Source organism: Triturus cristatus, chromosome 7 (genome assembly GCF_964204655.1).
Source record: "Triturus cristatus chromosome 7, aTriCri1.1, whole genome shotgun sequence".
NCBI lineage: Eukaryota > Metazoa > Chordata > Amphibia > Caudata > Salamandridae > Triturus > Triturus cristatus.
The window spans coordinates 1008500626-1009654058 of NC_140590.1; the positions used below are offsets into that span (position 1 = coordinate 1008500626).

The 1153433-nt window shown below is 46.2% G+C and overlaps 1 protein-coding gene and 2 long non-coding RNA genes across 6 annotated transcripts; 1 reads left to right on the forward strand and 2 right to left on the reverse strand.

Moving 5' to 3' along the window:
- Positions 1-139707: 139707 nt before the first annotated feature.
- On the forward strand, positions 139708-738110 carry PDLIM4 (PDZ and LIM domain 4). Of its 2 annotated transcripts, none has more exons than XM_085618051.1 (7): positions 139708-139939; positions 269604-269755; positions 405824-405902; positions 565231-565418; positions 592359-592516; positions 722051-722171; positions 737350-738110. In XM_085618051.1, the coding sequence occupies exons 1-7, from the start codon at positions 139847-139849 to the stop codon at positions 737552-737554; spliced, it is 996 nt and encodes a 331-aa protein (XP_085474177.1). In that variant the 5' UTR covers positions 139708-139846; the 3' UTR covers positions 737555-738110. The 2 variants fall into 2 exon arrangements, with proteins under 2 accessions (XP_085474177.1, XP_085474176.1); XM_085618050.1 differs by lacking the exon at positions 139708-139939 and adding an exon at positions 258976-259404.
- On the reverse strand, positions 665100-714959 carry LOC146811004 (uncharacterized). 3 transcript variants are annotated; one of them, XR_014966667.1, is made up of 3 exons: positions 714123-714959; positions 712174-712245; positions 665100-665204 (listed from the first exon to the last, which is right to left on the reverse strand). It is a non-coding gene; the product is annotated as an uncharacterized LOC146811004 (long non-coding RNA). The 3 variants fall into 3 exon arrangements; XR_014966666.1 differs by lacking the exon at positions 665100-665204 and adding an exon at positions 684108-691677; XR_014966665.1 differs by lacking the exon at positions 665100-665204 and adding an exon at positions 703987-705403.
- A 109229-nt stretch (positions 738111-847339) lies between the features above and the next one.
- LOC146811005 (uncharacterized) lies at positions 847340-848558 on the reverse strand. Its single transcript, XR_014965767.1, has 4 exons — positions 848521-848558; positions 847948-848051; positions 847774-847866; positions 847340-847680 (listed from the first exon to the last, which is right to left on the reverse strand). It is a non-coding gene; the product is annotated as an uncharacterized LOC146811005 (long non-coding RNA).
- Between the last annotated feature and the right edge of the window lie 304875 nt (positions 848559-1153433).

Consider the following 1153433-nt stretch of genomic DNA (forward strand, 5'->3'; position numbering starts at 1 on the left):
GTACTGACCTGATTCACACAATGTCCCGAAACGCCAACTTGGCGCCGGATTAGCAATCAACCATCACAGCAAATGCGCTGCTGTTTAAACCTGGCGCTGAGGAGATAAACAAGCATTTGCAATGCAATAGGTCTCGCATTTGCGAGATTTTGAGCTATTGGCATTATAAATGACAATGCCTTTTATTATTGCAGCTTTTTTAAACACATAAATAAAAAGCATTGCAATTTACAATGCCAATAGCTCAATAGCTCAAAATCACGCAAACGCAACACCAATTGCATTGCAAATGCTTGTTTCTGTTTCCAGCTCTGACCCATCTATATGCAAGGTAAACACACTCCCAAATTAATGTACAAGCTGGCTGCTTACACAAAAACTACTGAAAAGAATCCCTAGTTGACATCTTTGTAATACCTAAAATGTCGAGTGAAAATAAAAGATGTCACAGACGAACATTAGACCAAGACGATGCACCGTTGATAAAAACATTTGGATACTATTCCGCATTATGAATGGCCAGTAAATAGGGCCTACAGTTAAGTTAAGATAAGGTATTGGTTCCGGTTATAAAGTAATGTCCATTTGCCAACAAATAGTGCAAATACGTAATTTCCGCATATAGTGCTCCCAGGTGCTGCGTGAGGCACGCACTGATCTAGCAGCATGAAGTCACAGATTACTTTCAGAGGCTTCTCCTGGCCAATGTGGTGCAGTGCTCGGCGGCCTCCTATTGGAGTGGCCTCCGGGCCTCCAGGAGAGACGCGCGATGGTGCAGTGCCACTACAGGGTCTGTTTCGGTGTGTGATCACAGTAGCCAATCAATCAACAGCAGGGCATTAGAAGTAAATAGCATCTCTAGCCCTTGTTCTTTAACAAGTTGTATTGTTGCAAAGACATGTGTCGCCGAACCATCCCAGGGCCTGTTTCAGGATGCGCCAACAGCAGGGCTCTGGGTTATATGATCCCGCCATGGTGGCCTGGCAGAGTTTACTTCACTCAAACAGCGTTTAGTGTAAACATCGCCCCTAACCCATCTTTAGCTCAATAGCAGGGAGTGCCTAATCTGCAAGCGCGACTATCGTTGGAATTCGCCAGGGCAATGTTGAAGAATGTATTTTTTTATTTTACAATGGGACCCGGGGGGACCGCGGCGCGAGCCGGGTGTCCCCCTGGGAAGGTTCGCGCGATGGTACAGACCACGCAGCGAATCACGAGTTAGGTAGGGGGCGGGGCTTAGGTTTTTCACCCGGGAGAGACGGTTAGGCGGGAAACGAGCGCTGAGGCAGAGAGACGGTCGTTTTTTGTGCCGTTTTTTGCCTCATTATTTATTTAATTTGTATTTAACTAAAGAAGCTGGTGATGGCTGACGACCCAGCTGTTCAGAATGCGCTCCGTGTTCTGTATGAGGCAGGCCGGGTGGACTTACTGGCCCCTGGTGTTCCTGACTTAATGTCTTCAGCTGTGAGGCGCCCGAAGAGAATGGCGGCGAAAGGTGTGAGCGACGCAGTGGCAGCTTGTCTTCCTGTCAAAGGACGCGTGCAGGAGATGGCCACCAGAGGTGAACTCGCTCCTTTTTCAGCTAAGGATCCACGCGGCAGGCCTGCTCGTTTGAGCTCCCATTCCCGGCTCCTGACAGCGCGCTGCGCCTCTGCACCAGCAGTCACGGTGAGGGAGTCCGGGGAGGTCTCTGTGACTCGGGTGGGACGAGCTCGTCGACGAGTCAGCGCCAGGGGAGGCGCTTTCTAGAAGCCTGCCTGCATCATCACGCAGAGGTATAGGTGGGAAGGGGAGGGGAATGTCTAGTGAGGGTGCTGACATTATGTTTATTGAGTCCCCTTCGCCTGCAAAACGAGCGTCTTTGAGGGGCGCAGAGTATTTTTTTAACAGACCCGGTTACATTTCTGGGCATAATATTGACATTGCTCCTCCTGTTTTGTCATTGGGACGCTCTGCAGCTTTGGTGGACTATCCTAGCGATAGTGGTGGGGAGGAGGAGGTTTGTCAAGACAGGTCATCTTTTTCTATCCCTTCTGAGGCTTGTGGGGGGCGCCTAGCGAAGGGAACTTATTTCGGTAAGCGTTTTTCAGTTTCTGGGGTGTCCCCTTTACCTAGGGGCCCCCCTGGGTCCAAAGGTGTGTATGCTCTTACATCAGCAGTGGGCTTGGGGCAAGTTACTCCTTCTTGTCTCCCTTTGGGTGAAGATGTGTCAGAGAATGTGGCTACGTTGGTACAGAGGTCATCGGAAGATGCTGGGCCTTTGCAAGAAGATACTGTTATTAACTCTTCAGACATTGTCTCCATTTTCCCGGCTTCTCGCTCCCCTCCTTGTCACCCGCAGGTGGATTTTGATTCTCCTTTTGGTCCTCAACGTGGTCAATGGATTTGGGTTGAGCATGCTGTTCCTGACTCATCGGAGGCGGATGCTTGTAATCATGTCTCTGGTCATGGTAAGTTATCGCATTCTGGCACGAGCGGCGAGGAGGCGGTAGGTTATTCAGGCCAGCAGGCAGCTCAAGTTTTTCCTCGAAAAGCAATTCAGAAACAGGTTTCGCCTTTTGGTAACGTGTCATTTTCATCAAGCGGATCAGGTGCGGATCTTAATATAGCGGCCGGGCTCTCTAATCGGAGGCCTGTGACCAATTGGGAGTTTTACGATGGTGGGGTGGGTGATGGCGAAATGCCAAGTACAAGCAAGGATGTTTTGGAATCTTCAGAGATGCAGGGTATTCAAGGTCTGGGTTATTTTGATGGTACTGAAGATGTTTTTCCAGAAAAGGATCGTGGGGGTAATGGTTGTTGTTCCGAACATGTTCCTTTCGTGCCTTCAACGGGTGCGGGGGCAACCAATTCTGCTAGTGTCTTACAGAAGTCAAGTGCGGATTTCACGTCGGACCAAGAGCGGCATCGCGATTATCAGCGTTGTGATGATCCTCGGGAATTTCAGAAGCGTGCTGCACAACTAACGTCAGGTAAGCCTCATTGGTGGGCTGCTTGGTCACAACCTTTGGTAGGCAAAATTTTGCCGGGCTCGGTGGGGGTGGACGAGTCAAATACATCTAAGGTGTTGGGGGTTGGTTTTGGTGGGGACACAAGGGACAAGGCTTTTCGAACATCTATTTCAGGTAATGCGGATAGTTCCAGCAAATGGTCTTCTTTGGGTAGTGGGGTTGCTGAGGTTGGTCCTGCTGGTTCAAGTCAGGTGAAGGCTACTGCTGGGACTCGGCAGAAGCTTCCTTATATCGGTTTTGCCATGCCATTAGGCATACATCTGTCAGTTAACACCAAGAATAAGATTTGGCTGCATGAATTTGTCGATATTTTTAAACTCCTTCATAGGGATATTCAAGCCAGAGAGGGGTCCAAGGAGGAGGAGTGGGAACTTTCTAGGCGGCCCAGGGTCCCAAAGTCTATAGAAAATTGGACTGCAGCTTTTTTGATATATGCTAGCGTGTATTGTGAGAGGTATCCGGACAGGGCCATTCCATTGTTTAAATATATGGACACCATTCGTAAGGCACATTTGCAGTTTGGGGGCTATGCATGGCTTAATTACGATGAAGAATTTAGGGCGCGGATCAGTATGTTTAAAGATAAACCGTGGGGTGAAGTAGATCAAGAGCTTTGGCTGCAGTGGATGTCCTCTGCTCAGCCGGTTGCGTCAACGCACACTGCAAGTGGTCTGCCGATTATATATCGGCCCTTTCTGCCTCGCCCCGCTCCAGTTGGGGCGGGGGTTACAGGAAGGGGTCACTTGCCGACGCCAGGGGCCTGCTGGAATTTTAACCGGGGCTCATGCACTAGGCAATTCTGTAGGTTCAAACACGAGTGCTCTCAATGTGGCGGTAGACATGCGATCACCCAATGCTTCGCTAAACAGCCTCAAGGGGGTTCAGGGAGTTTTCCAAGGGGTGGAGGGGGATTCCCTCAACTTATGTCAAAGGGCTCATACCCCAATTAATCTGATGCGTTTGCTGCCTTGGTTGGAAGTTTATCCTGATTATGAAGCTGCGTCCAAACTGTTTTGGGGTTTTAAAGAAGGTTTTCGCATTGGCTACCAAGGGCCTCGTGATCACCGTTGGGCTGACAATCTAAAATCTGCTAAGGAACTGCCTCACGTGGTGCAACGTAAATTGGAGGCTGAAATTCAAGCTGGTCGTGTAGCTGGGCCTTTTATTCAATGGCCCTTGGAGAATTTGATAATATCTCCGTTGGGGGTAGTCCCTAAAAAGCGGGTTGGTGAGTTCAGAATGATTTTACACCTGTCATGGCCGGAAGGCCAATCTATTAACGATTTCATTTCCCCTGAGGATTCCAATGTCTCTTATGCGTCCGTGGATGACGCTTTGAGATTGGTACGGGAGGTAGGGGTTGGTGCAGAATTAGCAAAATGTGATATTCAATCAGCCTTCCGTTTACTTCCTATCCATCCATCGGATTTTGAATTGCTAGGTAAGTTTTTTAATGGAGCTTTTTACGTTGACAAAGTACTTCCTATGGGGTGCTCAGTGTCTTGTGCCTTGTTTGAAACGTTTAGCACGTTCCTACAATGGTGTTTTTCGGTGAGGAGTGGCCACGCACATGTCTGTCATTACTTGGACGATTTTATGTTCATTGGCGATGCACAACTAAAACAATGTCTTAAAGGTCTCGAATTCTTTCAGGACTTGGCTGAGGAGTTTGGTGTTCCGCTGGCTCCTGAAAAACACGGAAGGTCCTTGCACTAAGCTCGTATTTTTGGGCATAGAGATAGACACGGTAACTATGATGGCTAGTTTGCCAACTGCAAAGGTAGAAGAGATCAGGTCTTTTCTTTTGGAGGTTCTTGGTAAGGATAAGACTGAGCTTCGGCAAGTCCAACGGCTTTTGGGCTATCTGAATTTTGCTTGTCGGGTTGTTAGGGCAGGCAGGACTTTTTGCAGAAGGTTGGGTTTTGCGATGTCCGGAGCCTATCTTCCTCACCACAGAATTCGTCTTACCAAAGCCATCAAGGAAGATCTTCGGGTGTGGTTAACCTTTTTGTCAGAGTTCAATGGAGTTTCTTTATATTTTCTTGGTGACAATACTATTTGGCAGATACAGATTTTTTCGGATGCCTCTGGGGCACATGGTTTTGGTCTTTTTTGGGAGGGTCGTTGGTGTGCGGAGGCATGGCCACGCCATTGGTTATCACAAGGGCGCAGTATTGCTTTCCTTGAGTTGTTTCCACTAATTGTGGCCCTGATGGTTTGGGGTGTGGAATTCAGTAACAGATGTGTAATGTTCCACATTGATAACATGGCTGTGGTTCAGCTCATAAATAATCAGAAGGCCAAAGATCTAAGGGTGTTGAGGCTTTTGCGTTTTTTCATGTTACTCAGTTTAAAATGCAATATTGTTTTTCGTGCAAGGCACATTCCAGGTGTCAATAATTCAATTGCAGACGCCTTTTCTCGTTCTAATTGGCAGAAATTCCGCAACTTGGCGCATGGTGCAGACACCTACAAAACTCCAATCCCGCAAGACATCTGGGTGCTGGGGGAATGAGAATCATCGATTTGGTCGAGAAATCGATAGCCCCTGCTACTAGACGCACTTATCTACAGGCTTGGTCTGAATTTTTAACTTTTATGAGATCACACTGTTTTGAAGGTCCTTTATTGGATTCCAAGTTCTGTATGTTACAGTTTGTTTTATCTTTAGTCAATAAAGGTTTATCACACACAACCATTTCTGGCAAATTGGCTGGGATTTCTTTTTATGGTCAGCTATGGTGGGGTCAAGATTTAGTTGGGGATGTTTTGTTGCGGCGGATGCTCAAAGGTTTGAGCAGGGAGCGGATACAGTCCGGGCCTTTACGAGAACCTATTACTTTTGGATTGTTACAGCAGTTACTAGTTCAATTGCCTTTTTGTTGTTATGACCTTTGGGAAGTGTCGCGCTTTCGTCTATGTATGATTTGGTTGTTTTTTGGTGCCTTTCGGGTTTCAGAATTATTGGGGTTGCGAGGACAAATGGGGATTCGGTCCAGTGAAATTGATTTTCAACGTGGGGTGTCAATCAAGTTATTTTTGAAAAAGTCTAAAACTGACCAGTTGGGTAAAGGTGTTTGGGTTAAGTTGAGTGGGAGTGGGGTTCAAGGATGTTGTCCTATTAGGGAATGGGATTCATTTGTAGGTTCCCCTGATTTCATACATGGGCCCATATTTTTGCATCAAGATGGGTCAAAAATTACTGATGCTCATTTATTGGCTGTTTTACGCAAATCCTTGAAGAGGATTGGGAGGGACCCCTTACTTTTTGGGACTCACTCATTTAGGATCGGGGCAGCTACGGAAGCGGCTAAATTGGGCTGGGACTGGGAGGACATTAAGAGGATTGGTAGGTGGAAGTCTGCATGTTGTTCTCGTTATGTCAGACTATGATGGCTTATCCGTTTGCTATGATACAGGCTAATTTTTACTTTTCTACCTAGGTCGTGCCATCAATTCTTTTTCCTCAAAAATGCGTACTAGGATCATAGGTCATTCCTTCGTCAAGTGTTCTGCTGTTTTTGCAGAACGTCAGATCTACGGCAGGTCGCTCGGACTTCCTAGCAAAGGCCACAAAGTTCTATGGAAGGGTAACGGTGGGATGAGGTGGAGCAAGTTGTTTTCTACGCTATCTGAATTATCAGCTGACAGAGGTTTTCCAGACTTGTTAACCCCTTCGGTGCCCGCCCCTTTCCCCGCCCTGTGCCGGCCGTTGCATTAGCGGGCGGGGTTTGTGACGAGCTGGACTCGTCATGGGCACAGCGCCACCGCGGCCCATGACGAGTCCAGCTCGTCATGGGCACCGAAGAGGTTAATAATACATTTAGGTGAGAATGATCTTGTACCTTTATCTGGGTTATCGCTCTTGAAACAAATGCAATTGGATCTAGCAGTCATCAAGAACAATTGGGTGGGTACGTCTCTGGTGTGGACCGAATTTATTTATAGACAACAGTGGAGGGGGGCCCGCAATCATTCAGCCATGGAAAAAGCTCGCAAAAAATTAAACCGTGCAATGAAGATTTTTTGCAATGCAATGGGTATTCAGGTTTTGTCTCATGATAACATTACCAGTGTCGAGTATCATCTTTTTCAGGAGGATGGGGTTCATTTATCCCAGTTAGGTCAAGCCTACTATATGATGGAATTACGGGACTTGCTGGCGGGTTTTTGGAATTAGAATCTTTGGTGTGATCATCTTTTAAAGTAGTCAAGTCAAGTCAAATTCCGCTTTATTCGATTAATTAAAATCATAAAAGCATTCTACAGCAAATATCAAAAGTTCATCTATAAAACAGTTGATAAGATTAATACAGTATTAAACAGTTGATAAATTTAAAAAGCAGGTTAAAAGGGCGATAATTGCATAAAATACATTAAAAAAAAGCACTCGAATGAGCAATATAGATGGATCCAAATTCCTATTGTTCTTCCAATCTTAGCCTTATTCTCTTGCATCTCACAGATGCGGCTAGAAAACTAGCAGTGCAGTACATAATTAGAGGAGAGAGCAACATCTGTAAATAAAACAGTGCAGGCTTATACTGGATAAAGCCCAGGTCCTTCAAAATAGATTTTAAGTATCTTGTGCGCGGTTCATGATAGAAGGAACAAAAGAACAAAAAATGGGCATTATCCTGAATAGAGAAACCATCACATTTGCATGGGGCCGATTCCTCCAGCTTGCACCAGTCTTTCACATCCCACAGCACCGTATAAATTTGGTTAAACCGAAATTTGGATAAAAGCCATCTATGAAAAGGGTTGGTTACCGTTATTAAATAAGGGGCCAGCACACAGGATGGAGATATCAGAACATGAGCCCTCACAGAGGGTTTACATAAATCGTGGGCTTCGCGCTCGGCCATGCGAATTCTCAGAAAATTTATTTTCACCCACGGCAGGTCAGCTCTACACAAGGCTTCAGGTCTACTAAAGATTTCAGGGCGTCCCAAAAGTGCTGTCATAGTTTCAATGTAAGACAGCCACTGAATGTCCCTTCTGTGATCAAGTTGGAGACAATCTTTGATGATCCGATGATTAAGGCTAAGATTTGGGTTAAGCCAAAGCTTTATCCACATCAAAAGTGGAGCTAGATTTATTATGTCTAGGATGTAACCCATTCCCAGCTCTAGGTGTACTGAGAAGGTAGCAGTTGACTGGGGTAAGCCCAGCAGTGAGCGAAAAAATTTGTTTTCCTCAGTCTGGATATCTTTAGAATTAACGTAACCCCAGACTGCTGCACCATATCTAGCAATTGCAATTGTCTTGGCTTTATAGATGGCCATAATAGCCTCCATAGGTTTCCCCCCCAATCTCTTAGCAAAACCCAGAATTGCAGCATATGAGCTTCTTACCGCATTCATTTTAGATGTTACCTGCGGTGTCCAGGTTCCCCTCTGATCAAAAATCACACCCAAGTAGGTAAAGACCTTGACACTAGTAATCACCTCTCCGTCACAGAAAAAGGATTTTTCTTTACGCATACCACATCCTACAGACATGGTATGTGATTTACTTTTGTTGATCACCAGGTCGAGACTAGTCATAAAATTACAAAAGGCATCAAGTAACTTTTGTAGGGCAACTGGGGTCCTAGCTATGAGTACCGCGTCATCGGCATAGAGGAGCACCGGAATTGGTGCACCCCCCATGCTCGGGAAATCTTTTGTGGCAGACGTTAGGTAACCCTCCAAAGAGTTCACATAGAGCGTGAACAACATTGGCGCCAGGATGCATCCCTGGCGGACCCCTCTAGTGGATCTAAAGCTCTCGGTACACTTTCCGTCGGTGGTCATTCTAATACGGGCCCTCAGATCTTTGTGGAGCTCCGCCAGAAAGTGTACCAAGGAACTGTCGAGGCCCATCTCCAGCAACATTGCCCACAGCTTAGATCTATTAACAAGATCAAAAGCTGTGGACATGTCCATGAAACCAAGGAATAAGCTGCCCCCTTTTGCTTTGGTGTATTTGGACAGTATGAGGTGGAGGTTGAGGCATTGGTCCTCAGTACTCCTCCCTGACCTAAAGCCGAATTGTGCCTCGGATAGGATGTTATTTCCCTTGGCCCACGCGGAGATCCTCGCCAGGACAACCTTGCCTAAAATTTTTACCGAGGAGTCCAGAAGCGATATGGGTCGATAGCATTTTGGATCTCCTCTCTGCCCTTTTTTAAATATTGGGACGATTGTAGCTAGAGACCAGGACTCAGGGAAACCCACTATTGCGGCAGCGTTAAAAACTCTAGTTAAAATGTTTGCCCAGAACAGTGGATTTGCCCTGTACATGTCCGCTGGCACTCCATCGGGGCCAGGGGCCTTGCGCCCTGCTGTCTCCTCTATGGCTCTAAGTACCTCACAGGTTTCAAAACTCACAGGCTCCATGGGGCTACCATTTACGGGGGTTATAAAAGGGTCCGGCTCCCTGTGACTGTCATAAATTTTTTCAAAATGGGATAGCCAATCGACCTCTGAGATGTTTAATTCCTGTGCTGAGTTTTGAGCGCCTGTAAGAAATGGAGAATTTATTATTGTCCAAAACTCAGCACTATTTTTTAGAGTAGCTTTATCCCTTAAATCCTCCCAAGCTTTACTTTTTAATTCATTTTTACGCAGAGTGATGGCCGTGTTATAATCCTTTCTCAATCGTGCCACAAGCTCCTTATCCCTTGGGCGGATGTTGAGGGCTTTTTTAAGGCGGTTATGAGCTTTACTGCAATTTTTATCAAACCAGCCTTTCGCCGGGTATTGTTTAGCCCCCTGCCCTTTGGCTAAAAAACTGCTAGACACAAACCGGCAAATATCTTCAAAGGAAGATATAATATCATTGTGCCCAGCTGATGGGGTGGCACACACCATTAACTCTTCCGCGACTGAATTGGATAAAGTTATAAAAAAAAATTCCGGTACAACCGACTCCCATTTAAGTCTTCTCCCCTGATCCTTTTCTTTTACAGGCAATATAGTCCGCTGGAGAACAACAGATTTTGACAAGAAGGCACTATTTGTTAACACCAAACCAACCGGATTATGATCACTCATGGGCATAGCAATTGCATTATATGTAATCACATAATTAAGAAAATATCTCGAGATAAAAATAAAGTCAATTATCGAATCGCTAGCCCTTCCCGTGTAGGTGGCAACCCGTGTAGTATTGTCATAAAATTCAGGTTCAAATAACTCATTTTCCTGCAGTACATGTTCAAGTGCTCGACCCTTCTGTGTGTGTTCTAGATGAGGGGGTGACACACTGCCTGGCCCCTCCGATTCCACCATAACACATTTTGAACACAAATGAACATTAAAATCACCCATTAAAATAAATCGAAACAAAGTGGTTTGCTTGTCTCCGTAGAGAATTAAAAAATCTGATAACCAATTAAAATGCGAGGATTCTGGATTACTATTGGGGGCATTGTAACAGTTAACCAACAATAATTTACCACCATCCTCTAAGGTTAACTCCAGAATGATAAAATTTTTGGAAGCGCAGTCTAACATAATCAATTTGCCTTTTAAATTCACCGAAACCAGCATCATGAGGCCGCCTTTGTTCCGTCCAGCTGGGGAAGGCAAGGCAGGGACAAAGAAGGATGTAAAGCCATCTATCCAGTAGTCACACTCCAAGTCACAAGTCTCTTGCAAGGCAATAACGTCATAACTCTTTACAAAGTTTTCCCAATTGGGGTCTCCCTTCTTAGCCCGCAACCCAGCAATGTTCCAAGATAACAGCCTAACCGTGTCCCCATTGTCACTAGTAATAATCTCTGGAGAGTTGTTCTTGACCGCCTCAGAAGAAGGTACGTGGACCATTGATGTTTGGGCCGCTGCAGCGGCGTCCTCTGTACCCTCTCCCTCTTCCCGTCAATCACAGAGGTCGAGGCCTGAGAGCACATTAAACCTGTTATACGTTGTAATGGGGGGACCCAATGAACTAGAATTATCACGGCCCTGCAAAGAACATTGCTGAACCCGACTGGGCCCTACCGGGGTAAATGGATAAGGTCTTGGTCTCGACAAGGAGGGAAAATTGGCTTTGTTGTAAAAGTCAATAACGTCATAACTCTTTACAAAGTTTTCCCAATTGGGGTCTCCCTTCTTAGCCCGCAACCCAGCAATGTTCCAAGATAACAGCCTAACCTTGTCCCCATTGTCACTAGTAATAATCTCTGGAGAGTTGTTCTTGACCGCCTCAGAAGAAGGTACGTGGACCATTGATGTTTGGGCCGCTGCAGCGGCGTCCTCTGTACCCTCTCCCTCTTCCCGTCAATCACAGAGGTCGAGGCCTGAGAGCACATTAAACCTGTTATACGTTGTAATGGGGGGACCCAATGAACTAGAATTATCACGGCCCTGCAAAGAACATTGCTGAACCCGACTGGGCCCTACCGGGGTAAATGGATAAGGTCTTGGTCTCGACAAGGAGGGAAAATTGGCCTTGTTGTAAAAATACCCCAGTGGACGAACACGGATACTATTACTGTCCTCCAACAGGGATGCTGCCCGCAGGAGGACAGTGGCCACATGTTCTGGGTATTTAAAATTCACAACCACGCAATCCCCTCTACAAGATTTCCTTGATGGGCCAATCCAATTCACTCTCCTCGTCGTAATAATATCTCCAGCATGTTTGGAAGGGAAACCGCATTTAGCGCCTAACCAGGCCACCACTTTGTTTTTAAGAGAATCATGCGCTTCCACTTGCGGCTCAGTATTACCTGAGCAAAACAGCGGAACATTTGCAAGTACGATGACATAAGGAGCGCATTCCGGGGGCAAATTAATAGTATTGACGCATCTACTTTGTACAACGTTATTGTTATATAAGGGGCCAGGTCTCTGCAATCCCCTCGCCTGATCAGCATCCAAATCTGCTGGTGGAGGATGGATTGCTAGGGGAACAGTAGGATTGCGGACCGGGCTAATAACAGGAGGGGTCAAGGATAGAGAGTTGGGGGCTTTTGTAGCACTACCTCCCGTCACTTTAGGGATTGCTAAACTATTATGAGGGGGTAAGGGATTCACCTGAGAGAATTTAACCAGCTGTTGATCCAGTAGACCTCCAAGTCTTTTAATCTCCGCATTTGCGGTGTCCAATTTGACTGTAAGACAGTCAATGGAAGCCTTAAGTTTTAGGTCTACCGCTGCCTCAATACGTTCAATTAGCAAATCAAACTACTCTGGGCTCAATGTAATATTGGGTTCCTTCGTGATCTCTGCGTTTGGTTTGGATTTGGGGGAAATGTAACTATCCGGCCGGTGATTTTCCACTCTTCTCCTGTGGATGGTCTTACCCCCCCTCTTGCTTTGTTGCCTTCTGCATGATCTAAAAGGTCTCTTTCCCCTAATTTCTTCCAATATTTCTGTCTCTTCCTCAGAGTCAGGGCGTGACGTATCATTCATTGTAGAGACCATTAATGCATTATCATGCTCCTGGTGAATAGGAACTACTGTATTACAGGTTGGTTCAGTAGCGTTATGGTCTTCTGGCGTACAGTCCAAGATTCTATCGCCATCTAGGAAATCCTCCAGTGTAGCAGCTGTAGCTGGGGAGGGGGCATAATCCAGAGCGTCTACTTTGCCCAAGGAAGCTCTTCTATCCTCGTTGATTTTGGTCACCCTCTTAACTAGAAAATTATTCATGGAGCCAGCCCCCGTGACCACCTTATTTTTCTTAGGGCCAGACATCATAGAATATGGCCGAAATTGACTGTCCCCTACGCCTAGACCCAGATTACAGCCAAAGTACACTAAAGCTGAACACCTCCACAGCAACGCTCATGGGACAAGAAAGTAAATGTAACGAACGGTAGCAGTACCTGAAGTGGGGCAGATGTCCTGGAGTCCGATGTCAGGGGGATGGCCCCGCCCTGCCTCCTTCTGCCCCGGACGGCCACAGATGGCCCGCCCTTTGCCCGGGCTTAGCCCGGCGCGTCCCGCACGCGTCCCGCGAAGCGGGTCTCTCTGCAATTTATTGCGCCTCCTGGCGCTTTGCGCCGCGTCAGCTCGTCGCGCCGCCGCTGAGGCTGCCGGGAGTTGCAGTCCCGGGGCGGCGACGCGGAAGATGGTGTTTGCTGTATTGGCCCCTGGACTCTTGGCGGTGGCGGCAATGGCGTGTCGGCAATGGCGTGGCTCAGCAGGTGAGTATTAGGTCTGGCAGCTTCCCCCCGCTCCGCCGGTCTCTCTGCAATTTATTGCGCCTCCTGGCGCTTTGCGCCGCGTCAGCTCGTCGCGCCGCCGCTGAGGCTGCCGGGAGTTGCAGTCCCGGGGCGGCGACGCGGAAGATGGTGTTTGCTGTATTGGCCCCTGGACTCTTGGCGGTGGCGGCAATGGCGTGTCGGCAATGGCGTGGCTCAGCAGGTGAGTATTAGGTCTGGCAGCTTCCCCCCGCTCCGTCGGTCTCTCTGCAATTTATTGCGCCTCCTGGCGCTTTGCGCCGCGTCAGCTCGTCGCGCCGCCGCTGAGGCTGCCGGGAGTTGCAGTCCCGGGGCGGTGACGCGGAAGATGGTGTTTGCTGTATTGGCCCCTGGACTCTTGGCGGTGGCGGCAATGGCGTGTCGGCAATGGCGTGGCTCAGCAGGTGAGTATTAGGTCTGGCAGCTTCCCCACAGTAGAGTATGTTGTTTTTGAGCAATTTTCTTTTGGGGGTGGGCCAGGAAAACTCTTTGGGTTTTCCTGGGTGGCGGTTTTTTGAGGGTTTGGATAGTCTGGAGCGGGCTTATCCTTCCCTCTGGGGCGGGGGGAGGGTGGAAGAAAAGCTGGACAGGTAAACCAAAATGGTCAAAAAGGAAATGATGCCATTGGGGCAGTACATGGGGTAATTTGTGGTAAATTTTGGTTGGGGTATTTTCGGAATTGTTTGTGGCAAAAATGTTTGGGAAGCAATTTGATAATATTTATATTGTCTCAATAAGTGGTTCTTAGTTACCTGTCCTAATAAAGTGACCTTTTTTGCTATGTCAAAATTTGGTGTGGTCTGTCTTATTGCGCGATGGGACCCGGGGGGACCGCGGCGCGAGCCGGGTGTCCCCCTGGGAAGGTTCGCGCGATGGTACAGACCACGCAGCGAATCACAAGTTAGGTAGGGGGCGGGGCTTAGGTTTTTCACCCGGGAGAGGCGGTTAGGCGGGAAACGAGCGCTGAGGCAGAGAGACGGTCGTTTTTTGTGACCCTCCCTCCCACCCTCTTTTTTCTGTAAAAAAAATAATAATAATAAATAAATAAATAAATAAATAAATAAATAAATAATAATAATAAAACATAAAAAAAAAAAAATATATATATATATATATATATTAATGAATTTTTTGATCTTAAGTCACGTTTAGGACAGGTGACATTTTGTTTCATTTCATGTGTGTTTCTTTCATGCGTTTTTTTGAGGGTTTGGATAGTCTGGAGCGGGCTTATCCTTCCCTCTGGGGCGGGGGGAGGGTGGAAGAAAAGCTGGACAGGTAAACCAAAATGGTCAAAAAGGAAATGATGCCATTGGGGCAGTACATGGGGCAATTTGTGGTAAATTTTGGTTGGGGTATTTTTGGAATTGTTTGTGGCAAAAATGTTTGGGAAGCAATTTGATAATATTTATATTGTCTCAATAAGTGGTTCTTAGTTACCTGTCCTAATAAAGTGACCTTTTTTGCTAAGTCAAAATTTGGTGTGGTCTGTCTTATTGCGCGATGACAATTCTTCACCGAGCCCCCAGATGGCAGAAAAGGCGCTCATATGAATTTAAGGTCGAGCCATGCTGCTGAAAAAACACACGCAGCTGAAATCGTCTGAGATGAGCAGCTAAGATCGCCAGGGAAGAGACACCGTGCACGTGCACTACTTCTGTCCCTATGCGTGCACATCTCCTGTCCCCCTTCGGACGCAAAACCCACAACAATAGATCTGGCGAGGAGCGCATGTGCTGCGTCGCTAGGCGAGACCTAAAAATGGACTGGCGAACATCCCCCAGGGCAGTCACCATTATGGAACAGTTCCCGTGGCATGCCTCATATATGTAGATAGACGAGGCAGCAAGGTATAAGCACAAATGTTTAATGAGGTAAAAATCCGCATGTTGAGCGCCATCTTGGAGAAGTGCTCTGACAAGTCTGAGAGACTACAAAAGTATAATGGACCACATTTAACAAAACGCTAACGAAGACGCCCTCTTGAAAACAATATTAGGACGGAATGTAAATAAACACTCGTACTGGTATGATATGGAAAAATGTCTGTAAAGGACAAAAAAAAAAAAACAAGGATAGGGTGTGGAAACAAATAAATGCATAAAAATTATTTGTAGCTGTTGTCACTTCTGCATCGGATTTAAGTGGGTATAATACCAATAGCTTATGTGGAAGAAAGGAAAAACAAAAATGTGTGAAAATGAAACCCATTCCCAAGGAAGTGCGGTGTTGCCTAATGCAAATAGCCAGTGCTTACATAATGTGCATAAGTATCTTGTGCTGCCAATTTATATATAAAGGCATGCAGTCATCTAGCAAACAATACTGTTGATAAGACATTAAAAACATCGCAATTGTTTTGAATTCACAATTGGTCAACCTATACATAATTCATATCACACGATAAGAGTAGTTAAGCCAGACTAAGTGAGGAGGAAGTGAAAGGGACACATAAACATCCTGTTATCTATGGAATGGCCACAGTTGCTATTCCAATTCACACAAGAGACAGCAGTGGGAGAAATACCTGAAGCCTCGCAGCCCCCACCCAAAACTCCGCTCCTATCTCCCGTAGTGCAGATACCGCCCACCCCTGCGTAACGTCAAGACACGCATGACAGACGGCACGCCTGGAACGTACCCGAAGGGTTCTCACCCACTCCTAAAACCGAGTTCTCCCCCACATACTCAACAGCCCAGACCAACCAAATTTTAGCCAGTCATATCACAAGTTGACACAACTGTACACCTCGTCCGCTTTGCGCGTCCCCCCCACCCAATTTCCCCCCCACAGTTCACAGTTCTGTTCTCCCCCTCGGCAGTTCCGATCTAATCCGACAGAGAAGATGTTCAGGTATCCTAATGGGGACAACATACAAGGATGGAGGAGAGGGCGACATACCAACTTCCGCCCCCGAATTACTCACCTAATCAGACAGAGCAGACCATACCAACATAAGGCAAGACTAGCCAGGAGATGACACCTGACCTACTGTAAGATAATCTACCTCATGGGCTAAATATATGATGACAACACAAACCTTGTAACTGTACATGATATTCAAATACTCGCAAATGTTTGTTAAAATGCATTATTGCTGAAGTCACAAACGGTAACCTGTACTGTAAAACCCCATTAACAAATGTTAAACGGAAAAAAAAGAGTAGTTAAGCCAGGGAAACATGTGGTCACTTCACAAACTAACCTGTTACTGACATGCAAGTTGCTTCACTTAAAATCTTACGATTTCACTGTTGGTATGAAACCTGTGGAACTGGAATATTGAATGGTGACCTTCACAACAGTGGTTAACCAAGGAAGCATATAATAACACTTGGCATACTCACATGGGTTATAAGGATTTCACAAGTGGGTAACTGGTACATGAGTAATGTGACATGAAAACAGTTGCGGTCAACTTCACGCAGGCTGTGTTACTGTGGTTTACAAGAAACAGATCATATTTATTTTATCATTCATTCATTATTTCTTTATTCGATCAGTTTAAAAAAGATCATAAAAGCACAGAATAAATACATATTAACAATTTCATGCCCATCAAATACTTCATATCCCTTGTATAAGAATAAAAGGTAAGAGAATAATCAAAATAAAAAAACCCGTTTTGCCACAACCTCATGTGAGCCACACTTTGATATACAGTACAGGATAACTTTTCCAAAGACCCTTAGGTGCAGGCAACCCCCTCTTCCTTTTTCTCATGCAGGCCAAGAGAAAAGAGGCTAGTGAAAAACATGTTAAAGGGTCGCATAGTGATTTTAAAAAGAAGAGTGCAACTCAACACTGCCTGATGTTGTTCTGCTTTAAAAGGGGCTGTAGGTGACAGCTGCAGCTTTTCCTTTATGGTGCTCCTTCCTCTTGTAATCTGCCAGTGCAATAAAGATACTAGAGACCTTTTTCTTTGAGACCCTTCTGCACGTTGAGGGTTCCTTAAATAGACCATGAAGGCCAAGCTCCTTCAGAACTGATTCCACTTAGTCAAGCCACAACGATTTTCTACTTTTTTCCGTGCTCAAACAATCCCTTAATATAAGTTGTGTGAGTGGCATGTTTCACTGCGCCAAATTGAGTGCCACAAAAGGATTGGCGCCAAGTGGAATGCGTCTTGTATATATGGGAGGCCCAATTCCTGATGTAAAATATAGTTTGATGAAGAGGAGGGGAGGCCAACCAGGGACTTGAAAGAATTATTTTCAGTAGTTTGAAGGGTATTTGTTATTACCTGACCCCATACTCCCACCCCATAGGTTGCCGCCGCCTTAACCTTGGCTTGATAGATGTTTTTTAGAGGTATCACTCATTTTTGAGCAAGGATTTTCATTGCTGAGAGGCTTCTCTCCATTCCCATCTTCCTGCCTTCCACCAGTTAGTGTCAACCACCTCCATTCTCTTTCTATCTACATGTAAGTAGGGGGTTTTGTCACTTTTCCTGGCCCAGGCTATAATGGCAAAGGACTTGGCGTGATTGATCCTTAGATCTAGGGAATCCATAAATGATACGTACATGTTTATCAAACTTTGGAGACCGCGCCCTGTCCTGGCTATCAATACCGCGTCGTCCGCGTATGTCAAGATAGGTAGGGGTTGGGAATCAAATATAGGGACGTCACGAGAAGCCTTAATAAGTGCATTTTCAACGCCATTTGAGTAAATAGAAAAGAGAAAGGGGGCAAGGACGCAGCCTTGCCTTACTCCTCTAGCAACTTGAAAGGGGCGTGTACAGTCGCCATTTTTGGTGTATATGACTATTGCCGTTGCATTTGTACACATTTGTCTAATAAAATTTATTATGGCATGGTCAGCCACTATCTCCTCCAATATCTTCCATAGCTTTTCATGGACAACACAGTCGAACGCCGCCGATAAATCCATAGCCATGTAGATTTTTCCTCCCTTTATTCTGACATATTTTTCTATAGTCATTTCTAGGTTTAGGCACTGGTCCACAGTGCCCCTTCCCTGCTGGAACCTATACTGGGCCTGCATTGGAATATTCTTCTCCTTCTCCCAGCCCTTTAATTTAGAGAGGAAAAGCCGTCCCATCAATTTTGAGGTAGTATCCAGCAGGGAAATTGGTCTATGGTTATTAGGGTCTGCCCTATCCCCTTTTTTATATATCGGGATAATGACACCTGTGAACCACGAGAGAGGGCGCCTATTCTTGCTATAATATTTAGAACGTTTGGAAGCAAAGAGGCCCATAAATCCGGTGTTTCTTGGAAGAAGTCAATTGGGACTCCATCTGGATCTGGAGCTTTGCCTGGGATACATGGACTCAATCCTTCCTTCACTTCATTAAGTGAGAAGGAAAGTGAACTAAGGGTGCACTCTTCTATGGTTGAGGGAGGTGTACATGTAGGGATGCTAGGGGTAAAGATGTTTCCAAAATGAGTTACCCATGCTTGCTCACCTACATTGCTGTCAAGGGAGGGGTCCTTAGTATTTTTTAAGATGTGGAGCATTCACTATTCTCCAGAACTCCGTACTGTTGCCTGTTCTGGCTGCCTGGTCAAGGTCTGCCCAGATTTCGTCATTCATGTCCTTTTCTCTATTCCGTCGGCCTAGCTTGTACATAGCCCTAAATACCTTTATTTGGTCATGATTTCTAGGGCTTTTTTAAGGCGTGTGTCAGTGCCTTCCTAGATTTGGTACAGGGCGAGTTAAACCAGCCTTTACCTGCTTCTGGCTTTGACTCTCTCTGGCGCGTCTGTGGCATTTTTAGTTGATCTAGGATACTGCAAAAGGCCGATAACATTCCCCTGGCTCTGTTTCTGGTTCTAGGCATAATGATACCTTACTCCTTGTGCTTTGAACAATATCCGAGGTCAATTTGGGTTTGGTAGTGTGGGCCCACTTTAGCTGTATACTGTTTCTTCCGGCCACTAGGGGAGTGCCAATGTTTCATTTGCAGGGAAGATTTCATGGGAATACATTTAGCTGCAATGAGAGGATGGCGTGATCGCTAAAACTTGACAATACATTTTGGGATCTGGTGGCTCTTTGACTAATTTGAGTGGTGATTAGTATGTAATCAATAGTTGACACTGTCCCGTTTCTCTGAAATGTGCCCAGTGGATTGCCGGTTACAGGTTCGGGGTCATTGGTCATTTCCATGTTTCTGGAGGATAATATCCTGTTTAAGGCTTCGCCATATTCATTATGGGTGAAGTGATGCGAAGGGTTCCCCCCAGATCCTCTATCCCACACACGGTGGCTGTATTATATTTGCAGGGGTGTGTGTTGAAATCCACCAGCCAGATGATATTTGGTTCCTCCTTTCTGAAATGCGTACAAGCATCCGGCACTGTGCAATCACTGCGAACTGCATTTTTCTATCGTACTCCGCCGCTTGCGGAGCTCCGCGTAGTGTGGCACAGTTTTTTCTACACTTCACGGTGTTCCGCGTATTGCAACTCTGCGAACTCTGTCCAGGGTTACAGAGAACACTGCACAGATTCCGACGCCAGCCCTGCTGTGCGGCTGCAAGAACACACACATCATCCCAGATCATCGCATCGAGGCGCCAAGTCTGTCGCAACATTGGGGGCTGCAGTAAGAAACTGACGCATCACCTCTCCACGCAATAAGAAACCGACACATCACCTCCTCTCCGGTAAGGAACCGACGCATCACCTTCCCTACGGCCATTTTTGTGTGTGTGTGTGACGCATTCAACGTACTTTGTGTAAAAGTGTTGCATCTGCAATTTGCTTTGAACTGAACTACTTCTACCACTTGAACTTCATATTTTTATTACTCTATTGTGGATTTTTGTCGTTTTGGTCTTGTTTTGGTTGAGATTAAGATTACCCATTTTCTTCTAAATTGGTGTGGTGTTCATTTGTAGTGTTTCCACTGTGTTACTGTATATTTTCACAAATGATTTACACACTGCCTCTGAGATAAGCCTGTCAGCTTGTGCCAAACTACCAGGGGGTAAGCATGTGTTATTTTAGAAGTGTATCCCCTTACCCTGCCTAGGAAAAAGAATCCCTACTTGGACAAAGGTACCTAACTCTGCCAACAAGTGACCCCCATTTCTAACAAAAAGCTATTTGTCTTCGAGCAGAAGGACGGGCGTCCTAATTAATATGCAGCTTTACTTTCATAGTCCTGAGCTTTCTAAAACCATGAAATAACAAAAGGAACTGTCTTACAATTTTGTGAGAGCATTCATGTTGTAATTCACACATATCAGTCAAATATCATCGATTGTGCTGAAACTGAGTAGACCGCACTGGACGCCTTGACTTGAAGCACATGTATGGTTGCTTGCACCTTCATTTCCTTGTGTTTTATTGTCGCTACAGTGGGCTGCAATTGGAGATAATGCATTATATTTCTCCTAAGGCATAATGTTGATCAATGCACACTGTCAATAATTAAAAGTTATTGCACAACCATCTATTTTCTGTGTAATCTTTTTGCCATGTCAATGTTTACCTCAGAAAAGTGTGTGCATGTTGGTTTAGCCACTTGTGAAGAAAAATGTCAGTTAACGAAAAAAATGATTGAACAATGTTTGAATGACTAGTGCTTTGGCATATTGAGCTTTCTTTTTCACTTGCTACTGATATAGAAGACGTACTTACCAGGGCCGGACTGGGATCGCAGACTAGCCCTGGCAATTACGTCTGACTAGTTGAGGGTGGTGGGGGATTTGCGGGAACACTGCTGCTGCGCTGTTACAAGGGGCAGATTTTGCAGCACTGCTGCAAAACCGGCCCCCAGTAAAAACCAAAAAAAACAGCCCCCACTAGTCTAAACCCGACCCCCACCCTTCCGGCTCACAGGGGAAATGCCAGGTGCCCGTTACGGCCAGTCCAGCCCTCGTACTTACATTTTCCTTCGCTTTGCAAACCATCCTAAAATGGTTCTCCTTCCCACAGCCTAGACATACCTGTCCAAGAGCGGGACATTTACCTTTGTGTGGAAATGAAAATCCATATCTAAAACACAACCTCTTTTTACGTGTAGCGATCACTTTGTGTCCTTCAGTCTTTTGTTTTGGCTTACTTTTCATGCACTCACAATAGATTAATTCTGGGCACCTCCGGCCTCAGTGTCAGCATCTGGTCTATCAGCATGCTCTTCAGCTCTGACAGCCATTAACACTCGCTAATGAATTTGTCTTCTGAATGAATCTTACAAGCATCCATCATAACTCTCAGATGCTTAGCTTCGTCGTCATCATTAAATTCATTGAACTTACAATGTCTGAATGTGTTGAGTCCACAAATTCCTCAATGGTTTCATCAACTTTCTGATGTTTTTGGTTGAAGATGTATCATTCATAATCAACATAGGACATTGATGAAGTCGTCACATATCGTCAGATATAACAAGTGTTGAAATCCAGTTTATTCCAGTTTGCAGCATTTTCTTTGACTTCTTTTACATCATTAGCAGCAAGATGTTTGATAACAAAGTGTTTCAGTCTCTTCAAGTACATCAACAAAATCATCAAATGTCTCTATCCGAGCAGTCCTTCTATCACCAATATTTAGCTTTTTGGCGATATCAAATGGTGGTGTTGGTTTCAGGAATGCAGTAGCATGGATGTACGTCGTTACAACGCACACTTTTACAACGCATGCACTTACAACGCATTTTTTACAACGCAAAATCCACTACAACGCATTCCATTACAACGCATGACACTACAACGCATTTTTAAAAACTACCTTTACAACGCATTCCATTACATCGCATACTACCTTTACAACGCATACCATTACAACGCATAATATTAAATTGCATTTAAGGTAAGTATTAGATAGTATAGGGTTAAAAATTACTATTCTAACTCCAGGGGGTGCAACAGTAGGGTAATTGTTGGATAGCATAGGGGTAACAATTACTATTCTAACTCCAGGGGGTGCAACAGTAGGGAAAGTGTTGGATAGTATAGGGGTAAAAATTACTATTCTAACTCCAGGGGGTGCAACAGTAGGGAAAGTGTTGGATAGTATAGGGTTAAAAAATACTATTCTAACTCCAGGGGGTGCAACAGTAGGGTAAGTGTTGGATAGTATAGGGGTAAAAATTACTATTCTAACTCCAGGGGGTGCAACAGTAGGGTAAGTGTTGGATAGTATTGGGGTAAAAATTACTATTCTAACTCCAGGGGGTGCAACAGTAGGGTAAGTGTTGGATAGTATAGGGGTAAAAATTACTATTCTAACTCCAGGGGGTGCAACAGTAGGGTAAGTGTTGGATAGTATAGGGGTAAAAATTACTATTCTAACTCCAGGGGGTGCAACAGTAGGGAAAGTGTTGGATAGTATAGGGTTAAAAAATACTATTCTAACTCCAGGGGGTGCAACAGTAGGGTAAGTGTTGGATAGTATAGGGGTAAAAATTACTATTCTAACTCCAGGGGGTGCAACAGTAGGGTAAGTGTTGGATAGTATAGGGGTAAAAATTACTATTCTAACTCCAGGGGGTGCAACAGTAGGGTAAGTGTTGGATAGTATAGGGGTAAAAATTACTATTCTAACTCCAGGGGGTGCAACAGTAGGGTAAGTGTTGGATAGTATAGGGGTAAAAATTACTATTCTAACTCCAGGGGGTGCAACAGTAGGGTAAGTGTTGGATAGTATTGGGGTAAAAATTACTATTCTAACTCCAGGGGGTGCAACAGTAGGGTAAGTGTTGGATAGTATAGGGGTAAAAATTACTATTCTAACTCCAGGGGGTGCAACAGTAGGGTAAGTGTTGGATAGTATAGGGGTAAAAATTACTATTCTAACTCCAGGGGGTGCAACAGTAGGGTAAGTGTTGGATAGTATAGGGGTAAAAATTACTATTCTAACTCCAGGGGGTGCAACAGTAGGGTAAGTGTTGGATAGTATAGGGGTAAAAATTACTATTCTAACTCCAGGGGGTGCAACAGTAGGGTAAGTGTTGGATAGTATAGGGTTAAAAATTACTATTCTAACTCCAGGGGGTGCAACAGTAGGGTAAGTGTTGGATAGTATAGGGGTAAAAATTACTATTCTAACTCCAGGGGGTGCAACAGTAGAGTAAGTGTTGGATATTATAGTGTAATATTATGCGTTGTAATGGTATGCGTTGTAAAGGTAGTATGCGATGTAATGGAATGCGTTGTAAAGGTAGTTTTTAAAAATGCGTTGTAGTGTCATGCGTTGTAATGGAATGCGTTGTAGTGGATTTTGCGTTGTAAAAAATGTGATGTAAGTGTAGTGCGTTGTAAAAGTTGCGTTGTAAAGGTTGTTCCCCAGTAGCATTGTACTTACTGAGGTGGGAAGAGTCGTTCTTTCTGATGCTGTTTCAGGATTGCTGTGGGCTTGCTTGTGTAAACTCTGTCTGGGGCCGTGTTATGTGCTGGCCTTTTTATCATCTTTGACATTGACTGGAAATGTGGATTCTCTCTTAGCTGCAAAATTTTACTATTACAAGAGTCCCTCTCTGCTCTTTATTTTTCTAAGAAATGTGTAGTTGTTCTGAACCCACCCCACTCAGAAGTTTTGGTGGCTGGTCACTAAAGGAATGGACGGCTCAGTAAGCAAAACTGTGGGCACATCTCTTTGAGCCGCTTCACAGAGTGCAGTGGTACGATGATTCTCTTTAATGGGTTCAGTACTTCACTTATTTCTACGTTTCCACGGAGGAGATGCGGTTTCACGCTACCGGCTTCAACGTTTCACTGCCTGCCTGCCTACTTGCAGTGAGTCTGTGCCCCTTTTACAGCGGTATTGTCACGCGCACGCGTGCTCCATCATGCCACCTCCAGTGCCTGCCATGGCCCTCTGATCGTCCCGTTTCTCCTTCGTATGTGGGGACTACACCACCTGTGGGTAGGAAGAGGATAGTGCTCGCCCATCCACACGCTGCACTTGCTGCTCCCTCTCGTTGGGCCCCACATGGACCCAGTGACTCTCCCAACACGTGCCCAATGACTCTGGCCGTAGTGCCCATGCGCATGGGAGGAAACACCTGCTTGGAGGGGAGTGAGTGTCATCACACTGACATCCTAGGAGAGTGCAATAAGGAAAGTAAATCCAAGCAGCTCCTTTTCCCCAGCTTTGCTGACCCTGCGGCAAGAACCACGTTGCTGACCCCTTCAAAAAGGCCACCATGTCCAACCCTGGTGCCGCAGCCGCGCCCGTGGCCCAACAGAATGCGCTACCTGCTCCACATGTGGCGCAGTCCACGTCGCAGCACTCCCAGATTACAGCGTTGCCTCCGTTCAGTGAGCTGATCGACCCGGCCACGGTGTCACCCCGATGGACAGTGTGGCTTGGCAGGCTCAACTATTTCACCGCGACTCGTGAGATGGATGGCGAAGTCAAAAGGTCGTTACTACTGCATTTTGGTGGGAAAGAGATATACAAACTGTTCGCTCATCTACCTAACAGAGGTCCTCCCACTGACTATGACGCAGCCGTCAGGGCACTGAATGTCCATTTCGTCCCACAACTTAACCCCGACTGCGAGCGTTTCAAGCTCCGTCAGGTGCGTCAGAGGGAAGGCCTGAGAGAACAGGCCAGTACCTGCAAGGTCGATGACCAGAATAAGGAGGTGAGAGCCCAGGCAATTCAAGGATGCCACAACAAACATCTTCGGACCCTCATACTGTGACAGCCAGGAATCACCCTGGAAGACAACCTTATCCTAGCGAGGTCGTACGAACTGTCCGATGCCAGAGCAACAGTTATGGACGCCGCACTTGCCCAACAAGCGGAAGAGCCAGTAACGATCAAAACGGAAAGGGTAGATGCCATACACACCCCCTCCAGAAGCAACCGAGGGCGATGGTCAACCAAGAACTCGTGAGGAGCACGATGTGGCTACTGTGGGAATGAAGAACACCCACCAGAAGAATGCCCTGCACAGGGTCGGACATGTTCCAAGTGTGGTATCCCCAATCACTATGCGACTGTCTGCCGGGGAGAAGCCCGAAGCAGAGGAGCGCATGGGCGACGACCACCATCTAAAGCAGTGCGACAGTTATCACTCGACGAGGCAGAGAACCTCAAAGTGATGAAAACGGCAACCAGTCGGAAGCAGTATTTAGAAGACTCATCCACAGATGACGAGGCGGAAGCCTATCTGATATCATTCGCAAGAGAAGACGGAGACCACAACCGACATGTGCCATCGATATTGCAGGGACACCAGTGATGGCCCTAATTGACACAGGGGCATCCGTAAAGGTCATGGGCTGCCAACAATACAAACAACTGAAGCCACAGCCAGCGTTAACCCCGTCAAATGTGCAAATCCTAACATATGGAAGTCAGAAGCCATTACCTCTAAAAGGAAAGATGAAGGTGCAGGTCAAATCCGACACTCACGAAGTCACTACGACGTTCCACGTCATAGACCGAGAGGCACACATCTTAGTAAGCAGCCACACGGCTGAGAACCTAGGGCTGGTGGCGTTCGCTTACGCAGTCAAAACATTGTAGAATGATGATATCCTTGAGCTGTTCCCACAACTCTTCAAAGGCCTTGGCTGCATGAAGAGGCCTCTGATAAAATTGCACATTGACAAGGCCGTGAAACCAATTGCCTTACGACACCGCCGCATACCTTTCCACCATTAGCCGCTCGTGGAGCAAGAGTTGCAGAGTTTAGAACAGCAAGGAGTAATAGAAAAGGTCACTGGACCGACGCCATGGGTGTCGCCCAAGGTCATTGCTGAGAAGCCGAAACAACTAGGGAAGATACGCCTCTGCATCGACATGCGCATGCCGAATCAAGCAATCAAGCGGGAGCGACATCTCACCCCAACAGTCGATGACATCCTGTCTGATCTCAATGGCTCCAGATGTTTTTCAGAGCTCCATCTCAATGCCGGCTACCACCAGCTGAAGTTGGCGGAAGAAAGTAGGTATATCCCAACTTTCTCAACCCATCTAGGACTATGCCGCTATAAGCGGTTGAACTTTGGTATTTCTTCGGCAGCGGAGATATTCCAAAATGCAGTCAGAGAGATGTGTCAGGACTTCAGGGGGTCCTCAATGTCAGTGACGACATACTTATACACTCAGCAACGCTAGAGGAACATCATCGTCGTCTCCAAGCCACCCTACGACGCCTAGTTGACCATGGAGTGACACTCCACCAGGAAAAATGCCAATTCTTTCAAAAATCAATTGAGTTCTTTGGCTATGTATTCAGTCAAGATGGCGTACAAGTAGACCCCCAGAAATCACAAGCCATTCAGCAAGCACCGGCTTCTAACACGGCATCGGAAGTCCGGAGTTTAATGGGCATGGCTACTTACTGTAGTCGGTTCATACCCAACCTTGCTACAATTGCCGAACCTCTAAGGGCTCTTACCAAGAAAGATGCCGCCTGGAAATGGGGAAAAGAAGAGGAGGAAGCGTTCCAAAAGGTAAAGTCGACCCTGTTAAGCAAAACCACCATGTCCTATTTCGACACTGCACGACGTACGGAAGTAATAGTGGACGCCAGCCCTGTAGGGCTAGGAGCACTCCTCGCCCAAGAGACAGAACCAGGTAAGTGGGCCCCACCAGCGTTCGCAAGCAAAGCACTCACACCAACCGAAGCTTGTTACTGCCAAATTGAACGAGAAGCACTCGTTATCAAATGGGCGTGTAACCATTTTCATCTTTATATCAGTGGACACCCATTCAAAATCGTAACCGATCACCAGCCACTACTCCCTCTGTTCAGAGGCACAGCTCCGCATCCGCCCCCCAGGATCGAGAGGTGGGCAATCCAACTACAGCATTACCAAAAGGAGATAGAATAGCGACCCGGAGCCAAGAATCCGTTCGACTTCCTGTCACGACACCCGCCAGAGGATCTCCCAGAAGACAACGAACAGGAACAATGTACCGAAGAGTATGTGCGCATGCTGTCACAATGGGCATGCCCACGAGCCCTCACGATAGAGGGGAACAAAACAGAAACGGATAATGACGCAGTACTTCAGAAAGTACTAGAAGCCTTACACCGTGGATCATGGGAAGGCTTCCTCCAAGACATCACAGGATGGAACGAAGCAGACCGAACCCGGCTGGGGAAAATGTGGAGAGTCCACGACGAGTTAAGCACTACCGACAGTGGTTTGGTGCTACGAGGGTCACAGATCATCATCCCAATAAGCCTCCAGGAACGAGCGACAGTTCTGGCGCATGAGGGCCATCAAGGGACCGTGAGAATGAAGTTGCGGATGAGGGGAAAAGTGTGGTTCCCTGGCTTAGAAACGTCTGTAGACACTGTAGTTAGGAACTGCCGAGCCTGCCAACTGACCAGCAGCGCCAGCGCCGGTGATAACTGAGGACACAGCGCCCTCTCCATGGTCATGGGTGAGTTTAGACTTCGGGAGTTTCCCTGACGGAAGAGTGACTGCTGTCCTAGTTGACAGTTACACGAAGTACCCTCTCATAGAAGTTATACCCTCTACATCATTCAATTACCTGCAACCCGTTGTGGAGAAGGCATTCGCCCTTTTTGGCTTACTTCAAGTAGTGAAAACTGACAACGGGCCACCGTTCCAAGGAGGAGAGTTCAAGGAACTATTAACGCATCTAGGAGTCAAACACCATCGCATCACCCCACAATGGCCGCAAGCAAACGGCGAAGCGGAACGCTTCATGCGAACACTAAACAAAGTACTCCAAATAGCAGTGGCAGAACAATCTGATCCTGAAGTAGCCCTTCATCGATTTCTAAGAGAATACTGGAGTACCCCACACTGCACAACACAGCGGTCGCCGTGGGCATTGATGCTGGCTGGGCCACGGCGAGACACCATTCCAGTGGCAGACAGCTGGGTGCCACAACCGTACAATCCCGATGGCACCCAACGCCGACGATCTGTGACTAACAATAAAGCTAGCTGCCAAAGAAGGGCCCGACCCAGAGTCATAACTCCAGGATGTACCGTCCTAGTGCGCCACCGCCGCAGCGGAGGGAAATTCCGCACAATGTACGAGCCAGGACTGTGGACAGTGCTGAACATCAACGGGACTGCCGTCACTGCTACGAAAGGAGGGGAGACCATCACCCGGAACATATCCTGGTTTAAGCGGGTACAACCGGATGATGCGGAACCGTCGCCTCCCAGTGGCCTAGGTGACAAAGATCTTTCAAATGGTAGTCCGTCACTGCATACAGAGGACACTCAAAGCAGGAATCACAAACCTGTCATCATTTCACCAACAGAGTGTGGACAAGAAAACATCAGAGACACCGTGTCAGAAGACAGCCCAGTGAGAAGCCAACGTGACTCACAGCACCGGTACAGCCTGAGACCAAATCCCAGGCCGAATCAAAGACTAGCAGATTTCGTATGTTGACCCGTCGTTGACATTCTGTTTGGACATTGATTTGGGATGGGATGTAACGGTCTAGTCTCTTCGAACTGTGAGGGTCCCATGGCCCGGAAGGGCATCCACACTATGTATCACTCTCTGGCCAGGCGTGGCCAGAGAGTTTAAATAAACGGGTGGAAGTCGCACGGGACTTCCTGCCCACACAGTAACCATGAGTGCGTGTCCACTGTATTAGCAGGTCCCTTCCTACCACATGCTGTAGGGACTTTACACTTACCTGCACGGGGTGAAACTGCTAGTCATCTCATTATCTCCTAGCAAATAACACCTCTTTAAGAGCTGGTTATGATTATGGACATCCAATACATGAAGAAGAACAACGTTCTTACAGCTCTTACCACATAATGACTTTGATCCACTGTGATCAGCCAGTGTGACAATGATCTCTCATCTTTGACAAACGTGTCCTTCCACTATGAAACATACTCGCGGAGTGTCATTTTGTCTAAGTGTAACTCCCACCACAGTGTTTATAGGGCATCAATTCGTGCCATTGAGCAAGAGTGTTGAAAAGCCCACGGCTGCACTCCTGCTGAAATAATGATGTAAGAGGAAGCACAAAAAATCTAGACTCGACGAGGCACAACCTCCATTCCTTAGAAGTGAAACTGGAGCCAACAGAAAATGCCTTCTTTAAAATATTGTTTGAAATAATGCATGGATAATCTTTTGAACCACCTCTTATGTGCTGAAAAAATACAGCTGCAATGCGAAAACCATTACAGTTCTTAGCCCTCCTTTTTGCTCATCTATTACAAAAAGTCACATTACCTCTTTGGCTCGGAATTGTGAATGCCTTCTTACTTCCTAAACGTAGGAAAGGTCAGTCCAGGCCTAAAAAGTAGATACTAATCTTGGACAAATGAAGCTTCAGGAGTGCAATTTTAACAATTCCATATTCCACAGCTCTGAACGAGGAATAACGGACACATAGTTTTTCCCTTATTGTGAGGTGCTGAAAAGGGCAATGTCCCACTTGATCTGAAGCGGGTTTCATCAGCTGCATTGGGTCATGGCAAACATCTAAACTTGAGCATTTGGAGCACAATTTGTAATCCCTTGTACTGTCCAGTACTGAGTACCGACACTTTATTTTGAACTTCTCAAGAGAAATGTAATACCTTTAATTGGAGAGTACCAGCACTTCTCAGAAACAAGCAGGTACTCTGGTACAGAGTACCTGCACTTCTATTTTTACACTTCAAGCACTGAGTAAGGCTACTCAAACATGATATTTATGAAGCCACGCAAGGCCACATTGTGTGGCCCTGAGTCGTTTCATAAATCTTGTGTAAAGCAACGCAGCGCAAATCGCTGCGTTGCCTTACTCTGTGCCAGGGTGGCATTCCATGGGTGTTGCGTGGGTGTTCCCATACAATATCCATGGATTTTAACATATTCTCAGATTTACCAGAAGTGGTAGATGGGGTAATGCACAAAAACCCTACGCCTCTCCAGTTGAGGCATAGCGAGGACAAATATGTTTATTTCTCCTTGTGTTTTCCTATTTCTATGTGTGCTGCATTCTGCAAATGCAGCACACATAGCGGAAAATGCCCCTTTCTGCACAAAAACAAATCACCTTACACCGCAGGCACCCTTATACCAAAAATGCAGGAATGCATGGTAGTCTTTTAAATATGATACATTCCTGCCCTTTCCCTGTCACACAATGCACAGCAGTAAGGTAACTTGCTATGCTGCGTGACAATCTCATAAATATGCCCCATAGCTCTTATCACCAATTATTGTTCGGGCCTTTTTCAAAATCAAATTAATTTCATCCTGCCACGGATGAGATTTACTGTTTTAAGGTAGCACAGTAAAAGCTACCCTTCAACTTTTAGCCCCATGATCAGGCAGTGCTTACGACCAGTGGCAGGAGGCAACCATATCATTTCACATCACATTTTCCGGACCCACGGTTGGGAGGAAAACGATCCCAAGGCGCGCCTAATTACCCTTCTCTTCCAAGTCCCTGTGATTCTTGAAATCCAAATGTCCGGTGATGCCCCCCCCCCGACCTCCACACGTGGAACCCACAACAACCAGCATAATCCTGGCGTGCTGTGACTCAAGAGCTGTGAATGTCCTCATCTCCTTGCCACACGCAGAGATATTTCCGTGCCCAGATGTGGTCAAGTCCGGGAAGGAGGATGCGGTAGGGATGTCCATTTCATCTGAAAGAGACACGTTAGTGATATATTCCTTTCCTTAGAATTACCCCCAGGCGTCAGACTGGATCTGGAAAGTTTTCGTCAGCAGTACCCCTGCGCGTCGAAAGGTGGCGTCGTGCGGCTACGCGTCATGATTGCTGGGATGACATCGCGGCAGCTACTTAGACGCCGCTCTCGTGCACTGACGTCAGTTTTTTCTTTTTCCGCGCCAGCAAGTGAAGATCCGGAGAGAGCGGTACCCCGAGTCAATTTTTGACTGAGTTTTTGGGATTTTCGTCTCTGTCTTTCTTGAGTCTATCGACTCCCGGTGCTGTAGGGATGCACGGTTTCAAATCTTGCGAAGTTTGTCCCCACATGATGTCGGTGACGGACCCGCACCGCAAGTGTCTCTACTCCCTGGGGCGCAACCATGACCCCACATCGTGCCCCGACTGCCGGGCCATGGCTCCAGAAACTTTGTGGGAGCGGTCCCGAAAGTTGCTTAAGGCCCGGGAGTAGGCTCCATGCCGTTCAAGGTCCCGGTCCCGTGGGAGGTCGAAGGACGCTCGCCGAGCAGCCACCATCATTTGACTAAGTCTTCGCACTCGGGAACGAAGCACAAGAAGTCGAAGAAGCGCTGTCGCTCTTCGCCTACCCCTAGCCTGTCGCACGACATGGCTGAGGGTGCGGGTAGTTCCGCTCCTGCTGCGCCGGTGGAACCTACGCAGTTGCCGATGCCTACCTGCCTTTCCCGGGTCCGTCTGCAACTCCAGCCCAGCTGCAGGACTTTCTTTCAGCCATGGCTCGCCTCTTTGGCCCATCGGGCCACACCGGCGCGCCTTCGGGCACCGCGGGTTTGACTGGGGGTCCTCTCCCTTCTTCGTCATTGGCTCCGGCCCGACATCGTCGACGGCTCCAGCCTCGGCGCAGCGAGACCCCCATGGATCCATGAATGGATCACAGTCTACGTCTGTTGACCTCGTACGACCTCCACCGACGTTTATGACACTGCCACCGGTGTCGGCCGGCCACCCGGCCGATGTCATCCCCGGCTTCCACCCCAACACGGAGACGGTGCCGAACTGATGTCGATATACGCCGATGGGGAATTTCTATCCCTTTCTCCATCCTCTTCCTTCTTTCCCACCTCACCAGCAGGTTACGGAGGACTGTGAGGAGTCTGAAGACCCTCTTGCAGCCCAATGTGGGATAGACCCGGACTGGCCAGAGGATTTGGAGGATGCAGGTGGACTGGATTTTTCTCCAGAACCTGGCACACTGTCTCCTTCTACCATGGCTACGGAGGAGGGTGGTATTTATTCAGTGGTATTGCGTAGGGCAGCCGAGGCTCTCCACCTCAAGCTCCCTACAGTGGCCGTCAGGAATAACCTGACAGAAGTGCTTCAGCCGGCGGCTTCCTCTGCAGAGGAGCTGCTGCCCTTCAAAACGCACTTTCAGACGTTCTTTTGGGCACCTGGTCCAGGCCCAACACAGGGGCTCCTGTGGATAGGAACGTGATCCGACGCCATCGCCCGGCCCCGGGCGACCTCATTTTCCTCTCCCAACACCCTACCCCTGAAAGCTTGGTTGTCCAAGCCGCTGCATCCCCGAGCGCATTCCCTTCCGCATCTCTGGACAGGGAATCCAAGAAACTGGAGCAGTTTGGGTAAAAGATTTTCTCTTCTGCTAGTTCAGGGTTGCGGTCCGTGAACACCGTATGCCTCTTGGGCTGTTATTCCCACTCTGTGTGGGATACGGTGGCGCAGGTGCTGCCTCAGTGTCAGGAGGAGACCTGGACGGTGCTCTCCCAAACTATTGCTGAAGGGAGAGATGCAGCCAAGTTCACGATTCGTTGTGGCCTTGACACCGCCGACTCGCTGGGCAGAGAGATTTCCATGACAGTGGCGCTATGCCGTCACGCCTGGCTGAGGACAGCTGGCTTTTCAGGGGATGTCCAGAACACTCTGATGGACATGCCTTTTGATGTCACTCGCCTTTTCGGGGACAAGGCAGATAGTGCGTTGGAGAGCTTTAAGGACAAGCGGGCTACGGCCAAGTCCCTGAAACTTTCGGATACGCGCACTCCTTCGGCTTCTGCTTTTCGCTTCTTTCGTGGCCAAGGAAGGGGCGCCTAAACACATTTGTTTCAGAGCCACAGGCCTGCGCAGCAACAGTTTCAGCGCAGCCGCGAACTTGGGACCAGCCGAGGAGGGTCACGGAGTCAGCGGGCGGCTCAGTCCACTACCACCCCTGCCACCACTACCTCCAAACCTTTTTAGTCCAGTGTTTCAGGCCCATCGAACGCCAGTGGATGGCAGGATTCGCCATCACCTCCCCCACTGGCGCACCATCACTTCGGACAGGTGGGTTTTACATATAGTCCGCAGGGGCTACTCCCTCCCCTTCGAGACTACCCCTCCAGCCATGCCACCTCAGTTCCACCGCATGTCGATAGATCACTTGACACTTCTCCAGCAGGAAGTTGCGGCCCTCTTGGCCAAGGGAGCCATCGGGCACGTTCCAACACCAGAAATGGTTCGTAGTTGTTATTCTCACTACTTCTTGGTTGCAAAGAAGGACAAGGGCCTACGTCCTATCTTAGACCTTCGGAACGTCAATCGCTTCTTCTGGAAGGAGAAGTTCAAGATGCTCACACTTGCTCTGGTCTTGTCTGCCCTAGACCCGCAAGACTGGATGGTAGCTTTGGACTTGCAGGACACTTACTTTCATATTCCCATACTGCTGGCCCACCGGCATTACCTGCGGTTCACGGTAGGCCACGAGCACTTTCAGTTCTCCGTGCTCCCTTTTGGCCTTACCAGCGCCCCTAGGGTATTCATGAAAGTGATGGCGGTGGTCAAAGCTCATCTACACAGATAGGGGGTTTCAGTCTTCCCCTATCTCGACGACTGGTTGATGAAGGCGTGCTCATCCCAGGCAGTTGTCTCCCACCTCCAGACTACGGCTGATCTCCTGCATTTGCTGGGGTTCTCCATCAACGTGCCGAAGTCGCACCTGATTCCCTCTCGGAAGCTCCTCTTCATCGGAGCGGTTCTGGACACGGTGCGGTTTCAAGTTTATCCTCCTGAACAGCGAGTCCGGGACATTCGGGCTATGATTCTGATCTTTCGGCCCTTGTTCTGGGTTTTGGTCAGGATGACTTTGAGGCTGCTGGACCTCATGGCCTCCTGCATCCTGCTGACCAATCATGCCAGATGGCATATGTGGGCTCTGCAGTGGGACCTGAAGTTCCAGTGGGCGCAGCATCAGGGGAACCTGTCTGAGTACGTCCAGATCTCGGAGGGCACTGCACGACAATTGCAGAGGTGGCTCCCAAACCAGCATTGGGTCAGCGGCAGATCACTCTCCCTTCCCCAACCGGAGCACACAGTGATGACGGATGCATCCCTCCTGGGATGGGGCTGCCACATGGGAGAGGCGGAGATCAGAGGCCTCTGATCTCCGGCGGAGTCCAGGCTCCATATCAACCTTCTGGAGCTCTGGGCGAACCTACTTGCACTAAACGCATTCCTTCCCTCTGTCAAGGGGAGCGTAGTGCAGGTAATCACAGACAACACCGCTGCCATGTGGTACTGCAACAAGCAAGGCGGGGTGGGGTCGTGGACCCTATGTCAGGAGGCTCTGCGTCTCTGGACATGGCTGGAACATCAAGGCATTTCCTTGGTGGTTCAACACTTGGCAGGTTGTTTGATCGCCAGGGCGGACGAACTCAGCCGCAGGTGCATGATAGATCACGAATGGAGTCTTCACTCGGAGGTGGCGCAAGGTCTCTTTCAACAGTGGGGAGAGCCTTGGTAAGATCTATTTGCCACCGAAGAGAACGCGCAATGTCAGCAGTTCTGCGCATTGGAATTTCCAAGGCGGCACTCGCTCGGCGGTGCTTTTCTTCACGAGCGGAGTTGCGGTTTATTGCACGCCTTTCTGCCTATACCACTTCTACTCAGAGTGCTGTAGAAGAATAGGTGCGACCGGGCCCAAGTCCTTCTTGTGGCCCCGGACTGGGCTCGAAGAGTTTGGTATCCCGAGCTACTCAGTATGAGCATGGATCCCCCGATCCGACTCCCTCTTCGGGAGGATCTTCTGTCGCAGCAGCAGGGGACGGTCCTCCACCGAACCTGTCCAGCCTCCACCTCCTTGCGTGGAGATTGAGCAGCAACAGTTGATTCCATTTGACTTGCCTCTTGAAGTCTGTGATATCATTCTGGCAGCCAGGCATACCTCCACTAAATCGGTATACGCCTGCGGGTGGAACAGATTTGTGGCATGGTGCACAGCAAAGGCTGTGGATCCCCTTTCTGTCCCACTTTCAGAAGTCCTTTTGTTCCTTCTTTCTTTTGCCCGGCAGGGCTCTTCTCTGGGCACTATTAAGGGCTAACTTTCTTCAATTTCAGCCTTTCTCAGGCTCCCTGATCAGCCCTCTCTTTTCAATTCCCCTGTTGTAAATAGATTCCTCAAAGGCATTACTCACCTTTTCCCTCCTATTCCTTTTGTGATGCCGCAGTGGGACTTGAATCTGGTTCTTACCTTTTTGATGTCCGCTCCCTTTAAGCCGCTTCACAGCTGTCCTCTTCGTTTATTGACTTTGAAGACTGCTTTCCTGGTTGCCATCACCTCCGCTAGGTGGGTGAGTGAGCTCCAGGCTCTGTCCTGTAAACCTCCTTTTCTGTGTGTTCATCCGGACAAAGTTGTGCTCCGCACTCATTCCTTCCTTTTTGCCAAGGGTTGTTACTGCCTTCCATATTGGGCAATCTATCACCTTGCCCACTTTCTTTCTGCCTCCGCACCCTTCCAGAGAGGAAGAGAGACTCCACCGTCTGGATCCAAAACGTGCTCTCTAATTTTACCTGAATCGCACACAACAGTTCCGGGTGGATGCCCAGCTCTTTGTTTTCTACGTAGGCACCAAGAAAGGCCGAGCGGTACTCAAGAGAACTATCTCTCCCGCTGGGTCATCTTGTGTCTAAAAGCCTGTTATTCTCTGGCTAAAAAGGAGTCTCCGGTGGGGCTGCGTGCCCATTGCACCAGGACGACAGCAGCTACCGCATTGGTACGTGGTGTCCCCCTGCAAGACATCTGTGAAGCAGCCATGTGGGCCTCGCTGCACACTTTTACTAAGCATTATTGCCTTGACAGCCAAGTCTGGAGAGACGGCTTCTTTGGCCGTTCTGTTCTCTGTGACTTCCTGGTGTGATCTTGGTTCGCAGACCCACCACCGGGGTTGGTATTGCTGGGGTATCTATTCTAAGGTAAGGAATCTATCATTAACGTGGCTCTTTAAGATGCACAAGTAACTTTACCTTCGGTAACGATATATCTGTAAGAGACATTAGTTAGTGATAGATTCCTTACCGCCCCACCCATCCTCCATGTTCTGCGAACTGATTTCTAGGGTTAAGGTCATTCCTTTCAGGGCCCTAGTTTCAATGCACCAGTGTTCAGTATCTTGCATGGCGTTCCTGGCGCGGAAAGTCATGTACACAACTGACGTTAGCCCACGAGGCCGGTGTCTAAGTAGCTGCCGTGACGTCATCCCAGCGATCACGACGCCTACAACAGATGCGGAGCCGCACAACGCCACCTTCTGACGCGCAGGGGTACTGCTGACGAAAACTTTCTGGATCCAGTCTGACGCCTGGGGGTAATTCTAAGGTAAGGAATCTATTACTAACTAATGTCTCTTACAGATATATTGTTACCGAAGGTAAGTAACTTGTGCATCCAGAGCCGACCGGCACCAGCTCGGCTTTCCCTGTTAATTTGATGGCTCAACCACCTCTACTCTACCCATAGTACTACCAACAGAGCTTCACATTGTTAACCTGCATTTATGGAAATGCCTCATATGTCTCCTTCTCACATTACTCTACTGGCCAGCTTTCCAAGTGTATATTGCTGCTTCTTTAGGGTGAAGTTTTACCCCACTTTTTCCATTGTTTGTACAATCCCTACCTTAGTGAACGGTTGCATTAGTTTCTCACCTGGGATAAACAGCTTACAGCTTTATCACTGCTAATGTCACCTCATAATTGAGTCATGCTACCTTAAAGAGTATACTGTCAATACTCAAGAAATCAAATACTTCCCATATCGAGCAAACGTTTCACGTTCTCAAGACTACCTGTAGGAACCTTTAGGCTTAGTCGGTTAGGGTAGGCTTGTCAGAAGCTTTTGTGGGACTCATGTAAAAAACATGAAGCAGAGTCCTACTCTGGTTTTATGTCGGCTCCAAATGGCAGCAAAGGTTACCTGCCTTACACAGAATACATCACAACTGTTTTTGTAATAAAATTAATCAATTTAGTTGTAAGGGTGTGGGGGCTTCAAAAAAGCTGGGTGTGGGAACAAGAGCCTAAGCTGCTGCCCAATTTGCTTAACTTGGGTTAGGGTTTTGCCTTCACTGTTCTTGTTTTTCTGACTTCATTTTTGTTGGCCTTAGAACTCTGCACACTTAACCATTGCTAACCAATGCTAATGTGCTCAGACCAGGTAAAATTGACTTAAACCTAATTGGTACATTTAATTTACTTGTAAATCCCTAGTACAGTGGGACTACATGCGCCCAAGGCCTGTAAATGAAATGCTACTAGTAGGTCCGCGGCACTCATTGTGCCACCCACTAAAGTAGTATTTTAAAACATTTCTTAGGCCTTCTACTTCAGCCTGTAGTGCAGTTTTAAACTGCCATTTCAACCTGGCAAAATAAACTTTTTGCCAGTCCTAAATCTTCATTTTTAATACATTTGTCACCCCTAAGGTAGGCCCTAGATGCCCATAGGGCAGGGTGCTTTGTACTCAGAAAGTGGGACATGTGTGTATAGGAGTTTTTCACTGCTAGGATATGTAAATCATAAAGAAGTTTTTCACAGTTTTAAGGCATATCCCTCCCATTGACTAACACTGTGTTACTTTATTACATATGATAAGTGATAACTTTCCTTTGGGAGCAAGTAGACATGTCATTTTAACACGCAAATGAATTATAATCTAAAATCCTCTTTAATGGTAAAGTTGGATTTTAAGTCACAATTCAAAAAATTGAAAAACTTTCCAGAACCAGATGTGTGGTTCGTATTGGGAATGCCCCTACTTCAAAGGCTGGTTCCAGGTATAAGTATTAGACCTCTTGAGACACTCAACAGTACACTCCTGTACCTTTGGACATCACAGAGAAAGGACTGCCTTGCTCCTCTGAGGCCTGCCCTGCTGCTTGAGGCTCGCCTTGTTCCCCAGAGGACTGATATGGTTGCTTCAGATCTGTCCCATTCTCTGAAAAGGAAGACAGGTTAGCCTGGGATGAAGGGAGCAGGTCCAGTCCGACTCCAAGGGCCAGTTGACTGACCTCCTGTTCTGAGAGACAAGGACACGAAAAGCTCCAGAGGCCTTCATGTAATTGCCCATCTGACCTGCTGCAATTTGATCTACCTGAACCTGCCTGGGCACTGCTGGCCTCTGCTAGAATGCATCTCTGATTCTCAAAAGGTGCCTCCCCTATGCTGGACCCTTGGCTGGCATCAGAGTGCACTCCTCTACAAGGAAAAGTGCAATCCTAATGTTTTGGATATTTCACAAATGCGAACAGGCCATTCCTGCCCAGACTCTGCTGTCCACGATGACCGGCAACACGAAACTCCGGTGAATCCGCCTTTTCATGCTATAGCGATCACCTCTGAGATCTGCACTTCATGCCAGACCAACGACAGCCCGCAGTAACCACCAATGCGAAGCTCCAGCAGTGACTGACTGTGACGCCACCTGCCCGCTCTTCGCGCTACAGTGATGACCATTGTCAACACACTGCCTGCTTCTCGTAGCTTCCTCCACTGTGAACTGAATTCTTCATGCAGGACTTCGAGAGGTAACTTTTTTAGCAGGACTCACATAGTCCCTGTATCCAGCCCACATTTCAGTGTGGTCAGCCTAAACTTGTAACTTTACCACGGACTAGCATGACCAGATGTGCTTTAAGGCTCTAGATTACGCCAAAAAAAACAACTAAATGATAACTCTGGTGCTACTAATTGGATTTAATTTTGTGTCCGTTTACTCATTACAATTTGCTTTATTTTTCTATATTGTTTCATTTGTTGTGTTTTGAACTGAAGCCAGATTGCCTTTGTGCCAAGCTACCGCGGGTAAAGCACAGCTTAATTTAGTGACTTTTGTGGTTCAACCTGACAAGAATTGTGCTTTTTTTCCTTGGTTGAGGGAGGGGGAAGCCAAACTAATAACCCAGATTCTTACAGCTAGTTTCACAGCAGACCTTCAAGTACACACAGAAGAGGTAGACTTTTATTTATGCAGCGTCCCACAAACGTAATCTATACCATACTAAAGACTGTTAATTTAAACGAGACAAGTATTATATTTAAACGTGTGGTTAGTACTTACAATCTACTTCTGTGCTTTGGTTAATTGACACATGTAAGTGTAATGTTGTGAATGCAATCGCCTTGATGAAAGGCACATTTTTCTCACTGTGTTCCAGCCGTACTTTGTTCATAAAATGTATTACAACAATCATGAAAAGTATTTCCCAGCGATACATTTTGCTTGCAATATTAACATCCGAACATAGTCCGATAAGAGGAAACACCCTGCTAATGCTTACGATTACAAACATCTGTCTGGAGAGGTAACATCAGATCTCTGGTAATATTGGGGATCTCTGTCATAAAGTTATCATTTCCAGACAGTTCGGTTTATGCAGAAGATCATATGGAAGCAATCTGCTGATTTGCAAATTGCAAACATGAAGTTCATAAGCTGCCATTACAATCCTCCCTGTCATCGTAGCATCAGATGTGCTGATTAGGGTTTCAAACTGGGTCAGATTTCGGTTGTCTTTTGTAATATTCAACGGAGTAAGTTAGATTTGCGTCTAGCATTTACAGAATGCCTATCCGAAAACAAAAAAAACATATTATTAAATGTAAGTTGGATGCTGTAAATGCTAACAAAAGATTTCTAAAAAAATTAAATGATAAAATGGCGTTCCTCATTGATCAATGTCATCACTGACCACCCTATTCACAAAGTGAAAGGGGAAGAAGCTGACAATAGAACTCCAAATTTAGAGTTTGTTTTTGACCTTATTTTTTACTCCAAGAATTCTAGGAGCACTACTCCAAATCTACACAAGTTGTAAATGTTGAGAAGTATTTAGAGGCGTAAAATATCACTTGGTGAATTTTAAAGTACAAATGCACTCGTGTAAATAGGAAGCAAATGTACATTTGCACTTTTAACAGTTTTTTGTTTATTATTGCACACCATTGTTGAACATAGATGCGTGTTCCCTATGATTCCCCCCTTGAAAGTGCACTTTTTATTACACTGGACAGGTCATTTCCTGCTTTTCCAAGGAGGAAAACTAACTGCAAACGTTGTTGAATAGTATTAAACCTGCCTGTCTGTGGTTGATCACCACCTGTTTTTGTGTGTGTGTGTGTGTGTGTGTGTGTGTGTGTGTGTGTGCGCGTGCGTGCGTGTGTGTGTGTTAGTTAGTTACCTACCTACCTACCTACCTACCTACCGGCATACACCAGTAGGTAGTGATAGTTAGGACCAGAGTTTCCATAGGAAAATCATTTTTGTTTTGACAATAACTTTTGCGCTGGTTGACAAATCTTCCCGAAATTCTCCAAATGTTCCCATTTATGGTTCAGCTGCTGTGTTGAAAGTTTCATGCTGATCTGTCAAGCAGAAGCCGAGAAAAAAGAGTGGTCACAAAACACGTTTTCCCCATGTTATGCTTATGGGGATTTTTTATTTTTTTAACACAACTAAAGCCCAAACTACTTAACATAATTAGACCAAATTTGGCAGAAAGCTAAATGTTGGTCCATAAAGTGTGCTTTATGTAATTTGGTGTAAATCCATTGAATAGTTTCAGAGATATTTAAGTTTAAAAAACTATAGATATCTGGGAGCCCAACAGCCTACAGAAACCCTACTGAAATTTGATTGGCTGCCAATACTTCACCCAGGAAGTGTTGGCAGTAATCTTGGGACTCGGTTGAACCGATTGCTACAAAAAAAGTAAAAATAGAAAAGAAAAGGGGGCAGGGTGAAACACCCTGACCCCCTGGGCCTTTTTATTTGGGGGTGGGGGGTCTCATTGGGACCAACCAGGGCCCAAAAAAGCATTTGTTCTTTAAAATGTCGGATGGATCCAGTCGGAAAAGGACTAGGCGACTGGGTGTGCCAGGTCCCAGGGGCATTGTTTTAACAAGGGAGGGGATGCACACCAACCCCCTCCTGGGGCATATTATACCCCAGAGATTACCACCTCCTTAAAGCTTCTTAAAGTATTATTGCGGAGGAGGCCCGTACAGCCTCCCCTGTTGCCCCAGGGACCACAACCACACTGGGGCCTATTTAATTTTAAATGGGGCGTGTCTTGGACCCCCCCAGTCCCAGGGACCACCAACTCCCCAGGGCTTAATTGCAATTTCATGTGGAGGCCGCATGGACCCCCCTGCAGCCCCAGCAATGCACTACTTATGACCTCACATATTACAACAGCCATGACATGGTCAGTGACAACACGGATTACATCACTGATTACATCATTCACAAAATCAGTAATGTACCCACTCACACCCCCACAGAACCTTTCATACACCCACTCCCACACAATCATTCACAGATCCATACCAGTACTTACACACCCATTCACTGACTCATATATCTACACACAAATCCACTCACTCACCCATACAGCCACTCAAACACACACTCGCTCACTAATACAGCCACTGACACATCCACTCATACACCCATATAGCCGCTCACACAATGAGTAAGTCACCCATAGAGCTACTCATACAACCAATCACTCACTCATACAGTCAATCACATAGCCAATAACTCACCCATACAGTTACACACACACCTACTTACTTACTCATACATATATTAACAGGTACCAACTCAGCTATATGGTCACTGACACAGTAACACATTCACCCACACACCCATGCAGTCACTCATATACCCCATCACTCACCTATACTGCCTTTCACATACCCAGTTAGTCACCCATATACCACTGACACATCCTCTCAATATCCCACACAGCCATATATACAATCACTCAACCATACAGCCCCTCACACATACACTCACTAACCTTCTACAGCCTCTGACTCACCCACTGACTGACTCATCCATACAGGCAGTCACACACCCTCTCACTCACCCACACAGACCCTCAGACACTGCTGAAATTCACTGATTTTGAATGAGTGGAACCTGAGCCGAAGTATATCTTCCCTGTTACCTTTGTTTTTTTCTGTGAATATATATATATATATATATGTTTTGCAAAGGACCAGCGCTTTGAAGTGCACTCTCAATCCAGTCACATTAGCTGCTCAGCGGCTTCCCTTCCCTCGGGCAATTGGTATTCTGCCTTACGCGTTTCAGAGCCGTAGCGCTCCTTGATCACAGGCGTTCCTGAGGAGCACAAGAAAACAAAGAAGGCATATGAAAGTCCGTCTTTTATTTCGCCATCACCCAGTTTCAACATCGTGTTGCATTCTGGTACTTTTCGTCTCTAGTAAATTTTCCTATAGTAGGATTTATGCCCTCTCTGTCATTTCTGTGGGTCCAGCGCATCCTCGTAAAATAATTCTAATTAATATGGCCCTCCAGCGGGCCCCCCAGGGTGATGGCGACATAAAAGACGGACTTTCATATGCCTTCTTTGTTTTCTTGTGCTCCTCAGGAACGCCTGTGATCAAGGAGCGCTACGGCTCTGAAACGCGTAAGGCAGAATACCAATTGCCCGAGGGAAGGGAAGCCGCTGAGCAGCTAATGTGACTGGATTGAGAGTGCACTTCAAAGCGCTGGTCCTTTGCAAAACATATATATATATATATATATATATATATATATATATATATATATATATATATATATATATATATATATATATATATATATCATCACTCTCTGTGGTTTGTACATGAGCCAGAATGGGAGGTGCATGTAGTCTGAACAGCTTTAGGAATCCCTGATAGGCTCTGTGAGAAAGAGGCACTGCATTCTGCGTTAACTACAAAGCTCTCAATCATGTTCCATCATAATCACGCACCCACTGTTTCTAAGCAATTCAGCACGCATGGCTGCAACTCTGTTCACAGCATGCACTGTCATATAGTGCATAATAAATTGCAATAGACAATGTTTGTAAAACCTCATCTCTCAGGTAATGCCCAATGAAATAATGCATGAAGCATCCATGCATCTCAGAATAATTTGTGTAAAATGGGCTGATAATGCAGTGACTGTTGATGTAAGAATGTGTGTGATTTGCATTTCCAAAACATGGATTTATTGTTGTATGCACTGTGCAGTGATTATTATTACTTCTACTTTTATAAAGGCAAACTGTGTTTGTAAATGAAACAAATGGAAAGCTTTATTTCAAGTTGAAGGGAAGTCTGCATGATTCAAGAAGAGGCAGAAAAAGGTTTCACACCTGCTCAGACAGCGGTGCTGCAGTTACATGTTATAATGTTATTGTTATTTGTGTGGGGTCCTGAGCAAATCCACTTTCCTGTCAAAATATACAGTCCTCCATCTTTGCTAGCAGTGGCATGCAGCTAAGGTTTATGCATATTTTGGAAAGACCAGGGTGCCAGAAGCATAGAAATGACGCCATGGGCTCTGGAGCAAGCAAGGGATATGGCCCTTTCGACTCATGTTGGGATAGGAAAAAACAGAACTTCACATGGTTTAATGTTCCCCGGTGCCACTTCATCTGCTGCACCAATGGTAGCTACTTCCGTGGTACTGACATCAGTGCATGTCCACTACACGGAAACAGTGTGCTGGTGCCTCTAAAAGAAAATGCTGCAATTAGTGTTGTGCAGATGTGTAGCTTCCATTGGTGCAGCAGGTGCAATGACACTGGGGCATAGGCATAGGGCCAGAGGGGCCACTGAATGCTGATTATTGTCGAATTTCACAGTTCAAACACCCATGAGCGGCTGATTTGTACAAAGTGAAACTAGAAAACCTGGGATTGATCCAGGCTTTCTCACATAACCAAATTGTGTGGCCTTAGACAAATAGTTTATGTCAGCAAAATGCCATGGATCAAATAGGTGAGTTCAGCATAAGAGTTATACAAATATATTGTTAGATTTTTTAGGGCAGAATTTTATATAGTGCAAACTCGACCCAAAGGTATCAGAGCGCTTTACATGAGCACCTGTTGCGTTACAGACTGACACATTAATTTTTGTTAGGCACTGGGAGATTAAGTGATTTGCCCAGAATCACAGGATGTTGAGCGTCACTGCCGAGACTCGAACCCGGTTCCCCAGATTCGAGGTCGACCACCCAAGCTGTTTGGCCATATCCACTAGACTATAATGTTGTTGCTCTCTATACAAGAATGTGGGCCACATACAGGGTGCACATGACAAAGTCTTTCCTCTGTTCACAAATGGCATTTCTACAGGGGAAGGGAAAGACTGGTTCTATTTTTAAAAACGTACTTTTAATCAGTGTTGTGCACTTATATACTAATGTGACATATTAATGCTAAAGCTTCAGCGTGTTAAAGAAAGGTGCATATTTTTATTTTGAAGAGGCTTTATCTTATTTTAGGTTATGTTTGCTGCATGATGAATGGCAAGCATTTCAGGGCTCAGCTCGTAAAAGAGGCCTATGCACTGATATACTAATAACTATCAGGCTGATTTTATCCACAAACATCAGCTGTCCCGTCATAAAAACGAACAATGCACAGAGCACATTATTACCAGGCCTTCCAAAAATGCCAATTGATGCTTGGCAGTGAAAAAATACATTAATCAGAGACGCCACTGCTGCCTCTATATCCCTGTAGCCACTGTCAAGTTCAGCAAAACTTATGAAACAAGTGGCATGTGCGCAGCTTGAGACCAGCCCTTAATGTACTTCAGAGTCATTCTTAACACCCCATCAACCCCCTGCCCTCCTCCCATCTTCCTCACACCTCTCACGGCACACTGAAACAATCCCTGCCCCCACAACAAACATCAAAGTTTCTTTCAGCCCAGGGCGCAGTCCCAGTCAATCGATTACGGCCCGCCCTGCTTGTGAGTTGTGACCCTCTGCAGCCCTCCCCCCAACCCCACTGCTTCTTTCATAGTGAACTCCTTCTCCACACTATATTGCCTCTGCTTCTTCCTGTGCTATACCAACACGCAAGTAACCATTTTACAACGCACCTTATGTTATGTAAAGCAGCTACAAAATGCTCTCTTGCGTGAATTGTGAAGTGTGCGCACTTTACAATTCAGATTGCACACTCTGAGAAATTAGAGTGCGAGCGTGCACATGCGCGCACCTTAGAGGGAACACTGCTTATGGCAGTCAGACAAACAGTACCACCATGTGACAAATTTCGGGATGAGCACAATCATATATGTTTATTGGTTCTGCATACTTTGAAAATGACTATACTTGCCCCACAATCCATTCTTACAGCTTTGTGGGTTTGGTATAGTATTAATTGCATTCTTGTAGGAATGTGATGGTTATATCGTTACAAAAGGTCTCTTAGGGCCTATGAAACATTTGAGTTGTGACTGTAACATGAAAGATTAGACAAGAAATTGTTTTGAGAAAAAAGAGTTTTTAAGGTATGTGAAAGATCATGTGCAAAGAAGTGGTTGTAACGTGCAAGAGTAGAGCATTCCTCTACTTCAGGGCTATGATAACAAGCATTTGCAATGCAATAGGCTTCGCATTTTTGAGAGTTTAAGCTAGTGGTATTGTAAATGAAAATTCCTTTTATTTATTTGTTTAAAAAACCAACACACAAATAAAAGGCATTGTAATTTAAAATCCTAATAGCTAAAAATTTCGCAAATGCGAGACCTATTGCAATGCAAATGCTTGTTTTTCTCTATTTCTGTCTGTCTCTCATTTCTTCTATCAAATGAAAGAGAGAAGCGTGCATTGCCCACAGCATGCAAGATATCAGCCCAGCCAGATGCACCCAGCTGCCCTTTCTTGTTGAATGAGGCTCATCAACCATTACAACTTGTCTTGTCTCTTCGAGTTGAGTGAAACGGAAGCTTTAAGGATGAAAAGGGCAGCAGCAGCCATGGATTAGCACCCGAGGCTATGGATGACTTTAGAGCTGAGACAGAGCGGCACAGAAAAAAGAGAAATTAATTCCATTCTGATATCGCTGCAGGGCCCAACATCTTTATCTGTGAGAGATAGAGAGAGGGCGGGAGAGGGAGAGCGGGGCAGACCGCTTGGAAGGACACAATGTACACAGGAGAGAGCACAGCGCACACCGTTTATGGGAAGGTGAGCTGTGTGACCGACTCACATTCAGCTTACGTTGTATTGTCTTTCAGTGATAGAAAGACCCGACAAATGTGAAACTGGAAAAAGGTGGCCCCAAACAGAAACCTGTGGTGATAGCAGATTAACCACACAAACGTGTTTCCAATTTTCTTGATGTAGAGAACTTGTTCAAAAAGATGTCAAACTCAAAAAGAGACCTCAGTTCAGAAATAACTACTTCCCTCTGTGTAGGCCCTTTTATCTTCTTCCAGCACAATCTTGCCTGGTGACGTCTTGCTGCTTTTGTGAACAGTGTTATCGTGTGCAGTGCGCAGTGCTTTTAACTATGTCGTTGAGTGTGGTCGTACTTAGGAAACTTCACCTCAGCGAAGAAGGTGAATTCTCATGTACCACCCTGCCTTACCGAAGACATCGTTGAAGCTACAAGTTACTGGAACACCTGGTCATGGGAACTCGCAGACAGTGGCTTCTCAGATTGTGAGGGTCGCACATTAAGTAAAGACACTGGGAAGAGTGCAGGAAGTGTGGAAGGGCCCTACTTACAGATGGGACCTGGAACAGGGGCTAGGGACTCCCTGCTAGAGACAACAGCATCCACTGCTTCTCCTGGCACTGCGGCATGTCAGTTTCGCCATACTGAGCAGTTTAAGACCAATTTCTCTACTTTTCATCCACGCTTTAGCTTATGTTTACAGCTAAAGCGCGAGTGCGGCGATTGTAACAAAAGTAAGCAAATTTTTTTTTAAATGTCACCCAAGCCTTTTTTTTCCTATTTGTTGACTTTTGTTACACTCGCCGCACTCGCGCTTTAGCTGTAAACATCATAAGCTAAAGCGTGGGTGCCGCGATTGCCTAAAAGTAAAGGAGTACAAAAAAAGGGTATTTTTCCATTTCTTTGCTTTTGAAGTAATCTCGGCACCCGCGTTTTAGCTTAAGCTGTTTAAAGCTAAAGCGCGGTGAATGCATAAGTAAATCCATTTAAAAAACAAGGAGCTCAAAACAAACACTTAACAGCACTGCACTCATGACAAGCGCCGTGCTGAATATGTATGATAAACAGCGCGGCGCTCGTGACGAGCTCCGTGCTCATTATCTATGTATGTATGTAGTATGTAAAAGAAAGTTCCCCTCAAACACAAATAATAAAGGAAAAGCGGACAAAAACAGTAGTTAAGTGCTGCTGCTTCTGGACTAAACGGAAGTCAGTATTGGATCAACAGCCACTAAAAAGCAAGATAACAGGAGCTATGCCAACGTCCAACAAATGGCAAACGGCAGGAGAAATTACCGGGCAATAGGTGGAGTTTCACATAACATACAGATTACTTGATGTCTCGGAGAGACTGCGCATGCGCGCTGCCTAGGCGAGACCTAGAAATAGCTTGACTATTGAACTCTTCTAATTGGGGGAGATGCCATGCGGCATGCCATGATTAGAGTACCTTAAAAAGAGGATGCCCTCTTGGATGGACAACTATTGGAAGGATCTCAGAAGAGGAGCAGCACTGCCATGGTAGGTTGCCAGGGAGATGTATGGGCTGCTTGTTTTTTTATTGTTTCAAGTCTCTGTAGTACTGTTGTTTTGATACTTGATAATACAGCATTATAATCGTCCGATATGGAGCCAAAGAATGTAGATATTGGCAGGAACCCACAGTTCTCAGGTAGAAGGTGGACAAGGCAGAGAATTGCCTCATCATGAAGGTGCAGGTGGAAACACCAGATACTTTGGTTGTCCATCTTTAAGGTGCATTAATATGCACATGCAGCCTCTTTACAGAGCTTCTTGGCATGGAACAAGGACCAAACTTGCAGGGCATGGAGAAGAATGCCAAAGCGAGGAGTATTTGTCAGTGATAACCTTCTGCTTTGTTGGTATTTAATTTTAGCCAGTGTCTGCTCATTCGTTTCTTTTTCTGACTTCTGGCAAACTGCATTGAAGTGTTTTTTCTTCGCCACGCTGACCACTGAGTCCGACCAGTATGTGTGTGTCATTGGTATAGGTGTGTAGTACAAGTCAGTGAGATTGAATAACAGTAGCTATGGATAACATACATAGACACTTTAAATAGGTAAAGAGGTAACACCGAGTCCTAAGGCCGACAGCGTTCAAGAAGTTTAGAAACTAACAAAAAATAACCAAGAGCTACTTTGTGGTTCTGCAAGAAAGAAAGGTAAGCCACTTGGTCACCATCCCACCCATTTCAGCTTTGAGAAGTTTTTGAATAAATAAGCTATGGTCAACAGTGTCAAATTCCATTGATGGATCAAGGAAAATCAGGACTTTTATGGTGAGGACACCCGCTGCCATGCAAATATTGCTGGCACTCGGCATGAACTGGGGTTCCAGCACTTACGTTTGGTCTAAATTTATCTTGTGCATTGCGTAGGTTATTAGACTAAAAATTGACTTAGATTGCCACATGAGATTGAAGGAATTTGGCAACTGCCGTCAGAAGAGTGATGGGATAATAGCGGTGTCTGAAGGATTAAACACAGGATTTTTTCAATGGTACAAGGATGATTTCTATTTTTAAAAATGCCCATTTCCACAGTAAGTATCAATTAAAAATGTTGAGTAATGGATGTGCGATAGTAGATTTTAGTTGAGAAAGAAAACAAACTGGGATTGTTAATTGCTTGAAAAAGTGACAGCAAATCTTATGGTTCAAAGAATGAACCAAGTGGGCAAAAGTCTGCTAGATAAGGTTACGGCAGAGAGGTGATTAGAGAAATCTTTGGCAATATTGTCTGTAATGGCTCTAATTTTCAAGTAGAAGAATTCTGCTATGTCTGCTAAGAGAAATGTTTAGAGCCAAATGATGTAGATGGAGAACACAGTTTGAATGTGATATTAAATGGTCCTTTTTGTGTTTTTGATTTTCAAAATTCTCAAAGAGGCGCAGATTTAAAAGCATTTTTATCAGTCATTAAACCAGTTTTATTTTCAGTTTTAGTTTGGATCATAGATGAGGCTATCATAAGTGCTTTAGACGCAAAGACATTTTAAGGCATGGGCAATGTGGTTTCTGGCCCAGGGCCCAACCTTTCAGGGGCCACTTGATAGAGCCAGCTCTGTTCTGCAGAGAATATGTCCCTGATGACCTTGAATAATTCTTAATCAGATTGTTTTAAAAGCCGTTTTCCTTTACTTTATTGTTGATGTGGGTTATGTGTGAGAGTCTATTATAGACATTTTGCAGAGAAATGTTTGTCATGCAACATTGTTAGAAACGGGGTAGTGTGTTGCGGAGCGGTTAGGCTAAACCCCAGGGCATTGTGTAAAGCATCCGCGCAGCACACACAGGCGACACACCAGGCACACTACAAAAAGAGACTCCACACCAGGTTGCGTGAAAAATAACTTGTGTATTATACCAAACACAGTAGGATGCAGTCACAGTTGTGAACACGGCGCCAACTGTCACCAGGTAGCCATAAACAGGGGGTTATATGCAGGGCAGGGCCAAGTGGGCCGCTGCCAGAATTATCACCAAAGTATAAAGATAAATGTAGAACCGTCAGTATTAAATGTGAACCAGCCAGTACCTACTGGCCGGACCATGCCCTTGGCATCCCCACATCAGCAATAGGCATGACATTAAGCTAAATGGCAGGAGGCATCACCATGGGCATAGAAAGACATTATGCATAACCAACATAAGTCCCATTGGCCATAATCATATCCGTATGGAGGCAATACTTCCAATAGGCATGAATGTAGCAGTAGGCCTAACAAAACATATTCTGCACCAATCCTGGGGAATAAACATATTAGGCATGAGCCACATCCTGCATAGCGTGGGGCATAATTAGCACGCAACCATCTTAGCAATACCTCTTGGGAGGCAACAGGCCTCGCATGTATAACTACGGTGCACCCCAGGCGGGGCCCAACACACTGAAGCTGGCCCCAGGCCAACTGGCCTCTCTCAGGGGCTCAAATGCCCTAAGTCCCGCAGAGTCAGGGCTGGCTGCAAAGGCAGCTAAAACAAAGGTGCGCAAAGCGCTAGGGTGGATCAGGAGTGACTCTTACCCTCGCTCTCCTTATTAAGACCAAATGCCCCCTAAGCGTGGCAGCTGCCTGTGATCTCGCAGGGCAGCTGGGAAGCAGGACCAAATCAAGCACTGGCACTACACGTGCCACCTGAGCATGACGTATAGACCATGTTATGCATAAACATCCGTAGGCAGGAAACCCACTAGGTAGCCCATATGGGGCATAACACACATTTGGCAAGTGCCTGCCTAAATACAGCAACTTAGAGGCATGTCCTGCACCAAATCATCAGTCCCAGAACACCCCCGTTGCAACTGCCCATAGTCCGGTGGGGCAGTTGTGCAAGGCACAGTCAGTACAGTACCTCTTCTGGGACTCCCAAATCAACAATGCCCCCAAAACGGTAGAACCAGCACTCTGCGGGATGGAGCCCCACTCTGGGACTCTAGAATACAAAAATTATGTGGCCCCCAAAGTACCGGCCAGTTGGGGTCTCCTCCTGGGACCCGAGGCTAAACGAAAAATGACTCCCGTTTCAGCGACCCGCAATTGCAGCGTCGCTGTGTAGCACCCGGGGGCACGGGGGCCCAGTCTGTGGTGGAGCCCCACGGGGGCTTCCAACAATGATGGTTGCACGTTGCAGCTGCCCATTACCAGGCGGGGCAGCTGGAAGAAACAAGACCAGCACGGCTCTGACCCTGGGGGAGCCTCCCCTCCTCGAGGGCTTGGGGCCACTGGGGGAAGGCACTGACTCTGTGCCTCAACTAACCCCCCCCCTAGGCCCCACACGCAGCCCCACTCACCGGGACTCTCTCGGGGTCCTCTGCCTCCTCTGGTTTCCTCCCTGCAGGCACGGCAGCATGCAGTCGGGGTGGGCTCCCGTCGGGCCCCGGCTCTTCTCAGCGGCACACGCGGTGCTCTCCCTGACCTTCGGGAGCCCCGCTCGCCATCCGTCGTGCCTCACTCCACTGGGCTTCACCCGGGCCCCCTCCTGGGACCCGGGACTTCTGCTGGGGAGCCCGCGAGGCTCCGGACGTCTTTCGGTGCGGTCCAGCGCTGGGTAAGCTCCCGCCTGGCTTCTCTCCATACACAGGGCTCCCTCGTCACCACGGGAGCCCCGCCACACCACCGCTGGCTTCCGGCCTCCTCCTTCTTGTTGCCGGGCCATGCCCCCAACCAGGCGCGCTCCTGCCTGTCTTCTGGGTCGCTGTGAGCAGCACAGCGGCCCGGGGTTTTCTCGGCGCCCGGGTTGCGGCGGTGATTTTGGCGATTCTGAAGTGCGGGGTGGGCTCCCGCCTTCAGTTGATGAGGTGTCCACATGCGGGGTAGGCACCCGCTGGTTAACGTCACAAGCGGGGTGGGCACCCGCGACGAACCCCACACGCGGGGTGGGCACCTGCTTATTTACATAGGCAGGCCAGGCGCGGTAGCGGCAATAACGCGGGGTAGGCTCCCGCTCACTCAAGCAGCAGGGGGAGTCCCTCCCATGCCAGGGATCTCCTTCAGCAGGTCGCCACCTCAGCACTGCGGGAACCACGCTCCTCTCTCTTCACTGGCCACTTGCAAGTGGCGTGTTTGGGCAGTACAGCACTACAGGGGACAGGCGCTTCTCTCTCTTCCCCCTAGGCACAGTTGCAGCACTCACAAGGCACTAGGTCCCACCAGGGGCTTCAGGGCCACAAAGCTGCGCTCCTCTTCTGTTTGGACAGGGGCCATATAGCGCTTCTCTTCTCCTTAAGGTACCGGCCAGCAAATGATAGCGCTCCTCTTCTCTAGGCACTCCACATGTAGCGCTCACGAGGCGCTAGGGGGCCAGGGGCACACAGTTCCCCACACGAAAGTAGCGCCCACGCTCCTCACCTCCTGGGAAACAGCTGTAGAGCTCACGGGGTGCTAGGGCAGGAGAGCAGGCAGGCAATGCTGGGCCAGATCAGCAGTCAGTGGGCACTCATCAGTACAGGACAGCAGCTCTTAGAAGCAGTCATCTCCCATAAAGTGGCACTCCTCCTGGCACCGCAGTCTCCACTCCAGCAAAAGGGTCTCACTAGCCCAGTGGACAGCAGAGGGGTACAGTTGGGCACAGGGGCCAGCACACAGGCCCATGCAGCGGTACCTCCTGGCAGAGTGTCCCCTCACCATCAAGTCCATGCTCAGTCTGAGCACATGGCATCCCAGCTCCGTTATTTATACACCCCACCTACCAGAAAGGGCTAGAACCTTCTAGAAGGCTCCTGGCAGTTCCAGTCCCAACTGTCACTGTGGGGGAGGTGCAGGGCACTCTGTCACTTCAAACACTAGACCGCCAACTCACCTCAGGCAGGCGGCACAAGCAGACAGAAATGGTGTCCATTTTAAAAGTGACATTATACAAAGGTGCATTTCTACAATGGTGGAAATAAAGGTGCATACACCATTGCACAGCATTTATTATTTTCAGTTCAGACACACCTTGTCAGTAAAAAAGGCTAGGCGGAAAAGCGAAAAAATTCTAGGACAATAAGGGCCAAGTCCAACAAACATCTATTAAAAAAAGTTTCTTTTAGAACAAAACGGGACCTCATATGAGAAATGGGACGGGGTCACGGAGATTTGTAGTAGCTTTAGTGAGCTTCTGCAGTGCTACAATATTGAAAACACACATCACTATTCCTGCTTATTAGATGGAAACATCTTTAGAATTTGGACCAGTGTGCTTGTGCACTGTCAGTGACCTGACCACAGAGGGCTTGAAAGAGCTGAAATTGAACAATACATTCAAAGCTGTTCCAAACCGGGGCCCCCAAAATATGTTTGTCCTAGGGCCCCCAAAATCCTTAAGATGTCCCTGTTTAGATGTTTGCTGTTTGCACTGTGGTTGCTTAACTCATAACTGAACCAAGGAGAGGGTATAGCTTTTGAAATATATATTTTATTAGAAACGGGGGCTTTTATATGATCGTCAGACTGGGTCCCTCTTTAAGGAACACTTGAGAGTAAGTTCCGGGTCTGATAGAGACGGATTCTATCAGCTCTAGTCAATTTATTTCCGCCGTACTGCTGAGGTTCAGTGAGTGCTTGAGAAGGAGAAATTAATCTGATACTTTTAAATGACTGACGTAACGAAATACCGAAGTAATCAGTACGATGAGCAGCCCTAGAGAGGCAGTATGTAGGAGCGGGGTGGGGGGGGGGGGGGAGGGAGGGGCACATAGGAGTGAAGGAAGCCTGTCGAATTAAGGCTCGCAGGATAAAATAACAGAATTATAGTAAGAAGTGCTAAAAGACGTCCTGACAAAAAGAAGAAATTTCAAATAACTCATTTCTGTCCTTTCATCTAAATGTAACTGGTCCTTCAGTGCGGACTACCTGTCCCGTCTTGACTGAGGGACATGTGATGGCGTCTTGCTGACTGGCTCCTGGATCCTTTATGGTGGGAGGCCGGAAGTACACGGCTGCTGACTCTCTCTTAGTGCGCTACTTCAGGGCGAGGCTTGGCTGTCATATGGGATGGTCATGTTGCCCTTCATCACACCTTATGAGCGTCCGTCTGAGGCTGCAGCACAGTATAATTATTTCTTCTTTTTATTAGTGAAGCCATCCTTTCTAATTATATTTTACAGGCTTGGGTATTTAGTTCTGCAATCTAAACACAGGGACATGCGGTGCACTGGTGAGGTAAGCCCTTGCCTGCCCCAGAAACATTGCAGAGTAACTCCTTTTGACTTTGAAGTACTGGGTGTGGCAGGCTGATGCCTATTTTAAAGTGCCCTGAATATACCACAGGAATGGTCTCTCCAGACCTTGCCAACCCTGTGCTCTGTGGATGGAAAACCTGCCATCGCACGTTCAGGGATACCAGTGACTGGAACCACAGGAAGGGATGGAAGGGGTTGAGAATAACTAGCTAAATGCAGGAGATGATTGTTTCTGTGGCATCCCCTCCAGAAGCAACAACCAATCAGGAAACCTCACAATATTTTAGGCCTGAAATTATGGAGTGAAGGGAAGGATTTAGTATTGGAAATGCTTTACGAAGAGTGCCCCTGAATCGAAATATCAAGGCCCTCCTGAAAGGGGATGCTTGTACCACTATCCAGTAAGGTTCCCAAATGTTGGGCTGGAGGACAATATCTGACGGTGATGCCTGGAGGCTTCACCTGATAGCATTTTCCCATTGATTGGTGTCTGTTATTACCCCCAAACCCCTCGTCCCATTCCTTAAAAATGCAGATGACCCAAAAAGAACACAAGGAATGCTGATGCCCCATGCCACCCTCTTCCACTGGGGGTACTTACCCAGTACTTACCTAGCATTCATTCTGTTCTATTTTCTGTCTGCTGACAGAATGAGTTGAGGGATGCGGTGTGCTACGCCTGCTGAGCGGGAATGGTAGTGTTCCTGTCGCAGCCATCCTGCCTGCTGGGTGGTATGGCGGTGGTTGTTCTGATGCCTCTCGGCCTGCTGGGCTTGCGGGGAGTCATGGGTGGGGGTGACTGGCTCTGATTGGCTGCTGCGCTTCCAGGTCGCAGGACACGTCTTCCTGAGAGCTGATTGGACGATGCACAGCTCCTGAAGTGCAAGTATTGGCCTAGAGGAGCAGAGACCTGGGAATGCTTCTGTGGTTCCTGGCTTCTGGTTGCGACGGATGGCTGAGGCCCCGGCTTGCTGGGAGCTGAGTGGATACCTGGGCTTGGGGGCATTTCCTCGGAGGGAATGCGGTATGGGGCACTATTTCTGCCGGCCCTGGGGGTAAGTACCACATAGCGGTTTATTGTGCAAACCTTGGCGAGTGCTGTTGATGTCACGCATTTCCTACAGGTCTGCTGGTGTCTCTGGGGTGCAGTGCACGATGGGGAATCACTCTTGGAAGAGGAAGCATTAGGCTGAGTCTTCCTCACCCAATTCTTCCTCCTCTTCTCCTTCAGTGGCATGACATAAGCCTTCACAGCCCCTGCAGTGTGAGGGGGCCCCCGAGCTGCAGGGGCCCCCCTCAGCAAACGTGGTAGATCGTGGACCGGGGAGGAGGGGCCCCAATCCATGCACTTTGCAGGGCCCTCCAATTTTCATTACACCACTGATCTCCTTCTCCCCTGGCTCCAAACGTCGCAGCGAAGGTGAGGATGCTCGACTAAAACACTTAATAAGGGAAACCTTCCTGGAGATGGTGGACCTTGGTAAACCAAAAGGAGCAGTGCCAGTCCCTTGTTCAACATCTTCAAGGTCTGAGGAGGGGGGCCAAGGTCCGGAGGAGCAGAAGGGCAAATACGTTACCCAAGAGATGTGTCCTAAGTTAATTAGGCACGTGAAGTCTAACATGGGTTTTCTGGATGAGGAAATGCCTGAGACATCTTCTGGTGGGCTCCTGCGACAGTTTCAGAGTGCTGCACCTCTGGATGTGCCGGGGCACCCATATATTGCTGAGGTCCTGAAGCGCAAGAGAAAGTATCCAGACAAGATTATGTTGCCGCGCTTTATGGCAAAATTGTACCCCTTGCAGGATATGCAGGAGTTTCCAGATGCCATTGCCATTAACTTTTGTGGCTACTTTGGTTGGGCAGACATCCTTGGAGGAGGATGTAGTCATCAAGAATGGAGTGGATAAAAAGGTAGATGCCTACCTTCGGCAAGTGTATTCAGGTTCCCATTTGGCTCTTCATGCTGGTATTTATGGTACCTGCATGGCACAGTTTCTGATTACAGATATTAAGGCACTATAGATCTTTGGATGATGCCTCTGATTGCTCTGGCCTGCTGGAACATATTTAGTGCCCGGTGCAATATTTTTCGGATGTGTCTTTTGATGTGGTATATGCTTTGGCCCTCTCTGGGGGAGAAGCTGTGGCTGCTTTCCGGAATTTTATTGTGAAGGCATGGCAGACGGATTCTGCCCAGAAGGCTTCAGCACTTCGATTACCCTTTCAGGGTTCTCTGTTGTTTGAGGTGGAGTTGGAGGGCAAGCTGCACATATTATTCAAGGAAAAGAAGCATTCGTCCTCCCTGAACGTTGCAGCTGGGGAGAAACTGCAATTTAAGCCTCAGTCCCCTTTTCGTCCATCCTCCAGGAGGCAGTTTCCCCAGCCTCTAGGGAGGTTATCTGCAGGAAGTGGTCAGGAAATGAGTGCAAAGTCCCCCTCCCCCTAAGAAGCCCTGTTCCTCATTATATGGTGGAGCAGGAGTTTGTGGTCGGCAGTTGCCTCCAACACTTCATCTCGGGCTGGGAAGAATCTACTTCAGACGCCTGGTTGTTGGACATTGTGAGACACAGGTACCGGATCAAATTTGGGGAGGTCCCTTCAGTGTTCGGAGCTTGCCCAACTCCCTAGCCCTCCTGGAAGGAAAGTAGGTAGCCTTGCCCAGGGGATTTGTTCTCTGCTGCCAAAGAAGGCTATTCAGGAGGTTACCACATTAGAGAGAAGTATGGAGTTCTATTCCATTATGTTTCTGGTGGCGAAGGCTACAGGTGGCTTCCTGCTGATTTTTAACCAGTATGTGCTACATCTTCCCTTCAAGATGGACTCTGCAGAAGGTGATTCCATTAGTGCTGCAGGGGCATCTGATGTGTACCTTGGATCTGCAGGATACATATTACCATGTGCCCATCCATCTGCAGTTCCAGAAGTTTCTGCGGTGTTGAATCCAGGGGGTTCATTATCATTTCATGGTACTTTGGTTTGGCCTGCATTCAGCCCCCAGGGTGTTTACCAAGGTAGTTGAGCCACTTATGGCATTGCTTCATCTTCGGGGGATTCACCAATACCCCTATCTGGACGATTGGCTGCTCCATGGGAGGTGCGCCAGCTTCTTGCCCATCTGGAGGTGGCGTGTGCATCCCTCCAGGCTCATAGGTTTCTCCTGAACCAGAAGAAGTGTCAGTTGGTGCCTTCTCGGGATATGACGTTCATTAGGGCTTGGTTCTGAACCAACCTCAACTGGGTGTTTCTTCTTGCTCACAGGATTCAGGTGTTACAGTCTCTGGCCTGGAGGTAAGTACCACATGAGGTGATGGGCAAAGCCTGCTTGCCTGCCTGTGGCTGCGCCTGTTGGGGTACATGGCAGCGGCTGTGTTTACAGTTCCATGTCCCAGGTTTCTTCTCTCTGGATATATCTGCTGTCTGTGTGGGAACCTCGCTCCAGCAACTTCATCTCTGATGGTGCCAGTTTCTCTAGAGGTTCTCCCGCAGATGGAGTGGTGGACTGTGCTGGAAATTCTGGCCCGGAGGTGATGGGCAAAGCCTGCTTGCCTGTCTGTGGTTGCGCCTGTTGGGGTACATGGCAGCGGCTGTGTTTACAGTTCCATGTCCCAGGTTTCTTCTCCCTGGATATATCTGCTGTCTGTGTGGGAGCCTCGCTCCGGCAACTTCAGTCTGATGGTGCCAGTTTCTCTGGAGGTTCTCCCGCAGCTGGAGTGGTGGACTGTGCTGGAAAATCTGTCGCAGGGGATGCTTTTGCAGCTGGAACGTCCGCTGGTGTTGACGATGGATGCCAGGGGGCTTGGGAGCATTTATGGGGGACAGGTCCCTGCAGGTCCGTTGGTCTCTTCTGGAGAGGAGAACTTCTTCCAATTGGAGGGAACTGATGGTAGTCTCCAGAGCTGTTATGGGTTTTCAGCATCCTCTGCAGGGGCACTACCTGGTGGTACGGTCTGACGGCCAGGTGTCTGTGACCTATTTGAACAGTCGGGTGTGGGGGATTCGGTCCAGGTCCCTCAATGATGAGGTGCTGCCCTTGCTCTGGTGGGGGGGGAGAGGCATCTTCAGTCTCTGGTGGCTGTGCATTTACAAGGGGTGAACAATGGGGTAGCAGATGTTCTCCGTCATTTTTTTCCTCCCTCTCACAAGCTAATTCTTACCTGGTGGGTCTTTGGCCAGGTGTTCAAGAGTTTTCCTTGACCTATTTGCTTCCCAGCAGAATGCTCAGGTTCCCAGTTTTTTTTCTTGTTTCACTCACGAGGCGACCCGAGGGGTGGATGCTCTTATGGTTCCCTGGCCGGCCCACCTTTTGTATGCTTTCTCGCCAATTGCTCTTGTTACCTAGTTTCTGGCTCGGCTGTGGCGGTAGTCCAGAGTGGTGGTGTTGCGGGTGCCGTTTTGGCCCTGTCTGTCATGATCGCCTAGTCTCAAGATGTTAGTTCAGGGTTCCTGGATGGTTCCTTGCTTCCCCTTTGCTCTACAGTCTGTCCTGTTTCTGGGTCTCCCAAGGCTTTGCCAGTCAGTTTGGAAGTTGAAAGGAGGGGGGTTGCAAAACAGAGGGCTTCCACAACATCAAGCTGTTGCTATCCAGCAGTCCCGTACGCCTCCCACTTTGAAATCCTATGAGAGGCATTGCGGGAATGTTCAGCGTTGGTGTGGGTCCCTACAGCTATCTTCCCTGGAGTGTTTGTTGCCAGATGGGTTTGAGATGCACCTGGCAGTCTCTACCTTGCGGGCCCAGTGGGTGGTTATTAAGGTTTTTCAGGCCCCTTGGGGTAATCTGGCTGATGTAATCTTGCTTCTCCCTTTCCCGCTCTTTACTAAAGTCCATGTTTACTTTATGGTATTTGCCTTTGGTGTTAAAAGCTCTGGTGTCTGCTCCCTTCAAACCTTTGGAGTTGGTGGATATTAAGTTAGCCAACAAAAAAAAACACCTTGAAGGTTACAATCACTTCCGCACGGCATATTGGTGAATTGTGAGCTCTGAAGGTCAGGGAATCCTACTTCTCATTTTCAGAGGATAGGGTGATGCTGAGGTTGGATGCTTCCTTTGTGCCCAACGTGTCTTCTCAGTTGCATAAATCTCAGGAGCTTGTTTTACATACTTTGGTGGCTGACTCTGGCTCAGAGGCTGATTTGTATTGGTCCTTGTTGGACGTGCAGAGGGCGTTATAGGTCTATTTGGAGCGTACTGGGTCTTTTTAGAAGTCTGAGGCATTGTTTGTTTCTTTTGCGTCTTCCTCTAAGGAGGAAAGGCTTACTCACTGTTCATCAATAGGTGGCTCAAGCAAAAGATTGAGTTAGCTTCTTCACAGGCTGGGGCTCTTCCTCTGAAGGGGGCAGGGACGCTTGACTAGGGGGATGGCAGCTTCCTGGGTTGAGTTGCGGGGGGTGTCCATTGCGGAGGTCTGTCGGGCAGCCACTTGGGCGCCCTTGAATACCTTTGTTCACCATTATCATCTCCAGAATGTTTTGGGGGATGATGTTAATTTTGGGTTGGGACGTTTGCTGGCTGTGGGCTCCTAACTTGAACTTACAATTGAATAAATCAAAACAAAATTACATATAAAATAAATACATTAATAACAAATATAATCAACAAATGAATTAGTTAATATTAATTATAGTATACTCATTAAAAAATACCCATTCAATGCCACAGGAAACTCAGCAACCCAAAATAAATATTTAATACAGAATTATTAAAAAACATCTTAAACCTTTTTTTGTTTTTAAGTAAAAATGAAAAGATAAAGCATAGTTACCAAAGAGCATTAATTAATATCTCCGTTAAAGAAACACTACCCATCCAATTTACCAATTAACCCAACACCTAAAAATGATCAATAAGATTTTTTTTTTAAAATAAGCACTTCGGAAGATGTAAATGGGAGAGGAAACGTATAATACAAACCGCTTCAGCAGGTGTGCTCTTCTATGCACCAACATGTCATTGTGCACAGCTCAATGACTCAAAATTAGGGAGAGAATCTTTGCAAAATGTATTCATTTTTATTGCACATCTAAATGTATACGATATTACCAAACAAATCTCGCTCCAAAAATATTTAGAGGCCACAGCAGCTTTCCTGGATAGAATATTGCTCTGTAACATTTCTTTGTATATTAGTCACTTTTAAAACATGAATAAATCAAATGTTTTTCAAAAACATGCAGAATGTTTCTCAGGCGGCAGTGTTACTTTGTGTGTAGAAAGACATATCCCTCTTTAAAAAAATACGCTTGTCTCCAGCAAGAATGTCAACGCTTGGGGGGGCGTGGCTTGGCGCCCGCGAGTGATGGTGGCGCTCATGTGAGGCTCCGGAGCGTTGTCGAGGGATAAGCCGGTTCCTGTTGTTTATTCCTGAAGACGGGCGGTCAGAGGTGCATCGGAACATGCCATGACCCCATTTGACACCGATGGAAGTTTTTCTTTGCCTCTGCAACACTCCAACTGGCACCTGTGAGTTTTTGACAGGCTCTCCTCAGCTGCGGCCGCCATCTTGGGCTTGCTGAGTGACGCGCGCTATGAGGCAGTTACTGCATTGTTGGCTCAGCGCTGTGAGGGCATATACCATGTGCTCCTAGTGGATTCTTGGTTTTTCCTACTGATTGTTTCTTCTTTTATGTGCTGAATTTTTTACACTGTTTTGCCTTATATTTAAAGCAATGGTCGTTTATACTTTATCATAACAGTCTCCCTTAATGAAGCGCCTTTATTCCTACGACTGCTTCTGTGCTATTCGTCGATTCATGACTCTGTCAATACCCTGAGTGGACCGGTCTCGGACTTCCTTGCAGGTGAAGAGTCCTTTCGATGCAGCATGCCTGGTTGTTTCTCTGCTGTTACTGATATTGTTTGTTGCGGGCTCCTGAGAGATGCGTGAGGGGACATTACACTTTATATCTTGTCAGCTTGCTGGAAGCCATTTTGCACCAAGCGCTGCTCTGGCGCCTACTTTCTACAGTGCAGCGCCATATAGTAATGTCCTTGCCCGATCATAATGGCTTCTTTTGTCTCTCCATAAACGCCTTGACGACTGTTCATACTTAAGTACAATGGAGAAGGCTGCATTCTCTTCATGACATATTCAATACCCTTGTACTCCTGTTGTGTTCTATCCTGGGTTGCCTTCGCTTCAACCTTCTGTGGCATCTATTGTGATAACCACTCCACGGCTTTACTACATGGGTAGACTCAAATCATTGTCGCATTTGCCTCGTTCGACCTCTTCTCAGATTGTTAAGAACTCTAAGGTTTTTTCAGCTTTTTCACAATTAGAAGACTCTCTGAACTCGTCTGGCTCAGATACAACAATGCATCCTTCCAGGCACCCGCAGGATAATTCTAATTCTAATTCTAAATCTAACACGAAGAGGCTCAAGTCGGACTCCCTCTCGCCACCAAAGCATTCTGAACCGGTATCCATGGAATTACTGTTAGACGAAATAAGATCCTTGCGCCCTTTCATGGAAGAGACTAATATTAAGCTCCAGGTCCTTACGGATAATTGGTCACAAATGGAAACAAGGGTGTCATCGATTGAAAAATCTGTCTTGTCGTTCCAAGAGACTTCCTCTGTTGTCTCAAACCTGAAGTCTCAAGTCTCGGATCTTCAACAACAAGTGGAGCAGTTGAAAAATAGAAATAGACGCAACAACCTTCGCGTTTATGGCCTAGTTGAAGGAATCGAGGGGTCTGACCCAATCACTTTTTTCAAGTCATTCCTTCCCAAGCTCCTTCACCTGCCTCAGGACAAGGTACTCAACATTCAACGCGCTCATAGGCTGGGTCGGCCACCTTCTTCTGCTTCTTCTTCACAGAGACCCAGAGGGGTCATCATTTATTTCTTGGAATATACAGACCTCTTGCTGGTTTTGACGGCGGCCAAATCCTCTCCGAATTTGGCTTGGTCCGGTTCGTCCCTGTTCTTCGCACAAGACTATGCTAAGGCCACTGCCAATCGTCGTAAGGTTTTTCTGAGCCTAAGAGAAGATCTACGTGCAATGGGAGCACGCTACGGCCTATATCACCCGTGTTTATTCAAAGTTACTTATAATAATAAGACTACAACCTATGAAGATCCAGTGCGCTTACAAAGCTTCATCAATGCGCACAAATCATCTAACATGGATGTCTCTCGACCATCATCCTCTGCTCCTGGTTGACTATTGCTCTTATGACTTCCATGTGGCCGTTGTTTCTTTTATTTTTTCTCTATTCTGTTCTTTTTCAGAGACCTTTTCTTGGCTGCAGTTAACCTGAGTTCTTCTGAGTCTTCGGCTATCCACTCTGCCGATCCTTTACTGTTTATACATGATGGTTGTCCCTTGTTCTACTTACTGGTCATGGTTTCAACTTACGATCCTGGTTTGTCTTAATCCTCTGTTTCCTTTTTGTCTTATAGGAATATTTTCGTGTTTAATGCTGTCCCCCGGTCCTTGCTTCGTTGCTTCTGGATGTGCTGCCTCACCAATGTGGTTCCTTCCCTCCTCCACCCTATCTCGCACCCTTCCTTTGTAGGTATGTTTCGTCTTTATTCCCTCATATGTTTTCCCTGTACTTCCGATGGTTTTTCCTTCTCCTCCTCCCTTTTTCTTCCTCCCTTGCTCCTATCATTGTTCACATGTTTCTATCTTATCTTTCTCCCTCTGATCCGAACCTTTTGCTTGTGTAAGAGTTGCATTTCCTGTTCCTTTAGGCACATTTATCTCTCAACTTCTTCCTTATTTCTGGCTTCCTGTTTAACTTTTTATATTGTTTCCTTACATTTTTCTTATCTTGACAGTATTTATGCTCTTGTTTACCCTCTCCTTTCCTTTTATCTCAGCACCTCTTTACTGGCTTTTCTTCTTTCTCTATGTCTTCTCTTCTCTTCATGGGTTCTTCATCCATTAGTCATATTTTCCACTTCTTCTCAATACATTTGTCTCTCAACTTCTTCCTTATTTCTGTTTCAGTTTTGACACTGTCGCCTTTTATTCTTCCCTTCTTACTAGTGCTCACATTTCCGTTTACCTGATTCTTTTCTTTTATTTCAGCGGGTCTCCACTGATCCTTCTTCTTTCTTTCTGTCTTCTCTCCTTTTCATGGGTTTTTCTTTCATTCGTCATGTTTTCGACATTTTTTGTGGATAAGTTACTGTTATGTCTTTGAATTTATTGTCATGGAATGTGAAGGGTATTAATTCCCCGATTAAGCGTCAGCGGATCCTATCACATCTCGCCAAATTGAACGTTGATATTGCATTCCTTCAAGAAACGCATTTAACTGATGTAGAATCTGTTAAGCTTAAACGTGGATGGGTGGGTGAACTGTTTTATTCACAGGGCGATGGTAAACGAAATGGTGTGGCAATCTTGTGTCGCAAGTCTCTCCCCTTTCAGGTTCTGGCTCATGAGTCGGATGCTTCTGGTTGATGGGTTTATGCCAAGCTATCACTTAGAGGTGTTCCAATCTCTTTACTCAGTGTCTATGGCCCAACTACAGGTGAACCTTCTTTTTGGGCTGATTTTTCTCCACTCTTGACTAAATTTATGGACCACAATTTTTTTCTGGCGGGGTATTGTAATCAACCTCTCGATCCCTTTATTGATAGGATATCTTTGGCCCCCTGTATTCCCAACAAACCTCATAAGCTGTTTAGCCATGCTATTTCGCAACATAAGCTAGTAGACTCTTGTAATCCAAAACTACGGGAGTACACTTTTTATTCTCCCTGTCACCATTCCCAGTCACGACTTGACTATATCTTTGCCTCCCGCAACCTCGCTCAATCACTTTTACACTCCGAGATAGGCCCGATACTGCTTTCTGATCATGCTCCTGTTCTTACAAGTGTTGATGTACTTCCTAATATTGCTGGCCCTAGAAGATGGCGATTTAACAACTCCCTCCTTGCCGATCCCAAGTTTACAGCCACCTTCACTTCCTTTTTTGATGAATTTTTTCTGATTAATGATGATGCCACTCTCCCTGACCACACCATCTGGGATGCTTTTAAAGCAGCAGCACGTGATTTTATTATTAGTTACGTTGCGGACAAACGCAAGACTGCACGAAGGTTCACCAAAAGTCTCCTTTCTGACATTAAGAAATTGGAACATGCGTATTTCACCTCTCACTCTGCTGATAGCTTGACAGCCCTTGTTGCTGCAAAAATGAAATTTAATGAGAAGTCTACGGAGGATGCCTCCTTGTATCTGTTGAAGTCTACTGCCAAATTTTATGGGGGTAGGAACAAAGCGGGAAAGCTCTTAGCTAATTATTTGAAGATTAAGCATAATAAGTTAAACATTGAATCTGTATATGACTCTGATGATACCTTGAAACACACAGATGTTGATATTCTTGCTGAATGTTCACGTTTTTATGAGACTTTGTATACATCTGAATCTCAACCCTCTCCCAGCTCCCTTGCTCGTTTTTTCTCCACCATTCACACACCATCTAACTTCCCCCTTGACCTTTCCTCTTTAGAATCTGACGTCACACAAAAGGAATTACTCATTGCATTACAACATCTCAAACCCAATAAGGCTCCTGGTCCTGACGGTTTTACCGTCAAATTTTATCTTCACTTTTCTAAGTTATTGATTCCACGACTGCATTCCCTTCTTCATACTTTTATTGCTCATGGTGCCTCTTCAGGGACGTTTTCGGATGCCCATATTTGCCTGATACCTAAACCAGGGAAGGACATTAAATATTGCAAAAATTATAGGCCCATATCCTTAGTCAATATTGACTACAAACTTCTCGCCAAAGCTTTGGCGATCCGATTGGACCACCTTCTCCCCGATCTTTTGGGTGACGAGCAATCTGGGTTTGTCAAGGGCCGACATATTACAGATAACACCAGACTTTTATTCAACATTTTGTCAAAATCCTCCCATTTCCAGCACTCACTTGCAGCGATTGCCCTTGATGCCGAAAAGGCGTTTGATCGGGTTGAGTGGCGCTATCTCTTTCATACCCTTACTTGGTTTGGTTTTGGCCCTAGGTTTATCTCCTTAGTTTCCCTTTTATACTCGCATCCCAGAGCTGCAGTATTTGCGAATGGTCAAATTTCCTCTTATTTTAATTTAGGTAGAGGTGTTCGCCAGGGTTGCCCTTTGTCCCCCTTTCTTTTTAATCTTGCTCTAGAGCCTTTTCTGTCCAGATTGCGTCAGAATCCTGCCATCCATGGTTTCCAGATTGCAGACTTTCACATTAAACTTGCTGCTTATGCAGATGATATTTTACTTTTTCTTTCTAACCCTGCAGAATCTATCCCTGCTTTTTTAGATGAAGTCCGAAATTATTCCTCTATCTCTGGGTATAAGCTTAATCACGACAAATGTGAGATTCTTCCCCTGACCAAATTTACTTTTAAACAAGAATTCAGTGACTCTCAGTTTACCTGGTGTCCTTCCCATATTAAATATTTGGGTTTATACATCACCCCCTCCATTTCAGACACTGTTTCTTTATGCATGTCCAAATGCACACAAAAGATTGCAGATCTCACTGCAAGGTGGCATCCTTTATACTTATCCTGGTGGGGTCGTCTCGACACTATTAAAATGATGATCGCTCCTATTATTCTCTATACGCTTTCTAATATTCCAGTATCCATCCCAACGAAATTCTTTACAAAGATCAATTCAACGTTATCCTCATTTTTATGGAATTCCCAAAAATCCAGAATGTCTCTTGCCAGACTTATCCGTCCTGCTTCCGAGGGTGGTGTCAACTTTCCTGATTTCCATGCATATCAAAAGGCCTTTTTACTACGTCAAGCTTCCCTCTGGCTACAAGATCCCGATTCCCCTTGCCCTCTGTGGCTTAAGGTTGAACGTACTCTCCTTTCTCCGTTTTCTTTTGCAGAATATCTTGCTTTTTCCCGCAAACCCTCTTTGATTCCTACTTCTATTCACAAGTATACCCTTAAGCTTTTATTGTCTGCAGCCCCAGGTCCCCCTACGTCCGTCGCTGATTTCCTCTCTTCCACCATTTGGCACAATAAATATCTCTTGATTGATCGAAAGCCCTTTTATTGGAAATCTTGGAGAATTCGAGGTTTAATTTGGATCTCGCAGCTCTTCTCTGATTCCACTTTTCTCTCTTTTACTACTCTCCGCTCTTCTTTTGGCTTACCCCTATCCTTTACCCCCAAATATCTTCTACTTAAAGCTGCAGTCCTGGAGGCTCACGAGCGGATCTTGATGTCTCCTCCTTTCCCTATTTTGCAAGTCCCCATTTTTCAACTTCATTCTCTCCTGCGTATTACCCCCAAAGCGTCTCTCATCTATAAATACCTTCAATCACATGAGTTACTTAGACCTAAATCCAAGGTTGAACTTCAGTGGGAAACTGATCTTGATACAGATTGGCCGATATCTCTATGGGACAAAATCTGGGCAAAGCTACGTAAAACCTCCAGAGCGGCTTCCTTGACACAATCCTTATTTTTTATTTATAACAGATTACTTCATACTCCTTCTACGTTACACAAGCGTTTTCCTAATACCCCAGACAAATGCTGGTCGTGTGGCTCTCCCAATGCTACCTTACTTCACATGATATTTCTTTGTAAGCATGTACATGATTTTTGGTTACAGGTGTGGGCTCAAGTCAATGTTATTTTTCATACCTGTATTCCCTTTTCTCTCACTCACCTTTTCTTGGGTAGTCTCTCCCCTAGCTGGGATAATGTAGATATGTCTGTTCACATTGTTGATTTGTTATTGGCTGTTGCCTTTCAGCAGATTACTGTTAATTGGAAAAATACATCTAATATTTCTTTCAAAGCGTGGTGGTACAATGTCTGCCACAATCATAGACTCGATAATGCCTTTGTTTTGCCTGTTCAATTAGCAACTAGACGGGCAGAGCTTTAGCTCCCCATTACGCTCTATTTAGATAATTGTGTTGCTCGTTCCTCTCGTCCATCACCTATTCAACAAGAAGTTCCTAAACCCCCATGATACCCTTCCCACCTCCAAAATTTTCCAATATACTGTTTTGTCTTCACTTTTCTTGCAGTTAGCTATTTAGCCTATGATTGATGTAATTTTCTTTTTTTTTGCTTCTTTTCACATGCCCATGATCATTGTTTTGTTGTTTATTCTCTCTTACATATTGTATTTTGCAACCCCCTCCCTCCCCCTTTCCACCCCTCTTCCCTCTCCCCTCCCTTTCCTAGCTGATATTCTGTATTGCATTTTCTTTTTTATTGCCTAATAAAATTCTTTTAAACTTAAAGAATGTCAACGCTTATTTGTGTAGCCAATGGTTCTGAAATGTGCCCTTTGCATCCTTACTTTTGACTGCACAGAATCTACTCTGTTGATCTTTGAACCATTTAGAGATAAGTCTGTCTAATGAAGCTCAAACATGCCACATGTCTTCCAGCACTTAATTGGATCACATGTTGAAGTGCACCTGGCACTCAAGCAGATACTCTGCAGTCTTTCTCAACCTATAATACATTTAAACATCTTTTCTTGTGTGTTTGTCTTACTTCATGAAAGTTGAGTATGGAATTATATTGGCATACGTTAAATGTAATTATAAAATACAGACTGACACTTTAGACGCCTTGTGCCGAAGGGGCCCTGGCTATCCAAACAAGCATCTGCAATGCAATAGGTCTCGCAATTACGCGAGTTTGAGCTATTGGCATTGTAAATGACAATGCCTTTTATTTATGTTTTGGTTTGTTTTTAAAACCTAAATAAAAGGCATTGTCATTTACAATGCCAATAGCTTAAACTCTCACAAATGCGAGACCTATTGCATTGCAGATGCTTGTTTCCCATTCTTGCTGTTTTAGCTACACAAAATAAGAGTATGGGATACCACATACTAAATGTGAAATGCATATATTTATTATGCATGGAATTCTATGGAACAGCATTACAATCTGTAATAAATTTCACTCTTACCCGTGCCAATATTACTGTAAGCGATATTGTAATGACAAAAATACATGTGAAATAGCTTTTCAGTAAACATTTTTGAAAGAAGACGCAGTTACTTTTCTTCTAATACTTTGAACGACTTTATCTGTGGTTGTTGTAAACAAACTAAGATATTATAAAGTGTCTGTAAACAAAGTAAAGAGAAATTTACTCCAAAGATAAATACACACCATGTATTCTTTACGGTAAACATCATTTACCACGAATCCTTTTCCCCGCAGGCGATTACAACGCGGTCGTTACAACGACCGCGTTATAAAAATACATAACATTACCCCGGAAGTCATAACAACGACTTGCGGAGGGATCAGAAGGTGTTAGATTTATAATCCAACCCCTTCCCTACTGTTGCACAGACTGTAGTTGGAATAGTATATTATACTATTCCAACATCCAGCCCCCCCCCCCCCCCTCAGTGCAAGTCGTTGTTATTACTTGCGGGGTAATGGAATGCGTTGTTACAATGCCGTTCTTGTAACAACCGCGTTGTAATAGCCTGCGAGGAAAAGGAATGCGTTGTGAGGAGGCATATTCTTTCTTTACACTGTATGACTAATAACTTTACTGCACTGCAGGTACTTTTGCTTGTCGGCACCTGCTTAGCTCATACATCATTCATGGGGTCATAAGGTATCCTTTGAGATTACGCGTGGGCTACAGTTTGGGGTGAGGTGCCGGCTGAATTTGAAGCTTCAAGGGAAAGAAACAGCCCTAAACAAGGGTTGGGCAGTAATGGAACCAGCTAATGCTCTATACCAGACACTGTAAAAAGCTGTGACATAGAAGCGTGGACTTGTGATGCACACTGAGGCATTACACACCTGCAGTGTAACTGGGAAACATCCTCCATGACACACAAACTAACGTTCAGCTCTCCTCCCCACCCACAGGCAACATAAGTACCCTGAGAGGCAGTGTCACTATTACAGGGCTAACTATTCGGCATTGGCCATCTTTGACCCTGCTATACAAACGTTAGACCTACATCTGTTTATTAGCTTTGTTTTTTAATAGTTGATTGTGTTGTTGAGGAATATGCGTAAACCATGCTGTACTCCTGAACTGGGAACCCATGGAGGGATGTTTGTTTTATTATCACGAACAAGAAGAGATAACTTCTCTCTAACCATGTTCATGATTTACGACCCGCAAAATCAATACAATGGTTGAAAAGAAGTGTGTAATTGGGCTTGAAGAATGGTGGCTCCAGACTTGTATCAGGCATCATAATTTGCATTGCTGGGTTTTATGTACGGCATACTGGGCCACTGGAATTATGCGGTAGAGGAGGATATCATTGTATATTACACAGGAAAAAAGAAATTATGCGGCAAAATGTTTCACATTTTGTGATGGTATTCATTATTTTTATAATTTTACACCACTTAAATGTTTACACTTTCTGGGCAAATGTTTCACCTCATTAGTAACAGTTTGCACCCAAATACAACAATAAGCAATAGAAAGGTGATACTCCACCTTTTAAAGGCCTTTCAATGCGTGACAACACACGTTGCTGTGATTTTAGTACATTTTGATCCGTTCGAGCTAGAAACATTTTTTTAAATCTGCGAATTAGGCTGCAGCTGATGAACTTTTTGGTAAAAGCAGCAAATCCATAATTATGTACAAAACGCTGCGCTGCTGCAAGAAAACACATTAATCAAGTGGCCCTGGGTATGACAATAGTAAGGCACAGAGGCATCCTGCTATAGGACACTGTATCCAGTCCACCACAACCGTAGGAATGAGTACCCAAGGCTAGCATAGATGAGTCAGAGGGGATCTACAGAGGGACCGTAGAAGAGGAATTGAGTGTTTTTAGTCCAGATCATTGAATGTGTTAGGAAAAGAAACGTTTGATGCGTATATGACAGGATGATGCGGGATTAGTACAGATGCTCAACTACTCTGTACTCGACAAACGTCAAAGACATCTACAATGTCCGGAATACAGATGTTAAACAGCAGAAAAATAAATGGCTAAAAATGATCTTCACATAAATGGAATTACTATGCTATGCTATGTCCTTCACACATCCCTAAACTAGGGCATGTGCTACACCAAGCATATATGATGCTGCAAACCCCTGCCCCGTTGCCTCGCTCTCGACTCCTCCGCGGTCTCTGCCTCTCCCCAAGCCGGTTTTACTGGCTGGACTTGGACTTTCTCTGTTCAGCTTTCTGTTTTTCGAAGGTAGGAAGGTGACCACGGGCAGAAAAGGGTGACAGGAAAGGTGACTGCTGCTGCTCTGGGTGAGCAGAGCTGCCCTCCCGTTCAGAACCGGCCACACCTCACCGTGGACAGATGTGCAGTCAAAGCCGTTTGTCTGATGGTGTCCTTGGGCGTGGCCTAGGCGGAGTGAAGGGGCAGATGCCTGGCCTATCATCGGGTAAGTGACTTCTCACCCCGCCATGGATGTGTGAGCGGTGTGTGCTGGCCAGGTAGAACGGCAACTTAATGTACCTAGGGCGGACACCCGAGTGGACAAGCACAGTATTTTTCTGTCGATAGTACGAGTATTATGAGCGTGGAGAACAGTAGCACCCGTTGTTGTGTAGCGCTGCAAGGCCAGTATGGGCACGATAAAATGCATAGCGCTGCAAAACAGTACGCGCACGTTAAAAGACTGCATGGCTATCAATGTAGCAGACAGAGACAAGAAGTTAAAGGCACGCGAGGAGCGTGTGCGCCCCTGCTCACTCCCGCAGCAATACTTCATGGGAGTGAGCATTCGAGAAATGGTGAAACATGCACCCACCATTAGCCAATTGCAGACTACGATTTTTAAAGGAAACATAAAGAAGCCAATCCAGAGCGTGGGAGGAGTCAAACTCCACAAAACAGATACAACAGGTCACCTAACAGCGCGAGCGCTGTAGGCTCGACCTAAAAACAAAGTATGTTTGGAGGGTCTGAACCCTATCCCGGGATCCATTTTAAATATTCATGTGTCTGAATTACATGTATACATTTTAATTATGAGCTGGGACAATTGCATGTTATTATTATATAGAATTATACTGGAAGCTTTAAAAATAATACACCTTTAGCCACCTTTTACTTGAATGAAACGGGGACTTTATGCACCAGATGGGGTACCCTCGCTTCACAGATCCATCCGCACGATAGGTCTGTATTCACTGAAACTATTCTGCTTGCAGTGTTTAGGAATGTGCCGTCTAGCAGCCTCTGTATTCCTAGTCCCGTGAGACGAGCAGTCAGTCTGGAAATCCCCCATATGAGCGCCTCTAAAATTCAGCTGGGTGCACTAGTTGGGACTTTACCGTGTTCAAGACCTACCTCCATAGATTTATTTTCTAAAGACAATGGAGACTTGTGCTTTCACATTGTGCAGCTGTGGAAAGGAATGTCATTCTAATTTTTTTGTTGCATTCAACATTATCAAATGTACAAGGCTGAACCAGCTCAGCTAAACGCAGGCTGCGCGAAGGAATATTCACGATTTTGCACATATAGAATCCATGCTGCTGCTCACTTTATATAATAGAAATGCGTCTCACAATGTGCGCGTTTAAATAACAACACATTTCCACTGAGTGGTGGTGTTATAATGTGCATGCTCGGCCTTTCTCTGCACAAAGCATACCATATAGTTTGGCTATAAAGCACCTTTCTACACAAACACACATTGTTTGCTACATGTTTTTATCTGGAATATAGAATTGGTTTACCTAGTTAAAACCTAGTGGAAACATTTTAGTCACAATTCTCCGGGGCCTACGTTGGACAACCACTACTACTGATGGTGAAACTACTCTTTATGTCTACCTAGCATCCTTAAAACGTCTTCACAGAGATGAGAGGCTTAAAGGAAGGGAGAAAACCATGTCCATTACCACATCTACTAATCGACTTCATTTCACCCTCTGAGGCGGAAGCCGGAGGTTCTACTGCACTTTTCTTTACTCTCCTTGCCACAGACTGAATTGCTGAGGGTAATCACGTATTTTAGATCGCGTTTTGAGTGACGCTCGTTTTTAAGAGGCGCTTGATTTTAAAGCTTATTTGCACTTGATTTATCGTCTCCTACCTTCCTCTACCTCCTGGGCCGCTCCCAGCTGAGCATTGACGCTGGGAGCCGGTCCCGGGGAGGCGAGGGCTGCTTAGCGGCCATCTTGGGTGTGGAGTCGCGCTCTCGCGCTCTAGCTGCTACAAAAGGGGGTACTAGACGCTCCGCGTAGCGGACGCGTTAGCGGATGCGCCGGATGCCCGCCGGAGTCACGCCAGAGTCCAGCCCGTCTGCGTCCGTCCGCGATGAGGACGCGCTGGACGGCTGGCCCCTGGACTCTGGTAAAATGTTCTCTCTCCCATGCAGCTACTCTTTTAGCCAAATGCTGGCCCTTAAACCTCGTAAAAAACGCTGCTCACATTCCTATGAACCAGATGACTTTCTGTTCCCATTACGATGTGGCTGTCATTCCACGTCTAGGCCTCTTAACTCCGCCCCCATCCACCCTCTCTTTGAACACCCCGTCATATCTAGTCCCAACTCAGTAGGAATAGAGGGCATCTTGGTTAATGCCCGCTCCCTTGTCAAGAACAAGGTTATGTTCAAGGAGATGGTTCTGGATAGAACGCCCACTCTAGTGTTTGTGACCGAAACATGGGCCAAGGATTCATCCGACCCTGATCTAATCGAGGCGGTCCCTGAAGGGTACTGCCTGGCCAGACTCGATAGACAGGGACGAGTGGGAGGGGGGATAGCGATCCTTTACAAAGATCACCTACAATGCCATATCGTCCTCATACCCGATTTTCCTGACAGTTTTCAAGCGCTTTATTTTTCAATAAAGGAAGCGCAACGCCCCTTCTTCAACGGTATCTTAGTTTATCGACCTCCCGGCTCGAGAACCCACTTTACGCACAACCTCCTCCAGTCCCTTGAACCCTATTTTGGCCGAGAACTTTTCCATCATGGGTGATTTTAATTACCACCTAGAACGGCTTGACCTTTCTGATACCTCCTGTCTCATTGAGGCCCTGGAATCATGTGGGCTCACGCAACGTGTTACCGGAGCCACACATCGTGCAGGACACACTTTGGATGGTATCTTTTCCAATGACCCCCGTCTGACTACTAAGGACCCGATTCATCTATCCTGGTCTGATCATCTGGCGGTCCCTTTTCTTTTGAAATATCATAGGATGGACTCCGGTAAAAAAGGTAACCACCTAATGGAGACTGCCAGAAACTTCAGGAATATCAACAGCGACTCTTTCAAGCCCTGGGCTGCAAGCCTTACTATCACTGGCCTAGATAACGTACAGACTGCAGTCGCTCACTTTGAACAGGTCACCACCGAGGCCTTGTATAAACTGGCCCCAGTACAATCTCGGCGCCGAGCCAGAAAGAGACCATCTGCCCCCTGGTTCTCCGACTCCCTTAGGCTCCTTAGGCAAGAAGTGAGGAGAAAGGAGAGGCTTTGGCATACCAGTTGGGACCTCAAGAACAAGGAAGCTCATAAACTCCTTATTAAAAAATACAAAGCTGAAATTGTGCAAGCTAAACAAGAATACTTTGTTACCGTGACCACCTCGCTCTCCTCCCCGAAGGAGCTCTTTAAAACTGTTGATTCCTTGGTCAAACTGCAAGCCCCTGACCCTGTTATTCCTTCGCAGGATCTATGTGATAAGATTGCCTCCTTCTTCCACACTAAAATCCAGGATATCCACTTGGCCCTCGAGGAACAAAGAGCTGGTCTCAGTGCATCCACATCCGGGGTAGAGATGAGTTTAACCACCACAGAAATCCCCCCCTCAAGCACCCTGGACTCTTTTCCCCCGTTGGTCTTGCAAGATCTTGAGCTATTGCTAACTAAGACCAAGTCTGGTTCTCCCTTGGATACCTGCCCACTGAAAGTCATCAAGCAGTGTAGGGATACCCTCTTACCTCCGCTGCTAGAGGTAATGAATCTAGCCATTAGAGACGGTATCTTCCCTATAGAATGGAAGAAGGCGGTAGTAAAACCCCTGTTGAAAAAGGCCTCCCTGGACCCGGGGGTCTTAAAGAACTTCCGGCCTATCTCTCTGCTCCCTGCCCCAGCGAAGATGCTTGAGACTCATCTTAACAGGCATCTCGCTGTTTTTGTGGAAAGCTCGGGATACCTAGACTCCTCCCAGCATGGATTTAGGAGAGAATTCAGCACCGAGTCAGCCCTCACCATCGTGCTCGATAAGATCCGCACGACAGTAGATGAGGGCCAGACCTCTCTCCTGGTCCTGCTCGATCTAACTGCGGCTTTCGATACCCTCTCCCCCTCAGTCCTTACATCTCGGCTGAGGGAGGTGGGGGTGAAGAACGCAGCTCTGGATCTTTTGACCTCTTTCCTCACGGGGAGGGAACAAAGAGTCAAGCTGGGGGAGTTCCTATCTCCATCCCGATCTGTGCTATGTGGGGTCCCTCAAGGGTCAGCACTTAGCCCGACCCTCTTTAATATCTATGTTACCCCACTAGCCAAACTTATAAGATCTTTCGGGATGGAGGTAGTCTCTTATGCAGACGACACTCAAATCCTCGTCTCTCTTCCCCATTTAGATGAACTAATCGCCTCCAGGTTTAGATCTTGTATGGAGGCGGTTGGTCATTGGATGATTCAGAACTCTCTTAAACTGAATGGGGAGAAGACTGAGGTGATGGTGTTCGGGGGGAAAGAAAACATCTGGTCAGCCAACTGGTGGCCTGACTCACTAGGAACATGCCCTTCCCCTACAACATCTGCCAAGAACCTCGGGGTGCTGATAGACCCTGCCCTCGACTTAGGCAGCCAGGTGAGCAGAACTGTCTCCACCTGTTGGGGTTTGATTCACACCCTACGAAGGATCAGGAAATATCTCTCCTTGCAGGCAAGAAAACAAATAGCTGTTGCTCTCATCGGATCGCGCTTGGACTACTGTAATGCACTGTATGCTGGGCTTAACAAAGGCCTGCTGCAGCGCTTACAGGTAGTCCAAAATGCTATAGCTAGATTTGTCCTGGATATCCCCAGACGCTCTTCGGCCACTGCAGCCAGGAAAACGCTGCATTGGCTGCCGGTAGAACACCGAATCCGGTTCAAAGTTCTATGCATGACCTACAGAGCCATTGCCAAAAATAGCGATACAGGAATTGGGTCCATCATTTCCCACTATATCCCCGGAAGGAACTTGCGTTCCTCTGGGAAATTGCGTCTGACAGCCCCCCGTGTACGAAGAGCCAAATGGGGTGGTAGAGCCTTTTCCACTCTTGCTCCTAAGTGGTGGAATGACCTTCCCCTGGACCTGAGATCTCTCCCGTCTTTACAGCACTTCCGCTCTGCTCTAAAAACCCTTCTCTTTCGGCAAGCATACATGTAAGGTTTCCTGTCTCCTCTTTGATCATTCTCTGATCATTTTTGTTAGGCGCCTTGATACCTGCGGGTTACTGTTCTGCGCAATATAAATCGCCATTCATTCATTCACATCTCTATGCAGATGTGCTGTAGGATGGAGTTTTTTTTTTTTTTTTTATTGAAGTCCATAAATATTGCAATACATTAAATACATTAAGATCAAAATATCCATTTAAAAAGAGAGTTACTATCGGGCCTAACATTCAATTTCCAAACATTTATAAATATCACATAGATTGCATAGAGCACTTAAATATCAGGGAAAAATACATTCAAAACAAAACAATAACCCTTCCCAAACTTAAACAAAATATGTGACCCAGATTTCTTCAAACTTCCTAAGGCCCCCCGCAATAAAACCATTCTGATCCGAAAGGATCAATTGCGCCGCATATCGATTAAACCGAAGTGATAACAATTCGGTGACAATTTTATAATCTGAATTTAATAACGTTTTCGGACGATATGAGTTCGGATCCTCGCTGTTCTTATCTTTTTTCAGAAAACTAACTATATTACCCTTTCTAAAAGTCTCTGGTATTACCCCCCCTCCAATAGAGAATTTACTAATCGAAGAAAAAATTCTGCAAATGAGCTAAAAAAGGTTTTAAAAAATTCAGAAGGATACCCATCCGGACCACAGGCCTTGCTGCTTGGGAGACATTTAATAACCCCCTCCAACTCTTCTATAGTAAAGGGACTTGCCATAGATAATTTTTCTGTGCCTGAAAGTGTCAGTAATTCGTTTTTCTGCAAGAAACTTTCCAATAAAGACATATCCACCGTCTGTTGATGGCCGTAAATGGACACATAATGCTGTAGTATTATTTCCCCAATTTTGACTGGGTCATCTGTACGCAGGGTAGTTAAGGGACATTTCAGTGCATTAATTTGATTTATAGCAGCTTGCTCCCTAGCCTGCCAAGCTAAAAACCTGCCAGTAAAAAGGATGGAGTTGACTGTATCAAATGTCCCGAACAGTTATTTTGCCCCATCTAGAATTAAACAAAGTTCATTTAATACAGTAACAAGTAGTAATGTGGTTCCATTGTCTGGTCTAAATCCTCCTTTCTCATGGTCAAGAATCAAACTTCATCCTTTGAAGGATGAGTTGCCATTATTGCCACTCTTCGTCACCTTAGCTTAACAAGCATTGGAAATGCAATAGGTCTCGCATTTGTTGGAGTTGGAACTATTGGCATTGTAAATGTCAATGTTTTGTATTTATGCAGTTGGTGCTGTATTTCTTGGAGCTATTGGCATTGTAAATGGCAATATTTTGTACGTATGTGTTATGGGGAGTATGTATATGGTGTGTTGTGGAATTATGTGTGTTGGATTGGATTAGTTAGTTGTGTAATTGTGTGGAGTGGAATTTTGTGGTGTGGCGTGGATTTGTGTTTTGGAATTATGTGAAATGGTGTGCTATGGAATTATATGGATAGTAATTATGTGGTATTGAGTGTATTGAAATTATGTGGAGTGAGATTTTGTGTTTTGGGGTGGTATGTAGTGAAGTGTAATGATGTGGAGTGTTGTTGAGGGCTGTTTTCCATGGTACAGAAAGGCCTATAAATACTATTTGTAGGTTTACATAATACAAGATGTAAACTGCTAAACATTAATGCAGTTTGTAAGGATATGCCTTCCCCATCTCAATAAAAGAAAGAACTGTGTTGTGTGTCTTTTTTTGTAGGCGTTTGCATAGTATTCTTTATTATTAGAAAGTCACGTAGTGCCGCTGGAGAGGAAGTTCACTGTATCAGCTCAGCATTTTAAAAACAATGTTTTGTAACATAATGCCATACTCAGCACTAATGCACTGCACTTTAAGATATCACATGTACCACCAGTGCACTGCAGTTAGAGGTGTTATAGGTGCCATCGGGCACATCACTCTGATTTGTTACCTGTACAACCAGTGCACTGCAGTCAGATGTTATAGGCACCACTGTGGTGAGGATGGAATATTGCATGCTTATGTCTATTTATGTAACCTTTTTTTTTTTTTGCTTTCGGCACCATGCATAATGTCAACATTTGAACATTATATGTTTAATATCAGTTGCGCTACAACTTTGGTACTTAACAATGTACAGGTCTGAATTACACCAAAGAAACTATGCACTAGGGCTGTCTGCTTCTGAACATTGGGTCTTTGAAGTTTAGACTTAATATGGGTGAGGCGTTACTTGCAGCAATTAGTGGTGTGAAAAGACCCTACGTTGATAAACTAAAGCATGTGTGTAACGTTTTCATGCATACCCCCACAAAAGGCCGACATTTAAAAGCCACTTCGTTATGAAAATTAATTTGATATGTACTTTATATGCGACCTAACCACGCATATTAACACTTTAAAATAAAGTCAGACCCAAATATCTGCACAAAGTGCACTGGTAGGCCATACATCCAACATGCCCAGATATTCCTAGCATTTGGCGCCACTGGTTGTCCTGAACACATATGCAACAGCCAGACAACCGGTATGCCACCTGTTCTAGAAGATTTGCTAGTGATTCCATGCTGCCTCCCAGATGAACACGAGCTTTCACAGTGCTGTGCACCCACAGCTGATTGAAGAGCATCTGACATAGGGACATATCCACTCTCACTACTAATGGTGCAAAGTGAAGTGGACGCCACTCGGTGGCGGAAAGCTGGTAACCGCATAGGAGATATCCCTTGACCAAAACTGCACTGATGACAGTAGAGCCAGATTGATGCCAAACACATGCCTTTGTGTTACTTTATTGCTGCAATTGCAGAGCTGCAACGCCATATGTGACACTTCCCGATAGTCTTAGCTTCTTCGCAACAGAGCGATGCATTAAGGAGTTATTTAACCATCCTAAACATGGCAACAGTGAACTTCATGTTACAGAGTAAAAGGTGTTTTTGGTTACTTACAGATATAGGTGTCCTTCCTTCTCTCTGGCGCCACGGCCTCTCCTGATGTCTGCGTCGGCCCACTCTCACTCATGGAAGAAAACAGCCCTCCCTCTGCCTGGAGAGCCCTGCACGCTCGTTGTTCTCAGAAACCCTCGTCGGGGAGCCGCGGTGAGCTCACAACCAGGCATGGCAGAACCATTGTCTAGGAGCAGGCAGACCACTCCTTTCTGAACAGTGAACCGTGCCTTCGAGGATTTCATTGCTCACTAAATGCTTCAGAACACTTGAATTCAGATCCACGTTAGCAGAAAAAAAAAATTGTTGCGAAGAATACATTTATGTTTATTAAAACATTTTTACTCCAGCGATCTAAGAGTTATTAAAGGCTTCCGCAGACAGAAAACTACAGGTTGCACGCAGATCTCGGCAGTAGGCACATGAACCTCCAAAGCTACCCCGCACTGTTAGGATCTTAACCAAGGCATGCTCCTGCATCTTCGCCCTCCCTCCTGGCACCAGCAGCAATGACACGGCGCCTCGGTGGCTGGGTGAACGCCCGGTAATGCGGTTTAAAACGCATCAACGGGGGTGGAAGGGACTGCGGGCCGATGCAGTTTAAAACGCATCAACGGGGGTGGAAGGGACTGTGAGCCGGTGCAGTGGGCCATCGGAAGGAGGGGCTGGGCATCGAGGAAGCGGGGGCTGAGAGCCGAGGAAGCGGGGGCTGAGCGCAAGACGCAGAACCTTTCTGTTAAATTTCTCAACAAGCAAAACCCATAAAATGGTTGCGCGCCGGCTTCCTTCAACTCGTGTGCACTGTTTAAAGTGAAAGCACGCCGGAGCCAGAGTTGAAAGAAACCGGCGTGAACAAGATGGCGGCGGACTGTCCACTGTCCCACGGACCCGCGCATGCTGTCTGCTATGGACAGATGGCGAGAGCAGCCATCTTTGTCCATGCAGGCGCGTGCATGCAAGCGTTGGGGAGAATCGATTCCAAAAGGTCTCTCTGACAAGACAGCGCATGCGCTGCTTTCACCAGCCGAGACCTAAAAAGGGAGAAGAGTCTGTATCTACAGAGGGTCAAAGGTTCAGCTTTCGGTTTCCTCTAGGAAGATAGAATGGCTGCTTGTTTTGCAGCAGCTAGAATTTCAGCAGGTGGATTTGGGCTGGGCGTGTTGACCCTTCCCTGACCCCACACCAGAATGTTAGTGGCTTCCCTTCCTGTACCACCTGCAGATTGCCTTTGGAATATGTCTTCGAGCAGGCCTGGATTGTCATACACTACCTGAGCCAGTCCAAACTGGTCTGCAGGACCTACGGCTTGGCATGCTATTGCCTGTTTTAATGCCACTGAACATGATGCATTCCTCCGTGTAAATGGAATAAATATGGTCGGCTGAGTTGGACTTGGTGGTTATAGGAGACGCCAATGGACTGAGCCACTTGATTTTCAGAAGCCTTCAGCCAGCTCATTGTGCAGGAATGCCTATAGGACTCTGGACCCTCTAGTTCCTGTGGGGCTGCTGGTGCCCATCTTCTACACCCAGGGGTAGAGTTGCGTAATGATGAGCATGGCAGGGTCACCCTGGAAGCTCATGAGCTATAGAGTCAGAGAAGGGTAACTATCCCGACCCTGAGAGGGAGCCCTGCAGAAGCACCTTCACTTCACGCCCTAAATGAAGTATTATGTCTCTAGTAATAAAGAGATCACCAACAGCGTGCTAGCAAATGCAGTCATTGTGGTGTAAAGTATGGAGTACTTGTAAAATTCCTTTTGACTGTCTTTGAGTAAAAAGACCAATTCTAAAGTTACATTATTAGCATTTGGTTCAGTCCTTTTAGCCTTATATTGAATTCTTGCTCAGTTGTGGCGAACTCACCCAGAGCATTGTTTTTGGGATGACATCACATGAAAGCAGGAACATAATTCAGGTGAACTCGGAGCTGTATGAAATATGCAGCAAAGATCAGTGTTTGAGGTATAATTAAGAAGAAACATATGCATGTGTGTATGTGGTATTTGTATAGCGTAAACCTATCCAGAATGGGGTGGAGCCCTGTACAGTGTCTAAAGGCAAGCATACAGTCAACAAGTGATCGGAGCGGTAACTGGTCATTGTATTATTGCTTCATTGGGATGTGCTGTTCTTTAAAAAGGTGCGTCTTCAACGCTTCCCTAAATTGGAGCAGCGTTGGGTGGTCCTTATGGATACAGGCATGCTGTTCCGGATCCTGGGTGCATGGATGGAAAAGTCACAATTGGATAATATTTGACAAGTACAACACCACAACACATGATTGCACGCCCTGGTTTATGATGTCGCACATTTTGACAGTATTTTACTTTTGGGACTTTAATTAAATAGTGAAGACATCGACTGATGAACACTTAATGTTAGAATTCAACCTGATCCAATGTGTGACCACTTATTGTCTTCAAAACAGTCCATGAGATTCTCAACCAGACCGCGTTAAGATGCTTTCCTGATACGCCCCTACTAGACACCTGTGGTCTCCCAATTATTACACCTTACTTGCCACCCTCAAACATCTTGCAGTACATGTATATTACAGGTTTTTAACCTTCTCAGCCTCCCATAGGAATATACTTCCCCAAGTCCTGGGATAAACACGCACCCCCCCCTCCAGCATTCAAGACTCCTAAAAAAAAAAACACTTCATCATCTGCTGACGCACAACGGTGGTCTTTTTTACCTTTCCTACGTCTCTGCTACGTCGGGCCACCATGAACTCTGAAATGGCCGAAAATACAATGTAATATAAAATATATACTTTTGTTGCGGCCTTTATCTTTCTTTCACTATCTTTCACCAGTCAATATTTGCATCACCCAGTGGCGGCTGACTCTGAAGAGGGGTGGCGGGGTGAAAAAAAAAAAAAGTACCTTCTCCGCCGCCGCACGCCCCTTCCGGACTCTCCCTGCCAATCACGATGCTGCCTGAGCACCAATCTCCACAATATCCTCCTTCTCACCACTGTGGCATGCAGGTCCTGTTTTAGGGCACAGCCCCACGTTCAAGATTAAGCTAGCACATAAGGAAAATGTTTATAAATGGACAAGGAAAACAAATTCTGCAGGGTTCACAGTAGCTGCAGGACTGGTTCTGTTTTTCCCCTGGATGGTTGCAGTGGTTTTCCAGCTACTGACTGCCACCCACTTTGCTCCTGAAATGGTCAGGCCTTTAAGGGCCATATGTATCATTCAAAATTGCGATCGCAAACGCGTTTGCGATCGCAATTAGGCTTAATGGTATGTATAAAAGAAAAACTGCTTCGCAAAATAAGGAATCACTAAATTTGCGATTCCTTATTTTGCTAATGCATTTAAGAAATCACATTTTGTGAATCCTTAAATGGAATGTATGAGGCACCCAAGTTGTGCGAATATGGCATAAGAAATGACAAACTACCACCAACTACAGGTTGGTGGTAATTTGCGATTTCTTCCAAAAATGCACATTTTTGCATTTTTCAAAGTGGCATGTGGCGCACGCACATGCCCTTAGGGCATGTATGTACGCCACATGTGCACCCATGCTCTTTTCAGGGGTGCAACAGGGTGTCCTTTTGACACCCTGGCACACTTGAAATTGCATTCTCAATTTGCGATTCTCTAATTGAGAATGTCTTCCCATTCATTCCTATGGGCCTAGAGGCCCATAGGAATGAATGGGGAGGTATTCCTTAATTGCGAATTGCAATTTGCGATTCACAATTAAGGAATATGTAGGATTCGCAAAATTTATTGCAAATCCTACATACAAAGGGGCAGATTTACAACTTCTGGCGCATCTCTGCAAATCAGCAGGGATGCGCCAGAACAGATTCGTCATGTAATCCCCCCCTTGCACCACCACAGATGCGTTGCATTTACAATGCAGCGCACCATGGTGCAAGGAGGGGAAGATGCGTGACGCATCTTGTGGCGTATGGGTGGCGCATTGCTGGAGTCGCGTCGCAAGTGCGACGCAACTCCTGCAATGCACAGGGGCCGCCCATACTTAACGTGGTGCGTCAGTCCTTACGCCTGCTTCAAGCAGGCGTAAGGATTTGACGCAGCAGCGTCGTAAAACGGACTCAGTGAAATCTTGTAGATTTCACTGCGTCAGTTTTACGGGGCTTTCCTGCGAGGGAACGCCAACCCTGCAACAGAACGCCCACATAAAACCTGACGCAGGTTTCATGTGGCGCAGGGCTTTACAACCTGACGCATCTGCCTAGATGCGTCACGTTGTAAATAAGTTGCAACGTGGCGCATGGTTTACGTCTCCACTGCGTCACAAAAGTGACGTAACGGCGGCGTAAAAGTGTCGCAAGGGGCTTGTAAATCTGCCCCATAGCGTTTTGCGATTCTCAAATAGCGATTCTCAAAAATTCGCTATTTGAGAATCGCAAAACCTAACCTTGATACATATGGCCCTAAGACTCGTCAAGACCTGGCCCACTTAGACTTGGCAATAATTCAAACCTGACGTTGAAACGGGTCCATATGGGGCTCTCTGTGCAAGTTCTTAACTGGCAAGAAAAGTGATTGAATTGTCAACAATGACTGTGTTAAAATCCCTTATGTTATTGCGCGTCAGTGCTGCAACCCCTGTTTGCTTTTCATAGGCTTTACTTCAGCTTTCAATCCCAACAGTATTTGCTTGTTTCAAGGTGATGTGTTTCTGCAGTTTTTATGCACTTATTGACTCTTGCATGGTGCATACTTTCAGTTGGGTCACCTCCAGTTGTGGGTGAGTATTTACGATGGGACATGATTGAGATCTCTGAAGTTGAGGCAAAAAGCAGTGCGAGGTTTTCACAGTGCCTGTCAGTGGGTCATACAGGTGTTTAGACTACATGCACACCCAATTCTTGGCCTCTCTGCAGAGCGCTTAATCTCATATGTGCTAGTGGTAATCGTGGCAAAATGTGGGATATGCAAAAGGAGGTTTTTAGAAATATGAAGTGAAAAACAAAGTCTAAAAAAATAGCTAATTTTCTGATAAATTGACAATATTTTGTGGCTCAACAATGGACAACACCCTCCTTGACAGATTTACAGTTAATTAAATTCTATGCTGCCTTCAGGTATTTCTTTCTCAGCTCTAATAAGCAAGGACACAAACAGATTAAATGCTCAATCATCTCCTCATAGTTACACAAATGCCAGGCCTTTGAGATTAAACAATAAGTGTTCAGGGCACCTCAAACTGAGCTATAGGTATCAACATAAAATAGAGGCTCATAAATAATCATTTGCATCTTGGGTCCAAGTTACAGACTGAGGGCCTTATTATGATTTTGCCGGTCTTCCTGTAGGACCCCAGCCGCCGCGGCCCCAGGAAGACTGCCAAGCTGTCGGCATTGTCGCCCACCGGAATGAAACAGTAATCCAGGGTTGGCAGTGCAGTGGCAGCGGTGGCATGGCAGTGGGAATGTTTGGCTCATAGGTGAGCCTAAAAAGCATACCACCAGTGTGCCACACAGTGCACGCACCACTGTGCACTTTTGTGGGTACACATCATATGCCCCCTACATGCACCCCCATGTGCAGATTTGCCCAAGGGCCCTGTTGGGGGCGCTCTTTATATGCCTTGCCGCCAAGAATTTCATGGGGAGTCCCAGCCATGAAATGATTGATGGAAAGGCAGGTCGTAATCCAGGATTCCCACCTGCTTTTCCCTCTGCCGCAAGCACAGGATCCTGGCGGTGGCCTTGTGGAAATCCATCGTAATCAAGCGGGAGGTGCAACGTGATGGCCGGACTGCCATCCACGGGTACAACTGTCCCAGGACCGTCGCCCTAGCATTCCTCTAAAGAATTTGTCAGATAAGCCTCTTTCGTACCTGACAGGGCAATTTTATAAAATCCATGAATGGCGGTAAATTGTTTTCCACAATTACTTAACATGTGCCGAGTTCAACCCAAGAGACAAATTTTGATGATTTGCTACCTCATTGTAAATCAAAGACCTCAATGAGTCTTTGTTTGTGATCGCACAATCATAATACTAGATCAACATTGCTGAAAAACTTCTTAGGATTAATTAAATAAGAGATAGTTCCAGTCTAGGAACTAGTAATTAAATAAGAGATAGTTCCAGTCTAGGAACTAGTATTGTTTCAAACACCTTTGAAAATTGACAAATTGCATATCCTCCATAAGCATTCATACATTTTGTAGCTGATAGTGATACCGAATGGGCCTTGGTTTTTAGACTGGAAAAGTGACTTGTCCATTTTGAATTATCGGCCATAAAGTTCAGATAGTTGTACATTGAAACTTCTTACAGGAAGTCATCATCAATTTTCAGTTTAACATGGTTCTGAGCTTTGCCAAAGACCATAACTTTGTTTTTCTGGGATTGACTTTTAACTCATTTTCGATGTTAAATTGTTGTAAGTTCCATAATTGTGGTTGGAGTCCTGACTGTGTCAATGAGAATAAAATTATATTATTGGCGTAGGCAGAATAACTTATTGGTTTACTTCTTAACTTATGTGCCATTACCTCAGGGAGATTTAAAATGTTTGATAAGTCAACAATATAGAATGAGAAAAGAAGCAGCGCCAAAATACAGACCTATTAAAGTCCATTAGCTGTTGATATTTTTGGTGACAGGATATACGTTGTCAACTTAAACTGGAGACAGGTGTTGTTGTGCAGGGCTATTAAAAAATGTATAATGATGGAATTAATACAGTAATTGCACAATATCTCCCAGAGTTTTTTTCGATTGAATTTGTTGGAGACCAACGAATAGTCAATATAGTGTGCGTATAAATTGAGATTACTTTTCGAAGTTTTATTTACCAATAAGTTTAGTTCAATGATATGATCAAAAGTCGAGCATTCCGGCCTGAATCCAAATTACTCAATGGGGATTAAATTGGAATCAGACACCCACTGTAATAAGCTATCACATAAACATTTTGCAAATAGTTTTCCTTCCTCATCCAACAGGGCAATGAGATGATAATTACTTGTGTTCAGCTTTGAACCTTTTATGTGCCGGGGGTGTAGAACAGACCCTTTCCATGATGGTGGTAAATTTCCTGAGTCCAAGACCTTTGTAAACAAATTAGCTCACTCCAAAGCAGAGGATCGGCTTTGATCAAGTCAATGGGTATCACATTGGAGCCGAAGCTTTTGAAGAACTATATTTTTTTTAATTAAACCTCATCTTCTGGAAATCTAAAGGTTTGCTGTGTTGGCCTGCGGTGGCTGCTCCTCTCTTGGGCAGTGAAAGGACTGGACTTTCTACAACTTCTTTATTGAGTTTTTTCTTGAGGTAGAGCTTGCCCCTTGTTTAAGAAGTCTTGGTAACAGCAAAGATTTCAAGTTCTTCAGCCATCAGCACTGGGGACTGTGTGTTTTGTGCTGCAACAGAAGAAAAAGCAACCCGATGCAGTCTACAACGCTGTTGCCAACTCAGTGTCCTGAAGGCACCGCAGAGGGCACCACTGCACTTTGCACTTCAACCCTGGTCTCCCCGATGATGCCACCTGACACTGCCACCGAGCATCTGCTTGCACCACGACCTGTGGGCACCGCACTCCTCCTTGCATTATGCCATCGCCCTGGTATCCACGCTGACGCGGCTGCTTGCACCGTGGTTCGAGGGCACCACACAACACACAGTCCTCATCCGGCACCGCAGCCTTGTCTCATCGACACCTGCGCCATCGACTCCAGTTCGTCAGCCGACGACAGTGCTTCAGCAATGACCACGCCGCTGCTTACACCGTGACCTGCTAGCACCACGACGAGCACTGCCTGCACTACGAGCTGAGGGCATGACACGCCGCACCGCTGCACTTCGCACCACAGGCCCCAATGCCCGCCGACGCCGACCTTCCCGACTTCAACCGCGAGGACTTCGATCTGCAACGAATGTGACTCCAAGGGCCCAACGACTCCTGAACTGACTTCCGGAAACAACGCCTGCCGACACCAGCTCATCGGAGCTCAAGAGGTTGCTGACGCCGTACATTTTTAAAAGGTACTGTCTTGAGGATCTTCCCAACACCGTAGCTGGCCCGCGACACCGCGATCAGCCAGAACTGTTTGGATTTGTTGTTCACGACGGTGTGGTAGCCCCGGATGGAGCTTCCGCCTTCAAGGAACTGTGTTTTTCAAGTATTCTTGTATAGTATACCTTTTTAAGTACTGTATTGTGGATTTTTATTGTTTTTGGTCTTGTTTTGGATATATAAAATTTGGATATTTTTCTAATCTGGTATGGTGTCGTTTTGTAATGTTTTCACTGTTGGCTATGTTCAATTGCTTTACACACTGCCTCTAGAATAATCCTGACTGCTCGTGCCAAGCTACCAAGGGTGTGAGCAGGGTTTATTTTAGGAGTGTATTCCCCTTACCCTGACTAGGAAGAAGGGTCCCTACTTGGACAAATGTACTTACCTCCGCCAACTACAGACCCCCATTTCTAACACCAAGGTTATCTGTTGTGGATTGTGAACGCTTTCGTTTCTTGGAGCTATTGATAATCCTGACACAGGGGAAAAGAACTGCAGTCTAGAAGAGGAACAATATAAATCCTTCTTTATTATTTAAATTGCACAGCGACTCTGAAAGTGTCCTGGTGCTAAGCACATTAAGTGACCATCATTGCAAAAAACATCCTAATGAAATACTGAGAGGAATAGCCACGTTTTCATTGCGGGTGTCCAGGGTAAAAAGAAGCTGAGTGTTTAGCAGCATAGGACACAATCTGAAGTCAATGATACCTTTTGACTTAGTTCAACCAGCAAACCCTATGTTTTAAAACACAGAATCCTAAATCCAAGAAGAATCCACTTGTACAGTAACTTTTTTTGTATTGTTTTTTTCCCACCAGTTACCCATGATGGAGTCTGGAATGTTTTAGACTAAACCGGGAGAATATTTATCCAAGGGGAGAAGACCAACGGTTGAATAATAAATTATTTTTAAAGTCCCTTGTTATGATTACCATCAATGAGGCTTTCTGGTCAAGAATTGATTCCAGTTCATCTACCGCTACACGAAATTCATTTTGTTCTTCATTATTGATGGTGAAAAATACACATTTACTATTAAAATTTGTTGATGTCTAGTATCCTCTAAGAGTTATTAGTAGGCAAACCATTTTTGTCTTAATAACAGTGCTTTTCAAATTAATACTAGTATGCACTCATATTGCGAACCCAACCAATGGGTGGCCCCAAGGGATTTGCAATTGCTCAAATTTCGTGTGTATTGAAATTTGGTAAATTGGAAGGTTTTGTAAGCCAGGTTTCCCTTGAAACAGATTAATTGATATTGATTTAGAAATGTTATCAACTCCTCCCCCGCCAAAGTTTAAATGTCTTTCAATCCATGCGATATTCCAAGAACAAATGAGCATCTTTTCAAATAAGGGTATATTTCTAGATCTCACTTGACTGGGAATAAGTTGGTAGAGTCGTGTTCTGAGAAAGATGATGTATTGACGGATTAACAATCCTAGCTGCACGTTCAGCCTTCGGACGTTTGACAACATAAATCCCTAGATTAAGCCCAGAAGGACCTCAAAAATGGCTTATTTTATTGATCGGCCTGTGATGTGCAAATCTCTCTTGTAATACAGATGGATATTTTAATTTTATTGGTTTCGATAATACAATGCCCCTTAACGTGAGCTTGACTCCTTTTGCTAGAACGTTTGTGTAATTAGTTCATTTGCCCAAATTGTTCTTGAAACCTCGATTTGATTATAACTTTTTGAATAAATCGAACACTTAACAAGTCCACAGAGGAGATAACCGCTAAATCTGGAAAATGATGTAAGATTTTCAAAATATTTGATGATTCAGGAAGTCATACAACCCTTGTGAAACATATTCTTGAATTAAATCCAGAGTCGGTATATCTTTAGCCCAGTTTGGGGTAGAGTTTAGTAAAATGGTAGGGATACATTGAGGTGATAAAGGGTTGCTTACCAAGGCTCAGGGTGATTTGTCCTGTCCTAGTTGAGCGTTGTTTTTAGTTCCGTGCTTTCAGACCATATCTGTGGCAGCTAAGGATACTATGAATTTGATGATAACTGATTAGTATTAATGCCTGTAGTTGAAGCTACACTAGAGAGTACTTTTGCTAGACATATAAAAGCATCCGCTATTGACTTAGCAATAATTGTGGTTTCTTCTGCCCTGTGATATTTATTATTGGAAGAATCCAAAGTAGAGGTCTCCTGAGACATTGTGCTCACTGCTAGAAGCAGGTGTTGTTGATATTACTGAGTTTGCATATTCGGTAGGCCCACTGGCATCGTCATCCACTTATTATCAAGCTCTACATCAAGGGTAGATACCGGGCCCTTATTTATTAAAGGCTCTCCTTTTTGATTCAGTATCGGAAAGAAGGTTACTTTAGCTTTTTATATCAGTATGGTCCTGGGCCGCTTAAGCGCTGGTGGCACCCGGTGCGACAATCATTCCTGGCACCCCCACGCCCCATGACCGCCTTCTTGGATTCTCTCACCACCGGGCAAAAGTGCCCCTCAAATCTCCAATTATACATTATTGCTAAACACAGCTCCCCCTCCACAGGTCAGCGCCCAATGCGGCCTCAATGGTCTTACTGCCCTAATGTGGGCCCTGGTATGGTCTGCCTGAGTATTGGTAGAATTCAAGAGGTTCAATATTTTTATTTAATTTTCTTAATTTTTTAAGCAACGTTTGCTAATGTACGTCCAAAAGTCATTCTTGTTCACACACTAGGAGTGGATGGTTGTGACTTCTTTGCAATCTGCATCAGCAGTTATTAGCTCTGAATCACATGTATCATCCCTCTCAGTTTGATATTGGATCTGAAAGAAACACGTAGTGATAGATTCCTTACCTTAGAATTACCCCAGGCGTCAGACTGGATCCGGAAAGTTTTTGTCAGCAGTACCCCTGCGCATCGGAAGGTGGTTTCGTGCAGCTCCGCATCCGTCTTTGGTGTTGTGGTCGCCGGGATGACGTTGCGGCAGCTACTTAGACGCCGCCCTCGCGCGCTGACACTTGTTCTTTTTTTTCCGCACGAGCAAGCGCAGATCCGGAAAGAGCAAGTACCCCCAGTCAGTTTTTTCGAGGGCTTTTACCTCATTTCCTGGTGTCATAGGGATACCCATTTTTAAGAACTGCGGGGACTGTCACCGCATGATGTCAGTGACGGACCCACACTGCATGTGTCTCTACTGCCTGGTTCGGGACCACGACTCCAAGTCATGCCTTGACTGCCAGGCCATGGCGCTGAAGACTTTGCGGAAGCAGTCCTGAAAGTTGGTGGAAGTCCGGCAGTTGGCTCTGCGCCGCTCAAGGTTCCGGTCCCTTGGGAGGTCGATGGACCGGTCACGGAGCCGTCACCATCGTTCGTTTGGATCTAAGTCTTCGCACTCGGGGTCAGGTAAGTCGAAGCATTCCAAAAAGAAGTCGAAGAAACGTTGTCGCTCTTCGACTTCCACTCGCCCGTCGAGGGTGAGGACGTTGCCAATCTCGCGGCTCCTGCGGAGCCTGCGACGTCGCCGCCGGCCTACCCATCTCTTCCAGGTCTGTCATCGATGCCTGCTCAGGTGCAAGAGTTTCTTGCTGCCATGGCCTGACTCTTTGGGCCGTCTGGCCCCGCCGGTGCGCATTCGGGCCCGCGTGCCCGACTGGGGGTCCAGCCTTTCTGTTGCCGGTGGCTTCGGCTCCGGCGCCACCGCCGGCTTCAACCCCAGCGCCGAAGGACCACCCTGGATTCAGGCTCGGATCCCGGGCGACACCGGTTGACCTCATAACACCTCCACCAGTGTCGACCCCCTCCGGCACCACCTCCGACATTGTCCGGTGCTACCGCCGGCGTCGACCCCGGTTTCAGCCCCGAACCGGATGCGGCTCCGATTCCGAAACCGATGGGGCCTTTCTACCCCTACGTCCGTCCGTCCTTATTTTCAGCCTTTTTCACAGACTTCAGAGGAAAGGGAGGACTGGGAGGGGATTGAGGACCCTCTCACACAAGAGTGTGACTATGATCCGGACTGGGCAGAGGACTTGGGGAATACCAGCGGTCTCGACACCTCACCTGACCTTGGCATGCTGTCTCCTCCTTCCATGGCTATGGAGGAGGGACTAAATTAAGCATTGGTTTTGCTTAGGGCGGCCGAGGCCCTCCACCTCAAACTCCCTACAATGGCCGTCAGGACTAACCTCCTGACAGAAGTGCTTCAGCCGGCAGCAACCTCTTCCGAGCCCTTGCTGCCTTTTCATGACACGCTTTCGGACATTCTTCTGGGCACTTGGTCCAGGTCCAACACAGGGGCTCCTGTGGATAGGAACGTGGCCAGACGCCATTGCCCTGCTCCAGGCGACCCCTTTTTCCTCTCCCAAGTCCCCACTCCTGAGAGTGACCCCCTTTTCCTCTCCCAACACCCCACTCCTGAGAGCTTGGTTGTCCAAGCCTCTGCTTCCCAGAGCGCGTTCCCTTCCGCACCGCCGGATAGGGGTCCAAGAAGCAGGAGCACCTTGGCAAGAAGCTGTTTTCATCTGCCAGCTTAGGGCTGCGGTCGGTGAAGACCGCATGCCTCTTGGGCTGTTATTCCCACTCTGTGTGGGATACGGTTGCGCAGGTGCTGCCCCACTTTCCGGAGGAGGCCCGGACAGTCCTTTCCAAATCTATAGCGGTTGAGAGAGACGTAGTTAAGTAAACCATTTGTTGTGGGCTTGACACGCCAACTCGCAGGGTAGGGCGATTTCCACGACAGTGGCGCTTTGGTGCCATGCCTGGCTGAGGACAACTGGCTTCTCGGGGGATGTCCAGAACACTCTGATGGACATGCCCTTTGATGGCATTCGCCTTTTTGGTCATAAGGCAGATAGTGCATTGGAGTGCTTTAAAGATTCACGGGCTACAGCCAAGTCCTTGGGCCTGTCGGCCACTCAGCCTCCTCTGCCTTCTGCCTTTCGTGGCGGCGGAAGGGGTGCCCCAACACGTTCCTTTTAGAGCCACAGGCCCGCGCAACAACAACCTTAGCACGGCCGAGGTTGTGGGACCTGCCGAGGCGGTTCTGGGGCCAGCGGGTGGGTCAGTCCACCTCCACCCCCGCAGCATCGACTTCCAAGCCTTCCTAGTCTGTCCTTTTAGGACCATCAGATGCCAGTGGGTAGCAGGATTCGCCATCATCTCTCCCACTGGTGCAACATCACTTCGGACAAGTGGGTGCTGCAAATGGTCTGAAAGGGCTACTCCCTCCCCATTGAGACTATCCCTCAAGCCATACAACCTCAATACCACCGCATGTCGGGGGTCCATCTTGCGCTTCTTCAGCAGGAAGTCATGGCCCTCTTGGCCAAGGGGGCAGTCGAGCTTGTTCCTGGGCCAGAAGTAGGTTGTGGTTGTTATTCCCATTACTCTCTGATCCCCAGGAAGGACAAGGGCCTGCATCCTATCTTGGACCTCAGGAACGTCAACCGCTTCCTCCAGAAGGAGACGTTCAAGATGTTGACGCTAGCTCAGGTCTTGTATGCCCTCGACCCTGGAGACTGGATGGTAGCATTGGACTTGCAGGATGCATCTTTCTATATCCCCGTCCTGCCGGCCCACCGGCGTTACCTGCGGTTCACGGTAGGCCATGAGCACTTTCAGTTTACCGTGCTCCCCTTCAGCCTTACCAGTGCAGCGCGGGTGTTCACGAAGGTGATGGCGGTTGTTGGAAGGCGGACCCCGAGGAGTCGGCGAGACCACCAAGGGGGGCCCTCACACTGTACGAAGTAGCCGAGCGCTGCCGAGAAGTCCCCTGAGAGATCCTTCTCCTATCACGTACTAGCACAGTAACACCACCACACAGGACTCAAGGAGGTTGTCTCACGACAAGCAATTCTTTATCAGCAATAAAAAGGTTACGAGGTCAATATTTACACGAAGGGATCGAGGGATCCACCAAAAGTCTCAGTGTCTCTTTGGAAGGGTAGGGGTAGCGGGACAGTCTTTGGCAGGAGTGCGGTACGAGGGTACCTGGGGCCCAGTTCCTATCCTCAAGCTGGAGGACCTCCGGATCTCGGAGGGGTCGAGCCGCGACGGCGTCAGCAGGGCTCCGGCGTACAGTTCGTGGAGAGCCGCGATCCAATCAGCAGGGCTCTCAAGGTGGTTTCTGCTCAGCTCGAGCCGCGACGTCGTCAGCAGGGCTCCGAGGGAGGTTTCAGCGAGGTTGGGCCGCGACAGCGTCAGCAGGGCTCCGATGTTCCAGGTGGCTTCAAAGTGTTCACAAGAAGGAGCCGCGACGCAGTCAGCAGGGCTCGTGATGGTTCCGACAAGAGTTCTTCTCCGTAGGGTCAGCCGCGATTCAATCAGCAGGACTCTCGACTCTGGGATACAACTGCCGATCTGTGGCGGGGTCGCCCCAGATATAGGTCTGGAGCCCTTTGATGTCCGGACCCAGGCGCCCGGGGGGGGCGGAGAGGCCGGGTGGAGGTGGCCAGACGCCCAGCAGGAGAGGCGCCAGGCCCAAGGGAGTTGCAGGGCGATCACACCTCGAGAGGGGAGGACAGTTGGGGGTCCCATCGATACTGTCCTCCGCCGGGGGCAATGAATGGTTCCTGCGGCAGCCCCTGGCCAGTTCGTGGTGCCTCGATGTCGGGGCTTCGCTGGGGTCGAGGCCGGGTTGCGCGGGGTCGCGCTGGCTGGTGCACAGAGTCACGTGGATGCCAACAAGATGGCGGAGCCACGAGGGGTATGCGACCTCGTGCAGCTCTGGATGAAGGGCCTCGGTGCAGTTCAGAAGGGTGGCCCGTGAAGGCCGGGGCGGGGAACGGGCACAATCCACGGGGTTAAGGACCACGCCACGAGGCCGGGTCCAACAGGCGTCCCCCCAGCCGAAGGCATGGAGAGTCACCCATCTCCTTGGGGATTCTCCTCGTCAAGGCGGAAGAAGCGGGACAGGCCGTCGGCGTTGGCGTGGTCATTGCCGGGCCGGTGTTCAACGTCAAAGTCCATCCCTTGTAGCGAGATGGACCACCGCAGCAGCTTGGGGTTCTCGCCCCGCATTTGCATTAACCACCGCAGGGGCCGGTGGTCGGTCTGGACCTGGAAGTGGGTACCGAAGAGGTAGGGCCGGAGCTTCTTGAGGGCCCACACTACAGCGAAGGCCTCACGCTCAATGGTGCTCCATCGTTGCTCTCGGGGCAGTAGCCGTCGGCTGATGAAGGCCACTGGTCGGTCGAGCCCCCTTTCATCGGCTTGGGACAGGACGGCCCCGATCCCATACTCGGAGGCGTCCGTCTGCACCACGAACTCCTTATTGTAGTCAGGGGCCTGCAGCACCGGGGCAGTACACATTGCTGTCTTTAGGGTGTCGAAGGCTGCTTGGCAGCGGGGTGTCCAGTGCACCTTCTTGGGCTGCTTTTTGGACGTTAGCTCTGTGAGGGGGCCAACAATGCTCCCATAGTCCCGGATAAACCGCCGGTAGTATCCGGTGAGACCCAGGAAGGCCCGGACAGCGGTCTGGGTAGTGGGGGGTTCCCAGGCCTGGATGGCATCTATTTTCGGTTGGAGAGGGGCCACCTGCCCGCTCCCCACTTGATGGCCCAGGTAGGTCACGGATCCGTGGCCGATCTGGCATTTGCTGGCCTTGATTGTGAGCCCGGCCCGCTGGAGGGCGGCCAGGACGGCTTTAATGTGAAGGAGGTGCTCTGCCCAGTGGTTGCTGTACACGGCAATGTCATCTAGGTAGGCCGCGCTGAAGGCCTCAAGCCCGGCCAAAACCTTGTTCACCAGTCTTTGGAAAGTGGCCGGGGCGTTCTTCATTCCGAAGGGCATCACCCGAAAGTGGTAATGCCCATCCGGGGTCGAAAAGGCGGATCTTTCTTGGGCGCCGGGGGTGAGCTGGATTTGCCAGTACCCGGCGGTGAGGTCCAGCGTGCTCAAGTAGCGAGCGGCCCCTAGGCGGTCGATGAGTTCGTCGGCCCGGGGTATAGGGTGGGCGTCCGTCTTGGTCACTGCATTCAGGGCTCGGTAGTCCACACAGAATCGTAACTCTGGGGGGTGGCCGGGAGCTGCGGCCTTTGGCACCAGGACGACAGGGCTGGCCCACGGGCTGTCGGAGGGTTCGATGACCCCCAGGGCCAGCATCTTCGTTACTTCGGCCTGGATGCAGGCCCGCACTCGGTCGGGTACCCGGTAGGCTCTGTGTCGCACGGGGGGGCTCTCCCCGGTGTCGACGTCGTGGACGCACCAGTGGGTCACCCCCGGGGTGAGGGAGAAGAGGGCTGCGTAGTCCCGCAGCAGTTGCTGGCAGTCGTTGCGCTGTTCTGGAGTCAGGGAAGAGGCGAGTTGGACACCTTTGATCGATCCATCATGGACGTTGGACTGCAAGAGGTCGGGCAGGGGCTCGGAGTCGTCCTCGCCCCCCTCATCGGTCGCCAGTAGCAGGCTCAGTTCGGTCCGGGCAAAGTGGGGTTTTAGCCTGTTAGCATGTAGGACCCGGAGGGGGTTCCGGGGGGACTCCAGGTCGACCAGGTAGGTAACGGGACTTTTCTTCTCCACTACCTTGAAGGGCCCGGTCCACTTGTCCTGGAGGGCGCCGGGTTCAACCGGGGCCATGACCCATACTTTCTGACCTGGCTCGAATTCTATGGTAGATGAGTTCCGATCGTACCACCGCTTCATGTCCTCCTGGCTGGCCTCGAGGTTGGCTTCGGCCATGGCTCGGAACTTGCGGGTCTGGTTTCGGAGGGTCAGGAGGTATCGGTAGACGTCAGGAGGGGCGCCTTGGGGCTTCATCTCCCAGCCCTCCTTGACCAGGCTGAGCGGTCCGCGGACCGGGTGTCCATACAATAGTTCAAACGGGCTGAACCCCAGGGACTTCTGCGGGCCCTCCCGATAGGCAAACAGGAGGCACGGCAGCAGGACATCCCATCTCCGCCTGAGGGGCTCTTCCAGGCCCTGGATCATTCCCTTTAATGTTCTGTTGAACCGCTCAACCAGTCCGTTCCCCTGAGGGTGATAGGGGGTCGTGAACTTGTATGTGACCCCGCACTGCTGCCACAGGGACCGCATGTACCTGGAAATAAAGTTCGTGCCTCTGTCGCTCACCACTTCGCGGGGAAATCCCACTCGGGAGAAGATCCCCATTAAGGCCCGGCCTACCACGGGGGCCGTTATAGTTCTTAGCGGGACCGCCTCCGGGTACCTGGTGGCGTGGTCCACGAGGACCAGGATGAAGCGGTGGGCCAGGGCGGTCTGGGCGTCCAGGGGCCCCACGATATCGATTCCGACCCGTTCGAACGGGGTGCTGACGGCTGGAAAGGGCTGGAGGGGGGCCTTGACCCGACCCCCCGTCTTCCCGCTGGCTTGGCAGATCTGGCAGGACCGGCAGTGGTTGTCCACGTCTCTCCGCATCCGGGGCCAGTAGAAGTGGGTCACCAGACGGCTGTACGTTTTGTCTTGCCCCAAGTGTCCGGCGAGGGGCACATCATGTGCCAGGTTGAGCAGGAACTCCCGGAAGCGGAGGGGGACCACCAACACTCGGCTGGCCCCGAGTTCTGCCACTTTTTGCTCACTGTATAGCAGGCCCTCGGCCCAGTAGACCCAGTGGGTGCCGGTCTGGTCCCCGTTGGTTTGGGCGGACGCTTGTTGGCGGACCCCTTCGAGAGTGGGGCAGGACTGCTGCTCTTGTTGGAACTGCTCCCGGGTGGGGCCCCCTTCGTGTCGCCATTGTGTCAGCTCTGGTAGGGCGCACGGGGAAGCCATCTCTTCGGGGGAGGATTCACTAGGTCCAGGGTCGGTGTCCGCCTCCTCCTCGCTGCTGGCGGGAGGGGGTGCGAGCCCCTCGGGCTGGACGGCCCCAGAGGCCGAGGATGAGCGGGGGACCCGGGCGGTCATGGACCGGGTGATGGCGCAGGCCCAGTCAGATAGTCCCAGCATTCGGAGGTGCTCTCGTCGCTCTACTTGAGCCCAGGGGGAACTCTCCAAGTCGTTCCCCAGGAGGCAGTCGACAGGGGCGTCGTCGCGTACCGTCACCTTCAGCAGGCCCGTCACCCCTCCCCACTCGAAGGGGACCAGGGCCATCTGGCACAGGCTTTCACTGTTGTCGGCCGTCCGGACGGGGCACAGCACATTCGGTAGAATCTGTTCAGGGGTCACCAGGTGGCAGCGGACAGCGGTGACACTGGCGCCGGTGTCACGAAGGGCTTCGGCCCGTTGTCCATTGACCGTGACCTGTTGCCGGTACTTCTGGGTGTTGCTTGGGATGGGGGTGCAGGGTACCATTTCTCGGCTACCCAGGCAGACCAGGGACATGGCTGCCGGCTCCCATTCAGTGGTCCCTCGGTCGAGGGTCTCCTCTTCTCCTTCTCCCAGGGCGGCGGCCGCCAGCTGTCGGGGCGGGGGCCCGCCGGCCCCGTTTCTTCGGTTCAGGGGGCAGACCGAATCGCTGGCATAGTGTCCAGTTTGTTGGCAGCCGTAGCACGTTACTGGTGGCCGTGGTCCGGGTCTGGCCGGGGGCGCCCCCCTTCGGGCTAGGCTCGGGGAGAGTTGTTGCTGCGGTGGCCCTCGAGGGGGGCTCCTGGGGGCCCCGGCGGGAGGGTCTCGGTTCCTGTTCGGCCCTCCCCCTCCACCGCGCTGGCGGGGGGGTCCGGTGGGGTTCCTCTGGTACTCCCCCATTGAGTTCCGGGGGACCCGGGAGTTGACCCATCGATCGGCCTCGACGGCGAGTTTTCGCGGGTCGGTCATTTTGCTGTCGAGGAGGTGCTGTCTCAGTTCCACGAAGAAATTGTTGGAGAGATGTTCCCACACGATGAGGTCGACCAGCTGCCCGTAGGTGGTTACTTTGCTCCCTTTGATCCACCCTTCTAGGGCCCGACTGAAAAAGTCCACATATTCCACCCATGTGGTACCCGGGATTTTCTTGCAGTCTCTGAACCGCTGGCGGTACATTTCCGCGGTTAGCCCGTAGCGGGTGAGCAGGGCCTCCTTCATGTGATCGTAGGAGGTCATCACCTCCTCCGGCAGCTGGAGCAGCGTTTCTCGACCCTCACTCAGGAACCGCCCCCACAGGCCCGCGCCACAGTCTTTTCGGGCCACCCGATGAGAGGCCATGGCCACCTCGTAGGCCTTGAACCATTGCTGGATGTCGTAATTCTTGTAGTACTCCTTGACGACCTCTTTCGGGATATGTACCTTGGTCTCGGAAGGCGGTAGAGTGTCTCTAGTACTGGGGGCGTCGGTCCCTCCGTTCTTGGCCTTGATTTCGAGCTCCTTGAGACTGCGCTCGTGCTCAAGGGTCAGTTTCTTTTCCTCCAACTCCCGGTGTCGTCTCTTCTCCTCTATCTCCTCTTGAAGCCGTAGCTGCTCTAGGGCCAGTTTCTTTTCCGCCAGCTGGAGTTCGCCGTCCAGCCGCAGTCGTGCGAGCTCTAGCTCGTGGTTCCGGACCTTCTCCCGCTCTCGTATTTCTTCTTCAGAGAGGCCGATTTCTAGGCTCTTTCTTCCTCCGGTTGCCGGAGTCAGTGCGGTTGATGTGGTCTCAGTCAGGGGCAAGGGACCTTCTTTCTGGGAGGGGCCTGCCCCGGCCTCCAGCCATGACCTAAGAGCTTTCTGCATCTCCTCTTTGGTCCCTAGGCCGGTGGTTGCAATGCCTTTGTCTTTGCAGAACTGTTTTAACTCTTTGTGCGTATATTCTTCCAGCCGTTCGGGCTGGAACTCCATTGTCGCGTTGTTTTCCTGGCTGACCATGATTACTGTTCGTTTGGATGGGTAGCTAGTGGGTACTGGCTGGTACGTACTGCGTTCGGCTCGGATCCCGTCGCTGGCCACCAAATGTTGGAAGGCGGACCCCGAGGAGTCGGCGAGACCACCAAGGGGGGCCCTCACACTGTACGAAGTAGCCGAGCGCTGCCGAGAAGTCCCCTGAGAGATCCTTCTCCTATCACGTACTAGCACAGTAACACCACCACACAGGACTCAAGGAGGTTGTCTCACGACAAGCAATTCTTTATCAGCAATAAAAAGGTTACGAGGTCAATATTTACACGAAGGGATCGAGGGATCCACCAAAAGTCTCAGTGTCTCTTTGGAAGGGTAGGGGTAGCGGGACAGTCTTTGGCAGGAGTGCGGTACGAGGGTACCTGGGGCCCAGTTCTTATCCTCAAGCTGGAGGACCTCCGGATCTCGGAGGGGTCGAGCCGCGACGGCGTCAGCAGGGCTCCGGCGTACAGTTCGTGGAGAGCCGCGATCCAATCAGCAGGGCTCTCAAGGTGGTTTCTGCTCAGCTCGAGCCGCGACGTCGTCAGCAGGGCTCCGAGGGAGGTTTCAGCGAGGTTGGGCCGCGACAGCGTCAGCAGGGCTCCGATGTTCCAGGTGGCTTCAAAGTGTTCACAAGAAGGAGCCGCGACGCAGTCAGCAGGGCTCGTGATGGTTCCGACAAGAGTTCTTCTCCGTAGGGTCAGCCGCGATTCAATCAGCAGGGCTCTTGACTCCGGGATACAACTGCCGATCTGTGGCGGGGTTGCCCCAGATATAGGTCTGGAGCCCTTTGATGTCCGGACCCAGGCACCCGGGGGGGGGCGGAGAGGCCGGGTGGAGGTGGCCAGACGCCCAGCAGGAGAGGCGCCAGGCCCAAGGGAGTTGCAGGGCGATCACACCTCGAGAGGGGAGGACAGTTGGGGGTCCCATCGATACTGTCCTCCGCCGGGGGCAATGAATGGTTCCTGCGGCACCCCCTGGCCAGTTCGTGGTGCCTCGATGTCGGGGCTTCGCTGGGGTCGAGGCCGGGTTGCGCGGGGTCGCGCTGGCTGGTGCACAGAGTCACGTGGATGCCAACAAGATGGCGGAGCCACGAGGGGTATGCGACCTCGTGCAGCTCTGGATGAAGGGCCTCGGTGCAGTTCAGAAGGGTGGCCCGTGAAGGCCGGGGCGGGGAACGGGCACAATCCACGGGGTTAAGGACCACGCCACGAGGCCGGGTCCAACAGCGGTGGTCGCAGCTCATCTGCGCAGATCAGGGGTTTCAGTCTTCCCCTATCTCGACGACTGGCTGTTGAAGGCAGGCTTGCCCCAAGCAGTCGTCTCTAACCTTATGCAGCCGATCTCCTGCATGTGCTGGGCTTTTCCATCAATGTGCCGAAGTCGCACCTGATTCCCTCTCAGAAGCTCTTCTTCGTCGGAGCAGTTCTGAACTCGGCGCAGTTTCAGGTTTCAGGTTTATCCTCCCGAGCAGCGAGTCCGGGATATTCAGGCTATGATTCCGATCTTTCAGTCTCTATCCCGGGTTTCGGTTAGGATGACCCTCCGGTTCTTGGGCCTGATGGCCTCCTGCATCCTGCTAGTGGATCAAGCCAGATGGCATATGCGGGCTCTGAAATGGGACCTGTAGTTTAAGTGGGCACAGCATCAGGGAAATCTGTCCGATCACCTCCAGATCTCAGAGGGCACTGCGCAACAATTGCAGTGGTGGCTTACGAATCAAGATTGGGTCAATGGCAGATCCCTCTCCCTTCCCCATCCGGAGCACACCGTTGTGACAGACGCGTCCCTCCTGGGATGGGGCAGCCACATGGGAGAGGCGGAGATCAGAGGCCCTCTGGTCTCCGGCAGAGTCCGGGCTCCACATCAACCTTCTGGATCTTCGGGCGAGCCGACTAGCACTGAAGGCATTCCTTCCCTCTGTCCCGGGAAGAGTGGTGCAGGTGTCCACGGACAACACCACCGCCATGTGGTACTGCAACAAACAGGGCGGGTGGGGTCGTGGACCCTATGTCAGAAGGCTCTGCGCCTCTGGACATGGCTGGAACATCAGGGCATTTACCTGGTGGTTCAACACCTGGCATGTTCTCTGAACACCAGCGTGGACGAACTCAGCCGCCGGTGCATGGCGTCGGACGTGGTGCAAGGTCTCTTTCAGCAGTGGGGAGAGCCTTGGTTAGATCTATTCGCCATCGAAGAGAACGCGCAATGTCATCAGTTCTGTGCGTTGGAATTTCCAAGGCGGCACTGCTCGGCGACGCTTTCTGTTGTGAGTGGTGTTGCGGTCTGTTGTATGCCTTTTCGCCTATACCACTTCTGCCCAGAGTGCTGAAGAAGATCAAGTGCGGCCGGGCTCACTTCATTCTTGTGGCTCCGGACTGGGTATGGTATCCCGAGCTACTCAGCATGGCCATCAATCCCCCAATCCGGCTGCCTCTTCGGGAGGATCTTCTGTCGCAGCACCAGGGGAGGGTCCTCCACCCAAACCTGTCCAGCCTCTACCTCCACCTCCTTGCGTGGAGATTGAGTAGCGGCAGTTGACATCTTTTGACCTGCTTCCTGAAGTTTGTAAAGTAATCTTGGCGGCCAGGCGGCCCTCCACTAAGACGGTATACGCCTGCAGGTGGAATAAGAGTGTGGGATTGTGCCCAACAAAGGCTGTGGGTCCCCTTTCTGCCCCTCTTTCAGAGGTCCTTTCATTTCTACTTTCTTTGGCCCAGCAGGGCTCTGCTCTGGGCACTATCAAGGGCTATATCTCTGCCATTTCATCCTTTTTACGGCTTCCAGATCAGCCTTCCCTTTTCAAGTCCCCTGTTGTAAATAGATTCTTAAAAGGCATTACTCACCTTTTCCCTCCTGTTCCTTTCATAATGCCTCAGTGGGACTTGAACCTGGTTCTGACATTTCTAATCTGTGCTCCCCTTGAGCCACTTCACAACTGTCCTCTTTGTCTTCTCACTTTAAAAATTGCTTTCGTGGTTGCCATCACCTCTGCTAGAGGAGTGAGTGAGCTCCAGGCTCTTTCTTCTAAACCTCCTTTTCTCTCTATCCATCCGGACAAAGTTGTTCTAAGTACTCGTCCATCTTTTCTGCCAGAGGTTGTCACTGCCTTTCACATCGGGCAGACCAACACTTTGCCCACCTTCTTTTCACCTCCGCATCCCTCGAAAGAGGAAGAGAGGCTCCACCGTCTGGACCCAAACGTGCGCTCTCATTCTACCTGAACCGCACTCAACAGTTCCGGGTGGATGACCAGCTCTTTGTTGGCTCCGTGGGCGCCAAGAAAGGTCGGGCCGTGCACAAGCGGACCATCTCTCGGTGGGTCGTTCTGTGCATAAAGGCTTGTTATTCTTTGGCTAAAAAGGAGCCTCCGGTGGCGCTATGTGCCCATTCTACCAGGGCGACGGCAGTCACTACTGCTTTGGGACGGGGAGTTCCCTTGCAGGACATCTGTCAGGCAGCTATGTGGGCCTCGCTGCACACGTTTACCAAGAATTACTGCCTGGACAGCCAAGTCCAGAGAGACGGCTTCTTTGGCCGTTCTGTTCTCTGTGACTTTCTGGTGTGATCTTGGTTTGCAGACCCACCACCGGCGTTGGTATTGCTGGGGTATCTACTCTAAGGTAAGGAATCTATCACTACGTGTTTCTTTCAAATGCACAAGTTACTTACCTTCGGTAACGATATATCTGTAAGAAACATTAGTAGTGATAGATTCCTTACCGCCCCACCCATCCTCCCCGTTCTGTGAACTGATTTGTAGGGTTAAGGTCATCCTTTTCAGGGCCCTAGTTTGTGGCACCAGTGGTCAGTATCTTGCATGGCTCTGCATTCCTGGTGCGGAAAGTCGTGTACAGAACTGAGGTCAGCACGCGAGGGCGGTGTCTAAGTAGTTGCCGCGACGTCATCTCGGTGACCATGACACCAACGACGGACTCGGAGCCGCACAACACCACCTTCCGACACGCAGGGGTACTGCTGACGAAAACTTTCCAGATCCAGTCTGACGCCTGGGGGTAATTCTAAGGTAAGGAATCTATCACTACTAACGTTTCTTAAAGATATATCGTTACCGAAGGTAAGTAGCTTGTGGGAGTCACATTATAAATTTGATTGACACTGATTCCTGTTATTCTTCGCTTTACCAGTGTGTTGCTTGACATTTGCAATTGACTCAGATAATCATTAAAATGGTTCAGATCGCAGAGCATCACATTTAGCTAGATGGAGTATTTCCGGTAACAATTGTAATAGATTGACAATATCATCCAACATTGTCAGATTAGGAAGGTGAGATTCCAGTTTTCCCATGGATTTTTGATTGTTTAGCAGGTTTTCTTGAAGGTTCCGCACAATGTGGAGCTCATTTTTATATCCTTCAATAAAGATGTTTGTTCAGTAACTGATTGACATTCGATTGCGTCCGCTGTTTTGGTCAAAATAATTGTAATTGCCCCAATTACCCGTACGACTCGATAGACCATAGGAGTATATGTCTCATGGATATCCTCAAGCAAACCTGAACTGTTTGTTTGATTATTTGTTTTATTCCAGAATGTAGAAGATGAATTGGATACTCTTTCAATGAGTGGGTTCTCCTGCACATTTAACATGAATATGAAAGAGACACGTTGGTGATAGATTCCTTACCTTAGAATATCCCCAGGCGTCAGACTGGATCCGGATAGTTTTTCGTCAGCCGTACCCCTGCATGTCGGTAGGCCTCGTTGTATGGCTCTGCATACGTTGCTGGCGTCTTAGTCACCGAGATGACATCGCTGGAGCTACTTAGACGCGCCAGCGCGCGCTGACGTCAGTTCTTTCTTTTTCCGCGCCAGCAAGTGCAGATCTGGAGAGAGTGGTACCCCCAGTCATTTTTAGACTTAGTTTTTTGGGACTTTTTGTCTCTGTTTTCAAGTATTTTACAATCTACAGGTGCATAGGGATGCCCAGTTTTAAGTCCTGCGCGGCCTGTCCCCGCACGATATCGGTGACGGACCCGCACCGTGAGTGTCTCTACTGCCTGGGGAGCGACCATGACTCCGAGTCGTACCCCCACTGCTGGGCCATGGCTCCGAAAACTTTGCGGGAGTGGTCCCAAAAGTGGCTGGAGTCCCGGGAGTCAGTTCCGTGCCGTTCAAGGTCCCGGTCTCGTGGGAGGTCGAGGGACCGTCCGCGAAGCCATCACCATCATTCAAAGTCTTCGCACCCGGAGTCAGGTAAGGCGAAGCACACAAAGGCGAAGAAGCATCGTCGCTCTTTGCCTTCCCCTAGCCGGTCGTGCGATGCGGCTAAGGGTGCATGTGGGGCCGCCCCTGCAGCTCCGGCAGAGCCTACGCAGTTGCCAATGGCCTATCCGCCCTTTTCGGGTCCATGAGCGACTCCGGCCAAGCTGCAGGAGTTCCTGTCAGCCATGGCACGTGTCATCAGACCGCACGGCCCCGCCTGTGACCTTCAGGCCCGGCGGCCCGGCTGGGGGTCCTCGTCCTTCGACGTCACTGGCTCCGGCCCCGACATCGTCGACTACTCCAACTTCGATGCTGAGGGACCCCGTGGATCCAGGCCTGGATCCCTGTCCATGCCGGTTGGCCCTGTACGACCTCCACCGACGTCGACGGCCGCAGACCTGGCAGACGCTGTCCTTGGTTTACTCCCCGGCATGGTGCCAGTGCCGGAAGGGTGTCTCCCGACGCCAATTCCGATGCCGTTTGGGAACGTCTACCCCTATATCCACAGATGTCCATATGTTCCACCTGTTCAACAGGCTGTGGAGGACACGGAGGACTGGGAGGGGTCTGAGGACCCTCTCACAGCTCAATGCGAGTTAGAACCAGACTGGGATGAGGATCCGGGAGATGCAGGTGACCAGGATTATGCTCCGGAACCTGGCGCACTGTCTCCTTCTACCGTGGCTACGGAGGAGGGTGGTTCATATTCTATGGTGTTGTGTAGGGCAGCCAAGGCTCTCTACCTCGAGGTCCCTACTGTGGCCGTCAGGAATAACCTCCTGACAGAGGTGCTTCGACCAGCTTCTGCTTCTATGGAGCCGCTGCTGCCCTATAACGATGCACTCGCAGACGTTCTTTTGGGCACCTGGTCCAGGCCCAACACAGGGGCTCCTATGGACAAAAACGTGGCCCGACGCCATCGCCCGGCCCCAGGTGACCCCGTTTTCTGCTCCCAACATCCCATCCCCGAGAGCTTGGTTGTCCAAGCCTCTGCTCGGCAGTGCGAGTCTGAACATGAGTGGGTGGAGAACTCGAAGGATGCAGGTGGCCTTGATCTCTCCTCTGAGCCTGGATTTATATCTCCTCCTGCTGTCAACGAGGAGGGCGCCACATATACTGTGGTGCTCCGTAGAGCAGCTGAGGCCCTTGACCTTGATCTGCCTACTGTCACTCCAAAGACGAACCTCCATACTGAAATGCTTCAACCGGCGGCAAGTTCTATGGAACCTCTGCTTCCGTTTAATGAGGCCTTGACGGATGTTTTGATGAGCACCTGATCTAGGCCAGCCACAGGGGTTCCTGTGGATAAGAACATGGCCAGGCATCATCGCCCGGCACCGGGTGACCCGGCCTTTTTGACAAATCATCTGACTCCGGAGAGCCTGGTCATTCAGGCCTCCACTTCCCAAAGTGCGTTCCCTACCGCCCGCCGGATAAGGAATCGAAAAAGCTGGAGCAGTTTGGCAAGAAGTTATTTTCCTCTGCCAGCTTGGGGCTGCGGTCAGTCATCACCGCATGCCTCTTGGGCCGCTACTCTCACGCTGTGTGGGACACAGTGGCGCAGACACTGCCCCAGTGCCCGGAAGAGGTTCGGGCTATACTTTCCCAAGCTGTTGCGGAGGGGAAGGATGCCGCGAAGTTCGCCATTCGGTGTGGGCTGGACACCGCATACTCTTTAGGGAGAGCGATCTCCACAAGAGTGGCCCTGCGTCGCCATGCCTAGCTGCGGTCCACTGGGTTTTCTGGGGACGTCCAGAGTTCCCTCATGGACATGCCTTTTGATGGTACTCGCCTGTTTGGTGATAAGGCAGACAGTGCACTGGAGCGTTTCAAGGACTCTCAGGCTACGGCCAAGTCCTTGGGTCTCTCCACCACACGCCCGGCCACGTCTACCTTCTGTTCCTTTTGTGGCCACTGAAAGGGTGCCCTTGCACGCTCGTTCAGCCAGAAGCCTGCGCAGAACCAAACTCAGCGCGGCCGTGGGTGTGGAGGCTGCTGTGGCGGCACAGGGAGCCAGCGTGTGGGTCAGTCCACCTCCGCACCCGCAGCATCCACCTCAAAGCCTTCCTAGTCCGAGCTTTGGGGTGCACCCCACACCAGTGGGCGGCAGGATCCAACATCACCTCCCCCACTGGCATTATGTCATTTCAGACAGGTGGGTGCTGCAAATCGTCCGGAGGGGTTACTCCCTCCTCTTCGAGTCTACCCCCCCAACCATGCCACCTCAGTTCCACCGAATGTGGGGGATCACTTTGCGCTTCTCCAACAGGAAGTCGAGGCCCTCCTGGCCAATGGGGCCATTGAGTGCATTCCTGGGCCAGAAGTAGGACGTGGTTTTTATTCCCACTACTTTCTGGTCCCCAAGGACGACAAAGGGGGCCAGCGCCACATCTTGGACCTCAGGAACATCAATCGCTTCCTCCGGAAGGAGAAGTTCAAGATGTTGACTCTGGCTCGGGGTTTCTTCTTGCTCTTGAGACCTTGCGGACCTACCTGGGATCCAAACGTTCCACGCTGCCAAATTGCCTTCTTCTGCAGTGTTTCCGTCCCCCGCCGCCGCTAACACCATCTGCGGCCGCGGAGCGGGGACGGGACTACACTCCCCATCATTCAAAGCGCCAGGGGAGCCGCGTTGCTGGTTTTGCGCCAGGAGGCGCACAAAAGATCGCCGTGACTGCGGCTGAGCGGGTTTCTTCTTGCTCTTGAGACCTTGCGGACCTACCTGGGATCCAAACGTTCCACGCTGCCAAATTGCCTTCTTCTGCAGTGTTTCCGTCCCCCGCCGCCGCTAACACCATCTGCGGCCGCGGAGCGGGGACGGGACTACACTCCCCATCATTCAAAGCGCCAGGGGAGCCGCGTTGCTGGTTTCGCGCCAGGAGGCGCACAAAAGATCGCCGTGACTGCGGCTGAGCGGGTTTCTTCTTGCTCTTGAGACCTTGCGGACCTACCTGGGATCCAAACGTTCCACGCTGCCAAATTGCCTTCTTCTGCAGTGTTTCCGTCCCCCGCCGCCGCTAACACCATCTGCGGCCGCGGAGCGGGGACGGGACTACACTCCCCATCATTCAAAGCGCCAGGGGAGCCGCGTTGCTGGTTTCGCGCCAGGAGGCGCACAAAAGATCGCCGTGTCTCCCGCGTCGCGGGACCGCGCGCGGGCTAAGCCCGGGCAAAGGGCGGGCCGTCTGTGGCCGTCCGGGGCCGACCAGGCCGGGCTGGGCTCTCCCCTTGATATTACGTTCCAAAAGTAAGTTGTTGCTGTTACAGTTCCCAGTCTATTGTCATTCGTGCAATCTTTGACTGTCGTTGCATAGAGGTCTGTGTATTTGTTCTGGACTTTGCCCACAACTCGCTACAGGAGTAGCCTACCAACAAATCTGTTTACCTGCCCAAGGAGGAAGGAGTTCAACCAGCGCGGCCGCAGAGGAGGTGCGGGGCGCGGCCCCGGGACTGCGAGCCACAGCGTAAATACCATCAGCTGTTTTCTCTTCCCGCGCGGGCCGCGCCCCCTCCCAGTGCCCTGCCCCCTTTCACCACTTACAGTCTTAAGCAAGGCTGCCAACGCGCATCGCGGATCGACGCCCGGGCCAAGGGCGGGCCTGTTCAAGCCTGGGCAAGTCTGGTCTGGTCTAATCCACTGTCATCCCCACTAAATCCATCTTTATTCGTCCTGCAGCGTGGCCCCGGTAAGATTATAATAACCATAATTATAGCTGCCACTATGACAACTAGGGCAATGAGGAATAAAACAGCACAAGGAGCGGGTCCCATAATCGGGCCGATCGATCAATTCATCAGTAAAGCTAATGACGCGATCAATCAGGGGATAGTCCTCTTAGAGAGACGCGTCTCCCAGGACCTCGCAGCAGCACGTAGATCCTCAATGGGCCTTTTGGCCCTAGCTAAAACACCCACCCAGCAGGAAATAAATGTCCCATTACTGCGCGAAACCCGTGCTGAACTTCATACCATACCAACAAGCGTTGATCTATCTGTCACCCACTTATCACTTGAAGAAGATACCTTGGATGATCTCGAAAAAACACCAACTTTGATGATTAGCCCCACCCAAACCACCCAAAGTCAACTACCAACTGCGATCGGGCCACAATTCTTAACCCAGCCCTCACTTTTAATAGTAGCTCCTCCAACAACAACTGATAAGGAGATAAGGGAGGGTCCTTTTCCTAATGAAGATAGTACAAGACTAGTAGTCAAGAACAAGATCAAGCAAAAAAATACACCAAGGCGCCTGAGGTCCAAAAAGACGACCCGCAATAATAACCGGAATAATACAAGCTATTCACCATCGGGAAACGCGGACGACCCCTCTGTTACAACCGTACCGCCTGACGATCACAGGGGGTATGGCGCTACCAACTCGAACTATCTTGAGCTTAACTCACAAGTACTAGATGTAATTAAGGACCTTATAAAAACTCAACTAACACCAATAGAGCGAACCTTAAATAATATCGAAAAACAGATGGCAAGATTAATTAGCAACACTAGTCACCTTATGCCACCCATTACCACCTTAGCTCCTCTGGCTCCCACGACTTCCACCCATTCTAAGACAGTCACAGTCAAGAAACCCATATCGACGTTAATAACCCTCCCGAAACAAAGTTCTCACAGTAACAGTATAATTGCCGAAAGCAAACCTCCCACGCCCAATATAACATCACTTATCACTAATTTAAACACTCAAACAGCCAACTTGCAAACGGTAAGCACCTCTATACCATCCCAGAAAGGTTCACAGAAACCAGCGCAGAAACCTACACAACTAAATCAGCTTAATGCAAAATCCCAGCAACTAAAGATATCATACGAACAACCTTATAAATCTAGACAGATACCGGCACGCATTACCCTTCCACCTGAATGCGGAGCCTACGTCCTTGTATTGGTAAACGCTCCAACACTTAAGCAAGAACAGAGTGAAACAACAACATCCCTGAAAAATAAGATACTTCATTGGTTAAGCCTGAATTGTAACTTCCCAATAGAATGTGCAGGGGAAATTTCCCACACGCAAAGAGTAGGTTGGATAGGCCCCTTACGGAAAAAATTCGAGGGGGATTGTGTAGTTATTACTTTCAGAAACCCCCAGTGGGCCGAAAAGACACTAGCCAAAGCACCACCACCCTCTACTTGGGAATTCAACACAACCCTTCTCCCATTAGGTTATTTCTACAGGCATTTACTAAATACAACCACCAACATCCCGTCTGCCCCTACTAATCCTTTTTTAGAAAGACCTTATCCTATTACCTCTTACCCTTCCATCCCTCACCAGAACTCTAAGTTTCTATACCCAACAGGCTCGGTCCAGTGGCATCAGAGCCAAACGTCCATACCCCCATCTATCCATCCTTATCTCTCTGATACTCCCCATCAAGAGAATGGAGATAATCGATGGAGACAACCAGTTCCCCCGCTAGCTACTTCCTTTAACATCCCAATATATAACAGATTTAATGCCTTTTCTGGTTTAGATTTTAACGATTGACTTTTCAACCCTTACAATATTGGGGAATTCTCACAATCACTCAAAACGAACCCAACTTCATCATCTAACTCATATCCCACCTTTGCAATAACTCCTACGCATTTGCCTCTTCCTCTCATTAAACCTGAGTGCTCAAAAATCAATTATGAAGTTATTACTATTGCAACACCGACCCAAACTAATCAGGAAATCATCGAACGGAGGGCTAAAGCAGGCAATCCAGTTGACTCTATCTTAGATACTTTGCAGTTTCATTTTACCTACTGGAATATCGCAGGTCTCTCCGCAAAGAAAATCGACCCCGCCTTCCTAAGCCAGATCAATTTGAGCGGTTGTATCTGTCTTCAGGAGACGTGGGCCATAAGGCCTATTCATATACTAGGCTTTAAAACTTTTTGGTCACCTGCGACGAAATCAACTTCTGGCAGAAATAGCGGAGGCTTAGTTATTTATATCAAAAACACCCTTTCCGTGGATGAGATAATTCCCATAAGTTTAGATACAAATTTTCAGATCATAGCAGTTAAGGTCACCAAACAAAGACTTTACCTTATTATAAACTTTTATAATAACCTCTCCAACTCTGCTATGAACACGCTACTCCCAGAGATCTCCGCAATAATACAAAAGCAACGAACCATTCACATCAAAAAGGCATGCATAACAATTTGGGGCGGAGATTTCAACTTACATCTATGCAGTAATAGTGACAATAATAAATGTGGTATTAGCGATGAGTCCGATACAAACCTCACGCATTTTACACACTCTAATGGGGGGGAAAAAATGAATGAACTCATGGCTGAACTAGAACTAAACTTTGCTAACGAAACAAAGAATCCACCTGTTCAATTTCAGCCCACATTCAACGGAAGAGGTTTAACAAGTATAATTGATTTTATACTGATCTCATCACCTATAGGATCCATCGTAGAAGATTTTAAGGTTTTTAACAACCCCTTAAGTGACCATTTCCCCATTATCATGGTCCTCGCTGAAAGAACAAAGAATAAGCCATATGACATTCTGACCGCTCTAAATCAAAGCGATCTAGAGCTAGGCTCTTTGAATGGCTTTACATTGAAGTGGGGTAATATTGACAAAGAAGCCACAACAAAAAAAATTGTCACAAATAACCAAACGGATATTATTAACTGCTTGGATTCCACCACCCACCCTAGTGAAACTATAGTAAGCTTTCTATCAATTACAACAACCATACAAAAAGAATTGACTAAAAAGCACAAACAAAGGCCCCAACTGAAGAAAGGGTGGTTTGATACAGCATGTACTAAAGCATCTACACGCCTAAAGGAAGCTCTGAACAGTAAACATAAGGACAGAGTCGAAATCATCAGACTTAGAAAAGAGTATACAGCCGCCCTAAAAAACAGGAAAAAGGAAGTAAAAGCTGAACTATGGTCAAAACTGATCCAAAGCTCGGAACTTAACGATAGTGCTTTGTTCTGGCAGATAGTTCGTTCCCCACTCCTAACAGAGAAATCCAACCTTCCATCAATTGATGTATCTATAAGCCAACACGAATGGGTGAACCATTTTACTAAAGTCTTTGCCATAGACCCGACCGAAGACACAGATCAGCCTGAACCTCTACCACAAATTGTCTATCCGTTAAATCTTCACTTCTCCCATGAAGAGGTCCAAAAAGCTTTAAAATCTTCAAAAACAGCCAAAGCACCAGGCCCGGACGGCGTTCCGGTTGACGTTTTTAAACACCTTCCAGATCTCTGGACCCCGCTACTAACTAACGTCTTGAACGCCACCACTGAAGTAGGTATCCTGGAATCCTGGAAAACATCAATCTTGGTACCTATCTTCAAGAAAGGAGATCGAAATAGTCCAACATGCTATAGGCCGATCTCCCTCCTGGACTCCCTAGGCAAAATGGCAGGACGAATATTACTTGACCGCCTCCAGGAGTGGGCCTTAGAACACAAAATTATTTCCGATCTACAATATGGCTTCCGGGAGGGACTAGGAACAACTGACCAGGCTCTAAACCTGTCCCTACTGGCGAGCAAATACCTGGACGCCAAAGGGTCCTCATTCCACATGGCCTATGTCGATCTTTCCGCAGCATTTGACTGCGTGTCACACTCAATGCTGTGGAATACAATCTTGAAAATGGGCGTTCCTACGCCAATTGTGGATTTCTTACGCGAACTATATACAGGCACCATTGGCAGGGTAAGATTTGGGACAAAGGGCGAGCTCACTAACTTCTTCAGAGTGGAAAAGGGGGTCAGGCAGGGGTGCGTATTGGCCCCCTTCTTATTCACCCTATACACGAATGGCCTAGAGGTTGCCATGCTACAAGGCAGTAAGGACCTCCCGGCAATAGTTCGTCGGCAGATACCAGCACTTCTATATGCCGACGATGCTGTCATTCTAGCAAGAACATCAAACGAATTACAAATGGCCCTGAACAGATATTGTGATTTTATGGCAAGTTTAAACCTGAAACTAAACGCAAAAAAAACGTACACAATGCACTCAGGGGAGCAAAGAAACGTAAAACACAGGAAGTTAATGGCGCAGGGCGAACACCTGGATAGGACTAAAACCTATCCCTATTTAGGGATTGTCATTGACGAAAAATTCAAATGGACCCAAGCCATTAATACAAGAAAATTGATTTTCCTCCGAGAGACATCATCACTAAAAACCTTCTCGCAGAGATTGGGGCAGAGACAAATTAAAGAACTAGCGCAAATATATAACGCAAAATGTGTAAGCACTGCAACATATGGGGCGGGGATCTGGGGTTTTAAAAACGTGGACTCAATACAAACAATAGAGAACTCTTTCCTTAGATATTTGCTGGCGGTGCCCAAAACCTGCTCCACCTATGCCTGCCACTCTGAGCTGGGCATTGACTACATCACTGACATCATAAAACTACAACCAATAATGCTGTGGCGCAGAATATGGGTCACCGAGCAATGCCACTTGACTAGGACGATTATACAAGATATTTTAACGCTAGACCACGCTAAGAAAATCAAATGGCTGTCGTACGTCAAAGCGTTATTGACAGATCTTGGATATAGGAAATACTTTGACCATCCATCGCTGATAGAGGAAATCCCTAAAAAGACCTTAAAAAGGGAGTGTTTAACTCATTTACGTCAGCTACGTCTATTATCCGAGGTCCACAAGCCATCAGTCCAACATTCCCTGCTAGTCCAGACTGCGTTTTCTGCTGAACCTTACCTAAATTTTAAAATAACACAGTTTGAAAGAATGCTGCTTACCCGCTTCAGACTTGATTTGTTCCATCTACTAGTTCTATTTCCTGAGCAAAATGTCAGGACTTCTACCACCTCTATGTGCCCTTGTGATTTGGTATCGCCACAATCAACGATGCACACAATGTTATTCTGCAAATTCTATAGCGAGCCCCGGAAGCGCTGGATACTCCCTATCTTGAAGTTCTGGGGTTTCCGTCAATGTCGCCCAGCGTATTTGGCACTACAATTTCTGGAAAATGAAAACTATGCGAAAGCGATTGTATCTTACCTTAAATTTTGTATACGCCACCGCACAAATCTATAACCTCGAACAACATCGCTTATACATATTAACGAAGGGACTGAGATAACAAAAAAAACTGTACGTCTTTGCACATGTTGGAAAAATTTGCCCTAATGAAATTGTGATGCACTTTTTACTTCCATGTATTGCTGGCGGTGCCCAAAAATGTACATTTTAATAATCTTTTTAACCTTTTTTTTTATACAATTGTAACTGTGTTTTTATTCTATTTGAACTTTTATGGTGTTTTTTCAAAAACTACCGAATAAAGTTGATATTGAATTGAATTGAATTGACTCTGGCTCAGGTTTTGGCTGCCCTCGACCCTCGACCCTGGAGACTGGAACTTTCAGGATGCATATTTTCACATTCCCGTCCTGCTGGTCCACCGGCGTTACCTGCGGTTAACGGTAGGCCAGGAGCATTTTCAGTTTGCTGTGCTCCCCTCCGGCCTTACCAGCGCCTCTCGGGTGTTCACGAAAGTGATGGCGGTGGTCGCAGCTCATCTGCGCAGGTCAGGGGTGTCAGTCTTCCCCCTACCTCGACGACTGGCTGTTGAAGGCGGGCTCACCCCAGATAGTCGTCACCCACCTTCAGACTACGGCCGACCTCCTGCATTTGCTGGGGTTCTCCATCAACGTGCCGAAGTCGCACCTGAGTCCCTCTCAGAAGCTCCCCGTAATCGGAGGGGTTCTGGATTCGATGCGGCTTCGGGTTTATCCTCCCGAGCAGCGAGTCCGGGATATTCAGGCTATGATTCTGATCTTTCAGCCCTTGTCCCGGGTTTGGTAGCATTAGACCTGCAGGACGCTTATTTTCATATCCCCGTCCTGCCGGTCCACCGGCGTTACCTGCGATTCATGGTAGGGCAGGAGCATTTTCAGTTTGCCGTGCTCCCCTTTGGCCTTACCAGTGCTGACGAAAAACTTTCTGGATCCAGTCTGACGCCTGGGGATATTCTAAGGTAAGGAATCTATCACTAACTTGTAACAGTAACTTGTGCAACAGGCTTGAGCCATTTAGTGAATTTGAAAACAATTGATTTCCTCCAGAATTAGTCCATGTCACCGAATGTGCCTGATTCTGAGTCTGAGATTCTGTCTTATTGTCCAGGCCCTCAAATTCTCCAGATTTCTCAAACTGTGGCTCAACCCAATAAATAGAATCAGAGTCTGAGTACGAGTCAGAGTCGTCGACAAGTGAATGCATATTTTCCCAGTGTGGTCCTGATTATAGCTTTTGTAACAAGTTTGTATTGTGAGGAAGGGATACAGGCCGATCCTGCATTAGGGGTGCCAGACGGAGATGAAAGAGGCTCTATGATTATTGCTGAATCGATTAGGTTGAATCTGTTAAAAGTGTTGACCCAACATTTATTGATTAAGTAGTCACCTTCCGAAAAGAGTGCTTAATCAGAACTCGATTCTTTGAATTTGCACCATGGTTATGTGAACTTGGCTGTAAAAGGGTGGGGAAACCTTAGGTTGCTGGAATTCTAGTTACCCTTTCCATTGTATTCCCTGCTGACTTTGCTGATATTGGTGGTATGGGTGGTGGTTTTCCCTGCTTTCCTCCCGTTGTCTTTTGTGAGCTAGTTTTCATGTTGTGTCTAATTCAATGTGGAAAGGCTCTGAGGGCTCAGAAAAAGAGCATAGACAAGTGTAATCAAGCCACCACCAAACACATGAAAGGGGAGAGCATTTTTGACAAGGCCAACCAGTACAGCCACCAATCAGCACTCTAGACCCAGCAGCTCTTTTAGGTCAAGAACTATCGGAAACCACTCCCAACTCCTTTTCACACTGCAGCCACAACCTTGACTACCCCTCCCCCTTTCATGCTCCACTCTCACCTCTCAGAAGCTAACAACTCCACCCCTGCACTCCTTACAAGTACCTCACACATGTAGTACTTCACGTGTACCTTTACATGTACCTTTGCTTAGAGAATCCGCCTCGCTATACTGTACTGTGACCTCATCAGTAGCCCTCACCGCTGAGGGAAGCAGGTCAGATTGGTAAGACGGGCTCTCTGAGTTGCAATTGTGGGCAAATTTTTTGTCCAGCGTGCGGTCCGGTTTCGGCTGTTTCTGTGCTGTTCAGGTGTCGCCAGAGGCCCGGTGGGCAGCCTGATCAGCCTTTCCGGAGGCAGAGGGCATCTATTACCTCCCTTTTACCAAGGGGGTTGAGATGTCATTCCCAATCTCTCGCTGGGCCAGCCCATTAATGTATGCAGATTGAGCAGGGGGCCTTAGCAGAAGTGGCCTCACTTATATCCAGGTATGGTTCACAACTTGTAATTAATCCTTGCACAAAGAGTCCCGACAACATTTGCGTTTTTTTATCTCATGAAGTTAAGAAAACATGCCTCTTGGAGAACTCTGCTTCCGTGTTCTAAGTATTATTAAGTGTTTTGCAAAAAAGCGCAATCTGCAAATGTGGGCCACTTTATAGTATGCCCAGGCCTATTTTCGATCCCAATCCAACACTGAAGCAGGACGCATGCAGTTGTTCTCTGAATAGCCAACTCCTCTGCACTCTAGGGCACTCCTGGGGCTCTCCTAACACCCTGTCTCTCATCGTCGGGAGGTCTCCATGAGGTCAGGTGAGCTCCCAAGGCGTAAGAGGGGTGGAGAAGCACAAAGGCATGACCAGTCACTAGGCACAACCAAGACGTGGGCCACTGACCACGATCAGGTTGGTCCAGCTAGGAGGGCTGAAGGCTAAGAATTGTAGAGTGTGGAGGGCAGAGGGCAAACGGAAATTGGGAAGGCTGGCAGTCGTCTTGAATGCTGAGCACAAAGGAGCAAAGATGAACTTAGGGCAGCACAGAGACGAAACTGAGGCTCAGGAGACCAAGAACTCACTGGTAGACTGGGCTGGGACTCCAGAATCACTGAGACTCACATGCACGCAGTCTCTCCCTCCTGTCAGACACACTGGCACAAGCACAGTAATTCAGTGTAGGTGTAGAGTGTTGTTTCTATCTAATAGACACATCTAGCCACAGATTCCTTAACTTAGAATATCTCCCCAGTCGTCAGACTGGATCCGCAAAATCTTTTTTTCCCCAGCAATACCTCTGCACGCCGGGAGGCGGTGACGTCCGGCTCCGTCCTGACGTCATCAACGGAAGTGACATCAATGGAGCCATATAAGCCCCTCTCGGTGTGCTGACGTCAATTTTCTTCTTTTCCGCGTCCTAACGCGGATCCGGGAAAGTGATACCTCTGGCCTGTTTTTGTTATCTTCAGGCCTTTTCAACGCCATTTTGCGTCAAGAAACAGTGAGTTTGATGCCCTTTCGGGCTTCAAGCCAGTCCGTTCCTGTTCGGGGCAGGTCCCGGGACCGTTGCTGTCATTAGCCTACCTCAGGTAAGCTCAAACGAAAGTCGCAGAAGTCGTCGGCTTCGCGCCGATATTCACATCGGGGCCCGCAGCTCCTGGTCTTTGCTGGACTCGGACCCTCAGGAGTCGGACCCGGCATACCTCCCATTTCCGGGTGTTGGGGTGACTCAAACTTAGATGCAGGATTACTGCAGGGCCCTGTAGTCCTTTATTGCTTTGACCCCCTTCCGGGTGCGCCTTCTGGCCCCACAGGGGGGTAGGGACTCTTGTTAGGACTCCGTTGGCGGGTTTACCCTTTGCTCCGACCGAGTGCCCTGACTCCGACTCCGGAGTCGCCACAACGTCGGGACACAGCCCGAAGGGGCATCCCACGACGTCTAGCCCTTCCACAGCACCGTCGCACAGCCTTCAGAGGTTCCCTGTGGTGTCCCTGGAGGTGTCTGCATTGCGGGGCACGACACCGCTTCGGCGCACTCCCTCCCCACAGGTTTCCACCTCGGGGGATGTTGAGTCGACGCCGGCCGTTCGAGGCCTTTTCGGAGGTCGTCGATGCTGGCTCGACTCGGATGGTCGAGACCTTTTCAGAGGTCACTGGCGCTTGATCCACTCAGCCAGTCTAGTCTTTTTCGGAGGTCGCGGACGCCGGTATCATCTCCGGCTTTATTGGTGGAGGATGTGGTCCCAGTGGATTCCCCACCCCCTGAGTCATTTCAACGCTCTCCGGAGTGGTCGCCAGTGTGGGCATTGGCCTACTCATCCTTTTGCTGAGCCTCTGTTAGGTGGCCGGATTAGCTTGCGTCCATCACCTACTGATCACTTGCTGTTACCGCCTCGCGGGGCCACGGAAGCTAGCGGGACATTTGTCCGGGCTGTTTTCAGGGCTGCAGACATTTTGAGGATGCAGCCACCCTCAGTCTCTAGACCTTTGGAGCCTTTGCTGGATCTTCTCCACCGGGGTGCGGGGGACATGGAGCCATTGTTGCCATTTGCGGAGTCATTATTTGACATCCTTCTCGGGGCGTGGTTGAGGCCCTCTTCGGGGGACCCAGTGGATCGTGCTGTGGCACATCGCCTGGCTCCCGATGAGCCGCCTGTTTGACCCTCCATTCTGGGGCTGGAGGACTTGTGCTTCTGGCAGCTCTTTCTACCACTCCTGTTCCGTTGCATCCTTCTACTCGGGAGTCTCGGTGGGTGTAGTCATGTAGCCGCGATGTGTTTGCATCCGCCAGCTCGGGACTCCGGTCCCTGAACACGTTGTGTGTGTTTGATCGGGCTACATCTGTCCTCTGGGACTCTGTCGAGCAGCTCCTCCCCTCCTTGCCGGAGAGCTCTTGATCTGGCCCGCCTAATCCGTGATGGCCATGATATGGCACAATTTTCGATTCGCTCTGCCATGGACAGCGCTAACTCTATGGGTCGTGCTATGGCCATGTCAGTGGTCATGCGCCGCTGTTAGACCTGGCACCTTGGCGTGAGTCTCCCTTCCACTTTTTGCTGATGTGCCTCATGTGTTTTGTTGGTGTTAGCTGCTCAGGGCACTGTGCCACTGCTAATCAGTGCCACAGTGCAAGTGCTCCCTATGAAAAGTGTATACATTGATTGGTGTCCATGTTTGGCTTATTTGGTTTACTATTAGCCCCTAGTAAAGTGCACCAGGAGTGCCGGGGCTTGTAAATACAAATGCTGCTGGTGGGCTTGCAGCACTGGTTGTGCCACCCACAGAAGCGGCCTAGTAAAATGTGTCTAAGGTCTGCCATTGCAGAATCTGCGTGCAGTCTGGTACTGTCATGCTGACTGCGCAAGTGCACCTACTTGCCAGTCCCTAAACCTTCCCTTAACTACATATTAGTCACCCCTATGGTAGGCCCAAGGGCAGGGTGCATTGTAAGCATAAGGTAGGACATGCCCTGATGTGTGTGGCATGTCCTAATAGTGAATTACAGCCATTTTCGTTTTTCACTATTGAAAGGCTACCTGCGCTCCATAGGCCAGAATGGGCTGCTGGAATTATTACACTCTATAATCCCAGCGGACTCAGAGAGCAGGGTAGAAAGTCAAGTTTAGTATGCCTGAACTCAGAATAATAAAATACTTCTTTTAGTAAAATTTATTTTAATATCCTGTGTTTGTAAATACTACTTTTAGAAAGTTATTATTTACTTGCCTAACCATTTCAGTCCGCCTCTGCTGTGTGTGTGTGTGCTGCCTAGTTTCAGTGAGGGGCAGGGCTGGGGAATTCCAGGAGACAGGCTGGCTGCCAGGTGGTGGGTAGAGAGATTACACCAGGATGGGTGGGAGGAGTACACCTTGACTCTGAATAGATCTGCGCTCTGCCACCACAATGCTGGCTCCGCCCCCTGTGGAGCGGCTGATGTCTCTGCCCTGTGCACTGAAAGGAAAGAGCAGAGTCACCACAATAAAGTGCTCCAAAACCGGACTGAGCCAGGCACAGGCCCCCTGGCCACAAGAACAAAAGAAACTGTGTATAAAAGAAGGAGCCCTGCTCCTAAGAAATCAGATCCTGTTTATGCCAAGAAGAACCTCTGCCCGAAGAGAAGGACCTGGGAAAGCTGCATGGAGGAGTACTGTCTCTAAGCCTGAGAGACTGGCCTGTGGTGGGTGCCTTGCTGCAAGAAGGAGAGGAAAAGACTGAGAAAGACTTTATTTTCAACGTGTGCTTTGTGAACAATCTCCAAGGGCTTGCTTGTGAACTTGCCCCCTGAACTGCGCCCCAGGAAGAGTGGGCGCTACCCCTCCCTGGAAGAAGGAAAGCTGCTGCGGGTGAATTGCCCTTCCACGCTGACTCCAGAGACCTGAGTGCAACGGGGAACCTGTCCCGCACTCTGAGAACCTGTGTGCCCCCATCCCGCTGAGCAACGCGACTCCTGCACGACTGTGCCGCTGTGAGCACCGTGACGGCCTGCCCCGCCTGGCTTGAACATCGTAAGCTGCTGCCCCCTCGAGCCGAAGCTCGCATCGTAAGGAAGGATTTTCCGGTCTGAGCACCGAGCCTCTGTGGCCCCCGAGCCGTAGAGCCCATCGCAAGGACCGACGGCATCCAAGTTCGCCGCTCCTGGACGACGCCTACAGCGCCTCGCCGCTGACTTTAACCCCGAGCCGCCCCTCCTTCCGCCAACATCGTGACGAGCATCGGAGTCCCGAGGCGCCCCACAACACATCGCTGTCCTCCGCCAAAAGGAACTGCACCGCGACGTGGGACGCCACCCTACGACTGCCGAGGCCGCCCCGAACTCGCCATCAAGCAACAAGGTACTGTGTGCCCCGAACACCTCAACGTACTTGCAGCGTACCGCTGCATCCCCCGGAGCGGTACGCGTCCTCGTGGGCCAACTGTACGGCCCGTACTGTCGTAGAGACTATCGTCCCCGTACGCTGAACCCCGCGGGAAGCGTGAGCCATCAAAGGGGATCGTCCCGAAGAGCGTACGCCCCGGTACGACGCGTACCATCACCTGTACAGCCCGTACTGCCCTGTACGCCATCGTCCCCGTACGCCTGCTCACGCGTGGGAAGCGTGAGACGTAGTGGGGAGGCGTCACGAGGAGTGTACGGCCTGTACTAACAGCGGTACGGCATGTACCAACAGTGGTACGACCTGTACTGAAGGAGTTTCGACGCGCACTGACCCCCAAGAGGTGCAGATTGCACCCGACCGTGCATTTTGAAGAACTGTGGCATCCTTAAACCTTAACAAACAAGTAACTGGAACCGTATTGAAAAGTTAAAGACTGTAACTAAAGCCTGCTTGAAAAGTCCCTATAAAGAGCTTTATTTTTCTAAAATACAGTCTGGTGTCTCTGTGTGGTGGGTTGGTGGTTATTGTGGGACCTCATAAATGCTTAACCTTATGTACTCTGGAGACTAGCCTGACTGCTCACGCCACACTACCTAGAGGGTGAGCAGGGGTTATTCGCTGAGGGTAATCCTTTGCCCTGACTTAGAGGAGAGGGTCCCTGCTTGTCGCAAGTGCATACCTGCGCCAACCAGAGACCCCTGATTCTAACAGCCACCATGCGTGGTTGCGCGATGGCATTTTCCCAGAGCATGTTCAGGAGCGACTAAGAGATCTACCATTTGATGGGGTCACTCTTTTTTGATGCCCATGCTGATTCGGCGGTCAGGCGCCTCCTGTCTGTTTGATTGTCTTCCCAGGTTTTAATCCTCGTGGAGGATTTTTGGTTTTGTGACAGTGCCGTCACTTTCTTTTCTGTTACCCGTTGTGGGTTACAGATGTTCTGGGTTGTGTGGCTGTTCAGCCGTGTTATTTCCTTCTTCTGGTACAGCTGGTTAAGCTGTGTTTAGCTTTCTTTTGAGCCTCTGCCTACGAGCTTTTCTCAAGAGGGACCCTTCTTTTGTAGGGTTGTGCCTTACCCTACGTTGGGTATTTGTTGGCTGTTATATTGCTACTCTTTCTTACCCAGGAACTTTTGCCGCAAGTTGACTGAGAGTGGGATGGGGTTAGTGAGACTGCTGACCCCACCCCACTCTGTGATGAAGTGTCACTGATTGACACTCGACCCTGGGTGCTTCAGGGTTTAAAACTGAAGCGCCCAGGTGCGAGGCAATCAGTGACGCTACCCCTCGTCACTGAGGGGAGGCCCACAGGGACCTTTGCTAATCTGAGGATGTCCTGCCCACAGGAGCTGTGAATTCCTCGGCCCAGCAAAGTTCAGCTCAGGCAGCCAGGAGCCTACTCATTTTGCGCATGTCTGGCTCCTGGCTGCTTGAACTGAAAGTGAACAATGTCTGTCAGGCTGACCTTTGTGCAGCCTGACAGACACTATTCATGAGGGGCAAAAGGTGGAGGGGCGTGGCCCCTCAGCCCCAATGGACCGGCCGCACCTGCCTGCTTCTGTCTGTGCCTTCTCTCAATCCTTTACTGGCAGTATCATGGTCTATGTTTCCGCCTGCCTCACGGGAAACCAGGTTTCTTCCCCCTCAAAGTACTGTTGCTTTTTCTGTGTTTCGTGACTGTTATGCCGCACACCGGTATAGTGGTACCTTTTGAGCGACTCACCTGTGTAGGGTTTAGTCACCTCCTGTAGGTGTGGCAACATTCTTGTCTCTTTGTGTTAATGTCGTGAGTTCTACACGCCATGGGGGTGCTTGCATACTAGGTTATTTTTATTCCCTAGTTTCATGCCTTCTTGCTCACTCTCTCCTTCGGGATAGAGTTCTCTATCGGTCCCTGGCTTTGCAGGTTGTCCCTTCACAGTGGTACCTTTGGTATGTTTGGCGGCATGCCTACCTACTGAGCTTTGCTCGATGGTGCTTTTTCTGTCTCTTTTGGCACTAGACCCTGGGTTCGGACCTGCCACTGTTGTCACATGTCCTAGGGGGTACACAATTGATGTGTGTTTTTTCTACACACACGGGCCTCCTGTTGCGGCTCCTGTTCTTAACTGGACAGTCTTCAGACTGTCCCCTGTTTTCATTTTTTTTTTTTTTTTAAACCGTTTATTACAGAATCCAAAAGATATACATAGATGGGCCTACAACCTTCGGGCCGGCCGCTAGCAAACAGGAAGAGCATATAATACAAACAGTAGAACACACGCTGCGGCAGAAGAGAGATCACAGGAGTTGAAAGAAGCGTTGGCAGCCACACCATCCGAACCCCACACAACGGTTTCATTTTTATATAAATAACGACAAAAAAAAAAAAACAAGTCCACAAGGCAACCCACAATCAGAAACAACAGCATGTGCTCCCCTAGGGGGGGACCCTACCGATCCACAGGAATATCAAGGGGGGGATAGGTCGGGACGGGGACAAAGTGGACTCAATGCCCAGAACCAGGAAGACAAGCAGGCTAAGGAGACGGGGCCGGTGACGGATCAGGCATCAGCGGCGGGGTACAGATTCCCCCACGGTAGGCGTTCCAGGGGCCCCACACTTTCACCCATTTCCCAGGCTTACCTCTCGCAACATACACCACCTTTTCCCGAAACATACACCAATCCATGTTGTCCTTCCACGCCGAGACAGTCGGTGACCTCTGGGAACCCCACAGTTGCGCAATGTCACGTTTGGCAACCATATATCCCAGAGTCACCCACCACGTCTGCGGCACTGAGTAGTCGGTTGGCTCCCACACATTCAGAAGACATCTCCTCGCCTCGGGCAGCAGCGGCACATACGTGACTGCCTGCAAAACCTCATGCACACCACGCCAGAATCGCGCCACCTCCGGGCATTCCCACAAAATATGGAGAAAGGTCCCCAAAGAACCACACCCACGCTTACACAACCCGTCCACAGCATAGCCCATACGCATCAGACTCGGCCCCGTAACATAGACCCTATGGAGTATCTTGAGCTGGACGAAGCGAAGGCGAGCCGGTATGGCCACCTCTTTCGGGGAGGCCACCGCAGACACCCAGTCTTCGTCATCCAGCTCCAATCCATCAGCCCCCCACGCCTCACGAAGGCTAGTCAGCAGTCCCGAGCGACCATTGATGAGTTTTTTGTAAATTAATGAAATCGTGCCGTCCGGTACATGCCCATCTAGCACTCTATCCTCCAGAGGGGAGTACTCCGGGATGGAGGCAACGTCCGGAAATACGGAGCACAACGCATGACGGATCTGCATATATCGAAAGTACTCCCTGTCCTGCAACTGGAATTCCGTCTGCAGCACATCGAACGTTTTGAATCCCCCTCTCGTCCAGAGATCGCCCACCCTGCTGATGCCTATCATGTCCCACTTCTCAAAGCCCTTCGAGGTCCACAGGGAGCCCAGCCGCTCAGATGCGTATAGTGGCGTCGCCCGGGTCAAACGATCCTTCCACCCCATCGCCACATTATCCGCGTGCCACACTCGTACCATGACCCGCGTGGGGCCTGTCAGACGAGCGTCATGCGAGCTAGAATAAAGCGCCCGATTATAGTCGCCACCCGGCAGTAACATTTTATCCATCTCAAAGGCCGGGTTTAGAGCGGGCCCGTAAAGGCCGTGATTTATCGCAGCCAGCTGGGAGGCCCAGTAATATCGCTTGATATCTGGGAGGGCAACCCCCCCGTCGTACCACGGGAGCGTCAGCTTCGCCAGGGCGATACGCGGTCTACCCTCCCAGAACAGGCGGCGCTGCAAACTCTCCACCTCGCGAAAGTAGCGGGCCGGAACAACGTCCATTGTATTCTGTAAAGCGTACAGGAAACGTGGCAGCGACATCATCTTAAACAATGCCGCCCGGCCGAGCGGCGAGAGCGGCAAGCGCCTCCAACGCGCGACGTCCTCCTTCAGGCGCTGGAGGGGGGGAAGCAAGTTCTGTTTATATCGGGCCTCCGCGTCCAGGGTAATGAAGACACCCAGGTACCTAAATCCCCGCGGGGCGATCTGGATAGGACAACCCCGCGGAAGGATAGGAACCTCCCCAGAGAGGACATACAAACACGATTTAGCCCAATTGATGACAAGGCCGGAGTTGAGGCCAAATGAGTGCAATACATCAACCAGTACTATCAGCGATTTATGCGGGGAAGCCAGGTACAAAAGAATATCATCAGTGTAAAGAGATACGCGGTCCTCATACTCGGGGGTCCATCGGAGACCACGGATAGAAGGATGCCACCGCAGCCACTCCGCCAGGGGCTCCAAGGCAAGCGTGAAGAGGAGCGGTGATAACGGGCAGCCCTGCCGCGTGCCCCTGCCCAGCTCAAACGGAGCCGACACTCTACCGTTCACAGCCACCTGCGCCAGCGGTCCAGAATACAACAATTTCACCCAACCGATGAATCCCGGGCCAAACCCAAACTTCGCCAGTGTCGCCCAAATATATGGCCACTCAAGTGTGTCAAACGCCATAGTGGCGTCCAGGGACGCCAAAATGGCCGGCTCCCGTATGAACGGGACACGCGCGAGCACCCCATGCAAGCGCCGCAGGTTGAGCGCAGTGTTGCGATGAGGGATAAAGCCGGACTGATCCTGGTGAATCAAATCGCACACCACGCCAACCAGCCGATTGGCCAACACCTTGGCGAGAATTTTGGGTTCCGCATTCAGCAGCGAAATAGGCCGGTAGGACGTGACCCGGTCCCGCGGCCTCCCCTCCTTATGAATAACCACGATAGTAGCCAGACGCTGGTCTAGCGGGAGGGAACCCGCCGAACGGGCCGCGAGGAACATAGCACGGAGATGCGGCGCCAACGTATCCGGTCGCAGCTTGTACAATTCGATGGGAAGACCATTAGGACCCATGGCCTTGCCGGAAGCGACCGAACGTATGGCGAGGGCAATTTCCTCAGATGTTGGGGCGGCGTCCAACGACACTCTGTCCTCCTCCGAAAGGGAAGGCAGCGCGATATCCCTAAGCAGGGCATGGGAATCCTCTTCCGAGCGGGAGGACACCGGGGAATACACCCCACGGAAATATTCTGCGAAGCAATCAACAATTTCTTCCGGTTCAGTGACACACACACCATCCAGTTTCTCAATCGACGGGACAACTCGACTCACTCTCTCCTTTTTATCCAGCCACGCAATCAATTTCCCAGCCTTATCACCCACATCATACAGTCTCCCCTGTTGCTCTCTACTGAGGCCCCTGGCCGCCTCCGTGACGAGGGCCTTATAGGCCGCCTGTTTGAGTCGGAGAACATGTAATTTGTCATCCGTCACCCCACATTCTAGGTCACCCTCCAACTCGGTTATCTCAGTTTCAACACGGGTCACCTCCTCCCGCTCGCGCTTCCGGGAATGGGAAATAAGGGACAGGGCCTCCCCCCGAAGTACCGTCTTGAACGCCTTCCACAGAGAGACCGCCGATGACACAGACCCCACATTATCGTCAAAATATCGCTTAAGGGACTTAACCAACTCTGCGCGAATGGTGGGGTCACGCAGGTACCAGGGATTAATCGGGACCACCCTACCCTCTCCCCTCGGGAGAATGTCGAAGTGCAACAAGAGCGGGGAGTGGTCTGAAATACCCCGCGCCAAATGGCGCACCTCCCCGATCCTCCCCGCATGCGCCGCCGGCACCAGGACATAATCTAGCCTTGAGAGACTGCCATGGGCCCCGGAATGAAAGGTGTACTGTATCTGCGTAGGATGTTTCAAACGCCAACAATCCACCAGCCCCAAGGTATCCAAGAGGCCGGACAACCACGCTTGGGCACGGGGGAGATCCCTAGGGGGGTGACGGTCCTCAGTTCCGGAAACCACAGCGTTAAAATCCCCCCCAACCACTAGGATCCCCTCCGGAAGGCCAAGGAGGAGGCGCCCCAGATCCGCAAAAGTAGTCGTTTGCAACCCTGGCGGGACATAGACAGAAACAAAAACAATCACTCTGCCCTCCATTCTACCCACCAGAACCGTGTAACGTCCCCTGTCATCATGGAGCACCTCATCAACTTCCAACGGGAGCGAGGTCTTAGCCATGATGCCCACACCCCTTGAACCAGACGTGAAGCCCGAATGGGCCAGAAGGCGGTAGCCCCGTCGATTCATAGCACGAAAGGAGTTGCCAATGAGGTGTGTCTCCTGCAGAAAAACTATGTCAGGTGAAATTCGTTTCAGGAACTGCAGGACCACACCCCGTTTTATCCTGTCCCCCAGTCCATTAACATTCCAGGACAAAAGACTCAGTCCCCTACCCCCCATCATAGCCGAAAGCGATCAATCGTCCCCCCGAGAGCACTTTAGGAATAGCACAACAATACTTTTGCCTTGTGGTACAAATGAACAATACCCCACCCCAACCCAACCGCCCCAACAAAACTCCCCCCTCCCTGCACCCCTGCATGAGCCCAGACAGCCCCCCCAACTTGCAGTGTGCCTGTCGCCCCTATATAATTGGAACTAGTTAGACCCCCTAGAGGAGGAAAGAGTACCCCCTCAAGACCCCGCACCGCCTCCAAAGGAGGGAAGACGAGTACAACAAACGAAAGACCCTAAGCTTGGCCGAAAGTGGCAACATCGTCGTCCGGAGTGAGCCCCAGCATCAGTACCTCAGACCCGGTCCGGTGGGCCGTCTCCTCCCGCAGCCCCCCCCCCCGCCATCCCGATCATGACCCCCAGACAAAGTGTCCAGCCAGTCCCCGGCCGTTTCAGGACGGTCAAAAAAGTGAGTGCGACCATCCACCTCCACCCGCAGCCTGGCCGGGAAGAGCATGGCGTATTTTAAGTTCATGCCCCGAAGCCGCCGCTTGACGCCCAGGAAACTCAGTCTCTGCTTCTGGACCGCTTGGGTGAAGTCAGGATAAAAGTTCACCTCCATGTTCTCCAGCTTAATCGGCCCTTGCAGTCTGGATGCTTGCAAAATCGCATCCCTGTCCCGAAAGTTAAAAATACGGGCAATAAGAGGCCGCGGAGGGGCTCCGACCTTCGGTCTGCCCCCGGGAACTCTATGGGCCCTCTCCACGGCAAAGAATTTACTCAGTCCCCGAGGCTGGAGATGGGTAGTGATCAGGTCCTCCACAAAGAGATCCGCCGCCGACTCCTCCCGTCCCTCGGGTACTCCGATGATGCGGATATTATTCCTCCGGGCCCGGCTCTCGGAGTCCTCCAGGCGCCGATCCATGAGCGCACTCGCCTGACGGAGCCGGTGCACCTCCGTTTGAAGGGCCGCCACCTCAGTCGTGAGGCCCGACGCGGTGTGGGCCAAAGAATCGACCCGGTCGTTAGTCTTAGAGAGATCAGCTCTCACAAGGTTGACATCAACGAGGACCGCGTCGATTTTGTGCGCTAAAGTGTCAAACTGCTGGCCCACCGAGGCCTTCATCTCAGCAATGGCGCTCATGACGTCTTGCAGAGTCAGATCCGTGGGCAAATCCGGGGCATCCGGGGGGCACTCAGAGGACTTGTGCGGTCCGCCGGGAGACCCCTTCGGGAGGGTGTAGCGGTCCATGATGTTGGCCTGATGTGCGGCGCCACGCCGGATCGACTTGGCCTTCTACCGATCCCCATCCTGCTTCGTGCCCATCGTCGCGGGTCTCACACCCGCACCAGCCACGCAGTGGAGAGCCAGCAATCAAGGCCACGAGCTCCGGGGGGACACCCCAGGACGGCAGAGCGGGCCACAGCAGGCAGGCAGGCAGGGTCTCCCAGCGAGGCCACCCCAACACAAAGAGCGCCGCGATCCCACTTGCGAAAACGGCAAGGGGGCGCGAAAGTGAAAGTGAAAGTGTGGGGTACGCAACTCGCCAGGCCCAGCCCGCCGTTGTTGTTCACTTTGCCACTGGGTCGCCCCCAAACGCGAATCCAGGGTCAGGAGAGAAGTAGGCCGCAAACTTCAATCGGTGCTCACTCCGGCACCCGAGGTCCGATTCGAAAACGGGAAACGGGTACCACCTCGGCTCAGGCTCACCGACACAGTCCCCTCAACCGATGCAGGATGAAGACAGGATAAACGTAGGAGGTTGCGGAGGTCCTCGGGAGCCTCGCACCTACGCGGCCATCTTGGTTGCGCGCTAGGCTCCTCCCCTGTTTTCATTTTTGACATCCACTCTGGTGTATGTTCAGTAGGTATGCTCTACCATTGTCATGTTATTTTGCCCCTTTGGAGCTTCGTTCCTCATGGATCATAGGGACCGGTGCTGGGCTCCTTCTTTGACAGAGTCACTGCATTGTTTCTTACGTTGGCTCTGACCTTTCAAGTTCTGTATTTCCTTTCGCCCGTGTCTGGACGAGAGAGGTCTCACACCGTCCCTCGACGGATTTTGGTGTCTTTGCTGTCCCTTGTTCATATTCCTTACGGAGTTTTCCTGGGTCTCATGTCAGTTGCTCTGGCATTGCGGTTCACACCGTGTTTTGTCAGCCTCTTGACGTATATGTTCTCCTGGAACTTGGTGGTTGTTTCGCAGACCCTCCTCCTATGAGTTATGGCTTTGGTATCTATTCTAAGTTAAGGAATCTGCGGCTAGATGTCTCTATCAGATGGAAGAGTTACTTACCTTCGGTAACGATATATCTGGTAGAGACACAGTCTAGCCACAGATTCCTTAATGCCCGCCACGCCTCCCCTCTCTGCGAAGGCCTTTTCATATGGTGTTTTTCCACCTAGCCCCACTTTCTGGTGGCCTTGGTATTCTGGAGGTGTGCTCTCGCACCTCACTCTGGGGTAGGGTGTGTTGTTCTGCATGGGGCCCTTCGGACTCCCCTCCGTCCTAGTGTTTGGTTGGTGGCGTGTTCTCGCACCTTCCTTAGGCGCAGGGGGTGTGGTTTGGCTTTCTAGCCCTTGGCTCTCCATTCCGTCCACGTTTTAAGGATGTTCAGGTCTATACATTTTACTAACTTCTCATGTTGTTCCACCTGTGCTCCTCACGCATGGACTTCCTGTTTTTAATTCCCTCTCACTGCCCACACTTATGACTCCTTCTTTCTCTGTCAGTCAGTTGGGTTGGGTTCTTTTTGGTGCTACAGTCCTTCAATCTCTGCAGGGTGTGTGTAGTGAACTTTCTAGTGCTCGTTCGCTTCTAGTCACTTGTCTTGCCACATGTTGCTTCAATATTGTGGTTCTTTTAATTTCCCTCCTGTGGTGATAAGCTGTGCCTGGCTTGTCATATCTTTTGTGCCGCAGTCGTTGCCCCCTCGAGTTGGGCCACGGCCTGGCAATTTGTTGGGCCCTTACTCGCAGCAAGTACTCTGTGAGCTCCCTTCAGTCCTTCCGGGTACTGGGTGCTTTTTAAATGATTTTGTTTTTTAACACACACTGTTCCTATGCTATCGCTGTTTTTTGCACGGCTCCGCGTTGTTGCGTGGAAAAGTTTCCTGTAGAAAAGTGATGTCAGCACGCCGGGAGGGGCTTATATGGATCCATTGACGTCACTTCCGTGGACGACGACAGGACGGAGCCGGACAACGACGCCTTCCGGCATGCAGAGGTATTGCTGGGGAAAAAAAGATTTTCCGGATCCAGTCTGACGCCTGAGGAGATATTCTAAGTTAAGGAATCTGCGGCTAGACTGTGTCTCTACCAGATATATCGTTACCGAAGGTAAGTAACTCTTCCTTCGGGCATGATCCTGAAGGCAGTTAGGTTGGTTGGAGACTGCAGAAGAAAGTGGTGTGAAGAGGAGAATGGGAGTATCTCAAAAATACTGAAGGCCACTACCTTTTCCACAGACCTGAATGAAACATTTTCATTTCCAGTTATTAACAACAAAATTATTGATGTTCATTTATCTGATATAGCTTGCAAGCACCAACAAAGCCAATAGGGGTGGTTTGTTTTAGGTATATATGTTGGATGTTGTGTGACATAGTATGCCGCCTTACCAGTATTTGGGTGTCTCTCATTGTGAAGTGTAGGATTTCTATTTATATATTTTAAGCCACACCCTTAAATACATAGGCCAAGTCTCTTGGAAATTATTTCTAATCATGCATATTTAACCACGCCCCTTATATAAGTCACCTACCTTTTTCAGTCAACTTAAAGCCCTTGCAGCGGGGTCTACCAACACACCCCCCAGGGCTATGAGCAACTGGTGAGCAGGTAGGTGACTAGCTAGGGCAATGCAGTGGTGGCCGTCATGGCTCGTGGGTGGTGAGGCGGGTGGTGAGTCACGCAGGGGTGAGGGGGGGCTCACACAATAAAAAATAAATAAAAAACTTGCCTTGCCGCTGAGTCCCGCGTCTCTGTTCCTGGTCTCCTCGTGGAACTCGAGGAACAGGAAGCAGGCCCCACTGGCCAATCACAATGCTGCAGGGCAACGTTGTGATCCGTTTTGAGCATCCTGGTTCTACGCTCAACCAGGAAATGGGGGCCTGGGCTTGTTTGCTCTCCACGCAGGCTGTAATGCAGCCTGAACGGAGAACGGGGAAAGTTTGGTTTGGGCGGCCCAAGAGGGTCGACCAGTCATGCAAACAGTCATTGCCCACTTAGGAGTGGGCAAACCAATCCTCCCCTCAGTGGCGACCGGTACGCTTTAGAGGGAGGGGGCAGACGGGACACACACAAGCGCACACACACATAACAATCTCAGCCAGGCATTCACACATGCGCACACACACAAAAACACATCCATTCACAACACTCTTTGCCAAACATTCATACATACATGCACTAAACATTAATTTAAGAGAAAACAAAACACACTTACCTGCAGCCAGCTCTGCCTCAGAAGTTCCAGGAGGCTTGGGACTGCTGCCTTCCCTCATTGGCTGTTCACGGTCAGCCAATGAGGGAAAGCAGCAGTCCCAACGTCATCACAGAGTGGGATAGGGTCAGTGAGACTGCTGACCCCACCCCACTCTGTGATGAAGTGTTACTGATTGACACTCGACCCTAGGTGCTTCAGGGCTTAAAACTGATGCGCCCAGGTGCGAGGCAATCTGTGACGCTACCCCTCGTCACTGATGGGAGGCCCACAAGGACCTTTGCTAAGCTGAGGATGTCCCGCCCACAGGAGCTGTGACTTCCTCAGCCCAGCAAAGTTCAGCTCAGGCAGCCAGGAGCCTGCTCATTTAGCGCATGTCTGGATCCTGGCTGCTTGAACTGAAAGTGAACAACGTCTGTCAGGCTAACCTTTGTGCAGCCTGACAGACACTGTTCATGAGGGGCAAAAGGTAGAGGGGCGTGGCCCCTCAGCCCCAATGAACCGGCCGCGCCTGCCTTCCCTGCTCCGAGAGCGGCCGTGCCCACCCCGCCTGCCTGCAAAGCAACACAAAGCATTAAATGATAATGGAAAAGGCGAGGGCTGACTAGGCCGCGCCGCCATTATGGCTGTCGCACCAGTCCCCGGCCACCAAAAGAGGGAGGGAGGCCGCGTCAGCGAGTGACGCGGCACTCCCCCCCCCACAGCAACCAATGAGTGAAGTGGTTGTTGTGCGCCAGAAGCACTCCAGTGCTTCTGGCGCAGAAACGTCCAGCTGGGCGCCCTCTTTAAAAAGAGGTGGTGGGGAGCAGAACAGTCTCTTGTTCTTGCTCCCCACAGATAGGGTCACCGGGTCGGCTGCTGGCCCGTAACGTCTTCTTTCTTTTTGTTTCTGCAGGATATACGTTAAGCAGAAGGAGGAAGGTCGTAGCGGCATCGACAGTGTGAAGATTTTGGTACGGTCGCAAGCTGCCTCTCATCAATGTACCTCGCGCGGCAGAGCACCGGGGTTTTGCAGACAGGTCTGCTTTGGGAGCGGTCGTCGATGCTCTTCCAAAGGATAGGGCGCAGCATAATTACCGCGGACGACAGCGCGAGCACACGGAGCTTGTATCGGCATCAGCGGAGAGCATTGTGAGGCGGTAAGCGCGGCGGTTCGCGGGGGGGGCTGTTGGTCATCGCTGCGAGGCACCTTTGAGTTTGTCCTGTTAAAGGCGTCTGTCCCAAATTACAACTCGGTATTTAGTGCTTGTAATAGAACGTGGAGCATACGTCTGGTCTGGTCTGTGCCCCTCCCGAATGGACCAGAGTTAGGCGGATAAAATACAGTATTGAGGTTCACTGTGGCCTAATGGTTAAGGTCTGAGACCCTTACTCTCAAGCTTACAGGTTAAATTCCCAGTGATTCTGTTCAGTTAGATCTCTTTAAGTTTGAATCTGGGGGAAAGATGAGTCTGGCCTGATGCTTAAGGTCTAGACTCGTACTCTGGTTAGGTGTGCAATCCCTGATCTTGCACTGTTACTGTGTGCTCAGTCTAAAGTGTAGGCCATGGTATTTCCTCTGTAAGGTTGGGGGATATTAAAAGGAGTCTGTTTTCCAAGTGGCTATTTTCTTGAATATTTCTTTATAAACACGTTAAGCACCCTATGTGCAGCGGGTCTCTTCCTTAACTCGCACGGTTGATTTGAGGCACTGTCGTTCTCAGTCCCCTGGTTTCCCAGTTTAGAAAAGGGGGGGGGCAGAGGTAACGCATTCAGTAGGCATTTAGTCCCTTAAGTTTCAAGGCACTGTTACTCAGTGTGTAAGGTGGGCTGTAGGATTTGTCTGCTGGTAAGCAAAGTTTTAATACTTTGAGATTACCTTTTGCCAGTTTACTAGTTGGACGTGCGCACTCTTAGGGTTGCTTGGGGTCTGGGGCGCAGTACATAGGAGCGCGAACACTAGGGGGAGGTTAACAAGCTAGCAGGACTTCGTGCAGCGCAACTGGCTTTATTTGTGTTTCCACAGCTCCAGCATTACGGGGAGGACAAGACGGTACCAAGTTCCAACGAATTCGCTGGTGTTAATTGAAGGGACACGTTTGGGCGGCACGGGCTAGCCAGCATCTCATTGCTTCTGGGAGCCACAGAGGGTTTGAGCGGGCGGCTCACCTGAGCTTACCGGGTTAGCCAGTAGGTCGTGGCTCTGGTTGCGTGGGTGCAAAGGTTGGCTGGTGGCTGCTGCTTCCACAGGTAAGGGGTGACACAGTCACCTATCTGGGGCTACGGTTACGCGAGCAGGCAGGTCCCATATAAGTTTTACATCTGTTAGCCATGGCCCCTCCGGTCCAGCGGCACGAGAAGCGATCGCGCACGGACGTCCTGCTGGAGGCTTCAATGCAGCAAGTCCAGGTCATGGGGCAGACTCTCAATAGGTTGCAGGATAAGGTGGAAGGGCCTGAGGTGCCAGAAGGGAGGGGTAGGCGGCCTATTGTACCACCAAGACAGTACTCCCCGCCACCTCTGAAGAGGTACAGGCGCAAGCCAGGTGGGAAAGGGGCAGCAGTCCCACCAAGAAGTGAGCCTGCACCCGCGACAAGCCCCCAGGGTGAAGGGGGTGCAGGTGACCCAGTCCCACCAGCGGACACGCCGGGCCCCGTGGGCGAAGGGGGCCCAAGGGATGCTGTGCCAGTGGGACCCATTGTTGAACCCACTCTTCCCCTGGTGGATGGGACGGGCGGAGCAAACCCGGCAGAACTAGACATAGCCGCCAACTTAGCAGTAGTCCTGCCCTGGCTGGAGATGGTAGGGAACTGGTCTCACGCCGCAGGGGCGACAACGGGCGGGGGGATGCCATTGAAAGGGCAAAGAAATTGATGGCTGAACTAGGAAAGGGGAGGCCTGGCGAGGTGCCGGCAGTACCGGCAGGGGGACCCGTTGCCACAGCACCAGTCCCCGGTGGCGAGGTGCCGGCAGTACCGGCAGGGGGGGCAGCACCCGTTGCCACAGCACCAGTCCCTGGCGGCGAAGGTGTCCGGGAGATAAGCAGCGACGCGAAGAATACAGACGCGGGCAAGACGGCAGATGCAGCAGCACCAGGAGGTACGAGGGCAACACTACCTCCACTAGGTTTGGGGGAGCTGCGCTCCGGGAGGGAGCAGTTGGGGCGGCATCTGTCAAAGGAGACTAAGGAAAGGATCTGGAGGGGGGAATACGTTAGCATGTTTTCCCTCTTGATTGATGGGGCAGACAGGGAAGAGGCGAAAAGGAACTAGGAATGGACACTACAAGGAATGGTCCAATATTGTCCTGAAATACAGAGTTGAAGAGAACTTGGCCAATTGGATACAGGGTTTCACTATATTCATGGCTGTCATGTTAGAGCGTTTCCCAGAGGTTGGATCTGAAATGGCGTGTTATCAAAATAGGATCACAGTAGCCCATGCCACACAAGGTGGGGATGGGTGGAAAGAGTATGACAAGGAGTTTAGAAGGGCAAAAGCGCAGGATCCAACCCTAAGATGGAGCCAGACGGACATGTTTATTCATCTGAGACATTTGGGGCAGGGCGCAGTTGAGAATGGGTGGGGGCAGGTACCTGACGCAGTGCAGTCTCAGCCCTTTAAGACAGGCCCCACCGGTAACACAGGGGGGGTTCACGGGAAAGGCAGGGAGCAATGGAAAAAAAGACGTCTGTTTTGACTTTAACAAACGGACCTGCAGTAGAGCACCAGGCACATATAGGTTCAAACATTACTGTGGTAATGCGTCCCACCCAGAGTCCAGGTGTCACAAAAAGTCCAGGGGCAGAGGGGGAAATAAGCAAGAATAGCAGCCTACTACTAGGGAAGGCTATTTCTCCTATTAACATTAGCACTATGATACCTTGGTTGGAGTCTTACGATTGCCCTGAGGCAGCCAGGACGATCAGGGAGGGGTTTGTGGAAGGTTTCAGGATACCAGCCCTGGGTTACAACGGGGTGGCGCACTGCCGGAACCAGCTGTCAGTGAGGTCCAATGTAGGCATAGCGACAGCAAAAATCCTTAAGGAAGTGAGCCTGGGTTGAGTGGCCGGGCCTTTTGATGACGTCCCAATGAAGGATTTTGTGTGTTCTCCTCTAGGGGTAGTACCTAAGAAAACGCCAGGCGAATTCAGACTGATTCACAATCTTTCTGCACCAAGGGGCAGTTCAGTGAACGATGCCATCTCTGACACACTTTGTAGCATGAAATATGCATCTTTCGACCAAGCGGTAGACATGCTTAGGTCTTTGGGTCAGGGGGCTTTGCTGGCAAAAGCTGACATTGAGTCTGCATTTAGATTGCTGCCAATGCACCCTACAGATTTTCACTTACTGGGTTTCCAGTTCCAGGGAAAGTATTATGTCGACAAATGCATGCCAATGGGTTGCTCAGTGTCCTGCGCCTATTTTGAGAAATTTAGCTCGTTTTTGGAATGGGCATTCAGGCGGGTGTCAGGGCATCGCTGGGTGCTGCACTACCTGGACGATTTTCTGTTTCTGGGGGCGCCACAATCTGGGGAGTGCAGGTCAGCATTGTCAAAATTCTGTGCATTAATGCAGGAGTTGGGTGTGCCTTTGGCGCCTGGCAAAACAGTGGGCCCAAGCACAACAATCGAATTCTTGGGGATTGAATTAGATTCTGTCCAAGGGGTCTCGAGGTTACCCGCTGACAAAGTCAAGGATTTCAGGGCGGCTTTGCAGCACTGCCTCAAGAAAGAGAAGGTTACATTGCACCAGCTACATCAGGTGGTGGGGCAATTGAATTTTGCACTACGCATAATCCCAATGGCGCGCCCTTTCTCTCGCTCTATCGCGCATTCAATGTCAGGCCACAGGGAGAAGCATCACCACACCAGGCTGTCCGGCGAGGTCAGGTAGGACATGTTGATTTGGAAGACATTTTTGCGTGATTTCAATGGGAAAGTGGTGTGGCCCAGCCCACCTAAGTCCAGCCCGGAGTTGGGCCTCGTGACTTACGCTGCAGGTAGCGAGGGTTTCGGGGCCACCCTGGGGCGCGAATGGGTAGCTCAGCGTTGGCCAGACTGGTGGAGGGAATCTGGAATCACCACGAACATAAGTTTCTTAGAGCTTTTTCCAATTCTAGTGGCCTGATTGTGTGGGCGGAAGTTTTAAAAAATCAGTCTGTGATATTCTGGTCCGACAACATGGCAGTAGTAGACTGCGTGAATAGCCAAACAGCTAAATGTAGCATGATGCTGCGGTTGTTGAAGGAGATTGTGTTGCAGTGCATGAAATTGAATGTCCTTTTTAAAGTTAAACACGTGCCAGGTATTCTGAACCACGCGGCTGACGCATTGTCTCGTTTTAAAATGCAGGCTTTCAGGTCACATATTCCAGAGGCAGCAGTGCACCCATCACCTTTCCCAGAACATCTCTGGCAGCTTGGTGCCCCCGAGTATCGAACCTCGTGGCAGCGAGCCTAGCACCCAGAACCAGGAGTGCCTACGAAGGGGCGTTTGGGTCTTTTTGCTTGTTCTTAGGGGAACAGTGGGAGCACAAATGGCATGACCATGAATCAGTAGTTGAATACCTGGTGTTCATGAGGGAGCAGGGGCGCACGGTTGCAGGGGCAAGAAGGCATATCTCAGCCATATCATTTTTTGCAAAGATGAAAGGAAAGGGGGATCCCACAAAGAACTTCATAGTATGCCAGGCGCTGAAAGGGTGGCAACGCTTGCAGGGAGGGCAGCCGGATGTCAGAAGGCCCATAGGTTTAGAAACACTAGGGAAGCTATTGGGGGCTCTGCAGCGGGTTTGTACTTGCTCAGACGAAGTGATCTTGTTTCAAGCTGCATTCTGCATTGCATTTTACGGCGCTTTTAGGGTAGGCGAGCTAGTCACAAAGAATAAGGAAGATTGGCTGGGGGGGTCTGCAAATGGGACACGTTAGCATAAAGAAGGATTCAGTGCTGATTTCCATCCGGAAATCAAAAACCGATCAAGAGGGTAAGGGAGAGAGCATAGTATTACACAGGGCAGGGAACACACCATGCTGCCCGGTCTACAGGCTTGAGGTTTTTACGGCCCAACGGGCACGCACTCAGGGAGGGCCTATCCTGATACATGGGGACGGGACACCACTCACGGTATTTCAGTTCAGGAAAGTCATGCTCCTAGCGTTGAAGAGTGCCGGGCTAGACCCTGCCGACTTCGGGACTCATTCGTTTAGGATAGGAGCAGCCACCGAGGCAGCAGCAAGAGGGCTGGGGGACGAGCGTCTCAAAAGGATCGGTAGGTGGCCCTCTTAACTGTTTCAAGAGATATGTGCAGCTGCACATGCTCTAATACGGTGTGACTGTCCAACTTTTAGATGAACAATGGAGTTTTGCCCTTTCTCCCTGTTACTCAGGGAAAGGGGTGTTTCAGTGTCGCTATGTGATAGGCGCTAGACGCCGTTTCGTGGAATTTTGTGTGTTTTATGCCAGCATGGCAAGGCACTTACCTCTGCCCCCCCTTTTGTTTCATCGTCATTTGCAGTTTCTTCATCCTGTGACTCAGAAGAGGAGCCTGGACTCTTTCGCACTCACAGAACGCAAGAGCAAGCGGGCGCCGAGTTGCGGACAAACAACAAACATGGTGGCGCAAGTTCACTCTTCGCACCAGGAGCATCAACATGTGTAGATGATAGGGCACTCATACGTTCGCCGTTTGAAGAATTTCTTTTCGGGAGCTACCAAGACTAGGGCCACTCAGCTAGGGATAAACTTATCCTTTTTCGGTCAGGGTGGCTTGTGCGTAGGTCAATTCAGGGAGTTGGTGAACCGAGCTTTGAAAACAAGTACGGGACCACCGGCACTCTGGATCCTGCACTTGGGGGGTAACGACTTGGCACGATTAGGCAGGAGAGTGCTAGTGGAGGATCTCCTCACAGAAGTTGGGTGGCTATCAAGGCAGTGTCCCCAGTCGATAATAGCGTGGTCACACATGATTCCCAGGTCGCAATGGAAGGGGGGCAAGTCAGTTAGAGCGTTGAATTACGCGGTAAAGCGGATCAACAACAAATTTGACAAACTATTTAGGCCCCTTAGACTAGAGTCCATAGGACACAGATACATCAAGGGGGAACAATTTTTTCTGCAGGACGGGGTGCACCTCTCACATAAAGGGAATCAGGCTTTCATGGAGGGCATCCTAGCTTGGGTGGAGAGCGTAAGGCGCAGTACATGACCTTCCTAGGGGGTGAGGGGGAGACCAGGTAGTCGGGCAACTACGCTGGCCTGTGGCGGTAAGGTCATTATTTGTAAGCATAGTCTTCGGTCCTCAATGGTCAGCACCATATAACTCCAGGGGGTAGTGACAGCCGGTAGGTAGGCTGTCGGGGTGCGGGCCGGGGGAGTCATCCTTCCCAGTGGGCCTGGGGCCACCCCCGCACGCGCATGCGCATTAAGGCACCATTATGCAGAAGTCTGCAGTCCCCCCCCCCCCCCCGTAATGGAGTGTAAGGTACAGGGCGTAGGGGGGGCCCGGGGGAAAGTATCCATCCGATAAGCTGTAACTCCCTGCGCAACCTTATTAGTACCCGGGGACCAGGGGAGCTGCCAGTCATTGACTTTGCCGTAGGCTCTAGATGGGACACGCAGAAAGTAAATACATGCATTGATAGATTTACGGTAGGAGTGTCTTGCGTATTAGACTGTGTTAAGGTTAGCCGTGGAATATCTGACTATCAAAATGTATCTGTACTTTCTGCGTAAAGTTTCTATATATAATGTTTTAATTTGTTTGTTAATGTTAATAAATACGGCCGGGGGGGGGGTTACTCCCCCCTAATCCAAAAAAGTAAAACTATCTGTGTGGTCTCCAAAGTGTTATGCTGAAGGGGAGGGAAATGCCATCCATAATCCCAGGGTCTGTAGTTAGAGTAGGAGACATGGGTAAGTACCAGACCATATGGAAAAGGCGAGGGCTGACTAGGCCGCGCCGCCAATATGGCAGTCGCACCAGTCCCCGGCCACCAGAAGGGGGAGGGAGGCCGCGTCAGCGAGTGACGCGGTACCCCCCCCCCCCCCCGCAGCAACCAATGAGTGAAGTGGTTGTTGTGCGCCGGAAGCACTCCAGTGCTTCCGGCGCAGAAACGTCCAGCTTGCGTCCAGGCTGACCGGTCTCAGCCAGTCAGCCTGGGCGCCCTCTTTAAAAAGAGGTGGTGCGGAGCAGAACAGTCTCTTGTTCTTGTTCCCCACAGATAGGGTCACCGGGTCGGCTGCGGGCCCGTAACGTCTTCTTTCTTTTGCCCACCCACCATCCCCTAAGGCAGGTATTGTTGGAAGGTTTGGTTTTCCGGTTTGTGTATTGTGACTAATTATTTTTGTCCCCTTTTTTCCAAATTATTGGCAGAGAACAAAGCGATTGTATGCACAGCAATTTTGTAGTAATGTATAAATAAAAGCACAACTTCGAATTTCTCTTTCAGTTAGATATTGTCGTATTTAGAGTGTCTCTGGTCAGGCGGTAAGGTCATGATTGGTAAGCATAGTCTTCGGTCTTCAACGGTCAGCACCATATAACTCCAGTGGGTAGTGACAGCCGGTAGGTAGGCTGTCGGGGTGCGGGGGCCGGGGGAGTCATCCTTCCCAGTGGGCCTGGGGCCACCCCCGCACGCGCATGCGCATTAAGGCGCCATTATGCAGAAGTCTGCAGCCCCCCCCCCGTAATGGAGTGTAAGGCACAGGGCGTAGGGGGGGCCCGGGGGAAAATATCCATCCGATAAGCTGTAACCCCCTGCACAACCTTATTAGTACCCGGGGACCGGGGGAGCTGCCAGTCATTGACTTTGCCGTAGGCTGTAGAGGGGACACGCAGAAAGTAAATGCATGCATTGATAGATTTACGGTAGGAGTGTCTTGCGTATTAGACTGTGTTAAGGTTAGCCGTGGAATATCTGACTATCAAAATGTATCTGTACTTTCTGCGTAAAGTTTCTATATATAATGTTTTAATTTGTTTGTTAATGTTAATAAATACGGTCGGGGGGGGGGGGGGGGGGTTACTCCCTCCTAATCCAAAAAAGTAAAACTATCTGTGTGGTCTCCAAAGTGTTATGCTGAAGGGGAGGGAAATGCCATCCATAACCCCAGGGTCTGTAGTTAGAGTAGGGGACATGGGTAAGTGCCAGACCATATAACTATAGGGTGTCATTTTATGTTTCTTCTGCCTAGCACTGCTTAAAAGCAGTGGGGCGACGCTCCTCCGCCATAGCAGAGGAGCCGCCACTGGCCGGTTATGTGAGTATCTGGAAGTGCTGTAGCACAGACTGGAGGCCAGGCACTCCCTCCAGCCTGGGGCCTGCTGTGGGGCTTCCAGATCCGTCATACAGGTATCCTGGTGGAAATTGGAATTGAAGTGTCCTGCTGACAAGTCCACCCATGCCTGCTTCAAAATTCAAGGTGGACATTTGTGGACTGCTGAGTTGCAAAACTTCATTGCGTTTACAAGCGCACTGTTTTCGGGGGTGGACTCGGGCACATACAGTGTTTGCTGCTTCAGAGCACCGTTTGTACTGTAGCAATCCGTGAAGATTGATTTGACAATATGTACCTGGGAATGCAGTGTTTGACTCCAGTTTTTCCAAAATGCCTGTGAAGAGAACCCCAGCCAAGCCACGCCTTCCACGCTTCTGTAAATGGTTGGACTCGCTGGCTCGGTTCAGTATGGGGCTGGTAGACACATTGTCAGCGCTGCGTTGGCTTGCACTGCGGTCCTTTCTGCGAGTATATTTTTCCCCGTGGCTCTGAGATGACAGAACAACTCGTCCAGTGCACCTAATTCAAATGACAGGCTCAGAATAGTGTGGAACGGGTTCAAAAGCATCGGAGGAACAAACGCAATTTAAACTGACAAATGTATTAAGTACAATCAACCCCTTCCTCCTCGGAAGCATGCGTAGCAGCAGGCCCTGCGTCACAGGGAGCCAAGGATATCCATTGCCTGATGATTAGCAATCAAGAAATATGTCTTTTTTTCAATGTAGAACCCCGCCATGGGACGAATGATGTGCCAAATTCAAGGGTACGGTATGATCGTTACAGTGGAAAAAATGCCAGGGAAACTTAAATCATTTTGGCAGGAAATGTGAAGGAGTTATTCGTTGCATTTGATGACAGGGTTGCGTTTTGGGACTTTTCAGAGTCCTGAACAAACTCGTGTTTCAAGAGTGGTTTGTCACTTAATACAAAGCTCTCGAGTTGCCTGGTTTACGTTATGAAGATGGCTGTGGTGTTGCGGGCATTGCACGCTAGGGGGCGCTCGCTCCTCTCGTCACCCGTGCCGCCTGTGGTTTCCTGTAACAAGACGAGGGAGGCTGCGTCCAGTCCAGTGATAAACCTCACCTCGGCAGGAGCAGGGCAGCCGCGCGGAGCTCCAGCCCCGGCCAGGAGTCGCTTGTCACACGCTGTTCGCAATAGCAGCTCCGCGGGATAAGCAGCAAACTTTACAAACAGCCATGGCGCAGACGGTCACTATAAACGGCCCCTCGCCTTGGGGCTTTAGACTGGTGGGTGGCAAGGATTTCAGCACTCCTCTGACCATCTCCAGGGTAAGTTGTGATGGGATGAAACGACTAGTTCCTTTCTTCTGGAAGTGTACACATGCTCTATTTAGTTATAGGTGCATACACCTTTTAGGTATCTATCTAGCTATCTATCCACCCTGTCATCGACCCATTAATACAGCCACATACCTGATCCATCCATCCACAGCGCCAAGTCACCCACCCACACATCCATTAACCATAGCCACCAATGCCATCTATCACCCACCACACTGAGCCTTCCATCCCTCCCACCACCTCACCCTACAGAGTCGCCCATCCATCCATTCATCCATCTCTGTGCCTTACTTTATCCCCAGTCCACCCTGCACACTGTCCTGTCAACGTTTCTCCTTCTTACTTCTAAAATGTAATACAATCCCTGCGTGCCCTTTGTGATAGAACCGAGACGGCTTGCTCTTTTAATACGTGAAGTTCGTTATGTTAAAATGTGGATTGAGCAGGAATGTTAGACCGCGGCGTGGTTTTGGGTTCAGGATTCTGCAAAACCACGTCTTCTGCATGGCTTTTGATGTATGCAATGGGATACATGAATCACATGGCACACGCTGGCGCGTGCGTTTGAGAGCTGGTGCAGCAGTGTCGGGCGGGCACTGGCACATGTGTCCAGGTGTTGATAATGTACTGAGGCAGGAAGCGCGTGGTCTGGTGCGTTCTTGAAGACGGAGACAGGGAGTGTTCTCAAAGACGGGGCTACAACCTTTTGGAATTGCTCGGGAGGCGTCACTATGTCACTCAGCCTCGCACGGACCCAGGGTGAGCCGGTCCCCGTAGTGCAAGTGACGGTGCGCGTGGCTACTCTATTTGGATGAGACTGTGTGTGGTAGTCTGGCCGGTCGCGCACTGACTGCTGAGGCGCTGGTGGTGGCAGGTGGCTTCAGACAGCAATGGCGAAGTAATGAATATTAATGACTTATGAGGAGCAAACACAATAGCAGCAGCTGCTCTGGGCAGTCACTTGAAGGCAGCGAGGCAGCATAGTGGGTTGATGTATCCGCTGCATACATAGGTTTGTAACATAGGGCTTGAGCGCGAGCTAGGGCGTTCTCTATCACCACTGATGAATACGGACACCACGGGATATGGGTGCAATAAATAACACCTGTTAGGAGTTCATGGGGATTAACATGGGTTTCGGTGTTTACGCACCAAACGCCACCTGTATGGTAAATACCACGCTTTTCCCTGTTAAATTCTGGCCGGTTTGACCTGCTGAAATTTAACACTGATTATCAGATGCGTAAATGCCTCCAAGCTTGTAATTCCGACCCGTGCGTAAACACAGTCTCTACTGACATCGAATCATCTGGCAACCTTGGCACCGCTAACGGGTTTCGTGATTAAGTCCCGGTGGGAATGGCTCTGCATTTCATCCTTCTGAGAATGATGGATTGAGTACAGCTGAGCTGAATAGTAACATCATCTATGAACAGTGGTAGTCACACAACAGTAACATCTGGTAATACACACAAGACTGTATTCGTGTTGTTCAAGTCTTAAAGCTGTTTTATGCAACTTCTCTTTAGAGTACGGAAATGATACCACAGCTCTCAGATACAGCATGCCTGCCCTTCCACCCCCAGCTGCTCCTCCCTCCAGTCAGTAAATACCTGTTGTGTTGTTGTTCTGCATGACGCAGGCCTTCCTACTGACGCCGCACTCACCCCTGCGTTATGTTATATATGACTTGGCGCCACCACTTCACTCAGCTGCCAGCTGGGTCACAGCGGTGTTTGCTGTTATTCCCCGTTCAGGTCATTGGTATGTTGTGCAAACAGCCGTGCACGAAGTCACTGAAGTATGACGTCATCGCTAGCGGCAGGCTTCCTCTGGGGAATTACCGCAATCATACTCTTTCATTCCACCGTGTGCTGTACTTTCCATTTCTGTCAGCCACGCGCACACAAGGCTGCGCTTCACGGATAGTGGAATCTTTCACAACACTCAGTGAGTAGAAGGCGCTGCTCACAGGCAGGCGGGTCTCCAAGCACTGAGAAGGGGAGCAGCTTGCCGGTCTTGTCTCCTTCTGCTGTACCATGTGGTCTGGGACTGACGTGTGGAGTCATTGCAGAACAACGAGTCACACTCAAACTTCACTCCTAGTTCAGATGATCAGACAGTCTCAATTTTTTCAAGAACTCGGAATAATGTGTCTTTATTGCAAGCATAAAATACACCTGTAAGAAGCGCCCTGAAAGGAACTTAAAACAAATCTACAACAAGCATTGGAAAAAGGTCAGGCCTTGGCAAGCCAAAAATATATTTTTTGCAAAGATACGTAATATACGAAATCGACAAACACAAAAATAAAGGAGTGGTGCAGGAGCCGAGGCACACCTGCCCTGTTACTGAAGAGCACTCTTTTTCACGCGGCGGGACACATGAGATAAGGTTACAATCCTGTCACTCACATAGCAAGATGGCCAATGGGTGAAGTGGGCTGACCAATTGCCCCATGCTGTGGTGGGTGGAAACCACACACGAATGGCACTTGAACAGATCAATGGCTGATCAGGACTGACCAGACCATTTTTTTTATCCTGAATTGTTCGGGAAAATGGTGGTGAGACAGCCAAAGTTGTCTCTAGCCCAAAAACACAACTAGTGTCTGGTTGCTAAGTACTCTCATCTGTTGGATGCTCAAACCACCACCACCACCACCTCGTCATTCTTCGTTTTGTGAGTACTGAATATTCCTGACAATACTGGTGCCGCAACATATTTTAGTTCGGGAGTGTAAATGTAAATACAGTGGTTGCACTGATGATGGCTTGTGGGACCAATAATACGGTTGAAATTGTTTGGATTGACTGCAAATCATGGGGAGCCTGCCATTTAAAGTCAGTTTGTGTTCTGTCTACTGACATAACGACTTTTTAATGACTTTTAAATGCCTTTTTTATGGCTTTTTAATTTATTAAGTGCCAATGTTTGTCTTCAAGACAGGCTAAGGCTATTCACGTCTCATCCTTACACGTTCAGTTGTGTTACTTTACTGCCAAGATATAACGTCTTGCTGGAATTACAGCTTTTTTCTTCCCAAAGTAAAGAAATGCACACAGCCAGGTTTTAATATAGATGCACAAAAAATATTGGCCACATTTCAAAAGTATCTACGATGCAATATATTGCTCTTTAGACCTTTTAAATTGACCACTTTAAACATAAAACAAGAGTCAAAAGATAAAGCTCCTGGCATTGTTCTTCGAGGATCTATATTAGTTCTCCTGATGCAGTCTGTTCGACAAGGGCAGCCTACGCCCAGCTTCTTCTCTGTTGGAGCCCAAGGTTGCTTCATTATATTTTCTTTCTAGGGCAACCAGGAGCCCCTCACACAATCACCCATAAATTAGCCAAACACTTTTTCTAACAAATAGCCGGAGCGATTAGCTTTGCCATTGTATGTTTAAAAAAGCAATAACTATTGGCTTTGAGAATGAATACATTTCTATGTGTGTATTGCTCTCTACCGTAGGGGTATCACTTCCTCATCTCTGTTGTTGGTTCCTTCTCCACCTTTAGTCCCCCCAGTCCCATTGTTGCCACCTCTCCAGTCTCCTTACAGTCCTTCTCTCCCATACTCTCTTCCAGTGCAGGCCTTCTTCAGATGCTGGCAAGGAACTGAGAGAACATGCGTTTGTACTTCTGCTGACCTCAAGGCCATTTGAAAAACTTGGATTAGACTTTTCCTCAGCTCTGGCTAATTTAGTTCTGTTGTAAAATCTGCTAAAAGCCCCTTTTTAGGGTCTGCATCTTGACTAGTCTGCTCTTTTAATCCATGTGTGTATTGTTTATTTCCTCAGGCGTGGCCTTCCCCTTTCTCTGTTGCTGGTTCACCCACCACCTTCCCCTCTAACCAGGCTCCACTATAAGTAACCTCTGATCTCCCAAACTCAACTTCAGTGCAGGTCTTCGGTAGGTCCTGATAACCCACTGAGAGAACAGGCATGTGTACCGCTGTGGACCATGTGGCCGTATGTACATTTGGAGTGTGTTGCTTCTAATCTTGCGGTCACAGATTTACCCTGCTTCCATTGTTTCTGCTCTTTTCTCAATATTGCCTCTTTTTGCCCTGAAATCTTATTCCCTTCTAACAGTTCATTGTCTCAGAAGAAATTCTAGAAGGGCAGGAGGATGCCTAGTCATATAGACCTAGAAGGAGCAAGGACATGTGTGCGCTAAGAAAGAAAATGAGTCTCACTTGGAGTTGTGAAGTCAGAAGGGTAACCTGGAGTGAGTGTCAGGGCAGCAACCTTCCAAGCCCTTCGTCTCTCGCCCTCGCATGTGCACAGTGCTAGTCTGGCTATGGTCTGAGCCATGATCCAACCGAGGCTGACCCCCATGCCTGTCTGCCTCTAAGGGCCTTTGAAAGCATGAGAAGGTCTTTGGGTGTGAACCCCTCCTCACATTGTGCCCCCATCTGCCCATCATGAGTCTGTGAAATCTGGACCTCTTACAGATTGCGTTGTTTCTGCCCATGTTGCAACCTTGGTTGTTCTCCCATTTTGCTCCTCTCTTACGAGGGGTATTTGTACAGTAGTTGGCAGTATCCCTGCCATTGGAAAGGTCCATGGCTAATGCTCACCAACTCCCATTCTTGCCCATTTGGCATCATTTTACTTATTTGACAGCATCTCTGCCTTGCACATGTCATGTAGATTAATAGGCCTTCTTAGATTACCCGCCCTATTTTCTGTATGTCCACACAGCACAACACCGGTTTCTGATTAGGATGGTCCTGTATAGCTGCTTATGTTTTAGTTCCCTTAAAGCCCCTCCTAGAGGGGTGCTCTCTCAAACAAACTACCCAGGTAGCACTCTGCATGTTGCCCCAACCTCTAGCATAATAGAAACTCTGAAATATTAAATGAGACTTTCCGAGCAAATTATAAATACCAGCTAATTCCTACCATATTTTGCACCAGAAGCAAGTGGCATGCTGTGAATTGTCAGGCCACCTGTAGCTTCTTGAGCAGGTATCACAGATCCACAGAAAGCAGCCATTTGGGTGGTTGAGCACTGATCAGACCATTCACTTGTCTACCCTGCGTTGAAGGAGGCGGTGCTTAACTATTTTTCATATTGTCCTTAGGTCATAAAACACAGGCTTGTATTAGAGTTGAGTGAAAGAGTGAGAAGTGCATAGTCTTTACTGTTGAATGTTGCTGGGAAATATATAGGGTGCCGGTAGAAGTTGACCACAGCTCCTCTCCATACCTCAGTGATGTCACCACTTAATTTCAGTCAATCAAACTCCTCCAAGTGCTTGTGTGGGGGATTGCTGCCTGCGCTCTTTGATATCCATCCAGTGCCACGAGTTCTTTTGTCATTGGCACAGGAACAGAAGCTGCATCCTAATGACCTTTTCTTTGTGAGCAGGAGGGGGTGGGGGTGGCATGCATGTTCCTTTCCTTTGTATATGGTGTTACTGCAGTGTCCATTGTTCAAGCGTATGCAACAGCAGCTAGATGGCTGAAGCCCTGTTTTATTTTGTGGGCGCTGCTATGTTTGTGCAGGCCTCTACCGAGTAGCCTGGGCTATCATTTCACTTCGATCCCTTTTACAGATTGTAATCCTAAATAGATGAGCGCAATATTCACACTTAGCATCAAAATCCAGCCATTTAGGACCGGATCACATATTAAAGTTCAATTTAGCGCCTTTAAAAACGTGATCTTGGACAAACCATTGAAATAAGAAGCAGCAATTGGGCAAAGAATACTCTCAGGTGTGACCGTGGCTGACTGACAGAAACAGCTGATCTAAGATGGGAAATGCTGCAGGCCCCTGATGGGCAGGAACACACATATGTGCGTAGAGGTCACTCAATACACACTTGCTATTTTGACGTTCATATTTTACATGCAAACTCGGCATGACATTTGAAGTCACTCTGAATTTCAAGCGCTCACTCAACAAGAAATTGATCACGTGTGTCTAATTTCTAGGCTCCGACATTGCGGACCTCCTGCGAGCTAAATGTCTCACCGAATATGGGCTGCTCACCCCGAACCTCGCCAGGTTCCGAAATGTCTGTTTTTGAAAATGAAGTTGAGCTGTAATAGTGAGCTAAAGAGAAAACTGTGCTTGCACGTTAGAGTTATGGTTGTTACACATTATTTTGCACCAGTGGTTCCGTTGCTCTTGTTGCCAAGACCGCTGTGCATGTTCGGGCTCCAGAAGAGTCGGTGACATGACTTCCTGGAGTCTCTTGCACATCAAGGGCTGGACAGCATAAACTGTTCAAGTGGTGCACATTTGCACGGAGGTGGCATTTACCACTTTACATTTATAGTAAGTCACCACCAGGGGCCATATTGTCAGCCTGTGCTCAATTGCTGCATTTTTGTGCCATTTAGTGATGGTTTTTGGCAGCAAAATTCTAAGATCACATTTTGACTACTCGTTTTGGGTACGCCCAATTTTGCACGACTCTTTAGAAATTACATGTACAATTTGCACATCATGCACGTGTAGAACACATGCACATTGCACTTCTGCGTTCCCTTAGGACTCACGTGCACTCTCATATATATGTAAACTACGATTTTTTAAAGCTGATTGTCTTGATTCTAGTGGAAAAGATGCCCCTTCTGCAGTTGAAGCTTAGGTTCTATGCTGTGATATATATTTTTTACATTACTACACAGAAAATTGCAATCAGTGTAAGCGATTTAATTTTAGTTATGTAGTACTTTCTTGCTGCTTTCAAAAGGATGTGCATTTTTCTTCACTAAGTCTATTTTTATTGCTTTTATTCCAATTCCGACACAGTATTCTGTGTCAGTTTATTTCAGACCAGCACCATTATCAGTATACTTTAAGGATATATTCTTATTGACCAGGCCAGTGGCAGTGTTCCAGCCCTTCATAGCACCATAACATTATATTTCCATACCACTTACAAATTATATATACATATATATATACATATATATATATATATATATATATATATATATATATATTCAGCCAAACTTCTCCAAGAAAAGCAGTCGACGCCGTGTCTGTGCAAAAAATGAGTTTAATGTCAGCTGAAAATGCTAGACGCGTTTCGCCTGACCTGCAGGCTTGTTCACTAGCAAGTTAATAAAGTTTTTCGTGACTATTTAACAGTGTGCATGTGATCAAGTCACATGGTGAAACTACTACAATAGAACTGGACAACAGACTCGTAGTTGATAAAGTGCGACCATACAAAAAGGAAAATTCCGAGTTGTAAATGACCATGGTACATTAAAGCTGTTACATAGTGAAAACAACATCAATGTCCTTTACATATTTTAAAATTCAACATATGCGCTAACACTCCCAATGAGTTATTCACAGAAAGTGGTTAAACTAAACACTTAAGTGGTGCCGTTAACCATCGAATGATCAAGTGATCCGATAATGAAATATCTATAAACTTAAGATATGGTAGTGTACATTTATAAACATTTATAAACACACAAACACGGAGTGCCGCCCAAGTGGGCAAAGCACAGAAGAATTGGTGCACATCGGTCTGTATATAATACTCATCGTCCAAAGTCAGTGACTAAATCAAAACAAAATTAAAATTATAAGATTAAAAACCATAAAGAGCGGGAGGGGCCTACAGATGTGTGTGTAAGTCTTCCTCCATGTTGAGGCCATTCGGGGTTTTGGTATTTAATCTTATAATGTAGCATGACTCTAGTTTGCGTAATTTCTTTTCACGATTCCCACCCCGACTACTCATTGGGATGGCATCTATGACAAAATAGGACAAGCCTTCAGTGTGTCTATTGTGATACTTGTCAAAGTGACGAGCCACGGGGTAGGTTTTATCCCCATTTTTAATGGCCCGTAAATGCTGAAGCACTCTTTTATGGACAGGCAAGATGGTAGAGCCTATGTACTTTAAGCCACATGGGCACTGGAGCACATAAATGGCATACTCCGTCTTGCATGAATACTGGCCCTTGATTTGCTGTATCGTTTTATGGGAAAAACCTGCTGGATAGCAGGTGGTATTTTTCCCAAATGCACACGCCTTACATTTGAGGCATTGGATGAACCCATCCCTTCTGCTCAACCATAGGCCAGACGGTTTCTTTTGAGTGTTGCTTGGGAGCATGTTTTTGACAAGCGCTTGTTGTAGAGATCTTGCTTTTCTAAAAGTGAATTGGGGCCTCCTTTGAACAATTTTTCCCAGTGATCCGGTGCTGGGAAAAATTGTTCAAAGGAGGCCCCAATTCACTTTTAGAAAAGCAAGATCTCTACAACAAGCGCTTGTCAAAAACATGCTCCCAAGCAACACTCAAAAGAAACCGTCTGGCCTATGGTTGAGCAGAAGGGATGGGTTCATCAAATGCCTCAAATGTAAGGCGTGTGCATTTGGGAAAAATACCACCTGCTATCCAGCAGGTTTTTCCCATAAAACGATACAGCAAATCAAGGGCCAGTATTCATGCAAGACGGAGTATGCAATTTATGTGCTCCAATGCCCATGTGGCTTAAAGTACATAGGCTCTACCATCTTGCCTGTCCATAAAAGAGTGCTTCAGCATTTACGGGCCATTAAAAATGGGGATAAAACCTACCCCGTGGCTCGTCACTTTGTCAAGTATCACAATAGACACACTGAAGGCTTGTCCTATTTTGTCATAGATGCCATCCCAATGAGTAGTCGGGGTGGGAATCGTGAAAAGAAATTACGCAAACTAGAGTCATGCTACATTATAAGATTAAATACCAAAACCCCGAATGGCCTCAACATGGAGGAAGACTTACACACACATCTGTAGGCCCCTCCCGCTCTTTATGGTTTTTAATCTTATAATTTTAATTTTGTTTTGATTTAGTCACTGACTTTGGACGATGAGTATTATATACAGACCGATGTGCACCAATTCTTCTGTGCTTTGCCCACTTGGGCGGCACTCCGTATTTGTGTGTTTATAAATGTTTATAAATGTACACTACCATATCTTAAGTTTATAGATATTTCATTATCGGATCACTTGATCATTCGATGGTTAACGGCACCACTTAAGTGTTTAGTTTAACCACTTTCTGTGAATAACTCATTGGGAGTGTTAGCGCATATGTTGAATTTTAAAATATGTAAAGGACATTGATGTTGTTTTCACTATGTAACAGCTTTAATGTACCATGGTCATTTACAACTCGGAATTTTCCTTTTTGTATGGTCGCACTTTATCAACTACGAGTCTGTTGTCCAGTTCTATTGTAGTAGTTTCACCATGTGACTTGATCACATGCACACTGTTAAATAGTCACGAAAAACTTTATTAACTTGCTAGTGAACAAGCCTGCAGGTCAGGCGAAACGCGTCTAGCATTTTCAGCTGACATTAAACTCATTTTTTGCACAGACACGGCGTCGACTGCTTTTCTTGGAGAAGTTTGGCTGAATATTGTGACCGTGTTTGGGAGGTCTTTCGTCGACGCGCCCTTCGTTCTGGAGGCAACGGGTGCTCCCATTCACCTGTGGAACATATATATATATATATATATATATATATATATATATATATATATATATATATATATATATATTGCTCCAGCTCTCTCCAACGAAAGAAAATAGGTCGCACTCCGGCAAGTCAATTTCAAAGCTTGAATCAATGTTTATTTCGTCATTTCAGCCATAGTAGGAAACAAAAACCAACGCGTTTCGATCTTCCCTCAGATCTTGATCACGGTCCCGCCCCTCATGAACGTGTCACATATTTAAACACCAGTGTTTACCTCATTTCCTGTTTCAAATCAAGAGGTGCATTGTGGAACATGTAGTTTATATTTTTACAATGTTTCATTTTAAATAATAATTAACGAGTTGAAATCAAAGGTTAAATGTTACTTTTACTCATTTTTGATACTAAATGAGTATGTATTGGAGATATTCAGGGTGATCTTATTTTGTCTCACCTCATTCAAAAATTAATGCCTCTGGTGGCTTTTGATCTCCCATACAAATTTACCCCATCAAAAAGTTATAATCTCAAATAATTGCCCTATGGCAAATTATAAATTTGTTATTGATTCAGTTTACTTTATATACAAGAAAGGCTCAAAAGAAAAAGTCATCATTTCAAATCAAAAGTTTTTAGTCTTGTCTTTGTATTGCTGTTTCACTACTCCATTTTCTTTTTGTACACTACAGATGTGTATAAAGTTCTTCACTTTGGTTCAATCCATGCGGTGTTAAAGAGCGTAAATTCAATATATATCTTGATTCCTTTTGTCTCAGTTTTTTCTCTCTATCACCGCCTCGTTCGTGTTTTTTAACCATGTCAATGCCATAGAATGTTAGATTTTTCCAGTTGCTGTTATGATTCAATTCCATGTGTTTTGCAACTGCATTCATCCTATCTTTGTGGATAGTTGCCCTTACGTGTTCTAAAATGCGTTTTTTAAGTTCACATTTCGTGCTTCCTACGTATTTTAGTTGACATGGGCACTCTATTACGTACACGACGTATTGGCTTTTGCATGTAATTAGATCTTGTATCATGCACATTTTCCCATCTGCCAATTTGATTTCCTGAGTGTTTCTCGCAATTTGACATACTTTGCAGTTATGGCATTTTTTGAAGCCTTTACTTTGTAACCATGATTTCCTTTTTTCTTTATGGAAATGACTTTGTGTGATCCGATCTTTTAGATTTGCTGCCCGTCGATATGTAATGTTGGGTGCATTGCCCATAATAGATCCCACTGTCGTGTCCAGTTTCAGGATTTTCCAATTTCTTTTTAAAATTTGTCTGATCTGATATGATTCTTTCGAATAGGTGGTTATGAATCTTATTGGTTCAATTGCATTTTCTTGGATTTCTTTTCCTGGATTTCTTTTTAGCAATTCCTTTCTGTCTTTTTCCTTTGCTCTTTTCCAACCATTCTTTATTTGTGATTTTGGGTAACCCCTTTTTTCAAATCTCCTGAAAGTTGTTGCACTCTGTTTGGACCATTCCATTTGTGTTGAGCATATCCTCCGGATCCGCAAAAATTCCCCATAAGGGATATTCTGAAATAAGCATTGCTGATGGAAACTACTCGCATGCAAGGTTGCATTTGTAGCTGTTAATTTTCTGTGCAATGTTGTGTGAATTTCGTTAGCTTCAATGTAAATTTCTGTGTCAAGAAACGTCACTCTTGTTTCACTCAGTTCATAGGTGAATTTAAAATTGGCAGGAGTTTTATTTAGGATTTCAAAATATTGTTTAAACTCACTCTCAGACCCATCCCAAATAATCAAAAGGTCATCAATAAAACGCAACCATAAAATTGTTTTGTTAAAAAAAATATCATTGTCTGATCGCCATGCCCATTTTTGTTCCCACCATCCCATCGTGAGGCAGGCAAAACTTGGGCTGAAGGAAAACCCCATTGCTGTACCTTTGGTCTGTTTAAAGATGTTTTCTCCAAAGAGGAACACATTTTGTGTTAAACACATTCTCATCATCTCTTCCAGCATGTTGTTATGCTGTGTGTAGTGAATGTTTCTCTCATTTAAGAAAAATTTGCATGCAGTGATTCCAATTTCATGGTCAATATTGGTGTATAACGATACGACGTCCATCGTTATCAATTTGTAGGTGGGATGCCAAGGGGTACCATTGAGATGTCTAAGCATATCTGTAGTGTCTTTAATGTAAGAACTTAAATTTGAAACAAAAGGTAACAAAAAATGATCAATATAATTCGCCATTGGTTCAAATAAGGATCCTTTTGCGGAGACAATTGGACGCCCTGGTGGTCTAGTTCGATTCTTGTGTACTTTGGGCAGAAAGTACATAGTTGCAGTTACAGGATGTTCCACTGTCAGGTATTTCCATTCGTCATGATCTATTAATCCTTTGTCTAACCAGTTTTTTAATTCATTATCCAATACTGATTTCATCTTTGCCGTGGGGTTGGATTTCAATTTTTCATAATAGACTATGTCATTTAATTGTTCATATGCCATTTTTTCATAGTCTTGTTTGTCCCAAATGATGATATTGGCGCCTTTATCGGCCATTTTGATTTCGATCTTGTCATCCTGGCTGAGGGCTATCAAAGCCGCTCGTTCATCTGTTTTCAAATTATCCATGTACTTTTGTTTTTTTAAATTGTAAATGTCTTCTATGATCGCTTCGTGGAAGGTATCAATTTTATTACCAGGTGGCATATGTGGGTAAAAATATGATTGCGGTTTCTTTTGGCTTAAGCCAGCTCCCAGTTGCTTGCATGCTGTCTCAAGTTCTACATGTTCAGATTCTGTTCTTGCATCAAGATTTATTAAGGTTAATAGACTTTCTGAGTCTTGTGCTGATAGCATAGAAATTGGTGTCTCTTTCCCAATGTTTTGTTGTTTGCGAGTCGTCTCTATCTCTTTTTCCTTAAAGAGTTTTGCCAATTTTATTTTTCTTATATATTTATATAAGTCTATGCATGTTTGTGCCATATCCATGTGTGTGCTAGGGCAGAAATTCAAGCCACGTTTTAGCAAAGAGCTTTCCGAGTCGGTTATAGGTCTGCTAGACAAATTTATGATCGTTAATTCCTGACTGTCTTCTAAAATGTTTTCTTCACTCTCATGCTTCGGGTCATTGCTCCTACTTTTTCTCCGCCTGATGCCCCTCCTTCCTCTTCTTGCCTGTTTGTACGTGGTTTTCCTTTTCCTCTCCCATGGCCTCTTTGATTTTGCGGCTGGAAGCCTCTTGTTTGTTCCCACTGACGCTGTTGTAAAACTCGTCTCATATCTCCTAAAAAAGACTGCTTACTTTTGTCTATGCTTTGTTGATTTTCTCCTTCGCTTAGATCCGTAGACGTGATGGAGGAAAGGCTATCAGAGGTGCTCCCTGCTTGACTCATATAATCATATTGTTTTAATGCATCAAATTTTCGTGCATACGTGAAAATGCGTCCTTCATTATAATCGTCTTTATCTCGTTGAAATTTAATCCGTTTGCGTGTTTGTACTGACTCTTCATGGATTTCGATTTGTTTTTCTATTTCCATTTTTAGTTTTTTCATTTCTGGAGATAAATCTATTGTGGACAATTCCTTTTCAATTTCCACTAGTTGGTTTTTAATTTTCAGTAATGCAATTTCGATGTGTTTTATGAGTATTTTCATTAAGCCTAATGAAGAATTTAAAATGTACTCTCCCCACTCCTGTAAAAGATCATTATTTGAATCTTGATGGCTGGGCATTAGGTGGATCCTAAGTCCTCGTGGTACTCTTTGTACTTCTATGTACTTTTTTAGGGTGGTAATCTCCCACCATTTATTTATTTCTTTTTTTGATATTTTTTCCCATGTTTTTAATTTAGTTTTCACATCTGATTTCTTTTGTGACTTCGGGTCACTTTCCTCTGTTACCTGCGTTTCAAAAAATTCAGTTGTTTGCAATAACTCTAATCTTTTGGCCTCTCGCGATTCCATGTTGTTTTCCCAATGGCTGAAAACGTTGCTATACTTGAAATGTGCAGTGTCTTTGATGATTTAACTTTATTTGCCGGTGTGACTTCACCATTAACTGTGTATCAATTTCACTCCCCTGATCTGCCGTCAAATCCTTTTCCAGTGGGATGCTTTCATCTGATACTTAATGTTTTGTCACGCGCTGACCTATGTGCTTTTGAAAATAATTTCTATTCTCAGCAAAACGAAAGACATTCAACACACACAGCTAAAGGTCATCGGCGCTTACCTGCTCCGCAGAGAGGAATCCGTCTCAGCTACCCTCCGGTTTCAAAGCGGTTCACTCTGTCGAGCAGTCGGCACCGCTTTACTTTTTCCGCTGTGTTATGTGTTATTTTGAAACGTTTTACATCGGCGTCGCCCAGAGCAGCTTGCGTAATCCTTTAACCTCCTTGGCTCTCTTCGCTGCTTGTGGCGCTCTTTGCAGCTGTGCGGTACCTTGCGGTTGAACCAAAACCGCCCAAATATTGCTCCAGCTCTCTCCAACGAAAGAAAATAGGTCGCACTCCGGCAAGTCAATTTCAAAGCTTGAATCAATGTTTATTTCGTCATTTCAGCCATAGTAGGAAACAAAAACCAACGTGTTTCGATCTTCCCTCAGATCTTGATCACGGTCCCGCCCCTCATGAACGTGTCACATATTTAAACACCAGTGTTTACCTCATTTCCTGTTTCAAATCAAGAGGTGCATTGTGGAACATGTAGTTTATATTTTTACAATGTTTCATTTTAAATAATAATTAACGAGTTGAAATCAAAGGTTAAATGTTACTTTTACTCATTTTTGATACTAAATGAGTATGTATTGGAGATATTCAGGGTGATCTTATTTTGTCTCACCTCATTCAAAAATTAATGCCGACACAGTATTCTGTGTCAGTTTATTTCAGACCAGCACCATTATCAGTATACTTTAAGGATATATTCTTATTGACCAGGCCAGTGGCAGTGTTCCAGCCCTTCATAGCACTATAACATTATATTTCCATACCACTTACAAATTATATATATATATACATATATATATATACATACATATATATATAAGTTATTTATTAAATAAAATGAAATGTGGCAAGCAAACGCCCGACGCGTTTCAGTGCTGCTGCACCTTGGACACGGCAAAACCAAAGGGGATGATGGATGGAGAGTTGAACATTACAAGCACTCGCCCCCAGTCAACTGATCTGGGTTTAATCCATCATCATTCTTTAGCTCACTCCGCCACCCCAGTTCAGACATGGCCATATGCAAATCAGTTTGACCCTGTGCCTCAGGGAACAGTCCAGCCCGAACTGCCATGCCATGTCTTCCCTGGACCGGAAACAAGCATACTGGGACCGGTTTCGGGTTCATAACCCTCATCAGCCAGGCTATCTTGAATCCAGTGGCAAAGTGAGCAAGGGACCCATGTTTGGGCATACCCTGCCAACTTAGGGTGAACAAAGCAAAACCAAAGGGGATGATGGACGGAGTGTTGAACACGTGGGTCCCTTGCTCACTTTGCCACTGGATTCAAGATAGCCTGGCTGATGAGGGTTATGAACCCGAAACCGGTCCCAGGATGCTTGTTTCCGGTCCAGGGAAGACATGCCTTGGTCACGGCAAAACCAAAGGGGATGATGGATGGAGTGTTGAACATTGCAAGCACTCACCCCCAGTCAACTGATCTGTGTTTAATCCACCATCATTCTTTAGCTCACTCCGCTACCCCAGTTCAGACATGGCCATATGCAAATCAGTTTGACCCTGTGCCTCAGGGAACAGTACAGCCCGAACTGCCATGCCATGTCTTCTCTGGACCGGAAACAAGCATCCTGGGACCGGTTTCGGGTTCATAACCCTCATCAGCCAGGCTATCTTGAATCCAGTGGCAAAGTGAGCAAGGGACCCACGTCTGGGCATACCCTGCCAACTTAGGGCGAACAAAGCAAAACCAAAGGGGATGATGGACGGAGTGTTGAACCGGTCCCAGGATGCTTGTTTCCAGTCCAGGGAAGACATGGCTTGGCAGTTCGGGCTGGACTGTTCCCATGAGGCATAGGGTCAGACTGATTTGCATATGGCCATGTCTGAACTGGGGTGGTGGAGTGAGCTAAAGAATGATGATGCATTAAACCCAGATCAGTTGACTGGGGGTGAGTGTTTGATTTGCTCAAATGCTTCGTCCATCATCCCCTTTGGTAGCACCTTGGTCACGGGTCAAGGACTGTTTGTAAAATCACAATACATATAGTGCACTTTCACCAAAATAAATGTAGGACTACATATCGCAATGTCTCATTGGTAGTTGAAAAAACGGCATCCATTTTGAAGTGGTAATTTTCAATGTAAAGTTAACCACATCAACCGCATATCATCATATAACTGAAAGTTGTTACATCAGATATTCTGGTGCGTAAACATAAATGTTTCCTATTCGTTTTTTAGATAAAACCCTTTTCGGATTGGCTGCCTCTTTATGATGTGCACTGAATTGTATTAATTAATTTCAGTGTCTTCCACAGTGCCAACTGCCACTGTGGACCTTTTCAGAATACTTAAATAGAGAATGCAAACAACTCAAGTACGACAAATGGCCTGGCTATGAGTAATATTCTGACCAATTATTAAATCCTTCTTTAAGCACAGGTTGGAGTTAGCTATTATAAGATATTTAACACATCAGGTAATTATCGGATGCACTGAATACCACAAGCTTTGTTAGATTTCGGCAGGTCAAGCCTGAAGAAATTTTGCGTGGGGAAATGTGTACGTTATTACCCATACATGTGGAATTTGGTGCATTAAACACCAAAATCTGCATGTTATTCCCCAAAAACTTGTAATAGGTTTTATTTATCGCACCCGAAAAATAAGGTACCCCGTGGTATCATTATTTATCAGGCGCACAAAAGAGCACCTATACTTGTAATCAGGCCCTAAGTGTTAGTGCAACATTCACAGAAAAAATCCTAAAATCTGTGCAGGTTACTGTGATTAGGAAAGGTCCACATGGATCACCTCTAGAAGATGGATTACAGATTATATATTTTTGCTGGTGTCCTTGAGGGAGGAGCAAATAGTATTGAGGACAGTTGCTAGGTTAATAGTGGGTTAATGGTGGTGAGGACCTCCATTCGGTGTTGAGGAGTGGACCCTGATTCGTTTGTTTTTTTCTGCCACTGTGTTTTTGAGTAAAATAATAATAGACTAGCAAGACTGAGTGCTGATCACCTGTTCAACTTCATTTAGTCATTTTAAAATTAAAAACGTGAATGACTGATTTAGGCGCTTTCCGTGGAGATGGCTGGGTTGCCCTCTCGCAGATACCTTGGAAATGTTCTGTGTTTTAGGCACTTGATCTTCTGTTGGTGGATGATCTGACTGCTGCCTGAGCATTGGTCCTTGGCTGGCCCACTGTGTAGATCTGTTTCTCCGCATACCATTGGCTTTCGATGCAGAATGTCCTGAATGTGGTTCCTAGGCCTGAATTCCTGCAGAAGTCAGTGGAACTGCTTCGAAGAGGGATTGAAATGGTGGTGTTTTTCAGGAAGGTTCCCAGCCTCCTCACTTGGTTTTTTACTTGTATTAATGTGTAAATGACCTTTTTAAGGAGTATGATGTGGATAAGATGAGTTTGAAAGTTGTCAAGGGGCACCGTGATCAGGTATCCTTTGAGCCTGTGCCAACGATTCATATAATGTACTTGTAGAATTTTGTTGGGCAAGGAAACTTTAAAAAATGCCCACATTGATTATTGCGTTAACCTGTGGGAGATGGTTAGTTTCTCTGCTGAATATTATGCTCGGATTCCTGATTTTGTTCTGGGAATGTGTCTTGGAGTAGGTCAAGGAGTTGTTTTCGGTGCCGCTTAGCAGCTGGATCTCTATTTTGTTGCTGTTAAAGCAGTGAAGGTCTTTCTTGTTGAGTGAAAAATTAGATCCAGGCAGCACGTGCAATTTATCTGTTTCCCCAAATCCTTTCCTACTCCAGATATATCTGAGTGCTTTCGCGTCCTGCTGTAAGTGCCGGTGTGATTGCGGAATTACCGAATTACCCGAGGCAATCGGCATATCCTAGTGAATGTCACTGCAGATCTGTCAACGGAATGATTCACAGGTCATCATCCTGATTTATTGTTATTGTGAGTATAGTATGATGCATCCAGTCCAAGTTAGTACCTAAGATTCCCACCTACTCTCTCATGCTTCCAATAAAATGTCATGTTTGACCATTTAACTGGAAAGACAGCAGTGTTGACCAACTTTGGTAATGCTCATTCTGATATTTTTTGGTGTGCAAAACTGAGGGTATAGAATCAGCCTAATGTAGGCTGCATGGTAACAAAACCTATGCAAAACCCGTTTAAAGGAGTAGAATTATTCTACAAATTTATTTTGTGTGCACATTTTTTGATGCAGAAAAATGAGTCCACAAAACCCTCTTTTCATTGCAGGAAATGTCTCCTTCCAGCAGAGTTGCGAGAAGGTAGGTTATCGGTAGAGCTTGACTGCTCATCGCTCCGGTCTGACTCTACTGCAGCCGCAGCCTTTGCCTGTCTATGGGGGGCAGTCCGCCGCCCTATCCAGCTCACTGTGCTGGCCTAGCTCTGAGTGCTTGGAGGCTGCCTCTAGCTGCATTGGTTCAACAGGATTTTGAATCTCTGCATTAGGCGTCTACACTCTTTCACTCTACCTCAATATGTGCGCATTCTGGCTCTCCCAGTTCATTCTTACTGTAAACCCACCTTTAAACTCTACATTGGTTTTTTACAAAATAAACACTTCTTTTTAAGAGTGATACGATGGCATTTTATGGAAAGGAGCACATTAAAGGCCAAAGGCGTCAAATGTGCAGCTGCTTCCCATGTTCCCACAGTTTTAAATCCACCGTATTGCTTTGCGCTTTAGATCATATTGATACTGGGCCTTAAGAAAAAAAAGCTTCTGCAAGATCGAGTCACTGGGACAAACTAGTCCGATTTTTCAAAAAAGTTCGGGCGGAGGGAAGTTCTACTGAGACGGAAGCTGTAATGAGGCAAAGGGTCTTCTTCTAAGGAGAAGTAGAAACATGGAGCGGCCATTTCATATATCGCCTGTTAAATACCCGAGGAGGTCCTCGGAACAAGAAAATGAGTGAGGATGTGAGTGAGTGAGGGAGTAAATGAGGGTGTGAGGGAGTAACATTTCTAGAACAGTACACTATACCCAGTAGCGTACCAAGGGGTGCATGCACGGAAAATGGCCCCTTTGACTGCTGTTGTGGTAGTAACCACAGGAATTTTCAAGGTTCAATGGACCCCTGGGGGCTCTGGGCTCCGGTGCCACTACACCTGCTCTACCAGTGGTAGCTACACCCAGGACTATAACTTGCTTGAGGTCTGTAGACGTTGGAAAAGGTCATACATGGACCAGATTCTCAGTATGACTGGTTACCACCTGCATGGACCTGGCATTAACCGAAGGATGAGTGGGAAGAATGGTAGTTGTTGTAACCCTCAAGTGCACCTCATGGTCATCCAGTAACTTCGATCCAATAACCAGATCGCCCATTGGTCATTCGATCAATCAATAGATCAAATGGGGTTAGTGCTGGTAGAGAGTTGATCACATTACGCTGGCACAGTCCCAGGATTAAAGCTTCTAAAGGTTTCTCATGGGAAGTAATACTTTCTCTTGATCGACACACATACTGTACATAGTCCAGCAGGAATGCCCATGGGAATCTTGAGAGCAAACACCTCTGGTGTGTGTTTTATTGCTCTTGCAGCCGGGTGCTCTGCCAAGCGCGCTGCTCTGTTTCTTCTCAAGGCAGTGTTACATATTAGACGTCCATGTTTCCATCTCTCTTCATCAAGAGCACTTTTATTTTCTCAGTAGACTGGAAAGGCTCCCGAGCTCCATCACACTGTCACATGCTTCAGAATGGAAGAAATAATTTAGTCCGCCATTCATCACTGGCCCTAAGAGCAGAAACATCTGTCTGGGCAGAGTGGCTTTTGGGGCCTGCCCGGCATCAGCTGACGACTCACTCTGTCCTCACCAGTAGGTGTAAGTGCAGAAGTGGAAAATATGACCGGTGCATAAGAAGGGAATGACTGGAAATAAATAAGAAATCATTCCAAGACGCCCTAATAATATTTTTGGAAGCCATAAAGTTGATGCGGATTGGCCGGCCTCAGCATCCGGTTGAGTATTACTGCCAGAGGTGTGTTTATAAATAGACCTCACAGGTCACAGACATTTTTAATGAGTTCATTGGCGCAGGGAGCAGTTGGAGGGCTGGTATTGTTGTAGTGGTAACAGAAACGCGGCTATTTACAGTGCTTAGAAATGGAAAAAAGATTAGGCACTGTATAAAAACACAAAAGTTACCCCCATAAACGTGTTTGACAGGTTGTGTTTGGGGCCTATGCCCAAATGTTTTTCTGTGGGAAGGTCTGGCATAGTCCTGAGTTTTAGGACCTAGTTTAGGGTTAAGCAGAGCCTTTACTCCATCACAAACTATCCAGATATCCCTTCCACTCTAGTACAAGTGCACTAAATCCTCCGGCGCTTGTAATTCATCGAACAGGCTATCCATCGCACTCATGGCACAGAACCTGTCCGCCTTACTCTAAATCAGGCCCTTGATCCTTATGCTCCTGGGAAAAGCATGGTGGTTTCATTACCGGTGTTGAGCTATATGTATGTATCTGCATTTATATATCACATCGGGCAGCCATAACACTCTTGGTGTTTTTACTGCTAGCTGTAAAAAATATTTGATTACAAAACCACATTTTAAATAGTGGCTCCTAGATGGGAGCATTTCACCCAGAGTAGAGCCACTATGGTAGATAAGATAACTCAAATATTTAACCCCTCCCTCTAAAAGTTGTGTCCTGCAGGCATGCACCAGACAAGCACCCTCCTTCACATCTCATATTTTCTATCCTGCTAGGGAGGATTACCAACCAGAGTGTAGGAATGCCAACTTGAAGTGCTTGGAAATCACATATGTAGCAAAGCGCTATAAAAAACACTAATTGCAATACAACCTTGCTTCATTCCAGACAATCAGAGTGAGTGGTATGGTTGTCTCTCTAATATTTTGATGGTTTACAGCAGCACTCTCCTGTGGTGTCACGTCAGTCCATGTGTTGGCGTGTTTAACCATTGTGTGGCCTTGGACAACTGCTGTTCCGTGGCCTGGAGTATAGCCTGGAGTGTCAGTTGGAAGAGGACTGCCGTCGCTCCATCTTAAATCTCTCCTGGCAGCAAAAAATATGTGGAAACCCGATTACCAAACATTTCATCACCACCACATTATTATTATTACTCACTTGTATTAAACATCGAATCATCCCCAGGGGGATCTCTCGGCGCCTGAGAGAGGAGCACACTGTTGCGGAGGAAACATTAGAATAGCCAGGTCTTAAGCAGCTTTTTAAAATGGCGGAAATTGGTACAGTTGCGGATCTCATCCTGCAAGGTGTTCCAATGAGTGGGGGCTAAGTACGAAAATACCCGTCCACCCTTCCTAGCCTTCCTCATTCTCCGTACACAGAGCAGGTTACGGCTACTGGATCTCAGCAGTCGTGTGGGTTGATCCCGATCGAGCTTCTTCATCAGGTAGGCTGGACCCATCCCATGAAGGGATTTAAAAACCAGACATAGCAGTTTAAAAATGGACCTTTTTTAATGGAGAGCCAATGCAATTGGCGCAGGAGGGGTAACGAGGGGGTCCATGCCGGCTTGTTAAGGACAAGACGGGCTGCTGTGTTTTGGACCACCTGTAATTTAGCGGCCAGATCCTCCCTCATCCCGACCAGCAGTGAGTTGCCATAATCCAGTCGGCTAACCAGGAGCGACTGGATAAGGGTCTGTCTGGCCATGAACGGAATCCACGGAAAGATCCTTCTGAGCATTCGCATGGTTCCAAAGACGGTGCCTGCCACCGATTTTACCTGCTCTTCCATTGATAAGTTGTTGTCAATTTTTATGCCCAGGTTCTTGGCCCATCATTATGGTCCTGTTCTTCATGGCCGCCATAAGCATACAGCCAACCATTAAATCTTGCCAGAAGAGAAAGATATTTGCTATTTTGTACATGCTCACTTAGTATAGATTTGCTAAAAGAGTCCAAGGCCCCTATCCCCATGCCTACATGCTACTAAAGTGGTGTGGTATCTTCAACGTGGCACATGTCAATATGGAGCACATTTATGTCATGAAGCAAAGCGATCTCGTATCATGGCAACACATCCCTTCAGAGGGATCACTGACGGAGTATCGGAAACAGAAATATCACGTGGACATAAGATCGTGTCAAATATATCGAGGACCAAAATATCGAGAAGGTAACTGCAAATAAGAATAGTAAATCTATACTTAACGAACTCCACACCCATGTACCGTGGAGATATATATATCTTGGTAAGGTACATATAAGTGGAGTAATATATAGAAAAACTTTGCTTACCTATAGAAACTTCACAATATTTTTGTCATGATATTTTGAACCACGATATTTCTGTTTCTGATATTCTGTCTAAACACCCTTCAGAGCGATCTTCCCTCCCTCTGATAGGACGTTTGAAGGCAGTTATGCTCATATCTTCCAAGAATAACACCAGAGTGCCACAGGATTAATAAATAATGCCAAACAAGGACATTGCCAAGCTTAGGGTGTCAGTATGGAGGTGGCGGGCTGTGGTGACTGGAATGGGGTATTGTGTGGATGGAGACGTCTCAGTGTTAGGACTGAATTATCTGGGGTGGAACTGATTTAAAGGGGTCAGTGGAATGGCCTATATTTGTGGACAACCAAACAGGGCATAACCTGTGGATAAATATTGAAACATTTTCCTCATGCATATTTAATGCAGATAGCCTGAAAATCTGACCCGGATTGTACTATTCAGCGAGTTAGCGGAGCCCAGATTTAATTTACTTGGTGTGCATCGGGTGTTAAGTAGGAAGTATAAAGCTGGTTGATGCTTCTTTTAGGTCTCCTATGTTTCTTAATTATAATCTCCCATAGAGAGTGGATAGTTGAGCTCTCTTACGTTTTCTTTTTCTTCTTTAATTGCTCGCCCGTAGCACCTACTGCAGTCAAGGGCATAGCCTCCAATGGTTCAGTGGCTGCAGTGCACCGGGGACCAGAAGCCTGAGGGGCCCCCTAAACCCTGAATATTGCTGTATTTCATAATGCAGGCATCAGTCAGGGGGCCTATTTCATTCTTTGTAGCACACTCTGGCTACAATGTAATGATATTCAGTGCCATTTCAACCTTTGCATTGATGTATAGTGTTCTCTTTAGAATAGATACATTCTGTCTAGGTCAACTGAGGTTTCCCTTTGAGCAGAGTTGTGTAACTTGGCACTTAACACATTGTTGAATCTGTTATACACTTTAAATGACCAACTCGGAAATCCCAAAACGTTCCACTTAGCCGGATCTTGAACTTGGTAGTTTTAGCAGATGAGGGAAGCACCTTCTGGCCACAGACCAGGTGCTTTTGCTTTTGTGCATGCAGCATGCGACTAAGGGGAGTTTGAACCCAGTCCTCGCAGGCCCGAGTCCAAGAGCTCCCTCAGGGCCGCTGCGCTCCAGTCTCACCATTCAGTCCTCGGCAGGGCCGCTTCCAAGAGCTCTAAGAGGGAGGCCCCTGAGGTCCAGCGCTGTCTCACCCTCGAGCCCTCGGCAGGCCATCGACCAAGAGCTCTCTCAGCCCCTGAGGTCCTGGCTGTCTCACCCTACTCGGCAGGCCCGCGTCCAAGAGCTCTCTCAGCACTTGAGGTCCCGGGCTGTCTAACCCTGCAGTCCTGGGCAGGCCCGCGCCAAGAGCTCTCTCAGGGCCCCTGAGGCCCCGCCTGTCTCACCCCCGAGTCCTCGGCAGGCCCACGTCCAAGAGCTCTCTCGGGCTCCTGAGAGGCCGGGCTGTCACCCTGCAGTTCTCAGCAGGCCCGCGTCCAAGAGCTCTCTCGAGCCCCTGAGAGTCCGGGCTGTCTCACCCCCGAGTCCTCGGCAGGCCCGCGTCCAAGAGCTCTCTCAGGGCCCCTGAGGCCCCAGGCTGTCTCACCCCCGAGTCCTCTGCAGGCCCGCGTCCAAGAGCTCTCTCGGGCCCCTGAGAGTCCGGGCTGTCTCACCCCCGAGTCCTCGGCAGGCCCGCGTCCAAGAGCTCTCTCAGGGCTCCTGAGGCCCCGGGCTGTCTCACCCCCGAGTCCTCGGCAGGCCCACGTCCAAGAGCACTCTCGGGCCCCTGAGAGGCCGGGCTGTCTCACCCTGCAGTTCTCAGCAGGCCCGCGTCCAAGAGCTCTCTCGATCCCCTGAGAGTCCGGGCTGTCTCACCCCCGAGTCCTCGGCAGTCCCGCTTCAAGAGCTCTCTCAGGGCCCCTGAGGCCCCGGGCTGTCTCACCCTCGAGTCCTCTGCAGGCCCGCGTCCAAGAGCTCTCTCGGGTCCCTGAGAGTCCGGGCTGTCTCACCCCCGAGTCATCGGCAGGCCCACGTCCAAGAGCTCTTTCGGGCCCCTGAGAGGCCGGGCTGTCTCACCCTGCAGTTCTCAGCAGGCCCGCGTCCAAGAGCGCTCTCAGGGCGCCGAGGTGCTTCCCGCATGTTTCCGTGCTCCCTCGGAGCTGGAGAAGACATTTCTCTAATGGGGAATGTAAAGAGGCTGCTTGCTAGTGACCCGTGCTTGCTTTCACGGTCACTGGGCGGCTGCTCTGATTTATAAAGCGCCAAGAGCCTGAGCGGGCCTCGGATCCTTTGACGTCCCTGGGCAGCGGCCACAAAGGCCCGGCTCCAGCAGCGGCGAGTACGGATGCGAGTGATGAACGGCCCCGCCACAGAGCTGCCCATTCACCCTCGCTTCTGTTTAGTTTGAAGAGTTTGCCTGTCTGCAAATTGTTACTGCAAACAGAAAGGCCCGAGAAGCTTTCAAAAATAATATGCCAAAGCTGCCAAGGAGAGGGGCTCGCAGGGGAAGCGTGGAATGTGTCTTCATGGGAGTGATGAATGCATTTTCCTACAGTTCAGATGGTCTTTTGGGCAGCCACCGTTCATGTTTAGTTTTCTTTGCTGTAAGCCTTTAATGCGGAGCAAGCCACGTGGAACCTGTGCGGTGACTGACAAGCAATGCTTTACATGGGCAGGTGCTGCCAGGTACTGAGTACCTGCACTTCTTGCTTTTGAAAGGGAGAGTACCTGCACTTCTTGCATTTGAAAGGGAGAGTACCTGCACTCCTTTCAATTGAAAGGGAGAATACCTGCACTTCTTGCATATAAAAGTGAGAGTGCCTACACTTCTTTCATTTGAAAGGCACTGGCGTAATGAAAGGTGAGGGGAACCCCCTTCACAGTACACGAAGAGGCCCCCACTCAGTATTTAAGAGGGAGCTCTCAGGCCTGAGTATGGTGCTGAGGGGGTCCCCTGCAGCTCGGGGACCCCTCCCGCCCCCCGCACTTCAGGGGCTGCGGGGGCCTGTGTTACGCCCCTGTTGAAAGGGACAGTGCTTGCACTTCTTTCATATGAAAGGGAGAGTACCTGCACTTGTTGCATTTGAAAGGGTGAGTGCCTGCACTTCTTTCATTTGAAAGGGGGAGTCCTTGCACTTCTTGCATTTGAAAGTGTGAGTACCTGAACTTCTTGCATTTGAAAGGGAGAGTACCTGCACTTCTTGCATTTGAAAGGGATAGTACCTGCATTTCTTTCAGTTGAAAGGGGGAGAGTACCTGCACTACTTGCATTTGAAAGGGAGAGTGCCTGCATTTCATGCATTTGAAAGGGAGAGTACCTGCACTTCTTGAATTTGAAAGGGAGAGTGCCTGCACTTCTTGAATTTGAAAGGGAGAGTGCCTGAACTTCTTGCATTTGAAAGGGAGAGTACCTGCACTTCTTGCATTTGAAAGGGAGAGTGCCTGCACTTCTTGCATGTGAAAGGGATATTACCTGCACTTCTTACATTTGAAAGGAAGAGTGCCTGCACTTCTTGCATTTGAAAGGGAGAGTAGCTTCACTATTTTCATTTGAAAGGGAGAGTGCCTGCACTTCCCTGTACAGAGCATTATTTGAAATCATTGACTTTGCCAGATTCATGAAGCCGAGTGGTGAGAGGGTCAGCTGAATGTGGGATGGCCTGTAGCCATGAAGTCCAGGAGGCCAGCGAGAAGGACATGTCCTCTCGCACACTGCCGGAGGCTGAGATGCTCTGTGCATTGGGAGGAAGAGTTTGACTCTTTGTGCGAAGTTAATGAGAGACAAAGCTTGAGGTAGAAGAACAGGGACATAGCTTGCTAGTGAAGCCAGACACTTGTGTGTTACTATTTCATTCTTTGTTTTAGGGGATGGAGTGTGCTGCCTTTTAAGAGGGTGAATTAACGTTTGTTGCTGTATGTTTGAGATAGACAGGTTGCATCTAGGAGTATATGAGAGAATGCAGAGGGTTAGAAAATGTACATTAGATGCTGATGAAACTTCAAGCGCTACATGCTATGAGCATTGCTGTTGGGTTATTTGTTTTGTTTATACTTGCAGACCGGTCCTAGGAAGCTTGTTTCCGGTCCAGGGAAGGCATGGCTTGGCAGTTCGGGCTGGACTGTTCCCATGAGGCACAGGGTCAGACTGATTTGCATATGGCCATGTCTGAACTGGGGTGGCAGAGTGGGCTAAAGAACGGTGATGGATCAAACCCAGATCTGTTGACTGGGTGTGAGTGTTTGATTGGTTCTGATGCTCCGTCCATCACCACCCCCTTTTGTACTATACTTGCAGACTACCAGTGGTTCCATGTACATATTTCACGTCACTGGGGCAGACTTGGAAACTTGATGGACTCCTATTTCATGGCGTCCATCTGGGGAAGCCATCTGGAAATGCTGTTATCTGCTGTCAAGGAGGGCAGCAAATCACTCGAACTCTCTTTAAGCGATGATTACTTTGATGGAAAGATGTTGTGTAGGGTTAGGTGATTTGATGTGTTAATGGCCACTTAGAGAACGGGGAATGAAGAGGGCGTCATTGACAGTCCTGCTTGCAGGACTCTGACGCTGTAGTTGAGGCCTTGAAGTTGAAGACCCACTATTGAATTTAGCTGAGGTGTGATGGTCTGTGGGGTCATTTGGGTCCAGTTCAGGATTATTTTAGGAATGTGTTGGGGAAGCAAATAGATCACTGAAAAGGGCTTTAGGAGGAAGCTGGTGCATAGGGAGACGTAGAAGACGTGAAGATCGGAAAAGGGAGGTGTCGGACAAGGGAATACGTTTCTGTCAGATGTGTTTGTGTGGAGGGCTGGGAGGATGCACACAGGTCATCTCTAGAGAATCATTGGAAGGTGTGTAGGGCATGTATGCAGAACAGAAGAGTACTTCAGCTGATGACTGGGGCTTTAAGAAGCCAGTTCTTTGCCACTGGTCCAATTCTTCTTGACAAAGGCATGGTTGATTTTTGTGGATTTTTCAGTTGTGTGTTATTACATGGGAAGGAGGGATGAGTGAGGAGGGGGGTTCCTTTAGGGATTCTTTCCTGTATGTGCAGTGGCGTGAGATTAAACTTACTAAGGTGGACCTTGTTGGTGTTACAGATGGATGCTAAGGTGGTGAGTTTCAAGAAGTTAACAAGAAAGAAATGGCTATTGTATGTATGATGGTGAGGCTGACCTCAGTTTTGTGTAGATGGATTGGTGAATGATGCTGTCGCGAGAGTCTAGAATGAGCTCATCAGTGACGGCTATGACTGTGGAGACAAACCACATCTTGGTGACCTACCTTGGACACTAAGAGTGCGTTAGACTACTAATCAGTCTACTCACGCACCACACTGTTTTTACTCACCTCTATTCCGGACCAATTAAAATATTGTCTAGGACATATGAGGTCTTTTTCATTCACTTCACCAGAGCACCAGAAATTCACTTGTTTCTGATCACTACTGCAATAACCAGTGGTTTATCTTCCGGACGGAGGTAAGCATACAAAAACAAGCCCTATGATAATGCTGTCACGTTTTTAAACTTGGCGGAGAACCAAGATATACCGCCATTGACCTATATACGTGAATGAGGGTTTTTATTTGAACACATTGCAAACCCTGGTTACTCAGGTCAAGTGATCCATTCCCCATTTGATATTGAAAATAATGTATCTAGGCCTTGGTGAGACATGAGGTCACAAATGCCAAGTGTGTGTTTGTCTTGAACACAAACATTTGCGAGCATCAGGTAGAATGGGGGAGTCATGGAGGTGAGAGGGTGCATTAGAAGTGTTGATGCGGATGATTTTAGAGTCCTACCTTTGCAAGGTGAATGAATGGGATGGTGTTTGGCTTTGTGTGAATAGTTATGGAGAGGGTGGGAGAAAGCGTGACCATGGGGGTCTGTATTTCGTGTGCAAAGCATTGGTTTTGGTCCCTGGTCTTTTCTTGGCCCAACAGGTCAACGCAGGGCAGGGTCCAAAGGAGTCGCCCATCCCTTCCATGGGCGTGCATCTGTGAAGACAAATGAACGACTCGTGAGGAACCACTATAAAAATGTTGGGGCTTACAAACCATTCCAGATGTATGTATGTTTCGCCAGAGGCGGCTTCAGAAACTGAGACAACCACTGCTCGCTGTTTCTGACCGTGCTGTGGTGGCAGCAGCAGCTCATGCACTAACTTGGTGAATTAGCGAGTTAAATATCGGTGCTGTAGAAAGTGCAATTGATGAGGTCCCCAGTGCGCATGCGGACACAGAAAGTTTGACGGTAAGAGAGGCATCTTACAATTCGAACAGTTTGTCATTGCAGCTTTATGATCATTAGAGGGTACCTCAAGGACATAAACCTTTTTTTACCATACTAGAGAAACCTTTACCCAGCATTACTAATTGAAGGGGTGGGAGGAGTCCAATAGGCTTACGAAGAATGGAAAATAACAAAAATGTTTGGCATCCAGGTTGAGCGGCCCAGCTGTGCAGAAAGGATGATTGAATTCCAATAATTCACAGGTGCTGGCTGATGTGAATGCTTCACTGAGGCCATGTTTAAAGTTTCATAAACCAGGCTTGAGGAATTCATAACATATCCCGTTTAAGGACAGTGTTTTACTAAAAGGCCACTGCCAAGGGAATTTACTGCAGAGGGCATTTCAAGTTCGCTGCTGATCAGATTCATTTTAGACTCGCAGTTTTCCGTGTTCGAGCAATGGACTAAATGCTGTAAAAAGCACTATAAACGTAAAGGAATTAGAGCTATACTTTAAAAAAACTTTTAGGCAACATAAAGACTTTATGAAATGTGCAGGAGTCTGAGCGGGCTGTAATTATTCGCACAATTTGTATATGTGCACTATTTTTCTCTTTTTTATGAATGCTGTCTAACTTCACTACTAAAGGGTGTTAAATAGAGTGGCTGCACGCACAGCTCAGGAGAGACATACTATTTGGAGTAAGAATGGCACGAGGCAGTTGTATGGTACAATGTCAAGTGAAAAAATATTGGCCTGCAACTATATTGAGTGCAGAAACTCCCCTACTACTGTATCATCAAAGTAAATGTAGTGATGTGTATATTTACTACTAACGCCATGTCTACAAACCTTGACGATACATAGTCGCATTACATCCATGAGCAGCTAATTATAGTATGTCTATGCGTATCAATATGTACATACCGTGACAATATATTGGTAGTCAAAATTCTACGATCAATTTTGTTACAAGTTGATATTTCTGTTCTCGGTAATAAGGTCGAGCAGCCATGAAGAACAAGCGAGCCTACGAATGGCAGATGTCACATTAGATGGGTTGCTTCGAGAGGGAACCTATTAACGTGCAAATGAAAGGGTACAGAATCTTTTCCAGGCTGAGACCTCCCAGCGCATTTCACTGAACGCTGGATTTAATGGAGGGAGGAACTCAGGGCAGCTGGAGGTGAACAATCTCTGTTGAACCACTTGAAACTTATTAAAGCCAACTTTATACTTATGAATGATCAGGAATGTGAAAACTAATATCATGCCAAGGAGAAGTGGCAAGATGGAAGCTGCTAAGATGTACATACAAGGAATTGAAATAGGTTCCTACCGCAAAGTATTCGCCACAAATATGAAATAATGTCGTGGGGAATACTGCTTGCCCAGGCCATAACAAGATTTTCGTTGATTGTGAATTGATTCATTTTTCCTAAAAATTAAAAATTAACAGCTTAGTTGCCAGTGCTTATACCAAAAACTCGCCCCTACGTTTAACCTTATCACTAACCCTTCAAATGTGCACACCATAGAGTACATTTTTGGCCCTGTTTTTGTACGATTATTATTAAAAAGCAGTATGAGCGAATTTGCCTTATGAAGGTCCTAACTCTGGCAGACATTGCTCAAGAATGAAAAAGAATTCCAGAAGTAGGAGGTGCGCATGCACTCCGGCAGATGAAGAGTTAATCCAGCAGGCAATTCCTCATTCCATGTATACCCGGATTATATTTCGTTGTGCAGGGCAGGCATGGGTGACTTGATTCAAAGCGGGCTAGGCTCGCTGGAGAGCCCATGATTGATGGGCGGCTGAGATGTGTTTGTGTAATGCTTGAGTACTTCCAGAACAAAGACCAACCGTACAATACCGCGAAGTGTGCTGAAAGATGCTATTGTGCGCTCCTAAGTCTGCATGGTGCAAGCCCAGACCAATGGACAAGGACAGCGCCATGTTGAACAAACAGACTTTAGGGAAATATTGGTGGAAGATCTGGGCCTGTTACAGTGTTCTTAAATATGTACTGAGGAAAGAGTTGGGCTTTGAGGATTCCCAGCCAGAGCATGGACTACAAGTCAGTGCCTCTTTGTCCTGAGACTGGCGGTGCTCAAAAGGAAAAGTGAACTGGCGCACTAGGAAAACTTGGGCTGAAGTGAGACTCTGAGGATCATCACCTCCAAAGCCACCATCAGAACTGTAGGAAATCAAGAAAATGACCCTAATTACGATTTCCATGGTACTGGAGTGATTTTATCACAAGGTAAATCGCATGCTATTTTACCAGTACCGTGCATTACAAGTAAACCCTATGGAATGAGGAATTACCGTGTGGCGCCGATCTCTCCGTCCATAAACCCCATGGAATCCCATATTCCATGCAGTTTTATTGCTTATATTTACCATTTTCTCTGAGCCGGTGCTACATGTCTGCAGGCCCAGTGTGCCGGGTGGTGGATTAGGGAGCGGAAGTGGGCGGACTATGGAGTGAAAGCGGCAGGTTTTTTTGAGCCAGGGGAAGCATAGGAATAAAAAGCAACATGAGGCGTGGCTGCTGTAGTCGAAGTCTCGCACGAATTTTCAGAGCAGTTTTTCTTTTTCCACACCTGATAAATCTAGGTGCCGAAACTCTAACCACTACTAATCAGGCAGAGTGAAATCAATACCAGCATGAGTTAAAGTCTTATTACTGACGTGTAATCAGGTCCAATGTACCTGAAAGTGGGTCAGCCCCTGAAAGTCTGCCCAAGGCCAGGCTGGTAGAACCATTTCAAGTCAAATGTACAGTTTTGTGCAGTGACACCGAGGTAACTGCTATGAATAACATACAATACTGGTGCGTAAACAAAGAGCACTTGGGCCAAATTTGGCTCCTGGAAGGTAACAGATTTTATGAGCAACATAGTGTGCATGACAATAGTGTCAACGCAGGGGGAAGTGGGCATGCAAGCAACATACAACATGTTAAAACTAACACTGTGTGAAAGTATGCCGAGCTAAAGGCCACTGGAGAGCCATCAACAGTTGCCCCTGAGCATCCAATCCGATCCACCACTTGACATGTTTACCTTTTTTGAGAAAGTGGTTCTATGTTAAAAATGAATGAATGCGTTAATGAATGAATACACAAATGCTATAATATCGCTTGCACCTGGTCAAAGGTAGCAGCCTACAGATGTAATTAAGAAGTGCAGTGACTGATTGGATGATAGATAAAAGCTGTACTTTGGATTTGTGCAACCTTTGGTCATAAATACATTTTTATTACCTGTAGTTTATGGTACGCGTACACCAGCTCTTGAGATTTTGAAATGTATGTTGGCCGCACCTCAAACAAGGAATATTACGAAAAGCCGTATCATCTACCAACAAACAACCAGACCTTGAGGAAGGCAGGTTCTGAGAAGTAGCAGGATACCTTTATTTGAATATTCCTAAATCAGTGCGGTGGTGTGTCTATAGGAATTACAAAGCAATTATTTTCTGCAAGTAGAACAAGCATTAGCAAAGCCAATAGGTCTGGCGTTTGCAAGCTTCTGCAATGGTTATTTTTTGGCAAGCATAAAATACAAAAATGAGTAGAAAACAAGCTGCCATCCATATATGGCCACCTTATGCTTGTAGTAACAATGTTACCTTTAAAAACCTTCGCTGATGTAGATTTTGTTTACTGGTGATATTTTTGTAATAATAAGCCTTTCATATGCTTTGTATTTCATTATTATGTGTGAAGGAGACGCCTAATTGAACCTCACCAAGCACACAAGTGACATTGCAGCATTGTGTCTGCAATGTGACATTTCGGGCAGCTACGATGTTACTGTCACTTTTTCAGTATATTATTACACCAACTTTAAAAAGGAGAAGGATAAGAAATCACCATCTAATTAGGTACCTTAAGTGCAAGCAACAAAAATAGCCATTATTATAGTTAATTATGAAAAATAAAATAATCACACTTTGAACCAGATTTGCAACTTAAAAGCAGTGAATGAAAAGATCAACAGACAGAAGCAGGAACAGCCCATATTTTGCCAGGGTGGTCAAATCTTGGAAAACGTTTTGGTAATATTTTCTATTGAAGATTTATGAAGATGTTAAACAATTGTGGATGGGAGCCAGAGCTGCAAAACTCGGTTTAGATCGAACCTATTTCCAGGTGGTAAGGGGTTAGGAGTGGGCTTTTCGAGTGCTGGTGGCATGCAGTGTACTTTATGATTCTGTAGTGATTAGGCACTGTAATCCACCTTGGTGAGATGCCCTTTGATTCATTTATCTCATAATCTAAAAAGGGAAAAAAGAAAAAAGTAGTATGAAAGGCAACACCTGATCTGCCTGTGGGTTCACAAAGTGCAAGAACTTCAAACAGAGGTTTAAAGAGCATCATTTCTCGGGTCAGCCACAAAAAATATTTGGTTACCACGTGAAGAGACCGTTTGCTTCTAAATGCTTAGTTCGTTCCATGGAAAATCATCTTTTTCGGTAATAGGGAACTTAAAGGACGTAAGTTGTAATGGGGAGGGCTTGTGAGTTTTCTAATAGAGATTGTGTTTAAAAAGAAATGTAACTTTGCTTTTGTGAAGGCCTTCTGTTTTAGAACCTTGTAGGTTGAGCCTAGGCAGCGCTTGCGCTGTCTCTTCGAGATATGTTGTATTTACCTTGTGGGCTTACTGCCCACCCATTGCTTTTCATTTGTTTCTTTCGGGGGCCTTTAAAAATCTTTGCTTCCAAGTGGTTAATCTTTCCTATGTGCACCTCCTTTTCGTGCATTGTTCCCTCCCATGGAGGCCTTCCCCATTACTTGTAGCCTTACATGTGCCCCATTTTAGCAACTGTAAAAGGGACTACTTTTTCCTTTGTCTAAGAGCACTTCACACAAGTGCTCAATGTTTTCAGTAGTTCCGAGTTTTGTTTCTGTAATCAGGTATTCAGGGCTGTAATTCTTGTTATCTCCTCACATTCGCTGTGCATTTAAAGGCCGAGATCAAATGTCATACGCCATTTTCGAGGGCGCCTCTTTTTATGATTTGAAATGATGCGTTGAAGCAAATTAGATTTTTGTCATGTGATTTGGTGGTTTTAATTGTATTGCAGCTAAATTGAATTTAAGTGACCATATTGAATTGTAAGTGCTCGCTCAGTCATAAAAGTTAAGTTACAAGCAATCTTTACTATGAAGTTCTAGCGCTAGCTTTAAAATAAACTGTAGGATAAAAAAAACACTCATGCTAGAACACCAGAAGGTAATAAACCAGTGAGTTCACATTACAGTGTTCCAAAAAAATGCCATTCGATCACTGTCCACAGCCCTTTGTTTCTGGAGGACAAACTCAGTAGGTGCACCGAAAGTGCTCAAGGCAAATATAATGAAAGTGATTAGAAGATTCCGGTCTCTATCATGTCAGCCTTTGGGGCAAGATGGTGATTGGATGAAATTCGGCTTCTATTCTATACCAAGTCATCCTTGCTACGGTTTCAGTTCCTCGGCCACTAGGCCGGTGGTACTTAGTTAATTGCTGCCTGTCTGCTACTTAGATACATTTTCACGGTTGGCGGTTTGCTTTAACGTAGTGACCTCTGTATTTTTCACCACCCTTAGCAATCCAGAGGGGCTGAGTCAGATGAGTACGCAGTGCCATTACTCGTTTGAAGGAGACTAATTGCAGCGCAGGTTTGGTAAAAGATATCCCGTTGCTCTTGACTGGTTGTCAGGGGATTGCAAGGTTTCAATAGTAATTATACACAAGTAGATTTAGTTGAAAGTCATTATACTATTGTTGTAATAAAATCCTATTCCGCCCTGAACATTGTGAGGCATGGCGTGTAGGAGGCACGAACACTAGCAGTTTGAGCATCAATGAGACTGAGAATTTCTGCTGCTCTGAGCTTCAAATGCGGGCTCCGTTACTGAGATGTGTTTAATTACAATGATGTCATTAACTTAGGTATTACCGCCTTGTCACCACTGACAGAAATGACACTGTGCACTTTAATCATTTTCAAGGGCTAAATCGTTTGGAGCTTGTATTGAAATCATGGTGGATGCTCATATTGGCCTTGAGAGAATATTCCACTTAAAGTGCACGACTGGGTGTTTTCTTGAAGTTTGCACACCCTTTGCTACTTTGCATTCAACTCAGTCTTGGCGGTTACCAGATGGAACTCTTGTGTCATCAGTAGGGTGTTGAGAAGTGAAGTATTAAGAACATCTTTGCCCCCTGCACGTATGTTTTTTAATGTCTGTTTTTTTAGTTGTTCTTGTGCCGTTTGTAATACGTTGTCATGCGTACCGTGCAACAGATTATGCCTTGTATATGCAAGGCCAAGTTTACTTCTGCTATTTGCCATGAAAAAAATGTAGCAACAACATGCACGTCTGGGGTTTTTATGGTGCAGTCACTCTTAGGTACTTCATGAGATGTTTGTACTCTGTACCATATTGTGACACCACCACTCCATGGGAGTCTGTCTTTCCCTGTTTTCTCACTTATGTGCTTAATTTGCTCATTCTATGCTGCTCTTTCTTCTACCTCCCCCATTTATAATTCCATGTACACGCATGCACATCATCACACTTATACTTTTTTCTGCGGATGCTGAACAATAGGTCTGCATTGGATTCCAAATGGCGAGACCTAGTGGCTATGCAAATGCTTGTTTATGAGTACAATTGCTAATGTGAGAATTGAGTGTACCCCTAAGGGTGATTGTTTTTCCAGTGCATAGTGTGGAGGTCGCTGTATGTAGCATTCTGCTAGCTTTAATCATGCTTTACATAGCTGCCCTGCTAAGGTCGGTCGACCCATTGAATGACCGATTAATACGCGATTAGGTCAAGAGGATCCTGAATAAAGGATAGAAAATTATATCAGCGATTTTTGCAGAGGATGAAAAAAATGTTACACTAAATAAAATAAAAAAAGAACTCTGAACATAGGTTGGAATTCGGCTACATGAAGTATGTGCTACCTTTACTTATTTTTATTTATTTTCTATTTCAAAGTATTTTATTAATGTTTACAAAACAAGTTCATTCGCATTTTCGTTATGGGGTTCAAGTTAAACGTAGTTGGTGTTACATTAATTACAGGTACTGTGATGTACACGTTCAGCTGAGCCCCTCTGCGTTGACTTGCTGGAAAATTAGGGACAGGATAGTAAAAAGAGAGAAGATAGGAGAGACAGAGTAGAGATAGGTTACAAGAAGTGTTCTATCGCTATGAGCCTAGTCTGGGGTTGTATCCCTGTGTGAAATCCTTCGATGCAGAGCAGTGGTACAAGATAAATCCATGCTCATAATTATCATCTTTTGTCACAATCCTATCTCTTCAGTGCAAGGTGATTTCAAGATGGGGTAAAGTCAGCATGTAAAAAGCCCATTGAACATGAATGTTGGAAATAAAGTTAATTGTAGTTTATTTAGGAGTGTACGACCCACAAGAACACACACAGTATCCATAAGACTTAATGTAACAACTTAAGGATTTTCACAACAGAGACAAATGGTACATATTTAAAGTAGTTCTTGTTCACTTTCTTCCTCAAGCAGAAGTTCTTATTACAAAGTGCTGTTTTTGTTGTGTGTACACAATGGCACCTAATGAAACTGCCTACGTAGCCTAAGAGTTTGGAGCATGGCCTAAAGAGGAGAATTATATATAACCTTTTGCTTCCTAGCCCGCTAGCAATGACATGAATGTTAGTGTGGGGCTAGAAGAATGTTATTCTGCATAGGGCAAAAAGCTGCCTATTTAGTATTCACCAAGATGGGTTTTTCAATTAAAGGTTTCTGAAGCTGTAGGTTAGTGTTCAGCCAAATGTATATATGTGGCTAAGACTGCAGAGGGCTAGTTATCACTCTTGGTCTTTCGAGCGACTTCATCTGAATTCCCCCATGGCATGTGCCTAAAATCTGATCCAGTTGGTTGAGGAGGAGTTCAACTGTCGCAAATGCCTCATTGGACTATTGGTCATTGGCCGCTGCACCTTTTCGTAAGGCACAGGAGACTCCGCTTCCAAAGTGAAGTATTCAGATTTAGTTTAATGTTAATGTCACTGCTGTATAGCAAGTGTTAAACGCCGCCATGTCTGTCTGCAAACAGATTTGTATGCATGAGAAAGACAACCCCTTAACCCTTCCCAACCTTCTTATAAGTGTATCTCTAAGGCCAGTGTATGTGGATCAGAGAATGAAACCCTCTTAGGAAACATAAGAAATCTGTAACAGTTGCTTATTCTAAGAGTTCCATAATTGTAACTCTTTTGTTGTTCTGTGTCCAAGAGACGCTACTGAAATTGACACTCACAATAGACATGCAAACTACAATGAACATAGAAAATGATAAACCAGTCATCTGCCGGCCATTTGCATGTCTGTCGGGCTTCCGCACCGTCAGTTCCATGGCCGGAGAGCTTCGGACTGGGTCTGGAGCGTAGGGCGCCTCCTGCACGTACTTTGCAGGGGGTGGAGGGGGGGGGGTACCCTCGAGTTTCGTTCCGCCACTGAATGATGGTAAAAAGAAGTTTAAAAAGTCCTTGGAGCATGTCCTTTTTCATGAGTAGGGCAAACTACAGACAGGTTTACCCAGCTGAGGAAAAGGTACCCATGGCATGTTGTGTGATCTAGAGAGCGGGTTAGTCAAACCAACCATTCAAATTATCCAGCATGACCGCAATTTCACTTTCCGCTCCAGTTAATGTTGTTCTATCAGTCAAAATGTAATCTGTCTAGGGATGGGATGCTTTAGAGGAACATATACCAACAATGCATCACAACAAATGGAGAGTCAAGTTACATAATCTGTAATTGGACCACCGAGGCGAGGCCATTAATTCTAATAGGGATGTTTTTTCTAAAAATTAATACTAGGCCATGCCTTCTTCAAACAATGCAGTTGTGGCTGGCTACTTAATATACAGATAGTCAGTGGCGGCTGGGGTCCCTGACACTCACAATAGACATGCAAACCATAATGAACATAGAAATTGATAAACATGGAAGTGGGTGTCCAAACAATGATCTTTCAAAACAGGCGGTGTCTACAAACCGCCTGTTTTGAAAGATCATTGTTTGGATATTTACAAGTTGTTACTTTTTAATTGTCTAGTATCCATTATTCTGATTTAATCCAGAGAATGTACAATCAAGAAAAAGTTATGTACTATAGCAAATGTATATTTCAATGAATTCTAGTTGATGACATTATCATCTGTATACATATATATCATGGACCTCTAGGAAGAGAATATATGTGGATACTAATGTTATCTAGTCATTGTTAGTATCAGGCATGTTTATATATATTTAATTAAATAATACAAATCTATTTTTGTATTATAAAAAACATATAAGCATATTAAAGAAGTTTATAATTAACTTGTTTTCTTTATTGATGTATGTATTTATTGATGTTGTATTGCCATAAAATATTTGTTGAGTCTGGAGTCGACATGTGGTCTATATGTTATATACACTGTGCCCGGTGTTTCTTCAATTTTTCTAACTAGTGTTCAGAGATATTGCAACCTACATTCAATGCAGGTAGATGCGCATGTACATCTGTGATGGAGAGCAGTGCAAGGTTGTGGAGAAGGTACTGGAGGCCATTATAAATTAGTGGTCATGGGATTATCTCACCTTACAATGCAGCGCAGAATGCAACAGTATTTTGAGGTGCATATGGGTGGTTAATTAGTTTAATAAGGAAAAAACGTTGACGTTACAAATTAATGTAGTTGTTTAAACATGAGTATAAGTGTCTTCAGATCTTTGGCTACACCTTCAAAAGAGTACATATAGATTAAATGTGTGCAGTGAAGAACAACAAGAAATCATATGAAACCAATTTAAAGAGAATGGGAAGGTACAAATATTTAAATAACTGAAAACTGAAAGCATCTCGTTCAAACGATTTGCGCTGTCAATGGTGATTGTTTTAGCAGCTTTGGAAAGATGAAAGACTGAATGCATTCAATCAATCAATCAGGGGTAGTAAAGGGCGGCTACTCATCCGTGAGGGTCTCAAGGCGCTGAGAGGGGGGGGGGGGGGTCTTCTTGGGATGTGGGCACTGCTGGTCCCTTTTGGTAGGGGATCATTCATTTTGAGTTGAACTTGTGACCATGCGGTAAAAGACAGAACCCTGCAGCCGATGCACTGGGCCAATGAACCACCACCACATGCTGCAATTTGTGTTAGCTCCTCCCCCACACCTACCTTGTCCTTTCCATTCAACAGATTCATAAGTAGTGTCTATCGACATATTTTCAATGTTGAGGGCTCCCAGTTCAAGTCAGTGGTTAACAATATTATTCTAGTCACTTTAGTTGCCACAGAAATTAAACGTTTCTCTTGTGGTTAAATAATTTGGCACACAAAAACAATCAATCATGAGATGTATATTTAGGGCTACATTTTCATGGTCATTTCTTGATTTCTTTTTTAAAAAACGTAATCCACCAACTTGTAGTTGTCAGATACAGGACTTGCTTGCAAGAATGTTCCTTTTTCCTGACGCCAATTGCAACTGCCAACTATACGGCATTTTCTGAATGTATTGATCTTTGCTATAGAAAAGTATAATTAAATATTGGTAAAACACAAATGACCTTTTACCACATTAGCTAGATATTCCAAAAAACGTAATACCGGTGAGCTTCAACAACTCCACTCGGGTCCCACTTTGGGTGCTGGCTGTCTACCATCAGGGGCGGTGGGTGAGATTTTAAAGTGGTGGGGCGCAAACGAATTAGCATACAGCACCGTAGCGAGCGAGCGCAGCGAGCGAGCCCGAACCCCAAAAGGGGGGTTTGGGGGGATAACCCCCCCCAAGAAAATTTTGAAAAAAAAGAAGAAAAATCGTGCATTTTCAAGCAAATTTGAGAAAGCAGGAAGGTTAATAAAGCAATTGTGAAAGTGCAGTTATTACATTAATAGATGGCATAACATAGGTAGCTGCTTATTCAGTATTACCACAGAGCTTCATACATTCTGTCCTATTATGCTCAGGTGCTGAATTCAGACTATAAGACTCATGGAAATCTCAGCTCTAAGAGTAGAAGAAGTTGCACAGCAGTGTAATGGTTGCCAGGCTCGTTCCGCAGGAGCGTCAGGAACTTGAAGAAAAGTCCACAGTCTTCCCCTACGGCCTTCCGACTCTATTAGACTCTAGAGTAACGAATGGCACGCAAGGGGAAAACAGGGAAACAAAACAAGGAAAGGCGGGGGAAGAAAAACAGTCTTACAACATACTGAATAAGACTCTAGAGTAACGAATGGCAAGCAAGGGGAAAACAGGGAAACAAAACAAGGAAAGGCGGGGGAAGAAAAACAGTCTTACAATATACTGAATATAAAAGAGGCAGCGCAATGCGCTGTTACCGTGATTCTGGTTGAGCTGAACTTTGTACACACACTTCACATAGGTCCACGCAAGTACCCCAAATATAAATGGTATAAAGCAGTGTTTCCCAAACTGTGGTCACATTCCCAGGGGGGTCCTCAGGCAGTAATTTTAAAAGCACAAAAATGTTCCTTGTAGAATCAGCAGTTTTCCAGCAACAATAAAAGTGTCAAGATTACGTCGGTGATTAATGTACCTGCTGGAGAGAGATGAGAGTTGTGTCAAGTGGCAGCTTTGACTTATCTAATGTAGCACAGAGGGTTAATATGCCTACTGCAAAGAACGTGTACCATGCATTTTGAAAAACATTTTTTATGTGCCTAGGTTAGTGGGTTACTGCTTTAGTCACAGATTCTTTTGTTACTGTGCAGTTCATAAGTGACAACCGTAATCTAGCACAGTGACCTATAAACTGTCATCAAAGAGCTGCTTGCAAGCTGCATGATACAAGTTAGAAACATATGTTTGTTTCAAGTCTTTCATTATCCTAATCCTGCTAAAAAGGTTTATTTGGGTGGAAATACATTTTTATTGTTAAAGTCAATGCTAACCACTGTTATGTTCTGAATCCTGAGTTTGTGCTTCTCCAGACCAAGCACTCTTTAAAAATGCCTACCAGTATGAATAACATGTGAATCCTACACCCTGTAGTCGCATTTGCCTTATGTAACATTTTCTATACACTGATTTACACGTATGAATCATTGTCTCCATGGGGCAGATTTGCAAGAAAATTGACTGTGTGTCGCAAGCCATTTGGCTGCGCCGCACTGAGTCACTTTCGAAGCACAGGGATGCGACACAGGGATGCACAGGGGAAGGGTCTGCACGGGGGAGGGGCAGGGCAGAGAGCAGCCTGCATGCAGGAGCACAGTGCAGAGAGCATCCTGCAGCAGCAGCAGCACAAGGCACAGATCAGCTTGCAGCAGCACTGGGGCAGGGAGCCGCCTCCTGCATGCAGGGAAGGGGCAGACAGCACGGAGACAGCCCCAGGTGAGTGTCACAGCGGGGCGCACAAGGGCAGAGCCTACAACAGCACTGGGGTAGAGGACTGGGTGCAGCATGCATCTGCACAAGCCCACCCCCAGGTCGGTGCCACAGGGGAGATGAGCCAGATCACAGCACGGCAGAGAGCATCACACAGCAGTAGGGGATATGTGAGAGGGGTAGTAACGCGCTTCAACGCCTCCTCAGGGGTAAGAGCTATATAAATGCAATTACAATGCAGTAGCCATCCGACAGCCTGCATGAGTGGAGGGTAGATATCAGGGTTCAGCAGTTCAAAACAGAACGGGCTGCACAGGGGAGAGGCTGCATGCAACAGCACCGTGCAGACAGCGGGTTTCAACAAAAATACTAAGCAGAGGTGCATCAGTGCTGTGTCAGACAGCAACCTGCTGCAGCCCAGGGGGCAGAGAGAAGCGGGCACTGCAGCAGTACAGTGGCACCCACAGCAGGGCATTAAGAGTGATCTGCGTGAGGAGCTTATCCATTCTGGGACTTGTGGTCCTCATATAATGGGATCCACTCCACAAACTGCAAAAGATATAGAACTACTGGACTTGATGCGCTACTGATGCAAGCAACTGGTGAACTCAAGAATCCTTATGACATGGGTGGAGCATTTCAAGGACAGGGACTTGCAGTAAGAGGCGACGAGCAACCTCCTGTACCAGAGGTGCAGCTCCGAGTGAGTGTCTCAGAACAAGGGCAGATGACACAAGGCGGCAGCACACGAGCAGATAAGGGATTCAGCAGCACAAGTGAAGCCTCGGGTGAGTGTTGGGAGCAGCAGGTGCAGGACAGGTACTACAAGCAGAAGCTTGCAGGATAGCACTCTTGTAGCAGCACAGAGGCAGATAACAGTGTGCTGTAGTAGAAAAGGGCAGAGAGCAGCACACAGGAGCAGCATTGAGCTCAGTGCGTGTGTGGCATGCATCATGTGAGAGAGGTCAAACAGCCAGAGAAGGGCCCACAGGGGTTTAATAGCATTCAGCAGAGATATTGAGACAGAGGGAAGCAACTAGGGTGGCCACATCTCTCCAGCTCATTCAGTCCTGGACTTTTCACATTCAAATCGTTGCTATAATTTGTTTTACATGAATTAGTACAGTGGAACTTGAAGCAATGAAAGACTACAACACCCAGAATGCATTAGGGTTGGCACATTAACGCCTAGGAATGGAGTTAGGGTATGTGATAAACAGGTGGCCCCTGGTACTGGGAGAGCAACATGGGGGGATGAATATCCCGCACAAAGGAAGGCAGAAAGCAGCCTGCAGAGGGAGAGAGTAGAAAGGCAGAGAGCAATCTGTAACAGCAGAGGGAGAGATTCTGAGGCCACATAGTGTAGCCTGCAGCAGAACCTGGGTTAGACAGCAGCCTGCTCCAGGTATCCTGCAGAAACAGGGGCGGCAGTGGTGGAACAAGGCACTTTGGATCACCACAGAGGACAGAGAGCAGTTTATAGAAGCACCAGGGACAGAGGGCAGTTTATAGAAGCACTGGGGACAGAGAGCAGTTTATGGAAGCACCGGGGGCAGACAGCAGTTTATAGAAGCACCGGCGACAGAGAGCACTTTGTAGAACCACTGGTGACAGAGAGCAGTTTATGGAAGCACCAGGGATAGAGAGCAATTTATAGAAGCACCGGGGATAGAGCGCAGTTTGTGGAAGCACCGGGGGCAGAGGGCAGTTTATGGAAGGACCGGGGACAGAGAGCAGTTTATAGAAACACTGGGGACAGACAGCAGTTTATGGCAGCACCGGAGACAGCAGTTTATGGCAGCACCGGGGTCATCAGAGGAGTTTATATAAGCATCGGGGACAGAGGGCAGTTTATGGAAGCTCCGGGGATAGAGAGCAGTTTGTAGAAGCACCGTCCGGGGGCAGAGGGCAGTTTATCGAAGGACCGGGGACAGAGAGCAGTTTATAGAAACACCGCGGACAGAGAGCAGTTTATGGCAGCACCGGAGACAGAGAGCAGTTTACAGAAGCACTGGGGACAACTTGTGCGTGACTTGCACACTCACACATGAAGTTCCTTGTTTGAACAGAGAGGTCATTGGGTTCCTGCCAGTCGCTGATGCAAGAAACACGGCTGTTGGTGCAGCACTCGAACCCTGCTGCAGCTCCACTTCGACGGCTGCCCATGTTCTAAAGAAAACTTACCCTGTGTCCTTGCTGGCACATAGGGTGAAACGCTGAAAAGCAGTCGGAAACATCAGACTGGCACGTCCCCATACCTGCCGTACCTGAATCCACACGCCAGCCAGCACCAGTGCACCACTCCACACACCACGACGAGCGAGGTCCACGAGGCGAGTCCGCGACGCGAGTGAACGACCGTTACCGAACCGGATACGACACTGCAGCGCCGCGCGCCGCAAATGGCCAATCGCTGTGCTGCGCGGTGACCGGCCAATCCTGGCGCTGCATGCAGCGCCAGGATTGGCTTGGAGGGCACACTAACTGCTCGCCCTGTCGCCGCCAGCATAAACCTTAACCTGCACCCCCCCCCCCCCCCCCTACTAGCTAATGGGGCCCTGGCTGGCTTTAATGTGCGCATGCTCGGGCAAGTTGCTGCCCGAAGCATACATGCGGGAAGAGGAAGACTCACACAGTGTCATGTGTCAATCACGTCACCAGCCCGGCAGCCCGCCCCCCGCGCACTCCCGATTCAGTCGGGTGCTGCCCGGCGGCGCCGGATAAATATCGACCGTGCTAAGTAAGTAAATACTGTAAATGTAAAAACATTTATTTTACTTATTTTTCCATACGGCAGTCGCGGGTCTGGGGCTGGTGGGGCTACGCCCCTACGCCCCAATGGACGCACCGCGGCTGTCTACCATGTAGAAAGCAGCCAAGCCTACGAGAACTTTCTCTTCAACTCAAAAAAGGCGCCATTTCTTTGGAAGAAACTGTGACAGAACACGTGACCCCAGCTTATTGTTTTCGAGGCCTGTCCACGCTGAGTCTGTTTAGGATTTTATTCCAAACCAAGTAGACCGGACCGCCAGCTTCCTCGGTGGCCAGCCTGTCCATGGGAGTAGCTGGACAGGGCCTGGCCGGGACGCATTCCTCTCCCCGACGGCTCCCCTGGCATCCCTCTCAGGAGCGGACAGCTCTGCTGAAAGATGCGCGCGCGGATCTGTCATCAGGTGCGGCTCTGGCTAGCATCGGCTGCTGCTCTCCAGGACAGACGTCTGGACTGCACTGAGCACAAATCACTGCACAACGAGTCCTAGAATAACAAGGCATTAATATCAGTCGATGCGTATACGGGGCTCCTACAGTTTTTAACATAAAACACTTTAAGTGTTACAAGGAGTGAAAGAAGTGGAGAGGGATGTACCGTAATTTGAAGTCAAATAGGCATTTCCACCATTATCACTAATAAGGTAGCCAGAAGCGGGCCCGTGCAGGTAAGAGCGTTGGGGGGGGGGGGGGGGGAGGGGCTGGGGCAGTTAGGGAGGATTTTGACAGATGGAGGCAAATTATTTATTTATTTAATTTCCCCTCGTGGTCGTCTGTCGAATTAGCCCCCCTCCCCCCCAACCCGGCCCCACTGCTCTTGTAACCTGCATGGGCTGCACCTGAAGGTAGCTCTGCGAGTACAGGTCTTGCTCCTGAGAGCCGGGTGTCTTCTGCAGATCGAATGTGTGAATGCAGGCACTGTAGAAATCAACCTCGCAGCATTCTTAGGTCGATAAAATGATTAGCGGTTTGATTCGGCAGTTAAAACTGTATACAGATGTTCAATGTGCAGTTGTTGGCCAAAGCGCTTTGTGTACCAAGATTGTAGCAAGGTAGATAGAAAGTAAAAACAAGGTTGTAGCTTCGGTGGGGGCGTTTGGGGCGTGACACCTCCCAAATAAACGCTTTCCTGGCTTGACAGTCGAGTCTGGGAGCCTTGAGTGAGGGCAGCCATTTTTGTGTCGGTTTTCCTCACCACAGTGATCTTTGATGTGAAGGGGAGAGAGAGGCAGAGATACCCATCTGGTAGCAGAATCTCAAAATGTGAAACCAGATAACCTGGAATCAATACTGCTGATGTGCTCAGCTGGAAAACTTCAGTATGTTGAAGAAATACAATCTCTTCAGAATTCAAAACAGTGTATCATATTTTTGCATTCTGTTTCTTGCACTGTATACATTCCAAATGTTTTCATGGCTCAGCTCATGCACAACTTCTTACAGCCAAGCGAGACCCATGGCTCGGCTCTGGCTTGACCCATATTATTAGTTTGCCTGCATGCCCTCCTTTATTTGCAACTGCGGCTTAGTGCATGGGGACAAGTCACTTGATAAATAATGTGTAAAAGGTGAACACGAGCAACTTGGCTTCTTGTTGCAGAGATGAAGAAGACTGCGAGCAGTGAAAATACTTTTAAAATAAGTGACCCTAGGGCAAGGAAATTAGGCCATTGTGTTGTATGTGACCGTGGTCATGAGATCCCAGGGAGAAATACCAAGCCCGGGTGGGACAGGCAGGGGCGTAGCTTCAGTAGGGGTGTTTTGGGTGTGACACCGGTGTAATCCTTTCTTAGTTTGGTAGTTGGGTCTGGGGGTCCGGACGGGGGTCTGCTAAGTCTGTTTCAGTTTTTCTTGTCATTCTCATTTCACTAAAACTTGTTCTCTTCTTAGGATCAGTAATTTAAATATATATAGTGACTGGTTTACCAGAAAACTGTAAATCTGCACCTACAGAAGTCCTCCTTAAATGGGTGGAAATGTTCTTCTTTTTGGAGCTCACACACATTAGCAGTAGTAGACTTGGAGAACTGCACCAGTCTAAAGTTTCAGGCATACTACTGGCAATCAAACACCCAAAAAAAGATGGGATGAATGCTTGCAAACAGTCTTACTGTGGCAATAGCTCTGGGTTGCTTTCCAACCCTTTGTTTTTCGCCCACTATGCCATTGTAGATGAAGGCCCACCTAATGCAAACCAGTACAGAGCTTGTTCCTCTTAGAGACAGTCCATACCGAGCCTTGGTCATCTCACCCCTCCACCCTCCAGTACACTGCTGCTTTAGTTGGAATCTCACGGATTAAACGACACCCCTGTGTAGAAAGGACCAGAGAAAGTGAAATAATGTAATGCAGCCTGCATGGAGAACAGGGAAAGTGAGCATGCCCGTTTTGGGCGGCCCAAGAGGGCCGGCCAAAGAGTCATGTGCACATAGGAGTGGGCAAACCACTCTGCAGTGCCCTGGTCCAAGAGCAGAGCAGCCCTGCCCGCCCACAAAGGAAACATAAAATGATAATAACTTTGAGTTATCATGTTATATTTCCTTTACTTTGCACTGCTTAAAAGCAGTGGGGCGACGCTCCTCCGCCATAGCGGGGGAGCCGCCACTGCTCATCTAGGGCATGGTAATGATAGGGCCGGATTCTTGACTACCTAATTATTTTCAAGAATCCACTCAGGTCGCCAGGATCTTTTTATCTGCTAAATAGTGTAGAGTGGAGGAAAAACAATTATCAACACATAATCGCCAAAATTAGATTTCATTTGGAAAAGACCACTGACTCTGAATCTGAAATTTATAGGATTTTATTATAACCAAAAATAACTGAACATACAAACAAGGTGTAGAAGGTAAATGGGCACTAATAAAAACGCGAGCCTACGTAAGATTCTCATCCGACTCAAAACAAAAAGAATCACTGACTCTAAAAGCATCAAGAAAGCAATGGTTAAGCCAATGTCCAAATTAGGAATCATCAGTCTATAAAAACAAAGAAAGAAACGTTAGTCTATCCCTACTCCATCACTAAGGTGACATCCCTACTTAACAATTCCCCTTCCTAGGCAAGAGAATTAAAAAGGTATCAGAAGTGAAGACTTCCTAAGAAGTACATTCACTTAGTCAGAGCTTGTTCTAAGATGCTCCTTCTAGCTTCCCGTCTAAACCTCAACTGCTCAACCCACGGGGCACTGTCCCTAATACAAAACCCCAAAAACATAGAACACGCCCTTCGGCACACCTCTTCAGCCAGGTGTTCTTCCAGTACTTTACCTACAAATCAGTCTGGCGTCCAACGACGGTTAGCTTGACCTTGGGTCCCAGGCACCTTCTCCGCTAAAAGTATCATCCCCACATTCCAACGTACTCTCCTTTTGGCTTCTCGCAGCATCCTAACTCCTAAAACAAAGACCTAGTCTCACTAACGAGCTAAATGTCCTTGCACCTGCAACAGAAACATGGGAATGGAAAACATTTCACGTCTCTAAGATTTTACATCTCCCTACAACTCAAAGCCTTTAGCAAGGGAAATCATTTTCGGCCTACAACGTTTAGCTAACATAAGAAAATTAACAGGCCTTTCTCTTTTACATATATGGGAACAGGCCTTTACACTGTTAACACACTATTAAATTACACTCTAAGCATTAGTTCATTATTTTCATATACGTGAGTAAGCAAGCAACTTGCACATGTAACTCTAACATGACACATGTTTAACCTAATACATTGCATTACGTAAACTAATCATTATGCATTTACTAATACATTCACGATAATCTGCAACATTGCTCTTCACAAAAGCATTATTACATTTCTAATCACCTCTATGTTAAAACGATTCAAATGATACATTTCTATGGCACTCTTAGCCTACATCGATTAATATGCGGGTGCTGACTAACGATGAATATGATGCACCCCTACAATTTCAGAATAACATGACGCTCTATCAGTTCCCCCCTTTGATGACAAATGTCATAACACACCATCACACAATTACTTCCCTTGGAGAAAGAACCGACCTAAACAGTACTTGTTGCATCCTCCCACGTCGGAACCTCTCCATATTCTTGATATTCTGATATTGACTGTCCTGCAGTCTAGCCATTCTCACTTCACTCGCTCTGAGAGCTCTTTCAATTCTGTTTCCTCTGTACCACTTGTAAGCTCTGATGAGACCCCACAAGCAGACCACGCAAACCACAACAATAATGAGTGGCTTGAGCACAAATCCAAGGAACCCTTTTCCCAAGCTTGCAAACCAACTTCCCACACGACCAAATCCTTTACCAATCTTTTCCCACACGCCTTCCTCAGTCAGATCCGAAATCTCTTGATGAATCGTGGTAATGCTGTCTATATATTTCTCCAGATCCTTGCTATTGTCTGGAATATATGTACAACATTCCTGAACTTTCAATAATTTACAGACTCCGCCCTCTTTTGCCAATAACACATCTAAAGCAAGGCGATTCTGCAAAACCATCGTCCTTATCGACAACATCCCGCCATCCACCAATATCAATGATCTCGCCGTATTCATTGACAACTCATCAACCACAGTCGCCAGCTTTCTGATCTTCACATCATTCAAAACCACGCCCAAACTTGGTATCATTGCTCCAAAAATATCACCAATCACTGCTCCTGCACTCTCAGCTCTCTTAACCCTAGAATGATGTCCAGTCTCCAAAAGCTCCAAATCTTCTGCATGATAGATTTTCGGGAAAATGATAGCCATATAGCATGTACCATACCAATTTGCAGGCAACCTCACATAGGCTTTCCTCCCACACACATAATAAACAGTTGGAATCACTTGCACCAAACCTTGCAAAAATCTCTTAGCAGAATCCTCCATTGTAAAGCTATGATCACATGCACTTTGTCCTACCGAAACCTTTTCATAATAGGTCTGGGGACGTCTCACACACAACTTCCCCTTTTGCACCTGGTCCAATGCTATGGGACCATAACTCCCCTTAGATCTGTGTAGTCTCTCCTCATCAGTCCAATCTACTGGACTATCTCCTGTATTTCGTGTCTGGGTTAGTTTTCTATATCTATCCTCTATTTGACCTATAAACGTCTTCTCTGTATCTGACAATGAACATGTCAAATTGTGTCAGTGAGCATAAGCCGTATCCAGTTCCAAAGTCGGTATGAAATACTTCCGAAGTCTGTCCTCTGACTTGTAATAATCATATCTGTTCAAATGCTTATAAGCTGGAACCTCTGGAAGTACTGCATCGTAATTGGAAAAGAAATACTCAAATTGTCTTCTCTCATAAGTAAGCTACAGGAAATTCCATAGGTTAGTGGAAGATGATGGTATCTAATACCCTCATCTACAGAAGAAGGCAACAGCATACACACATAGCAATCCTTCGCATCCATCGCATCCACATATTCATACAACAACTTTGCATATGTATTAAGCTTAAAGTTACTTCTAGAGATATCTATGTGAAATCTACGGCTCTCTTCGAGTAGCAAAGCTCTTTTAGCTCCTATTGTAACCCCTTTCTGAGTAGAGGTGGTAGGTTTAGGTGTCCCCTGTACCTCCCCCTCCTGCTCATGTGAAACAATATATGAGGCTACAACTATTGCAACTATGGAAACTATCACTACCCCTAAAAGGGTACCTATCACTAATTTAGCCCTACGGTGAGTATTTCCAGCATCTGTCATCTTTGCAAAGCTCTCAAAGTTCTTGGCTCAACAGCCACAAATAAGAGTCTCTTTCTCCTCCAGATATTGCTTGTCAACCAATTCAGACGACACTTCAAAAGCTGGAAATCCCCTTGCAATTTTCAGTTCCTTATTTACACAGTCCATAAAAAGATCTTCCTAGCCCTCTTTCGTCGTCATGCTGGAAAGTCCCTAAGTTTATTCTTCCTCCACTCGGGCTTAGGTTATCTCCTTCTCTGGGCTTTTATGTACAACAAAGTTTACTTTCAGTCCAAAATAAGATCAGCTCCCCAAATCTCTAAAACACCTTGCAATATTTCAAGACAAAGTACCACTAATGCGGTGGTACAATGCCAAAAGTCGGAAAAACCAGCGTCTCCAAGATCAACTCACGAACCTTGCTCAGAAGCGGTGGATTCGGAATATTGAGTGTCAGCATTCCTTCGATTTCCACCCCTGGAACCAGTAACAACATGTCTATTTTCAGGTTCGGAGAATTGCTGATCAGCGTCAAAGACCTCAGTCTCCCCGTGCTCAATACACCTGGCATCAGTCACAGCGTATGTCCACTCTGGCAAGGCGTACCTTTGACACAGCACTCTTGTTCTCCTTGACATTCTCAGATTGGCTCGAGCTTGCTCTTCGACACTTTGTTCTGATTCAGACTTTTCAGAAACTGGGGCAAGGTATCTTTCAGGTGCCAACCTCAAGTTCAGCCGTCTCTGACTCACGTGCCATACTCTGTCTGCTTCTGTAGCTCTTCTGCTCTCCCTTCGAATACCCTGTGCACTACTTCCTTCTTCAGCAGAATTTGACTCTACTCCACCCACAGCAACACTCTCTCCGTCTGAGTCAAATTCGGGGCCTTCATTGGCACAGCCCCTTTCAGCTCGATCTAGAGCACAACCAACTGCATCAGCAACCCTCACAACTTGGCTTGCCCTCTCAGATGGTCCTGCCACCTCAGCTGGATTTTCATTTACGAGAGGGGCTGTATCTTCCAAGGGTGCTGGAACCCTGCGGGTATGGGAGGCATGCACCCAGTTCGGCAATCCCCCACACTTCACTGCCATGTTCGTAACCAGTATTACCTGGTACGGACACGCCAATGAACATACAAACAACTCTTCCTCACGTGTTTACGCACAAGCACCCAGTCTCCTGGGCACAGGTCGTGGCACAGGTCACTTGCGGCTGGAACAGTTGCTGCTTGCACCTGCTGGGACACAGAATGGACCACGTCTGCCAGTCCCTTACAGTAGTCGAGAATCAAGTCATCAGTGATGTTAATCATAGCAGTAGCAGGTATTGCTGGTACTCGCATTGCCCTCCCCATTAGAATCTCGTGCGGTGACAACCCGGTCCTCCTATCGGGAACACTACGAAGACTCATGAGGACCAAGGCTAGTGCATCAGGCCATTTCAGGGATGTCGAAGAACACACTTTTGCCAACTGCGCTTTCAGAGTCCCATTAACTTGTTCCACAATCCCAGAAGCCTCTGGTCGATAACTGCAATGCAATCTCTGATCCATATTCAAGGCAGCACAAAGCAATTTCATGATTCCACTATGGAAGTGTGTCCCTCTGTCTGACTCTAAAGAGGTCGGAAAACCGAACCTCGGGATAAGTTCCCTCAGCAACAGTTTAGCTACAGTAAGTGTGTCACATCCACGTGTTGGGTAAGCCTCCACCCATCTTGAAAAGACACATACCACAACTAAGATGTACCTCAGTCCATTGCATTTTGGCATCTCAATAAAGTCCAACTGCATCCTATTGAGAGGCCCTCCTGACCTCCCAATGTGACTTAAAGTCATGGCAGTTCTCTTTCCTGCATTCATCTGCTGACACGTCACACACCTCAGTCATACAGCTTCGGCAACTGCACGAAACTTCGGATTGTACCATGTCTGTCTGAAAACTCGCACCATTGCATCTCTGCCAAGATGCACTGCACCATGTATCAACCTTGCCATTGGACTCAACAGGCATTCTGGTAGCACAGCTCTTCCATCACTCGAAACCCACACATCCACATCTCCCTTTTCACATCCCAATCTTATCCAGCCATCCTTCTCCTGATCAGAAACCTCATCCTGCAATCGTTTCAGCTCCTCCTATGTATCAGCCATGGCTAACATCATGCTGAGATCGGTTCTTTCTTGGCTTTCTCCAGTGTACCCTCCAGTAAATATGCATCCTTGTTCTGCACAAAACCGGGCAACTTCGTCGGCATAGTTGTTCCCCATTGACACAAAGTAATTTCCTTTAGAATGGGCAGAACATTTGACAACCGCAATCTCCTTCGGACATTGTAATGCCTCCAACAACTGCTTCACATATTCCCCATTCCTGATGGGCGAACCTGAAGATGTCATAAACCCTCTCTTTGACCATAACTGTCCAAAGTCATGAACGACACCAAACCCTTACTGACTATCGGTATAAATCGTTATTCGAATCTGATCAGCAGCGAAGTAGGCACGGGTCAAGGCAATGATTTCAGCTACCTGTGCGGAGTGTACTCCCTTTAAACAAGCAGCTTACACCACCCCTGTGATGGTACACACAGCAAACGCTGCTCTCAATCGACCAACATTGTCTCTTAGACATGAACCGTCCACAAAGAAAATTTCATCAGGGTCAAGGAGCGGTTCATCAACAATGTCTCTCCTCGGTTTGGTGCACAGTTCAGTCACATCGAGACAGTCATGATCCTCACAATCTTCATCATCTACATTTGGAATAGGCATCAATGTTGCAGGATTTAAAACAGAACACCTCTTCAGAGTCACATTTTCTGCAGCAAGTATAACTTGCTCGTAACGTGTCAACGTGTTGTTCGTGAGGTGCTGTGTTTTAGTCCTTGTCATCAGCAGTTCAACAGAGTGTGGCACATAAACTGTAAGTGGGTGTCCCATTGCAATACTCTCACATCTTTCAATACTGACACCTGTTGCAGCAACGGATTTAAGACATCCGGGCAACGCAGAAGCTACTGGCTCTGAAGTAGCTGAGAAGTAGGCAACTGGTCTACGGACACCTCCATGATTCTGAGTTCAGAACTGCCAATGCGCAACCTTCTCTCTCAGAACAGAACAATGTGAATGCCTTGTTGTAATTTGGCATCCCCAAAGTTGGAGCACACCACATGGCTTCTCTCAGCCTCAAAAATGACCTCAAGCAGTCTTCGTCCCATGGTACCGGATCACTTACATCCTTGTGCGTCAGCCGTTGCATAGGCTTCGCTTCAAAGGAGAAATTGGGAATCCATTGGCGACAGTAGCCGATCATCCCCAAAAACATTCTGACTTCTCTCTGAGTGGTGGGTACAGGCATATTCATAATTGCCTCAATACGATCTGGTGACACCTTTCTATTGCCCTTCTCAATTCTGTGGCCCAAATACTGCACTTCACTCAAGCAGTACTGCAACTTGCTCGGAGACACCTTGTGTCCATTCTCTGCCAAATGATTCAGTAAGGCAATGGCATCGATCCTGCAAGCGTCTTCAGTTTCTGAAGCAACGAGCAGGTCGTCAATGTGTTGCACCAGAATGGATTTCTGTGGCAACACAAGACTTTCAAGATTCTTCTTCAAGATCTGATTAAAGATCGATGGACTCTCTGTGTACCCCTGTGGGATACGACACCATGTTAACACACGGTTCTCCAGCCGGAAAGCAAAAAGAAATTGGCTTTCCTCATGGAGTGGGATCGAGAAGAATGCTTGACACAAATCAATCACTGTAAACCACTCAGCTTCACATGGAATCTGAAACAGAATTACAGATGGATTCGGTACCACCGGACAACATGGAACAACTGTATCATTGATTTTTCGCAGGTCTTGCACAATCCTGAATTTCCCACTCGGTTTCTGTAGTCCCATGATAGGCGAATTACATGGGCTACCCATGATCTCTTTCAGAATTCCCTGCTTAATCATAGACTCGATTACAGGCTTGATCCCTGCAATTGTCTCAGGTGACAAATTGTACTGGGGCGTCCTAGGAAATTCTACATTCTGCTTGACCTGTATCCTTACTGGATCTACACCTCTGACCAATCCGATCTCTTCTCCACTCAGGTCCCACACATCAATTGACACAGAATCCCTCAAATCAATTGGAAGCTCCTCCACTGTCAGCGCCGGGTACATTTCTATACACACGCGCTGATTCGCAACCTTAAAGGTCGCATCATCATCCTTCGTCTGTACTTCAACTCCCTTTGGTGTACAATAGATGGTGCAATTCAGCTTGCACAGCAGGTCTCTTCCTAACAGGCAAACTGGACTCGAATCGCACACCACGAACTGGTGTCGATCTTTGAAAGTTCTTATTCTCACAGGAATTGGCTCTGTCAGTGGGCTAGTCAGTTTCTTATTTGCTACACCAACAACTTGGATCGATTGTCCCGAGGGGTAGGTTGGGGACTACTGCTGATCTTACAGTAGACCGGGTAGCACCAGTATCAACCAAAAAGGTGGTAGGGTGACCATCAATGTCTGCTTCTACAAATGGTCCCCTCTGGTCTACCTCCAAGACTGCTCCAAGCGTGCAGTCTTCCTCCCCTCTCAGACACCGTCATGCCAACGGATCTGGACCGAACTCCTCACACCCTTCGAACAAGGGCATCTGTTGGTAAGTTCGAACTCCTAGGTGGCTGAGGAACTTGAACATGCAGACTATTAGTCCCCCCTTTCACCATCCTAGGTCTGGTTACAGTGGGAACCATTTCAGATACAGGTTCCTGAACTATCTCCACTTCCTGCTGCACCTGATTCAGCTGGTTCAAGGGGCACTTGCGTTTCCAATGTCCGACCTGGTGACAAAGATGACACGCAGTGGTCTTTTTCAATGTCACCACATCCATCCCTGTCTTGGGATCAACTGACTTTGGTCTTCCCTGACCTTGGACAATCTGATTTCCTCCCTGATTATTTCCCTGCTTCCTTCCTAACGTCCCTCCATTAGACTTTCCCTGAGCCGTTTGCATCTGAACAAGCATCAATTTGTCTTTCATCTTCCTGTGCTTCAATTCTATCTCATCACTACAGTAACTGGCATACCGCAAAATCTCATCCACCGGCTTGTTCCGCCAACAAATCAAATGCTTTGTATCATGAGACTAACCTCTGGTCTCAATCCCAACACAAACTTCGAAACAAAGTGTCCCATGTCCTTTGTATCCAAGACATCCAATCCACTGTACTGCTTAAAGTCCTGCAAGAGTCTCTTATAAAACTCATGCACTGTTTCCTTTGGCTCTTGCACTGTCCGATCTATCTTGGCCCAATCACTATCCTGGGGTGAAACTTTCGACTTCAACCATGTGATCACCTGTTCGAACCTCTTCATGACTATAGGTGACGGACCATTCGAAGTTGGCCACTCAACCGCAATCTTACATGCCGACCATAAGTCGCTTGGAACCACAATGTCAAACAATGTATTCAAGTCGACCCACAACACCTTCGAGATTTTAACAAACCAATCAACCTACTTATACCACTTCACAGGTTTCTCCCTTAAACGGGGAAAATCATTCGTAAATGCAGCTAAATGGCCCTACTCCAAGGCACATCCACATAGCCACCATTCTGTACCTCTTGTAAAGGGAAATTTCCTACATCCGTCATCCCCCCACCTGGAGGTGGCGTCTCTCCTATTGTTATTCTAGAACACTTCTTCTTGGACCACCTTTCTTCCCACTTGTCAAGCATGATCCATGCACGCATTGCTATAATCAAATCTTTGATATGGGTCCTCAATCCCATGACCCTTTTCTCTTCCAATTCTTGGTCGCTATACTGCAAGCTATGGCTTCCCTGCAATGATTTCGTTTTAGACAGGTCCACATCATACTTCTTAGCTAAATCTGACAACTTCTCATGTGCAGTTCTTGCCTTACGAGTCACATATTTTGCCATAAAAAGTAACTCGTCTTTCGCGTACATGTACATTCTTTCAAGAGGTACATTTCCGCGTATTATCTCATCTACTTCTGCTTTCAACCTTACAACATCTAACATCCTCCCTTTCAAGGCTCCCTTCAGTACTTCCCGACATGCTGCTCCATTACGATCATTGTAATCACATTCCCGTTCCTGAGATCTACTCTCTTCTGAAATGCTCATAGGAACAGAACGATTTACTACTGTGCCTCGTTCACTTTCTACCGTCCTCTCATTCTGATTCTGATTCTGATTTCTCACTGGCGGTGCCCACATCCTCAAATCTGATCTCAACTCGGCCAAAGAGCTCGATCTCACTGGTCTCGCCTCTGCCTGTCCCCTAGAGGAGTCTGCTGTAGATGACAATGGCTTACTCCATTCTATAGGTTTTGGAGTCTGTTCCATTACACTCATCGATCCATTTACCTCGTTCACACTCCTCGCTCCTACAGCTCACTGCACTGAACTCCCAACCTTCTCTTGATCTGGGTCATAAACAGAAACAATGGGTCCAATGGTAACCGGTACCTTTAGAGCGTCCGGTAACCTTACACCTCTCCCAACCTCAGTGTCCGATACAGACTGATTCTTCACGCCCTCAGTTCCTGTTGAGATTTTCCCTTCTACTCTAACCTCTGACTGGGTCTGTAATCCACTAGTCCCTTCTGCTGGAGCTGATTTACCTTCATAGGAATCTGGATTGTATGGTGGTGATCTCTCAGACAACAACCTCTCTAGTAAACTGTAATCTGTATCACTATCATCATCATCTGCACTCTTTACCCTTGAACCATCAGTCTTCACCAATAATGGATACAACCTGTCCCCCTCTATTGTTTGCACTCTCCACCTTTTCTCTTCTGCGTCCCACCTCGCATCCTGAAACGCCTTAATTGACTTCTTCACCCTTTCCTGACTTCGATCTCTTTTCCTATCATGCGCTGCTCTGATCCATGCATACAAAGCCTCAAACTGAGTTGGTCTCTGCAAAGGTCGTAGTGCCGCCATCACAGATTTCAACTGGTACAACACTTCCAACCTGAAGGAGCCATATCGTGGGAAAGCCAGTTCTCCCTCGCCTGGGGTCATTTTATGCCAATTTTCAAGCCAAATTATGGTATGCAATCCCACATTTCTTGCCATATAATGCGCCGGAGTATCCTCGGGAGGGGCTTCTTCTCCCCCACGAGTAACCACATGTTTGTCACCTCTACATAATTTTTGAAAAACCTTAAAACATTTCATGATGAACAGTTTTCTCTTGTGCACAAAATTTTCGTTCACTTCCTGAAGTCAAATCCACCATTAACAGCGCGACTCACACCAACCGACCCATCGCAGCGCGGCACCTTCTGACGTCACTCTTCCTCCGCTCGCAGCAGTTCTCCTCCTTCACAATTCACGTCTCACCCTTGCATTCATCCCATTCATACGCTGAAACAACCATTTGTCCCAAACAAGTTACTTCTCTGACTGTCCGTCCACAGTCTCTCGAAATTGTCAACCTCAACTGGCAACTGCCCGTTCGCGGAACGACCAGACAATCACCTCTGATAGGTTTCAATTACTCAAATTCCACGCAGAGCAACCCATGACCAGCGTCGGTTCCTCACGCACTCACGCATTCGCTCCCCTTATCTCGGTCTGGGTAATTGATGACGTCTCACGATCCCCTTTCGGTGGTCAACAAAATCTACCCTGGGTGTCTTCTACACCACAATTGCTTAAGCTACTCGTCGAGCCTAAGACTTTCCCGGGCTGCGCGCGCTCACAGCCTGATTTCACAATCACTCAACACTCACTCCAACTCCGCAGGACATCACACAACAAATCAACACCACAATCTACAAACATCTCACCCTATTCATACTCACTCCTCCATGAACTGCTGCTTTCCGCCGCACTGCTACTCTCCATCAATCTCCATCAACCGCCGTCGTCCGCTGCTCGCCATCCGATGAGTCACCATCACTTGACTTCTATGGGCCTCTCGAATCTCTTATCCTGATCTAGATCTCCCCTCACTATCAGAGATAACCATCCTACTCTGCTACCAACTGATAGGGACGGATTCTTGACTACCTAATTATTTCCAAGAATCCTCTCAGGTCGCCAGGATCTTTTTATCTGCTAAATAGTGTAGATGGGAGGAAAAACAATTATCAACACATAATCGCCAAAATTAGATTTCATTTGGAAAAGACCACTGACTCTGAATCTGAAATTTATAGGATTTTATTACAAACAAAAATAACTGAACATACAAACACCTCAATACAAGGTGTAGAAGGTAAATGGGCACTAATACAAATGCAAGCCTACGTAAGATTCTCATCCGACTCAAAATAAAAAGAATCACTGACTCTAAAAGCATCAAGAAAGCAATGGTTAAGCCAATGTCCAAATTAGGAATCATCAGTCTATAAAAAGAAAGAAAGAAACATTAGTCTATCCCTACTCTATCTCTAAGGTGACATCCCTACTTAACAATTCCCCTTCCCAGGCAAGAGAATTAAAAAGGTGCCAGAAGTGAAGACTTCCTAAGAAGTACATTCACTTAGTTAGAGCTCGTTCTAAGATGCTCCTTCTAGCTTCCCGTCTAAACCTCAACTGCTCAACCAGCGGGGCACTGTCCCTAATACAAAACCCCAAAAACATAGAACACGCCCTTCGGCACACCTCTTCAGCAAGGTGTTCTTCCAGTACTTTTCCTACAAATCTGTCCAGCGTCCAACGACGGTTAGCTTGACCTTGGGCCCCAGGCACCTTCTCCGCTAAAAGTATCATCCCCACATTCCAACGTACTTCCCTATTGGCTTCTTGCAGCATCCTAACTCCTAAAACAAAGACCTAGTCTCACTAACGAGCTAAATGTCCTTGCACCTGCAACAGAAACATGGGAATGGAAAACATTTCACCTCTCTAAGATTTTACATCTCCCTGCAACCCAAAGCCTTTACCAAGGGAAATCACTTTCGGCCTACAACGTTTAGCTAACATAAGAAAATGAACAGGCCTTTCTCTTTTACATATATGGGAACAGGCCTTTACACTGTTAACACACTGTTAAATTACACTCAGCCGGTGGCTTTCATGTTCTGCGTGACTTGTCATTGCTTGGATGGGACATCCTTCAGGGCCACGCCGTTCTGAGGATGGCTCTATTGTCCCATTTGTGTTCCCATTAGATTTGGGGGATGGATCAAGTATTCCTTTTGTTAAACTGCACATGCACATTATGTGTCTTGAAACTGTGACCCAGTTTCTGCTCTTGGATGTATTTCATTTGCTGCCACAACATTGTTGTAATTGCTGGTTTTGTGGTTTTCTACTTGCTGTTTGGTGCCGAACCTTGCCATAAAATGAAGGCACCAGTGTTGTTCTGGTCACTAATGGCTTTTGCCCCTTTTTTGCCTTGTTTTGTTTTAGTTTGCCATCATGGTAGCATGGTGTTGGATTTAAAGCGTATTTGTTCACAAAGTATAGATGGGATGGCCCATAGGCATTCTTAAATACTGCCCCTTAGTCAAAGCAAGCATGTTCTATGCAATAGGCTTAATGGTATGTCTTTTAAAGTCACCACTTTCAATGAAAACCTCATCATCTGTCTTGATTTCATAACACTCTTCTTTGAGGGTACAGCGGAAATGCACTTTCATAAAATAATAATATTATTAATAATAGTTGCAGCAATTGCATTATTAAACAGTCTATTGATAAAAAACACACATTTTTCTCTATCTGATTGGGTTTTTTATTTCATGTTCTGAATTCTAAGCAATATAAACAATGTCCTATATTATATATGACAAAAGGCTCACCTATAAGCAAAACGTGTTTTATTAATGCAATTGTTACCTGAAGAAGTTGTTTTTAATGTGGTATGCTTTCTGAAAGCTGCTATGAGATTGAGAAAAACCTGTGACACATTCTTAACATGTCTGATAATGGTTGGTTCTTTTATGTGCTGTGTAAGTTTTTAAGTCTAATTCTTTTTATCTAATTGTATTTATATCTATGTATTTCATGCCTAAGGTTTTATTGCTTATGCTTCGCATATTTTAACTATGGTCTTTTTTGCTGTATTTTGCTCTTATGGTTCTTATACAACTGAATAAACCTTACTTTGATTGATTTGATTGAGTGTTTTGTTAATAACAGCAATATCATTGAGAGGCATAAACAAATACTAAGATTTAGAAAAAATAATTCTAGAAAATAATCTAATAGTGCAAACTTTGAATTGTCAGACAAAATGTTATGTCCTATCCTTCCTACATACATACGTATCATACATACTTTATTATACCAGACATACATACCTACATACCTTACAACACCAACCTGCCTTACCTACCATATCTAACCTATCCTACCGGGAAACGTCCTTTCGGACGAAGCCGGAATCACGCTGTGCCATCACAGCGCCGGCAATAGAACAAACTTGGCATTAGCATGCATTCGTTCAGCACGAAAGTGGTAACAACAACTTGCTTTTAAGGGGGCGCATTTGTGGGATGGTGTTGGATTTAAAGTCCAACACCTCCCCTACTGATGCGCAGACTGGATTTCGAATAGTAAATTAAACTATTCCAACATCCAGCACCCCCCCTAAGGCAAGTCGTTAAAACTGTTTTAGTACGAACGCGTCTTTAGGACGCATTTGTTCAGCACACAAGACAACGTTCTGAACGCATGTGTCCTGAACGCATGCAGAATACCATCATACATTCATCCTATCTATTATGCCATAACTAGCCTACCAAACATACTTAGCATATCTACTATGCTTAACCTACTTTATCTTTTTTACCACCACTCTTACCATAATTAGCCTACCCAATCTTCTATACCTACACATCTTACCTACCATACCTAACGTAGCTATCATAGCTAACATGTGATGCCTACCTACATATCTACTTTAGCTGCCTACGGTACATACTCACCATAGCTACCAAATCTGCCTCCCATACCTGACCTACATACCATTCCGAACCTGCCACCACCTGTGTGATGATGATGTCTGTACCTTACACCTGTCCTGAGGTGAAGATTTTGTAAAAGAGCGGTAAATCATGCCTAAGGGTCTGTAGCACCGGAGCCTGCTGCAGAAAAGACTTCCTGGTACCTCAAGGGACCTCTAGCAAAGGCCTAGGATACAGCAGCCTTTATCCGGAAAGTATCCATTGAAGCTTTGAAAGGTAGCAACATATGAATGCCATTTCTTAATAGAAATAGACCTTTTTGGTTTTGCCAATGCTTGTTTTCTGCAGTAAGCATGCGGACTGCTCCTGGGGCAAATTGTTAACTTTGTAAGATCTTTCAAATGTACCAAACGTTACAGATTCATCACCAATAACCAGAGCTATGTTGGTTGTATGATTAATTTTTATCACACATAACAATGTTGAGTTTATGATTGATGGGTGTTGTGTTATTTGTGTATGTGAAGGCCATTGAAACGAATGATGTAAGGAAGAGAGGAGGGCAAACCTCTTTAGGTGATGCCCGTCCTCTTCGACTTGTGCAAACATTCGACTTTCCTACACAAAGCAGAAGTGTGTCCTATAGAAAGTGGAACACTGGTTGTGTACCCTTGTCACCATAGCAGCAGGTGCAGTGAAGCAACGAGGCAGGTTTAAGCACAGCCTGCAAACAACGGAGCGCCCACGTTAAGCTCAAATAGTGGGCGAAAATATTTGTGTCATTTCTGGAAGTTTACTTTTTTTAACTTAAATTATTAATGAACTTTTTTGTTGACTAAGAATGGGTGGGCCGTTAAATTGTCGTGCAATGCTTCTTGGCAACAGAAAATGTGGAAAGAGTGGAATGCGGTGAACAGTGGCGTCTGACGCAGGAGACTGTCTGCGCCGCTTCACTCCTCCCTACAGTCCCACCCCGCAGTGTCAGCCCTAGATTAATTATGACCAAGATCTGGCTGAAGAACGTTCTACCTCAGGGTGCCACCTTCAAGCATATTTAAGAAACAGAACACGGAGAAAAATAATATGCGCATGCCTGCAGGAGAGAACTGATCTTCGACACTTGGGTTCATTCATGACTTTGAAAGGGTGTGCTGACAACAGTAGATTCTTCTTTACACGTTAAGGGTATGAGACCGAAGCATTACTATGCATCTAAAGTAAGTAACAAAATAACACTTCAAAGTCCTGGGGATGGTTTTATCCTGGGCTTCAGGTGTGGGTAGGGGTGAGCAGCAGTTATGTTTGTCAGACTGGGGGTGAGCAACAGTTATGCATGCTGGACTGGGGGTGAGCAGGAGTTATGCATGCCAGACTGGGGGTGAGCAGCAGTTATGTATGCCAGACCGGGGTAAGCAGCAGTTATGTATGCTGGACTGGGGGTGAGCAGGAGTTATGCATGCTAGACTGAGGGTGAGTAGCTGTTATGTATGCCAAACTGGTGGTGAGTAGCAGTTATCTATGCCGGACTCGGGGTGAGCAGCAGTTATGCATGCCAGACTGGGGGTGAGTAGGAATTATGAATGCCAGACTGGGGGTGAGCAGCAGTTATGTATGCCAGACTGGGGGTGAGCAGCAGTTATGTATGCCAGACTGGGGGTGAGCAGCAGTTATGTATGCCAGACTAGGGGTGAGCAGCAGTTATGTATGCCAGAATGGGGATGAGCAACAGTTATGCATGTCAGACGGGGTGAGCAGCAGTTATGTATGCCAGACCGGGGTAAGCAGCAGTTATGTATGCTGGACTGGGGGTGAGCAGGAGTTATGCATGCTAGACTTAGGGTGAGTAGCTGTTATGTATGCCAAACTGGTGGTGAGTAGAAGTTATCTATGCTGGACTGGGGGTGAGCAGCAGTTATGCATGCCAGACTGCGGGTGAGTACCTGCTATGTATGCCAGACTGGGGGTGAGCAGGAATTATGAATGCCAGACTGGGGGTGAGCAGCAGTTATGTATGCCAGACTGGGAGTGAGCAATAGTTATGCATGCCAGACCTGGGGTGGGCAGCAGGTATGTAGGCCAGACTGGGGGTGAGCATCAGTTATGCATACCAAAATGGGGGTGAGCAGCAATTATGTATGCCAGACTTGGGGTGAGCAGCAGTTATTTATGCCAGACTGGGGGTGAGCAGCAGTTATGTATGCCAGACTGGGGGTGAGCAGCAGTTATGTATGCCAGAACGGGGATGAGCAACAGTTATGCATGCCAGACGGGGTGAGTGGCAGTTATGTATGCTAGACCGGGGTGAGCAGCAGCTATGTATGCTGGACTGGGGGTGAGCAGGAGTTATGCATGCTAGACTAGGGGTGAGTAGCTGTTAAGTGTGCCAGCCTGGGGTGATTAGCAGTTATCTATTCCGGACTGGGCATGAGCAGCAGTTATGCATGCCAGACTGGGGGTGAGTAGCAGTGATGTATGCCAGACTGGGGGTGAGCAGCAATTATGTATGCCAGACTGGGGGTGAGCAGCAGTTATGTATGCCAGACTGGGAGTGAGCAACAGTTATGCATGCCAGACTGGGTGAGCAGCAGTTATGTAGGCCAGACTGGGGGTGAACAGCAGCAGTTATATAGGCCAGACAGGAGGTAAGCAACAGGTATGTATGCCAGACTGGGTGAGCAGCAGTTATGTATGCCAGACTGTGGGTGAGCAAAAGTTGTGCATGCCAGACTGGGTGAGCAGCAGTTATGTAGGCTAGACAGGGGGTGAGCAGCAGTTACATATGCCAGACAGGGGGTGAGCAGCAGTTATGCATGCCAGACTGGGGGTGAGCAGCAGTTATGTATGCCAGACTGGGGATGACCAACAGTTATGAATGCCAGACGAGGTGAGCAGCAGGTATGCATGCCAGACTGTGGTGAGCAGCAGTTATGTATGCCGTACTGGGGGTGCGAAGGAGTTATGCATGCTAGACAGGGGGTGAGTAGCTGTTATGTATGCCAGACTGGGGGTGAGTAGCAATTATGCATGCCAGACTGGGGGTGAGCAGCAGTTATTCATGCCAGACTGGGGGTGAGTAGCAGTTATGCATGCCAGACTGGGGGTGAGCAGCAGTTATGCATGCCAGACTGGGGATGAGCAGCAATTATGTATGCCAGACTGGGGGTGAGCAGCAACTATGTATGCCAGACTGGGGGTGAGCAGCAATTGTGTATGCCAGACTGGGGGTGAGCAGCAGTTATGTAGGCCAGACTGGGGGTGAGCAGCAGTTATGTATGCCAGAACGGGGATGAGCAACAGTTATGCATGCCAGACGGGGTGAGCAGCAGTATGTAGGCCAGACTGGGAGTGAGCAGCAGTTATGTAGGCCAGACTGGGGGTGAGCAGCGGTTATGTAGGCCAGACTGGGGGTGAGCCGCAGTTATGTATGCCAGACTGGGGGTGAGCAGCAGTTATGTATGCCAGAACAGGGATGAGCAACAGTTATGCATGCCAGACGGGGTGAGCAGCAGTTATGTATGCCAGACTGTGGGTGAGCAAAAGTTGTGCATGCCAGACTGGGTGAGCAGCAGTTATGTAGGCTAGACAGGGGGTGAGCAGCAGTTACATATGCCAGACAGGGGGTGAGCAGCAGTTATGCATGCCAGACTGGGGGTGAGCAGCAGTTATGTATGCCAGACTGGGGATGAGCAACAGTTATGAATGCCAGACGAGGTGAGCAGCAGGTATGCATGCCAGACTGTGGTGAGCAGCAGTTATGTATGCCGGACTGGGGGTGCGAAGGAGTTATGCATGCTAGACAGGGGGTGAGTAGCTGTTATGTATGCCAGACTGGGGGTGAGTAGCAATTATGCATGCCAGACTGGGGGTGAGCAGCAGTTATGCATGCCAGACTGGGGGTGAGTAGCAGTTATGCATGCCAGACTGGGGGTGAGCAGCAGTTATGCAAGCCAGACTGGGGATGAGCAGCAATTATGTATGCCAGACTGGGGGTGAGCAGCAACTATGTATGCCAGACTGGGGGTGAGCAGCAATTGTGTATGCCAGACTGGGGGTGAGCAGCAGTTATGTAGGCCAGACTGGGGGTGAGCAGCAGTTATGTATGCCAGACTGGGGGTGAGCAGCAGTTATGTATGCCAGAACGGGGATGAGCAACAGTTATGCATGCCAGACGGGGTGAGCAGCAGTATGTAGGCCAGACTGGGAGTGAGCAGCAGTTATGTAGGCCAGACTGGGGGTGAGCAGCGGTTATGTAGGCCAGACTGGGGGTGAGCAGCAGTTATGTATGCCAGACTGGGGGTGAGCAGCAGTTATGCATGCCAGAACAGGGATGAGCAACAGTTATGCATGCCAGATGGGGTGAGCAGCAGTTATGTATGCCAGACCGGGGTAAGCAGCAGTTATTTATGCTGGACTGGGGGTGAGCAGGAGTTATGCATGCTAGACTGAGGGTGAGTAGCTGTTATGTATGCCAAACTGGGGGTGAGTAGCAGTTATCTATGCCGGACTGGGGGTGAGCAGCAGTTATGCATGCCAGACTGGGGGTGAGCAGGAATTATGTATGCCAGACTGGGGGTGAGCTGCAGTTATGTATGCCAGACTGGGGGTGAGCAGCAGTTATGTATGCCAGACTGGGAGTGAGCAATAGTTATGAATGCCAGACCTGGGGTGGGCAACAGTTCTGTATGCCAGACGGGGTGAGCAGCAGGTATGTAGGCCAGACTGGGGGTGAGCAGCAGTTATGCATACCAAAATCGGAGTGAGCAGCAGTTATGTATGCCAGACTTGGGGTGAGCAGTAGTTATGTATGCCAGACTGGGGATGAGCAGCAGTTATGTATGCCAGACTGGGGGTGAGCAGCAGTTATGTATGCCAGAACGGGGATGAGCAACAGTTATGCATGCCAGACGGGGTGAGTGGCAGTTATGTATGCCAGACCGGGGTGAGCAGCAGTTATGTATGCTGGACTGGGGGTGAGCAGGAGTTATGCATGCTAGACTGGGGTGAGTAGCTGTTAAGTGTGCCAGCCTGGGAGTGATTAGCAGTTATCTATTCCGGACTGGGGGTGATCAGCAGTTATGCATGCCAGACTGGGGGTGAGTAGCAGTGATGTATGCCAGACTGGGGGTGAGCAGCAATTATGTATGCCAGACTGGGGGTGAGCAGCAGTTATGTATGCCAGACTGGGAGTGAGCAACAGTTATGCATGCCAGACTGGGTGAGCAGCAGGTATTTAGGCCAGACTGGAGGTGAGCAGCAGCAGTTATGTAGGCCAGACAGGAGGTGAGCAACAGGTATGTATGCCAGACTGGGTGAGCAGCAGTTATGTATGCCAGACTGTGGGTGAGCAAAAGTTGTGCATGCCAGACTGGTTGAGCAGCAGTTATGTAGGCCATACAGGGGGCGAGCAGCAGTTATATATGCCAGACAGGGGGTGAGCAGCAATTATGCATGCCAGACTGGGGGTGAGCAGCAGTTATGAATGCCAGACTGGGGATGAGCAACAGTTATGCATGCCAGACGAGGTGAGCAGCAGGTATGCATGCCAGACCGCGGTGAGCAGCAGTTATGTATGCCGGACTGGGGGTGCGCAGGAGTTATGCATGCTAGACGGGGGGTGAGTAGCTGTTATGTATGCCAGACTGGGGGTGAATAGCACCTATGCATGCCAGACTGGGGTGAGCAGCAGTTATGTATGCCAGACTGTGGGTGAGCTGCAACTATGTATGCCAGACTGGGGGTGAGCAGCAATTGTGTATGCCAGACTGGGGGTGAGCAGCAGTTATTCATGCCAGACTGGGGGTGAGCAGCAGTTATATATTCCAGACTGGGGGTGAGCAACAGTTATGCATGCCAGACTGGGGATGGGCAACAGTTATGTATGCCAGACGGGGTGAGCAGCAGTATGTAGGCCAGAATGGGGGTGAGCAGCAGTTATGTAGGCCAGACTGGGGGTGAGCAGCGGTTATGTAGGCCAGACTGGGGGTGAGCAGCAGTTATGTATGCCAGACGGGGGCATAAGCAGCAGGTATGCATGCCAGATGGGGTGAGCAGAAGTTATGTATGCCAGACCGGGGTGAGCAGCAGTTTTGTATGCTGGACTGGGGGTGGGCAGGAGTTATGCATGCTAGACTGGGGGTGAGTAGCTGCTATGTATGCCAGACTGGGGGTGAGTAGCAGTTATGCATGCCAGACTGGGGGTGAGCAGCAGTTATGCATGCCAGACTGGGGGTGAGCAGCAGTTATGCATGCCAGACTGGGGGTGAGCAGCAATTATGTATGCCAGACTGGGGGTGAGCAGCAGTTATGTATGACAGACTGGGGGTGAGCAGCAGTTATGTATGCCAGACTGGGGGTTGAGCAGCAGTTATGTATGCCAGACTGGGGGTGAGCAACAGTTATGCATGCCAGACTGGGTGAGCAGCAGTTATGTATGCCAGACTGTGGGTGAGCAAAAGTTGTGCATGCCAGACTGGGTGAGTAGCAGTTATGTAGGCCAGACAGAGGGCGAGCAGCAGTTATACATGCCAGACAGGGGGTGAGCAGCAGTTATGCATGCCAGACTGGGGGTGAGCAGCAGTTATGTATGCCAGACTGGGGATGAGCAACAGTTATGCATGCCAGACGAGGCGAGCAGCAGGTATGAATGCCAGACCGGGGTGAGCAGCAGTTATGTATGCCTGACTGGGGGTGCGCAGGAGTTATGCATGCTAGACAGGGGGTGAGTAGCTGTTATGTATGCTAGACTGGGGGTGAATAGCAGTTATGCATGCCAGACTGGGGGTGAGCAGCAGTTATGCATGCCAGACTGGGGGTGAGCAGCAGTTATTCATGCCAGACTGGGGATGAGCAGCAACTATGTATGCCAGACTGGGGGTGAGCAGCAATTGTGTATGCCAGACTGGGGGTGAGCAGCAGTTCTGTATGCCAGACTGGGGGTGAGCAGCAGTTATATATTCCAGACTGGGGGTGAGCAACAGTTATGCATGCCAGACTGGGGATGGGCAACAGTTATGTATGCCAGACGGGTGAGCAGCAGTATGTAGGCCAGACTGGGGGTGAGCAGCAGTTATGTAGGCCAGACTGGGGCTGAGCAGCGGTTATGTAGGCCAGACTGGGGGTGAGCAGCAGTTATGTATGCCAGACTGGGGTATAAGCAACAGTTATGCATGCTAGATGGGGTGAGCAGAAGTTATGTATGCCAGACAGGGGGTGAGTAGCAGTTATGCATGCCAGACTGGGGGTGAGCAGCAGTTATGCATGCCAGACTGGGGGTGAGCAGCAGTTATGCATGCCAGACTGGGGGTGAGCAGCAATTATGTATGCCAGACTGGGGGTGAGCAGCAATTATGCATGCCAGACTGGGGGTGAGCAGCAGTTATGTATGCCAGACTGGGGGTGAGCAACTGTTATGTATGGCAGATGGGGTAAGCAGCAGGTATGTAGGCCAGACCGGGGTGGGCAGCAGTTCTGTATGCCGGGCTGGGGGTGAGCAGGAGTTATGCATGCTAGACTGGGGGTGAGTAGCAGTTATGTATGCCAAACGGGGTGAGCAGCAGGTATGTAGGCCAGACTGGGAGTGAGCAGCAGTTATGCAGGCCAGACTGGGCGTGAGCAGCGGTTATGTAGGCCAGACTGGGGGTGAGCAGCAGTCATGTAGGCCAGGCCTGGGGTGAGCATGTATGCCAGACGTGGGTGAGCAGCAGTTATGCATGCCAGACTGGGGGTGACCAGCAGTTATGCATGCCAAAATGGGGGTGAGCAGCAGTTATGTATGCCAGACTGGGGGTAAGGAGCAGTTATGTATACCAGACAGGAGGTGAGCAGCATTTATATGTGCCAGACCAGGGACGAGCAACAGTTATGCATGCCAGACGGGGTGAGCAGCTGTTATGTATGCCAGACCGGGGGGAGCAGCAGTTATGTATGCCGGACTGGGGGTGAGCAGCAGTTATGCATGCCAGATTGGGGGTGAGTAGCTGTTATGTATGCCAGACTGGGGGTGAGCAGCTACTATGTATGCCAGACTGGGAGTGAGCAGCAGTTATGTATGCCAGACTGGGGGTAAGCAGCAGTTATGTATGCCAGACTGGGAGTGAGCAACAGTTATGCATGCCAGACTGGGTGAGCAGCAGTTATGTATGCCAGACTGGGGGTGAGCAGGAGTTATGCATGCTAGACTGGGGGTGAGTAACTGTTATGTATGCCAGACTGGGGTGAGTAGCAATTATCTATGCCGGACTGGGGGTGAGCAGCAGTTATGCATGCCAGATTGGGGGTGAGTAGCTTTTATGTATGCTAGGCTGGGGATGAGCAGCTACAATGTATGCCAGACTGGGGGTGAGCAGCTACTATGTATGCCAGACTGGGAGTGAGCAGCAGTTATGTATGCCAGACTGGGGGTAAGCAGCAGTTATGTATGCCAGACTGGGAGTGAGCAACAGTTATGTATGCCAGACTGGGGGTGAGCAGGAGTTATGCATGCTAGACTGGGGGTGAGTAACTGTTATGTATGCCAGACTGGGGTGAGTAGCAATTATCTATGCCGGACTGGGGGTGAGCAGCAGTTATGCATGCCAGATTGGGGGAGAGTAGCTTTTATGTATGCCAGGCTGGGGGTGAGCAGCTACTATGTATGCCAGACTGGGAGTGAGCAGCGGTTATGTATGCCAGACTGGGGGTAAGCAGCAGTTATGTATGCCAGACTGGGAGTGAGCAACAGTTATGCATGCCAGCCTGGGTGAGCAGCAGTTATGGATGCCAGACTGAGGGTGAGCAGCAGTTATGTGGGCCAGACAGGAGGCGAGCAGCAGGTATGTATGCCAGACTGGGTTAGCAGCAGTTATGTAGGCCAGACTGGGGTTAAGCAGCAGTTATGTAGGCCAGACAGGAGGTGAGCAACAGGTATGCATGCCAGACTGGGGGTGAGCAACAGTTATGCATTTCAGACTGGGGGAGAGCAGCAGTTATGTATGCCAGACTGGGAGTGAGCAGCAGTAATGTATGCCAGACTGGGGGTGAGCAACAGTTATGCATGCCAGACTGGGTGAGAAGCAGTTATATTGGCCAGACAGGAGGTGAGCAACAGGTATGTGTGCCAGATTGGGGGGGGTGAGCCGCAATTATTGTGGCCTACACCTCCAACAATCTATGTGCTGCCTACTTCCATTTTCTCGAGGCAAGGGAAAGAGCACAGCATATTGATGGGATGCAGCTCAAGAGAGCTGACCTTGTGTTATATGGAATAATCTATCCCCTACCATAGAAATGCAAGCAATGGCAAATCCAATAGGTCTGGCGTTGACTGCAAGTGTTTTTGTCTTTGTCAATGCTTGATTTGTTTTGTCAAGATTCTTGCAAAACTTTCTTATTGGGGAAACTTCTGTTGGGCTAAGAAAAAAGCATAATCCCAAAGCAGAGATATTTGTTGGACCTAAAAAATTCATACATTGCCATAGTAAACCTTGCATTGAAGGAAACTACGTATTGTGTGGATGTGCTTTTTGTGAAAGGTGAAAGGCTGTCAGTCACGGTGGAGATGGACAATAACTGAAGTGAGATGTGTCGTGAAACTTCCGGAAGTTGACCCATGATGGATGCTGCAGGGGGCGGGAATAAAACGTGAATAACACATGACAAACCAATGGATGAAGAAAGCTGGCTGAAAATAAGTAAAAATATATATATATAATTTTAGTAAAATAAAAAGATTTAGGCTAACACCAAACCTAGAAAGTAGTATTCCTTCTCAGCTCTGAATTATTTGACCTTGCAAATGAATTTGGCCTCAGCCTTGTTACTCTGTATGGCCACAAAGATAATTGTACGCTTTTATTAGCTTTTTAACGTGTGGTAAGGAGTAATTCATCCCAGACAGCCCCTGTCAAACACTACACCTTATATTCCCTCTGCAAGATCAGCTCGGGCCTACTAAGACACAGAAGGCATTTAATGATAAGTGTTATTCAAACTGTAATAATGCTTGTAGGAAGCCAGCTCTGTACACACTATACCAAAAAGAGGTATAGTGTGCACAGAGTACATTGAGTCTTCAGAAGTATGGCAGAGGTTAAAGTAGATAATACTTTACTCTCAATCTAGTGGTATCTGGGCTGAGCAGTAAGGCTTATCAGAGGGTAGTGTGAATGCATTTGTTGTACATACTCAAACAAGGCCGGAACACACACTCAATGACTTAACTCCATGCCAATGGTTGTAAAAATATTACTTTAGTTACTTTTCTTTTTAGAACCACGTGAACTCAGTTACAGATAAGTAGACTTTCCAATTATGCAATATTTTTGGTAATAGGTTTGGATAGCATCAACCAATACTTTTCATGGACATTGAATATATTTTAGTTTAGTAGAAGATACTTACGCTAACAGGCCACCACTGAGTGCAGTTGGTGGTGGGAGTCTTTGATCACTCGAAAGGTGTGGAATTCAGTATCAGTCCCGCGGCGGTCGATACTGGCAATGATATTTGCCCTTGCGGTCGGCAGTGTCACTGAGGTTTCAGCAGGTGGCCAACACAAGTAGTGTCGCGGTCGCTGGCAGTGGGTTGCTGGAGATAGGATGGTTTCCGCCATCGTTGGACTGTCCAGAGGAGCTCGCGGTCGGGCAGGCGGTGCAGGAGGAAGCTGTCAGTGCCATTTGCAGGAGGGTATGTGCTCTCAGGCACAGGGCTGTGAACAGCTACGGTCGTGGGGCTGGGAGGATCTCTTGAGGTCGTGGAGGCCATCCGGCTGCAGTGCTTTCTTCTGTCAGTGCAGAGTTGCGTCGGCACAAGTGCCGGTCCTCTACCACTGTGGCCTTTGGAGGTCTCGGATATAAATGAATCGTGTCAACAGGAGTGTTGGTCCTTAACTGCGGTGGTTCTTGGGGTACTCTTGTAGCAGGGATACGCATCGACATAAGTGTCTGACCTCCCTGTGTTGGTTGTTGTAGGTCTTGTACTGGCTGGTGCCGGGTACCAGAGCCTCTAGTTCAGAGGGAGGTCCTTGGCACTCTGGCAAAGGTTATGGGGTCTCCGGGGTTTCTTGGAGGCCGGGCAGGGTTTCTGGAAGGACAGCAGGTCCAGTGCTTTAACTGGATGCAGGTGGCGGGGTTCTTGCTGGGTTCGCCTACAGCAGTTCAGTTCCTGGTCCAGCAACAGTCCTGGTCTGTCTTCTTATTTGGTCCGTCGAATCTGAGAAACAAGGTTCAGTGGAGCCCTTAAATACAAAATGTAAGGGTGTTACTGAGGTCAAGGGCAGTAGCCAATGGCTACTGTCTCCTAGTGTGACAGCAGCCTTTGGTTACCCCCTCCTTTTGTGAAGAGTAGCACATCCCTTTTCCTATTTGGCCAAATTCTCAATTTCAAGATATAGAATTTCTAAAAGAGTGGTTCGCTACAGCTCTTGGCGGCCCTAGGGGTGTGCCAGGCTAAGGTGGACACTCCTACTCTGCTTACTAATTTTCCCGCCCATCCTGCCGCCAAACGTGGGGCCTGGGTGGGGGTGTGGACATCTCTACTAGTCGTAGCTGCCCAAATCAGCCTATCACAGGGTGAGAGCCTTTGATGCTCACTGCTAAGTGCTGCTGTTCTTGCCAGGTTGTGGTGTGAAGCACCTCCACCCAGAGAAGGTTTTGTTCCTGACCTCTGAGAGCACAAAGGCTCTCACCCCATGAGATCAGAAACCTGTCTGGTGGTGGCTGGTTGGCGGGGACCAGTCAGCCAATACACTAGAAGTTGGTCATTTTTCAGGGGGCATCTCTAAGATGGCCTCTGAGCGCATTTTATAATAGGTCCAATGCTGGCATCAGTGTGGGTTTATTATGCTGAGACGTTTGGTACCAAACTTCCCAGTTTTTAGTGAGGCCATCATGGAGCTGTGAAGTTTGTAATGACAAACTCCCAGCCCATGTACTCAAAATGGCTTTGCTGTTCTTACAATGTTTGTGATTTGCACAGACACTGTATGAGCATATTGCTCATGCAGCTATGCCCTTACCTGTGGTATGGTGCACCCTGCCTTAGGGCTGTAGGGCCTGCTAGAGGGGTGACTTACCCATGCCATGGGCAGTGTTGGTGGGCATGGCACACATCCCTGTGTGCCATGCCATCCTACTCTTAAGTTTGGTCTGTACCAAAATAGCTGTCTGCAATGGCAGTGTGTGGGTGTTAAGGTGAGGGGTCTCTGAGGGCGGCATAATACATGCTGCAGCCTTCAAAGGCCCTCTCTGGTCACAAGGTCCTTGATACCAGGGGTACCTTTTACAAAGGACTTACATGTGGCCCAAAGGTGTGCCAATTGTGGAGACAAATGTACAGTTTTGGGAAAGAACAGAGTAGCTGGGGCCTGGTGAGCAGGATCCCAGCACACACACAGTCAAGTTGGCATCCGGTATCTGGCAAAAGGTTAGGGGCAAGTATCTACACGAAATGCAAAAAAATAAGTGCGGTATCACCTTGGTATTAAAATGTATTAATTGATTGTACAATATACACGTTTTCCTTATTAGCGGTCTTGCTGGCACTGGACACTGTAACTTCCAGGGTTAGATACACTAAAAACAAGTTGAACTACCCACTGAGCTATCTCCGTTTGATTGGAACCTATGACCTGCTGGCAGCCTGCAGATCTCTCCAGTAAATACATTGAGCCACTGAGCTGTATTACTGAGATTCGAACCAGTTGTAAAAGCAATGTTGAGATTCAAATGTGAATCCCTGTGTTAAATCTGAGCTGTGCATAAATGTAGGGGGGGTGGAATGCCGTACAGTGGTAGACATTAATCTGACTTGCTGCAGAGACATAAAGAAAGTGCCATTGCGACAGTGAACAGCACAACAGCACAAAAATGATGTCTCTTATTTGAAGTGCACTGTCTCTCTTGTAAAAATCATAACATTCATGGCAACAAAACCATGCTCCTAGCAAGCCTGCTTCCCTCTTTACCTACATCTCTTGCATAGCATACACCTACTTCACAATGAAAATCTTTTGTGTGTTAAAGCAACTACATCTGCTCTTATCACTACCTCTTTCAGTGGACCTCTTTCAGGTGTAAGGCCATCAAGGCGTCTATTGCCACGTTGGTTTGATCTCGACTAATTGCTCTAAAAAAAGAATAGCTGGAAATCATACCAATTCTTTCCGCCTAAACATTCTGGGCTTGCCGGTCACAATTTTCCACTGTCTCTGAGTGCCGACAAACTATAGACCTATATCAGACGTGCTACTTCTGGACAAGCCAATTGAAAAAGCAGTAGTCCATCACATGGTAGATTTCCTGTAGCAACACAACCTCCTGTTTTACAGAAAGATGTGTTTCAATCTGGAATAGCCACCAAGGGCCAGATGTATCAAAGGGTTTTGCCCATTCTGTGTCTATGGGGAAATGTGTTGATACATATGGCCCCAAGTCAGTGTTAGTTGGTATCTGGGATAAAGTCAAACATTCCTTCCAGTCCAGAGGAATGGCTGTGCTGCTCCTGCTTGGCCGCTCAGAGGCGTTTCCGTAATGGAGCATCAACCACTGCTCCAAAGCCTAAACAACAGAAGAAGAACCCAGGGCACAATGCTACACTGGGTACAGGGCACAATCCTACACTGGGTTGAGTGCCACCACACAGACCGCACCACTTGGGACCCAGTTTATATCTAACCTCACAGACTGACCGTGCCTCCTTTTTGTCCAGCACCATTTCCTCATGAGTAGTCGTCCCTCAAGGTTCAATAATTGCACCTCTGCTTTTCACGTGTGCCAGTCACCACACCCAGATGTTGTCAATTCTTTCATGTTTACTTGTAGCAACTATGCTTATGATATCAGGAATATCCGAAAATTAGAAAAGCCTTCCAAACTAGAACCACCAGGGCTCATCCGAGACTGATAATTCGAAGATAACTGGTTGTAAAACCACTTGAAACTCGACCACTCAAAAGTAGGAGTACTTACCTGTGGATCATAAAAAACCTGTGACAGAGTCGCCTTAGGAGATCGATTCTCTTCCGATCACCGCGTCTGACGTAAAGGGTTAGTATGTGATTATGGACTCCAGGCTTCCAGTCCGAAGTGAGGTCAAGCCCCGAAACCAATCATGTCTTCAGTGCAATGAGGACCCAATGACAGATCATTGACTGTATGGGTTCCACCCAAACGGCCCAGGCCGCGACATTGGCATCCCGATTTTGGACATTAAAGCTTAATTTCACCTGCATGCCGACATTACTTTACTAGTCTGCCAGGAGAAAATTTCATCTCAGAATAAAAAGCAGTTCGCCTAAGTTGTCCCTTGGGCCTTGCCTTGGATTCATTTCCAAAATGATAAGACCTTCGAGTGGGATAAGCGGTTTCTGATAGAGAAACACAATTAAAACCCAACCTGTCAGTCAACAACATGTTCATCCTTCGCACTTCTTCAGCGACCCCTCCAACTCCCTTGCTCAGTTTTTCCTGGCAGTGTAGTGGGACAGCTTAGCGTAAGTGCTGGCGGACATTCACAGATGAAGTTCGACCTTGTCTAATAGCTGCTGCCAGGGGTCTGGATTGTCACCAGCCAGAGACTTAGCTATCAATGGTGCAGCAAGTGCAGTGTCACCAGTGTGGAGGGGTGTGATGAGTCCAATGCACCCCTATTATATATGTGTTTTTTATTTATAGAGCGCAAACCTAGCTAGAAAACCACTTGCCACTGTACACTCCAGGGGGTTGGGAGACGATCTACAAGATTGTGTACATCAAATGGGGAATTACACAATTACATTTCACATTTTTAGGCTCAGGGAAATTAAGTGATTTGCCCAGAAGCATGTGATGTTGAACGAAGGGATTAAAAATGGAGTCCCAGGTTCAAAGGTCAGCAGCTCTAGCCACATCTCCTTTTTTCTACCTATCAGGAGTAAGAGGGGCCGATATTTCTCGATTGCATTAGGACCTCGGTCAACCTTCTTATGCTGTCACCAGCTGATATCTATTGCGGGTATCTCTTTTACTGAGGAAAAAAGAGGTTATATGGATTACATGTGGGCGGGTTGGATGCAAATGTAATGCCTTTATCTTTTGGGGTGGGTTTGCACCGTTACTTACCTGTGTTTTTATTTTGAGACACCATATTTATTTAAAGAATGTTGCAAGCACTAGTACTTCTTTGGTACCTTTGTGTGGTTTGTAGGCAAGTCTCCGAAACTAGGTCATGATGACATGTGCACTGTCAGTTATAGGTCTTTATATTTCATCCAAACCGGATGTTTGAGCACTTTGCAAGCTACAAAACTGGTTGTGCCACAAGGAGAAAGAACAGAGTATATGCTGCATTTTGGCACCATGATCAGTCAGCATAAGAATTTTGAGACTGGCTGCACTTCCCAAGCCCCAGGCAATACTCACGGTACATGTCGCTCAAAGCTTGAAAACCTGTCCAGTGACTTAAAAATATTTTGAATGAGGCAAAATAGACTGAATTAATATTTGCCCTTTTTCATTGCTTGCAATGTATGGAAAGGAGCATCAGGATATGACCCTATTTTTTACTCCGAATTATCAACGCATGAAAGCGGACGGTGTTACCAAGGAGTCATTGGTACTCGCTTTATTGAATTACATTGATGAATGTAAGAGAATCATTTACGGAAGTATTTTACCCCATCAATCAATCTTACTGGGTTCGGCCTGAGCCTGTATGCAGGCTAAAAATATTTGTAGTCATGCTGCAAATTTGGAATCATTCCCAAATTCCTAATTATACTTCATGTTGATTGCTAAAACACAGGGTCAGCCTCGCTTCTCTCAAATTTCTTACCGAAAAGTCTCAAAACTCAGGTCTCTTACGAATAGGAAGTTACATTTTGGGTAGTTGTAAGTTGTTCTCCTTTTCCTGAGTTAGCACAAAGAAGCCATCTGTAGTAAATGTATGTTTTGACGTTTTGAAATTTCGGGTAAAATGGCATGGCAGGGAATCTTTTTAACTAACGTTATGTTCCCAATTATCCTTTTAAATATCATTAAATTAAGTTCCTTCCATAGGACAATTGGGAGAATACCACGAGCTTGACTCCTGCCATATAGAGTGGTCTGCCACTTCTAGACAGCCTGTAGCTGATGTCATAAAGAATGTCAAAGCCTTTGCAATTTGTTGAAATATGATTTTTTTCAGAAAGCATGGCTCCTGTCCTAGCCATGGAGTTTCTGCATTGTGTTCAACAATTTTAAGGCAGACGCCATGGTCATTTCCCAGGACAGTTGAGGTTCTAGCCACAGGAACTCTGCGGTACTACTGAAGGACAAGGTGGTGTCTGTATAAGAGACTCAGGTAGTATCCACGGTATTTTAACCCCTTGCTATCATTTTTAAATTGCTCTTTGCTGCAATATAAGTGGTAATATAGGTAACTCAAAGTGAATGTCTCATATTCTAATATCGTCATGAGGGCTAAAGAGATTAGTAGCAGTTGTCAAACGGATAGTATAGCAGGTTCCCACAATATACCTGGAAGATGATGTACACATGATATCAATCAATTAAGTGGCTTGTAAAGCGTGACTACTCACCCGTAAGGGTCTTCAGATGCTGTGGTTCAGTCGAAGAGCCAGGTCTTGAGGTCCTTCCTGAATTGGGGCAGTGGCAGTGATTACCTTAGGGGTAGATGCAGTGTGATCCAAGCCTTTGCTGCGAGGCAGGAGAAGAATCTTCCTCTGGCTGTGGTCATGCAGATATGTGGAATGATGGCCAGAGCCAGTTGGGTGGAGCGGAAGTCTCTGGTGGGTGTGCGGAACTTGAGGTGGTTGAAGTATGCAGGTCCTGTGTCATGTAGGGCTTTGTAGGCATGTGAGGAGCTTGAAGGTGATTCTTTTGTTGACTGGTAGCCAGTGGAGGTCTCTCAGCTGGCTGGTGATGTGGCAGTGGCAGTGGACATTGAGGATGAGTCTAGCGGAGGCTTTCTTGATGCTTTGCAGTTTCTAGAGGAGTTTCTGGGTGATGCCGGCATAGAGTGTGTTGCCATAGTCAAGTCTGCTGCTGATGAGTGCGTCGGTGACTGCCTTTCTGGACTCAGGGGGGATCCACTTGAAGATCTTTCAGAGCAGGTGTAGCGTGTGTAAGCAGGATGATAAAACGGCGCTCATCTGGCGGTTCATGGTGAGCGAGGAGTCCAAGATGATGCCCAGATTTTGTGCATGGTCTGTGGGCGTGGAGGGAGGTCCAAGATCTGTGGGTCATCAGGAGTCATCCCAAGCGGAGGGGGTGGAGCCCAGGATGAGGACATCAGTCTTCTCTAAGTGTAGCTTGAGGCTGCTGTCCATCATCAAAGTGGCAACAGCCTTCATCCCGTCGTGGAAGTTGCTCCTAGCGACTGTGAGTTAGTTGGTGAGCAAGAGGATCAGCTGGGTGTCATCAGTGTAGGAGACTATGTTGAGTCTGGGCGTCCTGACGATGGCTGTGAGCGGGCCATGTAGATGTTGTTGAAGAGAGTGGTGTTTAGTGAGGAGCCCTGAGGCACACCGCTGCTTACTTCTGTGGGTTCCAAGTGGAACGGTGGTAGCCTGACTTTGTGTTCAGCCGGTGATCCAATCCATTCTAGGGTATGTTCGTGGATGCCAGCTTTGTGGAGTCTTGTGTTGAGAAACGACCACAAGGGAAAATTAATTATTCAATTACATTTACCTTGTGGTAGTCTCTCGAAATCCCCCCAGCCGGTCTCACTGCTCTTACCTGCGCAGCCACGGCTGCCCTCTGTCCTCTCTCCAGGCAGGAAGCTAGTGCTGCTCTGACAGAATCTCAGAGGGACCTGACAGAGCAGCCTGGAGTTCCTTTATGATGTAGCAACAGTGGGTAACTTAAGTTGTCCACTGTTGCTGTGTCACTGCAATGAATAATCCGATTCTGCTGTTTATGCTAGGGGTTCTCAGTGAGAGCCATACATAACAAATACAATAACATTACAGTTCTGCCCTTTGGTGGCATGGTGCGTTCAAAAGAGAAAAGTGACACATTAATAAAAGGGCAGCAAGAGAATCTATTGATGTTCTTAAGTTAATGAGTGACCTGCACTGATGCCTTGCAGCTAGAAGCAAAGTTCAAAGACGGGCATTTTTGAACAATGTTTTTCTCTCAGGAATGTAGTAATCAAGAAGGACATCTGAAAAGCTGCCTTCTTTAAGGTACCTTGTTATTGGTACATTTTCTCAGGCTTCAATATAGATTTAAAACAGACCTCACATTCATACTGCAGCTAGCTCTAATGAGAGATATGTAATCCACAATAGAAATCTTTGTCCGGCCAGTGGTGGAAAGAACATTCTGGTTTGTGAGATGTGTACTAAGAGATTGCTAGGTGGTCAGCGAAAGATGTGGTACAGAGAGAGTGCTCTTACCACATGCATTCCAGGAAACATCGAAGGATCGTGGGCTTATAACACCATTGAGAAGTTGATGTTTGAAATCCACAATTCAAAGGAATTTTACAGTTTCTGTGACCCATGAATTACAAAAAGTAATTCCAGTGAACTGTGAGGCCTGGGGCCACTCTTAGTGCACTAACAATTGGAACAAGCACTGGCAACACCAATAGGTCTCGGCTCCTAAATGCGGAGTTATTGGCTTCGACAATGTTTTTTTGATTGCTGATCCTGCTTCTGCTTGCGTTAAGATGAGTGTGTTAGCAAGTAAACAGCAATCTTGCTTTGAACTTTCTGTTCAAGAAAACCAATCCCAATATGGCTGTTGATATGTAGGCAACTGTCACAATGCACTCTCTCATATGTGTCACGATGCAACAACATGCACCAGGGCACATGGCAACCATGTTGTAACACTATTTTAACGGAAAAGATGAAAAGTGAAAAAAGGTGTGCAACAGTGCAAAGAAAGGAAGCAAGCAGCTCAGAAGCACATTACAGCTGCAGGACATTCTTAAAAAATAATATAAAATTAACATGCAGGCAGGTCTGGGAGTGAAGTATTGAAGAAGGGAGTTAAAACAAAACATGAGAGGAGCAGCAAGGGAATAGAGCAAGTAAATGCATGCACTTATGTGGAGTGCTAAATACAAAAGAAAAGTTCTCTGAAGCAAGCACTGGAATGATACAACCCATCCAACCAAAACCTTGTGAGACCAAAATGCTCCTAGGTGGGACAAAAACAAATTGGAATGGAAACCATTAAATCAAGAGCAAGCACGTGAGGTAGACAACAATAAGGCCTGCCCAGGGTCGCAATGGGACAGAAAATTGGCCCGGGCACCAAAATAAAAGTGCACCCCATCAGTGAGTCAAATAGCTAAAAAAAAAAAAGTAGTCCAAATTTCCAAAGCGATTCAGCCTTGACCTTGTAAAGAGAAGCTGTATAAGTGGACTGCTTGCATTTGTGCATATTGCAGGCAATATTTATGGCAATATTAGGGCACACAATAGTAAAAAACGTGCCCACCAAACCATAAACAAGCATTGGCATTGCCAATAGGTCTTGCGTTTGGGACCTTATCAGTGTTTAGTTTTCCAGCACAATATCCTTGGTGCAACAACATCAAGTGTTGCATGGCTAAACACTTATAAGGTCCCAAAGGCGAGACCTATTGGCTATACCAATGCTTGTTATCGTGGACGTGGTCTATCAGATCTAGCGCCCTGTGGCTGTCTTTGTACACGAAGTGCTGTGCAAACAGCAGGCCAGCTCCACTGAGTGTATTTGTGCAGTGTTACTTCCCGCCTTCAGCGCAGCAGCGGTGATGTGAGCCAGGTGGCGCTCCACAGAGTGCTAATTAGGTGCAATGTAGCACGAAGCGCAGCGCAGTCTTCCTGTTGGTATAATCAAGTGCTTGCAGGATCCCTCCCGCTCCCCCCTCCCCCATGCCTCTCCTCTCTTCTTCCCATTTCTTCACCCCTCTAGGAAACAGCTTGTTTGAAGGGACGGTCTTTGATGTGTGTTTGTTTTAGGGAAGCAGAAGGCCTCGTAACCCCTTTGTCAGTGGGAGGGGCTTCGACAACTGCTCAACATGAAGGGGTTTGTTAGGGAGGTGTGAGGCTAAACCTGCTAGGGTTGTGGGGGAAAGAGGAGGGGATGGAGGCGCAGGAAGGTGGGAGATAGGCACAACACACGCAAGAGATCGGAGCAGCACAACTCTCGTGGCCAGCTCCATTCAGCCGGTAAATGTGTACGCGAAAATTGGGTCTGGGGAGATGGATTTAGCAGGCATGCATCTAAGAGTTCTACATCCTGTTGCCAAAGTTGGAGGGTAAAGTGAGCTGTTGGGGAGGAGAAGGGAGCTGTTTGTATTTGTTCCCGCTACAGAATGCAACACAATGAACATTTATTGGCTTAACGCGCAGACATATAGGATTTAATGCATTTAAAAGTGTTGCTAGTATACACGGTGCTGCTGTGAATGAAGGGGTCTTGCAGATTTTGATCGTTGTTTTTCTCCATCCTAAATAATACTCAGTACTGTTGTGCACTTGTTTCTTTAAGGTGCTCTCCTATTGCGAACCTGACGAGATATCTTATTGGGTTTGAGTGCCTGCCACAGAGAACAGTATGTGTCCCTCGTGACTGACTAGTTAATTCCTAGCCCGATGCACATGTTATAACCTGGCTTAGAAACAGCACTGTACGGACAAAAACAGAAAATACGCAAGCAGTTTACTAGGAAAGCTCTTACGCAACAATCTATTTATTCAGAATTTTAATAGAGTGCTGTGAGTCTCCTTTTTGTATTGTTTTTCCCACTGATTGCGAATGAAGGACAACCGCGCGCGTGCCTCGCGCTGAAAGTTTAAACAAGCGCACACGCCTCGCGCTGCAAGTTGAAAAGAAAAAAAAAAAAGGAGGCACGTCTGGCGAGTGGTGTGCGATGTGCGCGCACCATGACGAGAGAGGAAAGCCAGATGGCGCCTCTGCTCATCATTGTGCGCAGCATAACCGCACGCTTTATGCCACCCAAAAAGCTGTGGTCGGGCTTTTTAAAGCCCATTCGGTAAATGTCTCGCCATGCAGCGCATGCGCTGGCTCAGGCGAGACCTAAAAAGGCCCACAAACAGCCATAACACCAGCCCTTACAGTGATCTGTCAGACCAGCCCATCAGGCAGTCACTGCTAGATTACCCGATAGCCCAGTTCGACACTATTGGCCCAATTCACAAAGGTAAACTTCAAGTCTAAGTTTACCTTTGTGAATTGAGACCTAAAAATGAATGGCATGGATTGCCTGTTTTCACACTTTTATTTTTCTGTTGACTGATTGAGGTTAGGGAGTGTGAGATCTTCATTACTTACCAACACTCATAACTAAGATACAGTTTCATTAAGATTTTCATTTGAAGCTGATTTTTGACAGTTCAAATTCAGTATGGTAGTATTATCCATCATTTTAAGGATGTGTATCATCATCAAAATCGTTGCTTCTTGTTTTAGTTTCATCAACAACCTAATAATTAATTATTTCCTCAAAGCAAAACATTTTATGCAAGAGAATATATCTACAAAACAAACCTAACTTATTAAAAATGAAACAATTATTTATATGAGTTTTATTTATGTGGCCTATCTGCAAAGGAAATGATGTACAGAAGAGGTTGGGGGGGGGGGGTAGGTGGTTATATGGTAACGGTGGGGCTAGAGAGGATTAACGTTATAATTTAGGAAACACTCACAATGGGGCGAACAGAGGCTTCTAAAACTCAGATGATGTTAAAGGGGATGGTATTTATAATGTCTCCAGTTATGCCATTCATATTGTTATGTACGATGTCATCTGTGACATCACATGTGAGCCCAGGAGCGGTACATTAAGGAATGGTGTGTACGGGCACATATCCCACCTTAACTGTTAAGTTATTTAGGGAATTCATAAGTGTGTTTGTTTGTGTCTCTTTCCACTCTTGAAAGTTCCCACTGTGGCAGACCATGTGGCAGTCCACCTGACCTACAGAACCTGGAGCTAGCCCAATATTCACCTAATGATCTTTATGGCCTTCAATCTGGCCTTAAAACGAGTTATTTGGTGTTGAGTAAAGAACCATAACCTCTCTTTAAGAGTGTATTTCTTTATAAATTGTGAGGCATGGGGATGTAACACCGATGTACTTTGTGGCATAGTCCTCCTCACTCAATGCCCATAGATGCCAGCCTTTGGCTCCATGCAGCAGGGGCTGGCAGTGTGTGTGGCCTTTGATCCCACTGTATTCCCAGTCTGCCTCCCTGTTTATTTACTTCTGCCCTGCCCACGGTGCTTTGGGCATAGGGTGTGTGCATTAGCCCTGTCCCCAAAGTCTGCTGCTGGTCTTCAGACTTGGCAAGTAGGCCCGGGTGCTGTACTTCACATTCATACACACTCTGTACCCCCAAAATGCTATATATGGCACATTCCTGAGAGAGCAAACATGCATAAACTATGAGCTGGAACTGATTTCAGAACGTCATACATGTCAACGTTTTCAGACTAGGAAGTGGAACATTTTGGAAAAACTGGGAAATATATTTCCCCACATTGACTTGTGTTAAAGCAGTGGCAATTTTAGGCCGGAGACAGCTACAATAAAACAATTTTTTGCTTCAAAAATCTGGAGTCTCCTGCCTGATTAGGTCTATTGGAATGTCTGAAACTTGAATGGCATATATGTTAACTGAGCCTCCGTATTTGTTGCTTGCAAGTTATGCCTCATTGAGTAAGCTGTGGCGTTTGTTTGCATTGGTTTTACATTAACGACATACCTCCCCGTGTCTCTAAAGGAAAGGTTAGCACAATGAGATAGTTCAAATCTCAGTTTCTGTGAAAAAACACACAGAACAAAAGACCGTAGGCTGAGCTAACACACCGGTAAGAGCCCTAGCAACCCAGGACCCGGAAGTGCAGGCAAAAATGAGTCACGCGCTTCTCCTGATGCATGGCCTCAACCATGGGGTATAGGGCCTGGCTTACATCCGCACACATGCCAACCCTCCCGATTCAGGCGGGAGAATACCGATTACAAGGCTAGTAGCCAGGCAGCCTGCCGAGTCCTGCGTGCAGAAACCGGACTTGGAGTTTTGTAAAACGGCCAAAAATAAAACGTTGATGCCTGTCAAGCAAGTTCCAATCTCCCCCTCCAATAATTACCTCTGACTTCAAAGGATAACTAACACTTTGTCTTCTTTCTTGGAAAAGGAGATTAGAGCCTGTTTTGGCCTCAACTTTTTATTTTTATTTGCAGTTTTACATAGCCCAAACAAAAACTGAGTTCAGAACACTTTTTGTTTGCTCTATGTTATTAAACTGCCAAAAAATATTCAAATAATGATAGTCACCATACAGAACAGCCCAGATTCAGGCAGATTACTTCTGCCTCAATGTCAGTGTCGAAAATACATTCTCCCGACTATTTTAAGAAAATGTCTCCCACTTGCTTGCTCGAAAATGTTGGCATGTATGCATTTGGACTTTGAATGAGATCCTTTCGTATTGTCCAGACTGTCAATCGGGGATTTACAGCATTTCTGAGATGTTTCCCTGGTGACATCAGTAAGTAAAAGACACAAGCACTGAGAAAAGGCTGGGGAAGAATTTATTGCAAGCAGACGTCAACAGAATGCATTAAAGTCTAGACCAGCCCCCCCCCCCCCCCCATTCTTTTTTAGCGCTCGGATTTAGCTTGTTCATGCTTAATTAAGCAGCGCAAGCAGAATCTCTGGTCTGGTCGGTTTTTCAGAAAGATATATTTGAGTTCTTTGCAGGCCTGTCTCAAGCAGCAGTGCTTAATTTGTAAACAGCTAACGGGCAGAGTTTCAAAGAAGTCGCGCAACGCAGCGCAGCAACCACAAATTCTGCACTGCGTTGCATGACAGGGAGGGAGCAGGAGAGAGCCATATCTACAAAAATATGGCTCTTTTCTCCCCTCTTCCTAGACCCGGAGCTGATTTCAGCAGCCGTGCACCAGGCACACACCTTAGCGCCATAGCAATGCCGTGCATTCCTGAGTCTAGCAAAGGTTTTGTTCGGGAAGGGTACCCTTTCTGTATAAAATACTATGCCTAGCAAGGTTCAAACACTTTACCGACTTTGTATGTGTGCAGCAGAGTGCAGCACGCATGCAAAGTGGGAAAAGAAAGGAGAAATGGAAGCATTTCTCCTCCTAACGTCTCCTTTCAGAGAGAGTTAACTTTTGGTGGTATCCCCCGTCTACAAAAGGCATGGGTGGTTGCAAGGGAATGCCCATGTAACACCCCATTGGCGCTAAGTAATGCAAAGCAAGGCTTCGCCTGCTTTGCGTTACTTGTAGGGTACTTTCTAACGCAAAGCAAGTTTTGCGCTGGAAAGTGAAATGGTAAAAAAAAATTTGTGCCACACAAAATGTTTGATAATCTACCTCTAAGTGCGGGAACCTAAAGTTTCACATAGGAGTTAGTTGGTCGGGAGCGAGGCCGAATACCAGAATTGCTGAATCTCAAGGCTGCCTAGTCTTGATCACACTTCTTGCTTCTTTTTTCCACCACCCTACGCTTCCATTCTTTCTCTCGCTCCTGCAGGTTCCTTTTCATTTACTCTCGTCACTCTTTCCACTGTTTTCCTATTTCACATCATCCTCCAGTCTCTGTTTACTGCCTTTCTTTTGTACTGACTCAATTAATAATGATGGAAGAAAAGTCCTCAAAAATAAGTGCCGCTCCCCATTATCAGCAAACAGCACAAATTAAGCACGACAGGCAGGGTGTATGGCACTCTCCATGATATAGAACGAGTACCTCCCCGATCATATGCTCTTGAGTTTACATACACAGACATGGTTTTATCACATTGTTTATTTGATCAAAAATGAACACATGTTGAAAGATTTTGTGTTTATTTAGGTTGTAGTTGGGGCTAGACTAAAATGATTACCGGCTGTAGCTGTATAGTCATGAAATGATCATGCCCCACCCTTCGTTCACCCCATACTCTTGATCTCGCTTGGAATAAATTTATCAGGTTGTACCGTGCTGGCACATTGAGGTGAACTGTTAGTTAATATTAAACTATGCCAGTTCATAGACAATCAAGCTGAGTAGCAAATGAGATAATGCATAGGCAGCAGGGCTGGACTGGGAACGCAAACCAATTCTGGCAATTGTCGGACCGGCCGCGGGAGGTGTTTTGGGGTGGGGGTGCTGGTGGGAAACACTGCTGCTGCTGCTTTTGGTACAGGGGGCCGATATTGCAGCACTGCTGCAAAACCGGCCCTCTGTCCCAAAACCGGCCCCCACTGGTCCCAAACTGGCCCCCACCCTTCTGGCCCACCAGGCAAACGCCCGGTGCCCGCTACGACCAGTCCGGCCCTGATAGGCAGGCAGGACACTCTGTGAACATTGATTCACCAACACCTCCGGTGGTGGCTGAAGTAACATTAGGCACCCATGGACTCTCAATGACATGACCCTTTGTGAGGACCCTTGTTGACCCTTTTCAGAACTCCTAGCTTACCAGTGGCCTACTGCATCCTGCTGAAGAGCTTGGGCACAGTCAAGGATTGGAAACTACCGACATTAAATGTGACTCTTACCGGTCAACTCCTTCTTTCGGCTTCATCTTCATGACGTATGAGGGGTAGCAAGGTCTGTGCCAGCAGTTGGTCCCTGAGGAGCTGCACCTACTTGCAGCTTGTCCTAATTAAACATCCCTCTGATGCTCCAGTATGACAATGAACAAAAGATCTTTTTTCCTGAACATTTTCTGCAAGTATTGGGTGTGTAAACCTATCACATTAACATCTCATATTTGTCTCATTCTCTCTTCTACGGGGTATTCTTGAAAGTCTTAAAAAGTAAATTCATCATTTCTAAACAAGATAAGATGTGTACTGTAGAGCTGCCTGAACCGCTGGCTTCAGAACCCCCCACCCTTACAGCCAAAGAGAGAACTCTGAAGTGGAAGAGACCAAGAGAAAGAGATGATTTCTAGAGCATTGGCAGGAATCTACAGAACAATTTATATCAGAAATATTTGAAGAATTCATGAAGCCGAATCCAAGAGTGATTCTTCAGTACTGTGACTCGCCAGGCTGCAGAGGCACTCTCAGGCAGACAGCGGCAGATACACCTCCCATAATTACCATGCCATGGCCTACTTCTGGTGGGCTTTGGAACATTGAAGGGGTTCTGCCATTCAAACAACAAAAGGTGGTTGTGGATTGCTTGCTAGAGCTCCCGCTACTGTCAGCTGGTGTCCAGACCCTCCTTTTCAGTTTCTTATATGTATGTACATGTATGTGTATAAATATGGTCATTCTATAGCGAGAACCTAGCAAAAAAGGAAGCGGAGCACTGTACAGTGTCAAAAGTAAGCATAAAATCAACGATTGATAGGAAAGGTAACTGGGTTATGGACGGAGAATGCATGGTGGTGAAGAAGTGAGTTTTTAACTCTTTCCTAAACTGGAGCAGCAGTTTGATGGTTAAAATGACCTTCTTGTGGTTACAAATGTGAGAGGCAGTATTCAGTTTGCGGTAAAGTCAGTTTCATTACAAAAGAAGTAGGGGTGTAAAATGACTTTGTTCTATTTTCTATATTTAAATAATGTTAGTTAGTAATGGACCAGAATTCTTTAGTAAACACTCTATCACATAATCAAAAATCAAAATATTGTGGGTTGTGTATGCTTACCGCGGGTTTCATGAATTCCTTCATGTTGTCATTGCAAAAAATATTTAGTAGATAGACTGGAGCAAAATATATTTGTCTCTGTCTAGTTTGAACAAGCAGCTAAATATTTCAAAACAGATTTGCTCTATTTCTAGTGTACTGTTTCTGCAATATAACCCAAAAATGTCCAAAAGGTGGACAGGCATTGAACAGTTTTTTCCTGTTAGAGTGTCACAACTTTAGCTTGATCTACTACTCTGAATAATTAACTTTTACCTTTTCTCTCTCGTCTTAAATCTGCCAAATTCTAACCCTCCCATGAGATGTGATTTGCCAACAAAAGTATTGCATTTTACTTTTACGTTTTCAGGATTTTCTTATATACATGTCATCATTCCTCCTTCCAGCCCAAAGTCACCTCCTGCACTCATTTATTTTGTTCCTTTTTGCAAAAATGTTTGTATCCCTTTGGAGACTTTTAGTGGATTTAACTTCCTTACTCCTTTTGTTGAGCTCCACGTACCATTAGGGGTTCTCAGGTAACATCAGTGAGCCTGAAACTGCACCACCTTGGGTAGGGTGTTCTGAGCTCCTCTGGGGGTGGCAGGTGGACTATAATATCACTGAAATCCACCTTCACTTCATTGATGTGCAAACCGCAATCTTAAGTTGCGAGGCCTTTTTGTATTCTTTGATTAAAGACAAAGTCGCACTGGGGATTCACTTTCATCTTTTGTAAACTTAGCGAGAAAGAAACCATATGGTCGCATCCTGATCACTGAAAGAAAATGGCCTGGGGCCAACTTGACGTTAGGGCCTACTGAAGTTTGGAAATCATAAAAAGTGCAGTTAATGGGGTGGTGGTAATCCGACTCATTTTGCTTCAGAAGCATGTTAGACACAAAATGCAGGTAACATGGTACTTTCGCTCTGACTGATTAACGACATCTGTGTCACACACCATACCGCCATGACTATTGCTGAAATTAAGTATAATTTTAGATTAATATCTCCCATTTGTCTGGATAGCACAGGAGAGCCCTCAAAGTCTGAACTATTTAAAGCAGCTTCTGTACAAGTGTCGCATCATTACTTGGTTCAGCATAATTCTAATTGATTTTAGGCAATTGCCCAAAGTGCCACCTGGTAGGGGGCACCACCTTGGTCAATGTACTCTTTTGAAGATGTCTCAAATATGTTTACCTCTTTCAGAGTGAATAGGGATAGTCAGTACAAACACTTCACCTGTTTAGAATGTGATACACACACATATTCATTTTTGTTTAATTTGTTTTGGTTGCTAAGTGATCTTGCATATACAAGATGAGTTCTACTTTCAATGTCCTGGTTTGGAGAAGACCAAGACATGGAGTTTTTACATCATGGTATAATAATACCATAGCCTTAAATAAAAACTATAAAATATTGTGGAGGTAAGTATATGTAGATAAGTAGACATGCTGCTGTGGTAGTGGCAGACTCAAGACTTACAAAAAATGGCTATACACTCTCATCTATTGAAATGACCAACTTGAGATTTACGCAGAGTTGATTCTGCCGGACTCTAGACCCAGAAATATTTGAAGCCCCTTGAAATGTTTTATTCTAACACACACAGATGGTCTGCCATCCACATATGGTCCACACTGCATCTACCTTGGGATGATGGGTGATGACAACACAGATTTACCAAATGATAAAAGTAATTTCAAATATCGTATGTAACTGATGGTATTTCCATTAATATGTGGTTGAATCCTCTGCTAATCGTCTGTACCATGCCACTTTTTTCTGGGATACATTCTACATCTCATTCTTGATGCATATAGCAAGTTTTCCTCCTTCAGAAGGGTTGTGATTGTCGAGATATGCCAAAGACTTTTCCTATGTTTGTGCATCGCTTTGTACGTTGCTGTACACTGAAAAGGATAAAAAAAAAATTAAAAAGGATATGTAGATAAGTATGGATTCAATATGTGTACCGTGACAATATATATCTTCAAGGTATTTATGTAGATGTGGAGTACAGAAGAGTAACTATATAAAACGCTATATACACCTACCTTTCTGACATCCTTGTAGTCGATATTCGTACTACAGTATTTTTGAAGGTTGATATTTCAGTGCTCGATATTGTGATACACAAACCCGGGTTCCCAGAAAGCGTCTATGTGGGTGAGACAAACTCTTTTTCTGGCTTCATTATCCAACGTTTTAGGTAAAGGAAAGGCACCTTGTCGAGCTGCCCTGCATCTCAGGGAAAGGGCAGGAATGCACTGCATGTATCCAATACAGCTCATTCCTGTCCTTCCCCTTGCACTGGTACTGTTTTGGCATCCTAGCGCCAACGCAGGCACCCATGGTGCAAGGGTGCCTGTGTTGTAGGCAGGATTGCTATTGCGCAGAAAGGAACACCTTTTTTCCGTGGGCTGTAGGATTCAGCACACATAGAAATAGGAAGAAAAAAGAGGAGAAATAAATATATTTCTATTAGTTTCACCTAACCTGGAGAGGCATATCTTTTTGGAGCATTCACAGGTTTACCAGGTTTGGTAAATCTGGGAATGCGTCAAAATCCATGGGAGTTGTGTGTGGGAACAAACACACAATGCACATGGAATGCCTCCTTTGTGCAGAATTATTGTTGCATTACTCCATATTTTCGAAGCCATTAAAAGCCACGCAAAGTGGCTTTGCTTGAAAAATATTACTTTAGGTTTGCGTCGCTCTTGCGCCTCCTTACGTTGTGCAATAGCGATGCAAACTGCGTCATAAGTATAGCCCTAAATGCTCGTGATTTACCATCATGACACCAACTGAGAGTACTTGGTTGAAAAAAGTAAAAAATGGTACGCACTCGCATCAGTCGAGCAATGAATGCACTTGCATGTAACATGCTCCTCGCTAGTATTGATTGGCTAACACTCGCAAAGACCAAAGCCTGTGCAAGCGCATAGGGATAGGAAAAAAGGGAATTATGGAAGTTATAGTAAACCAATAATCGGCAACTCCTTGTGACTATGCATAACAAAACATTTACACGAATAATTGTAACAGTAACATGATTGACAACTGCCATGTAATATGCAGTATGCCATAAAAATACCCTGTTGTGAATTTAAAATTGAGCCGAGCAAATTGCATCATGTTCTGTAGAGTTCAATCAGAATTACTTCCGAGAGGGTAAGATCTTAAAAACAAATCCTTTGAGTGTAATGATATTATGTAATCATTAACCCTCAATTAGAGGTGGGTTGTCCTCTAATGGCCCATTAGATCTGAACGATGCAGGAAGCAAACAATGAGCTTAGAGAACATTCTGTTCACTGTTATTATTAATTTAGTTTTTTCAATATCCTGCCATTTCTACTGTATCCTGTTGGACCGGCAGAATCCAGTGAAGAAGGGGTTTGCCTCATTGCGGGGCGCCATGGCATCATGGCAGTCTGTGGTGTTTCCTGTTTCCTACGTCAATCGCATTCTGTTGACTGCTCTGTAACGAGAAGACTGCCAGGATGTTGAGACCCCTTGAGAAGCAGGTCAAACAAGCATGTTGGGAAGGTCGATATCTTGTCACCTCTACCAATCACAAGATGCATCTCTCTAGAAAAGCGTTCTTGGCGCATGTCCCCATGCATCCATGCATGGAGGAATGTCGCGTCAGATCTCAGATCTGCATTAGGGACGTCACTAATCTACTGCGACTGACTCTGAATCTTGGAGCCACGCTTTGCTCATAAATTGTACGGATCCCAATAACGTTATAATATCAGTCATAACCAGTTGCACTTAAGGAGAAAGAGATATGGTGGAAAACCATTAGAGTTCAGGACACAAACCTATGGAACTTCCTGATTCCTCACTAGACAGCACAGCCTAGCATTTTATCAGTCGAAAGTGTGCTGAAAATATATTTTCCAAATAACCTGCCCATTGACTCTTCATTAAATCAATTTAATTTATTGTATTTATTCTTTTGTATATTTCTCGCTTTGTTTTTCATCATTTGCGGAGCACCGTACAATCCCTGGAAACATAGCGTTACAGTACGAGAGCATGGACAGTAGAGAGACTGTAGGTAGATTTAAGATGAATTGCTTGGTGCAAAGGTTCCTTGAGTGTCTTTCTAGAACGTTCTAAAGCAGGGGTCTTAAAAGTGGGGGGCGGGCCACCTGAAGGGGCCTCAAGTGATCCCAGGGTGGGTGCCAGGCTGTGGCCAAAAGAAGCATTATGCTGATAGCAGTGCTGTGTTTGAAGCGGGGGGGGGGGAAATGAACAGCAGTAAGACGCTCTGTAATGGGCCATCCGCAACATCCCATGCCGTTTATATCCTGGGTGGTAGAAGGTGTCAAAGGGGAAGGGACTCCAGCTATTCTTCAAAACCCCCACCCTCATTTCTAATAATCACACTGGATACTTTTACACCTTAGAAAGGCCTGCCGGACCAGAATACTGTTTCGCAATCATGTATTTGCAGTTAAATTATGTTACTGTTTTAAAAATGCAACCAACGTTTAAAAATTTCTCGTGTTTAAATAAACGGAGATATATTTAAACATTGACAATTTAATGGAATAATTGTGAAAAATTCGCAGGGGGAGGTGGTTAATTTTATTTTTTCACTGCAGGGGTGCGCCATTAAATAGTTTGAAGACCACTGTTCTGAAGTATACCGCGAGGTTGAGAGTCAAGAGTAAACAGCTCAAAAGACCCGCACTGTGACTGAATAATGTTGTAAGTAATGTCCTCACACCAAAGATAGATAAGAAGAGTAGTTTATTGGAAGCACAGAGAAGCGTTGGCAATCCCACCAGAAATCAGCTTACAGTGGTAACGCTCCAGAACATAGCTGTGTCACTAAGCATAGCAACATCAGAATGATATAAGTATTCCATACTTAAAGTAACATGACACACATCATGAAAGAAACCAATTTAAGATTACAACAAATAAACTACCAGCAGGGATTTGCATCTCATCAGGAGGAGCAGGAGGTTGCCTGTACTTGCCTGGCCTGGTGATATGGCGTCCTCAGGTTTGTGAGGTCGCCGGAAGCACGGCCATGCATTGCTTGTACAAAGGCACTTCAGTTCCGACTCCTTTCATAGCACTCTCCTTTGAGTGTAAAGTTTAGCTCTGCTCCCAGCTTCCATACTGCTGTAGCGCAAGATGCTGCTTCTGTTGGGGATTTTCTTTCTAGAACAAAGAGCCAGACCTCTTGACTTTGCCAGTGCATATTCAACAAAGGCTAGAGTAATACATCACAAAGAATATTAGACCATGCCGCATGATTTAGCAGCGACTATTGAGCGGCATGAAAGAGACCCTATATAATGCACAGGAAGTGTTGTCACCCTCTTGGGGGGCAGGCAGGTTCTCCGGCCTGTCACCACTCTCTGCCGCCACTCTTGGCCACACAAAGGGTCTTATGTAAGAGGGCTCTTGCACGCTCATGGAGGGAAAGCGAGAAGTGGGTGGCCACAAGGGAGATAAAGGACTTGAAATGCTATAAAAATGCGGAGGATTAGAAAGTGAGCAGAACACCCCATGGGGCCTTTTTGGAAGATAAAGGCGCCGCTTCATTACTTTTGGCCGTCCTATACTGGAACAAAAGGACACCGCGGTGCTGAGGCGTCCTAAGCCACAGCGTGAGCCGGGAGCACGTACAACAACAACTGCTGCCCGCTGATTCAAGGCAGCACAACACAAAAGATACATGAAGGCAGGTTTCCAATGGAATTTTAGGGCTGTCTTCAGTGGGCCTTTTTCCTCACGTGTTCTTCGGTTTGAGAAAAGTTCTTTTATTTATCGGATCAAGTGTTCGCGAAATTGAGCGCTCGCTACGTGTCAACACCTTGCACTGGCAAGGAAGGGTTAAATATTTGAGCTAGGATTAGAGTGGTGGTCGCACAGGACAATGGAGTATCTCGTGCGAGAGATTGACTTGGTTTCGGTAATGTTATACTGAGCTGTCTGAACCTGGAGATGGCGGGAACGCGAGGCTCTTGGCGGGCAGGGCTCCTGTCATGGCGGCGGAGCGGTCGCGCGGGAAAGAAGCTTGGAGGTGTGCTCTGCGAGGCTCTGTTTGTCGAGCTAACATTGCGTCAATGTGAACCGCTTATCTGGGAACAGAAGCATATATTGTTCTTTAAATGGGGCCCGATGGGAGCGCACGGATCGCAATTAGTCACAATCTGTTCCTGTGTGTGTCAACATTGGCCTACAATGTGCGCACTGAGTTGTGGAGGCCTCAACACAAAGGCTATCAGGGCTGAATGGAAAGTTCCAGAATGCCGAGTATGAAAGTTCTGCTGTCTTTATCTTTGTGTGACCCTTGGAGTACGTTAGAGGGGAGGGAGCAGTGTAGCGCCAGTGTACACAACAATGTCTTTGATTCCTCTATCTAAAGAATGAATGATTCCTCTATCATTGTTCAAGTACACCCAAAGGCATTGCTTGCAAGTATCGATTATGCAGCATTCCTTGTGATCAGGGCTACCGGAATTATGCTACAGTGAAGGGCCGAATTATGCGGCATGGTTGACTAAATACAAAAAAGAGAAAAGGTAAGTTCTGTGGCATAATGCAGTACATTTTGTGGCAATACTCTCTTTTGTCATATAAACACATATTATTTTAGGTCGAGGCAAAGGTTTCACCTCATTAGCACCGGTCTGACACTTGCAGGCAGAAACTAAAGTGAGCAGTAACCATTTCCAAATTATTTGCCATCGTGCAGTACCATGTGTGGTGTGTTTGTTAATGCCTTCTGCATTCAGAGTGCAAAGTGGTTGTTTACTGTTGTTGGGTTCTGCCATGCTTTCTCTCAGTCCCGAGCTTTGGTGTGGTCTGCTTGGGCTTGGTACATAAATGCTCTGTCCTCATAGCTACAGTAACTCAGCCTGAACAACACTTCGCCATAGCTTCCTCTTATGTCTGTGTATTGGTGGGTGCTCAACAGCGCCTTTCCAGTGGTAGTTTGGGGCTAATTTGGCCCTAAAACACTGTAGGAGCACTGTAGGACTGGAGACGGTGAGAGCGGGGGCTGGTCAGACTTGTGGGCGGGAACTGGCTGGAGGCGGCACTTATCTCACTCTGTTGTGTTGCTGTATTCAAACTAGTGTCCTTCAGCTTGTGCGGAAGCAGGTGAAGCTGTGGTTGCCCTTTCAAAATGGATTTAGGGGGTCTGGGACTAAACATCGCCAAGGAGTATTACTAAAAAGTAGAGTTTTAAAGTTGTTTATGAAGATGAGAGACAAAGTTTGGTTCTTGCAGGGTGGGCAGTGAGTTACATACCTTGAGGGTATTATGCAAGAAAGATTTCTTCATGATTTTATATTTCCGGAATCTCTGGATTTTCCAACAGGGCTTGTCTTTACCAGGGCCGGACCGGCCTTTTATTCCACTGGGCATTTCCCTGGTGGGCTGTAGCCTTTGGAAGCTGGTTTTCAAACGCAAGGCTGCCCCTGGTGCCTTCGTCACTTTCCCCTGATAATAACTGCGAAAGGAATAGGGGGGTTTCAAGAGAGGGACTGGTAAGTAGAGATAAAATGATCAGAAAGGGAGAAGGACAAAGAGAGGAGAGAAAGGGAGAAAGAGTGATTGGAAGGATGCAAGGAGAAAGATTGCTCGAGGTGACAACACGAGCGGGGCTAGTTTGAGCATTTTTGCTAGGGCTACTTTTCTTTCCCCAGTTCAGACCTTGTCTTTACTGCACAGTCCCCAGATGTTGCTGCAGAACTTAAGGTTGTGACATAGCCAACTATAAAATGTATGTTGGTTTTTAGTAGTCAGTTTTCAGAATACCTCACCGATGCAACTGATATGAAGCCCCATTTAACAGTGGTGATATTGAAGATAAAGGTGCCGTTTACTGTTTGTGGCAGTCGCACTATTTGGAAATGAAAACCTGCATAGGTGAGATCACGTCAACAGTCTGTGAGGGCATCCATTGTTGTAAAGGAAACTGGGAGAAAAAGGAACAGGGTAGAGGAGGTATATTTTGGGGAGTTTCATTTTAGGTGCCGTTAGGACCTCTGCTCTTGGATATATGTAAGGCAGCCAACAGCATAGGAGATTTGTTATTGTGTTGTGGTTTCAAGTTAGAGAATAGAATTTATCAGCGTATGTGTGCATTGTGATGGCCATATATTTGATTAGCTCTGCGGTGGATTTAACATATACATTGAAGAGCACAGTACAAGAGAGGATTTGATCTTGCAGGAGTTCAACAGTTCATCACAACCAGCTTTTTTCTGTTGTCTGAGTAAAAGGAAAACAGCTGAGCACTCTGCCTCAGTCCCAAAGTGTTGTGTTTTTTGGGTTTCGATATGTAGTGCATGGATGACAGTACCAGAAGTTGCTTACAGAGATAACAAGAAAGTCGGAAGACAAATCTCATTAATTCTATGAGATGGAGCACCTTGATAGGGCCGGATTCTTGTCTACCCAATTATCTACAAGAACCCTTTCAGGTCGCCAGGATCTTTTTACTTGCCAAATAGCGTAGAGGGAATAAACACAATTATCAACAGATAACTACCACAGGTTGACATCATTAAAAAGACTAAGGACTCAAAATCTAAAATTTCCGAGCTTTTATTATGAGCAAAAACATCTGAACATAAAGGCACCTTAGTACAAGGCACAAAAGATAAATGGGCACTAACACAAAAGCTAACCTACGAAGAATTCGCATTCGACTAAAAATAAAAACAATTACAGATTCTAAAAGCATTAGATAGAAAATCGAAATACTGATGTCAATACTGGGAATCATCAGTCAAAGTCTTTCTGTCCCTACTCTATTCTAAAGTGGCATCCCTACTTAGCATTCCCTCCCATGCAAGAGAATCACTAGAAAAGGTGTCAGAAGTGAAACTCCCTAAGAAGTCTTCACTTAGTGAGAGCTCGATCTTCGATGCTCCTTCTAGCTTCCCACCTAAGCCTCATCTGCTCCACCCACGGGGCACTGTCCCTAATACAAAACCCCAATAATTCAGAACACGCCCTTTGATACCCCTCTTCAGCCAGGTCTTCCTCCGGTAAATTTCCATCCACAGCTGTCCATCTTCCATCGTCCGTTAGCTCGTCCTTGGGTCCCAGGCACCTTCCATCCCAAGAGTTACAGTTGCACATTCCAATGCACTCCCCTGTTGGCTCCACACTGTAGCTCAACTCCTAAAACAAAGACTTATTCTCACTAACGAGCTAAATGTCCTTGTACCTGCAACAGAAACATGGGAACGAAAAAGAAAAACTCTTTGCATCTTGAAGTTTTACACTTCGCTGCAACTCAAACCTTAACCAAGGAAACCCTGCAGGCCTACAACATAGCTAAAATAAAAAATAAACAGGCCTTCTATTCTACATATGCGGTTAGGCCTTACGAAATTAAACACACTACAAACTCACATTCTAGGCATTAACTCAACATTACCATCATGTAAATAAGCAACCTACACTTTAACTCTAACATGACACACATTTAATTCGCATTACATTGATTGTGAAACCTAATCAGCAACGTTATAATGAATACATTCACGATAACTTGCAACGTTAAACTTCACAAAACGTTATTACATTCTAACACTTCTATGTTACATGATTATAGCAAATACATTTCTATGACGCTTCTACATATACATTGATTATATGTGGGTGCCGACTAACAGTGAATATGGTGCACCCCTACAAATCTCAGAATCACATGGCGCTCTATCAACCTCATCAACCTCTGCATTGTGGATTCACATAGGTGATATCCTAGAGCATTGGGCTCCATAAAAGGTTACTCACAACATTAAATTGTTTTAGCTTGGAACGACAGACCTGTAAGGAGGGAGCTGCGTAGAACAGGAAGAATGACTTCTTCCCTTGAGGGGGAGGGTGACAGGTCCAACGTTCAGAATGATTCATCAAATTACAGGTTGCAAAGAAAACATTAAGTGTTTTGGCCAATAAGGCACCAAAAAGGTTTTCTTGACCTCATTGGTTGATAAACATCTAAAAGATTGTTGGCTTTTTCAGTTGATTTCTGTATTTTGGATCTCACGGAAGAAGAGAGATCTGAAGTCTTGAAGTTTTGATTTGGACTTTCTATTATTAGTAATGGCAAACATTGTATTCTTATTGCTGCTGTTTTATTCCTGCCTCTAACATAACTTGTGAGTGCGGTTCAGTAACAAACTCAAACAATACCCAACAGCTTCACTTGTGTAAGAAGATGTGGGGTACACAATAATTCGACTAGGATTACAATATAGGTTTTGTTCCTTGTCAATACCCAGTTAATTCTGCACTGTAAAGTTAAGTGATAGCTTGTTTCAATAAAACACCTCTTCTGACCTTCAGGCGATGAGCCTCAACAAGTGAAACTGTTTGATGAGAGTCTGGCTGGTGGTCAGCTCTCAGAGGCTACATATATGGTGACCAATTTTCTCATATGTAAAACGTCGAGTGGCACGGTCACTTGCGAAAACTCAATTAGATTTTCCCTCTTTGTAAAAAATGACAATTCTCAAACTCAGTGCTCCAAAGGGAGAGGGCTGCCACTAATGCCCACAAATCCGGACTGGAATCACCCAGTCCTGAATACCATTAAGCACAATTTTCTGAACACCAACAAGTGTAAAATGCAAAATGTCCAATTGTCCTTAATTTCAATCTGGTTCATTTCTTCAGAAATCTTCTGCTTCACAAATTCTCATCATTTTTATTTATTTTATTTATTTAAGCGATTTCTAAAGCGCCTGGTGACCCAAGGGCATCCCCGCGCTATGTAGCTTGAATCCTGTTGAGAGGGGAGGAAGCCGAAGGGTATTATTTGGGGAACAGATGGGTCTTTAATTTTTTTCGGAACGCAAGGAAGTTGGATTCCAGTCTGAGGGCGCGAGGGAGTGCGTTCCAGCCCTTAGCCGCCTGAACTGAGAATTGACGACCTCCTGTGCGGACTTTTTTGAATCTGGGGATGCGGACTAGATTCTCATTTTGAGATCGTAGCGATCTGGTTGCTGTATAAGGAGTGATCATTTCACTGAGGGTCGCAGGGCCAGATCCGTTGTAGAGCTTGTGTGTGATACACATTGCTTTAAAGTGCACCCTTTGGCGCACAGGCAGCCAATGCAGGGCTTTGAGGGCTGGCTTGGCGGATAATCTGGAGGGGGTGTTGGTAATCATGCGTGCTGCCGCGTTTTGTGTCCGCTGGAGTTTCATGATGGTAGCCTTGGGGGCTCCCAAATAGACCAGATTGCTGTAGTCCAAACGGGACAACACTAGGCCTTGGATAAGGAGCTTTCTGGACATGGGTGGTAGTAAGGGCAGAATTTTACGGGTCGTCCGCATGAGCCCAAAGCATGTGCCCGAAGTTTTGGTTGCCTGGGTCTTCATTGTAAGCTGTGGCTCTAGCCATACCCCGAGTGTCTTGATTTCCGATTTGGGGGAGGGGATTTCGCCGAACACATCGGGCCATATCGTGGGAGGGATAGTTGTCCATTGCTTGCCGAGTAACATTACCTCAGTCTTGGTCCCATTCAGTTTCAAAGATGATTCGTTCATCCAGTTGTGGATGTTTATGAGGCAGTTGGTAAGATTTTCAGGATGGTCAATCAGCTGGGACAGGGAGACGACTAGTTGGGTGTCGTCAGCGTAACTCACCATTTTGATGTTAAAAGGTGTTACCACGTCCTTGAGGGGGGCCATATAGACGTTAAAAAGCGTCGGGCTTAGGGAGGAGCCCTGGGGAACGCCGCTAGTGAGTGGGAGGGTGGATGAGTGGTGGCTGTCATCCCATACTTGAAAGGTGCGTCCTGTAAGATAGGATTCGATCCATTTGATAGCTGTCCCGGTAAGTCCTGCATTTGTCAGTCTACTCAGAAGGACACGGTGGTTGACCGTGTCGAAGGCTGCACTTAGATCCAGGAGGATCACTGCCACTGATCCTCCTGAATCTAGTAGGCCCCTTGCCTCTTCAATCACTGCAAGGAGTGCGGTGTCAGTTCCATGGCCTGGGCGAAAACCGGTTTGGGATTGTCGGAGCAGTTTATTTGTTTCGAGGAACTGGGATAGTTGAATGTTTACCAATTTCTCGGTGACTTTACTAATGCCCGGGAGCAGGGATATTGGCCTATAGTTGGACAGGTCCGATGGATCTAGCTGGGGTTTTTTTAAGAGTGCTTTAACCACAGCACTCTTCCAGCTGTCGGGGACGGTTCCATGGGAGAACGAACAGTTGATAAGGTCCGTAATGGTAGGGACGATTACTGAGGCTACGGTCTTGAGGAACCTGATAGGGGCTGGGTCTAAGGGGGAACCACTTTTCATTTTAACTAAGGTTCGCTCAACCTCTACGTGGGTGACAGGTCGGAAAGTCTGAAGCGCAGAACGACAGATGCTTTCAGTCGATTCGGGGGAAGTGCTACTTTCCATAATGTAGGGGGTACTGGGGGGAGGGAGGGAGGCCAGGATCCGGGTGATTTTCTCGTTGAAAAAGTTGGCTAGCTCGTTACTTCTGTCAACTTTGGGGGTGATGGAGGAGGAGGTGGTGGGGACCTTGGTCAGCTCTTTGACGATCAGAAAAGATTCTCGGGCTGAATTGGATGCTTCTTGTATACGTGTGTAGTAGTAGGAAGCTTTGGCTGATTTGATAGCCTCTTTGTAAATTTTGACCGCAGATTGGTAGGCTTCTTTGTTGGCATGTTGCCAAGTCTTTCTCCAGAGTCGTTCGGCCTTTTTGCAATTTTTGCGCAGTGTTCTTAACTCTGCGGAGTACCATGGTGCTGAGCCATGTTTGCCGTTTTTATTCTCTCTATTTCTGAGTGGGAGTATAAGGTCTAGGGAGACGGTAATCCAGTCTCTGAATCTTTTATCAGCCGTGTTTGGGTCTTCGGCCTGGGCAGGGATGTTTTTTTCCAGGGTCTGGGCCCATTCGTCTGTGGAGAGTCTGGGCCAGGTCCTATCCTTACTGAAGGTAGGGGGGGTACGGTTTGTCGTGGAGGTTCCAGGTAATTGAAAAGAGACCAGGAAGTGGTCTGTCCAGGGGAGGGGAAAGGCCTCCTTGGCAAGCATTGAGGACGAGTTGGTGAATACGGGGTCTAAAAGGTGGCCCTTGGTGTGGGTGGCTCCGGAGTTTAAAAGAAGGATATCGAGAGCCGCTAGATCTTGAATCAGATCATGGGCTACCGAGTTGGCCGGGTCGTTTAGGTGGATGTTCAAGTCTCCAACTATCATGTAGTTTGAAAGGGAGTGGGCTTGCGCAGTGACTAAGTCCAGAAGCGAACAGGTGAAGGGACCCGGGATGCCGGGAGGGCGGTAGATGAGGAGTCCTGTAAGGGAGGTGGTTGGGTTAAGTGTGACAGAAAAGTGCAGACTTTCTGCGTCGATAATCTGTGCGTCGTGGGTTTTGCAGTGGAGGTGTTCTCGATGAATGATGGCTAACCCGCCTCCTCTGCCTAGAGGACGGGGTAAGGATTGAATACAGTAGCCCTGTGGGGTTGCTAGGACCATGTCAGATTGAGAATGAGGGCCGAGCCATGTTTCCGTGAGGAAGAGTATATCAATTCCATGGTCTTCTATAATGTCGGCAATCTGAATCGCATGTTTGGGAAGTGAACGGCAATTCAGAGAGGCAAAGTTAAGGGTGGCAGGTTTGCTGGGTTTAGAGGGTAGCGTGAGCTGCACTGGTTTGCATGAGGAGCAGCAAGTGAAAGGTCCCTTGAGATTATAGATGTAATCACAGGAGGGTGGGGGAGGTCTGAGGCTCAATAGATCTCTGCGGGAGTACTTTATAGTTGGGTGAAGGGAATCGGGCAGGGGTTCTGGCCCTGGGCCCGGCCGTGCGAGGACGGGCGCAGACGGGCTTGCCTTAGGCGCGCCTTCGGCGCGCAAACGGCGCTCCCGCTGCGCTCGTCCGCTGCGCTGGGGAGGTCGACACATTTATAATGGACGTAATGGGCGTGGCCTCGCAGTGGGCGTGGCTCCGCCTTTGGCGCGCTGGCGCTGATGTCGTTTCCCTGAAGGAGTGAGCGCGTAGCAGCAGCGCTTTCAGCTTTCAGGTGAGCAAGAGCGTTTTTGTGAATTAAAAGCAGTAATTTGTGACAGTTTTTAAAATAGTGAAGCTTTAGCAAAAACCTCCGGCTTTCCGCCTCAGAGGGGATCAAAGAATGGGATCGTTGCGCTTTTCAAGCGTTTAAGTAGTCGGTCGGTGGGCGTGGCCTCGCAGTGGGCGTGGCTCCGCCTTTGGCGCGCTGGCGCTGATGTCGTTTCCCTGAAGGTGGGGGTCTGAGTGAGCGCGTAGCAGCAGCGCTTTCAGCTTTCAGGTGAGCAAGAGCGTTTTTGTGAATTAAAAGCAGTAATTTGTGACAGTTTTTAAAATAGTGAAGCTTTAGCAAAAACCTCCGGCTTTCCGCCTCAGAGGGGATCAAAGAATGGGATCGTTGCGCTTTTCAAGCGTTTAAGTAGTCGGTCGGTGGGCGTGGCCTCGCAGTGGGCGTGGCTCCGCCTTTGGCGCGCTGGCGCTGATGTCGTTTCCCTGAAGGTGGGGGTCTGAGTGAGCGCGTAGCAGCAGCGCTTTCAGCTTTCAGGTGAGCAAGAGCGTTTTTGTGAATTAAAAGCAGTAATTTGTGACAGTTTTTAAAATAGTGAAGCTTTAGCAAAAACCTCCGGCTTTCCGCCTCAGAGGGGATCAAAGAATGGTGATCCCAAGCTCAACAAGACATTTACATTTTGGAACCATCAATCATTTGAAATATACATCCTTATGCTTCACAAAACAGTGAGATGAAGAGAGGGAAAATGGTGTCGATACTGAATCTGTCTTGCAATCTGTTAAGCGTTTGTAGGTCAGACGAGATGGTGGGAACCCGATATAGCCAACACGTTTCCGGACTCATGTATGGAGTACTCTCCGACCTGTAAGGCTGAATAATACACGATTTGATCCTCATTTCGAAGGAATGTACAAGAAAAATTGAGGAAGAGTAGAAGAATTGATATTCAAAGTGGATTTAGAAGCCCTGATGAAGTCAGTGATGTAAGAACATCGTGATCTGACGAAACACGTGTTGGCTATATCTGATGATGAGAATTTGTGAAGCAGAAGATTTCTGAAGAAATCAACCAGATTGGAATTAAGAACAATTGGACATTTTGCATTTTACACGTGTTGGTGCTCAGGAAATTGTGCTTAATGGAATTTTCTCATATGGTTGGTCCCTGTCTTTAATAGTACAGATCTCCTTAAAAAATAACCAAATTGAATATGGCTAGTAACTAGGATTAATTTGAGCATTCCACCAATCGCTTGTTGTGCTTCCATTCCTCTCTGCGGGCCATCCTAATAGTTATTCTCTGACTTTCCAAATTCCTCCAACTGCAAGTAAACTCCCAATGGGTGAAGTGGGCAGTGATCAAAGACTGGAATGCTTCATAACTCCTCCTCTCTTTGAAACTTCCCTCCTTGCCTTTCATGCCTGCACCACTGCTCTCATTAAGTGGCTGTCATGAATTTCCACCCCCAGACTTCTCCCGCCTCCCATTTACGGTTACACATAAGCATCCTAAATCACCAAACTTTGGATTCTTGATAAATGACCCCAGTCACACCATGGTTTACACCATACCTAGAGTAGAATACGAAAGATTAGCTATGCTTCCTCTACTTCTGTCAGACTGGCTACCTTTGGAACTCTTTGACTTCCATTATGTACCGGGGCACCACAGTTAATCTATTCTATATTGAAAATGAACTGAGCACTGTTGTATACAGGAGCATGTCTGCTAAGGTTCTCTAGGAATAACTTCTGACTCTTGTGCAGTGCTTTCCTAAACTTCTCTCAAGAGACTTAACATTTCTTTCTTCCTGTATAAATCTTGTAAAATCAGTGTCCTGTTCGTAAGCAATCTCTGATATTACATCTCTGCTCCTGATTGAACTTAAATAATGACATTGCCAAGATCAAATGAAAAGAATCATGGCCACACAGCCCTTCCTGAGGTTTGGTGTACTATCAGGTGATGCATTCAAGCTCAACAAGACATTTACATTTTGGAACCATCAATCATTTGAAATATACATCCTTATGCTTCACAAAACAGTGAGATGAAGAGAGGGAAAATGGTGTCGATACTGAATCTGTCTTGCAATCTGTTAAGCGTTTGTAGGTCAGACGAGATGGTGGGAACCCGATTACTACAATAGGGATGTTGGGGACATGGAAAGTTCCATGCCAGTGCCATCGCATCACCTATCGGCTGAAAAACCATGGCTAACATTTGGCTCCCAAATCTCTCTAATTGATGGTGCTCTTGGTTTGAAGCAGGTGATGTCTGGACTGGACAAGGTTATGTGGACGGGCTTGGTCTCTCTCTCTCACTTCATGTAGTTTTAATGGTCCTGGAATCTGGAACGCAAAAGAATGCATCACTTCATGCAAAGCAGTCCGAGGAGCCTTTCCAATTTCCATGTTATTATTTTCTTCTATGCACGGTCTATACTAATCAATTTAAAAGTACACTTTGTAATTAGATGCATGGCAAAGAATCTTGTCTAATTCTAGTTCCGTGCACTGGAAATGTTAGACTGAAATAGTTGAAATCCAGCAATGCTTCTTTGAGTGTGGGTAGCCCCTAAAATCCTACAGAAGTGAACTATTGTGAATGAATGCAGCACTGGGAGCAAGCAGAAGAGACCTTGAGTAGTTAGTTGGGCATTACTGTGCTCATGTTAGAGAAATCTTCTACGGGAACAACGTCATTCGGAAATATACAAACATGACTTACATTCACTCTTTATTATTTCTGTTGCACACAGGCAATGTGGTCCATGTTGAACAAGATGGTGTCAAGGCCCAGCAGAGGCCTAGTTAGCATACACCAAGAAAAGTCACTTTAAAAGACCATGGAAAAGTGTTTCAAAGACAATAGCATCAAATAAGTGTGTGCATGTACATTTGAGTGCAGATCCACATCCTGCACATTGTTAGTTATTTACAAATAATATTAATGCAAAAAAATACTCTTACACTTCCCAAAGCACTTTGCTCCTAACAATGGAACAGATGTGCCATCAGGGTTAACAATCCTTACCTCTAGGCCAAAAGTGCAGCCCCCAATATTAGTAACCTTGTCTAGCAAACTTCCCACTGACAATGCTCCAAAATGCAGAACAAATCAAGATGTGGGTTTGGGATGAGCCAGCACACTTGGAAGAGTAAATGGCGGGATTTCAGCTCATGCTTGCTGCGCGCATGAGGCCGCATGCTGCTGCGCTTTGATCTTCCCAAAGCTGGCTTACAACAAGAGACTAATTGAATGTTTAATAACTCCGTTTTAGAAAGTAGGGTCACGGAGATTAAGAGTTTAGCTCAGTGCAGCTGAACAGTAGAGAATATATATGTCAGAAGAAAAATACTTATTGGTGTTTGATGGAGCGAGCAACCGAAGCGCTCCAGGGGACGGCGGAACCAGGTTATGGTTCTTAGCGACAAGCACGCTTGTTTTAGGAAGTGTTTGCGCTGTAGGTGGGTGGAAGATGCGCGTGTGTGCCTGAGGGTCTAAAACTGCTAGGATTCCATCCAATGAACTACTGGCTGGGCCATCAGAGGATATCACATTAATATAACTGCCCTCACCTGAATAAACATGTTCATAATTTGAGCATTTCTCATGAACAAAGGACAAAATGTCAGCAGAAGTAATTAGAAAGATCTCCCGAGCTCCTAGCCTCACCCTGTAGATCTGCATGTAACTTATTGCTAAACTGTACTTATAGCAGCAAGCTTCAAGATGCATTCTTGAAAAATGTAACTGATGATGAGACAAAGCAGTAGAATAAATAACGTCCTATTGCTTAGTATTCGGCAGAACCAGGTGTGAAGAAATCCAGGTCAGGTTGCCCAAAGCACCACTAAATTTGCTCTATTGATTATTACAAGTGCTGTGCACTTTACCTGGAGAATCCACCTGGTGACATCAAGTGGGATTTCTGATCAGATACCAGGGAAATGAGAAATAAACTGTGAAACAGGACCCGAAAAACAGACTCCCAAAGTAATTCCTCATTTCTCAGTGGATCCTCAGCCACCACTTGGAATCAGCGGGTAATTGCACCCAAATACTGGAATTACTGAATGTCTCTGTAACAGAAACTCTTGAGGCACATAGCCAGCCATATTAACGGGGCACACGGAATGAAGCTGTTACTCTCCTAAAGTCCTTAGATGGTATGGTATGAGAATGTCATAACCAAAGTATCATCTGACAGAAATATTGTGTGCTAAATATCATTCACAAAAATATCACCCCGCTGAATTTATTAATATAACATGTTAATAATCTAACATCTATAGCTGTAAGATTTTTAGGACACAATATTTCTGGCAGATGAATGTTTTTGCTGACACTATTCTGACATATTACTGGTGAGATTGGATGGATTTTGGAAGGAAATCTGTAAAACAGGCAAATGGCTGCCACACTCGGATCAAAGGGGGGAGCATAAACAAAATTCAAACAGGTATGGTTTAGAATGCTTCTATGCCTCTGATTGTCTAAATCAGTTGTTTTTTATGGCAACGGTTTCCAGTCTTTATTTAGGCATTATAGTTTTTTTTAGGTCTCGGCTGGACACCACATGCGCTGTATTTTTAGGACATGTTCTTTACAATCAGTGGGCTACAGCCCAACCATACGCTTACTATTTGTTTGCTCAATGTTGCTCTTATTTTCTTTCCCGTTTGTCCATGGCATACATGCGTCATGCCTGTTCTTATGTTTGGCCCTCCCCTAAAGCATGGACTTGTGTCCATCCACTGCTCCCATTTTAGGAGTTACTTTTTATGTGTGTTTAAGCACTCCCTATGACGGCTTGTGATTTCACTTGCGCCGTACCCTCCCTCCAGCCCTCCATTCTTGCTGCTTCTTTCAACATCCCACCCACCCACATCCCTGTTGCTTCTTTCCCTCGGCCACCTGTCCCCATTTCTGATACTTATTTCCCATCTCGAGCCCTACAGCATCAATGCAGAGAGCATGTGGTGTTACAGCCTGACCTACCTACTTTGGTGCTGGGGTCCCAGGTTCGAGTCTTGGTGTTGGATCAACATCCTGTGATTCTGAGATAATGACAATCTCCCAGTGCTTACAAAAACAAGCATTGGCATAGCCAATAAGTCTCACCTTTGGGACATTATCAGTGTTTAACCATGCAACAGTTAATGTTGTTGCACCAAGGATATTGTGCTGCATAATTAAATACTTATAAGGTCCCAAAGGCGAGACCTATTGGCTATGCCAATGCTTGTTTTTGTTAGGCACAGGGAGAAGAAGTGATTTACCCAGAATCACAGGATGTTCAGCGTCATAGCCGAGACTCGAACCCAGTTCCCCAGATTCGAGTTTGAATGCCTTAGCCGTTAAGCCAACTCCTCTCCCAAAAATATTTTCCACAGGAGTTTCCTACTCTAGCCCACAGTATTAACATGCTGCAACATGTAGCTTCTTCCTTGAATATTGTATTTTGAGGACATCCCACAGAACACTGATGTACGCACTGTATCCAAACCAGGGGAATATATCTACAGCAACTGTGCCTGCCGCAAACTGGGGTTTAGGGCAGGCTCTAACAGCAATCTATGGAGTGGCACTTAAGTAACATTTAGGACTCAAAACTCACTTCACATCAGTAGTGTCATGCAAAGCCACCATTAATATAAGCACTGTCATGTGTGAGATCATGAGCAGCTAAAAATGATGGCACCGGACATAGCTGTGTGCCATGTCTTGTACTCAGTGTCCCTAGTCTGAGTCCCCGCCTCAAGTCATGTTTTATGGGACACTGGTACCCACCTAACATGGTTGATGTGCACTAAAAGGTCCCTTGCTATCAACACAGTGAATCCAGTATCATTGTCTGCTGGGTGCCCATAAAACTTGGTGAAATGGCAGGTGCAACTTTGTATAGATTGCAGCGAGACAGTAAATATAATTTGGGCCTGGTGGACCCCCTGGTTTGCCGTGAAGCAAGAATTCCCTGTTGGGCTGCGTGAGCAGCAGCGTGACCTGAGGTGATGTCCTTGAGCTTGCGTTGAGATGGAGAGCGGCATGCACACTAAAGTGAGGGGCCTGACCTCCCATCCCTTCTCCAGGCACCTGGTTGCTTTAATGGTGGCTGGAACAACATGGAAATTGGGGCTGGAAATTACATAGCGCTGCCCCGTTGAAGTACGAAACTAAAACAAGGTGAAAGTAAGTGGGCTATCCAGGAGTCATCAATGCCCCATGAAAAAGAAGGGCAACACAACGTACAATTTATTAGCCCAGGAGTCAAGTGCAGCGGACTTAAAACGTAGTGGCATACACTATTACCAGGCATCAGAATAGCAATAAGTATAATGTCAAGAAAACTTAAGTGCTGCATCCTTCTACCGCCTCCTTAACTTTAAGTGTTTACTTGCTGAGCCCAGACTTGGTCACTGCAGTTGTCTTTGATACCAACACAGAGTACGCTAAAAGGAGCCCACCTCAGTATAATTTTACAACAAGCGGAGTACTAGGCTTATGTAGAGAGCAACAGACCTTTGCTCGTACCGGTCCTGGCAGAAGCCTGGAGGGGACCCACCCCATGGAGTTTGGTGGGCTGTCTATCTTTATCAGAGAATAAAGACAGTAGCATGCCACTGCCTCTATTACTGCAGGACGGCCCGCAGCATTATACGGTCTCAAGATGGGCAGGGCCAGAGCCGGTACAGTGACGTCACAGGCGATGAAAGCAATGGACGAGACTGTGATCATTGATGAGCCGACTCATACTGCCCAGGCTGCATACTTGAATCTGACTAAGCATGTTATAGCACTTGATAAATGGGACCAAATCCTAGCGACAATAAGAGTCACAAGGGCTGCGCTGGAAGAGAAGATAGTAGCTATAGACCTCAACCTGCTGACAGAAGACCCATGTAAACTTGAATACAGAGTCCGACACAAAGAGGCTTTGCTAACACAGACCAACAATAGGGAAAAGCAGGTACAAGAACTCACAGCTCACAGATAGAATACGCTACTCATAGGGTCGAGCGGAGGGCTGAAAAAGGTGAAAAAACGTGCACATACTTAACGTGCCTGAGACCTCGGAAGCCTCGGCAAAAGTGAAAGCGTTTCCCTTGCGGGAGTGAGCAGCGCCAGTAGCGATATTTGCTAACACATGGCGCCAAAGCTCCCTCCCACAAGGGAATCGCCAAACGTGCACGCATTGCCATTGAAAGCAATACAATGAGTGCACGTTTTTAGGGCGAAAAGTAAATCAATTCCAAAAGGTCTTTTTCCTATGCAGCGGCGAGACCTAAAAAAGGGACTGTGTGAAAAACGTATCTGAAATAAACAGTTAGTTATAGATTCCTTACCTTAAAATTACCCGCAGGCGTCAGACTGGATCTGGAAAGTTTTTTCGTCAGCAGTACCCCTGCACGTCAGAAAAGTGGCGTCGGTCCATTCCGCGTTCGTCTTCGGCGTCGTGGTCACCGGTATGACATCCCGGTGGCTACATAGATGCCGCCCTCGTGCACCGACATCAGTTCTTTCTTTTTCCGCGCCAGCAAGCGCAGATCCGGAGAGAGCGGTACCTCCAGTCTCTTTTTGACTGACTTTTTTTCTCGATTTTTGCATCAACTCCTGGTGCACGAGGGATGCCCGGCTTAAAGGCTTGCGGTTCCTGTAACTGACTGATGTCAGTGACGGATCCGCACCGCGTGTGCCTCTACTGCCTGTAGCACAACCACGACCCCAAGTCGAGGACCGGCAGTCGGCTCCGCGTCGCTCGAGGTCCCAGTCGCATAGGAGGTCGAGGAAACGGTCGTTGAGCCACCACCATTCTTCATCCAAGTCTTCTTACTCGGGGTCAGGTAAGTCGAAGCACAAGAAGAATTCGAAGAAGCATTGTCGCTATTCGACTTCTCCCTGCCCGTTGACCGACGCGATGAGGGATGCGGTGGTGCCCCTCCCGCGGCTCGGGGTGTGGAGCCCAAAGGGTCGGCTCTGGGTTTCCCCCCTTCCCGGGACCGAGAGCGACCCCTGCCCAGCTTTGTCTGTTTTACGAAGCGACGCATGCCATCTTTGGGCAGCCCTACTCCGCCGGTGTGCCTTTGGGCCTCAAGGACTCTGCTGGGGACTCTGGGCCTTCAACGCCAGCGGATTCAGCCTTGGCACCGCAGGGTCCCCTTAGATCTAGATCGGCGCCGGTCGACCTCGTTACGCCTCCCCTGGCACCAATTCCACTGCCACCATGTCCGCGGCCGGCATCGGCTGTGTCCCCAGCCGATGCCGACCCTCGATTTAGATATGGTGCCGGACTGGCGTCGATGGACCCGGCACAGACGGATACTTTTGTGCCCCTGGGTCTTTGAGACCAGATTGGCAGCCAGAGAGTGAGGAGGACTGGGAGGGGTCGAGGGACACTTTGACTGACCAGTTAGGTTATGAACCGGACTGGAGAGAGGAACTGGGGGAAGCCAGTGGTTTGGATACCTTCCCAGACCTTGGCATGTGTCTCCTCCTACCTTGACTACGGAGGAGGGAGCGTCCTATGCAGTGGTGTTGCGTAGGGGGCTGAGGCTCTCCACCTCGAGCTACCTATGGTGGCAGTCAGGACTAACCTCCTTACAGAGGTACTTCAACCAGCAGCCTTTTAATGCAGCCGTCACGGACAACCTTTTAGGCACCTGGTCCAGGCCCAACACAGGGGCTCCTGTGGACAGGATGATTGCCCGACACCACCGCCAAGCCCCGGGCGACCCCACTTTCCTTTCTCAGCATCCCACTCCTGAGAGCTTGGTGGTCCAAGCCTCCCCCTTCAAGGGCACATTCCCTACCGCTCCACCTGATAGGGAATCCAAAAGCTGGACCATCTTGGGAAGAAGATGTTTTCTTCCTCAAGCTTGGGACTGCAGTCAGTAAACACTGCATGTCTGTTGGGCCATTACACCCACTCCGTGTGGGATACGGTTGCGCAAGTGCTGCCTCAGTGCCCGGAGGAGGCTCGGGCTGTGCTCTCTGAAGTTTACCATCCGCTGTGGGCTGGATACCGCCGACTCACTAGGCAGAATGATTTCCACATCAGGAGGCCTTCGAAGCTACACCTGGTTGAGGTAGACTGGTTTTTCAGGGGATGTTCAATCTACTCTTATGGACATGCTCTTTGACAGCCGTCGCCTTTTTGGCAACAAGGCAGACAATGTGCTGGAGCGCTTTAAGGACTCTCGGGCTACGGCAAGGTCTTTGGGCCTCTTCACCACCTGCCTTGCGCAGTCTGCCTTTTGCCCCTTACGTGGCTATGGAAGGGGTGCCCTGCCACGTCCCGCCCAGAGTCACAGGCCGGCACAAGCTGTTCAGCCTCCGCGTGGCCGGAGACGTGGGAACCAGCGCCGTGGCTCTGGGGCCCAGCGGGCGGGCCAGTCCACGACAGCCCCCTCTGCAGCAGCCTCCAAGCCCTCCTAGTCTGACCTTTCAGGGTCACCAAACGCCAGTGGGCAGCAGGATTCGCCATCACCTCCCCCACTGGCACACCATCTCGTCGGACAGGTGGGGTTTGCAAATAGTCTGAAGGGGCTACACCCTCCACTTCGAGACTACCTCTCCATCCATGCCACCTCATGACCATCGCATGTCGGTGGATCATCTGGCCGTTCTCCAACAGGAAGTTTTAGGCACTCTTGGCCAAGGGAGCCATTGAGCGAGTTCCTGTCCCAGAAGTAGGTTGTGGTTGCTATTCCCACTACTTTCTGGTGCCCAAGAGGGACAAAGGCCTGTTTCCTATCTTGGATCTCAGGAACGTCAACCGCTTCCTCCAGAAGGAGAAGTTCAAAATGATGACGATCGCTCAGGTCCTGTCTGCCTTCGACCCTGGAGACTGGATGGTAGCGTTGGACTTGCAGGACACTTACTTTCACATCACCGTCCTGCTAGCCTCCGGCGTTACCTGTGGTTCACGGTAGGCCCTGACCATTTTCAGTTTACCATGCTCTCCTTTGCCCTTACCAACGCCCCACGGGTGTTCACGAAAGTAATGGCGGATGTCGCAGCTCATCTGCGCAGATCAGGGGTTCCATTCTTCCTCTATCTCGACAACTGGCTGTTTAAGGCGGGCTTGCCCCAGGCTGTCGTCTACCACTTCCGGACTACTGCCGACCTCCTGCATTGGCTGGGGTTTTCCATCAACATGCTGAAGACACACCTGACTCCCTCTCAGAAGCTCCTCTTCATCGGAGCAGTTCTGAACACAACGCAGTTTCAGGTTTATCCCCCCGAACAGGGAGTCCATGATATTCGGGCTATGATTCCGATCTTTCAGCCTCTATACCGGGTTTTGGTCAGGATTACCCTCAGGCTATTGGGTCTGATGGCCTCCTGTATCCTGCTGATGGACCATGCCAGATGGCATATGCAGGCTCTGCAGTGGGACCTGAAGTTCCAGAGGGCCCAACATCAGGGGATCCTGTCTGATTGTATCCAGATCTCGGAGGGCACTGCACACCAATTGCAGTGGTGGCTAATGAACCAGGATTGGGTCGACTGCAGATCCCTCTCCCTTCTTTAACCAAAGTTCACAGTGGTGACCGATGCATTACTTTTGGGATGGGGCGGCCACATGGGGGAGGTGGAGATCAGAGGCCTCTGGTCTCCGGCAGAGTCTGGGCTCCATATCAACCTTCTGGAGCTTCGGGCGATTCGTCTTGCACTCAAAGCATTCCTTCCCTCCGTCCGGGAAAGAGTAGTGCAGGTGTTCACGGACAACACCACCGCCATGTGGTACTGCAACAAACAGGGTGGGGTGGGGTCGTGGACCCTATGTCAGGAGGCCCTCCGCCTCTGGACATGGGTGGAACATGAGGGCATATCCCTGGTGGTTCAACACCTGCCAGGTTCTCTGAACGGCAGGGCGGACAAACTCAGCTGCAGGTGCATGATGGATCACGAATGGCATCTTCACTCGGAGGTGGTGCAAGGTCTCTTTCAGCCGTGGGGAGAGCCTTGGTTAGATCTATTCACCACCGAAGAGAACGCGCAATGTCGGCAGTTCTGCACATTGGAATTTCCAAGGTGGCAACCGCTAGGCAACGCTTTTCATCAAAGGTGGAGTTACGGTCTTTGATACGCCTTTCCACATATACCACTTCTGGCCAGAGAGCTGAAGAAGATCAAGCGCGACCGGGCCCAAGCCATTCTTGTTGCTCCGGATTGGGCACGAAGGGTCTGGTATCCCTCGCTGCTCAACGTGGCCATCGATCCTCTGATCCGACTGCCTCTTCGGGAGGATCTTCTGTCGCAGCAGCAGAGGACGGTCCTCCACCCAAACCTGTTCAGTCTCCTCCTCCTTGCATGGAGATTGAGCGGCGGCAGTTGACGTTGTTTGACCTGCCTCCCGAAGTCTGCTATGTTATCTTGGCAGCCAGGCGTCCCTCCACTAAGACGGTATACGCCTGCAGATCGAACACATTTGTGGCATGGTGCACAGCAAAGACTGTGAATTCCCTTTCCGCCCCTCTTTCTGAGGTTCTCTTGTTACTTCTTTCTTTGGCACAGCAGGGCTCTGCTCAGGGCACTCTAAAGGGCTACCACTCGGCCATTTCAGCCTTCCTTAGGCTCCCTGATCAGCCTTATCTTTTCAAGTCCCCTGTTGTAAATAGATTCCTTAAGGGCATTACTCATCTTTTTCTTCCTGTTCCCTTTCTAATGCCCCAGTGGGACTTGAACTTGATTCTTACATACCTTATGTGCGCTCCCTTTGAGCCGCTACATAACTGTCCTCTCAGACTTCTCACTTTGAAAACTGCCTTTCTGGTGGCCATCACCTCTGCACGCAGGGTGAGTGAGCTACCAGCCATTTCTTCCAAGCCTCCCTTTCTGGCTGTCCATCCGGACAAGGTCGTCCTTGGAACTGGACCTTCCTTTCTTTCCAAGGTGGTTACTTCTTTCCACATTGACCAAACCATCCCTTTGCCCACCTTCTTCCCGCCTCCACATCCCCAAAAGAGCAAGAGAGGCTCCACTGTCTGGATCCAAAACAAGCGCTTTCCTTCTACTTGGATCGCACCAAACAATTCCAGGTGGATGACCAGCTCTGTGTTGGTTACGTGGGCGCTAAGAAAGGTCGGACCGTGCACAAACGGACCATCTCCAGATGGGTCGTCTGTGCATCAAAGCCTGCTATTTTTTGGCAATGGAGTCTCCACTGGGACTGAGCGCCCATTCCAATAGGGCGATAGCAGCTACCACTGCTTTGGGGTGAGGAGTCCCCCTAAATGACATCTGTCAGGCAGCTACGTGGGCCTCGCTGCACACGTTTACCAAGCATTATTGCCTGGACAGCCACAACCGGAGAGACTGCTTTTTGGGCCATTCTGTTCTCCAGGACTTTCTGGTGTGAACTTAGTTCACAGACCCACCTCCGGGTTGGTATTGCTGGGGTATCTATTCTAAGGTAAGGAATCTATAACTAACTGTTTCTTTCAGATGAACAAGTTACTTACCTTCAGTAACGATATATCTGTAAGAAACATAGGTTAGTTACAGATGCCTTACCGCCCCATCCATCCTCCCTGTTCTGCAAACTGACTTCTAGGGTTAAGGACTTCCTTTCAGGGCCCTAGTTTTGTGCACCAGTGGTCAGTGTCTTGCATGGCTCTGCGCTTCTGGCGTGGAAAGTCGTGTACAGAACTGATGTCAGCGCGCGAGGGCAGCGTCTATGTAGCTACCGCGACATCATCCCTGCAACCACCACGATGCCGGCGACGAACGCGAAGTTGACAGACGTCACCTTCCGACACGCAGGAGTACTGCTGACGAAATAACTTTCCAGATCCAGTCTGACGCCAGTAGGTTATTCTAAGGTAAGGAATCTATAACTAAGCTATGTTTCTTACAGATATATCGTTACCGAAGGTAAGTAACTTGTTCAACTGGTGCTTAGGTAAAGCACTCCAATACTTTAAGGTTGAGTTTGCACTTTATAAAACTGCAAACAAAAAATGACTTTACACTAGAATGCATTCAGTTTGAGGTGTCGGTAAGACAGGGCATGCACTGTCTCCTCGCCCCCCCATGTTGAGTTCCTTGTCCGGCCCCTCCTCACACTCAAAAAAATTTGACTTCCAGTCATGCTGAACAGCTAACGTGCTGCTATACAACATGGCTAAAAGACATTCACCTTGACAACGCCAGTAGGTCGGGCATTGCCAAGACCTATTTGCTTTGCCAATGACTGTCTTTTTTATATGTTCTCCCTCAACCTATCTTCATATTCACATTGAAACACATAATCCACGAGCAGCTCTTTCATTTAGTGTAAATGTCATGCAATATCATTTACAGTGATAGTTGGTTGAGAACCTAGTTCAGTACCTCATGTTCACCATTACCTTGTGAAAAACCTGAAGTATTAGGGTAAGAAATGTCTTCCCTCCAATTGGTGTAGAACGAGAAAAGCATGTAGGGCCAGTAGCATTAATACTCTGCAAAAAACATACACAATTTGTGACTAGTCTTTTTGAAACCTGACACTTATTTTGCGAACAGACCTATGCACCAATAGTTTGGTTTGCAACTTAATGAATCAGAGAGTGTCACCATCTGAACTACTTAATTATTGTTCATTAGGTAGGTCGCACACTGCAACGCACTCTGTATGCGACAGACAAAAGGATAGTGTCTTGCAAGGGTTAACAGACCACCACGTCTTTCATTTTTTCTTTTTTAAAACAGGCCGATTTCTGCAATGGATACAGGGATGCTTATAATAAAGCTAATTTAACTTTTTAAAAGGTTTCTGTGAGAGTTGACAGTGGTCTCCGGGACCACTGCCTTCTCTGCCTGAAAATGTCCCCACAATTTGCAAAGATGAACAGGTCAGCTTGAGACTTACTAACTTTTCAATGGTTTGCGACTGAAATTCAAGTATAAACCCTTGATACATACCATCTCTATTCTCAATTTAGAAGGGACGCTCACAACAATTCCACTGGTAACCATTGTCATACCCATTTTAGGAGGCAGTGATTGTTTCCTGACTCCTAAAATGGGTTTCGTCCATTAACCTATTTTGCAGTCTCACACACTTCAATTCTACGAATCGGAGTGCTTGCGACCACAAACTAAGTTAGTAAATCTGGCCCGTATTCCTTTTGAGTCTGATGCACAAAGCCTTTTTGAAAAAAATCTGAAATCTACTTCTGTAGCTACTCTCCTACTTTCTGAGTGGATTTCTACATTTTACGGGATTCATAAAACTCTGAGAGAGTTCTCCAGTAAATCTACACACGATATAGGTTTATTTGAGCACTCCTCCACTTTTCTTTCCAAAATGTGAACATTCTGCTTGACTAGTATGGCAGAATTATGCATTTACATGTTTAATTTTTTTTATTGTTTTTTCCTACCTTGACGTTTTATAGTGTTTTCATCCCAATCTCTTACTAGAACCATTTGTTACTCCATCTTTTTTGGGCTTAACCTTACAAGTGTTTCCAATGTGGAGACCATCCACTGCTCACACACTCTGTTTGCCATATCTACACCTAAATGCAAAATCCTAAACTTCTACTTACTCTGAATCTGTGAATGCACCAATTTACCAGCTCCCATTATACTGTCCTGGCTAATTGGGAAAAATAGGGCTGTGCAAAATTGAGGTACTTCATACCCACGCTCTTCATGATTATATGTGAAATACATCTCCATCAGAAAGGGTTTTGCAGGACACAAATTTGACCAGAGCATGCTTTTTAAGGAAGTTCAACATTTTGCAACTTTGTGAAGTGTAAAGTTCCTGAATTACATAGTTATGTCAACAGAATAAAAATTCTACCCACTGCTTTAGAAGACCATTAACCTACATCCAGCTCATCGCCTCCATCTTTCACACTGTTTTGCTGTTGCTCTATTCGCTGCAAGTGAAAATGTAGGTCTGTGACACTGCAGACAGACAGTGCGAAGGTCCCTGCGTAAGACTACCCTAGACAGATGTCTACAGTCATAATGTGCATTTAGTCCTGAGAGAACCGCAAACATGGTCGTCTGTAAAACACTCATCCCTCAATCCTTTCGAAGTGGGTATTCCCTAGAATCAATCCACAACCAGGCACTGTGGCTAAGTGCATTTCCACTAAGGTATACCCGCCTCATAGCTTCAAAAATTGTATGTGGAAGTTATGAAATTGGCTTCAGCTAAACAATGCTCCACTGGAATCACAACTTTGTCAAACCAAGATAGATAAAGATTGTGTGGTGAACAATCAGACACCTTTTACAGTGCTGATGTGTTAATTTGATAGATTAGACATGCTCCATGTCTCAAATCGTGTACCCAAAGAACAGTGCAATCCAAGTGCAATCAGAAGACATCCTCCATATCCTGGAAGAGATTAGACACTGGGGAGCATACTACACTGTCCAAAGATAAAAATGTGTGTGACACAAATGATTGCATTGATCATTCCCCACAAACATCATTACGCAGATATATAAACCCGGCTGTCCTGTAGGGTTTAATTGAAAGACCATACCTATTAGCCTCAATTCCAGGCTGCAGTCAGCATCTATTGCTGGGTGATGCTCAATGTATCTGTCAATAGGTTGTGAATGATCTTGACTGATCCAAAATCATGCTACTATGATTGTACTCTGTCCACCCAACATTCCCACAGTGCTTAATTTGTGCTGCTGCTTGCTGAAGGTGAGCACCGGCATTCATGCTTGGGAACCAGGCCTTTCTCTTCATCTTCAGACATTGACCCAGTGGTAGAGAGAAAAGGGCAGAAAAGAGTGAAAGAATGAGAAAAGGAAGATAGGAAAATGCATTGGCTAAGGAACAATGCTGGAATACTAAAGAACCTGTAAAAGTGATGTGAAAGAGGGGGTGTATGGTGGTGATAGAAAGCGGCATGCGGTGAAATCAAGACTAAGCAGCCACGATATTTGGGGAAACCCAGCATTCAGCAGAACTGTAGGCAGGTTCTTAGGAAAAGAAAGTGTTTGCACCCCAGCATTTTTTTTCAGATTAAACATTCCCTCTCTCCGTTGTAATGCGGCCACCGGGCTAACCATACCACTCCCAGAATAAGTCTGCCTCTGCTCCTACAAACAGTTATGGTGAAGCTGTCTCACCAAACCTGAATTGTGCCCCACAAATACCCTAAATAAAGATGTTTTCTTTTCAAATAGTGGAGCAGACTGACATTAACTCACATTTAACAAGCACTGGCAAAGCTGTAGAGTTAGTTTTGAAGTGCCAACACAGGTAAAGGCAGACATTCTGAAATGTTGTGTACATAGATTGCATGCACAGATGCTGTTTATCACATTAAAGACTTCCTTTTCTCAGGGCTTTAAGTGGACCAGGTCCCACAGAGTCTGAAACCCGTAATTAATTTTTAAAAAATGACATTGAGATACATCTCAACCAGGCCCTATATTCATGTCCATAAAATGACTTGCAAATAACACTGATCGATTTCTAAATGTTAAATGTAAAAAATGTTCAGGCAGCCATGCGATTTAGTTCTTGTTAATATTTTACATTTTATTTCATCTTGCATTCCCAAAGAGTCTTTGCCTTTTCCAGAATGTTAAGTTTCCATATTTTTTCTCATTTCGCATATTACTCTAGTAGTTGCCGCCAGGTGTTTATAACGGACCACTATTGACAGCTTTGGAGCAGAAGCCGAAGGGAGTATGAGTCTCTCAGTAGGTCAGAAAGGTGTTCATAATGCATGGTCAACCACGGCCAGATTTTTATACAGGCCTTGTGCTGCCCTTGCATCATGCAAGGTGACGCAAGGGTAATGCAAAACTTTACGGGAGATTTACTGTGCCAGGCCAAGCCGCCTTGTGTAGCTTTGCGTGGCATAGTTAATGTGGAGTAACGGAAGGAGGCACAAGTTGTTGCCTTGCATCACTCTGGGAAGGTGTTCCATGGGTGGAGCGTGGGCGTTCCCATTCATCCATCCATGGTTTTTGGCGTATTCCCAGATTTACTAACACCAGTATTCCTAGGAAGGTTTCAAGAGAATTCTTTTTTAATTTCTCTTTGTTTATTCCTCTTTCTACGTGTGCTGCATTCTGCAGCACACGTAGAAAGAGGAACATGCCTCAGAGTACTGTCTATTTGCAGAATGGTTCAAGGGTGCCTGCATCAGTGCTTGGCAGCCACAAGTGCACCAGCACAGAGAGAGAAGAAATGCACCATATCTTCGTAATTATGGCGAATTCCTGCCCTCTCCATTTTACTCAGCAAGTTGTTTTGCTGCGTTGTGATATGTCAAATATTAGTAAATCTGCCCTACAATCAAGGGGGAAGTAATACAAACAAAAAATATTACCTTATTGCTGCATCTCTCATCGTCCCTCCTCGTTGTCCCTCTGCCAGGAAGCAGGAAGCACCCAGGCTCAGGGGAGCCTCAGTGCTTACCAATCACAGTCCGCTGCATTGCTGTGTTTTGATTGGTAAGCACTGAGCCTCCCCTGAGCCAATCACAATGCTGCATTGTAGGGTTGTCATTGGTTTGAGCGTCATTTTTCGGTGCTCAGCCAGGGACTGGGGGCCTGGACATATTCTCCACCCAGACTGTAATGCAGCCTGGGTGGAGAACATGCAAAGTGCGCATGACTGTTTGTCCGGGCTGAGACAGCCGGACAACCAGTCAAGCACACTGATAACATTACATACCACTCCCCGTGGGTGCCTGTTATCCCCTGGCCCCGCCCCCAAGACCCCGCGACACACAGTAAAACAACAATAAACCACAGTTTATTGTTGTTTTAATTTTATTTTTGGCTGCTGGAAGGGGGGGCGATGCTCCTCTGCTACAGTGGAGGAGCCGCCGCTGCTCAAATACTGGCAAGATAAAAGTAAAAGAAATTGCAAGCAGGTACATTGTGGTGAGGGAGATGCGAGGAAGTGCGTTTTGGAGTGAGTGAAATCAGTATGCTGAAAAGGAGAGAGGTGAGGTATAATACACGCAGATGGAGCTGTGGAGACAAAAAGGGTGTGCATGTCTAACACAGAGTGGCACAACGGGAGTGATTGAGATGCTCTGTAGACCACTACACCTTCCACAGGCCTCAGTAGTGTTTAACTCACAGTCTCATAATTTCAGAATTAAAACATTTTCAATATTAAATATTTACAACAAAATCCTTGTTACTTTTTACCGCAGATGGCTAACAGCCATTGGCAAAACCAATTGCCCTGTCTGGTTTTAGGTATATATCAGTTGCAGTATTATAGATCCTGATGCAATAACAAAACTCAGCGAGGCACTCAAAATTCTGGTTGGATGGCACACCCTGGAAATCACAGGAATGTAGTTCACATGTTTATTCTATGCCTTAATTGTACAGCCACACCCCTTTTCAAGCCCCCCCCCCTTTCATCACACTTACAGCCGTACTTGTTGGCTTCGCCAATGCTGGGAAAAGAGTAGCACAAAGGATTTCTTCCTGTCTAGAGAATATACAGGAGATAAGGGATTGAATGTGGCATACAGCATGAGGACTACGGAAACGCCCTCTACGCAGGAACTTCTGCCAAACTCCTGAGACGGCTGCAACGCATCCAGAACGCCTCTGCATGTCTGGTCCTCGACATCCCCCGCCGCAGCCACATCACACCCCACCTAAGAGACCTGCACAGGCTCCCCGTCAACAAGAGGATCACTTTCAAGCTCCTCACCGACGCACACAAAGCATTGCACAACACCGGACCAGCATACCTCAACAGACGACTCAGCTTCTACACCCCCACCTGCCAGCTCCGCTCCACCGGCGTCGCCCTCGCTGCAGTCCCCCGCATCAAAAGAACGACTGCCGGCGGCAGGTCTTTCTCCCACCTCGCCGCCAAGACCTGGAACACCCTCCCCACCCACCTACGGCAGACCCAAGACCTACTGACCTTCAGAAGACTCCTCAAGACCTGGCTCTTCGAGCAGTAGCCGCACCCCCCACCCCCTTGAGACCCTCACGGGTAAGTAGTGCGCTTTACAAGTGATATGATTGATTCATTCATTGATGATTGAATGTATGTTTCAGGTGTAAATGAATCCTGCATCCTTTCTAATGGAAGCATATGCTTGAAGGTGGAATGATACACCCAATAGCCAATGGTGTGAGCTGATAAGAGTTATACTTTTCTACCTGAAACCAAAGCCACTCTATGTAAATTTGAAAGAATTTGTAAAAACAGTCTGCAAACAGCTGTGCTGTTAAGCCAGACCTGCAAGCCAGCCAAAAGTGAGTGTAGCTGTAATATTACGGCGAGCTTGGCTGGGATGTGGACTCTCGTACTTGTTTGCTTTACAAGATCAGTGGATATGGTACACACCAGGCCTTTCACCTCTAACCCTCTTTTCTTCCTGTGGTTTTCTTTTGTACAGACAAAGCTGGTACTAAAAGAGACAGGGTGCACAGAGGTTGTACACAGAGCTGTGCACATTTATAATATCTGTGTTTGTGTATGTTAGCACAATAAGGACAGACTTGGTGTTTTTGCCAGTGCTTGTCGGTTTCAGTGTTTAGCTACAGAAGCCGAGTTTCCCTCCTAAATCGGTCTCGTTCCTGTCATTGGCTGTTATCTCGCCGCGGAAATGCAGCATTCTTAGCTTTATCTGAAGGACAAGTCACTCCGGACCACCCTGAATCTGAGCTGCAACTGGAGCCCCCAACATGCCCTGCGCGGGGCCCAGTGCATCCTTCAAAAGCATCGAAAAAGGAGAAACCTCTGGAAACGCTCATGCTAATCCCTGAAATGCTGCGCGAGGGAAAGTGACGTGGCTGAGATGCAGAGCCGGCGCGGGGCTGTAATTTTCTACTCGCCAAGAAAAGGATTTATGCGATGGGAACCAGCTGTGCTCTGGCGGACACAGCTTTGATCTGCAGCCGCCTGTCGGGCACGCCCTGGGAGGCGCGCGCAGACCCCGGTGGCGCAAATCACAGGTGCCCTGAACCAGTGAGGGGGGTTAATACAGTGGCCTCCTTGCAAAAACTAGAAAGAAAAGAGTTTGCGCCGTCTTTGTTTTCATTGGCTAAAAACATCTTTCGAAACTGTCCCGCACTCATTAATAACTTTCTACACTGTCACACCACAGTGTGTGATCGGCTTCTTCTGTAGGTCACAGGTTCCAGTTCCAGCAGGGACAGTTCGGCCTTTCCTCCTTCTGAGTAGGGTGACCAACCGTCCGTAAATTTCACGGACAGTCCGTAATTTCGGCCGTCTGTCCGTTGTCCGTGAAGGATTCTTTAACGGACGCCGTTTGTCCGTAATTTTAACCGGGCACCGGTCCCGTCACCCGAAAGCAGGCACAGTTTCCACCAAAGCTCAGATACCAGCAGCATTGGAGAGGCACAGCGGGATGGCTACCCTCACACCTTCAGCCCTTGATGAGCTGTTAAGAGGTGCTTGAAGGTGACTGAGAGGGAGGGGCTGCAGCTTCAGGAGCAGGGGCATCTATTCAGATGCAAACAGCCCTGAATGCCTCATGTCTCTGCAATTTAGAGGGGCCTCACACTTTCCCTTTCTGTCCAAGGCCCCAAACATCATTGAACTGGCCCTGTACACCGAGGCAGCACGTGGTTCTCTGCACAGAGCTTAATTACTGTCACTAAATTGCAAGCAAACCTCGGTTCTTCAAACTTGCAGTCTATAATGTAATACAATAAAGAAATGGCACAAACGCACCCACACTGATTAACAAAGTATGGAGGACAATCCCTGTAATCAGTTCTCTTGGAGTATCTCCTTTAAGTACTGTACATCACAGTGGGGGATGGCAAAACTAACATTTTGGAAAGAGAGCCTGTCTTCTCCTTGTCTTGCCCAGGAGGGGGTGAGGAGCCCTACCCCACCCTGGAAGAGACCAAGATGATACTAGAATACTGCATCTGGTGGATCCTGTTCCCCCTCCTGTGATGGCTCCACCCACCCCCCCCCCAGTGATGGCTCCTGCCATCACAGGGGGGGGGGGGTTGGAGCCATCACAGGCGGGGGGACAGGAGCCACCACATGGGGGGGGCCATGTGGTGGCTCCTGTCCCCCGCCTGTTGTGATGGCTCCAACCCCCCCCCCCCCCCTGTGATGGCTCCTGACACCCCCCCCACCCCCCGTGGATCCTGTCCCAGTCCTGGAATGGCTCCTGCAGCGAGGGTTTAGTTCTTGATGGGCCTCTTCTCAAAAAGGCTCAGCTCAAAATTAATATGAAAAGGTGGGCGAGTGAGTAAATGAAGGGATGGGTGGATGGCTGGATGAATTAGTGAAAGGGTGAATGATTGAATGAAAGATTGAATAGATGGATAATGAGAGAGGATGGATGGATTGATGAGTGAGTGGAAGGATGGATGAGAGAAAAGGTAAATTGCTGGATGTGTGGGTGGAAGGGTAGCTGGATGGGTAAAAGGGTGGATGGATGAGTGAAAGGATGGATGAGTGAAAAGGTGGATGATGATTGAGTGGGTGGATGGATAAGTGAAATAATGGATGGATTGATGAATTGATAAGTGCAAGGTGGATGGAGGGATGAGTGAAAGGGTGGATGTAAGGATGGATGAGTGAGTGAAAGGGAGGATAGATGGACAAAAGGATGAATAGATGAGTGAAGGAGTGAAAGGATAGATGGATGAGAGAAAGGATGGATGAGTGATAGGGACAATGGATGGATTCATGAGTGGATGAGTAGATGGATGGGTAGGTGGATGGATGGAAGGAAGGATGGCTAAGTGAAAGGGTCGATGGAGAGAGAAAGGGAGGATGGATGGATGACTGAAAGCGTGGATGGGTGGAAGGCTGAGTGACTGGGTGGGTGGATGAGTAAGTGAAAGGATGGCTGGATGGGTGAAAGGGGTAAATGGCTAGATGGATGAGTGAATGGATGGGTAGAAGAGTGGATGGATGAGTGTACAGAAGGATAGGGTGAAAGGGTGGATGAATGGATGGATGAATGGATAATGGATGGATGAGTGAAATGATAGATGAAAGGATACATGATGGATAGGTTTGCAAATGGTTGAATATGTTTGGATATGGCTGGGCTTACTTATATACTATTGCGTGACCTCCTCTGATGTGTCTGTAAAACGTACCTATTGTCCTGAAGTTTTGTCCTGAATTTTGACCTCCTGTCCTGAATTTGTGTCCTGAATTTTGACCCTTTGTCCTGAATTTTTACACTCACCGTCCTGAATTTGCGCCAATGCCAGTTGGTCACCCTACTTCTGAGACTGATACAATAGATACCGCTGAAATGGCTGATATACCAAATAATAGTTAATGGACAGGAACAATTAGGCTTATTGTGTTGCCACATACATTTTCAATGTATCTCTTTTACAATAAATATCTCGTGAGAAAGGAGGCAATCTCTCCGTTGGCTCCATTGCTAGTTGGCCCATCATCTTGCCCTGGACTCAGGGCTGCGCTCATGCTCTCTTCAGGAACCACATTTCAAATGACCCTGTTCCTTTGACTGGTGAGCAAGTCCTAGTGTTTCTAGATGAAGCACCTTAGTCCCGGTTATGATTTCCGGTGACTTTTGGTGTGGTAGTACCACACCTGGATACAGCAGTATGTGGTATTTAATGAGTTTGGCATCACTGCGTCATTTCCAGTATTGCAGCTGGAATGGGGCATACCGCAGTGGTGCCATATGTTTTCCACCATTCCGAGTTGTTGAACTCAGAATTTTGTAGGCCTGGGCTAAATTTCCGTTCCGCTCGCGGAAATTGCGATAATTTGACATTTTTGCTTTCCACGGAGAGCGCGCAAATGTCAAAATTTCCGCATTCCGCAGCTTAGCAATAATTTTTTTCTTGCTCGCGCTGTAAAATAATACATTCTCGCGCGCGCGCGATCGCCTTACCTGAATCCCCGCGTTCGCCGACAAGTTTTCCCGATCCGGTCGCGTTCTCCACGAGATGTTGGATTGTTGGTAAAAAAATACCGTTGACGAGGACACCCCTCTTTATATCAGATGAATGGATATCAACATTATTTTTAGAGATGGATGCGCAGTGAAGCAGCATTAAGTCAGTGGATTTCTTTTTTGTGGAATCAGAGGAGGAATTCATACTGACCACATTTCTGATTTGTAAAAGGAACAGTTCTCAACCAACTTCAGAAAGAGGATCCTTCTTGTGGCTGCAGAGAGGTTTTAGAACTTTCCATGAGGCCATCTCCATCTTGGTCTGTGTGTTAAATAAAATAACATCTCTGTTACCGATTGCCGTCCTCCACTGCCTGTGGCCATTCTCGCCAGTGCTTAATTTGACCCGGTGGTTTCCGGTGGTGGCACCAGCACTTAATTGTCAGCACTGCTGTAAACTGCAGTGGCCTGACAAAGGCCCTCGCACTTACTTAAATTTTTTTTTTTTTAACTAATTAATCACGGATTCACCTTTGATTGACTTGCTTATTTCTTTCACTGTCAATAGTTGATTTATTTTGCTCTCTCGTGCCATTTATTCTGCTGCCTGCATGGTGTCTAACTGCAGCAGTCGTTTTACCTTGTTAGGTCTCGCCTGACCCAGCGCATGCGCTGGTCTGGCGAGACTTATTGAGAGGGCTCCAAAAAGTGCCACAGGCCAGCCTAGAGCTACAGTGCATGTGCGCGGGCGCGCGCGCCACGCTTTACCGCAATTACTTTCACTTTCGCGGCCGCACGGCCGCTTTGCATAGCCAATAGGTCTCGCTTTTGGGACCTTAAAAGTATTTAGTTATGCAACTGTTGCATGGCTAAACACTTATAAGGTCCCAAAGGCAAGACCTATTGGCTATGCCAATGCTTGTTTTTTTTTTTGTAAATGCACCTCTACCTTCTTATCTGTGGGTCGAGATGTGATCCGCTCCTCTCATCTGACACAATGTCCAGGTATCACTTCCTTTACACCCTAGCTAAGCCCCTCCTCTGTCTTTTTCCCTTGAATGGATTAGATTCTGCTTTATAAAGCGCACAGTTACCCGCACTTGTTTCAGGGCTAAAATGGGAATTCAGACACAGGAACGGAAACAACGAATAACGTTATGCTCGGGGGAGACACGGGATTAAAACAGAAGTGTTGTCTTAAAGGTATTAATCAAGTCTAACGAGTGGTTTCAGCGTGAATCGTGTTGTGTGTGGGGGGAAGGGTGTTCAGGCTTGTGCCTTGATAACCGAGAAGGCACCATACCACAGTGGGATGAATACCCGGATGGAAGGAGAGGAGGGCAGCAGTCTAGAAGGCCTGTATCTTTTGAACATTGTCGGGTGTTGTTGGGCGAATGAATGGAAACAGAAGGCCTGAAAGATGCTCCTTTTCTGAACAGGGAGCCACTGAGGAGATTTGAAATGGTCTGAACTGCTGTCAGATTTGCGAGCGCCTAGCTGCAGCTTTCTGAATGAACTGCCTCTGTGCTTTATGTAGGCAGGGAGGCATACAAGCAGTGCCTGCAGTAGCAGAGCCCCCTGATACCCATTGGTTGCACCAGCAGCTGTCTGGAGGTCTGTGGTACAATCGGAAGACCTTTCCTTAGTACCTTTGTGGTGAAAAATCAAGTTGGCAAGAGTTTTCTAATGTGATGTTCGAAGTACAACATGGGATCAAATATGACTCCCAGGTTACCAGCAATGGCAGCTGGGATTGCATATGTGCCCAAAATATCCGGCCACCAGTAGGAGGGACTTTCTGAGACCAGGTTTTCTGTTTAACTACAATTGAGACATATGGATTGGCGTTATTCAACTTGCCACCCCAACTAGATAACCTTTAAATCAGTCCTGCACAGAATTAAGGTTGCCATCCAGATGCAGACCAATCTGGGTGTCATCTGCTTATGCATAAAATGGATATTGAAAGGATGCCATAAATTTGCCAGTGGCGCAACATAGCCCTACACTTTTTAATGTGTAAGAGTGGGCCCTGTGTTCTAAGGGGCACATGCATCATTGCATTTTCTGCTTGCAAATCTGCCCCTAAGCGACCACAGTTTTTGCTTTAGGGATGCATCATCCCAAATGCAAAAATCGCTATTTAAGTACTCGCAAAATTTGCGATTAGTTAAATTGCGTTTGCATTTGCGATTCCCTAAATGCAATGCAAACAATTTTTTTTTAGCAATTTCGCTATTAAGAAATGCAAATTACCATCATCTTAAGGTTGATGGTAATTTGCGATAACTTTGAAAAATGCTGAAAGTTCTTTGTTGCACACACACATGCCCTTGGGGCATGTGTGTGTGCAAGATGTTTTTTAATTGCACTTTCAGGGGTGTATCAGGGTGTCCTTTTTACCCCCTTGCACCCTTGAAATTGCATGCGCAATTTGCGAGTACCTAATTGGTACTCTTAAATTGCGCAAGCAATTCCCATCGATTCCTATGGGCCTAGGGCCCATAGGAATGAATGGGAAGCCATTTCTTAATGGCAATTTGCGAGTCGCAGTGAAGGAATGTGTAGGAATCGCAATTTTATTTGTGATTCCTACATGCATAGCATTTTGCGATTCCTAAATAGCGAATCGGTAAAATTCGCTATTTGGGATTCGCAAAGTGCGGGCTTGATGCATATTGCCCCAATGTCTCTTACCTTGGACCTCAAAGGTGCTAGTTGGACAACCTGTTTTCTGTGCTTCAGGAAAGATTCGAACCGTATCAGTACTATTCATTGGACCCCTACCTATTGCCTCCTGTTTAGTAGGATGGGCGTGAGACTGTGTCATTTGCTGATGTTGACAAGTGAAGTAAAATGAGGGCCACAGAGCCTCCTGAGTGTAATATCATACTAATGTCATTGGCAGCAGCCTTGGGAAAGATCTCTGTGCTCCTGGTAGGTCTAGAGCCAGACTGAAAAGGATTGATGATTTACTAAAACAAGCTCAGAGGATCTAGAACTGCAGGAGGGAAAGAACTTGAGGCAGAAAGCGGGAAATTCTCACTACATGGCATGACTACAAACTATCAGTGGTAGAATGCGATTTGTCTCAATCATCATTTTTGTGGTAGAACAATCCCTAAGCTGAGGGGGCGGCAGCATGTTTCATATAAAAGACATAACTGGCTCATACTGAAATTTTACAAAAGAACATGTTCTTTAGGCATGGAAATTCAAAAGCGAAAACGGAACCTTGCAGCCAGACCGCAATGATGCGAAATCATGACCTAAGAATGCAGTGGTTGGTCTACTTGTGCACGGATGCAGTCTGGAAATCTCATTACCCTAGGCCCTGTGAATTAAACCGTCTAGGGGTGGGCTGGAAACCTTACCGGGTGGAATAGGTTCTCATGAATAATCCAGTGCTTTAAATGGGCCGGTACTCACTGGTACTGAGTACCGGCACTTCTTATTTGTATCACCCTGAGTACCGGCTCTTCTCTACGGCCGTGGGGAGTACCGGTACTCATGGAGGGTAGGCCCATTGGCCTCTAGTGGTAGTAACCTGTCTCTTTGTTCAGTCAAATCACTATTATAGCTCCGAGCAGAGACCCCGCTGAACTATTCAGCGTGGGCTCATTTGCATGATATCCCAGTGTTCGCCGTCATGCTGTGTTGCAAGGAATCGAGGCAGCACAGTAACAGCAAAATGAGTAAAGCCATGGGAGGTTAAAAGGGCTTTAATCCCACCTGATTCTTTTGTGCGAGTGTCTGCTTATGTGTGTCTGTTTGTCTGCTTGTGTGTGCGTGTTTTTGTGAGAGAAATATTACAAAATAAGAAAAGGTTAAAATATCACTGTTTGACTTTCATTTTGTATAACAAATTAACCTGACTTTTTTAAAGAAGGACATTTCTCGTGTGTGCTGCAACTAGTATATAAGCCAATAAACTTTGCATGTCTTGCTATTAGCCCCGCCCCTAGCCTCGCCCACTCGCCACATTTAAATGAGTACCTGCACTATTTTTTTCCCATTCAAAGCACTGATAATGACCGATTGGAAATCTATTTCCACAACATATTCAAACTACTCAGCATTAGGAATTCTTATAGTACAAAGTGATCTGACAGCATTTGGGGCAGAATAGTAATAGAAAAGACAGATATCTCGGTGTGTGTGTGTGTCTGTATGTTTGTTGGATTGTTCTTGCATTTTACTGTGTAAGCAGGGGTTTTAACACACAGGCAAAGCACATGGTTCACAAAAAACAAGGTTTCATCATGGAACACTGCAGTATCACAAAAGTGGCTGCAGTGCATTCATGTGGTCTATCTATATGCTTCTGTATTTGAATGTGCTGCCTTGTTGTTCACATGCTAGTGATGGGATTAGTCGATGCCCTTTGCTAGTCAAGTCTAGTTAGCAGATTAACTTTCTCTGTGAGTGGAAAGAGAGCATATGGTTCTGTCCCTTCACCAGACTTTGGTGAAGGACAATTATTCCACTGTGGCAAGTGCCAAACTCGAGAAATTGTGGATATTCACAAGTGACACTTGCCAACCCTGGGCACAGTCACTTACTTTCACCTGTCAAGAGTAGGAGTAATTCCCCTTCAAAGATGAGAACAGCTTCGGCATTGGTGTAGGTGTAGGGAAAGGAGATCCTCAAAGGGATATCATCTGAAATAAGCTTGCATGTCAGAATATCACATTTAAATACTGTAGCACAAATGTCGATGACCAAAACATTGACAAGATTAAGTATTTATAGGTACGTTTGGATTGCTCTTACTATATATTTATCTATATAGATATGTGCATATATATATGTATATATCTATTTTATTTTTTCAATAAACAAAAACAAATGTTAAAGATTAGCTATTGTTCGGGAAAATGTACACAAACCTAGAAATTCTGAAGATATAGTTACAACTTCCATTTACAAATGTATCCACCACCTTCAAATTATTATGAGTAGCGCACCTCCATACACACTGTTTAGCTCACTAACCAAAAAACGCTAACGATGTGGACTCTCTACCATGCACTATGTTCGACGAGTGACGTAGAGTGGAGTACAGTGGCGTAGAGTGTAGTACAGTGGCAGAGAGTGTAGTACAGTGTTGTAGAATTGAGTTGCATACAGTGGAGTAGAGTGTCACATAGTGGAGTGGCGTTGAGCGGAGTATAGTACAGTGGCGTAGAGTGGGATAAAGTGTAGTAGGGTAGAGTATAGTGCAGTGGAGTACACTGGAGTGGCATAGAGTGAAGGAAAGTGTCAAAGGCTATAGTGTTGTAACATATAGGCAAGTAAAGTGTCATAAATTGGAGTATCGTTTTGTACAGTAGCGTGTAGTGGCATGTCATACGGTATTGCAAAATGTTATACACAACCGTAGTGTAGAGTGGTATACAGTCTAGTAGAGTTTGTAGAGTGGAGTGGTGTACGGTACAGTACAGCGTTGTCAAGGGTGGTAGATTGGATTGTCTTATAGGGTACAATGGCATAGAGTCGCGTAGAGTGGTATACAGTGTCTTAGAACACAGTGGAGTAAAATAGGGTGTACTGGCATACAAAGAGTTGCATACATTATTGTACAGTGGTCTAGACTATTATAGAGCAGCATGGAGTGGAGTAGAGTGCTGTACAGTGGCATATAGTATAGAGCAGTGTTGTACAGTGTAGTGTGGGGTTATAGACTGGAGTAAAGTGTCAGGGTGTCATATAGTGTTGCGTGGAGTTGCACAGAGTTCGGTACGTGTCAAACAGTGAAGCTGCGTAGAGTAGATTGTTGTACAGTACCGCAGAGTGAGGTAAAGTCTCGCACAGTGGAGTAGAGTTGATTGGAGTGGCATTCCGTAGTGGAGTAAAGTATAATAGAGTGTAATGGCTCTTCACATTCTGTAGACGGACCCCATCATTTTGCTCTTTGCCACTGGCTGTCGCCTCTCCCTGAAGTGCAGCACCAGCATTATCAACCCATGCTTCAGTGCCTGAACGCCATTGTGAACAGTTGAGAGGGATGCAAAAGCACCAGGGCTAATAGTGATTTTCCTTTTCTCACCCATGCGTCCTTCTACACCTCAGGCACATGTACCTGACCCACTGAGAATTCTTCCCAGTCTAAGAAAAACGAAATCCGAAACGTCAACTACCATATTCTCTAGTTCATCCAAATCTTTACCTTATCTAGAGCTAGAGTAGACAAGAGCGTTGTGGGCCTTCGTGTGCTAGTACACCGCCACCCTGCCAAGGACCGCACAGTGAAATGTTCGAGTTACTATTCTGAGATTCTGTCCTGATGAACTATATATTTTCCCTTTTTTAGATAAATCCTGGCAGTAAAGCAGCGCTTGTTAATCTCTGCCCAGGAGATGTTATTCTGGCCATTAATGGGGAGAGCACAGAGACTATGACACACATGGAAGCCCAGAACAAGATCAAAGCTTGTACAGACCACCTGATACTATCAGTCAAGAGGTGAGTCCATCAACAACTTGGAGTTTGGTTTTATGTTTTTCTGAGTTTCATATTTACAACATATTTGTATTTAATTGAAAAATGCAATTCAGGTGTGGTTTGCTTGTTTTAGTAATTTTCCGCATGGTCACTCCTTACTTGCGCCATTGCGCGAGCTGGTATAGAATGTTGAGGTGAAGCGGGTGGGGATATGGATGTTAACGGGCATTCTGAGATGAACGTCATGGGAGGAAGTTACTGAGGTTGCTCCTGCCAGTATCTGCTTCGTGGCATTCTCAACACTTGCTACTCTTGCCTCCACTGACCACATGAAAAGCATTAAAAGCGGTGCACCCTTTAATCAGTAAGAGAGGACCTACACGAATTGTGATATGAAAGTAACCACTGTGAAAATAGAGCACACGTAACTGATATTGAGATTATAATGGTAGTCCCATGCTTTTCTCCATTCTTGGTCTCATCGTACAATAAAAATTGACATACTTTTTAGCTTCAGTATGCGCTCATTTAACACCCTGTGTGTCCTCCCTTACACCGGACCGTTTTATGATGGACTGGATGGTCCAGCTAAAGCTATTTCTTGATGGCAAGGTCTTGGCCGTACATAGAGTCCACTTCAGAGATGAAAACACAGACCTTTGCTTCATCTAAAGACCATGTACCGATTGCACTTGAAAGTACGGAGATCTAAGCCATGCAGACCAACCTCACTGTCTTCAGCACGGTCTTATGTGCTGCTCTCAAGTTAAAATCCAAACTCCAGATAAGTAGTGAGAATAGATATTTATTAACACACCACACCAGAAGACAGAGAGAGGGTCTACAAAAGTGAAACAATATCTAAAATCAGTCAAGCATTGACCATTTCTTGATATCGTAAATGAGACTTATGAGGAAATTGATGTTAGATACTGAATACAGTATATTAGTAATCCGATATGAAGCACCCCTTCTGTTTAGGCTGCCTTGAGAGATGGAAGGCCTCCTTTCAGAACTTTTTTAGTGAAGCGCTCAGAGGTTCCTCTGAAATCGCTCGTCCGCCCTGCATTGATACAGGGTGTTGTTGCTCTGATAGTCTCCAGCTGTGACAACTGAAGCCGATTGAAGCAAGTATTCAAATGATAGCTGATGTTTCCCTTCGAGGACTGTCAACGCTGTCCATTGATTATCCAACACTACTAGTGTCTGTAAAATTGATTTCAGGAATAACCTGACAGAGAAACGCATTGATCGGAAATACATACTTTAGAAGATATTTAAGGAAAAAATAAATTTCAGTGTTCAAGCCGGGGTACAAACATGGCTGTACCAAGCTCCGGGAAATCTTTGTCCTAGATTGAAATCATTATTCTGGTGGACAGTAATCCCCTATTCTTGACTATTCAATTAAAACTCATGAAAAACCCGTGTATAAAAAATTATTGAAGTGAAATATTAACCAAAGATGGAATCCAATGGGATTGCTTGCCTGAAAATGCGCCACTGTTTGCCAGGGCCGGACTGGGAACTTTACACAGCCGAGGCAAACAGCTCTCATGTGTAGACCAGAACCAGAGCCACACTTTCAAGCTGCCTCCGGAATTGCATAATGTGCACCACCACTCATGGCGGCCGAAACCAGCCTCCAAGTGTCAAAACCGGCCTCCTAGGGCTCCTGTCTATCAGTTGATTGACCGGCTGGCCGTTCCTGCCTTGCTGTTTGCTCATGAAGAACAGAATCATAGTCCTGGCCCATAGACGTCTACACCGTGCTCTGAATATAGTGGAAACAAGTACCTTCCACTCCCATTCCAAATCTATTGCATATCAATATAGCATGTCTTTATTTACGATTAGGAAGGGTATGGGAGGACCAATGATGAATGAGCAAAAGCCTAATTAAAGGATAGTGGTTTTCAAAAAGTCACCCCATCTATCATCCTAGGTTCCAACTGATGCTGAGGGTGGATTCCTACCCAAAGGTTGGCCCCAAAGGCAGTAACGCACATTAGAAACTGGTCACTTGGAAGCACCAACCGTTTGCAGAGCCCGACCAGGACCTCAGTGCACGCAGAGGGGGCGTGGAGATTGCCCTGGTCAAATGTCAATATTTCTGAAACCACATTGTATGGCTATGCCAGGTCTAGTGGCTTACTGGATTAATGCATCCACTGTAGGGGCCTGTGTTCACCTCATGGTCACAGGTTCAAATCCCGGCCGTTCCACTCAGCCTTTCATCCTTCTGAGGTCCATAAAATGAGTACCATTGAGCTGGGTAACAATAAACATCTGTTATTCAGCACCATGATACCCTTCTGGGTGAATGTGCGTTTTACAAATGGACATATTATGTTATAGCAAAGGATGATGGTACAAAGGTTTCATATTTCTTGTGAACAGTTTTGCCTTCAAGCTCTCAATGCCCCAAAGGATGAAGGTGAAATAGAAGATGTCAAAGTTATTCATAAAAGCTCTTACAAATCAAGGAAGTCCAATGTGAAATGCAGGATCAGCATAAAGCCATCATCCACATGTTTCTGTCAGTTCTGCCTTGTACTTGTTTTTCAGGGACGCTTCTCTCCTTTCCCTCTAATCCTGAAACTCATTTTGTAGGCTGAACAGAGCCAAAAAACGTCTACGTTGTCCTTGGATTGGTCCTAACATTGAGCGAATCAGCAACTCAACATCCTGGTCTTAGACATGTGGCTCCTCTTAGATGACTCTTGAGGATGCTCTGCTGGACCAAGACAAATTCAAGGGACTGGCTCTGGGGAAAGCTGGTGTCATCAAGTTCTCGGCCAGTGGTAGGAAGCCTGAGATAATCAAACACTTGAATGCCTTTTAAAATGTATATTTCCAGCCAGCGAGTGAAGGTGGCAGTTCTTTAGGCTTTTTGACCCAGGAAGTCCGAGGGAAAACTCGACTAGCCATTGGGAGGTTTACTGAGGAGATGCAGGCTTGATATCCTGAGCAGGACCTCTTTGTTACTGGCAAGCCTGCAGCACATCTAAAGAAGAAGGGAACAAAGGGCCCAAGAAATTTGTTTTAGGATGAACACAAATCACACATTCCAAGCATGGGCACCGGGTTGCTTGGGAGTGCTAGGGGCAAGGTTGCCCAGGGACCTAAACTGGGTTTGGTCAGTCCTTTGTTTCAGCATTGATCTCCAGATATGATACAATGTAGATGGACTTCGCATCAGGTACACACAAAATATCATACTACATGTCTTCAGAGGTAAGTGAAGGACCAGCATTTTGTGTGGAAGTAAGTCAATTTCCCATCAGGGGACCATGCTCTTTGAGGGGTACAACTGAAAGGTAAGTGTCCTTGCCCTATAAATGAGTTACCTTTAATTGGCTATAGATAGTTAAGGGGCCTTAACTACCCTCCAGGGTGGGTTAGGGTAGAGTTTTAGGATCTCTCTGTACGTCACAGCCTTGTGGTCCGCTGTTGGGAGCAAAACAATACATGGAGCAACTCCAGGGTCTCACAAATGTGGGCTCACCTGAGCAAAAAGCTACAGAGTGGGCCAGAAACCAAAAAGGAACAGTTGTCTCAACTTTCCAGGCGATCTGGGGACCTTGGTACCTCTAGTAACAAGTGAGATCCTCCTAGAAGGGAGTGAGTATTGTTTGAATCCAGTGATGGCTGATGGATCAACACTACACGCACAGCCACGTGCGCCTTATAAGACGTCACACGAATTGCTTTCACGTTTAACAAATGCTCTTTGTGAATATATTAGCATTTTCCGACAGCAAACAATTCCACCTCGGATGAAAACTGTTAGGTCCATAAACAAACAGCAGCTGATAAGCAGGATGTCTAGTTTCGGGTAAATATTTTCTGTTGGCAGCGATTAGGGCAGTGTCCAAAGTCGTCTTCAGCACACACGTCTTCGTCATCTCAAAATCTTTATGCAAATATCTGATATGTGCGTGCATAGAAGAGGGACATAACGCTGCATTACACGCTCGGTGAATGTAATCCAGTTTTATTTATTCAGGTGTTCGTTTCAATGGAAATGTAAAGTGCTATGTCTATTATCGGTCTTCAGCTATAGATTATGCCAGGAATTCGATGGTGACCAAATATTAAGCCGATTATTGGGTCATTTCCAAGAAAGCGAGTCACCGATATTGATTGGAGCATGAGTAGACGTTGTCTGATCTGTGCCAATCTGAACATTTTACAAGAAAAACTGGAGGGTCCCAGGGGGCGTGGTCGATTTAATTAAGGGTGTGGCTTAAAAACACCTAAAATAAAAATGTGTGCTTATCATAGTGTGCCGCCCGACTGGTATTTTGCTGCCTTTGTCCCTGCATCCAGATATATAATACATACAACCAGGGCTTTCAGTGGAATGAAAAAACTGGGGGGCAGGATGTGGAGGGGGGGGTCTCTCAAAGGGGCTTGGCCAATGTAATTAAGGGTGTAGCTTAAAAGCACATATGCTAAAAATCTGTGCTTAGCATAGTGTGCCGCCTTATTTTTCTGTTTCTGTCATTGCATACAAATATATAATACAACAAGTAACATTCCACCTACATAACCCAGGACTATTGACTGCCAATGGTTGTCAGTTGAATAAGATAAATAAGCAACAACAATGGCTTCCTTTGCATAAAATATTTAAAATGTTTGAGTTCTGAAATGATGATACTTTGAAAGAACTATAACGAGTCTCTTTGAAGTTACATAAAAGGCAGTTAAGAGTGGTACTGCTGCCGAGTTGAGATTTCTTTGCCACCCTGAGGGTGAGAGCAAAAATGGAGAGCCGATAGAAACCTGTCTCGGCATCTGCTTTTAAGAACTGCCGGTGCTGAGCACTGGCAGGACCCGGACCACTTAAAGCCCTCACGGTAGAGACAGCTACATGACTGATCTACCCACAGATGCATGTTGTGCACGAGATAGGTCCACTTTCAATGTCCGTCGTTTCAAGAAACGCAGATGCAGTTGCGCACAAGGTGTGCCTCTGTGTCGCGTGCCTCTAAATGAAGTGGGGAAACAACGGACATGGGGTTGTGTTAGAAACGGAGAGTAGTAGGTCCGTGGAGTCCCAGTGCACCTCTCCCAAAGGCACAGAGGAGCCACTTGCATCATCTCAATTTAGCACTTCATTAAAAAAAAACAGAGGATTTCACGTTATGAGCTTATTCTAAATTCGGCTCGTTGTCTAATACCTTCTTTGTCTTGGTGACCGCTCACTAGAAAGCGATAATCACTGATGCTGTCTATGGTTGCCACAAAAAAAGAACAAAATGGATCTCAGATCAGTGGGCTCTCTGTCTTGGGAATCTTTGTTCGTCTAATTAATTCTGGCAGGAATATTAACTATAAATGGCATTCAGCAAATCTAAAATAATTTGAATTGTAACTTAAAGTATTGCATTAGCTAGAAGGCTGTGTAGACTTGACTGTGAAGTAGGGCCTCTAGAACAAGATTCAAAACATGGCTAGACTGGAAACCAAACTCAGCCCTGGAAAAAATGTCGAAATCAGCCACACATAGCAGAATTTCACGAGTAGAATGAGGCAGTGAGGACATGGGTGGGTGGTGGCAGCCCCCCCTTCTTTGAAACTTGACCCTCTAGTCTTTGGGCCACCGGGAAAATGCCAGAGTGTCCTGTCCAGCTCTGATTCACACTTGATCAGAATCCATGAAATAATACAAGCATGCTGCTCTTCGTGGGTTACGTTTTGTTCTGTCATGTGTATTTGTGAAGCACACTGTTACCCAGTAGGGTATCCTGGGATGGCAAGTGTGGTTCTAGCTTGGCTTCGTGCTGGCGAGTGGGTTAGTCGAAGAGCCAGATCTTCAGCTTCTTGCGAAATTCAAGAGCTGAAGATGTGGCTCTGATGTGTAATAGGTTATTCAGTGCTCTACTCGTGATCTGGAAAAGGCTTGACTGCCTATTCTGGTTCTGTGTATGCTTGGGATGTGTGCAAAGAGGAGTGTGGAGGTGTCTGGTAGGTTTGTAAAAAGAGATGTGTGTCCTGGGGTAGTTTGCGCCTGTGTTGTGGAGAGCTTTGAAGGTGTGTGTGAGGATTTTGAACTGGGCTCATTTGTGTATTGGAAGCCAGTGGATATCCCTTATGTGAGGTGTGATGTACGTGCTGCGTGGAAGGATGGGATTCTGCCCGCCACCTTCTGAATGGTTTGGAGTCATCTGGTGAGTTGCTTGCTGATTCAGCCTATAGGGAGTTACCGTAGTGCAGCTTCTTTATAATGAGGACATGTCTGAAGGTTTTGTGGGTGCTGGTTGGGAGCCATTCAGAGAATTTTCTCAGCATCTCAGTGTGTGAAAGCATGAAGCTGAGATTGTGTGACTTGGGTGGAAATGTTGAGTTGGCTGTCTATGATGATTCTTATGTTCTTGGCGTGGGTGGTGATGGTGGGTGGGATTCTGAGTTCAGTCGCCAGCAGATTTAGTACCATGATGATGGGTCTGTCCCAAAGAGCTCAACTTCTGTCTTGTCAGTGTTACGTTTGAGACCACTGGTCTTCTTCCAGTCAGCGTCTTCAGTCTTAAAGGTGGGGAACTTGGTGCGTGCATTGTGCATCTTGTTCAAGATGGAGGCTATAAGTAGCTGTCCTCAGCCTAGGATGCTGACAGTGCTTAATTTGAGCCACTGTGTTGCATTTTTGTTAGATTGTTGAACATGCCTATGTCAGTGTTATGGTTTGGTTTGCATTCTATGGAAAGTGCCTTTCATGGAATGCAGAGTGCAGGCCAGTTATTCCTTGACTTCCTTTCTATGAAGGAGGACTTTCTGTCCAACCAGAAAAAAACCTTTTAACCACAACTTGGAGAGCTATTACTTTCAACAAGGCGGTGCTTGTGAGGCCCACCAGCACTCATTTTGGGGCACTGGCACTTATTTTTGCTCATCAGTCTTTGACCCAAAGCAAAAGAGGGGAAAACACACAGAGGTGAAAGATGGAGGAAGAGAAGGATGGAAAAACATGCAAAAGGGCGTAAGTAGGAACCTGCAAGAGTGTGATAATGGAACAGGGAGTGTCAGGTAGTGGATTAAATGGGCTTGATGCAGTATCAAGACTATACAGTCTTGGTATTTGGCATGCGGATGTCCAGTGTCTCTAAATGCGGGAGTCCGAGGAAAAGTTTGGGCCCTTGCTTTTATTCTTATACAAATTAAATATTAGATATTGATTTTGTAGGTGTGAATGATGCGTGCTAGTGGGAAAGGAGTGGGGCTCAGTGAAGATCCTTGTGGTACTCCACAGACGAGTTTGCGAGCATCCAAGAAGTAAGGAGCCAAGCTGCCTGTGCCCTTCCTGGATCCATGGATTTCAGTCTCATGCAGGCGTCTTACCATATCGAATGCCCTCGAGTGGACCAACAAGGATGAGGACAGCAATGTCTCCTCGGTCAAGGATAATCTGGATGTTGTTTGTAGCAGTAATGAGGGCTGTCTCCATGCTGTGGCTTGATCTGAAGCCAGATTGATTGACTCCAAGGAGTTGGTGGTCATTGAGATGGTTGATGTTGGGTAAATATGCAAGCAGTACTGTGTACCCTTATTGCCAAGAGTAGTCCATTTTCAAAAGTCACAGATTAATACACTAAATTCAGGGCCTGCTTTGTATGCTGGCGGTGTGTATACTTCATTGCGACGGCATATACTCACCATCAACATGAAGGCCCTCCCAGTTTAAATGCAGGCAGACCTTTATTTAGGCTACAGCGGCGACTCTGTCACTGCCATAGCCAAACGTCTCCGACAACCTGATGGAATTAGAGCCGTTGGAGAAATGGCTACATGTCCACCCACCCAATCAAGATGGGCAGACATGTAGCCCTTGTATTACCTTTCGTCACCGCCAGGCAAACCCTGGCAGTGAGAGATAGTAAAAAATGAATAATGCTCCCCCTGCCTTGCAAGATGACTCCCATGATGAGGGTAGCATTACTTTTTTTATTTAAAATAAAAATAAAAAGAAAAGTGCACCAAGCAGCGATTGCATTGACAGGAACCACCATGAAGGCGGTTCCTGCCAGTGCCTTATAAATGACCGCCTGCTTGGCGATCATTTATAAATTTGGCAGGCAGTGTTCCCTCATGGGGACAGAGGTCTCTACGCTGTCCCCATGGAGGAACAGCGCTCGATCCCCCATGACATAAATGACCCATAAGTGAGCTAACTTGCAGTTGACATCATAACATCAAGTCTCCAACAGAATACTTCACAGCAACTTAACTCAAGTAAAATGAATTACTGCCCAATACCCTGACAGAAACAATGTTCTTTTGAGAGAAAGGAATGCGCAGCGGGATGATCATGTCCTGCGATCTACCTAATGATCCATAATGGAAAGTCGATTCACTTTGGTTGGCCTTTTGTCAAAGCATAAGTCCCACGTGACCCCATATCTTTTATGAAATCAGGACGTCCTGGCTTTTTCCACAAACAGTTCTTTGCATTCTGGGACATGTGGTCTTGTTTTTCTCATTGCAAGTATGCCTTCCCAGTCGTGGCATGCCAGTGATGTTGGCTGACAAGGCAGATTTGTCTGAGAGTAAAATAAACTTGTAACAGAGAGCTCCGCTCCAAAACAAATATGCCGATGCTGAGCTATTAATACATGTCATTTTCAAATTATGGTTTCTGCCTATGTCTAAATAAGTTACATATTGCGAAACATAGAATTCTGTCTTCTGCCGCGACGCCGATGTTCCATAGGAAAACCACGACTTTTGCTGAAAACATTATACTTTTAAAGTTATCGTATGGGAAAAAAATATTTCTAGAGTGTGAGATATATACTTTTTCAGCCTTGGGTTACACTCCTATTACAAAACATATACCAAGGGACAATATAAAGACATAAATCTGGCCAAGAAATGGGAGCATCATTTATATTTTATCTTTTCATGAAGGTGATATCATTTGGTTTTTTTGCTGGACCAAAACCTGTTCTTGTTTAAGAGAACTGCAAGTCCTTCAGATGAATACACTTATGGGCGTCTGGATTTTTTTTTCCAGGGGGCGGGGGGGGCAACATGTTAACGTCTCCCCTGTTTTTCTGACTGCTTTCTCCATTCTCCTGCTTTTGTCCCGTTTTTTTACTGTGTCCTCCTTCCATTTTTCTGATTATTTTCTCATGTTTTTGCCTTATTTTTACTGCATCTGAAAGAGACACGTTAGTGATAGATTCCTTACCTTAGAATATCCCCAAGCGTCAGACTGGATCCGGAACGTTTTCGTCATCAGTACCCCAGCGCGTCGGTAGGCGTCTCGTACGGCTCCGCGTACGTCGCTGGCGTTGTAGCCGCCGAGATGACGTCGTCAGAGCTACTTAGACGCGCCCACGCGCACTGATGTCAGTTCTTTCTTTTTCCGCGCAGCAGCGCAGATCCGAGAGAGAGCGGTACCCCTAGTTAAAAGTTTTAACTTGGATTCTGACAACTTGTTTTGTCGTTAACTTGACTCCTGGTGCAATAGAGATGCCCGGGTTTAAGTCCTGCAGGGCCTGCCGTCGAAACATGTTGGTATCGGACCCTCACGACGTGTGTCTCTTCTGCTTGGGGCACTCCCATGATCTCGAGGCGTGCCCCGATTGTCGGGCCATGGCGCTGAAAGCTTTGCGGGAGCATTCCCGAAAGTTGTTGGAGGTCCGGCAATCGGTTCCGTGCTGATCGAGGTCCCGATCCCATGGGAGGTCAAGGGACTGGTTGCGGAGCCATCAGCATCGCTCGTCGGAATCGGGGACAGGTAAGTCTAGGCACCATAAAAAGTCAAAGAAGCGACGTCGCTCTTCCTCTACCCCTCACCGGTCGTAGGACGTGGTGGAGGGGGCGGGCGGTAACTCCACCGCGGCTCCGTTGGAGCTTCCGTTGTTGCCTGCGGCCTACCCACCCTTTCCGGGCCCGCACGCGACTTCGGACGAGGTGCAAGCCCTCATGTTGGCCTTGCGCCATTTGTTTGCCCTGCCGGGTCCCTTCACGGATCCATCGGCAGGGTTTGCCTCTGTGCCGCCGCTTCTGGCCTCGGCTACACCGGCACCATACCCTGCAGCGCCTCTGGCTCCAGCCTCGGCACCAACTCTGGCCTCGACACCGGCCCTGGCTGCCGCTGACGCCGGACGGCGCCGAACCGGAACTGGTATCTTACCCTCCCATTCCATTTCTTGGAGGGGAATTTATCCCATTTCCCAGGGCACCTCATCCTTACCGGCCTCTTCAGCAACCGGTGGACGAAGGGGAGTACTGGGAGGGGTCTTAGGACCCTCTTGCAGCTCAATGCGAGGATGAGCCCGAATGGGAAGGCGATGCGTAGGGCTCAGTGGATCTGGATTTCTCTCCACACCCTGGTACTCTGTCCCCTTCTTCCGTTGCCACTGAGGAGGTTAGGACTTTTTCGGTGGTGTTGTGTAGGGCAGCTGAGGCTCTTAACCTCAAGCTCCCTTCTATACCTATCAGGACCAATCTCCTGCAGCCGCAGTCTTCCTCTACGGAGCCGTTACTGCCCTTCAATGAAGCGCTTACTGATCTCCTGTTGGGCACCTGGATCAAACCTAACACAGGAGTTCTGGTAGACAAGGGTGTGGCGCGCCGCCATCGCCCGGCGCCGGGCAATCCCAGCTTTCTCATCCAACGCCTGAGAGTCTGGTTGTCCAGGCTTCTGCCTCACTGAATGCGTTCCCTTCTGCTCCTCCGGACAAGGAATCTAGGAAACTGGAGCAAATTGGGAAAAAGATTTTCACATCTGCCAGCTCTGGGTTGCGGGCGGGGAATACTGCGTGTCTTCTAGGCCGCTATTCCCATTCTGTGTGGGACACTGGGGCACAGGTGCTGCCTCAGTGCCCTGTGGAAGCACGGGCGGTTCTCTCCCAAGCCATTACTGAAGGTAGAGATGCTGCAAAATGTACTATTCGTTGTGGGCTTGACACGGCCGATTCTCTCGGTAGGGCACTTTCCACAACTGTGGCGCTCCGTCGTTATGCTTGGTCTGAACTACTGGCTTCTCTGGGGATGTCGAAAACACCCTGTTGGACATGCCTTTTGATGGTACACGCTTCTTTGGTGATAAGTCGGATAGCACCCTGGAACACTTTAAGGACTCTCGGGCTATGGGCCAGTCCTTGGGTCTCGCCACCACGCGTACCCCATCGAGGTCCGCTTTTTGGTCCTTTCGAGGTCAAGGCTGGGGCGCCCAGGTGTGTTCTTTTCAGAACCGCAAGGCTGCGCAGCCACAGTCTCAGCGCAGCCGCGGATCTGGGACCCGCCGTGGTGGATCCCGAGGACAGCGGACGGATCAGTCCACCACCTCCCCTGCCGCCGCCGCCTCTAAACCTTCCTAGTCCGGTGTTTCAGGCCCACCTGACGCCAGTGGGTGGCAGGATTCGCCATCGCCTTCCCGCTGGCGCTCCATTACCTCGGACAGGTGGATTCTGCAAATAGTCTGCAGGGGCTACACCCTCCCCTTTAAATCTACTCATCCAGCCATGCCACCTCAGTACCACCGCATGTTGGGGGAACACTGTGCACTTCTCCAGCAGGAAGTTACGACCCTGTTGGCCAAGGGGGCCATCGAGTGCGTTCCGACGCCAGAAGTAGGTCGTGATTGTTACTCCCACTACTTCTTGGTTCCGAAGGAGGACAAAGGTCTGCGCCCTATCTTAGACCTCCAGAATGTCAATCGCTTCCTCCAGAAAGAGAAGTTCAAGATGCTCACGCTTGCTCAGGTCTTGTCTGCCCTAGACCCGCAAGACTGGCTGGTAGTGTCGGACTTGCAGGATGCTTACTTTCATATCCAGATCCTGCCAGCCCACCGGCGTTACCTACGGTTCACGGTGGGCCACGAGCACTTTCAATTCACCGTGCTCCCTTTCGGCCTTACCAGCGCCCCTCGGGTGTTTACGAAAGTGATGGCGGTGGTCGCAGCTCATCTGCGCAGATCAGGGGTTTCAGTCTTCCCCTATCTCGACGACTTGCTGTTGAAGGCGGGCTCGCCCCAGGCAGTCGTCTCCCACCTCCAGACTACAGCCGACCTCCTGCATATGCTGGGGTTTTCCATCAACGTGCCGAAGTCACACCTGATTCCCTCTCAGAAGCTCCTCTTCATCGGAGCAGTTCTAGATATGGCGCAGTTTTGGGTTTATCCTCCCGAACAGCGAGTCTGGGACATTCGGGCTATGATTCCGATCTTTCGGCCCTGGTCCTGGGTTTTGGTCAGGAAGACCCTGAGGCCGCTGGGCCTCATGGCCTCCTGCATCCTTCTGATCGATCATGCCAGATTGCATATGTGGGCTCTGCAGTGGGAGCTGAAGTTCGGGGGAACCTGTCAGACTACGTCCAGATCTTGAAGGGCACTGCACAGGAATTGCAGTGGTGGCTCACGAACCAGCGTTGGGTCAGCGGCAGATCCCTCTCCCTTCCCCAACCGGAGCACACAGTAGTGATGGACGCGTCCCTCCTGGGATGGGGCGGCCACATGGGAGAGGCGGGGATCAGAGGCCTCTGGTCTCCGGCGGAGTCCAAGCTCCATATCAACCTTTTGGAGCTCAGGGCGATCCTACTTGCACTCAAAGTATTCCTTCCCTCTGTCACGGGGAGAGTAGTGCAGATGTTCACAGACAACACCACCGCCATGTGGTACTGCAACAAACAGGGTGGGGTGGGGTCGCGGATCCTATGCCAGGAGGCTCTACATCTCTGGACGTGGCTGGAACGTCAAGGCATTTCCTTGGTGGTTCAACACCTGGCAGGTACCCTGAACGCCAGGGCAGACGAACTCAGCCAAAGGTGCATGTTGGATCATGAATGGCGTCTTCACTCGGAGGTGGTGCAAGGTCTCTTTCAGCAGTGGGGAGAACCTTGGTTAGATCTATTTGCCACCGAAGAGAACGCTCAATGTCAGCAGTTCTGCTCGTTGGAGTTTCCAAGGCGGCACTCGCAATGCGACATTTTTCGTCGCGTGGAGTTGCGGTCTGTTGTACGCTTTTCCGCCTATGCCACTTCTGCCCAGAGTGCTGAAGAAGATCAGGCGCGACCGGGCCCAAGTCATTTTTGTGGCACCGGAGTGGGCTCGAAGAGTTTGGTATCCCGAGCTACTCTGTATGAGCGTGGATCCCCCGATCTGACTGCCTCTTCAGGAGGATCTCCTGTCCCAGCAACAGGGGACGGTCCTCCACCCAAACCTGTCCAGCCTCCACCTCCTTGCGTGGAGATTGAGCGGCGACAGCTGATTCCATTTGACTTGCCTCCTGAAGTCTGTAATGTGATTCTGGCAGCCAGGCATCCCTCCACTAAAACTGTATACGCCTGTCGGTGGAAAAAATGTGTGGCATGGTGCACAGCAAAATCTGTTGATCCTCTTGCTGCCCCTCTTTTTGAGGTCCTATTGTTCCTCCTTTCTTTGGCCCAGCAGGGTTCTGCTTTGGGCACTATCAAGGGATACCTCTCTGCTCTTTGAGCCTTTCTTAGGTTGCCTGATCAGCCCTCTCTCGTCAAGTCCCCGGTTGTCAATAGATTTCTCAAAGGCATCACTCACCTTTTCCCTCCTATTCCTTTTGTGATGCCTGCTGTGTGCTCCATTTGAGCCTCTTCATAACTGTCATTTGCGGTTATTGACTTTGATAGACTGTCTTCCTGGTGGCCATCACCTCCGCTCGGCGGGTGAGTGCGCTCCAGGCTCTTTCCTGTAAACCTCCTTTCCTGGCGATTCATCCGTACAAGGTTGTGCTTCAACTGCGTCCCTTCTTTCTACCAAAAGTAGTCTCTGCCTTTCATCTCAGGCAAACTGTAACTCTGCCCACTTTCTTTCTTTCTGCCTCCGCACCCTTCCAGAGAGGAGCTGTGTGAGTGGCTGTAAAAAGTAGTGGCAATATTTAAGATAACAATTAAAGTAATGGGGCTCCGTTCCCATTATTCTCTGTTCACTTCCACCTTAGCCTATCTATCTTCTAGAAAGGTTCACCTAAAAACTTACAAATGAGCAAGCTAATTTCTTGAAATGTTCTTAGCACTCTAAAACTTAACAGACTATACGATGAAACCAGAAACTACTCGCTTTGGGCCGTTCCGAGTTCACCTGTACATTTTTTTCAAATGTACAACTTTATTTTTCACTGAAAATTCGGCTGTGTTGTTTCAGACAACGAGGAATCGCCTGGGATAGCTGTGTTTCCATCCACACGAGCAGGGAGTGAACCTAAACAGGGCCTGTGCGACAGGGTCTTTTTCCATTTTGCTTCTCAAAACTCTCTGATGGGGCCCACTCAAGAGCTCTCTTTGGCACTGACGTCAGAGTGGTCCATTGTATACACCTCAATAAAATAGCCTTCAAATTCAGACTACCAGCGCACACATGCCATTATATGCCTGGAGGAAGTCACCATAAATCTGCTCAATTACATAGAATACCAGTGAAGTGCCACCCTGAGCTCCGGGGGTATCATACGGAGTAGCCTGGCAATCAAGTGCCCAGGTTGTGTCATCCAAAGGACACTTAATGTCATTATATGACCATGTAAAGTGCCAGCCCAAACATAACCAACATTTCGGATGGCTGCACCAGTACGGCCCGCACCGGACCAGAGATCCTGGGGCGGGCAAAAGCGCCCCTCCTTGCGGACGCCCATGAAAACAGTGTACTCTCGGGGATGGCGGTGCCAGAAAATACGGGACTGTGGTTTAAAACTCCAGAGGCTCCTGCATGTGCTTCAAGTAGTTGCATAAAATCTGGAGAGATGCTGCTCCGAGAGTGAAATTTTGCACGTACTTCGGGTTTAACTAATGCAATCATTCCTTTCCCCAGTTCTACCTGCTAAGCACAGCGGCCAGTTGCGGCTCCGGCTGCTTCCTTAAGCAGTGGTGCTGGGAAGGGCAGCTGCTCTGTCGGTGACGAAGGGGGGGATATAATTGAAAAAATAAATAAATTAATGTACCTGATCCTGTGACTACCTCGCGCTTCTCCTCCATTCTCCTGCTGCAGCTGCTCCCAACATACCCTGGGACAGACTCCCTAACCACTCCAGACACTATCATACTGTGAGGGCAGCACCGGGATTGGCCTGAGCTGGCCTCTTTGACGCTACGCTCAGGCATTAGAAGTCTGTGCCATTTCTCCACCCGGCTTTAGAATACAGCCAGGTTAAACATAACTGCGCATGTCTGCTTGGCCGTCCTTAGATGTCCGGCCAAACAGACGTGCTCACTTAAAGGTGCACAACCTTTTCCTGTGACCCCAGCCCCTCCCCGCCCTGCCCTACACACGTGGCTCAGCCAGCAGATGAACAATAAAACAATCATAAAATATTGTTTTATTTTTCAGCTGCTGGCTCAGAGCCAATAGGGTGATGCTCCACCGCCATTACGGAGGAGCCGCCTCTGACAGCAGCTCTGCTTTTACTGACGCTTAGCATGACCTTATGCCTAGACATAGTTACTGTGTGTTCTGATGAGTCCTCTATCTCCTCCCATTCTCTTTTCCTCACAGAAATACACCCACCCACTGCCCGTCCTCCGACCCCCAGCCCCACAACAGAAAGAAACTACTGTGGCTTGCAATATGCCTTCTCCATGCACCTTGTTAACGTTTGTAGTCCGATCTCTGGTTCTCGCCCTGCAGTGGGGACAGACCCCCACCTGGGCAGCGGCAATTGTCTGAGTGACGGGGCTGCGGGACTTTGAAAACATTTTACCTGCAGACTCTGTATGACTTTGTGAGTGTGACCCGCCTCCTATTTGCTGGTTGTGTATGCGGGTAAAGGCGCCACCTGGTGGTGATGGTCATGGCAAGGAAAAACGATGTCACCACACACTTCCTTAGTGTCTGCCTCTGGCCAATTAGAACCTGCGTGGTCACAGTGGTATAGGCGCCTTGCCGGAGAAAACAATAGGCAAAGTGCCGCCCGCCTTGATTCACGTGGGGTACTCTGCTGGGTTCAGAATCTTTTATAATGACTAAGACATGTGGTATATGCTCAGGCTCACTTGCCCCACAGTGCCAGAGTTCATTTGATCATGTTATGTAAAGAGTGCCACTGTTAGGAATAAACTAAACAAATGAGACAGACTGTCTTTCCCCACACAGCAAAGTAATTGCTGGCTAGATCAATTTAATTGAAGCTTCTTTTAGAGTGCGACTTCTGGGCTGTTGGGGCGCCATAATGCATGACTAATGCATTTTAATGCGGTGATGTGGACACCAGCACTAAAATGCATTAGTCTAACCGCTGACTACTTAGCAGGGCTTCTGATGAGTGGAAGTCTTTTCGCAAAATTATAGTGGAGGCAAAGGTCCAAAGGGACCATAAGTAGATGGACTTTATGGTGGTTGTTTTGTCAGTAGAGATGGCTGGCCTTGAGGCCAGAGTAATTTCCTTGGGTGAGATGGGGAGTCATGTTGCAAGATTTGTTGGGTTTGGATGGGGGAGAAATTGTCTTAGATGATCGTTATCTTGCTGCAGTAGTAGTGAGGGAGCTTATCGCAGAGGTCTTATGAAGGGGTGATGATGTTGGAGGCAGTCACTGGGACTTTGAAATTTTCCACAGTGATGCTCTGTTTGCTGGTATTGGTGCTGGCATTGATGAGCTTTGTGAGTGCAGACTGTTAGGTTATCTGGACCTGCTTATCGTAGTGTCTAATGGTGGTTTTATACCGTTTTCTGTCAGCATTGTCTTGGCCCATTCTCCATCTGCACTCCAATTGTTTGCAGTGGCTTTTTGTCATTCTGACAAGCTGGCTTCTGGTCTAGATCTTCTGGCTTTGTTGGGCTTGAGGGTAGCCAGGGTATCAGCACAGGCTGTGGTCTAATTATTGAAGTTCTAGATGGTGACAGGTAGGCTAATGCTGCGTTCTGGCTTACTTTCTGTGAGTATGGTAATCCCGTCTTCCTCTCGGATGTTGTTTCTGTGAGCCTCCCTCACAGTGGTTGTTCTGTGTTGTTGTGGGACAGGAATGGTGTACTTTATGAGGGCATGATCAAGCCAGGTGATTGTTGAGGGCTTGTCGACGGATATGATGTTGAAGGTGGTAGAAATAGGGTCCAGGAGGTGACCGACAGTGTGTCTGGGTCCTGTCCGATTGTGGATGAGGCTGAGGATGCCTAGTTCCTTGAGCAGAGCGACCGTGTTCAGGTAAGTGTGGTCTTTCATGTGGAAGTTGAAATGGGTGACATGGAAAGATTCACAAAGCCATTTGTTCACCTAGGGCTAGGCTGTATGTACTAATGGCTTATGTAATGAGTATAAATTTACATTTTGCGTTTTCCTAATTTGAATCTACTCTACAAATGAAGGAGTAGCCCTATGGGAGTGTGTTGTGAAGTTACTTACCTTTGTTCTCTCTCACTGTCTTTCTCTTCTAATGGTCTCTTACCTTAGTTGGAGTTTTCATGTTCACCACGTTCCTTACATCGTTCCTAGAATGTAAGGTTGACAGCACTCCACGATTGACAGTTACAGCTGGGTCGTTGAGGTGGTCTCATGCCAGGTTGTGCTTTAGGTAAAGATCTTCATTTCACGCTCCATCTGCTGGTCTTATTTGAAACGATCATTCACAACAATTTTGGCGACGAGGTACTTCAAGATGCTCACCAAGTATTTGATGACAGACTTGGTTGTGTCAAAGGGTATCAACACAAGATCATTCTCAAACCTATTGCGTGTCCTGTACAACGTAAGCTCAGGAAAGTCCTTTTGCCGGTGAGGCAGGGTCTTAAGGGTTTGCTAGATGATTTGTTAAAATCCGAAGTCATTGAACCAGCGGAGGCTTCCTCTTGGATTTATCCGGTAGTTTTGACACTTAAGTCAGATGGTCGGCTCTGTTTTTGCATTGATCTCAGGTCTTTGAATCGTGATATTGACACAGACACTTTCCCTCTTCCTAACATCATTGAATTATTGCAGTCGCTGGGAGGTGGTAAGTACTTCTCCAAGATTGATTTGAGAAGTGCTTATCACCAGGTTAAATTACATCCAGAGTCCAAGCCTCTCACAGCATTTATTACAACGGAAGGCACTTTTCAGTTGGCAGTCGGCTGCGAGTGTCTTCCAAAGGATGATGTCCAATATGCTCAAGGGTTTGTCTGGTGTAGTCTACTTTCAGGACGACATACTGGTTTCAGGAAAGACCATTGATCAACATAATGCCGCACTCAGACAAGTCTTGTAGAATTTTGCGCAGCAGGGTCTTACAGTTAACAAAGAAAAATGTCTGTTTCTCCCAGATCGGTTGACTATTTGGGGTACTTGATCTCTAGTGGTGGGATTTCTCCTAGAAAGAATCTTTTGGAGGCTATAAAAAAATGCTCCTGCTCCTAAGGACAAGGACCAGCTCAGGTCGTTCCTGGGGCTTTTCGAATATTATGCTAAATTTGTTCATGGATTTGCTGCTATGTCCGAACCTTTAAGGAAACATCTTCACAAAGGCTGTAAATTTGAGTGGGGCAGTGAACAATCTGATACTTTCTCGAAAATTAAGGGTTCGATTTGTAATGCTGGCATTCTTGCTCCTTCCAGTGCTTCCTGCAAGTCGTTTCTCATAGTTGATGCCAGTCTTACTGGTATTGGTGTGGTATTGTCTCAACATCAGAGAGGCACTGAAAGAACAATCGCATTTGCTTCTAGAACTCTCACTCAAGCTGAAAGGAATTACTCAGTAATAGAGCGTGAAGCTCTTGCTGCAGCCTGGGGTGTGGAGTATTTCAGAGTATACTCGTGGGGGATCCAGATTTGTGTTGAGGACTGATCACAAGCCTCTAATGAAAATCTTGTCGGCAGGAGGTGCAGGAAAGGGGTCAGCACGTCTTGCCAGGTTTGCTGCAGGGTTACAATAGTATCTCTATGATGTTGAATTTATCCAAGGTTGGAAAAATTTACAAGCTGATTGTTTGTCGCGTATGTCACTTGATTGAGAAATGGTTGACAAAGATGTGGTCAACAAGTTGGAAAGTGAGGAAGCTGTTGCCTTAGATTTGATATTTGTGAACGCAGTTTGGGGTCATTTTCAAAAATACAGTGGTCTGAGGCCATGGTCAGTGACTCTATTTTGCAATATGTTCTTATTAAGAAAGGTTCACCTCGTGAAAGTATGGTGTCTGCAGCTGTTAGGCCATATTGGAAAATTTTTGATGAGTTGTCTTTGAGTGGTCTAGATGTTGTTATGAGGCGTGAGAGATTTTTGCCCCCGGGTGCTCTCAGGTTGCACATTTTTAAACTTGCGCATGAAGGCCATTTGGGGCAAGATATGACCATCAGGAGAATTAAGCAAGAATTCTGGTGGCCTGCCATGGATGATCAAATCAGGAACTGGGTAGTTAACTGCACCCTCTGCAAAGAGAGCGAAAAGAGACTTAAAGTTGGTTCTCAGAGTTTCATGGGTCAGATTATTAATCCTGGTGAGCCGTGGCACACCATTTGTCTCGATTTCATTGGTCCTCTATCTGAACTTTCCTTTGACATGCGGTTTGCAGCTGTTATTGTGGATGTACACTCGAGATGGTTGCATGTTGAATTTTTGAAAGATGTTACCACAAATTCTGCTGTTGGTGTATTAGAAACCTTGTTTTTGCGTGAGGGTATCCCACAGGTTTTACTAACTGACAATGGTACTCAACTCACTTCTGGGGTGATGCGTTGTTTTCTTGAGAAGTGTGGTGTTAAGCATTCTTGTACTTCTCTCTACAATCCAATGGGTAATGAAATTGTGGAAAGGGCGAACAGACTAATCAAAGGCACTATACTACTTGCTTTGGCTCCTAGAAATCTTATAAAAGATATGCTTTGGGCTTATTGCATCACTTCTCATAGTGTTACCTTGAAGTCCCCATTTATGATTATAAGAGGACGTTTTCCTGGCTCTCGTCTTGTGCCATCTTGGCTCAAAGGTTGGGTATCTTCTGGAGGTGAGTATACTTTTGACATTTTTCCTTCTATGATTTCTGTAGGTGATTGGGTCAAACTGAAATCTGGTAGGATTAAAGGTGGTCTCACTAAGTTCAAAGGTCCTTGCCACGTTGTCTGTGGGAAAGTATTTTGCTGTGATTGAAGGAGGTGAACGTTGGAACCCGCGCAGAGTAGCTTTGTACCAGAAGGGTGGATCTATTTCCAAGTGTTCTACAGAGGATGGAGGTTGCTCGGGGACATGTTCATCCCTGATAATGTTGCTGAGAATGATTCACGTTCTTATGGTTTGTTGCCTTTTTTCCAAGGAGATAGGGAAGAGGCTCCTGTTGGTTTGTCTCTTTTTCCTGATGTTGAGTTGTCTGCTAGAAATCGCAGACCACCAGTGTAGCTTCAAGATTATGTTAGATCTTGAACCTTTCACCTTGATCTTCTCTTTCTTGGTTTCTCTGTTCTTCTTCTATTTTCTTTTCTGTTATGCTCATTTTTTCCAGTTTTCTTTTCTGCTATTCTAAGGGAGAGGATGTGTTGTGAAGTTACTTACCTTTGTTCTCTGTCACTGTCTTTCTCTTCTAAAGGTCTCTTACCTTAGTTGGAGTTTTTATGTTCACCACGTTCCTTACCTCATTCCTAGAATGTAAGGTTGACGGCACGCCACGATTGACAGTCGCAGCTGGGTTGTTGAGGCGGTCGGATGCCAGGTTGTGCTTTAAGTAAGATCTTCATTTCACGCTCCGTCTGCTTGTCTTCTTTTGAAGGATCCTTCACAACAGAGCACATTCATAATTTTTCCCTTTTCCCCTTTGGGATTTGAGTTCTTTGCGTCTTTCTTTGCTTTCTAATTGAAAATAAATCTTTTTGCCAGATTGTGGATTTCTGTGTGATTTGTAAAATGGATAATGCCACCTGAGTTTTATTGACCAGCAGAAGTGTCAATAAATGCATAATTATTATTTGCACACGTTTTTTGACAGTATTTTATTTTCAGAAAGTTCCCAATCGCTATATATGATGAGCAGGGCCTTGCTTTTCCAAACATTTGAAAAAATAACATATGAAGAATGTTATTTCAAAGTAGACGTCCAAAAAGGGCGTAAGGGTTGAACTTCATTGAAACACCTGCAGGTTAAGACAGCTGGCAACAATAATTGAAAGCTCCAACAGAGGAATATCATAAAGTTATGAGTCCACCTTACTAAAATAAATCTCCAACTCTTTTCGGTGATGTGTACAGCCAAATGTGCAACTGGTGGCTCCATAAACATAAAGCGAATAGGAGGTCAGCAGAGAGCTGAGCTTTAACCTCAGGATAACTGACTTATTGTTCGTTTAGGTCCTGAAAGTAGTTCCTGTGCCTGCTCTAATGTTTGCAAGGCTTCTTTTACCTCACAAGACGTGCCTGGTGTGCTTGTTTTGACTGCGCCACCGACCTCGTGGAGGGGACTCACTTTTTAGGTCTCGGCTAGCGAAGGCTGCGCTTGCGCGGTCTCGCTCGCGAGATTTAATGACTGAGAAGTGGAGCTTGAACCCGCCCCTCTTCTCCCTCTTCTTCATTGGCTGGCCTCTTAAATGCTGGTCAGCCATTGGAGAAGTGCTTTGTCTCTCCAAACAAGCCCCGTCCTTTTCGGATTCGGGGCGTGTTTTTTACTTTCTTTCTCTCCTCTGGAATGTAAACATTCCAGCCAATGGGAAGAGTAGAGAAAGAAAAACACGCCCCCCAATCCGAAAATCCCACTGCGTTTCTCCGAGGCATTTCTGCTTGACCTCGGAGAAACATGGGTACCAAGTCGGCGAGCTCCTGCGGGGTCCTGGGGTCGGTGTCAGCCATGCCGCTGTCTGTGGGGCACGATTTGTTTTTCAAGCGCAGTAAACGGTAAATCGACCTCACATACAAGCTTTATTTTTCTTTCAAAAGTGCTTTTGCACACGATAATGCCTGCTCTCAACTTAGCCGGGGAACCCTTTAAAAGAAAAGTGTTCAGAGCGAGGACAAGCGTGGTGGCCATCTTTACTTTGAGCCGTTTCTAAAATGGTAACAAAAAAGTAAAAGGAACGAACTCCCACCATGGCATCAATGACAAAGCGCGTGCGCGCCCTTCGTTAGACAACCAGATTCGTCAGTTTTATTATGACGCCATGCGTGTGCGTACTCTCGTTACCGGTTGTTTAGTTAGTGACTGTCTGCGCGCGCAGCTAAGGATACAGCTTCGCGCAGTTGCGGTAGCACGTTGTTCCCTGCTCTCGGCATGGCATCTCTATACACGCAAGAGATGCAGGAGTTCTTTAAAGCGAATAACAAGACCAGAGAGTTCCCAGCGCACACCGCCAAGGTTAACTCAGTCGCCTGGAGTTGCGATGGACGCCGCTTGGCATCCGGGTCTTTCGATAAGACGGCAAGCGTTTTCCTGCTGGAAAAATACCGGCTGGTGAGTAGGGGACATAGTAAGGGGGCGGGGCAAGATATTAACGTGGATAGCCTCTCTAGGGAAGCGAATGAATACAAGGCTTGCTGGGTGGGTGTGTACTTTGTTGAAGAGGGGTGGTGTTAGCTTTTCTGTCCTAGAACAAGACAAGGAATCTCATTCTAACTATACTGTGATTGCATTGGCGCTATCGTTGCCCAGACCACCGGTGAACCTCCTCTAAGAGTCTGATATAACACGCGTGAACTCCTAGCCCCTCTTGAGAGCGTTTAATATTATCTAATGTCACTCCCCTCCTGGTCTCTCAAAACGACGTAGTGTACGCTAATGGTCACATCAAACTCCCCTGTCACCCTCCCCAGGTGGGACACATGGCATTAGACAGCGCCTAGCCTCACTACATCTGTATCGCACATTATTCAACCAATCGCAGTATTCGCTGTTCTCGCTGCTGACCTATCCACGAACTTGTGTTTGTTGTAAGGTTTATGTTATACACTTAACTACTTTCCAGTGACTTCCTGAAGCATAGACCCTAATACTTATGACACTATACACTTACGCTTGTAGTTACTCGTGATTGCGTCGGGTCTGCTACCCGCAGAAATACTGGATTTTGATTGTGCGGGTGACAATCATACAGTATTGCTTGTGTGTGTGTGGGAGAGGCTCTGTGTGTGTGTGTGTGTGGGAGGCTCTGTGTGTGTGTGGGAGGCTCTGTGTGTGTGTGGGAGGCTCTGTGTGTGGTGACTCTGTCTGTGTGTGGGTAACTCTGTGTGTGTGTAGGTGGCTCTGTGGGTGGCTCTATTTGTGTGTGGGTTGCTCTATGTGAGTGGCTCTGTATGTGTGGGTGGCTCTGAGTGTGGGTGGCTTTGTGTGTGGGTGGCTTTGTGTGTGTGGCTCTGTGTGTGGGTGCAAATGCAATAGGTCTCGCATTGGAGAGTGATTAAACTATTGACATTGTAAATAACAATGCCGTTTCTTTAATTGTTTTAAAAACAAAAACATAAACAAGAATAATGTCATGAGCAATGCCAACAGCTCTAACTTTAACAATGCCAAGACCATTGCATTGTAAATGCTTGTTTCCTACTGGTCTGGCGAGAGAACATTAGTGCACGGAGACCGGATTGGCCAATGATTGTAAGCCATATGGGAATATTTTCTTTATTTCTGTCAGCCACGCGCACTCACAAATACACACATACACTAATGATCCTTGTTCATAGCTGGGGCTTTGTCACCCTGTTGTAACAGAGCAGCTGCTTACAAGTTATGCATAAGCGTGGGTGCAAACGCACAGGTATGTATACCTGCAAGTGCAGGGTGCAATAATTAGCAGTCACTCTGTTTCATTATAATTATGAGTTGCACCTCAGAATGGGGAATTACTCGCTAATTCTTTGTGCGGTTTGCTAATTGGCATTTAGCTCTTTTTGTTATCACAATTTTCTCTAGGTTTTACTTGCCAAAAATTGTGAGGGCAAACAGCCACAGGAAGTGCGTTTTGAGCCACGCAGTTTCTGAGACAAATGAAAGTGTGCACCCAAAATGTGGCTACTAGCTCCAGTTTTATAATCGGGACTGCTCCGTTTTCAAGGGAAGCTAAATTTGCTGCTGAGCTCACGCCTGTGAGATTTGGGGCCCTGATGGAGGCCTATTATAAAAGCCGAAACTGGTCAGCCGCTGTCTGATTTGTTGAAATCTTACATGGCTTTCATCTCATGTTGTGTTATTTTTAATTCCATTACTTTTTGTTTGGTTTGTAAAGTGAGAGCATTGATTCAACATAATCGCTCTCTTGTGTATGAACAGCCTTTAAGATATAGAGTAATTTTTGTGTGTAGAGCGCCTGACACGTCTGTGTATTTTTACTCATCGAAAGATACGCAGATGTTTTTTGTGTGGGCCAAAAGGATTATATTAGTGGCTAGACTTGTTTTCTGTGGATCAGGATAATCTCTCTTCGGTAGAAGCATATTGCAAAGATCTTGGGCATGGTGATTCTTGAGAAGTGTCTCTTGTTATGATTTAGTCGTTGTATAAACCAGTCAGTTCACATTGTGCGCCATACCAAAACAACAACGAAAAGTGAGAAAATGTGAAATAAAGGCATTAAAATCCTCCTTGTTAACTGGATCACGTATGCTATACAAAAAATTAATCACCGGTTCAGACACACATTTGTAGACATTTTTGTCCCTGCAAAGAGACTCTGAATAAAAGCACTTGAAATTGTGAGCTATTACTTGGTGCATAAAACATCTAGCAGCTAGGTCCTGAAAGGTTGGTGCAGAAGGTGGTGTTTGGAGGAATTGGCGCAAGAGTGCAAGGGTGATGCAAAGTGCAACTGAAATCCAATATGCAGCTGGACATGAAGTAGTTTGCCCTTATCCTCCTACTGCTCCTTTTGTTTCCTTGCTCCTCTATCCTACACTGATTTAGAGGTTTACGTTTTGTGGTTTGCTTACTCTACGTTAATAGGTATTATGTTTGGTGTTTGTATACCTTTATGTAACTCTATGATACATTGGAATTTATTTTCATTCATGCAGAACATTTTATTATTCAGGCAAAAAAATACACTCGAATACAAGAGAGGAGGCATGCATAAAATGAACCACCACTTTTGTTATACCTGTAATCACAAACGCATAAGCAAAGCTAGCAAACCTAACCCCTTTTAGGAGAGTTCAATTAACCATTTTAACCTCCTTCCATCCATCTGTCCTTTCTTTTAGCCTTCTATCTATTCATCTTTTTATCTTTCTATCCCATCACCTTTCCATCCCTTCATCCATCATTTCACGCTATCATACATACATCAATTCTTTCATGTACTCACTCATCAATATCTTCATGCATCTATTTGTTTACCCATCCATCCCTTCACTTTTATCCCTCTGTATTCGTTATCATTTCATCCTTTTACCCTTTCACCTATTTATCTTTCAGTCTTTCACCTATTTATCTTTCACTCTTCCCATTCTTCTGTCTACCAATCCTTTCACCCTTCCATCCATTCATTATTTCACCCTTCCATTTACCTTCCCATCTTTACTATCACCATTTCTTCCTTATTCCTTTTCACATTCCTTACTTCTTCCACAGTTCCTTTTTTCAGCCCATTTTTCTCTCTTTCTATCTACCTAGATTTTGTCTTTCATTGTTACTTTTCCTTCCTTACCTTTCTCTCTAATGCTCACTTTTTCTGTCTGTCCTTCCACGATTTTTATAATGTCATCATTTCTCTCTCTCGGTTTCTTTTTATGCATTTCAACCCACTTCCCAGACTCCAACTTATAAGGATTTAGTGGGAACCAGTTCACTTACCCACCAGGCCCAGTAGCAGCCCCTCCCTATGCTTCTAAAGTGGGGTGTTCACTACACCACAGCTCGCTTATCACTTTTGCCAATGGGTTTTCCACTCATAAAGCATTGCCAACTATTATAATGGTAGCAGTGGGATAGGAGTTGCACATCCAGAGATACTATGACTTAAGTAAAGAACAAATCAAGGTGCAAGGAAGCGACTGTCTTTAAGTACTTGTAGCGCTGACCAAAGAACACACTCTGCTTCCTAGGGGTGTGGGACGAGTGACCGGAAAGAACAATCCTTCATAAACATCCATCAAAAGATGGAAGGACATCAATACAGTACATAGGATTATAATTCCGTAATAAATGCACATAAACACTTTAAAGGTTGCTATGCTGGATTTATTTGTTGATTTTTCCAACTGTTGGGTTACAAAGTCACTTACAATACAGCCAACACATGTTTCATCTTAAGACTTTCTCATGGCTCCGGGAATCTTGTACAAGCAAGAGTATGCCGTTTGATGATAGCGTAACTGGTCAGTCTTGAAACAGGATGCATCAAGCAAATGTTGTTTGTTAATTGTAAAAGGATCGGCCACGGTGGGTTACGAAGCGCTAAGGGTCAAAGTTTGTTGTGGTTGAAGTGTTCATGCAAATGAGCGTAGAAAACGGTTGTGGCTCGCAATTCTGGTGGGGGTTATCGTGCGGGTGTTGCCACGGGTGGTAGGGAGGTTAAAATAAAACTAAAACTTACCTAACCGGTCCCGTGCCGCCTCTGCTCCTGGTCCGGGTCCCGCTTTTTCCTGCTTGTGAACAGGAAAAGGCATGCTCCCTCCCCTCTTGTAAGCCAATCACAATGCTGCAATGGCAGCGTTGTGATTGGTGCAGAGTCCCGGACTGCGTCCAGCCGGGCACCTGTAGGGTGGCCATTTTCTCTATGTAAGATGCATGCAGCGTACATAGAGAAAATGTAGAGTGCGCATGACTGCTTTGGTCAGCCCCAGAGGGCCGACCAAACAGTCAGGTTACTCAGAGTGGTGCAAGCCACTCCACCCCGACCCGCCCACTCGCCCGCCCCCAACCAGGCATATCCTCCCCCCGCCCCCAACCAGGCATACCCCTGCCTTCTGCTTTTCTCGGCCCTAATGGAGGCTCCGCCCCTGGTAGGAAGTAATCGCATTTGATCAGGGTGTGGTAAGCCATAAGAGAGCTGGTCAGGGTAGTCTCTTCCGTTGTGGGAAGAAGTTGACTCCAAAGGTTATGTGACGCAAACAAGTCCCTTTTCAAAGCTGAAAACTATATATCATGTGAATGAACTGCGAGAAGGCGCACTCTGGGTGGGCATAGTTCCACTGACACATTTCAACTCTTGCTTATGTAAGAAATATTTAGAGAGACAGTTGTGGTTTTATGAAGCGAATTTAGTAATAAAAGTAGCGCTACAGTATACAAATACATTATTGTACTGAGGTGTGTCATGCATTACCCTATAAAACCGTGACAATAGTAGGGATGTGCAGTGTCACTTTGCCCAAGCAAACTCATACGCTGTTTTAGATCTCTCAGTAAATAACACTTTACAATTGAACAATCTTTAAATAACATTTGTTTTCACACTCTACTATTTTCAAACTATGTCAAGGGGAACTTAAAGGTTAGTGTTTTGCACTATACCCTTGTGTAGTTTTTCCTCGCTGGTGTTGGCGAGGAAAAGATATGGCACACTATAGTTGCGTACAAAATGGTGACAATTGGGTGTGTTCGAGGATCACTCCAGTGAAAGGAGATTGGGTGTGGCTGGAGCGGGTGTGGGAGACAGTGTGAGTGACAGGCATGACACAGCTTAGTCTAGTGGGTGAGACGTCGTAGGTTACCGGAAATTGTTTTCATTGTTGAAGCACTTTGTCTGACACCACCTTATCTGTAGGGCCTCAAAGCTAAAACTCACGTCTGGCATTACAATCGAGCTGACAAAAAGAGACAGTCAAATACGGGCTATTTCCTGATACATGCATTTCTTTTGACACTCGTCCTAGAACAATGCTTGGTAATGTAAGCTGGGGCGTAACACAAGCCCCTGCGGCGCAGGGCGGCTCCAGAATTTCATGGGCCTTGCAACAGATGTTATATATGGAACACAGAGGGGTCCCTTGTCACACTCCGCAGGGGTGGGCAATCTTTTTCGGAAACCGTCTGATGTAAGGTGTTCTTTAGTGGGAAAAGAGGTAACAATTCAAACTATTTATATACCAAAGTGTGTGTGTATGTGTGTGTGTGTGTGTGTGTGTGTATATGTGTGTGTGTGTGTGTGTGTATATATATATGTGTGTGTGTGTGTGTGTATATATGTGTGTATATATATGTGTGTGTGTATTACCTACTGGCGGTCGCCAGTAGGTAGTTATAGTTAGGACCACGTTTCCATAGGAAATCCTCAACATTCTATTTTGAATAACTTTGGCGCCGGTCGACGAATCCTCACAAAATAGGTGGGGCGCTACGCTCCGCTCCTACCCTGAAAGTCTCGGGGGGATTCGTCAAGCGGGGGCTGAGATAAAAGGGGGGTCCCAAAACGCGTTTTTCCCATGCATTTTTCCATAGGACCTTTAGACAGGGCTACAGCCCGAACGGCTGAACAGAATTACTAGAAATTTGGCAGAGAGGTAGTCCTCAGGTCAAGGAAGTGCCTTTTGTAGGTTTGGTGTAAATCTGTTCAGTCGATTCTGAGAAAATAGCCTTTAAATCAATATATATATCTGAGCCAGCTTACGGTGCGCTTACGGTACGCTTACCGTACGCGTACGGTGGCGTGCGCGAGCGCGATTCTGATTGGCTCTTAGATCTTAGTAAACATTCGAATCGGCCGAAACCAGGAAGCGGCGGCCGCCATTTTCTCTCTCGCACTGAGAGTTAGGTTTTAAAATAAAGCCAAAAAACATGTAAAGGGGCTGTTTAGACAGCTCCCACACACATAGCCATATTGAGGGAGTCCCCAAAGATCCCCCAAGGCCAAAAATGCAATTTTTATATTTTCGCTAATTTCGCCGATTACGCTTACCGTACGCGTACGGTAAAAAATTATAAAAAAAAAAAACCTAACCACACTCTCCCCACCCCGTGTGCAATCGGTGGCCGCAGGCCAACAATTGGGCATGGCTTATTAAATTTATGATAAACTATAATATTTTAAACAAAAATAATAAAAGAAAAAATTATCCACACTCTCTCTACCCCGTGTGCAAATGGTGCCCGAAGGGCACCATTTGTGCATGGCTTATAAAAATTACGAAAAATTAAAATATTACCTTTCAAAACGAAGTGCATCATATGTCCTCCATGTGCGCACGGTGCGCGAAGCGCATCGTGCGTACATGGCCCATCTAGCGTAACGTGGGCACGCGGTGCACGTAGCGCACCGCGTGCCCACCGTGCATGCACGGCACTAACTGCGTAAAGTGGGCGCGCACGCCACGAATGGCGTAAAGTAACTTAGCATTTAAAAAACCGTACAAATTCAGTGAAAAAACCATAGGTTTCACACACGTTATAGTTAGGAATTAGCATTTAAAAAACCTTGCAAATTCACTGAAAAAAACATAGGTTTCACACATGTTATAGTTAGCGGAAATTTTACTGATAAAAAACCAGTGAAATTCCCCCGTTATAGTTAGTGCAGGCAACTATAACTCACGCGACCGCAATCTTCTGCTGATGACATATGTGTCTTTATGAAAAAAAAATATTTGTAATATATGTATAGCTAAAAATGTATGGAAGAAGACATGGGCAAATAAGTGTCTAAATACAGTATTAGCATCAGCAGAGGATTGCGGTCGCGTGAGTTATAGTTGCCTGCACTAACTATAACGGGGGAATTTCACTGGTTTTTTATCAGTAAAATTTCCGCTAACTATAACATGTGTGAAACCTATGGTTTTTTCAGTGAATATATATATATGTGTGTGTGTATATGTGTGTATATTTTACAAATACAAGAAAAGTTCAGGGAATCTGGTGCTGCCATTGTGCTGGGTCTTGCCAGCTGGAGTAAAAGGCACAATAGTGCCTATGAAATATGTTCGGTCTCCTCACTCACTCTGCATCTGATGTCCTGGCAGTGCGATTTTGCCTCGGTGCTCCATGTAGGAGTGACGGTCTGTTGGCAGTGCCATATTGCCTGGGTGCTCCCTGTAGGAGTGACTGTCGGCAGTGCCATATTGTCTCGGTGCTCCCTTTAGGAGTGACTGTTGGCAGTGCCATATGTAAGGCTGCCCGGGGGGGGGGGTTGCGCAGCGGCCCGCCCCCTTGAGGGCGGCCGCCTTAGTGCCACAGGAAGGCACAGGGGTGGGAGGTCGTGTCCCTGGGATGGACCAAGGGAGACCCCAGCAGATAGCTGCTTCCGGCGGGGAGGAGCCAGGGGGGTACATATTCTGTCTCCGCCCCCTCCTCGCCCTCTTGTCCGCTCGTTCGCCTTGCCTGCAGTTCGTCGTGCTCCGTCGTGTCGCCCGTCTTTACCTCGGTGAGTCTGCCGGTTACCTCCCTCTCGCCCCGGCCTTGTCCCTGGGCAGTACCAGGAGACAGGGCCCTGTGGTCGGCGTGTCACGGGCGGGGGGGGGGGCCGTGCTCGGGAAAGAGTTTGTGAGGGGGGGCAGGCTCGTGTGTGCGTTGAGGGGGACAGCGCCAGTGAGCATAAGTGATAAGTTACGCAGTGGCCATGCTCCTCGTATCTGCAAGATGTCTTGGCAGCGTTGCGAGTCCTGCGACAGGGTCGTTTGCCTGCAGACTGGCTTAGAGGGGTCGGTGCCCGCCCTTGAGTGATGCAGTGATCTCTAGGTCACAAGTTCGAATCCGAGTAAGGGAGACTCGATCTCTTAACCATAATTCGAAAAGCGGACACGGCAAAGGGAGGGTTGATGGCGTGGTTAGACCTCGGCCGGAGGCCCACGCGCACCCTATCACTCCCTCCCCAGCTGTGATAAATGCCTGATTAGCTGTCGAGCGCGGGGCTGGGGGGAGTATTTCTTTCCCCCCGGGTGCGCAGACAGGTTACGCTGGGAATTGCGTCTCGGCCCTGACTTCAGCAGCTGGCCCGGGTCCGATTACCGGCCACGCAGTGCTTGTGTTCTGGGCATGAAACAGTAGCCTCCCCCCGGGTGGGAAAGGGGGGAAAGTGCGTCGCGAGGTCGGACACGTCAGACCACTTGGGGGAATTGCCAAGAGCGCCGCCTTGGGGCGCACGTGTATTGATGCCTATTTGTGGCAAGGTTCATGCACTTTTTTGTACAGTTACCGCACGCACTTATGTGCCCAGTTTATTGAGGGCTAGTTTGTAAGGACTTACATGTTGTTTATGTGCGCGCAAAGATTGTCTGTTTAACATAGGAACCCGCGTTCCTGCTTTATTTCCCGTGACCCGTTGCGCTGTCTCCTTACCCCAACCCCCAAGGCACTCCCGAGCTCCTCTTTTTCACTGTAAACGGAATTTCTTGTCTCTTCAGTAAGTGGCTGCCAGGCAGTAATTCCCCGTGACTGCTGTAAGCATTGACATAAAGAAAGGACTCGGCACCAACGCTCATTAACGGAGTAAAGCCGGCGGCCATCATTAGAGTAGCAGGGAATATATCCGACTGAAAGTAAAGATGTTTCGGTCAGTACGTTTTCCCCGTTGTGTGCTCCCTGCAGCGCTTCTAGTCTGGCGCGCGCGTGTGGGGCGGAGTCGGGCATTCCCAAAAAAAAAAAAAAAAAAAAAAAAAAGGGAAATGATTCCGCTCGCGTGTATGTCGCCCTCCCTGCACCCGGAGTGCCCTCGGTCTCGAGCTGGCATGCGCGTGGTCGCTCCGTCCGTTTGCGCCATGTTAAATCCCCCCCCCCCCGGCACACCTTCAATTGGGGGCAGGGGGGCCGTCGTGGCACGCGCCGGTGACCGGTGGAGGGGTCAGCCTGGTCGATGCGAGGTCACTCTTTAACATTGCGGGCGAGCGGGGGCGGTCGCGTTATATGTGGGCATTTTTCGTATTCCCGGGCCGGTAAGGTTATGCAGCCGTGCACCGGGCCAGCGCTCCAGCACCGTCGGGTCGAGTCTGCGCTGGAGAAGGGGCTATGTGGGGGTTCGGGCCCCGGTTATTGGCATGCTCCACTGTTGTGAGAGGTTGGTTACCGGCTACAGTGCGCGTCCTCGGACCGGGGTCTGTGGTTTTCGAGTGTACCCATGTACGCATTTGGTGCGCGTGCTAAGCGCTCTGATACTTGGTTGGATTCGGGTCAAGTTCACGTTTTAATAAATAATATTGTATGCGGCGGCCCTCGTGCCGGGTGATACAGGGTATCGGCGACAGTCATCTTGTGTTGGGGGCGGCCTCGGGGTCGGTGCCCTCGGCAGCCCGCCACAAGCCGCTTTCAGGTAGGAGGGGGGGGGGGGCAGCGCCAACTTTTGTTATTGCGACCCCCCCCTCCCCCTATGAGGAGCCATTAGTAGCCTGGCTCTAGTGCAAGCCTTGCACAGGTGGTTGTCCAGCTCTCACAGGACAGGCCCTGTGTCCCGCCACTGCATTCCAGTACTCTAGTGGGGAACATTTCATATCCCCCCCCCCTCCGCGCCTAAGGGGCTCGGGGGTGCATGGTTAGATTCTGACTGGTGCCCGGCCGAACGGTGGAACTCGCTCGCTGCTGTACAGTCGGGGGAGGGACACGGAGAGTATGCACCCGCCTGCAAGCACAAGAATAGCTCGTGTATAACGCTCTGATACCTGATTGGATCCAGGCCAAGTTCGCGTTAGATCACACGCTGCAATAAAAAAAAAAAAAAATTTGCGGCGGCCCTCGTGCTGGGAGTCACTGGGTATCCGCGCTCCGGTAATCTCGTGCTGGCGGCGGCTTCAGGGTCAATAGGAGCCTGGTGCAGGTGCAAGTCTTGCGCAGGGGGTTTTCCAGCCCCCACAGGATAGGCCCCGTGAATATCGCGTACTAGTGCTTTAGTGGGTAACATTTCTAATCCTCCCCCACCGCGCCTAGGGGGTCGGGGGGAATGTCTGCAGGCCACAGTAGCAAAAAAAAAAAAAAAAAAAAATTATTAACTTGTTCATTTTCCTCCTTAGATTGGGCCTGGTGTCCGGCCGACCGGGGGAACTCGCTCGCTGCTGGACAGGGGTGTAAGTTCGCTAGGGGACGGTGGGGGACACGGAGAGTAAGCTCCTGGCCTGCAAGCACAGGATAAGGTCACCGTTGGGCGCGGGGCATAACCGTTGTTGTTCTTTGTTTTACACAGGTCGATAAAATGAGTACCACGGAGTCGGGTAACAAGTACCATCGGTTATTTAGTGCCAAGTGACCTATTTGCTCAGCCTTTCATCCATCTGAGGTCGATAAAATGAGTAGCATTGAGTTGGGTAACAGCAATCATCGGTTATTGAGTGCCAAGTTATCGTACTGCTCAGCCTGTCATCCACCTGCGGCGATAGAATGAGTTCCATTGAGTTGGGAAACAAGAACCATCTATTATCTTGCGCCAAGTTACTTACGGGTGAACGTGCTCTCTTGTGGTTAAGATTACTTGGGATTCGAGAGGTAGGGAGATTTGGTTAGGAAGTTCGAAACTGTTGAGAATAAGCCTTGATCTAGAAAGAAGGGATCAGGATTTCCTCTCAAATTCTGCTGGCTCTGGATTGTACATAGGTGGGGCTAGAACTACCCGCAGTTTATAGGGCCTTCCTTCTCTGTTTGCTGGGGATTCTCCTCCTCAGCCGCTTGCGGTATCTTCGGCTTTTCTTGTGCCGGGGGGCTGTGGTGGTCCCGGGTTCCGCTTATAGCTATACGCCCAGAATCTGTAAGCTGGTTGTTGGATAGCACTTACAAAAAAAAAAAAAAAAAAAATTTCTGGCCACCGGGTGTCACTGCCGCATTATGTTCGTTGCGGAACTAGGTTCGGAGCGCTGGTCACAGGGGCGCGGCACTCCCGGCGATTCTGGGTAATCGCTCTATCTCCTTGTATCTATCTGATAGTGAATGTGTTCTTCTGTGGTGCAGCCGATGCTCTTTTATCAGGCATGCTCACGCCCTACTTCCCTCACGGATCCTGCCGGTGTCCCACAGAGCTGCGGGCACCGCTCACTAGGGAATGGGAGTGTAAGCGGGGTCGGTGGGAACAGTGGGGGACTATGAGACGTGGGTGTTCGGCACAGTTACCGACTCGGTTTGAAACGCTAGTCATTAATTTTATTTTCCCGATTCTCCTTATATTGAGCATGGGTGCAGGTGCATCTGGCTCCTGCCCGGCTATGTTTCGCGGTTTTGGAATGAGTTGAGGTGTGTGGTGTTCCCCGGTCGGACGCGTGCCTGTCTCTTTGCCGTTTGCCGGATAACGAGAATACAGACTAGTGTTGATGTTATATTGGTAATCTTGCGGCCTATCTCAGATTATTGTGATGGGTGATGGGGCGGCGTACATAAATGGTCAGGTTGCCTTGCTGAGATGGCCATCTGCGTATTCTGGTCAGCACAGCGGGAGTGGACTGGCTGTGCGGTCCTCACAGGTGAGGCGGGAGGTTTAATCTGCTTGAGTCAGCACCCGTCGTGGGGGCCTGGGTTCAATGCTTTGTTTCTGATGTCTGGCTTTGGGCTCCCAGGTTTCTTCTGAAAGGATTGGACTTCAAAGGCTGAAAGGATGTCCGGTGTTATTTACTCCATTGTTATACGATTGGTTGTTTCCGGGGGTCATCCGCGGGTGTAGAGCGTTAGGCGCTGGTTGTCTTTTCATCGGGTCGGTTTGATGTGGGATGGTGTTTTCATTGGGCACAGCCACGTGGTGGGTTTTTCTGTGTCGGACTGTGGTTGGCCTTCCGTTCTCTCCCGGTGTGTCTCACACGGTTGTAAGACAGGGGGTCAACTAGCCCTGTGCTGATTGAGTTGCTACTACGCCATTAGTAGTTAACCACATCAGGTACTCGCTTGAACTCAACTATAGGTACTCCAGGATGCATGCCCTCCACCACACACATCTTCAGACGGGACTGCGCCCCCCCCCCCACCCCGCTCCAATCCTTGGAGCAATAGGGGTCCAAATACATGTGGGGTTGGCAGGCTCGGACAGAGGTTGGTGGCGAGCTCCCACATCATTCGGTAGGAGGATTTCGAAGAGTCTTTGGGCAGGTCATTGGCCGCTCCTCCCGCTGTATTTGCTGTCATCTTATTCTCACTGGAAACCCTTACTCCGTTAAGCCTATTGTTAGCTGAGGATGCCTGTTGACGCTGTTAGACCTGCTATTAGTTAGTACACTCACTGTTGTGCCTTGGCCCGGTTTGTCTCGCATCAGGGCCAGTTTGGGAGTACCGGCGAGTTGTTTGCTCCACGGCTGAAGCGGGCGCTGCTAGAACAGGGCAAGATTGATGAGGCCAGGCAGCATGACAAAGGTCTTTTCGGCACTGGCAGAATGGTGCAGGCTGCGAAGTAGTGCCATTACAGAACATGGATTTGTCAACATTCAGCTAGGAAATGATTAGCAGCAGGAAGGTATTAAACCATGGTGAGCAATTGGTTTTGGGTTCGTGCTCAACAGGAGCAAGGGATTTGCATTCTGTCCCATCAGGGTACGGGGACCGTCTATAGCACCAGGTACTGTAATGCTGCCATCTTCACCCTGGGCTGGGGGGTCAATGCCTTCCAACTTTACAGCCAGACTCTGAGCAGGCAAAGGCATACTTGCGATGGTGCAATGGGCACTCAGCAGTCGAGTTAGATGGGTCATCATACCCCGGTATGACGCAGTGATGAAACCTAGGTTGTGGCTACACACGACCAGGCACTCGAGGGCAGCTGTGGCGGGGGTGTGCCAGTGACAAGAGGGTGCGGGTTGCCTGAGTAGGGCTGCTGGCATGGAGGGAGCACTACTCGGATCGCCACAAGGGCACGTCTGTTTCATAGAAGGCTGAATTGTTACTTTTATGGCATGGTGCCAGTTGCTTTAGTTATGCGCATGTTTCTTGGCAGCGTCAGAAACATTCAGAACTCAATGCTGGTGGTTAGCTTGTTGTCAGGCTGTTCAGAGGTATTTTAGCTCAGGCATGGCCAAGCATGGGTTATAGGCCGGTGGTCTGCCCTGGGATTCGTGTTAACAGGCAGGTGAAGCAGCAGAACTTGGAGGGGCTTGGGTTTGACCTCGGGGTACTAGGGCGGAGCCTGGTTGCTCACTTAGTAGCACGCCCTGGAGTTTGACGTAACAGGTACCTTTGATGCGAGCATCAGTACCGGGTAACTTCTCCCGACCTCCAGCACTGGCTGGCAGCTATGCAGGTGGCCTTCCAACAGGGCCATGGTCCATATGATTAAGGGAAGCACCGGGGTAACACTTTGGGCTACAAATCTGCAGGAGAACAATTTGGCTTTCCCAGTATTCAAATAGAGAAGCATTTTACATCGTTGTTCTCCTCTGTGGTCACTCTGTCCTGTCTCTCCCTGGTATAATAGCAGAATTTTGGGAGGGCAAGGCTTCACATTTGGTGGTGACTGATGGAATACGATGGGCGTACTCCAACGGAGTGAAAGAGGAAGGAAGGCAGGCTTGTCAACCCTTACCTCCCCCGCATGGGCACTGCCAGGCAGGAGTGGGCGGAGCATGGTTGCTCACTTAGTAGCCCGTCCTTGAGTTCGACGAAACAGGTACCATGGATGCGAGTATCGGTACCGGGTAACGTATCCTGCCCTTCAGCACTGGCTGGCAGCTATGCAGGTTGTGGAAGTGGCCTTCCTCGGGGGCGATATGGTCCACATGATTGAGGGAAACCCCGGGGTAATGCTTTTGGGCTACCAATTAGCAGGAGAACAATTGGCTTACCCAGTATCCAAGATAGTGACGAATTTTACACGTTGGTCCTCCTCTGTGGTCACTCAGTCCTGTCTCTCCCTGGTATACTAGCAAAAGTTTGGGAGGGCAAGGCTTCTCATTTGGTGGTGACTGATGGAATGCGATGGACATACTCCAACTGAGTGAAGGAGGAGGTAAGGCGGGCTTGTCAACTCTTACCCCTCCCGCATTGGCACTGCCGGGCAGCAGTGTCTTGTCAAGGGGATTGTTCTTCAGCCATTCAAAGGCTACACTGGACCAACGCCTAGTTATAGGTTTACGGTCATTTCAGTCAAAATCCACGGGGGAGTTAGAAAGGATGAGGGCACCTGTCCTGAGGGGCATGCCGCCCGCCGGTCCGGTTGGGCGTAGATTGTCTTGGCTGGACCTGGGAGAAGCCCGGTATCAGTTGCTGTAGGTAAAAAAGTCTACCTGGAGCCATGCGCAGTTGCGCAGAGCAAAGAGGTTTGGGCTTCATCAGGCATGGTCTTATACACGCCAAGTCCACAGGGTGCCGGGAGGGAGATGGGGTGCACCTGTCTAGTTTAGGCACGGTTCTTTTCCTACTGGACCTAGGGGAAGCTTTGGCTTCAGCAGGTTGTAAGGAAATAGGTCTACCTTGGTGGGGGGGCCCTGGTAGTGACGGTGGCCACTCCCAAGGCTGTGGAGGAGTTACAGGGCGATCCAGGGTCTGCACATACCAAGGGGTATAGCATGCAGCAGCACCGTGTGGTGCTAAGCCAGGATACCCAGGGATATTTAGCGTGTCCACTGGAAGACCGACGGCGCCCCGCTATCCGACAGGCGGTTGTGGGTCTGAGCAACCGGGGGCTGCCATGTATGCTCCGCCCACCCATCACGGGGGGGCGTGTGTAGCAAGTGGACTGGTGGTCCACAGGTGGGAGGGGGGACCCTCCCAACATTAGGTATACACCAATTGGCGTTGCCATGGTGACTCTAGGCTTATCAGACGGGCAGGCGGCATAGGGGCTGACCTGCCCTGGGATCGCCCGTAAGATAACCCACCATGTTTGCATATTGCTTATGCTAATAAACCTGCAGCAATATTTCTCCACTTACATTCAGTGTCGTGTGTTTTTATTTATGTACTTATGTGTGTTGTGATAACTGTTGCCGATATTGGCACTATGTAAGGCTGCCCGGGGGGGGGGTTGCGCAGCGGCCCGCCCCCTTGAGGGCGGCCGCCTTAGTGCCACAGGAAGGCACAGGGGTGGGAGGTCGTGTCCCTGGGATGGACCAAGGGAGACCCCAGCAGATAGCTGCTTCCGGCGGGGAGGAGCCAGGGGGGTACATATTCTGTCTCCGCCCCCTCCTCGCCCTCTTGTCCGCTCGTTCGCCTTGCCCGCCCATCCGCTTACCCGGCGTCCGGAGGGACAAAGGGGGGGCCAGGTTTTCTAACAATTCTCACTTTGTGTTGCAGGAGGAGTTACAGGGCGATCCAGGGTCTGCACATACCAAGGGGTATAGCATGCAGCAGCACCGTGTGGTGCTAAGCCAGGATACCCAGGGATGTTTAGCGTGTCCACTGGAAGACCGACGGCGCCCCGCTATCCGACAGGCGGTTGTGGGTCTGAGCAACCGGGGGCTGCCATGTATGCTCCGCCCACCCATCACGGGGGGGCGTGTGTAGCAAGTGGACTGGTGGTCCACAGGTGGGAGGGGGGACCCTCCCAACATTAGGTATACACCAATTCGCGTTGCCATGGTGACTCTAGGCTTATCAGACGGGCAGGCGGCATAGGGGCTGGCCTGCCCTGGGATCGCCCGTAAGATAACCCACCATGTTTGCATATTGCTTATGCTAATAAACCTGCAGCAATATTTCTCCACTTACATTCAGTGTCGTGTGTTTTTATTTATGTACTTATGTGTGTTGTGATAACTGTTGCCGATATTGGCACTATTGCCTGGGTGCTCCATGTAGGAGAGACTGTTTTTGCTGCATGGTTAGCTAAACAAAAGATGCAGCTGCTTGGGTGAATTAGCCGCCTTCTCTTTGCCACATTCCTGGTGCTTGGCACGCCTCCTCGAGTCAGAGTTACTTAGGAAATGTGGAAAGAACTCAAGACAGACAATTCTTTGGAACAAGGCCTATTTAGGTCAAACTACTCCATCACTCCCGTTTGTCCCATTGTGTCGGTATTCATACTGTGCGCGAGGCATATTATGTAACAATGAATAAGGTCACAGTTCCTGCTGGAAATGCCATGAATGTGTTCATTGTGTACCTGTAATTCTCCGCGTGACACTGTGAACACTGATGCGCGTTCATGGCTGTGCTCACTGCCCTTGCCTTAGACTCAGTGTAAAGTCTTGGGACCCCTCGGTGTGCAGCAGTGCTGTTAGCAGGAACTCTCTGTGCCGCCAGGTCAAAGGGTCACACTGTGAATGTCTGGCTCATGCTTGGTGACCTTGTGTTTACAGAAAGGCTGAGGTGGTTGGCTTCTGTTTAATGACATGTATGCATTTTGTGTCCATCGGTTTTAGACAAGCATGTTGCTCTATGTCTGGCTTCAGGACCCCTTTGACCAAGGACTAGGGGGTCAACAGGGTCTGTTAAGGGCAGACCTGCCAACCTTTGAGATATTTTAACTGTGTGGGAGGAGGGGGGCGGAGCCGGAAGAGGGGACGTAAGTCACGTAACATTGAGCTCTCAGTGCCTCACCACCCATAGATGGGGCGGGTCCAATGAAAGGGGGCAGGGCTTAGATTCCGGCACTAGCTGAGCAGTTCTCTGCCTCCCCTTAAAACACTAACAAAGGCTACAGAAGTGGCCACCCATTTCCTGGCCAGCTTACAAACCCACAGAACGGGCATGAGCTCTGCAGAGCCACCACGCGCAAGATGGAAACTCCCTCAGCGGCGGGGTATCCAGCTCACCTTGTCTTCCTCCATGTGATATCATCCCTTCATCAGGATAGCGTGTAAAGAGGCTGATATCGCTGGTCACTCATTCGCACCATGTGTGTTGGCAGCTCTGCATAGGGCAAGTTACTGATAGCAGCCCCTGCCTCTAAGTGATGTCAGTGGATGTGTTGTGTTCTATGTTGAGACTTGGCTGTTTTAGCTTGACCAGGAGTCTAATCTGGGCATTGTCGGTGCTGGGCTCTGTGTGTGAAGATACTAGGCGGCTATCAAGGGTACTTATGCGACGGGTGCTGAGTAGTCCCAAGAAGAAACGTCAAATATGGCGCTAATCCCATAGAAAGGGCAGCACATTGTCAGTGTGCCTAAGGCACCAGGAGGCCTCGTGCCTGCCCATTTCTGGTTCCGTTATGGGTCCTGCCCTGTTTTTTTAATTTTATGACACTGCTTTGGGTCACGCTGTAAACTCTGTCATTTGGCTGCCAAGCACTATCATCATCCCCAATCACCCAGAGCATGCCCACAAGTGGGGCGGCACGAAGCACTACTCTGAGTTGTGACCAGCTTTGGGCATTACTTGAGGTTTTTGCAATGTCTCTGTATGTGCCCTGTTATGGGCGTCTGGCAGACCAAGAGGTGGCTGTGTGTGCGTTCCTGCATTTTTTTTGCTCGATTTAGTTATCTTTGCAACAACATCTATCATTTTCCCTGTGATTTAAACGAGCTTGATTTTCGAGTCGAGATTAAGTCAAATACGGAGAATTTATCCTGGCCCCTGGAAAGGCCTCTCACTGCATGCACTCCTCTGTAGTGTAAATCATGGTGTAGAATGGAGTGTAAAGTGACCTGGAGACCACCCACTCACTCAATCTACCAGCTATGTCTCTGTCCAGGCCACCGGGATGTCTATGTTCGAATTCTGGCTTCGACACTCACAAAATTAACCATGTGATTCAGGGCAAATCAGTTCAGATCCCTGAGGCTGAAACTGTAAACATGGACAGTGTAATGTAAATGGCATCTCTCCAGTGCCCCTCTCACAGCCGCTTCTATGCGGAGACACTTTGGTTTGAGGTGGCATGCTAAAAAACACATTTTCTTTGTAAAGTGCTCTTCAGCTCCTTGTAGTCAGTTTCATACAGCAAATAAATACGACTTAATACAAGAGCTAAGGAGTGTCAGAAGGTGGATTCTTGCACATTTTTTAAAACATGCGGTTGCCTGGATATATAATTGTAGCGTCAGGAATTTAAAATAAGTCTTTTCGGTGGTAAATAACATTTACACTGTTATTAAAGTAGTGATTCTAGTGAGAGATTTAGGAATTAAGAGAACAGAGTGTAAAGAAGTAAAGCTAAACTGAAAAATCAATTTATGAGGAGGCATACTTAGAGATGCTATCGGAAAAATTGAAGTTTGCATTTTTTGATTTAGAGTATGTATAAAGATATTTTCATCTCATGCGTGGAATGTCCCAGCACGGTGTTATATGCTTCAACATTAGTTAAAAAATGACGAAATTTAATTAATAAATCCATGGCATAGAACGTGTGCCCTCTAAAAGATAAATTGCTGACTTTGTAAGTTGGGGACCTACGTTCTAACCCTAGCCTGCAATACTTAACCAGCGAATCTGTTATTCTGGGCACACCACTTACCTCCCTGTGCTTAAAAATATAAATATTTGGATTATAATGTACAGAGGTGCAATACAATTGTGTAAAATTCTCACTTGATGTACACGATCTTAAATTGTCTCCCCGTCTCCCACTGAGGTACAGCGCTCTGTTGCGCTACAGCCCAGTTCATGATATATAAATACCAACAGAACATAGATATCTCCGAGAGGCTAGAATGTGTACTTTTTAGCCCCATGCTCATTTTTTTCCACCGCCATATTTGATGTGGGATTTTGTGCATCTGCTGGCAGATTATTAATAAATCTGGAGTAGCATCAAATTAGCTATGCTAAAAACCTAGGACGGCGTGCACTGCATGCCAGAGGAGGAGTCTTTTCTGCTTATTCTACTTGGCCGCCCATCTGCGTTTGCCACAGCGATCTAATATAAACCATGTGTTACCACATGGGCCTTCACGGCCACGTCTTCAGCATGTTCTCCTCTTTCTAACCAATCAACACCAATTTGTGTAAATTTGCAAGATCAACACTGGAACTCAGCAGTACCATGTGGTTTTCCTCAGGGCTCTATCTTAGTACACACACTTTTCAACTTGTATCTCAAGTGCTGAGTTAGTGTTTTTGGGGGGTTGGAAATCTTCATCTACAAGGTGGCGGGTGACACCCAGCATTATATGAAAATTAGATCCATGAACAATATCCTCACCCTTTGCATTAGCCTTTATAAAACTTCAAGCATAAAAGTCCAATTACTTCCTGATGCTCAGCCCGCAAAAGCTGGAGTTCCCACTGATTGCTGCCAAACACAAAAACAAAAATCCTTCGCTTCTCATTAAGCTCACTGTAAAAGATTTCTTTCATCGATCTCTACCTCTGTAAAATCGCTGCCTTTTAATTTTGACTCCAATTTTGGTTCACTTCACGCATCAATAGAATAGCCACTTCTACCTTTACTCTCGCAAGACGGTTAAACCGTCGTCTACCCACAAAGGGAGTGGGAGAGGTGTGGCGCAGCGGCCAGGGCGGCTGACTCCGAAGCACGAAGCTTATGGTTCAATCGCCGGCGGCAGCTCAGCCCAGCACCATGTGACTCTGGGCAATAGCTCGCTTAATTTTCCCCACGGGCCCCTGCACCTTGAGACACTTAGGGATGATTAGTTCGCGCTTTACAAATACCGTTTTTTTAAGGGTATCTTAGGCTGAATAACAGATGTTTGTTACCCAACTCAATTGTACTCATTTTATGGACTTTAGAAGGATGAAAGGGTGAGTGGACTCGCCTGGATTTGAACCTGTGGCCATGATGTGGAACACAGGCCCCTACAGTGAAAGTTCCATGCTTGCCTTTGTCCCTCCAACCTCACCTGCCCGCATGAAGCGGGCATATTTCACGGGCAGACTGTTAATGGCCACAAAAGAAATTGAATACATCCCAACAGTACTAAGCGATCTCTGTTTTTAAGTCACTGAAGTTTGGAAAAATTGAGACCAAGATCTGGCCTCTGGCTTACAAGGGCATGTATCTATATAAACCACCCTCTCTTGTTTGCATGGTCACTGTATTATCTAGAAGACTCCCTCTGTGAAGATATTGAATCTTACACTCTCATAGACATTAAGATAACCCCTTGCTACTACGGTCTTACATTTTTCATTTACTGTTCAGGAGTCGTGACTGCTGAACTTTCTAAAACGACCAGTTGAAAAGGTAAAGTCCAGATTTAAGTCTCCCTGGGGATGCCGGTTGACTCTGTGCTCAAGGGAAGTAGGTAACATTAGGATCACAGCTTCTTGTGCTGTTTCATGCCTTATTCAGAAGTTCTCATTTTTAGGTTGAGCGTGAGACAGCGCGCAAGCGATGCTCTACGAAGAGCTGTGGTATTATCAGTACGAAGAAAAGCTTCACCGACTCCCCCGCCCTTAGTTTTCATTGGCTTATGTGTTTGTCCTTTGTAAATGCTGTCTTCTGATTGATTATGAGGCTTGTTAGTCCCTCCTTAGTACAGACATGTCGTCATTTGTATCCTCCCATGGCCACTAGCCCCTACACTTGGTTGTTACACGGGACGTATACTATTTCCTTTTGGAGCCGGAGCCCCACAGGAGACGGACTAGGTAAATGTGTGTTTTGGTGCCTTCTTCCCCCCCTCCACCCACCCACCCGTTGTCCGTGCCTTCTCCTCTCCTCCCCTACCCCCCGCTCGCCTGTTGTCCGTTCCATCTCCCCCGCCCTCTCTGATGTCTGTGCCTTCTCTCTCATACACCCCCCCCCCCCCCCCCGTCCCAGAGTCTGGCCATTACAGGGTAGTTCTCGTAGTTACTCTTACAAGGCAATACCTTTCCGGGACTCCATTGGTAAGTGATATAACCAGAGCTGATAAAGCTGTCCAAACGGCAACAACATCGCACCATGATGGCAAGTAAAATGTTTTATGCTTATAGCATTCTATACGGAGATCCGCTCTCGCCTCTTCAGGGAGGGAAGGCGGGGTTGGGGCTCGCTCGCTCCTACGTTGTCAGACCCTGACAAACATCCTCAGAGCGGTTCTCAATCACACAGGGTCAACTGCGGTTTGATTAATTGGCGCGTGATAATGACTTCCGAGTCAGGCCCACAATTTTGTCAACTGCAGAGGAATCTGTGTGCTTTTTGACGGCCCTGAACTATGAGTTTTAGCTCCGTTGCTTGCACTCTAGTGATGAATTTATTAGGGCCAGGGGAAGCTGTTACAGACACCATGGTGAGGCTGTAACAGTTTTCTCTCATCATATTTTTCTGTTTTATGGGCCAAAGATATGTGTTTCGGTCTTTATATGACTGATGTGCTGTACATCATGCACCGATATACTGCAGTGAACATGACTGAAAAGATGGAAGACCATTACAGGTTAAGATGGATGACTGTTGCCTCTTTACAGTGAAACCACACAGGACAGGCTGGCTGATGATCGATGAATAACTCTGATTACGACACATAGTATTACTGCACTGGGTTTGAGAGCCGTAAACCGGGATGCTGCAAGCTCAAAGCGATCGCATGTCGGAAACAAGGGAAACCATTACTAGAATGTATTTCACCAAAAAGTATAATCAAATGTTTCCTGAAAATTGTTCCAGCAACATGTAGCCAAATGTTGCAGTTTGATTTGATTTGCAAAATTAAATAAGTACGGCAACTGAATCAGAAATAATCAGCATTCTCCATGCATTCAGAAAAATTGACTTTACAATCTGGCTCAGTATCACTTAACCCAGATCCCACTAGTAGCACTATTGGAATAGATCAAAGAGTCCCCAGACAAGTTTATAGATTGGTGGCGGAGGCACTACAGCTTGTAAGACGTAGAAGAGCTGTTGCAAAATTTCCGAACTGTGTCCACATGTTGTCTCCATCACTGTTGCCCTTATGATTATCGCTGTCTGTACCCTTATGCATGCCCTCGGTATCATCAATCTATCAGGATTTGTAGAACGGGGCTGCATCACCCATGGGGGTCTAGAGGAGCGTGGTTCCCCTAAATGGTCAATTGTGTTAAACGCTTCAATTTCCAGTGGTACCCTCCCCATCAGTATCAAATTTGAGGATCGTGACCCTTGTGAATATTGGACGTGACATCTCACATTATTGTGGATGAGATCTCGGACACCTGCAACCCAGCGGCCGTTTTGAGTGTGGCCCTTTAAATATCTCACCCAATGAGCTACAAGTTGCTTGGCTTCCTGAGTTCTCCACTAAGAGTAGTGCTGCCCCAGTTGGAAAGAAGAAACATACGTGCTGGGTCTTTTTTGGGTCCCATTCCACATCCTGTTAGTCTGGGTTTTCCCCCTTTGATCCCGAACCTGTAATCTAACAAGCATTTGCAATGCAATAGATCTCGCATTTGCAAGAGTTTGAGCTATTGAAATTATAAATGACAATGCCTTTTATTTAGGTGTTGGCTTTTAAAACCTAAATAAAAGGCAATGTCATTTACAATGGCAATAGCTTAAACTCTCACAAATGTGAGACCTATTGCATTGCAAATGCTTGATTCCTGAGTGTGCAGAACAACTGTGTTTTGTTTCGAGAGACATAGCATCAAGTAATATCTGGCAGTGTTTGACAAGCTCAAAGGAGAAGCCAAGAGGTGTTTGGATTACCAATTCGCTTCTGTTGCGGAAAAGTGGCCTCGGGGCTCCGCTCTGAGACTTTGCCTTCTCAAGTGTTAGTGCTGCCGTCACCCGCCATTGTTCTGGGACCTGCACAGGCTGAACTCAGCCTTTTGTCTGCACAGGGCTGCTGACTCAGTATTTACACGCTGGGTACTATGGCAGAGGGGGACTGCTTCTTCCTTGGCAATTACTTCTGGAAAGCAGCATTACCTGCCGCAACAAGCTCTGCTCATGAAGCCGCTTCTCACGTAATGAGAGAAAAGCACCATGAATGGTTTGGGAGCAGCCTATCATGAAAACACTTTTAGGAGGTACTGAGCTGCCGGAAATTCCCCTGTCTACCACCCCATGGGACCAAGCGCTCTCTTGAGAATAAAAAGGCTAAATTTGGAGCCCAGTATTATAGTTCCGAATTCCATTAAGATATGGTCTTTGGCAAAAAATTAGGGGCTGAGTTCACGTTTGGCAGAGAGGGCACTCCGTTGCAACAGCAACGGAGTTCCCTCTCCAAAAACACTCTCTGTCCGCTAACCCAGTTTAGGGCTGTTCGGACCAATAGTATGTCGATGAAAGAGCCTACAATGGCTTAAATTCTGACATTATCCTCCGGTGGGCTGACAGAGTACAGTATATCGGAGATAAGCCGTATGACCATCTGCCTGATTTAGAGTGAGCAGTCGGCAGGGGCGGCTCCTCCGCTAAGGCGGAAGACCATCACCCTACTGCTTTATGAGCAGTGCAGAGGAAAAATAATAACACTTTGTCATTATCATTTTATCATTTTATTTTTTCTTCCTTGGTGCGGGGAGGGGCAGGGCTGGCCCGAGCAGAGTCCAGGGAAGTGGTGAGCACACTCAGAGTGCGTATGAATGTTTGACTGGCAGTCTTCGCCCGGCCAAACATTCATGCGCACTCTGCATGTTCCCCACCAGGCTGCATTACACAGCCTGGTGGGGACTGAACCACTGCGCTCAGACCAATGTGATTGGCTTAGGGAACCCAGTCACAATGCTGCATTGCAACGTTGTCATTGGCTTAGGGAGCCTGGGAGCCCAGATGTTTCCTTTTAGGAGGAGAGGCGGCGGCTGGGACTCCACCGGCAGGTGATTATTGTTTTATTTTCTCGGCTCCCCCTGCCACTATTCCCTACTAGCCTCCTCTGGCAGTCAGATGTTTTATGTTTTTTGCTGACCATTTTACCTAGTTAGCGGTCAGGGACCGTAAAGATAAAAAAAAAAAAATAGAACAACTCCCATGGTATGGCAGCCATTATATTTAAATTTATCAAAAACAAACTCCTGCATGCGTGAGTAAGTATTTTGAAGATCACACGTTTGTGTACTGGAAGCCAGTGTATGTTTTAACCTCTTCTGTGCCCATGACGAGATAGTCTCGTCATGGAGCACGGTCGCGCTGTGCCCATGACGAGACTATCTCGTCATGAAACCCACCCGCGTGGGAAACGCCCGGCACAGGAGGGGGAAAGGGCGTGGCACCGAAGGGGTTAAAGAGTGTCGGTGGTGTGTGTGTTATGTGTAGCATGAGTCTGGCTGTTGTGTTTTGGATGAAGCGGAGAAGTCTGGTGAGGTGAGCAGTGATGCCTACATAGATAGCATTGTTGTAGTCCATTTTGCTGGTTAACTGTTCTCCGTTTGTCGAGAGCGAACAACTTGAAGATCTTCTTGAGGAGTTTGAGCATATGGAAACAGGATGATTCTATCGTGTTGAATTGGCTAGTCATCAAGAGTAGTCTGTCCGCCACTATGCTGATGTTCCTGGCTTGATTGGTAGGGTTTTGTACATGTCCAAGTTCAGCCAGCCGCCATGCCAAAGACCACAGAGAGGTGTCCTTTCCGAAGAGTACAACCACAGTCTTGTTGGAGTTGAGCTTAAGACATTGTATCTTTATCCAGTTGGCAACTTCGAGTATGCAGGTGGTAAAGATGTTTTGGGGTGTCTATGGAGAGAGAGAGAGATATCAAGTTGGGTGTTATCCACGTAAGTGACTGATTACGCTAAATTGAACCCCTGTCTTCCTCCTAACAATTAGCTCTCTGGATCTTTTATTTACCTACTAAAAGTGGTGGTGGGGAAAAAAACACTTCATAACACAATGACGATATCATACCTGAAAGTACCCGACTCCGACTGTAGGGTTGTCAATTTATTATAAGGCCATGAATAATAAGATGTATACACATCGTAAGATTAGCATATAGAGATATAGAAAAATCAATACAGAGCCGATTCTACGAATATAAGTAATTCGGCACAACAAGAATACAATGGTGAATTCGAGGAACAGGATACAACTCAGAATAGACACTGAGTCCAACTCTCTTTTCATTCGGAATAGAACAAATCTGTCCCTACACTATACTAAAAGGAGATGCTATCTAATACCCTTCCATCTATTCCCAAAGGTGTCAGCACTTGTTGACTTCCTGAGAAGTACTCACGTCAAATGGGTTAAGGTGCTTAAGGCTAGGAGCGAGTTCTAAGATGCTCCTTTCTCTCCGAAAGCTAGCAGAAGTCTGGGATCTCTGTCCCTGCGCATCATACAATATAGAATTCAATTCTTTGCTTCATCTTGGTAAAACTTTCCATTGCAACTTTTTCTATCTGGGGAGGTTCACGCTCTCTTAATTAGTATTCCTTTGTTCAGCAAGTTGACCTTGGTTCCCAGACCAGTCAGACACGAAAGACATCCTTCCTTCTCGCTTCCAACTGTCTTCAAAGCATTCCTTGTATCTTCTCCAATCTGAAAATAACGAGTTGGCTTTCCGATACCTGCAGTAGGATGAGAACACTGCTATTTCATGAAAACAACATGCATTTCATTATTTATTTCTCGAGAAGCCAAGGAGGTGCAAAAACAAGTACAGTCTTGGGCCTAGGAAGTTAGGCAACTTTAAACAAGAAACGGTTACATTATATGGTTATACATTTTCCTGCTTTCTGTATATGCAGGCATGACGATAGATACATAATCATATAATAACACTGCACTACAATGAATGTTAAATGAGTCTACTGAACTGAATACATGTTCATAATCATAAAACACTGCAAACAATATACTTGTGTGTAGGTGCATGATAACCATGACTATAATGCACCCATACAAATGAGTGCTGATCAGTTCCCCCCTCTTATGACTAGTGTCATAACACCAAATTATATTCTTTCAGAATTTCCTCCTTGTAGAAAAGACCGACCTAAACAGAAGAAGTAGCTTGCTGTCTGTGTCTAAATCTCTCTAACCCCTTAAGGTGCTGGTAATGACTGTCCTGCAGTCTTTCCATTTGCTGTTCTCGTATTTTCAGGACATTCACCTGATGTCTGGCCCTTTGCCATTTGCATGCTTTGATAACTCCCAATGATACAATTATGCAAATGACAGTTATAATGATGGGTTTCAAGATGTAACCCATAATTCCCTGTCCCAATCTGCCAAACCAACTTCCAATCTGTCCGAAACCCTTGCCAAAGTGATCCCGGAGTCCCTAAGCAGCCAAATTACGCAATTCTTGATGAATATCAGAAATATTTGCAATATATTTCCTTCTATCCCGACTATTGTCAGGAATATAAGTGCAGCACTGTTGGACTCTCAAAAGTTTACAGACTCCTCCAGCTTTGGCTAGTAGGACGTCTAAAGCAAGATGATTTTGAAGAACCATAGCCCTTATCGAGACCATCTCACCATCCACTAATAACAGGATTTGTGCTGTATTCACGGAGAGAGTTTATCCACTATTGTTGCCAGCTTTCAAATTTTTCCATCATTTAAAACCACACCTAGACTAGGTATCATGGCTCCAAACACATCACCAATGATTTCTCCAGCACTTACACCACGTTTTCCTCTGTGAGATCCTTTTCCTTCCAAAGGCCATAAATCCTCCACATGGAATATCGTGGCAAATACTATGACTAAGTAACATGTCCCATACCAGTTCTTGGGCATTTTCACATAAGCATTCTTACCACATACAAAATAAACATTAGGCACTATGGTCAACTTATCCAATAAGGCTTTTCTTATGGACTCTTCAATCAGAAAAACGTGTTCACAATCACTTTCACCGACGAATATCTTGTCATAATATGTGGACGGATGTCTAATGCACAACTGTCCTTTCTGCTGGAAGTCTAAAGCTATGGGTCCTGAACTTCCTTTCGCCTTGTAATCTAATTCTTCTTTAGTTCATGGCAGTACCTTATGGTTCGGATCTGGTCGAAACAAGGTTTGCCTATCTTGACCTTCTATCTGATCCACAAATTTCTTTTCAATGTCAGTTAACATGCAGGTCAAATTTTGTCTGTGTGCATAGGACATATCTAAGGTGATGGTAGGCACGAAGTACTTAGACATGCGCTCTACATTCTTGTAATAATCATATTTGTTCATGTATTTTAGGACTGAAACTTCAGAGAGTACCACATCATAATTTGAGAAATAATATTCAAAGTGGGCTTTACTATAAAACATACTTAATAGTACACTGCATGTAATGCCACAATTCTGCAAAAAGATCCATTTCCAACACGCCCCCCTTCCAGCCAAAACGCAGGGGAGACCAATCACTACCTCAATGGGCTTCCCTGCTTTGGGCGACAGGACACGGAACTGGCCTGCTACTGCAGGGGCATATTCCAGTTCTACGTCAATCTGAACCCTGGTGGATCCCTCTGTCCACACTCTCAGGGCCCACTAAGACAATCAATGGGGAACTCTTCCCCTCACCTGGGGACAGCACCTGTGCAGCACCTAAGCCTAGCTTTCTCACAGGTGTGTCCCAACAGAGAGACAGCAAGCCGCAGTTTCCACGGACAGTTGTCAGCGATGAGACCCAGGCCCTATATCTCTTAGGGCTCTCAAACCTCTGTGGCATCCAAGAGCGGGGGGCAGTAGCCCCAGGTGCCCAGCTCCTTTTGTCCACCCTCTCTTCTGTCCGGTCAGGCACGCCACCCTGACTCTGAACCACCAGCCCTGGGCCTGTACCCAGCGGCTGGACCGGAGACTGGGGTGGGCTTTCCCACACCCGGTCCTCCTCTTCACCTGTGGACACCACCTGTGCAGCACCTAACCTTAACTGGCTCACGGGTGTGTCCCAACAGTCAGACAACTAGCCACAGTTGCCATTGACAGTAGTCAGTGATGAGTGCCTCTCAGGGTTCTCAAACCTCTGTGGCATCCGAGAGCGGGGGGCAGTAGCCCCAGGTGCCCAGCACCTTTTGTCCACTCTCCCTCTCATCAGGTCAGGCAAGACACCCTGACACTGACCCACCAGCCCTGGGCCTGTACCCAGCAGCTGGGCGAGAGACTGGGGTGGGCTTTCCCACACCCGTTCCTCCTCCTTGGGGCTCGGTACCCTCCCACCTGGAGCGGTACCCCCTTCCAGAATTGTCAGGGCACCTGTGGCAGGTGTCCTGCCCAATTCGCCCACCAGTTCAGGGGTTCTAGCCTGCAACTGGCATCCCAGCCTAGGGTCTGTACCCTTAGACTGGGCGGAGGTCAGGGGTGAGGCTGCCCTCTCCCCGCCCCCTTTACTGGGGCCCTGCACCCTCCCTCCGGGAGAGGTGCCCCCATAACACAAACCGGTAGGGGCACTGTTAGCAGTGGCCCCTTCCTCCAGGTCAGGGGGGACACCCTGAACCTGGCCCTCCAACCCAGGGTCTGTACCCTTAGGCTGGGCGGAGGTAAGGGGGGGCTGCCCTCTCCCTGCCCCCCTTACTGGGGCCCTGCACCCTCCCACCTGGAGAGGTGCCCTCATTACACAAACCGGTAGGGGCACTGTTGGCAGTGGCCCCTTCCTCCAGGTCAGGGGGGACACCCTGAACCTGGTCCTCCAACCCAGGGTCTGTACCCTTAGGCTGGACCTGTGTCTGGCAACCCAGAACTTCTGGGGGAGTACACCAATTCCCCCCAAGGAAAACACACTTCTCTAGAGTTGTGCAACAGTCTGCCTGGCTCACCAGGACTTCCTGGGGCGAACACAGGCCCCCTTCGAGGGAAACATACCCATCCACCAGTTCAGGGCCTTGACCCTGCAACTGATCTACCAACCTGGAAAACCCCTCAGGTGGCACCGGGATCAGAGGCGAGGACTCCCTCCCTCTGCACCCCCTTCCAGCATAATGCACCCTCCCACCTGGAGTGGTGCTCTTAGAAAAAAAATTGGTCGGGCACTGCTTACAGTTGTCCCTCCCTCCAGGTCAGACAATACCTGGACCTGACTTACCAACCCAGGGACCAACCCCTCCGGCTGAACAACTGCCTGGCGAACCAGGACTTCCTGGGGAGTACAAACACCCTCCCCGAGGGTAACACATAACTCCTGTGTTGCGTGACAGTCTGCCTGGCGCAGATCTCCCGACCCCTGTCAATCTGACAGTGCGCGAAGATCCCCCAGGACAGAAGTGGTGCTACCAGGGTCACTCTTCTGGGGCTCAGCCCTCCTGACTGGCCCCTGACCCACTGGTTCTCCCACTGGGGGCTCCTTCCCCCTCTCACCCCTCAAGCTGGACTTCTTCACCCTCCCCCTAGGAGTGGCACTGCCAGACACAAGAACTGATGGAGGCCTGACTACAGGCACTCCCAGCTCACCTAACACAGGGAGACTCCCCACAATTGATGGTCCATCCGGACAGACTAGATTCCCTACCTGTTGTTCCCTCATGGAACCATCCGGTACTGGAGACTGAGGTGGGGGCACTTCAGAACCTATCCCAGTCTCACTCCTGCTCCCACAAGACAGGATGTGAGGCCCTACAACCTCCTCACAACAAGGGGACCTAACTGCATCACTCCAGACCTCTCCCACCACTCTGGGTTGGAAGACCTCTGAACCACTCCTAGTAGGGTCATTCTCTAATGCCTCTACTGAGCCTCAGGTACTCACCCAGAGGTCTGTCTCCTGTGCAAGCTCCCTATGATCAGAGAACTCGCGCTCTAACAGGTGTTGGTTTAGCTCTGGAAAACAGGAACTCACAATATGCTCTCCCACAATTGGATTACACAGTTCCACGCAGGTGCTAACCTTCACCTCACAATCCAGTGCCTCACATACGTACCCCACACCACTCTCCTGAAATGGGCGAGACATTACATGACTGTCTCTATCACTCAACCCACACTCTTCTGGGCAGTTCTCAAACTCATACACCAGGACTTCAACCACGGGGGAACCCCTCTCCCCGCACCTCACATCTAGAGTCAGTAGGGTGTCCTTTCCCTCTCTAGGACTATGGGCCCCTGCGCTAGTTCCCCAATCCACCTCAGGGACACTGCACACCAATGGAGCTACCTCATATCCTTGAATCCCCTGGTGTAGATCAACCCCCTTCTTCGAGTCAGGTGCCACATCTCTGGGTGGGTGTACTACACTGTCATTACTACATAACTCAATTTTGCTGCCACCACTGGACCTCACCCTCACTGGTGAATCCAGACAAATGAATCTGTGCTCAGGAGACAATCTACCCTCCCAAGCTAACTTCTCCTTTACTGCTATCTGCGCTAGGTGTGCCTCCAGCTGGGCAATCTCCATTTGGAGCCTCTCTAATTCCAGCTGGTTCTCCCTCTCCCTCTGTCTGTCCAACTCCTCTGGGGACCATGAAGGGGATTGGGCACTACTCTGGGCACTAGACCCCGCAAGGGACTCCCTACCTATGGGACCCTCCCACCTGTCCACCAACTCCTCTGGGGACCATGAAGGGAATCGGTCACTACCATAGGCACTAGACTCAGCAAGGGACTCCCTACCTATGTGATATTCCATAACACTTTCTCCCTCCTCTTCTGACTCTCCAGAGCCACCCTCAGACCAACTACCCTCTTGGTAGGTTTACTGGGACTCCGAGAATCTCCATCTGTCTTGTTGCCAAAGCCTCAGGGATGTCTGCAAGGATAGCTGAGTCTCCTTTCTACTCACTGCTAAACCTCTCTCCTCACAGAACCCCCTTAGCTCCTCTAGACTATAGGTCAACAGGTCATCCATGTAAAAGGTAGGTCTCATTTCAGCAAGACCCATTGTAGCAATAACTTGCAATATCAATCAAAAATAGAAAAAAAACCTCGCAAACGTATGTGGTTGCATTATGGTCTGCACTCACTAGTAGTGTACACTATAATTACTGTATGCGATCATAAATGCAAGTCCAGATCCTCACCGCTGACCACCAATGTTAGAAATGGGGGTCCCTAGTTGGCAATGGCTGGCCACTGTCCAAGTAGGGACCCTTCTTCCTAAGTCAGAGTAAGCGGGCTACACCCTTTGATAACCCCTGCTCAACCCTGTGGTAACGTAGTGCGAGCAGCTAGGTTTATCTCAGAGGCAGTGTGTGAAGCATTTATGACCATACACAGTAACACAGTGAAGAACACTACAAAGGGACACCACACAAGTAGTTATAAAAAATAAGTATCTTTATATATAGACTTAACACAAGACCAGTAACGGTAAATAGCCACAATACTAGAAAAATAGGGTTACTCTTGAAATGCTTCAAAAATAGTTCAAAGAGTGCAAAGAGGAGTTCAGTTCAAAGCAGTGGTCTCTGCGACCCTTTTACTCACAAAATACCTGGATTCTGTAGCAAAGCAACCAAAATGTCGCTAAGGAGCTCTAGCGATGATTTTCCTCAAGCGTGACCAGCGATGCATTGAATCCGTGCCGCAAGGGAGGATGATGCGCTGATCTGTGTGCAGGACAAAGCGACAAACTTCTCCACGCTAAGCCGGCGATGCGTTGAAATCCTTGCCGCAAGGGAGGATGATGCGCTGAGCCTGTTGCGTGTGCGATCGTGTTGAGATGAAAAGAAATGGCGCTCCGCGAGGGAGCGATGATCCTGATGCGATGCAATAAAAATGCCGGACGCTCGGCATCCGCGCTGCGATGTCGTGAAGCGATGAACTCGATGCGATTATCTCTGGTTAGCGAGCCTCTGGCAGCCCGCAAACAGGTGATGCGATAATATTGAGGTCAGCGAGCACTTGTGAGCCCGCAAACAGGTGATGCGATGATCTCCGGTAGCGAGCACTCAGCGGCAGCAGCGCAATGATTTTTTGTACGCGCTTCAGCTGCGGCGGCTCGCAAACGGGCGTGTAGCGACGATTTTCAGCACTCTCTTCTCCACAGTGGAACTAGAGGTCCTGGAACTCACAGTAGCCTCACCTGCAGATAGAAATCCTCGCTGGGAGGAAACAGGAGGCTGGTGGTGGAGTCTGATGTGCCTGAGACTCCGGCAGGAGGCTAGCTCTCTTCTTGCCCTTGGGTGATTGCTGTAGCAAAAATAAAAGTTCCTTCAAAGTCCTTTTCCTCTTTTCCAAGTCCAGCAGTAACCATTGCAGGCCAGTCCAAGAAACAGCACACAAGCACAAGGACAGTCACCTCCTGCGGATTCCTTCATTTACACGGACAGAGGTTCTTCTTGTTGTCCAGGAGCAATATAAATTTTAGGGGTTTCAGCACAGATATTTATTCCCCAAAAGTCTTTGTTCTCAGAAGCTACAAGTCACTGAACCCAGCCAGAACCAGTTCTGCTCAGTCCTGGAGCACTTTGTTTACTTGACTCCTTCTTTCCTTTCAGAGTGCAGGGCAGAGACATTAGACAGGAGGTGGAGCCAGCATTGTGGAGGGAAGGCACAGCCCTATTCAGGTCCCAGGTGCAACTCCTCCCACCCATCTAGATGCAGATCTCTCTATTCACAACTGGGACACCTCCCCCTGTCTCCTGGAATTCCCCAGCCCTGTCACTCCAAAACCAGACAGCCAATACACATAACAGCAGAGCACACTGGAAGGCTTAGGCAAGAAAATACCTACTTTCTAAAAGTGGTATTTTCAAACACAGAATATAAAAATAAACTTCACTAAAAGGTGAATTTTAATATTCTGAGCTCAGGCATACTAAATTTGTTTTTCTACCATGTTCTTTGGGTCAGTTAGGACTATAGAATGTAATAGTCAAACTTTCAAACTGCCCATTCTGGCCTATGGAGAACAGGTAGCCTTACAGTAGTGAAAAACGAAATTGGGTGTAATTCACTACCAGGACATGCTACACACAGCAGGGCATGTCCTACCTTACACATACAATGCACCCTACCATAGGGGTGACTCACATGATGCCAAGGGAAGGTTCAGGGGCTGGGAAGTGGGTGCACTTCACAGCCAAGATGGCAGTTCTAGACTGCACACAGACACTGCAATGGCAGGTCTGAGACATACTTTAGAATCTGCTTCTGTGGGTGGCGCAAACCAGCGCTACAGTCCCAACAGCAGCATTTGGCTTACCAGCCCTGGGCACACACAGGTCACGCTACTAGGGTCTAACAGGTAAACCAAATAAGCCAATCATGGATATACCAATTCACATGTCATATTTACAAAGGGAGAGCATATGCACTTTAGCACTGATCAGCAGTGGTAAAGTGCCCAGAGTCATAAAGCGAACAAAAACAGGTTAGAAAAAATCCAGGAGGAAGGCAAAAACCTTAGGTATGACCCTGCAAAAAGGGCCATTTCCAACAACTGAACTAAGTCCTTGCACCAGGAAACTAGAGATCCGACTCCGGTGGATGGATCGCATGGTTGAGGCTGTTTCCAGTGCAGATTGTAAGGCAGCATGTCAGGAAGATTTCTCAGTGGATCATCTCTTTGGGTTGGAAGACGGCTTGGTGAAAGGGTCCGGTTGCTAAAAAGTTATTGTAGATGTTGCTAATTTTTGTCTGGGGAGTAGTGGGAGGGCAGATTGCCAAGGCCCTGTGAGGGAGAGATGGTGATGGAGCTGGCAGCAGGGGAGATAACGTCTTTCACTATTGCAAAGATTTCTTTGGCGTTGTTGAAGCTGTTCATGATTTGGTCAGTCAGGGCTGTGCTCTTGGTGTCTCTAATTTGCAGATGGTAGCACTGTGGGGCTGAATTGAAGGTTCTTCTGTCATTTTCTTCCTGTGTGTGCCTCCAGCGGCACTCCGCTGCTAGCAGTGACGCTTGAAAAGTCTGAGTTCTTCCGTGTACCAGCTTGCATATGGTCTTGTCTTGGACATGGTGGTGGTTTTTAGTGGGGCTAAGGAGTCAATGCAGGAGGAAATTCAGGTGTTGACTCTGGTGGATAACTGTGACTGGGCTGTACTTTTTGGTTGTGAAACTGAAAATTAAAATGCCAATCAACATTTGATTAATCACTTAATGAATTACTGCAATTTATAAAGTATTGGATTTTTAGTGTGGGTGAGACACAAAAGGTGCTTCACATCAGCAAAGATAAAACAATGGATATAGTCAGTTCGGCAAGTTTCACAGCTACATTCTCAGTTGTTTACGAAAGACCAAGCATTGGAAAGCCAGGAGGTCTGGCGATAATGTGCCAATGCCTGTGAACATGGGCATTCACAGATGCTTTTTACATGGGTTGCGTGCACAAATGAAGTGTATTGTATGGAAGCCAGCCATGTTGACTTTGCTAATGTTGAGGGGACAAAAAAGTTCAGGGAGCGCTCCAACGTCAAAATGCTATTTTTCCCACAGTGCTTAAAATCCTTGCACAAGTCCTGAGCGCTTCACTTGCACATGTATATACTTTTTGCAGAGTACACAGTTGTGCATAATAAAATGTTGTTCTTCCTGCTTCTTAAGGAACTAAGTGTAACACCGAGCTGTGTTTAAATTCTCAGTGGTCTTGGCAAAAGTATTGTTAGTACTCGGTGGGGAGGAAGCACTAGAGTGTTAAACTAGAGTTCAGCTAGCTGTGACTGTCTCAGTGGAGCGCCTAGGGTTGGGCTTGTCCAAAGGTATGTACTGAAAGACTCAAGTGCCTTGTTCTGCTGGCTCCCGCAGATTGTGGGCTAGGAGTAACTCGGTGTTAAGCGCTGTCCTTACCCGAGGCCAATGACCCCATGGTGAGTAGAAGTGCCTGCTCTGTCTGCCTCATTATAGGTAAAGAGGAAGGAGAACACCGAAAAAGCTGCTTACTTAAAAAAAAAAAATCGTCTCATGGTGCATTGAATACATTGGAGAGCTAGAAAGTGTTTATTTAATTCTTGCTTTTGGGAGAACGATTGAAGCTGGGGGAGTATTTTGTAGCAGAGGAAGAGCGCTATCAATACCTCAAATATCATTCTTTTGGTATATTCTGAACTGAAATATCTGCCAAATAAGGCACTCCGCATTTTGACAGCAAAGTTGCGCATTGTAGATGAGCGGACATATGGCAACTCATCTGGTGTTGCTGTTGCATCACGTGATTCCACCCAATGGGATTCCTCCTTGGGACCAGGGTCTCCTTCTTGCTTATGGTCTCACTCAAGCTGGCCTCTGTGCTGCGCGGGTGGAGGAGGTGAGGGCGCTATGGATAGGACTCCCGTCCTACCGGACTCTTCCTGATCTTGGGCGGGTGGAGGGAGATGGGGTGGGAGGGCTTGCATGAGGTTAGTCGGGGGCATTATGGGATGGCTGTGGCACCTGGGCCAAGAGAGTTGTGGATATTTTTGGATCATGGTGTTCACGTTTTGTTGCCACCTTGTTCGCTATCAACTTTAAAATGACCATCTCCAGAAGAAGGGGGATAGCGGCTTTACCCAGCAGCTGGGCATGAAAAGTGGGCTGCCTATAAACCCTTACACACACTTTCCAAAGTGCTGTGTATCCTAGCTTGGCTAGCCATCATTGTATGCAACACCATTGTTGTGTACATAGTTGGATGTGAGTTGTATGTAAATGTAAATTGTAAATTGATACTTGCGCTTGTACGAATACCGCTGTGGAACCCATCCTGGCTTTCCCTGTGAGGTGTCCACTCCTGGGCACCCCCAAGGTGGAGGGCAGGCATCCTTAGCGTTGTGGGGTCCGTTGTGGAGATTAAGCAAGCTATTGCCCAGAGTTGCAGAGTGGGACTCCATGATTGGAAGAGGCACCGAGGCGAGAATTATCAGGTCCGTGGAATTTTGAGCCCAAGACCCGCCGAGGCGGGGAATTGAACCCTGGTCCCGGGCCAGACCTCTGCATCAGGGTCTGCCGCTCTAACCATTGAGCCACACTTCTCATACAACACCCCTCCAAATAATGATGCTGATTCAACGTGGTCTCTTTGTCAGGGAGAAACCTTGGTCATCCTGCTTTCGAGAGCAGAATAAGACCAAAACCAACAAGCAAGCAAGAACATAGTAGAGCTCCGCATACAATTTCACGAATGCCTACCGTTGACCACGGTTCCACCTCCCGTACTGCCTTAACACAATGCCATTAGTGAACCAAGACACAAATCAGTTGTAATGTGTACCCTGGATGTGGCCGATGTTTGTAATATAGAGAGAGTAAAATTAAAGTCAAGGTTTTTTTTTGTTCAGTGCACATCCTGAACCGATGTTTAAGGTGCTCTCAAATGTGATGGTAGAGGAGAAGGAGGCACGGTGGAATAAGGTAATTGCCTTCAATCAGAAAATGTAGTCACAAGTATGGAAGCCGGGTTTCATCTCAACCTAGTTGTTGAACGGTGCAACAAGGAAACTTTATATTTTATTATCCGTTGCAACAAGGAAACGTGATAGTTTTTTGTCCTGTTTTATATCAAAAGTAGAGCTTTATTTTGAATTTTTTGAGGAAATAGAGAAGTTCCCTATATCTTATCTTATTCACGTTTAGATCTTTCTGTATTGCTTACCCCCTCTGAAGAGGTGATGAGGCACATTGTCAAAGCTACCGACTGCATTCTAGAGAGGACAACACGAATTAGCATACTACCACCCCCAGAGACTTCAGTATCAAATGTCTACACCATAAAAGACCTTAAGCCCCCTCAGCACCCCCAAACCTCGTTCCCAACCACCATTCCCTGCTGTGTGCCCCCCTTCAGCTCTTTAAATGGTGTAGAGTGAGTTCTTTATTCACTGCCACTGTATTTGAGCTTTTGTTATAAATATTGTAAATACAGATTATCATGGCAGTATGTACCTCACCTCCCTGCTCCCTCAAATTCCTAAAGAAGGGAAGTTCTTCAAGAGTTCTCTTATCTGTTAGAATCTTTCCAAGTCCCTTTTTCATAACACGTGACATAACCCTTGCCGTAAAGAAATGTACTCATCTCATGTTTGAACAAGGTTGTTGCTCAGGCTCCTGGGGACAGACCCCTTTCGAAGTGTGCCTGAAATGCAAAGGCCTTTGTGATTGCAGGGACATCTGCTTGGCGTTCATCCTTATAAAAAAGAATGTAATTTAGTCTAGTTGGTAAAACCTGCCGACTTTTAAAGGTATATGTCGAGTTGACCCCCACATGTGTATGTTGATGCGGAACATCAACTGAGCTGTGTTTAAATAAATTCTCAGTGGTCTCGGCAAAAGTATTGTTAGGACTCGGTGGGGTGGAAGCATGTAAGTGTGTTGTACTCGAGTGCACCTAGCGGTGACTATCTTTGTGGAGCGTCTGGGGATGGGGTGTGCAGGGGTGGGCTAGGAGTAACTCTGTAAGTGCCCCAGGGTGAGTAGCAGTGCCTGCTCTGTTTGCCTTTCTATAGGAAAAGAGGAAGGAGAACACAGAAAAAGCTGCTTACTTAAAAAAATAAACAAAAAAAACTTAAATAGGGTTATGGTGCATTGAAAAAAACTAGAGAGCGAGATAGTGTTTTTTAATTTCTTGCTTTTGGGAGAACGATTGAAGATGGGGGAGTATTTTGTAGAATAGGAACAGCAGTATAAACACCACAAATATTCTTTTGGTATATTCTGAACTCAAATAAAAAAAATAAAAACAATAGGTTAACAATACATTCAAGAAAACGTGGCTATTGGTTGATGTAAAAAAAAGTGTCAAACAACAGTACTGTTACTACAGTGCTTAGCCTCCCTCATCTCTGGTATTGATTCTCTCCAGTGCTTAATTTGTAAAACAATTAGTGCCGGGGCTCTCGTCAGAAGGCCACTGCGCCTGCCAGTGACAGTACAAACACAGCTACTAACCATCACACTCTTACAAGACATATCATGTGGTTCCAGGCCTCCAAAGCTATAAGAATGGCTTGGGAGGCAGGCATTAGTCATTGTAAATTAAACAAATAAACGGCTGTTGTTGTGCTCATACCTAAATTAGCAAGGCAACGTCACCATGTGGCACAGTCATAAGCCCCGGTGCTGACAATTAGGTGCTGGTGCCGAGCACCGGAAACTCACTCACTCACTCACTCACTCACTCACTCACTCACTCACTCACTCACTCACTCACTCACTCACTCACTCACTCACTCACTCTTTCCCTCTCTATCTCTCTCTCTCTCTCTCTCTCTCTCTTTTTTTCTCTTTCTCTTTCTCTCTCTCTTTCTCACCTCTCCTCCCTCCCCCTCCCTTATTAGAGCACACAAACCCTACACACCACCAGGGCAGCTCCATGGTATGCACGCTGCAACAGCTCAGATGATGTACCTCTAGTCTACAGCAACACTTGGTTTGTCAGTGCTGTAATTCCATTTGTAGCTCTGCCAGTACTCAGGAGTCCTATTCAGTAGTAGAGGTGGGCGAGCCAATAAAAGATCGAGCCAGGTGCCTGGCTCTGGCTCAGCTCGAGGTCCTCTTGACCCCTCGTGCTCAAAATGAACTGAGGTTCCATGTGGCCGCTGCCTGTGACTCAGGTTGTCAACTAATGCGGCGCGAAATAAGAAAAAGTTTTGATGACAAACCTTTGATGTAAAACAGACAAGAAACATATATCCATGAAGTGGCCGAATTGCACTATATAAAATAAGAAATCCCGTCTTTCCCTCTTGACAAAATTGTGTGATCCTGGGCAAATATTACATTTCACTAAGACTCCTTTTTCTTCATTATCACACTTGGGAGAGCCTTCAAACATGTTCAGGGTGGGCGGTACATATTCTGTAATGAAAATCTGCACCACATATAGAGGGTGCACATGACAGCTGACTTGCCTCTTAGTTCCCCAATGACATTGTCAGGAGGTGGGAGTGGGGGGAGCAGGAATGATTTTAAGTTCATGTTTAAAAACGATCCCTTTTTTATAAATACTTCTTAATGCAGTGATCTGCATAATCTGTAAAGTACTAAAAAGCATCTGCATGTTAAAGAATGCACATGTTTTTAATTTTGAAGCAACTTCATCCTATTTTAACCTGTTTGTTGCATGACATACATGCCAAAGATATGGCTCTTAGAGCCAAGACAGACCTTTGGCTTGACTCTGCCTATTAGTTTGTGTGCTCATCCACCACTGTTCAGTATTGCCTCTTGACTTTCCCGTGGTTTGGCTCCCATACAGTGTGCCTACTGTATCTCTAGCCTGCAACAGAGCCTGCTGTCACAATCTTAGACTCATGCGTGACTCCTCTGATGTGTCTCAATCCAGCAGCAACATCTGCAGTTGCAGCGCGGACACCCACACACTGCTAGCTAGCCGGCTGCTCATCACACAGACTGCCACTACACACAACAGCTGATTACAGTGGACATTCTCTGCTCTTTACAGCGGCTGCTTGGCCAATAACATCTTCAGACAGATCCAGCACCATGACACTCCAAATAACATCTGTTTTCTGCCACTGGACATGTAGCCGACAATAAACAAAACGTGTGTTCATCGTGCTGTGAAACGGAAAGTAGCACTTATACTCTGCAGTTCATCCATCTGCTAGTTACACACTCGGGGCCTGGTTCACAAAGGGCCTCCTCACTCGTGGCAGAGGCCCCGCAGTCCTGAGCGAGTCTACACACTGAGGGCGAAATCTCCACAATAAGAATTCTCACTGCGGTGACCCCGCCCCGAGTCCGGAGACTCCCCATGACTGCGGGGCCTCCGCCAGGAGTGCGGGGGCCCTTTGGGAATCAGGTCCCAGATGTTTAGGATGATGCCCTACTATGCTTTGTTCAATCATCCATTCACACCAAGGTCACACAAACCAATTGTTATGAATCACAAACTGAATTATTGTATTATGTTTTCAATTTTTTGTTCTTTGAATAAAGTTTTTTGTAAATTTGATACATATAAATAAAATATACACAGGAATCACAAAAGTGACATCATTGAAAATAACGTACAAATCACATCACATAATACATATACAACAAAAGACCAAAACAACATTCAAAAGGTTGTTTGGCTCAGGTTCTGTATAATTTCAAAACTTCAATAATGTCATGATACCCCTGACTGCTATCTCACTGGAAATGATTTTCTATAAGTATTAGCAGAGGTAGTGGCCAAATAGTGACCATACTTAGCGCTCGAGATTTCTTTTTTTTATAATACTTAATTGTGAGCCACAGTGGTAACACATAAATTTGAACTCTTATTTGGCCAAAAAGAAAGCTGTCAACGCGTTTCGAACCCTGACTCGTTTCTTTGAGGGTTCTCTTCAGGACACAGAACATTTCAAGAGCTGAAAATTGAAAAAAAGCTATGATTAACACACAATATTGATCCTCCCTTTCACTCTCTCACTCCATCACAACACAGCCCAATTTCTTTACCTCCATTTCTTAAATTCACTGAATGTGATTCTCTTCTGCAAAAAACTGTTTTCGAACGCCTATAGACTGCCACCTCTGTCAACAATCTGAAGAGAAAATATATCAAGACTCTATATTAATTAAATTGCTCTGATGCCCTCAAAAAACGCTGAGTTAGTGCCTCACAACCATGGAGCACTCACTTAAAAAAATTCCCAGTCTCTAGCCACAAGCTCCCCCTGACGCAAGAATATCCTTTTTTCTGTGGGATTTTAAAGAAAACAATTATTCCCAGGTTCAAGAAGGCTAAATGGGGTGGCAGAGCCTTTTCCACTATGGCGCCCAAATTGTGGAACTCTCTTCCATTGGAAATTTCTAGTGAGGGCTCGCCACCTTTATTTCATAAGGCCTTAAAGACCTGGCTCTTTCGTGGTCCTTCAGTATGAGCATGATCTTTCTCTTCTCGTCTCTTGATGTTCTGCATCCAGCGCCTTGACGCCCTTGGGCTAAGTTCGCGCTTTTACAAGTCTAAATTCATTCATTCATTCATTCAATTATTAGCGTACCGTACCCCCTTTAATGTGTATGTACCTCAATGAAACTGATTTCCATATTGTTTGCATATATAGCATTAGCAGGTGCAAACTGTAGACTCCGGTTCTTAATTCCTTGTGTCCATTCCGGTATGCAAAGTATGCAAAATATGCATTAACCAGAATATCTGGAAAGCCTCGCGTTACTTTGGACCCAATCCATTCTGGATGCAAAAGTGTGTGCTTAGATAGTTATTGTACATATTTGAATGGCACTGGGTTAAAAAATGATCCCGTAAATACATGGACAGATAGCAGGTGTTGGTAAAACGACTTGCGATTCTTCAACAATTTCTATACACCGATATTTGTTAGCCCGTTATCTGGGCTCGCAGATTTCACTTGCAGTCCAACAATATTAGAAAACTGAAGTTAACAGAGTTTAGTTCCCCCACAGACCACAACTCCTCTGAAGTTAATTGCAGGATGCACCACTTACAATATACAAAATTTCACTAAATAAACTTCCTACCTCCTTTCAATAAAGGTCATGTTAGTCAATTTGGAACCGTAAATTGCATTTAGACTGGTGTAGCCCTGAGTATCCCATACTGTTATCAAACTGTACCCATGTGCTCTTTCTTCAAGTATACAACCTGTCCTTGTATACATGTGTCTCCAGCTGTAGCTTTAGCTGGGAAAACTACCTCATCCACATCACCCCAAAGAAAGCTAGCCTAAAGGCTATCTTGAACATTGCCTCCTTGTACTGTGATATGCATGTCAATGGCAATTCCCAGACACCCTTGCCAATTTCTCAAAGTCTGTAGGTAGTATAGTGTCCTTGGACTTGCCCCGGAAACTGCCCCATTCCCCACATGGCAGATTTGAAATAGTGGTGGCGCGTGGGATCTGAGAGATTTTCAAGATTGGAAAATGTGCCTTCACCGCCTGATGGGCTTGCACCGATGACATGCTCTCCCCGATGTTGAAAGCTTAGTGTATACATTTCTCCACTACCACCTGAGCTTGTGCCGCATCACCCCAGCATATAGGGCCTGTGGCCTGTATAAATGTTGCCATATACCTAAGGTACTTTGTGACTTTCTTAGGTGCTAACCTGTTGTTGATGAGCTCTCCTAAATCTGCTTCATCAGTCCCCATAGCTTCTGGGGGAACCGGGGTATCTCCTGGCCGGCCGCAGGAGCCAACTCCCTGAATGTTTGCAACTGTAAGTGAGAAAAAGCATCGATTATTAAGTTCAGGGAAGCTGACATGTCTTGCTTTGACCTCCGTATTTGAACTGCGTTGCCTCTCGGCCAATGCCTAAGGGCAGTCTGCTCTGCTGTGCTGTTAATGAATTGCATTTTTGCATGATTATACGACTTGTAAGTGATGTTTTTATTACTCGTCTTCCCTTTCCAAATGTGAAAAGCAACCATGATTGGGAACAGTTCTAGTATTGTAATGTGTTTTTTGGGAAGGCATGTGCTTTCCAGCTGTCTGGTCACGTCATAGCGCACCATACATTCCCCAGTATCGCCCCAAAGCCCACGCTGCTGGCTGTGTCTGTGAACAGCTGGCCCTGTTGGGACAAGACTCAAGGTTCTCTCCAAATCATAATGTCGTTAAAGTCTGCCATAAATCTGTCAGACATTGTGCACTTCCACTATGAGTCTGATTTGATGGTGGCCCTTCGTCACTTTTGTTGCCAGCTTGGCCAAGTGGTTGGCAAATGCCCTGTAGCTAGAATGTCTCTCCATGCCAAGCTGAGCTCCCCTAATACCTCCTGGATCTTGTGCAGGGTTAGCTTTTCCTTCAGACCCGTCTCGTCCTGTGTATTGCATTGCGTAGGTTCCTTATCTCGTCCTGTAGGAGACTGCAGATCCCTAGCCCAGGATCTCATTCTATCCCTAGGAAATTGATCTTGGTGGTTGAATCAACACATTTTCAGGTGCCAGTGGCACATCCAACTCTTTGGCCAGTCCGGTCGATGCCTTCAGCAAGAAACCACGTTGCTCACTTCCAGGAGCTCTGACAAAGAGAAAGTCAACCAAATAGTGTAACTTCCCCCCATCAGGGTGCCTCATGTGCTTTGCTCACTTGAGAAACATGCTAAACATCTCAAAGTAATTACATGAGATTGCACATCCCATTGGTAGGCATTTGTTATAGTAGATCTGGCTTTCATACAGATATCTCAGTACGCTGTAACTGTTCCAGTGCACTGGCAACAGGCACATGGCTGACTAAATGCCTGCTTTAGCCATCAATCCCTACTTTCCCGCCATCTTCACCAAGTCATTGGTATTGCCACTGAGCATTGCTCTGGTTTAATCCTGTCATTCCCTGAGTTGCCCTGTGGATATGACAGGTGGTGAATTAGCCTTAATTGACCTGGATCCTTCATTGGGCTACTTCTAGTAGCGATATTATGAAGTCTGGCATTGAAGGTATCTGGAATGGATCTGCTATCCTCCCCAACCTCAGTTCCTTGGCTACTTTGTCTCTCATCACCCGGTGTGTTCCACTGCTGACTTGAGGTTCTTGCATATTCTTGCTCCTCTTTGTCCTTCATAGGCTAGTAGGAAGCTCTACTGGAAGCCTGCGATTATTGAGTGCGCCTGTGTCACCCATTGATTGCCATTCAACAGCCTCCTTAGTGGCTCCCTCTATATGGGGATATTAGCCAGTCGGGGAGAGGCCACCATTCCCTTTACCCTGGGGCCGTATTACAGTGCTCCGGGTGCAATGAACGTTTGCACCCACTTTGTGCGGTCCCGGGGCAAGTTGGTATTACAGAAGGGACTGCAGACACTTGTGTGGCTCCTTGTGTAATACTGAAAGTGCTGGCACACATGTAGAGCCAGCGCTTTCTCAAGAAAGCATTTCCTCATTTGTATTGGGCCTGGCCCCATGCACATGAGGGAATCCCTTTGCCCCTGCGCTGTATTATAGACGTAGGTGCAGAGGTTCTGAAACTACCAGGAGGCACACTAGAGGGGGGAAAGAAGGTCCTATGGACCCCCCAGACCTCCCCTTGCAGGCGGGTGCAGTCACTCACTGCACCCGCCTGCAAGGGGATCTCAAATACCTCTTTAAAAGGCAGGCAGGTTGCAGCGCAGAGAAACACAGAGCAGCTTTTACACACCTGCTCTGTATTTCTCTTAAATGCGCTACCTCCAGGGCAGCGTGAGTTCACAGCTGCACTGAGGGCAGTGCATTCTACATGATAGGGTGCACTTTTGCTGGTTGCACCAGCCGCACCTGCTTAAAGGTGCGCTGAGGTGCAAACAGGAAAAGTGCACCCTATCTATAATAGGGTCCAGGATGTACTGGGCCCTCGCTCACCCCAGGGCCCAGTCCCACCCCTTCCCACTCCAGCTGGCTGGGCCCTCCTTCTTCCTCCTTCGTCGTCTTCACAGTTTTTTGCCAGCATCTCTCTTCATAGACACCCCCTTTGGTTTTTCACAGTTTGTATATAGGTAGCTTCCCCTGCATATGGTGCATATGTGTCTGAACTTACATGCTACCCACCATGAGCAATCTAATTTCCAATATTTCCCGAAAATTGCTGCCACCCTTTTAGGCTCAGGGCTTGATGCCTCCGTATGGCCTGTCTTGTTTGCCTGAACTTCTCTTTCTTACCTTTTTTCTTCTTTTCTCAGACAGACGGGTCCAAACTCACTTGCTGTACCTCCTTAGGCATAAAGTTGTCTATGTACTATCTATGCTGTATGCACACTTTAACCACTAGTGATATTAAGCTGACTAAACCTGACTTTTTTAAACTCTTGGTAGTTCGCCCAGTGACGGCCTCATGTACTCACTGGGTCTATCCCGCCATGCTTCGGTTTCCATGCACCCTAAGCCATGCTGCTGTGGGGTCTTCCCCCATTACTGCTAGTGCTTAGCCTTGTGCACCATTATTCCAGATGCTAATATGCATAGCCTGAGCCCTGCTCTTACGTTCACCTGTGGGCGCCCACTTGTGAAACTCCTCATTGTGCATTACCTGTGTTTCCCTATATCGCCTCATACAGTCCTTTCTGTAGCATATTGATGGACATCTGGACTTGCGCCTGTGCTGGGTACATGCTGGGACCTATTTTCCAGCGCATAGCCAACCCTGTGTGTTTAACTCTGCCACAACCATTGACATTGCGTTCTAAACGACCACTATAATTGCAAAAAAAGTACTTAGCGGCTAATTAAGAGACACTGTCTCCCGCCACAAGTAAAAGATCCAATCCCGGTGGGCTGGGCCAAAAGCGGACAGGGTGGCAACCAGGAGGGATTAAAAACCCTCTAGTGCAATCAACGAAGTATGTTTAACATAATTAATGATGAGAAAAGACACACGCCAATGAAAATTGAAGGCGGAGCGGACACACGACTTCTGGAACAGTATTGATTCCAAGAAGCCCTCGCGTTGCGAGAGCAACGCATGCTCGCTGCTAACGCCAGGTGAGACCTAAAAAGATAATGGCGTACAGAAGGAGAAGGGGCAACAGAAACCGCAACAGCATTTGTGCTGCTGCTCAGGGCCATGTGCACCACTCGAAGGCTTTTACAGTGTTTCTGGAACTAGTGGATAGTTAGAGTGAAGTATCTATTATTGTAAACCACTATGTGTGGATGAGGCGCATTTTTTAATGGAAAACATCAACAAAAGTATCCTACCACCCTTTCACCTTTGCCTCAGCTCTGCCTTTTCTCTAAAGAAGATTACTTGTGTTTATTCTTTATGGACCCTCACGCACCCTATTGGTCTGTGCCCTGCAAACAGTGCTGGACATGACATAAAAGGATCACCTCGATCCTGCGGGTGCCAACGGCATGGAAGAATGGTGACATTCCTAGGCCAAAAGTGCAACGATACCACTGCAGTGGTAAGGTGACAAGCCCGGAAATCTATTCATGACGTTAAAAGGGGTCAACAAGGGGGGATTAATCTCTCACCTCCAATATTGTCAGAGTATGACTACAGGGACGGGCTCCACCAGCCCATATATGGTGTGACTATGCACCGGGGAGGGTAAGATATCCACCATATGATCAGTGCGGGACTATGAAATTCAGAGAGTGGATAACAGATCTTAAACTATGCTTCACATTCTGTACTCGCATGCAAAAGGTTTTTTTCATTTTAAAAAGAATTCCAGTGGCAAAGACAAGTAAACTTGGTGGTTGGTCTCAATGCATGGAACAGTGTGCAATGGCATGCGCTGTGCAAGAAAGCATGATATGTTGTTTGCTTCCGACTTCTACAATGCAGATCAGACACGATTAATTAAGTCTTCCATTACTCCATTTTGCACATCAACGCGATGAAAATAGGCACCAATAATAGCCTCTCCAGCTGAAGGACAGGCAAGTTGGCATGTCCTACATGCTTATTTATGTTTGTCTATGTCAAAAGACGGTTGATTGACTGACAAGTAGATATGACAACAGAAATATTATGGGAAACATCAGGGTAATGAATATAGTCCTAAAGACACCCTGGGACCTGTATTTGGCAGTTTAGAAGTGCTGAAACATTGCGACACATAATAGAGTACAGGGTACCCTATTTTTAGCTTTTTAACCATACCAGTGGCACCCAACAATAAAGGGAAACTGGGATGTGAATTAGGTATTTTTAATCCATATATATGTCCCCGTTAGATAGGAACAATATCCAAAGCGATCCCTGGAATATGTTTGAGCCTACTGCGGTTTTTAGGGACCGGGGTGCGACCTGACGATGAATCATGACACCAATAGAGTGCGTGAGGTCCAGAAAGATTATGCCCAAGTGCTCTTCTTTAGAGAAAGGGTAGAGCTGAGGAGCAGATAAAGGGGTAGTAGGATACTTCTACTGATCTGCTAAATACCACAAAGAAAGGGTTTTATGGACAGGAAGATAATGGCGCACACATCCGACTTCTAGTGATCTGGTTAGAGTGAAGGCCTGTGACTGGTGCAGCTAGGGACTATGAACCATAACTTGGCCTGATGCCTGAAGAACAACAAGAGTGGACTAATGGCACCGGTGCCACGGTCACTGGAGGGTGTGGGGGGGGAGAGGGGGACACAGAAAAGGCATGAAATCAAAAGCGTGCCATTGGTCAGCACCAGCGGAAAGAACCTCCATGTGCCATTGGTTATCACACTTCACTCCGGATACTTTTGATGGACAAATCGGGCTTGGGGTGCAGCAGGACAAGTGGGGGGGGGGCAAAAAGCCCTAGCTGCACATTTGGCAGCAACAACAGCAGAGGAGAAGGCCAGCAGCAGGAGTGCGCAATGAGAGGTCTTACCTCACCAGGACCAGTTGGCACATAACAGGGGAGGAGTGACACAGGAGAAGGCAATACATCATCCCACCAGCAGGGAGAAGACTGGGCGCCACCAAGGATGGCAACCAGATCAGTGCAGCCAGTGGGGCCACCGTGCAGCAATGACAGTTGCAGCCCGATGCAAAGGCCACCTGGGCAAGGGGACACCTGGGCCCTGAACTAAGCAATCAGGCTACAAAAGGTGAAGGCGGCAGTACTAAGAAGTGGATCCCGCCAGAGCCAAGAGGCCTCTTGCCTCTGGCGGGATCCAATTCTTAGTACTGCCGCCTTCGCCTTTTGTAGCCTGATTGCTTAGTTCAGGGCACAAAGGCCAAGCAAATGGACCATACAGGAAATGGAGCCAACAATAGCAAAGAGGCTAGAGCGGAGGACTGCAGGGAAATTCTAGACCTGACCCAAGTCACTGGTTGTGATCTGGCATGAAGGTTCCACTGAAATCTCTGTTATGACTCATTCTTGGCAAACCAGACCTCCATGCTTTTGGAGCAGCGACAAGGGCAATGATGAAGGCAGGAGGGTCACTTGGAGAGGACCCAATACAAATCCTTATACAGCAGGCCAGGGCTGCAGCAGGGCAGCATGGAAGGGAAGGGTTCACCAACAGGTATTGGGAGGGTGCAACAGTGAGAGGCAGGAAGGAGCGGAAGGCAACGAAGGGCAGCAAGACTTACCAGTGACGCCAGCAGCAGTGGAGAAGCTTAAAAAGAAGCAGAGGGCAGCCAGGTCGTATGGCACAGAAACCAGTGACCTGAGGCAATGGAAAGGGGTAACTAACCAGGTGGCTGAAGGCTCACCATAGGCCTCTGGCCAATGCCCCCAGGACAATGATGGGGCACCAGAACCCTGGTAACTGTAGCAGTCGATGCACAGCAGCCATGCAGTGTTCTGTGGGTGGCACCAAGCGAGGTCTGGAGAGGCAGTGTATTGGCATACATTAGTAATTGTGGTACGCAAAGGGGAGCAGACAAAAATGGCATGCAGCTGGCCCTGAAAGGACATGGCACAGTGCTGGCGTAGGCTGGGGAGGCCAACTAGGTTTATGAGTCATGCGGGGGCAGGAGGGCCCATCAGTGCCTCAGACACAGCAGCCAACACAGGCCCTGTCCCAGGGGGGTCAAAGGACAATTCCACAGGCATGTCCCAGCGGTCCATAGGGACACATGCATCCACAGGTTATCGGTGGCCCTCTCATACAGATGGTGGTCCATCAATGGGGTTTAGGTGGCGCAGCGTTGGGCCAGATCATGGCCCACACAGGGCCCAGCCCAGGTGGAATGATGCAGCAAGGGCAGACCATAGGTGCACAGTCAGGAGAAGGTGTCCCATGGGTAAACAACACAGCTGAAATCCAAGGGCCAGCAGCGATGAGTGACCTAAGCTGCCTAACGGGCAAAACAGCACTGTTAGAGTTACAACAGTATGATGTCGATCAACAATTGAAGGCTGAAAGCAATATTTTTGTAGAACAGTGTTTGATGACAGGCGAAAGGAGTGTTTCTTACATTTCTGAGCTTTTAGTTGAGAGTGAATAATGCTAAACTGGGAGTGAGCCTACATGCGCCATAGAAGTCTGGTGGACGTGGCCCTGTCATCATTCCGAGAGTGGTGATGTAAGTAGCATCCCCCCACGAGGTTCTGCTATAGGATAGTAATGGAGTGCGCCCTTCTCTCTATGGCTGCGGCCTATACATGGACATGTCCTTGATGGCCTAAGAGGCTCGGGCGGTAATACATTACAAAGACAAAATTGGATGCAAGTTTCAGGATTCTATATTTAGAAAGTACCAGCACAGCTCTCTTCACCTAAATTGGTTTTAAATGAACAGGAACAGCAAATTAAATAGTTGGCCTCGCTTGGAATGTCTATACATGTTTGAGGCAGTCACTTCTCTGGAAGTCAGCCAGGTGTACAACAGGCTCTTGTCTGCAGGTGTTTTATTAGTGGCACTGACGAAGATTAATAAGGTGAGGGATGGATGAGGGGGAAATGCCCAAATAGCAGCATTGACAGGACAGGGGTATTGGTGAAGTTTGATTGAGGATGGGCAAGGCACTCCTCCTTCAAATCCTTCAGCAGACGTAAACGTCCTTAATTGTGGGGCATGTCAATGCCTCGAATTGGGCAACATCACTTCATGGGAATCTGGCTAGATTGCAAATGTTCGCTTTTACCTTTCAAAGAATGACATAAGATGGCTATGTAGCCTCTAAGCAAACTAAGGGGGGTTGTGTATCAAACCGTAGTGATTTCTATACACCTAAAGGTGTTTTGTACAGGAGACTGCAGTGTTTTACCATCATCATTACTAAAAAGAGAATGGTAGCACTTTTGTGCACGCACTCAAAGTCCTCAGGAGTCACAGTAACAATGGTGATAAGTGTGCCCTGCACCCGCACTCATGAAGAATCCAATGCCCCTGTCAAAGACTTGGGTGTAAGGTCCCAATGCAGCATCTTGTAAGTGACCTTCCTGCTGCACAGGAAGGTGGTGTCCTTAGAACCCCTCAAATTGTCTTTGGAGAGGGACTAAACCCACATGAAGGGCTGCAGTCGGTGACTGCCTATCACCGCACACTTGGAGGGTTCGGCGACTTTCGGTGTTGATCCCAAATTATAACTTGTTGGGAAGAACTTGTTAAATATCAACTAATGTAACCACACAAAAGGCCAGAGGAGATTTAATGATCAACTAATGTCTGGGACATGAACATAGAGTATTTCTCCCTGGGACATATTTGCCTCCTACATGCGTCTGCAGACCTTCCAACTCACATGCCATCACGTGTGACACACTATAGTGGCTCAATTAACATGGTATCCCGGTAAGGAGCTGATATCACTCAGTGGTAGACAATGTAAATTGAAAATCTCTTAAAAGAGCAGGTTTTCGACTCATTGTGTGATGGGTGAGCACATCTGATGTCTAATGGGGGAAACGTCCTTTAGGACGCAGCCCCAATCACGCTATGCTTTTAGCGCCGGCAACAGAACGAACGCGTCTTTAGCACGCAATCGTTCTGCAAGCAAGTCATTACGACTTGGTTTGGGGGGGTGCGCATAGGTTGAATAGTGTTGGAATTAAAGTCCAACACCTTCCCTGCTGTTGTGCAGACTGGAGTTGGAATAGTAAATTAAACTAGTCCAAAATCCAGCACCCCCATAAGGCAAGTTGTTATAACGACTTGTGTGCAGAACGAATGTGTGCTAAAGACGTATTTGTTCTAATAACGGCGTTGCCAAGGCATGCGTAATATACGCATGCGGAATACCATCATACACTCCCATTGGTGATTTGCAATCCCCCCAGGACATCAGCTGCAGCCTTAGAAGTTCTTTTTTTAAGAGGGTGTTAGAGTGGCTGTCAGGCAAAGACCCGCACAAGGCCTGGCCCCTCTCTGTGGCCCTCTGTCCCTGGAGAGGTATTGGGCTCAAGGCCACTTCCCCCCCTTCGATACAGCCCACTGCGGGTTCCCTTCACTCACAGGGTGAGTTTTTTAGGGACGGCGGGGGGTCGTCTTCTGTACATGAAACATTTCTTCAGGCAAAAGGGATTCTCTGAATTTCTTCCAAGCTCCCCTTCATGCAAGCATGAGAACATGCACACTTGAATGCTGGACTGGCCAAAAGCTGGCTGGAATTCTGTTGTGCACTTGGGGCATAGTGGGCCCTCTTGTTATGCAGACCCAGAGGCAGCAAAGGGGGAAGTGTGGCATGCCATTAGGATTCCCATTATGCATGCTATATTAAAGATGGATTTATTGATAAAGTATAAAAACCAAATATCCGCCCTGAATTTTTCTCAACGGATTTATCCCAGAATGAAGGTACTTGCAGACGATGCATGAATGTTATTGTACTGAGGAATATATGTTTTTATCTTCGGGGCACAGGCTCAGAGCAATGCCATAATCAATCCGCATGTAAAGTCAGACAAATATCTCTCAGAGATGTAAAACAATCACAGGCTTGCTTTGTCTAATGTTTGGTAGCATTGCCATGACTTCAAACTGCATTATATCACATTAGCTTTCGCCGAACATCTTCAAAAGACCACGCTCTTTCACCTCGCAATAAAGCTGATTCGAATACAATGCTCGCATCCTCAGAGGATGTACAACATGACGCTAATCACATCAGGCTAAATCCTCTTGGTTAGCCTCTATGTCCAGGGCATTATGGCTTCAGGAGAGGCATTAGAGGTGACGTTTCACACGCAATGCTCCGGGCGCTCTCAGCAGGGTCGGACCTTGGAAGCAGCCCTGTGGCGCCAGGTCCTGCCTGGAACGCCGGTCAGTGCCGGGGGTCCGGTGAGCTCTACATCCTCCCGCTCTGAGCTCGCTGTAGTGGGTCATACTCGGCGTCACATAAATCAGCGCGCGGGGCCCTCCGCAGACAGCCGCCCACTGCACGGCAGAGCCCATGATAGACGCCAGCACAGAAGCGCCTTTATCCGCCGGCCAAGCAGAGAACCGTCTCATGAGGTCAGACACTCCGACTGGGTCAGACGCGGTCAATGACGTCACAGAAACAAATGGTCACATGAAAGGAGTCAGGCGATGGGGTGCGCAGAAAGGCCCTCTCATCTTCCACCACGGGCCTCGCAGGCCACCTCCAGGCTGCTGGAGCAGCGCGTGGGCGTGCATGGCGGGGCCGTCTGCAGGGCCTGTAGTGGCGGAGCCTGCCTGCAGAACTCTGCTGTCAAGGGTCGATGTCTTCATCCCTCTGTGACATTCCTAACTCTTGACTGCATGTTGCATTTATCATCCTGCTTTATGGCAACAAGTCAGGAAGGAAAGCGTGACGGCGGCTTGCTTGTGTATCCAATTTCCACTTCAGTCATTATTTTAGAGAATAAAGCGGTGGCTTTGTTGAAGTGTGCAAACTTTTTCAAACAAAAACATGCATATTTATTTTGTGAGAGAGATGGGTTGCTAGGCCCCTGTCGTTTCCCCATGTACTGGATCTTCTGCAATATGAGACTCCCTATATTAAGCCTCCACCTCTGTATTTTCTCGAATATCACAGAGGTGGAAAAGAGTAGTAACCAGCCCGATTACTGACCAGGCAGCGGTTTTCAGGCCGAACCTGTGTTCTGGGCCAAAAGCAGCAAACATTACAACTCTTTCCACGTTCTGGTGCCGGCGCACTGGGCACATGCAAAGATGCTCTCACTGAATAGGCAGCAGCCGGCAGAGCAGGAAAGTGAGGACTTGCTTTTAGGTTTCACGGGTGGCGCAGCGCTTGAACCGTGCATCCGAAATTTCTTCTATTAAAAATAAATAAATTAAAAGGGGGTTAGAACCCGCCCAATACTTACCTGAACTTACCATTCGTTGATTCCAACTTCATTGTAATTTACTTACTTCTCAGTGGCATATGACCGTGAGTTTGCTGCAATATGATGCAGCGCGCGCTACGAAATTCGTTTTATTTGTTTAATTGTTTACTTACCTGCAATTATCCATATTCCGGTTTTTAGAACCCCCCACCCTGCCCCTCCCCCGCCCCGCCTTACAGCCCCACGGAACTCCCTCCACGGGCCGCGACTGGCGTACAGTTGTTTCCAAAAGAGCGTCCTGGCACTGACAGCATATGACCAGTACCAAAACTAACCAGGTAACCAATACCAGGTTCAGAAGTCATCCACACAGGAATTAAAAAGAAAAGTCTTCAAGTTCTTTCTAAAAATACTTTCAGAGGGGCAAGATGAAGACTGAGAGGGAGCGAGTTCCAAAGCATAGAAGGGAAATAAGCAAAAGAGCTCCTAGCTTTGCAAATCCGAGGAAGCTGAAGTAGTTTCAATTATTTGTTCTCAAGGATCTCACCTGATGGATGGTACATTAGGAAGAAGCTGAGGCTGAGCGACACACTCTGGACTCTCAACATGGAATCCTAAGATTGGAACGCATACCGAGATTCCAGAAAGAATGCCACATATTCCCCTCTGTTGAATAACAAGATCGATTGATAACATCACTAATAGTATAAATATAATAAACACAATATGCCATAATATGATACCAATAAAGATGATTTATAAAGAATCTTGGGTGGAACAATTGACACAAGGTAATGCAATGGTAAGCAAACCAAGTAACTAATGCATTTGATAATTCTTACACCATGTGGGATGATATCGTAAATGCTTTGAAGATTGAGGTTCTCTATTTGTCGACCCAAATTCCCCACAACTGATGAGCTTATACTACTCTTGTATTAAGCACATTTGGGATATAAACACTGTAGTAATCTTACCATTTTACTACCTGTTACCACTACTCTAACTGTTCTCATTGCATCAGAGAATTTCAATGAACCAGTTCTGACAAATTTAACCTATTTAATTGAACTGTCCGTGGCCGTGGACATGAGACCTAGCGTCTTCGCAGGTCAGCGAGCCAGTAAGCAGGACAGTCCACCCTCCCCATCCCCACCGCAGCCTCCAAACCTTCCTAGTCCAATATTTCAGGCCCATCAACGGCCAGTTGGAGGCAAAATCCGCCATCAACTCCTCCACTGGGAATCCATCATGTAGGACTGGTGAGTTCTGCAAATAGTTTGAAGGGGCTCTGCCCTCCCGATTGAGACTACCACTCCCTCCATGCCACCTTCTTATGATCGCATGATGGAGGATCATTTGGCACCTCTCTCCCAGGAAGTACCAACTCTCTTGGCCAAGGCAGCTATAGAGAGGATCCCTGAGCCAGAAGTAGGTTGTAGTTGTTATTCCTGCTACTTTCTGGTACCCAAGAAGGACAAAGGCCTGTATCCTATCTTAGACCTCCGGGCCCACACCTTCTTCCTCCGGAAGGAGAAGTTCAAAATGCTCACCCTGGCCCAAGTTTTGTCTGCACGCGACCCAGGAGACTGACTGGTGGTGTTGGACTTGCAGGACAATTATTTTCATATCCCAGTCACCAGTTATGACTGCTTTTCTATGACTATGAATCTCAGCCTTGGAAAAAGTCACTGTGCGATGAAACATGTGTCAGCTGTTATCCAGTAGTCCGAACTGAAGAAATATTAATTGTGTGAAACTGGAGTGTACTGAATATCACCTAATCTACATACCTCTACAATATGAAAATTCTCTTCTCAGCACAAGTCCTTACTGTTTGAACTGTATACGTTTTTTGTACATATGGAGTGTTTTCGTTTTCCTTGTTATGATTGTCGCATTGAATCTATTGTCCTATTGTCTACTCACACCTATGGTAGCAGGGTGTGGGATAACATCAGAAGCACCCTCCCGAAATTTGCTGTTTTCTGTATTTATTACCGCATTCCCACTATAATTGGTATATGGATACGAGGTGCGATATTCAGACCACTACTACCGTCTCTTCTCTTCTATCATGCAACCTAACCGGAGAGGCCTAGGTCTTTCTATATAGCTCTAAATTAGCCTTCCCGGTGTCCAGTTTCTCACTCTCTTACTACAGTAATATTTGAATGGCTTTCGGAAACAATCTCTGCTCCAGCCTCATAATGTTCACCTTCTGCATGTGGCTTTACTTCCCTTTGTTTTAACTTCAGTGAAACCTCGACATTCTGTTATTCTACTGTGTCTCTTCCTTCTCCTTTACCCAGCCTTTTCTAATAGTTTTTTATGTTTAGTTCTCCACTGCTGCTTTAAGGCTGTTGCACTTGGTTTCTGTGTTTCAACACTGCACCTGCGACTTTGCCATGACGAAATTGTAAGCAAAGAAAACCTCAAAGCGATAAGAACGATAAGGAATCATGCACACTTTGGCACAGATAGCACTAATGATGTAAACCCATAAATAACACGGAAGGACAAGAGTTCGAATGACTCAGCCAAGGTTCAAGAGCCTCCTCCTGATTGGTGCTCGCGCTCGCTCTCCAGTGAGAGTGGTACATTCGACCAATGCCAGCCATCTTCTCTTCCGTCACTGTGTGAGTTATTTGAAAACCCTGGTGAAAACAGGCACTTAACCACCCCATAGAAACGAGCGAGCGAGTGGTTGTTATTCGTAACCTCGTGCTGGGTGCATTGCGGTTCGGTTGTTTTCATGTTTGTCAAGGACTCAAGCACTGCATGAGGAATTGGTTATTATGGGTTGCCTCATTATGGACAACATGTCTCTGGTCATGGCCGTTTTCTAGGGTTTTCATGGGCAATATGTAGATGCGAGGCATTTTGTTCATTAGGGGATGAGTCGTTTTTTGTTGTGAATAGGGATGTGGGAGGTGAACATTATTCGGGTTGTTTGTGTGTGTTGAGGACTTCAGATTGATTGTACGGTGTGGTGGGTAGGGTGGGAGTGACAGACGGCTATTTATTGTCCTTGGCCACTTGACCAATTCAGAAGACTTTGAAGCGGAGTTGGCATTGGTCCTTGTAATTATGAAATGAGGAGCCACCTTTCTTGCGTTTATTGGTTACTTATTTGGTCATTCTTGCACTATTTTCCTGGGATGATATTGGTGGGATATTGCCTGGTTGATTTGATCACGTGCCTAGGCCTAGCCTGAGGGCACTTTTGAGGCATGACCCTGTGTGTTTTTGTTCAACCATGTTCTTCTCTGCTGGGTGTTTTTCTATGCCTCCTGTATTGTTTGAGTCTTTTTTTTTATTTTTGCATTTTCCAACTTCTTTCGGCTCCAGGAGCTAAACTGCAGTTATTTTGCTTGGAATCTGTGAAGACGCGGTATCCTTCACGCGGCTGCTTCGGATGCCTTATGCTTTTGCTTATAAAATTCTTGTTCCTTGTTTTTCGTTTTAGGCAAAAAACCCTTAATACCACTAATGGTTCAGGCAGAAATACTTTTGCAATTGGTCGCTTAGATTGCACACTAGGGCATAGCTCACTGCTGTGGCTCCGACCATGGGAACTTTGCATAATTAAAAGCCATGGAAGGGCCTCCAGTCGCCTTGCATGTGATGTGGACAGCTGGGAGTAAATAGCAGGCTGCTCGGAGAGTCTGTCATTAAAAACCAATGTAAAGAAACACTAACGTTCCTGAGAGAAAGCAGAGTTCACTTGTGAGAAGAGGTCACCTCAAAATTGGTGTTCTACTCCGGAAGACAGGCAACCAAAACGAGGTTGGATTACTGTGTAGACAAATATCAGTGGGCCCTGGGAAGAGATGACAGCGGGTGGGAGGTCAGAGGGTCAAGGTTCAACTCATAGCATATGACTTACTTTGCAGCTTTACACCAGAAAACACATCCATCAAATCACCAGTTTCAGCAGAGTCAATAGAGCGGATATCTATCACGTTTAGAGTTTCCTTGTACTTGGTCGGGAAATCGCCCTGCTCTTTAACTTTAAGTTGCACAATGGAAAAAGTCAGCAGAAAGTGTGAGGGCCATCAAAATATATATTACATGTGTGAGAAAAGGCAAGTTTGAGAGATTTAAAAAACAGCTTGTAGTTGCTTAGCTCACCTAGAGAAATTTAAATGAGGTCTGCCATCCACGTGAGCACACAAAGAATTGAACAAGCATTAACACAACCTATAGATGTGGGCCTGGTGTAAGAACACATGCAGTGTTAGCATGTTGGAGCGAGACACATGCAAGGGAGCTCGCAGAGACAGATAGAGAGGGCCAAAGTTGCAAAGTAGTTCCTCATGTAGTTCAATGCAAACACTCAAGTGAAGGCAGATGGATACGTTCAAACATCTATCACCTAATGCTATTGGCGTAGTGCTCCACTGAGCCAAGACGTGATTGATAAAATCTCAAGCCAATATCTGAAAAAGGCTGGATGAAGAAAGTCAATGGCTGGAAAGGGTGGACCCAAGCCCCTCTATTTATATTAGTAGCAGTTGGTCAGTTTGACAGCTCTGCTGAGGAATTCCAGATCGAATAAAAAAAATGCGGGAATGATCCAACTGGCACAAGTCTGCAGTAGTGATTCGTCAACGTGGTGGTGGCCTTGACAAGATGCCGCCCCTCGTATTGCAAACACTGGTATACCAATATAAAAGTTCCCATCCTGTTAACATAGTAGTCAAGTCTAATCCAATGTTAAGCCCACTAAGTGATCAGTTCCCTACCCCCTACTTTTGGATCATGTTATCAGTCTGTAGGTTCACATATACAGTCTAGAGGGGGTGTCAACGAATGGTTTGGGAAAGTTGCTTTGCTGATGCATCAACCGCTCTAGTGAATGTTTGCTTACTTTCTTATAGTAGCAGAAAGTCCCTGCAAGTGATGGATGGGCATGAAGATCGAGCTTAGGCTCAAAACGTCTTCTGCTGATGGGTGCAAGTAGCTGTGTCAAGATGTGCACCGGTTAGTAGTGAGTGGTTGGACTATCCGGGACTGAGCCTCACCGTAGGCATCAGATCAGTTAGGCTTAATGAGTTGACACCCATTCACACTGTTATGGATTTCCTTGGTTGAAATATACAGCAGTAGGAGGGTAATTTGATCAAACGTTTGCCCGCAGCCCGCCCCTTGTGTGTTTTGTATCCACCTCAGGTAATTGAATGTATTGATAGGAAGGGAGATTCAATTGTGGAAGTGTACTAGGTCAGGTCCCAAGCAATGGGGGTGCACAAAAGGTGAAGCAACCTGACGCAACCCCAGTGTCGCACACGAAGGTTGCAAAATGCCCACACTGAAATGTGAGTGCCCACAAAGATTTTTCAAAGAGAGGTATAATCCCAACAAAACTTCAGGATCTTCTATGTGCTTAAATTATATATAAAGTATAGCCTTAAGCGACTAGAGGATGTTTCAAATTTCAGATTTAGCAGCATGACCATGATTTTATTATCACAATTATGTTGCATGTGTGCTGTATTTTAATATAACTTAGTTCAGAATATGGTTTTGGTACAAGAGGCTCTTGACATTTTCGGCATGGTCCATAGTGGATTATGACAAAATGTTTCAAAGTAACAAGTATTAGTTTTGACATGTTTACTCTTAAATCACACAGTTTTCGAAACTCTGAAATGTGAAACTTTGGTAGCTTTGAAACAATCCTTTACTGGTGGTGTAACCTACCTCTGGAACTACCCTCTCTCTTCATCAGTTATTAACCCTACCAAGCTCCTTTCCTTCTGAAAATTGCTACAAAATTCATTTTTTCAGCACCACCGAATCTAATCTTGAGCACATACATAAACCTGAACCACCCCCTCTAATTGTACATGACCCACAGTTACTCTGTCTTTCATATTGTTATATGTAAAGCACCCTAATGCATTCTTTCACTTGTAGCTATATAAGAGAGGTACCTCTGCATCTTTGAAAGGCATAGCCAAGAAAGCCTAGATTTATGCTAAGCGAAGTAATTCGCTAGGTATAAGTTAAGGTGGATGTGACTCTCTGGTGAGAGTGTTTACATGTAGCAAGCAGAACATGCTGCAAGAGAAACTGCAATAAAAAAAACTACAGGAAACTTATTTCCAATATAGAGTCCCTTTAAGGGGGTTCAGGCAGAAAAGTAATTCAGTTAGTCAGTGTTTCCCAGAATCCACTCATCAGAAGCCTAAGGCCAACCCATGGATCCACGCCTTCAGGCTTTCTTGCCGGATGAACTAGAGTGGAGGAAGACGAGGCAAGCTGTGAGCAGCATGTGTGTTTTCAGATCATAAGGGCTCAACCCTCGCATTTTGGATGATAATTATTTATGACATTTTTAGGAAATCTTGGACTAAGACCTGATTGGGATTCTCCTGCAGGTCTGTGACTGGCCCTTGAGATCCTTCTAGAATTTGTTGTCAGAAACTGTGGTCGGTTGCATTTAAAGGAGTGCCTTGCTTATTTGGAACTACAAATAAACCATACTTTTATTTATTTTATTTTTATTTTATTTAATGCGATTTTATATAGCGCGAACATTACCCGAAGGTGTCAAAGTGCTTTACAAAAGAACCAGTTGCGTTACATAAGGACTTTGAATTACATGAGTTACATAAGAGATATAAACAGAAAGAAAAAAATTTGCAAATCTACAAGTTGTAAAGTCACTCAAGGGATAGATACAAACAGATAAACTCTAAAATCACATAGGAATGGTAGTAGGTACAAAGGGCTACTATATATACTAGTGTTTAGAGTTATATAAACAAGTGGAGTGAAAGGAGGGAAAAAATTGCAAATGTACAAGTTGTAAAGTCACTCAAGGAAGAGATACAAACAGATAAACTCGAAAATCACATAGGAATGGTAGTAAGTACAAAGGTCTACTACATATACTAGTGGTTAGAGATTTAGATATATACAAATTGCAAATTCACTCAGGATTACATTTTAACAGTGATTAGGCTAGGACAATTATATATTACATATTTACAGAGCAGGAAATTCTTGCCATCCTTCAGCCAGGTGTTCAGGTGATATTGCATTCAAGGGTGGTGGTCTTGGGTCTGGAGGGATCCACCGAGTTGGAGATGTCCATAGGCGTAGAAGGCCGGATAGTGGTGAGGTAAGCAACATGCTGGATACAGTTTGTGCTGGGCCAGACCAAGTAGGCAGAATCCGCAAAGGTGAACAAGGGGGCGGATGATGCTCATCCCCCTCTGATCCCTGCTGTTTTAGATAATATCCCCGCCAATTGCTTCTGGGAGGGGGAGGCTTCCAGTGCGCAGATCCTACGCGGGCGTGTGGCCTCCATTTTAAGGCCATTCATGTTCCAGAGTTAATGCAGCAACTTGGCGCATGTAGGGGTGCGATGAGGGGGGTTTGTGTGTGTACGCCAAAACATTAAGTCCAGTGTGATGACCAGCAGCTATGGGTGAGGCATATGGATTGCAGTTGTACTTTAAGCATGGCCTTGGAATGAGGATGCACAAGCTTCATACTGTGTGAACAATCCTGCTACAGGATTATATTCTTTTTTTTTTGTTTTGTCTTTTTGATTTGCTGATTATTGGTTTACTACATTGCCATGTAGTGTTCTTAAAAGAGAAGTGTCTTAAACTGTTACCTAAATTGTAGTAGCAATAGTGTGGTCCTTATGGCTAATTGTGGGTGCATATATGGGATGAACCTGGTGCCTTGTTTTTTCGTTTTAAAACGTCTCAGTCTCCAATCTGATGGTAACCTGGCTAACAGTGTGATAGAGGGCTGCTCATGATGGCTTTGTACATAATGCAGCTGGTTTTGGAGATGGTGTGGGCTTTCAAGTAGAGCCAATGGAGTTCTAGAAGGATGGGGGTGATGTGATCCTATTTCTTCAAGTCCTGGATGAGACGTGCTGTGGAGTGGATGCCCATAAGTGGTGCCAGTGTAGAGTCCGAGAGCCCTTGAAGCAGGGTGTTACCAGCATCCAGAAGCGATAGTACGAGGGCTTGAACAGCAGTTCTGAAGTCTCTTTCTGAAAGAAACATTTTCACTTTCTTTGGACGGGAGATGATACCAGGCTGTCTTTGTATTTTTTGGCACTGTGTCCCTTGAAGGTGATGTTGGGTCCAGGGTGAATTCAAATGACTTGGCATTCAGTGAAAGTTGGAGTTCGAACCGTCAAGGTTAATGTGAGCCAGGTTTGTACTATTTATTGCTTATCCTTCGTGGCAAATAACTCGAATTCTGTTGAGGTTGGGTTGACGCTGGACCTCCAGCGCAGTGGAGCTCACAGCATGGATGGTTCGGGGGTACATCTGTACTATGCAACTGCATGTCTATGGTTAGCCAACTTCACAGTGCTTGTTTCATTCGATTGAACCATGGATTCTTTTAAAAAAAAAAAATGTTATACTCTTTTTATTGAAGAATTTGGCATGTAAACAATAAAGACACAGCATTTCACATTACAACAGTAATTCACAGTGTGGAGAGACATCGAGAGTCCCTTTACCTCGGTACTATACAATTGTCTACAGGAATATCACACTAAATAACATCATCAATAGCATCGTCACGACCCCCTGCCAGCACACAAATCTCCCCCCGGAAGGTGTTCCAGCACCCCCATACTTGCGACCATTTCTGTGGGCATCCCCTTGAGACATAAATAGGTATCTCTGTCACCATACACCAATCCATGTTCCTGGCCCAGGCAGCTATACACGGTGGGCCCGGGGCCCTCCACAATCGTGTGATATTCTGCTTGGCTACCATGAAGCCCAAAGTGGCCCAGATCCTCTCTTTAGCTATAAGGTCAGTGGGGCCCCAAATATTCAACAAAATCAATATGTTATTGCACTGTATCTTCTGCCCCATTGCTTCCTCCATCATGAGAACCACCCCCTCCCAGAACTTCTGAATTTTCACACATTCCCAGAGTATATGGATGAAGGTGCCCTCTTGGCCGCATTGTCGTGCACAGCCACCGTTTTGGGCGTAGCCCATATGGACCAGCGAGGATCCGGACAGATACGTCCTATGGAGGATTTTGAGGATTATATTCTTAAAGTGTATGGAAGCATACTTTGTAGAGTCTAAATTATTGGTATACTGTGCTTCCGTTTTGGCCACAGATTATCCTACTACTGCCTACTTTGGGTAATCTACTGAGTAAGTAGCTGGCTTTTCTGAAGGCCTGGAACCTCTACAAAATGGCCCAATTATTTCCAATCGAGTCCTTTTGTAGATGTTACCATCCTCTGGCAGAAAAGAAACTATAGAATGGGTGGAGAGGCCTCATCCCAGGTTTACAAAATGTTACCATCTAAGATTAGTATTGCATCTAACAAACCAGTTGGGTCTTTGGAAGTGCTAAAAATTCCCATCTACAAGCAGAAATAATTGGGTAAAATGGAGACAACAGATGTCGTAGTAGGTAAATGCAAATTTGTGTTATGATAAATGGCTCGATTACCATCTATAAAAGTTAACAGAAATCCCCCAAACCAACTGTAATTCATGTGTGTTAAACTCATAAAGAAGAACACATGCACATATATGTAACTGTAATTACCAAACGTATTGTAATCAATACCCTTAATTAGAATTCATTTCCTCTACTAACTGCTAAATGTGAAGCGCCCTTATAGCTGTCAATGAGACCCCTGTTCTGTTGAAAAAACGTTTGACTTTTCTGTTGATCAGCAGCCACATTTAGTCTGTGTAGAATGGATAGTGGAGTGTGGCTTCTGGTGGGTGGAACATGGCAGAGCAGAGAGGAACACAGACAGGTTCAATATGTGTGTAGCATAAATGTCTCAGAGACCAATGTTGCTGCTGAAAGAAACATGGATAAAGTGGAATGGAAGGCTCTGTGTCTGGCTAGTGCAGACTATGCCTCACCAGTGTCACTCTGTCAGAACTTGATGGGAGTTCTAAAAGGACAAGATATTGGATCAATTACTCAGTGTAATATGGATAGTATTTGAAGGCTTTTAATTCTTGTATAGTCTTTCTATCAAGTGGTTAGATCCTTTGTGGATACACAATAAAGATGGCGGTGTGCGAAGGCGAAAAAATGCCAGACCCCCTGCAGTTCAGAACAACTGCGTCGGATATCGGCTTTGGTGGCAGTTCACCTTTTCACTCCTCGCAAACATAATTTGCATAAAGACTCTCTGCAAGCGAACGATCAATTCTGGCTTCATGCAGAGGAAATGTTAACATGGGCCCGCCGATTGTTCCAATATTTGGCAGTGTTGTGCAGATCAAGAGAGTTTCCAGGCAGATGGCGCTGCCAAGGCAGGTCACCTTCAGTGCGAGAGGTTCAAGTTCTGAATTTCAATCAGTCACAAAGGTTTTACTGTCCTGATCACACTTAGCTTGCAGGCCCTGAAGTCAGCTGGATGCTTGTGAGATACACTTGCTGACAACCCAGGCTGAGTGAGAGGTCTGTCTTGTTGCAGGCATGTCTTTCAGTGACTACCTAGAGATGTGCCCGGCATGTGCCAGCAGGCTGGCGCGATGCAAGAGGTCACGCTCACATGGAAGCAGAGCAGCCTCGTTGTGGTGCAGCCATGAGCATGGCGATCCAGCGGATCACTGGAGCACAGTCTGCCTGGGATCGATCGGCGAGAGGATCTGATGCCTGACTCGGTTCTGCAGAAGAGCTCTGTCATGGCATCTAACCTCTCTTTTTATGGGAACGGTCAGGCAGGGTGCAGCAAACCAGGGCTCGGTTTGGGGAGCTCCCCTGACTCATTCTGCTTCAGGGTAATCCTTTTAACTTATCTCCAGATCAACCAGCGCATTCACAGAAGGAGCATTCGAGACTGTAGGATGCCACTCTGTGGGGTGACAACACCAGGGGGCAAGGTCTCCCTGGGACAGAAAATACGTCCAGGCATGACAAAAGGTGGTTCCCATTAGAGAATAGGTTAGCTAAAAAAATGAATCAAGTTTGCAAATTGGGGTAGTTTTGAACTTGTATTGAGATTTTGTATAAGTGTTGTGCGATATATGGAAGCCTACATGGATTTAAGGTTGCTGCAGGCTGTGTTTGTTTTAATATCAGGGAAGTTAACAGTAAACACAGGCTCTGAAGACCATTAAACACACCCACAAACAACCCAAAAAAGGCTCTCACACTGGCTTGTCAGACCAGCCTGTCGGGCACTGTCTGATTGCCTTATAGGCCAGTCTGACCCTGCAGGGGTAGTCTGACCCCGGAAATTTCACTAAGGAACATCAAAGAAAATGTCTGCCCTCTACAATAATGTCTTATATATGTGTTTCCAGCTGTTCAGATGGGAAATTGTTTTTTGTTAGTAAACATAATGTGGTATTTATTGTCTCATTGTAAAAGCCCATTGTATACAGAAGCAGTGCTTAATATCAGCTGGTTGTTGAAGGTAGGGCACCCCGGCACACATTTTTGGGACTGCACATGTTTTTTCTCAACAGCCTTTGATTAAAAGAGAAAAACCAGAAAATGGGGAAAGAAGGAGAAATAGACTGAAAAACTGTAACAAAAGGAAGAAAGCAGGGATGAAGGAGAACCTGTAAGAGTGAGATAAAGGGGCAGGGAGTGTCTGTTGGTGCATTAGGGAGGGATTAGGTGAAATGAAGACTAACTACACAGCCTTGGTATTTGACACCTGATGTTCTATTACACTGGCTGCATGCTTATGAGCAAAGCTTTGGGCACCTGCACTTACTGTTTTATAAATAAAGCACTGCCAGGCGAGTTCAAATAAGAGTATATCTTTCCTCCTTTTGAACAAAAAGAAAATTGTTATGCATTCAGATGTTTATTTATCTCCTTTGGCATTGATTCATGATTAATGATTTATGGTTGTGATTAACTTGATTCAACCTCCCACATAGGGCCTTATTATGATGGCGGTCGGACATCATTGCGGTATGGATAACAGCATACGTAGTCGGGGGTTCCACCCGCCAAATCACGATCCGACCGCTCTGCAGGCGGTCGGAAACATGCCGTTTTCTATTGCGCCTTGTGCAGCGGCCCAGAAAAGGGCCGCAGCACAAGCCACAATCAAATAGGTATTTTTTTAAACATCCATGCACCTTGAGCCAGGGCTTGGCACAGGGTCCACTGATGTTTTGGGGGGGCACCATGTGCCTCCCCAAGCCTCATAGCGGAGGCCAACAAAAGGCCTGCTAGGGCCCCCCAAAGTCCCTTTCTGTCTTCCTGTACATGGCGGTCAGACCGCTATGTACAGGCCAAGGGAAATGGACATCTTAATCCCTACAGCTGTGCCTGAGCAGGCACTGCCCCTATTGTAGGGATTACGGTCCGACCGCTGTTCTAACGGGCTCCTTGAGCCTGTCAGAAAAGCAGCGTCTGTCCCTATGGCCTCTGACCACCGGTTCATAATCCGGCGGTCAGACCGCTTCTATGAATGGTGGTGGGACAGCCACTGATGGGCTGTCGGTGGCGGTCTCACCACTGTAATGAGGCCTATAGTGTAAAATTTCAACATTAAGGCAGAAAGAGCAATATTATTAAGCAAACTTCTCATCCATATTATTCATTTTACTGGAACGTAGTGGGGCACAGCACTAACTGAACTGCACCGCACCTAGGAGGATGGAGGAGCATCGTCATCTACCAGCTGTGGCAGTGAGTCTTCTGTTAAACTAAGGCTCATGAAGGCAGGTAGTAAGCTGTGCAGTACTCAGTTCTTGAGCAAGTATAGCCTGTGTTCTGAACCATGATGAGGCACACAAACTCTTGCAGAAATGGCCAAGCACTCAAAGCTCTTATGATTTCCAGGGACATTAATTGGTGAGGAACCTTTCCTACTTTTTATATTGGTTTTTCGAGCGGCTCCATATAATCCACTGAGTAGTAAACATTTAACACAGTTTTACCTGCCATTTCTAGTGAGGTAAAGTGCACCCATGTGCTGCTCAAAGTGCTCCACCCTCCTAAGCATCGAGTAGCATGCACCGTTTATGGTTTTTTTTATGTTTTGCTTCTTGATGCATAACGAGAGTACAGCATAGGCCCAGGGTCTTCATATTCCATTCTAAAATGGCTGCCATGTTTGCAGAGACGTTATAAGCCATGGGCAAAGTGGGTTCAGGCCCAAGGCCCCAGCCTTTCAGGAGGCCCCCTAATAGATTCATCTCTGGTCTGATGACCTTGAATAATTGTTAAACAGCTTGTTTTAAATACCGTTTTCCTTTAATTTATTTTTAATGCGGGTGATGTGTAAGAGTTTTTATAGGGATTTTGCAGAGAAATTTTGTGATTATGTTTCATGCAACATGCATAAAAAAGGTTTCTTTCAGATCAAGAAAGGACCTAACATATGGGAGATGGGATGGGGGTCACAAAAGTGTTACATTGTTGAAAACACAGGTCACTATTTCTGAATATTAGATGTAAACACATTTAGAATGTGTACCAGTGTGAATGTGCACTGTCAGTGACCTTGCAAAAGAGGGCATGAAAGAGCTGAAATTGGATCATGAATTCAAAGCTTTTCTGAACAGGGGCCCCAATATACGTTCGACCCAGGGCCCCCATATTCCTTAAGATGCCCCTGCATGTTTGTTCAGTCTATGAGGGCGATAACATCCAGTCAGCAGCAGAGGGCCAAGATGAAAATCCACTAAACAGCTGATTTTGTTTATGATAAGTTGGATGGCTAAGTGGACTGAGCTTTTTTTGCTAATAAGCGATCTGGAGCTCATGAGTTTGAATCCTGCCAAGACAGAGTTTCAGTCTTCCATGTTAAACAGAGAACCATAAATTGGGTTATGATTACATCTGCTATTTACAGCACTTAGGCAGCCACAATGTATACGTTTATGTGTTAAAGGTATTTACGTTTCTGTTATGTCTAATTTACATTGAATGATTACTTGACTAATGACGACAGCTGGTGTTCTATGCCTGATTTTTTTTTGTTTCTTTAAATTCCGTATGTTTCACTTTTCTTTATGTAATGCCTTGAAAAGAAACCGCATAGATAACACACATACTCCAATATATGACAATAAAAATGCTTTTTTATTGAACATGGTGCGTTTGAAATGTGACACTAGACTGTAGTATACAAAGGCATGCAACCAACAGGGCCGTCTGGAACTCCTGGCAGTATAATGGGGCCCACCTGAAAACAATTTTACCCTTCATGAGCCGCAAGTTATCCGTTTTAAATTAAACTGCCAAAATGATTAAAGGGCGCTCTCACTTAAAAAAAGAAACATTTTAATTTATCTAGGTTGAATGGCATGCTTAAAGGCACTTGTTAGAAGGTATTTCAACTTTATTTAGGGTGAAGTTTTCCCACAGAGTTCCCGGTGCATGACTGTCGGTCACCAGCTGGGATACTGGTCGGTCAGTACCTTTGAAGGCGCCAGCGTCCACTTCCCTCTCTTCCTCAAGAGTCCGGTTTAAATGTCATTATTTTGTGGTATGCTTTAATACCTTTCCCGTAGATGCTATTGACTATTGGACACTGTGCAGACTGTGCACATACATATAGAAGTATACTTTACATAAGAATAAGGTAGCATGTCATGTCATATTTCAACTCAAAACAAAGTGGAAGAGCAGTTCACAGAAGAAGAAATAGATGAGAAAATTCAGCAAATGAATGAGAACATTAAGCAATTTATGAGCAAATCAAAATTGACAATTGGCAACCACTTCAGGGCTTCAAGTTGTGATAGGAGCCTGGAAATATGTTTTTACATGCGAGTCGGTGCCGCCATTATGCTTTCTGATCAGATCGCCGCCTAGGACTTCTTTTATTGCGTTGGCTCAGTTCGATGAGGTACATCGGGCTTCATCAGTGTGCTTTTGAGATGGAAATGTCCCTTGCAGGTGTATGGAGTCCGTGCGCCCCCGCTCTGTGTTAGACTGCCTAGGAAGTCCTCGTATGTCCGTGCAAGAGTTTGATTTTGTGCCTCGGTAATTATGAGAATCACGCGTGTTCAGTGAGGGCACCTGTGTTATGGCTAAAGACCTCACAACATGGCTCCGAGGTCACAAGTGCGTCCAGAGTGCCCTCCTTTGTCCTCTCTGTGGGCAGAAAGAGACTGGCAGTGCTGGCAGCTTAGAGTGGATGGCACAGGTCTTCCACGCCATCTTCAAGCTGGCCTAGCTGGTTCTTCCATAGGCAACCAGTGTTAGGGATTTAGCATAGGTGTGATGTGTTCAGACTTTGTCGGACCTTTTGAGGTCCAGATACGTTAATGCCGCTCAGTTTGGACTAGTTGTAGCCATATCAGGTACCTCTTAGAAAGTCGTGGATCCATGCGATCACAATAGGCCTAGCGGGATAGCATAGGGAGGGGATCCGTGCTTAATTCTTGCTCAGCGCTAGGATACCCTCGCAGGTGATGGGTACGCTTTACACATCAACATGACATAATATAATATAGTATAGTAAGACGAATGTGGTATGCTACATTACATTGTCATTGGTATGTATATAGTGCACGCCTGCCATTCTCACAAGAACCTCCTTCCAAGAGATCTTACTCATCACCTCTAGAAATATTGAACATGGTGAGAGTGAGCAAGCAGAGCTTCAGGGAATTCTGTGGAGTTCATAAATCTTTACAGGCACAGCCCTCGCTGCAGGAAACTTTGTAAAGTAGTTTGATGCCCTTCAATGCCCATACGTTTTGAATTATATGATTGATTTAGTCCCTCCGTGAAGGTGCTTCTATATATTTGCTATCCTCTATTGCAAAGCATCAGTATGTTACTTCCAAGCCTCTTACACGAATACATCAAATCTTTAACAACTGTCTGGCCTCTTCTTTCTGATTAATTACATTTCCCCTCACTTACTTCATGATACTTCTACTTTTACTGAGCTGTCAACTCTTTTGCAAGTCATGGTATCATCTGTGATAAAGACATGCACCTTATATTGCAAATATCTTGCAAACAAAGTGAAACAGGGAATGCAAAAGGCAGACCTTGGGACGGGTACATTAGATATTCCACTCATCATCCCATATCTTGTAGTATTCAAGTCGAGACCTTTGCTTGGGCAAGACATGGGAGCGATCAACAGGTCATCACGTCCCACACAAACCGAACACTGTTACTTGGCAAGATTGCAGACACCATAAAGTGCCTTTTTTAGAAATCTGTATGAAAAATAGTAAAAGTTTACTGTGCATTTGTATTTTCCTTAGAAGCATATTTCTTTAAATATTGTTTAAACAAATATTACCATATTTAAAATAGTTCGGACAATGGCTGATGTGGAAGGTGGGTAATAGCTCAATTGGAGTTTGACTGTGCCACATTCAGCAAAAGTGTCTGTGACCCTAATAGCATGATTCCTAGATGTTCGTCATTAGCATCGGAGTTTGATGTTCGGCCATGGTTGCTAATCGTGGTTGGTGATTTTAATGGTGTAAAGAATCATAAAACTGACTTTAAAAATCACCACACATACCCATGCATTCCAAAAGCCTGTAAAGCAATATTAAATCTCGTACAGGCACATGCTCTCTCAGATGAATGGTGGGGCGTCAAAAGTACATAGCAGGGATATTTTGATTCTGGGGTTCATAAACATTATTCTTATAAAGATCTTGCCTTGGTTCCATCCAAGTTCTCGGCCAACATACAGGTTGATATTTGCTCCAAGATTGCGTCTAATCGCAAATCATTATGGCAAGAAATAAAAGATAACAGAATGATAAAAGGGACGGGTTGATCGACCTTCGAGCTCTCCATTATATTCGATCTGGAGTACAAAAGTCAGATGTTTACAGCCATCCAAGAGTTTTTTTCTCTTAAAATTTGCAGAGTTCCTCTTACTATGGATCACTGACAGAATGGTGAGCAAAACAATATCGTGATCTAGAAATATTGTGTCAAAAATATGGATTACATAAATATTGTTTCCCTATACTTATAAGGATAAGTACAAAAATATTGTAGAAAAATATAGTTTTACACTAATCGTAAATATTTATACCAAAATATCAATTTTCCTTAGATATGTAGTATAAAACAGTAACTCTTAAGTATTGTAACATATAACATTAGTATAAGGTAAATTAAATAAAAGTTAATACAATAAAAAAAATATATATATAAATATATATACTCATATGAAAACCTAGGCACACACCCACATATATACAGCCAGCGCAGGGCAATCTGTTTGATGTAAGTGACATCACAACTTCCTTAGAAGTCCTAGCATGTGGTAAAGTACCAGGGCCCAATAGCATACCAGGGGATATTTTTATCTATGGAAATGGAAGGTGGTCCAAATATATACTTGCCCAGTCACATGCAATAGCTGGGGGTGCCCTCATTCCTGGATCTGGGAAAGAAGCCGAGGTGGTACCCATCTTCAAGTACGGCGACCGCAATCTACCTACGACCCACGGACCTATTAGTCTAAATGACTGTATTCAAAAGATAGTCTGTCGGGCGGGTCTGACCAAAATCCAGGACCGGATTGATGATATAGATATATTAACCTCTTTGCAGGCCGGTTTCCGGAAAAAAACAGTACTATAGATCAGGTTTTCTGTTTCCTTCTTTTGTACTGCAAACATGTTTTAATGGGTAGGGGCCAACTTTATGTGGCCTTTGTAGTCCTGAAATCAGCCTTTCATTTGGTACCTTGGCAAAAGCCCTGGCTTGTGCTATGTGATCTGGGAATACTGCAGGAGATTCTAGCCCTAGTCATACACCTCCATTAGAACAAATTTGCTAAAATTCACTGAGGAAAGCAGGGCCAGTTCACAGATCAAATCCTGTAAACAAGGGTGTATACCAGGGATGTGTGCTCTTCCCAACACTATTTTCATTATATTTGAATGAAGTTGCCCATTTTCTCTCCCTTTGTCCCATGGATGCCCCCTCTCTTGTTAAGGAAAAAGTATCCACAATTCTGTTTGCTGAAGATACGCTATTAGTTTCAGAAACCCCAGGCGGCCTGCAACGCCTGTTAAATCGATTTAAGGAATTTTGTTTTATTCGTGGTCTGGAGATTAGCACGACAAAAAAGCAAAATATGGGCATAAAGCAGCACAAATCCTTTCAGGGGAGGCTCTCCATGGGAGGTGTAGAACTTGAAAGGGTTGACGCTTTTGAATATCTGGGTATCAAGCTAATGACTAGCATTAATTGGAAGTTTCATGTAAGCAAAATGAAAATGAAACCCAGAAAAATCATACGTGTCCTATTGAAAGAGCATTGTGCATTTTACAGCAAGCCACTAGAACCTCTCTCCATATATATAAAACGTATAATAATTGACTACTAATATAAATATTAATGTATGTTATTTTTTTATTCCATTTTTAATTTACTACTAGGAAAAGCATAAACATATATTTCTATTTATATTAATATATATTTAAATGAAGCAAACATTATTAAAGCACAAGTACAAAACATTAAAATAAATTAGCCAATTAAATATAAAAACTATGAATTACAAAAAATTTAATAAAACAATTACAAGTATTTAAAATATAAATAGATCTAAACAAATATAAAATTGAACAAACACATAGTAATATATATAATATATATATATATATATATATATATATATATATATATATATATATATATATATATATATATATATATATATATATATATACCTATATATATTAAAATAATATTAGAAATACATATTTCAATAAAAAATAAGATACACTATCGCCACTCCAGTCTGTGCAATAGTAGAAAAAGCTTTGGACTAAGGGGGGTTACATTTTGTATTCCCACTCCAGTCTGCTCCACAGTATGGAAAGCATTGCACTTCAGAGGGGTTACATTTGCTATTCCCACTCCAGTCTATACAACATTAGGGAAAGCGATGGGCTTCGGAGGGGTAACATTTACTATTCCCACTGCAATCTGTGCAACAATAGGAAATGTTTGGACTCCAGAGGGGTAATAGTTCCTATTTCCACTCTATTCCTACTAAAGTCTGTGCAACAGTAGGGAAATAATTGAACTTTGGAGAGGTTAAATTGACTATTGCCACTCCAGTCAATGCAACAGTAGGGAAAGTATTCAAATTCGAAGGGGTTAAACTTACTGTTCCCCCTACTCTTCACAAACACAACATATTTTAACAACCCTATTAGTTTGCCAGAAATATGAAACCCTTATTAGGAAATTTTCCATATAAAAATATTTAAAAAAAACAATTTACATGAATATTATTTTTGTTTTATAGTTAATTATGAATTAAAAAAAATTCATTTATTATTTAAGTTCCAAACACTATACTCCCACAAACATAGTAACCCACTCTTAAAATATAACTGAAATAAATAAATATAATGAACATATGTAATAATCAATTAAATAATTATTGATACATCAAATAATTATTTATTTCTTAAATACCTTCCCACCCTATGCCCCTACAAAAACAGCCTTCCAAACCTAATATAATTTACATAACTAATAATCACTCAATTAATAAATTCATAATACATTTATAAACAATTGTTAATTACTTAAGTAATATTCCCCCTCTACCCGTACAAACCCAGCAACACCACCTGATATAGTGCAAAGAAAATAACTGCACAATACACATAATTAATAGTAAATTAGATAATGAACAATAAATTAGTACTTCATTATTAATTATTACTTAATTGACTTTCCACCCAATGGGCTGATTATGATGTCGGTAGGAAAGCCTCTGACTCCCAGATTACGCTGTCGGCGGTCGTAACGCAACGGCGGTCGTAACGCAAACCGGCTGGTCATTCCGACTGGCTCTCGGAGTCTTCCAGCCAGTTGGAACCGCACCGTAATTCCCTATGGACGGCGATTCCGCAATCTGGATTACGACGTCAGTTTCCCACAGCCTTTCCGTGCGGCCTTTCTTACATGGAAAGGCTGTTGAAGCGTGACTTTCTTCCTCCGCGGTCTACGGTTGGTGGTCAAGGGGGTACCTAGGGTACCCTCCTGTGTATCCATGGGGTGGCTGCCACAAGGTGCAGGGTTTTACACACACACACACATTTCTCTATTGGAGCCTGTATTACCCCCAGTTTACGGCCATGACACAAGCTCCCATAGAGATAATTGAGTTTGTGACCGAACAGTGTTTGGTCGCATCGTAATCAGCCAGTCGGAACTGCCGACCTGAGGTCGGTCGGTCTCGAGTCATAGACAGTGTCGGTCGGAGGCAACTCTGTCCGACATTGTAATAAGCCCCATAATCTCTACAAACCCAGCAACCCACACCTAATATATAACTCGAAAATATAAATATAATAACTACACAATTTACATAAATAATATTTAATTAATCAATAATAAATCAATAATTCGTTTTTAATGAGTCATACTTAATTAACTTACCACCCTGTACTCCTACAAACCTCACAATCAGATACAACACTATACATTCCTATTATCAATAAAATTAAAAATGATAAATCACTTAGAATTACAAACTATATTTAAAAATATTTTAAACAATTATATTAATGTTATATGTTAAATATTATTTGTATATGAACTAAAATAAACAAAGATACAAAATCGATATTTTCTATAACTATATTATTGAAAATTATATTAACAACAGATTCTTGAAAATGATATTACTTACCTAAAAAAATCGATATTCTTGTCAACGATATTTCTGCATCACAATATTTTTGTCTCATAATATTTTTTCCCGATAATTATGTATGCCGATATTTTATCTGAATACCTTTAATATGGCCATGTATGCCCCGAACGCTGATATAGGGGTTGTAACTGCACATTTTGTGGTTTATAAAGTAGGACAGCACAGAATAAGGAGAAAGAAGCATTGCTTGAATTACTACCCCCTGAAAGAAAGCATGCCAGACTAATCTAAAATCAGGATAAGGAAGAAAAAGATTTGAGTCTGGGTCTTATGGAGCATAGGAGTTGCATTGGTTGGACGCTCATGGAAAAAGCGGCCCTCAGCACAGAAATAAAAAATTCTCCTAGAATTGTATAATGTCCTTATATTACATGATTGCCACTTGCAAAAAACTGCATATTGTTTGGTCCGAAATTGATTGATCTTTATCCAACTGGCTCCAATTGATTTTGTCTTGAACAGTGATATTATAATGATGTGTATCGATTGGAGTGCTCCTGGCGAGTATATACCCATTCTTTGTCTATTATCCATTGTCACTGCTAGACCTTGTATTGCTTGAGAATGGAAATCTTCCAGCCCACTCTACCTAAGGAACTGGTGGACACTTTTATGTCATTTATTTAGGATCGAAGCTGCAATTTTGAATGCTAGGGGTAAAAATGGTCAAAAGCTATCACGAGAAACATGGAAGCTGGTCTTTTAGAATTAATGGTATATTTTTGCATCTCATGAATGTGCTGTTATTGATCTGCTATGATAATATAAACTTGTGCCTATGGTGATATTCAATTTGATATATGAATTTTGATATTCAAAGCATGTAATGTATATCTATTGCTCTACTTTTCCAATTGAAAAAAGACCTTATTTGGTGAATGAATCTATCTTCTTGGTATAGAGGCAATGAACATGCCGCTTGTTTTGTTACAAAACCTCCATTGCAGATTGGACTTGCCTAATGGGAGTATAATGTAATAGCAGATTTTAGTATAGCATAGCATATCATGGCATAATAAAGATCAGTTTAGCATAAAATCGGCATAGCGTAACAGCACAGTATAATACAACTAAGCCTTTTATAACATAACAAACCAGAGCATAAAATCATATCACATCACATAAAGGAGTGGAGTTTGGCATAACAGTATAGCGGAACATAACATAGTATAGGACATTGCAAGACTGCATTGTATAGCATAGCATACATATGAACCCATACAAAGTATCTGCATATGTAAGCACTTTATATGCAAAGAGATAATAGCAACAAGACGTCAGAATCAAATGGTTTCATCTGGACCCTTCCAGATGCAATTAATTCCCACATCATTACATCAAAAGGTAAAACACATTCCCTTGTTCTGCAATGCTGATCTAAGGGGTTCAGTGGTCCAGAGTTGAGAAGCGTTTCCCTTTGAAGTTCCCAGCCTAAATACAACAATACAGCGCGGGTTACAAGAGAGGAGATTGTATTGCCCTCTGAGACCACCGACTCCTTTCATCTGGGACAGATGATTCCCATTCAGTCTAGCTCTTAGTGAGCAGAACTGCCCTTTAAAAAAGCACTCTCCCACATATAGCAGTCAATAAAATCCATTGTTTAAAGGTAAAACAATTTAAAGCCTCAGTCCCATCTTACTCCACATAGGAGAGGGGGAGTCTTGTGCCATGTGGGCATGCGCACAGTCGTCTTGCTGTCCTCAACGTCCCCCAAGAATTTGTCGCAGATTGTAAATTTCGGAGTATACCCGTGGAATCCTGGGCCTGGAATGCCCCTGAACTGATGGACAAGTGCTTTGCCCTTTAGGGTTAGTTCTGAGATGGACAGCATGACTGATACAAAGTGTCAGCCCACAGCCACGGGTGCAGGGCGTGACCAGCGAGATTGGAATATGATGGATGCTGCTTCTGTTTATAGAGTGCATTTTATAGTCTTCATTTTTTGGTCTGGAATTGAAGCAGCTTTGCATGTCTCGCCAGCCACATGTATTCAAAAATATGCATAGATAAAATTAAACACATATATTGGTACATAGAGGTGCCATGTGTCAGCCGTATTTTACCATTGGTCTACTAAATTAGTCTATTAAATTGTCACCCATAATTTACTTCCGCCCACCATAGCATTCATCATGTGAAAATGAGCGAGTCCATGTCAGCTATTGATTCTCCTGAATGGTGACAGATTGCACTTCAGTAGGAGAACTGGTGGGCCAATCTCTCCTTTCACTTCTATTTTTTTTAATAGACTTTTTTTGAGATCCTGTAAGCTCACTGGGTGCATGTTTTACTTTTCTAATTTTTAAATTAAAATTAAATTTCGATTGCATATGTTTGTAACAATAAATAAATAAATCATTGCCTGCCTGCCTTAGTCATACCTACTGGCTTTGCCGATGCTTGCCTTTTCTCAATATCGGTAGTATTTAGTTTAAATGGGGTTTCCAAATCCCCTGAAATAAATAAAAAGCTCAGTAAAGATTGGGGAGTCGGCCTTCTTCATTATGAGCCAAGCCTAGTTAAAAATGCCTATATGAGGTACATAGACATTTTCAGATTTTATCTTGCTACTCTGATTTAACCCCTTGGATGTAGGTCCTGCACAGTAGTGATCATCTTGCATACTTGAAAGCATGTTGCCAGCTGAAAGACAGACTGAACAATCTGCTTCAGCTGACAGACAACACCAGGGTTAGGTATCATTAATGTAGCAGGTGCAGTTGCACAGGGGCCCATGGGTTTGAAAGGTTTCCTGTAAACCACATTATGGCTTTCCTTTACCATCCAACTGCTGGATTAGGAATATAATTTTCCTTGCTTGTGTCTAGTCCCATGACTCTCATGCTACAACACTTGATAAAAACACACAAAAGATGATGGGAGAAATACTTGCAAATAGTCTTACCATTGACTATTTACCAGGGTAGCATTCAAACCCAACTTGTTTCACTCCCTGTTCCACCATAGACTAAGGCCCATCTTATTCATATCAGTATGGTCCTGATCCTCATGGGAAAAGTTCATCTTGAACTGCTAGGCAGGGCACCCTGAAGAAATGACCACAAGAAGTCCTTTCGCGGTTTCTGCCTTGTTAGGCCTCATCAGTGAGGTATAACTTGGATCCTATGGCACAGCAAACGAGGGACCCATGCCTAGCCATACCCTTGGCCACATAGGGCATTTCACGTGACATGCAGAAAGAGATGGGGGTCATGTTTGTAAATAGTATAACCACTAGCAGTTGCTCAGGGTAGCATCACAACCCATCGTTTTTGCCCGCAGTGCCACTCAAGAAAAAATACCTTTTTTTATGCAAATCAGTACTCTCCCCACTCCTCATGGTACCAGTCCATCCTGAACTGCCAGAAGAGACCTCCAAAAGAGACCACAAGGAGCCCCAGACTGTTTTCAGCTTTGCTGCACCTTGGTCTAATCTGAGATGGCATGGTGGGCAAAAAAGCAATGGATTGGATGGGGCCAAGTAGATACCAGTGGCTGAGATCAATACAAGCCTTCAATCCATCACTTTGTTGTAGTCTTTACAGCACTGGCTTGCCAGGAGTATTTCTTTGAATGAAACAGTGTAGGGCAGTGGTTAATGTGTACAAAACATAAGTGCCGGGGCTCTCGTCAGGAAGCAGCCTGCACTAGCCCATTTCTCCTGTTAGCGCTGCTAAAACAGAACCAACTACTAATCATGAAAGTGAGGAGAGGATGTGGCATAATGGCCAGTGCTGCTGACTTCGGAGCTGGGGAAACAGGTTCAAAGGTGGGCATCGGCTCAGCATCGTGTGATTCTGGGTAAATAACGTAATCTCCCCGTAAATGAATATATCCTCATGAAAAGCGGTGTTGATGATTAAGTGCAGATGCTGAGCACAATAACCACCATCTCAAATTAATCACTGGTGTAGCCACAGTAAAGCTCCCTCTACTTCCCCTACCAAAAGACTGTAAAAGGATGGGAAGTTAAAAGTTGAATAACAATACTCCTCCAGTCACACTGTATGACTAGAACAGGCAATAGAACACTTTACAGCACATCACACTGTTTTGCTTAAAAAACAAATGCAGTTGTTTGACACTTCATCTAATTTAGGTAAAGTAGTTACTCTGCTGAAACCCACTATGCGAGCACTTCCCTGTGCTGGTTGTGAGAGCGGGTCAGGACCATGACTCACCCGCCGCGCCAGACCTCACCTTTAACATGTGGTGTTTATTGATAAATGTCTAGGTCGTATTTTCTGGGCACAGCCGAGAATTAAATTCCAGCTGTTTCGCGCACACCATTCTTTTGAAAATGGAGCCTTGGAGGATATTTGGAAAGCATTACCCTGCATCCCCTGCTGCACCAAAGAAAATGCATTTGTTTCTGGATTGGTCATGGGGGTTTAACAATCCAGCATTCATTTTTCTTTTTTTTTTTTTACCAAATGGAAATCTGTGTGGATTTCGGGAACTGCATCTGGCCTTTTGCTCTCCCAGGCCCAGGCATAGGAATTTTACAACGGGCTGTTGCCATCTGTCATGTGAGAAAATGTCAAAGTTTCGAGTAGAGCAAACCAAGCAATGAATAAGGTCATTTATTGAAGCAATTAGTCGCGTTCCGTAGCTGACATTAAATGACTGCAAAGTGGTACCAGCCAGTGTCAAGGTTTCCTGACCTTTAGCAGAGAAATGCCCTTGTCCAATCAAAAAACACACAACAGCCACATTAGAGATATGTTGAGTGAATATTTTACATTGATGAAATATGTCCTAAAAACATAAGTGCTCCCCGGGCGCTAAGAAAATGTGGCTACGGTTCAACATCATTTACAAGTATTGTGCACACTTACCTCACAGCCAGGGGTTCGTTTTGAGAGAGATGTTTCACTGCTTCAAAAGGCTGAACTGTTGTCTTTGCAAGTGCTTATTGGCACTGGCACGAGAACGCATGCATCCAGAAGCAAGAACAAGCATGATCAACAATCTTGAAATGGGTTTTCAATTCAGTGTGGGCAATATCGTGAGAATATTTTTCCAGTAAAGTTTTTTTTTAATCCAGAAGGCAATTGTGAAATTGTGCTTTTAGAGCAAACGTGGTTTGCCGGTATGTTGCTGACTTTTTTCTAAACCTGCGCAAAAACAACTGTTGATGGGCAGAATGCAGAACAATGTCATACATTCACCCCAGTACAGAGATCTGGGCCTAATTCCATAGTTTTTTTGCTCACCATGCCATTCCAGTTTGAACCCAGCCATATGCAAATCAGTCTTGACCCTGTGCCTCATGGGAACAGTCCAGCCCGAACTGCCAAGCCAGGTCCTCCCTGGACTGGAACCAAGCATCCTAGGACCAGTTTCGGGGTTTCACCCCTCTTCAGTCAGGATAGCTTGATTCCAGTGGCATGGAGAGCACGGGACTCACGTCTGTGCATACCCGTCCCACTCGGGGTGACAAATGCAAAAACAACAGTTGATGGACAGAATGCAGAACAATGTCATACATTCACCCCAGTACAGAGATCTGGGCCTAAATCCATCGTTTTTTTGCTCACCATGCCAATCCAGTTTGAACCCAGCCATATGCAAATCAGTCTTGACCCTGTGCCTCATAGGAACAGTTCAGCCCGAACAGCCAAGCCAGGTCCTCCGTGGACTGGAACCAAGCATCCTAGGACCAGTTTTGGGGTTCCACCCCTCTTCAGCCAGGATAGCTTGATTCCAGTGGCATAGAGAGCACGGGACTCACGTCTGAGCATACCCGTCCCACTCGGGGTGACAAATGCAAAAACAACAGTTGATGGACAGAATGCAGAACAATGTCATACATTCACCCCAGTACAGAGATCTGGGCCTAAATCCATCGTTTTTTTGCTCACCATGCCAATCCAGTTTGAACCCAGCCATATGCAAATCAGTCTTGACCCTGTGCCTCATAGGAACAGTTCAGCCCGAACAGCCAAGCCAGGTCCTCCCTGGACTGGAACCAAGCATCCTAGGACCAGTTTCGGGGTTCCACCCCTCTTCAGCCAGGATAGCTTGATTCCAGTGGCATGGAGAGCACGGGACTCACGTCTGAGCATACCCATCCCACTTGGGGTGACAAATGCAAAAACAACAGTTGATGGACAGAATGCAGAACAATGTCATACATTCACCCCAGTATAGAGATCTGAGCCTAAATCCATAGTTTTTTTGTTCACCATGCCATTCCAGTTTGAACCCAGCCATATGCAAATCAGTCTTGACCCTGGGCCTCATGGGAACAATCCAGCCCGAACTGCCAAGCCAGGTTCTCCCTGGACTGGAACCAAGCATCCTAGGACCGGTTTCGGGGTTTCACCCCTCTTCAGTCAGGATAGCTTGATCCCAGTGGCATGGAGAGCACGGGACTCACGTCTGAGCATACCCATCCCACTCGGGGTGACAAATGCAAAAACAACAGTTGATGGCCAGAATGCAGAACAATGTCATACATTCACCCCAGTACAGAGATCTGGGCCTAAATCGATCGTTTTTTTGCTCACCATGCCATTCCAGTTTGAACCCAGCCATATGCAAATCAGTCTTGACCCTGTGCCTCATGGGAACAGTCCAGCCCGAACAGCCAAGCCAGGTCCTCCCTGGACTGGAACCAAGCATCCTAGGACCAGTTTCGGGGTTCCACCCCTCTTCAGCCAGGATAGCTTTATTCCAGTGGCATGGAGAGCATGGGACTCACGTCTGAGCATACCCATCCCACTTGGGGTGACAAATGCAAAAACAACAGTTGATGGACAGAATGCAGAACAATGTCATACATTCACCCCAGTACAGAGATCTGAGCCTAAATCCATAGTTTTTTTGCTCACCATGCCATTTCAGTTTGAACCCAGCCATATGCAAATCAGTCTTGACCCTGGGCCTCATGGGAACAATTCAGCCCGAACTGCCAAGCCAGGTCCTTCCTGGACTGAAACCAAGCATCCTAGGACCGGTTTCGGGGTTTCACCCCTCTTCAACCAGGATAGCTTGATTCCAGTGGCACGGAGAGCACGGGACTCATGTCTGAGCATACCCATCCCACTTGGGGTGACAAATGCAAAACCAACAGTTGATGGACAGAATGCAGAACAATGTCATACATTCACCCCAGTACAGAGATCTGGGCCTAAATCCATCGTTTTTTTGCTCACCATGCCATTCCAGTTTGAACCCAGCCATATGCAAATCAGTCTTAACCCTGTGCCTCATGGGAACAGTCCAGCCCGAACTGCCAAGCCAGATCCTCCCTGGACTGGAACCAAGCATCCTGGGACCGGTTTCGGGGTTGCACCCCTCTTCAGCCAGGATAGCTTGATTCCAGTGGCATGGAGAGCACGGGACTCACGTCTGAGCATACGCGTCCCACTCGGGGTGACAAATGCAAAAACAACAGTTGATGGACAGAATGCAGAACAATGTCATATATTCACCCCAATACAGAGATCTGGGCCTAAATCCATTGTTTTTTTGATGATGGATTAAACCCAGATCAGTTGACTGGGGGTGAGTGTTTGATTTGCTCAAACGCTCCGTCCATCATCCCCTTTGGTATCGTTTTTTTCTAGACCTGGGCGGTGAACTCTGCTCCACTTGCGGGGTTTGTGGAGTTTTCCGCACTCCGCGTTACGCGGAGCTCACGGAGATCCCCAAAAATCCGCTTCGCACAGAGTAGCGTAGTTTTTTTCCTCGCTCGCGTTCACCAACGTCAAGTTGGCGTGTGTGGAAAATAAGCCTCCCGGCGAGATTTTTCCTCGTTCGCGATCGTCAACACCAAGTTGGCGAGTGCGAGCGTGGAAAATAAACCTCCCGACGAGACAACGCGGGGGGGTCAGGTTTCTCATTGCGAGTGGTCGCGTATGCTCACGACAATCTACTTGAGCGGTAGAAAAGGAAAGCTTGCGCTGTGCATGATGCCGTTCGCAATGATTGCACTGTGCGGACAAGCATCCTGCACTGTGCATCACCGCGAACAGCATTTTTATATCGCACTACGCCGCTCGCGGAGCTCTGCGTACTGCGGCGGAGTTTTTTAACCACTCTGCGTAGAGTCTCGTAGTGCAACTCCGCGAACTACGCCCAGGGTTGCTTTTTTCAAACAAACATGTAAAAAAAATCTTGCAAGATACGGGCTGCAGACTGGTTCAAGCAAAACATTTCTCTTTGTGAGATATTTCTGCGGCCACGAGTCTCTTGCCTGCAAAATACGTAAAGCTGCGTAAAGTGAAATTTGAAGTAAACTGAGGAATTTTTGCATATTGCAAAATGTGAGAATTACGTGAACGTCCGCAGACTCATTAAATGTTTCACAGAACTATCAACTAATGCATGTATCACAATGCATTGTAGACAATTTGTTTTCCATTCTAACAGGGTTGATGCCCATGTTAATATGGTTAATAAAAATTTAAAGTGTGCAGAGAAAACGAAGCAAGCTGTCCTGCAGGTCTTCGCACCTTCCCTTGTGGCCAAAAATAAATAAAAATCAACATGACTAGTGGAATAACAAGCGGGAGAGTGAAATAGAGAAGCAGTGGGAAAAAGGGGATAAAGAACAGAAATACGCAAGCCCACCAATGGAGTGCTCAATAACAAATATAAACAAGCATTTGCAATGCAATTGGACTCACATTTGATAGAGTTTAGGCTGATGGCATCGTAAACGACAATGCCTTTTATTTATCTGTTTTGCTAATTAACAGATAATTAAAAGCAATTGTCATTTACAATGCCAATAGCTCAAACTCCTGTAAATGCGAGACATATTCAAAGAAGCAACCACCATTGTCCCGGGCTGCTCGTAAAGGGAAAGCGCGCATGGCGCGCTGAATGGGCGCGTTGAATGTTGCAGGAAAGCATGTCGTGCTTGCAGTAGGGGATACTCATTAAAGAAAATAGTGTTTACAGACTAAAAAAGACGTACTGTGTAACAACCGCAGTAAAAGGACCAGTCCTCATGGGTTTTTACAAATGAAGACAAGGTGGTACTAAAGCGGGACTAGCAAGCCTATTAACAAATCAGAACCCAGCATTTATGAAGGGCAATGACAAATATGGGTGGAGCTTCTATTCCATACTCCAATACAGCATGCTGCAGAGCAGCGCATGACCTGCTCAGGCTCGACCTACAAAACAGTCTCATGAAGTATGCCGTGGAAGGATTCGAATCATTCACTGTGAGGCTGAAATGCTCTCGGGTTAGATAAAGACATGGATAGCAAGGAAGGACTTCCAACTGGGCACAGACAACTAGAAACTTGGAAAGATACCAAAGCAGTCCAATCATGAGCAATGGCCTGCCCCAAAACACACTTTAAGTTTGTTATATATTGTAAAACTGTCTGTACCTAAAACCTACAAATTATAACAAGGCAGTAGCCAGAAAACTAAATTAACCCCCATTTTGAACTAAAGCACTTAAGGCACCAAGCAAGTGAAGCAAGTCATAGCAACCCTCCCCCTCTTCTCTATTCCATCCAAGCTTCTATCCATTCATCATTTGATCCTTCTCTCCGCCCACTAATAGCCACCATTTCAGCTTTACATTCTGTTGCTCCAATCATTCTTTCATCCATCAATCTTTCAGCATTCTGTCCATCCATCCATCTGCCCATCCATATCCAAACCTATCTAACATCTCTAAACCTATTCATCAAAGCAATCCATCCATCCATCCATTCTTTTGCTTATCCATCCACCCACCCTTTCGCTCCATTCATCCATCCGTCATACATACATCTTCCCTTTTACTCATACATCCATCCTTTCACTCAACCGTCCACTCTTCCACCCATCCATTCATTCATCCAAACATCCATAAACCCATCTAGGCTTTCACTCATCCATCTATGCTTTCACTCATCTACCCCTCCATTCATCCTTTCGCTCGTCCATCCTTTCGCTACTCCATCCATCTATCTTTCCTTTCACTCCATCCATCCAACTTCCCTTTGATATCTCATAGACAACAGCACAATACATGGGGCAGCTATCTTGCATACTTTGTTTATCTCAAAGGCATAACTCAAGTACATTTTACCTGAAGACGACCTTTCATTACATTCCATAGGTGTGCCATATTACTTTCATGTTGCTCTGTGTGCAGTGTTTTAACAGAAATCTACCAAAGCCCAATTCATTTAATACACTTAGGGGCACATTTATCAAAAAATCACACAGTGCAGCAAGCCACCTCTCTGCTCTGTACTGGGCTGCGTGATAAAGGGCGGGAATGCACCGTATTTACCATTATATGGTGCATTCCTGTCTTTTCCTTGCTCTGTTTCACAATTAACGACATAGTGCCAATGCAGGCACCCTTGCACCATGGTGTATGGGTTCCTGAATTGTAAGCAGGATTGTTTGGGTGCAGGAAGGGGCACCTTCCTGCACAAAAACAAATCTCTGATGCATTTTCCTCTATCAATGTATACTGTAGAATACAACACACATAAAAAGAAATAAAACGAGAAGTAAATATATTTCTGCTCTTTATGCCTCTTCTGGGGAGGTGTAGCATTTTGACGTGTTCCCAGGTTTACCAGTATTGGTAAATCTGATAATGTGCCAAAATTCACAGGTATACCCACCCTCCACCCATGAATTTCCTCCCCGGGGCAAATCACTGTGTTATACTTCACAGTGGTATTCATCCTGTAAGAGCACCTAAAATTACTGCCAGCAGGCCATAATCTAAGAACATAAAGTCCCTTAGCGTAAAATGTGCACTGACCTTTTAAAAGACTCAAATGCTCTGCAATGGAATATTTTTGTAGCATGCTTAGGTTCAGTCTACATACAAAAAATAATTAACCTTGGATTGTTTATCATCGAGATTAAACCTTATTACACAAAGTTGTATGTCCTGGCACAATGTAGCCAAATCATATTCTGATGGTTTCATGGTTATTAGTAAGGCAAGCCAAAACCAATGGCAGAAGTATTTGTAAGAGCACATTCTAACGTAACTTAACACACTGTAATATGACATCACTCCAATAACTAATAAAAAACATTAACCAGAACTTATTATGCATAGAACTGTAAATAGGTGAATGTCAACACACAATAAAATGTTTTTCACCAAGATGTTCCATGTTACATCATAACACTTTGCATCTGTTGCCTATGTCAATGGGAACCCCAAGGTGTAAAGCATTCCCTTGCCGATACTGACTCCAGCACAGTTGTAAGATTTTTACGGTGCATCACATCAATTTTGTAGGGAGATGGCTCTCTATATAGTGCACTAAAACACAGTACATTGTGCAGAGAGTCCAGAGTATCCTAGATTGGTATAAAGATGGAAAAGTAGGTAATACTAACACTCTATTTGTGGTAGTGTGGGCAAACATTTGTTGTACTCACAGCGGCAATAAATGATACACACACTCAAGAATAAATCTGAGACCAATTTGTAAAAACATCAATTGTTATATAATTTTTTCAGAGCAAGAACTTCATTCTAAGGTAAGAACATATTTAAGGTATGAATTTTCAAAGTTTGCAAAATTAATTACTCCTGTGCACAATTACACACCATAGAAGTCTATGGGAGAAAATAGGAAAATGCATATAAAATTATTCAGTTGGAACTGGAGTTTCACCTTCTGGCTTTAGGTAAGTAGCAAGGAAAGGTCCAATGTTCCACCAGCGGATTCGGCCAGGAGCAGAGTGCTGAGGTTGTTGGAATCAGGCACCCTATGGAGAAGGGTGCCACCAGAAAACACACTTCACAAAGGGACTTAAAGGTATGTCCGAGGGATCCTACTCGTGGGGTCAGGTCGCAAGGGCCTCAGGACCATGGAAGCGCAGCTCGTTCATTGGTACCGGGGGGGGGGAGGCTGGGTGCAGAGCAGATAGGTCAGCCAGGCGGCGTGCGTCACGATGTCTTCGCTGTCAGGGGCGGACAGGTTGCAGGGACGATTACGGAACAGCTGGGCCATTCACGAAATGTGTATCAGGGGTCTCAACGTTCCTCAGTGGGTGCTTGTTTCCTGGGCAGTTGGAGCCCGGATTGGACTTTTTCTCTTGGTGTAGGTAGGGGGTCCAGTACCCTGGGTATTGGTGCGTTCAAGTTGTCTACCCACTCAGTGGGTTGACCGATCTGACCTTCAGGAGCTGATGCACCTCTTCTTGCTTGGATGCTCCGTTGGAGTCGCCGGTGAGCAGCAAGTCACTAAACTCGACTCTGCGGGTTCAGTGCCTGCAGACTGCTGGGAAGTAGTTCCTCTACCCCAAGGGAGGTCTCTGGTGATTGGCAAAGGGCTGGAGAAGCTATGTGGTTCTTGGAGGCCTCACAGTTGCAGGACAAGACAGCACACCATCATGGTTGAGTCCTGTGAGCAGCAGGCAGGGTTTTGCGCCAAAATTCTGCAGCAGGTCTACAGTTCTAGAGTCTGCAGCGTTTCTTTGTCCATGTCTTCTTTGTATCTGTTGAATCTAAGGAGGGGGGGCTTGCTGCCGAGCTCTTTGCCAGGGCCGGTTTTCGGCTGATTTTGTTACAGGGCCGATTTTGCAGCTATGCTGCAAAAACGGCCCTGTAACAAAAAACGGCCCCCAGGAGCCCAAAACCGGCCCCACCCGTGCGGCGCACCGGGGTATTGCCCGGTGCCCGCTACGGCCAGTCCGGCCCTGGATTCTACTTAAATGCTACATGGTGGGTCATTGAAGGGAGCAACAGATAGAAGCCAATGGGCTACTTACCTTTAGGGTGTCTACACCCTCTAAGTGACAACTTCCTGTGGGAATGTGCACCACCCTAGCCCTGAAGGGTTAATTCATGACATCTCAAGATGGAGGAATTGGAAAAGTAGTGTCAACATCACCTGCTCCATCTTAGGGATGGTGCTGGCTGAATGTGGGCACACCTCCTAATCTAACAACTTTTCCCGCCTGTCCGCCTACCAAATGTGGATCAGGACAGGGGGGTTGGCATGCTTCACTATCTGGAAATACCTGGGTTGCGTTTCAAAGGTGGCATCGCCTTTAAAGCTTCACACTCTGGTATGCCATTACGGCTTGGGGGAGGTGTGAAGCACCTCCACCCAGAACAGGCTAAGTTTCTGGCCTCAGAGTGCTGGCTTCCACCCCATGAGGTTAGAAACAGGTCTGGTGGTGGCAGGTAGACTAATAAAAGTAGACCACGCCAGTGTTTGATAGGGTTTTAGGCGACCATCTAAGGTGTCCCCTGTGTGCATTTATTAATAAATCCAATACTGGCATCAGTGAGGATTTATTAAGACAAAATGTTTGACCAAACATCATAGGGTACTGAGAATCCATCTTGGAGCTAGGAAACTCATGAGGACAAGTATCCTTCTCCTGTACTCTCTATAGCTGCCCTGAGCACTTACAATATCCAAGAATTGACTTAAATATTGTAGTGCTCAGGAATTCCGCTGCGTAGGATTTACAGAAGGTACCAGGAGGGCTACTTGGCCGCCAACTTCACCCCCCAAGCAGTACTGTCAGGAGGGGCGGTGGAGAAAGGTGAGCTTGGCCTCCGAAGACCTCTTAGCAATCCCACTGTGTGGGACTTACTGGACCTTGGAGGCCAACTACCCATCCTATTACCTCCAGTAAGTCCCACATAGCAGGATTGCTAAGTTCTCATAGTAGGCCACGCCCCCTTTCCCACCACTCTGCAAACGCACTTCCTGGTACGTTCTTGGATGGGTATTAAAGCCCCCTTCGCTGCTGGGGGTCCTTAGGGGCCAACTAGCATACCTGATACCTCCAGTATACCCCAGATAGTGGGATTGCTGACAGGTGGACACAGGCCATGCCCCCTTTCTCCACCACTCGGCAAATTCGCCTCCTGGCGTGTTCTGGGTTGGGAGATTAAGTCCCCTTGAATCCTGAGGGTCCCTGGGGGCCAACTAGCCCACATTGCAATGTCCCGGGAGTGGGCACCCCGGGACATTGCTGGAGCCGGCCCAGGGCCATTGAGGGCTTTAGGAGGGGGCGCGCAGCCCCCCTCCCAACGTAAACATCGCCCCAGGGAGGCAGTGGTCCCCGGGGCCTGGGGTCTGCAACGGACCCCCGTATTTCAATAATTAGTGCCCTGGGGAGGTGGTGGTCCCTAGGGCAGTGTGAGGGGGGCTCGAGCCCCCAACACTTATTATTCATAATAGCCCCGGGGAGGTGGTGGTCCCCAGGGGTCCACAACGGGCCCCTGTATTTCAATAACTAGTGACTTGGGGAGGTGGTGGTCCCCAGGGCAGTGTCAGGGCAGTGTGGGGGGCTCGAGCCCCCCACTCTTATTATTCATAATAGCCCCACGGAGGTGGCGGTCCCTGGGGCTTGTTGAGGGCCCGTGAGGCCTCCCATGAATAATTAACTAAAGCCCCAGAGAGGTGGCAGACCTTAGTGCTTGGGGGAGCCCGCAAGGCCCCCTGCCCTTTATTAAGAAAAGCCCTGGGGAGGTGGCGGTCCCTGGGGCTGCGGGGACCCACGCAGCCCCTGCACATTTTTTGCATATTGCCCCCAAGACCTGGCCCACCTGGGGGCTCATTAAAACAAAGCGTGGGAGACCCGCTTTGGTTTATTGTTTCTGGAAGGATTTGCGAATCCTGACGTTTTTTAAAAACAAAAATTGTAATTCTTATTTTTCTTTAATGCTTTTTGGGGTTTTGGGGGGACCCCCTGACCAGGTCTAAGGGGTCAGGGTGTTTCTACCCTGCCCCCCTTTTCTTGTTTTTTATCCTCTTTTCTTGTGACTCAGTTCAACCGAGTCATCAAACGACACCAAAGATATAGGCAAATCAAAAAAAGTTTTTCCTGTGGGAACTAGGTCCTAACTATAACTACCTACTGGCGAACGCCAGTAGGTAACACACACCTATACATAGATATATACACTCACATATATATGTGTGTGCATATATATGTGTGTGTGCATATATGTGTGTGTGTGTATATATATATATATATATATCTGAAAGAGACAATTAGTTATGGATTCCTCACCTTGGAACTACCCCCAGGCGTCAGACTGGATCTGGAGAATTGTTTCCTCAGCAGTACCTCTGCGCTTCGATAGGTGGCGTCGTTCGACTCCACATTCGTCGTTGGGATCGTAGTTGCCGGAATGACGTTGGGGTATCTACTTAGACGCCGCCCTCACGCGCTGACGTCAGTTCTTTCTTTTTCTGGGCCAGCCAGCGCAGATACAGAGAGAGCGGTACCTTGAGTCACTTTTTTTTAATCAGTTTTTGCGACTTTTGTGGACACCTTTTTTGAGTCGATTGATTCCTGGTGCACGGAGGGATGTCACGTCAGACCTGCTTCAAGGCTTGCGACTCTTGTCGCAAATTGATGTCTGTCACGAACCCGCACCTCGTGTGCCTTTGGTGCCTGGAGCGCAACCACGACCCGAAGTCGTGCTGCATCAGCCGGGCCATGAACCCGAATTCTTTGCGGGAGCTGTCCCGAAAGCTTCTCGAGGCCCGGCAGTCTGCTCCTCACTGTTCGAGGTCCCGGTTGAGAGGGAGGTCACGGGACCAGTCGCGGAGCAACCACCACCACTCGTCATCGAATTCTTCGTCTTCGAGTAAGTCTAAGCACAAGAAGAAGGCAAAGAAGCATTGTCGCTCTTTGCGTTTTCTCCATCCGTCGGCTGCAGGAAGCGGAAGTTAGTCATCCGGCTCTGCCTGCGGAGCCTGTTGGGTCGACTCTGGCCCTCCCTCCTTTTTCGGGAGCAACCCCTGCCCAGCTTCACAACTTTTACGAGGCCTTGCATTCCATCTTCGGGCATCCCGACTCTGCCGACGCGCCCTTGGGCTCTAGGCCTTCGATGTCGGCAGCTTCCGCTCCGGCGGTGCAGGGCCCCCAGAGATCCAGGCCTGAATCTGGATCGGCACCGGTCGACATTGTGACACCTCTTCTAGCGCCGAATCCAGTGACGACACCCCGCCACTTCCGATGCTAGTTGTGTGCCCAGCCGGTGGACCCCGGCCTCCCCCTTGATGACACTGACTGGTTCTTTTGTACCCATGTTCTTCCCTGATGTTTCCTACCGCCCTGAGTGGCTACCAGGAGAGAGTGAGGAGGACTGGGATGAGTTTGTGGACCCTCTTGCAGACCAGTTAGAGGAACCGGACTGGAGAGAGGAGTTGGGTAACGCCAGTGGTCTGGACACCTCCCCAGACCTTGGAATGCTTTCTCCCCCTACTGTGGCAATGGAGGAGGTTGCATCTTAAACAAGGATGTTGGGTAGGGGAGTCGAGGCCTTAAACCTTGAGCTTCCTACGGTGGAGGTCAAGACTAACCTCCTGACGAGATGCTTCAGCTGGCAGCTGCTTCTTCAAAGCCCCTACTGCCATTCAATGAGGCCCTTACGGACATCCTTTTTGGCACTTGGTCCAAGCCCAACACAGGGGCTCCTGTGGACAGGATGATTGACCGACGCCTCCGCCCGGACCCAGGCGACTCCATTTTCCTCTCTTCTGATCCCACCCCTGAGAGCTTGGTAGTCCAAGCCTCAACATCAAAAGGGCACATTCCCTAACGCATCACCTGATAGGGAATCCAAGAAGCTGGACAGCCTTGGGAAGAAGATGTTTTCGTCCTCCTGCTTGGGACAGCGGTGTGGGACACGGTTGCACAGGTGCTGCCACAGTGCCCGGAGGAGGCCCGGGCCGTGCTCTCCCATGCTGTTGCCGAAGGGAAAGACACAGCGAAGTTCACTATCTGGTGTGGGCTGGACACTCACTTGGCAGGACGATTTCCACGTCAGTACTACTGAGACGCTATGCCTGTTGAAGTCCACTGGCTTTTCGGGTGATGTCCAAGCAACGCTTTTGGACATGCCCTTTAATGCACGTCGCCTGTTTGGGGACAAGGCAGACAACGCGCTCAAATACTTTAAGGATTCCAGGGCTACGGCCAGATCCTTAGGCCTTGTTTCTACCTCCTGGCCGGCACAGTCTGCTTTTCACCTCTTTCGTGGCTACGGAAGGGGTGCCCCGCCACGTTCCGTCCAGAGCCTCAGGCCTGTGCAAGCTGTCCAGCCTCTGCGTGGCCGGGGACGTGGATCCCACCGCTGTGTGTCGGGGGGCCAGCAGGCAGGCCAGTCCACCAGCGCCCCCTCAGCAGCAGCCTCCAAACCCTCCTAGTCCAACCTTTTAGGCCCATCGATCACCAGTGGGCAGCAGGATTCGCCATCACCTCCTCCACTGGCTCAACATCACGTCGGACAGGTGGGTTTTGCAGATAGTCTGATGGGGCTACTCCCTCCCCTTCTATACTACCCCTCCATCTATGCCACCTCAATTCCTTTGCATGTCGGAGGATTACCTGGCCCTTCTCCAACAGGAAGTTACGGCTCTCTTGGCCAAGGGAGCTATCTTGCCCCAGAAGTAGATCGTGGTTGTTATTCCCACTACTTTCTTGTGCCCAAGAAGGACAAGGGCCTGTGTCCTATCTTGGATCTCAGGAACGTCAACCGCTTCCTCCGGAAGGAAAAGTTCAAGATGTTGACACTGGCTCAGGTCCTGTCTGCTCTCGACCCTGGGGACTGGATGATAGGGTTGGACTTGCAGGACGCTTATTTTCACATCCCCATCCTGCCGGCCCACCAGCCTTACCTGTGGATCACGGTAGGCCATGAGTACTTTCAGTTAACCGTGCTCCCCTCTGGCCTTACCAGCACCCCTCAGGTGTTCACAAAAGAGATGGCGGTGGTCGCGGCTCATTTGCGCAGATCAGGGGTTCCAGTCTTCCCCTATCTCGCCGACTGGCTGTTGATGGTGGGCTTGCCCCCAGGCTGTCATCTCTCACCTCCAGAATATAGCCGACCTCTTGCATTCGCTGGGGTTCACCATTAATGTGCCGAAGTCACACCCGAGTCCCTCTCAGAAGCTCCTTTTCATCGGAGCGGTTCTGGACACAGCACAGTTTCGGGCTTATCCTCCCGAGCAGCGAGTCCGGGATATTCGGGTTATGATTCTGATCTTTCAGCCTCTATTCCGGGTTTTGGTCAGAATGACACGAGGTTACTGGGCCTCATGGCCTCCTGCATGTGGTCTATGCCAGGTGGCATATGCGGGCTCTGAAGTTGGACCTGAAGTTCCAGTAGGCACAGCATCAGGGGAATCTTTCCGATTGAATCCAGATCGCGGAAGGCACTGCACGCCAATTGCATTGGTGGCTAACGAACCAGGATTGGGTCAACGGCAGATCCCTCTTCCTTCCCCAACCAGAGTTCACAGTGGTGACAGATGCATCACTGCTGGGGTGGGCGGCCACATTGGAGAGGCGGAGATCAGAGGTCTCTGGTCTCTGGCGGAGTCTGGGCTCCACATCAACATTCTGGAGCTTCGGGCGATTTGTCTTGCATTAAAGGCATTCCTTCCGAACATGGCTGGAACATCAGGGCATGTCCCTGGTGTTTCAACACCTGGCGGGTTCCCTGAATGCCAGGGCGGACATACTCAGCCACTGGTGCATGATGGATCACGAATGGCGTCTTCACTCGGAGGTGGTGCAAGGTCTCTTTCAGTAGCGGGGAGAGCCTTGGTTAGATCTATTTGCCACTGAAGAGAATGTGCAATGTCGGCAGTTCTGCACATTGGAATTTCCAAGGTGGCACTCGCTAGGCAACACTTTTCGTTGCGAGTGGAGTTGTGGTCTTCTGTACGCCTTTCCACCTATACCACTTCTGCCCAGAGTGCTGAAGAAGATCAAGCATGACCGGGCCCAAGTCATCCTTGTGACTCTGGATTGGGTAAGAAGAGTCTGGTTTCCCGAGCTTCTGCACATGGTATCGATCCTCCGATTAGACTGCCTCTGCGGGAGGATCTTCTGTCGCAGCAGCAGGGGACTGTCCTCCATCCGAACCTGTCCAGCCTCCACCTCCTTGCGTGGTGATTGCGTGGTGACAGTTGACATCTTTTAACCATCCTCCCAAAGTCTGTAATGTTATCTTGGCAGCCAGGCGTCCCTCCACCATAATGGTATATGCCTGTAGATGGAGCAAGTTTGTGGCATGGTGCGCAGCAAAGGTTGTGGATCCCCTTTCTGCCCCCCTTTCAGAGGTTCTTCTCTTTCTTTTTTCTTTGACCCAGCAGGGCTCTGCTCTGGGCACTCTCAAAGGCTATCTTTCGGCCATTTCGGCCTTCCTTCAGCTTCCTGGCAAGCCTTCTCTTTTTAAGTCCCCTATTGTATATTGCTTCCTTAAGGGCATTACTCATTTGTTTCATCCAACTCCTTTTGTGATGCCCCAATGGGACTTAAACCTGATTTTTACTTATCTGATGTGTGCTCCTTCCAAACCGCTACATAACTGTCCTCTCAGACTCTTAACCCTTAAAACTGCCATTCTTGTTTGCCCTCACCTCTGCTCGCAGGGTGAGTGAGCTACAGGCCCTTTCTTCTAAGCCTCCTTTCCTGGCTGTCCATCTGGACAAGGTTGTCCTCCGCACTAGGCCTTTTTTCTTCCCAAAGTGGTTACCTCTTTCCATAGAGGACAGACCATCACTTTACCCACCTTCTTTTCGCATCCATCAAAAGAAGAAGAGAGGCTCCACCGTCTGGACCCAAATCGTGTGCTTTCGTTCTATCTGGATCGCACAAAACAATTCCGGGTGGATGACCAGCTCTTTGTCGGTTATGTGGGCGCCAAGAAAGGTTGGGCCATGCAAAAACTAACCATCTCCCGATGGGTCGTTCTTTGCATCAAAATCTGCTATTCCTTAGCGAAAAAGGAACCTCCAGTTGGGTTGCGTGCCCATTCTACCAGGGTGACAGCGGCCACTACTGCTTTGGGACGTGGAGTCCCCCTTCTTGACATCTGCCAGGCAGCTACGTGGGCTTCACTGCACACGTTTACCAAACTACTGCATGGACAGCTAAGTCTTGAGGGACAGCTTCTTCGGCCGTTCGGTTCTCCAGGACTTTCTGGTGTGACCTTGGTTCTCAGACCCACCACCGCGGTGGGTATTGATGAGGTATCTTTTCTAAGGTGAGGAATCCATAACTGTCTCTTTCAGATGAACAAGTTACTTACCCTCGGTAACAATATATCTGTAAGAGACATAGATTAGTTATGGATTCCTCAACGCCCCACCCATCCTCCCCATTCTGTGAACTGACTTCTAGGGTAAGGGACTCCCTGCAGGGCCCTAGTTTTCGTGCACCGGTGGTCAGTGTCTTGCATGGTTCTGCGCTTCTGGCGTGGAATGTTGTGTAAAGAACTGATGTCAGCGCGCGAGGACGGCGTCGTCATTCCGGCAACCACGATGCCAACAAAGAACGCGGAGTCGACCGATGCACCTATCGACATGCAGAGGTACTGCTGAGAATAAATTCTCCAGATTCAGTCTGACGCATGGGGGTAATTCTAAGGTGAGAAATCCATAACTAATCTGTTTCTTACAGACATATCGTTACCAAAGGTAAGTAACTTGTTAATATATATATATGTTTGTTGTCTGTTTTTTTGGTGTCCGGCTCGTGAACAAGGAATTGTATTTCCGAAGCGCGTTGAGCCAACAAGATTCAAGCAGAACTCAGCAGCTGCAATCCTCATGATAAAGGCATTTCCTCCAAGGTGGTTATCCTCACAGGGGCAACTCTTTTGATGGATATATATATGCTTGTGGAGGTAGACCATGTCGCCCCTCCCCTTTTTATTGAAACTGGATCCAGAGAATGGGGTCCGTGGGGCCAATTTAGGGTCGAGGAGGGGAGCTGCAGGCCCCCTTCTCCTTAATACATATGTTTTGGCCCCAGGGGTTGTGTTCCCCCGGGCCCGAAGGCCAATCCTACACTGCACACGCTAAAGGCTGTGCGCAGTGCAGGGTTGGAAGACTGCTGGAGATTTAGCCACAGGGTCTGGTGGTAGGCCAAGCAGTGGCCAATCACACGCTGTACACGACTAAAGGCTGTGTGCAGCATGGGGTTGGATTTCTGCTGATAGTTGGCAGCAGGGCATTGCTGCAAGACAGGCCCTGCTGCTAACCTCATGCCACACATGACCAAAGGCCATGAATGGCGTGGTGGTTGGCTGCCTCTGGGTGGCTGCCTTACAGGAGTTGCAAGGAGTTAGTTGCAAGAGCTCCAGGTGGGTTGAACACAGGGTCTGAACCCAGGTAAGGATCTATAGCGAACCCCCTACTCTGCACGACCGAAGGCCATTCAGTGCCTGGGCTTCGTTTGCCACAAGGCCTGGCTGCAGGGCCCCACACCCAACCCTCCACCGGGGGAAGCAACCAGTACTTGGTCCATGCTCTAACTGAAAGAAGAGGAAGTGATGCCATCACGCATTGGCCAATTAGAAGGTAGCTAATAAGTGTGACAATGAAGCCAACAAATGTTATGCAATAGGTGGGCTGCATGTCCCTTATTGTATACAATATCGCTCGCTTGGTTTTGCAAGAGGGAGCACATGTGGCACTATCACAAGTGAGACCTAAAACAGAAACATTTGCAGGCCAGACAATACACTGGGGGGAAAAATGTATGGGCATGTTACGATAACAGTATTGTAGATAAATATAATCCAAATATTACAAACAGGTATGTAGATAGCTTTCGCATTTTGGCAAAGTGGTGCAAATGAAGGCAATTCTTAACTGACTGTTAGCAACACCTGGAAATCACCAGCCCTGCACACAGTTAACAGCACGCACTATCCATGTTCCAACTGACGCGAGCATTGCAGTGTCAAATGCCACAATCATGGATCACAACCCGTGACATGGAAATGTAGTTTTACTGCTTGTTTCACAGATGTTATAACTTAGTTACTTGGAAAAAAACCAGAGCGAATGTCAAAAACAACAGACAACATGGGTGCCCGATAAAATCATATCCTGTCTATGTTCCCCGTAGCAGCAAAAACACAAACAACCAGCTCCCCTTGTCAGCTCCGCTCAGGTACCCTGGAAGGGAAGTACAGGATATCTGCGTCTGGGGCGGAGAGGGGAGAGGGGGTGGGGTCTGGATCCACAGGCCCACAGCAAACGAAGTACGACTGTTCACGAAAGATAAACCCTAATTTCCCAAAAATGTAGACACATAAGCCCACTGGAGCTAAGTGGAACATTCTATTTTCTGTGCCGAAAGCCTTTGATTTCAGCGAGATTAACTCTGGGCTTTATGAGAATGAGAAAGAGGCAGGCGGCTTCAACTGCTAAATCCAAGGCGGAATGACTTTGTCACAAGCAGATCCGTGTCTCTGAAGAGAAATGCTCGCAGGCATTTGTTATTGAGCGCCGACTGATGGCGGCTAATCCTCGTCAGGATTGTAACTAGTCAGTCAACATCGTTTGCCAGTGTCACGTTATGGATTTTAGGACCATCCATCGTATACAGGAAAATATTCTCATATTCACTGCTATAAAATGTGAGGGCGTCTTGAGAATACAGAAATTGAATTTGCAAATTGGTTTGCGCACATGACGACAACGTTTGCGCTAGAAGTTGAGGCATGCGCAGAATCCAGCCTCTCCCTTACTCACAGAGAAATGGCTAAAATCTGTGCTTGAGCCCCCACTCCCTGTCGTAGGGCCTATAAATTATACCACACCACACGTGTACTCTGTTAATGGTCAGATCAATGCCTGCCCACGCCCACGCCCAGCGCTCCGGGCTCTTTATTCCTTTCCAAACGTGCCTTCCGTGTAGACGTAGGGCACGTCCACTGTGCGCACGCTCAGGGGGGGGGCTCATTACCTATCGCCTGGGACCCCCGTAACAGTGGTTGGGTCCAACTCCGGCAAACACTACATTCCTCCTTTACCCACAAATGCAAAAACCTTACAAACATGAGGCTTAGCGACAAAATATCTTTAAAGTCTCAAACGCAGTCTCTGCGGGTTTTTTTCTGAACAAACAAAAAGAAACAGTCTTACTTGCTCTTGTTGGAGGTACAGCTCACTTTCACATCGGCAGTCGACAGCGGGCCACAAAATCTCTGTACCTCTGGGATGGCTGCGGACAGGGGTGTAGATGGTACCTGCTCTAACTGCACCCTTCTGGAGGGGTTTGAAACATGTCCTCAGAACAGTCTGTATCCGCCACGCCTGGGCGGCTCTGTGTTCCTTGCGACTCCAGATCTCCGTGGGCTGGCGTGGCCGAAGTTCTCCCTGTGTTTTCTGTTCTGTGCGGAGTCTCTTCTTCCGTGGCTGTCTCTTCTTCCGTGGCTTCTCGAGGGCCTGGGGGTGACGCTGGGCGGCAGCCTCCTGGCTCGGGAAACTCTTCTTCTCCTCCATCTGGGACTTTCTTGAAAAATGATACATTTCTTGTGACCTCTTCTCCGTTCCTGACCTCTGTGATCAGCGTTCCGTTGATGTTCGTGACCGTCCAAGGGTCTAGCTCGAAAGGCAGGCGGAATTTTCCACCTGGGTGGCGGTCTTTCACAAGCACTCAGTCTCCAACTTGGATTGGGCTGTCGGCGGCTCTCCTCTTCCGAGATGCTTTGCGATTGGTTTTTGTTCTGTGTTCCATGGACCGGTTAGGCGGGGTTGGGGATGACGCCCACATGGGATGGTGTGGGATGGTGTCTGTGACTGCTCTGCCAAAACAGAGGCGGCTTGGAGGAACTCCTGTGGTGCAGTGGGGCGTCAGCCTGTATTCGCGTAGGAATTGATAGAGGGCTAGCTCTATGCCTTGGCCGTCCACCAGTGCGATCTGAATGGTCTTGTTAAGGTTTTTCATTAGCCTCTTGACTTCCCCGTTAGCTTGAGGCCACCTCGGGGTTATGCGTCGGTGCTTGATACGGTGGGATTGCAGGTAATCCGCTAACTCGGCGCCATTGAAAGGTGGACCATTGTCCGTGCGCAGTTCTCCAATGAGGCCATGGGTGGCAATTATCTTTTCCAGCTTGGGAACTATCTCAGCGGTAGTCGAGGACAGGATCTCCACCTCGGGGTATCGTGAGAAGTCATCCACCACCACCAACATGTACTTCCCCCCCGGGGAGACTGCCGAAATCTGTGCTGGCTCGCACCCATGGAGACGTCGGTCCTTCCTCGGTGATCACTGGCGCCGGAGGGTTGGGTAGGCTGGTCGCTAAACACGCCGGACATCGCTGGACGATGGTTTCCACTATTTTATCGAGGCCTGGGAACCAGAGTTTTCTCCGAAGACGGTTCTTTGACTTTACAATGCCTTGGTGCGCGCCATGGGCCAGGAGGGCTGCCTGTTGGGTGAGACAGTCAGGCAGCACCAGGCGGGGGCCTCTCAGGAGGCATCCTTCCTGAGACACGGACAGTTTGTTCCGGACTTGATGGAGCGCCTTTAGCGTTGCTTGGGCATCAGGTGTGCGGAATGACGACGGGCTTTGGAGTGGCTTCCAGTTGCCTGACGTGACGGTCTGGATGGCGATCTGTAGGCAGTCGTCCTCTTTGGTGGCTCGCGCTACTTCCTCTAGGGAGATTGGCAGAGGCCGTGACCTTTCTACGATCATCCTGGCATATTCCTCCGTGGTCGCGGCTTCTGCAGCTTCCAAGTCAGTGGCCGGGCGGGCGTGTCGCGACAAGAAGTCGGCTGGGTTTCGGGTGCCCGGTCGATACTCCACGGTGAGCTGGAATTCCTGGAGCTGGAGCACCCATTTTTCGATCCGAGGGGGAGGACGTGAGGAGGAACCTTGGAACAGCGGGACGAGAGGTTTGTGATCTGTGATTACCACAAAAGGGTGCCCATACAGATAAATTTGGAAGTGCCGGCACCCCCACAGGATGGCGATGGCCTCTCTTTCAATCTGCGAGTATCGCTGTTCCGTTGGAGTTAGGGTTCTGCTTGCATATGCGATGGGGGCCCATTCTCTGCATGCCTGTTGCTGGGTTAGCACGGCCCCTAGGCCCGTCGGGCTGGCATCCACGACCAGTTGTGATTCGTTTCAGGGATCGAAGTAGGCTAGGGTCGTGTCAGCTGAGAGTGCCGCCTTGGTCTTCTGGAATGACTCTTGCTGTTCCGGACCCCACTCCCAGGTGGCAGCAGCTTTTGTGAGGTCACGGAGGGGCCCGGTGAGGTCAGACAGATCCTTGATGAACCTCCTGCAGTAGGTGACCATCCCGAGGAAGCTGCGAACAGCTGTCACCGACGTGGGGGCGGGAGCCGCGTGGATGTCCTTGACCTTTTCTGGGTCCCGGCCTATTCCTTGGTCGGAAAACCTGTAGCCAAAAAAACTAATGTCCTTACGAAGGAAGTCGCATTTTTCTCGGTGGAGGGTCAACCCTCGCTCTTGAAGCCGGGTAAACACTGCCTGGAGGCATTGGATGTGTTCGTCCAAGGTAGGTGCGTGGACCAAAATGTCGTCGCTGACGTTTAAGACGCCGTCCAGCCCTTGCAGGACGTTCTGGATGATATTTTGAAACACCTCCGCTGCACTCGATATCCCGAAGTTGAGCCGGGTGTACCGCCAGAGGCCCGCATGCGTGGAGAAAGTGGTAATCGGGGGCGAATCAGGGTGTAGGGGAATCTGGTGGTACCCAGACCTCATGTCCATCTTTGAGAACCACTTTGAGCCAGACAGCTCTCCGACTATGTCGTCTATGGTTGGTGTCAGGTGGCACTCGCGCTTGATAGCAAGGTTTGGGATGTGCATGTCCACGCAGATCCGCACGGCGTCTGGCTGTTTCGGCTTCTTGGCCACCACGATGGGTGACACCCACGGGGTGGGCCCGCTTACCCTTTCGATGATTCCAGCTCGCTCGAGTACCCGCAGCTACGCTTCAACCTTTGGTCATAGGTGGAACGCAATGCGTCGGTGACGGAGGGCTACCGGGGCGACCGATTTGTCTATGTGGAGGTGGATGGCGGGTCCCTTCAAACAGCCGATCCCTTCGAACAGTGACGTGTGTTTTAGGACTAGATGGTCAAGGCTGCGGCTTGGACTGTGAGTGCGAAATGGATCAGCCCGAGATCTTGGGCTGTTCGGCAACCAAGCAGGAATCCCGATCCTTCTTGCGACACATAGATCTTGATTTGCAGGCGAGTGGCGTCGTGGGACAGATCCGTCCGGAACATCCCGCAGAGGCGTAGCGGGCGACTGGTGCCGTAGGCGTATACTTGTACCCTCGTGGGATGGAGTGTCGGGGCATTTTCTAGTGTCTGGTACACGCTGGCGGCCATCAGGTTGATTGACGCGCCTGTATCGATCAAGGCCGCCACTGCTTGGTCTCGCACGTTGACCGTGCACATGGGTTCTGCGGACGGTGTAGCTGCCAGGGTGTGAAGTACCCGCACGACATGGACGTAGGCTGCATCCGCTTCATCATCGTCCATATCACTGCTGGTAGATGTGCTGGGTAGCGGCTCTAACTGTCTTACCCTTCTGGGTGGGCCACTCTGTTTCTTCTTGGGTGCCGACAGACATACACTTGCGAAGTGGTTGGCCTTCCCACACACGCTGCAGACTTTGCCTTGTGCCGGGCATGCTCCTCTGTGGGACGTCGCGCCTCCGCACCACGCGCAGGCGCGGCCGGGGGGGGGGGGGGCTGAGCCAGTCTTGGGTTTCTCCGCCGGGGTTGCTTCATGTGGTTCTCGGTGGCATCGGTCTTGAGGGCGCACACTGGCTCTGTCTTGATTGCGACCGCCGGCTTTGGCTCCATGTGCGCGGCTCTAGCCTTAGATAACTCCTTTGACCGCCCTAGCACGAGGATGTCGCGCATGGGCATGTTGTCCGCCTCCAACACTCTCTCTCGCAGCTTCGAAGACGCACAGCCCTGGATGAACTGGGCGTGGATTTCGTCATCCACATCGGGGAGGGTGCACGTGCTGGCTAGCTTCTTCAACCGTGCGTAAAAGACGTCTACTCCTCCGGGAGTTGGCGGGCTTGGCGGAGTAGGAATCTTTCATAGTCAGCGCTAGCGAAAGGTTCAAAGTACGCCGTAATGGCGTCGCGCAATGTGGCATATGTTGTGGGCGGGCCAGTCTCGGTTACGTCTTTCGATATGTCGTGGATAGCTTCTCCTCCTAGGCTCAGCCGCGATTTCTGCCGCCACGAAGTAGTTCTCCAGTCGTTCTACCCACTTCTTCCACCGTGCAGCTTGTGACGGGGGGGTGCCGGTGACTGCGAACGGCTCCAGGGGAGGTACGTTGGCCATGGCCGTTGAGGATGTGCGCAGCAGCAGGGGGGGCCTCACCTTTACACCTGTGGGGGAGGTACCTCAGTCTTCCGGGCGTCGTGCGCTGGTCCCTAGGGCTGCCTCGATGTCCAGGGGCGTCCAGGTGAGTAGGGGAAGCGACCAGAGGCCTCCAAACGGACGAATTTGTATCTCACGCGAGATGCGTGAGAAATGGCAGGTCCGGACCTCGCGTTGCACGCGAGAAGCGTGAGGAATGGCAGGCAGGTCCCGTTGTTCCGCGGGTGCAGGCTCCGCTGGGACAGAAGCTTCCTGGGCAGGTAGGAGGCAGACGCTGGGGGCCGGAGGGGCTGCAATAAGCTCGGCCAGGCGGGGGAGGCAGGCAGCAAGTCCGGGCAGGGCATGCACAGCCTGGAGACGGCTGGGGCCACACGCGGGCGGGTGCACGGCCGCAGGAGGAGGGGAGTCGATCCGCTCCTTGGGCAAGAGCGTGAGGCGGCAGTGCACGCGATGGGGTGGCTAGACCACCTCGTCGCCAGTGTCGTGTTGCGGCCTAGGGCCTATAAATTATACCACACCACACGTGTACTCTGTTAATGGTCAGATCAATGCCTGCCCACGCCCAGCGCTCCGGGCTCTTTATTCCTTTCCAAACGTGCCTTCCGTGTGGACGTAGGGCACGTCCACTGTGCGCACGCTCAGGGGGGGGGCTCATTACCTATCGCCTGGGACCCCCTTAACAGTGGTTGGGTCCAACTCAGGCAAACAGTACACTCCCCTCCAACCCTCTCCTTCCTTTATTGGAGCACTTTATGGCAGTCCAGATCGGACAGAGGGCTGCCACAGCCAGGGGTAGTTGCAATACATGCCGTGGTCGAAGTGGGAGAAAAAAAGAAGGGGAACTGTGGGCGGGGATTCAGAGGGCGGGAATAACCCAGGGGTTGGGTCAGTTAGCGGAGTCAGAGGTGTGCCGAAAATTGTTGGAGTCCAGGAAGGAGGCAGCAAGTGCTTTTAAAACCATATTATACTTGCAAACACGACGCCCCCAACTGAAGTCAGCGCCAGCCGCGATCCATGCAGGTAACAGCGTTGGGGCGGTGGGGCTGGGTAAGGGGGGATTTTGAAGTATTTATTTAATTTTCCCTCTGCATCGTCCCTCGTAATCCCCCCTTACCCGGCCCCTCTGCCCCACCGCTGTTACCTGCACGGACCACGGCTGGTCAGCGCCTGGTGCGGTCGCACTGCCCAAGAGCCACCCTGCTCAAGGGTCCTGTGACCTCAGTGACTGAGTAACTGTCACTCTATGGTGTGTTGCTTCATAGGCCTGCCTGCAAGACTGGAGGTGAACTTCAGTATGAATTGTGGCAGACAGGCCTTCAAGGTTAACCCACACTTGCCACTGCTAGGGTCCACGTGCTGGTGCTAAGACACCAGGGCTTTTAAGATCTTGCGGGGCCTGCTAAGGTCTAGCATGGGAATGTGCTCCCTCAGGGGGAGTGGTCTAGTGGACTGGTCATGAAGGCTGAACCTAGTTCCCCAGTTCCAAATTCAGCAGCTCTGACCATAGTGCCACATCCTCTCCCCCACTGAACACCATACTGCCCCACCGAGGGAAACTTGCACTGCACTGACCCGCTAACACCTGGATTGACTCAATTCAAATTACGCACTAGACAAGAGAAATATGCTGCCTAGAAAAAAATTGACAACATCCTAGAAAAAGCAAACACTCATAGGGAACGCAAGATTAAGTAAAGCATGTGAAATGTAAGCAGGAACAACTTGGTTACCTTTTTCTTTTTACACTCATTATTCAGAAATTAGTGAGTGCTTTTGCCTGAGAAGTTAAGGCCACGACTACAGAGCCCAGAAGGGACCCACTTCAATGCCCATTGCTTATATCCTTACAAAGCGTGAGCAGTATGGTTTAAAAAGACCACATTTGTGAATACAGAGCCTCAGTATGCATTTTGTTTTCCAATTCACCCATCAACCAGGTATTTCAGTACCTCCAGGAACAGTGCACTTTCCCACCCAGGGAAAACAATTTGTTCAAAGAGCTAGGAGAAAACGAAAGTAGCGCTTCACTGGCAAACACTGTAAAGTGGTGCTAATGTGTTTAGGTGTGAATAAATCAATCTGGCCACTTTGCAACCACTCTGTCTTGCTTTAGTTAGTTAGTTATTTTTCATATTTTTAATGTTTTATTTCTCTCCACCCTGAGGCTGCACTTAGACATTGAATAATGTCAGAAAAAGACAACGTTTCCAGCAAAAGTGTTTTTCTGTTTTTGGATCCATTTCACAGGGGAGCAAATAAACGAAAGGAGGAAAGAGAAGGTAATACCTGTTTCTTGAAGTATCGCTTTTCACTAAATGAGGAGGAGCGAGACAGAAAGAGAGGGAAGAGGGGAAACAAGGGGGGGGGGGCAGCTGCCAGCAGTAGGAGAACTGGACACTGTCCTTGTGTTCTCTGCGCAAGAAGGAAAAGACAGAGTCCTTTTCCTTCTCTACCTGTTCCGCCCGACCTCAAAAGCCAAGCCTTAACTATCGGCCGTGGCAACTTCTGCCCTCCGGAAGGCATGTTTAAAATAAGAAAGTAGGGGAACGGACTCTATGTAATTAAAGAAGTAGGGGCACGCCATGCCCTGCCGAGCCTGCCCACTTCTACCATTGAATACATGTAGCTAAACAGTAACGCCTTCGGTCTTGATTTCAGACCCTGTATTCCACCTGCAGTACAGAGTTACACTCCCACTCTGAGGGTGAAAGTCAAATCTAGGCATTGACAAGTAGGGGCAAGTCCATAAATGTTAGTGCTCTCCCCAGGGCAATGCGAATGATAGGGCAGGAGTTAACTGACATCAAATGCTCTGCCCATCACGATGCCACTCTGCGGAGAGGAATCAATGGACAACAGAGCAGCTCCTGTGTGCATACATTTGGCCCCCTGTTCGGAGGGCCTGCAGACGGGGGGAGGGAGAGGCCCTTGGCTGTGGCCAGGCTCTGTGCCCAATGTCCCAAGCGCTTAACACCAGCTGTGCGTGGCCGTCTTCCACATGTATGATCTGGTTTGCCCTTGAGTCCTGACCCAACACTCTAGCTCCCATGTAATCACCACGGCTGCACGCACCAGGTTGGCCATATGCATAACTTCCTTGTGTCAAACCTTGCTGTGCACTGCCTTTGGCCAGTCATTGCTCCACTGATTAATGGACTTGCATGTGTTGAGTCAGGGGTAGCTAGCTGTTAGTTCAGGCCCTGTACCTGCCACTGCCACGGTCCCAGATGCTTATTGCCTTCATCAGTGCTTTATTGCCTTCATCAGTGCGTAGTAAGCGTGGGGCAAAGGGCCTGACCTGCAAAAAGGCCCAGTGACATCCTCTATGTGACTTGACCAGCTGCACATAGCCTTCAGGCACATGTATTGGCCTACTTGTTGATTGCAGTGGGCATCCTATGGTTACTGGTGAGAAATGATGGACTGGAATGTTACCCAAAGTGATCACCAGTGGCTGAGATTAATTTAAGCATTCCATCATCTTGTTGTTTGTGGTGGTGGGCTCTGGAAGCCTGGTCAGAAGCCAGGCCCTCGTACCAGCTCCCCTGCCTTGAAGCAGCTGTGAGCAGCGATTGGCCATGTACTGTTTTGTCTAGAAGCACGGCCTGGCCCATGTCTATGCCCTGAGCCATCCCAGGCTCCACAGTGTTTGATGTGAGTGGCCATAAATTTGCAATTCTAGTAGCAGATCCGCGGAACTGACATTGGATCCATGGTCCTGTGAGGAGAATCAGAGGCTTGTTTTTTTTTACCTTTGGGGTCTATAACTGCCCATCCAGCCATTTGTTCTCCCCCTGTCACTTTTTTCAGGATACCGGCTTTGGATCTAGGCATCCTGTAAGGACTTCCGGAATTAATAATTTCAGTTGCTACCCGTCAATCAGATCATTTATTTTTTCAAACCTAGAGTCCAACTTGGCCCAGATATACAAAAGTCCCTCTCCGTTAACCCTTTAAAGCCCTCCCAGCACGTTTGAATGCAAATTTCTTTAAAGCTTCTGAAGAGATTTCACCTATATATTACCTTTATTTAGTGTAGGGAGGTGCTGTGGCATTCAACCGCGAGTGGATCACGAAGCACCCACCATTTGTTAACAATGTTAAGAAATTGCATTTTACACTCTACAAATTTGCAAATCTGGTTTATGTTTGGCATTTTGATGTGTAGATTCTTTAGAAAACGGTATTTAACCAAAATAAGGAATGAAAGGGTTACATTTCTGGAGTAAGGTGAAATCACATTTAATCAAGCAAGAGTTAAATATGGCAGTTGATGCACTTTCTTCCATTGCGATTTACAAATGTGTGTTTTGTGCCTGGCGGGCATTGTAAATTATTATGGCATGTGTTGCGTACCATGACTCCCAAATTTGAGCCAAAATCAAACTTTATTTTAAATGTCGTTGATACCGTTGAGGGAGAGGTGTGGTGCAGCGGCCAGGCCGGCTGGCTCCGGCGCGCAGGGCTCACGGTTCAATTGCTGACGGCAGCTCAGCTCAGCACCCTGTGACTCTTGACGATAGCTCACTTAATCTCCCCGACGGCCCCCAGCGCATTGAGACCCTTAGGGGTGAGTAGTTTGCGCTTTACAAATACTGGATTTTGGACAAATATATATTACTCCTGTGTGCTCCTAAACCATCAAACAATGGAGCAGATTCTGATGGTTAGTGGATTCTGAAGTCCTTGAAACGACTGATGGTTTCTCTCTTAAAGTTGCACTAAGTGTGCGGTCTGTCTTTGAAAAGTAGGCAGAATGAAGAATTTTTTAATCAACATGTATAGTACGGGATGGTGGCAAAGACTATGAAAGTGGGAGCCCGGAAAGAGGAGGTTGAACTTAGACAAAAGATAGGGAAGAGAGAGTAGGCCGTCCAGGAGGGAATGGAAACAAACAGGGTCAGTTTCGGAGAAGTGAAATTTATTGTTGCATCAAATACCTTTGTAATCTTGGGCTTGTTAGAGAAAAATGCCCCTCCAGTGCAGAATAAGCCAGGACATGTGCACATTTGTTTGCACAACAACATTTTTAAATATTATGAATTTGTTTTTTTTAAATACAATAAAGCTTGAGCGGCGTGGCCATGCAAGATGGCCGGCAGGACTTCAGCTATCCCCTGTCTTTACTCTTCATCATCCTCCCCCAACAACAGCCTGATTGCTACCCGCTGGGAAGACTTGGCTTCGTAGAGACCTTCTGGGGAGGTTGGTGGCACTGGGGGATCATAGTCTGGCTCCTGTGCAGTGAATCATGGCCGGTGGCCTAGACTCATGAACGGGCCTTGATTGCAGATGGACTGCTGCCTGTGAGCTCACTCCAGCCACATCTGTACCCTTCAGCCCTGACAGCGAAGGTGGAATACTGCACCCAGGTGACGGAAAGCGGTGCTGGGGCCTTCCAGCGGGAGGTTCAGATGCTGCAGTGAGGGTGCCAAAAGACAGACTGTGGGGACAGATGGTGGAGTCAGCTCCCTGGGAACCAGACTGGTGTGGCAGCTTGGGCCATAGTCGCTGCAGGCCCAGCAGATGAGGGATCACGTGCACCTCCAGCCCCAGTCTCGAGGCTGGAGTGCCTGACTGCTGCTGGCCACGTGGTGAGGGAGTGGTAGAGACGGCAACTGGTTGGAGGCAGCAGTAGACGGAGGGAGCCGAGTTGCTCCATCCAGCTATTAACTGGCAGTAGTGGGTAATGGATGATTGATGCTGCTGCCTCTGTCCTTCCAGAAGGCTGCTGCCACCTGCCACTGAGGCCTGATTGTAGGGAAGCACCAAAGTCTCTCAGGATCAATGTCCCGGGGTGGAGCATGGCTACAAATATATGGAGACTCACCATGTGATGAACTCTGTTGAAGACTGTGCAAATGAACTTGCCTTGGTTGCGGTATACCCAGAGTAGGCAGTTGACATGTTGAGTTGGCTATCCACTAGAGGTGCTGCAGATGATGGGTTTTGAAACCTGTCTTTCAAGTTTTTTCATTCACAGGCCCCGCATCAAGAAATAGATCCAGGGGTATAGTGTCAGAGAGCTGGAATATCGTGCAGGGCACACATCAAGAATGCCCACTCTCACCATTTGCTCTAGCCCTAGAACTATTAGCCATCCTGTTCAGGAAAGACCTATTCTAGTGGGTTCGATACACAGTTCACATGGTGTCCTTGTATGCCAATGACACCCTCTTTTATCTTTCAGTACCTGGGCTCTCACTCTCAAAACGAATGCACCACTGGAAAAGTCTTGGTGTCCTCTCTGGCTTCAAGGTCAACAAGGACAAACCCATTCTTTTCTCCCTAGTGGGGTTGACACACTATGGGTGGGAGCAGATGACTGACCCAGGGCTATGGTGGGAGGCATCAGGGTTGCTTTGACTCCAGTTAGACAATAAACATGCAATATGGGAGGGTGCTGGACAGACTGCGCACCTCCATAAGGTTTTGGAATGCACTCCCACTGTCTATTATGGGTCAGGTGGAGCTGCAAAAACGGTCCTTTTGCCACGGTGTTTGTATCACTTGCAAAATGCTCAGTTCTCCCTGAGATCCAACTCTTTTAAGCAACTGAATAGCCTTCTGGTGTCTAGTGTGACAGAAAGATGCATCGCCATGGGATGATTGAGTAAACACCGCCTAACTGTCACTCGGTAGGTGAGAGACCCGCTTGAGTGTGCGCTGTCTGAAGAGACATACATTAAAATATGCAGAAGAGATGCCAAAGTAGCGAATGATTTGGCAATCTGGGCAGGAAGGCACCGCATGAAGTGACAGAGACTGTAATTGATGAATCGGAGTGCACACTTAGGCAAATGTTGTTGATCTGTACACCTCTAGCAGGGATTCTCCTAGTGAACAGATATGTGTCTTGAGATTACAGGATGTCAGATACTGCTGGTTTAGAGAGACTCGGTCCCTAAATTTTGTCAGCCCAAATCCGGCTAGCTCACAGTGCCTCACCTGAACTCCTAACCTTCCCAGAGTAGCAGGTGATATTGGCAAACCTAGAACATGACCCTCTAGTCTCGAAGGGAACAGTGGAAACAGATCGTTACCTTTCGTCTCAGTCATGCATGCCCGTAGTAAACAAAGGAAAGACATTATGGTAGTTTCAAGAAATGCATTGTAAACTTTCTTAATCTATTATGAAGCATATGTGCTTTGATAAGTAGGCAACTACAACTAAGCAATGTAATCAGCATTACTAGCAGGCTGTATACAATAAACAACCCCACCATGGCAAATTATTTATCCATCTATCCCTATTCGTATTGTGTAAGCAAAGGGATATATTAGTGATCTCTGGGATTAGCAACAGACCCCATACCTGGTGTATCTAAGTAGGTGGTCCGTATCATGAGTGTAAACACAGTTTACACAAGGCTGCATGTCAGGCTCTGCATGCATTCTTTCCAGGACGGGTCTCTGCCAGATTTCTCCTCTTTGCCCCTAAAGGGACAAATAAGTTTATATGCTAAAATTACAGTTTTGGAAAACTGCAGCTGTGCTACGGTGTTATGTCGAAAACGTTAGGCGCTGTTGCTGACGGGCAAAAGAAAACAGTACATTATGTATTCTAGGCGACCTTGTACTAAATGTGCAGCCCGACTCCCGAGAAGAATCACTGAATAACATGCAACATATACAACGTATTCCTGAAATAATGGCACAAAAACAAATGTGTAATATCTGGCTAAACTAAGGGAGAAACAAAGAGGGCCCAGGAGGAAAATCACTACACATCTCTATAGCATGATGAGAGTGTTTGGGCCCTGTTCAGTGTATTGGGCATTCCATGATTGTGTATGTATGCTAAAATGGGGTGGGGGGTATTAGGGAGGGATACAAGTTCATGCAACACCAATGTTGGGCAACTATAAAGCATGCATATTGTGTTCATTTTGTGTTTTATTGCAAACTGCATAAAAGTTTAATAAAAAATACAAAAAGGCTGGATGATGGCTACGCTGAATATCACAATTCATTAAGTCAAATCCAGCGAGTATAATCTCTCACACTTTATTCATTTTAAACTGAAGGTCACTTAGGTATTTTTAATAATTAATGAGTCCTGACTTGAAGAATATTTTGAGTTCCTATCACTATGTCTTCAGGAATAATTTAGGCACGATGGAGCAATGCCTAAATCTTAACCTATTGATTGGCCAGTATACTATCGCCAGGCGCTGCCTGCTTTATTGAGCATTTATGGACCTCTCAGTGCCTCTGATAGGGTAAACCACTCTAAGCTGGTGTACCTTCTACTGTATCTAAGTCTAGACACTGCATTAGTCACTTTTCATGATAATTTGCACAGTAATTTAACAGCGACCATGAGGTATGGGTTTAAAGGGAGGATTAACTGAATAATTCAGGCTTAAAAGTTTTTTTTTTGGCAAGGTTGTATATTGGCCCCTTTATTTTTTATTTTGTATATAAATGATACTCATTCTTTTTTGCTACAAAGGATCTTTTGTCCCAGTAGTTTACCCGGATTATGCCCAAGAGCATTAAGAAAGTTGATGGTATCATGTACTGACTTTATGTCCAACCTAGACTTAAGTACCAACTTTTCCAAATCACTGGTTATATCATGTGGCTGGTCAGTTCGAACCTAAACATGTGTAACATAGACATTAACATCACAGCCGTACTGGGAACGCAAACCAGCCCTGGCAATTCACTCGGACCCGGGGGGTGGGGGCGGTGCTGATGGAAACATGGCTGCTGATACACTGCTGCAGCCTTTGTTACAGGGGGCTGAAATTGCAGCGCTGCTGCAAAACAGTCCCCCAGTAACAAAAACGGCCCCCATCAGTCCCGAACCGGTCCCCACCGTTTCCGGCCCACCGGGAAAAAGCTTGGTGCCAGTCCTGCCCAAGATAACATCTTTGAAAATGTCCATAGCTTTCCCTGTTTGGGTATTTAATTTGACGCCTCTTCTTCATGGATGCTTAACATTTCTGCTCGGCAGCAGAAATCTGATCAGTCTATGGGCGCCCACCTTAAACTGCCATCTTAGCTGTGGTGAATCCCATTGCCGCCATGCTTGAGATCCATAAGTGCTGATGTTTACGCATTGGGGCTATGGTGATCTACATTCTTTACAAATTGCTGAAAAACGTTTTTTTAAACGTCTTTTGTCTGTGCCACCACATACTGCGCACCATCTCTGCCATGCAGATCTTGGAATTAATTCTCATGAGGACAATATTAAATTGGGACCATTACCGTTGTAGATCTGTCTTTTATTACAACCTCATACACACCTTCCTTAGTCAATTATAATGGATATGTAACCTGTGGCAAAGGGCTTTATATCCACTGGCTGATGTACCTGAAGCGAATTTTGCAAAGCTGGGCCATTCGTCCGTTTTGAAAGAGGACAAAGCGACATTCTTGGACCATTTACATTTTCAGAGCGAAGACATTGAACTGAAAAAATCAAATCAACTAAGAGGCAACACATGATGTTACAGTCGTGTTGCAGCAGTGAGCCTTATCTGGAGTTGGTACTGAACTTGGGAGCTAGCAATACTCTTCCAATTTAGGTCTGGCACTAGGAGCTTATCCAGAGCCGGACTGGCCGTAGCGGGCACTGGGCGTTTTCCCGGTGAGTGGGAAGGGTGGGGGCCGGTTTCTGAGCTGTGGGGGGTGGTTTTGCAGCAATGCTGCAATATTGGCCCCCTGTAACAAAAGCTACAGCAGTGCTAAAGCGGTCAGCAGTACTTCTCATTAGCATAATCCCCTCCTCCCACCCCGTGGTTGGTCCAGCTGTATTGCCAGGGCTGGTTTGGTTTCCCAGTCCGGCCCTGAGCTTATTGTGTTTCCCTCCAGGACAATACAGCCTGGCACTTCCAGCCAGACATTGCTGCACTTTACCTTTTTTGTACATTTTATATATCTTTCACTATGCATGTTTTTTATTAACTCAATTGGGAAAGTACAAAATTGCAATTTTATATTATACTTTCAGGTGAATAGTCGGTTTTGATGTGGGCTCATTTTTAAAATCCGCAATAGGTTATCATAACTCAATGTTTTAATGTACACGCTTTTATGCCATCTATTTGCAGTTTTTTGTGTGTCCGACACGTGAAATAACATGTATTATTGATTGATTGCATACATGAGTGCAGCTGTACACCGCTGAATGAAAGGAAGGTGTTTGATGCAGAGATTTTAGGGACCCTGCTTCTCTTGTATGTAACGCTTCCTTTTAGAGCCAATAGGCCTGTTATTGGTCATGTTAGTAAGTAGTGCATCACACAGTGTTTGTAATAACTCGCCTCCAACACAGGGCACGGGCTGTCGGCAGGGGCGTGGCTTGGTCAGTAAGATTGGGGATGGGAGATGAATTTCAGATTTCCCAACAATCACTTTTGCATATAATGTTAAAATACATCATTTGGCAAGCAGGGCGCATGAAAGGGGTTTAAGGGGAACTCGGGTTAGTAGGAGTACTGAGAGAAAAACAATATTTAGTAAAATAACCAACATTTATGTGGACTTTTATAACAGAGATGCAAGAGAGCTAGTATGTTTTTGTCAGGGTGTGCATTCAGATATCCCAGTTGAAATCCGACAGACACCTCACCATACCCTACTGAAAGCACCTGCACCAGGGCTGGACTGGCTGTAGCTGGCACCGGGCATTTTCCCGGTGGGCCGGACGGATGAGGGCCGTTTTTTGACCCATGGGGGCCAGTTTTGTAGCAGAAGCGGCAGTGGTACTTGACACTAGTACCCTCCCAAGGGACGGCGCTTCTGAGCAGCATCCCCACGCCCCATGGGGACAGTCAAGCGGAGTTGCCAGGGCTGGTTTCTGTTCCCAGTCTGGCCGTGCCTGAACGCAACTATTAATCAGAACAAAATACATTTATTAGGGGGTTGTAGCACCCCAAGCACCCCCCCCCCCCCCCCCTCACAAGCTACGTCCTTTGCTGTTGGGTTACTACAGAGATGACTGACACTGAGTGACAGATACTAATGCTGGAAAACCATTTGATCCGCAGCTGCGACATGCGGAAAGTATTTTAAGCATTTACACAATTTAGCATTCCAAACAGCCTGAGAAAAATATTTGAAGCACTGCATAATAATTACGCGTGGTCTTGCCTGGGGTAACAGATTTGAGCGATTTCTGGGACAGCACACATCTGTTGAGGAACAATTACAGTGACATGCTGGTGAGATAGTGTTTATCAGATAAGAAAGGAAAGTGCTGAAGGATTAAGGAGCACTTAGCAAGTACACTTCAGTATGGCCATGAATGCTACATCACTGTTCGCATACCACAGGGAAGGACAGATAGAAGGATTATGTCAAGAAAAAAAGAATAACAGTGAAAATGGGCAGGATGGTAAGAATCATGGGGAAAATGCATTTCTGTATTGTGAAAATCCAATACAAGGAGGTGCTCGGTATACAGAAATCCCCCTGCACTTGAGTTCTGCCGTCAGTTCCATGAACATTGTGAGGTCGTTTTCTAAACATTTGATTTAAAACTGGTAAATCCTGGAAAATGTCAACTAAATAATTCATCATATATCGGGTGGGATACAGGGGGCACTCGGGATGCTGTATTTCTTTTTGACTCTTGAGTCGTAATAATGCACATTTTCGCAAAATGAAAGGAAATCAAGATACCCCAATTCTACACCAGTTTTGGTGCCTGCATACTAGGAAACAGAGCAAACACCACTTAATGTAAATTAAGGTTCTGTGACAGATGAGGCTAGTTTTATAGAAACACCTGTCTATTCCCTTTTTTTCCTATCAATACAAAAAAATAGAGCAAACAAATGTGCTCCTTTTTTAAAAATGGTCAGGATCTGTTAAAATTTCAATTAGAAGTGTCAAATTATTTAAAAACAAAAATGTGTTGCATGTGTTCTGCAACATGCATCCATATTACAAATTATTTCTGTAATATCGATGTGGGCTCCATTCCATTTTGGTGAAGTAGAAAAACAGTTCACATATATTTGCCTTGTCTTTTGACCAGTACAAAAGGTCTGTACGATCGGCCTGGACCTATATAATGCATGTGCTGCTGGCAGTGGTAATTGATCATTAATCAAATGACCTAAGGAAAGTCCATGAAGGATGGTGAACGTCACTGATGGTTCTACTTCCTGCATCTAATATCACAAGGTACCAGACCTGGCCTTCTTGCAAACCTAGTTCCTCTCTGCGGAAAGGGTGATGGCCAGCAATGTGCAATTGTTTGGATAATTCTCATGTTGTGCTAATGTGCAAAGCTGCTCACCCAGGTTATGAGAACATATCTGGTGGAGTGGGTTGCAGAATATTACTTAACGCCTAAGACGCACCCTGAACGTCATACAGAAATGTTCAGTATGCACAACGCAGTGGGCCCGCTCATGTCTTTTCTCCTGGTGATATCCCACTGTTTTATTCAATGTGGGCTTCTCTGTTGCTTCAAGTCAAGTCAGTTGGGTGAACTATGGGCCAAAATGAGCATGTGCGGAGCCCCAGGTTTAATTGTGATTATGGTTAATATTTAGGGCCCAGGTATGAAGGGGTGAAAGAATCAGTTTACGGCAGGAGAGGTGTCGGACAGGAAGGAATAATCACTCTTCATTAATTTACTATCCCTATTATGACTGCTAATGGGCAACTGGGTTCTCAAGGAAATTGACCCAAAGACTCATCCTCAACATTACATCAGATGAGAACCCAAGTTACCATATCTATCAGTGAGCAGCCTTTCTGGGTGTTTTAGAGTTGTGGATCTCCAGTCAGTGTTAGAAGAAATAATGGCTTAGGCCTTACGCCTTAACATGCAATAACAATGTGTTTCAGACTAAGCCAAGTATCCAACGTATTTGGCCGTGTTGTAAACCACTGGATCCATGCTGTAATTCAGCTGAGCGTCATAGACTGTCCTTGCTGTACAATGGGGACAACTAAAACCTAAATCAAGCAGCGTTATGCTTCTCAGTGATAACAAAGGACATGCACCAACTGTATATGTTTTATTAAAAAATGTAGATGGACTAGGAGTAATGAAGTTATAGATTGAATGAATCTTATTAATTTATTACATATTTTTATGAATATAAATTGATATAAGTAGTAATTGTAATGACTTTTTGTATATCACTATTATTTTGCATGTTTTTAAAATTACTTGTATGAATAAGAAAAATGTGTCTTTGACAGCTAGAATTTCATATACAGTGTGCCTCTTTTTGACATATCTAAAATGAGATTATCTTTCAGATTTTAAGTGGACACTATTTACTTTCTGTTCTTATATCCATTTAAAGTTAGATATATCAGATGCAATCTGAACATGACAATATATGAAATAGTTTAGAGAGTAATCTACTGGTGTATTGTTTGGATAATAATGTTGGTACCAAAGTGTGCTCAAAAGTGTTAATAGTAAACGTACATACATATTTGACTTGAAAATTGTTTACAGGCTGATTAAATTGTACTGATATTTTGATCATAATAATCATAATAGCTACTCACAAGTTTAGAATTATCCAACTTTCCTCAATGGGATATCAGTGTAATGTTAAATTAATGGATTGAGACTATCTATGATGAACTCACTTGTCTATTGACTTTTTCATTTTAGGGGTGATGGCAAAACATGGACTCCAGACCCCACAGAAGACCGAAGGATGCAGTCTCGCAAATACAGCATTGATTCAGAAGTATGTCTTGATGAAATAACGTTTTGTGCTGTGTCTATACAGGGAACTGTTATTGCGTATAGCTAACTAGTTTATTCAGTTATTTTGTACAGTATGCACCACAGTGTTATTCATCTCAGCTGATACTCGGCTGATTCTCACTTTGATCACATCATACTGTGTGCAATCCGCTGCATTATTTATAGTACATTAAACTGATTACCTCAGGCAGGACATAATATACCATCTTTGTACTGTGAGATCTTTACTCTTAACAGTTGCGAGCCATTTAGATTCCCTCACAGGGAGAGACATGTGTAGAAGGTAGGCTCAGCTATTGAGAAAATAGGACTGTTGTAGAATTCTGCAGGAGGCTGTATTTTATGAGCAGAGAAGGCTGTTTATTGGCTTCCTCCTGGATAGCGTGGGTTCAGCACTTTTTACAGACAGTATTTAAAATCTTTCAATGTCTTACACAGAATGGACAGAATCTTATTAAACTAAAAAGGCATCCTATACCTCATTTTAAAATCCAATGAAAGATGGGTAATCTACAGCAAAACAGTGCCTTAATATAATTTATTATTTAATTTCTATTTTTGCGTAAATCAACACAAATCAAATCAATCTTGAACTTGGTTTGTAATTTAACAGACAGATTGCATAACAAGTTCTCGGGTCGTTAACCTAGTGGCATGATTTCTTTTCTTTGACGACAACCATTGACTTTCTGGTGAAGAGTTTTATAGTCTTACTATAATCCATATGGCAGCAAATCGTTTTGACATTTACTATACTTTTGCTTTGAATGGGATGGCAAGTGACATTTTCTCTAGGACTAGCATGGGAAATAATTTAATACACAGTCTAGTCACTTATGCAACAGAAGGGGCTTTTGAAGATGATTTTGAGGTTCCGATTTCAATTTGTTTATTGAATATTGGCACTTAATTTTTTTGACTGACATTGATTCAGTTTTATATCGATTCAATGAAAGGAATCTGTGGGCCATACAAGATTCAATATATGCGTTATGATTATTGACCTAGTTTAAGGTGCAATATTTGTGAGATATTTGCAGTTTTATAATGTCTAGAAATGCATCAAGAAAATAAATAGTGAAGTGAGCAAACTACTCTAGGCATTTAAGTTAATGACTGATTGGTTAAACTTCTTTGGGAACCCTAAAAGCAATGCACGCATTTGTAGACATGTTCTTCAAATTTTACTCACTGACTAGCTTTGGTGAGGAAGGTCACATTACAAGCCTGTGAAAGTCCTGCTTCTGGTCCTCTTTATTATATTCAGTATATTAATTTATATTGTTCTAGACAAAAGTCTTAATCTCAACCTTTAATCAATTCTATGGTCAAAAGCATACAACTCCAATTGCGACTTTTGTTGTGAATCCATCAGCTCAACCCATCACAAAAATTCAAAATCCTTTTCCAATTACTGGTGCTGTCTAAAACTGACTAGTACCACTCGCCCAAGTTTGAAGGCAGCGTCTCGATTTGTCAATTGAAGCAGAAGAATAGATCACATTTTACTTATACTACCTAAGCTTCAGTAGCTCCCCATTGAAGGTAGATCTTTAAACAAGACCATTTTTCTCACGCACAAAGTTACTCCTTAAACTCTCCTTTTTAGGTCTCGCCTGAGCCTGCGCATGTGCTGCTCTGGCGAGACTTTTAGTAAGTGGGCTTCAGAAAATGGTACCACACGCTTTTGCTTGTGACCTAGAGCTTGCGGTTATGCGCGCAGGCGCGCGCTTATGAGCAGAGGCGCCATCTGACTTTCCTCTCTCGTCAGCAGCGCATGTCTTGTTGATGTTATCTGAGGGGGCGTGCCTGGTGTCTTCAACCACAGGGGTTTTACAAACTGTGCAATGCCGAGAGCTTGTTGTTTACAGACAACACCCCAGCTGCTTTTGACCCACCACGTCCTTCTCCCTGCTCTGTTGTTTTACCCACCCCCCTGCTTCAGCCATGTCCTGCACCCTCACTCGTGTACCCGAAGGCATTGGAGTGCTTTACATGAGCACCATGTACATTACACTGACACTTTAACTTTTTCCCCTTTTTTTTCGATTACACTGGGGAGATTAAGTGATTTGCCCAGGATCACGGCATATCGAGCCAACGCCGAGAGTTGAATCCAGTTCCAGGGTCAGCAGCTCTACCTTAGACATGCATTCGTTGTGTTAACCCACTAGCTTGCCGCCATGGTTTTTAACAAGCCCCCCTGCTTTTAAAACACCACCTCATCCTGCTCCCTGCAGTGGCATAACGAAATTTGAGCCCCCCTCCCTTTGCAAACTACAGGGTCAGAGGTGGGCTTTTATCCGCCACCGGCTCTCTGTTGATTTACCCACCCCTCATCTCAAAACATGCATAAGTCATAGAAAAGCGCCTACGCGCATAATCCGAAAATCTGTATTCCCAGAATACTTCAAAACAATAGTAATACAAGCATTGATAAAGCCGATCGATCTCACATAGGGGAAAGCTAATGGCTTTGCCAATGCTTCTTTCCATATAGGACACTTTTATACATATCCTACTTGCTTGATTTCCAATAATGTTTTTTGACTCACCTCTTGAAATTATTTTTCAAAGTTTGCTTCAAATATTTTGAAATGATGATAGGGTTTTCAAACGTTGTTTGTGACTACTGGCTTCCTATTCTAATTTCTGTGCTTTTTGTGTCCATACAAGTTTTCAGTTTAAAACAAACCCATGCACTCCCTCTTCTGTACCAAGGTTACACAGTTGACACAACTTCTGTCTTGACACTATAAAATCCCTTTTTGCGCTCTACAGAACTGTAATGAACAAAGTCTAAGGACAAGAGAGTTTGCAGTTTGGTTTTAGCATGCACTTTATGAAAAGCTGAATATTGTATAAGGTTTTTGTGTGGTCCCCTCAGTGCTTAATTTTAGCCGGTGGTTTCTGGTGCTTGGCACCCGCACTTAATTGTTTCCAGTGCTCGACACTGCCGCTTAATTGTCGACATCGCACTTATGACAGTCTGCCACATGGTGGCACTGCTCATCTAATTTTGAGATGAGCAGAACAATAGTTTTTTATTAATACAGTGTACTTTAAAAAAAATTACTAATACCTGTCTCCCCAGCTATTCCTTTACCTCTGGGGACCTGGAATAATCTGCACTTACGCACTTTCAGGCGAGAGAGGCGGTTAGTAGTTGTTTTGGTACTGCCATTGGCAGCGATAACAGGGGCAACGGGGGGTGCAAGCTGCAGTCGCCTCCTGTTGAGTACCCTGGCACTTATTATTTTGAAAATTAAGCACTGGGCCCCTTGCTGTCTGCTTACCTATTTTCATACAGGTCCTTGGTCCAGCCCACCAGCTCCCTTCCCTTGAGCCTCTCTGCACCTTGCCCTTTTCTGAAAAGAACAGTCATGCCAGGTTTCTTCACATGAGTGGTGTTTATTAAAGACAGAGAGCACCTGCCTCCTCACTGACCACAACTACCATTCTCTCTAACCTGTTCTGCAATCTAAAGCCCAATTACATTACATGTGTGCAATTTAAGGCCTTGCATATATGAGAACATAACTTTTCTTCCCCTCGTGAACGGTAACACATAAAACTATATACAACATCGCACGATAATATTCTTATAAAGATATCATTTTTATATGTTAAGACTCACATAAGCACAACATATAGTCATGGAAAATCTATTGAATACCTGACTGCAGTTTCCTTACCTGTGACTATCCCCAGGCGTCTAACTAAATATGGGCCCGTTACAACGCCAAAAACGGCATCCTGGTGATGTGATTGGACCCATAGTATACTTCCATCTGAAATAAATCAGCTTTAAAGCCTTGTCACACCGGTGACAGGCAAATGTCTAAGACAGACCCACATAAGGACTTGGGTCCTGTCACAACTCTTGTTCCAACCGTCAAGGCAAGTTTTCAAAAGCAATGAAGGAAAGACTAATGAAGCTCTTCATGTCCTGAACCGAAGAAGACCGAAATTCACAAAAATACTCCAGATCGAAGACCTATTCCCACTTTTGCGTAAGTCGCTTCAATGAAATCATTACAAGACAAGAAGCATCACAAGAAAAACAAGCATTTGCAATGCAATAGGTCTCACATTTATTTGAGTTTAATCTGTTGGCATTGTAAATGCCAACAGATTAAACTCGCAACAAATATAAAAGGCATTGTCATTTGCAATGTCAATAGCTCAAACTCGCGTAAATGCGAGACCTATTGCATTGTAAATGCTTGTTTTACTTATGTACCACGATGAGGCTGTTAGGATTCCAGCGTTCTCTTCACTCAGTGCAGAAATGTGTCTCCTAGAAACACCATGTTTCTGAAAAGAGTGCACATTAGTCCAATATTTCCCAGGCAGTGGGACTAGAATGTGTGACTAATTTCCGCTAGCAGAATGAACCACTAAGCCCCAGCTTTATTAAAATAATAACCTAAACTTTATTTTCCAGAGAAGCTCTATTCAGACTCAGTTGACTGTTTCCTTTGATCTTTGAAACTCACACTTCTTTTGTCCCTCCATCTCAATCTTGTGTCAGTTTCCTTTGTCAGTGACATCCCCTACCTTCCTCTCCTTCTTTCTCTTTTGTTCTCACAGGATGCTCCTGAAGATACTTCTTGCTTTGCTTCATGGAAGTCTCCTACTATTGGTACAAGCTGTCATAGTCCGTCTCTTAGGTTCATTTACATGCTGAAGTCTCTAGTACCCAGTCGGTGGAAATATATATAGTCAGTTTTAATAGGCTTTTTTCTCCACAATGTATGTTTATTAATTTTTTATGGTGCTGTTTTGAATTACTCCACGTTTATCATAATGTTACTTTGTTATTACTTTCTACCATGGCACTTACTAAGGTAATTTGTCCCTTTATTTTAAAGCACTGTAATGCTTCTGGGTATGTTCGTGCAGTATACATTCAAACATTACTGCGGGAAGATAAAGCAAAATGAACACGATTGAGATGCCCAGGAGGATTAAATAAATGAAGAACCCTCCAAGCGAATCATGGCAAACCAGAAGGAATGCTGTTTTAGTAGAATAATCAGGGTGAAACTTGACTGATTTGGGTCAATTACATTATCAGTCTTCAAGGCTGGCTTGTATCTAAATTACTGTTGATAATTCTAGCATTTTTACTAATATCAGCATTGTTTGAGTGGTATTTGTTGACCTGGGCGGGGTCAAAGTAGCCTTATTTTGTAACGGGACTGGCATACATTTTAAAATATCCAGATGAACAATTTCTGAATATCCAGATGAGATCATCCAGATTCCCTTAGAATACCTTCCGAAGGAATGCATCGATGAAATGTGTCATTTTATTTAGAGTTTGGCAACCTGGCTTCCAGGACATGCAGAGGAATGTCCTCTGGTACCCATGCAGAAGACCCTGCTTCAGATTTAGAAGTCTTCACCAGGCAGGGATCATTTTTTTGCTTTCCTGTTTGTGATCAACAGGCTTTCTCTGTTGGTCACAAACAGGCAAAAGTGCATCAGTCCATCCACCCTCAAATGGCAGACAGTCTGAGGTACTTTGACCAATGGCCTAACATCTGTTTGGATGCTGGTCTGCAGTTTTGGCCAGCTTTGCCAGAAGGCGGCACCGCTGGCTGAGAGACGGCAGTTCATCCCACTCTGAATAGAATAGGCAATGGTACTCTGCCTCATTTGTGACAAAGTACACTGTCTGCCAAACTCTAAATAAGGCCCTTAGGTGTTTTAGGGTACACATAATTACAGCAACTACTAAAATTGCCTGTGCTTCCTGCAGATACAATGTTGTAATGTATACTTACTGTCTTATGGAAAAATCTCTCCATGTAGATGTCTAATGGCCATTAGTTGCTCCACAGTGACGATGTTCTACCGAATGTGAGCATCTGTACATTCAGCAGAGTTCCGGGGAACATGCCCAACTGAATCAGGCCAAGTAGATGGAAAGTATTTAGGCCCACACTGAAATCCTTTGAAATTCTGTTCGTTTTTTTGTTTCCTCCCAACTTTGTATGTCTTAAAGTGAGAGAGCTTGCCCCCCCCCCCCCCATCCTTCCCTTAACATTACTTCCACAGCCCAGGTTAGAGCATGCCTTGACGGGCCACCATGCCTTTCTCTATGTGTTTATGAGTTCTGATGATAGTATTTCCTCTTCCCCCAAGGACCCATTATTTTATTCATGGCCAGTAAGCTAAGACCAGGATAATTTTTCATTTGTCCTGCAGAATAACTCTGGTATTTAAAACGCCCCCCCAAAAAATATAAACACGGATCAATGTTGGTATATCAATATTACAGTTTCATTTCTTGCTCTGTATAGATCTTAACCGATTACCCCCCAAAAAACAATTACTTATCCTAGTGCAAAGCTGGATTTGATCTATAAAAGTCCTTTCTAATTGTTAGGTGAAGATCACACTGGAAGAAAATAACAATAATAACATTCATAAAAAACATTTCTATATTGCACTTCAAGTTGTCCTTCCGATATGGCAATGAGACATTTTTTAACACTATAATGCTCTGTGGTGGACCGAAGGCCCCCTCAGTCACTGCAGTATGTTGTATTGCCTGCAACAAAACGGAAGCAATAGTAAAACAGCCACAATCTGATATGAGCAATATTGCAAACTTTAGTAATTTCTAGGTCGAGCCTGGGCAGCGCATGCGCTGCTCTGCGAGGCGTGCTGTATTCGAGTATGGACTTGAAGCTCCACCCACTCTGCGCCCATATTTTTCATTGGCTTGTGTCATTGTCCTTTATACATGCTGGCTTCCAGTTCGTTAAAAGGCTTGTTAGTCCCTCCTTAGTACCGCCTTGTGTTCATTTGTAACCTCTCGTGATGACTGGCCATTTTACTTCTGTTACGAGGTATGTCTTATTTAGTCTGTAAGCACTATTTTCTTTAATGGCAATGCTTTTTTATTTATGTGTTGATTATCAAAACAGATAAATAAAAGGCATTATCATTTACAATTCCAATAGCTTAAACTCTCGCAAATGCAAAACCTATTGTATTGCAAATGCGTGTTCTACTAAAGTCTTTGAGCCATAATTAAAACGCTGCCTTCTACTAAATGGTGTATAGCAGGTAGCAGTCTTTTTACTATGCCTATGAAACTGTAGACATAGTAAAATGATTACATTAAGCAATTTTGCATTGCAGGCCCTTCTGTCGGTCAATCCCAGGTTTCCCTCCAGCAGGAGGTGACCCATATGAAACCTGGTGTAGATCTGGGGCATGAGTGGTGGCATTTATATTATTTCCAAGAGGAAAAGTCAAAATCCCAGGACTGCAAAGCTTGTCTGTGTGCCAATCCGCCTTATCCAAGATTTGTTCCTATAATAAGCAGAGCCCATAACGTGATTTCTATCAAATGATATCTCCTGGTAGTCTTGAAAATCCCATAATATTACTAAATGATGGGTTCACAAACTCCTTCTCCCACGCACCAGTCAACACAGCAGGACCTCCCCAGTTTCTGCACCTCAGTCACAGCAGCTTCACATTTGCTAGTGGTTCCATTCACTACATTTGCATTTCATTATTTATCATGCATAAAATACATGTCTAACAATGCCTCCTCTGACAGAGTTACATTTCTAGAAATAAAATTTATAACATTGAAAAGCATATCTGTAAACATTAACTGGACATGACTGGACAACAGGCAAAAAAGCCAAGATGTCCACAGGTCGGACTTACAGAAAAGTCACTGTATTCCGAAGATTTTTCTTTCCATCTAGTGATATACAACTTTAACATTTTAACATGGCCTGTTGTATATCCATTGCGTAATTATGCATTAAAAAAGATACGGCTGAATCCTTTCAGAAAACCATAACACGTTTTCACAAATTCTTTGATCATAAAAGTGTTGCTTCAATCTCTGAAAATAGATATTCTTCGCTGGAAATGCCCTTCCAACATCTGCATTCCGCTGTAATGATGTCAGCGCACACCCTGTTTGGAAATGCATGATTAAGTGCCCAGTTCAATGGAAAGGTGAACCTGGGAGTGTGCAGTCTGCAATCTTCTGTTGAACAGTGAAACGGGAGTGCTAAGAATGAAACTATTACCTAATGTCTGCAACACAGATCTCGGCCAAAGCTGTGATCTGACTCAAGTGATGAATTTGCACCTCGGTGAAGCTTTGTTTTCTGTGGCGTCATACTCTATTTACAAGGTTAGAAAGATAAACAAGCATTGGCAAAGACAGTAGCTCTGAGTTTAATGGACCAGTGCATGCAGTGTAAACATAGCAAAGCCAAAGATGAAATGAAACGCAGACTATAATAAATGCTTCCATGCCACCAGTCCTTCTTTTGACTCAAGAGTTCAAAGAGGATATTATTGACAGTACTGGCGCCTTCAATACATCCCAACTTTTATTAAAAATATGACCAGCTGCTGGGAGGGAAGGATGGAATGAGAGAACAAAGAGCTTAAAGGGCAAGAAAAGGTGGAGGGAGATACGAGGGGTTTGAAGCCAATGGAATTAGGCCCACTGGGGAAGAAGAATAGCAGGGCAGGAGGGAGATGCAAGGAAGCAGATGAAGGAGAACACAGGGGAAGGAGGCTGGGGTGGGAGGGAACAAACAGGAGGAACAGAGCGACATACACAGGAGGGCCCCAGCTGGAGCAGACAGAGAGGTAGCACTGGAGTGTGGGTGGAAGGATACACCCAAGTAGCCAATAGCATCAGGTGAGAGATGAATACTCCACTGGGATGAGACAAGACACGATTGACAAAATCTCAAAACAATGACCGAAAGAGGGTTGATGAAGAAAGCCAGTGGTTGAAAGGAGTGACACCACAACTCACTCTGTAATTTGTGAGCCTGAGTTTTTTTTAAAGAGCTGTGCTGTCAAATACCCAAACCTAAAAGCACATAAATTGGACATTGATGTACAAATAAATTCAATTTTCGTATATAATATTCGAGCTATAAATATAGATCATAGTCAATTGCAGTTTAAGTTCTAGAATTTGGGTTTGCAAATACATGTTTTAGTTCTTTTTGTCCCTGGAGTACTTAAAAAATAGATTTGTATATCAATAATTGCCATTAAACATTCTGTATGTTAAATCAAAACGTTATGAGATAAAACCTAAGATTCATGTTAAAAGTCGATAACAAATAAAACTCTCATCCCAATTATGTTTTGATTAGATTCTAGTTAGTGCTGCAGCAGAGTTTATCCAAGTCTTCCTGATGAAGACTTCCCTGTCTTTTCTTGTAGGCCTCTTTCACCTGGGCCACAACATTTTTACTTATTATCTCCGGTTTACAGAAGAGCTCTGGAAAACCTAAATCTGTAAAGCCTTTTTTAAATATATTTAATCCAGGGGAGGATTGTCCAAGCATTGTCCTGAGATAGGTAGTCTTCCAGCACATTTTTTGAAAAATGTGTTCTGCTATCTAATATCTCTGAACATACATGGTTTACTCCTTGATGGATGAGCAAGTAATGCTTGTAACAGCTGTGATGACTTGACAATTAGTAACAACTGCAGGACTGACATGTGAAACACCATCTACAAATCCAATGATGCCATCTCAAGGATCTAACTTAGTTCTAGAAACTCACTGCAACCTTTTTGGGAAACCCCAAATTTTCTTTCAGAAAGAATATAAATTCACTATTAGAGTGCCTAGGCTTCAAGAATGGTTCTGACGGATTTGTAAAGCCATCAAAACTGCAATCTTAGCATCTATTAGGTAGGGCGACAGGGTTAAAATATTGGAAGTCAGGGCAATTTATAAAGCTACGCAGCACTAATCGAAAATGGAGTGAGAAATGGGATTGTCCAAAGTATTATTAGAAGCTCCCAAGACCATTGTTGTGCTGATGAGCTTCTGGTAGTATTCGTCATGAGACCAGAAATCCACATCAAGCCGGATGATTGGGTGAAGAACTTTATGCAGTTCAAGCCCGCCCTCTCCTCCAGATTCCTTCCACAATGTGAATTACCCTCCAGAGAAAGTGGTATTAGACAAACCATCACCTTCTCTTTGCAAAACACTGAAAAGGCACTTAGAGTCAGGAGAAGACCTCTGGTTTGGATAGGGTTCCTCTGGACTTATTCCCCTCAGAGCCCAAAATCTGGGTGCCCAATATAAACCTCATCTCTAACGCCATATCTGCGGGCACCTCAATTCCTTCCTCATAAAACGGTGCTGAGATTGTACCAATCTTTAAGAAGAGTTGTAGAAATTTGCCAGGAAGCTATCACCCCATTAGTGTCCTCCAAGGTGTTTTATGCCATCGGCAAAGTGGGTCCTAGTCCAGGGCGTGGCCTTTCAGGAGGTCCCCTGATAGAACAAACTGTATTCTGCAGAGAGTCTTGCCCTAATGACCATGAATATTTCTTAAACAGATTGCTTACCATTAATTTATTTTTAACGTGGATGATGTATGGTAGTCTATTACAGACATTTTGCAGAGAAATGTTTGGTTTTCAACAACATACAACAGTGACAAAAAGTTCCTTTTAGATCAAAGCAGGACCTCACGTATGAGAAATCGGAGGGCATAAAGATTACTTGGAACAATATTAGTGAGCTGCTGCAGCATTATAATATTGACAACACACATCACTACTCCTGAATATTAGATATACATACATTTCGAATTTGGATCAGTGTGCCTGTGCACTGTCAGTGAACTGACCAAGGAGGGCATGAATTCAAAGCTGTTCTGAACAGGGTTTCCCCCAAATTATGTTTGGCCTAGGGCCCCCGAAATTCTTAAAATGTCCCTGAGTGTCCTGGATAATAACCAGAAGATTTGTGCCAAAAATGTACTTTTTAAGTTAAGCGACTGGATCAAGGAAAATGATATGATATTCAAACCCGTTATCTAGCCGGCTTTAGAGAGGAAACTGTAACAGTGGAGTAGGTCTTTAGATTTCTGGTAACTACGTGGAAGACAGTGGGAATCAGCGGAGAGGAACTTTTATGTTGCCTTTATTGATCTCAGAGCCACATTTGTCCTGGTCGCCAGAACAAGGCTGAGGGAAGTTATTGCTGAAATGGAGATCCACCTAACCTTTTAAAAATAATAAATCATCTTCATGAAGACAACTTCGCTTAGGTTAGGTGGTGCCCAGCAGGGTGAATTGATAGGCAAAATCAATCTTGATAAAGGTTTTTGCCAGGGCTATGCCCTGAGCCCTACCCAATTAATTAATTTTATTAGTTGATGTGCCCTCACAAGCTGGGGAGCATTTTCAGGCTCTACTCTTTGCTGTTCATTTCTATATCCACAAAGGGACTAGACCTAGAACATTTTTTGGGGGGGGGGAGAGATGAGGTTGGGAGCGGATAGCTTGATGAGAGTTAGCAAATTCAGTTATTTCTGAATTAGGCTATCTGATTCTAGTTAATGGGTGTGACAAATCACAAAGGTCCCTGCTCATCAAACATAGGGCTGTCGACCATTCTTTGGTTTGCTAAACGTACTTCTTTGAACTCGTTCTCTCCTGCTATAGAAATGTATAAAACTCAAGCAATCAAGACTGCTCTTTGTGTTGCAAAGTTATGGGGATGTTCTAATGTTAAAAATTCAGGGATTCAAGAGAATACATTTATAAAAATGTTAACGAACCTGGGCCAGAACATTCTTCTATTGCTCTTGAGGTTAGATCTGACATTGATGTTCATTGTAGAGCTCACCTAAGAGGCCTATATTTTACTGGCTTCATATCTGCTGTGTTGATGAGCTATCCACAATTATTTATGCAGAAAAGGGAATCCTCTCCATCTTTAGGCACTTTATCAAAAGCATTTTTGCACCAAAAAATTGTATTTAAGTGTGAGGAGTTTTTATATTATATTAATCCACCTCTTTTAAGGTCTCTATATTTGTTAGGGTCAGATATGTTGTGGTACCCTTAGCTAACTTCACATTTCCTGGTCATTCTCTCCCATTAAGTCCAAACTGCGTCCTTCTTGTGGTCTGGCAGGCGAATTGGAGGACATCCGTTGTTTTTCTGCGCCGCTTATTGTAGACCCAGAACTAAACGGGATGTCCCATTTGCCGTACCCGATAAATGAGTTAAACATTTGTAGAACTGAAACCAAACTGTACAAAGTGTTTGTTTTTTCTACATTTCTGTATGTGGTGTGGCTGATTAGGTCTGAAATAGTGGACAAGTGCAACACTTCTAATGTATAACTAGAGCATGTGTTTTTTATTAGGATTAAAAAAAAAATTATTTGTTTACCTGATTAACTACTTTTTTTTTAGTTTATTTAGGTTTTATCGTTTTTTATGCTATAATTTGTGGGTCCGATCTGACAGTAAAGATGATGAGTTCCTTCCTTTTCATTCTGCTGCCTTCCTCCCAAGTCAGGCTTTCGCTTGAGCTAATGTATAACCATGTGGTACCAATAAACGAGGCCTTTTTCACTCTGCCCTTGAGATAGCCTATCACTGAAACTGATAGCTTATTGGCAGTGAGAGGACTGGAGCCACATGTGAGACACTGTGAGGGGAGGGCTATTCTAGAAATTGGCAGCCGTTCGATAGCAGATGGCCTTGTAAGGTCAGCTAGATTTCGGACTGCATATAAAACCATGACATGCGCATTAGGCATTGGAGCACACTTTAAAAAATATTTAAATAAATATTAAATAAACCCCTTAAGGGTCATTTTGTTGAAAAAAAAAAAAAGTAAGGAAGTCAAAATAATTTACAGATGTCTTCTCCGAGAGCCAGTCTTTTCTAAAGCTGCTGGTACGCACACCATCTTAGTTTTCTGTATGCATAGCGCAGAAACCAAATGGCACAATTGTTAGGCACTCCACACAAATAAATAATATGATTTCATATCTTGTTACAACCCCTACAAATCCTAAACAGCTTACCATGGCTTTCAAAAGATAGCTACTTCTAGTTATAACTATAGCACAAAAATTAGGTTTCTCTTGCACCCGTCATATACTCATACTTATCGTTCAACAGTAAGGAAGGAAAGGGTGCACATAGATTAAATAAACATATTGCTCTTTAGAATCAGTTCATTTGCACAAGCTCTCTCTCGGAGAGAGATCCTTGCATTGATTTACATAGACATGCCATGCTAGTGACAATTAGAAACTTGGAAGGAAGCTAAGATTGCTGCTCATTGAGAGCATTTTCTGAAGATATTTTCGAGGCTCATATTTGTACCATATATGTGGAACCCTTTAGAAGTGATTAGGAAGCACCTATACCAAAGCCATCTTCTAAATACCAGAACACCATGGAATGAGGGAAGATAACTGAAGGCCTACTTTAAGTCTGTTCCTATACTCTGTTCCAAAGGGGCTGGTGAACCAGCTAGACTTGTTTCTTTGTTTCCTTTTTTCCTTCCTTTCGCTATAGCACAAATATGGACCGACAGCTCTAACAATCGAACAATCTAGCATGATCAATGATTACTGCTGGATAAGACTTCTGGTTTAGGAGGATTAAAATAAACCACAACTAGTAAACAGAGACACAATGGCTAACAATCAGAATAGGGATGACCGTGGCACCAGTGCTGTACTTGTAAAAGAATGAGTGGAACTAGAACAGTAAGGTTCTATAGAAGGTGCGCCTAGAAGTATGGACACTTAGGCCCATATGTACGAAAATACAAAATAGCGAATCCGAAGAAATCGTTTTTTGGGAATCACAAAAGGGAGTGTATGTAACCTGCGATTTCTCAAAATTAAGTCCTACGGATTTGCAATCGCTATTGGGAAATCGCATATTTGGAAATTCAAAATCCATTCGTACAGTGGACATTCACTCTGCATCCGGAGAATAGTGAGTGCACTAAAACACTGTTGTATCCCCTGACATCTGACCCTACTACGTAGAGCTCATTGGTTCATTCCCTCTAGATATGGGCGACAGCACATCTATAAGGCACACGCCCAAATATGGATCTGATTAATGTGTATGAACTGTCACGTGCACATTGATGAAAGTTGCATTAAGTATTTACTTGTGGTTCTGCAGGTACGTTAGCCAGAACATTTTGCATACTTAACAGTGCTTTGTTTTTGTCTACTCTTAATGCAAATTTTTTGAGTTCCTCGTTTTCATTCTGAAAAATCTGGATCCTTTTTCATGGAATTAAATGCCTACGTTCATCAGGCCGGGATTCATCATGAGACATTAGATCCTGTCGCCGGGACACTCTTTTTGAGTAGCCGACCGCTTTATAAATCTTCCCTAACATAACATAACATATAATATGAGCAGGGGGATGGCGTAAAAGGCTGAAGGAAGGCCATGCCAACCTATGGGGCAGTCGGCACGGCTGGAGATGTTAGGCTTAGCCTGCACCAGAGGCGCACTAATAATTTTAGGAGGAGGGAGGCGGAGAGGACATACACTCACCCATACACACTCACTCACACCCAAACATTCACACACACACATCCATTCACAACACTCATTCCTAAATGTTCAAACATGCACGCAGCAAATATTATTTCTTTTTTAATCACTCTTACCCGTCAACTCTGTTGGAGGTCCCAGGAGGGTTGGGACTGCTGCCTTCCCTCATTGGTTGACCTTAGGCCAGCCAATGAGGGAAGGCACAGGTCCCAAGCCTCGGAGGTCCCCATAGGATTGGAACTGCTGCCTTCTAGTCAGCCAGTGTAGGAAGGCACCACTCCCAAACTCCTCACGGAGTGGGATGGGTCAGTGAAACTGCCGACCCCACCCGATTCTGTGACGAAGCATCACTGATTGACACTCAGCCCTGCCACACCCAGCACATTCAGACTCACCCAACACATTCAGACTCACCCAACACATACAGACTCACCCAACACATACAGACTCACCCAACACATACAGACTCACCCAACACATACACTCACCCAACACATACAGACTCACCCAACACATACAGACTCACCCAACACATTCAGACTCACCCAACACATACAGACTCACCCAACACATTCAGACTCACCCAACACATACAGACTCACCCAACACATTCAGACTCACCAAACACATTCAGACTCACCCAACACATACAGACTCACCCAACACATACAGACTCACCCAACACATACAGACTCACCCAACACATACAGACTCACCCAACACATACAGACTCACCCAACACATACACTCACCCAACACATACAGACTCACCCAACACATACAGACTCACCCAACACATTCAGACTCACCCAACACATACAGACTCACCCAGCACATTCAGACTCACCCAACACATTCAGACTCACCCAACACATACAGACTCACCCAACACATACAGACTCAACCAACACATACAGACTCACCCAACACATACAGACTCACCCAACACATACAGACTCACCCAACACATACAGACTCACCCAACACATTCAGACTCACCAAACACATTCAGACTCACCCAACACATTCAGACTCACCCAACACATACAGACTCAACCAACACATACAGACTCACCCAACACATACAGACTCACCCAACACATACAGACTCACCCAACACATTCAGACTCACCCAACACATACAGACTCACCCAACACATTCAGACTCACCAAACACATTCAGACTCACCCAACACATACAGACTCACCCAACACATACAGACTCACCCAACACATACAGACTCACCCAACACATACAGACTCACCCAACACATACAGACTCACCCAACACATACACTCACCCAACACATACAGACTCACCCAACACATACAGACTCACCCAACACATTCAGACTCACCCAACACATACAGACTCACCCAGCACATTCAGACTCACCCAACACATTCAGACTCACCCAACACATACAGACTCACCCAACACATACAGACTCAACCAACACATACAGACTCACCCAACACATACAGACTCACCCAACACATACAGACTCACCCAACACATACAGACTCACCCAACACATTCAGACTCACCAAACACATTCAGACTCACCCAACACATTCAGACTCACCCAACACATACAGACTCACCCAACACATACAGACTCACCCAACACATACAGACTCACCCAACACATACACTCACCCAACACATACAGACTCACCCAACACATACAGACTCACCCAACACATTCAGACTCACCCAACACATACAGACTCACCCAACACATTCAGACTCACCCAACACATACAGACTCACCCAACACATTCAGACTCACCCAACACATACAGACTCACCCAACAAATACAGACTCACCCAACACATACAGACTCACCCAACACATACAGACTCACCCAACAAATACAGACTCACCCAACACATACAGACTCACCCAACACATTCAGACTCACCCAACACATACAGACTCACCCAACACATACAGACTCACCCAACACATTCAGACTCACCCAACACCACATACAGACTCACCCAACACCACATACAGACTCACCCAACACATACAGACTCACCCAACACCACATACAGACTCGCCCAACACATACAGACTCACCCAAACATCACAATTCCCAGGTACAACCAGCATATGCAGAGAAACAGTGACTAGGATATGGGTGTCATATATATTGCATTAATGGTATTCTTTTAGCGGCAAAGAATATTTTCATTGGATTTCTTTTTTTTTATGAAAGCAAACGCAAAACTATAGCGCTAAAGTATGATCGATGCCGTTGATGTGACGGACATCTAACAAATACTGCGACAGGTTTGTCCGTACAACCCTCTAATGCAGAAGCTATCATTGTTTTGAGCGTATAAAAAAATGACCACATTACGAAAAGGGCATTTCTGTTTAAAAATGAGTTGTTGCCATTATTGGGTCAAGTAAGATAGTGCCCGGTGGGGCAATGGGACGATATTTGCATACTTGTGTACATGGACGCCATTTAGGGGTCGTTGCTGTGACCCCTGGCATGCCCCTTGTGACCCCTGGCACTGCCTTTGCGACCCCTAGGGTCAGCAGTGGCAAAAATCAGTGCCAGCAACAGAGGCAGCTCGGTGGGGGCTTCACTCGTCTTGTTTCTTGTAAAAAAAAAAATGTATTATACTAATAGTGAATAATATTCCATTCTTCATGCATAGGATGAAAAAACAAAATATATGAACCTCTAACAATTAGATCACCCAATTGTTCAAAGTGACTTTTGGTTAGATTTAGAGTTTGGAGGACGGAGTAAAGGCTGTGAGGGTGATGGAGGACTTTACATCTGCCATCCTGCCTTCACTCCAGCTGCTAAATTTAGAGATATCCGATGACCCTGCAGACATCTCTATACATTGGCAGGAACCGCCATCATGGTAGTACCTGTCCATGTAGGAAAAAGTGTGCACCCTGAACATTGACCCCAGAATATCAGAGGAACACTATGTTGAGAACACAGTATAAAAAATATGACAGGTAAGTCAAGATTCGCTTTACCTAACTCCACATATATGTACCTATGTGGCACGTATATCTTCAAGCTACGTAAATCAATACTTCCCTATATGCACTTACCTTTCGCTAGTTTCCCCCTCGATATTCCGTCCTCTATATTCTTGTCCCACAATTTTCTTGGAGTTGATATTTCGTAGCACAATCAAGGGAAAGGTTTGATGGATGGCTCTGCCAAACAATGATGGCTGGCTGTCAGACCTTTCCAGAGTTTTTTTATTTTTAAAAAACAAACCCCAAAATCAGAAGTTTATTTTTGTAAGATAAACCATGAATACCGCCCCCAGCCATAGGAGGCTTCTTAAATAGTGTAAGGGTATTTTTTTCTCTCACGGGCAGGATTTACCGCATAATTATTACCATTTTAACATCTTTTTATTGTGCGACCCCCACTAGCACATTCACTTGCAATCTATTGCGAACACAATAAAGCCTGTACTTACATAGCAAAGCGCTGTGTGAATTCCACAGCTTTGAGCAGCTCTTGAGGTTCCTGCTTTGTGCCAGCTCTTTTATCCCCAGTGTTACCCTGTAAAACAAGACTTACAACAGGTGCGGTGGCGGGACGCTTCACTGCAAAGTCCATGTCGTTTCTGGGCCCATTACGTAGTACTGCTGGTGGAATGCCAGCAAACGCATGCCAAGACTCATAATTCTATGGGCCAGTTGAATGAAGTGCCAGAGGCCGATGTAAGTGAGCACCTCATTTTAGCTGTAGGGGTGCTTACCTCATGTTATTTATTGCATGTTACTGTATAGCAGCAAAGCAACCTCCTTCCATCGCCCTTCGCGTGAATGTGTCATGCTGAGTTTGCATAAAAGGCGTGTGAGTCGTTCTCTGTGCCCTCGAACACTGTGCAGGGCTTGTGACACTGTAAATTGTTTTAAAGCACTGCGCATGCTCACTTTCTCAGGCATCAGGATTAAATTTCGCATAGAACAGGAATGACAAGAGACTCTGTCTGCACTGCATCTATTAGCATCATTCTTAACACATCTGTCATTCGAGGAGGACATCCCTCCAGCATTTTAGCGCAGGTACCAATCAGGATAAAAAATAATACGGCACTAACAAAAGATGGCAAAATGAGTGCGTTAATAACTTAAACTGCAGAATAAATAGGAATTGCTCTATTAGAGAAGGGCGATAAAAGGCAAATGATCCCATACTCAGTGTCCTGGTGATCAGACACTTCTGGACAAGGATTTGTGTAGACTGTAGATAAGTGATGTGGGTAACCCTACCACATGTGGCATGCAGCCCTCCACACCCCTCACAGCCAATCGTGTTTTCAGTCCTGTCTTGTGAGACTGTTTCAGTCGTACTCATTTATTACAAGAATTATGGTAATCCTGTTTAGGCCGCATAAACGAGTTAATGGATTGGTCGGGATTACAAACTGTGGGAACACCGCACTGTTGTGTCTTTCTCGCCACTGGCATATAGCCACCCACATTTCAGCAGAAAATACCTGATGAAAGGAGCGTCGGGAAAAGTTCCCAGAAAGAAGGAAACTCGTGGGAATTGTTGTGAAAATGCAAATTCCCCTACAATTCACCATCCCGAGCACGTTTGACTGATACACAGAGCACCTTTACTGGTCGGGATACGCTCTACAGCAAGGCCTCTCTCATATATCGTCAAACTATGGTTTGGACATTCACCAATTTCTATCACCTTCTGCGTGGTTACACATATACCCAGGGCTTTAAGTGGGCCGGGTCCTGCCGGCACTGAGCACCGGCAGTTCTAAAAAGCAGGTCCTGAGACGGGTCCAAATCGGGCTCTCTAGTTTTGCCCTCACCCTCAGTGAAAACAATCAATCTTAACTCTGCAGCAGTGCCACCCTTCACTGCCTTTGGTGTAACTTCAAAGAGGCTCGGATTGTTCTTTCACTGTCTATTTCAGAACTGAAGCATTTTTAATATGCTATACAACGAAGCCATGGTTTTTGCTTATTTATCTTATGCAGCCAACACCAATTGACGACGCCAGTAGTCCTGGCTTGTTGTAGGTGTAATGTTATTTGTATTGTATATCTGGATGCAGTGACAGAATCAGCAAAATATCACTCAGGCGGCACAATATGCTAAACACAGATTTTCAGTTTCTGTGCTTTAAGCCACGCCCTCAAATACATCAGCCATGCCCCTTTGAGAGACTCCCCTCCCCCCAGTTTTTTCATCCCACTTAAAGCCCTGCATTTTCCCTCTTCAACTTGATGGCAGCAATGATGTGCCAATGAATATTATGACTGTAGGGTTTCCTGATCCTGGGAGGTAGCACCGTTTTGGGTCAGTGCAGCCCTCGTCAGTCAGAAATGCTCCTCGTGGATGGACGATCGTTTCTGACCAGGGCCTTCCTCTGGCCTCCACTCGCGTGAGGCCGCAGCGGTTCTTGAGGCTGAGCCATCACTTCTGTTCCAGTTCCTCACATCTGTAAAACTCTGCTGGAGCTCTTCCACCACATTTCTGCAACTCGCCATGTCCTTAGTCATCCCACCGCTAAACCAGGAGTCTTTTGTTTCCTCTTGTCTGCACTAGTGTAGCCCTAAATGACATTACTGTAAATTGAATCCGCAGACCCCTGCACCCAAGGGGCTCAGAACAGCAGGCCCAAAAAACTACTGTGAGGTACTGCCTTCACGCCTTCTCATCTCAGCAGTTCATCAGGGTCTACCCTGCCCTCCCGCCTCTAAGCCAGAAGGCAAAATAGTTTTTGTTGTATCCTTTTGTTGAAAGACCTTTCAAATCTCCCAATATTGCACTGTGGGATCGATGGGCAAGAGAAAACAAAATGCTAAAAATAGATCTGAGACAACGGATGGCTAAGCCACAAAAACTGGAAAATGGAAATGAGAACTTTGTGTTTCCATATAAGGATCAGAGGAGGCCTGAGGGGTGTATGACTCTCAATACAAAAAATATGTAAAATCCAGATCAGGTTCAGATTCGTCCCACTGAGGTAGATCAACAACTTCTGAACAGAGGCCAGGCTCTTCAGTTTGGGGCATGGCGGCTGCGCACAAAGCTTCTCCTTGAATGAATGGAGAGTTACAGATACGAAAAGAATACAATCCTGTAAACTGATACAATAACACGACAGAAAAGGACACCTGTACATTTAAGTATTCTCCAGGCAGAGTGTGAATTTGCACATGGTTCATTCAGCCGTTTATCTTCTGATGCTGATGATTTGAGTAGCATCCTTTATTTACTTTTGTCAAAAACAGATATGACCAGTAGGAATTAATATATGAACAACAAGCTGTTATTATTATTTGATACACCACAAAAAGGAACAACAGGCTTTTGTGATGACAGAAAATAGATAAGGTTGACAGGACCCAGGTATACAGCACAACAATGTAAAAATACAACAAAACAACATTAAGGTCTAGGTGCTCCTTTCAAATGTATTTGTAGCACACAGGATTTTTTTCATCACAATAAGGTACTAAAAATAATGAGATAGAACTGAATCCTCAAAAAGTCAACCTTCATGGTTGATTCTCACAGGCCTCATTTGAGGTCTTCTATCCGTCACAGGACATCATTCCCGCATTCACAGCCAATCACAGTCACAGTTCAGATTGCAATTTACTCAATTAATACACTTTAGGCATCACATTTTATGACTTTTTGTTAATGGACAATTTGCCATGTAAACTCTTTGTGCCTATGTTGCATTACACATTCTTGTGGATTCCATCTTATGAACCACATTCTTTTTTGTAGGGTTGCTCGAACACTCCACAGAATGCAATCCTAAGAATCCCCATGCTCCCTTATACTGTGGTGGTGATGCCATTGCCATCTCCCTTATCTGCAGGGAATACCCGAGAACATCCTGAGAATGGGATAGGTGGAGACACGTGAGCATGGCCACCTTGGAGCACGTGCGTCCTGCCACCATCTTTCTTTCCTGCTGAGCCAGCTTGACTCTAACATCCTTGGTGTTGGACGGATTGACGGACAGCTGACGGGGCACAGGAAGAATACCCATAACCTAATAGGTAGCACCCCAACAGCAACAGAGTCAGTTTGGATTGTGTTCAACAGTCCCTTGTCGGGTTTAGTGGCACCACACATGCTTATGTACTTAGAACATCCTTGAACTAACCCTTTGATGGTGTAAACTCGTCTTCTGTGATTGGAGATTTGCAAAGGGCAGCAACTATGACCAAGAGAATGGGTGGTCATATGGGCTAGTTGTTAACCCAGCATAATTTACAGGCCAGAAGAAACATTATCTTGAAAATATCGTTTGAATCCAATAATTGGGAAATGTTGGATTGTGTAGAGGAATATATTTAGAATCTAGACTTGCAACTAAACACTAGAGTTGATTTGCTGAAGGAAGGCCATCAGAAAAGTGGTGACTTCACACAAACGAAAGAAGAGAAAAAAATAAAATTGTGTAAATGCTCCATGTTTAAATTATTTAAATCTACACCTTGGGTGTTAACTAGTTACCATTTTAATTGTATTTAACACAAACCCACATTCTTTAATGGAATCCATGAAGGGGCATAAAAGGGGGTAATTCTCATAACCTTCGATTTGAGAAGAAACCAGTCCCCATATATGTACTAAATCTAAAAAATTACGTTTCAAAATACATTTTATGTGGACACCGTCTCTACTCATCATTGACAGATCACACTCTCACAAATGTAAACAATCAGAATATCCAGGTCCACAAAATCAATTAGGAAGCTTGTTATATTTGAAGAAGAAGTCATACGCTAAGGACTATCCCTCTCTGCTCTTCCTTTCAATGTTCTACGAGTCACTCTCATAACACTACACCTACCCTGTTCTAACATGTGGGGTTCAAGGTTTGAGCCTCACATTGAAGTTAGTTATCACCAGCAGTATGCTCCTGGGATGACCCATAAAATGCTCACTAAACAGACCCACCAATTCCTCAAGGACGATGCCACTAGTACTCCCATGAGCATGTAAACATGAAACACCAACATTTAAATATGGCAACCCCACCAGAGATTGACTTCTAAGATTATCACCATCATATTCAGATTTTACGCCCAATCGGGTAACATCTTCATAAACCATATTTAGGATACAGTATTTTGAGTCAGACAATATTTTTGTGAATAATAGTCGAATGGACAACCCCTCCTACATTTGCTTTACATCCAACACCTTTTACATCCAAGGTCCACCATCTTTGTAGTTTTGTTTTCTGAGGAACATGTATTTTGGATTAGAGGCAAGATAAATCAACACATCAGACACATTTATTTGAGATATTTTCTTCACTTAGATCCAACCCTCCTCTGCCATCTTGCTCACAGTGCCCAATTGATCTTCAGTCTCTGGTGTTCTAATCTTGTCCTGGACCTAACACTAATTGCAACACATCCATGAAGTGGAAAGTGGGAATTGAACTTGATGCCGCAGACGCCATTCTCTTCTTACAAACACAACCAACACTATAACACTATAACACTCGGAGAAAGCACACATAATTAAGCCTTAGAGTCATTTTTTATTACGCAAGCCTATTCTTGCATAGATGTTTGTCTCAAGAGAGCTGGTGTCAGCAGAAATGCCTCACTGGAACTGCGAAACTGGAAGTATATTTGCCCGTCAGCAACATTCATTGTGCAACTCACAGAAACTGGATAATGGACCGCCTTGAGGGAATCATACACAAGATCATTTATGGCCAAAACCAGATGGTGAAAATGGGGATCTCATAATGAAAAGCATCACAAAAGTCATATTTCTCATATGGACTCATGTTCATATGTAGCATGACTAAACCCCACCCTTCTCACAAGAATGACGTTATTACAGTTTAACTTCGCCCACGCAAATGGAAGATTCCTAGCATAGCCACAAGTATACCCTGCTCCCCCCCTGCTTTTCATGCTGGTAAAGGACCCTACCAAACCTTCCGAACTCTTGCCTTACGAAGCCACTTTTCTTAACCCGATTTTCTTAAAGACGAGGCTGGTTTCACTGGAAATTCGTAGTTTACATTTTATGCTCAGTACACAAAAATTGAAGCCAAGCCACCCAGAATAACCCAGGAGTTGGATTTAAGAAAGCAGCTAGTGGGATCCGGAATCACTTTCAGAAGGTCATTCAAAACCACAAAAAGAGATCATAAGGGGGTTTCCTAAGGGTGAGGGGGAGGAAGAAAGGACATCAGACCAGGAGATAGGTCAGCACAAAAGAGAGATAAGGACCTGAAGAGGATGCCACCTCAGAGGTCAAACAGAGACAAGCATTGGCATAGCCAATAGGTCTCGCCTTTGGGACCTTATAAGTGTTTAGCCTTGCAACAGTTGCATAACTAAATACTTATAAGGTCCCAAAAGCGAGACCTATTGGCTATGCCAAGCGGTCGTGCGGCCGCAAAAGTGAAAGTGATCGCGGTAAAGCGCGGCGCGCGCCCCCGCGCACATGCACTGTAGCTCTAGGCTGGACTGGTAGCACTTTTTGGAGCCCTCTCAATAAGTCTCGCCAGACCAGCGCATGCGCTGGGTCAGGCGAGACCTAAAAAATAAAAGGGCCAAGCAGAGGCCCTCACACAGCCAAAGAGCATCACCCCTAGGATGAAGGAGGAGCAAGCAGGAGCGGCTACAGAGATCGGGAAAGAAGCACCCAAAACCCAACGCGAGCTAACACATGCATTGACACAGCTACCTAATTCTGCCAACCCGGAGGAAAACATTGTCTACCTAGTGGTTTTAAGAATGCGAGTAGTCTATATTCACTAATAAGTACTAAAGATATCGCATTTCAGGCACTGGCTGTGGTAACAGCCCTACGCGGGCTGTGGTGATGGTGATCAGACCGTCAGTTAGAGGTCTAGCTAGGTAGCACCAGTGTTCTCATGAAGAGGGAACACAGGAGGTGTTGTAAGTTCTGCTGAGAGTCTGGGAAAAGGGGACTTTTAATCCTTTTTTAGGATGAAAGGCATTGATTACACCTTCAAAGAACATAATACCTCCCTACTTCTCTCTGAGGTGTGAAGAAAGGATCCGAGGAAGAATCTGTGTGCCATTCAGTGGTGAAGTCAAAGACTATGGAGGTTAACCAGGGTGATGCCTATATATTATAATAGACAACACAAAAGACGGACTGCAAGACAAACAGAAAGATTGCAACGTATATTGATAAGAAATCTGAATTTCAAAATCAAATGATTTTTTAAATTCATGATTCTCTGTCTCCTTATTTGTGTCCCGCCTACACAACCCTAACTTGTTTGCCTTTCTTTAATACCCTTTAACATGACTTTGCCAGGGCAGATGTGTTATTTGCTTTATTCTGTATCACCCCAGTACCTGACGTCTGTAAGGCCCTGCCCCTCAATGTTTTATGACAGAAGTCCCTAAGGGGACATTTTCAGTTGGAAAAGGGCTTTTTCTATTAAAAATCTACTCCAAACATAGCTGAAAAGTTCTAGCTAGTGCATTGTCCTTAAGGATGGCTTGAATTGCCCCAGGTGATAACGGTGGCCTTAAGGGAAGACTTTATAGCCAGTCCTGAGTTCTACGATGCTCACCGAAATTTGCTTTTCTTTTCAACTATCCCTTTCCAGCGATTTGACTGTAATGAACAGAAAACAGAGGTCCCCCTTAGCTTGAAATAGTGGCGTCTTTTATCGGTTTTCCAGAGCCATGTCGCCATGCCTTTATGCATCCTGGTTACTGGTGTTAACTACCTCACACCGGCCTTGGCTCCAGAGCCGAGGAAATTTCCTGTCTGAGGAAGTCTCCCTTCCTAAATGGACATAAATCACAGTTAATTCATATGTGAAGGAAAAGGCTCGACTAAAACAGGCCTCGATTCTGTTATACCTCTGGCAACATTTACTGTGCTGCTTACGGAGAGGCAAGGCATGGGGTTCACACTTTCAGAAAACTATTCATTGGCTGAGGTAATGCCTGGCACCTGCTTCGCTCACCAGTCACGTGGAAACCCCTTGCTCTTTCTCTCCGTTTACTGATTTAATGACTGAAACCTGCAGAAGCCTCGCAGCTACTTTATAAATCATGTCAGCCCGGCACTTATGGGCATTTTATTCGGCATTGCGAGTTCATGTTGCTAAATTATGTGTACTTCATGTGCATTGGAAGGTCTAATTACTGCATGAAATCCGTATATAGTGTGCGTGGGGCAGGGGCGGGCTGGGACAGAAAGTTGGCCCGGGCTCTGAAATAAAAGTGGACACATTTAAGAACTGGTTAGTAAATAAAAATTCTCCCTTTTTAGGTCTCGCCTAGCTATTGCGTTTATGCAATTGCTATGCGAGACTCTAGTAAGAGGGGCATTTCAAAGTGCTGCCAAAAGTGGATTGCATGGCGAGCACGCGCACAGTCACGTGCATCGTGCCGCCATGCAATCCGTTTGGGGAAGCGCTTCAGCCCACTGGCACGTGCACGTGTAGCCACAGCCTCGGCATCATACTTTAAAGGGTCCACTCCTCCGCCTGGAATGCGCTCTCCCGCCCCCGCCACAGCATGCTTTGTCGGTCTTTTTTTATTGTCTCTTTGTACGTCCCTTTTCTATCACTATCAATGCCTCTTTCTCGAGCTCTTTCGTTTTCCCATTCTCTCCAGTTCACTTTCACTTTCACTGTCTCACTAGCCCGCCATTTCTCTTCTTGTGCCTTGTTTTAATCTCTTTCACCACCCACATTCTTACTATAACCACCCAGGGGGCGCTCTGAATCTTAACCCTCCTGTTTTCTGGGTCTCTCCAGCCTCTTTCCTCCCTTCTGGAGACACCCTCTTCATAACCTACTTCTGTGCTCTCCCTTGTCCCTAGAGTTGATCTCTCTCTAAGTTACCAAGCACTCTCTCCACCCTAGCTCATGTCTTTATTACCCTTCTCTACCCGGACACTCTCGCTCCCCTCCAACACCCACTCCTCGGTGATCTCACCGCCCCCCACCCCCCCACTCTGTTCTAGATATCTCCTCCACTCTCTTTCTTTCAGAACTGTCTTTATCCACATCTCATCCACCGAGATCTTGCACCCCTCCTGCACTCCTCACTCTGTGCTCAGTGTCCCCTCCACCTCTCAGAGCTCTCACTGACCCTTACAGACTTTTTAAAGCATGTTGCGGCAGGATAGCTCTGTGGGTTACTGCGCCTACTGCCAACAGTCTGCCTGCAGCCTGCTAGTCCCAGATTCCCATCTTGGTCTCACTCCTACTTCTGTTGTGGCACATTGGACATAAAACCACTTTCCATGGTTTGGACAATCATAAACAATGTTATTTGTAGCGCCATGAAGCCGCGAGACTGTTCTAGGAAGCTTTTTGCTCGATATTTGATTATTGTTGACTGAATGAATGGTGTAGTGTGTGTCAGTCCTTTACCTGTGATGAAGGTGGGCGGGGGGCGCTCACTCATGAGAAGGAGGCGCTGGCATGTCACTTTTCACCCGTGAAGCCTAAAAATGTTGCTCTTCACTGGGGTAACGTTCTTTTACATGTCGAGATTCCACTTACAGAAGATTTTTCTTGTGGGCGCCAGAGAGCTCTCCCTATAAAAACGCGCTGCTGCTGGGATTTTTTTTCGTACAGTCTCTTTTTGCAGAAGTTTCTTCTCACGATTGAAGCAGTGCATCTTTTGCGAAGGGTGCAAGGATTTTCACGCCCCTCTCACAAGCACTGTGTACATGTGTGACGTGAATAGTCCAGACGGCCTGGAGTAAGGAACTAGTACATTACTCCCTGGAGCAGGGGGTGTGCAGTGCCTCAGCTGGCCCACAGAGCTGCCTGTAGCTATGTTAGTTATAGTTAGCTGCTACTCTTAAATCACTCATTATACAGCTGAGTGGGTTTAGCATCAGTGCCTCAGACCTCAGCGGCCCGTGCAGGGTCCCTCACTCGCACAGTAACCCTGCTGTGACCCCTGAATACTGATAAGTAGTGAAATGCGGAGCAGGTCAGCCGTGCACTGTAGGCCTCGCCTACCTGAGGCGTGAACCACCTGTAGACCCGTGGATGAATGAGTAATGCGGGCCAGGGCAGCCCCCACCCGGGGCGGCTGCACCTACAGGTAGGTGAATTCATGAACATCGTAGAAGATTAATGGTACAGGGGCCGGTCGGGGTGTGGCGGACACGGCCGGGGGCTTAAAGACCTTTGTCCCACACCTGCAGAGGAGGTGGTAGCACCCCAGGCCCCCGTCTCGAAGGTTCAAGATCTGCGGGTCCTTCATCAGGGGAAGAAGCCATGTTTTGTAGCAGTAAAGGTTTATTGTTGCATCTCAGCTTCCCCAACCAGAGGGGGCTGAGCGCAGGAACCCCCTTTCTTACCTATCTGTACCCACCCTCGCTGACTTCACATAGCTACAGCTGGGATTTACATTTCAAAACTGCAGAGTTCTGCAAAGTTTGCAAATCTCACACTGCAAAGTGTTGCACGGTCTTGTAAACTGCACAAAACTTTGCTAGCAAAAAAACATATTTTTTTTTCTGAAGACGTCACCAAAACTATTTGGGAAGAGAATTTGTTTTTAAAAATTCTGGTTTTGCTTAGATTCCTTAAAGCAAAAGCTTAATTTCTAAGATTTTTCTCTTGGGTCCTCCTCAAAGTTTGCTAAGCTTTCAGTGTTGTGTAAAAGAGTAAATAAATTAAAATTGCACAGGACGCAGTTTGTTACTTTGTGCATCCCTACTCCTATCCAAAGCTGTAAAACCTGGGAAGTACGCCATGAACCCTATAAGATTATCAGGTTCTGTATGGGTGGGGAGCTTACGTCTCTGGTATACATTATGTAAAAGGAATCTAGAGGGGTCTTAAGGCATCACATGTGTGCTATGTAGGTAAATAATTGGCTAAGAGATATAAAAGTAGATAAGAAAAAGTTTTGCTAGTGACGTCACACACATGATAAGTTGTGTGGGGACATCATTCTGAGACTGCTCAGGGCAGTTTTACATTTGAATGCCGAATATTTTCTACCTGTCTCATAAGATAACATTCTGTGTGTATTTCTTTGCTGAATAGCCCTGTGCCCTACACAAATATGTGGTTCCGTTAAAATAAAAAAATGCTTATTTGCTGCCCAAATATGGTAGGTGGCCAGAAATTCCAGTTTTGCTGAAAGCGCTTTTGCTACATAAGTGTAAGCGGGGGCATTTGTGGAAAAACGATTCCCACCCATCTTATGGGCGTCTCAAGTTGATGTCATGCTTCACGTGGAATTTCTGCTGACATCATAGCGCACGTCAGACTAGTGACAGTATTTCATTGTGGAACGGAGCACGCCGCGCGGCCAATGATGGCCTCCTAGATGGTCGAATGATCGCTTTGACCAAAGTAGTCAAGTCATATATGTTTAAAGTGAGACCTGGCAGTCTGGTGACTTGTTGAGTCAAGTAAGGCCACACCAGACTGACATTCCCAGATCACACAAGGAGGCGCCGACTCTTGATGTCAGATAATCAGATTCAATATCAATATCCTGCAACTCATAAGTAACATAACGTGTATTTGTAAACCACACATTCACCCAGAAGGGAATCTTGGCACTGAATAACAGTTGTTTATTGTTACCCAACTCAATGGTACTCATTTTATCAACCTCAGAAGGATGAAAGGCTGAGTGGACCTGCTGGGATTTGAACCTGTGACCATGAAGTGAAACACAGGCCCCTACAGTGGATGCATTAGTCCAGTAAGCCACCAGTCCCGGCTACTTAGACATGGAAGGAAAAGAAGATTCCCTTTAAAATACATCCATAGGCCATCCTTAATGCCTTGTTCACAAATGTGTACGATGCATGAATGCCTTAACTTGGGACAGGTAAAGCTTGTATCTTGGTCGGTTACTAAGCTGAGATGCCCTATCAACATGATCTACAACTTCGAAGCATTATATTTCAACCCTGATTGGGCTGACGTGCTTTGGCTTCCTAAAAATGCTATGTAAAATCTCGGGTCTTTTCCTTGAAGCCAGCAGGAAAACAGTAATCCAGGCCCTATTGCTCTCTAAACTGGATTACTGTAATGTGCTCTCCCTGAGGCCAGTCAAAGCCGTTTAAGGATGCTCCAAAGGGTAGAGAACGCAGCAGCACGGGTGCTGCTGAACATCGCTAGATTCTCTTCTTTGGGCCTGGTCCTGCCAATCTTCACTGGCTCCCCCTCAGGAAAAGAGTATCCTTTAAAGCTTTTTGCTTTTGCCACAAATCTTGAATTTGAAAGGCCCCGGCTAACTTTACCCTTTGATCAGGCGCTATCAAAGCCGTGCTCACTGTGGTTCCTAAGGTGGCAAGAGAGAACATGGGAGGCCACTTGTTCAGTGTCTTGGCCGCCAAACTGTGGAACTCCCCCCTGTTGATTTGAAACAGGAACGCCCTGAACTGATCTTTCCAAAAAACCTCAGGAACTGGCTTTTTAGACAATCCTAACCAGGTTTCTGTCTCTGGCTGGGCTACTATGGTTTTTGAAATCCTAGAGCAGGGAAACTCAAATGGAGTAACCAGGCACTTTACAAATTTCTTTATTATTATTATTATACCGAGCCACAATAAACATCAATTTCGGCCACCAACTTACGACCCGGAAGTCATTCCTGATGGCCATTGGCCACAGCGCCATCTGGAACTGAATGGCGTGCTCCCAGCATCTGCCCAAGTGAACAGGAAGTCGCGTGGACAGGACTTCCCAGTTAACCAGTGTCTTAATAAGAGACTTTGCATTGAAATAAAGCAATCTTTCAGTGCTGTAGTTAATTCATCTATTTATAGAAAGTTAATATTTCTGTTTTCTTTCAAACGACAGAGACTGTATTCTACTGAAGGAGCGAAGATTGAGGCAGATGATCTCATTACATCATAAGTTACCGGCTCTGCTTTAATAGCTCTTGCATTGGCGAGACCTATTGGCTTTGCCAGTGCTTGTTAAGGCAAGCTGGCTTGTTGGTCTTTGGGGGACGGTGGGGGGGCATGGAACCACAGATAGTTGTGCTTGCGGTGGCAAATGTAAGTGATATTATTGGAGAAAAGTGGCAGGGAAATTCATGATGTTTCTTCTCTATCAAAAAACACATTGGCACATCTCCGTTACTCTGCCCATCAGCTGCAATTTGTCCATTAATGTGATGAGATTTCCCCAGCCAGAGGCGCAACTAGAGCCAAATTTCGGGGGGGCTAAGACATTTTTTCGGGGGGGCTGAATCTTTAAGCAATAGGCAGCGTAGAGCTGCAGGGGCTCTTAGAAGGGGTGAAACAACAGCGAGGCCTCATTAACATACACCCTGTTTGTAATTGCGAACAGAGCAGCAGGACATCTGCCCTGCCAAAAAGTTCTTATTGGTCACGGGGCACCAAAGGAATTGGTACAAGCTAGTATATCTGTAAGGTGCTTTCACAATACAAAGGCAGGCCTGCACCAGCAATAGAAAAACGGCATTTGCTCATCACTCAGTGGTGCATCTGTTAAAGCAAATGCCTTGTATATGGTCAGATCATGGGCACGACTGCCATGAACGCATTTCTCCCCAGGCCTGGGCGTGACTAGCTGTTCTGCATTCACAATACGACCCATTCTATATATCGCTGCAGCTCACAGCATTGATGAACCAATGGTGTTTCGAGGACAGGTAATCCCCCCTCAACGCTGCTGTGTGCGTTGTTTTCGTAGTCTGAAGCCAAGTGTATGCAGTCTTAAAAGACCTTTGTAAGATTCATGCTTTGTTTTCCTTTTTGCCGAGCGAACGAGAGTTCACAGTAAGCAAACCGCTGTATGCCAAGGGCTCGGCTCTGCTCCCAAGGATGCAAACAGGAAATGTTTGCTTGCATTGTAATGAATCTGGATCGTCTCCAAAGCCACAGGAAAGCAACCTTCATGCAGTGACTGCTACTTAAAATGATGTTTCATTGTGATGAACACAAAATCAAAACAAAGAAAAGCTTTATCTCGCGGCCCAGATGATTGAGGGCAGGTAGACGCTTCTTCCGGTTCTTGGAACTGTTTGAATTAAGGACCTTGAGAGGGCCACGCCCCTTGGACGGACTCAGACCTCCAAAAGAAACCCCCAAAGTGGATCCTGTCCATGGTTACACCCAACCGCGCATCTTCGCGTGTGTCCTGCAACACCCCTGCTACCGACCCTACCATCTCCATGTGTGGGCCTCAGGCGGCCATTCTGAGAGAAGGGGCAAAGAAGGAAGGTCACTAGGGGGGAACAGAAGAGAAGTCATCTGAGGAAACGGATGAGAGACATGAGAGTTACCAGAGAGGCTGAGGAGTAGAGCGTCTGGAGAGCGTGATCGGATGGAAACAGAAAGAGGACAGGAGCAACATTTAATAGTTGGAGATATGTTATTTATGTAAACCGCCTTACTGTTCAAGAAATAGCTACTATTGCACCTGCTAAACGTTCTGTTTTGGAATTAGCCTGATATAATCCCTGGAAATTTAATGAAAAAGAATTTAAGGAAAGCATAGGTTGTTGACCACATATTACCTTGCATGACAAGTGGACAGAAGGAAAGTAATACCTGCTAGGTCGTTTGTCCTTCATGTGCTAAAACAAAACCATATCACTCTGTCCTACTGACACCGCTATAAACCATACAATTTCCATGTACAATAATCAATTATACATTTTATTTTGAGGTGAAAGACAATTCTTTTAACATTATTATTAAATGACTCAATGTCATCAAAGATATATTGAAGTCCAGGTTTTCCTTCTAGAAACCCTTGTGATCAAGATCTATAGCACAATTGGCCCAATGGAGGTTGACAAGAACTACAGCTCCCAGAATTCATTGTGTTGTAAAATGAAAGCCCAGAACTAGAACTTAAATATTTACGTAGAATAATGCAACACGGCACTGATAGAATATCCGCAGTGCTGAGACTCGTGATTGGTAAATAATTGTATATCAACGTGTTTGCTATGACACACATGCTGATGATTTCATCGGCCAATTCAGCATTAAGAATTCTTTATTTGTGCCATGCTACATGCGATTAAGCATTGCAAGGGTTGTGTCTAAAGCCAGATTGTGTTACTTTTGCATTACTCTCACCTACCCATTTTGCATGAATATTAAGTGGTTTGATACTATGTAATATAAAGGCATTAATATTTGGGTAACTCAATTAATATTTGGCCCTGTGGGGGGGGGGGGGAGATGAGTAAAAACTATGGGGAAGATGAGTAAAAATTAGATGAAGTATAAATAAAGGTTCCAAAACACAATTCATCGTTTCAGCTATAGCATAAGGCGTTATTCTGAATATGCATCTTTCTTAACTCCTACACATTACAGGTCAGCTGCAAAAAGCAAATGTTTTCTCTTCTGAATTTGGTGTCTTTACATTTTTATGGTGCCTCATAAATTTCTGAATTGGACTCTCCATTACGTTACCTGGAAACAAACCCCTAAAAACAAAACAAAAGCAGCGCTTCCAGCCTGTGTCAACAGAGACGCCATTGTTGAGTGTCTGGGCAGCGGCCATTCTTTTTGCGTCACGCCAATGTTATTTCCAGGCAACTGTACAGTGGCATTTGTCAGCCAACAACAGAACAAAGCGCGACACAGGAAGCATGTTCAGAGAGTGCTGTATTAGGAATGATGCAATAAATATGCCTCCGAAAAATGAAAATAATTAATTTCATGGAGATCCAGTCCAAATGAATTTTCAGTAGAACGGTGGAATAGCGGCGCCTTCATTTGTGTGAGGACACTCTATGTTGTGTTACTAATGATGTTCTGTTAAAAATACTCACTGATTTCAAGGCACTGGGTGCAGAGGCGAATAGAGGCAATGTAGAATCTAAAGGGATTTAAGGGAGAGCCAAGTTTTTATTAAGTACATAAGGTGGCTGGGAGCGGCAGCCACCCAGTCCTGCTTTGAGGAACTCTGGGACATCCAGGAAGTTTGCTTACCTGGATCCCAAGGCCCTTGGTGGCATGTATCCTTTAAGGTGACTCTTGGAAGTGGAGGGCCTGCCCATGAAGGGTGAACAGCGCATGGGGTGAACAGCGCATAGGCTGTTACATTGTATTTGGTTCATTATAGGGGCCCAGTGCAGTTGGAAAAGAGTTGGTTGACGTGGTAGAAACTAGGTGCTCCTGGTAAAAACCATGCGGCATTCGTCTGAGCGGCCTGTACCCTCTAGAAGTCTACATTGGAGCTCCTGCTTACCAACTCCAGAGGGATTTAGCCTGCCCTAAACAAGATTAATTTAGGGCAGATACTATCATTCGTCTGACGTCATTGTTTACAAATGGTTAAAGTTTTCCCTGGCCATAATTAAAAACTACATTTAGATACAACTGAGGAAATGTGATTGATCATAGATTGGTATCAAATGATATTCTTAACTCTTTGATGCGGGCAGGGATGAGACGAAAACACGATCTTCGAACGCCACTCGAAGTCAGTCCACAGGTTTTGACAACTATTCATCACTATGGATCACAAGCACTTCCGCTATGTCCGCATCTTACCTTTAGCCAACGGCTGCCCATCCAGTTCCAGGTGGACTTTATGCATCGTTGGTAGGTTACGCTTGAGCTAAAGGATCCTCCTAATCGAAGTAATGTTGGTGTATTGCTTGCATCCATGTATAGCATGAGAGCCGTTGTCTGAAGGATTTAATAACATGTAGTGTGGAAACTGACACAAGCTCGCACACGAACCACGGATGCATTCACGTGTCCTTGTGTAGCGCAAGTTCACCCCTTGGCGTATCCTGGCATTGAACTGCGGATATTTGTTTTTAAGCTGTAATTGCTTTGGCCAACTTTGGTTGGAGGAGAAGTTGAGTGGAAAGCTTGGGGTTTAAACTTGTCGCCAGGAGGTCAAACACCGATACCTGGAGTCCCTCTCAGCTACAGAAACTGCACACCTACTGAATACACCGTTCCCACACAGACGTCATACCCTTGACCCGAACAGAACATAATTTTTCTTTGCAAAGCAGAATAGAAAGAAATATGTGTACTCAATAAAATGGTGTAATGTTGTCTGCATATGTGTGTATGCGGTCACCACGTAATAACACCTACCTAAGAAACACAAGCATGCACGCTTCACACGGAGAGCACTTCCCACTTTTACGGCACATTCTACTAGCGTGCACACGCCTCCACAGACACCCCTTATTCACTACATATACACACATCAACCCTCTGACAGTAAAATCACACAACCGTCGCATCCTCTGCAAGCAGAGATTTTTCTAGGTGTACAGAAATGCATCTGAGTTTTGTATGTACACCGATGTTCAGCGGCCACAAGGCCCAGCCCTATATGGTGACACAATTTTCTTCATAAGTGAAAACACATTTTGCTCATTCCTCTTTTCACAGATCACTTATCTGTTATGAAACATGCCTGGGTTTCAAAATTAGTTTGGGAGCCATGTAGCTTAAAGGATCAGGATCCGGGTTCATAAATCAACTGAGATCTGAGCTCTGAAGAGAAACAAGTCCTGTGGTCTGGCCTAGGAGCACCATCCCAAACCTCCTGGTTTCTGAAGCAGCTTTGCACTGCTGCAGCCTCTCCGGAGCTGGCTGCTTTGCTTGAGACGGCCTCTCAACATGGAGGTCCTATGAGATGGTGGGGAGAGAGAGGCACGGAGAAGCTCACAGAGGCATTATTTGTCTCCTGTGTCAGCAGGTTGAGGCTAAACAGTTGATACACTCTTTTACTACTTCCTGTCGAACAGTCCCAGTCTAAACATTGAACTGTAAACTTCTATAATGTCTCAGATTCAAATGTTTACTGCTAACCTGCCGCTTATTGAGTGCAATCATGCGGACTGGGTCAGGTTGAAAGCAGGCAGGATTAGGCGGATGTATTTTGATGGCCTATGACACGCAGCATGAGACACCAGGGGCGACTCCTCCACTTAGGCGGAGGAGCGTCACCCCACTGATCTGTGAGCAGGTGAAAAAGGAAAAATAAAATAACACATTGTTATTCTCATTTTAATTTTCCTTGCTCAGCTGGGGAAGGGTGTCAGAGGAGCATGGGGAGGAGTGGTGGCACTCTGTAAGTGCGCATGACTCTTTAGCCGCCCATCTTGGGCCGGCCAAACAGTCATGCGCACTTAACATGTTTTCCACTGGGCTGTGTTGCACAACCTGGGTGGAGAACATGCCCACGGCGCTCAGACCAATCACAGCGCTGCTATCTGCAGCGTCATGATTGGCTAGGGGAGTCGGGAAGCCGGGTGCTTTCTGTTCCTGCCCCTGGACTCCTGGAAGCGGGCAAAGAGGACCGAGAGGCAGTGACTGACAGACAGGCAGGTGATTTTTTTATTTTATTTTTTTAATCTTCACTGCAGCCCACCCCTCTGCCACATTAACTAGCAGCCCCTACTGTGAGACACCCATAGGCAGATGCTCTACAAAGTATCGCTGAGTTGTATCTGTGGTTTTTATCTGTGAGGGTGCAGTTTGGTCTTGTTTTATATGTTGTAGTGTAGCAGCATTGTCAGGTGGCATCCACCACCTGTCATGGTTTGTACTAAAGTGTGAGAAGTGCTCTGCTCTTGGATTTGTTTCTAGATTATATGTGGATATTAACATGAGTCATTTGCAATAGAAATGAAAACTCTGATACATTTATAAGTGTGTTTTTCTGGTCTGTCTTTAACTAAGCCTCAAATAGGCCCCGACTCCATCTTGAAAAGGATGGCTGCGGCTGCTTAGTAGTAATCATTGTGTGTTTATTTCTGTCGTGTTGACAGCAGCCACAGTAAGATGTGCTCTGTTTCTATTGTAATGCAATACTGTTCTTGAAGAACTCCGGAGAACCCCTTGCAACATTCAAGGCTCTTCCTGTTTGCACCCTGTAGATGAGACCTTCCATTGTTTATTGTAGCATATTTGTTCAGTTACCTCTGATGGCATTACTTTTGGAGTGAATCAATAACATATAACGGATTAGTTTTAGGATAGTGGGTTTATATGACATGTAAAAAAATACTGTTCTATGATTGGTTGATGAAGGAATACATTTGCTCATCCAGTGTTGACTGTACAAATTTCCATTGCTTTCTATGGTGAAATTCATTATAAAAAAACCTGAATTTGAGGATGAGGCAGATCTTTTTGGTCTCTGCTGCCCGAATCTGTCTTTTGCTGCACATTTGGGACTTATGAATTTTCCTGTTTTCTACTTATTTAATTTATCATCTCTATTGATGAGGGCTTTTATGGCAAATTATTTCCTCTATTTTATGATTGAGATATATATATATATATATTCACTGAAAAAAACATAGGTTTCATGCATGTTATAGTTAGGAATTGGCATTTAAAAAACCTTAGAAATTCACTGAAAAAACCATAGGTTTCAGGGGCGTTTTAGTTAGCTGGACATTTCCCTCGTACAAAACCCTAGAAATTCCCCTGTTATAGTTAGTTCAGCTAACTATAACTCGCGCCCCCGCAATGCACTGCTGATGACGTCACATATTACATCACTCATGACATGGTCAGTGACATCACTGATGACATCACTGATGACATCTCAAATGACATCACTGATGACATCATCCAGTGAATGTGTGTTTTTCTGAAAAGTTTAAATATGTTTTATATATTTATAGTGAAAGGCCTATGGAAGAATGAGTGGGTGTACAAGTGTGTGAATGTCTGTATGTTTCTGTCTGTTGGTGTATAAGTGGCTGCATAGTTTTGTGAATAGCTATATGAGTGTCTATATGGGTTATCGATTAGTTGTCTGAGTATCTGTATGGGTGCCTGAGTGTTGGTGTGGGTAGGCTGTGTGAGTGGGTGATTCTATGGGTGCATAGTTTTAAGAGTGCATCTGTGATGGACTGTAAGGTTGGGTGAGTGTATGTATGGGTGTGTTAGTGATTGAATGTATATCTCAGTTGTACATGTGTCAATAACTACATATGTGAAACGCAGTGTATATGTGTGTAAGAGTATATAACTATCTATATGTGAGAGTGTGTAATTTTGGGAGTGGCTGTATGCGCCATAGTGCAAGGATATCTGTGTCATGTGCTGTTTGTTTTTCTGCAGGAAGACACAGAATTTTTTAGTATTTTTATGGGTAAGTGAATGTGAGTGTGTTTAACTGTATAGGTGAGTCAATTGGACTGTGTTTAATTATTTGCACAACTGACTAGGTGTGTCAGTACCTCAATGGATGATTGGCAGTGTGTGAGTGTCTATATATGTGTATAAATGCATATGGTAGTCTTGTACAGAGTGACTGTAAGTATGAGTGACTGTACAGGTGAGTGAGTGGGGGTGCATTTAGACCTAAGAGTCAATGAGTGGGTATGTAGTTATTGGTATTGGAGTATCTATGGTTTTCAAACTGGCAGTCAGAAATTTTGAGTTGGTGTATCAAAAGTTATATTAGGGTGTGAGAAGGTGTACTAATTTATCACATAGATGATGTCATCAGTGATGTCATCAGTGATGTCATTTGAGATGTCATCAGTGATGTCATGAGTGATGTCACTGACCATGTCATGAGTGATGTAATATGTGACGTCATCAGCAGTGCATTGCAGGGGCGCGAGTTATAGTTAGCTGAACTAACTATAACAGGGGAATTTCTTTTTTGTACGAGGGAAATGTCCAGCTAACTATAACGCCCCTGAAATCTATTGTTTTTTCTGTGAATTTCTAAGGTTTTTTAAATGCCAATTCCTAACTATAACATGCATGAAACCTATGGTTTTTTCAGTGAATTTCAAAGGTTTTTTAAATGCCAATTCCTAACTATAACGCCCCTGAAACTTTTGTTTTTTTCAGTGAATTTCAAAGGTTTTTTAAATGCCAATTCCTAACTATAACGTGCATGAAACCTATGGTTTTTTCAGTGAATTTCAAAGGTTTTTTAAATGCTAAATCCTATCTATAACTTACCTCTAAAGATATCATGTTTAATGATTTTCATTGGATTTCTATATTTTTCAAATTCAGTGTGTCAATTTCATTAATTATTTTTTTTAAAATACTTTTTAATCACCATTTATTAAACATATTTTTCCAATTAATTCTTTTAAAAATTAAAAAATATTATTTGAACTTAATGGGTTTTTCAAACATATTATTTTATATTTTTCAAAATATTTTTTTAACTATATGTACAAAACTTTATTTTAGATATATTTTTTTTCAATGTTTTTGGATCCGCGCACCCTATGCGCACCGTTCACGATCCGTACGCGATAGCATCCGCGCATGGTATGCGTTGGGTACGTGTTTAGTGCGCGATCACTATGCGACCGGTACGCGACTCCCAGCCTATACGCGACACGTTCGATGTACGTAACGCGACGTTTACGCGCTTCTGCGATGCGTCATCTGCGTCTATGACGCGGTAGGTGCGCGGATCCCGCGAAGTATTTAACATTTAAAAAAACATATCTATGTATTGCATGTGAATATTAATTGAAGACAAACTCTAAACTAGTCTTAAAACTAATATGTTTTTACATCTAATCCTATATTCCTTTTAAATTCAATTTTGCGGATGCGCGCTGGGTGCTTGCTGCGTAAGCGCACGGTGCGCGGATCCCATGTGAACTGCAAAAAAAGAGATTTGATTGGTTCATTACACTTCCTGTTCTAACTACTGAAAGACCCCACCCATTTCAATCATTCTTCTTTGAGCTTCTTTGGAGAACCATCTCTTTGGAGAGAAGAAGATTTTTTTAGACTAAGTATACACTTAGCTCTAACTTTTTGCAACCAAAAATGGCTTCAGGGCAGCAGGCATCACCTGCATCACCTCAAACCTCTGAGGATGAATTTTTGCCGGAGGAACTACACAAAAAACGATTTGCTTCAGTGGTGTGGAAATGTTTTACTTTTCCCGAAGGACAGAATAAGACCAATGCCACCTTGGTCACATGTAAGATTTGCAAAAGAGTCTTATCGAGAGGAGATCCTAACAAGAAATACTCTTGTGGCACAGCAAGTATGATGAAGAACATGAGGAGCCTTCATCCAAACAATCTTCCACGTGAAGAGTGCCGACGGATGAGAGACACTCCTGCTCCTGCACCATCCACCTCATCGCAGCCGAGCACGTCAAAAGTGCATCCATCAGACCAAACCTTGGACATCTGTCCTCAATTTCAATTTTTAAAAGTGCTCTGCACTAAGTGCAATAAGACTTTGTGCTATGGTGAGCAGTCGATCGATCTGATCTGCCGCCGGCAGGAAAGTCATATTTGCTAGTTTTTTTTTAGTTTTTTTTTTACTGTTCCCTGAAGTTCATTGTTTGGTTTCTCCTGTTTTTTTTTTTGTTTTTTTTTTCAGAAAAACCAAAAAAATCACAAAATTGTTCCGAAAACCCCCAAAAAATTATAAAAGAAGAAAGAAGAAAAAAAAAGTTCTTGTAAGAACTAACTTTCCTGGTTTAAAAAAAGAGCTTAATTTCTTTGTTGGTGTGAAAGTTTAGATGAATGTATGTGTAGTACGTAATTGACTTAATGAATGCATTAGTAGCGTATGGTGAATGTATAAGTGCAGAAGTATGAGGAAGTGCTGCAGCATCACACAGTAACCTCTTTAACTGCAGTGTGCTGTAGTACTTCCGAAGCACAGGCATGCAACATATGTACATAAATATGTTGCAAATCTATGCTTCTGTCTGCACGGCTGCTTAAACTGCAGCCATGTGGTGACACAGGCCCCCTTGCACCATAGTGCAAGGATATCTGTGTCATGTGCTGTTTGTTTTTCTACAGGAAGACACACCTTCCTGTACAAAAACAATGAGAAAATGCATTTTTCTCCTTCAATGTATGCTGAACATTTCAGCATGCATGGAAGATATAAAAATGTGGAGAAATTAAAACAATTCTCTTTGTTGTGCTTTCCTACACCAATTGTAGAATGGTGCACCATTCACACACATATTGAGATTTATGATTTCTGATAAATCTAGACATGTGTCTTGTTCTATGAGTATTAAGTGCAATCATGCACAACAACACTTATAGAACACCCTTTCAACGCAAAGTGGTCTAAATGATGAGGTTGTATTTACATGGAGTATAAAAAGTGCACAGAGTGCCTTTTCCTCTCTTTGTAAATATAAAAGAGTGTCTTGCACAATAACTATGTTCCAAAAAGTGACATATTTCCGTTTTGAAAATTTCCTTGCGAATGATAAAAGTAAGCACAGAGTTTTGTCTGCAAAGATGTTCAAAGAAGAATGATTGAAATGATTGCGGTCCTTCAACAGCTAAAAACGTGAGATATTATGAACCCCTCAAATCTCTATTTTTGCAGGTCACATGATATCTGATTATGGTCAGATTTCAAAACTACATAAACAAAGTGTTTTTAGAAACATGTTTCAACTTTGTAGATTCTTGCAGGCCTCTTCATTCTGCATATTGAGACTTAGTTAAACTTACCTTCACAGTAATAGGAATAAAAAATGTTATTCATTTTTGCCTATTTTTCATTCCAATCTAAATTCTGAAAAATTGCTCATTTTAAAATTTGGATCTGTGAAAGAAAATAAAATAAAAATTATAACATATAATAATACATTTTTTACAACACAACATAATTTCCACAAAGTAATTTGTTTGCCTTTTTTGCTGTTCTCAGAATATATTGAATTTCACTCGAAATAGTGATTTCAATGGCACTCATCACTTAACAGCGGGCAAAAAAAAAACAATCAGAAAGATTGTTAAAAAAAAACCAACATACTATTCTCAGTAAAATACCAGAAAATACAAATCATACATATATGAAATGCTTACAGATTACAACATTTTATAACTTTAACTTATAAAAACTGTAAATGTTGCCACATTAAAATAATCACCGAATAAATGACCACCAAAAAGTTCATAATTCAAAAATATACCTTTCCTTGAGGCCAAATGGTATTTTTGCACTTCTTCTTTATGTAAACTGTCCAATGGTAGTTCTATTAAATTATAATAATAAATTCCTCAGAGAGTGAATTAGCTTCCTAAAACTTTGGCTTCAAAAATATTAGGTAAGAATTTTGTAATTCCCTAGGCAAACGTTGTTTGAAAACCAACTGGGCATCATTACAAAGTGTCCAGCCTTTGTCACATTTTAGATAGGCAGTGTAATGTCCAGGTGTGGTGGAAGGACCATCATGGAAAATTATTGCAATTGCTACAAAAGTCCTTCCTGATATTGATATTTGTGCTGCTGCAAATTGTTTTATTAAAGTATCCAATTTTCTTCCATCAGCTGTACAACGTTGCATCATTAAAATTATGTATTTTCCATATTTTGTTAACAATAATGTGGATAACATTTCTGATTTACATTGGCTACACTCCATGTTTTGAATTGCACCTTTCACTAATTTATTGAAAGCCACTGATTTACAGTCTGGTAATGTTAAATACAGAAATCTCTCAGTGTCTACATTGGTGCTACATGTATACATGCAATTTTCACAATAATGTTCCCATTTGTAAGAAAGGCCAAAAATATTTTCTATTTCTACCCCTTCATTTTCAAAAATTGTAAGCATATACATTAAAAATTCCTGAGCATCTTGTTGGATATTTTGTGTAAATTGTGTAGAACCAGAACACACATCCAAAAGACTACGAACATCTGAAACAGATTGTATTTTACTTCTATCTGTTGTCAATTTTTCATAAACAAAATGCAACAGAGAACAAAATCTTTTTTGCCGATTCTCCATAATTTGCTCTTGCAAACCTTCCAGATAAAAAACAACATTGACCACTACATTAGCATAGCAGTTGACACCAGAACTATTTTCAAAATGATAACCAACAATCTCTTCAACAGTGTCCAATTTCTTTTTACCTGCAATCACAACATTATCTTGTTCTTTTCTTTTCATGATACCTTCAGAACAGATATTCTCTAACCTTCTTTTTCGACCAACCACACGCTTTTCAAATACAGGATATTGACCTAAATTTGGAGCATACACCCTTCTTAACCTATTATACTCTTTTACACAGTTTGCATCTGCAGTAACCTTTGTCTCATCAAAATCAATCAAAAACAAACCAGATAATGTTCTGACTCGCGACAAAGCAACATATGCCATACCCTCTTTAAATACAGTAGATCCAATGTTCACCAATGCACTGTCTACACTTAATCCTTGAGATTTATGAATAGTCACTGCATATGCCAGAGAAAATAGAAATTGTTTCCTACGGACATATAAATCTTTATCAAGCAAAAAACGAACTGAACAACAACCAATTTCTTTAACTTTATCAATCTGATCAAATTTAATTTTTAAAAATTAAATTCCTTCTTTATTCTGATAATTCACAAAATCCACCACTTTGCCCATTGCACCATTAACTAAACCTTTATCTACATCCAAATTACGCCTTAAAATTACCCAACAGTTTACACACACATACAGTGTCTTTTCCAAACCAGCAGTTTCAGATATTTTTTTTCTAAACAATCTAGTTTTGATCTCAACGTACCCGTTAAAATAATAGTGATTCCTTCCTGTAGTATTTTATCGATGGCTTCCATTTTGACAATTTCTTCATTTTCCAATTTTAATAATTCTTTGTTGAATATTGAACACTCACACAGTGTCTGCATTAAGCAAATCACTGACTTATTTTTAGCAATTTCCACGTACACTTTTGCAGCAACTGCATTTTCATTTGGAAAGACATTGCAAAGTAATCGACTCTCCAAAGCGTCTTTCCCTTTTTTTGAAAGAATTCCAATTCTTATATCTTGAAGAATACTTCCATATTCAGCATCATTTGCCTGTCGCATATTTGTTGTCAGTTCTTTGTATTCAAAATTAGTCCAAATGTTCACATTACCAACACTGCCAAGAGACTTTCTAGTATCTTCATGGGCAAGTGTTTTAAATACCGGTTGTCCTTTTACCGGTGTCAGTTGCAGTAGATCTCCAAAAACGATGACGTGTTTTCCTCCAAATAACACATCATACTCTGTTTTAAGAATTCGCTGCATTCTTAAATGCACAAAGGCAAGCATCAAGTTTGAAACCATGCTCACCTCATCAATAATGAGAAGTTTCATTTTCTTCAGCACTCTTGAAACTTCACAACAAGCTTCTCCAGATAGCTTGTGGTATTCCAATTTGTTCTCATGCTCTACTGGCAGCATTAGTAAACGATGTAAAGTAATTCCTTTAATGTTATGTGCTGCCAACCCAGTTGGAGCAGTGACAACACAAGACAAATGCGACTCAGTTGTTTTTTGCAGATAACTTGTAATTACTTTAATTAAGAAACTCTTTCCTGTTCCAGCTTGACCACTCACATACATTCGGATAGGTTGAAATGATGTACATGAGCACACTCTCTTTTCATGAAGTAATCCATGGTCAATCTGCTCTTTCACTTGCTGATATATTTGTTTCTGTTCAACATTTAGTTGCTCTTCCAAGTTTCCTAACTGTATTGCATCTTCTTGTGCTTGATACATTGCTGTTTCCACCTCATTCATGGCAATCGCTGCTTCATTGTCAACAATTGGTTGTCCTAGGGGATCTTGACTCCGTGCAGCTGTCTCTAGCAATCTCAGCTGCAATTGTAGTTTCTTGATCAATTTCGTCATTCAACATTTTCACATAATTTGCGAAAGCACTGCATTGTATGCTATCTTTACAAGCATTAAATGAATCTTCATAGCTGGGAAAATCTCCAAGTAATTCCAGTTCAGAACGCCATGGTTTGAACACTTGCAAAAGGGCTAAATAGTAAAATTCCCTTTTGTCAGCAGTGTCGCAACTCAGTTTTCTGTGATTAATTAAATTTCCTTTCCTTTGTTTCACCAGACATCCTTCAGAACCAATCACTCCATATTTTCCAACGTTGATGTTCTCTGTAATATTCCGTTTAAAAGTGTAGATTTGCAACACTTCATAGAGACACATGTTCTCAAGATGATGACTTCTCTTTGGATAGTATGTGTCCAACATATTGGTTTTCAAAATATCTGTACTTTCAGGGTCATTTTCTGCTAAATATTCAATTTCTTGAACCGATTTCAGTACCCGATTTTGCATTCCTGCAAGACCTAGACTCACCCAAATGATTCTCCTACTTTTGGAATATAGACTTGCAGATGATAACCGATCTGAACATTCATATGCTCCAATTTCACGATGCGATAACATTTTCAAACTGAAACTGTATAATTTCTTACTTAGAGTCTTCTCGTGCGAAATCTCTTCCCACATTTCTTTCAATTCAGTCTTTTCTGATTTAGCAATGTAAGACGTTACATATCGAGCAACAGCAATAGAATTGTCTGCAACATACTGAATATCCATGTTAGCATTCCACATGGATAAAATAACTGGGTTGTAGTATGATTCTTCGCTTCTTCTTAAGTTGTAAGTGTTTTTCGGAGACTTTCTTGTGATGGTATGTCGTACAGCTGACATGAAACTGTTCACTCTTCCTCTCGCTAATACAGGACGTGGAAATCCAAAACGACATTTGGTATAGAACTTATCCTTTGACTTGTACTTTCGTCGACAGTATTTTCCACACCTATGGCTTTGAAATCGTAAGACTTGTTCTTTTAAGTTTTTGTCTTCTCTGCTATTTGGTACAGTACATGTTGCATAATCTTCAATGAAAGACAAAACACTTTCATCTGAATCTGTTCCAAATTTGGGGGCATCCTTGACCCATAACAACATATGTATGTGAGGAGCACCTCTTGCTTGATACTCCTTTCTCCAAAAGAAATCCACAACTTCTCCAAGAGGAGGATTCTTTTTATTGCAGATGAAAGACATCATAGCTTCAAATCTATGATTGATATATCTGCATACATTGACAGGATCCAAAGAGCACAATTCTCCAGGTGTCTTGTATTCAATATTATTTATATTGGAATTTGTCTCTCGAAGAAATTCAAGTAAATCATCCCAAGCTTACTCAGCACAGCTTAGGGTAAGAAACCACGTAGGAGTTCCCAAGTTCCGTAGCATACATTTCAGTTCTCCATGTCGACGGTACCAATATTCATTAGTCCCACGCTGACATGCCATCAGATTAATCAACTGAGATTCTAAATGATCATCTCTCTGATGCACTTTATCCATAAAATCCTTTGCAGTTACATTTTGCAGATGCATTCCAGTTTTTAAAATGTGATTTACTGTATATGAAAGTCCAGACAGGTCACTTTCAAACAGAAGATGAAACATATAAGGGATACATTGTCGAAATCTTGGATCTTATGCATATAATCTTGTTGTCCAATATTCAGATGCAGGAATCTGCACAGGACGTTCATCATATCGTCCACCTTTTCCTGTTGGAAACAACTGCGGGAAACAACGAGCTTCCTAGCTCTCTTCCCATACACTCATGGGACTTCCTGTTGCTTTTTTCATTTGAAACAACTCAATTGTATTCCCCATCACCTCTTTGGAATGAAGTGGATGTACACTGTAATGTTCATAGATCTCTTCACATCTGGACATGTCCACTTTTTCAATTTGTCCACTTAATGTTTCACTATCTTCTGCTAAATCTATTTCTTCTTCTCCAACAAACACATTTCTATAGTACTCATTATTTTTTATCAGATACAATGATGCCTTTTGCACTTTTCTAACATCCACTAACTCTTGCCAGATTTTCTTATTCTTAGTAGGAACACCATTAACTAGAATGACTAGTGGCTCATTTTCTGCATGATCTACATCAATAGTTTCAACATTTTTCCTTAGATCTAATGGTAAATGCACAACTCTTCCTTTCAATCCTCTTTGCAACTCTGATGGAGATAATTTACTTGTTTTGGGCTCCATACGAACAATAGCCTGAAACGGGTGAACACATTGTATCAGAATAGACTCATACATATTTAAATCAATCAGCTCTGGAGGAATAGCAACCAACTCTAGATTATTATGAACAGCTCTAACAGGCATTTTATTCTCATCTAATTTATTATAACAATATTTGCAAATACGCTGCTCACATCCCAAATCAAAACAATCCTCTACCAACAAATAAGTTGCAAATTCCATCCACTTATCATCATCTTCTATTTCACTTTTTAAATACAGATTGACACCCCTAGTCTGATTTTTATACTGACTTCGCCGACAACAAATACAAGAAACATTTGGTCTTTCACCTGAAATTACCTTAAACTTTGTGCTTTCATCCTCAATTTTTTTTGTAATTACAGGTTCTACATTGTCTTCAACATTTTGTTCTACTAATGTGTCAGTTTCTTCACTCTCTTGCTGAGGCCCAAAGTAACAAAACTCAATATCCTCACAGACCTGCTTCACATCTGAAACTGACCCACGCAAAAGAGCACTTTTCAACTCACTTAACTTTAGTGCTGGACTTTTTGCATAGTACAACCTTCTCACTAACTTCCGCATTTGAGTATGATGTACTGCCAGCATTCTGAAATGGTGAAAAACACTTTCACAAACTTTCCTAGAAAGACAAGCCAGAGATTGACCTTGCAAACCAGTATGTTTTCTCATTCTGCAACGGTCTAGTCCTTGCAACAGCTTAATCTTTTGTTTAACACTTTTTATAGTATAGACTCGTAAAACACGACATAATTTTTCAATAGATTCCTGCCGTACACTACAAACACTACTGCAATCCCAAGTGTACACAGGGTTTTTAGCACGTCTCCCTAAAACTTCATCAGCTATCACTTCTTCTGCATTTCTTTCAACCATTTTCTCTTTCTCCATTGGACAACCATCACTAACCTCATAACCTCTACCACTGGTGTCAACTGCATACAATAAATTTTTCACTTAGTGAATAACTCTCTTCATTAAAAAAAGGCTCTGAACTAGAACTGTGTTTCCTTTCTCCCAAAAAAACATCAAATTTTTTTTTTTTATGAACAACTCTTTTCCTCCTACTTTTGGCCTTCATTACATGGATTGGTTTATCTAGTGATCGAATTCTGTTTAACACTAAAATAAACAGTTTCCTTTTTACTTCAAAAGCCTTTTCCACAATGCTTTCAATATGCTTCTTCTTTTTCTAAAATAAAGCTCTCTTTTTATATTTCTTCACATCTTTCAGCAAATTATGCACTACTCTCTTGTAAAATATTTTTTTGCGTAATTCCTTATACTGATTTTGTCTTCTTTTACCATACTTTATCTCCTTTGACTGAACATTTGCTTTTTTACTTTTCCTCTTATTTTGATTTTTTTCTTCCTTAAAAAATTATTTGAAGTTGCAGCATTCTCTACATTCTGTTTGCTCCTACAAACATTTTTAATAAATTGCTTCGTAATCTTACCAGAAGATTTTTTCCTTTTAGCCACATTATCTTTTTCATTCAATACTTGTGGTTCATGTTTCTTCAAATAATCCTCCTGTCTCTGTTCTTTTCTTTTTCTTTTTTTTTTTCTGGCATACTTTCTCGATTTTAACGTTGAAAAACAGTATCTGCAAAAAAGAGTCACAAATAAATGTATATTAATAACTTTCAAATTTACAATATTCCATTACTGTTCAAACACATTTTATATTAAAACAGTCTAAAAAACTATAGCCCTGAACCACAAGTGTGACGATGATTAAAACACTACATACATAATGCATACTACTTTGAAGCAGTTCATGCCCTAAAGCCTACCTCACTAAAAGACTACATGCTAACTAACTGAAGGATTACAGTACTAAAAAGAGACACACTGGATGAGTAACAGGGTGTTTGCTAGAAGTGTATGAATACTAACTGGGGAATTGAAGCTGCGAAAGACAACTGTGTAGCTGATTAGAGAACTGAATGCATAGTGGATAGGCATTTAAAGCAGTCCATGTGCTAAGGCCCTGCTCACTGCATGAGTACTTGGGTACTGACTGAATGATTAGACTACAGCAAGGAAACTGCCTGGATGAATTTATAACTGGTAGACTTTTTGCACAGGGAATGAATTAGTACTTGGTACTAAAAAGGTCACTAAAAGACTGCAAAGGGAGTGACACGATGTTTGCTGGACTATATGGATATTGACTAGGGAATTGAAAGTATAAAAGACAAATCTCTAGGTGGTTAAAAGACTGCATGCATAGTGCATAGGGGTTTGAAGCAGTCCATGTGCTAAGTCCTGGCTCAGTGCATGAATACTTAGACAGTACCTGAATCATTAGAGTACTAGAAAGAGAGTGTCTTGGTGAATGTATAAATGTTTGGGTTTTGGCACAGCGAATGAATTACTACATGGTGCTGAATAGGTCACTAGAAGACTAGAAATAGAGTGACAGGGTGTTTCCTGGAAGTGTATGGATACTGTCTAGAGAATTGAAGGTGTGAAAAACAACTGTGTAGGTGGTTAGAGAACTACATGCATTTCAGACATTTCAAGCAGTCTATTTGGTAATGAATGGTTCACAACATAAGTACTTAGAAACTGAATAAATCATCAGACTACTTCTAGGACAGTGCCTGGGTAAAAATTTTACATTTTCAGTTCTGGGGCAGTAAAGACAATACTACATGGTACTGTACTTTAGGGCCAGATGCACGAGCACATTTTTCCATAGACACAGAATGGGTAAATCCCTTTGATACATCTGGACCTTAGAGTCAATGCCTGACTCATTTAATCAACACATAAGCAAAGACTGGCTTCTAATGCTACTAAAACTTGACAACATGACAGGTTTCAAAACAGTTTTCTGTCAGCAAATGCATAATGTTACCAAACACTTCTCTGACAGTGGTTCCCAAATGCACACAGACTCACAGTGTGATTCTAGACAACCACCACTATCCCTAGGCGTTTACCAAAACTCATTCACTACAGTGGAAAAGGTAAGGGAACTGCACACAATCTACATATTTCACGACTCCACTTTAGTATCAATGCCTGACTCATTTAATCAACACATAAGCAAAGACTGGCTTCTAATGCTACTAAAACTTGACAACATGACAGGTTTCAAAACAGTTTTCTGTCAGCAAATGCACGATGTTACCAAACGCTTCTCTGACAGTGGTTCCCAAATGCACACAGACTCACAGTGTGATTCTAGACAAGCACCACTATCCCTAGGAGTTAACCAAAACTCATTCACAACACTGGAACTGGTAAAGGAACTGCACACAATCTACATATTTCACGACTACACTTTAATGTCAATGCCTGACTCATTTAATCAACACATAAGCAAAGACTGCCTTCTAATGCTACTAAAACTTGACAACATGACAGGTTTTAAAACAGTTATCTGTCAGCAAATACAAGATGTTACCAAACGCTTCTGTCACAGTGGTTCCCAAATGCACAAAGACTGACAGTGTGATTCTAGACAAGCATCAGTATCCCTAGGAGTTTACCAAAACTCATTCACTACACTGGAAGTGGTAAGGGAACTGCACACAATCTACATATTTCATGACTGCACTTTACTGTCAATGCCTGACTCATTTAATCAACACATAAGCAAAGACTGGCTTCTAAGGCTACTAAAACTTGACAACATGACAGGTTTCAAAACAGTTTTCTGTCAGCAAATGCACGATGTTACCAAACGCTTCTCTGACAGTGGTTCCCAAATGCACACAGACTCACAGTGTGATTCTAGACAAGCACCACTATCCCTAGGAGTTTACCAAAACTCATTCACAACACTGGAACTGGTAAAGGAACTGTACACAATCTACATATTTCACAACTACACTTTAATGTCAATGCCTGACTCATTTAATCAACACATAAGCAAAGACTGCCTTCTAATACTACTAAAACTTGACAACATGACAGGTTTTAAAACAGTTATCTGTCAGCAAATACAAGATGTCACCAAACGCTTCTGTCACAGTGGTTCCCAAATGCACACAGACTCACAGTGTGATTCTAGACAAGCAACACTATCCCTAGGAGTTTACCAAAACTCATTCACTACACTGGAAGTGATAAGGGAACTGCACACAATCTACATATTCACGACTGCTCTTTAGTGTCAATGCCTGACTCATTTAATCAACACATAAGCAAAGACTGGCTTCTAATGCTACTAAAACTTGACAACATGACAGGTTTCAAAACAGTTTTCTGTCAGCAAATGCAGGATGTTACCAAACACTTCTCTGGCAGTGGTTCCCAAATGCACACAGACTCACAGTGTGATTCTAGACAAGCACCACTATCCCTAGGAGTTTACCAAAACTCATTCACTACAGTGGAAGAGGTAAGGGAACTGCACACAATCTACATATTTCACGACTGCACTTTAATGTCAACGCCTGACTAATTTAATCAACACATAAGCAAACACTGCATTCTAATGGTACTAAAACTTGACAACATGACAGGTTTCAAAACAGTTTTCTCTCAGCAAATACACGATGTTACCAAACGCTTCTCTCACAGTGGTTCCCAAATGCACACAGACTCACAGTGTGATTCTAGACAAGCACCAGTATTCCTAGGAGTTTACCAAAACTCATTCACTACACTGGAAGTGATAAGGGAACTGCACACAATCTACATATTTCACGACTGCACTTTAGTGTCAATGCCTGACTCATTTAATCAACACATAAGCAAAGACTGGCTTCTAATGCTACTAAAACTTGACAACATGACATGTTTTAAAACAGTTATCTGCCAGCAAATGCACAATGTTACCAAACACTTCTCTCACAGTGGTTCCCAAATGTACACAGACTCACAGTGTGATTCTAGACAAGCACCAGTATTCCTAGGAGTTTACCAAAACTCATTCACTACACTGGAAGTGATAAGGGAACTGCACACAATCTACATATTTCACGACTGCTCTTTAGTGTCAATGCCTGACTCATTTAATCAACACATAAGCCAAGACTGGCTTCTAATGCTACTAAAACTTGGCAACATGACAGGTTTCAAAACAGTTTTCTGTCAGCAAATGCACGATGTTACCAAACGCTTCTCTGACATTGCTTCTTAAATGCACTCAGACTCACAGTGTGATTCTAGACAAGCACCACTATCCCTAGGAGTTTACCAAAACTCATTCACTACAGTGGAAGAGGTAAGTGAACTGCACACAATCTACATATTTCACGACTGCACTTTACTGTCAATGCCTGACTCATTTAATCAACACATAAGCAAAGACTGGCTTCTAATGCTACTAAAACTTGACAACATGACAAGTTTTAAAACAGTTTTCAGTTAGCAAATACACAATGTTACCAAACGCTTCTTTCACAGTGGTTCCCAAATGCACAAAGACTCACAGTGTGATTCTAGACAAGCACCAGTATCCCTAGGAGTTTACCAAAACTCATTCACTACACTGGAAGTGGTAAGGGAACTGCACACAATCTACATATTTCACGACTACACTTTACTGTCAATACCTAACTCATTTAATGAAAGCATAAGCCATAACGGTCTTCTAATGCTACTAAAACTTGACAATATGACAGGTTTCAAAACAGTTATCTGTCAGCAAATGTACGATGTTACCAAACGCTTCTCCACAGTGGTTCCCAAATGCACACAGGCTCTCTGTGTGATTCTAGACAAACAACACTATCCCTTGCACTATACCAAAACACATTTCTTCATCTACAAGGAGTACTACATTTTACTGCAGAAACATAACTCATTTCACAAATTCATAAACAATAAGTGGTTTCTAAATCTACCAAAATATAAGAACTGCATAGTTATCTGTCTACAAACACATGAAAAATACACAAATCCTTATCACAAAATGGTTTCCACATGCACACACACTGTCAATAAGATTGTAGAGAAAAAAAATACTCCCTACACTTTAGCAGAAAAAATACATTAGTCTGATTAAAATAAAAATAGTCTACATACATCCCCTCACAATAAAATAACTCACCTTTCAAGATGTTTTGTAGATTAAGAAGTATATCAGTCACACATCAGATATCAGTCACACACCAGATTTTCTTATACAGAATCTCTGCACTGTGCACCTGTCAGCAGAACCAAAGAATGGCAAAGTTTCCCTCTCATTTTCCACACATATACATGTAAACATCAAATCACATTCCTTCCCACATAAATTCAAAAGCAAACACACATTTCTATTGGTTAAACATTTCAACCCTTTCCAAATGACATAAACTTCAACCCTTCCCCCAATCTGCCTTCTGCCCGTTACCATAGAAACAGGTCATGGAACACTGTACTGAGCACACAGGTCACAAGTTCAGCACACACAATGTTGCTAATCAAAACAGCAAGTGTGCTTGACTTCTCAACATATCAGCTTATCATATATAATGTTCCTTTCACACACTTTTTGTTAACCAATAAGAATCATGCGTTTAAAAAACAGAAACATGCATCCTACCTTTCAGTGTAGAAGGTTGTTCAACAACCAATGATTTCTTGTCTTTTTTTAAAATTGCATCTTAGCCACCATTTTAGAAACATCTTACTTTCCAAACTGCCATTTCATTTACAGAAACCATCTGAGTGCATCCAGACCTCCTTACAAGATGCTTACAGTGTGGATTGTGGGACACAGCTACATTTTCTGGAGCCAAAGGTATGCAGAAAACAAAGGCATTCACAAAGACCTAGGTTTGCCAAATGTAGACATTAAATGGATTGGATAGAGAGGGTTAAAGTGGCACCAATTGATGCCATTGGTGAAATCCTTCATGCAAATCCAACACCCTGGCCTCATAATAGTGCACTGTGGTGGCAATGACCTAGGCACTTTGATTGGGGTAGGTCTGGAAATGCTTATGAAGGACACCTTTGCACAACTGATTTCACTTTTCCCTAAAACTTCCTTTGTGTATTCTAACATATGCCAAAGGCAGAAATGGAACTGGTCCGATCATTTTTGTCCACAGATTGAGAAAGCTAGGAAACATGTGAATAAATCTGTTTCTGCTTCTCTCCAAGACTACAGAATGGGGTCCATTTACAATAACAATCTGCGCTTTCATATGCAAGAGATGTATAGGAGAGATGGAGTACACTTTACTGATGAAGGAAACAGAGTCTTCCTCAACAACTTTAGACTCTGTATAGGTACTTACTTTTAAGTACCAAAAACTCTCAATGAACACAACGGCTCTTTTTAGAGCCACTCAAGAACAAAACACTTAAGCTTAATCTTTATCTCTCAACAATTTCATTTTTTTTTCCTTGGATCAGCGAACCCACCGCGAGAGGATCCGTGCATCCAACGCGATAGAATGGGCGCACCGTGCACGCATTTCACCGCTTTTGTTTTTAAAAAAAAGGGGGGCCACAGGGGGTCCTTCTGGGACCCCCGAAGCAGATCTAGAGGGTCAGAGTATTTCCACTCTGCCCCCTTTATATCTTTTACACACTTATTCCCCTTCCATCTTCAGCCTCGCTTCTAACGAGGCAGAAAATGGCCGCCAACAGTTCCTGGTTTCGAATGTAGAGAGACGCTCGACAGCCAATTAGCATTCAGCGCGTGATCGAGAGGGTGCGCGCTCCGTTCGGGGAGGGTGCACTTACGGTGCGGGTACGGTCCGCGGATCCTCCGCGGCCATAGATATCACTAACTTTTTTACCCTATTTTTCTCAGGAACTACTGAACAGATTCACACCAAATATGCAAAAGGCACGAGTCCGAACTGAGGACTACCTCTTTGCCAAATTTGGTGTCATTCCGTTCAGCGGTTCGAGCTGTAGCTGCGACAACAGATCCTATGGGAAATTGCATGGGGAAAACGTGTTTTGGGACCCCCCTTTTTTCTCGGCCCCCGCTTCACGGATCACCACAAAACTTTCAGGGTAGGAGCGGAGCAGAGCTGGCCAAAAGTTTGGAAAATTTCACGAAGATTCGTCAATCGGCGCCAAAGATATTCCCAATAGAATGTTGCGGATTTCCTATGGAAAATAGGTCCTAACTATAACCATCTACTGGCGACCGCCAGTAGATTATATATATATGTATATATATATATATATATATATATATATCAGCAACAACACCTCCAGGCACAGGAGCCCCAGACCCTTCAGGGCGGCCTCACAACAATGGTCCCGGAGAGACCCATCTTAATGACTTCAATCACGGAGGAACGTGAGGCCCAATACCGGAGTTTAAGCTTTTATTTTGCAAGTACAGCAGCGCAGGAAATTTCATCTCCTCTCCCCTTACGCGTTTCGGCGACCTTTCGCCTTGATCATAGGTAGGAGTCCGTGTTTGCAAAGTGCATTAGTGCGCGCTTTTTAAATTAAAAGTCATGTGACAGTTTGCTGTACACTTCATGTCCCATAATGCATTTCATTGCGTCTTCACTGCAGGGAACCGTGTAAATTCCATCTGCCTTCATATTAAAAGTTTATTTGTCATGTCGTCTTGAGATCCGAAAGCATCGTCACGCTACAGTGACTACTGTCCGCGATGCTCTCTTTGCTCCTTGCAGCCTCCTCCACCGTGAACTGGACTCTTTGCTTTGGACATTGAGAAGCGGATTTTGTGGGTGGGACTAACCTGGTCACTGTATTCAACCCGTGCTCTATTGCGGTCGGCCTAAACTGACTGTGACTTTTACCCACTCTTGTATGACCAGATAACCATGAGGGGCACTTTGTGCTTTTAGACACTATACTCACCTTAGATCTTTTAAATTTCATATCTCTGGTCCAACTGATTAGATTTTGTCATTTTGGTGTCAAATAATTAAATCGTACTATATTTTTCTAAATTGGTGTGGGATTCTTCTAGTGTTGTGTTTTCACTTTATTGCTGTTTGAGTACTGCATAATTTGCACGTTGCCTTAAATTAAGCCAGACCGCTTCTGTGCCAAGCTACCAGAGGGAGTTTTATGATAGAACTACACATGCAAGTACAACGCATGCCTTAACAATGCATTCAGTACAACGACCATGTTTTTTTCCATGCATGCCTTACAAGGCATGCCTTTACCACGCATATACCTTTACAACAAAAAAGTAAGTATTTAGCAGATAAGGATAAAGCCTTGTATATATCCGGCTACCCGGCTGCTTCTCTTCCTCCAAATCATACAGACAGTATTTTACCAATTTCACAAATTGCTGTGCTAATCAGAACATTTACTATTATTTTAAAGATTGCTTCTCCATAATAATGTAATAAATGATAATTAGAGGAAAAACAGGCTGTTGCCATTTGTCCTGATGTGAATAATTTTTGAGTTCATACAAAAATGGGCACTTGCACTTTTTCCATTATTTTGATGGACCCATCATGTTTTTCACAGATGTTCCCAGCAGTGGTCTCTATAATTTTTCAGTAATTTACATTAAAATTATCTGGTTTTGGACCACTGGGGGGGTGGTGGGGCGTTTTAATTACCGCGGGCCGGTTTTGTAGCATAGCTGCAGTATCGGCCCCCTGTAACAAAAGCAGCTGCAGTGTTTTCCACGCGCACCTCCCTGCTTCTCGTCGTTTATTATGAAACTCTTACATGTGCGTACCATTCTCATTCAAGTGCCTAGATACATGTTTATACACCATAGTTATACTCGCAGTAAAGGGGGTAAGAGATCATTGTAAAAACCTATAGGTATTGATTTAAATTGAGCAACATACTTCAAGGAAAACCTGTCAATGCTAGAACTTAAGAAAGGATCCAGGCTTTGTTATCATTTTTTTACCTTCGCATTTTTCTGGTGTACTTTCAGTGCGCCTTCTAAGAGTTTGTTTGCCTCTGCACCCGCATCCCTAATACTGCAGGCGCAGAGGAATAGTGATTCCCTCATTTGCTTGCGGCCACACCCACAATGCAAAGGAGGGAACGCCCCCTCATGATATTGCTGGGGCTACATGTGCATCAGTGTTACCAGTATTATAGACGGGGAAGCACAAGAGTCTTCGGCCCCTTCAGTAATACTATTGTGCCCCGGGGGTGCACAAAGCAGGTGCACATGCCCATCACCTATCCGGGGCACAATGTATAATACGGCCCCTGATGTTTTCTGATTCATCGAGACAGCTTTAGAATCAAGCTCTATTTCCTATAAAATTAACCTATTTATTGTCCATATTGCTTGCTATGTAGGCCATAAACACTTTTGCATTAATATCACCACGGATGGTAATACACCATGAAGATAGACAGTCACGCCTATGCTGGTTAAAAAATAAGGCTTAGACAGGCCTGTTCTACACTGTGCAACTTAATACATTACGGGAGACCATTATAAATACTAAATTGTCTTATTTTTCACCAGAGCCAATGCACCCACACATCAAGCGGTCTCGCCACAGTTGCTTATAGCATAAACAAAAATCTGTTGTGTATTAATGTTGTACAACATAAAACCAGTCAAACATCAATTTGTTAACAACATCATGCTACAAATACAGTTAAAATAGCAGCAGTGTAATACAATTACAAAACAAGCTAAAATATAATTAATATTATGATAATCATTAATAAAAAAGTAATTGCAAAATTATAAAACCACAAACGCCGCAAAACATAACATATTATTTTTTCTTTGATACCAATAATGAAGCGAGAGCGCACATGATTTAGAAGTTAGGACCCCAGCTGCTAAACAACAAAGCTGCAGCGGGGTGAGGGGGGCACTTTTCCACTTAAACAGGTTCCATTGGTGTCCTAGAAGCCACTGTGGAGAAAACAACATATTAACAGGACTACCATGCTAGCACGTATGTTCCCCACTACACAAGGGTCTATTTTCAGGATAACCCCCTTGCTTGGAGTTTTCTCCCAGAATGTGGGGATACTGTAGGATTTATTTTCTCTCCATTACTACTATGGTACATGGTAGTCCAGGAGAGAAAGCATGCTGATGGAAGTGGCATTGACCAGACTGCTCTAAGCTGAGCTCCCCCTAGGGATTCAGACAGAATATTGAGTTGGAAGTGTCAACTTACACAAATATCGAGTTGTAAATATCATGACACAGAAATATCGACAGCAAGAATATCGTGGTCAAGAATATTGAATTTACAATAAGAAATATTGTTTTAAAAAATATGTCATTAATATCGTTTGCAAAAATATAGTTGTTTAAAATATGGATTTTTTAATTCGTGTTATGTTGGGTATGCCAAATAATTTGTCTACAGATTCAACTGGCAGCAATGAATTCATGATTCAATGAAATGAAGCGACACATGCAATATATTGATGAATAAATTCATGGAATAATTATCAAAAGGAGTCTCCGAAAATCTGTATAACGTACAGAATAATATAGTGAAGAAACGCTTTGTTTTATGCAAAAGCGCACACATCCTTGGGACTGATTCGTCTGACCCACTAAGTTTCCATTACATGTGAGCACTGCTAGACACAGTGCTAGGATGAAGTAGCACAACTTGAATTTTGAATAAAATTGGATCAATTGATCAAAACTGAGTGCACAGAAGAATTGAACAATCTATTTGATGTTTCTCGTCTTTTAGTGCACCAAATTAATAATGCTTTTTGAAGAAATTGCTCAAATCACCACAAATAAGGCAGAAACATTAGCTTATTCAACAGAGAAAGCTGAACAAATGTATGGATTAATACAGGAAAGTAGAGCATTCAGTCCACAACTAAGTACTGTGACACAACTATTGAAACAACTGGAATATGTCATCAAAAGAGAAATTAATCAACGGCTTCATGCCACAACCTTAATCCATTGTCATAAGAATAGATGGATTCCAAGAGGGTTGAGGATTGCGCTGAAACCAATGTTGTGTAGAAACAATAAGGCATTTTTAGAGAAATGGTATCAAATTCTTAATAAATGTTCACTGGATCTGATCCTATTTAGGGGCCGATTCCGATCCGGGTCGGAAAGCACTCCGACCGAGTGGGATCCGGAGTGTTTTCTGACCGAGCCGGAAACCCTACAGTCTGACCGAGCGAGTACGATGCGCACGTATGCTGTCGGACTCGGTTCGGTCGAACTCCCATAGAAGTCAATGGGAGCCGGTCGTATGACGCGTACATGGGCTCCCATTGACTGAATGGGTACGTCTCGAACAAGTGCGCCCCCTACAGTGGGTACGCGTCAGTGCCATCCGCACCGTACATGCCTGTGTTGGGGAGACCCATAGGTCTTCCCCTGTGTCCGAGTCGTAGGGCTGCGGGTGTTAGGGGTCCGACGCGGACCCCCGAAGTCCGACTCCGGGAGCTTTTGCGAGCTGGACACTCCGGCTCGCACAGGCTGTCTGACGCATGCATCGTACTGGCTCGGTTGTAAATCGCATCCATTGCACGCCACGGTTAGCTTCCGACCGACACGTACGGAGCGGTTTGGACCCGGAAACGACTCGGTCGGTGAATTTCATGTAGCTCGCATCGTACTTGCTCGCTCGTACAACTGTATGAGTCGGCCGGAAAACACGCGTACGGCTCGTAGTTTTTCCGGCCGGATCGCATTCAGTGCCCTTCTGATCCGGATCGGAATCGACCCCTTATTGTTGAAGAATTATCAAGCATTTTAAAAACCTTGGAAGAAGAACTATACGGGATCAAAAAAGAACTAGCTAAACACGAAAATTTAGAAGATACTCTAGATGATATTAACCAAAAATTTGAAAGATGCGCCAAAGAAATACATGAAAGGAAAATCAAAAAATACCGTCGTGATACGATAGATTACCAGTTAGAAGAAGTTTATACATGGGCAGAGGTATACAACCACAGAAAATGGCAACAATCGAAAACCAATAACAGCTCATCACAGGAAAGAGTTGTTTCAGATTGTGAGGTCATTTATAATAGAGCGCCTTTGGCAAGCACCGCGAAAGTCATTCCTATAGAAAAAACAAAAAAGGTGTCTTTTTTATCCACAAGCCCTGCAGCCAACAATGCTCCCCAAATAGAAAAACCAGGAGGGGAAAAAGAAACAGACGAAGAAAGAGCAACACGTATCACGAGGAGCATGACGAAGACAACCTAGTGATTAATATTTCAAGCCTTCAATTAACGAAAGTACAAATAAAACTACTCAACAAAGGCAATTCAATTGTTCCAGTATATAAGTCAAATCCTCAAGAAACTGAAATAGCCATCTTCAAATTTTTACGGACTTTGCGTCTTAAACACTTCTTCAACAACATTCAACCCAATATACCAACTGAAACAAGTCTCCAAAGAATTCAGAGTTAAAAGTACCTTTTGTGCCCCGACATCACATAAAACTATAGATGCTTTTGAAAGAGCAATAGTCTCTGAAATCAAGACAATCAACTTCAAAAGTGACACATAAAGCAATTTTTCCAAGAAAGAATGGAGTACTCTAAAATGCTTGGCAAATAATCCGGATCTTACTTTTCAAAAGGCTGACAAGGGTGGAGCCTTGGTAGTCATGAATACTGAGTTCTATGAAAAGAGTGTATTGAGCCACTTACAAGATGAAGAAACGTTAAGGAAATTGGAGCAAGATCCAACTAATGTATTTCAAACTACACTTAAAACAATTCTTGAATATGCCCTTCAAATGAAATGGATCACTGATAAAACCTACACTTTTCTAGACATGAAATATCCACGTAGACCCCAATTCTACATGCTCCCAAAAATACCCAAAAATGCATTGACACCTTCATTTAGACCAATTTTGTCAGCTTGTGGGTCTATATCTGAACCTATAGGGAAATATCTCGATTGGTTTTTACAACCCCTAGTGCAAAAATGGGAAACTTACATAAAAGATACCACTGCGTTCCTGAATATGCCTAAAACGGTTAATCTGGACAAAAGCGATGAAATATGGCTATGTTCAGTTGATGTTACTGCGCTGTACACTTCGATCCCACACAACGAAGGTCTGGAAGCCATTGAATGGTGCCTTCTCAGAAATAATGTGGAAGATACTAGTACAGTTTTCTTATTAGAACTTTTACATTTTGCACTATATCATAGTTATTTTCAATGGAAAGACACATTTTTTGAACAATGCAACGGTACATCAATGGGATTTGCGGGGGCGCCTTCCTACCCAAATATTTTCATGGCAAAATTTGAATCAGATTTCATTTTACAAAATCCTACTTGGCAAAAAGGACTGATTCTTTTTAAGCGTTACATTGATGATATATTCGTTTTGTGGAAAGGTGAAAAACAAGAATTAATAGATAACATCACTTAGCTGAACTTATGTCATGAACAAATTAAATTTACTCATCAAATCGACAAGCAACAGTTAGCATTTCTGGATGTACTCATCACTAAAAAGGAGAATGTCATAAAAACTAATGTTTACACAAAAAGCACTGATCGGAACAGCTGTTTACATTTCAACAGTTTTCACCAAGTCTCCCTCAAGAGACATCTTCCCTTGTCACAATTTATCCGGCTAAAACACATCACTTCAGACCCAGAAGAAGTACCTATGATAATCAATAGACAGATCTTGAAATACAAGGAAAGAGGTTATCCGATGAACATCTTAGAGGAATCAAGAATGAAAGTTGATAATTTAAGCAGAGAATCTTTACTTGAATGCAAATTTAAACCCGAAAAGAATCCTACAGTATATATATTGATATATTCTACACAAGCTACAAAAATCACCAAACTCATTAAAAAACATTGGTCACTGATTCAACAAGAGCCAGATTTAAATTCATTATTTTCTGAAAGAATCACTTTTGCCTTCAGCAGATCAAGAAACCTTAAAGAACTTTTATCCAGTCAATGTTAAAAGAACACTCATCAAATACCCAAAGGGATCCAAAGATGCGAGAACTGCCCACACTGCAACAATGTCATCATTGGCAATATATTTACACACCCCACATTGGGTACGAAAATACCTTTATTACACTCAAGTACATGTGACACTAAAAATGTCATATATGCGATTAAATGTTCTTGTGGAAAAATTCATGTTGGACAAACTGCGAGAAAGGTTAAAGTGAGATTAACAGAACACAAAAGCAATATACGTCTAAAGAATCAAAAATCAACAACGGCCACACATTGGCTTGAAGCAGAACACACTATTGCTAAAGTCAGAATCACAATCTTAGAAGCTATGGAATCACGCAGTGATATGGAGCCACATAAGCAACGCTTGAGAACTGAATATTTCTGGATAAAAAAATTAAATTTCATGCACCCACATGGGATGAATGACAGGATTGAACTAACTTGTTTTCTCTGAAATAGCCTTTTATTATAATGCTTTTTTGACACTTTAGATATGCTTTGTTGTTCCTTTGCAACTTGTACTCTTATATGTAATATATTTTACTTCAATGCAGTATTGTTGATTATCACGTTGAAGTGAGAGACACTGCATTTTCAGAAGAGTGTCATACCTGCTTGATATATGCGACTCCCATAGTCATTAGAGTGTTCACAACCACACTAATATGTCTGCCACTATAATCGATAAACCAGTTAACATTAGAATAAGCGTTTTTTCCTGTTCCAAGATGGCTGCCATTATAATTGTACCACGTGGTTCAGGGACATCGGTTCATAACTCGTTTCCAAAATTAAGTTTACATATACACATTTTATGATTACTCTGTAGATGTTTGACGTCACTACTTTCGTACATTTACATTAACATTGAAACAATATCGAGTCCACACATAGATCACATGGCGAGGTCCGATAAGTGGATAGGTCAGCACGCACCACGTGTTATATTTATATACAATTCCATTCATTGGCCATATGCCATCATGTGATTTTGAAGGAGGAAGTTGGTCTACTCGGAACACTGAATCCACGCGTCGATGCGTACACATGTCGAGAAGTAAGTTGTTTTAATACGTCTACTGGCGGTTCAGTGAGGCTTGAGCTGTAAGTCTTTTGCGCTAAAGCATTTTTATTCTACAATACGTTTCGCGTTTTTTCATCAAACGTGTCTATATCCGAATATTCACGTTTTGCGGAGTTTTAACAACTATTATTGCTGCGTGAAGGCATCGATACTTTTTCTAAATATGCTTAAGCCTTCATAATTACAACATGAGTTTAGATCAGGTTGTATTATAGAGTCGCTTTGCTATGAGTCCTTAAGACACTAGATATTGAGTGGAAGCCAGGACACTTTATACACTACACATAACATAGTATGCAATTCACTTGACCGTAATTACTATAATTGTTGATAAGAGATGCAGCAACATGATGCCTTTCTTTAGCGTGAATAATGTTTTGATATGAAATAATATGTAAATATTATGTTGAGACTTGCTCATTAGGTTTCTCTGTATTTTTTCTCGTAGACCCCTGATGAAGGGTCGTTAGTATGACCCGAAATTCATTGGGTATGCCAAATAATTTGTCTACAGATTAAACTGGCAGCAATGAATTCATGATTCAATGATATGAAGCGACACATGCAATATATTGATGAATAAATTCATGGAATAATTATCAAAAGGAGTCTCTGAAAATCTTTATAATGTACAGAATAATATAGTGAAGAAACGTTTTGTTTTAAGCAAAAGTGCACACATCCTTGGGACTGATTCGTCTGACCCACTAAATTTGCATTACATGTGAGCACTGCTAGACACAGTGCTAGGATGAAGTAGCACAACTTGAATTTTGAATAAAATTGGATCAATTGATCAAATCTGAGTGCACAGAAGATTAACTATCTATTTGACATTTAAATATAGTCACCATGGTTTACTTGCAATTGGCGTTGAGCAGCTGAGGAGGGACGAGGCACTCTACAGACCTGGATCCTGCTTTTCAGTCTGTTTACCTGTAAAGGCCTGCTGCTTTTAAAGTCAGCGGCTTCAAAGTAACTAATATTTTTGAAGATGGAGAATGCAACAGTGAAGTGGTCATGAAGTAGTCTATTCAATTTTTTTTAAAACATATTTTTATTGGCATTTGATGTATAACAGTACTGTTTACAGAATTTCTATTATGTCTTCAGATCCAATTGGCTTGTACCTTACTATATTACATCGGATCATGCCTATTCAGGTGGATAAAGTGTATATCTGATTCCATACATATACCGACCTTAACATTTGAATGTCTATTGGCGTATCAACTTCTAACAGATAACTATTTAGTCTGCCTTACAATTCGCATTCTATCCATTCTTTTCTAGGTGAGTAGCCGTTAGTATTTATTCTATTACATAGTGGTTGCCTTTGTATTGTGAAGGCTAAACAACTTTCTACAACCATTGTTCAAACAAAAAACAGAATAACAGAGAAAAAAAAGAAATCTTATGCAAATGGGTGGTTTATGTGTACAGTAATTAAGGAGCTACATGGGCTGTATATATTACAGGGCCCATCGGTGGGTCCTAGATCGGACTAGAAGGGTTACCCCACAGTACGGAAGTGTCTTTCGTGTGCTCGTATCTCGTTCTTAGTTGTAGACGTCACTGGTATCCAATAGTAATATCTGGTCCCGTATCTCGTTAGATGGACGGGATGACTACACTGTTACGTGTCCTCTTGTTCCTGCTCACCTCCACTCCCCCCTCTCCCTCCGTCTGACTGTGTCTGTGTTTCCCATGCTGCCAGCGCTTCTTTCCAAAGATCGGCTATGGGATGTTTCCGCACCCCCCTGGATTCTTATGAAGTAGTCTATTCTAATTGTGTTTTCACGTGTGTTTATGAAATCCAGCAATAAAGATAAAGACTTCATTAAGTTTTCATTTAAAAATTGCACAATCTCAGGAATTACCAAGATGCAAAACTCTTAGGGACATATGTACAAAGATTTTTTGTCTTCGCAAACGGGCCGATTTACAAAATCAAGTTGTTTGCAATGGCAAAAATGCCTTTCCTGATGTACAAACATCTAAACTGCTATTCTCCAGAATCGCAATTTGGGTGTAGAAATCGCTACTTCAAAGAGGCGTGTTTATGGCTTCCCTTCCAAATAACGATTTCTAGTTTTATGTGTCCATGTTTAGCGACCAAAATGCAGTCACAAAACCTTTATATTTTACCACCAACTCAAAGTTGATGGTATTGCATTCACAAATGGGAAGGAGTCCCCCATGTGAGTGTTTGAAAAATATTTTTAAAGAGCAAGTAGTGGTCTCACGGACCACTGCATGCTCTCAAAATATGAAAACAAAGCCCTTTTTTTTTTTAGATGAAACACATATAATTCTCCTTTAAGAAAAATGCGTTGCATTTGAACAAAAAAAAACTTTTAGTCAAAAGCAATCACACACATGGTGGTCGGCTGACCTCAGCAGGCCACCATCCCTGTGATAATAAGCATTCTTAATGGGTCCCGAACTGCAACTTCCTCATTAATATTAATGAGTTAGGTCTTTTTGCGACCCACTAGGAATCACTAGTATGAAACTAAAAGTTTCATACATAAGGTATAGTGATTTCCAAACTGCGATTCGGATAAAATCGCTGTTTGGGAATCACTATTTTCAACTTTGTACATCTGGCCCTTAGTGCCTAGCAAAAGATTGTTCCTGGTTTAACGTGGTCTCCAATCTGCATAAATCCTATTTTAAGATTGCTTAAAGCAAGGAAAAACTTCTGAAAGTCAAGCCATGATTGCTAACAGCACGTTTCAGCCATCCCTTGCATTAAACTATTGGAAGGCTGCCTGTCCATTAGCCGTCGGTTGAGCCTTTGTTGGCTCGCACTCACTGTGCAGTGTCAGGAAATCATTCTTCCACGTTGCATCTTAAACATCTTTTCATTTCCCTGCTTCAGGCTGAAATATGGTCTCTGAAAATGAATGTTATTCTTTTTAAATATTGAGATATGATTTATTCATGGTCTATTCATGTGGCCTCTATCTTCAGTCCATAATTTACTTTTTTGCAAATAAATATTCAGGGATGAGCGCTAAACCCATTTTACAACTTCCTCATGTTTTACAGTTTTACTGGAAGATTTCTTATTTCGCCTTTTTCATCTAAGTCTATGGGCCACTTTTATCAGGGCTTTACACTGGTGAACTGGGACAAAATGTGACGCCAACCCCCGCAAAGTCTGGACTTTGGATTTACTTTGCAACCCAAATCTTGATGTGTCCTGGAAAGAAGGCCTAAAGTATTGCAAAGTAGTGCTTTGCGCTATTGCGTGTTACTTTGCATCAAGAGGGTAACCCCAGGGTGCTTTGTGGGCATTCCCAAGCAACAACCCATGGATTTTGATGCAAAGCTCTGTCTACTAAAAAAGGTAATGATAGCCTTTTCAACAATAAAAAGCAGCTTTCTCGAAGACTGTAAATTTGCATGTATGTCCGTAATAGACAGCATACTTACTAAGCTAGAAAGGTTTTAAACTATGCTTAAGCTTAATATTTTGTAATGAAAGGGTACCCTTCCAGTAAAAGAAAAACATTGCTAGAAATCCAGCACTTTGGTGGACGGGTGTGTGCATGACGCAAGGCAGCCTAAAGAGTACCGGCTTCGAGGGCGAGAAGAACAGAACCGTATCTTAGTAAATATGGCGCTGCGCTGCTCCCTTGCTGTCAAGCAACGCAGCACAGCTACCTTAGTTGCTCTGCTGCATGTTTTAGTAAATTTGCCCACTTATTTTATAGTCACTGGTAGTGATTTATATCTGCTGTTCTGTTGCTCCTGAGGGCACTATATACAATATTGTTTGGTTGCTCAACTGCGCATCCAGGGGTTTGGCTTTTGTCACTTTTGGGTGACCCCAATTACTTGTCCTGATAACTTCATAGTATTAAAGAGTGACACTCTGTAACTCCTGAGTACAAACATCTGGTATGTTTTTTGTGGACCCACTGATATGTCACTAGCAGTTTAGGCTTTCTTTTTTTGATACAGCCTATCTTAAAGAATGCAAGTTTCAACTTGTGTGGCTATGTCTATTAACACACACCACAAACATGCTAGGATTAATCACAATGATGCCACCCCACCATGTTTAAAGAACGTCATCAAACGGCACGCACCTTATCCAACATCTCTTAGATATTTAAAACTACAGTATGCATCCTTTTTAACCATGCACTTTAGGGGGATGTCCAGGAACCTGATACAAATCAGAACACATTCTTGACCCTGTGAGCGGTATGAATCACCATATAAATGTTACAATATACTACAATAAAGAAGTGGCTGACCTGCAATTTAGCAATGCTAGTTAAGAAAAAAAAGGGGCTGATTATGATGACGTTGGGACCGCCACTGACAACCCGTCGGTGGCGGTCCCACCCTTATTGAAACCATGACATCTGTCTGCCATATTACTATGGCGGGCGGATAGGTGGCGATTGGAAAGACCGACCGCCATGCATCCAATGGTCTCCTTGAGCCCGCGGGTGCATCGGAGGGGAATCATGTCCCTACAATGGTGGCAGTGCCTACCAGGCAGGGATTATGATGTCCCTTTCCGCCCACCTTTTCATAGCGGTTAACCTGCCATGAAAAGGAAGTGGGAAAGGGACTTTGGGGGCCCGTAGCGGGCCCCCCTTCCCCTCTGGCCAGAAGCTGCAGGTTTTAGGGGGCACCTATGGATGCAAAAGATAGACATTGTGACCGCCGTGGTGGCGGTAGCTTTGTATTACCTATTGCGGGACCTCCGACAGCCTGTTGGCTGGTACTGTTTCCAATAGGTCCGCTCGCCATCCTAATCAGCCCCTAAGTGAGGATCCAAGATGCCTATGTCACAGGACCCGCTACATTTGAAGTGGGAAAGCCCACGTGCGAGAAGAGGTGAAAGTAGTTCCTTAAGTTGCCCTTGGGGACATTTTAAAGCAGCCAAAAGCTGAAGAACTGAAGTTACAGGCAAGACTACTATGAATACAGTAAAAGGAAGTTTCAAGTATTTATCATGAAAGATTCAAAGGTGTCACTAGTAGACATGTTGAGTGCTGGACGCAATGGTGACTCTTGCTTCTTTCGTTTGATTTGCCCAACAAAAGCGGCGACTCATCCTTGTTGCCACCAGGCTCATGCATGATCTCTTACGATATAATAGAGTAGGTGTCTGCATATTAGGGCCACAAAGCTGTAGCAAAACGCCAAGGCAGAGAAATCCCCCTTACTCTAACTTTGACATTAGCCCTAACAGGAGCTGTATCACTAACCTACAATTTAACCTTAATCCCATCTCCAGTTTTAAGCCTCACCCTATTTATAATGCATATCCTGACCTATTTTCCTATTGATGGATGGATCCAGGGGTACAATAAAACACTGGCATGACGTGAACGTATACACGAGCTTAAGAAAAGGGGAATAACCCTGTCCTTTATCCTTGCAAATCAGTAATCTCCAAAAAGTGGCTATTTCATGTGGGCGCCACTCTCCTGTGTGCTTTGACGTCTGTCTCCTGGAACGTCCTAGTTTTGGAAAGCACAGAGCTCTGGCTCAACCTTTCTCGGGCAGGAGTGCTCCTTTGATAAGAAACTGTAATCCCTCCTCGAGCTGAGACAACACCCTCCTCCTTTGATACCTTAAAAAGAGACTGTTCCAATGTCCTCTTCAAATGAGATTTTCCCCATTGCCACTGACTGCTTGTATGCCCACATCGAATGTTTTGTAACTGCCCTTTGTGCATTTCGTTATATAGCCACACTGTTGCATTGTATGCGAATAGCTTTTCTGTTTAATGAACAGACCACACACTCTTCAAATGTTCTTTTTATTGTTACCTTTGGTGCTATGTATTGTCTGTTATCGGTCAAGTAAAGATGCATCATCCCCTGGGTCTTGTTGGTGCTCAGATAAAACTATATATAAATCATAAAGAAATAGGTAAATATAAATACTTTCACTGCCCCTGTTACAGATATCACACAGTGCCACACATTTGTGATACACAAATATAACTGAAAGCACACAATGATTCAGGGGTCAGCAATAAACTGTAGCCACCTATCAAACACCCAGAAATAGAAGCACCAAAACAAAGTGTCTCCATCCATCCAACATGGACCTAAACAGAACCTGTAATTAGTGTAAATACATCCACAAGGAGGACACACCCTATGCAGGATGCACCCTCTGTAATAACCCCGAGGAAATGGAACGCCACCCAGGTCTCCGGCTTGGTCTTCTGAATTGCAGATCCTTGGTAAAGCATGCCCATGAAATCAACATCCTTATCCAGGACTCACAGCTAGATCTGCTATTTTTGACAGAAACTTGGCTAACCCCGCACAACGACTTCGATGTGGCCAATGCAACTCCCCCCGGCTACCTAATATGCTGCCTAAATAGGCCAATCGGTAGAGGCGGAGGTCTAGCCATACTTTCTAAAGATCACCTCAAATGCAGAATCGAGACCGGATCTGTTAAAGATTGTGAGAACTGCTACTTCACTATCCAGATCTCTCCTTCCACCTCCCTTTCCGGATTACTTGTGTACCGACCCCCAGGATCCCTAGGGGAATTTACCAGCACTCTGATGGACCATATCCTACTCAAGTCCATCTCGGTCTCTAATTTCCTCCTCCTAGGGGACTTTAATATTCATTTTTTGGACCCCACGAATAATACCGCAGCTAACCTGCTTGCAGATCTCACCTCAGCTGACCTCCTCCTGCAAAATCCTAAAGCCACCCACGAGAAGGGTCAACTCCTAGACCCCATTTTCTCTAACATTGCGAACCTGTACGCCCAGGACCCCACCCCCCTGCCCTGGACAGACCACATGCTGATACCAATGCACTGGTCACTCGATACATCACCAGGGCCCTCTCATAAAACCAGGGTACAAACCAGACGATGGCATAAATTAGTTCCAGAGGTATGGGAAGCCAAACTACGCAATACCATCCCCTCTTTATCCACGGACCCCAATACCGCGGACAGAGAACTCATGGATTGGCTAGTTCAACCCCTAGATAGCTCCATTCCACTTACCACCTCGCTTAAACACATGAAAAGAATCAGTCCCTCCCCCTGGTACACACCCGCCCTTGCCTCTCTCAAAAAACATTGCAAAAAGACAGAACGCCGATGGAGAAAATACAAATCAGCTGAGGAGAAAAGCGCCTACCTCTGCTCCATGAAAGCTTATAAACTAGCCCTACATGAAGCTAAAAAGACTTATTTTGAAGAAAAGATAAAAAATTCTGTCTGCTCATCCAAGGAGACCTTCTCCATTTTTAAAGAACTCCTCCGTGTCCCTGCCCCCCCCCAGAAACCTATGGACCCCAAAGAAGCAGAGGAAAAATGTGCCATGTTGGCCTCCTTCTTCAATGAAAAAATAAAAAAAATACTCTCCTCCCTCCCACCTGCCAACCCCAACATCTCAGAAAGAGCCAAGGAGCTGGCGCCTCTCGTAGACAAAGCGCCTTCCGTAGACAAACCCTTTCTAGAGTCGCTTGGCCCAGTTTCAGAAGAGGAAGTAAGAATCACATTTACCTCAACCAAGAGCGGAGCCCCTAGCGACCCGGTCCCCATACGCTTCGCAAAAATCATCTTGCAGACCATAGTCCCTCAACTAACTGCCCTGATCAATATCTCACTGGAGCAAGGAGTGGTCCCTTCCACATGGAAGGAAGCCGTAGTCAAAGCGCTTCTCAAGAAACCGTCGCTTGACCCTACCGACCTCTCCAACTACAGACCCATTTCACTTCTCCCCTGGATAGGCAAAGTCGCCGAAAAATTAGTCAACAAAAAGTTGTCACAATACCTCGAGTCAAACCATCTCCTCAACGACTCGCAGACTGGCTTCAGACCTGGCCAAGGCACAGACACGGCACTCCTTGTGGCAGTGGAAAGAACCAGGGAAATTATCGACTCAGGAGGATCAGTGGCAGTGGTCCTCCTAGACCTGAGTGCGGCCTTTGATACGGTCAGCCACCAGGTTCTAATCCACCGCCTCGGGACTGTCGGGGTCAAGGGCAAAGCCCTGATGTGGCTCTCGTCCTTTCTCTCCCGACGCTCCTATCAAGTATGGGAAGGCGAAAGCCGCTCATCTTCCATCCCTCTCCAGTGCGGTGTGCCACAGGGCTCCTCTCTGAGCCCTACGTTATTTAACGTTTATATGGCCCCACTGGAGGAACTTGTCTCACCCTTCGGAGTCACTATCGTCAGCTACGCCGACGACACACAACTGGTGGTTACACTCTCCCACCCCAAACTCGAGCCCTCCAACCTCCACGACTGCCTCTCCAGCGTACACCAGTGGATGAGCGACTCCGCCTTGAAGCTCAATGGCTCCAAGACAGAGATCCTGGTCCTTGGACAAAAAACTATCAACATCCCTTCCAACCTCTGGCCCGCCTGCATGGGCGAACCTCCCACTCCCAAAAAGGAGGTCAAGAGCCTCGGTATGTGGCTGGAGACCGACCTTACCTTCCGGACCCAGGCCAGAAAGACTGCTGGAACCTGCTACGGGTTACTCAAATCTTGCAGGAAAGTAATCCCTCTCCTACCCCCCCAGTCGCGCCTTATGCTGATCCAGGGCTTAATCCTATCCAGGCTGGATTATAGCAACGCCATTTACCTGGGCGCCCCGGAATCCACCTTCCAAATTCTGCAAAAGGCTCAAAACGCCGCCGCCAGACTCCTAACAAGCACCCCGGCCAGATCTTCGGCCAAACCCGCTCTTAGGAAGCTACACTGGCTCCCGATCAAGGAAAGGGTCACGTTCAAGGCCCTCTGCCTGGGCCATAAGGCTCTCCATAACACCGGCCCCCCCATACTAAACAATTGGATCACCCCCTACAGACCCACGAGAGCGCTCCGCTCAGAGCACGGAAACCTTATCACGATCCCCAAGGTGAAAAAGGCCCGGATAGGCGGCCGCCGCTTCTCGGTAAACACCGGACTCAAGTGGAACGCACTCCCCCTGAACCTCAGAACAGAGCCTGATCTACTCCGGTTCAGAAAAACCCTCAAAACTCTCCTCTTCCCCTAATCCGGTCTCTTACCTACCCGCCCCCCCCTCATGAGTTACAAGGTCCTAGCGCTGGGATACCCTCGTGGTGACTACGCGCTTTACAAACCTTTAAAATAAAATAAATAAAATAAACATGGAGATTATATTCCCAAATGTAAAAGCGGTTTTCAAAGGAAAAGCCAGCATCAAATTTGGATTCACTAGCCCTTCCCCAGTCGTAATCTTCACTGTCTTTGTATGTATTAATCCTCCCTACATCTATGGTTCCCTGTCAAGTTTCGACATAAGACACCACATGAGAGAGCCAAGAAACATAACACCTGGAGGAGATGGAAAACGAAGCAGTGGAGACTACAGTCTTGAAGGGTCACCCGAAACACCCTGCCCCCACCACCTGAGGACCAGGATTTGACTTCTAGGTCAGAGAGAGCAGAGCCCTAGAAAGTGTTAGTGGACACCGACGACGGTGTCTGGCAACATTGGCTCTATTGACTCTTTCACTTGACACTACAGTTTGCACCCACATTTTAATTTCCTTACCTTTGATATTTTTTCTGGTATCGCTTTCCCCTCCTCGCAATTCCCATTAGCAACCCTTGTGTTTTTGTCTTGGACTGACCTTGATTATGTTTTTGTACTAACTCCTGCCTTCCCTTGTGATTAGGAGTTCACAGCAAAGCACCTGCTTTTGCACCTGAGTGCAAATTTCAGCTTTTAAATTTGGCTACAATTAAACCTTCCATTAGAGAGGTGTGGCTCTCATCATCCGTTCTTGGGCAAGTGACCTGGTTTGCCCGGGGTCTAGGTACATTGATGCCTCCTCTCACACCAGGTAAGCCCGGGGTTCAGATACAGTGATGCCTCCTCTCACACCAGGTAAGCCCGGGGTCTAGGTACAGTGATGCCGCCTCTCACACCAGGTAAGCCCGGGGTCTAGGTATAGAGATGCCGCCTCTCACACCAGGTAAGCCTGGGGTCTAGGTACAGTGATGCCTCCTCTAACACCGGGTAAGCCCGGAGTCTAGGTACAGTGTTGCCTCCTCTAACACAAGGTAAGCCGGGGTCTAGGTACAGTGATGCCTCCTCTCACACCAGGTAAGCCCGGAGTCTCGGAGCAGAGATGCCGCCTCTCACACCAGGTAAGCCGGGGGTCTAGGTACAGTGATGCCTCCTCTCACACCAGGTAAGCCCGGGGTCTAGGTACAGTGATGCCGCCTCTCACGCCAGGTAAGCCCAGGGTCTAGGTACAGTGATGCCTCCTCTCACGCCAGGTAAGCCCGGGGTCTAGGTACAGTGATGCCTCCTCTCACATCAGGTAAGCCTGGGGTCGAGGTACATGATGCCTCCTCTCACACCAGGTAAGCCTGGGGTCTAGATACAGTGATGCCTCCTCTCACACTAGGTAAGCCCGGGGTCTAGGTACAGTGATGCCGCCTCTCACACCAGGTAAGCCCGGGGTCTAGGTACAGTGTTGCCTCCTCTAACACCGGGTAAGCCCGGAGTCTAGGTACAGTGTTGCCTCCTCTAACACAAGGTAAGCCGGGGTCTAGGTACAGTGATGCCTCCTCTCACACCAGGTAAGCCCGGAGTCTCGGAGCAGAGATGCCGCCTCTCACACCAGGTAAGCCGGGGGTCTAGGTACAGTGATGCCTCCTCTCACACCAGGTAAGCCGGGGGTCTAGGTACAGTAGTGACTCCTTTCACACCAGGTAAGCCCGGGGTCTAGGTACAGTGATGCCTCCTCTCACACCAGGTAAGCCCGGGGTTCAGATACAGTAATGCCTCCTCCCACGTCAGGAGTGATGCCTCCTCTCACGCCACGTAAGCCCAGGGTCTAGGTACAGTGATGCCTCCTCTCACGCCAGGTAAGCCCAGGGTCTAGGTACAGTGATGCCTCCTCTCACACCAGGTAAGCCCGGGGTCTAGGTACAGTGATGCCTCCTCTCACGCCAGGTAAGCCCGGGGTCTAGCTACAATGATGCCTCCTTTCACACCAGGTAAGCCCTGGGTCTAGGTACAGTGATGCCTCCTCTCACATCAGGTAAGCCTGGGGTCGAGGTACATGATGCCTCCTCTCACACCAGGTAAGCCTGGGGTCTAGATACAGTGATGCCTCCTCTCACACTAGGTAAGCCCGGGGTCTAGGTACAGTGATGCCGCCTCTCACACCAGGTAAGCCCGGGGTCTAGGTACAGTGTTGCCTCCTCTAACACCGGGTAAGCCCGGAGTCTAGGTACAGTGTTGCCTCCTCTAACACAAGGTAAGCCGGGGTCTAGGTACAGTGATGCCTCCTCTCACACGAGGTAAGCCCGGAGTCTCGGAACAGAGATGCCGCCTCTCACACCAGGTAAGCCGGGGGTCTAGGTACAGTGATGCCTCCTCTCACACCAGGTAAGCCGGGGGTCTAGGTACAGTGATGCCTCCTCTCACACCAGGTAAGCCGGGGGTCTAGGTACAGTAGTGACTCCTTTCACACCAGGTAAGCCCGGGGTCTAGGTACAGTAGTGCCTTCTCTCACACCAGGTAAGCCCGGGGTCTAGGCACAGTGATGCCACCTCTTACACCAGGTAAGCCCGGGGTCTAGGTACAGTAATGCCTCCTCTCACACCAGGTAAGGCCGGGGTCTAGGTACAGTGATGCTTCCTCTCACACCAGGTAAGCCTGGGGTCTAGGTACAGTAGTGCCTTCTCTCACACCAGGTAAGCCCGGGCTCTGGGTACAGTGATGCCTCCTTTCACACCAGGTAAGTCCTGGGTCTAGGTCCAGTGATGCCTCCTCTCACACCAGGTAAGCCCGGGGTCTAGGTACAGTGATGCCTTCTCTCACACCAGGTAAGCCTGCGGTCTGGATACAGTGATGCCTCCTCTCACACCAGGTAAGCCCGGGGTTTAGGTGCAGTGTTGCCTCCTCTAACACCAGGTAAGCCCGGGGTCTAGGTACAGTGATGCCTCCTGTTAGACTTGGGGGTCTCTAGTTGGCACAGGTATGCACGTGTGACAAATAGGGACCTCCTCCTCTAGTCAGGGTAGGGGGGTACACTCCTAAAATAACCCCTGCTCACCCCCTTGGTAGCTTGGCACGAGCAGACAGGCTTATCTCAGAGGCAGTGTGTAAAGCAGTGTTTCCCAAACTGGGGTCCGAGGACCCCCAGGGGTCCGTGGCACATTCCCAGGGGGTCCACAGGCAGCAGTTTTAAAAGCATTGCAAAGTTCCTTGTAAAATTAGCAGTTTTCGAGCAACTATAAAAGTGTCAAGAAAATGCCAGTGATTAATGTACCTGCTGGAGAGAAATTAGAGTTTTGTCTAGTGGCAGCTTTGACTTATCTAATGTGACACAGAGGGTTAATATGCCTACTGCAAAGAACGTGTACAATGCATTAAAAAAACTGTATTTTATGTGCATAGGTCAGTGGGCTACTGATTTTGTCACATAGATTCTTTTGTCACAGAGATTCTTTTGTAACTGTGCAATTCATATGGGACAATCGTAATCTAGCACAGTTTCCTATAAACTGTCAAAGAGCTGCTTGCAAATTGCATGGTAAAAGTTAGCAACATATGTTTATTCCCAGTCTATCATTATCCTGATGCTGCTATGTTCCCACTTCCTGCACATGAACAATTTTGTAATGCCTTTTTGTCACTTCTATGTGTGCTGCCTAATGCAGCACACATGGAAGTTACAAAACTTCATTTTTATTAAAGATTGTTTATGTGCAGGAAGGGTCACCATCCTGAACATAAACAAGCAAAAACGAGGAGAAATAAGGCATTTCTCCTCATTTCGCCAAGTTAAGAACAGGTTTTTCATGGTCTTAATTCTGGTGCTGTCTCCTATTTAAGTTGACCTTGTAAATAGAGGGCAGCGTCAAAATCAATGGGTGTTGGAGTGAAACGCCCACTGCAACTCCCACTGCCCACCTTTTTCACGCTAAGCATTGCGTGAAAGGGGTCCTTATTTACAAGGCAGCATTAAGCCACAATAAGTGGCTTAACGCTGCCTTGTAAATAAGGCAAAGCCCCTAATGCCACAGGAACATCGCAAAAAGTGACGTTCCCATGGCGATAGGGACTTGTAAATATGCACCTAAAATCCTTAGTAATTTGAGTATTTCTTTTGTGTGCACACGTTTGTTTATTTTTTTCGAATTACTGTTTTAATGTTAGAAATTTAAATCCTACAAATGGCTTGGGGGTCCCCGGCTTCCAGTGGTGACTCAATGGGGGTCCTCAGGAGTCAAAAGTTTGGGAACCACTGGTGTAAAGCATTTGTGAACACATACAGTAACCAAGTGACAACACTACAGATGGACACCACACAGGTTTTAAATCAATAATAAGTATTCTTTATATAGGTTTACCACAAGACCATTAAACGACAAAAACACACAATACTGTTACTTTAGATGGTAGAAGTTTGCTTAGTTCTCTTAAGTTCTTAAATGCAACACTTTAAGTCAATGTACCTTTTAGATGCGACACGCAGGGCAACAAAAGTGTTGCAACGATGTTGATGCAATGACGTTTTTGGTGCAAAGAAATAAAGACGTGAAGATCTTTCAGATGCGGTACGCTTCTCCGATGTTGCGAGAAGACTCAACTGCGGCCTTGGCAGCGACGCTCTTCTCCGACGTTTGCGAGACGCTTCCGCTCGATGCGATGTTGTAGCGGCGACACCCCTTTTACGCGATGCAACGACAGCAGCTCCGACGGCGGCACGCTTCTCCGTGGATGCGAGGCGCTTTTTTTGATGCGGTGCAATGCGACAACTACGATGGCTGCGATTGCGACACGCTTCTTCCTCGATGCGAGACTCTTCTCTTGATGCGGTGCAATGCGTCAGCTACGATGGCTGCGATGGCGACACGCTTCTTCGGTGTTGCGTGACACTTCCTGGATGATGTGAGACGCTTCCGCTCAATGCGATGCTGCAGCGGCGAGACACTTTACGAGATGTGACGACAACAGCTCCGACGGCGGCACGCTTCTCCTTTTTGAGTCGCGCTTCCAGCTCCTTGCGACACGCAGTCCCTCAGAAGGTCCAACAACAGCAGCAGGCACTTCCAAAGAACTCTGGGGAGCTGGGGGGTGAAGTCTGTTGTTCCTGAGACTTCAGCAGGAGGCAAGCTATTTTCCAATCCCTTGGAGATCCTTCACAAGTTGAGCAAAAGTACACCCAAAGTTCCTTTCTCCTCTCTTTGGCAATAAGGCAACCACTGCAGGCCAATCCCCCAGGTTCAGGGATAGTTTCCTCCTCAGCTTCTTCTGGTTCCTCCCTCAGCAGAGGTTCTTCTTGTTTTCCCAAAGTGATATAAATTCTTGGGATCAGGGTCCCAATATTTATACTCAAACATCCTTTGTCCTCTGATGGCAGAGGGGCCTTTGCCCAGTCCAAACCAGTTCCTGAGCACTTTGTTTACCAGACTTCTCCTCTCCTTTCACAGTGCAGGGCAGAAACATTAGACGCCCCACAGGAGGTGGAGCCAGCATTGTGGAAGGCAAGTACAGCCCTGGAGCACTTTGTTGATAGGATTCCTTCTCTTCATTCACTGTGCAGGGCAGAGACATCAGCCGCTCCCCATGAGGTGGAGCCAGCATTGTGGAGGGAAGGCACAGCCCTATTCAGGTCCCAGGTGCAACTCCTCCCACCCATCTAGATGCAGATCTCTCTATTCACCACTGGGATACCTCACCCTGTCTCCTGGAATTCCCCAGCACTGTCACTCAAACTCCAGACAACGGAATACACAGCCTAGAGGCAGGTTTGAATGGTTAGACAAGAAAATGCCTACTTCTAAAAGTGGCATTTTCAAACACAGAATGTTAAAACCAACTTCACTAAAATATGTATTTTATCATCCTGAGTTCAGGCATACTAAATTCGAATTTCTACCATGTTCTCTGAGTCAGTTAGGATTATAAAATGTAATAACCATACTGCCCATTCCGGCCTATGGAGAACAGGTAGCCTTGCAATAGTGAAAAACGAAAATGGCTGTAATTCACTATTAGGACATGCCACACACACCAGGGCATGTCCTACCTTATCCTTACAATGCACCCTGTCCTGGGGCTTACCATAGGGGTGTCTGATATGAAGAAAAGGGAAGGTTTACGGACTGGCAAGTGGGTGCACTTGCCCATTCAGCATGACAGTACCAGACTGCACGCAGTCTCTGCAATGGCAGGCCTTAGACACATGTTTACAGGCTGCTTCTGTGGGTGGCACAACCAGTGCTGCAAGCCCACCAGCAGTATTTGGATTTACAAGCCCTGGGCACCCCTGGTGCACTGTACTGGGGTCTGACAAGTAAACCAAACCAACCAATCATGGAATCACAAATTCTACATTAATTTACAGTAGGGAGCACTTGCACTGTGGCACTGGACAGCAGTGGCACAGTGCCCTGAGCAACTAACACCAGCGAAAACATATGAGGCACAACGAAAAAATGGCAGGGAGACCCACGCCAAGGTGCCAGGTCTAACACCTCCTCTAACACCGGGTAAGCCCGGAGTCTAGGTACAGTGTTGCCTCCTCTAACACCAGGTAAGCTCGGGGTCTAGGTACAGTGATGCCTCCTCTCACACGAGGTAAGCCCGGGGTCTCGGTTCAGAGATGCCGCCTCTCACACCAGGTAAGCCTGGGGTCTAGGTACAGTAATGCCTCCTCTCACACCAGGTAAGCCCGGGGTCTAGGTACAGTGTTGCCTCCTCTCACACCAGGTAAACACCAGGTAAGCCCGGGGTCTAGGTACAGTGTTGCCTCCTCTCACACGAGGTAAGCCCGGGGTCTAGTAACAGTGATGCCTCCTTTCACACTAGGTAAGCCCGGGGTCTAGGTACAGTGATGCCTCCTTTCACACCAGGTAAGCCCTGGGTCTAGGTACAGTGATCCCTCCTCTCACACCAGGTAAGCCTGGGGTCTAGGTACAGTGATGCCTTCTCTCACACCAGGTAAGCTTCGGGTCTAGGTACAGTGATTCCTCCTTTCACACCAAGTAAGCCCTGGGTCTAGGTACAGTGATGCCACCTCTCACACCAGGTAAGCCCGGGTTCTAGGTACAGTGATGCCTCCTCTCACGCCAGGTAAGCCCAGGGTCTAGGTACAGTGATGCCTCCTCTCACACCAGGTAAGCCCGGGGTCTAGGTACAGTGATGCCTCCTCTCACACCAGGTAAGCCCGGGGCCAAGGTACAGTGATGCCTCCTCTCAGACCAGGTAAGCCTGGGGTCTAGGTACAGTGATGCCTCCTCTCACACCAGGTAAGCCTGGGGTCTAGGTACAGTGATGCCGCCTCTCACACCAGGTAAGCCTGGGTTCTAGGTACAGTGTTGCCTCCTCTCACACCAGGTAAGCCTGGGGTCTAGGTACAGTGATGCATCCTCTCACACCAGGTAAGCCTGGGTTCTAGGTACAGTGTTGCCTCCTCTCACACCAGGTAAGCCCGGGGTCTAGGTACAGTTGTGACTTCTCTCACACCAGGTAAGCCCGGTGTCTAGGTACAGTGATGCCTCCTCTCACACCAGGTAAGCCCGGGGTCTAGGTACAGTGATGCCTCCTCTCACGCCAGGTAAGCCCAGGGTCTAGGTACAGTGATGCCTCCTCTCACACCAGGTAAGCCCGGGGTCTAGGTACAGTGATGCCTCCTCTCACACCAGGTAAGCCCGGGGCCAAGGTACAGTGATGCCTCCTCTCAGACCAGGTAAGCCTGGGGTCTAGGTACAGTGATGCCTCCTCTCACACCAGGTAAGCCTGGGGTCTAGGTACAGTGATGCCGTCTCTCACACCAGGTAAGCCTGGGTTCTAGGTACAGTGTTGCCTCCTCTCACACCAGGTAAGCCTGGGGTCTAGGTACAGTGATGCCTCCTCTCACACCAGGTAAGCCTGGGTTCTAGGTACAGTTTTGCCTCCTCTCACACCAGGTAAGCCCGGGGTCTAGGTACAGTAGTGACTTCTCTCACACCAGGTAAGCCCGGTGTCTAGGTACAGTGATGCCGCCTCTCACACCAGGTAAGTCACATCATGCTTTTTACGTATTATAGAATTCCTGCTTGGTTGCTCAATACTCTCTATCTTTTGTTTTCCCCTCTTGACAGAGAGTCATAGTGTGCCTTTGCAACACTGTGCTATACTGTGTAATATAGAGTCCAGTCCAGATCTTCTAACAATCATCCTGCTGGAAACAAGTGTGTCGCTGTCTCTCCCTCTCTAAACCCTGCCCCCATCTTCACGTTTTCAAAACTGGTGCTTCCTACTCTCTTGGAGACTGATATAGGGAGAGGGATCACCTCTGTGGGGAGATGGGATTAACCTTGCCATCCTTCGAGCCACACTACAAGGGTCATGACAGTTCCCAATCAAAATAATGCCAATGCAAATAACAATATAACATGACAATGTAAAGAATACATGTAAGGTGATGCCAAATGGGGAAAATGTGAGTCTTGAACAAAGTGTGCATGCACCTTTTCAATGTTAAGGAGTTCTACGTGTGAATAGAGTGACTTGAGAAACCACAGTTCTCCAGTATCGCATGCTAATTTCGTGAGAGACGTTTGCCAGCCCTAAGGACTGAGAATTAGTGCCGGCCAAATGTGCAGAAAATGGATTTACCTCATTTAGCTCTGACAAAGTAGGTCCATGTGATTAGGTGGGTGGTATAAAGGGTGGATGATGTATGTAGCTTCTGTCGTGCGCACAGTCAGAATTTCTGCATTTGGGTCTGACTTGACTAAAATGGGATTGGGTCACAGTTACTCTGTTCCTTGAGTTCTTATTATCGTGGATATGTTTACTGATTGTTATGCTTTTAAAATATGCATTTTTACTGTGGGCATGAAAGTCTGAATGCAATGAATGATTTAATCGAAGAACATTTTCTGGCAAGCTAGTGCGGAAGAGAGCTGTGATATCATCCTAGTATGGGCTGGTTTGAGTGATAAGAGTAAGAGATGCAGATGAAGGTTGGAAAAAGACTGGGAAAGACACAGGGTTGCGTTTAGGTCGAAGCCTAACAGACAGCACAGCTGTCTAGTTTTCTGAAGACATCTTAGGGTCATTAATAAAGCTTCTGTAGGAATGCATTCTGCCCATTGCTTCTAATTGGCTTTGTGGGTTATAGCTCAAATTTGTTTTCTTTCTATTTGCTTGCTTTATTTGTTTTAGGCTGCCCAGCTCCAATTAGTCCATCCCGTGGACCAGACCCTGTTTACTGTATCCATTCACTAACTCGCTTTCTGTAAACAGGCCTTTACATTTGGTTCTTATCTTGTGACATTTACTGTGCATTCAAAGACAGAGGTCAAATGTCAGGCTCTGTCTTCTGAGGGAATTTGGTGTTTACATTTCTTTCTCTGACTTCAAAGTGAGAGGATTTATGTGACAATCCTGCTGGGTACCTATGTGAGAGGAAGGCTGTGGGATGCTATTTTATTTTAACACACAACAAAATGTAAACGTCTGTAAATTAACTGTGCAAATATTTCAGAATATATCAGAATTAGGAAAGCACAAATGAAGCACATATCTTTTTATAATTCTGAAGTGTGGAGGAAACAAATATTTTAATACAATCAGAACAAATTAATACACTTGGTGATGCCATTTTAACACATTATTGTTTGTGCGCTGTATAGTTTTATCAGTAAAAATGTACGTCTGTGCAAATGTAATGGGCATTGTAATTGAAAACGTACTGTCTGTAATAGGAGTGTGCTACCACACCGTGCATACTCCCCGACATGATACTCTACTCCACAACACTCCACGACACACTATGACACTCTACTCTATAATCCTCTCTGCGCTGCCACTCCACTCCACTTTACTTTACGTTACTCTACTCTACTTTATTCTATGCTAGTCCAATCTATGCCACTTCACTGTACGACCCTCTGTGACTAGAGGTGGTCAAAACCTGTGGAGTTCCACTGTGTAATTCCACCGACTACTGCCAACAGGTGGAAAATATGCATCTTGCACAGCTCGTGCTGTGATTTAGTGGCTGTAGCATTGAAAAATCAGAGCAAATGGCACCATGCGGTGCATAAGAGCACATGGCCATTCAAGTTCATTTCCCTGCCGCTCAAGTAGAAAATGTACTCGAGCTGCATCAGATTTACTTGCGAAACAACTCTCTGACTGTGACCACTCGCGACCACCCACATTAGAAAATGTCGCTATGGGACACCAAGAGTAATGCAGAGTCACCCAATTCCACCGCTTACATGAGCGAAATGAAACATTCTGCCCACATCGATCTGACACTCTACTCCACTCTGTGACAGTCTACTGTAAGATACTCTACAACACTCTACTGGATCACACTCTATGCTACTTCAATCATTGATACTCTAGGACACTTAACCGCACTCTACATCACTCCACCCCACTCTGAAGTACTCCACTCTAGGACGCTCTGCTCTATGACACTCCACTCTACTCCAATCTACACCACATTACTCCACTCTGTGCTTCGCCACTCCTAGTCCCTCCACTCTACAGCACTCCATGCCACTCCACTCTGACACACTACGCCACCCTACTCCACTCTATGCCACTCCACTCTACTTCATTCTATGACACTCCACTCCAGTCTACTCTACTTTATGCCCCTCCACTCTACAACATTCTTCTCCACGCGAATCTACAACACTCTACGCCAGTGATGCTCAAAGTACGGCACGAGGGTGCATGCGGCTTGCCTGAACTTGACATACAGCTCCCTGATCAACAGAAGCACTGGGCTGCTGTACACTCGACTCAGCACCAACATTAACATGATGTTAAATATACTGGCAAGCCTTTATTTAAAGGTTAATTGAAGTTAAAGAAAGGAAGTAAGGGCACCACTTAACTTTAGGAACACCTCGAAATAGATGACTTTAGGAGCACATCCTGAAATCTTGTATTTCAAGATCTTCTTTATGTGATAATAAAAGAATAAGGAGGGAAAGGGAAATGAAGCAATTGTGTAGGATTACGACTTGAATTTGGTAAAATGGAGAAGCTGGGATGAATCTCAGGGTTTCTGGTTTCACATTGTGCGATTGTGCTACTAAATGTATATGCTTCGCTTCACTTATACCCACCCTACCGCCCCAACCTCCCCGAATCGCCCCCCATCTGGCATTGATGCGACCCTCCGTCCCATCACAGACCAAACTTTGCAGCCCATGGGCAAATGTTTGCGAATATACATGCTGTATGCCATTCTGCGTCACTCCACGACACTCTACGACCCTCGACAACACTCTATAATCTCTACTTTATGACACTCCACGCTATACCACTCTACGCCACAGCATTCCACTAACTCCACACCACTGCACTTCATGCCCCTCCACGCCACTCTGACATTTTAATCCACTTCATGCTATGCCACTCTGTGCACCTCCAAAACACTCTATGCCACTCAACTCTGTAACTCCACTCTATGCTATGCCACTCCTCTCTAAGCCCCTTTTCTCTTTGCCCCTCCACGCTATCAAACAATCAGTACTATATATTGCGGCTTTTCACCCATGAGGCTATCCCCCCTCTATGCTATACCCCTTCCACTCTATGCCACTCTACATCACTCGACTATACAACACTCTACTCCGCGTTACTCCACTCAAATTCACGACACTCCCCTGTAATCCTTGATACTCTGCTCTACTCTCGGCCATTTATTCATTTAGTATAAGCAGTACTCAACACAACATTTGTTGTTAACTTTTAAGGAGTACATTTTACCATAGTGTAACTGTTTGTTTATATGTATCGCATGTGTAGATGTTTGTCTCTGATGAACAGAACGTTCCAGTTGCAGCCAGGACGGATGCCTTCTGTGATGACATCATTGGAATGCTGGGGCTGGTGCTGAGGTGAAGAAGAGTGCAAGAGCTGGGAGTTGGATGTAAGCCGGCAGGAGTCTAGAACTGAGAGGGGGCAGCAAAGATGCAGATTCAGGCCTGCCAGCACAAAGTGGTTAAGGCTAGGAACGGGTGGCTTTTCATTGCCCCTGACGAAGCCTTTGTACCCATGGGGTCGCTCAGCTTTTTCCTTAAAGAGGCCCCAGGCTCTGTTAATTATATCTGATGTATGGTGAGCAAAACTACTCCCCTCAGTTGTAGCATGTAGAGAGATGAGCCCTGAGGAACCTGTTGCCCATGGAAGCCTTGAGGAGTCACGGGGATGAATGCTCACGGCCTCATTAATTGATTATAGTACGGATATAATCAAGGGTTCAGGTTAATTTAGCCCCCGGCTACTCAGAGAGTAAGACTCACATCACCAGTATTAATAACCACATACCGTCATATGTTTATAATGTGAATAGCCTTCACGTCAATTGGGGCTGTATGATCTCGGACATGAATGCTCCCATGTATATTAATTGCAAAGCATAATATCCCTGGGCCATGTTGTAAAAATTAAAAGAATAATAATAAATAAAATAGAAGGAGTGCCCAGGGGGATTTTTGACTTAAACTGTACTAACCAGGGTAGCTCTCAAGACTAGGAAGAGAGGAGCTCCAAGTGGCCCCTGACTCTTTGAGTGCGGCGTGGCACTGAGGTGAGAGGTGGTTCCTGCAGTTACAGGCCTACGGCTGACCATTGGGATCCCGAAGAAACAGCATTGAGGGAAGGTTGAATCCCCAGGTGCTGACAAAGGCAGAGCAGCGGGGGCTGGGACTTGTTCCCTCATAGGCATTCATGTTCCTAGTAGCACATTGTTGTGTCAGGAAGAGTCATATTTAGTCTCGGAAACCCCTTGTACTGTAAATAGCAGGGCAGCAATCTGAGGGATTGTCCATCCAGTAGCAGCGCTGCTTTTAGTCCTCAGGGACACAGTTGAATGGTTGTTCTTATATGTGTGCATTTTAATCTTGTACAACCAGATTTTTACTCACATACATCTGTATGGGCCACATGTACGAAACTTTGAAATAGAGTTCCTAATGGCAATTTCCTGCGAATCGCAATAAGGAAATTGCTATTTCAAACATATGAGACTCTTTTTAGTTTCATTTGCGATTCCCAGTGGGTTGCAAATAGACCTACCTCATGAATATAATTGAGGGACTTCTCGGTTTGCGACCCCATGGGAATCGCTAAAATCACAGGGATGGTGCCCTGCTGGGGTCAGCAGACCACCATGTCTGTGATTGCTTTTAAATAAAGCAATTTATTTTTTATAAATGCAGACACGTTTTCCTTAAAGTAAACCCGCATGCATTTAAAAAATAAAATGAAAAGTTTTCTTTGTACTTTGTAAGAGTAGGCATTGGTCCGTGGGACCACTGCCTGCTCTTTAAAAATGCTGTTACAGACTTTCACAAAGGGGAATGGGTCCCTTGAAGACCCCTTCACAATGGCAAATGGGTTACCACCAAATTGAAGCTAGCTGTATATTGCGCATGTTTTGCAACCGCATTTCGGTTGCAAAACATTTACAGATACCACTGAGACTCGGTGTTAGGAAGGGACGCCCTAAACACGCCCCTTCCTAAAACCTAATTGCAAACCTACTTTGGAATTCCATAATAGGTTCGGAATCACAAATAGGGCTTCTACACCCCAAAAAGACTTTGTGCATTTGGAAAAAGATTTGCGACCGGCAAAAAGGTTTTCTACATGTGGCCCTATGTCTCTTGTGCTATTTTGCCTACTACTTCATTTGACTCATGCCTCTGTGTGCATTGCATGGATAAAACTGTAGGGATCCCAAACCCCCTACAAACTGTTCTCTTCATTGGGTAAGTATTTATACTGATTTAATCCAAGAGCGAAGTTCCCATGAAACTCACACTGGCATAGAGAAGGATCCTCAGTGATGTTAAACTACGGCCAAGCACTCATCGGGGAAATGCATGATGGTCTTTAAAAGTTTATGCGCGTGTTCGAAGCTCCTGAAATGTGTGACAAGGATCTACTAGGATCTACTAACTATTGGAAGAAAAAAGTTATTGCAGGGCTGCATAGGGTGGAAATGGTGCTCTAAGTGACCTTTATCCCAGATTATGAATTCATTAAGTCACTTCAAAGTGATTTGTCACTCCCTGAGAAAAGAAGAAATTCAGCCTCCATTGAGACATTATTCAACAGTCTTAGAGAAAATGTTTATATCCATGCAGGAAAAAGAGCACTTGGATCCCAGGAAGTTCATTCATGGAATGTTATCACTTCACAACGGTCATATATGTTCTTAATGAATATCCCTTGATGAAAGTAATGAACATAGGCCTAAAAGAAATATACTGCTTTACACCCAAATATAAAAAAGGTATTGCGTAATGTGTTTTATTGAAGGCAATTCCTTGTAAATCTGTTTGTGCACTAAAGCTCTGCTGTCTGAGCTTAAAGAAAGAGTTCTAGTCACTTAGGATTGGGAAACTCCAGAGGGCAACGCCCCTCTTCCGTCTACAGCCCCACAGTGAATGCATACCACTTAAAGGGGAGTGCAGTCGTTAGAAGTGTACCAGAGTCTGCTGCCTAAATGTACCCTTACAACATATTTGGGAAATTACCCCTGACTTGATTAAAAGTACAGGCCTTTGAAGTCTGTACTGTCTCCGGTGCCCTCTGTGATTCATTCAAGGAACAATATCGTGATTACATTTATATTTTACAACAGGCAACTATGAAACTACATACGATTTGCATAAGGCTTATGTTTATCTGGTGTTGATGAATGGTAGACCTTATTTGGATATCAGTGACTTTGAATTATCCTAGTGCAGCCAAAAAATTGCTATGTTGTAGTTTGGTGAACATTGTATTTTTTTTTATTAAACTACCCCATTGTACGTCTCTGCTAGGGTGTAGATTTCTACCCTCATATTATGAGGTATAGAGTATTTTGCAACTCCATAACCCTCATGAAGCTGAAATGTGTTTGTGGAAGTCACTCAAAACTCTCAATGATAACATAAAATGCAGTCCAAAAGGACCGATCTGATGACCAAGGCCACTGAACAAGAAATAGTCAAGCCAGGTGGGCCTGGTGGTTGTTGTGAGTGTGTGAGTTAACTTATAAACAGTGAAGTCAACCACTTTTTGCAGTTGATAACTACTAACCGAGTGCATGTGATGGGCAGGCAATAAGGCCCTGAAAGAGACATAATTTACACCAGGGGAGGGGATCTCTCCGACACCCTCCAATAGGTGGAAGGGATTCCCTGGGGCCCTCAAACTATGATAGGTCTTGATAAGGCCGGATTCTTGCCTACCTAGTTATCTCCAAGAATCCTCACAGGTCGCCAGGATCTTTTTATCTGCCAAATAGCGTAGAGGGGATGAACACAATTATCAAAATATATCTAACACAATTAGACTTCATTTGGAAAGGACCACTGACTCCGAATCTAAATTTTGTAAGATTTTATTACAATCAAAAACATCTGAACATACAGACACCTCAATACAAGGTGCAAAAGGTAAATGGGCACTAACACAAAAGCGAGCCTACGCAAGATTCTCATTTGGCTTAAAAGAAAAAGAATTACAGATTCTAAAAGCATCAAGAATATAATGGTCAGGCTGATATCTATCTTTGGAATCATTAGTCAAAGAAGAAAAACATTTCTATCCCTACACTGCCTCTAAGGTGACATCCCTACTTAGCATTCCCATCCCAGGCAAGAGAATCAAGAAAAAAGGTGTCAGAAGTGAAGACCTCCTAAGAAATACAATCACTTAGTCAGAGCTCGATCTAAGATGCTCCTTCTAGCTTCCCACCTAAGCCTCATCTGCTTAACCCACGGGGCACTGTCCCTAATACAAAACCCCTAAATCGTAGAACACGCCCTTCGGCACACCTCTTTGGCCAGGTCTTCCTTCGGTAGTTTTCCATCGAAATTGTCTGTCGTCCAACGTCCGTTAGCTTGACCTTGGGTCCCAGGCACCTTTCTCGGCAAAAGTAACTACTTCACATTCCAATGCACTCCCCTGTTGGCTTCTCACAGCATCCTAACTCCTAAAACAAAGATCTATTCTTACTAACGAGCTAAATGTCCTTGCACCTGCAACAGAAACATGGAAACGAGAAGAAACACTTCACGTCTTAAGATTTTACATTTCTTTGCAACCCAAAGCCTTTACCAAGGGAATCATTTTCGGCCTACAACATTAGCTAACATAAGAAATGAACAGGCCTTCTCTTTTAACGTATATGCGATTGGGCCTTTACAAAATTAAACATACTATTAATTCACACTCTAAGCATTAGTTCATCACTCTCATGTGCACAAATAAGCAATCTACATGTATAACTTTAACATGGCACATATTTAACCTAATGCATTGCATTACACAAACCTAATCATTGTACTTTTTACTAAATACATTCACGATAACTTGCAACGTTGATCCTCACAAAAGCATTATTACATTTCTAATCACCTCTATGTTAAACAATGACAGCAGCACATTTCCATGACACTTTTAAACATACATTGATTAATATGTGGGTGCTGACTAACGGTGAATATGATGCACCCCTATAAATGCCAGAATCTCATGGTGCTCTGTCAGTTCCCCCCTTTGATGACAAATGTCATCACAACCTCATTCCCTTGGAGAAAGAACCGACCTAAACAGTGCTCGTGGCCATTCTACCCTGTCGGAACCTCTCCATTCTCTTAAGATGCTGATATTGACTGTCCTGCAGTCTCGCCATTCGCCTCTCATTCGCTCTGAGAGCTCTTTTAACCCTGTTTCCTCTGTACCACTTACAGGCTCTGATGAGACCCCACAAGGAAACCACACAAACCACAACAATAATAAGAGGCTTCAACACAATTCCAAGGAACCCTTTTCCCAAGCTCGCAAACCAACTTCCCACACGACCAAATCCTTTTCCAATCTTCTTCCACACACCCACTTCAGTCAGATCCGCAATCTCCTGATGAATCTTGGTAATGTTGTCTATATATTTCTCCAGATCCTTGCTGTTATCTGGAAGATACGTGCAACATTCCTTACTTTCAACAATTTACAGACTCCGCCCTCTTTTGCCAATAATACGTCTAAAGCAAGACGATTTTGCAAAACCATAGTCCTTATCGACAACATCTCTCCATCCACCAACAACAACGACCTTGCAGTATTCATCGACAATTCATCAACCACAGTCGCCAACTTTCTTATCTTCACATCATTCAAAACCACACCCAAACTTGGTATCATTGCTCCAAAAATATCACCGATCACTGCTCCCGCACTTGTAGCTCTCCGCACTTTAGAATGATGTCCTGTCTCCAAAAGATTCAGATCTTCCACATGATAAATCTTCTGGAAAAATAATAGCCAAGTAACATGTACCATACCAATTCGCAGGCAACCTCACATAGGCATTCCTTCCGCACACAAAATACACAGTTGGAATCACTTGCACCGGACCTTGCAAAAAGTTCTTAGCAGAGTCCTCCATAGTAAAGGTATGGTCACACGCACTCTGTCCTACCGAAACCTTCTCATAATAGGTCTGTGGACGTCTCACACACAACTTCCCCTTCTGCGTCTGATCTAGTGCTATGGGTCCATAACTTCCCTTAGATCTGTGCAATCTCTCCTCATCAGTCCAATCTACTGGACTCTCTCCTGTATTTCGTGTCTGTGTTAGTTTTCTATATCTATCCTCTATTTGACCAATAAACTTCTTCTCAGTTTCCGACAATAAACACGTTAGATTATGTCGGTGAGCATAAGCCGTATCCAAATTCAAAGTCGGTATGAAATACTTCCGAAGTCTGTCCTCCGACTTATAATAGTCGTACTTATTCAAATGCTTATAGGCTGGAACCTCAGGAAGTACTGCATCATATTGGAAAAGAAATACTCAAACTGCCTTCTCTCATAGAAGATGCTAAGCAATAAGCTGCAAGAAATCCCATAGGTTAGTGGAAGGTGATGGTATCTAATACCCTCATCTACGGAAGAAGGTAACTGCATGCACACAAAGCAATCTTTCGCATCCATAGCATCAACATACTCATACAACAGCTTCGCATAAGCATTAAGCTTAAAGTCACTTCTAGACAGATCTATGTGAAACCTACGACTCTCTTCAAGTATCAACGCTCTTTGAGCTCCTATAGTAACCCCCTTTTGGCTAGAGGTGGTAGGTGTAGGTGTCCCCTGTACCTCCCCCTCCTGCTCATGAGAAACTATATATGAGGCTACGACTATCGCAACTATAGCAGCTCTCACTACCCCTAAAAGTGTACCTATCACTAATTTAGCCCTACGATGAGTATTTCCAGCATCTGCCATTTTGCAAAATTCTCAGGATTCAGTTCAACAGCAACATGTAAAGGTCTCTTTCTCATCCGAGGATTGCTTGTCAAACCAGTTCAATCACCACCTTGAAGCTGGAAATACCCTAACAGTTCTCAGTTCCTTATTTACACAGTCAACAAAAAGACTTCCCTAGCCCTCTTTCAGTATCTTGACGGAAAGTCCCTAACTTTATTCTTCTTCCACTCGGGCCTAGGTTATCTTCTTCTTTGGACCTCTATGTACAACAAAGGGTTTATCTTTAGTCCAGAACGATATTCGCTCCCAAAAGCTCTAAGACTCCTTGCAAAATTTCAAGATGAAGTATCACCAACTCCTGATGTGGTGGCACAATACCAAAAGTTGGAAAAACCAGCGTCTCCAGAATCAACTCACGAACTTTACTCAGAAGCGGTGGATTCGGAATATTGAGGGTCAGTATTCCTTCGATCTCCAATCCTGGAACTCTCAGCAACACTTCTATTTTCAAATTCGGAGAATTGCTGACCAGTGTCAAGGATCTCAGCCTCCCCGTGCTCGGTATGCCTGGCATCAGTCACACCGTATGTCCACTCTGGTGAGGCATACCTTTGACACGGCACTCTTACTCTCCTTGACCTTCTCAGGTTAACTCGAGCTTGCTCTTCATCACTTTGCTCAGATTCAGACGTTTCAGAAACTAGGGCAAGCTCTCTTCCAGGTGCCAATTTCAGGTTTACCCGTCTCTGGTTCACGGGCCAAACTCTCTCTGCTTCTGTGGCACTTCTGCTCTCCCTTCGAGTACCCTGTGCACTACTTCCTTCTTCAGCAGAATTTGACTCTACTCCACCCACAGCAACACTTTCTCTGTCTGAGTCAAATTCGGGGCTTCGGCTTGCACATCCCCTTTCAGCTCCATCTAGTGCACAACCAACTGCATCAGCAACCCTCACAGCTTGGCTTGCCCTCTCAGATGGCTCTGCCACCTCAGCTGGATTTTCATTCACGAGAGGGGCTGTATCTTCCAAGGGTGCTGGAACTCTGCGGGTATGGGAGGCATGCACCCAGTTCGGCAATCCCCCACACTTCACTGCCGTGTTCGTGACCAGTATTACTTGGTACGGACCACTCCAACGAGCATCCAGGCAACTCTTCCTCACGTGTTTACGCACAAGTACCCAATCCCCTGGGCATAAGTCGTGGCACAGGTCACTCGCGGCTGGAACAACTGCTGCTTGCACCTGCTGAGACACAGAACGTACTAAGTCAGCCAGGCCCTTACAGTAGTCGAGAATCAAGTCATCAGTGATGTTAATCAGAGCAGTGGCAGGTATCGCTGGCAATCGCATCGCTCTCCCCATAAGTATTTCATGCAGTGACAACCCAGTCCTCCTATCGGGAACTCTACGAAGGCTCATGAGAACTAAGGGTAGTGCGGCAGGCCATTTCAGTGATGTCGAAGAGCACACTTTTGCCATCCGTGCTTTCAAAGTCCCATTAACTTGTTCCACAATCCCAGAAGCCTCTGGTCGATAACTGCAATGCAATCTCTGATCCACATTTAAGGCAGCACAGAGCAATTTCATAATCTCACTATGGAAGTGTGTCCCTTTGTCTGACTCCAAAGAGGTCGGAAAACCGAACCTCGGGATAAGCTCTCTCAGTAATAGTTTAGCTACAGTGAGTGTGTCACACCTACGTGTTGGGTAAGCCTCCACCCATCTTGAAAAGACACATACCACAACTAAGCTGTACCTCAACCCATTGCACTTTGGCATCTCAATGAAATCCAACTGCATCCTATTGAAAGGCCCTCCTGATATCCCAATGTGGCTCAAAGTCACAGCAGTTCTCTTTCCTGCATTCATCTGCTGACATGTAACACACCTCTGACACACAGCTTCAGCTGCTGCACGAAACTTCGGATTGTACCATGTCTGTCGAAACACTCGCATCATCGCATCTCTACCAAGATGTACAGCTCCATGTATCAATCTTGCCATCGGGCTCAACAGACATTCTGGCAACACAGCTCGTCCATCGTTCGATATCCATACATCCACATCTCCCTTCTCACATTCAGCTCGTATCCAACTATCCCGCTCTTGATCAGAAACTTCATCCTGTAACCGTTTTAATTCCGCCCATGTATCAGCCATGGCTAACATCACGCTGAGATCGGTTCTTTCTTGGCTTTCCTCTACATGCCCTTCAGTAAATATGCATCCTTTTCTGCGCAAAACTGGGCAACTTCATCCACGTAGCTATTACCCCGCGACACGAAATCATTCCCCTTGCTGTGCGCAGAACATTTGACAACTGCGATTTCCTCTGTACATTGCAATGCTTCCAACAATTGTTTCACATATTCCCCATTTCTGATGGGTGAACCAGAAGATGTCATGAACCCTCTCTGTGACCATAACTGTCCAAAGTCATGAACGACACAAACCCGTACTGACTATCGGTATAAATCATTACCCGAATCTGGTCAGCAGCCAAACAGGCACGGGTCAAAGCAATGAGTTCAGCCACCTGTGCGGAGTATACTCCTTCTAAACAAGCGGCTTCAACCACTCCTATGATGGTACATACAGCAAACGCTGCTCTCAGTTGACCAGCACTGTCTCTTAAACATGAACCGTCCATAAAGAAATTTTCATCAGAGTCTAGGATCGGCTCATCAACAATGTCTGGTCTCGGTTTGGTGCACAATTCAGTCACATCGAGACAATCATGGTCCTCACAATCTTCTTCATCTACATTTGGAATAGGCAACAATGTGGCAGGATTTAAAACAGAACACCTCTTCAAAGTCACATTCTCTGCAGCAAGTATAACTTGCTCATAACGAGTCAATCGATTGTTTGTGAGGTGCTGTGTTTTAGTCCTTGTCATCAACAGTTCAACAGAATGTGGCACATAGACTGCAAGCGGATAACCCATGACAATGCTCTCACATCTTTCAATACTGACACCTGTTGCAGCAACGGATTTGAGACATCCAGGCAACGCAGAAGCTACTGGATCTAAAGTAGCTGAGAAGTAGGCAACTGGTCTACGGACACCTCCATGACTCTAAGTCAAGACTGCCAATGTGCAACCTTCTCTTTCGCAGCAGAAAAGGGCGAATGCTTTGTTGTAGTCAGGCATCCCTAAAGCTGGAGCACAATACAAGGCTTCTCTCAGCCTCAAAAATGATCTCAAACAGTCTTCGTCCCATGGTACCGGATCACTCACATCCTTGCGCGTCAGTCATTGCAAGGGCTTCGCTTCAAAGGAGAAATTGTGAATCCATTGGCGACAATAGCCAACCATCCCCAAGAACATTCTGAATTCTCTCTGAGTGGTAGGCACGGGCATATTCATAATAGCATCAATGCGATCTGGTGACACCTTTCTCTTGCCTTTCTCAATTCTGTGACCCAAATACTGCACTTCGCTCAAACAGTACTGCAATTTGTTCGGAGACACCTTGTGTCCATTCTCTGCTAGATAATTTAGTAGGGCAATTATATCGATCCTGCAAGCGTCTTCGGTTTCTGACGCAACAAGCAGATCGTCGATGTACTGCACCAGAACAGAGTTCTGCGGCAGCACAAGACCGTCAAGATTCTTCTTCAAAATCTGATTGAAGATAGACGGGCTCTCCGTATACCCCTGTGGGATACAACACCACGTTAACACACGATTCTCCAGCCGAAAAGCAAAAAGAAATTGGCTCTCCTCATGCAGAGGAATCGAGAAGAAGGCTTGACACAAGTCAATCACTGTGAACCATTTAGCTTCACATGGGATCTGAAACAAGATCACAGACAGATTCGGTACCACTGGACAACATGGAACGACTATCTCGTTAATTTTTCGTAGATCTTGTACGATCCTGAACTTCCCACTTGGTTTCTGTAGTCCCATGATGGGTGAATTACATGGGCTACCCATGATCTCCTTCAAAATTCCCTGCTTGATCATAGACTCAATTACAGGCTTGATTCCTGCAATCGTTTCGTTTCAGGCATCCTAGGGAACTCCACATTCGGCTTAATCTGGATTTTCACTAGGTCTACACCCTTGACCAATCCGATCTCTTCTCCACTAAGGTCCCAAACATCAATGACATGGAATCCCTCAGATCGAGTGGAAGTTCTTCCACTGTCAATGCTGGATACATCTCTATGCACAAACGCTGATTCGCAACCTTAAAGGTCGCATCATCATCCCATGTCTGTACTTCTACTCCCTTCGGTGTACAATAAATGGTGCAATTCAGCTTGCACAACAGATCTCTACCTAATAGGCAAACTGGACTAGAGTCGCACACCTCAAACTGGTGTCGATCTCTGAAATTTCCTATCTTCACCGGAATTGGCTCTGTCAATGGGCTAGTCAGTTTCTTATTCGCTACACCAACAACTTGGATTGACTGTCCCGAAAGGGGTAGGTCAGGGACTACTGCAGATCGTACAGTAGACCGAGTAGCACCAGTGTCAACCAAAAAGGTTGTAGAGTGACCATCAATGTCTGCTTCCACAAATGGTCCCCTCTGATCTACCTCTAAGACTGCTCCAAGCGCGCAGTCCTCTTCCCCTCTCAAGCATGGTCTTGCCAACGGGTCTGGACCATATTCCTCCCTCCCTTCAAACATGGGCATCTGTAGGTAAGTTCAAACTCCCTGTTGCATATTCTGTATCCTAGGTGGTTGAGGAACCTGCACCTGCGGAACACCAGACCTCCCTTTGACCATCTTCGGTCGAGTCACTGTAGGGACTATTTCAGATACAGGAACCTGAACTATCTCTCCTTTCTGCTGTATCTGATTCAATGGGTTGAAAGGACACTCGCGTTTCCAATGTCCGACATGGTGACAAAGATGACACGCAGTGGTCTTTTTCAATGTCGCCACATCCATTCCGGTCTTAGGATCAATTAACTTTGGTCTTCCCTGACCTTGAGCATTCTGGTTTCCTCCTTGGTTATTTCCCTGTTTTCTTCCTAAAGTCCCTCCATTAGACTGTCCTTGAACTGTTTGCATCTGAACAAGCCTCAATTTGTCTTTCAACTTCCTGTGCTTCTATTCTATCTCATCACTACAGTACCTAGCATACCGTAAAATCTCATCCACAGGCTTATTCTGCCAACAAATCAAATGCTGCTGTATCATGAGACTAACCTCTGGCCTCAATCCCAACACAAACTTCGAAACAGACTGTCCCATGTCCTTTGTGTCTAACACATCCAGTCCACTGTACTGTTTAAAAGCCTGTAAAAGTCTCTCATAAAACTCATGCACCGTCTCTTTTGGCTCTTGCACTGTCCAATCTATCTTCACCCAATCAATATCCTGAGGTGAAATTTTAGACTTCAACCATGTGATCTCCTGCTCAAACTTCTTCATTACTATGGGCGACGGACCATTCGAGATTGGGTCCCTGTGAGGCTCTGAGGTTGGCCACTCAACAGCAATTTTACATGCCGACCACAAATCATTTGGAACCACAATGTCAAACAATGTATTCCATTTGACCCACAACACCTTTGAGATTTTGACACACCGATCAACCTGCTTGTACCACTCCACGGGCTTTTGCATTAATCGGGGAAAATCATTAGTAAAGGCAGCCAAATCACCCCTACTCCAAGGCACATGCACATATCCTCCATTTTGTACCTCTCGTAAAGGGTAATTCCCTATCTCCGTCATCCCCCCACCTGGAGGTGGCGTCTCCCCTATTCTCCTAGAACTTTTCTTCTTGGACCATCTCTCTTCCCACTTATCAAGCATGATCCATGCACGCATTGCTATGATCAAATCTTTGATATGGGCTCTCTATCCCATGACCCTTTTTTCTTCCAATTCTTGATCACTGTACCGCAGTCTATGACTTCCCTGCAATGATTTTGTTTTGGACAAATCTACATCATACCTTTTAGCCAATTCTGACAACTTCTCATGTGCAGTTCGTGCCTTGCGAGTCACATCTTTCGCTACAAAGAGTAACTCATCTTGTTCATACATGTATGTTCTCTCAAGTGGTAAGTTTCCGCTTATTATCTCATCTACTTCTGCTTTCAACCTCACGACATCTAACATTTTCCCTTTCAGGGCTCCCTTCAGTACTTCTCTACAAGCTGCACCATCCCTTTCATCATAATCACATTCCCGTTCCTGAGATCTACTCTCTTCTGACATACTCTTAGGAACTGAACGATTCACTATCGTGCCTCGTTCACGTTCTGCTGTTCTCACACTCTGATTCTGATTCCTCACTGGTGGTGCCCACATCCACAAATCTGATCTTGACTCCGCCAAAGACCTTTGTCTCACTGGTCTCGACACTCCCTGTCCCCTAGAGGAGTCTGCTGTGGCTGGTAATGGCGTACCCCATTCTATAGGCTTTGGAGTTTGCTCCATTCCACTCACTGATCCATTTCCCTCGGCCACACTCCTCGCTCCTACAACTGACTGTGCTGAGCTTCCAACCTTCTCTTGATCTGGGTCGTAGACAGAAACAATAGGTTCAATTGTAACCGCGCACCTCACCCAACCTCTGTTCTGGCTACAGGCTGATTTCTAGTACCCTCAGCTCCTGTCGAGATCTTCCCTTCTACTCTTATTTCTGACTGTGTTGGTACTCCACTAGTCCCTTCTGACTGAGCCGGTTTCCCTCGCAAAGATCGGGATTGTATGGAGATGGTGTCTCGGACAACAACCTCTCTAGTAGGCTATCATCTGTATCACTGTCATCATCATCATCTGCACTCTTTACCTTTGAGCCATCAGTCTTTACCAATAAGGGATACAACCTGTCCCCCTCTATTGTTTGCACTCTCCACCTTTTCTCTTCTGCATCCCATCTTGCATTCTGAAATGCCTTAATTGACTTTTTCACCCTCTCCTGACTTCGATCTCTTTTCATGTCATGTGCTGCTCTAATTCATGCATGCAAGGCTTCAAACTGGATTGGTCTCGGCAAAGGTCGTAAAGCCGCCATCACGGACTTCAACTGATACAACACTTCCAACCTAAATTAACCATATTGCGGGAAAGCTAATTCTCCTTCACCCTGGGTCATCTTATGCCAATTTTCAAGCCAAATTATAGTATGCAACCCCACATTTCTTGCCATATAATGCGCTGGAGTATCCTCGGGAGGGGCCTCTTCTCCCCCACCAGTAACCACATGTTTGTCACATCTACAGAATTCTCGGAAAACTTTAAAACATTTCATGATAAACAAATTTCGATCGCACACAATATTTTCGTCCACTTCCTGATGTCAAACCCACCAATAGCAGCGCGACTCACACCACCCGACCTATCGCAGTACGGCACCCTCTGACGTCACTCTTCCTCTGCTCGCAGTAGTTCCAGTTCCCCTCCTTCACAACTCACTTCTCACCCTTGCATTCATCCCATTCATACGCTGAAATAACCGTTTGTACCAAACAAGTTACTTCTCTGACTGTCCGTCCACAGTCTCTCGAAATTGTCGACCTCGGTTGGCAACTGTCTGCCCACGTCCGACCAGACAATCACCTCTGATAGGTTACAAATACTCAAATTCCACGTACAACAACCCACGACTAGCGTCGGTTCCTCACGCACTCACACATTCGCATCCCCTCTCTCGGTCCAGGTGATCGATGACATCTCACGATCCCCTTTCAGTGGTCAACAAAATCTACCTTGGGTGTCTTCTACACCACAATCGCTTAAGCTACTCGTCGAGCCTAAGACTTTCCCGGGCTGCGCGCGCTCACAGCCTGATCTCACAATCACTCAACACTCACTCCAACTCCGCAAGACATCGCACGACAAAACAACACCGCAATCTACAAACATCTCACCCTATTCATACACACTCCTCCACGAACTGCTGCTTTCCGCTGCACCGCTACTCTCCGTCAGTCTCCATCAGCCGCCGTCGTCCGCTGCTCGCCATCCGATGAGTCACCATCACTTGACTTCTGTGGGCTTCAAGGATCTCTTATCCTAATCTAGATCTCCCCTCGCTATCGGAAATAACCATCCTACTCTGCTACCAACTGATAAGGCCGGATTCTTGCCTACCTGGTTATCTCCAAGAATCCTGACAGGTCGCCAGGATCTTTTTATCTGCCAAATAGCGTAGAGGGGATGAACACAATTATCAAAATATATCTACCACAATTAGACTTCATTTGGAAAGGACCACTGACTCTGAATCTAAATTTTGTAAGATTTTATTACAATCAAAAACATCTGAACATACAGACACCTCAATACAAGGTGCTAAAGGTAAATGGGCACTAACACAAAAGCGAGCCTACGCAAGATTCTCATTCGGCTTAAAACAAAAAGAATTACAGATTCTAAAAGCATCAAGAATATAATGGTCAGGCTGATATCTATCTTTGGAATCATTAGTCAAAGAAGAAAAACATTTCTATCCCTACACTGCCTCTAAGGTGACATCCCTACTTAGCATTCCCATCCCAGGCAAGAGAATCAAGAAAAAAGGTGTCAGAAGTGAAGACCTCCTAAGAAGTACATTCACTTAGTCAGAGCTCGATCTAAGATGCTCCTTCTATCTTCCCACCTAAGCCTCATCTGCTTAACCCACGGGGCACTGTCCCTAATACAAAACCCCTAAATCGTAGAACACGGCTTCGGCCAGGTCTTCCTTCGGTAGTTTTCCATCGAAATTGTCTGTCGTCCAACGTCCATTAGCTTGACCTTGGGTCCCAGGCACCTTTCTCGGTAAAAGTAACTACTTCACATTCCAATGCCACTCCCCTGTTGGCTTCTCACAGCATCCTAACTCCTAAAACAAAGATCTATTCTTACTAACAAGCTAAATGTCCTTGCACCTGCAACAGAAACATGGAAACGAGAAGAAACACTTCACATCTTAAGATTTTACATTTCTTTGCAACCCAAAGCCTTTACCAAGGGAATTATTTTCGGCCTACAACATTAGCTAACATAAGAAATGAACAGGCCTTCTCTTTTAACGTATATGCGATCGGGCCTTTGCAAAATTAAACATACTATTAAATCACACTCTAAGCATTAGTTCATCACTCTCATGTGCACAAATAAGCAATCTACACGTATAACCTTACCATGGCACACGTTTAACCTAATACATTGCATTACACAAACCTAATCATTGTACTTTTTACTAAATACATTCACGATAACTTGCAACGTTGATCCTCACAAAAGCATTATTACATTTCTAATCACCTCTATGTTAAACAATTACAGCAGCACATTTCCATGACACTTTTAAACATACATTGATTAATATGTGGGTGCTGACTAACGGTGAATATGATGCACCCCTATAAATTTCAGAATCTCATGGCGCTCTATCAGTCTCTAGAAGGCCCCCATAGTATATGTATACATAACCATAGAAAGAGACCAGCGAAAAAGTGGACTAAAAGTGGGTGCCCCTACATTACAGGCTCCATTAGGACACTTTGGTAAATGCAACCATTGAGTGACAGCAAGACTTATGTGCCAGGTAAAAACCACAAGCAAATCAGGCCCTCCTGTCTGCCCATCCTCCAGTGATGATGGGCAAAGGATCCTTCAGGCAGGGATTCACCACTAATAGGAGCACCCACCCTTCACCACAGGGTTTCCTTAACGGGTTAGAAGCTTCTGCCTGGCACTGAGTGGCTGTTTGCTGTTTGTCTGTGGCCCAGAGAGACTAGATGTGGAAGAAGTGACACTAGACTCTCTGCCTGGAGGTATGATGTTGTTTGTTATGTTAAATTTATTAATTTTGTAGGGCGTAACAGCTACCCAAAAAGGGTTTCCCGGCACCAACCTGAGAGGATAGAAAGGGAGTCAGAAAATTATTGATTAAACAACCAAGTTCTTAGGTGTTTACGAAAGATACTGTGGACCGTTTCGTTGCAAAGTGGTATGGGAGGAGAATTCAATAGGGAGGGACCTAAGCAGGAAAAAGATCGCCCCCCCCCACCATATGTGACAGTCTAACTCTGGGAACCGAGAATTTTGCCTGAGTAGTCGATCTGAGAGGACGTGCGGGTATGTATGGATGGACCAGGGCTAGCAGATACTGAGGGGCCACACCAGATTTGATCTTAAACATGTAGCTTAAGGCTTTGAATTTAATCCGATTCTCTACCCTGAGCCAGTTTAGGTCACGCAGAGAGCAAGCGATGGAGGCAGTTCTGGGGACCTGACAAAGTAGTCTGGTGGCGGAATTCTGCACCATCTTCAGCTTGTGTTTCACATCCTTATTTGCCCCCATATAGAGAATGTTACCGTAGTCCAGTCTAGAAGTGACAAGAGCCTGGACCACGGTTCTCTGGGTAGGGCTGGGCAGCATCCAAGATAATCTTCTTGAGCCATTTCAAGATGGTAAAACAGGTTGCGGCCACCTTCCCGGCTTGTTGTCTAATTGATCATCAATGATGAAGCCTAAGTTGCGAACTTGGCAGATGGGCAGAGGTAGAGCACCCATTACCGCAGGCCAAGGGTCAAATGCTGAGGTTGAGGACCTTACCTACCCACAGTGTTTATATATACTTAAAGTACTGTCCATCTCACCTCTGACCTCAAACCGTAAATTGTGTTAGTGACATATAGAGAACTCGAGTCTATTTGATGTCAATCAAAACCCCTCAATGAAAAAAATCCTCGTAATTCACTGCTACCCATCTATAACTCTATGGGCCTCATGTAGGAAGCCAAATACCGGTCGGTAACGGCCGATTTTCGGTAATTATACCGTTACCGACCGTTATTTTGGCTTTTGAGATGTAGGGGGAGAATTTCATGATTGGGTATTTACCGAATCGGTAAAATTACCGAATCGGTAATATTACCGATTCGGTAAATTTACAGATTCGGTAAATACCGAATCATGAAATCAGATGTAGGGGGGAGTGTGTGGTGGGTGTGGGGATTCGTTATTTACCACCAACTAAAGGTTGGTGGTAAATGACGAATAGGTGAAAAAAAGCATTTTTGTGCACGTTTAAGTGTGCAATGTGGCAGACATACATGCCCTTAGGGCATGTATGTGCGCCACATGTGCACACATGGCCGAATCAGGGGTGCAACAGGGTGTCAATGTGACACCCTGCCACCCTTGCATGTGCTCCCCCATTACCGAATCGGTATTTACCGATTCGGTAATGAGGCATACCTTCCCATCAATGGGAAGGTATGCCTCATTACCGAATCGGTAAATACCGATTCGGTAATGACCGAATTTTTCCGATTCGGTAATATTTACCGACTCATTACCTATATTGCATTTACCACTTCATAAATACCGAATCGGTATGATTCGGTATTTATGAAGTGGTAAATGCCAGCCCACCTACATAAGGCCCTATATGTTATGTATGATTCTCATAGAGAGACTCTATTGTTAATTTCAGTTTCTGAATTTCACAATCCACTGCTACAACATAGCAACAGTTGATAACTAAACTGCTTACCCACTGTTGTGATGTCAGAAAGGACTTCCAGGCCAGGCTGACAGGGCTCTCTGGGAGTCTGTCAGAGCAGCGCTGCTTTTGTCAGCTGTGACTAAAAGCAGAAAGCACAGCTGCAGGAAGGGAGGCAGGGAAGGTGGCTGGGGTTGCTCAAGGATGGAAGGGAATTTTTTTTGTTTGTGTTATTTTATTAACCTTTGGGGCAGGGGTACATAATTGAGACTGTATTATGCATACCCCCCCCCCCCCCATTACTCATTTGTCACTGAGTAGCAGTTGAGGGCAGGGGCAGATGATTTGGGGGGCCATACATAACATACAATTATAAATGCGCAAAAAGTGAATTATGGGAATGTTTTTCACTTCCACGTTCTGAGTGACCTCAGGGACAAGTCGAGCCTTTTTTGTGTCTGTTTGATGTCATTCACAACCCTCGGTGAAAAAGCATCCCTCAGATCACTGTTACCCATCTACAATTCTATATATTTGTAAAAAAAAAAAAGGAGTTATTTCCGAGAAGGATATAAAGCCTTAGCTGTACGTTTATGATTTTAATTGTTAAAAACATTGTTTTTCATTGGCAAGGAGTAGAGGGGTACAACAACCAGGGGGTCACCTCACGATGTGCTAGACGCAAGAGACCATGTTAAGTGAAGTCAAGGCTGAATAGTTCAGCCAGGAACAGTTCACGTGCTGCTCACTCTGGTAGCCAGCGTTTTTCAAAGTTACTTTTCTTGTGGTTTGTGGGAGTGAAACAGGAAACTGTCGTGGGATGAGTTTGCCATAACACAGTTTTTTTTTATAGAAAAAATTCTATATTTGGTACAAGCCACGTCTAAGATAAATCTTGAGCTCTTTTCTCCACATGTGTGTTTTATTTCCCAATTGCACTATTAGTAGCGTGCCTATTATCAAAAGTCACTGTTCTAAGGCTGAATTCGTTTCTTTGCTGGACATCTTGTGCATAAATCCCTCTCTGACTTCTGGTCTCCCAGATCCCATCTGCTGTAAATTAACTCTCAGGCACTTTCAGGATAAATTCCACCAAACATTCCTACTGATGGATGAAAGCCTATTATATGTGACATAGTCTAAAATAGTCATATTTCATATGACCTGGTTTAGTTTTATTTAACTTGTGAAAACAAAATAAACCTGCTTCCAGGGTAATAATTAAAATGAGATGTCTGGGAACAGTTTCTCCAGATGAACCTTACAGCAAAGTAAGTGCTTTACAACAGCCAGAGTACAGGGTCCTCAGATCGGTTTTCTTCACAACTTTTTTCTCATTAAAATGTTACACCTGAATTAAATTGCAGCACAAACCATTCTTTTAGTATTCGTTTTTATCATTTATTCCTATAATTTAGCATTTCTCAATTCCTAAAACAGAAGCCTTCGAGAGGCAGCTTCGATTACGCATTTGACATCTGGCATGTGGTGGAATACTGCATTTGGATTCATTGAATGACACGTGCAAAGAATATTTTTCTTTTGTTCCCTTGTTGTTCTTCTGTTCTTTCTTTCTTTCTTTCTTTCTTTCTTCCTTCCTTCCTTTATTTCTTTTCTTCTTTTTCTTTTTCTTTTTCGTTTTTAATCTTTTTTTTCTCGATTTCATTCTATTTATTTCTGTCTGTCTGTCTTTCTTCTTTCTTTCCCTTTTTCCTTCTTTCTTTGTGTCTTCTTGTTGTACAGTGGAGTAATGCAGACAGAAGGGGCCCCCTGCAGAATGTGTTAAGGGCCCCCCGAGTATCCCATATTTGCCATACTTTGGCCTTGGGCTAAGTGGGGGCCCCTGAAGGTTTGGGAGCCACTGGAAGGGTTGGGTGCTCCCTTGCGCAGCAGCTGCCCACGTTATGCCACTGGGTTGTATGCCTGCTGATGTTTGTGGGCCCATCTAAAATGTCTAGTAGCTATATGCTTGTGACTCGGTTCATATTTTCGACTTGCCTTTTTCTTGAGTGATGGTATTATCTGACAGATGAATTTTGCTTGCACTACCCATAGTTGTCATTATAATTGTATTATCACACCTTTAAGCGGGAACAGGATAGTGTTCTTAATTGTTTCATTTGCTAGACTAGCCGCTGCACGCTATCTTTTGCATTCATGTCATTTCACAATTCAATTTCTATTTATGTTTTGGAACTCAACTGAGGTTCAGATAAGAAATGCTAAAATGCATCCATTATGAACTTTTACGCACGTGTTATTGCAACAGCATTAAAAAGAATCTAAGAAGGTCACATCATGTAAAGTGCTAATGAACAAATAACGGCGAAGCTAGAGTTTATAATTCATTACAGCACAAAAATGCGGTTTGAAAAATGTTAATATGCGCAAAAGACAATATAAAGGACGTCACAAGGGGAGATTTACTAACCTTTTGCGCCGTGCTTGCGTCACAAAAGTGACGCAAAACGGCGCAAAATCTTTTTTTTGTAATCTACTTTCCAGCGCTAAACTTGTTTAGTGCTGGAAATAACATAAAAGTAATGCAAAGCGGCGCATTGCGCTGCTTTGCATTACTTTGCGCCATGGGGGCGTACCAAGGGTGGTGCATGGGTGTTCCCATGCTACCACCCAAGGTTTCTGACGTGGAACCCAATTTATTACAAACAGTAGATTGGGTTTAGCGTGAGAAAACTGCGCCCTTTTCAACTAGGCGCAAGGAAGGAAAAATGCTTTCATTTCTCCTTCCTTTTCTGTCTTTGTATGCATGCCGGATTGTGCAGCGCTCATACAAAGAGGGAAAAGCTTTCCCTTGTGTCTAGCTTAGTATTTTGTACAGGAAGGGTATCCTTCCTGTACAAAACCTATGCTGGACTCATGCACACACCCTAGTGCTGCGGCGCTAATGTGTGTGCATGCTATACAGCAGCTGTAATCAGCGCCGGCGCAAGGGAAAGGGGAGGAGATAGCCATATCTTTGAAGATATGGTGCTCTCCTGCTCCCTCCCTGTCGCGCAACGCAGCGCAGCCTCGCGGGAGCTGCGTTGCATGACTTTTTGCACGACTTTTTTTTAAATCTCCCCCAAGCAGACTTATGGCTGCTTGAATAAGATGTTCACTCAATAATAAAGGACAAGAATACTAATATTCCCAAAAGACAGTCTTAAAGGTGACATCATTTAAAGTGCAAATGGAACGTATAACTGCATTGAAGAATTTACAATTTATTGCGACTTAATAATAAAGTGCAAAAGCTTTAATGCACACAATCGTGCATGATTAAAACACATTTAAGAAACTTTTCAAAAAGTTACAACATTTTGCACAGACCATTTCTGTGGAGGGGAGTAGGTGCAAATAAACATTGATGAGCCTCAGCTGCTGAATATATATTATATTTCAAAAAGATCGCTCCTAAAAAGTGTCGACTTGCAAAGTGCAAATGTGGACACACAAAAAATACATGATTTAAATCTTGAATACGATTAAAACAAAGTCGTTGTTCCTTCGGTATGCCGCCTTCCCATATTCCTGTGATCACGTGCAGAGGAAGCAACTTTAACCGTAGGAGCAAGATCATTCTCCGAACCCCATGTGGGAGGATCCATGTGAGGTAGGGTTGAGAATTTTCACATATACCACTTTCTATTACAATCTTAATCCTTACATTCTGTGTACAGAGCAAAATATTCCTTCACATGCTCACCTTATAAAGAGATTATTTGTAGTAAGCTTTTTAAAAGATGTTTTGGAAATGGAGAATCCCCATTTTCAACAATCTCAAACATTTCCACTGTTTTTGCAAAGGAGGAATAAAATGCACTTTTCTCTCTCTTCGTCTGGAAGATTTCTTGCTTTAGCGCAGCTTGGATTGACCCCGTTTCACTAACGAGTAGGGTGTTCCCCCACCTCAAAACTGGCGCCATTAAAAAGGACAACCGCGGAAGGTAACCAAAATTTAAGTCGAAGAACGAATGGGGAAACCAAAGAAATCAAATTACAAATTTGAGGCCAAATACTCCCTTCAAACTGTTGAAAAAGATCCAGTGCTGCATGTACATCACTTCATAGGCATAGCAGTGGCGGTTTCTCGCCAAGAGCGTCAGAGCTCCGCCCCTGTTACATTGAACAAAAGTGCTCACTGCTCAAATTGTAATTAAAAAAAAAAAAGTTTTTTATGTCTTCTCTTTAAATATAATCATTACAGTGAACACAGGGCACTGTCTGCCCCAGCAGCTCCACTCACCATATTGCCGCCGTCACAGTGGGCGTTGTGGAGTCTGGATGTCACGTGACGTGACTGACTCTCCTTGTAGTGTTTGCCGGGCTGACAACCTCACAGCCCTGAAGGCTGTGATGTCATCAGCTCGGCAAAGACCTAGCTTCAGGGCCTAGTCTCCACCCCGTGATGGCGTGGAGGCAAAGTTATCCTCGGGAGTTTTAAGTCCAAGCCGGTATCGCTAACCCTCCACTTCAATCAGAGAGTGGAGAGCTTTCCCAACTCTTTACAGGGCGTGGTGAGACCAACCCCACCCTGTGACAAGTTGGGAAAGGAGTGTGGCAGGTGGGAAGTTGAGGAGTCGAGTCTGCGTAGACGACCTCATACTGTTTCCGCGTGTTGTGTGTCTGCACTCTGTGGTGTAACTTACTGGAAGAAGGAAGCCATTACTGCGTCATCAACTCCAGCTATACGGAAACGGACTGCAAAGACGACTCTGACTCGAGTCCCGAGTCAGTCCAGCTAGTCAGGAGTGAGTGAGTTGACCAGGCAGCCCAGGTAAGGCCCAGGCGGGCATTAATTAAAAGACATGTTTGATCCTGGCCTGGTCCCCTGAAACAAATGTGCAGTTTCTAGCCCTCAGATATTCCATGGGGATAGCAGTAACGTCATGAATGGGGGTAGAGGCATGGGGAGGGACAAGTGATAGATGCAGGAACGGGTGAAAGGCTACGGCGCGTGGGAAGCTGCAGGTGAAAGCAAGGACAAAGAATGGAAACTAAAATCGGACTGGGATTGCGTTAATCTATTAATCATTCATAGGCTGAAAACAGACTGACGTGCGAAGGGTTACAGTAGCAGACAGAAGAGCGGAAAAAAATGAACTCACTGAAATATTGGATTCATTCAGTGTGCGCACGCTTACTGTGTGAGATTGCTTTACATACTGATGTAAAAGCTGTGAATAAATATGTTTTCAACAGTCATAAATACTTTTATTCTGATTTGTTAAAATCATAAAAGGGTGGAACTTATCACCATGTGAAAAACATCAACATATTGAATCAGCGTAAAACAGCATAAAACATGCCCCCGTGTCCTGGGCGACTTTGCACAGATATACATGATAAGTCAAAACAGGGAGAGCGTATTTAAATGTACACAGGTAAAAAGAAACAGGGGTAGCACTTTTATAAGGCAATGACCCTCTCATTAAAAGATTGGGGCCAACAAATGACTGTTATAACAGGGGGTGCTGCACACATAAGGGCTTATATTTGATTAGATGTAACTGTCCCCTCGTGTCTCAAATAAAATGCTTGCAGTGTCTTAAAATAAACGAGAAGGGGAGGGGGAGGAGCTCTTCCTTAGATTTTTTAAGGCCGGGCAGATACATAATAGATGCAATAACAACTCTACTCCCTTGTCACAGAGGCGACAATCCAGAGATGGCTAGGTCCGTAACCATTTTGGGGTAAGGTCTTTGCTCGGAAACCACCCCAACTTCAGGATGCTTAGTTTCCTCTTACAGTGATCCCTGAAACATTCTTGTAAATAGGATTGTTGTTTCAGTTGTTTATATGTTGGCATCACGATCCAGGCATGGCTTTTACCAGCCACTAATGCTTTAAGAATAATCATAGCAGTATTGCATAAATTATCCGGCAATTTCTGAAAGTTTTTCCTTTCATGCTGTGATTTGCAGTGTTCTACTCTGGACAGGATATGTGCCATGCTCCCTTGTTTTCTGTTCAGATTTCGTAGCATCCTCCTCATCATTATGAAGCAGAACTGACAGAGGCGGACAACAGCATCTGCCTACACCAGCATTGGACTGGGATTCAGGAGTTCATTCACAAAGAATACTCCAATCCTACACACTTTTCCCCTATTCCTAGTACTTCTCCTAAACCTTGAAGAGAGCTAAGTCCTTCTGGGCCGGCTGAAGCATTTGAACCTCATCCATTTATGAATGATCATCTGGCAATAATAGATTTGCTGAGCACTGTCAGGTGTGAGCGTCTCCCAATTTTTCAATTCCAACTAGAAGTGTACATTTCATAATATAGCACAGCTGATAAAACCTGATTGCCTGATCCAGTGAGGATACAGAAGAGTGATATGTAGTGGTGAGATCAAGAAGTCCTGAGGCACTCCAAGCTGGTAGATGGGACATATTGCCTTCTTCTGTGTAATACAATCTTCTGGAAACTACCATAAAACCATTACTACTTTCTCGATTAAACTGCTCGTGCAAGTCTACCAACATGGTTCCTCAAACCCTTTGTGGCGTTATAATAAATATAACCCCATGTCTACCTTGGAGTGGAATAAGTCATAAGTGGATGGAATGCCACAAGGATTGTGGCACTTGGGGAGACATGCATTTAAGTACTTGGAAGGGAGGGACCCCACCACGTCAGTTGTAAACCAATAGTGCTGATCGACAGTAAGCAGCATCCTAAACATGCCCGGCATTGATGTGCAATGTGGGTTCAAGAAGATTTGTTTTATATAGGAGTTGCACATTGCCTCATCAAGCAAAGTACTCTCCAAAAACGTTGTGCGCATTTGTTGTAATATTTTGTTTAACACCCAACAAAAAGTAGCATAATTCCAGCCACCACTTTGGAGAATATGTACATCCCGACATTTAGGAAGCGTATGGGCTTCATGTGATAATGACTTACTATAACTGTTAATTAATGCTTTATTAGCCTTCCCACATTAACCACCCATTAGACAGGCTGTCTTCAAAATTAATAAATGACTTGCTGCTTACTGGCACAGCATCGCTGCTTACAGGATGCAATCTGCAGCAGACAGATGAATACGCCCAAGACAGTGTATTTCCTCTCTTGGGCCTGGCCCTGCAGTTCTAGACTTTGCTGGGGCACAATCTTGTATTTGTAACACTTCCAGTCTATTGTTTGGGGGACTGGGATGTCAGCTGTCTGTCTTAAGGCAGGTGAGCAGTTAGGTGGAAAAGTAAAGTAAATGCTGTCCAAGCAGACCTGTTTGGCTGCATGTGTGCAGTCCTAGACTGAAAGATCAGGGTGAAAAGAGAATTTCATGATGGAGAGGCTTTCATTCAAAATGGAACTCAAGCCTGGCTGTCTTTATCCGTATCCTGATGGACCTCTTGTAGTTAATGATGGCCATACCATTTCTGAGTTACAAAGTGTGCAAAATCCCTGAATGCACTCGTTAAGTTGAACTTAGCATACCTGTGCGATTAACCTCCAGGTCGTTGGGGCTCGCTTGCTGCGCTCTCTCGCCGCGATGTTCTCCACCACTAACTTTACGTTCACCAATTTCAAATATCACCAGCCGCCACTGAGGCATAACTCAAAATGGGCAGAATTTCTGCCTTGTAAACTGATAGGACATGTGCAATGTGCCTTTCCTGCAGCTCTTACACCATCTATGAATGGTGGAAACCTGGGACAGTGCCTTACTTTACAATGATTTATTTGATCGTTATTGCTACAATCACCTGAAAAAAACTCTACAGAGTAATGGTAACATTGTGCTTTTTCACTTTTTGCACTCCCTAAAAACCAATTAACATTTTGCCTAATTCCAACACCCCTCTTTCTAAAGGTCAGGACTTTACTCCTTGAGATATTTATTTTTAGATAGTGCTCCTCTGCATAGTCTTACAAAGCACTAAGGCACCTTTGGAGTCCTATTGGGGTTAAATTCAACAGAACTACGTCGTCGGCATATAGAAGACAACAAACATCCATTGAACCAAGTTTAGGAGGAGCCCCCTTTGCCATATCTACTCTACAAGGCAGATCATAAATATAAAGCGAAAAGAGCAGAGGCGCCAGCAAGCATCCTTGCTTCAAACCAGTCTGCGTCGCCACTCTTTTCAGCAAACCTTGGATCCCATTCATCAGGACCCAAGTTCACATGGAGGAGTGAAGGGTTATTATTAGCCTCAAAAGATGTACATGACATTTCGAGAGCAAGTAATTTTCTCCACAGCGTCTCTTGGTCTACCCTATTGAATGCTGTGGAGACCTCAATACATGCTGAGTACACAGGCATGCCCCCCAGCTGAGGAGACTTTTCTATGAGTGTTTGTCAAGCTGTAATGCTATCAAGGGTACCACAATTCTTTAGAAAGCCGGCCAGCTCTACTGGAATGATGATATTTCTGAATGCCCACTCTTGGAGTTGGAGAAAATTGCTTTTGGCAAATAATTTGCCTGTCGCATCCAAAAGGGTGAATTGCCTATAACTGGCCAGAGACATTTCCAAACCTTTTCTATACATTGGAACAATAATGCTTTTCCTCAAGGAAGTTGGAATATCACCCGAAAGGTAGCATTTCTGAAATAACAGGCATAAAACGGTAGCCTATAAGGAGACCTTGTGCTTAATGATTATTGTAAATTCATCAGGGCCCATGGCACCTTTAATAAATCCCATGAGTTCCTTACCGAAAGGTGGGCCATATAAAAGTATGGAATCTGCATCACCACTTGGGACAGGCAATTCACTACTACATGACTTACAAGCATATAACTCAGAGATGTACTGGGTCCAATCGGCATCCGATATCAGCAGCAAATCTGGAGTCACAATATAGTGCGATTAAATTCAATTGTTAGAGGTGGCTGCTTCCCTCAATTTAATCCACTTCCTGTCCTCTTCCTTTCTATGTTCTGTCACTTTCAGCCTTGCTCTCTTGCGTTTCAGACGATAAATTTCATCCTGTCTCGCAGTTCATTCCTGTCAGTGGCTATTCTTAGTAAAAGCAAAAAAAACTGTTCAACTTTTTCACAACTGACTTACACTAAACATGATGGTTTGAGACAAAGCAATTCCATGCCACACAATATTAGTTTCATTATCAAATATGATATGCCTGTCCATGGCCTTTGACACCATGGAATGGGACTTCATTAGTTGGGCATGGTTACATTATTTTTGCGACCCACTGGGTTTCTTTATTCCTCTCTGTTTATTCTTGTCGTTGTTGTGTGATGTTAGGGCATAGAGTACTATATTTTGGGCCAGATGTAAGACGTGATTTTGCATGCACAAACGGGGATTGCGAGCCGTTTGCGCATGCAAAATCACTGTGGGCCATATACAAAGCCTATTTAGCGAGCCGCAAATTATTTTCGACTTGCTAAAAAGGTTTTACCACTCGCAATTAGGAAGGGAATGGGGGTGTTCTCTTCCTAATAGCCACCGCAGAGCCATGTATTAATGTTTTGTAACCACAACTGCGGTTGCTAAACACTCTCAAATTACGACCCCCTTGAAGAGGGTGGTAATGAAGTCGCAAATGGGACAGGGTCCCCAGGGGACACCTTCGCCATTGTGACTGGCTTCAAAAATAATTTTTTTAAGGGCAGACACTACCTGCCTTAACAAATGAAACTAAAACGTTTCCTTTTTTTTTTTTTTTTTTACTGCATCCAGTTGTCCTTTAAGGAAAACGGGCTTCATTAAAAAAAAAAATGTTGCATTTTTTAAAAGCAGTTCCAGACTTGGTGGTCTGCTGAGCCTAGCAGGCCACCATCCCTGGGAGTGCCTGACATTCCCAATGGACTCGCAAATTGCCAGAGGCTCATTAATATTCATGAGCCTTGCAATTTGCGACCCCATTGGTATTTAGCAAACAGTGTTAAACATACTGCTGTACATGCCAAATAGAGCCTCGCAAATTGCGAGTCACAAATTACTTGCAATTTGCAAGGTGCTATTTTGCACATTGTACATCTGGCCCTTTGTCTCATGCAGATTAATGCTTGTTTTTTGTCCTAGCTAACAGTTAATCCAGGATTTTAGGTAATATATGTATTATGCAATTCACTTTTGTAGCCCTCAGATGAGAGACTAAACTGAACTCTTGATTCACTCTTTACCTCTTTATTTTATCTGTCAGATGACTTCTCCACAAATTATAATTAGGAACAGTTACATTGTTTTCTACTCCTTGGCTTACTCTAATTCACATATTTATTTTGTGAACAGAATTGTACAGTCAGTAACTCAAAGGTGTGTATAGATAGAAGTGAGGGATGGAATGCTTGTATTAATCTCACCCACTAGTAATTACTTGGGGGCTTCATCCCAGTCCATCATAATTTTGCAAACCATTCCACCTAATTTTTTGACTGAGCCATAGGCATATCAGTCTTTATCCTGCTTCAATAAAATCAGTCCACTACAAACGGCCAGGTCCAGTCCTCTCCGAACTGGAACACAAGTAACCCAAGAATGTTTATGCCCTGATTGGGGTTTGTCAGTCAGGTGCAGCTTGCTTCCATTGGCACAGTGAGCCCGGGGCCCACATCTGGGCATGCCCGTCGCACTAAGGGTGTGGCACTGAATCTGTGTTTTCAAGGAGTAGACAATGGATACATCATTAAATGGTAGGAGAGCTGATGTTTACCATGTGCAACATATCTGAATCGGACCGCAGAGACAGACTTTACGCACCATGCTTGAGTCTGCCTGGGAAACCGGCTTTTGTCGACTTTAGACCTTAAAATCAAAATAAAAGATAACCTGCTTTGAGAAAACCCTGGCTGGCCGGCCTTTTGGCCAGCCAGGGTTTCGGCTGTTCTTTGCTTTTCACTTGTTTTCAAATAAAGGAAAGACCATTACAACAGAGTACTCTACCTCTTGTATCTACCACGTTTAAAACGAAATTTGGGATCTAATTACCCTGTAAACCCATATGATATTGAGGGCACAAACCTATCACACACGTGAAAACGCAACATAGCTAGGCCAAGGGACAGAAACAGAAAAAATCTGCGGCTGGTTAATTATTCGCCTTGCATGGGCAATGTTGGGAGCTTGGTGGAGGCTGAGAACAGGATATTGTATTGTAATTGCGTTTATATAGTACTTACTACCCCTGACGAGGTGTCAAAGCTCTTTTTCGGGGAGTAGCCCGCAACTCCAGAACCCAAAAGGAGTAGTGGTGAATTTGTATAGTGAAATATCAAATTAATTTGACCGGTGGACAGGTTAGTCTGGTATTTGGATTAAGAAGGATAGTGGAGGAATAGAAGAGAAAGGTTTGTATTTATGTAGCACTTGCTACCCCTGATGAGGTGTTGAAGCGCTTTTTGGTGAGTGGCACGCTACTCCGGAACCATAAAAGGATTAGTGGTGAATTAGTCTAGGGAAATATAAAATTAATTTGAGCAGAGGACATGTTAGTCTGTAATTTGAATTGAAAAGGATAGTGGACTACTGGCGGTCGGCAGTAGGTAGTTGTAGTTAGGACCTTATTTCTATTCAAAAGCATTTTTTCTTTTCCCCAAAACTTTGGCGCCGGTTGACGAATCATCGCGAAATTTTCAAAACTCGTGGGGCTCTCCGGTCAGCTCCTGTCTTGAAAGTTTCGGGGTGATTCGGCAAGCAGGGGCCGAGAAAAAAGGGGGGTCTTAAAACGTGTTTTCTCTATGTTATTTCCCATAGGAAACTTTAGACACGGTTACAGCCGAAACTGCTGAACGGAATTACACCAAATTTGGCAAAAAGGTAGCCTTGGTTCAGAAAGAGACCTTTTTTTAAATGGTATAAATCCGTTCAGTAGTTGCTGAGAAAATCAAAATATAAACGTTTCGATATCTATGGCCGCGGTGGACCTGCAGACCTTCCCGACCACGAGCTTAATTCTAATTGGCTGTCAACACTCCAAACCAGGAAGTGTTGGTAGCCATCTTGTGCCTCGGTAACCGAGGCACGAGAAAACAGAAAAATAAAAGGTGAAAAATAACAAAAGGGGGCAGGGTAGAAACACCCTGACCCCCTAGGCCTGCTCAGGGGTCCCACAGGGACCCCCGGGGCCAAAAAAAGCATTTTTTGTTTTTTATATCGGCCTAATTCGTGCTGGGAGCGGGTGGGCCAGGTGCCAGGGGCAGTGAAAAAAAGTGTTGGGGGCTCCAATCCCCCCCACACTGCCCCGGAGACCGCCACCTCCCCAGGGCAAGATTGAGTTGCGGGAGGGCACGCAGCCCCCCCCGCAGCCCCAGGGACCGCCACTCCCGGGGCTTCTTTTTTAATCTGAGGCCCCCCAAACCCCGGGGACCGCCACCCCCGGGGCTTTCATTAATTATTTGCAGGGGCACACTGGCCCCCTGCAGCCCCAGGGACTGCCACCCCCGGGGCTTCTGTTTTTTAAACAAAATACACCTGTGTGGGGGGCCTCGAGCCCCGCCCCACACGCCCCAGGGACTGCCACCTCCCTGGGCACTAATATGGCCCTGGGGACCGCCACCACCCAGGGCCAGCTCCTGCAGTGTCCCGGGGTGCCCACTCCCAGTACACTGCTGTTTGCTATGGCAGGGGGGAGCCGTGGGGCTCCTGCCCTGTCATAGCAAACTGTGGTTTGGGTTTTGAAAGCGAGAACAGGAATCCTGCTCTCGCTTTCAAAAATCAAACCACATTGCTTTTCCACACAGGGAGCTGCATGTCAGCAGCTCCCCATGTGGAAAAGCAATGCCGGCTCCCGCAGGAGGTGGTGAGCCAGAAGGGAGCGTGGGGCCCCCACAGTCCCCAAAGGAGAGGGCCAGCCCCGGGGGATGGGGTCCCCGGGGCTAGAAGTGGCTCGGGAGGGGGCCAAGCGGCCCCTCTCCCTTGTGTATTTAAAAAAAAAGAGAGAGGCCAGGCCCTGGGTGATGGGGTCCCTGGGGCCATATTTGGCCTGAGGTGGGGGGGCCACGGGGATGGGGTCCCCGGGCCAGGATTGGACCGGGAGGGGGGCCACGCGGCCCCCCTCCCCCAAAAAAATAATAATAAAGGTGGGCTCTGGGGGATGGGGTCCCTGGGGCCAATAGAGGCCTTGGGATGGGGGGGCCATGCAGCCCCCCTTCCTATAAAAAAACAATAAGTTTGGCCATATTGTTGGGTCACGGTGGCAGCCCCCCTCCCATTTACATTTTTTTTTTTTTTTAATGGGGCCAGGCCCTGGGGATGGGGTCCCCAGGGCACAAACAAAGACAAGAGAAGGGGGGCCACATAGCCCACTAGGAACCTCCAGTATGTGCCAGGGAGCTGCGTTGCAGAGAGGTGTTCAGAGGCCACGCCCCTTTTTACACCTCTCTGCAACGCAGCTGTGTGGCGATAACTGGAGGTACCTAGTGGGCTAGTTGGACCCTAGGGACCCTCAGGATTCAAGGGGACTTAATCCCCCAACTTAAAACGCGCCACAGGCGCGTTTGCACAGTGGTGAAGGGAGGGGCCTGGGCCTGAGGTGACATGGGTGCAAACTCGCCCTGTGGCGCGTTTTAAGTTGGGGAATTAATTCCTCTTCAATCCTGAGGGTCCCTGGGGGCCAGCTAGCCCATCAGGTATCTTCAGTAAGCGCCACAGAGCTGCGTTGCAGAGAGGTGTAAAAAGGGGCATGGCCTCTGAACACCTCTCTGCAACGCAGCTCCCTGGAGCATAATGGAGGTACCTGGTGGGCTAGTTGGCCCTCAGGGACCCTCAGTATTCAAGGGGAATTAATCCCCCAACTTAAAACACACTAGGGGGCGCGTTTGCACAGTGGTAAAGGGAGGGGGCAGGGCCTGAGGTGACGTGTGCAAACACGCCCTGTGGCGCGTTTGAAGTTGGGGAATTAATTCCCCTTAAATCCTGAGGGCCCCTATGGGGCCAACTAGCCCACCAGGTGCTTCCAATAAGCGCCTCTGTGCTGCGTTGCAGAGAGGTGGTCCAGGCCATGCCCCTTTTTACACCTCTCTGCAACGCAGCTCTGTGGCACTTACTGGAGGTACCTGGTGGGCTAGTTGGACCCCAGGGACCCTCAGGATTCAAGGTTACTTAATTGCCCAACTTACAACGCACCTGGGGGCGCGTTTGTAGAGTGGTGGAGAAAGGGGGCATGACCTTTGTATACCTCTCACCAATCCCACTGCGTGGGGCTTACTGAAGGTAAAAGGTAGGCTAGTTGACCCCTAAAGGACTCCCAGCAGTGAAGGGGACTTCAATCCCCATCCAAGAGCGTGCCAGGGAGCGCGTTTGTAGAGTGGTGGGCAAAGTGGGCGTGGCCTGGTACGAGTACTTACCAGTGCTGCTGTGTGGAACTGACTGGAGGTAATAGTTTGGGAAGTTGGGCCCCAAGGATGTCCTTGGGGGCCAACTACCCCTCTTGTTACCTCCAATAAGTCCCACAAAGTGGGATTGCTAAAACGTCTTTGGAGGCCATGGCCCCCTTTCTCTACCACTCTGCAAACGTGCCTCGTGGCAGACTACGGGATGGGGGATGAAGTCCAATTTATTCCTGAGGGGGTTTGGGGGCCAAGAATCCTTTCTGGTACCACCTACGCAGCAGAATTCCTGAGCGTTGGTTGGACGCCCAGCACCCTTTCTACACCAGGGTGTGAGAAGATGCATCAAATTATCACATGGATGATGTCATCAGTGATGTCATTTGAGATGTCATCAGTGATGTCACTGACCATGTCATGAATGATGTAATATGTGACGTCATCAGAAGTGCAATGCGGGGGCACAAGTTATAGTTAGCTGAACTAACTATAACGGGGGAATTTCTATGGTTTTCTACGAGTGAAATTTCCAACTAACTGTAACTTTCCGTAAAACCTATGTTTTTTTCAGTGAAAAAAAAAAAAAATATATATATATATATATATATATATATATCTATATATATATATATATATATATATCACTTTCTACCGCTGATGAGGTGTTGAAGCGCTTTTTGGTGGGTAGCATTCTACTCCAGAACCCAAACCGGATTAGTAGGGAATTAGATAGGGAAATATGAAATGGTCATTATTATTTTTTTTATTTTTTTTTTTTAAAAACCTTTATTCGTGCATATTAAAAGAACAAATACGGGCCTACAACCTTCAGGCCGGCCACGATACGGTTAAGCACTGATACAAACATTACGGCCCCTGTGCTTCAACGGTCAAGATTATCAACGATTTATGAATTATACACTGGAGAGATCCTTGACACCAGGGGGAGGAGAAGTGAAGGTTAATTTTAAAGTTTTTCAAAATAATTTTATCAGGGAAAAAGTCAGTGAAGAGTAAGAACAAAGGAGATTCGAGTCCGCACGATATCTTCACCACACGGGAGAGCAGCAGCATCATTAAAACAGCAATGGAAGTAAAATCTCAGGCAGTGAGGCAATGCAGTTATATAACAGGATAGTCACATGAGCAATTACGTACCCCTCCAGTGCCGCCCCCACTCAGTCAACCCCACACCCGGACCCAGAATCGAGACAAATATAGCGCAGAAGCATAGAAAGAGAAAAGGCCCATAGAACTAATTAGAAACAGTAAATTACCCCCCCACCCTACACCAATGCGGAGGCTACGGCCTGCCCCCCCCCCAGCATAGTGCCTGTCGCCCAAGAAACCCGAAATATAGACAAGAAAGAGAGTAAGAATAGAGTAAAGAAAGATAAGAAAACATTACACCTATGATAAAGGGGGTGAGAAAAGAATAGAACCATTCTAATCTAAACTCCCAAAAAGAAGAAAGTGAGGAGGAGCCTACGTATCATCAGAGCGCCCTGAACCATCGGCCATCTATGGCTTCCACACACTGAGAACCCACTACACCAAAAACGGTCGTGTGAAAATGAATTGTCACAACAATTTAAATGAAGGAAGACAGATCGCGACGAGTGCGCACAACATATACATACAGTTCCAGTCCCAGTCCAGCCCATCCGTGAAACCATGGCGATATTAATCAGTCTAGCCCTGGCCCGATCGCGGGCTTGAGATTAAGCCAGCCCCTACATGAAGGCCCCGCATCCCATGCAGACAAAGACAATATGGCCGCTTGGGAGAAGATGGTGAAGTAGAATCACAAAATGGCCGCCGACCATCCGTAGAGGTCCCTTTGTGCACCACATAAAGTCCAGACATGGCATGTAAAGTACAGGAGTTCCACAGAAAAGAAGCAGTAGGCCACCGTGAACGATTCCTCGAGGATGTTAGGTGTTGCTCAGCTGGATACTCTTGCAGACGCGGTGAGGCAGGCAACAATGAAGCAGGCAGCAATGAACGGGGAAACAAAGTATCCGCTGTTGAGCTGGAGAGCAATTGATCCTGGGTGCCGGGAAAGCCAGTTGCAGGCACCAGTGTAGCACGATCACACACAGCCGTTGCGTCCCCGCAAGAGGACATAAGCACTGGCAGACCCACGCCGTGTTGATGACAAACGGAGCGCTCACGACCCGCAGCCGACAGGATGGAGTCAAACTGCTCACTCAGCGCCTGCAAGCCAGCACACATTTGTAGACGAAAGTCCCGCAGGACAGCCAGAACGGAGCCGCATGTCAGCGGAAGCTGCACCCCCACATCGGCAGCAATCCGGGACGGCACTGTGGAGCTGGTGTCTGGTGGAGGGAGGGCGAAGCGGGCAGCGGGCAAGACCGGAGTATCACCCCCCAGCCGCGAGCAGGCAAACAACACCATGTTTTACCGCCGGACGGTACAATGGCCAGGGGGGGGGTCGTAGCAAGGAGTCAGTTCCCCTCAGGTCTGCGCCGCAACAGGGAAAGCCAACAGTCGCCTCCCTTCCCTCGGGTTCTCTTTGCAGCCGACTAAGCAATAGAAGAAGGGGGTCGGCAGCCTCCCACAGCGCGGTCCACAGATCGGGGCAGGAGACCCGCCGCACCGGGGCTTACCTTACAGCCCCAGCCCTTCAGGCGCAGGGTGCAGGAGGTGTCTGGCCGTCCCTCCCCAGGCTCAGCTGGCGACAGTCCGTGGTGTGAGGTGAGGTCGGGACCGCGCGGCTCGGGTTTGCGCTAGCGGGTCCGGTGACTGCGGAGCTTCCAGGGGGCCGGCAAAGGCAACAATGGAGCAGGGATCCAGGGCGGAGAACAAAAGCACCAAGAACTCCGGCATCCGGGCGGGCTGAGACTTCGGGGAAGCGGCGGCGTGGACAGCGCGTCGTCGCACACGTTTCACCTCGGGAATCGGCGAGGATAGGAATCAGGATGATAGTCCGAGGCCAAGGGCCGACGGAGCCGGGCGCTCAAGCGTCTGCTCCGGTCGCCATCTTGGCTCCTCCCCCTGAAATGGTCATTATTAGTGGCATTCAGACCCTGAATCACTCCTTGCACACCTAATCTAGGCATCAGTTTTACGAAAAACAAATTGTAGCACACAAGTGTGTAGCACTTGTCTCAGTGACTAGAAGGAGATAATATGTAATTGCACAAACACATATTGAAATGGAAATACTCCCCATGTTAACAATAATCTGACAGTAACAAGATGCTCTTTCAAAAGATGCAGTATGCTGCTGGATGTAATAAAATGCTCACATTTAGGGTATATTATTTGATAGAAGTGAGTGGCATTTTGACAAATTCTGAAGGCAATTTATCCTATAAACTCAACATTTTCTAGAAAGATTTTTAACTAGCAAATTTAAAATATGTTAAGCCATGTCATTTTCAACCATGTTTGGTGGAGGATTTAAAAAAATGAAATTGAGGCATTGTGGTCAGTTCTGTACGAATCATGGCTCACTAAAGTAAAACCAAAGGAAGTTATGTACAAAATGATGTTACATCGCCTAAACGCCCTTGGGCATTAGTTTGCGCTTTACATATACAAAATCAGATCAGATCAGACATGGGGCTCGATTCACAGAACTAACTTAAGACAAAATCCTAAACTTACTACCATTTTGGTATTCACAGAAGGCACTTACTCATTTTGGTATTCACAGAAGGCACTTACTCATTTCGGTATTCACAGAAGTTAGGAGTCCTAACTTTAGGAATCCTAAATGCCTTCTGTGAATACCGAAAGTCTTAAAATTAGGATTTTTCTCAGTTTACTAGTAGTATAGTTATGACTTCTAACTTTAGGACTCCTAAATGCCTTCTGTGAATACCGAAAGCCTTAAAATTAGGATTTTTCTCAATTTAGCAGTAGTAAAGTTAGGACTCCTAACTTTAGGACTCCTAAATGCCTTCTGTGAATACCGAAAGCCTTAAAATTAGGATTTTTCTCAGTTTAGTAGTAGTAAAGTTAGGAGTCCTAACTTTAGGAGTCCTAAACTGAGAAAAATCCTAATTTTAAGACTATCGGTATTCACAGAAGGCCTTTAGGAGTCCTAAAGTTAGGACTCCTAACTTCTGTGAATACCGAAGTGAGTAAGTGTCTTCTGTGAATACCAAAATGAGTAAGTGCCTTCTGTGAATACGAAAATGGTAGTAAGTTTAGGATTTTGTCTTAAGTTAGTTCTGTGAATCGGGCCCAATGTGTATATGGTTGCAGTAGCATTTGTTGTGATTTATGGGCAGTCTGAGGGGCATTCTGCATTAAATATAGCCTATGGTATAAAAAATATTCCTTTAGGAAATTTCATGGCTATGAGTGTTTGGAAAATGATTTTCTTTAAAAAAAAATCAAAGCACAAACTCATGCTAAAGACATGGAAACTGAGAGTTTAATCCTAGTATATGAAACGAAATACTCCTCAAGTACCCAAGTGGAAGGTATTCTGTGCTACTTTAACCTAGGCTCCAGCGAAATTTCATTTATGCTGGCGTAATCTCAAATAATTTCTGGCGTTTCATGTTACTATTGTTACACAAAATGATTGAGATTGCACCATTATGCCACATCATGTGATGTGTAATTTTGTGTATATTTCATCCAGGCCTACTTTAACCTATGTGTGTTATTTAACAAGTGAAGCTCAGTTATAAGCAGTATTTCAGGTTATCTGAGCGAAGTCAACCATTATGGGGGTTTCATGACCTAATAAATGTAAGGTTTCTTTGGAATTTCACTTTCATGCTCCACACAGATTAGATTCCGTCCACAGTGGTGTAAAGAAACTTGAGGGAGCCCACCTGCAAAGCGCATGAAGGGGGGACTCCACGCTCCGGTCACAGTCAGGAGCTCTCAGGCCAGGTGCGTGCCTGCCGCCGGTGCACAGTGCTGGAGGGGGGCCAACCACAACGTGGGGGCTAATGTTACACCACTGGCTGTCCCCCAATAGATCCCATGATTTTCTGGCTCTTTTCCAAATGTGTCTTCACAAACTTCCACTCACATTTGAGGAGACTGACAAGCAAAACTGCAAGTTGCCAGTTTCTTGTGGTTTTATAATTTACAAGGTGTGGAGTACAGAATAATTAAATATATAGCATGACATATTGACGGTTTTGGAGGCTTTTTCAGAAGGCCTGCCAAATGTTGCTACTTTGATTTGCCAAGGTTCTGATTTAAGCATTACTATAGCTAACTTTTCATAAGTTTGAGAAGAGGACATTCTCACTTTGAAAATAGCATTAAACATCTGTTAATGCCAAATGGAAGCTCATTTGTAAGTATTATTGGTAGCGTCTGTGACCTGAACCCTTGAGGAAAGGGTGTGAGGATTCTTGAGCTTGAAGTCCTCCTTTCAGTAGAGCAAACCGCTTCCCCTTTCTAGCCTTCGAGTCTGTCGCCAGCTTGTATGGTTCTAGATGCTCTCTCTAGTATATCCAGCCGCTGCCGGCATGATGGCTCATGAGTGGGGTGGTGGGCGTGGGGTAGTGCGGGGTTGCGCGGGATGGGGGGATGGGCAAGGAGTCGCATGGGGAGGGGGTGGGGGTTTAATAATTAAAAAAAAAAAAATCCACTTTTCGCTGATCCCAGTCCCGCGTCTTCACTACTGGGTCTGCTCCTGCTTTTTGCCTCCGGCAGGAACAGGAAGCAGGCAGCCTCCCTCCCCTGCCCTAAGCCAATCACAACGCTCCAGTGGGCTGTAGGTAATTGCACGTTCTCCATGTAGGCTGCAATACAGCCTGCATGGAGAAGTGCAGAGTGCGCATGACTGGTTTGTGTGGCCCAAGTGGGCCGACCAAACCAGTCATGCGTACTCAATAGTGGGCAAATCACTCCTGCCCAGGCAGCTCCGCCCACCCACTCGCAATGCGGAAAGAAACATAAAATGGTAACCAAAAGTTATCACCATTTTATGTTTTGGCTTTCTCGCACTGCGAGAACGCAGTGGGGCGATGCTCCTCCACCCTAGTGGAGGAGCGGCCCCTGAGTATATCTGATGTTTGTTCTGTGGCCAAACCCTAACTGTCCAATCGGTGGACACTGCATTATGCCTGTGACCATGTGTACCCATTGGAGTGGTACATTTAAGTAAGGTTGGCATTTGACCTCTGATAACATACCACAACCCCGAGTCACCCACTAAAGACCAAAACATCTATTTGTCATCAGATTGAAATGGGTTTCAGTGACCGTTGACCTGCTATCCATGCGGCGTTCAGACCAACATGGGAGAAGGGTCTCCAAGCACGTGCTAAGTAGTCAATGTCTTCTGCTTGTGGTTTATAACTTGTTTTACAGTGAGATTAGCACATGCCACAGATCCCAAGGGAGAAGGTGCTCTCTCCGACCAAAGTATATCATTTTTCAGATTAGAACATAACATAGGCCTTTATGGGGCTGGTTTCTATATGTGCTGCCTTAACATTTCTTTAGAGTAGTTTGCAATCAATGGTGGAGTGGGTGAGGGGGGGCTAACAGCAGAATGGAGCAGACAATGTGGTAGTAAAGTGTGAAAGTATTTAAGTCTGGAAGAGTCTCAACTTTAGGCACTGGCTCGTCTTGTAGTCTTTTTAGTACTTCCAAAGTCCTCTTCAAGGATGAGCGGCAAAGGGAGAGCTTTTCATCTGATGGAGCCTTGAGAGAGCTCGGGTCGTCCACAAAGAGGGTTGCATCTCGTGTAAGATGAGTGTAGGATACTGACACGAGGAAAGGAAAAATGTAATAACTAAAGATTGTTTTCACCCATAAAGCAGCCACACTCAATTCGATTGTTCATTGTGTTACACTAGTGTCCTGTTGTGTGCTCCGACTGCTGGATTTATGTGTGGGATGGAATTCAATTGGCCTCTAAAAGCATGCCTTTATTTAGCCAACATATGCAGACTATTTTCCATGACTCCAGATATTATCTATTAAAAGTAGATCCGCTTCACCTTTGGCTAGCAGCACTCTGTAAAATACCTTGATCCGCTATCTTCGGAATATGGCCCGCTTCCAAATCCAGCGCTCTGGTGGACTAGGCCGCGCAGTTGACCATGTGTCTTTAATCACTGAGGAAATCCCTTCCATGATTGCTCATATTCAACAAGCCTCAAGATCCACTCCGCACTGTCTGCGTATCTGAGGTACAATGATGACATTGTGAAGTGAGTCATTCCACAACAGCCAACCAAGTGTAATGCCCAGCAGCATAAAGAGTTAAACCAGCTGTAGCATTTTTCCAACCTACAATAGCTCCTCCGCTTTAAGATTCTAACACATGTGAAGCCGGTTATCTTGTGTGCGCTTGGTCGCTGTCCCAGGTTTTCTCCACTTAAAAAAGCATGAGGTTCTATAAAAATGGCAGTAGCTCCCAGAACCCTCATTTCTATAACTGTGCATTCTTAGGAATAGCATATAAAATGTTTAGGTAGGGGTTTAGGGTGGCTGTAAATGTATTCCCTTCAGCCGTTTCCTATGTATTGATAGCTCAATAGATTAGATGTACCTATGTTGGCAAATTCCTTAATTACAACACTTAGGAATCATTGTTGTTCTGCTTTTAACCTTATGTTTTCCATTTGAAAGCTGAAGCAGCAGCAGTGTGTTCTAACCTGTAAGATTCTTCATTCATATCACACAATCGTAGTACTCAGTTGACTTTGGGGTATGAAAAAGTGTTTCTGCCCCATGAAAGTTTTTGGGAGATTTAATTAACTTCAGGTTTAGTTAAATAAAAGTGCTCTGTGATTTCTGGAGAAGACTTTGGGCGTTTTTCCCAGGGAGACTGTTGCCAAGCCAGATTATCAGGAGAAGCACTTCCTCTATAAATTAGTTCCATTTAAATATTTTGCTTGTAAATATATATTATGTGGACAGATGGTGAGGGTGAGGGGTGAGACTGCAATTTTTGTTGGTGAAGTTGAGGAAGTTTCTAGGTAGGTCTTGCCCCTTTTGTCTGTCTACTACAATTAAAAGAACTGACCACTACTTTAGGAAGGCTGATTACAGTCAGTGCACAGATCACACTCTCCATTGCTCCTTTCTTTTGGCTATTCCTGACTGGAGCCAACATCATTGCTACATCCTGTGAGCCATCCCCTTGCACAAATGCTGTGTCTGTAGAATAAGAAGACACTTACATTTGAGAGAGAACCCTCCCTAACCGATTCTTAGCCTCTTCAGTGCCCATGACGAGATAGTCTCGTCATGGAGCACGGTTGCGCTGTGCCCATGACGAGACTATCTCGTCATGAACCCCGCCCGCTAATGTAACGCCCGGCACAGGGCGGGGAAAGGGCGTGGCACTGAAGGGGTTAAGAATGCTGCAGCCAACGGATCTACATCCTCTGTCTGGAACATGTGTGTAAGCATGAGATGCAGACCCTTCCACTGTGCTCCAGTTCTAAGTCCTTCTTCTCCAGGAAGGGAGTGCTTCACAGAGCATTCGAAGAACTCGTCTGTGACCAGGAGTGTGTCTGCATGGCAGCCAGTCTCCCAGAGATGAAGGGACATCATCTGACTTCTGCAACATGCTGAAGAAGCTAAATGTCTGGCTCTGCTCCTCGAATCCTGCCTCCATACTCAGAGAGGGAGGCAGAGTGCTTGGCCCTGCAGAAGGACAGGCTGTCCAGGTGAAGACGTCCAGCATATTGCTAACACCCCAAATTAGATGGCTGCTGTCAGAGAGTAACGCCGGTACTCACCTAACGTCGGAGGTGTATCTTGCGCAGTTTCTGCTGTGTGCTTTGCGAGACGTTTTTCCCCAGGTCATCATAGTGTTAGCCAGAATTCCTGCCATGGCCATGAAGACCAAGTGTAGCCCCTGCCAGTTAGGTTGCTTACTTCTGAGGAGCCACAGCTTTGGCCCAGAGACCACAAGTGCAGAAGACCTGTTCATATCTGCATCATCCTGGAGGCAGCAACTACCAAAGATGAGCCCCTGCTCCCTGGGGCTGCGAATGTCGAAGATGTGTGCCCAAGTGCATAAGCCTGAGGTTCAAATGCTGGAGCTGCAACATCTGACAAGTCACCTGCATATGGCGCTCAATTCTAGTGCTTCCAAGAGGTGCACAATCTCTATTGGCGTCACCCAAACGGCAACCTTGAGGCCCAAAGGTTTGAGCAAACGGGCCATGCTCTATCGCTGACTCCTACTTTCATTGATTAGGTGACAAGGGACTGTGCATGATCAAACTGTGAAACTGTGCCTCATATATTTTCGCTGCTGGAGTGGCAACCTTTGCCACAACAAACCCATTGGGCCTTCAGATTAGTAAACTGACCCACAAGCTAAAATTTGGATGAAATTGCTCGTGACCTGCACCTCTGTCTAATATGTCTAGTGCTGCATCTTTGCTAAAGTTACATTAGAGGAGGGAACTTCCCAGACATAGTGAAAGATGGTTACCACAGAGGGTACCAACATTTTGCTAGGCCTTGAAGGGGTATTCCCACCCAGTAATTGAAACTACCTTTTGAGTGTATAGTATTTAGTTTTGATGCATAAATAAAGCACTTTCGGCTACTTAAAAGATGAGCACTGGGCTGGACAATATTGAGTCAGTTGGATGAGTGGCGAGGTCTAAACTCTTGTCTCCCCACGACCTCCCTGAGGCACCTTTGATTGCTTCTCTTTGGGAAGTCAAGTGCGGAAACGACAAACCTCGCTCAGTTTGTAGAGCCGTAGTTTGACAGATGTCAGGACACCAGTTTTAAACAGATTCCAGGACACAGTTGGGGCTCAAGCACTAATAATACTGAAGAAAAGATGTGATGTGAAGGGGGTCCTTTGCAAAATAAAACCCCCTCATTATAAGATCCCAAGAATCAAGCAGAAGAGATACGGTGATACCAATTTCAGCTGGCTGTTATGCCCCTAATTTCAGGTATCATGAGTCAAAGTCCACAAAATGTGGGATACCTTGTTATACCTGTAGTTGCTAGGCCCTTTTCCCTGTGTTTTTCCCATACCGAGGACTTTTCTGCCAGTGGGTCAGTGGGCATTGGACCGGGGGTGGACCAGTGTCGGCAGAGAGCGCCCCTGGGCTGAGGGAGGAGTGCTGCATGCTCCCAAAGCCCTCTGCGAGTCGGTGGTGGGAGCCGGCCTGCGCCTTTGCTCATTGCCTCTACTTGGAGCACTGGTAATTTTATCATCTGTTTTTGCACCACTCAAAATCGGGCCTTGTATCTCCCCCACCCTCCCAGAAAATGTGGGTGAAGGAACATCAGGTTACTCAGAAACAGAAGGGCCTGCATCGCCTGGAATTACTTTTGTGTTTGACTTGTAATGAGAGCGATACTACCCAAGGAAGGGGAATCAGTTCAGCAAACACGGTTTGTAACTTTTTTCCAAAGCACTTTCCAATTATATCTTCTTCTGTAATAGTTTCGAATATGTTATAAAATCAGGTGCATAAAAAGTCCATGTTCCCATATAAACCCAGCCCTGCTCTACGCTGGAGCAGGCTTCGCGTCGCTGTGCTCTTGTATAAGGAAGTACTTGCACTGCCTGCCAAGGACACTGAATGATGTTAACAGTTGAAGCCACAGACTCCAAATCCTCTAGACTGTTCAGGAATTTACAGCAGTAACAACAGATCAGTGTGTGGTTGGGGCAGACATGAAATCTGGACTCTGACAGAGTAAGAGAGGCCAGGGAAAAAGGAATGATTGTGGTCCGCATCCAACACTGAAACCTTTCACAGTAGGACCTGGCGATAAAGAGTGCTATTGGATTTCCCTTACGAATGCAGAAACAAAAGAAGTAACACAAGAGGGTCGGTGCTCCAATGCCGGGGGACTGCAGAAGGCTACTCCACGGTACACCTTCATGGTCGCTATCTTGTTAATGCACAGATGTACCAAAATCTCCTGGAAGTGATGGAGGAAAAGCAGTGTTGCCGCTACTCCTCATCATATCATAAGAACAAGATCATTTTTATTGTCACATGTTATTAGTATAGCACACAGATAGCATTAGTGTGGGCTTGCAACATTGTAGCTTTATATAAACAGTTTTAGGCCAAAGCAGGCATGCCTCATCCTTATGGTTGCATGCTAGACATGCTTCCATTCGTCAGGGTCGGTTGTGTGCTGGTGCCCCTATGCATGATGGGTAGAGTACCTGTGGTGACCATGAGTTTCCTCTTTCATGATGTGGTTAGTTGTGGGTCATACAGACTTATGCATCACTCCGGGCCTGATTTAGACCTTAACTGATGGGATACTCAATTACAACGGTGACGGATATCCCATCGACTGAAATATAAATCCCATTATATCCTATGGATTTATATTTAGGCAGACGGGATATCCGTCACTGTTGTAATGGAGAAACCTGTCCACCAAGATCTAATTCAGGCCCTTATCCATGACGGTGTCAGGATGAATGTGAGTGATTTGGTCACATATGAGTATCACAGTGCCTGAAAAGACGTTTGTTAAATGGTGACTGGATTATATTTGTAGACAGATACCCTATGGTTGGGTTGAGCGCCACTGTGTTGACAGTATTCAGTGATGTGGACATTGTTGTTGGGTGTAACGTAAGAGCTTTGAGGTAGTACCTCAGTGGCTATGTTTGACAGAACTAGAGGACTGAAGAGCGTCTTAATGGATGTCAGGAGAAGTAGTTGTTCCATTGTGGAAATTAGAGAAATCATTCGACCATTGTTGAGTGACGCAACTCGTAAGTGCAGAAATTCCCTACTCATTACTGCTTGTAGACTGCAGCTTATAATGATTAGCTGACAGGGTGCTGCTTATGGGAGGGCGGAGGATTTGTGTAAAGTGTTATGTTTGGGGCTTGCCTGATTTACTACCAGTTAGTTCCTATATCCTTGTAGCAAGGTCTTGCTTGCAGCTACTTTGCATCATGATTGCCAAGCAAATATGCAGTGGCCATGAGGGAAGTTGTATCCAGCTATCCAAGGGTGGTGCTGCCCCTCCAGAATACGTGAGAATTTATGGTCTGCTGGGAATTGTAGTTCGTTGTCGGAATGCTGCCACGTAGCAGGATGTCTGATCGCACATAGCCTGAGTCCAAACAGATTAGAGAAGCGGGGTCGGCATCAGCCACGCCAAAGGTACGGCGGTCGTGCCGGCCCCGATGACCACACAGGGGCGGGCCCATCGCGCACATCGATGATGCGACAGGCGCGCCCCTGCAACCATTGCTCAGGGTTCAGGAATGCGTCCCGGAAGTGATTATGATCACTTCCGGGTCGCACGATTGCCCAACGCCAGGCCGGTTAGAACCGGCCTGGCCCAATACCTGGGGGGGGGGGGTGTAATAAAAGGCTGGGGAGCGGCAGAGTCTGCCTCTTTGCCCGCCGCTCCCACACCCTGCCTTACGCAACGCCAGCCTCGCTAGGAGGCTGTATTTTCAATTCCCCACCCACCGTCCCCTAAGAGCAGGGTTGATAGAGTGTTATTATATGTATAATTTTAGTTTGACAATGTTATGCTGATACATGTGTTTTACGGTTTTCTTTCCACTTGTAATGTTCTTATACAGGTTTGTATTTACTGTCGTATTTTAGTGCTATTCCTTGGTCAGGCGGTAAGGTCATGATTGGTGAGCAGTAAATTTAAGGTCCTTAGAGGGCGGCGCCATTCTTGAATGGGGTCGCCCAAGGGGGAGGGACAAGTGGTCTCCCATAGAACTCCAGGGGCAGCCACAGCCGGTTGGCTGGATGGGTGCTGGGGAGTGGGAGTTACGCTTTCCAGTAGGCTGGTTGGCCATCCCGCACGTGCACAATGGCGCAAGTAAATGGCACATAACTGCAAGGGCCCCTTTATGTAGATAAACTGCAGAGCATACGGGGGAGACCGGGGGGGGTAGGAAGTACCCTCGCGGTGAATGGGCCCTCTGCGCATGCGCACTCCGGTTGGAGGGCGGGCATAATTTGATAAGGATCTGACGCCAGTTATTGACCTTGCCGTATGCTCAAATAGGGATACACAGAAAATTAAAGGATATTGTGATATTTGACTATGATATGTTTAGATTCGGATAGGAATATCTTTGTATTAGAGATATGTTAAGGTTAGGAATCTGACATCTGTACATATCAATGTAATCAATGTAATACAATGGTTTCTGCGTATTATGTAAATAATATATATATATATTTTTGTTTAAAATTTTTGTTAATAAATACGGCCGGGGGTTTTACGACTCCCTAATCCCCTCGGAAATAATTCCTTCTTGTGTTAAACGTGTACTATCTGTGTACTGAGTAGGGAGGAGGGGGTCTAGGCCGTACCTGGCCATACTGACACTCTGCAATGACTTTCTGCCTGTTCTTCTCTGAAAGAAACAGAGTACAAGCAGGTTTGGAGAACTGCCCTGCAACACTTGTCCAGTACCAATTGGTGAGCAATGCCTCCAGCCCCCTCCCTGACACAGGCCAGGCTCCACTAAATCAAACGTCTTAGGAGAATGTATTTTTTTCATGAGGTAGAATCTTGACTCTACATCACGCTGGACATTATCTGCACTACCGATGTCTACTATAACATCTTGTAAGCTGGCTTCTCTAAAAAGAATATTATTAACTCACCAAATAATCAAATTGTGATGACATTGGTCATTAACAAAGATAAAACATCCCCCTCACCTTTTTAAAGAAAAAATATTGAACTATAACGATTAAGTGTGGGTGTATTCATTTTAAAGTGTTGACATTTAATAGGAGTACCGTGGCAGCTTGTGTTATATTTTTCATTATGTAATGCAGCCTGCTCCCTTCTCCTTTTGGTTGGATTATTTTCTACTATAATGATATAAAAGGCATCATTTTCTCTTTAGCATATCCACTTTTGACCGAATTCTCAGTTCAAATGTACTTTATGATAAACTATTTGCACCACAATCAATCAATCTTTTATGTATTTATTTCCAAAACATACATCTTATAGAAATATACTCAAAAATACAGTTATAAAACGCCATATTCAAAAAAAGATATGCTGTGGATAAATCCACACATGCTTCAGTGTAGCTGGAAATAGTTGACACAGGAAGTTCCCTGTCATGCTAATTGTGATTTCAGCTACAGTTAAAAATGTTTCTACTAAAGGAACTCTCCCGCAGTCAACCCTGGCCAGGCCTGGGGTAAGGTGCAGTATTTATCACACCCGATAAAGATACAGGGGCGTTCGACTTTTACCACATGCAAAAAATAGCACCCTTGTTTTTTGCTTAAATTGGTGAATAGCGCACAGATTTTGGTGTTTACGGAAACAATTCTGATATATACCCGGCACATTTCCCTCTAATAAACACCATTAGATGTGACCTACCAAAATCTATCCGGAGGTGGGGGGATTTGGGTGTCATTTTTTATCGAACCCTTTATTTGGTGGGTGCAAGTGTTTAAAACTGGAAGCACCAATGCATTTTCTTTAAAAACGAACACAGTGGGTTCTTTAATAATCGTGTGATAAAACGTTGGTGGGTCTGAAAAGGACTGCTGCTAGTCTCCTCAGCAAAGCATAATCCCTGCTGTGACAGAAAGGGGATTTCTATAATACCTCCAGCAGGGGCCATTTAAAGCTGAGTTGAGCTGGACTTTAGGTTGCAAATCTTATTGGCACGCCAAAGATGACACGCCATTCTTGGAAATATATTGTGGCACATGTCGAGAGGGTGGCAACTGTGCAAACAGTAACTGTCCTGAGTGACTGTCAAAACGCACCCTTAAAAGTATCTCCATATCAAAGTTTCGGATGGATATCAACAGGTAACAGCTAATTAAATGCATTATAAATGGAACTTTGTGTTATAGATGCATTATGCCCCCAAACTAGTTTAGCTGATCATAAAATTACCCGAGGAAGCAAAATATGATATTTGAGTGACTCATGAAGCCTGAGTTTTAAAAAACATATTTGTGGACTTGCTTTCTTGTGTTTCACGGCACATTAGTGGACTTTCTTTTTTAATTCCTTCTTTTTGATCATGTTATACAAATATTTGTAAATTCCCCCATACTATTCAGCATGCTCTGCCACTGCAGGTGGCATCATGGAGAATAAAGCGGTGAACATTCGCACAAGTTGGCAAAATGTAGGTAGAAAAGTCACTGGTTCAAGCTCGGATATTCTGGTTCCACATTTCATGCACTTGGTTGAAAGGATCTTTTCACTCCAAGAGTGAACTGAGGATGCTGGAGTAAGTAAACAAGTGAGGGGCAAAGTGAAGGGCAGACAAAGACTTCTGTTTCAGGTATCTTCTGAGGGGAGGAACTAGATGGCCATGATGAGTCTACTCTGATTCGTTTCTACCATGCCTCCATGAGATGCATTCAATTGTCCTCATCAAAACAATGACCAAAGGACACATACATTCAGAGATACCAAAATTGTTCTTTCAAACCAATGACAAGAATCCTGGGGTACAGCAGCTTGGATATCTGTTTACCCCTGTCACTCCTGGTGCTCCTTCATAGTAGAAACAATCTGCACTTTCCACACTAAAATTATTTGGTAGGGTGGCTTACACACACAGCCAAACAACCAGGGCACATTGAATGATGAAGCTTGTGAACTCCCAGTATGGCAGAAACAAAATATCCACCTCACTTGCCTCAGATTCCAGTGCTTCTGGACCACAGCAACTGCTGCTGGACTTCGCATTTAGAATATAGTCATTTAGATATGGCCTTATATGCGAGAGACTGTCCCAGTTCTTACCCCCGCACTCCAATTAGTCATTCCAATTGCTCTTTTCCGAGAGCCTTATTAAATTTTGGCATTCACACAAACCTGTTTGCACAGGTGACAGGGTTATGAGTTAGTCAGATTTTCCCCTCAATACATTTTGACAGATCCAAAACTCATGAAATTTACAGTGTGAAAAGGCCTGGGTGAAGGCAGGGACATGTGGATTTTGGCACTAGAAGCATCAAAATCAGTGTGTTAAGAACAATTTTCATGGGGGTGGTTATTATTCAGGTGCAATACATTTTGCATCAATGCCGCAGGGCTAGTAATTAAGGCCCAGGCATTACATTGTATTCAGATCAAAGCATGATAACCCAATAGAGACAATGTATGTGTAGTAACTCTAAAGGCTGCAGTGACTAAGGAGAGAAACGGTCTGTATTGGTCCTTGTTTTCCATATTTCTTTTAATAAAGAAGATGAAATTGGCTAAATGTTATAGACATCCTAATGTTATTACACTTTTAGAAGGAAAGGGAAAACATGGAACTAATGACATGGTTTGTAGCAGATGAACATGAGCTTCAAATAGCGGCCTACCACCAGTGGGCATGCTGGCATTAAACAACAGTTGTTTTATTGCTACTCAACTAAATGATGTATAGAAAGGCTGAGTTGGCCACAAGGAGTAGAACTTGCAAAATGGGGGCCAGACACAGATCCCTCTATTGGGTGCCTCAGACCCTGCAAATCTAGCAATATTCGCCCACTGCTGAATTTGTGATGATCGCTCCTCTTACCTTGTGTAATGATTGAGAAGATGGGTGCAGCAGATATTGGGTATGCATGTAATGAGTGTTGACCTGGCAGAAGACCAAGAGAGCGCTCAACAAATGGAGTAAACCCTGAGCTCTCATGCATGATCATTAGCATTAGGTTCAATTTTGAGGTACAACAGAGCTTAATGCAGAGTCTTGTTTTTTAAAGCAATTTTATGGCGTGTTTGGATAGGTGTTACGTTCTTGTGCGTGGACAGCTGTGTACCCTGACAGGTTGAACACACAGTGTGGGGAGAGTAGCATGTTTCGTGTGTGGAGGCACCGTTGTTATGATTGGAGGACGAGTGAATTTCTGCTTTTGGATAATTTAATGATTTTTGAGGGATATTTCTTGACAATGTCCACACACTTGGGTCTTGATGTCAAATTCTTCATATGTGCAGTCTAAAGGAAGTTTCGTGAAGAGAGGGCGGATGAGAGGTCATTAATAAAGTGAATGTGAGGTTGTAAATAGGGACATCTATTCTTATGCGCACTCTGGGATCAATAATTGATCAATTTTGAGATTCTGCTCAGGTACGTCTTAAAGGTCCGCAAGGCTGGGTGATCTAATTCTGAATCATGCATAGAATCTTCCTGGGCATACAGATATCTGCAGATTTGTAATTTTTTTTATTGACTTTTTAGAGCGAGAGGTTTACTTATGTTACACCAGCTATGTTTAAACTTCTGCTGTTTATCGCTGTAGTACATAAATGATTCGAACACTCTTTCTTCTGTGAAAACATACCTTGGAGGTCCACAAACTTATTGCAAGTCATCTTGCAAACCACTTCACAGACAAAATGTATTTACAAGCAGTCTAACCACAAACTTACCTGCGGAGCCACGCCACGCTACGCCATTGCCGCCATTGCCGCCACCGCCAAGGGTCCAACGGTCACCAGCATCTTCCGCGTCGCCGCCCCGGGACTGCAATTCCCGGCAGCCCCAGCGGCGGCGCGACGTGGTGACGCGGAGCAAGCGCCAGGAGGCGCATAATATCGCAGAGGGACCCGCTTCGCGGGACGCGTGCGGGACGCGCCGGGCTAAGCCCGGGCAAAGGGCGGGCCGTCTGTGGCCGTCAGGGGCCAAAGGAGGCCGGGCCGGGGCATACCCCTTTCTTCCTAAACACAACCAGCCCAGGAGGATGCCCTCTCCAGGACTTTGCAAATCTACTGCCAGGGAAGGGGGCTGCAACGCAGGGACGTTGGACAAGTACTTCAAACCTACCAAAGAAGATGTAGGTAAGGAAAACTCTTTGGAGAAACGCAGGGCCGAGCGGCGGCGCTCCATTGATTCCATGAAGAATACGCCCCTGCCAGAGATCATCCCGTATCCCATTACCCAAGAGGATGGCACGCCCCCACTTAGTCTAAAACCTCTGACCCCTGAGGACTTCCCTCTCTTATTGCGGGATATCCCCACTTCCCCTGAGTTGGTCCCTGGAAAACTTCTAGATATAACCCCTTCTGGGACTTGTCCTACCCCTGTTAATCTGGTTACTCAAACCCCACCTCCGCATGCAGCTAAGAAAAGCAAGCCTAAACAAAGAGTTGAGGTAGAGTTGCACAGGCCCCCACCGAGTAAACGCAGTAAAAAGTCAATGGGGGGCAGGGGGAAAGCCAAACCGTCACATCTAGATTTTGGAAAAAAACACACACTTGTACACCAACCTGGGAGGGATAATAAGATTGTCCCCACTGCTCTTCTCTCAAAGGCCCCTAGTCCAACTAGAGCTACTATTCTAAACGTCCCAGTGGCTGACGCACTTAACCCTTTTACAGCTATAGGGAGCCTAGAATCGCTACTGCGTTCTCTTCTACAGCCCATTAGCGATAGTTTGATAAAAGTAGAGAGCAGGCTCACTTTATTGGAAACATCTCTTACTAATCTGAACACCTTAGTTAGTAAGCAATCCAATAACACGGGACCTTATCCCTCCGCAGGAAACCTTACTAAAAAAGGAATTACGAAGGGCAATAACAAAGTTTCCCCCCAGAGTGCGACTACTGCCCCTCCTTTGCAACCATTAATGGCTGTCTTAGACCAGGCACCGCGCTGCAATGTATCTAATAGGCCCATAGAGACAAGGTACTCTGCCCCTCAAAGTGCCTCTCAAAGTTCCCATTCGGGGACTATTGACGGCAATCTAGAAGTTGGTGGTATCCCTCTACCCTCCCCGGGTCGGCCGGCTCCAAGTCCACGGAGACCAGACTTGCCGCCAGAGGCTAATAGTCTAACGGTGGTCCTAGCAGGCGTCCCCCGCTTAAGACTAGGGGAGAACGAAGATTACCAATCACTAAAATACAAGGTCATTAAATGGCTAAATTGGAATCGACCCCTACCGTCCCATTTTAACAATGAGATTATTATGGTAAGAAGGGTCCCCTGGTTAGGTAAAACTAGGAAATCAATAATAGGGGACTGTATCCTGACAAGCTTTAAGGACCCGGGCACTGTGCGGCACATTTGCAAAGGAATAAATAGGTCACTGGATTCTACTATCCAGACCATGCCAGTATCCTTTTTTTTCCCCCCTACCCATATGCATTACATTCCGACACAAGATGAGTGGGTGAGGGTGGAACAGAGACATAGACACAAGGATCATGTACAACGTCCAAGTCTTCAAGTGCAGGACAGGCCCTACTTCCATTTTAATCGCTTTAATTGCCTGAACAGTTTGGATGGGGTTGATTGACTCTCTAGTCACAAGCCAATGGCTTTGGATTGCGGTGTTTGCAGTTCTCCCAAGCTACCTACCTCGACTGCTGTTAAATTGGATGGGCCACTGAACAATCTGGCGGTCTTGGACAATTTATTGGCCCATAATGTTCCCAATGCCTTTGGAACTCCGATCGACCCACCACTGGTGGAGAATGTCCACAGTAGACCTTTTGATTTACCGGCCCCTACTGTTAGTAGTACGTTAGAACCCCCGATTTCAGTGGAGCCCGGAATTACACTTCTTAATTCTCCTGGTCCGGCACCTAACACCTCTGGATTTTTGAGGCTAATCTGCTGGAATATCGCTGGCCTCGCTAACAAACTGGAGGACTCGGACTGGGCAAATTACATCGAGTCGGGGGACATATGTATGTTCCAGGAGACCTGGGCCAGAGAGGAACATGGCCATCAAGGCTACATGTCATTCTCCATTCCAGCGAGATGGGAGGGCAAAGGCCGGCCGTCAGGAGGACTCACGACTTGGGTTGCATCCCATCTGGGTTGTGTGGCAACTCAGATGCCGACCAACTCTGAGGACATCCTTGCAATTTCTCTATTATGGCCCAACCAAGTCAAACTGGTGTTTATTAACATTTATTCCAGGCCAATGGGGAATGTAAAGGAATCGCCGACCATAGATGAACTCTCCAATTTTCTAACTGACCTATCGAGTGACTCATATTATGTCGTGGGAGGGGATTTTAATTCTCACTTTGAGCCACTCCCTGGTCTATTGGATGGGTTATCATCTGATGAAGAAGTTAAATGGGCAGTCCCTATGGTGGAAGCCCCACCTCCAAAGGCGTGGACCCCTTTAGCGGTGCAAATCACAGCCCTCACCCTGAAGTTTGGACTCAGAGCTTGTAATGGGCGAATAAAATCTGACATACCCAGTAAAACCACCTACAACAGGCTGGGAAGAGAGTCCCGCCTGGATTATGTCTTGGCTCAAATAGTGAAGTGGCCGACAATCCAGGACTTCAGGGTGATGGAAAGGTCTGATAGTGACCATAATGCACTTGAGCTCGACCTTGTCCATCCTGGCCCCCAAGCTCCTCTGAATAATGTGGTAGAAAATACCCCTGTACTTCTCCTTGACAACAACCGCAGAAGGATCAGGTGGGAGCACTTGGCCACGAGCAAGAATAAACTCCCTAGGCTCTATGATGGGATAATTCCCATTTTGGAAACTGTGGGTTGCTTGGACGCCGAACCATACAACAAAGACTCCCAGGGTAAATTATTCAAAGCCCATGAGGAACTTATAAAAGTTGCGGCACCCCATCTCACTTGTAGCCCGCGAAAGGCAAAAGGGGGGCGTCCAGGAAAAACACTATGGTACAACCTGGCCTGCAGAAGGGCAAAAACAGAGCTCCTCAAATTAATCAAGGAGGGTCCTGGTGGGGATACTCTAAAACAAAGCAGGCGAGTTTATAAGAAACTCACTGCCCACGCTAAGGCAGAATGGGAGGAAGAACAGTGGGAAAAACTCACTAAGGCACTAGCAACCCAAGACCATCGGTTGTTCTGGAGGATTGTGAATGGGGGGTCGGGGAACTTAAAATCGGCACTAGAGCCCAATATTGCTCCTGGGGTATGGCAGGCTCACTTTCAGACTCTATATAGCCCTGACTCGGAAGAATCCCCTGTTGCTGATGCGGTAGGCCTCCCGGACTATGAAGGGGAGCTGATAACGCTCGGTGAAGTGATTGCTGCCATTTCAGGACTTGCCCCTGGAAAGGCGCCGGGACTGGACGGACTACCAGGGGATATGTTTAAGCAGGAACCTGTTGTATGGGCCCCTTATCTTACCGCCCTCTTCAATGGAGTTATTGGTGGTATGGAGAACCCTAGTACTTGGCTGGGGGCTGAGGTGGTCCCCATCTTTAAAAAGGGCTCACCTCTCCTCCCAGCCAACTATAGACCAATCAGCTTGATAGACGTGACGCAGAAGCTGTTTGGTAGGGTGATGTTGAATAGGCTACAGGACTGGATTGAGGAGGTGGGAGCCCTTAGCCCTTACCAGGCGGGATTCAGGAGGGGGGTATCCACAGTGGACCAGGATTTTAGATTGAATCTGGTCTACTGGCGGGTAGCGAAAATCGAGGGCGGTAGTTTGTACACAATTTTTGTGGACTTACGGGCCGCTTTTGATTTGGTGCCCCGGGGGAAACTTTGGAGCATCTTGGCAGAGATGGGCGTCCCCCCGGACATCCTCTTGATCTTACAGAGATTGCATCACAACAACTATGCCCGAGTGAGGTGTGGGAGGGCGGGGGAACTGACCGACAGATTCCCCGTTGACCGGGGGGTAAGGCAGGGCTGTGTATTGGCACCGACCCTGTTCTGCCTCTTTGTCAACGGGGTAATCGCCCATTTGAATGCCACTGAATACACTGACGCCCCGAAATTGAATGGCAGCAGGGTGCCCGCAATTATGTTTGCGGACGACACCCTGCTGCTATCCAAAACCCCCATGGGTATTCAGAGGATTCTTGACTCCTTCGTGGCCTTCTGTAACGATAGGGGGCTCGAAATTAATGCGGCAAAAACCAAATATATGGTTCTGAACCCGAGGCAAAAACTTCGCCCAAATCCGCAATTGGGAGTTGGACGGCTGGAGAGAGTGACTACCTTTGAATACCTTGGTGTGACTATCAACGAGACCATGACTTGGGGATCCCACCAGAGCAGGGCAAGCCTCAAACTCACGCAGATCACTGGGGGTATTGCTCGTATGATGAATGGTTCATCATATCGTCCATTGGGGGCATTGATCCAGATATATAAAGCCCAGGCTCGGGGAGCAATAATGTATGGGGCGGAAATATGGGGCCACACATCTTGTAAGAGTCTGTCATTAGTGGAAAACAAGTTTATTAGACAGATAGCCGCACTCCCTCCCAGTACTCCGCTCCTCCCCTTGAGGCTAGATCTGGGCCTACGACCATTAGCTGACGAAATAAGCCTGAGACCTCTAGCACTTTGGCGTAGGCTGTGGAGCAGTATTGATCTCATAGAATATAGGGCGGAATTGGCTGAACTTTTGAAAGAACCAATGGCGCTCAGTATTCCCTGGGTCAAAAACATCCAAGCCATTTGTGTGGGAATAGGGCTCCCCGACCTATGGAATGACCCGGCGAGAGCCGCACCGAAAATATCCAAAAGGTCCCTGGCTAAGGTTTACCATGAATATAAACTAGACAGGGCTCAAGCTACCCAGGCAGAAGGGTCCCTAGCTTCTGTGTTCATGCAGAGCAAGGATGTCTATAGACTGGAGAGGGTGCTGGATTCCATCTCCCCCGTACTCACCAGGAAGCTGTTCCTCCAATGGAGATACGGCACATTGCCGTTCAGATTTTTCACAAGTACCTGGTCATCGGGTCCCACCCTAAAGCAGTGTCCGGCTTGTGACGCCATGGAAGAAACTGATTTGCACGTGGTTTTTTTCTGCCCTGCCTATAAAATAGCACGAAAATACTGGCTCCTCCCGTTGATAAGGAACATGGGTTGTAGGGAATACGCACCAATGTACAGAATCTTAAAAACTGATCTCTCTGGCCCAATTGTTTTTGCATTAGCAAAATTTTTGACCAATGTTTGGCACACGCGCAACCGGATTTTAAAGGCGTTAGGACCCCTATAAATGTTTTTACCTCTTACCAGAGATTGAATATGTATATTGTACTCTTGATTGTTTTCACTTTGATAACTGCTGTTTAATAACTTTTTATCTCAAATTCTGAATTATTTATGTATTTTATGCTTGTATATATTTTACCTGTGCTTTTATGGTCATCTGACCGAAATAAAGCTATCAAAGTAAGTATTTACAAGCAATATCTAATTCATAGCTGTTTTACGTAGTGGCATGATATTTGTAATACTTCACATGGTTTATTATCTTATGTAGCACAAAACATCAGTTATATGGCACTGCATCGTATTCTGCTTCCGGGTCCACTTTGGAGCACATCTGGGAAGGCTATCCTGGGAATCTTACCCTAAAATGTATGCAACCACCCATTGGTTTAAATCCACTCTCATACTCTGTGGCTCAGTGGACTACACCATCCATTCCACAAATCTGTGTTTGAGCTCCTGGTCTAAAGATTTAAATCCCACTGGGTCCACTCAACCTTTCATCCTTCCGAGGTTAATAAAATAAGTAACATTGTGTTGGGTAATAATAAACATCTGTTATTTCTGAACCAGGAGTGAGCAAGCACTTTAGAAATACAAATTAGGTTATTTGTCAAAGCACATTTCTTACTATCTAAATCTAAAAATAATTGTTCAAAGTATGCCCCTTCCTGTTGAGGTATTTTTAAGGAAAGATGCCAATCACCAGGATCACACAATAAGCAGGGGACAAATCACAAAAAGATCCGGCTCTGGTATTATCAAAGTGCTTTTGTTATGCATGTTCTCTATGCATGTGTTTGGTTGTGTGTGTTAAGGGAATTTTGCACTTGTGTACTACACTGCTGATGACCTTGTGACATCTACTCTTTGACCTTTTGAAACTTGAAAAACGTGCACACTATGCAAGTGAAAATATTATGCTTTGGGAGCACGTGCTTCACATTTACTTCCCCTCCTAATAAAGTGAATCCATTTCTTTAGAGTTCTCATTTGTCTAAACTGCGCCAAACATACTAAAATCATTGTTGGCATCTAACGAAGGCGTTGGCTGAGCAGAAGGGCCGCAGCTGGCTGAACTCCGGGATGGCACACAGCAGCGGCGTCACTAGGGTTGGTGTCACCCAGTGCGGTAACTCATGGTGTCACCCCCTCACGACTTACCCCATGATGGACCTCCTCCGAGTCCGCCAGTGCAAAGCGTGTTTTTAAGCATGTCTAGTGGGCGTGGGCAGTGGGCTGATGAAAACGGCGGGTCCGGGAGCCACGTGAGTGACATTTCAAACGTCGTCGACGTCCGGACACCGACGTCGTATAGCTAATTGGACAATAATCTTGGCCGGGTAACGGGTTCCCCCTGATTTATGTAGCGATTTAAAGCAGAGGCTCACTGTGGATATCCGTACAGAGCACGTGTGTGTACACCAGCACGTGTCCACGTCTGTGTACATCGATACAAGTGCACGTTTGAGTACCAGCAAAAGTGCACGTCTGTGTACACCGGTACAAGTCCAGGGCACGTATGTAAACCCATACAGTGCACGTCTGCGTACACCGGTACAGTCTCAGCATTCCGTTGTACCTCGTTTTTTCCCCCATTTCGCCTGAAAGCACCCCTATACACGGCCTCTGTCTGTCACGACTCACATGTGCTGCCTTTTACTCGCCCACTACTCCGCCTGCACACCCCGTGTACCTCGTTATCCCCATACCTTCGCACCCTGTACTCCCCCAGGCTGTGACCCATACCTCCGCACGCCCGTTTCACGCACCCCCTGTGCCCCATACTCCTGTGCACCCCTGTATTGCATACCTCTGCACCCCTGTGTGTCATACCTACGCAACCTCGTGTCTCATACCTATGGACCCCCTGTGCCCTATAGCTCTGCCCTCCCTGTGCCCCATACCTATGCACGCCCTGTGCCCCACACATATGCACCCCCTGTGGCCCATACCTCTGCAGTCCCTTGTGCCCCATACATATGCACCCCCTGTGCCCCACACATATGCACCCCCTGTGGCCCATACCGCCGCAGTCCCTTATGCCCCATACCTATGCACCTCCTGTGCCCCATACATTTGCACCCCCTGTGCCCCGTACCTATATACACCCTGTGCCCCATACATATGCACCCCCTGTGTCCCATACACATTCACCCCCTGTAGTCCATACCTCTGCACTTCCCTGTGCCCAATACCTATGCACCCTCTGTACCCCATACCTCTGCACTTCACTGTATTCCATACTTCCGTACTCCCATGCACCTCATACCTCCGCACTCCACTGTCTCTACCACCTCACTTCCCTGTGCCCCATAACTCCGTGCCCCTCTGTGTCCAATACCTCTGCATCCCCCTGTGTCTCATACCTACACACTCCTCCGTGCCCCGTACCTCCACATTTTCCCTGTGCCACATACCTCCGCACTCACCCGTACCTACGCACCCTCTGCGTATCATTCCTCCACACCCCCCTGTGCCCGTACCTCAACACTCCCCCTACCTCCGCACTCCTCTGTGCCCCGTACCTCCATACACCCCTCTGCCTCGTACCTCCGCACTTCGCTCTGCCCCTACCGCTGCCCCTACCTTTGTCTCCCCTGTGCCCCTACCTTCGCACTCCCTTGTACCCTGCCTCCGCACTCCCTACCTCCACATTTTCGTTGTGTCCCATACCCCCGCACTTCCCCTATGTCCCTACCTTCGCACTCCTCGTGGCACTGTAGAAGTGGGCCTCAGCTAGGCCTACCAGTGCAAGGGATTCGTCCTTCTCTGCACAGAGTCCTCAGACCAATAGGAAGAAGTTGGCACAGAAACTGGAATAGAAAATACAAAGTTTAATAAACCTCATGAGGTGGAACTACAGTCACACAGCACCCTTCGGTATTGAATGAAGTAGCACACCAAACAGAAGGAGCATGGTCCTTTTATACCCACACAGGGGCTTGAAAGAGGGCGGTACAAGTACAGCAGAAGATTTTATGTACATATAAGGTCATATAGAAATGCACAGTCGACAAGTAGGAGGAGTTAACAGTTTGCCAATGCTAGTAACACATCTTGACAGTTACATACTACTAACGGCTGCAGGGACAGTTAAAAACTCACTGGGCATGTGTAAAGGTGGAAGATGCTAAATATAGTTCGTTTCTAGGCAGATTACAAGAGCAGTCAACACTGAGGGAGGACAAAGCACATGATGAGCACATGGCAAACAAAATGGCTGTCAGAAATACAAAATGGATTCCGCAAAATGGACAAGATAGCCTCTAAATACAAGATGGATTCTGCTAATGCTAAGCCAATCGCTGCCAATTTACAACAGCACGTAGCTACAAATTTCTCCTGTGCCTCCTACCTCTGCACTCCCCAGTCGTACCTGTTCTGGGGTACATTTTGACCCCACGGAACCCCCTACATTGAGTCCCCACAAGACCCCCTACAGTGAGCCCCCTCTCCTCTGCTCTGAACACGCCCACCCTTGCCACCTGTGGAGTGGGAAGGGGGGCTCGAAAGTTTGCACCCTCCTGCTCTTGGCTTCTGGGGGGAGTAATGGGTCTGCGTGTGAGCGGTCCGCTGCACGGGGGAGTCAGGGGTGCGTGTGAGGCTCAGCTGCACCGGGGTCTTACCTGCAAGACACGGTGATCTCGATCTTGGTGGCCGGCACGCTGGTAGTCACCGGGTCGAAGTCCCCTATGGATGCCATGCTGTCTCTGCCTGGGCTCCTGGCGCGGGGCTCCCCGTGCAGGCTGGTCCGCGGGTGGGGTGGGGGGTCCCATTATTTTGCATTTTGGTGTCACGGTGTCTCCCCATGTGATGGTGTCACCCGGTGCGATCCACACACCCCTAGTGACGCCACTGGCACACAGGGTGGCCGTACTAGCCCTTAGGAGTCCAGGAATCAAGATTCCTGTAGGTACAGTGAAAGCAGCAGGAAGTAAACCAGGCTCACAGATACCAGCTTACGTTCTGTGCTCTGCCTTCCTTGTCCATTCTCCAGCCCTTCACAGCACAAAGAAGACCCTAGTGGGTCAAAGGGCAGAGCAAGGGCTTGAACCGAGTGATGGGCACTTCTTCACTGGCTACAGTTGAAGGATAAATTGAATATATGACTACGTTTGTAAGATAAATACTGGGGTGTGTGTAGAGTTTGTGGGCTGAGATAAGTTGAGAGGTGTTTTCCAATGATGCCCGATGCTGGCGCGCCTGTCCCTTGGCATCCTTCGGGTGGACTGTCCTGTGGCCTGGGAATGGCTTTTGTTCAGTTTTGCATCAAGGCTGTGGAGTTGGCCCCTTGGCTCTTTTAAGTCGGTTTCTAGAACATCATATTTCCATAAAGGCAGATGATATCAGACGTTTACCTCATTCCATGAACAATACTGCCTTGTTCTACTTGCGAGGAAGTGTCACTCCAAGTGCCACACACAGTGCATTGAAATGCCACACATAAACACATTGAAAACTTGGCAGCTATGGAGAGTGCCAAGCCACAATTATAAATCACATTATGGTTGATTCCATCCTTAATGTTCATGAGGACAAAAGCTGGGTGACGCTGCACACTGTTTACTGTGCTATGAGCTATGGGCAACAAGCGCTATGGAAATGAGTTATTCCGATGTTTTGCTTTGCAAATTCATTTCCTATTGAATGGGCAGAAGGCGGGTGAAATCGTACGTCTGGAACAGTGAGGCCGGAAGCCAAGGGCACGTACCCCCCTCAGGACACCGCATAAAGGAGCTGCTCTGAGCCCGAGGAAAAGATGAGTTCACCACGAGGAAAGCGCCTCTTTGAGGACCCGCTTCTGAACGGAAAGAACGCCTTGGAAAGTCTGAAGTAACGGAGTCTTTCCGAGCTGAGGCAACTCCCGCACGGCGACATGGCTCCTTGCCCAGGCGAACCCGGCTGAGTGTCGCAAAATGTCGAGGGACAGCGCCAAGCCTTGAATGAAAAACTGAACTTTGAGCAGAGAAAGTCCCTGAAGCTTTTTTCCCACTGAGTGCCCTGCCTGCACACACACCAACCTTGTCACATTTTTACTGAACGTTGTGTGGCAATGCGACAGGCATGCACTCTGATGCAGAGATTGATGTCACCTGGCCTGGGCCAATAGAGTGAAGCCCATCCATTTCAGAAAGTTAGACATTTCTTAGACACGGGCTCGCAGCCCATTATAGACGCCGAGCGCTGTTGCGTCATCCTACTGCAGCAATACTGGAATATCGTGTAGACTGCCCTTTGCCTTAAAGCGCCGGCGTGTATTCATTTCAGAAGGTGTATTTGGTGGTGGGCTGTAGATGGGGCCGGGTCACGTGAGCCCAACCTAAACGTGGTTTTCGCTAAAAGTTATGAATCTTTATGGGGAAAAAGTTTGCAAGGTGTTCCTGTACTGATCTTTCTTAAGAAAGGTTGGCCAGTTAATGTCACTGGGTTTCCTCTGTAAAATTGACAGAAATAATATAGCGCAACAATCTTTGGTTTCACAATGACTTTTCCATCAGTGCTGACAGCTGCATCATCTAGAAACTCGAGTGCCCACTGCGGCAACAGAGCTGCGCGCCCCTCCTGGCTCCTGCCTGTATTACGTGAGCAGTGGAACGGGATGGTCACGTGCTGTCAATCGCGTCGCACCTAGGACAGAGCCCCATTTTGGACCTAAGTAGTGAAACTCCACACATCTGAGTAGGTCAGGCAGCTCTGCTGTGCTGAACTGAGCTTTCGAGGTTTTTTAGGTCTCGCCTGACCCAGCGCATGCGCTGGTCTGGCGAGACTTATTGAGAGGGCTCCAAACAGTGCTACCAGGCCAGCCTAGAGCCACAGTGCATGTGCTTTACCGCCATTACTTTCGGTTTAGCGGCCGCACGGCCGCTTTGATGTTTGATCGTGATCGCGATCGCGATCACTTTCGCGGCCGCACAGCCGCTTTGCATAGCCAATAGGTCTCGCTTTTGGGACCTTATAAGTATTTAGTTATGCAACTGTTGCATGGCTAAACACTTATAAGGTCCCAAAGGCGAGACCTATTGGCTATGCCAATGCTTGTTTTATATACCGCTTACCCGATGTCTTTATTATAAGCCAAACAAGGAGACCTAAAGAGGGCAATCAGAGTAGGACACAACCTACAGGCCCTGAATTCCAATGGCACTAACCATGACGAAAGATGGATCGATCAATCAATCTGGCTTAAAGTTGTTGAAAACAACACTTCATGTTATCTTATTTTATGTGACGTTATATGTAATAAGTATGTATATTGCACCTTTTTCCATTAGCCTGTCCAGATAGCCCTTTCGGCATCTGAGTCCCCTGTTCATATTGTTTTAACTTTTCTGCCAATCAATAGAACTTAATTGTCCATTTGTGTTTGATTAGATCTAATTTGTTAAATATCTATTTTGGCAATGGTTTGTTAAGATTAATGTGACATTTTCATGAGTTTGATCCAGGTACAGGTCTTTGTGGAGTGGTCTGTGTATGGTTGGGTGTGCCGAAGGACTTTGCCCTTTTTCTTTAGCTGGGTGGTCAGTTAGCCATTATCTGAGCAGTTCTGATAGCTTTCTAGACAGCCTTCACCCACCAGGTATATTGCTGTGATATGGTGCTATCCTGGGGAGGTGTTTGTTTTAGCTAACATATATGAATGGTTCTCTGACATGTGGGAACATGCTGTTGAATTGGCAACACTGTCAAATATATGGCTTTGGTGCCATGTTGTGCACATGAGCGTGTCGGGGCTATGTCCAGTGTTCTGTTTGTGAATGGCAAAACTGCGGTGTAATTGGAAAGGTGTTGTGTAGTGGGCGATGTTGCGTGGAAATTGCTGTAAGACATCTGTCAATAGGCATTACTAGCCCATTTGCATATGGTGTTTTTGTTCTAAGTTAACCTCTGTGTGTGTGCCTGTTCTTGTGTGTCTTTTTGTCAGTAGTTGTGTGTATATTTGTGTGTATGTGTCAAAGGTGTTAGTTCTAGGATGAATGTCTCTGTTTAACTTACTGTTGGAGATATTGTATGGTCATTGTGGAATCCAAGTATTTATTTAATGTTTTTATGTGGAATGTCTCTCTGGGAAGGTGTAGGAGGAGTAATCTAAAATGATTTTGGGCACTAATTTATAGACCTGATTTATTATATAAATTGAGGCTACTGACTTAACAGAACATGACAGGAACATCTGGAGCTGGAATTTTCTACAGTTGATAGTTATGTAGCCTAATCACAGGTGGATAGGTAGGGCAGTATACCGTTTTACAGTTCTTAAGACAGTGTTTGTAGTGTGCATTCAGAAGTAATTCATTATGTACATTGGAGATTAGATGGATCCTATGGAAATGCTTATTGGGTCCAACCATATGTGATTTATCAAGAATACATCAAATGAATCCGATTTTAATTGGCTGGTATTACGAACTATTATTCAAATACTTTACCGGTCTGTCATATATATGGAATCGACAGTTTAGAAGGGAGAGTAGAGGGATGAAATTAGCCTGGTATATATTTATAGTTCTCAAACACATATTGCTTGGTTATATACTGTTGCTACATAATGTTACGTGCAAGTTGTTGCACAGTTCTAATTTCTAGGGTACCACATTTCTTTTGGAATCCGGGTGTTCTGTATACATCTGAGACTCTGGTTGACCAGAATCACAGCGGTCTGTGGCATTGTGTTAGGCTCTGCATTATAATGTTTAGAGGTGAATTAAATGTGAATATGCCTGCAATTGTAGAACTTACTAATATTCTTTTTAAATTATGATTTATATTGGCTATTGATTTCTTTTATTCTGTTGTGGATCTGTGTAGAACTTTATGGGCATGAATGTGTGTGTGTTTGTGTGCCTGTGTGTGTGTCTGTGTGTGTGCGCGCGCGCGCGCGCATACACCAAAGGATTTTTCTCAGCTGTGGTCGCATGGTTGTAGGTTGTTAATTGTGCCTTGAGTGTTTAGTTGAGAGGCATCTTTGCCTATTATGTGTGTTTGATACAATGTTTTGTGTGAGTGTGTGCAGTGTATATACATTATTTGAGTGTTTGCCCTGTAGATTGGCCACAGGAAATGCTTGCACTCTGGAGGTTGCAAAATGTAGCCAGAAATTTTCTTTGTTGCTGTAATGGGTGTGGGGGCCTCATGTGGAGTACTTAGTGGGTACCATTAGAGAGTACTTTTATGTATATCGTAAGCGTTTATTTGTTGTTAACAGCAGACGTGACCCCAATGTCAGTTGGGCCGTGTTATGTGTGTGCCCTTGTCCACAAGCTTATCAACTTCCCTTTAATAGGAAAGTCAGTGTTTACTGAACACTTTTCCGACCTTGCCATACCATTGTATTTATAGACTATGTCAATGCGACAGTTATCACTGTCTGGGCACAACTAATACTGGGCACAATAAATTAAATGTCTCACTGAACTGTCATCTGGCTATTTTTAATGCAATTCTGTGGGAAAGTATGCAGTTTTCAAGGAGAAACGTTTATGTTGTTAGAATAAACCGACATATCCTAAATGATTTACCATTATATGCCACTGGGAAAACTGTAATTTAGCTTCCAAATTTGTTTGTTTTGGATTTGTTTCCATGTGTGTGAACACATGAGTGTGTGTACATCCAAGAATATCTATATTAGCACCTGTGAATTGCTTTGTGATATGTGCCTTAATATACATATGGACAGTATAACATACTGTAACACCGTATTGTTGTAAAGTATAAATCAATCCCATGATTCTCCGTAGATCAATAATGTATTCGTAAAGCTCCTCCTCTTCAGTGTCGTAAAATCCTTATTGCCAGGGTATCAATAGCCTGTGTCTTGAGCTCACATCAAATCGGAGAGAACTGGTGTGATGCACACGCACCGTTGGAGTACTCTCCATATGTTATCCTTGAGAACAGCCCTGATGAAGTCAAAGGTTCATGTACGTTTATTTATTTTAATTTTATTTATTTTAAAGGTTTTCTATAGCACTGGCTAGACCCAGAGGTATCAGAGCGCTTTACAGGAATGCGAGGAGTTACAGTATATAAAAACACTTGATCACAAACATTGCAATAGGAACCAATGTAACCAAGAAAGCATTTAAATACGAATGCTATTTACAAAAAAAACTCTATTAGGTAACTTGGATGGTTCGAACTTAGGCTAGGGTAGGTGGGAGAGGGTGAAAGAGAAGAGATAGGAGGGAGACAAAGAAAGTAGGACTTAGGGGAGTAGAAAATCAGTGGGAGGTCGTGCGTGGGGCTAGAGGTCATGTGTAAATACAGAGAACAGGGAGGGGTGTTAGTGGGGAAAGAGTAGCGTGAGGGAGGGGCGTTTGGAGGGAGAGGGTGGAGAGGATAGAATTGGAGGGAAGATAGAGGGGACCCTGACGGGGGCGCCGAGCATGAGAACAGTGTCAGAGGTAGGAATTATGGACACCAGTATTTGTTGAGGTGGTATGATTTGAGTTCTTTTTTGAAGTTGAAGTAGGAGGGGTTACAGCATAGGTCTTTACGCAGGGAATTCCAGATGGAGGGAGCGTTTCCCGAGAAGGAGCAAACTTGTGTGCATTTCTTCTTTAACAGGGGGGGATAAGAATGAGGGCGTTGGTGTTCCTCGTCGGTCGGGCGCAGTCTGCTTTGTGGAGTTTGTCTGAGAGGTAGAGTGGGGTGTTTGGTGAAGGGCTATGTGCGTGATACATGCAATTTTATAAGTGGATCTGCCTTCGATGGGTAGCCATTTGAGGGTTTTCAGGGCGGGGGAGATGTGGTCGAAATGTTTGTAGTCAGAGATGAGTCTAACAGCTAGGTTGAGCACCGATTTGAGTGGAGCAAGGTGGACTTTCGGTGTCCCATCGAGGATAGCGTTACCATAGTCAATTCTCGACAAGACCAGCGATTGGACAATGGTTTTAAAGTCATCAGCTGGGATGAAGGGTTTAATTTTCTTGAGATGACGGAGAGTGCTCCTTTTGCTGAGGTTTTTATGTGGGAGGTGAGGGCAAGGCTATTATCAATGGTGATACCAAGAGGCTTAACTGAATTAGAAGTGGTGAGAGAGCAGTTGATAGCATTAAGATCAGCGATCCAGTCTTGTATGGAGAGTAGGTTGTTTTTAGGAGTGAAGAGAATGATTTCGTTTTTTTTATGCTTAAGTTTGAGATGATTATGGTGAAACCATGATTGGATCTTGGTCAGGGTGTCATTTAAGTGGAGGATATCAGAGTGGGATTTAATCTTATAGTAAAGTTGCGTGTCGTCGGCATAAAGGTGGTAATTGATTCCTGCTTGTTTGAGGATGAGGGTGAGGGGTTCAATGAAGGGGTTGAAGAGAGCAGGATAGAGAATGGATCCCTGGGGGACACCGAGAGGGATCGGAGTGGGTTGAAGAGGCAGTTCTCGATTTTGATTTGTTGGGTTCTGTGTTGGAGAAAGGAGGTGAACCAGTTGTGGACAGGACATTGATGCCAAAGCGGACTTTAAGGGTGTTTAGTAAGGCAGTGTGGTTAACAGTATCAAAAGCAGCGGATAGGTCGAGGAGAATGAGAAGGCATGACTCATCTTTGTTGAGTGAATGATGTATGTCGTCCACTATCTTGAGCATGGCAGATTCTGTGCTGCATCCTTTTCTGAAACCAGATTGCAGTGAGTCAAAGAGGTCGAAGGTGTTGATGTGGTTATCTAGTTGGAGCAGGGTGCATTTTTTAGGGCTTTGGAGAGAAGAGGGAGGTTAGAGATGGGGCGGAGGTTATTTGGGTCGTTGGGATCTGCCTTAGGATTTTTGGGGATGGGTGTGATTTGACCCAGTTGTAGGGAGGCGGGAACACATCCCACGGCCAGGGAGGAGTTAAAAGTGGTGATCCAAAAAGGGGCAATGATATGTTTAAGGTCTTGGACAAGGTTAGGGGGCAGAGGGTCTTTGGTGTGGGAGGATGGTTTTAGCTTAGCGATGATGTTTTAGACTTCGTGTTCGGTGACAGGGTGAAAATTATGCCAGGAAGCATTGTTTTTATGTTGCTGGGGGAGAGAAGGGTTGGATTCCAGTGGAAAGGAAACGGACGGGACATGGGCAGGAACAGGGGAGGATTTGAAAGGGATGGAGATTCTGGAGAAATGTTATAAGAAGGTAGTGAGTAAGAAGAGAGCGGATTTAAGATGAATGATTGGTCTATTTTTGGTGATTTTATGAGAGAAGAACTTAGCAATTTCTTCGCATTTCTCATTAGAGGCCGTCAGCTTTTGGGGGGCAGAGGATGTTTAGTTTTTGACGATGCTGAATAGTTCTCTAGGTCTATTTTTGGCCCTATCAAGCTGTGTGCAGATGAAGGCGGACTTTTCGTTGAGGATGTGTTCTTGTAGGTGGACCTAGCAGATCGGAGGAGGGCTAGATGAGAGGGGGACGGATGTTGCCTCCATGTTCTTTCAGATTGTCTAAGAGAGCGCTTTTCATTGTTGAGATCAGAGTTGAACCAGGATTTGGAAGGTATGTTTCTTTGGGTTTTTAAGTTTTGGGGGGGCCACTTGGTCTAGGACCTCAGTAACTGATTTATTATAGTGTTCGGTGAGGGCGTTAGCATTTTGGGAGGAGGGAGCTAGCAGGAGTTGAGTTTTGATTTTCGTTTCGAGTTCGCCAGGGGGGATAAGAGGAAAGTTTCTGGTCAGTTTCTTGAGTTTAATGCTTTTGGGGTGGATGGGTGGGGTCATGGTGTTGACCATGAAGAGGATGAGGTGATGGTCGGACCAATTGATCGGGATGATGTTAGCAAGGGAGGCCAAATAATCGTTAGTGATGAAGGCATAGAGAGTGGCCCCTTTGGAGTGGGTTGGAGAGTGACAGATTTGTTTAAGGTCATTGATCTCCAGTAGATTCAAGAGGTGATTAACTGCAGGGTCTTTGCTGTCATTCCATTGGAGGTTGAAGTCTCCAAGGAAGAGATTTTTTGAGTTGGAGAGTGAGGATTGGGAGAGGAGGTCGGAGAGTTCCTCAGTGAAGGGAAGTGATTTGTCAGGAGAATGATAAATATTATGTAGGCGAATAGGAGGGGCTCCCTGGATTTTAAGTTCAGCTCCGAGGTATTCGAAGGTGATGGGGTCAGTGTTTTTAACAAGCGAGAGTTGGAGTTTGTTTTCAAAGATGATGGCTAGACCACCTCCAATTCTATTGTGTCCATCTTTTCTGAGTATGGCGTAACCTGGGGGGAAAGTAGGTCAAGGATAGAAGTAGAGTTGTCATTGAGCCAAGTTTCCGTGAGAAAGGCAATGTCAATATCTTCGCTGAGGATGGTTTCAGCTATTTCAGTCGCATGCTGTACAGCTGAGCGACAGTTGACTAGCATGCATGCGAGGGGTATCGGGTTGTTTGTGGAGTGAGAGCATGTTTGGATAGTGGTAAGTTGTGTTGGGGGTCTAGGGGAGATGGGGGATGAAGGGATTCTACTCGTCCCCAGGATCACAGGGATGGTAGAGTGGGGGATGGGGTGGTCAGTTGGATAGTTAGGGAGGTAAGAGTAACAGAGGTCGAGGAGGTTTGAGGAGGAGAGATGGTTCGCGGTACGGGAGGGCCTATGGGAACAGTTGCAGCGGGGGAAGGATCTCCAATGTTGAGATTTGGAGGTGTTAAGTGAGTCATGGCTTGGAGAGATCACGTGGTTAAGGCGGATTTCAGAGGAGAGGGAGTTCAAATCTTTCATGAGTTGAGCAAGTTCGTACGACAGGTTAAGATCATTCCTGACCTGGGAGAGTTCAGATGACAGGGAAAGGAGAGAACTTTCAATGTTGGATAGAGTCTGAGTTAATGGAGTGGTAGGGGCTGGGGGAGAGAAGGGGTTGGGGAGAGGAGTAGGATCAGATTTGTCTGGGGGGAGCGGTCTGTGGAGTGTGAGGGTTGGGATGCCGGGAGGGGGATGGAGGGGTGTTTTCAGATTGGTGGACGAAGAGAGGTCAGTGTGGACAGAAGTGGAGTGCAAAGAGTCGTAATCGGTGCTCTGAGATGGAAAGGGGTCAAGAGGGGGGAAGGGGAAATAACGACCTGGCTAAGGGAGGGAAGGCAGTTAGGGGGAGGTGAAGTTGGGATCAGCAGTCGAATGATAGGCACTGCGGCGAGGTGCTGGGAGGGGGCATTGAGGTAGGGGGGTGTCTAGTGGTGGGTGGTGAGAAGTCAATAGGGAGATGAAGGGTTTGGGAGGCTGGGCAAGTTGTTGAGGTGTCCAGATGAGGGAGGGGTGCTAGCAAAGGGGGTATATTGGAGGATTTGGTTTGAGAGTCATCGTACATGGTTGAGGTGTCTGAAGGGTGAGGGGTTGAGGACAAGGAAGGGGAGGGTGGGAGGGGGGTCAGTCAGTTGAGAGGGTAAAGAGTTAGGAGGAGGGATGGATAGTTGGGTTTGTGAGACATCATCGTACGTAGTGGAAGTGTTGGTGGGGTGAGGGGTTGGGAACAAGGAAGGGTGTGAGAGGGTGTCAGTCTGTTGAGATGGTGAAGAGTTAGGAGGTGGGATGGATAAGAAGTAGGAAAAGGTGCTGAAATGTTGTTCAAAGATAGTGAGATGATTTTCAGAAGCTTGGATGAGGATGTTACCGGATTTGAAAATAGAGATGTCTATTTCGCCAGGGAATGTATAAGAAGGGGAGGTGGACAATTTAAAACCATATGGGATTTTACACAATTTAGTGATGGGGAGGTGGTGGAGGAAGATGCTTTCCCATTTGGAGGGATGTTTTGAGTAAAAAATATAGTTGGTTTTTATTAAGGAGGAGAGGCTAAAGTAGTTATCGACAAAAAGAGTTTCATGGTGCCCAATAAGTAGTTTGTCTTTGAAGTTTTTCTTGGCATTTTTGGAGAGATTAGGGGGGTAGAGGATGGACCTTGAGTTCGGGCCATGTCTAGTGATGGGTGAGTCCTGTGGATTGAGTCTGTAGTCTGTTGTGTTGCAGGGATGTGTGAGGGGGGGCATGGCGATTAGGTTAAGGAGGCAAGGTGAGGGGGAAGGAGGAAGGAGGGGAGGACTAGGTATGGAACATAGAGAGGTGTGAGGGTCAGAGTAGGAGCAGGGTGCAGGTGAGCAATTAGAACCAGAGCCAGTAGTGGGGGGAGGGCCGCAATAGGGTGCAAGAGAAAAGGTGTAAAAAAAAGAGGGTTAGAAAGAGTACTAATCAGAGTAACGCAGGGGGACTAATTACAAAGAGTGAGAGCAAGCGGAAGTAAACACATTTTGATTAGAAGAGAGCAGGCTGGGGTCAGGGGAACATAGTAAGGGGCCTGGACATTGAGGATTTAGTGAAAAACCAAGGGCGATACAGGCAATAAATAGTGAGCAATAAGTAAAACAGATAATAATTACAGTCACAGCCAATAGAAGAAAACCACAATGGAAAACAATAAAAAGAACACAGTGGATTCAAACCATCAATAAGAGAGACAGTAGTTCCGCTATTGAAGAATAGTTAGGTAGTTGGCAAATTAAAGGGTATAATAGGTTGTAAAAATAATAACATAGGCTGGTAGTCTTGGTAGTGAGGTAGTATCAACGTTCCAAGTCTTCCCAAAAACAGAATTATTGGTGAGAGTACCTGATGGCGAAACACGTGTTGGCTACTGAAGTTACCGGAGTGACTACAGAATGTATTAAGACCATCTAATGAAATGTGAAGAAGAAGCAAAATAACAAAATAAAGAACATAAAAACTCTTCTGTACTTATATATTGTTATTTCAAACATGTGGTTGCTCAGGGGTTGCGTCAATGTAATAGAGATTGGGGGGCACATTATCAAGCACGGCGTTAAAATTATCGCTGCTTTAGCGGCAGGAAACTGCCGCTAAAGCGGCGATAATGGGCTTGATAATATGCCACAGAGAATTCCAATAGAAGGCCGTGTTGACACCAGAACATGGGCTTCTATAGGAATTCTCAAGGGCATATTATCAAGCTCATTATCACCGCTTTAGCGGCAGTTTTCTTCTGCCGCTAAAGCGGCGATAATTTTAACGCCGTTTCTTGAAAATATGCCCCTTAGTTACTTGGTGTGTGATTTGCAAAGCCAAGATGGCGATATGTGACTACTTTGCTACCTTGTAAGTAACTGCCACTGCATTTGCGTGAGGCATCATAGTATGCATGCTGTTTCTCACTCAAAGGTGCAGATGCCACTCTATTATTAAATGCCTGGGTGCACGTAAGCTAGCATGCCCTCAAAAAGTCGCATATGCCCCTAAAAGTCTACTAAACGACAGGATACCAGGTCCTGAAATCTAGTGCAGAAAATACAACAAATATAGAATACTCACTACAATGCTGCACACTTTGTGGCAATAATTTATGACTTGTCCTGCAAGACATCACAATCAATTTAATTTTCTGTATCTCCCAGACATCTACAGAGACATGGTTACTGCCATGCATTGTAGTAGTGAGTAAAATTGTATTATTTTAACATTCACTAAATGACATTTTCAACCCAAAAATTATCAGACAAGTTTTTTAAATGCCCCAAAAAGATGAAATGTCTAGTTTTGAAACAATTTCAAACACTACCTACAGTAAGGAATACATTTGCTTCGAAATTATATTGATTGATCCAAAGTCTTCTGCCAAAAGCTGGCACTTCCTGCAATAAACAAGCATTTACAATGCAATGGTCTCGGCATTGTTAAAGTTAGAGCTATTGGCATTGCTCATGACATTATTTGTGTTTTTAAAAAATCTCTGTCTCTCTCTCACAAAAATAAGTCTTATTTTTGTGAGAGAGAGAGATGTTGTAAATGCTTGTTTCGGATGCTTCAGGTTTTGATACCCGCTACTAGAACAGTTGAAAACAAATGCAAAGGTGACAGCTTTACAGGCTACAAAGCCCTCTTCGAAGGCTACTGAAAAAACGTAGATTTTCCGTGACATCCACACACCTTTGCAAAACAACCAGAAGTTTGTTTTTACGAAGTGTATATAATGTTCCAAACATTATTTAAAGATAAGCAAAGAGGGAGAAGCTGGACGTAGTCTCGTGGGGTTGTGGTCACTGCTAATGCCCCCTTTGGAGAACAAATATTACATAAGGACGGCTTCTGCTTCACCCCCACCCCTCGACTACATCCTGTGATCCTGGGCAAATCACGGTATGGTCCTGTGCTTCTATTCCCCAAACCCTCCCAATCACAAGCATACAAGTGTGATCCCATGCAGCTGGTACACTCTGTGTACATATCTGGCCCTTTGCAAGGCTTGTGACGATTCACGTCACACTGATTGTTGATTGGAGTTTACAGACTACCTGCTGTCATTATACAGCTGTGTATTGCACACTATCAACCTTAGAAAGATGAAAGGCTGAGTAGGCCTTATGAAGTTCGGACCTCTGCCCCTCAACATACACACCAATCTCCGCAGCAGGCGCTGAGCCCACTGACCCCACTTGAAAAGTTGCACCAGAAGTTTGGATGTTTACTTCCGGGCGTAAAATATATACCTAATGCGTCACTATCTTCACCGTTCTTGTTTCTGTGCTAGAAAAATAATCCTCTAAACAGGACATTAAGAAGAGAAATCAAGAAAACCCCCTCATCTCCCACCCCCTGGTAGCTGCTCTGCTGTGAAATGTTCGCATTTCTCTGTTAACAGCACGACTGCACCCCGTGAGCTCTTGTAAATGGGCTTAGAGTACCCTCTGCCCTGCGCAAAGCGCTTCATTGGCCATGCTAAATAAACAACGGCCACCCAAGCCCCCGATGTCGAAACCAGTAGCGCCCAGAAACCATTTGAACTCCTGCAACCAAGGGGAGGGTCTTCTTCCGTGACCAGTAGAGTGCCATCCTTGCCCTCACACCCAAGATAGTTCCATGTCACCGGAATATCACTTTCCCATTCGTGGCCTTTTCTTTTACCAGTGCATCTTGGGAGTTGTAGTCTTGGTTCATTTTAACGGGACCACCACCCCTGATAACAATGATATGTAAAAGCAAAGGCCAGGAAATGAAAATAAGGGCGATGGGGCCATGTGGTCACCCTACCCGTAGCAGTCCACATCGTTCTACGCGTCCGCGATGCACTTCAGCGCATAGAGTTAAATCCGTATGCGGTAGGCACCGTAGACGCTTTGCTCACTCAAAAGTAAATTGCAATTAGCTCAGCTTTAGTGTAAATCTCAGTAGTGCTGGCTCAGCGGTTCATCCGTCGGATGATGATAACTTGAATACGTTCGAGATGCAAACTATTCTCAAAACCAGTGCGTTTGTGGTGGTGTCGACGAAAGAAACACAAGTATTACAGCTCTGCTCTGTGACGCCAGAACGCATGCTTTTAGTGAAGGGCCGACATAATACATTTTCAAGAGGAAAAGGCACTTTACCTCCATCTTCGCAGCAGGTGAGGGTCGTCCGCCAGAGCAGTCCTTGCACCCCTCCTTGACCTCCCACCCACAGCCCCTTACCCTCCTTCGCACAGCCCCCCTTGCACAAGAGTCCGCAGTGGGACAGTCCAGCCCCAGCTGAGAGCATCAACAGAGGCCAGGGAGTGACCTAACAAACGGCACAACAGCAGGAGGATGTGGGAGGGGAGCGAACAACAGGCAATCAGGGCTAAATTTAGAGCTCGAATCTAAACAGATACCCTGCTCTCCGGAGACCACGCAGGGATCCCGGCAGAGAGAGAGAAAGTGCGCAGGAGGGTAGCGGCGCAGCCCAAACATGGGGCCGCAGGGTGTGCTCTTCCGCTATCTCGCGCCCTCCCCCGCCCGTCTCTTCTCCTATTTAGGGAATTCGGTGACACCGGACGGAGAGGACCGCGGCTGGAGCTCGAGGCCCTCTTCTCACTCCGGAGCAGGCCCTGTGAAGCGAGAGCACGGAGCAAGGGAGCGTGTCTCACCCTTCAAAGACAGAGCTGGAGTCTGCCCACCCCTCCTCCGACTACATATACACATCTTTGCCATTCACTCGACGCTGACGACAACATCTCTTTAATATTTAGCATTCTTAAATACTGCACTCTTTGATATTATTTTTTCTAAAACACGTGTTTAAAATAATTTTACTCACTTTTGTGGTCTGCGGCGAACTCGAACTAATGGTATCCAAATTCAAAAGACTTCTCCACTGCAAGCACACTACTGCCTTTCTCCGAGGCAGAGCAGAAATGCCTCGGAGAAAGGCAGCGGCGATTTCGGATTCAGGGGCGTGTTTTGCTGTTATCTCCTCTTGCCATTGGCTGGAGGAGATAATTAGACTTTCTGCAAAAAACACGCCCCCCGATCCGAAAAGGACGGGGCCTGATCGGAGTGACGGGACCTCTTCTCCAATGGCTGGCCAGCATTGAAGAGGCTAGCCAATGGAGAACAGGGGAGAAGAGGGGCGGGTTCAAGCCCCTCTTCTCCAAGTCATTAAATCTCGGATCGAGACTGCGCAAGCGCAGCCTTCGAGCCGAGACCTAAAAAAGGTGCCAGCTGCTACTGCAGCAGCTTTGAGTCACAACAAGGTGTTGTCTGTCATAGCTGTCGAGTGTCCTAATTGTGTGAACCTGTCAGTAAATACTGCCTTTTTAGCCATTCTATTGATGCATTCTGTGTGATATAGTTTTACTTATTACCATTGCAAGTTCTTGGGTCAGCGAAAACGCCACAACTGGCTGATGGTAACACATATGGCCGCTGTCTGTACTTATGATAATTCGGTTGCTCGACTTTGCTTAATATTAGTGTGAGAGTAGGGTGCTGTTAAACGTAGTTACACTAAGGAACAAACTGCGCATAAAATTCAGCGAGGTAAATGAAAGTGCTCTGGTGACTTTTGTAATCATCGGAAGTCATTTGTGAGCCACCAAACAAGTGTGCTTCTGAACATGAACCTGTGGAGAGTATTGTTGTCCCGGACTGAGAGTGAGCTTGAATCAATGATGAGGGATGGACTCAGATGAGCTCTTCACACAGTGCTTAATTTGAGCTGGTGGTTGCAGGTGGGGCCCACCTGCACTCATTTATGGGGACTGGTGCTTATTTTTCCTCCACAGACCTTGATCCAGAGAAGGACTAAGAAACTCACAAAAGGGGAAAATAATGATGAAGAGAAAAATGGAAAAACAATGTCAAAGAGAGAAAGCAGGGATGAAAAAGAGATAAAACAGCAGGGAGTGCCTGGTGGTGGATTAAAGAGGCATGAGTTGAAATCAAGACAAGACAACCTTGGAATTCAGAACATCTGATATTCGTAGTGCAGGCCACGGGACTCTGAACAAAACTTTGAGCCTCAGCATGTATTCTTTTGCAAATGAAGCACTGGCCGCTGTGGTGAGCACATTCAGTGCTTGTGGCCAGAGTCCGCCCTCCCAGTCAATATCTCAGATCCTCCCTTCTCCAGATTGTTCATTGACCCTCACTCATAATGCACGAGGCAATAATCTTTGACAAAAATAAAACAAGATCATGTATTACTTAATACACTGCCACATCATTGGCCCTGAACGAATGAGGTTTCTTTAGTGCCTAAACTTACGTAAAGATGATTCTTTACAGCTAAAAGTTGACAGTCGTCAGCCACTCACTTCTGAACCAATCGTCTGAAACAGTAGTCAGTCTGAAAATTAGGCTTTTAATTGATAGAACCAGACTCGCCTGGTTCCCTCTACACACGTGACTAGCAGAGACCTTGTTAGCAAGTTGGACAGATTCTGCATTCGGAAGTAGCACCACAACTCTGTGTTGGAGTGAGTCACAGGCACCGTGCTCCCAGACTGGGAAATTGTTAAAGGACCAAAAATGTCTGAAACACAGGGGCGTAGCTGTCAGTGATGTAGAGGGTGCAGTAGCACAAGGGTCCAGAGGCTTGAGGAGCCCCATGAGCCGGATTATCGCTGTACTTTACGTCTCATACAGCATTTTAAGTGCCCATTTTCTTGCATGCACTAGGGCCCTTTGCTCCATTGCCACACCACGCCTGAAATAGTTTTTTTATTGCTACAACTGCGGCAACCTAAACATGCTGATATGAGTAGAAACAAAGGTAAATTAAAGAACCACCGCTGACTGTGGCTGTCGACAAGAATTGTGGCATTTCAGAATGTTTGCACAGGGACAGCAGTGGTCTGGACACCAGAAAACTGAACTTGCACAGTGCAGACCAGTCTGGAGTGGAACTGCACACCAACAGTAAAAGCCTCCAGGCCCAACATACTCAAGCTTAGAGCAGTCTGTGACCTGGGAGGTCCTAGGAGTGTGTTGCCAGGTGACTCCTTCACTGTTCAATGGCATTGCCAGAGGTTGCAAGGGAACAGCCAGGGGTCACAGCTGTAACTCCTGAAACAACCAAATGGCATCCATGGGGCCCAGAGTTTCCTTAGAAGCCTGCTATCAGTGCTGGGTTGGCCGAATACCAACGTGTCTTAGCCTTGATTCCACCTCTTACTACTCCACCATACATTTTTTATCTCTTTATTGCTATTGCATGTGCTTTTTCATCCCTCCTTTCTCCATTTGACCTTATTTTCCTATCTTTCGCTTCCCCCTTCATCCTACCTTTTCAGTCATTCTCTCTCACTCTGGGTCAAAGTCCGATAATGCTAAATCAGTCCTGGACTCCAAAAACGAGTGCTCGTGTCTGCTGCCTGCAGATTCCAACTTAAATTAAGCTCTTTACCTAGAAGTCAGAAAGTAGGGAGTCCACAAATGCACTGTAGTTGGAATGTGCAGATCTTTGGAGTTGCCTTACTTCTGTTTGCCTTTATGTGAATTCTCTGTCTAATATTAGGCCCTGCCAGATGTCTATTTACTTGTGTTGCATGCACAAATGCCGTTTACTTCAATAAAACCCGCGGTATTGACTTTGCAGATAAAAAAGCAGCAAAAATGATTGTTTTCTGTACAGAATGAATATTAAAGATAAACCATTGAATGTGATAATGGGTGTGATGATCATTAAGTGGTGTAAAATAGTCCTGCATGCATTTAATGGAAGAACTTTCAGGAAGGCGGATTGATACACCAAATATCCAATAGCATGAGGTGAGAAAGAACCAGTGCTCTGGGTGGAGCCAAAGTGCACTTCATGTATATTTTAAAGAACTGGTAATTATATAGCTTGCAGACAGCTGTTCAGTCACACCAGACCCAAACTCCATCTGGTAATACTGTGGTTAGAAAGAAAACCTTGATTTAATCACATTTTACATACATAGTCACTTTATAAGAGATAGAACGAGGAACACTCTGAATGGTAAAGTCAATAAGGCCTATACTTTTTCCAGACCTCAGCCACGACATGTGAATCAAGTAAAACATGTAAATGATATTTTTTACTTGGTACTTGTAAATTTCCTATGTCCTAATATAAGGTATACATTTGTCTTGAGAAACCAATTCCAGCATTAAATGAGCGTCATGCAATTTTCTTTAGACTTCACAGCTGTTATTAACCTTAGCCATTATTCACTAAGTGAAGCCCAAGTGTGACCATGTCTTGTTTTCTACTTTGTAGGAGAACGCGCCTGCTGGGAACGCTCAGCACACAAGGTCAATGCCGGTTTCTCCTGGAGGAAGCCCAAGTGACAGCAGGGCAATGTTAAACTCACCATATAATAATCCATCCAGACTCTACATGAACAACAACTCAGACGCTAACTTAACAACACAAGTGAGCGGGCTTCACATCTCTCCTCCGCAAAGGTATGCCGCGGTTTCAACGTGGTTAATCTTCGCTGTTATATTGAAGATATCTTAACATGGTGTAATTCTGTAGAAACAAGTTTCCATCTAAACCATCCCTGTTAACAGTTGAAAGAATTGCTTGATAGAATCAGTTACCAGAATAAATTTGTTTTAAGCACTCCCGCTAGGGGCAGCAATATACTCTGTAGTAGCACTAAAATGTGTATCAATTTATTTTAAAAATTCAGGAATGAACTGGCAAGTAGTAGAGGTTCTTTCTGTCCGCCTGAAAGAGCATTTCAGGTCTTGTTGGAGTTAGTTCTGTACCTTCGGGGCTGCACTCAAGAAAGTCTTGCCCGACAGTGTTCTTATATAATACCCTTGGGCGTGTCAAGCCCTTCTCCTCAGATCATTAATACTGAGATCTGGGACACCAAATAAAGTTGCAAATAGCAATCCCAAGACCACCAACACCTTCAAGGGAATTATGGTTCCCTTGAACTTATCACTGAAAACCAGAGGTAATCACATGGATGTTCTTTCATCCAAATGCCAGGTGTAGCGGGCGTGAAATTCTACCCCTGTTAAATCACAGAAATAATAACTCCACCCTTCACCACAAAGCATCCTACTTTCTTCTAAGAGGCACTGAAAAGAGCTTATGCTCATATACTTCCACCTTGTCTGTGACCACAGATATCAGCAGCAGAGAAGGCAGTGGTGCAAAGAGCAAACCAGAGGTAGCAGTTGCTACCCCTAGTTGTCATGCATGGGTAAGTATGGCAGATACCACATGGGTGGAGGTATATGGTCAAAGCAGGAGATTTGGTTGATCATCTGAGCTGCAGTGTTCAGCAGTAGTCCGCGTCTCCTCATCAGACCACGAGTTGGAGTTTATTGCTCAGACACATTGTACACAGAAAATTTACATATTCAGTGACTATCAGAGGCCAGGGGCCTAGATAAAACAAATACATAGACAAATAAGCTCCTGAGATTCTGCTTTGATGAGGTGGCATACGAATGATTGAAAACAAATGATATTTTCTCACATAAACTGAGGGTGTGAATCTTCACATTGTTAAAGGTGGTGCAAGATGTTGCAATAGCAACTCTTCTTAATGAGGTTCAAAGTGACCTCGGCCACGTCCAATCTGCGGGACATGATGGCTGTCCTGTGGGGCGTGGTACTCGTCAGGTGGCCGCAGCGGACAGCACCTTCTGAACCAGGAAGTAATTGGATCACATAAACAAACACTGATTTTTGATTGCTGCATTATGTTTATCAGCCACCTAGTTCTATTTTAAGTTGGTGGGAGTTACACATACCATGTTGTTAATATATGTGTGGTTTATGTATGGTGTAAAATGATTTGCATAAACTGCAACAATGCTTTATGGTATTGAATATACTGCTATAGCAGGTACATATAAGGGTCTTTATGGGTTTGAAAACATTGCTTGCATTGCATAGTGGGGTGATATTGGTGGTAAATTGTAATTATGTTTACAGGGACGTCCTTAGATGTTGCACTGTTTCATGGTCGCTGGTAACAAGGTCTCAGCAAGCATTGGTCTTACTTTTTTTTGTGAGGCAAGTATTTGCCATGTCTTTCAAAGCCACATTCCTAGGGGGCAGAATTTAAAACTGTTTCTTTCCACCAGTTTACATCCACAAATTGCACGCTGTCACAAAAAAACTCCATTTGCTATATTACTTCAAATCCTGCATGAAAAATGAGTTTACATTACTATTTCCCTCTCTATTTTGAATACACCTCTTCTCACCCCTTCGATTCTAAATCTCATGCCTATCTGCCTTGAAGCTTCATTTTCAATCATTTCCTTGTCACTTAGCCCCCTCTAATGACCATTAATGTCCCACAAAGAAACTGAAATGCTTGGAATGGTTTCCTTTAGCCTGCAGCACTAACCCCAATAAACAAAAGGACTGAGCACTAACTTTGGGCTCTGGCTTGTGTGTTACTCCCCTTAAAGCGTTTCAACACCTCATTCGGGGTAGTAAGCGCTATATAAGTGCAATTTCAATTCAATTGCCTACATGACTTACATTGTTTAATAGAACAGTCGAAACTACATTAAAGCCACACATATGTTTTTGGTTGATTCTTTTTCACTGACGTCAGAACAGTAAACCTGCTCAGCTGGCTTGTTGACTGGTATTTTCTTTTTTATATTATAGCGCAGCACGTTTGAAAAAAGCACTGTTAACTGTGCAATATGAAGATTTGTTTATTGCCGATTCGGAAAATTGACCTGTTATTGCATTTAATAGTAGGTGGAAAATATCTGTCAACAATGCATACCTTTTTATGATGACATCTTGCATTGCAGGTTATCATGTCTGATAGAGGTGACACTCAAAGTGACTTGCAAAACCCTTAGAAATGCATCTAATGTGTGATCTAAGATGCCGGGCATCTCTTTCTCACAGTGCTTAATTTGTGCCGGTGCTTTCCGGTGCTTAGCACCGGCACTTTTTCAACAGGGCCGGGTCTATTGAATTATCCCCTTGGGCGGGGGGCCCAGTAATTATTAAAAGTAAATGCACCTGTCTTGATCTTGATCTCCGTCCGTTCCGATGTCTGCCAGGCATGTCTCCAGAGGATGGCCAACCCATCTCCAGGCATGACTGCATCACGCAAGTGATGTCAGCAGTGCACGCCTGCCTTTTACTAAGCAGCATGTTATTCCGGTTGGATAATTGCAGTTAAGGGGCGGGTTGGGGGGTGAGGCAGGCTGGGAAAGTCCATATCTCCGCACAAAGTCAATGTGAGGTCGGAGTAAATTAAAAGTGCGTGCCATACTTTTTAAACAGCTTGCACGCACTGAAGTGAATTCAGGTGAAGCCGGCGGCCATACATAATTAATTCGACCTTTTTTTCTATGTGCGTGGCCTGGGTCTCCCACCAAGTTCAGTCCTGTTCAGAATAAACCTGCTGCAGTTTTCTGTGACTCGTTTGAAAAAGTGTGTTTTGAACCAGAGCATGTTTACGGTACACTTTTGATTCCCTCCCACATGTGCTCCAGCAGCTTTGCCTTCTTCGCCCTCGCTATGGACTTTTGGAATTTCGGCGCTGGTATTGATCTGGACTGGTGCAGGTGATCTCCGGAGCCATTGCGGGGGTTGGGCTTCATCACCATGAGCTCCATATGCCGCCGCTTCACCCAGGCATTCGCCCCTCATTTTAGCTGGTCTCATTTAGTTTGGCTGTTTCTAAAGGTAAGCTAATTGTATGAATTATTTGAAACTCATCGTCCAGACGTTTTTCCTCCTTCCCAACTCCTACAGGACATAGCCTTTATTAACCATCATCTGATAAAAAAAAGTCGAGTCAGGGCCTCCGAGTTTTCTCTTTACTTCTGTGTACTATTTCGATGTTTGTGTGTGACGTATAAACATAAATACAAGGCATAGCGCCCTTAGTGAATGGCATATTCTGTCCATCTGTGATGTTATGTGGAGAAAGTTAGTCTGTAAAAAGAACAAAAACCTTAGCAAAGCTTGTGGTTAGCTCATAATGCTTGAGAGTACATTTCTCTGCTCTGCCTGAAGTGCAGATTAATACACAGCCTGGTAGTGCGTTTAAATTGAAGCGTCTTTTTGTTGTTTGTGATCTGACATTAGTTGATGGATTCCAACAATCATTAACGCACTGCCATATGCAGTGTCTGGGTGTGCTCCGTTCACTTGTGATTGAGAAGTGCTCTAGCGCCTACAAGTGCAGCCAGTTTGCTAAGTGAGACTGCACTTAGCTCTGGCACCTTTGTGCACCACTTCTAATATACCTGGAAGTGCAGCCATACTAGTGAGTTCTGAAATTGCTACCGTCTTTAATTTCAGACAGTGCAGCTACTCTTTCTAGTGCCTACAATTACTGCCATATCTACTGTATGGCAATGTTTGGCTTTTCACATGCTTCTCCATTGCACCAAAGCCGACTGTTACTGAGTTTACATGTGCTAACCCTATGAGCGCTGGCACATTCTGGGTATGTATGAATATAAGTATTGGGGAGTGTGGAGCCTAAACCTAGTTGGAAAGTTGGTGCCCGTGACCGCGACGGAAAAGTATATTACATATGCTTTCTCAGCGCTTAATTTGAACTGGCTGGTGCAGGTGGGGCCCACCAGCACCTATTTTTTGGAACTGTTACCTATTTTTCTTAATCAGGACTTTCACCCAAAGCAGAGAGACAAAAACATAAAAAGAGGAAAGAAAGAGGAAGAGAAATATGGAACAACAGTGACACAGGAAGAAAGCAGTAACAAAAAAAGAACGTGTATGAGTTAAGGGAAAGGGGTGACCGGTGCTGGATGAAATAGGCTTGATGTGTAATCAAGAATATGTAACATTGCTATGCGGCATCCCCAATATTTATACTGCCACCTACAGGATTTGAGCGAAACTTTGTGCACCAGCACTTACTGTTTTACAAATTAATTACTGCGGCAAACTGCATCACGTATCACTTTTGCGCGCCCATTAGTGGGGCGTCGGTGGGCGAGGCTGTGACTAGGAGTTGCTGTGTCTGTGAGACGTGTTCCGCCCTGGGGAGCTGACCAGACCGACAGCATCAGTGCCGTCAGGCGTGTGGTCCGGATGAGTTTATATTGTTGCTCTTCAGGAGATGTGTGTCACGCCGGCAGCTGCAGGAAGCAGAGCATGTCTGCACTATGAGCGGGAGCGTGAAACCACTACAGGCCTGCACTGTGCGTGTTCCTGGTCAAAGCTCTGAGCTACAGTCGTTAAAACAGATTAACATCTCTCAACCACATGCAAAATGCTCTCAGGTACGTGCATCTCTCGCAGACCAGTGAACAGCAGCTTCATGCATTGAACACATGCAGAGCTCCGAACCACGTGCTATAAGGCTGCCTCCCTCAACACATATGCTTTGGAAGGTGGTTTGCACCGTTTTGAATCCGGAGGCCTAACCACAAAGTTTTCCTGGATGTCTTTCAAAATGATGACCGAAAGTCGCTGTGAAAAGGGAGGGCCTCACACAAGAAGGTAGGTATGGCAGCTCAGAATCTCCAAGCACGATGTTACTAAGTGCAATGTCTCTTTTTTAAAGCTATATTATAGACTGATAATAACACTAATAGTCAAACTAAATGGCATATGTTTGTTTAATTATTTGAATTTGGATTTGCACTGCTCTCATTCCTTTTTCTAATGTTCTTGTTCAATCACTTTCAACTTCCTTCATCCTCCGTCTCTAGCGCGTGGACGGACGCACACTTTTTGTTAATCGAACGCTTTAAAAATCTGTATTTAATTAATTTTTTGGTTCTTCCATCTCTTTCATTTTCTAAGCAATTCAGATGTGCATGTTGATTGGTTGAACCCTGCTCGTGCTTGCAATTATAGACCGCATGCTGCCCACAAAGCTGAGAACACCAATACTCCACTTGCCTTCATTCAGTTAACTTTCCACATCATATAGGACAAAAGACCAGCTGACTAGAATGGTCTTAAATTGAGGTGCAAACCCATGGGGAACCATAGTGTTTATTGAGCAGCGAGCTGCTCAACGGAGATCCACATGAAGTGCTGATATTCTGTGAAACAATAAGATAGACCTTCCAAGTGGGGATGGCTTGTAATCCAGACCTAAAAAAGTAAAAAGACATCTCTTTTTCAACATTGGCTGTCTTACATTCCTTTGGGATAGGGACTGTAGAACACCTAATACTTGCTACTGTCATGCTGCTTCACTTCAGCAACCATCTTGCATGGAAGCTCCCATATTGCAACTGTCCAAGGTCGTCTAAATTAACCTTTGCCACCATGTGCTAGTTTTATGGTACTTGAGAGTCAGCAGTGCCAGTTGAGGATGTGGGTGGAGCAACTAGAGTAAGTGGGTGGAGCCACTGCTAGAAGAGGGCGGGGCTGCGGGAAGTGGGTGTGGCCTCCTAAAAAAATGTGAGCACCTGCACTTCATATTTTACAAATTAAGCACTGCTTTCTCACCTTCCTTAATGAAGGGGCTCGGCAGTCGATTACATTAGAGATCTGTCCTTTACACCTGGAGCATAATGCGTCTGTGATTGTTGGACATTAAGCACCTTTTTAGAATTGCTCTATTAATATTTGCCTGTCAGTTTTGCCCAGAATGTATGCCCTCGCCTTGGTTTTAGTGCAATTAGATTGAGGTCGCTATTTTCCTGGAAAGTTGGATGTATGGAATGCCCCACATGTGAGGAGAAGAAAAGATTAGATCGAGAGACCAGCCGTGTAACTGACACAGTCAGAATTTATCTATAGATCTCAAATTAATTGATAAAGAGAAAATGATGTTCCTCACAAAGCTGGTGAGAAGGGGTCCCACATGAGTATTAATAAGTGGTTCCGGCTGTGAAGGCCTCTAATTTAATATGGTTATCATGTCTGATAGTGGTGACACTTAAAGACAAGCTATGGCTTGCAAACCCCTTAGAAATTCAACTAATGTGTGATCTAAGATGGCTGCCATCTCTTTATCACCTTCCGCTCTTGTTTTCGTGGATTTGCTCTTTTTTCCCCCACATCAGATGTTTTCCAAGAGTAAGAGAGGGAAAGCATACAAATCGAAAATACTGAGGGACAGACAGACGGAAAAATTGTCATAAAAGGAGAGCAGGAACCTGCAAGAGTAAGATAAATGGACTGAGTGTCTGGTGATGGATTAAGGAGGCGTGAGGTGGGATTAAAACTACCAGCCTAGGCCTCAGGTGCGCCAACATCTAAATGCACCGGCCGCGGGCTTCTGAGCAGAGCTTCGACACCGGCACTCTTTCTATTACAAATTAAGCACAGTGCACAGCTCTATACCCTTCACAGTTTTAGAAGGTCTTCTCTTCTGATAATAAAATGCTTGCCCTAGTTTACCTTTTCATCACAGCTAGACTTTTTAAATTGAAACAAGCTCATATTACCGATCTTATTCTACATCTAATAGTGAATCTTCTTAAAAGGTGATTGCACTCCTACTTTGATCATCCAAATAACAATAAACATTCAGCACTTGCACATCTGTGATGGAATGGAATGATGAAACACAAATTAAGGGAAGAACAGATTGCTTTGATAAGCTACACACATTATGCAAGGGACACATTTAAATAAATGCCTCACATGATATAGATCGACAATTGAGGTGCATTTTTCTTAGTACCCTGAAGTACGTTCCTGACTACTTAAGCGCTATAAAACCAACAAATATAATAAATACTTCAAGCTTATAAATAAAGAAACAACATCCAGAGGCCATATTACAGAAAGTGCTTCGGGGTACCCACGTTTTGTGCCCCAGACGCCTCTGTGATTCAGATGGAGCTGGGGCACATGCACGCCGGCGCTACGCTAAAGCGGCCCTCCCTCATTTCCATGAGGTTGTGGCCCCATGCCATTGAGTGAAACACTTTGCTTTTGCACCCGTGCTATATTATGGATACAGGCGCAAAGGCCCCTTGGCTGTGCGCCACAAAGATGTGGCTCATAGGCAGGTGCGCCTTGAGGGCACGCCTTTTCAAGGGGAAATGGGGTCCCATTTCCCCACCAGACATCCCCAAGCAGGCGGGTGCAGTCACTCACTGTTGTTTGGTAAGATCCATCCCTGATGGAATGAAATGGTTTCCTGTAACAAAAGGATTGTTGCCTGCCCTTAGCTCCCGCAGCCACAGATCAGAATTCCCTCCAGAAAGTGTGTGTGCTGTCTGAGGCCACTGCAGCTCATGCTATAGGCGCCCGTTTCGGAAGAACATTAGATGTAAAGCCACTTTCCACTGGGTGGCACTATGTTGGCTGTGGTGTGAACATGGAGAGACCTTCACAAAGCATGCCATGCTGTACCTTTTATTGTTAATTCAGGATGAGAACTGGACATTGCAAAGCTTCATGGACCGCCTGCAAGGAGCCTGCACCCCATTGAGTGTAGAATAAGATACAAATGATGCCAGAAGCAAATCCTCTGCTGGAAGGAGATAGGACTCGGGCAGATCACCAGCCAGAACTGTAACAGAAGGTGAACGACTTGTGCACATTGTGCACAGCAACTTGATCACTGGACTGGCCATACCGGGCATCGGGAGTTTCCCCCGGAGGCTGGAAGGTTGGGGGCCGGTTTTGGAGCTGTGGGGTCGGTTTTGCAAGCAGGGTTGCAATATCCAGACCCCAGTAACAAAAGCGGCAAGCAAGTGTTTCCAGCCTCCTGAAGCCAGGCCGTGCTTCCCCAGGGGCTGGTCCGAGAAAACTGCCAGGGCATCCTTGGGTTCCCGGTCCGGCCCTGTCCCTGGAAGATCTCTAGCGATGCTATCGCCTGAAGGTGAATCAGCCAACCGGAATCAAGAAATATCACTCCACTGCCATTGACACCTTCTAAATATCACTCCGGAAGTAAGTATGCTATGACCCTTTGCAGCACCCACGGGTCCAAGCAGCATCGAGCAGCCCAAGCAGCGGTAGGAAGTAAGTATGCTATGACCCTTTGCAGCACCCACGTGTCCAAGCAGCATCGAGCAGCCCAAGCAGCGGTAGAAAGTAAGTATGCTATGACCCTTTGCAGCACCCACGGGTCCAAGCAGCATCGAGCAGCCCAAGCAGCGGTAGGAAGTAAGTATGCTATGACCCTTTGCAGCACCCACGGGTCCAAGCAGCATCGAGCAGCCCAAGCAGCGGTATGAAGTACGTATGCTATGACCCTTTGCAGCACCCACGGGTCCAAGCAGCATCGAGCAGCCCAAGCAGCGGTAGGAAGTAAGTATGCTATGACCCTTTGCAGCACCCACGTGTCCAAGCAGCATCGAGCAGCCCAAGCAGCGGTAGAAAGTAAGTATGCTATGACCGTTTGCAGCACCCACGGGTCCAAGCAGCATCGAGCAGCCCAAGCAGCGGTAGGAAGTAAGTATGCTATGACCCTTTGCAGCACCCACGGGTCCAAGCAGCATCGAGCTGCCCAAGCAGCGGTAGGAAGTAAGTATGCTATGACCCTTTGCAGCACCGACGGGTCCAAGCAGCATCGAGCTGCCCAAGCAGCGGTAGGAAGTAAGTATGCTATGACCCTTTGCAGCACCCACGGGTCCAAGCAGCATCGAGCTGCCCAAGCAGCGGTAGGAAGGAAGTATGCTATGACCCTTTGCAGCACCCACGGGTCCAAGCAGCATCGAGCAGCCCAAGCAGCGGTAGGATGGAAGTATGCTATGACCCTTTGCAGCACCCACGGGTCCAAGCAGCATCGAGCTGCCCAAGCAGCGGTAGGAAGTACGTATGCTATGACCCTTTGCTGCACCCACGGATCCAAGCAGGATCGAGCTGCCCAAGCAGCGGTAGGAAGTACGTATGCTATGACCCTTTGCAGCACCCACGGATCCAAGCAGCATCGAGCAGCCCACGCAGCGGTAGGAAGTACGTATGCTATGACCCTTTGCAGCACCCACGGGTCCAAGCAGCATCGAGCTGCCCAAGCAGCGGTAGGAAGGAAGTATGCTATGACCCTTTGCAGCACCCACGGGTCCAAGCAGCATCGAGCAGCCCAAGCAGCGGTAGGATGGAAGTATGCTATGACCCTTTGCAGCACCCACGGGTCCAAGCAGCATCGAGCTGCCCAAGCAGCGGTAGGAAGTACGTATGCTATGACCCTTTGCAGCACCCACGGATCCAAGCAGCATCGAGCTGCCCAAGCAGCGGTAGGAAGTACGTATGCTATGACCCTTTGCAGCACCCACGGATCCAAGCAGCATCGAGCAGCCCACGCAGCTAGGAAGTACGTATGCTATGACCCTTTGCAGCACCCACGGATCCAAGCAGCATCGAGCAGCCCACGCAGCGGTAGGAAGGAAGTATGCTATGACCCTTTGCAGCACCCACGGATCCAAGCAGCATCGAGCAGCCCAAGCAGCGGTAGGAAGTAAGTATGCTATGACCCTTTGCAGCACCGACGGGTCCAAGCAGCATCGAGCTGCCCAAGCAGCGGTAGGAAGTAAGTATGCTATGACCCTTTGCAGCACCCACGGGTCCAAGCAGCATCGAGCTGCCCAAGCAGCGGTAGGAAGGAAGTATGCTATGACCCTTTGCAGCACCCACGGGTCCAAGCAGCATCGAGCAGCCCAAGCAGCGGTAGGATGGAAGTATGCTATGACCCTTTGCAGCACCCACGGGTCCAAGCAGCATCGAGCTGCCCAAGCAGCGGTAGGAAGTACGTATGCTATGACCCTTTGCTGCACCCACGGATCCAAGCAGGATCGAGCTGCCCAAGCAGCGGTAGGAAGTACGTATGCTATGACCCTTTGCAGCACCCACGGATCCAAGCAGCATCGAGCAGCCCACGCAGCGGTAGGAAGTACGTATGCTATGACCCTTTGCAGCACCCACGGGTCCAAGCAGCATCGAGCTGCCCAAGCAGCGGTAGGAAGGAAGTATGCTATGACCCTTTGCAGCACCCACGGGTCCAAGCAGCATCGAGCAGCCCAAGCAGCGGTAGGATGGAAGTATGCTATGACCCTTTGCAGCACCCACGGGTCCAAGCAGCATCGAGCTGCCCAAGCAGCGGTAGGAAGTACGTATGCTATGACCCTTTGCAGCACCCACGGATCCAAGCAGCATCGAGCTGCCCAAGCAGCGGTAGGAAGTACGTATGCTATGACCCTTTGCAGCACCCACGGATCCAAGCAGCATCGAGCAGCCCACGCAGCTAGGAAGTACGTATGCTATGACCCTTTGCAGCACCCACGGATCCAAGCAGCATCGAGCAGCCCACGCAGCGGTAGGAAGGAAGTATGCTATGACCCTTTGCAGCACCCACGGATCCAAGCAGCATCGAGCAGCCCACGCAGCGGTCCAAGTTACGCAAAGTCCTTATGTTGTCAGAGGGTATGGGATGAGCAGCACCTAAGAGAGCTGGCCATATGACAACCCTATGCCAGGAAAGCACTTGCTTGGCATGGAGTAGGGCGGGCCCTGCCTGGAAGGCCAGAGCCCAGGAGGAAAGCCCCGACCCTGCTAGGCCCAGGCTTTACGAGAAAGGGCGGAAGTGGCGGTCATTTCTGGCCTGCGAGGATGCCGAATGTTTCTGGCATGTGGTTGATGATCGTTTGACATAATGTTCTATTGATTACATGAAACTGCTGCTAATTGTATTACGCCCGAAGCGATCGGAAATGGCGAGACGCAGAGGCAAGTCCCAGTGCCTTAAGTAAACACTGGTTTTGTAATTAGTCAGAGTTGCAGAAATGCCACAGGCTGCAGTTTTCAGGCTCTGGGTCCGTACAGCGTCAGTTTCAAGAAACAAGAAACTGAATGCCTTCTTTGAGTTTTCTGTCAGCCATCAGAATAGTGACACATCTGTGCTGGTCATGATGTTTTCACAATACCTGGCCTCGTTTCTTTGCGCTACTTTGAAATTAGAAATCATGGTCCTCGCAGCTGAGTTTTTAAATCTGCAAAGGGTTTTACTAAACGGGGACCAGTGGAAAGCGTGCAGAACCCTCTTGTGCGGGGAGGTCTTGGCAACTCACCAGTCACTCCGCCCAGAAAGAGTTAAGAGACTCCGGCGACACTCCACCGGCTTAGGAACATGTAAGCTTCTTTGAGAAAAACGTTAGTGTTTTTTCCTATAAAAATCATAACATTCATTTACAGAGGAGCCATATTCCAAATGTTCTTGGGGGGTGTGTGCTGGATTGTACAATCGTTGCACCCCTGTAACTTCACCTGAAACAACATTACCGGAAGTGATGTTATATGTGGGACTGAGGAAGCCCTTGGTCTGATAGTGCAGGTGTGATGAAAGGCATAGCGTATAATATCAAAGATTCAGAAACACGTCCTACACTCAGCTATTCACAGTTAAAAGTGACACCTTGTCTCTCAACATGTACACAATATCGAGGAATGCCGATAACAAGCTCATGAGAGTAATGGGTAAAAACATCCAAAGATCCAGAAAACGAGTGGGGGAAAGGCTTCCATATCAAAATTCCAGCAACCTCTTTAAAATGTTCCTGTCCAATGTACCCTTAACTTCTCCTCTCTTTAGCTGCCCAAGTGTGTTGTAGTCACTGAGTACTTATCAGCCCTAATCTGTGATGGTGAAAGCATGGATGCTAGAAAGGGCTAACACTCTGCCATCAACCCATTTCCAAGGCCCGGGACGGGTATGAGCCTCAACATAATGGATTTTTAGGATTTTAAAATCAGTGCATGTTGGAAATGGCCGTCTTCTGCATGGTATTCACCTGGACTGTTGCCTTCACTGCCCTGAACCTGTTATCTGCATAGGAACCCCAAAAGCAAAGCCACCCAGAAACACATGAGCCAAAATGAACAACGATCCTACCTAAGTCAATATATATAATGCTTTAGGATGCCGAGAGCAAGGTCACAAAGGTTAAGAGTCTCTGGGTCCCACTAATAGCTACAATGAATCTGACAATTGTTATCTAGCAAGTCAGCTGAGGGGGGGAGCAACCATGGGTAAAAATAATCCCAAAGTCCAAGTTATGTCCAGGGAAGACTATTGGATTGGTATTTGGCTACCATCTATAGTATGGTGGTTATTAGAAGTTCAAGTTAAGGGTTTTGGTTGACCTTTGCATCCCTGAGAAAGACTCATTGCTTACAGCTTGCAAATTTAGAGTTCTAGTCCCACTGCAACTTCTAACAGTGATGTTCCCAGAATTTAAAGGGCTAGAAGGATAATTCAAAGAGTTTGGCTATCAGGGCAATTGGCTCCATCCAATGGCAAACAATGCTGTGGTCTAAGCTGATGAGAGAAAATGAAGGTGTCCTGTTTTGTCTGGAAACTAGATCAGCTGAGTTACAACAGGGCTAGTGGTGATGAGGCAGGCTCCCCAACACTTAGTCCTGGATTGCTCATTGGATGGCCCTCAATCCTCTTGATAAAACAGATGGTCTGGGTGAGTACAGACCTGCTGGGATACACGTACTTTGTGGTTCCCGGGTATTTCACCCCTGAGTTAGCTCCTCCACTCAAACATCAATCAGCTGGGCGCAACCCCTGGCTCTTACTGGTCAAGATCCTGCTCCTCTCTACATTAGGCATTACAACTTTATCTTTTAAAGGACACAAGAGCATGAACTATTTCCATACTTTAAGCCTGGTCCTGGAATTGAGGGGGCTACAGCAGTACACCGATTTCTTTCCCGGACAAATACCTCCCTTGGCAAATGTAGAATCTGTTTTAACGTCCTTCGACATTACAGGATATTGGCTAACGGGGCAATATTTCTGATACTTTGGGCTCACAGGAAGGAAGAGAGAGCCAAGCAAAAGTCCTCCAACCTGGAATGAAAACATATTCCTGTGCTTTCTTCTGTAGTATCACGATTTGTCCATACTTCTTGTGCTTTTACAAAGCAGGAGAAGAAGGGGTAGATTCCACATTTGTATTGAAAGGCGGCTTGACCTGAGTGAAGACAGACTCTCTTGGTCAAGTTCTTCTACTTGCTAGGCAATGCTTAGCACAACACAACACTTGCTGATGCTGGGCTGGCAGTAGCAGGATTTAATAATCTCCCCCAAGATATCTGTCACTTGGGGCACACATTCACAACTAAAAGTCCAGAATACAGCAAACAAAGAGATTTCAAAACTAATTTAAATTCTATTTGTAATTTACTAACACATTTGCACCCATATCTTTACAGAAATGTACTTTATAAATGAGAAAATTATTAAACATGGTATAGAAACCCAACCTTGTTTAGTAGCCGTAAATATCAGCTCTGCCGTTGTGCATATAACAATCTTGAAAACATAACATCCTGTTATATTTTGAAGACTTTTACATCTACAACAACAGAGTTGAAGTTGGCCCTTCAAGTGGTATCCAGTGATTCATGATCATACTTTAGCAGCTTTGGAATATGGCACAGATGTACACCCTCACTAGCACCATGAAGCATCCCTACCTCATGAACAGCTCTCATACTCCTTACACGTTGGGCAGCACCAAACTATACAGGGATCCTAGGTGAAGAACAGTAGCTAATTTGTAAAAAACTAAGTGCCAGGGCTCTCGTCAGGAGGCAGCTTGTACCAGCCCATTTCTCCTGTTAGAGCCGCCTAAAACAGAATCAGCTACTAACTATACAATTAGGGATAGGATGTGGCGTAATGACCAGAGCTGCTGACTTTGGAGCTGGGGAAGCAGATTTGAGTCTTGGCGTCGGCTCAATATGCTTTGATTCTGGGCAAATCACTTAATCTCCCATAAATGAATGTGTCCTTAACTGGTGCTCATAAAAAGCACCGGTGTTGATGATTAAGTGCCTGTGCCGAGCACTGGAAACCTCAGTCTAAAATGAAGCACCGGTAAATAGTAATATTTCAGCATATTCCAAGACACCGTGCAAGTGGTTTATCAGCGGCCGCTGCTGTACCATCTCAGCAGAGGATGTGAGAGACATCCCGCGCCCTTCTCCCCTTATTACGCATTGAACCCCTACGCATCTCTGGGCTTCAATAGTAAGATGCCGCTGGCTCCACAAAGCTGAGACTGGTCTCCTACAATGTGCTTTCTCCATCAACTGCGTGTTCAAATTCTAGCTTCCTGTTTTGCTCTTACTTTTTCTTTGGTTCTTTTCTTTGGTTCTTTTCTGATGTATGCTTTCCCTCCACACAACCCTTTTCGTTGTACTTAACATTACATCTTTTGCAAGGCATTTTCTGTTTGGTGCTCTCTTTAAAGTCTGCTTATGTGCTAGAGTCAATCTCGATCAATACTGTGGTGCCCATCCATCTGGGGCGTCGTTGCCATGATGGCGCGGATGCAGTAGTCAATGGGACATAGGGGTTTTTAGGACTCCTCTGAAATACATGGTACATGTTAGCCATTTCCCTGTTCGTCCCAGGGGGGAAACATCGTTTACAACGCGGGGATTACATCGTGATGCCATTACAACGCGGTTTTTACAACGCAAGTCGTTACAACGACTTGCGCTAGATGGCGCTCTAGGACAAGGAATAGTATAATTTACTATCCAACACCTTCCCTACTGTACGTAGACTGGAGTTGGAATAGTAAATTATACTACTCCTAAGTCCAGCGCCCTCCAAAGCAAGTCGTTGTAACGACTTGCGTTGTAAAAAACGCGATGTAATGTACCGCGATGTAAATGTATGCGTTGTAACGTCATACATCCATCCCAGGGCACAGTACGCCATTTTTACATCACTGACAATCATTCATAAGGGTTGTGGTAAAAATACCACCGTTTAATGCAACGATAACAAATAGATATTTGAACAATATCCATCCCACCCTACATATTCATTCCTTGATGCCCAATCCTAACCAGAAATCAGCATTTCTAATGCTTGAAAGCTACATGTGCCCTATGCAAGCAGCTGGAGTCATCAATGACCTTTGTGGCTGGCCTTTAATGACCTTTATGGTGAGATTGTCATCATGGAAAGGGACGTAGGTGTGAATCTATGTTTAGATTCCGAAGATTCCATAAAAGCACTGTGCTAAAGCTTTTGTTTATCCGAGGCAAGCATTTGTTTGTCTTACCATTGTGCCAACAGGGTTGGTTTTAAAATATCTTGTTAATCTCCTTAGACTCACATTATCAGACTTGGATCAGCTGCGCTAAAGGGCTTATCTAACATTTTGGAAAGACATCCTAGCCAAAATGAAGCAACAATACCAGGTGACCCTCCCAAATTAGATATATAATTAGAAAACTAAATATAACCCGGACATGATTAGGTTACCCTTTTATAGCTTCTATCCCTTGCATTCAGCTTGATCAAGGTCACACCGGTCTGAGCATCAAAAATGTACCTTCATGCAATATAGGGGCATCACTGTCATGGTGCACAGTACGCACATTGTAAGTAAGGGATTGATTTAGAGTTTGGCAGACCGGGCACTCTGTCGCAAACCCTGTCCGACGAAGTCTAGGTCCATCTGCTTGCATTTAGCGACGGATAGACCATAAGCTTTCCATCGACTGAGCCTCCATTGCCTCAGTCAATAGGAAGCTTTCTTTGATGGACTGATGACGTAGAGGTTCATCAGACCAAGGGCATTACCGTGCCTGCCCTATTTAGAGTGGAGGGTGCAATTTTCATTTTTTTCTGTAAAACGTGTCGGTGAGGGACAGAAAAACAAAACAAAAATAAGACGCACATCCTGGGAGTAAACACCCAGAGCGTGAGTGTCGTTAGTTTTTTTGTGATTCAGAAACAAAGTCCTACTTTGTGAGTTTACTTAAGAAAAAACAGGAAAAGTTAAAAGTTCCGTGAATGGCCATCAAAACCGACAGCTGTCGTGACCCAAACGTTTTGTACATTGAGGGAAACCTTGAAAGGCCCCTTTCAACATACAGAGGTGAATGCTGTTCAGGCGATCATTTCTAAATGTGGCAGATGTTAGTTTGTCAGCGTGCAGTGTCCTCTGCCTCCTTGATGGGCTGTTCTCCATCTGCCAAAGCCTAAGTCAGCCCCATGATTTTGGTTGGTTTTCCACCATCTTGTGCTGTCCTTGTTGGCACACAAGCACAGTTGAGTTTTGGGTTGTATCTATGTCTAACGAAAGAACGGTGTGTAAAACCAGCCTGCCATGTTCACAGAACGATCCCAGCATAGAACCCCCAAAACAATGCTTGTATACAGAGTTTCTGAAAAAGCTGGGTAGGCAAACATTAATAAACGGAGCACAGCTTTATTCCAAAATCATACTTGGTGTGCAAAATTATAATTCCTTTTTTGTCGCACTGCATAGTGACTTACTAGAAAAATTATTTTATTTATTCGATCAATAACATGATCACACACAAGAAAAAAATCCCAATGCATAAACATTTTCATCAATAAAAATACATACAAGGTGTTAAAATAAGCGCCTTCAGACAATCATAAGTGACATCCAAGAATAGGATTGCGAGTTTATCACATAATTCAGGAGTTAACCTCATCGCTGCTCATGACGGAACCACTCCGTCATGAGCCACGGGCGCCGTGTGCTCATGACGGAGTGGTTCCGTCATGCTGCAGCCGTTGGCGGCCGCTCCGCCCACGCGGCGCTGATTCCCCGCCTGTGCAGGCGATTAGTGCGAGTGGGCGAAGTCGTGACGGAACCACTCCGTCATGAGCACAGCTCGCCCGTGACTCATGACAGCGTGGTTCCGTCATGAGCATGGCGGCGCGGCGCTGGGGGGGTTTGGGGGCAGCGCGGAATTCGTGCCGCGGCGAAGGGGTTAAAAGATTGTATTTTAAAAATATAAAAAGGGATAAAGTGAATTAAAAAGGAAAGGGAGCTGTAACAAATGAATCCTGCATCATTATTTGCACTGGGGTCTCTATATGAGGCCTCAATGCGCATGTGCCCAGACTCCTGCAAGGGAGCTTTATGTGGCCACTTTAGACCTCTGCCACCAGGCATAGAGGAGATATCTAGATAAGGTAAACACAAGACACCTTGTCGTGTCAGAAATAAATACAGGGAGGACATCTGAAGGGCAAGAGAATGACAACAACTGAGAAGCAGGAATGACCCATGTTTTCCTCAAGTTGGCATGTGCAGGACAGAAAAAAACATACGGCCAAATCAGCAACGGCCAGCGATAATTATCGCTGGCCGTGCTTAGCGATAATTTTCTTATCGCTGGCTATCTCTGCTATTTATCACCCTGGTAGCGCGTTATCATCAACGCGCTGCTCCAGGGCGATAAAAATTCCAGAGATAGCGATGTTATCTCCGTATTGCAGGGAACATCGCTGGTTTTCCAGTGATGTTCCCTGCAAAAGGGCGATAACCTTGCTGATACGACCCTGTGGTCGTATCAGCATAATCCACCCCCAATGTTAGGGGTGGCTTAGTCAGGATTTTAGCAGAAGTTAGTTTTTGGAGAAAACAGCAGTTTTTTCCATAAACTAACATCTGCTAAAATGCAAGGGCATCCTTGCTGATAGCGCAAAGACACGTTATTGCTCTCCTGACATGTAGTGTATGTCAGGAACGCCCACTTTGCATCTCATTAGAGATACAAAGGTAGGCGTAGTGTAAAAGGGTGCTAACCCTCTTGCTGATAGGGCGTTGGTTTTATCTCCGCTTTTCTGGCTTTTAAAGCCAGAAAAGCGGAGATAAAGCCCTTGATGATATGCCCCTTAGTGTTCAGTAGTTTCTGTAGTGGAATTACAGGATGGACACATAGAGGTTACAGTAGCGTTCGCCCAACTAGTTTGTCAGAGTGCAGTGTCCTCTGCCTCCTTGATGGGCTGTTCTCCATCTGCCAAAGCCGAAATCAGCCCCTGATTTTGGTTGGTCTTCCACCATCTGGTGCTGTCCTCGTTGCCACAAAAGCACAGTTACGTTTTCGGTTGTATCTATGTCTGAGGAAAGAACGGTGTGTAAAACCAACCTGTATACAGAGTTTCTGAAATAGCTGAGTTAGTTATCAGCTGATGCTATAACGCTTGGCTAAAAAAACAGGCTACTGAACACTGAGGGTTCATTACACACGAGAAATAAGTAGAGAAATCAGATTTTCCACACCCAATTTCCCCGATTATTCTTCTTTTTCTGCTGCATTTTCACCTGGACATTTGAGCTGCTTTGAGCAGTATGAGTTTCAGGTCCAGGCTCCAAGCCATGGGTTTACTGTGTTACTCAGAATCCTGATAGGCCTGGTTAGTCCTATTATTGAACTCCTTGTAGATTACAAGTGTTAGAAATGTGGATTCTGGTTGGCTAGTGTGTACACCCACGCCAGCCAGAACCCACCACTCTAGTCAGGGTTTGGGAGTTACACACATAAGATAACCCCTGCTCAGCCCCTTGGTAGCTTGGCAGAGCAATCAGGCTTATCCCAGAGGCAATGTATAAAGCGTTTGCACAACACACACACTCACCAGAGACACACTAGGCCCCCCACAAAAAGAGACCCACACAAGGTTATATAAAAATATCCTTTGTATTGCACATAAAACAATTTAGACCATAATCACATAAATCACTGTGCCATAAGACAATTATCATGACATCACATGTAGTGCATTGAAGTAAATAACTAAAAGTGGCACAGATCTGAGGGGCATATTCTCAAGAAACGGCGGTAAAATTATCGCCGCTTTAGCGGCAGAAAACTATTACTAAAGCGGCGATAATGGGCTTGATAAAAAGCCTGTGAGAATTCCCATAGAAGCCCATGTTCTGGTGTCAACAAGGGCTTCTATTGGAATTCTCTGCGGCATATTATCAAGCCCATTACCGCCGCATTAGCGGCAGTTTTCTGCCGCTAAAGGGGCGATAATTTTAACGCGGTGCTTGATAATATGCCCCAGAAAACCTTAGGGAAACACATAACTCCAAAGAGCACAGAAGTCAAGACTCGTCAGTTGCACCACTCATAACCTCATGAAAAATACCGTCAGTGGCAAATTATGCAGTTTCTGATAGCAGTACTTGTCTAACCAGGCAGGACACAAATATAAAGCAATTTATATAATGCATCCAAAACATCAGAATCACCATATCAATGCCACCCTAAACACACAGGATAGATCTCCTACAACTGCAGGGACCCGAGACAGTGCATCTGCATGTCTATTACATGCTAGGTGGTAAGGATTCCATGCATGACACAGGAGCCTCTGCACTTCTTATAACCGTATTCCGATAGATTCCACAGGGTTGGACCCTCGTTTGGGGTCTACCCCGTCCTGCTACCTCTATGGCAACCAAGTTGCCACCTCCCAGGTATGCACCAACACGGGGGCTACACATGACGGGCATCGCGGGGAGACCTCGCTGTGTTTCCCGTGTATGCCCCGTATTTGTCCGTGAACTCGCAGAGTAAATTCAGGGCCCGGCAGCCTTGCAACAAGGTTGTTGCGTATCTGGAGCCCTCCGGGGGCCCATGGACCGCAATAAGGAAGTTAAAAAATGCCCCCAATGGAATTCCTCACAGGGGGAGGGGGCAGATGGACTCATGCGGTCCCACTCCTCCTCGGGTGTAAAGCTTGGTGCGGCGGTGCGAGCCCAGGCAAGGCTTCGGTACATGGAGAGTGTGCCTGCTGTGCCTGTACCGGCCTCTTCTAGGCACTGCTGTATCCCGTGCTGGTCGTTGCCGTGCCCGCTGATGCTTCCCCTTTCCTGCTACCGCGGGAACTTTTCCAGTGTCTGTGGGCATCGTCGTGCACTCCCAGAGGCCTAACTGCAGCTCTGGTTGCCAGACAATGCTTGGGGATGCTCACTCAGCTGGTGAGTTGCAGCGCCTCGCTTTGTTCTCTGCGGTCTCTTTCTCACTCCGGATACCCACAGCACGGCCGAAGGTGCCCTGGGACTGTACATGTTGTGGTGGGAGTGGGGAACTGGACCTAGGAAATCTCCCTTGGAACATCACTAGGGAATTTCAAATACTACGGCACCTGGAAATTTGCCACGAGCAAAGCACTAGGGAATTTCCAATAAAATAAAAGCACCAAGGCTCTGGCAAAATGGAGCTCACCAGCAGAATTCAAACTGCTCACCATGCGCTATTTTCTGCAGGAAGGAGCTAAAAGCACTCACCACGCGCTGTTTGCAGAGCACTAGGGTACATCAGCAAGGTGCAGGCAAGCCAGCACGTGGGGTCCTCAGAGCAGAGTAGCAGTCCTTATCTCAGGGCTCCGTCCATCACCACCCCCTTTTGTACCGCTTTGTTCGCCATAAGTTGGCAGGGTATGCTCAGACGTGAGTCCCTTGCTCACTTTGCCACTGGATTCAAGCAAGCCTGGCTGAAGGCGGCTGAAATGCCAGAAACCGGTCCTAGGAAGCTTGTTTCCGGTCCAGGGAAGGCATGGCTTGGCAGTTCGGGCTGGACTGTTCCCATGAGGCACAGGGTCAGACTGATTTGCATATGGCCATGTCTGAACTGGGGTGGCAGAGTGGGCTAAAGAACGGTGATGGATCAAACCCAGATCTGTTGAATGGGTGTGAGTGTTTGATTGGTTCTGATGCTCCGTCCATCACCACCCCCTTTTGTACCGCTTTGTTCGCCATAAGTTGGCAGGGTATGCTCAGACGTGAGTCCCTTGCTCACTTTGCCACTGGATTCAAGCAAGCCTGGCTGAAGACGGCTGAAATGCCAGAAACCGGTCCTAGGAAGCTTGTTTCCGGTCCAGGGAAGGCATGGCTTGGCAGTTCGGGCTGGACTGTTCCCATGAGGCACAGGGTCAGACTGATTTGCATATGGCCATGTCTGAACTGGGGTGGCAGAGTGGGCTAAAGAACGGTGATGGATCAAACCCAGATCTGTTGACTGGGTGTGAGTGTTTGATTGGTTCTGATGCTCCGTCCATCACCACCCCCTTTTGTACCGCTTTGTTTGCCATAAGTTGGCAGGGTATGCTCAGACGTGAGTCCCTTGCTCACTTTGCCACTGGATTCAAGCAAGCCTGGCTGAAGACGGCTGAAATGCCAGAAACCGGTCCTAGGAAGCTTGTTTCCGGTCCAGGAAAGGCATGGCTTTGCAGTTCGGGCTGGATTGTTCCCATGAGGCACAGGGTCAGACTGATTTGCATATGGCCATGTCTGAACTGGGGTGGCAGAGTGGGCTAAAGAACGGTGATGGATCAAACCCAGATCTGTTGACTGGGTGTGAGTGTTTGATTGGGTTCTGATGCTCCGTCCATCACCACCCCCTTTTGTACCGCTTATCTCAGGGCAGCACGTCCATATTATAGGGTGATCCAGTCCCACGGCGGTTCCTCCTGGCAGTCCAGCAGCCTTCCAGTTACAAGTCCATGCAGTGTCTAAAAACATGGGGTCACAGCCCCTGTACTTATAGTTCAAAAGTATTTGTCTGAGGGGCACTCCAAACATTGTTTAGAAGTGCACAACACCTCCATTCACATCCCAAGCCCTGGCCCCAGACACACTACAGGGGAGCGGATACCGCATTGTAGAAGGCAGGCACAGCCCTATTCAGGTGCCGGTGCAACTTCTCCCACCACTCTAAATGCAGACCAGGCCTATTCAGGTGCAAGGGAAACTCCTCCCGTCACTCTAAATGCAGCCGAGGTCTATTGAGCCTAGCTCTGAGTCACCCACGAAAGGCAGGACACACTCAACCTCCCTTGTGACTGTCTAGAGTGAATGCACATCCCCTCTCTCCTGTCAGTCTGAAACAGACAGTGAATGCACATCCAGGCAGGGCACAAAGACTCATAAGCACACCGAAATGCCTACTTCTAAAAGTGGAATTTCTAAAATAGTAATGACAAATCCTGTTTCACCACTAAGCAGGATTTATCACTGCTATTCCAAACATGGCTATGCTATATCTCTCATTTCAGAAATTACAACTGAAGCACATATCAGGGAATCCTCAATGCAAACCTATGAGAGGGCAGCTTCACAGCAGTGAGAAACCAAATGGGCTGGTTGTCAGTACCAGGACATGCTACACAGTTAAGGCACATGTCCAACCTTTTACCTACACAGCACCCTGCCCATAGGGCTAGCTAGGCCCTACCTTAAGGGTGACTTACATGTATCAAAAAGGGGGTTTCGGACGTGGCAACCACTTCATGTGCCACCTCACTGCAGCAGTAAACTGCGCGCGTAGGCCCTGCCCTACAGTGCCAGAGGTCTGAGACAGGTTTGAAAGGCTACTTCAGTCGGTGGAGCAAGCAGTGCTGCAGGCCCACTAGTAGTATTTAATTTACAGGCCCTGGGTATATGGGATACCGCTGTACAAGGGATTTACAGGTAAATTAAATATGTCAAACAAGTGTAGACCAATCTTACCAACTTTACAAGAGAGAGCATATGCACTTTAGCACTGATCAACAGTGGTAGAGTGCCCAGAGTCATAAAACCAACAAAAACAGGTCAGAAAAAATAGAGGAGGAAGGCAAAAAGTTCTAAAATGAACATGCAATAAGGGCGAAGTCCAAAAAAAGCAAATCATAAGTTGGGCCTTAAAAGTCTCCTCAGTGATTAAGTTACACTATCATCTAATTTCTGCCATCCCATTTGTGTCCCAAGTCATGCACAATATCCATCAATCTACCCCGTGTGGCACCTTGAAACCATCAACCTGTTGGGCAGGTGGAATTCACATGTCTAGATATCTGTCTCATATCCAGACTACGAAATAATGCTGTCATCAAGAGGGTGGGCTTCTTTCACAGCAACAGCTAATACCAAATTACTCCGGAGCCAGTCCTTTAAAAAAAAAAACAACTCCAAGGATGCACAGGGTGTGTTACTGCATTTCCCTTTTAATATTTGTTAAAGCACCTCATCATGTATTGAGTACTCGAGAAGCTGCCATTGCTGCAGACCCCACCTGCTCTCTAAGAGGTCTGGGGGACAGCTGTTAAATGGCTTCACTCTCAACAACCACACACAGCTATTAATGCTTGGGTACACAGTGACTCTATGCAGCCAACAAGATGCACCAGCTCCTGACAGGTGTGACACATGCAGTAAACTAGCAAATCAAATTACTGCTTACAACACCATCATGATTCAAAACTCACCCTCTAATATCCCCCAAGTCAATTTCCACAGGTTGTATGAAAATTTACCAGATAATTATAGAAAAACATAATTTTGCTGTGAAAAATACCAAATTCTACAAATTATTTACATTCACTATGGGGAAACTCCTAATTGCGGATTTCTATCACACCTGATAATTAATCATTCCAGGGTATTGTTATTTATCAGGTGTGATGCATATTGCTCCAAACACCAGGCTGCTCCGATTGGGACTTTAGATTTCATATTTACTTCACACTTATTAGGAAACTGCAACCAACAAAAGGAGTCAAAGCACTGACAAAGCATGTGACCTTATTCAGAACAATCCACTTTGTTGATGAAAACGAAGCATGGCTTCAGCCCATCCACTGGTTTCTGCCGAAATGTTGTTTACGGACCTTCACAGGATCATGCCAACAATCAGCAGACAGATCAGGGGATACGTTCAAAAGGGCCATTCTGATATCCAAGTCATGAGCCTTATTTTAGATCAAGAAGCACTTGCGTGCCTTTTTTTAGTTCAGCCACTAGCTCAATAGATAATATCTTATAACACACTGCAGTAGTTAGGAAGTGTTTAGATAAATATCCTTTACTTCTGACGTTAGCGGCCCAAGTAAATAACCCCACAATAGTCATATTGAGTTACCGTAAACAAAAAATATTTTCTTGGCAACTACACTCTTTTGCCTGAGCACAACATCCTTAGTAATATCATTCAGAGAAAAATCCCCTTCTTAGGCATAACACAGTACATGTAAAGGAGGACAGACATAATTCCCCAAACATTTAACTCGGGGACCTCCATGGTGAATGAATTAATTCAAGAGGATATTTTAAATTTTTGGAAGTAGAGCCTCAGATATGCGATCCTAACAACTCATTATTGCAACATATTATTGAACAGAATAAACCACTCTGAGTTGGGTCAGAATATCCAACACCCATAGAAGCACATCACATTGGAAGATGGAGAGAGATGGCAGGTCATACTCACCTTTACAAATGAGTATTGCATTCCTTCTCAATATGATAAATAAAGTTAAGACAAAGAATCTGCTTATTTTGCTATTTTGTGGTTGTATTAAGTACAAACTGGAAATGTGAGTTGTGCTGGGCATGTTGCATAGAATGGCTGTGGCAACAAAAACTGGTGTACATATACAACATATTAAAGGGTAAAATGATTGCACGAATTGAAACAATCAAAAATATATATTGTATGAAGAAACTGTAGGATGAGTCTGTGTCATTTGGTGAAGGGAGTAATTATATAAAGTAATGTATAGACTGCATTGAACATTGTAGGACAACATGCCTTATTTTAATAGAAAGATTTAAGAAGAGCATTAATAAGACTGACTTTGAACAAAGGTTCATAGGTCTAGAGCCTAAGTACTGTGAAGAAGGATTTGTGGAAGAGGCAGGACAAATGCTTACAGTTTGTAATATGGCAAATATGTAGGCTTGAGGAGAATCTGTTTTAAACAGAGGGTGCTGGTAAACATCAAGAGTTGAAGGCGTTAAGAAAAGATAGAAGACATTTAAGAAGAATCTATTTTGTGAGATTAGACAGGTAGCTTATGAAATGGAGGAGAAATAATTTGTTAACAAAGTCCAGTATTGAAATTTCATTCGAAATAGTTTTATGTCTTCATGAAACCAGCATTCAATGAAATAGGTTTGAAAATAGAGGGAGGGCGATCCATATTTTCGCCATAACGTGAAAAAGACGCTGTCTTGGTGGGATTGTTAACTCATGATTTCCAAGAGAAAGATCTCTGAGCTTCTGAGTGCACGCTCTGTCTCTCAAGGGTTTTGGATTTTTCGATGTCCGCTTGTGAGTTATATTAAGCAGGCACGCTGTAGTCCATATGTATCTACCATCTCTGGGTATCTATTGCACCATGACAAGTATGTGAGTAGTATGATCATATTGTTTGCAGCCAATTAATAGACAGGCCTAAGCATGAAGTGGTTCCTTAAAAAGGGTGAGGTGGATTTCCAGAACCTCCTTGAGAAGTGAGTTGCTAAAAGCGATCATGAACAGAACTGCCTAGATGGGCTTCGATATCTTATTATGAGGTGTATATTTTTATCCCTCACAGTAAACTCTTTCGAATTGATTTTTTTTCGTAATGCTGTTAATTTTGTATACAAATGAGGTATTTTGTCAAGAATAAAGTTAATTGATTTTGTCTAGTCAATGACGCATGGTTTGCTAGTAAAGATAGATATGAAATCAAATCAGGGTTTATAGGTAGGTTAGGAGGGTACAGGATATGAATATTATTTTTCATTGTGAAATTAATCATAGGTGGTAGTATATTTACCTGGCTTTCATTTTCTCAAGGGTCAAGGCAAGAATGTGATGCCCTTTGGAGATATTAGATTTAAAGACAGCAAGTTTTCCCAATCAGTGAAGAAGTTCTCTGAAGAGTTCTAGAGACAGATTAAAGTGTGTGAGCAGGCATAGAACTTGTGGAACAGCTTGTCCTGGAGATGTTTGTTGGAAAACAAGTTTTACTACCTGGATCCGTAAGTCAGGTAAATTGTAAGAACATTTAAAACTGTCCCTTCAAAGCCTAAACCTTATTTTAATGCATCCAACTAGATTTCATGTTTAAACCATTAAAAGCTGCCATCGGGGCTTTGAGCATCAAGAGGCATGGACTGCCAGAGTTAATGACACTGAGGACAACTCTGTCCACTCAGAGTATGAATGTTTCAGAACTGAAGCCTGCTCCAAGGCCAGACTCTGTGTCATCAAGAAGATAATTATGCAAAATATACTGCTAGACTTATCTGTGGCTACACAACAGATGTGTCACAGGCTCTGCTTCAAAATTATTGAAGTGCTCCACAAAGGTGTTTTTAGTAGGGATTTGGGACTTACGGAGCATTTTCCATACATTAAAAATGGTTTCATCCAGAAGAGGGTGAGGTGAAATCTGATGTATTTTATTAGGGAATCTGAAAAGAGGGTGGAAGTTTTAAGATTAAAGATGAGCCTGAGTAGTTTGTCTCGAGAAACCAAGTTGAAAGAATGCCATAGAGTCAAGAATTGAGTCTAAGTGGATGAATATGCTCACCGGAGAGAAAACATCACCCTCGAGAATACAGTTTTGTTAATTTTTGAGTACAGAAATTAGGTAAAACTCCTCACATTTGGCAGCCGAGTCTGAAAATGTGAGATTGGTAATATGTTTTATATCTCTATGGTTATCATGAATACACACATCTTAAGATCCTCACTTCTCAACTAATTGCTGTCTGAAAAATGAGTGCTGACCGTGCTTGAAATGTTGATTAATATTTCAGTTCTATAAGTATTTATATCAAATTAAAAATGAGCATTTGACGAAACAGGTGGCAAGTGTTTTCTTGTGTTGCAAAATACAGGGGAGTTGTGAGGATACTTTGACATATTTCTGGCCTTTTTCTCTTTTCACTCAGCGCCGATCCTCAGCGGTCAAACCCAAGACAGAGGAATGGGATTGATATGGACTCCGATGTGTACAGAATGCTTCAGGATTACGAAGAACCAGTTTCACAGCCCAAGCAGTCGGGCTCTTTCAAGTATTTGCAGGGAATGTTAGAAGCTGGCGAGAATGGTAAGATAAGGTTTCTTTTCACTTTAATAGGTTTACGAACTAGAGGATAATTTAAGCGGAGTGCATCTAAAAACCAAAGGTTGACTTTAAAAATATTAGTATTTTAGAACAATATTAACAACCAGAATAATAATATTAATAATAACAACAACAATAATAATTATTATTACTGTCATTATTTATTTTCAGGCTAAATGTATTTGATTATCTACAGGTGTGTGACTGCCTTGAAAACCCGTCAAGCGACATTTAGTTTGGCAACCACTTGACCCCGATTTGAACTGGTGCGTATCCTCATACCTGCCAGCTCACACGGTGCCACTGTGTGACACACAATATCGGCTGCCAGCACACGATCACCCGGTGAGGAGTCGATATCACACTGTGGCAGGGAAAAAAAGCTGAAAACCACTGTAAATGGTGGTTTTCCAGCTCGTTTTCGAGAGGCCTTGAACTTCCGACGTCCATTAAGGGGTATGAAAACACCCCAGGACATCGGCACCAGCATCAATAAGCTTTTTTTGATGGGGAGGAGAGGGCTTGGGGGCAGAGTTCAAAAGTGCCACCTAGGTACTTCTGGGCACAAGGCCACACCCCCTTCAAGACCCGCCCCTCCTCACACTGTGAGATTGTTCTTCAAGTTGGCAGGTATGTAACCGACATGGGCGTGCCTGGAGCAGGCAGAGGTCTGCGTGCCCCATTAACACTCCACAGGCTAGTAAAATAACATTGCCCTCACTACAGAACAGTGAACATACCAGGAAAACCTATTTCTCCCTTGATAGATTTTTGCATATATTTATCAGACATCAGCAAGCACACAATAAAATTGAAGCATCAAGTCGCATCAGTTTGTATCATAAACAGACTTTAGAAGGCAAACCTTCTTCCTAAATGCTGAATGAATTCAACTTCTTTTCACAGTCATTCATACGAGTGTATCCTCCAAGGCCCTCTCAGGGACTTAATGCTCAACAAATGCAATTATGAAAGTTCAAGAAAAGCCTGACTGTGGTTACATGTAGGAGATTGCCAAGGCATTGTGCAATTTAGCAGTCATGAGCATTAACAGAATTGAAAACAGCTCCCTAAATATGCTAAATTGCTACTGTGGGGAATTGAAATACTGACCTCCACACATTTACTTTCTCTTACACTTTGCTCTACACTCTCTTTTCTCTAATGTATTTATTTGGAAGGAACCGACAGATGTCTGTGCTCCATAAAGCGTTTTATAATTGATTCCATCTTCAAGAGCTCACTCCTGGCCCCTCTCAGAAGTGCTGCACTCAATCAAAAAATTCCATAAGAATTAGCAAATGAAAACAAGTCTTGCGAGTATATTGTAGATTGATTCAGAAATCTTGGAAGTTATTATTCACGGTAATTCTTCTACATTTTTAGACCTTTTGCTTACAAAATACTTTGAGTGGGCTTGGGGTCTTGTTTCAATCTTCTCTTCGAAACTTTGCCAGTTAGATCTTGGGTCACCCAGAGGGATATGTATCTCTCAGAAGATGTTATTGGCTGTTCAGGTATATATCTCTGCGTCCAAGGCAGTGCTTGCTTTGAATTGCACGAAGGACTATACAATTCTAGTCTTCTCTCTGCTCTACTGGTTCCCTCCTGGGTGTCTCGTTATTTGTTTCTCCCATCTGCCACCCCTTCTTGTGCCTTCTTGTGCCTGTCAGCTCTTTCCCCTGTGTGCTTCACATTCCCCCAACTCACCATTCTCTCTTCTTCATCTCTCACACTTTAAACTATGTGTTCCTCGTTAGCCCTCGGCCCACAACCTTTCCTGTTCTTCCTTTCCTCCTTTCCCCTGTATGTTCCTAGCACACCACTCACCACCCTATTTCTAATTCCTCCCTTCCACCCCTCCCACTTTTCCATCTGCCCTCCTCATGGCTCTACCCACTCTTCACTCCAAGTGGCTATTCATTAATGCCACCAGTAGCAAGTATTTTTTTATTTATCTTAATTTCGAAGAAACGAAAGGCTGAAATTACGGAAAAGAAATTGAAGGCTTCCTTGTCTTCAATACCATCTTCTTTTTGTTTTCATGTCTCAATATGTTTGAGAGGCAAGACAGACTAATTTATAGTCCTTCCATTTTCCTAAGTCATAGAAAATAATAATATTTTGAAGTTTAACTGGTGACCCAATGCAAATTTTATTCAAGTTTGATAACATTTTGTAATTTATCTGTGGTTTCTGAAGAACGCGTATCTCACCACTCTGCAATTTTAAGATTGCAAAAACCAGGCATAGCTAAAGAGCAAAAGAAAATAAGAAAACAAATAACAGCAAATAACAGTGGCTGATTGAAATATATTGTGGCTCACATAAAACGGATACACAAGACAGACAACAGAGAATCGTTTCATTATAGGAACCAGATAAATAAGTAAATGAAACGACACAATAAGACCCTTCCTTAGCTAATCAGTACAACAAGGAGATATTATACCGTGAACATAACTTTTGTAACTCATTAGAATGTTGTGAGTCCATTGCAAGAGGATCGTGTTGATCAAGATATACAATTAAGCCCGCATGAGAGCTAAATGATTTAAATACAACATTCTGCTAAATTCTCATCATCAGTGGGTCAAAGAAGCTATATTTGTGCCCTGTATCTTTCGAGGGCCTCAAAGCAGAGAACTCTTCATTTATAGCAATATTTTTCCATGTGAAGTATTGTTTCCTTAGCAAAGTATTGGTGTATATATATTTTTTTCTAACCACTATCAAGGTTGGTGCTTCACTAACCGATTTTTTTACGATAACCGGGTGATGATGACAAAGTACCTTGAAGATGAAATGTGTGGGATTAGATTAATGAACCTTTTGATGTGAAGGAATCGGATGGCCTTTATCAATTTTTCAAACTTCTCAGTAAACTTTAAATTTAGTTGTTTTGGAAAGGAGTTTTCCAGATAATCTCTACAATTTTGTCATTGAACATTTGCTGGTACATTAAAAATATGGAGATTATATTGCTTGTGGCTATTTTCGAGGTCTATAAGAGATGTTTTCATAGGAGTAGCTTGAGCAACAACAGAAGTAAGCACGCTAATCAAAGCTGTGTGGTCCTTAAAACTAAATTTGTTGCTAGTTGCTCTCATTGATAAGCCAACCATGCCTCTTTGATGAATGAAATTTATATCAGAACTACTAGCACCTGCAATCACACGAATAGCATGTAATTTCCCCAAAACCTTTTGAAAGGAATATTCCTCTGACTTAACCTTTTTTGACTTAATTGATGGTGGTGCGGATTGATTCCTTCTGCTGGACATGATGGGGTTGGGTTCAGAGGAGGAAGCAGTTATAGTAAGAAAGTTGTCTGCTAGAAGCAGGATATATATGGGAGAAGAAGAGTACCATTAGCTCTTATTACAACAGATGGTAAATGGAGCCGAAATACCTGGAAATACTATTCTTGCTCCAGGTTATCCGGCAAAACCCTCAGTGTATGTGAACATTAATTGAACTGTAGGTAAAACCTTTATAATGCAGCGCCATCCATATTAATTGCATATATTGGCTCATAAGAATAAAGTGACTGTGGGGAAAAGAATTCCTCAATTTTGCAGAAATTTAAATCAACTTGAAGCATGATGCGGAAGGCAATACTTTTCATGTGGCACCCTCCTTAAGGAGGAGGGGTTATATGGGCCCCTCTGGATAGACACATCGGGCCGGAAAGAAGCAGCTCCCCGCAATGCTGAGACCAAGAGCACCTCTCGGAACTCTCTGTGGAGCTCTACAACAGCGTTGACAGCTCAAGAGATTGAAGGAATTATTAAAACATCATTCAGTTACTGTCACGGTGATTGGTCTGCAGGGTAAGCCAGAGCTATCCAAGGGGAGGCCATTTTGGTGCACCGCTATAGAGCTTGTGCAGATCATTCCGAGCATTGCTCATGTCACTGTACAGCTTCTCTTCATGGTTTGGGTTGTTTGTAGTGAAAACAAGGTTGTAAAGTCTATGAAAATGATGATGATGGGATAGTGAAAGTGACATCACCATAGGGGAGGGCATCACATGATCTTTGGCCCCAGTGACATCACAAGATGACACTCTGATGGAGCCATCACAAGTGAATGAAAATTAATACTGAGAACAGTGTGAAGCTAATAAATAGCCTCACCGTGTCTAAAAGTCTTTATAAACTGGCACCGCAATCAGAAGCAGAAATATAGACATCAACTGCATGGAAAATGCCACAGCCAGGAGGCACCGGATCACAGCATGGTTGGGCCTCCGGTCCGCACTGGTTCCTGCATAACACGGGCGCTGCACGAATGCATTGATGTCTCCTCAATCCACCCAGTAGGGAACTGAGACTGGGCAGTTAGCTCAAATGAAAAGGATGAGGCTCCTTGGGGTTGCAGCTGGGACCCCGGAGACCTGCTGTGGGTGGCCGCGCCTCCATCCTTTAATTCCGAGCGCCTGGTGGCCCCAGTCGTCTTGGGTTTGCTGCAGCCCCTCTCAGTGCATAACATGACGTTCAACAGTGTCAAACGTAGCTCCATCCACGTTCTATGAAACTACAAAAAAGGCAATGGTTGCATTTTTATAGGATGGAAAGTTTCGCTGCCAAAAGCACTGTTTGTTTTCATACAGATAGCTCCAAACTGTTTCTGAAACGAGAGCAGTTCCTTGCTGTGAATTTGACAGCTTTTCTGAAAGGCACTGTGTGTCCTCAGCTGGAGTCCTGCAGCCTTTGGAGATAAAAGGCATCAAAGAACAGCAAAGATATTTCAGTTCGTTACAATTTTACATTTATTTGATATTGAGTGATTTCAGTTAAAAACAAAATATAGCATGAAGAATTACTTATGTTAAGAGATGATCTTATACCGCAGGCTCCCCGCCGTGAGATACCTGCTTTCTAGAGCGCATGTGTAGTGACTCCATTTTGTAGAATGTTGTTATTAAGGCCTAGCGATTCATCACCCATTGGCTGACACCATCTTGACAAAGGGGTCCCCTGGTGAGAGCTGACTGTAGTGAGAGTACAGCAACAAGACATACATATTTGTCTTGGCAAATGACACCTTAGATACCACATGTCGCACCCATAAGGCCTCTGATCTCACATGGCCCATGGCAAATGGACGAGGGCAAGGAACCCATGAAACAAGGTGTGACTGCCTCTTACATATGCCCGTATTTTAACTAATGTATTGAAACAAAAAACAACCTGAGTTGAAATACCCAGAAGGTTTCTCAGTTGCTGATGAAAATTATTGATAATTTCTGCTTGGCAATGGAGGAAATGAGTGAATGTCCCCTGTTAATAGCTGTGGTTCTATAAACATTCATTTTGTAATTACAACAGTACATAAAATGTGCCAATGGTTTGGTTTAAGTTAATGAGCACATTTTAAGTTATTTATTTAGCCCGAAATGGGCTTCTTACAGAAACATTTCCACAAAACCCATTGGGTCTGAAAACTTCTACCAATTTACCCTGTTACAAACAGTTCAGAATAATCTGCAGAATTTAAATGTACACAAACATACTGATCATGGAAGACTGACAGTCACAGAACAGTCTAGTGCTCAGTTAGTTAAGCCTTACTGTCCACTGCTCAAGTAACAGTGATTAACGCCCTCTAAATGAGCATTAATTGGTGGTAATTGCCATTTGCACAGTTGTTGCCCCGTGCCAAAGGCGAGGACACATGAAGCAGCAGATAGCATCTATTGTGCCTGGCTGAGACAGTCTCAGCCTCCCCTAGAGGTACCTAATGCACACTGGCACCAACATTGGAAGGCGGGGATCCAGCTTACAGGCAGCAAGGTGTGTGTAAAACCTTCCTTGTGGCAATTCATAAAGTGATACAATAACAGCAGGATGCTATCAAAACAAACATAAAATCAGTAAATAATAAAAGAGAAAAGGTGAATGCCTGAAAATCGAGTTTGTACTAAAAGGGGCTGATTCGTATCGATACTGCAAGGACGAGCTGCGCCAAGCACTGTGGAGGATAATGACACAGTTCATGGCATCGAGCGACGTTTTGGAGAATTTCCCAAGCCGGGCAAGGTCCATCAGACTGTTAGCGCTCAGGCAGTGAGCCCAGGCTTCTTTACAAGTGTTTATTCAGTGGTTTAAAAACACTGGTCTCAGTAAAGTGTGTTGTGCTTCTAAAAATACCGGGCAGCAACATAGCAGATGAAGAAGCATTGATTCTTGCCTGTAATCGCAAAATCTCCAGTGTTGACATTTTGATTGTTCCGCCCAATTAGTTTGATTTTCCGGAATCGATAGAAACAAGCTAAACTTCTGTGCCTGACCCGGAACGCTCAGTGGGGTTGGAAGTGCTCTTTGCTTTCTTTTCTATGTGGAGCTGTTGTACAAAGAACGTCATGTGACCTGCTTGCAGCGCTGGTCACTTTCAGCAACGTACGACAAGTATGGAGGCCCGCTGGCAAAATATGAATAGGAATGTGGGAGCTAAGGACCTGATGATGAGGAGAGGGAGTTGTCTTTCTAGGAGTTGTGGGATTGGGGTTCCCGGTGCGACAAGGGAGGGCTGAGGCACAGAGTCGTGTATAGGGGGGCCGGATGCTCTCTCTTGCAGATTTGACGCATGGGGAGAACGTTTAACACCAGGTAGACCGAAGCGGGAGTGATGGATGAAGTATCTTTCTAAGGTTAGAGAGTGGTCGACTTTCAATTGCATCTTTTCCTTTTCACCTTGGAAGGTGCCTCATATCAGCACTTGTTCTCCTCCTAAAATGAGCAAAGATTCTGTGCTAAAGCATGTATTTCATTTAAAAGTTACATTGTGAGTGATTTGACAGTTCCTCCCTCGCAGGGATGAACACGGCGTGCAGTGAGAGCTCAGGGGCCTGAGTATTTGTTTCCAGCTCATTGAGGCAGCATGCTCTTAGTAGGGGATATATACAGGCTCGTCCTCAGTGCCTTCTGCATTACTTTGATGAACACAATGTTCAGCACACTTCTGAAGATCTTAGATTTCATTCTGCCATGACGTGTTTCACAACTGATGTGGTTAAACAACTACTATTAGAACACACTGTCTATCTCTCAAAGCTAGTTTGAGACTCCTTACTCAACTTGTAATCACTTTGACGGGATATTGATTACATATCTGCCTTCTGCAGTCAGTGTGTTATGTAAATTTTCTAGTAAGCCTTTTTTTCCTTGCGACGCCAGGTGGTGGTATCAAGAATTTATATACTTAAGGACATTCTATAGAAACTAATCCTCTTTCCAAATAGAAGTGATTCCTAAAGTATGTCATTTTTTTTTGTTAATATCTCTCTTGAATTTAATTATCTGAAAGAGACACGTTAGTGATAGATTCCTTACCTTAGAATTACCCCCAGGCGTCAGACTGGATCCAGAAAGTTTTCGTCAGCAGTACCCCTGCGCGTCAGAAGGTGGCGTCGTGCGGCTCCGCATCCATCGTAGGCGTCGTGATCGCCGGGATGACGTCACGGCAGCTACTTATACGCCGCCCTCGTGTGCTGACGTCAGTTCTTTTTTTTTTCCACGCCAGCAAGCGCAGATCCGCAGAGATTTTTGACTGAGTTTTTTGGGACTTTTGTCTCTGTCTTTTTTGAGTCTTTGACTCCTGGTGTATAGGGATACCCGGTTTCAAGTCTTGCGAGGTTTGTCCCCGCATGATGTCGGTGCCGGACCCACACCGCGAGTGTCTCTACTGCCTGGGGCGCAACCACGACCCCACGTCGCGCCCCCACTGCCAGGCCATGGCTCCGAAAACTTTGCGGGAGGGGTCCCGAAAGTTGCTTGAGGCCCGGAAGTCGGCTCCGTGCCGTTCAAGGTCCCGGTCCCGTGGGAGGTCGAGCGACCGGTCGCGGAGCTGCCACCATTGTTCGACGAAGTCTTTGCACTTGGGGTCATGTAAGACGGAGCACAAGAAGTCGAAGAAGCGCCGTCGCTCTTTGTCTCCCCCTAGCCTGTCAGGCGACATGGCTGAGGGTGAGGGTGCGGGTGGTGCCACCCCCGCGGCTCCGGCAGAGCCTATGCAGTTGCAGACGGCCTACCTGCCTTTCCCGGCTCCATCAGCGACTCCGGCCCAGCTGCAAGAATTTCTGTCAGCCATGGTCTGCCTCTCTGGCTCGTCGGGCCCCACGGGTCCGACTGGGGGTCCTCACCCTTCTTCGTTGATGGCTCCAGCCCCGACGTCGTTGACGGCTTCGGCGCCGCGAGACCCCATGGATCTATGCTTGGATCCCAGGTGATGTCGGTTGACCTTGTACGACCTCCACCGATATCGATGTCTACGGCACCGGCGTCAGTCGGCTCCCCGGCCGATGTCGTGCCAGGCTTCCACCTGACATGGAGATGATGCCGAACCGGTGTCGATCAACGCCGATTCCAACGCCGATGGGGAATTTTGATCCCTTTCTCCATCCTCCTCCTTCTTTCCCACCTGCCCAGCAGGTTACGGAGGATGGGGAGGACTGGGAGGGGTCTGAAGACCCTCTTGCAGCCCAATGCGAGTTAGACCGGACTGGGAAAAGGCTTTGGAGGACGCCGGTGATCTGGGTTTCTCTTCAGAACCTGGCGTACTGTCTCCTTCTACCGTGGCTACGGAGGAGGGTGGTACTTTTTCAGTGGTGTTGCATAGGGCAGCAGAGGCTCTCTACCTCGATCTGCCTACAGTGGCCGTCAGGACTAACCTCCTGACAGAACTGCTTCGGTCGGCGGCTTCCTCTGCGGAGCCGCTGCTGTCCTTTTAATGATGCACTTTCAGGCGTTCTTTTGGGCACGTGGTCCAGGCCCAACACAGGGTCTCCTGTGGATAGGAACGTGGCCCGACGCCATCGCTCGGCCCTGGGCGACCCCATTTTCCTCTACCAACACCCTACCCCTGAGAGCTTGGTTGTCCAAGCCTCTGCGTCTCCGAGGGCATTCCCTTCCGCACCTCCGGACAGGGAATCCAAGAAACTGGAGCAGTTTGGGAAGAAAATGTACTCTGCTGCCAGTTCAGGGTTGCGGTCTGTCAACACCTCATGCCTCTTGGGCCGTTATTCCCACTCTCGGTTTGATACGGTGGTGCAGATGCTGCCTCAGTGCTCTCCCAAACTATTGCTGAGGGGAGGGATGCAGCCAAGTTCACGATTCATTGTGGCCTTGACACCGCCGACTCACTGTGCAGAGCGATTTCCATGACAGTGGCGCTACACTGTCTTGCCTGGCTGAGGACAACTGGCTTTTCTGGGGATGTCTAGAACACTCTGATGGACATGCCTTTTGATGGAACTCACCTTTTTGGCAACAAAGCAGACAGTGTGTTGGAGCATTTTAAGGACTCGCTGGCTACGGCCAAGTCCTGGCACGCACTCCTTCTGCTTTTCGCTCCTTTTGTGGCCAAGGAAGGGGCACCCAAACACGTTGGTTTTAAAGCCAGAGGCCTGCGCAGCAACAGTCTCAGTGCAGTTGCGGACGTGGGACCCACCGAGGTGGGTCACTGGGCCAGCGGGCGAATCAGTCCACCACCTCCCCTGCCACTAATGCCTCCAAACCTTCCTAGTCCAGTGTTTCAGGCCCACCAAACGCCAGTGGGTGGCAGGATTCGCCATCACTTCCTCCACTGGCGCACCATCACTTCGGACAGGTGGGTTTCACAGATAGACCGAAGGGGCTACTCCCTCCCCTTCGAGACTACCCCTCCAGCCATGCCACTTCAGTACCACCGCATGTCGGGGGATCATTTGGCACTTCTCAATCAATCAATCAATCATCGCATTTATATAGCGCGCTACTCACCCAGAGGGTCTCAAGGCGCTGGGGGAGGGGGGTCCGCTACTGCTCGAACAGCCAGGTCTTGAGTTGCTTCCTGAAGGCGAGGTGGTCCTGGGTCAGGAGGAGGTGGGTGGGGAGGGAGTTCCATGTCTTGGCGGCGAGGTAGGAGAAGGACCGTCCCCCTGTGGTGGCTCTTCGGATGCGGGGGACGGCGGCGAGGGCGTGGCTGGTCGATCGAAGCTGGCGTTTGGGAGCGTAGAAGTTGAGGCGGCTGTTGAGGTATCCTGGGCCTTGGTTGTGTAGGGCTTTGTGTGCGTGGGTGAGGAGACGGAAGGTGATTCTCTTGTTGACCGGGAGCCAGTGCAGGTCTCTCAGGTGTCTGGAGATGTGGCTGCGACGGGGGATGTCCAGGATGAGTCGTGCTGAGGCGTTCTGGATCCACTGGAGTCTCTTCTGGAGTTTGGCGGTGGTTCCGGCGTAGAGGGTGTTGCCGTAGTCCAGACGGCTGGTGACGAGGGCCTGGGTGACCGTCTTCCTGGTCTCGGTGGGGATCCACCGGAAGATCCTACGTAGCATGCGCAGGATGTTGAAGCACGACGAGGAGACGGCGTTGACTTGTCTGGTCATGGAGAGGGAGGAGTCCAGGATGAAGCCCAGGTTGCGTGCGTGGTCTGTTGGTTTGGGTGCGCTGCCTAGGGCGGGGGGCCACCAGGAGTCGTCCCAAGCAGCGGGTGAGGATCCCAGGATGAGGACTTCCGTCTTGTCCGAGTTCAGTTTCAGGCGGCTGTTCTTCATCCATTCGGCTACCTCTTTCATCCCTTCGTGAAGGTTGGCTCTGGCGGTGGCGGGGTCGTTGGTGAGGGAGAGGATCAGCTGGGTGTCGTCGGCGTATGAGATGATGTTGAGGTTGTGCTGGCATGCGATGTCTGCGAGGGGGCTCATGTAGACGTTGAAGAGGGTTGGACTGAGCGAGGAGCCTTGAGGGACGCCGCAGATGACTTCAGTGGCTTCAGATCTGAACGGAGGGAGACGGACTCTCTGTGTCCTTCCGGCGAGGAAGGAGATGATCCACTCCAGTGCCTTCTCCTGGACTCCGACGTTGCTGAGGTGTAGTACTAGGGTACGGTGGCAGACAGTGTCGAAGGCCGCGGAGAGGTCGAGAAGGATGAGGGCCACTGTTTCTCCGTTGTCGAGCAGCGCTCGGATGTCATCGGTGGCTGCGATCAGGGCGGTCTCGGTGCTGTGGTTGGCCCGGAAGCCAGACTGCGAGGGGTCGAGGGATCCGTTCGTCTCGAGGAAGGCGGCCAGCTGCTTGTTGACGGTCTTCTCGATGACTTTTGCAGGAAACGGGAGCAGCGAGATGGGGCGGTAGTTCTTGAGGTCGGTCGGGTCGTCCGATGGCTTCTTGAGTAGGGCGCTGAGTTCGGCGTGCTTCCAGCTCTCCGGGAAGGTGGCGGTGTCGAAGGAGGTGTTGATGATGTCCCGCGGGTGGGGTGCGATGACAGCGTCGGCTTTGTTGAAGACGTGGTGAGGGCAGGGGTCGGTCGGAGATCCGGAGTGGATGGAGTTCATCGTGCGGACGGTGTCTTCGGTGCTGATCGGAGTCCAGGCGCGGAGGGTGGTGGTGGGGGGCGGTGGTTCGGTCGTGGCGTTCGTCGGTTGAGTGCTGAAGCTGTTGTGTATGTCCGCGATCTTGTTGTGGAAGTAGGAGGCGAGGGAGTTGCAGAGGTCTTGCGAAGGGGTGATGTCGTTGTTTCCGGCGTTGGGGTTGGAGAGCTCTTTAACGATGTTGAAGAGTTCCTTGCTGTTGTGTGCGTTGTTGTCCAGTCGTTCCTTGAATGCAGTTTTCTTGGTGGCGTGGATCAGTTGGTGGTGTTTTCGGGTGACGAGCTTGAGGGCAGTCATGTTGTCCGGTGTTGGGTTTCTGCGCCAGGTTCTCTCGAGGGCTCGGCAGTTCTTCTTGGAGCTCTTGAGTTCGTCGGTGAACCATGGGGCTTTCTTGCTGCCGGGTCTGCTAGGCGGGGTCCTCAGGGGGGCGAGCTCGTCTGCGCAGTCGCTGATCCACTTCGTGAGTTTGGTGGCCGCCTGGCTAGGGTTCGTTGTGCTGGTGGGAGGGTTCATGTTCAGGGAGGTCGTGAGCTGGTCGGCTGTGATCTTGTTCCAGCTCCTGCGTGCAACCTGTTGCTGGTGGTGGTGGGTCGTGGTCCTTCCGAAGCTGAAGTGGACGCAGCTGTGGTCCGTCCAGTGGAGTCCGGTGGCGTGGCTGAAGGCGATGTCCTTGCTGGATGAGAAGACGGGGTCGAGTGTGTGTCCGGCGTAGTGGGTGGGGGTGGTCACCAGCTGCTTGAGTCCCAGGTTGGCGAGGTTGTCCAGCAGGGTGGTGGTGTTGCGGTCGTTGTTGTTCTCCAGGTGGAAGTTGAGGTCCCCTAGGAGGATGTAGTCAGCGGAGCAGAGGGCGTGCGGGCTGATGAAGTCGGCGATGTCTTCGCTGAATTGTGTGCGTTGTCCCGGGGGTCTGTAGATGAGGGTGCCTCTGAGGGTGGTCTTGGGGTTGATGTGGACCTGAAAGTGCAGGTGCTCGGCGGTTGCGAGGGTGTCGTCGGTGTTGGTCGTGATGCGGATGGTGTTCCTGTGGACGATGGCGATGCCTCCTCCGGTGTGGTTGATGCGGTCCTTTCGGATGATCTTGTAGCCGTCTGGGATGGCGATGGCGATGTCGGGCGCTGAAGAGGCGTTCATCCAGGTTTCCGTGAGGAAGGCGACGTCTGGTGAAGTAGTGTCGAGCAGGTTCCAGAGCTCGACGGCGTGTCTGTGGACGGAGCGGGTGTTGAGCAGGATGCACTTTAGGTGGCTGCTGCTGTTGCTCGTCGAGGTCTTGAGCACTGCTGGAGTGGTGCAGGTCCGTATGCAGGTGAACTTGCAGGCGTTGCAGCAGAAGGGTCCGTGGGTGCGTCTCGGGGTGGCTCGGTAGCACCCCGGGATTCTGCCGGCGTTGAGTGCGTAGAGTTCGGTGGCGTCGTAGGTCCGGCGGGTGGGCTGGGGTCTGCGGGGGCCAGGGGTCCTGGCACTGGGCGCGGTCCAGGCGCGGACGGGCGCAGACGGGCTTACCTTTGGCGCACCTTCGGCGCTCAGTCGGTGCTCCCGCTGCGCGCGTCCGCTGCGCGGTCGCTGAGGGGGCGACATAAGAAGGGATCCGTGAGGGCGGGTCAGCTGGGAGGCGGGGTCGCGTCCACCAAATCGTCTGGCGAGGGGGCGGGGCCGCAGGCAGGAAGCGGCGGGAAACGTGATCAGGCTGCGCGGGCGGCCCTGCGGCGGCTGGGGCGCTGCTATCGGCGGCGGTGAAGAACACACTCAGCAAGGAGCTCTGGAGCAGGAGCGTAGAGGAGCGAGGGGGCAACCAGGCCAGAGGCGCAGTGGTCGCTCCCCAGGTGCGTGCAGGGTCCCCTTAAGAAGGGATCCAGGAGGGCGGGTCAGCTGGGAGGCGGGGTCGCAACTTCTCCAGCAGGAAGTTGCGGCCCTCTTGGCCAAGGGGGCCATCGAGCGTGTTCCGACGCCAGAAGTAGGTCGTGGTTGTTACTCCCACTATTTCCTGGTTCCAAAGAAGGACAAGGGCCTGCGTCCTATCTTAGACCTTCGGAACGTCAATCGCTTCCTCTGGAAGGAGAAGTTCAAGATTCTCACACTTGCTCAGGTCTTGTCTGCCCTAAACCCGCAAGACTGGATGGTAGCGTTAGACTTGCAGAACGCTTACTTTCATATCCCTGTCCTGCCAGCCCACCGGCGTTACCTGCGGTTCACGGTAGGCCACAAGCACTTTCAGTTCACTGTGCTTTGGCCTTACCAGCGTCCCTCGGGTGTTCATGAAAGTGATGGCGGTGGTCACAGCTCATCTGTGCAGATCGGGGGTTTCAGTCTTCCCCTATCTCAACGACTGGTTGTTGAAGGCGGGCTTGCCCCAGGCAGTCGTCTCCCACCTCCAGCCGACCTCCTGCATTTGCTGGGGTTCTCCACCAACGTGCCAAAGTCACCTGATTCTCTCTCAGAAGCTCCTCTTCATCGGAGTGGTTCTGGACACGGCGCAGTTTCGGGTCTATCCTCCCGAGCAGCGAGTCCGGGACATTCGGGCTATGATTCCGATCTTTCAGCCCTTGTCCTGGGCTTCGGTCAGGATGACCTTGAGGCTGTTGGCCCTCATGACCTCCTGCATCCTGCTGATCAATCATGCCAGATGGTATATGCAGGCTCTGCATTGGGACTTGAAGTTCCAGTGGGCGCAGCATCAGGGGAACCTGTCTGAGTACGTCCAGATCTCGAAGGGCACTGCACGACAATTGCAGTGGTGGCTCACGAGCCAGCATTGGGTCAGCGGCAGATCCCTCTCCCTTCCCAAATCGGAGCACACAGTGGTGACGGATGTGTCCCTCCTGGGATGGGGTGGCCACATGGGAGAGGCGGAGATCAGAGGCCTCTGGTCTCCGGCGGAGTCCAGGCTCCATATCAACCTTCTGGAGCTCCGCGCCATCCTACTTGCACTGAAGGCATTCCTTCCCTGTGTCAAGGGGAGAGTAGTGCAGGTGTTCACAGACAACACCACCGCCGTGTGGTATTGCAACAAGCAAGGCGGGGTAGAGTCATGGACCCTTTATCAGGAGGCTCTGCGCCTCTGGACGTGGCTGGAACACCAGGGCATTTTCCTGGTGGTTCAAGACTTGGCAGGGTCTTTGAACGCCAGGCCGGACGAACTCAGCTGCAGGTGCATGATGGATCACGAATGTCAGCAGTTCTGCGCGTTGGAATTTCCAAGGCGGCCCTCACTCGGCTACGCTTTTCGTCGCGAGTGGAGTTGCGGTCTATTGTACACCTTTCTGCTTATACCACTTCTACCCAGAGTGCTGAAGAAGATCAGGCGTGACCGGCCCCAAGTCATTCTTGTGACTCCGGACTGGGCTTGAAGAGTTTGGTATACCGAGCTACTCAGTATGAGCGTGGATCTCCGGATCCGACTGCCTCTTCGGGAGGATCTTCTGTCACAGCAGCAGGGGACTGTTGTCCACCCGAACCTGTCCAGTCTCCACCTCCTTGCATGGAGATTGAGCGGCAACAGTTGATTCCATTTGACTTACCTCCTGAAGTCTGTGATGTAATTCTGGCAGCCAGGCGTCTATCCACTAAATCGGTATACGCCTGCAGGTGGAACACATTTGTGGCATGGTGCACAGCAAAGGCTGTGGATCCCCTTTCTGCCCCTCTTTCAGAAGTACTTTTGTTCCTTCTTTCTTTAGCCCGGCAGGGCTCTGCTTTGGGCACTGTTAATTATTATTATTATTATTTAAAATCTTATATAGCGCGCAGCTACCCTTGGGCATCCCGGCGCTTCCAGACAAACATCCGATGAAAGGTGGAGGACAGCGTTGACACATTATCCGGGAAACAAAAAGGTTTTAAGACCTTTGCGAAAGCGCAGTGTACAAGGCTCAGCGCGTAGTTTAAGCCGAAGCGAGTTCCAAAGCTTTGCCGTGTTAAATGAGAATCTTCTTCCGCCTGTTCGGGCCTTTTTTACTCTAGGAACTAGCAAGAGGTGTTGCCTCTCTGATCGCAGCGTTCTGCTTGCTTTATATGCCGTAACTAGGTTTTTTAGAATGAGGGGGCCTTTCCCCAAGAGGATTTTAAGGGCTACCTTTCTGCAATTTCAGCCTTTCACAGGCTCCCTGATCCCCCCCTCTCTTTACAAGTCCCCAGTTGTAAATAGATTTCTCAAAGGCATTACTCACCTTCTCCCTCCTATTCCGTTTGTGATGCCGCAGTGGGACTTGAATCTGGTTCTTACTAATTTGATGTGCGCTACTTTTGAGCCGCTTCACTACTGTCCTCTTGGTTTACTGACTTTAAAGACTGCTTTCCTTGTTGCCATCACCTCCGCTAGGCGCGTGAGTGAGCTCCAGGCTCTTTCCTGTAAACCTCCTTTTCTGTCTGTTCAACCGGACAAGGTTGTGCTCGGCTCTCATCCTTCCTTCTTGCCAAAGGTTGTTACTGCCTTCCACATCAGGCAAACTATCACACTGCACACTTTCTTTCCGCCTCTGCACCCATCCAGAGAGGAAGAGAGGCTCTACCGTCTGTACCTAAAACGTGCGCTCTCATTTTACCTGAATCGCACACAACAGTTCCGGGTGGATGACCAGCCCTTTGTTGGCTACGTAGGCGCCAAGAAAGGCCAGGCTGTTCACAAGAGGACTATCTCTCACTGGGTTATCTTGTGTATAAAAGCCTGTTATTCTCTGGCTAAAAAGGAACCTCTGGTGGGGCTGCGCACCCATTCTACCAGGGTGACAGCAGCTACTACTGCATTGGGACGCGGTGTTCCCCTGCAAGACATCTGTGAGGCAGCCACGTGGGCCACGCTGCACACTTTTACTAAGCATTATTGCCTTGACAGCCAAGTCCGGAGAGGCGGCTTCTTTGGCCGTTCTGTTCTCCGTGACTTTCTGGTGTGATCTTGGTTCACAGACCCACCACCGGGGTTGGTATTGCTGGGGTATCTATTCTAAGGTAAGGAATCTATCACTAACGTGTCTCTGTCAGATGCACAAGTTACTTACATTTGGTAACGTTATATCTGTAAGAGACATAAGTTAATGATAGATTCCTTACCGCCCCACCCATCCTCCCCGTTCTGCGAAATGATTTCTAGGGTAAAGGATTTCCTTTCAGGGCCCTAGTTTCAATGCACCAGTGCTCAGTATCTTGTATGGCTCTGAGTTCCTAGCGCGGAAAGTCGTGTACAGAACTGACGTCAGCGCGCGACGGTGGCATCTAAGTAATGTCTCTTACAGATATATCGTTACCGAATGTAAGTAACTTGTGCATTAACGTAGTAGAATTTCCAATGTCTTTGAAGAAAACAAATACAGTCCAATGATGTCCAAAATCACATATGCATGTGCTGGATCCCGTTGAAACCATTTGTAACTGATCAACTTTTATTTCCACATGGACCGAGCACCTTCCGGTCCACTATTGCATAAACTACCCCACGTATGATTTCTGAGAGACGAGTATTACTGGAGGAAGCCATACCCTGGAACAGACCCTTAATCGTGATCTGTCCAAATGCCGAATGTATTAATTGTGCAGATTTATTTGGGTGAAAAAAGTGTGTGATGAATATTGAAAAGATGTCCAAAGACACAATAATAACAGAAGCAGAGGGGGCGTGGCCTGGCGATCGGCAAGATGGGCGCACAATAGTGTAGCTCCGCCGAATCAATCCTACATTAATCCTGTTCCCAGTGGGACCTTTCTCAGAGCATATAATGCTGCTGGGATTGCTGGTGGTAGACGCGACCGGGCGGAGTGCCGGGTGTTGCCGATCTGGACTCTGAGGCGGTTGGGGAGTCTGTGACGCCATCGGGAGGAGACAGTGCGGAGGCCGCGGTGCTGGGGCTCCATTGACGCTGCTGTACGCTGGTCAGAGCCCGCGGCACTGTCGGGTGTGTGCCTCCGGTTGCGGTGGCTGCTGCTGTCGCTTGGGGCTTGGTGCTGCTTGTCTGGCTGCCCACGCCTCTCGCTAGGGGCCCTCTGACCGTACCTGGAAACGGAGCTGGTGGTGTGAGCGGCGTGCCCTACTACGTGAGCCCCTGGCTCCAGACGGCAAGGTAGGCCTGTGCGGGGTGGCGGCGCCCCGCTTCAACTCCGCGCTGGCAGGGATCATCGCTGGAGGACCCCGCTGCCGCTGAGTGCCGCTCTGCCCTGGTGCACTGGACATTGCGAAGAGGCGCTTGGGAGAGGACCGGCGATAGGCCTGAGTGGAGGCTTACAACATCGCGCTGCACTACATTCTTGTGTGGGACCCCCCTCCCCCCCGCGACCGCGTTGTCTGCCCGTGGATTTGAAGCTGTTGCAAGGCGCGCAGGAGGAGACTACTGGTGTCCCCTCTCCTGGGGAGTGGACTGCTGGGATCTGCTCACGATTAGCAGACTGAGGTGGGCATAGTTTGCTGTGACGCCGGACTGGGCACTTGATCGGCCTCGGTGCCGGCACGCGGTGCTGCCCCCTGCTCCGGGCGCTGTGGCCTGTGGGTGCAGGGACGCCGGGGGGGAGCCCTTGGAGATTTGGACTGCGCTGGGCCTGCGGTAGCCTCTGATTTAGACACTCTACTTCACGGAACAGTGCTGGTGAGACGCGGTGCCCCCAGATAGGGTGGGCCATGCACGGGGACCGTGTCCTCACCATAGCGCTGCTGACATAGCGCCAGACGCGGGCCCTGTGAACTTTGTGTGTGGAGCTGCTTGGGACTGCTTGGTGGCTGCTTGGCTGGATCTCCTGCTTCTCTCAGCCGGTGGTCTCCCTCCGACATTGCCCTTCAGGATTGGGAGTATTTCTTTATTGCTGCAGGGATCCTTGGCCCACGCAGTAGTCCGACACCCTTCCTCAACTTGCTTAGAACTTTGTGATCCTGGCCCGAATCGGATATCCTTTGGGGAGGCGACTTCAACACACATCTCGACCCGCGAGTAGATAAATCCAATTCGGCGGGGGCGCGCACTGTCAGGGTGGCCCAGTGTGTCCGAGATACAATGGCGGAGATGGGGTTTGTAGATATTTGGCGCATGCGAAATCCAGATACTTTGCAAGGTACACACATTACCCCTGCCTACAATAGGTCTCGGTTGGACTACTGGTTATTGGATGAAGAAGCTTGCGGTTGGGTCACACGGGTGTATATACTGCCACGTACATACTCTGATCACAACCCTGTGGGCCTGGCTGTCTGTATTCCCGCGAACCCACATCGACCTTTCACTTGGCAATTCCGGGCCGAGTCCTTGCTGGACCCTATATACAATGAGGCAATTAGATCGGCTATTACCCAATATTTTGCCTTTAATATAGGCTCTGTGGATAGTCCGGCCACGCTCTGGGAGGCGTTCAAAGTGACGATAAGGGGGGTGTGTATCGGCACGGCAGCAGGGATACTTAGAGACCTCAGGGGCCTGCTGTCCAAAATGGAAAGGGATCTGGGGGATTTAGAGAGCCAATATCAGAACTCCACAGCTGCAGACAGTCTGGCGCGCATACAAGAATTAGTAGCTGAATATAAAATCTTAGCTGACAAGGAGGCAGCATACCTCGCTAGGCAACATGTAGCCTGGGCATATGGGGAGGGGGGTAGACCGGGGCGGAATTTGGCTTTCAAGCTGCGGTTCAGGTCTAATCATCACCCGATTGACCAAATCATAGATTCTCATGGGCACACACATTTTGCGCCGCTTGAAATTGTAGATCAATTTAAACAATTCTACTCTGCTTTATATACCATGTGGGGCAGTATGGCGGAGGAGGCACTGGATGACTACCTTTCGGACACGGCCTGTGTGCGGCTATCGGACTCTCACAGAGAATATCTGAGTCAACCCATAGATGAAACAGACGTGCGGGAGGCTATTCTCTCTCTTCCAAATAACAAGGCCCCCGGGCCGGATGGATTAACAGCAGAATTTTATAAAGCCTATGCGGATCTCCTGGTGCCTCATTTGTTAGAAATGTACGTGGAGGCGCATGAGTCCGGGGTCCTCCCGCCCTCCCTCAGACAGGCAATGATTATAACCCTTCTTAAAAAAGATAAATCTCCCAAGCTTTGTGAATCCTACCGCCCCTTATCGCTAATTAGTCTGGACGCTAAAATTCTCGCGAAAATATTGGCCACCAAAATTCAGCCATTGATGCCCCGTTTGTCCTCCCGGATCAGTCCGGGTTTATTCCGGAGCGGTCCACCTCGCATAACTTGCGCACTATCTTTGCAATGATCCATGTGCTGAATCCCGAATTATCCACTGCTGCTGTAATGCTCGACGCGGCGAAGGCGTTTGACTCGATAGAGTGGAAGTATATGATGCGCATTCTGCACAGAATGGGATTTCCTTCTATTCTGACGCGGTGGATTCAGGTTCTATACACCGACGCCTCGGCGAGGGTGCGCGTGGGGGGCCTCACATCGGAGCCTTTTCCAATAGAACGTGGCACCAGACAGGGCTGCCCTGTGTCCCCACTTTTATTTGCTCTTGTGCTGGAACCGTTAGCGTGCAAAATACGGCAATGCCACAGAGCAGCTGCTCTTAATTTCAATCATCGTCCAGTCGGCATTTCTATGTACGCGGACGATATGGTTCTTATCATCCGGGATCCTCAAATACATCTGTCTCTGATCATACGAGAATATATCAAATTTGGCCTCTTCTCTGGACTCCTCATTAACTGGGAAAAATTGGTTATTATTCCATTGACACCGATTACTACTCAGCCTCAGCTTGAATATCCGTTAATGTGGTCCGCGGACCCGGTTAAATATCTTGGGGTCTGGGTACATCGCGACCCTGTCACGGTGATAAAGGAAAACTACGGTCCAGCCTATAGCACTCTGGTGCAGCAGGTGGACAGGTGGTCCCAACTCCCGTTGTCCTTTGCAGACCGAATTGCAGTCATCAAAATGATTATCCTCCTGCGTTTTTTATACTTGTTCTGCAACATTCCAATGAAACTTACTAAGCACGTTTTTTAAAACAGTTCAAATACAGCTATTGCGATTGGTGTGGGGGGTAAACAGCCCAGAATAAGTTGGCATATCTTGTCGCTCCGATATGAAAAGGGGGTGTTTGCTACTCCTGACTTTTATATCTACTATTTGTGTGCACAGGCACAATATGCCTACTATTGGTTCCGAACACATGATTATATTCCGCACTTGGCAGTAGTGGACGGTGATGCGCACCCCGTGCCGCTGGGGGGCATCCTGACGCACACTCGTCGCAGTACGCCTAGATCTGAAATCAACACCATTGATACCACTATCGCGGCCTGGCAGGCGATAGGCAAGCGTGCGCATAAACTCACTCTGTACGCTCCTGCGTTGCCCCTGGCTGGCCACGCAGCCTTGTCTATTGCATGGGGAAAAGGGCCTCTAACGGCTTTAAAGGAGGTTGGCATCACACACATGGGTGATCTATTTCAGGGGGGCAGATATGTTACCGAAGAGGACTTAGCATACATCCAGAACCCTACATTTCTATTCCAATACACCTGTCACTGCCTAAAGCGTGCGTTGAGGGATCATTACCCTGACTTTCCTGCCGAACCTGCTGCACTTCTATCACTCCAACTCCTGCTGGTAGCCCCATCCAAGAAGAAGCTAATTACCAAATTATACAGGGGGGTGCAGGCTGAGACGATTTCTGGACCGGATCGCAGTCTAGAGCGCTGGAACACATTCATGGCCCCTCAGATCACTATGAAAGAATGGGAACAAATTTGCATAATGACGGGCCGCCTCACACCGAATGGTAACTTACGTATAATCCATTTTAAATTTATCCACCAAATGTATCATTCCCCTGTCAAATTGTATAAAATGGGCCTAAGAGATTCTGATAAATGTAAGCGCTGTGGCTCAGGGAATGCTGATTTTATCCACCTCGCTTGGCAGTGTGCCCCTGTCTTTCACTTTTGGGAGGGTGTTGTTCCACGCCTACTTGCTATGACTGGTATCTCTTTTGGGGGTACGCCCCTGGAATGCCTCCTTGGCTTTGTTCCTCAGGCCAAGGCCAGTGTAGGCAGGTTTGTTAGAGTGGCACTTCTGCTCACCAAGAGGTGGATCATGTTTACCTGGGACAGTAGGTTTGGCCCGAAGCTTGCCGACTGGATGAAAGACATGATCTATTGCCGGGAACAATTAGACTTATATGCAGAGGAACTGCCGAGCACATCTAGGCCAAAGGACATTTGGACCCCTCTCAGAGACTATTTGCTAAGCCAGACTCCTGCTGACAATGAGTAGTGTTGGCGGCCGATCTATGTTGTTGTGCCACCGCCTGTTTCAAATGTACTGGTATTGCGCCACTGATGCGTGACTGCATCACCATGTTTATTGTGGTTTCTGATCGCTATTGTGCCCTTTTTGTTCGCAATGTTTTCTTTTGGATATATTTTTTGGTTTTTGCATTACTGTTTTCTAATGGTTTTAGAGCATAATGATTCTGACGCCAATATGCTGTATGGTACTGTAAACCTTAATAAACAAATAAAAAAAAAAAAAACAACAGAAGCAGTAGATAAAGCATATATCACAACCTTCCATTGTCATTGTGAAGTGAGTAGACATGACACCAGATCAGCTCTAACTCTCACTCCAATACAGTAGTCAGTGGTTCATCCGTGAAGGGAGTCGGCTTTGAAAGTCAAAGGCACAGGGAAGTTGATGGCTTGCATATGCCTATTTTAGTTTTACATGCTGTGATTTACTCCGCCATCAAGAGACTAGGCTCAGAATATCATCGAAATAAATCTTTTTTAAGCATCAATCATAGGCGGAGTAAGTATGGCTCATGATGATGATGATGACCATAAGCAGGCAACACCCCACAAGGTGATCTCCGTCTGTAGATTCTGTTTCTGAGATCGGCTTTAGAAGCATTGTCCTGACGGAGAGTTTAAAGGATCAAGACAGATAAGGATATAATCTTTATCTGAAGTGTAGACATCCTAGAGAACATCCATGAGCTCCAGAGTAAGATCAGAAACTGGAAAGCTCAAAGACACATTGTTAGTCATATATTATATTTTGGTGCATAGACCAAGCTTACTTGTTAAGTAAACCTTAGACTTTTCTGAATTGTAAAGTGAATTATGTTTTACAAAAAACATAGTTTAAAAACTGTGTTACAATTGGAGTATGGGTCTCCATGGTGATTATTGGGTCAGAGGGTTCCTGCCTATTACTTTTCTTAGGAAAGAATGTTTTCATTTTAGAGCTTGAAAAAACAGTTCCTTGAACCTGCCCTGACCTGCTCTTCAAAAGATGCTCCTGGTCCAACGTAACACTTTAGTTACAAGACGTTTAATCGTATGACTACATTACTACTACTGCAGGGGTCTGTTACTGGGTTGTCACACATTCCATCTTAGTAGGAAATCTAGATTACAGCTTGGTACTTTTAATAACACTGGATGATATTGTTAAATTCATTTGTCTCTTTTCATTTTCTTGTGAGCGATGGAAGACTGAGCCTTCCTGCTAGCACTCACACCTGTGGTTTAAAAGCAGATTTCAACTGCAGATTTGTTGACACACTGAGGTGTCATAATAAAGGAAGGAAAGTAAATAGAATATTGAGCATTTACATAACTGGGGCACTTTGCAGAGTGAATTATCTCTTGGAACTTATATAATGTGGACTTGTTTTATGCACAGGAGATTTGTTCCACGATGGGGCCCTGATACCTTTTGATTCGCTGATGGAACAATTTGGCCTCCCAGCAGGACACTGTTTGATCCACAGACCCCTTACTGCGAAGCTGGAAAGCATTTGGGGCATCATCAAGGCAGGGCGGTCTCACATCAACAAAACCAGACAATGTACATAACTGGAGCAGGCAGGAGACTGATCTGTTGGCTTTTCAGGGCCATCACAGACCCAATGCCATGCCACCTGGCTCCACGTCACATGTGACACAGATGAAGTGGGAGTTATTTAACTCCCTTCCACACAAAATGTACCAGAATCCCAAATTCCAATACATGCAACATAACATACGCCACTGTGCCTACCTGATGCCCTTTCAAATCCACAGAATCTATCCCTTGGCCTCTCCCAATTGCCCACAATGCTCAACACCACATACATATTTTTGGGATTGCCCAACTGTGCAAATCTTCTGGGATTCTATTGACACTACACTATCAATTGACACTGGCCACAGTGTGTTATGTGCACTGGAAGACTGCATTCTAGGACTCCATAAGAGTCTAAAAACTGGAAGAGTAGCAACCAAATTCCTGGATTTGGCCCTACTCATTGTTGGAAGGTCCCTCACCATGAAGTAGAAGGCAGCCTTGCTCACTTTGCCACTGGATTTGAGCAAGCCTGGCTGATGAGGGGTGGTACTCGAAAACCGGTCCCAGGAAGCTTGTTTCTGGTCTAGGGAAGACATGGCTTGGCAGTCGTATAGGAATATGTTCAAGACTGATTTGCATATGGCTGGGTCTGAACTGGGGTGGTGAAGGGAGCCAAAGAACGATGATGGATTCAACCCAGATCTGTGACTGGGTGTGAGTGTCTGAAAAGTTTCAGCGCTCCGTCCATCATCTCCTTGTATTTGCTTTGTTTGCCCTGAGTTGGCTGGGTATTCCCAGATGTGGGTCCCTCGCTCACTTTGCCACTGGATTCAAGCTAGCCTGGCTGATGAGGAGTGTTACCCCAAAACCAGTGCCACAATGCTTTTTTCCGGTCCATGGAAGACCTGGCTTAGCAGTTAGGGCTGGAATGTTCCCATAAGGAACAGGGTCAAGTCTGATTTGTATATGGCTGGGACTTAACTGGGGTGGCGAAGTGAGTTAAAGAATGATGGATTCAACCCAGATCTGTGACTGGGGGTCAGCGTCTGAAAAGTTACAGTATCTCCATCCATCATCTCCTTGTGTTTGCTTTGTTTGTACTGACTCAGTGGCATGCTATGATGACCTACTAGGCTGAGTTGGAGTCAGTAGCACTAAGGTGCAAGGAGGCAAGTGGCCTTCGTAGATGCCCTATTGCAACACAACGAGATGTGATACCTTTCTCCTTCAAAGAATGTGCCAAAGCTGATACCAGACCACCTCAGACACATCCATTCATATTGAAAGACATTGGTCCTGAAAACCACGATCCCTTAGCTTTCACATGGGCCTTGGCAACACCCATGCCGCACAAACCATGGATACCATTCTATGCCCTTTTGCGATTGCACCATGACTTGCCCCCACTCATACTCTTTATACAATAGGACCAGGTCTACCACGGTTTACTTTCATACATTTGGTTACTATAATTGTTTAACTTGCTATTTTTGTTACTATACACCTTGTGGACTAAACATACCACCCCATATCATCATGTATCACTGTTATACAAAATCCACCATGTACTAATATAACTTTCCAAATTATTGTGCATAGAGATAACTCTAAATATTGGGTATAAAGATTGATGTACTGCATATTTGTATAATCATGTAACACATAAAACTCAATAAAACTTGTTTGAAAAAAAACAGAGGACTTGTTTTTTCAACCTCGGAGCTGAAAACCTGTGTCCCTTTACTGAGGCTGTGGCTTGATAAAGGAGCCACGGCAGCCTCGCCCGTCTCTCCTTCCCTCTGGATAGCCAGACTCCCTGCGCCGTTCCGCCTCTTCTTTATTCCTAGAACTGGGGTTGGCTGTGCTGGAATCGCTCCTCCTCCGCCGCTCCGACACTTCCCTTCGCCGCCGTCTCGCTACCTGCCTCTTAATCCGATGTCTGCATTCCTTGCTTCTGAAGCCGCTCCCGGCATCCTCTGCTGCTTCCGACACCAGCTCACATGCATCCGGACCCAGAAGTGGGGGCGGGTCTTGCCAAGTCGCGATCGTCAGGAAGGAATTCGGGGTACCCCCGGGACTCCTGCCACAAGCCTCCAGGGCGCCTCCATCACAAGGACATTTGGATTCATTTCTACTAACATTTTGGGCTGGGCATGCGTCACAAAAATGAAACAAACCATCACAAAATGTGTGTTTTAGTAGTTTACTTTCCAGTGCAAATCTTGTTTTGCACTGATAAGTAGTCGGAAACTAGTGAAAACCAGCGCAAAGCACGTATTTGCGCTACTTAGCATCAAGTAGAACATTCCATGGGTGCTACATGGGCGTCCCCAGGCAACCACTCACGGTTTTTGAACAATTGTAGCCAGGGTTTTGCATAAAAAATTAACACTACTTGAAAGCAGGCACCTTGCATGTGTGCGGTACAGTGCATCACACATGAAAAGTATGAAACGTTTTAAAAGTTGTCTAGGCATAGTATTTTCCACTGGAAGTTAACTATTCTAGTACAAAACCTATGCAAGACTCACACACTGTGGTGCAAATGTGTGGCACTCAGCAGCTGAATTCTGTGCGAGCACTAGGGAGTAGAGTGACATATGTCGGTAGATATATCTCAATATCTCAGCAGATATTGTGCTCTCCTGCATTTTTGGCTGTTGTGCCGCATTGGGCGACACTTTGTTAAATCTGGCCCCAAATGCTTTCCGGAAAGCAGCCACATTGCTGTTTTTTGTTGTGTAGCAATTATATTTTTGGGGGTGGGAATTTGGTAAAATCACATTCTCTAACATCGATTAGTAGAAAATGAATCTAGAAACAGTCGATCGGGATGTCAAACTTTTAGAAGACAGATGAATAACTGTAATGATTTGTGATTTAGGGCAAAAATGCTAAGAAAACACCATATTTGTAGATTCGGGAAACTCCATTCTCTATGTGCAGGTATTCAACACCTGCCTGTACCACATAACTTTTCAATTTGTTTTTCAAGATCTGTTTAACCTTTCAAAACAGTCTGATTTGAATCAAATATTTCTAACAAGCTTAAAATCTAATACAAGCATTACAGTACTCAAGTGTGATGACAAAAATCGAGCACCAAAAAATAGACCATTTTCCCGGAGCATGGTGAGTGACTAAGAAAGTAGCAATATACAGGTTTTGACCTCCTAAAAAAATTGTGGGCTCTTCGTCAGGGTAAGTTCTCATGCATTTTGTGTAGAACCCCTACAAATAAAAGAAACAGAAAACCATCAAGAAAAAAAAGTCACTCGATGTCCAGCTCATGAAGAGCCTTGAGGTCTAATCCTTAGTTAGGAATAGATAGATAAGGAAGCAACTTGCTGAAATCTAAAGACAGTAAAGGAGTAAGAAGATAGAATTGTTACAGCACTGCCCACAGTGAAAACTAAGGTTAGCATGCACACATACATCTGTGGAAGCAGAGTCTTCTAAAAGGTCTAAGATTAGATTGCACAGAAAGGGCTACTTAAAGAAACATAGTGACGGGCAAAGATGGGAACCGTTGTATTTCAATCTGGCATGTACTGACGGAAAACTGTAGTATGAAGCAGTGAGGCTGATGATGGCCAGTGATAGACCATATTTGTGCTGCATTGGATGTAGGTGATATGATTTGTTGAATATATTCTTTCGGAAGTCAGCCTTTTCTGCAGATAGAAAAAAAGCAGTATAAACTTTAAATTGCTTAAATGAGATAGTTGTGCTTAGATTATGACAGGCATTGAATGAAAAATGAAGTACTACATTATCACCTCTTTCAAATGAAACGAGAAAAGGAGTACACATGGGGGAATGCTGCTGACATCTGATTACGCTCAGCAGCTGTATGGCAGCGGGGTCCGGTCTATCCTTGGCATGGTGGTGTTGTATGTGCACTGTGTGTCATAAACCAGTTGTATGCAGCAGCTGGGTGGGTTGGGGTTGGCCAATATTTCAAAGGATAGTCCTAGGGCTACAGGGGCAGAGTGTCACTTTATGATGTCTGATGAAGATGTGTGGTCCAACCAGACGAGGCATGCCAAAAACACATACATACACAGAAGTAGTTGATAATTATTCCCAAAAGACGTCTCTTGTGTTGTTTATTCTGATAGAGAGTGCACAGATGTAACAGTGGTAGCCGGGAAGTACTCAGTACACAAAAACAACCTATGTGACCTTTATTTAGAACCCAACTCCAAATGAGCTATGTTCGCGTGAGGAATACAAAGGTTTTCAGTGGTCGTTAAGGAATACTCTGAGACCAGTTCTCAAGATGAACAATACAGAGAAACGCACAACGGCAGCTGTCAACTGCCCAGAGCACACACTGTTATTACTGACGCATACAGTGGAACCTGTGAGTCTCTCAACATCCCTAGGAGTTTCACCCAAATGAGGTGTGCATTGATAATAGAGGAGTTCGAAGGTCACTCTGAATTTCCGCCCCCAATAAGGAATGCAGGAATATACAGTGCTAACACACACCTACCTTCTGGAAGGTCTAGTATGCACGCTGAAAATTATATGGGGAAATCTTCTTTATAGCAAACACAACAAAATGATGGATGGAGTGCTGCAACTTTTCAAACACTCACCCCCAGTCGCAGATCTGGATTTAATTCATTGTTCTGTTGCTCACTATTCCACCCCAGTTTGGACCCAGCCATATCAAATCAGTCTTGACCCTGTTCCTCAAGGGAACAGTCCAGCCCGAACGGCCCGGCCCTCCCTGGACCGGAAACAAGCATCCTCGGACCGGTTTCAGGGCATTACCCCTCATCAGCCAGGCACGCTTGAATCCAATGCAACAGTGAGCATGAGTCCCCACTTTTGGGCATACCCATGGCCACTTAGGACGAACATGGCAAACACAACAAGATGATGGACAGAGTGCTGAAACTTTTCAACCACTTACCCCCAGTTGCAGATCTGGGTTTAATTCATCGTTCTTCTGATCACTATGTCACCCCAGTTTGGACCCAGCCACATGCAAGTTAGTCTTTACCCTGTTCCTTATGGGAACAGTCCAGCCCGAACTGCCAGGCCCGGTCCTTGCAGGACCGGAAACAAGCATCCTGGGACCAATTTTGGGGGTATTACCCTTCATCAACCAGGCTAGCTTGAATCCAGTGGCAAAAGGGAGCAAGGGACCCACTTCTGGGCATACCCTTGGCAACTTAGGGCAAACACAGTAAACACAACAAGATGATGGATGGAGTGCTGAAACTTTCCAACCACTCACCCCAAGTCACTGGGGTGAAGGTTTGACAATGTTCAACATTTTGTCAATCATCTTTTTGTGTTGCAATTTTTCACCCTAAGTGGGAAGGGCATACCCAGACGTGGGTCCTGGGCTTGCTATGCCACAGTTTTCAAGCTAGCCTGGCTGATGAGGGGTGATGCCCTGAAACTGGTCCAAGGATGCTTGTTTACCGGTCCATGGAGGACCTGGCTGGGCAGTTCTGCTGGACTGTTCCCATGGGGAATAGGGTCAAGGCTGATTTGTATATGGCTGGGTCCAAACTGGAATGGCATGGCGAAAAAAATAATGATGGCTTAAACTAAGATCTGGGAATGAATGTTTGACAATATTCAACATTCCATCCATCATCTTTTTTTGTGTTGCGTAATCTTCTTTATGCATTGCTATATGCAAATGCAGTCATGTTGTTGGATTAGGTGACATTTGTGCTCTATTATTTGTTTTTTACCTGGAGTTTCTTCAGTTACTTAGAATTAATCCATGACTTTCTATATAGAGGTGATCATTTCCAGTTATGTGGGACAAACTGTTTTGTATGGCTAGATGTATAGCTTGAGTTATCCAAGCAAATAAGCTTGTATGTGCAAACACGAAAGAGGTAGAGAGCAGAAGTAAGGGGAAGTTGGCATGATTTTTAGGTCCACTTAAATGTACGATTAAAGGGATTGCAGAGGATTAGTGAGATTTCATGACACTTGCTAGAAAATAAACTCCAGGCATCAAGGAGTGCAGGTACAGATGCATGAAAATGTACTGTTACCGTGCCGTAAATCCAGTATTGTCCAATAAATTCCTTGGTGAATTGTTGTGGGACCAATTTTTCAGATCGCTGAGCCACACAGAATTCACAATTTTGTTGGTCTGAACATATGCATTTACCACTTACTCTGAGCAGGTGGTAAATGTATACATCAACCTCTGGGGAGGGTTCGGGGTAAGGGACAGTATGGAGGAATAAAGGAGGAACAGGGAACGTGATTTCTGGCCAAGAGGAGTTGGGTATACTCCCCCCTCAGAAGCTAATTAGGAACAAGGCTTGGCAGCAGCTAAACTGTCATGCAATTTCTTTAGCCAGATTTACTGCCCACCAAAGTCAAGTAAGGTTTTCCCACACGAAGAAAAACAGGATGTGGAAAACCCTGCCAATTTATAATCCGACAGAGATGATTTCTATCTGTTAATTCCACTCCACTTGACTTCTAATAATGGCCTATATGTAAAAAAGGCATATGCATTTTATTTGTACAGGTGTTAGGCATGTTACCTGTGAGACTTTCTGGAGGTAGTGGTGAAGCATAGGAGCAGAGGTTGTGGCCCAGGCCTCAGCAGTTCCAAACACGGTGGTGCTACAGGGAGTTATCCTCATCTTAGATATGCTTTGTTCTGTACCTGGAGAGGTTTATGTCTGGACTACCGGTCCCGATCATGCTAAAACTACGAAGATGGCCGCAGTTACTTGAGCGCATGCGTGGAGGAGGTCAGGTTGTGTTAAAGCCCGACCTTCCGCGTCTGCTGACACTTCCCGCTCTTTGATGATTCTCGGCGTTCCCGTTTCTGCCTACCTGGAATTCCTGGACCCGTCGTTTCCTCGGTGATTCCTCGGAACTTTGGCTGGCGTCGGGTCGCGGGCTTTCCTCATCAGACGCCTCCCTCACGTCCTTCGAGAGCAGCATTTCGGCAGCAGAAGTGGCTGTTGGGGGCCTGGAGCCTTCTTGTCGGCTTCTCCTTCGTCGCGCAGACTCTCTCTTTGCTCGGCGCTTCCGGCGGTGGTTCCTGGCGGCGGTTCTCATGAGGCTGTCGTGAGGCTGTGGTGGACTTCTCCCCAGTGAATTTCAAGACCTGCATAAGAAAATCAAAGAAAAACGCTAAGCCATTATGGTAACAGCGCTCTTGCGCTGCTTTGTTTATTATTGTAGTGAAATCTACTTACCTGAGTTGCTCTGGCACTGTGGGATCCGTCCCTTTTTCTTTTTTGTATTTATTTTGTGTGAAATGATTTGCAAAACAAATGAAGGGAGAAAAACCTGAAAATTAAGGTCCCATATATGTTTTTATACAAGGCTTTACCATACAAGCAAGACGCACTTTAAGGTGGGTCCTACTTATTATATAAACATCCTTCCTGTATTACTTTTCTCATGTACAGTTAGAGATTGTAGCATTTTCTTTTGTTGTTGATTTCAGAATACAATAGAAGTTTTACGCATAAGTTCAAGAAGAAAGGAAAACGTTGAAGCAAGCCTCATTACTTTAGAGTAAGGTACAAGGTTAATTCACTAGGAAAATAGGAGGAAATACACAGCTTGTATAGTGTATGCAGGTCCTTAGTTACATTTATCTGTTTTTTGTTTGTTTTATAGTCATGTCCTTCGTCCTGACGGGTCCTGTGCCATAGAGAGTACCAACGAAAAATCTTCCCTCTGTTCCTTGTTGTGTTTCCCTTCTTCCCCGGAATACCTTTGGCACTTTGACAGTCGTTGGGTGCGATGGGTGGTTTGGGGAAGTAGTGGATGTTGCTTCATGCCTCTGACGTTCCTGCAAGCATTTAGTGAATCCTGACAGAGCGTGAAGCCAGAAAAGAAAGTTGTTGTCTTGCCCGAACGTCATGGACATGAAACAGGTGACCCTTACAGACTTAGCACACATGATAGGTAACTTACAAAAGGAAACGCAAGCCCTTTCAGCAAGGGTAGATATTATACAGCGGGAAATAAGATCAGAAGCAGGAATGAGTAACTTGGGGGGAACTCTTCTCACTCCTACTCAGACTCCAAGTGCTGGTCTTCCGGTAATCCAAGTCACCACTCCACAGTCCATTCCATTGGCTTCCCCCGAGAGGATTCTAGGGGATCCAGCCAAGTTCGCGACCTTCATAAGTCAGTGCCAATTACACTTTATGTGTAAGGCTTCCTGTTTTCCATCGGATCAAGCAAAGGTAGCCTTTATTATATCCTATCTAGGAGGGTCTGCTGCAAACTGGGCCATACCCTTAATTGAAAGAAATGATCCTTTATTACAGAATTACTCTGCGTTTAAAAACGAATTTAAGAAATTATTTGATAAACATTCCTTTGTGCATTCTGTTGATACCGACCTTCACAATTTAAAACAGGGAAACAGAGACTTGGCTACTTATATTTCTACTTTCAATAGGTTAGTGGCAGTAGCCGGATGGCCTGAGGAGAAGCTTAGTACGTTATTCTACCGTGGTTTGAGAGACGAGTTGAAGGATATGCTAGCCCAGGTTGTGGATCCGCCCGAGTCTTGCACCGCTCTCATTGATCTTGTAGTTAGACTGGACCACAGACTGTCAGAAAGAAAGAGGGAAAGAAGTAGACCAGAAGGGCGAATTATTTCCTGCAGAGAAAAGAAAGGTGAATCCGAAAAACCTATAGAAGAGCCAGAACCCATGCAAACAGGGAGTGTGAGAGGGCCTCTTAGCGAAGAAGAGAGAAAACGACGATGAGAAAAGAAATTTTGTTTGTATTTCGGAAAGCAGGGACACTTTCTTAGGGAATGCCCTGTAAAACAGACAAAACAGTCTGAAAACTAGAAAGCCCGAGGTCTCTTGAGACAAAGGCTTCGGGTACTTCAGGAATGATTGTCTCGCTAATAGCTTCTATGCCAAGTCACTTCTTTCTTTCCTCACGTCTCATATGGGGACAACATGTTACGGATGTTCTGATAATGGTAGATTCCGGTGCTTCAGGCAACTTCATGGACACACAGTGGGCTCAAGAGAAGAACATTCCAAGGGTGTCTAAGGAATCTTGGGAAGAGGTTACCACTATAGATGGGAGTAAGTTCAAATCTGGTCCCATTACCCATGCCACCATAAAATTAACCTTAGTCATTCAAGAAGAACATTGTGAATTCATTGTTTTTGATCTTATTCGCTCCCCTCAATTCCCAGTTATCCTAGGGTTACCCTGGTTGGCCAACATTGCCCGCTCATCAATTGGAAAGCACTGACATTAGCCTTCAACCCCGATTTCTGTGATGCGCACCTTCTTCCTGAGTTGACAGGTACCAAGTCAGCTAATGCCCTTATGCATATTGAGGAACCAGAACTACCTTTGGTTTATCAGGATCTAAAAGAAGTCTTTGATAGCGAAAAGGCTACAAGTCTTCCGCCTCATAGATCTTTTGACTGCAGAATAGATCTATTACCTGGAGCTCGTATACCCTGTAGTAGGGTGTATACTTTAACAGAAAAGGAAAACTTGTACTTAAGATAAGAGACTATCTAGATGAAATGCTACGAATAGGTTTTAGCCGTCCTTCCAGGTCTCCTGCTTCCTCGTCTCTTTTCTTTATACCCAAGAGAGAGGGAGGACTTAGATGTTGCATAGACTACAGAGCTTTAAACGCCGTCACTATCAAGAACAGGTATCCTTTGCCATTGATATCTTCCCTCCTTGATCAAATAAAAGGTGCACAAATTTTCACCAAACTCGATTTAAGAGGAGCTTACCATCTTGTGAGAATTAAGTATGGAGACGAGTGGAAAACAGCCTTTTGCACCAAATTTGGGTGATACGAATATTTGGTAATACCCTTCGGGTTGTGTAATGCCCCTTCCGCCTTCCAGGTTTTTATTAACGAGGTCCTAAAAGACATGTTAGATTTGTTTGTCATTGCTTATATAGACGACCTTCTAATTTACTCCTCATCACAGCAAGAACATGAAGTTCATGTTCGAAGACTCCTTGAACGTCTGCGAGACAACCACTTGTACTGTAAAATATAAAGGTGTTGCTTCCATACCAAGGAAGTTAGTTTTCTTGGATTTGTGTTAACTCCCCAGGAAATCAGTATGGACCCACACAAATTGGAAGCCATTATGCGTTGGCAAGCACCACAAAGTGTAAAGGAAATTCAGAGTTTACTTGGTTTTGCCAATTTTTATAGGCGCTTTATTAATAATTTCTCTGATGTGGTATCACCTATAACCAGGTTATTGAAGAAAGGGGTCAAGTTTAGTTGGACTAAAGAGGCAGAAATAGCTTTTTCAACATTAAAAAATGCCTTTACTAAGGCACCAATCTTACGACATCCAGACCCTTCTCGACCTTTTGTAGTAGAAGCTGATGCCTCTCAAGTGGCTGTGGGGGGGGTTCTTTCTCAAACTGATCCTGAAACCGGACACCTTCATCCTATTGCATATTATTCTCGAAAACTATCACCAGCTGAACAAAATTATACCACTGGTGATAAGGAACTATTAGCCATTAAAAGGGTGTTTGAGGAATGGAGACAATACTTACTAGGAGCAAATCACAGAATACTTGTTCTCACAGATCACCGTAACTTACAATTTCTGAAATCCGCTAGGGCTCTATCTATGAGACAACTACGCTGGACACAATTCTATTCTATAGTGACTACGATTTACTGATTCAGTTCCAAGCAGGAAAACGAAATGGCAAAGCTGATGCCTTGTCTCGCGTAGGCTATGAAAACTCGGAAAAGCAGGGGGACCCTCCCCCATTATAGCCAAGGACAGAATAATTGGGGTCCTGAGCTCCGAGGATGACTTTTTGAAAGCTGTCAAAGAAGAACAGTCAACCTCCGCTATGAAACAAACAGTAGAACATCATGAAGTCACTAGAGAACAGGGTTTGATTTATGTCCAAGGGGTTTAGTTCTCCCCACCCATGCCTTAAGGTTACAGGCGTTAGAGTGGAGCCATGCCCATCCTCTAGCGGGACATCCAGGATACAAGAAGACACTGGACCTATTAAAGAGACACTTTTGGTGGCCTGGTATGGGGAGAGACGCAAAACAATATGTCCAAACATGTCATATCTGTGCTCAAGGAAAAACCTTACACCAAAGCCCTGCGGGATTGTTGCAACCGTTACCTACACCACCTAGTCCCTGGCACACTGTGTCTTTAGATTTTATAGTAGATTTACCCAAAACTACCTTGGGAAATACAACACTCCTTGTAGCAGTAGATTTACTAACCAAAATGGCACATTTCGTCCCATTGAAGGCTCTCCCTTCATCAAAGGTTTTGGCCTCTGTCTTTGTTCAACCCATAGTCCGGTTACACGGCCTCCCATCTGTGCTCATATCAGATAGGGGAGCTCAATTTGTCTCTAGATTTTGGAAGGGGATAGGAGACTTATTACAAATAGATGTCCGGTTATCCTCTAGTCACCACCCTCAAACAGACGGCCAAACAGAGAGAGTAAACCAATGCTTCAAGCAATACATCAGATGCCACACCTTATACTCTCTAGTAGACTGGGACGAAATGGTATGGATTGCAGAGTTTTCCTATAACAATAGTTGTTACTCATCCACGTCCTACTCCCCCTTCTATTGCAATTACGGCTTTCACCCACGCACAATACTAGCATCACAACCTGCTTCCTGCCCTGCTCCTACAGCCACAGGTTTCATAAAGGGAATACAAGAGATACACAAGACAGATCAAATTACACTAGAAAACGCCAAGGCAAGTTATAAAAAGGGGACGGATTCCCACAGGCGCCCAGAACTCAAGTATCAACAAGGTGATAAAGTTTGGCTATCCTCTAAATACCTGACGTTGAAAGGACCTTGCAAATTTAAACCCTGGTATATTGGACCATACAAGATAAGTAAAGTGGTTAATACTGTTGCTATGAAGTTGGATCTTCCGGCTTCTTTGAAGATCCATCCTGTATTTCATGTGTCGCTACTAAAACCAGTGGAACCGGGCACACGTCTCCCCAAGGCTCCACTCTCTATAATAGTGAATGGGGAACCAGAGTCGGGCGATCATTGATTCCCGTAGAGTTCGGCGTCAACTCCAATATTTGATACATTGGAAAGGGTATGGTATTGAAGAACGTACTTGGGAGCCAGCCAGCCAAGTACACGCTCCACGATTAGTACGTGCATTCCATAGACTGCACCCTGATAAACCCAAGCAAGTCGGAAAGATTGTAGGGGGGTGTACTGTCGAGATTACCGGTCCCGATCATGCTAAAACTACGAAGAGTACGTTGCAAAACTCCTAATGCTCCCCTGGTTGAACATTTTCTGGAAATGGGACACAAAGAAGATGAATTCAAATGGACAATCGTCAAAACAATCAAGCAACCACCTAGAGGTGGGGACATCACCAAAATCCTGAACAAAGAGGAATTGAAAATGATTATCCGTACCAATAGCATCAAGGAGGGTTTGAATCGGAATGAGGACTGGACCAACCTCATTTAACTACCCCTTGTACCTTAGTATCATGTATCTGTTCTTCTTTAGAGGTTCGTTTTATTTTGAACATTGTGGCAATAGCTCACTATGATTATGTGTTACACCTGCTTACAATCGAATTAATATTAATTCCCTGTACTTCTTAAGATGTTCTTCTTCTTCTTTCTTTTTGTATTATGAATATTGTGGTAATTCCTTACTATGACCTTGTGTTACATCTGTTTCACAATTGCAATTGCTTTTCTCTCCTAATTTCATCACATTAGTTCCCAAAATAATTTTTACCTGGTAAATTCTTGCGCAATTGTTTTTTTAATATGCCTTCGTAACAGTTGTTCAGCCTATAAATTGTTTTTGTCGCACTCATCATCACCCTAACTCTTCTGTCTCTATTGCTCTCAACCCTTTGGGTATCCTTCTCCCTCTATTGCTCCGAGCACATTCTAGTCTCTCTTCTGTGTTCATTTTGTCCTTCCCAAGATGGCGCCGAGGTTACACGTTCTAGCCTGCCGCGCGCGCTCACGCTATCTAAACCGATGTATTTTCCTACCTCCCTGTCACTCGGATCTGTTACACTTGAGGACCTGGCATTATTGAGGTAAGCGTACTTCCCTTCTCCCTTCCCCGTCATTTTGACCGCATTGATTGTTGGCCCTGTCCTTCAATCTTGTACAATTTTCTTTCTAGTGCATTGCCACCCTGCCTAATTTTAAAACCGCGTATCCGTTGGATTCCCAACCCCCCCGGACCATATCCTCGGTCCTTCTTCACCAAGGTAATTTTCCCTCTAATTTTGACCACATCTACTCCTCTGAGTACTCTTCCACTTACGTTAATGAATTTTTATTTTCAGAATACCTCTAGCTCTCGCACAATTGATTGAGCGTAGCTGTCTGCACTTGCCTACGGTCTTAATGTCCCATCTAATACCCAGATATAATCACGAACCGGGTGAGCGCTCTCTTTTGCTCCTTATCGCGTAACTTTATTACAGCTCTCACTGCCACACCGCAGCACACCAGTCACCAGTTGATCATCCAGCCTCACTTCCTTACCACGAGTATGGTAGTTGTAGGCACTTGCTTAGCTGTGCATTCTAGACCACTTTTTCAGCTATACCATCAGTAACTCTCACGCATATCATGCGTGCTTCTTCCACCATTACTAGTAGCATGCTATGCTTGCAACCGTTCGTAAGCACACTTAATGCCTGAGTACCATGAGTATTGTAGTTGTAGGCACTCGCTATGCTGTTTTTTCCATACTACCTTTTCAGCTACACCGGCAGTAACTTTCACGCATACCCCGCGTGCTTCCTCCACCATTACTAGTATCATGTTAGCTTGCAGCCGATCGTAAGCACACTTAATGCTTGCTCCTTCCGTTCTTGTCACGTCGCCACACCATTCTTGAGCCGTGGAGTATGAGCACCTGTCCGTTTATCTGCCCCCGTTGATGTACCACCATTTTCTCTGTACGTAGGCACTTGTTAAATCGTCTTCCTTAGACCACTATTTCGACCATTTTCCACACGCACATTTCTCGTGTTTCCTTTTCTATCACCAGACGCATGCTCACATATTAGCATGCCAGCTTAGTTGCGCAACTCTCTGAAATTTTTCTTTTCTCCTCCCTCTATATCAACCCTTTGTTGTTTACTTTCACAGGCAATTTCTGATAATCAGGCCAGCACACATTCTTGTCCTGATGATGATCCTAGTATTTTGCGACAGGATCGAAATGTCGTCGACCTAAGTTAACAACTTGCACATTAATCCATTGTGTAAAAAAGTGCAAATGTTGTTCTGTAAAAGCTTTAAACATTGGATAATGTAAATAAGCTCTTTCCGTCTTGCCTGAAATGCCCTTTTGTTCATGTGTTTGTAATTGTTTTTTGATGTAATTTCTCTCTAGTGGATACAGGATTGTGTCCCACAATTAGTATGTTGTCTTATATGTTATAATTCATTGAAGAATTAAAACGGATCGTCCGGCTGGACATCCCTAATATAGTATCGATTCTGGACTATATTTATTCCACCCTTACTTTGAATGTTCTAAGGACCATTGTTTTGTATAAAAAACTACGAAGATGGCTGCAGTTACTTGAGCGCATGCGTGGAGGAGGTCAGGCTGTGTTAAAGCCCGACCTCCTGCGTCTGCTGACGTTTCGCGCTCTTTGATGATTCTCGGCGTTCCTGTTTCTGCCTACCTGGAATTCCTGGACCCGTCGTTTCCTCGGTGATTCCTCAGGACTTTGGCTGGCGTCGGGGCGCAGGGTTTCCTTATCAGACGCCTCCCTCACGTCCTTCGAGAGCAGCATTTCGGCGGCAGTAGTGGTTGTTGGGGGCCTGGAGCCTTCTTGTCGGCTTCTCCTTCGTCGCGCAGGCTCTCTCTTTGCTCGGCGCTTCCGGCGGTGGTTCCTGGCGGCGGTTCTCGTGAGGCTGTCGTGAGGCTGTGGTGGACTTCTTCCCAGTAAATTTCAAGACCTGCATAAGAAAATCAAAGAAAAACGCTAAGCCATTACGTTAACAACGCTCTTGTGCAGCTTTGTTTATTATTGTAGTGAAATATACTTACCTAAGTTGCTCTGGCACTGGGGGATCCGTCCCTTTTTTCTTTTTTGTATTTATTTTGTGTGACATGATTTGCAAAACAAATGAAGGGAGAAAAACCTGAAAATTAAGGTCCCATATATGTTTTTATACAAGGCTTTACCATACAAGCAAGACGCACATTAAGGTGGGTCCTACTTATTATATAAACATCCTTCCTGTATTTCTTTTCTCATGTACAGTTAGGGATTGTAGCATTTTCTTTTGTTGTTGATTTCAGAATACAATAGAAGTTTTACGCATAAGTTCAAGAAGAAAGGAAAACGTTGAAGCAAGCCTCATTACTTTAGAGTAAGGTACGAGGACAATTTACTAGGAAAATAGGAGGAAATACACAGCTTGTATAGTGTATGCAGGTCCTTAGTTACATTTATCTGTTTTTTGTTTGTTTTATAGTCATGACCTTCATCCTGACGGGTCCTGTGCCATAGAGAGTACCAACGAAGAATCTTCCCTCTGTTCCTTGTTCTGTTTCCCTTCTTCCCTGGAATACCTTTGGCACTTTGACAGTCGTTGGGTGCGATGGGTGGTTTGGGGAAGTAGTGGATATTGCTTCATGCTTCTGACGTTCCTGCAAGCATTTAGTGAATCCTGACAGATTAGGGTCACACCCAAGGGATATCCTGAACTTCAAATGTAAACTACAACCTTGTTAAAGCAGAGGATCACTAGCCGGTGACTCTCACTCATCTCACCATGCTTTGCACTTAGGAACTGGGTGTGTTGGGACAAACCTGTAAGAGAATCTCTTATACCTGCAGGTGCTATCTCAGAGTTCGCCCTGAACCCCAACATTAGTACACATTTGGATATTGGTATTTTATCATATTAGAATTTGTTACATGCTATTCTTGTATAAATCATGTGCAGAACATTTTTCAACAACATTATAAATATCCCAGTAATTAAAATATAGTGTCAAAGCTAGAAACACCCGATATACTGTTCATATCCATCACACATCCCCGAACTAATAGTCTAATCGCCTAATTTATTTTTTTGCAAAGATTCAGAACTGATATATTAAGATAGCATGACATTTGTCTAGTCATGTAATGCCCCCACCCTCTGCATACCTGCCCACTAGCAATCCTTAAAGAAGAACTCAGCATTTCTTCCCAGCATCCAGTCAGAAAGCGAACTCTGCTCCAGTTGTAGGGTGTTCTACGTCCTTTTCATATATTACAATTTATGGAGTGATGGAAAATACATTCTTGCTTGGCTCTTGGATTTGCTACAGAAGGTAAAATTTACCCATGCCACTATTAGTAATTATTATTATTATTATTATTAAAATAAATTTATAAGGCGCACAGCTACCCGGAGGTTTCCCGGCGCACGGACGGTATGCAGATAGAACGGAAGAGCTGATTTACTGGCTGAAGAACCAGGTCTTCAGATTCTTACGGAAGCTTTTATGGCAGATTTCGTGGCGGAGTGGGGCAGGTAGTGAATTCCATAGCACAGGGGCCAGGTACGTGAAAGAGCGTCCGCCCATGCGGGAGAGCTTGAATCTGGGAACTGTGAAGTTGCCTTGGGAAGCGGAGCGAAGATGGCGGGGCGGGAGGTAAGGCTGGGCTAGAGAGCAAAGGTAATGTGGTGCTGTGCCCAGCTTGATCTTGTGCACGTAACACAAGGCCTTGAATTGAGTACGTTGCTCAATCTGGGGCCAATGGAGATCATGCAAAGTGCCTGAAATGGAGGATGTTTTAGGTATCTGGCAGAGTAGCCGAGCTGCGGAATTCTTAGGAAGTATATGAAAGCTTCTATGTTTTTGTATTCAGTTCCAACAGATGGAATTTATATAAGGTAAAATCTGCAAGCAGGTCCTTTAGGAAATGTGCAGCAGAGAAACTGAAAACTCCTCTCCAGGTTCCAGTAACACGACCAGCAGATAATGTGTAATATTAATAGGGGTAATTGAACACACATAACCCAAGTTAACAGCATCAGAAATAAAGCTCCTCAGCTCATGTTAACAGAGATCATCAGGATTAACAGCCTAATCCTTGCTCTCAGAACCTTTCAGCGAACACACAAGACTTTGATATTAGGCATGTGACACATGTAACATTATGAAACATTTTAAAAAGTCTACACAAATGTGACATCTTAACTGCAGAATGCACAGAGGAGGATATCCAGATGAGAAATGAGCTACTTCCACCATATCCGATTCAGATTATGAATGTGGCCTCTACTTGTTTGCTCAAATCACAGAACCTTGCTGTATAACCAAAATCAGCTCAGCACAATCTGGGAGGAGGAATGGAGAATAGATTGAGGCTACCTGGTAAATAAAACGTGCACATCTAGGTCCCGGGATAAGGAAAAAGTGCTGCTTGGTTAATTTGAGAACCCTTCAATAAAGCCCCTTACACCACTCAATTCTCAGATATGCATACACATTTCAAGACGTATCAAACCTGCAAAAACAAATGTTTCGGCTAACAGCACAAACAAGGTGATTGATTGAATGTAAAGCAGGCCATCAGACAACAGAAGGAAAGAGGAAGAGAACAGACAGGGCTAACTACAGGCTTCCAAATCCAACCTAAAGTGGATCCAAATTGATTTTAACTTGGAAAGTTTGTCTACAATTCTAACATCAATTGCCAATTACTAGAGAAACGTAAACCTCGTTTCATTACACTTTTAGTGTGTAATTTCTTTGTTTGAACCATCTGTCCCAAAGTCGTGGAAAATGTGAATTGATTCTGCCCAATGTCGTGAAATAAAATGAAGCATTGGGCATTCTTGCACACACTCAAAACCATGAAAGATTATTACCAAATATGGGGAAACCTGCTCACCAGATGAAGGTGATTTATTATTTTATTTTTTTTAAATGAAAAAACACAATAATTTGAGCAAGATGGGTTACTTTCATTACTCACATATTTGTTAAGCACTAGGATAAACACTGGATGAGGAATGCAAACATGTTTTCGATTTTAACATACATTGCTTCTATCCATATGCCGTTTTGTTATGATAATATTTATGTATAAACCCACTGTCTGTAATAAAACTGATGTCAATCCGCGGACAGAGGGAAATGATTCACATTGTTAACACTAATAATCTGTGTTCAGTCCATTAGTAAAGATTATCAGAGTTCTGATGGAAAAGTGGCAACTTTAAGATGTACATGTGATTTGTAAATAATTTCCATCTGTGACACAGATGGGTTACATTGCTTTTTAGCAGATGTGTGTCAAATTACCATAATCGTCTCATACTTGAACTTCTCAAAAGTCCCTCCACTTGATCTGGGGGTATTTAGAAGATTTACAAATCCTGGTGAGAAGTAACAAGTACAATAGCAGACTCTTCACTCAGTACCATATACTCTCTCTATGTGATACACCATGTTTCAAGTATCAGAGTTGTACCCACATTGCACAAACCTAACCTTTGACCTACAGGTAGTAGGCAAGAGGCGGTAGTGTGTGAACCATTCGCAAGTACAAAATGCAGGGCCCAGGTGAATGCTTCTGTTCGAGTATTCAGTACTTGAGTTTCATAGGAAGCACTTGGTCAGTTATGTAATTATGATTTGTTTAGGTATTTAATCACGATACCCAAGAAATTCCCTATATAACCTTTGGGTGTTAAAATGTCATGCCAGGCTAAAAGGCTACCGTGTGTCAGTAACTACCCCACATATTCCATGAATAAACCTGATTTTAAAGCATACCATCCCACCACATTTACCTGCTCATGTCTTCACACATGACCTCATAGATGGCATTATTAATTGCATCATCAATGATCATGCTAGTGACACTACTTCTGGCATGACCAACTGCATGTGTTGGATATCTGTAACATTTGTGATAGAGTAACCTATTCACCAAACTCTAAATTACACCCTAAGGCCCTTTCGTTCATGAGAAGTTGCATGCTGAGTTGTCTTTGCTTTAAGTAGTTTCTGAAGACAGATGTGATTTGCAGGCCATGTTATCGTCCAGCATCACATCGTGTTTCTAAGCACACTTTTTGCAGAAGGAGATAAGGGCTAAGTGGTAGCTTCCTTGGACCTGGAAGGATGGTCTCTCTTTGACCTGCATTTATTTTGGCCATACAATGTTGAGAGATGGGCATATTCTTGTGCTGGTCTTAATTTCATTGTGTTATAACATATTGAAGCATTCTTACTAATCGGGAATGCGTTCTCTCGAGGTATTAGCCCAATTTCCAACCAATCAACAAGTATATCTTGTTCTCCACAGCCACAATAATTTTTGGGAGAGAAATAAACATGTCCTACAGAAATCAGCTTGAAATTGAAATGCTGTAGCGCAATGTTAATTCCATCAGTCCTTGAATTACCAAGAGGTCTTTTGCATGAGCTATTCATGGATAGTGATAGGATGGATACGTAAATTCTAACTTGCTGGATATCCTACAGGAAATGTTTTTATCATGTGGTGCAATGTTCCTGTAAACAAATCCCTCTATGATCCTGCTTTGTCTGTGGGCTATATGGGATACAGAAAAGCTACATGTTTCATGCTCCAACCAGTCCCCCTATGTTCCTCCTCAATGAGTAGGCCGTTTGCCCTTTAGAGACAGGATTTTCAGTCTCCAGGAAATTGGGATTTCAGATGGAAACTGGCAGGACCTACAGAAGTGGGAGCTTATCCCGGAGTTTATCCAGTGCAGGCACCTCTGCTATATGGTTGTGGGAGTAAATTATTTTCTCTTCCAATCTAGAACCTGACAGGGCAATGAAAGTACTGCACAGGCCAGATAAAAAAGACAGAAACCCAGACATCCACACCTGTGGTACAAGTGCCCATGCTGGCTTTGTCAATGCCACCATCAGCCCGGAAAAATCGCAATAGGAGTAGGAGTATACCATCAACCACTCAAATCTATTTCGCTGCAGTCCATTATGCCCTCAGCAGCATATGCAAAGCACAGATGCGGGTAGTTGGGTTGATGCTCACTGATGAGCAGACTCTGCTCTATGCAATGCTATTATCAATTTTATTTCGCTTACATCATCCCATCTGGTGGGGCTCTGATGCTAGAGGGCTAACCATCAACACACAGTTCTGATGAGGCATTGTGCCTGGCACTAGAAATGATGCACATAGTCAGGAGTGAGAGAGGAAGATACAGGGAAAGACACACACACCCACACAAACATACACACACACAGACACACGTCTCAAACCTACCATCACACATCTTTACGGAGACAAGTAGGACAAAAACTATACACAAAGAACCAAGCAAGAATAAATACATTGTCGACCACACCAATATTATTGGGAAACAACTACAATCAATCAAAATGCATGAAATATTTTCATATATATTTCTGTACATTGTTTTTCAAAAATATTTACAACCATGTAAACATGAACAGTAAAAGACATCCGAGATAAAATATTAAGAACAAAAGCTTGAACAAAACCCAGTAAAGGAAACACAAGAAGGCAAAACCAATCGACAGTCTCACATCCTGCTAAAAGAGGCCACAAATAAGACACTCCCCTGTGAAACTGGACCAAGCAAGAGGAAAAAGGTAAATTATTCCCTGCAAGCACCACAACACTGTAGAAAAACGGACCTGCAGTCAGAGCAGCACCCCAGCCACATGCATTTTACCAGGGAGCCCTCAAGCATCCCACTGCAAGCATGTGCAGTCACTTACTGCACTCGCTTGCAGGGAGAACCCTTCCACGTTTTAAACATGTCGGCTATGCAGCTTCAGTAAAAGGAGGACCAGCGGCTTCAAACAGCTAGTCCGCCATCTTTCACTGATGCACTATGCCCAGCGTAGGCACACGTTCATACCTGCAGTGGGCACAGCTTATTAGTTATGAAATGATGTACTGTGCACATATTTAAGGCTGCACATGTCCAGACCGAGGCAGAGCGCCATATTTATAGTTTTGCCTGAGCAGGTTTAAAGTGTGACCTCTTTTTAATGTCACCTTGAAATATTTCTTAATAAATTAACCTTCTTTTTATGTGTAATCACTGTTCTATTACCCACATCAGAGAACGAAACCAGTCCTTGTATTGTTTTAAAGTGCCAGCTTGAGTAAATTGTTAGTATTTTTTTTTTTTAACAGATTTTATTTGGTTATTCTGGTGTTATTTGGGCGTCAGCCCTACAAGTAGCTGTAAGAGAGTGAACAGGAATACCATCAATACAAAATATTTGCAAAGCCTACCAACATACAGGGAATCCAAACACAAACAAAATGCCGACAGTTCCAGGTTAGAGTAGACAAACCCGGGATTTGGTCGCAGATAGACAGACAGGCCTAATGTGAAGTGTAAGAAGTCTAGAGAAATGCACCCACGTAGTGACTTCAATTTAGGGGTCTGTTGATGGTAGAGGGGGGAGCTCAATTCCACAGTATGCTGCCCAGCTGGCCCAGATTTTTCGGTGTTTTTTGGGGCAGCCACTTGCCATAAATACTGTAATTTCCGCACCATACATCTATCTAGTTCTGTCTTCCACTTGCCCAGAGTCGGGGGGGGGGGGGGGGGAGTCCCTTTCCAGAGGTGTACAATATCGCATTTAGCGCTAGTGAGGGCTAAAAAGAGTAAATGCTGCTTATACTTATTGCCCCTATCCCATCTATACTATACAGAAGAAAGATTGGTGGATCATGTGGGAGTTCCCATGATAATATATTACTGAGGCAAGAGGATACCCTGCGCCAGAAGAGTTGCAATGCGTAACACTCCCAGACTGTACGAAAAAACGCCTCGTCTTCCCTTTCACATCTCAAACATGTAGGGGATTGGGTAGTGCCCATTGCCCAGAGTCTGGTTCGGGTATAATATGCGCGGTGTATATATTTGAATTGTGTAAGACAATACCGTGTAGACACCACTGCGCCCCGAGGGCTGGCAATGGCCTCTGCCCAGTCGTCGTCCGTCAGGTCGGGAATGTCCTCCTGCGCATCTGGTCTTGTCTAGGGTGGTCTGGGTATGAGTTGTCAATGTTTGATATGTTTGTCTGATTTTATGTAGGGCCAGGTCCCCGATTAAGAGGCGCCCTTCAAGAGGATGGAATTCGGGTAGGGTTTCCAGGCCCTGGATCAGGGGGGTCAACGCGTGATGGAATTAAAGAGATTTATAGAACTGGGCCTTATGAAGTTGGAAGTCTCCCTGAAGTTGCTGGAATGATTTCAATGTGGTACCCTGCATTACATCTCCTAGGGTCGAGATTCCCACCAAGTCTCACCCATGGAAACCCTGTAGGGCCGCCACAGGGCGGAGATATGTACCATACCACAGGGGGGTCGTTTGGGTTAGAGTTCTGTACCATCCCATCTGTCAGACTGTAGTCTGCCACAGCTGGATCACCACTTTGCACGCGGAGGGCAATGACTCCAGGGTGGTAGAGCTATAGAGGAGCTGAAGAAGAGGAGTATTTTCCATTGCAGCATGCCTGAGGGCAAAAGTCAGGTCGGTTGGAGAGTTATACCACCATTCATTAATTATCAAGACGTGGGAGGCTACATAATAGGCATAAACGTCTGCCGCTGCAAGTTCCCCACAGTATGTAGACTGTGTGCAAGTGTGGAGCGCTACTCTGATCGCACCCCCGTACCAGAGAAATTTATTAAGTATAGCATTCACCTGTGCACATCAGGATCGTAGAATCTTGTAAGGGAAGTTTTGCAATCTATAAAGAATTCTGGGTAACGAGACCATCTTGAAGATGACTGACCGACCATATAGCGATATTGGGAGGGAGGACCATATTGTTTCTTTAGTGAAACTAGCTAGCAGCGGTCTAATATTGTTGGCCCATGAAATCTTATGGCATGGCGATATGAAGATTCCCAAATATTTGAATCCATCTGTTGCGTGTGACAGCTGTGTCACCCATATACTTCATCCCTGGTTGCCGCATACTGGAAAGAGCACAGACTTAGTGGGGTTAGTGTGTAGACCAGTAGTTTCCCCAAACACTCTAAGGATTTGTACGATACGCGGTCCCGAAAACCATGGGTCAGTCAGAAAAAAGACGACGTCATCCGCATAGAGTGTGATTGTACCCATTCAAACCCTCAGAGCACTGGGTCACTATGAACCCAGGCCGCTAAGGGTTCCACTGCTAGGGCAAACAGCAGCGGGGATAGCGGGCAGCCCTGCCTTGTGCCTCTATGGATATGGAAGGGATCTGAGTGATGCCCAGCTATGCGGACAGAGGCTGCGAGGTTAGTGTAGAGTAGCCGGACATATGCTATAAAGTGAGGGCCGAAATTTACAGCCTCAAGTAATTGGAACAGATAGACCCAGCTGAGCGAATCAAAAACTTTATCTATATCCGCTAATAATAGGGCTGCAGGGCGCCCTAAAATAGGGGCCATCGCCATGGCATTATGTACTCTCTGTATGTTGTGGCGAGTAGCCTTTTGGGGCATGAAGCCCAACTGGTCTGTGTGAATTAAATCTGTCACGCACGCCAGGAGACCATCCGCTAGGACTTACCCTAACAATTTTGGCTAAAAATTAATGAGGGAGATGGGGCGATACAATGATGGGTCTTCCGGAGGGCACCCTGGTTTATGGAATAAAACTATCTCTGCATGTCTCCAGTCTCGTGGTAAAATACCCTGTTCATGCACGTCGTGTATGGTGGCAAGTAGATGGGGGCCAAATATATATTCGGCCGTAAGAACTCCATGGGGAACCCGTTATGTCCAGGGGCCTGTCCCGGACTGATACCATACAGAGCCGCGGTCAGCTCGTCTAATGTAATAGGAACCTCAAGTTGGTCTCGCACGTGGTCTGCAAGTCTACATGGTGGTATATCTTTAAGAAATTTTGCTATTTGGCCCTCTGATAGCTGCTCGTGATGCTCGAATAGGGAGGAAAAATGCCGGGCGAATTCCCGGGCCAATTGGTCCGGCGAGGAGCATAGGCCCCCGTCAGCATCTCGTAAGGTGGGCACTAGAGCGGGGGATTTGTCGATTTGGCACAGCCTGTCGAGCATTTTACTCGACTTATTGCCCCACTGATATATCCAGTGCTGTGATGCTTCCCAGATCTCTTTGGCCTCCCCCCATTAAATATTGTTGTATTTCTTGTTGCGTTTGTAGCAAGTTGCGCCGGAGAGACGGGCTCGGGGCCTGGCTGAGTTGTGTCGTCAAAGACATCTGTCGCTCTTCAAGCTCCGCCAATTGTGCTCGCTGTGTGAGTTTCTCTTTAGTACGATAGCTAATTTCAACGCCATGTATGGTGGGTTTCAACGCCTCACAGAGGATGCACTGAGATGGAGCAGAGGGAGCATTTGTGTCTAGATACTCTTCTATTGCTAGTGAAGCATGTCTTGGTAATCCGGATTTCGGAGGTGCCATGGGGACATCCGCGACCTGAAGGGGGGTTTTCGAGAGCAGGTATGTAATTTGAGGGAGATTGGAGAATGATCTGAGAGCCCTCTGGAAAGATGTGTGACCTTTGAGACCCTATGTAGGAATATACGAGGAATGAAGAAATGGTCGAGGCGGGACTGGGAACCATGCGCTGCTGATATACACGGACCGGTCCGCGGGACCCATAGTATCATTCCAGTCATCTCCCAGGGTGAAGCCCTCCCGCAACTCTCCCCAGAGTCTGGAAACCTTGTCAACAAAAGTGGCCCCCAATGGAGGGGGGGCATAAATACTGCCTAAGTTAATGCGCTTCTCATAGAGTGTGCACGTAATTACAACAAACCTGCTCAGTGTATCTACCCAGATGCGTGTGTGTGTTGGAAGGGGACTCTGCGTTGTACAAGGATGGCCGTGCCATGTGACCCTCTGATGAAGCCGGCGTAGTATACCTGGTGGAACCCAAATCTGGCCAAACAGGGGGTTTTGGTGCCCAGGAGATGCGTCTCCTGCAGGAGTAGTATGTCAGCCCCATATCGTTTGGCCTGGCGTAACACCACGCCCCATTTAATCTTGTTGACCAAATCTCTGACATTCCAAAAAATTACCGCAAGGACCCCAAAAGGGGGGTTTTCAACCTGTACCGTCATCAGGCATCTCTGAAGGCACTGTGTGGATGATGTCTGAATCTAGATGTTAAGTCTGTGTGTCCAATAATTTTGCAAGTCCCCAAGTAACCCCCCCCCCCCCACCCGACACTGCCAAAAACTAGGAGCATCTGTCGCGGTGTAAGGTGCTCCGGGTCCTCAACAGGGGTACTCCGGGCCCCCACTTCAACAATACCCAACCAACCCACAAAACATTAATGAAGGGGGATGGGGATGTCTGAGGTGCAGCCACGATATGGATGGGCGCCCTCACCCATTCAGAGGACATTTAACATGAGTACCATCTCGATGAATAGAGGTCCATGACTAGCAAATGCTGCCGCCGGGGCACAGCTGGGCCACTCAGGTAATACGTTCTGGGCTGGAAGATCGCCTGCAGGAGCTGGATTGGTGACGCCTTTTCAATTTGGTCCTGCGGGGCCTGTTGTGCTGTGAACTCTGGGAGGAGTCCGATTCTCGTGGCGGAGGTGTAGTAGTTTGAGGTGAGTGTTCATCAGTCCATGCAAACACAGCCTCCGGGGAGTAAAAAAAAAAGGACTTAGAATTAAATATAACTCTCATCCTAGCCTGGTACAGGAGCATAAATTGCAGGGTAAGGTCTTGTAACCTGCGCTTTGCGGCCACAAAGACTGGCGTTTTTATAACACGCGCGTATAGTCCGGGAAAATCATTATAGACTTCGAGTCATAGTGGAACTTTTCTTAATACGCCCTGGTGAATTGCAGGATAGCGTCCCGGTCTGCATAATTCAGAAGCCTTGCAATCACTGGTCGAGGGTTTTCACCCAGGGTGTTTTTTTTGTTAGAGCCCGGTGAGCCTTCTCGATGACAAAGCATGTGGATAAAAATTCCGCCAGCACAAGCCCTATGAGCCATTGGGCGTTAAAGCGGGTCATGGAGGATCCTTCACATCCCTCCGGCAGGCTGACGAAGCGCAGGTTATTGCGTCTCATGCAGCCTTCAGCATCTTCCACCCTGGAGGCTAGTTCCTGGGAGGCCACAGTCAGTTTATTCACCTTTTTCTGGAGGGTAGACACTGAATCTTCCACTGTTGACACCCGTGCCTCGGCTTTGGTGATGTGATCCACAGCTTGCCGAAGATCCTGGTGCAGAAACGAAACCTCTGATCCCACTGCACTGATTTCGACATCTAGTTTCATTCACAGTTTACAAATTTACAACTAATAAACATATTAAGTCTTACTAGACAACCACTAGGGTTATAGTAGTACATTTCATGGCATACTTGCATATAAAATGTCATATAAAATGTAATAATATCCTTTCTAAAGAAGAACTGGATGCACAGTTACAAGTACAGACCAATAACCATGTGGCTTGATAGAGGTATCTTCAATTAGCTATCGTCCCTGAATCTTGCGTATGGACTTGGGTATCCAAGCAGGTCAGACTGAGGTCCATAGGTGAGACTCGATGAAATCACTGACTTGTGCTACCCCCGGAGCCATTACTCTGATATTAGCAGTACAGTCATCCTGTTTATCTCCACCTATTAACACAACTGAAAATAAGCCCTCGTCACTGAAGACACCAAGCAGTGACTCCTGGGCACCGAAAAAACACTCGGAGCCGACGAAGAAGCCACACCCCAAAAGGTCGGACTCGCACTCTTCGGAGCCAAACAAAACATTGACACCGAAGAGGCACACAGAGACTGGTAAACCACACGGCTCGAAGCCCAAAACCGCACCGGAGCCGGCGCCGAAAAAGCCCTCGATGCCGACACACTCTGCACCGAACACCCAACCTTCTTCAGAAGAGCTTTTTCGACCAGACCCTCAACAAAAAACTCTAACTAAAGACCCTAAAACTGGTCAATTGACTCTGAGTTACAGAAAAAGACCCCTGGACATGCCTGCACCAGGTCCACCACCCAAAAAGAGGGACATAGCCACATCACCTCTTAGGGTCCCTTCTCCACCTCCACCTCCTCCTCCCCAACTACCTCGTTGTCCTACGCCCTCCCCTACACCAGTAGATGATGACGACTCATATGATGACACAGGGGACGATGACAACGACCTGCCACTAGGGGACCCCAGTCCACCAGGTTGCCCTGACCCCTGGTACGACTATAATACAACTGATGTCCCTAATGTCCCGCAAGATGACATCTACCCCTCTAGGCCTTCCCCACCAGAAGACACCATGGGTTTTAATCAGCTGATACACCGGGCTGCCCAGTACCACGGGGTTGACCTACATACAGAACCGGTCGAAGAGGATTTTTTAATGGACACTTTTGACACCACCCAAAGGTCCACATCCACTTTACCCATGCTCAAAGGCGTTATTAAATACGCTACAGAAATATTTAAGGACCCTGTCAGGGCTAGAGTCATCATTCCTAGAATTGAGAAAAAATACAAAGCTGCCCCTACAGACCCAGCTTACATTAAGGGCCCTGTTCCATTAGACTCCATGGTGGTCTCAAATGCTTGAAAAAGGGCTAATTCGCAGACATCAGGTGATGCAGCTCCGCCCGACAAAGAGTCTAAACTCCTTGACGCCTCTGGCAAAAGAACAGTGTCACAGGCAGCTAACATTTAGCGCATCGCAATCACTCAGGCCCTGTTAGCCAGATACAATAGGGCTCACTATGATGAGTTGGAGTCCCTAGTCCAACACCTCCTGGACAAATACAAACATAAGGCCAACGACCTCATACAGGAGGGTAAAATTATCACCAACACCTCCATCTGGTGCGCTCTCGATGTGACAGATACGGCATCCAGAGCAGTAAACACAAGCATCCTTCTCCGCAGGCACGCGTGGCTATGCATTTCTGGTTTTAAACCTGAGGTGCATAGCTCTATCCTCAACCAACCATTCGACCAACAACACCTTTTTGGCCCTAATGTTGATGCATCCCTTGAGAAGATAAAAAAGGACACAGACACAGCCAAATCAATGGGAGCCTTGCAATCGCAAGCTCCCAGACATTCTTTTTGTCGCTCATCCTACAAGGGCAACTCCAGGGGATACTCGTCTGATACCCAATCCACCTCTTACAAGGCTCCCACCCAATCCACCTTCACCAGAGGTTATTAGAGAGGAGGATACAGAGGCAACAATAACAAGGGCAGAGGCAAGACTAACACCTGCTCTGCCTCCACCCCTGCCCAATGACTTCCCTCCGCTTCCCCCGGACCATTCCACTCCTGTCGGGGGAAGACTACAACAGTTCCTTCCTGTCTGGACCAACATCACCAGAGACAGGTGGGTGCGACAAATAGTGCAATCAGGTTACTGTCTCAAACTTACCTCTACCCCCAAACATTCCACCCAAACAGCGTCCAAAGTCAGCGGAACATTTGTCACTCCGGAAACAAGAGGTCATTTCCTTACTACAAAAAAGTGCAATAGAACTAGTTCCCCTGCATCAACAAAACACAGGAGTTTACTCACTGTATTTTCTCATACCAAAGAAAGATGGCTCTCTGAGACCTATTCTAGACCTCAGACCACTAAACCTATACATACAGTGTGACCATTTCCACATGGTCTCACTTCAGCAAGTCCTCCCTCTACTTTCACAGGGCGACTTCCTAGCTACCTTAGATCTCAAGGACGCCTATTTCCATATTCCCATTCACACAGCTCACAGAAAATATCTCAGGTTTGTAGTGGACGGGCAGCACTATCAATTCAAAGTACTCCCTTTCGGAGTCACAACACAAAGTGCCTAGCAGTAGTCGCAGCCCATCTAAGGAGACAACACATTCACGTTTTCCCATACCTTGACGACTGGCTCAGAAAAGCCAGCTCGTACAACCAGTGTGTTCATCACACTCACGCAACTATCCAATTACTCCACGACATGGGGTTCACAATAAACCACACCAAGTCTCATCTGCAACCCTCTCACATGCAACAGTACCTTGGCGCCACAATAGACGCCTCAAAGGCGCTAGCCTATCCCAGTCCTGCCAGGATAGCAAGCATTCTCGCTCTCCTACCCCAATTGCAGCCGCATCACTCTTCCAGCTCGAGTGTTCATGCAGCTCATAGGGATGATGGCCTCTTGCATATTCATAGTGCCTCACGCAAGACTCCAGATGCGTCCCATACAAGAGTGCTTAGCACGCCAATGGAACCAGGCTCAAGGTCAGCTAACAGATCTGGTGTTGGTAGACGGTCGCACTCATCGTTCTCTGCAGTGGTGGAACACCAAAAACCTTTCCAAAGGGCGACCGTTCCTAGAGCCAGTTCCTCAAATTGTCATGACAGCAGACGCATCGCTCTCCGGCTGGGAAGCTCACCTATTACATCACACCATGCAGGGCAGGTGGACACCTCAACAAAAGTTATTCCACATCAATCACCAGGGAATTACTGGCCATATTCCTAGCCTTCAAAGCATTTAAAAAACAAATATCAGGCAAGACTGTCCTAGTCCGCACAGACAACATGACAGCCATGTACTACATACAGAAACAAGACAGGACACACTCTCTGCAGCTCTCTTAGCTAGCACAGAACATATGGAGATGGGCTATACCTCAGAACATTTTTCTCCTAGCCCAACATGTCCCAGGAGTCCAAAACACCATAGCCGATCTGTTAAGTCGTCAAACGCAACAGATCCACGAGTGGGAACTCCATCCACAAGTTCTTCAACCATTCTTTCAAATGTGGGGGCAACCACAGATAGACCTCTTTGCCACCCACGAAAACGCCAAATGCCCAAGCTTCGCCGTCATATACCCACACCCATTGTGCAAAGGCAATGCGATATGGATGAACTTGTCAGGCAGATTTGCGTACGCCTTTCCGCCTCTCCCACTGGTGGTGCGCAAACTACGGCAACACTCACTGACTCTCATTCTGTGGAAATATGGATTTTTCTGGTCAGTTATGTCCCCTATCTTGGACCCCAACGGTTCTATGTGCATGTCGCAAGTACATGTATGCTCCCTCCAGTTCCAGTAATAATGACGCAAACACATGTGCGTCCATCGTCAACATGTCCTCTGTCAGATCCGCCATAAATGGGCTGGATATTCCATTCCTAAATATGAAAGGCTACCGGCTTTATATGGTTCACTTATGCCATTTTACAGTTCAGGCAAAAAGGCCCTGATTCTGTCATCGAACTCCTTTTGCCTTCTGTCTCTGAAAGCTCCAGTTCAAGCCTGCATCCGTGACCATGAACTTTGTCTCATTCTCTGCGCGGCTCACGAAGCCTGACATCAGCCTATTCTCTGCCAAGAACTGTATTTCACCTTCGAATTATCTGCTTCCCCCTCAGCCGATGCATTCCTGCCTAGTAGCTTAAGTAAACATTCTTCCAGTTACCAAGCAAAAAGGCCCATCTTCTCTGTCCTCATGCAAGTAATTCATAGCCCTGTTACCATGGAATATTCCTACCCCCTCGCATTCAGTGTAGACACCTAGACGCTTGTACACGCACGCACAGTCAGTATAGAATAGATTCTGTCCGAGAGTCCTTCTTTTGTGGATAACATAGTTCTTTAAACATAGGATGTAGATATGATTTGGGATTAGGTTGACTTGACCCCCCAGACTTCTTGTCTCCACACGTAGAGCTAAATGTCAAGTCCTCGTCACCCCCTAGTTATACGTCAATTATACGTCAGACTGCTGCGCGCGCATCAATGCCAAGTATTATCTTATAGATCCACCTATGTATTACATCATAGCCAATCATGTTCCTTTTTACTCATTATTACACCCATTTTCGGCTACGCACACCAAAACGTCAATGTCCTTATCAATTGTTACGCCTACTGTATTCACTTCATTATGATGTATATATTATAAAAGTTACTGCTTGTCAATAAAGTATGTACTTCACTTCCTGAACTCCCGTGGTGATGGAACTTGAAGCATCCGATTATAATCGCTTATTGGAATAAAGCCCATTCTGAAACTCTAATATCACGGATTCTGCCTCTCATTTCATTGAGCTATTTTATTATGTTCCTGTATCAAATTCAGTCCCGGTAAAGGAGAAATATTTACCACATGATGGCGCCCGAACAGGGACACTTTCTCATCTCACGCGCCGGCGGTGCGTTGCAGGCCCGGTCTCCTGCCACAGCTGGACGGACAATAACGCGTACCAGCAGGATTTCCTGTATCTCCCTCCGGTCAAGCGGGGGCGACTGAGACTGCAATCAACACCCAGACGAGGCGGTGAGAAGTGCGAAGTATCCCGACCAGAGCCTAGCTGAGAGAGCAAGATCCGAGGTATACAGAGACCCACCAGTACGACGTCAAGCCCAGTGTCCGACGAATCGAGTTGAGTCCAGTCCAAATCCGAGTCAAGTTCAAGTTACTGAGGCCTTCCGTTTCCGAAGCTACCCGGTGAGTACCATTACTGGGGAGGCATTTTCTGACGTGCACATAGGTTGTGCCGGTCAAGACGGGTTTGGGTACACAAATCCGGTCTGCACTGTTTTAGCAGTGTATCTGTACTGTTTAGCAGTATATCAAGTATTCCGAAGTGTCTAGTTATTGTCTAGTTATTGTCGAGAATTAAGCTTGGTGATTAGTCATGCAGACGATCATCATTGTTGTTCCAGTTAAAGGTTTAATGTTAAATGTTTGAAGTGTTTAAGTATATCGTGGTATGAATGACTGTTCATTATCGTGTTTATTGTATTAAGTCTGTTCAAATTCAAGTATCAGGTCAAAATCAAGTATAAGGTCAGTTCTCAATATGCCGCTCTTTTCGAAATTAAGACAGATCACTACCAGAAAAGGGGTTCTCGAAGAAGCCGTCCCTATCCCTCCTAGGGACACCCCAGGGCATTTTATGTATCATAAACATGGATTAGACGCCATATTATTTCTTGATCTATGGGTAGACTATACCAAGGGATTACCAGAAAGTCAGAGGTGGCCCACAGCGGGGACCTGGGATGCAGAGTGCATCATGAAAGTCGAGGAAGAGTTATGGAAAAGGAAAGTCAGACAGTCACAGAAAGACGCCGTTGAATTATGGCGTAAAGAATCACATAGACGAACAGAAAAAGCACGTAGACAGGAAGAAAAGAGTAAAGAGAATTCCACTAAAGTTCGAGAAAATCTATTAATTGAGGAAGGTATCCGAGTAAAATCAGAACAAGTAGACAGACAAAGAAATACCCTTATGAATGGTATGTATCCCCTTCTGGCCGAAGGATTACCTAAGGCTACTCCGGAAACGCCAAAAGACTTGCCAACCCCATTGTTCCCAATAAAGGTACATCCTAAGGGGCATCCTAGAACCGCAGAAGATGTTTTTCTTTCCTCTTATTTAGATGACGCAGCTCCCGAGTATGCCAATTCCGCCCCACGTAGACCACCTACCAGGGAGGTTCAACGCCAAGATCCAGTACCCATATCCCTACGGCAACAAATCGAGTCACAAGTTTCGGCAAGCACATCTGTTTCTGTATCCGTTCCTACAGCTACTTCTATGGCTGTGTCCACACCTGTAGTTGCTGTGTCACGTTCAACGAATCCTTTTACACCCGACGCCCCAGATGGAGCCGCGGGAGGAGCTGCCAATGTCTTTTCTACACCACCCAGAATAAATAAGCTTACTTTTCAAGAGTCAGCGCATTCACGTACACCCAAACTCCTTAGTGCCCGTGCGCTTAAAGAACTTCTTATAGATTGTAGATATGACCCGGTGCCTGGAAAAGAGGACGAAATGACCCTAGCATCATTGCGTATCAGACGAGCCGCAGTGTATTTAGCAAAGTTACCAGGAATGACTGCGCATCTAGATAATCTATATCATTTTGTCCAAACAGGGCGAGATCCAGAATGTATTTACAGAGCTATGGAATACCAGAAAGTAGAGATACAGGGGGAACTGTTACGTTTCCTCATAAACTGTGTGATCAGAAATCAAGACCGACCGGGGGTAGACCCGGAAGCCATGAGAATTCTTACAAGATGGAGCCAGAATATATCAGAAGGGAGACATGATAAACAAAATTGTATAATAGCCATGTGCCGAAAGATCCGTAAAGAAATAGAACGCCTACACGAAGAGAGATTAGAGACAGACGAGTTCGAACAAAACGAGGAAGAAGGGCCAGGACTGCTCACAGGACAGTCAGACACCATAGCCTATGTAGGTAGAGGAAGATCTTGTAATAGGAATCAGACCAGATATCATACTGACTCAATGCATCCGACGTGTCCAGATAATAGCAGGAATTTTCAAATACCTATGATTAATATAAGGTCTAACGAGCATTCGTTCCAAACCGCCGACAAACTACTCCAAGAACGAAGGGGTTATCATTTCCTCGATTCTATGGATGAACAAGATTTAGCCAGGGCAGCTGTCCATTGGGTGGACAGTCCCGGAAAATATAGTGATGATACAGTAGTACGCGCATTTTTGAATCTTACCCCAGATGAACAAAGGTTAGCTGGGATTTATATGATCCAACAACTCATTATACTGTATCGGAGTCAGCACTCGGACCCTGGTCCCTTGCCTGACATACTGACTGAATTACTTATGAATAAATGGAGAGGTCCAGGTACTGAATTAATTAAAGAAATTCTAGAATCAAGAAAGCAGTATATTCTTTTCGTGTGTTCAGAACATGTTCCATTGTCCGCCAAGGAAAGAACTACGTACCACATAGATAGACAGAATCCCTTACGAGAAGTGCACCCAATAAAGGGTGAGGACAATGAGTTTAAACGCGTATTTGTATATACGCCTATATCGAAAATAGAATTATTAGAAATGAAGAAAGTAGTACCCAGTCATGACAAGGACCCAGCGGGGTTTCACCGAGAAATTAAAGACATGTTACTCATGGGAGAGTATACCTACCCCGACATTATGACAATATTAAAGGTGTTGATGCCTGCTGGCATTTATGAGAAACTCAAAGAAAAAGAGTGGGAGGTAGGTGATCAAAAGATAGAATGGTCAGCATTAGAAGCAGAAGAAAGGGCCCGAGGTCCAGGTTCGGGGCTTGGGGACAAAACTAAGGCATTACCAGGACTACTAGTACAGGTACTGCCACGATTATTAACTACGAAAAAGGAAGATTGGGGTACAATTTCAGCCTGTAAACAGAAGCAAGATGAAGACACTAGTGATTACTATGCCCGTTTCGAAAAATGTTTTGGTATAAATAGTGGCATAAAAGCAAGTAGCGAATCATACCCACATCTGTTTGTAACAAAATTAGTAGAAAATGCTCTGCCTCCAGTAAAGAATAGAGTATTAAAATTCGAGAGTACCTGGCAAGGTAACACTCCAACACAAATGTTACAAATGTTACAGTACCACCACAATAGAATTAAAGAGGAACAAGAACATGAACACAGACGCATGAAAGACACAAAAATGAAAATGCTAGTTTCCCAGACGGTCCCAGCCGAAGGACATAAAAAGGGTATGACACATTCCGATTCAGCAGGACCTGTAAAAGGGACATGCAATTATTGTAAAAAGCCAGGCCATTACGTACACGATTGTCCAGTTCTAAAACATAATATCGCCATAGGTAAAACACAAGAAAGATCACGGCCACTAAGACAAGACCAGAATGAACAAGGAGCTATACAGCATGTCCAGGCAATGCCAGCCGCACAACAGCCAATACAGTTTGTACCAGCTGCACCCCCATTACCTGTTGCTGCCACACAAACAACAACACGACAAATGTATCAGACCGCACAGTATGAATATCCCGAGTATCAGCGTTACGCATGAACTAGCCTAGAGAGGGAAGTTGACTTACCCCTTATCGAGATTCCTGTGGATCAAGAAGGACCTTATGTACATAGTAAATTATTAGGTCAAGATAGAAAATTTTTACTCGATACAGGGGCAAGTCGAACAACTATAAAACGTAGTGAAGTTCCAGGGGCACCCCTCTCAGGCTCACAAAATATTTCCCTTGGTTTTTCAGGCAAACCTATTGTTAATGAAGTGTCACAGCCTCTGCCACTCACGATAGGACCTCTGACCCGAACTACAGATTTACTGCTTACTAAATCATGTCCAGAAAATCTATTAGGAATAAAAACGTTAAAAGCCCTAGGAGCTATAATATGTTGTTCTCCGGAAGGAGTAAGATTGTTTTTACGTGATTTTAAAGGTCACTATGTATCTAGAGACATGGATCCCCGACTACAGACTTTACCTACACGTCTATGGGCACAAGGCCCTACTGATGTTGGTTGCATGAATATTACACCATATCGAGTCACACTAAAGGCAGGAGTGGTGCTACCACGAATGCGACAATACAAGTTACCACCAGATGCTGTAGTGGCTTTACTACAAATCATTGACGAGCTCATTGCCCAAGGAGTAGTTGTGGAAACAGACTCCAATATATGTAATTCACCGATAATACCGATTCTTAAACGAACAGATCCGAAGGCCCCGCCAGTATATCGATTGGTTATTGACCTGCGCGAGTTAAACAAATGTATTGTGCCACAATTCCCTGTGGTCCCAGATATCTCGTCATTACTGACAGCTATTGATTCCGAAGCGACATTCTTCACTGTAATCGATCTCAAGAATGCCTTTTTCAGCGTCCCAATAGATCCGGAAAGCCAATATTTGTTCGGATTTAGTTTAAATGGACGTAGCTTTAAATTCTCACGCGCACCTCAAGGATTTACAGAAAGCCCCAGCATCTATAGCCAAGCATTGAAACGAGAACTTGACAGTATCCACATGCCAGTTAACACGGCTCTGTTTCAATACGTCGATGATCTGCTGATCACCGCAAGAAGCGAAGCTGAATGTGAAAAAGCGTCACTGACAGTTTTACAATTTCTAGCCGAAAAAGGACACAAGGTTTCCCCTTCTAAGCTGCAATTCTGTGTCCAGCGAGTTGTTTATCTTGGACACTCGCTGGACAAGGAGGGAAGGCAGCTTACACCCGACCGCATTCAGTTGATAGTTAACATGCCAACACCTAAGACACAAAAGGAGGTGCGGGCTTTCATAGGCCTCACTTCATATTGTAGACAGTGGATCCCGCAATATGCATTCCTAGCAAAACCACTCATTCAGTTGACAACCCAGGAGGCAGCCACATCGACTATTCTCCCTTGGACTCAGGAACATACACAAGCTTTTGAAAGCCTAAAGAAAGCTTTATGTCAAGCACCAGTTTTAGCAACACCATGTTACAGAAAACAGTTTACACTCTTTGTTACAGAACGCGAAGGTACTGCCTTGTCAGTACTCACACAGGAACAAGCAGGAGCACACAAACCATGTGCTTATTTTTCTAGTACATTAGATCCAGTAGCTCAGGCTTTGCCTGCGTGCCTGAAATCAGTAGCAGCGACAGCTTTAGCAATCAGACAAAGCGATGCCATAGTGTTAGGACATCCATTGACAGTTCAAGTACCACACGCAGTAGAGGTTCTTGTAAATAGAACACAAACACAACACTTGACCGTAGCACGACTTACAGGGTATGAACTGACACTGTTTCAGCCGCATATAGAAATAAGACGCTGTAACACATTGAATCCTGCCACACTTTTGCCAGTAATCGGAACAGACCCACTAATCCATGACTGTATTGAAGTCATTACTGTAACGACAAAACCCAGACAAGACTTGACCGATGTTCCATTGTCAGAACCAGACTTAACATTTTATGTCGATGGTTCATGCATGAGAACAAGTACAGGAGAGTTAGTAGCCGCTTATGCAGTCACAACCGATACTGAAGTTATTGAAACTAATCGTATAAATACTTTGTCAGCTCAAGCCGCAGAGCTCATCGCTCTGACACAAGCCTGTATTCAAGCCACGAATAAAAAAGTCAACATATACACTGATTCACGTTATGCATTCGGAGTTGTACATGACTTCGGCGTGCTGTGGCGAGAGAGAGGTTATTTAACTTCCCACGGTGCCCACATTCAGCACGGACCCCTCATTCATGCATTATTAGATGCAATACATCTACCCACTGCAATATCAATTATGAAATGTAAAGCCCATACAAAAGTTACTGATACCATTTCCCAAGGCAATGATCTAGCCGACAGAACAGCTAAACTGACTGCTCAAATTCAAACCCCCGATATGACAAAGACAATAGTCCCGACACCGACACATTGTATGACAGTTAAAGATCCTACTCTTGACGTAATTGACATACAGACACATGCTACACCAGACGAAATAAAGAAATGGACTGAATTAGGAGGGATCCAAACGGACCAGGGATGGATGATGAAGGAAAGGTCTGTGTGGTTCCTCCCTGATTCAATGGTCCAAGTCGTAATCAACACTATACATAGTCCAGCACATCTAGGAGAAAAAGCTATGCTAGATAGCATTCAACACATTTGGTTTAATAAGCATTTACGAGCAGCAGCCAAACAAAAGGTCCGTACCTGTATGATCTGTTGCCAGTTCAACCCGGGAAAAAGTGTTCCCGTAGAACAGGGTGGATTTCAGCCTCCTGATCACCCTTTTGAAGTCCTACAGATGGATTATATCCAGATGGAACGATGTCGAGGATTCAAATATGTTCTCGTGGTTGTCTGCGCTCTGTCCCGTTGGACAGAGGCGTACCCAGTTTCAGATTACACTGCCCCGACTACTGCCAAACAGTTGGTTCGAGAATTCTTCCCACGATACGGTTTACCACGTGTTGTCTACTCAGATAACGGCCAGCCGTTCTCATCCGAATTAATGAAACACGTTTCACTTCTGTTAGGTTATCAGTGGAAATTCCACTGTGTCCGACATCCCGAGGCAGCAGGTCTCGTAGAAAGACATAACCAGACACTGAAAATCAGACTGTCCAAAATATGCAGAGAGAAAGGTGTCGACTGGATAGTAGCATTACCAGTTGCACTCTTTTACATGAGAATGGTAGCACACTCTAGAACAGGGCTATCCCCGTATGAGGTGATCTTCGGTAGACCACCGAATATGTGGGGGACGCCTATACCACGCAAAATAACTGATATTGACTGTAATATGCTGGCAGATTACTTGGCTTCCTTGATGTCTGCACTACAATCTTCTCGTTCACAGGTAGCTGCAGCCTTTCCCGACAACACTGAGGCGAAACCCCATGACGTTGTTCCGGGTAATCTTGTCTTTGTGAGAAATTTCGACAGAAAAAATCAACTGGAGCCCAGGTGGAAAGCACCCAAGTTGGTCCTGTTGACCACAAGAACAGCCGTGAAGATCGAGGGCCGCAAGGGTTGGATTCATTCAAGTCACATAAAAAAATTTCATGGACTACCTTCAGATATAGACACTGTGCCCTGCACTCCCTCACAGACTGATTCAAAACTTCCTTTGGTGGAAAAAACGGAAAGCGAACTTTACAAACTAAAGCTTAGGCCCACCAAGTCGAGCAATTTGATTGTTTAAGTCCTCTCCAAGGTGAAGCGGTTGAATTGTCTCTGACATGTATCCCCTGGACCTAAGTAGAGGAAATACCGGAAAAATGTTGAAACGACAGGCGTATTGTAAATCACTGCGTAGCCACTGCATAGTGACATTATTAATCTTGTTTTTATTGAGTCTTTTAATAACTATTACAAGTATGTTGTTGCACATATATTACCCTATTTCTAGACATGTTTATAATGTTGCTGCTGAACATTCTTTTAGTGACTTACCTCCGCATGAATTGTCTTATAGACTTGCGCTGCGCAATAACACTTTCATTAGTATGTTACACCATTCCCATCAGACTAGTAACGCCACCAATTGTTGGGTGTGTGGCCGACTCCCTCCCTATCAGAATTATGAAGGAGTCCTGCCATTCTTTCCGCACCCATTTACACATAATGGCTCCTGTGGAGCATGGTTCAGTTTAATTAATTCCATAGACTCAGACACAGCAGTTTACCAAGACCATTGGATATGGGGAAACCTGAACCTAGTTTTACTCAAAGTCTGCTACCCTGACAAGGAGGGTCGCCCCAAAAGAACAGGAACTGATCTAGAAAATGAAGTATATGGATTAGGTAATTTTACACCTAATCTCATGATTCTAAATGTCGTATCCGAAGTTGAGCTAGTCTTACCCACCATGTCAGTATTCCCAGCAAAGGGTGAATTGTGTGTAAGAAAGGTTGGTTCTATACATATGGGCCATAGTAAATGCACTACTACAGTAGAATTCAGTGATCAAGGCAAATCTTCATTCAGAACTTCTCGCCACTCCTACTTTATATGTGGTCAGACTGCATATATGCGTCTACCTCTAGATTGGGATGGTACCTGCTACATAGCATTCCTTTTGCCACCTGTTTTCCTAGCTCCTCCTGATTATTACAGAAATATTCATTTAGTACACAATAGAGAACGGAGAGATCTCCCCATTGTCGATTACACTGAGACGGCATGGGACAAGTATGTAGATTTCAATAAAGGCATCTTTCCCTATATAGGTACTGTTACTAATAGTAAGCTAATACGTAGATTAACTAGAACCCTTGAAGCAGTAGTGAATGAAACTATTTCCGCCTTAGGCAATTTAACAGAAGAACAGTCTGCTATGCGGATTGTTGTGCTTCAAAATCGTCTTGTCCTTGACGTCATCCTGGCTGATAGGGGCGGAGCTTGTAGGGTCATCGGATCAAGTTGCTGCATATTCATACCAGAAAATTCGCCATCCGTATATAAAGCCATCACTCGCCTTCATAAGATAGTAAGCCAGATACACCAGAACCCAGGCACTTGGACTTGGTCCAGTTGGTTTTGGAATACGGTATCAGCCTGGGGATGGAGAGTTCTATCCTTCCTAGGTATAAGCCTTCTCATACTATTCAGTTGCTGTCTATGTCTGCAATGTGGACCAGCAATTTGTGGTCTGTGTGCCACATCGTGCATTCCACATCAAGATTTTCATTCAAGATCCCGGAAGAAGAAAGAAGAACAAATGATGCTATATGAACAGATAAATGGATTGATGAAGATTGATATCTCGTGAAGGGCAAGAAGGGGACAAGGAGGGAATGTGGAAATATGGATTTTTCTGGTCAGTTATGTCCCCTATCTTGGACCCCAACGGTTCTATGTGCATGTCGCAAGTACATGTATGCTCCCTCCAGTTCCAGTAATAATGACGCAAACACATGTGCGTCCATCGTCAACATGTCCTCTGTCAGATCCGCCATAAATGGGCTGGATATTCCATTCCTAAATATGAAAGGCTACCGGCTTTATATGGTTCACTTATGCCATTTTACAGTTCAGGCAAAAAGGCCCTGATTCTGTCATCGAACTCCTTTTGCCTTCTGTCTCTGAAAGCTCCAGTTCAAGCCTGCATCCGTGACCATGAACTTTGTCTCATTCTCTGCGCGGCTCACGAAGCCTGACATCAGCCTATTCTCTGCCAAGAACTGTATTTCACCTTCGAATTATCTGCTTCCCCCTCAGCCGATGCATTCCTGCCTAGTAGCTTAAGTAAACATTCTTCCAGTTACCAAGCAAAAAGGCCCATCTTCTCTGTCCTCATGCAAGTAATTCATAGCCCTGTTACCATGGAATATTCCTACCCCCTCGCATTCAGTGTAGACACCTAGACGCTTGTACACGCACGCACAGTCAGTATAGAATAGATTCTGTCCGAGAGTCCTTCTTTTGTGGATAACATAGTTCTTTAAACATAGGATGTAGATATGATTTGGGATTAGGTTGACTTGACCCCCCAGACTTCTTGTCTCCACACGTAGAGCTAAATGTCAAGTCCTCGTCACCCCCTAGTTATACGTCAATTATACGTCAGACTGCTGCGCGCGCATCAATGCCAAGTATTATCTTATAGATCCACCTATGTATTACATCATAGCCAATCATGTTCCTTTTTACTCATTATTACACCCATTTTCGGCTACGCACACCAAAACGTCAATGTCCTTATCAATTGTTACGCCTACTGTATTCACTTCATTATGATGTATATATTATAAAAGTTACTGCTTGTCAATAAAGTATGTACTTCACTTCCTGAACTCCCGTGGTGATGGAACTTGAAGCATCCGATTATAATCGCTTATTGGAATAAAGCCCATTCTGAAACTCTAATATCACGGATTCTGCCTCTCATTTCATTGAGCTATTTTATTATGTTCCTGTATCAAATTCAGTCCCGGTAAAGGAGAAATATTTACCACAATTCTAGTGGCTCCAACTTGGGCCAGACAACCGTGGTACACCACATTGCTGGAACTGTCAGTAGTTCCGCACCAAAGATTACACCTCTCACCATGCCTCTTAACCCAGAACCGTGGAGAGATCAGACACCCGGACCCAGCTCAGCTCAACCTTGTGATCTGGCTCCTGAAATCTTAGAATTCGGTTACCTTAAGCTTCCTCCTGACTGTATGAACGTCATTAAGGAAGCTAGAGGCCCTACCACTAGAGCCTGCTACACAGCCAAGTGTAAACGATTTGTGATATATTGTCATAACAATAACATCAATCCCCTAGATGTGTCTATCTAACACATCATAAGCTACCTACTACACCTACAAAGGTGCAACTTAGCCTCTACGTCTATTAGGCTACACCTTGCTGCCATAGCAGCATATCTACAAAATAGACAACATTTATCACTTTTCAGGGTACCTGCCATCAAAGCCTTTATGGAAGGATTCAAAAGGATAATTCCTCCCAGAGTTCAACCCTCACCTGTGTGGAATTTAAATATCGTTCTCACAAGACTAATGGGACCTCCCTTTGAACCTCTACATAAATGTGAGCTTCAATTCTTAACATGGAAGGTTGCTTTCCTAGTGGCCATAACTTCTCTAAGAAGAGTTAGTGAGCTACAAGCACTAACTATTCAGGAACCATTCTTACAAATCCATCACAATAAGGTTGTTCTCCAAACTAATCCTAAATTACTCCCTAAAGTCATTTCTCCCTTCCACCTTAATCAATCTGTGGAGTTGTCCGTATTCTCGGACCACACACAGTCGCAGAAAGAGTTCTTCATACTTTAGATGTTAAAAGAGCATTGCTCTATTACATTGAGAAAACACAACCTTTTAAAAAAACTAAACGACTTTTCGTTTCTTTCTCACAACCACACAAAGGCAATCCCATGTCAAAGTCCCGGATAGCCAGATGGACTGTTAAATGCATACAAATTTGCTACCACAAAGCAAAACGATCTTTAACTGTTCCTCCTAGAGCCCACTCTACAAGAAAAATAGGGGCTTCTATGGCATTTTTAGGGAACATTCCATTAGATGACATCTGCAAAGCAGCTACATGGTCTATACCGCACACGTTCACAAAACACTATTGTGTAGATGTGCAATCAAAACAACAAGCTAGTGTGGGCCAAGCTGTACTCAAAAGCCTATTTCAGACTACATCAACAGATACTGGTGGCTGCCGCTAAGGAATGGGACTGCTATACAATCTATGCATAGTGTGTAATCTGCAGCTCATATGCCTCGAACTGAATATGCTACTTACCAGTATGCATCTGTTCTTGGCATGTAGAGCTGCAGATCTATACATGCCCACCCGCCTTCCTGTATCTGTTCCATTATTATCTTATTTAGATACAGCATACAAGGGCATCTTCCTGTTTCTTACAAAGCTCCATCATTTCCCTGCTGGCGGAAAACAATCTGAGGATGGAGCCGATGCCCATGAGCACTATGATCCTAAGGATGAGTCACCTACCTCTTGACTTCCAAAGACTTTCCAAGACAAAAACAAGTGCAAACATCCGGGCCCAACACCAGATGGCGATCTATGCATAGTGTGTAGATCTGAAGCTCTACATGCCAAGAACAGATGCATATTGGTAAGTAGCATATTCCTTTCAGGGATGATTAAAGGTCTCTAAGGTGCCGCAAGAGGGCCGTAGTTACTTAGGGGAGAAATTTACTCATGTTTGGGTAGAATGCTTCAAATAACTGGAACAGGAGGTCAAGTGTGGTTTCAGAAGCACTCAAGAAGCCGAGCAATGCAGCATAAAGAAACATACTATACGGTTGCCTTTTTCACAACTCTGTACAAATTATTGTATAATAGACAAATTTGATTTGCAGAATACAAAACCGTACTTTAATAGTTCTTGTACATATATAGCAATTTAAACATGTCAGTAATTTGCTCTGTGCAAACTAAGGCTTCATTATGAGTTCATTGCAATATTGTGCGGTAACTCCTGTTACCACATTTATAGCAATTAAAAGTTTAGCAGCCAACACCTCACTACAGCAAGTTTCCCCTGATATATTTCGGCAGGTCAAACCTGCTGAATGGAATGGAAACATGTTGATTTTGGTGCTTAGAGCAACCATTTTCCAGGGAAAATCTCGAAACAAGGAGTTAAGTTATTGGAACCAATTAATTTTGTCCCCGAGATGGATTTTGTCAGCACCGATTAAATATCCCCTCAAATCCAGGGTCACTCGTACTGAAGGCCTAAGGGTTTATCATTAAGACTGTGGGGCATATCAACAAGGGCTTTATCTCTGCTTTTTTGGCTTTAAAAGCCAAAAAATCAGAGATAAAACTAGCCCCCTATCAGCAACAGGGTGCTAACACGCAAATTTGCATGTTAGCACCCTTTTACTCTACGCTTCCCCTTGCATCTCTAATGAGATGCAAAGGGGGCGTTCCAGAGTAAAATAATAGGAGAATATTATCAAGGATATTGCTAATCCTGTTAGCGATAAAAAAAGCAGTGCTAACCGCGATTAACGCTGCTTTTTTACGTCTGGTATTTTTCTGACTTAGCCATGATATCCTATGTAAGGTGGATATCATGGCTAAGTATGTATATCCCTATCAGCAAGCTATCGCCAAACCTTGTGGGATTATCGCTGTATTTCGAGTGATAATCACACAATTGGCAGCTTGCGCTCTGAATTTTATCGCTTTGGAGATAAGCGTTGCTGATAGCACGCTATCTCCGCGATAAAATTCAGAGTTGGCCGGCGATAATTATCCTCACGCTAAGAGCGCTGAGCGATAATTATCGCCGGCCCTTGCTGATATGCCCCTGTGAAAACTCTCCATAACGCCCACTACTTTTCAGAAAAGTTTTTGAAAGGTTTGTGGGTTGTGCTTCATTGTGTGAAACCGAAGCTCACCATTGTACTGCCTGCACAACTCACACCTGTTCCACTAGTTCCTTAATAGGTGTAGTCTCTTGTTTGCGCTTAAAAGTCCCACCAAACTATTCAGTCACTTAATATGTGTGCAGCCCAGGCCTGCAGAAGGAAACGTAATACCATGAATAACAAAGGCAATTAAGAATGTATCGAGTTACATAGAAAAGCTAGAAAGTCCGGAAAGAAACGTTTGAATCTGATAGTATTCAAACCATAAATCAAACAGGCCTGGCGAGGTTTGTAGTGCATAGGATGACGCCCAAGTTTAGGATTTCAGTATGATTAAAATGAAGGGTTTGCTCACCTGCGATCACCACGCAATCTTTGAAAGAGGCGTGGATATGGCGAAGGACTCCACAGAAATGAACTGATTGGTTCTGATGAATTATTGATCCATACACGATCACTAGCAAATGTTACATTTAATGTATTAATAGTGAATGCAGAGAAGCGCTATTTATTGACTCGAGCGTTAACGCTTTTAAAGATGTCTAGGGAGTATGATTCACTGTGACTGCGTTCTGGATCTCCGATGAGTAGGAAATGTGTTTTACTGCTCTGTGGAAACGTGGCTTTGGTGTCATTCTTTCCTGAAACTTTCATTCACACCTGGAAAACACCGGTTTAACTCAACAACTCAACTCTTCTACATTTACATGTAGCATCATCAATGCAATCTGTTCTCTAATCAAGTAAGCTAAGTCAATATTTTTTTTAAACATTTTTAGGTTATAAAGAGTAACTTTATTGAAAATTAAACAGGTGTCACTATACAATATAAATGATTCATCATCAAACAACATGTCATAAGTAGGTTCCAGCATAAATACATAAATATAAATGCAAAATAACAGGCACTTATCATGAGAAAATAAAAAGAGAAATGATATAGATTTACATAATATTTACATAATGTTTAATGGAATGTCTAGAGGGTTTACGGAGGTTTAAGTACCTCTTGTTGGGAGGGATTTGGAGAGAAATGTTGCTTGGCACAAGTATCAAAGAATGTAGTAACCGGTAACCATAACTGAAGTCTTTTAGTAACCGTAGAAGTGGGTAGATTAAAGAACGTATCCAATCTATGATTGTGGCATACATCATACCACCAGGCCTTATATGACATTTTTGTAAAATCCTTCCAATGCCTAGTGATTTGTTGAAAGGCAACTGCTATTAGTAAACCAATTATTTTGAATTTAGTCCCAAACCGGTGAGAGGCTACCTAGGAAGATATTTGCAACAGAGAACGGAACATTAGTGCCAAAAACTGAATTAACTTGAGACCAGATCCGTTTCCAAAAATTATATACTGGTGAACATGAGTACAGCATATGAAATAAATCAGCGCTTGGGAATAAACAGGACCAGCAGGTGTCTGGTGTATTAGGAAATCGTTTATGTATGGTTTGCGGAGTTAACAAAAGCCTATAATATATATAAAACAGTGTTTGCGTCAAACTAGCTGCTCTTGGGGATTTGCGTATCTTAGTCCAAATCTTAGTCCACAAGTGTAAGGGCCACACAGTATTAAAGTCCTACTCCCATGCCGCTTCAGTGTTTGATTTTGGCCTCAGTGTGTCAGGGGACTGGAAAAAGGCATATAGGATAGGTGCTTTGGGTTAAGTGCGTAAAAGAGCAAATAGATCTTTATGCAGAGGAGTGGTACGATCGTTAGAGGTTTTATCCAATAACTTTGTGTAAGTATCAAGAATCAATTTACGAAGAATGTAATATTTAGAGCTAAACGAGTTAGGTAAGGAGTATAACTGTTGAAGCGAGGAGAAAGAAAGAAATTCTTTATCTAAGAATAATTGGTGAACCCATATTAAGCCACGCTGTTTCCATGTTCTCCAGTAAATGGGTTTGTTGCGTATCAATAGGGCGGAATTGTGCCAAATGGGCGAGTTTAAAAAAGAATCAGGAGTATCGTGAGACAGGGGATACACAGGGCTTAATAATTTGGAAGTAAGTTTAAACAAAGAGGTAGATAATGTTTGGGGTTTACGGGAAAAGGAAAGGTTCTCTTGAAATGAAAAAGGAGAGAGAAACGAAAGTTCAACAGATGTCCATAAGGGACAATCGTCCACAGAGTCAAACAACCAGTAGGAGGCTTGTCGCAACAGGAAAGCTTTATGATAAACAGAGAAATTGGGAAAATTTACTCCTGCTTTAGGGCGCATTAGCTTAGAGATAGACATTCGTGATTTCTTGGTATTCTAGAAAAAAAGAGGACAGTATTGAGTTAACAGATTTAAATACTTTAGTAGATATAGGGATCGGGATATTGGAAATGGTATATAAAACTATGGGAGATAGTATCATCTTGATAGTATCCAGGCGACCCCACCAAGATAAATAAAGGGGATGCCATTTATTTGTGAGCTCTGAAATTTTTTTGATGCAATTATTCATACATAAAGTTACCGTACCTTTAATTGTTGGTGTAAAATTTAAACCCCAAGTACTTGATATAAGATGGCTTCCAGGTAAAGTTAGTTGAAGCAAAATCTGCCTTAAAGGTAAACTTTGTCAAGGGTAAAATTTCACATTTATCGCTATTTAGTTTGTAACCAGAGATTAGTAAGAAGGATTGGACGTCTTTTAAAAAGGCAGGGATCGATTCGTTGGGGCTCGAAAGGAAGAGCAAAATATCGTCAGCATACGCTGCAAGTTTAACATTGGCAGTGGGAGTCTGAAAACCTTTTATTCGGACGTTTTGACGAATTTTTGAAAGAAAGGGTTCAAGAGCCAAATTAAAAAGGAAGGGGGATAGAGGACATCCTTGACGTACTCCTCTGCCAAGGTCAAAGAATGGTGATATTAGACCGTTAGCACACACAGCAGCACGAGGGTTAGAGTATAACAGTGAGATTAGAGAAATGAAATTTGGACCAAAACCAAACCATTTGAGGGTATAAAATAGGTATTGCCATTCTACTCTATCAAATGCTTTTTCAGCATCTAGGGCTATAGCTGCAAGGGAGTGGTTAAAATGTGAAGCTTTAGATAAAATGTTTAAAAAAAGTCTAGAATTATCTTGTATGACTCGTCCCTTCACAAAGCCAGATTGTTCCTTGCCTATAACCTTTGGGAGGTAAGGGTCTAGGCGTAGAGCTAGTGCTTTGGAAAAAATCTTGTAGTCTATATTAACCAGCGATATGGGTCTAAATTTTTACAGTACTTTGGATCTTTGCCCTCTTTAGGTATTAAACAAATATGAGCATCAGAGAAAGAGCCATTAGATTTTTTTAAAGATTGAAAGGAGTCAATTAGAAGATGAAGTTTAGGCATTAATAGATTGGAGAAATGGAGAAAGAATTCAACAGTAAAGCCATCTGGTCCAGGAGCTTTATCTTTTTTGAGGTGTTTGAGTGCATTGAGAAGTTCTTGTTGTGTTACCTCAGTTTCCAGAAATGATAAATCAGCAGAGAGCCAATGTGGTTTTTGTATATTTGAGAAAACATTTGATAGCGTAGGGTCTGTGGCATGAGTTTCGGAGGAATACAATTTTTCGTAAAATAAAGCAAATTCATTTAAAATTTCCACATCTTTGAACTTTAAAACTGAACTATCATCGTAAATAGAATCAATATTCAATTTGTTATGTTTAGTTTTTAAATAGTTAGCCAAAAGTTTCCCTGCCTTGTTTCTACCCCCATAAAATTTAGCGCTAGATTTCAGTAGATATAACGAGGCATTATCCGTTGATTCCTTGTTAAACTGTAACTTTGCTTGTATAAGGGTATTGAGAACAACTTTTGAATTAGATGTATAAAAAGAATGATCCAGTCTCTTAATGTCCTGAAGTAATGAACGAGTACGGTTGCGAGCAGCACTACGTTTCTTTGCCACTTAAGTTATGATAAAATCCCTTGTAGAGGCTTTCAAAGCATCCCAAATAGATGAAAACGGTAGGGATTCAGAGTGATTACTAAGGAAATAATCAACAAAAAAGGCCTTAAATGAGGAAGAAAACACTGGATCAAGAAGAAGAGAATTGTTAAATCGCCATCTTCTAGAAGCAGTAGTTTTGGGTAAAAAGTCTAAATCCATTGAAATAGGAGCGTGATCAGATAACAAAATAGGCCCTATTTCTGCGCACATAAGCCCTTGCGAAATGTTATGCGATACAAAAAGTAGTCAAGTCTTGATTGTGAATGATGCATCGGGGAGTAAAAGGTATATTCTCGTGTGGTTGGATTGCATAATCGCCAGGCATCGAGAAGTTTGTGCTGTGTGATCGTATGGATAAAAGATTTATGTGCTTTATTGGGAATAAATGAGACTTTAGAGTTTCGATCTATGAAAGGATCGAAAATCTGATTGCAATCTCCTGCCAATATGAAGTTATCGTCCATGTGTAAAGTTATCTTCTTAGCTACTGAGAGCCAAAAAGAAGAGTCTCCAGCAGTGGGGGCATAAACATTTAAAAAAGAGACTGGAACATCCTTCAACTGCAACTTAACATTAAACCAGCGGCCATCTGCGTCAGATTCTTGCGAAATGAATTTAAAGGGGAGAGATTTACGACATAGTATCATGACTCCATTACGTTTCCCATCACCATTTGAATAAAATACATCTCCTACCCAACCTTTTTTTAATTTTAAGGCTTCAGTGTCAATGAGATGAGTCTCTTGCAAGAACACTATATCTGCATTTAACTTGGCCAGATGGGATAGAACCTTTTGTCTTTTAATGGGGGAATTTAGCCCTCTCACATTCCATGATACCAATCTTAGCGGCATAACAGATTAGAAAGAATAAAAGTTGATAAAAATAACCAACGAGAGTGCATAATAATTGAACAAATAGGTGAAGTACCTAAGGAAAAGAATACCTTACCATTAATAACCATGACTGGAGAGAAGAAAAAAGAAGATATCAAAAATAGTAAGGGGCGAGGAGATGTTTGGTAAAGGAATTCAATAAAGTAAGAGGAAACATAATAGAGGTTGTGGAATGAATAAAGGAGATGTGAGAGTAAATAAAAAGAAATAAATATTGTTAACAGGAGATGCTGGAAGCTGACAGAAATAATTAAAAATTCAAACAGAAAGTAGACAATAAAAAGAAGAAAAATATCATATGAAGAAGAGACACCAACGACACCCATAAAGTGAAAAGAAGGATTTGTTAGAAGAAAAAGAAGAAAGAAAACCAAAGAGAGAAGTAGAATAAAAATGTAGTAGAATTACATACCTACATAAGGAGAAAACAAGTAGACAAGGGTGGAACCACATGGAATAGACGACACATCCAAGGTCAGCTGAGCGAATGGACCAGGGAGACATCACGAACAAGGATAAGGAACCTGTGGAAGCGAAGATAATGATAAAAAAAACATTAGGATAAAGGAGAACTGGGACGAACAACAGCAGAAATAGTAGTAATCTAAAGGAACAATTGTATAAAATCAAACTGGGAATACTGTACGATAAGAGCTATACAAACTTAAAAGACTCAATTTTCAAACCATTAAAAATAATAGTGAGGAAAGCAAAAATACAATCAACAATTTAGAGAGAAATAAAACATCATCAAGCTACAAACAAGTTTCAAAGATTAACCGATGAGGAAGAGCCAGAGGACTCCATGGCAGAAGGTTTGCACGAGTTTATGAAACTTTGCAGACGCAGTGGGTCTTCATAAGTAGTTGTTCTGTTATTATATGTAACCTTGAAAAAGCAAGAGTGAAAAAGACCATATCTGGCTCCTAAAGAGCGAAGATCAGCTCTCATATTTAGAAAGGCTTTACGGCGGTTGGCGGTAGCTGAGGCATAGTCCTGAGCAAAAAACATGGAGGAGCCTGACCAAGTAATCTTTGGAAAAGATTTAACCGCCGCCAATACCTCCAACAAATCTGTGTATTCTAAAAAATACAAGATAACTCCTCTTGGTCTTTGTGAAGGCGAGCCTTGAGAAGGTACACGGCCTAGCCAGTGCGCTCGTTAAATGTTTAGTGTTGTACCCTCTGGCATGTGAAGGAGTTTTGGAAGAAATGATTTAAAGAAAGTGAGGGAGTCGGACCCCTCAAGTCCTTCTTCCAAACCATAAATGCGTAGATTATTCCTCCTATTCCGATTTTCCAAATCCTCAACCTGTTTTTGGAGCATCGAAACTTGAGATTGAAGATGGGAGACCTTAACACAAGATTCTTTAAAAGAGGTAACACTTTGCTCGACTGAAGAGACCCTAGTTTCAAGTTGAGACCAGTTGTCTGTTAAAACTTGCAATTTAGTATTAGTGTCTTCCATAAAGGGACGAAGAGCTCTTATTTCCTCCAGGAATAACTCCATAGACACTGGTGACGCCGATTTGGGAGTCGAAGGAGGGTCCTTTTTCAATCGCTTAGTATTGGATTTCCCCAAAGCAACTTGAGAGGGCTCCATTGTTGCATCCAAGGTTTGAGAAGATGACGTTAAAGAGTCTTCTAAATTGGAAAATTCGGAAAAAAATCCTCGAATTTTTCACAAAAATGTGCTTTGGTTTGGAAGATGAATGGTATGGCGCCTTTGTTCTGCCCATAAATCTCACAACGCGCACTCTTCTTGGCGTGAATTAAGTGATAATATGACGTTGAGCAGTGAGGGCCACACAAAAAGAAAATGTCACAAAAGAGAGACACAATGTAATTGTATAAAGGAGAACTGTAAAGTAAGAAACACAAAAGTCTCTTTTTATTTAGGAAGTTAGTCATAAAACAGCAGATTATCCCTTCTAGGATCTTAGTGCGAGAGGCAAAAAAGTACACGATGATAGTCTAATGGTGAGCCTAAAAAGGCCACTATAAAACTTTCCTCATCGGTGTTTATATGAAAGTCAGGCATGGAAATGCAACAAACGCTCAGTAAATCCCAGCTTAGAAGGATTAAAGACAGCAAATGAGAAATTTCACATCCGGGATGAGCAGAAAATGAAGTAGGCAGCTGTTGTGCCTCGCAGTAACATTATGCAATGAACTAAATAAAAAAGAAAAAAGAATAAAAATATGAGGGTGAGGCATGCTCTAAAATGGCTGCCAATAGTGTTGCCATGGGAGTGCTAAGAATGGGTTACTTCAGTGAGACCCAGCACCCAGCGCCATGCTTGCACCAAAAAAAGGGGTATAAATGGCAGTTGAGAGTCATTGAGGGCGCGATGACACAGAACAGGCAAGGGGGACTTGATTGCAGGTTCCTTGTGAAGAAGCGCGCAATCGCGCGAGTAATACAAAATGGCGGCCGTAATGAAAACGGAACCGTTGAACACTCACTGCGGCATTAAACTTGTTACTTCCCTCAGAAGAAGTTTATCGAGCGCTGCATTACGCTCCTGGCATCTTCCAACATCTGCTCAAGCCTTCAGGACAGGGGAAAGTGTCTCGCATTACGACGCCCTCACGGTGAGTCGCGGAGCCTCACTCGTTCACCGCCATATCCCTCGGGTGCCAAGCCACGCCCCCCCTTTTAAAAACATTTTTAACTAGTGAATTGATTTCAGAATTACATCGATTCCATCATGAAGAAAGTAAGAATTAATCCCACACAGGCTTTATAATTAAACATTAACAGGTTTAAGACAGGCAAAAAGGCAACTCCTCAAACAAATTAGCAGCCAATTCACCGAACTAATGTGAGACAAAATCCTAAACTTACTACTTTTGGTATTCGCAGAATGCACTTACTACTTTTGGTTAAACTTACTACTTTTGGTTAAACTTACTACTTTTGGTATTCACAGAAGGCATTTAGTAGAGGTAAACTAACTTTACTACTACTAAATGCCTTCTGTGAATACCAAAAGTAGTAAGTTTAACCAAAAGTAGTAAGTGCATTCTGTGAATACCAAAAGTAGTAGGTTTAGGATTTTGTCTCAGATTAGTTCTGTGAATCGGGCCCAAAGTTCTTTCAGGTGTGGACCTGCAGTAAAGCATTGATTTAGTCGCCTATTTTTCCTTCGTATCCCATTTGGATCGTAGTTATTTCAAAATGGCTTCCTTTCTCTCCACGACATTGCTATTATTGTGCTGATTACACATTTCAGCTCCTGTATTTTTCATTAGCATGCAGGCTTGAAACCACAGTAGAGCTCTTCAGAGATTTCCTGCTCTTTTCTGATCTGCAAGCAGTTCCACAATCAAAGGGTTATTGGCAAAGAACTTCATTGTTTAACAGCCTGTTATGCAAGTACCATGTTAATATGAAAATCGATGCATTCATCGATGAAAATGAAATCTCATCCTTGTTAGAACATTGGAATGCTGGAAGCTCCATTGAAAACAATGGAGTGCTCCGGGTTTATAGTATAGCCTTATAGCCCGCCGTAGCGGGCTATACCGGCTGTTAAAGGCCCGCTGCAGCGTTAAAGGCCCGTGCCGAAGGCGAGGGACTTTAACAACAGCAGCGGGACTTTAAAAGCCGGTATAGCCCTGCTACGAAGGGCTATAAGGCTATTAGAACATTCTGCCACTAGAGGGTAGAATGTTCTAACAAAACGAAGCCTTCAGTGAGCACGAGGGGATTCAAATCCCCTCCGGCTCCCTGAAGTCTTTGTTCACAGCCAGAGCTGTGAACAAAGACACATTGGAATGTTGGCGCTCCGGGCTTATACCAGCCATTATAAGCCCGGAGCACTCCATTGTTTTCAATGGAGCTGCCAACATTCCAATGTTCTAATAGCTGGTATAAGCCTGGAGCTCCAACATTCCAATGCTTCTTTGTGGCTGTGAACAAAGGCTTCAGGGAGCCAGAGGAGATTTCAGTCCCCTCGTGCTCCCTGAAGCCTTTGTTTAATTTGTTAAAACATTCTGCCCTCTAGTGGCAGAATGTTCTAATAGCCTTAATGCCCTTCGTAGCAGGGCTATACCGGCTATTAAAGTCCCGTTGCCTTGTTAAAGTCCCTCGCCTTCAGCTCGTGCCTTTAACGTTGCAGCGGGCCTTTAATAGCTGGTATAGCCCGCTACGGTGGGCTATAAGGCTGTATTAGAACATCGGAATGTTGGCAGCTCCATTGAAAACAATGGAGTGCTCCGGGCTTATAATGGCTGGTATAAGCCCGGAGCGCCAACATTCCAATGTGTCTTTGTTCACAGCTCTGGCTGTGAACAAAGACTTCAAGGAGCCGGAGGGGATTTGAATCCCCTCGCGCTCACTGAAGGCTTCGTTTTGTTAGAACATTCTGCCCTCTAGTGGCAGAATGTTCTAATAGCCTTATAGCCCTTCGTAGCAGGGCTATACCGGCTTTTAAAGTCCCGCTGCTGTTGTTAAAGTCCCTCGCCTTCGGCTCGGGCCTTTAACGCTGCAGCGGGCCTTTAACAGCCGGTATAGCCCGCTACGGCGGGCTATAAGGCTATATTAACAGAATCATCTGTTGTGAACTCCACACCAACCTCGACCCGCGTATATGTAGTCAAACAGGCCCTGAGAGCTAGGCCGGTATTACTGATAGATAGGACACAGGTGGGAGGCTGCGTAGCTGGCAGGCAAACACTAGGACACAAACACTAGGAGAAGAAAATCTTGATCAATCCCTTGGATAGGCGCCACAACATTCCAATGTTCAAGGGAGATTGCCCCCAATAAAGCACACATGGCCTAAGGGGGGTATGTGCACTCTTAAAACACCATAAAAAGTCAGATGCCACATGAATTAGGGACACATAGCTAATCTGGACCTAGCAAATGCAATGATTGCATGCTCCCCAAGCCAGACATCTGAACACATTATCCATTGGCCAAATTGTGTCCACATGAGGTCGAGACCCACCTGTAGTACTCATTAGACAGTTCATTTATGACTCCAAATGCAGCAACCAACATTCCTCACCATATTTGGTATGCTGGAAACTTTTATAACACATCATGTTTTGAATAAAAGAATGCAAAGGCTGATTGTAAATTGAGGCAGTTCTCAGACCTTGTGCCTGTAACTGTTCTCCCGGCCGTAATGTTTAATTAAACAAACTGTTCCTGTTTTGCCAGACACTGCTTGTCTTCTGTTTTTAAGGGATTTCAAACTCAAGTAGCAAATACATCTCCCACTTCTTCACTAGCATGCCCAAGGAAGCCCACCAATTAAGAGCAAACAAAGGTGGGAATGACACTGACACTCCTTTACTAGAAGTGTGTGCTACTGTGACAACAAGGCACCTGGAGATTAAAAAAACATAGAATTATAATCAGTAGATGTGTGTACCTGTTGCAATCAATGGACAAACTCACATGAGAAGGATTTGTGGGATAACTAGAACCAATGATATCAGAGTGTCTATGACACCATGATTTCATCTTTTGAGAACATAAAAGTCTAACAGGTGTACTTGGCTACATCATTCAATGTGTTCCAGGGAAGTGAACTGAGTTAGAAACTCTATAGAGAGATTGGCGGTAAATGAGGTGCAGATTCAGAAGAGATAGTGACCAGAGGAAGGCAAGAAAGTTCAGCACTTGGTATCAGACTTTTTCATGTGTGACCTTGTAAGAGCACTAGAAGAACCAGAATACCTCAATGATCTACGACAGAACCAATTTTCTAGAAAGAGTAAAGGAAATGAGAATGGTTTTCAGGACAGTTGAAGGAATGTGGAAGCGATGGTAACTAGGATTCAATGTAGCTATATGCAAAATAGGAGATTCTGTGCGTGCACTGGTGAGATAAAATGGCATATTGAAGAAATTACAAAGGCGAGGGGACTGGGCATGAACAGAATCAGTTTGAATGGGGTGGTGCACAGAAAGAGGAATAATCCAAGATTAAACATAGGTTTATGTCACCAGTGTACAACTGATGGTCAGGCTTCCCTGGGGTGGTCACATGTGCAGGTCACAGCCTTCAAAATGCTATGAGCACAACAGAGGAAGTCCAAACACCAGATATTGAAATGACCCCTCATAATTTCTATGAAGAGAAACCAAAGGACTTACCATATTTAGCCTGGATAAAGTGAAAAAATATAATGACATTGAAATTACAAATAGGTAAATGGTTTAGGAAGATGCATTTGCTGGTGTCAATATATTTCATTACAAAAGTTATAAAATGGGACTTGTTTTCTAAATAAGAGTTGTTGTGAATAGAGTCTCAGGAGTACGGAATTGTGGTGTGTTGGTGCGGAAAAGACTTCTGCATGGTAATGAATGTATACCCCCTGCTCTAAGTGCCCAGCTGTACCATTGTCTGGATCCCTATTGTTGATTTTTGTTCTCAGAAGGAAACATTGATCATGTGTATGTGCCATGACATAGGCCTGACTAAATGGATTGCAGTCTGTTTGGTCTGGAAAATGGCGACCAAAGTGCAACCCTCAGAGTGGTGGAAGTTTACTGCCTTCACCAGAAGATAAGCAGCACACACACACGTTGGTGGCTGCATACTGTGTAGTGAACAGTAGGAGTGAACAGTAGGAGTGAACTGGCCCTTTTTAATCTGTGTCATGCATATTTGTGCTCAACTCGTCCTTAGTCTATTTCAGTTAGATGTGAAATGCTGTGCAGTGCAGTAGATGGGACTCTCCACTTGTTTTATGTGTGGCTGGGAAGGGTACAGTACAGGGACAGAGCAGTGCGTACATGGCGAGTGCATGTACTGGGTGTATGTGTAACTGTGATTTGTGCAGTGCATAAAAGATGAAGTGCTGCGTGGTGCATGCATGGTGAGTGCATGAATGAATGAAATTTGGATTTAGAAAGCACCTGGTTACTCCAAAGGCCTGTGACTAGGACTTGGAGCCGAGGCCTGCTAGTCTCCCTGATGTGTGAGGGAACATCACTTAGGGACCCAAGATTGCTTGTTCTGGAGCCTAGAGCACCACCCCCTGCCTGTTTGCCAAGACCAGTTTACCCTGTGAGGAAGCGGAGAGAGTTTGAGGAAGCGAGGACAAATGGGAGGAGCCTGTCAAGTGGAATCCTAGTGTTAGGAGACGGCTGCTGCACCGATAGGGTTCTTACTTGTGTGCAAGGCTGGGTCTGCAACCCTGTGTGCCAGGAGAGAGTCTCTGTGAAGAAAGCCATGTAAAAAGATTGCTGTGCGATAAGGGCGTAAGCCTATTTGGCACCATTTTGGAGACCCTGTGAGTCAGGAGAAGCTGCTGTGGAAAAGACTGCTTTGAGATCAGGGCCGAAGCCTGTGCGATACCATAGCAGCGATCTCGTATGCCAGGAGGGGCCGCTATGGTCAGGGCTGCCATGCTGTAAGGTCTGAATCCCTACATTGCAGTGGTGCGCTATCCCTGTATGCAAGGTGGGGTTGCTGGGAATAATTGTGCCATGTGGATCTGGCCAGAGTCAGTGAACCCGTAGGTCACCAGGAGCAACGAGAACTGTACTGACCAATCCCCGTTGACCAAATGAGGACACAGAGTTAGCATCACCACCTCAGCGGGAACGAGATCAGGAACCTCTTTTGGGAGAGTGGAATCTTACCCTGCAGAAGGAGTGCGGAAACACCTCGGATTGCTGCTGGAGCACTACTGCATAGGCTAAGGAGAAACCCTGCCATTGATAAATGCTGCCCCCAAGTCCAAGTGCAGCCATCTCACTTGAGCAGGACTGGAGCAGTTCAGAGTGCCTGGTCACAGGCACCCTCCAAGACGCTGCACTCTTCATCCCTGCCAGAGTGGGTAAAATTTGTTTATAGGCCTACCGTGCCCTAAGGGATTCGCTGCTGAGAGCGTTGTGGTGCTAAGACACTTTTGACTGTATTCGAAGAATCAGAGTGGACTCTTGAGATAAGGCCTGTTCGTGAACATTCCCTTGATGTGGCCACCAGTGAATGAGGAATAATCCCAATCACATTGTAAGAAAGGGGTGGGACATCGACTTGCTAATGAAACACTAGAGCCCCCAACCTCAAGGAGAAAATGTGTTGTTATCTGCAAATACCGTAGCCTTCTTTTGAATGAGTGGAGTTAGAAATAAAATACTTCTTTTGGTTATACAATTAGTATTTGGCTAGACATTGATTTATTGCTGCTGCTGCATTTTGAGTTATGCGCTGTGTTCGCTAATCTGTATCCACACCTCCCCCCGAGGGAGCCTTAGACTGCATGTTCACCAATATAACAGTGAGAGGCAAGTGCAGAAGGGGTACTTTGCCCAGTTGAGCAGGATCAATAGTTGGTTGGGACCTGGGGCAACAGGAGAAAAGGGCCTCAACCCCCATGGTTGGGCCCAGTAACTGCTGCATGCTCCGTAGCTCTCTGAAAAGGGTTCTGACAAGGTTCTTCAGAGAATTGTCAACTATGGAGCAAATTAAAAATTCAGATCAACTACAAAGCTGAATACTAACTAGCACGTGTGGTGTTATAGGAGTCCTTCAAAGTGAAATAGATTCCATAGTTCATGGTTGATGTCATCTTTCTTTTTTTGCAGCACACTTTATTGTCAGTGCTAGTGGTGTAACTATGAGCATTATCCTTTCAAAGCAGTGAAAGTTGTCACATTTTTCTCACCTACTTGTTGTACAAGGTTGTGCATAACATACATATACCACAATAATGTTAGATTATACACTACATGAATAGAAAAATGCATGAGACCGCCTACTGATATTTAACTTCCTAAATAAGGAAACAGCTTTAGTGGATGCAACTTGATAAAGCTTTGACCAACTTCCTCTGGTAATGACATACATACTTTTTGAACATCAAACATGTCTTGCTGCATTATTGTGTAAGTTGGCCACATTGTCTTTTTTTTCTTCTAATAATCCAGTGGTGAAAATACAAAAATCTCTTCTTTTTTTATTGAAAGTGAATAAACATACAGATGAGTTGTGATCTCAGAATGCTACTAGAGCCAACAGACTGTGTGAGAAGCAGATTATAGAGCAGAATTACAACTGCCCTTTAAAACATGAATGGGAGAACCAGCTTTCATTCTATGCAAACCTTTGTTTTTTTTAAATGAATTCAATAGCAGAAATTAGATATTTAACGCAGTTTGTTTGTTTTTTGCACTGCTAGCGTTCAATCTCCCTTCATGTTACCTCCCATTTAACCTGGCAGCCATTTTGAAAGTAATTTACACTCACCTGCTTATAATACGCATCTGATAGAGACATCTAGCCGTAGATTCCTTAAATTAGAACATCCCCAGGCATCAGACTGGATCTGGAAAACTTTCTGCAGCAGCACCGCTGCGCGCCGGGGGGGCACGCCGCATGGCTCCGCCCTGACGTCGTCCACGGACGTGACATCAGTGGAGCCATATAAACCCCGCCCGGCGCGCTGACATCCGTTTTTTTATTTTCCACATCTCAACCCGGATCGGCCGATCTCCCTCTGGGGATCGTGTCCGCTCACGGGGTCGTTCCCGCGGACTTCATTCAGAGATAGGTAGGCAAAAGCATAAGTCACGGAGGTCATCCTCCCGTAAACGTGACGCTGGGGCCCGCTGCTCTCGGTCTTTGCCTGGCACAAGCGCCCAGCAGTCGTCTCCCCCATACCCACTCTTCCCAGGTGTCGGAGTGACAAGGACCCAAATGGAGGCCTATTCAAAGGCTCTACAGTCTTTCTTCCGGGCACCCCCTCTCCCTGGTGTGCCTTCGGGTCCCACAGAGGAGGAAGGCACAAATGTCGGGTCTTCGCCGGCGGATTCGTCCTCGGAGCCCGGCTGAGTGCATCGACTCCAGTTCCGGAGTCGGTACGACGTCGACGGGACACGGCCCCGAGGGGCACCCCATTCATCCATCCAGCCCACCCGTTCAGTCACCACATAGCCCTGTGCGTCTTCCTGCGCTGACGTCGGCTGCGGCACCGAGTTCGACGCCCTGTCGACCTTTTTCCTCCCCACAGGTGGAGGTCAGGTCGCCGTCAGTCCGCGCCCAGATCAAGTCCCCTTTGGAGGTTCTCGACGTCAATGCGACGCTGTTGCGGCGTCGGTCGATGCTGGTGCCGGCGCCTACAGCTCCTCTGTTACAGGAGGATGAGATCCCTCTGGGCTCACCGTGCCCAGGGTCGTTTCGGTGTCCATGGCCTTTGGATCAACCTCAGGCTCCTCCACCTTTGCTGTCTAGTGGATGAGTTAGCGTCCAACCATCCCCGACCGATGGTTTGTTGTCGCCCCCCAGAATGGCGGCAGAGGCAAGTGCGGCTTTCGCAAGGGCTGTTCGCAAGTCGGCGGGTATTCTTCGCTTGCAGTCCCCTGCGCTTTCCCTGCCCTCTGATCCTTTACTGGATCTCCTCCACATGGAGCCTGTGGACGTGGAGCCTTTACTGCCCCTTGGTGGGTCTTTGTGTGACATCCTGCTTGGTACCTGGGCACAGCCCTCCTCTGGTGACCCTGTTGATGGGGCCATTGCTCGCCGGCATCGCCCGGCCCCAGACGATCCTGTCTGCTTGTCCCTTCACCCTAGAGCTCAGGGTATGTTTGTCCAGGAGGCTTCCACTATGCAGCCTTCTTCCGCTCTGCCGTTGCTACCGCCCACTAGGGATTCTCTGTGTTTGGAGACATGTGGTCGCCACATTTTTGGCTCAGCCAGTTCGGGCATCCTTGCCTTGAACACATCTTGCGTGTTCGCATGTGCCTCCTTTGCCCTTTGGGACTTGGTTGAGCTCCTTCTTCCTTCTCTCCCAGAAGGGCCCCAGGCTGACTTGCATCGCCTTCTTCTTGATGGCCGGGGAATGGCACAATTTTCCCTTCGATCAGCCCTGGACACTACTGACTCTGTGGGTAAGGCAATATCCTGGTCGGTTCCTTTGCGCCACCATGCATGGCTGCACGATAGTCGTTTTCCCGACAATGTTCGGGACGCTCTTCGGGATCTGCCATTTAATGGAGTGGACCTTTTTGACTGTCACGCTGATTCAGCGGTCTCCCGCCTCATGTCTGGTCCCCCGTGATTTTCTGGCCCTTGCGGCCTATCTTTTTCATACGTTGTATGACTTTGTGTTGCTTTTTCTTCATAGGCAGCGTTGCCTTGTTTGTTTTGGACCCTGGGTTCATGAGGTTATACCCTGATGGTCTAGGCGGCTACTCCGCCATGTTTGCCTTTGTTCAGTACAGCTGATCAGCTGGTTCTACCTTCATTTAAGTCCTCTATCTGTGAGTTTGTCTCAAGAGGAAGCCCTCTTGCCGGGGTTACGACTTACCCTATATGGGTTATTTGCTGGCTATTGTGTAGCTGCCTTCCTACAAGGAAGGCTTGGTACACTCCTGTGGAGTATTCCTCACAGAGGTTCTTCTGTGGATCACTCTGTCCTCTCTTTCGGCTGCTATGCGACCCACAGGTTGGCGTCGCTCTATTGCACTTTCAGTTAGGGTTGGGTCTACGGTTGTTCGTAGTACTTCGGAGCATCGGTAGAGGTTCCCTACCATGAGGCTTCTGCCTCCCCTGACCTTCACAGGGGTATTTTTCAGCTTCGCTGTGCTCCTATTTGTCCATGCTGGCTGCTCTTCTTTTCGCCAGCCACTGTCCCTTGCGGCCCCTTGTTCTGTTCCGTTCCGGCACAGTTCTTCCGCGGCTAACACTCTGCCATCGTATAGCATTGGGGCAGAACCGCTGCGCTCACACTTCTTCAGTGTTTGCGCATAGGGTGTGTGCACCCTGGTATGTTCACTATCATGGGGTGCCTGCATTCTTTCTTCCGCCTCTGCTGTGACCGTACTTCAACCCTGTCTGGACTTGTCTATAGGCGGTGGCGTCTTCGCCATGCACGTCTATGCTGTATACTGCCTTGTGCCCTCATTTTCTGGGCACTTCCCACACAGGAATTTTTCCTATTTCTGCGCAGGTGTTTTCCACGCTTCTGCTCTGGGTTCCTGCTGTAACACTCTCAGGGGAAGTGTTCTCTTCAGGATACTCGCTTTCTTGGGTGGTCTTGTCTGTACATCCCTAGGCCATTACGTTGGTCCTGACTGTTTCCACTTTCGTGTCCTGCTCCATCTCCTCATCTGTCTAGCGGGGGACCGTGGCTCCGCTGCTTACGTATCTGGACATTGTCCTGTCCGACTCTGCTTCAACATTACTGTTGATACTTATGGCGTACCCTAGTCTTGTATTATGCAACACATCCTTTTTACATGTGTATCTTTCTTAATATATCTCTGCTCTGTGCTCTTCCCACAGCGGGGTCGCGCAGGCAATGTTCCTTGCTACGGTGTCCGTGGTCTTCGCCCCGGTCTGCTCATGGTGCGAGCTCTTGTGTGTGTGTCTGGCTTGCCGGAGGCCCCTTTTTACTGGTTGCCTACCTGGTGATGCGTCCTTCACATCTGGGCTGCTCATGCTACCCTACAGGGGGATTTCCCTTTACTTACTGTGGTTCTGACGTCCCCACTGTATGCTTATGTGTATTCCTGTCTTCCACAGGAATACCAGTCTTCCTTTGGTCCTGTTCTGGGTGCTTCTGCTTGTTACCGTCCACCCTCTCACATGTCTTTGTGAAGGAGTGACTACATACTGGAGTGTCTTGTGTTTCTGGTAACGCTGGCACTTTATGGCCATGGGTCGGCATCCTGCCGATGCTGCTCCACGTATCTTAGCTGGTGCAGGTTCAACGGTGCCGTTTTTTTCACTGTTGTGCATACTTGATCAGTATGCGCTGCCTCTGTCATACCGTTTTGTCCTCTCTCTGGGTCTTGCTTCCTGTCGACACATCGGATCCTGCGGATCCATCGGACCCATCGGACCCTAGGCTCCGTTCATCTTCTTTTACGAAGCCATGAACTCTCACTTCCGCACTGGCATTTCTGGCTCTGTGCTTTCTTTCTCTCAACCCAGTATACACACGGGGGTTTTCATACTGTTCTTGACAGCTTGTGGTGCCTTTGCCTCTCATTTCTTTCCGCTCTTTTCAGAGCTTCGTGGTCTGGTGTTGGCTGCACTGGCATTGCGGTCCCCACTGTGTTTCGTCACCTTGTTGACGGATAAGTTCTCTCTGGAACTTGGTGGGGTTCAGTCGCAGACCTGCCTCCTCTATGGATATGGCTTTGGTATCTATTCTAAATTAAGGAATCTGCGGCTAGATGTCTCTATCAGATGGACGAGTTACTTTCCTTCGGTAACGATGTATCTGGTAGAGACAGTCTGGCCGCAGATTCCTTAACACCCGCCCATCCTCTCCATTCTGCGAGGACCTTTCAGGTTGGGTTTTCTCCATTCTCTGCCCTCCGGGTGGCTTTGTCTTTCTGCGGAGTGGCATCTTTCACTTCTCTCCTCGATGGGATTCTTCATTCGGTTTTGTTTGCTTTACTACACCCATTCTCGTGATTGGGCAGTATGCTCATGTGTCCTTTTACATCCCTACGCCATTGGTCGTCCAGTGTGGGGGTCTACTCATGTCCCCTTCTCAATCGCCTTGGGGTCTCTTACCTCCCCTGTAGTCCATTGGTTTGAAGTCTATTGGCTCTGCCTCAGTCTATAGGTCCCTTACAGGGGTTACCACGTCCCTTTCTGGTGCCAACTTGTGGTGGATTATCATTGCTCATGTGTTCAGGACTTATTGCCCTTCACAGCAAACTTTCTGTCGTCTGCCATGATGTTTTTTCACATCTTCTTCTGCCTCCAGGGAGGGTTTAGCCTTCGCTTTTGCGGGGTTGCTTCTCAGAGCGGTGCTCTGATCTTTCCCTTCACTATTTTTCCATATACAGTGCCTGGCATTGTCCTTTATGGTGCTGTTCTTCACCATTCAATTTCTTTTTCTTTTTCATCGTTTTCACACACTGTCCCATACTCTGACAGTTTTTTGTGGTGGCGCCGCGTTGTGGCGCAGAAAAGTTTCTCCGACGAAAACTGACGTCAGCGCGCTGGAAGGGGCTTATATGGCTCCGCTGACGTCGTGTCCATTGAGGGCTTCAGGGCGGAGCCTTGCGGCACCGCCCCCCCGGTGCGCAGAGGTGCTGCTGCAGAAAATTTTGCGAATCCTGTCTGATGCCTGGGATGTTCTAAGTTAAGGAATCTGCGGCTAGACTGTGTCTCTACCAGATACATCGTTGCTGAAGGTAAGTAACTCGTCCCTTTGGAACAAATCACTAGCTGCACAATTGTGTGTTCAATTTCCTCCTGGATTATTCTGCATTTCTGCAGTCATACTATCCTTTTCATAGGCAAGTACAAGTGACCAAGTATTTAAGCTGTTTGCCCTAAGAGTAATGGTGTGGAATCTGTTTGATATAGGTATAAAAAGGCCCTCTGACGAATCATGAAAAGATATATGTCAGGATTCGGTTGGCGACACAAGATATGTAAATGCCACTAACCTTTGTCTGGTACCCAGCAGGAACGATAGTAGCTGTGCGACCCCCACTTCCCTTAAACGCCTTCTCCCACAGAGGGAAGACACCCTACTGTGCAAGGTTGCGCTCAGGGGAAATGGGGAAAGGGATAAAACAACAAAGGGTGTTGCAGGTGTGGTTGTTCCCCCTAGTCTGGTCTAGAAGACTAGGGACATCTTCTGTTTGGAAGCACTGGAGAAAGGAAGAAGAAGACAACAGGAAAGAGGAGTTATCCTAACTACTCTGTAAATAGCTTCCCCGGTATATCTATATATATATTCGATCTCCCCACACACCAGGATTCCTGCAACCTGAAGGCTACTCCCAGCTGTGAACCTGTTAATGCGCGATGAAAGGAGTACAATGAACAGATTCCTCCGAGGTCAAATGGTAGAACTAAGGCCAGATGATTTGTGTGGAGCCACTGTCTATTCCACACAGAATGTCATCCAAGAAAATGGAAATTAACAGGGTGCGAAGTCCATTCTAGTTCAAAGCTCTGCAAACGGAAATAGGATTAGTCTCCTAGAAAACGGGTACTGTCCCTTTAAGAACACGGGAGGTTCAACGTGAATCTGAATGACAGCTCTCCGGTAACTAAGGAGCGGTTATAGTCACCGCTATGCTATTACCCGGAAAGCTGCATTTATGCAGCAGTGCTAGTTCACTGATTTCCCTCGGCTGAATGCGGACACAGAAATCCGCGAGGCGGGGAGGAGAAGGGACGCGAGGGATCACACGCGTTCTTCAGCTGAGCTCCGGGGGGGGTGGGGGGGGGGGTTAAGTTGGTTAACAAGGTTTTGCACGTAAACCCTGGGTTCCATGGAAGCGTGAATGCGGTTCACTACCGCGGTGGAGGGAGCAGAGAAGACACCGCTCCGGCGCTCCTCAGAATACCTGTGATTTCTTTGCTTCGTTCTCTCGCACGGAAGGTCGCTTCGCGGTGCGCGCTGGCCAGGCTCAAACGACTGGAGAGACGCTGCATATGCTTCCCGCTGGTATCCGGCGGGGAGCACCATCCGCCATAATCCTCTCGGTCACGATTGTCAAGTACCTTCCTCTTGAGGAGGTGGTGCTTATGTACAGGGGCTGCCCTAGCCTCTTTTTGAGACGGCCCACGGCATGCTGGGAAATGTAAACTCCCGGTCCTTTTCTCCACCAACCTCCGGGATTGTGAACCTGTTTGGGGCACAGTGATGCCTGTCGAGCGGTCGCTCCACGGGTGAGCGCTACAATATAGCAAGACCCAACATAAACGTGTGGTCTTATAAAGGCACTCCCCCTCGTTCCTATATATGGATACTGAACACCCCAGTGATTTGTTATAATGCATAGTAGACTACTTTATGCCATACATTAGAGGCCCACGGATAATAGTTAATCAATATGTAAACATACAGTTAGTGCATAAATAAACAGAATTTGCTTATCCTTGGAGATAAAAGGAAGTGTATTAAAAGCGATCATGATATGATGTTCACTAAGTAGAGTGAGGAAAATGATGAATTTAAATATAGTAGTAATAGGAACTTAATACAAATCCAAACAAAGAAGTTGGGCTGCATAGGTCTTTTTGAGTTATGATTTCATACTTCAAAGCACACAGTGAGACATTTTGATTAACTAATTGAACTAGTATGAGCCCAATCAGGTTATGTAATATTTGCTGGACTACTCATGGCTCCTACCGGTTGTACAGTGCAAAGTCACAATGTACAGTGTCCATGTGACAATTTGCTCCTAGAGATGGTTAGTTTATATACAGTACAGTAACAGTTGGCCTCCAAACAACTGACCACTCAGATTCAAAGCTGTCCTCAAACATTAAAAGGGGAAACAAATATTAAAAATGTTTTTTCTTTGAATGTGCAACATCTCCATGGCAACTGGTCTCTGTGGAAATTGTCAGTCTCAGATAGTATATTGGAAATTAAGCAATCTCTGCCAAATAACATGCTGTTGCTTGGTTCATGCTTCTCCTGGCAGAACCGGACACAGGATATATGGGATGGGCAGATGACCCATCTCTTTCTTTAAGATGCGCCAAATTGACAAAGCCTTGGCTATAGGATTTGTTTTAGGGTTGCTCGTCTCAGGCCATGGAGAGGTGTTCTGGAACTGGTTTGGCCAAGAGTTGTTGTGTTGGCATTTATCTCGCTGTGCCCCTTCTTGATTTTCCCTTCCCTCCTCCTCCTCCTCCTTCACATTCAAGGGCGCATTAGGGGAGTGTACGGCTGAGATTTCACAACAAGCAACCAGGTGTACCCAAATGAAAAGTATGGGGCAGGCTGGCACGACTGGATGGTGGTAATGGACAGGATTAGGAGCATTAGTTTCCAAATATTTGGAAATTTAAAGCCAGTCAGCCTGGAGATAGTCTGGACTGTGTTGTCCACTCTAGCCCAGTTCCTCCACAGAGAAATGTAGGGCAGGCAGGCCCAGGAGAGCAGGCCAGCATAAGACCATACCTCACATCAGAAGGCCAGGCTTTGGATGGGCAGCAAGAACCGGCATTTTAGTAGCCTGCATGAAGTCTGAACATCTTTGACACACTGACACACCAAGGCACTGTGAGAAATTCACACTGCCTGCAGACTCTTCTTCAGAGCTCTCACTTGTGTTGCCCGTCATGAACACTCACCCACAACTGGAACTCACCCAGACTCCTAGAAGTGACTCTGTTCACAAAAAAGACCCATATGTTGCATGAAAAATCTTCAGAAACACTTCATATGGAGAAAACACAAATACTCATAGGGAATGCAAGATGAAGTTAAAATGTAATCTAAATAGGAACTGCATTGCTGTTATGGATTACATCAAGTCTTTCTATAGTCATTGTTGGGAATTCAAGCATTGCTTTTACCTGTAAAGCTCATGAAAGTAGGACCAATAAGGACCCATTTCAAAGTTTTCAATTGCTGCCTCATCTGAAACCTGGAAGGACCCGATGCACTTAAAGCTCTGCAGACGGCACACTGATGTCGCGTGAGTGATGGGCAGAGTCTCAATCAGATCAATGTATGTTACCCTGCCTCCGCATCACACATATCTTTGTAGGTCAATCTGCAATGCGTTGCCCAGTCTTAGAGGTGGGCACACTATTGAAATCTCAAGCCAGATGCCTGGCTTTGGCTCATCTGAGGTCTTCATGGACCCTCGTGCCCAAAACGAGCTGAACTTTCATGTACCGTCTGCTTGCACCAACAATCTAACCTCATGCACCAAGAATTAATGACAAAGCACTGATCTTTGTTGTAAAATGGACGAGAGAAAGGGATACTCATTTAGTAACTGAATTGCATAATGTGAAACCAGAAAAACTGTGGTCAATTCCGGCTTCCCTGTTTGAACAAACTGTGTAATCCAAGGCAAAAATGTTTCACCAAGCCTCCTTTTTAATCATTATAAAAAAATGAGAGTACCTTCAAATGTGCATGTCCAGGAACTGCAGTGTATATATGGCGTACACATAACAACTAACTTGCCTCTGATTTTGGTAGTGGCATTGACGTCAGGGCATGAGGAGGCATCAATATTTCTAATTGTATATTTTCAAACTATTACTTTTTATAAATGCCTCCCAATGTAGTGATGGAATCTGATTCACTAAGGTGAAACACAACCGCATATTTAGAAAATTACACTTGTTTTTAATTCAACTCTGTATCTGGTTGTGTTCCTTTTGAGTTGATGAGAGGGAGGAAAGTGGTATCTACGCTCAATCCATTTTGGAAGCTGAATTTCTTGAATAATAAGTGTGATGTTACAGAGAATTCGCTCATTGCTAAAAATCGTAGTGATGAAGCTAGTAGAAGGAGATGTGATAAATTCTCCGTGCCTGTCTCCAAGAAAGAAGTCAATTTTGTTGTTGGTGACCTGGTTCGTGTCAAGGACCCTCTGTTGTTACAAAAAGGTACATCTAAATTCAGGGATCCTGCACGTATAATCATAATTAAAGGTAACAGTGCAAAATTAGAGAATGGTCAATGGTGGAATTTTGGTCGTTTGGCCAGAATCAATCCTGTTTATAATCCAGTGGTAAATTTTGATGAGAGTTCTCCTGAGGTCAGAAGGAGTTCAAGAATTAGGAGGATTCCAAGTAGGTATGTCCAATAAGGATTTTTGTTTACAGCTTTGTCATATGTGTAATCTTCCTTTCTTTGTTAAAAGGAGGGAGATATGTGGTGTCTATTCATCATTTCTCAGTGCACTTATTTTACATATAAATGTTAGAATGTTACATTGTACTTGCCAAAGTATTCTATGTTTTACATGTTTGGAATGTTTGGGTTAGAGGATGGAATTGCTTCTCTAGCAGTTGGAGCAGCCACCTTGAGCCCTCTTCACCTGTATCCTTGCCTATCCTTTTGGCTGCAATAAATCTACTGAAAGAGTGAAGACTCCTGCTCTATTTGAATTCCTACACAACTTTATTGAAGAGAACACTTCAGGTTTGTTGTATGACTTGCATTTCTTACATTACTAGTCATAGGCTAGTTCCTAAACTCGAGGCCCCTGTAGGTTTAATCAATCAAACATTTATTCTGCTGCTGGAATGCATTTCTATAGGTGTCTGTCCATTTAATACTGAAGCCCAACCAATCTCATGCAGTCCCAGCTGTCCTGGGACAATGTAGAAAATAACTATCTATGAAATCACTTTAAAAACGTCCTTATGATAATGGTGTCAAATTGGCTTCATTCGGTTTCTTAATTCCTACTGCGGTTGCCTTGGTTATGACACCATAATGTGGTATTGACTGGCATGAACTGCCTTGTTTACCCTCCTAGACGGGTCACTTGCCTACATATTAGATGTGTGTTGCCCCAACATGCCAGTCCCTCAGAGGCTTTATTTATGTAATTGGATGTCGCATCGTCTCACTGGGCAGTCAGCATCTAACATCAGTGGAGAAAGTTAGCCCCTGTGAAAAATGAAGCATCTCTTCTTTTAAATAAGAATAACATATAGTGAAACAGAACTAAAAAGCCAAATAGTCAGACCCTTTATTTACAAAACATGCCAAACTTTGAGGTATGATTTACATATCTTTATTACACGCATATTTCGAAAAACCCTGGGTTGCCTGCATAAGGGTCAAGTTTCACCAACATGTCTCCCAGAAGCTGTCAGTCTTTAAAACAAACCTCAAACTTGGCATGCACCTTTGTTTTGGCAGTGCTGAATAGTATTTCAAAAGGTATGCGCATTTTAACTTTCCAAATAAAACCTTCAGTTTAACTCCACAGGTATATTTTGATTGTAAACACAGTCTGGACACATGCAGTAAGTGACTGTATCCTTAATGCTTAAATAGGGACTTCAGATGGGTGATTGATTTGTTATACTTCATACGTTTTGCTCTGTTGCACCTTTCATGGAAGCAGTGTGACAACTCAGAAATGTGAAACTGATGAAAAAATGTGCAACTATGGTGCCACAATAGTGCAAAAAGCAACCAAGCATAATAACTATTTAATGGTTTTCTAGTCCCCAATTTGAATTCGTGAAAAAGCAGCACTTCACATCTGTGTTGACACTTGCAGATTGGAAAATGTGGTATAAATGAAGACAAAAGTAGAGGAGCGCAAAAAGAAAGGGTGCTTCTTCAAAGGTGTGACAATTTCTAGACCTAACATCATGGAAAGACTTAGATGGGTTACAACTTGAGGAGGTACTTAAGAGTACCCTACTCCCCCCTCCTCGTGATATTGACAAAGCCGCCAATGCTTATACAGACTGGTTAGATAAAGCTTGCAAAAAACTGTTTCCAATAAAACAGTGGAGCCCGAAGCGAGCCAATCCCTCGGCCCCCTCGTACTCAGACAAGCTCAAACTTCAGAAACTGGCCTAGGCAAAAGACTTGAACGGGCCTGGAGGAAAGGGTATAACAGCAATGATAAAGTGAACTATAAGCACAGCCTTAAATATTATATTGAACTACTGTTGGAAACAATAAATAATTTTTTCTCAAATGAAATACTCCAAGCAAGGTCCAACCCGAAAGAACTTTTTAAAACTGTGAATAAATTAGCCTCTTCAAACATCATTAAGAATGCTAGCAGTCCTGAGTTGTGTGAAAATGTAGCCACCTTTTTTCAACAAAAAGTGGAGGGTATTTTTTCCACATTTACCCCCGAGTTGAAGGCGACAAGACCAAATCCATGGATCACAACCCAAGCAATTCCCAATTCTGGTCCAGTCTTTGATCATTTTACCCCTTTAGGTCTAGAAGAAACTGCTAAACTTCTGAGTTCCGAACGCTCTGGATTCCCTACCGACCCCTGCCCGGTCCCGATACTTAAGTCTATTCCGGAAGTCATATGCTGTGCTTTAAACCCGTTGATCTATAAAAGTCTTACCTCCGGGATCTTCCTGAAAGATTGGAAGAAGGATTCAATTCTTCCCCTTTTAAAAAAACCAACCTTAGATCCCACAGATCCCGGTAGCTATCGGCCAATTTCGTGGCTTCCTTTGCCCGCAAAAATCATAGAAAAAGCCATGAATACTTAGCTTAGCAGTTTTCTCCACATCAATAATGTACTTGATCCTACCCAATATGGTTTTAGAGCTGATCACAGCACCGAATTGGCCTTAATAAAATCTTTTGAAGAGGTAAGGGAGGCTCTCGACAGTGGTGGTAAGGCTATACTGATAATGTTAGATTTGTCACCAGCCTTCGACACGGTCCATCACAAGGCTCTGATGGACCGTTTGTCGGGGGTGGGGTACAAGGGGTCGCTTGGAAACTCCTTCAATCCTTCCTATCCAATAGAACACAAACAGTTGACCTGGACAACAACAAATCCCAGCCTTTCAGCCTTCCTTGTGGGGTTCCCCAGGGGTCGTCATTGAGCCCCACTCTCTTTAACATTTATGTGATATCCCTGGCGGCCCTGATCAGATCATATAGTTTTCAGCTGACTTCGTACGCTGACGACATTCAAATCGTGCTATTATTCAAAGACGGTCATGTAAAAGAAACTGGAGCCCGCTTTCTTGACTGCATGAAGGTCATAGCAAGTTGGATGTCGGCGAATTGCTTAAAATTTAACTCAAGCAAAACCGAGGTTATTGTATTCAGAAACAATCCTCTTGTATGGACCCCTGACTGGTGACCAGCAGACATGAGGAACCATCCTACCCCTAATCTTAAAGTGAAAAATCTAGGGGTAATAGTGGACAACAGATTGACCTTTAGTGACCACATTAGCTCAGAAGTTTCCTCTTGCTTCCTGATACTGCAAATCCTAAGGAAAATAAAACCTTACCTTTCAGAAGCAAACTTCAGGACGGTAGTCACAATCCTGGTAATGGTACGTCTGGACTACTGTAATAGCATCTATCTGAATGCCCAAAGTCAGCACATCAATAGGCTTCAGATAGCCCAAAACGCAGCTGCCAGGCTATTGTCTGGCACACCTAAATTTGTTTCTGTTCGAAGAGAATTAACTCAGTTACACTGGCTCCCGGTAAAACAAAGGGTTCGTTTTAAGGCCCTTTGTATAGATTTAAGGCTCTTAATGGTATTGGCCCCGACCATTTGAGGCAAAGGTTCAAATGGTATACCCCCGTTAGGACCCTGCGGTCCACGGGAGAAAGAAATGTCCAAATGCCCACCTTTAAAAAAGCCAGCTGGGGGGGTAGGAGCTTCATTACCTGCACATCCAAGGCTTGGAACGAGTTGCCGTTCCATCTGAGGAATGCTGCAGATCTCCTTCTCTTCAGAAAGGGTTCGAAGACCTGGCTGTTTTCTCATTGAACCTCACCAACTAACGTTTAGGCCGAGCTTAGCACCCGGACACCTAAGGGTAATTGTGTGCTTCTTATAAATTCTACTACCATAACATAACATCAGTCCCCTAACTTTATTTTTCCTACTACTCTTCCAATACCATGAGCTTCGAAATTTACATGGTGTGATAATTATTGGCTGTTACCCTTTTTGCCCTTTAAAATGGGGCATAGCAAGTGCTTAGTTTCTAAAAATAAAATTTAAAAAGTGCTACGGCTCACGGCAGGAGGCCGCTGCAGCTTGCACCACACTGTGCCCCAGCTGTGCGGCCAGTGATAGTAACAACACAGATACTAACCATCACACTCCTGCAAGTGTGACAGTTCGCATTATTTCAAGCCCCCTAAGCTACAAGAATGGCTTTGGTGGCAGGTAATTGTCATTTTTAATGTATATTGAACTACTTAACTGTTGTTGTGGTCATCTCTAAATGAGCCAGACAGTGCCACCTTGTGGCAGGCTGTCACAAGCACCATTTTTGACAATTAAGTGCCGGTGCCGAGCGCCGGAAACCACCTGCTTAAATTAAGCACTGGGCATAACATGTGGATTTTGGTGCTTTACTCACACAAATCCGCATGTACCCATAAAAGCTGCATGTTCGGCCATTTACTGTGTATTTCCCCTGGTAACATTCAGCAAGTTTCATATGCTGAAACTTTTCCGGGGAAAACTTGTTATTCTGATTACCTCCTCGTCTGTCTTCCTGGATGCACTCCTTGCACATGATACTTCTACCTTCTGGCAGAACCAATTCCCTAGCTGAAACTCAAAAAGTTCCCCAAAGATGGCCCCCGTTACCCATGAGCCACCACAAAAGGGAGGAACAAATGATTCCCTTCCTGTTTTTTTCTTTCTGGAACAGAGGTGCCCTAGTCTGACGTTCGTCTGCTGGCTGCGGTAAGAGTTTTTGTTCCGTTTTAATTTCTGTCTTTGTTCTGCCGTTTTGCTCTGTTTTAGCAAGCTGGGCTTTGTTTATACTTTTCATGCTCACGCTTAGGTGTGGCGTGTTTTGCCTCCCATGGGGTCCTGCTTAGTGGGGCTGTTAGGTCTTCATGACATGCCCAGCCCTGGGTGCTCTGCTTAAGCGGGGGGGGGGGGACACACAGGCTTCCTTGTTCTTTGCCTGTAGCACTCTGCTGATAGCAGGCGGGGCTTACCGGCTCTGCTTTTGGTGCCCGTAACACTCTGCAGATATCGGGCAGGACTTTCCTGTTCTGCTTTTGGTGCCCTTGCCAGACTCGCTGAGCGGTCCTTTATGCAGCCGATGGTGCTGTGGTTTGCCGGGCTTTTATTCCCCGCGTGACGCATGAGGATTATATGGGACTGGCTCCTCCCCCCTGTAGTCCTTTATGGGCGTTTTCCATGTGACCTTTGGCCATGTGGCAGGTATATATCTCTTGTTTTGGCTTATGACTGCTCAGTGTTACCGCATTTTGGGTTGGTGTTGGATGTACTACGGAGCCTGTTGAGGTCGTCACTGGTCCTTCGGTGCACCCCTCTTTGCTGTCCCTGCAACACTTAATTGAAGCTGTGGTTGAGGGGGCTTTTAAGGCCCGGGAGGGGCAGCCTCCGCCTAAGCTTTCCAGGCAAGAGCTGGTGGAGTCTGAGGTTGATCCTGAGGGGGAGTGTCGGCGGGGGTGGTATGTTCAAGGTCCTGAGATGGCGGATCTTTTACAACATGTTCGGGACAATTTGAGCCTCCGTGCCACTTGTCCATCAGCTGATGAGAATGATTTTTTGGTTAATTATCAACAGGCGGAGCTTGAAAATGTGCCTTTACTTAATGCGATCCGTAGGGTGCTATCGCATGAGTGGAAAGAGGGGGACAAATCGGCCGCCCCTCAATTTCTTTCCCGCCGTTATCCGGTAGACAAGTTTGCAGAGGAGTTTACATCAATGGTTAAGGTGGATAATATCATGGCTGGTATGTCCACTCAGGGGAATGTGGTTTCCGAGGATGCTTCCCTCCCTGATGCAGTGGTAGAAAGAAGGATGGTACGGTTAATGATGTTATGCTACTGTCAATTTCTCTGTTCGTGTGAACACTTACACTACTTACACTGTGCAGTCTTTGCTTAGGGATTTTCAAACCTTGTCAGATCATACGTCTGAGGGTTCAGATTGTTAGGATCTACTGGCACTGATGGAACAACAGGTACGCTTTTTGTCTGATGTGTCTTTCGACAGCTTGTGTGCTTCTGACGCTACTTCTAGGGTGGCTGTTGCTGCTCGTGAACATTTGTGGATGCGCAACTGGAAGGGTAATGCTTCTCAGAAGGCTGTTTTGATGAGACTGCCCTTTGAGGGCCCTAAGCTGTTTGGCCAGCAGCTTGAGGAAATGGTCAAGAAGTCGGCGGAGTATAAGAAGTTGATGGTGCCAGCAAGACCCTTCACACAAGGCAGGGGTTTTGTGTTTAGGAGGGCTTTTCCTTCCGACTCTGAGAAGGGTTCACCCCAGCCCTTTTGTTGTAGGTGTCACAGCTGGGGCACCCCGTATCCAGACAAATCCCAGTTCCAGTCTTCCTCTTCTCCTGCCAACCCCCAGCCTCCCAAAGCATGGCTGCCAGGCGTGCCTCTCGAGTGGGAGGACGCCTTCTGGATTTTCAGGACCAATAGTGGAAGGACGTGTTGGATGCTTGGGCCTTGCAGGTCGGGTCCATGGGGTATCGCTTAGAGTTGTTGGACAGTCAGGGTTCCTTCTTCCGCAAGACTCCTCCTCCATGAGATCCAGTGCATCACCTTGCTCTGTTGGATGGGATTCAGCAGCTCCTGGACAAGGGGCAGTGGTACAGGTTCCACCAAAGGAAATACTGGCTGGGCTTTTACTCAATTCCTTTTTTGGTCTAGAAGGTTACAGGAGACTATCGCCCTGTGTTGGACTTAAAGGCTTTTCAATCAGTTCCTGGTTGCTCAAACTTTCAAAATGGTCACCCTGCAGAGTATCCACTGTTGAGTCCTGGCCTGTTCCTCGCATCTTTAAACCTGCAGGATGCTTATTTGCATGTCCCAATCTGTCCTCTGCATCAGCAATACCTAAGGTTTTCGGTAGAGAGACGCCATTACCAGTTTTGCTCCCTCCCTTTCGGGTTGGCATCAGCTCCCAGGGTTTTCACCAAGCTGCTCACTCCCCTGGTGGGTATTTAACACTTGCAGTGTATTCTGGTGTTTCCTTACCTTGGCGATTGGTTAATTGCCTCTTCTACTCTTTCTAAGGTGTGCCAAGATGTCAAGGAGGTGTGTGTCCTGTTGCGCATGCATGGAATCCTGCTCAATGCCTCAAAGTCCCACCTGCATCTCTCCCTGTCCCTGCAGCTTATAGGGTCCCTCTTCCGGATGGACTTGGCAGAGGTTTTTCTGGCTCCTGCATGGAGAGACAAGCTGATGTTGCAGCTGACTTCCCTCTTGTCTGCTCCAGGGAGGCTGTGGCTCAGGAGTCAGGTAGAGATGGCTACCACTATGGCTCTGGTCTCCTGTAGCTGGCTGCATCTCTATCTATTGGTGCATCATGTTCTGCAGCACTGGATTCCGGTGTCTCAGGATTTCGAGGCCCGGATTCCTATTACTCGGTGAGTGGTGCGGGACCTGCAGTAGTGGTTGAACCCAGCCAACCTCAACAAGGGCCTTCTGGGCCATGGATGGCCTTTCGATTCCCTGGCCAGGGTGTCTCCTCTATTGTTTTCCACTGATTCCTTTGATTTCCAGGGTGTTGCAAAAGGTGATCTACGACCATGCTTGGGTTCTTATGGTGGCTCTGGGGTGGTCGAGGCAGCCTTGGTTCCCTCTGCTGCTTCAACTGTCAGTGGGCCCTCCCTGGGTGTTTCCTCTGTTTCCCTCTCCTCTGAGTCATCCCATTCTGGAGCCTTCTTCCCTACAGTGTCTCAATCTAGGTGTCTGGCTGCTGAGCAGTTGACTCTGTTGGATCTGGGTTGTTCTAAGGCTGTTGTCCCGCAAGACGCCGACTCGCAAGTCGAACGATCGCTATTGGGATCACTTTGATAGGTGCTGTCATTCTAAAGGGTTGGTTTCCTCATCTGGTCCTACTTTGCGGATTTTAGATTCCTCGCAGGATGGTTTCACTTTGGATTTGGCTGTTTCTACCCTTAGAGCCTAGTGGGCAGCCCTTCCGTATTTTCGTGGGGATCATTTCTCTGATGTTGTCCCTTTAGCCGCTCTGCTCCTTCGTGGTTTCTTATGCAGCGACCGGTTTCCCATTCTCCGGTTCTTACCTGGGATTTGCCTCTGTTGCTCTAGACACTGACTGGTCCTCCTTTTGAGCCTCTGGATGAGGTTTCCTTCTATTATCTGATGGATAAGGTGATGTTTTTGGTAGCTGTGTGTTCCGGGCGCAGGGTTGGAGGGCTTGGCGCTTTGATGTCGGTTTCTCCATTTATCCATTTCTTTTCGGTAAAGGTTGTTCTTCGGCCTGGCCCTGCTTTCCTTCCTAAGATTCCTTCCTGTTTTCATTGTTCAGAGGACATTGTCCTTCTGGTTTTCTTTCCCAACCCTTCTTCGGTTGAGGATGTTCGCTTGCACTCCCTGGATCTTTGTCTGGCTTTGTCCATTTATTTCGAGTGCTTTTTTTTTCGGAGGGCTGAGTCACATTTTCTTACTTTTGGTCTGCCAAATTAGGGTTCTCGACCTTCTACAGCCTCCATTTCCTGCTGGATTAAATCTGCCATCTTGAGGTCTTATCAGGTGCCTGTGTCCTCTTCTCCCCTGCCTGTGCAATGTTGTTCGAGGTGGGGGTGCCTACCTCTTGGGTGGTCTTTTGGGAGGCCTCTCTGTGGGATGTGTGCTGCAATTTCAATTTGAAAAAACTTTATTCGACAATTGAGTCATGAAAGTATCGTACATCAAGCAGAATCATAAACATAATTTATAAAGAAAATGTAACAAAATAAACTCAACACATGATTTCCCACATGAAACTCCCTAGATTGCGAGTTATTTCATGATTACAAATTGGTGATAATTCCTAGACATTCAGTTAAATAAAGTTATTCATTTTTAAACAACTATATGACTATATTAGTTCATCCTCAGCAACAATTGGTCAGAGCCACAAAAAAATTAAAACTAAAAAATTTTTGCATAAGAGGAAGGACAAGTAAAATTAACATAAAATAGTTAAAACATGACTACTTTAGGGTGCCTTATCGTTAGTCACATTCATATTAGAGTGTCTATATCGTATAATCCAGGCCCACTTGATATATTTAGCCATTGCTATTGCAATTGTCGGGTTTGGATCTGAGCGCAAAATTCTTAGCGCCTCCTCATACCTTCGTATGCCTATAAGACGACAGACGGGTAATACCCACTTTTTACGGGGATGCTCATAGAGGGGGCAGAAAAAGATAAAATGACTAAGAGACTCAATCGTGTCTCTACATTTGGGACATTTGTCCTGGGACCCATTAGCCCACTTGGACGTAAATGTGCAAATTGGTAGGGTTCCTATCCTAAACTGAAAATACAGTTTGCGATCAATTGGTTCTTCGATCATGCCCCAAAATTGTTCCTGACCAGGATTGGCCTTAATCTCCAGGTACCTAGATGTTAACTGGGATGCACTCCCCCTGGAAGCAGACTCCATAGCTACGAATTCCCAATACTTAGTTTTAACAATATCTTTTGACGGGAAAACCGCATTAAGGGGATCATCCCATAGGTTGCTCCACCCCAGTCTGTAAAGTAATGTTTTAATGGACTTCAGCCATTCTATTTTATGAAAGTGGTCTTTCTCCATTATTTCTTTTAATCCCAAAGCATAATGCCTGAGCTCCTCAGTTGACCATACCCTACGCCAATAAAGCAATGGTCGCAAATTAGCAGTATCCTGTAGGGTTTTCAGGCCAAGGTCCCAAAATAGGGGTAACAGGGGAGTACTTTGTGGCACTCCAACAATTTTCCGTATGAACTCACTCTCCATTATATTCAAGCGTTTGGGATTGTTACCATAGCCCCATAGTTCTGAGCCATATAATGACGAGCTACGAATCTTCATTGAATACATTTCTAAGAGTGGGCTTATAGGTTGTGAGTGCGAAGCTTTGAATCTTTTCATAAGAAAGCCTGTCTGCTGCCGGAACTTCAGGATTGACATGTCTAGTTGGCTTTTCCAACACATATTTTTCTGTATCGTCACTCCCAAGTATGTGAAAGCGTCAACTTGTTCCAGGGGCAAACCACCCATTACAATTTTGCCACCAAACGGTTTGTTAGATCTGCACGGGTTAGGGCCGTTAAGAACCATAAACTTGGTTTTGGAAACATTTATTTCCAAACCACGAAGCAAGCAGAACTCTTCAAAGCGGCGGAGGGTAAGCTGTAGGCCACTCGGAGTTTTGGAAATCAGCAATGTGTCGTCCGCGAACATGAGAACTGGGATACGGATGCCATTCATAGCCGGTGCATCCGTGGGGACCCGGGAGAGGAATTCGGCCACACCGTTCACGAAGAGCGAGAACAAGGTTGGTGCCATAACACAGCCCTGCCGAACTCCACGCTCCACGGGAAATGACTCAGTTACCTGTCCCGGCCGTCCCCATCGGACCCGTGCAAAGTTGTTCTCATGTAAACGGACCACCAAAGCCAACAACTCCGGCGCCATCCCCAACTCCTCCAGTACTTTCCACAGCTTGCCTCGTGGAACCAAGTCAAACGCCGCCCGCAGATCGACAAACACGGCGTATAAAACCCCTTTCCCTAGGACAACTGTCCGCCAGTATAGGACGACAAACCTAAAGACCTGGTCTATTGTACTTGTTTTTGGACGAAACCCAGCCTGCAAGGGACTTAGGACACTGTTATCTTCTATCCAGGTCTGGATTTTGCCCAAAACCAATCTGCCCAGGATTTTTTGCATAGCGTCTATTAGGCTTATGGGCCTATAGTTACAAGCCAGCGATTTGTCCCCTTTTTTATATATCGGGACAATTTCGGCACCCTTCCAAGAGTGGGGGATGCTCATTCCCTGGGCTATGGCATTAGCCATATGGGTGATGTATAGACACCATCTTTTTCTATTATGCAAAAATACATCGGCCGGGATACAATCCATACCTGGTGCACGTCCCTGGGTAACCATATCAAGCGCTAGGTCAACATCCTCCGAGGTAAACACAGGACTATTATAGAACGGCCACTCCCGTTGGGGTATTCTGGTATCCTCGATACCTTTAGAGTACTGTGACTTAAAAAAGTCTACCCAAGCATTCTGGGGAACATGATTATGAGGACTATCAGTGATTTCGCCCCTCTTCCATTTAAAAATGTCCCAGAATTTTTTCTGATTTTTGTCAGCACATGCTGCTTTTAAGTCTTGCCACTCACCCTCGTCCCAGTCTTTTTTTGCTTTCCATAGGGTCTTTTTGTGTGCATTTCGAGCTATTTTGATCTCACTCATATTCTTAGTTTTAAGAGCGAGACTCAGTTTGCTGCGCGCATATTTACAGGAGGCGTTATACCAATCCTCCTGTTTGCGTTTAGGTGCTTGATTTGCTTTGGAAGGTCTACAAAAACATGGTTTCAAGTTGGCTACTAGTTTTTCATATATAATCTCTTGTTCGGCTAATGGTTGGCAGTTGTTATCTATTGCCATTACTGCTAACAACGCCTCTTCCAGATAGGACTCGATACTACCTAAAAGTTCAGGGTGCTCAGCTACAATACGCCATTTGAGGTGGCGTTCGTCATTTGATAAAACAGCAGCTGGGCCATCCATTTTTTCCAAACCTTGTGCCTCTACGTCGGCCAATCCTAATTTGAAAGTTGCAACTAGCGGATTATGATCACTTTCTATCCGTGCCTCGACCATCATATCCGCGAGGGTGTGCCACATCCTCAAATGGACCAAGAGATAATCTATAGTACTTGCCCTGATGCCATTATCATACGTTTTATTGCATGTCCTGTCTGATATGGTTCTGCCATTAGCTGCCCTCAGTTGGTTGCTCAGGCAGAACCCATTCAGGTAGAGGGCCGCCTCAGTCCATTTGCTCACTGCCTTTGTCTCAAGCAGAGGAACACCCCACTTCTGATCTTCTTCCTCTACTAAGAGCATATCTTGAGACCCTAGAGGCTCAAAATTTGTATTAAAGTCGCCCGCAATAAGTGGAAGCACATCGATGGGATTGGATTCGACGAGACCACTTAGTGCAGGCATCACCTCAGAAATTTTCCCACCAGGTAAGCCCCTTACGTATACGTTGTATACGCCAATTTTGAGGTTTGGCATAAAGGTCAATCTGACTCCCAGTATGTCATTATTCTGTGTTGGGATGGGTTGAGTCTTACACCATAAACTTTGTTTAATCCATATTACTAGGCCTCCTGATGGTCGTCCCTTAGACTTTTTAACTGCAGGGATGTAAAAATTCAGATAGCCCAGCATAAATACTGGTTCTGTTGACCAAGTCTCCTGAAAAAGACAGATGTCATGCTTGTTAATGAAATCTGCCCACATAGGAGAGGAAAGTTTAGAACCAATACCCGCAACATTCCAGGATAGAAACAGCACATGACCGACGGGGTTGATTCCACCTTTGGCACACCCATTTTTTATTGTAAGTAAAGGTAAAGGGACTACGCCTTGTAAAAAACTAGGGGTACCTTCAATGCTTAGATTTTCATTTGGGAATTTGCCTTGTGAGTCTCCCTTACCGGCTCCCCCTGCGATAGTTTGGTCATAAAATCTACTATCGTTAGTTCCTTCGGCTAATCTAGGGAGAACCCAATGACATGTGCCCTCTACTTCCTCTGTGACTGCATTTAATTTTCCGTGACAGTCCAATGACGTCTGGGCCGCGTATGACAATTTATGTTTAGAATATACTCTTCCCATATGAAGTCAATCGCAGTCCGCTAGCCCGGAGAGCACATCGAATCTATTGGTGGATCTTATGTCCGCATATGCGTTACCCCTCCACAAAGAGCCCCCACTCATAATCCCACCTAAGGGCAAGGTCGTGGGTACATAGAAAAATGACAATGGCATTGTGCGTATTAGGGGTGAGGGGTCAGTTTGGGGCCAGGAACAAATATGTTGCACACACCGTCTGTCCCTAAAATTAATAACAACACAATCTCCCTTTAATGACTTAGGACTCCTGCCCACCCAGTTCACTCGCCTGGCATACAAAATTTCAGCTCGCATGTGGGTCGGCAATGGTCGCTTATCATTAAGCCAAAAAGTACATTTATTCTTTAAGTCCCCATATGATTCTCTTGCTCCATCGGTCAAAGGTGGGACCCCCGTTAAAATCACCACATAAGGGGCTGCTTCTGGTGGGAGATGTAGATCAATTAAGCCCGATGAAGCTTGCACAAGAGGTTGGGCAGGTGGGGGTGGCTTGTCCCTTTTATCTCTACCTGTCCCGGGACTATTTGATACCGCAGGTGGAAGAGGGTGATCAACTCTGGGTTGATTACCAGCTGCTGGAATAGGTTGGGATTCATGAAGGTTAGTGGGGTTACTCTTTGCAACTATATTATTGTCAGTAGGATTGGCCCCAGTGCTATGACCTACTGCGCTAGGTCGTTCATTTGTCAATCCCAAGCCGACCCTGCCACCTCGAGGTTGTGCCGATACGAGTGAAAGCTCCATGCATGTAAGTCTGCTTTCAATCGAACCAAGCCTTTCATAAATCGGGTCACACAAATTCTTTATGGTTCTTTCTAGTCTTTTCCAAAAAAGCGTTGAGTCTAAGTCCACCCCGCACATGGACCCCTTAGATGGTGATGCAATTATCCGCGTTTTATTCGGTAGTGGTTTCGGGCATGGGGGTAAATCCCTCCTTGTGGCGGGGGGAGGAACATGATCAGTATTAGGCTTCTTCCCCGCAGCAGTTTTTTGATTTCCCTTTCGAGATTTTTTCAGCATAGGGGCTGGTTGTTGATGATCAGATACCGCTGTTTTATTACTAGTTGAGCGGGTCTTAATACTTGATAAAGATTTAGGGGTTGGACCCAAATTTTCATAGTTCGCAACATCGGCGTTATCCTCCACTATTTCGACCGGGGGGGTGGGACACAACAAGAGATCATCATTTTGCTCTTCCTCCAAAGGAGATATACAGGTCATAGAATCCGACCTAACGGGCTGTCGACAAGGTGGTGAGCTTAAGTTAGCCATACTTCCTAGGGAGGACCTCTTGTCGCACAGGATATCTAGGGATAATCTTTTTTCAGTTAGTTCGATATCCTTAGCAAGAACTGATTGCACCCGAACCAAAAAGTTGTCCAATGTTCCCATTAATGCTCCCCCAGCCGACTGTGTAGTAAAACCATCCCTTTTAGCAGACTTTTCCATCTTCCGATAATACTAACAGCCACTTGACAAAAAATCCCACAGCGTTACACACAGGGTGCTAGTGCTTACCCTTTCCGAATCTCCTTAGGCAATGCTTGTTAGAGGAAGGTCCCGTTCCGTTCTCGGTCGATCTCGGACGGGCTCAGACGGGCCCGCCCTTGGCCCGGGCTTCGCCCGGCGCGCGCCCGCGCGCGTCCCGCGATGCGTGGGCCGTGAGGAGTTTTATGGCGTCAGGGCGGGAGGGCGGGAGTACGGGAAGAGGGCTCAGCTGTGAAGAATTACGGGGCTGCTGGTCCTCGCAGTCCCGTATCAGTTGCTCTGCATCAGCAACCCGTCACCTTTGCCTGATCTTTGCAGCTCCCTCCTTGTGGCAGCACTCGCCAGGTCCTTAAAAGCAGTTCTGATAAAATTACACACAAAGACTCCAAACACGAACGGCTCCCGCGAAGCGGGGGCCGTGAGGAGTTTTATGGCGTCAGGGCGGGAGGGCGGGAGTACGGGAAGAGGGCTCAGCTGTGAAGAATTACGGGGCTGCTGGTCCTCGCAGTTCCGTATCAGTTGCTCTGCATCAGCAACCCGTCACCTTTGCCTGATCTTTGCAGCTCCCTCCTTGTGGCAGCACTCGCCAGGTCCTTAAAAGCAGTTCTGATAAAATTACACACAAAGACTCCAAACACGAACGGCTCCCGCGAAGCGGGGGCCGTGAGGAGTTTTATGGCGTCAGGGCGGGAGGGCGGGAGTACGGGAAGAGGGCTCAGCTGTGAAGAATTACGGGGCTGCTGGTCCTCGCAGTCCCGTATCAGTTGCTCTGCATCAGCAACCCGTCACCTTTGCCTGATCTTTGCAGCTCCCTCCTTGTGGCAGCACTCGCCAGGTCCTTAAAAGCAGTTCTGATAAAATTACACACAAAGACTCCAAACACGAACGGCACCCGCGAAGCGGGGGCCGTGAGGAGTTTTATGGCGTCAGGGCGGGAGGGCGGGAGTACGGGAAGAGGGCTCAGCTGTGAAGAATTACGGGGCTGCTGGTCCTCGCAGTCCCGTATCAGTTGCTCTGCATCAGCAACCCGTCACCTTTGCCTGATCTTTGCAGCTCCCTCCTTGTGGCAGCACTCGCCAGGTCCTTAAAAGCAGTTCTGATAAAATTACACACAAAGACTCCAAACACGAACGGCACCTGTGTGCTGCAGCTACTTGGAGTTCCCATCACACTTTTCTTTCCCACGATCGTTTGCAGTTGGGTGGGCTTTTTTTCCTCCTTCGTTTGGGATCATGTCCTGACTATGTCCAAGGCTGATTCTGCTCCTTTTGTATCTGGAGCTGCATTCGTTTTTGTTTGTGGTATTAAACCTTTGGTTTGGTTCGGCATCCTTTGTGATTCGCTGGTGAGTTTTGTTCCTGCATTTGTGTCTGAACATAGTTTGCTTGGGTATTGTATCATGCGTGAGGACTGCATCCAGGAAGACCAACAGGGAGGTAATGCCCTGGTTGCTATCCGCTAATCTTCATTCCTCTTCTGACAGAGATTTTCTTTTCTGATTAAAGGATTTAGGCATTATTGTTTGAAACTCTTGCAGAAGACAAATAGGCCACAAATTAAAAAAGGTAATTATATGAGACCTATAGCACAGGAAGCCATTCAAAAATGTTAGCGAATTTTCGCTGGAAATATAGAATGTTTTCAGCAAAGCCTTAATTGACTGTTGGCAGTTTCATTAGTGGGATGTGCTCACATACTTATATTTGGCACCGAGCTTGATGCAAACCAAATAGTTTTAAGATGAATTCATTAAATTTGAAGCTAAATCCATTCTATTGGATATTGGTGGCAAGATCAGGATTAGAGGTGGGCACATTTGAAATGAAACCTGCATAGGCAGGCGGTTTTGGGGATCTTTGCACTTTGTGAAGAAGTACGAAGATTTATTGGAGTCATTGTGGTTACTTACAACAGAGTGCAGCAAAACTCATGAATCAAGTTTAAAATCTTCGTTATCGCCCACAAAGCTTTCCATAAAAAAAAATCTTATCTATTTCATAGGTTTTTTTAATGAAACCCTTGATTGCACTATTGACATATAACTGTGTCATAAACGTCATGGAACAGATTTAAAGCTGGGTATCGCCACCCTCTTCTGCCCAGTGTTCTACAACATCTGGGCCAATGATGGAGACATTGTCAGGGAAAGAGTCCGCAGACATCCTATCACCCAAGGGGTACTCATTTTCAAAATGTTAATAGATTAAAGTGAAAAGTTGCCGTGGTTAGATTTGTCCACATGTAAAGCCTTCCCAATTCCCTTTGCGTCAGAAACGACAGAATTGGAAACCATTGCTCTTCAGGAGGATGCCGGCAGCCCCCTAATTTAATCATCATGATTAGGTTGTGCCTCGCTGTACTGCAACCACACTGCGCGACTGCCCCAGTGACTCAAGGGGCAAGTTATGTTTTATTTTTGAGGTTTTGTATACCAAGCACCATTCCACCGAGGGCATCAGAGCACTGAAGGAAGTCCGAGAAGATAGGAGCAATAGAGTAACACATATAAAGGTCGACATTACAACACAATTGTGATAGTCAAAGGCCAGTGGGGTCCCCTTGGCAAACCACAACATAGAAAAGGTGAAGGGATGGAGGTTACTAGATGTGGATTGAACCAATACCTAGTTAGGATGTTAGTGATGGCACGGAGTCAGGCTATTCAGTGACTGATCGGAAACTATGGACCACTGGGATTTGAGGGGGTGGAAGGTACAACCACTGTACATAGCAAGACAGGAAGGAGGCCGAGGCTTGAGCTACGGACCCGGAAAGTGTCTTTCATGGGCGTGGCAAAGCAAACCTATGGGATTGTAAAAAAGGCAAGGGCCTGAACTTTCAACCCCAAAATGTTGTGTCTCTGCCTTATTCTGTGGCCGTTAGCTTGTGGGAGTAGAAGGCAAGTAACACGAGTAAATAGACTGCTACCCAGGTACCATGGCAACGAGGGAGGGTGTTGTAACGGCACTTCCTCTAATAAATTCCCTTTCGACTGCACGCATTTACTATTGTATATCTACAAAAGAAACCGAATCTGCGTAACGCCTACAATGAAATCTAATTGCGGTAAGCCGGTCCCTCCATGAACTTTCAGGGCATGCTTACCTGCCGACAGCTAATTACAGCTTCTTTTCAGGTGTGGGTGTGCGAGGCTTTGCTATGGTGAATATGTGAGTCTGGCACGGTATTGTGAGGACTCTCTGGGCTCCTCAACACCAGGCCTTTGTTTTTTTATGCTTAATTCATTAGCGCTTTGATGCGTGTTTCGGTCTGGGGCCACTCCAAAGAGGAAAAAAATAAGCATCTTATGTTAACAGACAGTAGACAGACAGCCTGTCTGGGACTGGACCGCGGCAGACCAAGAGAATAACAAAAGGGCCAAGAAACAGGGGAGAGAGCGGCAAGGGGCGCCATAAAAACAAAGACAAGGAATCTGTGAGGAGGGAGAGTACAGAAAGATAACAGACTGCCCACGGACAAGTATATATAGAAAGGCTTCTAGGAGCTGGAGAAAATGAAGGGACAGCGTGAGCACCGTGCTGCAGGTTTCAATGCCCACACTGGACTCGGGTTAATTGTCAGCAGCAAGAAATAAATGACAACAACCACTTTGGCTGCCTGAAATAGAAGTGTGGCTCAATGGTTAGAGCGGCAGACCCTGCTGCAGAGATCTGGCCTGGACCAGGGTTCAATTCCCGCCTCGGCGGGTCTTGGGCTCAATTTCCCCGGACCCGATAATTCTTGCCTCGGTGCCTATTCTAATCATGGGTCCCATCCTGCAACTCTGGGCAATAGCTTGTTTAATCTCCACAATGGCCCCAAAAGCGCTAGGATGCCTGGCTTCACCTTGGGGGTGCCCAGGAGTGGGCACTTCACTGGGAAAGGCCAGGAAGGGTTCCACAGCGGTATGTGCACAGCGCCTGAGAGACCCTTTTGGGGGTGTGCGGAGCGCTATATAAATGCACTACATTTACATTATAATCTCCAAAATACATTTGTAGGCGAAATGGCCGGATGAATGTGGGATGATTAGAACCTAGTTAGCGAAGAGCTATTCAGAACAAGCATTTGCAATGCAATAGGTCTCGCATTTACGCGAGTTTAAGCCATTGCCATTGTAAATGACAATGTCTTTTATGTATGTTTTAAAAAACAAAACAAAAATAAAAGGCATAGCCATTTACAATGCCAATAGCTCAAACTCGCGTAACTGCACGACCTATTGCATTGCAAATGCTTGTTTGGGGACTGGGCCTTATTTTTCTTCATTAAACTTTGACCAGACCAACAGGGAGACAAAGATAGAAAGATCAAAAAAAGTTAAAAAGGGAGGAAGGAAAAGACAGGCCAACTTTGACAAATGGTGAAAGCAGAGAAGAAAAAGAACCTAGGGGCCCGATTCACAGAACTAACTTAAGACAAAATCCTAAACTTACTACCATTTTGGTATTCATAGAAGGCACTTACTCATTTCGGTATTCACAGAAGTTAGGAGTCCTAACTTTAGGACTCCTAAATGCCTTCTGTGAATAACAAAAGTCTTAAAGATAGGATTTTTCTCAGTTTAGGAGTTCTAAAGTTAGGAGTCCTAACTGTACTACTCCTAAACTGAGAAAAATCCTAACTTTGAGACTTTTGGTATTCACAGAAGGCATTTATGAGTCCTAAAGTTAGGACTCCTAACTTCTGTGAATACCGAAATGAGTAAGTGCTTTCTGTGAATACCAAAATGGTAGTAAGTTTAGGATTTTGTCTTAAGTTAGTTCTGTGAATCGGGCCCTGCAAGAGTGAGACAAAGAGACAGGAAGCATAAAGGGCTGGAGGAAGGAGGCATGACGTGGACTCAAATCCAGACATACACTGTATTTAACGAAGACGGATTTCAGCAGCACGGGCGGGCGTCCAAGAAAACGTTGGGTGGGTTCATTCATTCATTCATTCATCTATTCATTGCAGGTGACTGACTAACTTGACAACAGACAGCTTTTTCAGAGCATAAAGGGGGCAATGCTAGACCTTTATGGGGGTTATGCTTTTCCAGGCTGTCTATGGCTCATGCATGTGTTCTGTGCACGCGTTTGTGTTGTAAGCATATGATATGGTGTTTAATCCTTGCAGATTTATTTGAAGAGAGTGCAGTCGATACACAGCCGCTCTAGTCGTTGTTCTGTTAGATCACTTTCACTTTTAGGCAATAGGCACCGCTCTATTAAATAAAGTAAAGCAATCCGCTCCTCATGAGCGCCCATAACGAAAATCATTTTCCAGCAGAAACACAATTTTGACATTATCTGAGACACGTTGACGATTCGAAGCTGGGTAAAAAATTAATGGTTATTGGCGTGAACTGTTTCATCAATGTCAGTCACGGCTTCTCTCAGCCAGAGCCCTGGACTCCGGCAGACACTTTATAGATTTATAATGAAGCATAAAGCAAGGGGGAGGGGCACCTCGCGGATCCGACGTGGGCTCTCTGTTTCACATTAAAAGCAGTGCTCCCCGACAATCCATTAGCGCAGACTCCTAAGTGACACTTTTGTAACATCTCCCAGCGAGCTGCAAGAAGGAGATTTGTTTTAGAAATGCTTAATTTCACTGGCAGAGAAGACCGGTATTATACATTTCAAAATATTACCAACCGACGAAGAGAGAAAAGCCACGTATTTTCAAAGGTGTACTATGCTCTTCACCAAGTCCTAAATAGGTGTCAGAGGCACAGATGTGTTTGTGTATCTGATGGCAAGCTTTAAGTCGATCCAAGACCTGGTTGACTCAACCAATATTTAAATGATGAATATGGAAGTGCAGAAATGAACAGACAGCTGCACGAGCGCCTGGTAATTCCTGATCCAGACAGTAAATGTGTTTCCAACCACATTTGGAGTTAAAATGAAACGGAGCCATCATGCTTCAACCCGGAAATTTCAGACGCCGGAAGTACTGGAACGTCCTAGGTAAAGTGCGGGGTAGAATTCTAAATTACCAGGGAAATCTGATCCGGAATTGTGTCACCATCGCAATTCCTCATTTATCAGGGGCTTCTCATGGTTCAACTCGGAATCAAATTAAATCCCAGAGTAACCCTCCCCACCCAGTGTCACTGCCCCCAGGGTTACAGAATTAACACTTCTGCCTCCAGGCACTAATAATAATACAATTTAATCTTTTATTATTTATTGTTTCAACTGTCAGCCTTACAAACAGGGCTGGACTGGGAACGGCAAGACAGCCCTGGCAATTACGATGGACTGGGGAGTCAGTAGCTGGTGGGAAACACCGCTCCAGCGCTTTTATTACTGGGGGCCGATATTGCCAATAAAATTGGCTCCCAGTAACAACAAGCCCTTACCCTACTCAGCTATACTTACTGTAAAGAGTGCGGTGGGTCACAGGAGTCCCACATGTTCAATGTCCGCAGGGAGGACGAGGAGCTGCTGCTTCCAGGGACTGGACAAATCCAGCATGGAAAGTTGGGGAAGAGGGCGGGGTGAAAGTACAGCAACTGCTGCATGCAAGCCAGGATTTAAAGAAGCAGGCACTTCCAAAAATGCGCGAACCGCGCGTTTGTGAAGTATGTGCCATTAATTATATTAAACGGCAGACGCATACAAAAACAAATATAAGTAAATGACTATAAAAATACAACGGAGTGTGTATAAAATTGCATCATGACGAGCGCCGTGCTGATTATGTATAATTATTATTATTATTTTTTTATTATTCTTTTTATTAGGTTTATGGTGCAATATACAAACGATGCCTTCAACGGCAGTACAAGCATAGCGCTTGTGAAACAAACAAGATAATACTGTATGACCCATCAGTGATCAGAGGTTACAATACATGCAATGCATAAGCCTTTCAATTATAATACAGTGAATATAATCATACAATATCTCAAACAGCAACATGGTTAGGTTATCAAGTCACTTATCATCATCATGGGTTGAAAGTGCCAGGAATTGTCTGAGCGGTCCCCAAATATCTTTTGGTCTGGAGGTTACAGGCAGCTCTTCGGAATATAATTCCACATTTTTTCTACAATATACCATATCTTTTATCCACTCTTCCATTTTCAGAGCAAGTGTACTATCCCACGTGAACAGGATACGGCGTTTAGCAAGCAGGAGGGCAACCCTCACAAACCTGCCCAGAGTGCCTTTCAATTTAGGAACATAGTTTAGCAAGCATTCAAGTGGTGTACATGGAATTACAGTGCCCGTCATAGTATGGATACGTTCTAGCACCTCTTCCCAATATAACATTTCAGCACCAATCTACAACGCCAGGCAAGGTGGAGAAAATCAGCATGAAGTTGCCCACATCTTTTGCACTGATCTGACTCTCTGAGACCCATTTTATACAACTTAGAGGGGGTGTAGTATATTTGATGAAGAAATTTAAAATGAATAATGCGTAAATTCCCATTGGGTGTAAGGTGGCTGTTTATGTGTAATTAACAGCGCACCGCTCGTGACGAGCTCCATGCTAATTATGTATGCAAGTAAGCATGCTGGGCTGCAAAAATCCTAAAAAAAGTTCTCCTTGGACACTATTAAAACACGAAAGCGGACGAAAACGGTAATTAGGTGGTGCTGTTTCCTGAAAAAACGGACGTGACTTATCGCATCCACAGCCAACCATAGGTCTGCTAAGAACAGCAATGCCACAGTTAACCAAATGCAAGCGGCAGGAGAAATTACCCGGCAATAGGCGGAGTTTCACCCCTGAAACAGATTACTTGATGTCTCGGAGAGACATCGCATGCGCGCTGCCTAGGCGAGACCTAAAAATGGAATTGGTGGTGATGAGGAGCAGAGCCGTTTATGTTTTGAAATGTTTGCAGTACTGCTGACTTGATGCAGGTTACGCAAATGGGTTTCACTGTGGCAACTAATTCGCTCTGGGGCCATTAAAATTTCCGCTCATGTACCTTACTCCTTGAAAACCTTGCCACTAGCCGACAGGATTTGAAGCTATGCATTGCATTAAAAAAGCAGTGAACCTATTGTGCATCCATCCTAAAGGCATCCGGCCACCCCCAGGCCTGCTGTATGATTCATCAGAGGTTTCAACAAAGTTGTAAATCTGTATCACTGGAAGCTCTGCAATATTTCCAAAATTATGCAGCTGAAATTGGGAGAAAAAAAATGCACAAATGTAGATTTTCCTGAAAGAAAAGTTAACAGAAGTATTACACGATGCAAGAATTATCTCATCAAAATACTTTAACAAGAGATTCCTTCTGTAACAAAGATTTACAGGTTTACAGAACTTTACAACCTTTGCAAAAGGCGACGTTTGTAAACTTTGTGAAACTTTGGAGGTGAAATTTGAATTTTGCTGAACGCTAAAAATCCATGCATAATGACATATTAGGGCTAACAGATGTAACTCATTTAAGAATTCAACAAGCCTGAGTATTTCGCACTAATTTTATTTTTAAAATGTGGCACATTGTACAATGGAGTTTGTGTGATTGGGCACATTTTCTGAGGGCCATGATGGCCTATCAGCCTTTAAAAGGATGCATACTATCCTGGATTCTGACTGGCTGTGTCAAGTACTGTAATATCCCGACTAAATTCACTCATCCATATTTCACATCACATGCTCTAAGGGAAGTTGGGATGCATAAATCTGATAAAGAAATAAGGATCCAGCAAGCTACGTAGCTTGCAGAAAACTTTACTTTAGCAGAGCCATGAATGCCGCTAGATACAAGCTGATCTTCTCCCTAGTGATGCCAACCCATCCTCAAAAGGAAGACCCTGGTCTCTTTACGTATTGTCCCACTGTAAATCAAGAGGACCTCTTTAGTTCAGAATCTCCTCTTCAAGTTAGACTTGAATACATTAGAACACATTCATTGGTCTGCCTGGATTAACCCCAAATCCTCATCTGCTAGTGTTAATCAACCCGTCCATCCTATTTACTTGTGATTCCTGAATTTGTACTACTGAATTTTATAGAGCTTTGTTACCTACTGATACATATGTTTTTTTTTAAATTATGTTTTGTAACCTGCCAACGTGTCATTTTATTTTCACTTAATTATAACGAGTCACACATTACAATAGATAAGTATCTGTGTAATAGAAGGCATTAATGTATAAAGAACAAATTATGTGAACCTCAACAGAAAGTTACTTCTGTGTATCAAGTTCTACTTTCAACTCTCAGTGTACATATGTCATCTTTAGGTAATTTGGGATTTAATTTGTTCTTAGACTTGATGGTAGGGTTCCTAATAGTTTCTGAAAATGAACAGCAAACTTAAAATTCAATAGGCAACACATTCCTCCAAAAAGGTATCATGAAAGGCAACCTATCTTGGTCACAATTCTGCAGAGAAAGATTTTGTATAAAATGCATTAGTAATCAAGTACTTTATGAGGAAATGTGTCAAACCCAGAGAGAGGCCTAAACCAATAAAGCCTAATGTAAGAGATCCTGACAGTGAGACAGTCATGTTGACTTATGCGGACGCATGGCATCTGGCAAAACAGTAAATGATGGGGGAGTTGCAAGGTTCCTGCCGGAGGAGCACCAGATGGCTCCACCAAGGAAAAACATTGATCCATCAGTCATTCCACCACAGGGCGGATAGGTGCTCACACCACCCTATTTAGGCCAGGGTGTTTGTCACTGAATTATCTTGCCCAGGGTTTCAATGCAGGACATGCCACACAGATAGGGTTCTCAACTTATGGATGGCAGTCCTCCACCAGGGAACGAAGGCCACAGCCTCCCATTACATGGACTAAGGTTGAACTGATCTTCTGAGACCTAAAGCCTGAACCCATAACCTAATGATGAGAGTTGCACCTTATGAATCACAGCACAAAATGTGATGAAGTACAGTGCTAAGCATAGTCTAATGCTCCATTCAACATTATGCACCACCATCGGATTGTTGAATTACACGGTCGGACATTTTATAAAAAGACGGATGAGATATAATGGGCAGTTCTGTTTGAATTAAGATTTAGTCTTCGAAACAAGCATGTTTTGCAATTAAAGAAAACATGTATGCTGGCAACTGTCTGGTTTCCTTGTTAAATTATCGAAGTGCCTTTCATTTAGCTTTGAATTCAGTCACGCTGCAAGGATTTATTAGTCCCTGGCGTTGAAACTCCTGGCTCACTCAGGTTCAAGCTTGTCTCTGTAGGGATAAAATCAATTTGCTGAAGCTGGAAACTCTCCAAACTTTTTCAAGCCAGAGTCTCTACTTGCCAACATAAATGATTTTAAATCTTTGAGATGCATGTTCGCTTTTGTGCATGGCTATTGTTTTGGTAAATATGCCTTAGCATGGACTAGATAGATTGGGAACTTTAGGCAATCCTTTATTATTAGGTCATGATCTAGATAAAAGTGATTTAAAAATGTATCACCATAAAAGTTCGTTCAGTAAAAAACATTACAGATTTTATTCAGGTGAACCTGATTCGACCACAGTATTTATTTATTTATTTTGTTCATTGCTGTGTAAGCCAGAGGCTTGGGACAGGCAGCCACTTTGTAGTTCTGAATTCTATTAGCAAGCAGGCCCCGATATAAACAGCTCCCTTCGAGGGTGATGGTCGATGAGTATACGTGGGATTTCTGATATCAACTTAGAACGGGGAGGGCTTTGGAGGGGGTTCAAAAAAGCGCTCAAAAGGGCTCTGTCCCTTTTTGGAGAGGCGTAGCCTTCGTATTTCTGAGGTGGGAATTGGAGCAGATCTTTGTTTTGGCTGGCCTTCAGTTTTCAATTGAAAGCAGCCAGGTTTAGTTGGTTTCCATCATCCAGGCAAAACGAGTCCCAGAGTAGTGTCCCCATCACCGGATAGATCCGCCTTCAGGACTGTGTTGAGCCTGGCATGTGCAATCAGGTTTCCATAACTGGGCCTAGACTCGTACTCCAGTCCTGACACAAACATTAAGATAGACTACTGAGGTCAAAGACATTGCTTGCTATGTACAATGGAGATATAAAATACATATTTAAATCTAATGTGGTTCTGATGTAAAACAGCCCCTCATGCATTTCATGGGAGTGGGGAGGATACACTCAAAGCTAATAGAAAGCCAAGGATACTAAAATGCTACTGTGCACCACTTAACAACAAATGATGTCTCTGCCACTGACTAATGTAATCTTCCGTTTTAACATTTGCCCATTTGTAGTTGCTGATGAAAGAATTCCCAGTCTAGGTTTACGGAGATATCCAACATATGGAAATCAATCACATCTCTTTTCCTGTCAAACGTGGGATTTCTTTACACTTTAAATTTTGCAGTAAATCCGATGTTCATCTTCAGCATCATTTTGCTTTTTTTCTGCTGAGGCACCAACCCCCAATAGCAGCTTGCGCTGCCAGAAGGTTCGGTGAATAGCATAGTACAGCTCAGCAGCTGCCAGCAGGTTTTTGGACTTGCATTTCAATATGGCGTCTTCCCTTCTTCCGCTAGTCCATGCTCATATGTCATGGCAATGTAGAATAATGAGGAGGCCGACCTGTTTTCAAGTACTCGCGCACATCACCACATTCCCCGCAGCAGGCATGAGGGTGCGGCAGGCCTGCTTTTCTGGACTGATGCTTGCATTTAAAACATGTTTGTTTCAAATAGATGCACATGGGGAGCAACTACCCATGCGCCCACAATGTAATAAAAATTTATACATTTGAAAGCAGCAAAGATGATTATAGTGCTGCTCCAAATATACGCAACACACCCATAGATCCCGAAGTCATGAGTTATTTATTATTACGCTGATTTTTGTGTCACAGTTCAGCACAGAACTAAAGCACACGTGGTCATTTGGTGCCAAACTGCAATAAAATACTTGCAAGCACTCTTACACTGGTGTTCCTACAGAGCGAGTAGGTGTACCACACCTACACAATTTTGGCACTGCCGTTCCGAGTGATTTGGTTTTTTTTAGGTCTCGCCTGACCCAGCGCATGCGCTGATCTGGCGAGACATTTAGTAGGTGGGTTTTGAAAGTGCTACCCATATTTTTCTGCTGGCTACAAGCTTCAGTGCACAATGGCGTGCAAGCGCACAGATGCTCCCCGCATTCCCCCCTCCCTCCCCGCATTCCCCCCTCCCTAGTCACCCAGCCATCTGCCTTTCCTGCACCAGCCTTCAGCACCACGCCCCTCCCCCCGCTGCTGCACGCGCATCCCTAGCGTGCTTTAGCGCGTCATCGCGATCACTTTCGCTTTCAGAGTGATCGCAATCGTGATGACTTTCGCTTTTATGGCCGCGCGGCCAATGCTTGTTATATTGTGCTGAGAATGTACTTTTAATGGCAAATGCATTTTTGTGTATGTTTTAATTGTACACTTTTAGGATTACATTTTCTTACTCGAAAAACATCCTACGTGTTTGTTGTTGTAGTTCATACTTGTTTCTGGAAAATATTTTGATTGAGAGTTGTTTAGGGAAATTAAACTCATATTAAAGTTTACATTTCATAAGAGATAGGGACTAATCCATACTTGAAGCACATATATTGAGATAGAGCCAGAGATGCATCAGCTTTAGAGCTAAATCTCCCTCCTGAGTGATAATCAGAGAGCCACAGACACCAAGCAAAATGTACAAAGACTCCAAGAAAAGCCCTGGCCCCGCCCACATTTACTACTAAATGTACAGCTCTGTGTGCAGAGATCTCCGCATATGTGATAGTGACCTCCACACAGAGAGGCGCGTGGGTTGTCAATTGCGTTTAGTATTAGGTGAGTATTACTACTTAGAGTGTTTTATTTAGCGGTAACATGACCTAACGGTATCAGAGCGCTTTACATGAGCACCAGTTACGTTACTTTCTTAGTTTACTCTCACTGGGATTCTTGGGGTATATTCTGTAAACCTCTGAGGGCAGAGGTAATGTCACATCGCTCCTGCGTGATGTGGGCACAGGAGAACACACTGGTGGTTGTTTATATTTATGGACTGCTTAGAAATGCAAAAACTCCACCACTGCCATCCTATAATTACAGGACTAATTACATTCACAGCGCTCACAACATGGATAAAGGCGTAAAATGGCAGTACTTTGGCTATAAATGAAATTCACAACGTGCCGCGTGATCCTTTCTTTACTTGTACACTTATTAATCTGATGAATTGACAGTTATTTAGCGTGCTGGGCGGGGATTGGGGAAGCCTGCCTCATGTATCAAACTATGAATCAATTGCAAGTGTAATAATGCACGTGCCAGTTCCCGCACTGCTGTGAGTTCATACGATTCGGCTGTGTTTATGCAGATTATAACAACATTAATTTTGGCACATTAAACAACAATCTCTGGCTTCACAGAGATTGTTGTTTAATGTGCCAACATTGTTTCAAGTTGATTTTGTTATAATCTGCATAAACACAACCGAATCGTATGAACTCACAGCACTGCAGGAAGAGGCACGTGCATTATTACACTTGCAATTGATTCATAGCACTGTGGCTATACTAGGCAGACTCGTGCCAGGGGAAACATGCCACTTAATTGTCTGATTTCTTGCATTGTCTGTTCAATTACACGTTTTGGCTCTCATGTCTCCTGTTGCTTCTCTTGCATTTGCACGTCAGAAAGGGAAGTTACACCCTCTAAGTAGCGAGCTGCACGTGGCACTCAGTGGTACTGACAGATTCTACTATTTATTGACGCTCCCGGTTCTTTTTTGCCGCTCATCTGGAGTATCCTGTCTACGGGGGGGAGTTTATTTTTAGGTCTCACTTCGCGGTGCAGCACATGCGCTGCTCGCTTTGCGAGGCATGCAGTATACACTATAGGTGAGGGAAGCCCCGCCCACACCCCAGCCCACTTTTTCATTGGCTTGTGGCTGTTTCCTTTCTAAATGCTGACTTCTGATTAGTTTAGAGGCTGCTAGTCCCGCCTTATGATGGCCATGTCTCCTTCCACGGCTATTGGCCCCTTTACTGCATGTTTCCTGCGTACTACTTCGAAGTCGATCGTCATTTGGGCTTCTTTTTGGTAGGATGGTAGTTAGTTTTGGGCTTTGTTTTAAAGGGGATTGGGCCTGTTCCTCTTGTGAAAGCTGCTGCTGCTACAGTGCGCTCTGTATACAGGCAGCATGCTTAAAAGGCACACGCACTGGGCACCTGGTGATTTGTAAATTTAAAATATTCCTCACGGTGCCCGCTTTCACTTTTAAATATTGAGTGTGAGGGCAGCCTTTAGTTTAAAATACTAAGTCTGAGCCCGCCTTCATTTCTACATCTAAACGCGACGGCCGCCTTCACTTATCCCACCATCACTTTGATTTATAAGTGTCACAGCTGCCTTCACTTTTAATTATTAAGCGCGACGCACTCCTTCACTTTTCAATTGTTAAAGCATCCGAGGCATTCTGGTATCAACTCACATTACATTCAAACATGGCCGTGAGCTTTGCTGCCTCCAAATCACGCCCATGTTTGCTGTTTGTTAATATTAAAAGCATGCGCACAAGGTTTGGTCGTCCAGAGCCTCCGGGTGCAAACAAGTAAGACAGTCCTCCCACAGAAGAGCAGTGCTGTGAAGTGCTTTATGTTAATTTTTCGGTCCATGTACTGTCTGCAAATAAATATAGCAGGATCACGATCTAGTTTCAGCACGGTGCCCTTTCACGAGCACCATGCTGGTTTAGCTTTCTTTCTCGTGCCTCTCTCTTCGCTCGCTCCTCCACCCACCTCCATGCAATCGGTCTCGCATTTGTAAGCATTAGAGATATTGGTGTTCCGAAACGTGCACACGATGTTTTACTGTGGCTTGATTATTGGATAAGAGCATTTTAGAAAAGAATTCAGGATAAGGTGGTATGCGTGCTGCGTATAAGCTGTGTATAAGCTTTGGTAACATATCAGCTATATTTAGTTATTTTTTTAACCCCTTCCCACCATTCTTTCCATTTCACATGACCTATCGATGCGAAGAGAATACTCACACTGCCATTTGAAATGCACGCGCTGATCAAATCGTGAAGCAGACTACTGTTTGATTTCTCCACTGAAGAGACCTGTAAAAGAAAGTGAAAGTAGGCAAACTTGCAGTCTGTGTGCTGTCCATTGGAACATGCTTTTGAGTCAAATTCAATTTGCAATAACAAGAACAAGTTCTGGAAGACCAGACTTTTATTGTAGAACGAGGTGACATTACAGCACGTCTGAGCCAATGAAATGTGGTCTTATTGTGAACACAGACAACAACATTGGTAAGAGAAGCGAAATAATACACCTCTAGGATACACCTGCCAGGGGATAGCAAACACAAAGGCACCTGGTGTACACCAATTAAGAATCACCATGACACCACACGCAAACAGTCGGAAATCAGTGGAGCAAACAGTTACCCTTGCAGCATTTCCTGGAAACCCTGCAGCCATTCCCGCCTACCACATGGATCAACATATGTGTAAGCCACGACTGTCACATACTTGTCGTGAATGTTTTCAACCTTGACCTGCAAGTAGCGGCAATGCTCACACTAACAACCACCAGGTGCATGGATGGCACAGATACCCATCATAGGAATAAATATCATTCCACCGGGGCTTGCAAACTAAAGGAACAATAACACATATACAACGTGTGTATGTTACATGTTTGTTTATTTATTATGTTACAGAGTTTTATGTAGCGCGAACTTGACCCGAAGTTAACGGGTATTAGAGCGCTTTACACGAGCACCAGGTGCATTACGAGGACACATTTGTTTTTGTTGGTTTTGTTAGGCACGGGGAGATCAAGTGGCTACATATAAGCGAGCCAATATGATCCCACAGCTTACTATATCACGTGATATTCACCTACAGGCCGGAATTGGTGTGGGATGCTTGCACTGCCACACGGCAGCTGAAATATGGCCAGGTTGCCATTAGAGTGGACATAGAGGGGCAGGGGCGTAACGCAGGCCACTGCAGCGTAGGAGGCCCAATCCTTCAAGGGCCCCTAAGCCTTTAGGGGGGGGCTATTCAGGTCAAGGGATATCTGTTAAATATGGGAGATTTGGAGGCCTCTCTTCACAGTCTGCGCTCGCATGCCACATAATTTCGTGTTACGTCACTGTAGAGGGAACTGGTTTGTGCTTCTGGAGGCACAATGTACGCATCACTTCCTGGCTGCACTTTCGGACTATGGGCTCTGGGTCATTAAATGAGGAGGGCACAGCAGTAACACGACCTCTTCCCTCCCAATAAACCTGACTCTTCTCGCACTAAAAGAAACTGCATAGTTTGTTCTTGCTATTCATTTGACAATGCTACAAAGGCAACTCAGAGGGAGGCTTGGTGGGGAAATGTTATGGTCCGATGCTGGAACAGCAGAGGTGGGTTTTAAAAAAATTTTTTTTTTTACTTCTGCCAGCGCCCGTAGGCTCCTTTAAAAGAAGAAGCAGGGAATACGGCCAGTTGAGAGTGGATGTGGCTTAAGAGGCGAGCTGCGTGATTGGACCTTGGGAACTAGGTTCGAGCTTAGCATGCTGTGATTCTGGGCAAATTCCTTAAGCTCCCGTACCTACCAAAAACGAGTGTGTCCTTGTGTAATGTAACTGGTGCACATGTAAAGTGCTCTAATTGCTTCAGTTCGAGTTTGGGCTATATTACAAAACGAGTTTAAGCTATTGCAATTGTAAACGGCAATGCCTTTTATTTATGTTTTAAATTAAAAAATAAAAGGCATTGTTATTTACAATGTGAATAGCTCAAACTCGCATATGAGAAGAATGTTCCTGTGCCAAGTTATCCAGGATCATATAGGGAAATGGTTGAGAAGAAGTTTGTGAGTCCCAAGGAGACTAGATGCCAATGGCCCACACACTTTTTGAGATCGGGTCGTCGGGCTCAAAATTAGACCCTGTGGAAGAAGGTGCAAAGCAAGCACGGGGATGTGCACACACCTGCTATATCTTAAACACGCCAAGCCCGCTCTGCTCAGAGAGCCATGCCGGTACGCTTAACTGATGTGGCAGCGAGCAGCGGCTTTGCATTCTAGTAGCCTGCTGCACACCTGCACCTGCTCCTTGCGGTGAGACTGCTCCTCTGGCTCCGAGGAGGTGGCGGCGGGAGCAGCCTGCCTCCCCCCCCTCTCGATCAGTGGGTGATGCCCGTATTTATGTCTCCCTGTTGGCAGCATTCCTCTGTTGCTTCCCGCATCCACTGGTTAGTCTACCGTTTTTTTCACTCACACTGCGACTTCTTCCCTTAGCAGCATGGGCACTGGTCGCAAGCGGGGAGAGCAGCCTGTCCCGCTTCCTCCCTCTGTGTCAGAGGGTGCAGCTTTCCTGAAACCGCGGTTACCGCTCGCATTTAGCTTCAGAACTGTAACCGTGCTGCCTGCAGTTACCATTTTGTGCACCTCTCAGGACACCCATGCATGTAAGATGGCCGGGTGCCTCTCGGACCTCAGACCCTGCCCTGCTCCGGTGTGTGTTTGCAGAAACTTGAGCACAAACTCCCGGTATGGTTGTGGGCCCCAGACCCTGCACAGTCTAGGTGGCAGAGAGTGCGCCCCAAGTGCAGCCGCCATTGAGGTCCTGGTAATGGAGAGCGCTGCGAGCTCCTGCGAGCTCCTGCCTTCCGTCGGTAAAGCTGGATGCGCATTTGTATTACAGCCGCCATGCTTCCGCTTCCGGGTAACAGACCAGCAGTGTGAACAAGGGACTGGACAGGTCAGGCAAAAAAGAGTGCCAATCCAGTCAGCCAATGAGAGGAGAAGACAAGCATTTACAAATGCAATAGGGCTCGTATTTCCACAAGCCCTATTGCATTGTAAATAAGACTGCAGTTGTACAAGAAGACAGGAACGGGAGTGGATGGGGGGGTTGTGGTGGGCAGAGAAGTGACGAACTGCGGAAGGGAACGGGGGGAGTCAGGGGAACAGAAGTGTTTTGAAAGTAAAGGGGCTGATAGCCATGGAGGGATAAAAATGACGTCATGGTCGTGAGGAGGCGGGACTAACTTGCCGAACACCAATGAGAATGCAGTATTTGCAAGGCATGCAGTATACACTACAGGTGAGGGAAGCCCCGCCCACTTTTTCATTGGCTTGTGGCTTTTTCCTTTCTAAATGCTGACTTCTGATTAGTTTAGAGGCTGCTAGTCCCGCCTTATGACGGCCATGTCACCTTCCACGGCTATTGGCCCCTTTACTGCATGTTTCCTGAGCACTACTTCGCAGTCGATCGTCATTTGGGCTTCTTTTTTGGTAGGATGGTAGTTAGTTTTGGGCTTTGTTTTAGGGGGATTGGCATGTTCCTCTTGTGAAAGCTGCCGCTGCTACAGTGTGCTCTGTGTACAGGCAGCATGCTTAAAAGGCACATGCACTGGGCACCTGGTGATTTGTAAATTTAAAATATTCCTCACAGCTCCCGCTTTCACTTTTAAATATTGAGCGTGAGGGCAGCCTTTAGTTTTGCATGTGTGGGGGAACATTATGTGCTTCTTATGGAGGAACATATGTAATATGTGTGCATTCAGTTGGTGTGCATTCTGTATGTGTGTGTACCTTGTATCTCTGTATATGCCTGTGTACCTTGTGTGTGTCTACGGCGGTTTTTGTGCCTACAATTTTTTTTTCCTTTTATAATGCAACTGCTGCTCATCTGACGCAGTCTAATATCTTCGGGTTAACTTGCTAACCTTGGGCGCAAAGATTTCCACATGTTTGTTTTCGGCCCACAAGCGGGGGTGTTCACAGTTAATAAATTAATCACGTTTTTTTGCAAGCCCCTTCCAAAGCAATCTAAGGCCCACTTAGATCACTGGACAATATAGCCAAATGATGCAGACTGAGTCCCGCACACAGATGGCTTATGAAGACAACACGCATTCAACTCCACATAATTCAAAACACTGCCACTCAATTAACTGCCATGAAATTCCATAACACACTGAGAGCTCTGAGGAAGCAGCGGACGAAGTCGTACCACTGGCCCCCCTGCCAAGCACGCACGATTAGGGATTACTCCATTTTTCCTGTTACCCGCCACACATGCTATATGTTCCTGACCAGGCGCAATCGGGAGGGCACTAGGGAGGGGTGGGTGGAGGGGGAGTTTCCAAGTTTAAGGTTTGCTGAAAGTAGGTTGTAAGTTCTGTAGGTAGTTAGGGGAGCAGAGGGACAGCGATCAAAAGTGGGCAGCGGGGTTCTTCACCGGAAGTATGCTCCTGACAGTTTCGTATTAATGTGCCATGTTTCTATATGACGCCGCCCGGCCTCTGGGATGTGGGCAGTACGGCTGTGTATACTACACGGATTAATGATTAAGGGGAGGATGGGAAACCTGCATTATTGACATGCATCCTGGTTGCTGTAAGCTGTACTTGGTCCTGCAATAAAAATGGTTTGATAAAAAAAAAAAATGAAATTCCATAACACACAAATGTGTCTTTACAGTGCATTCCGCTACCACACAAGTCGTTACAATGACTTGCCTTAGGGAAAGCACTGGAGTTAGAATGGTATAATTTACTATTCCAACTCCATTCTGTGCAACAGTAGGGAAAGTGTTGAACTTAAAGTCCAGCATCAATCCAGCAATGCTTTCCTTAAGGCAAGTCGTACTAACGACTTGCGTGATAAAGTAATACGTTAGAAAGAAGTATCCGTGGTTCGGGCCGCACTGTTTAAGGCACAGCATAGTTTGAGCTGTAGTATAAAGGCTGTTTCCTCAAGGACATCTCTGTAAAGAGGGGCAGCAGGGCAGATGCCTTGCAGACTCACACCGGGGCAGTGTCACCGCCTGAGGTCCTTTTGAGAGCCTCACACTGCCCAGCAGGGGTCACTGCTGAGACTGACCCCAGACACAGACACCGCTGCTGTGTGTGGCTTGTAAGAGAGCATCTCTCGCTCATCACTCATGACGAGACGGCCTGGTGATGTCACACATGAGCAGACTCCAAGCATGCACACATGACAGGCAGAAAAGGCAGCGCCTACCAGCAGCAGCTCTGCCCAGGGCACCGCTTCACACGCAGACCTCACATTCGGGTCACCAGCACATCTCTGCTCAGGGCACCGCTTCACACGCGCACCTCACACTCGGGTCACCAGCACAGCTCTGCCCAGGGCACCGCTCCAGACGCACACCTCACACTTGGGTCACCAGCACAGTCCTGCTTTGTCCTCTCAGTCGCCCAGTGTTGGCAGCTGCCGTAGCGCCCCTCCCCACTCGACATGCTTTTTTTGGGCGGAGGGGAGATCATGAACAAAGCAGCCTCTCAGAGGTGGGCTACGGCGGTTCACCTTATCAATTAGTTGCTGCAGAGTTCTCTTACCTTTGCTCTGTGTCTGGAGAGGTTTGTTCCGCTGCAGGAAAGTAACAGGAGCTCCTGTGTGCAGAGACACAAGCTGAACTGCCAATCAGCCCCACCCCTCTCTCTGTGAACCAGGAAACATTTCCTGCACATCCAGCCTGAAACTGAGAGAGAGAGAAAAGGCTTTCTCGTCTTACTAGTTAGAATCAGGTTTATTTTAGATTATGAGTCCAAAATTCATATAGTACCATGGACGTCATTTAGGGTTCATCATAACTTAAGTCATAATGGCTGAATCTAGGGTGGAAGGCCCCACTTACACACAGGCCTCACCACGCAGGTTTGTTTTTGTACCTGTAGGAAAGTGACCCCTTTTGACGTGGTCACCCCCACTTTTTGCCTGGTATCAGATGCAATTTTGACTGAAGTGCACTGGGTTCCTGCTTTCCAGGTCCCCAGCACCAGTGCTCTTTCCCTAAGACAAAAGTTTGATTGTTCCCCAACTGGCAAGACCTTATCACCTCTGTTAGTCCCTAGTGAATTGTACCGCTGGACCGAGGGCATAGGTACTAACGAGGGTCCCCAAGGGCTGCAGCATGGTGCCACCCTAAAGGACCCACACCAAAATCATACAGACTACCATTGCAGGTTGTATGAAATGACGTAAACACAACTTTGCACACTCCCTGTGTGCCATGCCCTCAGGCATTGCATGGAATATATGTAAGTTCCCCCTACAGCAGGACTTACAAACTTAAGGTAGGATGCAATATATTACAAGTCAGGAAACACCTGAATGAACAGCTATATCCCTGCACTGTCTAGTTCAATTGCTAGATAGTGCAAGTGAAGAGTGAAGCCATCTTAAGTACATGTACTGGATACTGGTCATTATGAGTTTCCCCGCTACATAATGGCTTCACTGAAACCTATGGTGTTAGGTATCAAACACCTTGTCTTAATAAATCCCTCCTTTTCCATTAGTGCAGTGGTTCCCAAACTTTTGACTCCTGAGGACCCCCATTGAGTCACCACTGGAAGCCGGGGACCCCCAAGCCATTTGTAGGATTTAAATTTCTAACATTAAAACAGTAATTCGAAAAAAATAAACAAACGTGTGCACACAAAAGAAATACTCAAATTACTAAGGATTTTAGGTGCATATTTACAAGTCCCTATCGCCATGGGAACGTCACTTTTTGCGATGTTCCTGTGGCATTAGGGGCTTTGCCTTATTTACAAGGCAGCGTTAAGCCACTTATTGTGGCTTAATGCTGCCTTGTAAATAAGGACCCCTTTCACGCAATGCTTAGCGTGAAAAAGGTGGGCAGTGGGAGTTGCAGTGGGCGTTTCACTCCAACACCCATTGATTTTGACGCTGCCCTCTATTTACAAGGTCAACTTAAATAGGAGACAGCACCAGAATTAAGACCATGAAAAACCTGTTCTTAACTTGGCGAAATGAGGAGAAATGCCTTATTTCTCCTCGTTTTTGCTTGTTTATGTTCAGGATGGTGACCCTTCCTGCACATAAACAATCTTTAATAAAAATGAAGTTTTGTAACTTCCATGTGTGCTGCATTAGGCAGCACACATAGAAGTGACAAAAAGGCATTACAAAATTGTTCATGTGCAGGAAGTGGGAACATAGCAGCATCAGGATAATGATAGACTGGGAATAAACATATGTTGCTAACTTTTACCATGCAATTTGCAAGCAGCTCTTTGACAGTTTATAGGAAACTGTGCTAGATTACGATTGTCCCATATGAATTGCACAGTTACAAAAGAATCTCTGTGACAAAAGAATCTATGTGACAAAATCAGTAGCCCACTGACCTATGCACATAAAATACAGTTTTTTTAATGCATTGTACACGTTCTTTGCAGTAGGCATATTAACCCTCTGTGTCACATTAGATAAGTCAAAGCTGCCACTAGACAAAACTCTAATTTCTCTCCAGCAGGTACATTAATCACTGGCATTTTCTTGACACTTTTATAGTTGCTCGAAAACTGCTAATTTTACAAGGAACTTTGCAGTGCTTTTAAAACTGCTGCCTGTGGACCCCCTGGGAATGTGCCACGGACCCCTGGGGGTCCTCGGACCCCAGTTTGGGAAACACTGCATTAGTGGATTTATTAAAACATTTAACAAGAGGGTACCTTAGAGGTGCCCTCTGGAAACCTACGGGCCTCTTAGTGTGCTGGCAGACTGGTATTGTCCGGCCTGCCACCACAGACATGTTTCTGAACCCCTGCAGGTGAGAGCCAGTGCTCTCTGAGGACAGTAACAATGCTTTCTCTGGAGACAGGTGCTCACACCTTCTCCAGCAGGATGGCTAGTGATTCTGCATACTATAATAAAGATATCTCTGAAAAAGAGTGGGGGTCCTAGGGATAAAGTTTAAGGACTCAAATAGTTGCAATCCCCAGATCCACAAACTATAACAACATGAGCAACTATGAGTCTCGCCTATATGAAAAACTTGACACAATCGTAAGGGTAAAGCTAGTGTTGTGAGTTCATGTGTACATGTGTGCGTGTACGCACAAGTGTAAGATTCCCATCATCCACCCGAAGTGGTTTGCTTCATCATCTGGGAATTGAGGACTAATTTAGAGAACCATCTTCTACTGAGCAAGTCGTAGATATTGGTCTCTTATTTGTCCCAACGTGGTGGAAACTAGTTTTGCTAGATGATGATTGGGTGTGATGGTCGCAGTGCTGGTGTGTGGTGATGGTGTATAAGTGCTGGTTAAAAATGTCTAACAAGGTACTAAAACAACTTTATTAGTAGCTACCTTGTTGACAAACTCTAAAAACAGTGCTCTAACAGTTTCAAATATAATAACTGCGTTGAAGAACGGTCAACATGTTTCTGCTAACGGATTTGAATCATCCTAGCTTTCGTCAGGACCTAGAAGCTACTGCGAAAAACTGTGTAAAATAATAAAGTGATTGATACAACCTGAACCCTGATAGGTGTCCAAGAAACTCCGTGGGCGGTAGTTTATATTCACTGACCCTATCTGTAATGGGTGTGCGCCTCACCTCACCTGGCTACTGCTCAGGTATAAGGAGGCCCCGCTCTGTCCGTCGGTACCTCTTGTCAGTATTGAGCTCGTAGGGGAGGCCAAGCTCAAGCTCAATACTGACAAGAGGTACCGACGGACAGAGCGGGGCCTCCTTATACCTGAGCAGTAGCCAGGTGAGGTGAGGCGCACACCCATTACAGATAGGGTCAGTGAATATAAACTACCGCCCACGGAGTTTCTTGGACACCTATCAGGGTTCAGGTTGTATCAATCACTTTATTATTTTACACAGTTTTTCGCAGTAGCTTCTAGGTCCTGACGAAAGCTAGGATGATTCAAATCCGTTAGCAGAAACATGTTGACCGTTCTTCAACACAGTTATTATATTTGAAACTGTTAGAGCACTGTTTTTAGAGTTTGTCAACAAGGTAGCTACTAATAAAGTTGTTTTAGTACCTTGTTAGACATTTTTAACCAGCACTTATACACCATCACCACACACCAGCACTGCGACCATCACACCCAATCATCATCTAGCAAAACTAGTTTCCACCACGTTGGGACAAATAAGAGACCAATATCTACGACTTGCTCAGTAGAAGATGGTTCTCTAAATTAGTCCTCAATTCCCAGATGATGAAGCAAACCACTTCGGGTGGATGATGGGAATCTTACACTCGTGCGTACACGCACACATGTACACATGAACTCACAACACTAGCTTTACCCTTACGATTGTGTCAAGTTTTTCATATAGGCGAGACTCATAGTTGCTCATGTTGTTATAGTGATTCTGCATACCAACACCATGGACTTCAAAGCCCTTGCTGCCTTTGATATGCAACCCCGTTTTCCCCCAGACCTGGGAGATGCCACCCACTTCCCTCAGATGCTTTCGACACCAGGATAGACAGGAAGTTAGCTATGCAAGGAGGCGTGGTGCACTACCAGTCCAGTCACACCCCTAAAGTGGTCTGCCTAATATGCGCCGTGAAAGAAGGATTCCACCATCTTGATTTTGGTGGAATTAAGAACTCTGGGACAGAGTTATGCCCATTCCCCATAGGAAGTGGTCAAATAGGGGATGTAGTAACCCCAATGGTAAGTAGCCCATTAGTTACTATCCTTCACTCCCCTTAATGACCCTAAATTCAGTTGTTAGGTGGCTCCCTGACACCAGGCACCCAGATTCCTCTGACAAAAGAAGACAAGCATTGGCATAGCCAATAGGTCTTGCCATTGGGACCTTATAAGTGTTTAGCCATGCAACAGTTGATGTAGTTGCACCAAGGATATTGTGCTGCATAACTAAATACTTATAAGGTCCCAAACGCGAGACCTATTGGCTATGCCAATGCTTGTTTACATGTGAGGTCCGCTTTAGTCACACAATGGTGCTTGCATTCACATTCATTACATAAAGCCAGTTTTAAACAGGAGTACAATGTATTGATTCTTAGCAATAAAACTAACATAAAACCATTGTTATATAAATGATTCATTTGTTTTTCTTTTTTTCCTCTTTTGGCAGGTGAGAGACCCGAACGGTCAGCAAACACAAGAGGCTTAAAATCCCCAGTGTCAAAACTTGGCAGTCCTTTGCCTGGTTTACAGCTGCTTCCTGAGTGCACTGGGTGTGGAAATGGAATTGTGTAAGTGACGCTTGTCCCAACATTTAAAAACATTTTGGCTAGGTTCGCGCTAAATAAATATTACACACATACATTACTGTGATCCAGGGAAGAGGACTAAAACAATCAGAATGTTGTGGATTACCAAAAACATATTTATTACATTACCAACGAGAATGAAATACCACTCGTATTCACTCTTGCATACTCCTTAAACTGTGTTTCGACTAAGTACACCAGATTTCTGCCTTTGACATAAATTACAGGCTGGTCGCGAGGGCAGTGCAGCGGGACTGGAAATCTGTACAGTAATTTCCCCCCCTGACTATCCCAAGGGCATGATATAAATTGTGGAATACAGTTTGTACTTTTCCGGGGCGATGGAGTAAAATACTCTGTCGCCTTGAAACGGTGCCCGTCCTCCACATTTAGAGATGTCCGCCAGCCCTATGGACATCTCTAGTCATTGGAAGGAACTGCTCTCATGGCCGATCCAGTCAAAACCGACCCTTGCCGTCGATGACATACCTAAGGTCTGCCTACATGTAATTCTGGCAGGTGGACAAAGGTTTAGGGGAAAGGGTACTCTGTGGCAGTTTCCTGCACGCTCAGCCTGAAACTGAGAGAGAGAAATGGGGTACCCTTTCTGACAAACTCAGAATCAGGCCCCAAATTCCTAGACCTGTAATGGAGTGCTTGAATTACTGGTCAATCTCACACATGCGGAGTCCCATTTTCAGGCCATTTTATCACATTAATTCTTCCTGCTTTCAACAGAAGAGGAGACCCAGGGGGTGCATCAGCTTCAGGTATACTTGTAGTTTCCTACCCTGGGAATACCTCTCCTCCTAAATTTGAATTGACCCCTATGTAAAAAGCGAGGAAAGAGGTTTATAATGTTTACAGATTTCACTAAAAACTACAGTATTACAGTATTAAAATAAGATGGGAGAAATACCTGTCACTCATTGCACATAATAGTAGTTTAAAGTAGCCACCCATGTTGATAGTTTAATATGTTTGAAAATGTCTTTCCATCATTACAGGTGCCAGAGTTCATGAAGCTATATCTCTATTTCATAAATAGGAACCTAATGAAATAAAACCTGGGTGGGGAGTATCACGCATCATAGGTGGTTTTTACATAAACATTGGGCAATATTATTTAAGTCAGTTGGGAGTCAGTGTGACCCAGCATAAGAATGTGTGACTTAACTAATTATCATTCATTTCACAGAGGTCAGACCAAGTACAATTTCTTGCTTATGTGCCTTGTTTTTGTGTGGAAATTCTTTGTGGTGCACCAGCCTGCCTTGTGAGTGCACCAGTGAGCTTATGGAGAGTCATCATGACCCACTAGGCAGTATATAGTGCACCATATCTGCCCAGAGGGTGACTAGAGAATGTGCTTGTAATGGTAAGACACCAATAGAAAAGCACTGGTGGCAGTGGAACCATTGAGCAGCAGGAACACTGCAGTAAAAGGGTTGAAGCACAGACCCTCTGTGCTATTGAAGAGGTTTTGGCACAAGCAATGATCCGGCAGATTCCAGAGGAGACCGCAAATTTAATGTCTGCTTTCATAGACGACTCAGCGTGCATAAAGCTGACGCGGCCTGCTTAAACTGCCAGTGTACCTAGATGTATGACAGGATACTCTCACTGACATACAAATCCTGCCCAATGTGAGAGTGGCTATATAACCACTTTCTTCTGCCATATTAAAGTATCGGAAACTCTGGTGCAACTCTGCGGCTCCCCTGGTGGGCTGTCTGGGGATCCTCCCCCCTCTTGCCACACAAGGCCTAGGACTGAGAACAGCAGCCACACAGCCCGGACCCCCTCCTGTAAGTGCTCCACTGGTGTAGACCTGGGTATGGGAAACCCTGAATCCATTCTGATCGGAAACTGGCAGATCCATTGCCTGACACTCCAAGACGGGAGTAGATTTCACTAGGGTCCCCCCCCCCGCCCCCTTCTTGGCGATGGTGGTCCCACGCTGCAGGATCTTCCCTGGGTCCTGCTGAGCAAAAACTTAACCGGGGAGATTGACTACAACATGGTTGCTCATCTCGGACACTTGTGGCCCTATCCGGGGACATCATTGGCAAGGACAAGCCGGCCATTGCCTCCCATACCATCACCCAGTACATCACATCGTGCCAGCCCACCCAGAGGATCACATGACAAATAGGGGCTATGGACAATGGGGATTTTGCAGAGGGTGATGCTGAACGCTCTAGGGCAGGACTATTGGCAGCTGTGCAGGGATCTCGGAAAGCTCTGAAGGTCAAGATTGAAACTGTATCCATAGATGTAAACCTCCTATGTGCTGACCTCAGAAAGGTAGCCGACACAGTCATGACAGCAGAATCTAACCTCACGGAACTTCAAGGGGAGGTAGCTGCCCTTAAGTGCCAAATGGCTCAGATGTCCACTGAGGCTGCGGAGATCGAGAAGTGGGTGGAAGACGCAGAGGGTCGCTCATGTTGGAACAACATCTGAGTACTGGGATTCCCAGAGAAATTGGAAGGGGAATCAACTGAACAATTTCTGGAAGACTGGGTGCAGACTGAGCTAAAACCCCAGGGCCCATCAGACCTGTTTGTGGGGCTCACAGAGCTCTGGTGCTTCCCCAATGGCCCGGGACTCTCCCAAGGGCCATAATCGCTAAAATTCTTAATTATCGTGACATGGACTGCATTCTGTGAGGGACAAGTGAGTGGGCGGCCCCCTCTTCGGCAACAGTATGATTGTAATTTATCCTGACTATACAGAGCAATTTCAATAGCAACGCAAATAATTTCTCAGTGTTAAGCAACAATTACGCTCCCTCCTGATGCGATATATGCTCCTGTATCCAGCTAGGCTAAAAGTCATCTTCTAAGATGAAGCCCACCTCTTTGATAGCCCAGAGGAGGTATGGAACTGGTTTGAACTCAGGAACGATGCTGCAATGTCCCACTCCGGAGATGGTCAATGTCCATTCTGGGGGTCTCGCCCCTGAAGAAACCCCCACAGATATCAGGAAGTATATACAGACCCAAACACTTCTCATCTTGGGGCCCAGAGAATGACGATAAGTGAGGGTGGTACCATGAACTTGAACGCAGGGGGCGGACTAGAATTGGAGGGAGTTGCCGCAACACAGTTGATCATGGATGGCCGGGGTCTGGAGCACCAAGCCCTACAATGAACATTGTGCCTGACACCTTGTCTTCTCCAGAAGTGGAGAGTGGAAATGACTGCCTGGGTGCGACTGCTGATGCCGCTTGTGGGTAAGGCTGATTGAGTGCTTAATGGGAGACTTCTAGAAGGAAGTGAGTCAAAGCCAGACTCTGACTGGATGGTTGAATGTTATTACAGTGATTGTAAGTTGATGGCAAGTGTGGGATCATGCAATGCTTCGAACATTGGGGCATATCCACAAATGGTAATGCGATTCCTTGGGGTTCTTCACCTCTGCTTGACGTGTGGGTTAAATATGAGAGACGTTACCAGTGACGCATGTAAAAATTCGGAGTTGCTAGTTGGCTGTAAGTGTTAGCTGGTCCCTGTTGGATAGGCTGAGTAGCTGTGCTCGTTCTGGCACAAGCATTGGGTGGGCATTTGTAGTTGAATGGATACACTATTATTGTCCATGGATGGGAGTTGAGAGGTTCTCTTTTTTTGTCCTTTATTTTTTTTATTGTTCGACAGCAGATATGGAGGCCATGAGTGGCATGGGTGTGGGGTGGCATGCACCAAGATTATTAGATAATGCTTTTGATGCAGGGAATCTTTAGAGCTGTTACCTGAAATGTGAGGGGTTTTGGCACATATGTCAAGAGCTACAGAGTACTCACTTTCCTCAAACGCCACAAAATCGACATTTCCTGTCTGCAGGAAATGCATCTGGATGATGCAGGGGCCTCAGAACTGGCGAACAAATGGCGGGGTCAGATCTTTCACTCCTCCTACTCCACATATGTGCAGGGCACAGTGATATGGGTGACTGCAGGGGTCCCATTCTCCCTCACCCACTCGAAGGCTGATGTTGAGGGGCCGGTATGTTTTACTACTGGGCACCTTAGATGGTCTGCCCTGAGTTTACTGAATACACATGCCTCCAATAACAATGGTCCAACATTTTTCACAATATGCAAAACTTACTGGCCTTACGACTGGAATCGCCCCTAATATGGCTAGGGGACTTTAATTGTGTATTGGACTCCACCCTGGACAGAAGACCCCCAAGAGGGATACTAAGTCTAACATGACGGTTGCACTCCAGAAGATGATTCACAAGATAGGGTTGCAAGATGTGTGGCATCTCTCTCATCTCACTCAAACAGCTTATCCTTATTATTCCTGAACACACAACACCCACAGCTGACTAGGCAGAGTCCTGGTTGCTGAATTCCCTCATCTGGAAGATGCTGAGATCATGCATTTAAAGCGATTATTATTGGGCCACTCCCCTGTTGTAAGGTAAGCTAGGGGAGAATGTGAGGGGGTCAAGATCATGGAGAATGCAGGCAGACATTCTGGAGGACCCTGTGGGGTGCAAAGCTATATCGCACTCACTCTCTCAAGGCTGCTTAGAATTTAACTGGGGTTCCACTGCCGCAGGTCCACAGAGCGGGAGGCCCTCAATGCGGTCTTAAGGGGCACTTGCCTGGGTTTCACATGTGGAGTGTGGCGACAGGTACTGACAGAACTCCTCCTGGAGGAAGCCAAACTGTCTACAGTTCAGGCGGCAGCACCAGTCAGCCCTGACTCATATAAGAAGGGACACTCAGCCCGCCGACGTATTGAAGACATCTGGGACAGATTAGACAAATATACCCTGAAGCAGTGATGTCAGAGGCTGCACCGGAAGGGAAATAAGTCGGGCAAGCTCTTAGCCTGGATCCTTCGCAGAGAGCACGCCCCTCCATTAGTGACACACTTAACAACGCCCACAGGTACCGGGGTCACATCCAGAGCAAACATAGTGTAGGTGTTTCAGCAACTTCTGCAGTGAGTATAAACCGCAGACTCAAACATTGATTCACAGCGATATACCCCCTTCTTGGAGGGGCTGAATGTTCCCAGTCTTAGTCCTTTATCAATATAAAGCCTAGATGCTCCACTTGATCTAAAGGAACTCAGGGTGGCCCTACGTGCATTCCTGCAGTCAAAGGCCCCGATGGGTGACGTCTTCCTACCCGAATTTTAACTGCAGTTTTTTGGGATACTAACACAAAACCTACTGGAGGTGTATGTGGAGGCATGTGACAAAGGTATTTTGCCACCGACCATGAGGAAGGGGGAATATGTATGCTTCTGAAACCATTACGGCACAAGGCTGACCCGACCGCATACAGACCCCTCATGATGATCAACTCGGATATGAAAGTCCTCTGTAAATTGCTTGCCACTCTGTTGACTGCACATATGCCACACTTGGTGCATGAGGACCAGTACGGTTTCACAGCAGGCCGCAACACGGATGAATCTGAGGCGTCTATCCCATATGCTTCATGAAACCTAACACTGGGACGGGGAAATGGTGCTTTTCGCCATTGACTTGGACAAGGCCTTCGATACAATAGACTGGGGCTACCTGCTCATGAGCCGAGAGCCCGGAAGCTTGGACATTGGAACGTGGGACGTGGCAGGGATGTTCTTTTTTCGTCACTCCTGTTTGCACTGGCGATGGAGCCATTCGCGATTTGGTTGCTCCGCAAATTTCAATACTAAAGCATATGTTCCGGAGATACCCATCACATAATTTCGCTCTATGTGGATGACACACTGTTCTATTTGTTCCCTCCTCGCGCTGCCATGCCGGTACTGCTGCAGTTATTAGAACACTTCAGGGAATCTTTTCGGGATTAGGCTCAATTGCACTAAGTCTCTGTTGTTCTCACTTGCCTCATTGGTCAGGATTCTGCTGGACCGATTGCCTGACCTAGGCTTGAGTTGGAAGATGTCTCATTTCAGATATTTCGGGATTAAGGTGGGAAATACTGTAAGACTGCAGCTCCATCTCAATGTTGTGGAGGGGAATAAAATTCTCTGTCCTCTTCTGGAACACACAGACAGCCCATTAGTGAGAGCGGCAGGCCATCGCAAAGATCTTGTTACTTCCAGGATAACTGTGCGTGCTACAGAACTCCCTTTGCTCATTCCAGCCAAGCTTTTTAGGTGGTTGGCTTCGATTCTCATATCCCTCCTGTGGGCGGGGAAACGTAGCAGAGTGGCCCTGTCATTGTTTACATGACTGTATGAATAAGGTGGGCTGCAGGTCCCTCAACTCGGCCTATACTACTATGCTGCATGTCACCTACAGCATGCCGCCAGATGGCTGGACCCAGATGATAATTGGGAGAAATGCCTGCTCATGGGCAGAGTCCCGGACAGACGCCTACACAAACTCCTGGTGGAGGGTACGGATGCCGCACAAGATGCCCCACACATAGTTAGAGATACGTCTGCACTGTGGCAGCGCTTCGCCTAGTCAGTGCTGAAAAATGCCCCATTCCATAGAGAAATACTGATTTGGGTAATAACATCCATACGACAAATGATGGTTGATATGTCCTTTCCAGCAACGCGCAAGGGAGGGTGTGAGCTTCTTTGAGACTTGTATCTCGGAGAGACATTCATATCCTTCAAAGAGGCCTGTCTTACGTTTACTCTTATAGCCGGCCACCTCCTACACCATGCTGGTTTAGCAGCCATGGCACAGGAAACCTGCCCCTCCAACCGCACCACCCCTGCACCTACACAAACTCTAGGCATGCTGTTAACCTTAGGTTCTGGCCACCACTTGAATACGCTCCTATAGAAGGCCATGAGAACTGACACGGCGGGGCCACTTCCGTGGTTGCAGATATCATGGCACTCAGATCTGAAGACATATTTGGAGGATGGGGATTGGGACTGTGTTGATAGAAATGAAAATGAAATGAAATACTAGTATTTGTAAAGCGTACAGCTACCTCCAAAGTGGTGTCCCGGCGTTGGGGGCCTTCGGGAAGATTAAGCGAGCTATTGCCCAGAGTCACATGGTGCTGGCCTAACCTGCCGCTGGTGCCCGGGATCCTGTAGTCCGGAGTCAGGCACCCTGGCAGCTGCGCCACACCTCTTCCTCGGGGTAATTCCTTAATAGCCTTATCCACACGGTGTCATGCAATGCCCGCTTCAAGCTGATTTCAGTATAATTTCCTGCACCGGACCTATCTCACCCCGAGACCTACATTGAATGTCTTCCCCCAAATTGGACAGCTGTCCTCTATGCGGTAATGGTGGTGTGGGTTTTTTACATTTAGATTGGCTATGCAATGAGGTCCAGTGCTTTTGGACCCGGGTGGTTGCCAACTTTAAAGAGGATGTTGCACCTACCCCTTGAACTGACCCCGTAGTGCTGCCTATTGGGCAGCGTCAAATGTCCAAGGGGCAAGGAGGTGGCATATAGATTCTTAAAACTGCCACTGGTTTTGGCCCGACGCAGGACAGCCTTCACTTGGATGGGTCAGAGATCCCCAGACTTTGACTATTGGCACAAAGACATACAAGAATGGGCCTTAGCGGAGGAGACTCACATGAAGCTTAGTAGGAGAGTTGAGAAGATGAACAACGATCTCACAGTCTGGAGGGATCTCTGTGACATGCTACTAGACCCCATGTCTACTACAGCCTCCACGGACAGTGACAGCGTGGATGATAAGGGTGAGGGAGACACACACACACAGTGGGAGAAGGGGAAACTGCATAGAGGTCTAGCGCATTGTGACATGTCTGAATTTTAGGGGTGGATGAACTCTGGTTGGGTTCTAGCGAATCAGATATCTGAAAGAGACCATTAGTTATGGATTCCTTACTTTAGCATTACCCCCAGGCGTTAGACTGGATGCGGAGAAATATTTTCGTCACAGTACCCCTGTGCGTCGGTAGGTGGCGTCCGTCGACTCAGCGTTCCTCGTCGGCGTCGTGATCGCCGGGATGACATCGCGGTATCTACTTAGACGCCACCCCTCAGCGCCAGCCAGCGCAGATCCAGAGAGAGCGGTACCTCTAATCATTTTTTTACTGTCTTTTTTTGATCTCTTTTTCGAGTCGTTTGACTCCAGGTGCACAGGGATGTTACATCAGCGTGGAGTCCCCGTTCATGATATTTGCCAGGCAACTACGTGGGCTTCCTTGCACACGTTCACTAAACACTACTGCCTGGATAGCCAAGTCCAAAGAGATGGCTTCTTTGGCCGTTCAGTTCTCCAGGCCTTTCTGGTGTGAACTTAGATCGCAGACCCACCTCCGGGGTTAGTATTGCTGGGGTATCTATTCTAAGGTAAGGAATCCATAACTAATAGTCTCTTTCAGATAAACAAGTTACTTACCTTTGGTAACGATATATCTGTAAGAGACATATATTAGTCATGGTTTCCTTAACGCCCCATCCATCCTCCCTGTTCTGCAAACTGACTTCTAGGGTAAGGGACTCCCTTTCAGGGCCCTAGTTTCATGCACCAGTGGTCAGTGTCTTGCATGGCTCTGCGCTTCTGGTGTGGAATGTCGTGTAAAGAACTGACGTCAGCGCGCAGGGATGGCATCTAAGTAGAGACCGCAACGTCATCCTGGCGATCACGATGCCGTGAAAGACCGTGGAGTCGACCGACGCCATCTACTGACGCGCAGGGGCACTGCTACGAAAAAATGTCTCCAGATCCAGTCTGACGTCTGGGGGTAAGTCTAAGGTAAGGAATACATAACTAATATATGTCTCGTGCAGATGTATTGTTACCGAAACTAAGTAACATGTTCGTTGGATGCTCTGCTATTAATGTGCCTCCCTGAAATTTGCCCGATGTACTCTGTCTTGTGCTCCGATATCTACTGTTCACTTGTTTCTTAAAAAACTGAAAAATAAAGGTTTATAGAAAATTAAAGTTGTGCAAGAAAGTCATCTTGAGACTGATTAAATATTAGTAAACACATAAAGGGTATCCATTCATTCATAAATATAAAACACAATATTTTGGCTACCATATCTTTGTACCACAATAATGAGTCGATATTCTGCATACATCTCACTAGAATCCTCTTTTATATGCTAGAGCTGGAAAGCCATAAAGCTTCCACGAAGAATCTGAAGATGCTGTAGTTTCGTCAGGGATTAGTCGGCATCACAGAAACTAGTCAGGATTCTCCTATCAAAACCTAGAATTTGTTGCTTGTTGTTAGTTTGCTTATAAATGTAACAATGAATGTTTTAATATAACATATTTGAATATGAGCAAATCTAGAGAGCAAGAGAACACTAAATAACACTGACACTAGCTGGTGTTATTACTCAGCAGACACTACACAGTTCAAGAATGAAATAGTTATGGCAGCGTGACCAGATATTTTCAAAAACAAAAAACTGGAGCAGCTAATGACACAGTAGGCTTGCAGTTTAAAGCAACCGTTGACACCCAAAACATTTGGCACTTAATTTGCTTGTACATCAGTGCTGCTAACTAAGGGGCATATTATCAAGACAGGCGATAAAATTATCGCCGCTTTAGCGGCAGAAAACTGCCGCTAAAACGGCGATAATGGGCTTGATAATATGCTCTATGGAATTCCAATTGAAGCCCATCTTAGATGTGAAGGACGCAGTTTTCTGCCGCTAAAGCGGCGATAATTTTATCGCCTGTCTTGATAATATGCCCCCACTTGTGTACAGATATATAAAGGTGCCTCCCACTTCAAACTCTAGAACATGTGGGACATTCGCAGAAACTCAGTAATGCAGCAAGACTGCCAATACACACGGTGACACTCTCCCAGGGAAGACAAATCATCACACAGTGGGCACAAGGTGAGCTGGAAATTCCTACCCAGAGTAAATTATGTACTCCTTGATCCAGCCTCCGTATGGTATAAATACATCAAACGAGGTTTGCCACCTCGGCAGTACATTCTGAGTAGCGTGAGGAGCCTTGTGAGTATTTCTGAGGAGTCTAGGGCTGGCACGCTTCTTCTGCACTGCTGGGCACAAAGACCCACCCCACAAAGGCCCCTCCAAAGCTGCTCAGGCAGTGACAGCCTCGGAGGTCCACCTGCTAGGCCCCGCCCACTCCTAGGCACCGCCTCCTCTCACGTGAGTGGTCCTTCGGGCTCACGGATGGACACTGGTTTACGAGCATATGGCCAAGTGCGCACTGGCGGAGAGCATAGCATGCATGCACTGCAAACGGAAATGAATTCTACCGACTCCCCCATTTCCGTGTTTTTTTTCTCCTCAATTTACAACAGATCGTTTCTTCTGCAGTGTGTAATCTCTACACGTGGATTCACTCATTCATTTTCAATTGGAGCTAATTGTATCTGCTCTGTGTCTATAAAACTACAGGTTATGTTTGTTTAATCTCTACGTCTACTGGCGCCTGACAGTCCTCAGGATGTTGAATGCTGTTAAAAACCGTGCGCCATGCTGAGTTTTGAACCCTACACGCGGGGTCATGCAGATGTTGCAAAGCTAAATCATTAGCGCGGTCGCCCTTTCCCCATAACGTTTAATACAGGAATGTTACGTAAAGCATTTAAAAGAGGGAAACGACCGTGGAGTGGAAACAATAAACCTCTGCTCTAGAGGCGGCCGAAATATTTGAATCTAGGCACACTACGGATTTTGATTTCAGATCGCATTTCTCTTAAATGTGTATTTGTGGCATTCTGTTTATTGTCAATGCACTTAGCAATATAATAAATTCATTTTTATGAGGACAAGGCAGGCTGAAGGGGCTTGTCATCAGCACTGTTTGGACATTGATTGGACTATAATGTTGAGCCATGTGCAACAGATGGAACCGGGATCTCTTTCAGCCATTGTGAAGGTACCACATAGGTAGATTCAACTTGGAAATTGAAGTCTAAAGTTATGTGTTAAACCTTTTGCTTGTCCAAAACTTCGAAAGTGCTCCCAGAAGAATATAAGCACTTATCGAAAGAAAGATTGAGTTACCTATCCATGTGTGTATGGTATGTATGCAGATGTGCAGAGTATAATATGCGATTTATTACCACTGATGAGTGTGGGAAGGAGCCACCCATGACTCCCGAGATGCGAATCGCAGAGTGGGTCATGATGACAAACAGCATAAAATACTCTGAGCACCTGCCTACATTATACCAGGGCATTTTTAAATGTGTGTTTGTTAACAAACACACATCCAGCGGGGAGCGGACTCAGTAGTTTCTTCTGAGTGAAGGACTCTCTGAAGAATGTGTGACTACTAAGGCCACCACCCCTCCTTTTGACCAAAGTGTTTGGTATTGTTAGAATCCGGGTTCTCTGGTTGGCACAGGTAGGTACTTGTGACAAGCAGGGAACCTTTCCTCTCGTCAGGGTAAGGGGTTACACTCCTAAAATAACCCCTGCTCACCCTCTAGGTAGCTTGGCGCGAGCAGACAAGGCTTATCTCATGGCGTTATAGGTTAAGCATTTGTGAACACATACAGTAACCAAGGGATAACACTACAGATGGACACCACACAGATTTTTATATTAAAAATAAGGATTCTTTATATAGAGTTGCCACAAGACCAATAAACGACAAAAATACACAATACTGTTACTTTAGATGGTAGAAGTTTGCTTAGTTCTCTTAAGTTCTTAAATGCAACACTTTAAGTCAATGTACCTTAGATGCGACACGCAGGGCAACAAAAGTGTTGCAACGATGCTAATGCGATGAAGTTTTTGGTGCAAAGAAATAAAGACGTGAAGATCTTCCAGATGCGTTACGCTTCTCCGATGTTGCGAGTAGACTCGACTCGATGCGTCGGCTGCAGCGGCGTCCCCCCTTTGCGCGATGCGATGACAGCGGCCTTGGCAGCGGCACTCTTCTCCGACGTTTGCGAGACGCTTCCGCTCGATGCGATGCTGCAGCGGCGTCACCCCTTTACGCGATGCGACGACAGCAGCTCTGACGGCGGCACGCTTCTCCGTGGATGTGAGGCGCTTTTCTTGATGCGGTGCAATGCGACAACTACGATGGCTGCGATGGCGACACGCTTCTTCCTCGATGCGAGATTCTTCTCTTGATGCGGTGCAATGCATCAGCTACGATGGCTGCGATGGCGACACGCTTCTTCGGCGTTGCGAGACACTTCTGGAATGATGCGAGACGCTTCCGCTCGATGCGATGCTGCAGCGGCGACACCCTTTGCGAGATGCGACGACAACAGCTCCGACGCCGGCACGCTTCTCCTTCTCGAGTCGCGCTTCCAGCTCCTTGCGACACGCAGTCCCTCAGAAGGCCCAACAACAGCAGCAGGCACTTCCAAAAGACTCTGGGGAGCTGGGGGTGAAGTTCACTGGTCCTGGGACTTCGTTCAGGGGGCAAGCTCAGTACAAGCCCTTGGAGATCTTTTAAGCACAAGTTGAATTAAAGTCTTTGTAGTCTTTTCTCCTCTCCTTTCAGCAGCAAGGCAACCACTGCAGGCCAATCCCCCAGGTCAGGGACAGTACTCCTCCTTACAGCTTTCCCAGTTCCTTCTCCTCAGGCAGAGGTTCTTCTTGTCAAGCAGGATCTAATTTCTTGGGAGCAGGGTCCCAATACTTATAGCCCTAATTCCTTTGTTCCTCTGGGGAGAGGGGCCTTTGCCCAGTCCAAACCAGTTCTTGAGCACTTTGTTGACATGACTCTGCCTTTCTATTCAGGGTGCAGGGCAGAGACACCAGCCGCTCCACTGGAGGTGGAGCCAGCATTGTGGTGGCAGAGCACAGCCCTATTCAGAGTCCAGGTGCACTCCTCCCACCCATTTGGATGTCAATCTCTCTATTCACCACCAGGCTACCTAGCCCTGCCCCTCTGGGTTTCCCCAGCCCTGTCACTCACACAAACCAGACAGGCAGATACACATCATAGCAGAGGCGGGCTGAAATGGTTAGGCAAGCAAATACCAACTTTCTAAAAGTGGTATTTGCAAACACAGAATATTAAAATAAACTTTACTAAAAGATGTATTTTATTTTTCTGAGTTCAGTCATACTAAACTCGATTTTCTACAATGTTCCCTGGGTCTGTTAGGATCATAGGATGTAACAATTCTAACAGCCCATTCTGGCCTATGGAGAACAGGTAGCCTTACAATAATGAAAAACGAAAATGGCTGTAATTCACTATTAGGACATGACACACACATGAGGGCTTGTCCTACCTTATGCTTACAATGCACCCTGCCCTTGGGCCTACCATAGGGGTGACTAATATGAAGTTAAGGGAAGGTTTAGGAAGTGGGTGCACTTGCCCAGTCAGCATGACAGTACCAGACTGCACGCAGGTTCTGCAATGGCAGACCTTAGACATATTTTACCAGGCCGCTTCTTGGGGTGGCAGAACCAGTGCTGCAAGCCCACCATTTGTATTCACAAGCCCTGGGCACTCCTGGTGCACTTTACTAGGGTCTGGCAGTAAACCAAAGAAGCCAATCATGGAATCCAACCAACATACACATTTTACATAGGGAGAGCATATGCACTTTAGCACTGAACAGCAGTGGTAAAGTGCCCAGAGTCATAGAACAGCCAACAACAGGTCAGAAAAAGTACAGTTGGAAGGCGAAAAGTTTAGGGACCATCCGTCCAAAAGGGCCAGGTCCAACAGGTATCCCCTAAAGTTTAGAGTGATTGACGTGTTGCACTTCAGAAGTATTCCAGGTAGGAGTCACTTGGGCACACCTTAGGTCTCCACCCCCCCCCCCCACATTAGCATGTAGGTATACAGGTGACACCTGATAATGACTCTATAGGGATCTGATAGCCTTGACGAATGCCCCAGACCACTTAGGCTCTTTGTGAGCGCAGAAACATGTTGGCTTATGACAAAATGGAGCAGAGACATTATTCTCTGTAGGATCCATCAACGTATTTGTTTTTAACGTACCTCAGGTCCTCACTAATAAAGGTAACAACTGAGGCATATGAAGGTATTTTTAATTTAACTGGATCCTGCTTTTGTCCTGTAAGTTTTATGCAAAAACTCCCTCCTTTCGCCAAGTCTTCGCGGAGGTTGAGTCCGTCCTGGTAGTACCAACATACCAGATTGGGGTGAGGATGCCTATGATGAAGCATGACACAATATTGTGTGTGAGGCACCTTCTTCCATTAAGGATGGCCTTCTAGACCTCCTTGTACTATATATGACTTACAGCATTTAGATCTTGACATCTTACCGTGGCATCCTGACCGCTATGGTAAAGGCAACCTACTTCTTTTGTGATTGTTGTAACAAACGATATTTAACCAAATTGAGGATGGAATGCTTTAAATTTGTGCAACACCATAAAATTTCTTTCAAACGGCCTATTGACTATTAGAGTCATTTCCCTGTGTAAATTAATTTTAACATGCAAATTGTGAGGCTGTAAACAATAGTTGGCTTGTCATTTCTTTTGTGCTTGGGTAATAAACCCAAATGTGACCTATGTACTATAGTAATACACATGTCAATGTGTGTTTATTAGTACAGTTGCTATAAATAACATGTATATTTATATATGTATAATGCATGAGATCCTACATAAGATAAGTAGAAAGGAGATATTTATGGCAACTTGTTTATTTCAGCCACGCACAGCAGAGGGTTGACAACACGGCCTGTTACCAACCCATCTGGAGGCAGCCAACAACCCTGTAGGCAGTCAACCCCATGCTGCGCACAGCCTTTCATTGTGTGTGGCGTGGGGTTGGCCGCATGGCCTGGCTTGCAGCCAGGCCCTGTCTCCATATCCCCGCAAGCAGCCACCTGCAGGTGGCCAACCCCAGTGAATACATATATAACATGTGTGCATGCTTTTATGCTTTTATCGCACAAAATGTAGTGGCATAAAACTTCAAATTTCACCGGGATTCTCATATCTGAGGATTTGCTGGCTGAACACCTAACATTTGATGGACGAGTGCCGAGCCCCTCTTATCTGAGGAGTCATGGTGCAGACACCATGCTTGCTTGGATACTTATGTCTGTGACTTTATGTCCAGTCAGATTCTAACCAGTGGCTTAACAAAGGCCCCTGCGTTGTGGATGTGTCCCTGAACTCCAGGGGGCGCCCTCAGCACAGTACCCTAGCATGACTGAGTCCGGAGGGGGGCCCTTCCATGTAGTTTGCAGGAGGGACCCCCCCTTAAGTTTCCTTACGCTAGTGATACTAACACCTCTTTCTGGTCTTTTCTCCTCAGGGGCACAATCGTCAAGGCGCGGGATAAGCTGTACCATCCAGAGTGCTTCATGTGCTACGACTGCGGCTTGAATCTAAAGCAAAGGGGCTACTTCTTCATCGAGGAGCAGCTGTTCTGTGAAACCCACGCCAAGGAGAGGGTGAAGCCCCCGGAAGGCTACGACGTGGTAGCCGTTTACCCCAACGCTAAAGTTGAACTTGTCTGACCGCGTGCTTTGACTCCAAGGAGGCAAAAGGTCTCTGAGCATGCGCTGTCTTCTGTCCAGAAAATTGACGTCATCACCAGATGATTGTATTTTAGAAGATTGATGGTTTAAATACACTGCAGATCTAAAGCGTATATAACATTGGAAGTGTTCGAACGCTGTTGCCTTTTTAACAAGAATGTTGTTTATGATAATTGAGGTCTTTAATGTATATGTTTGTGTGCGTTTTATTTCAGTTTTCTGCTCTGGCATCTATAGAGATCTATGTAAATAACAAGAAGCGTTTTCTACTGCAGCAGCAATAAAACTGGTATATATTTTTTGTAATTCCGTTACAGATACATGCTATTAAAGAAAAAAACAGCACATATTTGCAAATGAGGCACTTTAAGAGAAGAAACGCAGATTTGAAACTGTTTTTATTTAAAAGCATATTTCCCTTTGGCCTCACTAATGCAAAAATGCAATAAACAAACCGCTTTGCCTTGTGACTTTTCCAAATGATAAAAGCTGTTTGCACCTGGTCCCCATCATAAAGACGAGTTCCAGAAACATGGCACTGGAGTTAGTTTTTTTTGTGTGCTGAATTTGTGAAGACCAGAAAAATCTGATTAAAATGAGTTTAGCAGAAGCAATTGTGAACCCAGAATGATACTTGGCCTTGACCTTTGGCTCATGACCTCTGCCCGGAAGTAATTTCCTTTCAATCAAGATTTAGCACAGTGATACACTTCTGCTTCTATTTATACTGCAGTTAGACCAAGTGAAACCAGAGAATATGCCTGCTTCGATTCTAAATTCCATACATGTCAACATTTGGGAGATTTCAAAAAAATAAGTGGGAGAATGTTTTTTTTCCCGTTGGCTTCTATTGTGGCCTGAATCGGGTCTACTGTCATGTATGGGACTTGCAAGTAAGTGTGCTGCTGCAGGATTGGATATTAGAAATGCAAAGGCATGTTTTTCTTACCTGTCAGTGTTAGAATCGGGGGGGTCTCTTGTTGGCACTGGTTTGTACCTTTGTCCAAGTAGGGACCCCCGCATCTAGTCAAGGTAAGGGAGTTACACCCTTAGACAACCCCTGCTCACCCCCTTGGTAGCTTGGCACAAGCAGACAGGCTTATCTCAGAGGCAGTGTGTAAAGCATTTGTGCACACATACAGTAGTACAGTGAAAACACTACAAATGGACACCACACCAGTTTATAAAAATAAGTAATCTTTATCTAAACCAAACAAGACCAAAACAACAAAAATCCAAAATACAGTTATCAAGACATGATTTTAAAAAGGTAAAAACAGTTCTGTCCATTGCAAACTATAGATGCAACACTTTCAACACAAAGTACCTTGGATGCATCAAAATCATGAACAAAAACAGCCACCGGGAAGGTGATGTGTCGGTTCCTTACACACAGGGAAGGTAATGTGTTGGTTCCTTGCTCCTGGGGGAGGTGATGTGTCGGTTCCTTACTGCCATGCAGGAGAGGTGATGTGCCGGTTCCTTACTGAAGAGGAGGTGATGTATCCGTTTCTTACTGTGCTGGGAGGTGATGCATCGGTTACTTACTGCGGCCCCGGTGTTGATGTAGACTTGACACCCCGGTGCGATGCATGGGGATTCGGGAGGCATCAGCTATCAAGGTGGTGGCGGCGGCAACGGCGTTGAGTCAATCTCTCCAGCCAAGGTCCCCCAATGCGTCAGTTCTTGCAGTCGCACAGCAGGGTCTGCGTCGGAGTCAGTGCGGTGATCTCGGACTTCAGAGGTCGGTGCAAGAGGCTCCGCGTGCGGCGATTTCTCCAGCCGCAGGCTCATGCTGGGTCTGTTTCTTCAGCAGCATGATGGCGATGTGTGGGAATTCTTCCGGCATGGCGGTGTTGCGACGGAAACTGGTCAGGATGCGTCATGCTTCTTTGGTTGCTTCTTTTTCCCCAGCTCCGAACAGCAGGAACAACGTCCAGAGGCCCAACAGAGGAATAGACAACTCTTGGCAGGTCAGAACTCCCAGCAAGGAAGTTCAGGGGATCTAGTGGTTAAGTCTTTGTGTCTTTCCCAGGTCTTCTTCCTGGCAGAGGTTCCTCCAATATTTATACTCAATTTCTCTTTGTTAACTTGTGGCAGAGAGGTGCTGTGCTTAGTCAAAACCAGTTCTGTCCTCACTGGTCCAGCTTTCCGGCAGGGGGTGGAGACAGCATTGTGTAAGGCAGACCTGGCCCCTTCAGGTGCAAGGAAATCTCCTCCCCCTACTCTATATGCAGCCCAGGTCTATTCAGCCCAGCCCTGAGTCATCAAGGAAAGGCAGGATGCCGAGTCTCGTGCATCAACCTCTGAAGTCCGAGATCACCGCATCGACTACGACACAGGCCCTGCTGTGCGTCTGCAAGAATTGATGCATTGGGGGACCTCCGCTGGAGAGATCGACGTAACGCTGCTGTTGCCGCCGACACCTCGAGAGCCGATGCCTCCGGAATCCCCATGCATTGCACCGGGGTGCCAAGTCTACAACAATGCCGGGGCTGCAGTAAGTAACCAATGTTAGGCACAAATGCAAATCCTAATCCTCACAGCTGACCACCAATGTTAAAAATGAGAGTTTCTTGTTGGCACTGGTTTACACCTTTGTCCAAGTATGGGACTCCTGCTTCTAGTCAGGGTAGGGGAGGTTGCGCCCTTAGACAACCCCTGCTCACCCCCTTGGTAGCTTGGCACGAGAAGACAGGCTTATCACAGAGGTATTTGTGCACACATTCAGTAATACAGTGAAAACCCTACAAATAGACACCACACCAGTTTAGAATAAGAAGTAATGTTTATCTAGACCAAACAAGACCAAAATGACAAACGTCCAACATATAGTTTTCAAGATATGACTTTTAAAAGGTAAAAACAGTTCTGGCCATACCAAACTATAGATGCAACACTTTCAACACAAAGTACCTTGGATGCGTCAAAATCAAAAACAAAAACAGCCGCAGGGAAGGTGATGCGTCACTTCTCTATGCACAGGGAAGGTGATGCGTTGGTTCCTTGCTCCAGGGGAGGTGAAGCGTTGGTTCCTTACTGCCACGCATGGGAGGTGTTGTGTCGGTTCCTTACTAAAGAGGAGGTGATGCGTTGGTTCCTTACTGTGCGGGGAGGTGATGCGTCAGTTTTCTTACTGTGGCCACAGCGGTGTTGTAGACTTGACATCCTGGTGTGATGCATGGGGATTCGTAAGGCGTTGGCTCTCGCAGCGGCAGCAATGGCATTGCATCAATCTCTCCAGCCCAGTCCCCCGATGTGTTGGTCCCTGCAGTCACACAGCAGGGCCTGCGTCTGAGTCAGTGTGGTGACCTCGGACTTCGGAGATGATGTACGAGACTTGGCGTGCAGTGACTTCTCCAGCTGTGGGCAGGTGCTGCGTCAGTTTCTTCAGCGGCACTATGATGATGCGTGGGAATTCTTCCCACATGGCGGTGTTGTGTCAGAAATGGATGCAGTTGCGTCAAGCTTCTTTCGTTGCTTCTCTTTTCCCAGCTCCCAGCAGCAGTAACAACCTCTAGAAGCCCAACACAGAAACAGGCACCTCTTGGCAGGATAGAACTCCCAGCAAGAAAGTTCAGGGGAGTTGGTGGAGAAGTCTTTGTGTCCATGAGACTTCAGAACAGGAGACAAGCTCAACTTCAAGCCCTTGGAGATATTCTTCAAGCAAGATACATAGCACACAGTAAAGTCTTTGTCCTCTCCTTGGCAGAAACAGCCACTGCAGGCCAACCCCGGACAGCACACAGCAAAGGGGCAGTACTTCTACTTCAGCATTCCCAGCTCATCTCCCTGGCAGAGGTTCCTCTTGAGTCCAGAAGTATTCTAAAGTTCTGGGGTCTGGGCCCCAGTATTTATACTCAATTTCTCTTTGTTCTCTTGGGCAGAGATTCTCGGTGCTTAGTCAAAACCAGTTCTGTCCTCCCTGGTGCAGCTTCCTGGCAGGAGTTGGGAACCCCATTGTGTAAGGCGGACCAGGCCAATTCAGGGGCACAGAAATCTTTTCCCTTTCTCTAAATACAGCTCAGGTCTATTCAGCCCAGCCCTGACTCATCCAGGAAAGGCAGGACACACCCCAACCCCACCCTTGGCTGTCTGAAGCGAATACACGTCCCCAGCCCCTGTCACCCCAAACCCAGTCAGTCAATCCACAAACCAAAAGAGGCACACAGGATGGCTAAGCAAGAAAATGCCCACTTTCTAAAAGTAGTATTTTCAAACACACAAAATAAGAATCACCTTTACCAAAAGATGCATTTTATGTTCTGAGTTCAGACATACTAAACTCCACCTTTCTAGCTTGTCCCTTTGGGAAGTTATACTTGTAAGATGTTACAAAGTATTCCCCATTCTATCCTATGCGACAGATAGCCTTTCAGTAGTGAAAAGCAAAATACACTGTATTTCACTATCAGGACACACAAGTACATATCTTACCTCTCACAAATACTGCACCCTGCCCACAGGGGTACCTTGGGCCTACCTTAGAGGTGATTCACATGTAATAAAAGGGAAGGTTAGGGCTTGGCAAGTGGGTGCACTTGCCAAGTCGACATGGTAGTAAAAACTATGCACCAACACTGCAGTGGCAGGTCTGAGATACCTTTACAGGGCTACTTCTGTGCTTGGCACAACCAGTGCTGCAGGCCTACTAGTAGCATTTGATTTGCAGGCCCTGAGCACACACAGGGCACTGTACTGGGGACTTAGCAGTAAATCAAATAGCCAATCATAGAAACACCAATCCATAATAACAATTTATACAGAGAGCATATGCACTTTAGCACTGAACAGCAGTTGTAAAGTGTTCATAGTCCTAAAACCAACAAACACAGGTCAGTAATAGGAGGCCAAAAAGAAAATATTCTGGGGATAAACCAATTGAAAAAGCCAGGTCTAACAGTCAGGAGCACGGAGAAATCACTATGAAAGGCAGAGAGAGCATGACAAAAATATTGTGCACTGGCCTGCAGGAGCAGGCTGGTCGCAGTACTTACTCAGAGTCACATAAGACCAATCCCTGTCTGCTGAAACCTGCTGAGGAATCTGTTTTTTGATAGCCTTGAAATCTGTAGTCTCCCACCTGAATCAGAAGGGTTGGCATGTATCAAATTATTTTGTGTTCTTAATTGAAAAGGACCAAAGACAAATTTCTGAAGCATCAATTTACAAATCCATTTCTATTATCACAAACATGAAGGGGGCTCTCAGATATGTAGATTTTCATTACGAATATGTTTTCTGTGTAGGTGGCTGTGAATTGTGAGTGTGAACAAGTTTGTTACTTGTCATGTCTTGGGAGCTGATTGATCTTATTTGCCTTTGAGAATCTGTGCTTCAAACAGATCTAATACACACACATTGCAACATTTTAAACCTGTTAAGAGGGAGATTTTGAGACAAATGGAGTAAATGATTTTCCCCACTGACTTGCACTGAAGAAGAGGGAATTTTAGGTGGGAGACACGTAAAAAAAAAAGCCATTTTAGGCTTAGACAATCTGGAATCTCCCGCTAGAATCGAGTCGGTTGGCATGTAGGAGTACATCATGCCAATGAGCACCAATCATATCCAAGCAGATTTTCAATAAATACGCCTCACCTACAATTTTATTCAGTTAATCTACACTAACCTCATTTGCATAAACAGGTACTATACTGAATTTATTTTTTCGGATTTGGCCCTCATGAACGTAGAATTGAGACTCCTGGTCTAAACCATCGATGAAGATCTTTTTAGTTTATTGTCAGGGGTAAATATGCTTGGTACAGCTAACATCAACCATTCTATTGCAACGAACGTAACTGCAACGCTCTGGGTCTATGGCGACTGCTCATAGAAACCATGTTCAACAAAGCATTGCATTGTCCACTGCATTATGCCAAAGAAGTAAATGTGCGACTGCAGTTAAAATGCAGCAGACACTCCTGATATCGGTAGAATCTTATGAAAGATGACCAAAACAATGCAAGTCTCAAATTTCTGGTATATTTTACCAATCATCATAGTCTGCTTCCTTGTAAATTTAGCGTGTGAGGAAAGTAGTTTTTTCATCCCTTCACATGTGATTCAAACAGTTCCCAATACCTATTTGTTCCTAATTTAATATGACACTCTTCAAATGCATACTCAGGGTACACCTTTTCTAAACTTCCCTTGAGGCTACATCATCAGTGCCTCGAGACCCAGTGGGCCTTTCTGCACTATAAAATGATCTGAGTCGTCAGTCTGAGAGGTGAAGAATGGTGCATGTATGTGACCCTACAACTATTCACTGCCCTTGTAATTTACTTCCGGGTGTGGCTAATGCGTACAATCACTGACTTGCATGTTGCACTCAGCATCTTTTAGACCATGCTACGAAAACGTATATATGTAAAATGAATATTCACCCCTTGGTACGTCTTGTTCTGAATAGCAATGCGATTGTGACTGTACTGAACAGTACTCATTTTTAGATGGATCGGAAGCTGAGAGGACCCACTGGGATTAAAACATGGGACCACGAGGTCAACGAAAGGTCGCTGGAGAGTTCACTGAGCCACTAGGCCCTATTTTAACCACAATGGTGTGTCCTAGCATTGGTAAATACATCTAGAAATGACAGCAGTTGAGGCTCATAGTTACATTCAGCATGTACCAGGCGTTACATTGTAAAGGCTTTTTGACTTGGAATCTGTGAAGCTAAGGGGCATATCAACAACAACCGGCGATAATTATTGCTGTGCGCACTTAGCGCTCGGATAATTATCGCCGGCTAGCACCGATTTTTATCGCTGAGATAGCGTGCTATTAGCAACGCTTATCTCATCAGCGATAAAAATCCTAGCGCTAACTGGCTAACGTAAGATTATCGCTGGAAACCCAGCGATAATCTCACGTTAGCTTGTTGATAGGGACTCACAAACTTAGCCATGATATCCACCTTCCATAGGATATCATGGCTAAGTCAGTCCTGAAGCAGGTGTTTCTTTTCCTACTACTTTTCCGCTACTTTTCCTGCCGCTATGCTTCATAGCGTTAGGCTTGATGATAGGAGAAATGTCGCTTAGCAACATTTCTCCTGTCATGCCAGGTCAGGAACGCCCACTTTGCATCTCATTAGAGATGCAAAGCTGGGCGTTAGGAATCCTGACGCTAAAGCAAGGTTTCACGCGTTAGCGTGGCCTTGCTGATTAGGCGATAATATTATTGCCGCTTTTCGGCCGAAAACGGCCGCAAAAGCGGCGATAATTTTTTATCGCCTGCTTGTTGATATGCCCCTAAGAACGGGTGTTCCACAATGAGACTTTGTTCTGACACAGTTTTTGTCAACAGCAGAAACTTCTCACATTTGATGCCGATGTGCCCTTCCACCCTGAAATAAAAGTTGTCACTGATAAACGCCAAGGGATTGTGCCACTCTTGCTCCCAGACCTGTGAGCTCACAGTGCCACCATGGGACACATGGTTTCTTCACTCTTCATGTGGCAACCTGGTGAAGATCCTGTGAGCTGGGAACCCTTGCACGGAATTGATTTATTGAATCCTCCCCAGGGAATGGGATTTGGCTGCAGACGAGTTTGCTCTTGCTGTGGAGGAGAGTAGGTGTGACTGTTTGGGATGTGCAGGTGGGCCAAAACCCCTCTCTCCATGGCCACCCTTGCTCTCCAAGGCTCTGGTCCTTCTCCCTGCACGATCACACAGCAGACAACATTCAAATCACCCATTTCCATGCAAAGCTTCTCTCCCTCGGACACTATCGGCACTCCCTATAGAGCAGTGTTTCCGCCACGCCAGTGAGACACAGATGTACATCTCACCTCCAGACTTAAGCAATCAATCCTCAGCTACCCCCAGTGACTTCACTACAGCGGGTCCCACTCAGGCACAGGATGGGAATCACAACCATGAATGTCAAGTAGGGCTAGCCAGGGACAGCAGCTGCTACTCCTTTGTGCCCCTGCCACTGCTCTGGCTACCCATGGTCATGCGGGTCATAATGGGCATTGGGGGGGGGGGGGGGAATAGAAAGTAAACAGGGCAGATTTGGGGTAATGAGCACAACACAAAGAACTGCTTACCTTAGTTGAAGGCGAATTAAGTAAAAACCGTGTCTAAAATTATCATCTGTCAAAGTTCCAGTTACTCGATATTGTTTAACTTTCAAGGAACACACATGAACCAAGTGAGCAAAAGAAAAATAAATTCATATTAGGTTAACATGTCCGACTGAAATGTGGAAACATATTTACAGCAGTAGTGAAACAATACCATTAAGGTATTATATGTTTTTGCAGAAACAGAGAATTAAAAGTGAGTTCTTACAAATGGAAAATATCAGATTCACCCTTTTTTATCATTCTATAAATTTGCAAAAGGTTGGCAACTGGTTCACTGCATGTCTAAGTCTCTCGGTTGGCATTAGAGATTCTTTGGTGCATTTTTTCTCAAGGATACTTGAAGGTAGATGTGGTTTAGTGTTGATGATACACACTTCACAACACGCAGATGTAGGTTTTATCCCCAGCTTCCCAACTTTATCGAGTTGTGTGATCCTAGACAAAACACTGTGGCCCTCGTTACAAGCTGCGGGGATCTACTGGTCACTGCACGTGAAATCTGCACTTTATCTCCCTTACCCACCCCCATTCCTCTGCACAAACTCCATAAAACATACCCAGAGAGCCCCAAAGTGCTGCCCTTTTACATAGCTCGGAACACCTAATGTTTGAACCCCATCTCAGCATCTCCTCCCAACTTGTATTTGCAACTTTTTTGTTCCTATGGCTAAGTTTCTTGGAATGTTAACATTTTCAGGGTAATTAGAGGCAATTTAGATTGCAGTCTGTGTCATATAAAACCTTGTTAATTCACAATGGCTCAATGGAAAGCTCCTGCCAGTGATATGTCTGACTCCCTCACAATCGCCCACTCCCTCCCAGATGCACTATGAGGCCTTTTGCACCACAACATTGAACTAGGAATTCCTTATCTCCCCCTTCTACAGCCCTCCCTGCAACTGCTGTAATTGCCTATGGAAGCTGGAGAAAGTGACAGAGGGGCCAGCAACAGTACCCTACCCTAAAATCTGACCCCCAAAGGCACCAGCATGCGGGGAAAAAACATGCAGCCCGGGTCTGGCAGAGAAGCTGCTGTATGTTCCTACAAAACGGCCCTCATTCAAGGCTCACTAGAACCCTAGCAGCAGAAGCATGGTACGTGAGGGGGATAGGGGTTCGCAGCCGCCTTATAGGGATTTTGTGTAGAATGGCCTGTGTCTCAAGTTTGTAACTAGTTTTTGTTATTCATTAATCTATCTTAGTCTGGTACGGGGCAGTAACCACCAATTACGGTTGGGTGGCCACCTGGGGGCACACCCTGAAATTCAGAGCTCTGTGCTCTACTGTTCCCATCAGGCACACGGTCCCAGGATGCTTGTTTCCGGTCCAGGGAAGGAACTGGCTTGGCAGTTCGGGCTGGATTGTTCCCATGAGGCACAGGGTTAAGACTGATTTACATATAGCCAGGTCTAAACTGGGATGTAATGGTGAGCAAAAGAATGATGGATTTAACTCAGATCTCTTGACTTGGGGTGAATGTTTTGATTTGTTCTGCCTTCTGTCCATTAACTGTGTGTCTTTTGCTATCTCGCCCTAAGTGCACCAGGTATGCCCAGACTTGGGTCCCGGGCTCACTGTGCCACTGGATTCAAGCTATCCTGGCTGCTGAGGGGTGAAACCCTGAAACCGTTCCTGGGATGCTTGTTTACGGCCCAGGGGGAACCTGGCTTGGCAGTTCGAGCTGGACTGTTCCCATGAGTCACAGGGTCAAGACTGATTTTCATATGGCCAGGTCTAAACTGGGGTGGCATGGTGAGCAAAAGAATGGTGGATTTAACCCAGATCTCTTGACTGGGGGTGAATGTTTTCATTTTTTCTGCATTCTGTCCATCAGCTGTGTGTCTTGTGCCTCATAGTGCAGCACCTGTGCTTAATACTCCGGAAGAGGAGAGAAAGTAGGTGGTGCTATACAATGAGGGGTAAAAAGGGAACTTCCACAATGGGCTATTAACTAGGACATGGAACATGACGGCATTGTGTGATCAAGCAAAAAAATCAAACCTTATGTGATTTTAACTGACTGATGATGTGTATTTACCACTTTTCCCATTAGGCTTATAGCGGAGCAGCAGGAGGTCAGATGTGTTTTAGTAATGTTTGAAGAACAGGCCACAGGAGGCACACATAGGACAAGCACAACCACTACATGCAGTTCTATGACCATCTGCCATTGCAGTCACTGAAATGCGTTACTCTGTAGCATACTGTATTGCTTTCAGTTATGCAAATGTGTGCTCCTCCATGTTGAGAGGATGCACTGCTGGTGATATATCAGGTGTAAGACAGAGTAACCTGCTCAGGACTGAGGTCAGGCGGTGATATGAAACCAAAAGGGTGGAGGGTGAGGGCCAGGCAGGCCAGGCACAGTTTATTCTTCTCTCCCTGGACCAGGATGGGTGCTGATGGTGGTTACCTTGTGGCAGTTGCCCTCGCCATTTCGTGATCACGCTAGGCTCACCTGCATCTGTTGACCCCTCCCTCTTATTGCTTCCCTCCTGTCTCCTTTGCTTCAGTGTGGCAAAATATCTCGTATCTTCTAACTTATGGTTCAGAATGAATCTCTGAGTGTTTGACTCACTAAAGCACATGCCTGACATGGTGAACCTTGCCAAGGACTCTGATACTCTGCAGTCCATCTTGGCTGCCAAAGTATGCTTATCGTTGTGATTCTCTATCTCAAACACCACATCATGCTCCACGGGTTCCTTAAGCGATTAGAGAGGAGAGTGGTAAAGCCACCATATAGGCATAGGTAAACCACCGACACCTGAGAGTGCTCAGTTTGCTAAAAGAAAGTGCCAAAATTAGCCTCGATTCGAGTGCCTTAGAAAAAATGTATATATTAGTCTGTGCACGTTTAGATGGTGATGTCATCATACATGGTTTTTGTTCATGCATTATAAGGTTGTCAGACATCATCGACAAACAGCTTCAACTCCAACATAGGCAACATTAGGGGAGTGAATCAACAATCAGAACTTCAACTCACCGGACCCATACACACAATGCCCTCACCCACTGTCTGGTTTCAGAAAAAATAGTTAGGGGAGTGATCGAGGAAAAGTAGGACCATGAAAGACAGACAGTAGATAGTTGTTGTGCAGTTTCACAATGACATATGGGGGCAGCGGGGCACTGGATTCTCATGGTAAGGGATCACAATGGAAACAATATCCTGACTGCATAACTGAACAAAGCATGGCTGATTTTGTACAAACAAAGTCAGAAAGTATAATGTGGCCATCATTTTTTTGAGTCATTTGGACGACAGATAATGCTGAAATGATTCCCTCCCATCATTTATGAGCAGACCAACACACACAAATGCCAACAAGTAGATAGGCATTCAGCTGCAACTCAAGGCAGTGGAGCTAATTATTTGCAAACTCTGCTAGTATATTATGCCTGTTTCCATTTACCATATTATATAGTGAGTAATTTAACTTTTTGTTTGTCTTGTTTGATCGCATCCAGTTAATGGGAAAAAGAGGGTGTTCGTTCCGTTTGGCCTCTCGGAGAAATGTAGAAAAGACGCAAGGTTGTGCACTAAGGTCCTTGACTCCTGGAGCTGGATTTGTCATGTGAAATCAGTTTCAAGTGTGCTCACTAAGCACCTTCTGACACTATGAAAATAGCTGATTCCCATGGGCATTGACCTTTCAAACTCTTTGTTATTGGCATGCAATGTGGATGGTAAAATGACCAAAACATAGCCAACACTTTAAATGGGAATTATAGAGAATTTGGCATCACAGGGTTTTGCATGGGATAGAGCCTACAAGAGTAAACATTCTTAGAGCTGAGGGATTAAATAAAAAGTATATACATGGGGATAGGCTTTCTGGGTCCATTTCGGATGAGAATTATTTACAGTGGCAAGTCCCATACTGTTGATGAGCTGTAACTCCTGAAAGAATTCCTCTCTGACAAGAGCGAGAAGGGCATGGATGAATCCTGTAAGGAATCATTACCAACAAAGATTAGTGAGCAGTAGAAATGGGTTAGATCTTAAGAAACCTTTTTTAAACAGAGATTGGGGTAAATAAACTGAACTTGTTACCCATAACCTTTTAAGTAAAAAAAATAAGTTTATTATAAGAAATTAAGGCATGAATATATAATACATTACAATAATAAACAGTCATACAAATTTGTTTAGGGAATAAAAATAGAGGCTGAAAATAGCTACGGCTTATACATGGTTTGAAAAGAAGAGTGTTTGATTAAAGTGGTCAAAACATCAAAACAATACATTTACAGAACAAGACAGCAATATTAAGCATATTGAAATGATTATGATATCAATACAAGGAGAGTCATGGAGGTTAAGAAACTTCTTGTTTAATAGGGGTTCAGGCAAAAGAACGCTTTCCATTGACATCGAAGAATGCTGTAACAGGCGACCATAAAGCTGAATGTTTCCCAGCGAGAGAAGCAGGGTATACATATGCTGTGTCTAATCTATGATTATGACAAACTGCATACCACCAGGCTTGTAAAAAGATAATTTAGTTCAAACTTTCCAATTTTTGTTAATCTGCTGAAAAGCAACTCCTAATAATAATTCTAAAATCTTTACATTAGATGAACAAGTATTCCAATCATTAGATAGAGTACCTAAAATATGTTAATAATGGAAAAAGGAGCTTTGAAACGAAAAATTAAGTTAATCTGAGTCCAAATATTCTTCTAAAAATGGTGTACATAAGGACAAGTAAAGAGTAAGTGTTTTAAATAAGCATGTGCAGTGGAACAAGTCCAACAAGTATCAGGAAGGTCAATGTGTATTTTGTGTAATACCATAGGAGATGAGAAGTTTATTATTATTATTTTTTAAAGTGTGTTTGTATGGTATTTGCTGCTCTAGAGGATTGCCTTATCTTGGTCCATATTCTATTCCACAATAAGATAGACCAATCCATGTTAAAGTCTTGTTCCCAGGATAGACCCACCTCAATTTTCTCTCTATCTTTGCGAGGCATAAGTAAATGGGAGTTCCAAATTGATGCTCTGGAATTAAAGAGAAGAAGATTGTGTAAACCTTTAACAGGAGTCGATGCGGCATGGGTAGGAGACTGAAATTGTCAGGTGTTGCAGAGTGGTACTCTTAACCACTTTCTCGGGGTCGGTTCGATGCTCAATAGGTCCACCTCTTGGCAGCCCTTATTCTGTTTTGCTCTTATAGCACCAAATTTTAAGGTGGTCAAGTAAGGGAAGGAAAGGAAGGGAACAGCGAGTAAGGAGACCTGTAACACAGAACAAACAAATGCTATCACTTTGGTCATACAACTACATATACATATATATATATATTATGATGTGACCGGTTTCACAGGAGATGAACCATGTCCCTGGACTCACTCATATAGCCCCTGTTAACTAAAATGGCAAAACACAACAGCAAAAAATAAATTGTCTTTTTGTGAAATTACACAGATACTATAATGTTCCAAATGCAGGCTTTATATTTTCAGCCCCTTTGAGGATGAGTAGCGGAAAATATTATCTCCATATAGCCGCATGGTTCACTGAGAAAGAACGGTTTTATTTCATAAACATTAAGCCCTCAAATGTCAAGAATCTATTGTCTCATAATAGAGGCACTCGAGACAGACGCTCTTGATTTAGCCAAAATTTCATATACTGCAAGTGTATTCTTACAGATCCAACGTTTTGTAAACTTAAACAGAAAATAAAATGTGTACCACCAAGTAGAACGAGCTCTCTGGCTTATCAAGAGGTTACCAGTACCAACCGGTAATAAACGCCAGGACAATGTCACTTCACTGTGTGTGCACCCATTTGGATAGGTTCAAATGAGCAAACGAGTTAAATTGACATGTGGAAATCCCATTCCCACATGAAACAGAAAACAAAAGTCGGGGCAAACACCCCTTACTTTCTCCGTATTAGACGAAGAAAAGTTGCTCCGATGGGACGTCTGGAAATCTTAACATGAGAATCATCATCACCTCAAGTCCGGCGGAAGTAGAATATATGTTCTTCCGGGACAAGCTACGTCTGTACCACTTGGACATAAGAATAGTGGGAGATGTAGTCTATTAGTCATTACGTGATTCATTATGGCAACAGTGGCCTCTTCCCCATTACCTCCCACCATTGCTTGAGGTTGTCGAACAGCGAGCATACTGCCTTCATTCTTGGTAATGGAACCAACCCGTTCAGTGAAACAGAGTCTATGTCATTATCGATGGCAGGTATAGCCTTATTCTGTTTGAGCTGTGGTTTGTGTGTAACAGAAATTGAGCAATTGCAGTGCAAAGAGCTTGTTTCAAAATCCTATACTTGGTCTGAAAAGAGGCAGGGAGGTCCAAAAGTAGGGTAGCTTGCGAAAAATGCATAACCTCGTTCTGATCAAATAATTGATATACCCAAATTAACCCTTTGTGCCTCCATGATTTCCAATAGAAGGGTTTACCTTGGATCAAAACGAACCTATTATGCCAAATCGCAGATTTGAGAATCTATAGGGACAAACAATGATGTAGACTCAAATATTTTGTATTGGTTTTTAATGGGAGTAGATAAAGTTTGTGGTTTGTGGATAAAAGAAACGTATTCTTGAAAAGAGAAGGGAGAGCGGTAGGCATGCTCTATCTCACCCATAATGGACATTCCAAAAAGAAGTCTGAGAGCCACAAAGACGATTGACAAAGAAAAAATGCCTTATGATAAATAGGAAGGTCAGGAAAATTTACACCACCTTCTGATTTTGGCCATGTTAACTTGAATAACGACATTCAGGGCTTTTTGTAATTCCACAAAAATAGAGATAAAACAGAGTTAATCCTTTAAAATAATTTAAAGAGAATGGGTACTGGGATGTTAGAAATAGTATAAAAAGTGATAGGAGATAACCTCATTTTAATGGTGTCTAAGCGATCCCACCAGGAAAGGTACAAAGGATGCAATACTAGTTAATGTGGAAATTTTCTGCATACATTTTTCTATACACATGGAAAGCGACGTTACAAAAGATGAAGTGAAAACTAAACTCAAATATTTTATGTGCTGGGGACTCGACATAAATTTTGAGGTAATTAAATTTAATGGTGTCTAAGCGATCCCACCAGGAAAGGTACAAAGGATGCAATACTAGTTAATGTGGAAATTTTCTGCATACATTTTTCTATACACATGGAAAGCGACGTTACAAAAGATGAAGTGAAATCTAAACTCAAATATTTTATGTGCTGGGGACTCGACATAAATTTTGAGGTAATTAAATCTTTTTTTAAGAGTAAACTTGGTCAAAGGTAATATTTCGCATTTATGATTATTCAGCTTGTATCCAGAAACTGACGCATATGAAATTACTTCTTGTAAAAAAGTAGGGAGAGAGGACTAAGGTTGTGAAAGAAAAAGTAACACATCATCCACATAAACTGCCAGTTTAATTTGTTGATTTTTAAAAGCAAATCCATGAATGTCTTGATTTTGAAGTATTCTAGTTAAAAAGGGTTCAAAGGCTAAATTAAAAAGAAATGGAGAGAGGGGGCATCCCTGACGAACACCTCTGCCCAACATAAAATAAGAAGAGCTAAGGCCATTAACACAAATTGCTGCACGTAGACAGGAATAGAGAATAGAAATCAAAGATATGATTCTTAGACCAAAAGCAAACCACTTAAGCGTTTGAAAGAGAAAAGACCGATGTACTCAATCAGACGCTTTTGCTGCGTCAAGGGCAATCACTGCAAGAGATTCAGTTATATCAGAGGTTTTGGATAAGATGTAACAAAAACAAGCAAGTATTATCAGAAATAAAATGACCTTTGACAAAACCAGATTGTTCCTTGCCTAAAATGTTGACAGAAATTACTCTAAACATAGGGCCAGGGCCTTAGAAAAATCCTATAATCAATATTATCTAAATTGATTGGTCTGTAATTTTTACAATATTGTGAATCTTTTCCTTCCTTTGGAATAAGGCAAATTAAGTCTTCTAAAAAGGAGCCAGATGATTCACCCGATTAAGATAGTTTGCCAGTAGTTTGCCAGATCTGTTTTGAGCACCATAACATTTTGCACTGGATTTCAATAAATAAAGTGAAGCATCATCCGTTGATTCCTTATTAAATTGAAACTTGGCATTAATTAGGTCGAATTAGCATGCTTATGTGAGGTACAGCGTTTTTTGGAGATATATCTAATAATAAAATCACGAGCAGTCGCGTTAAATGCATTCCAAATAACAAAAAAAAGGTAAGTTGTCCACTTAATTAAGGAAAAAGTATGCATTAAAAAAAGAAATAAAAGATTAAGTAAATGTGGGGTCTAAAAGGAGTGAATTGTTGAAAAGCCAATGTTTATCATATTAGGTTTATGCAGAATATCCAATTGAATGGAAATGGGAGCATGACCAGATGTTAGAATATAACATATATCTGCAGCTATTAAGGATTGGGATATGTTATGCGATACAAAAAAAGAATCAATTCAGGATTGGGTTTAATGTACCGGTGAAAAATAAGTATATTCTCTTAGGGTAGAATTGCAAAGTCTCCAAGCATCAATAAACTTACATTGTTTATCTGAAAAAGACACGTTAGTGATAAATTCCTTACCTTAGAATTACCCCCAGGTGTCAGACTGGATCTGGAAAGTTTTCGTCAGCAGTACCCCTGTGCGGCTCCGCATCCGTCGTAGACGACGTGATCACCGGGATGACGTTGCAGCAGCTACTTAGAGGGCGGCATCGCGCGCTGACGTCAGTTCTTTCTTTTTCCGCCCCAGCAAGCGCAGATCCGGAGAGACGGTACCCCCAGTCAATTTGTGACTGAGTTCTTGGGACTTTTGTCTTTGTCTTTTTTGAGTCTATCGACTCCTGGTGCTGTAGGGATGCACCGTTTCAAATCTTGCGAAGTTTGTCCCTGCATGATGTCGGTGACGGACCCGCACCGCGAGTGTCTCTACTACCCGGGGAGCGACCATGACCCCACGTCGTGCCCCGGATGCTGGGCCATGGCTCCGAAAACTTAGCAGGAGCGGTCCCGAAAGTTACTTGAGGCCCGGAAGATGGCTCAGCGCCATTCAAGGTCCTGGTCCCGTGGGAGGTCGAGGGACTGGTCGCGGAGCCGCCATCATCGTTCAACGAAGTCTTAGCACTCGCGGTCAGGTAAGAAGCACAAGAAGTCGAAGAAGCGACATCGCTCTTTGCCTTCCCCTAGCCTGTAGCGCGACATGGCTGAGGGTGCGGGTGGTGCCGCCCCCATAACTCCGGCGGAGCCTACACAGTTGCAGACGTCCTACCTGCCTTTCCCGGGTCCGTCTGCGACTCCGGCCGAGCTGCAGGACTTCCTGTCAGCCATGGCTGTCCTCTTTGGCCCGTCGGGCCCTGCTGGCGTGCCTTCGGGTCCGACTGGGGGTCCTCGCCCTTCTTCGTCGTCGGCTCCGGCCTCGGCACAGCGGGACCCCAATGGATCCATGCATGGATCACAGCCGACGTCAGTTGACCTCGTACGACCACCAACGTCGAAGTCTACGACACCCCCGCAGCCAGCGTCGGCCGGCCATCAGGCCGATGTCATCCCCGGCTTCCACCCAGACATGGAGACGGGTGCCGGACCGGTGTCTATCGATGCCGATTCTGACACCGATGGGGAATTTGTATCCCTTTCTCAATCCTCCTCCTTCTTTTCCACCTGCCCAGCAGGTTACGGAGGACAGGGGGGACTGGGAGGGGTTCTGCAGACCCTCTTGCAGCCCAAATCGAGTTAGACCCCGACTGGGCAGAGGATTTGGAGGATGCAGGTGGACTGGATTTTTCTCCAGAACCTGGCGCACTGTCTCCTTCTACCGTGGCTACGGAGGAGGAGGTACTTATTCAGTGGTGTTGCGTAGGGCAGCCGAGACTCTCCACCTCGAGCTGCCTACAGTGGCCGTCAGGACTAACCTCCTGACAGAAGTGCTTCAGTCGGCGACTTCCTCTGCGGAGCTGCTGCTGCCCTTCAATGACGCACATTCAGACGTTCTTTTGGGCACCTGGTCCAGGCCCAACACAGGGGCTCCTGTGGATAGGAACATGGCCCGATGCCATCGCCGAGCCCCAGGTGGCCGCATTTTCCTCTCCCAACACCCTACCCCTGAGAGCTTGGTTGTCCAAGCCTCTGCATCCCCGAGCACATTCCCTTCTGCACCTCCGGACAGGGAATCAAAGAAACTGGAGCAGTTTGGGAAGAAGATTTTCTCTTCCGCCAGTTCAGAGTTGCGGTCTGTGAACACCGCATGCCTCTCGGGCCGTTATTCCCTCTCTGAGGGGGATACGGTGGCGCAGGTGCTGCCTCTGTGTCCAGAGGAGGCCCAGACGGTGCTCTCCCAAGCTATTGCTGAAGGGAGAGATGCAACCAAGTTCATGATTCGTTGTGGTCTTGACACCGCCGACTCGCTGGGCAGAGCGATTTCCACGACAGTGACACTATGCCATCATGCCTGGCTGAGGACAACTGGCTTTTCAGGGAATGTCCAGAACACTCTGATGGACATGCCTTTTGATGGCACTCGCCTTTTTGGGGACAAGGCAGATAGTGCGTTGGAGCGCTTTAAGGACTCGCGGGCTACGGCCAAGTCCCTGGGCCTTTCCGCCATACGCACTCCTTCGGCTTCTGATTTTCACTCCTTTCGTGGCCAAGGAAGGGGCGCCCAAACACATTTGTTTCAGAGCCACAGGCCTGCGCAGCAAAGTCTCAGCGCAGCTGCAGACGTGGTACCCGCCAAGGTGGGGCACTGGGCCAGCGGGCGGGTCAGTCCACCACCACCCCTGCCACCACTGTCTCAAAACCTTCCTAGTCCTGTGTTTCAGGCCCACCAAACGCCAGTGGGCGGCAGGATTTGCCATCCCCTCCCCCACTGGCGCACCATCACTTCGGACAGGTGGGTTTTACAGATAGTCCGAAGGGGCAACTCCCTCCCCTTTGAGTCTACCCTTCCAGCCATGCCACCTCAATTCCACCGCATGTCGGGAGATCACTTGACACTTCTCCAGCAGGAAGTTGCGGCCCTTGAGGCCAAGGGGGCCATCGAGCGCGTTCCGATGCCAGAAGTGGGTCGTGGTTGTTATTCCCACTAATTCCGGGTTCCAAGGAAGGACAAGGCGCTGCGTCCTATCTTAGACCTTCAGAAGTCAATCACTTCCTCCGGAAGGAGAAGTTCAAGATGCTCACACTTGCTCAAGTCTTGTCTGCCCTAGACCCGCAAGACTGGATGGTAGCGTTGGACCTGCAGGACGCTAACTTTCATATCCCCGTCCTCCCAGCCCACCAGCGTTAACTGAGGTTCACAGTAGGCCACAAGCACTTTCAGTTCAGCGTGCTCCCTTTTGGCCTTACCGCGCCCCTCGGGTGTTCATGAAAGTGATTGCGGTGGTCGCAGCTCATCTGCGCAGATCAGGGGTTTCAGTCTTCCCCTATCTCGACGACTGGTTGTTGAAGGCGGGCTCACCCCAGGCAGTCGTCTCCCACCTCCAGACTCCGGCCGACCTCCTGCATTTGTTGGGGCTCTCCATCAACGTGCCGAAGTCGCACCTGATTCCCTCTCAGAAGCTCCTCTCCATCGGAGCAGTTCTGGACACGGCGCGGTTTCAGGTTTATCCTCCCAAACAGTGAGTCTGGGACATTCGGGCTATAATTCCGATCTTTCGGTCCTTGTCCTGGGTTTTGGTCAGGATGACCTTGAGGCTGCTGGGCCTCATGGCCTCCTGCAACCTGCTGACCAATCATGCCAGATGACATATGCAGGCTCTGCAGTGGGACCTGAAGTTCCAGTCGGTGCAGCATCAGGGGAACCTGTCCGAGTACGTCCAGATCTCGGAGGGTACTGCACAACAATTGCAGTGGTGGCTCACTAACCATCATTGGGTCAGCGGCAGATCACTCACTCTGCCCCAACTGGAGCACACAGTGGTGACAGATGCGTCCCTCCTGGGATGGGGCGGCCACATGGGAGAGGCGGAGATCAGAGGCCTCTGGTCTCCGGCGGAGTCCAGGCTCCATATCAACCTTCTGGGGCTCAGGGTGATCCTACTTGCAGTGAAGGCATTCCTTCCCTCTGGCAAGGGGAGAGTAGTGCAGGTGTTCACAGACAACACCACCACCATGTGGTACTGCAACAAGCAAGGTGGGGTCGTGGACCTCATGTCAGGAGGCTCTGCGTCTCTGGACATGGTTGGAACATCAAGACATTTCCTTGGTGGTTCAACACTTGGCAGGTTCTTTGAACGCCAGGGCGGACAAACTCAGCCACAGGTGCATGATGGCTCACGAATGGCATCTTCACACGGAGGTGGCGCAAGGTCTGTTTCAACAGTGGGGAGAGCCTGGGTTAGATCTATTCGCCACCAAAGAGAACACACAATGTCAGCAGTAAATAGATTTCTCAAAGGCATTACTCACCTTTTCCCTCCTATTCCTTTTGTGATGCCGCAGTGGGACTTGAATCTCGTTCTTACCTATTTGATGTGCGCTCCCTTTGAGTCGCTGCACAACTGTCCTCGTCGTTTATTGACTTTGAAGACTGCTTTCCTGGTTGCCATCACCTACACTAGGCGCGTGAGTGAGCTCCAGGCTTCTTCCTGTAAACCTCCTTTTCTGTCTGTTCATCCGGACCAAAGTTGTGCTCTGCACTTGTCCTTTCTTTTTGCCAAAGGTCGTTACTGACTTCCATATTGGGCAATCTATCACCTTGCCCACTTTCTTTCCGCCTCCGCACCTTTCCAGAGAGGAAGAGAGGCTGCACCATCTGGATCCAAAATGTGCACTCTCATTTTACCTCAATCGCACACAACAGTTCCGGGTGGATGACCAGCTCTTTGTTTGCTACGTAGGTGCCAAGAAAGGCCGGGCTGGGTCGTCTTTGTTTATAAAAGCCTCGTATTCTCTGGCTAAAAGGGAGCCTCCGGTAGGGCTGCACGCCCATTCCACCAGGGCGACAGCAGCTACTACCGCATTGGGAAGTGGTGTCCCCCTGCAAGACATCTGTCAGGCAGCCACGTGGACCTCGCTGCACTATTTACTAAGCATTATTGCCTTGACAGCCAAGAGACAGCTTCTTTGGCCGCTCTGTTCTCCGTGACTTTCTGGTGTGATCTTGGTTCGCAGACCCGCCACCAGGGTTGGTATTGCTGGGATATCTATTCTAAAGTAAGTAATCTATCACTAACGTGTCTCTTTCAGATGCACGTTACTTACCTTCGGTAACGATATATCTGTAAGAGATATTAGTTAGTGATAGATTCCTTACCGCCCCACCCATCCTCCCCGTTCTGCGAACTGATTTCTAGGGTTAAGGTCATTCCTTTCAGAACCCTAATTTCAATGCACCCGTGGTCAGTATCTTGCATGGCTCAGCATTCCTGGCACGGAAAGTCGTGTACAGAACTAATGTCAGAGCGTGAGGGTGGTGTCTAAGTAGCTGTCGCGACGTCATCCAGGCGATCACGACGCCTAGGACGGACGCGGAGCCACACAACGCCACCTTCCGATGCGCAGGGGTACTGCTGTCGAAAAATTTCCGGATCCAGTCTGACGCCTGGGGGTAATTCTAAGGTAAGGAATCTATCACTAACTATATATATCGTTACCGAAGGTAAGTAACTTGTGCAATAGTTTGGACAAAAAATGTATGAGTTTTGTGTGGTATGAAGGGGACCGTCGAATTGCGATCTATTAAGGGGGTCAATGACCTGATTGCAATCACCCGCTAGGATGAATTTTATCTTCCGATTACTGTGTAAATTGCTGAGTAAGGTGAGACCAAAAAGAGGGGTACATTTGGTGTACAACCATCTACCAACATCATCTGAATTTTGAGAAAGCAATTTAGCAGAAAGTGACTTATGGCAAAGAGTTACAATCCCATTTCTTTTACCATCTACTGTTGAGAAAAAAACTTTCCCTACCCACCCCCTCTTTACCTTTAAGGATTCATTTGCCGTAAGGTGTGATTCCTGTAAGAGCGCTATATCTGCCTCTTGTTTTGACAAATGCATTAAAACACGTTGCCTTTTGATTGAAGAGTTCAAACCGCTGACACTGACATTCCATGAGACAATTGTCATAAACATATAGACATTGCAAAACAAAAAAAAGAAAAAAGAAAAACAATGATCTAAACAACCATAAAAGAAGCAAGGTGCAAACCAAATAACAGCGCGACTAAGCAAAGAAATTATATAACATTGAACAGAAAAGAGAAAGAATATATAAGGGCAAATATGTATGTATATATATGTAATGTTATGTTAAGGCGATTTTTAAAGCGCACGATTACCCAAAGGTGTCCTGGCGCTGGTTAATTCTCCATCGGCAAGGCCAGGGCAGGGAGAGTTATTTATCAAACAGCCAAGTCTTCAAGTTCTTTCCAAAACTTAACAAGTTATTGGCATTTCTCAAATGAAAAGGTAGCTTATTCCAGGCCTTTCCAGCAACGAGCGTGAAGCTTCGGCTGCCCCAAAGGGCTTTTTTTGTTGACGGGACTCGGGTCAATTTCACTTCTGACGATCGGAGCGTGCGCATTGGGGTGTACCATTGAAATTGCCTTTTAAGATGGTCAGGCCCCTCTCCATGCAGAGCTTTAAATACCATGCATAGTGATTTAAACTGAACCCGGTTCCCAACCGGGAGCCAGTGCAGTTTTTTTATCACGTTGGAGATTGGGGCAAATTTGGGGGTACCTGTAAGGAGTCTAGCCGAGGCAGTGAAGCTTGTGCAACAGTTTTTGCTGTATGTTTAAATATAAACTGTTGCAGTAGTCCAGTCTTGATAAAACCAGGGCCGTTACCACGGTTTTACGACAGTCTATCGGCAGAAGGTTCAAGATTTTTTTCACTGTTCTGAGGACGTACCCTGTTTTGGAAACTACCGCATTGACCTGGGCTCCCATGGAAAGTTTCTCATCTAACAAGATCCCCAAATTTGTGACCTTTTTAGCTGGGATAGGGAGAGACCCCAGTGAAGTCGGCCACCAAGAGGGAGTCCAAAAGTTGGGGTTGTTTCCAAACAGTATCAACTCGGTTTTATCCGAGTTCAGCCTCAGGCAGTTACCTGCCATCCAACGTACGACTTCTTCCATGCATACCTGGAAGCGCCTATCCAATCCAGTTTCCTTGCCAGGTAGTAGAGATACCACAATTTGTGTATAGTCTGCATACGAGGTGATCCCAAACCCATAGGCACTAATAACTGGGGCCAAGGTAAAGACGTATACATTAAAGAGGGTCGGGCTTAGAGACGACCCCTGCGGGATGCCACATGGTAATGAATACGATTTTGAATGAAATTTGCCCAGTGCTACTATCTGGCTTCTGTCGGAAAGAAATGGTTTAAGCAACTCCCAAGCTTTGCCCTCTACACTGCATTTTCTTAGACGGTCCATCAAAATCCCGTGGTGGACCGTATCGAATGCGGCTGAAAGATCTAGCAGGATCAGGGCTGCCCTGCCTCCCTGGTCCACTGCTGCTCTAATATCCTCCGTGGCTTTGATCAGGGCAGACTCAGTGCTATGTCCTTCCCTGAAACCATGTTGGGAAGAATCCAGCTTATGGGTTTTCTTTAAGAAGGTACTGAGTTGTCTGTTCATTGCCTTTTCTACCATCTTCGCGGGAAGAGGAAGGCGGGAGATTGGCCGAAAGTTATTGTGATCGTGAGGGTCAAGGCTGGGCTTTTGTAAAAGAGGTAGTATGGAAGCCATCTTCCATTGTTTAGGAAACTGACCACCTACGTACATACCATTAAAAATGGGAGTAAGATACCGTGCAATAGGGACAGGGGCCATTTTGATAATTTTCAATGGGCATGGATCCAAAGGTGAGCCAGATTTAGCACCTGTTAACAACTCCAACGTGTCTTGCACCGTTAGTGGATTAAAGTCCTTCATGGTCCCTGCCGGAAATTCTGAGACTTCCAACTCAGTAACTTCGGTCGAGACATCCTTTATTGGGTCACAAAGGCTTGAGAATATATTTGTAACCTTTGTTCGAAAGAACGTTGCGATCTCTTCACAGAGATCCGGGCTAGACTGGATAGTAGATGGCCTAAGAATGGTCAACTTGGAGACCGTATGAAAGAGCTCTCTAGAGGAATTCTTGGCCGATTCTATTTGAGCTGAGTAACCGTACCACTTGCTTATAAATTTGTAGGCTGGATTTATATAATACCTTCTCAGTATCGAGATACCCTTTCCTCCAATTACGCTCCAGTCGTTTGCACGTACACTTTTGCAATTTTATCTCCTCTGTGTACCATGGGGCTGAGGGAAGATCTCTTTTAGGAGTGATAAATTTACGCGGGGCTAATTCTTCGCATGCCTGCGAAAGCCATCTCGTATATGAGGCTACTGCTTCTTCAGTTCCCAGTGTTATATGGGCTGCTGAGGAGGTCAGGACTTCATGTAGGGTCCCCGCCTCCACCCTTTTCCATGCTCTAATTTCAATCTGTTCTCTTGAGTCTCTGCCATTAATCTTTTGACTCTTCAGATTGAGATTAAACAGAGCCGCAGCCAAACCAGGGGCAGTAAACCCACACAGGACAGGCCTGGGTAATTGGAAAAGACACCGTCCAAGGTGTGACCCGCTTGATGAGAGGGTCCTCTAACGTGCTGTGTAAGATCCGCGGATTCCATCAGATCCAATAACCTAGCTGTCTCCAGGTCATTAGCGAGTTCCAAATAAAAATTTAAATATCCAAGGATGGTGTATGAACCGCACAATAGGGCTTCTTTCAGTAGATTCCCCAGGGTAGGGAAGAAAGAAAGTCTGGCTCCTGGAGGCCTATACAGTAGTGTGCCCTTAAAAGAATGGTGATGTGTTAGACTAAGTTTAAAGGAGAGGGCTTCACAGGTAGGCAACTTTAATGGTTTAAAAGTTCCCTGAATAGAATTATGGTAAATGATTGCCAGCCCCCCTCCTTTCCTAATTGGCCTGTTAAGGACCTCGCACTGGAAGCCCGGTGGAGTGGCTTTAACTATGTCTGGTCCGGACGCTTCGTCCGTCCATGTTTCCGTAATGAATGCTAGCTTTATACCATTGTCATCCATCAGCTTAGCGCACTCAATGCTTTGTTTTACTAAGGACCTGGCATTAATCACAATACAACTAATAGTTTTAGCCATAAAGCCGGCCCGTGAATCGAGGACCTTCTTGGTCTTAACCTGTTGGTACAGAATCTTGGGGAGTGTCGTATTACAATTTGAGCAGGACCCAGTAGATATAGAAGACCCTGAATCCATAGCCAAGCAGACGCAAGCAGCATTCCTTAAAGGCCCTTTCAATTCCAGTAAAGCCTCTCTAGAATAGAAATATTTTAAAAGCTGTCCCGGAATCACTGATCCAGGGGTTTGGGCGCTGTGCGCGACCCGAGCGCGGACAGGCGCAGACGGGCTTGCCTTAGGCGCGCCTTCGGTGCGCCAGTGGCGCGCTCACACCAGCGTCTCCCTAAATAGGCAGGTGTCTGAACAACTAGGCTGACACCCTTCATTCCCCCCAAGATGGCCGCCTCCGCCCACGAGCCACGCACAACAGTGAATGCCTGCTCGGGAACACAGCGCGCAGGTAGGAAGAATGTGGCCCCAGTGCTATCAGAATCACCAATGTTTAATTAAAAAGTTCACCCCTTATAGTAAAAGCCCTTAAAACACCAATAAAAGCTTTTAAAAATCTCGGGAAGTGCTTCACGCTCCCGTGTGCAAATACGCAAATCAGGGTACATACAACAATAAAAAGAGTACCAGAGTCAGGGAACCCTCGCAGTTTCTGAAACATATGTTGCCTCTCTCTCTCTCTCTCTCGAGGCTCAAGTCTCAGGAGAAGTATTAGGTCGCGCTCGCGCCAGCGTCTCCCTAAATAGGCAGGCATCTGAACAACTAGGCTGTCACCCTTTGTTCCCCCCAAGATGGCCGCCTCCGCCCACGAGCCATGCACAACAGTGAATGCCTGCTCGGGAACACAGCGCGAAGGTAGGAAGAATGTGGCCCCAGTGCTATCAGAATCACCAATGTTTAATTAAAAAGTTCACCCCTTATAGTAAAAGCCCTTAAAACACCAATAAAAGCTTTTAAAAATCTCGGGAAGTGCTTCACGCTCCCGTGTGCAAATACGTAAATCAGGGTACATACAACAATAAAAAGAGTACCAGAGTCAGGGAACACTCGCAGTTTCTGAAACATAAATATATTCACTGAAAAAACCATAGGTTTCAGGTGCGTTATAGTTAGTTGGACATTTCTCTCGTACAAAACCATTGAAATTCCCCCGTTATAGTTAGTTCAGCTAACTATAACTCGCGCGCCCGCAATGCACTACTGATGACGTCACATATTACATCACTCATGACATGGTCAGTGACATCCCTTATGATATCACTGATGACATCCCAAATGACATCACTGATGACATCATCCAGTGAATGTGTGTTTTTCTGAAAATCAAATATGTTTTATATATGTATATCTCAAGGTCGATGAAGAATAAATGGGTATATACGTGTCTAAATGGATGAATTTTGTTGGTGAAAATTGATTCAATAACTGACTGATTAAGTGTATCTTAGTGAATACATGGGTTAGTAAGTAATCTTTAAATATGTAAATATCTGTATCAGTCTCACTTTGTGTATAAGTGGCTGCATGGGTTGGTGAGTAGCTACATGAGTGTCTATCTAGGTTATTAGTTGTTTTTTTGAGTATCAGTATGAGTGTCTGAGTGTCTCTATGGTTCGGTGGGGGGTATTACATAGTGCATAGATGCATGGATGAGTGACCCACTGTTTGTATGTGTTGAAGACAGCATGTGAGCAGCACTGTATGGGTGGATGAGTGTGTTTGGGTGTGTTAGTGAGTGAATGACTGTCTCAATAGTGTCTTTATGAGTAACTACATATTTTTTTAACTAGTATCTGAGAGTATTGGTGTATATAAGTGAGTATATGTGAGAGTGAGAGATTGGAAGAGTTCCTGTATAAATTAGTCTGTGTTTCTATAAGTGATTGCTTAAGAGAGTAAGTATGTGTAAGTTTCTGTAGCAGTAAGTGTGGTGGTGTGTGTATAACTGTATATATGCAATTTAATGGATGTTTGATACTCTATTTGCATGTGTGACTATGTGTCTGAGTAACTCTATGGATGAGTGTCACTCTGTAACAGGATGTATAGGTGTATAAGTACATATGATGAGTGAGTACATGTATGAGTGACTGCATAGGACTGTTGGTGAATGAGTGGATATGTGTGTAGATCTTGGAATTACTGAATTGGTGTGTTGTAAGTGGTATTGCTATGTCCATTCATTTGAAAATATTAGTTTCTATTTTTGAGTGTGTGTATCAAAGATTCTATTATGGTGAGAGGAGGTCTGCCACTCTATCGCAAGGATGATGTCATCAGTGATGTCATTTGAGATGTCATCAGTGATGTCATGAGTGATGTCACTGACCATGTCATGAGTGATGTAATATGTGACGTCATCAGCAGTGCATTGCGGGCGTTCGAGTTATAGTTAGCTGAACTAACTATAACGGGGGAATTTCAATGGTTTTGTACGAGAGAAATGTCCAACTAACTATAACGCACCTGAAAACTATGTATTTTTCAGTGAATTTCTAAGGTTTTTTAAATGCTAATTCCTAACTATAATGTGCCTGAAACCTATGGTTTTTTTAGTGAATTTCAAAGATTTTGTAAATGACAATTTTTAAATGTATTAATTGTTACATTGAGTTTTTTTGATTCTGATTTCCTACATTTTTTTAAACTATTTATTTTTAGATATTTTATTTTTTAAATTACATTATAATTACATTATACATTACATTACAAAATATACTTTCTCAGAACGAATTACTTTAGTATAAATACTTTGTAAATAGGCAATAGACTTTTAAGTACAGTAGTTACAGTTGTTGCAATGGGCAACACAATTTCAAACACAATGCAACATTGAGCTCAATGGGAATTTCTAGTTAAATGCAAATAGTTACTTTATGGATGGGACATCTCCTGCAAACAGTAGAGTAAAAGCGTTTTGGTTACAGTAGTGATTTTTAAGGAATATTATTGTATTTTAAAAGTTGACACTTAGAAACTTTTTCACATGGAATCACCAATGTTATCCTATGGGAGGAAATTCACTTACCAGATAAGTAGTGTTATCGTTACTTTTTCTTACTCAGTGGTGGATCCTGGATCCAGCACTAGTGCATCTCCTGTAAACTGTTGAAAGAATGTGTTTAAGTCATACAGGCGATTTTTAAGGAATATTTGTAGTTTGTGAAAATCGTCACTTGGAAACTTTTCTGGTGAAAACCACACAATGGATTTCTATGGAAGGAAATACAGGTTACTGGTAAGTACGGTTAGAATTATTTTTCAGGGTCAGTGCTAGGCTAAAAGATGCAGCACTAGGTTCTCTCCTGATAACAGGTAAGTAAATCGCAATTCGTTGTTCGGATGATTTTAGGTGAATATTTTAAAGTTCCAAAACTCCACACTTAAAAGAATTTCCAAGTGAAAGCAGTCAATATTAGCCTATGGAAGGAAATTCAAGTTACTGGTAAGTACAGTTAGAATTACTTTTCAGGACCAGTACTGGGCTCAAAGAAGCAGCACTGAGGTCTCTCCTGATAACAGGTGAGTAAATCGGAATTCATAGTTCGGCTGATTTTATTGAATATTTGCACAATAGTGAAGGAAGGGGGCGGGGTCTGAGGTGAGATGTGTGCAAACACGCCCTGTGGCGCGTTTTAAGTTGGGGAAATAATTCCTCTTCAATCCTGAGGACACTGCAGGAGCTGGCCCTGGGGGGTGGCGGTCCCCAGGCCGTGTACAAGGCTCCAGGAGGGGGGGCACGCGGCCCCCTCCCACTTTTGTAATAAGCCCTGGGGGTGGTGGTCCCCGGGGCTGAGGGGTCTCAGAGCCCCCCACACCCAATTTTAAGTAGCCCCGGGGGGTGTCGGTCCTCGGGGCTGGGGGGGCCTGCGAGCCCCCCCCACCCAATTTTAATAAGCCCTGGGGGGTGGCGGTCCCCGGGGCTGGGGGGCCTGAGAGCCCCCGTACATAATTTAAAAAAGCCCCGGGGGTGGCGGTGCCCAGTGCTGGGGGGCCCCTCTGGGCCCCCCTTTACATCAACTGCATTGCCCCCGGGGTTTGACCCCCGGGGGCTAAATACCAAACAAGCACGGGAGCCCGCGCTTAATTTTTTTTCTGTATCGACAGGATGCGCATCCTCCCGAAGCACAAGATGGCTGTCAACACTTCCTGATTTGGAGTGTTGACAGCCAATTAGAAAGCAGCTCGTGCACGGCAGGGTGCGTGCTGGGTGCGCATACGGTACGCGGATCCTCCGAGGCCATAGATATATATGTACTTTTAAATGTCATTTTCTCAGGAACTACTGAACGGATTTACACCATTTAAGCAAAAGGCACGAGTCTGAACTGAGGACTACCTCTTTGCCAAATTTGGCGTAATTCCGTTCAGCAGTTCGGGCTGTAGCTGCAGCTAAAGGTCCTATGGGAAATTGCATGGGGAAAACACGTTTTGGGACCCCCCTTTTTTCTCGGCCCCCACTATATGAATCATCCCAAGACTTTCAGGATAGGAGCGGACCAGAGCTGGCCAAAAGTTTTGAAAATTTTGCGAAGATTCGTCAATCGGCGCCAAAGTTATTGGGAATAGAATGTTCCTATGGGATTTCCTATGGAAAATAGGTCCTAACTATAACTACCTACTGGCGACGCCAGTAGGTAATATATATATATATAATATATATATATAATATATAAGAAAATGAAAAGTGCAACAAGAAATAAAGAGAGAGAAAGGACATGTAGATCAAAAGAAAGAAAAACAGTAATGAGAGAACAAAAAAAAGCAAAACATACCTAAAAATTCTATAAAAGACGGGGTGTGGTGAAACCACATGGAACAGATGACATGTCTAAGTCCTACGGAAAGGAGGGTGAGGAGGGACCACAGGACAGGCAAGTAAGACAGGCACAAACATAGACAATCCTGTAAGGGAGGAATAACTCAGTATAGAATAACAACATGGCTATATTCTCAATATAATGAAACAAAACAATACTAAAATAGACATCAGTACAACTGTATTGAAAACATGGCAAACATGCCAAGAACTACGGAGAAGATCATGCAACTTTAAATAACCAAAGACGTAGAAGCTTCAGAGATTTCCATAGTCTCTATTCTGCATGAATTGAAGAAGCTCTTCAACTGGATCGTGTCTTCAAAAGTTCTGATTTTGTTTTTGTAAGTAACTTTAAATAGGCAGGGATGAAAAAGACCACAACTGGCTCCAAGAGAATGGAGATCAGATCTCATGTTAAGTAATTCCTGTCATTTATCCGCAGTGCTTTTGGTGTAATCTTGAGAAAAATATAAAATATTACCCAACCATGAGATACGTTGTGCTGACTTAACAGCTGCGAGATTTTTAAGCAAATCAGTATGTTCTAGAAAAAACAAGATAAACCCTGTTGGCTGCCGTGCACTGGAAACAGCAGCCGGTTGATGACCTAGGCTATGAGCATGCTGGATATTCAGAGATGTTCCTTCTGGCATACTCAACAGCCTAGGGAGGAAGGACAGGAAGAAAGTGAGGGGCTCAGAGTCTTTCGTGCCTTCAGGTAGTCCATAAATGCAGAGATTATTTCTTCTGTTTCTGTTTTCAGTTTTGAGGAGACTTGAGACTGAAGTGCATTTATCTTATCATCAGCATGTCCAAGGGATGAGACATTTTGCTCCACCGCAGTTAGTCTATCATCCACCTGAGACCATTTTCAGTAAGGAACTGTAATTAGCATTGGTTTCTTCCATGTAGGGATGTAAAGCACGTATCCCCTCAAACGACAAATCCAAAAATACCGGAAAAGATGCCTTTGGAGGAGACGGTGGATCCTTTTTCAAGCGTTTGATAGAGGCCTTCCCTGAAGCAAGTGGGACAGGAACCGAGTGAGAAATGCATTTAGGAGAAGAAGCCAAGAGGTACTTCATTTTGGACAATTGAGAAAAAAATAGCAGAGTTTTTGAGGAAGGAGCTGTGGAGATGTAGTATGTAAATATAAAAAAATGTAAATAAACATGTTGAGGCTCAAAGAAAAATCACTGAAGCCAATAATATATGCCAGCAGCCAACTCAGCGTACAAGAGAAAAAAGAGACGAATAATGACAAGCGACAAGATATGTATGCATTGACAGCAAGTTTGTCTTCAAAGGTGCCGCTCTGTTGTGAGGAGCTGACTCTTCATGAAATGGTGGTCGCCGTCATATTGAGGAGACCTGTGTCTCTGGTGAAAAACAAGCTGAAAGTAGGAAGTACGGAGAGAAAAGAAAACTACCTCAGGTGTCTCAACCGCATTTTCGGACGAAGCAGCCTGCTCACAAGAAGAAAGAACTGCTCCACGCCTCTCTGAGGAAGGTCCTCGGACACTGCTATCTTCCGCAGGCGTCAAGCCTCGCCATCTACCCATAACCCTAATGTGCCCATGAACTACTTAACCATATTCTCATTCTGGGTTGTTAATCCAATAACTTTGGCTCTTTCAGGTCTTTAATAATTAAAATTTATAACCAGACTGTAATGCATGTTTAAACTCCATAGTTTTTCATGAACTATGTTAAATAAACTTATTCATGAGCAGCCAGATATTATATTCACCCTATCCAGCATGCAAACTAAAAATGCTAAATATCATTAAAAAAGTTATTAAATTGGGCATATGCTTAGTTTTGTTCCCCTATGACTACTACTTCTCCCCCTGCCACCAGGCCAAGTTGCACTGCCAGTCAGCTACCTTATTCCAGCTATTGCCTAGGTATTATAGGCTATGGACATTACTGAGTACTTTAAAGCTTTAACATAATTTATTGGCATTCGGATGAGGAATCTCACTGTCAGACAAGCTGAAAGTGGATTAGGAACTCAGGGCGAAACCCCGTGCTTGTACAACATAACAAGAGACCTGCAGATTTTATTCAAATCAGCCTTTACAGGTCAGATTTCCTCGTGGTTTTCACATACTAGGTACCACCTAATAGGTCGTACTTCATGGACCCTTCAAAAGCGTTTTAGGGTGGGCTCAGCTGATACTATACATGCTGCAGCCTATTAATCCAATTTAAAATGGGCAAAACAGGTGAAAAGTTTGGGGCCCATAAGTTCTGGACCTATTCTAGAATCACAATCCGATGGTTCTTTTTAACAGCATGTAAGCATAGAGGGGAGAGAGTCATTATTATTGCCAATCAATATTATGGAAATACCCTCAAAACATAGTAACCACAGACAACTACTTAAGGTTAGTTAATTTTTACAAAGCCAAACATAACTACACATAGAGATTGAAATACATCGGAATCAGCATAAAGTCAAACCTCTGCATTAATCTATCCCTACACTAACACTAAAATTACATCCCTGTTTAAGCATCTTCAGGCAGGAAAGTTAAAAGATGTCAGTCTGTGGAGTCTCCCTAGGATGTCTCTACACAAATATGGGTCATGTAGCATAAAGCTACTGGGACAGAGATTGCTCTAAAATGCTCTCCCTCTAAAGGCTGAGAAGGAGTGGGCACTTGCCCTGCTCTCAACATTGCATTATTACAGGTAACTTTCCCAAGAGTCTTTGCAGGTCACGCCATATGCTTTGAGCACAATCTCAAAGGTAGTTTTCCATGAGATAGAGGTGTTATTGATTTGCAACAAGCTGACCTTGCTTTCCAGGCCTTCTCCAGTATGAAACACAACAACTCTCCTTTATCGACTCAAGTTCACGATGTAACTGCTTCTCTCCTTATCTGACTAATAAAACAAAGACATTGTTCTAGCTAACAAGGGGGCGTCTTCCACCTGCAACACAAAATGTGAGAAAGAACAAATTCCACAGCATACATGAAACTCAGCTGTTAATTCTAAAGTGAGAGTTTTCGGGGAAATGCATTTCATGCCCACAAAATTTGAGCAAAATTGCATAGGAAATAAGGCACATTCAATTAATACATTTACCTACATATAAAATGACATGAATAAAAACGATTTTAGTAGAAGAATAGATGTTAATACCACAACATGAACTCTTCAAGTTAATACTTTTCGCTAGTTACATATTCTCTATGTTACTACTCTGTGGCCTGAAAACATCATGTTTCGTGTTATTACATTCGAAATTCCAACACTTTACGTTAATACAAGAAAGGATTATATGAGGGTGCACTCTACACATGTGATTAAAATGTATGATTATAATGCACCCCTACAAATAAAATGTGATTTCCGCAACATCAGTTCCCCCCTCTGATGATGTTGAGTCATCGCAAAACACTTTACATCTCTGTAGAGTAGACCGAACTAAACAGATGTCGTAGCTAGTCTCCTCTGCCTGAACTCCAACCACTCCAGATTCTCATAATGACTGTCCTGCTGTCTTTCAACCCTTCTTTCTCTCTCCATAAAAAAATCCTCCATTTGCCTTGCCTTGTGCCATTTGTACACTTTTATCATACCTAACAAGATGATAACACAGAACACAATAATTATTATTGGCTTCAAGATATATCCAAGAATTCCCTTTCCTAGGTTAGCAAACCAACTTCCGACTGCTCCAAATCATTTTCCAATCTTATCCCAAACGCCCTCAGTTGCCAAGTCATGTATCTCATAATGTAACTCAGTGATGTTACTTATATAGCCCCTCAGATTTTTACTCTTATCAGGAATGTAAGTGCAACACTGTTGGACCTTCAACATCCGACAGACTTGGCCCTCTTTGGATAATAACGCATTTAAAGCAAGACTGTTTTGCAACACCATTGCCCTTATCAAAACCATTTCTTCATCTACAAGCAACAATGACTAAGCTTTGTTTACCGACAACTTACCCACAATGGTAGAAAACCTTTGAATCTTGATGTCATTCAGCACCACACCCAAACTAGGTATCATCGCTCCAAATATGTCTCCCACAATTTCACCAGCACTCAGTCCACATTCTTCTCTATAGTTTGATTTTTCCCTCCAAACTATCTAAATACTCCACATGATATATCTTTCGAAATACAACTGCCACATAACAAGTATAATACCAATTGTTCGGAAACTATACATATACATTCTTCCCACACACAAAATATACTCCTGGCACCACTTGCATTGCTTCTTGGAGAAACTTCTTCGAAGAAGCATCAATTAGGAAGATGTGATCACACACACTCTGTCCCACGAAAATAGTATCATAACGGGCCTGTGTACCTGTCGAATGCAAAGCTTACCTTGTTGTTCCCAATCTAAAGCTATAAGACCATAGCTTCCCTTAGCATTGTGAGCTAATTCCTCCTTGGTCCATTCAAAGCTACCTCCCCTATAATTAAACTTAACAGTTAAGCCTCTATGTCTAGCCTCCACTTGATGTACAAATTTCTTTTCTATGTCTGTTAATGTGCGAGTTAAATTTTGTCTACGTGCAAAGGCAGTGTCTAGTGTTTCTGTGGGTACAAAATACTTCCTCATTCTCTCTTCTTGCTTGTAATAATCATATTTGTTCAGATGCTTGTAGACTGGAACATCTGAGAGTACAAAATCATAATTCAAGAAATAGTACTCGCAATGGCCTTTTCCATAAAACAGGCTAAGGAGCAGACTGCATGTAATGCCATAGGTCGGAGGTAGGGTGTTAGAATTGGGGATCTCTGGTCGGCACAGGTAGGGACGTGTGACAAGCAGGGACCCTCTCCTCCAGTCAGGGAAAGGGAGTACACTCTTAAAATTACCCCCGCTCACCCTCTAGGTAGCTTGGCGCGAGCAGACATGACTTATTTCAGAGACGTTATAGGTTAAGCATTTGTGAACTCATACAGTACTCAGGCAACCCACCACAAATGGACTCCACACTGGGATTATCAAAAATAAGTATTTTATATCAGGCTTAGAACAAGACCAAATAACGATAAAAAGGCCCACAGTACTATTTGCAATAAACAGTTCTTTGTTACAGCGTACTTTAAAAGTTCTGTGCGCTTCGTTCTTTTTGGTTCGGCCTGTACGGGGATCAACTGGCCTACAGAATGAGTCTGTACGCACTGCGGACGCTCCGGTGCGAAGCGTACACCCTACGGTGCGAAACATACACAGTACCTTAGCTTTGGAGAGTTCTTCACGGACGCTGCGGTGAAAGCAATGCGTTGTACGCTGCGATGTCCTCCTTTCGCGGTGCGAGCTTTTGGCTCGTTGGGGCCCTGAGTCGCGTTACTTAAGGGGACGGGACGATGTACGGTGCTTTTGCTGTTCGTTGCGGTGTACGAGCCGTACTGTGGGACCGGCTTTCAGTCTTTGGCGGCAGTGCGGGGCGTACATACGGTGAGTACTTCCCCCCCTTCGATGCGAGTGGCAGCCTTAGACTTCAGCGGCAGGGTACGGGTCGCACCAACCAAGATGGCTCGATGATGCGCAGCGTTTGTACGTGGCAAAGTCGGCCAGTCACGGTGCGATCTATGGATCATAGTACGCGTTGATTGAGGCAGACGTGGGGCAGAAGTGGGGTACGGTGCGTTGCTGGACACGAATTGGCGGTACGAGGCGTACACAGCTCCCGGCCTCGGAAAATGCTAAAAACAGCGTTTCTAGCAGCGGATGGCGAGGCGGATGAAGTCCACTGGTCCTGGGATTTCGTTCAGGGGGCAAGCTCACTCACAAGCCCTTGTAGATCTTTAAGCAAAAGTTGAAGCAAAGTTTCTTTGTAGTCTTTCTCCTCTCCTTCAGCAGCAAGGCAACCACTGCAGGCCAGTCCCCCAGGTCAGGGACAGTACTCCTCCTTACAGCTTTCCCAGTTCCTTCTCCTCAGGCAGAGGTTCTTCTTGTCAAGCAGGATCTAGTTTCTTGGGAGCAGGGTCCCAATACTTATAGTGCAATTCTTTTGTTCTTGCAGGCCAGGGGGCCTTTGCCCAGTTCTGGAGTACTTTGTTTACCGGACTCTGGCTTCTCCTTTCAGTGTGCAGGGCAGAGACATCAGACGCTCCCCAGGGGGTGGGGCCAGCATTGTGGTGGAAAGGCACAGCCCTATTCAGAGTGCAGGTGTACTCCTCCCACCCATCTATATGTATCATCTCTCTATTCACTCCCTGGCTGCCCAGCCTGTCTCCTGGAATTCCCCAGCCCTGTCACTCACAGAAACCAGACAGCAGATACACATCATAGCAGAGGCGGGCTGAATTGGTTAGGCAAGCAACTACCAGCTTTCTAAAAGTGGTATTTGCAAACACAGAATATTAATATAAACTTTACTAAAAGATATATTTTATTATTCTGAGTTCAGGCATACTAAACTCGAATTTCTACCATGTTCCCTGGGTCTGTTAGGATCATAGAATGTAACAATTCTAACAGCCCATTCTGGGCTATGGAGAACAGGTAGCCTTACAATAGTGAAAAACGAAAATGGCTGTAATTCACTCTTAGGATATGCCACACACATCAGGGCTTGTCCTACCTTATGCTTACAATGCGCCCTGCCCTTGGGCCTACCATAGGGGTGACTAACATGAAGTTAAGGGAAGGTTTAGGGACTGGCAAGTGGGTGTACTTGCCCAGTCAGCAAGACAGTACCAGACTGCACGCAGGCTCTGCAATGGCAGACCTTAGACACATTTTACAAGGCTGCTTCTGTGGGTGGCACAACCAGTACTGCAAGCTCACTAGCAGCATTTGTATTTACAAGCCTTGGGCACTCCTGGTGCACTTTACTGGGGTCTGACAGTAAACCAAATAAGCCAATCATGGAATCCAACAACATATACATTTTATACAGGGAGCCCTTGCACTGTGGCACTGGATGGCAGTGGCACAGTGCTCTGAGCAGCTAACACCAGCAAAAACACATGAGGCACAGCAACAAAAAGTGGAAGGGAGACTCACGCCAAGGTGCCAGGTCTAACATAGGTCATGATACCTGATCCCCTCCTCAACTGAGGCAGGCAATTGCATACACACATAATAATCTCTTACATCAATAGTATTCACATAATCATACAGTAACTAGCTATAAGCATTCAGCGTGTAATCACCTTTAGACAAATCTACATGCAGAAAGCAACTAGTTTGCTCTATCAAGAATTTATCAGATCCTAGTGTACCCTCTTTTGAGGCAGCAGTGGTAGGTGTGGATGTCCCATGTACCACCAGTCCTTGTTCCTCAACCTTGTGTGCATTCAAAATGGAATCAGTAATGACAACCAATAATTATAATTAATAATTACTATGATTACTCCTACAACAAGTGTACCTATAATACATTTGTGCCTACGATTCGAGTTTCCAGACTCCATTTCCAAAGTGGCTCTGATTTTAGCTGTAAGAGGATCAACACAGTCTCTTTTCTCCACCTCTTATGTACTGGCAACAAAGTCCTTGAGCAACCTCTTTTTGGGTCTTAGAGAATTCTTATTACAGACGTTGGCACAATGTTTACACAGCTTGGAAGACTTCCTGAGCCCTTTTTCTTCTTCTAAATGGAAAGTCCCTTTTTTTATTCTTCTTCCACTCGGGCCTAGGTTATCTTTCTTCAAGCAATTTTAATTTCTGTTCAAAAGTTCAATTTACATCTCTTATGAGATCAGAGCCAATGTCCTCAATGACTCGATGTAACAGCTCTACTCTGAATGCTGATGCTGAAATCTCCTGAGGAGGTGGTGGAGCCCTGAAGCTTGGGACTTGGATGTCTTCTAGAATTAGAGTCTGTAAACCACTTAACCTTGGTGGAAAAGGCACAGTCAATGACAGGACTGCATTAGCCTCTATTCCAGGAAATCTCAGCAGCATCTTGACAATCAGTATCGAAGTCTCGGACCTCGCTCTCCACGGCATTGGTAGCTAGATAAGTCCACTCGGCAGAGGGGTATCTCTGGCATGGCACTCTTGTTCTCCTTGATCTCTTTACACTTCCTGGGACTTGTTCAGAGTCACTCAGATCGGACTCAGATGATTTACTTATTGATGCAAGTTCTTTCTCAGATGCAAGTTTCAAGCTCGTTCTTTTCTGTCTCCCAGACCATGTTTTGTTTGCGGCCTCTTTCTTCCTTGACTACACATGACCAAATTCCACGCCAGTCTCTTTTGCTGAGTCAGACTCTATACCACTTGCAACGTTACCATCTCCCTCAGAGTCTATGCCTGGGTCTTGTGTAGCTTGACCCCTCTCAGCTTGACTTGATGGGGATCCATCCTCTTCAGGTCCTCTCCAGTGACCTTCTGATCATGGCTGGAACTACGTCTGGGAGAGGAGCTGTTTCATTAGAGGTACCTGTGACTCTTCGGGTATGGGAAGCGTGGATTCAGTTCGGCACTTCTTCACACTTCACAGCAGTATTGGTCACCAATATCACCTGATATGGGTCATGCCACCGAGAGTCAAGACAGTTCTTCCTTACATGCTTTCGAACAAGCACCAAGTACCCAGGTTATGGAAAAGGTCTTTCGATGTTGGTGCAGTTGTCGCTCCAATCTGAGACACAGAACGAACCACATCAGCCAATCCTTTACAGTAGTCAAGGAACAAGTCATCTGAGATGTTTATAAAAGCAGTCGCTGGCACAGTGGGTAAGGGCATCACCTTCCCCATCAGGATTTCATGCGGCAATAACCCAGTCCCCTTGTCAGGAATGATGCGCAAGCTCATTTGAACCAAAGGCAACACATCAGGCCATTTCAAAGATTTTGAAGTGAACGCTTTTGCCAGCCTTGCCTTTAAGGTTCCATTCATTTGCTCCACAATGCCTGATGATCCTGGCCTGTAACTACAATGCAGTCTGTATTCCACACTCAAAGGTGGTACACAACAGCTTCATGAACTCACTGTGTTAGTGAGTTCCTCTATCTGACTCCAATAACTTTGCTACTGTGAAACTGTCACACCTAGTTGGATAAACTTCCACCCACTGAGAAAAGATGTACACAACAACCAAGATATATCTCAATCCATTACACACAGTGTGAGAAGCTGGCCTGGTAAATGATGTCCACTAATGTAAGTGGGCACCTTGCACCAGTACAGACAACCCTTATGGTGATTTAAGAGGACATAGACAACCTTAGAAAGCTCTTGAAGTGGTAGCTGTGGAGAGCAGCCTTCAGGCTTAGTCCAGAAGGAGTGTAAAGCAGCTTGTTTTACCAGAATGCAATCTTATAGTATAGATTAAGTGAAAAAGAACCACACCAAGTATTTATAAAAAATATGTATTTATTATATGATACTCTCTAGTACGTTCCAATATCTCCAACACAGAGATAAACACAATGCACACAATACGTTAGCAAAGAAATACAGTAATAGCACAAAATACACAGTGGCCCCAGGGGAAGACCAAACCATATACTAAGGAAGTGATATAAGGACCCCATGGAGATCGTGTGCAGTGTGGAAACACGACAGCGTGCTCCGTACAACTCTTCATGCAAGTCGCGTTTGGATTTTTAAAGATTAAGGACCCTTCTCAGTGGACCCTGACGAAACCCCATGGAAGACAGAATGTTGGAGAGCCACCCCAACCGTGGGTACCCTAGTACCCATGTTTCCTACACCAGGGAAGCCAGGTGCATACGTGTGAAGTGGTGTCGGAAACCGCCATCGAACCTGATGGAGGACTTCAGGAAAGTGCCGCTGTTAAAGAAGGAGGAAGTGTCCGGTGGAATCCAAGGATGGATTCTTGATGAGAGGTACCTGCAATCAGAGGGGACAGAGTCTATGTCCCTCAGAGGTGACCAGGAGAGTTGGAATACGAATGCCCTCCGATTTCGGGTGTTGCAGGATGGATTACGGTGACCTTGACTCTGCTGTGAGGACCAGGTGATGCCGAGGAGAACCAGGAGCTGTGCATGAGCTGTCCAATGAAGGATGTTGAGTGCTGAGGGGACGGTGTCCAGCAGGAGAACCAACAAGCCTTGGCAAATGCAACCAACGCAGGAATCAAAGAAGGAGCAATGTCAGGACCAGCAAGTTCCCGGGGACTCGCCAACAGCAAGGAAGTCAGGGCAGGCCCCGAGCAATCAAGGGAGACCAAAAGAAACAAGTGTTACCCTCAAGTGGACCCACAGGCCGGAGGAACTGGAGTCGTGAGAGGAGCTCAAGCAGCTCACCAAAAGATGCAGGACACGATGCACACAATGCGATGTGGCTGAAGATTCTGGTCATTGGAGGTGCTCGAAGCTGGGGCTACTTGGAGCCCGATGATCCTCTTGGAAGGAAGCCAAAAAGCCTTTGCAACTGCAAGTGGGACGCAGTGCACAGGGATTCTGTTACTGCAACCCCCACGAGGGTTACTGGCCTCAAACTTGGTAAGAGGGCAGGGCAGGCCTCGGGAGCTGTGGAAATCCACCACCTGTGTTGCAGAGCTCACGGAGTCCGGAGGAGCTCAGGATCTGCAGACCAGTCGACTTAGTTGCAGTGCCTGTCAATGCAGTGGAGTGACTACTTCACTTCAAGGGAGATTTCTTCAGGTGTCTTTGATGCTTCACAGGCCTTGGAAGGTTCCTGTATGATGCACATGCACAGACGATGCAGCAGACTAGAAGGGAGATGGAGTCAGGCCCAAACGAAGTCCAGCGATGGACAAGGTGTCCAGACGGTAGAAGTGTAAAGGGTGTCTAATCTGAATATTATCCCAAGACAAATCTAAGGACCTACACCCAGCATAGCCCTTAAGTACCCTAAGGAAAGGGTTGGGAAGATTCAGGGGACCCTCCTAGGGGAAGGTCTGGATAGGGGGAAGGTTACTTCCATGTCCTTTGTACAGTTTTGCACCTGAGTGGAAGCCATTGGCTCCCAGAACTGGTTTGAACGGAACTATTGATGGGGACAACAAGTGTGCCCCTCATGCAGACTTTCTGGTGCTGGCAAGCACACCTCCCCGGTCCCAAAACACTAAATCCTGCCTGGAAGGTGGTCACACCTCCCTGTGACAGGATGCCTATTGTTCTGCCTTCCTCTGCTCGAGCTTGGCTCAGCAGGAGGAGGGCAGAATTGTGTCTCTGTTCGGCAGCAACCATTTTGTGCTGTGCGGGTCTAGAAGGTTGGCACCGGGAACACTGAGAGCCTAACGGAGGACTCTTCCAGTGCCTGGAATCATACATCCCACACCGTTTACGGTGTGGGAGGGATGATTCAAACATGTTTGATACCAAACATGATAGAATTCGTGCCCCTCTATATAGGATATGGCTGCTTCACTGACAACCCAGGAGAATGGACTCCGTAGGCTGCAGGGGTGTCCTGCTCATGCAGGGGTACCCTCTCACTTAGAACCAAGTACCTTTCCTTCAGGATTGCAAAGGCTAGCTAGAGGGGTGACTTATAGGTTTTAAGTGCAGTGACCATAGATATAGGAAACCTATATCTTTAGTAAGTGGTGCTGGCACCAGCTTACACAAGCTGCAATGGCAGGCCTGTAGATCCATTTTGAATGGTCTCTCATGGGTGGCATAAAACATGCTTCAGCCCATGGAGACCTCTGGGGTACCTGAGCCCTGGGTACCTTAGTACCATATACCAGGGACTTATAAGGGTACCCTAGTATTCAATCTGGGATGTACCTAAGTACTGAACACAACAGTTTAGGGAGAAAGCATATAGACTGGGGTCCTGATTAGCAGGATCCCTGTAAGGCTTGTCAAAATACAGCTTAGCACCAGGCAAAAAGTGGGGATAACCATGGAAGCAAACCCTACTTTCCTTCACACAGACATCTCAACAAAGTCCAATTGGATCCGATTGAAAGGACCCCTTGATCTGCCAATGTGCATCAGAGCAACAATATTTTTCTTTCCAGCATTTATCTGTTGGCATGTGACACATCGATGACACACTGCTTCTGCAATCACACAAAACCTTGCATTAAACCAAGTCTGCCTGAACAGTCTCACCATTGCATCCCTTCCTATGTGAGGTGCTCCATGAATCTGCCTTGCTATAGGATTCAGCAGCCAATCCAGTAACACTGCCCTACCATCAGTTGAAACCCTTATGTCACTTTCTCCTTTCTCACAACCTGCTCTGATCCAACCTGCTTGTTCCTGATCTGTTGCTTCCATTTGCAAATGCCTAACTTCATCCCATGTATCTGAAATAGCTAGAATCATGTTGAGTACTGTCCCCTCCCTTTTGTGACAGAACAGCGAAAAAGCTTTGTTGTAATCAGGCATTCCTAAAGCCGGAGCGTGGGAAAGGCCTCCAAAAAGGCAAGCAAGCGGTTGTTATGCCAAGGTATCAGATCACTCACATCTTTGTGAGTCATCATATGCAAAGTCTTTGCCATCAAGGAAAAATTTGGAATCCATTGTCAGCAGTAGGCAACCATTCTCAAAAACATCCTGACCTCTTTCTGTGTGATAGGCTGATTAATTTCCATGATCTCCTCTACTCGTTCTGGTGACACCTTCCTCTTGCCTCTCTCAATTCGATGACCCAAGTACTGCGCTTCAGTCAGACAGTACTGAAGTTTGCTCGGAGATACTTTATGCCCATTGTCAGCCAGATGGTTCAGTAAGGCCATAATACAAGCCTCCCATGTTTCAGACGCAATGAGGAGCTTATCAATGTACTGAACTAGCTCCTACAACTTGGATTGATTTTCCCAAGAGGGGCAAGTTTGGGACTACTGCTGATCTCACAGTAGATCCGGTAGCACCAATATCAATCAAGAATGTAATGGGATGACCATCTACATCTGCCTCTACATAGGGTCCGTTCTGGTCTACCTCTAAGACTGCACCAAGTGTACAGTCTTCCTCCCCCCTCAGGCACCGTCATAAGGACAGGTCCTGATCAAATTCATCCAGAGCTTCCATTAGGGCCATCTGATAATAGGTTCAATTGCCATGCAAGATTCTCAGAGGGTGTGGGACTTGCACCAACTATGTTCTGATTCCACCCTGCATTAAGAGATCTCAGCCTTGTCACCGTCAGTAACTGATTCACCACATCTATCACTTGCACGAGTTCTACCTCCTGCACCTGATTCACCAGATTTAAGCGGCAGTCACACTTCCAATGCCTGATCTTGTGACATAAATTATGGGCAGTTGTCTTTTCCAGCACAGCAACATCTATCCCTGTTTTAGGATCTATGGGGACACCTCTTCCTCTTCTTCTTCCCCATCCCACCGGACCTGATGTACCCTGACCACCTCTTGGGACATTCACTTGAATGTGAACTACTGTTTCTCTGACTGCCTGTTCCTGCACTCTCTTTTCTGCATTTCTCACTTGAACCAACATTAACTTCTCTTTTATCCTCTTATGTTTGGAATCCACCTCATCACTGCAATACCTGGCACACCGTAGAATATTGTCCACAGACTTATTTTGCCAGCAGATCAAATGTTGCTGGATCATGAGGCTGATTTCCGGCCTCAGTGATGTCACACATTTTTTGACAAATTGACCAATGTCTTTAGGGTCGAGTGTGTCCAACCCACTGTACTGCTTAAAGGCTTGCAAGAGCCTTTCGTAATAGGCATGCACTGACTCTTTAGGCTCCTGGGTTGTTCAATCCATCTAAACTCAATCGATGTCTTGAGGGCCTATTTTGGACTGCAACCATGTGATCACTTGCTCATACTTCATAACTGAGGGAGAAGAACCATGAGTTACAGAATCCCTATCTGGCTCAGCAGCAGGACACATAATGTAAATATAAGGACCCCCTGTTACTAATACATTTTCCTAGGACAGAGAAAATACAATAGTTTATAAAGAATTCCTAGGCAACTGCTTAGTCATGAGCATTGCAGACCATCAACCTACAATGATGCAGACCATCAACCTACAATGATAGCACTGGACTCAATGTACCACTGATCATTTATAAAAAAGTCAATTTTATTAATACGAAGCTAGGGTTAAATAGCTACAAAATTCATGTTTTCATGGAGTACAATATCAATCAACAATGAACATAGATTAATTGACAGGACAATAAAACACAATATCTGACCAAAAGTACTAGGGGGCTGTGTCACCATAGACATGATGAGGCCATGGATACAAGTAGGGAAGGAAAAGATTTTTAGTTTTTTCCTTCTTCAGTGGTCACACAAAATAATACAACATCACAATATGGGCAAACATATCACAAAAGACATGAAAACAATACAATTAGTGGGATTAAGGGACACAATACTGTTCAATCAAAACAATGTCATGTTAGCTTCTCAATGTATAGACGTGCATTTCTGCAAATGTTTCGCATTCATCAGGAAAACATCAATGAAAATTAAATGCCGGGACCATACCATAAAGATCTAGCTAAATGTACTTCCATGCAAATTACTTGAATGCCTCCAACAGTGCCAGGAAGTCGAATATGTTATTGATGAGATAAATGACCCAACAGTATAGAGTTTTGTAGGTATCTGGTCCAATAGGATAACAGCAAACACTGGAACATGATATACAGACTTTAGAATGTATCTTTGTGTGGCGCCGATTATGGAACACCGTAAGAAAACAGTCTTGTCCACTTTATATCCAGTATAATCTTTTTTATATGCGACGAGACAGAAGGATCTTCAGTTTGGCGTCAGCGTTTGTGAATGTCCATGGGCTGAATGCCTCTAAGAGTGTGTGAATCCGCGAACGATGTATTGGGAGACTCAATAACATTTTTGCATGCAGACCATAGATCACTAGGAACCACAATTTCAAATAGAATATTTGTCAATCCACAGTACCTTCAGGTTTTTGAGAAAGTGTTCCACTTGTTTGTATCATTCTGCAAGTTACTCCCTCAACCTGAAAAAATCATTTCTGAATGCAGCTAGGTCACCCCTACTCCAAGAGACATGCACATACCCTCCGCTAGGCACCTCACATAATGGATATGCCTCAACTCCGGATGTTCCCCTCCTGGAGGTTGTGTTCCCCCTGTCACCTTCCCTGCACTCTTCTTCTGTGACTACCTTTCCTCTCACTTATACAGCATGCTCCAAGCCTGTATTCCTAGAACCAACTCTCGGATATGTGATTTAAGTCCCGTAACTCTATTTTCCTCCAGCTCCTGGTCACTGTAGTTAAGCCTATGATTTCCCTGTAGCATTTTTGTTCGAGACAAGTCTACTTAGTACCTCTGAGCTAGTTCTGACAACTTCTCATGTGCTCATCTCGATTTGCAGGTGCCATCTTTCGCTATAAACAACATGTAATCTAGATCATAGGTCTCTATTCTTTCCAAGGGAAAACTCCCACTGATGATCTCTTCTACCTCAGCCTTCAATCCCACCACATCCAATAGTTTTGCCTTTACTGCAGCCTTGATGGTTTCCTGACCTGATGTACTACTCTGACCTTACTTGCTGTTATTGTGATCTCTCAACCACTTCTCTAAGTCTTCAACATCTACAACATGTTGATTTCCAGCGACTCCCTGACCTGCACTTGCTTCTGAAGCTGCACCCATTGGTCCTCTCACTGGTGTTTATCACATCCTCAGGTCGGAACTAGTCGGAACTTCATGCATGTTGTCGAAGGATCAGCAGTAGCCGCTAAAGGGGTACTAGATTTCACAGGCACTAGACACAGGCAATTTTCACTTGTGTTCCCTGACCTTCCCAATCCAGTTCCTTCAGCCTTAATGAACTGTCTCTGACTATGGTTTCCCACTGAGCTTGGGTTAAACACAGGAACAACAGGACCAATAGTAACTGGTATTGTAAGAGCTTCTGGTAACATTGAAGCAGCACCAACTCTGTTCTGTTCCATACCTCCTAAGGCGTACATTCCTGTCCCCCCTACTACTGCATATATCCTTCTCACTACTCCTGTACTAGGACCTGTTTAAGGTGTTGACATACTTTTCACATTCGCTCAATTCGCAAATTCTCACCTTTCCTTGTCTGACTGGAGATTATAAGGTGGTGGAAGCTTAGATAACAACCCTTTCAGCAAGCTATTCCCATTATGAGGATCTCCCTCTCCTACCAACATTGGATACAACGTTTCCCCCTCAATAGTATCCAATCTTCATCTCTTAAGCTGTGCATCCCATTGCACTTCCTGACATGCCCTCAAATCTTTCCTCATCTTCCCTTGGTATATCTCCCTGTTCTTTGCTTGTGCTGCACGTATCCATGTATCTAATGCCTCAAACTGTGTTAGTCAAGGCAAAGGTCGCAGCACAAACATCACTCCTCTCAACTGGTGCAACACGTCCAACCAAAATGAACCAAAACATGGAAATGACAATTCACCCTCTTTTTCAGTGATCTTATGCCAATTTTGAAGCGAAATTATGGCGTGGAGCCCTATGTTTGTTGTCATATAATGCGCTGGAGTATCCTTAGGTGGCACCTCTATGCCCACTCAAGTAACAACCCCTTGATCACCCCAGAAAAGATCCCACAACACCCTAAAACAACGCATGATTAAATTACGATTTGTTCAAACTTTTCCAACGGATAAGTTCTTCAACCACTACTTCCCGATGACAACCAACCAATCCCAGCACGGAGTTACACCAACTGACCTAACACAGCACAGCACACTCTGATGTCACCTTCAATCCACGCAGTGGCTCACCCTCCTTTACAATTTCTCTGTGCGCATTCACTCCCACACTTGTCTTAAACTCCGTAATTGTCTGCCATCTAAAAGATTAATAGAATTTAAATCATCCAAGAACATTCATGCACGATGACCCTCGACATGCTCTGGTCACCTGAATCACTATAGCTCACCTCTGTACACAATGTCCACTAAACGATTCCCCTATGTTCCATTCACACAAAGTTCCCTGTCTTCGGTGGAACTGCCAATGACATCTCCGGACAACTCCTCAATTCTTTGGACATGCAATCACAATCAATCTCAGTGTCTTCTGCACCATTTAATATATCCCGGGATCTTAGGCCTCTTCGGGATCTGAAACTCAAATCTCAGTCCTTGGACCATGTCCAGCCCAAAACCACATTCACTCGACTCTCAGACCAACTCCACAAGACATCACACAATCAATTAATTCCGGCAATCTAACACACAACATACACCCTATTGATACTCACTCCTCTGTTTGCCGCTGATCTCGCCACACCATCAAATTCCGTCAGTCTCCTCCTGATTCCATTGCCTTCCGTTCACAGTCAATGAGCTCTATTTTGGGTCTTTGGGGTTCTAATTTCTAGACTATTTCTGGACTCTACCCTCGCTTCATGTGCTAACCATCCCACTCTGCTACCAACTGAAAGGGCCTGGCCCATAAGTTCTGGACCTACTGTAGAACCACATTACGATGATTCTTTTTAGCAGAATATAAGCATAGAGGGGAGAAAGTCATTATTATTGCCAATCATTTTTACAGGAAATCCCCTTGACAAATAGTAACCACAGACAACTACTTAAGGTCAGCTAATTTATTACAAAGCCCAAAATAACTATACATAGAGACACCTCAAAATGAGAGTGTAGAAATACATCCGAAGCAGCATAAAGCCAAACCTTAGCATTCAGTTTAACTGATGCAACTTATACAAAACAATTAATTCAAGAAGCAGAATGCAGAGGATCAGAAAGCATGAGTCCAAGTTTTCCTGCATCGAGGGTTGATGGATTTAAAGCATTAATCTGTCCCTACACTAACACTAAAATGACATCCCTACTTAAGCATCTTCAGGCAGGAAAGTTAAAAGGTGTCAGTATGTGGAGTCTCCCTAAGAAGTCTGTCCACAATAATGGGTCATGTAGCATAAAGCTACAGAGACAGAGCTTGCTTTAAGATGCTCTCTATCTGAAGGCTGAGAAGGAGTGGGCACTTTCCCTGCTCTCAACATCACATTATTACAGGTATCTTTCCCAAGAGTCTTTGCAGGTCACTCCATCTGCTCTGAGCACAATCTCATAGGTAGTTTTCCATGGGATAACGGTGTTATTGTTATTGATTTGCAACAAGCTGACCTTGATTCCCAGACCTTCTCCAGTGTGAAACACAGCAACTCTCCTTTATCGACTCGAGTTTACGATGTAACTCCTTCTCTCCTTGCCTGACTAATAAAACAAAGACATTATTCTAGCTAACAAGGGTGCTTCTTCCACCTGCAACACAAAACATGAGAAAGAACAAATTCTATAGCATACATGAAACTCAGCTATTAATTCTAAATAAAGAGATCCCAGGGAAATGCATTTCAGGCCCACAAAATGTGGCTACCATAAGAAAGTAGCAGGTGAGATTTGCAAAATTGCAAAGGAAATAAGGAACATTCAATTAATACATTTACCTACATTCAAAATGACATGATTAATAACAATTTTAGTACATGAATAGATGTCAATACCACAACACGAGCTCTTCAAGTTAATACTTTCTGCTAGTTAGATTCACGTTCTACGTTTATTCTTTAAGTTACCACTCCTTGGCCTAAGCACCTCACGTTTCATGTTATAACATTTCAAAATTCTAACACTTCACGTTAATACAACACAGGATTATATGCGGGTGCACTCTACATGTGTGATTAAAATGCACCCCTACCAATAAAATGTGGTTTCCGCTACATCAAAGGCATTCATATCTGAGAGGGAAAAGTATTGTTGGCTAACAGGTCAGGACTGGCTGAAGAAGAACCTCGAACTTAGTGCAAGTTGGAGGTATGTGGTACGTGGAGGAGGGAAGGATTGAGCTCCCAAGCCTACTATGATATTTGGGAATGAGAAGGGAAGAAGTGTTGGAACGAACCAAGGCATGGGTACATGGAAAGGGATAGGGAGTAGATGAAAGGTTTAGTAAAGAGGCAAGAGGATAGTGACAGTGTAACAGGCTAGAGGCATAGGTGCATAGGACACGGTGGGATCAATGAGTGATGTTTAAGGAGGGGGAGGAGTTGGGATGAGAGCAACAGGTGTAGGTGAGGGATGAGGGTGCAGCACTGAGAGAAGTGATGCATGGGTAATGGGATGTTTGAACTGTGGAGGAACAATTAATACTATAAAACTGTAAAAACAATTTTTGGTCCACTTTTGAGTATGCAATTAAAAATTAGTTATGTGGCCACCACTGTAATGTGCCACTTGGCATCTACATATCATTGCACATTCAATACTCACATTGCCAATATTTCACAAACAGACAAACACGCAGACGGAGCAGATGGAATCTGCAATGGCTAAAGTAATGATCAAAGTCGAGTTTAGTGAACCTACTTAAACCAAGACACAGCTGGCAAGCACCTTCAAGAGATGACAAGCCCCTCAAAGTGCTGACCAGCCCCTCATGGAAAGCAGAAGTAACAGAAAGAACTGCGGATACTGTAGCCTGTCCCCACACCCATTAACTAAATGCACGCCCATGGTAAAACATGCCCAGGTTGTGGCCACACCAACCACTTGGCCATATTGTGTCAGGGTGGAATTTACCAACACACCATCAGACCATGGTACCCCACTGTACAAGACCTACTAATGGTCATTGACAAAAGTGATGATGACTAACTCAACCAAAACAGGTGACAGCCAGAGACGAACCATGAAGACAACAATGATGACAAGGACATCTTCCTAATCTCACTCACTACCAAAACCACCAACCAAAGGAGAACCCTAGCCACATGCAGTGTAAGCATGCACAATCTGGCCGTCACAGAGCGCATCGATAAAGGGTCATCAGTGAATGTGCTAAGTTGATATTAGTGGTGGACGTAACTCTTGTAATTTGCTGTAGCCTAATTAAGCAAAATTGCAGAAAAATTATTAAGCTTAATTATGCAAGAAGTGTAACCAAGCCTTTTGCGCTATTTTCTTAGCAAAAAATGCACCCTTGTGTCCAAAATGGACCTGACGATGCATTATGTGCTAAGAAGAAAGCTATAAATGCAAGAGAACACAAACAGCAGCAGCCAGCAGCAACTCATACTTGCTAAATGTATTGTTCCTGTGTTTCTTTAAATGGATTTTTGTGCTAAATTACTCATAATTATGGGAACAGGCATAATCACTTAATTTTCAGTAATTTTGTGTCAAACGAGTAATGCAAAATTGTTGAAATTACTCCAATTACTACGGTATAATTAAAATTTTGCCCAGCCTTCATCTGGGGCACGGGTAGTGGCTATCTTGATCAAGAAGACCATCCCTTTCCAAGCCACGCATATCTGGCAGGATCCCTTGGGCAGATATGTTGGGGTTTCTGAGCTTTGGGGAAGGATCGAGACCACATTGATCTGTGCCTATGCGCCACCGAGGCTGCAAGCACCCACCATGACCAAGATTATAGATATGACCGAGACGTCCTCAGCATTAGACATCATTGGTGGGGATTTTAATGATGTTATGGACCCAGTACTTGACCGCACTACTAGAAGAGACAGGTCCTCATTGGTCACCCCTCTGAAATGGTTCACTGTGACAATGGGCCTGATAGATGCATGGAGAGAGCAACACCCCCAGACTAAACAGCTTTTTTTTTTTTCTCCGGGGCACACGACTCCCACTCCAGACTAGACTATATATTTGTTCCCAAGGGAGAGCTAAACACCGTGATGCGAGCGGACTATTCGGCTCGAGGCCTCTCCGACCACTATCTACTCTTGGTAGAAATGGGTTTAAGGACACGAGATAGCGCCCGTAATTGGAGACTGAGTCCAGGGGACCAGCGCAATGCCAAAATAGCAAAAGGGATAAGGGTAGACACTGAGGTGTATTTTAAGGAGAATAAGGACTCGGTCCCCTCCAGGTGACAGGCTGGGAGGCGTACAAGACTGTGCTGCGGGATAGGGCCCAAAGTCGTATAACCTAGGAAAAAAAAGAAAGTGACAGAAATATGGTGGCGCTGGAACATAAGATAGAGGAACTTGAGGTTAGAGTCGCCCAGGGCAGTGACCCAGAATCCACACGTAGGCTGAGTGCCCTTAGGATTGAATACAAGGAAATGGCCACGGATAGCGCAAAAAAGCAATATCTGTTGACTTTGCATTGGCTCTACGAAGTGGGTGACAAGGCGGGTAAACTCCTGGCCTGGATTAGTAGACGGGAGGTACAGGACAGATGGGTGAGAGAGGTGGTTGATCTCCGGGGGATCACCCAATCCACAGATGAGGGAGTAGCGAACGCATTCGCTGAATACTACATAGACCTGTACCGAGCTTGGACGTCTAAATCCTTTGATGAGATTAGGGACTACCTGGTGACAATTCTCACTCCAGTCTTAGGAGAGGACGACACTCGGGACTTGGAGGGAGACCTGTCTTTGGCAGAAATCCAAGACGCAGTGGCGAAACTCCACCCTGGGAAGACCCCTGGCGTCAACAGACTGCTGGCGGACGTCTACAAGAGGTACACCAACAGCCTGAGCCCACATTTGCTTAGGCTTTTCGTCAACTCCCATAAAGAAGGTATTTTGCCACCGGATCTCAGGATGGCCACCATTGTTGTTATTTATAAAGAGGGTAAGCCCCGCAATCAATGTGGCTCCTATAGGCCCATTTCGCTCCTTAATTCGGAAGTTAAAATATTGGCCACTGTATTGTCGACTATACTCCTCTGGGTTATTACTGCTCTGGTCCATGACGACCAGTCGGGATTCATGCCAGGTTGCTCCACTCTTCTTAATCTTCAGCGATCTCACAATTGGCTTATGAAGGTGAGGTTCCAAATGAGTCCACAGGCATTCTTGTCGTTGGACGCCGAAAAGGCGTTCAACGCCGTGGACTGGATATATCTCAATGCTGCATTGACTAAGTTTGGGTTTGGACCGAAAATTTGAAGTTGGGTGATGCTTCTTTATACACAACCGGTGGCCACGGTGCACGTTAACGGTACGGGATCAGCGCACTTCCCAATTGAGAGGGGGACAAGACAGGGTTGCCCCCTCTCGCCCTTATTTTTTGCGTTGACCCTCGAGTACTTGGCCTGCACAATTAGAGCACATCCCTCCATTAGGGGATTCAGTGGCACTCCCACAGACACCGATTTATCTGTACGCCGACAACATTTCACTTTACATTTTTCACCCATCCATGACTTTGCTGGCCTTTTTTACAGAACAAAAGTTGAATATGGCCAATATTCGGGCTACAAAATAAACTGGAATAAGTTTTACTGCACAAATGACTCCCAGACTAACTGGCCCTTGCCCGGGGAATTGCCAGTGGCCCAGCAAGGTTTTCAATACTTGGGTATCTTTGTTACGCCCCATCCCGAAAAGTGCAGGAAGGAGAACCTAGAGATTATATTGACTAACTTCAAGTCGGACATTGAAAGATGGAGAGACCTCCATTCATAAATACAGCAAAGAAGATTGCAGATGCCATACTAATAGAGATTCAAGTCCTAGAAGGCCAAATCAAAACAACTATAACCAATGCCGCTTTTAAGAAAAACATGGATGAGACCAACAAATGGAAAAAAGAATATAAAGATTCGGTTCTTGTGAATAAGATTGAGAAATTTAAGAAAGATTTAGCGAAATTTTCTCTGGAGAGAGTATACCCATATATCAAGGAAGGGTATGTAGCTCCAGAGTTTAACCAGAGAGGCAGACGGACAGGGTCTAACTATTCCTCTTCAGGCTCTGAGGTTTTCTCGAGCGACTCAGAATCCTCATATACTGAGGCTCAGCAAGATCAAGGGACAAGAACATATCCCAGATACAATCGCAGACGTGGAAGGCAGGGAATATATCCTCAGCAGGGACCTTGGTGGCCACCGGCGCCATGGAACTATCGATTCCCGCAATACCAACAACCTATGCCACACTTTCCGCCATAACCACAATTCTTTGACAACCAGCCTTTTTTAGGACAGGGTCGAGGAAGAAACAGGGGAAAGAGAAGAGGCAGACAACAAGTACATTGGGAGCAAGATCCTCTTCCTCCGAACACGAGGAGCAGGAAAGGCCAACAGCAACCCAGCACAAGTACAAATCTGACAACTTAGTAGTCAACCTGAGTTCACGTATTCTTACCACAGAAGAACATTTGGTACTAGATCGAGGACTAGGTTTTGTTCCTACTAATACTGGGGATCCTTTCCAAATTAGGTGCGAACTTGCGTGTTTTTTTAGGAAAATTCGCTTACATTTCTTTTTTAAAAACAAAGCAAGTAATTCTGTAGCACCTTTTGAATTGACTTCTACCAATACAGGCCTGAAACCACCGTCGAACTTCAATCCCCCATATCATCTAGTACCTGAACAGGTATTAACTTTTGAAAAAGCAGTCACACATGACATAGGTACTTTGAAAACTTCTCAAGACAAACCTTACCAGAATCTATCTGCAATAGAGAAGAACGCGTTGCTGACTTTATCTAATGACGCAACGATAACAATCAAACCAGCAGATAAAGGGGGTGCAATCGTGATTCAAGATACTGAAGTATACCGACAAGAATGCCTTCGTCAACTTGGCGATATGCGTTCATATCGTCGTTTAAGAACAGACCCCACGTCTAGATTGACTAAAGAAATCACGGTTTTAATTGAAGAAGCTAAAACAAATGGGTGGATAACATCCAATGAAGCTGAGTTCTTGGTGACGAAATATCCAGTCATGCCTCAGTTCTATACACTCCCTAAAATTCATAAAACACAGCGACCTCCTCCGGGACGCCCTATAATTTCAGGGATTGGCTCTCTGTTGGAGCCATTGTCCACTTTAGTTGATTTCTTCCTCAAACCGATGGTTAAAACAATGCCCACGTATCTACAAGATACGAAGGATGTCCTGAGGCTTCTATCTGAGACACCGTTCAACCCAGAGTTGGACTATATGATATCATTTGATATCGAATCTCTGTACACGTCCATCCCTCAGGAAGAAACTCTTGATGCTATTCGGGGACTGCTGGAATGTACAACTAGCAATAGAGAAATGATGACTCCAATACCGTTTGTTCTCGATTGTGCTAGAATTGCAATGACTGAAAACTTCTTTAAATTTGAAGATGACATCTATCTTCAAATGGAGCATTTTTGCTCCATCGTTAGCGAATTTGTACGTACACCTATTTGAGCAAGATCATGTCCTGACCAACACCAACCCGTTCAGAGATCAGATATTGCTATGGAAGCGATACATAGATGATTTCCTGGTCATCTTTAGAGGTACTACATTGGATATTACAGCCTTTCACCAGTGGCTTAACCAGCAGAATGCTTTTCTCAAATTCACAGTAGAGTTTAGCAAGAAATGTTTGCCCTTTCTAGACATCTCTATATACCCCTGTGAAGGGTATTTGGGAAGCGAACTGTACAAAAACCCGATGGCTAGAAATTCTCTTCTAACGTTTGCAAGTCACCATCCAAAGGCTCTGTGAGAGAATTTGCCAGTAGGCCAGTTTCTCCGTATACGGAGAAATTGTTCGGAACAACACAATTTCCAGAGACATGCGAAAAATCTGTCAAGAGATCTGAGAGACCGTGGCTATCCCCAACAGTTGGTAAAAAAAGCCTGGAAGAGAGCCTCAAATAATAACCGAGAGGCCCTCTTAGAACCACTAATCAATAAACCACCATTAGACAGACTTACCTTTGTTCACACGTTTAGTACCTCTTCCAATCAGGTACAAAAGACTATACGTAAACACTGGCTTATTTTGAATATAGGATCAGAGTCCCTTCTACCTCAACTTTTCTCTTTTAAAAGAGGTACCAGCATACGAGACAGTCTGGTACACACAAGACCTAGGAATGTAACAACTACAGCAACCAACACCCTGTGGAACCTACCGGCAGTGCAAGGTCATTTTCCCTGCGGTTCTTGTTCAGTATGTCCGCAAACTCAACATACCAAACACGTGGATATAGGGACAACAAGACCATGGGTTCTGAAAACACATACTAATTGTAACTCAGAGAGGGTCATCTATATTATCACCTGTCCCTGCCATCTGCGGTATGTAGGGATGACTACACGCAAGATAAAGCTGCGGATCAGCGAACATAAAAGCACCATTAGGTGCAAAAAACAGTCTACTAGACTTACCAACCACTTTGTTGATTTCAAACACAAAGCTGAAGATCTGAAATGGCTAGTGCTCGAACAACCCTACATCCCTCCACATATAAGCGATATCACACGTTTTCTCTTTAAGAGAGAACAAAGATGGGTTTACAAACTCAAAAGTGATACACAGGGACTGAATGATGAAATACCTTGGGTAGCACTGTAGGTCCATTTTGTTACATCTTTAAAAATTCCACATATCTCAGCAAGATTATAATGCGTTGCATTCCAGCACCAGTTGGAGTGCACTTTCGTAGATACACAAGGAATAAGGCAGTTTATTAATAAACATCTTGGTTTAGGACTACTTTATCTTTAAATAGAGGGAGTCTTTCTCATCATTATATTTTAATAAACATTGACCTATTATAAGTGGTTGACGCTTACAAATGTTATTCATCATCAAGGTCTATAGTGATTGACAGATAGACCACAACTCCCATGATGCCTTAGCGCGTCACGGGAAGTTGTTGGTCAAAACGAAAGAGTAAATTTTTACAATTTTCCATGAGCGTTCGGTCTATTCGCAGGCTCATGTTCCCTTAGGGACTCATATAACGATCGCGCAGTGCAGGCACGTAGCTGCAACATTCCGTGACTAAGCGTGATTTTTTCCTACAAAGTAATAAACTGCAACTCCCATGATGCGTAGGTACCGGCGCACAGCACTGACGCGGGAGTTTTGCGTCAGCAAACCGGTCCTTTTAAACCTTCAGCACAGACGTATCGTCGCCTCCCCTTCCTGCTCAACTAAAGACTGGGGTACCGACGGACAGGTTAGTCAACTATATAGCCCAAGAGATATCGATCTGTCACTGGGTGTTTCCATCTTCTGACGCTCTGTTAATTCTTCGTTGTGCATAACGATAGACAGCGTAAAGGTCTGCGAGATGAGAAGGAGGTTCCGCTAGTGTTTAATTAAAAAGGAACTTCCGAGAAAGAATTTCTTATTACTGAGCAGAGTCCTTTCTTTACTAAGAAAACAGTGAACTGCGGAGGTACGTCTAGACATGAAACCATGTTTCGATAATACCAACCTTCGATTGTGAGCCTTTAAAATCGAGGGTCTTTTTACATAACTTTGGTAATTCTGAATGGAAGAGGCAGTGATTTTGGGCTGCATCTATGTCTCATCTATTTTCCTTTTGTTTGGGCGCTTGGCAATAAGTGTGTTCGCTTTCTTTGGAGTGCACTTAGCACATATGTATGATTGTTTTCAACATAGTATTCACCCGTTTATGTTTATTCAGAGCGGGGCCTCATTTCCCAGAGCGGATGCCTGGTGAGGAGAGGAGCGACCCCGTTAAAGGACGGGTAAGCATGATTATTTCTCTGTGGGTTACTTTGAATGTACACTATGAATTGCGTAATTGTACCAAGTATTGTTAAAGAACCCTCTATACATAGCTATAAATGACAAAGCAGGTGGTTGTATTATAATTGGCACCTAATGTTCTTTTACTTTTAGGAAATGGACGAACACTCCTGAAAAAGTCAGAAAAGAGTGTTGAAAGATATACTCCGCAACCCAAGTAGGTTGTATAATCTCCACTCACTGTGTTTTTTCACATTTTGGGGATTACACATTATCGAATAGCAGTAGCAAAAGTTCTTAGGTCCTGACGAAAGCCGGATTACCACATAATCCATAGGCTGAAATATGTAGACCTGTTTTCCAACTGGACGTGAGCAGTTATTTTTTCAAAACAGCTCTTGCACTGGTTTTATTTTCGTCACTCAAACAGAACCAATAAAGTAATATATCTGTTTCAGTAGATGATTTTAATATTCACATTTTTCACTGCACTGCTTTTTTCACCACCATTAATGAATAAACCACATCTTCTTTGCACTACGGTAGATACTATATCTTATACCGTGAGTAAGATTCTGGTTGCCCGCTAAAGCTGTTGCCTTGTTCTATCAGGAGAGCACAGCAAGGGCCACTGGATCCCAGATGATGTGGGTTGCTACCCTGGTGGCTGATGGGATTCATTTTCACCAGTAAAAGTACTCACTTGCTTTCTCATTCTTTGAAACTTTTGACCATAGGTTTTCTTCTTTGTAGTTATAACGAGACCTCCCCCTCACCTTACTTGGGTGGGCGGCACTCTTTAAAATGATTACGCTACCCCAACTGCTCTATTTTCTTCAAAGCTCCTATCATCCACTCCCTACAGGTACCTTCACTGAAATCGCTAGTAAAACCAGCACCTTATTATGGCAGGGGGGACACCCTAGAATAGTGCTCAAGACACTACAGCGTAATCCATATAACAGAGGGATTGTGCTCCCAGATATAGAAGCCTACTATTGGGCCTCGCACTTAGTACTCATTAATGAATGGATACATAAGAGTAGACTCCACCCCACTTATCACCTTGAAAGGGCGGAGATGCTGCCGCACACACACTTACACTAGCTTTATGGAGGAAAGGGGAGCTCCTGACTGCTACCCGCAATTCAAGTGACTCTTTAGGAGTGGGCAAGGGCGAATAAAACTATGGGTTGGACGGCTCGGGTTTACGAGGAGCACACCTCTTTGGGAGGGAGCATGGTTTAAGGAGCTGGGAAAGCTCAAAGGATTCGGGACATGGGATCTCCTGGGGATCTCCACAGTAGGGGACGCTGTAGAAAATGGCGAGCTCAAAACATGGGCGAAGCTTGAACAGGAGTATGCGATGACAAACTCTCAATTTCTTAAATACACACAACTGCGCCATGCTTGGTGGAAAGAGACTATTCCAAATGACCCACTTCCGGAGTACGCTCCTCTGGAAGGTAGGCTTTTACAAGAAGAACTAACTCATAAGGCGGTCTCCTTCATCTATAAAACTATTAACAACAACATCCCAGACGGATTGGTGGGGCTTAGAGTACGATGGGAGAGAAAGGTGGGACCCCTCGAGGATATCGACTGGGAGGCGGCGTTAATGCACCCCAGAGAGGTAGCCATAAAGGCAAGGCTTCGTCTTATCCAACTTAAGATACTACACCGCACTTATTACGATTGCGATCAGCTACACAGAATGGGGCGGGCGGACTCGTCAGCCTGTCTGACTTGCCTCAGGGCTAACAGTGACTTTTTCCACATCGTCTGGACTTGCCCCGAGCTGCAATGATAATGGACGCAGGTACTTAAACTACTGGGTGACGTTCTGGTGGTGACGCTACCCGTGGAGCCCCGTTTTGTGATATTTGGCAAACCAAATGACGTAGATATTACCAGAGTGCAACTAATTTTCACCTTCCTAGGGTTGGTAGTCACTAAAAGGGATTTAGCGCGGCGATGGGGGGTGGCAGATAGACCCACCATACAGGAATGGACAAAGGGAATCGACTTATATATGGCGGCTGAACGTGTCACATACCACAGTAGAGGATGTCCCAAGAAATTCCACAAGATCTGGGACCCTTGGAGACAATACTTTGTGTTGGACATTGGACGACACACAACAGTCCATAACGCATACAACACAAGGAACTCCCATGGTTGGGTCAAGATGAGGACTGACGTAGGTAATATCATGAGTTGGCAGATGATGTCGCCTTCATAAATCTAATGCACTCACATGGTGATCAACTGGAGATAAGGGTGGTGTTTATACTCTTACATGTATTAGAAGAGGGAAGGGAAAGTGACGATGTTATCAAAGAGATTGCTTCTTACCACAGATGTTCACTTATTGTAGACATATCATGCAATGACTGTATTGTGCTAATTGTTCGGTTGGAAAATAAAAATATGTTTAAAAAAAATAAAAAAATGTGGCCCAGCCTAGTCAAGATCAGTGCAACCAACTAAAGCCATGGCCAAAGCTTGCATCAGGTCTAATCAAATATTTGCCTATGGCGTTTGAACCTCATGCAGGCACATCAGCACAGAAGTCAGCCATGGCATAACCACCTGTACAGTGAGGATCTACATTTGAAGAGGGCACCCTGCTGAGCTGCACATCACCCAAACAACTGGTTTGCTTACTTTATTGACTCACAAGAAATTGACTGCACCATCTGTTCCAAAACACATAGACTCCACAGTCAGGCCTATCGCCTCTGACTCAGGACTGAGATCACGAAGACCGAGAAGCTTGGGGTGATTCAGACAGTCTCCAGGCTGGGGGGGGGGGAGGGGGTGAAGCGTCAAGATGGCAGTCGCACTTTAAGAGTGCTCCGGACCCCTCCGTCATCTGCTTTGTATTCTGTCGCCATCGGCTGCCATCCATCCCCCTAAACTCACCATCGACAACTGCCATAACCTGTTCTGTGCAGCTACGACGAGAGGCACAACCTTATCGGATGAGACGCCCGATCTGGCGCCTGGACCTCCGAGACCCGCAGGTTGCAAGATGGCAGCTCCCGCCGACCGGGGCCCGAGGTTGTAATTTGTACCAGATGCCGGGTGCTTGACAGCAGCTACGCTACTGCTGTGATCGAGGGCCCTGAAATCTGAGTGACCCGCCTGAGGGGAGGACAAGGCGGAGGGACGTGGTCCCTGGAAGATCCTACCCCAGATGGCCTGCAGCGAGGAGTCCCTCCATATTGCCGAAGGTGAGACCCCACTCCCCCTGGCTGTGCCCCTGGGACCTTGATGGAAACCCACGCCGCGAGGGCAACACTTAACTGATGAGCGGAACGGAAGATGGTGGTTCGGCTGGAGGCTCGTGGCCTGGACCTTTCCCTCCTTCTGGGCGCTGTGCTGTGTGGAACGGGGCGGCCCGGGTTCTGGCCTGGGCAAGGTGTTGCCTCCTGCAGCTGTCCGTGATGAGAGCACTCCGCGCTGTTCCCCGGCACACGGGTGGCACCGACTGTTGATCCCAGCGGAGGGAAGGTGCAGGAGCCATTCCTTGGGTGTCCTCGCCATACTGGTGTGGCGTTGGCCCTGGTGTTGAGACTCTGCTTTGTGGCAGGCTGGTAGTGGGCTGATTGGCTGCTGAGGTCGCGCAGCGGGGGCCTCGGGAGAGGCTCCCCGGCCCCCCCTACTCTCCTTCTCTTTCAGCCATCGCCCTCCTTCATGCGGACTCCAGGGGCTGGTGACGGACCGGTCAGCTGCTGGAGTCGCACAGTGGGGGCCCCAGGAGAGGCTCCCCGTCCCCTTGGCATTTAGCTGTCACTCACCTTCGTGCCTAACCCTGAGGGCACGCCCGACTGGACGATGACCTGGTCCTGAGCCCAGATATCTTGACTGCAGGACTAGGCCGTGTCTGGAGGGCCTCCCCCCGCCTGCCTGAGAGGCCTGAGCCTTGGTCCCCGTGCCCCGCCTGGAAGTGACCTGCCAGCCGGCCCCCCAAAGCAACTCCGCAGGTAAAGCCAGAAGGATATATCGAAGGAACAGAGACAGCCCTGCTGCCAACCGCGCCCGCAGACATGCATTGACCCTAGTCCCACCCCAGGGGAACCCTGCAAGAGATGCGGGGGGATCATACTGAGCTTTGAGGGGCCCTCCGACACTGGGCCCCTCTGTTGCCCTGCCTGAGACTAGGGCGTGTGGAGCAGGGGAGACCTGTCTGGCTGCGACGGGCTTGATGGGGACACACCGCCTGACACTCCTTAAGTAGGGGGTTCAGTTGCGAGGTCGTGCAGCGGTAGTCTTCTAAAGGGTCCCTTAGTCCACCTGAGTGGACCCTACGGACCCACTGATCCACGGGGAAAAGGGAACTCACCCGCCCACGGCGGACCCCTACACTGGTGCACTCCAGTTTAGAGACACTCAGCAGCCGGGATTCCGGGACGGCCCCCTGGGGCATTGCTGCACATGCTTCAGCCCTTAGGAGAAATCCCCTGTCTCGGTTTCTGGGTGTTGATGCACCACCACCTGAACAGACGGGGAGGGAGGGGACCATTGTCCTCTGGGTAGTTTTAGGTGTGTATTTGCCATGGTCTCCTTTTCTTACGATCTACAGCACCTTGACACTAGTTCTCGTCTGTCCCCCCTGTGTTGGGGCTGCTTTCCCCTGCTTTGCCCAGCCTTTCTATCTTTTTGTCAGTCTCTTGCCCAGTCCGCCGTTTTTCCCGCCGTTTTTCCCGCTGTGCCCCCGCCACCTCCCCGCTCCCCGCCGCTGATCCCCTGCGGCCCCGCCCCCCTCCACCTGGAGCCTTCCCATTCGCCGCCCCGCTCCCGCCTCCCAGCTGCCCCTCCCTCGCTCCGCGCCCCCCACTCTCCTCTTATGGCAGAGTGGCGAACGCGCAGCGTGCACGCGCAGCGGGCGCGCCGAATGAGCGCCGAAGGTGCGCTAAAGGTAAGCCCGTCTGCGCCCGTCCGCGCCTGGACCGCGCCCAGTGCCAAGACCTCTGGCCCCCGCAGACCCCAGCCCACCCGCCGGACGTACGACACCGCCACCCTCAACGCACTCAACACCGGCCAAATCCCAGGATGCTACCGAGCCACCCCGAGACGAACCCATGGACCCTTCAGCTGTCACGCCTGCAAGTTCTCCTGCATCCGGACCTGCCCCGCACCAGCACCCGCCAAGCCGACCACCAGCAGCAACCACCTCAAGTGCATCCTACTCAACACCCGCTCCGTCCACAGACACACCATCGAACTCTGGAACCTCCTCGACACCACAGCTCCTGACGTCGCCTTCCTCACAGAAACCTGGATGAACGACTCCTCAGCGCCCGACATCGCCATCGCCATCCCAGACAGCTACAAGATCACCCGAAGAGACCGAGGCAACCAGACCGGAGGAGGCATCGCCATCATCTACAGGGACACCATCCGCTTCTCGACCAACACCGACGACACCCTGACAACCGCCGAACACCTGCACTTCCAGATCCACACGGACCCCAAAACCACCCTCAGAGGCACCCTCATCTACCGACCCCCGGGACCACGCACACAATTCAGCGAAGACATCACCGACTTCATCAGCCCGCACGCCCTCCCCTCCGCGGACTACATCCTCCTGGGGGACATCAACTTCCACCTGGAGAACAACAACGACCGCAACACCACCACCCTGCTTGACAACCTCGCCAACCTCGGACTCAAGCAGCTGGTAACCATCCCCACCCACCTCGCCGGACACACGCTCGACGCTGTCTTCTCATCCAGCAAGGACATCGTCTTCAGCCACGCCACCGGACTCCACTGGATGGACCACAGTTGCATCCACTTCACCTTCAGAAGATCCACGATCCACCACCACCAGCAACAGGTTGCTCGTAGAAACTGGAACAAGATCACAGCAGACCAGCTCGCCGCTTACCTGAGCCAGCACCCCCCGCCAGCTCAGCAAACCCCAGCCAGGCCGCCGACAACCTCACGAAGTGGATCAGCAACTGCGCAGATGACTTCGCCCCACTGAGGACCCCGCCTAGCAGACCCGGCAGCAAGAAGGCTCCATGGTTCACAGACGAACTCAAGAGCTCCAAGAAGAACTGCCGAGCCCTCGAGAAAGCCTGGAGAAGGGAGCCAACACCGGACAACATGACCAACCTCAAGCTCGCCACCCGGAAGCACCATCAACTGATCCACGCCACCAAGAAAACAGCATTCAAGGACCGGCTGGACAACAACGCACACAACTGCAAGGAACTTTTCAACATCGTGAAAGAGCTCTCCAACCCCAACGCCAGAAACAACGACATCACCCCGTCGCAAGACCTCTGCAACTCCCTCGCCTCCTACTTCCACAACAAGATCGCGGACATACACAACAGCTTCGGCCCACAAACAACGCTCCCAACGACCGCACCAACGCGCCCCACCACCACCCTCAGCGCCTGGACCCAGATCAACACAGAAGACACCATCTGCACGATGAACTCTATCCACTCCGGATCTCCGACCGACCCCTGCCCCCGCCACGTCTTCAACAAGGCCGACGCTGTCCTCGCACCCCACCTGCGGGACATCATCAACACCTCCTTCGACACCGCCACCTTCCCTGAGAGCTGGAAACACGCCGAACTCAGCGCTCTACTAAAGAAACCAACAGCGGACCCCACCGAACTCAAGAATTACCGCCCCATCTCGCTCCTCCCGTTCCCAGCCAAAGTCATCGAGAAGACCGCCAACAAGCAGCTGGCCGCCTTCCTCGAGACGAATGGATCCCTCGACCCCTCACAGTCTGGCTTCCGAGCCAACCATAGCACCGAGACCGCCCTCATCGCTGCCACCGATGACATCGGAGCCCTGCTGGACAACGGTGAGACAGCGGCCCTCATCCTCCTAGACCTCTCCGCGGCGTTCGACACCGTTTGCCACCGCACCCTAGTGCAGCGCCTCAGCAACATCGGAATCCAGGAGAAGGCACTGGAATGGATCATCTCTTTCCTCGCTGGAAGGACACAGAGAGTTCGCCTACCACCGTTCAGATCTGCAGCCACGGAAGTCATCTGCGGCGTTCCCCAGGGCTCCTCGCTCAGCCCCACCCTCTTCAACGTCTACATGAGCCCCCTTGCGGCCATCGCACGCCAACACAACCTCAACATCATCTCAAACGCCGATGACACCCAGCTGATCCTCTCCCTGACCAACGACCCAGCCGCCGCCAGAACCAACCTCCACGAAGGGATGAAAGACGTAGCCGAGTGGATGACGACCAGCCGCCTGAAACTGAACTCAGACAAGACGGAAGTCCTCATCCTGGGCTCCTCGCCCTCCGCCTGGGACGACTCATGGTGGCCCCCCGCCCTGGGCACCGCACCCAAACCGACAGACCACGCACGCAACCTGGGCTTCATCCTGGACTCCTCCCTCTCCATGACCAGACAAGTCAACGCCGTCTCCGCGTCCTGCTTTAACATCCTGCGCATGCTACGGAAGATCTTCCGGTGGATCCCCACCGAGACTAGGAAGACGGTCACCCAGGCCCTCGTCACCAGCCGACTGGACTACGGCAACGCCCTCTACGCGGAACCACCGCCAAGCTCCAGAAGAGACTCCAGCGGATCCAGAACGCCTCAGCCAGACTCATCCTCGACATCCCCCGACGCAACCACATCTCCGGACATCTGAGAGACCTGCACTGGCTCCCCGTCAACAAGAGAATCACCTTCCGTCTCCTCACCCACGCACACAAAGCCCTACACGACCAAGGCCCGAGCTACCTCAACAACCGCCTCAACTTCTACGCTCCCAAACGCCACCTTCGATCGACCAACCACGCCTTCGCCGCCGTCCCCCGCATCCGAAGAGCTACAACAGGAGGAAGGTCCTTCTCCTACCTGGCCGCCAAGACCTGGAACACCCTCCCGACCGACCTTCGCCTGACCCAAGGCCACCTCTCCTTCAGGAAGAAACTCAAGACCTGGCTGTTCGAGCAGTAGCGGCACCTCACCCCCCCCCCCAAGCGCCTTGAGACCCTCCGGGTGAGTAGCGCGCTCTATAAATGCCTTGATTGATTGATTGATTGGTTCACTGTACTGCCACCGCAAGAATGCACAACACGCAGCACTTGCCATGACTACGCGTTTGCATTAAATTGCACCAATCCCACTGGGACCCATTGCCCTTTGGCCCACTCATCACACATGCCAGCCACAATACAGGCGTCCACTTTGGGTAAGTCCCTTCATGTTCTGTCCTGGAATGTGAATGGAGTACTGGATCACATCAAGTGAACGGCAGTCCTCAAATATGCCCACCTCCTAGGGACCCAATGCCTTTTCCTCGCAAGATGCAGTTTTGATATGGTGTAGCATTCTGGTTTTGAGCGCGGTTCGTGAGGGGTTGCAATCCTATTGCGGCGAGGACTCCCCTTCACTCCTGACCACATTGGGACGGATCCCCAGGGCCCATTTGTGACTGTGTCCGGGAAGCTAGAGGGGAATGACCTTAACCTGGCGTCCATATATGTCCCACCCGCTACACTCACCTCCACCCTGCAACACCTCAGGGACACACTCTCCTCTCTACCTATGGGGCAAATGGTGATTGGGGAGACTTAAATGCAGTTATTCAACCAAGACTTGATGCGACCGGCATACCTTCCCCAACGAGACTAGCCTATGCAAAGAAATTGACAGATTGGGCGGCTACCCTCTGCATGTGTGATGTCTGGATGGTCTGGAATTCTCGAGGCGCTCAGTATACCCATACCTCAGCGGCCCACCACACACACACTTGTATTGACCTGATCCTACTGCGTGTTCCCGACTGCCACAGGGTATCTAATATTGCTATCCTTACCCAGGGAATCTCAGACCACTCTGCCCTATCTCTGCACCTGGGTGGAGCCTCAGACACGTCTCGAGCGGTGTGGAGGCTAAATGCGTGGTTCCTGCAGAACAAAGAAGTCAAGGAGGCGATAGAGGTGGAACTGCGCCACTATTTCCTTACTAATCAGGGATTGGTCGTTTCCCCAAGCACCCTCTGGGAGGCAAGTAAAGCCAGAGGTTGCTGATATTTATAATATCAGTCCCGGGAAGCTGCCACCATATGGTGATGATAACCATCGATTTAATCAAATTCACGCCAAATTTCTTCACAAGATTCTCATTTTATTTCTCAGATGTATATATGGTGAACCCAGTTGTATCCAATTTTCAAATGCATGTACCATGCTCAATCGCCTTAAATACAGTATGTTGGAGCCCCAGTTCCATATTTGAATATCAAATGCTTAACCCAATGCATTTCGGGCACATTATTGCCCTACGTCAGGGGTACATATCTGAAAAGTTAAAAATCAAAAAGGTACTGTTACATAGATATATGGGTTTTTACGAACATCAATTGTCTGTTCCCCATAAAACATTTTCCCGCTAAAATTATTCAAGAAACCTTCCCATGGTGGATTGATCTAGCATGTTGCCCGAGCAAGTCAAACGTCAATATATCACTCTGATGTTTATCGTAAAACTAATAAAGGGTCCTTTCGTACCTTAAATCTTTCTAATGCAAAAGCAAACTGCGTCTTCCAAAAAAGTCATCTGTTTCACCCTCCCACGTGATCTTTTTAAACTAACCCGTAACCCTCCTACTTGGTTAATCAATTCCTCCTTGTGTCCATGTTAACTTTCTAAGCATACGTTTCCCAACATACACTTCATCTAACACGCTTATCCACGTTCTTATTTAACTGGACTAGTTTCAGTGATCATAACTTTAAATACCCTGCCCTCCCTGAATGGTTGACTAATATGTTGTAGATATACGGGAACAATTCATTTGAACTAAAAACTTCATGTTATGCTAGCTCAGTTGACTCCAACAAATCAACCTCAACAAATCGAATGTAACACAAGTTTTTGATAATCAACGAGATGATAAGAAATGTCCATTCATAGTTAATTTTCTTTATCTACGGGTGCTGGGTCATAGTAGGACGATTCCATGCGACTGCAAAAAATGATGTATGTCCCGCACACCAATTTGATTCAAATTCACGAGTTTGGCATTTTTTAAGGGAGCTGTCCCGGAATGCGCTTCGTCCTCGGAGAGCTATATTTTAAAGCAAGAGGTTGCTGATATTTATATCAGTCCTGGGAAGCTGCCACCATCCATGCAGTAGCCAGGGGTCGGGTGCACGCGAAACGATTGGCACAGAACGATCACCTGACCCTTCTCGAGGCACAAGCAACACGACTGAAAATAACCCTTACTGGAACCCCCTATGTTCACCAAGACAGGCAACTCGCGGCCATTTGAGAGGAGATCAAACAGATCTCCACAGTCGGCCAAAATGCAGTGGCGCTCCTCCGTGGCCCGAGTGTACGGACAGGGTGATAAAAACGGGAGGCTGCTACACAGGTTAGTTTCCTACCCTCTAGGCAATAGGATAATCCCTGAAGTCAAAGACGCCTCGGGCAACACCTAACACACATCACCTGCAATCACACAGGCGTTTGCTGCCTACAACGCCCAGTTATACTCCGCTTGCACACCGGCGGCTACCCTCCCGGACATGCTCTGTCAGACAGGGGTCCAGTTCCCTCTCCTCACCATGGATGAGGCTGCTGATTTGGACCTCCCAATTACCCCAGAGGAGATACACTGCACAAACTCCTTGCTGAAGGCCTGAAGAACACCGAGGCCCGACAGCTTCCCGCAAGAATACTACGCTTACCGGGGCTTGCTGGTTCCCCATCTCCTACTCCTCTACCAACACGTTGCTGAGGTCGGCTCCTTCCCTCTTGAGACTGACGTGGTGACTATTGTCGTGATTCCCAAGGCCCAACCGCCCTCTCCTGTTTGAGCGGACTACCGCCCAACTTCACGTATCAACACGGAGATAAAAATATATTCCACAATCCTAGAAGAGAGGCTTCGTCCCCTACTCCACAAGATGGTCCACTTGGATCAGTGCGGCTTCATGCCAGCACGGAGCACCAGACACTGCCTAAGATGCCTCCACCTGGTCCTAGCCAACCGCCAGATCCTTACACCCTAACTCGCGCTCCTTCTTGTTGACTTTGAAAAAGCCTTCAACACGGTGGATTGGCATTACTTGGAGGAAGTCCTGCAGATGCTGGGTCTTGGACAACAATTCTGACGCCTTGTCCAGGTCCTCTACTCCAACCCCAGAGCCAGGGTACTGACCGACGGAGGCCTTTCAAAGGCGTTCCCAATTTAGAGAGGCACGAGGCAGGTATGTCCCCTTTTGCCCCTCCTATTTGCACTGGCAATGGAGCCCTTGGCCTGTCTCATTCTATCCGACCACCGGACCCAAGGCTGAGCTTGGAGAAACCACCACACCGGCAGCTCTGGCCCTAGATGCCTTGAGGTCCTCCAGGCCTTTGAGAACGTCTCGGGCCTCCAACTCAACCAAGGCAAAATCAACTCTAGTGCCTCTCCACCTCTGTAGGGAGTGCTTTGACTGGCAGTCAACCGTCCCCATCAGGAGACAGTCATTTAAATATTTAGGGATATGGGTCGCTCAGCTTCCCGAGTTGGAATGGGCTTTGAACATTACCCCGTTGGTCCACAAAGCCAAAGCCGATCTCAAGCGCTGGCAAGCCTTGCCACTCAACTCTCTCGGCAGAATAGCGTTGTTCAAGATGATGATCCTCCCGCGCTTCTAATATATCATTCAGAATACCACTTTTCACTTCCGCAGCTTGTTTAAGGAAAAAGATGGAGTGACCACGAGGTTTCCATGGAGAGGAGTGAGACCCTGTATCGCACTCGCACGCTACAGGATCCCACCCTTTGACGGAGGCATGGGTATGACCGATCCCCATCTATACTACCTGGCCACCCAGCTCCTTGTAATTCACGATTGGTTCACCGGGGTTACAAAATGGAGTTCAGGGACATGGAATTCCCCCAAATACAAGCATACTTATACGGGAGCCCAATACCCAAAGTGATACCGCTGATAACCGGAGCGTCCTGGTAGCTTGGCGTTCGGCCCTGAGTTACACGCGTTTTGACAAACGATTGAGCCAACACACACCTCTCTGGCAAGGCACATGTTTGCGAGAGGTGGCGGCACTCCCGGGGTTCAAACATTGGGACAACATAGGTGTCTCACTGCTGGGCGATGTCTGAGTTGGAAACCATATTAGAACATTCCAGGACCTACGAGCGCTCTATACTCTCCACACCTCACAGTTCTATAAATATCTGCAACTCCGTTATGCCCTCAACACACACAATTCAACAGGCATGTCGCTCTCCAAATTCAGCCCACTAGAAGCTCAGGTCATGATGGGGAACCTGGGGAGGGGAGGGGTGTCCTGAATATATCTTACCCTTGTCAACAATGGACTGGCAACACTCGATCCACTCTGGACCCGCTGGGAGGGTTGGGTGGGTCCACTGGAGGAGGAAGATTGGCTTGACGCCCTTATGGCCCCCAAAACCATTGCGACCTCAGCCAGACTCCGCCTTATTCGATTTTATTATCTGCATGCAGCCTATCTCACCCCAGCACGCCTACAGAGAGCAGGGTTGTGTCCCTCCCAAAACTGCACGCACTGTGGCCAAGAACCGGTGGACTTCTATCACATGATTTGGCCTTGACCCCTATTGGTCAGCAATAGAGGCCAAACTCACGCAGGTCCTGGGATGGCCAGTTCCCCACAATCCCATGCGTCTTATCCTGGGGGTGATGGATGGCCTGGACGGTTCTCAATCGGACAGACTGTATCTCGGGACAGCAATTGCGGTGATCAAACGTGACATTGCAGCTACCTGGGCGCAGGCTAAATCCCCAAGCATAGCAAAATGGCGCCGGGGAGTGGACTGGTGTGCCGCACAGGAGAGACCCTTATTCGAGGCCTGGGGATGCCCAACCAAGTACAACAGGGTCTGGTGTAAATGGTTAAATCAATTGGACTAATTAAACCAAAGCTCCCTTATGTATACAATTGTAATGCTAGTGCGTTAGGATGGTGCTTCCAACCATTAAACTGTATGTATTCAAAACTAACAACTGCAGTAACTGCTTGTAACGTCGATTAAATGTCTTGTGCTGTTAATGTGTTTGATCTTAAAATCAATAAAATTAATTGTCAAAAAAAAGAAAGTTTCCAGCCTGAAGTCATGTGTTTTACTAATGGTGGTCAGGCGCAAGCCAAAACAACCTGGTGCCATAAGACTGTGAAGCGTCATAAGGTTCCCAGAAAAGGTCATACATTGGGAAAGACACCTCACACCCTCCATAGAAAACCTCAATAATGCCATGAATGGTGAAGTTACATTTTGGCATCCAGGACCGTAACTAGGCATAGCTTAGTCAGAAAGAATTGGAGGGCGTGATTTTCAAATTTCCCAACTAAAAAGCAGTGGGTCACAGGGTGACTGGGTGAGATGACCCAGGTTCGGGATGGAATGTTACCATGAGGAGCAGAATTGGTACTGATTTCCATTAGGTAGGCGGACAGGTACTCCATTGCAATAGAGACGCAGTACCCTGTTCACCAACCTGAAGGTTGTCCACCTGATTTTGAGTCAGGCAGACTGCAAGTTCTGTGCTAATGGAGTAAAAATTACTGCGTTGGTGTAAAATGATCTCTGATACCCAACAAAGTTAAGCCATCCAACCGCCATCCCTATTTCGAGTGGATTGTTAGGTAGTTTGTTTTACTGTCTGTCACTGCCAGGTATATCCTGGCGGCGAGGGACAGTAAAACAGAATTAGTACCCCTATACCATAGGAGAAAACTCCCATGGTGTGGGGGTCTTTAACTTTTTTCTTTTTCAAAAACCAACTCCCGCTTTTGAAGTTTGGTTTTGAAAAATAAATAAAAAATTGGAATGGTATGCCGTATGGTTGTCATATTTCATGGAGTTGTCCTGCTCACTTTCCCTACATTGACAGGAATCGCCATGACGGCAGTTCCTGCCAATGTACAGAGATGTCTGATGAGCTGGCAGACAACTCTAAATTCGGCAGACGGAGTAAAGGCAAGGTGCAAGATGTAAAGTCCTCCACCACCCTCTCTGCCTTTACTATGTCTGCCAAAACTGAAATAAGGCCCACTGTCTAGTATGGCACAGTGTTTAAAAGATCTATGGTTTGGAATGCCACCCTGAGTAATTGCCAGTGGTTAAACTATTTGCAAGCATTTGTCCCATCGACATTTGCAATTTTTTTGATAAACCAGTCATGATATATATTTAAGTTCCTAATCCAAAACATGAATGAGTTAAAACCTCAAAGTGAAATCAGGACAATGAGGAACATCACCCCACCCCAATCCGTAGTGGAAGTGTAGAGTTTCCTTAGTATGGCAACAATGTAAGACCCCAACCAGTGTCCATGTCTCCCTCTTGGTGCTGCTGCAGCAGGGACATCACAACAACCACATTTTCACCTATGGCAGACATGACAGATATACATCCATGTTTCCCTGCTTGCATCTGCTCAGATTATCTAGAAAGCATGAAGATGATTGCTCCCACTTGAAAACCATAGATTTTCTGAAGAATCCTTACTACTAGGCACCTGTCTCATGCTCTTCGTGTTTAAAAATTTCGATCGAGGTTTCTGATAAGCCCTGGGCAGATGTAAAGGATAACTACTTCTATAGCACTAAACACAAAACATAATGAATACTATCGCCCTGATTACAAATTTGGCAGACGAGTTACTCCATCACAAACGTGACGTCCATATTACGAGATCCAATATAATGGAACTTGTAATACAGAGGACGGGATATCCGTCAGGTTTGTGATGGAGTAACCCATCCGGCAAACTCGCAATCAGGCCTATGTGTTTGCTGATGACCAACAGGAAGACATTTACATTTACAATGACTTCAATTATTAACTTGTTTTTCTCAATTAAAAGCCTTAACAGACTTGATTAGGATATGATACAGTATTTTATGAATCTGGGTTGTAATTTATTAGTTTAAATAATATGGTAATTCATACTTCATATTTCCGTTGTTTGAACATTGTGCAGCCGAAAAATATCTCATCACATTTAGCAGCTGAAGTCAGCCATGGGAACAACTTGGATTTGATTTCTGATGTAAAATAGCGAGATCGGTTACCTTACTTTCTACAGCAAGATTTTTTCAACAAATGTGATATTTTTCCAAGATATCACTTTTTCATTTGAGCAGGTACATCTGTAGGAGTCTGTGAACCTTAACTCAAATCCCAGCATACTCTGTCTTTCCGCCTTGGAGATGGTCTATGGTTAACACGACTGTATAAAAGGAGAGAGACAGAGCTGTAAGGCCTAATTTAGAGTTGTGTGTTAATGGAAAATATCACAATCTCTGGAGGAAATACAGAACACTAACCCAAACCAGTTCCTGTAGCATATCATCCCTCCACTTGCAGGAAATGCACCAGTGAACTCAACTCTTCTCTCGAAGTAGCATTCCCTACAAAAATTGGAGGATTTTCTATTATCATGCATCTCTAAATCATTCTTTTTACAATTGAAAAGCCACTTTCATCCACTGTTATCTTTTGTGAATTTGTTTATGAGTGGAAGGCGGGGCTTCTGTTATTGAAAGCTTAAAGTTATCGCAGATGACCTAGTTATCTTCGATCAAACAGAACTAGGCCTGCAAAGAAAGTTAAATGCATTTGATACATATTGTACATCCAAACACCTAACAGTAAATATGGAAAAAACAAAAAAATTGTGCTTTGGAAACAGAGACCAAAAATGCAGTTGGTTCCTGGGGCAAACAAAATTAGAAGCTGTTAATGAATACAAATACCTGGGAATATGGTTTGATAGATCTTTAAATTGGGGCATGCACTTACAGACCCAGAAAACAAAAGGCTTAGCTGCAGTTTGTGGGTTGAAATAATTTAACAGTAATTATGGAGCTATGTCGCACAAACCTGTGTTGAAGGCCTTTAATGCTATGATCCCTCCTCAAATGTAATATGGAGCAGAAAGTTTGTGTTTAGGGGGGAAATGCTCTTGTGCCAATTAGGAAGGGAAATGTTTAAAAACCCTCCTGTCATTGCCCAGCTCATCAATGATACAGGCCATTAGGTTAGAACTAGACTTGTTAGCATGGAACATACAGGTGCAAGTAAATCTATGTAGATTTTGGAAACGGCTAAGGTCAGGGGAGGAGGAGAAAGTGTCACGTTGGTGTATGAGGGAGATCCAACTGAGTGAATTGAACTGGGCAAAAGCAACAAGAAAGAAACTCCACTCCATCTGTGACAATTTAAAGGTGAAAATTGACCCGGAGTCGTTACTTATTGAAGAACGGAAGAGTGTTCTAAAAACCTTGAGAAACAAAAAGTCTAGACAAATTGATATGGATTTTCTGAAACAAAAAGAGTCTGTGCATTGTATGTTAAATAGCTGGAGAAATGATAACTGGTACCCGTATTTAGACACCTTACCAAATCAATGGTTGAGAATGGAATTGTTAAAGGTGAGAAGAGAATAGGCATCAATCCCGCACGTACAAATGAAAAAATAAAAAGTATATTAATGGATAGTGATGGTAAATGTACATGCGGGATGGGCTTAAAATGTTCCTGTGTTCATATCTTAATGGATTGTCAAAATTGTTTAACTCTACGGCAATTGTTTTTACGGCCAGTGTTTTTTAAATATGGTATAAGGTCAAGGATGCAAGCAATTGAGTTCCTCTTTGATATACAGTTCCTTGACATTGCAATTGCATTGGCGAAGTTTATCCAAGACGTAAAGAGATTGCTTATGGAATAGGAAATGAAAGAGTGGACCAGGGAGTGACAAATAGAGTCTAATTAATTGGACAAATTTCGTTGTTTAAAGTAGTTACTAAACGTTGGACCTTTATGAATCTGGATCTGGTTCACAGAAATTGATACGAGAGAAACAAGTTTTTATGGGAGAAAGAAATAATGAATTTGTAATAGTCCCCTAATCCGGTTTTTTGGTTCCTTTATAGAATTTTAACCTATTGTATTTTTAGCTGTTTTATGGTGTTTTATGTAGTTTAAAGACCAATTGGTCATAATAAACTTATTTTTTACTTGACTTGACTTGAAAGCTTAAAGTTGGGAAACACATTATCATTTGGACGGAAGAGCGCTCTTTAACAATTTTATGGTCAGTCATCTGGCAATTAGTTTCTTAGTTGCAAAAAAGGTGTGTTACTTGAATCAGTATCTTTCACAAACACTAGATACATATTTGTTTTTTCTTCAATGTGTCAGACCCTGCCATTTGTAGGAGAGGTAGCACTTTGGAGGGGTAAAATGAACCAATGTTCTGCGCACTTTCTGGAACTTGGAGGAAACATTTCCAGGGTATTGGGTGTAGACCTGACCAACCACATAGAACCTTTGCTGAAAATTCATTTTGAGTGTTCGCTAAAGAAGTCATAGGTGTGATATGTGCATGATAAAACTGGTGATGTCCTCTCTAATGCAGCCTCCTCTGCACAGCTGAAACGTCTCCAGTGTTCCAGTGAAAAGTGTATAAAACTCTCTCTCTTCTTGAGCTTCCTTCCACCCTCCTTTGCCACCCAAATATCTCGGTTAATTTAACCTCCCAGTTTCCCCAGTGCCTGCTTGCTCCATTCATTTATAAAACAACTGCCACTTTAAAATGTTTTTTTAAATCCATCCAATATGGCTGCTTGTGCATGCTCAAGCATTCAGATGAGGTCATCTTACAATGGTTTGTTGTTATACTTTAGGAAAAATGATTAGAAAATGGCTGTAGTGTGTGTGAATGTATGCTTATTCATGGGCGGCCATCTTACACCAGTGTTTGCCATAAATGATGGCAAAACAAACATAAGCAAAGTTAATACGTCTGCACGCCATTCTCACAGGCAATACCTATTTACTTTGCTAATGGCTGTTTAATCTAACTCTTGAAATCTTTCTTCTACCGTTTGAAAGCACTGTATGTAACAATTGTTACTATTGCTCAGTTTCACAATACGCAATTTACCGACCTTGGAACAATGACAGACTAGTAGCATATATGTGGTTTTCTACCAACTTGGTACAAATCTGTTATCATGCCAATTTTTAAAAAAGGGAGACAGGACAAACCCTGCTTGTTACCACCCGATCTCACTGCTGGATTCAATAGTTAAGGTCATAGGGCGGGTTTTACTAGATAGAATGCAGGTATGGGCAGAGGAACAGGATGTTATAAGCTATCCTCAGTATGGGTTCCGTAAGGGCCTGGGTACAGTCGAGCAGTTCCTTAATTTACACATTTTATTGGACAAATATACAAGGGCAAAAAAAGGAAGATTATTTATGATTTTTGTTGACTTAACGGCAGCATTTGACTGCGTTATTCACAATAAGCTGTTGTCAATTATAGAAGGTCTAGGAGTGAATGTTTTAATAATTGCATTTTTAAGGCAGCTTTATTCAGGGGCAAAGGCTAAGGTCTGATATGGGTTGGGCGGAGAATGCACTAGTCAATTTAGAGTGAGGAGAGGTGTGAGGCAAGGCTGCATCCTTGCCCCATTTCTCTTCACTCTATATATAAATAATTTAGAAACCACTTTAGTCAGGGAGTGCAGGGATCTACCAAAGGCAGCGCAGCGCCCCATCCCTGCACTTCTGTATGCAGATGATGCGGTATTAATGGCAAGTACACCGCTCTGTCTCCAAAGGGTCGTTAATTCTTTCTCTAATTTTATGTTGAACTTGGGGCTCACGATTAATTGCTCCAAAACGTATATAATGAACTGTGGGGCTGAGTCAAATAAGAGGATTAAATCTCTCTATATAGACTCAAGGCCGATAGAGTGCACAAAAACATTTTCATACTTAGGGATACTATTCGATAGGACAGGATCTTGGCCTGAGGCGGTCAAAACTAGATACCTGTTGTTTATTGAGTTGCTAATGGCACTATCCAATTTTAGCCGTAAACTAGGAAGACGCCCACCGGCAGAACTCCTACACATTTATAGAGCTAAATGTGCGGCAATAGCTACTTATGGATCGGGCATATGGGGCTACGCAGATGTAAACACACTGCAGACTGCTGAAAATAAATTTTTCAAGTTTCTCCTGGATTTACCAGAAAGTACCTCAAATTACATCTGTCACCAGGAAATGGGTATGCCATATTTGGAGGACACAATTAAGATTCAGCCTGTCCTCCTCTGGCATAGATCTGGACGTCAAATAAAACTAGCTTTAATCGCTATATACTGGCAGATGCGCTAGGGACAGATGGTGTTAAACAAATAAATGGTTGGAATATGTGAAAATTTTCCTCTCTAAATTAGGATATCCGGAATATTTTACTGAGCCTCATTCTATGCGCAGCTTATCAAGAAAAGCTCTTAAAGTAATATGTATGTGTCTTTTGGGTGAAATTAGAGCCACTACTGAAATGAGAAAACCTACTGTACAAGCTCACCATTTAACTTTGCTGACTCCAACAATACAGCCATATATACTGTTAATAGATAGCTATTTTGACCGTTTCCTGTTGACACGTTTTAGACTGAATATTTTATATAGATCCCTAAGTTTCCCCGAAGTAAATGATTGGACTAGAGTTCTGTGTAAGTGTCCGTGTGACGACATCTCTGTACAATCAACAATCCATATCATGCTTTTTTGTAAATATTATGTCACACCAAGAAGGAGATGGATTATCCCTGTTTTAAAAAACTTAGGACTAAAACAGTGTCGCCCTGCATTTTTAGCATTACAATTCTTAGAAAACTAATTTGTTATTGCATCTGTTACTGCCTTTTTAAAAAATGTTTTTAACTTTCGGAAATCGATTATAATGTGATCTGTGATTGTATATTCAAGTGGCACAGAAATTATCTTTTAATTATGAATTGTATTGTGCTTTTATGGTTATTTTAGAGTAACCAAATAAAGATATTTGACTTGACTTGGCTTGACACACTAGTCTGCCTTGCTGAAATTTAAATTGTGACCTTCACATCACTTCGGATGTCAGCTGCAAGCATTAAGTCATTGAGTTATGTCGCTGTTTTAAAACACAACCAACATATTTCAGCAAGTATGCCATCTCCCGTAGACTTTAAAAAAGAATACAACTCTTTTTTGATTTGCGTTAATAATGCTTTGTGGAGAAAGCTCACCTTCATTTCATTTTTTTAGTCACCGTGCTTCCTATTTTCGAGACAGACTAAAAAAGAAACACTTTCATAGAACTCTTAAGATCTCTTCCTCCTAATCTCTCCTTATGATTACCAACACCATTGTGCTTTATTTTCTTGTCTTTTTACCAATTGTAATTAGGGCTCCTGGTATTTATCCATATTTATTTTGTGTTTTGCGTATAAATGAAGTTGTAAAACTGTACATTTCCTTATTTATTTAACTGATAGACACGCACTCATACTTTGATGTCTGTTCTGTTTTAGCTTATTAAGCTGACAAATATTACATAGCAATACATCCACTGGTAAATACTGGCATTATACCACAAATGTATATTGACACATGCCATTATTTAAGGAAATTTTATCCTATTTTTTAATTTTCCTTGCTTTCCATCTGCTCAGCTGTTGGGCTACAATTCTTGAAAGACAGCACGGAGAGTCACGTATAAGCAAAACAATTTTTGGTATTTATCCACTTTTAATAATGAATGCAGACAGAAAAGCACAGTGTTTTCTGTCTGTATTTATCTGTAAAAATCCGTAAAGACGGAAAACCAGGAGCCTTAATATTAATGTAGTTGCTAGAGCAGGTAGTGCAAAATTTTGTATACCTCCTCTATTCTTGCATGAAAATACTAATTATATAATCTATTAACTATAATAATATTAAATGAGTGTTACATGTACACTAATCAAAATTATTAATGTGTGGACTACACATGGGATTTGCTATATGCATGGCTTTATAACTCTTATAACTAAAATCCGTATGCATATTAATAAATAGTATATGTGGTGATAGGATATTGCATGATATATGTTGCTTTGTGATGTTGCACCCACGAGGAGGATCGGAAAAAGTTGAATATAATTGCTTTAAATGTCGCTATATGCTAAATACAAGCACATAGAGGGATTAGCAAGGGGTTAACAGTAAGATTACTATTTCTACGTATTAATTATTCTTTTGTCTTTGTTTCGCTTAAGTTGACATCTGGGCCTAATCCAAAATGACCGCCGACTTCGAGTGCAGAAGTGGCCACTGCCTCGTGAGGCGTGGAATCAATTGCGCACACACCAATATGTAGCCTGGACCTCTTGGCGACCTTTATTCGGTGTGTGCCTGGTCAAGGATGGCAAATTGTTTTTTTGCCCAGAATAGGGAACAATCAACCTTACAGTAAACCGCAACAGAATAGTCGTAGGAAAAATCTAGCGGTACCGGAAAGACAAAATGATGTATTACGATCCACCAGAAAAGGAGAAAAAGTCCTGGTTTGGAAAAATCAAGAGTTTGTTTAAGATGGACAAACCGATTGTGACTAGGGAAGGACAATTGCTTCCCCCACCAAAATCGCCCACATCCTTTATGGTTGCGAAATACGGATACTATACTTGTATTTGGTTGGACAATTGGGCAAAGTATACAAAAGATGATGGAGTTTTGGCATTTCCAGAACATGGTTCATTTAACTTAGCAGTTTTGAGAACTTTGAGAGAGAGAATGATGAATCTAGAACCGAGACCTAGACCAACACAGTTTGAAGCATTGACAGAATGGGGAGACGAGATGCATGACAGAGAAAGACAGAGGAGTGGCGGGAGGTATAAGTACATGTTTGGTAGATCATATGGACAGGAGAATCATGATGACAGATGAGGTGATGGCGAAGTGCAAATATGGCTGATGGTTTGTTTCCTGTGAGACATGCTGAAGAAGTTAGTGGTAGAAAATGTATGGAAAAGAGTCAGGAGGGTATGGAGTGCATGAATCAGAGGATGATGTTCTTGATGACATGTTTTATAAAAATCCACCCCCGTATCAATCAGATTCTGACATACTGACACCAAGTGGCCCAATAAGAGAGACTCTGCGAAACATAAAAGTTGAATCAGTACCACAAGAGATAGGAAGAAATAATTCTTTTAGAGAGATAGAGAAAAAACAGAATGGTAAAACGCGTAATAAAAATTCGGCAGAATTAGCGAAAACCACTTTAGAGTTAACTGAAAAGATCAGGGAATTGACTAAAAACTTAGAAGCCGTAACTGTTCCTGTAACTATAGGACCTGTAATGCCTATTTTTGATAAACAAATGGATGGTGAGCATTGTCTGATGATCCCTTATAACAGTAATAAACAGACTGAGAGGCCAAGAAAGAGTTCAGATGAGAAACCATGGAAACAAACAGCAAGTATATCAGAACAAAGTACGCCTAAAAACTTGACAGTGAATCAAAGTTTAGTGGAAAGACTAATAATGACTACAGAATCTGTATCAGAAACACCAAAAGATTTAGAAAAAGGTAATGAGGGAAAACCAGTAGGGCCTACTTCAGAAGAATTAAGTGAATGGTTGAGGAGTTTACAGAGAAAAGAAAGAGAATCCCAATCTATAGATGTGGCCAAGCTAAAGATGGTTTTGGAAGAATTAATAGTAGGAACTATCCCCACAGAGAAGTTAAAAGCCTATCAGGATGAAGAATTATTATTTCTATGCAAAAGTATAACTTGGAGAGCAAAGAATCTACACGAAAGACTAGAAGAAGTGGAAGAAGTGACAAATGAAATGGTTATAGACTTTGAAAGAGTAAAAGCCTTACAAAAACCGTATCGAGTAGATTTTTCTGAAAAGGATATTGAAAATCTGAACACTACAGGACGAACAGCTCAGATTAAAGTCATAATCATTTTGTTAAGAAAATGGAGAGATGTGGATAAATGGAAAAGTAGGTGGTATCGAAAACGAGATGATGCCTCAGACAAAACGTTTGCAGCCTTTCCAAGGAGAGAGAAGGAAAAGGTAATAACAGAATGCCCTATGAGAGAAATTTCAGGTGGAGGATATGTACAGGTCTCTTGGACTAGACAAGATATTTTGTCATTTACTAATGATATCCCTCGACTACACGAAAAGCCAGTCGAGTGGTATAGGCAAGTAGATAGGTTTGTAAAATTATCAAAAGTTTTGTGGATTGATTTAAATAGTCTATTTGACATAATAGTACCAGCAGATTTATGGACCGAGTGCAAGATCATGATATATTGGCCTACACAAGAATACCCTAGAGACCCAAAAACAGGTGCCCCTGATCTGGAGATGATGAAACAATATGAACAAGTAATTATTTTTCTGAAAAACAAAGTACCTCCCAAAGAGATTGATTGGGTAAAAATTGACCAAACTCATCAGGAGACTAAGGAGTCGGCGCATGCTTACTATGAGAGGTTAATCCTTGCCTTTAAGCAGTTTAGTGGTGATGAAAATGTAAGTGAGAAGGATTTAAGTTATTTTGTATACAGATTTGTATGTGGCCTACATCCAGAAATAAGTGAAATGATTAAATAGCATACAGTGGATTGGCAAAATAAGAAAATAGATGAAGTACTAAGACAAGCAAAATATTTTTGTGATGAAATTGAAGCCAATCAGCGTAAATTAAAAGAGAAGGCTATGTGGGCACAGGTAAAAGTAGCAGAAAGACAGGAAGCTCAGCTGATTGAACAGGCAAATAGTGCAGGACCAAAACCTAAATTTAATGTTGGAAAAGGAAAGGGACAATTCAATATAGAAGAAGCCAAAAAGAAATGTCATAATTGCGAAAGAATAGGGCACTGGAAATCCGAGTGCAAATTTCCACTGAATACTAATAGTGATAATGCATCATTGAATCTGCAGGTGCAGAAAGAGGTGAGTTGTAAACCACAGCAACAGCAGCAGGTTGTTGCCCAACAGAATCAGGCGCCAAACCCGCCTTTTCCACAGAGCGTAAATTCACAGAAATACAGTAATGAGACAGTATTCTACAACGAAGAACAGGTAACTAAGCTGCTGCGCGCTAGTGCTGTTTCGCAGTATTGGTTACAACGTGATGAGAGTGAGTCATAAGAAAATTATTGACGGAGCCGAGGGGAGGAAGAAGAGTGCGTACTTGGTGCAACTCTGGAAGTAGACCAGACAGGCCCTTCTGTGGACGGAAAGGTAAATGATGAAAATATTACTTTCCTAGTAGATACTGGTGCTACTCGATCCTCTCTCGGAAGAAACAATCCAAGTGGTTGGAGTATCCAACAAACAGATTAAAACGTATCTCACAGAACCAGTAAAAGTCAATATAGGGAAATTTTCTGAAATGCACCGCTTCGTTGTGTGTGATTCAAGCCCTGTAAATTTGTTAGGAAGAGACTTACTGTGCAAAATGAATTGCACCATATTTTGCACCCCTGACGGTATAGCATTTGAGACCCCTGATGAAAACGTACTGTATAAAATGACTATGGCTAATATGGAATCTGAGATTACTGAAGCATTTGCTGTATTCAACCCTGAAGAACTACCAAAGGATCTGAAAAAGACAGTAAAGGCAGAGGTCTGGGATTTCACAGGAGAAGATGTAGGATTAATGAAAAATGTAGATCCTGTAAAAGTAACAGTGAAAGAAGGACTAAGCTACCCAAATATTCCTCAATACAAATTAACACCCGAGATAATTGAAGGAGTTACTCCTATAATCGAGAAAATGATTAAACAAGGTATTTTGAGAGAAATAATGAGTAGTCCATGCAATTCACCGATTATGGGCCTGAAAAAGCCTAATGGAACGTTTAGAATAGTGCAAGATCTGACAAAAATAAACAAAATTGTTTTGTCATGTTGTCCTATTGTACCAAATCCATCTGTGATTTTGTATCAGATTTCTCATGATGCAGAATGGTATACAGTAATTGACCTATGTCATGCTTTCTTTTCCATCCCATTACATCATGATAGTCAGCAGATTTTTGCGTTCTGGTTTGGCTAACGTATTTTGGCATGGTGCCGAATCCCACAGGGGTATACAGAGAGCCCCTCAATATTTAATCAGATATTGAAAAAGTCCTTAGAAGATCTAGCGATGCCCGAGAACTCAGTGCTAGTGCAATATATTGACGACCTACTAGTGGCGTCAAAAACTCGAGAAGCTTGTGTAATGGATACCATAGCATTGCTAAATCATCTGGCAGATGGAGGACTTAAAGTATCCCCATCGAAATTGCAATTTTGTCAGAAAGAAGTACACTATTTAGGCCACAAAATTGAAAAGTAACTAAGGAAAATAACTGCAGACAGAATCAGGATAGTAAAAGGAATGAGAGCCCCAATGACGCAAAGAGAAGTGAGAATGTTTCTTGGAATGGTTGGATATTGTCATCAGTGGATAAGTAACTTTTCCCTGATCGCAAAACCTTTGGTACGCCTGACGAGAAGTGATGTAAAATACCCCATTGAATTAAATAAACAAGAGTTGACAGCCTTTAAACAATTGAGAGACAGTTTGTGTGAGGTGCCAGCATTAGGTATGCCTGACAACGAGAAAGAGTTTGAACTATACTGCAGCGAAAGGAAAGGATGTGCACTTTACAGAAACATGGAAAATTGAGAAGACCAATTGCATATTTTTCAGCTATACTAGACCCTGTAGCTGTAGCATTACCTGGTTGTTTGAAAGCTGTAGCAGCCACCTGTAAGAGTCTGAAACAAAGTGAAGGAATTGTGATGGGATATCCTGTGCAAGTGTTTGTACCTCATGATGTGGCAATCCTTTTAACAAGGAGCCACACTCACTTCATGACACATAGTCGGCTGACTAAATATGAGAAGGTCATATTAGATGCAATGAATGTGAGCCTTGTGAGATGCCTGAATGTGAATCCTTAAACGTTATTGCCTGATGCTGAGAATGTAGAAGTCAGAGACGAAGTGGATCATGACTGTTTGGATGTGCTAGATTTTTGTACCAAACCACGTCCTGACATAAAAGATGCACCCCTGACTGAAAGTGACTATGTGATGTTTGTGGATGGGTCATGCTTGAGAACAGACGAAGGAATTCAGAGTGCACCATATGCAGTATGTACAGTAGCAGCGGTAATGGAAGCATCTTACCTAAAGGGAGTAAAATCAGCCCAGGTTGCTGAACTTTTTGCCTTAACTAGAGCATGCAAGCTGGGAAAGAATGTGAGAGTGACTGTGATAACAAATAGTCAGTATGGCTTTGGTGTCGTGCATGACTTTGGTCAAATTTGGTCACATAGAGGATATTTGACTTGAAGTGGTTGGGAAATTACTTGAGGCGATACAGCTGCCTAAGCAGTTGGCTGTTGGAAAGTGTGCCGCTCGTTCGCAGACCGGAGATTACATCGCAGTAGGGAACAAGTATGCAAACGATATGGCTCAATATTGTGCACGCAATCAGAATTCTGTGAACAGGGCGAAAGAAAAAGAGATGAATTCTTGTCCCTTGTTGTTTACTAACATTGTGAATACATGGGATGAAGTGAGGCAATTACAGGAAGAAGCAGGAGATGAGGAAATGAGACAATGGGTAAAAGCAGGATGTGCACCAAGGGAAACAGATCATGTGTGTGTCTATTGGGATGGAAAACCAGTCATGCCTGATAACATGGTGTCTGCCATGGCATGGATGTATAATGGACAAGCACACATAGGGAGAGACGCAATGATTAGATCATTTAAGCAGACATGGTACAATGCAAAATTTAGACTTGTAGCTGAGAGCCTTTGTCAAAGATGCCTTATATGTCAGCAGTTCAATCCTGGAAGGAAAACAGTGGTAAGTCTAGGAATGATAGGTCAAGAAGGAGGGCCTTTCACCAGAATGCAGATTGACTTAATTGAAATGTCCCCCTGTAATAGGTTGAGGTATGTTTTAGTAATGATCTGCTTGTTTTCTACATGGGTAGAAGCATACCCCACAAGAAGAAGTGATGGAATTACAGTAGCTAAATTACTATTGAGAGAGTTCATCCCTAGATTTGGGTTCCCAGTCACAATTGAGTCGGATAGAGGAAAGGATTTCCATAATGAAATCATGAAGCTAATTTGTGAAGCATTGAACGTACAACAGAAAGTACATTGTGCCTATCGCCCAGAGGCTTCTGGTGTGGAGGAACAAGTAAATGGCACCATTAAAAACAGATTGGGGAAAATGTGTTTAGCCACAGGTTTGAAATGGCCTGATGTCTTGCCTCTGGTACTCATGACTATTAGATCAATTCCAGATAGGAACACAGGTCTGAGTCCCCATGAAATTGTCATGGAAAGAGCAATGCGACATGTTTTCATACCAGTCAATAAGCTGTTACCTATATCTGATGACTTGGTGCTAGAATACTGTAAGGGGCTGGCTGACGCCGTACATTCTGTGTTTCATCAGGTTGGATCGGATGCCACCACCCTTGAAAAGAAGCAAGCTCGTGATCTGAGCCCAGGAGACTGGGTGAGAATTAAAGTACACAGAAGAAGGAACTGTTTGGTCCCACGTTGGGGAAAACCACGACAGGTAATTTTAACTACAACAACAGCTGTGAAGTGTGCTGGGGTAAAGAACTGGATTCATGCTAGTCACACATTGAGAATTCCAAATCCAGTGGATAACAAGGAAGGAGAATATTTTGAGGAGTCAGAAACTAGTTCTGAATCGGATGCTGAAGAAACGAGAACAAGAGCAAATCCTGAAAGGGGGGAGTCAGAGCAAAATTTGACCTTTGCCCCAGAAAATATTCCCTTGAGAAAGAAGTTACAGATTTCTGATACCAGCTCAGACTCAGAGACTGAACAAATACAGCTACATTCAGGAAAAGAGAAAAGCAGTGAAGAGACAATTAAAGAAATTGTTGATAAGGAAGTTGCTGATGGAAAGCTGAGAGAAATTCCACCTGAAACAACAAAGGTAGATGGACAGGTGCCAGATACAGAAAGTGAGGGAAAGATTTCTGCGGAAGACCCCCAAGGAGTTGTAGGGAATTCGATCATCCAGTTAGAAGAAGGGACAGTTAGTCAGCAGGAAGATTGTGTGGAAGAAACACGCGGAAGGACAGAAGAAGGACAAATAAAAGAAGTGGTGGAAAGAAGAACAGCTGAAAGCAAATAGCAAGTTGAAACAGAATCAGAGGATAGTGATGAAGAAGTACCAGAAGGTCGAGTCCTGAGAAAGAGAGCATGGAGTGCTGAGAAAAATGAGCATGGAAATTAATTGAAAAGATCAGCAAGAGATTAAATCTGGCCAAATAAAGTAAAAAGATTGAGATACAGACTGGCAAGAGTGAATTCAACCAGAGCTGAACTAGTGAATGAAGTATCTAGTCAAGGAAAATCGAAAGACGGGAAAATAACTAGAGCAGAGGAAAACAAAAGAACGAGAAAAGTGAAAGACGATCAAATGCCAAACTGAACAAGACAAAAAGTGATGCTAATGGAAAGACAATAAAATATGGGAAAAGACATAACTGATAGAACCAAATAGGTGCTTAGAGCCTTGGGTTAGAAAAAACTAGTTGTGAAGTAGTAGAGGCTAAGTCAAAAGACACTGATCATTTTACGAAAATGGCAAACACAGAAAGTAGAAAAGCTAGATGTGTATTTCTTAAAAGATGCTTTAAAATGTGTTGTTGTTGTACAGGATTACTAATGCTTCTATGGAGTGTGTTAGCTTTGATGATCTCATTTAAGATTACACTAGAAACAATAGAAGGACATAGTGAGAATAAAACTAATGTAGAAAAGATTCAGAAAGTATATCCGACTAAAATAGATAGAAATTATCTACATAAAGACAGGTCTATAAATGATTTCTCTAACAATGTATTTTCGAAACTGCTGTACGAATATGTAAAGACAATGGACGTGAGGGACTGTTACGTCTGCATGCAGTTACCTGCATCTGTATCCGAGGGAGTGACCTATCATCACCTCCCAGTAACCTATGGAATAACATGTAGTGTAATAGCTAGTTTGTTTTACAAAATAGGGAACTTTGAATATTATGTTTCAAATGTAGATAACATATTTTCACAAGTACCTGTAGTTAATAAATTAAATAATGTAAAGCCTGCAAAGGTGTTAGGTGATTATTTCTTAGAAACTAAAGAGCTAACATTAGAATCTATATTTAGAAATAATCTAACTTGCAGTTTAAAGAAAGAAGAAAGGACTTTCTTAGAAATGATTTAAGAAAGGAGATTAAAGATGCAAAGAAAAATACCTGAAGGAAAAGAAGAAAAGACCGTTTGGGATGTTGAAAGGGAAAAACATTTGAAGGGAGAAGTTAGTCCAACCATGGCTTTGGATTGGCCTCAGAAAGGAAAGTTGTGTATTAGAATGAATCAAACTGCATATGTTAATTATTTTGTAGGTAACAGTGAATGCCATGATACATATCGAATCATGGGTGGATGGGGATTTAAAGGAGGAAACTATCCAGTTTTTCCTGGATTATATTTTATCTGTGGGAACAAAGCATATTATCGGTTACCAGACCATTGGTATGGCACATGTTATGTAGGCCTGGTTTTCCCAAAGATATTCCACATGGGAAGAGGAAAAGATGGTGTACATGAGTTAGGAAGTCAATTAACACGTAGAAAAGGAGAATCTTGGTCAGAAATTGTAGGAGACATTTTTGGAGCATTGATACCAGCAGTGGGAATATCTCTGAATGCACACAAAATTAGAAAACTATCAACAGTAGTGGGTCGCTTGTCAACAAGCACCGCTGGAGGGTTTTTATTGGTAAATACTGAAATGATTGCCATGCGTGCCATGGTAATGCAAAATCGACTTGCTCTTGATATAATATTGGCGAAAGAGGGTGGAGTCTGTGGAATGCTGAAAGTTCAACATTGTTGTACTTACATTCCTGACGAAAGTCAAGATCTGAAGATCTACATTAAAAATATAACTGATTTGCATGAGGAAATTGCACCACTGGAGGTTGAAAGTGTTTGGGAAAAGATTGAAAAGAAATTTTCTTCTATTAAAGATTTCTTATTAAATTAAAGTAGCACATTCATAGGTAAGATCCTATTTCCTTTAACATGTGTGATTTTTCTAGTATTAATTTTAAGACTAGGATGTCTATGTTATAAAAGGAAGAAAAAACAGAAAAAGTTAAAAAGAGAAAATTGGAAAAGAAGACAGAATAAGAGACAAGAAAGAGAATTTGAAGAATTAGAATTAGAAGAGATGAAAGGTAGTATGTATAAAACAGCAAGAAGAGAAGAAATTGGGGAAACAGAAATGTGAACTAATACAAATAATTAATTTCTCTTTTCATGACAAATTTATACATCATTTTAATAGTGGGGGATTGATGGAGCAGGTAGTGCAAAATTTTGTATACCTCCTCTATTCTTGCATGAAAATACTAATTATATAATCTATTAACTATAATATTATTAAATGAGTGTTGCATGCACACTAATCAACATTATACATGTTTGGACTACACATGGGATTTGCTATATGCATGGCTTTATAACTATTATAACTAAAATCAGTATGCATATTAATAAATAGTATATGTGGTGATAGGATATTGCATGATATATGTTGCTTTGTGATGTTGCACCCACGAGGAGGATCGGAAAAAGATGAATATAATTGCTTTAAATGTCGCCATATGCTAGATAAATACAAGCACATAGAGGGATTAGCAAGGGGTTAACAGTAAGATTACTATTTCTATGTATTAATTATTCTTTTGTGTTTGTTTCGCTTAAGTTGACATCTGGGTCTAATCCAAAATGGCCACCGACTTCGAGTGCAGAAGTGGCCACTGTCTTGTGAGGCGCGGAATCAATTGTGCACACGCCAACATGTAGCCTGGACCTCTTGGCGACCTTTATTCGGTGTGTCCCTGGTCAAGGATGGCAAATTGGATTTTTGCCCAGAATAGGGAACAATCAACCTTACAGTAAACCGGAACAATCCGTCACTTGGACTAACCAGTGACCTCACCCCTCGAACTGTACTGAGAATCTTGAAAAATGAATCGGATGAGCCCAACCATCCAATCACCACTGTTCTTGGTTAAAATTGTATCATGTTATCCTGGGTTGTTATTATAAAAAGGATAGCGGAATGGGAGGGAGAGGTTGGAGTTTGCGACGCCTTTCCTTGATGGACCAGATGCTGCTTGACCGTTTGATGACTGCAACTTACCAAACCCTACAGGCCATGATAGATGCTTGCACAATCTCTAGTCCTTTGATAAATGTAGGACTGTAGCGTGCTGAGCAGAGGACTTGGGAATTTGAGTCTTGGCCTGCTTTATTTGGACAATTTACGACAACTTGATCACGCAGAACCAATGAATTAGAGGACTCCAAATAACCAGATTAGGTAAATATGATGATTCTACGATTTACTTAAATTGATATAGAAAATTCTAAACATTGACGAGACAAATGCATATATAAATCGTTATGAAAATTTAGATAAACAAATTGAATCAACAAGAAATCATGAGTTTGTGGTTTTTCATTTAGAGAAAGATTCTGATTCTTAAAATGTGTTTTAGCTGGTTCTAGATCACCATCAACCAATCCAACTAATTGGTCCGTCAACCAAGTGGGAGGAGTGCCTTGATGTGTAAGAATAGGGATCTAAAGGTGACAAAGATTGATGTATATTTGTAAAATGATTTTCTCTCCCTATAGGTTATAAGGTGTTCCCCCACATGTCCAGCGCTTGAATCATTCATCCCTCCTGTGTGTGTAGACGTATGAAAGGTGACGTGTGTGAATTGGTGTTATGGGCCCCACCAATAACTGCGTGTATAAATGAGTGTGTGTGACGACGGATCTGCAATGTAGGGAGGATATTAGTACATGTTGTTCCCCATTTCCTGGTCTTGCGCTGGATCATTGTCACCACAGAGCATTTTTTTTCCTCTTTATGGGTGATGGCATACTGCAGTGGACATCTAGGTCTCTTCCTCTTGACTTTGCTTAAAAGAATAGGAGTTATATTTTGGCCTCTGTTTCCACTTTAAATAATCATGGTCAGGGTAAGATTAGAGCTGCCTCTTTGTAGAGCCATCCATGGATGGAGCTCAGACATCCTAGCCCTCGTCACGCTGCTCTAGGCAAGAGTTGGGGCCACCTTTTGCACCCTGGAAAGACTCATTTCTATCTCAAGTGCAACTGGTAAGAGACATAACTAAGAGCGAGTGTAAGCTGAAATGTTGCCTGACTCGCATCCTCATTATTATTTTTAATTTGCAAGCTTTCCACTTGCCAAACCTTGCATGCATTTTTTAAAGGAGTCAGATTGAGCAACCAGGGCCTGATTTAAAGCAGTGTGACTGGGCTGACCTCAGAGGGGTTGCTGTGTTCAGCAATAACTTATGGTTGGAGCGATGAGGGGCACTTTTGCCAGGTGGAGGTGAGAGAATCCGAAGAGGCGGTCATGGGTTGTGGGGGCGGCAAAAATTATTGTTGCATCGGGTGCCACCAGCACTAAAGCCGGCCCTGTTTGCAGCAGCGGGAAAGGTTCCAGCTCAGTTGCCATAAGGTTCTGCTGTTAAAAAGTGCTGTTTGGTCCACTCTCCCTTACTCTCAGTGCCCTGTCACCACCACAGAAATGTCCTGGGCCATTGCTGCTTGTCCCACCACCACTAACCTTAGACATTTTTGAGGAGGCCCATCCGGCACAAGCAAGGTCCTGAGCATTTCCCTTGCCTCAGCGAGATCCTCGACCCAGGCACCTTGTCTCTCCTACAGTTCATATTTCCAACTGTGGCCATCCACAGCACCGCTTACCTGGTGGCCATGAGGGGGCATCACGCTATTACAATCTCGTGCTCCAGGAGGTCCCACCCTGTGGGAATTCTGGAGCATGAATACGAAAGAGGGGGGGGCAGGCCGGGGTTTCCACATTGCCTTGGGAAATTGGAAATAGTTTGGCATCTTTGGTTCAGTTTGTCATGCTCAACTATATGCTCTTGTCTGCTCTCCCCTCCTTCCTCTTGACTTTGCTCAAAAGAATAGAAGTTATGTTTTGGCCTCTGTTTCTACTTTAAATTTCCCTTGGCTCTACAGCAAAAAACATCAAAAACATCTGATGGAAAACCCACCGAAAAGGACGAAACAGAGCACTCAGCCTCATTGTGTACCTTATCCATCTTTAATGGCTTCTGTTCCAGTCACGGACCACAATGCAGTGGCTGAACATGCATGTGTGACTTATCTGTAATTTATGGGCATGAATACAAGTGTTGTATTGTAGAGATCCTTGCAGGGGCCATGCGAGCCAATGTGCTTACATTGGCAAGGTTGGGCTGACATGGGACGTCAATAGGGTATTGTGGTGGTGTTTTGCAGAGGCGAATTCTCTGAATCCTGCAACCTGTTAGCCACAATGATCAGCTTTGTGTATCAGTTGTCTTGCACGCCAAAAATAAGTCTTGGGATGGGCTAAAAATCCTGGAGCATAACGGGAAAAGTCCTGTGCCCTGTATCCTCCAAATATACTGAACGCATTCTTTAATCATGGTCAGGGTAAGATTAGAGCTGCCTCTTTGTAAGTCCATCCATGGATGCTGCTCAGACATCCTAGCCCTCGTCACGCTGCTCTAGGAAAGAGCTGGGGCCACATTTTGCACCCTAGAAAGGCTCGTTTCTATCTCAAGTCCAACTGGTAAGATAAATAACTGAGAGCGAGTGTAAGCTGAAATGTTGTATGACTCGCATCCTCATTATTAGGTCTCGCGAGCCAAAGGCTCGAAGAGACATTTTGTATGTGGGATTTTCAAAGTGCTACCCACAGTTTTGGCTGGCCTAAACCTTGAGTGCACGATCACATGCACGTGCACAGCTGCTCCCACTCCCCCCTCCCTTCTCACCCAGCCCTTTGATGCTTTGCTCGATTACTTTCACTTTCGCTACAAACTTTTCAAGCCTTTTACCGCCTTTGATTTTCTTTTATTTTGCTGAGCCTTGATTCATACGCGCTTGTTCCGATTTCAAGGGAAGTCCAATTTCAAGGGAAGTCTTACCCATCTTCAACTAACAGCATGCAGCCAAGCGTGAAGGATTATCGCTTGTACTTTCATTTCATATCATCTACAGCGTGTGTCCTCTAACGCATGTAAATAAATGTAAAGGCACGATCAGACAAACGGTAAGGATAATCGCTTGTGCTTCCATTCAACTTTGTCTTCAGCACGTGTGTTTGTCAGCGCGCAGCAGATTTTCATGTTTCCTCGCTCATGACTATACATCGACACTTGCATCATGTTTCTCCATCTCTCCCTTCCTCCTATGTTGTCCTTAGTTAACTTTACATCACTCTCTGCTCCTTTGCCACACACTCATTTGTCCTCAGTGTATCGCCTTCACGCTTTGCTTCCACTGATAGCATAACATAACATAGTATAGCATAACAAAACAAAGCATAGCATAACAAAACATAGCATAGCATCACAAAACATAGCATAGCATAACAAAACAAAGCCTAGCATAGCAAAACACAACAAAACATAGCATAGCATAACAAAAAATAGCATAGCATAAAAAACACAACAAAAAATAGCATAGCATAACAAAAAATATCAAAACAAAACATAGCATAGCATAACAAAGCATAGCATAACAAAACAAAGCATAGCATAACAAAACATAGCATAACATAACAAAACATAACATAGCATAAGAAAAAATAGCACAGCATTACAAAACTCAACAACACATAGCATAACAAAACATAGCAAAACAAAGCAAAGCATTGCATACCAAAACACAACAAAACGTAGCATAGCATAACAAAACATAGCATAGCATAACAAAACATAGCATAGCATAGCAAAACAAAACATAGCATAACAAAAAACAAAACATAGCATAGCATCACAAGACATAGCATAACAAAACATAGCATAACAAAACAAAGCATAGCATAACAAAACACAACAAAACAGCATAGCATAAAACATAGCATAGCATAACACAACATAGCATAGCATAACAAAATATAGCATAACAAAACATAGCATAACATAACAAAACACAACAAAACGTAGCATAACTAAACACAGACACAGGGCAAAATGCAAAGTAGTGTGGTGGGGGAGGGAGGGGAGCGCGCACAAGCCCAAAGACGTGCAAGCCCGCTCCATTCATCAGCTTTTGGATGTTATAAAATCCACAGTAGTTTAATACACCATAACATAGCATAACATAACAAAACATAGCCTAGCCTAACATAAAATAACAGCATAACATAACAGAACATAGCCTAACATAACAAAACATACCATTACATAACATAATAAAACATAGCCTAGCGTTGCATACCATTGCATAGCATACCATAACTTAACAAAATATAACATAACATAACAAAACATAGCCTCGCCTAACATAACATAACATAACATAACAAATCATAACATAGCATAACAAAACATAACATAGTATAGCATAACATAACATAGTATAGCATAACAAAACAAAGCATAGCATAACAAAACATAACAAAACATAGCATAGCATCACAAAACATAGCATAGCATAACAAAACAAAGCCTAGCATAGCAAAACACAACCATTGCATAACATACCATAACTTAACAAAACATAACATAACATAAAAAAACATAGCCTCGCCTAACATAACATAACATAACAAATCATAACATAGCATAACAAAACATAACACAGTATAGCATAACATAACATAGTATAGCATAACAAAACATAGCATAGCATCACAAAACATAGCATAGCATAACAAAACAAAGCCTAGCATAGCAAAACACAACCATTGCATAGCATACCATAACTTAACAAAACATAACATAACATAAAAAACATAGCCTCGCCTAACATAACATAACATAACAAATCATAACATAGCATAACAAAACATAACATAGTATAGCATAACATAACATAGTATAGCATAACATAACATAGTATAGCATAACAAAACATAGCATAGCATCACAAAACATAGCATAGCATAACAAAACAAAGCCTAGCATAGCAAAACATAGCATAGCATAACAAAACAGTATAGCATAAAAAACACAACAAAAAATAGCATAACATAACAAAAGTATCAAAACAAAACATAGCATAGCATAACAAAGCATAGCATAACAAAACAAAGCATAGCATAGCATAACAAAACATAGCATAGCATAACAAAACATAGCATAGCATAAGAAAAAATAGCATAGCATAACAAAACTCAACAACACATAGCATAACAAAACATAGCAAAACAAAGCAAAGCACTGCATAACAAAACACAACAAAACGTAGCGTAGCATAACAAAACATAGCATAGCATAATAAAACATAGCATAGCAAAACAAAACATAGCATAACAAAACACAACAAAACATAGCATAGCATCACAAAACATAGCATAACAAAACATAGCATAACAAAACAAAGCATAGCATAACAAAACACAACAAAACAGCATAGCATAACAAAACACAACATAGCATAGCATACCAAAATATAGCATAACAAAACATAGCATAACATAACAAAACACAACAAAACGTAGCATAACTAAACACAAAATAGCATAGCATAACAAAACAGCATTGCATAACAAAAAATTGCATAACAAAACAAAACATAGCATAGCATAACAACGCATAGCATAGCATAGCATAACAAAACAAAACATAACATAGCATAACAAAACATAGCAAAACAAAATACAACAAAACATAGCATAGCATAACTAAACATAGCATAGCATAAAACATAGCATAACAAAACAAAACATAGCATAACAACGCATAGCATAACAAAACATAGCATAGCATAACAAAACAAAACATAGCATAACAAAACACAACAAAACATAGCATAGCATCACAAAACATAGCATAGCATACCAAAACATAGCATAACAAAACAAAGCATAGCATAACAAAACACAACAAAACAGCATAGCATAACAAAACATAGCATAGCATAACAAAACACAACATAGCATAGCATAACAAAATATAGCATAACAAAACATAGCATAACATAACAAAACGAAACGTAGCATAACTAAACACAAAATAGCATAGCATAACAAAACACAACAAAACAGCATAGCATAACAAAAAATGGCATAACAAAACAATACATAGCATAGCATAACAAAGCAAAGCATAACAAAAAATAACATAGCATAACAAAACATAGCACAGCATAACAAAAAACAAAACATAGCATAACTAAACAAAACATAGCATAGCATACAAAAGATGGAATAGCATAGCATATCAAAACAAAATATAGCATAAAAAAGCATAGCATAGCATAACAAAACATAGCATAGCATAACAAAACATAGCATAGCATAGCAAAACACAACACAACATAGCATAGCTTAACACAACAAAACAAATCACAGCATAGCATAACAAAGCATAGCATAACAAAACACAACAAAACATAGCATAGCAAAACAAAACATAGTATAACAAAACAATGCATAGCATAACAAAACATAGCATAGCATCACAAAACAGCATAGCATAACAAAACACAACATAGCATAGCATAACAAAAAATAACATAACAAAACAAAACATAGCATAACAAAGCATAGCATAACAAAACATAACATAGCATAACAAAACATAGCATAGCATAACAAAAAAACAACAAAACACAGCATAGCATAACTAAAGAAAACATAGCATAGCATAAAAAACATGGAATAGCATAGCATATCAATACAAAACATAGCATAAAAAAGCATAGCATAGCATAACAAAACATAGCATAGCATAACAAAACATAGCATAGCATAGCAAAACACAACACAACATAGCATAGCTTAACACAACACAACAAATCACAGCATAGCATAACAAAGCATAGCATAACAAAACACAACAATACATAGCATAGCAAAACAAAACATAGTATAACAAAACAAAGCATAGCATAACAAAACACAACAAAACATAGCATAGCATCACAAAACATAGCATAACAAAACACAACATAGCATAGCATAACAAAAAATAACATAACAAAACAAAACATAGCATAACAAAGCATAGCATAACAAAACACAACAAAACATAGCATAGCATAACTAAACAAAACATAGCATAGCATAACAAAACAAGACATAGCATAGCATAACAAAACATAGCATAACGACGCATAGCATAACAAAACATAGCATAACAAAACATAGCATAACAAAACATAGCATAGCATAACAAAACATAGCATAGCATAACAAAGCATAGCTAAACAAAACATAGCATAACAAAACATAGCATAACAAAACACAACAAAACATAGCATAGCATAACAGAACATAACAAAACATAGCAAAGCATAGCATAGCAAAACAAAACATAGCATACAAAGAATTGCATAACAAAACAAAACAAAACATAGCATAGCATAACAGAACATAACAAAACATAGCAAAGCATAGCATAGCAAAACAAAACATAGCATAACAAAGCCTAGCATAACAAAACACAACAAAACATAGCATAGCATAACAAAACATAGCATAGCCTAACAAAACATAGCATAGCCTAACAAAACAACACATAGCATAGCAAAACACAACAAAACATAGCATAACAAAACTAAACATAGCATAACAAAACATAGCATAGCATAACAAAACAAAGCATAGCATAACAAAACATAGCATAGCATACACAAAACATAGCATAGCATAACAAAACAGCATAGCATCACAAAACATAGCATAGCATAGCATAACAAAACATAGCATAGCATAACAAAAAATAACATAACAAAACATAGCATAACAAAGCATAGCATAACAAAACACAACAAAACGTAGCATAGCATAACTAAACAAAACATAGCATAGCATAACAAAACAAAACATAGCATAGCATAACAAAACATAGCATAACAAAACACAACAAAACATAGCATAGCATAACAAAACATAGCATAGCATAACAAAGCATAGCTAAACAAAACATAGCATAACAAAACATAGCATAACAAAACACAACAAAACATAGCATAGCATAACAGAACATAACAAAACATAGCAAAGCATAGCATAGCAAAACAAAACATAGCATAACAAAGCATAGCATAACAAAACACAACAAAACATAGCATAGCATAACAGAACATAACAAAACATAGCAAAGCATAGCATAGCAAAACAAAACATAGCATAACAAAGCATAGCATAACAAAACACAACAAAACATAGCATAGCATAACAAAACATAGCATAGCCTAACAAAACATAGCATAGCCTAACAAAACACATAGCATAGCAAAACACAACAAAACATAGCATAACAAAACTAAACATAGCATAACAAAACATAGCATAGCATAACAAAACAAAGCATAGCATAACAAAACATAGCATAGCATACAGAAAACATAGCATAGCATAACAAAACATAGCATAGCATAACATAACATAAGAAAACATAGCATTAAGTTTGATAAACTCATAGTAGTGGGCTAGCTAGCTTTAACGGGCAGTGAGTGTAAGCAACTTCGTAAACCCAGAAGCAGTCACTCGGTCACCTTTGCTCTTGTATTGCAGTGGCTTCTTTTATTAAACAGTGCCCATATTTATACTGTTAGCACTTTACTTGTGCAAATTTCAGGGCTCACAAAACTTTGATGAATCGAAATTCAGAACAGAGGCTGTTAAGTTCGTGCTATATAGAACCCTAAGGATAAATAAAAAACATTGCCATTTACAATGTGAATAGCTCCAACAAACACAAGACCTTTTTCAAAGTACAAAGCATTGCCATTTACAATACCAATAGCTCCAGCTCCAACAAATGCGAGACCTATTGCATTTCCAATGCTTGTTTTTAGGTCTCGCTGAGCCCAGCGCATGCGCTTGCTCGAAGAGACATTTTGTATGTGGGCTCCAAAAAGTGCTACCAGGCCAGCCTAGAGCTACAGTGCATGTGCGCGGGCGCGCGCCGCGTTTACTTTCACTTTTGCGGCCGCAGGGCCGCTTTGATAGCGATCGCGATCACTTTCACTTTCGCGCGCTGCGCAGATCCAGCCTTGAGTCAGTGGCTGGAATCCAGTTGTTTGTTCGACTGCTGAAGGCACCAAGAGGAGAGAGACATTTGATTGACATGAGGCTGGGATGCAGGTGATGCTAACTCACTTTTTGTTTTTTTTACACAATCCGTGTTTTCCCACTCATTTTGCTAAAACCCATTTGGAAACTTTAAAGTCCAGATGAAGCCAGAAAACGCACAAGTATGACGATGAAAGTCCAAGGCTTCTATATGCTGTACTGTGTTTAAATTGTGACTTTCGTCTTTGGAGCCTCAGAAGTCTTCCATCAGACACTCATGTCCGATTCGTGTCCCTTTGACAAGGAGAGTCTCTCCTAGAATTCCCCTTACTTACTATCATACAAGTGCCTGCCTTGCCGTCCTTTAGCTCGTGGGTGACCTATCGATTACCATTTTTTCGCCCTGGAATTGATTTACTGGCAATTATCTTAGCCATCAGAATTATGTAATGTTCCAAAAGGGAGGCCTTACTTTTAACATTCTAGGAATGCCATGTTTGGACTCATCTCTCAAACAAAGCACCTGAACTTCAGATGTTTCTTAACACAAACCGCTCACCTGTGATTTTATGCTCTATTGTTCCATAAGAGGGCAGTAGCATATTTCTTTTGGTAGAACCTCGCTAAAAATATTCCTCGAAGCAATAGTTATCATAGAAATGCAAAACGACTTGTAGAAAATGTCCATAAATTACAGATAGCTGTTCTGCACGATTCTACTGCTATGAGGGTAGTGGCCTCTTTCTTTTTACCGTCTTAGGGTAAGAAACAATGATAGTGAAAGGGGGCTTAGTTCACCCACCTCATTTATTGACATCGTTCAGGTTAGGTGCCCTGAGTCTATGTGGACATTCTTCTGTCATGGCGGGCAGGGGGCGGGGCTTGCACGGAATAGTCATATAGAAGGCTTTCCAAGAACAGCCTAGTGTAGGAACAGTAGTTGAGGGGTGCGTGCAGGCAGCTCAGCACTGGAGGGTCTGGGTCTGTCCATGTCTTCCTTTCTCTCCGGTGGCGTAGCAGTTGCGCCATGGTGGCATCAAGAGAAAAGGGCTCCAGAACCCTGGCTAGGTAGTAAAAGGCAGCCATAAATACAGGTTTGCTTGCAAGACAGAACAGGTACGCACAGACAGCAATGCAAGCTTCTTTGCCATACAAGCGGCAAGTACATTATAGGTAGCAACATTACCTCATGTGCGAGTAGTTCATCCTCGCCTGTTGATTTTGTCTTGAGCTTCTTGCTTTAGTTAAGCCTTATAATGTTTGAGCTGCTGATAACAGAATGCACAGCCTTCACGAAGACTTGGCAAGTTAACACCTCTGCTGAGAAACAGCTGAAGTCAAGTATGGAGGGCTATAGAAAAGCAAGTTTTTAGGACAGTTTGCCCTGTATGCAAATACTCTAGGCTAATTTGAAGAACTGATACATATAAATCGCAGATGTAAATGTACAATACATGTAGGAGAGTAGGATCTGCTTCTTATGGTTACCCCCACTTTTTGCTGATGTTTCACTGTTTCTTTACTTTAGTCTGGCTGTGACCGTGCTATCCAGGGCCGCAGCCTAGCTGCTTCCTCTCTAAATCGATTGCATGTACTTTAGGTATACTCCAGATTGGATTCTGGGGTACCCTTATAAGTCCCTAGTATATGGTATACTATGTACCTAGGGAATAGGTACCGCAGAGGCCTCTCAGGGGCTGCAGCCTGGTTTTACCCTGGCGAAAGAAGGAGAAATGTTTAATTGCTCCAAATTTGAGCTGTTTCCATGTGTGCTGCTTGGTACAGCGCACATGGAAACAGCAAAACTCCAGTGATTGTTTATGTGCAGCAAGGTGCTCCTTCCTGCACATAAACAATCTGTTGTAGTTTCAATGAATACACATGAAGCATTCAGGACAAGGTAACTCGAACTTTATTTCCTGTCATCCGCTCTCCTGGACTGAGGCTCTAGTGTCAACGTTCTATTGTCACCTCTCACGGGCCGTACCAGGTGGCACTAGCGGAGGGGTGTGCGGACCATACCAACATGTAACTTAACATTGATTACAACACATCTCCCTTTATATGGAAAACAAGAAATCTACCCCACGTAATACACATTGCATTGAAGTATGTCTTACGGCTGAGATGATGCAGCTAATCTGTCCTTACTCCATGTCTGACCATTCTCTAGGCGAACAACATTCTTTCCTTCCCTTTGCACTTTGTGGTGTGCCTGGTACTTGCTCAACCCTGGTTGTACATGCGTGGGCTTCTTAACAGCCACTGTGGAACCACTGCTGTACTCTTGTGTTTTGACAGCATGACTCCGGTCATACCACCCCTTGTACTTCATTTGGTGTTGGGATCTCAGCTGCTTACTCACACCATGGTCTATGTTCACCTTGTTACCACCCCTCAACCAGTGCGGGACCAGTTTAGTACACGGTTCCCTTCCTCTCAAAATGACAAAAGGAGACACCCCCGTGACCAGATTCGGGGTAGTGTGGTACGCCCACAAGCACTCCCTTAAGGAGTCTTCCACATTGAACCCACTGGAAATGGCCAATTGAATGTGCTCTTTGATGAATCTGTTTGTCCTTTCCACCAAACCATTGGCTCTCGGACAATAGAGCGCAGTTCTCTCATGTTTTATGTTCAACTCATCCAGAAAGGTGGTCATTGCTTCTGAGGTAAACTGCACTCCGTTGTCCGTAACCAATGTTGCGGGAATACCTTCGTAGACAAATACATTCTTCAAAAATGTGATTAGGTTACTTGTGGTAGTTTGTGATGTAAACTTAAAATTTACCCAATAAGACGTGTAGTCAACTAACACAAACATAAATCTTTTCTGGGTACCTAGAACTTCCATGGGACCAATTATGTCTACAGCCAATTTGGTCCAAGGAACTTCTGGCACTTCTACTGGGGATAATGGGGTTTTGCGTGTAACCTTGCTCTTATCGCTACTAGCACAGCTATTGCATTCCTTCACTTTTAGTTCGATCATGGAGTCCATCCTTGGGAACCAGAAATTGTTCCTGACTTTGTTTTTAGTGAGGCTCCTCCCCAAGTGACCCTCATGGGCCAGGTCAATTATCTTGTCTCTCAAATTACAGGGAGGGACCGCTCTGTTTCCACGATGTATCATGTCCGACATCAATGACAGTTCAAATCTCACTTCCCAATAATCTTTGGCCTCATCCGGAACCTGTGAACGATGTTCAGGCCAACCATTTAGGATTAGCTGTCTAAGGATGCTCATTTCCTTGTCTCCCTTTACACCTGCCTCCCATTCTTCCTTAGACAAAGAAGAGTGATGCAAGGACAAAATGGGGGCATCCAATTGTTCCTCTTTAGCATATTCCAGAAGAGGTGATCTTGACAAGTAGTCAGCAATTACGTTTTTTGGACCTGGTAGATATTCTACCTTGAAGCAGTAGTTTTGTAACCCCAACACCCATTTCGCTATACGTGGGGAATTATTGTGAGCATTTTTTGGCGAAAACCTGAAGGTCAGCGGCTTGTGGTCAGTTTGTATGACAAATTGTATTCCCCACAGGAAAAACTTGAAATGGTTCACTGCCCAGAAGCATGCTAATGCCTCTCTCTCAATGACGGAGTAGTTCTTCTCCGCTGAGTTGAGTGATCTAGATGCGAATGCAATAATGGTGACACGTCCCTGTTCTTGTTGGGAAAGCATTGCCCCCAACCCCTTGTTGGAAGCATCCGTGGTCAGGATAGTTTTCTTTCGTGGGTCGAATGTGCCCAGTGCAGGTGATTCTAATATGCTCACTTTTATTTCCTTTACTGCCCTGCTGTGTTTTTCCTCCCACACAAACTCTTTTTCTTTTTTTAGCAGTTCACGCAACTCATCACACATATCTGCAAAATTCCAAACATACTTAGACATATATTCCGCTAGTCCTAAAAAGGATTTCAGTTCTTCCTTATTAGAAGGGTTGTGTGCATCCATCACTGCTTGAATCAAACTGTATTTAGGTTTAAACCCATCTTTCGATATATTATGGCCCAAGTAGTCAACTGAGTCCACCTTTATCTTACATTTCTCTAGTTTCACCGTCAATCCTGCCTTAGTTAACCTTTGACAAACCGTGTTGAAAACGGCATCGTGTTCTTCTTCCGTAGCCCCATACATCAAAATATCGTCTTGGAAACATAACGTGTTCCTGATACCCTCCAAAACCTGTTGCATCACCTTCTGGAAAATGGATGCCGCCGAGGCTAGACCAAACGGCATCCTAACAAACATGTACGCCCCGAAAGGCGAGGAGAACGCCGTAAGCGGTCTCGACTCAGGATGTAGCTCAACCTGGTGATAGGCCATGGACAAATCAATGACTGAGAAGAAACACCCTTTACCCATCGTGCTCATCATTTCATTTATGTTGGGCAGCGGAAACCGCTCTACCCAGATGTTGTCATTCAAACTGCGTAAGTCAACACAAACGCGGATGCCCTTATCATTGGCCTTTGACGCTATAACCAGGGGAGCCAACCATTCGGAAGCATCTATGGGTTGTATAACCCCCATTTCACATAGCTTGTCCAGCTCGTTTTTCAGAACTTCTCTCAGGCGCAACGGTACAGGACGCGCCCTATGAACCACTGGTTTGGCACCATTCTTCACTCTGATCTTGTGCTGGAATCCTTTCAATTTCCCTAACTCTTCAGTAAATAAGTCCGGAAAGGTATTTTGTAGACGATGGCACTCCTTGTTCTCAGGAATGTCTACCAGGATGACTTGATCCCTATTATTAGGATCTAGGATTATACCTAGAGCTTTTTGGTGCTGCCATCCTAGCAGATTCACTCCTTTTTCAACCACGTACACCTTGCCCACCATGGATCTACCCTTGAACTCTATTTGGCTTCTCAACATCCCCACCAGGGGAATGGGATCTCTGGTGTACCCCTCCGGAGAAATGTCGGGAGAATGTAGCATGCTTTTATAGCCACCCAGAATTTCCTCAAAGTCCTTTGCATTTATTAGCGTATATGGGGAACACGAGTCAGCGAACACTTCAATGGCTTTATTGTCTATGTGTATAACACACTTAGGATAGTTGGGCTTAGTTGTTTCATCGCTATCCTTGACTTGGAAAACAAATCTTGCTTGTGTTTCACCAACTGGATTGCTGACCCTAGACGTGTTGCTTGGCCCCTCCCTGCATACTCTGGCCAAATGTCCCCTTCTATTGCATTTTTTACATAACACACTGCGTGCTGAGCAAAATGGACTGTTGGCCAAATGGTTGCTGCTTCCACATCTGTAACATTTCAAATGTTGTCCATCTTTGTAAGTTGGTATATTCTTAGCCCCTTCCTTATGATGCACTTTCAATACTTCCCCCTCAAACTCTTCGCACTGAATGGGAGCAACCACCTCCTCTTTAGCTTTCATCTCTCTCACACACTTGGCTGTGTGCTCTATCGATTGGGCAATAGAAATGGCATCCTTCAAAGACGGATTTTTAGCAAGTAATTTTTCCTGCATCTTACCACTGTTAGTACATCTTACCAGTTGGTCTCTTATTAATGAATCATTAAGTTCACCAAAATCACACAATTGCGTCAAACCTCTGAGAGCCGCTATATAGTTATTTATGCTCTCACTCTTCCCTTGCACCCTGCTAAAGAATTTGTGGCGTTCAAGCACCACATTGACTTTGTCGCCAAAATGAATCTCCAATTTCATCAATGTTATATCATACACGTCTGTAACCTCCTCCTCCTCCAATTCTGGCTCAGGTAGCGTTTCATAAACTTTGCGGCCGTGCACCCCCAAATTATGCAAAAGTATATGTTGTTTACGTAATGGAGAAAACCTTTCTCCGCCCATCGCAATCAAATATGATTCAAACAACTTTGTCCAGTCCTTCCAATGAATCTCGGGATCCCCACAGTCATTTAAAAATGATGGAGGTTGGCTCATTCCCGGCGTACCCATCTTACAGGTTGGAGGGTTCCTGGCTGTTAAAATGTGATGGTGCAAAACGGATAGAAAAGAATGAATGGGGAGTGCACGTTTAAATACAATGAACTCTCTCACGAGGACACTAGCCCCCACGTAAACTTGCTGACTGAACAATTAGCCAGACCAGGATGGATCCCTGGTTGAGTTACACCGGGGACTCTTAGTGGAAACACGCACAGTGTGTGCACAAACCCAGGACAAGACTATGCCGCAGAAGAGCAATGGCGATATTGCCTCACCAACATGTGCGCATATTATTAATTATATACGCATCCCAGGGGAATACTTCAGAAGGCACGTAGGATGTGTGCCTATCACAGTGGTAAAACACGAATAACCATGGAGCAGTCTTACTGTTGCAGACGATTTTTCTATAGAACGTGCCAATATTATCTCACACAATTTGCGCGCCTCACAGGGGGATCATTCTGAAGGCACTTAGATGTGTGCCCCTCACAGTGGAATAACACGTAGAAAATGGAAAGGTCTTACTTGTGCAGATGACCCTTCGACATTTGCCGTTCTTAGCTGCGCAGGAACCACGATGACGATGTCCCGGCTATCGGCAGAGGAGGGGAAACACCGCCAAGCTGACGTGAAGCTGGTTCTCGTGAATTGGTGATGTAGCTGGAGGCGTGTAGCACCCTTCACTTAAGACTCGATATATGCAGCGGCACGCAACACTCTCTGCCGCTGGTTTGACAGAGCTTGCCAGCTGACAGAGACAGGATAACAAACGAACACTCCTCTCTTCTCATTCAGAGCAGTAGTTCATCGTCCTTGAAGTTCCACACAGATTCGCAGACGCCTCAGCCAGACGGCGGTTACGAAAATCCCGACAGCTGACAACTGACAGGCTGCTCCGCTCACAGGTCCGCCGCCCTTCGACACTACGATGACATGGAAAGCTGCTCCTCCGTACCACAGCTGACTCAGGAGAAGGAAATACGAAAAGGGGAGATGACAGGCTGCCCCCCACGCAGAGACGTCGCCAGTGTTGTAGTTTCAATGAATACACATGAAGCATTCAGGACAAGGTAACTCGAACTTTATTTCCTGTCATCCGCTCTCCTGGACTGAGGCTCTAGTGTCAACGTTCTATTGTCACCTCTCACGGGCCGTACCAGGTGGCACTAGCGGAGGGGTGTGCGGACCATACCAACATGTAACTTAACATTGATTACAACACAATCATTTAAAAAAAATGACATTTTGCAACTTCTATGTGTGCTGCATTGAGCAGCACACATAGAAGTAACAAAACGCCATCTTCCCCTGCAGCGCAGTCACCCTTGCCCTATGGTGCGAGGGTGCCTGCATTGGCACTAGGCAGCTAAATTTAGCGCCACCATAGGGGGAAACGGAGGGTTGCACCGTGTTCTTGTAAATATGGTGCAGCCCTGTGTTTCTAAAGTGATGGCGCTTGTCGTTAGCCTTCTTGGCTTTAAAGCACGCTTTGTCACTTTACTAGTAAATATGCCCTTTGGGTCCAAGGCCAATGTTCCCTCTAAATTTTTTCCTCTGTGTGCGGCAGTATAGGGTTTCTGGGCACTGCAACTAAGGCTATGTGCGACGGAAACCAGACAGCGTATGTGGTGCAGCGCCAAATATCACTCCAAACCTTTGCTTAAAAAAGTGAAAAAAGAGTGCATTTCCACACATGTAGCTGGTTGAGGTGGAACCCAGCATTTAGAGTATTTTTTTCCTCTGCATTTGCTTCACTCTCTGGATAATGTCCTACACTGGGGTATCTTGCAGCTCTTAACACATTATTCTTGAACAAGGCTTTTATGTATCTAGAAAAAATGCAAATCTGTGAGTTGTTGAGTGTGTTTGTGTGTGTGTTTTATAGAAGTACTACGTCAGAGGGAACATGTTTTTAAGGTTAGAGATAGCCTCAGAAGTAGCACATGAAAAAGTTTCTTTTAGTGAGAAGGTTTATGACCAGCTAAAAATCTCAAGTGTAAGTAGTGAGAACAAAAACATGAAGTTTGAGCAGAGCTCGTCAGTCTTGGTGTTTCAAGAATAAAACAAAAGCTAAAGTCCAGGCAGGGTTATGACAGTTAAGAAAATAGCCTCCCTAAGTGGACCTTGCTCTTTTATGTGCCAATCAGGTTTATTTTCTGTCACTGTGCACTACGCTGTCTAAACAGGAGCAATAATTATCGAATGAGCTTTTTTGGTCTCCCTTCCTGTGCTACTTTTCTGCATGTGTCACTATAAGTGTCTGAGGGTTGTTTTATATAATTATTATACGTTTTGTGGTCGGTGATTGGCTAACAAGGCATTATGTACATACTCTGGATGCCATAGATCTATGATTAAACAAGCATTTGCAATGCAATAGGTCTCACATTTGCAAAAGTTTAAGCTATTGGCATTGTTCATGACAATGCCTTTTTTAATCTATTTTATAAAACAAACACATAATGGCATTTATTTATCATTTACAAAGCCAATAGCTAGTGTTGCATTATTATTAGCAATGCCAGCTGCTCACACTTTTATAATGCGAGACCTATTGCATTGCAAATGCTTGTTTTTTAAGTTGCAAGCTTTCCACTTGCCAAACCTTGCATGCTTTTTTAAAGGAGTCAGCTTGGGCAGCTCTTTGCAGCCAGGGCCGGATATAGAGCAGTGTGATTGGTGCGGCCACACTGGGCACAGATCTGTGGCGGGGCGCTGACCACAGGGGGGGTGCTGTATATAGCAATAACGTATGACTGGAGCGATAAGGGGCACTTTTGCCAGGTGGAAGTGAGAGAATCCGAGAAGGTGGTCAAGGGTTGTGGGGGCGCCAAAAATGATTGTTGCATTGGGTGCCACCAGCACTAAAGCCGGCCCTGTTTGCAGCAGCGGGAAAGGTTCCAGCTGCCATAAGGTTGAAGTGTGATATAATATTACACCTCGGTCACTGCACAGACTGAATAATCACTCGTCTAACAGTATGACTACTGGCCTCCCTCCTAACAACTGAATTGTAGATCACACCTACCTTCAACAGACACCAGTATCATGCTCAGAACTATGCTGATCTTGAAATTTACCTTCCTAGAAGTCACATAACATTTCTTCAATACTCTGTGAATACGTACTAATTTTAGAGCTGCTTAGATACTTCGACTGCAATTTTTAATCATATGCCTCTCTACCCTACCCAGTACATGAGGAAGTTCCTTATGTATGACCTGCCGGGTATTGATGAACCATAAAACATAACACAATTAGGGTGAGTCCATTGTTTTTGTGCACTTTTCATATCACAGGTGGCTGCATTCACAAGATATTGTCTGTAAAAATCACATCTTGTGGCACCTGGATTTTACTTTATTTTATACCTTTTCACGATCACAACAGTGTGTTGCAAGTCAGTTGCACAGGGGATAGGAGAGTCAGTTTGCCTACACTGTAGGTCTTGTTTTATTAACAGTTGTGCTACTTTCTTCCAGCAGGTAGATCCAGTACTACCAGGTACTCCACACAACAGAAGCTTGGGTGGCTAGTAGTGTGAGTTTTTACCACATCACTATCATTGGTGTAGATAGATTTTTATACCCTGTAGGTCCTGACGATTATTGATTAGGCGAGAAACATGTTAACCTTGCACACAAAAGAGCGTCTTATCTGAGACATAACCTCAGCCTTGCGCCTCTTGTTTTTCGTTTACTCAGGGTAGGAGACCCACGTTACAAAGATCTTTGTTGCTGGTACTCCCAATCCTGTTTTAACTCACATATTCAACACACCTTTTTCATCTACGCTCGCCAGGCCCCTCACCCCAACGGCACCAAACGGCTATTGGAAAAAACATCTCCGCCAAAGTGCCCCTCATTGGGAGCCCCTTGGGTATTGCAGTGCCGACATGACAAGAAGCAGCCTGATGATGAAGCATGACACCCATTTGGATGTGTGAGGGCCCTAAATTCCAATAAAATGGATTTCCAACTCTGAACCATCCTTGGTTGAGTAATCTTTGAATTCCCTTCAACTGACTCTGTTTTAACCAAGTAGGGACAGCATATTACTTTTCCTATATTGATTCAGGGCATTTATGCTGGACCTTGCCACAATCCCATTTGTCCCTCCTTTTTGTATATGACCATTGCTGTTTGTCCCACCACCCCTAACCTTGCACATCTTTGAGGAGGCCCATCCGGCACCAGCAAGGTCGTGAGCAATTCCCTTGCCTCAGCAAGATCCTCGACCCAGGCACTTTGTCTCTGCTACATTTTGTACTGTCAACTGTGGCCCTCCACAGCACCCCTAACCTGGTGGCAATGAGAGGGCTTTAGGCTATTACAATCTCGTGCTCCAGGAGGCCCCACCCTATGGGAATTCTGGAGCATGAATTTGCCTTGGCAAATTGGACAAAGCTTGGCATCTTTGGTTAGGTTTGTCATGCTTAACTATATGTGCAGAATAAAACATTGCCCACATCTTGAAATAACCAGCTTCCAGCTCCCCCCCTGTAACTGGCTTTTCATCTGTGTGCCTACATGATGAGGTGTCTAGTAGAGTGATGTTTGCATGAGTGGACTGACTGTGTCACTGCAACAAAGGCATAAAGAGGTTGTCTCCTGCCTCTTTGAAGTCCCTCTGGCTTAGTGAAGTAAGAAAGGGAGAGTCTGTTGACTCCCAAGGGCTCAGTTTGTTGTGCCCTTGTATCCCTTGAGCAGAGTACACAACTTCAACCTCTGTCTCAGGCCCTCTTAACTCTAACCCTTACCCAACTACTCTCTTCTTTGCTCTCAAGTGCTCGTCTGCTCTTTACTCCCACACTTTTTTCTGTTTTCTGCACATTTCCTACCTCCATTCAGACACACAAGACAAGTGTTGTAAAATAATTCAAGAATCTTCTTTGTCGGAAGAAGATGCTTCTTCCGAAGCAACGCAAGGCCAGAAACCATTGTACAAATAACTGCAATTGGTTTTAAAGTAAAAGGGTAGGACCTTATGACAGAGCACGCGGAACAATATGGCGTAGTTCACAATCTAATGTTTTAAAGTTACAACACATTTCCTTTCTTCCAGGCAGGATAGATTGTGATTCTTAAGGCTTACAGAAAAGGCAAAACACATAACACTGTCAAGGCAGAGGTTTGGACCAGCACACACACACAACAACATTCAAAACAACAAACTAGTCACATGCAACACAAGGTAGAAACTTTGAACTGTAATACCAGCACAGACACAAAGGTCTTTAGCCATTCAGGAGGTCTCCATGACCTTACATTACTCTCCGTGGTGATAATGGATGCCACATCATTGAGTGAACCCACAGTTGAGGCACTAATACCTGAAGCCATTACTTCTACCACCCAGGCAACTATTATACTAAAACCGTACCATTATCCAATCTTTACTCATAATTTCACTTAACAACCGCTTGAAAGATCATGTGCATACAGGCTGCTCACTTGCAGCCTCGCACATTGGAACTATCAACAGACCACCACCTCCACACTACCTCTTCACACAGGGGGTATGTTTACAAGAAATGTTGCATCGCTGTGTTTATCAGCGATGCGTCAAAACTACGCTTCGTTATGACAGAATCCAACACCATGGCAGCGCCATATTTACAACACTGAGCACCATGGCGTAAGGATCTGTGTGTAGAAAAAAAAAATGATGTATCCATGTGCACCATGCCGTAAGAAATCTGAAGCTTCAACTGCAAAAGTGATGTAGGACTGACTCACGGGACATAAAGTGACGCAAAATGACCCTACATCACTTATGAGTGCGGAATGTGTCAAAAAAGTACAAAAACTGACACATCGGGGGGGGGGGGGAAATGGCACACTTTACAGAAGGCAGCCATGGAACAGAGATCAGGCTGCAGAAGCAAGGACAGAAACCCCAGCTACACCAGCCAGGATGTCTAGGCAGACTTCCAGGGGAAGAAGAATTCCAACTTCAGTGAGAAAGAGAATGACATCTTGATCACAGAGGTGAAGGAGCATCAACATCAGCTCTTTTTCACTTCCAAATTGCCACTAGGGAGGAATGTGGCCATTTGGCAGTCTATCATGGAGAAGATGAATAGTGTAGGACAAGTGAAGAGGACTGTCACTGACTGCAAGAAGGGCGGGCATGATTATAAACACTGGATAAAAGAGAAACTCGTCAATAGATTGAAGACAGCAATGCAGACCAGAAGAGGGTGCCCAGGGCGCCAGGAGGAGCTGGATGTCTTGGAGAAGCGGGTGGGAGCTGTCATCCCAGATGAGTTGGTGTATAGAGTACCAGGATACGACAGTGCAGCACACAAGGAACAACTACAGCTGCAGAGTAAATATTAACAAGGGGCAATATGGGGAAAAGATGTCATGTTGTGCAGTTCACCCATCTGTATCCCAGCGCTCCACTGTGCTGTGTGCAGTTTCAAAGGCAGGAATCTGGATCATGTCCCGTTAAATGGCTCAGAAATGTCACTCACACTGCACAGTTACATGTTGTACAGTTCTGTACAGCTCACTTATGTATCTCCACTCCATGGATGAAGTGCAGTACCAGTCCTTCTCCACCTTTGTATAGTGGTACGTGTAACTGATTGCACAAACGAGGCACTTATATGCTACAATTTGACTCAGGACAACGATGCATGTCAATTTGCTGTGCTGCCCTGTGTCAAAAGAAAAGGGTAGGAATATGCTGTATCTCTGAGATATGGTGCATTCATGTCCTCTCAAACTGCGCTGGTTCGCAAAAGGCTGCCTAGCACCAATGCAGGTACCCTTGCACCATGGTGCAAGGGTACCTGTTTTGAAATCAGGTGGTATTTATGCAGGAAAGGGCATCTTTCTTCTTAAAAACGACTTTTACCCCACCCCTGGAGAGTATTTTTTTCACACACTCCCTGGTGTACATATCCTGGTAAATATGGAAATGCATCAAAATCCAAGGGAAACCCAACGCGCCCATGGTACACCCGCCTGGCACAGAGTAAGGCAATGCAGCGACTTGGGCTGTCTTGCCTTACTCCATATCAACAAGGCCATGAAAAGCCATGCAAAGCGACTTTGTGTGGCTTTATATATATGGGTCTGCAGCCTGGTCTGCAGCCTGCTCTGTCGGTGTGCCATAAACAGTGATATACCCGATGTGTAACTTGCATGTAAATATGTTTGCCTATGCCCCATGAATTGGAACCGTTAAAACAAAGGGTAAACCCAAAAAATCACTGGGACCTGGGTATCAAACAGTAGAAGGGAAATGGTCCCAGAACATGAATATTTTTAAAGACTGGACAAAAACAACAAAATTACTTAAGCAATCAAGTAATATCCAAGTGTTATTTAATCACACCTAGATAGAAACACGTTTTTGTTTAGATAAATACACATTAATCAAACAGTGCGGGGTGCCAAGGGAGGGGGGGGAGAGGGGGGTGATGAGTCGAGTGAGGTAATGGGGTTAGTGACATACAAATATTTATAACATTAGGCACAAATCAATTGTAAGGCAAGCAATATTATGCCACATAATCAGGATGAAATTCATTCATTAGAGAATAGATTATTTGACAGAAACCATGTACAATCGGAGGAACACAGTGCACATTGCACTATTGAGGGTACTGGCAAGGTCAAATGTCGACGTTTCGACCCCTGGACATAGGTAGGTTGATTGCGTCCTTACTGGCGGGGTCTTCCTCAGGACAAAAAGGACAGTGTAACAAGGAGGGATGGCACCTACAAAAAACATTAGGTAAGTATTAAGTGTTGTATCGAGTCCCAAAAAGGATATTGAGGGGGACTAAGTAGGGAAAACATCACCATAATTACCATGTTAGAAGATGGACATCTAGTTAATGTTAGCTTGGCGTCAAAGGGCGCAGGGGCTGGTAGGCTCCAAGGGAGGGTGGGAGTGACGTACACCTAAAAAGAATTTAAGGTGTCATTGTAATGATCCATAGAACGGATGCATGGATTCTTGTAGTTCAGGTGAATTTAACTTACTAATTTCCGATCAAATCACAAGGGAGGTGTTATTCACTCCAACTTCACACGCCGTGGCAAACATCGGTGGAACAAGTGAAATTAATCACGGAGAAAATCGGCCTCTATAAATTTGAAGTGAAACAAGTACTGATGTAAAAACGAGTTAAAAGCTAAACCAAGAGGATATACAGAGCAAAGGACCGGGTCCCCTAATCTATCATCAGCAGAAGAGGATTCAGTAAAAGAAGAAATAATCCACACAATAGAACGTGATGAAGCATGAAACCTATCCGTTACCTGTGAGTTAAAAGTAAGGAAGGGACAAAAGTTCTTGCCTATGTTATTGAGAATTCCATCCAAGTGCGCAATCTAGCTCATGTACGGTAGAGTCACAAAGGGCCCATCGTCAAAAGAGAAGCACTATCTTATACTTAAAAATATATTCCCACTAGAGGTCAGAGCAAAACAGACTTATGCGCTAAAAATCATACAAAGTGAGGAAATCGCATAATGGAAAAATAACCAATGAAACTATTAAATCGTGCTCACTATGGAAAGATAAACCGGATGATAAACTGGAGGCTCCCTTACCTTGAGCAACATCCATAAATGCGGAGCTCGGGGTTTCCTGACAAAGCACTGGGGCTGTAGTGAGTATTCACTAATATAGAGACGCCCAGGGCCGCGTGACGTTCAACGGGGCGCAGACGCTAGATGCTGGCAGTGTTAGTATATTAGAAGAAAGACAACCCGTGTAGTTTGCACTTGGCTAATTGAGCCATAATATTGGAATTTGGAATTCAGAAAAGATGATGGAAAGTAATTCAATATGGAGTGCTAAGGGAAAATATACGTTTCTTATGAAAGCGGCTGATGTCAAAAATAAATTGTCGAATGGTGATGTTCAATGTCTATTGCTAGTGAGTATACATACATTTTGTCCTGCACCTCATTACAAATGGTTCAGACAGGTACATTAGCGCACAATGACATGAAATTACATAGCATAGAAAAGGCACTTTTTGATGTGGCAGAGAAATGGAAATTAAAAAGGTCTAATAAAACACACAGTATGAACAGAGAAACATCTGGTAGTGTACTGATTTATACATGCATGGAGGCTGTTGGAGGTAATGTGCATTCGAAATAGGGTCACCCTATATATAAGCAGAGAAACATGGGCCAATATGAATGAGCATTGTATCACTTGGCTACAGAGGGTACCCGAGTGGCGTCATAGATGGGTACATTGTTAAAATGGATGCTCTGATATACAAATGAACATTGCGTACATGAATCACATGCTTCAAATATTCAACATATCAAATGCTTGAAAAGTAGCATTACCGACAGGCTAGACATGAGAGCTGCAAAAATAGAGCTACAGGGGCCATAATTCCCTAGTTACTGAGAATGGCTAATTGTGCATTGCTAGGATCTTGTTCGTTCAAACCCATATTAATCGTATCAAAGCGGATCATCCATTTGGACTCCCTGATGGTAAGGATAGAGGATATATTACCTCCCCTGGGCCCCAGCTCGGTTTTTTCTACCACAATCCATTGCATTTGATCAGGGCTGTGTCCCAGCTGGCTGTAATGTTCAACTAGGGGTGCTCCAGTCACATTGCATCTTATTCTACTTTGGTGTTGTAATATTCTTGCTTTAATTTTCTGCTGTGTTTGGCCAATATATAATTGGCCGCAAGGACAAAGGATCCCATAAATAACATTGGTAGAATTGCAATTAGTATGGGAATGCAACGTGATAGTCTGATGTTTGTAAACAAACTTTTTGGATTGGATTGTCGTTGGACAGGCTTTGCACGATCCGCATTTAAAGTGTCCTATAACAGGTGGTAAATTCCAGAGTGACTGGATGGTTGGTTCAACTGGGTCCTCAAGGAAGGAGTGTACCACGTGGTCCTTGATGCTCATGGCCTTTTTGAAGGAATGCATAGGTAAGTTCGGTTGGTCGATCTCAGTAGATACAAGGCTCCAGTGTTTGTTGATAATCTTTTTCACGGCATTACTTCTGGTAGAGAACGTTGTGACACAGATCATTTTGTTATTATTAGGAGGAGTAGTAGGATCTTTAGTTGTGAGCAAAGTATCTCGTGGGTTGAACCAGGCCCTCTTCTGGGCCCTTTTAACCAGGCGTTTCGGGTAGCCCCTGGCGATTAGTCTGGTACTCAGATCCTCGGACTCTGTCATGTAGTCAGTTCGCTTTGTGCAGTTCCTGCGAATGCGCAGAAACTGACCTACTGGAAGGTTATCACGCAGGCCACGTGGGTGGTAACTGCTGTACCTTAGCAGGGAATTCCGTTCGGTGGGTTTTCTGTATAGGGTAGTGAAAAGTTTGTCATCTTCACTGAAGATCTTTAGGTCAAGAAAAGGTATCTCCTGTGCATTAAACTGGATGGTAAATTGAATATCATGGTCACACCGGTTGAGCCATTCATGAAACAAATTGAGTTGAGCTGTATCGCCATTCCAGATTATTAATATATCATCGATATATCTCTTCCATAAATTGACATATCGAGAAAAGGGGTTGTTGTTAAGAACGTAACGTTTTTCAAAATTGTCCATATACAAGATCGCTAGATCTGGGGCAAAGGCAGCCCCCATCGCAACTCCTTTAGTCTGTACGTAGTACTTTCCTTGAAAATAAAAGAAATTCTTCTTCATGGCGATAGTCAGAAGTGCTATGATGAAGTCAGTAGGTACCCTCATTGGTGCTGGTCTAGAATTCAGCACTTCTCGCATGACTTCCAATGCTGGTTCCTGGGGAATGCTGGTGTACAGTGAAACAATATCACAGGTGACAAGTATTTGCTCACTAGAGTTGAATGGTTGTTGATCAACCATGGTAATGACTTGCATAGTGTCACGAAGGTACGTTTCTGTTTCCTCAGCTATCGGTTTTAGAAAAAAGTCTATGTACATACAAAGAGGTTCCAATAGTGAACCACACCCCGATACAATTGGGCGCCCAGGAGGATGAAGCATATCTTTATGTATCTTTGGTAGGGTGTAAATGGTAGGTAGTCGTGGACATTTCTGGTTCAGGTAATCAAATTCCAATTTACTTAGAAAACCGAAATCCAAAGCATCTAGAGTAATTTGATGAATTTCATCCATCAGATCCTTGGTGGGGTCGGACTTGAGCAGGGAATAGCTCACACCATCTTGTAGTTGTCTTAGAATTTCAGATTTATATGCAGTCGTGTCCTGTACCACAATGGCTCCCCCCTTGTCAGCGGACTTAATCACAATGTCCTTGTTGTTTTTGAGGGTCAGAAGGGCAGCTTTTTCAGACTTGCTGGTGTTGGGTATGGTGTGTTTGTATGTTGAAAGTAGGGTGTTAACATCCTTCAAAACCATACTTTCGTATGCCAAAATTCTATTACTCATGGCATTGGCAGGCGGGACAAACTTAGATGGGGGCCGTAATCCTGTCAAGGATTTGGAGGAGTTGGCCTCAGCGTTCCTAAAGAAGTACCTGAGACGGATCTTACGGAAAAATCCATGAAGTTCTGTCCTGAGATTAAATGAATTAGGATGGGCCGTTGGGACAAACGACAGACCTTTAGACAGAACGGCTTGTTCATCTGTGTTCAGGGTGTATGAGGAAATGTTGACCACTGGATTGTTGCTGGGCTCTACCATCTGTACACTTTGCACCTCGTAGAGATCTCCCCGTGGTTCTCCGGTTGGAAACGGACCTGCTTGGGGATCGCGCCTCTGCCTCTGTCCCAGTTCGTACTCGATGGGTTCTGCTGGCCTCTCGGTGGTCCTCTCGGTCAGTTGCCGCCTCGTCCTCGCGGTGGTCTCCATTGGCCTTCCCCTAAAAAAGGAAAATAACCTTGTGGAGGATACCAGTTATCACGGTAATTGTAGTCGTAGCTTGGGCCCTGGGTCTCCTGGTCACTATCTGAGCTCACCGTGGAGTCGGAGAAGGTAGTGAAGTTCCTCCTTCCTCTAAAGGAACCTCTGCCTCTCCCTGTGAAACGACCTGAATTGTCTTGCTTGTAATAATCCTCGTTAAGGTAAGGATACGTGTTCTTTTTCTCGTAGAATCTAATATCCTTGGAGAGTTTGTCTAGCTTCTTATTCTGGGTGGTAGTTTCAAAGTCTTTTAATGATTTTGTTAGATTTTCAAGAGCACTTTTGGCGTTAATCAAAGTTGCGTCCCCTGCGATTTCTTGTTTAAGGGCAGCAATTTTTCTCATCAAGACTTGGACCTGTTCAGCCGCTGTTTCCACTCCTAGCACCATCCAATGTCGCGAGGCGTTGTTTGCAATGAAACTAAAGCCTTCTTTGAATTTAGGTAAATCGATGAAAATAGCAGGTTCATTTTTAATCTGTAGTCCAATAGGTATTATGCTAGCCTGTAAATATTTAGTGAGCAAATGGCCATGAAGTTTAGTGCGGATTAGTTTCTTTTCTAAACGTTCCAGTCGTGCTATTTTATCATTGAGTGTGAAATCAATATTAGGTGTATCAGATGACAGAAAAAGGTTCCTGGGGTCCTGTAGCAGCTGGTTGATATATTCCTCAGTATAGGAAAGGGTTTCACTCTCCACCATTTTAAAGGACGATATCACATGAGATACCTCGCAGGTGTGCACCTGCACATGAAAGCGTTAAAACAAAGGGTAAACCCAAAAAATCACTGGGACCTGGGTATCAAACAGTAGAAGGGAAATGGTCCCAGAACATGAATATTTTTAAAGACTGGACAAAAACAACAAAATTACTTAAGCAATCAAGTAATATCCAAGTGTTATTTAATCACACCTAGATAGAAACACGTTTTTGTTTAGATAAATACACATTAATCAAACAGTGCGGGGTGCCAAGGGAGGGGGGGAGAGGGGGGTGATGAGTCGAGTGAGGTAATGGGGTTAGTGACATAGAAATATTTATAACATTAGGCACAAATCAATTGTAAGGCAAGCAATATTATGCCACATAATCAGGATGAAATTCATTCATTAGAGAATAGATTATTTGACAGAAACCATGTACAATCGGAGGAACACAGTGCACATTGCACTATTGAGGGTATGAATTGGAACAACACATTACGCATGAACACTTGAACCCTACACTAACTGATGGTGACAATGCAGGCCATCTTGCACCATGAGGCCACTGTTACTTAGGCCCAAGCACAAAAATAATCTGCACTGTAAAGCAAACGAATGGCATGGACTCGTCAGAGGAGAAACAGCTCACCTATGAGGGGCAGCAGGTGTGGGGCATGTGCAGCTTCAACACATAAGAAAATGCCAAGAGCCACATGTACATTATCTGGTATGATAATACATTGTACACAGCAGTCTTCATGTGCGTGGTGAGACCACACAGGTGTCAGTTGCCATGGTAGAGACTACCAGAACTCATGCCATCTACTAAATCTGATTGGATCAGGGTTAGTGCAAGTGATGCACACCAGAGGACCATGTGTGTTGAAATCAAAGATGATGTGTGGCTATGCTGGGCCCCTGGTTGTGCAGTGCATTGTAAGTGGTGGTTGAGTAGGTTGAACTGCCACTGTGTCTGAATGAGGAGACAGCGATGGTTGGAGACTGAGGTTGATGTGCACAGTTATGTTGCATCCCTGGGTAGATACATTTCATCAATTCCAGCACTACTACCTCGTGGGGTACAGCATGAGCCATTGCCATCAATAACTGACAGCCATTTCAGTCCATTGGATATGATCACATATTGATGGTGTTGTAATCACATGAGCGTCAATGTATGATCTGGGTTACAGCACTGATTGGCATTAAGTTGAATCACTAGCATAAAATGAGGAGGGCAGACGAGGCATTCCTGACTCACAGGATGTGTTGTACTATGAAGATACCCAGCTCTGACAAGTATCAAATGTGCTGAGTGTCAGTGCTAGCAACCTACCTATTGTGACAGGGCCCATCCCCTCAGATTTGGTACACAGTGCCCACTGTCCACAAAGAGGAAGTAAAATGTGTTTCCAATCAAAGCAAATGAGTATCCACAAATAGGAAATACATAGTAAGTACATGCCCTCACACATTCCTTAGTGTAACAAAGTTGGTGGATGTGTAGAAGTGTGCAGGATATGTGTTACAAAATCAACCCTTGCCCACATGAATGCACAATGTAAATGCAAGACAGTATAACAAGGCAGAGTGCCGTAGTATACAGTTTGAAAGCAAGATGGCAGGATCATAACTAATTCATGACCAGACCATCATCACTTGCAGAGGTGCAGTGGGCTGAATACTGGCCACAGGGAATGTAGGCGCCCTGAGGAGCAGGTGGAATGTAACCAGTTGTGGTGTCAGTATGTCAAAACAGAAGCAGCGTATGAATCATGAAAAAGACTGCAAATTACCTTGGCAGATGTGGACCTGACGTCTTCCTATATGTCCAGGAATGGTAGGCCCAGTGACGTATGTAACTGAGTTGCAATATGTGTCATGAGACAAAACGTCAGCCTTGTCACAAGTGGTTGTATGAAGTATGCAGAGAGACTGCCATCTGAAAGGCAACTACAGTGCAACTTGGACTCTATACCTCTGTGTAAAACAGACATCCAATGCATCAATGTTGTATTGAAAGTCAAATATTAGCAAGTCAGATTGTCATTCAGATCACTGATGTACACATCTAATATAGAACACCATTAACATTTCTCTAACCCATTGTAGAGGAAGTACCTACACCTCACGGCCAGCTGCCTGTCTGGGTTGACGGTCTGGCTGAGGATGACAGCCTACCAACCCTTGACCAAGAGACCTTCTGGCAAATTCTGTCCTCCTTTGAACCACCATCTTGCTTCTGGGAAAGGCCAACAGTGTTGCAGGGTCTCCAGAGGATCCAACCATTACCCAACAATTACCACCTGCCAGCCAACCCAAAGACCTGGACTCCGAGGACCCTCAAGTACAATTCCAACATTGTTCGGTGGGAGTCCAGCGGCAGACGGTAGATGTGGTGCAGGTGGGGATTGACGCTGTGGCCGGCACCCTAGAGGCGTTCCATAGGTGTCTCAGTCCAAATTAGGACACATTAGCTGCTATAAGATGCACCTACCCTCCGCTCTGTGGGCTCGAAATCTTCATGGCTAACATTGCTGATGTCATGAGACAGAGACATGAACAACTGGCCTGCCGAAGTGGCACAAGTGAGGTTACCAAACAGCTGGGAGCCATCCACATCATCCTGGAGTCCATGGAACAGAAGCAGAAAACATACATCGCAACCATGGGTGCACCTGCTGTGATGTTACTGCTGTGGTGGCAAACCAGCAGGCCCATCTCAGTGCATTGCTGCCTCACTTGTTGGCACAGGGAATGATGCTGCAGACAGGAGCTCCACATTTTCAGCCCCTGATGTGTGTGTACCTCCTTTGCCTCTGGCACCTACAACACCCCCATCACAGAAAAACATCACACACATCAGAGGAGGAAGATGCAGTGGCAGCCGTAACGGATCGGGTGGCGGGGCCAGGGGCAGAGGCAGGAGGGAAGGGGAACAGGGCCAAATATTCATGTGCACTTGAAGTGGGCAAACCACTCCTCCCATGTCCTGCTCGGAGAGCAGAGCAGCCCCGCCTGCCCGGCAGCAAAGGAGTAGGAACAAATACAATGATAATAACATTTGAGATATTATCATTTTATTTTTCCTTTAGTTACACTTCCTCAAAGCAGTGGGGTGATGCTCCTCCACCTTAACAGAGGAGCCACCACTGGGAAGATGTAGACTTCAGCTCTTTTCAACATAAATCTGCCCGGTCCCATTTCTCTGAGACAAATTGCCAGTTTCTCCTTTGCCCACTGCTGATGAACATGCCAGTGTACTTCTCAAATGGTACTGTCCTCAATTTTCTGTCAATGTGGCCAATCTTCCTTATTGGCAATTTGTTCATCCGTTTCCTCACTGAAACACTCCTCTACTCCAAATGTCCCTTGCGTGTCCCCCATGGACTATGACTGGACATCCAATGGCTCAAAAAAACTGTTGGGATTGTTTCCGAAAGAACTGTGCCTGTGATTCCAAACAATTTTGCACATCTGAACAAATAAAATAGTTCAACATGTGTGCTGTATGTCTGTTGGTGTCTGGAGTAACTACAGCATATTGGATTTTGTGAGCCATAGACACCAACTACTCCACAAAGGGACTTGTGTGTAATTGAGATATAGGCCAAGCTACACAGGCCGAGGAAAATATGTTTGATGAACCGTTTGTGTACTAAAACTAGCAAGTAGTTACTCAAGGTCACAAGCATAATGTGAAACAAGTAGCATGCAGTCAATGTTAATGGTGAGTGAAGTCACAGCCCTGGTGGTGAGCACATCTCATCACTAGCCAGTTAACACCACTGCTGTGACAAGCAAATGATGCAAGGGTGAGAGTGTAAGGGGCCTGCATCAGTGTGTGATCAGTGCATCGGTGTGTGACTCAAAGAATCCTTGATTACTGACAATGTCTTGTTGTGTTTGCAATGGCTGAAGCACGATTCCTCACTGAAGGCCCGGGGAATATCCCGTATTTCTACACACTTCCTAAAATCCATAAAGAGAGAGTCCCTCCCCCAGGACGTCCCATAGTCTCGGGGATCGGCTCTCTTTTGGAACCCCTATCACGTTTCTGTGACCACTTCCTGAAACCCTTGGTCCAAAAATCCACCACTTACCTTAAGGATACTAAGGACCTTCTAAAACTACTCAATAACACCACGTGCTCAGAACACACCATACTGGTGACATTAGACATAGAAAGCCTTTATACGAGCATTCCCCAGGACGAAACCATCAGGGTCCTGGAAGAATCACTTGACTCCACTCCCTGGGAGTATAGAACCACAAAGGAGTTCATAATTCAATGTGCTTCTTTGGCCTTGAAGAAGAATTTCTTCGAATACCAGGGACATCTGTATCTCCAATCCACAGGTACTTCCATGGGGAGTACCTTCGCTCCCAGTGTGGCTGGACTGTACGTGTATGCTTTTGAACAAGAGTTCATCCTCCCTACTTCAAACCCATATCGCTCTTCCATAGGCTTATGGAAGCGATATATAGACGATGTGCTATTGATCTGGCAAGGTAATAGCAACACCCTCCAGTCCTTCCTCACATGGATCAACACTCTGAATCCGAACCTGAATTTTACACACACATATGACGAGTCTGAAGTTGTATTCCTTGATGTAGTGATCACTAAGACACAAGGGTCCTTTCAAACCAGGACCTATTACAAGCCTACTTCGAGGAACAATCTCCTCGAGTTCACTAGTTTCCATCCACGCACCTTGAGGGAGAATTTACCCTATGGACAATTTCTCCGCCTACGACGAAATTGCACCACCCTGAGTGATTTCAAGGCCCAATCTCACGATCTAACAACCAAATTGAGAGCTAGAGGGTACCCTTCCCCTCTCCTTTCCAGAAGCTACAAACGTGCGAGAAACCAACCAAGGGATGTACTCCTAACTGACTATGCAAAAGATACTGCTCCAATCCCACTAACATGTGTTACCACCTACAGTACCCTTTCCAACCAACTGAAAAAAACTATCAACAAACATTGGGGTATAATCAACAGCATTAATCGTAATTGGGAAAAACCGCTCTTTTCGTTTAAACGCGCTCAGAGCCTCCGCAATAATCTTGTACATACACGCCCTTTGATGTTCCCTGAGACCCCACAAAGAACCATAACTGAAGCATGGGGCCTCCCCAAGATCACTGGTCATTTCCCTTGCTCTGACTGTAGCATATGCCATCTGACCTCACACACTAAAACCCTCAACCTTGAACCCAACAAAGTCTGGACCCAAAGAGGTCATACGAACTGTAACACTTCAAATGTGGTCTACCTCATTACATGCCCCTGCGGTCTACGATACGTGGGGATGATGACGAGGAAGGTCAAACTCCGGATATGCGAACACCGGAGCAACGTCAGGTGTAAACGTGCTACTACAAAAATGAGTGAACACTTTCTATCCGTCAACCATACCACCAATGACTTAAAGTGGACTGTGATCGAAGAGATTTCAAAAGGCAGAAACATCCCTAAAGTACTCTTTGAAAGGGAGCAGAGATGGGTCTATCGCCTGGGGACTAACCTCCATGGGTTAAATGATAATGTACCTTGGACTAATATTCTGTAATATACTCACAGTCCACAGGATGGGTATTTTTTGACTTTTTATACATTAGGAACTCCTGTGACTAAGAGACCTCAGCTGCTATGACTTAATTATGTCATTTGGAGTTATCTACTTTCCCAGCCATTACGATACATGTTTTTTATATATGTTTTATCTGAGACAGTTGGGGATTAATCACCTGCCCCATACCCCCTATGCATATCTAGGCACTATGTGTGTACGCGAGTCTGCCGATTGGTCACTTCGAGCAGAACGAATCTCAGCGTATGCATAACACTTTACCTTCACCTATTTGGGGTCTGGTCCAAACTTCAGGCCCCTTTGCACACTTCACGTGTGGTTTGTGTTGGTTTGTTTTGTGTCCCCTTCGGAACCTGCCATTAAAGTTTTGTGCCTCCGTTCTTTCTTTTTTCTACATGTCGTTCAGCACGAAGAACGACTCTTTTTTCTGTTCTTCACTCCTATTGGATACCCCATATCCAATCAGTAACGGAGCTGGATCATTCTACCCAATCAGGTAGAAGCTCTCTCAGTGAGCCCAACCGGGGACGCTCCGACTGTCTTTTATACGCACCTCGGGACCCGGATCTCTACCATCCGGACCCGGCAGCAAGAGGCTGTGTAGGTTTACCACGGGTGCTGAGCAGCAAGGGCGTAAGTAACACATACCGCTCCCCGCCCGAGAAGGTAAGCGGGTTCTTTCTTTCTCCTCCGTTCGAGTTAATGACCCGGACCCCCCTTTCTCTTTATTTTTCCCTGATGCAGGGTGTGCCAATTTGCTCCCACCCCCCTCCCGGGATCCATGAGGCATTTAACGGATTGGCCTCTCTGTAAGATTTTACCCTAATACGTGCATACTGAGCATCGTGGGCAGTTGAATCAGTCCCTAGCCCTCCCTTTTCTCCGTATTTTGAGTGGCACGCCAATACATTTCACGTGCGTTCCGAGATTTGACTAGTAGTCACAATCGATATGATAACGAGCCGTTATCTAACACCGATACTTGAATATACCTAGGTGCACATTTCTTCATCTTTTTGCACCTGAGGTAGATCTAGTGGCACTCATTTGTCCTCTGAGCACGACTGTTCTTAACTTCTGAGTTGTAGAGCACGATTTTGCGACAAACATTGATAATTCTTCTTATGTTTTGTCTTTCTGTTTGTTTGTCCTTTGTAATGTCAGAGTAAACTCGTTCCTCTCCCCTTAATAACTAATATTTTCTGGCGGAGTTTTCATTATAAAGTTTTTGATTTTCACACAAGTAGCCCACGGTAGGGTGAACCTTAGAGTGTTCACACCACCGGGGCTCCGCACCTCCACTCTGGTCCTGAAGAATGCCCGATTAACACTCATAGAGGCAGAAACATGTTGACCGCCGCGGAGTGAACCAGGTCTTTTATTTTTTTGACCCTCACTCCCTTTTATTCTTTTCCATTTAGCAAAATTATTAAAGTTTTATTTTTTGACTCAATTGGAGATTTTAAATTCACTATCCCCACACAAGAACCCCGCTCCGCAGTAACCTGGCGTTGCAGCACACTGGGATGACATTCGGTCGTCCCAGTGGAAGCCCGATGATGAAGCATGTCACCAACCAGGTTGGCGAGTGAGGGCTTTTAATACCAACTGGGTATTGTTTCATAGAGGTCTACTTTCTTTTCCTGAACATACCGGTTTGTATGGAACTTGTGGACCAGTGCCCTTTTGACTAACAGTGCCCTTTGTTTTGATTTACTGTACACTGGCTTTGTTGATTCTGAATGGTTTGACATCACCATCCCTCAAATGCATTTCGCATGATTTACACATGCAGTGTAACAGTAAGTGAATACCTGTTTCTGTCTGTCTATCCATTTACAGTAAGAGTGCTACTTACAGTGATCAACTATGTTTGTTAATCTCTTAAGTAACTCCATTGCAAACGTGTCATGATCCACTCCTTAAGTGCCTCACCTAGTTATACATTATACATTAAACTCTGGCCGGAAATACTACAACAGGTGCTCTACCCAAACAAAGCATGTATGACAGCTGCCATGCAGTCAATGAGAAAGGATTTTTTTTTAAAACACCATTCAAAAAGAATCCTAAACGAACTAAACTACAACAGATATTCCTACCTAAACTCTCGCTACCCTGACCTGTGCTAAATCAATTACACAATCCTAACTTAATACTAACATAACCTTCCTAGCCTTAACTTATACTACTCTACATATATTCCACAACAGACAGGTTAAACATCAATCCCCACCCCTCTTAATACACATTTGCACATGACACAAACATAAACTACATCTATACACAAACTACCTAAACATTAAAACATAAATTACACCTATACACAAACTACCTACACATTAAAACCTAAACAAATATATATTTTTTTGTATTAAAAAAAAGGATACAAATACTAAACATTAACCTCTCACCCACGTAACCACATACATCCATATCCACACCTAACAACACATAAATATAAAAATCTGTAAAAACACTAATACTTAGATACTCTATCACTAATTTAAAACCTATCATAATCTATGTTGAAACTAGATACAGTATGAAATATAAAAAACTTGGAAGGGTTCAGAACGTTGGAGGGAGGGCTAAATGTGCTCAGCAAGTTTGTCAATTGATTGCTGCAGTGTTTTCACCATCTGCAACTGTGTTTTCATCTGTAGTTCAAGCCCTGCCAGCCTCAATATCATGTCTGCATTGTCCTTCAGGGCTTGCCTCTCAAAGTCCGTAGGCTGAGCCAGAGTAGGGGTCATCGCCTGTGGTATCACTGCTTGCAGTGATGTAGAACGTCCTGCAATGGCACAAAGTTCATGTGAGAGGGCCACTTCAGGCCTGGTGCTTGCCATGTCCTGTGCTGTCGGGGCCTGAGGTGGTGACTTCCAGGCCCGTGCTGCCCTTGCCTTTTTGTACTACCATCCCATCCTCTGGAAGCCCTTGGCCACATGCCTGATGTGGCAGTATCTCTCTTTTCTGATGCAGTACTTGCGTTCTTGCTGAGGGGTTATATTGTCTGTTGGGAGAAAGAACATATATATCAGACCAAAATGAAATTGTGAAGTTTTCCATCAATTACTTGCATGATTTACAATTAGCTGCACAAGTGGCATGTCTAGCCACATATGAGGCATCTACGGAATTAATCATGACCAAACATCACAAGAAGTATGTCCTCTGCCTAAAGTTACAATACATAAGTACTCAAGTCTTGGCCTACTAGGTATATGAAAATGGCAGTCTCTAGTCTAATACATGTTCACCCATGTGCATATTAAGACAGATTCTGCACATTTATGTTGGGTACACATGGAATGGTACTCATGGTCCATCTAGGTAATCCCTGGGGGTAGCCATGTAGCATGCAAGAGGGTAAAATCAAGGGGCTATCACCAATGTGCAATTATTAATGTGTAGTATGTACATGTATTGCCTCAGCAATGCTTCACTGTTTTGGCAGATACACTAGGCCACACACTGCAGCAAAGACTGACACTGTGCCAGGTAGCTGAGACATAGAGAGAGTGTGGCTAGCTACCTCCAAATAAATAAAGATATGCTCGTTACACATAGGATAAGCCACTGCAGTTCCTCTAGGACTTCCAGCCCCGTGACCTCGGCATAACTCATGCAACCTCCCTCCAATAGTGTTGGATGTAGGGGCAGGTGTAAAGATTGTGAAAAAAGGAGTCCACCTCCCCACAGCCCCTGGCGCATTGTTCCGAGTCACAGTGGCCCAGCTGTACATGAGTGTTCTTGAGGAGTAGGATCTGTGAAAGATCCATAGCTGGATGAGACAAAAACAGACCCTGGAGTGCCTCCCCTAAGTCATCCTCCAGCAGCCGGGCATTAGTCTCCCACAACTCTCTTAGGGGCCACAGGGGATCTGGCGAATTGTTCATAAGCTTCTTGTATGTGAGGGAGGTGACTTTAGCTATCATGGGGTCCATCAGTAACCTATCTTCTAGGGGTGTATATTCAGGTAGTAGCTCCCCCTCAAGCAGATGCCTGCGCAGAGCGTGTCCCACTTATAAGTATCTAAACCGTTTGTTTTCCGACATCATGTATTCCACTCTCATGTCATCAAAGGACATCATTGCCCAGCCCCTCCAGACATCGCCCAGGCAGATGCCCAAAAGTCCCCACTGTTTGAATCCCTTTAGATTCGCCATCTCCTTTAACAAGTAGCTGTCCCATGGAGGGTTCTCTCAGTCAACTTCCCCTTCCAGCCCAAGAATTTGGTAACCTCCCGCCACTACCGGATCACTGTCTGAGTAAGAAATGGAGGTTGCAGTTCTTGGTTACTGCGGTAGAGCGCTGCAGGGTAACCTCTACTGCCCATCCCCAAGCAATCTGGTCAAAAGAGGGCTTGTGGTGGTAAGCAAATACCCAGTTGTTTATTGTGATCACCTGGGCAGCACAGTAGTACTTGCTGATGTCGGGGACCGACAGCCCCCCACTCGAAGACCCGTCTTTGGAGTTTACGCAGTGCTATTCTAGAGCTGCCCCTGTCCCAAATGAGGTTACGCAACTCGGTGTCGACACTGGAAAAATTCCACTGGTATCTTATATGGGGTATTTTGCAGTACATAAAGTTGGCAAGGCAGGGCCAGCATTTTAAATAGGACGGCTGTAGGAAAGTAGGATCTCCTTTCATAATTACCCCCACTTTTTGCTGGTGTTTAACTGTTTTCTGACTAGTGTGACAGGGATCCTGCTAATCAGGACCCCAGTCACTGTGCTTCCTCCCAAAACTGGTTCTGGTATCCTACTATTTGGCTACTGGAGCACCCGGAAAAGTCCCTAGTAAATGGTACTAAGGTACCTAAGGCATGGGTATCCCGGGGGTCCCCCTATGGGCTACAGCATGTATTATGCCACCCATGTGGGACCCTCCTAACTACCACTACAGGCCTGCCATTGCAGCCTGTGTGAGTTGGTGCATGCATCACTCCCAGAAGATATGTTTCTGTATATCTAAAATTCACTGCACTTGAGACCTGTAGGTAACCCCTTTAGCAGGTCTTTCAGTCCTTGCAGGCAGGGTGCTCTGTTCTAAATGTGAGGGTGCCCCTGCATAAGCAGGACACCCCTACATCCTTCAAAGTCCATTCTCCCGGGTTGTATGCGCATCAGCCATTACGATATATAGAGAGGCCAGGAGTCATTACACGAGGACCATCTCTAAACTGGCTGAAACAAACCTGGGCATGTTTGGTATCAAACATTTTGGAATCATACCCCAACACCGTGTCCGGTGTTGGAGGTATGATTCCATCCACGGTAGGGCACCTCTGGGAGGCCCTCCATGCTCCCGGGACTGATCTTACAGAGCCTGACACTAGAACCTAGGGTTGCTACTGACCCCAGACGTAATTCTGCCCCCCTACTGCTGGGCCAAGCCCAAGTAGGGAAAGGTAGGACAATAGGTTTCCTGCCACAGGGAGGTGTGACCACCTCCCAGACAGGGTTTAGTGTATTGGGTGGGGCGGGGGGGACTGGTCATCACAACATAGTCTGCTGGAAGGGCACATTTGGTGCCCTCCTTGCATACTCCAGTTCAAACCAGATCAGGGAGCTATTGTCTCCCCGCTTGGGGCGAAAATGGACAAAGGACATAGGAGTATCCTCCCTACTGTCTGACCCCTGGTCTGGGAGGAACCCCTGAATCGTCCCAACCCTCATCTTAGTGTACTTAAGGGCTTACCTGTGGATGGGTCCCTAGATTCGTCATGGGATTCAATTCAGATCCAACTCCACTTCTTCTTTGACCGTCTGGACATCTTGGCCGAGTTGTGCTGACATTGCCAAACTGATCGCATCGTCCTTTGCTTTGGGACATGACCGCAGCTGAGAAGACTCTGTCAACTCCTGATCTCGTCTTCCTGCAAGCCCGCTGCACCATCAGTGTCCGTGCTCCATACAGGTCCTCTCCCGGGCCTGTGGACATCTAAATACATCCTAAGGAATCTGTATTGGAGTGAAGGAGTCACTCCCCTGCATCTACAGGCACCGTATCACAATCAACTGGTTTGCCGAAACTGGGATCCAATGGGCTCCACAAGGCTTTGCAACACAGATGGTGTATTGGCCTTCCCTCGAGGCCTGAGATATCCTCTCATCGAGTTGAGGCCAGCATCCTTCATAGAACACCCTGCAACAAAACCCCTTGTCAGCATGTCGTTGCATTGCTTCACAACCGACTCGTGCCAACAGAGTCGGACGCATCGAGAGGTTCTGTCGACGAGTCTGTCCCCGCTATAACTGACCCATGCCAACACGGCTGGTTGGGCGGACCGATTCTTTTGTCTTCAGTATCCCGGTGGCTCGAGCCGAGCTACCAATTCGGTGTACCCAAGCTTGAAGCCTCTTCATCTAACTTGTTTTATTTGAACTTGAGTGACCCTTGTCTTCTGTGCCTCCAGGACATCCTGGTGTGGCATAGACTTTGTCCCCTCTGCTTTCAGGTACTCTTCAACTCGAACTCTCTTCTGGGTTCCAAAAGACTCTTTCGTCCTTCTGTGGTAAGACTGCAACAGCGACGTACCTGCTGATCCGTACTAAGTATATGGTTGGATATCGTCTTCTCACCGTTGTGGGGTTCCTAGACTCTCACCTGGGGTGGCTCCATGGATCCCCGACTCTTTTACATCTCCTGGGTACAGTCTAGACTTATGTCATGGTTCACTTCCCACTCCTTCGATATATGGCCTGTTCTTCCCCCTGGGGACCACTGTGTATTAGTGCTACCTGTTGTTCTATGTCCAAAGTATTGTGTGCACTGAGTATATCTCCGGGTAGGAGATATTGTACCGTGTTAGTGAGTGATTGTAATCAATACCTGCGTGGTTCTTTTTCATTTAGCCCATACTAAAAGATTAAATACTGGTAAAGTGAGCTACTTTGCACGCCTCCTAGATTAAGCCTGAAGACTGCTCTCCACAGCTACCACTTGGAGAGCTTTCTATGGTTATATAAACCACTAAAATCACCATAAGGGTCGCTCGGGTTGGTGCAGGGTGCTACACTTACATAAGTGAGCACCATATACAAACCCGGCTTCTCACAACAGCTCTGCCCACCAGTAGCTTCCTCTAGTGTGCCACGTCACTTTTAAGTCATTCTACCTTCGGAAGTAAGTTGTCGGCTAAAAAATCCTTCTTCTTTTTTTGATATCTGGATGACCAAGTATGAAAACCTATTGCGGAGTCCTCTCAGCCAGTAGGGGGATCTCTCCCACCAGGGGGGAGAGAAAAGACTTATTCCAGGTAATCTTATATCCAGAGTAGCTGCGAACAGTTGAAATAAGTGAAGCGCCCTGAGCACCGTCCAGTAGGGATTAGTAGCGTACAAAATTGCAGTGAGAGGTTCAAGTGGCAGTGCAAAAATCCTTAGTGACAGCGGGCACCCCGGTCTTGTGCCCTTACGGAGAGCAACTAGGTGGGACATCACTCCGTTGACTCGCACTCTGGCCTGCGGGTCCTGATAAAGGAGTTTGACCCATGCACAAAAGCCTGGGCCGAAGCCAAGCCTGTCCAGGGCAGCAAACATGTACGGCCACTTGATGCTGTCAAACGCCATTTGTGCATCCAGTGAGAGAAGCATGGCATCTTCGCTCTGCTCAGCTCCAGTCACATGGAACACTGTGTTTGAATGCCGTAGATTTAACCTGGTGCACCTTTTAGTGTACGAAGCCTGATTGGTATGAGTGGACCACTGTTGAGATCACACTTCACAACTGACTGAATCGCTAGGGCCTACGCCAACACCTTGGCTTCGAGGATCAGTAGTGATATTGGTCTGGAGGAGCTATAGTCATCCGAGGGTTTACCCTTTTTGGGTATGACCACTATAATGGCCAGTCTTTGGTCCAGGGGCAAGCCTCCCTCTCTCCTGGCCGTTTGGAACATGTTGAGCATATGTGGAGCGATTTTGCTAACTACACTCTTGTAGAGCTCTTCCGGGAGCCCATTGGGACTGGCCCTTTTACCAGACCGCAGGTCGGGGATGGCTCCGGCTATTTCTTCCACTGTTAGGTCCTGATCTAGTGCAGATGTATCTCCAGCTGATAGGATAGGAAGTTTGATATCTCTCAAAAGCTCAGTGCAGTCCACTCCAGTTCTCATCAAGGAGGGGGTGTAAAGATTCTCGTAGTAAGCAGCAAATGCCTCCGCTATGTCCCTCCCTGTTCAATGAATGTTACTCCCAGGTGTGCGGATTTCCATTACCCAAATTCTTTCCTTGTCTCTTTTTTCAACCAGGCTATCATCTTATCACCCTTGTACCCAACATCATATGGTTTCTTCTGAGTCACTCTCACCAATGCAAGTGCTGTATTGTCGACCAAATCCTTCAGCTGCTGTTGATTGAGATGGAGCCGGTGCCGTAGGGGCGAGTCCAGGGTCTCCCCACTCAAGAGCTCAGCCTCCTTCCGGCAGGTCTCTCTCTCCAGATCCTCGCACTCCCCCGTTTGTGTTTTCCTCTGTACACCTATTTGTGCCTGAGCATACCCTTGTATCACAGTCTTACAAGCCTCCCATAAGGAGCAGGCCGACTGAACCAACCCCTCATTTTCCTGAAAGTATTGAGCAAAGTGTTTCCTGATCTTCTGGGCAAATTGTTTGTCTCTAAAGTGCATGGGGTCCAGTCTAGGGGGTAGGGTGACATCTCTTGTCGGCCCCAGGAGCTGTACCTCAACCGGTGAATGATCTGAGATGCCACATGCTTTGTGAGTAGCACCTCAAAACTGACCTGCAAGTGTGTGGAGTGTGAGAACGTAATCCAGCTACTGTGCGTGGCCGAGCAGAATGTATATTGTCGTGACATGGGGTTGTGTTCCCGCCACAGGTCCAACAGACCCATCGCCTCCCCAAAACTCCGTAGAGGCTCTGGGCCAGCTCCTCGCCTTACCTCCAATATTCTGTCCACCCCGGGATCCATTATGGCATTATCACCCCCCAGAACTAGTGTGCCCTGCGGCAATTCCAACAGATTGTGCCAAGTGCCAGCAAGGTATTGGTATAGAGTTGCGGCGCACATACACCGGGCAGAAATTCAGCATCTTACCCTCTCATGTACCCTTCAGGGCAACATAGCTACTGAGTTGGTCGTGCCATCTCTGACCGGGAATGAATGGAATGGATGACCTAACCAATATGCCCATCCCCCTGGAGTGCGCTGTGTATCCCACATTAGCCAAATGTTTGCCCCCATACCTGTCCGAAGCTCTACATTGCTTACCTTTCAAGTGCGTCTCCTGTAGGAGAACCACATCAGGAGCCTGCCTGCAGAGATACTGCAGCTATTGTGCGGTTGATCTTGCTTCCCAAGCCATTGACGTTCCACGTCAGGACTTTCAAGACCATGTCTAAGCTGGGGTCCAGAGAGCACACCTTGGGGGGACCCGACCACCGTTGGCCTGATGGGACATGAGTAAAAGCGGGTGGGACACACTGGGCGTTAGTCCTTGCAAGGAATTGCCAGAGGACCTTCTGTCCCCCTCTCTTTGTCTGCAAGAAGTATAAGAAGCTGTCATCTTCTAGCTTGAGCAAATAACTAAAACAAACTTCAGAACACAGTCGAACATGACTGTCAACTATCCCTTTTCAGAACCCACCTCCCTGCTACCCAGTGTAATTGGATTAGAACCACACACCTCTCCAACATGCAAAGTGCCTGTCGCCCCATTTCAAACATGCGTTGTGCTAGGGTGAGACAGCGCCTTCAGTCAGGCCCTGAAATACGTCCTGAATCCAGCCCCTCTCTGGCACCCATCAATTTTCCTGCGCACTACCGTCTCAGTGCTTCACCTTTCCCTCCCCAGGCATCGAGTCACTCATCTTGTGAGCCGTAAAGGATACAAACAAAGTTCAGTGTAATCACCACCTCAGTTTCAATGGTCCATAGTCATACACAGGGTCACTTGACAGTTTATGTCCCACCACTCGTCTTAATTTGAGGGCCCGATTTCAAATCCGGCATCTAGTTTTATCTTCTTTGTCGATCCCTTGATGGTCAGGAAGCCTTCCAGGTCACCTGTCCCTCGGTGACCTTCGACCACCACGCGCCATCCCTCCAGTCACTCCCAGGCCTCCTCCGGTGTGTTGAAGTGCCAGGATTTCCCCTCCACCATTACTCGCAGCCGTGCTGGATAAAGCATCATGTATTTAAGGTCTTTGGTTCGTGTCTCACGCTTCACTGCTTTAAAGCTCCTGCGTTGGCGCTGCACCTGGGAAGAAGCGCACTGTGGCGTTTTGATATTTTAGGTCACCGTGGGTATGAGCCGTCTGGAGTATGGTGTCTCTGTCATGATAGTTCAGAATCCTGGCTATGTTTGGGTGGGGCTACAGGCCTCAGCTTTGGAATGGGTGCCCTGTGCGTGCGTTCTATGGTAAAGAAGTTCAACAATTGCTTAGGGCGTAGATGATTTAGGATCATGTCTTCCAGGAATAGGTTGTCACTGGGGCTCACCGACTCCTCAGGGACCTCCACCATGCTTATATTGTTCCTGCGCACTCGTCCTTCCTGATCTTCTAGTTTCACAGCCATGGCACCTTGTTGTTGCTTGAGGTGTTGGGCTTGTTCCTCCAATTGTTTGGTGGTCTGTTGCAGCTGAGTTATGTTGGTTTCTGCTGTGGTGACCTTCCCAGAGATTTTGTGGAAATCTGCTCTAAGGAGATTGACATCTCTGGTAACTGAATCCAGTTTTGGCTCAATAGTGCCCTTTAGATTGGTAATAGCTCCCATAATGGCGCCCAGCGTGGGCTCCGCTGCCCCAATTTCATCGTCTGTCGGTCCGAAGCTGCGGTCGTGTGTTTTGAGATGGCATATTTATCCATTTTGTTAGTGTGAGCGGTGAGTAAGCCTTTTGGTTCCACCATATCCTCACAGAGTCTGTGGGGGGGGGGGTGCAGAAACAGCCAGTCGGACTTCAGTGGACAGCAAATTTCCCACAGAAGCGACCCTCAGAAACACCTCTTTCACGACTCCCAGCTTGGGTCCATAGGTCACCTTCAATCAGTACGCCTCTCTCGGCACACCAGATGTATTTGCGCCACTTTGGAAGCAGCTTGCATAAAGAGCCCTCCATGGCCCAGGATGATACTCGACCCCACTTGCGGGCCACTCTCACCTCTAGTGTTGGTGGCCCTCGGTAGACACAGTCAGTATCGGGTCTTTGGGTCATCGAGCCAGAGGAGAGCAGGCCCACTGCACATGGGAGCAACCTCGCCACTCTGTCTACTCCCCTGTTCCCTCACCAGTCTTACGCCTTCCATACTTCCGTGGCCTCTACTTATCACTGGGATCGTGTGGCACCTCTCTGCCTCAAATCAGGGCCTAGGCTGACTCTGCTGCTCTTTCTACCCGCGGGTGCGAGACTGGACAGGCCAGCACTTCTCAACTTCTTTTTTCCACTGGAGAGCCACCGGTCAGCAGCAAAGTCGGGCAGCCACAGAGCTCAGGTCAGTCTCCTGTCCCCACTGCCTCTCGTCAACTGCTTCTAGGCCTCCAATCTCAATTTAGGCTGCCTCTATTGCCCCTTCGCCCTTCACCGTGGGGTTCCTCTGCTCACCGCCGCAGCCCCTTCGTCATCGGGGCCCGGGGCAGCTCGGGTAGTCTTCCCCGTCTGCAGTTTTTTTACCTCCTTTTTTCTCACAGAGAATCACCAGTGAGGGGGGGCACTAGGTGGCGCACGTCTAAGATGGCCGCACATATGTGAGGCTCGGGACGTTTGGCAACTACAACCATTAATTATCCTTACCTCTACTGATCTCCACGAATTCTGCTGACGGCCGAATGCTCCTCAATTCCTTGCGGAGCGGATGGGGTGTAATTTGTGTCTCTCCTGACATCGCGGGGCACCTGAAGCGCGCTGCTGTCCTTTGCCGCTCTGTAAGGACGTCGCGCCGGAAGACCTGGGCGGCCGCTGCTGCCACTTGAGTATCGGGGATTCCATATGGGCGAGGGCCTGATCCCCGCCGGGCCTGCCCCTCTGCCAGCTGCTGCCTGCTGCCGATCCGGACGCTGCTGATCTGCCCCGAGCCTTCCTCTGCTGCTGAGGTGGGGCCTGCCTGAAGCCTGCGGAGCCCGCTCACTGGTGAGAGCGAGCCCTCATCGTTTCTGCCCCCGAGGCCCAGGAGGACGTTCCCGGGGCTGGGCCGGGCGCCGCGTGGTCACTGCCTGCGCGACCTGCTGTGCGGGTGGGCCCCGCCACGCTCGAGGACACTGCGGGCTGGTAGCGGGTGGTGTGCGCTGCCAGCTCCGCGCGGACGACGCTGCTGCTTTCGGCGGCCGTCTGTGATCTGTGGGCCGGCCCATATCGCCTCTGCTGGCTCCGTGTGGACGCGGAGCACGCCCGTCCCTGATCGTGCCTGGGCCGGAGGCCTGAGTCTGGACTGAGTGCCGGGCCGGTGGGACCGTTGTGATTGGAGGGGCTGCGTTTAGATATTTTCCTTCTCACCCCCTCCGCCACAAATAACCTTTACCAGGTGCTTTTCTGCTGCACACCATTGAAAAAAGCCGGCTGGAGGATTTGGCTTGCGCCGTGGGCACTAGGGCCCCTGCTGAATGGAGAGAGCGCGATCACCAGTTGATGCTGATACTGCTTGGAGGGCCGCTCGTTGATCCATCCAGAGGACTAGCCCTCCTTCGCCGGTTGGACGCCTTGCCCGCCCACTCGCATCTTGGGGAAATGCACCGCCGTACTGTTGATGCCTGTTGGCTCTGTGCTGGCACCCCCGCCTGCTGCACCATACTACAAGTGGCGCCGCCCGGGGAGTGCTGTCTCTCTGCTTCGGCTGGGGTCCTGGTGCGCCCATCGGGGTCTCTTCCTGCGCTGTTCTGGGTTGCTTTGTGCTCCTGCAGGCCCCACGCCTCTCTCTACGCATCTACAGGCTGCACGACTCCACTCACTCTATCTGAGTGGTCGACGGTGCACCTGTGGTGATCCTCGCCTGGCGGTGTCTGAAGGCGCTCCCGTGGAGAGCTCCCTGATTGGTCTCGGCCTGCGCCCTGCTTCCTCTGTCCGATCTGCCAGTGTTTTCAAGTCACCTGTGCATCTCCACTGACGTGCCAGCCGTGTGTCCTTCTGCGAGATGGGGAAGCCGGACGGACGACAACCCAGACTCAGCTTTGAAAATAAAAAAGCCTCCACCAAATCCACATCTGCGGACTCTGACACGGGTGGTGTGGATCAGGTCTCACCCCCCTCGTCGTCCTCTGGTGATGAGGTCAAGGCACTGCTCATGGCTGTTCAGAACAGCCTTTCTGATCTCTCCGGAAAGATGGACACAATGAACACTCGATTGGACTTCCTTGTCCAAAAAGTTGATAAGCACGATGGCCAGCTGAAAGAAGCAGAACGGCGTATTTCCAGACGGAGGACACCACCTCACAGATGCAACAGCAGATGTTGCAAATGGACAAGCTCCTTAAAGTCATCGCAGCTAAGAACGAGGATATTGAAGCGTGCAGCCGCCGGAACAATATCCGCATCACGGGCTTCCCGGAGAGAACCAACACGGGGCGAATGGAAGATTATGTTGAGCGCCTTCTAACCACTGCTTTTGGTTCTGAATCTTTCTCGTCGCAGTTAGTGGTGTAGCGCGCCCACCGCTCCCTTGGCCCTCGACCGCCTCCAGGTGAGGCCCCCAGGCCAATTGTGGCCCGATTACTGAACTGTCGTGATCGCGATGCGGCGCTACGCAGGGCCCGTGAGCAGAAACCACTGCAATTTGACGGCATCGCGTTCAGTATCTACCCGGACTTCACCGTGGCGGTGCAGGAGGCACGCCGTAAATTCCTTCCAGTCAAACAAAAACTACGCAAAGCCAACATAGAATATGCTCTCATGTACCCTGCGCGCCTGCGGATCTAGAGCAATGGGAAACATGTCTTCTGCACGAACCCGCAGCAGGCGGAGGATTTTCTGAAGGCTCACCAGAAGCGATACCCGAGGCGTGAAGATGCCTCCCGGCCCCCCTCCCCGCCCACCGGACCCCGTGGTCCTGGCCTGTGCTGCCCTTGAGGGCCCTTCTCTTCCCCAAGGACTTTGCTGCAGGGGTGCTGGTCGGGGCGGAGGGGATCGCCCGGACGCTTATGATGCTTTGAACATGGACTGGCTCCCCTGCTGAGACTCTTCCTCCGCATCATGCTCCTAGACAGCTAAGTGCCCTCCTGGGCTTTGAGCGTTCCTGCTGGCCTTCACTGCATTCTCTCTCTATTCTTTCCACTTCTTTCTCTATTATCTGCTTAGTATTTCGGTAGACATGACCTGTATATCGCCAAACACCCTTCCCCCCCTACTGCCTCCTCCCATTTGTCACCTCGTGGTGAATGGGGTAATACGGCTGGCGGGTGCACTGGGAACGGGAAGGTTAACTGCCCACTGGCGCCCCCCCGCATATGGGAGATCCCCTGAATAGTTTGTTTTTCCTCATCTTCTTTGGCCATGCATTGGCCTTGTTGTGCCTGGCCGTATCGGCATTATTAGACTGTCGATGTTGTTGGATGGGTATAGGTGGGCTTTCTAATACCTGCACGTTTGGGGTGCTGTTGTGGGAGGGGGTGAATTGGGGATGTTTTGCCTGCACTATTAGGAGAACGATCACTCAGGCCCTTATCACATCTCATCTAGACTACGCCAACAGCCTATACGCCGGTGCCCCTCAATATCTGATCGTTCGTCTTCAGATTGTGCAGAATGCGGCGGCCAGACTGATCGGAAATATCCCCTACCGTCAGTCGGTTGCCTCCTACTGCAAAGAGCTCCACTGGCTCCCCATTGCAAGCCGCATTCAATTTAAGATCCTCACCCTCGCCTTTCGTGCTATCAACGGCCTTGGGCCTGGTTACCTCAAAAGGCGAGTGGCAATATCTCAATCTGTCAGATCACTGAGATCTAACAACTTACGCCTCTTGACTGCACCTCGCTTTCGACGCTCCAGAATGGGCGGCAGAGGGTTCAGCGTAATCACTGCTAAACTATGGAACTGTCTCCCACTCGACCTCAGGTTCTGCCCGTCTGAATCTATCTTCCGTAGTAAATTAAAAACATGGCTGTTCTCCTGATCATGATTCCTGTCTTGCTGTCGGCTTGACTCTCCTCTTCTGTTCTGAGTTTCTGTTTTAGCGCCGGGACACCCCTTCGGGGGTAGCTGCGCGCTGTATAAGCTACTTAAATAAATAAATAAATAAATAAGCTTGTTCAGCTGTTTGGGACGTCACTGGAGAATGGGGAAATGTTCGTCTTTGATGCATGCTGTGATGCTAAACCACTGATGTATTCACTTTTTGTTTGTTGGGAGGGGAGAAGATGGGGGGGAATGTTCTACAGTGTTCTGTTACACATTTCTTCATTGCAGCCAGACGTATCACTTCAGCTATTGCTCAGCATGCCCCACTGCCAAAGAACAGACGCGACCTTTGCCCACATAGACGCCTATGCCAGAAACGATGGTACTCACTGACGTGACCACACAACCTGTCCATCCAAGCATCAATTTGCTGACATGGAACGTCAGGGGCCTCCGGGACCCGCGAAAACGGAGGCAAATCCTTGCATATTTAGATAGGCATCATATCCATATTGCCATGCTACAGGAAACTCATGTCGACCCTCGCCGCCCCTCATGCTATGGTAGTAGATGGGCATCTACACGGGCCTTCTCCTCATACTCGTCCTACTCGCGAGGCACACTCATACTAATTAAAAAGAACACACCTTTCGTGATGGGCGGCACATACAGTGACGCGGATGGCCGCAGCTGCATACTCTGGGGTATGCTGGGCACCCACTCTGTTTCGCTTGTCTGCAGCTATGGTCCCAACACGGATAACCCCGACTACTTCACCTCACTCTGGGGACAAATACTTAAAATTGGCTCTACACACGTCATATGGGGGGTGATTTCAACACAACTTTGTGCCCTGCCTCTGACCGCTCCAATCCCCTGCCCCATCACTATACGAACACTCGAGAGGCATTGTCCGGCCTGATTGCGGAGCAGGGATTGGTGGATGCCTGGTGGTACGCCTATCCCGCTGGTAGGGAAGGTACGTTTTACACTGCGGGCCACGCGACGTGGTCCAGATTAGATTATTGGCTCTGCTCGCGTGGGGTGGCCCCCTGGATCCGATCCATAAAGCAGTTAGCCCACACATACTCCGATCACGTCCCGGTCTACCTGGAATTACTCCCCCCTAACTCCATTGACACCCCACGCTGCTGGCGACTAATCCCTGAGACACTATTAGATGCGGTTTTCCGGGCTGAGTTGTAGGAGGCGATTACCGACTTCTTCGCTCGGAATAGAGGCTCTGTGGACAATGTGGGCACGCTGTGGGAGGCCTTCAAGGTTACTGTTTGAGGTGTGGGTATATCCAAAAGCTGTGGGGTACTCTGTGACATTAGGCGAACCCTGTGCTGTCTAGAGGTGGAAATTAAACAAATGGAGGCGGGTATGTGGTCTGCCGACTCAGGGGCTCAACTAGCCACCCTCCGTGAAAAGCTCACGGAGTATACCACCACAGCGGAACGTGAGGTGAAGTTCAGGGGCAAATACTATGTTGCTCGGCGCTACGGAGAGGGCGAGAGACCGGGCCGTGCACTGGCAAGTACTATTACACAACCGCGCTTCTCTAATTACGTGCTTGAGGTGTTCGACGCCGCGGGGGCCCGCCACAGAGATAGCCGCGATATTCTAAACACCTTTACATCATATTACACGGACAGCGCGCGTCTCCCCTAGATTTCTCTTTGTACTTTGGTGACATAGCTTTAGGGTGGCTAGGGGACTCGCAACGGGAGTTCCTGGCCGCGCCATTTGAAAATGATGAGGTGAGAGAGGCAATCATGCAGATGAAGTCGTGAAAGGCGCCGGGCCCTGACGGCCTTCCCATAGAGTTCTATAAGACTTACATAGATCAGCTAATCCCTGTCCTGCAGGAGGTGTTTCTCGAAGCCTGGGAGGCCCAAATGCTACCTGCCTCAATGAGGGAGGCGCTCATTACGTCCCTATTAAAACCAGGTAAACCCGCAGACCGCTGTGAATCCTATAGGCCCCTCTCGCTTATAAACACGGACGCCAAAATCCTTGCCAAATTGATCGCGAATCGCCTCAGCCTCCTGATGGACAAGCTGGTCCTTCCGGACAAAGCGGGGTTTATTCCCGGCAGAGCAACTTCGCACAACCTCCGGACGTTATTTTCTATCTTACAGGCGGTAGACCCCGAGGTTGCGCTGGTAGCCGTATTCCTTGATGCCTCTAAGGCTTTTGACTCAGTGGAGTGGGGCTACCTGTTCACCGTTTTACAAAATATGGGCCTCCCTGCGGGTTTCTTGCAATGGATTCGACTTCTTTACACTTCTCCTGTGGCGAAAGTTCTGATTAACGGTCATATGTCACCTTCCATCCCTCTCTCTCGCGGCACGCGCCAGGGCTGTCCACTCTCCCCCAGCCTCTTCGCCTTGGTTATGGAACCATTGGCAGCTAAGGTTCGATAACATTATGGTCATGTTGGCCTGCGTTGTCTTCTGCGTCCGGTCTTAATTTCCCTATATGCGGATGACGTCACCCTCTACATAAAAACCCCCCGCCAAAATTTGAATCCGCTGCTGCGCGAATTTGTTAAATTTGGTGACCAATCAGGCATCCATATCAATTGGTCCAAATCCCAAATATTCCCTCTGACTAGCTCCGCCACTCCCTTCGAGCCGGATTATCCCATTGTGTGGTGCGCTGACGAGGTTCGGTACTTGGGGATCCGAGTTGCAGCGGACAGGGAGGAGCTGATGCGCCTAAATTATGGTTGCGCTATGGAATATGTTACCGGATGCATTAATCACTGGATAACGCTGCCGTTCACCATGGCCGGTCGGATCTCCCTCATTAAGATGGTCACATTCCCCAAATTCTTATACCTTTTCCTCAATATTCCATACGATCCCGGGAGGCATTTCTTCGCCACCCTTCGGTCTGAATTGATTAGACTAGTATGGGGTGGTAAACAACCTCGCATCCAATGGGACATACTCGTACTGCCCTACGCGCACGAAGGTTTTGACGTGCCCAACTTCGAATTATACTATTTAAGTGCCCAAGCGCACTTTGCCCATTTTTGGTTTAAGTCACCCCGATACACTCCACATGTCGCCACGGAACACTGGCTTGCAGATCCCATCCCACTGGATGGTGTCCTTCTTTCCAAAGTTGAGCCCCGTGGGCGGTCCCCCACTTCGGTGGACTGCACGATTAGGGCTTGGTCCCAAATTTTGGCCCGCACGCCTGCATTATGCCTCTACTCCCCCCTTTTACCACTCACTTATCACCCAGAAATATCGCTGCTACAAGAAGAAATTTTTAAGAAAGTTGCGCGTGCCCGCAATCTCCACTCCTGGGGAGATCTATACGTAGGTGGTAAGTTTCGAACCCTGCAACAATTATGTCATGACCCTCCACCCTCAACTATGGAAATCTTTTTATACGCCCGCCTTCGCCATGGCATCCAAGCGAGCTACCCTGTCTATCCCTCTGAGCCGGCTACCCTGACTCCACTCCACCAGACATTGCGCACGGCCTCCGCCTCACACTTGGTGTCCACGCTTTATCACACCCTATACACGGATGCAGTCTACCCCCCCATGCGCGGCCCGTGTCAGGTGGGCGGCGGAACTTGGTCAAGACCTCACCGACGAACAGTGGGCATATTGTTGCGCGCAGAAGGAACGGGTTTCCTCCAATAGCAGACTTCGTATTATCCATTATCGCTTCTTACATCGTAGTTATTACACCCTAGCTAGGCTTCACAGATTAGGCCTACGGGATATGCACAGATGTGACAGATGCAAGGCGGAACACGCAGACTTTTTGCACCTCGCTTGGGGAGGCCCTGACATACTCACCTACTGGAGACAGGTGCTTACGGCCCTTGATACTATGACGTCTGCACCTGTCTCCCGATCGCCACTCATAACTCTTCTTGGATACACTGCACACATTTCTGCTCCACATCGGAAATTCGTGTCCTGTTGCTTGGTGCTGGCCAAGCGCCGAGTGGCCTGCAGATGGGGCCGGGCCGGGCGCCTAAGTTTAAGGACTGGCTGGGGGATCTGATCCTTTGGCAGGACCAACTCTGTACATATGCAGAGTTGCTCCCTCAATCTTCACGTCCCCGCGACATCTGGGGCCCGTTGCTGGCGTACCTACTAGATCATCCACTCACTACTGTACAGGACTCCTGAGAAAGGCTCGCACTGCCCCCGGGCCTGTTCCCACGTCCGTGTGCCGATGTCCTTGCTTATGCAATTTATATGGGTTGTGCCCTCTTTGCCCACCCCCATCCTCCGGGTGACCTATACCTACTCCTATTCGGACATATAGTGTATGCTAGCGCTTGTCCTGATGACTCCATGATCTGCCCTCCTCCCTCCTTTTCCATATGCCTCTGTACCGACCGCTGGCAATGTGTATTAGTCTATACTGGGTGCTGTTGCTTGTCCTTGTTCTTTTTCTCCTCTCTTTCCGGATAGCTTTCTGGATTTATGATCCTACTCTGTTGTCTATGATATGATTGAACATCCGCTGTATATGCTGGGATTTTGATTGTATGTCATTGTTGCAAAAAAATCAATAAAGTAAAATTTAAAAAAAAAAAAAAAAGAATCCCCAGATGAGCAGCAGAGTCAGGCAGCCACGGGGCTCCAAACAGTCTCAGGTCTCCACCGCTGCTCGTCAACCATGCGAGTACAGCCCTCCGGGCCTTGCCGCACCACCTTGCATGAGCCCACACAGCTCTCAGGCCGACCATGCATCACATTTGCAGACGGTCCCCTCGACCAGCCCTAGGGGAGAGCATTCACATAATCCGGCACCGGGGTCGGCACTCAGGCTACCACCACCGTTGTATTTAGTGCAGGTCTGGATTTATGGGCCAATTATGGGCTCAGGCGGTTGTGCAAGCTCGGAACTCCTCTAGTGTGTGGCCATGACTGTCGGCACCAAGACACACCCCTCAACACCCAAGGAAATTGGCACTGTCACAAATTTACAACATCACGTACTCCTGGGGCAGCATCAAAAATGTATGCCTCCCCAGAGCAGACATAACGAGGAAAAATGTTAACATTTCTCCTCTTTTTTTCCAATATTCCCTTGTGCTGCATTATGCAGCACAATTGGAATGAGAAAAATGTCTCTTGTGATTGTTTTGGTGCAGAAAGGTACAGCACAAAAACAATCATGCCAAAAACACAGACACCTTTGCACCATGGTGCAAGTGAGTACTTTGGCACACAGCTACAAATTGTTCATCATCAATGGCTGAAAGGACAGGAATGCACCGTACCTTGTAAATATGGTGCATTCTTGCCCTTTCTAATTGGCATCGGGCGGCGGAGCAATTTGACTTGTGGCACAGCCCTGCGACAACTTTTTGTAAGTGAGGCCCAAAGAATTTTGGGAAAGCCATACAACTAGAAGCTCATGGTATATAGGGACTTACCGGTAGCCCCATCAACTTCGATCCCCAGGTGGTCCAAGAGATCTTGGTCCCAGCATATAACATCCGCTCACTGGTGCTTGAGTTGGACAAACAGCCCACAATACACTAAACAAAACAATACAAATTACAATGACAAGACAACAATGACAGTTTGGGGACACAGCAGGGACAGCAGAGACACCAACAAGACCAAGAAACAGCACAGAAATTCGCAAGCAAACACCAAACACCTCCACTAGCCAGCACAGACAAAAAGACCATAAGTGAAAGTGAAAGGAACTTGGTTCGCAGCATGGCTGAGCCATTGCCTCGTTTCTTGGGTGGATGTGTCACATTTCTGACCTATACGTCACTAAAGCCTCACCTTTCCTACTCAAGCATCACATTTTCAGGTTAAGTAGAACTTTTCCTACAAAGAGTCATGTTTCCGACACATGGTTCATCTTTCCTACTAATGCGTCACCTTTCCTACTAATGCGTCACCTTTCCTACTAATGTATCACCTTTCCTACTAGAGTGTCATCTTTCCTACTCAAGCATCAAGTTTTCAGGTAAAGCGGTACTTTTCATAAAAAAGCGTTGTGTTTCCAAGAAATACATCACCTTTCCTACGAAAGCGTCTCCTTTCCTACTACAGATTCACCTTTCTTACTCAAGTGTCACATTTCAGCAAATTTACCTTTCCTACTAATAAATCATCACCTATCCTACTAGAATGTCATGTTAACTCAAGTCAAGTCAAGTCAAAAAGGCTTTATTTCGATAAGATTTATCTTAAAAGCATCACAATTTAAAAATTTACAGAGAAATTTAATTAAGAATTCATCTAAAAATATACCTTTTCAGTAAAAAAAAAGAAATAAAAAAAAAAAAAAAAGAAATAAATACATCATAAATATTTAAAAAGGGATTAAACTGTTATTTTTAGCCTTTTGCTTCTAATAGCCCATGCCCATGATTTTGAAAGAACACAAGCATAAAAAGGGCGGCAATCAGACATTAAAATACGCAATGCTTCAGCATGGTGCCTGGTTCCCAGCAAGCGACACAGATGTTTTAGCCATCTACTTCTTGGGTGAGCATACTCATTACATTCAAATAAAAAGTGTGCCACAGACTCTTCTCTATGCGTGCAGAAAGGGCAAAATTTAGTGGTCTGTTCTTTAGATTTCCACCGAGAAGTAAACGCACGAAGTGGAAGAGAACCAGTTCTAAATTTAAAGTAGAGGGTCCTATCAAAGGGTCTTTCAATGATATCCAAGTATGGTTCCCGGAATGGCAAGTCCTTAAATTTCAGGAAATCCTCCGTGAGGCTGCCCAAGGCATTATCAGTGTTCCGTCGGGTTGCAATCAAGTTCCAAAATAATTTCTTCAAAGATGCTTTCGGAGGAGAGGACCTATTCTCCCAGGCTTCGCTTAGTCCCAGATTATTTAAAAGGGCTTTCAAGTCTCTCAGCCATTTTATCTTGTACCACCCGGGGGATGACATTACTTCAGAAAGGCCCTTTGCATATTTTGCCAACTCAGGGACCCTCCACAACCTAGCCCATAAGAGTAAAGGGCGAAGTTTTGCTAGATCGCTAATGGGTTGGCGACCCAAATCCAACATTAACGGGGTCATTGGAGTACCCTGGGAAAGTGACATAATCGCTCTATAAAACTTCCTCTCAGATCTTGTTAACTCACTAATATTATATGAGCCCCAGAGTTCGGCTCCATAGAGGGCAGAACTGACTCCCCTAGCAGCATAGATTTCAATAACAGGGGCAATGGGTCTAGATGCACAAACGCGCTGCTCTTTCAAAAGTGCCCCTGTTACCCTCTTGTGTGTTAGCAGCATTTTGCTTAGATGGGGAGCCCATTGCATATTATGTGACAATCGGATGCCCAGATAATCAAATACATCCACCCTCCCCAAGGGTATGGCGTTCAGTTGTGGGGGGCGAACAGGTTTTTTAGGGGGATTCATCACCAGGAACTTGGTTTTCTCGGTGTTAATAACCAAGCCCCTTTGTACACAAAAATGCTGGAAGTTGTTAAGCAATTTTTGGAGGCCCATCGGGGATTTAGACAGTAAGAGCGTGTCATCCGCAAAGAGGAGGGTGGGTATACGCTCACCCGCCAGGGATGGTTCATCTGAAGGATCTTTCAGCAGGTGCTCAACCACACCATTGACATATAATGAGAAAAGGGTGGGAGCAAGAACACATCACTGACGGACCCCTCTCTCAACCGGGATTCTACAAGTCTTCTCACCTTCTGATCCCCATCTAATCTGAGCAAAAGTGTCTTCGTGGAGTCTTACAACTAGTCGTAAAATATAATGAGGTAACCCCATGTCACCAAGCACTCTCCAAAGGGTCACCCTAGGGACAAGGTCAAAGGCAGTCTTTAGGTCAATAAACGCAAGATAAAGACTGCCTTTGCCTATAACCACCACCTTCCAATATATTAACAATAGTCTAAATGCTTGCTCTATTGTACCAGTACCTGCTCTGAAGCCTGCCTGGTAGTCGGAAAGGATGTTGTTATCACTAATCCATTGTGATATTCTAAGCAACAATACTTTACCGACCACCTTTTGGGTTATGTCCAGCAGGCTTATGGGTCTATAATTAGCTGGGTCGTCCCTAGTCCCTTTTTTGAAAATGGGTACGACCTCAGCCCCTTTCCAGGATAAAGGGATTCGAGCACCCTTGCAAATTGCAATGAGCAAGCAGTGGATAAAATTAGCCCATTTCGGGACATCAGAGCGCAGCAGATCCCCAGGGATACCGTCTGGCCCCGCCGCCTTTTGGGGCTTAATAGTACTAATGGCGTACTCTATTTCTTTTATAGAGAAGGTGGAATCAGGATCTGCTAGGCCTACCTCCCAGTCCTTTTGTAGTGAAATAATATCAGTTATGTCAGTAGTATACTCGACTCTTCTTATTGGGAGGTCGCAGTTTACTGAGGCCACCTCCCTTTCCTGGTCATCCTTGGGAGTGCCATTGGTAGTACTATTAGAAGGGCAGGAGTACAGTTTGGAAAAGTGGTTGACCCAGACTTGACTAGAGATGTTACATGTTATAAGGTCAGAGTCTGGTCTTTTTTTTGCCCTAATAGTGTCCCAAAAACGCCTTGAATCTTTCCCATGGCTTGCCTCTTTTAGAGAGCGCCAAAAATCTTCTTCCCAGTCCTTCCTTGCGCTAACCAATAATTTTTTATAGTTATTCCTAGCTCGTTGTATGGCTACTTGGGATTTGCTTTTTATAGCCCCAATCAAGAGGGTTTTTGCATGCCTGCAAGCCGATGTATACCATTCATTTGTGGCTCTTGGATTTCTAGTTACCACATTTTTGGAAATGCACTTCTTTTTCAGGAATACATTCCCAATTGTCGTGAGTGTTCCCTCGAAAATAGATATAGCTTTTCCAGGATTTGACGAAGCCAAATCAAAACTGTCCAACTTCATCTGTGAGGCTAAAAGGACAGTATTGATAGTATTAAGTTTGGCTTCATCAACTGAAACTATATTCCACTTCAAACGTCTCCCACATGCGGAGACTGAAATGTTCTGGGTTAGCTTGGAGGGAGTTTTAGTTAAATTGTTGATCCAAGGATTTTTTAGGGATAGGGAAAGTGAATTGTGGTCGCTTTCGACAGAGGGTAAAACAACCATATCCTGTACCAGACCCCAAAGAATAAAATCTAGCAAGATGTAGTCTATCCTTGAAGTATGATTAATTCTATTATATGTAGCGGCACCCATGGTATCTGAGATTGTGCGACCGTTTGTGGCTCGTAGGCCAAATTCCAGCGAAAGGGCATTGAGCTGGATCGCACATTGAGACCATTTTTTAATCGGGGGGATCGTTAGAGCAGGGATCCCCCATCTAGCATCATCCTCGCCCAGGTCAAGGGTATCACCCAACTGTAACGGCTCATAGGTGCAATTAAAATCACCCGCCACCAGGACTTGGGCGCCAGCTGTATTTTCTCTAAGCTCCATTTCTAGGATTGCCACTATTGGAGACATAGACCCATATTTAGTGCCTCTAACATATATGTTATACAAATCAAGGTTTAAGCCTCTACAAGGGCCTTTTAAGGATATTCCTAGAATATCAGGGCTGTTAATTTGCTTAGGTTTTATATTGCAATTTAAGTAGATGCTTACCCAAATGAGAAGGCCTCCCGAAGGACGACCCTTCCCATTTCTAGGTGGTATTGCTGGAACAAAATACGTAACATAACCAACTCGATATAGGGGTTCCAAACTCCAAGTCTCTTGGAATAAGCAGATCTTGTGCCTCCCCACTAGAGCATTCCAATCAGGGATGCCCAGTTTCCTTTGGATGCCAGCTAGGTTCCAACTGAGGATCTTAAGGGTGCCCATAGGATCGTGGGCAGGTTTAATGTCAGTGCCCAAATGGTCAGTAAAAGACAGAAATACAGCTGGTGGACTAGGTTCAGCAGGAGAAGAAAACTGGGCATCAATAAGCCCCAGTTGAGAAGGAGGGGAGAGACATAGATCTACAGATTGCAAAATTGCTTGATTATTAATTTGGGAAACCGGAGGTTTATAGCAATTGTCAGAGTTTTCCTTAGTTGTGGGTCTTTCAAAAGATTGTGAGAATTTGGGGCTAGATTGTTCAACGCCCTCAAGGCCATATCCTAATCGCAATGGTGGTCAATCCACTGCTTCTAAACAACTAAATCTATTAGTAACTGGTACACCTTTCCAGCCAACAACGGGAACTATATTTCTAGCTTCCTGTATGTACCAATCGTCCCGCTGCCTTCTACTGTCACAAGTTCTGATATGGGGCCAATTTCTAGCCGGGTTGTCAATATACCTATTTGTGGGGGGGTAAAAGAAAGAGAGTCTTTTTATTTCTATGCCATCAGTCTTATCCCACATACCCCTATGACAAATATAGTCAACCGTACGGGGGTCATCAAAATTTACTATAACACAATCTCCCCGAATCGATTTCATCTCATTACCTAGCCAGGGTACCCTACGCACCATTAGAATCTTGCTACCACAGTGTACTGGGAGCGGTCTATTGGTGGTAAGCCAATGGAGTACCTTATTTTTTAGGGACGATGTTGGTTCCTCAGTGTTTGGATTTAACTTAGGGACCCCGGTCATAACTGCAACATATGGGCCTGCTTCCGGTGGTAAGTGGAAAAGGAGCCCCCTAGCACCTGTACTCTCGGTATTAGGGAGCAAGGGGCCTACTTGTTTAGCCAGTGCAGATTCCATGGTAATATTGGTAGGATTAACAGGGGATTCACATAACTGTTTACCCTTTTTCAATAGAGCAGGGGGTGGCTTTAGACTTAAATTAGAGCCATTAGGGGTAGTACTAAGCGCTTTCAACCCCACCGTTAGATTTGTGTTAGTTGTTTTTGGTTGACCTGGATGGGCCAGGGCAACCTTCGTCTGGATCTTAAGGGAAGCATTCAAGGAGGCTATTTGCTTTTCTATGGTAGAGAGTGAAAGTTGAAAGGGCTGCAGATGAATCTTAATAAGTTCACCCAGTCTATGTAGTAATTGATTATTTGCCTCACAAACTTTACAGCCCTCACCAGGACTGACCAACCCACTGGGATTACTAGGGATCGCAAAACTGGGAATCATGTCAGCTACAGAGTTGATAGAGGGGCTCTGGAGAAGTGCACTCTTAGTGGGCTTATGGGTAGTTGGAATTTTTTTGTTAAGTTTACGTTTGTTTATTGCCTTAGCCTTCTTCCGTTTGGGGACAGCACCCTCCCTCTTCCCTCTTGACTGCTCGATAGTAAAAGCTTCCTGTCTTGGGCTCACAATGGGTTGCGGTAACCTCTCAGGCGTCACACTTAGTTGTGTATCCGAGAGTGCCAATGATACAGAGAGATCAACCAAATTTGGGACACCGTGTATTTCCGCTGGGACTTCAATTAGGGGTCTGATTTCCCCGAGGCTAGTAGGCGTTTTAGCTAATGCCAAAAGACCTATAGAGGAACGTCTAGCTACGGCCAGATCCTGGGACACCCTGCGTTCCAAAAGAGACAAACCTTGATTGATTGCCTCATTAGCCCTAGTAATATATTGGTCAATTGGGCCAATTACGTTTGTTACCCCTGGTATAGTTTTAGTCTTACTACCTCTTGTCATCATAACAATACTAGTGCGCTCAAACTCTCCCACACAGTCAATTCCAAGTGTATCAAATGAGCAACGGTGACACACGAGAGTTCGAAATACAAATATAAGGGGGGGGGGGGGGGTGGCCCAGTCCAGTCTTACCCGGTCTTGAACGGGCTTAACCCGGCTCCGCCCGAGGGAGCCGCGATCTTTCAAGCGCCTCCGGGCGCGTTGGCGGCGTCAGCAGCCGCAAAAGAGTCTGGGGGCTGTAGTCTCCCCCCGCTCTCGGCCGCGATGTACAGTGGCGGCAGCGGGGGAGACACACAGCAGGAAGAAGCCCAGAAGCTGCAGCGGTAATGGCAAAGTGGCAGGACAGCAGGATGTTCCCTCAACAGGTAAGCACGGCTCTCAGGGTTAGGCTTCCCCTAATAAGCACTGCAGAAATGTGAAGGTCAAGCCACCGACGAGTTGTGATGTTTTGTTTTGTAAGAAGTGGTCAGCTGACTTGCAGGCACTGGAGAGCATTCACACGGCAATTCGCCCGCCTCCGTTTCAGTTGCGGCGTTTATTGATCTATGGCCTTCATGTGGGGGGGGGGTTGTTTCGCTGCACCACGTCGCTCGATATGCCCCGTATCTGACGTACCGGCAACGCGGTTTCACTTACTTGCGCTCCTCTTCAGCCACCTTGGATCTTTCCGGGCGCCCTGGTGAACGGCGCCAGTCAGCCCGCTAGGGAAGACCAACTGCCGCCGCAAGCAAACTCCTGAGCCTGGGAGTATCCGGGAACTGCGGTCGGTGTCCGGTGCCAATGGTGGAGCTCTCTGGCTAGGCACGCCCACCGCTGCGGGTCCGTGGCGCACTCCCGGCCCGACCTCTGAGCGGGGTCCGCAAACACTGCTCGCGATGCCGGCGCCGCTGCGAAGGTCTGTTTTTCGTTGCGGGTGGTTCATTGGGTGCCTGGAGTCATCTTAACTATTCTAAAGTCACTTTTACTAAAAGGAGTTGCGTTTAATACTATTGTGTCATATTTACAATTATGGTGTCACGTTTACTACTATAATGTCACGTTTACAACTATGGTGTCACGTTTAATAATATAGCGTTACGTTTACTACTAAATATTTTGTTTATTACTGACACATCGTTAGGGAACTAGCCAAGGCTCAAGTTACACACAACACATGGCAATGCACAATGCATTGTTTCCAAGGCTTTGACGTTGATGGCTAGCTTACAAATGAGGGTCTGGGTAGAATCCGTCATGCTATGGACCAATGTGTAATTTTTTCATTGATGCAACTAGCCCTTTGAGTGTGGTATAGTATATTGATTGGTGCAATGCAGGTAAACGCTCCCAGGGGTCACTTTTGATGGTCATATTTTCTTAACTGACATGCTTGTAAACTTGGGATGTGTTGCGTGTGTATGTTGACAGTGCACATTTGTGTTACTTGTTGCATTACTGGGGCCCAGTTATACATAGTGCACAATTTCTCTGTTTATAGTATGGTGCAACTTACTAGCGTGTGCGGCGTAACTTACAAGCGTGTGTGGCGTGCGCAAACAGGGAAAGTGCACCCTATTACATTGAATGCGCTGCCACCAGGGCAGCCGCCAACTTACACTGGCCTGGAGGCAGTGCATTCACCTATAAAATGGATCGATTGCTTTACAGCCGCTCTTTGTTTCACTGTGCATGCAGCAACCTCCCTGCACTTTTAAAGGGATTAGAGATCCCCTTGCAGGCAAATGCAGAGAATGGATACTCTCAACATTCCTGCAACTCCCCCATGGCACAGAGTTCAATAAGCCGGCCTATTGAGGTTCATTGATTTGTTCCATAGCTATGAGGCCATGATGAGCCACACAGGGTAATTTTCTGCTGCCTCGTAGATATGGGTGAGAGGCTTGTGCCACCTGAGATCTCAGCATTTGGTACATAGGCCCACATCTGGCTCCACTGCTATCCTAGGGTGTGTTATGGATGCATTACTCACTCAGGGATTGACATACCCTGGTTGGTTCAGCCAGTCTATAGTGTATGTGGCATCCAGGGACACATTGAGTGTCTAGATGTGCAATGGATGTGGCTAAGCATATATGACACATGTTGATATGTGGAAACCAACAGTTGCCCTAGAGTGATAACCAACAAACATCATATCATGCCGCTGGGACACACACATCTGCTGTATGGGCCTGGTTGTGGCAGATTATGTGTGGCACATGCACAATGTCAATGCATATTAGTGTTTGCCTCAAATCTTTGTCCATATTTTGGTGATCACAAGGTCAACTTGGGTAGCCAAATTAAGTCTAATTTATTCCAAGGTTTTATTTGTTTGCTATTGTCATGCATATGGTGCTATATTGAGGGCTTACTTGAACTTATTATGACCCAATTACTATCATGTATGATGTGAGTGTTTTGATGTTTACACTGACTATGAAGTAAGATTGCCTACGCAATGGTAGTGTTCATGCATTTATTAGAATTTTAGCACACTGTTTTTATGAAGTCCATATATTTGTGTCCATTGATGTGACTCATGCATATGCAAAAAAGGCTGTACTATTTGGTCTCTCCACTGTGTCCCAGCAATTGTATGTACATTGTGGAGTTAGTACTCATCCTCCTAATCATCATCCTCCGGGCCTGCATGCTTCTCATTTCCCTCGTCCCGTGAGACATTGGTCCATACACATATGTTGTGCAAAATGCAGCACTGAAGTATGGTCTTACACACTATAGGGGGAAGTAGAGCAATCTCCCCCAGACATGTCGAGACAGCAAAAGCGTGACAATGGACCGGGTCCTGCAGTGTGCATGATTGTAGCTCTGCTGGGACTCCGCCTGGTGGCAGTGCTTATGGGGTCATGACTCATGACTGCAGACCATATCCTTGATCAACTGAAAAGAAAGGAGGGTAACAACCAGTCAGTGGTCATGATTGTTGATGGGCCCATATCCTAGTACATTCGGTTATATGTCCTGAATGACTCATGCACATTTCAACCAGTATGGGAACAGAGCGTCATGGAAATTGAAGCTCCAGCAGTGCAGGTCTCTTGTATGTGAGGCCTACAGTGGATTAGCAGGTCTTAACATGTGTGACTTGCAGGTTTATATGTTTCAGGGAAACAATGGTTCTAATCTGGCCAAAAGGTCCAATAGAAAGTGACCTCGTGGGGGACACTATGTTAGGATTCAAGCCAAATTTAAGGGAGCGATAAGTAATATACAGAGGAACATGAAGGTCAATTTATGACAGTAATTTATTTTCAAAACAATAGTATTTAGGTGCTCACACAGGTAAGTGACAACAAGCGTGACGTGAAAAGAGTGGGTGATTTTTAAACAAAAACATTGCATTGACCACAATATTTCACATGGTTTCTGCTGTGTGTTGGGGAGCATGAGGTGCTGGTCTGTGAGGCTTATGATGGCATTGAGGATGGAGGGGAGGAATACAGAAAAGGGTGGCTGAGATATTCTTTCCACTCTGGCCGTGGTGGTTCGGAATGAGCCAGATGACAGCATGTGATGTACTGCATCAGATTGGCTTGCAGAGGTATGTTGGTGCATCTCTGGGATGTTGTCTGTAGCCTTGGTACAATCTGGTGCAGGAGTTGGACAATGGACTCCCTCCTGAGCCTGTAATAGGTAATGACCTCCTCCTCCCTGACTGTGAATGGCTCTGCTGTTGTGGGTTGTGAATTGCTTCTAGACAGTGAGACAAAAGAAGCCTAGGTGTGGCTGGGAGTGGGCCTTCCAGACAGGATGGCTGGGGAGATGTACCCTGCACTGATTACAACTAGAAGGGCTCTTCTAACACCATGCCTGCCCTTGCCTTTGTCACCCTACACAGTTTGGAGCCAGGACCAAGGGAGGGAGATGAACTGGCCAGAACCAGCTTTGGTGGTAGGCCACGAAATTCCCACACACAAAGGCTGGCACATGTATAAAAGTGGGTCTTAACCCCTTGCATGCTCATAACGGCTCCCGGCCGTCAAGCGCCGCGGTTGGCGTGTGCGCACGACGGCCGGGAGCCATCCGAATCCCGCCCGCCATTTATTTTTCCCGCACAGTGCGGGAAATAAACAAGCGTCCAAGGGTATAAAGAACCTCTCATTAAAAACACTACTGAACCTGTGAAAGATTCAGACGTAGAACAGCCCTTCTGTCTCAGGAAGATGGACTACTCAGCTAAATGAAGACGGAAGCTTGGACCTGTTTGCCTTGAACTGACTCCAAGAGTCAATTGATTGACCCCTGTGTGAGACACAGAGACAACAAGCTTCCATAGGCTTCTGTGCAACTGCCCAGCTGACCAGCACCTATTAGACCTGCCAAAACCTGCAGGAGTCCTGCTGTTGGCCTCTGCTGGAGTGACTCCTAATTCCCGAAAAAGGTGATCCCCAACCCTGTACCCTTGGCCAGCATCACGGAGTGAAGTTACAGATGTTTTGAGCTCCTTGTGACCGCAAAGTTACCCCTTCACACCAAGAAGAGACCGCCCTTCACATCCAAAAACGCAGAGCTCCAGTGAAGCCTGCTCCTTGTGCCAACATTGACCGTCTGCATTGACCATCAACAGGAGAACTACACTTTGTGGTGACCGTACATGACAATCAACGGCTGCAAATCTCCGGTGATGACAGGCACTTTGCGCTACAGCAATGACCTTCCTCAACGCTCGACCAGCTCCTTGCGCTAGTAGCCTATTCCTCGCAGCCCTGCCAGTGTGAACGGTACTCATCAAGCTGACTTTGAGAAGGTAACTCTTCAGCGGGAATAACACAGGGACCAGAGACTGACTGATGCTCCATAGCGGTCGGCTGAACTTGTGACTTTCCCCCTGTCTAGTGTGACCAGATAACCGTGAGTAGTGCTTTGTGCTTCTTGGAGCTGTTTTCACCTAAAACTTTAAACACTCATGTCTCTGGATCTACTGATTGTATGTTTGTCATTATGTAATCATTTTATTTATTAAAATGTACTCTGTTTTTCTTAATTGGTTTGGAATTATAATTGTGTTATGATTTCACTGTATTTCTGTTTGTGTGCTGCATTAATATCTTGCACATTTCCTCTAAGTTAAGCTTGATTGCGTTGTGCCAAGCTACAAGAGAGTTAAGCATAGGTTAATTTAGGGACTTTAGTGGTTCACCCTGACAAAAATTGTGTGTTTTATTTGAGTGGGGCTTCCACCCCTCTCAACTTATAACCCAATGTCTTACTGTTGTCAACTCAAACAAAATCTACATTAACAAATCCAAAACTGCAGTCAACACCAAACAGTAAACAGAGGTGAAGCCTTGTCTCAGGCGAGGAAGTATTTTTCATTTGGGTGACTCGAAGAACTGCTTTTCTGTGAGAAAGGAATTTTGCAATTGTGGAAAAGAGGACATTTTGCCAGGGTTTGAAGGGCTGGTGGCAAAGGTGTGTTTTAGTTGTGGAAGAACGAACTGATGACAACAACTGAAGAGTATTCAATGTGAAAGGTATTGGAGCTGAGTGAGGGGGAGAGGTAATGGAGCAGAAGCAGAAAACCAAAATCACCTTGAAAGGAAAAACAAACTTAAAGCTCTTTTCAAGACAATAGGTAAGGAGGTAACAAGGAGCTTACATTGATTGTGGACTCTGGCTCGTTCTTTCTGATTATCTCAATGGACACGTTTGTCAACAAATTGGACAGCATGAAATTGAAACCAAAGAATTTGAATCCGAAAGGATATCAAGGAGCAAGCATTGATGTTGTAGGCTACATGTGGGCACAGACAAAGCTCCAAGATTGTGAAATGTCTGGTGAAGTTTATTTTGCCACGTCCAGTCCATCCATATTGGGAGGGATACATCAATACGAACTATAAATCATAATAAGTCCCATGGGCAGGGGAATGAATCAAGAGACGTGATTAAGGATGTGGGTCTGGAGGAACTACTTCACAAATAGGAGAGTGTGCTTGAAGATAGATTGGATGAGACAAATGAATATGTCTAGAAAATTCAGTTGAAAAAAGATGCTATAACAATTAGACATATGGCCAGAAGGATTACAATGGCCATCAGAGGTGAAGTAAAGACTGCTTTGAATCAGATGATGAAGGAAAGAGTGATAGATCCACTGAGAGCTGCAGAATGGCTCCCTCTGGTAGTAGCTAGTAAAAAGATCTGATGGCTCTTTAAGAATTTGTGCAGGCCTTCGAAGGAGAAGAAAGAAGAAATGTTCCACAGCGTCCCCAGCTCAAAAGGTAAAGCAATCGGATGTGTTCCCTGTGTGTAAAAGAAATCATATATAATGTTGATTAGGTGAATAATGCCTAAACAGTGATCTATTTGCTAGTACAGCTATAACTCTACCTAAGACCTTAACTACCTGTTTAACTCCCCTCTTCCACTATGAAGGTAATAACTGCGAAAATGGGGACTTTGGTGTCATCTATACAAGATAAAAACAGAGGGACACGTATACATACAGAATATCTGGTATTCAGAATAATGAAAGGTAAGTATTGTGAAGCACCCACCTATCTCAGAATTAACGAGAAAAATATGATAACCCAAAAACTAAACAAAGAGAAACCCAAGAGCACTAAGGTAAAGTAACTAACTTCTTGGCACAATATTTTACATTAAAAAAAGGTATGCAAATTATGCAGGCTTGAATAATGTCTCCTTAAATTCAAGATACACCCCCTGCTATCCCTGAGATTTACAGGTTATGCACAAGCACTCGAGAAAATGGGATCTCCAACAGCGTGAGGCCAACGTCCAGATAATTATACAATGACCAAATAGCTTCACGTGTCAGCAATAAAAGCGCTGTTACTGAACTTTCAAGTATGCATTATTTTCCTGTTTGTGTTTTCCAGGAGATTATAAGAGCAGCCGTAAATGTGACACAAAGACTGAGGGGCATATTATCAAGCCAGGCGATAAAATTATCGCCGCTTTAGCGGCAGAAAACTGCAGTTAAAACGGCGATAATGGGCTTGATAATATGCTCTATGGAATTCCAATTGAAGCCCATGTTAGATGTGAAGGACATCTAACATGGGCTTCAATTGGAATTCCGTAGAGCATATTATCAAGCCCCTTATCGCCGTTTTAGCGGCAGTTTTCTGCCGCAAAAGCGGCGATAATTTTATCGCCTGGCTTGATAATATGCCCCAGACTTCGGGAGCAAGTGGAAGAGCAAAATGCCAAGGAGCATATTAGCATGACCGGCGATAAAATTATCGCTGTTTTAGCAGCAGGAAACTGCCGCAAAAACGGCGATAATGGGCTTCAGGCCCGGTTCTAGCCGGGTGGGCCAGGCCCACCCAAACATGAGCCTGGCCCACCCAAACAGAAGCCTTGTCCCTCGCAGTGAGGGCTTGAAGGCAGGCGCACAACAGCACTGGGTTCAAAGGGCTGTCTGTGTGTGTGTGTCAGCCCGGCTGAGAAAGCTTCCTGGGCGCGCACACACACAGACAGCTTTTGAGGTTATCGCAGCCGCACCCGAGTACTTCACAGGTCTTTAAAAGACCATTTACATGTTAACGAGGCTTTGTTTATTTTTTCACCCCTTCATCTCCACATGGCAAAGGCGACAATGCAGCAGAAAAGAAGTTTGTTTATTCCTATTCACCTTTCCTGACCCCTGCAGCAGCTTATCACATCAGGCTGCGACACTAAGTTTGACTAATGGAGTAGGTAAGAGAATGTGTTACTATTTGTTTTTCTTTTTAAAATCTGCACAGGCCCAGCAGGACACATACTTCGTGTGTGCTTCATTTGAACAGTTTTTATCATTATCATGGCTGATGCAGGACAACAATAAGACAATTCAAAATGCCCAGATAACGCTGGTGATTAATAATCCTGCTGGAGAGCAATCATTTGTCTGTTAGTAGTTTTTAAATGCAGATGAACTGTATTTTATGTGGAAGCTCAGTGGGTTACTGCCTTTGTCACAGAGATCCTTGTGTTACTTGCAGTTCAGAAGTTACAATCCTAACATAGGACAGTGACCAATGAACTGTCATCAAAGAGCTGCAGACAAACATGAATGGTATAGTTAGAACTTCGCTTTCTTTTTTTGTGATATAGTTAGAACTTCCCCAGTCTTTCATTATTCTAATGTTGCTAAAATGAGTATGTTTGGGCAGATATACATTTTTATCAGTAAAGCTGACCCCCATGAAATACTCTTTAAATCCTAAGGTTGTGTTTCCCCAGACCAAACCCTCTTAAAATATACTGCCCACCAGTATGGATGACGTGTGATTCATACACCTTGTAATCCTCATTGGCTTATGTGACATTCTCTGTAGATTGGTTTACATACTTGTATGATTCATTGTCTCTGTATGTGTGCGTGGTGTAAAGTACTGACACACACTTCACTGATATGAGTAGCGCTTTACAACAAATTAAATGCATATGAGAGAGGGGCTACAGAGCGATGAGGGGCACTAGTGGAGGGTGGCAGTGAGGGAATCTGAGGAGGAGGTAGTGGGAGGGGCTGTGGAGCGATGAGGGGCACTGGTGGAGGGTGAAAGCAGGGCTCGATTCCAGGTAGCACGCGGGTGGACAGCGTCCCCCCACTTATCTTACCAGGAGCTCGATAACTGGAGCAAATGGAGCCACACATTAACTCTTTGGCCTCTCTGGGGCGAGATCGGAGCTCATTCAGAACGCTGCTCACACGCTGGCTTTTCTGATGCAATGGCATCTAAGGGGTGAGCGAGGGGAGGCAATGAGTCTGATAGTGCAAGCCACCTTTTGTGACGTCACTTCCTGTTGTGACGTCAGCGTCCCCCCACTTCTTTTTTTAGGACTTGTGCCCTGGGTGACAGTGAGGGAATCTGAGGAAGAGGTCATGGGATGGAGGGGGAGCTAGGGAGAGATGAGGGGCACTGGTGGAGGGTGGTAGTGAGGGAGTCTGAGGAGGAGGTCATGAGGGGGAGGGACTACAGAGAGATATGGGGCACTGGTGGAGGGTGGCAGTGAGGGAATCCGAGTAGGTCATGTGGGGGAGGGGCTATGGGGAGATGAGGGGCACTTGTGGCGTGAGGCAGTGTGGGAATCTGAGGAGGAGGTCAATGGGGGGGCATGGAGGGATGAGGGGCACTGTTGGAAGGTGGTAGTAAAGGTATTTACGGAGACAGAGGTTATTGATGTGGCGCCAAAAAAGACTTTCGCAGCAGCGCTAAAGCCGGACCTGTCATGGCCTTTCTGTTTTTGTTTAATTAATTAGCAGTCAGGTCATAAGGGCTACTATGGAACATACTTTAAAGTGCATGCTAATTATATTTACTGCTATATTCAATGTTTTAAGTTTGAAGGTGATTTTACTAATGTTTTTACTGGAAAAAGGAAAGTGGAGCCCGATGGTGCCTGATATGGGGCTGGGGCCAAAGGTCAGCTGTGAGATAAGGTGCACTGGAGAGGAGTAGTGGATAATCAAGCCTGTAAGGAGTGCGTTGCAGAGTCTGCGGTCAGGTGGAGGTAGTAATGAAGAGGGATTCTCCCTGAAGGCTTGCACAGAGGGAACCTGTAAGGGAGTGCGTTGCAGAGTCCGGGGTCAGGCGGAGGTGGTAATGAAGAGGGATTCTCCCTGAAGGCTCGCACAGAGGGAGCCCGAGAAGTGTCACTTGCCTGATACTCCCACCTCAGAAACCTCCTCTTCCCATCAAAGGAACATTACATGGAAAAACACTTTTTGAGAGTGATAATATTTAGAAAGAGATTTGGAAAAGAGTGCGTTTTACTGGGCCTTGTAAGACTAAGAAGAGATAAAGGAGGGCCCTGAAGCAGGCCTGCCTAGACATCTATGCGACAAATCGAGCCCGCAGTGGCCCACCCAAATGCACCCTTGGCCCACCCCAAAAAAAGTTCCTGGAGCCGGGCCTAATGGGCTTAATAATATGTGTTATAGAATTCCAATAGAAGCCCAGGTTAGATGTGCAGGACATCTAACTTGAGCTTCTATTGGAATTCTACAACGCATATTATCAAGCCCATTATCGCGGTTTTAGCGGCAGTGTTCTGCCGCTAAAACGGCGATAATTTTATTACCGGTCTTGCTAATATGCCCCCAAGTTTTGCCAACCGATACATAACGCTGAGATTCTCAGAGCGTGACGACCCGAAAGCACTAAGGCAAGCAGACGTAGAAGAGCTTCTCCCAGACTAGAACGCGAAACGTTCTTTCACAGGTTCGAGGCCTTTTTAAACCTTTCCTGCTCTGTTCCTGCCGCAACTGGCATCGGGGCCGCGCAATCACGATAGCAACCTCAATTAAAATGTTATTACTGATTGTTTCCAGTTTCCCAATATCAACAACATTATTAATGTTATGTAGTAGAAAGCACGTCTCCAAATTAGATGTAAGGATTGCTTGACACCGGTTTAAATTTATTACAAAAGGAGTGTATCAGTTTACATGGCTTCAGTTTGACTCTTCTAGGTAGCCAGTGTTTTACAGAAGCTAATGTTAAATTTCATGGCTAGATTCAAACATTTTGTTTTCTTTCAAGATGTAATTTTAGATTTTCAGGATTCTGTGGAATATCACACTGATGCATTACAACAGGTCTTGGGAAGAACTGCGACCACAGATCTTGCTTTTCGCAAGAACAAGTACACATTTTTTAAACAAGTTAACTATTCAGGATACATAATTTCAGGAGATGAAGTCAGACCAAAGTCTATCTAGTGATTGCCAAAGTCAATGCAGTGGTACTGGATAATAAGGGCCAATTTCGGTAATTTATTGGCCATGCGGAATATCATTCCATTCCAAGTTTGTGATGGTTTTGTGCATAAAAGTGAGAATTTGAGGGTACTGGTGAGGAAAGTGAAAGGAAAGAGTTTGAGTGGGATGAAGAACAACAAAGAGCTTTTCAAGATGTAAAGGCAGACATTACTAATGTGGCAGCTGTGGCTATATTTCAGATTGGTACAAAAACTATTGTTACAAAGGATGCCAGTGTTATCGGCATTGGGGCTGTGCTTGCCCAGCTACATGGCAAATCGGTGAACACAGTAGCATTTTGTTCTCGCTCTGTATCTAGAGCTACGAAGAATTATTCAGTGCTACAACAGGAAGCAATAGCTACTGCTTTGTACTACTGATCATTTTAGAACATATATTTGGAGAAACAAGATTGAGTTAAGTGTAGCAGGTCAGTGGCCTTGCAGCTGCCATTCCACACCGGATGTACCAGCAGGTCATCCGCGGGCCAGGCGTGGCCCACGGGAGTTAATAAATGGGAGTGAACCACTCGGGGTTTATCTCCGATACAGTCACCAAGGGGCAGATTTACAAGCCCCGTGCGCCACTTTTGGGCCACCGTTGCGTCACTTTTGTGACACAGCGGCGGCGCAAAGCTAGCGTCATGCTGCGACAGATTTACAACGTGACGCATCTAGGGAGATGCGTCACGTTGTAAAGCCCTGCGCCTCATTAGACCCACGTCAGGTTTAACGTATGCAGGGTGGGCGTTACGTCAAAAAAAGCCTTGGAAAAGTGACACAGTGAAATCTACAAGATTTCAAGCAGTCACTTTTCCGACGCTGGTGCGTCAAATCCTTACGCCTGCTTCAAGCAGGCGTAAGGCCTGACGCACCATGTTAGGGATAGGCCAGGTTGGAACAGTGCTGGAGATGCATCGCGCTTGCGACACAACTTCAGCACTGCGCCAACCTTACGCCAGCAGATGCATCACGCATCTGCTTGTCCTTGCGCCACAATGCACCGCATTGTAAATGCGGCGCATCTGCGGTGGTGCAAGGGCAAACTTGCATGACGCATCTTCCCTGGCGCATCCCTGCTGATTTGCAGGGATGCGCCAGGGAACGTAAATCTGCCCCCAAGAGTGTAAGTGCATTAGTTGTGCCCCACAGCTAATCCCCTATGCAACTGCTCCCACTAGGCACGAGATGGCCACCACATTAAGGACCAGCCAAAACCACTGCTGACAGAGTTGAGACCAGTTGAAACAAACAAGTGTCTGGCTAGACTAGCATATTTAGCTACTACATTTTGGTTGAGCAATTATGATGTCAAATATGGTTGGAAAAACCCTTTGCTGACTCTCTGGGTTGCCGGATGTGCCAGGAGAAGATTGCGACTTTGAATCTGAAGAGATATTAGCAGAGGTGGAAGATGCCATTGTGGATTTTGGGGACACAATATCTAACAAGGATTGGCTGATGGCTATGAAGGAAGACAACACTTTACTGGATATAGTGTTATTCATACAGAAATGTGACCGAAGGGAGACTACCCTTGGGGAGTGTGTTCAATAGTGTCATAAAGTTTATGTAAGCTATCCATGTGCAATGAATACATGATAATGAGAGGTGAAAGGTACGTGCCTCGTTTTGACTTTAGGTCAGGGTTGATGGCCTTAGCCAACGAAGGACACTTAGGACACACTCTAAAAAGTAAGCATCTGAAATAAAAATGTTGGTGACTAGGGTTAGATAATCAAATTAAAAATGGGTGCTGGATTGTGCAGTGTGGTGGCATGTGGAAAAACGATTGAAGGTTGGTGGAGGATCAGTGAATCAAGATCAACATTAATGTGACACTAAACTGAACATAATCATCCAGAAACGACCACCCACTAAATCCTTCTTTCTTTTCCCCTTCTGAATCTCTATAAACAACACACTTTTTGAACAGTGTCACACATCTTAAATTCCATGTCTGCCCATTACCCAATCTTACCCAATTTCTACCTACAAATGTACCTTATAGGGCTCTTTAAATTTAGACTGACCTTGACCTACCCTACCAGGCTTGACTTTGATCTAAGCCCCTACTGAAATCCTACACTTTCTCTGGTCGTTCTTCAGCATCTCTTCATTTCTGCGGGATTTAATGTCACACAACCACGCTGGTATCAACATTTTACCCTGAGACCTACATGTCATCATCACAAAGGGAGACTTTCCTGTTATAGAATTGACAGCTGTGCGATGTGCCCACAACATTACTTTTAATGCCCTCTGAAGGTTTAACCATAACTATATCACATGTCCATGGTTAACTTAACCAACCTGCTCAACCTCTTCACCTGACCATTTCCCTTAGTTCGCACTGCACATAACTCCGTCCCGTTGCCATAGCCAAGCCCCACCCATCCCCACACACGCTGGCTCAACCAGCAGTTGAAAATAAAGTGCTAATAAAATGTATATATATATTTTTTTACAGCTGTTGGCTCTGAGCCAGTGGGGAACACTCCTCCAACATTGCGTAGGAGCCGCCACTGAAGAGAAATACGGCAAAGACTTATGTCTGAGTCACTGCGAAAATAAGTATAACAGAAAATACTTCTTGTGGCCCGCTTTGAACCTATACTAATCACTAAATACAGCAGTGATCTCTCCCATGTTACAAAGAATGGACAGAAGGATACCAGACAGTGAGAGCCCTCACCAGGCTGAAGCTACATTAAGGCCACATCCGACAGCTGACTTGGGGAACCACTGCAAATCAGCAGAAGAGGGTGTCATGTTTTAGAAATAGTTTTTAAAAAAGCAATGTTGCTCTGGGCAAAACATAATCCCAACATATGCCCATCGCTTTGACATTCTTGCACCAGAACTGCCAGACCTTAAGCAAAGGAAATCCTGGACTTCGGGAAGCATTGCTAGGACAAACAGAGGCCAGAAATATCCTACATAAAGGGAATTGGCTACCTTTCACAGCATTCCCTTATGGGCTGCAGGATTATTTTAGAAATAACATTAGAAGCACACATTTCCCTCTGATAGAGCGCCATGAGATTTTGAAAATTGTAGGGGTGCATCATAATCGTGCATAGCCAGCACCCACATATATATTCGTATATTTTTGTGTTTCATTAACAGATGATCATTAGAAGAGTGACATGCAATAATAAATATCGTGAATGTAATGTTCGAAATGTATTTCGTGTTAATTGAAAGAGTAAAATGCTTTTAAATGTAATTGTTTATTGCAAGTGCCTAACAAATTTGTTCATGTGTAATGTAATGCATTAGATTTAAACGTGCATCATATCAAGTTGCACGCATAGGAATGGTTACCTATGTATCCAGAGTAATGGGAAATAGTGCTTATAAATGTAATGTTTATTAAAGTGTGTAGTTTTAATGTGTAAAGGCCTAATGGAACGTTCATATATTGCTATGAGAAGGCCTATTCGCATTTCTTATGTTAGCTGACTTGTGCATGTATTTTCCCATGGAGAGCTCTCATTTAGAAATTCAGTTGGGATGGTGTGCGTGCAAAGATTTTGGTTTCTCAGGCTTCTGTTGCAGGTGCAAGGACATCATCCTTGTTAGCTCAACTAACCTTTTGTTTTAGGAGTTAGGTACAAAGGAGGATAGTTACAATATTCTACAGGAATGCAGATAATATTTGGGCCGATACTTTCTGCGCAGGAAGAGCCTGGGATCCAAGGACACATGGACTGTTGCTGGACAAGATGCAGGTTTCGGTGGAAAACTACCACCTGAAGGTGCCCACCCAGAGGAAGTGTTCTGGAGGCATGTCTTTCATGATGTGCATTTTGTATTAGGGACAGTGCCACGAGGGAAGAGTTAGGAGATGACTCAGAGAGGCAGAACGCAGGTTAGAAAGGAGCAAAGTAGAGAGCAAGAGGTAGAGAGATGAGAGAAGGTAAAGAACAGAGAAGGAGACTTAGAATTAGTTTGGAAGCTTTGGTTACCGACTTTTAACGTGGATGCACTTCTTAGGAAGTCTTCACGAGCTGACACCTTTTCTTGATTTTGTCTGGGAAATGCTAAGTAGGGATGCCACTTTTTTTTTTAATCTGTTTATTCAGGTCAGCAAATCCATGACATTACAGTTATGGACATACATAGCCTCAGCATAAGCAGGCAATTTCTGAACCAATCGGTCACTGTAAATCAGCATGTAAACAATTATCAGTTTTCGTTTACCCCCAAATTCACTTTTACGTAACCATAACCAGAACAACCAAAGGTACAGACGGTAAGCAGCATTAACCAAACATAGCACTCTAGCAATTGAGGAGCGAAACCTGCAAAGGAAGCAACCCATATGGAGTGGTACACAGCAGTAGCAATCATGTTTGTATATCGGACCACGACACAGCGTAATAAAAGCGGGCTTCCGCCCTGGTGTATACGGACTCAAGGACTAGCTATTCACGGCATGCCACCCCACTTGCGAAGGGGCCCCGCCTCCATTTCACCACCCCCAGCTGGCTGCCACCAACCGCAAAACCGTCTAGAGTTCAGCAGCACAGGCGAGCACCTCCCCCTCCCCAGCAATGTCAACCCATATCATCAGAAACCTCTCCAGACAATGAACGCGTAGAGCTGGGGGAGCCTGCTCTCTCCCGGGTCCACTGCAAAAAGGGCTCCCAGATGTCCCTGGGTCGGGAAGTAACCGGCATCGTTTCCCAATAGCATTCAAGTTGTGTGGTACCATATGTCACATCTTTCACCCATTCCGTAAATTTAGGCAGAGATCTGCGGCCCCAGCGCACCGCCACCTGTCGCTTAGCAAATAGGACCAGTAGCGCATGCAATTTCCTAGTCTTTGGTGGGGTATTTTTAACATAACCCAGAAACCCTAGGTGTGGAGTCGGCGTACCAGCTCTACGGAGAATTTGATTAATAGCAGTGAAGATGTTCAGCCAGTATTCCTCCAGTCGCGGGCAGCTCCATGCCACGTGCATAAAAGTAGCATTTTCGGCCCCACACTTCCAGCAGGTATCATCCTCCCTGAGCCCCAGACGATGCAACGATCTTGGTGTACGATAGTACCTGTGTAAGAACTTAAAATGCACGAGGCGCAACCTATAATTAGGCGATAGTTCCTTCAGTTGCCCACAGCAAAAGGTCCACTGTTCTTCAGACAGAGGGGCCTCCAACTCCGCGTTCCATGCATGCAGTGAGGAAGGCACAACGACAGGGGATTGCTCCTGCATACAGTTGTATAACCGGGACACAAGTTTTTTGGGAGATGCTTTCGAGAGTAAGTTTTGTAACGCCTGGAGTTGTGGGGGCTCGTCCGGGAACTGAGGCCACATTGTTTTACAGGATTCTCTAAGCTTATGGAGAGAGAAAAGGTCGGCGAAGGTCTCCGGTAAGTCAGTCTCACCCTCCACGGGAACCCCGAAGGTACCATCGGGGTAAATGTCGGCAAAAGTATGCAGGATCTTCCCTCTAATCACGACTTCCCCCCCTCTATCCTGCAGGCAGGGAATCAATGGATTTCCCCGCAGGGGAATAGCCGGCGCATACAGGAGAGGGAGTCGTGCCCTCCTCTGCAATTCCCGCCATGTCCAACGGAGCAAGGCCACCGCGTCCACATCTTTAGAGGGGCGAGGCGACTTCCCGTATAACGCCACACTTAGGGGCAAGGGGGCTGCAACCGCCATCTCCACCGCCACATGCGGCTGATAGGGAGTGGGAAAAACCCAGAAGTGCAGAAATTGTGCTTGCGCACACAGCGAATATAGTACCATATCTGGGGCCCCCAGACCACCCTGCCGCAGTGGGAGGGTAAGCAGCACCCAGGATGATCTCGCCTGGCCCCCAGCCCAAACCAGCGACAACAGCAGTGACCGTACCCGAGCGTGGAAATGTGCCGTCAGGGGCAACGGCAGATTTACAAAGAGGTATAAAAATTTCGGAAGGACCACCATTTTAGCTAGGGCGATCCTTGCAACCAACGACAGGGGGAGCTTGTTCCAAATTTCGAGTTTCCCTTCCAGCCAGTCCACCGCCCTACCATAATTCAGCGTCCACAAGTCGCTCAGGTTACGACTGATCCAGACCCCCAGGTATCTGACCGAGTCAGTTTCCCAGCGCAAGGGATAATCCGATGTCACCTCTGAGGTGGCATCCATCAAAGGGAACGCAACAGACTTGGACCAGTTAATAGATACTCCTGCCAGTCCCTCAAAGCGGACGAACTCCCCCAGCAGTGGGTTCAGGTTTTCGGCGGGGTTAGTTACATACAGCGTTACATCGTCAGCGTACAGGGAAATCAGCAAGCTGCGAGAGTTGAAGCCGATGCCCCGGGCCGTGTGGTGCTGTCGGACCCGAGCCGCGAGGGGCTCCATGGCAATAGCAAATAGCAGCGGGGACAAAGAGCACCCCTGCCTGGTCCCGCGAGAGATGCCAAATGGTCGGGAGATCAGCCCATTCACCCGCACTCGCGCCCTGGGAGCGGCGTATAGGGGCCGTATCAAGTTTATAAAGAGGGGGCTAAATCCCATCCTGCCAAGAATCCGAAACAGGTAGGGCCATTCCAGCTAATCAAACGCTTTCCTGGCGTCCAAGAAAATGACCGCCGCCTGTATGGAGGGGTGTAAATAGTGCAACACTGAAAATATCGTTCGCAAGTTGTGCGACGTGGCTCGGCCGGGGATGAACCCCGATTGATCGGGAAGCGCCACCATCGGCAACAAGGGCTGAAGCCTGTCTGCGATCAGTTTGGCGTAGATTTTAACGTCTACGTTAATGAGGGATAGTGGACGATACGAGTCCAGTAGCTGTCCATCTTTGTCCAGCTTTAACAGCGTAATTATTAGTGCATCACGCATCGAGTCCGGCAGGGAGCCAGTCTCCTGGGCCTCATCAAAGACCGAGAGGAGCTTAGGGGCCAGTTCGTCGACGTAGGTCTTATAAAAGATTGTGGTCAGCCCATCCGGGCCAGGGGCCTTGTGCGCGGGCATGCTTTTTATCACCTGCGCGACATCCCGGGCAGTGAACGGGACATCCATATACCGACGGTGGTGGTCACTAAACCAGACAATGGCGATTGAATCTAGGAAGGCGTCCAGGGATGCCGGAGCTGTATTCTGTCTGGAGGTATAGAGGGTCGAGTAGAACTGAGCAAAAGCAGTAAGCACTGCGTCGTGCCCCAGCCGGAGCTCCCCCTCCCCATTTTTTATGGAAGTTATAAAATTGGACTGTGCGCGTGGAGAAATAAGCCGCGCCAGGGTTCTGCTAGGTCTATCCCCCTCTCCATATCTACGGGCCTCCGCTTGCTTGCCCAGGAATTTCACCTCGCGCTGCGCCTCAACGCCGAACTCCAGCAGCTTAGCCTTCATCTGTACCGCCAGTGCGGGCGATGGGTCATTGCAGAATCTCACGTCCAACTCCTTTAACTCCCCCTCCAACCGGCCCAGAGTAACGCGTATTGCCTTTAGGACCCCTGCCTGTCTAGAGATACACTGGCCTCGGATCACCGCCTTAAATGCGTCCCATAGGACCGCCTCAGTAGTCACTGACCCCGCGTTGTTTTCGAAATATTTCACTATGTCCGCTCTAATTTCCTCGGTAAAAGCAGCATCGGTAAGCGCATGCGGGGGCAGCTGCCAGGAGAACGCACGAGCAGGGGCATCAGGTATCCTTGCCACCAACAGGCAAGGGGCGTGATCAGAGAGTGACCTGGCCTGAATGTCCACCTCAACCACCCAGGATGCCACATCCGGCGAGACCAACCAGTAATCCAGTCGGGACCAAGCCGCATGCTGACTCGTTATACACGTCCCCACGGCATCAGAAGGGTGCCTAGCTCTCCACACATCTGACAGCAACCCCTCCTCCATGATATCAAAGACAGCCTGCCGCGCTCTGGTGTGTGTGGGCCCTCCTTCACCCCTACGATCCAACGCATCAGCCAGTACTACATTAAAATCCCCACCAAGGATAATTGTGGAACAATCTGTGAGCATGATCCGCGCCCATAGCTCCCTGAAGAAGTCGGGGTCATCCACATTAGGTCCATAAACTGCCGCCAACACCAACTCCCTCCCCTGAAGTACGCCATGGGTAATAACGTATCGCCCCTCTTTGTCCAGTAGAGTGTGGTGTTCCTTCCAGTCCAGCCCAGTACGTATGAGTATCGCCACCCCTCTAGCATAATTAGAATAAATGGCGGAATACACCCGTGCCCAACGCGAGTGCTTCAGCCTGAGTGAAGGGGTGGAGTTCACATGCGTCTCCTGCAGAAAGCAGATATCTACTTTGTGACGAGAGAGGTACCCCTGCATGAGCCGAGCCTTTTTGTAGTCCCCAAGTCCTCTAATGTTCCACGTTAATAATCTAACGCCTGCCATCTCATTATCTGTGCCGCGTACCACCTCCTCCGCCCCCATGTGTATAATGCATCGCCCTCCTAGTGTACCTCCTGTGCCATGTATAGGGTAGCGTCATGGTAATCTGCGAAAGAACATATCCATCGTACCAAAACATACATAACAATAAACAACGCAACTCCCCCCACCACCCCACACCCTCACCAACCCCCCAATCAGGTTGTGACAAATCCCCCCCATGGACACGCAAAGCGTGTTTGCAACTTGTACCCACAAACAATGGGAGACACCCCATGGGGCGTGGTGCTCCAAGCGTACCCCCTGTTTGCACAGGGTGGCTGCACTGTAGAGGTCCCCGCATCACACCAGCGTCTTTCGCCTCACCCAGTCCGCAGCTCTCACCCCGGAGGGGCCCCGCGATGTAAGTGCAACTCAGCAATACCAGCACAAATGTCAGGGGCAGGCACCTCACGTCTCCCCAAAAACTGAAATCTGGACCACAAGAATAACTGCGGACGGGAAGAGGTTGGCGCTGCACCCACAAAGTACAATGTCCTGTGCAGAGAGGACTTGTCGCTTACTCACTCCCGAGTCAGTCATTGTCACTCAGACGACCATCTTCCACCTCCGCACGAGGCGACGTTCATCTCGCCGCAGCACCACCAAGTTGTTTAGCAAACTTCAACGCCGCCTTGGCCTCAGTGAAGTAATGTGTGGTACCCTCGTGCGTCACCCTCAGCTTCGCTGGATATAACAATGCATATGGGACTGTAGCCTGGAGTAGCAATTTTTTAGCAGGTAGGAATTCCTTCCGGGCAGCCTGCACAGAAGGAGTGAAATCCGGGTAAAAGGAGATGTTATTCCCTTTGTGTACAATTTTCCCCTTTTCACGAGCAAGGCGTAAGATGAGGTCCCTGTCTTGGAAATTCAGGATCTTAGCCAGGATAGGGCGCGGTGCCGCCCCCACCGGCGGCTTCTTCCCAAGCGATCTGTGCGCCCTTTCAACAGTGAACACCGGGGAGACCGCCGGATCAAAGAGTTCGTGGAGCAGCTCTGACACATACATTTCCATTCTGCCAGTGTTCGTCGTCTCCGGAATGCCCGTGATGCGAATGTTGGATCTATGGGACCTCGCCTCTAAATCATCTGTTTTGGCCCGGAGGAATTCCAGTTCTTTTTCCACGGACGTAAGTTGTTTCTTAGTTTCGTGCCTGAACTCGCAGCATTCGGTGTGCCCGTTCTCAAGGCTATCCAGCCTGGTTTCGTGCGAGTCCACTTGCTGCTTGACAGACTCCAACTGAGAGGCCATGGCGTCGAGCTTGGCATCAATGCTCTTGAGGCTCGACCGAAACTCCAGCATCAGCGCCCGGTAATCGCCATCCGGCCCCGTCCCCTGCGAGGAAGACTCCGCCGCCTCCAGATCCACCGCCTGTTGTTTAGCCTGGCGCTTGTGGTCAAAGGTGAGCCGAGACTGCTTCGCCTCGTTTTTCCCCCCCATGGCTAGGGGCCAGGCCCGGTCGCGTATGGGGAGGTTGCCTCAAATACAGCCAGGAATGTCCTTATCCAGTCGACGGTGCCTAAGGCCGCGGCCGGGAACCCAGGGGCCCAGCCACCACTCCGCACGGCCTCCGCTCAGCAGTCACCAGGTCAGCAGGGGCACAGCGCGGAGCCCCAGGAGTCACCGGAGCAGGCCAGGAGGGTATTTCCACAGTGCAGTTCTGACTTCAGCAGGCCCCGATCACCAGCTGGGTCGCCGCAGATGCCCCACCGCGGAGTGTCACAGGATTGGTTACCCGTGCAGCTACCTACTCACAGCCGACGCACCTGTTCCAGCTCGTGGAGACTCAATGCCGCCGCACCTCCGCTCGCCAATTTCTTCAGGGGCATCGCCGTCACAGCTCAGACGCTCTCCGGCCCTGCAACCTCCAACCGCGTCCTCCGCCCGGCAGTCTACAGCTTGGAGACGTGAACGGCGCGTTCCTCTCATCCATCTCGTTGACTCCATTCCGCTCAGCCCACGATCCATTCGCTCAAACCGCCACTCACAGGGTTGGGCTAGGAGTGTCACCACACCGCCGCAGACCAGGCCGGGTGCCCGCAATGCTCAGTCCCACTTCCACGGAGAGCCGGCACCAGTGCCCCGGGGCACACCAGCGGCACCGCCGACGCGAGTCCCAGCCGAATCTCACCAGCACAGGAGCTCCCAGCATGGGCGATGCAGCCACCGGGCACCCCGCAGGCTCATCCACATCAACCCCGCATCTCAGGGACAGACGTCGGCCAACGGGGGCGAGCCAGCACCGCGCAGCCCCCACTCCTCATCCGATCTTGGGCTGCAACACGCGCTCAGCGGCCCCCACAGGCTCACCTCCAGCGGCCACCGACCTCCTCCGCAGCGCGTGTGTGTGAGCGTGGGTTCGCCCCCAGGTCAGCTCAGTCAGACCACCGCCTCAGCCAGCCTCAGGCCCGACCCCCACGATGCACACAAAATGGCGCCCACGCCGTCCGGGTCTCCACACACTCGTCCAGGATCAGGCAGACTTGTCAGTGTTTCCCACAGCTTGGCAGGCAGAGACCAGCGGGCAGGTCCCAGGTCGTATCTATGCCAGCGGCCTCGATGTCCTCCGGTCCGCACCCCCCGCTCAGCCCGGAGTCCGCAGCTTCCCGATCCGCAACAGGCCCGCACAGCCTCGGGCCCTCGTATCGTTGCCCGTCCGCCTCCGACAGTCGTGGCGGCGGGCTCCCACTTCAGGATCTGCGCGGGCAGGGCGTCCAGGAACACAGCTCGGCCTCCAGGTCCCCGGCAGCCACCAGAGTCCGATCGACAAGGCACTGAGTGTCTCGGTACCCTCCGGTATGCGAATCAGGACAATGTGTGTGAGCAGGGCAGGATTTTAGAAAGGATTATTGGGTGCAACCGGCGGAGCTCGCTCACAGAGCGGCCATTTCGCTGCCCGGTTGGCCACGCCCCTCCAAGTAGGGATGCCACTTTAGTATTAGTGTAGGGACAGACTAATTGATTCTTTTACAGCCTAATGAAGACTGACTTAGATATTGGGGCAATCATTGCAAGCTTAATCTTTTTGGAATTTATTATCCTTTTTATGCTTCATAGAATTAGGTTGTTGCGAAGACTTCATTTTGTATTAGTGCCCATGTATTTCTTGAACCTCGTCATGAGGTGCTTGTATATTCAATTGTTTTTGGCTTTGTAATAAATCCCCTAAAACTTAATTCGGAGTCAGTGATTGTTCAGAGTTGATATTGATTCACTATTGGTTTGTTTAGATGAATTGGTCTCTCCCCTTCACAGCAGATAAAAAGATCCAGTCGACCTGAGGATTCTTCTGAGTGATAATAGATGGTAAGATAAGATAAGAATCCGGCGTTATCACCTCTCAGACTGGAGTTCTGTTTGTTTCATTTTCGCAGTTCTGTACTTTGAGAGACTTATAACAACAGGCTGAAAACATACTCCCAAACGGTAGTTGACAAGCCAGGGAATTTCTCCAGCGACTACACGAATAACTGGGAAGTAACAAGGATCATGTGGGGGTTTCCATTAGGCTGGAATATGACTCCACAAATCAGATGTGTGCGCCATTATCTCATGCCATGAGTAATGCTCTTACAGGGCAGCCACTTCATGATGCAATTTCCTGCAGAGCGTTTATTTATTGCTCAGTTCTATTTCAGGAGCAGCAACAATGTATCTTTTAAAAATTACGACAAACAAATGTCATTTAAACCGAAAACCCTTTCAACACAGTCCTATAAACCAGCTGGACATTTTTATGAAAATAATGAAACTCTTTTTTCAGGAAGAGCGTGTGGTATCATTTCATGAGGTCATCGGGCTACTGTCTAAGTGAGTCAAATGCGAGAGGAATTAGATTAGCCACTTGATGATGTTTAAGTGAAAAAATAGAGTAAAAAAGATTTCCAATAAGACGAGCCGGTGCCACCTTTCCGGCATTCTGTTTTAAATATACTTGCTAATTTTAATCTGATTCAGGCTAATAAATCTGTGAGCCAGGGACGTCAGAAGAAGAGTCAGGGGGTCATTTTTCTACAGGCGGCTCCACGCCTTTTCAGAGCCCCACACTCTTGCTGCTCTATTAATTTATTGTATTGTATTGTAATTGCATTTATATAGTGCTTACTACCCATGAGAGGCGTTGAAGCACTTTTTCGGCGAGTAGCACGCGTCTCTAGAACCCATAAAGGATTATAGGGGCATATCATCAACAAATTGCGAACATTTATCGCCGGCAAAGTCCTGTTTTTATCGCCGCAGTAGCAACGTATTACCAAGGCGCCGCTAGCCAGCGCTAGCTATCAGTTCCAGCGCCAATGGATGGCAATAAAATCTTAGCGCCGGCGATAAAAAAACACACGCTAAGCCGCGAAAAGTCGCGCTGGGCCAATTATCGCCAAAAGGCCTGCATTTTGCATGCAGCAAGCGGGAAAATGCACTATAAAAGGCTCCCAAGCAGGCCAAAAAAAAAAGAAAAACAAAATGGAGACCAGAGAAGAGGGCAGAGACATGGAGGAAGCTGGGACAACCGCGGAGCTTACAGCAAACCCCACAGCCAGCTAGGAGGAGCAGAGAGAGAGCCAGGGGAAGGCCAAGAGGAGGAGGAACCCCAGATTCAGCCACCAGGAGAATCAGGTCCTGTATGGCCTGGTGGCTGAACATCAGCAGGAGCTATTCATCAGGAGGACAGTGCCATTTTCCAGGAAAAAAACAGATCTGGGAGGAGATCACAGCAAAGGTCAATGCTGTGGGAGAGATGAAGAGGAGGACTGTGGAGGAGGTAAAGAAGCGCTGGAACGACAGCAAAAAGATCACAAAAGAGAAGATGGCAGCCAACTGGAGGGCAGCCGTGGTGACTGGAGGTGGTAGACGTGGACCCCTGCTGGAGCTGGATGAGCAGGAGGAAATGGTGGCGCAAGTCATCACCGAGGAGACGGTGGTTGGAGTGCCCGGTCGGGACACTGCTGAATGTGAACAGACACAACCACAGGGTGAGTACAAACTATGGAGTGGGTGGACGGGGGTGGATGGCCACAATGGCACACATGTACAATAAATAGCATTGCATACCCACAATTACTGTGGTTCAGGTCCCAGATAGCCCTGTGCATGGTGGCATGGACACACATCAACTGATCCAACATAAACATTGCTAGACACACTTTGACAGACACACTGACATTGAAATGTGCACTGAAACATCAGAAAAACACAGTCCAGGTACATCATCAGACCACAAAATAAGTGCCACATCACATAGCAAAATGCCACATCACATAGAGACGCAGCATGCTGCCAAAATGCACCCCTTGCACCATCACAACCCATATCCAAATCATCTCCACAAGGCCGCAACTCCCATGTGCCAAAATGAGTATGCAGTGTGAATGTGACTGATCACGTGCATGAGTAAGCATGCCAACAGCAAGATCAGCACACCTGCAAAACAGCACATGTGTCTGACTTGTGTGCAAGGATGTGCGTGGCCAACAAGGGTGACTTGGAGGGCCACACACAACCTTGCACACGAGCCAGACACATTTCTGTCTTGTCCGAGTTTAGCTCCTGTTGGCAGTTCTTCCTCCACTCTGCAACGGCTTACAGTCCTACATGGTGTTTGGTTGTGTAAGTGAGGGTGGCCATGATGAGGGAGAAGATCAGCTGGCTGTCGTTCTCGTATGCGAGTGGTGACATGTACATGTAGAACAATGTTGTGTGAGGGATGAGCCCTGGGGTAAACCACTGAAGATTAATGTGGATTCTGAGCAGGAAGGGTGGAGGCTGGTGGCCTGGGTTTTGCCGGTGAGGAAGGAGGTTGTCCAGTCACGAGCCTTGTCTCTGATCTCAGTGTCATGTATGCGTGTGCATAGTGTGCAGTGCAAGACAGTGTTGAAGGCGAATTACAGGTCCTGGGCAACGAGTGCTGCTGTTTCACTCTTGTCCATCTGTGGCATTATGTCATTGGTGGCGGAGATGAGTTCAGTTTGCTGCAGGAGTTGCTGCAGAAGCGTGAAAGGGATGGCTCCAGGATGCTGTTCCTGAAGAGTTAGTGGGTCAGTTGTCTGTTGATGGTCTTCGCAATGACTCCTCACAGGAATGGTAGCAGGGAGATGGGACGTAAGTTCAGGAGGTCCTTGGGGTCAGTCTTGTGTTTGTGGAGTAAGGGGTTGATCTCGGCGTGCTTCCAGCTCTACGTGAATGTTGAATTTTCAAAGGAGATGTTGATGCTTATCTGGAAATGGGGTGCAATGGTGGTGCTGGCTTTGGAGCAAATGTGGTGTGGGCATGTGTCTGACGTTGATCCGGAGTGGATGTTGTACCAGATTTTCAGTGTGTTTGTGTCGTTTATGTTGGTCCAGGAGAGCAGGGGGTTGGTGCGGATGGTGTCCGTGGGGATGGAGGTCTCAGCAGCCGCGGTGCGTCCATTGGGGCGTAGGGGCGTAGCCCCACCAGCCAGCCCTGCTTGGACCCGCGGCTGCAGTGCTCACGTTACTAGCAGTGACGCAGCGCTGTCAGTTTTCCTTTCCTTACAATAGCGTGGGACCGGCCGATGAAGGGGGTGGGGCCGGGGGCGAGCACTCCGTTTGAGTGACAGTGCACACTGAAGGCCAGCGGCGCGTAGGCGCATACTCGAGTTTGGGTTATGACCCTGCCAAACATGCGCACTGTCAGCCAGTCAGCCAGTGGCTAGGAGAGCGAGGGAGGGGGACCCGAGAGGCCGAGGGTTGCTTCATGCAGCAGCCCCCGGTCTCTCCTATGGGCGAGCCCTATCTGTGCCCACGGTGCTGTAGCCAATTCAGGCGCTGCTAATGTTGCAGCGTCTCTGGATTGGCTGAGAGACACCGCGCAGCCTGCAAACCAGGCATTGGGTGCCACGCAAGGTATGGCCAATCACTGTGGCTTATGCGAACAGTGATTGGCCATCAACGTTAGCAGGAGCGCACTGGCAGTCCGTCGTCACCGCGCCACACACACCTCGCGTGGCGGTGTACTTAAAGGAATCAAACCGGACAACGGATTTCAGCCGCAACTGACTGTGGACGGAGGGAAATTGTGTACACGTGGTCATCCTACGACACGTGTGGCCTGAGGTTTTTCCTGAGGGCGGCCCTTGTACAGGTTGAACCGTAAGACGTGTTGCGTTGTTTTTCATCCATGACTGTCCAAACTAGTGATACCTGTTTTCTTAGCTATGTAATGGTCACAATAATGTATGCCTACAACCCTGCCTGGCATTTCTAAGAGTTCAAACTACAGAGCGCCGCGCGCGTCTTACCTTCCCCGCTGTCTGCCGCAGAGCACAGGCTGCAGAGCAGCGCCAGGAGGAGCGCCAGGGCTTTCATCACCAGTGTACCTGAGGCTTGTCAGTGCAGGAAGCAGGTTCAATGACGCGTTGAGTGTGGTGCGCGAGCCCTCTCGGCTGACTTTTTATAAGGGCTCGGACGGCCCTGCTAGATGTCAAGGTGAGCTCCTCCTCCAGTAGTGGCTATTTCCTCCCCCGCGGCGAGGCCTCCAGCCCCCCCACGGCCGGTGGCCGGTGTGAACACCTCTCAAGGAGCAGCACATCGAGTGTCGCTCGCATTCCTTTCACTTCCGATAAGCACGTATAAATAAATCTATCAGGGCGCTGTCACCTCGTGCCCTGTCAGCCTTGTACTGTACTTGCCAGCGCCGGGAGAGATCTCTGCCACCTTCATGGTTCAAAGACCGAAATAAGACATCCCAGGCGTCTCGCCTGAGACAGCACCATTAGGAACTTATCTGGGCTCCCAAGACCCTGGGTGACTTTTGTACTACTACTAATAAAAGCTGGCTCCCTCCTTGGAGTTACGTAAATGTTCGTTTCTACATCGTTTGCGTCTCCACTTTACTGTCACACAGCTTCAAGCGCTTCGTAGCGCTGTGAATTAAACATGATACTACTAGCCTGCTCGGTTTATACTTTATAAGGGGTAGGTGGTCGCTATAAGCTTCCAAACCTTATGGCTGACTGGAATCTAAATTCTCAGAATGGCTCAGCGAGTTAAACTCTAGCTGCTGTAGGAGATGAGTTCGAACACTGTGAAAACCAACTCAGCCTTCCATCCTTCTGAGGTCGATAATTTGGGTGTCATGAAATAAGATCCGGCACCTAGAAGAGGCAGAACGGTTGCACGACGCGGTATATAAAAAATACCTCATTATTTAGACATTCATATTAATATCAACGACTTTTCTGGTAATCAAGTGTGACTGGGGTTGTCTCTACCTAAATAAAATATCATTTGTAAGTGTTAGGAACCGTGCTTGGAAATGGAGGCAGGCTCAGGCAGCTCAGTGAGTCGATGGTCAGGGTGGAACCGCGGTGTCCGTCTGAGTTTCTTTGGACCGCGGGACGTGTGGTAAATAAAATATACCGGACTGAATTTCATACGGGATCTTAAATAAAGTAAAATAGCTCAAAATAACAAGAGGCAGAATCCGTGGTATAAGAGGTTTTCTAATGGGCTTTATTCCATTCAAAATGGCCGACTCGAGTCGCGGCCTTCAGGTTCCGTCACCACGAGGGTTCAGGAAGTGAAGTACAATAATTCATTGACAGACATGTATTTTTATAATAAGTGCATTACAATGAAACGAATATAAAAGGCGTAACATTTGATAAGAAAAATGACGTGACAGTGACATAATCGAAACTAGGCGTAACAAGGAATAAAAGAAACATGATTGGTTTGCATTATCAGACATAGGTGGATCTATAAGATAATACTTGGCATAGATGCGCGCGCAGCAGCATGACGTGTAATTGACGTGCAACTAGGGGGTGAAGGGGACTTGACATTTAGCTCTACATGTGGAGACGAGAAGTCTGGGGGGTCAAGTCAACCTAATCCCAAATCATATCTACCATCCTATGTTTGGAGAACTATGTTATCCACAAGGAAGGACTCTCGGACAGAATCTATTCTATACTAACTGTGTGTGCGTGTACAAGCGTCTAAGTGTCTATATGAGATGCGAGGGGCAGAAAACTTTCCATGGCAGCAGGGCTATGAATCACTTGCAGGAGGACGGAAAGGCTGAGTCCTTGCTTGTGAGCTAAAGGAAATGTTTACCTAAATCACTTGACAGGAATGCATCGGCTGAAGAGCAAAATAGATAATTCGAAGGTGAAATACAGCTTCTTGGCAGGCATGCGAAAACTGGCCGAGGCAGGCACCGTTAGCTGCACAGGGAGTAGGACAAAGTTCATGGATACAGATGCGAGCTCAAGCTGAAGCTGTCAAAGACAGAGAGCAGGGAAAGGCTTTGAGGACAGAATCGGGCCTACTTGCCTGAACTGTAAAAATGGAGTAACTTAGCCATATAAAGTCGGTGGCCTTTCATACCTAGGAATCGAATATCCAGCCCATCAATGGCGGATCTGACAGAGAACATGTCGACGGTAGACACACATATGTTTGCGTCTTAGAAACTGGAACTGGAGGGAACATACATGTACTTGTAACATGCATATAGAACCGTTGGGGTCCAAGATAGGGGACATAACTGATCAGGAAAATCCACATTTCCACATTCCCTCCTTGTCCCCTTCTTGCCCTTCAAGAGACATCAATCTTCATCATTCCATCGATTTTCTCATGGAGCATCATTTCTTCTTCCTTCTTCTTCCGATATTTTGAACGAGAACTGTGATATGGAATGCACGATGTGGCACACAGACCACAAATCGCTGGTCCACATTGTAGACATAGACAGCAACTGAATAGTATGAGAAGGCCAATACCTAGGAAGGATAGAACTCTCCATCCCCAGGCTGATATCACACTCCAAAACCACCCGGACCACGTCCAAGTGCCTGGATTCTCGTGTATCTGGCTTACAATCTTATGAAGGCGTGTTATAGCTTTATATACAGATGGCGAATTTTCTGGTATGAATATGCAGCAGCTGGATCCGATGACCCTGCAAGCTCCGCCCCTATCGGCCAGGATGACGTCAAGGACAAGACGATTCTGGAGAACAACAATTCTCATCACTGATTGTTCCTCTGTCAGATTGCCTAGGGCGGCTATAGTCTCGTTTACTACAGCTTCAAGAGTCTTGGTGAGTCTGCGTATCAGCTTACTATTTGATATAGTACCTATATAGGGAAAGATACCTTTATTGAAATCTACATATTTGTCCCATGCTGTCTCAGTATAATCGACAACTGGGAGATCTCTTCGCTCTCTATTGTGTACTAAATGAACATTTTGATAATAATCAGGGGGAGCTAGGAAAACAGGTGGCAAAAGGAATGCTATGTAACAGGTACCATCCCAATCTAGAGGCAGGCGCATATATGCCGTCTGGCCACATATGAAGTAAGAATGGCGAGAAGCTCTAAATGAAGATTTACCTTGATCACTATATTCTACTATAGTAACGCATTGGCTATGGCCCATATGTATGGAACCAACTTTTCTCACACATAATTCACCCTTAACTGGAAATACTGACATAGTGGGCAGAATTAGTTCAACTTCGGATTTGACATTCAAAATCATAAGATTAGGCGTAAAATTACCTAATTTATACACTTCATTTTCTAAATCAGTTCCTGTTCTACTGGGGTGACCCTCCTTATTAGGGTGACAGACTTTGAATAAAACTAGATTCAGATTTCCCCATATCCAATGTTGTTGATAAACTGCTGTGTCTGGGTCTATGGAATTTAATAAACTAAACCATGCTCCACAGGAGCCATTGTGTGTGAACGGATGTGGAAAGAAAGGCAGAACTCCTTTGTTATTCTGATAGGGAGGAAGTCGGCCACACACCCAACAATTGGTGGCATTACTAGTCTGATGGGAATGATGTAACATACTAATGAATGTGTTATTACGCAGCGCAAGTCTATAGGACAACTCATGTGGGGGTAGGTCACTAAAAGAATGTTCATCAGTTATATTGAAAGCAAGTTTAGAAACAGGATAATACATATGCAACAATATACTTGCAGTAACTATTAAAAAACTCAAGAAAAACAAAATTAATAAAGTCACAATACAGTGGCTACGCAGTGATTTACAATAAGCATGTCGTTTCATTATGATTCTGGACTCTACATGATTCAGACCTAAGGGATACATGTCGGGACAGATTCAACCGCTTCACCTTGGAGAGGACTTAAACAATCAAATCGTCCGACAGTTTAGATCTGGACCTGAGTTTCTGTTTATAGAGTTCGGTGCTACTGGCCTCAGCCAAAGGTAGCTTTGAGTCAATGGGGGAAGACACACGGGAAGTACTGTCTGTGTCAGGAGGAAGTCCATTAAATTTTTTTATATGGGTGGAATGCACCCATCCTTTTCTTCCTTCGATCTTCACAGCTGTTCTGGTCGTCAGCAGGACCAACTTAGGAAGCCTCCACCTTGGCTCCAGTTGGGTTTTCCGATCAAAATTCCTGACGAGAACATAATCACCGGGAATTACATCATGAGGTTTCACCTCGGTGTTGTCGGGAAAAGCTGCGACTACCTGTGAACGACAAGATTGTAGTGCAGACATCAAGGAAGCCAGGTAATCTGTCAGCATATTACAGTCAACATCAGTTATTTTACGGGGTATAGGCGTCCCCCACATATTCGGTGGCCTACCAAAGATCACCTCATAAGGCGATAGCCCTGTTCGAGAGTGTGCTACCATCCTCATGTAGAATAGCGCAACTGGTAAGGCTACTATCCAGTCCACACCTTTTTCCTGACATATTTTAGACAATCTGATTTTTAAAAGTTGATTATGTCGTTCCACGAGACCTGCTGCCTCGGGGTGTCGGACACAGTGGAATTTCCACTGATATCCCAACAAAAGTGAGACATATTTCATTAATTCGGATGAGAAAGGCTGACCGTTATCTGAATATACAACACGTGGTAAACCGTACCGTGGGAAGAATTCTCGAACTAGCTGCTTGGCAGTAGTCGAGGCAGTGTAATCTGATACGGGATACGCCTCTGTCCAACGGGAGAGAGCGCAGACAACTACGAGAACATATTTGAATCCTCGACAACGTTCCATCTGAATATAATCCATCTGGAGGACTTCAAAAGGATGGTCAGGAGGCTGAAATCCACCCTGCTCTACGGAAACACTCTTTCCTGGATTAAACTGACAACATATCATACAGGTACGAACTTTTTGTTTAGCTGCTGCTCGTAAATGTTTATTGAACCAAATGTGTTGAATGCTGTCTAGCATAGCCTTCTCTCCTAAATGTGCTGGACTGTGAACTGTAGCTATAATGACTTGAACCATGGAATCAGGGAGAAACCATACAGATTTCTCCTTCGTCATCCATCCTTGATCTGTCTGGATCCCTCCTAGTTCAGTCCACTTCTTTATTTCTTCTGCTGTGGCATGTGTCTGTATGTCAATTACGTCAAGTGCGGGATCCTTAATTGTCATACACTGTGTTGGTGTCTGAACTATTGGCTTTGTCATGTCTAATGTGCGATTCTGAGCAGTCTGTTTAGCTGTTTTGTCAGCTAAATCATTGCCTTGAGAAATGGTATCAGTAACCTTCGTGTGTGCTTTACATTTCATAATCGATATAGCAGTGGGTAGATGTATTGCGTCTAACAAAGCATGAATGAGGGGTCCGTGCTGAATGTGGGCACCATGGGAGGTTAAATAACCTCTCTCTCGCCACAGCACGCCGAAGTCGTGTACAACTCCGAATGCATAACGTGAGTCAGTGTATACATTAACTTTCTTATTTGTGGCTTGAATACAGGCTTGTGTTAGAGCAATAAGTTCTGCTGCTTGGGCTGACAAAGTATCTATACAATTTGTTTCAATAACTTCAGTGTCTGTTGTGACTGCATACGCGGCCACTAAATCTCCTGTACTTGTTCTCATGCACGATCCGTCTACATACAACGTCAGGTCTGGATCTAACAATGGAACGTCTGTCAAGTCTTGTCTAGGTTTCGTCTTTATTTCAATGATTTCAACACAATCATGAGCTAGTGGGTCTGTTCCAATTACAGGTAATAGTGTAGCAGGATTCAATGTATTACACCGTCGGATCTCTATGTGTGGTTGAAACAATGTCAGTTCATAACCGGTAAGTCTTGCTATGGTCAAGTGTTGTGTTTGTGTTCGGTTCACAAGAACCTCTACTGCATGTGGTACTTGTACTGTCAATGGGTGTCCTAATACTATGGCATCGCTTTGTCTGATTGCTAAAGCTGTCGCTGCCACTGATTTCAGGCATGCAGGCAAAGCCTGAGCTACGGGATCTAATGTACTGGAAAAATAAGCACATGGCTTGCGTGATCCTGCTTGATCCTGAGTGAGTACTGACAAGGCAGTACCTTCGCGTTCTGTAACAAAAAGTGTAAAATGTTTGCTATAACATGGCGTTGCTAAAACAGGTGCTTGACATAAAGCTTTCTTTAAGCTTTCAAAAGCTTGTGTATGTTCCTGAGTCCAAGGGAGAACAGTCGATGTGGCTGCCTCCTGTGTGGTTAACTGAATGAGTGGTTTTGCTAGAAATGCGTACTGAGGGATCCACTGCCTACAATATGAAGTGAGGCCTATGAAAGCCCGCACCTCCTTCTGTGTCTGGGGTATTGACATGTTAGCAATTAACTGAATGCGATCTGGTGTAAGCTGCCTTCCCTCCTTGGACAGCGAGTGACCAAGATAAATAACTCGCTGAACACAGAATTGCAGCTTAGAAGGGGACACCTTGTGCCCCTTGTCGGCTAGGAAATGTAAAACTGTCAGAGAAGCCTTTTCACATTCTGGCTCGCTTCTTGCGGTGATCAGCAGATCATCGACATATTGAAGCAGTGCAGTATTGACTGGCATGTGGATACTGTCAAGTTCTCGTTTCAGTGCTTGGCTGTAGATGCTGGGGCTTTCTGTAAATCCTTGGGGAGCGCGTGAGAATTTAAAGCTGCGCCCATTTAAACTGAATCCGAACAAGTATTGGCTTTCCGGATCTATTGGGACGCTGAAAAAGGCATTCTTGAGATCGATTACAGTAAAGAATGTTGCTTCGGAATCAATTGCTGTCAACAATGATGATATATCAGGGACCACAGGGAATTGTGGTACAATACACTTGTTTAGTTCACGCAAATCAATAACCAATCGGTATACTGGTGGGGCAGTAGGGTCAGTTCGTTTAAGAATCGGCATTATCGGTGAATTACATATATTGGAGTCTGTTTCTATAACTACTCCCTGGGCAATCAGCTCATCAATGATTTTCAGCAAAGCCACTACAGCATCATGCGGTAACTTGTATTGTCGCATTCGTGGTAGTACCACTCCTGCTTTCAATGTAACTCGATAGGGTGTAATGTTCATGCAGCCAACATCCGTAGGGCCTTGTGCCCATAGATGTACTGGTAAAGTCTGTAGTCGGGGATCCATGTCTCTAGACACATAGTGACCTTTAAAATCACGCAAAAACAACCTTACTCCTTCCGGAGAACAACATATTATGGCTCCTAGTGCTTTCAGAGTTTTAATTCCTAACAGATTTTCTGGGCATGATTTAGTAAGCAATAAATCTGTAGTTCGTGTCAAAGGTCCTATCGTAAGTGGTAGAGGCTGTGATACTTCATTAACAATAGGTTTTCCCGAAAAACCAAGGGAAACATTTTGAGAGCCTGAGAGGGGTGCCCCTGGAACTTCACTACGTTTTATAGTTGTTCGACTTGCCCCTGTATCGAGTAAGAATTTTCTATCTTGACCTAATAATTCACTATGTACATAAGGTCCTTCTTGATCTACAGGAATCTCGATAAGCGGTAAGTCGACTTCCCTCTCTAGGCTGGTTCATGCGTAGCGCTGATATTCAGGGTATTCATACTGTGCAGTCTGATACATTTGTCGTGTTGTGGTTTGTGTGGCAGTAGCAGGCAACGGTGGTGCAGCTGGCACAAACTGTATGGGTTGCTGTGAGGCTGGCATGGACTGTTGCTGAACTGGCATGGACTGTCCATGCTGCATAGCTCCTTGTTCATTCTGATCTTGTCTAACTAATCGTGGTCTCTCTTTTGCAATACCTGTAGCTATATTACGTTTCAGGACTGGACAATCATGTACATAATGGCCTAGTTGTTTACAGTAATTGCAGGTTCCTTTTACAGGAACTGCAGAATCACCAGAATGTGTCACACCCTTTTTGTGACCATCTGCTGGTACTGTCTGAGAAACTAGCATTTTCATTTTTGTATCCTTCATGCGTCTATGCTCGTGTTCTTGTTCATCCCTAATTCTATTGTGATGATACTGTAACATTTGTAGCATTTGCGACGGAGTGTTACTTTGCCAGGTACTCTCGAATTTCAATATTCTATTCTTCACTGGAGGCAATGCATTTTCCACCAATTTTGTCACAAATAAATGTGGATATGAGTCACTACTTGCTTTTATACCACTATTTATACCAAAACATTTTTCAAATCGAGCATAATAATCGCTTGTGTCTTCATCTTGCTTTTGTTTGCAGGCTGTGATTGCACCCCAATCTTCCTTTTTTGTAGTTAATAAACGTGGCAGTACCTGTACTAGTAAACCTGGTAACAGTTTAACTTTATCCCCGAGCCCCGAACCTGCAGTTCGGCCCCTTTCTTCCTCTGCTAATGCTGTCCAGTCTATCTTTTGGTCTCCTACTTCCCACTCTTTTTCTTTCAGTTTTTCATAAATGCCAGCAGGCAAAAGCACCTTTAATATCGTCATAATATCAGGAAAGGTGTACTCTCCCATCAGTAACATGTCTTTAATTTCTCGGTGGAAACCCGCTGGGTCTTTGTCATGACTAGGTACTACTTTCTTCATTTCTAATAATTCCATTTTTGATATGGGTGTGTAAACAAATACACGGTGAAACTCATTGTCTTCGCCTTTTATTGGGTGCACTTCTCGTAAAGGATTTTGTCTATCCATATAGTACGGTGCTCTTTCTCTGCGGGGCAGGGAGAGAGAATCTGGATTTACAAAAAGGACATACTGTTTACGTGACACTAATATCTCTTTAATTAGCTTATTACTAGAACCTCTCCATCTGTTTGTGAGTAGTTCCGTTAATATATCAGGTAAAGGACCAGGGTCAGCATGTTGGCACTTATATAATATGAGGAGTTGCTGAATCATATAGATTCCAGCTAAGCGTTGTTCATCTGTACTGAGATTGAGAAACGTGTGTGCTACGGTCTCATCACCGTATTTTTCAGGACTGTCAATCCAGTGAACGGCTGATCTGGCTAATTCTTGCTCATCCATGGAATCGAGGAGGTGGTAACCCCTTCGTTCTCGTAGTATCTTATCTGCGGCTTGAAACGAATGTTCAGGAGACTTCAGATTTATTACAGGCGTCGGATACGTTCTGCTGTTTTTTGGGCATACAGAATGTATTGGATCAGGAAAACATCTAGTATTTTCACAGGATCTTCCTCTGCCTACATAGGCTATGGTCTCTGACTGTCTTGCGGAATTCCCTGATTCGGACACTTCATCTTGCTCAAACTCGTCTGTTCCCAATCTTTCTTCATGAATACGCTCTATTTCTTTACGTATTTTTCGGCACATGGCTATTATACAATTTTGCTTATCGTGTCTCCCTTCTGATATATTCTGACTCCATCTTGTAAGAATAAGCATTGCATTCGGGTCTACCCCCGGACGATCTTGATTTCTGATTATACAGTTTATGAGGAAACGTAACAGTTCCCCCTGTATCTCTACTTTCTGGAATTCCATAGCTCTGTTAATACATCCTGGATCTCGTCCTGTTTGAACAAAATGATATATGTTGTCTAGATGCGTAGTCATCCCTGGTAACCTCGCTAAATACTCTGCGGCTCGCCTGATACGTAATGATGTCAGGACCATTTCGTCCTCTTTACCAACCACCGGGTCATATCTACAATTTACAAGGAGTTCTTTAAGCGTACGTTCACTTACGAATTTAGGTGTACGTGAATGCGCTGACTCTTGAAAAACAAGTTTATTTATTCTAGGTGGTGTAAAAGTACTGCTAGCACCTCCCGTGGCCCTATCTGGGGCGTCGGGTGTGAATGGGTTCGTTGAACGTGACACAGCAACTATGGGTGTCGATACCCCTGTAGAGTCGACTGCGGAGACAGATGCGGAAACAGATGTGCTTGCCGACGCTTGTGTCGGAACTTGCTGTTGCACGGGGACAGATACCTGATCCTGACGTTCAACCCCTCCGCCAGACGGTCTATGTGGTGTGGCGTTAGCATACTCGGGAGCTGCGTCATCTAGATATGAGGAAAGAAAAACATCTTCTGCGGTTCTGGGAAGCCCCTTTGGATGTACCTTAATTGGAAATAATGGGGGTGGCAAGTCTTTTGGTATCTCTGGAGCAGCCTTAGGTAATCCTTCGGCTAGTAGGGGATACATACCATTCATAAGAGCATTTCTTTGTCTATTTACTTGTTCTGATCTCACTCGGATACCTTCCTCAATTAATAGATTTTCTTGAACTTTATTTGAACTTTCTTTACTCCTCTCTTCTTGTCTACGTGCTTTTTCTGTTCGTCTATGAGATTCTTTACGCCATAACTCAACAGCGTCTTTCTGTGACTGTCTGACCTTTCTTTTCCATAACTCTTCCTCCACTTTCATGATGCACTCTGCATCCCAGGTTCCCGCTACGGGCCACCTTTGACTTTCCGGTAATCCCTTGGTATAATCTACCCATAGATCAAGAAATAATATGGCATCTAAGCCATGTTTATGGTACATAAAATGCCCTGGAGTGTCCCTAGGAGGAATAGGAACTGCTTCTTCAAGCACCCCTTTTCTGGTAGTAATCTGTCTTAACTTCGAGAAGAGCGGCATATTTACAACTGATCTGATACTTACTCTTGAATTTTCTTAATACGAAAAACACAATAAATGAACAGTGAACAATGAACAGTCATTCATACCACAATATGCAAGACATTTCTGAATACTTTAAACATTAAACATTAAACATTATAACAATGATCGACAATGATGACAGTCTGCCTAACTAATCACCACGCTGAATTCTTGACAATAACTGAATACTTCGGAATACTTGATATACTGCTAAACAGTACATATACACTGCTAAACAGTGCAGACCGGATTTGTGTACCCAAATCCGTCTTGACCGGCACAACCTATGTGCGCGTCAACACGCCTCCCCGGCGATGGTACTCACCGAGTAGCTCCTTGAAACGGAAGGCCTCAGAGAATGGACAGGACTCGATGACTGCGGACAGCGGACCCTCTGGACATCGGGATTTCGGAAAACCTGGTGGGCCTCTGTATACCTCGGATCTTGCTCTCTCAGCTAGGCTCTGGTCGGGATACTTCGCACTTCTCACCGCCTCGTCTGGGTTGATCGCAGCCTCAGTCGCCCCCGCTTGACCGGAGGGAGCTTACAGGAAATCCTGCTGGTACGCGTTTATGGTCCGTCCAGCTGTGGCAGGAGACCGGGCCTGCAACGCACCGCCGGCGCGTGAGATGAGAAAGTGTCCCTATTCGGGCGCCATTCTGTGGTAAATAAAATATACCGGACTGAATTTCATACGGGATCTTAAATAAAGTAAAATAGCTCAAAATAACAAGAGGCAGAATCCGTGGTATAAGAGGTTTTCTAATGGGCTTTATTCCATTCAAAATGGCCGACTCGAGTCGCGGCCTTCAGGTTCCGTCACCACGAGGGTTCAGGAAGTGAAGTACAATAATTCATTGACAGACATGTATTTTTATAATAAGTGCATTACAATGAAACGAATATAAAAGGCGTAACATTTGATAAGAAAAATGACGTGACAGTGACATAATCGAAACTAGGCGTAACAAGGAATAAAAGAAACATGATTGGTTTGCATTATCAGACATAGGTGGATCTATAAGATAATACTTGGCATAGATGCGCGCGCAGCAGCATGACGTGTAATTGACGTGCAACTAGGGGGTGAAGGGGACTTGACATTTAGCTCTACATGTGGAGACGAGAAGTCTGGGGGGTCAAGTCAACCTAATCCCAAATCATATCTACCATCCTATGTTTGGAGAACTATGTTATCCACAAGGAAGGACTCTCGGACAGAATCTATTCTATACTAACTGTGTGTGCGTGTACAAGCGTCTAAGTGTCTATATGAGATGCGAGGGGCAGAAAACTTTCCATGGCAGCAGGGCTATGAATCACTTGCAGGAGGACGGAAAGGCTGAGTCCTTGCTTGTGAGCTAAAGGAAATGTTTACCTAAATCACTTGACAGGAATGCATCGGCTGAAGAGCAAAATAGATAATTCGAAGGTGAAATACAGCTTCTTGGCAGGCATGCGAAAACTGGCCGAGGCAGGCACCGTTAGCTGCACAGGGAGTAGGACAAAGTTCATGGATACAGATGCGAGCTCAAGCTGAAGCTGTCAAAGACAGAGAGCAGGGAAAGGCTTTGAGGACAGAATCGGGCCTACTTGCCTGAACTGTAAAAATGGAGTAACTTAGCCATATAAAGTCGGTGGCCTTTCATACCTAGGAATCGAATATCCAGCCCATCAATGGCGGATCTGACAGAGAACATGTCGACGGTAGACACACATATGTTTGCGTCTTAGAAACTGGAACTGGAGGGAACATACATGTACTTGTAACATGCATATAGAACCGTTGGGGTCCAAGATAGGGGACATAACTGATCAGGAAAATCCACATTTCCACAGACGGGAGGGGGCGAGCTCCAGAGGGCCCCCTCCAGCACTGTGCAGGGACGAGCCTGAGAGCTCCTGTTTGGGTCCGGAGCGTGGGGGGGGCGTCCATGTACTTTGCATACCCCACCCACGTTCGTTACGCCACTGGCGAGAGGGAGACCGGCGCGGGGGGGGGGGTCACCCGGATAGGAGGGTCCCCTGCGACCCAGGTGATAGCCGCCCTTCCTTATAATGATTTCATCCTCGTAATGTTTACACTCGCGTTCCTCCGCAGAGGGTGTCTAGTTAGTTAAGATATTTGAAATATCAGAAACTGCCCTGCTCCATATGTTAATAAGAACTGTAAACATGCTTTACCAGCGCGGCGCCCGTTTCACGAGCGCCGCGCTGCTTTTACTTTCATTCTCGTGTCTTTTCCCAGCTGCTGCATCCCACTTTCTCTGCTCTCCCTCCCGACTCGAGCCACACCTTTCGTAGCTCATCAAACTGTATTTTTTTAAAAATAACTGTGAACATGCTTTACCAGCGCGGCGCCCGTTTCACGAGCAGCACCGTGCCGGTTTTACTTTCATTCTCGCACATACAGACAGGGCAACAAATAAGGTGACAGTAATGTCCACAGCCCCTGGGTGAACCTTGATGCAAAGCTATGGCCAAATGAGACCAGCAATCAAAGGGAGTCGGAGCGCTGACCATGTGACAACCCCTTGCAGTGGTTGCTTTCATTTCAAAACAAAGAGCTGACTGCCCATTGTTATGCCTCCGTAATTGAACAGTTACATTCTTAAATCTTATGCATATTTTTATTCCACACGGGTTAAACGAATTCTGTGAGTCATCTATTTTTAATATGGGGAGTAAAGGCACTTTTAAGTTGCTGTAAAGGAACAGGTTTTGGCTATGTAATTATTTCTCGTTCAGCTATGCCCTTTGTTCGTATTAATGGTTTTCCGCCCGTGTTTTACGGCAGAATGTTCTTTGTTCGTAGCTCTCTGAAACTTCCATCAGCCCAAAGAATATTTTTTTTTTCCTGGCCCAGTGAAATTTCTTCCAGCCCAGTGATGCGTATGCCCAGCCCATTGACGTGTATTAATCAGAGTCCAAAATATTTATTATTCTCAACCCAGTGAAGTTTATGTCCCTCCAAGCAACATTATTCACAACCCAGTGGAGCATTTATTTTTATTCCATGCCAGGTGTCGCCGATCCAGTGACTTGTGTCTCTGGGCTAACTAACTGTGTCTATCGACATGTGTTTCCGGTTCAACAACTTGTCTCCCCCATGGCGCATCTATTCAAGGTCCAAGGATGTTTATTCTTGGCCCGGCGAATCTGTTTATGATTTTATTCTTGGTCCGCTGACGTGGGTCTTTTGGTGACATCTAGTTCCTCTGTGATAGCGCGCCTAGAGTGTTGCAATTCCGTTTAATTTATTCCTGGCTCAGTGACATTTAATGTTTACTCTGGACCTTGTAAACTTTCTCCTGGCTTGGAGAATTTGTCATATGCTAGCACATGTATTCTCTTCCCAGAGCTGTTAATTACAATCCAGTGATATTTATTACTAGCACAGTTAGGGGCATATTTACAAGGGAATGTCGGAGCGTGGCGTTAAGCACAAAATGCTAATACCACGCTCCGCCACCTGCGGAACGAGCCTGGCAACCATTACACTGCTGTGCAACTTCTTCTACTCTTAGAGCTGAGATTTCCATGAGTCTTATAGTCTGAATTCAGCACCTGAGCATAATAGGACAGAATGTATGAAGCTCTGTGGTAATACTGAATAAGCAGCTACCTATGTTATGCCATCTATTAATGTAATAACTGCACTTTCACAATTGCTTTATTAACCTTCCTGCTTTCTCAAATTTGCTTGAAAATGCACGATTTTTCTTCTTTTTTTCCAAAATTTTCTTGGAGGGGGTAACCCCCCCAAACTCCCCTTTTGGGGTTCAGGCTCGCTCGCTGCGCTCGCTCGCTACGGTGCTGTATGCGAATTCGTTTGCGCCCCACCACTTTAAAATCTCACCCACCGCCCCTGGGTCTCAGTGCTATTCGTGGCAGTCGTGACGTTGTAGCTGTCGTGGATGTCTGCACTCTTGCAATGGACGAAAGTGTCAAAGGAGTTGCACATGTCTTGCAAAGGTGGGATGTTGTTGGTGTTGGAGCTGGAGTTGGAGAGTTCTTTCACTAGGTTGAAGAGCACTTAGTTGGTGTGTGCGTTGTTGGCTGTGCGGTCTTTGAAAGGAGGCCCGATTGCGTATCTGATGAGGTGATGGTGTCTGCGTGTGGCGTCTTTGTGGGTTGCGTTGCTGTCCAGTGTCTGTTCACGGTGCAATTTCTTCACTCATGGCAGGTCTGCATTGAGGCCAGGTGTTCTGCATTGAACCAGCTGGCTTACTTGCTAGTGTGTCTGTTGGAGTGTCTTAATCTGGGCGAGTGTGTTGGCGCAGTCGCCGATCCTTTATCTGAGGTTCTGGGCGGTGGAGTCAGTGTCGGTGGTTGTGCTCTGGGCAAGGCTGGTGGTTAGCTGGGCTTCTGTGACTTTACTCCAGCAGTGCCAGTGGATCTGTTGGGTGTGGTGGTGCGTGGTGTCTTTATGGAATGCGAAGTTGATGCATCAATGGTTGTTCCAGTGGAGGTTGGTTGTGTGGTTGGAATAGACGTGGGAGCTTGTGGAGAATATGTGGTCAAGCATGTGGCTGTTGTGGTGGGTGGGTGTCGTGACAAGTTCTATGAGTGCGAGGTTGGCCAGTTTGTCGATCAGGGTGGTGGGTACAGTGCCGTTAATGTACACGAGGTGGAAATTCTGGTCAACGTGAAGGATGTAGTCTGTGGATGTGAGGGCGTGTGTACTGACAAAGTTGGCGATCGAGTTGCAGAACTGTGTTTGGGGTCTGGAGGCTCTGTAGACGCGGGTTGCTCTGAGGGTGGTGTTGGGATTGTTGTGGATCTGGAAGTGCAGGTGTTCGGCGTTGCTGAGGATGTCGTTGTTGTTGGTTGAGACTCTGAGAGTGTTCCTGTTGACGATGGCAATTCCTACTCCTACCCCGTTGGTGCGGTCCCTGTGGTTGATCTTGTAGCTGCACAGGATAGCTATGGCGAGGCAGTGTTCCGAGAAGGGGTACAATTAGGTCACTGTCATGAAGGCCATGTCTGGGGAGGTTGAGTTGAGTAGGTCCCAGAGTTCACTTGTGGGTTGGTGCCCGTGGCGGGTGTTGGGGACAATGCATCTGAGGTAGTTGGCTTCCAACCCAGTGGGTGGATTTGCTGATCGGATGCTGCTGACGATGCAGTTCCGGCAGGAGATGTGTCGTTGTGTGCGCTTTAGTCCGGGCAGGAAGCAGATGTGTGATCTTCCTATGTTGAGGGCGTTGAGGGTGCTAGCAACGTAGTGGCAACGTGTGTAGTTGTGTTTGCGGGCCCAGGATGTTCCTGCACATTGCGCGGTCCCGGCGTGGACGTACGCCAGAGGAAGGGGAAGTGGGAGGATCAGCCTGGCATGTGGGTGGTATGAATAGGCGTGTTGCTGTGGGGCTCAGCAGGGGATACTGTGGTGGGAAGGGAGAGCTGAGGCGGTTTGCAAAACACGTGTCCGAATACAGGGTAAGAAATGTAAATGAGCAATACAGCTAAACCCGGCAGAAGGGGGCACAGCGGGCCAAACTAAATTACACTTGCGATGAAGGTACAGATGAGACAACCGGAGGTAGACAGTGAAGAAGGGGCACAGGGGGACACACAAGATTACACGGGCCAAATTGCACTGACCACATTGATCAGGTAGCACAATCTAGCAATATACCAACTCTGACCCACGTCCATGTATGACATATGTGTGAGAAAGTGCCATCTTTCTTGAATGGTATTCACCCACTTTTTGCTGAACTGCTGAATGAACTTTGACTGAGTGTGCCCTGGACTCCTGCCAATCAGGTGCCCAAGGCCTATGTTCCTTCCCTAAAAACTAAAATTCAAAATTGGCAAACCCTGGCCACATGTCAGCCCCTGGTAAATGGTACCCTAGGTACTCAGGGCCTTGTGACCAGGGAAGGCCTCTAAGGGCTGCAGCACTTATTGTGACACCCTTAGAGGCCCTGTACCCTAACACAACCACACTGCCCTTGCAGGCAGAGTGTCTAGGTACAAGGCAAAACAAAGAGTCAACATGGCACACATCCCTGTGTGCCATGCCCACAACCTACACTGCCCTGGCATACATCAGCCACCCCTCTAGCTGGGTGCCCTATGCCAGTGGTGTGGGCACAGGAGCATGAGCCCTCTGCACCTACAGTACTCAGGTCCGTTCCTGGGCACTGTAAGTGCAGTGCTGCCATTGAAGAGTATATGGTGCAGAGAGCTCGTCGAACACGAACTCCACAGCACCATAATGGGATTACTGAAGACTGAGACGTTTGGTATCAAACTTCTCAGCACATTAAACCCGTACTGATGCCAGTGTGGAATTTAATGTACAAAGCACTACAGAGGGCATCTTAGAGATGCCCGCTGAAAACTATCCTACAATCCACGTCTGGTCTTGGAGGCTGCCTAGGCTGCCACACAGCAGACATGTTGCTGGAACCCAGGGTGGAGAGACCCCGCTCTCCTGGGCCTGCAACAATGCACGTCCTGGGCGAGGTGCTGGGTCTCCTCCCCCAGGATGGCCAGGGGGAAGCTTCAAAGGCATGCCGCCCCTGTGAGCTTCTCCAGGCCACTTGCTGTACCCAGCAAACTGCCCCCCCTGGTTCTGACCCCCACTCTGGCGGGAAGACTGGCCAGAAACCCCAAGTAAGGACAGGGGATGTACCAGCCTGCCCACCCAAACCCTCAGGTGGGGGAGGCGAGGTGAAGCACATCTCCGGGCGTTCACCATTTTGAAGATGGGAAGCCCTGCACAATCAGGACTAGGCTACTGCTCCCTCCCCACAGGAGAGTGGCAGGATAGGGTGTGTACCCACCCCAGAGCAGGGACCCACTGGTCCCTGCCCTTTACCTACCTGTAACTCACCTAAATCTAGTATTTAGAGGCACCCTGAACCTTCCTTCTGCAGATTCCAGATTCCGAAAAAGCAAAGATGAGCAAGAAGAAAGAAGACCTGCTGTGCAGCTGCTAAGAAGAGGATGACACCAACTGCTTTGGCCCCAGCCCTGCCGGCCTGTCGACCCTTGAACCTGCTCCTGCTAAATCCCGGCCCCTTTTGTGGCCAGCAACCTCACAAACCCCGGAGGACCTGGATACCTTGTGACTCTGAGCATCTGGGACTCCCATGAGCAGTAGCTCTGCTCAAAGCAAGTTTCTAACCCCTGGCATCATCCCGGAACCGCAAACCCTGTACACTCTGCACCCGCCAAGCCTGGCCTGTGCCGGAGTGGACAAAGACCCCGATGACGTCCCCCCCAGCAACTGTGACCCCCAATCTGGCCCCCAAGGACTCATCTCGACGCTCATGACGATACCTGCAACCAGGGACGCCCCCAAACACGATCAACAGAGGGTAAGATTTCCCGGCACCAAAAGTCATCCCTGCACCCGGCGCCCTGCGGCCCCCTGTGCCCAACTCCTGGGTACATACCCATCCTCCAACTACCCAAATTACCTCCCGAAGTGGTAGTGACTATATGTTGACTTTCCCCTGAGGCGGAAGCCGGGGGCGCTCTTCTTTTCTGTTATTTTGACGATCTTTGTGTTCCCTGAGCTACTGCCTAGGATTTGTTTTAAGCTCTGTATATATTTTAATCCGTTCTGTTTTACCTACCGCATTTCCCGCACTCTCTGTTCCTTAAGGGCTCCCACTCTCGACTGTCACCGGCGCAGCTGGTTCTATCGCTGACGCCGGCCTGCAGAGAACTTTTGCCGCCTTCTTAGGGGAAGGCAGGGTAGCGGTCAAGATCTTGGACTCCTCCCACCCTCCTCTCTATGCATATGAGTAAGGGGACTTCCCGTCCACGCAGCGGGCGGGCGCAGCGGGCGCGCCGATGGCGCGCCGGAGGCGCGCTAGAGGCAAGCCCGTCTGGGCCCGTCCGGGCCAGGACGGACCTAGGTCCAGGGACTTTGCCAGTTCTCGGAGGTAAGCCCTTTAAATATTCTAAAGCAGACTTAGTTTCGTTAAAGTCTCCTGATTCACGCCACTGCCCACATGGCATTAGAACCAATGCTCTTTTTATCCCTTGTGAGTACTGCCTCCTGAGGAACCAGGCTAGCGATAAACAAATCCATGTCAGAGACCCTTGTAGATTAGGACTACTTAATTGTAGATCTCTACCAAAACATTCGACACAAATCTCTGAGCTGATTCTAGATAAGGGTTTAGATATTTTATTTCTGACCGAAACCTGGACGTCAGCTTCCTCAAACTTTGACTTAGTCAATACTCTGCCTGCAGGCTATGTGATTCACTGCCTCCACAGACCTCAAGGAAAAGGAGGTGGTTTAGCCATTATTTACAGGAACAAGTTTTCATGCCGAGTAGTTAGAGGTCCTATTTTGGATGCTGAAAGTGGTCACTTTCACATACAGCTTTCTCCGAACTTCTCTCTATCTGGACTATTAGTCTATCGCCCCCCTGGGTTGATTAAACAATTTTCCAGTTCTATTCTGGATCATGCCCCCGTCCTAGCAGCATCCTCCCCTAATTTTGTACTATTGGGAGATTTTAATCTTCACTTTGACTTGAAGGAGGATAAGAGCTCAAATGATCTCAGATCTGAACTTAGATTATCTCATTTCAACTTACTTAACCTGGAACCTACGCATGTGAAAGGCCATCTGTTGGACTGCGTGTTTTCTAACATTGTGCACCTTCAAATAGGTTCCCCTTTTCCCTTGCCTTGGTCGGATCATTTCCTGGTGGCAGGGGAGCTTAATGTTAGCTTGGACCCCTTTCTCTCCCACCATCAGAAGCCCCCCCCTATCTATAAGAGGATTTGGTCCCAACTTCCTATTGATGACCTCTCATGCTCCCTCGCTGAGTCTATGCCCCCCCCGGGTCTCGGTCCCCTGGAAGCTGATATTGCTTTTCATGACTGGCTCTGTCAAGCCTTAGATGCAGTTCTGCCCATCAAAAAATTCATAAACAAAAACAACAGCTACAGGTCGTCATGGTATACTCCAGAACTGGGGCTGATGAGAAAGAACTGCAAACGTCTTGAACGGGAATGGCGGAAGGACTGGGCTGTTAATAGTAAAGATCACTACCGTGAAGCCATGAGATCTTATAAGGCGGCACGCAAATCTACTAAGGCCGTCTATTTTGAGGATAGAATAAATAAGGCAGGCAATTCTTCAAAGGAAACATATAAGATCCTCAAAGAGCTTATCACGGTTCCCACCCCTTCGATCTCTCAGGTGGTGAATTCCAACAAATGTTTTCAGTTGGCTCAGTTTTTTGACACCAAAATTCGGAATATCCTAGCCAGCCTTCCCCCTAGTTCAGGAACTATGGCCATGACACCTCCTGAGGGGCCTTCAGTTGCGATGAGATTAGATATAATATCTCCCATCTCAAAGGAGGATTTTTGTAAGGAGCTCCTGGCACTGAAGAGTGGCTCCCCGTTGGACCCCATGCCCATTCGGATTCTCAAACAACTTGTGGACCTTATTGCCGGTCCTGCAACTGACCTTCTGAATGCCTCCTTTTCCCAGGGCATAGTCCCTCCTAGCTGGAAGCAGGCTATTGTCAAGGCTCTTTTGAAAAAGCCTGACCTTGACCCTGCTGATCTGACAAACTATCGTCCCATCTCGCTTCTGCCTGGCCTGAATAAGATCGCGGAGAAGTTTGTCAACCGCCAGCTCTCCGGTTTCCTAGAAACTAACAACTTACTAGGTCAGACGCAGACTGGCTTCCGCCCAGGCCGGGGAACAGATTCAGCTCTGATAGCAATGATCGAAGAAGGCAGAGTTATCTTAGACTCAGGAGGATCGGCCGCAATGGTCCTCCTGGATCTAAGCGCTGCTTTCGACACGGTGGATCATAATATCTTGATCCACCGTCTAGGAAACATGGGAATAGGAGGGCCGGCACTTCAGTGGCTTCAGTCATATCTGAGTGACCGTTACTATCAGGTCTGCGATGGCGATTTTAGATCTTTGCCTACCCCCCTCCTGTGTGGTGTCCCGCAGGGCTCGTCATTGAGCCCGACGCTTTTTAATGTCTATATGGCCCCACTGGAGGAGCTGGTGGCCCCTTTCGGGGTCACAATGGCAACCTACGCTGACGACACTCAACTGTTAGTTTCTTTGTCCCTGTCGGAAAGCCATGGAGCGAAGTTTGCTGCTTGCCTTACCAACATCATGACATGGATGTCGGACTCCCGGTTAAAACTTAATGGGACGAAAACGGAACTAATGCTCCTTGGCAATTTATGCTCTTCACTGCCCAAATGTATGTGGCCGGTCAGCTTGGGCGCCCCCCCAACCCCTAAGAGCGCTATAAAAAGTCTTGGGGTATGGCTAGAACCTGAGCTGTCTATGATCACTCAAGCCAAACGAGTGGCAGGGACATGTTACGGACTGCTCCGGTCAGCCCGAAAAGTCCTGTCGCTCCTCCCAGACCACTCCAGGAGACTATTGGTTCAGGGATTGGTGCTTTCTAGGCTTGATTACAGTAATGCCCTCTTCCTGGCGGCACCTGAATCTACTCTGAATGTTCTTCAAAGAGCACAGAATGCAGCTGCACGGATGCTCACTGGTTCGGCCAAAAGCTCCCCAGCTCGGCCCGCTTTGAAGGCTTTGCATTGGCTACCTATCAGAGCGCGCATTATATTTAAATCTCTCTGCATAGTGTTCAAAGCCTTACTAGGATCAGGCCCCCCCATTCTAAGAGATCTGGTCCGCTCTTACAAACCTACGCGTACCCTTCGCTCTGAAGATGGGAATCTAGTAATGATACCCAGAGCAAAAAAGGTGAAAACAGGTGGACGCCGGTTTTCTATTAATGCAGGTCAACTATGGAATGCTCTTCCGTTGGTTTTGCGGAAAGAACCCACTTTTGCAAAATTCCGGAAAGCATTGAAGACCCATCTCTTCCCCTTGTAGGCTTCTCTTAGTGCTGGGGTAATGGCTCATCATATTGTCAGCGCTGGGACGCTCAAGGGCAGCCATGCGCTTTAGAAATTTTTTTTCATTTCATTTTCATTTCATTTCATTTCATTTCATTTCATAGTGGCACTTGAAGACTCTTCGTCCCAGAGCTTGCAGCCTTTGTTCGTCCTGGAGCTTTCCCATTGCAATCCATTGAGCGCCGAAGGGTCAAAAGCACCCTGCACCCAGCCGGTCGAGTGGCCCTGGCAGTGTAACTTCTACTCCTACCTACTTCCCCATTTTCCCTGAGCAAGTGACCAGGAGCCCAGCTCCCACAGCCGCGTGGCCTACTAGTCAGCAGCCACCAACCAAGGCCCCCCGCCTCCCATAGGATAACATTGGGCCGAACTCACTCTGCACCCGTCCGCCACAGTGCCGCAGAGGGTGTAACAACTGTAACAACCTGACCCTAGGAGACCCCTGAGTCTGTGCCCAGAACCTTAACTCTGGCAGTCGAGTACTTACCCAAAAGCCGATAACCCAATTTTATTCCATAGGGTAACATTGATTGGTTTCATCAGAAATTTCTTCTAAGTGTGGAGATTCTAAAACTTAAAATATTCACCTAAAATCAACTGAGTAACAAAAAGGAAGTATATTTTGATACCTATTGTTGGTTCTAAAATAAAACAACTATATATTTTTTATATAAACCATTGGCCTAGAGTTCAGTTCTTGAGTGTGTGAGACCATTTTCTGACTGAGTGTGTACAACAAATGCTTTACACTGTCCCCTGATACTGCCTTACTGCTTGACCAAGCTACCACTTTAGAGAGTAAGGTTATATCTAACTTTAACCTCTGCCAAACCTCTCGGGACTGTGGACTCTGTGCACACTGTACCTATTTGGGAACAGTACATACAGAGCCACTTTCTCACAATATGCATGTGTAATAACATGTACAAGTCTGTTGCAGGACACAAGTAGTGTCACCAAGAAGGATAGCAAAGCATAATCTCCTGGCATATCGCCTTACACAGGACGTGTTGGTCAAAGATTGTTGTTATGTAGCACATTGCATGTCACATCTCTAGGTGTTCACAACAGATTTACATTGCTGATGAGACCCAAGGGCACAGGTCTAACATACATACATGGAACTACAAAGTAAGCCACACTGAAGTGGAGTCTACAATAGTTACTGAAACCAAAGTGCATTGCGTCAGTCAGCCCCTACCTGTGCACAAACAATGCCAAAGCAACTTCTGAGCACTGCCATGTAGTGCACACATATTGGCCAATGTGCCCACGGATGTCAGTTGAACTGCATTTAGCAGATTACAAGGGTGTCATCACTATGAGACAATGCGAAAGTAACAGCTGGGATGAGTGGCTTTGGCACTGTTGGTACAGGGAGCAATGCAGCATGTCACCACTAGTGTGCAGCAGAACTATGTGCCTGCAACCAAACATCATCAGGTCCAAAAGCATAACTCTAATGATTAAGGGTGTCACAAAAGCAAGAAACTCGAAGTTAAGTCTGTCTTCCGAACAGTGCAAATCCTAAAAGACACCTGTGAATGACCTCTATTCCAAAGTCATAACTCAGTCTCATATAACTCATGTGACTCACTAACACTGTCGTGCCATGTGACGTTAACAATGGACACACAAATGACCAACAGCATGCATGGAATGGACATCGATTGGCCATGCCTAGGAATATGTGAGATGTTGGAGGTCACAATAAACTGTCACCAGATTAGGCCGTAAACCATATTTGCTAATCTATCAGACATGCAAGGTCATTGTGCTCACATCTTAGGTATCTGGCCTCAATCCATCCTGCTGAGTGACAGGTCAGGACCATAGTTACACATACAATGATTACTCCAGTGATGGTTTGAGTTGCACACAATGGAGCAAGCCCCACTACCCCGCATCAGCCATGATATAAGTGCAAGCAGAAATCTAAAATTAACAAGATTTATTCAACAATATGATATATACAAAAACCCTACACTAATCTATCACCCTAACTCTAGACCTAAACTAACTACAAATATTTTTACTAACAAAAATTATCTACCCTAACTATTTACAAACACACAAAATCAATAAAGATATCAACCCCCCACTCAAAGCGAAATGGAACCTATCCCCAAATCCTATAACATTCAATAAGTAAAAAAGTCTAAATCTACTACTAACTAAGCCTACACTAAAACTATTCTAACTAACAAACACAACTATGACATAACACAACATAATACACAAATAGGGACATTGTGGGAAGGGAGAAAAGGAGATGGGTGAGAACAGGGGCAGTCTTTATTGCAGTCCGAGGTGACTCTGGATCTCGTGGAGATGCCGGTTCAGGATCAGAAGTTCCCTGCGAATGTCAGTCAGAATGTTGGTGTTGTTGCGAACCATCTGCATAAGTTGGGACAGTACCGGATCCATGGGGGCAGGTGCAGGTGCTGGTGCTGGTGCAGGTGCAGGTGGCGGTGCATGGTGGACTGGCACCTGTGCGGGTGTTGCGGCAGTGGGATTGACTGTGTGGGAGGCCTCACTGGCACCTAAGGTAGAGGGTATGTTGCTGCTGCCGGTCAGGACACATTCCGGCAGCGACTTCCAGGTCCCTGCCTTCTTCTCGGCCCGGTACCTCCTTGGCATCATTTGAAAAACCCTTATGGACCTTCCTCACGTGGAGGTACCGGTCCTTGGTGACCTGGAATTTGTGCTGCTCCTCAGGTGTTATGTTGTCTGTAAAAAACATAACTCAATGTCAGTTTTCTGTCCCCTACACTATGTAACCGTCCAACATGATATCTGAATCACAAGTTAAAAACAACATGGGAGGCAACACACCCGCTTCACCCTGTTAAGTCAAAGACTGACCTGTTGAACCCAATGTCTACGCATGATTCAATAACTACATGCTGTGGAGACTGACATGACAGTGCATGGCATGGTACATGCAGTGACACAACTAAAAGCTAATGACACGCTACAAACATGGCACCATTGGACAACCTGGCTGTGGGTGACATGTACAATTGACTTCATTCGGGAGGCATAACCCCTACGTGCACAGCACAACCCTCTCCCATCCTGTGACAGACAGCTGCATCAAAAGTACAATGCACATGTGCAGCCATGCGTGCCCCTCAGGAACTGTGTGCAGTACATCAAGTCAGTGCCAAGACAGGCAAGGGTGTATGTGTGCAGGTGTGAATAACTACCTATTGTAGTCTCACACTACATGCACAATAACAGGACTGGGACTGCCCTACTCACACTTGCAATCATGCTGCATCATGCCGCACACATGGAAACCTTTTTGGTGTATGAATGCTGACTTTGGCACTTACTCACTCCACCATTACTATGCAATTAGTGATAGTCATCCACTGCGAGGGGGATACATCATTGACCCACAACTGCCACTCATGCATGTGTTGTAACCACCAATCTCACTCAATAGTAGAGATGAACACGCATGCATCAACTACACAAACTGTTACAGTGGATTGCACATTGTAATGGCACCTTGGGGTCATGAGGGTTGTGTAATTATTATGGCTAATGCGTACACACATATATTGTTGCTGCAGGCTGGATTTGCCAATCTATATGACATCAAATGATGCATAGCTAATGCATGCGTAAGAAATGTGTGTTGAGTAATGTCATCAATTGTGTCAGCTGAGTTGGTACACATGATCCTGAGTCCAGCATGGAATGTCCACACGGACATAGCCTGTCAACACCATTGCAGTGCACAAATATCAAATTTCAATTGACGTACACATTTATAGAATGTTTTTGTGTAACACGCCATTGACAAATTTGGATCAGAGCTACACCCTGCCACTTCTGGTTCTGTGCTATGCAGCATACCTTAGGGATCACTGTGCCAAGATGTCTGACCTTGTACGGACATAAATGCACTGCATCATTGTGCACAATGCTACACCCACTGCACGCCCCTTGGACAATATTTACAGCATGTAAGTGTGCCATCTTGACTAGGCTGCGCAAATGAACATGGGAGAAAATGTTAGTGGCCTATTGCCAACACAACTGCAGTGTAAAAGCCTAGTTGACAGCATTAGTTGCTCGGAAATAGGCACATACATTGACACGTGTAACTCTGACTGTTGATGGACAAAGTCACAACTCTGAATAAGATGCATTGTACCACTTCAAACTAACATATTTGACACAGATCGGAAATGCTGAATACCTCTGCACATCGTAGGCAATTGACATGCGATTCACACCCATACTGCTAATCAACAACGTGTTGCATTTGGCACAGACACTCATGACCCCGCAACATGCCAATATTTGTTGTCACTACTCACCAGTGGCGTGTGGGTCCCGGAATTGGTCAATGTCCCCCGCGGTGATAGGTTGGCGTCCATCTGTGAGAGGACAAACGTAAATAGGTGTTGTTAGCAAACCCCAGCAAACGTGGCATATTCACAATGTGAATTATTACAGTGACAGACAAGGCTACATCCCTGTGGTGTTGACATCATGTTGGCCACATGACTGGGCCTACTTTGAATGGCATCCACACATGAACCTGTGGAAGCAGAGGCTGCACAGCCAAAACATCACTGCTGGCAGACCTGCACATATGAGTTGTGTCACACAATATCAAGGCACCTCATCCACACAGAGCGCAAAAAAAACAGTTGCACTCATCATCCTTGACCGATCGCTGCGGTGTTCAGCACTGTCTCTCAAAGCCCACCAATATGCAGACTCCACAACAAAGGGATCGAAGACAAGGCTCAACTGGATCTGCTCCTTCCTCAACGGACATACGCTGTGGGTCAGACACCCCTCTTTTGTCTTGGAGCCTACAACAACCATCCGTGGAGTCCCCCAGAGATCCTCACTCAGCCCTACAATCTTCGACATCTACATGGCTCCGCACGCCACAATCGGGATTAACTATGGACTCAACATTGCATCATAGGCATACGACTGACAACTCCTCCTCGACACATCCAACTAACACAACTCCGGCAAACACAAGTATTGAGAAGCCATGGCAGAGCTTGCTAAATGAATGTCAAACAGCTTCATACAAGTGAGCAACAACAAAAGATAAGTACCCATCATGCTCCAACACCTCCACACATGGAATTACACAGGGTCCTCACACGGCATGAGGAACCAACACCCCAACATGGACAAGGCACGCAACATGGAATCCATCATGGACTTCGATGTCCAAGATAATTGCAAGATCTATCCGGTCTCATCATCCAGCTTCCACACACTCTGCCTCCTATGTCAGACAGTCAAATGACTCCTACTCAAACACACATAGACACTCACTTATGCCCTGTGCGACAGCTCACCCTACTACGGCACCACAGTCCATGACAGAATTTACATGAACCACATCCGCAAGCTGCAGGACATTTCAAATGCAACCACAGGACTGATCCTCACACTGCAAGGACCCTGTCACACCTCCCACCACCTGTGCACACTCCACTGTCTCCACATCAAAGCTAGAGTCACCTTCAAGATGTTAACCCAGGCTCACACAGCCATCCACAACACTGGGCTAACATACCTTAACGTCCAACTCTCTTTCCATGGCACATCAAAGGACCCGACGATCAGACCAGCTGGCCTATGCCGTGGTCACCCGCCCCAGAGAGACCAGAACGTGAGTCTGCTCCTTTTCCTACATTGCAGACATGGCCTGTGGCAACCTCTGACAGGCAACGTTGCTCCCCCTCTCCAAGCACTAACTCTGAACATTTCTCTTTAACAGACACGCCCCTTGCTATACCTCAACATGCAAACACCGGCACGCACCCTGCAACCCTTCCTGCTGAGTATACGCTCACATTAAGCATGTGTATTTTGGGATGGTTAACACCGGGGATCTCCATTCTTATGTGGTATTTCCAGTGGCAAACGTAATCTACACGGTCATTGCAATGCTAATCGTCACTCCACCTTGCACTGCATGGCGCACATCAATAATGGATATTTGGATTGACTATCCCAACACCTTCCCTACTGTTGCACACACTGTAGTGGGAAGAGTGAGTCATACAAATCCAAAGTCAAGGCCATCATGCGCAAGTATTTTTAGCAAGTAGCATTGCATTAACCACGTTGTTACAGTGTCACGGTCTTGAGACAGCATAAAGACATCATATCTTCTTGTCACACACGTCATTCATATATGTACGTAACATTAGTCATGGACAAAAAGGGAATTGGTACTTACCACCCTGGATGCCAGGCATGACTCCTGTGTAGTCCAGCAGGTCGGCCTCCCGCGCCAGCATGTCCTGCCAGCGGTGCTTCCACTGGTGCACGGTCCTGTTGACTTTATAGCAGCGGAGCATCAGCACCGCACACGCTCCCACTGCAACTTCCGCACTGCCACACTGTAGCCCTAGAGGATACGTCCTCCCCTCTCCAACATCAGAGGCAGGTTGCACCACACCAGCCACAGGAAGCGCCCCAATGTCCCCTCTGACATCCGACCTGAACTTCCCACAGCCCGCATCTCCCAGCACCCCAGTTCTTATCCAAGACTAACAAAACCCTCTAATGACAGAAAACTAAAATAACCCACAACAAACACAAGACTGAGGACAGTAGACAGTAAAAAGTAAATAAAATGTAAAATAATTCAAAAAGACAGGACACAGCAACACAGCAACACTCCAAAATCCACTCTCCAACAGCACAATCCACAAGAAACCTCCTTCACTTGGCCAAATCAACCACAATATGCTCAAAAGAGAAAGTGAAAGTGAATGCCATCCCCAAGGGAGACAGGAAGCAGGCATACTTCACTTCCTGTGTGTTAGAGGCAGTTTTTGTACAAAGCGTCAAATATCTGCATGCTAAGGGGCCGCTAATGTACTCAGGCTGATACGGTAATCTGTACTCAGGCTGAATAAATGCGATCAGAATCTGCACGCTAAGGGGCCGCTAATGTCCTTAGGCTTACTGTAATGTGTATGCGGCCAGTTTTATTAAATGCGATCATAATCTGAACGCTAAGGATCCGCTAATGTACTCAGGCTGAATAAATGCGATCAGAATCTGCACGCTAAGGGGCCGCTAATGTCCTTAGACTTACTGTAATGTATATGCAGCCAGTTTTATTCAATGCGATCATAATCTGAACGCTAAGGGTCCGCTAATGTACTCAGGCTGAATAAATGCGATCAGAATCTGCACGCTAAGGGGCCGCTAATGTCCTTACGCTTACTGTAATGTGTATGCAGCCAGTTTTATTCAATGCGATCATAATCTGCACGCTAAGGGGCAGCTAATGTACTCAGGCTGAATACATGCGATCAGAATCTGCACGCTAAGGGGCCTCTAATGTACTCAGGCTTACTGTAATGTGTATGCAGCATGTTTCATAGATTGCAATGGGTTTCTTCACGCTAAGAGGCCGCTACTGTCCTGATGCTGATACAGTATTGTGGAGTGTGTCCAGCCATGTCCTTTCAAATGTGCGGGGGAAATATCGTGTTTGAGATAAAAATATCACACCCCACCATTTGTCAGACAATGATGTACAGTCAGACTAAAACTCTGATCACAGCACAATAATACAATGTGAAGATAGGTTTGCACAATGAAGGCAGACTCCATTTTAGCGTTACATATTTTTATAGAAAGGCAGAAATATTTGGCAAACACAGCTTGCTGCCTACATCCGGAGGCCAGCCAGGCAAGCATTGTGAGCATTTACACAGCGTTTAAGCCGCAACCCGTAGGCCGGCCGCATACCGGAAGAGCAAACAAGCCACTAAGAGCGTCTTTCATTTTCCAAAGAATAAACATGTAAAACAGACAAGTGAAACAATCAAGAACAAGGGAGAAAAGAAACCCCTCCCCCAATAACCCTAACACAACCCCACCTTCCGCACCGGTTGCAGCCTCCTGAGATGATAGTAAGCATACACAATATGTGTGGAAGGGAGCCCCCTCGTCACTCTACTGGGTGAGCGGCGGCGGATGATTACCCCATCGGTGGAATGCGTCAGACCTGCAAGTACTTTGGGCATGTGAATTCCCTCATATCTCAGGACACTTAAATCACAAAGGGGCTACACAGAGTTGCAAAATCTCTCACCCTTCCCTCTGCACCCCGAGACAGACGCTCCATAGCTAATAGGTTCCTTAGACGTTGTAACCAGGACAGGAGCCCTGGAACTGCCACTGTACCCCACTGTGCTAGGATAACCTGCCTGTCCGCCAACAAGGCTGGAACTATTTGCCTACCCCTGAGGGATGTTAGTGGGAAGGCCTTCAGATGTGAGAGGCCAAGGAGAGTGTACTCTGGTGCGCCGGGCATTGTAATGTCGCACGCTGTATCTATGTTATCTAAGGACTCACCCCAATATCTTTTCAATTTTGGACACTGCCAGAGTAAGTGCATGAGGGTACCAGTCATTCAGCATCCCCGACAGCAGCGATCTGGCTTGCTTTGATCCCAGACATGTAGTTGCATAGGTGTGCAACACCAATGAGAGCGAACCTTGAAGGAGGTTTCAGCCCCCACTACACTGTGCGGAGTGTGGAGTGCGCAATACAGGATACGTTCCCATTCCTTGGAGGAAATCGGCCTCCCCAGCTAAATTTCACACAAAACCTGCACTTTTGTGCACTGACCACTCGGACTTGTCAAAAGCATTTTGTACAGCTCAGATATGAGGGGATGTTTGTCCTCCTTACGCACTAACCACTTCTCATATGACACAAACAATCTCGAGTCCCGTGACCCAGTGTGTTATTTGGCGTTATGATTACACATCAGCAGCGGGCAAATCATAATCCTGTAGGGGGCACAGATATGGCACAAGCCCTTCTAGATCAAAGATAGACCCTATGCTCTTGCAGCCCTCTTCTCGCCAGCGTTGGAATATCGCTAATTCCTGACCCGGGGGCAAGTCCGGGTTATCCACGCTGGAGTTCATCGGTGAGGGGAAAGAGGTCCACCCCTTCCGTACTGCCACCCTGTCCAAGACCTTGTGGGTGGGCGCCCTAACCGGCAAAGAGTACAAGCCCCAGAGCCAGTGCTTATGGGCTAGCCACAGTTATATCCAGATATTTTTGCCCGCCACAGACTGGTCCATGAAGTTCCAGTGCTTCTCCGATAGCAGCCTATTCCATTCCACTATATATCAAAGGCATATGGCTTGGTAGTAGCCACCAAGGAGGGGCAATCCCAGGCCACCTTGCATTTTCGGGCATCTAAGCTGCACAAGTGAGAGGTAAGGCCGCTTGCCCTCCCTGACAGACTTATTAATGAGGTCTTGCAATTGTGTGAGTTCACGGGGGTAGGACACCATGGTGCCGATTCCGATCCTGGAGAAACCGGGTACGAACCGTCGGACGGAGGGTTTTCTCCGTCCGACTCGTACCCGGTTGTAAAACTTTACAAACATGCAAGTACGATTCGCGCGGAAACACTATTTCCGTACGATTCATACAAAACACCAACCAAGGAAAATAAACATACAAATGACATCCGGAAAAGCGCCGACGTGACGTCGAGACGCATGCAGCCTGCGTTCCACGAACCAGGAAGTACGATTCGCACCGACGTCATCCTGCACGGAGAATATTTTCCGGCAGCCAAAAACTGCCGGGAAATCAGGACGACGCGCACAAGGAGCACCTGTACGCGACGGACAGACATGGACCCGAACCTACGTGTCATCCCGGCCCTCATAGCAGTCGACCTCCTCTACAGGTACCGACGCAGACGCCGCAGAAGGTCAGAACAACACCCAGGGGCAAGGGGGGGGCAGGGGCAGGACACAAAACCCCCACCCAAGTCACACAGCACACATGCCCTGGACATACCGGAACTCCAGGCCCTGGTCACTTCGAGGGGATGGGGGCGTGTCCAGCAACGCCAGCGTCCGCCACAACGGAAGTGGGCGACGACGCGAACCGGCAACACAACAATACAGGTATGTACCGTACCCATGCCTTAAGAGCGTGGGTACGAGTCGTACCACGCCCACACCCACGTCACCCCAACAATGGCGGTACGGCCCGTACCCATGTGCCAAAGGCCTGGGTACGGGCCGCACAAGCATTCCACAGCGTGGGCACGGGTACATACGGACCGTACCCTCACCCGCGTATGTATGGAGAGTACCCCCACCCCAACAGTGTATGTACGGACCGTACCCCAACCCGCGTATGTATGGAGCGTACCCCCACCCCAACAGTGTATGTACGGACCGTACCCTCACCCGCGTATGTATGGAGCGTACCCCCACCCCAACAGTGTATGTACGGACCGTACCCCCACCCGCGTATGTATGGAGCGTACCCCCACCCCAACAGTGTATGTATGGAGCGTACCCTCACCCGCGTATGTATGGAGCGTACCCCCACCCCAACAGTGTATGTACGGACCGTACCCCCACCCGCGTATGTCTGGAGCGTACCCCCACCCCAACAGTGTATGTACGGACCGTACCCTCACCCGCGTATGTATGGAGCGTACCCCCACCCCAACAGTGTATGTACGGACCGTACCCCCACCCGCGTATGTATGGAGCGTACCCCCACCCCAACAGTGTATGTACGGACCGTGCTCTCACCCGCGTATGTATGGAGCGTACCCCCACCCCAACAGTGTATGTACGGACCGTACCATCACCCGCGTATGTATGGAGCGTACCCCCACCCCAACAGTGTATGTACGGACCGTACCCCCACCCGCGTATGTATGGAGCGTACCCCCACCCCAACAGTGTATGTACAGACCGTACCCCCACCCGCGTATGTATGGAGCGTACCCCCACCCCAACAGTGTATGTACGGACCGTACCCCCACCCGCGTATGTATGGAGCGTACCCCCACCCCAACAGTGTATGTACAGACCGTACCCCCACCCGCGTATGTATGGAGCGTACCCCCACCCCAACAGTGTATGTACGGACCGTACCCCCACCCGTGTATGTATGGAGCGTACCCCCACCCCAACAGTGTATGTACGGACCGTACCCCCACCCGCGTATGTATGGAGCGTACCCCCACCCCAACAGTGTATGTACGAACCGTACCCCCACCCGTGTATGTATGGAGCGTACATGGCCAGACGCAGGAGGGGTGTGTGCACAGTCCTCCCAGCAGTGCCCAGACACAGGAGGGGTGTGTGCAGAGTCCTCCCAGCAGTGCCCAGACGCAGGAGGGGTGGGTGTAGAGTCCTCCCAGCAGTGCCCAGACACAGGAGGGGTGGGTGCAGAGTCCTCCCAGCAGTGCCCAGACGCAGGAGGGGTGGGTGTAGAGTCCTCCCAGCAGTGCCCAGACACAGGAGGGGTGGGTGCAGAGTCCTCCCAGCAGTGCCCAGACACAGGAGGGGTGTGTGCAGAGTCCTCCCAGCAGTGCCCAGACGCAGGAGGGGTGGGTGTAGAGTCCTCCCAGCAGTGCCCAGACACAGGAGGGGTGGGTGCCTATCACTCCCAGCAGTGCCCAGACACAGGAGGGGTGTGTGCAGAGTCCTCCCAGCAGTGCCCAGACACAGGAGGGGTGGGTGCAGAGTCCTCCCAGCAGTGCCCAGACGCAGGAGGGGTGGGTGTAGAGTCCTCCCAGCAGTGCCCAGACACAGGAGGGGTGGGTGCAGAGTCCTCCCAGCAGTGCCCAGACACAGGAGGGGTGTGTGCAGAGTCCTCCCAGCAGTGCCCAGACGCAGGAGGGGTGGGTGTAGAGTCCTCCCAGCAGTGCCCAGACACAGGAGGGGTGGGTGCCTATCACTCCCAGCAGTGCCCAGACACAGGAGGGGTGTGTGCAGAGTCCTCCCAGCAGTGCCCAGACGCAGGAGGGGTGGGTGTAGAGTCCTCCCAGCAGTGCCCAGACACAGGAGGGGTGGGTGCAGAGTCCTCCCAGCAGTGCCCAGACACAGGAGGGGTGTGTGCAGAGTCCTCCCAGCAGTGCCCAGACACAGGAGGGGTGGGTGCCTATCAGTCCCAGCAGTGCCCAGACACAGGAGGGGTGGGTGCAGAGTCCTCCCAGCAGTGCCCAGACACAGGAGGGGTGTGTGAAGAGTCCTCCCAGCAGTGCCCAGACACAGGAGGGGTGGGTGTAGAGTCCTCCCAGCAGTGCCCATGGAACGCAAAGGGTGGAGTAGCCACAGATACAATGCCCACAAATGACAGTCAGGTGCACAAAGACCCTGCAGTACATGTACCACATGTGTGCGAGGCTGGGAGTACACACATGCATAGCGCCTAAAAGAGAACATGTCCACATGAAGTCATATCAACAGTCTACATACACAAGTACAGTGACCACCAAGGATGCCACGAATGATGCAGGTGGAGACATCGCTCAGCATGCATGTGCAAAGTTGAAGGAGTCCGTCACACACCCAGCTGATGTAGACACAGCTCAGCACCACATAGTGGAAACACCCTGCAGGGAAGATGTCAGGTTACACAGAGGAAGGAACACACCTTGGGACGATGTCACCATGCAGTAACTGCTTACCTGAACAAAGTAATTTAGCCAACAGCTTGTGATGGCACACAGATACCAGGGTCCACCCTATGACCAGCACAAGACTACATTTCCCACACACCCAACACATTATCACCACCACAAATCATGGAGCAGGTCCACCAACAGCAATACCAGATAAACAGTAGTGTTCCATGGAAAAAACAAATTGCTTTATTCAGCAGGATGTAAGTAATAATCATCATAAATGTCAATATATACAAGGCCCATAGGGCAGTCCATGACTCAAATCCGGATGGGGGACACAGTGATACGTGTGTCCCCTAGCTTGCCTGCACAGTCAGACTCCTTTGTCTTCCACAGGGGGGGGGCATCATGTTGGGGGGAAGGACCAGGCACTGCAGGGACAGGAGGGGCAAGGGTAGGTGTTGTGGGTGCAGGGACGGACAACTCCAACACAGGGGGTGGGGCAGCGCCAAAGGTGGATTGAAGCACGGCGCTGCACACTACTGCCAGGTCGCCCAGCGTCTCCCCTGCACCCGAAGGAACCACAGGCCCCAAGGAGGGGGGGGGTCACAGGGATGGGTCGCAGCGCTACCCGGGGAGGGTGTGGACAGGGGGGGGGACTCAACCACCCTGACCGGGGACTCCTTTGACCGCTTGCGGGGTGGTGTCACTGTGGGGCTCAGGGACAGAGCGGCCATGAAGGAGTCCTTGCTGGATTTGTGGCCAGGAGAGCTGAGGGGAGTGGATTTGGAGGGAGTGGATTTTGCAGAATGCGGACTCCCACTCTGGCTGCGTGTCTTACGTTTGCCCCCCGACCCAGTGGGTGTGCCTACTTCACCCTGTGTGTGCGTGCCAGGAGGTGTGCGCTTGTCCTTCCCTGCTGGTGTGGTGCCTGTGTCTGGTGGGGTGTGTGCATGCTGACGTCTGGGTGTACGTGGGACAGGCATGGGAGTGGGAAGTGTGGATGGGGCATGGGTAGGGGGTGGGACGAAGTGCTGCAGGAGACCCACTGCTGCAGTCAGTGTCGAGTCAATAGACCGCAGCAAGTTGCGTTGGTCAGCCTGCGTTGCTGAAATGCCCTCCAAGTATGCCTCCATGTTGTTGAGCACTTGGCTGTGGCCATGGAGGACATTAAGCATCGCAGCCTGACCAACCTGCAACTGCCGCAGGATGTCCACAGACTCGGCATTGGCGGCAGCAGTGGAGACAGGGGCAGGGGGTGCGGTGCCTGGCAGGAAGGAGACACGTGGTGACCTAGCACGCCAGGAAGGGACACAAGCAAGTGGGAGGCCGGTGATGGCAATGGAGGGGGCGGGGAGAGATGTTGTGCTGCTGTCAGCTGTTGGAGCAGCCTCCGCCCCCTCGGAGAGCTCAGCCTCGGACCCGTCAGCTTCATATTCTGTGGTGGCAGTGGACAGGTCCTCCGGCTCACTCCCCTCGACCTCAGTTCCACTCGATGTGCCAGCTAAGATGTCACTGCTGGCACTGGTGCCCGGTCCCTCCGCACGGTCCGTGCCGGTGTCTCCATCCGTGTCCCCCGACGATGCTGTGGGCAAGGTGAATAAACAGGAATTAATCAGACACCTGTATACATATGTCACATGAGTCAAATCTACATAGGTTACAGTGCATAGCCTGAAAAGAAAGATAAGTAACATCTACAATACAAGGTACATATATAGGCCCTGCAACACACAGTTGGTTCACCCACCATGCCACTGAGAAACTATGGAGAGCCTGACACCTTTGCAAATGACATGATATGGATTTGGACAGAGGAGCTAGGCTCTGGGGACAATCCAGCACTGCATCTGCACCACACAGCGTTGCCGTAACTAGGGATGAGCAGGGACCATCTCCATGAACTTGAGGCACATGCTGCAAAGGTAATACTTAAAGACATGCCCAACATGAATGGGTCACTGCACCTTGAGTGTATGTCCAGACAAACATCACACACTGGCCAGACCGAGCAATGAGATTTCAAGTGTCGACATGTAGGCCTTGCCCGCACCAACCACCCCCTACATGAGACAATTTGATGAGACACAGGAAGCACTTACATCTCTTAGTCTGGGAGAAATACACATGGGCTGCCAGAAACCCATATTGGACCCAAAATACCCCATGTGTGCCTGTACAACGATCTCATTTACAAATGGCCATCATCAGATAATTGTAACAAGACACACAGGCACTGGCCACCGTGAGTATGAACGAGGAAAATTAGGTCAGGCTGTACAGTGGACACTTGTAGAACACGTTACGTAAATATACATGGTGCCAGGGGACAATGGCACAGAGCACATCCTATGCTGTAGACACTGAGAGTGTCCACATATTGTGATGACACACATGATACCTAGCAAAATATGCCCCAGGGGACAGTAGTGGCCACAATATTCCATGGTCCTGAATGGTAATGACTGCAACACAGGCCACCATCCCTGCACTCTGCGTATCGCACACTCATGCACATCATGTCACAGGCCACAACATAGGACATGCTTGCTGTAAGGCATTACACTTCAGAGACATACTCCTATGTCTGGACTCAGCATCAGTGCCAATTGACATGGACCCCACAAGTACTGAACTGGACAGGGCACAGGCAAGGTCCCAAAACCTGTAACACACCACCCCCACACATGATGCTGCAAGCATTGGTCACGTGGATAAACTGCCAGCCCAGATGACCTTGTGAAAGAGTGACTACACACAGACCAGGGAACACATGGCAAGGAGGGGAAGGGAGGAAGGACAGCACCGCTATACTGTGGGTGACAGGACCTGCACCGCACATTTAAACACTGGCAGTGTATCCATGCAACTGCGCACTTACAAATGCTGGTGACACACAACAAACACACATGTACCTACCCCCTTCCTGCTGCTGCTTCTCCCGTAAGCGCCTGTCCATGTCAGGAAAGACCACCGCCAGCACACGCTTGTGGATGTGGGTCAGACGGCGACGCCCATGGTTCTTAGGGACCACAGGTGAGTCCCCCAGCAGGACCCGTGCGATCCTCCGCGTCCAGCACCGGATATCCTGCCAGCGTTTTCTCACCTGGGCCAGGCGCCGCTTGCGACCATCCGTCCTCCTCACGGCACTGACGGCGTCCCTCCAGATCTGCTCCTTGGCCGAGGCGCCTACCTGTGGGGTTGAAAAAGTGAGACTACATCAATACACCTGCCACATGTCACAGAGACACACATTAGAACAATTTTGCTGGTTTCAACAAGGCATAGTATGTAGCCAAAGCATTGCACCTTTGTCATAGGGACATTTTTCTCTGTGTAAGGGCAAATGCACTATGTGCCATTGAAAGTACACAGGTGGCATGAGGGGTACGACACAATAAATGATCCAGACTCACACTGTGCATCAGAAGGTACACCAGGATTATGTGCAGCACCTCAAAGCAGTCACATGCCACAGGCCACTGACGCTACCTCAGCAGAGTACACAGACACACACAGGCACAGGACATTCACCTGCCATTGCCAAATGCAGCTACAAACCTCACTCTGCACATGTGCCACTAGACTGAGGGGGCTCACAGGTGTGGGGCTGGCTCTGCACGTCAGACACACAGCACTGCTCCCTGCTCACATCAGATGGGCAGGGTATTTCCATCCCTCATGCAGCTGGGGTGCTACACTCCACATATGCACCCACCCACATGACAGGGGACTTACACACACACTGATGTCCAGGGTACGAACACATCATGTGGACACTCTCAGCACAGGTACACTGAACAAACACACATCTGTGGGTACAGTCACCTGTCACACTGGGGTGACCACAGAATCACATGAGGACTGTAGAAGCAACATTCCCAGGAGGATTAGACAGGCAGAATGTGGCATGCACCATGCAGTGATTGTCACAGTAAACACAATGCAAGTGAGGATGGCAGACATGCACCACAGCATGCTCTGGCTGGGAGACATCAGGCATTCCCCCCCCTGGGACCCACTCTACAGTACAATGCATGTGTGTCACACCTGGACACAATGCCAGAAGTCCCAGTCACAAAAAAGGGAGACAGTCTGTGCTAGTGGACTCAGCACTCACCTGAAACCCTGGTCGGCCATACAGCATGGGGTACTGTGGTAGGATCACATCCAGCAATGCCAGATTCTCCTCCAGGGTGAAAGGCTGGGCCCTCTCCACAGACCTTGACATGGTGCCAGGGAATCACGAGCAGCAGCAGTGTTGTTGAATCAAAAGATGTGCAGGCAAGTGCTCTCTCATGGGACCTGGCTGCCTTATATCTGATTGGTCACTCACATTTGCATCCTATGTTTCCTCCAATCCATTTAAACCTACCCCTGTGAGGGGGTTAGATTTTTTTAGAATTCAACATGATGTCATTTCAACAACAACTTTGCAACAAAGTAGATTATTTCAAACCGACTTTTGCAGGCCACTTCATTCAACAAATTCAAAGTTTAAACTCGGTCTCTATGGCAACCAGCATGCATCTCTGCTTCATACTTGTCCCTCATGTGTCCCCTATGTAATTTGGAGATTCACACACAGGTACGGTGCGTTCCGGGGCCCTAGGGCACCCCAAATGCATAGCTACGGGCCGTACAGGCGTGTGTACGGTCCGTATCACTATGGGTACGCATACGCGAGCAAACCCATAGTGATATGGACCGTACACACGGGTGTACGCTCACTATCACTATGGGTGTGCTCGCGTATGCGTACCCATAGTGATACGAACCGTACACACGTGTGTACGCTCACTATCACTATGGGTGTGCTCGCGTATGCGTACCCATAGTGATACGGACCGTACACACGCGTGTACGCTCACTATCACTATGGGTAGGCCTACGGCAGCACTCCCATAGTGATAGGGAACGTACACACGCCCTCAGAGCGAATGTACAGTGCCTTTCACACATAACAGTGGTGACAGGCAGCACACAGAAAGGAATAGAGCTGACAAACTTGTCCATGGATGGACATCAAGGCATTGTCTGTGCAGTACTACATGTGTGGGGCACAGGTGTGAAAGGCTGTGATGTGGCACATTACTCCAGAGTTGTGAAGGCAATAGATGTATGATGAGATGTGTACAGATGTTATGTGTGATGGTGCACTATGTGCCAGACATGCCCTTCACTCCTTTGACATGTGTGCATGTCGTACAGAACACTTGAGATAAGCGTCACTGACATGGCACAGTCAACAACACACGCAAGTGTCCCCTGATGCCCGCTACAGGGGTTACCACACCTGACATGTGACTACCCACGTTGCACGATGTGACTATGTCATGTATGTGTGGTGTGTTCCCATTAGCTTGATGTTGGTGTTCCCTCAAATGCATCTGCAGTTGCTGCAACCAACATGTGTCTGTGTGTAGATGGCCATGGCACACTGTTACGCACACCAGGCCACATGTGGTATCGGATGTAAGGTGTGTATGTATGCATGGGACACGGAGTAGCGTAACAAGGACCTGTCTGCATACTCACAATGTATGTGTGATCAGTCATGACATGTACACCTTCATGGCAAGGTGTGTGGGCTGTCCTAGTGTTATGTCATGTGACCTGTGGCTCTAGTGTTCCGCTACCTGTCTCTGCAATCAACATCCTACATCTGCTGATATGTTGATGTATGTCACTCCTGTATTGCGTCTGGCTGTTCACTTACACTGGGACACAGCTAGTCCCATGCCATGGGATGTGGAGGTTCACAATCCCCGTGTGTAGCTGGGTCTTGGTAGGAGTGTCACCTGGCAGCCATACGTGTCCAGGGCATGTAGCACATACCTGACTCCGTATGTAGCATATGTGTATTGACAGATTAACATGTGCTCAGTACATATAAATTGTTGTTGTGGTGCACTCACTCTTCCTTGTCACTTCCAAATTACTGCAGAGCGCCGCCTCTTCCCCGACCAATTCCGGACTTGGCTGACATGCGGGAGAATGACTGTATACGCTGCTACAGCTTCCCCCAACCGTTGATTGAGGAGTTGACGGCAAGGCTGGCACCACACCTGCAACCGTTGCACAGGTATCCTACGGCACTGACACCCAAGCTGAAGGTAATGGCAGCCCTACATTTTTTTGCCACGGGTACCTTTCAACATACCATAGCTCATGTTGGTGGCATGTCCCAGACCATGTTCAGCCGTGTGCTGCATGATTTTTTAGAGGCCATGTTGCTTCACCTGGATGAGTTTATCCATTTCCCAACTCCTAAACAGTTGACAGGTGTCAAGCGTGGATTCTATGCCCTGGGAGGGATGCCCCATGTCATTGGGTCCATAGATGGGACACATGTGGCTTTGGTACCACCACAGGCACAGGAGGTAGCGTACAGGAATCGCAAGCACTACCACTCCATCAATGCCCTTGTGGTGTGTCTGTCCAACATGGTGACTTCACATGTCTGTGCTCGTTTTCCAGGATCAGCACACGATGCCTACATCATGAGGTGTAGCAGGGTGCCTGAAATGATGACGCAGCTGCGCAACGAACGAGCATGTGTTGTTGGTGGGTACACTCTGTATGTCCTGTATTTTGCGTAGACTTCCTGCCCGACTGCTTCTCCTGTCCTACTTTTGTCCATGTGGTTTCCATGTAGGGGACGCTGGCTATCCCAACATGCTATGGCTGATCACACCTCTCCGCAACCCCAGCACGCCGGCCCAGCTCCGCTACAACACCGCCCATGGCCGGACAAGGCGAGTGATAGAGAGGACATTTGGCCTCCTGAAGAGCTGATTCAGGTGCCTACACAAGACCGGCGGAGCCCTCCCATATGCCCCGGTGAAGGTCGGCAAAATCTTCATGGTCTGCTGCATGCTGCACAACATGGCAGTTGAGAAAGCTGTGCCACTCATCCTGGATCAAGATGATCAGGACCATCCACCCGTGGAGGACGAAGGGCTTGGCAATGGTGCTAGTGATGTGGAGGATGTGGAGCCGCAAGAGGACATCCGGAGTCGGATCATACGCGACTTCTTTGCTTAGTGGTGAGTACCAGTGTCTGAGTGTGCACGCATTGGTCCTTGTGTGGCATGTGTTGCAATGTGTGTGTCCATCTGCATGTATGCCACGTGAGTCAGAGGTGTGTGTGGATGTGTCACTCGAGTGATGGTGCCAGTGATGAGTGTATTTCCGCAGTCATAATTGTGACCTAGCATGTTGTCTTCCTTATATGTGTCGAGTACATGCACATGCAAGTGGATGAGCTTTTTGTGGCTGACTTCTTGTGTGTCTCTCATCCCCAGGTACTTGCGCATGCCGTCTGCTAGTTGCATTGTTGTGGCACTGCTATTCCTCATGGACACGTCATCGTGTGCTGACTCAGCGTTACACGCACGGACAAGTTTGGAAGTCTCCTTAGGGTAAGGGATGCATCAGGGGTGTATTGGGTGTGGCAGTTGTTTACGATGTGTGCACACTGCCCCTGTCGATGTTTGGTTCCTCTGCAGACATGTCGCATCACCATGGGACACATGACATGTAGCTGGATTCACCTGAATAGATGGTCAGACTTGTTGACAGTCATCTGTAATGGGATAGTGGATTGTGATGAAGGCATCAATGTGTGTAACACTGCCCTCGGACACATACGGTTTGCATTGGCTTGACATGGTGTGGGACTTCCACATCAGAGGATCAATGGTGTATGGCAGCCTCTCCGTGAGCAGCAGGGGGTGTTTAGCTGTTACCCGACACTTGTGTGCCAGTTCCATGGATATCAAGCATTTGTGGTGCAGAAGGGGGGTGCCAGTGTTGGACCCACATGTTACTCCACATGACCTGTGTATGTGTACTCCGAGTTGCCTCTGCATTCCGGAATACATGACTAATAAAGGTGTCCCTATGCCTCCAAGCTGCCTCTTCTCAGTCAATGCTGGTGTGTTGCCACGGTGCATACGGCATGTCTGGCATGGTTCTCAGTGATAGTGGCTATGTGTCTATGTGTAGAGTAGCAAGATGCAAGCTGTTTGTCAGGGATTAGACTCTGTATTGTGCATGATGTCCATGACTGTGTGGGTATTGTGACATGTGCCATCCCCATGCATCCAACGTTGGCCAGGCCACCATTCTCTGCATCCACCTGACTCAAGCTTGCAGGACATGGTTCTGCCACCTGTCTACACATACCTGGGTGCCCCCCAGGACACTCCACATGATCCCTGACCTCTGCGCATGACTGTTGCTGTACTCAATATGTCTGTCGGCACGGTTGTGCGGCCACCCCCTCAGCTGGTTGGGCCCATCACGGGTGTGTATGGTGCTCCATGTCTGTCTGTTTTCCCTAATACATTGTAACCCAAGTGTGTCCTGTGCCAGACTCAGGTCCCAGGGTATGGATGGTTGAAGTCATATGAGAACTCAGGCATGGTTAGACTTTACAAGACACATGTAATGTAATAATGCAAAATGTAGGTATCATCTCTTGATCGTTTAAGTTTTTATTTGTGTTGGGGTATGTGTTGGGGGGGGGGGGTATGACAAGAGGGGCTTTCCGGGTGTGTGGAATCCAAAGTTCACTGGGGGAGTTGGTATCCTTGCCATTGGAAATCATCAGAGTCCATGCCACAGTGTTCGTCAACATTGGTCAGACAGTGACCAGCAAGTCCATGTGGCAGAGAATGTAATTTGCTGATGTGCTGCTGTTGGGCCAGTGGGCCAGGTGCCAGGCCAGGTGTCCTGGGAGATGGTGCTGTTGCGCCCACCCTCACGGTCTTTTCCGTGGACGACCCGCCCTCCTGCGGGAACCCTCAGAAGCAGGCCGTGACGATGCTTGGGATGCTCCGTCGGATGTATCCTCCTCCTCCTGATCCCTCCCTGTGGGTGGTGATGTTCTTCGCCTGGTGGCACAGGGAGGGTTGCCCATGTTGTCGGCTATCCGACGGAGTGAACGGTTAATTCCCGTGAGCACCGTCAAGAGCTCAGCCTGTCTGTCCTCCATCCGTCCTTGGTGTCGCTGTTGACAGGCATGTTGCTCCGCATGTTGCTGGGCCTGCTGGGTCTTGATCTCCTCGAGGGTCCCCTTCATCTCGTTGAGGGTGGACACAACCTGGCTCATGCCTGTGGTGTCCTGCCGGTGTGTGTCCAGGATGTTTCTTACATGGGAATATACCGGTTCCGCAGCCAACTGGTCAGGCTCACGCCTCCGCCGTCCTCCACTCCCACCACCCCTGCCCACTTGCGCCTGGCCTGCCCTTGTGGGCACATCGGGTCTCCGGGACCCCTGAGGGGTGGCATTTGCGTTGTCGCCTGCCTCCTCCTGGGTGCCCGGTACACCGTGTCCCTCCTGGTCAGCCTGGCTGCGTTGTGGTGGTGGGGCAGGGATCCTGGGTGTCTCCTGGGATGTGGCAGGAGTGGGGGTGGTGGTTGGCCCAGTTGTACCTGACGCAGGTGCTGCAGGTGGTTGGACACCAGAGGGGCCAGGTTGGTCGGGGTCGTCCACAGAGTGGTGAGAGTCGTCGCTGCCGGTGGGATCGTCATCCCGCAGAGACAGGTCCTGTCTCCCCCCCAGTGTTGGGGGGTGATCCACGACGTTGACCTGTGTGTGAGAGAGACAATGTTATTTTTGTTCCATGCAACATCCATGTTTCATTCGTTTCAAAGTTGGCACATTTCCTCTGGGTATTTGGATATGTCTTGCATTCCACTCACAGTGCACTTGTGCATGGGTATGTCCCTTGGCCACAGCTTTTGAGACTTTACCTATGTGTGACACAGTCTTACTTGCTGCGTCAATTGTGACTGCAGTCAGCAGTGGAGTGAGCAGGTGTGGCGAGCCATGCATTGGCGCCTTCCGTGTTGCACTGTACGTGGGCAAATGGAGTTGTTCCACACACTTATATAATGCAGGTAGCTGGCGTTGTGCTCGTGCACAGGTTGACACATGGCCCAGTGTTTTGCCATGGAGAAGAGAGGGGGATTCAGGCCCTGGCCACCCTTGTCTACATGCACGCAGTCCACCTGCTGACGAGCAGACATTCCCACACCACCCAAGGCTGAATTGGTCTCCCTGTGTCTCCCTTTCTCACTCCCTCTCTGTCCCCCTCTCCCTCCCTCCCTGTGTCAGCCTCCTCCCTCTGTCCGGCTCCCTGTGTCTCCCTCCCTCTCTCTCCCCCTCTCCCTCCCTCTGTGTGTCACCCTCTGTCACCTCAGCCCAGCTTCCTAGGCACACACTGTTTGCAGATCTTTGAATGGCCCTTGGCTTGTTCATGTGAGTTTGTTTCTGATCTCCAGGCACCCATTGGGTGTAGTGTCTGTGTCTGCGCTGCTGCTGTGGTGGTGTGTGCTGCCACTCTTTCACAGTGTTGGCTGTTCATTAGCTGCTGTCATGTGCAAAAAGTGCCTTCACCCCCATGTCTTCATGCAAGGCGTCCGCCATTTGCAGGCAAGTCTTTCCTGTGTGGGGACACACTGTTTGTCTGGCTGTGACCTAGGCCATATGGGCTGAGGGCATTGTTGTCTGCTTCTGAGTTGCACTATGTGATTTTTGAGGCCCACACTCCCGCCATCCGGGTTACCGTGTCTTGTGTTGGTGTTTTCTGTGGCATGTGACTTGGCATTGTCTAGCTGGGTGCATGGTGGCGCTAGTGGCATGTGCGTGTTTCATGATTATGAGTTGGGTTGTGGATGACGATCCCCCCCATGTGAGGTGAGTTGTTTGCGTACTCACCAGGCTCTCGGAGTCCTTCTACTCCCTCCACTGCCACCACCGGCAGCATGGCCATCACCTTCCCCTCCCAGGGATGGTATTGTGCGCGTCTGCGGGGCGGCCCTCCTCCAGTGGTGTTGGCCTGGTTGTTGTCGTCGGTCATTTTGCGGCGGACCATCCTCCGCAGATCGTACCACCTGGCTTGGCATTCATGCCTGGTCCTTCTGGTGGACCCAACAGCATTCACAGCATCGACAATCGTCTGCCACATGGCTGATTTTTCGGAAATGCTGGTCTGTCTGACCAATGTTCCAAAGAGGTGTGGCTCGACTCTGATGATTTCGTCGACAAGGACCTCCAACTCTCGGCTAGTGAACTTTGGATTCTTGTTAGTGGGCATGGTGAGGGGTGTGGGTGTGGAAGGTTGTGGGGGGTGTGGGTGTGGATGGTTGTGGGTGTGTGGGTGTGGTTGTGCAGGTGTGTGTGTGAATGTGATGAGGGGGTGTTTGTGAAGGTGGTTGTGTGAAGGTGTGCAGGTGTAAGGTGTAGTGGAGGTTGTAGTATGGTGCAGTTGTTTGTCTGTGTGGTCTGGCAGCAGTGGGTCTATTGCAAAGGATCATGGTTTGTGTGTGTTGGGCTTTTTTATTGGTCCATTGGTGGGTGTGGCTGTGTTTGAACTTTGGGTGGGTGTGTTATAAGGAGTGGTTGTGTTTTGGGCCTCTGTTTGGGAGTTTGGCAGTTGCAGGTCAGTGAATAGGTTGTATTTGTGCTTGTTGGACATGTTTTGTGGCTTTGTGCGATTCGAATGGAGTCTTCTTGTGTTGTTTTGCTTTGTCCTGGTTGTGTACGTGTGTTTTTAGCGTCTGTACGGTGCGTACATCGGCCATTTTGTTGTACAGTGCTGTCCTTGTCTCTGGCTTGGTACGACTCGTACATGCGCGATGTTGAGGGTGCTGGTGTTGGGGCCTGGGGTGCGCTCCGTACTTAGACTGGTGGGGTGTGTGTTCGCTCCGTACATACACGGGTGGGGGTACGGTCCGTACATACACTGTTGGGGTGGGGGTACGCTCCATACATACGCGGGTGGGGGTACGGTCCGTACATACGCGGGTGTGGGTACGGTCCGTACATACACTGTTGGGGTGGGGGTACGCTCCATACATACGCGGGTGGGGGTACGGTTCGTACATACACTGGTGTACATACACGGGTGGGGGTACGGTCCGTATATACACTGTTGGGGTGGGGGTACGCTCCATACATACGCGGGTGGGGGTACGGTCCGTACATACACTGTTGGGGTGGGGGTATGCTCCATACATACGTGGGGGAGGGTACGGTCCATACATACACTGTTGGGGTGGGGGTACGCTCCATACATACGCGGGTGGGGGTACGGTTCGTACATACACTGGTGTACATACACGGGTGGGGGTACGGTCCGTACATACACTGTTGGGGTGGGGGTACGCTCCATACATACGTGGGTGGGGGTACGGTCCGTACATACACTGTTGGGGTGGGGGTACGCTCCATACATACACGGGTGGGGGTACGGTCTGTACATACACTGTTGGGGTGGGGGTACGCTCCATACATACGCGGGTGGGGATACGGTCCATACATCCACTGTTGGGGTGGGGGTACGCTCCATACATACACGGGTGGGGGTACGGGCCGTACGTACAAGGGTGTATATACACGGGTCGGTGTACGGCCCGTACGTACAGGGGTGTACATGCACGGGTGGGGGTTCGGCGCGTACATACGAGGGCTGGGGGGGTGGTTCGGCGCGTACATACGGGGGCTGGGGGGCTGTTCGGCGCGTATTTGGGCACATGTCTCCATGGTTGCTATGGGAGTTCGGTGCGTACGGTGTTTTTTCCATACGGTTGTAACATCGGACGCACGGGATGGATCGTACTTGCGCGGTCGGACTTCACTTTTCACATTTGTACGGTAAATCGTCCGGAGACGTGTCGGACACATTTTCCGACCCGAGGACGTGTGGGGAATTATTCCCAATGCGATTCGTATGGACTTTTTCCCATGCAAATCGTACTTGGCAGTTTGTACGGCACTTGTACGATTCGTACGGTAAAAAGACCGGATACGAGTCGTACGGGGAAATTTTTTCCAGGATCCGAATCGGCACCCATGTGTCCAAATTGAAATACATAGGGAGTGCGTGGAAGAATCAACATTTTCACTCCCGTTATGCATCCAAACCATGTGAGGCGCAGTTTTGGGTAGGCATCCAGCGCCTTAGCCGTCTCATCCAACAGTGTTGAATATTTGAGCTTCACTGTACAGGCAAGAGTCGGTGCCAGTTGGAGACCCAGGTACTGTGTATCACCCTGCACCCAACAGAATGGAAATTGTTGTTCCATAGACAACACTTCCTCAGGGGTATACACAGACTACCTTTTCTGTTCCAAGACAGTTGACACCCAAAATGGCATGTAACATTACTCATCCCCACCTCTTTTGGTAATTTCACAGACATTCATTCAAAAAAGAGATGTGAATTGTAAGGGCACTACTCACCTGGGGTGGTCTGTAGGTGATGAGTATGTGCGCAGATCAATCCGACAATAAGGGTGGGCATGATGTGCCCTACTCACATGTGAGGCTCACAAGTTGCTGTGAGGGAGTGGGAGTGCAGCTCCGCCTCAGCCAAATAGCCATGTCTTGTTGTTCCGCATGTAAGCTTGCTGGGTGTGAGATTGTTTGATGTTGACTTTCATTTCGCCCATGGCTTTGCTGGCGACGTAGGTGGCAGCTCTTCCTCAGCCTCGTGATTTTCCGATCCCGGTCGAGTCTGCAAGGGCAAGGTTGTCAGAGCAGCAATTCCTCTTGGGGATGTTGAGGTTGACTCTCTCGTGGATGTCTTTTGTGCTTGATGATGTGTAGTGAATTGTAGATATGTGTGAGTAGTTTGAGGCTTACTTTCTCCTTGTCGGTGCTACATTGGATGTTCTGTATGTGTTGCCTCTTGTGTTTGGGATGTGGGTTTCTGAAGACAGCTGTGTCTGCATCTTTCAGGCTGTGTTAGAACTTGTGTCGTGGCGTTTTGTATATCCCTGCATTGAGTTTGTTGCAGTAGTCCAGTCTGCTGGGGATCAGTGCGTTTGTGACAATTTCAATGCATCCTGGGGTTATCGATTGTGATGGATGAGGTTAGATCAGTAGACAGCTGTAGCACGCAATGGAGTAGATCTGGCAGGGCAGGATGATGGAGGATTTGGGATGATGCCAAACTTGCGTGCATAGTCTTTCAGTGAGGGCAGGCTCACAAGGGCAGACAACCCCCAGAGGTTACCCCATGTGGATGTGGATGGACCGGAGATGAGGAGGTCAGTCTTCTCACAGTTGAGCTTTATGCAGATGTTTGTCATCCAATATGCTAGTTCCGACATTCATTCCTGGGAGCTGGCTTTTGTGTCTTCTGCGTTACTCGTGAGGGGCAGGATCAGCTGTGTGTTGTCTGTGTGGGATGATATGCTTACCCGGTGCTGTCTAGCAATGGCAATGAGTGGGGACATGTGCATATTGCAAAACGTGTCTTAGTGACGCTCCATGTGGTACTCCGCAGTTATTGCCTGTGATTTAGGAGATAGGGGTGGGTGATGGTCCTTTGGCTTATTGCGGGGAAGACGGAGTGGATCCAGGTGAGGGCTGTTCCTCGTATCCCCTTGTGGTTGTGTCTGGCATCTGGGGTGTGGTGTGTGAGAGGGTGTTTGAGGCTGCCTAGAGGTGTAGTAGGATGTGTTGTCCGCAATGTGACACAGGTCAAGTGGCATGCATATGTAATAATTGTCAGCATGGTGTACATTCTTTTTTTTTTATTTTTTATTAGAAACCTTTATTACACAATAAAATACATACAAGGGCCTACAACCACCAAGGCCGGCCGCTATAGAGCCCGAGGGCCCGCAATGCGACGCCACACATTCAAATGAACCAGAGGCAAAGCTCCCGGCAGTTCGTGAGCACATGTAACAGGCCGTGGCCATAGGCCAGGAGCAATCGGAAAAAACAGTTTCATTTTCTATTAAATACAAAACACACTCAAGGCAATGAGAGTCAGAAATAGCAGCGCGCTCTTCCCAGGACGGGGAACAACGTACAGTGTCCAAAGCAGTTCTTGACTGGAAGCGGTAGTGGGGGGCAACGGGAAGACAAAGCATGGAACACACCTCACACAATCCCGCAGAATGCGTGGCTAGGGGGACAAAGCAATATCGACCTCTAATGGCAGAGGCGGGGTGCAGATACGTCCACGATATAAATTCCATGGACACCATACCTTAGTCCATTTCCCTGGCTTGCCTCTCGCCACATACACCGTCTTTTCCCTAAACATACACCAGTCCATATTCTCCTTCCATACCTCGATCGTGGGCGGCCTCGGGGAGCCCCACAGCTGTGCAATGTTACGCTTAGCCACCATGTACCCCAAAGTCACCCACTGCGTCTGTGCCGCATTATAATCATTCGGTTCCCAGACATTTAACAAACACCTCCTAGCCTCTGGCAACAGGGCAACATGCGTGACCTCCTCCATTACGGTGTGGATACCATTCCAAAATCGCACAACCTCCGAACATTCCCATAAGATATGAAGAAAGGTACCCGGGAGGCCACATCCACGCTTACACAATCCATCCCTCGAGTAACCCATACGCAGCAAACCGGGCCCCGTGACATACTCTATGAAGGATCTTCAGCTGTACGAATCGTAAGCGGGCCGGGATCGCCACCTCTTTCGGGGAGGCCACCGCCGATACCCAGTCCTCATCGTCCAGTTCCAAGCCATCGCCCGTCCATGCCTCCCGTAGACGGAGCGGCAAGTCCGCGCGATCATTAATGAGTTTTTTATAAATCAGAGAAATAGTGCTGTCGGGCACGTAGCCATCCAACACTCTATCCTCCAGTGGGGAATACTCGGGGATAGCAGCAACGTCCGGAAAAACCGAACACAGCGCATGGTAGACTTGTGCATACCGGAAGTACTCTCTATCATTTAATTTGTATTCAGTTTTAAGCATTTCAAACGTTTTGAAAGATCCCTTCGCCCAAAGATCACCCACCTTACATATACCAATCATATCCCATTTCTCAAAGCCTTTCGATCTCCACAAACGGCCCAGCCGCCCGGAGGCATACAACGGCGTCGCCCGAGTCAAGCGATCCCTCCACATCATCGCAGCACTCGCCGCGTGCCACACACGTACCGCAACCTGCGTGGGTCCCGTCAACCGCGTATCCGGGGTCACCGAGTACAGCGCCCTATTATAATCCCCACCCGGGAGCAGAAATGTATCCATCTCGAAGGCCGGATTCAAGGCAGGACCGTATATCCCGTGGTTCACCGCCGCCAACTGAGACGCCCAATAGTATTGTTTAATATCGGGGAGGGCGACCCCTCCATCGTACCAAGGGAGCGTCAACTTGGCGAGAGCGATCCGCGGCCGCCCGTCCCAAAACAGTTGGCGCTGAAGACCCTCCACTTCCCGGAAATAACGGGCTGGCACGGCATCTAGAGTATTTTGCAAAGCGTACAAGAAGCGAGGTAGCGACATCATTTTAAACAATGCCGCCCGTCCGAGCGGCGAGAGCGGAAGTCGTCGCCACCTCGCGACGTCGGCCTTCAATCGCTGGAGGGGAGGGAGAAGGTTTCGCTCATAGCGGACCGCGGGATTCAGAGAGATAAAGATTCCCAAATATTTGAACCCCAGGGTAGCAATCTGGATAGGGCAATCCCGTGGCAGGAGGGGGGCCTCGCCCGAGAGGACGTAAACACACGACTTGGCCCAGTTGATGACCAGGCCAGAGTTGTGACCAAAGGAATTCAGTACGTCCACCAATATAATTAGCGACTGTCGGGGAGAGGTGAGATACAGAAGGATGTCATCCGCGTAAAGGGAGACACGGTCTTCAAACTCCGGCGTCCATCTAATGCCTCGCAACGACGGCTCCCAACGCAACCAGGCGGCGAGAGGCTCCAAAGAAAGTGCAAAGAGAAGGGGTGATAACGGACATCCCTGCCGCGTACCTCTCCCCAGTGCGAAGGGAGCCGACACCCTACCATTCACCACCACCTGAGCCAGTGGGTCAGCATATAGTAATTTTACCCAACCAATAAATTCAGGGCCGAACCCAAATTTCGCCAACACGGCCCAAATATACGGCCACTCCAAAGTGTCGAACGCCATAGTAGCATCTACAGATGCCAAGATGGCCGGCTCACGTATAAACTCCGCTCTAGCAAGCACGCCGTGCAACCGCCTCAAATTCAGAGCGGTATTCCGATGGGGTATGAAACCGGACTGATCCTGATGAATCAAGTCGCCCACGACCCGAACCAGTCGATTAGCCAATACCTTAGCCAGAATTTTGGGTTCTGCGTTCAACAGCGAAATGGGCCTATAGGAGGCGCAGCGATCTCGCGGCTTCCCCTCTTTGTGTATCACAACTATATTGGCGAGGCGTTGGTCAGGGGGGAGGAAGCCCGCCGCACGTGCCGCGAAAAACATGTCCGGAAGATACGGCGCTATCTTATCGGGACGCAACTTATATAGTTCGATGGGAAGACCATTAGGACCCACAGCTTTACCCGATGCGATCGAGCGAGTGGCCAGAGCGATCTCATCTGACGACAACTTCGCCTCCATCAATACCGCATCAGCCTCCGATAGGGTTGGCAATGCAATGTCTCTAAGCAACAGATGAGAATCCTCCTCCGAACGCACAGAAACCGGAGAGTATACCCCGCGGAAATAATCCGCGAAGCAGTCAACGATCTCCACCGGGTCAGTCACACGCACTCCATCCATCCTCTCCACAACGGGCACCACCCTGCTCGCTCTCTCCTTCTTATCCAACCAAGCAATCAACTTTCCGGCCTTATCCCCCACATCATACAGTCGTCCTTGCTGCTCTCTACTCATCCCTTTAGCGGCTTCTGTGACTAGCGCTCTATAATCTGATTGTTTGAGGCTGAGAACGTGCAATTTCTCATCAGTAACTCCCCGCTCCAAGTCCTCCTCCATTTCAGCTATTTCAGTTTCCAGGCGAACCACCTCTGCTCTCTCGCACCTCTTAGCATGGGAGATAAGGGACAAGGCCTGCCCCCTGATCACCACTTTATAAGCCTCCCATAGGGAGACGGCCGACGACACCGACCCCACATTATCATTGAAGTAGTGATCAGTGGACTTGACCAGTTCCGCGCGGATCTTAGGGTTACGTAGATTCCAGGGGCTAATGGGTGCTACTCTCCCCTCTGCCCCAGGGACAACCTTCAGTTGCAACCATATAGGGGAATGGTCAGAAATACCTCGGGCTAAATGACGCACCTCCCCAATCATCCCAGCTTGGATCGCCGGCATAAGCATGTAATCAAGTCTCGAGAGACTCCCATGGGCCCCCGAGTGAAAGGTATATTGCGCCTGTCCCGGGTGCATCAATCTCCAGCAATCTACAAGTCCCAAAGTGTCCAAAAAGCCACCCAACCCTGGCCTGAGCCCTAGGGAGATCCCTGGGGGGTGACGGTCCTCCAACCCGGAGACAAGAGCATTAAAGTCACCCCCCAACACCAGAACCCCCCCCGGGAGTCCCAGGACCAAACGCCCCAAATCAGCAAATGTAGCCGTCTGTGACCCCGGAGGCACATACACAGCAACGAGCGAAACAGTCCTACCCTCCCATCTCCCCACCAGTGCCACATAGCGCCCCCTATCATCGTGAAGCACCTCGTCCACCTCCAATGGGAGAGAGGCCCTAACCAAAATGCCCACTCCCCTAGAGCCAGAAGTGAAACCAGAGTGAGCGGCAAGGCGATAGCCCCTCCTATTTAGGGCATGGAAGGAGTTCCCAATCAAATGTGTCTCCTGCAGGAAAACAATGTCGGGCGAAATCCGTTTCAAAAACTGCAACACCACCCCGCGCTTGATCCTGTCCCCCAGTCCATTCACATTCCATGAAAGGATTCTTAATCCCCTACCCCTCATCCCACTCCCGTGCATGATACCCACATCCCGGAAAGCACAACCCGGATAAGTCAGCAGAGAACTTCACATTGCCTTGCGAAACAAACAAACAATCCCCAACAACCCCCCTCCCCCACAATCCCCAAACCACAACTCCCCCCTCCCTGCACCCCTGCTTGAGCCCAAACAGCCCCCCCAACTCGCAGAGTGCCTGTCGCCCTAACATATACCACAAAAAGAACCCCAGAAGGAGGAAAGGACCCCAATAAGCTCCCCACAACCCCAGGCATTTGGAGGGCATATTGTGCCAAACTAGGGTCCAGTTGAGCCAAGGTACAAAACGTCACCAGTCCAGTCCATCACCAGGAACCAAGTTCTAGTCCTGCTCCACCAAATCCTGTCCGCTCTCCGCCATCCGACTGTCTCGATCCTGTCCCCGAGGCAGGGCATCCAACCAGTCTCCAGCCGCCTCCGGCCGGTCGAAAAAGTGGGAGCGACCCCGGAACTCAACCCGCAGCCTCGCCGGGAATAACATCGCATATTTCAGCTCCATGTCCCTCAAGCGCCGTTTGACACCCAAAAATCCCAGCCGTTGTTTTTGGACTGCTTGCGTGAAGTCCGGGTAAAAGCTGACATTAGAGTTCTCAAACTTCAGCGGCCCGGCCACCCTCGACGCCTGAAGGATAGCATCCCTATCCCGAAAGTTAAAGAGTCGGGCGATTATAGGCCGCGGGGGAGCACCCACTTTGGGCGCACCACCCGGAATCCTGTGGGCCCGCTCCACTGCAAAGAACTTGCTCAGTCCCTTGGGCGCGAGACGATTGGTCATCAGATCCTCCACAAAAAGATCCGCAGCAGATTCCTCCGATCTTTCCGGCACTCCAATGATGCGAACATTGTTCCGTCTAGCCCTGCTTTCGGAGTCCTCAAGACGACGGTCCGTCAGGTCACTGGCTAGCCGCAACCTACGGACCTCCGTCTGCAGGGCGGCCACGTCCACAGTTAGGCTCGACGCCGCTTGACTCAAGGAGTCGACCCGCTCGTTAGTTTTGGACAGGTCTGCCCTGACCAAATTCACATCGATCAGGACCGCGTCCAGTTTATGAGCCAGGGTATCAAACTGCTGACCCACAGCGGTCTTCATCTCCTCAATGGCGCCCATGACGTCCAGCAAAGTCAATTCTGACGATGGGCCTGAGACCTCTTTAGACCTCTCAGGCGATTTATGCGAGCCACTAGGGGATCCCTTTGCCTGCGCATATCGATCCATGTTATTGACCTGGGTATAGGCACCCCTCCGGGTTGACTTGGGTTTCGACTTGTCTCCGTCTAGTCTCGCCGCCATCGTCCGGAGGCCACCAAGGTTGGCACCCGCCCGCACCAGGAAAAAGGGACCAGGTAGCTAATTCAATTGAACACAGCCGTTGCCGACAGTAAGCCCATGTATAGTCCGAGAGTCAGGCCAGACACTTCGCCGTCCGCGCCCCTCTGAAACACCAAAGTCTCTCAGCCGATATCAGAAAACAAGCTTGAAAACGAAAGTGAAAGTGCGGGGTCCGTGGCAGGTCAAGCCCAGTCAGCCACTGTTGTTCACTTCGTACCCGGGCACTTCACCAGCTCGAGATCGGGACCAAGGCAAGAGCAGGCCGCAAACTTCGGAGTGCAACCATTCCGGTTCCCGCCGTCCGATCTGAATTTGGAAAACGGGTGGCACCTCAGCGCAAGTTCATCTGCAAAAGCCCGTCAAATAAACCAGGATTAAGTCAGGATAGACGTGGGAGGTTGCGGAGGCCCTCGAGAGCCGTAAGCCTACGCGGCCATCTTGGTTGCGCGCTAGGCTCCTCCCCCATGGTGTACATTCTTGGTGCTGTGCTTGATGCTAAAACAAGACTGGGAGTGGTCCATGATGGAGTTCTCTTCAATGTAGCCAGTCAGCTGGGTGTTTATGGGTCTATCAGTGACTTTGTCCACCACGGGGTGCAGGGAGATGGTCAGATAGTTCATCTTGTCTGTTGGGTCATACTGCCAATGAGCCAATCTGTTAAACATCGTGACCGGTCTTGACGGTCTTCATGATGGTGTCTCGGGATGGTGTGTATGTGAGCCTTGCTGTTGGCTCATTAAATGTCTTGGATGCATGCAGAGTTTCTTTCCCCCATTTGGCACCATTTCACACCCAGTTTACAGCTTAGACCCACAGTTCACACCCACTTTCAAGATTTGCACCTAATTTAGGACACATTTTACCAAATTGAGCACCAAATTCACACCCATTTTTCTGCTTGGACACACAGTTCACACCCACCTCTCATATTTGAGCCCCATTCCACGCCCACTTCTCAGATTTGAGCCCCATTCCACGCCCACTTCTCAGATTTGAGCCCCATTCCACACCCACTTCTCCACATTGAGCCCCATTCCACACCCACTTCTCAGGTTAGTGCCCCATTCCACACCCAATGTTCTGATTTGTCCCCCTTATCACAGCCTTAACAGTTATATTTAACAACGAATTAACCAATGAAATAATTTTTTGCCAGTTCATAAACCATACATTATAAATTATCATGTCAAGTACACCCTGTGAATCATGAATTACATAGTATTTGACACAACCACCAATATACAAGACAGCCTCTTTTTCATAAATACCACACCTTACATTGCATAATGACCATCCCAGCAGTTATCAACATCTAGATCTTCCACCGGCAGCAACACCATATATAGTCACTTTAGCAAATGTGCCAAAGTTGGGGATTCCACAAAATGAAACCTGGGAGACACTTAGAAACAAATTGTTACACTGGTTAAGCTCGAAGATCGGGCTCACTGAGCAACTGTTTAGAGAGTTTAAGATGGCCAGGAGGGTTCAGTGGGTTGGAAATTGTAGAAAAACCTTACCAGGGGACTGCGTGGTTTTAACATTCAAAACACCTTGGTTGGTCGAGAATAAAAATCGGCGGACCAGAATAAATTTGGTCTTAACAAAAGGGATTAGCATAGTCCCACTGGGTTCCTTTTATCGTCCACCATTTAGGACACAGAGCGGCGGTATTATATGTTCCTATAATCTTCCGGTTGAGAACAGGTTTGCCGTGCTTTCAGGTTTGGAAGAGACAGATTGACTGCCCCAGTTACAGGCAACTCAAGTAAAGAATGTACCAGCAAGTACCCCTACAGGAATACTCTCTTTAGATCCTGTTTTGAAATCTAATTCATATCAATTACATCCAGAAAACTTTCATCAAACCAAACTCCAGACTAAGGTGCCGATCACGATCCGGTAAAAACCGGGTACGAACCGTCGGACGGAGCATATTCTCCGTCCGACGCGTACCCGGTCGTCAAAATATACAAACATGGAATTACGATTCGCACGGGTACACCATTACCGTACGAATCGTAAAAAAGCCCGACCGAACAAAAAACACCTACCAATGCGATCCGGGAAAGCGCCGACCTGAGGTCGGGACGCACGCAGCCAGCCATTCACGACCCAGGAATCACGATTCGCACCGACGTCACCCCGCACGGTGAATATTTTGCGGCAGCCAAAAACTGCCGGGAAATCAGGACGACGCGAACAAGGACCACCAGTACGCGACGGACAGACGACGACGCGAACAAGGAGGACCAGTACGTGACGGACAGACATGGACCCGAACCTACGAGTCATCCCTGCCCTCATAGCAGTCCACCTCCTCTACAGGTTACGACGCAGACGCCGCAGAAGGTCAGAATAACTAAGGGAGGGGGGAAAGTGGGGTGGGGTGGGGGTGGCACTACCAGGGCAGGCCACAAAACAACCACATGAGTGACACACTACACATGGCCTGGACATACCTGACTCCCATGCCCTGGTCACCACGAGGGGGTGGGGGCGTGTCCTGATAATCCAGCGACCGCCACAACGGAAGTCCGTCACCACGCGAACCGGCAACACAACCAGACAGGTACGTCCCGTACCCACGCCTGAAGAGCGTGGGTACGAGTCGGACCACGCCCACACACGTCACCCCAACAATGGCGGGACGGATCGCACCCACGTGGCAAAGGCCTGGGTACGGGCCGCACAAACATCACATAGCGTGGGGACGGATATGTACGGACCCTACCCCCACCCCGTATGCAAGGTGCGTACCCCCCACCCCAACAGTGAAAGTACGACCCGTACCCCCACCCGCGTATGCAAGGAGCGTACCCCCCTGCCCAACAGTGTAAGTACGACCCGTACCCCCACCCGCGTATGCATGGAGCGTACCCCCCATGCCAACAGTGTAAGTACGACTCGAACCCCCACCCACGAATGCAAGGAGCGTACCCCCCACCCCAACAGTGTAAGTACGACCCGTACCCCCACCCGCGAATGCAAGGAGCGTACCCCCCTGCCCAACAGTGTAAGTACGACCCGTACCCCCACCCGCGTATGCATGGAGCGTACCCCCCATGCCAACAGTGTAAGTACGACTCGAACCCCCACCCACGAATGCAAGGAGCGTACCCCCCAGCCCAACAGTGTAAGTACGACCCGTACCCCCACCCACGAATGCAAGGAGCGTACCCCCCACCCCAACAGTGTAAGTACGACCCGTACCCACACCCGCGAATGCAAGGAGCGTACCCCCCTGCCCAACAGTGTAAGTACGACCCGTACCCACACCCGCGGACGTACGGAGCGTACCCCCAGCCCAACAGTGTAAGTACGACCCGTACCCCCACCCGCGGACGTACGGAGCGTACCCCCAGCCCAACAGTGTAAGTACGACCCGTACCCCCACCCGCGAATGCAAGGAGCGTACCCCCCTGCCCAACAGTGTAAGTACGACCCGTACCCCCACCCGCGAATGCAAGGAGCGTACCCCCCTGCCCAACAGTGTAAGTACGACCCGTACCCCCACCCGCGGACGTACGGAGCGTACCCCCAGCCCAACAGTGTAAGTACGACCCGTACCCCCACCCGCGAATGCAAGGAGCGTACCCCCCTGCCCAACAGTGTAAGTACGACCCGTACCCCCACCCGCGGACGTACGGAGCGTACCCCCAGCCCAACAGTGTAAGTACGACCCGTACCCCCACCCGCGGACGTACGGAGCGTACCCCCAGCCCAACAGTGTAAGTACGACCCGTACCCCCACCCGCGGACGTACGGAGCGTACCCCCAGCCCAACAGTGTAAGTACGACCCGTACCCCCACCCGCGAATGCAAGGAGCATACCCCCCTGCCCAACAGTGTAAGTACGACCCGTACCCCCACCCGCGTATGCATGGAGCGTACCCCCCATGCCAACAGTGTAAGTACGACTCGAACCCCCACCCACGAATGCAAGGAGCGTACCCCCCTGCCCAACAGTGTAAGTACGACCCGTACCCACACCCGCGGACGTACGGAGCGTACCCCCACCACACCAGTGTCAGTAGACTCGTACCCTCACCTCTAATGCAGTGTGCGTAACCCCACCGTGTATGTGCCAAGCGCACATATCCAGAAATCGGAGGTGTGTGTGCAGAGTCCACCCAGCAGTGCCCTGAGACAGGAGTGGTGGGTGTGGAGTCCTCCCAGCAGTGCCCTGAGACAGGAGGGGTGGGTGCCCATCACTCCCAGCAGTGCCCAGAGACAGGAGGGGTGGGTGTGGAGTCCTCCCAGCAGTGCCCTGACACAGGAGGGGTGGGTGCAGAGTCCTCCCAGCAGTGCCCTGAGACAGGAGGGGTGGGTGCAGAGTCCTCCCAGCAGTGCCCTGAGACAGGAGGGGTGGGTGCCCATCACTCCCAGCAGTGCCCAGTGACAGGAGGGGTGTGTGCAGAGTCCTCCCAGCAGTGCCCTGACACAGGAGGGGTGGGTGCAGAGTCCTCCCAGCAGTGCCCTGAGACAGGAGGGGTGGGTGCAGAGTCCTCCCAGCAGTGCCCTGACACAGGAGGGGTGGGTGCAGAGTCCACCCAGCAGTGCCCTGAGACAGGAGGGGTGGGTGCAGAGTCCTCCCAGCAGTGCCCTGAGACAGGAGGGGTGGGTGCAGAGTCCTCCCAGCAGTGCCCTGAGACAGGAGGGGTGGGTGCAGAGTCCTCCCAGCAGTGCCCTGAGACAGGAGGGGTGGGTGCAGAGTCCTCCCAGCAGTGCCCTGAGACAGGAGGGGTGGGTGCCCATCACTCCCAGCAGTGCCCAGAGACAGGAGGGGTGTGTGCAGAGTCCTCCCAGCAGTGCCCTGAGACAGGAGGGGTGGGTGCAGAGTCCTCCCAGCAGTGCCCAGAGACAGGAGGGGTGTGTGCAGAGTCCTCCCAGCAGTGCCCTGACACAGGAGGGGTGGGTGCAGAGTCCTCCCAGCAGTGCCCTGAGACAGGAGGGGTGGGTGCAGAGTCCTCCCAGCAGTGCCCTGAGACAGGAGGGGTGGGTGCCCATCACTCCCAGCAGTGCCCAGAGACAGGAGGGGTGTGTGCAGAGTCCTCCCAGCAGTGCCCAGAGACAGGAGGGGTGTGTGCAGAGTCCTCCCAGCAGTGCCCTGAGACAGGAGGGGTGGGTGCAGAGTCCTCCCAGCAGTGCCCTGAGACAGGAGGGGTGGGTGTGGAGTCCTCACAGCAGTGCCCTGACACAGGAGGGGTGGGTGTGGAGTCCTCCCAGCAGTGCCCTGAGACAGGAGGGGTGGGTGCAGAGTCCTCCCAGCAGTGCCCTGAGACAGGAGGGGTGGGTGCAGAGTCCTCCCAGCAGTGCCCTGAGACTGGAGGGGTGTAACACATGTGTGTGAGGCCAGAATTATCCACATGCATACTGGCTACAAGGGAACATGTCCCCATGAACTCATGTCAACAGACTCCACACACAAGTACAGTGATCACCAAGGATGCCACGATTGTCGCAGGTGGAGACATGGCCCTGCATGCATGGCCAAAGTAGAAGGGCTCCGTCACACACACAGCTCATGTAGACACAGCTCTGCGCTAAACATTGGGAACACCCTGCAGGGAAGAAAGCTGGGTACACAGAGGAAGGAATACACCCTTGGACAAGTGCACCATGCAGTAACTGCCTACATGAACAAAGAAAGTTAGCCAACACCTTGTGATGGCACACAGATCACAGGGTCCCACCAATGAGCAGTACACTACTACATATCCCACACACCCAAACCCTTACACACCACCCAAAACCATGTAGCAGCCCCACCAACACCAATACCAGCATAGCAGTAGTGTGATAATGAAAACAAAATTAAGCTTTATTCAGCAGGAGCACAATGTCCGTGGATCGCAGGCAGTTCAATCTTCACAAAGCCCATAGGGCAGTCAATGATTCTCAGCTGGATGGGGGACACAGTGGGATGCGTGTCCCCTACCTTGCCTGCACAGTCAAATGGCATCGTCTTCCACACTGGTGAGGGCATCAGGGGGGGGGGGAGCAACAGGCACCGCAGGGACATCAGGGCAAAGGGGCGGCGTTGTGGGTGCAGGGATGGAGGAGTCCACCACAGGGGGTGGGTCAGTGCCAAAGGCGGAGGCCAGGATGGCACTAAACACCTTTGCAAGGTCATCCAGGGAGTCCCCTGCACCCGAAGGGACCTCAGGCCCCAAGGAGGGGGGGGGGTCAGAGGGATGGGTCGCAGCGCCACCGGGGGAGGGTGGAGACAGGGGGGGAGACTCAACCACCCTGACCGGGGACCTCCGTGACCGCTTGCGTGGTGGTGTAACTGTGGGGCTCAGGGACAGAGCGGCCATGAAGGAGTCCTTGGGGGAGATGTGGCCAGGAGAGCTGAGGGGAGGGGATTTGGAGGGAGTGGACTGGGTGGAATGCGGACTCCCACTATGGCTGCGTGTCACACGTTTGCCCCCCGACCCAGTGGGTGTGCCTACCTCACCCTGTGTGTGCGTGTCAGGAGGAGTGCGGTGGACCTTCCCTGCTGGTGTGGTGCCCGTGTCCGTTGATGTGGGTGCATGCCGACGTCTGGGTGTACGTGTGACAGGCATGGGAGTGGGAAGTGTGGATGGGGCAGGGGTAGGTGGGGGGAGGTCGCGCTGCAGGAGACCCACTGCTGCAGTCAGTGTGGAGTCGATGGACCTCAGCAAGTTGCGTTGGTCAGCCTGCGATGAATGAATGCCCTCCAAGAAAGCCTCGATGTTGGTGAGGGTTTTGCCGTGGGCATGGAGGACATTAAGGATCGCAGCCTGACCAACCTGCAGTTGCCGCTGGATGTCCACAGACTCTGCATTGGCGGCAGCAGTGGAGACAGGGGCAGGGGGCGCGGTGCCTGGCAGGAAGGAGACATGCTGTGACCGGGCACGCTGGGAAGGGACACGAGCAAGTGGGAGGCGGCTGGTGGAAACTGAGGGGGCGGTGCGAGGTGTTGTTCCGCTGTCAGCTGCTGGTGCAGCCTCCGCCCACTCGGAGACATCGTCCCCGGACCTGTCAGCTTCGTAGTCTGATGTGCCAGTCGACAGGTCCTCGGCCACACTCTCCTCCGCCTCTGTCCCACTCGATGTGCCAGACCCGATGTCACGGCTGGCACTGGTGCTCGGTCCCTCCGCCTGGTCTGTGTCCATGTCTCCCTCTGTGTCCCCCGACGATGCTGTGGGCAGGGTGGAGAGACAGAAATTATTCAGACACCTGTACACATCTGTCACATGAGTCCAATCTACATAGGTAACATTGCATGGCCTGAAAAGGAAGATCCCTAACATCTACTGAACAGGGTACCGATGTAGGGCATGCAACACATAGTTGGTTGAGCCACCATGCCACTGAAATACCATGGAGAGCATGAGACAATAGCTAAACACAGGAAAAGGAGTCTGACATAGCACCCAGGTCCTGGGGACAATCCAGCACTGCATCTGCACCACACAGCGTTTGCGAAAATACCGATGACCAGGGACCATATCCATGAACTTGAGACACATGCTGCATAGGTAATGCTGAAAACATGCACAACATGACTCGGTCACTGCACATTGCGTGTGTGTCCAGGCACATCACACACTGCCCAGACCCAGCAAGTGGTAATCAGGATTTAACACATAGGCATTGCCCGCCCCAACAAGACCCTACACGAGGCAAATTGTGGAGACACAGGTGGCACCAACATCTCATGGTCTGGGTGATACACACAGGGGCAGGCAAAAAGCAAGATTGGACGCCAAACAGCCAAGGTGCGCCTGTACAAATAATGAGGTACCAGTGCCCATCCTCAGATGAGTATAACAAGACACACAGGCACTGGCAACTGTGAGTATGAAGAAGGACAATCAGGTCAGGCTGCACAGTGGACACCTGTACAAATTAGCACGTCTATATACATGGTGACAGGGGACAATGGCACAGAGCACAACTTACGCTGTAGACACTGACAGTGGCCACGTTCATGATGACACATACACCACTGAGGAAAAGGTGCCCCAGGGGACAGTAGTGGGCACGCAACTACATGCTACTGAATGGTAATGACAGCAACACACGTCACCATCCCTGCACTATGTGTATCGCACAGTCATGCACATCATGTCACAGGCCACTACATAGGACATGCGCGCTGTAAGGCATGACACATGAGAGACCTACTCCCATGTCTGGAGTCAGCATCAGTGCCAACTGACATGGAACCCACATGCAGTGAACTTGACAGTGCACAGGCAAGGTCCCACAACCTGTTACACACCACCCCCACACATGATGCTACAGACATTGTTCCCGTGGACAAAGCGCCAGCCTACATTACCCTGGGAAGGAGTGACTACACACAGACCAGGGAACACATTGCAAGGAGGGGAAGGGTGGCAGGGGCACAGCGCTATACTGGGGCAAACAGGATCTGCACAGCACCTTTAAACCCTGCCAGTGGATTCATGCTACTGTGCCCTTACAAATGCCGGTGACACACAACAAACACACATGTACCTACCCCCTTCCGGCTGCTGCATCGCCTGTAAGCGCCTCTCCAGGTCTGGAAAGACCACCGGCAGCACACGCCTGTGGAGGTGGCTCAGACGGCGGCGGCCGCGGTTCTTGTGGCTCTCAGGTGAGTCCCCCAGCAGGAGCCGTGCAATCCTCCGCGTCCAGCACCGGATATCCTGCCAGCGTTTCCTCACCTGGGCCAGGCGCCGCCTCCGACCATCCACACCCCTCACGGCACTGACGGCGGTCAGCCAGATCTGCTCCTTGGCAGTGGCGCCTACCTGTGAGGAGGAACAAGTGACACCACATCAATACACCAGCCACATGTCACAGAGAGACATATGGGTACAAATTAGCTGGTAACAACAAGGCATGTCATGCAGCCAACGCATTGCACCTTTGTCATAGGGACATCATCCCCTGGTGAGGGAAAAAGCAGTACGTGCCACAGTGGGTACACAGGTGGAATGATGGCAATGTCACAATCAATGATCTAGGCTCACACTGTGCATCACACCCACCCCTCCTGGCTCAGGGCACTGCTGTGAGGACTCCACACCCACCCCTCCTGTCTCAGGGCACTGCTGGGAGGACTCTGCACCCACCCCTCCTGTCTCAGGGCACTGCTGGGAGGACTCTGCACACACCCCTCCTGTCTCTGGGCACTGCTGGGAGGACTCCACACCCACCCCTCCTGTGTCAGGGCACTGCTGTGAGGACTCCACACCCACCCCTCCTGTCTCAGGGCACTGCTGGGAGGACTCTGCACCCACCCCTCCTGTCTCAGGGCACTGCTGGGAGGACTCTGCACACACCCCTCCTGTCTCTGGGCACTGCTGGGAGGACTCTGCACACACCCCTCCTGTCTCAGGGCACTGCTGGGAGGACTCTGCACACACCCCTCCTGTCTCAGGGCACTGCTGGGAGGACTCTGCACCCACCCCTCCTGTCTCAGGGCACTGCTGGGAGGACTCTGCACACACCCCTCCTGTCTCAGGGCACTGCTGTGAGTGATAGGCCCCCACCCCTCCTGTCTCAGGGCACTGCTGGGAGACATCAGGCACCCCCCCCCCTGGGACCCCCCCCGACAGTACATGGCATGTGTGTTACACCTGGACGCAATGGCAGAAGTCACAGTCACCACATAGGGACAGTCTGTGGCAGTGGCCTATGCACTCACCTGATAACCTGGTCGCCCATACAGCATGGAGTACTGTGGGAGGATCACATCCAGCAGAGCCATGTTCTCCTCCAGGGTGAATGGCTGTGTCCTCTCCACAGCCCTTGACATGGTTCCAGGGAATCAGTAGCAGCGGCTGGGTCGACGAATGCAAAGATGTGCAGGCAAGTGCTCCCTCATGGGACCTGGCTGCCTTATATGTGCCCTTCTGCCCAGTCTCATGCACAGGAGTACAGAGAGATTGGTCACTCACATTTGCATCCTATGTTTCCACCAATCCCTTCAAACCTAGCAGTCTGTGGGTTCTCTATCGGTTTCATTCTCCTGCATGATGTCAGCCCCACAAACACATTGCAACAAAGTAGACAAATCCCAACTGACTTCTGCTGTGCACCTTCCAGAACAATTTCCAATTTTGAACTTGGTCTCCATGACAACCAGCATGCATGTAGGCCTTAATACTTGTCCCCCATGTAATTTGGAGCATCACACACAGGTACGGTGCGTGTGGGGGCCCTAGGGCACCCCAAATGCATGGCAACGGCCCGTACATGCATGCCTACGCTCTCCATCACTTTTGGTCTGCACGCGTATGCGTACTCGTAGTGGTACGGACCGAACACTCGCATCTACGCTCACTATCACTACGGGTACGCATACGCGTGCAGACCCATAGTGATAGTGAGCGTAGATGCGAGTGTACGGTCCGTACCACTACGGGTACGCATACGCGTGCAGACCCATAGTGATAGTGAGCGTAGATGCGAGTGTACGGTCCGTACCACTACGGGTACGCATACGCGTGCAGACCCATAGTGATAGTGAGCGTAGATGCGAGTGTACGGTCCGTACCACTACGGGTACGCATACGCGTGCAGACCCATAGTGATAGTGAGCGTAGATGCGAGTGTACGGTCCGTACCACTACGGGTACGCATACGCGTGCAGACCCATAGTGGTACGGACCGTACACTCGCATCTACGCTCACTATCACTATGGGTCTGCACGCGTATGCGTACCCGTAGTGGTACGGACCGTACACTCGCATCTACGCTCACTATCACTATGGGTCTGCAGGCGTATGCGTACCCGTAGTGGTACGGACCGTACACTCGCATCTACGCTCACTATCACTATGGGTCTGCACGCGTATGCGTACCCGTAGTGGTACGGACCGTACACTCGCATCTACGCTCACTATCACTATGGGTCTGCACGCGTATGCGTACCCGTAGTGGTACGGACCGTACACTCGCATCTACGCTCGCCATCACGATGGGTACACATACGGCAGCACTCCCACAGTGATTTGGGAACATGCACAGGCCCTCTCAGCAGCAGTACGGCGGATTTTAGACATCACTGTGGTGATAGGCGACACACATGTCGGAATAGGGCGGACATACTTGTCCATGGATGGACATACTTGTCCAGGAATGGACACCAAGGCATCGTCTGTGCATTACCAAATGTGTGGGGCACAGGTGTCACAGGCTGTGATGTGGAACATGCCTCCTGAGTGGAGAAGGCACCAGATGTATGATGAGATGTGTACATGTGTACTGTGTGAGGGTGCGATGTGTGCCAGGCATGCCCTTGACTCCTTTGACATGTGTGCATGTGGGACTGCGCACTTGGGGTGAGCGTCACTGGCATGGCACAGACACCAACACACGGAAGTGTCCCATGATGCCCGGTACAGGGGTCATGACACATGACTCATCACTACCCACAGTGCACAATGTGACTATGCCATATATGTGTCCGGGATTTACATCGGGTTGATGTTGTAGCACCCTCAAAAGCTGCAGCCGTTGCAGCAACCAACATGTGGCTGTGTGTAGATTGTCATTGCACACTGTTCCCAACACCATGCCACATGTGTTACCGGATGTGAGGTGCACATGTATGCAAGGGACACGGAGTAGCGTGACAAGGCCATGTCAGCAAACTCACAAGGAATGTGTGGGGAGTCATGACATGTGCACCTTCATGGCAAGGTGTGTGGGCTGGACTAGTGTAATGTCATGTGACCTGTGGCTCAAGTGTTCCGCTGCCAGTCTCTGCAATCAGCATCACACTTCTGCTGATGTGTGGGTGTATGTCACTCCTGTCTTGCGTCGGGCAGTGCACTTGCACTGGGACACAGCTATTCCCATGGCGTGGCATGGGGAGGTTCTCAATCACCGTGTGTAGCTGGGTCTTGGAAGGAGTGTCACCTTGCATCCATACGTGTCCTGGGCATGTAGCACATGCCTGACTCCCTATGTGGCATGTGTGTATTGGCAGATTTACATGTGCTCAGTAGACATGAGTTGTTCTCGTAGTGCACTCACTCTTCCTTGTCACTTCCAAATTACTGCAGAGCGCCTCCTGTTGCCCGAAGAATTCCAGACTTGGCCACCATGCAGGAGAATGACAGGATCCGGCTCTACCGCTTCACCCAACCGTTGATTCTGGAGCTGACGGCGAGACTGGCACCACACCTGCAACCGCAGCACAGGTATCCTACGGCACTGACACCCCAGCTGAAGGTAATGGCTGCCCTACATTTCCTTGCCACGGGTACCTTCCAATATACCATAGCTCATGTTGGTGGCATGTCCCAGAGCATGTTCAGCGGTGTGCTGCATGATTTCTTGGAGGCCATGTTGATTCACCTGGATGACTTCATCAAGTTCCCAACCCCTGAACAGATGACTGAGGTCAAGCGTGGTTTCTATGCCCTGGGAGGGATGCCCCATGTCATTGGGTCCATAGATGGGACACATGTAGGTTTGGTACCACCACACGCACGGGAGGTGGCGTACCGCAATCGGAAGCACTACCACTCCATCAATGCCCTTGTGGTGTGTCTGTCCAACATGGTGATTTCACATGTCTGTGCTCGTTTTCCAGGATCAGCACACGATGCCTACATCATGAGGCGTAGCGGGATGCCTGATATGATGATGCAGCTGCGCAACGAACGTGCATGTGTTGTTGGTGGGTACAGTCTGTCTGTCCTGTATTCTGTTTGGCCGAGCAGCACTACCGCTTCGCCAGTTCTAACGATATCCATGTGCTTTCCATTTAGGGGACGCTGGCTATCCCAACATGCCTTGGCTGCTGACACCTCTCCGCAACCCCATCACGCCGGCCCAGCTCCGCTACAACACCGCCCATGGCCGGACAAGGCGAGTGATAGAGAGGACGTTTGGCATGCTGAAGAGCCGATTCCGGTGCCTCCACAAGACCGGCGGCGCACTCCCATATGCCCCGGCGAAGGTCTGCAAGATCTTCATGGTCTGCTGCATGCTGCACAACATGGCAGTTGAAAGAGCTGTGCCCCTCATCCTGGATCAAGATGACGAGGACCATCCACCCGTGGAGGACGAAGGGCTTGGCAATGGGGCTAGTGATGTGGAGGATGTGGAGCCGCAAGAGGACATCCGGACTCGGCTCATACGCGACTTCTTTGCTTAGTGGTGAGTACCAGGGTCTGAGTGTGCACGCATTGGTCCCCGTGTGGCATGCGTTGTGATGTGTGTCTCCACCTGCATGTATGGCACGTGGGTCAGAGGTGTGTGTGGGTGTGTCACTGGAGTGATGGTGGCAGTGATGGTAGTATTTCCCCAGGCATAATTGTGACCTAGCATGTTGTCATACATACATGTGTCGAGTAAATGCACATGCAAGTGGCTGTGCTTCTTGTGGCTGACTTCTTGTGTGTCTCTCTTCCCCAGGTACCTGCGCATGCCGTTTGCTGGTTGCATTGTTGTGGCACTGCTATTCCTCATGGACATGGCATCGTGGGCTGACTCAGCGTTACAGGCACGGACACGTTTGGAAGTCTCCATGGGGTAAGGGATGCATCTGGGGTGTATTGGGTGTGGCAGTTGTTCACGATGTGTGCACACTGCCCCGGTCGGGGTTTGGGTCCTCTGCAGACATGTGGCATCCCCATGGGACACGACATGCAGCTGGGTACACCTGAATAGATGGGCTGCCTGGTTGTCAGTCATCAGTGATGGGATGGTGGATTGTGATGAAGGCATCAATGTGTGTGACACTGCCCTCGGACACATACGGTTAACATTGTCTTGACATGGCGTGGGACTTCCACATCAGCGGATGTATGGTGTATGGCAGTCTCTCCGTGAGCAGCTGTGGGTATTTAGCTGTTATCCGACACTTGTGTGCCAGTTCCATGGCTATCACGCATTTGTGCTGCAGAAGGGGGGTGCCAGTGTTGGAGCCACATGTTACTCCACATGATGTGTTCATGTGTACTTCAAGTTGCCTCTGCAATCCCAAACACATGACTATTAAAGGTGTCCCTATGCCTCCAAGGTGCCTCTTCTCAGTCAATGCTGGTGTGTTGGCACGGTGCATCCTGCATGTCTGGCATGGTATTCCCTGATTGTGGCTATGTGTCAATGTGTCGAGTGGCAAGATGCAAGCTGTGTGTGTGTGCTGAGACTGTGTAATGGGCATGATGTCCATGACTGTGTGGGTATTGTGACATGTGCCATCCCCATGCATCCAACGTTGTCCATGACCCCATTCTCTGCATCCACCGGACTCAAGCTTGCAGGACATGGTTCTGCCACCTGTCTACACGTACCTGGGTGCCCCCCAGGACACGGGCCAGGATCCCTGACCTCTGCGCATGACTGTTGCTGTACTCAATGTGTCTGTCAGCACGGTTGTTCGGCCACCCCCTCAGCTGGTTCTGACCATCACGGGTGTGTATGGTGCTCCATGTCTGTCTTGCCTAGAAAACTGTGACCCATGTGTCCTGTGCCAGACTCAGGCCCCAGGGTGTGGATGGTTGAAGTGAACAGATGACTCAGGCATGTTTAGACTGTACAAGACACATGTTAGGTAATAATGCTACCAGCAGGCATCTACTCTTAATAGTGTGATTTATTATTGGGGGGGGGGGGGCCAAGTGAGGGCCTTTCCGGGATTAGGGAATCCAAAGTTCAGTAGGGGAGTTGGTGTCCTTGCCATTGGAAATCCTCAGAGTCCATGCCACAGTCTTTGTCAACATTGGTCAGCCAGTGACCAGCAGGGCCATGTGGCAGAGAATGTCTCTTGATGCTGTGATGCTGTTGCTCCAGTGGGCCAGGTGCCAGGCCAGGTGTCCTGGGAGATGGTGATGTAGCAGCCACCCTCACGGTCCTTTCCGTGGACGACCCGGCTTCCTGCGGGGAACCTCAGCAGCAGGCCGTGACGACGTCTGGGATGCTCCGTCGGATGTTTCCTCCTCCTCCTCATGATCCCTCCCTGTGGGTGGTGATGTTCTCCGCCTTCTGGCACAGGGAGGGTCGGCCATGGTGTCGGCCATCCGACGGAGTTCAGCGTGAATCCCCTGGGACGCCGTCACTTGCTGAGCCTGTCTGTCCTCCATCCTCCGTTGGTGTAGCTGTAGACAGGCTATTAGCTCCGCATGTTGCTGGGCCTGCTGGACCTTGATCCCCTCGAGGACGGACACAACCTGGGCCATGCCCGTGGTGTCCTGCCGGTATGAGTCCAGGATGTTACGGACATGGGAAAATACCGGATCCCCAGCCAACTGGTCAGGCTCGCGCCTCCGCCGTTCTCCACTCCCACCACCCCTGCCCACTTGCGTCTGGCCTGCACTTGTGGGCACATGGGGTCTCCGGGACCCCTGAGGGGTGGCATTGGCGTTGTCGCCTGCCTCCTCCTGGGTGCCCGGGACACCGTGTCCCTCCTGGCGAGCCTGGCTGCATTGTGGTGTTGGGGCAGGGATCCTGGGTGTCTCCTGGGATGTGGCAGGAGTGGGGGTGGTGGTTGGCACGGTTGTACCTGACGCAGGTGCTGCAGGTGGTTGGACACCAGAGGGGCCAGGTCGGTCGGGGTCGTCCGCAGAGTGGTGAGAGTGGTCGCTGCCGGTGGGATCGGTCTCCTGCAGATCCGGGTCCTGTGAGTGTTCCCCCCCAGTGTTGGGGGGTGCAGCACGACGTTGACCTGTGTGTGAGAGAGACAATGTTAATTTTGATCCATGCAACATCCATGTTTCATCCGTTACAAAGTTGGCACATTTCCTCTTGGAATTAGGATCTGTCTTGCATTCCACTCACAGTGCACTTGTGCATGTGTGTGTCCCTTGGGCACCAATTTGGCCCCTTTAACTATGTGTGGCACAGTCTTACTTGCTGCGTCAAGTGTGACTGCAGTCAGCAGTGGAGTGTGCATGTGTGCCGAGCTATGCGTTTGCGCCTTCCTTGTAGCACTGTACATGTGCACATGGAGTGGATCCACACACTCATATGATGCAGGTGGCTGTCCTTGTGCTCGTGTACAGGTTGTAACATGGCCCTGCGTTTTGCCATGATGAAGAGGGGGGGTTCTGGCACTGGCCACCCTTGTCTACATGCACGCAGTCCACCTGCTGACGAGCAGACATTCCCACACACCAAAGGACTGATTTGCTCTCCCTGTGTCTCCCTCCTTCTCTGTCCCCCTCTCCCTCCCTCTCTGTCCCCCTCTCCCTCCCTCCGTGTGTCAGCCTCCTCCCTCTGTCCGTCTCCCTCCCTCTCAGTCCCCCTCTCCCTCCCTCTCTGTCCCCCTCTCCCTCCCTCTCTGTCCCCCTCTCCCTCCCTCTGTGTCCCCCTCTCCCTCCCTCTCTGTCCCCCTCTCCCTCCCTCCGTGTGTCAGCCTCCTCCCTCTGTCCGTCTCCCTCCCTCTCAGTCCCCCTCTCCCTCCCTCTCTGTCCCCCTCTCCCTCCCTCTCTGTCCCCCTCTCCCTCCCTCTGTGTCCCCCTCTCCCTCCCTCTCTGTCCCCCTCTCCCTCCCTCCGTGTGTCAGCCTCCTCCCTCTGTCCGTCTCCCTCCCTCTCAGTCCCCCTCTCCCTCCCTCTCTGTCCCCCTCTCCCTCCCTCTCTGTCCCCCTCTCCCTCCCTCTGTGTCCCCCTCTCCCTCCCTCTCTGTCCCCCTCTCCCTCCCTCCGTGTGTCAGCCTCCTCCCTCTGTCCATCTCCCTCCCTCTCAGTCCCCCTCTCCCTCCCTCTCTGTCCCCCTCTCCCACCCTCTGTGTCCCCCTCTCCCTCCCTCCGTGTGTCAGCCTCCTCCCTCTGTCCGTCTCCCTCCCTCTCAGTCCCCCTCTCCCTCCCTCTCTGTCCCCCTCTCCCTCCCTCTCAGTCCCCCTCTCCCTCCCTCTCTGTCCCCCTCTCCCTCCCTCTGTGTCCCCCTCTCCCTCCCTCCGTGTGTCACCCTCTGTCACCTTGGCCCAGCTTCCTGGGCACACACTGTTAGCAGATCTTTGAGTGGCCCTTGGCCTGTTGATGTGAGTTTGTTTCTGATCTCCAGGCACCCATTTTGTCTGCTGTGTGTCTGTGCGCTGCTGCTGTGGTGGTGTGTGCTGCCACTCTTTCACACTGTTGGCTGTTCATTAGCTGCTGGCATGTGCAAAACAGTGCCTTCACCCCCATGTGTTGATGCAAGGCGTCCGCCATTTGCTGGCAAGTCATTCCTGTGTTGGGACACAGTGTTTGTCTGGCTGTGACCTAGGCCATATGGGCAGAGGGCATTGTTGTCTGCTTTGGAGTCGCACTATGTGATTCTTGGTGCCCAGCCTCCCGCCATCCGGGTTACCGTGTCATGTGTTGTTGTCTTCTGTGGCCTGTGACTTGACATTGTCCAGCTGGGTGCATGGGGCATGGTGGCAGCAGTGGCATGTGCCTGCTCATGGAGTGTGGTTGAGTAATGCGATGGCTTGTGGTGGTTGCGTGCCTGTTATTAATTTTGGTTGTGGTTGCAGTTCCCCCCATGTGAGGTGCGTTGTTTGTGTACTCACCCGGGTCTCGGAGTCCTTCTACTCCTTCAACTGCCTCCACCGGCAGTATGGCCATCACCCTCTCCTCCCAGGGATGGTACTGTACGGCTCTGCGGGAGGGCCCTCCTCCGGTGGCGTTGGCCTGGTCGTGTTCCTCCTGCCTCTTGGCTCTGACCCTCCTCCGCAGATCGTACCACCTGTTCTGGCAATCCTGCTTGGTCCTCCTGGTGTCCGCAACAGCATTCACAGCATCGACGATGGTCTGCCACATGGCTGTTTTGGCTGCCTGGCTGGTGCTTCTGACCAATGTTCCAAAGATCTGTGGCTCGACTCTGAGGATTTGATCAACAAGGACCTCCAACTCTCGGTGACTGAACTTTGGATTCTTGGTAGTGGGCATGGTGAGGGGTGTGGGTGGGGATGGTGTGGGTGTGGGGGGGGTGTGGATGTTGGGGGGGGGTGTGGATGGTTGTGTGTGTGTGTGAATGTGATGAGAGGGTGTTTGTGAGGGTGGTCGTTTGAAGGTGTGCAAGTGTAAGGTGTGGTGTAGCTTGTAGTCTGGTTCTGTGGTGTCTGGCAGCAGTGAGTCTATTGGAAAGGCTCATGGTTTGTGTGTGTGGGCCCTTTTTATTGGTCCATGGGTGGGTGTGGCAGTTTTTGAATTTTGGGTGGGTGTGTTATAAGGAGTGGTGGTGTATTGGGCCTCTGTTTGTTTTTGGCAGTTGCAGGTCAGTGATTGTGTTATTTAAGTGGTTGTTGGCCATGTTTAGTGGCTGTGTGCCTTTCGACTGGTGTATTCTTGTGTTGTTTTATTTTGTCCTGGTTGTGTACGTGCGTTTTGAGCGTGTGTACGGTGTGTACATGGGCCATTTGGTTGTACGATTTTGTCCTTGTGTGTGGCTTTGTAAGACTCGTACATGCGGTTGTGATGTTGGGGCATGGGGTGCGCTCCGTACTTAGGAGGTTGTGTTGGGGGTGCGCCAGGAACGTACTGGGGTGGGGGTACGACTGGAACGTACTTGGGTGTAGGTACACGGGGGGTACGACACGTACAGGGGTGGGGGGTGTACATTGACGGTGGTACGACACGTACTGGGGTGGGGGTACGACTGGAACGTACTGGGGTGTAGGTACACGGGGGGTACGACACGTCCAGGGGTGGGGGTACGACTGGAACGTACTTGGGTGTAGGTACACGGGGGGGTACGACACGTCCTGGGGTGGGGGTACGACTCGAACGTACTTGGGTGTAGGTACACGGGGGGTACGACACGTACTGGGGTGGGGGGGTGTACATTGACGGTGGTACGACACGTACTGGGGTGGGGGGGTGTACATTGACGGTGGTACGACACGTCCTGGGGTGGGGGTACGACTGGAACGTACTTGGGTGTAGGTACACGGGGGGTACGACACGTCCAGGGGTGGGGGTACGACTGGAACGTACTGGGGTGTAGGTACACGGGGGGTACGACACGTACAGGGGTGGGGGGTGTACATTGACGGTGGTACGACACGTACTGGGGTGGGGGTACGACTGGAACGTACTGGGGTGTAGGTACACGGGGGGTACGACACGTACAGGGGTGGGGGGTGTACATTGACGGTGGTACGACACGTACTGGGGTGGGGGTACGACTGGAACGTACTTGGGTGTAGGTTCACGGTGGTACGACACGTACAGGGGTGGGGGTACGACTGGAACGTACTGGGGTGTAGGTTCACGGTGGTACGACACGTCCAGGGGTGGGGGTACGACTGGAACGTACTTGGGTGTAGGTACACGGGGGGGTACGACACGTCCTGGGGTGGGGGTACGACTCGAACGTACTTGGGTGTAGGTACACGGGGGGTACGACACGTACAGGGGTGGGGGGTGTACATTGACGGTGGTACGACACGTACTGGGGTGGGGGTACGACTGGAACGTACTGGGGTGTAGGTACACGGGGGTACGACACGTCCAGGGGTGGGGGTACGACTGGAACGTACTGGGGTGGGGGTACACGGGGGTACGACACGTACAGGGGTGGGGGGGTGTACATTGACGGGGGTATGACACGTACTGGGGTGGGGGTTCGACTGGAACGTACTGGGGTGTACCTAGACGGGTGGGGGTATACATACACGGGGGGTACGTGTCGGACGTACGGGGGCTGGGGGGAGTGTTGGGCGCGTATGCGGGCACATGTCTCCATGGTTGCTATGGGTGTTCGGTGCGGACGGTGTTTTTTCCATACGGTTGTACGCTCGGACGCACGGGATGGATCGTGATTCCTCGGTCGGACTTGGCTTTTCACGTTTGTAAGGTAAATCGTCCGAGGACGTGTCGGACACATTTTCCGACCCGAGGACGTGTGGGGAATGATTCCCAGTGCGGTTCGTATGGACTTTTTACCATGCGAATCGTGATTGCCAGTTCGTACGGCACTTGTACGATTCGTACGGTAAAAAGACCCGATACGAGTCGCACGGGGGAATTTTTTACCGGATTGTGATCGGCACCTAAGTGTATCGAAAATAATCTGGCCAGTGGCGGGCCCACAGTAGATTTCATCCCAGTTCTGGAACAAAGAACGAGTACAGTAGAGAGCCCAGCAATATCCAAATTCGGGTCCATCACAGGTGAATCCAAACGGAATGTCACCATTGATGAATCCACCCTGGAAATCCTATTTTGGAATATAGCTGGGCTGCGCTCGAAACTGACCAATTACATATGGTATGACTTTGTGGGAAAGTTTAATGTCCTTTGTTTTCAAGAGACATGGGTAACCACCGAATTTCATATTGAGGGGTATAAGACATACCATACCACTGCCATCCCGTCCACCTTTGGGAGGACCAAAGGAGGTCTCGTAGTTTATATCTCCAATTTGATAAAGATAAGGGAAATACATTTCGTAAAGTCAGAGCCTAGTTTTCAAATAATAACTTTAAATTTTAACACGCAAACCATGTATGTACTGGTCAACTTTTACAACAATGTACAGAAGGGCCGTTTGGCGGATATCTTAAAACAGCTTAGAAATGTTTTGTTAGACATTCAAAATAACTGTACTAAAAATGTACTATTTGTATGGGGGGGAGATTTTAACCTCTCCCCATGTGAAAAGAACGATACTCTAACATGTGGTCTAACTGATGAGAATAATAGAAATTTTTCACATTTTCCCCAAACAACTAATGGTGAATGTCTAAATGAGATGCTATTCATTCTGGAAATGGATTTTGCAAATGAATTGTCCTCTCCTCCAACCCCATTTACTCAGACCTTTATTGGTAGAGGAGCAAGTACAACTATAGACTTTATTTTATTATCTAATAGGTATGCTTCCCGTTTATTGAATTTCCGTACATACAAGAATGCCATTAGCGATCATTTTCCAATTAGTGTGTCATTGTTCTGTCCACCTAAGACCAGTAAAAACAAGAACAAGAGTATCTATGGATCAGACAACTTGGAAATCGATAAAACAAATGGGTACTCCTTAAAATGGAATAAAATCGAACCACAGGAGTTCACTAAAACAGTGGTTAAAAAAACCCTAACCTCAATTATGAAATGTTTAGATCCTTTAACTCCACATCACAAAGTTTTAAGAAGCTATGAAGAGATAACGAAAGTAATTAAGGACACTCTGAGAGTCCAGCTAAAACACAGGAATGACAAGCGCAAGGGTTGGTTTAATAATAGCTGCACAAAAGCATATGCTGACCTAAAATTAGCTTTACACAGAAAGGATAGAGATAGGCTGGAAGTCAGACAGCTTGGAAAGATATACAATCAGGCTGTGAAATGAAGAAAAAGTGAACTAAAAAAAGAAATTTGGGAAGAGTTACACAAAAGTTGTGTTAATAAACATAGCTCTACATTTTGGCGGGTGGTCAAAACTCCATTTTTACTAGCAGTTCAAAAAATGCCATCTATAGAAATCGCGATAGAAGAAAAGCAATGGGTGGGACACTTTTCTCAGATCTTTGGACGAGATACTGAGGAAATTGATGTGACAGAAGAGAAGACTAGTATCAGCTCTAGTTCGAATATGATAGATTCCCACATAGCTCTATATGTTACTTTAACAGAAGTTGAGCTTGCCCTCAACGCTAGTAAAGGGGGAAAGGCACCGGGACCCGATGGGGTCCCAGTTGATCTTTTTAAAGTTAACACAGATCTATGGACCCCAATACTAACGAGGGTATTGGAAACTTCCTGTGCAGTCGGTCTTATAGAATCATGGTCGGAGTCTATTCTGGTCCCGATATTCAAGAACGGAGACAAAATCCGACCTGCTACCGTCCAATTTCATTGTTAGACTCTTTGGGTAAAGTGGCAGGTCGGATAGTCTAAACCGCCTCCAACAGTGGACAGAGGACAATAACGTATTGTCGGATCTCCAGTTCGGATTTAGGGAAGGACTGGGCACCATTGAACAAAGCGGATCACTGACTAAATATCGAAGGTCACAATATCGACCTACAAAAATATCGGAATAAAAATATCGATGACAAGAATATCGACATCCTATCTACAACATGGTAAGTACAAAAATATCGATAATTAAATATCGATGTCAAAAATATCGTAAGTATTAAATATCGTTTTTTTTGTTTAATAATATATGTAAAATAAACATAATAATACTTATAAATAAAATAAACATAATTAAATATATTTCATAATGTTAAAAATTAATAAATATAATTTAATAAAAAAATTATTAAACATATACATATAATATATATACTTACTTAATAATGTTTCAATAATTATTTTAATAAATTATATAAAAATATTAAAAATTGCAAAAATATTACACACATAAAACAATAACATAAATAAAAATTAAATAATTATGTATAACAAATTAAATAATTACATTTAATTTAAATATTGTTAAAATTAATTATATACTACATGAGCTAAAATAATAAAAAAAATATTAAATAGGAGATAGAATAAAACTACTACTCCAGCTCCAAAATAAACAACAGAAAGGAAAATGTTGGATAGCGGATATCAAAAAATTACTATATCCACTCCAAATAGTGTAACAGTAGAGAAAGTGTTGGATAACGTAGAGATATAAATTGCTATTCCGACTCCAGGGACTGCAACAGTAAGGAAAGTGTTGGATAGCATAGGGGTAAAATTAACTATTCCAACTCCAAACAGTGCAACAGTAGGGAAAGTGTTGGACAGCGTAGGGGTAAAAATTACTATTCCCACTCCAGAGAGTGCAACAGTATGGAAAGTGTTGGATAGCGTCAGGGTAAAAATTACTACTCCCACTCCAGAGAGTGCAACAGTAGGGAAAATGTTGGATAGCGTAGAGTTAAAAATTACTATTCCAACTCCAGAGAGTGCAACAGTAGGGAAAGTGTTGGATAGCGTAGAGGTAAAAATTAGTATTCCCACTCCAGACAGTGCAACCGTAGGGAAAATGTTGGATGGCGTAGGGGTAAAAATTACAATTCCCACTCCATACAGTGCAACAGTAGGGAAAGTGTTGGATAACGTAAGGGTAAAAATCACTATTCAAACTCCAGGGAGTGCAACAGTAGGGAAAGTGTTGGATAGCGTAGGGGTAAAAATTACTATTCCAACTCCAGAGAGTGCAACAGTAGGGAAAGTGTTGGATAGAGTAGGGGTAAAAATTACTATTCCAACTCCAGAGAGTGCAACAGTAGGGAAAGTGTTGGATAGCGTAGGGGTAAAAATTACTATTCCAACTCCAGAGAGTGCAACAGTAGGGAAAGTGTTGGATAGCGTAGGGGTAAAAATTACTATTCCAACTCCAGAGAGTGCAACAGTAGAGAAAGTGTTGGATAGCGTAGGGGTAACAATTACTATTCTAACTCCAGAGAGTGCAACAGTAGGGAAAGTGTTGGATAGCTTAGAAGTTAAAAATAACATACTTATAAATAAAATAATGAATAATTTAATTATTAAATAACTCAAAATTACTTACAAATACCAATATTTATTAAACACATAACTACCAATAAATAATTATTTAGCAATAAATTATTAATAAATACCAATAAATAATAATTAATGATTATTAATTACCAATTAAAAAGTATTGACCAATTACATATTTTATACAAAATAATATTTATCAAACATTAATTACCAATTAAAAAAAATTAAACAATTACATATTTTTTATAACCAAAATCATAATTATTATACATTAATTACCAATTAATAATTACTTATTACTATATTAATTAGAAATATCAATACATAATATTTAAACATATTTAATTACCAATTGATTATTAATCAACAATAAATTACTTTCCATAACCAAAATATTATAATTTTAAATATTTCCCAATTAATAATTAATCTCCAATAATTAATTATCAATACCCAACAACAAATTTAATAATTACTTAATTAGATTTCAATTACTTCCAACACTATTCCCCTATAAACGCACAAAACACTCAAATAATAAAATAATACAGTTAACATAATTATCAATTAATCAATTAATAAAAACGAATTACCAATTAATAAAAATTAATTACCAATTAATACTTAATTAACAATAATATAATTATCAATACCAATAAATAAATAAAAATATTACTTAATTACAATTAAATTACTTCCCACCCTATTCCCCTATAAACCCACAACCCGCTACAGAATTTAAATGCAAAATTTATTTAAAATAAATGTATAATTCCTAAAAATGTATAATTAATTTCATATATTTAAATTACTTCCCACCCTAATCCCCTATAAACCCACAACCCGCTACAGAATTTAAACGCAAAAATTATTTAGAATTAATTTATAATTCCTAAAATGTTATAATTAATTTTATATAATTAAATTACTTCCCACCCTGTTCCCCTATAAACCCACAACCCGCTACAGAATTTAAACGCAAAAATTATTTAAAATTAATTTATAATTCCCAAAAATGTATAATTAAATTCATATATTTAAATTACTTCCCACCCTATTCCCCTATAAACCCACAACCCGCTACAGTACTAAAACACAAAATTAACTTTAAAAAAACATTATTAACATATAAAAATTGTATACATATATTTTAAAACCAATAGAACACTTAACAAAAAATAATTAACACATACATATTAAATACATAATAAAATACATAGCAATATTATAAATATCGATATTAGTGACATCGATATTAGTAACATCGATATATTTGATATCGATATTACTAACTTTGATATTTCTAACATCGATATAAAAAAAATCGATATTACTTACCTTAGGGTCGATGTTCTGTCCATCGATATTCTTGACATCGATATTGTGTCCCATCGATATTTAAAACTCGATATTAGTGTATCTCAATATTTCATTTTCGATATTTTGGCTGCTCACCGAACAAAGCCTTAATCTGATCCTCCTAATGGGAAAATACGTAAATGCAAAAGGGGGTAAACTGTATATGGCTTTTGTCGATTAACAGCAGCTTTTGACTGCGTAAGCCATGCCAAACTTTGGAGGATAATAGAAGAAATGGGAGTGGAGATCGCTATAATTAACTTCCTAAGAGAACTCTATGGAAATGCGACTGCTAGGGTCCGGTTTGGCAAAAACGGGGAGTGCACAGAGTCGTTCAAAGTGGAGAGGGGGGTCAGGCAGGGCTGCGTCCTGGCACCCTTCCTATTCACTCTTTATACAAATGGTCTTGAATTAGCAATGTTGGAAGGGTGTCAGGACGTACCACTCTTACAAAAACGACCAATACCTGCCCTATTGTACGCGGACGATGCCGTGATTATGGCACGGACCCCGATAGGTTTACAACGCGCCTTGAATATCTATCACAAATATATGGCAAATTTAGAATTGAAAAGAAATATCGAGAAAACTTTTATAATGAGCTGTGGGACAGGTACTACTAAACAGAAGGATATTTTCATCGAAAATAAAACGGTGGAGTTTACCAAAACGTATCAGTACTTAGGCATCCTAATTGAAAATAAAGGTTCATGGCGCCAAGCCATCAAAGCCAGGAAATTATTGTTTTTGAGAACAACAACAGCTCTGGTTAATTTTTCGCAGAGGCTGGGTAAGAGATCGCCGATTGAGATGCTCCAAATATATCAAGCCAAATGTCTTAGTACAGCGATATATGCGGCAGGATTCTGGGGATATGGAGTAGTAGACGAACTTCAAAAAGTTGAGAATGCCTTTTTTAGGTACTTATTGGCAGTCCCACAAGGCACTTCTACGTTCCTGTGTCACATGGAACTGGGCGCACCCTACATTACAGACATCATAAAAGTTCAACCAGTGCTATTATGGCACCGTATTTGGTGTTGCCCAAAAACATCATTTAACCGAGAGGTGCTGAAAGATCTCCTAGGCCTAGAGAACGCTCTTAAGGTCGGGTGGCTCAGGTACGTTAAAAATTTCCTGTCCGAGATGGGGCTATCAAATTACTATAAAAACCCTGTTATGTTAGCTCAAATCTCCAGGAAAATGTTGAAAAAACAATGTATGAGCCACATGGAAGAACTCAGATTAGCAGTAGAGGCATCCAAGCGAACAGTTCAAAATAACTTAATGATGCGAACTAGCTTTAATATTCAACCTTACTTGATTTTCACCTTAAGTGGGCACGATAGATTAGTGCTAACACGTTTTAGGCTAACTGGTTTTCATCGCTTGGTCAGCTTCCCAAAAATGAACGACTGGGCCAAAGATTTACCTACTTGCCCCTGTGATGAGATATCACCCCAAACGTCGATGCATGTGGTCCTATTTTGTAAATGTTATAAGAAATTAAGAGAAAAATGTATCAAACCTATTTTATTGATTTGGGGTTTAAGGCAATGCCGTCCAGCCTATCTTGCACTGCAATGCTTAGATGCAGAATGTTTTGCGAGGAACATCGCATGCTTTTTGAAAACAAGCATCAGGCACAGAAAATATCTCTAAAAAATGAAATAAGGAAATGCTCTTAAATATTGAAAAAATACACGTGCAAAATGGGCGAATGCCCTTTTATCTTTCTATCTGCTTATTGAGACCCTTTTGGTGGTTTACGGTGCTAAAAATGAGATTACTGAATTTGCCAGCTGATTTGTATTTTTATATAATGAATTTTGGAATAATTGCTTTTTTAATTACTGTTTTTATACTGTACTTTTATGGTTTTATTTCTATGAAAACCGAATAAAGATAAATTTGATTTGATTTGATTTGACACAACCATTGATGAGTTGTGTGCCCGATTTTACTCATTGTAAAGTCAGCTTGTGCACGATTGACACACTATTGTAACTCTCTGGGATGATGAAACATACACAGCATGATTTTACTTTGGTATTCTAACTTGCAATTATTGTACAATGGCTGATACTGATGCAGGAGAGTAACTTGCAGACAGGGTATGTGTGTTGAGTTTGTTTATTGTCACAAACAGTACTTGAGGTCCTTTTCTAGATACATGTATTTGCTTTTGTCATTCACAATATGATGTGCTCATGTGAAGAAATTATTTATGATCCTGTCCCTTCGGGCAATTCCAGCCACAGTGGCTGTGGGGTGTGGGCCACCTTGCTGATCCTCGTCATCTTCCTGTTCATCGCCCGGTGCTGCAGGCACTTGTATCCAGGAGGCATTTGTGCGGACACAAATGTTGTGCAATACACAACATGCCAGTATTATTTTGTTCACCATTTCTGGGCTGTACTGCAGTTTGCCACCTGTAATATCCAGGCAACGGAAACGTGACTTGAGCACGCCAAATGTACGCTCCACGATACCACGTGTGCATCGATGTGCAGCATTGTACTGCCTCTGTGCCGGGGTGGTGGGGTTTCGTATGGGTGTCATCATCCACGGGCAGAGAGCATATCCTTGATCACCTATGACATGTGAGGTATAGATGGGTACATGATTCATTAGGCATACAATGTTGGCAGTGTTGACAGTTTATTATCTTGTGATTTTAGCAATTTTTTAGACTTAGATTAGACATGTGTTGCTTCTGGCTATTTAGCAGCATCAATGCTGAGTACATTGCCTTAGTGTTGATTGTCCAGCCAGCCATTTAGCTTGTGTTTGCTGCACAGTTGCATACATGTCACTACAATGTACAAAATGCAAATGAGACCTGCCCTAAAACCACAGACACCAACAGGCAGCCTGGCTCTCCTGACATCTAGCCAGGGCACTGATCCACACTCCTCGCAGTCACCTCCATGTGAATGTTGAAATGACATTGGCTACGCATGACACAGCTCACATTCAGACATGCATCTAATGCTGATGGCAGACCTGTGACACCACACAAGCCATGCAATTGTATGTTCTGTGAGATAACGAGGGACAGTCCGCAGCCACCTCACCTGCAGGGCCCACTGGAGACAGTGAAGGTTTGAAAACAACATCAACAATAACTTTTGACACAACGTAAACTTCATGACCTGGGTCATCTGTCACTAGCAGGGTATGAAACTCACATGACACCACTTCTCCAAATCATTTACGCTATGTGGTTTATTTGACCAGATCTGACTGGCCACACACTTCATCAAGCTGATACACATGGCATGGCTCACCTTTGCACACTTCTTAGCATTTGTAATTATTTAGCATTTGACCTATCTATTTCAACACACAAGTAGTGGCCAAATAGACATCCACTTACTCATCAGGCAACCACATGACACACCATATCACAGGGGTGAGAATGAGAAATATGTGTGGCAGAGTGAGAGAGGAGATGCTAATAGACACCATCAACAGCATCACCAACAACACTGCAATCAACACCAATGGCGCTGTACGGTGTTTTCATGACACATTTTCTGGCCTATGCATGCACATTTGCCCCACTATGCACTTCCTACAATCAAAGTGCATTGTTACAACCTTGGTCACGACAAACCTCCGAATTGACACACTGATTGTACATGTGTGAGTACTTATGCAACATTGGGTCACCCTACTAGGTCACCAGCAACAAGAACTGCAACATGATCATCTTCATCAACAATGCGACCACACTCCGGACTGGGATACCAGTGAGGATGACTTTGATTAGGTACATAGATGGCCAGGTGCTGGGGGTTACTCTACACCATGGGTACTCACATACTTTCTCTCTGGTCCCAAATTTGCAGTGTGGTTTGTGGCAGTGTGCCGCACAGGTGGGGGCGGGATCAGTGGGGAAGGGGGCAGGGCTAGTGAGAAAGGAAACTGACCATGTGGCTGGACACAGGCCCCTGGTGCGGACACCCTCGTTCACTGAGCCACCAGACCTGGCATACACACATCGCTCTCTCTCTCTCTCTCTCTCTCTCTCTCTCTGCCTCCCTCCCTCTGTCTCCCTCCCTCTGTTGCCCTCTGTCTCCCTCCCTCTTTCGCCCTCATCCCTCTGACTCCATCCCTCTGTCTCCCTCCCTCTGTCTCTTTCCCTCTCTCTCCCTCTGTCAACTCTTGTCACCTCCCCACCCCAGCAGCCTGGGCTGGGACAGCTTCATGGGCACACACACACAGCCACACCCTAGTACTTCACAGGTCTTTCATGGACCATTTACTTGTTAACGAGTTTTTGTTATATTTCACCTCTTGGCGCACATGCATCTCCACTCTGACAATTGCTGGACTCGCACAGCCCCCATGGTGCAGAGTCTCTCGGAGTCCGCGTTGGTGCAACAGTGTTTGGTGGCACTCTTATGAAATCTGCAGACATGGCACACAGGTACAATGTCTGCAAGGTCCACGGCCCAACAAGAAAGGCTTGCTAGGCCGCTGGCAGCACATGCTCTACGCAGTGGAGCCTGTATACCTCATCCTCGTACACAATACATCAGAATGTGCCCATGCATTTTGTGCCCCCCCCAATCACTATCTAGGCAATGTATTACATCCTCCCTCTTGATGGGTCAACATGATTGGTTTTTTTGGGCATGTGGTGTGTTCAGTTGGTACTTACCCACAAGCAATGCATTTCCATACGTGCCATCCTGGAAGCGCTGGTTTATGATGCAGTGTCGGAAGATGAATGCATCATGCACACTCCCTGGAAATTTGGCAATGACATTTGGGAACAGTCCGCGGCGGTACACTATTGCCTGCACATTCATTGAATGGGTGTGCTTCCTGTTGCGGTATATGTGTTCGCTGTCCGCAGGGGGCACAAATGGTACATGTGTGCAGTCAATTGCACCGATCACCTGTGGTAAGCCAGCAATGGCATGGAATCCTTGCTTGATGGCAATCTGCTCCTGCACAGTGTTGGGGAAGTGAAGGTGCTGGGGAATCAGGCTGAGTATGCCATCCAAGACAGTGGGGAGGAAGGTTGAGAAGGCTGCCTGTGATACTCCACCGACTTTGGCTGTTGTTGGTTGGAATGTCCCAGAGGCCAAAAAGTGCAGCACAGCGAGCAGTTTTGTCTGCGGAGGGATGTTGGTTGTCTGCTGTGTTAGTGGCGTCAGCCTGTGTGCAACAAGGATCAGGATGTGCTGGATGGATGTCCTTTTGAACCTGTAGTGGGCTATGACTTCCTCTGGCCTTAAGTCTGCGAGGTAGACACATCTGCGCAGTGCCCGCTGTCTTCTTCGTCGCTGCATGGGTGGTGCTGGTCCTGGGTGTGGTGGCATTGGCAGTGGTTGTTGTTGTTGCTGCCTTGGTGGGACTCCAATCTGCATGATGACTACCTCCATGGCTTCTGTGGCTGTTCTGGGGAAGCTCAGGCCGACTTTCCCTTATATACACCCACTTATCTCCATTGTAAGTCAGGTTTTTACCAGGTGTTAATAACTTGAGTTAGCAAGCGTTTTTTTGTAGCTAAGCGGGTTGGCGATATCCTTGATAATAGTGAGAAGCTGTGTTAACGACTTTTTTTTTGTTGATTTCAGTCAGGAACGCCTACTTTGCATGTCATTAGCGTTGATTATCTCTGGCTTGAAAGACGGTACATTTCTGGTCGCTATTGCCGGAAAAGTAACGCTAACAGGGGTTAGCGACGCCTTGTTGATAGGGCGATAGAATTATCGCCGCTTTATCGCCGGACATTGACGCTAACGTGGCGATACGTCCCTTGATGATATGCCCCATAGATTTTAAAGCACGCCTGCTCTATGACAGGCATGATCTAACATGAGTAATACCAATAGATAACGCCAGATGCTGTGAGTTTGCTGACACGGGCCACACATAATCTGTTGACATGTTTGCTTTGCACATAAATGAAGTATGAAGTGTCTTTAAAGTCTGTATCTCTATAGCCTGAGGATATTACGAGGAACTCGTAATAAGGCCCATAGAGGATGAAGAGTCAGCCTGATACATAAACTGCACTTTGTAGTTCTGTTTGTAGCTCTACACTAGTCCTACAAAACCTACTACAAAGGGCTATTCAAAACATGTATGCAGATATTATCTCAAAAAGTAATGGGGTAAAACTGTACTATCTTGGTATTTGGCCATATGCCTGAGCATCTGACAGTATATCTGCCACAGAGGAAGACTGAATGGGGGGTGTTAATCCCTCTCAGCTAGCTCATATCTCAAAACTGTGCTCAAAGAAATCCCCATTTCCATTCACTTTTAGAGGATAGCTGCAGAATTCGGGCTCTAGGATGGCCCTAGAGAGCCCTACCAAACTGGGGCATTACTGATAACTAGAGACCCTGGGGAAATCTGTGATGTGTGAATCTCAGTTCATTGTCTTAACCAGACTTCCCATATTTATTTGCCAGAGATCTCGGGCGCATCCAGACAATGACAAAAGTCTTAGCACTCTGCATTCTCGCATCTCCTGAGAAAACTCATCCCACAGGTATGGATTGGCTAAACACAAATGACAAGAATTCACTAAAAGTATGTGTTGGCCTAAAGCACGACGGGAATTGATTAAAAATGTTAACACTGTATTAACACTAGATTGATTGAACATAGTTCCCGTTTCGACAAGTTTCTGACCAGTATGATAAGTCAACCCGCAATTGTTTGGTACATTGCATTTCTGAGTTTTTCTGTTTGGGGGAATAGACCCACCCACGTTGCATACCATTTTAATGACGAGAAGTGTGAAAGCACTAGGGGCCCGATTCACAGAACTTAAGACAAAATCCTAAACTTACTACCATTTTGGTGTTCACACAAGGCACTTACTCATTTCGGTATTCACAGAAGTTAGGAGTCCTAACTTTACTACTCCTAAACGGAGAAAAATCCTAACTTTAAGACTTTCGGTATTCACAGAAGGCATTTAGGAATCCTAAAGTTAGGAGTCCTAACTTTACTACTCCTAAACTGAGAAAAATCCTAACTTTAAGACTTTCAGTATTCACAGAAGGCATTTAGGAATCCTAAAGTTATGACTCCTAACTTCTGTGAATACCGAAAGGAGTAAGTGCCTTCTCACCATAATGAGTAAGTGCCTTCTGTGAATACCAAAATGGTAGTAAGTTTAGGATTTTGTCTTCAGGAATCACCAATCCAAGGACCTGCCCAAAGTTGGATTGCCTCCTTCCACTCCAACAGGACACAACAAGTCAGACTCTCCACTTTTTCAGACGAGCTTCTTGTGTTCCCCACCGCTCCTCCCTCAGTCCAATTCTGTTCAACGTTTACATGGCACCTCTCCTCCAGCATCATAAGAACCCGCAGCATCTACATTGTCTCCTACTTCGATGACACTCAGCTGATCTGCTCCCTCACCAACATGAACAACACCACCAGAAACAGCTTTACCACCTGCATGTCGACATTTCCAACTGGATACAAGAGAACTACCTTAAACTCAACATGGACAAAACAGAGATTTTGATCTGAGTAAATCTAAACTCTCCCTGGGAATACTGACCTTGGTCCCAGGCCTACTCCCACAGACCACACCAGAGACCTCTGCATCATCCCTGGCAACAAGCTCTCAATGAACAAACATGTCTACGCCATGAATGCATCCTGCTGCCACATCCTCAGAATCCTTTGCAAAATCTTCAAATGACTCACCACGCACACAAGATGCCCAGTCACCCAGGGCCTCATCGCTAGCAGACTCTACTACAGCAATGTACTCTAAGTCAGCATCTCCAAACAACTCACGCAAAATCTCCAAACCATCAAGAACACCGCTACAAGACTCATCCCTACACTTTCCCAGAAGCGCACACATTACTCCCTACCTCGCAGAACTGCACTGGCTACACAACCAGAAATGCTGCAAATTCATGTTTCCCATCCACCCCTACAAAGCCCTCCACAATGCAGGACCAGCCTAACTCAACGAACAACTCCAACTCTACCAACCTTCCAATCAACTGCACTCCACCTCTCTCTCCCTCACACAAACTCCCCGCATTTGCAGAATCAATTCTTCATCATTGCCAAAAGCTGGAAAAGAACTCCCTCTACACATTAGGACCGCCACTCCACTCCTCAACTTTCTCAAGAAGCTGAAGACCTGGTTGTTCAACTAGAAACTCCCCTGGGCCTTCACTCCTGCTCCATTGCCTGGATACCCCCATGGATGATAAGCTGCGCCACACCAATCTACATGACATAACATAACTTAATCTTGTTTTGTAATTGTTTTGTTGATTTTGAGTAATAAGTTGGTATTTTACTAAAGTTAAATATGTTGATTTCTTTTTAGTTTACTGTTTTGATAATGAATGAATTAATATCACTTTTCTTTAATTTCAATTTGCTTTTTGGAAGGTTTTTGTATTTGTAGGGGAATAGGGTGGCAAGTTTTATAAATATTTATTCTTTTAATTGACTACATTTCATTTGTTAATTTGATAATATTAATGGAAATTATTTTTTTATTTTTTAATAGGTACATTGTAGTCATTATTTTTGTAACTACTGATACTAAGGGAATTGGTTTTGGTATTATTTGATTATATTTAATAATTTGTATATTAATTGTTACTTTATTGTAGATTAATTAATTTGATAGGGTTATGTTTTAAATAATGTGTATTTGTTCTACTATTATTTAATTTGCTTTTTTGTTTTTTTGGAATTTTATGGTGATAGGTTTAAAAGATTGTTACATTTATTGTTTAATTTTCTAATTGACATAATTTGTAAGTATAATTTTACGTTTAATTTTATGGGTTAAGTTTGTGTTTTTATTTTATTTTTTATAAATCTTTTTATTCAAGAGTCATCGACATATAGTAAGTCATACAATACAGTCAATATCATTATAGGCTAGAAGGACTAGTACAATCATCATTTACAGTACAAACCATTGGGATAAATCATGGGGTAAGTAGGTCATCCAATACACCATTAAGAGGGGGAGAGAATATGTCTCCACGATATGAGTTCCACGCATTCCATATTCGTGATTATTTGTTAGGGCAGCCACAGGCCACATATACCGTCTTTTCCAGGTACATGCACCAGTCTAGGTTTGTTTCCCATGCCCCTACTGTGTGAGGTGTCGCCACTCCCCAGGTCTAGGCAATATTTCTTTTTGCTATCATAAACCCCAGAGTGACCCACTGTATTTGGTGTGCATTTAAATCAGTAGGCTCCCATATGTTCAGGAGACATCGGCGTGCTTCCGGGCGAATAACCATTTCAAAAACAGCACTCATTACCCCATGTATGTCCCTCCAATATAATTAGATATGTTCGCATTCCCACATGATGTGCATAAAGGTGCCTGGCTGTCCACATCTTCTCCGACAATCTCCTTCGCTCGCCCTACCCATCTGCACCAAGCGGGGTCCCATAATGTATGTCCTATGCACGATTTTGAGTTGCACTAGCCTAAGTCATGCTGGGATAGCTACTACTCTGGGGGAAGACACTGCATCTCGCCATTCCTCATCGTCCATTTCTATACCCTCTGCCACCCATTTATTTTGTAAACCTAGAAGGGGGTCATTCATATTGTATATTAATTTTTTATATATAAGGGAGATGGTTTTCTCGGGGAGGTGGCCATCTAATAACCTATCCTCTAGTGGGGAGGACTCCGAGGGGGAGGAACCCTTTGGAAGGAGTGAGTGTAACGCATGACAAACTTGGGTATAGCGAAAATATTCAGTGTCAGCTAACTCGTGTTGGCTTTGGAGAGCCGCAAATGTTTTAACAATTCCCTTTTCCCACAGGTCTGCAATCCGGCAAATGCTGATCAGGTCCCATTTATCAAATCCCTTTGACTTCCACAAACTACCCAGTCACTCAGAGTCCCACAGGGGGGTTGCCAGTGTTAGTCTATTCCCCCATCCGAGAGATCTGTTAGCTGCATGCCACACTTTTACGGAATGGCCAGTGGGGCCTGTTAAGTGAAATTTGGTCGATTTTGAATAAAGTGCCCTACTGTAGTTCCCTCCTGGGAGGAGCCACCTATCCATACGAAATCCAGGATCTTCAGGGTTACCGTATGTGCCATGATTGATAGCCGCCAGGTGTGCGTCCCAATAATATTTCTTTATATCAGGGAGGCTGATGCCTCAGTCATACCAGTTTAAGGTGAGTTTACCAAGGGCGATACGTTGCGCTCCATTCCACAATAAGTCTCTCTGGAGACTTGCAATTTCCTTAAAGTATGTCATCGGGACTGGATCAAGTACGTTTTGCAGGACATAGAGGAAACGGGGTAGGGACATCATTTTCAAAAGGGCAGCCTTGCCCAAGAGGGAGAGGGGAAGCGACTACCAGCTGGCTATATCTCGCTTCAGTCTTAATAATGGTGAAAGCAGGTTTCGGTTGTACCGGATCGTCTTATCTAAGGAGAGAAATATTCCCAAGTATTTGAATCCCATAGTGCTGCTCTGGATCTGGCAGTCTCGGGGTAAGGCAGGTGGTTCTCCCTGGAGGACATATAGGTGGGACTTTGTCCAGTTGATCGTGAACCCCGAGTACCTGCCGAATATCGCTAAGATATCTAGGACTGCGATTAGGGATTTTCCAGGGGAGGCCAGGTAGAGCAATACTTCGTCTGCGTAGAGCGAAATATGGTCCTCCCATTCGGGAGACCAATGCAGACCTCGTATAACCAGATCTCTCCAAATCCATGCCACGAGCGGTTCTAGTGCTAGGGCAAACAGGAGGGGAGAGAGCGGGCATCCCTGACGGGTTCCCCGACTATGGGTAAATGTGTCTGATTTTTTGTTGTTAACTACCACTTGTGCTAAGGGCATCGTACACAGGAGACGTACCCATTGAATAAAACTTGGACCAAACCCCCTTTTTTGGAGCACAGCCATCAGATAAGGCCATTCAATAGTATTGAACGCCATGGTAGCGTCCAGGGACACCAGAATGGCTGGCTCCAGTAGTGTTGCTGCTCTACCTAAAACACTGTGGATTCTGCGCAGATTTAATGCCGTGTTCCGGTGCGGTATAAAGCCGGTTTGGTCCGGGTGCATAAGGCTTGATATGACTTTAACTAAGCGATTGGTTAAAACCTAAGCGAGAATCTTGGGTTCAGCATTAATTAGTGAAATCGGCCTATAGGAAGAACAGTCCGTTTTGGGTTTACTTTCCTTATGGATAGTTACGATGGTGGCTATTCGTTGGTCAATCGGTAGTTACTCCCTCGCTATGCTTTCTTCAAGCATGGCTTTTAAGTAGGTGGCCAATTTGTCCGGTCTAAGTTTATATAGTTCGATAGGGATGCCGTTAGGGCCTAAGGCCTTCCCTGAGTTTAGTGATCTAAAAGCCTGCGCTATTTCGTCCGCTATTAAGGCGCTATCTAGTAGCTGTTGATCTGTCAAGGAGAGGGTGGGAAGTGCTATGTCTCTCAACATCGCAGAAGATTCTTCCTCAGTGTAGCGTGCCACCGCATTGTATATCTCAGCAAAGTGTCGAGCAAAGCAATTTACAATTTCCTGAGGATCAGTTATATACATGCTGTCGGCGCCAAGTAAAACTGGGACCAGTCTGCTTGCCCATTCCTTTTTGTCAAGCCAGGCTATTAATTTCCCCGCCTTGTCTCCCAGGTCGTATAATTTACTGAGTTTCTCCCTCACCAAAGTTTTAGCTTTTTCGGTCACCAGTGCCATATACTCATCCTGCTTAAGACTTAGCAAGTGGAGCGACTCCGGAGTGGTCATTGCCTCCAATTCCCTTTCTAAGCGATAGATCTCGTTTTCTACATCAGAAATCTCTTTTTGTTTGGCTTTTTTCTGTCCAGATATTAGGGACAAAGCTTCACCCCTAATTACTGATTTAAAGACTTCCCAGAGTGTCTGGGAGGAGACCACTGTGCCTTCATTTTCAGCAAAATAGTTATCCATCGCTTTGATGAGGGCCTTCCGGATTGTGGGATTACGAAGATGCCAGGGATTAATTGAGACAGTTCTACCCACCCTTATCTGGGCTAGGCATATGTGGACCCATACCGGCGAATGATCGGAAATGCCCCTAGCTAAATGTCTGATTTCATGGATTTGTGAGATTTGCGGGCAGGGAACTAAAATATAGTCCAGCCTGGACAGGCTGTGGTGAGCTCCAGAGTGGAAAGTGTGCTGTATTTTCTCGGGGTTATATGTGCGCCAGGCATCCGCCAATCCAATGGCTTCAGGGAAGTCCGGCAGCCATCTAGTGGAAGGCCCCATTTCCCATGGGGTATGGCAATCAAGTATACCCAAGACCACTGAATTGAAATCGCCCCCCAATAGCAATAACCCATCCGGCACTGAGAGAAGCATAGTGCGCAAGTCGTGGATTGGAGGCCAGGTGGCATATAGATAGTCAACAATGTTATGGTACACCCCTCCCATGTCCCTGTGACACCTGCATATCGGCCTTTATCATCAGCCCAAGTGGAACTCACACTAATGGAAAATGTGTTTTTCACCATAATACCTACTCCCCTCGAGCTAGTGGTAAACCCTGCATGCACTATTAATTTGTATCCCCACCTGCACATTGCCTTGCATGAGTGCCCTATCAAGTGTGTCTCCTGGAGAAGGACGACGTCAGGGGCCTGTTTCTTAATATATTGAAATACTATGCTACATTTGACTTTGTCACCAAGCCCATTGACATTCCAACTCAGAATTCTGGCACTCGTATCCTACTGTGTATGCATTATAACTAATTAAATGGTTCATGGTCTCATTCACGCCATCATCACAGATGGTCGATGAAAAAACTGCAACAAAAAACAACAAAATGAAACCCCTGATCCAACAACCCCCCCCTCCCTGCTTCCCTGCCCTCTGGGCCTTAAACTGCCCGTGAATAACTAGCAGAGTGCCTGTCGCCCTAACTGTTACTGTCAGTAGCAGCAATGTAGTCCCCCAGATATGAGACCCATTCCATTGTGAATATGACAAATACGAAAGTGTACCCTCACCCGGCAGTCACTTCAGGAGTGTCCCAAATATCAGTCTCAACGTGGCTGAAGGGCCGTCCAATCCCGCAGGAATGTTTTCACGCTGCTAGGGTAGTTTACTTCCTGTTCCGAGGGAAGGAATCTCTGCCACTGTCCCGGTCGTTGACATGTTGACCTAATCAGCTCTCCAGCTAGTCAAACGCCAGCAATGGTTGCTCAAAAAACCAGGCCCTTCCATAAGCCTCAACACGAAGCTTCGCCGGGAACAGCATTGCGTATTTGAAGCCACCTTCTCGTAGTTTCCTCTTGACCTCTAGGAATATCTGTAGGAAGGTGGAATCTGACTACATGGTTGCCCCCACTTTTTTCCTGGTGTTTTGATGGTTTTTGGCCTAGTTTGGCTGGGAACCTGCTATTCAGGTCCCCAGCCTATCTGCTTTCTCTTATACATTGATTCCATATACTTTAGGTACACTCCAGATTGGATTCTGAGGTACCCTTGTGAGTCCCTAGTATATGGTATACTATGTACCCAGGGCATAGGTACCCCAGAGGTCTACCAGGGGCTGAAGCATGTATTGTACCCCCCCTGGAAAGCCCTCCAAAATGACACCACAGGTCTGCTACTACAGCCTGGGTAAGGTGGTGCATACACCCCTTACTGAGGTATAGATTCACTATACCTCACCTATCACTGCACATAGTAACCTATCAGTCACCCCTATGGCAGGCCTTATCAATCCTGAAAGCAGGGTGCTTGGATATATGTGAGAGGTGCCCAGGCATGAGCTGAGCCCCTCTGCAGCCTTCGGAATCTCTTCTCCGGGGGTTGTCAGTGGTGCAGCCTGACCATATACTCTGAAGTGCATTATATCTTAAACTGTTAATGCTAACTTTAGACTGGCTGCACGGAAACATGACCTGTTTGGTGTCAAACACCTTGGAATTATACCCCCACATCAGTTCTTGATGTGAGGATATGATCCCACCCTTCTAGAGGGAGAGACATGACAGTACTGGTATACCCGGTAGAAATCTAATAGAGCCCTGGCATCACAAAATGGATGCTGCAGCCACAGACACGGGTCTGGCCTCCTGCTGCTGATCGAAACTCCGGCAGGGGAGGCCTGGACAATTGGTTTCCTGTCACAGGGAGGTGTAACCACCTCCCAGACAGGATGATGTGTATTGGGGCTGGGTGGGAGCACTCTCTGAGTGCTTTGAAGTTCTGCACTGGGGGCACATTTGGTGTCCCTGTGCATAGTCCAGCTTAAACCGGTTCAGGGGCTTCCAGCCTCTGCTCTGGCATGAAACTGTACAAAGGAAATGGGTGTAGCCACCCCTCTTTCCAAACCCTCCCATAGGTGGGTCCCCAGAGTTAGTCCAACCCCTTCCTTAGGTCTAAGTAAGGAACCTCTGTAACCAGAACTTTAGATATCCCTGGACGAAACTCTGAAGCTGAATCCTGGAACTTCGACGCTCTACTAAAGACTAGAGGACTGAAGAAATCTCCCTTGGGGTCAAGGAGTGATTCCTCTGCTTGGCAGGCACCAACAAAGCATTTTGCCAGTCTGCATTTCCGAAGCTCCCCCTGGACTCTGAAGTATTTGCATCCCAGGAAGAGGATTTCCAGACATTACAGAGGCCGACCCAAGTCCCCAGCAAAGCTGAGACCCACAGACTTAATTAGTAGCGTGGAACCGGAACTCCTGGTCGCAGTCCACATTTGCAAGTGCATTGACTTCTCAACGTCTCTTGAAGTTATGCTTGAGGGTACTTGTAGCCTCCAACTCGAGCAGAGAATCCACCAAAGATTGTCAGCCTAGTCACCCCGAGTGACCCATGGGCCGCCATTTTGTGTTTCTTCTCGAGGTCCCTTCACGATCCCTGGTCCGTCAACTGGTGGGTCCCTGAGAGGGTAACTTTGATTTTTCTTGGGCTTTCCTGGTTGCTCCTGATGTGCCCTGACTCTCTACCAAGTGGTGAGTCCCTCAGACCTTGCTGGTCTGCACCGAAGCATCTTTCTCCTTTCTGCATGGGTTGCTGTTGCCAAGGCTTGTTGTGTCCAACCCAGGCACCAATGCTGCAGCACTCGACATCCTTTGTGGGACAGCTCGAATCCAGCTCCTGGTTGTCCTTGACACCTCCTGATCCTTGTGGCTGAAGAGTCAAGCTTCGCCTTCTTCACCTGAAATCACCCGACATCGGTGGGCATCCGCCTATCATCTTCCTGGTCACTGGCTAGTGACCCAGACTCTGTCCCCTCTGCTTTCAGGTTCTTTTCGACTTTTATCCAGGCTTGGATCTCTTCGGACACTTCGCATCTTCCCGGCAGCAGCACTTCTTCGCCAGCTAATCGATGACGCGACCCGACACCATTTGACACCTATGCACCCGGCTTCCCTGGGTGAGGTAACGCGAGTACTCCGGTGCTCCCGTGGGTGTTGACCCTAGAACTTCCTAAGTCCCAAAGGGTTTGGTCCTGACTCATTTCTAAGTGTCCCTAACCTTTAAAAATCTTACCGTGACTTTCCCCATAGAGGCTAACGGGAGCTCGTGGCTGTGTTCTCACACTGCACACGCCCCCCTGCGGTCCCCTGTGTCACTACCTTGGGTGGTTCCTTGGGGTCCCAGCGATTCTACAGGCTCTAGGCCTTGTATCTATATAAGTCGGGGTTCTTATACCATTATTTTAGTATTTGGTTTGGCTCGCCCCTAGGGCCTGGCATGTATTTGGCCTATTTTACTGTCATATTTGAAGTGTAACTTATGTGTTTTGACCTCTAGCCTCATAAAGAGACTAGGAGGGTGTGTTTAGAAATAAATGCATATATTTTTTATATATACCTGGTGTGGTTGTCTTTCATTTAGCCATTCAAGAGATTATAGACTGGTAAAACAAGCTGCTTTACATTCCTTCAAGACTTAGCCTGAAGGCTGCTCTCCATAGCTACCACTAGGATAGCTTTCAATAAAGGTTGTCTTTAACCTATAACCAATAAGGGGTTGTTTGGACTGGTACAGGGTGCCCACTATAATTAGTGGACAGCATATACCAGGCAAACTTCTCACAATGTCCATTTTCGCTTCTGTACCCCTTGTGTAAAATCCGGAAAAAAAGGTGATCTCGGTGTTGTCATAGTGAAGTGGGGGGCCTTTCCTTGCATTTTGGAGGAATCTATCACGGAAGTTAAGGACTCTCACCCACATCGGACGCAGGGGGCCCCTGGCTTCAGGCGCCCGCCCGGTACACGATGTGCCCGCTCTACGACAAATAATTTGCTAAGACCTTTGGGTGGTAGATGATTCAATATAACGTCTTCCACAAAGAGATCAGGGGTTGGTCCTTCCGCTTTCTTCTGTACTGCCAGGATTCACACGTTATTCCGTCGAAGACGCCCTTCATTATCATCCAGTTTCAGTTACATGAACTTGCAGGAGGATTGTAGTTCACTCACATCACATTGTAGTTGAGCGACATCTCCAAGTAGGCTTGAGGTTGTGATTTACACTTGCTTGACTTTTTTATTGATTTTGGAAAGATCAGCTCGAATAAGGTTCATATCAATCGAGAGAGAGTCCATTTTGTGTTCCATCGTGGTTTTGATACCAGATATGACTTCCATGACGTCTTTTAAGGTCAGTTCTGCGCTCTCCCCATCAGGATCCGCTGCGGACTTGTTTTTAGTCTGAAAGTCCTGCAGGGCTTCTTTGGAGAGGATATAGTGGTCCAGTCTATTTGATTGGATTGGCTTGGGTCCCCTCGCTCCTGTGGATTTAGGTTTGTCCCTTGTGGGTGTTTGAAAGTCCAGGCCGCCGCTGTTCAGCTGTTATTCTTCGCCATGCCCAGCGGGTCGCCGTTTAACACGAGTATTGGGCCTAGTCTTGGTGGCTCAGTGAGATGCAGAGGCGACACGAGAAAGGGATATTGTCACCGCCGCTTCAGAAGGTGAGTTCCCTGCTTGAAAGGCAATTAGAGCATCAGTCACGGTGTTTCACAACTCCTTGCGCCGCCAGGCCCTGTGACGCAGGTAGCTTCACTGCGGGGATACTTCGCAATACCCAGGGTAAAATAAGTCCACTGCCCCTGCTGCTATCATCTGCTCGCCAGGGGTCTTGGCATGGGCGTCAGGGTATTGCCTGCAGGGGAGTGGGGCACTCAACACCCATTCAGTGGCACCAGTTCACTGTATTTCAGTGGGACCTTCTAGACAGACCTCCTGAGGCGGAAGCCGGGAGCACGACCTGCTAAATATTTTAACTGTGTTGTGTACTATTTGCTGTTTTAAATTTACTTACTTTCCTCATTGCTTTTGGGCTTTTGCCTGCCCCTGGATATTCCGTGCAGTTGCTACCAACGCTGCCGCGGCATACAGCTAACTGTTTTTTGCCGCCATTTCCTGTTCGTTCGCTGTGGCCACGCCCCCTTCTGAGGCCACGCCCACCGCAAACCAGGATTTAAGCGCGGACTACAAGCGCCGTAATCCTTCTAGACAGACCTCCTGAGGCGGAAGCCGGGAGCGCGACCTGCTAAATATTTTAACTGTGTTGTGTACTATTTGCTGTTTTAAATTTACTTACTTTCCTCATTGCTTTTGGGCTTTTGCCTGCCCCTGGATATTCCGTGCAGTTGCTACCAACGCTGCCGCGGCATACAGCTAACTGTTTTTTGCCGCCATTTCCTGTTCGTTTGCTGTGGCCACGCCCCCTTCTGAGGCAACGCCCACCGCGAACCAGGATTTAAGCGCGGACTACAAGCGCCGTAATCCTTCTAGACAGACCTCCTGAGGCGGAAGCCGGGAGCGCGACCTGCTAAACATTTTAACTGTGTTGTGTACTATTTGCTGTTTTAAATTTACTTACTTTCCTCATTGCTTTTGGGCTTTTGCCTGCCCCTGGATATTCCGTGCAGTTGCTACCAACGCTGCCGCGGCATACAGCTAACTGTTTTTTGCCGCCATTTCCTGTTCGTTCGCTGTGGCCACGCCCCCTTCTGAGGCCACGCCCACCGCGAACCAGGATTTAAGCGCGGACTACAAGCGCCGTAATCCTTCTAGACAGACCTCCTGAGGCGGAAGCCGGGAGCGCGACCTGCTAAATATTTTAACTGTGTTGTGTACTATTTGCTGTTTTAAATTTACTTACTTTCCTCATTGCTTTTGGGCTTTTGCCTGCCCCTGGATATTCCGTGCAGTTGCTACCAACGCTGCCGCGGCATACAGCTAACTGTTTTTTGCCGCCATTTCCTGTTCGTTCCCTGTGGCCACGCCCCCTTCTGAGGCCACGCCCACCGCGAACCAGGATTTAAGCGCGGACTACAAGCGCCGTAATCCTTCTAGACAGACCTCCTGAGGCGGAAGCCGGGAGCGCGACCTGCTAAATATTTTAACTGTGTTGTGTACTATTTGCTGTTTTAAATTTACTTACTTTCCTCATTGCTTTTGGGCTTTTGCCTGCCCCTGGATATTCCGTGCAGTTGCTACCAACGCTGCCGCGGCATACAGCTAACTGTTTTTTGCCGCCATTTCCTGTTTGTTCGCTGTGGCCACGCCCCCTTCTGAGGCCACGCCCACCGCGAACCAGGATTTAAGCGCGGACTACAAGCGCCGTAATCCTTCTAGACAGACCTCCTGAGGCGGAAGCCGGGAGCGCGACCTGCTAAACATTTTAACTGTGTTGTGTACTATTTGCTGTTTTAAATTTACTTACTTTCCTCATTGCTTTTGGGCTTTTGCCTGCCCCTGGATATTCCGTGCAGTTGCTACCAACGCTGCCGCGGCATACAGCTAACTGTTTTTTGCCGCCATTTCCTGTTCGTTCGCTGTGGCCACGCCCCCTTCTGAGGCCACGCCCACCGTGAACCAGGATTTAAGCGCGGACTACAAGCGCCGTAATCCTTCTAGACAGACCTCCTGAGGCGGTAGCCGGGAGCGCGACCTTCAAGGCTACAGCCTATAAAAATGTGCTTCTCCCGGAAGCGCAGCGGACGAGCGCAGCGGGCGCGCCTAAGGCAAGCCCGTCTGCGCCCGTCCGCGCCAAGGTAGTGCCATGGGCCACCGACGCTGCCGATTTTGACCCCTTACATCTGGATCAGCCCCCTGTTGGGCCACCTTACTCTAGAAAGGAGCTCATCCTAATTGGTAAGCTATATGCAGATAAAGGACTACTCTCTCTACTACCCACTTCACTCCCCCGGGCCGACGTACTCGGTGATGATATTCTTAAGTGCGGGTTACTAAATGTTAGGTCTCTGCCTAGACACTGCACTGAGATCCAGCTTCTGATTGACACGCACAAACTTGATATTCTATTTATGACAGAAACTTGGACACGTCCAGACTGCCTGGTCGACCCTGGCTTTGCTTGCCCTCCCGGGTTTAAATTTCTCCACTCCCCTAGGCCTACGGGTAGAGGCGGGGGTGTGGGTGTTATTTTTAGAGCTTCCTGCAGTATTAAAGTCCTCACTCTTGACCCTACTCTGGGTACTGAGCTGTTAGGGCTCTTGATCCAGACTCACTCTGGGACAATCATTACAGGGATAGTTTGCTACCGCCCACCAGGGGTGTTTTGTCTTCGGCAACAACAAGCGCTCACTACCACCCTGACTAACATCGCTCTTTCGCACCAGAAATTATTAATAATTGGTGATTTCAATCTTTGGTACAATGGCTCCCTTGACTTAGCTCTCAAGAACCTTCTTCTTACCTGTGACAGCTTGGGCCTTTCTCAACTGGCCTCTAAAGCCTCCCATAAAGCTGGCCACTTACTCGATTTGGTCTTTGCGGCACCTGATTTGGTGGTCATGGGGGAAACCCTCCCAATGGACTGGACCGATCACTCCCTGGTCAAATTTTTTCTTTGCAAATTATCTGGTTACCATAAGGCTCCTGTACCGACCAAGGAAATTACTTGTAGAGACTGGAGAGCTCTCTCACGCTTGCACCTTTCTGGGTAAGTGTTCCATTTGCAACAGCTCTTCGAGGAGAACAATAGTACAGATGACAACTATAATTCTCTTATTACCAGTATCTTAAAGGTGGTTGACAACCATGCCCCTCTTAAAAAACGGACTTACAGAGGTAAAGACTCCGCATTATGGTTTAACGAAGACCTTAAACTATTAAAGCTTGAATGCAAACAAGCAGAGAGAAGGTGGAGGCGTGACTATAAGGGAACGTCCAAAGAAGCGTGGAAGACTAAGGTCCATGCTTATAAAACTCTCATTAAAAAATCTAAATCCGATCACTATGCCTCTCTGATTTGTAATACTACTAATAATTCTAGGAGCATTTTTAATATCCTTAACAGCGTCACCAACCCGGAATCCTGCAAAAACTCGATTGTCCCGTCTCAAGACCTTTGTGACAATCTGGCTACTTTCTTCAAGGAGAAAATTTAACTTATCCTTAAAGACTTGGACTCCCCTCTGGACTTTGATTCTTCCCTAGTCCTGCATCCTGTAGCTTCAATAGATCTCTCTCCTGAACTTGATAGTACCCCGGAAGATTTACTTCTCAGGTTTCCTCCGCTCACATATGATATTTTTAGCCAAACCGCAAGAATGATTGCATCCGGGTCTCCTTTGGACCCTGTGCCTCCCAAAATTTGGAAGGAATTTTGTAGGAACCTGGGGTCACCAGGCCCTATAGGCGGTAGCGTGGCGCGAGCCGGTCGGGCAACCAGAGGGCTATGTGCTAAGCAACCATACACCACACGCTTCTCATGGGCTAGGGACACACACAATAAGGGACGCCACACCGTTCAAATTATGCAAATACTTCAAGTTTATCCAAGTATAGCTGGTCAGATGCAGTTCAGGAAATCACAAGGTAATACATGAATTATAATACCATCATAACATTACATTCGACACTCTGGGTGGTATTTATGCAGTGCCTAACCTTGTTCTAGCGCTGTGCGCGCTTACGTAAAGTCTTTCCCTGGACCGGCCTTCTAACTAAGCGTAATACTTGAACGGGGACACATTGGGTTCACTAACATGGCGCCTGTGGAACTGAGCGCTCCTCGTAATCGATGGCCCCTAATCCTGTGAAGTAAAGCATATGAAACAAAGCGCTACGCGCAACCATTTGCAGGTAATTACAGTCGAGCAGAGCATATAATACGACACGTTACTCGTGATCCTGGTATAGAATTACCTTCGTGCAGAACATATAACACCATGCGCTACGCGCATCCCTTGGCATGTAATTACTGTCGAGTAGAGCATATAACACAAGGCGCTACTCGCATTTCCTGGCAAACAATTACTTTCGAGTAGAGCATGTAACACAAGGCGCTACTCGCATTTCCTGGCAAACAATTACTTTCGAGTAGAGCATGTAACACAAGGCGCTACTCGCATTCCCTGGCAAACAATTACTTTCGAGTAGAGCATGTAACACAAGGCGCTACTCGCATTTCCTGGCAAACAATTGCTTTCGAGTAGAGCGTGTAACACAAGGCGCTACTCGCACTTCCTGTAATGTAATTACTGTCGAGGAGAGCATATAACACAATGCGCTACTCGCATTCCTTGTCGCTCCGGCTGGGGAAGCAGGGTCGGTGGCGGGAAGCGCCACACGAGGGTAATGTCAGTCAGTTCTTTGGGTGGCTTCCAGCGGGGAGAATGACCGGACTTGCGGAGCGGGTCCCTATGCTCCGGTGCAGTTCACAAAGCACCGCTCTCAGTATTACAGAAGGGGGGACACGGACAGGATCCCTCGGCGGGGTCTCTCCGTCGCGCAGGCAGGGGAGGGGATTCCCACGGAGGGGACGACCCGGGCCAAGTGCGGTGCGGTTTCCGGACCAGCAGGGGGCGCACCAGGGGGGATCTCGGCCTCCGGGCTTCCCTCCGTCTCGGCGTCAGCAGGCGTCCGTCCTCACGACGTTGGGGGAACTCGGCCCCGACCTTGCGCTTCTCCTCCCACAGCTGCGACGGCAGCGACGGGGCCCCGGGCTTCTCCTGGGCCTCGCGACACAGCAGGGCACTTCTCTAAGGCCTCGCGACACAGCAGGGCACTTCTCCAGGCCTCCAGGCCGCGGCGGTGAGTGCGCTGGCTTCTCGTCGCAGGGGGGGGGGGCTCAAATTAAGGATGGGGAAATGGTGCTCAGCGGAGCACGCTGCCGGGGGTCCCAGACCAGGGCAGGAAGCGCGGGGGTCACAGCGCTAGTACCTGGTCGATCCCCGGTGACTTGGCAATCGGCTTAGCATTTAGTTCGATAGGTCAGCTTGGACACGCAGTCTCAGCTCTGGCATTCAAGGCTTACAGCTCGCTCTTGTCATGCAGTCTCAGTTCTTACAGTTAGGTTTCAGTTCTCAGTTGACAGATGAAGTCTTTTGGCGCAGATGTATCTGGCGCCCTTAAGGGGTTCTGTTACAGGGGTAGGAATGGAGAGGGCGACTAGGTCCTTCCTAGTCAGGTTGGCAGAGAGTCTCTGGGTCCTCCTACTACTGGGCAAGATCAGTGGGATTCACAGGGCACCTCACTCACTTAAGAGGCAGTACCTAAATCCTGTCACTCTCAGAGGCATAAGTCCCTGGCTAGGCCCTACCGCCTACACTCCTGGTGGATTCTTCCAGCTCTGCTTCACCCCAATGGCCAACTCACTCCACAAGTTTCCCTCCCACTCTTAAGTAGCCCTAGGTCAGGTGACCTCTAGCCAAGGCGGCAAAAGTAAAACCCCACCTCCCTTCTAGAAGGTTCCAGCTTCTTCCAGGAGCTTCCCCACTCTAACTATGGGACAAAAAGGCGGGCTGGTATCGCAACATTGTTGTGGGTCCCAGCCAGCTCCTGGCAGCTAGAGTGCTACTATGAAAAACGACCACCCTGCAGTAGCAGGGGTCTGTGGCAGCCATCTTGGGAGAAGGGAGCACCTGCACCTTAACACTGCCTGGCAATGAAAAGGCGCCCGGAGACCTAGTCCAACACAAAAATGAGGGTGGAAAAAAATGAGGCACGATACAAAAATAGAAGGGGAGACCACCCTAGGGCTGACAGGTCCAACATGCGTCCCCCCCAGCCGAAAGAGGGGAGAGCTACCCAACCTCTAGGGAGTTCTCTTCACTAAGGCGGAAAAACCTGGAGAGACCGTCAGCATTGGCGTGGTCAACTCTGGGCCGATGTTCCACCCGAAAGTCCATCCCCTGTAGGGAAATGGACCACCTCAACAACTTGGGGTTTTCGCCTCTCATCTGCATGAGCCAGCGAAGGGGGCGGTGGTCGGTCTGGATAAGGAAGTGAGTGCCAAAGAGGTATGGCCTCAACTTCTTCAGAGCCCACACCACCGCGAAGGCTTCTCTCTCAATGGTGCTCCATCGCCGTTCCCGAGGGAGGAGTCTTCGAGATATGAAGGCCACAGGTTGGTCTTGGCCCTCGGTGTTGAGTTGCGAAAGCACCGCACCTATGCCGTGCTCTGAGGCGTCGGTCTGTACAATAAATTCCTTGCTGAAATCGGGTGTTGCTAGTACTGGAGCTGTACACATCGCATTTTTCAGCGTATCAAAGGCTTCTTGGCATGCAGCTGTCCATATGACCTTGCGAGGTTGTTTCTTTGAGGTCAACTCCGTCAAGGGGGTCACGATGGTACCATATCCCTTGACGAACCGGCGGTAATACCCAGTGAGGCCGAGGAAAGCTCGGACCTCCGTTTGGGTCTTGGGGGGCTCCAAAGCCAAGATGGTTTCAATTTTGGCCTGGAGGGGTTGCACCTTACCTCCGCCCACCAGGTGTCCCAGGTACACGACAGATCCCTGTCCAATCTGGCACTTGCTGGCTTTAATGGTTAAGCCAGCGCGTTGCAGCGCCTGCAATACCTCCTGGAGGTGTCGCAGATGGTCCTCCCAGCTGCTACTGAAGACAGCTATGTCATCCAAGTAGGCTGCTGAGAAGGACTCCAGGCCAGATAGTACCTGATTCACTAACCGCTGGAATGTGGCCGGAGCATTTTTGAGCCCAAAGGGCATCACTCGAAATTGGTAGTGGCCCTCTGGGGTGGAGAACGCTGTCTTCTCCCGTGCTCCGTTGGCCATGGCAATCTGCCAATATCCGGATGTCAGGTCAATGGTGCTGAGGTACCGGGCTGCTCCCAGCCGGTCCACCAGCTCATCTGCACGTGGGATGGGGTGAGCATCTGTCTTCGTGACAGAGTTCAACCCCCGGTAGTCCACACAGAACCGAAGTTCTGGCGTCGTACCCGGTGGGGCCGCTTTCGGCACCAACACCACTGGACTAGCCCACGGGCTGCTGGAAGGTTCTATCACCCCCAGCTCCAGCATCTTTGCCACCTCACGCTGGATGCTATCCTTCACTCGGTCAGAAAGCCGGTAAGACTTGTTCTTTACCGGGGGGCTATCCCCTGTGTCCACATCATGGGTACACCAATGAGTGATTCCAGGCGTGAGGGAGAACAACGAGGCGAACTGTCCCAGGACATGGCGACAGTCCCTCTGCTGCTCTGGGGTCAAGGATGGGGAGAGGACTACACCTTCCACCGAACCATCCTTCTCTTGTGCCGCAAGAAGGTCAGGAAGAGCTTCACTCTCTTCCTCTTCGCTCCCATCCGTCACCATAAGGAGAGCAAGCTCCGATCGCTCATGGTGCGGCTTCAGGCGGTTGACGTGGAGCACCCTGAGGGGTTGACGGGGGGTTTTTACATCCACAACGTATGTGGTCTGGCCTCGCCGCTCCACAATGTCGAACGGGCCAGTCCACCGGTCCTGCAGGGCACACAGCTCTCCAGGTTCCATAACCCACACCTTCTGTGCAACGTCCAACTCGACCGTCCGAGCGTTGCGGTCATACCACTCCTTCATTACGGTCTGGCTAGCCTCCAGGTTCTCTGTGGCTGCCTTCCACAGCTTGGCCATCTGGCTGCGGAACGCCAGCATGTAGCTGACAATGTCACGGGGAAGCTTCTGTGAAGTCTTCTCCCACCCCTCTTTCACTAAACTGAGGGGACCCCTAACGGGATGGCCATAGAGCAATTCAAACGGGCTGAACCCGACTCCCTTCTGCGGTACCTCCCGATAGGAGAATAACAAGCAGGGGAGGAGGACGTCCCATTTACGCCTCAAGCCTTCAGGAAGGCTTCGGATCATCCCCTTCAATGTCTTATTGAAGCGCTCTACAAGTCCGTTAGTCTGGGGGTGGTAAGGGGTGGAGAACCGGTAGGTCACTCCACACTCCTTCCACATGGCCTGCATGTGGGCCGACATGAAATTGGTGCCTCTGTCCGACACCACGACCTTCGGGAATCCCACTCGGGTAAAAATTCCCAACAGTGCCCGCGCCACCACCGGTGCAGTGATGGTCCTCAGAGGAATAGCCTCTGGGTACCTTGTGGCGTGGTCCACCAAAACCAAGATGAACCGGTGTCCCGCTGCGGTCGGAGGGTCCAATGGCCCAACAATATCGATACCGACCCTCTCAAAAGGGGTCCCGACCACGGGGAGCGGTTCCAACGGGACTTTCAACTTTGTCCCAGTCTTGCCACTAGCCTGACAAGACTTGCAGGTCTTGCAAAAGGCGTCTGAGGCAATCCTCATCCTGGGCCAATAAAAATGGGGGACTAACCGTGCAAAGGTTTTGTCCTGGCCCAGGTGTCCAGCTAAGGGGATCTCGTGCGCTAACTCCAGCAGGAAGGCCCGGTAACATTGGGGGACCACTATGGCCCTCGAAGATCCATGTACCGGCCCCCTGGGCTCACTGTATAGGAGACCATCCTCCCAATACACATGATAACCTCCCAGTTCCTGACTAGCCACTTGAGCTTCGGCCTGCCGCCGCATACCCTCAAGAGTGGGGCACGTGCTTTGTGCTTGACAAAATTCCTCCCGGGTAGGCCCTCCTTCCACTTGCCAGTCAGCAAGGGTCGGCAAGTCCTCCACAGGAACGACATCTACCTCCGCGGACTCCGGTGGCACCTCTGCGGCCTCCCCATCCGACTCACGGGGCATGTCCTCTACCACCTTCTTCTTCCCACGTTTGGGTTTGGGTTGGGCCATGATTCCAGGCTCCAACTCCGGGTGAGTTCCATGCCGGGCAGCCATGGACCGCGTGCTCACGCAAGTCCACCCTGGTAATCCCAGCATCTCAGGGTGAGCGTGAAACTCGACGTCCTTCCATTTGGTGTGCTCCAGGTCGTTCCCTAGCAAACACCCCACAGGCAAGGCAGGGCTCACAGCAACTCGCAGTAGGCCTTTGACTCCTCCCCACTCGAATGGAACACGAGCCACTGGATAGTGACTCAAACTGCCGTCAGCCAATACGGCCGGATGGAACTCCTCGGGGACTACTTGGTCTGGGGACACCAGCCGCCGCACGACAGTGGTCATGCTGGCCCCTGTGTCCCTCAGAGCTTCCACCTCCTCCCCATTAATTCTCACCCTCTGCTGATATTTAGCAGTGTTCGGGGGCAGGGACACTACGGGGACCACCTCTCTATCCCCGAGTGAAACCAGTGTCAGGCCTGTCCACTCCCCTTCCCTATCTAAGGGCAGCTCCAACCCAAGCGCTATACTACTCACCCCGGGACTCTTCACGCCCGATGGGGCTGGTGGTCGCTTGCGACACTTGGGATCTCCTCTGTAGTGTCCAATCTCCCCACACTCGTAGCACCGCACAATCCTTGGCTGCTGACTCCTGTCAGGGTAAGTGGGTCTTGTGGAATTGGACGGGGGTGGGGTTCCTACTCCCTTCCCAAACTTATTTTGGGGACCTTTCGAGAACTCCACCTTTTTATCTCCCCCCTCTTTCTTCTGGGGGAAACCCTGTCCACCTTTCGAGCCATCTCCCCCGGGGCCCTTGTGAGACACCCGGGTGCTCACCCAAATATCTGCCTCCTCCGCAAGCTCTCGAGGATCCTTCAGCTTGCGGTCCACCAGATGTTGGCGCAGCTCCGGAAAGCTCTTATCCAAGAGGTGCTCCCTTAAAAAAAGATCGTACAACCCTTGGTAGTCCTGTACCTCGCTGCCACGCACCCAACCATCTAGTGCCTTCCTTGCGTAATCAAAAAAATCTACCCATGTCTGGGTGGACAGCTTATGGCTGCCACGAAACTTCTGCCTATACTTCTCGGGGTTGAGGCCAAACTTCTTTAACAAGGCCTCTTTCATGGGGGCGTACTTAACCTGATCCGCCTTGGCCAAATATAACAGGGTGTCCCTAACAGTGGGAGGTATATACCGGTAGAGACCACCTCCCCAGTTACTCTCGGGTACCCCATGGGCCGTTAAAGCTACCTCGTATGCCTCCAACCACTTCATGATGTCATCCCCTAATGTATAATTGGCTATGACTTCTTTGGGTAGGTAAAATTTTGGTTCTTGAGGTTCCCTGGGTATGCTGCCACCATTGTCTTTGTTAGATGCATTCAATTGGAGGGCGCGTAGCTTGAGGAAATATGAATTTTGTGATCAGTTATGTCCCCTATCGTAGACCCCAACGGCTCCATGTGCATGCTATAAGTACATGTATGTTCCCTCCAGTTCCAGTTTTGAAGACGCAAATATATGTGCGTCCACCGTTAACATGTCCTCTTTCAGATCCGCCATGAATGGGTCAGATATTCCACTCCTAAGTATGAAAGGCCACCGACTTTATGTGGTTCACTTTCCACATTTTACAGATTCAGGCGAGTAGGCCCAGAATTCTGTCATCAAGCCTTTTCCTGCCTTCTGCCTCTGAAAGCTCCAGTCTGAGCCTGCATCTGTATCCTTGAACCTTGTCCTACTCCCTGCGCGGCTAACGGTGCCTGATCCAGCCTGTTGTCTGCCAACAACTGTATTTCACCTTCAAGATTATCTGCTCCGCTCCTCATTCGATGCATTCCTGTCTAGTAGTTTAGGTAAACATTCCTCCAGCTACCGTGCAAAGGGCCAGGCCTCGCTGTCCTCATGCAAGTAATTCATAGCCCCTGTTACCATGGAATATTCCTACCCCCTCGCATCTAGTGTAGACACTTAGACGCTTGTACACGCACTAACAGTCAGTATAGAATAGATTCTATCCTAGAGACCTCTCCTTTTGGATAACGCAGTTCTTTAAACATAGGATATTAGATATGATTTGGGATTAGGTTGACATGACCCCCAGACTTCTGTCTCCACATGTAGAGCTAAATGTCAAGTCCCCTTCACCCTCTAATTGTACGTCAATCACACGTCATGCGGCTGCGCGCGCATCTCTGCCAAATATTTCTGCTGACATTGCAGGATTCTTTTATGGATCCACCCACTTGTGACATCATGTATAATGACGTTTATTAAATTACGCCCATATGTCCGCCTCTATTAGTTACGTATGCACATTTTATCTGTACTATCAGCTGTTACGCCCCTTGCATCTGTTTCACTGTAATGCATTTTCTATAAAACTGCTTATCTGTCAATAATGTATGCCCTTCCTTCCTGAACTTTCGTGGTGATGGAATAGAAAGCCTGCAATTCGAATTGTATTCCTTTGTATAGGAATAAAGCCTTTTAGAACCTCTAATACCACGGATTCTGCCTCTTATATTTACTGAGTTATTCTTACTAGATTTTACCGCATAAAAAATAGTACCGGTAATGAAATATTTACCACATAAAATGGCGCCCGAATAGGGACACTTTCTCATCTCACGCGCCGGCGGTGCGTTGCAGGCCCGGTCTCCTGCCACAGCTGAACGGACAAAAACGCGTACCTGCAGGATTTCCTGTATCTCCCTCCGGCCAAGCGGAGGCGACTGAGGCTGCGATCAACACCCAGACGAGGCGGTGAGAAGTGCGAAGTATCCCGACCAGAGCCTAGCTGAGAGAGCAAGATCCGAGGTATACAGAGGCCCACCAGGTTCCGAGGTTCCGAAGTCCCGAATCCAGTCGAGTCGAGTCCAGTCCGGTCCAGTTTCAGTTCCGTTTCCGAGGCCTTCCGTTCCGAGCTACCCGGTGAGTACCATTACCGGGGAGGCATTTAACGTGCACATAGTCTGTGCCGGTCAAGACGGGTTTGGGTACACAAATCCGGTCTGCACTGTTTCAGCAGTGTATCTGTACTGTTTAGCAGTATATATAGTATGTTTTGCATATAAATAAGTATAAATAAGTATTATCTAGTGTCAGTATTATGTCAGTAACTAGTTTTCTATTAGTTATCATCGTTCGTAAAACTGTTAAGTGTTAAATGTTTTAATACGTTCTATATATTGTGGTGTGAATGACTGTTCATTATTGTGTTTCTTGTATAAAGTGTGTTCTAGTAATAAGGTCTAAAAATGCCGCTCTTTTCGAAACTAAGACAGATCAAAACTAGAAAAGGGGTACTCGAAGAAGCTGTTCCCATCCCACCTAGGGACACTCCAGGGTACTTTATGTATCATAAGCATGGCCTAGATGCCGTATTATTTCTTGATTTATGGGTGGACTACACCAAAGAATTACCAGAGAGTCAGAGATGGCCCGCAGCGGGGACCTGGGATGCAGATTGCATCATGAGAGTAGAAGAAGAATTATGGAAAAAGAAAGCCAGACAGTCACAGAAAGATACCATTGAATTATGGCGTAAAGAATCATATAGACGTACAGAAAAAGCACTCAGACAGGAAGAGAAAGGTAGAGAGAATTCAAATAAAACTCGAGAAAATCTATTACTTGAGGAAGGTACCCGAGTAAAAACAGAACAAGTAGATAGACAAAGAAACACTCTTATGAATGGTATGTATCCTCTTCTGGCCGAAGGGTTACCTAAGGCTACCCCGGAAATACCAAAAGACTTAACTCCTCCATTGCTCCCGATAAAAGCACATCCTAAAACACATCCCAAAACAGCAAAGGACGTTTTCCTTTCCTCCTATTTAGATGACGTAGCTCCCGAGTATGCTAATGCCATACCACACATACCGCTTGCCGATGGTGTTCAACACCAAGAGCATCCGTCTGTATCCCCGCAACAACAAACTCCTACGCAAGTCCCAACAGGTCCGTCCGTTTCTACAGTTTTTCCCGCATCTACAATTTCTATCCTACGTCCAACGAATCCTTTCTTGCCCAGCACCTCAGATGGTGCTACAGGAGGTACGACAGACATGTTTGCCACCCCGCCGCGAAATAAACAGACCCTTAGAGATTTAGCACTCCAACGTACACCTCAACTAGCGACATCCGACATGTTTAAAGAACAACTTGTGGATTGTAGATACGATCCAGTGCCAGGTAGACAGGACAAATTGCTCATATCATCACTACGTATACGACGAGCTACATTATATTTAACGACGATACCAGGAATGGTTGAACACCTAGACAATATTTATCGCTTTGTCCAAACAGGGCGAGGTCCAGAAAGTATTAACGAAGCTATGGAATACCAGAAAGTGGATGTCCAAAGACAACTACTACGTTTCTTCATAAATTGCGTAATCAGGAATCAAGACAGGCCTGGGGCAGATCACGATACCATGCAAAGACTTGCCAAATGGGGTCAGAACATATCAGAAGAGAAACATGATAGACAGGCGTGTATAATCGCCATGTGTCGAAAGATCCGCAAGGAAGTAGAACGAATACATAAAGAAAGACGAGAAACAGACAGAGTAGAATCAGAAGAAGACGAGGAGCAAGAATCAGAACAATTAGAAACGATAGCTTATGTAGGTAGAGGAAGACCCCATAATAATACTAGAGGTTTTAATGATCCGATACGTCCGATACGTCCAGAATATAATAGACATTTTCAAACCCCTATGTTAAATACCAGATCCCCTGAACACCTATTCCAAGCCGCTGATAAATTACTCCGAGATCGAAGGGGGTACCACATGCTCGAATCCATGGACAAACAAGAATTAGCCAGATCAGCAGTACAATGGGCTGACAGTCCCAGTGAATACAATGATGATGTACTTGCACACACGTTTCTGAATCTTGACCCATACGAACAGCGTTTAGCTAGTGTATACATGATTCAACACCTCCTTATATTATATAAAAGCCAACACTCCGATCCAGGACCCTTACCTGACATATTGACAGAACTACTCACGAATATATGGAGAGGGTCAGGTACTGATTTGATTAAAGAAATTCTAGAATTTCGAAACCAATATTTAACTTTCGTATGCCCAGAACACGTTCCAGTTCCCATCATGGGAAGAAAAATGTATCACATAGATAGACAGAACCCGTTACGCGAAGTGCACCCAATCAGAGGTGACGGTAATAACTTTACACGCGTGTTTGTATACACGCCTATAACTAAATTGGAATTATTAGAAATGAAGAAAGTAGTACCCAGCCATGACAAGGATCCAGCAGGTTTCCACCGTGAAATAAAAGACATGTTACTCATGGGAGAGTATACCGACCCCGACATTATGAAAATATTAAAAGTCCTATTACCCGCCGGTGTTTATGAGAAACTCAAAGAAAAGGAATGGGAGGTGGGAGACCAAAAGATAGATTGGATAGCATTAGAAAACGAAGAAAGGGCACGAGCTGCAGGAGCAGGGCTTGGGGAAAAGACTACAGCACTACCAGGATTACTAGTGCAGGTACTGCCACGTTTATTAACTACGAAAAAGGAAGACTGGGGTGCAATATCAGCCTGTAAACAAAAGCCAGATGAAGACACTAGTGATTTCTATTCCCGATTTGAAAAATGTTTTAGTATAAATAGTGGCATAAAAGCCAGTAGTGAGTCATATCCACATCTGTTTGTGACAAAATTAGTTGAAAATTCTCTGCTGCAAGTCAAGAATAGAGTATTGAAATTCGAAAGTACCTGGCAAGGTAATACCCCATCACAGATGTTACAGATGTTACAATATCACCACAATAGAATTAGAGAAGAACAAGAACATGAACAAAGACGTATGAAAGATACAAAAATGAAAATGCTTGTTGCACAGTCAGTTCCAGCCGATGGTCATCAAAAGGGTGATTCCGCAGGTCCAACGAAAGGGACATGCAACTATTGTAAACAACAAGGTCATTATATACACGATTGTCCAGTCCTGAAACATAATATTGCCACAGGTAGAACCCAGGAAAGACCACGTCCACCTAGACAGGATCAGAATCAACAACAAATCCCTCAGCATGCACAACCTAGGTTAGCTCCGCAACAATTAGCTCCGCAACAGGCAGCTCCACAACAGATCGTAGCACCACCACAAGCGCAGCCTATTGCTGCAACACAAGCAACAACACAACAGATGTCTCAGTATGCACAAACAGATTATCCCGATTATCAGCGATACACATGAAATAGCCTAGAGAGGGAAGTTGGCTTACCCCTTATTGAGGTTCCTGTAGACCAAGAGGGACCTTATGTACATAGTGAACTATTAGGGGAAGACAGAAAGTTTTTACTTGATACAGGGGCAAGCAGAACAACTATAAGACGCAGTGAAGTTCCAGGGGCACCCCTCTCAGGCTCACAAAATATTTCCCTTGGATTCTCAGGAAAACCTATAATCAATGACGTAACACAACCTCTTCCACTTACGGTCGGTCCATTGACACGTACTACAGATTTATTGCTTACTAAATCATGTCCAGAAAACTTGTTAGGTATAAAAACATTGAAAGCTCTAGGAGCCATAATATGTTGTTCTCCGGAAGGAGTACGACTATTTTTACGTGACTTTAAAGGTCACTACGTGTCTAGAGACATAGATCACCGGTTACAGAATTTACCTACACATTTATGGGCACAAGGCCCCACTGATGTTGGTTGCATGAATATTACACCATATCGTGTCACACTAAAAACAGGAGTAGTACTACCACGAATGCGACAATACAAGTTACCACCAGATGCTGTTGTGGCTTTACTGCAAATCATTGACGAGCTCATTGCACAAGGAGTGGTTGTCGAAACGGACTCCAATGTATGTAATTCCCCGATAATTCCGATTCTTAAAAGGACGGATCCAAAAGCACCACCAGTATATCGATTAGTTATTGATCTGCGCGAATTAAATAAATGCATTGTACCACAATACCCTGTGGTCCCAGATATCTCCTCATTACTCACAGCTATTGACTCAGAAGCAACGTTTTTCACTGTAATTGATCTCAAGAATGCTTTCTTTAGCGTCCCAATCGATCCGGAAAGTCAATATCTGTTCGGATTCAGTTTAAATGGACGAAGTTTTAAATTCACACGCGCACCTCAAGGATTTACAGAAAGCCCCAGCATCTATAGCCAAGCACTGAAACGAGAACTTGACAGTATCCACATGCCAGCTAACACTGCCTTGCTTCAATATGTCGATGATCTGCTGATCACCGCCCGAAGCGAACCTGAATGTGAAACAGCGTCACTGACGGTTTTGAAATTTCTGGCCGACAAGGGGCACAAGGTGTCCCCTTCTAAGCTGCAATTCTGTGTCCAGCGAGTTGTTTACCTTGGGCACTCGCTGTCCAAGGAGGGAAGGCAGCTTACACCCGACCGCATCCAGTTAATTGCTAACATGCCGCCACCCAAGACACAAAAGGAGGTGCGGGCTTTTATAGGCCTCACTTCATACTGTAGGCAGTGGATCCCTCAATATGCATTTCTAGCAAAACCACTCATCCAGTTGACAACACAGGAGGCAGCCACGTCGACTGTCCTCCCTTGGACTCAAGAACATACACACGCCTTTGAAAGCTTAAAGAAAGCTTTATGCCAAGCACCTGTCCTAGCAACACCATGTTACAGTAAACAGTTTACACTCTTTGTTACAGAACGCGAAGGTACTGCCTTGTCAGTACTCACTCAGGAACAAGCAGGATCACACAAACCATGTGCTTATTTCTCTAGTACATTAGATCCAGTAGCTCAGGCTCTTCCTGCGTGCCTGAAATCGGTGGCAGCAACAGCTTTAGCAATCAGACAAAGCGATGCCATAGTGTTAGGACACCAATTGACAGTACAAGTTCCACACGCAGTAGAGGTTCTCTTGAACCGCACACAAACACAACACTTGACTATAGCGAGACTCACCGGTTACGAATTGACATTGTTTCAGCCACACATAGAAATCAGACGTTGTAATACGTTAAATCCTGCCACACTGTTACCAGTGGGCGGAACAGATCCATTGGCACATGATTGTGTCGAAGTCATTACTATCACGACGAAACCCAGACAAGACTTGACAGATATCCCTTTGTCAGATCCAGACTTGACATTGTATGTAGATGGGTCATGTATGAGAACAAGTACAGGAGAGTTAGTGGCCGCTTACGCAGTCACAACAGACACTGAAGTCATTGAAACAAATTGTATTAACACTTTGTCAGCTCAAGCAGCAGAGCTCATCGCTCTGACACAAGCCTGTATTCAAGCCAAAAATAAGAAAGTCAACATATACACAGATTCACGTTATGCATTCGGAGTCGTCCATGACTTCGGCGTACTGTGGCGAGAGAGAGGTTATTTAACTTCTCACGGTGCCCACATCCAACACGGACCCCTCATTCAAGCCCTATTAGACGCGATTCATCTACCTACTACAATATCGATTATGAAATGCAAAGCCCACACAAAAGTTACCGATATCATTTCTCAGGGTAATGACCTAGCTGACAGAACAGCTAAACAGACTGCTCAGAATCAGACTCATACAACTGACGCGACAAAGACAATAGTTCCGACACCAACACATTGCATGACAGTTAAGGATCCCGCCCTTGATGTAATTGACATACAGACACATGCTACGCCAGAAGAAATAAAGAAATGGACTGAATTAGGAGGGATCCAAACAGATCAAGGATGGATGACGAAGGAAAAATCTATATGGTTTCTTCCCGACTCCATGGTTCAAGTCATCATTAACACTATACATAGTCCAGCGCACCTAGGAGAAAAAGCTATGCTAGACAGCATTCAACACATCTGGTTTAACAAACATTTACGAGCCGCAGCTAAACAGAAAGTACGTACCTGTATGATATGTTGTCAGTTTAATCCAGGTAAAAGCATCCCCGTAGAGCAGGGTGGATTTCAAACTCCCGATCATGCTTTTGAAGTCCTCCAGATGGATTATATCCAGATGGAACGATGTCGAGGATTCAAATATGTTCTCGTAGTTGTCTGTGCTCTTTCCCGTTGGACAGAAGCCTACCCGGTTTCAGATTACACTGCCCCGACTACTGCCAAACAGTTAGTTCGAGAATTCTTCCCACGGTACGGTTTACCACGTGTTGTCTACTCAGATAACGGCCAGCCGTTCTCATCCGAACTAATGAAACAAGTCTCCCTTTTGTTAGGCTACCAATGGAAATTCCACTGTGTCCGACATCCCGAGGCAGCAGGTCTCGTGGAACGCCATAATCAAACTCTGAAAATTAGATTGTCCAAAATATGTAGGGAAAAAGGTGTCGATTGGATATTAGCCTTACCAGTTGCGCTCTTTTACATGAGAATGGCAGCACATTCTCGAACAGGGCTATCCCCGTACGAGGTGATCTTCGGTAGACCACCAAATATGTGGGGGACGCCTATACCTCGCAAAATCACTGATGTTGACTGTAATATGCTGACAGATTACCTGGCTTCCTTGATGTCTGCACTACAATCTTGTCGTTCACAGGTAGCCGCAGCTTTTCCCGACAATACTGAGGTGAAGCCCCATGACGTGGTTCCTGGCGACCTGGTTTTGGTCAGGAATTTTGACCGAAAGACCCAACTGGAGCCTAGATGGACATCGCCAAAATTGGTTCTACTAACTACAAGGACAGCCGTGAAGATAGAAGGACGTAAAGGATGGTTGCACTCGAGTCATATCAAAAAAATTTATGGACTACCATCTAGTGTGAACGCTCAGCCTTGTATTCCCTCACAGACAGACTCAAAGCTCCCCTTGGCTGAATTAACAAACTCTGAACTTTACAAACTAAAATTAAGGTCTAGCAAGTCAGACAATTTGATTGTTTAAGTCCTCTCCAAGGTGAATCGGTTGAATTTGTCTCTGACATGTATCCTCTAGACCGGAATAGAGAAAGAAATCATCAGATGCAGCTTAAAAAGCATGCGTATTGTAAATCACTTCGTAGTCACTGCACAGTAACATTATTAATTTTGTTTTTTCTAAGTCTTCTGATCATCATTGTCAGCATACTATTGCACATGTATTACCCTATTCTTAAGCGTGCTTACAATGTAACTGCAGAACATTCTTTTAGCGAATTACCTCCGCATGAGTTGTCCTATAGATTTGCGCTGCGCAACAACACATTCATTAGTATGCTACATCATTCCCATCAGACCAGCAATGCCACAAATTGTTGGATATGTGGCCGACTCCCTCCCTATCAGAACTATAAGGGAGTTTTGCCCCTCTTTCCATATCCGTTTACACACAATGGCTCCTGTGGAGCATGGTTTAGTTTGATTAATTCCCTAGATCCAAATTCCGCAGTTTATCAAGACAACTGGGTTTGGGGAAACCTGAACCTAGTTTTGCTTAAAGTCTGCTACCCTAACAAGGAGGGACTTCCCAAAAGAACAGGAACTGATTTAGAAAATGAAGTATATGGATTAGGTAATTTTACACTTAACCTCATGATCCTGAACGTTGAATCTGAAGCTACACCAATCTTGCCCGCCATGTCAGTATTCCCAGTAAAAGGGGAATTATGTGTAAGAAAGAATGGTTCCATACACATGGGCCATAGTAAATGCACCACTGTAAAAAAATTCAGTGATCAAGGCAAGTCTACATTTAGAGCTTCCCGTCATTCCTACTTTATATGTGGCCAGACCGCATATATACGTCTACCTCTAGATTGGGATGGTACCTGTTACATAGCATTCCTTCTACCACCTGTTTTCCTAGCTCCTCCTGATTATCATAGAAATACCCATTTAGTACACAATAGACATCAGAGAGATCTCCCAATTGTCGATTATACTGAAACAGCATGGGAGCAATACACAGATTTCAATAAAGGTTTCTTTCCCTATATAGGTACAGTCACTAATAGTAAGCTGATACGTAGATTAACCAGAACTCTTGAAGCAGTAGTGAACGAAACTACTTCCGCCTTAGGTAATTTAACAGAAGAGCAGTCTGCTATGCGGATTGTTGTGCTTCAAAATCGTCTTGTCCTTGACGTCATCCTGGCCGATAGGGGCGGAGCTTGTAGGGTCATCGGAACAAGTTGCTGCGTTTTCATACCAGAAAATTCGCCGTCAGTATATAAAGCCATAACTCGCCTTCATAAGATTATGAGCCAGATACACCAGAGTCCAGGCACCTGGACTTGGTCCGGTTGGTTTTGGAGCGTGTTGTCAGCCTGGGGATGGAGAATCCTATCCTTCCTAGGTATTGGCTTTCTCATACTATTCAGTTGCTGCTTATGTCTACAATGTGGGCCAGCGATTTGTGGTCTGTGTGCCACATCGTGTATCCCACATCCAAGTTTTCGTTCGAGATCCCGGAAGAAGAAAGAAGAACAAATGATGCTATATGAACAGATCGATGGATTGATGAAGATCGATATCTCCTGAGGGTCCGTAGGGGACAAGGAGGGAATGAGGAAATATGAATTTTGTGATCAGTTATGTCCCCTATCGTAGACCCCAACGGCTCTATGTGCATGCTATAAGTACATGTATGTTCCCTCCAGTTCCAGTTTTGAAGACGCAAATATATGTGCGTCCACCGTTAACATGTCCTCTTTCAGATCCGCCATGAATGGGTCAGATATTCCACTCCTAAGTATGAAAGGCCACCGACTTTATGTGGTTCACTTTCCACATTTTACAGATTCAGGCGAGTAGGCCCAGAATTCTGTCATCAAGCCTTTTCCTGCCTTCTGCCTCTGAAAGCTCCAGTCTGAGCCTGCATCTGTATCCTTGAACCTTGTCCTACTCCCTGCGCGGCTAACGGTGCCTGATCCAGCCTGTTGTCTGCCAACAACTGTATTTCACCTTCAAGATTATCTGCTCCGCTCCTCATTCGATGCATTCCTGTCTAGTAGTTTAGGTAAACATTCCTCCAGCTACCGTGCAAAGGGCCAGGCCTCGCTGTCCTCATGCAAGTAATTCATAGCCCCTGTTACCATGGAATATTCCTACCCCCTCGCATCTAGTGTAGACACTTAGACGCTTGTACACGCACTAACAGTCAGTATAGAATAGATTCTATCCTAGAGACCTCTCCTTTTGGATAACACAGTTCTTTAAACATAGGATATTAGATATGATTTGGGATTAGGTTGACATGACCCCCAGACTTCTGTCTCCACATGTAGAGCTAAATGTCAAGTCCCCTTCACCCTCTAATTGTACGTCAATCACACGTCATGCGGCTGCGCGCGCATCTCTGCCAAATATTTCTGCTGACATTGCAGGATTCTTTTATGGATCCACCCACTTGTGACATCATGTATAATGACGTTTATTAAATTACGCCCATATGTCCGCCTCTATTAGTTACGTATGCACATTTTATCTGTACTATCAGCTGTTACGCCCCTTGCATCTGTTTCACTGTAATGCATTTTCTATAAAACTGCTTATCTGTCAATAATGTATGCCCTTCCTTCCTGAACTTTCGTGGTGATGGAATAGAAAGCCTGCAATTCGAATTGTATTCCTTTGTATAGGAATAAAGCCTTTTAGAACCTCTAATACCACGGATTCTGCCTCTTATATTTACTGAGTTATTCTTACTAGATTTTACCGCATAAAAAATAGTACCGGTAATGAAATATTTACCACAAGCTCCAGCTCTTTTAACTGAAGCTCGTGCGCCAGCTTCTTCTCCTCCATTGCCCATTTCTTATTCTCTCTTTCTCTTTCCTGTTCCAGTTTGGCTAGCTTCCATTTTAACTGCCTCTCTTCCCTTCTGTCCTCATACTCCCTTGGAGACGCGCTCCTGCTAGACCCTGTCTTACTACTGGCCCCAGAACGTCTTCCTGGGGGCACATTCTCGGACATGTCTACATTCAGGATATCTAGGACTTCCTGGGCGCTCTCCTCCTGAGGTGCATCTGGCGCTTCCTGTCCCTCATCCCCTCTCCCTTCTGGGTGGGCTTCTACCCATGCCCTAATGGCGGTACGGAGTTCCGGCGCTTTGGCCCTCCGCATCCCAGGCACCCCCAACTCCTGCGCGAACTCCCTCAGTTGCCTCACGGTGTACCCCTCGAGGTCCGCTAGCCGGGATTCCATTCTGGCAGGTGGGGACCTAGACTCTAAGGAGAAAATTCCTAGGGTGTAGGCAACAGTCAATAGCTAACCAGGCTTCTCGCACTCTCAACCTGGACAGTGGAACTAATGATCCAGCAACAATGGTTTCTGAGCTGTGGAACAAAAAAAATGTAGGATAGGCGTTTAATTGTGGCGCCCTTCGCCTCCCGGAAGGGTGCTGTATGGTCACAAGTCCCAAGGATCCCACCGCTGGCCAACAATGTAGGAACCTGGGGTCACCAGGCCCTATAGGCGGTAGCGTGGCGCGAGCCGGTCGGGCAACCAGAGGGCTATGTGCTAAGCAACCATACACCACACGCTTCTCATGGGCTAGGGACACACACAATAAGGGACGCCACACCGTTCAAATTATGCAAATACTTCAAGTTTATCCAAGTATAGCTGGTCAGATGCAGTTCAGGAAATCACAAGGTAATACATGAATTATAATACCATCATAACATTACATTCGACACTCTGGGTGGTATTTATGCAGTGCCTAACCTTGTTCTAGCGCTGTGCGCGCTTACGTAAAGTCTTTCCCTGGACCGGCCTTCTAAATAAGCGTAATACTTGAACGGGGACACATTGGGTTCACTAACATGGCGCCTGTGGAACTGAGCGCTCCTCGTAATCGATGGCCCCTAATCCTGTGCAGTAAAGCATATGAAACAAAGCGCTACGCGCAACCATTTGCAGGTAATTACAGTCGAGCAGAGCATATAATACGACACGTTACTCGTGATCCTGGTATGGAATTACCTTCGTGCAGAACATATAACACCATGCGCTACGCGCATCCCTTGGCATGTAATTACTGTCGAGTAGAGCATATAACACAAGGCGCTACTCGCATTTCCTGGCAAACAATTACTTTCGAGTAGAGCATGTAACACAAGGCGCTACTCGCATTTCCTGGCAAACAATTACTTTCGAGTAGAGCATGTAACACAAGGCGCTACTCGCATTCCCTGGCAAACAATTACTTTCGAGTAGAGCATGTAACACAAGGCGCTACTCGCATTTCCTGGCAAACAATTACTTTCGAGTAGAGCATGTAACACAAGGCGCTACTCGCATTTCCTGTAATGTAATTACTGTCGAGGAGAGCATATAACACAATGCGCTACTCGCATTCCTTGTCGTTCCGGCTGGGGAAGCAGGGTCGGTGGCGGGAAGCGCCACACGAGGGTAATGTCAGTCAGTTCTTTGGGCGGCTTCCAGCGGGGAGAATGACCGGACTTGCGGAGCGGGTCCCTATGCTCCGGTGCAGTTCACAAAGCACCGCTCTCAGTATTACAGAAGGGGGGACACGGACAGGATCCCTCGGCGGGGTCTCTCCGTCGCGCAGGCAGGGGAGGGGATTCCCACGGAGGGGACGACCCGGGCCAAGTGCGGTGCGGTTTCCGGACCAGCAGGGGGCGCACCAGGGGGGATCTCGGCCTCCGGGCTTACCTCCGTCTCGGCGTCAGCAGGCGTCCGTCCTCACGACGTTGGGGGAACTCGGCCCCGACCTTGCGCTTCTCCTCCCACAGCTGCGACGGCAGCGACGGGGCCCCGGGCTTCTCCTGGGCCTCGCGACACAGCAGGGCACTTCTCCAGGCCTCCAGGCTGCGGCGGTGAGTGCGCTGGCTTCTCGTCGCAGGGGGGAGGGCTCAAATTAAGGATGGGGAAATGGTGCTCAGCGGAGCACGCTGCCGGGGGTCCCAGACCAGGGCAGGAAGCGCGGGGGTCACAGCGCTAGTACCTGGTCGATCCCCGGTGACTTGGCAATCGGCTTAGCATTTAGTTCGATAGGTCAGCTTGGACACGCAGTCTCAGCTCTGGCATTCAAGTCTTACAGCTCGCTCTTGTCATGCAGTCTCAGTTCTTACAGTTAGGTTTCAGTTCTCAGTTGACAGATGAAGTCTTTTGGCGCAGATGTATCTGGCGCCCTTAAGGGGTTCTGTTACAGGGGTAGGAATGGAGAGGGCGACTAGGTCCTTCCTAGTCAGGTTGGCAGAGAGTCTCTGGGTCCTCCTACTACTGGGCAAGATCAGTGGGATTCACAGGGCACCTCACTCACTTAAGAGGCAGTACCTAAATCCTGTCACTCTCAGAGGCATAAGTCCCTGGCTAGGCCCTACCACCTACACTCCTGGTGGATTCTTCCAGCTCTGCTTCACCCCAATGGCCAACTCACTCCACAAGTTTCCCTCCCACTCTTAAGTAGCCCTAGGTCAGGTGACCTCTAGCCAAGGCGGCAAAAGTAAAACCCCACCTCCCTTCTAGAATGTTCCAGCTTCTTCCAGGAGCTTCCCCACTCTAACTATGGGACAAAAAGGCGGGCTGGTATCGCAACATTGTTGTGGGTCCCAGCCAGCTCCTGGCAGCTAGGGTGCTACTATGAAAAACGACCACCCTGCAGTAGCAGGGGTCTGTGGCAGCCATCTTGGGAGAAGGGAGCACCTGCACCTTAACACTGCCTGGCAATGAAAAGGCGCCCGGAGACCTAGTCCAACACAAAAATGAGGGTGGAAAAAAATGAGGCACGATACAAAAATAGAAGGGGAGACCACCCTAGGGCTGACAGGTCCAACAAATTTGAAGATGAACTTTTCCCCCATCTCCACCTTATCTGTGAGCAATCTCTGATGACGGGCTCTGTTCCCGCTCATTGGAAACAAGCGCTGGTCTCCCCCCTGTTAAAAAAACCGTCCTTAGATCCGGACTGCTCTAAAAATTACAGGCCCATCTCACTGCTGCCGTTCCCTGCTAAAATAGTTGAGCGGGTGGTCAGTCACTCTCTATCCTACCATCTGGAACATCACTCATTACTTGATGGGGACCAATTTGGCTTCCGCCCGGCCCACGGGACCGAAACAGCCCTCATCACCGCTCTGGACGAACTGCAGAGGCGGGCAGATAGGAATCAGGCATCGTTTTTGATATTGCTTGATATGTCTGCCGCCTTTGACACGGTAAATCATAAGATCTTATTGAGGCGGTTGTCGGAGGCCGGAGTGAGGGAATTGGCACTGCAATAGTTTCATTCTTTTTTGCAGGACAGGCAGCAGGCAGTATCCCTTCCACCTTTTCAATCTGCCTTTTCCCCGGTTCTGCATGGAGTCCCCCAGGGCTCTGCTATTAGCCCCATAATTTTTAATGTCTATCTTAGCCCGTTAATTCTTCTTATCAAAAGTTTCGGCATTAAAACAGTCAATTATGCCGACGACACGCAGATGATCCTCTCCTTGGAAGGAGAGGACTCTATCTCAGTGGATGTTCTACATAATTGTTTACGGGACACATCCAAATGGCTGAAGGATAATTCACTCCAGTTTAATGCAGGGAAAACTGAGGTGCTCTTTAGCGGTGGCTCAAGGATCCCTCGTTCATTCCCCATTAATTTTTGGCCCCCGGAATCAGGGCCCAATGTTCAGCCTGTAGACTCGGTCCGCAATCTAGGGGTCATGCTCAATCATAGGCTTAGCATGGAGACCCATGTTCAAAAAACATCGGCCTGCTGCTTTGCCATTCTCCGCTCTCTAAGAAAGGTGCTGCCCCTCTTACCCTCTCAGGCTCGCGCCCTAGTGGTTAGATGTACCATCCTGAGCAGGTTGGACTATTGCAACGCCCTCCTGCTCGGGTCCCCTGAGTTTCTGCTGGACAGGCTCCAAAGGGTGCAAACTGTTGCTGCTAAACTGGCCTTGGGCTTGCCGAGAAGTTCGCACGGACCAGCGGCCTTGGCCAAACTGCACTGGCTTCCTCTCAGACAAAGGATCCAGTTTAAGGCCCTTTGTATTGTTTTTAGGGCCCTCCATGGTACCAGGCCGGCCTCTCTTAAATCTAAGTTTGGATGGTATGTTCCCACCAGACATCTTCGCTCCTCTGATGCTAAATTGTTAGTCATCCCTAGGTTTAGGAAGGTTAGAGCTGGTGGTAGATCCTTTGAGGTGGCTGCCGCCAAACTTTGGAACTCCCTCCCTATCGAGATTAGGCACACCAATGAACTTTTGCCGTTTAGAAAAAAGGTTAAAACCTGGCTTTTCCCTGGTTAACCTATTTGCTTGCTGGTTCCTCTCTCGCTCTGTCCTCGGTATCTGTCAGCGCCAGGATGCCTGCAATGGTGACAGTCTGCGCTTTATAAGTACTTAAAATAATAAAATAAATAAATAATCAGCGGTCAGTGCACGGACAGTGGAGGGAAGTGGTCTTGTAGGCCTCAGTACAAACACGTTTGGTGGTGAATTCAGCCGCCCCTGCCACCGCTCCCCAAGGGCCACCGTCTCTGGGTGTAAGGATCGTCGCATCGGTACCTCACTTTGGCCCCACTCTACCGTTGCTCACAGTGCCGTCGGTGCACCGTAGCTGCCTGTCCTCGCTCTTCAATTGTCTCGTTGCTGCTATGGCTCCAGCGACGTCCACAGCGCTCCTCGCGGGCGAGATCCAGGATTTGCGCTGGTCGAAGCCGCAGCTTCGGGGCACTTCTGCGGGTTTGGCCAGTACTCCAGCTCCCGGCTGCCACACTCCTGTAGGCCGCAGGCGAACAAGGCTCACAACTCCCGTCTCGCGCGGTCCGGAGCTCTGGGGATCTTTGAGGTCGGCACTGCTTGTGATCTGGAGCATAAACCCTCACTGGGGGCCGGATCTGTGTGTCGGATAGACGATTTTGGGGAAGGAGTCGGCAGAGCTGAAAATTCAAGCGGCCTCACGCTTCGCAGCTTGGCCACGCCCCCGTGTTTTTATTTTTTAATCATTCATATGAATAATAAAATATTCTAAATAAAATGTAATGTTTCTCTAATTTATATATTAGTCAACATTTTAGATACAAGGGGATACAATAGGAAAGAGACAAAATTGTACCACAAGGAAACAGCGGGCAATTCAACTTTACATGCCAGCAGTGCCCACCCAAGACACTTGATAAACAGCATCCCATATGGGGAAATGCTGAGGCTGAGAAGGGTAAACAGCAATCAGGAATCATTGAAAGAGGCACAAAACGAGTGCAAAGCCAGATTTCTAGCACAGGGTGTTCATTCAAAACCATTGAAAGCAGTGCTTAATTTGTAAAATATTAAGTGCAGGTGCTCTTATTTTTTTAGGAGGACACGTCCACTTCCCCAGCCCACCCACTTCGTACTGTGGCCCCACCCACTTCCTTTATTGATTCCACCCACATCCACAAGCCTCAACACATCAGAGTCGCTTCCTCACTCCTTGAGTTCCACAAGAAGCTGAAGGCCTGGCGATTCACATAAGCACCTTGGCGCCTCACATCTACATACCTGCCCAAGTGCGTGGATACTCTCTCGGGTCAGTGCACTATACAAATCAATATAACATAACAATATAAAACATGGAACGCCTATGACAATAACTTAAAAGTGAACTCAAATTAGGGAATGTTTGCAAATCTCAAAATGCAGCTTTAGGAAAGGTCATTTGAGTACTTGAGGCAGCTTTACAAACTAAAGAGAATGTGCTTGTACTGTGCTGTTTAAAAGATAGGAAGAGATGAAGGAAGGAATATATTACAGAAAGCAGCAACAATGCAGGCAGGAAAGGGAGTACTGGTGTGAGGAAATAAATAAGTAATGGATGACAGAAGAAGGGAATAAGAAAAGAATGTGAAAGAAAGAAATGAAGGGACAGAGGGAGAAAGGAAGTGAATGATGTGTGATGGATGAATCAAAAGGAAAGGAGGAAGAAAAGTCAAAGAAAGGGTTGAGGATCAGAGAGTAAGAAATTGTAGAAGGGGTGAAGGAAGGAGCAGGAAAAAAAGAATGTAAGGAACGAATGGAAGAAGAAGGAAGAAATGCACCAAGGGATGGGGAATGAATGAGGGTGTAAGGAAGCAAGATTGGAAAGAGGAAAGAAGGCGTGGCTGGAGGTACTGAGGAAGAGAAAAAGTAAAGGCAAAAGGCGGGACGAAGAAAAGGAAGGAGGTCATGGGAATGGATCCGAGTATGAAAATTACTGGGTGATGGTGAGGCAGAGGGAATACGGTCAATGTAATATTGCAAAGAAATTGAAAAACAAAAGATTAAAATACATTTGTGTCCTTATCACACCATGTATGTTTATAAAGCACATACTCACCAAAGGGGGCCTTAACACCAAATTAAAAATATTGTTATCCAACTCAATGGCACTAATTTTATCGACCTAAGAAAGATGAAAGACCGGGCGCCACACCATTATTTAAATTTATGACAGATCAAACACATATTTCTGGAGTGGATATATTAGCTAACTGATGAACCAGACCTAGCAAAACATTTCTTGAAATAAAAGGCAAAGAAGGTGAACAAGAAGTATCTAGATTACTCTTCTAACTAAATCTGTGGAACACGGCTTAAAGCTTTGCCTAAGTGCATGGCGGATTGAGCATTGTATGAAATTTGCAAGAGGCAACATATAATGTCATCTGACACACAGATACTTCTCCCAGAATAGACAAGGAGTTAAACAACAGACTGTATTGAGACCTACTTTCCTTTTCCTTGAGAAATACAGATGAAATCTATAACGACAGCCAACAGTGTATTGACAGCCCCACTATGGCAGATAACAAGTTGAGAAGCTATCAGTTTCATTACAATGCTGCAAAGGTCACCAGTGCAAGTATGACAAATGGGCCTATATCACTTGCCCCTTCAAGTCCAAGTGCCACTGCAGCCTGGAGCGTATGTCTGTCACTGGCACTCTCTCAGAGTCAGTAATGATAAGAAGAATATCAAAACTATATAAGATTCAGAACTCGATACATACACCACAGATGCATACCATTTAAATGTGTGCTCGTTGCAGGTATTGTAGCATTCCAAACCTCTCAAGTGAATGTGACATGCACACTCTATAAAGGGAAGAGGTGGCCTTGAGCAAACTTTAAAGGGTTGTTTTTTACATGTTTAGTGCAAGCTCCTCTACGGTCTACTTTTTATTTTACATGCTGTAGAAAATGATAATTTGTCAGAGCAATCTATACACGAGACAGCTAAGATAAGGATAATGGAAATTGTGTAATTATATTCATCATTTTCACAGCAAAATGCACACCTCTTCAATTTAATTGATTTCAACAAAAAGTACAACATGAAATATTCTGAAGGCAGCCAACATGTGCTTGCAAGCTAAAAGGTACTAATCTGTTAAATATGTTCAACAGCCCTAGGGGTTTAGGGGTGTCGCTGTGCTGTAAAGTAAGTGAAGTACAGTGTTTTGCTACTTACTATCAGACATCCTCCATGCTATGGTGGGTGCACATCACAGTAGAGGAGTCTGGGAGTCCATACCTGCGGCCTTTACATGAGGATGGTCATGGAACTGAACTAAAGCAGAGTGGTATGCGATCACAGTCCCTATCAGAGCCCCTGCAGAGTATGAGGGTATCATCACACACAGTCTATGAAAGTCCTGCAGGCATGGAGAGTATCACAGTCAGAATCTGCACCTAAGAGACTAGAGAGGAGTCCCATTCAGTAAGAGAGGCCTGCAGATTAGAAGTAGGGTCCATATCAAGAGTACCACACTCCACCATCCATATCAAGAACACCACACTTCAGAAGGTATCACAGTCTGTATGAACACGGTTGAACACCAGCGGAGATCACGCCCTCTGCAGCAGGGACCGGGCTGACCCATATTTGCAGACTGAACTAGTGGGAGTCACCAGAACAGGCTACACATTTCAAGTCCTTGTTGGATCTCGCCAATGGGGTTTCTGCTGGAGATGCAGAGTGGGGCATTGATACCCCTCACAATCCGCATTCCTCTACCTTTCCACCGGCACTTAAGCCCCCCTCATGCCAGCTTCTCATATAATAATTAACATGATATCCCAGCATGATTGTGTGACAATCTGAAGCTCACTTCGCCCCCATTACTGACGAGGTATTTCCATGTGTGCAAGGCCACAAAGGAATTCCTCCATAACTATGTTTTTAAAACTTTTAACATTTTAGCTACTGGCCCAAAGTATACACAGTTCTCCATTAAATTTGGCCTACAAAATCCCACTTTTGACTTGAAAATTCTCTCACAAAACTTTTTTCTACATGGAAAAGTTCCTCAAACGAAGTAAGGCACAGTTGGTAAAGTCATCATACTTTGTGAACTGAGCTAAGTACAACATGCTCAATTTTGAGGTGAAGTTTGCATACCTTGCCCACCTGTGACTCTTTCGTGAACACCATCAGACTCCCTATTGAGGGGCCAGTGAGATGCACACTCTGTGCTAACAGCTTAAACATGCTTTAGTAAACCAACTAGTTGTTTTTGCTTACATTTACTTGTTCATTAGGTAGATTAACTTACTAGAGGTAATACTTGCTGTTTAATTTTAAAACTGCTTTTTAAATACTAACACTTCGTTGAGTGCATCTGTGCAGGCAAAGGGGGCAGGATTGGACTGGGCATGAAAATAACAGGCCCACCAGACCATACAACAGGCCCCCAAAGAGACAAAAATTTGGCCCATACACACCAGCCCATCAGGCACGACCTGATTGCCCCATAGGCCAGCCCGACCCTTGAAGGGGAGTCTGCAATGGGAAAGTACAGTGAAAAGAGGAGGAAAAATTGCTGCCCTTAGGATGTCAAAATGAAGGGATTAGATATTATGGATCAGAGCTTCCTATTTAGGTGGGAGTGCAATGTGTATAATCAAGAAAGCAGCTTTATTTCCTCCAATTGAGTGCAAGTTAATGGCAAAATTAGGTTTGCTCACTTGCTGTCCGAAATGTTCCTTTTTTTTCTGTCTCCAAATGGTGGCCCCATGATGTCGAGTTGACTTTTGTTTTCCTTTACTACTGGGCCCTCCATGTCTCTCCCTTTCAAAGGCAGGCATTTCCCGCTCTCTGTTTTAGCAGCCTCTGCAGGAAGCTCGCCATCATTTTGAGCTACCACCTTCTGTGTTCTCATCCTCACTGTCCTAACAGGCAAATACCTTTCATAGTCTACAAAGGGATCTCCCGCCCAGAAAAACAGTCTTGGGGTGAATTTACAAATATAGCACGAAACACTGGTACACAGCTGATGGCAGAAAAACGAGACTAGCTGAACGTGAATTTTTTCTCGAGTGGCACGTTCAGGTATTCTTGTTTCTCTGCCATCAGCCGTTTACCAGTGTTCAGAGTTATATTTATCTAAAGTATTCACATGGCTCAATATGCGAAATAATATTTTATAGTGTTGGGCCCACAGTGGTCGAAGTGGGGAAAAAAAGTAGGGGAACTGTGGGCAGAGAATCAGAGAGCGGGATTAACCTGAGGATTGGATCCGTGGGCGGAGTTAGAGGTGTGGCCAGGATTGGCAAAACATCCCAATCTTTAGTATTTGTTTGGCATTTCACTGACTAGTTACAACTTATTATGTTATGTAATTCAACCAATGGATACACATGATTATTTAACAATTAATATGAGTTATTGACATTAAAATAAATTCACAAAGTGATATGTTTATAATCACAGAATGTCCCAAATATGCTTAAAAGTAGAAGCACAAGCCATTTGTTTCCGAGCCATGGATTTTCTGTCGTCAGCAATATACACAGAGACAATCAATTTTACGTCTGTAAATCACTGTATGGAAAATGTTACAAAGGACTACAAGGTGTAGGAGTCACATGACAACCATATTAGTAGGCAGTATAGTTTAATAGTGATTGATCTGGAGAAACACAAACTCAGAATTTAAAACTTAATACCATGTTTGGGGGTTCACTTTAATAATCATTATTGATTTATATCCAAATGAACACATTTTGCAACATTAGGACTTTCAAATTCTTTGGTAAATCAACATAATGCTCTAGTTTAAACCTTGCAGTTTGTATGCAGCTCTTAGATGAAAGTTAATAGCTCACTTTTCTTTGTTAGGATTTTAACTTATAAACTGCAAGTAGCAAAAGGATCTTACTGACAAAAGCAGTAACCCACTGACCCATTTACAATATGTGCACTTTGTGATGGGCATGGTACATGTTCTTAGCAGCAGGCACATTAACCCTATCTTTCCATGAGTCAAACCTTCCACTAGACAAAACTCCGATCTCGCTCTCGGAAGACGTTTATTCACCGGAGTTATCATGGCATATTTATTATTGCCGAAAATTGCTGTAGGCCAGGAAGGAGGCAGCAAGTGCTTTTAAACCCATAATATACAACACCCCCACTCAAAGTCAGCACCCGTTGCGGTCACACCGGTCGCACCGCCCTAGAGCCTGCTCTTCTCAGGGGCCCTGTGACCTCAGTGACAGAGTCACTGTTGCTCTAGGGTCTGCTACTTCATAGGCCTGCCTGCAAGACTGGAGGTGAACTTCAGCATAGATTGTGGTGAACAGGCCTTCAAGGTGAACCCACACTTGCCACTGCTAGGGTCCACCTGCTGGTGTTAAGACACCAAGGCTTTTCCGGATTTGCGGGGCCTTCTAAGGTCTAGCATGGGAATGTGCTCCCTCAGGAGAATGGTCTGGGGGACTGGTCATAAAGGCTGAACCTGGTTCCCCAGTTCTAAATTCGGCAGCTCTGCCCCCAGTGCTACATCCTCTCCCTCACTGAACACCATACTGCCCCACTGAGAGAAATTCACACTGCCTTCAACTACAATCCAATTTGACCTGCAATAAACAAGTGGATGCGACTCAATTCAAATTACGCACTAGGCAAGAGCAATATGCTGCCTAAAGGAAAAAGTAACAACATCCTGGAAAAAGTAAACACTCATAGGGAATGAAAGATTAAATAAAGCATGTGAAATGTAAGCAGAAGCAACATGGTGAACTTAACGCTTTTACTCTCACTATTCAGAAATCAGTGAGTGCTTCTGCCTGAAAACTACAGGGCCCAAAAAGGACCCATTTCAATGTCCACTGCTTATATGCTTACAAAACGTAAGTAGTATGGTTTAAAAAGACCACATTTGTGCACACAAAGCCGCCCTACACATTTTGTTTTCCAATCCACCCATCAACCAGGTATTGTAGTACCTCCAGGTTTGGCGCACTTCCCCACCGGGGGAAAAAAGGGCTTCACTGGCAAACTCAGTAAAGTGACGCTAATGTTTTTGGGGTTTGAATAAAACTGATCTGGCCACTTTAAGAACACTCCGTCTTGCTTTATTTAGTTATTGATTTTTCATATTTTGAACCTTTTATTTCCGTGGCTGCACTTTGGAATAGAAAAATGGCAAAACGGCATTTCCAGCAGAAGTGGGGGTTTTTCTTGCATCCATTTCACAGGGGAACAAATGAACGACAGGAAGAAAGAGAGGGTGAGAACCATTTCTTGAGTCACGATTTTCGGTAAGTGAGGGGGAATTAGACAGACAAAGAGGGAATAAGAGTAAGAAAGAGAGGGGGGCAGCTGCCAGCAGTAGAGCAGAAGCAGACACCTACCTTGTCTTGTCTGGGCAGGAAGCAAGAGATGGAGACCTTTTCCTTCTCTGCTCCCCGCCCGTCCCGAACAGCCACAAATGCCGAGACTTCTCTGCAGCCTGCAGGCCTTGGATGTTTCTTATGACCAGGGACGCATGTTCAAAACAAGCATTGGCATAGCCAATAGGTCTCGCCTTTGGGAGCTTATAAGTGTTTAGCCATGCAACAGTTGATGTTGTTGCACCAAGGATATTGTGCTGCGTAACTAAACACTTACAAGGCCCCAAAGGCGAGACCTATTGGCTATGCCAATGCTTGTTACTATAGGGAGTAGGTTTTGTAAAAGGGCATTATTTTTAAAACAACTTTAAAGTGCCTCATTTTTTGATTAGTTTTAATTTAACTCTAAAATTGCCAATGTCCTTTTAAAATTCGCAACTTGGTGGGGGTGGATCACGGGAGGGAGGGTGGGGGTGGAGAACGGGTTGGTGGGGCGGTTAACAGGAGGCACTTACTGTCTACATACTTTTCACTACCTGTTGCACTAGTGCATGCACTGCTCAAGATCAGGCACTTCCTGTCTGCAGGCTCTACATTGTTCAGGCTCTTTGCTACCTGTTGTGGGGTGCGTTGTAGCAGAAAGGAGAGGGGACAGCATATACACCATTAGCAGGACACTGGTGGAAGCAGCCCTGCTCTAATTCACCCTTTCTAATAGTGAGTGAAGGATGCCATTTATTGGTTTGTATAGACAAGCACTAAATACGCCCTTACCTATATAAACAAATTACTGTCTGTGGCATTATGATTTTTGTACTTAATACACATTTACTTAACATTTGATGTAGGAAGAATTCACAATAACCACATTATGTTTCTCCAATAAATACAGCATGTGGTATTTATATGCACAAACCTAGCTGAAAGGCCTAGGAGCCTAGGACAAGGTAGAAGACAGAGGCCAACAGTGAGTGATAGGTGCTGGGAAGAGGCCTGCGCTATTTACGGCTTCACTTTGTTTATTTCAAAAGGACATACTGCTCTTTTGCTGTTTTGTAAACGTAGTGAATAACAGGGGACTGCCACCTAATGTAACAGTGCATCAGTCAAACGGACTTAGTCAGCCGAGCTGGGATTCTAACTTAGGTGATGCAGATCACACTATGCAACATTGAGCGATTAACTCGCTCTCAAGCCAGCAGGGTGAGGAACTGGCGAATTCTGTAGCATCAGAGAAGCCTTAAACGGGATACAATTACATTTTAAACAAATAATAAAAAATGAAATCAGCGGCAGAGGTTTTGACACTTGCCAAAGTAGGCTCGTTTAGTGCTGGAGTTCTCAGAACATCCTCACGCAGGCTGTGACGAATGGACCTGAACACAAACAAACTAACATGTGTGAAAACATCCCTGCTCACTGAGAGAATCAGCATGAACAGCAAACTGCGGTGAGCTGACGCCACACGGGTGAAAGGGTCCCTGCTTTCAATCAACACGTGACGGCGAGGAGCAGCAGATGCTAGCAGAGGAGACATGCAGACATTCTAACCACTAACACCAGGTTACTATGTGATGCCCTGTCACAATTGTGAAGTCTTATGCGAGCCTTAGGACTAAAGAACCATGTTCGAGTTTCAGCAACAGACTCACCACAGTGTGACTCTGGACAAATCTGTTTATCTTAACATTCCTGAACAAAGTAAAAATAAAGTGTCCTTTTGTAATGTTATTGGTGTTCATGTAAAACGCTGCAATACCTTAGTGTCCAGTGCATGCTATGTAGAACAAGCATTGGCCGCGCGATCATGAAATTAACGCCGCGCGGCCATGAAAGAGAAAGTGAGCCACACGGGTAACATGGAAGAGGGGGTGGGGGGTGGGCGGTGAGTGCTAAAGCAACACAGGGAAGGCTGGCATATGGCGAGCACTTTCGCGGCCGCTTTGATGTTCTCAGTGGCCGCGCGGCTACTGAGAACATCAAAGCGGCCGCGAACGTGATCAGCAGGCTGACAAATGGTGCACGCGCCCGGCGCACATACACTGTAGTTGGCAGCCTGAAAAGCACTAGTTTGCACTTCCAAATCCCGCCTTCTATAGCTCTCGCCAGAGCAGCGCTAAAGCGCTGGCTCAGGCGAGACCTACTAAAAAAGTAGGGGAACGGAATCTATAGAATTAAAGAAGTAGGGGCACGCCGTGCCCTGCCATTCCCGCCCACTTCGACCACTGGGGGCCCACAACTGTAGCTTCTCCTCAGCTGCTGCTGGCTTTTAAGTTTAAAAAAGATTTATTTTGCTGCAAAAGTTAAAAGCCAGCAGCTGCGGAGGAAGAGCTGCAGCCGTGGGCCCCACACTATAAAATATTATTTAGCATATTGAGCCATGTCAATGCTTAAATATACACCATAACGATTATTAGAATCGTGATACAAAGTGAAAGTATTCACTTACCGGGACGGACAGCCTTCATTAATCTGCGAGGAGACATGCTGCACAACACGCTGATTGCTTCAGTCGTCGGTTGATAATTAGCCCTGCAACTGCGCAGTTGTGGGCGGGCCGCGGGGAAAAATAATGCTTATTGGTCCGAATGTGGGGTGGGCACTTTGAACTTCTGCTAGAAGTGTCTTTAATCTGTTTAAATCAAACCGCTACATTCTCCATAGGCTTTAATAGAGATCCAGATAGCAGCTATTTCCACTGCACGCGCCTCCCGTGGGTCCCCTTCCTCATCCCCTGGGGTGGATTCTCAAGGGGCCAGCAATTCTAAATGCCCTAGTCATTGTCTGTAGAATTGTCGTGGTTCTTATACCACTTTTTTAATATATGGTTTGGTGTCCCCCTGGGGCCCTGTGATTCCAGTGCTATTTATTGTATCTATAAATGCTTGTTTGAATTGTAACTTTACCTCTAGCCTCATAAAGAGACTTGTGGGATTCTGTTTAGAATAAATACATATATTTTATATATATACCTGTGTGGACTACTCTTTCATTTGGTCATTCAAGAGGTTATCTATGGTAAAACAATAAGCTTAACACTCCTTCAAGACTTAGCCGGAAGGCTGCTCTCCACAGCTACCACTAGGATAGCTTTCTTTAAAGGTTGTCTTTTAAACCTATCACCTTAAGAGTCGAATTGGACTGGTTCAAGGTGGCAACTATAATTAGTGACCAGCATATGCCAGGCCAACTTCTCACACATTGGTATGCAGCGGTTGGATTCAAGCTTGCCATTGTTTTACCAGATAACAAATTGAATTTCTAAAATGAAAGCCACTTGGTACTAAAGGTACATATAAATTCAAGCTTAGAATATAATAAGTTCTACTGAATTTAGGAGTTGTTTGTAGAGGGTTTAGCACACCTTGACTACAACTCAAGAAAGGGTTCAGTAGGCCACACCTATGTAGGTAGATACACCAGTACCACTAGAAATGTCTGTAAGTTCAGGTGCCCATAAGGCTCTGGAAGGACTACATAGGGTCCCAGTCGACAAATATGATCATCTCTCCTTTGCTGAGCTTAGGGAGATGTGCACCACTAGGCAACTTAAGACAAACAAAGGTGCCAATACTCAACGTCTCAGGGAAATCCTGCTCATAGCAGATGTTAGTGTCTGATGGGGTAAACAGGTTGGGTGGGCATCCCCCAGAAGAGGACACCCCAGGGGTGGACTCTGATGAGGACCAGGAAGAGGAAGATGAACTTGACCTGGATGAACAAGCCCATTCACAACATGGAGGTGATGGCCCAAGAGGCACTCTCTCCATCCCCAAAGGGAGAATGGTGGATCCAAACAGAAGGAACAGATCCCCCTCAGTGGGGTCCAACCATTCTGAGAGATCCAAAGGGACCTCTGCCTCTTCTCAGAGAAGAGAATCCTCCCAAGAGAGGAAATGCAGACTGATCCAGTTTGAGCAGGCTAAGCTACAGCTCAGGAGAGAACAGTTAGCATTGGACAGGGAATCCCTGGAGCGTCAGAAAGCTTCAAGAAAGTGGGGTCTAGAGACCCCTGGTGGCAGTAATACCCCTAGAGTTAGAGAGAAAGCTCCTGACAATAGGAACCTACATAAGATTGTGCCCCCCTATCAGTCAGGGGATGATATCCACAAATGGATCACTGCACTTGAGAGGGCCTGTAAAGTTCAGAGGGTCCCAGTAGAGCAGTCGGCAGCAATCTTATGGCTCTCCTTTGCAGACAAAGGTAGAGACAAGCTCCTCTCTGTCAGAGAAGAGGATGCAGATGATTATTATATCTTGAGAGATGCTTTGATAGATGGGTTTGGCTTAATCACTGATGAGTATAGATTAAAGTTCCGAGACACCCAAAAAGCACAGAATCAAGATTGGGTAGACTTTGTGGATTGTGCTACCAAGGATCTGGAAGGTTGGTTAAATGGCAGTAAAGTAAATGATTATCATGGATTGTACAATCTCATCATGAGGGAGCAGATTCTTAATAATTGTCAAAACCAACTCTTACACCAGTACCTGGTGACCTCTCCCCAAGAATTGGGTAAGAAGGCAGACAAATGGGTCAGAACCAGGATTAGGCCCAAGAACCAAGGTGGTGACCAGAAGAAAGATTCCACAAAGCCCAAAGAGAAAGGTGGGGATGATAAAACAGAAAAGTCCTCTGAAGGGCCCCAAAAATCCAGTTCTGGGGGTGGGTCCCAAAATCCTTCCTCTACCAATAAGAAACCATATTGCCATGTGTGTAAGCAACCTGGCCACTGGAAAACTGACTCCAGTTGTCCAAAGAATGGCAATAAAGAAAATGTTTCTCCTATTGCAGCACCAACACCTCCTGTTACTACTAGCAGTAATCCCCCAGGTGGTGGGAGTGCACCCAAAAATTTAGTTGGGCTTTCTTGGGGTTCTCAGGTGGACTCTGGCCTAACCAGGTCCCCTACACAAGCAACTCTAGTCTGTGATGGTGGCATGGGGTTTGCCAACTTTACCATGAGTCCCAATATCTTGGGCAGGTACAGACAAGAGCCCATGATCAATAGTCAGAAGGCTGTGGCCTACAGGGACACAGGGGCTAGTGTCACCATGGTGACAAAGAGACTAGTGCCCCTAGAACAGCTTTTACCTGAGTTTAGCTACCAGGTGACCAATATTGATGGAGTTAGGACAGATCATCCCATGGGAGTGGTAAATCTCAGCTGGGGAGGGGTCACTGGCCCAAAGAGAGTGCCAGTGTCCCCAACCGTGCCTGTAGATTGTCTACTGGGGAATGATCTGGAAATCTCAGCCTGGGCTGAGGTAGACCACAATGCCCATTTAAGAATGTTAGGCATCCCTGAGAGAGTGGATGGGACCCTGAGGGCCTCACCTCCACCCCAGGAAGAATTAAAGGAAGTGAAGCCTGAAACTATGGATCACTCCACCCAGACAGAGAGCATAGGGAGTGAGGAACAGTCCTCCCCCCACCAGACTAAAGGTAAGGGTCAGCTTCCTAAGAGAACTGATCCTGCCCCTTGTGAAGTAACTGCCCCAGAAGTGGTCAGGCCTGTCCTGGCTACAGCTCTGATGGCAGGGGATCCTTCCAAGGTGGTACCCAGTCTGGAGCAGGTATCCTGCCCCTCTCTACCCTGCCTTAGTCAGCCCAGGGCTGCAGAGGTCAGGGAGGTCAGTGGACCCTTAATGGGCCCCTGTCCAGAGGAACCCCCTCATCAGCAGAGTAGTTCTAGCCAGGTGACCATTCCTCTACAAACTGAGGGATCCCCTTTCCCCCTAGGTACAGGTACCCCCCAGATGGACTTTGTTGGGCACAGGGAAACCTGGAGCATAGTTGCCCCAAACCTTCCAGTGCACTCCACTATTCCAACCAGAGGGACCCAACCCCCAGCTGTAGGCAGCCAGAGGTTGACCCTTAGGGCCAGATATGACACAGTCATGGAAAGAAATGCTTCCATGGTGACCAGTGACCTGAGGAGGTTGAGACCACCCCAAATAGGGCCTCACTTCCAGACTCAAACCCCCCACCAGCCTGCTTCTGTACCAAAACCCAATACAGGTAATTTCCCTAGACTTTGGAGAAACTCTAAAACCCCTTGGGGTAGGATTTCCCAAGTGGACCATGAGACAGGGAGCAACCATGCTAGTGCAGGTTCTTCCTTATATGGCCACTCAGGAAATACAGGCTTACCTGGACAAGGTTAACCTCATCTCCTTTTGTTTGGGGGGGGGGGTGTTATGTAGGAAGGTGGAATCAGACTATATGGTTGCCCCCAACTTTTTGCCTAGTATTTGGATGTTTTTTGACTAGTCTGGCTGGGATCCTGCTATCCAGGACCCCAGCCTATCTGCTTCCTCCCTAAAACTGATGTGAGTACCCTAGGTACATTCCAATTGGATACTGAGGACACCCTACCAGCCCCTTGTAGATGGTACCCTAGGTACCCAGGGCATGGGTCCCATAGAGGCCTACCAGGGGCTGCAGCACTTATTGTGCCACCCTGGGACAGCCATACCAAATGACACCACCAGACCACTACTGTAGTCTGGGTAAGGTGGTGCTTGCACCCCCTTACAGGGATACAGGTACCCTGTATCCCACCTATGTACAGCTCATGTATTCTCATTGGTCACCCCTCAAGCAGGCCTTGCTAATCCTACAAGGTAGGGTGCTGAGATATGTGTGAGGGGGGACCCCTACCTGAGTAGGGCCCCTCTGCAGCCCTCGTAAAAACCATTGCTGGGTTGTTTGTAGTGTAGCGATACCATATACTCTTAACCGCATTATAAGTATATCGCGATAGTGTGATAACTTGAGAATGGCTACACAGAACCATATCGTGTTTGGTGTCAAACATGTAGGAATCATACCCCCAGTCCAGCCATGGGCATGAGGGCACGATTCCCCCCTGCTAGAGGGGCGATATGGGAAAAGCAGCAGAATTTAGACACCAATTTGAAAGTGCACGCGTATCACATAATGGATGCTACTCACCATCCACACGACTCTGGCTGCATGTTGCTGGTGCAAAACCCCAGCCTCGGCAGCTGGACAATAGGGACCCTGTTGCAGGGAGGTGCCAGCACCTTCCCAGACAAGCTATGTGGATTGGAACTGGGTGGGTGCTACAGCGCCTACATTCTGCATACACCCCCTGGAACCGGTTCAGGGGCATCCTGCCCCTCGCCCAGGCGGGAAACACACAAAGGGGAGAGGGTGTAGCCACCCTTTCCCGCCTCAACTCCCATTAGTGGACACTGATCTGGACACTCCCCTAATCTTGTGGATAAAGGTGAATAACGTGTCCCCAGAGAATCAGATTAATCTTGGACTGCTGCCCAGCTGACTGAAGAAATCTCCCTTGGGGTAAAGGAGTTACCCCCCTGCTTGGCAGGCACCAGAAACACTGCAAGTGACCCGGTTGGAACTTCGCTGCTCCTTCGGACAGCGATGACTCCTCTCAACCTTGAGGTGGGTTTCCTAGCATTCCAGAGGCCAGTGAGTGTGCCCAGCAAGCTCTGAGCACCGTGGACCGCGTGGGTGCCGAGATCCCCAATACCCCAGGACACCAGCCACCTCTTGCGTAGCACTCGACCCTGACCAATGGGGAAGTTGTGCTTTGGCCCAATATTGAGCCAACCTCTCAGCAGCAACTGTGCCAAAGATCAGCGCCCTAGCTCACTCCGGTGGCCCGTGGGCAACCTTTTACGCACTCCAAATTGCTGCCTTCCGCGGTCCCTTGTCTCTCAACTTGTGGGCCCTAGCAGAGGACAATCTTTACTTTTAAGAGTTCCCCTGGTTGCTCCAGGCCTGCTCTACAGTCTCCTTGTAGGAGACCTCGCCCAGACCTCGTGGGTTTGCACCAGTAGCTGATTTGTTTATCTTGCATGGGTTGCGGTTGCCAAGGCTTAGTGGATCCAATCCGGACACTAACACTGCAGCGACCCTCATCCTTTATGGGATAGTCGCCCTCCAGAAGCTGGCCTTCCTTGAAGCCTCCCGGAGCCCGTGGCTGCAGATCCAAGCTACACCTTTTCCACTTGAAGCACCCAACATTGAAGGGCTCTTTTCCTCGAGCTCCCTGGTCACTGTGCCGTGACCCAGACTCTGTCCCCTCTGCTTTCAGGTTCTTCTCTACAAGATCTACAACTTCATTCTTCACGGCATCATCGACGCTTTTGGCTAGCAGCAGTTTTATACATTTTCCCATTGAAAATCAGCCCGCGACCCGACATCGAAAACGACCTATGCACCCGGCTTCCCTGGGGCAGGTAACAGTGGTACCTCGGTACTCCCATGGTAGTGGGCTCCTCAAAAGCTTAACTCTAAGTTTTTAACTTTGAACTCCTGCTAGAAGTGTCTTTAATCTGTTTAAATCAAACCACGACATTCTCCATAGGCTTTAATAGAGATCCCGATAGCAGCTATTTCCACTGCACGCGCCTCCCGTGGGTCCCCTTCCTCATCACCTGGGGTGGATTCTAAAGGGGCCAGCGATTCTAAATGCCCTAGGCATTGTCTGTAGGATTGTCGTGGTTCTTATACCACTTTTTTAATATATGGTTTGGTCCTCCCTTGGGGCCCTGTAATTCCAGTGCTATTTATTGTATCTATAAATGCTTGTTTGAATTGTAACTTTACCTCTAGCCTCATAAAGAGACTTGTGGGATTCTGTTTAGAATAAATACATATATTTTATATATATACCTGTGTGGACTACTCTTTCATTTGGTCATTCAAGAGGTTATCTATGGTAAAACAATAAGCTTAACACTCCTTCAAGACTTAGCCTGAAGGCTGCTCTCCACAGCTACCACTAGGATAGCTTTCTTTAAAGGTTGTCTTTTAAAGCTATCACCATAAGAGTCGAATTGGACTGGTGCAAGGTGGCCACTATAACTAGTGACCAGCATATGCCAGGTCAACTTCTCACACCTGTGATACCTGTAAATCAGCGATATCAACAGGAGACTTTGACTCCTCAAACTGAATTCAAATCTGAGGAGTTCAGAATAATCATGGAATACATTAGACAACATAAAGAATTACGTAACATAATCACACGTAATTGGCTACTGATATTGAGAGATCCTGTAAGAGGGCATACTTTATCACACACGATAGCCATCACACACAGAAGGGCAACCTCAATGAGGGACAAACTAATCAAAACAAGTCCAGAACTGATTGAAAGCTGTGGCTGGCTGAAGTCTCACAAAGGATTCTACAGGTGCAAGACATGCAAAGCATGCCAATTAGGTATCATCAAGACCTCATACACAACAATGTTCAGCCATGAGGAGATAAAAGTCACTAAATTACTTACATGCAAAACTGAGTATGTTATATATGTTCTAGTGTCTCCTTGTGGGCTACAATACATAGGAAGTACAAAACCACAAGCCCACAAATGAGTACTTCAACACTTTAGAGCAATCACAAACCAGGACAATACATACCCAGTCGCAAGACATTTCAAGGAATATCATAACTCAAAAAGTCAAGATTTAAAATACCATCTAGTAGACTCAGTTACCCCTAGCAGAAGAGGAGGTAATAGGGAGGCTACACTGCTGAGACTTGAGACAAGATATATCCTTTAAATGGATTCCAAATCTCCAGGAGGGTTGAACAATACGGAAGACATGTACACCTGTCTTTAAAATCCATGTATCAAAAGACATACACACTGGTATACTCAAAGTAACAAGGATTTGTTTACAGCTTTTTATGTATTTTGCACAGAATGGTTTTAAGATATTTATATAACTATATATACTATATATCTAATATTTAATTTTTAAACATTTGTGTCTAAACCTACATACATTTAGCTGCTATCAAATCACCAAAAAGAACAAAGGAGAAAGAAACAGGAACAAGAATTAATTAAGCAGATTTAACTGCAGGCACTTTACATCTATATAAATATGATCATAAGGTATTGAAACCACTATTGTAGCAGATCATATGATTTACAAAGGGTCAAACACTGTTGAAACATTATAAGTGATATGTCAGCAGGTACAATGGAAAAATAACATTGTACAACAGGAAAAGGAAAAGAAACATTTTAAAGCACTTAAGCACTGACACTTTATTTGCACTTCTTTGCACAATAGGACTAAGGATGAAATACATCTGAAAGATTAGTTTGTAGAAAAACATTGATTGCCCATAAAAATTTGCATTTTTGCACATTACAAAAAAACGGTCTGCTTATATTCAATTTTGATAAGTGTATTTTACGTAATTATTAATGAATATTGTTTACAAAAGCAGAGTACCATGAAAATAATTAGGGATCGCGCTTCATAGAAAGATACTGCATAACAAAGCAATATGTGTATTTTAGATGTTTTTTTTTATACATTGCAATCTTTTTAATCAAAAAGGTATATTTATATACGGGTATTTGATGTATTATCTTTCAGGTTTTTGCATTTCAATAAAGTATTTTTTACATACTGATGTAGAAAATCCAACAAGGCAATTCGATTAACATATATGTTGTGAAAAAAGGAACTACAAGTATTTCTTCTATGTCCACATATATGCTCACCCTTTGCACGAATCACAAAGGCACTATGTCACTTTAAAAATGCAAAAATGTAACCACAATGATGTCATGGGATCAAGACTCTTGAGGAGTTTAAACGCTTTATGGCGAATCAGAATAAATATATATATTAAAAAAACCTACTTCGTGGTCTGTGTCCGTGTGTGGAGTGAAGGAATCAAGGGAGCCTACGGAGGATGCAATATGTGAACCAGGTAGGTTTCACCCGGCTCTACACGGACCCCCGCTGAACCAGTGGTCGACATCGCAAAGAAACCAACATCCTGAGCCTTTGGCGAAGGAAGTAAATTAAATCCAGGAGGATTAGGAGCGTCAGACCCCCCCAGCGCCAGAGAAACTCGCCGAAGCCGCAGCGGACGCCAGCAACAGCTGAGTCCGAGGACCCTGTTAGAACCTGCAACACACGAAGTAGGCGCAAACACAAGCGGCGCATAGAGGAGCAGCGGAGTGCTAAGCGTTCAGGTCAATACAGGCGGCAGGACCAGAAAACGCATTACATTACATATTATGATGTCGGGCGACACATTGCGGGACAGCAAAGCAGCGGCATTAGAGATGTTTAATGATCTGCCCTCCACAAGTTCGAAAATAACAAATAAAAGAGAGGAAACAAACAAGTCAAATCAAACAATAGAATACAAATTTAAGCAGCTAGAGAAGCACATGCGCCAGGAACAAAGTAAGTGGTGGGAGTCCGAGTCCCTACAAAGATATATCGACGTTGGGAGAATACCGTGGGGGTTAAGAATATTTATAGCCCCCAGTTACGAAAACCCAAATCCTAAAATGATGCAAGAGTGGGCAGACTGTAATTTAGAGTCTTCAAGAAATGTAGTGTTAATATTAATCAAATAAGCGGAAATAGAACGCGCTTAATTTTTGGAACAGATTGACAAACTCAATGAAGAGATTGACAGCAGTGAACAGTTGGAGGAAATGTCAAAATTATGCAAAGAAATGATAATACGCTGAAAAAAAGAAGAGGAAAAGATAAAAGAAAGAAAAGCATATAAATTCATGCGAGACAAAAATGACTTTGAGTTGTGGCAAATTTTCATCTTTTCCAAAAAACATGATTTTATGAGACGTTCGAAGTTGAGAAAACTGAGGGACAAAAACCTAATACATCCCAAAACAGCAAACAAGTACTACAAACATTAAATTCTGATTTAAGTTCAGCACCAGACAGTGGATCGGATTCTGAATTAAGAAACAAAGAAGATAATTCCGCCCAAAACAAATTACCTCCTGGTGAAGAAATTACTTTTTTATGCATGGACAGGAGGCAGATCCTCCATTCAAGAAATCAAACAGCCAAAGCCCAAACCACCGAAACTACAAATGCAGGCAGAGGCACAAGGCAAGGAACAAACACAACAAATCCCAGGAGGCAAGCCACGGGAAGATAGAAACAAAGATAATGACAAATATGGAACCGAACAAAACCATCATTAACCTGGCGAAAATAAATCTAACAAAAGCGGAAGAGCAGATATTGAGTCAGGGTTTGTCATACTGCCCGGAAAGTAATTTCAATTAGTCCCAAACCAGGATGGAGGTATATCGGTGTATAAGAAAACCGAACTCAAAAAACATCACATGTCATCAAATAAAGATACAGTGCATGAAAAATCCACGGTGGTTGAAGGAATAACACTGCCAAACGTGCAAGATGCAACTATGAAAGATATGCCCCTCCTAGATGCTCTGAATGAACTATGGATAGATGGTAATATATCAGACACCCAGGAAATTGCAGCCAATAAAGTCGGTGTTGAAATCCCACTACCAAGAGCAACCAGAGATCCAATACTACCATCGCCATTCAGAGCCAAGTCAACATTCACTCCAACTTGTCTCAGAGACTCAATTGACATCTTCAACTAACATATTGTAGCCCAGATTAAACAACTGAATTATAAAGTGATGAATACCAAAGACAAATATAATAAACAAAATATGGGATACTATTCACTAATGAAAAAATTGGAATATGAAGCTTCAATAGTCATCAGAAACTCCGATAAGGGAGGAAATGTTGTGATATGGGACAAAGAAGAATACACAAAAAGGCCCTTTCACAATTAAATGATCAAACACGCTACACTAGAAAAAATGGAACAGATACAAAGGAAATACACAAAATGTACTACACTAAATTGTCATCATGGAAAGCAAAGGGGTTAATAACTATGGAGGAATACAAGTTCTCAAAAAATGACTATCCTATCCCTCCATCGATATATTTCATACCTAAAATCCACAAGGGCGCAAACAAACCACCGGGTAGACCTATTATTTCGGCGCATGGAGGACTCTTAGAACATAGGCCACAATATGTGGATTTTTATTTACAAGGACATGTACAATCCTTACCATCATATGTACGAGATACCAGTGACTTTTTATAGAAACTGAAAGACTGTGAATGGCAAAGTGATTATTTATTAATGGCGCAAGACGTCACGTCATTGTATACCAGCATTAGACATGTTGACGGTATTAAGGCATTGCAACATTATTTAACTGTGCAACCAGACAGCTTGACAGATCATAGTAATGGCTTGGCGGGAGCTTCACCAATCCCACCAAGCCATAGGAAATGCTCTGTTTTCAGCAAGGGAGAGCATTAAAAATGCTCTCGCTTGCTGAAAGCGGAGCAGAATTGCTTTTGGACAGAGGGAGTTGCATGTTCAGCAGTTCCCTCTGTCCAAAAGCAATGCCGGCTCCTGCAGGACAAAGGGAGTGGGCAGGGACTGTGGGGGTCTTCAGACTCCCCCCATGGTCCCCAACAAAGTGTTTGGGTGGCCTGGGTGGGACTAGATCATCCATACTAGGGCCGGACCCTGGGGGATAGGGTCCCCGGGGTCAAAAAGCAGCCCCCCTTCTCCTAAAAGAAGAAAACAAAAATGCCTGACAACTCACTGGAAGTCCTGTCCCCTTTCTCCACCACTCTGCAAATGCACCCCCTGGTGAGCTGCTGTTTGGGGGATGAAGTCCCCTCGGCTGCTGAGAGTCCTTGGGGGCCATTGGCTGCTGATGGTACGTGGGAGCCCACAAGACCTGCTGTTACCTCCAATAAGTCCCACACAGTGGGATTGCTGAGAAGTCTTTGGAGGCCATGCCCCTTTCTCCACAACTCTGCAAATACACCTCCTGTTGCACTACTTGTTGGGGAATAATGACCCCTTGGCTCCAGAGGATCCATGGGGGCCAACTACCTCTCTTATTACCTCCAGTAAGTCCCACACTGCAGGATTGATGAGAAGTCTTCTGAGGCAATGCCCCCTGTCTCCACCACTCTGCAAACACACCTCCTGGAGCTCTGCTGATTGGGGGATGAAGCCCCGTTAGCAGCATAGGGTCCTTGGGGGCCAACTACCCCTCCTATTACCTCCAGTAACTCCCACACAGCGGGATTGCTGAGAGGTTATCAGAGTCCATGCCCCCTTTTTCCACCACTCGGCAAACGCACCTCTTGGCACACTGCTGGTTGGGGGATGAAGTCCCCTTGGTTGCTGAGGGTTCTTGGGGGCCAGGAACCCCTTCTGTTACCTCCAGTAAGTCCCAGAAACTAAGTTTGCTGACAGCTGGTCAGGGACCCCATCCTCTTCTCCACCACACTGCAAACGCAACTACTAGTTAAAAAAACATAGAAATTCATTGAAAAAAAAACCCAAAGATTTTAGGGACGTTATAGTTAGGAATTAGCATTTGAAAATACATTTGAAACTCACTGAAAAAAACGAAGGCTACAGGGACGTTATAGTTCGGGAATGGATTAAAAAAAAAACTTAGAAATTCATTGAAAAACCTAGTTAGCCTCAGGTTTCACTTGTACAAAACTAGTGAAATTCAGCAGTTATAGTAAGTGGAGCTAACTATAATTCACGCCTCCTACAATGCACTGTTGATGACCTCACATATTACATCGCTCATGATGGTAAATGACATATATATATGTATGCTGTGGGAAACTTGGTGAAGACATATATATATATATATATATATATATATTCACTGAAAAAACCATAGGTTTCACACAAGTTATAGTTAGCTGTACATTTCACTCGTAAAAAACCAATGAAATTCCACGTTATAGTTAGTGCAGGCAACTATAACTCACGCGACCGTAATCCTCTGCTGATGACATATGTGTCTTTATGAAAAAAAAATATTTGTAATATATGTATAGCTAAAATTTAATGGAAGAAGACATGGGCAAATAAGTGTCTAAATACAGTATTAGCATCAGCAGAGGATTGCGGTCGCGTGAGTTATAGTTGCCTGCACTAACTATAACGTGGAATTTCATTGGTTTTTTACGAGTGAAATGTACAGCTAACTATAACTTGTGTGAAACCTATGGTTTTTTCAGTGAATTTGCAAGGTTTTTTAAATGCTAATTCCTAACTATAACGTGTGTGAAACATATGGTTTTTTCAGTGAATTTGTACGGTTTTTTAAATGCTAAGTTACTTTACGCCGTTCGTGGCGTGCGCGCCCACTTCACGCAGTTCGTTCCGTGCGCGCACGGTGCGCTTCGCACACGGTGCGCGCACAGTGAGCAGGCGGTGCGCTTCGCGTACCGCGCGCCCACTTTACGCAGTTAGTGCCGTGCACGCACGGTGGGCATGCGGTGCGCTACGCGCACTGCGTGCTCACATTACGCTGGATGGGCCATGTACGCACGATGCGCTTCGCGCACCGTCCCAACACGGAGGACATATTATACGCTTCGTTGTGAAAGGTTATCTATTAAATTTTCATTTAATATATATGCCATGCACAAAAGGTGCACTTAGGGCACCTTTTGCACATGGGGGGGAATGTGTGGATTTTGTTTTATTTTAATTTATTTTGGTAAGCGCATTCGGCGTTTTTTCTAAAAAAAAAAAAAAATCTTTTGGGACACCCAAACCAAGGCTAGGTGGTTAGGAGCTGTCTAGCCTGCCCCTTTTCTTGTTATCCAACTTTGTTTTTCCTCCCGCACCTCAGAGTGCGAGAGAGAAAATGGCGGCCGATACTTCCTGGCTTCGCCCGATTCGAATGTTTACTAAGATCTAACAGCCAATCAGAATCGCGCTCGCGCACGGCACCGTACGCGTACGGTAAGCTTACCGTAAGCGCACGGTAAGCGCACGGAGCGCTGCCACAGATATATATATTGATTTAAATGCTATTTTCTCAGGAAATACTGAACAGGTTTACACCAAACCTACAAAAGGCACTTCCTTGACCTGAGGACTACCTCTCTGCCAAATTTCAAGTAATTCTGTTCAGCCGTTCGGGCTGTAGCTGTGTCTAAAGGTCCTATGGAAAAATGCATGTGGAAAACGCGTTTTGGGACCCCCCTTTTTTCTCAGCCCCCGCTTGACGAATCCCCCCGAGACTTTCAGGGTAGGAGCGGAGCGTAGCGCCCCATTAGTTTTGAAAATTTTGCGAGGATTCGTCGACCGGCGCCAAACTTCTTCCAAATAGAATGTTGCGGATTTCCTATGGAAACAGGGTCCTAACTATAACTATCTACTGGCGACCGCCAGTAGATAATATATATATATATATATATATATATATATATATATATATATATATATATATATATATATATATATATATATATATATATATATGTTGTATAATTCGTCACCAGCTTCCACGTTGCTCAGGAAAAGACGAACACAGACCCAGGTATCAGTGCAAGAATTTTCTATTTATTTTCACCCAGCACTGCCGCCATTACACGTTTCGGCCTACCAAAGGCCTTGATCACATGACATGTGAGGAAGAGAGTCACATTCTTAAAGTGCCAGTGCATAATCACGTGGTGTATACTTAATGGAGCACCATAGACATAGAAACAATTTCTCAGACCTCTTTAGTTATCGGTATGTCTTTTCTTTGTTTTTTTTTTAAACATTAAATTTCAAACATATCATCATTATTGTATAATCATAATGAACAACTATTTAAAAACATACTTAATTTGTTGTATCCAATTATGGAAAAAGGCATTGTAACAAGCAAAATTCAGTCATGTTGCTAATAAAGGACAATGACGTTGTTCAGTTTAAAAAAACTAAATATAAATATATACATAAATATAAGTATATAAATAAATGTTCTTATTGATGTCATAAATATGAAAAAAGAATAAAACCCCAGTGGGTGTATTCTAAAATTTCATATCAAAATTATTATTCAATTAAAATCAAAAGAGAATAATAAATAGTTCAACAATAGACAAATATTCAAACAACCTTCATATAGAGTCATATATAAAGTGCTAGTGCTTTTAACCTAAAGGCCTTGATAACTTATGATTGAGCTGTTTCTACAAAAAAAGGTGCCTGTGCAATTTTAAAGTGCTACCCAGTGTTAAAAAAATAAAAAAAATAAGATTTTTTTATAAAAAAAGAGGGAGGGGGCTGTAAATGATACTACTTAATACCGTCTATCATTTTTCTTTTTGAATTTTCCATTCTACCAGTAACAGTTCCCAGTATTAATTTCATAGACACGTATAAAAATCCTCATTGGTGTTCAAACCATTTGGTGACTTAGCATCTAGTTCAAGAATGTACCGGGTTTCAAGTTTGCGCAACATGGCTTCACGATTGCCACCTCTTCTGAGTGGCAATACACAATCTATCGCAAAATATTTAAGATGTTCAATAGCATTATCATGGCTTTCTTTGAAATGTCTAGCGACTGGATAAGCAGGGTCGCTGTTAGAAATTGCTCTAATGTGCTGGAGTATCCTCTTGTGGACCTGCAACTTGGTACTACCAACATATTGCAGGCCACAGGGACACCCCAGAACATAGACAGCGAACTCTGTTTTGCACGTTAGAAATTTAGTTATCCTCCTCTCATCCATATGAAATGGAGTCCTATATGTTGTTGTGCTAACGCCATGTTTGCATGCCTTGCAGTTTGTGCAACGAATAAAACCCTTCCTGGCGTTCAGCCATGTTTTAGTAAAAATTATCTCTGGGCTGCTTTTAACCAAGTCACTCGACATGGAACGTGCTTTCCTGAATGTGATATTGGGGACCAATGTGGTTTGCTTTCCGATCACAGGGTCATTACGAATGAGATTCCAATTATGCCTGATAATTTTTCGGATAGTGCGATGTTGCCGATTGTTTGTCAGTATCAATTTAGTTGGCTCTATAGATTGATTGACAGTGAGGCTTGGGGCAACCTGAATATTCTTTAGGACATCCATCCTAGATGTTTGATTAGCTCTTCTAGTTGCCTGATCAACATCTTTTGCTGAATAGCCCCTAGCTAGAAATCTTTTCCTGCTTTCGTTTTGTGCCAACAGACATTCCTCCTGCTGGCTACAGATCCGTCTGATGCGCAACATTTCTCCATAGGGAATGCTGCAAATCAGATGGCCTGGATGACGGCTAGAAGCATGGAGTATAGAATTCCCAGCAGTGGGTTTTCTGTGGAGCCTCTTTTGTATTTGATCCTCACAAATATATACCTCTACATCAAGGAATGTGATGATTTCCCTACTCATATTGACTGTGAATTCCACATTAAGGGTATTGACATTGATCTGATCTATAAAATTCATCGCCTGTGCTTCAGTACCTTTCCAAATGATAAAAAGATCATCAATGAATCGGTACCAGCAAATCACATGAGTAGCTAGTGTTTCAGAGAAAGTTGACCTGAGGACCTGCTCCTCCCACAGTCCCATATGCAAACAAGCATAACTGTGAGAGAAGCAAGCCCCCATCGCAACACCCCTTGCATGCTGATATATTTGATTTTGAAACATAAAGAAGTTATTGTGCAAGCAGGTATGAATCATAGTTACCAACATTTTATTATGGTTGCTCATGTGGATGGATTTAGTGCCAAGGTAATGTTCCACTGGCTTTACACCATCTAGATGATGAATGCTGGTGTAAAGGCTAGTGACATCAAGTGTAATCAATAGATATTCCGGGTCCCATTTAATATCCTTGATCTTATTTAGGAAATCACTAGTGTCACGGATGTATGATGGGAGCTGTTTGACATGCTCCTGTAGAAAATAATCTACATATCTAGAGGTGTTTTCAGTGATACTATTCCTAGCCGAGATAATGGGAATATATATATATACGTCTTCACCAAGTTTCCCACAGCATACGGCTGAAGACGGGACACGGACACCAATTTTGTGCTGCTGATTTATTAATCTATGCTGTACATGGCAACATGAAGCGTTTCACCCACAATCCTGGGCTTGTTCATATATGTATACATATATATATATATAGTGTATTAAATTAGGATTGAGTAAAGTAAATTTGAGCTTTCCAAAGTTTAACATTTTCCCTACTATTGAGTGCATTTGTGTGGGAATAGTAGTTCTGGCTGCCTCAAAATCCTACACTTTCCTAAACATTGCTTCTCTTGAAATGGGAATAGTAAATCTGACCCCTCCAAAGTCTTGGAGTGGGAATAGTAATCTGATCCCTTTTAGGAACAACACTTACTATATCGTTGCTGAGGTTGGAGTTGAAATAGTAAATTTAACCCTTTCAAAGTCGTTCACTATCCTTGTTGAGGCTTATATTGGTGTTGTAATAATAAGTCTGACATCTCCAAAGTAATCCAACACTTTTCCTACTATTGTTCAAGTTGGAGTGGGAATTTAAATCTGACCCCTCCAAAGTCCAGCACTCTCTCTACTGCTGCTTATGTCGGAGTAGAAATGGAAAATCGGATTCATCCAAAATTCAACAATTTCTATACCATTGCTTATATTGTAGTGGGAATAGTACATCTAACCCTTCCAAAGTCCAACACTTTCCCTAGTGTTGCTGATGTTGTAGTGCCTGAAATAGTAAATATGAACACTCCAAAGAACAACGCTTTCTCTTGTTCACGCTGAATTGGCAATAATAAATGTAACCTCTTCAAAGTGCAACACTTCCACCACTTTTTCGTACATTGAAGTTGTAATTGTAAATCTGACCACTGTAAAATCCAGCACTTTCTCAACTGTTGGTTATGTTGGAGTAGGAGTAGATATCTTGACCCCTCCAAGTCTAATTATAGTCAAATTTTGTTATAGTTTTTTTAGAAAAATTGTATATCTAGTGTTGATGTATATAATTATTACTAGTAATTTTTCTTGCATTCATTTAAATAATAATAGATTTTTTAAATATTATGCTTGTTATTTTTGTGATTATTTTAAAGTATGTATTTTTATGCTGTAAGTCATACCTTTTGTGTTATTTTTGATACTATGCTTTTTTAAATGTAATATTAATTTTAAAGTTAATACAATGTAGAATAGTTTAAGGTAACATAACGTATAATACTTGAAATTTCTTAATACGTACCTATTTTATGACAATACTGTGGTCCTCTATATTTATTCAAGTCCATATTTGTAACTCCAAATTCAATATCACACAAATAACCACTATTTTGAAACTCAGATTATTTGGAACAAAGCTTTCCTTCCTATCCAATTTTCATTCATTAGATTTTACCTAATGAATTGATGCTTGGCCAGAACACAATGAAAAATCATGGTATTCTGCAGCTCGGTTGATTGCTCCAAGTATCGCATGTCTATGGACAATACACAAACACTATATATACTTGTAACTGGAAGTTTCAGACGGACACAATGGTTTATTACTTTTGTAGATTGGCTATCGGAACAAAAAAGTACAGATCAAATGTTACCTGTTTCTATTTTTTCCTACATACTTTTTTCTTTAGTTTTTGATTTCAATGATTATTTTCTTTGGAAAAACCACCAGTGATTTACACCTATGACCCCTTGCTGAATTCATAATTTTGTCTAATTTTCAGTGATCTACAGCTTATGGGGATCATTCATGAGTACCTCTTTCCACCACAAACTACAAGTAGGAAAAACCACAAAAATAGAAAACATTGACTACAGCTAAAATACTGCAAAATCTGGCTGAAGAAAATATTTTTATTTTTTATCAAATTGCTTGTTACTGAAAGCTGAAGCGAGAGTGATCTTAGCACTGTGAATCTTTTGATGATGTTGTTTTTTTTGGAAAGAAACCCTCACAATTTCTTGCACAGAAGTTTCTTCCTATTTTTTAGAAAAAATAAAATTGCTACGTTTTGGTGGTTTTCTCGTTTCCCATAAGATGAATCCACAAACACTGTGTGTCTTTAGAATCCACAACATGTGAGAAAAACAGCACAGTTTTAGCCTGATGATCTTTGGTGCAAAAACGTGTATGGTGCCTTACGCACTAACTGCCCCAATATAATGCAAAGGACTCATCACTGTAGGGAAAGCCTTAGCACTTAAGGGGTAACATCCTATTGTTATGTAAACTTGTTATGCTTGATTACTGTCAGGGTACACATTTCCATTGATTCAACCAGAGCATAATGTGACGAGACTGCTTTATTGGGATTTTGAGGTCACACACCACAGTGGTGCCTAATGAGTGTATAATACATGGGAATCTGTAATATCTCTATAAACAGTAGTTAATAATTTCTTTATAATCGGCAAATTGTGACCCACCAAGTTGTGAATTATAAAGAGAAGACGTCAGAACTCTACTATTATAAGGGTATTATTGATGAGTCCTGACGTTGAGAGCTAGCTGCAGAGGTGAAGGCAGGTCAGGTCACTGAACATAATTAAAGCAGCCGTTCAAAGCAACAAATGGAACGTTGTTTTTCTTACTTTTGCTCTCTTACAAAGGCTTAGAATGACAATCAGAAAGAATATGTTTATTTTTTACACTCCGTAGATAGAGAAAAGCTGGAATCGTTCTGCATGTTTCTACATATTGTGAGCAATTGCAGCTGTTTTTTTCCGTTTTTTTCAAACTGACTTGCATTGAACTGTTAATAATATCTGTTTGCAACAAATATCTAACAGGTTTTTGATGTGTTTCATTTTGCACTAGAGTTTTTTTTATACTTTATCTTTGCAAATATGCTCACTCTTTCATGTGATTGAGCTATGCATCAAGGTTTTAAGTGGTTTGTGGGAAAGGTGATGGTGTTACCACGTCTGGGGTAGCCAGTGGTGGCCCCCTGCACTTGGTGAACCCCCCAGGCCTAAATCAGTGGTCAAGAACCTGAGTGTATAGGTGCATAGTGCCCTCTCTTTTGAGGCACATGCTAAATCAGTGGCAGGCACCTGTTTCGGGTTACTATGAGGGCCTAAAGCCTATTCTAGGACTTTTCGATCCCCCTACCCGGCAGATGATCGTCCAGTCGACTGTCATAGCTAGACTGGACTATTGCAACTTGTTGCTTTTAGGCTCCAACAAATCAGCAATCAAAAGGCTCCAACTTGCCCAGAACGCGGCAGCCCGCGCTCTGTTTGCACTCCCCAAGCATTGTCACATCTCCGACCTTCTCCACCTGCTACACTGGCTGCCAATGGCACAGAGAATTTACTTTAAAGCTTTCTGTATTATCCATAAGATCTTTGTGGGCCTGTGTACGGGGAATGTGAGCGCTACGTGTTCTCCTTATGTACCCACCCGTGCCTTGCGCTCAGCTACATCTGGTCCAAGTGCCCCGGGTACGCAGGGCCAGGGCGGGTGGCTGTTCATTTAAGGCACTGGGGCCTGACCATTGGCACTCTCTACCTCTTTCTATCCGTAGCCGTTCTGACCATTGAATTTTTAGAAGGACAGTGAAGACTTGGCTTTTCTCCAATCACTAAGCTGCCACTGTCTCCCACTATACCAGACAGTTAGCGCTGGGACGCCCGTCGCTGGGGCGGCCATGCGCTTTATAAATATTTTAACATAACACAACATTAAGTACCCCCTGGCGTACACAATAAGGATATTGCAAGTCACCTCAGAGATCCACCCTTATATAGGAACTTGGCTTTTGGCCTTGTTCTTCTATATGGTTCTGGAGCTCCTCGGTGTCTTGCAATATTCTTATATTGTACAGCAAGGGGTACTTTGGCCCTTATCTAATGTACCTCAAAGTGGCAAAAAGGAATCTTGGCAAGGCAATATGCATTCAGTTTCTTATGGTACTACAGAAAATATAGTTGCTCACCATAGTCCAGAGGCAGGAAAACTTCGATTGCAGAATTCATGATGCAAGGAACTGGAATCCACTGTCTGTCGTAATATCAAGTGACTAAATATCGTCCTGCCAGAAGATTATAACCTAAATATTGACTACCATAATATGGTGAAGGCAAATATACATGCGTAAGTATAGATTTATTGTTGCTCACTCTACATCTACATACATCTATCATCTAGGTGCACATGTGTGGAGTTGCGTATAGTAAATCTTACTTAAATATGTATACTTATGTTTACAATATTATATTAGTAAATATTTTGGTCACAATATCCTAACAGAGCGATATTTGAAATCAATATTGTGGGGAAATATGGAAATATACTCTACCTCAAACAAGAGAGGTTGTATCTCCAAAGCTCACAATCCAATTAACTGTCAGGAATATCCATAAGGTCAATTAGAGAACTGGCCAATCGTTAGGTATTTACCAATCATGGTATGGAGCTGAAGGAAGTTTAATAGATCTATTCACGAAAGGCACATTAAAGCTCATGATCCAAAACCCTAATTTAAGATGAACAACTTCACAGTCTAAGTGGACTCATAAATGGCGTCCCACTATGTGAAGCTAAATTAGAAAAGGCCTAAGGAAGAAACAAGGGCAATGATACAGTCAGAGCTTGTTGTGAATTTTAGAATTATGCTGAAGCAAGGAGGTGTTAAAGGTTTACCAGATGGCCTTGGCAGTCATCTCATACTGAAGCTGATGAAATGACAGCCCAAGGTACAAAGTCATGGTCTTAGAAAATGATCTAACTGATGCAGAAGGCATTGAAGGACACATGAATAAACCCAGGGGTAATTCTAGGTTTTATTAATATGCCATGGACATTGAGTCAATAATTATGCATAGATTTAAGTAGATACTCTGTGGGAGATCCAAACGAGGTATGAGCACAAGCTGATTGCAGGCTGGGAATAATAATTTGCCAAAGTGCTTTGTGTAGAACATATGTGCACATAACTATTACAAAATCTATTGCCAATTATTTTATCAACGTTGGAATGACAAAAGCCTGGGCCATCCTAGGCAAGATTTGAAGCTACAATATGCAGATAACAACAAATTTTAACAGCAAGAGCTAAGCTCCTTTTCACATCTGCTTTCGACAGATTGCCTTTTAATGTACCAGGAGAGGTCAAGAGAGGTTTAAATAACTGCACTGTAGCATAACTATAAAGGCCCAGTTGCAGGCTTGTGCACATACTCACTGTAGCAGAATTTCCGGCATCGCTAAACTCCCACTTACAGTGAAAACAGCATTATTTTCTAGTTTCTTCACAGAGCATACATGATATAAGTGATAGAGCGCACCGTTATTCTGAAATTTGTTGGGGTGCATCATAATCACTGTTAGTCCGCACCCACATATTAATCAAAGTAGCTTAGGTGTGACAAAGAAATGTATTTTTCGAATTGCTTAACATAGGTGTGATTAGAAACATAACAATGCTTTTCATGAAAGGTAATGTCGTAGATCATTGCAAATGTATTTTCATAAACGCATAATGTTTGATTTTGTGTAATGCAATGTGCTAGGTTAAACGTGTGCCATGTTAAAGTTGCACGTGTAGTCTGCTTATTTACGTTTAAAAGAATAATGAACTAATGCTTAACGTGTGATTTAGTAATGTGTTTAACAGTGTAAAGTCCTGATTGCATATACGTTTAAAGAGAAAGGCCTGTTCATTTCTTATGTTGGCTAATGTTGTAGGCCGAAAATGATTTCCCTTGGTAAAGGCTTTGGGTTACAGGAGAATGGAAAATCTTAGAGAAGTGAAATGTTTCTCATTCCCATGTTTCTGTTGCAGGTGTAAGGACGTTTAGCTCGTTAGAGAGACTAGGTCTTTGTTTTAGGAGTTAGGATGGTACGAGAAGCCAACGGGGGAGTACATTGGAATTTACGGATGATACTTTCGGCGGAGAAGGTGCCTGGGACCCAAGGTCAAGCTAACCGTCGTTGGATGGAGTACAAGTTTCACTGGAAAAGTACTGGGAGAAGACCTGGCTGAAGAGGTGTGCCAAAGGCGTGTTCTACGTTTTTGGGATTTTGTATTAGGGACAGTGCCCCGAGGGTTGAGCAGTTGAGGTTTAGATGGGAAGCTAGAAGGAGCATCTTAGAACGAGCTCTGACTAAGTGAATGTACTTCTAAGGAAGTCTTCACTTCTGACACCTTTTTACTCTCTTGCCCGGGAGGGAAATGCTAAGTAGGGACGTCACCTTAGAGCTAGAGTAGGGACTAACTGTTTTTTCTTTTAGGCTAATGATTCCTAATGTAGATATTGGACTAACCATAGCATGTGTTATGCTCCTTGAACTTGTTATTCTTTTTGTTCTGAGAGTATGAGACTCTTACGTAGACTTGCGTTTGTTCTAGTGCCCATATATCTTCTTCACCTTGTGCTAAGGTGTCTGTATGAGCAGTTATTTGTGGTTGTAATAAAATCCTCCAAATTTTAGATTCGGAGTCAGTGGTCCTTTTGAGATGAGATTTGATTCTGGTGATTATGTATTATGAATTGGGTTTTCTCCCCTCTACACTATTTAGCAGATAAAAGGATCCTGGCGACCTGAGAGGATTCTTGGATAGAACCAGGTAGGCAAGAATCCAGTCCTATCATAAGCACAGAGGTGACAAGGCCTAATGTGCTGAATAACACTGTGCTGGTGCCACTACTTTGCCATTTTTAAAGTTTTAGTCAGACTCTGCTGCTGCTTCGCCTTCTACTCTATTCTCCACCAAGGATCCCTAGTACTAGATCATAGCAGGCCCTCAAGGGAAACTGAAGTAGCTGCCTTCTTAATCCTATTGCGGTGGTCTTTGGGATCACTAAGGGAGGCTTCAGAAAACTACGGTACAACCAGGAGTGAGGGGGCCCGGAGCCAACATTTTGGGTCAATGACCATGAATGTCAACTTACTCGTGACGGCTTAGAATTGATGGTCTACGTGCTTGACTACAGATCGCTTGATGGCATAACTCAATCTAACTATTTGTGCCCTGACTACTTGCCTTTGTGTGGCTGTATGACATAAATGTGGCTGTAGTATCTGTTAACTACATGTGTCCTCTTGTATCTGTAGTCATGTGTCCCAGATGCCAGCTTCTGCATGTGTGACTAACTATCTGTGTGTGGATATTTAGGTTTATTTGTATTATATCTCTTATTCACTACTGTAACAGTGCACATTTGTGAGCTCTCCTATGTATGTTTCTCCTGGTCCTTCAGTGTTTGTTTCATATGGTTGTGTCTTCATTGTTGTACTGCGGTTGACTGATCCTGTATAACAATCCTCTTGTATCTGCATGTCTGCCTGTTTTTAACTTCGTGTGTGCAATGAAAAGGACAACATTGACATAAAGGAATGTAGAAATTAAACCCCAGTTTTTTCATATTTTGAAGCTTACTATATTTGTGCAAATCATACATATTTTGTACCATGGCATCAGAAAAACCGTGTTCTTACTATTTGTAATACCTTTTTAACTTGTAAAAAAAATGCCTATCCTCCCATAGTTAGTAACAAAAATGCCTATTCACCTATATCTATTAGTGACCTATTCAGTTGTTTAACTAACACCCACTCACTTATAACCCAACATTCAGTCCCACATCACAGAACATGGCTCCAAAGAGAGCACACTAATATTCAATATAATTCTAAACAGTGGTTTTCTTATCACATGATTGCATTTTCTCCATCATCATTTAAATCATCCATCACTTTTGTTTTTAAAGAAGCGGAATAAAAGTAATCCAATTTTGTGGGATCTGTTTTGAGCAGTAATAAAGTAGTTGGGGAATCTTAAGCAGCCAACTTGTCAACCTCAACAGCATCGGCTGCAGTAGTGAGTGCACCCGCACTGCTGCCATGTTTCCAATAGAGATGTCCGCAAACTCATCACAGGCCTGTGCAAGGGTGGCAAGAGGCAGGAACAGGAAGGAAGGCGAAGGAGAGCACGTGGATCTGTTGTTGGTTTCTACTGTCCTGATCAATACATTTTGTCTCTTACTCCATGGATAGGGTAACATAACTTGGGTTATTTTATCACTTCTTTAGGCATGAAAGCTAGCAGGATTACAGTGATTTTATATATTTATAACTCTTATATATGCCGTTTAATCACTTATCACTACTATTATTTCTTTAGTAATGCATTAACGTGTAGAGGGCATTGCAAAACAGAATGACCATTCCTAACAGTATACCTCACATTCATATAATTCCCGCGGCTCAGTCTTGTGAACATCTGGAATAACAAGCATTGCTTGCTCCTATGATGCCTGTTTTACTGCCAGCAATAATGTAAAGCAGCCAGAGGTTTAGCTGGTAGTCCCAGAGGAATGCTGTATTCTACCGCATGCATGGAAAAAGGAAATCACCTCAATTGATTGTTTTTGTGCAGGAAGGTGCTCCTTCCTGCACAAAAACAATCTCCCCACGACGCAGGCATCCTTGAACCATGGTGTAAAGGTGCCTTCGCTGGCGCATGGCAGCTGATTGCACCCCAGCGCAAGGGAAAGCACAGTGACGTATTGTTGTAAATATGTTGCATCCCTGTGCTTTGAAAGTGACTCAGTGCTGCGCAGCCAAATGCCTTGCAGCACACACTGAGTCACCTTTATTGCAAATATGGCCCCCCAGTTCTTAAGCTTGCATCAGTTCAATCGTGTATTTAATTATAGTAACGATAACTGCTTCTGTGAATGTGCGTCTGTGTGTGTCAGAGAGAGTCCAATGTGGATTTCACTGTCTTTTGTTTTCATAGGTGGCTGGTTATTGTGAGTGTTAATGAGGAAGTTGGGTATTCTTCTCTTTTCATCTACCATTAGATAATGCCTGATCACTCATAATCAGTAAAATTGAAATCACTATAGCAGACATTTATTTTTCAGAGTATCTCTTTCATCATATTCTAAATTAAAAAAGAGGACTAAACTGTTCAAACGAAACGTCAAATTACAGATTGCAAAATGTTACTATTTTTACGTCTTATTTTTCGACAAAATACTATCATTTCTATGTACTAATAAATTGTTTCCATTATTTCCAGCTGCCACATGGGACATATGAGTGTTGTAATATTCAGAATGGCCAAGCAATGTTTGAAAAATAGAGGTCTTTAATCTCTAGAGTCTCCAGCCCCAGACACGTTTATTTATTATGTTTACACTACATGAGTTGTGGTGGAAGACATGGAGACATATAGCAGCAAGGAAAAAGTGAAGTAAGACACTGCAGAGGGTTTTAATGATATTGCCATCTGGGAGAGCTCCATCTAGCCTTCTGTTCAGAGCACCAGCTCAGCGCACAATTTCTATTTACAAAATACACTTAAAAAACAGGGTGGAAACAAAACTAGACACTGAAAAAGTAACCTATCAAAGAGAATTAGTTTATGCTTGAATAAGGCACATGCATAAAGCAACAGACATAAATTATGATCTTAAAAGTGTGGGTGTTCATTTCTCACACATGTTCTTTCTATCTCCCCCACTTCCTGCCACAATTGCCTCACATTCACCCAGCCCCTGACCTATTTTTACCTTTGTACACATTACTGAATGCATTGATGTTATTTTACTAAGTATTCCCAACCACCCAATCCTTGATAATTGTCTAGCCCCCATAGTGTTCCCGCCATATTGATGTTGATTCTGCCAACTAAGATAATCTTCATATATTCTTCATTTAGGTGATCTTTGTTTGCATTATACCAATGTATTTATTCAGGTGTACTCTTTTATATGTACACACACAATTGTCGATTTCGTTAATATATTTGTTTTAATGCAATTGCATAATTCTGCTAGCACGAATATATGGGTTAATGTTTTGTTCTAGCATAGTCTAATATCTTGAGTTTCTTTTAATTATTCTAAAAAAGTCAACATAGTGTCATAGAATTTGATATCTTGATTGATTAGTTATTGTTTCTCAACACTAAGCAATATTTCACAGAACATTAGAAGGCAAAAGGCCATGGGGGGGGCGTCTATATTAATTGTTTTTTTTCAAATATTCAACATTGTTCAAGGCAGAGTATATAAGCTGCATTGAAACCTTGTTAGCCAGAGAGGAACTATGTTCGAGGGGCTGGCTCTAGGCTGAGGATTGCACATTAGCTGTAAAAACATCTTCCTGCTGAAGGCTTTAGAAAAGGCACATCCTGTCTTCTGAAAGGCTTATTTGCTTGCTTGAGGCCAAAAGCCATTGAGGCGCAGAAACCGAAACAGCAATCACCAATGTCTTCTACGAAACTCATATAGGACACTTTTGATGCTAAAATAAGCTTTAGTTCGCTGGGAGAAGAGAGGGGTTGGGAAAACTATTCATAGAAATCCTAAATGAAGGTCATAATCTTACAGTATTTTCTGTTGTTCTGCCTCTTGACAAATATCATTGCTCCCTTGATCCTTTTCAAAGTAACTATTATTCATGTTGTGTGAACTAGGATAGGCTTTTGTTCTAATAAAATACAAACTACATTCTTAGTGTGAATTCTTGAGTGTGTCTATGCATTATGAAAGATTGCTTGGGGTCCACTAATTACTCCTGCGAGTCTCACAGGACTGATCGTTACCTAATACACTTCTTTATCATGTAAGGATCAGTGGGTTGCAGGAGGTTGGAGTCAACCAGGTTCTCTCATGCTGGTGAATTGAGTAAGTCCTTGGGGCTAGGGAACGCTTTTGTGGGCCATATTCTGGAGATAATTCCAGAAAATGTGTCACCAACCATGTCTAAACATTCGTCGGTGCTCCTATAACTTGCATGCCCTAGCAGCATATTTTGGCCTGTGCACATTCCTTCCCTGCACTTCAGAGTTCGGTTCACTTACACTAAGCAATACCCCCAAAAAAATTGAATGAATGAATACCTAAACCTGGGCATACAATGGCACTACCCGGGCAAAGGATGGCACAACCTGAGGATATGCACAAGACTTCATTATCTGGCCACATATTGCCAATACCTGTGTTTCTGATGCCTTTACCAAGGACTGATGACATTACATAGCAGCGCTTGGCCTAGAGACGAAGGAACATGTGCATATGTTTGAGGGCGAGCCTAGGCAGCGAGCATGCGCTGTCTGGAAGAAATGCTGTAAACAGAATCAGGAATGTAATCCCGCCTGCTGGTTGCCATTGGGTAAGTCCTCCATTGCTTTAAGTTCCTGGCTCCTAATTGGGTCCTACAGCCCATACGTCAGTTCCTTTGAAGGCAGCAGAGCACCGGCCAAGTACAGTTTCCCTACATTTTCAGGGCTTATCTGTTATTTGGCAGAACTCTTTTTCTTTCTGCTGCCCTTCCCTACACTACAAGCTGAACCCCTGTCTTCGGTGCACCTGCTCTCGCTATGTATCTCCCCATGCGGTGCCCCCTCCACCACCACCCGCGGCACTCCACTCTTGGCCTGTGTGGTGCCCTTCCCCTGCCACCACCTCCCGCAGCACCCCACTCTTGGCCCGTGCGGTGCCCTTCCCCCACCGCCACCTCCGGTGGCACGTCACTCTTGGCCCTTGCGATGCCCTTCCCCGCCGCCACCTTTGGGGGCACGCTACTCTTGGTCCATGCAGAGCCCTTCCCCTGCCGCCACCTCCCATGGCACACCACTCTTGTCCTGTGTGGTGCCCTTCTCCTGTCACCACCTCTGGGGGCATGCCACTCTTGGCCCGTGTGGTGCCCTTCCCCCACCGCCCCCTCCAGGGGTACACCACACTTGGCCCATGCGGCGCCCTTCCCCTGCTGCCACCTCCCGTGCCACACCACTCTTGGCCCATGTGGTGCCATTCTCCCGTCACCACCGCCCTTCCCCCGCCACCACCTCTGGGGCACACCACTTTTGGCATGTGCAGTGCCCTTCCCCCACTGCCAACTCTGTGGGCATGCCACTCTTGGCCCATGCGCTGCCCTTCCCCCACTGCCTCCTCCCAGGGCATGCCACTCTTTGTTTACTTATGGCAGCCCATGGGTGCCATTCCCACAGACCAGATGACAAATAAAAACAGCATTAAAAACAGTGCATCTCCTCTCTACGAGGTAAAAAGCCAGCCTTTCCTTTTTCTGTGGCGCGTTAACTACTTTGTGCTTATAGGATTAAAAGGTCCTGCTGAATACTTTACATACATGCACAATTTTAGGACGACTCTGAGGCAAAGTAACCATGTATAATAACAATTGTTATTTTGCAACCTAACAGCAAGGTTGCACTACAACCCTAAAGACAACTCAGACAGTTGATAATAAGACACGCTCATCCCATGACAAGGGAGCAGAGAGCCCAACTATTTACTGTTTTAAATTAAATGCTGGCATACTGATCGACTTATTAATATTTTTTATTAGGCCACCACCGCCTATGGAGCTTCAAAGTGAACGCTTTCACCCTCAGGATTCGCGTTGAACCCTACGAGCATGAATGCAACGATTCCCCCAAACCCAACCTTTCCCTGTGCGTGGAGTGAGGCACCATCCATGTCCTTATTTGGAAGGGGGGGAACATTTAGGGCTTTTTCTACGGTATTGCTGACCGGCTTGCAACGGTGAGGCATCTCTGACCCCTGCATACAGTCAACACACATGTGTGAGCCTTGCCCTGTCATTGCTCTCAGGGGCATATTCTCAAGGAGCTATCACCGAGTTATTGGCACTTTATCGCAGCCAAACTTGTGATAAATTTACTGCCCCATTCATAAGCCGGTGCTAACAGCCCATATCACTGGTTTTCCGGCGATAGCATCCTAAAACAACATTCCACGGATGACCCCGGCAACTATCGCTAATGAGATGCAGAGTAGGCGTTCCCGAGCAAAAAGCCGCTACAACACCACTCCACAACATTCTCAACGACCAGCCAGTTCGGCGATAAGATCACAAAACAGGCAATAAGGCGTGTTAGCAGCAGGAAACTAACACCTGCTCTGACCTGGTGTAAAGTCGGACAACAACCGGCAGCAGCCAAGAGAGCACAGCCCATAGCCAAACATGAAGAACAACAGAAGTCCCCGAGCAACTGAACATGCAGGCCGGAGCCCTAATAGGGCAAAAACACCCACCGCCACCACCCCCGGGACACCACCACCCGCTCCCCCTCCCTTGGACAAAGATAATGCACATCAACATGATGAAACCATGAACCCAACAAATGCCCTGAAGTTGCACAATCACAACGCCTAACATACAGGTGTGGCCAGACAAATGGAAATCATGCATCCAAATCATATAATACAAATAAAAACTTTATTGCAGAACAAACAAAAAACAACAATCTTGTAGAGGCACGGTGGGTCTTCTTTGGGCATTCTGTAAGTCACAGCCTGCAAGACAGAAATACAGATAAGAAGGTGTGTCATGCGCCCTTCAAAGTACAGAGAGAGAGAGAGAGAGAGAGAGGGTGAGAGGGGGAGAGAGGGGGAGAGAGAAAGAGGCAGAGAGAGGGGGGAGAGGGGGAGAGAGAAAGAGAGAAAGATAGAGGGGGAAGAGTGGGAGAGAGAAAGAGACAGAGAGAAAGAGAGGGATTGAGAGTTCCGGCACTGCAGACCCAGGCCTCACTGCTCACCTGCAGCCACCGGTGTGTCTCCAACCACGTGCTGGTACACACTGCAGTCCCCCAGGTCCCTCATCTAAAACAGTTGCCAGAGACATGAATGGCAGAGTCCATACAAAAGCACACGCCACCCGCTCTTGCCCGCCCCTGCTCACTCATGCTGCTGCACCCCAGTCCCTCCCGCTGCCCAGCAGTGATTGTCCACACCTGTGCACCCAGGCCTCCATGCTCACCTTCCGACACCGGCGTGTCTCCAAGAGGGCCCACCACGTGCTGCTGGGATCACCAAGCCCGGGGCCAGCGACCATGGCACCCTCCACATCATGCAGCCCCACACCTCGGGCCACCAGGTCACACACATGATTCTGGGTCTTGATTTCGCCATAGCAGAGAACATATCATTGCACCGGCCTCATTGCAGGCTGCACACCCTCTCAGCATTAGAGGTGCCACTAATTCGGTGAACTGTGAGGCGACCCGCACTGCCCGCTGGCTCAGGCCTACACTGTGGTCCTGCACCAAGTCTTAAAGCTCAATTTCTTTTATGAGGACACATCTTGAAATAAAACAAAAAGTGTCAAAGACCTTTGTTCTTCTTGAATTAATCAATATATTTAATTATTTTAGATTTTTAACCTTCCATTTACCAGAACAATTCAAAGGATAAACAAACAAATAATGACAAACGATTTTTGAAAATTTCTCCACACCATTCATTGATTCACATCATACATACTAATCTCACATACCATTCATTCTCATGGATTTGTTCATACTCATACATTCACATACGTACTCAATCTGAAAGTTTAAATTAGAAAACGTGTTTTATCTTTCTATTTGGACCACAGAGAAAGACATTAGGAAAAATTAATCTCTATAACTGTTTCTTTTTTATCAAAGATTCCAAAATTCTTGTGGTCTCTTCACAAGGTCTACGCGTTTCGAGACCTCGTACTTCTAAAAGAATTTCCCAACCGACGGTGCTGACGTCAGCACCATCGGTTGGGAAATTCTTTTAGAAGCTAACTCACTTGGTGCAGTACTAGCAGTTGTATTGTTATATATCATTAGAGGCTCAGCTTTACTGCCTCCAGCCTACCTCCAGTGTTGGTTTTGGTACACTGTGGTCCAGCAGGGCACACACCAATGCCACCATTCCGGACCACCTGGATGGCACATCATCGCAGGCTGCACACCCACTCAGCACTTGCAGTGCCCCTACCTCAGTGCACCGAAAGACATCGTCCCGTGAAGGTGTGCTGTGCCTGCCGCAGTGTATCCGGTGCCACCAAGTCTGTGCACCACAAGCCATGGACCCTTTATGATTGAGTCCTGTGGTGTGGACGCCATCATGTTGTCAGAACCACGAGATAGTTTTTCTGAAGTGCTTGCACAGGAACAGAGATGCTAATTCCCAACTCCCTCTACAAGGCAACCGGAGTTCCAGTAATATTCACCTGGACTCCGAAACCACCCTGCAGGGGGAAGGGGGGAGTGGATAAAATAATAAACAAAGAAGAGACTGGTCCTGAAACTCCGGTTCTCCGCTATCCTTCTCAGCTTCTTCCTATGCTGTTGTCAACTCTTGTAAATGAGAACCTTAAACAAGAAGACAACACAATAACTTTCTTGTTCCCTTCTGCTTCTAACACTCTCTCCCTCTCTTCGTATTTTCACCTACCCTGGGTTTCAAGCTCTGTGCCCCTCTTCTGTATGTCTGTCTTGTTGTGTGGTGATTTTTCTTTCCATTCTTTTCTGTGATTCTGGTTCTTCCTTCCAACTCTTTTCTCTACAAAACATCCTTCTGTTAATTCTATCTCATAACCCTTTCCCTTTTTTTCAAATAAATATTTAAAACTAGAAATGTATTATTCTTTGGCTTACTTCAGGAGTGGATATTTCTAGCTGTCCTCTTCTTCCGTGTATTCTTCTCGAAGTGATTTTTCTCTATAATATTCTTGCGCTAAGCTACTGTGTTCCTTGCTTTTCCTTATTTCCAGCTACACGGTTCTAGAGAACTGTGGAGAGTATATTTATTATATTGTTTATTTCTTGTCTCTATATTAACATGTCTTTTTATTCCTCTGGCGTATTACAGAAGACTAGGACTAACAGGTACTTCTTCTAAGAATTCTCTTCTGTCATATACTTTACATTTGATTATCCCAAGCCCCTCAAAAGTACTTAGCTTCGGTCTTCTTTTTTCTGTCACCGGATGGCGCCAACGACCTCCAAATATCTGCTCGAGATCAACAGAGATGATTGGAAGTCTTCACGAAGGTTGAAGTGAATTCTTCGTCTTTTGTCTCAGAAATTCTTCAGAATCTCCTCTGTGCTTCTCTCGGAATTGTGAAAGAATTCTGACGTGGAAACTATTCAGTTACTCTGACGTTATCAACTAACTCTACAGCTGCTCTCTCTAATCTACTCAGGAACTCTAATCTCTAACTGCTCTCTCTCTGAATTACCTCAGTGAAGTGCGTCGTCCTCTAGGAGCGCGCGCCTCTCCTAACCTCGGAACACCTGTGGGGAGAAAGACTAGACTGCCGCTATGCTTCCAGCGCGGCCGCCATCTTGGAGTTCCTTTTTCTATTTAATTCAGTCCATGAATTTTCCTTTGCCCATCTGTTCAGTCTTGGGCGGCCGAAAGACCCCAACGTTGCTCCCATTGTCGCCTCTTCGTTCTCTGGAGGCCTGACAGTAACCCCCAACAAAGGAGGTCCTCTCATTCCTGGTTTGGTTGGGAATCTTTGATGAAATGATCTCACCAATCTAGGAGCATGAACGTCTGATTCTAGTTCCCAAGACCGCTCCTCAGGACCATAGCCCCTCCAGTCTATCAAGTAATATAACTTTCCTTTTACCACTTTGGAATCTAGAATTTCTTTCACCTCGTACTCAACCCCTGATTCTAACTGAATGGGTTTTGGTGTCAATTCACTGCGTAAGCCTGCTGATGCCTTTTTCAACAAGGAAACATGAAAAACAGGATGAATTTTCAATTTAGGAGGTAATTTTAACTGGTAGTTAACTGGTGAGGTTTTCTCTTCTATCAGTTATGGTCCTATGAATCTGGGCTGAAATTTCCTGTTTCCTTTTAGTCTAAGGTTCTTTGTGCTTAACCAGACTCTATCTCCTTTTTCTAGGGAAGGACCCTCTCGTCTCTTTTTATCCGCATATTGTTTGTATTTCTGTTTTGCCTGTTCTAAATTTTGTTTAGCAGTTTGATGGACCCTCCCCAGATGGGTCACTAGATCTTTTACTGCTGGAACGGAAATATCCGTTTGTCTAATAGTTGCATTTGGGTGTCTCCCATAATTTAAATAAAATGGGGAATAACCTGTCGAGACATTTTTGGCGTTGTTATGTGCGAATTCTGCCGCCCATAACAACTCTGACCACTCTCCTTCTTGCTTCAGAAGGAACAACCTCAAGTACTGCTCTAACTCCTGATTCGCTCTCTCAGTTTGCCCGTCTGTCTCTGGATGATAGCTAGTCGAATACTTGGCTTCAATTCCCAATCCACCCACAAAGGCCTTCCAAAAATGAGATACAAATTGTGTTCCCCTATCAGAAATAATGACCTTGGGGACCCCATGTATCTTTACAATTTGTGTAGTGAAGTGGTGGGCTAACTGTTTGGCTGTTGGAATTCCCTTTAGGGCCATAAAGTGCGCTATCTTAGAAAATGCATCTACGAACACTAGAATAGTATTATAACCCAAACTTGAAGGTAAATCCACTATTAGATCTAATGTAACTGTATGCCATGGATATGGTGGAGTGGGTAGAGGTTGCAACAACCCTTTGGGGGCCTGCCGTTCCGATTTCCCCTGTGCGCAGATCTCACAAGTTCTAACGTACTCCTCAATGTCTCTGGTCACATGCGGCCACCAATAATGTCTCTTGATCAACTCTTCTGTTTTCGTTTCTCCTTTGTGCCCTGCCAAAAGATTGTCGTGACATTCAGCCATCACCTGATTCCGTAACTCCGGGGTTGGCAAGTAGAGAGCTTCCTTAAAGTAAGGCAACTGTTGCTGAATGTTTCTTTCCTTATCTTCCTCAACCCATTCCTGTATTTCCTCTGGGCTCATTCGTTTGAGGATCTGCTCCTTTAAGTCAGAAGATATTGTAGCTCCAATTATTTTGTCACCGGGAATTATTATTTGATCTTTGATTTGATTCTTCTGGTCATTTGTTCCCAATCTAGATAGAGCGTCCGCTTTCCCATTCTGGGCTCCTGGTCTATAGGTAATCACGAAATCATAGTCCGCGAAGTACAAAGACCAACGGAGTTGTCTTGGTGTTAGTGTCCGGGCAGACTTCAAAAATTTCAAATTTCTGTGGTCGGTGAAGACTGTCACTTGATGCTGAGCCCCCATGAGATAGTGTCGCCACTCTTTAAATGCATCCTTGATTGCCAGTAACTCTTTTTCTGTTATGGTGTAATTTATCTCTGCAGGTGTTAGTTTTCGTGATCTGTAGGCGACTGGATGTAATTGACTGGTTACCTTATGCCGTTGGGATAATACTCCTCCAACTGCCAGATCTGAGGCGTCCGTTTCCACATAAAAGGGTTCAGTAGGGTCAGCATGTAGGAGTATCGGTGCGGTCGTGAAGTCTTTTTTTAGGAGTTGAAAGGCTCTCTCAGTTTCTTCCGTCCATTCGAAACGCACTCCTTTTCTCAGTAGACGCGTCAAGGGTAATATTTTTCGTGAAAATTCGCTTATAAATCTTCGATAGAAGTTCGCGAACCCGATGAAACTCTGGACCTCCTTGACACACTCTGGGGATTTCCAACCTACCACGGCCTTCAGCTTCTGCTCGTCCATTTTCATTCCAGCCGGAGATAAAACAAAACCCAAAAATTCCACTTGGGAGACCCCGAATGCACATTTCTCCAATTTTACAAATAATCTGTTTTCTCTAAGCTTCTGTAGCACTCTCCTTACTTGTTCCTGGTGTTGACTCGTGTCTGACGAATAGATTAAAATATCGTCGATGTACACTATTGCGCATTGATCAATATACTCACTGAGAACATCGTTGATGAAATGCTGGAAGGCAGCCGGGGCGTTGCACAGACCGTAAGGCATAACTTGATATTCAAACAGCCCAAATCGAGTCCTGAAGGCTGTCTTCCATTCATCCCCCTCGCGTATCCTCACAAGATGGTAGGCTCCTCTAAGATCTAGTTTTGTATAGATCTGCGCTCCCTTCAACTGATCCAATAAAACAGAAATCAGAGGAAGCGGGTATCGGTTCTTTTTGGTGATCTTATTGATTGCGCGATAGTCTATACAGGTTCTGAGATCTCCCTCCTGCTTTTTGGGCACGAAGAAAAGAGGCGAAGAACCGGGTGACTGGGATGGACGAATGAATCCATTCGCAAGATATTTATCCAAGTATTCCTTCAAGTGATGATGTTCTTTTTCTGTCAACGCGTATACCCGACTGCAGGGGAGATTACAACCTGGCTCTAGATCTATTTTACAATCATAAACCCGGTGGGGTGGCAATTGTTCTGCTTCTATTTCGTCAAAAACATCGGCAAAATCTTCATATTCCGACGGAATCTTCTGGGAGTCTATCGCACAGACAGACATCTCCGCTGTGCACAAGGCCTGAGCTGGATTACACTCTCTGGTTCCTTCTTTTGTTTCAAAACAATTTTTTCGACAATATTCTGAATCCATCACTATGGTTCTTGTGCTCCAGTTTATTGTTGGGTTATGCTCCGTGAGCCATGGAAGGCCCAGGATAAGTTGAAACTGTGGTGCGTCAATTAGATTGAATTGAATGAGTTCTTCATGTCCATCACAGTAAATCAATTGTACCTGTTCAGAATGACTCACTATTGGTCCAGATGAGAGATTCGTCCCATCTACAGCCCGAACCGGTTCACTCTTGGGTTTCAAGATAGCTCGTAACCCCACCTTGGCAGCAAATTTTATATCACAAAAGTTTCCGGTGGCTCCGGAATCTATCATCACTGAAACTTCTGTCAACGTTTCTTGCCGGAACTTGAGTACCATGGATAGAATTAGATGTGGAGCTGACGACTGTAGAGTGTTAGCCACTTGATGTTCTTTTGGAGTTGACTTCTGATTAGCATCCACCGGTCCAACTCCCTCTACTGGTGGTGCTGCGAGTTTTCCTTCGGCTTAAAGGGGGTCTTCGGTTTTCTTGGACAACCCCTAACAAAATGCCCACTGGAGCCACAATACATACAAAGATTTCCTGCCCTTCTTTTCTCTTTCTCTTCTTTGGTTAGGGGACCTCTTATCGTTCCAATTTGCATGGGTTCCGAATTCATTTGTCCTTCCACTGCCTTGTTTCCTTCCGGCCGAACCCAGTCAAATCTTGGAGCTATTGGCCTGAAGTCCTTCCTTTTTTCTCCTCTTCTCTCTCCTTGACGAAAGTCTATTTCCAAGACCAGGTCCACTACTTGTGAGATTCCTGTGGGTCTATTTGGTATTTGTGCCAAAACATCTTTAAGTTCGTCTCTTAAACCTCTATAAAAAACTGCAGCTCTTTTGCTTTCCGGCCAGTCTGTTTCCACGACTAACTTATTGAATTGGGCCAGATAAGCTACTAGATCTCGATTTCCCTGTCTCAGGTCCAATAATTCATTATCTACTGCTTGAGATATTCTTCGTCTGTCGAAAATTCGAAGAAATTCTTGCTTGAAGTTTTCATAGTTTTGTAGCAGAGGATCATCCCGGGAAACCAGAGGCATTGACCAGGACGCCGCATCTCCACTCAAGTACGATAAAACAAAGGCCACCCTAGACTGCGCATCAGGGAAGATGGAAGGGCGACACATGAAATGCAAAGAGCACTGCGTGATGAATAGCTGTGCCTTTTGTGGGTCCCCACTAAAACGCTCGGGAGGAGCCAACGGAATAACTGGGGACAATGAATGGATTACTTGTGTGGTTATTCTATTTGGGTCTTCAGTAGATGGATCTAACGCGTCCCTCCCTGAACCGAAGGGTTGCTTGACTCGTTGAACTAACTCAGCTGTCTCTTTTCTCGAGTTCATCACCTCCTGCCTCAAGTTTTGGTTTTCCTCTCTTACCGCCACTAACTCCTTTTGAATGGTCTCTAACACTACTCCCAGAGTCTGTAAATTTATTCCTTCTGCCATCTCTGTCCAGGTGCAAGTATATCACTTGGGCACTTCACTCTGTCAGAACCACGAGATAGTTTTTCTGAAGTGCTTGCACAGGAACAGAGATGCTAATTCCAAACTCCCTCTACAAGGCAACCGGAGTTCCAGTAATATTCACCTGGACTCCGAAACCACCCTGCAGGGGGAAGGGGGGAGTGGATAAAATAATAAACAAAGAAGAGACTGGTCCTGAAACTCCGGTTCTCCGCTATCCTTCTCAGCTTCTTCCTATGCTGTTGTCAACTCTTGTAAATGAGAACCTTAAACAAGAAGACAACACAATAACTTTCTTGTTCCCTTCTGCTTCTAATACTCTCTCCCTCTCTTCGTATTTTCACCTACCCTGGGTTTCAAGCTCTGTGCCCCTCTTCTGTATGTCTGTCTTGTTGTGTGGTGATTTTTCTTTCCATTCTTTTCTGTGATTCTGGTTCTTCCTTCCAACTCTTTTCTCTACAAAACATCCTTCTGTTAATTCTATCTCATAACCTTTTCCCTTTTTTTCAAATAAATATTTAAAACTGGAAATGTATTATTCTTTGGCTTACTTCAGGAGTGGATATTTCTAGCTGTCCTCTTCTTCCGTGTATTCTTTTCGAAGTGATTTTTACTCTATACTATTCTTGCGCTAAGCTAGTGTGTTCCTTGCTTTTCCTTATTTCCAGCTACACGGTTCTAGAGAACTATGGTGAGTATATTTATTATATTGTTTATTTCTTGTCTCTATATTAACATGTCTTTTTATTCCTCGGGGCGTATTACAGAAGACTAGGACTAACAGGTACTTCTTCTAAGAATTCTCTTCTGTCATATACTTTACATTTGATTTTCCCAAGCCCCTCAAAAGTACTTAGCTTCGGTCTTCTTTTTTTCTGTCACCGGATGGCGCCAACGACCTCCAAATATCTGCTCGAGATCAACGGAGATGATTGGAAGTCTTCACGAAGGTTGAAGTGAATTCTTCGTCTTTTGTCTCAGAAATTCTTCAGAATCTCCTCTGTGCTTCTCTCGGAATTGTGAAAGAATTCTGACGTGGAAACTATTCAGTTACTCTGACGTTATCAACTAACTCTACAGCTGCTCTCTCTAATCTACTCAGGAACTCTAATCTCTAACTGCTCTCTCTCTGAATTACCTCAGTGAAGTGCGTCGTCCTCTAGGAGCGCGCGCCTCTCCTAACCTCGGAACACCTGTGGGGAGAAAGACTAGACTGCCGCTATGCTTCCAGCGCGGCCGCCATCTTGGAGTTCCTTTTTCTATTTAATTCAGTCCATGAATTTTCCTTTGCCCATCTGTTCAGTCTTGGGCGGCCGAAAGACCCCAACGTTGCTCCCATTGTCGCCTCTTCGTTCTCTGGAGGCCTGACACATGTCAACCCCGGCACTGTGCAATGTGCTGTGGCAGGGCCCTAGGCCCTCAGGCAGAAAGGTTACCCACACGAAGAAACACAGTTAGAGTGTGAAAATGGCATCCAGCACGTGCGCCAGGCGAATTTTATTGGCAGGGTCACATGTCCTGTGATGCCGGTGCTGAATGGGTTTGGTGTGGGTGTGAACCAGCCGTGAGGGAGTGGCTGTGGCATGCTGACAACTAGACTTGTGAGCAGCAAATCCCTACAGGGAAGACCTGGGACATGTATCGTTGCCGTTCCCCCCCTGTGAGCGTAATCAGAGTGGGCCAGCCTGGTGCATGCCAGTCCAGCGTATGGTTGTGAACAATGACCCCGGGTCTCTGGGCATGCTTACGATCTGGGCTGGAGAGGGAAGTGACTAATGCATGTGTCTCCGTTCCAGTTTTGGCGCTAACTGGAACGCAACCGGCAATGTGGCACCCAGTGACCCAAGTCCCACAACATGAGCAACATGGACATAAGGGGGAATCATTGACCCTACATTCATCCATACCTCCACACTTGTAAGATCATAGACATAACACATCGGTGTGACAATGTATGTTTAATGCACATTCAATGGAGTGTAAAAGCTGGAGCAGTACAGTGCCATGCAAACCCAACGCCACATTGACAGCCTGTGGAGTGCCAGCCACAGTCCTTCAGGGAAGGACAAGTACATCAGAAGAGGGGGAGTCCAGTCCGCAGTCTGATAGCTGTGTCTCTGGTGACCAAACAGGATATGGCAGTCCATGTCAGGGTCCAAGGTGAGTGTCACTGGGTGCATCGGGGAACAGTGGAAGGTGATGATGCAGAAGACAGAACCAAGCAGATATAGCCATATGGTGGAGATGGATGCTACCGCTTCCTTCTGACCACGAGGGCAGATGCATCCGTATCTTCATCCTCTGCTGTTCCCGGTGCCTCACATGTGGGTGGTGGTGGTCTGTCTCCAGCACTGTGTGGCACTGACACATCAGGGGCCGGGGATGTGGATGGAGTGGTAGCAGCAGCATGCATCAGCACCAGGCCTTGTGGCAGCAATGCCATGAGGACAGTCTTTATGGCATTGAGGGACCATGCTACCTCTCGCTCATGTGCAGCCGTGGCAGCCGATCTTTCCGCTCGCGTCTGCTCCATGTTCTCATGAGCACCCGCATGAGTCCCAACTCCCGGTTGAGCTCTTTGGAGCCACTCTGACTAGACAGTCGTTCTTGTCGCAGAGTCAGGACTCTGGCGATGTTAGCCATGGTTCATTGGAGGGCATAGAGCGGACTGTCGGTGTCCGTTAGGGACTGTGAGTGGTCCCTGATGGGACTTAGACACCCATCTATGGTGTCTAGTTTGTCTGCCATGCAGTTGAACCCCACCTGCACCTGTTCAGCCAGCTTCTCCTGGCACCCCAACACATGGCGTTGGAAGGCCATGTGTTCGTCGTGGGGGTCCTGGGAGGCAGCCGTGGTGGTGGGTGCTGCCTGCTGTGTGTTCTGTGCAGGGGTGGGTTCTCCTCGTAGCAGCTGGGCTGCCCTGCTCCTGGAAGTGGGCTGTGGAGGCTGTCCACGAGCTGATGGAGGGCGTCGGAGTCAAAGGTGTCGTGGTTCTCTTCGTCATCGAGAAGAGAGGTTGGGACTGCTCCGCAGGAGGTGTTGAATTTGCCTCTGCAATGTGAAGGGGAGATGCAGTTTAACATTGTGTTCACATGTATGTTGTCACTTTGTACATGTTTACATTCAGAATGCATGACAGTGTACATTGTGACTGTTTGTGGGGAGCTGCCTAAATGGTGCGGGACAGTGGACATTCTGACAACATCACGGATGTGTGTTTGTACTTGTACATAGTCAACTCAGATTTCCCTGCTATGCCACACGTGAACGGCCAGTTTCTGCACACAAGCGATGCCAGTTGTGTCCTCTGTTCTGTCGTGGACGTGTTGCAGATTTTGCCACATGGTTGTAGATGTTGCTGTGCTCTGCAGGGGATGTGTTTGTGTGCCACATTTTTGGGGAGTCGCCATTGCAGCTCTGATTTGGATGTCCCTTATCCCTCACATGCGGTGTGCCTCTGACTTCTGTGCTTATACAGTGCTGAGATGTTGCATACTTGTGTGCATTGGTCTCTTGGTGGGAGTTGGGGGTCTGGGACATGGTTTGTCCGCAGATGTGCAATGCTTACCTGTGCATATGTGTCATTCTGCCCATCTCCTCCCATCCCTCCAGTCGCTGGTCGTTACTCACCCTGCTGCTGTTGTGTTCGGTCATGTTAAGCGGTGTCCGGGCCCCCAACTCCTGCCACCGTCTCCCCACAGATGACTGTGGACACCATTTCCTCCATCTCGTCCAGCTCCTCATGTGGCGCTGGGCCCCCACCTCCAGTTTGCATTGCTGCCTTCCGGTTGTTTGCGAGTTTCTGCTTGGTTTTACGCTTGACATCATTTCAGCGCCTCTTGACCTCTTCCATTGTCCTCTACAGCACTCCGACTGCATTCACCTTGTCCATGATGGTCTGCCATATTCCATTTTTGGTTCCCAGTGACACAGTGGAGGTGACGAACAGTAGTTGATGGTGTTATATCACCGACATCGGGGATCAGAGAACCTAGCTAGTAGGGAATGGAGGGGTCTACTTAATGAGTAAGACGCACCTCAAATAGAGAAAAGAAAATACTTTTCTTGAGTCCCCTCACTCACCAAAGGTTTCTCCTAGGTGAGATGCTTCATCATTGGGGCCATCCCAAGCATCTACTGCTTGGGGCGTGCTGCGACTTGCGACAATTACGTACGAGCACTAAATAATGAATGCCTGTGCGGGGCTCCCATGGCTGAGGGAGAGCCCCACAGGCGCCACGAGTGGAGATTGAAGGTGGAGGGGGCTCGAGGCACATTGCCGGTGCCTGCCACCACCGTGTGTGAAGAGCTGGGCCCGGGTGAAGAGAAGCGGAGTCCTGCCGCAGAGTACCGGTGAGTGGGGGCCCCATGTTTTGTGCCCTTCGAGGCACAGTGCCAATTATATATTTTGAGCGGCCCGTCTTGCAGTGGGCCGCTCCAACAGTGGGGCCATGTTTATTTTAAGAGCCCAGTGCGGCTCCAACAGGTGACAGGCTTATTTGTAGAGCCCCAGAGCGGCCCGTGCTGGTCCCCGTGTCTGGGGCCATATCGAGGCGCATTGTGGGCGCCTGGGCGGCCCCGCTTGCGAGGGGGCTGCCCCAACGATAGGGGACATGCTTCTTTCCCAAGCCAGATGGCTCCAACGTTGGGCACAGTGATTTCAAGGGCCATTGAGAGCCCATGCCGCATTTGAACTTTTACAGCTGCCCAGCAAGTAGTGGGCAGCTGCACCGTTTAGGTCTTTCATTTTAGGGGACATGTTGAATCCAGGAGTGAGACGCACTCCTTCGCCCTCATCCTTTCCTACACAGCTGCGCAGCACTTAGTGCCAGCTGCAACGTGTAGGTTTTGCGCAGTGGCGCACCCTTGACTTTCGCTGCCTAGACAGCAGCCCTGACTTTGTGGACATAGGGCATTTGAGACCCTTTTTGAGATGGCCAGTTGGCCAGGGGGATTGTTAGGTTTATAGGGCGCTGGGCCCTACAGTGATTTTGGGTGCTAGGAAATGTGATTCATGTAGAATGATTTACGCACCTGTGTTGATACCCCTAAATGTGTTTTATGATTATGAGGTTGGTTCGCATATTATGGTTTATGCTAGTGAGATTTATTTCCTAATGTAGTTATACTTAGAAGGTCAGGGTCTAATGCGTTTAGACTTGTGAGATCATGGCCTCATGTGTTTATGATGGTGAGGTTGGCGCAGAATGAAATTTGCGCCTGATGTGATACTGTGCATAATATAGTTTATGTTACAGGCTGATGCTAAGTATAGTGGTTACCAGTAGTTACTGGTCGTGTTCTATGGTTATGATATGTTCTGCATTTACTAAGTTCACTTTGTGATGGTTCTGACAGTGGTCCAGGTGGCCCTGTCATGTGTAAATAATCCCTTGTAAATATGACCTAGTGCCAGGTGGCCCCATGTATAATATGTGCTTACTATTCTAATGTGTTATGATAATACAAAGGCTATTTTTATATATAACCTTGTGTGGAGGTCCTTTCGAAGTTTGCCTGGGATGTTGTTGCTGTGTGCGTGCGCAAATGCTTTACACATTGCCTCCGGGATAAGCCAGACTGCTCGTGCCAAGCTACCAAGGGGGTGAGCAGGAGTTATCTTTGGCGTGTAACTTCCTTGCCCTTACTAGAGTGGTGGTTTCTGCCTGGCTCTGGCGCAAGCCTTAGCCAACCAAAAATCCAATTTCTAACATTGGTGATCAGCGGTGGGATTAGGACTTGCATTTGCGCAGGACCACAGCGACAACTGGCTGCACTACAGAACTCTGCATTTTAGATAGTCACATGGAAAGGGATTATTGTTCTAAGTCTGGTTTAAGCTTCATTTCTTTAGAAATGTGTTTCTTGTTGCACTATGAGTTGGGTGTCCTGCCAAGGACAGAAACCAGAGAATCTGGAGGAGTTACTGCCCTTGTGTAGACTGCTATTTCTTGGGTTGGCCTGAAGCTAAAGGAGTTGTTACTGCCCCTGTGCTGTCTGCTATTTCTAGGGTTGGCCTCCAGAGGTAACTTAATTGGCATGGAGTAACTAGCTCGGGAGGGTAAATTATCCCCAAAGTGCAGTTTTTTTTTTATTTAGCTTTCTGGTATCCCCAGTAGAGTGGGTTCCAGTGGTGGCAGTGATTTGTAGTCCAGTGCAAGAAGTCCCATTCCCAGTTCCCAGAGTATGGTACCTGGTTGCCAGTTGAGTGAGGTACAGGTTGTGTTTCAGGGGCAGTAAGATGCTGTCTCACCAGTATTGGGGGGAGTGTGGATGAATGTTGTGTTGTACTGGACGACTGGGTGTTAAATGGTGTTAAAGGGTTCTTCAGTCTGTTGTGTCAGAAAGAATCTCCCAGTAATTGTTTTCTGAAGTCGCACCAACACCTGGAGTGTGTAAATTCTTTTGAGTCTTTGGAGCTTGTTTTGCAGAGTGACCCTAGAAGAATGGTGCAGGTATCTCCACAAACCCTTGCGGCGGAGATGGTTCAGAGTAGCCCAGCTAGGTACCCTTATTGTGAGGAGGTTGTGTGGCCTCACGCCTGAACTGGTTGAGGGCGTGAGACTGGGTCGTATTCCGAACGCCAACCTCAGTCTCCAGGTCTGGTTGGTTCCATGAGGGAACACCAGGTAGGGAGCCTAGTCTGTCCTGTTTGACCGTTCTTCAAGGTGGTCCTTCCTGTTTTAGGTGAGATGGGAGTGTCTGTAGTCAGGCCTCCATCAGTTTTGGTGTCTAGCAGTGCCACTCCTAGGTGGAGGGTGCAGAGGTTCAGTTTTGAGGGGTGAGAGGGGAAAAGAGTCCCCAGTGGGAACCAGTGGGTCAGGGGCCGGCCAGAAGGGCTGAGCCACCAATAAGTGACCATGGTGACACCACTTCTGTCCTGGGGCATCTTCACGCACTGTCAGAGGGACAGGAGGCCGTGAGCTCTGCGCCAGGCAGACTGTCACACGACACGCTAGGTATGTGTCACCCTTGGGAGGGTATATGTACTCCCAGGAAGTCCTGGTTCGCTGGGCAATTGTGAGGTGGTACCTCCTTGAACGCACGTGGGGTCTAGATTTGAGGGGTGAGAGGGGGAAAGAGTCCCCAGTGGGAACCAGTAGGTCAGGGGCCGGCCAGAAGGGCTGAGCCACCAATGAGTGACCATGGTGACGCCACTTCTGTCCTGGGGCATCTTCACGCACTGTTAGAGGGACAGGAGGTCGTGAGCTCTGCGTCAGGTTGCTGGGGCATCTTCAGACACTGTCAGAGGGACAGGAGGTCGAGAGCTCTGCGCCAGGCAGACTGTCACACGACACGCTAGGTATGTGTCACCCTCAGGAAGTCCTGGTTTGCCAGGCATCTGACCAAAGGGTACGTCCCTGGGTTGGGGAGCCAGTAGCCGGTGTTTCCGGATCTGGACGTAAGGGCGACTGTAGTCAGTGTCCTGGACATTAGTTATGTGTCAAACTCGTGAAGTCCTGGTTCGCCGGGCATCTGACCAAAGGGTAAGTCCGTGGGTTGGGGAGCCAGTAGCCGGTGTTTCTGGATCTGGATGTGAGGGCAGCTGTAGTCAGTGTCCTGGCCGGTTTGCCTTCTAGGCGTACCCCGGTGAACACAGGTGGGGCTCATCTTAAGTGAAGAGACCCTGTGTTTCCCAGAAGGGGTGGTGCAGGCCTAGCCGGGATCTTCAGGGTCCCTGGCCGAGTGTGGTAGTACTACCCTGAGAGCTGGTGGGACCCATCTTAAGTGACCCTGCTCTACAGTGGGAGGGTGCAGAACTCTGGAAGAGGGTGCAGAGGGAGGAAGTCCTCACCTCTGACCCCGGTGCATCCGGTGAATGTGGATCCCAGGTGGCAGACCAGTTGATGGAGAGAGGTCCTGAACTGGTGGGAGAGTTGTGTTCTGGTGGGTGCTTCCCTGGGAGGGTGCGGAACCCCAGAAGTAGAGGTAGGGTGAGGAGATGCTTTGCCCGTGACCTCTGGTCAGCCTGAGGGTGCGGACCCTTGAAAGATCAGTGTTAGTTTGGAACTACACTGAGAGGGAGAGTGGAGAATGGTTATTGTATGCCAAGGGGTTACTGCCCCCACTCTGTTGTTTGGCAAGGACCAGTGGTATCTGGGAGGCCTAGGGCCTGGTCCTGGCCGTGGACAACTAGGGAGTACCAGTGGGGTAGCCTAGTTGGGCCCGAATTTTTTGTATTGTTGTATTTTTTTATTAAGAGGAAACAACGTGAGTTCAGAGTGGCATAGAACCGGAGGGTGTCCCTGCAGTGCGGGCCCGTGCCCATGTTTTCTCACCTTAAGCAGGGAAGCCCATCAAGGGAATGATTGGTCTACCCTGCGTTTTGGCTGGAAAGGTTCGTGTTGGACTTGGCCCTAATGGTGGTAGTAGATTTAGGCCTCTGGGCACTTTAGCACTGTGGCCCAGTGTAAAGTGCGTGCGCTCTCTGAGTGCGTGTGGTGAGATTGGCCTGCTCTCCCATAGGAATTCATGGAGGATATGTGTGTCCATGGTAATTCCTGATGTGAGTGGAGTGCAGGGTCGAGTTTAGTATGTGCGGACTCGTGAGAATAAATGCTGCGCATTGGTGTGCTCAGATTTATGGTGACTGGTGGAGAAGTGCCACTTCTAGAAGTTGGCATTTCTGTGTACTGTGTGTCTGTCTGCCTGATGTGGAGTGCATGTCTGGCTTGTGATTGACAGGAGCTGAGAGGGCTGGGGAATTCCAGGAGCCAGGGTGTGTCTGCCCGGTGGTGAATGGAGAGATCTGCATGTAGATGGGAGGGAGGAGTTGCACCTCTGACCTGAATAGGGCTGGGCCTTCCCTCCACAATGCTGGCTCCACCTCCTGTGGTGCGTCTGATGTCCCTGGTCTGTCCTGTGAATAGAGAGGGGACGTGAGCAAAATAAAGTGCTCCTAAACCAGTTGTATCTGGTTCTCCCCTTGCCCTACAGTTGTAGAACAAAGGAAAGTGCTGTATAAAAGAAGGGGCTGTGACCCCATGAAGTGGTTCTTGGACTTGAAACTACCAGGGGCGTGCTGCTGCTGGGGCCCTGGGGAAGGCTTGCCTCCCTGGGCCCTGCCCTGCCCCTGGATACCTGGAGGACTTTCCTTTGCTGGGAGCTGTTTTGCTCCATCTTTGATGCCCAGGACTTCTTGGACCCTTTTGATTTTCCTTTTACTTTGCCAAGGCTTGATGCTGTCCTAGCGCCCTGGGAGCGCTTTACTTCCCTTGCAGCAAAGTGCTTTGATTGTCCCAAGGAGGAGCGCTTCTGTCCTCCCCTTGCAGCGCTGGGCTGCGATTGTCTTCAAGGGAATCCCGACATAAGGATTTCCCCGTTTGTTCTGATGTCATCGCGGGTGCCCACACCGCTTTTGTCATTTACCGGCGAGCGGGAGCCCACCCCGCTTTATGTTCATGATTTTAGGCGGGTGCCCACCCCGCTTTTTGTGCTGGCCGTAGCGGGTTCCCACCCCGCTTTAGATCGCTAATCAGGAGGGAGCCTACCCCTCGTTATGCCCGAACCTGCCGCCGCTGCCTAGCCGCGGCCGCCCGAAAGTCAGGCAAGTCGGCCTGTGACGTGGGCAGGGCCGCAGCAGGACCGTAAGCTGTGCGGCATCGGTGCGGGGCTCCCGTGAGCCGATGGGAGCCCTGGGGTGTACAGCACGAGGGAGAACGGGAGCCCCGGGTCCCAGGAGGGGGCCTGGGTGAAGAAGAAGCCGCCCGGAGCGAGGAAGATGGCGCCTGCCTGTGCGGGGCTCCCATGGCTGAAGGAGAGCCCCGCAGGCGCCACGAGTGGAGATTGACGGCGAAGGGGGCTCGAGGCACATTGTCGGTGCCTGCCCCCACCGCGTGTGAAGAGCTGGGCCCGGGTGAAGAGAAGCGGAGACCGGAGTCCTGCCGCAGAGCCCCGGTGAGTGGGAGCTCCATGTTTTGTGCCCTTCGAGGCACAGTGCCAATTATATATTTCGAGCGGCCCCGTCTTGCAGCGGGCCGCTCCAACAGTGGGGCCATGTTTATTTTAATAGCCCAGTGCGGCTCCAACAGGTGACAGGCTTATTTGTAGAGCCCCAGAGGGACCTGTGCTGGTCCCCGTGTCTGGGGCCATATTGAGGCGCATTGTGGGCGACTGGGCGGCCCCGCTTGCGACAGGGCTGCCCCAACGACAGGGGACATGCTTCTTTCCCGAGCCAGATGGCTCCAACGTTGGGCACAGTGATTTCAAGGGCCAGTGAGAGCCCATGCCGCATTTTACCTTTTACAGCTGCCCAGCAAGTAGTGGGCAGCTGCACCGTTTAGGTCTTTCATTTTAGGGGACATGTTGAATCCAGGAGTGAGACGCACTCCTTCGCCCTCATCCTTTCCTACACAGCTGCGCAGCACTTAGTGCCAGCTGCAACGTTTAGGTTTTGCGCAGTGGCGCACCCTTGACTTTCGCTGCCTAGGCAGCAGCCCTGACTTTGTAGACATAGGACATTTGAGACCCTTTTTGAGATGGCCAGTTGGCCAGGGGGATTGTTAGGTTTATAGGGCGCCAGGCCCTACTGTGATTTTGGGTGCTAGGAAATGTGATTCATGTAGAATGATTTACGCACCTGTGTTGATACCCCTCAATGTGTTTTATGATTATGAGTTTGGTTCGCATATTATGGTTTATGCTAGTGAGATTTATTTCCTAATGTAGTTATACTCAGGAGGTCAGGGTCTAATGCGTTTAGACTTGTGAGATGTTGGCCTCATGTGTTTATGATGGTGAGGTTGGCGCAGAATGTAATTTGCGGCTGATGTGATACTGTGCATAATGTAGTTTATGTTGCAGGCTGATGCTAAGTATAGTGGTTACCAGTAGTTACTGGTCGTGTTCTATGATTATGATATGTTCTGCATTTACTAAGTTCACTCTGTGATGGTTCTGACAGTGGTCCAGGTGGCCCTGTCATGTGTAAATAATCCCTTGTAAATATGACCTAGTGCCAGGTGGCCCCATGTATAATATCTGCTTACTATTCTAATGTGATATGATAATACAAAGGCTATTTTTATATATAACCTTGTGTGGAGTTCCTTTCGTAGTGTGCCTGGGATGTTGTTGCTGTGTGCGTGCGCAAATGCTTTACACATTGCCTCCGGGATAAGCCGAACTGCTCGTGCCAAGCTACCAAGGGGGTAAGCAGGGGTTATCATTGGCATGTAACTTCCTTGCCCTGACTAGAGTGGTGGTTTCTGCCTGGCTCTGGCGCAAGCCTTATCCAAACAGAAATCCCATTTCTAACACACTGTTAAACGCACAGTCCAAAAACTCTTTTGTGGGAAGAAAGCATGCTCACAACAGCGATATCCTCTGTGATACGGCAGTCAGTACTTAATTTGTAAGAAATTAGTTCCAGGACCAACGTTTTGCTCAGAAGTCCGTCTCCATCACTAATGAATGTCAGAGTGACAAATACCAAAGACCCATAGTGTTGGTTCCACCTTATGCCTCTTTAATCCACCACAGAAGACCCCCTGCCTCTTAAATTTGCTCTTGAAGGTTCTTTTATTCATCCCTGCTTTCTTCCTTTGTCACTGCTTGTTTTTTGTAGGCACAGGGAGAGCCAAGCCCTGTTATCCACCGCAACTGCTCTCACATTCACTAACAACCCCCCTCCCATTCATCACTGACACCAACCCTCTCCTTCACCCCACCCAATTGCCAAAGGCAATAGCTCGCACATAAACCTGACCTCATGGCTTTGCCAATGCTTGTTAATCCACTGAAATTGGTCTCTGTTTGTCAGTATGTGCACCTCAGAAGTCGGCTCTTATTGGTGGTCAAGATAAGAAGATCTTTTTGGAAAATCATTAGACTCGAATAATATTGCTGCACGAGTACCGCCCTTCGAAGGGAGAAAATGCACAGCTTGAGGAAATTTCCTCTGGCCTCACACTGCGATGTAATCCTTCATGATTTTACCACTCACACCAATGACGACAACAACAAAAAATCCAACCTAGTCACCCTCCTGCCATCCTTGTCAAATTCAACTCCAAGTCTCCACATAGGCATACAGCATCGCAGTCCCCAACCAGACTCCTCAGTCCCTTATTTATGCTATCCCATAAATGCCTTACAGCCACCTAGGATCCCCCATATACAGTACAACAGCTGATAGATATACATATGTGATCTCAGGGGGAATGGGGAGTTATAGTAAATAAAATGTTTCTTTCTCTTTCATTCACTTCTAAAAAAGACCATCTTGGAAACCGACATGAAAAGTGATGTTATCATATTGAGTCAACTATAGACTGAAAGACTTGCTTATACTTTCTCTGCATACATTACTATTATACAAACCTATGCTTGGCTCCACTACATTACTCCTGATGGGTCTGTAATGCAATTATAAGAGACTGTCAATAAAAATTATTTTAAAAATATAAATAAAGAAATAATATTGCAGTTCTGCATATGATAGTATCCGGTTGTTGACAATAACACATTGGCTGTGTCATGCTATGGGTCCTCAAGTAGTGAATGTCAATTTTCTAGCTGAATCAACATAAAAAACTGCACTTAGGCTGATGATTACAATGTAGACTTGAGCTCCAATGATCGCTCTAGGGAAGAAATCATCCTTCACTCTTTATTCCAACACAATAGTGTTCTAATACTTACTTATCATTCAGTGTGTCAAACACACAAATGGTGTTTAGAGGATGCTTGCAATAAGTCTAAACACTGGCAGTTGCTAAAGTAGCATTGCAACCCATCATTCTTTTGCTCACCATGTTACTTCATATTAGACACAGCCATATGCAAATCAGTCTTTGTCCTGCTGCAATAGGAACAGTCAAGCCAGGTCCTCTGAACTGGAACACAAGCAAACCAAGGCTGGTTTCACCCTAATTGGGGCTCTTCAGTAGACTGTGGGTTGGTTCCAGTGGCACAGTGAGCAAGGGCCTCACATCTGGGCATACCCTTAGCCACTTGAGCATTACATACGTGATGGAAGAAAAGCTTGCAACAAGGCTAACCACTAGCAATCGCTTGGGGTAGCATTCTAACTCATGATTCTTTTTTCCTCGCCATGCCATCTCAGTTTGGAGTCTGCCATAGGCAAATCAGTCTTAGTCCTGCTCCGATCGTAACAGTCCAGCCTGAACTGCCAGGCCAGGTCCTCCCTGAACTAGAACACAAGCAACTCAAGACCAATTTCACCCTGGTGGGCTCTTCAGTTGGATGTACCTTGGGTTCCAGTGGCATAGCGAGCAAGGGACCCATATTGGTGCATACTGTTGGCCACTTACAGCATTACATAAAACACACAAAAGGTGACTGGCAGAATGCTTGCATTAAGTCTAACCATTGATACACACTCAGGGAAGCATTCCAAACCACCGTTTTAATGCCTACAATGCCACCTCAGTTTAGCCTCAGCCATATGCAAGTCAGTCTTGACCCTGCTTCAGTCAGAACAGTCCAGCCCAAACTGCCAGGCTAATTCCTCTCTGATCCGGACAAAAGCAGACCAATATGGGTTTTGTCCTGATTGGGGCTCTTCAGTCAGGGGTTTCTTGGGTTCCAGTTGTACAATGAGCAAGGAACCCACATCTGGGCATACCCTGATTTTCATATGGTGGAGGTCAAACTGAGGTGGCATAGTGGGCAAAACAATTATGGGTTATAATGGCTGAGCTACAGCCAATGGTTACACTTAACGCAAGCATTCACCCCATCACCTTTTGTGTGTTCAAATCAACCCTACATTTTTGCCTGACAATCTGCTGGGTTTCATTTGTTAAGTTGTTATATATGAACTCTACAGCTCATCTCAATAGAGCAAAAGTTGTAGCTCTCCTCAAAGGAAATGTAGGGCTGGTTGTGAGGATCCTGTTGCTAGACATTCCTCTTTCTGTTCTGGATTTCTAAGATGCCTGACCAGCCCACAGTCGTTATCGATGCAGTTGTCAAAGGGACCAGCCAGCATCACAATGAGCTAACGTCTAGTGCTCAGGCACTCATACCTGCCTCTTACGCTCTGATACTACACCTGCTCTTTAAACTGCTGCAGGCAAATATGCATGGAAGTGCTTTCAATCCAGCACAATATTACGAATTTCAGTATAAGCAAACATCGTTACAGCACTCACACTGCAATCAATGTTCGATGCAGCGTTCAGTCAGGTCCGAGCTGCAGCACCATGTCAAACAGACAGAAGTGTGGATGGGGTTACCGATGCTTTCCTCCTTGAACCGCTTGCATTGGGCAGCTTGGCATATGTAATGTTCACCTGAGGTTTGCTTCTCAGCAGTGAAACAAAACCATGTTGATGTAATTAGAGTGTATCAGAAACAATACTATATGAGTAAGAGGGGGTACCAACCAGCATCTGCCAAGCAGATCATAAACCCCTTCTCTGCAATCCCAAGATAAAAGCCGTATAAATCGCTTAACCAGGGACATGCTGCCCATATAATGAAATATCTCATTATATTTTGCCACAGGATTCTGAACCAATATACTTTAGAAGCAGATATAAACTTTTACATCCGCCAGCAAAGGAGTAGCAGATGGACAGCCATGGCACTGACCAGTAATAAGACTAGTACTGACCCTCCACTTACCACCAAGACATGTAGAGGCAGATTTACTAGGACTTCACACTGTGCGGAAAGGCAAGTTGCTGTGCTGCGCTACATAAATAGGAGAGAACTAAAGACCGACATATCTACTAGGATATGCCTCTCTTTAGCTCTCTCCCACTGCTGATGCACTTGTGGCTGCCTAACACAAACAAAGGCAGCCTTATGCCATGCTGCAAGGGTGTCTGCATTATGGGTAGGATAGCTTTAGTACAGGAAAGGACCCCTTTCTGCACAAAAACAATCTTTATAGGCAAGGATGACGCAAAGGCTTAGTAAATGTGGGCCATGATTACTTAACTGCTGCAGGAAAGATACCACCAACTAACCTTAGTTAAGTGACTTGTGCCTCTAGATACAGCTGAATCATGTAGGCTAAAGTGAGTGCAAAATTGTGAGATAGGTATAGTAAATCCAGGCTAGAGCCCTTGTCAAGCTATATTTTTCCCAAAGTATGAATGAAGCGAGACGCTAGTTTCAAAAGATAAAAGGACATAGGGACTGATGTAATAGAGATCAAGTAAGCAAGCAATCAGTGATTTTGCATTCCAACTGCTTTGTGATTCAATCTTCACTTTGCACTGAGACTGTCAGGTTATGCAAGTACTCTCTTACCTTCAGGAGCACTTGATTGTTTTCGCAGAGACGCTATAAGACAACTTCCTAGAACTCTACTGGATAACCTATGAATTTAACTTACTCTAGGCTACTAAATAGAGCCCCGGGAGGAGGGCCGGATACTGGACGCACGTTGAAATCCTGTTGTCGACCTGTGAGGCAACAGAACATAAGTATAAACTATGCGGTCCTAATCTTCCTATTTTGCACTAAGTTAATTCTAGTCTTTTTTACTATTGTCTTTTAATAACTGAGCTTATTCCTACCTGCGATCTGGGGAATTCTTGATATTGCGTCCAGCAGGCTTGAGAAGGTGTAGGTATGCTGATAGATGACGTGTAGTAGCTAATAGCGATGTAGCTCGATTGTGAATTGCTTGTACCTAAATAAACAAACACAACTTTTACAGTCTAATTTCTAAATTACAAATTCAATTTACATTTCTTTTTTTTTTATCTATGACATCACTTACTCTTATTTGTGCACGCCAAATATTCTTTATCCCTTCACCAAACCTATAAGTAACAGGGTAAAAACAGACTACACAAAGATATATGCAAATTGCTTTCTTTAACAGGCTTTTTTCTTTTAACTGAATGTCCAAAATCTAGCCTATGCAAATCATAAGCTGAAAGTTCCAAAAATTATTGTTCTATTTAACGTTGGTTAAGTTACTACAAGCTTTCTTGCGTTGGGCGCCAGAAACTAAAAATTATTACTTAGCTCTTCATTCTCTGAATTGTCTCTGTCCTTAGATCCCTTTGATGAAGCGACGGCGCCCTCCGGTGGATGAAGACAGAAGACGCGGCCACAATGAAATCCAGGTGAGTTTCTTCGTGGAAGTCAGGAGGCTAAGCGAAGGAAATGGCTGGGGGTGGCTTTAAATACCTCTGCCACACCCAGAATGCCCAGAACGTTCCTTACGTGGCTCGCGCACGTAGCGCGAGACGCGTCCTACCGATCCCGGTTAGAGACCGGGTTGGCTTTGATTGCAGTGCGCTTCACCCGCTGCGCGTTGGCTCTGCATCTCAAGACATGAGTTTGACAACAATGCTGAAAACAACCGGCCCATGCCAAAGATGGACTCAAGAAGCATTAACAAATATAGACCACGAATTCCAAATAAGAAATAAAAACACAAATATCACTGCGCATTGGCAAATAGTAATTTACATACATTTGACCTATATACTTCGTTTTCATCAATACAGTATTACATCATACCACATTATAAAACACATCACAGATCTACCTTCAGGAGTGCTGGTTGCACGGGACAGGGGCGGGTTTCAAACTGGGATAAATCAAGACGCTTTATAAGAAAGCGTGTCCTTGGTTTTGTATTTGCTTAAGATTCATGACAGAGACAGCTCCACTATCACATTGCAGTGCAACATAGCTTATCTGAAGGATTCATAGAGTCCTGGCCCATTAATCATAATGAGGCAGGATTCTATTTGCTAATCCTACAGAACAGACTGTAAATAAATACAGTGGCGAAGTCCTCAGATCGACCACTTACTACCATCCCTTCATCCACATTCACAGAATGTCTGCTTTTAATTCTAGCCCCTGTCCCTTTAGGGACTGCAGTCAAAAAATAAAACCAACAATCTCTAAATGGTATTGGAGTTAGCATGCAGGGGTCTGGGAACTGCTGTCTGCTCCCCAGATGTTGACAATCCATATCCACAAAGTGGAAGCGGTCCCGCGTGAAAAGTCTCTGCTTTGCAAAGGGATACCACTTTTCTTTTATGTACCAGTATTCAATTGCTGGTTTCAGACAGCAATTCCAAGTTGCAAAGCATTGATACGTTGAGAATTTAATTCAGAAGAAGGAGGGGGCAGGCCTTTCACACCCTCCACTACTTCTGCATTGCAATCAGTTGGAAAATACACAGTGCAAGTAAGAAAGCCACCTCAGACTAACAGGGTCGAACAACCAAGGACTACTAATTGATGTGACAAGCAGAAGTTCCAAACTTGCTGTGCTAGCACTAGCCATAAATACAGATAAAAGTAGAAATGTACGGATTGATACCTCTCTCTCTGCTATTTTAACAGTGAATAATATCGAAGAGAGAAGACTTTAGTTGCTTACAACATTGATATCCAAGGACCATTTTTTCAGAAAAAGTATCACATAGCTTACGATCCGAAAACTTGGAATAGAGCCTAATATAAAGTGATAATTCACCCAGCCATGGCCGGTCCATTGGGGCTGAGTGGCCACACCCCCTCACTTTTTCCCCCTCAAGAACTGTCAGGCTGAGCAAAGGTTGGCCTGACAGACACTGTTCATTTTCAGGTCAGGCACCCAGAAGCTCTGCATGCGCTAAATGCGCAGGCTCCTGGCTGCCTGAACTGAACTTTGCTGGGCTGAGGAAGTCACAGCTCTTATGGGTGTGACCTCCTCAGCTCAGCAAAGTTCCTCGAGGTCCTCCCCTTCAGTGATGATGGGTAGTGTCACTGATTGACTCACACCTGGGCGCTTCAGTTTTAAGCCCTGCAGTGCCCAGGGTCGAGTGTCAATTAGTGACACTTCACCACAGAGTGGGGTGGGGTCAGCAGTCTCACTGACCCCATCCTACTCTGTGACAATGAAGGGACTGCTGCCTTCCCTCATTGGCCGACCTGGTCAGACAATGAGAGAAGGCATCAGTCCCAAGCCTCCTGGGACCTCTGAGGCAGAGCTGCAGGTACATGTGATTTTATTTTTTAAATTAAAGTTTGGTGCGTGCATGCGTTTATGTTTGAATATTTGGTGATGAGTGTTTTTAATGGATGTGTGCGCATGTGTGAATGCATGGTTGTGAGTGTGTATGTGTGCGTATGTGTCCCGTCTGCCCCCTCCCTCCTAAAATTACCGGTCGCCACTGAATTCTCCAGAGTGCAAATTACTGCTGTCACAGTAGAGACTACCAGTGGAAGAATTACAGTGGGACATGGGTTATTCAGAGATCCAAATTTGATCTCCTTTACTAAGAGGGCTTGGGTGTGCAGACGTAAAGGAAGTTGAGGATGACTTGTGGACTTGGGGTGGGAAGAGATAAAGGAGGTGAGGTTGACTACAAGGGCTTGAGGTAGGTAGAGGTAAAGGGAGGTGAGGGTGACTTGAGTTCTTGTGGTGGGTAAAGGTAAAGGGAGGTGAGATTGACTTGAGGGTTGAGGTGGGTGGAGGTAAAATGAGGCTGGGAGACTAGAGGCCTTGGGATGGGTACAGATGAAGGGTAGTGAAGGTGACTTGATGGTTCGGTGGTGAGTAGAGGTAAAGGGATGAGAGGGTGACTTGAGGGCTCAGAGGAGGATAGAGGTAAAAAGAGGTTAGGGTGACTTGAGGGATCAGGGTTGGTAGAGCGAAAGGCGATTGGGGTTACTTGAAGACTCAGGGTGGGTAGGGGTAAAGGGAGGTAGGGGTGGCTTGAGGGATAAGGGTGGATAGAGCTAAAAGGAAATAAGGGTGATTGTAGAGGTTGGGGGCAAAGGCAAAAATGAAAAATAAAACGTTTAAAAACACTGTGTTTAGTGATGAGTAAAACATCTTCTAAATTATAAAAGAGGTAAGCAGCAAATAAGAAAATTGGCACAGCAGCAAACGTTAATTCAGAAAAACATACTGTATGGCAACAGTCATAAACAAATGGGAGTATATTTATAGCTACATCATCAATACAAGCAACAGATGGATGAATTGTATGTTTTGGAAATTGGTCACATGCAACAAAGTTTCATTTTTGCTGGTTGTCTGCTTTCAGCTCTAGGAAGTACCAGGAAACCCAAGTTTCAACTCTAATTGTTTAAAATTGTCTTGCAAGCAAAAGCAAAAAAAGTGTCACAAACTAAATCCAAGAACACTAATCAAGAAATCAATCAGTACTTGGCCTATGTTCCAGAGAAGAAAACAAAAACATACAGAGACAAAGTGAAGCCGGGAGGCACTGACACATGCTCACCAATTAAAAGGAAAATATAAGATTAACAATGAATGCAAACAATGGTAAGTAATAGATGAGCTAAAAGTCCTTTTTAGGTCTCGCCTACGCAGCGCGCATGTGCTGCTTAGGAAGAGACCTCTTGAGATCGATTCGGTATTTCGCACAAAAACGTGCACGCATTGCATTGCTTTCAATGGCAACGCGTGCACGTTTGGCGATTCCCTTGCGGGAGCGAGCTTTGAAACCATCTGTTTGTAATTAACTTGCAAACAGATGGTGCCCCTGCTCTCTCTCGCAAGGGAAACAGGCCCCTTCCTCTCTCCCCTCCCCCACACACACGGCATGTCTGCCTTCACACAGGGCAGAGACTTCCCTAGATAAAGGCATGGGTAGTTATGTTAAACGTGGCTCGTTGTTTAAAAAGGCGGGCGAGTTTTTTTAAGCGTGCAGCATTAGTCCAGCAGCAATCATTATTCTGCTGTGAACTCCGGCGACAGTTCTGGGCAGATTGGGTTGATTTGATTCAGTCAATCCAATCCTTTCAAAGCTGTTTGAAATATAATAACGCATAACACAGCTGAAGAACAAGCAATTTGTAAATGTTTCGTGCACACGCTGGAGTCACTATAAGTATAATGACATTTTCACTACATGGTAAGAATTTGAATTCCCCCTGGTTTAAGAAAAAAGCTGCAATTCGACGAAATCTCACACTCGTGAATCAGTGCACACACTGCACAGGCGTGACATCATTCTCTTCGAATACAGGTTTCTAAACACATTCTGTTTCTTTGTGGAATGGCCAACCCGATAAAACTGGTCCTTAATTAAGTTCCCAATTCGGATTATACGCTATAGTGATTTCCAAAGGTGCAAAATCAGCTTACAATGTTTATAAATGTAAATATGCAGATTTTAAATAGCTGAGCGCTTGCTTTGCGCTTATTTTGGACGTACACAAATGTGCTAAACTGGGTCCATCGACGATCACACACAGATCCAGCGGGGAAGCTGGGATCGTCCTCGGATCTCCCAGTCCCCAGAGTCACCGCTCAGCTATCTGCCCATCTCACGCTGGGTTCGTGTTTCTGGTCTTATTGCTGTGAGCTGACACATGTTTGCACATTGTTGGAAACTTGTGACACATTATTTAAGAGGTGTCCCCGTACACCGCAAGTTTATCACCCTGCACAGCGGTTCATATGGGTGCTTCACAGCACGCACCACAGCATGAGGTTTAGCAAATCACAAGAAATACGAAATAAAGTGCTTTCTCCCCAAAATGAGCAACACCCGACAGACTGTTGCCTCGGTTAAAATCACGTTTTAAAAAAAAACTTTTGAGACCATTGAGAAACAGTCACCAAAACCTGGCGTCCTCGGCATCATGCATAGAAGAAAAGCGTTAAATTACCACAAATAACAAGAGCTTTTAAAAAATTCTATTCTCGGCCATCTTTTGGTCACAACAATGTCAACAATAATACCCTCCCCTATCCAAAAGATACTGCGAGGAGAGCCCATTGCTATTAAAGTGCGCCACTTAATTCATTTACTCTCTTTTATAATTTAATAAAGCGCTGCCGTTGTCGGAGACTGCTTCAAAGTGCTTCGACAACCATAAAAATGAAAAATAACAATGCGTGGTACCGACAGACCTGGCCGCGAGGACGTGTTGCTGGCAGACGGGGCCGTGAATCACCGGAAACCAGGGCTGCCTCGGGGGCGGATGACACAAAGCAGCACTGGGGGCTCTTCCGCAGGGGATCGAGGGCACAGCAGGCTTTACAGGTACTAAGTTGCCCCCATCCTTTCACTCCGCGCACATGTGCTTCCTGTATCAGGGACACAGTGGCACATGTAAAACCATCACCCACAGTGAAAAACTAACTCAAAACAAGCACAACAGCCCCAGATAGGAGGGTGTGTGGTCTGCACGGTCTTAAAGCGTTAATGCGGTGCTGTACCAGAGCGATGCAGCCTGGACCAACATTTTTAAATATGTTCTAAGGCTAATGTTGATCAGCGTCTCTTCCAGCAGGTTTAGCTGCAGGGTTCACCTGAACCTAAGAGGGAGCCCCGCTGGGCAGATCTCTGGTGGGGAACGCACGTGTGACTTGCAGCGGGCGCCCAGGGAGATCACACACCGGATGCTCAGGTCAGGTGACTTCTTGCGTGTGACCTTCCGCAGACTAGCAGCCCCCACTGCTGAACCCCTTTTTTTTGCCGCAGGGCTTCACGATGCGCAAAACAGATAACACAACACCCCCGTACACAAACTAAAACCACAGACTCTTCTTGATAATTCAGAGATCTAATACTGGATTTATTTGGAGGGGAACCAGCCAACTATCTGGTTTACTTACAGCCATAGCGTGGTCTGAGCAGGGAGGCGCGCAGCTCCTCATGCTGCATCCTGTGTCTGCACTGATGCTTCTGCCAAAACTTCAGCAGTTGAACGGCTTCGCCTCTGGTGTATCTGCCCTTGACTGCGGGACGGGCTATCAGAAAGACAGGTTGCACATCATTTGGGCCAGTGGTGTACATGTAGTAGGGTTTTTTCAAAGAATCTAGGCTCCTCTTTGAGGAAGGTCTAAGGTACTGTTTACGAGGCTTTGAAGTTTATTATTTGGGAAATGTAATACCTGTCAATGTTCTGTAGGGTAGGCGAGCTATTGGTTCAAATATGTCATTCTCGTTTCTACCATTTGTGCCCTAAGGCAAAGGCTTTTTGATTTGCTAGGTTCAACAAATCACGTTGCAAAACTCTAAATCAGCCACGTGACAAAACTTTGGCAAACAAAACTAGCATCAGGGTACACACCTGCCCTTATCTAAACGCCCACCATTGAGTCACTAAGACCACCCCTTAAGAAAACAAACATTGGCATAGCCAATAGGTCTCGCCTTTGGGTCTTTATAAGTGTTTAGTTATCCAGCACAATATCCTTGGTGCAACAACATCAACTGTTGCATGGATAAAGGCGAGACCTATTGGCTATGCCAATGCTTGTTTAGAGTCTCTTTTTAATAAACAATAGATTGTTGGAAGCAACAGTGCATGTGCTGCCTCCGAGACCTAAGAATGCTCCATGTTTATGAGCCTCTGCATCTGTTTTAAGGCACTGTAAAATAGAGATCAATCTTTCATTCAGTAGCTTTTTACTTTGGTGATACCCAAGATAAGAATGGCACATCAAAGTGGTTATGTCTTCTCTTCACAGGTCGCTAACCTTTGGGATTTTCTAACCGTGACCCTTCCTTCGATGTCCAATAACTGGAACTTCAAACAAGCCTTAAAAAGTTGTAAATCTGTCCATTTTTCCAGTGAAACAGTCTTTGGCCTTAGGTTCAAGCATCAGAATGCCTTCAGGCAATAACATGATTTGAAGATATTAAAATAAGTAAATGAATAAAGTAAATAAAATAAATGAATAAATAAATAAAACAGAGAGGCCCAATAGGGGTAGAATGGGAAGAGGACCGCCTTTTAAGGTCTAGAGTGGAGACAGTAAAGCAAAAAATATCAAAAGATCAATGTGTACAAGAATTATGTAAGCTTTAGTTAAGAGGTGCTGAAGAAGCAAAATGGTGGTACCAGTAAACCCTAGTCAAGCTTTAGACCCAAATATTTTAGGTATTTTTAGCACCCCAAATGAAGTGAAATGTGATTTGCGATCTGATTAGTGTCTGTTTGCTTTATATAAATTCACTTAAAATGTTATACTGTGACACAGCAATTATAGACCAAGGGCCACATTAAGGAGAGGGCACACTGTTTCACTCTGAGCCAAAATGCACCTTGAGTTGGGCATGCCCGGCAAAGGCTGGGGCAATGTGTACTATCACAATGAATCGGTGCACAAGTGATAAAGTGAGTATTAGCACCTTTTTGCCAAGGGAGGCCTGTGGCGGTTCCTGGAAAATCAATGTCTCCCCACAGAGGGGCACTGAGGGGCACTCCATCTCTGTGTGATGGAGTGTCAGCCAGTGCACCTCCTGATGGCTTCTTTGAATCTGCGCCTGCATCTCTAATACAACACGGGTACAAAGGCAAAAGATTTCCTCATTTGCATGGGGTTATACTCGCATGCTAATGAGGGCATCCCCTACTCGGGATGACGCTGGTACACTGCTGTGACCCACATTATGGAGTGGGGCTATACAAGCGTCTGTGGCCTCTTCTGTAACTTGAAGGCTCCGGAGTTGCTCCCCCAGGGCACTTTGTACAATAACAACACAGATGGGAACTAAATAAAGGACGGACAGGCCTTACCAAATGGTCTTTGAGAGTATGCATTAGTTCGCCTAAGCAGGCTTCTTTTACCCAATTTCGGGACTGTTTTAGTGAGGAACAAGCAACATTAATGAAGAACGAATGATGTTTTCATTAGAAACAAAATTCCCCTTTTCCAGCTGTTTTTGCTATTATATATTGAGCTCCATTCTACACAAACCGGTTTAAGTGTTTTAAGTTCGCTGTTTTGTTTTCATAACAAAGCGTTTAGAGTAAGCATCAAAAGATTATTTGCTGCACCAGGAAGCACTATATTAATACAAGTACTGATATGGAAGCAAGCCTGGACACTTTTGATTTAGATTTCTCACAGGCTCTCGCGTGAGGACATCACGCATCGCAAAAGATCTTCCGTTTTTGGAGCCTTTCATAAAAACAAACCACTTTCGGATTCCGTACCCTCAGCTATAAAATGGGTTCAGAAGATGAGGAGGGTCAAGAAGAGCGAATATACCTATGCCGCACGCATTGGGGGCCTTAAGAAGTTTGAGAAAATATGGGGTACTAAGTTTGATTTTGATTATTAGTCTTGGGAGAAACATATATGAAATTGCTATTAAGACGTGATTGAGTCAGGGGAGGCTTGAGCTTTTTATGAATTTTACTAAAGTTGCCTTTAAGATAACTGTTTGTCTTAGATTGTTAAACAGGCTGAGGATTTGTAATATTCTGTGATTTATTAATCAATTATTCGTGTTGTAATATAATATCATGTTTTAAATCCGGTTGCGATATAAATAAATAAATAAATAAATAAATAAATAAATAAATAAATAAATAAAAACAAACCACTTGTGCATCAGTAGCAGGAGCATCAATTATTGATGTGAGACCATAAGGTGCACGGGTTGTTTACTCCTCGCTGCCTACATGTCAGCTTTCACCCTTGAGCATCCAGTCAAGAGCGGGGGATTCTGCTCCCTGCCCTCTAATTCACCTTGAAAACAGCAGGCTTTTAAACCCACAGGCTGCCTGCATAAGGACACAGCATTCTACATTCCAAAAGGACTTTGCCATTTGTTGAAAAAAGAACAGATAATCCAATCAGGAGCAATAAATTGTAATGTATTTAGAACTGCTGGACTAATGGAATTCCTCTCCGCAGAGAAAGGGAAGTGTGTAATCTGATCATGTGAAGGAGAGAATGGACGATTTTATGTCACTGTCTAAATGCACAGACACGAGAAAGCAGATTTAGTCATAATTACAGAGTATTCGAGGCGGCTCTTTGGTTTGTATATGACGTCGCTCTCAACAGAAGGAACTGTCTTGAATTTTAAAGTTACAGACTTTCACTTCTTCTCCAGACATTATCTGCCCTTTCTTACAGGCATCATGCCTCTCAGCGCATTTTCAATTTAACTTAAGTGAAATACAATTTAATGAACGAAATTGTATTGCAAAATGTAATAGTCATTTGAAATGAATACACTGATTAAAATCAACACATGTAGTTAAGGAACCATCTAAACTCCTTTATCCTACTTGTTAGTAGAAAAAATGCCCGACTGCACAGGTAACAACAGGGGGGCATATTCTCAAGAACATGCGATAATCATCGCCAAAATACGTTAAAGCAGTTTCTCATATCGCTGTCCATCGCGGGAAATAACTCTGTATCAACGTCGTATTCTCAACACGGCGGTAACATGTGATAGTTTGCCAATAACGTGTCAAATGTCTAAGATAAAATCACCGGGACAGCGATAAAAATCTAAAGCCGAGCGTGAAAAAAGTTGCGATGGGCCCAACCGCGATAAAAAATTCAGCGATAAGCAGCGCCTGGCCTCCAAGTCCCACATGTCAGCAAGGAAAATCACTATGAAAGCAGCAACAAAAAACAGAAACAAAACACAAACAACTGCGAAGCACCATGGAGGTAGCCGGAGCAAGTGCACAGGACTTCATTTCATGGGTGACTTGCCTCCTTCACACATACTTGGTTCACGCCTCTACCCACATCCTGCAATTGTGTGGCTGAGGGGCCATACCGTTTTCGGAAGGTCACCTGTCTTGTTCTGCACTGCCTCAGTGGTAGTCCGGCAAGAGGGTCCGGTGGAGGGTTCGGGGTGTGGTGGCGGTGGGTGTTGTGGCCCTCTTGGGTCTCCATGCTGCATGATCAGTAGCTCCATGACATGTGTTGGTCTTCAGAGGTGGCTCTGGGCTGGGTTCCCTTACATACTGCAGGTTGTCGTCCTGCTTAACACCAGTAATAGGCAGGTGTTAAATCCCTGCTGCTAACGTGCCTTATCGTCTGTTTTTGAATCGCATCACAGATCTGGCTGGTCGTGAAGTGGTGTTTTCATGAAATTTTGCACGGGAACGCCTACTCTGCATCTCATTAGCGTTAGTTGTCGCTCTCATCCATGGCGATGTCTTCTGCAGCAGCTATCGCTGGGAAACTGGCAAGATAGGCAGTTTACACCAGCTTGAGAATGGTGCAAAAAATCTATCGCCACTTTTGCTGCGCCAAAGTGCCCATAAATCGGCGATAAATTATTGAGAATATGCCCCAGGGTTTTTTAGGAATAAAGAATATCCTCGTATGTAAGGTTTATATGTAAATACTGGCAGTGCAGTGTGTTTTACTCTATCCCATAATAAAATGTTTTTTTAGGTCGAACCTGGGCAGCGCATGCGCTGCTCTACGAGGCATGCTGTTCCTGGGTATGGGCTTTAAGCACCACCCATCTTTTCAAATGGCTTCCTCTCATTGTTGTTTGTAGATGGCCACTTGCGATTGGTCAATGGGCTCACTAGACCCTCCTTTTGGATCCTTCCATGAGGACTGACCCTGTTACATGTGCTTTTAGGCTTCATGTTTTTTCCCAAACTTCAAGCGCGTTCTTTTTTAGGTTGGCCTGCCTCTGCTCATGTTCCAGCAATGAAACCTTTGTTGTGGCCGCTTCATTTTTCGGTGCCCGCTGTGTCGCTCTTAATCTCCCTGTGCCCTTCCCCACACCCTTCCCACAACAGCTTGTGCCCGCCCCCAACACCCCTTTTTAGGTCTCGCCTGAGACAGCGCTTTAGCGCTGCTCTCGCGAGAGCTTTTGTAAATGGGGGATCTGGAAGTGCAAACGAGTGCTTTCAGGCCTCCAAATACAGTGCATGTGCGCCGGCCGGGCGCGCGCACCATTTGGAGGCCTGAAAGCACTCGTTTGCTTTCACTTTCGCGGGCCGCACGGCCGCTTTGATGTGTGATCGCGATCGCGATCACTTTCACACAGTGCATGTGCGCCGGGCACGCGCACCATTTGGCAGCCTGCGTGTACATTTCGCGGGCGCTTTGATGTTCTCAGTGAGCCGCGCGGCCACTGCGAACATCAAAGCGCCCGCAAAATGTACACGCCATTTGCCACCCCCTCCCTTATCCCACTTCCTGCTTGTCTTGTTTGACAGGCATCTTCACTTGCTTTTTCGAGTACCCTTGAAGGGAGTGATGCAACGTGTTGATAAAGTAACTTCTTGCGTAACTCGTGCTAGCACTGGCCTCCATCTGCCATAGGTCACTTTGATGGTACTAAAGTGGTATTTTTCCAACACATTACAGCGTTGGTTTAGGCTTTTCATTCATTGATTCAGTCCAGCTCTGGTCTCCAGCTATGCATGCTACTTACACTAACAAGCATTTGCAATGCAATAGGTCTCGCAGTTACACGAGTTAAAGCTATTGGCATTGTAAATGACAATGCCAATAGGCATTGTTATTTGCAATGTCAATAGCTCAAACTCGCGTAAATGCGAGACCAAATGCATTGCAAATGCTTGTTTTGCTTTCTAATTTACATGCGCTTAACTATTTGATAAGGAACTGATTTAGTCCTAGCCTTTTCAGTTTCAGACTCGCTCAGATTAAGGTCCCTTTGGGAGCTTTACATTACTGTTGCATGTATTGCGCTTTTCGTTGTCTGCATACAAACTTTATTTTAAAATAACTTCAGATGTTGGTTGTTTGTTTATAGTTGTGGTTGAGATGCTATTAATTTTTTAACATGTGTTTAGCTATTCTTCCAATAACAATAACACACAGCTTTTATTCTTTGTAGAGCAAATAACCAAGACGCAGCTCGTTTCTTTCCTTGTGAGGTATGGGCGTAACCAACGGAGCTCCCGGAACTGTTCTATTCCGGACACCGTCAGGAATCTCACAGTCTGAGGTGTATAAGGAGAACACTCCTATTACCCAGACACTGCAGCCTCAAGCACAAATAACTGGGGAAGGGCGTCTATTTTCCTTTCAATGTCAGTTGTTTTCAGATGTTCCTATTTTTGAAAACACAATGCTGCAGTGGCTGGAAGGTAAACTAGAAAATACATATATCGAGGTGAAGAGTCGTATCTCCAGCTCAGGCAGCTCGGAACTCTCTCTTGCTAATCTTATCATGTAGTTTCCTTGTGAGGAAAATATGCAATGTTGGAAACGAACAAAACTGTTTTTCCATTTTTATTTTTTTAGCCAGGAACATTGCATTGTGGGAGTTGTAGTTTTGTGTTTACCTTTTTGGTTATGTGCTTGTCCAGTGTAAACACAGAGCCATATTTGGCTGATGGGATGCTGCATGGTGCTCGGCCACTTGGCAGTAGATTGACTCCTTATACCAACGAGCTCAGTGGGTGTCTGTACTTATTCATTAAGCATTCAATGTGCGGCAGTAGGCATCCTGGCAGCTTTACAGGGCTGTATTTACTACATTAGAGATAAAGTTGCCAAATAAGGCACAACTTATAATGCCTTGCATTGCATTCTGGGATGTGCAGTCTTTGGGCTTCAGTTTACTCTTCAATTAAACTTAGGAATCTGAAAACAATGATTTGGTGAAGGAAAGTCTAGGACTTGAAAGGTGGTGTGCTACCACATAGAACAGAGTGCTTCACTAGCCCTAAGTACAAGTTTTTGTGCAATATCGCACCATGTCAATAGGACAATGTTTTATTGAGTAGTTTTCAGCTGTCCTTGACCTAATCGGCTTGGTGCTCTTTACACACACATCCATTCACGTGTAGTGACTCATTTGCTTATCTGCAGATGAACCAACTCTTGTGTTGTCATTGGCAGTGACCTGTGAGTTCAGACCACCAGCTGTACAAAAATATCACTTTATTCTCAATGCAGTGTTATAATGTGCCTATTAGTGTCAAAGCTTCCATGTTAAAGAACAGTAGATATTGTAGCACCCAGGTTAATGTACTGAATGGCTAAATACTTGTATGGTCCCAAAGGTGAGTCATACTGGCTATGTCTATGCTTGTTTTAATAGTGTGCTAAAGTTCCACCATGACATCCAAGGACAGCAAAGGGGTTTCATTTAGTCAATGGCTTGAATGTACCAACCCTACAGTGCCACTTCCTCCAGATTCCTGAGATGTACTCCTTAAATGGCAAAAAACTAGAAGACATTTCCAAAACAAAAAAATATAAGCAATTTGTGGTCCCATTATTATTCAGTGTCTGATTCGCCCGTGTTCCTTCTCTTTGAATCACATGTTTATGTTTCTACGTTGCAATTCTTGGTCGACCTACTGTTGTAGTGAAGATAGACAGTCCAGGTAGTTTTCCATGTAAGTTTATTATAAGCAAGATGTTACAAGGTTGAGCCCCACCAGGAGCAGCCTCCCTGTTGCTCAGCCCTTCCTCCAACTGACACTCTCTCTCATCCAACATTCCATAACCAGCTCTCACACCAACATTCCATTCCACAGGCACACAGGCTGAGCAGCAGGTATAACACATCTCCCTTTCTTAATACAAATAAAAATCAACTGCAAAAGAATCACAATAAAATAGATGCATGTATAAGATGGCAATAATAATTATATGCAAGAGAGGGGCAGCATGCAATACATGTAGATGGTGAAATACATGTATACAAAATAGCAAAAGATAAATATTTGGAAGAAGTAAACAGGTCACTCAATCCAGCAATTCTAACACTCACCACTTCTCCCTTTCCCATACAAAAACAAAATCCACGCTCCCATAAAACCAAGCCAAAGCAACACACACACTGCCACACCACCAAAACACAAACAAAACCCCAAAACCCAACATGAAGACTGGCCAGGCCAACAAGAGGTAGGAAGGGTGTGGAAATATGGATTTTTATGATCAGTTATGTCCCCTATCTTGGACCCCAACGGTTTCATGTATAAATCACAAGTACATGTATGTTCCCTCCAGTTTCAGTTTTGAAGACGCAAACACATGTGCGTCCACCGTCAACATGTCCTCTTTCAGACCCGCCATGAATGGGCCGGATATCCTATTCCTAAGTATGAAAGGCCACCGGCTTTATATGGTTCATTTATCCCATTTTACAGTCCAGGCGAGTAGGCCCTGATTCTGCCATTAAGCCTTTTCCTGCCTTCTGCCTCTGAAAGCTCCAGTCTGAGCTCGCATCTGTATCCATGAACTTTGTCCTACTCCCTGCGCGGCTAACGGTGCCTGACTCGGCCTGTCGGCCTATCTGCCTGCCAAAAACTGTATTTCACCTTCAAGATTATCTGCTCTGCTCCGCTCCTCATCCAATGCATTCCTGTCTAGCAGTTTAAGTAAACATTCCTCTAGCTACCGTGCAAAAGGGCCCGGCTTCTCTGTCTTTATGCAAGTAATTCATAGCCCTGTTACTATGGAAGATTTCTGCCCTCGCATCTAGTGTAGACACTTAGACGCTTGTACACGCACTAACAGTCAGTATAGTCAGTATAGAATAAGATTTTATCCTAAGAGACCTCTCTTTTTGGATAACACAGTTCTTTAAACATAGGATATTAGATATGATTTGGGATTAGGTTGACATAACCCCAGACTTCTGTCTCCACATGTAGAGCTAAATGTCAAGTCCCATTCTCCCCCTAGTTGCACGTTAATCACACGTCATGCTGCTGCGCGCGCATCTCTGCCAAGTATTTTGCTGACATTGCGAAATTCTTTCATGAAACCACCCATTTGTGACATCATACCTAATGACGTTCTTTAGTTACGCCTAGTTACACCCATTTTAGTTACGCATGTATGCCTTTATCTCTGTTATCAACTGTTACGCCTCCTGCATCTGTTTCACTGTAATGCCTCTTCTATAAAAATGATTACCTGTCAATAAAGTATTGTCCTTCACTTCCTGAACCTTCGTGGTGATGGAATATGAAGCCCACAAATTCGAATTGTGTTTTGGAATAAAGCCCGTTCCGAACCTCTAATACCACGGATTCTGCCTCTTATTTTATTGAGCTATTCTTATTAATTTTCCGCATCAAATTAAGTACCGGTAATTAAATTATTTACCACATATATGGCGCCCGAACAGGGACACTTTCTCATCTCACGCGCCGGAGGTGCGTTGCAGGCCCGGTCTCCTGCCACAGCTGGACGGACAGCAACGCGTACCCACATGATTTCCTGTATCTCCCTCCTGCCGAGCGGGGGTAACTGAGGCTGCGATCAACACCCAGACGAGGCGGTGAGAAGTGCGAAGTATCCCGACCAGAGCCTAGCTGAGAGAGCAAGATCCGAGGTATACAGAGGCCCACCAGGTTCCGAAGTTCCGAAGTTTCGAGTCGAGTCCAGTCTGGTCCAAGTCCAGTTCAGTTCAGTTCCGAGGCCTTCCGTTCCGAGCTACCCGGTGAGTACCATTGCCGGGGAGGCGTTCTGACGTGCACATAGGTTGTGCCGGTCAAGACGGGTTTGGGTACACAAATCCGGTCTGCACTGTTTCAGCAGTGTATCTGTACTGTTTAGCAGTATATCAAGTATGTCTAGTATATAATTCAGAATTACCTAGTTAGTGCCGAGTATTATGCTTAGTGACTAGTTCCCTAAATGGCCATCATTGTTGTTCATTAAATGTTAAATGTTAAAATGTTTTAAATACGTTCTGCATATTGTGGTGTGAATGACTGTTCATTATTGTGTTTTGTTGTATTAAACGTGTTCAAAATTAGGTATCAGATCAGTTCTCAATATGCCGCTCTTTTCGAGATTAAGACAGATCAAAACTAGAAAAGGGGTACTCGAAGAAGCTGTTCCCATTCCTCCTAGGGACACTCCAGGGTACTTCATGTATCATAAACATGGCCTAGACGCCATATTATTTCCTGATTTATGGGTAGACTACACCAAGGAATTACCAGAAAGTCAGAGGTGGCCCGCAGCTGGGACCTGGGATGCAGATTGCATCATGAAAGTAGAGGAAGAATTATGGAAAAAGAAAGCTAGACAATCACAGAAAGATGCCATTGAATTATGGCGTAAAGAATCATATAGACGTACAGAAAAAGCACTCAGACAGGAAGAGAAAAGTAAGGAGAATTCAAATAAAGTCCGAGAAAATCTATTAATTGAAGAAGGTACCCGAGCAAAATCAGAACAAGCAGACAGACAAAGAAATGCCCTTATGAATGGTATGTATCCTCTTCTGGCCGAAGGGTTACCTAAGGCTACTCCGGAGATACCAAAAGACTTGCCACCTCCATTGTTTCCGATAAAAGCACATCCCAAAGGGCATCCCAGAACCGCAGAAGATGTTTTCCTTTCCTCTTATTTAGACGACGCAGCTCCCGAGTATGCTAATACTGCACCACATAGACCGCCTGCCGAGGGGGTTCAACGCCAAGACCCTCCGTCTGTACCTCCGCAACAACAAACTCCGACACAAGTTCCGGCAAGCACGTCTGTTTCTACAGCTGTACCCACACCTATGGTTGCTATATCACGTTCAACGAATCCTTTCACGTCCAGCACCCCAGGTGGTGCTACAGGAGGTACAGCAAACATTTTTTCCACGCCACCCAGAGTAAATAAACTTTCCTTCCAAGAATTAGCCCACCAACGTACGCCCAAACTAGTAACTCCCGACATGCTTAAGGAACTTCTAGTAGATTGTAGATATGATCCTGTGCCCGGCAAGGAGGACGAAATGCTGCTGGCATCATTACGTATCCGACGAGCTGCAATATATTTAGGGAGGCTACCAGGAATGACTACACATTTAGAAAATATATATCACTTTGTCCAGTCAGGGCGAGATTCTGAGAGTATTAATAGAGCCATGGAGTACCAGAAAGTGGAGATACAGGGGGAACTGTTACGTTTCCTCATAAATTGTGTGATCAGAAATCAAGACCGACCAGGGGTAAATCCAGAAGAAATGCGAATTCTTACCACATGGAGTCGGAATATATCAGAGGGGAGACATAATAAACTATTAAGTATAGTAGCTATGTGCCGAAAGATCCGCAAAGAAGTAGAACGCATACACGAAGAAAGATTAGCGGTAGACCAGCCTGAACAAAACGAGGAGGAGGAAGAATTAGAACTGCCCACAGGACAGTTAGAAACAATGGCCTATGTAGGTAGAGGGAGATCTTGTAACAATACTAGATGCTTTACTGATCCGATATGTCCTATACGTCCAGATAATAACAGAAATTTCCAAACCCCTATAATAAATATAAGGTCCCCCGAACATTCGTTCCAAGCCGCTGACAAATTACTCCGAGAACGAAGGGGTTATCATATACTCGATTCTATAGACGAACAAGAATTAGCAAGGTCAGCCGTTCACTGGGTTGACAGTCCCGGAAAATATAGTGATGATACACTAGCACATACGTTTTTGAACCTCACCCCAGATGAACAGCGTTTAGCTGGTATCTATATGATTCAACAACTCCTTATATTATATAAAAGCCAACACTCCGATCCTGGTCCCTTACCTGATATATTGACTGAATTACTCACGAATAAATGGAGAGGTTCAGGTACTGAGTTAATTAGAGAAATACTGGAATCCAGAAAGCAGTACATTCTTTTTGTATGCCCCGAACATGTCTCACTGCCCATCAAGGAAAGAACGACGTATTATATGGATAGACAGAATCCCTTACGCGAAGTCCACCCGATAAAAGGTGATGACAATCAGTTTAAACGTGTGTTTGTATACACACCCATATCTAAAATGGAACTATTAGAAATGAAGAAAGTGGTACCCAGTCATGACAAAGACCCAGCGGGTTTCCACCGTGAAATTAAAGACATGTTGCTCATGGGAGAGTATACCTATCCCGACATTATGAAAATATTAAAGGTATTAATGCCTGCGGGCATTTACGAAAAACTCAAAGAAAAGGATTGGGAGGTGGGAGACCAAAAAATAGATTGGACAGCATTAGAAAACGAAGAAACAGCTCGAGGTCCAGGTTTAGGGCTCGGGGAAAAGACCAGAATACTACCAGGTTTATTAGTACAGGTACTGCCACGTTTATTAACTACGAAAAAGGAAGACTGGGGTGCAATCTCAGCCTGTAAACAAAAGCAAGATGAAGACACTAGTGATTTCTATGCCCGATTCGAAAAATGTTTTGGTATAAATAGTGGAATAAAAGCAAGTAGCGAATCGTATCCACATCTGTTTGTGACAAAATTAGTTGAAAATGCCTTGCCCCAAGTTAAGAATAGAGTATTGAAATTCGAGAGTACCTGGCAAGGTAACACTCCGTCACAAATGTTACAAATGTTACAGTACCATCACAATAGAATTAGAGAGGAACAAGAACATGAACAAAGACGCATGAAAGACACGAAAATGAAAATGCTAGTTTCCCAGACAGTTCCAGCTGACGGTCATAAAAAGGGTATGACACAGTCCAGTGTTTCAGCAGGTCCTGTAAAAGGGACATGCAACTATTGTAAACAGCCAGGTCATTATGTACACGATTGTCCAGTTTTAAAACATAATATCGCCATAGGTAATACAAAAGAAAGACCACGGCCACTTAGACAGGATCAGAACCAACAAGGAGCCCCGCAGCATGCACAGTCCATGCCGGCTCCGCAACAATCTATGCCAGCTCCACCACCGCAGCCTATTGCTGCCACACAAACAACGACACAACAGATGTACCAGACCGCACAGTATGACTATCCTGATTATCAACGATACTCATGAAACAGCCTAGAGAGAGAAGTCGGCTTACCCCTTATCGAGGTCCCTGTAGATCAAGAAGGACCTTATGTACACAGTGAATTATTAGGCCAAGATAGAAATTTTTTACTTGATACAGGGGCAAGCCGAACAACGATAAAACGTAGTGAAGTTCCAGGGGCACCCCTCTCAGGCTCACAGAATATTTCCCTTGGTTTTTCAGGAAAACCTATCATTAACGAAGTATCACAGCCTCTTCCCCTTACGATTGGTCCTTTGACACGAACTACAGATTTATTGCTTACTAAATCATGTCCAGAAAACCTGTTAGGTATAAAAACATTGAAAGCTCTAGGAGCTATAATATGTTGTTCTCCGGAAGGAGTAAGATTGTTTTTACGTGATTTCAAAGGGCACTACGTGTCCCGAGACATGGATCACCGACTGCAGACTTTCCCCACACATTTATGGGCACAAGGCCCTACAGATGTTGGTTGCATGAACATTACACCATATCGAGTCACACTAAAGACAGGAGTGGTACTACCACGAATGCGACAATACAAGTTACCCCCAGATGCTGTAGTGGCTTTACTGCAAATCATTGACGAGCTTATTACCCAAGGAGTGGTTGTGGAAACCGACTCCAATGTATGTAATTCCCCGATAATTCCGATTCTTAAACGAACTGATCCAAACGGATCAAGGATGGATGACGAAGGAAAAATCTGTATGGTTCCTTCCTGATTCTATGGTTCAAGTTATCATTAATACAATACATAGTCCAGCACACCTAGGAGAAAAAGCTATGCTAGACAGCATTCAACACATTTGGTTCAACAAACATTTACGAGCAGCAGCTAAACAAAAAGTTCGTACCTGTATGATCTGTTGTCAGTTTAACCCAGGTAAAAGCATTCCCGTAGAACAGGGTGGATTTCAGCCTCCTGAGCACCCTTTTGAAGTCCTCCAGATGGATTATATCCAGATGGAACGATGTCGAGGATTCAAATATGTTCTTGTAGTTGTCTGTGCTCTTTCCCGTTGGACAGAAGCATACCCGGTCTCAGATTACACTGCCCCGACTACTGCCAAACAGTTGGTTCGAGAATTCTTCCCACGGCACGGTTTACCACGTGTTGTCTACTCAGATAACGGCCAGCCGTTCTCATCCGAACTAATGAAACACGTTTCACTTTTGTTAGGCTATCAATGGAGATTTCACTGTGTCCGACACCCCGAGGCAGCAGGTCTCGTGGAACGACATAATCAAACTCTGAAAATTAGATTGTCCAAAATATGTAGAGAGAAAGGCGTCGATTGGGTAGTAGCCTTACCAGTTGCACTCTTTTACATGAGAATGGTAGCGCACTCTCGAACAGGGCTATCCCCTTATGAGGTGATCTTCGGTAGACCACCAAATATGTGGGGGACGCCTATACCACGCAAAATAACTGATGTTGACTGTAATATGCTGACAGATTACCTGGCTTCCTTGATGTCTGCACTACAATCTTGTCGTTCACAGGTAGCTGCAGCCTTTCCCGACAACACCGAGGTGAAACCCCATGACGTAGTTCCCGGGGACCTGGTGTTAGTGCGGAATTTCGACCGGAAGACTCAGCTGGATCCTAGGTGGAAATCGCCTCAACTTGTACTGCTCACCACGAGGACAGCCGTGAAGATCGAAGGTCGCAAAGGTTGGATACATTCAAGTCATATCAAGAAATTTCATGGACTACCGTCTGATGTAAACGATACACCTCGCGTGTCTTCACCGATTGACTCAAAGCTTCCTTTGGTTGAACTAAGCGATAAGGAACTATACAAACTAAAACTACGGTCTAATAAGTCAGACAATTTGATTGTTTAAGTCCTCTCCAAGGTGAATCGGTCGAATTTGTCTCTGACATGTATCCCCTAGACCTGAATAGAGAAAGAAACGGAAAAATGCAGTTGAAAAAGCATGCGTACTGTAAATCACTGCGTAGTCATTGCACAGTGACGTTATTAATTTTGTTTTTCTTAAGTCTTTTAATAATCGCTGCAAGTATATTGTTGCACATATATTATCCTATTTCTAAACATGTTTACAATGTTACTGCTGAACATTCTTTTAGTGAATTACCCCCGCATGAGTTGTCCTATAGATTTGCGCTGCGCAATAACACTTTTATTAGTATGTTACATCATTCCCATCAGACTAGCAATGCTACAAATTGTTGGATATGTGGCCGACTCCCTCCCTATCAGAACTATAAGGGAATTCTGCCTCTCTTTCCATATCCGTTCACACACAATGGCTCCTGTGGAGCATGGTTTAGTTTAATTAATTCCCTAGATTCGAATTCCGCAGTTTATCAAGACAACTGGGTATGGGGAAACCTGAATTTAGTTTTGATTAAAGTCTGCTACCCTAACAAGGAGGGACTTCCCAAAAGAACAGGAACTGATCTAGAAAATGAAGTATACGGATTAGGTAATTTCACGCTTAATCTCATGATCCTGAATGTTGAATCCGAAGCTGCACCAATTTTGCCTGCTATGTCAGTATTTCCAGTTAAAGGTGAATTGTGTGTAAGAAAGAATGGTTCCATACATATGGGCCATAGTAAGTGCACCACTGTAATAGAATTCAGTGATCAAGGCAAGTCTACATTTAGAGCTTCTCGCCATTCCTACTTTATATGTGGTCAGACTGCATATATACGTTTGCCTCTAGATTGGGATGGTACCTGTTACATCGGATTCCTTTTGCCACCTGTTTTCCTAGCTCCTCCTGATTATCATAGAAATACTCATTTAGTACACAATAGACAGCAGAGAGATCTCCCAATCGTCGATTACACTGAAACAGCATGGGAAAAATACACAGATTTCAATAAAGGTTTCTTTCCTTATATAGGTACAGTCACTAATAGTAGGCTGATACGTAGATTAACCAGAACCCTTGAAGCAGTAGTGAACGAAACTATTTCCGCCTTAGGCAATTTAACAGAAGAGCAGTCTGCTATGCGGATTGTTGTGCTTCAAAATCGTCTTGTCCTTGACGTCATCCTGGCCGATAGGGGCGGAGCTTGTAGGGTCATCGGATCAAGTTGTTGCATTTTCATACCAGAAAATTCGCCGTCTGTATATAAAGCCATAACCCGCCTTCATAAGATTGTAAGCCAGATACACCAGAGTCCAGGCACCTGGACTTGGTCCGGTTGGTTCTGGGGCGTGTTGTCAGCCTGGGGATGGAGAATGCTCTCCTTCCTAGGTATTGGCTTTCTCATACTATTCAGTTGCTGCTTATGTCTACAATGTGGGCCAGCGATTTGTGGTCTGTGTGCCACCTCGTGTATCCCACATCCAAGTTTTCGTTCGAGATCCCGGAAGAAGAAAGAAGAACAAATGATGTTATATGAACAGATCAACGGATTGATGAAGATTGATATCTCTTAAGGGCAAGTAGGGGACAAGGAGGGAATGTGGAAATATGGATTTTTATGATCAGTTATGTCCCCTATCTTGGACCCCAACGGTTTCATGTATAAATCACAAGTACATGTATGTTCCCTCCAGTTTCAGTTTTGAAGACGCAAACACATGTGCGTCCACCGTCAACATGTCCTCTTTCAGACCCGCCATGAATGGGCCGGATATCCTATTCCTAAGTATGAAAGGCCACCGGCTTTATATGGTTCATTTATCCCATTTTACAGTCCAGGCGAGTAGGCCCTGATTCTGCCATTAAGCCTTTTCCTGCCTTCTGCCTCTGAAAGCTCCAGTCTGAGCTCGCATCTGTATCCATGAACTTTGTCCTACTCCCTGCGCGGCTAACGGTGCCTGACTCGGCCTGTCGGCCTATCTGCCTGCCAAAAACTGTATTTCACCTTCAAGATTATCTGCTCTGCTCCGCTCCTCATCCAATGCATTCCTGTCTAGCAGTTTAAGTAAACATTCCTCTAGCTACCGTGCAAAAGGGCCCGGCTTCTCTGTCTTTATGCAAGTAATTCATAGCCCTGTTACTATGGAAGATTTCTGCCCTCGCATCTAGTGTAGACACTTAGACGCTTGTACACGCACTAACAGTCAGTATAGTCAGTATAGAATAAGATTTTATCCTAAGAGACCTCTCTTTTTGGATAACACAGTTCTTTAAACATAGGATATTAGATATGATTTGGGATTAGGTTGACATAACCCCAGACTTCTGTCTCCACATGTAGAGCTAAATGTCAAGTCCCATTCTCCCCCTAGTTGCACGTTAATCACACGTCATGCTGCTGCGCGCGCATCTCTGCCAAGTATTTTGCTGACATTGCGAAATTCTTTCATGAAACCACCCATTTGTGACATCATACCTAATGACGTTCTTTAGTTACGCCTAGTTACACCCATTTTAGTTACGCATGTATGCCTTTATCTCTGTTATCAACTGTTACGCCTCCTGCATCTGTTTCACTGTAATGCCTCTTCTATAAAAATGATTACCTGTCAATAAAGTATTGTCCTTCACTTCCTGAACCTTCGTGGTGATGGAATATGAAGCCCACAAATTCGAATTGTGTTTTGGAATAAAGCCCGTTCCGAACCTCTAATACCACGGATTCTGCCTCTTATTTTATTGAGCTATTCTTATTAATTTTCCGCATCAAATTAAGTACCGGTAATTAAATTATTTACCACAAGGGTCCAGACTAAAAAGCGCGACAGGAAACCATACTAGCAAGAAGTTCAATAAAATTCCATACTTCCCCCACCAAAAGACAGGGTGAGACACGTAGGGAAAAAAAACTATACACGGAACTATGCAATCGCACACACTTCACTCAACATGTAAGTACATCCCCCAAATAAAGATAAGTTGTGACGTGTAGAAAACTACGCTCCACACGGAACCAGAAGAAAACCAAGCACAAGCTCCACCCAAACCAAAATCTGGGTTGTGACGAGTGGAAAAGTACGCTCCACACGGAACCTGTAAGAAAACCACGCAAAAACTCCACCCAAACCAAAATCTGGGTTGTGACATGTGGAAAAGTACACTCCACACGGAACCTTTAAGGGTGTAACACACTGCACCAACACAACAACAAGCAAGAATAAACCTTTCACCCAAAAACATATCCTTGAATACAAGCAGAAAAGTCACCAACCAAAAACTCCACCCAACAGAAAGTTGGGTTGTGACGTGTGGAAAAAGGCAGTCCAGACGGAACATGAATAGACCAAGCGGAAACTCCACCCAAACATAAAGTTGGGTTGTGATGTGTGGAAGGGACTCGACACGGAACCAAAACACACACAGCGCAAACCTTGACGTGCAAGGGAAAAAAGTGTAATGCTCACCAAAATTACAGCAATCAGTTCAAGGCACTTTCCCAACGCAAACCCTAATGTGCGAGGGAAAGGGGCATAATGCACACAAACATTATAAGGTAAGAAAGTAGAATCACATGGTAAGAAAGTAGAATCACATAGTTATGTGGATCACAAGTGAATACATGCACGCAACAAGTAAATGTATAAAGCACAGCATAAGTCATAAGATGTTGACTATCATTTTGAAAGACAACAAGCAATAAGGCATCATAAAACAGCACCAACCACAATAAAATAAAATAACACAGCCCATGACAATGATAAAATAAAAACGAAGACCAATGATTCCAGAGATGTGAAGAAAGAATACGTAGTAACACTCTGTGAAAAATGTCAAAGGAAAATGATAAAACATCAAAGCATTGAACCTCTCCAAGTTCCCATGAACAAAATGATTTCAACATGTAGCTCTGTTTTAATTGAAAAAAAATTGAGTCACTCGGCAAGTGAGTCCAGTGCACATAAGCGTTGCTGACAGGAGTGCACAGTCGCATGAAGTCTTGAAGAAATGCACATATCAGCTCCGTAAAATGTCCATGGCAACGCGTGTTGCTCGAATAACATGCAACATAAGGCAGAGAAATAAATACCAGTGCCTTCATTTTGAATATCCGCCCTCTGAGAAACCTGCGTGTCACTAGAAAATCTGCATCTAAACTGGAACTGAGTTCACGAAGCAGAACAGGAAGGAGAAACATTTCCCTTCACGAAAAGCACTTCAATTAGCTTTATGGATAAAAAAATACACGGAACATGGTTGGTAGACAACACGTTGTAGATGATGCCTCGAAACCAAGATGGCGGCACATAGCATACGCTGCGCCAAAAGGTTCACGGCGCGTAGAAGCAGCAGAGTGTCTCTCAGCAGCAGTCAGCTGCATAGAAGCAATGACCTCAGGGAAGGTCCGGAACGTCGGAGGGAAACCAGGTGACATTGGAGGAGAAAGCGAAGCAGGTACGAGTGCGCGCTCTGAAAAATTACACACGCTCACTTTTAAACTGCACCAGCTACAGTTAAACAGGCATGCAGCCCAGGGGCTGGCAACGGTTTACATAATCGGCCCAAACTTGACCGTGGGAGGGTGTCACCAGTTGTAGAATCCAAAATAGATGACAGCAGAGTCCCCATAAAAATGATCACAGACCTGAGTACAAGCGTAAAAGCTGATTTCCATTTCACTCGGCACTCGCTGTACTGGTGCAGGTTGCAGTAGGTCTTTGGGAAATTTGGCAGTAACAAACATAAGGAGCCAGGAATAGGCACGCCATGGTTCAAGGCAACAAGACAGGGACAACTCCTCCAAGGTAGAAGGAAAGGGAGGCAGCAGAACAGGCAGGAAGCAAGACAGCAGGCAGGCAGCCGGAACTGGCAGGTAGCAGGAACTGGCACCTTTTGGGTTGGGTTGTGGGCGACCAGTGACAAGGTCACTGTTGGGGCTCAGAGACGCCAGCTCTCCTTAAGTACGCAGCTTGTAGTTTCTGAAGAGGTTCCTTTTCCTTGAAGTCTCTTTAGGCTTCATAGTAGTAGTTTATATGGTCAGGGACTACCGAATTTCCCCCTCCCCCTGCCCGTAAACCACATTTCTAATGAGGGACATGAGAAGGTAATTTTACTTTTTTGGAGGCGGGGGTCGTACAACCCCCGGCCGTATTTATTAAAAATATGAAAACAAAATTAAAATTTTGAAATAAACAATATTAACACAATTATACGCAGAAACATAACACAACATTTGATTACAATTCATATGCACAGATATCAGATGGCTAACCTTAAACTATCACTAATACATAGTTTTCCTATCCGAATCTAACATCTGGACATAATCATACATTAATTATTTTCTGCGTATCCTATTTGGGCCTACGGCAAGGTCGCTAACCGGTGTCAGATCCTTATCAATTAACCACGCCCTCCCGTAGGAGTTGCGCATGCGCAGAGGGCTCGCTTACCGAGAGGGTACTTCCCCCCCCGGTTACCCCCATACGTTCCCTGAACTCCATTCCAATTTGTGGGGTCTTGCACTCTGCGCCATTTAATGACGTCGATACCAGTGCGGGGTGGCCAACCAGCCTAAAGAAAGCGTGACTCCCCTCCTTTCCCCGCACCCATCCATCCAACCGGAGGTACCGCCCCTGGAGTTCTAGGAGAGACCCCTTGTCCCTCCTCCTGGGCGACCCCATCCGTGAATGGCGCCGCCCCCTAAGGACCTTAAATGTACTGCTCACCAGTCATGACCTTACCGCCACAGGCCAGCATAGTTGACCGACTATCTGGCCCCCCCCATCCTAACTCAGAAAGGTCATGCCCCTGCCTCAATTCCGACCCATCCTATGAAAATTCATTCCACACTATTTCATCACCTAACCTAGTCGAATGAACCACGACTTCTATGAAGCACAGTTCCCCCTGACACCCCATGGGACCAGATTATGCTGCAGCCCTGGCACCTTTGTGCTACCCAGGCAACCTTGGAGATTACCTCCTCCAGAACGACCCTTCTGCCTAGTAGTATCAAGCCGTTACCCCACTAACTAAGGACTATTGTGGCGAAGGACAGTGTCTCTTCAGAAGATCAGTGATAAAAACCCCCCTAAACTGACTGCGCCCAAGAAAAGATACTTGGAAACCCCCTTGCTCTCGGCTCTGTCAGTATAGTCCGCAGGTGTAAAAAACACTAGCTAGCTTCCTCCCTACTGAAATCTCTGCAATCCATGCAGAGGTGAACCGCGGCCTAGACGCGTCACTATCCCACTCCCATACGAAGTATTCCCACTGCTCTACCCAGGCGTAGGGTCCGTGACCCCCTTCCTAGTGTATGATAAAACAAATACCAGGGTCAACTGCATCCGACAAAGTTGACATACCGCCAGGGAGCCACTAAATGGTCTTGACTGAACGCATCGCGATGTAACACGTTGCAACCCACACCCCTAGTATTAGTAGCACCATGCTGTAAAACAGTCAGGGTTAACCGGCCACTCAAATAGCCCGGCACTCATTGCCGACGTGATTATACGATTGTGATACTAACCCAGTAGTGTCCCACAGGCTCCCAAAGAATTCCCCTAAGCCTACCATGGGCCTCGTGACCCACTGAAACCGAAACAATCTGCTCTAAGATAGGTTCTGTGTTGACTGCTGCCCCCTACCACAACATCCCAACACGCCTAGTGACCAATTTATTGACAAAGGGGTGCTGAGCAATAGTTTCGTACCCGGTCACTCCACATTTCCAGGATAATAATGCTACGGGGCTGGCTTCATCATAGGAATGTGCTTGCCGTTTGAGCCCTAGACCGTGAACTACCTGCAACCAAGCACAACGTTCTGGGATAAGCTCCGTGCCAGCCTATCCCCCTACATAGAGCATTCCAACCCTGCTCAATGTCCGCACTGAAAGGCGCCTGCGTGGACATGCGCCCTAATGGCAGTTAGCCGTTCCATGACCCAGCAATTCATGCGTCGCATCTGCCCCTAACACTTGTGTTTTATACCGCCGGTAAAGGTATAAACCTGCAAGGCAACGAACTGCCACCATAACACGAATGGCAACAATAAATGGGTGAGAACCATACCCTCCCACTATAATGCATGAGCAGCTCTGAAGGTATACACCTGCCAGGCAGACGTACTGCCGACTTACCACAAATGGCAACAACAAATGAGTGACAACTACACATTCCAGCTATGAAGCATATGGAGCACTGTCTCAGGCTAGCACCGCAGGAACTACTGGGTTGATCGCCCATTCCATTTGATACCGCCGCTTGCCACTCGCGTTCCGGCTCCACCGGTCCCTTTAGTTGTCAACCTCTCGTAGTCATAGCGGTGTGTAGCTCTTCCAGGCATCAGGCGTGGATCCAGGCATACATAAATGAAAATCAAAATCAATGATTAGTGCCTTATGCTGTGAGGTGCCCAACAACGATTTTTTAAGTCAGCGCTACTTCGCGAGACTGTACTCTCCCCACTTTCACCCACACCCCACAGGCTTTTAAAGTGTATCGATACTATTCTTAGGCCCGCCGGACCCATCATTCGTACGCCAAAATGTATGTAGGTGACCCGACGGAGCCGGGCGCCTCGCGGGACTGACATCAAAGACTGGAATATATTGATGTGACCTCACCACGGCTTGGAACGTCTTGATGTGACACCAACAGTCAGCAGTCATGTTTCAGTCTGACAAACATGTTTGACCATTCTATAGCACATAATGGTCAGCACCTGGATGTGTAGCATTGAGTTTTTTGCGTTCATATTGACCAGACACATTCCTACTCCCCGAGTAAGTTCTTCGACAAAATGTGGCAGGCAAGTAGAGCAAGCTGACCTGGTTGTCACCACTCTAGTAAGTAGGGATATGTGCACTTCCGCAAGGATTAATTTGTGCCACTACCATGAGAATAATGGGTAATCTACCGTCTCTGCACCTTGGTGACTGACCCGAAGCAGTCTGTGGTCAATGCAAGGTTTAAAAACCCTACACCGATCACAGACTTATAATTTCGACCCCTTAGCCTGCCCTCATTTATATTACATAAGAAACATTGAAACTGACTTTCAAAGAGAGCTCCTAGCATGGCCCAATCGCATTACATAATGAACATCGAAACCTGACTTGAAATGAGAGCGCCTAGCATAGCGCCAGTTGCATTAATTGAGGACATTGAAATCATAATTCTATGTAAGAACGCCTAGCATAACACCAATTGTACTTTACATGAGGAGCATTGAAGTAGCGAAATCGAATTAGAACACCTAGCATAGCTCTAGTTGCCTAACATGAAGAACATTTCACCAGATTTTCCGAGAGACTTCGAGAGTGCTAAGCATGGTTTAGCTTTAGCTTTCGTGTTTTGACCCGCAAACCTATCCTCCTTAAACACGCAATCAGAACAATTGGTCCTGAAATGGCCTCACATATATCGGAACCTCAGTTCGCTATGCATTATCACCAGTGATTAATAACAGCCATCTAGCCGTGCGAAATTCTCATTTGCAAGTTTTTGTATTAGTTACACTTGGCGTTACGCTTAGCAGAGGGGCAGGCCATTATGTTGAGAGCACACAACACAGCCCACTCGCATTTAAAAGGGGCACATTCATAATCGTTAGGCACAGGAAGATTGAGTGAACTCCTGCCTTACTCCGGTGCAATCGTGTTAAGATGGACATGATAATACGTGCTAACCACCCCATGGTTACATACACGCTGTCACACTTGATAACAACCATGCGGTAACACTTACGTGGGAATACCCCAGAAAAACGCCCATATCGTAACATCACTGCAATCCCTCCATGCGGTAACATCCCCTTTGATAACCACTTGTAAAAACCTACGTGGCAACACACGGTCACAGTCACGCGGTAATACCCCCATGGTAAACATTCAAATCCAAAAGTACTAAACACCAACGTGATAAAACCCACAAGGTAACTCTTGCTATCATCGCAGAAAGGGTTTACCCTATTCCGAGAACCTATTCGCAAAGGTGTCACCGAGATCCCAATAGCGTGAGCATAAGCAAGGGGCTTTGGTCTCCTTGCTTTGCGCAGTAACGTAACTTCAAAAATATGTCTTTAGATAAAATATCCACGCAACATATCCCCAAGAGCATAAAGACCCCAACTGTGTAGCTTCAGGTAGTAACAAGCTGCCCCGCAAAAATGCGCTTTATGATTCACATGCAATCCATCATAATCTCGCCCTTACAAGAGGTATTCTTGACCTGTCCGCGCGTGGATGTGATTCAGCAGGTGTCGTTATAATTAACTAATAATATTTGTAAAGAGATAATCATGCGGGAAATATCCTAGTCAACAGCAATCACTGACAACGCCAACATACTTAGCGTATGTACGCGCCGAATACGGGCACATATGGATAATGCATACATGCACACAGGCAATCACAGCTACTGACCCCCCTGTTTCCGAAATTCGAACAGACATGCAGGCAGCCATGCCCACAATCCAAGAAATATGTAGCCATTAAACAGTAGGGGCAAAGAATGACGGGTATCAGGGTACGATGAATCACTGGGCGATCTGCACTAGGGGCCCATGATAGCACCGAGCCATTTGCACCAAGGCGGTTAGCACTATAGGACCACACACGTGCACACAGATACACAGGCTTGGCATCTAAACGTTCATAGTCCCAAATCGCATCTCTTAACACCACCGTGAGGAAAGGAGCATGGTGGTTTCACGATTTTCACTGTTCCACCCTCTCACGCTGCCACGCGCATAGCTTGCATCAAGCCCACGCGCCCGCAGGGCCCACCCCAACACCCTCTCACACTGTAGTTCCGGGTAGCCCGGTTTATTACGCGCTACCTTATTACAAACAAATCCGCTCCTTTATGCTGGTGCCCGTGCCTATCTTCTGACCCAGAATGACCCTGCTCTTTTAAAAGGTAGTGCACCCGTGCACGCGCGCTGCCTTCAAGCGCTATCTCCTCCCCGCATTAACGAAAGCTTGTCATCATACCTCAATTCCATGCTTCAAACTCGATCAAACATGGTCTGGCAAGTGTAGTTTTACAAGTAGCTACTGACCGCCGTATTATTGGAAAATGAATCTGTTGCTTATTCGCCTGAGGGTGCGGGGCGTATTGGCAAAGAATGTCCCATTTATTTGGTCTTAATTTTCTCGGCGCGTTAACCGCCCGAGCTATCTCCCCAGTGAAGCAGCACGTCCCCAGGTGTCAATTCTTTTAAAAACAGCGTAATCCACTGACAAAATTGATGGGAATTGAACCCTACTGAAACGGGTAATATCTACATGGATGCGGGGTGTGTGACCGAAGGTCCTAACCTGGGGTAGCTCCTGCGCGCACACCGCATTCTCATTACACATTTTCTATGGCACGGGGAGATTACGTAATTAGCCCAGAATCACAGGATGGACGCGACCTTGAGGCTCTAGCTCAAATTTCCAGTACCAGCGTTGGACCACCTCCCCGCCCGAATCGAATCCTGAAACAACTGCTTCAGATCACCATCCATAAAGTTAAGCAGGCGAACGTGCTAACCGTTCGCACCACAACATTCGGAAGAGTTGGAAATGTTGTCAGCTTATGACATTTTTACGGCGTTTGCGGGACCCGAACCCTTGTCCTGAGAGACACTTTATAACCACAGGCCCCAGACTTACAATTGAGCTATAGCTCCTAGTCATCATAGCTCCTAGTCATTAACCGTCATTTTTGCCGCTTGCTATTCTTTCTAACATTTCCGTGCAATTATACTTTTCAGCTCAGCTGTATCGTGCCCGATCACGCAGCATGCATTCGCCACGAAGAACCACAGCATTAGCGATCAGCAACCTACGCGTATATAACAATGAGCACCCTCGTTGCACAACAGCATTCAATTACGCGCTCCTGTCCACCCGCAGTGAGCCTCGGCCCCCTTCCACCAAACAAAATGAAGCCCATCCAATCATTTCACAAGGAATCAAACCCGTGCACTAGGGGCCTGATCACCACAACAATACTTAACTGAGCTAATAGCTCGATCTAAGGCGCCTCTCCCATGGAACTCCCGCCGCCGACCACGTAGAGAGACCGCTGGCCTGCTTCCGCTGTACTCGCGCTGCCCAGAGAACGCCTCGCCCACGACTCCGACGTAGTAGACAGCCACCGGCGATGCATATACTGCTCTACCGATGAAATTCCCGACCGCGAACCTGCAGGGAAACAAAACAAACAAATAGTTAGCAGCCCCCCAAGGGCTGCGTCCGATTGCCTGAGAGCGCGGGACCAAGAGACTGTGTCCCGCGCTCCCGGGCCTTTTATCCTAACACTGGGGGCAGACCAGTTCTAACTGGCCTGTCCCCCGCCGCCCCCTTGACCCGGAGGCGCCTTAATTGCTTCCGGACCAAGGGTTCCCTGCCGCCACCCAATCCCGGCCGTGGCGCGCCCACCGCGTCACACTGACGCGGTAGACGCGCCGGGCCGGACGAACGGGCGAGGGGGGGGGAGGGAGTCGGTGCCCCGCCATATCCGCGGCGGGGCCTATACCGGCACCCGCCTTTCTATTCAACTTGTACACGTAGGTTCTTCCATAATACGTCACCAAAATATGTTTCGCCCGTGTTCCTTCTCTTTGAATCACATGTTTATGTTTCTACGTTGCAATTCTTGGTCGACCTACTGTTGTAGTGAAGATAGACAGTCCAGGTAGCTTTCCATGTAAGTTTATTATAAGCAAGATGTTACAAGGTTGAGCCCCTCCAGGAGCAGCCTCCCTGCTGCTCAGCCCTTCCTCCAACTGACACTCTCTCTCATCCAACATTCCATAACAAACTCTCACACCAACATTCCATTCCACAGCCACACAGGCTGAACAGCAGGTATTACACCTACACCGTAGCTGAGTTAGTTGTTGGGAATACTTTACCAACTGTTTAAAGGTAACTGGTAGGTTAATACTAGGGAGTAAACTTAATATGAAAAATCAAGATGTTAATTGTGTGATCTGAGAGGTCAGACTGGTCATGTGACATTCGGAACCTAAACACCCTGGCCTCCTACCCTTTATAAGCATGCAAAGTTCACAAATTGGATGTGAATTCAATGCTAACTTGATATTGGCTGCTCAGATTTGCAATATCACAAACATTGATCTAATCAGGGATTTCAAACGTAGGCCCCACTTATCAGCATATTCAATAGATAACCAGGTTCAACACTGACTGTGTAAATAATATCACTGAGATTAAATTGAATGCAGATTTACTTTATGTGGAAGTCCTGAAATTCTGGCATACATACAGCTCTCCTACACCTACCTTGGGTGTCCCTATCTTAACTCAAACCTTTTGTGACAAACCTCTCCATCAGGAGTGTACCAAGGAATATGTCTCTAGAGTTGATCATTTTCAGCATACATCATGCAAAAAGCATTTACCTGGTCTTACCTGAATACATATTTAATGAACTACAGATTTTACAGGGTGTGACAGTTTATCTCATAGTTCAGAAGAAATGCAGGAAGTAAATTTTTACAACGTTGTCAGCACCATCAACCAATATTAATTGCTTTCTTTCACCAGCGCCCAGTCATTAGCAAATCTGGACCTCTTTTTGATTCTACAACTTTTTGCCTTACCAATCATCTTGACATTTACAGCGAGCAAGCCTCACTTTGGTCTCAGTCGGGGCTAGGGCAATTCTCTATGGGATAGGACACTGGGTTACATACAAAATGCCAGTTGCCTAAGGCTCAGAAAACACCAACTTGCCTTCAGGGGTAGACAGAAAAGCCTCCTATTTCCAATTTTCTGGATGACAACGTTTCATATAAAACTCTACAAATTTACTTTCTCTTGTCTTTTGTTTTAATGAAATTGCAGCTCTTAAAGGTTGCATGTGCAGTTCGAATGGTGTACAATATCGTAAAAGCAATCGAGGGCCACATAATAAGTACTGGATACCTTAAATGTCTTTATGCAGGTCAGATTCACTGTTTGAAAATAGATCTTCAAGTTTTTCAAGACCTCTGTCTAACCGGGAGAAACACTGATGAACCTCCTGAGACCCTGTCATAAAATCTAATTTCAGCATATCAGAAGACTAGATTACAAGTTGGGGAAAATTCCTGGGTCATGTACAAGTTAAAAAAATGCCACCTAAGTTCTGAGAACACAGTGAATAGCTCAGGAGAAAAACAGGGCCTATGAGTCACAATAAAATAAAATGCTTTATAGCATACTTTAGGAGAAGAAAAGGCCGACAGGGCATCCATCCTGACGCTAACATGTTATTATTATTCGGAGCATATTATGGTTGTAAATCTTATACAAACACGCAGGTCTGCCTACATTAGAACCAACAGGTTTTTGAAAAGTGGAAGCTTGGGTAGTGTTCTGATATCAGGACACAGGATGTAATGACCAGAAAATATTTGATGCTAAGTTTTCAAGCAAAGATACCATTACCAACTCCAGTTCATTAAAATCCTAATATAAACTCCATCTGTATATTTTATTTTAATTTGGCAGCTATAACATGCTTTAGTATACACATGACATTTATTGAAATGCTTTATAGGATAACAGTAATTGATTGTATTGGTAACTCAGGTGTATGAGATGTTAACACAAACTTGTTGGAGAATTGAAGGGGAGAGCAACCAAGTTGTTTGTGTGTTTGAAAAGAACAGTGAAGAGAGACATACATACTCATTCAGGACTATTAAAACAGAGGTAAATAATGGCAAATTTACATACACACATTGCTTAAGGGCTGTCTGTGGTAGAAATTACCATATGCCTTTCCGTGTAAGGAGATATTTTATGGATGTTACTTTTAACCCCTGGTAGGAGAGGTTGGCCCTCACGGCTGGAGAACGCAAGTTCCAGCAAAGAAACCCAGTAGGCCAAAGTACTTTTTAAAATGTATTTTTTATTTTTATTTTTGAGAGTTCATTACACAATTGCTAGTATACAAAAATAAAGTGCTTATGATATTGAATATTTTTAATTGACACATCATTCAATAACTATAACCAATATTAATCCATAAAATGTATTTAAGATGCACCGCTGAGGGTACTGCTTAAAACACATAAAACACATTTTGCACGTTTCCCCTTGGTAGCTTAAAATTATCCCTTGGCTAGCTACCTATTGACTTCCAGCGCTTCCAAATTTTCCAAACGAACCTGATCTTAAAGCAAACGTCTCTCTATTTCTCTAACTTTATGCAGTTTAGTCTGCCAACTATAAAAAGCAGGTATATTCCTGCTACGTCAATTCTGTAGAATTAGTGATCTCGCCACTAAGGCCAGCATATATAGACCTTCTTCTTGTGTGTTACTCATATTTATATTTGGGAAACACCCAGTAGGTCGAAGTACTGGACTCTAGAAAAAGCAGAGGGTGAATTGTGTGAGACCTGAAGGTTCATAGATGGATAATTCTAGACGGATAATCAGTTCTAGAGGGATAATCAGGGGCTTGCCCATGGGCAGCTTTGAATACCAGCTGCCCTAACTTGTAAAAGGACCTGTTTACAGCAGCCATCAGCAGTCCCCTTGAAGTAACACGACAAGGGAGTGTGCCTGGGCAGACTGAAAAGTCTTATAGTAATTTGGGTCAACACAGTGCTAAAGGAGGGGCAAGAGCAGTCCATGCTGTGGCTACGTTTATTGAGAACAAGCATATTTCTTACTGCTTTAGCTGTGTAGAAGGGACAAAAGGGCACATTTTATATATATTTAACCCTATCAAGCAGCTTTGGCAGTGGTAGCAATGAAATATTCCATTTGCATGGTATGACTGAAAAGAGCACCAAGATTTCTGGCAAGGAGATGGAAGGTGAGGGTGTCAGGTGGGAAGCTGATGGGAACAGTAACGGGGACAGGTGCAAAAGAGGAAGGACAGTGTACGGCCTCCAATTTTGATGACTTTAGCGTGAGGGTTTAAATTGGCAGCAATTCATGGTTAGGTGTGAGATACTTTAATGTGCTTAATTAATGGAGGTGTAAAAAAGTAGGAAAGATTTGTGGGTTATATCTGCATACAGACAAGAGGAGAATCCAAAAGAAGGGAAGTCACCAGGGAGGTGGTGGTGTATAGAGAAAATAAACAATGGACAGTGGACATAGTACTAAACCTGGGGATGCCGCGGGTGTGGATAACGCGGAATCTCAGTTGAATAAGAACTAGCAGCTGAAGCACAGAAACCATATTAGAGTTGGTCCAGTGATAGATACATAGGGAGATGAGGCCGGTTAGAGAAGCGAGGTGCCCAGTCCTGCCAGCCACGCAGAATCATCAAAGCGAAAAAAGATCTATTACAGAAAATGAAAATACCTTTTTGAAAAACAGATTGCTGCTTCTTGCAATCGCATGGAATCTATGTGATACACCTGCTTGATACTATCATTGGAATGTTTAAGATATTAAAGGGTGAATTACGTATCCTCCATTTTGTTTAGCCTTCAGAATATCCTTAGCCAACCCAAAGCTTCATTTAATACAGATTCAAAGTATGTGCTTTCTTCAAAGCTTCATGCTCTGATACAGGGAGTTTCAAACAGTCTTTCAGAACTTATGTACAGGTTAAAGTGCAACCACCAGAACTTTTCCTTTAAAGTAGCCATCAGCAGAAACCATATGGGAATGCGCAGGCTCTCCTTCAGAAGTACAAGTCAGCATTCACTGGTCCCCATTACAGAACATTCAAAGGTGGTTTCTATATACAGACACTGTAGTCATAAGCAACGGGTGTCAACCAGAATAGGAGAAAAACAGGTATTTGCATCTGCTGCTAGTGTCCTGGGGCCTTTCCACACTATAGAAAGGGCGGCAAATGCTTGAGCTGCTCTTTCTGTATTTCCCTTTATATAGGATCACATTATGTGCCTACGTGATGTCAAGGAGATGTGCACTCATTTGCAGTGGGGCATGGTGTTTTGAAAACAAGGGAATGACTTTGTGTAGGAAAGTGGAATATTATGTGGTATGGGTGAGTACCCTTACCATACAGTATTATCACAATGCCTCAAAGATGATCCCTGGCTTAACAACAATAATCCTGAGATCAGTCCTGGTAGTGTGACAAAGAGCAGTCAGTCATTACTGGGGGAACATCAGTTAGGCTTTTTAAAGTACCATAAGGGTTCATAAGAAATTGACAAGACTCAAGAAAATCCAACACCGATTTATGAAAATAGAGTATATTTTATATAAATTTAGCCACCAAAACAAACTTTTTAGCATACATATAACCATAGTTATGGATTTTCAAAGCATTAGAAAATAAATGCATTAGAAAGTGCAGACATTGAGGTCAAAGGGAAAACTGCTAATGACAATCAGTCACTTAGAGGTCAAGTTACGTTGTACCCTCGCATGGTAGAGGTCCTTGGGGTCCCAGAGCCCAACAGTTAGTTCAATTTTACCTGACCCATGGAGGCTGGCTGCAGTGGTTGTCCTGGGTCAGTGGTCTTTAAACAGGAGTTGTGCCCAAGCTGCTTTTATCATTGGAACGATGCCTCCAAGAAGGGGATGCAAATACACAAGAGTGGGGTCAATGCTGACATTGGTCGCTTGTGTTGTGAAGTGTCCTCTTGCTGTAGTGTCAAGTTAAGAGGTCAGTTACCCATCTGGTAACCAACAAGCCTTTCAAGAGGTAAAAGTAACAAAAAGGAACTTCAACATCTTGCGGTCCAGGGTAGTGCAGTAGCGGCTTGTAACTTCGGGGAAAGCTAGACTACAACTCCCAGAATGCACATCACCATTTACTTTTGGGCAGTCCCTCTGAGGGCTCAATGGCCAGTGATTCTTTGGATGCAAAGCATCATTTTACCTGCACTTTTCAGGTGACTATTCCCACCAATCCAGGGGAGTTTGAAGGTGCTTCTGGCTTCTGCAGGGGTTCCTTTGCCAGTGAGTGCTGAGTTTTGGCCAAGGACAAAAGTTGATCACACAGTTCCAAGCAGTGTTGCCACAGGTCCAGGGTATCCTTCCCTTGGTTTGTGCAAGCCTTGTCAGTAAAACGGCCTTCTTGGTGTCCTTCTTTGAAGTAAGTGAACCAAAACTGAGGTTCTGGTGTCAGTCAGGTCTCTTAAATCCTGGATTTAGGGGTGTGGGAGCTAATTGCCAATGGGCAGCTAGTCCCTTACAGCTAAACCGCCTCTTGGTGACCTACACCACCGGATGGGGTCACCTTTTTCTACCCAGAGCCCACTATTTCTGCCCTCCTAAAGATGGCAGAAATCCTCTTTAGGTATTCAGATTAGTCGTCTCAACCTGGAGATGTGGCCAGCGCTACTGGAGCTGTACACTTCCTGCATACCTTTCCCACCTTGCCGGCGTCCAAGCTCTCCTGGGGCATGGAGAGGGCTGTGTTCTCCTTAGGGGGCCAGCCCAGATGCATATCAGAGGTGGTGCAGCCTTTGAAGCTCACCTCTATGATGTGTCACTTCTTTAGCCCACTTGCAAGGGGGAGGTGTGACCGCCTTCCTGCCCAAGCTTTTGTTCGAACTCCTGGGAGTACTCACACTGCCTGGCAGGAGATCACAAACCTGTCTTGGTGGCAGCTGGGGCAGGAATATCCTGGCCAGGAATGCCAAAGCACGTCAGCTAGGGTAATCAGGTGTCCAACCACTAGGTAGCCACCTGGGTGCATGCCAAACTTACCTTGGCACTAGATTTGTGTCAGGTGAGAGAAGGCATGTTGTTTGACATCAAACTCTGCATATGTAGGTGGTACCATAATGAAGCTGGCAACCTGGGGGTGCCTGGGTGCAAGTCCTATATCCTATGGACTGCTTGTCACTTATAGTGTAGTTTAATTTTAAAGCCACTATAGGGAAACATATGCTTGCCCTTACATGTGCACACTCTTAGTATTCTGCACCCTGACTCCTGGGCACGAGAGACCTTCTCTAGGGGTGACTGACATACAGTTAAAAGCAGTGTTGTGACCCAGTCACACATGATGAGAACAAAGTCGAAATGGAGCAGTAAACACTGTTCCTGCAATCTGCGATGGGAGGCCTGCTGTCAGCTGTTTACTTGGGTCACTCCGGGTCGCGCAACCAGTGCTGCATGCCCTGAGTACCCCTTTACCACCCATGCCCTGGGTACCACAGCACCACTTACCAGGGACTTACAAGGGGGTGTGGTCTCTGTCAATTGGGCATGCCAATTACACAAGTCACTTTTAGGGAGAGAGCACTGAAACTGGAGTCTGGTAACAGGCTCCAGTGCACTGTCAGAGTCAAAAACAGTATCTAGTAGTCCAAATGAGGGCAAAATGTGGGGAGACATACTCAAAAAGTCCTATTTTCTTACACTTTGCCCATGTAATCGTGCTGCATTATCGACCTAGTGAAACTACTTACTCTGAAACGTGCAAGAAATGTTCAAGAACTGTGCCAAATCTTTTAGTCACAGATACCAGTAAACGAGAGTTCACACATTTGATGCAAGTTGCCATAGTGTTAACATTGTATTAACTTATAACTTAAACAGACACACACATTTATTCTGACCATTTTAGAGACTTCTTACAAATGTATTTTTTGCATCTTAACACAATCTTTAACTGAAGGTTAGTTTGCCATAATATATATTCAGGTAAACTTCACTGTGTTGATGAATTTGTTGTAAATAAAATCACTACTGTTTTTGCTACAAGATTTTGGAAAGTAGTGTGCTCGTGCCTGATTGGATGATACTTATTCTACGAACTGGATACGGCAGTTTAACTCAAAAATTGCACTGTAAAAAAAGTGCTGTATACATTTGTGATAGGAATATTTATGAATTGTCTCAGAGAATAAATGCCAAAATCTATGATGTACAGGAACATTAGTAAGATGTGTCAGGGTATATTTCGTGATAGGAAGTAATTGACTGTAATATAAGTTAAGAGAATAACTGTCAAAATCATAAATGTCCTGATGATTGCATGAACTGCACACAGGGACTGAAACATCAACCTAGTTTGTGCTGATCAAACACTGACAGTGATTGTGATTATTGAAGCACTTTAACTTCCAGTGCCCTAATAATCTGTTGACATCGGTATATCGAACAGTTTATGCTTTTAAGCTGCATAATTTACAATGTCTTATCTCATAATTTGGGTCGTTCTTTGCCTTTATGTTAATTTTTCATGTGAAAATGCGTTGTATTCTAAATCTCCACAACATAAAATCTTTTAGAGAATGCATACTTGTCAGAGGGTAGATGTTTCAACTCTTTTTGCGTGCGAATTGGCCCGTTTGCGAATGCAAAAATGCGTTTTGCAATGTATCAACATTTTTTAATTCACAATATGGGTAATCACAATTATTTGCGATTACCTAGATTGCGAATGCAGTTAGGGAATCGCAATTTACGATTCCTTAAATGCAATTCATTTATCTATCGCAAATTGCGATTTTGCATTAACGAATCGCAAATTACCATCAACTTCTAGTTGGTGGTAATTTGCAAATACCGGAAAAAAATGCACTATTTAGCATTTTTCAAAGTGCCATATGGCGCACATACATGCCCTTAGGGCATGTATGTGCGCTACATATGCATACATACATATTTCAGGGGTGCATCAGGGTGGCCTTTTGGTCCCCTTGAAATTGCATGCGCAATTTGCGAGTACCTGTGAGGTACTTGCAAATTACGCATGCAATTCCCATTCATTCCTAGGGGCCTCTAGACCCATAGAAATGAATGGAAAGCCATTCCTTATTTGCGACTCGCAATTTGTGAATCGCAATTAAGGAATGCGTAGGAATTGCAAAATATTTGCTGAAACCTACATACATTGCATTTTGCAAGTCTATAATAGCAAATCGGTAAAATTTGCTATTATAGACTCGGAAAATCCAATTTTGATACATCTGACCCAGAGTACTTTGCTTGATATTAATGAAGAAGTTAGATGTATGTAAAAGAGAAACAAAAATGAGCATTACATTTTACTTAAGCCCCTTATTGGTTTAGATGCCCTACTTAAATTATAAGAAAGAAATGAGTAATTGCTGATTAAAATAAGTGCTGTTGAGAACTCTTTAGCTTCACTGTTAGTTTGTACCCATGTTCCAATAGAAAAAGGATGACATGGAGTAATCTTGCAACCCTTGATGCAGCCAACACTGCCTTCCTCATCCTCAGAGTCAGTTCAGCAATTATCATATTGGATGTGGAAAGAGCCTGTAGATAACCTCCTAGTTACTTGGCTTCTAAGACTACCTCTTCACGTAGCTCTGTTTAACTTTCCAACTTTGAGAGGTACTGTTGGATGCCGGAGTCCCAGTCCTGCACCGTCACCAAATGCGAGACCCGGGGCTCCTCCCTTAACGTTAGGCCAAGAAAGGACACCGTTTGAGATAGCCCTGGTCACCCCCTTAGTAGCTTGGCACGAGCAGCCTGGCCTATCTTCAAGGCACGAGTGTACAGTATGTACAATCACACTCACAGCAACCCACTGGTGACACCACAAATGGACTCCACACGAGTTTGATAAAACGAGTATAAACTTTATGTAAAAAGATATACGATCAGACCACACGATACAAAAGCCAACATATAATAAAGGGTAATATTCATTCCGGCAGGCTGGTAGGATCAAATCCCAACCACCGCTTTTGAAATGCTATGCTGATCATAATGCTAGAATCAAACACGTTGCAATGGACAAACAAAAGTGCGTTGCATAACGATACAATTCTGTGCTGGACAAAGGAGAAATAAAACAATGCATAACGATACACCCTGGTACCTTGCAATGGGAGAACTAATGCAATGCGTACTGCTACAATCATGTACTGCGTAATGAAGGAATAATGCAATGCGTCACACTCCAATCACGTACTTTGCAATGAAGAAATAATGCAATGCACACCGCTACAATCATGTACTTTGTAATAAAGAAATAATGCAATATGGGCCGCTACAATCCTGTACTTTGCAATGGAGAAATAAGGCAATGTGTAGCGCTACAATCGTGTACTTCATTATGCAGAAATAATGTCAGGCGTCATAAGACAGTCCGGCAGTTCATTAGCAGCAATATTGGCAATATGTATTACGACAGTCAGCCTCTTCGATAACAGTTGCCCCCCACACGTATAAACGATGACATAAAGTACAGCTTCTCACTCTGGCCCCAGCACTGCCGCTCCTTTGGTCAGAACGGGCCCCAATCTGAGCCAAACCAAAGGCTCACGTCGCCAGAAGGACTGAGAGGCCGAGAGAGTGTCCCTCCGAGCCCGCACCTCGCCCAGGCGGTGATCCACGTTACCTGGGGGCGCGACCCCACTCTCCTCTCCTCCTTCAGCGAACTGGGCCTTCCATGCAGAACTTTCTCAATGGGCGTCAGTGGTTCGGCCTGACAGCTCAGCTCCTCCGGGGCTGCCGGTCCAGGCCACGCCTGTTAGGAAGGTCTCAGGCGGCCGCAGGGCACACGTACCCCACACCTCTGAGGTTATGTTACTCCGGGTGCACGTTCACCACAGCACCCTCCGGGTCTCCTCTGGCACGAAGCCACACACACAACGCTGATGGGCCTTCACGTCGACTCCGAGTGCACGTTCACCAGGCACTCCTTCCTGCGGTCTCAGTTGGCACACTGCACTGCAGAGACTCACTTTCTTCTGGTGCACACGATGATCAGCTGATCACCCCCACAGTCCCAGGTTGCACCAAAGCACGCACACTGCTTCACTGGGACTTACTCCAATTCCGGTGTCCCGATCTCCAGGCGCTCTTCACCAATGCCTTTGGCTGTACCCCGAAACGCTCACCGTGTCTGAGCCTCACTTCTCCTTCGGTGCACTCGATGACCAGGCGCTCTTTACCAGTGCCTCCGGTGCACCACGACACGCACATGCAAGTCCGAGACTGCCTTCACCTCCAATGCACATGCTGACCAGGTGCTCTTCACCAGCACCTGCGGTGCACCACGACACGCACCCTGCGCGTCCGAGTCTCACTTCACCTTCAATGCACACGCTGACCAGGCGCTCTTCACCAATGCATGCGGTGCACCACGACACGCACCCAGTGTTTCCGAGTCTCACTACTCCTCCGTGTGTCCAAGATCACAGGGCACACCTTCCGAGGGTCTCAAGCTGCCACAACACGCGCCCACTGCGTCGCTTGAAACTTCTCCGAAACTTTTATGTTCCTGTGTTTCCAAACAGGTAGTCAGCTCACCTCGGGCCCTTGGGGTAATAGGACATAGCACAAAGCACAGTCTTCTTCAAGCAGGTGGACCCAGCGCACAAAGCACAGTCCCCAAAGCCTCTTCTTTGGTTAAAACAGCAAACTGCAGACCAGCCCCAGATCACGAAGCAAGGGCTGGTCCTTCCCAGCAGTCTCTTCAGTTGTTCCTTCCTTAGCAGAGCTTCCTCTTGACCACAAAATAGGTCTAAGCCTTTTCAGTCTCAATCAATTTCTGTTCCATTACAACGTTCAGGGGTCTCAGCTCTCATAGTTATACCCCTAAATGTCTTTGAAGTTTGTTGTACTCAGGGGTCTCTGACCCTTGCCTAAATCAGTTCTGGGTGTCTCCCTCCCAGTGTCACCTTTCTCCCTTTGCTACTGGGGGTCTGGAGCCTTAATCAGTCATCAGGAGATGGGTCAATAGTTTTATAGCCGTAACCCATGCCTCTTCACCTCCCGGGCTTCTCCTCCGCCTGCTCTCCAGATGCAGGTCAGCCTGGTGCCATCTCAAACCCTCCCTTGGGTCAAGATCTCCCCCAGCTCCTCTCACCTCTCAGATCCAGACAGTCAATCCACATTCAGCAGAGACACACAGAAATGCTTAAAGCACAAAACTCAGCCACTTTCTGAAAGAGTGGTTTCTGAACACACAGTGACAAAACCACTTTCATAGAAAGATGTGTTATGACACTGTGAGTTCATACACACTAAACTTCACCTCTCCATTTTAAACTTATAGGAAACTAGGCTACCAAACACAATACCCAGCCTCCCCCATTCTGTCCTTTGGGCAGAATGCTCTTTTACCCGTGAAAAACTAAATGGAGTGTTTTTCACTGTCAGGACATTGCACACACCTCAGTATATGTCCTGCTTTTTACTTACACTTGCAGCCTGCCCAGGGGTTACCCGGGACCTACCACAGGGGTGCCCACTGTGTACACAAAAAGGGAAAGTAAGGTCTGACAAGTGGTTGCACTTGTCAGGACAACATGCTAACTCAGCAAACTGCACGCAGCCCCTACACTGCAGGCCTGAGTTCCCTTCTCCGCGCACTTCTGCATTACTAGCCCTGGCACACACAGTGCACATCACTAGGGACTTTACTAGTACGGCAAACATACCTATCATGGCCAACCAATTACCATTACACTTTACACAGGGAACACTTGTACTTTGACACTGATCAGCAGTGGCGAAGTACCCAAAGCATCTAAATTGGCAACTCTATGCCAGGAAAACGGTCTATGGGGAAAGCAAAAACTTTAGGGAACTTTAGCCAAAATGACCAAGTCCTACAGGTACCCACCATCCAGCTGGGCAGTAGAGTGGTAAGAGGTCACACGGCCACCTTCCGCAACTTAACTACTTGGCAGGATGCTTGTGTTACAACTGAGGCCTCCTAAATTGATGAAGGGTGCCTGTGTTACGTCTGAGCCCACCTGAATAGACAGAGGGCATGTGTTACATTTGAGCCGACCCAGATAGAAGGAAGGCTCTTGTGTTATGTCTGAGCCCACCTAAATAGAAAGAGGGCGCTTGTTTTACCTCTAAGCCTACCGAAATAGACAGAGGTTACTTGTGTTACCTAACTGGGCCACCTAACTAGGTGAAAGATGCTTGTCTTACCTCTGACCTCACCAAAATGGACAGAGGGCACTTAGGTTACCTTGGACCCCACCTAAATAGAGGGAGAACTCTTGTATTACTTCTGACCCCACCTAAATAGAGGGAGAACTCCTGTATTACTTCTGACCCCACCTAAATAGAGGGAGAACTCTTGTATTACTTCTAACCCCACCTAAATAAAGGGAGAACTCTTGTATTACTTCTGACCCCACCGAAATAGATGGAGCAGACATGTGTTACTTCTGACCCCACCTGAATATATCCAATTATATCACACGTATGAGCTCTTTTTCCATGTTAGAAGAGAACAGATTATGGTATGCTAACTTTGCAACCATTATCCACATGACTCGGCTTGCAGCCCCTATGACTTCCACCTCAAAGCCTAGATTGGTTAGAAAATACCATACTGGACGATTTGTGCACATTTTTCTCAAGAGCTCAGGCCTCTGTCACTGTTCAACATGTTTCCCCTAACAATTGAGCTCCACCAATGACCCAAAAACCCTCATACACATATCTAAATACTGCCAATGAGCGAATAGTCATTAAATGAATTTTTGTCAATAAGTGTCAAAAACTTTTGCAAACGTATTTGTGTAACAGATCATCACAAAGCTGTTGTTTCTTGCTAGATTCTGCAGGTGGCTTCATGGTTGGAAGCTTGTACCTCACAGCTCGAGACATGGTTCCTCAACAGTGGGTAAGCACCATGCAACGTGCACCTGCGGACCCACAGTCCAACAGGAGCATGCGGTGCTTTATTTTTAGGATTAGGAATGCTTTTGGGCACTTGTTTTAGGAGAAGCCAATGCAAGCTTTGCCTGAGTCTGAAGCTGTTCTATTCATAGCGGCCAAGGAAGGCTCAGATCTGAGCAGATGTGCCTTTGCGTTTTTTGTTCAATGAAGACCTGTTAGGTGGGATGAACGAGCAGATACATTTCCCTTTTATACTTTGTTCAAGTTGAAGCTTTTTTGATGGGACTGTCCACATATGTTGATTTCAATTGATCTGGCCACTATGAAGCAATGCTCACTATTCGTGTTTGATTAACTTAATGAAGGAACTGCACATCTCACAACAGTGAGCATTGATTGGTATTTGATGTCAATGTATATATATCGATAACAAACACAGGAGTAACTTATATTGGTTTAACAATAGGATCCATGTGAAAAGATCATAAGAATAGCTCGGTAGGTCTGTAAGTCGCTAGGCTCTGTGACTGTCAGCTGCTAAATAAGGATACAGTGAAATCTGTAGCACAACCGATGCTAGATATGTTCCACATTGCACTGCAAGACAGGAACTTGCCAGAGGACCTGAGAATGGCCACAATCGCAGTAATTCCAAAGAAAGACAACCCCCCATAAAGGTGTAGCTCCTACCGGCTCATTTCCCTACTGTACTTTGAAACTAAGGTCCTGGCAAAGGTGCTAGCGAACCGGCTTGGCCCCATCGTTTCCACCATTGTCTACCCAGACCAATAGGGATTCATGCCCCAGAGAAGCACCAGATTGAACCTCAGATGACTATATGGCGTAATGCATGCTATGGCAGCGAATCCAACATACACTAGTTTCCAGCAGCAGTTTTAGTTCAACCTCTAAGAAAATCAGGGCTGTGGCGCGATGTGGAGAGGTGCTCAGGAACAGGGCTAATGAGCGAACCTGGTGTATTTTAAATGCGCGATGTTGCACATGTCACGGTAAGCGTCTGAACAGGGCTAAGCAGCGAACTTGGTGTATTTTACAGGCGCAATGTCACATATGCTATGGTAAGCATTTGAAAACAGAAACGAGATTATAAGCATAATGCAGAGCAGGTTTAAGAATCAAGTTTGTGGCTATGTTCGTTATGCGAAGGCGAGAGATTATATATTGTTAATATGGAGTTAGATGGACACCCATGTATTAGTTGCTGTAATGCAAACATAGGGAGACATACTGACGATATTATGTTGCTGTATTAAGCTTTTATTAGTTGGTGCAATGCAAACACAGTGAGACTTATTGATAACGCTATGCTGCTGTATTTAGCAGGTATGTTGATGTCAATGGTTCTATAAATGTATTAATTTTGTATTCTACTTACCCCTGACGAAGGGATTTTATCCCGAAATGCATTGGGTCATTTTAATAAAGAAGTGGCATGTGGATAACAAAAACGCCTCCTACGTTGTTATTGGAATGAGTAAAATGAATTGAATAATTTATATAAAAAAGATATCGAGTAAATGACGGATAAAAGGATAAGTAAAGAATAAGGAACTTTTGATTAATTGGATTCATTCTTAAACAGCTGTGCATTGTGGAGTGGCACCGAATAAGGAGTCAATGAGTTTGGTTTATGTTGTGTAGCGCAACTGGACGGAGCGCGAATCATGTTTGCACGCCAAAACTAGTTTGAAGGAGTACATGTGTTTAAATCTTCGAGTACGTTGGTGTGCATCTCACTACATATTGTTGTTCACAGCGAATCCAACTTAACCTGCACCAATACTGTCACTAGATGCCCACATGGCATTCGATAGCATTGACTGGCCTTATCCGCAGGTGGTCTTGTCCAGTCTGGGTTTTGGATCGAGATTTTACACATGGGTCTGCCTACTCTAGTGTGACCCAAGGGCCCGCGTTCGGGTGAATGGGTCGGTTTCTAGATCGATCGGGCTTCACAGGGGCACGCGCCAGGGGTGCCCACTTTCCCTGATAATCTTTGCGATGGCACTGGAACCACTTGCGGCATGGATCCGAGGGACCCCATAGTCCGAACTATTGATGTTGGGGACGGGTCAGAGGAGCGCGTTTCATTATATATCAGCGATGTACTACTATACGCACACAGACTGAGGCAGACATTCCACAGACTCATCAACATACTCTGACGTTTCGGTACATACTCTGGGTACCAGATAAACTGGTAAACATCTTGTATATTTAATCTCACTGAGGAACTCCCACCTCTTACAGCTGACTGCACAGCTCTAAATCAACACGACAAATTCAAATGCTTAGGTATGTGGATCACAAAGTCGGCTGAGGAATTCCTAAACGTAAATATCTTCTCCCAACTGACGAGGCTGCCGGGCACACTGGCAGCGGTTACCGATATCCCCCATGGGCAGAGCAGTTCTGTTTAAAATGAATGCCCTACCACGCTTACTCTATACATTGCAGAACACCCCCCACAAGATCCCGGAAACGTTTTCCAGGCAATTGAGGGGGAACAGCGCAGCCTCCTGCGGCATACTGAGTTGACCATACCACATGGGGAACAGAGGGTATCTTGCAGCCCTGAACCGCGGAAAAAGGGTGAAGTCTCTACCTGCTCATACTCAAATGGTAGTTGGAGTGTGGCATACGGCCACCAGGCTAGTGGGATGGGAATCCAAATTGACACAACAAATGCCATTATGGGAAAGTGATGCATTGGGCGATGTGGGACGCCTGTAGGCATTCTGTGGATGGTGCCTTATTGTTATAGACACCCTTAGGGATGTATGGCGGAACGGGACCATGGTCACATTTGCGGACCTCCAGACAGAATATGAAATGGTGGACGGAGAGCAGTTTTGGTATTTGCAACTGAGGCATGTCTTACGAGGCCATGTGCCAGATGGGGAGTTGCTGCCCGAATACTCCCCGCTGGAGGACCGGTTAATACTTAACCCCATGATTGATATTGTGGTTTCCCTCACATACCGGAAATTAATGAACACCCTTCCTGACCCCCCGGGCCCATTAAGAGAAGCCTGGGAGTCAGACTTGGGATTGCTGGAGGACGATGACTGTCAGGAAGCGATTCAGAGTCCTAGGGAGGTGGCAATACGGGCAAGATTGAGGCTAATTCAACTCCGCGTCCTGCATAGGTCATGCACTCCCGAACACTCCAACATAAGCTAGGCAGATCTGACACAGACCTTTGCGCTAGAGGATGTGGGGAGACAGGCACCTTCTTTCACATAATTTGGGCGTGTCCTAAGATCTAGAGATACTGGGCAGGAATTGTTGGGGTGATGTCCAAGGTCATGGGCCAGCCAGTTCACCTAGATGTGCGATGGCACTTGCTGGGAGTTGCGTGAGACATTAGGTAACCCACACACATGAAGATGTGGCTTATGCTGGCCTCAGGGTAGCGAAACGAAACATAGCAAGGGCATGGGGGCGCTAGGTCCACCGAGACTTACCAATTGGAAGCAGGATCTAGACTGGTGCAGGCAGGCAGGAAGAGTTGTATGAAAAAACAGAGGATGTCATAAAAAATTGAAACAAATCAGGAACCCATGGGAGAAATATAGGATCTAGATGGATGGGGGGCCAGAGGAGAGGCAATAATAGAGAAGTAAACATAAGGTGTATTAGGTGCTATGACTATAGTCTGTGCCATGTGTATGTATTGCTGCTATTTGATTATAATGATGGATTGGCTATATGTTTAATAAAAAGATTTTCAACAAAAAAACATGCATGACCAAAGTGGCCACATGGATGAAATCCAACTTCCTTAAACTGAACGTGGTCAAGAAGACTAAAATGGTGGTTTTCGGGAAAGACACTTTTCCATGGACCACCAACTGGTGGCCCACAGACCTTGGACCCATAGCCATGCCTTGCACGCAAGCAAGAAAATTCTGAAACATCATGGATAACAAATTGCACATGGCAGCCCAAGTCAGCACTGTAGCCGCGTCATACTTTAACAGCCTAAAAATGCTGAAGAAAATTTGGAAATGGCTAAAAGACAACACCCATAAAGCGATCACCTAAGTCCTCTTCACCAGAAGATTGGACTATTGGAACACCCTGTGCGCAGAGAGAAATGCTCAGCTCACAAGAAGACTACAGACTGTCCAAAATGCAACAGCCAGGCTAGTCCTCAACCTTCCAAGCTGAGCTCACATCACACCAAACCTTCTTGCACTCCACTGGCTCCCGATACACAAGCGCGCACACTTTAAACTCCTCACCCACACCTACAAAGTACTCCACAAAACTGGCACTGTCTACTTGAACAGCAACATTAATTTGCTCCAACCTTGCAGATGCCTCTGCTCTACCTATCTCTCACTAGCATACTCCCCACACACACATAAAAGCAGCTAAACACAACATGCACTACAGAGCCTAGTATCTCAGAAAATACAAGTTAGGTCAAGGCAGTGTCAGACGATAGCTGGCACCTGGCCTGTTTTGGGCTTGTAGTTTAAATCTTCCCATTATAAGAATGGACAACAAAACTCCCAGCACACTAAATTGTTTTGCTGGAAAAGTTGGAAAGAATGAAAAACATACAAATGATAGGAGATCAGTGAGAGGTATCTTTGAAAAGGGAAAACAATGAACATCATTTCACCATTCATGAAGCTGCCTCCAAAATGAACTCTTCCTGATTTTGATACAAGCCATTTTCATCTAATGTATGTCTACTGGATGACAGGATATTATAGTTGTTCTGTTGAACATTCTTCCCTTAATGCTTTCCACTTTTCAAAAGCTGCATAACTCCTTCACAAACTTTCCCATGTTATTGACTGTTTGGTGTATCATTCCGCCTCCTATGAATTCAAGTTGGAGAATTTTTTAAAAATGTACTTCATCTAAAAAGATATCTGCTAATGAATCACTAAAGACTTGGGGGCATATCATCAAGGTGCCGATAGAAAATTATCGCCGCTTTTGCCGCCGTTTTCGGCCGAAAAGCGGTGATAATTTTATCGCCAAATTAGCAAGGTCACGCTAACGCGTGAAACCTTGCATTAGCGCTCAGATTCTTTACGCCCATCTTTGCATCTCTAATGAGATGCAAAGTGGGCGTTCCTGACCTGACATGACAGGAGAAATGTCGCTAAGCGACATTTCTCCTATCATCAAGCCTCACGCTATGAGGCATAGCGGCAGGAAAAGTAGCGATAACCCCTGTTATTGCTACTTTCCTTACGCCTGCTTCAGGACTGACTTAGCCATGATATCCTATGGAAGGTGGATATCATGGCTAAGTTTGTGAGGCTCTATCAACAAGCTAATGCCACACTTCGTGAGATTATCGCTGGGTTTCCAGTGATAATCTCACGTTAGGCAGTTAGAGCTAGGATTTTTATCGCTGATGAGATAAGCGTTGCTAATAACACGCTATCTCAGCGATAAAAATCTACGTTAGCCGGCGATAATTATCCTAGCGCTAAGTGCGCTTAGCGATAATTATCGCCGGTTGTTGCTGATATGCCCCTTGATTTGCTGTCAGAGATTTTTTATTGCAATTATTTGTTAACTCTGTAATTGTTTGAAATAGCTCCTTTTTTGTGTCTTTTGCTTCCTCAATTTTCTTCTGAAGTACTCCAATTTTTGAGACCCCAGAGGTGCTAGGGGTAGCACCCTATGACTTCGAGTACTTCCTGATGTGGTATTATAAAATTCTGCATATCTTGATAATATAACAAAGAACTTGGCAACAGAAGCTGAAATATGAAAAGACATCTTTATTAAACTCAAATGAGTGAGACTACGTCGCACAGAAGCCTTAGCAACTGAATGAGGCAGTCTGCAGAACAGAAACCAGTCTCCTCTTTTATGGAGAATGTTACGCTCTGGGCAACACCGCCCTTCTCTTGCAGTTGGTCATTCACATGTATACATTGCAAACGAAAAGGCAGAGTCATGATGACCATCCCACATTCCAGTTAAGCCAGCCCGTAATTATTTACCCAGCAAGGCTCAGATCCCACATCAGATATCGATAGGCCCCAATAAACATGAGCATCTCCTGTTTTGGGAAACAAGCCATAAAGCAGGAACAGTCAGGTGTGAAAGAGATTAGCCGGAGGCTTGTGTAGGATGAAAAGACTTTATGGTGTGTCAAGCCCTGATGCTAATCACAGGTGGCCAGAGGACGGGGAACTCGTGAGACCAGTTTGACCTGGGGTGGCGGAGCCAAGCTGCCCAGGTCACAGAAAAGTCAAAGAAAGGCACATGTGCTCTAAAAGGCCCGTTTTCGCTTCATGCTATATAGCCTATGTGAGGGCAACCATAAGATGGCCACTGCTACAAAATGGAACCCACGGAGTCAATGTATAATAACGTATACATAGTGCATTCATAGCTAAAACGTTACACAAAGCACTTGTACATACCGCATTGACCATTCGCGGTTCGCTAATACCGGGATAGACAGGGGTAGGGCCCTGCCTCCTACGCGGTCCCAAATTTTAAAGTACGACAGACCCTCCTTTTGCCCTTACATAGGCAATAACTATACTCTCATCAATCCGAGTCCAGGTCTACTGACATGAAGTCATGGAGATGTTGCTGTAGCATCATCCTATTACTTAGCGACTCTCATGGGACACGTCTCCTTACACATGTAGTAGCACAAAGGCCACATATGGCAGGACAAAATAAGGAATACCTCTATCTAGGTGGCATAAGATCACACCCCCAACAATTAGTGATGTTTACTACTAACTAGTGTCGATGCAGAAGCTGTACAAAAGAATTGCTTACGAATTCTGATCTTTTAACCTGCTCATGTTCAGGAAAAGGGTGAAAAGAGTGCAAAGAAACAGTGGTAGGGAAAGACATAGGTTGGGAAGAGGGGCAGAAGTCAACTGAGTAGAGAAAATCAATCCCACCCATAAATGACAACGTCATGTTTAAAAAAACACTAGAAAACACGTTATTAAGAATATATAGACAACGGGAGAAAGTAGCGACCACTATTACCAATGAAATAATAATTGTCTACAACCCTGAGCAAAAAGCAAATCCTAAAATTATTTAGTAACATTTTAGGGCTCCTATACATTTTGTATGTTCAGGTGAAACAGTGGTGACCCTCATCAATGCTCTGAGGTGAAAAAGGGGATACTCTTCCACAGAAAATGGATTTTATTCTGCTTATACTAGACAATGCCAGCAAAACAAACAGTCTTCTAACACCTAGTCTATACAATCACACGGAAACCTCTTGTGAAACCACCTATGCCCAGAGTCCGTTCAAAAAGCCTCTCTGGCAGGCTTCTATTGTCCATCAAATCTTCTTCTGTTGTTTTCTTTTGCCTGGGCCTCTTCATTCAAGCCTTTCATGAGAAAAGTACTGCTTAGTTGGAGTGCCCTCCTGGCAAACACCCACAGCTCACTCGAAAAAGTCTCAATGTCTCAAGGCAGTGCGCCAGTATTTTTCCTTTGCGGCAGGCACTACAGGTAGTGTGCTCTTCATTGATCAAGGGCACAGGTCATCTCGTGCAGATTCGGGACCATTCTCAGACTCCAACACTAGTCATTCAGTGTCAGAGGAAGCTCAGGCTGCTCTTCCATGGGCACTGGAATGTAGTGCCTTCTGTCAATCTTGGATCCGCCGGTGCACTGCACTTCCATTGAAGCAAAGGAAAAGAGGGGGGGTGTGTGGCCAAAAACTCAGGCCAAGGGGCTCAAGGGACTGCACACTGTCAGAGGTTACCAGCACATGACAGGCGCTCTTTTGCACTGGAATTCTGGTTCTGTGGCAAAACCAGCTCCTCCTTCTTTTCTGATGTTGAACGCCTTCTGATGAAGCAAGTGTGATGCTTTAAACAGTTCGTTGTATAACAAGGGGACTGTAAACAGGTGGCCTGTGATTTTCAAAGGAGTGGCCACACGCCATGGGACAATTTTCGTCTAGAATACACTGTCTTTCTCAGGAAGCAATACAAATATAAAGGCAGTAGGCAAAACAGTGCCTCTAAGCTTTTCAATTGGGTTTCCGTGTGAGAGCCTCCATCATCTAAGGGTAGATAACTACACGAGAATTCTATCTAAATGGATGTCTTCACATATGGTGGCATTGTCTAATAGGGCAAACACATTTTTTTTTTCAATGATTACATATAAGTGTTTCTAAATTCCTTATCTAGGACATCTCAATAGAGAAATCACATGGTACAGATTATCATAGGCAGGTAGAAACCTTTCACATCAGGTGCACTAGGCAATACACAGGCTAATAGTCAGATATGAAAACAAAAGACAAGAACTAGAGGGTCCTGATATTTGCATGATTAGAAACTTCTGATCCCACCGAAAATTAAAGCAGCAGGAACAAAAATGGTAAAAATCACATTAAAAAATAGACATTGAAAAGTCGTCATGTTCAAAAAAAGGTAAACGTAAGTTATCTCCTATCGGGATGGAAAACTTGTCTTACTATAGTATAATATACTTGACAGTCAGGCTGGAAAACATTGAAGCAGGCCTAGGGACAATTCTTGAAAACCAGTCTGGTCATACAAGAGGGCATTATACATAATATGGAGGTTCCTGGTGCATCACTGCAGTCTGGAAGTGTGTACCTGAACAATACACCTACAATAATAAATGGGCTGACTGGTGAAAGGAATACGGAAAAGGGAATTGGAACTAGGACACAACTAAAATCCCCAATAACTAAGCATGATGCGACATAAGAAGCAACAAAAGCAATAAAAAATAAAAATCTATAGGAAGGACAAGAATTTACTTGGGTGATAGTCACTACACCAAGAGTACGGGTGGTACACAAAAGGCCAAAGTTACATACATTTTAACTCTACCGCTGGCGACTACACCATATACGGTAATCTTAGCTAATGTTCCAGTTCCTTCTGCAGGGAAAAATGAAAACCCAGTTTTCTTTTAAGAAGCAAAGGCCATATGCTACTTAGGAGACAGGACACCATTAACTAATGTAATATAGAAATTAGGCCACCTTGAGTCACAGATCTATAATTTCATCCTTAGGTCCAATCAAGGATACATAAACGTAGGGCTGCCTGTTCCTTTAAAGGGAAGGGGCAGTAACGTGACTAACTGCAGGTGACACACTTTGATCCTGTAGATCTCTTTTAGTTTTCTGTAATATCATTATAGCCAATTTAGACATGCACTGGTAAAGTGCTGCCTCTCATGTTCACAGCATGAAATATCATTAGCTGTGGAATTTAGTAACCAGAACAAGTTCAACCAACTGTTGCGTAGCGATGGGCATCGTCATGACCATCCCCTCACAACACAGGTAAACTTGTAATAGTATAAAAAGCAGCAACAAAAACAATGAAAACATGCAAAAAATAATAAAAACGCACAAAACGTCAAGCCATCAGATATACTTGCTGTATATCAAGCACAAAAAAGCATAGACAAAACAATAGCATATGTAAAATAAGCGGTGACACACAACACTATGTCATGTACTTTTATGCACTGTAAACCTGCAGCCCAAAACCCAATATTTGGGCCTGTTTAATTTGTCAGGTTTAAAATCCTTACCCTCCTTTTTGACAGTAGATCACCAGGCAATGGAAATCTGCTGTCAAATATACTGTCTCTCTTCTAACATACAGGACCAGCAAGAACAATTCATGATAGGACCAAATACACAAAAATAAATTGCCATTACTTAACTGTACCCCCTTGTCAGTCCTTGCAACATCCAGCCACTTAAGTTTTACCTTTCTAAAAAAAAATCGTTACACTGACACTCCATATTAATTTGGCACCTACAATTTCCACTGTGAAAAATAAGTCTTAATTGTCAATTCGTTCACATTTAGGCATGTAGCCTTAAAAAATTCTTAGAATCTTTTTGTCTGTCTAAGACTTAATGCAACACTCCGTTTTCTGTTAAATAAGAGCTAATAGCAGGCATCATTCTTTTTTTAAATTTTTTTTTAGAGCGAGACGCAAATGTATCAGTTCTGCAAAGCATTTAACATGATGTTTGGGCTTCCAAAGAAACCCCTTTGCTATATTTTCCCTTTGGAATTAAGTTCTTTAGTTTTATTGATGTTCTTGTGGAGAAACCAGAAACCCCACCTTCAGAGGCCCGTGTAGCAAGGTCATTCTGCATTCCACAGAGGCAAGGCCCTAATTAAAAGGTCATAAATGTCAACGTGGCAGCCTACTCCATTGAACTAAAGATAGCATCTCAACAGCGTAACTTGAGCCAGCCTCTGCATCTCTCCAACCCCCAGCTTCTGCCACTCTGAATTTGTCAAAGCCAGAAGGCCTTCCTAATTCCTCCTAACTTGCAATAATTCACTCTATTTTGAAAAATAATTTCTCCTTTTTAGGCGCTAAAAAAATGATCTCTATTCCCAGATTATTAAACTACATTTACTGTGAATAATTCACGAAACTTAATAACACACATACCACTTTTTAGAATAAATCCTTGTTACAATCCTATGTAATGGTACACATTTCAACAACCTTAAATGAATGAACGTCTCAGTAGGCCCAGCTAAAGTTAGACTGAACTCCAGCAATTGGGACCGCTTTCTGCCCCAGTCCACTGGCACTGCGAATTGCATTCGCAATGAGTTTTGATATTTTCTTCATCATTTAGTCACTTGCCTTTATTCAAGCTCTGTTCGTCGCTTTCATATTAGCATATGAAACTCAGTGCCTCCCGTTAGGTAATTACAATATTTTCACCCCTACTGCTAGAACTTGCAATCTCATCTTTCCCCTCCCACTTACTCAAACCGATACCACATTCCTTTTTATTCCCTTCGTCAATACAACCTTCCTCACGCTACTCTTCATGTCTTTATTACTCCCCTTCATCATCTCTCTTCCCTCCACGGCATTCTATTTTCCCAATTGTTCTTCTCCTTCCTACGTATTACCTAGTTCCTATAACCGTAATTCTATATTTCTCCACCCCTCTATCATTACTGACTTCATCACGTACCTGCTCACAAACATCCTCTTTTTCCTTCATCAAAAAAGAATTCTCCATTTCTCTTTCTCTATGTGGGTGCTAACTCCATTAAGGCCGTTTTTTATTAACATCAAATAGTTGCGGGTTGCGACACCATATTTTATTTAATTTCTCCAAGTTTTAAAAAGGTCCTGTTTTTCATAGCGTGTTCAGTAGTGTCGTGACAGACACAGCTAAAGTTAGAACCTTCAACCCTGATATTAAAACAAGCCTTTGTACTGGCACATTGACTCATTGAATCATAAGAAAGCACAACCTGTAAATATATATCAAACCTAAACGTATGCATTTACTGAAGTCTGAGACACTTTAAAAAGTACTCTGAATGGAAGAAAATGCAGTTCAAACAGTGTTTTCTACCCAAATTCGACTTTCATTCTTTTGGCATTAAAAAATGAATATCCTACAATTTTTTTGCATAATATGCATTACCAGAATGTTTATTACATAACCCATGAGTCAGGCATTGGAAATAATAACTTATACTTTATAGAAATGGGCTTGTTTGCGCCTGCGCCAAGGGAAAATTGTACACGCGAATGCTTGTCATTTTAGTGATGCAACACAACTTAAATCAAATTTTAATGCTAGGAGGTCATAGTATGAGTATTAAGCTTTATAAATATCAAAAAACGATTTTGAAAAGCACTTATTTTTTAAAAATAATTTTTCCATGATTAATAATTTTCTTTTTAAAAAAATCCCAATTATTCGTTTTTGTGATAAATCCATGTATAAAAAACAAGCTGCATCCCTTGCCTATCATTTTGGACACATTAACTCACACGCCTAAGCGCATAAGCCCAACTTGAAACGCGTCACATTTTTGCGCCACTTTCATTTAAAAGGACGGTTCTGCAAAATTCCACCCGTGTTCAACTGGGAAGGTGCTGGCTGAATGAACATTTCTATCAAATATACTGCAGCTGAAAAGTTTGCCTGTGAACATCTAATACAATGCATCTAAGGAAAATGCTGTAAATTTATTTACTTTTGCAAAAACAGATAATTTCGTTTTTGGGGCCTGATTTATATCTATTGAATGTGTTTCTAATTTTATCCTTTAAGCATTTAACGGCAGTTTTGTATATGTGCACAATTGCTCATTCTATAAATTAAAGAGCACCATATAGCTATTTTAGCACGTCACATGGTTCGTTTCTGGATTTCTTTTTTAAGTTTCTACTTGATATTAATTAACCAACAATTTACTTAACAGACTGGAAACATCAGAAGACCCACAAACACATATTGAGCTAATTTCAGACATAAACAGAAAGGGGTTAAACAGACAATACAGCGCGCTTTAGCCATTTTTCATAAATAGGGCCGTCGCAATTTACTTACAGAAGTTGCACTAATGATAAAAAAACCACAGACATTTAAACACACAGTTGACTTACAAATCAATACGCATGACAGAAAGAAAGAACAGCTCACAGACTATACTTGAAACAAACCATTTGCAAATACTAGTTGTAAGTCATATTTACAAGAAACGCTTCTCAATAGTGTTCCAAAAGGCTGCATAAACAGCCCCACAGACAGATGCATGTCCAAGAACTAGTGAATGCGCTCAATTCACTAGCTTTGCCTAGCAGAACACCACACAAAATCGTTCTGCATATCTTTATTCATGAAACTGCGCAGAACGAAGGATCCTTGTTTTGTATTATGTCATATTTTAATTCCCTGGGGATACAAAATCACCAAGGAAGAAATATGTTTTTAAATTTAACCTATTTAGATATTTCCCACACTATGGTACCTTTCAAAACAAAAAGCAACACATTTTTCCTTTTGAGCTTACAAACAGGCATGCCAAAAATACTGCGGAAAACGCAAGTATTATAATCAAAACCAAATGGAGAA

Bases quoted from the DNA above. Each gene is read 5' to 3' on its own strand.
- PDLIM4 (XM_085618050.1), top strand. From the start codon at position 259,012: ATGTCTGGTCCTCGACATCCCCCGCCGCAGCCACATCACACCCCACCT. The intron at 269,756-405,823 runs GTGAGTCCATCA...TTTTCATTTTAG, and splicing joins CTGATACTATCAGTCAAGAG to GGGTGATGGCAAAACATGGA. The intron at 565,419-592,358 runs GTATGCCGCGGT...CTTTTCACTCAG, and splicing joins CACATCTCTCCTCCGCAAAG to CGCCGATCCTCAGCGGTCAA.